Raw genomic sequence first — 1,153,433 nt, 5'->3', positions numbered from 1 at the left:
TTCCTACGCTGGCCATATGGCTGGTTAGTTCTTGTGGCAGGGCGTTCCATTCCTCCACCAGAGGAGGTTGACAAGTGCTGGACGGTCGTTGGTGCATGCGCATGTGCTGCGGCACATCTCTCTAACGCATGACATCTTCTCACCTCTCGACACGTAATGCATTCAGGAACATTGTCGAGCATGATAGTTAAGGTTGACGTGTAGGAAGGCATAATGTTGCATGACCTCCAAAAATTTGAACGCGGTACACTCACCGGTCAATGTTGTTGTGACACCACTCCTTCCCCATGCCCATTTTTCAGGGGTGCGTTCGCCCCTGACTCCAGTTTTATGGGTGACAACGTATGGCTACACTGAACAACGCATGTGGAGAAGCTCTTGGAACGGGAGGATATTTGGCAAATGGATTAGCCTGCCTGTCCCCCCTTTTTAAATCCATAGATCATATGTGGAATGCAATGGGGAGACATACCATATTGCAGCGCGTCCACTTCGACCAACAACCATATAGCAGTTGGTAACCACGCTGGTGGAACAACCTACAAAAAGAACTCCCTACCAACCTTGTGGTTCGTGCACGTTGCTGAGCACGCACTGTCGTCTGTGTTGATCACACGCCCTGTTAGAGTATGTCTCGCCATTTGTAATCTCCAGGAGACCATCATAGTTCGCGTCGACTTCAGTGTAACTACTGTCTTCGAATAAAAGTGTCAGTCCCGTTCGTGCCGCTGCGTATTACTTTCGGCTTCCTCCTGTACTCTACCGTAACAGTTCTTTCTACGTATGGTTCTGGTTTCGTCGAGCTACGTTACTTGGTGGGCACATTATGGGAAACTAGCTTTCATTCCTAAGTTTTGCGTTATTGTGTATGTACATATTGTGAAGGTGTGATTAAGCTACTTAACTCATTGGAAATGCGTCAAAACAAGATGATTATGTGTGAACAGTACTGATTCCATACTCGCTTTTGTGGACTCTTCCTAAGTGCTGAGTTACCTCTGAGAAGGGGGACGATATTACTCACGTCCGCAGCATAACCTAAGCTGTACTTGTCCCTGCGTGGTTCTAAATGAGTAACAATGCTGGCGATAGAGAATCCCAGTGATCTGACATACATGTCGTCATCATACATAAAGTCTATACGACAAAACAGAGCAACAGCCCTTTGAAGGACAATCTGTACAGAAAATTTGGTCCGAGTGATAAGATGTACCAGCTGAAGATTACAGAAAATGCCTAATTCTGCACAATATACTAGATGAGGACTCCGTCCAGAAAACCCATGTAGAAACTGTGCAGTAGCTTGCGTTAAGAGGTAAAGTACCTGGATTTGATTTATTTCGTGTTGTGGTGTCAGTCATACGACCACACCGTCGCCTGAGTGATCGATCCGCCGGAAGCGATTGTCTCGATAAACGGAACAGAAGAACGGCTGTGTTAGCCAAAGAGTACACAGCCAGTCGCAGTACTTATGCTCGCCGCGAGGCGCCACTAGGCCACTTCACGTGCAGCAGGAGAGTGGTGCAGTTGTGCCAGTCTACAGTTCGTAGCCGCGCTCAGTGGTCAGCCAGCGCCGATGTTAGTCATCGTCTGCAGCTCAGCCATTGCTGCCATCAAGTCTTTGTAGCTCCGTTCCAATTAGTCTTCAAATTCACCGGATTTGACATTCAAGTTTACGAGAGATTAATTCGTCACTGCAAGATCTGTGACTTGTAAAGAATGTCATTCTAAAGACGCTTAGTCTAGTCGCGTCAAAAAATGTTCAAATGTGTGTGAAATCTTATGGGACTTAACTGCTAAGGTCATCAGTCCCTGAGCTTACACACTACTTAACCTAAATTATCCTAAGGACAAACACACACACCCATGCCCGAGGGAGGACTCGAACCTCCGCCGGGACCAGCCGCAGAGTCCATGACTGCAGCGCCCAGGACCGCTCGGCTAATCCCGCGCTATAATTGTCAACCAACTGATCATGGACTACAGCAAAGTTAAGTAATAAATACTTTCTCATTTTGTACTCCTGCTAAGTAACTGTGTTTTCCTGTTGTAGCTACCAAGGAGTCTTGGAATAGTAGAACCCATGTTTTTCACCTCCTTGGCTACCTCATATTTTCCACCTCATGTTGATGGACTCTATTATGGTGGAAGATCGAAAGCCATCAGGTGCTACCTATAAGGTTTATGGCATTGAAACGAACGTTAGGAAAGATATACAAAAGGCCTCTACCAGCACCATGAATTACACCCACAAAGTCACTGTCAGAATTGATTAAATAACAGTTGTGAGTATCTATAAACTTTCAAAAACCATGTGACCAGCACACATACCATACACTCATGACCACCCTGCGGTGTGCTTGGGAGACTTCAACGGCCAACTACATGTAAACGGGCCGTGAATAACAGACACGGGACTCCACTGCCTGCAGCCGGGCTCGGACATGAGTTCTCTGTTGGCGTGAGGAAGAGGATGGTGGATGGGCGTCAACGGATGGGCCCCTGATGACAGAATAATAGCACTAGTTGATGCTCTGCAATACATCTTTTGTGGCCCCCTGGGCGAGATTTGCTTCCGCACGCAGCATTCTCGGCAGAGACGAAGGTGACTGACGGACCCTCACATGCGCGCCCGCTGCAGCGACTTAAACTGTGCTAGTGTAACTGCAGTCCGCTGCCTGGGCGGCGGAACTATGGTGTTGCTGGGTCGTACTGCGGCAGCTCGAACCCTGCGCTGCAGGCCTCTGTCGCGATCGCGTCTGGAGGGTGGGGGGGGGGGGGGGCGTGGCGGTCAGCGCCGTGTCTCAGAGACCATCCCCAGCTGAAGCTGTCTGTCGCTGGTGAGCCACGGTCGTTGGCTCCGGCCCCAGTCACGGTGTTTGTGGAGGCAGTGTCCCAGACCGATGGCGATTATGTGTTACTACAACGCACCGCAAGCTATGACTCCCATTACAGTCGGCTGCCTGTTGATGAGTCCAACGATAGTTACAGCAGCGGCGTCACCTTGGTGCCTCGTATGCGACGACCTGCACTACGATGACTGCGATGACAGCAGCGACTGCAAACTGGTGGCCACATGGAGTGACACAGGCTCTACGTCACTCCAACGCCTCCGATGGATAATAATCACGAGCTGGCTGCCGGTCTTTAAATATAGCTTTCTGCCACTGATGTTTGCGGTTCTTCTCCTCCAGTAGATCGGGGTGATATTGTGGTGTTGCTTGATCGGTGTAACTGACCCAATTACTGGCCTCGATGTTTACACCTTGGCATGCGGTGTGCTGCTTCTTGTCACGTCCTCTGCTGGACAGTGACATCGCGTTCTCCTTCGTGTTGCTTAACTGGCTGTCCGCCGACTCACTTACGTCACGGTATCATACCACTGAGCTGCACAGCAGAATGTATCACACATACGACTTGTGGCTCCCAATATTCTATTACAAATGGCTCTGAGCACCATGGGACTTAACATCTTAGGTCATCAGTCCCCTAGAACTAAGAACTACTTAAACGTAACTAACCTAAGGACAACACACACATCCATGCCCCAGGCAGGATTCGAACCTGCGACCGTAGCAGTCTCGCGGTTCCGGACTGTAGAGCCTAGAACCGCACGGCCACCGCGGCCGGCTTCTATTACAGTCTAACTAACTCCATTACTGCAAAACTGCTACCCTTAAGTAACTTAATGATCCCAATCATTCCACGCTGCACATTCATCCCTTCTACATAAAGAATGCCTTCCTGTATTCTGCCTCTATATTTGTTTACACTCTACTCTATTTACATGATTTTGACTCCTCTACCAATACCAGACTTGTATCATATTTACAAGGTTCACTTCCTTTGAAACTCTATATTGTGGCTAGTCACTACTAATTACACCATATTTCGCCCTCTTTTACTCAATTATTCGTCACTGCCTTGTTGGGTGGGTGAGTTGGGGGGAGGGGTGGGGGGGGTGGGGGGCGGGGGGGGAGAGGTATGTTCGAACTCGTAGGCTGAAGATTGGGATGGGTGGAATTTGGGCAACTCTTGTCTTGAACAGCCACAAAGAATATACAAGCGGCTGATGATGATGAACCAGTGATTTTTGCCGCTTACTTCTGTAGCTTTTCTTCGTGCTCTAAGAGACGGTCTCCTATCCAGAGAGGTGAGCAGCTCCCCATCAGTGGTATCAGTAACAAACAAATGGCGTTTGGGGGGGGGGGGACCTAGGGAGGAAAGTCAGTCACATAAATTAAGGAATGGACTGGTTCCTGTTATCGTAGCTGGTAACGTGAAAGCAAATCCTAATGTCAGTCCCACATTCCTGCTCTAGGTCTCAGCATATACTGATGATTCGCCATTTATCCTGTTTCCTTCGCTTTGGTTTTTCTTTTTTGGTCTCCTCATCTGTTGTTTTTCTCCACCCTCCTATGGAAACTAGAGTCACACGAGGCAAATTGTCCATACCCCTTCACCGGCCGATGGCGGGTTACATGGACTACCGAACTGTGGGTAGCGGGCTGCAATTTACCATTAACTGACGACGTCATCTCTATTACCTGGTAACGGCCATCATATCGCACAAACTTCCTTTTTTTCCCATTTGCCACATAATGATTCGTTAAAATAGCCCAATGAACCACATGGTATTCAGGTAACGCTGCTTTCACGTCACACAGCCTTTCCTGTTTCTCTAAAGACTTCGTATTCATTTTTTGCACTTTCCTCCTGATAAGTTTCACTCTCCTAGTGAAATCCTTCACTGATGCACTAACTAGATGTCTCCTTGCAGCTGGGCTTTGCAAAACTCAAAGGGCGGCAGATCTTGCTCACAAAAATTATTTCATACTGTGTTCTGGTGGACTTTCGAGTTGTATGTAGCGACGTCGTTCACGAATAGGATGTCCCAGCTGTATGCTAGGAATTTATGTAAAAATACAGTATTTTCGCAATTGTCCTGCGAACTCATTCCGTGTGACTGTTAGCTTGAGGATGCAGAGAATGTTTTCAAAGAGATAGTATCAACAGCAACTGAGAGATATATACCACATAAAATAATAAGTGGTGGTACTGATCCCCCATGGTACACAAAAGGGTCACATCGTTGTTGCAGAAGCAACGAAAAAAGTATGCCAAATTTAAAAGAACGCAAAATCCCCAAGATTGGCAAAGTTTTACAGAAGTTGGAAATATAGCGTGTACTTCAATGCGAGATGCTTTTAATCATTTCCGCAACGAAATTCTGTCTCGAAATCTGGCAGAAAACCCAAAGAGATTCTGGTCATACATAAACACACCAGTGGTAAGACGCAATCAATACCTTCACTACGCGATAACAACGGTGATTCACTGATGACAGTGCCACTAAAGCAGAGTTATTAAACACCGTTTTCCGAAACTCCTTTACCGAAGAAGACGAAGTAAATATTCCTGAATTCCAATCAAGAACTGTCAAGATGAGAAACATAGAAGTAATATCCTCGGTGTAAGAAAGCAGCTTAATTCACATAATAGAGGCAAGGTCTCCGGTCCAGATTGTATACCACTCAGGTTCCTCTCAGAGTGTGCTGATAAAATAGCTCCATATTTAGCAATTATACACAACCACTCGCTCACAGAAATATCCGTACCTAAAGATTGGAAAATTGTTCAAGTCACACCAATACCCAAAAATGGAAGTAAGAGTAATTCGCTGAATTACAGGCCTATATCACTAACGGCGATTTGCAGTAGCGTTTTAGAACATATACTGTACTGGAACATTATTAAGTACCTCAAAGAAAACGATTTATTGACATATAGTCAGCACGGATTCAGAAAATATCGTTCGTGAGAAACACAACTAGCTCTTTATACTCATGAAGTAATAAGTGCGATCGACAGGGAATGTCTAATTGATTCCATATTTTAGATATCCAGAAGGCTTCGACACCGTTCCTCACAAGCGTCTTCTAACCAAACTGCGAACCTACGGAGTATCGCCTCAGTTATGTGACTGGATTCGTGATTTGCTGTCATAAAGGTCACTATTCATAGTAATAGACGGAAAGTCATCGAGTAAAACAGAAATGATGTCCGGCGTTCCCCAAGGAAGTGTTATAGGCCCTCTACTGTTCTTGATCTATATTACCGACATAGGAGACAATCTGAGTAGCTGTCTTAGATTGCTTGCAGATGATTCTGTCATTTACCGTCTTGTAAAGTCTTCAGATGATCAAAACGACTTGCAAAATGATTTAGATAAGATATCTGTAAGGTGCGAAAAGTGGCAATTGACCCTGAATAAAGAAAAGTGCGACTTCTAATCAAGCTGCGGGCCTATGGGGTATCGTCTCAGTTGTGCGACTGGATTCGTGATTTCCTGTCAGGAAGGTCGCAGTTCGTAGTAATAGACGGCAAATCATCGAGTAAAACTGAAGTGATATCAGGTGTTCCCCAGGGAAGCGTCCTGGGACCTCTGCTGTTCCTGATCTATATAAATGACCTGGGTGACAATCTGAGCAGTTCTCTTAGGTTGTTCGCAGATGATGCTGTAATTTACCGTCTAGTAAGGTCATCCGAAGACCAGTATCAGTTGTGAAGCGATTTAGAAAAGATTGCTGTATGGTGTGGCAGGTGGCAGTTGACGCTAAATAACGAAAAGTGTGAGGTGATCCACATGAGCTCCAAAAGAAATCCGTTGGAGTTCGATTACTCGATAAGTAGTACAATTCTCAAGGCTGTCAATTCAACTAAGTACCTGGGTGTTAAAATTACGAACAGCTTCAGTTGGAAAGACCACATAGATAATAATGTGGGGAAGGCGAGCCAAAGGTTGCGTTTCATTGGCAGGACACTTAGAAGATGCAACAAGTCCACTAAAGAGACAGCTTACACTACACTCGTTCGTCCTCTGTTAGAATATTGCTGCACGGTGTGGGATCCTTACCAGGTGGGATTGACGGAGGACATCGAAAGGGTGCAAAAAAGGGCAGCTCGTTTTGTATTATCACGTAGTAGGGGAGAGAGTGTGGCAGATATGATACGCGAATTGGGATGGAAGTCATTACAGCAAAGACGTTTTTCGTCGCGGCGAGATCTACTTACGAAATTTCAGTCACCAACTTTCTCTTCCGAATGCGAAAATATTTTGTTGAGCCCAACCTATTTAGGTAGGAATGATCATCAAAATAAAATAAGAGAAATCAGAGCTCGAACAGAAAGGTTTAGGTGTTCGTTTTTCCCGCGCGCTGTTCGGGAGTGGAACGGTAGAGAGATAGTATGATTGTGGTTCGACGAACCCTCTGCCAAGCACTTAAATGTGAATTGCAGAGTAGTCATGTAGATGTAGATGTAGATGTTATTCACATGAGTACTATAAGAAATCAGCTAAATTTCGATTACGCGATAAGTCACACAAATCTAAGGGCTGTAAATTCAACTAAATACTTATGGATTACAATTACAAATAACCTAAATTGGAACGATCACATAAAGAATATTGTGGATAGAGCAAACCAAAGACGGCGATTCATTGGCATAACACTTAGAAGGTGCAACAGGTCTACCAAAGAGACTGCTTACACTACGCATGTCCGCACTATTCTGGAGTATTGATGTGCGGTGTAGGATCCCTATCAGGTGGGACTGACGGATGACATCGGAAAAGTACAAAGAAGGGCAGCTCGTTTTGTATTATCGCGAAATAGGGGAGATAGTGTCAGAGACATGATACGTGAACTGGAGTGGCAATCATTAAAACAAAGGCGTTTTTCGTAGCGACGGGATCATCTCATAAAATTTCAATCACCAGTTTTCTCCTCCGATTTCGAAAACATTCTTTTGGCACCCACCTACATAGGGAGAAATGATCATCACGATAAATAAGAGAAATCAGGGCTCGCACAGAAGAATTTAAGTGCTCGTTTTTCCCACCTGCTGTTCGAGAGTGGAACGGTAGAGAGACAGCATGAAAGTGGTTCATTGAACCCTCTGCCAGGCACTTTATTTTGAACAGCAGAGTAATCACGTTAAAAGCATATAGTGAATTGCAATTAATGAATAAAACGTTTCCGTTACATGTATTATACGCACGGGAACGAAGACAACTTGACTGAGAATCTGGATGAGTGATCGCAGACCCTTGCTGCTCATTACATCCAAGATAGACTGTGAGGTAAGGAATCGAATGCACACGACCAGGTTTCTAATTGAAGCTAGTCAGTAGAACCTGGGCGCATGCAATTAATAACTAACTTTCCACGTTGCCGCCTTCTACCATTTCGATTGTAACTATTCGTGAAGAAAGTGTTGTTTATTTTTTGTCTGATTTTTTTCGTGTGACGCTATTTACATCAGTTAGCAAAGTGGTTAGTCCGAGTACAAGACCTAACCGTTTGGAACTCGAAAATTATGTAACCGATGACCAGGTGGAGAATATTCCCGGATCGTTGGCAGGAGGGCTGCAGTTAGTGAAACTGAACGAACTTCGATCCCACCTGACAGTGTAGAGTCTCAGACTTCTATTTATCAACAGAGTTTACAATCGCGGGGGGACAAGAGACTATCGGACTCGCGGTTGAAATCAGCTGCCAGAGAGCAGCCGAAAGTAAGCGAACGCAGGCAGAGCGAGCAAATCCAAGCGATATGCTTACTTTGCTGTTCCAGAAGTTGGAAATAATGAAACAGCAGAGAGAAACAGAGCGTGAGGAAGATATCCAACGGTAAAATGAGTTTTTTGAAAAGGTTGAGACTAACACAGTCGCAAAAGTGAACCAGATGTTAGTCAAAGGTGAACAAGCGTTAGTCCAGAAGCTCAGTCGTGCTCTGGATGACAGGGATCAAAATACGGTATATTATAACACGTTAATAACGAAATAGGAAAGGTAGAATCAGATGTATCTGAAGTAAGAAAAGTTTGAAAGATTTACCAGACAAAGCAAATAATTTGGCCAGAGAAGTATACGAGGTCAAAGAGGTACAAGAAACTCTCAATGCCAAAGTCAAACAACTAACCATGGGCATCGACGAGATTTCTCTAAACATAGAACGAAAGGTAGAAGCTGAAGTGAAGTTAGTAATGTTTGACCATGTTGGACATAAGAGTCATGAAGGTACAAGTATAAACCACGAACCTTTAAGATTCGAGATTACCGGAAAACCATTGGGTGACTGTGATCAAAGAATCATGAACTGTGCCGCACCTGGTCCAAGCTGCAGTAGTTCATTTAATGTACAGCATGGTGGAAATAATGTGTCAAATCGGGACACGTACATAAATTCACCAGTAAATAATGTGACTGTTAGTCCATACGCAGTGAATGTATGTTAAATGGCTCTGAGTACTATGGGACTTACCTTCTGAGGTCATCAGTCCCCTAGAACTTAGAACTACTTAAACCTAAGTAACCTAAGGACATCACACACACCCATGCCCGAGGCAGGATTCGAACCTGCGACCGTAGCGGTCGCTCGGTTCCAGACTGTAGCGCCTAGAACCGCTCGGCCGCTCCGGCCGGCGAATGTATGTAGAAATAATCCGATAGATGTGCGCAATGGTGTACCCACTCTTACTTACTACACTGAAGCATGAAGACTCCTTGTTGAAATACAGACAGTTTCAGGTGTTTTCCGAAGAAAAGAAATCTATTCATCCGGTAATATTCATAAAGAGTTCTAAGAATGTTTTACCTGCTCTTGGCAGGAAAGGCAAAAGATACCGTTTGTTATCTCACATATTACCGGAGATGCGGCATTGTGGACATTAGAAATGACAGAGAACTGTCATTCTTTTAGCGAGCTTGAGCAACATTTTTTGGCCAGTTAGTATACAAGTTAGTATATAAGTCAGTTAGTAGACAAGAAAGACTACGGAAACAGGTATATAACCTTGATATGTACAATTTCAAGCTAGAAACGCTCAGAAAATATTTTGAGAAGTATAACAACAAAACGAGGTATTGGTCAGAGCCGATGGCGACACGCGACGTGCTTAGGATATTGAAATCCAAGTTGCCTATCTCAATACGGAGAGAGTTGATACATGTACCTGACAATCATTAGAGACGTTCATGTCGGTCGTTGATTCTTTGGATTTGATACAAGAGGATGCACGACAACAAAATACTAACGGTGAAGGGACAAGTAATAACCACAAACATAGGACCGAGCGAGGTGGCGCAGTGGCTAGCACACTGCACTCGCATTCCGGAGGAAGAAGGTTCAATCCCGTGTCCGGCCATCCTGGTATAGGTTTTCCGTGATTTCTTTAAATCACTCCAGGCAAATGCCGGGATGGTTCCTTTGATAGGGCACGGTCGACTTCCTTCCCCGTCCTTTCCTAATCCGATGAGACCAATGACCTCGCTGTCTGGTCTCCTTCCACAAAACAACCCAACAGCACAAACATAGGAATAACGGTTTTGGAAACCAACACCGGAATAATAACTGGGGATACGAATGTGTTGGTAATAGCTATGAGAGATCGAACGGGCAAAAAGAAGGGAATGGAAAGAGAGTAAATGGTATGTCATGCAGTAACTGCTATCCCAATAAGAATAGAAACGATATGATGAATCGTAAAAGGAGGAATGAGGAGAATTACGGAAGTAATTTTCAGCCCTAAAGTATGAAACAAGGAGGTGGCCAGTGGCGGCAAAATATGGTTGCTAACTGGTCGGCACCGTCAAAAAGACAGGAACAGGAAGTCCCGATCAATAATGTCGAATCCATTCCCATGCCGGCAAATAGTTCGACGTCGACATGGGTTAATAACCCGGGTACCACACAGAATAATACCAACAGACAGCACAATCAGCAAATAGTAGAAGTTACAGATGATAAACGGCCAACAAACTACAGGGGGTCGATGTGGCACTCGGCCACTAGGAATGGAAGCGATGGCAAACTAGAAAGCGATAATAATCAGACTGCTACGCTGCGTTTTAATGACGGACAGGATTGCGCGAGGAATTAGTCACAGAACCCCGTAAATGTTTTGACCGACAAACCGACATCGTACAAGCTGCGGTACACGTAAAAGTAAATGGTGCATTCGCAACTGTTTTAATTGACACAGGAGCGGCTGTGTCGGTAATGTGTGAGAATTTCTTTAATGTCATTTACGAAAATAAAAGACTGCCTACGTTGTCGGTTCAAAATTGTAAAATTACGGGGGTAATAAAGAGAAAGTAGCAAAATGTCAAAGCTCAGGTGCAGCAGGAATAGAATTAGGAAATGATGTGATATTATGCACGTTCCTCATTGTTAAGAATTTAACTGCAACTTACATCCTGGGATGGGACATGCTGAGGAAAAGATGCGATATGTTCGACATCCCCCCGGGCTTGTGCTTTCTACGAACGCCTACCAAGAATTTGCAATTACCATTGATCAAAACAGTGACAAAGCACAACAGGTACTGTGGGTGATTCGAACATGTAGAAGTGGAACCCTTTGTACTTAATATATAAGATAATGTACCGTTGAGAGCGTATCCTGAAATAAAAAAACAGCATGATGAAGAAATCGTTAAAATACAACAAGAGATTCAATTAAAAGTCAGGAAGTCAGAATATTTAACTAGTGAAAAGTAGCATGAGCATTCTCGATTATTGGGTAACTATGCAGGCACATTTTCGGAGAAACCCGGAGGGGAGTCTATGACATAAAATTTATGCAAATAACATCAAATCCTAATGTGGACTAAATGTTAATGTCATGACTTGTAAAACTGAAAGATGTAATGTCAACGACAAAGCCAACACATATAGCAACATGGTGAATAATGCTTCGATAGAAACAATATGCAAAGCAATTTAATTTGCAAAAGCATTGGCGTGTGATACGAAAGTGGAAAAAGTCTAGCAAACGCATAAAGACAGTGAAAGATTGTGTCAATGTGCACTTTTATCAATTAAAAGTTTATAGAGAAAAGGGCTCTGAAATCTGAGTTTGAAGGTTGGCATAGTAATTTGTTTTGTTCGTGTCAAAAATCTGATATTTAGTGTATTAAGATTACGGCTGTGCAGCAAAGAAGACTTCACGGAATAATATGAATATTAATATCATATGGAGCGAAAATCTGTTACAGCTGGATAACACTGTGAACACTATAGTGAGTGTGGACAAAAGTTAATCTACCTTTGGACACTAACCATAGTGACAGGTAGATAGACTCAGTGAATGTTATACAGCTGTGTAGGCACGTATTGTGAACAACGATCCAGGGATGGAATTTTATGTAAGGTCACTACATGAGTTTACAGGACACTCTAAGAGAGCGGAAGTTTTCTAGTCATGAACCAATAGACTGTGTAATTCTCGAAGGAATTAAACAGAGAATACAGCATGTTCCGAAAACTGGACTGAAGGTTTCTTGGGAAATTAAATATGTGATGAGTGCACGTGTGTTGTGGTAACAAGCTTCAGTAGTATCATTCGAAGTGTGTGTTCCACTGTAAGGGAAAAATGGTCAGCTTATCACCTTCAAGAAGATTGTATTTTCTTTTATTTCTATTTATGTGATCATAATTTCACTGTTTTCTCATATCGTATCCCTTGATGTACTTCACTTAGGGAACATTCGATCAACACGTCCTTGAGCAGAAGCAAAATCTAAATTGAGATTTATGGAGACACTGAATGAATGTTACCATGGTAACAGTCCGAAAACCCTGGGCTGGTTTTTAACTCCAGGTTTTCCCATGCCGGCTAAACTAGACATGGGGGTTAACTCAAGTTATTTTCCGGTGAGATTTGTTAATACCTTTCCGGACTGAAACCATCTGACACACGGGTAGGAAAGTATTGTAGTTACCCTCCCTTAAAATTAGGAGAAGCACATATGTTAATGACTATTGTGTGGAAACTATATTTGTAAAGGTCATTTAAGAAACATAGATGTACAAGGTTGTGAAATTTGAAACTATAATCGAACAGTACCGTGGTCTGACTGGTACACATAAATAATTTTGTCCCAGCCATCGCAGGGGGCAATTGTACTGTATCTCCTGGGGTGGTCATGAATTTGAAGTTTGTAAATGCCATGTATTGATAATTATTGTATGAATAGCTGGTGATGTGTGCCAAAGAACAAACAAATGCATTATGTTACTGTGTATGCCTTGATGAATATTCCATGGACATTCGAGATTCAGTGTCTGGACTTACTAGTCTGGTTGGCTTCTTCTGTTCTTGGACTTGAAGAGGAAAGAACGATTATCTGAGGTTCATCTTGATGTAATACTCTAAGTCGTAAACGAAACTAAAATATAGTTGTTCATGACTTCAGACTTGTGTATGGTGCATAATTATTTGTAAACCTAAACCTTGCGTGTCCTGAGGAGACGCGGCTTAACTACTAGAAAATAATTAGTAATTTTGTTTCAGCTCATCCTCCAGACGTGCCGCCGGTTATGACAGTAAACCTTCTTTCAGATTCCACAAGCTACCGGCGGCTACGAATAATTCAATACATTTCACTTTCAGATTTTCTCAAGGTTGCAAGACAACATCCCAGCAGAAAGGCCTGGTCGCAGGATTCTAGTTCTAGTATAAGATTTCATCTGCAAAAGATTATGCTTGTTATCCTATATTGATATTCGAGACGAAACGACGATATGGAGTTATGAGTTTTATTACTTCACATTGAACTGACGAAATATTATCTGGTGCTATAAACACACGAGTTTTAAGTATACTTTTAGTATGTATTGAGGAATATCTGTGATAATTCAAGAGAGAAACAATCAATTATTCATAACCCCGTAACCATCCTGAGTACAGAGTTAGTTTGCTGATTGCTGATCAGCGTCAGTTTTGCGTTATTAATTATTGAGAGACAGAGTGCATAATTACCTAACAGAATTGTAAGCATAGTATTATTAGAGTTATTTCTCTTTTGTTTTGACGTCACTTTATTAAAAGTTATCAAAGCATATAAACAGTTTCAAGTCAAAGTGATTAGGAAGTTAACTCTCATTCACATTAGAGAACTAATTTCAAAGACAATATATAATTAATTGACAATTCGTACATCTAGCTCCTCTGACAAAGAAAGAATTACTAATATTAATATTCAAATAATAATTATTAATATATTATTTTATTAATTACTATTACATATTTTTTATTAAATTACATTACATGCCCTATAATGTGATCCAAATATCGAGCCTTTTGCAATACAAAATTTCATTTCTCTAAACTCAACCACAATCGTGGTGCATGCAGATAGTCAAACACTTCCTGCAACAGCTCCAAATAAACTGGAATATTCTTTGAATAAAGGACTGTGTCGTCCATGTATACCATGCCCTGTTTTGGTTTTAATCAGCGCAACACACTCTCCAAGAAACGCTGAAAGGTTGCCAGTGCGTTTTTAAGTCCAAAAGGCATGAGGTAAAACTGAAAATTCCCAGTCAGCGTTGAGAACCCAATTTTTGGTCGGTCCTCCGGCGTTACTTCCGACCACTACAGAAATCGAGTGTTGTGATATAGCGACACTGACCCCAGTTGTCCAATGACTGTTACATTAGGCATAGGATACGCTCCGACACCATTTTCTGCTTGACGAACCGGTAGTCACAACAAAGACGATCTGCTTTGCACCATCTAGTGGTTTTTTGCTTACAATTACAATGGGAGCAGACCAAGGACTACAACTAGGTTCTGTGCTGCCATCTCTAAGTTGCTGATCTATCAACTCTTCCCTAATAGGCTTTAAATGCCTTGGAACACGGTACAGTTGTTTCCAGATGGGTGCTTCACTTCCAGTAGGAATTTGGTGCTGAACAAGCGGTGTTGCGGTTAATCGACCCGACGGATTAAATAATTCCACGTACTCACTCAACAGTTTTTCCTCTGATGCTCTATCCTACGTTTCCAGATGTGCTACCTTAGTGCTGACCAGTCACAGACCTTCCCGACATTGTGTAATTTGCTGTAAAATCAAGGCCTAGTTCATCCTCCTCTAACTCTTCTAAATTCGAAACCATGTTACCCCGTGACAACTTTACTTCCTCAGGACCAAAATTATAAATTCTGACAGGCACTACCCTTGCACAATCAACGTACCGAACCTAGGACATGCTACATCGTATAAAACAATTAACTGCATCTAATACCTCGCTATCCGCCAAAGGTTCAATAATACACAATGAGTTCACTGGCAGGTCAGTATCGACATCAATGCAGACTATCTTTCCTGTACCCTTTGGGTATGCGATACCTTAAGGATATTGTATGCAGTTTAATTGGTTTCCCTTGACCATAGGGCAGAGCTTGTGACAGTGAAGATATTCCGGCTGTAGAGCCTAGCTGGAACAAAGTTCCATCCAGTTCTACCACATGCCGTTCCAGGTCAATACGGTGCGATGTGCAACCAGGAAATCAAGTCAGAGAATCACGTCGTACTAACTGGCAAGCATGGGAAGAACTTCTGCATCCGTTTCGAAGTTAACCTCCCCCATTCGGAACTTCAAGTGAATTTACACGCGCTCCACCTACGCCACTTAACGTGCAGCGTGGTGCACTTAACCCATTTGCTCCAAATACTCACTCACTTGGAACTGATACCTGAGAATCGATATGCAACAACATTTTACATAATTTATCCCCAACACAGAAATTTAAAAAAAATCTCTTACTGGTAACTCGCACAGTAGATGCCCCGCATCCTGCCCCGTTTGATTGCTGCCCGTAAGGCCTTCCCTGCGAGTGGAACTTCCGTTGTTGCTGATTTCTGGTACGGCATTACCGATTCGAGTGACCAGATTTTTTACAATACCTGTAATGTTGCTGTCTGCAGTCTCTTTGTACATGACCATTCCGTAAACATCGGAAGCAATTTATGTCCACATTAAACACTGTCTGACATTCACGTGACCTAGCCTATGACTCAGTTTCATCTAATGATAATGCAATATCAGCTGCCTCACTCAGATACCCAGGAAATTCCAAATGAACCTTTCTTGACATTCCCATATGTAACCACTCCAAAAATGCATCAAGAGCCTCGTGCTCTGCTTCCCACAAAATTACCGAGTTAACCTTATCATTATCCATGAGCGCGTAGGTACCTACATTGATTTTACGAAAAGCGCCGGTGAAACTTTCAGTCGATTCATTCTGATTACAAAAAACACTAGTAAGTTGCTCCTGACAATATCTTGCTCTATTCTTCTTCTGATACCTTTCTATAAATTTTTCCTGAAAATCCTCAAATGTTTTAGTCTCCCTCAGATTCTTATTACACTTGACATCTGCTCTACATCTCACGTTAACTTCAATCAAGCAATATGTAATTAATGCCCCTTAATCCATCCCCCCAAATTCGGTGGTTGTAGCCATATTGTTGAAAATGATAAAAATACCTTCCCCTCGTTTCCCTAAAAACAGGGTAAGGAATCCTGGAGCAGTGCCATGCGGGCCAGTTGGGTTGGGATGTGACTGCTTCCTCTCTACCACTTTGAGCTTATTTACCTCTAACCCTGAGCTGTTCGATAATCTCAGCAGCTGAAAGTTCCTTCGCCAAGACTACAACTTAATCGAGAGAAAAGTATACCCAAAGAATGCAAAACAATGACCCAGGCAAAAGATAGGAAAAGGTACAACCCAGCAGGATCGAAACCAAAATAATTGAAACGGACGCTTACTTACTTGCGCTTCATGGCACCCTGTCGCTGATGATCCTGCTCACTGCTGACTCCTAACACCAGGAGATCCTTCCTCCATGATGCCTCAGCAGTCTTCCTGACACCAGAATAAACGCTCCAAATTAATAGACACGAGACTCTACTGCCTGTCGCCAGGTTGGAACGTGCTTTCTCTGCTGGTGCGAGGATGGTGGAGGTGTGTCTACGGATGGCTCCTGATGACAGAATAACATCAATTACTGTTTAACTACAATACATTGGTTGTGGGACCCTGAACGAGGTTTGCTTCCGCTCGCAATATTCTCGGCGGCGACGAGGGTGGTTGGCAGACCATCGCATGCGTGCCCACTGTGGCGATTGTACTTGCACTGGCGTTACTTGCACTCGCTGCCGAGGCAGCGGCACTTTGTCGTTGATGAGTCGTACTGCAGCAGATGGAACTATACTCCGCAGGCTTTTGTTGCCATCGTGGCTTGGTGTTGGGGGGGGGGGGGGTGCGGGAGTGGCGATAGCCGTTAGCCGTGGGACAGATCAATGCCCTGTCTCTGAGACCATCCCCAGATGCGGCTGTCTGGCGTTGGTGGGTCAGGGTCCCCCACTCCGGCCCCAGTCACGTCATTTGTGGAGTCAGTGTCGCAGAACGATGGTGACAATGTGTTACCACAACGTACCCCAAGCGATGGCTCCCGTGACAGGCGGCTGCGTGTTGACAACGTGTGACTACATTACAGCGGCGGCGGCGTCGCTCGGGCGCCTCCTAGGCGACGACCTGCACTACGACAGTGACTAGTTGTGTTGGCACGGAGTGACACAGGCTCTGAGTCACTCCAACGCCTCCATCAGCTGATGATCACGAGCTGGCTGCCGGCCCTTAAATACTTATTTCCGCTGCTGGTGTCTGCAGTTCTTTTCCTGTAGGTTGGAGAAATATTCTGCTGTTGCTCGGATAACGGAACTGATCCGATTACCTCCCTTGACCTTGACACCCTGGCATGCGGTGAGCTGCTTCTTGTCACGTCATCTGCTGGCCGGTGACACCGCATTCTCTTTCGCGTTGCTTAACTGGCGCTCCGCCAACCCACTTAGTCACGGTATCATACCATTGAGTTCCACAACACAATGTAAAACACATACGACTTCCAGCTCCCAACCTTCCTTCACATTTTAACTAAATTCATAACTGCAAAACTCCTACCTTCAACTAACTTAATCGCTCTATCATACGCTCTACATACGGAAACACAAACGTAAAGATGTAAGTGACAACATTCTAGTTAACTGTCCATCTTGTTTTTGACGCTAAAGATCGGTGTACATTTCATTCTGGTGTCTGGAGAACAGATTACAACCCTGAACACTGATTTGTGTTTTGTGGCCTCTAACAACAATGGTCTGCCAGTTCCAGTGTTGACGGAAGTCCTGGACAACTTCCCACACAGTCAACGTCGTTCAGTGCTTCTAGGATTACGTACAAGAATACCTCTCATAAGATCATATCACAGACCTAGCTGGTTCTTTAAAACAGCAGAAATTTTCTGAAAATATGGACAAATGTGTGGGATGGATCCCACCAATTAGCACAAACTATAAAAGGCTCATTGGAGTAATATTATCCACAGCAAAGAATTGTATACCAAGGGAATATGTACCTAGATACATGGAAAAGTGCGAAACTCTGTGCAAACGGTTTAACGCTAACAATGACTATAAAGCAGCTGACAAACTTCTTCAGTTCGGAATCGCGCAACTGCTGCGTTCGCAGGTTCGAATCCTGCCTCGGGCATGGATGTGTGTGATGTCCTTAGGTTAGTTAGGTTTAAGTTCTAGGGGACTGATGACCTCAGATGTTAAGTCCCATAGTGCTCAGAGCCATTTGAAACATTTGAAACTTCTTCATGGTATCGACTCAGCTCGTCATATGCAGCGGACTGAAACATTTGAGGCACTTCTACACGTCCAACAGAGAAGCCTGGTCCCTTCTGAAAAAACTTGGAGGTGCCAACCCACCAGACCCCACGAAGGAGGCTGTTACTCCCAAGCAAGTAGCAAATAACAATGTGATCTACTATAGAACTTCTAACATTCGATCGCGTACAATTAGTCGGAAAGGAACTGAAGGCCCTCAACTAGCCAGTAAATCTACTCCAGATCGTTCAGCAGTGAGGACATAATTACAGCTCTCAAAGAAATGAAAGTGGAGAAGGCACATCGTGTCAATAGAATACATTTAGAATTCCTCATCCACAGCAGAAACTATGTAAGAACTGCCTAGCAGCATTCTTTGCTAATATCCTCCAAACTGGTTACACACACCATGATTTTAAAAGAACAAAAACCGTAGCAGTCTTAAAACCAGATCATCCAAATGACATACCGCCAAGCCACTGACCAATTGCTTTGCTTAGCATGGTGTATAAAATTCTGGAAAGAATACTGCATAACAGAGCCAGCCACAAAACTTCCCAAAACCTAACTACTGAACAGGCAGGATTTCGCCCAATCCACAGCTGCACCTACCAGATTCTCTCATTGACAACATTTATTGAAATAGGATTCCAAAACAAACAAAAGACCTCAACTGTGTTTATAAATCTAACAGCAGCCTGTGGTACTACATTGAGGTAAGGGGCTATATTCAAAATTGTAAGAGCCATACCATGTCCTAGAATTGGAAACCCCATCAGTGCTAAGTTACGCAACAGAAGCTGCCAATTTCTAGTGGGTAGTAGAAGCTTAATAACGGGCTTACACAAGGATCAGTGCTAGCCCCTCTTCTGTTTTCCCTGCTTATGCCTGAGACAACATCAAGAAAATTTTGATATACTGACAGTTGGACTCTAGCTGCAACCCACAGAGATCTGGGCGTTAATGAGTCTGTCTTGACTGAACACTTACCAATTGTTGGACAATAGTTCGTAACTCGAGGTTACAGCCAACTACTGCTAAAACAGAAGTCACCATTTTCCACCTTAACAACAAGCTCGAAAACAACGAAATAAAGGTATATTTTGAAGGGAAACAGCTGTGCCACAACAAAAGTCCACGTTCTCTAGGTTTCGCTATAGAAAGGACTCTCAGCTTCAAAGAGCACTTGCTGAAATCTGCCGCCAAGATGAAGACAAGAAACAACAACTTCCAGAAACATTGTTGGATAACATGGGGATCATCAGCACCAACACTATGACCATCTACTCTTGGACGAGTGTACCTTTGGCAGAATGTTGCGCTATAATATAATCAATAGTTGGCACACCAAACTCGTCGATATGTAACTCAACCAGACTACGTGCATCATCACAGGAACTACCAGAAATACTCAAACTTTCTGGCCGCTTATTCTCAGCCAAATAGAATCCACATTTATGTGGCCTGTAGCTGCTATCAAGTCTATTCACGAGGACATTTCTGCACTATTTTATGTATATAGACTGCAGTAATGAGTAAAAATTTGTACCAAGGCCAGGAATCGAACCTGGGACTCCTGCTTACTAGGTAGGTGCGTTAAATAGTAAGCCACCTTATCACAGCAGATCACATAACTGCGCGGACAACCCTGGCACGCCTCCCTCCTCGATGTTCGACCTTGGTACAAATTGTTTACTCTCCGCCTCAGTCTATACAGGGTGGTTCATTGATCGTCACCGGGCCAAATACGTCACGAAATAAGCATCAAACGAAAAAACTACAAATAACGAAACTCGTCTAGCTTGTAGGGGGAAACCAGATGGCGCTACGGTTGGCCCACTTGAGGCGCTGACATAGGTCAAACGGATATCAACTGCGTTTTTTAAAATAGGAACCCCCATTTATTATTACATATTCGTGTAGTACGTAAAGAAATATGAATGTTTTAGTTGGACCACTTTTTTCGCTTTGTGATAGATGGCGCTGTAATAGCCACAAACGTATAAGTACGCGGTATCACGCAACATTCCGTCAGTGCGGACGGTATTTGCTTCGTGACACATTTCCCGTGTTAAAATGGACCGTTTATCAACTGCGGAAAAGGTCGATATCATGTTGATGTATGGCTATTGTGATCAAAATGCCTAACGGGGGGGTTTGTGTGCTGCTCGGTATCCTGGACGATATCACCCAAGAGTCCGGACGGTTCGCCGGATAGTTACGTTATTTAAGGAAATAGGAAGTGTTCAGCCACATGTGAAACTTCAACCACGACCTGCAACAAATGATGATGCCCAAGGAGGTGTTTCAGCTGCTGTCGTGGCTAATCCGCACATCAGTAGCAGACATCAATCTCAAAACGTCGGTGTTGAGAATGCTACATCAACATCGAATGCACCCGTACCATATTTCTATGCACCAGGAATTGCATGGCGACGACTTTAACGTCGTGTACAGCTCTGCCGCTGGCCACAAGAGAAATTACGGGACGATGACAGATTTTTTGCACGCGTTCTATTTAGCGACGAAGCGTCATTCACCAACAGCGGAAACGTAAACCGGCATAATATGCGCTATTGGGCAACGTAAGATCCACGATGGCTGCGACAAGTGGAACATCAGTGATTTTGGCGGGTTAACGTATGACGTGGCATTATGGGCGGAAGGATAATTGGCCCCCATTTTATCGATGGCAATCTAAATGGTGCAATGTATCCTGATTTTCTACGTAATGTTCTACTGATGTTACTACAAGGTGTTTCACTGCATGACAGAATGGCGATGTACTTCCAACATGATGGATATCCGTCACATAGTGAAAGGTGGCTACACTGAGCCACAGCGCCAGAGATCGCGCTAGAGAGTATTGTTCCGCCGCCTCCACTGGCATTGATTATTGAGATGTCGTAGTAGTCAGTGGTTGTTGAGAACTCGTAGTAGTCAGTGCTTGTTAAGAACTCGTAGCAGAGAGTGTTTGTTGAGATGTGCTAGTAGGGAGTGCTTGCTGAGATGTGATACTGAAAAGTTCTTGTTGAGATGTGGTAATAGCGAGTCAGTGTGGAGATATATTGTAATGATTAGAGTGATTTTGGTCAATATATGAAGGTAACGAAACTTGATTTATTTTTCATTATTTAATGTCGTAAATAATGCTTCATTACAGGTTCAGTCAACAAAGCATCTGGCTTGTGTTCTGGGATTAGAGTGTAATTCTGGTTCTCTTGAGTAATTATGGTATTTTTATTTTCTTTAATTAATTCAGTATAAATGATATTTAAAATTTCTTGTGTTATTGAAGAAGAACCGTGCCAGATGCGTACGTTGAGTCATACTTCCACACACAGAACAGTTATACTTGTGCTTTGGTTTCGTAGGTTTTATAGTTGCTGGGGACTTAATTAATTAATTGTGTTAATGAAAATTTCCATTTCATTCTTTGTTGTTGTTCTATGCAGTCAGATAGCGTAATAATACTAGTCAGGGCCAACCGTTTACGAGACTTCGTAATCGGACAGACAGCTACAAAAAATTAAAATTATTTGCATTTTATTTTAATTAAGCCCCCATGCACGTGGCGACCCTACACTGAGCCACAGCGCCAGAGATCGCGCTAGAGAGTATTGTTCCGCCGCCTCCACTGGCAGTGATTATTGAGATGTCGTAGTGGGAGTGCTTGGGGAGAGCTCGTGGTAGTCAGTGCTTGTTAAGAACTCGTAGCAGAGAGTGTTTGTTGAGATGTGCTAGTAGGGAGTGCTTGCTGAGATGTGATACTGAAAAGTTCTTGTTGAGATGTGGTAATAGCGAGTCGGTGTGGAGATATATTGTAATGATTAGAGTGATTTTGGTCAATATATGAAGGTAACGAAACTTGATTTATTTTTCATTATTTCCATGTTTTAAATAATGCGTCATTACAGGTTCAGTCAACAAAGCATCTGGCTTGTGTTCTTGGATTAGAGTGTAATTCTGGTTTTCTTGAGTAATTATGGTATTTTTATTTCTTTAATTAATTTAGTATAAATGTTATTTAAAATTTCTTGTGTTATTGAAGAAGAACCGTGCCAGATGCGTACGTTGAGTCATACTTCCACACACAGAACAGTTATACTTGTGCTTTGGTTTCGTAGGTTTTATAGTTGCTGGGGACTTAAAATTAATTAATTGTGTTAATGAAAATTTCCATTTCATTCTTTGTTATTGTTCTATGCAGTCAGATAGCGTAATAATACTAGTCAGGGCCAACCGTTATACGAGACTTCGTAATCGGACATACAGCTACTGAATCAAAAAAAAATTAAAATTATTTTCATTTTATTATTAATTAAGCCCCCATGCACGTGGCGACCGCTGCTTCGGATCGTCCCTTGGAATTCTTCTGATTGTAAAAATAGTAGACAGTAGTATTGTTGTAGTAATTTGTAGTTTAGTAATTGTAGTCTATTTTGCATGTGTAGATTTGGTAATTGTCATTCTTCTAATGGTATTTTTTTTTCAGAATTTAATTTTGTTGTCTTGTATACGCGTTTGACAATTTAGTGCAATTATTTCAATTGTTCGATTAATCGTGTTTGAGGGAAACATTTCGTGTGAATGGTATTGTTGGAGATAAAGTGTCATTGTGTGTAAATTTCGTACAGTGATGAGTTTTGTATGTTTTGTAAATGATTACGCGATCGATGAAAAAGGCAAAAATGATGGATAGTGAGAATGACGAAATTGTTAACATGGCGAACTCGCCAACAGAGGAAAACAGTATCATGAATAATGAAGTGGAAAACAATTTAATAAGTCGGGAAAATAGTCCGGAACCATTTCAAAATTTTTCTCAATCAGAAAATTCACAGAATACGAGATTAACGATAGAAGGTTCTGAAATAGTATCGAACACAGATAGCTTTACAGCTATGACGAAGGAAACTGGTTTTGCGAGAAATGTTAGGGGCGAAAAGAATTTCGAACCAGATCAAATGGAGCAGTTGATGGGTATAATATTAAATTTGGGATCTGAATTAAAAACACGGTTAGACTCACGGGGATCTCAGTTAGAATCAGTACTAGGAACAATTAAAACTGAGATAGGAACAATTAGAACTGAGATGAAAGCAATGACAACACGGATATGCTCAAAAATAGAAACAATTAAAACCGAATTAAAAACAGTGGGATCACAGTTACGATCTGAAATTAAAACCGAGATGGAGACAATGGAAACACAGTTAGGCTCACGAACAGGGACATGTTTCAAAATCATGAAAGATGAATCAAAGAAAGAAATTAGAGAAGAAGTACAACCGATTTTGAATGCTCAAAATAATAGTTTAATTTCAACAGAAATCAGACAAGAGGAACAGGACAGAGAACGGGAAGAAAAAGATCGCGTGATAGTACAAAAATTTTCAGAGTTAAATTTACAACGTGCACACGATAAGGAAGAAATATTTGAGAGAATCGAGGAATCCGTACCAAATGACTTAACGCAACAGTGTGAACAGTTAACTACTAAATGTGACAATACCGAAACCCGAGTCGCGACACTTACGGAAGACGTAAACTTATCGGAAAGAGTTGAGGAAATTACAGATAAATTGACAAATCTTGGTTTAAGTGGGGATAGAGATTCAGATGATACAGCTCCATTGCCATTTGCAGAGACCGAAGAGTGCCAGAACATAAGTAAGCATGTTGAAAATCAGGGAAAATTTAATGAACGTGTTAAAAGGGAAGTTGAGACATTACGAAGGCAAGTCAAACAAATTGAAGGGGAAATTGTGGGAAGGGACAGCGAAGGAAATTTGGAATCACAGATAGCAGAGGGGTTTGAAGAAGATAATTTGTTTCATTTACGGGATGCAGCAGGAGAGCGCCGGGCGCGCCAACTTGACAATGATCAACATTCAAACTGGGACAGACGCGGTGGGTCTTTGTCGCCACGAGGCGAAAACTTTGACTATAAACACTTTTTGACTGTTCGGAAATTTAGGATCTTCCGCAATTCTAGGAGTGACATGCATCCATGTGCATGGTTGGATCAATTTATGTATGCACTCCCACCAAATTGGCCACTAAGTCACAAACTGAAATTTATGTGCAGCTATTAATGTCCTCAGGGGATTCACTATACTAAGTGAATATGTGCCGTAGCGTTCACAGGGCCCCGAGCTGTAGTGGTGCTATTTCCCTTTTAGTTTTCTGCAATGCTGCCTACTCTTTCACTATTTTTTGCATCTATAAAAACAATTCTTCTACTATCCATCCATCTAGACAGTAGGTAAACAATAACCGGATTTGACTGTTTTACCCAAAAGTGACTTCGGAAATTACCGTTTGGACTTACTGTATCTTCAGCAGCATTCATTCGTAGCTTAAATGAAATTTTACCTGTTTATCTTCGTGACAATATTACTTCATATGTTGACGATATTCTTATTGCTAAACGTTCTTGGAGTGAGCACAACAAAATTTTGGATTCATTATTACGTATTTTTGCACGAGTTGGCATTACTGTGAACTTGGAAAAATCTGAATTTGGTCGTTCTCAGGTGAAATTTCTCGGTCACATTATTTCTACAGAAGGTATTCTTCCTGATCCAGAGAAACTAGATGCTATTCGTAATTATGCTGTTCCTTCCACAAAACGTGATGTTCGTAGTTTCCTTGGGGTCTGTAATTTTCTTAGACGCTTTGTTAGATTGGACAATTTGGCCACACCTCGTTTATGTGAACTATCTGGAAAAAATTCTAATTGGTGTTGGGATGAGGAAGCTCAATCAGAATTTGAACAACTTCGTGATGCTTTAGTTGCTGCTCCACTTCTTTCACATCCGGATTTATCTAAAGATTTTTGTTTGGCGACGGACTCATCATACAAAGGCCTAGGTGCACATTTATTTCAAGAGATAGAAGAAAACGGCGTTGTAGTACAGAAGACTATTGCATTTGGAAGTCGTGTTCTCTCTAAATCCGAAAAGAATTATTCGATTACGGAACTTGAAGCCTTGGCTGTTGTTTGGGCTTTCACAAAATTTCGCACATTTTTGTTCGGTAGACATACTAAGGTTTACACTGATCATCGAGCTTTGGAATTTCTTATGTCGACAAAATTAACTCATGGCAGATTGTCACGATGGGCGCTGTATCTACAGGAATTTGATTTTAGTATTGTTTACATACAGGGATCTTCAAATTTTGATGCTGATGCTTTATCACGTGCACCTATGGGTTTGAAACAAAGTGCTGAAGAGGACTGCAAAGAAAACCATTATTGTTTGATGTACATTCAAGGTGTTGCGTTTGAGAACTTTATTTCGTCTTCGCTCCAGGACATCGCTAAGGAGCAAAATAAGGATCCAATCTGGAAGGACATTAAGGAGAAGTAGAGGAGAAAGGAAAGCGTAGCGATTAGACAGCATTATTTAGTCCGCAATGACATTCTTTTCAAACGAAAATCGGTCGACAACTCTGTTTGGTTAGTTTGTATTCCTGATGAGTGGGTCAATAAATTGATTTGGTACACACATTTCAGTTATGCGCACTTTGGTCCCAGAAAATGCTTTCATAAATTGCGAGAAAATTGCTACTTCAGTAATATGGAAAAACGTATTCGATCTGTTCTTGCCAAATGCAAATTATGTCAAAAGGCTAAGCCGCCAACTGTTTCTCACAGAGCACCGTTGTTTCCTATCATTCCAGCGAAATTAAAGGACATGGCTGCAGTCGATTTGTTCGGTCCAGTGGTTCGTTCTACTAATGGTTTTGCGTACATTTTCGTAGCAGTGGAATTGACATCAAAATATGTGTGTTTTACACCTTTACGCAAAGCAACAGCTCGTTCAGTATCTAATGCTCTCATCAAACATTTTCTTAAAGAAGTTGGTCATGTTGATAAGGTTATATCAGATAATGGATCACAGTTTCGCTCTAAAATTTGGCTTCATACTCTACGGCGTCGTAAGATTAAACCAATCTTTATTTCACTTTTTCACCCTCAGTCTAACGCTTCAGAAAGATGGATGAAAGAAATTAATAAATTGTGTCGTCTTTATTGTCATCAGAATCACAGAACTTGGGATCAGTATCTTCATATTTTTCAAAACATTCTGAATGAACTTCCTAATGACTCAACTTCTTTACCGCCTCTATTGATATTAAAAAACAAAGTACCAACAAATCGCATTTCTGAAATCGTTCCTTTTCCGCCTTCACGGAAACTGTGGCATTCTGAAGTTGTGAACCTGGCTCTGCAAAATATTGCATCTCGCGGCTGCTAGAAGAGAGAAATCAGCTAAACGTCCTGGTCGTTTAAAAACTTTTTCAGTTGGTCAAAAGGTGTTAATTAAGTCTCATCGTTTGTCTCATAAAGGAAAAGGCTTATGTCGCAAATTTTTTCTGCTTTATAACGGTCCATATAGAATTCGCAAAATTATTCATGATAACACTGTTGAAGTAGAAACTCTTAAATCTCGGCGCTCTAAAGGAATACATCATATATCAAACGTTAAAATTTTTGTGGAATGATATACTTTTAAAAAAAATTTTTGTGGAATGACATACTTTAGAGAAACTAACAGCTACATGTAAACATGCAGAGAATACAAGGATACCGCGCTGTGTTTTGGCGGCGGCACATACTCAAAGCAACAGTCAGTCTGCGCGCCGCACAAGGCAGTCGTTGACCGCTAACAATCACTTCCTACGTCACACGCCTACAGCTGATCGAGCGCTCAGTGCGAATGCACTGACAGACGTAAACAAATACGCAGTCTAATTTCTCCGAATAAATTCTGTATAAAGCTATGGTGACTTTATAAATTATGTTATTAACGTTCAGTATTTTTCAGGATACGGTTGTGTAAAATATTTAAGACCTTGAGGTAAATTCTGTGTGTGTCCGACGTTAAGAGGACTTACTATCGAGAAAATTTCAGGAAGAATGTAATTTCGAAGATGAAACTAATAAACTAAAAAGGTAATGATTAATTGAGTTTATTTTTCAGGTAACATATTTCCACTTAGGTACGTACTTTAGACGTAATTTGCTGCTTGCGATTACGTGATTCATACTTTGTGCTAAATTTCATGTTCTATGAATTTACTTGTGAAGCGACGTGCTTACGCACATTAACTGATTTTGACGATGATTGATTAATGAACAGGCTTGTTATTTGTATATATTATGCATCGCTTGGCTGCACTGCTTTTTCACTGATGTCATATTTTTTTATTATGTGCCTGCTGTGCTTATTTATTTAAATTATAATTGTCACCTGATTAATTGTGCTGACTGTAGTTAGGTATGTAAGTTATACTTTGTGATTTATCTGCTTGCGCCTTCATGTTTACTTATTAAGGTTACATATGAACATTTATTTGCTTATGCTGATATGATGATAATGACCTGTTTATTATGTAAGATACATATTTGCTGCTTTGCGTATGGATTGCATATTTACACATTTCTGTTTGTTGTCATAACTATTCTTTAATTTGCTATATATAGAAATGCTGATATGAGGTGTACGTACATGGAGTTTAGGCCACAGTATGGTATTAATTATAGATTGTTTGCTTGGCAGAGCGTCGTTGTAGGGATTGTGCTGCATCCACTTGTTGACATTCTGTTCTCTACTGGTATATTTACTCGCTATTGCATGTTTTGCTTACGCTCAGTGCCTGATATTTTTAAGATAAGAAAATGAACTGCTATAATTCGACGAACGACATTAGTACGAGAAACTTCATAGAAGTCACATGAGCTGGAGGTTTTATGGAAGCTGTATAAATTTATGCTAATAGGAAGGAAGCTAACGACATGACATACCAACACTAGGTTAGACCATTGACAGTTATTACACTGCATTCTTCGTGAGCAATTGAAATAGGAAGTGCCACTTGACACAAGAAATACTCCACATGTATGCTTCTGTTTGCCATGATTCTTGAAGTGGTGTACACACTGTGAAATATTATGATCATTCACACTCCGTAATCGTACTTAATTACTGAGAGTTATTCGAACTAAGTCTGTTAGAGGTCATGTATGCATTTCTTTTATTTAATGATGGACAAGGAACCAAAATGTATCTTATAATTTATAATGAGTAGCAGATTTGGATCAGATGGATTACACGAGAGGTTGTGTGTGGACACTGTGTCTTCGGATTGTATGGGATGCTGAATTGAAGTTGCACTAGGATTTTGTCTGTACTTGTTCGAGGAGACTGACTAGAGGAAAGAGTTGTTATGGAAGTGAAATGATATTGGTGCTGAGGTTTATATGTATCGACGTATTATTGAGGTATTGAGATTATGTGAAGTTGATGATTATTGGAGTTTCGTGGACAAGAGGTAAGGTAAATGAGGTATTATTGAAGTATTGAGATTATGTAATGCTGATGATTATTGGAGTTTGGTGGATAAGAGGTGTAGTAAGTGAGGAGCATATTTTTTTTGTTGGTCTATATGGAACAAGGAGGATGAAGATGGCAGACTAGAACACTCAAGTACAAAGAAGATTGTCTACACACACACTTTGTTAAATCAATAAGCAGTATATACTTTTTTTTTGGAGAGAGGAAGCATCTATCTCCTAAATATTATTTTACTTGTTGTTGTGGCTTGCACTGACATCCATAAATATTATAGGTTTACTGTTATTTGTGTATTGTAATAGTTAATAGGACAATTATCTGATATCATTTGTGTGTTTCTTATGATTTGTATGTTTAGTGTAAAAGCATTGTATGTGTATTCAAATTATCTTGGCTCACTGACAGTTGTTCAGCAACCGTACATTTTGATCTGGCTTGGCAAACATTGGTCTTGACATGATGACTATGACGTTGACTAACTATTATTGACTGTTATACATTGCTGCCACTACTACTTGATACACATGATGAACATAAAATTTTGACAGATTTGCATTTACACAGTTAACACTATTCAATCACACAGTAGCACTAAATGTGGATGAAAGATGAGTGAGTGTGTTTTGTGTGTTTTCCTTTTATAATCCCAGAGAAGTGATCCCAACCTATCTCCTAAATATTATTTTACTTGTTGTTGTGGCTTGCACTGACATCCATAAATATTATAGGTTTACTGGTATTTGTGTATTGTAATAGTTAATAGGACAATTATCTGATATCATTTGTGTGTTTCTTATGATTTGTATGTTTAGTGTAAAAGCATTGTATGTGTATTCAAATTATTGTTCATGCCTGAACTGTCTGATTAGTGATGGTGCTGCACTTTTCAACATGGTGGATGCCACCTGGACATGTTTAATTTCTGCTGATGAACTGTGTGATTAGTGATAGGGAATATTATGAACTGTTATTTGCACTTTTTCTACATGATTGGTGCCACTAGGACATGTTTAATTTCTGCTGATGAACAGTGTGATTAGTGATAGTGAATTTTATGGACTGCGGTCAGCACCTGGTCAACATTACTGGGTGCCACTGATGGACTGCTTCTACCGAAATGGTGTTACTTGTTGATGTCTGCACCTGCTCAACATTGCTGGGTGCCACTGATTGACTGCTTCTACTGAAAAGATGTCACCTGTTGCTGTGTGCACCTGCTCAACATTGCTGGTTCCACTAATGGAACTGCTTATACTGAAATGGTGTTACTTGTTGATGTCTTCACCTGCTCAACATTGCTGGTGCCACTGATGGACTGTTTCTACTGAAAAGATGTCACCTGTTGATGTCTGCACCTGCTCAACATTGCTGGGTGCCACTGATGGACTGCTTCTACTGAAATGGTGTTACTTGTTAATGTCTGCACCTGCTCAACATTGCTGGGTGCCACTGATGGACTGCTTCTACTGAAATGATGTCACTTGTTGGTGTCTGCACCTGCTCAACATTGCTGGTGCCACTAATGGAACTGCTTATACAGAAATGGTGTTACTTGTTGGTGTCTGCACCTATTTAACATTGCTGGGTGCCACTGATGGACTGCTTCTACTGAAAAGATGTCAGCTGTTGATATCTGCACCTGTTCAACATTGCTGGTGCCACTGATGGAACTGCTTATACTGAAATGGTGTTACTTGTTGGTGTCGGCACCTGCTCAACATTGCTGGTGCCACTAATGGAACTGCTTATACTGAAATGGTGTTACCTGTTGGTGTCTGCACCTATTCAACATTACTGGGTGCCACTGATGGACTGTTTCTACTGAAAAATGTCACTTGTTGGTTTTTGCACCTGTTGACCATTGCTGGGTGCTACTGCTGGAACTGTCAACTACTTGTTTCTTGGGCTATGGAAAGCGTTTATGTGAATATTTGTATAAACTGATTTTTTGTGTATTACTGTTTGTGAAAAGTTATGAGACTCTTACCTGCACATATTCGTCATTGCTGACGCTATTGATTGCACTGTTTAACCACATAATACTTGTGTAAACTATTATGTAAAGTCACATGTATGAAAGAATTTGTATTGCTTACTGTATTTTATATATTAGGTTATTGAAAGGTCAGTGCAAAGCCAAAATTTTATCTAGTTATATGATATTTACGCATTAATATTATCTTTTATTTTTGTCTATATTTTTTTAACGAATTTGGTGGTATTTTCACCAACAATGCTGGCAAAAATACCATCAAATTCGAGCCCGTGGAGGAAGGGCATATGAAAGGTGGCTACACTGAGCCACAGCGCCAGAGATCGCGCTAGAGAGTATTGTTCCGCCGCCTCCACTGACAGTGATTATTGAGATGTCGTAGTGGGAGTGCTTGGGGAGAGCTCGTGGTAGTCAGTGCTTGTTAAGAACTCGTAGCAGAGAGTGTTTGTTGAGATGTGCTAGTAGGGAGTGCTTGCTGAGATGTGATACTGAAAAGTTCTTGTTGAGATGTGGTAATAGCGAGTCAGTGTGGAGATATATTGTAATGATTAGAGTGATTTTGGTCAATATATGAAGGTAACGAAACTTGATTTATTTTTCATTATTTCCATGTTTTAAATGATGCTTCATTACAGGTTCAGTCAACAAAGCATCTGGCTGGTGTTCTTGGATTAGAGTGTAATTCTGGTTTTCTTGAGTAATTATGGTATTTCTATTTCTTTAATTAATTTAGTATAAATGTTATTTAAAATTTCTTGTGTTATTGAAGAAGAACCGTGCCAGATGCGTACGTTGAGTCATACTTCCACACACAGAACAGTTATACTTGTGCTTTGGTTTCGTAGGTTTTATAGTTGCTAGGGACTTAATTAATTAATTGTGTTAATGAAAATTTCCATTTCATTCTTTGTTATTGTTCTATGCAGTCAGATAGCGTAATAATACTAGTCAGAGCCAACCGTTTATGAGACCTGGCAGGGTCGCCATGTGCATGGGGGCTTAATTAAAATAAAATGCAAATAATTTTAATGTTTTGTAGCTGTCTGTCCGATTACGAAGTCTCGTAAACGGTTGGCCCTGACTAGTATTATTACGCAATCTGACTGCATAGAACAACAACAAAGAATGAAATGGAAATTTTCATTAACACAATTAATTAATTAAGTCCCCAGCAACTATAAAACCTACGAAACCAAAGCACTTGTAGTTTAGTAATTGTAGTCTATATTGCATGTGTAGATTTGGTAATTGGCATTCTTCTAATGGTATTTTGCAAAATTATTTTTGTTGTTGTCTTGTCTACGGGTTTGATAATTTAGTGCAATTATTTCAATTGTTCGTTAATCGTGTTTGAGGGAAGCATTTCGTGTGAATGGTATTGTTGGTGATAACGTGTTATAGTCTCTGTAATTTTCGTATTGTGACGAGTTTTGTATGTTTTGTAAATGATTACGCGATCGATGAAAATGGCAAAAATGATGAATAGTGAGAATGACGAAATTGTTAACATGGCGAACTCGCCAACACAGGAGAAAGGAATGATGAATAATGGAGTTGAAAACAATTTAATAAGTCGGGAAAATAGGCCGGAAACAGTTCAAAATTTTTCACAATCGAAAAATTCTCAGATTGCGTGGTTAACGGCAGAAGAAATGGAGCAGTTGATGGGTGCTATATTACATTTGGGATCACAGATGGGAAATTTGGGATCACAAATAGGAACAATTAAAACTGAGATGGGAACTTTGAGATCTGAATTAAGAACTGATATGGGAACAATGGAAACACGGTTAGACTCACTGGGATCACAGTTACGATCTGAATTAAAAACAGATAGGGGAACAATGGAAACGCGGTTAGACTCACTGGGATCACAGTTGGGATCACAAATAGGAACAATTAAAACAGAGATGGAAACAATGGAAACACGGTTAGATTCACGAATAGGGACATGTTTCAAAAACATGAAAGATGAATTAAAGAAAGAAATTAGAGAAGAAGTACAACCGATTTTGAATTCTCACAATAATAGATTAATTGCAGTAGAGATTAGACAAAGGGAACAAGATAGAGAACAGGAAGAAAGAGATCGCGTGATAGTACAAAAATTTTCAGAGTTAAATTTAAAACGTGCACACGATAAGGAAGAAATATTTGAGAGAATCGAGGAATCCGTACCAAATGACAGAATAAATAACCTAACACAACAATATGAACAGTTAACTACCAAATGTGTTAATACTGAAACCCGAGTCGCGACACTTACGGAAGACGTCAATAAACAGAAAGAAAAAATAGGTGACTTATCGGAAAGAGTTGAGGAGATTTCAGATAAATTGACAAATCTTAGTTTACATGGGGACAGAGAGTCGGATGATACAGCTCCATTACCATTTGCAGAAACCGAAGAGTATCAGAACATAAATAAGCATGTTGAAAATCAGGGAAAATTTAATGAACGTGTTAAAAGGGAAGTTGAGGCATTACGAAAGCAAGTCAAACAAATTGAAGGGGAAATTGTAGAAAAAGACATCAAAAGAAATTTGGAATCACAGATAGCAGAGGGGTTTGAAGAAAATAATTTGTTTCATTTACGGGATGCAACAAGGGAGCGCCAGGCGCGCGAACTTGACAATAATCAACATTGGGACTGGGACAGACGCGGTAGGTCTTTGTCGCCACGAGGCGAAAACGTTGACTATAAACACTTTTTGACTGTTCGGAAATTTAAGATCTTTCGTAATTCTAAGAATGAGATCCATCCATGTGCATGGTTAGATCAATTTACGTACGTACTTCCGCCAAATTTGCCACTAAGTCACAGACTGAAATTTATGTGCAGCTATTAAAGTCCTCAGGGGATTCACTATACTAAGTGAAAATGTGCCGTAGCGTTCACAGGGCCCCGAGCTGTAGTGGTGCTATTTCCCTTTTAGTTTTCTGCACCGCTGCCTACTCTTTCACTATTCTTTGTATCTATAAAAAACAATTCTTCTACTATCCATCTATCTAGACAGTAGGTAAAAAATAACCGGATTTGCCTGTTTTACCCAAAAGTGACTTCGGAAATTACCGTTTGGACTTACTGTATCTTCAGCAGCATTCATTCGTAGCTTAAATGAAATTTTACCTGTTTATCTTCGTGACAATATTACTTCATATGTTGACGATATTCTTATTGCTAAACGTTCTTGGAGTGAGCATAACAAAATTTTGGATTCATTATTACGTATTTTTGCACGAGTTGGCATTACTGTGAACTTGGAAAAATCTGAATTTGGTCGTTCTCAGGTGAAATTTCTCGGTCACATTATTTCTACAGAAGGTATTCTCCCTGATCCAGAAAACTAGACGCTATTCGTAATTATGCTGTTCCTACCACAAAACGTGATGTTCGTAGTTTCCTTGGGGTCTGTAATTTTCTTAGACGCTTTGTTAAATTGGACAATTTGGCCACGCCTCGTTTATGTGAACTATCTGGAAAAAATTCTAATTGGTGTTGGGATGAGGAAGCTCAATCAGAATTTGAACAACTTCGTGATGCTTTAGTTGCTGCTCCACTTCTTTCACACCCGGATTTATCTAAAGATTTTTGTTTGGCGACGGACTCATCATACAAAGGCCTAGGTGCACATTTATTTCAAGAGATAGAAGAAAACGGCGTTGTAGTACAGAAGACTATTGCATTTGGAAGTCGTGTTCTCTCTAAATCCGAAAAGAATTATTCGATTACGGAACTTGAAGCCTTGGCTGTTGTTTGGGCTTTCACAAAATTTCGCACATTTTTGTTCGGTAGACATACTAAGGTTTACACTGATCATCGAGCTTTGGAATTTCTTATGTCGACAAAATTAACTCATGGCAGATTGTCACGATGGGCGCTGTATCTACAGGAATTTGATTTTAGTATTGTTTACATACAGGGATCTTCAAATTTTGTTGCTGATGGTTTATCACGTGCACCTATGGGTTTGAAACAAAGTGCTGAAGAGGACTGCAAAGAAAACCATTATTGCTTGATGTACATTCAAGGTGTTGCGTTTGAGAACTTTATTTCGTCTTCGCTCCAGGACATCGCTAAGGAGCAAAATAAGGATCCAATCTGGAAGGACATTAAGGAGAAGTGGAGGAGAAAGGAAAGCGTAGCGATTAGACAGCATTATTTAGTCCGCAATGACATTCTTTTCAAACGAAAATCGGTCGACAACTCTGTTTGGTTAGTTTGTATTCCTGATGAGTGGGTCAATAAATTGATTTGGTACACACATTTCAGTTATGCGCACTTTGGTCCCAGAAAATGCTTTCATAAATTGCGAGAAAATTGCTACTTCAGTAATATGGAAAAACGTATTCGATCTGTTCTTGCCAAATGCAAATTATGTCAAAAGGCTAAGCCGCCAACTGTTTCTCACAGAGCACCGTTGTTTCCTATCATTCCAGCGAAATTAAAGGACATGGCTGCAGTCGATTTGTTAGGTCCAGTGGTTCGTTCTACTAATGCTTTTGCGTACATTTTCGTAGCAGTGGAATTGACATCAAAATATGTGTGTTTTACACCTTTACGCAAAGCAACAGCTCGTTCAGTATCTAATGCTTTCATCAAACATTTTCTTAAAGAAGTTGGTCATGTTGATAAGGTTATATCAGATAATGGATCACAGTTTCGCTCTAAAATTTGGCTTCGTACTCTACGGCGTCGTAAGATTAAACCAATTTTTATTTCACTTTTTCACCCTCAATCTAATGCTTCAGAGAGATGGATGAAGGAAATCAATAAATTGTGCCGTCTTTATTGTCATCAGAATCACAGAACTTGGGATCAGTATCTTCATATTTTTCAAAACATTCTGAATGAACTCCCTAATGATTCAACTTCTTTACCGCCTATACTGATATTAAAAAATAAAGTACCAACAAATCGCATTTCTGAAATCGTTCCTTTTCCGCCTTCACGGAAACTGCGGCATTCTGAAGTTGTCAACCTGGCTCTACGAAATATTGCATCTGCAGCTGCTAGAAGAGAGAAATCAGCTAAGCATCCTGGTCGTTTAAAAATCTTGTCAGTTGGTCAAAAGGTGTTCATTAAGTCTCATCGTTTGTCTCATAAAGGAAAAGGCTTATGTCGCAAATTTTTTCTGCTTTATAACGGTCCATATAGAATTCACAAAATTATTCATGATAACACTGTCGAAGTAGAAACTCTTAAATCTCGGCGCTCTAAGGGAATACATCATATATCGAACGTAAAAAATTTTGTGGAATGACATACTTTAGAGAAACTAACAGCTACATGTAAACATGCAGAGAATACAAGGATACCGCGCCGTGTTCCGGCGGCGGCAGATACTCAAAGCAACAGTCAGTCTGCGCGCCGCAAAAGGCAGTCGTTGACCGCAAACAATTACTTCCTACGTCCCGCGCCTACAGCTGATCGAGCGCTCAGTGCGAATGCACTGACAGACGTAAACAAATACACAGTCTAATTTCTCCGAATAAATTCTGTATAAAGCTATGGTGACTTTATAAATTATGTTATTAACGTTCAGTATTTTTCAGGATACGGTTGTGTAAAATATTTAAGACCTTGAGGTAAATTCTGTGTGTGTCCGACGTTAAGAGGACTTACTATCGAGAAAATTTCAGGAAGAATGTAATTTCGAAGATGAGACTAATAAACTAAAAAGGTAATGATTAATTGAGTTTATTTTTCAGGTAACATATTTCCACTTAGGTACGTACTTTAGACGTAATTTGCTGCTCGCGATTACGTGACTCATACTTTGTGCTAAATTTCATGTTCTATGAATTTACTTGTGAAGCGACGTGCTTACGCACATTAACTGATTTTGACGATGATTGATTAATGAACAGGCTTGTTATTTGTATATATTATGCATCGCTTGGCTGCACTGCTTTTTCACTGATGTCATATTTTTTTATTATGTGCCTGCTGTGCTTATTTATTTAAATTATAATTGTCACCTGATTAATTGTGCTGACTGTAGTTAGGTATGTAAGTTATACTTTGTGATTTATCTGCTTGCGCCTTCATGTTTACTTATTAAGGTTACATATGAACATTTATTTGCTTATGCTGATATGATGATAATGACCTGTTTATTATGTAAGATACATATTTGCTGCTTTGCGTATGGATTGCATATTTACACATTTCTGTTTGTTGTCATAACTATTCTTTAATTTGCTATATATAGAAATGCTGATATGAGGTGTACGTACATGGAGTTTAGGCCACAGTATGGTATTAATTATAGATTGTTTGCTTGGCAGAGCGTCGTTGTAGGGATTGTGCTGCATCCACTTGTTGACATTCTGTTCTCTACTGGTATATTTACGCGCTATTGCATGTTTTGCTTACGCTCAGTGCCTTATATTTCAAGATAAGAAAATGAACTGCTATAATTCTACGAACGACATTGGTACAAGAAACTGCATAGAAGTCACATGAGCTGGAGGTTTTATGGAAGCTGTATAAATTTATGCTAATAGGAAGGAAGCTAACGACATGACATACCAACACTAGGTTAGACCATTGACAGTTATTACACTGCATTCTTCGTGAGCAATTGAAATAGGAAGTGACACTTGACACAAAGAATACTCCACATATTTGCTTCTGCCATGATTCTTGAAGTGGTGTACGCACTGTGAAATATTGTGATCATTCACACTCCGTAATCGTACTTAATTACTGAGAGTTATTCGAACTAAGTCTGTTAGAGGTCATGTATGCATTTCTTTTATTTAATGATGGACAAGGAACCAAAATGTATCTTATAATTTATAATGAGTAGCAGATTTGGATCAGATGGATTACACGAGAGGTTGTGTGTTGACATTGTGTCTTCGGATTGTATGAGATGATCAATTGAGGTTTGCATTAGGATTTTATCTGTACTTGTTCGAGGAGACTGACTAGAGGAAAGAGTTGTTATGGAAGTGAAACGATATTGGTGCTAAGGTTTATATGTTTCGACGTATTGAAGAGATATTAAGATTATATGATGCTGATGATTATTGGAGTTTTGGTGTATAAGAGGTGAAGTAAGTGAGGTGCATATTTTTTTTTTTTTTTTTTTTTTTTGTTGGCCTATATGGAACAAGGAGGATGAAGATGGCAGACTAGAACACTCAAGTAGAAAGAAGATTGTCTACACACACACTTTGTCAAATCACTAAGCAGTATTTACTTTTTTTTTTTGGAGAGAGGAAGTAATTGCATATCTTGGCTCACTGACAGTTGATCAGCAACTGTACATTTTGATCTGGATTGGCAAACATTGGTCTTGACATGATGACTATGACGTTGACTAACTATTATTGACTGTTATACATTGCTGCCACTACTACTTGATACACATGATGAACATAAAATTTTGACAGAATTGCATTTACACAGTTAACACTATTCAACTACACAGTAGCACTAAATGTGGATGAAAGATGAGTGAGTGTGTTTTGTGTGTTTTCCTTTTATAATCCCAGAGAAGTGATCCCAATCTATCTCCTAAATATTATTTTACTTGTTTGCTGTGGCTTGCACTGACACCCATAAATATTATAGGTTTACTGATATTTGTGTATTGTAATAGTTAATAGGACAATTATCTGATATCATTTGTGTGTTTGTTATGATTTGTATGTTTAGTGTAAAAGCATTGTATGTGTATTCAAACTATTGTTCATGCCTGAACTGTCTGATTAGTGATGGTGCTGCACTTTTCAACATGATGTGTGACATTTAGTCATGTTTAATTTCTGCTGATGAAGTGTGATTAGTGAAAGTGAATATTATGGACTGCGGTCTGCACCTATTCAACATTGCTGGTGCCACTAATGGAACTGCTTATACTGAAATGGTGTTACTTGTTGGTGTCTGCACCTATTCAACATTACTGGGTGACACTGATGGACTGCTTCTACCGAAATGATGTCACTTGTTGGTGTCTGCACCTGCTCAACATTGCTGGGTGCCATTGATGGACTGCTTCTACTGAAAAGATGTCACCTGTTGATATCTGCACCTGTTCAACATTGCTGGTGCCACTAATGGAACTGCTTATACTGAAATGGTGTTACTTGTTGGTGTCAGCACCTATTCAACATTACTGGGTGCCACTGATGGACTGCTTCTACTGAAAAGATGTTACTTGTGGGTGTCTGCACCTGTTCAACATTGCTGGTGCCACTAATGGAACTGCTTATACTGAAATGGTGTTACTTGTTGGTGTCTGCACCTATTCAACATTACTGGGTGACACTGATGGACTGTTTCTACTGAAAAAATGTCACTTGTTGGTTTTTGCACCTGTTGACCATTGCTGGGTGCTACTGCTGGAACTGTCAACTGCTTATTCTTGAGCTATGGAAAGCGTTTATGTGAATATTTGTATAAACTGATTTTTTGTGTATTACTGTTGTGAAAAGTTATGAGACTCTTACCTGCACATATTCGTCATTGCTGACGCCATTGATTGAACTGTTTAACCACATAATACTTGTGTAAACTATTATGTAAAGTCACATGTATGAAAGAATTTGTATTGCTTACTGTATTAGGTTATTGAAAGGTCAGTGCAAAGCCAAAATTTTATCTAGTTATATGATATTTACGCATTAATATTATCTTTTATTTTTGTCTGTATTTTTTTGACGAATTTGGTGGTATTTTCACCACCAATGCTGGCAAAAATACCATCAAATTCTAGCCCGTGGAGGAAGGGCATATGAAAGGTGGCTACACTGAGCCACAGCGCCAGAGATCGCGCTAGAGAGTATTGTTCCGCCGCCTCCACTGGCAGTGATTATTGAGATGTCGTAGTAGTCAGTGGTTGTTGAGAACTCGTAGTAGTCAGTGCTTGTTAAGAACTCGTAGCAGAGAGTGTTTGTTGAGATGTGCTAGTAGGGAGTGCTTGCTGAGATGTGATACTGAAAAGTTCTTGTTGAGATGTGGTAATAGCGAGTCGGTGTGGAGATATATTGTAATGATTAGAGTGATTTTGGTCAATATATGAAGGTAACGAAACTTGATTTATTTTTCATTATTTAATGTCGTAAATAATGCTTCATTACAGGTTCAGTCAACAAAGCATCTGGCTTGTGTTCTGGGATTAGAGTGTAATTCTGGTTCTCTTGAGTAATTATGGTATTTTTATTTTCTTTAATTAATTCAGTATAAATGATATTTAAAATTTCTTGTGTTATTGAAGAAGAACCGTGCCAGATGCGTACGTTGAGTCATACTTCCACACACAGAACAGTTATACTTGTGCTTTGGTTTCGTAGGTTTTATAGTTGCTGGGGACTTAATTAATTAATTGTGTTAATGAAAATTTCCATTTCATTCTTTGTTGTTGTTCTATGCAGTCAGATTGCGTAATAATACTAGTCAGGGCCAACCGTTTACGAGACTTCGTAATCGGACAGACAGCTACAAAAAATTAAAATTATTTGCATTTTATTTTAATTAAGTCCCCATGCAATAGTTCGCGTGCGGTTGAAGCGGTATTTAATAGCATATTTCATGACAGGTGGATTGGTCTTCGAAGCACCATACCATGGTCCGCACGTTCACTGGATGTGACGTCCCCAGATTTCTTTCTGTTGGGAATGTTGAAGGATATTTGCTATCGTGATCCACCGACAACGCCTGACAAAATGCGTCAGCGCGTTGTCAATGCATGTGCGAACATTACGGAAGGCGAACTACTCGCTGTTGAGAGGAAGGTCGTTACACGTATTGCCAAATGCATTGAGTCTGACGGACATCATTTTGATCATTTATTGCATTAATGTGGTATTTACAGGTAATCACGCTGTAACAGCATCCGTTCTCAGAAATGAAGGTACATGTATCACATTGGAACAACCGAAATAAAATTTTCAAACGTACCTACGGTCTGTATTTTAATTTAAAAAACCTACCTGTTACCAACTGTTCGTCTAAAATTGTGAGCCATATGTTTGTGACTATTACAGTGTCATCTGTCACAAAGCGAAAAAAGTGGTCCAACTAAAACATTCATATTTCTTTACGTACTACACGAATATGTAATAAAAGAAATGGAGGTTCCTATTTTAAAAAACGCAGTTGATATCCGTTCATTTATTTCTGTACTAAGTAAAGGCAGACTTCGCTCCCATCACCCTCCCCCTCCCCCCCCCCCCCCCACCACAACGTGCAAAATTCTGATGGACAACGGAGCAACAACAGCAGAAAGATGGACAGAAATATGGCAGAACAACGCTACCCAAGAACAGTTGAAGAAGCCCTGTATCTCGACCAGGCCACTAGAGTTTGAAGAGCATCGCAAGATCTGTTCTGCAGTCAATAGAATAAGGATAAATAGTGGAACATGAGCTGACTCAATATACAAATGGGGTTTAACAACATCGCCCAGTTGTGATGCAGAATGACCCTTTGTAAATATAAATTTAATCGACTTATAATAATGGCTTGCTTTTCTATGCCTTAAGTATCTGTATATGTATTGTTAAAGAAAAAAATGTTCCCTTGCGTGATGTGATGCTAGCCATATGTTAAATAATAATAAAATAACCTCGAGAAGTATATGATAAGACAGTGAGGGGTGGAAATGTGGAGAATATGTTAATCTGCTCATTTACTTGTTGCCAAAATCAGTGATTATACGAAGAGCAGCTCTGTAATATGTTTCATCCAGTTCAAGTTTTCATCAGTATGTACACCCAAATATTTTTAGCACTTTATCCTGTGTACTGACACCTGTTCATGTGCTACATTCGTTGTTGATACAATTTTTTTGTTGACTCACTGAAAGAGTCGGCAGTACCGTTAAAGGAAATTTGTACAGTAAGTTTGCAAAGTAAATGTTCGACCTAATGTCAATGGCTATAAGGTCTTTTTGGGACAAAATCAAAATATGAAATCGTTGTGGCTTACTCTGTACCGACTTCACGAATAATACAGCCCATATCGCTTAAGGGGAGACGTTCATGAAACTGACCGAAAACATCAATTTTCAATTCGTATTTAGTTCTTAGTACAACTCATGGACAATAAGTTCCCAAAGTTTCAATGATGAAATCGCATCTGACGAGCCTGAAAAACAAGTAAACGTGTGATGCCATCTTCCTGCCACACTCAGTTTTCGAAGTAACACTTCAATACTAGCTTGGTGAAATATGATTCCGTGGATTACTTTCAAGCAAACTTGCCGAGGATGCATTTAGAAGGCAGTGATTTATACTCTTTGGTTTTATAAATTACAGGTGACTCTTCCGTACCTTAGAAACAGTAACAAACCAGCTGCTTTGTTTATGAAGAAGCAATTCTGGTTTGGCTACATTTTCGTCTGCTGCAGTTGTCAGAATTGCCACTAATGATGCACTTTTCGTATTTAAGGTAATGATGGGAGCGTAGGGAATTGAAGGTATTAGACAGAATGAGCTTTAAGACAGGAAATTTCACTCAAGACATCCTGAGAAAAATAGATTTACAGCACCTTTCTGCAGCTGAAAAGTCAGTTGAAGACCCGATAAAGGAAACAAGGCAGAAAAGAAGAAACCAGAAGAGAAGCCTTGAATCAGAAGAGGAACGCAAGTACAAAACTGGGGCCTTCGAAGAGGTGACATAAGAGAAAACGTTAGGTTGAACTTAAAATTGCATTTCCTGAACTTGTGTTTTTTAAAGTATGTGTACTTTTTCCTCAGAACCTATGAAGGGTAGGATTATGAAGTTTTCTACACTTGTTTCTAAAAATTGAAGAACTGCTGTCTCAAGAGTAAATTTCGAAATTTTGAGTGTAAGGTGAGGTATGGGGCATGGTTTTGGAATTTCGCATGTATTTTTATTTTATATTTACAGAATAATAATTCAAACATTATTAAAATTTTCCTATTCGATATATTTTTAAAAAAACTCATGAGAGAAGCTTAATGTATCCAAAGAAATTAAACAGAGAAAATTTTGTAGAAATCTCTTGCATAGTTTCTGAGAAACAAGTACGTAAGACTCGTATGTTATTTTTTGAAAATAAAATTTTTAAATGCCATAAAAAAGTTAAATATATGTAATCCACGGAACTTAACTGTGAATGTGTTAATTTCATGTAAAGCGTGGTACAAAATTTAATTGCCGCATTTTAATAATTGAGGATTTGATGCATCTTTTAAACAGTGTGTGGTTTTCATGAACGTCCTCTTAATGCACTTATTTATTACAATGGAGTCATGTCTCGTTCGTTGCCATCATCACCTGCAAAACTTAGAATCCACGTAAGAAAATCGAGTTTCTGTTGCTATTAAGTCTAAGCAGAAGTGGTTCTTCAATGGTCAGATCAGCTCAACATTTTGCAACAATACAATTTGAATCTACTGATGGCAGTACCAAAAAAAAAAATGGTTGAAATGGCTCTGAGCGCAATGGGACTTAACATCTGAGGTCATCAGTCCCCTAGAACTTAGAACTACTTAAACGTAACTAACCTAAGGACATCACACACATCCATGACCGAGGCAGGATTCAAACCTGCGACCGTAGCGGTCTCGCGGTTCCAGACTGAAGCGCCTAGAACCGCTCGGTCACGGTGGCCGTCAATAGCAAAATAATCGGGAGGCAGGCTAGAATAGATTGTAAGGTTATAGTGAACACTGTATCCGGAAGAGGGAAGCGGTCAACTTATCTGCCTACTAACCATCAGACATAGGTTCGAATCCTGGTGCAGCACCAATTTTCAACTTACCCCATAGATACAAATCAATGCCCAAAGGCAGCTAATGCAGTTAATTTCTTTCTGTCTTGATCACCAATGTAGTAGATAAAAACCACATTAATCGAGATAAGTGGTTTTACTTGCAAAAACTCATAATAATCGAATTCTCATGTAAAGAATTCTTTTCCTTATTAGCTAAATTGCGTTTGAGAACGTTTGCACATTTTTAAAAGGGTAATACTATGGGAAGAACAGTGAGCGACATTTTAAAACTGCACGCTCAGAGGAACTGGTGATACTCCGCGACTATTAGGCGCTGTTGCGAAAGATCAGTAGGGCCAGAGCTTCCCGTGACGTCGGCTTTGTTTGCTTACCTACTCGCTGCCGCTGCCGTTGCCGACAGCGCGAATGATAAACCAACGCCGCCGGCCAGCAGAGGGCCGATAGGGGAACCCGCAGCGCCGGTCAGCCACCTCGACTCGCAGGAATCCAGTGCGCAAAACGTTTGGCGGGAGTTCACAGCCGCGGACCGCTGCCAGTTTTAACGCCTCCAGTACCAGCCCACGGTACAGTAAGCCGAGCCAGGCCTGGCTTAACGACCCGTGGTTTGGCAGTTCCGGCCTGCAACCTCCTGTTGCCGTATAAATTGTCTAGCTCTGTGATGCTGTTTTCAAACGACGCAGTAGTGTATTAGGATGTTACACCGTTAAAAACTAGCTACCAGATGTGGTGAGATTTGCAGAGGATCACTTCCTGGTACAGAGATTGGTAGCTGACTCTGGCTGCAAATAAATAGTGTGTAGAGTTTTACAACTACAACAGGATAGCCTAGACTACCTTAAGTAAGCGTAGACTGTGGTAGTTTGCCTAGTAGCTTTGGTCAGTTAGGACAGCGTCACCCGTACATTGGTTGTGTTGCATACCTATCGGGCGGTACTTCATAATGATCGATTTCTTCACATGTGCGATCAGTGTCTTACAAGGTTCCTCTAAGAACGGGAAGCAGTGATAGTCTAGAAACTGAGGTTTGTAATGTTACATACCGTGTAACGGGTAGGTGTGCGGTTCGAGTAATCGGCAAGGCTCGATGGCGAGTAAACGTCTTCAACCGTGGCTTCGCGTTTTCTTGACTGTCAAGGAACAGATATCCTCTCCACGAATGAAAACAGCAACGAAAGGAGGAAGTTCTAAACTGAAGTGTCACTTACTTCTTGCCGAGCCTTCAAGGCCGATGTTGTATTTAATTTATTTTGTATCTTCTCCAATTTACGAGGTAATCGTGATCTGTACACCCATTGAAACAAACTCATGACAGTGATGAAATGCTGACGTCATTTCATAACTAGAGTAGATATAGTTTTTCCTTCCACCAATAATAGCTGTAATAGCTGTAAAGAAGAAAAGTTGAGTCTTTCCAGGGCTACATGGGATTCTACAGAGACACTGCTTTGCAGAACTTCGACGTAAAGAAGACAAATAACGGCTACCGAGTTACATTAAAGGTAAATTATCACACAATACTTCGGTTGACAGATCAAACATGAGTGTTCTGACACAAACACATAAGAAGAGGGGCCAGAAACATTTCATTTTGGCCCCAGTGATCAGGACACGGAGCACTGGTGAGAAGGAATAAGATAAGGAAGGCGTGAACTGTAAATTTTCAAGATTTTGTACATTAATATGTGATAGATTACTATGTTGCCAAGAACAACAGAAAACAAACAGGCAAAGAAGAAATACAGTAAGTGGATGTATGTAGCCGTATTGCTGTAAAGCTATTTTCGAAATAATATGAAGACAGTGAACCGATATGTTCAGGACAAGTAATAAAATTTGAAAATAATCCGCAGTTTTACAGTTCTTGACTAACAAATACGTCAACTGAAATCAAATTCACGTGTCCCAAAAATAATTCCGACTTGTGTACAAAAGCATTTTTTTTCAACTACAACGTAAACAATTTTCAAAAGGTTCAGAAAGAAGATATCGAATTCTAACAAAGGTGATGCGCAGTAGCAGTTGAGCAACGCATTCGACCAGCAACCAACGCGGATTGGTGAGATTGCGGCAAGAAGCAAGCAATTCAGTTGCATTCATAGGATCTGAATCTCAGGTGACCTTCCAGTTCCGTAAAATCGTGTGTTTATCGCGTTATCTTTTGCGTAAGGACTTGCAGTGCAGAATTCTGAGTCTTCCTGGCCGCTTTCGGTTGCTTCAGAACATCTGGTGATCAGAATCCGTGTTCTACTAAGTATTTGTAAATTCAAGTGACTTACAAACTCTTTTCTTCACACGGAACTACGTTTTTGAACTATTTGTAATGTTGTTTTTGCTTTGTAATTCTGTGATGTGATGACCGGGTACAACGTCAGATATTCTGATTCGCTGTTTGTTCAAGACCACAATGGCTAGCCTGTACATCTAATCTGCTTGTGTGTTACATTGACTTTCTCATACATTTAGACTTCACGATTTCATTATCTTACACTTATTCCTTGATATGCCAGTTTTACCACGTATGTTTTGCCTCCATGTGTGAATCTTTCAAAGTGATTTCATGGGAAACGTGTTGCACACCCTTACATGGCGTTTTCTCAGCGGCTCCAGCGCACATTTACTTTTCGCAAGAAATTTCAGCATTCAGGTACGTCGACACTGATGCAGTTCTCAGAGATATCCGGCGGCGTAGACGACATTATTGTAAATCACTGCATGTATCGCACGAGCTTTATTTCTTCAAATTATTATGTAGTATAGGTAACAGACGACAAAAACATTTATCCTTGTACAAATCGGGCCCATAAGTGTGTAGTTTGCAGGTCACGCTCATATACGGTATTCAATTGTGTTACTTCAAGTAACTACCTCCTCTTTTGTCGTTGCTCTTTCCCATCTCCCACTGGTATTCCAATCTCAGAACGCTTTATCAGTGTACCATATTCACATTCTAGGGCTATGTTTTTGGACCCAAATAGTGTTCATTACTTTGTATGAACGCTGGAGTATAATTCTGAAGGGAGTGCGACCTTATTAAGTGCGGTTCACGCACGAAAGTGGTCCCTATGAAAACTCTCATCCCACCAGTTTTTATTGTTACTTAGTCTAGGATCCTTATTATGTCCGATTAATTGATTAACGAGAGAGATAATAAATATTTGAGAGGTGCCAGATTCCTCATAGGTTTGTGTAGTCAGCGTGAGAATGTAACAGAAACGCTCCACTAACTGTGGTGGGAGGCGTTACGGGAAGACGCTTTGAGTCATGCGGGTTCAAGCTTAGATCCAGCACAGTTTTTCCAACTGTCACCACACATTCATGCCGCAATCACAAAACTCCGAGAGCCCGACTTTTAAAACGTGTCAACTATGACAGCTCCTTGAACACATATCGCACATAATGATCCCGACGCTACAAGTAGAGAAATTTGGGGTAATACGGAGGCCTGCCGACATTTTTGCTTGTCACATACCATCTGTGAATGAAATAGGAAGGGTGCGAAATACAGAATACACACGTGAAACCTCCCTGACGTCCAAATCCATTAAAATATCCTGAGACATAATTATTCACCATTTCCGGCATCATGTACACACAGGGAAGCATCGCTGTTCTGACCACAGACAGGCCAATCGAGCCGATCAATTGCCATGTCATCGTCATCCAATGGCGTCATCGAGATGCGGTATGGGGAGGGGGGCTAACAGACCTGTTGCTTCTACTACTCAGTCAGGTAGCTCCTCAATTGGCATCACGAGGCTGAGTGCACCACATTCCAGTCCTCCACCCAAGGAAAAATCTCTGGCAGTGCCGGGAATCCAACCCGAATCCCCCGCGTGGCATTCAGCCACACTGTCCACTCAGCCATACAGGCAGACGGCATCATGTAAAGCAACTCAAATACACTACTGGCCATTAACATTGCTAAACCACGAAGATGAATTGCTACAGATGCGAAATTTAACCGACAGGAAGAAGACGCAGTGATATGAAAATGATTAGCGTTTCAGAGCATTCACACAAGGTTGGTGCCGGTGGCGACACCTACACCATGCTGACATGATGAAAGTTTCCAACCGATTTCTCATACACAAACAGCAGTTGACCTGCGTTGGCTGGTGAAACGTCGTTGTGATGCCTCGTGTAAGGAGGAGAAATGCGTACCATCAGGTTTACGACTTTGATAAAGGTCGGATTGTAGCCTATCGCGATTGCGGTTTATCGTATCGCGACATTGCTGCTCGCGTTGGTCGAGATCCAATGACTGTTAGCAGAATATGGAATCTGTGGCTTCAGGAGGGTAATACGGAACGCCGTGCTGGATCCCAACGGCCTCGTATTAGTAGCAGTTGAGATGACAGGCATCTTATCCGCATGGCTGTAACGGATCGTGCAGCCACGTCTCGATCCCTGAGTCAACAGGTGGGGACGTTTGCAAGACAACAACCATCTGCACGAACAGTTCGACGAAGTTTGCAGCAGCATGGACTGTCAGCTCGGAGACCATGGCTGCGTTTACCCTTGACGCTGCATCACAGACAGGAGCGCCTGTGATGGTGTATTCAACGACGAACCTGGGTGCAAGAATGTCAAAACGTCATTTTTTCGGATGAATCCAGGTTCTGTTTACAGCATCATGATGGTCGCATCCGTGTTTAGCGACATCGCGGTGAACGCATATTGGAAACGTGTATTCGTCATCGCCATACTGGCGTATCACCCGGCATGATTGTACGGGGTGCCATTGGTTACACGTCTGGGTCACCCCTTGTTCGCATTGACGGCACTTTGAACAGTGGACGTTACATTTCAGATGTGTTATGACCCGTGGCTCTACCCTTCATTCGATCCTACATTTCAGCATGACAATGCACGACCTCATGTTCCAGGTCCTGTACGGGCCTTTCTGAATACAGAAAATGTTCGACTGCTGTTCTGGCCAGCACATTCTCCAGATCTCTCATCAATTGAAAACGTCTGGTCGATGGTGGCCGAGCAACTGGCTCGTCACAAGACGCCAGTATCTACTCTTGACGAATTGTGGTATCGTGTTGAAGCTGCTTGGGCCATACGCCATACAAGCCATACAGCCATACAAGCTCTGTTTGACTCAATGCTCAGGCGTATCAATGCCGTTACTACGGCCAGAGGTGGTTGTTCTGGGTACTGATTTCTCAGGATCTACGCACCTAAATTGCGTGAAAATGTAATCACATCTCAGTTCTAGTATAATATATTTGTCCAATGAATATCCGTTTATGATCTGCATTTCTTCTTGGTGTAGCAATTTTAATGGCCAGTAGTGTAGTTTTGTCTAGATTTTTGTTTCAGGTACTGAACAGTTATCAGAAATGACTACACCTCAAGGAAGAGCGTAATGCGTAGTGTGGTAAGCGGAAACGGAATCCTCCATTGCTGTCCAAACAAATTTCCGAGGTAAGTTTCAAAGTGAACTGCCAGGCCATAAGGCCTTTAAGGCTTTGTGCGAAAAGTCCATAGCTACTGCTAGTGTAAACAGAGAATCAGATTCTGGCAAAAAGCACACATCTGTTGAAATGGTAAAGAACGTCAGAGAGGCCTTGCAAAGAAGCCTATCAAAGTCTCCCAATAATAATTTATTGCATTTATGTGTGTGTGTGTGTGTGTGTGTGTGTGTGTGTGTAAAATAGTTAAATTACCTGCTTCGGCAAGCAGTTGACATATTCAGATGTCATACATCGACTAAAGAGCTTCGTAAAGAATACTCGTATATAAAAAGAGGCAGTTTGGTACTTCGAGCATTAAGAAATCAACTAAAATATTTCATGGATTGTACATTGTATCGTTTCGTGGTAACAAAGGCTCAAAACTCTGTTAACAAAATGCTGCACAAACAACTTCGCTTGCGCGCTTACAAAGTTCAAACTCCAGCTTCGCGACGAGTTTGGTATTGAGATGTTAGACCGGTCTCTGACGAAGCAATCTTCCACACATGTAGAAAGGTTAATCACCATAACATTAGTATCTGTGGTTCGGAGAATCTCAACAGTTTTCGGGAAAATGTCGGCAGCAAAAAGTTGAATGTGTGATGTGCACTGGTTACAGACATTACAGTTGGGCCTGTTTTCTTCATCGAGTACGCAGTAGCAGAACTGTTTGAGTCGTACGCGTAGTTATATCAATTCCTGTGCTTGAGGAAACTCTTTGCAAACATTGCTTAGCTGCGGCTTTCTTGGCACCCCGAGTGGAGGCGCCCGAGGCGGCTCAGGAAGGGATTGAAACAAACATCCATCTTACAACCAGAACAATGAAAGTGCCATAACCTGATTTCCCAGAAAGTTAGCTCGTTGGAGGAAGGGGTCAGAATAAGCGAACACGTGTCTTTGCTTACCCATAGATATTCGACTGAGAAAACGACGGTCAAAGGTTTCAAGGTATTTTATGTTGCTTTTGACGAGATAACAATCCAAACGAAGTAGTGGTGCAGTCCTAACGTTTCGGCTTCACCGTTTTGCACCCCGACTTTTATTTATATACCCACGTCAACTGAAAATAGCTGAAACAACGTTGTCCTTGTTCGTCTGTGAACTGTATGTCTGATGAATAAATTAAAAAAGGAAAAAGCAATAAAAGTATGGAAAAATATTTGGAATTGTTTTCGGTGAAATTCCTGCAGTATATCTGATTCATAATCAATTGCAAGCGCCAGTTTACGGAAAAGCTATCTCTTACGCGTAGTTTGTCGTGAAATTATTGCCAACTGGTGAAATATTCAGCAAAGTTCACGACCCTTCTATCCCGAGGGAGATTCATAAGGAGAAAAGTCATTCTTGGAAACCTGCCTTGGAATTTCTATGTTTTGTATGTGTCTATGATCGGTATCATCCAAGGGAATGCACCAAATCTTCCTGAAGAAAAAAACATAAGAACAAACATAAGGGTTAAGAACTGATAAAAATGAAGTATAAGATATGAGAATTTAAAAAGATGCAATCCCTGAAAATACCATACACACATTTATTACATAACAAATGTATGACACCTACTGTGAAACCCAGTTGTAGTTTTACAATTAATATAACGCCCTTGTATCCCGTAACTTAGCCCTTGTATCCCCTAACTTAATAAGTATTCGTGTAGTAACCTTCTACGTACATGATAAATGAAAAAAATAAAATTAAAATAAAAACGATATTCGGGTTTCGAGCACTACGCAAGAGTGAAAGGCTGCGACGTTAGCCACTAGGACACAAGTTGGTCTGAGCTCATCGCCCACTAAAAGGACCAAAATTACGTGGAAAACTTTCACACCGCGTCTACAGACTCGTCATTTAATGAAGGCCTAACAGAACAGGATTTGCCCAATAAACTGCCGGTGTCGTTTAACTGCTTATCTCATCGATTAATGCTATTTCTATGTGGTGGCTCTTCGTTGTACACGTGACGATATTCACGTTGAACATTGGTCACAGATTCGAATTTAGCAAGCCGCAGGACACACTGAACTTCGCTGTGTACCGTCCACACCTGGAATGGTGTGACCTGATCCGCTGCTGCTACACGGGTCGTTGTGTTGCATCACCTGCGCGCGCACACCTTCATCATCGTACTACACAAACACTTTGCGATACTGTCCAGTGCAGCGGAAATTTCAACCTTCCGTTTTATTTCTGGTAGCCACTACAAGCGATCATAACTGCACCATGACTTTACGGACCCATTTAAACTGAAGACATTGACATACCACGAAACCTACGCATCGGATAACAAAAATTTATAATTCCAATTTGTTTATCTCAGTGGCGAACAGAGACTGATACCACATTCGACCCCTTCCTCCACCTCCCCAACCCACCCCATACCGTGCATGGGTGACGGGGGACAACTTTGAAATCTTCAATGGGAACCCCCCGATTTTTATTGCAGATTACATAGTTTTGTCTGAAGTATTGTCTTCGTTTCGCCACAAGTGGCGCTGTAATCGGAGGAACTGAGATGCTACACAACCGTAATTTATGACTTGCTACTCAATGCCCTTAAATATCCAGTGGCACGTGGGATCCCACCTTCAAACTGCGAGGATAGCAGAGGCCAGTATGTCATTAATTCTAATTAGAATCCCCGTTTGCAAAGCTGTATTCCTCCGCCATATAACAGGGGACTAGACAACACGCCACTGTGGCCCTGGCTCGAGGCAAACGCTACTCTACTTTTCCAAGTGGAGTAAATGTTGATAAGTAGTACCGCTAACTTCGATGCAATCAGTCATCTGCTTTTCAAATGCCCGTACACAGAACCGAAGCATACCTGCGTAAACGCCAGCACAGGGGTTCCTTGATGCCGTCGGCCGTATCTTCACGGCCTGTGGCCTGTTGGCACTTGCTGCCGCACCTTATCTTTTAGATACACCCCCCCCCCCCCCCAGAAGAAATCCGGCGACGGTAAATCCGGTGACCTAGCGGGCCAATGAATACGACTACCTCTGCCGATATACCGACTAGTGTAAACACGGTCGAACACCCCCCCCCCCCCCCCCCCCCCGTGCATTAATTGGGTGTTGCGCTGGGCAACCGTCCTGCTGAAACCAGATACGGTTCCCATAATGAGATTTTCACTCTGCAGCGGAGTCCGCTGATATGAAACTTCCTGGCAGATTAAAACTATGTGCCGGACCGAGACTCGAACTCGGGGCCTTTGCAGAGTGAAAATCTCATTCTGGAAACATCCCCCAGGCTGTGGCTAAGCCATGTCTCCGCAATATCCTTTCTTTCAGGAGTGCTAGTTCTGCAAGGTTCGCAGGAGAGCTTCTGTGAAGTTTGGAAGGTAGGAGACGAGATACTGGCAGAAGTAAAGCTGTGAGGACGGAGCGTGAGTCGTGCTTGGGTAGCTCAGATGGTAGAGCACTTGCCCGCGAAAGGCAAAGGTACAGAGTTCGAGTCTCCGTCGGGCACACAGTTTTAATCTGCCACGAAGTTTCACCAGATACGGTGTCGAACGTCCAGGGCAACATCCGGCAGTAGTACCGGTAGTTCCTGTTCCAAAACCGTTGATATTTCCGTCCATTCAACTTGCCGTCGATAAAACACGGACCAATTAATTTGTTCACTATGATGCCACACCAAACGTTAACAGACCAAGGACGTTGATGGTTAGCTTGCCGTAACCAGTGGGAATTGTCTGCACACCAGCAATGCATATTATGCCAGTTAACGCTACCATAGTTTGTGAATGTAGACTCATCGGAAAACAGTACCTTGGCAAAGAACGTGGAGGTCTCTTGCATTTGTTGACGTGCTCATTCACAAAACACTACTCGGTTATGGGAATCGGAGTCATGAAATTTTTAATGCAGTGACATGTTGTGTGGATGATACTCGACAATGCAGTATTGTGACAATACTACCCTGGGACATACCGGAATCGCGGTGTAGTTGCTGGGAGCTTATCCGTGGGCTGTATTGCACAGCTATTTCATTAGCTTCTCCTGTAACACGTTTGCTTCATTTCCTTTTGCTGGTCTGCACGCTGTCATCTGACAGAAAGGCCTTCATAACCTTCCAGAAGAAGATTTCTCTGGAAAACTCTCAGGATACAAGGAAAGAGCAGTTTCGCCATTTGTCCTACATTCTCCGTAAATCAGGGTCATTTCAGTATTTTCTTCCTTGGCTGCAACATTCATCGTCCACTTGCACGTCTGCTTTCCACGTGATAGGTAGGTGTGTACGCAATAAACACTGCATAAGTATTGTAATGTTCTACGTCTGCACGATACGTGAGCTCCAGTAGCAATGTACTGCCTGTTACGATACGTCGTAGGGGGACGGCCGCAGTGGCCGAGAGGTTCTAGGCGCTTCAGTCCAGAACAGCGCTGCTGCTACGGTCGCAGGTTCGAATTCTGCCTGGGGCATGGATGTGTGTGACGTCCTTAGGTTAGTTAGATTTAAGTAGCTCTAAGTTCTAGGGGACTGATGACCTCAGAAGTTAAGTCCCATAGTGCTCAGAGCCATTTGAACTATAAGTCGTAGTTCGCTACACGGCCACAGTGGCGCGTCGAATAGTCACCTGTTCGATTTGTCGGAGGAGTACAACTTGCGGATGGGGTTTCCAATTTGAAGTTATGAAATACTGGCCTGTCCTATCCTTGCAGTATGGATTCCCACGTGCCACTGGATAGTCAAGGGCCATTGAGTAGCATTAAGTAAATTACGAATGTGGACTCATTTCTATTCCTCTGGTTACAGTGCCATCTGTGACGAATCGAAAAAAAAAATGCTTCATACAAAACGTATGTTCTGATTTTGCTGTAGAATCGTATCTGCAATTAAATACTGTGGTTCTCAATGAAGATTTCAAAGTTTTCCCCACCACCCACGCACGGGATAGAGTGGTGGGTCGAGTATTGTATCGTTGGGTGTCTTCTACCTAAACAAACAAATTGGTTACAACTTTTTTGATCCGATGCGTAGTTTTTCAGATATTTCAATGTCTTCAGTTGTAATGAACACACTATATGTAAGTTGCCTCCACCGTAAATACTCAGTTGAACGTTCCGAACGATAACTGTTAGGTTGTTTATTTTTTACGTACCTGCGAGACAACATTGTCAAGAATATCAGATCAGCTGTCACGAGAGTAACTGAAAAGAACAGATGGAACATACAGAGTCACGTTCACAATGTTGTTTGCATAAGGGATTGGTGATGTTCTGTACAACTATCAATTTTAATGTGTCGTCTCTGGATGGAGAGAAACACACACATCAGAACACAGAGAGAGAGAGGCAGAGCGAAAAGCACTGCACAAAGGCGTGGGATGCATTCTAACGGGCTGTAATGGAGCTCAGTCAAATGAACAAGCAGAGTAGACAAGCTTGTGTTTAGGCGTGTCAGCGGGAGGAAACAGGAAATGAGAGATAATTGCGAACTGACCACCAAGTGGGAGACTGAACATTTATTCACAGCGGCGATTTTAAAGTTCGCGATTCCACGTTCTGCACCTCCAATCAGGACAGTAGAAAGCATCTTAGGTCAAATGAGAAATTCTAAGCCACCAAGGGTCGTTGTATAATGGCATTTGGATTACAATGATTAAATGCACAAGCTGACCAGTCAGACTGAGATACATGTTTGATGAGTTTTGGTGAAGCTGTTTGAAAAAACGGAAGGGTGCTATTTAATGAACTTTATTTTTTGATCACCGCTTCCAAAAACACTTTCATATCTTGCAGTTTCCCCATAGGCCTGTGACAGATATACTGAATCAGAAAAATTGTCATTATTTCCGTACTTTTTTAATGCAGCATCATCGTTCTAGATGCATTGCATAAATATTCATCTTGATCGCATAAGAATTTTTATTGATATTTGGTTTCAACTCTCCCCTTCATAAAAGAAAGTCACTGCAAAATTCACTTTGCTCCAGTTCTCAGTGCAATACAGTACTGAGTACTGAATCACTCAAGATGAGTTTATTGGGGTTGAAACCAACTACAATAAAGAAAATATGTGATCAAGGCGACTAGAGGGTGTCCGTAAAGTCCCACATGATTTCAAAAATCATTACTTGTAAACTTTTAAAGGACGAGCATCGTGGTTTGTTGTACATCATTTAGCAACTATCAAAGCCGTTTTCTGTCAAGCCAGAATTTCAGTGTGTGTCCCAGTCGTCGTTCGTACAACATATAAGCGATATCGAGTTCCGCCACATAAAGGTCAGCATAGCAGCATCAACGGTGCTTGATTGTTTCGCGCACGAACAATTGCAGTGTCATTGACTGGTGTTGTGTACACGCAACCCTTCACGTAACCGCACAAAAAGGAGTTTTTAGGCGCGACATCAGGAGAGCGCAGGGCCTGTGCGATGAGACCATGGCGATCTATCCACGTCTCAGGAAATGTGTCATTCAGCACACCCCGCACGTTCACTCTCCAATATGGGGGCGCTTCATTATGCTGTAAGATCATTGACGGCTGCAGCTCTTCGATATGTGGTAGCAGGAACTGTTCAAGCATGGCCGTCTAAACATTTCCAGTTGTGGTTTCCTCTGCGAAGAAAAATAGTTCTATCGCCCTATTGTGCATATGGTCACACCAAACAACACTCTTCGCGTATTTTGTGTGGCTTTTCGGAGCCCAAAATCTTAATGTTGTGACGCTTCTCATGTCCAGGAATCTGGAGCATTGCTCAATATGAAAACAAGAGCTCTTTCAGGTGGTCATTGTCAGCATACACTGATCAGCCAGAACATTATGAGCACCTACCTAGTAGCCAGTATATCTACCTTCGGCATGCGTAGTGGTATGGTAACAATGAGGCCTTGGTAGGTCGCAGGAGAGATTTGGCACCACATCTGCGCACTCGTCGTCTGATTCCCGTAAATTCCCGGTAGGAGAGGGGGCAGGGGTGTGATGAGCTCTGACGCCATATTCAACAACATCCCAGATGTGTTCGATCGGGTTCATATCTGGCGAGTTGGGGGGGGGGGGGGGGGGCGAGCACTTCAACTGAAACTCGCCATTGCATTTCTCGAACCACTCCATCCCACTCCTGGCCCTGAGACATGGTGCATTATCTTGTTGAAAAATGACACTGCCAACAGGAGACATGTCCGTAATGAAGGGATGTACGTGATCTGCAACCAGTTTACGATACTCCTCGGCCGTCATGGTGCCTTGCACGAGCTACACTGGACCCATGGATGCCCATGCGAATATTCCCCAGAGATAACAGAGCCACCGCCAGCTTAACTGTACAGGTTTCAAGGAGCTGTTTCCTTGGAAGACGACGGATTGGCGCCCTCGCACCTGCATAATGAAGAAGGAATCGAGACTCAAAGAACCATGCAAAGCTCTGCTAATGCGCCAACGTCCATTACCTATTTCAGTCGTTGTCGTCGATGCCATGGTGTCAACATTGGCACATGCATGGGTCGTCGGCTGTGGAGGCCCATCATTAGGTGTGTTCGGCGCACTGTGTGTTTACATACACTTGTAATCTGCCCAGCATTAAGGTCTGATGTTACTTCCGACACAGTTCGCATCTGCCCTGTTTTACTAGTCCTCTCCACCTACGAAGTCCGACAACTGTAACGCTGTAAGGGGGGGGGGGGGGGGGGGCGCCCAATCCCACGACGTCTGGACGTGGTTTCCCATTGGTTTCGCCATGTGTTGGACACTCATCACAGCACTCCTGGACCACCCGACAAGTCGTGCGGTTTCCAAAATGCTCGTGCCAAGCCTCCGGCCATCACAATATGCCCTCGGTCAAACTCAGATAGGTCGCTCGCCTTCCCCATTCTAAATACGGGCAGCTCGCTCACTGATGCTATACGCACCGAGTGTGTCTGACAAGCAGTCATTCCTCGCCAGGTGACGCTGCTATCGCCTAAACGGGTTTATATCGATAGTAGGTGGGTGGTTACAATGTGGCATCCACGACGATCGTTTGGATGCAGTGCTTGGACCATTTGCATTGTGATGCAAAAAAGCCTAACCGCATATGTAACCCTATATCGATCGTTGATCTTGCTTTCTGCAATTTATGTTATGCACGACGAGCTCACTTTGTAATGTTCGTAAGGTTTGCTATAGTCTGATGTAACAATATGCAGCCCGGTAGCGGCTGCGAGTAGTATCGTTAAGCCGCACGTACTAACGACTGGCGCGCTCGCTGTAACATAAGCGTGCCTGTGTGCTCGTTACGTATGTCAGTTACTTGCAGAGGCCACAGTATTACTGGTATACATTTGTCAAATATTAGAATGTGAAAGTTAGTAAAACTGAGTGCTGCATGTTAATAAATCATCAAAATTGTGACGTAACACATTTATCTTTAGCAGTGAGAGCCATACTCTCTCACTGATAAAGATAAATTTGTTACGTCACAATTTTGCTGATTTATTAACGTGTAGCACAAAAAAGCACCACGAAGGAATTATCCCAATGGGGAGGAAATCGGTGTATGCGACATACATATACAGAAAATTTCATAAAAATTGGAGCCCCACAATCATTTCCAAAAATCGGAACTTAGAATCAATTAGAGATAGAGAATCGTGCTTTGTAAAAGGTTTAGGGGCTCTCATCTCAGTGGGAATCTCGCCTAACGTTTACAGTTCGTTTAACTTTCATACCTTTACCAGTGCACCTTACGGTGGTGGTGGTTAGTGTTTAACGTCCCGTCGACAACGAGGTCATTAGAGACGGAGCGCAAGCTCGGGTTAGGGAAGGATTGCGAAGGAAATCGGCCGTGCCCTTTCAAAGGAACCATCCCGGCATTTGCCTGAAACGATTTAGGGAAATCACGGAAAACCTAAATCAGGATGGCTGGAGACGGGATTGAACCGTCGTCCTCCCGAATGCGAGTCCAGTGTGCTAACCACTGCGCCACCTCGCTCGGTAGTGCACCTTACGAAAGTGATCACAGATTGCTCAATGAATTTGACGTTAATGAAGTACAAATATGTTTATCACAAGGAAAATCTGTTTCTTAAATGGGAACAGATACCTGAAAACGGAGAAAAATTATCAGAGGTACAAAATTCGTACATTACAGGCACTTCTCATACCAAATAATGACATGGGATTGATCACATAACGCAGGGTGTGTCCACAAACCCCACTGTCATTTCAAAAAAATAGGAACTTAGAATCAATTAGAGATAGAGGATCGTGCTTTGTAAAAGGTTTAGGGGCTCTCAACGTTTTTCCTTGTCATTTGTTACTGATTTGACTTCAAGCACATCAAAATAGCAACATATCAGGAGAAGGCGTAATATGTCATCTGTGATGCAGAATCCAAATCTGTGACACCACCGGTTCTATGGAATCATCGATGTTAGAATGGGAGAACACTATGAACAAACACATGCAAGAAGAACGTAGTTCAAAATCTTTAAAGACCGAAGTAGTGTCAAAGACCTTCCTCGAAGTGATCACCTCCCTCTGTCTCGAGCCCGTGTTGACAGAGTGCAAGGTGCACACACATACAGCGCCCAAATTTGTAAACTCCCCGACATAACTCTTATCTTAGTTCTCTCCTCACGATAGCACTAGGTAAACACATTTAACGTAGTTAATACTTTCTAAGCTAGAAAACCGACGCACCACAAAGGAATTACGCATATTGGTCACAAACTGAATTTCATACAGTATTCACGAAAAATGCAAAATTGTTAATTCTAGCGACCAATGGATGAATGTATGACGCTGCAGCGTCATTTCACCGCGTAGCTGGAAGGATACAGACAGGGAACATGTCGATACCAGGGCATGAAGTCTTAGCGAATTTCATTCTATGTACGCAGTTGGACAGTAACTACACCTCGTAGACAGACGCGTGAACAATATACGCAGATGTCAGCATTTGAGAGAGGACGTGTAACTGGGCTCAAAGAAGCTGGGTTGGAATAATCGACGAATCTCTCGACGTCTGAATAGGAGCGATGCTACTATTCGACGATGTTAGCACGAGTGGGTGAACCGTGGTCGAACGCAGCTTCAAGAAAGAAGCAGTCGACCTAGAGAGATGGCAGAACGTGAGGACCGAGCAATCGTCAGAGAGACGCTCAAAGCCCGGATTCATCATTATCATCGCTCTGACGTGCAACTTGTGCTTCAGTGACCACAAAGATTAGTAATACGATGCTCATAGATGAGGGGCTGAGGTCAAGGCATCCCTTGTGCAGACTACCATGGACCTCTGCACACCACCAATTTCGTTTGCAGTGGTGTTGGTCTCATTGTCTGGAAACTTAATGAATGGAGTAGAACTGTCTTTAGTGACGAGCTCTGCTTCGAACTAATGATGACCAGCGAAGACCTATCTGGAGACGTCCTGGACAGCGGTGAGATACCAACCTGATTGTCACCTGCCATATCGACCCGATAGCCAGGAGTATGATCTACTGTTCCATTTCTTTTCACAGCAGGACCCCTTTGCTTGCCATCCGCGACACCCTTGCAGCGCAGTGGTATATAGACGATATTCTACGCCCCGTTTTGTTGCCCTTTATGGCAAGCCATCGTAAGCTTCCGTTTCAGCAAGATAATGTCCGCCCGCACATGTCTTCGTGCAACGTATGTTATGATGGTTCCGTCTCCTTTCTGCTGTTACTTCCCGCTTCTGCAGTTCACCAATCTCATGTCCGTTTCATCGGGTAACGTTTGTTATGAGATTTATGTAAGTAATTACACGCAGTATGATATTTCTCGACACATGCCCATCATTTTTATTGCATTTTACGTGTTTCAATATTCTGGTAACTTCTGGTGTCCGGTCGTAACGTCCATTCTTTTCGGATTTCTTAGGCCTCTTTTTATCCTTTTGACATGCAATATTTGGTTCCATGACAACACTGCGGTGACGATGACCTCAGATGGTTAAGAGACTTTACATGTAACTAACGCTCTGCTTTCTGTTAATTTACTTTAATTTAGAAATTTTAGCCTTATAGTTCCTTATCTGATATTTCAGACTCGAGAATCACCTCTTGTTCTCGTGTAACACAATATTTTCCGTATTACCATTTGCACCAGGTAACGGAACTTTAACTGTTCCGAAACCGGTCGTGTACACAATAAAAGAGTGTTGATTAAGCAGCTGTTGTTCGGTTTCTTCATTTTACGAAACTTCTGTGATGAGTTCATCAACCGATTCGGGTGAGTCTCGTCGGTTGTGATACGTGGTCGTCCACTCCGAGCTCTCACACACATTGAGGTTAGCACTATTGTTTCCTTCATTACGAATGCGAAAAACCCAGCGTTGCGCATCATTGATCTCGATACAGTCATCACCATATACAGCTTACGTTCTTTTATGGACATCAGCTGGAAGCACTTTTTTTTGCGGTTAGGAACTCTATTACAGCATCTTTTTTCACGCATCGACTTATAGTAGTTACTTTACACACTCTACAATCCCTAGCCCTCTAGTGGCAAAGGGTTGCAACTTGCGGCAGCGAAGCAGGAATGTCGAGCGAGTAACATGCTTGGCATGTAATACGTCAAACGACATTGAGCAGAGAATAAAAAATTTGGAGGCATTACTTTCCAGCACACCCTTATAACAGATGATATGCAATAGTTGCTTCATCTTCTTTATCTCAACATTTAATTGCTTCATTCTTTTTCAGAATATAATAACTGTAAAGAATGGAAGGTAATTCCAAAGTGGGTACACTAAAGATAACACGGAATATTAAGTTTCAAATTTTCAACATGTCGAAGGGCCTAATGCATGAAGGTGACTGTGATTATGAAATGAAACAATTAACTACAGACGAGGTCTTCAAATTTATTACAAATGTGTATGAAAGCATAGCCTTGCGGCGATAGGAATTTAAAAATCTTTTCGGGCTTCCAGCTACGTCAGGTGGTTAAAAATCCCACGAGATTTCGGCTGAACTCTCCTCGGCCATTGTAAATGAGTGCCTTGTCGCCGTGGCCTCGCCGTTATACAGTCCCGTTACTGGCTGTGACGTCACTGATTCTTTCTTCCCTCCAAAAATGGTAATGTTTGCGCTCCACGTCCGTCGTGCCCACTTTAACCTCGCAATGGCCGGATCCCAGGCTGAGCAGTAAACCGCCGTCCTTATGACGGTGTTTTCAGATACTTTTAATTATACGGCATCTTTTTATAATGCTATCCCAAAATCCATTTGTCCTCATGATGACAGATATTTCGTCGAATAGAATTTGGGTTGATTTTTTAAAGTGTGTCCTGCCACGGCCAATTTTTCCGGATAGCATAGGCATAAGACCCTCGACGTTGCTCCACAGTGCGCACTGATGGCCCGACGTAGTACCAACCATACTGACATGTTATGTTGTACACTCCAGGGGTCCTGCGACCTAGATCGTCCTTCACAGCCCTCATGATCTGACGTACTTTTGCTTGAATGCTGATGAAAATTTGTCACTTCAGAAGCCGCGTAACCGTTCCCGACACTGTGCCACAGAAAGACAAAAACGCAAGTTTCTTAGTCACTTCTTAGGTGGTGTTTTTCTTGCGCATCTCACCAGAAATAGCCAGCAGAAATACCTCGCCATGGTTGTAGGCATTTTCCCGGGAGGTTCCTGGGAGGTGAGTTGGTTCCAGTGGCACATTCTGAGCGTCTGGGACGACTTTACGACAATCTACATCTACATCCATACTCCGCAAGCCACCTGACGGTGTGTGGCGGAGGGTACCCTGAGTACCTCTATCGGTCCTCGCTTCTATTCCAGTCTCGTATCGTTCGTGGAAAGAAGGATTGTCGGTAAGCTTCTGTGTGGGCTCTAATCTCTCTGATTTTATCCTCATGGTCTCTTCGCGAGATATACGTAGGAGGGAGCAATATACTGCTTGACTCTTCGGTGAAGGTATGTTCTCGAAACTTTAACAAAACCCCGTACCGAGCTACTGAGCGTCTCTCCTGCAGAGTCTTCCACTGGAGTTTATCTATCATCTCCGTAACGCTATCGCGATTACTAAATGATCCTGTAACGAAGCGCGCTGCTCTCCGTTGGATCTTCTCTATCTCTTCTATCAACCCTATCTGGTACGGATCCCACACTGCTGATCAGTATTCAAGCAGTGGGCGAACAAGCGTACTGTATCCTACTTCATTTGTTTTCGGATTGCATTTCCTTAGGATTCTTCCAATGAATCTCAGTCTGGCATCTGCTTTACCGACGATCAACTTTATATGATCATTCCATTTTAAATCACTCCTAATGCGTACTCCCAGATAATTTATGGAATTAACTGCTTCCAGTTGTTTACCTGCTATTTTGTAGCTAAATGATAAGGGATCTATCTTTCTATGCATTCGCAGCACATTAAACTTGTCTACATTGAGATTCAATTGCCATTCCCTGCACCATGCGTCAATTCGCTGCAGATCCTCCTGCATTTCAGTACAATTTTCCATTGTTACAACCTCTCGATACACCACAGCATCATCTGCAAAAAGCCTCAGTGAACTTCCGATGTCATCCACAAGGTCATTTATGTATATTGTGAATAGCAACGGTCCTATGACACTACTCTGCGGCACACCTGAAATCACTCTTACTTCGGAAGACTTCTCTCCATTGAGAATGACATAGTGCGTTCTGTTATCTAGGAACTTTTCAATCCAATCACACAATTGGTCTGATAGTCCATATGCTCTTACTTTGTTCATTAAACGACTGTGGGGAACTGTATCGAACTCCTTGCGGAAGTCAAGAAACACAGCATCTACCTGTGAACCCGTGTCAATGGCCCTCTGAGTCTCGTGGACGAATAGCACGAGCTGGGTTTCGCACGACCGTCTTTTTCGAAACCCATGCTGATTCCTACAGAGTAGATTTCTAGTCTCCAGAAAAATCACTATACTCGAACCTAATGGCATAAACAATGGACGATGCTGTTCGGAACACCACGTTTTCGTACCTCATGGTGGTGGCTGAAAGCGTGCAGATAGTGATCTGTGTGTAAGGGTTTTATGTAAACACTGTTGCTGAGGTGCCCATTAGTTTTCCGGCGAACGAGGACGTCAAGGCAGGGAAATGCACCGTGTATCTCTACTTCCATCGTAAACCTAATATGGTAATGCATGTCGTTGAGGTGTTCTAAGAATTCTCCAGACTTATCACGTCCATGGGGCCAGACGATAAAAGTGTCGCCGACGTAACGGTAGGAGCAACTTGGCTTAGGTGGTGCCGCGTCCAAAGCGATATCTTCAGATTTCTCCATAAACTGGCTGACTATCGACGAAGCTAACGGACTTTCCATCGCGACGCCGTCCAACTGGTCGGAAGCTTTGCGGCGACAATAGCTCATAAACTTTCTTCCGTTGACGAAGTGAGTGAAGCCGATGAGGCGAGGCATGACATAAACTGATCTCACACGCTTCTCAGACACCCAGGGTACCCTAAAGCAGCTGGCCTTGGGCGCGATAGACTGGACCATGAGACCTGTCTGTCTATTTGTCTGTCTCATTCCTCGCTCCACAGATATACACCAGTTATCGTTAAAGTGTTTTTTCAGAACTGCAAACAGCAGAGTTCCATAGAGGGGTGACAGCAGCGGAGGCAGTCATAAACATTTTCGTCCTGTCTGCAGATAATGCCATTAGACAGAGCATAACAAGAAAATAGTTTTATCGTTTTAAGGAGGAACGTTCAGGAAGACCTTCGAGGTTTGATGAAGATTATTTAAACGCATTAATCCACAAGGATCCATGCCAGTGTACTCAAGAACGGACAACTTTGATCATTCCATCATCCTGTGACATTTGCGTTCAATGGCAAACGTTCAGAAATCGGTTATATGAGTACCGCATGCTCTAAACCAAAATAAGCGAGTGGCCATATGTGCATTTCTATTTGCTCGTCTCGTGAAGAGAACCGATCATTCACACCGTATATCGTTATTGGTGACGATAAATGGTGTCTTTATGCTAACAGAAGGAAAAGAAAGAAATGGCTGTGCCCAAACAAAGCAGCAACACCCCTGTCAAAGACCTGCTTGAATCTGTAAAAGATAAAACTTTGCAGTTAGTGGAAGAACGACTGTGTAGTGTACCACGAATTGCTTTCCTGACATGTAACCATCACTGCTGACGTTTATTGTGAACAACTGAGACAAAATGATTAAAATGGCTCAGAATACTATGGGACTTAACTTCTTAGATCATCAGTCCCCTAGAACTTAGAACTACTTAAACCTAACTAACCTAAGGACATCACACACATCCATGCCCGAGGCAGGATTCGAACCTGCGACCGTAGTGGTCGCGCAGTTCCAGACTGTAGACAACTGACACATCTTGCAGACGAAATCCAAGAATAACGACCGAGAACACTGCGTGAAGTGATGCTGTTTCTCGGTAACGCTCGCCCGCATTCTGCTAGAGTGACAAAAAACACTGTACAGGAGTTGTGTTGGGAAGTCATCCAACAACCACCTTATTCACCCGATCTGGTGCCACAAGATTTTCACGTTTCTCGCTGTACATCGAACAACCTTCAACGAACTTCCATTCCGGATAAAAATGCGCTCCGAACATTGATCGATAAGTTCTTCTCCCCAAAACCACATGATTCCTTGGGTCGTGAAATCGAAAAGTTACCTCAGCGTTGGTAGACCGTTGTAAATAGTGAAGGAGAATGTATTATTGACGACTGAAGACTCTGTTGTGTGTCTCTGTTGTGTTTATTAAACTTATGGAAAAACGCTGCGAACTTATGCATCAACCCAAAAAAAAATGGTTAAAATGGCTCTAGGCACTATGCGACTTAACTTCTGAGGTCATTAGTCGCCTAGAACTTAGAAGTAATTAAACCTAACTAACCTAAGGACATCACACACATCCATGTCTGAGGCAGGATTCGAACCTGCGGTGGAGCGGTCGCTCGGCTCCAGACTGTAGCGCCTAGAACCGCACTGCCACTCCGGCCAGCGCATCAACCCAGTCCATACGCGTTTCGAGTGTGATTTTTAAATTCGGAGGGTATGATTGCCGGCCCATTCCACGGACTATCAACAAGCTCGTACGAGGCACTGCACCGCATGCTCTTGAGTGACTGACAACTAGTGGAGAAGCGGAAGGCAGAAGAGCGCTCAGTGTGTTGTGGCGTGGTGTGGGTTAGCGCGGGTGACGTCCGCCTCTGACGTCAAGCCGCCGCCCACCGCGTGTTGATCAGAAGGGCGGCGCCGGCCTCAACCTGTAGGCGCCTTCCGGAAGCTGTCTGCGCTCGTCTGGCGGAGCCAAGACTCACACCAACAACAAACTAGGCTGAAACTATGCAGTGCCGGCATTTCTTAGTAAACAGCTTACTACTTTTTATTGGAAAGATGAGGTCAATGAACGATGTGTGGTTGCGTACAGCATCTACTGCTGGCGAAAATAAATGCATAAGCACGTCTACACCTTTATTTATTACCTAATAGCGTATGAACGCTGACATAGCATTATACTATCTGATCAGTAGTATCTGTACACCGCCATGTATGCCGAATTGACCACTAGATTTCACGCGAGGTGGACCCGCCAGTACAGAATGAGGCGGGTCAGTAGATAAGCAGTGACAGAATGGGTCAGTCAGCAGAGCTATCTGACTTCAAGCATCGGCCAGTCATTCGATGTCACCTGAGTAACAAATCCATCAAACGACATTTCAACCCCTCTGAAGCTGACCAAGTCGACTGTTGGCGATGTAACTGTGAACTGCAAACCCGAAAAAACAAGCATATCTAAACCAAGACCGGGCGGAATTCATGTATTGCCGGACAGGGAGTATCGAACACTGCTGCAGAGGATCCTGGGAGATTAAAACTGTGTTAAGGGCCGAGACTCGAACTCTGGACCTTTGCCTTTCGCGGGCAAGAGCTCTACTTTTTTTTGTTTTGGTTGATCTCATTTTGTTCTATATTGTTCGTTGAATTTGTTCGGGGTGGACGACCGATGACACCCGTTTAGGTTCTTCGTTGATCCGTTCACTCAATTTTTTATTACAGAGGGTAGGAAACCCTCTAACCGAACACGCTGAGCTACCGAAGCTACACGTGCCAACCCCATCTGAGTTACCCAAGCACGACTCACGGCCAGTCCCCACAACTTCACTTCTGCCAGTACCTCGTCTCCTCCCTTCCAAACTTCACAGAAGCTCTTATGTGAACCTTGCAAAACTAGCACTCCTTGAAGAAAGGATATTGTAGAGACATGGCTTAGCCACAGCCTGGGAGATTCCAGAATGAGATTTTCACTCTGCAGTGGAGTGTGCGCTGATGTGCAACTTCCTGGCACATTAAAACTGTGTGCCGGACCGTGCTAGTTATGCGTGGTTCGCAGGAGAGCTTCTGTGAACTTTGGAAGGTAGGAAACGAGGTACTGGCAGAAGCAAAGCTGTGAGGACGGGGCGTGAGTCGTGCTTGGGTAGCTCAGATGGTAGAGCACTTGCTCGCGAAAGTCCCGAGTTAGAGTCTCGGTCCGGCGCACAATTTTAATCTGCCAGGAAGTTTCACATGAGCGCACACTCCGCTGCAGAGTGGAAATCTCATTCTGGATACTGCAGAGGGTGGTTGTAAAAAATCGCATGAAATCAACAGAAGGAACCACTCGTGAGTTCCAAATTGCTATCACCAGTGCTAGCACAATGGCGACGCGTAGGGAATTAAAAGGATTAAAAAGAACGGCATAAGATGGTCGAGCAGTTCCTCATAGGTCGCACAATTCTACAGTTAGTGCTGAGCGACGACACTGGACAGTCGATGAATACAAACGAGTGATTTAGAGTAATAAATGACGGTATACTCTGTCGCAATCCGACGGAAGGATTTGGGTGTGGGGAATGACTGAGCACGCTACCTGCTGTTGTGTGTAGTGCCAACACTGAAGTGCAGAGAACATGGTGCCACGGTGTGGTCAGCGGTTAGGCTGTTGTCTCCTTATTGCACTTAAAAAAATGCTAAATGCAGAAGGATATGAACACATGCTGTAGCGTTTTATGTTGTACACAGTAGAGGAATAGTTCGAAGACGATTATTGTTTGTATCAGTATAACAATCCACCCCACCATAAACAAATATGTGTGAGGAAATGGTTTATAGACAATAATGCTACTAAAATGAACTGGGCTGCCCAGATTCCCGAACTTAACCTAATGGAACACATTTGGCATGATATAGACCGTCGACTGCGCTCCAGTGTTCAAGATTAATACTTCCTATGGTTTCGGCAGCTGAAGAAGAATGGGCTGTGCCTTTCCTCCACAGACACTCAGGCACCTCATTGAAAGTGTCCCCAGCAGAACTGAAGCCGTCATAAACGCGAAGGATGGACACACACTATATTAATAGCTAATAATAGTTGTCCGGATAGCTTTGATCAGATACTGTATTTTGCTACGTTGTCATCCGGTATGAAGGGGAAACATTTAGCCGGCCGTTGTGGCCGAGCGGTTCTAGGCGCTTCAATTCGGAAGCGCGCTGCTGCTACGGTCGCAGGTTCGAATTCTGCCTCGGGCATGGATGTGTGTGATGTCCTTAGGTTAGTTAGGTTTAAGTAGTTCTAAGTCTAGGAGACTGATGATCTTAGATGTTAAGTCCCATAGTGCTCAGAGCCATTTGAACCATTTTTGAAAACATATATTGGAAAGCACGAATATGTGTTATTTCAACGCTATTCTCGTTAGATGATATACAGGGTGTATCATAGTTAATGGCGTAAACGCATACAGTTGAAAATACAATATACTAGAAGCAGAAAAGTCTCAGTAAACATAGGGTCGAAAATGCATACCTTAAGAGCTACGAGCAATTTTTCATCTTAGATACTGTGAAGCAAATCTCTTCTACAGCAATCTTTGCTTTCCACATTTTGGCAAGTGGTAGTATGGAGCAAAATAAGAAAAAAATGTCCAGAAAACATGTCCCCTAAAACACATACCTTAAGAGTTACGACCACGTGATCATTAGAAGAGTTGTGTTTCAAAGTAGCAGAGACGAACAAGTGCTCATAGCTCTTAAGAAATGCATTTTCGAGCTCATGTTTATTGGACGTTTTTACTTGTTTTGTTCCATACTACCAGTTCCAAAAATGTGGAAAGCAAAGAGCTTGCAGTAGAAGAGATTTGTTTCACAGTATCTAAGATGAAAAATTGCTCGTAGCTCTTAAGGTATGCTTTTTCGACCCTATGTCTACTGAGACTTTTTTGTTTCTAGTACCGTGTACTTTCAACTGTATGCGTTTACGCCATTAATTATGATACACCATGTATATTACATAGCTCAGTGAATCTTGGATCATACATAGAGAGAGCCGGTCGGGGTGGCCGAGCGGTTCTAGGAGCTTCAGTCTGGAACCGTGCGACCGCTACGGTCGCAGGTTAGAATCCTGCCTCGGGCATGAATGTGTGTGATGTCCTTAGGTTCGTTAGGTTTAAGTAGTTCTAGGTTCTAGGGGACTGATCACCTAAGAAGTTAAGTCCCATAGTGCTCAGAGCCATTTGAACCATACATAGAGAGAACTGCTGCATTATACTGTAGAAGGTAACTGAAAGAAATACGCAATGAGACTAACAGAAATGATGCTTTTATTGAAAGGCAATCACAGTGAAGGCACAGCGATTCATTACAAAAGACTGGTCGTGATTCTTAACAGGGTGTACGATCACCACGGTCGCTACTGCACGCTCTGCTGTGTGTTCTCATGCTGGCCGCGTAAGTGTTAATGTGTTCGTCCACCAGCTGCCGATGGTCGTTGGTGCATGATCGTGCTGCAAAACGTCTCCCCAGTACGTCCCACTACATCTCTATGGGGTTTAAGTCGGGGACAACGGCCCTTTAGTCCATTCGCCGAATATCCTGTCGTTCCAAGAGCTGCTACGCTTGCGCTGTTCGATGCGGTCGCGCATTGTCACCCATTGTCATAATAATAATATTGACCTGTGAGTGAGTAATGTTCAAAGAATCAGTACGCCACTGCAGCGTTATGCCTCCCCACTCCATAATACCTAGACCACCAACACGATCATGTACTTATCCTCACATAGCGAGAGGTAGAATCATGTAATGTACCCAAAAACATTGTCGAACATGATCGTTTTGGTGGTCCTGGTGGTAAGCTATGGGGAGGCATAATGTTGCATGGGAATGGTGCGCGTTGAGCAAACACCCTATTAAGAATTATGACCCATCTCTTTTAATCTCCAGCAGACCAACATAAATCGTCTTGACATCAGTGTAATTATTTTCTTTTAATAAAAGTGTCATATTTGTTCCTCTCATTACGTATTTGTTTCAGTATCTTCTGTACTAAATTGTAACACTTATTTCTATGCATGGTCTAAGTTTCATCGACCTACGTTACTTAGCATTAACATCATGTTAAAGCTACTTTCGCTCTTAGGTTTTGCACAGCAGCGTATTATTGTTTCCGTGAAGGTTAACATCTATTTTTGTAAAATCTAACACTGAAAATCACTGAGCGTTCTGTGATTCACTCACGCTTCAAATACGGTGTTAACAAAAAAATTTTAGAGGTGGTAGTACTTATGGCAGCAAGAAAAATAAGTCCTCTAAACATGGATAGTTGCTGGGATCCCAACACTTGGTCATAGAAGCCGCTCAGGGTCAGGTTCATTCATAGCAAAGCATGCTTCTGCGCTTTAGGGTAAGGAACTTCTCTCTTTCTCTTTGAAAATGAGCCTGTTATATGTGTTGACATGTATGGAAGACTCGATCCAACAGTGTTTGCACATCGTCAAATGGAGAGGTGTAGACCTATCCCTTTTAGTATCCACATAGCTATAGGTCTATGGGATTAAGGTCTCGGAAGCGACGAGAGCAGCTTCTTGGGCCTCCATGGTCAATCCACTGTACTCGAAATGTGAGCGTCAAAACACACTGCTGCGAAGTTGTGCTACTGCGTCGTTGTGTCTTCGTTCACTTGGTACGTCTTCCCGCAAGGTAGATAATACCTTAACGTGGAAGTCCTCATAATAGCTCCATTTAATCTCTGTGGTAGTACATTACTCCCCTATTGTTCTGTCGCCAACATCATCTACCAATTCATTTTCTGAGAAACAGTGCTGATGCATTTTTCCTGAAATCACAGTTAACTAAGCGGTCTTAACTGGGTGTCTCGATGCTGGGGCGATTTTGCGAAGATACCAGACCATCACTTCGCAACAGCATAACAGCGTCTCCCTCCAAGGAGGCTGGCACATTCACGGCTCACGAGGTTGCCCGGGAATTCACAGCGCCAGCCAATTCCCGCCGACTCCAGTACAACGACGTGACAACGGCAGCCCGGCCACAGGCACGCCGCCTTCGCTTCTGTCCGCCCGCCAATCGCCGACTCGCACACCGCCGCGATACGTTCTCTCAGCGTTGTGTCCTCTCCCCACCCCCTACTCGCAGTCGGCACTCCCTTATATCTCGAGCCGGCCCAAGCCCAAAGACAAACCTCTGCACTAGGAAATCGATCGTACTCATGTCAGAGATACTACGGGCGCCAGTCCCGCCACGGCTCAATATCTACATGAAGTCATTTTCTTTGTTCTATTGTTTCCTATGGTAATGTAAAGATTCATTGTCCGCAGCACCGTATTTGCACATGAAATCCACTCTGACAAAAAAGAAAAAAGAGACGAGACACCACGAAAGAGCTATGTAAATTGGTTACAAATTGATATTCATACAGGTATCGACGGAAAACGCAAAATTGTAAACTTTGGCGGCCGATGGATGAATGTCACACTGCAGCCAATTTCACGGCGCATCTGGTGAGGATAATAAAAAGGGGACATGCCGATACCAGGGCATATATTCGTTGCAAATTTCATTCCATGTACTCAGTTGAGCAGTAACTATGCCTCGTAGACAAGCGCATGAAAGAAGGCAGTTGGAGTTATTGGTGAATCACTCCACATTTAAACAGGAGCGATGCCACTATTCCACGATGTTGTCAGGAATGTCCGTACAGAGCGCAAGAACAAAGCCGTTGACCAAGAGAAACGACAAAACGTGACACTTGAGCAATCGTCATCGAGGCCTACGCCGTGCTAGACGCTTCGATGGAACTTTCAGCGCATATTGTTCTTACGAGGGCTTTTGTGTCAACGTCGCGACTCCCACCCGTCTTCCTATAATGAAGGTCGGGTGCGCAAGCAGCGGTCACCAAAGAAGCGCAAGCGGCGGCGCCGTACGACCCCTGACCAGCATGCCCTGCCTCACATCCGTGATTCAGTGACCGATGGACGCGGTGACACATCGGTGTTTTCTCAAGATGAAGAGGACCACGATGTTCCTTTGTCAGACGGACCAGCAGTGACAAGTGCCTGGGCAAACCAAAGATGCGGAGAAACTCCGCCCCACTCATGGCTCGGTAGTGTTTACGTTGCATCGTATGGACACATCTGATGCGGTGACGACATCGGCATGGAGCGACGTCGTCGAGGAAGGACCGAACACCACGCAGTTGCCTGAGGCACCCGCAGCGGAGCAATTACCGCAGCAGTGGAGTCCTCCCCCGGTAGCTGAGTGGTCAGCGCGACGGAATGTCAATCCTCAGGGCTGGGGTTCGATTCCCGGCTAGGACGGAGATTTTCTACGCTCAGGGAGTGACTGTTGTGTTGTCCTAATCATCATCATTTCTTCCCTATCGACACGGAAGTCGCCGAGTGGCGTCAAATCGAAAGACTTGCACCCGGCGAACGGTCTACCCGACTGGAGGCCCTACTCACACGACGTTTACCTTTATTTTTAGCAGCAGTGGATTCCAGGGACACCCAGCGAGCGGCGCTACCGGCTGTCGCGCTTCTGTTGTCTACCGGCGGAATTCTCCCCAGCGATAGTCTACAATTTCACGTACCGTGTGGCTACGATTAACATCAACAACACTAGTACCCGGTTCAAATGGCTCTGAGCACTATGGACTTAACATCTGAGGTCATCAGTTCCCTAGACATAGAACTACTTAAACCTAACTAACCTAAAGACATCACACACAACCATGCCCGAGGCAGGATTCGAACCTGCGACCGTACCAGCTGCACGGTTCCGGATTGAGCGCCTAGAACCGCTCGGCCACCGCGACTGGCGCTAGTACCCGGGTGAAACTTCAATTCCTGCGGGAAACAATTTGGGCTTCAGAAACAGACGACGCGCTGCTTCAGGATGTGCATTTGGCCAACCTGACGGATACGGCCGGTCACGCCTCTTACGCTGCTTCTGGTGACGACGTTGGACGCGGGGTAGCCACGTATATTCGTGAGGGCATATCTGTTGAAGACGTCATGTATGTGCCTTCCGGGAGGGGCATGGCACTTACCATGATGGGCACCCACATTGTAAATACGTCTGGCTCTGGCCATGGCTCTGGCTCTTGGCCGCTACGAACATTATCTGCTTGGCTGCGACTTCAATTGTGTTTTACATCGGAATGATAAACAGCCACACTTTAACCTTTGCCAGGAACTGTGCTTTGTCGTCCATGAAATTCGCTATGGCGATAGACAAAGATATAGCTGTCAGGCGGGCCACTCTGCGAGACGCCTGGGTAGGATTTACGTCTGCCACGGGCTCGTCGACGCTATCCAAGATATAGATCGTTGGCCCTTGGCATTCTCGGACCACTGATCATACGTCAGTACCATCCTCCTCCCATGGCAGGCGATGTGGCGCAGTCGTGGGCCGTGAAAATTAAACACCACACACCTTAACAATCCTTAAAGTAAGCGGCGTGTAGCGGGGGCTTGGACAGCGTGCGAATGCCGGCGTCCTTCATACACGACGACGATCGGTTGGTGGCTGGAACGCGCAAAGACTTCGATACGGACAGTCTTGATGCAGTTTGGCATGGAAGTGTTTGCATGCAATCGCCATTCAAAGGACTTCTACTACGCTGTGCATTGTGACCTTTATTTGCAACTACCCTCTCCGGCCACTTAGATGGATCGCAACGTAATTGCACTGCACATGAGTGCACAGACAAGTCGCAAATTGCAGAGCGCGGTCGTGAGAATTCGCCGTCAAGATATGGCGTGGCAGGAAGACCCCTCAATGCACCACATCGTGATTGACAGGAAGCACCGCCGGCAACAATTGGTCTCTGAGCTCGTCACACGTGGGGGCCACCAACCAGACGTATCGTGGCTGGCTTTATGGAACACTTTCTCTACATCTACCACTACGAGTTCGTCGGCCCCCCGCGGGATTTGGTGCTAGTCGGCTTGCCCTACATCACGCGTCGCGCATTGTCAGCTGAACCTGAGGGAGCAAACTACTTCAGCGCTGCGTCAGGCGTTCCTCGCTGCCAGCTGCCAAGACGTAGCTAACAGCCGCGGGCGGCTCAGCAAACGCAGTTTTAGCGCTACGTCGAGACGTAGCCTACAAAAAGCTGCATACAAAAATTCTCACGCAGCGAGTGACTGTTAAAGACTGTGTTTATACACTGCGGCAGCAAGTGTCATAGTGTGGCTGTTGCTCAGTGATTTCTGTCTGGTGTGAGCTGCATTAGCCGGCCGAAGTGGCCGTGCGGTTAAAGGCGCTGCAGCCTGGAACCGCAAGACCGCTACGGTCGCAGGTTCGAATCCTGCCTCGGACATGGATGTTTGTGATGTCCTTAGGTTAGTTAGGTTTAAGTAGTTCTAAGTTCTAGGGGACTAATGACCTCAGCAGTTGAGTCCCATAGTGCTCAGAGCCATTTTTTTGAGCTGCATTTACGTCACACAGTGAGGTACTAAGAATCTAAGCATTAGATTGTCCACTACGTTTAGCTCCACGCCCGCGTTAATACATAGACAGTGGATGAAGTAACTTGATTTAAGCTGGCGGCAACCGCTGCAAATAGCGATGGCGCGAGCCGATCCCCGAGTATGAACATAACACACACGTCAGACGGTGATAACAGCACACTGACTGGAGCAACAAGCTCGAGGGATGAGGCTACGCCGTGACGATCAAGCGTGGAGAGAAAACTAATAGAAACTGTTGATGATATTCTCGCAGACTTCCAACCAGAATAAAAACAAAAAAGTGTTTTCTCAACAATCACAGCATATGTTAGATAAAAAATTTGGTTTCTTGGTCAGGCCAAACTCTCTTCTTGGCGCTTCAGTCTGGAACCGCGCGACCGCTACGGTCGCAGGTTCGAATCCTGCCTCGGGCATGGATGTGTGTGATGTCCTTAGGTTAGTTAGGTTTAAGTAGTTCTAAGTTCTAGGGGACTGATGACCTGAGATGTTAAGTCCCATAGTGCTCAGAGCCATTTGAACCATTTGAGCCATCTTTAGGTCCATCGTGAAATAAGTAGTGTACCGCATGCGCACGGATCCACGTGACAGCGTTGGTCTTGGTGCGCGGGAAATACTGTTGATCCGGAAACAGTAGAAACAGAGGTGTAATGTGTTCCGGAGTCACTCGTAGAAAATACGACAAAATTTGTCGCACCAAGCGCCATACGTCTTCCACCGCGCCACATGTGAGACGGTGTTCGTCCGTGTCTGGCATCCCGCAGTCTACACATAGAGGCGATTCCGCCATGTTTATCTTGTGGAGGCGTGATCGGGTGATTTGTTTACCATTGACTGTGATGTACCATGTAGATCGGACGTCTGTGGCCAGTGCAACCGCGTGAATCGTCTTCCACACCACCTTCCAATTAACCTGAGGGCTTTTGGTCTCCACGATGTTTGGTGGGCGCCTCTACTGTAGGACATGATATATATCCCGCGCCGACGCCTGTTTCGTCGGTGGTACTGCGATACGGACATAGCTGTTTTCAATGTAAAAGTTCCCGAAGTAGTAGAAGGGTGGGGGTATGTCTTGCGTCGTCAGTGGGGGCATAAGGGAGGGCGGAGCTAAGGACTCCAACAGCAAACCTGTCAAACTTTCCGGGTGGTGGCGCTACAGCTTGATGTGTGAGCTGACATACAGGGCCACAGCTCTATCGTGGACATGGACTAGACCAAGACCTCCCCTTCCGGGGGGAAGGGTCAGCGACCCATAACTGACTTTGAAGAGCATGCCTGTACTGACGTAGGCTCCGAATGCCGCTAAGACGTCGAGCCATCACTAACGGTATTGGAAGAACACGCGCTATCTGTGGAAGGCGCGATGCGAGGTAAACATTGACAAAGTGTGTCCTTTGTAGAATGTCGAGGGTCCGCAGACGAAGGTGGAAGATTTGGACCCGAATTTGTTGTAATAAGCGGCGGTAGTTAAGAGCCGAGGTGCGCCGTACGTCGTCGTGAAACTCTATTCCGAGACATCTGATAGTGTCACGAACCTGTAGGGGTTCGACACACGCTGGGGTCAACCCGTCTCCTATGGCCATGGCGACCGATTTGGAGACGTTGAGACAGCTGCCGGAAGCCACACCGTACGTGGTAATCCATTCTAGTGCTCTGATGACATCGTCGCGATTGCGGAACACGAGAACCAGGTCGTCTGCATATGCTGTACAGCGAAATGTCAAGTAGGGTAAGACCGGTGAGGCGTTGACGGAGGCCACAGAGTAGCGGTTCCAGTGCCAGAGCATATAGTAACGGTGACAAGGGGCAGCCTTGACGCACGGAGCGGAAAATAGGGAGGGACTGCGAGAGACGCCCGTTAACGAGCACTTTCGAAGTCGCCCCTCGGAGGAGGCGCATCACGACGTCTGTGAATTGTTGTGGGTACTGCATGTGCTGGAGAACGGACGTTAGGTACGCGTGATCCACTCGATTAAAAATTTGGCTAAAATCTAGTGATGCCAGCGCTCCCGGGATGCGGCGTGCCCTGGCTAGGGCTATTAAGTCACGGTATCGACACAGTGCTGTGTCTGGTGAAATGACGTAAGGTAGGGTCGGTCGTAGACGGTTTGCTAATAGTCTGGTGAATATCTTCACGTCGCAGTTGACGAGTGTTAGCGGGCGTTACTCTTTTATTTGAGCCCCACCTTCAGGTTTGTGAACCGGTATAATTGTTCCTTCCACGAAGGTCGCAGGGAGCGAAACCGCGGGGGACGTAAGCTCCCGACAGATGTCTGTCAACTTGGGAGCCAGTAAATACTGGAAAGTTCTATAAAACTCCACAGGGAGACCGTCGGGGCCAGGAGACTTATTCGCCGCTCATTTACCTATGGCGTCGATAACTTCGTCGTCCGTAATGTCGTTCAATAATTCAGTTTGTAAATCCTGTGGGACAATGCCGTAAACCAGTTGTGAGGCTGCTATCACCGTCGTCGGGTCGGAACATTGAGCAGAATAAAGTCGTGCGTAATGGTCGAAGAAGGCTGCAGCAATATCGCGTTGTGTGGTGTGATGACGGCTGTCCTCAGTGGTGATGACATGTATCAGCGCCCGTCTTGGCAGTGTACGTTCTCGGATGACGTGGTACATGGTGAGTCGTTCCGTTGCGAGTCTGTCTTGTGTTCGCTCTCGGACGATCGTCCCTTCGAGGTGTCGGCCCACATGGGCTACGATCTGTGCCCTCGCACGCTGAACTATCAACTGTCGTTCCGGTGTGGGTGGCAAGGAGGCGCATTCGCGAAGGACGGTGAAATAAAAATCGAGGGTCTCCCGCTTCCAAGCAGCAGTCTCACGACCATACGTAATAAAGGTTCTCCGTAGGGCCGGCTTAGCGCAGTTTAACAACCAACTAATCGACGTAGGATACGTCAGGAGGCGGCGGTCGCACAAACTCCACGTGTCTTCGATGGCGTGTCGATAATCCGGAGAAGCGAGATGAGCAAGGTTTTATTTGCAGGGATGTCGGCTGCGCCACACCCTTGGCGACGAAGGGTGACGGTACATATATAGGCCTCGTGATCAGAAAAGGCTACTGGCCACACCTCCGCGTCACTCACCGTTGCCGCGAGAGAACGGGAGACGTAAATACTATCGTGAAATGGGTGTATCCCGGTCTATTTCCTCGGACATGTTCCCATGTATCTACCAGCTGGAGATCGCCGATGAGTGTCCCAAGTTCGAGGCACAGTGAATGGCGTGGCAGCTGAACTTTAGGTGCTTGGGTGCAATTGAAATCGCCCCCTAATATCAAGTCATCGTGCCTGCCCTGAAACAGCTGTGCTATTCCTTCTGCGAAGAAGAGCGATCAGTCACGACGGCGATTCGTTCCGGAAGGGGCGTACACATTGATAAACCGGACGCCTTGCACCGTTACGGACATTCCTCTAGCGTCGGGGAGATGTCGGACTACGTCCGCCTCGAGGCCCTCTCTGAGGAGAACTGCGACTCCACTGTTAGTTGGCGAGGCGTGGGACACATGAGCCGTATAACCATACATACCCGGGAAATCGGCGACGAAGACGTCTTGGAGAAAGACAATGTCAACGTCTGCTGCATTGAGCATGTCTTGGAACAGCGACAACTTCGTACGTGTCCGAATGGTGTTAATGTTGATGGTCGTTATGCGATAGGTCAGTAGATCGTCTCCTGCGGTGGGGGCCCCCGTCAGTGTCGCCGTAAAAGGTGGGGCCTGTGATCTGCAGGCAGCGTCCGCGCCGTCATGTGTTGTTACTCGGGTGGGGCCGAGGTGTGGGAGGAGAGACCCTTCTCATCCACCACAGCGGGCGCCGAATCGTCTTCAATGTCATCCGCCCAAGGTCCGTAAGTTAACGGTGGCTGCGGTAGAACACCTTTGGGCTGAGTGACTAAGAGTGAATCCGCAGTTGGCTCTGAGTAGTATGGTACTTAACGTCTATGGTCATCGGTCCCCTAGAACTTAGAACTACTTAAACCTAACTAACCTAAGGACAGCACACACATCCATGCCCGAGGCAGGATTCGAACCTGCGACCGTAGCAGTCCCGCGGTTCCGGACTGCGCGCCTAGAACCACTAGACCACCGCGGCCGGCAATCCGCAGTTGTTTCTGGTTGTGTACCAACGGCGGGCGCTGTGCTTGCCATCTATTTGCCCGAGAGAGCGGAATCGGGTTTGTCAAAATCAGACAAAGTGACAGGTGAGGGCTATCCCGTGTCATACATTTTCCTCGTCGTTTCGTCGGCCGTCCGGTCGTCAACTGGAGAAGACGTCCGCTTGAGGCAATCGTCTGAGGGCGTGCGACGTCTCTTTTTATGTTTTCTCGGTGACCTTTGTTTGCAGACGTGGGTTTTTGTGTCCGAAAGAGTTTGTGGTTCCCGTATCGCATCCCTCTCAGGGAGAAAGGCAGAGGTCGGTACAACCTTAGCGTCGAGTTCCATTCTCTCGTCCGAATCTTCATGTGGAGTCGATGGGCGGCGTTCTTCAATCTCTGCGGACAACGTAATGTTGTTGGTCAATCCAGGACTGGCGACAGGTGTGCATTCTAACGCTTCCTGTCTTCCAAGTTGTTTGTCGTCTGTCAAGACGGACGATCGTGTCACCCCTGCGTAATTGAGGGGGAGGGCCGTGAGCGTAGGAGGTGGTGCTGTGTCATGTAATGGAATTTGTGTAACCCGACGTTGAATACACGCCGAGCGCACATGACCCTCCTGGCAGCGGCCAGAACAAGTACGGGGTTGTCTGTCATACATTACTATTGCTCGACAGCCACCTATGACTAAGTAGGTTTCTTTAATTCAATTTTCACATGTCGGACGCCGTTGAGGACCTGGTACGTCTCGAAGGTGTTCCATTTTTCGGCCACGTGGCTAATTACCATCCGATAAGGGCGGAAAGCTGAGGTAACGACGTCCGGTGGCACTTCGAAAGGGAGTTCGAAGACTCTTAGTGTGCGTAATCCTAGTCCAGCATGGTCAACAGTAACCTCTCCGATATGACCATCGGAGTGTTTGAACTTGACGTGTTCGCGCATCTGTTCACAACTGCGTGACATAACTCGTCGTCGACCATCTTGACGTAAACGACCCTACTTGTGATGGATAGGTGGATACCGATGATGTGCTGTGTTGGTATTTGAACTTCGTCACGGATGAATCGTTCGACTTCAAAGGCTCGTGGTCGTGCGTAGTCGGGATGGAAGCTGATCTTGATGGTAGCTTTTCTGTACGAATGAGCCATGGCGAATCAATGTCAACGGACGCGAGTATTAGCTACGGCGAGGAAGTAAAGTAAGCGCGCTTGCGACTCTGCGGACGGGACGTAAACAAGACGTCCTCGCCGCCTATCGGCCGAAAGCAGACTCGATTTCTTTTGTGGCAACAGAGCATGGCGGCCTGGATGGTCACCCATGCAAGTGCCGACCACGCCCGACAGCGCACCATCTGAGCTACCCAAGCACGACTCACGCTCCGGTCTCACAGCATTACTTCAGCCAGGAGACGAGATACTGGCAGAAGTAAAGCTGTGAGGACGGAGTGTAGGTAGTGCTTTGGTAGCTCAGATGCAAGAGCACTTACCCGCGAAAGCCAAAGGTCTCGAGTTCGAGTCTCGGTCAGGCACAGTTTTTTTCTGCCAGGAAGTTTCACCAGATACGTTGTCGAACGTCCAGGGCAACATCCGGCAGTAGTAGCGGTAGTTCCTGTTCCAAAACCGTTCGATATTTCCGTCCATTCAACTTGCCGTCGATAAAATACGGACCAATTAATTTGTTCACTATGATGCCACACCAAACGGTAACAGACCAAGGACGTTGATGGTCAGTTTGCTTTAACCAGTGGGAATTGTCTGCACACCAGCAATGCATATTATGCCAGTTAACACTACCATTGTTTGTGAATGTAGACTCATCGCCGGCCGGAGTGACCGAGCGGTAGTAGGCGCTACAGTCTGGAACAGCGCGACCGCTAGGGTCGCAGGTTCGAATCCTGCCTCGGGCATGGATGTGTGTGATGTCCTTAGGTTAGTTAGGTTTAAGTAGTTCTAAGTTCTAGGGGACTGATGACCTCAGAAGTTAAGTCCCATTGTGCTCAGAGCCATTTTTTGTAGACTCATCGGAAAACAGTATCTTGGCAAAGAACGTGGAGGTCTCTTGCATTTCTTGACGTGCTCATTCACAAAATACTACTCGGTTATGGGAATCGGAGTCATGAAATTTTTAATGCAGTGACGTGTTATGTGGATGATACTCGACAATGCACTATTGTGACAATACTACCCAGGGACATACCGGAATCGCGGTGTAGTTGCTGGGAGCTTATCTGTGGGCGGCATTGCACAGCTATTTCATTAGCTTCTCCTGTAACACGTTTATTTCATTTCGTTTTGCTGGTCTGTACGCTGTCATCTGACAGAAAGGCTTTCAAAACCTTCCAGAAGGAGATTTATCTGGAAAAACTCTCAGGATACAAGGCAAGAGCAGCCTCGCCATTTGTGCTACATTCTCCGTAAATCAGGGTCATTTCAGTTTTTTCTTCCTTGGCTGCAACACTCATCGTCCGCTTGCACGTCTGCTTTCCACGTGATAGGTAGGTGTGCACGCAATGAACACTGCATAAGTATTGTAATGTTCTACGTCTGCACGATACGTGAGCTCCAGTAGCAATGTACTGCCTGTTACGATACGTCGTAGGGGGACGGCCGCGGTGGCCGAGAGGTTCTAGGCGCTTCAGTCCAGAACAGCGCTGCTGCTGCGGTCGCAGGTTCGAATTCTGCCTGGGGCATGGATGTGTGTGACGTCCTTAGGTTAGTTAGGTTTAAGTCGCTCTAAGTTCTAGGGGACTGATGACCTCAGAAGTTAAGTCCCATAGTGCTCAGAGCCATTTGAACCATATGTCAAAATGGTTCAAATTGCTCTGAGCACTATGGGACTCAACATCTTAGGTCATAAGTCCCCTAGAACTTAGAACTACTTAAACCTAACTAACCTAAGGACATCACACACACCCATGCCCGAGGCAGGATTCGAACCTTTGACCGTAGCAGTTGCGCGGTTCCGGACTGCGCGCCTAGAACCGCGAGACCACCGCGGCCGGCAACCATATGTCGTAGTTCGCTACACGGCCACAGTGGCGCGTCGAATAGTCACCCGTTCGATTTGTCGGAGGAGTACAATTTGCGGATGGGGTTTCCAATTTGATGTTATGAAATACTGGCCTGTCCTATCCTTGCAGTATGAATCCCCACGTGCCACTGGATATTCAAGGGCCATTGAGTAGCATTAAGTAAATTACGAATGTGGACTCATTTCTATTCGTCTGGTTACAGTGCCATCTGTGACGAATCGAAAAAAATGCTTCATACAAAACGTATGTTCTGATTTTGCTGTAGAATCGTATCTGCAATTAAATACTGTGGTTCTCAATGAAGATTTCAAAGTTTTCCCCACCACCCACGCACGGGATAGAGTGGTGGGTCGAGTATTGTATAGTTGGGTGTCTTCTACCTAAACAAACAAATTGGTTACAACTTTTTTGATCCGATGCGTAGTTTTTCAGATATTTCAATGTCTTCAGTTGTAATGAACACACTATATGTAAGTTGCCTCCACCGTAAATACTCAGTTGAACGTTCCGAACGATAACTGTTAGGTTGTTTATTTTTACGTAGCTGCGAGACAACACTGCCAAGAATATCAGATCAGCTGTCACGAGAGTAACTGAAAAGAACAGATGGAACATACAGAGTTACGTTCACAATGTTGTTTGCATAAGGGATTGGTGATGTTCTGTATAACTATCAATTTTAATGTGTCGTCTCTGGATGGAGAGAAACACACACATCAGAACACAGAGAGAGAGAGGCAGAGCGAAAAGCACTGCACAAAGGCGTGGGATGCATTCTAACGGGCTGTAATGGAGCTCAGTCAAATGAACAAGCAGAGCAGACATGCTTGTGTTTAGGCGTGTCAGCGGGAGGAAACAGGAAATGAGAGATAATTGCGAACTGACCACCAAGTGGGAGACTGAACATTTATTCACAGCGGCGATTTTAAAGTTCGCGATTCCACGTTCTGCACCTCCAATCAGGACAGTAGAAAGCATCTTATGTCAAATGAGAAATTCTAAGCCACCAAGGGTCGTTGTATAATGGCATTTGGATTACAATGATTAAATGCACAAGCTGACCAGTCAGACTGAGATACATGTTTGATGAGTTTTGGTGAAGCTGTTTGAAAAAACGGAAGGGTGCTATTTAATGAACTTTATTTTTTGATCACCGCTTCCAAAAACACTTTCATATCTTGCAGTTTCCCCATAGGCCTGTGACAGATATACTGAATCAGAAAAATTGTCATTATTTCCGCACTTTTTTAATGCAGCATCATCGTTCTAGATGCATTGCATAAATATTCATCTTGATCGCATAAGAATTTTTATTGATATTTGGTTTCAACTCTCCCCTTCATAAAAGAAAGTCACTGCAAAATTCACTTTGCTCCAGTTCTCAGTGCAATACAGTACTGAGTACTGAATCACTCAAGATGAGTTTATTGGGGTTGAAACCAACTACAATAAAGAAAATATGTGATCAAGGCGACTAGAGGGTGTCCGTAAAGTCCCACATGATTTCAAAAATCATTACTTGTAAACTTTTAAAGGACGAGCATCGTGGTTTGTTGTACATCATTTAGCAACTATCAAAGCCGTTTTCTGTCAAGCCAGAATTTCAGTGTGTGTCCCAGTCGTCGTTCGTACAACATATAAGCGATATCGAGTTCCGCCACATAAAGGTCAGCATAGCAGCATCAACGGTGCTTGATTGTTTCGCGCACGAACAATTGCAGTGTCATTGACTGGTGTTGTGTACACGCAACCCTTCACGTAACCGCACAAAAAGGAGTTTTTAGGCGCGACATCAGGAGAGCGCAGGGCCTGTGCGATGAGACCATGGCGATCTATCCACGTCTCAGGAAATGTGTCATTCAGCACACCCCGCACGTTCACTCTCCAATATGGGGGCGCTTCATTATGCTGTAAGATCATTGACGGCTGCAGCTCTTCGATATGTGGTAGCAGGAACTGTTCAAGCATGGCCGTCTAAACATTTCCAGTTGTGGTTTCCTCTGCGAAGAAAAATAGTTCTATCGCCCTATTGTGCATATGGTCACACCAAACAACACTCTTCGCGTATTTTGTGTGACTTTTCGGAGCCCAAAATCTTAATGTTGTGACGCTTCTCATGTCCAGGAATCTGGAGCATTGCTCAATATGAAAACAAGAGCTCTTTCAGGTGGTCATTGTCAGCATACACTGATCAGCCAGAACATTATGAGCACCTACCTAGTAGCCAGTATATCTACCTTCGGCATGCGTAGTGGTATGGTAACAATGAGGCCTTGGTAGGTCGCAGGAGAGATTTGGCACCACATCTGCGCACTCGTCGTCTGATTCCCGTAAATTCCCGGTAGGAGAGGGGGCAGGGGTGTGATGAGCTCTGACGCCATATTCAACAACATCCCAGATGTGTTCGATCGGGTTCATATCTGGCGAGTTGGGGGGGGGGGGGGGCGAGCACTTCAACTGAAACTCGCCATTGCATTTCTCGAACCACTCCATCCCACTCCTGGCCCTGAGACATGGTGCATTATCTTGTTGAAAAATGACACTGCCAACAGGAGACATGTCCGTAATGAAGGGATGTACGTGATCTGCAACCAGTTTACGATACTCCTCGGCCGTCATGGTGCCTTGCACGAGCTACACTGGACCCATGGATGCCCATGCGAATATTCCCCAGAGATAACAGAGCCACCGCCAGCTTAACTGTACAGGTTTCAAGGAGCTGTTTCCTTGGAAGACGACGGATTGGCGCCCTCGCACCTGCATAATGAAGAAGGAATCGAGACTCAAAGAACCATGCAAAGCTCTGCTAATGCGCCAACGTCCATTACCTATTTCAGTCGTTGTCGTCGATGCCATGGTGTCAACATTGGCACATGCATGGGTCGTCGGCTGTGGAGGCCCATCATTAGGTGTGTTCGGCGCACTGTGTGTTTACATACACTTGTAATCTGCCCAGCATTAAGGTCTGATGTTACTTCCGACACAGTTCGCATCTGCCCTGTTTTACTAGTCCTCTCCACCTACGAAGTCCGACAACTGTAACGCTGTAAGGGGGGGGGGGGGGGGGCGCCCAATCCCACGACGTCTGGACGTGGTTTCCCATTGGTTTCGCCATGTGTTGGACACTCATCACAGCACTCCTGGACCACCCGACAAGTCGTGCGGTTTCCAAAATGCTCGTGCCAAGCCTCCGGCCATCACAATATGCCCTCGGTCAAACTCAGATAGGTCGCTCGCCTTCCCCATTCTAAATACGGGCAGCTCGCTCACTGATGCTATGCGCACCGAGTGTGTCTGACAAGCAGTCATTCCTCGCCAGGTGACGCTGCTATCGCCTAAACGGGTTTGTATCGATAGTAGGTGGGTGGTTACAATGTGGCACCCACGACGATCGTTTGGATGCAGTGCTTGGACCATTTGCATTGTGATGCAAAAAAGCCTAACCGCATATGTAACCCTATATCGATCGTTGATCTTGCTTTCTGCAATTTATGTTATGCACGACGAGCTCACTTTGTAATGTTCGTAAGGTTTGCTATAGTCTGATGTAACAATATGCAGCCCGGTAGCGGCTGCGAGTAGTATCGTTAAGCCGCACGTACTAACGACTGGCGCGCTCGCTGTAACATAAGCGTGCCTGTGTGCTCGTTACGTATGTCAGTTACTTGCAGAGGCCACAGTATTACTGGTATACATTTGTCAAATATTAGAATGTGAAAGTTAGTAAAACTGAGTGCTGCATGTTAATAAATCATCAAAATTGTGACGTAACACATTTATCTTTAGCAGTGAGAGCCATACTCTCTCACTGATAAAGATAAATTTGTTACGTCACAATTTTGCTGATTTATTAACGTGTAGCACAAAAAAGCACCACGAAGGAATTATCCCAATGGGGAGGAAATCGGTGTATGCGACATACATATACAGAAAATTTCATAAAAATTGGAGCCCCACAATCATTTCCAAAAATCGGAACTTAGAATCAATTAGAGATAGAGAATCGTGCTTTGTAAAAGGTTTAGGGGCTCTCATCTCAGTGGGAATCTCGCCTAACGTTTACAGTTCGTTTAACTTTCATACCTTTACCAGTGCACCTTACGAAAGTGATCACAGATTGCTCAATGAATTTGACGTTAATGAAGTACAAATATGTTTATCACAAGGAAAATCTGTTTCTTAAATGGGAACAGATACCTGAAAACGGAGAAAAATTATCAGAGGTACAAAATTCGTACATTACAGGCACTTCTCATACCAAATAATGACATGGGATTGATCACATAACGCAGGGTGTGTCCACAAACCCCACTGTCATTTCAAAAAATAGGAACTTAGAATCAATTAGAGATAGAGGATCGTGCTTTGTAAAAGGTTTAGGGGCTCTCAACGTTTTTCCTTGTCATTTGTTACTGATTTGACTTCAAGCACATCAAAATAGCAACATATCAGGAGAAGGCGTAATATGTCATCTGTGATGCAGAATCCAAATCTGTGACACCACCGGTTCTATGGAATCATCGACGTTAGAATGGGAGAAAACTATGGGCAAACACATGCAAGAAGAACGTGGTTCAAAATCTTTAAAGACCGAAGTAGTGTCAAAGACCTTCCTCGAAGTGATCACCTCCCTCTGTCTCGAGCCCGTGTTGACAGAATGCAAGGTGCATACACATACAGCGCCCAAATTTGTAAACTCCCACACATCACTCTTATCTTCGTTCTCTCCTCACGATAGCACTAGGTAAACACATTTAACGTAGTTAATACTTTCTAAGCTAGAAAACCGACGCACCACAAAGGAGTTACGCATATTGGTCACAAACTGAATTTCATACAGTATCCACGAAAAATGCAAAATTGTTAATTCTGGCGACCAATGGATGAATGTATGACGCTGCAGCGTCATTTCACCGCGTAGCTGGAAGGATACAAACAGGGGACATGTCGATACCAGGGCATGAAGTCTTAGCGAATTTCATTCTATGTACGCAGTTGGACAGTAACTACACCTCGTAGACAGACGCGTGAACAATATACGCAGATGTCAGCATTTGAGAGAGGACGTGTAGCTGGGCTCAATAATCGACGAATCTCTCGACGTCTGAATAGGAGCGATGCCACTATTCGACGGTGTTAGCACGAGTGGGTGAACCGTGGTCGAACACAGCTTCAAGAAAGAAGCAATCGATCTAGAGAGATGGCAGAACGTGAGGACCGAGCAGTCGTCAGAGAGACGCTGAAAGCCCGGATTGATCATTATCATCGATCTGACGTGCAACTTGTGCTTCAGTGACCACAAAGATTAGTAATACGAGGCTCATAGATGGGGGGCTGAGGTCAAGGCGTCCCTTCTGCAGACTACCATGGACCTCTGCACACCACCAATTTCATTTGCAGTGGTGTTGGTCTCATTGTCTGGAAACTTAATGAATGGAGTAGAACTGTCTTTAGTGACGATCTCTGCTTCGAACTAATGATGACCAGCGAAGACCTATCTGGAGACGTCCTGGACAGCGGTGAGATACCAACCTGATTGTCACCTGCCATATCGACCCGATAGCCAGGAGTATGATCTACGGTTCCATTTCTTTTCACAGCAGGACCACTTTGCTTGCCATCCGCGACGCCCTTGCAGCGCAGTGGTATATAGACGATATTCTACGCCCCGTTTTGTTGCTCTTTATGGCAAGCCATCGTAAGCTTTCGTTTCAGCAAGATAATGTCCGCCCGCACATGGCGAGACTTTATACTGCTTGTCTTCGTGCATCGTATGTTATGGTGGTTCAGTCTCCTTTCTGCTATTACTTCCCGCTTCTGCAGTTCACTAATCTCATGTCCGTTTCATCGGGTAACGTTTGTTATGAGATTTATGTAAGTAATTACACGCAGTATGAGATTTCTCGACACATGCCCATCATTTTTATTGCATTTTACATGTTTCAATATTCTGGTAACTTCTGGTGTCCGGTCGTAACGTCCATTCTTTTCGGATTTCTTAGGCCTCTTTTTATCCTTTTGACACGCAATATTTGGTTCCATGACAACACTGCGGTGACGATGACCTCAGATGGTTAAGAGACTTTACATGTAACTAACGCTCTGCTTTCTGTTAATTTACTTTAATTTAGAAATTTTAGCCTTATAGTTCCTTATCTGATATTTCAGACTCGAGAATCACCTCTTGTTCTCGTGTAACACAATATTTTCCGTATTACCATTTGCACCAGGTAACGGAACTTTAACTGTTCCGAAACCGGTCGTGTACACAATAAAAGAGTGTTGATTAAGCAGCTGTTGTTCGGTTTCTTCATTTTACGAAACTTCTGTGATGAGTTCATCAACCGATTCGGGTGAGTCTCGTCGGTTGTGATACGTGGTCGTCCACTCCGAGCTCTCACACACATTGAGGTTAGCACTATTGTTTCCTTCATTACGAATGCGAAAAACCCAGCGTTGCGCATCATTGATCTCGATACAGTCATCACCATATACAGCTTACGTTCTTTTATGGACATCAGCTGGAAGCACTTTTTTTTGCGGTTAGGAACTCTATTACAGCATCTTTTTTCACGCATCGACTTATAGTAGTTACTTTACACACTCTACAATCCCTAGCCCTCTAGTGGCAAAGGGTTGCAACTTGCGGCAGCGAAGCAGGAATGTCGAGCGAGTAACATGCTTGGCATGTAATACGTCAAACGACATTGAGCAGAGAATAAAAAATTTGGAGGCATTACTTTCCAGCACACCCTTATAACAGATGATATGCAATAGTTGCTTCATCTTCTTTATCTCAACATTTAATTGCTTCATTCTTTTTCAGAATATAATAACTGTAAAGAATGGAAGGTAATTCCAAAGTGGGTACACTAAAGATAACACGGAATATTAAGTTTCAAATTTTCAACATGTCGAAGGGCCTAATGCATGAAGGTGACTGTGATTATGAAATGAAACAATTAACTACAGACGAGGTCTTCAAATTTATTACAAATGTGTATGAAAGCATAGCCTTGCGGCGATAGGAATTTAAAAATCTTTTCGGGCTTCCAGCTACGTCAGGTGGTTAAAAATCCCACGAGATTTCGGCTGAACTCTCCTCGGCCATTGTAAATGAGTGCCTTGTCGCCGTGGCCTCGCCGTTATACAGTCCCGTTACTGGCTGTGACGTCACTGATTCTTTCTTCCCTCCAAAAATGGTAATGTTTGCGCTCCACGTCCGTCGTGCCCACTTTAACCTCGCAATGGCCGGATCCCAGGCTGAGCAGTAAACCGCCGTCCTTATGACGGTGTTTTCAGATACTTTTAATTATACGGCATCTTTTTATAATGCTATCCCAAAATCCATTTGTCCTCATGATGACAGATATTTCGTCGAATAGAATTTGGGTTGATTTTTTAAAGTGTGTCCTGCCACGGCCAATTTTTCCGGATAGCATAGGCATAAGACCCTCGACGTTGCTCCACAGTGCGCACTGATGGCCCGACGTAGTACCAACCATACTGACATGTTATGTTGTACACTCCAGGGGTCCTGCGACCTAGATCGTCCTTCACAGCCCTCATGATCTGACGTACTTTTGCTTGAATGCTGATGAAAATTTGTCACTTCAGAAGCCGCGTAACCGTTCCCGACACTGTGCCACAGAAAGACAAAAACGCAAGTTTCTTAGTCACTTCTTAGGTGGTGTTTTTCTTGCGCATCTCACCAGAAATAGCCAGCAGAAATACCTCGCCATGGTTGTAGGCATTTTCCCGGGAGGTTCCTGGGAGGTGAGTTGGTTCCAGTGGCACATTCTGAGCGTCTGGGACGACTTTACGACAATCTACATCTACATCCATACTCCGCAAGCCACCTGACGGTGTGTGGCGGAGGGTACCCTGAGTACCTCTATCGGTCCTCGCTTCTATTCCAGTCTCGTATCGTTCGTGGAAAGAAGGATTGTCGGTAAGCTTCTGTGTGGGCTCTAATCTCTCTGATTTTATCCTCATGGTCTCTTCGCGAGATATACGTAGGAGGGAGCAATATACTGCTTGACTCTTCGGTGAAGGTATGTTCTCGAAACTTTAACAAAACCCCGTACCGAGCTACTGAGCGTCTCTCCTGCAGAGTCTTCCACTGGAGTTTATCTATCATCTCCGTAACGCTATCGCGATTACTAAATGATCCTGTAACGAAGCGCGCTGCTCTCCGTTGGATCTTCTCTATCTCTTCTATCAACCCTATCTGGTACGGATCCCACACTGCTGATCAGTATTCAAGCAGTGGGCGAACAAGCGTACTGTATCCTACTTCATTTGTTTTCGGATTGCATTTCCTTAGGATTCTTCCAATGAATCTCAGTCTGGCATCTGCTTTACCGACGATCAACTTTATATGATCATTCCATTTTAAATCACTCCTAATGCGTACTCCCAGATAATTTATGGAATTAACTGCTTCCAGTTGTTTACCTGCTATTTTGTAGCTAAATGATAAGGGATCTATCTTTCTATGCATTCGCAGCACATTAAACTTGTCTACATTGAGATTCAATTGCCATTCCCTGCACCATGCGTCAATTCGCTGCAGATCCTCCTGCATTTCAGTACAATTTTCCATTGTTACAACCTCTCGATACACCACAGCATCATCTGCAAAAAGCCTCAGTGAACTTCCGATGTCATCCACAAGGTCATTTATGTATATTGTGAATAGCAACGGTCCTATGACACTACTCTGCGGCACACCTGAAATCACTCTTACTTCGGAAGACTTCTCTCCATTGAGAATGACATAGTGCGTTCTGTTATCTAGGAACTTTTCAATCCAATCACACAATTGGTCTGATAGTCCATATGCTCTTACTTTGTTCATTAAACGACTGTGGGGAACTGTATCGAACTCCTTGCGGAAGTCAAGAAACACAGCATCTACCTGTGAACCCGTGTCAATGGCCCTCTGAGTCTCGTGGACGAATAGCACGAGCTGGGTTTCGCACGACCGTCTTTTTCGAAACCCATGCTGATTCCTACAGAGTAGATTTCTAGTCTCCAGAAAAATCACTATACTCGAACCTAATGGCATAAACAATGGACGATGCTGTTCGGAACACCACGTTTTCGTACCTCATGGTGGTGGCTGAAAGCGTGCAGATAGTGATCTGTGTGTAAGGGTTTTATGTAAACACTGTTGCTGAGGTGCCCATTAGTTTTCCGGCGAACGAGGACGTCAAGGCAGGGAAATGCACCGTGTATCTCTACTTCCATCGTAAACCTAATATGGTAATGCATGTCGTTGAGGTGTTCTAAGAATTCTCCAGACTTATCACGTCCATGGGGCCAGACGATAAAAGTGTCGCCGACGTAACGGTAGGAGCAACTTGGCTTAGGTGGTGCCGCGTCCAAAGCGATATCTTCAGATTTCTCCATAAACTGGCTGACTATCGACGAAGCTAACGGACTTTCCATCGCGACGCCGTCCAACTGGTCGGAAGCTTTGCGGCGACAATAGCTCATAAACTTTCTTCCGTTGACGAAGTGAGTGAAGCCGATGAGGCGAGGCATGACATAAACTGATCTCACACGCTTCTCAGACACCCAGGGTACCCTAAAGCAGCTGGCCTTGGGCGCGATAGACTGGACCATGAGACCTGTCTGTCTATTTGTCTGTCTCATTCCTCGCTCCACAGATATACACCAGTTATCGTTAAAGTGTTTTTTCAGAACTGCAAACAGCAGAGTTCCATAGAGGGGTGACAGCAGCGGAGGCAGTCATAAACATTTTCGTCCTGTCTGCAGATAATGCCATTAGACAGAGCATAACAAGAAAATAGTTTTATCGTTTTAAGGAGGAACGTTCAGGAAGACCTTCGAGGTTTGATGAAGATTATTTAAACGCATTAATCCACAAGGATCCATGCCAGTGTACTCAAGAACGGACAACTTTGATCATTCCATCATCCTGTGACATTTGCGTTCAATGGCAAACGTTCAGAAATCGGTTATATGAGTACCGCATGCTCTAAACCAAAATAAGCGAGTGGCCATATGTGCATTTCTATTTGCTCGTCTCGTGAAGAGAACCGATCATTCACACCGTATATCGTTATTGGTGACGATAAATGGTGTCTTTATGCTAACAGAAGGAAAAGAAAGAAATGGCTGTGCCCAAACAAAGCAGCAACACCCCTGTCAAAGACCTGCTTGAATCTGTAAAAGATAAAACTTTGCAGTTAGTGGAAGAACGACTGTGTAGTGTACCACGAATTGCTTTCCTGACATGTAACCATCACTGCTGACGTTTATTGTGAACAACTGAGACAAAATGATTAAAATGGCTCAGAATACTATGGGACTTAACTTCTTAGATCATCAGTCCCCTAGAACTTAGAACTACTTAAACCTAACTAACCTAAGGACATCACACACATCCATGCCCGAGGCAGGATTCGAACCTGCGACCGTAGTGGTCGCGCAGTTCCAGACTGTAGACAACTGACACATCTTGCAGACGAAATCCAAGAATAACGACCGAGAACACTGCGTGAAGTGATGCTGTTTCTCGGTAACGCTCGCCCGCATTCTGCTAGAGTGACAAAAAACACTGTACAGGAGTTGTGTTGGGAAGTCATCCAACAACCACCTTATTCACCCGATCTGGTGCCACAAGATTTTCACGTTTCTCGCTGTACATCGAACAACCTTCAACGAACTTCCATTCCGGATAAAAATGCGCTCCGAACATTGATCGATAAGTTCTTCTCCCCAAAACCACATGATTCCTTGGGTCGTGAAATCGAAAAGTTACCTCAGCGTTGGTAGACCGTTGTAAATAGTGAAGGAGAATGTATTATTGACGACTGAAGACTCTGTTGTGTGTCTCTGTTGTGTTTATTAAACTTATGGAAAAACGCTGCGAACTTATGCATCAACCCAAAAAAAAATGGTTAAAATGGCTCTAGGCACTATGCGACTTAACTTCTGAGGTCATTAGTCGCCTAGAACTTAGAAGTAATTAAACCTAACTAACCTAAGGACATCACACACATCCATGTCTGAGGCAGGATTCGAACCTGCGGTGGAGCGGTCGCTCGGCTCCAGACTGTAGCGCCTAGAACCGCACTGCCACTCCGGCCAGCGCATCAACCCAGTCCATACGCGTTTCGAGTGTGATTTTTAAATTCGGAGGGTATGATTGCCGGCCCATTCCACGGACTATCAACAAGCTCGTACGAGGCACTGCACCGCATGCTCTTGAGTGACTGACAACTAGTGGAGAAGCGGAAGGCAGAAGAGCGCTCAGTGTGTTGTGGCGTGGTGTGGGTTAGCGCGGGTGACGTCCGCCTCTGACGTCAAGCCGCCGCCCACCGCGTGTTGATCAGAAGGGCGGCGCCGGCCTCAACCTGTAGGCGCCTTCCGGAAGCTGTCTGCGCTCGTCTGGCGGAGCCAAGACTCACACCAACAACAAACTAGGCTGAAACTATGCAGTGCCGGCATTTCTTAGTAAACAGCTTACTACTTTTTATTGGAAAGATGAGGTCAATGAACGATGTGTGGTTGCGTACAGCATCTACTGCTGGCGAAAATAAATGCATAAGCACGTCTACACCTTTATTTATTACCTAATAGCGTATGAACGCTGACATAGCATTATACTATCTGATCAGTAGTATCTGTACACCGCCATGTATGCCGAATTGACCACTAGATTTCACGCGAGGTGGACCCGCCAGTACAGAATGAGGCGGGTCAGTAGATAAGCAGTGACAGAATGGGTCAGTCAGCAGAGCTATCTGACTTCAAGCATCGGCCAGTCATTCGATGTCACCTGAGTAACAAATCCATCAAACGACATTTCAACCCCTCTGAAGCTGACCAAGTCGACTGTTGGCGATGTAACTGTGAACTGCAAACCCGAAAAAACAAGCATATCTAAACCAAGACCGGGCGGAATTCATGTATTGCCGGACAGGGAGTATCGAACACTGCTGCAGAGGATCCTGGGAGATTAAAACTGTGTTAAGGGCCGAGACTCGAACTCTGGACCTTTGCCTTTCGCGGGCAAGAGCTCTACTTTTTTTTGTTTTGGTTGATCTCATTTTGTTCTATATTGTTCGTTGAATTTGTTCGGGGTGGACGACCGATGACACCCGTTTAGGTTCTTCGTTGATCCGTTCACTCAATTTTTTATTACAGAGGGTAGGAAACCCTCTAACCGAACACGCTGAGCTACCGAAGCTACACGTGCCAACCCCATCTGAGTTACCCAAGCACGACTCACGGCCAGTCCCCACAACTTCACTTCTGCCAGTACCTCGTCTCCTCCCTTCCAAACTTCACAGAAGCTCTTATGTGAACCTTGCAAAACTAGCACTCCTTGAAGAAAGGATATTGTAGAGACATGGCTTAGCCACAGCCTGGGAGATTCCAGAATGAGATTTTCACTCTGCAGTGGAGTGTGCGCTGATGTGCAACTTCCTGGCACATTAAAACTGTGTGCCGGACCGTGCTAGTTATGCGTGGTTCGCAGGAGAGCTTCTGTGAACTTTGGAAGGTAGGAAACGAGGTACTGGCAGAAGCAAAGCTGTGAGGACGGGGCGTGAGTCGTGCTTGGGTAGCTCAGATGGTAGAGCACTTGCTCGCGAAAGTCCCGAGTTAGAGTCTCGGTCCGGCGCACAATTTTAATCTGCCAGGAAGTTTCACATGAGCGCACACTCCGCTGCAGAGTGGAAATCTCATTCTGGATACTGCAGAGGGTGGTTGTAAAAAATCGCATGAAATCAACAGAAGGAACCACTCGTGAGTTCCAAATTGCTATCACCAGTGCTAGCACAATGGCGACGCGTAGGGAATTAAAAGGATTAAAAAGAACGGCATAAGATGGTCGAGCAGTTCCTCATAGGTCGCACAATTCTACAGTTAGTGCTGAGCGACGACACTGGACAGTCGATGAATACAAACGAGTGATTTAGAGTAATAAATGACGGTATACTCTGTCGCAATCCGACGGAAGGATTTGGGTGTGGGGAATGACTGAGCACGCTACCTGCTGTTGTGTGTAGTGCCAACACTGAAGTGCAGAGAACATGGTGCCACGGTGTGGTCAGCGGTTAGGCTGTTGTCTCCTTATTGCACTTAAAAAAATGCTAAATGCAGAAGGATATGAACACATGCTGTAGCGTTTTATGTTGTACACAGTAGAGGAATAGTTCGAAGGCGATTATTGTTTGTATCAGTATAACAATCCACCCCACCATAAACAAATATGTGTGAGGAAATGGTTTATAGACAATAATGCTACTAAAATGAACTGGGCTGCCCAGATTCCCGAACTTAACCTAATGGATCACATTTGGCATGATGTAGACCGTCGACTGCGCTCCAATGTTCAAGATCAATACTTCCTATGGTTTCGGCAGCTGAAGAAGAATGGGCTGTGCCTTTCCTCCACAGACACTCAGGCACCTCATTGAAAGTGTCCCCAGCAGAACTGAAGCCGTCATAAACGCGAAGGATGGACACACACTATATTAATAGCTAATAATAGTTGTCCGGATAGCTTTGATCAGATACTGTATTTTGCTACGTCGTCATCCGGTATGAAGGGGAAACATTTAGCCGGCCGTTGTGGCCGAGCGGTTCTAGGCGCTTCAATCCGGAAGCGCGCTGCTGCTACGGTCGCAGGTTCGAATTCTGCCTCGGGCATGGATGTGTGTGATGTCCTTAGGTTAGTTAGGTTTAAGTTGTTCTAAGTCTAGGAGACTGATGTTCTTAGATGTTAAGTCCCATAGTGCTCAGAGCCATTTGAACCATTCTTGAAAACATATATTGGAAAGCACGAATACGTGTTATTTCAACGCTATTCTCGTTAGATGATATACAGAGTGTATCATAATTAATGGCGTAAACGCATACAGTTGAAAATACACGATACTAGAAGCAGAAAAGTCTCAGTAAACATAGGGTCGAAAATGCATACCTTAAGAGCTACGAGCAATTTTTCATCTTAGATACTGTGAAGCAAATCTCTTCTACAGCAATCTCTTTGCTTTCCACATTTTGGCAAGTGGTAGTATGGACCAAAATAAGAAAAAAAATGTCCAGAAAACATGTCCCCTAAAACACATACCTTAAGAGTTACGAGCACGTGATCATTAGAAGAGTTGTGTTTCAAAGCAGCAGAGACGAACAAGTGCTCATAGCTCTTAAGGAATGCATTTTCGAGCTCATGTTTACTGGACGTTTTTACTTGTTTTGTTCCATACTACCAGTTCCAAAAATATGGAAAGCAAAGAGCTTGCAGTAGAAGAGATTTGTTTCACCATATCTAAGATGAAAAATTGCTCGTAGCTCTTAAGGTATGCTTTTTCGACCCTATGTCTACTGAGACTTTTTTGTTTCTAGTACCGTGTACTTTCAACTGTATGCGTTTACTCCATTAATTATGATACACCATGTATATTACATAGCTCAGTGAATCTTGGATCATACATAGAGAGAGCCGGCCGGGGTGGCCGAGCGGTTCTAGGAGCTACAGTCTGGAACCGTGCGACCGCTACGGTCGCAGGTTAGAATCCTGCCTCGGGCATGAATGTGTGTGATGTCCTTAGGTTCGTTAGGTTTAAGTAGTTCTAGGTTCTAGGGGACTGATGACCTAAGAAGTTAAGTCCCATAGTGCTCAGAGCCATTTGAACCATACATAGAGAGAACTGCTGCATTATACTGTAGAAGGTAACTGAAAGAAATACGCAATGAGACTAACAGAAATGATGCTTTTATTGAAAGGCAATCACAGTGAAGGCACAGCGATTCATTACAAAAGACTGGTCGTGATTCTTAATAGGGTGTACGATCACCACGGTCGCTACTGCACGCTCTGCTGTGTGTTCTCATGCTGGCCGCGTAAGTGTTAATGTGTTCGTCCACCAGCTGCCGATGGTCGTTGGTGCATGATCGTGCTGCAAAACGTCTCCCCAGCAAGTCCCACTACATCTCTATGGGGTTTAAGTCGGGGACAACGGCCCTTTAGTCCATTCGCCGAATATCCTGTCGTTCCAAGAGCTGCTACGCTTGCGCTGTTCGATGCGGTCGCGCATTGTCACCCATTGTCATAATAATAATATTGACCTGTGAGTGAGTAATGTTCAAAGAATCAGTACGCCACTGCAGCGTTATGCCTCCCCACTCCATAATACCTAGAGCACCAACTCGATCATGTACTTATCCTCACATAGCGAGAGGTAGGATCATGTAATGTACCCAAAAACATTGTCGAACATGATCGTTTTGTGGTCCTGGTGCTAAGCTATGGGGAGGCATAATGTTGCATGGGAATGGTGCGCGTTGAGCAAACACCCTATTAAGAATTATGTCCCATCTCTTTTAATCTCCAGCAGACCAATATAAATCGTCTTGACATCAATGTAATTATTATCTTTTAATAAAAGTGACATATTTGTTCCTCTCATTACGTATTTGTTTCAGTATCTTCTGTACTAAATTGTAACAGTTATTTCTATGCATGGTCTAAGTTTCATCGACCTACGTTACTTAGCATTAACATCATGTTAAAGCTACTTTCGCTCTTAGGTTTTGCACAGCAGCGTATTATTGTTTCCGTGAAGGTTAACATCTATTTTTGTAAAATCTAACACTGAAAATCACTGAGCGTTCTGTGATTCACTCACGCTTCAAATACGGTGTTAACAAAAAAATTTTAGAGGTGGTAGTACTTATGGCAGCAAGAGAAATAAGTCCTCTAAACATGGATAGTTGCTGGGATCCCAACACTTGGTCATAGAAGCCGCTCAGGGTCAGTTTCATTCATAGCAAAGCATGCTTCTGCGCTTTAGGGTAAGGAACTTCTCTCTTTCTCTTTGAAAATGAGCCGGTTATATGTGTTGACATGTATGGAAGACTCGATCCAACAGTGTTTGCACATCGTCAAATGGAGAGGCGTAGACCTATCCCTTTTAGTATCCACATAGCCATAGGTCTATGGGATTAAGGTCTCGGAAGCGACGAGAGCAATTTCTTGGGCCTCCATGGTCAATCCACTGTACTCAAAATGTGAGCGTCAGATTTTGAGACACACTGCTGCGAAGTTGTGCTACTGCGTCGTTGTGTCTTCGTTCACTTGGTACGTCTTCCCGCAAGGTAGATAATACCTTAACGTGGAAGTCCTCATAATAGCTCCATTTAATCTCTGTGGTAGTACATTATTCCCCTATTGTTCTGTCGCCAACATCATCTACGAATTCATTTTCTGAGAAACAGTGCTGATGCATTTTTCATGAAATCACAGTTAACTAAGCGGTCTTAACTGGGTGTCTCGATGCTGGGGCGATTTTGCGAAGATACCAGACCATCATTTCGCAACAGCATAACAGCGTGTCCCTCCAAGGAGGCGGGCACATTCACGGCTCACGAGGTTGCCCGGGAATTCACAGCGCCAGCCAATTCCCGCCGACTCCAGTACAACGACGTGACAACGGCAGCCCGGCCACAGGCACGCCGCCTTCGCTTCTGTCCGCCCGCCAATCGCCGACTCGCACACCGCCGCGATACGTTCTCTCAGCGTTGTGTCCTCTCCCCACCCCCTACTCGCAGTCGGCACTCCCTTATATCTCGAGCCGGCCCTAGCCCAAAGACAAACCTCTGCACTAGGAAATCGATCGTACTCATGTCAGAGATACTACGGGCGCCAGTCCCGCCACGGCTCAATATCTACATGAAGTCATTTTCTTTGTTCTATTGTTTCCTATGGTAATGTAAAGATTCATTGTCCGCAGGACCGTATTTGCACATGAAATCCACTCTGACGAAAAAGAAAAAAGAGACGAGACACCACGAAAGAGCTATGTAAATTGGTTACAAATTGATATTCATACAGGTATCGACGGAAAACGCAAAATTGTAAACTTTGGCGGCCGATGGATGAATGTCACACTGCAGCCAATTTCACGGCGCATCTGGTGAGGATAATAAAAAGGGGACATGCCGATACCAGGGCATATATTCGTTGCAAATTTCATTCCATGTACTCAGTTGAGCAGTAACTATGCCTCGTAGACAAGCGCATGAAAGAAGGCAGTTGGAGTTATCGGTGAATCACTCCACATTTGGACAGGAGCGATGCCACTATTCCACGATGTTGTCAGGAATGTCCGTACAGAGCGCAAGACAAAGCCGTTGACCAAGAGAAACGACAAAACGTGACGCTTGAGCAATCTTCATCGAGGCCTACGCCGTGCTAGACGCTTCGATGGAACTTTCAACACCTATTGTTCTTATGAGGGCTTTTGTGTCGGAACGTCGGGACTCCCACCCGTCTTCCTATAATGAAGGTCGGGTGCGCAAGCAGCGGTCACCAAAGAAGCGCAAGCGGCGGCGCCGTACGACCCCTGACGAGGGTGCCCTGTCTCACATCCGTGATTCAGTGACCGATGGACGCGGTGACACATCGGTGTTTTCTCAAGATGAAGAGGACCACGATGTTACTTTGGCAGACGGACCAGCAGTGACAAGTGCCTGGGGAAACCAAAGATGTGGAGAAACTCCGCCCCACTCATGGCTCGGCAGTGTTTACTTTGAATCGTATGGACACATCTGAGGCGGCGACGACATCTGCATGGAGCGACGTCGTCGAGGAAGCACCGGACCCCACGCAGTTGCCTGCGGCACATGCAGCGGAGCAATTACCGCAGCAGTGGAGTCCTCCCCCGGTAGCTGAGTGGTCAGCGCGACGGAATGTCAATCCTCAGGGCTTGGGTTCGATTCCCGGCTAGGACGGAGATTTTCTACGCTCAGGGAGTGACTGTTGTGTTGCCCTAATCATCATCATTTCTTCCCTATCGACACGGAAGTCGCCGAGTGGCGTCAAATCGAAAAATTTGCACCCGGCGAACGGTCTACCCGACTGGAGGCCCTACTCACACGACGTTTACCTTTATTTTTAGCAGCAGTGGATTCCAGGGACACCCAGCGAGCGGCGCTACCGACTGTCGCCCTTCTGTTGTCTACCGGCGGAATTCTCCCCAGCGGTAGTCTACAATTTCACGTACCGTGTGGCTACGATTAACATCAACAACACTAGTACCCGGTTCAAATGGCTCTGAGCACTATGGACTTAACATCTGAGGTCATCAGTTCCCTATTCATAGAACTACTTAAACCTAACTAACCTAAGGACATCACACACAACCACGTCCGAGGCAGGATTCGAACCTGCGACCGTACCAGCTGCACGGTTCCGGATTGAGCGCCTAGAACCGCTCGGCCACCGCGACTGGCACTAGTACCCGGGAGAAACTTCAATTCCTGCGAGAAATAATTTGGGCTTCAGAAACAGACGACGCGCTGCTTCAGGATGTGCATTTGGCCAACCTGACGGATACGGCCGGTCACGCCTCTTACGCTGCTTCTGGTGACGACCTTGGACGCGGGGTAGCCACGTATATTCGTGAGGGCATATCTGTTGAAGACGTCATGTATGTGGCTTCCGGGAGGGGTGTGGCACTTACCATGATGGGCACCCACATTGTAAATACGTCTGGCTCTGGCCATGGCTCTGGCTCTTGGCCGCTACGAACATTATCTGCTTGGCTGCGACTTCAATTGTGTTTTACATCGGAATGATAAACAGCCACACTTTAACCTTTGCCAGGAACTGTGCTTTGTCGTCCATGAAATTCGCTATGGCGATAGACAAAGATATAGCTGTCAGGCGGGCCACTCTGCGAGACGCCTGGGTAGGATTTACGTCTGCCACGGGCTCGTCGATGCTATCCAAGATATACACTCTTGGAAATTGAAATAAGAACACCGTGAATTCATTGTCCCAGGAAGGGGAAACTTTATTGACACATTCCTGGGGTCAGATACATCACATGATCACACTGACAGAACCACAGGCACATAGACACAGGCAACAGAGCATGCACAATGTCGGCACTAGTACAGTGTATATCCACCTTTCGCAGCAATGCAGGCTGCTATTCTCCCATGGAGACGATCGTAGAGATGCTGGATGTAGTCCTGTGGAACGGCTTGCCATGCCATTTCCACCTGGCGCCTCAGTTGGACCAGCGTTCGTGCTGGACGTGCAGACCGCGTGAGACGACGCTTCATCCAGTCCCAAACATGCTCAATGGGGGACAGATCCGGAGATCTTGCTGGCCAGGGTAGTTGACTTACACCTTCTAGAGCACGTTGGGTGGCACGGGATACATGCGGACGTGCATTGTCCTGTTGGAACAGCAAGTTCCCTTGCCGGTCTAGGAATGGTAGAACGATGGGTTCGATGACGGTTTGGATGTACCGTGCACTATTCAGTGTCCCCTCGACAATCACCAGTGGTGTACGGTCAGTGTAGGAGATCGCTCCCCACACCATGATGCCGGGTGTTGGCCCTGTGTGCCTCGGTCGTATGCAGTCCTGATTGTGGCGCTCACCTGCACGGCGCCAAACACGCATACGACCATCATTGGCACCAAGGCAGAAGCGACTCTCATCGCTGAAGACGACACGTCTCCATTCGTCCCTCCATTCACGCCTGTCGCGACACCACTGGAGGCGGGCTGCACGATATTGGAGCGTGAGCGGAAGACGGCCTAACGGTGTGCGGGACCGTAGCCCAGCTTCATGGAGACGGTTGCGAATGGTCCTCGCCGATACCCCAGGAGCAACAGTGTCCCTAATTTGCTGGGAAGTGGCGGTGCGGTCCCCTACGGCACTGCGTAGGATCCTACGGTCTTGGCGTGCATCCGTGTGTCGCTGCGGTCCGGTCCCAGGTCGACGGGCACGTGCACCTTCCGCCGACCACTGGCGACAACATCGATGTACTGTGGAGACCTCACGCCCCACGTGTTGAGCAATTCGGCGGTACGTCCACCCGACCTCCCGCATGCCCACTACACGCCCTCGCTCAAAGTCCGTCAACTGCACATACGGTTCACGTCCACGCTGTCGCGGCATGCTACCAGTGTTAAAGACTGCGATGGAGCTCCGTATGACACGGCAAACTGGCTGACACTGACGGCGGCGGTGCACAAATGCTGCGCAGCTAGCGCCATTCGACGGCCAACACCGCGGTTCCTGGTGTGTCCGCTGAGTCGTGCGTGTGATCAATGCTTGTACAGCCCTCTCGCAGTGTCCGGAGCAAGTATGGTGGGTCTGACACACCGATGTCAATGTGTTCTTTTTTCCATTTCCAGGAGTGTAGATCGTTGGCCCTTGGCATCCTCGGACCACTGATCATACGTCAGTACCGTCCTCCTCCCATGGCAGGCGATGTGGCGCAGTCGTGGGCCGTGAAAATTAAACACCACACACCTTAACAATCCTTAAAGTAAGCGGCGTGTAGCGGGGGCTTGGACAGCGTGCGAATGCCAGCGTCCTTTATACACGACGACGATCGGTTGGTGGCTGGAATGCGCAAAGACTTCGATACGGACAGTCTTGATGCAGTTTGGCATGGAAGTGTTTGCATGCAACCGCCGTTCAACGGACTTCTACTTCGCTGTGCATTGTGACCTTTATTTGCAACCATCCTCTCCGGCCACTTAGATGGATCGCAACGTAATTGCACTGCACATGATTGCACAGACAAGTCGCAAATTGCAGAGCGCGGTCGTGAGAATTCGCCGTCAAGATATGGCGTGGCAGGAAGACCCCTCAATGCACCACATCGTGATTGACAGGAAGCACCGCCGGCAACAATTGGTCTCTGAGCTCGTCACACGTGGGGGCCACCAACCAGACGTATCGTGGCTGGCTTTATGGAACACTTGCTCTACATCTACCACTACGAGTTCGTCGGCCCCCCGCGGGATTTGGTGCTAGTCGGCTTGCCCTACATCACGCGTCGCGCATTGTCAGCTGAACCTGAGGGAGCAGACGACTTCAGCGCTGCGTCAGGCGTTCCTCGCTGCCAGCTGCCAAGACGTAGCTAACAGCCGCGGGCGGCTTAGCAAACGCAGTTTTAGCGCTACGTCGAGGCGTAGCCTACAGAAATCTGCATGCAAGTATTCTCACGCAGCGAGTGACTGTTAAAGACTGTGTTTACACACTGCGGCAGCAAGTGTCATAGTGTGGCTGTTGCTCAGCGATTTCTGTCTGGTGTGAGCTGCATTTACGTCACACAGTGAGGTACTAAGAATCTAAGCATTAGATTGTCCACTACGTTTAGCTCCACGCCCGCGTTAATACATAGACAGTGGATGAAGTAACTTGATTTAAGCTGGCGGCAACCGCTGCAAATAGCGATGGCGCGAGCCGATCCCCGAGTATGAACATAACACACACGTCAGACGGTGATAACAACACACTGACTGGTGCAACAAGCTCGAGGGATGAGGCTACGCCGTGACGATAAAGCGTGGAGAGAAAACTAATAGAAACTGTTGATGATATTCTCACAGACTTCCAACCAGAATAAAAACAAAAAAGTTTTTTCTCAACAATCACAGCACATGTTAGATAAAAAATTTGGTCTCTTGGTCAGGCCAAACTCTCAGGTAACAACGAGGAATTAAGAGTGAAAACTGGAAGACTGAGAAAGGAATCATTCAGAATTTTTGGAACTGGAATCGGAAATCAAGGCTTTATCCAAAAAATATTTTAAATGAGGCTGAAGGCCCAAACAATGCAAGACTTGACAAGTAAGACAAGTAAGGAACTTTCAATTTTAAAACGGCTGAAAGCTCATTGTTTAAAAGCCAACTAAAAGCATACAAATTCAAACCATCGGCTATGAGCCATTAAAATTCACAATCAAACACCAATAAGAAAAGGCAGTACAGCCAGCGGCGCTCAGAAGTTTTCGGGGGTCGGTCTGCACTTTAAATATCAATGTTCGCTTAGGGGCTTCCCGGCCACCGTCGCTGGCACCCTTCAACGTCTCTACGCCAGCGCTCACTCCCTGGTCCAGGGTAACGGTCGTATCACCTGACCAGTACCAATCTGTCATTCCTTACGTCAGGGATTCCCGCTATAAACGCTCCTCTACGCTCTCGCCCTGGGAGCCTCGTGACGCACTTCAGGATTCACCCTGCGGCAATACACGTTCAGTGTCGTGCCTATGCATACGACCTGTTGCTGCTGGTACGTTGCTGCTTGATCTGATCTCTATGTACGGGGACGTGGTTGGCAGTGCTTCGAGTGTTATTATATCTACGGCGATGGCAATTGGCCGCGACTCACTGCAGAAGAAGTGGCACTTGTCTTGCGTCCAGAGCTCCAGACTCCTTGGCATTGTCTTTACGTCCACCACCCGTCGCACCGCATCGGTTAACTTCCGGCGCGCCCTCAAAGTCATCCACACGGCTGTTCGGTACCACCGCCTCTGTTGGCTTGATGCTTTGCAACGTGTAAAATATCTGAACGTGCATGTAGTTTCCAAGCTAGTACATATAGCACAGGACCTTCCGACGTCGCCTGCAATTGGTCGCAGCCTGCAGGCCGAGTTCGGCTACGTCCTCACTGCTGATAACATTTTAAGGTCAAATATGAAACACTCGCCCTCCCCCGGAAAGCCGGGGGACTTGGACTCACAAACGTCTGGTGTCGTGCGGCGGCCTTATATCTGAAAACCAGTGGTCGGTCACTCTTGGACATTTACACGCTGCCCTCCATCTCCCCGCCAGTGTCAGTACGATAAGTTGCGCCTCTATTTGCGCATCTGTCCTTTTGTGGCCCTTAGCTATGTCCGCCCTGGCCTCTCATGTACGCGCACCCCACATCCGAAGGATTTCTACATTCAACTACTGCGCCGAGTACCTTGCAACATCGTTGTGATTAAGCTTCCATTAACGAGGTGGACGGCGGTGTGGCTCAATCTTTATCGGCCATACCCCCCCAACATCAGGCCGGATGACGTGGTATCACATTGCTCGTGGAAAATTCGTCACTAACCAGCGTTTACATGCGATTCATGCTCCACCTGTCACTCGGTCGACGATGACGCCCGTCGTCTGAGTTGCGCCTTTGTTCGTGAAGTCTGTACACTGAGACGGGAATTTGTCGCCTGTTCCCTCTGTGCCTTCTATCTCTTGTCGAACCATACGCTTCATTCGCCCGGAGGACGTGTGTGTCCGTGAAGCCAAGACTCATACGATAGTAAGGTTTTTTAACATGGCTGTCAATCAGCGACTGTTGTATAATACAAAATTTTCAAAAACACAGCCCTCAGTCGCGAACACAATTAATTTGTGACCTAGGTTTCGGTGTCACAAGGGGCACCTTCTTCGGACAAAATTAAAACAAAATGTTACAGCATAACGCACCAAAAAATACGAAAGCTACGGTCATACCTGACAGCGTAGTCTGGCCAAAGGATGGACATTCGCCTACCATCACAGAGTCGGGGATTCATCGCGGCTCAGTCTTTGGACCCTCCTATAGAATGGACATGCGGCGATTGAATGACGTCCACGCTACCGCGCCTATTTCGCCAATTACCTCCGTCAGGTTTAGCGCGACCCCCCGCTCAGCTGGAATGTACCTGACATGGTTGGGTCTACTGCTATCGAGATGCACTACAGCACCTCCCTCACGTTATTTCAAGCCCCTGGCGGGCGCAGTGCCTGATATCGCTGTTTTCCATTCCCGCCTCATATACCTACCACCAACAAAACTTTACATATTCACATACTCCTTTACCTTTAACCCAAATGAATACAAACTCATTTACAGATATTTTTCTCTTATTTCGAGTATACAAAGACAATGCAGAAGGCGACATATAAGCTGATTTACCAAAGTCTTTATTTGCAAGTTCTGCCATACGGTAGGTACGGTAGGCGATAATGTCTCCTTACAGGAGATTTCGTCGCCGTTCTAAACAGACAGTGTATAAAACGATCGAGAACATCGAGTTCGCCACAACAGCTGGAGACAAGAAGAACCGCATACCAGTTAAGAGTGTTGCTGCTACTGCACTTGTCGACGGACCTTGTTTTTTCTGTGGTTGTAGACTTAATTTCAGTATTGACATTAATGATACTTTTGGTCACGGTAATGGTTGGCTCACTGTAGCCATTGTACGTGGAGGTACAGGAGTACCTAGTGTTCCTGGACTTGAAAGTTTTGTTGATAGAGACATTATCGCCTATCGTACCTACCATATGGCAGAACTTGCAAATAAAGACTTTGGTAAATCAGCTTATATGTCGCCTTCTGCATTGCCTTTGTATACTCGTAATAACAGAAAAATATCTGTAAATGAGTCTGTATTCATTTGGGTTAAAGGTAAAGGAGTATTTCATGGTTACAGTTAAGTATCTCCTTATTTGGCTGTCCCTTCTTGTCGTCTTCCGGTTGGTTGGTGATGGTGGGGATGCAGTGGCCAGGCTCGTGTGGTCGACCACCGACCACTCCGGCCCTGCAGTCGAGCTGGAGGTGACCTCCACCTACTCGTATCCCCTCCATACCTACCTTCCATCTGCTTAACAGGAACAGTCAGGTTTCCCCCACTGACATTACGCTGACTTGGTATATTGTTTGTTTATAAATAAAGTTTATATTACCTTCTCATGTTTCAAATAAATAATTAAAGCGAACAACAAGTGGTCAGAGGAAAAAAAGTTGGCAGAGAACTTCCCCAAGGAAAAAAAGGGTGGTAAGGCGGCCACTTGCGATAAGCAGGAAATCCGAGTTCGAGTCCCAGTATAACACTTCCGTCTGCTACTACTGTACCATAACCTCAATGCTAGAAACAGGTTGTGACATAAAACTATTTTGTAAAAGCAATTATGGTACAAAGCAACAGAGCAGTGTTACCCTCTGAGAGGAATTTTGTTATGTTGACCGTGTTGTACCTAACGGAGGTGGCTTATCGGAAATGAAAGTCAGAATTACGTAAATATTCGAACGGTCGAACGGTAACAAACAATATTTTTGCCTATCTGCACTGTTTAACGCATAAAGAAAACGGTCGCCAGCCTAACTAGGCAAGAGAATGATTAACATTCTCGTTTAAGAAAGTAGGTATAAGTAACTATAATGGACAAACACAACCTAGACTTGGCCACACACGAGTGCAATGAACTCTGCCACACACATATGTTTTAAGATTGAAGCTAACAACTGGAGCAGCACAAACTATTTGCAAAATTATAAGAGATACCGAATCACCCTATTACTTTCAGGCTTACATAAAGTGAATGGTCTTTATAACATTACTATTAATATGCACTTCTAATATACAAGATAGACAAACACTTAGCAAACATGAGTATATAATGTTTCACAACTGCAGCTTTCTCACTTTTACTACAGCGAAACACAATACTGACCAAATTGCAAGAAACTGACTCACCTTTTAGAATTTACTACAGACAACAATGTGATCATTTGCTTTATAAGCCTCAGTCTTAAGAACTTTTAATTTTGAAGTTAGCAACAGCACTTTAAATAGCAGTTTTAATAGGAAAATTATTTTCAGCAAATAACATTTACTTTAACTCACTCCTCACTCTCTTGCCACATTAAGTTTAACTTTCTTTTTATTAAGTTCAAGAGGCATTAATTAGCAAAACTCTAGGCTTTAATTTCTTTTAGTAAGGACACTCGGATATCACTTTAGTTCAAACGGAGAGGAACCTGAGAGGTGTTATGATGAGGAGAAAAATCAAGGTAGGTACATAAATTCAGGTATAAATTACCTTATATTTGAGCACATTAGCACATCCATTAAGCTGATCCTTCACTGTACATCCTTATAGTATTACGTTGCAATGATTGCGCAATGTGGTGGCAACTGCATGTTGGTAGGTGGAATTGCAGGCAGAATTGCTGGACTCTGTCATTTCTTGGTGGGCGATGATAGATACAGATTCCAGAATAGTTCCAGATATTTATCCATCCATCCGAGGCCTTGGAAAGAAGCAGGAAAAGCCTCTCTCGGAACCAGCACAATATGCATCTTTTACATGGCAGTGCACGGACTCGTAGCTCGTCCCCGACTGGTGGCTCGACCCCGACTCGTAGCTCGTCCCCGACTGACTATCAGTTCCACCTTTTCTACATAGGCCAACCACAATTTGCACGCTCTACACAGTTCCGTTCCCGAGGGGAACCACTACACCATTTACATACAAACTAACTAAGAACCCTAAGTGAGGATCAGCAATTTACATAACAGCAACCAAATGCATTAAATAAAACAAAACATTTACACATATTGACATCTCTACAAAAAATTATTCACACAAAATTACAATTATATACAGTAAGTTTTGTTCCCTCCAAATGGGACAAAGAGTTTAAATGAAAGATATGCTACACAGCATAGAACCAAACCATGACATCAAAGTTTGTATAAAGAAAGCAGTATACAATTTTATGTCATCGATTCAATCACACACATTTACAGAAGCACAGCAATGTAACATTAAATAAAACAAAAGCAAAATAAATCAGTACAGCATTAGAGCTATGGTGTTACACCGGTCCGGCACAAATTTCCGTTGTCGTCATTCCATTATACAGCATTCACGTATTTCATAATGGCTGTAGTCGCCGCAGTGCCTTCCATTCGAACGTCCAAGCATGTTCGAAGGAACATTGCATCGCGAATTCGGAATAACATAGGCACTGCACTATCGTATATCTCATTTGAGGTTATCAACCGATCACAAACAAACATCTCGCTGCTCTCTTGGTAGTGCTGACACACTCGTCTACAAGTTGGGGTACTCAAAGCTGAGTGTCCGTTGGGTTCCTCGCCGCCTAACAGAAGACACTAAAGACCAGCGAAGGAACATCTGCACGGAATTAATTCGAGTCACAAGGCTAATAGTGAAAATTTTTTGTCGAACATCGTAACAGGCGATGAGATATAGGTTCATCATTTCGAGCCGGAAACAAAACGGCAATCCATGGAGCGGCGCCACACCGCCTCTCCTGCAAAGAAAAAGTTCGAAGCCGCACTCTCAGCCAGTGAAGTCATGGTGACGTCACCTGGGACTCTGGAGAGGTTATTCTGTTTGATGAGCTGCCTCACGGTGCCGAGATCATCTCTGAAGTGCATTGTGCTACCCTCAGGAAATTGAAGAAATGATTTCAGAGTTTGCGTCGCCACAAAAATGTAAACGAACAAATGACAAAGCAGGGGCCCTAGAGGAGCTCACAAAACTTCATTGAACTGTCCTTCCTCATCCACCCTACAGCCTGAATCTCGCACCTTCCGATTACCATCTGTTTGGCCCAATGAGGGATACATTTCGTGGCAAGCAGTACGTGGATAAGATGGAGATTACTGATGCACCAAGACCTTGACGCTGATGTCGACCAATAGAGTGGTACCAAGCGGGCATACAAGCCTTCTCAGTAAGGTGGCGTAATGTCGTCTGACTGAACGGAGATTATATTGAATGGTGAGGTTTTATAGCCAAAAGGGTGGAGAATAAAATGGTGTACTGGGATCCTGAATAAGATCAACTTGCTTTCACAAAAAATGTGTTGCATTATCTACTGAACGCCCCTCGTACTTCTAGGATGAGGACTTGTAAGGAGTGCCGGTCGGTGTGGCCGAGCGTTCTAGGCGCTACAGTCTGGAACCGCGGGACCGCTACGGTCGCAAATTCGAAACCTGCCTCGGGCATGGATGTGTGTGATGTCCTCAGGTTAGTTAGGTTTAAGGTGTTCTACGTTCTAGGGGACTGATGACCTCAGATGTTAAGTCCCATAGTGCTCAGAGCCATTTGAACCATTTGAACATGTAAGGAGTAATTCATCCCATGGATGAAAAACATGCAACGAAGAGCTATTACACTTAATCTATCTAATTATGGTATACACTTTTCTCTTTTACCACAGTTAGCATTCTAAAATACTATCATTAATGACTTTTTGCATTAACCCTAAAATACCCGTTAAATTTAAGCATCAATCGATTATCGCCGTTTCAGCTTTGATAATGTCTGCTCTGCCATTACTGTCTATCGCTAAATATGTTCAGTCTGCTTCTTTTGATGATACCTTACTTTACTAGCCACATAAGTGTACTTGGTTTCTTGTGAGCCTCAACGTTGTGTTGTTTTGGCCAGCCTCTGTGGCCGAGCGGTTCTAGGCGCTTCAGTCCGGAACCACGCGGCTGCTACGGTCGCTGGTTCGAATCCAGCCTCGGGGATGGATGTCTATGATTAGGTTAGTTAGGTTTAAGTAGTTCTAAGTTTAGGGGAATGATGACCTCAGATGTTAAGTCCCACAGTGCTTAGAGCAATTTGATCCATTTTGTTGTTTTGGCACGTTTCCACGAGCCTAGTGAAAGTAGACTGGCCAAGAGATCTATGTGAACTTGTAACCCAGGTGTTTCAATAACCTTGTTTTGAGCAAAATAATCAACGTAAGTGGCGCAGTGGATAGACACTGGACTCGAATTACGGAGTACGCCGTTCAAATCCACATTCGACTTGCGGCCATCTAGATTTGGGTTTCTAGTAGTTTCTTTGCATCGTTTAAAATAAGTTCTGACAGTTGCTTTGAAAAGAACACTGCCGATACCCTTCCTCAAATCCTTTTACCTCCGTCTCTGATGACGTTGTCGGTGACAGGACGATAAATCATAATCTTCCTTCATTTGTCCTATGACCACATTTATTTCTACATCTAAATCTACATGGATACTCTGCAAATAACATTAAAGTGCCTGGCAGAGGGTTCATCGAACCACCTTCACAATTCTCTATTATTCCAATCTCGTATAGCGCGCGGAAAGAACAAACACCTATAACTTTCCGTACGAGCTCTGATTTCCTTTATTTTATCGTGGTGATCGTTTCTCCCTATGTAGGTCGGTGTCAACAAAATATTTTAGCATTCGGAGGAGAAAATTGGTGATTGCAATTAGGTGAGAAGATTCAGTCGCAACGAAAAACGCCTTTCTTTTAATGATGTCCAGCCCAAATCCTGCATCATTTCTGTGACACTCTCTCCCATATTTCGAGATAATACAAAACGTACTGCCTTTCTTTGAACTTTTTCGATGTACTCCGTCAGTCCTATCTGGTAAGTATTCTAAAAGAGGACGGCCAAACGTAGTGTAGGCAGTCTCCTTAGTAAGTCTGCTACATTTTGTAAGTGTCCTGCCAATAACACGCAGTCTTTGGTTAGCCTTCCCCAAAACATTTTCTGTGTGTTCCTTCCAATTTATGTTTTTCGTAATTGTAATACCTAGTTATTTAGCTGAATTTAAGGCTTTTAGATTAGACTGATTTATCGTGTAACCGAAGTTTAACGAATTCCTTTTAGCACTCATGTGGATGACCTTTTCGTTATTTAGGGTAAACTGCCAATTTTCGCACCATTCAGATATCTTTTCTAAATCGTTTTGCAATTTGTTTTGATCTTCTGATGACTTTATTAGTCGATAAACGACAGCGTCATCTGCAAACAACCTAAGACGGCTGCTCAGATTGTCTCCCAAATCGTTTATATAGATAAGGAACAGCAAAGGGCCTACAACACTACCTTGGGGAACGCCAGAAATCACTTCTCTTTCACTCTAATCACTGTATTTTTCACCTCTTTGTAGCTACAAAGCAGGTGATCACTTGATATTCCTTCAACACCGCAAAAATAGTTTGTGTTGTCTCGCGCAACCGCTGGGGCCGAGTTAATGTCCCGCTCTGAGCTGGCACCTGTTGCAGATACGTCTTGTGGGACGGGCAGTCAGAGAGAACGGACAGCTATGCGGTATCCAGACCACAGCCGTGACCGCCAAATACTCTCCGTCTGTAGTAGGAGGAGGGCGGCGGACACTTGCCACCGGTGGCAGGGGCAACGAAGGCTACTACAGTCTGACAGAACGGACAAGAACAGGAAAATGTGCCCAATGTCTGCAATAGTAGTCGCTTTCTAAATCTTGTTATTCATTTCAGCGTTCATATTTCACTCACTACATTCTGATGCACATATCCGTGTGAAGCAACCAATATTTAACTGCAAAAGTTATCTTCGTCCATGGAACAAAATAGCCACTAAGGAGCCGTGCCCAAGATTCATACCGTTGATACCTCACAACTAGTGTTGGTATAACTTTAAGCAAAACACATGGACTGTGGAGCCACATATTTCGTCATTAGTTGTTTAATGGAATACACTTTATTGCTTAACAACAATATCATCATTACAATTTAACAAAACCTTGCTAAAAAAATAACCACGCTCACAATCTTAAAAAGACTTGAACAGGCTCAATTCAATGGAAAAAAATTTAACCATTTATAACATCAAGAGTAGGGTTTGAAACCGGAAATATACAGCTCCCAAAAACAAGAAGAGAGTCACACCAGATAGGCCTGACTACAAGGGTGTCCAACAAACCGTTTTATCAGCAAAATTAATTACAATGGCAGCCACTAAATGTACTAACAATTCCCAAGCTTGCGTAACCCTTACACAAGTGGATAACACCCAACCAAAATACAGGAGGGATAACAAGTCACGTATTGATTGTGGCTGTTGGAAAGCCCTTAATAATGAATAAGCTGCAACAAAAATCCCTTAAACAATCAAATGTTCAATCTCCCAAAGAATAGATAAGGCTGGGAAGAGCATACAATTTAAATATGGCTCCCAACTAGAACGCACCAACAGAAACATTGCTAATGACCTTCAATAAAAATGCAGTTGCTCAAAACGCAGGATAAGTTGGGAGTACATGCAATTTAAGTGTGACTCCCAACTGGGTACGCAGCAACAGAAACGTTGACAATGACCTTTAATGAATACAAAATTGTCAAAAATTCAAGATAGACTGAGAACTACAGCAGACGGCTATCACAGCCAACGGGGAACAAGCACGCAAGTTTCACAACGAGTGGAGTGAGATAATGACTGTGGATCAATGAAAGGCTCAACAGACTATATCGATAAGTACAAGGCCTTGAACTCAACGCGCTCAGAAGTAGTAATAAAGGTGCAAGGTTTAAACGAGTAGTTAAAGAGCAGTTATAGCGAGGAGGAACTGAAACTATGTCTTTACCTATTTTTATTATTTAAACACTGACCTACAGAATTTTCCCTGAAACCGACAACTCAAGCTTAATCTATTCACTTATTACCCACAATATACAATCCCAACGCAATCTGACTGCTACACAGTGACATGACTTCCAATAATTAACACAAAAGAATGGCCCTGAATTGCAAGAAATTCTAACAATAATAAAAATCGAAAAATATGAAAGAAATATGAAACTACCTCCAATTCCATTAATTGCCTTAATTCATTTCAGCCATGAACACCATTTTTTTTTATAAGTCACTTACCTCACAGAAAATTTTCATAACACGAACTACAGCAATTACAGCAAGCAGCAACTACAGCCAGCTAAATAAAAAGATTCCAACTACTAGGAGGCATATGGTTAGCAAAAGAAAGATTTTGTTGAAAAGCAAACAATGTATTTAGAAAATTTTACCTTATTCGTATGACATCCAGTTCCAAAAATCATATAACTGTCAATAATTCCACTGCTCAAACATTACAAACCAAACATACATTTCCTTGCGTCTCACTTTACAATGCATGTCCTACCACTAAGAAAAAAAAACATGTCCATACACTACTCTATCCACTCGCTAACTGCTAGTCCGTCCAGATTATGTTACAAATTTAATTCCGTCCATTGAATTTTTAACAGAGAATACTCGTACACTTGTACGGAATGTGGCCGGGAATACAAAAAAATGGTTCAAATGGCTCTGAGCACTATGGGACTTAACATCTGTGGTCATCAGTCCCCGAGAACTTAGAACTACTTAAACCTAGCTAACCTAAGGACATCACACACATCCATGCCCGAGGCAGGATTCGAACCTGCGACCGTAGCAGTCGCGCGGTTCCGGACTGAGCGCCTAGAACCACGAGACCACCGCGGCCGGCCCGGGAATACAAATTGCGATCACTTACGCTGACCGATGGTCATACACAGAATCACTCGCAGGCGCGTTAATACAACAGGTCCAATTTCACTTAGCACAAACATGACTTGCAATATCAAGTACCCAAAAAATAAAACAACACTTCACTCCTCTCAGGTGTGGAGGAGCTGTGACTTCCACGATTCCAGCCGGGTTGTTATTACCTCCAATCCGTACAGGCGGTCTTCGGGGTGCCGTAAACTTTAAGCTTGTAGAGTAAACTGGGAACTGGCTAACCAGGTTGCACGTGACATCTGCTGCTCTTCTCGCAACTCGGTGCTACCGATCCTTAAACGAGCCGGTAAGGCTTGAACCCGACCGATTTAACCACTCGCGGCTTCTCGAGGCCCGTACCAGACAGCCGGAGTCCCCCAAAAACCAACAACTTGCCAGCCACGTGCCCTCCAGCCAGTGACTGTACCAGGACCCGCCAAACCAACAACACACGCCTCGACTAAAGGCCCTAGCTCGCGACAAATGATCAGATCGATATCGACAACACAGATAGTTAGTGGCGCCAGCGGAGTGCCATGGCGCCAAAATTAAAGCCGCCACGTGTCAGCCGTATTGCTTGACTGTCGGAAAGCGTTCGGTACACACATCGTCCGTGCAGAAAGTTAAGAGCTTTATTTTATTCCTGGCGTATAAGCGACATCATCTTGAATTAACAGCTGCATAGGACAGACGTCCATTCGACCAGTCATTTTTGATTAGACAGCGTTATATAGTGGACCCAGACCGAAGTGTTTCAGCATTGTTGTGTCACAAATTGCAATTGAGCAACTTCTCTGACTCAGTTGTTCCATACATTCTCCAGAGTGTTTTGAAGAAGAGAAAAGTGTGCGGAAATTTTGGCCTGTATGCCTCGACCTCCGAACAAATACAACGTCGCCAGGGCGCCAGCCGCGAATTGATGGAAATGCAAAACTCGGACAATTTTTTTCTGTGGAAAATCAACGCGGGCGAAAACATTTTGTGTTATCGACACGAACCTACCACATAACGACATGTGCAGAAATTCAGATGAAGAGTCATGCTTTGACGGCGTAACCTACTTACAAGCCAACACGATGCTCGAGGTGAACAACATCCCAAAGAAGGACGTCTCTGATAGTTTCACATGGTTGTATGGACGATCCGTGCATTATAATCAAATGGGTGGGAGTGGGAGGAGACTATTAAGAACACCTGTAGCATTAAAATCATCATCTTAATCTTTCTCCATTTTTTATTGATCCTGTCTCGAAACTTTTTGGGATAATGGAATATTTTGTCTGTAGCTTAATTAATAAAATATGAGCTTACGAAATATCGGACAGGCTCAGAGACTGGACACTGAGGAACTAAGACAAGGGACTGAAGTTCAGTCGAATTAAATTAGGCGATTCTGAGGGAAGCTGATTAGGAAATGAGACACTATAATTAGCTTTATTATCTCGGCAGCAAAGTAACTGATGATAGCGGAAGTAGAGAGAGAGGCTGAAAAAAGCATTTCTGAAAAACATACGTGTGTTAACATCTAACATAAATTTAAATGTTAGTAAGTTTTTCGTAAAAGTATTTCGCTGGAATGTAGCCTTAGACGAAAGTGAAACATGGCTGATAAACAACAGTACAGGCAAGATCATAACAGGAGCTTCCCAGGTGTGATACTATAAAAGAATGCTGAACATTAGATGGGAAGATCAGATAACTGATGAAAAGGTACAAAATTGAATCACGGGGCGGAGGGGGGTAAATTTATTTACTGACTGATTAAAAGAATCGATCTTTTCAGAGAACACATCCTGTGTCGTCACGGAATCGTTAATTTTTCAATGCAGGGAAATGTCTAGAGGGATTCCAGGCTTGAAAACAGTAAATAGTTCCAAATCGGCGTTGGTTGCAATAGTCACGCAGAGAATAACAGCCTTTATGGTATAGAGTTATGTGCACAGCTGCACGACAACAGGCTGGGGTCTGAAGACCAGACACATATCGATAGGTTCCCATGCACTCGTATGTATGACTTGATCGAAGATTTTCTGACAGAGAGAACCCAGGATGTAGCCCTGGAGAGCGACTGTGCGATAGAGAGAAAGGTAACGTCAAGAATGTGTGATATTTCCGCTCCTATTCTCGACGTTCAAAGACCAACTGACAAATGCAACGGGCGGCAATGAGAGGCTCTTTGCTAATAACGGTATTGTGTAGAGGAAGGTGTCATCGCTGAGTGAGCGTAGGAGGATTCACTATGACTTGCACATAATTTCTTGTTTTCTGAATGCTATTGAATGTGAGGAAACTTACGTTATTTGTTTGGAAAATGCGTTGTAATGTTGGAATACGCTATTAATGGTATGCTGCTTGTCTCATTCACGTCCACTAAATATCCTTGTGTAACGTAGCGAAACGATATGAAAAATGAACAAGAGGACAAAGTCAGTGACAGGAAGGCGAAAAGCCAACTACTGTTTCTGAGAAGGCTGTAGGAAAGCGTACAATTCCCATTAAGGACAGAGCTTGTCGAAAGCATTCTCGAGTACTTATCGATTGTCTGGGACCCCCTTAATGCCGACTTTCGGTTCAATCGGAATGAGACTGCTCCAGAAGACAATTTTTTTCGCTATAAACGCTAGTTAGGAAGTTCAGAGAACCAGCACTTGCAACAGTCTGAAGAATGACACTGTTGGCCCCAGTGCTCATCTCACGTGAGGACAAAATAAGGGATATCAGGGCTCATACAGACCCATGAAAGCAATCACTTTTCCTAAGGCCCATTTGCGAGTATAAACGTAAATGATCTGCGTGCGTGTCTTCCACGCACTGCACACTGTTGTACAGGCACAGGGATTTTTAACGACCAGGGCATTGCACACTTACTTAATCATGAGACATAGGTTGAGCTACTTATAACTGCAGCAAGGACGTCGCAAGGGAGGATACACCCATGCGTTGTTTGAGTCACCTACACGCGATGTCGGTACCAATGAGGCGTTAAAGCGCAGTTCAGTCTCGCTAATTACAATCCAGTCACTGACCTGACCATTGCGCCAGCTCGCTTCGTGACCGCACTGGAAGTTCCCAACCCGCACGTGTCACTGTCGACATTACATAGGCTGTCATAAACAGTTTGCCAGATTTCATCTATATCCCCAAGGACCCGTCCGAAGGGAACAAAATATGCCGCTATTAATAGCTGTAAAAAAGATTTAGTAATGTCTCACGATTAAGTGGTGTTGCTCAGTATTTCATGAAAGATACGTCCTAGCGTTTGTCAGCATGACGTTAGGCGTTTGGCCAAGTGTGCGTTGATGGCACGCCAAGTTTACAGTTCCTGAACGGAAAATTCATGATACTTGAAATATATATATCGGTGGAGTGCGGAGCTGTTTGATGAAGGCGGTGCTGTAACGCTGCCAGTTTGTCACTACAGCTTTTTAGAGCGCGGTGTAGTCTTGAGATCGAAGTTCGTAGTTTGTCACGTGACTGTTCGCCTTCGTACGTTCCGTCACGGTCCCACTGTGATGTCCAAATGCTTGACCATCAGGCAGAAATAACACGGCTGACTTGGTACATTTATTTGGTGACACCTATTCAGTTGGCCAAATTGAGAGTTCCTGCACTTAACTATCTGGTCCAATCTCATTTCCCGCGCTGTCTTACTACAGTACTCTGAGGTGGCAAAAGTCATGGTACAGCGACATGCACATATACAGATGTGTTAGTATCGTGTGCACAAGGTATAAAAGGGCGGTGCATTGGCGCAGCTGTCGTATGTACTAAGTTGATTCACGTGAAAAGGTTTCCGCCGTGATAGTGGCCGCATGACGTAAATTAACAGACTTCGAACGCGAAACGCAGTTCGAGCCGTACGCATAGGACATCCCATTCTGGAAAACGTTAGGGAATTCAATATTCCGAGATCCACAGTGTCAAGAGTGTGCCGTGTATAACACATTTCAGGCACTATGTCTCCCCGCGGACTTAACGACCGAGAGCTGTCAATGCTAACAGCCAAGTAACACTGCGTAAAATAACCCCAGAACTCAATGTGGTACGTATGACGAACGTATTCCGTTAGGACTTCGCGGTGAAATCCGGCGCTAATGGTCTATGTCAGCGGATCACCGACGCCCACGCCTTTGCTAATAACAGCACAACATCGCCTGCAGCCCCTCTCCTGGACTCGTGACCGTATCGGTTGGACTTTAGACGACTGCAAAACGGTAGCCTGGTCAGAGGGGTTCCGATTTCAGTTTGTAAGGGCTGATGGTAGGGTTCGAGTGTGGCATAGACCCCACGAAGCCATGCACCCAAGCTGTCAACAAGTTACTGTGCAAGCTAGTGGTGGCTGCATAATGATGTGGGTTGTCTTTAGATGGAATGGACTGGTTCCTCTGGTCCAGCTGAACCGTTATTGACCATCTGCAGCCATTCGTGGACTTCATGCAAGAAACTGTGCTAGTATGTCGCCAAAACTCCACTCTGCACATTCTATGAGGCATATACGTGTTTCGACCAAGACTTTCTTGAGAACAGTAAGCAGACTATGAACCAAAGCGAAAGTTAAGAAATTTGGGCGTTTCGTCGTAACTGAGGTCAGCGGCCATCATTTTTGTGCCGTGATGCCCACGACAGAACCGCCCCCACTTGATGCCCGCATGGCATATGAATTCCTCAGCTGCCGCATGGAATGTCACCACCGAGTAATGTGTAGAGGGCACGGATGTTCCTCCGCGACTATAAGCAGTAGTGAGCAGGGCATGGGGTCGTATGAGACGGTCGAGACACTACGACAGCGAACAGGCGCGGGCGAGAGGACCGACTTTGCCTGTCGGCCAAGTTGGATGTGTTGTTGAATGCGGTGAGACTCCGACATCAGCGTCCCCAGCAGTTGTCAAATAGCTGTCAGGACAACGTTGCTGAAGTCATCCTGTAAGTAGGTTGAAACCGTAATAAAACGTGTCAGCTGAAATTTGAGGAAATATCTGAACTAACTGGTTATGAAGCTTGATTTTGATTATGGTTTGCCCGCATCTCGTGGTCGTGCGGTAGCGTTCTCGCTTCCCACGCCCGGGTTCCCGGGTTCGATTCCCGGCGGGGTCAGGGATTTTCTCTGCCTCGTGATGGCTGGGTGTTGTGTGCTGTCCTTAGGTTAGTTAGGTTTAAGTAGTTCTAAGTTCTAGGGGACTTATGACCACAGCAGTTGAGTCCCATAGTGCTCAGAGCCATTTGAACCATTTGATTACGGTTTCTTTAAATTTTTAATCAGTAGCTACATCTGATTTTATTGGATTCTTAATTTCGCTGTGTTGCCTGATAACTATTGAGGAAAATTGTTTTTTTTCTAATAAATATTGCGAAGGATAATCCACGTAACTCTGTCCTTCCACTCACCTGGTGCTCTGCTACAATTTCGTTTCAAAATGAATAGGCTGCCTACAGAGAAATGTAAATCACGCTACGCTAAAGGAGATTGCAGACATTTTTCTCCCGAACAGAGTTTTAAAACTACCGTAGGCTACCGTAGATTATCATAACCAAGCATACACTACGGTAGTTTTTCTAATAACATTGTTGAGTTACGACTGTAACCGCGTCACTCGTGCATTAGGCGCGTTGCTCACATACTCTACATGATCAAAAGTACCCGGACACCCGGCTGCAGATGACTTACAAGTTCGTGGCGTCCATACATACACCCTTCCATCGGACCGCCACATTGTGTACCGTGATTCGTCACTCCACACAACGTTTTTCCACAATCGTCCAATGTTTACGCTCCTTACACCAAGAGAGGCGTCGTTTCGCATTTACCGGCGTGATGTGTGGCTTATGAGCAGCCACCCGACCAAGTTTTCTCACCTCCCGCCCAACTGTCATAGTACTTGCAGTGGATCCTGATGTAGTTGGGAATTCCTGTGTGGTGGTCTGGATAGATGTCTGCCTATTACACATTACGACCCTCTTCAATTGTCGGCGGTCGGCGGTAGGCAGTCAACAGACGAGGTCTGCCTGTACGCTTTTGTGCTGTACGTGTTCCTTCACGTTGCCACTTCACTATCGCATCGGAAACAGTGGACCTAGGGATGTTTAGGTGTGTACAGACTATGACACAAGTGACACCGAATCACCTGACCACATTCTAAGTCCGTGTGTTCCGCGGAGCGCCCCATTCTGCCCTCTCACGATGTCTAATGACTACTGAGGTCGCTGATGTGGAGTGCCTGGCAGTAGGTGGCAGCACAATGCACCTAATATAAAAAACGTATGTTTTTGGGGGTGTCTGGATACTTTTGATCACATACTGCCTGTCGAAAGAACACAGCCCCTTAGTTTGTCATATTAAAAGTGGTTGGAAAACTTCGATTTTCTCGAGTATTTTTTAGAGTTGCGTCGAATTGATTTTGGGAGAGTTATATTGGAGTTCTGAACTTCGCGTACCATAAATAAAAAAATTACAAAAATTGTGCTAACCACCGTTCATCACGAAGCGCGCAGGGGCTTGAATGCCCCGTTAAACCGTATCTCAGATACCTGTTCCCAAACACTTTACGGACTGTGGCAAAGATAAAGCACGTTGGTGACAATCGGTAAATAGAATGAGATTTTCACTCTACAGCGGAGTGTGCGCTGATATGAAACTTCCTGGCAGATTAAAACTGTGTGCCGGACCGAGACTCGATCTCGGGATCATTGCCTTTCGCGGGGAAGTGCTCTTGGTAGAACACTTGCCCGCGAAAGGCGAAGATCCCCAGTTCGAGTCTCGGTCCGGCACACAGTTTTAATCTGCCAGGAATCGGCAACTAGGTACAGAAATGTATCTTTGCAGTAAACCTGTGGAAATGTGATAAGCAGCTTTCTCTGTGTTTCGAAATAAACGTACCTTTAGACAGTAGCAATGTTGTAACGTTGGCTTGACCGCACTTATGCACAGGTCGTATCGATTTCCGGACGTAATTTTAGCAGGAGGTTTCGTTTGTAGCTATAACACTCAAGCACCCCGGTGATACACCTCTGTGTTGCTGTCTGTCTCTCGTGAACAGATGTAGATTTGTCATCACAATAATTTATTTTAAATCTCGGTGTTTAGTACTGAAAGTAGCGTCTGGTACTATAGGCAAGAAACAATCCTTTGGCTTGGTCCTGTGTTCACTCAGTAGGCAGACGTGGCTTCGGGGTGTCTAACGCTAATGGATAATGAGTTTTATCTTGGCAGGGTCAGCTATACAAAACAGTCGTACGTTAATAAAATAGTACCTATTGGTGGTGTCAAATACTTAAAGGTTTGGTACTGGGAATTATTTATATTAATCCTGGGATGGGGAAGCATGTAAAGGGTTCTTGCTTTCTAGTAAAAAGCAACATAAAAGAAACGCTTACTTTCGTTGATTCCCTATTTAATTTAGTAGCCCACATATCACGATATGTAGCAAATAATGCCCTATTTATAAAAATGTGACGAATACCTTTATTTCATTTTAATAATTCACTTGCCGAAATGGAAACCACCCTCAGCTCTTCCTATAATATGAAAATTAATTAAGGTAAAACTAAAATCTTATTGGTTAGCAGACAAAACACCATTGCCCTATGCTCACTTAAAAATGAGCGACTGGAGACCATCGAATCCTTTGCCTGTCTAGGGAGTAAAATTTCATCACACGGAAAGTCAAGAAAGGATACTGCAAGCCGCATCCACTAGGCAAAAGCTACTTTTAACGAGATAAGGAACCTTTTCACGTCCAGCAGCATAGAGAAACATCTCAGGAAAAAACTCATAAACACGTTTGTTTGGAGTGTGCTGCTCTGTGGAGGAGAAACATGAACACTCGGAGGAACAGAAAAACATAAAATAACAGCCTTCGAGATGTGGTGCTACAGTAGAATGTTAAAGTTTTCCTGAGGAGACAAGATATCAAGTGTAGAGCTGCCGTACAAAGAGAAGGAAGAGAAGTCTTGCCTCCTGGAGGTAATGGGACTCAGAAGGGACACATTGGTCGGCTATCTGCTGAGACACGACGGTATCATTAAAAGTATCATTGAAGGGACAGTGGAAGGATAAAATACAAGAGGAAAACACAAGAGTACATCAACCAGATCATGGAGGATACCAACTGCACCACCTATACCGCTCTCAAGAAGAAGACCGGAGACAGAAATGTATGGTGAATTGCTGCTAACCAACCTGATGGCTGAAGACATAAGAAGAAGAATAATTCAGCAATACGGTCAGACTATACTAGCTAACTTCATTCATGAGAAATGTATCTTATTCTTTCATAAATGCATCAAGTATTCGGATGCAGCTATGGTATATAAGTCTTGGGTTTGTATTAAACTTTCCATACGAATTATTTATTCATCATATATATTTGACTTTTTTTATCCGAATGCACAAGAAAACTACATTTGTGAACATAATGTATAGATACGGTTCCCACTTTACATATGATTAAAATTTCCGGGACATCATTAAATGTTGTTAGGGGAGGTTTGGAATATGTTCACAAAGAATCAGGCTACTTCGCTCATCGATGAAATGAAAGTGAAAGTAAGTCTTCACCACCGACAGCCACTACGATGTCCACTGCATACTCGACAGAGAAGTTTTAATTCAATCAGGAGCAAGCGCCAAACTGCTAAATTCCCAATAAATAGCACACCCACGTAAGAGTTCATTCTATTCCGCAATTTTAGATTTGCTCAGTAATCACCAAAGGAATGAATTTCGATGTGGTTGAGTGACACGTCGTTAAATACACCGGTGTGCGTACAAAGAAACCCCATCACTTCTATGAGAAAAATTAGCTTCAATTCGGAAATCTGCACAAACGTTGTATAAGCACTGAAAGTGTTAGTATTTACTGATGAACAATGGAAGAAAGATCCTAATTTTTATCGCAGATCCTATGGCTTCGTATCTCACCAAAGCCACCAGATTTGAAATTCGTAAAATCCAAGAAAAATATAAAAGAAAATTCCGTACTTTGCACAACTGTGCTCTGCGAGTTTGTTTAACACGTTCGAAGCAATTTCTCTTTACTAACTGTATCGGAGAATTCTTGGTACTGAGCGCCACATGGTAGCCAACAACATTATATACAAAATACTGCCTCTCCAAAACACAATAATTACGGTAAATGCACACCCGAAATTACTCCTATGATAATTATCATTATTTCCCCCTAATATCCAAAATATTGAAATAAAGATTGTTACATATGAATGTCACACATTAAGTAAGTACAAATACCCCATTCATTGATTGTGTTAGAGTCGTGCACAGCTTATCTCAAACATACTGCTGCACACGAACACGTCATTTTGAGGTGACATCCGAATAAGCCGGCCGGGGTGGCCGAGCGATTCTAGGCGCTACAGCCTGGAACCGCGCGACCACTACGGTCGCAGGTTCGAATCCTGCCTCCGGCATGGGTGTGTGTGATGTCCTTGGGTTAGTTAGGTTTAAGTAGTTCTAAGTTATAGGGGACTGATGACCTCAGAAGTTAAGTCCCATAGTGCTCAGAGTCATTTGAACCATTTTTGAACTTCCGAATAAGTCGTTGCTTATCAGGAAAGCGTCTCCGCTCACCTGTGGTGGGGACAGCCAGCAGAGACAACCACATCTACATCTACGTGATTACTCTGCTATTCACAATAAAGTGCCTGGCAGAGGGTTCAGTGAACCACCTTCAATCTGTCTCTCTACCGTTCCACTCTCGATGGCACGCGAGATTTCTCTTATTTTATCGTGATGATCATTTCTCCCTATGTAGGTGGGTGCCAACAGAATGTTTTCGTAATCGGAGGAGAAAACTGGTGACTGAAATTTCATGAGAAGATCCCGTCGTAACGAAAAACGCCTTTGTTTTAATGATTGCCACTCCAATTCACGTATCATGCCTGTGACACTATCTCCCCTATTTTGCGATAATACAACCCTTTTGTCAATATAACAGCTACACCCTGCTCAGACACCTGCCACGACAGTCAAGTTAAACCTCTCTACCTTTCTGTCTAAGCTACCACTTCTGTTGTTGTTGTTGTTGTTGTTGTTGTGGTCTCCAGTCCAGAGACTAGTTTGAAGCAGCTCTCCATGCTACTCTATCCTATGCAAGCCTCTTCATCTCCGAGTAACTACTGCAACCGACATCCTTCTGAAACTACCACTGGAAATTTACTGGCAGACGATAGATGCCATCCACCTTTAGGAAACTCACGTTTAGCCTTCTTAATTTCACACACTGGATGAAATAATAAGAGAAAGATACGGAAAGGACACAGGTTCACAAATACCAAAGTAAATGTCGGGAATAAGAAGACTCACTTACTTCCGAGGGGTATAATACCTTCAGAAACAGATATCGAATGGTAACACAAAACAGGACGGTCCAGCGTTAGCAGAAATCTATATACGAGATGCTTCTGACGGGTCTGTCTCAATTTATGCAGATATGAAGCAATGGTACCAATGGAAAGTAGTTAATACCTAGAGTACAAATACTTTACAAAAATGTTACAGTAGTTCATACTATTATATTCAATTTGTCGATACAGTCAACAGCATCTTGATACATCACTTTAAGTTTCATTGGGAATGCATGAAATTTCGGCTACTGTATGTTTGACCATCGTACGGGAGCACACAGTAACTGATATTTTATAGTTACAGTAGCACTACTGACTTTCATTGTGTTTACGTTTCGGACCGTTTTCGTAACGTTTTGAATCAATTTACGTACGTATTTCGATTGAATTGGACTACCACAGCCACTTCTGAAGAAGAAATTATTTAATTTCGAAATAGATTATGTGAATTACATAAGATCAGTTAAACACCTTGTAAGGTGTCAGGCAAATCCAACACCTTCCACGAAAACCCTGACATGATAAGCAAATCCAGTAGTACGTCACATAGCTCCGAATAAATCGTGACATTAAATTAACCAAAGTAACAGAAGCCGAGAGCAGAACCGTGTCAAGCTGGAAGGCCCTACGATAAGGGACGGACGGACACCCACGTCGCCAGCTAACTGCTAGGACCACACCACCCGCAAGTTTTAGCGTGAGACTTTTTCGCGTCTCTGTTACGTTAGGACCACCCCCCAGCCAATGTTAAAAGCTAGAGCCATCCAGAAGAACAGTATAGATCTTACGATAACACAAAAAGGGCTACACCACCCGCAAGTTTTAGCGTGAGACTTTTTCGCGTCTCTGTTACGTTAGGGCCACCCCCCAGCCCATGTTAAAAGATAGAGCCCTCCAGAAGAACAGTATAGATCTTACGATAACGCTAAAAGGACCACACCAGCTGCAAGTTTTAGCGTGAGACTTTTTCGCGTCTCTGTTACGTTGCAAACTTTAAAAACATTGCCCCACCACGAAAAGTATAACGTTTCTCATTGGATAGACAGAATTTTTGTAGGCGGAGCTTAAGGTTAACATTGAGACCCTGACTGGTCAGATGAAAACACAGCCAGATAGTTTTTTTAAACCAACTTCGGTAAATTGTATTAAGGAGAAATTAGGACAAGAGTTGCTTCCGAGACAGCGAGGTGAGCGGAGCTGAGCTGTCCGCCGCTCCCTGACGAACACCGACAAGGTAATGAACGCACGCGATGCCGCATAACAGCGCATAAAGCTTCACTCAGAACTGCAGAAGTCTCATCTGTTACATCACCTTTTTGCGTAATACTAGTGTCGATCGTCAATTAAAGCTCATGGTGTTCACATTTGCCACTTGAAGTAAAAATCTGAAACGCGATGATTTTTCTGTTATATAGTTATTGAGAAGCCACATCAGCCACTGTAATTTACGACAAGTTAGATAAGTAATTAACGATAATTGAGGGTCACTGTAGACCATTTTGATAGTTTTCTCTTTTGTGAAACTTAATTTAAACCTAGATTATAGATGTGATATGGCATAGGTCATCCTTCGATCCATTGTAGAACTTGGAAACCCATTCAGGGAATATTCGTTCACATTTTTGTTGAACGCAGTTGGTTTTTACCATCCTGTGTTAAAACATTTCCTTTTATCAATAGTGCAATTTATAAACGATGTTTTGTGAGTAGAATAAAATTTCCAATGGTAAACTTAACTGCTTTTTCGACGTTATTTTACCAGCTAACTAAAAATAGGAAAGCCTTGAACCCCTTCCACTAAATTTAGTTAGTATTAAGATTCTGTTACAGGGAGTGCAGTGGAGCTGACGCTGAAATCATTAAGTATTTGATTATATCATCGCTAGTCTCACTGAACTCTTCTGAATTCTACATGTCATGTGTGGTCTGGCGTCTCTTTACCAGCAACAGGTCCTAGGTTCAAACTAGTCAATTCCCTAAAAGCACGCTCAGAGCATCGTTGCGCGGAAGTGGTAGGGAGACACGATATAGAACAAACAGACACCACGCAGAATTTTTAGAACCTGACCGTACTGTACAATAACAGTGTACTGATGTTAGAGTACACTCCTGCACAGTGTGTCGGATAGCTTGAGTGTCACTCCCCAACTGAAACATGCGTCAGTCACTTTTTTCCATTTGAAAATAAAATCCTTGCATTTTGCATGGCTTGTGCAAAATTATTTCCCTTTTCCGCTTACGACTGGACAAATCGATGCCTACTGGCTTATCGTGGGGTGTGTGTAGCTCGGTTTGTTCTCTTGATTGTGCTTGCTGGATGCACATTTGCCCCCATCTTGGTGAATATGAAATTCTCCTTCAATACGTCCTGCAGCACTTTTTATTGTTGTTTGTCTACATTTTAGCCTGTAGCACTTGGGATATAGTCACGAACGGGAAGCTCGGTGTTGTCCAGTATCTTCTTATACACACATCTAACAAAGCTTCCTTCCGCATTACCTCAGGTGAAATATGTTTTAGTGGTGGGAACCATTAACTAAATGGAGTTCTTTCGAGATTTTTTCGACTTTTTAAAGTAAATAACAAGTATATTCAGTCCAAAGCGCTTTGCTCTGATGAAGTCGCAGTTACAGATGAAGTTGATAATGTCACAGGTTTACCGTAGCGTGTACGTGCGTGTGTATGTGTTTGTGTGTGTGTGTGTGTGTGTGTGTAGCACATTGGTCCCAGTAAATAACTCCAGGTACATTTTAAAGCTTTCTTTTTTTATTTGGCCTTCAGCAGCTAACTGCCATGTAGTCAACTGAAAGGTGAGTAAGTTACATACAGTACAAAAAGGAAATTGATGGCATAATATGAGAAGATACAGATAGGAGTATTATCAAAGGCTTTATGATCTAGCTGTTAACTGACATGCATATAAGCTTTTTTACAATAGGTTCTGGTAATTTAAAGGAAATGATGGGACGACAATACAACAATATTAACGGTTAACACAGTGGTGTTATGGCACAAGTATAAATTAACATGTAAGCGCGCTTTTCACAAAGCTGTTTCACGTGCTGTGTAAAATTTTACACGATAGTTTAACAGAGTTAATTTTTCTGGTGCGACATATTTACGAAATAAAAAGAAAAGGATGGGACCAATACAAATACGAGGGGTGTTCAATGAGTAGTGCAAGACCTTTTTTTCTGAAAGCAGGTACGTTTTATCAGGATTACGTTATACCAAGTTATTCCACACTCATCTGGCAACAAAACTTAAATTTTCAACATAATCTCTGTTCAGTACGATAGCTATACGCCACCTTAAAAATGGTTCAAATGGTTCTAAGCAGTATGGGACTTAACATCTGAGGTCATCAGGCCCCTAGACCTAGAACTGCTTAAATCTAACTAGCCTAAGGACGTCACACACATCCATGCCCAAGGCAGGATTCGAACCTGCGACCGTAGCAGCCGCGTGGTTCCGGACCGAAGCGCCTAGAACCGATACGCCATCTTACTGGGAAGGCGTGCATGCCCGCTCTCTCCTGGTCGCCGTCGGAGCCAACGTCTTGCCGCGTCAATAACCTCCCCATCATCCACGTACTGCTCCCCGCAGGACGCATCCCTCACTGGGCCAAACAGAAATTTGAATGTGCGAGATCAGGGCTGTCGAGTGGATGGGGAATAACAGTCCAATAATGTTTTGTGAGCTCCTCTCAGTGGACGAGTGTGTTAGCACTACCAACAGAGACGGTCATTTGAGCAGCGAGCTGTTTGGTTGTGCTCCATCGATCACCTCGAATGAGAGTGTCCGCACGTCCCGACACTGCAGGAGTCACAGCTGTATGCTGCTGGCCGGCACGCGAGAGATCGCACAGGATTCTTGATGCGAAGATAACCGACTCTTCTCCCAAAGACTCATAGTGCTTTTGTTCACTGCCAGGTATCCGTAGATATTCTGCAAGCGCTTGTGAATATCTGCAGTGCTCTGGTTTTCGCCAAAAGAAACTCAATGACAACCCTCCGACTGGGACATACCTCGCTGAAGAAGCCGTTTTGAAGGCTAAGAATAGCGCCACCCTACCGGAACTTCATGAAACTATAGGAGCTGAAACGGGAATATTCAATGACGTCCCATAACAAATTCCGCATTTTGCCAATCGAAATTGCCCTAGAAAAAAAGTGTCGCATCACTTGTTGCATTACTCACTGCAAGCCCCTCGTACAGAGGTTCAGTGCGTAAATTGAGTAACTACACAGATTAAAAACATATTAACATGAAACTACGGTTAACTTAGGTCACAGTACAACATTATTGCTACAAAGATATCTTGTAAGAATTTAAAAATCTCTTAAGCACACTACTGGCCATAAAAATTGCTACACCACGAAGATGACGTGCTACAGACGCGAAATTTAACCGACAGGAAGACGATGCTCTGATATGCAAATACACTCCTGGAAATGGAAAAAAGAACACATTGACACCGGTGTGTCAGACCCACCATACTTGCTCCGGACACTGCGAGAGGGCTGTACAAGCAATGATCACACGCACGGCACAGCGGACACACCAGGAACCGCGGTGTTGGCCGTCGAATGGCGCTAGCTGCGCAGCATTTGTGCACCGCCGCCGTCAGCGTCAGCCAGTTTGCAGTGGCATACGGAGCTCCATCGCAGTCTTTAACACTGGTAGCATGCCGCGACAGCGTGGACGTGAACCGTATGTGCAGTTGACGGACTTTGAGCGAGGGCGTATAGTGGGCATGCGGGAGGCCGGGTGGACGTACCGCCGAATTGCTCAACACGTGGGGCGTGAGGTCTCCACAGTACATCGATGTTGTCGCCAGTGGTCGGCGGAAGGTGCACGTGCCCGTCGACCTGGGACCGGACCGCAGCGACGCACGGATGCACGCCAAGACCGTAGGATCCTACGCAGTGCCGTAGGGGACCGCACCGCCACTTCCCAGCAAATTAGGGACACTGTTGCTCCTGGGGTATCGGCGAGGACCATTCGCAACCGTCTCCATGAAGCTGGGCTACGGTCCCGCACACCGTTAGGCCGTCTTCCGCTCACGCCCCAACATCGTGCAGCCCGCCTCCAGTGGTGTCGCGACAGGCGTGAATGGACGGACGAACGGAGACGTGTCGTCTTCAGCGATGAGAGTCACTTCTGCCTTGGTGCCAATGATGGTCGTATGCGTATTTGGCGCCGTGCAGGTGAGCGCCACAATCAGGACTGCATACGACCGAGGCACACAGGGCCAACACCCGGCATCATGGTGTGGGGAGCGATCTCCTACACTGGCCGTACACCACTGGTGATCGTCGAGGGGACACTGAATAGTGCACGGTACATCCAATCCGTCATCGAACCCATTGTTCTACCATTCCTAGACCGGCAAGGGAACTTGCTGTTCCAACAGGACAATGCACGTCCGCATGTATCCCGTGCCACCCAACGTGCTCTAGAAGGTGTAAGTCAACTACCCTGGCCAGCAAGATCTCCGGATCTGTTCCCCATTGAGCATGTTTGGGACTGGATGAAGCGTCGTCTCACGCGGTCTGCACGTCTAGCACGAACGCTGGTCCAACTGAGGCGCCAGGTGGAAATGGCATGACAAGCCGTTCCACAGGACTACATCCAGCATCTCTACGATCGTCTCCATGGGAGAATAGCAGCCTGCATTGCTGCGAAAGGTGGATATACACTGTACTAGTGCCGACATTGTGCATGCTCTGTTGCCTGTGTCTATGTGCCTGTGGTTCTGTCAGTGTGATCATGTGATGTATCTGACCCCAGGAATGTGTCAATAAAGTTTCCCCTTCCTGGGACAATGAATTCACGGTGTTCTTATTTCAATTTCCAGGAGTGTAATTAGCTTTTCAGAGCATTCACACAAGGTTGGCGCCTGTGGCGACACCTACAACGTGGAAAGTTTCCACCTGATTTCTCATACATAAACAGCAGTTGACCGGCATTACCTGGTGAAACGTTGTTGTGATGCCTCGTGTAAGAAGGAGAAATGCGTACCATCACATTTCCGATTTTGATAAAGGTCCGAGTGTAGCCTATCGCGATTGCGGTTTATCGTATCGCGACGTTGCTGCTCGCGCTGGTCGAGATCCAATGACTGTTAGCAAAATATGGAATCGGTGGGTTCAGGAGGGTAGTACGGAAAGCCGTGCTGGATCCCAACGGCCTCGTATCATTAGCAGTCGAGATGACAGGCATCTTATCCGCATGGCTGTAACGGATCGTGCAGCCACGTCTCGATCCCTGAGTCAACAGATGGGGACGTTTGCAAGACAACAACCGTCTGCACAAACAGTTCGACGACGTTTGCAGTAGCATGGACTATCAGCTCGGAGACCATGGCTGCGGTTACCCTTGGCGCTGCATCACAGACGGGAGCGCCTGCGATGATGTACTCAACGACGAACCTGGGTGCACGAATGGCAAAAAGTCATTTTTTCGGATGAATCCAGGTTCTGTTTACAGCATCATGATGGCCGCATCCGTGTTTGGCGACATCGCGGTGAATGCACATGGGAAGCGTGTATTCGTCATCTCCATACTGGCGTATCACCCGGCGTGATGGTATGGGGTGCCATTGGTTATACGTCTCGGTCACCTCTTGTTCGCACTGACGGCACTTTGAATAGTGGACGTTACATTTCAGATGTGTTACGAGCCGTGGCTCTACCCTTCATTCGATCCCTGCGAAGCCCTACATTTCAGCAGGATAATGCACGACCGCATGTTGCAGGTCCTGTACGGGCCTTTCTGGATATAGAAACTGTTCGACTGCTGCCCTGGCCAGCACATTCTCCAGATCTCTCACCAACTGAAAACGTCTGGTCAATGGTGGCCGAGCAACTGGCTCGTCACAATACGCCAGTTACTACTCGTGATGAACTGTGGTATCGTGTTGAAGCTGCATGGGCAGCTGTACCTGTACACGCCATCCAAGCTCTGTTTGACTCAATGCCCAGGTGTATCAGGGCCGTTATTACGGCCACAGGTGGTTGTTCGGGGTACTGATTTCTCAGGATCCATGCATCCAAATTGCGTGAAAATGTAATCACATGTCAGTTCTAGTATAATATATTTGTCCAATGAATACCCCCTTTATCATCTGCATTTCGTCTTGGTGTAGCAATTTTAATGGCCAGTAGTGTATATGCGGGATTACTCGAAGTAAGTACAGTGGCGGCACTACTTGCAGAGACGTAATTGTTGCAAAAAGGATTGTCTGTGTCGCTCTCATCTTACGCCTGGCACGTAAACAGAGCACTGCTTGGCCTCGGGTGACCTTGACGCGGTCGGGACGCTGTCCCTCGACCTCCCCGCTGCTGTGAGTGGCGCACGCTCTCCCAGTACACCAGACGGCAGAGAGCGGGCCGGATGAATGGCCGAAGGCCGCGCCGCGCCCCTGTCTGCTGCCGGCTGGTGTCTGGTTTCGCCGTCGTCGCTGTCAGCTGAGCACCGGGTCGGCCGGCGTCGCGGCGCTCAAAATAAGCGGCCGCCAGGGGCAGCAGCGGCGCCGGCGTCTGCGTCTACGGCCGCCGGGCGTCGGTCGGCAGTGCGCGGCGCGCCAGCGGCCATGCACACGCAGACATGTCCGCCTCCTACAGGACGACCGCCTACGTGAGTACCACAGCCTCTGTCTCTGTGTATGTGTGTCTGTGTCTCGTCTCGTCTGATGGGCAACTCCACGATGTGTGCGGCCGTAGCCTTCCATTGTGACACGTCTCTCAACACGCTGCAGCAGAGACGCCATCATCGTTGGGCACCGCTGGAAGTTTAAACCTTCTGCTCCAAGGTCGAACCTCGTGACGGTGACTTTCTGCTTTGGCTCCAGTATCATGAGACGACGCCCGAGACGCTGTTTTTGTTTCTTACTTTCGGCTTGTGTCCTGCTGTCGCGAGCAATTCAATACGATTCGTGATATAGTACCAGCTTTCATCACCTCACAGCGCAAATGGTTTGCTATCTATCATAGCAGCATAAGTGTTTAGACGTGAATGAGTGATCGTGTCCTTTTCGGTGTTATTTGCTTGTGACAGCCGCTTGACATGTGTGTGGCGAAGACATTCCGAACTGTCTCTTTTTTTATAACACTAAGGTTGATGGATAGTTAACTAACGAAAGTGAACGAGAATAATCTCTTCCTCCAAACTCTGACATAAGTCCCTGCGAATCGCAAGTCAGAGATGATGAAGAAATTGGTGCGTAGCCCAAGTCATGAAAATCTAAGATCCATCGCGATGGTGACCTTGGTCTTATCAGGTTCCCCCACTCTGACAGCCGCCCGGAGTGGCTGAGCGGTTCTAGGCTCTACAGTCTGGAATTGCGCGACTGCTACGGTCGTAGGTTCGAATCCTGCCTCGGGCATGGATGTGTGTGGTGTCCTTAGGGTAGTTAGGTTTAAGTAGTTCTAAGTTCTAGGGGACTGATGACCTCAGAAGTTAAGTCCCATAGTGCGTAGAGCCATTTGAACCACTCTGACAACAGGGGTTCAAATGGCTCTGAACACTATGGGACTTAACGTCTGAGGTCATCAGTCCCCTAGAACTTAGAACTACTTAAACCTAACTAACCTAAGGACATCACATACACCCATGCCCGAGGCAGGATTCGAACCTGCGACCGTAGCGGTCGCGCGGTTCCAGACAACAGGGGTACACGCTGCCTCACAGTGCTCTATCATCAGCGTAACTCGAATATTTCGGCAGATTTTATTACGGACGACCGCATTTACAAGATTGTGGCCACAACAAACATACGCAGCAAAGAGATGCAAAAGGCGAGTCCATTAAGAAAACAATATAAGTGCAGTTATGGGAAATCTTTTCGTTGGGAGAAATTAAACTATTTCTTGGCACAATACTGAACAAGGTGTCGAATTCAAAGACAGAATTAGACATCTATTTTATGGAAGATTACCTACAGTGAATCTCGTTGTTCAAAGCTGTTTTCTCTGTGCTCTGATTTTTTCAGGTATTCTTCAAACCTATTTTCTATTCCAAGTAAACAGTAGCTGGGTAATTAAAATGAAAGAGATCTTATCATTTAAATCACGTCTTTCAGCTGTGGCCACGTGCTTTGTCGTGTTTCAGTGCTGCGTCTCCGATATTTTTATCGCCACCACTGAGTTCAAGCAGAGGTCAGCAGCCTACATGTGAACAGCATTTACCGGCGATCTATTGCAGACACAAGCGTTTTGGTGTGACCTGCAATAACGTTCAGTTTCGGAACAAGGACATCATATTACGTATGACCCCCTGAGATGCAGCACTATGTGCCATAAATGAGGACGTAGCGTACGTGCCTCTCCAATAAATATATTCGCAAACAGATATCCCAAAGGCTCTACCGAGATGTGAAATTATTCTCCACGTAAAGCATACAGTGGTTCTTAACATCAACGGAAATGTAGATCAAATTTCGTATCATTGTTCTGTTGGTAATTGTTCGATTTCTTCTTACATATACAGTACGTGTGAACTGATGATAACTGGACTGCTAATATGTATGTACATCCTTGGAGCAGTAGACAAATTAAGATTAGTCTAGAAGATCTATCTTCTTCCGTATATTCGTTTACGTAACCAACTTCCGCTTTATTAATATCAGAAATACAGATATATTCGGTTAATAACGCATGCACTACTTTTCTGGCGCTCTCTGTAACGATAAATCATTATGCGCTACCTGTTCAAATGTGTTACTCTACGAAAGAAAACGTGGTAAGGAAACCAAGGAGAAATTATTTCCCCTTATGCTGTTAATTAGCTTCTGAGAAATTACGGGAAATTTTTCAACATCTGATAGTTTCTTTCAGAAATTATTTAAATTCTTTGCTTTCAGTTATGATTTAGGCGTGCAAAAACATTGCTTCACTGATTTTATCTCTAGTAATTTCACATGAGACTATCCAAGTCAATAAAGCACTGTGGCCGCTAGTGATCCTAGCATTTAACATGTGCACGCCATCCACTCGTGTGTTCTTTCATAGCAGCCAAATCAATCGTATTGTTCTGTGCAGTTACAGTGTGAACCATTAGTAGTTATCGATCCATTGTAGCACGAGGCTAATCACCGGCTGCCAAACGAAAGAATTCTCTTGCTTCTACCAATGAATCTGAAACCTTCAGCTATTATATTACCATCTCTTTTGTTATTAACAGTGGAAACTGCTACCACATAAATAATAGTTAATCTACATCTACATCATACTCCGCAAACCACCTAATGGTGTGTGGCGGAGAGTACTTTCTGTACCACTATATGATCCCTCCAACCCTGTTCCACTCGCAAATAGCGCGTGCGAAGAATGATTGTGGGTAAGCCTCCGTATCGGCTCTAATTTGTCGAATTTTCTCGTCGTGGTCAATACGTGAGATGTATGTGGGGGGGGAAGTAATATGTTGTCCGACTCCACCTGAAAAGTGCTGTCCCGAAATTTCAATAGGAAATCTCTCCGTGGTGTTTGATCATGTTCACAATGTAAATTTACAGGAACTTCCGAGCAAAAAGAAAAGATCGTTGCCGTTAAGAATGACAAATTATAGTTTAAGCACTGAATATGAACGCGTGTAGTTTGTAGTAGATCTATTTGCATATGGGTCAGTGACGCTTTTTAAAAACAGCACCAGCCGCTGTTCAAAAACTTCATTCCGCGGTCATGGTCGCCTAGCATCACCGGTAACCTGTTGATTGAGCCGCCGCTTAAAGGTATTGGCGCCGGCCGGTGTGGCCGTACGGTTCTAGGCGCTTCAGTCTGGAACCGCGTGACCGCTACGGTCGCAGATTCGAATCCTGCCTCGGGCATGGATGTGTGTGATGTCCTTAGGTTGGTTAGGTTTAAGTAGTTCTAAGTTCTAGGGGACTGATGACCACAGATGTTTAAGTCCCATAGTGCTCAGAGCCATTCTGAACCATTTTTGAAAGGTATTGGCTGTGTGCTCTGACGCGAAGAATCCGAAGTACAGTTATTTATGCAACAAGTGCGATAACACTTGCAGTACCTACACGTTTGTTCAAAGTTCAGTGCTTCGTTAGCGTAAAACTTGTTTGGCGGAAGAACTGTTAAATCTTCATTTCGGTTCAGAGCATTTGCAGACAAATCACTACATTCAGCGAAAACAAATCGTTACCTCTTTCATTTCCAAACTGATGAGACGACTTCAGGGCTTCAGTGTAAGCCCCCTCTGTACAACTGAAACCTTGTCGTGGGAAACTCCTCGCACCGTATGTCGACCATACATGCAGAACGGAGTCGGCTTTGCATTGCATCTTTTCGTCGAACTAATTTGGTTTGAATTAAAATCTTTTGATACCTTTTTAGATCAATATGTGATTTCTGGACCAGCTTCTCTAGCTAAGAATGATTCAGTTCATGTGAACAATGTTTTCGGACATCAGTTTGTTGTACAAAATGGTTTTCACTTTGAGGAACCACAATATGAGAAACCGAAGATTGTTTTCTAATGCGTCTTGCTTCTGTGACTTTTTCTTAGCTGTGAAAGTGGTTGTTGGTAAACGTTCTATTTTCACTCGTCTGGGGCCCCACTCCTTTTAGCAACGAGGTATATCATATCGCCTTCCATATGCTGTTCAGGAAGCAATGAACACCTCCCAATTGAGATAAAGCAGATTAGAACTTGGTGTAAACGAGCATACGTCAGCCATAGCTGTGTCTCCCCGTGACGACGCTGCTGCTATTTTCGATGTTTTTGTTCCTTCTCGCAGTTCGAGTGTACGCAGTTTAGAACATAATCACACCGGACTACCCCTTAAGACTCTTCTTTGATTAAATAATTAGTTTCTAGTTGCTTGCGGGTCAGTTACCGCTTAATCGTCAGTGTAGTCTTAAGCCGCAAGCAGGTGGATTGACTCCACGGCTACATCACTGCTGTTGTCAAAATGTGTATTCACTACGGGCTTACGTCTTGTGACTGCCAACTAAGTCAGTGGTGTACATCCAGTCCCCTTACGATCTCCATTGTTGTGTGTGTGTGTGTGTGTGTGTGTGTGTGTGTGCGAAGTAGCTGCACGCTTACTGCAGTGCAGGAAAAGACAACCAATAAATCGAAAGATGAACATAAAATCTGTCTATCATATTGAATCTCCGCTTCAATATAGTACATTAGAGAGATAAGACCTGTCGCTGGAATGTCAAGAAAATCGTTTAGGTTAGTCATGAAATTTGGGTCACCGTCAAATCAGTAGATGGTTAACCAGAGAAGTCCTAAAGTAGATGGCCCAACACCGACAAGATTTTCTTCGCCCAGAATTCTGTAGCCGTACGAATGGAAACATTAGATCTGTCTCCGTTGTTGCAGTCTTCATCATAGACGGCAAATCATCGAGTAAAACTGAAGTGATATCAGGTATTCCCCAAGTAAGCGTCCTAGGACCTCTGCTGTTCCTGATCTATATAAATGACCTGGGTGACAATCTGAGCAGTTCTCTTAGGTTGTTCGCAGATGATGCTGTAATTTACCGTCTAGTAAGGTCATCCCAAGACCAGTATCAGTTGCAAAGCGATTTAGAAAAGATTGCTGTATGGTGTGGCAGGTGGCAGTTGACGCTAAATAACGAAAAGTGTGAGGTGATCCACATGAGTTCCAAAAGAAATCCGTTGGAACTCGATTACTCGATAAATAGTACAATTCTCAAGGCTGTCAATTCAGCTAAGTTCCTGGGTGTTAAAATTACGAACAACTTCAGTTGGAAAGACCACATAGATAATTTTGTGGCGAAGGCGAGCCAAAGGTTGCGTTTCATTAGCAGGACACTTGGAAGATGCAACAAGTCCACTAAAGAGACAGCTTACACTACACTCGTTCGTCCTCTGTTAGAATGTTGCTGCGCGGTGTGGGATCCTTACCAGGTGGGATAGACGGAAGACATCGAAAGGGTGCAGAAAGGGCAGCTCGTTTTGTATTATCACGTAATAGGGGAGAGAGTGTGGCAGATATGATACGCGAGTTGGGATGGAAGTCATTAAAGCAAAGACATTTTTCGTCGTGGCGAGATCTATTTACGAAATTTCAGTCACCAACTTTTTCTTCCGAATGCGAAAATATTTTGTTGAGCCCAACCAACATAGATAGGTATTATCATCAAAATAAAATAAGAGAAATCAGAGCTCGAACAGTAAGGTTTAGGTGTTCGTTTTTCCCGCACGCTGTTCGGGAGTGGAATGGTAGAGTGATAGTATGATTGTGGTTCGATGAACCCCCTGCCAAGCACTTAAATGTGAATTGCAGAGTAGTCACGTAGATGTAGATGTACATGTAGATGTAGATACTATCGTGTATACAATCTGGATAAATCTGGAGGCAGCTGGGAGGCGACGGTTTACGCAGCTCTGCAGCAACAATCAGACACGCATCTGAGGGCGTGTTGTCGTGATAGAAGAGAGCGTTATTCTTTCAATATGCGGTCGTTTATCGTGAACAACAACCTTCAGCACCGAAGCGGAACACTCCTCACAGACTGCCCTGGTTTTTGAATAGACTACATAAAAATCACAGAACACAGTGTCCATAACTTTTTTTTCCAACAGATAAGTTACCACCGATTTTGCTTTCGCTGAAACGCTTTCTTCTTTTGTTGACCATTGTTTCGATTGTCTGCTCGTTTCTGACGTGTTAATATGATGTCTTGTGTTGCAGAAATTCAAGAGAAATACTGTATGTGTAAGGCAGTACAAACATCTATTCCGGACTGTTTATCGAATGAATTTTTGAACGACAGTTACAGATGTGATAGTTATCGAGCAGATGCCTGTACCAGCACAAAACGCCTGGTAAACTCCGTCGAAAATCTCATGCTGAAAGCCTTGTAATGTCGCCGCCTTCACGTACCTTTAATTTGATACAGTCGCAGCTAAACATATAGTATTCACGTCCTGACTGACCAACTACTTCAGTGAAAGCACGTGGTCGCTTAAATTCTGTGGCCAGTTTCTTAACAATGGAAATACACTGAGGTAACAAAAGTCGTGGGATACCTCCTAATACCGTGCCGGACCTCCTTTCGCTCGGCATAGTGCAGTAACTCAACATGGCATGGACTCAACAAGTCGTTGGAAGTCTCCTGTAGAAATATTGTACCTTGCTGCCTCTGAAGCCACCCATAATTGCGAAAATGTTGCCGGTGCACGATTTTGTGCACGGTTATACCTCTCCATTGTGTCTCATAAATGTTCGATTGGATTCCTTTCGGGCCAACTGTATGGCGAAACCATTTGCTCGAATTGTCCAGAACGTTCTTCACACCAATCGCAAATAACTGTACTCCGGTGACACGACGCATAGTCATCCATAAAAATTCCATCGTTGTTCAGTAACATGAAGCCCATGAAAGGCTGATAATGGTCTCAATGCAGCCGAGCATAAACATTTTCAGTCGATGATCGATTCAGTTGGACCAGATGATCCAATCCAATCCACGTAAACACAGACCGCACTGTTATGGCACCACCACATGGACGCAATGCCTTGTTGACAACTTGGACCCGTGGCTTCGTGGGGTCTATGCCACACTCTATCATCAGCTCTTACCAACTGAAATCAGGACTGATGTGATCAGGCCATGGCTTTTCAGTTTTCTAGGACCCAACCGATATGGTCACGAGCCAAGGAGAAGTGATGCAAGCAATGTCATACTCTTAGCAAAGCCACTCGCGTCGGTCGTCTGCTGCCATAGCCCATTAACGCAAAATTCCGCCACACTGTCCTAAATGATATGTTCGTCGTACGTTCCACACTGATTTCTGCGGTTATTTTACGCAGTGTTGCTTGTTGTTAGCACTGCCAACTCTACACAAAATCCGCTGCTCTCGGTCGTTAAGTGAAGGCCGCTGGCTCCTGCATTGTCTGTGGTGAGAGATAACGCTGAAATTTGATATTCTCGGCACAACATTGACACTATAGATCTCAGAATATTGAATTATCTTATGATTTCTGAAAAGGGATGTACCATGTGTCTAACTCCGACTCCCATTCCGCATTCAGAGTCTGTTAATTCCCGTCATGCGGCCATAATAACGTTGGAAACCTTTTCACATGACTCGCATGAGTACAAATGACAAATCACTGCCCTTTTATATCTTGTGTACGCGATACTACCGTCATTTGTATACAGAGTGTAACAAAAATGCATGGCACAAATTGCAAAAATGGTTCAAATGGCTCTGAGCACTATGGCACTTAACATCTGTGGTCATCAGTCCCCTAGAACTTAGAACTACTTAAACCTAACTAACCTAAGGACATCACACACATCCATGCCCGAGGCAGGATTCGAACCTGCGACCGGAGCGGTCACGCGGTTCCAGACTGAAGCGCCTTTAACCGCACGGCCACACCGGCCGGCCACAAATTGCAGGACACATTTCTCACACATAGGCGAAAAAATTACGTTACATCACCAAACGTCTGGAAACGCCTTGTTTCCATGTTACAGATCATTTTGTGCAACTCTTTACTGAACATGAACAGATTACACCAGCATACTATATGCAACTCTTTCTGACAGGAGATATTCAGTATGCTCTCTATGGGCCTTGATACATGCATCAGCCCGCCTTTGCAGGCTGCGCTGATGTATCCCTGGAATATTGCGTATGGTTTCGCAGCCTTTCATAATAAGGGAATGGAGACTCTGAAAACCTTGTACTGGAGTTCCATATACAAGCTTTCAAATACCTGCACAAATTCCAGCGGGTTTAAGTCTGGAGAGGGTGGAGGCCGGCCAATTGGTCCATCGCTATCTATCCATCTGTCACCAAATCTTTTATTGCCTGGCCCCTATCCTCTCCGGACCTAAACATACTGGACTTTTATTTGTGGGGGCGTTAGAGAGTTTCTGTGTATGGAACCATAGTACAAGACATCCAGAGTCCTGTGACCTTATTATGGAAGGCAGGAAAGCATACGCAATACTCCAGGGACGCATCAGCACATCCGAGATTCAGTGGCGGGTTGGTGCGTGTATCAGTGTCCACGGAGGGTATATTGAACATCTCCTTTAAGAAAGACATGAATGTGGTATGATGGTGCGTTCTGCCCATATGTGTTTCCTACGATTAATGAGCTAGAGAAAATGAGTTGTAACATGGAAACAAAGCGTTTCCAGACCCATGGTCAGATAACATAATTTCTTATCTATGTATGAGGAATGTGTCCTACAATTTGTTCCATACGTATGTATTACAGGGTGCATACCGCTGTCACATGACTTCTGTCACCTCAGTGTACGAGGGGGTAGGAGGCAAATCCATTGATATCAGATATAATTCCTTTTATACTTTTGTAAGGGCAAAAGTTCTTAAAACCGGGTGCTTTATCAAAATTAGTGAAGAAGTTTTATCAGTGTTTAACGAAAAACTTTGCAGCTGATTGTCGATCGCTGCAAGCTAGTAAACGTATTTTAAGTGGCAAAAACTTCACCATATGCCTCCTAAAGATTCGAACTTTTGCAAAGCTGATTGTAGTTTGCTCACATTCAAGGTGTCTCTACATTAGGGTGAGAACTTTCAGGAAGTACGCCGCATTTGGTTTATCTTCTGTTTGGCGTGACAGATACCGCCCCTTATACGGCAGCAGACTAATTTCCTGAGACTTGATGGAGGCACGTAGTAGAGCCGAGGAAAGCCGTGGGGAGCCACGTGCTGGCGGCGGTTTAATGTTTAAGAGGGCGCCGGGCAGGGGATCGGAAGCACAATGCGGCCCATTGTCGCCCGCGAGCGGTTCTCGCCGCCCGCCTGCATTATGGAGGGCCGTGGGAGGGTGGGGTGTCCACATGTCGCGTCTAGCAGGGGCTGTGTGGGCCGACACCTCAGGCAGGGGCTCCCTCCCCTGGCACGAGTCCGCCGAAGGAACATGGCCACCGAAGTCGCTGCTAGCTAAGCGGGTCACTGGGGATCCTGTGAGGCAGACTTTGCGGAGGGAGAAAACCAATCTAATAACGTTCAGATCGCTATGTACTGATTCAAAGCTCCGACCTGCCGCTAGTTTCCCTCCGTATCATCCGAAGTCCTTCACATCATGAGCAAGATGAAAACCTCTAGACCTCACAGTGAAAAGACTCGAGTTATTTATGTAAAATCTAACGTGTTCTTCCTGGATAGCTCTACATAGTTCTTGAAAAACTGAGGAATATCTTAAATTACACGGTTCAGTCATATTAATATGACCACCCCTCAGTCAATGTGCAGTAACCACTCACAGACGGCAGATGGCAGCACTAGCAATGGACAGTACATAAAAGTTGTCGGGAGGGGGGTGGGGGCGCAGAAAACAGTGCAGTCGTTGTCGCAATGCGGAAACAGGGTGATTTATGTTACGTCCACAGGGGAATGATCATTGGCTTTTGGGCCAACGGTGTAAGTATATCCGAAACGGGTAACCGTAAAATGTTCGCTTGCCCCCATGTTTAAAGTATAATGGCATGGCAAAATGGCACAATCCAAAAGCTTCATCGAAGCTACCCCGGGTCATAGATTACACGGGTGAATGATAGACGTGCAACTGTTGAGCAACTGACCACCCAGATGAACCAAGGGGCTACCAACAGTGTCTCCGCAACGACCGTTCAGCAAATGTTGCTGCATATAGGCCACGGCTGCAGGCGTCTCGTTCATGTATGTTGTTCATCGGCGACGAAGGCTGGAATTGGCAGCCAGTACGGCATCTGGACATCAGCCGAGCGGCGACAATTGGCCTTTTCAGAAGAATCGTATTTTATGCTCCATCAGACAGATGGACGTAGGTGTGAAACGTCTGAAAGTAAACATGTTGCAAGAATCGTCAGAAGGGTGAGGCCAGAGGGCGTTGTCTGGATTATGTGGTCATTATGGAGGGCACAGTGAATGAACACAAGTATGAATCTATCCCCGGGAGCCATGTTCACCCCAACATGCAGTTTGTTTTTCCTTGGCACAATGGTATCTAATAGAAGGACAATGCACCGTTCCACACAGCTTGCGGTGTACGTGCATGGTTCGAAGAGCACCAGGATGAGTTTATTGTACTCCTTTGACGGCCAAACTCCCCGGATTGAAAGCCAAGCGAAAATATGTGGGTCCCCTCTATTAGGCTTTTTTGTGCCATGGATCCTCAACCGAGAAACCTAGCGCAGCTGGCCACGGCCCTGTAGACAGCATGGCTCCACATCCCTATTGGTGCCTTCCAGAATCTCTGTCACTCTCTTTCTGCATGACGGTGCTGTAAAAGGATGGTATTGAAGCTTTTGACTGGTGGTCACGTTAAGGTGACTGGACAGTGTTCTTTGTATTTGTATTGCACTGAAAATATTGCACAACATTGCAAATATCGACGGTATGCGCTGCGTGTGTCTTGTTTCCAGTCGCTCAGGATATGTAGTTTCAGCTTGACATGGCGCCAGCACACTTTGCACTCGATGATAGGAACCACATTGAAGTACAGTTTGGCCGACAATGCTTCGGCAGCGGTGCTTCTGTTCTGTGGTCAGCTAGGTCGCCAGACATGACTGTAATGGACTTCTTCTTCTTAGAGGCATGAGAGGAGCCTAGTTTACGAGACTCTGGTAGTTACTCAAACTGACCTCGATGCTAGGAGTATCACGGCAGCGCAAGTAGTATCCTTAATGCCTGGAATTCTTGATTTTGTAAGACACTCGATTGGTGCGACACTGTACACAGTGCCATGATCATTGCGTTCGAAATTTTGAACAATAGCCGTAAGGTTCAGTTCTGCGTTTGTCAAGTGCAGTATTGTCCACTGATAGTGCAGACTGAACACACTGTGATAAAAGTGTACATCTGAGGGTTATTCATTACACTGTTGTGTGTTGTACGTTTTTGTTATTTCTTATCACAGGCTTCTTCAGCTGTTGTGAAGACATTTTCACGGAAACAAGGGTGATTGCGGTACCAAATCGAATAAATTATAATTACATTATTGTGCAGTCCTAAGCATCGACTGCACATCGACCAGCGCAGCGCCGCGAAACGGTATCGAAAAAGCGCTGACCCTCGCGCGGGCAGTGCCACACCCCCAGGAATACAGAGTACAGCGCCCCCTGTCAACGCTGACTTAAACAGCCGCCCATCGCTGGAGGGTGCAGTTCGGTTACAGACTTCGAGAGGAAGACCATAGCCCGCCCCGTTAGCCGAGCGCTCTAACGCACGGCTTTACGGAGCGGGAAGGAGCGCCTGGTCCGCGGCACGAATCCGTCCGGCGGACTTGTGTCGAGGTCCGGTGAGCCGGCCAGTCTGTGGATGGCTTTTAGGCGGTTTTCCATCTGCCTCGGCGAGTGCTGGCTGGTTCCCCTTATTCCGCCTCAGCTACACTATGTCGGACATTGCTGCGCGAACAAGTTCTCCACGTACGCGTACACCACCATTACTCTACCACGCAAACATAGGGGTTATACTCGTCTGATGTGAGACGTTCCCTGGGGGAGTCTACCAGGGACCGAACCGCGCAATAACACTGGGTTCAGTGTGGGGCGGCGGAGGGGTGAAGTGGACTGTGGTAGTCGTCGTGGGGTTGCGGACCACTACGGATGCGGCGGGGACGGGGCTTCTCCTTCGTTTCTACGTCCCCGGTTAACATAACATAATAGGAAGACGATAATTATCCTACGTTCTGCGAGTAGTAACAGTGTGTAAAAGTAATTGCATGTAGGAGACACAGGAAGCAGATCAAGCCATCTCATAACGAGAAGTTAAGTTTCTTTACTTTTTGGAAATAATTTGTTCTAGTAATCAGCAAGTGTTATGTACATATCATTTTGGATTCCTTATACCTTCCATCGCAACTTATCTCCTCCCTTATTCGTGTTGGTGCTGACTCGCACAACAAAATGGTTCAAATGGCTCTGAGCACTATGGGACTTAACATCTGAGGTCATCAGTCTCCTAGAACTTAGAACTACTTAAACCTAACTAACCTAAGGACATCACACACATCCATGCCCGAGGCAGGATTCGAACCTGCGACCGTAGCGTTCGCGCCGTCCCAGGATGAAGCGCCTAGAACCGCTCGCACAACAGCCAATACAACAATGTTGTTACTCTGTAACAACCCGCCGGAGACCATAGACTTCTTTTGCTAAAATACTCAGACGGTACCCTTGAACAACCGTTGAATGTTTATCGGTGGATTTCTGATTAGCCATGTATATAGATTTAGACAAAATATTTGGTCGACGTAGACGAATACATACTTTGATATCTCGATAATATAAGGCATAAAACGCGGCAAGCGGAAAGTTATCTTTAACTTCTACAGATAACAAGAGTCAGTAGTCGAGAAAGGAGCGAGACAGCGTCGTAGCCTATCTTCGATTTCATTCAGTCTCTATAAAGAACAAACTGTGAAGGAAACCAAGACACACTTGACAACAGCTAAAAAGTCAAGATGAAGAAATAAAAATTGGAAGCTATACAGATGACGCTCTAATGACTTTAATGGTATGATTAGTGTCTCAAAAAGAGGTTACAATATGAATATAAACAAAAGTGAAACACAGGTAACTGAATCTGCTCGAAACACGTAAGTTGATGCTGAGGGAATTAGATTACGAAGTGAGACACTAAACGTAGTAGGCGATGGTAGAAGGAAGGATGATATAAAAAGCAGGCTATAAATAAAAAGAAAGATCTTTCTGAGAAGCAGAAATGTGTTAACATCAAATAAAAATTTAAGTGCTCTGAAATCTTTTCTGGAAGTGTTTGGAATGTAGACTTATATGGATGTAACATCAGGACAAGATGAGACGAGATCATAAGCTTTTGAAACGTGATGTTACTGCAAAATGCTGAGCTTTATATAGGTAGATTAATTAAGAGGTAATGAACTGAACCGGGGAGAGAACAAATTTATGGCACAACGTGACTAAAATAACGGATATCTTCATAGGATACGTTCTGAGGAATAAAGAATATGTACGTGTGTTGATGGAGGGAAGTGTGGGGTATAAAAATTGTGGGTGGAGAGGAACGCTTGACTGCAGAATCAGGTTCAAATGGATGTAGGTTGTGGCAGTTATTTACAGCTGAAGAGGTTTGCGCAGGCTACACAAGCGTGGAGAGGTGCATCAAAACAGTCTTCGGACTGAAGAACGCAATAGCAGTCTCTCTTACTTCAACTCATTTTGTCCAAAGCCTTTCAAGTAGGTGGATTATAATCTCTTAGTGCGATAATGTTTTGAATGTTCGCAAAACTCAACACTTCCTTTCAGCCACAGATTTCCTTAAACACAGAATTTGGGGACAGTCGGAGGCTTTTAAATCTGGCACTCAGACGGAATATACTAACAATTCGTCAATTATTTACTTAACCTTAGCTTTGAAATCAATGATCAATAATCGTCGAATAACATACTACGCACTTTCTCGAAGGTTTCATCTGTGGTTTCAGTTTTCGGAGTGTCTTTAGTGGTATTATTTTCAAGAAAGGTACGACCAAGTCACAGATTTTTTAATTGTTGAAAATTGAGGGGTGGACTTATAAACTTTCATAAATATTAGATGAATTCCTGTCGGCAGTCAATTTCCCAAAACAAAGTATTTCGTGACGGCAGATTATTCCGGTTTATTCGTATCCATTTGAACGGTCGTTCACAATATGATTTGTTTAACAATTCATGTAAACAAATGTATTCCCACCGTAAAGTTGACTCTTGACTTACGATAATGCGGTATGTGTTTTGCCAAAACGAAAGAAATTCTTATTGGTAGCTACGCCGTCCCTGTACAGGACTGAGGAGTAATTAGGATGCAGCCGTAATCGTTAAACCGGCAGAGGCAGCAGTTTGGTCCTAACTACTGGCATTCGTTTCTGAGATTTATTTTGTGTCAACAATAGTTCTGTCGCGACGGAACGTGGTTGAATGCACTTACCGACGTCTGTTCCAGTGCTTCCAACCTTTCAGAGACCATGATCCCTTAACATTCCCAAAAACGTTTAGCACCTAATAAAACAATAGATTGTAAAAAAGATAGGTCTTGTTTTAAAATGACGTAAGGTAACTAATATTTAAATGGTGCTCAAGCAAATCAAATTCACATGTCTTTACCGGGTTTTTGTCAAACCAAGTAATAATGAAATAATGAGAGAGTTGTTCAGCTTATTTCCAACAAAGTTGATACTCAATTTGGCCTCTAACAATTTACATGGTAAGTCAAGCACAAAGTTAATTTGTTTGCCCGCCTTTGTTTTGATTCTTACCATTGTCGAAAGTTTATTTTCTCACGTCTAAGTTACAGTGATTTGAATCATTATCTTAACGCTTTGTGAAATAACAGTAATTACTTGTCAACACACATTTCACAAAAAAGCTGCCTGTTCTGCTTTATAAAAACCTATTTTAAGTATATAGCCTTTGCGCAGCATCAAAGAAATGGCTTGATTTTCTTTATGTGTAAATATTTCTTAGTCAACTGAAAATGGCCTCAGAAACCAGGCACATGCTGGTCGATATACCAAATCGTAGCAACAGCCGCTTACATAATTTATTAGTGATGAGAGGTGCTGGCGTAATTCACCTGCGAACGAACATTTGTCGTAGCTTGCACTGAGCCTCATTGGAAGTTCTGGAAACAATTAAGCGTCCTGAACTTCAGCCCTGCATTGGTTAAGTTCCAATTTAAGGACGAAACTGGTTGATAACTAGCAGTCTTACCTACCTAGCGCTAATTCTTTTGAACGCTATATGTAAGTAGTAACCTTATGTCGTCCACTCTGGACTGTCGTTAGGAACCTGTGAACTCTAGTATTAAGACAACCTGCTTAGTCCTCTTGACTGTTAAGTTACAACGCTGTGCAGACAAACTTTCCCAGTTGCCTGGTGTTTTGTCACGTGTTCTTTCAGTCACTGAAGTCTACACTGTCAAAATCTATTATCTCCATCTTAAAGTGAGTGTACCTCCCTTGGAAAGCACATCCGGCAACATGTCCATACGACGTTTTTCGCTCCTTATACTCCTAGTGATCGTTTCTTGCTGTTTGTGCCCATTTAGTAAAATCACCCTACACAAGAATGAACATCCATGTTAAAATGTAAACTACTGATGGAATGCATGTGCTTAATGACCAAAACAGGTATACTTATACTATTTTTTCCTCCCTCTTTCATGTAAAAAAAGTCTATCATTTTTTTTAAAAAAAAGAGTATTTCTGGATAGTTCCATTTCAACGTTTTCTGCTTCGTGTATACTCTCCAAATTGCTGTAAAGTGTGTGGCAGAGCGTAACTTTTGTTGTACCATACCTTAAGTTCTTTATCTGCTCCATACATGCATGATTGCGACCCGATGTCAAAATTAAGCGAACAAGTGACTGGAGAACGAATGACTGTCATCGCTGACCGCGCGAACTTCAAACAACACCGCTCGTCACACATCCGTTTCAGAAGTCCCCACAACGCGTCATGCTCTAATGTTAGCACTTCAATATTCATTAACATGAAACTCTGACAAACTAGTGATAACAGAAACAAATATGAAAATTAATGTTCACATTTGCGTTCGTGCTTACATCTAGTTTGAAGTGATGACGTATTGCATCTACAGCAAAGTCTTTCTGTCATGTCTTGGTAGGTATAATACTTCTTGTATTTACGAAAAGTAAAAATACGTTTTTTCACATATTTTGACAGTTCAGTTTTTTCAGTTGTTTGCTATGACTTTATGTTTAGAAATTATATAGAGATGATGTTATAGTTCTTTGTTCTTCTTTTACTTTAAATATTATCTATGGTCTGTGTAACTTTTGTTTATGATATGACTATTCCTTTTCCTATTCTGTCAATAAAGTTTTCGAGGCAGTATTTTTATACTCAAAATCTGTGAGTTCAGCATAGGAAAACTGCTATTACAGGAACTTACGAAATCATAGATGGTCTTAAAACGACTTTATCAAAAAATTATTTTGAATTCAATGGAAAAATGTATGGAAAAATGTACAGCCGAGCAGATGGTATACCTATGGGAAACTGTGTAGCTGGCACAATTGTAAATATATTTCTCAACATTTTTGAAGAAAATTTTTTCCATTCACAGTGGCCAGTATTTAATAAAGTCATGTACTATTATAGATATCTAGATGACACTTTATGCTGATTGATGGAAACAATACAGACATGAATAATATCCATCAGAAACTGAAAAATCTTAATTCCAATATCAAATTTACTACGGAATTGGAAATAGACAATTCAATAAACCACCGAGACCTGAAAATTACCAAAGACACAACCGCCACATATTTCACATTTACAGAAAATCAACCACCACAAGTGATATAATAAATTCCAGCTCTTGCTATCCTAAAACACAAAATCACACCTTCTTCTACCCCATGATTAACAGAATAATCAGTTTACCTCTAGAACAACCAGCTATATAAAAAGAACTAAAAACACTCTGTTACATAGCCTAAAAATGATTTTGATCCGGATATAGTAACAAAATTATATAAAAACATACAAAACCAAACCCATCACGTTACATAATTACATACATTTTACCAGAGAAAACTTAACAAAATGTTGAAAAACCGCCATACCTACAATTTACCTACAACGAATATCAAATAAGATAAATGTACTATGTGAATCCACACATGTACAACTGGCTTTCCGTACAAATAACAAACCCATAAAGAAATTACTTTGAAGCACAACCAAATTCTCAGAATATGCCTCTTCTGGAATATACAAAATCACCTATGATGATAGCAACAGTTTATACGGATATAGGCCAAACCGGCCAGAATTTTAAAAACAGATTTAAAGAACACACTAGAGACAGTGATAGTAATCCGTCAAGGTTCTATTTACATCTGAAAACTCAACACCACAAAGCAGAGAAAACTGAAACTGCGTTAGAAATTTTACACAAAATACCGGAAGTACGTACTACGAACACTGTCGAAGAACTGGAAATTTATATTCACACAAAATATCCACAAGAAATTTAAAATGAATATACATATTTTAAACATAAATACTACTTAGAAAATCTTATTGATAAAATAGAATACGAAAAGAAATAGTCATATAGTAAACAAAACTTGCACAGGTCATAGACAAAATTTAAAGTAAAATAAGAGCAACGAAACGTAATATCATCATGATGAGCTGTATACACTTTGTAAACATATAGCATCATAGTAAAGGACTTTCAAGACTGAACTGTCAAAACATCACAAAAGTGTATTTTTATGTTTCGTAACTGCAATAAGTATTATACTTATCAAGACATGACAAAAAGACTTTACTATAGATGCAGTATATCGTCATTTCCAACTAGACATAAGTACTAACGCAAATGTAAACATAAAACAGCCACGACTTACTTACAGATAATCTTACTAGTCGCAGGTCACTTGATAATGGCAATAAGACTAAAAAGGCATGTCACGTAAAATATTTGAAAGAAATATTACCTTATTGCAGCCAGTTTGGGAGCATTAATTTTCCATATGTCTTATACTGACGTATACTGTGCTGCGCGCCCAACAGAGCGTAAAAGAAATAAATATGATTCACTTTGATGAGTGAAGCATAGTGGAACTATTTTTGTTCTGTCTCTCCGGAAATATCATTTTCGCTTCAAATGGCTGCAACCTCTAGGTTGGGAATGACTGGTCTAACTAATCGCACCTGGCAAGGACTGAGGTGCAGCCGCCCTGTGGGAGCCGGTCTGTCTGTCTGGTGCAGCAGCCCGACTTCACGAAACCACCTACTCTGCTAACGGCCCGTAGCGGGCAGACCGCCGCGAAGCCGTATAGTCCAGCAGCGCTGCGTATCGCATGCCCCGTGGAGACGTACGCAGCAGCCGTGGCTGGACTCACGTCTACAGGCCGTAAGCAGAGTACAGCGGCCGTCACACACCGGTGTTCCTTTCCTGCTGCTGCTGCTACTGCTGCTCGCTGTTCCTAAGCCAAGCCAGGCCGTACGTCGATCCATGAGCATTGCTGTGTACAGAATCATCGCACAACACTAAATGACTGAGAAAGTGCGAATTTTAATTAATAACGACAGTATTTTCGACTTATTCACATAGAGATCTACATAGCGTTTATTTGACAAGCACGTGAGCCACTATGAATACACACATGCCGTTTTCCTCTTTTCTTCTTTTTCTCCTTCTCCTCCCTTCATGGATTAGGTTGATTGGTTGACTGATTCGGGGAGAGGACCAAACAGCGAGGTTATCGGTCCCATCGGATTAGGGAAGGATGGAGAAAAAAGTTCGCCGTGCCCTTTCAAAGGAATTATCCCGGCATTTGCCTCGAGTGATTTAGTAAAATCACGGAAAACCTAAATCAGTATGGCTGAACGCGGGTTTGAACAGTCGTCCTCCCGAATGCGAGTCCTGTGTGTAACCACCGCGCCACCTCTCTCGGGGACGATTTAGGTGATTTCACCTGTTCCAGTCAAAGTCCACCATTTCTTCTGTGGTCTTCCGCTTTGTCTTGTCCTTCTGCGTTTCTAACCAATTTCGCTACATGTGACCACTACCTACTACTGTTTCGATCTATTTTACTGCACGTTCAATCAACTTGTAATTCATTCTTATAGTGTCTTCTTCGCTGAAGTGATCTTCTCTGGTGCATCCTTTAATACTACGGAGAAGTCTCATTTCGGCAACCTGGATCTCTCTCATATTCTTTTGTTTGGAACGTCAGATTCCAGATCCATAGAGAACAACTGACACTAGCCGTGCGGGATTAGCGGAGCGGTTTAAGGCGCTGCAGTCATGGACTGTGCGGCTGGTCCCGGCGGAGGTTGGAGTCCTCCCTCGGGCATGGGTGTGAGTGTTTGTCCTTACGATAATTTAGGTTACGTAGTGTGTAAGCTTCGGGACTGATGACCTTAACAGTTAAGTCCCATAAGAGTTCACACACATTTTTGAACAACTGACACTTGCCATAACTAAAATTTCATCTGAAGGTATTCTCTTTCGAGTTTTTTTTTCACTATGTTTCCCGCAGGCTGCTTTAAATTTTAGAATCTTGTTAGAATTTCAAAGCATATTTTTTTTAATTTTTTTTTTTTTTTTTTTTTTTTTTTTTACAGACATCGGAAATCATTGTTAATCTAGAAGTGCAGGTCCACGGCTGCTCTCGGTGTTTTGAGAGTATTTCGTTCTGATATTACCTACGATTAATTCAAAATAAAACTTTTCGTAAAACGTCCTCGGAATCTTTCGCGGCGGCATTTCTGTATAAAATCTTTTCGGTTTTCAAGCCGCGTCAGTTCGAATAAATTTCTTATCTTTCAATGGCTGTCTCCACCATCGTCGTCACGAGTAAAACCAGTTGAAAAACGAAAAGATTTTATACAGACTTTTAGTAATGTATGTTTATTTCGCACTTGCAGAATAAAATCAGGAAATAACATTGACATTGGCTGAAAATGTAAGATGACTGAAATCACCGTTACCACCATAAAATTATGTGAACGGATGCACTGATGCAACACGTGTGGCACACATATCTGTGAAACTCCTCTCACGCCGCCTGTCAGGTGATGGCATCCTTTAGCTGAGGTACAATGTTTTGACATCGTGGCTCTTGACGTCATTATTTACAGCGTCAAGCGAATATTACGACATAATGGCATGTCTCGTAATTCTGTTCGTATCTGTTACAATGAAGTTGAAGGCCAATTTTCAGCAGAAGCAAGTAGAGACGCTACTTGCCCAGAGAGTTCCTTTTGTGTGTACGTGCAAATCATATTGTTTATAATGTGCTGAGTGAAATGTGCTGGCGCAGGGATAGTCGAACCAAAACAAAAGCATTTACTGCAAAATTGCAACAATGAGATTTGGCTGAAATATTTCATTTGGGTGGTAAAAATCTGGAATCCGTTTTTTTTCTCTCTTTTAATTAATTCGAATATCGTCTTGTATGAGAAACTAAGGCCGAAAACGCAACCTGCTGGAAGCCCTGGAAATTAACAAACATCTAGCTCACAGCCCAGATCTAATCTCAAATGACCAGACACAGCTTAACACTTACCCTCTCCTAAACTTCACATAATCCTCTCTGTTCTTCATTACTTCCCACCCTGTCTGTTCCTACATATCCCCCCACTTTTCTGTATTCATTGAATTCTTTTATTTTACTGAAATTGTCTATGTAATCCATATAGACTTAAGTTACAAATGTTAAGTCTTTCTTTTACCTGTTACTTTTATTACATAGTGTTCAACTTTTTACATTCTACATTGCATTACCACCACACTGTCAAAGATGTTATTTACTGTACGTTTCTGCTTCAATCTAGATGTGTAACTTCTTTGCCGGCCGCTGTTGGCCGAGCGGTTCTAGACGCTTCAGTCTGGAACCGAGCGACCACTACGGTCGCAGGTTCGAATCCTGCCTCAGGCATGGATGTGTGTGATGTCCTTAGGTTAGTTAGGTTTAAGTACTTCTAAGTTCTAGGGGACTGATGACCTCAGATGTTAAGTCCCATAGTGCTCAGAGCCATTTGAACCATTTTTGTAACTTCTTTTCCAATGACGCTTACAAATATTGTAACTTCTTTGGTGACAAACGTCAGTAAACGTTTGAAGGTGGCCTTGTAAGCCGAAAATCTGTTAACACAAAATAATACTGTGGAACAAAAGCAAACCAGCTCTTTTCATTTATTATAATTTTGTTCTACCAAGAATCAACGGAAGGTTCACTTAACATGAGAAACTATCTGCATGAATCGAGTTATTTTCATTTCCTGCTTCGCTTGATACACCTCTTTTGTTTCAAAACATTGCTTCCAAGGAAACATCAAAACAATTCCTGCTGTTTTTTGGGTATGGCGCTTGGAGAGATTAACGCACGGAACTTATCCATCATAATTCCTGCTATACACGCGCGTAGAATGTATGATGTAAAAGCAGACAATAGAAGAAAGCTGACGTTTACTGAGCTAAGCATTGACTGGACACTCACCACTGTCACAGTTTTGTCCTCTGGCTAGAGCAACTAGCGGTACCTGTCGTTTGTGGTATATCATTTTTGATACATGTTATAACCTGATACATTTCATTGGGACCATATTCCGCAGATTGCTGCGAATTACATTTTATCTCAGGTATTGTTTCACCTTTTCTTTCAATCGTAATTTTTTAATGATATATTACTCACTTCAAAAGTAAGTGCATTATTTGCATATTTGTGAAGATGTGCAGCCACATATTTGCTTTGGTGTGGGATACAACTCATCGACTTTTACCAATGACGTCATATTTTAGTAATAGATAAAAGTTTGTTTATTTTCGAGCCGTAAATAACAAATGGGTTATCTTCAGTGGCAAAGTGTCATAATTGTAAATAAAAGTAAATGAACGTGTTATTAAGGAATAAATATTGTATATGCTTTTCGTCGCTTGTGATAATTTCAAATCGTTTCTATACACATTTTGAACAATACCTTCATCTGATTGTGAGTCATTTCAATTGTTGTTTCCTCTGAAATTGAGTCATATCCCGTATTATGTAGGTCAACTGCAGAATAAGATACTCGTACTAGCGAAAGCAAAAAAAAAAGCGACATACATAATACATAGAAATGGCATCTTGTAACTCAGTTGAACTACGAATTTTGTATCCTATTCTTGACCTATATAGGTCAACTGAAGTATGGGATGCAAATTTTATGTATGTCGCTTTTTTCGCCTTCTCTAGTACTAGAATCCTATTCTTCAGTTCACGTACATAGATCAACGGAAGTAAGGATACAGATTTTACGTTTGATGCCTTTTTTCGGTAGTACTAGTATCATTTTCTTCAGTTGACCTGTATAGGTCAACTTACATAGGTCATCTGAAGTATACAATAGAAATTTTACGTTCGTTGCCTTTTTTCGTCTTCGCTAGTATTAGTATCCTATACCTCAGTTCACCTACATATGTCAACTGAAGTACAGGATACAAATATTACGTTTCTCACATTTTTCCGCTTCGCTGGTACTAATATCTTATATAGGTCAACTGAAGTACAGGATACAAATTTGACCTTTGTCGAATTTTTCGCCTTCGCTAGTACTAGTATCTAGGTCAACTGAAGTAGAGGATATAAGTTTTATGTTTGTTGCCTTTTTTCGTCGTCACTAGTATTAGGATTCCAACCTTCAGTTCACCTATATAGGTCAACTGAAGTACGGGATACAAACTTCACGTTTGTCGCCTTTTTGTCTTCGACAGTACTAGTATCCTATTCTTCACTTGAAATTTGTACTAGTAAAGGTGAAAACCCAACAGATCCTGTACTTCAGTTTATCTATGCATGTGAACTAAAGTAACCCATATATGCAAATAAGGTATTCCGTGTCAGTGTTATGTACGTCTCTTTTTCTTTTGCTTTCGCTAGCACTTCTATCGTACCCTTCAGTTGAACTATATACATGAACTGAAGACTAAGATACCAGGACTTTCTACTGCAAAAAAAGCGGTGTATGTAACGTTAGCCGCCCGCAGTGACCGAGCGGTTCTAGGCGCTTCAGTCCGGAACCGTGAAACTGCTACGGTCGCAGGTTCGAATCCTGCCTCGGGAATGGATGTGTGTGATGTCCTTAATTTAGTTAGGTTTAAGTAGTTCTAAGTTCTAGGGGACTGATGACCGCCGATGTTAAGTCCCATAGTGCTCAGAGCCATTTGAACCATTTTGTAACGTTACGTTCGAAATATGGATATACCTGGTATATGTCCAGGAGCTGTTTCCTCTGTACGACATTGCTCCGTTTCTCAACATTCGTGTATGTCTTTGCACTGCATCATCTGTGGTAACTTGTGACGTCATTTTCCACAGTCGACTGGTTGTATCGCACTCTTCAGTATTCCCGATAACTGCGAGGATGTGCAGTCACGTAAGATAACATTTTTAGACAAATTGTGATATTTTACAGGCGTCCCCTCTAACTCTTCCACGTCACATATTTCCGAAAAGAAACAAAATGTGAAAAATACAATTGGGCAGGGATGCACCTACGTCAGGGGCTCATATGATGAGCAGGAAAGTGTTCAAATCAAATGGCTCTAAGCACTATGGGACTTAACATCTTTCCCTAGACGTAGAACTACTTAAACCTAACTAACCTAAGGACATCACACACCCATGCCCGAGGCAGGATTCGAACCTGCGACCGTAGCAGCAGCGCGGTTCCGGACTGAAGCGCCTAGAACCGCTCGGTCACAGCGGCGGCCGCATGTGTGGTAAAATTGTAAGAATTTCGTCTATTTCCTATAGACAAATGAAGGCTGGTCCAAAGTACCTGATTCAGCGGTATGCGACGAGCAGAACGTTTGGTTGATCCCGACAAGTTCGAGTGTGTCACACCTGTAGGCGCAGCCTAGTGCGGATGGCAGCATGTGGGACAGCCACAGCTCGAGTCTAAATCAAGCCGAGGCGCCCTGCGTGTTATGCAGCTCTCCGCCTGGCCTAGCCACTGGCTGCAGGCAGGCTCACTCGAGGCATGCGCTCCTTGGCAGGCCTTACACCCGCGCGTGGACCCTGCACGCTCCAAACAATGGCACAGCTCGGCGCCCGTTTCACTCGCACTGGCACACCCCTTTCACCTCCGCCTGCGAAGTTCTCCACAAAATACCTGCCAACCATCGCACTCTATGAGTGACAAAATGAGAAACTACAGGCCCGACACACGTGATATCCAGCGTATGGCAGACGTAGACCAGTATAGATTATACTGACAGACATACAATCCACCCAATGAACATAGCTCAGTACGTCACAACAACGAAGCGTACTAGGACCTACAGTGTTCTCAATGTACACAAAAGATTTATCAGGTAAGGTCAGCAGCACCATCAAACTGTTCACTGCCATCTACATCTACATCTACTTCTACATGGATACTCTGCTGCCGGACATTGTGGCCGAGCCGTTCTAGGCGCTACAGTCCGGAACCGGTCGACTACTACTGTGGGGCGGCGAGTGAGAGAAGATTGTTGTACTAATGTTTAAATGTTGAATCAGTATCTGGCTTATCTAATGCTGTTAATGCTGTCTTTCGCCGTTCTCAACACTGGCTCTCTATTTACTTTGTAGACCCCCAGAAAGCGATTTGACAAAACCTGAAGCCTGTAAATAGAGTTCCTAGTGCCCACTTCCTTGAGATTACAATTATAGCTGCAGCTTGTAGCTCTGTAGAGTCAGGAAGTTGTTCGGGATTTCTAATCAAAGACGACTTTCCAAAATAGTTGAGTATATTCTCAAAATCACAAATATACACACGAGTATCCCTACAACCTAACTAACAGAACAGTTCAGAGTCTATTGCGCCAATGCAACTATAAATGTCCGAAATAATTGTTGAAATGAATGCTCGCCATAATTTGATGAAATATCTCATCAAACGCCACGCTATATTAGTAGTAGAATGTCTGTCCCGCGACGGCACGTGAAAATACGACAATACGCACACTGAGGCTAGATAATGAAAATCATTCCCGAATTAACACTTTACTTAAAACGCTTTACTGGTTACGCGCATCTCGAGTAACAGAATACGGCACCCGAGGCTGTTAGTAGCACTGATACTGGCGCGGCGCGATTCCCGACACAGATGGCGTGTCATTCAGCGTCTGGAGAGAACTGGGGCCTAGGCTCCTCGCACAGCGCTCTTATATATATATCCGCGGTGCGGACCGCTGAGGAAATGCTCGATCAAATCGACTGGCTCGACTAGCCGCTGTGCTAGTAACGCACCACTTCAATTTGCATAATAAATTTTAGCTTCTCTTGCTGAAGGCCGATGAAGCTCCTGATTTAACTGTGCATTCAGCACGCAGGGAAGTATTGATAATAAATTTTTGACGTGGCTAACTTTAATAACTTAGGCGAGAGAATTAATTTAATTGCACTGCACGCAGCAGATGGGCTCTGAACTGTCCCTTCTGAGATCCGCTATTGCTACAATTTAATAGATATTTGAAAGAAACTTTTTACAGCTTCATCATCATAGCGGACCTCCAACCTATTAAAATCTAAACATCCTATTATGATCTATAAGCTCACTTAATCTATCTTGCTTCCTCTAGTTTTGAGATGAAAACCACAAAATCATGAATTTACACTAACATCTTAATCTGTGAAATCCAAAGTACTGTTTTTATTAAATCATTATGGAAGATGCATCTAAATACAAAATTTGAAGTCTCTAGCTCTTTTCTGTGCCGCCAATTATTTTTATAGAAAAACGTCCAAATAAAGGAAACGGCTGAAGTTATCAAGCTGATATTTAACACACATTAATTTATCATTATTCCAGACATACCAGGAAAGTTTTATGTCATTTGCTTGATTTTTAAGGTATTGCGCAACATCTATGACGTCAGAGCTAGCAGACTGACTAACACACAATGGAAACTGATGTGAATTTGCTGCAGCGTGAGTAGGCTGCTTCCCTACATCACCCTCTACTTAAATTTTTTGTTTATGAATGTTAATGAATGAAAAAAAAAATTAATTACAAAAAGGGAAGCAAGAGTACAATTTAAACTCCCTACGAAAAATCAAAATTGAATTGCAAACATATATAAATATTAAAAGAAACTGCTTTTCTACATTAACCATTTAAATTGCGGGCATTTTCACTGCCTCTTTAGAAATATCGTTACTCAAATTGTAAGCAAAGTCAATGAAATATTTTTGGCATACATATTGCCTTAGACTAACAAACACATAGAAATTGAAAAACTGTGAAAATCTTAGTTACATTAAATACATCAAATACATTTTTACACACACAAATTCAAAAGAAAATAATGTGATACATAGATAAATGATTATCTCTTATCAGTCTTTTCTACACCTGAAAGAAAAGTTTACAAATAATTTTTTTTTTCACACGTGTTGTAGCCGCTTTGGCTGGCGTCCTACACTTCCATTCACAAAGGGTAGAGAGGAGGGAAGTTGCTATGGTGTGCGTCCTTCACGTTCTCTCCAAATTACAAGGGGAAAGGGGAGGGGTCACTGTGAGTTGTGTCCAAGTCACTCCACGCTTTCATGCAGCTACCAGGCTGCCATTATCTGGTTTGTCCTGTAGAACAAACAAAAAGAGTGCCTCAGACTCTGTTCACTTAATATCTATGGGTGGGTCACAATGAAATGGGGATATATACATCTTAGCCTTCAATATGTTGCTGGAACAAAGTTAACAGAATCTTTTTCAATAATACTCTCGAGGTTACTTAATTGTCATAAATTGGTAAACAAATGGCTCAAAACGCCTTTAGTCATGTACTAGATAAAATTTATGCTCAAGACATACAATCATGAATCATAATTAGTCTGAATTTATTATTTCAGGGCCGGAACACTGAACCAATGCTCGGTACATTCCTGATATATTTGTCTTTTTAAGCATTTAACTGACTCATCTTTGATTACCTTATTCTTAGAGATAGTATGAGTATGATTAGTGGTTGTTTTCTCAGCTTCATTGTACATGTGAGTAACTTTTGGTAATAGTACATTTGTGAGAGTTCAAAACACACTACGTTTAGTTGACTACTAAATCCACTTATTGGTCCTCTGCTGTTGTCAGTTCCACATCTACAATTAGGTACTTACTTACTTTGAAGTGTATTTATGCTGAGCTACAATAATGTTTTACGTCTGCCATTCTGTTACGTATTTACTTTGCTAGTGTATATACTTATTTAACACTCACTCTATTAATTTTTAAAGCATAGGATAGCACATTTATTTCATATTCATAGTGTATTGCAGCTGATTAGTTTGCTCACGTGGCAATCCATTTCCACTCGATCGGACGCTGAAACCACAGGTAGTCTCTCTCAGACCTACCACTAAAATGCATCAAATAATTATGGACGAGCGTAATGCTAATTTCCTTAAACCTATAGGACACCATGAGCTTCTCTGTCTCATCTAACATAAGGGTACCTATGGTCGCATTCACGCCTCCAACTCATAACCTCAATACGTGTAGGTGTATCCTTTCACACACTACACCCAAAATAATGGCCAGCTCCAACTTTATAAATACTTCAGGGACGTGTCCTTCACGTCTCAACCACAAACAATGTTCAATTCTATTTCACTGCCATTCCTTGCTACACCAGGTGAGTTTATTCTTACCACTTGTCTGCATATTTTTCATGACACTAAGCACTCTCTCTTACTATTAATTAATTAGCTCTAATGCATACACCAGGGTTCACTACCACTTCAGATCCTGCTTGTACATGAACTTGTACATCTTTTTTAAAATATTATTATGGGACCATTTCCAATAAAACAACACTCTGTACTTACTATTTTACCAAGCTTCTATACATAATTGTTACTCAAATACATTTGTATCTTAATTTACGTCATACTTCTCTATTGTTTGTCACTATTAGGTTTGTCTTATCCGGTATTTTTCTTCACTAATCGGTGGATAGAATGGTTACATAATTCATGGCTTGATAGCCATAACAGAAAATTTAGTTTTAAAGAAGAGGTCGAAATTTTTGTGGACAGGAAAGATGAAGATTGAGTGAGACCTGAAAAGGGAAAGAAGATCTCACACAGCTGGGCCTGCACAGCTGCCACACTGTGTAGAGGTTACAGAACAACCTCCTCCCTACAGCATTCATTAGCTGAATGCTGTCTTGATAATCATACCGGAAAATTTTGCTGTGGAAAGAAGGGGTCGAAAATTTTGTGGATAGAAAAGATGAAGATTGAGTGAGACCTGAAATGGAAAGAAGATCTCACACAGCTGGGACTGCACAGCTGCCACATTGTGTAGAGGTTACAGAACAACCTCCTCCCTACAGCATTCATTGGCTGCCTATGAACACGCCACGTCGATCTGAAAATACTTTGTGATGCCTTTTTAGAACCTGACTCAGTTCTTCCTTGTGATTGGCTGAAATCTTATCGATTTCCTGCAATTTAGCTTCTATCTTGTCTAAAATAATTGCTTCTTCTTCTTCTGTGTTTAGCTTACTTGTACTAAGATTAACACCTTCGTCCCAATACCTCCTATTTTTCAGAACTCGTATAGGCAGCTCCCAAGTTTCATCATCAGTTACTACATATTTATCACTAAAAGGGACTGTAATTACTCCGGTTATTGGCAAGACCATTTTTAACTGGCTTCTTTCAAAGTCAACAACACTCTGATATTTTGACAGGAAATCTATGCCAATTAAAACCTCAATACTGAGATTGTTTACAATTAAACATGGATGATCAATTAAATTACCATTAATGTTAAAGGGCAGCAAAGCTTCTTGCTTTACCGTTTTTGACACCTTGCCAGTAGCACCAATTATTCTTAGTCCTGATACCCTCATTACTGTAAGTTTGTCTTTACCAGGTAATGCATCAAAGAAGGACTGAGATATTGCACTCACCTCACTTCCACTGTCTAAGAGACAACGTACATTGATACCCAACATATTCACTATTACTATAGGGTGGCTTATTCTATGTTGTACAGGTGGTTTCTCAAATTCATCTAATAATTCCTTTTGGATTTGTCTCCACCTAAAGTGATCGACATCTGTCTTCATTACATTTAGGTCACAGTGTGTAGGGGTTTCCTGAATTACATTTTCAGCTGCCTCTTCCAGTCGGTCTATTAATTTTAAATCGAAACACCGCACGACTTCATTACATTTAGTTTGCTGAACATGACCCAAATTACTGTAGTCTGAGCGATTCTGCGCCTCCAGACCGGGCATAACATTAGTTACAGCTAAACCACTTTCACCATTATCGTCGATTTCCTTCTCAAGTGACAACTGGTCACAGCTACCGGGTTCATCGACCCCCAACAACCTACCCTCTACATTCTCACTTACTTCCTGTCCTAAATCTATTAATACATTATCAACATCCTGCACAGGCACTTTAGATAAGAGCACATCATCTTCATCGTAAATATAAGCCTGAATTTCTTCTGCTTCTTCACCTGACAATTCAGTATCTTGTAGCTCCTCCCTATCATTACACTGCTGCGCCTTCTCTTTCTCTTCCCACTTAGAAAGCGTCTCTAACACGGTATCTATCAAATACTGTGAGTGATCTAATATTTCTGTTGTATCCTTAGGTGCTACCGACTCTTCATCCACATAGTCAGTTTGAGTAGTTTGATCTGTCTTACCAATTCCCTTAACTACTGGCTGAGGAAAAGTAACCGCCTGGTGAGCGCCAGTGTCCTCATAGACGGGAACTAGTTTTCCTGCCTCGGCCTACTACTGTTTCCTTTATTTTCATTATAGTTGACTGGCACAGCATTACTTTCCGTACTGTTGTTTACATGCATATTTCTGTTTGGAACAAAATTACTGTCATTTGGACGCCATTGTTGGTTCTGATAATTATTTCCCCAATTCCTACCTCTCCTAGGCTGGCGAACACCTACTGTTCTGATGTTTACATTGCCATTTTGCTCGTTCCTAACATTACTATTATTGTTATTGCCATTTCTGTTATTACGTGCTTGCTCCTCATTGGCAGCAACACGTTCTACACGTTCCAAATACTCAATAAAACGATCCAGATTGTCTCTAGGGGCAGATATAATTCTAGTTTGCCAATACCATGGCAGTTTGGCTTCAAGACCTAGTATAATCATTTCTGGTTTTAGCTTTTCGTCCAAATGTGACAAACGTGATATCCATGACCTAGCAAACTCTTTAATAGATTCTTTGCCTGCATTGAAGCGTTTTCCACTCCAAAATTCTCTTAACACTTCATTTTGCTTATGGCTAGACCAATACTCATTAATAAAAGCAGTTTTAAATTCCGCTAATGTTTTACACTTTAACATTACATCAGCTGACCAACGCATGGCGTCACCTGCTAAATGGCTTTTAATAAATGAGATTTTCTCTCGTTCAGACCAAGTTGGTGGAATCACATCTTCAAAATCATTCCAGAAATCTAGCGGGTGGATATTTTTATCTGGATCGAACCGCAAGAACTGCCGACACCCGATAAAAGCGGCGTTCGCAGCTACAACTTGTTGTATACTACCATTACCAGAAGTTACTGAAGCTACTTTACTCTCTATGTTAGCAATGTTAGTATTGATATTTTCTACTTTCATCTCAACATTATCTACTCTTTGTACAATATGAGTAGCACTCGTTTTGATTGCATCTATGTCAGCTTGACATATGTTTACTTTTATATTAACGTCTTTAAATCTATCTGAGCACAGTTCAGATTCCGCCTCGATCTTTTCTGTTAACTTGTGCTCCAGCTTCGCATCTTCCATTTGGAAATCTTTGCGAACCTCAGCAACTTCGGATTTAACTGTTTTATACATTTCAGAAAACTGTTGAGCAACCTTTTTCTTAATATCCTCATGGTTGCAATCTATTTTATTATTTAAACTGTCTAGATCCTCTTTCAACTTATTGCAACCAGCCTTGAAGGTATCGTCCATTACCTCCAATCGTTTATTAAAATTAGTTTGACTGGCCACAATCCTGTTATTTACCTCAATTATTTCAGACTTTAATTCAGCATTCATTCTAGCTGACATTTCTGCATGACTACTTTTGACCTCAGTTATTTCAGCTTTTAAATCAGCTGTCATTTGAGCATTACTGGCTGACATTTTTGCATTACAGGCTGCTATTGCTTGTAATATAACATTTAAATCAACAGCCCCAGCATCTTTGGGTTGCTCAATCGCTGGCTTTTTATCACTCTCAGGTGACGAAAAACTAGCTCCAATACCAGAATCGTCAAAACTAAATGAAACATCTGATTGATCAGACATGTCTAACTTTTTCTGTTTAAATTCTACTATCTCTGATGACTGTTTCATTTTTAATTCTATCAGAGAAACTATCATCCAATAAATTTACAATTTCAATTTTCGGCTTTACTACAGGGGTCTCTATTACAGAATCATTACCTCTTCCCACACTACTGTTAGGAGACAATACTTCATATTTTACTTGAACATTATTATTTTCATGCATATTTACACTTGAAACGTAGTCTGAATTTACAGTTCCCTCAACAGACATGGGTTCTAATTTAAATTTAAACTCAGTTTCTTTTGGCGTTTCCATCGCCGACAGTCTTTTAGTGCAGGTTAGTAAAATTTTTAACAGTTTTTCACTTAACTTAGTTCCTTCTGCACGACGTTGTCGGCACGGCGTACCAGGATTACTGAGGCGACGCGGCACGTTGAACTGCAGACGGCACTCCGACGGCTGATGTGTGTTTGCGTGGCCCGTAACTACAGGCTCGGCTCCGGCTGCTGCGGCTGACGACTGCGGTGGGGTGAAACTGGCTTCTCTCGATACCGGCAGCACCGCTAGACTCAGTGCCAGCTCCGTGAATCCAGATGCGTTGTTAATCCAATTGCGTCGTCCACATGCACACGTAACACTTTCACTGTTCTGTTACTCAGTTGCGTGTCGCACTTCACTCGCGAATCCGAATAGTTAAAATCACTTTCACTTAGTCGACTTCCCGGCCGATGCACCATATGTGGGGCGGCGAGTGAGAGAAGATTGTTGTACTAATGTTTAAATGTTGAATCAGTATCTGGCTTATCTAATGCTGTTAATGCTGTCTTTCGCCGTTCTCAACACTGGCTCTCTATTTACTTTGTAGACCCCCAGAAAGCGATTTGACAAAACCTGAAGCCTGTAAATAGAGTTCCTAGTGCCCACTTCCTTGAGATTACAATTATAGCTGCAGCTTGTAGCTCTGTAGAGTCAGGAAGTTGTTCGGGATTTCTAATCAAAGACGACTTTCCAAAATAGTTGAGTATATTCTCAAAATCACAAATATACACACGAGTATCCCTACAACCTAACTAACAGAACAGTTCAGAGTCTATTGCGCCAATGCAACTATAAATGTCCGAAATAATTGTTGAAATGAATGCTCGCCATAATTTGATGAAATATCTCATCAAACGCCACGCTATATTAGTAGTAGAATGTCTGTCCCGCGACGGCACGTGAAAATACGACAATACGCACACTGAGGCTAGATAATGAAAATCATTCCCGAATTAACACTTTACTTAAAACGCTTTACTGGTTACGCGCATCTCGAGTAACAGAATACGGCACCCGAGGCTGTTAGTAGCACTGATACTGGCGCGGCGCGATTCCCGACACAGATGGCGTGTCATTCAGCGTCTGGAGAGAACTGGGGCCTAGGCTCCTCGCACAGCGCTCTTATATATATATCCGCGGTGCGGACCGCTGAGGAAATGCTCGATCAAATCGGCTGGCTCGACTAGCCGCTGTGCTAGTAACGCACCACTTCAATTTGCATAATAAATTTTAGCTTCTCTTGCTGAAGGCCGATGAAGCTCCTGATTTAACTGTGCATTCAGCACGCAGGGAAGTATTGATAATAAATTTTTGACGTGGCTAACTTTAATAACTTAGGCGAGAGAATTAATTTAATTGCACTGCACGCAGCAGATGGGCTCTGAACTGTCCCTTCTGAGATCCGCTATTGCTACAATTTAATAGATATTTGAAAGAAACTTTTTACAGCTTCATCATCATAGCGGACCTCCAACCTATTAAAATCTAAACATCCTATTATGATCTATAAGCTCACTTAATCTATCTTGCTTCCTCTAGTTTTGAGATGAAAACCACAAAATCATGAATTTACACTAACATCTTAATCTGTGAAATCCAAAGTACTGTTTTTATTAAATCATTATGGAAGATGCATCTAAATACAAAATTTGAAGTCTCTAGCTCTTTTCTGTGCCGCCAATTATTTTTATAGAAAAACGTCCAAATAAAGGAAACGGCTGAAGTTATCAAGCTGATATTTAACACACATTAATTTATCATTATTCCAGACATACCAGGAAAGTTTTATGTCATTTGCTTGATTTTTAAGGTATTGCGCAACATCTATGACGTCAGAGCTAGCAGACTGACTAACACACAATGGAAACTGATGTGAATTTGCTGCAGCGTGAGTAGGCTGCTTCCCTACATCACCCTCTACTTAAATTTTTTGTTTATGAATGTTAATGAATGAAAAAAAAAATTAATTACAAAAAGGGAAGCAAGAGTACAATTTAAACTCCCTACGAAAAATCAAAATTGAATTGCAAACATATATAAATATTAAAAGAAACTGCTTTTCTACATTAACCATTTAAATTGCGGGCATTTTCACTGCCTCTTTAGAAATATCGTTACTCAAATTGTAAGCAAAGTCAATGAAATATTTTTGGCATACATATTGCCTTAGACTAACAAACACATAGAAATTGAAAAACTGTGAAAATCTTAGTTACATTAAATACATCAAATACATTTTTACACACACAAATTCAAAAGAAAATAATGTGATACATAGATAAATGATTATCTCTTATCAGTCTTTTCTACACCTGAAAGAAAAGTTTACAAATAATTTTTTTTTTTCACACGTGTTGTAGCCGCTTTGGCTGGCGTCCTACACTTCCATTCACAAAGGGTAGAGAGGAGGGAAGTTGCTATGGTGTGCGTCCTTCACGTTCTCTCCAAATTACAAGGGGAAAGGGGAGGGGTCACTGTGAGTTGTGTCCAAGTCACTCCACGCTTTCATGCAGCTACCAGGCTGCCATTATCTGGTTTGTCCTGTAGAACAAACAAAAAGAGTGCCTCAGACTCTGTTCACTTAATATCTATGGGTGGGTCACAATGAAATGGGGATATATACATCTTAGCCTTCAATATGTTGCTGGAACAAAGTTAACAGAATCTTTTTCAATAATACTCTCGAGGTTACTTAATTGTCATAAATTGGTAAACAAATGGCTCAAAACGCCTTTAGTCATGTACTAGATAAAATTTATGCTCAAGACATACAATCATGAATCATAATTAGTCTGAATTTATTATTTCAGGGCCGGAACACTGAACCAATGCTCGGTACATTCCTGATATATTTGTCTTTTTAAGCATTTAACTGACTCATCTTTGATTACCTTATTCTTAGAGATAGTATGAGTATGATTAGTGGTTGTTTTCTCAGCTTCATTGTACATGTGAGTAACTTTTGGTAATAGTACATTTGTGAGAGTTCAAAACACACTACGTTTAGTTGACTACTAAATCCACTTATTGGTCCTCTGCTGTTGTCAGTTCCACATCTACAATTAGGTACTTACTTACTTTGAAGTGTATTTATGCTGAGCTACAATAATGTTTTACGTCTGCCATTCTGTTACGTATTTACTTTGCTAGTGTATATACTTATTTAACACTCACTCTATTAATTTTTAAAGCATAGGATAGCACATTTATTTCATATTCATAGTGTATTGCAGCTGATTAGTTTGCTCACGTGGCAATCCATTTCCACTCGATCGGACGCTGAAACCACAGGTAGTCTCTCTCAGACCTACCACTAAAATGCATCAAATAATTATGGACGAGCGTAATGCTAATTTCCTTAAACCTATAGGACACCATGAGCTTCTCTGTCTCATCTAACATAAGGGTACCTATGGTCGCATTCACGCCTCCAACTCATAACCTCAATACGTGTAGGTGTATCCTTTCACACACTACACCCAAAATAATGGCCAGCTCCAACTTTATAAATACTTCAGGGACGTGTCCTTCACGTCTCAACCACAAACAATGTTCAATTCTATTTCACTGCCATTCCTTGCTACACCAGGTGAGTTTATTCTTACCACTTGTCTGCATATTTTTCATGACACTAAGCACTCTCTCTTACTATTAATTAATTAGCTCTAATGCATACACCAGGGTTCACTACCACTTCAGATCCTGCTTGTACATGAACTTGTACATCTTTTTTAAAATATTATTATGGGACCATTTCCAATAAAACAACACTCTGTACTTACTATTTTACCAAGCTTCTATACATAATTGTTACTCAAATACATTTGTATCTTAATTTACGTCATACTTCTCTATTGTTTGTCACTATTAGGTTTGTCTTATCCGGTATTTTTCTTCACTAATCGGTGGATAGAATGGTTACATAATTCATGGCTTGATAGCCATAACAGAAAATTTAGTTTTAAAGAAGAGGTCGAAATTTTTGTGGACAGGAAAGATGAAGATTGAGTGAGACCTGAAAAGGGAAAGAAGATCTCACACAGCTGGGCCTGCACAGCTGCCACACTGTGTAGAGGTTACAGAACAACCTCCTCCCTACAGCATTCATTAGCTGAATGCTGTCTTGATAATCATACCGGAAAATTTTGCTGTGGAAAGAAGGGGTCGAAAATTTTGTGGATAGAAAAGATGAAGATTGAGTGAGACCTGAAATGGAAAGAAGATCTCACACAGCTGGGACTGCACAGCTGCCACATTGTGTAGAGGTTACAGAACAACCTCCTCCCTACAGCATTCATTGGCTGCCTATGAACACGCCACGTCGATCTGAAAATACTTTGTGATGCCTTTTTAGAACCTGACTCAGTTCTTCCTTGTGATTGGCTGAAATCTTATCGATTTCCTGCAATTTAGCTTCTATCTTGTCTAAAATAATTGCTTCTTCTTCTTCTGTGTTTAGCTTACTTGTACTAAGATTAACACCTTCGTCCCAATACCTCCTATTTTTCAGAACTCGTATAGGCAGCTCCCAAGTTTCATCATCAGTTACTACATATTTATCACTAAAAGGGACTGTAATTACTCCGGTTATTGGCAAGACCATTTTTAACTGGCTTCTTTCAAAGTCAACAACACTCTGATATTTTGACAGGAAATCTATGCCAATTAAAACCTCAATACTGAGATTGTTTACAATTAAACATGGATGATCAATTAAATTACCATTAATGTTAAAGGGCAGCAAAGCTTCTTGCTTTACCGTTTTTGACACCTTGCCAGTAGCACCAATTATTCTTAGTCCTGATACCCTCATTACTGTAAGTTTGTCTTTACCAGGTAATGCATCAAAGAAGGACTGAGATATTGCACTCACCTCACTTCCACTGTCTAAGAGACAACGTACATTGATACCCAACATATTCACTATTACTATAGGGTGGCTTATTCTATGTTGTACAGGTGGTTTCTCAAATTCATCTAATAATTCCTTTTGGATTTGTCTCCACCTAAAGTGATCGACATCTGTCTTCATTACATTTAGGTCACAGTGTGTAGGGGTTTCCTGAATTACATTTTCAGCTGCCTCTTCCAGTCGGTCTATTAATTTTAAATCGAAACACCGCACGACTTCATTACATTTAGTTTGCTGAACATGACCCAAATTACTGTAGTCTGAGCGATTCTGCGCCTCCAGACCGGGCATAACATTAGTTACAGCTAAACCACTTTCACCATTATCGTCGATTTCCTTCTCAAGTGACAACTGGTCACAGCTACCGGGTTCATCGACCCCCAACAACCTACCCTCTACATTCTCACTTACTTCCTGTCCTAAATCTATTAATACATTATCAACATCCTGCACAGGCACTTTAGATAAGAGCACATCATCTTCATCGTAAATATAAGCCTGAATTTCTTCTGCTTCTTCACCTGACAATTCAGTATCTTGTAGCTCCTCCCTATCATTACACTGCTGCGCCTTCTCTTTCTCTTCCCACTTAGAAAGCGTCTCTAACACGGTATCTATCAAATACTGTGAGTGATCTAATATTTCTGTTGTATCCTTAGGTGCTACCGACTCTTCATCCACATAGTCAGTTTGAATAGTTTGATCTGTCTTACCAATTCCCTTAACTACTGGCTGAGGAAAAGTAACCGCCTGGTGAGCGCCAGTGTCCTCATAGACGGGAACTAGTTTTCCTGCCTCGGCCTACTACTGTTTCCTTTATTTTCATTATAGTTGACTGGCACAGCATTACTTTCCGTACTGTTGTTTACATGCATATTTCTGTTTGGAACAAAATTACTGTCATTTGGACGCCATTGTTGGTTCTGATAATTATTTCCCCAATTCCTACCTCTCCTAGGCTGGCGAACACCTACTGTTCTGATGTTTACATTGCCATTTTGCTCGTTCCTAACATTACTATTATTGTTATTGCCATTTCTGTTATTACGTGCTTGCTCCTCATTGGCAGCAACACGTTCTACACGTTCCAAATACTCAATAAAACGATCCAGATTGTCTCTAGGGGCAGATATAATTCTAGTTTGCCAATACCATGGCAGTTTGGCTTCAAGACCTAGTATAATCATTTCTGGTTTTAGCTTTTCGTCCAAATGTGACAAACGTGATATCCATGACCTAGCAAACTCTTTAATAGATTCTTTGCCTGCATTGAAGCGTTTTCCACTCCAAAATTCTCTTAACACTTCATTTTGCTTATGGCTAGACCAATACTCATTAATAAAAGCAGTTTTAAATTCCGCTAATGTTTTACACTTTAACATTACATCAGCTGACCAACGCATGGCGTCACCTGCTAAATGGCTTTTAATAAATGAGATTTTCTCTCGTTCAGACCAAGTTGGTGGAATCACATCTTCAAAATCATTCCAGAAATCTAGCGGGTGGATATTTTTATCTGGATCGAACCGCAAGAACTGCCGACACCCGATAAAAGCGGCGTTCGCAGCTACAACTTGTTGTATACTACCATTACCAGAAGTTACTGAAGCTACTTTACTCTCTATGTTAGCAATGTTAGTATTGATATTTTCTACTTTCATCTCAACATTATCTACTCTTTGTACAATATGAGTAGCACTCGTTTTGATTGCATCTATGTCAGCTTGACATATGTTTACTTTTATATTAACGTCTTTAAATCTATCTGAGCACAGTTCAGATTCCGCCTCGATCTTTTCTGTTAACTTGTGCTCCAGCTTCGCATCTTCCATTTGGAAATCTTTGCGAACCTCAGCAACTTCGGATTTAACTGTTTTATACATTTCAGAAAACTGTTGAGCAACCTTTTTCTTAATATCCTCATGGTTGCAATCTATTTTATTATTTAAACTGTCTAGATCCTCTTTCAACTTATTGCAACCAGCCTTGAAGGTATCGTCCATTACCTCCAATCGTTTATTAAAATTAGTTTGACTGGCCACAATCCTGTTATTTACCTCAATTATTTCAGACTTTAATTCAGCATTCATTCTAGCTGACATTTCTGCATGACTACTTTTGACCTCAGTTATTTCAGCTTTTAAATCAGCTGTCATTTGAGCATTACTGGCTGACATTTTTGCATTACAGGCTGCTATTGCTTGTAATATAACATTTAAATCAACAGCCCCAGCATCTTTGGGTTGCTCAATCGCTGGCTTTTTATCACTCTCAGGTGACGAAAAACTAGCTCCAATACCAGAATCGTCAAAACTAAATGAAACATCTGATTGATCAGACATGTCTAACTTTTTCTGTTTAAATTCTACTATCTCTGATGACTGTTTCATTTTTAATTCTATCAGAGAAACTATCATCCAATAAATTTACAATTTCAATTTTCGGCTTTACTACAGGGGTCTCTATTACAGAATCATTACCTCTTCCCACACTACTGTTAGGAGACAATACTTCATATTTTACTTGAACATTATTATTTTCATGCATATTTACACTTGAAACGTAGTCTGAATTTACAGTTCCCTCAACAGACATGGGTTCTAATTTAAATTTAAACTCAGTTTCTTTTGGCGTTTCCATCGCCGACAGTCTTTTAGTGCAGGTTAGTAAAATTTTTAACAGTTTTTCACTTAACTTAGTTCCTTCTGCACGACGTTGTCGGCACGGCGTACCAGGATTACTGAGGCGACGCGGCACGTTGAACTGCAGACGGCACTCCGACGGCTGATGTGTGTTTGCGTGGCCCGTAACTACAGGCTCGGCTCCGGCTGCTGCGGCTGACGACTGCGGTGGGGTGAAACTGGCTTCTCTCGATACCGGCAGCACCGCTAGACTCAGTGCCAGCTCCGTGAATCCAGATGCGTTGTTAATCCAATTGCGTCGTCCACATGCACACGTAACACTTTCACTGTTCTGTTACTCAGTTGCGTGTCGCACTTCACTCGCGAATCCGAATAGTTAAAATCACTTTCACTTAGTCGACTTCCCGGCCGATGCACCATATGTGGGGCGGCGAGTGAGAGAAGATTGTTGTACTAATGTTTAAATGTTGAATCAGTATCTGGCTTATCTAATGCTGTTAATGCTGTCTTTCGCCGTTCTCAACACTGGCTCTCTATTTACTTTGTAGACCCCCAGAAAGCGATTTGACAAAACCTGAAGCCTGTAAATAGAGTTCCTAGTGCCCACTTCCTTGAGATTACAATTATAGCTGCAGCTTGTAGCTCTGTAGAGTCAGGAAGTTGTTCGGGATTTCTAATCAAAGACGACTTTCCAAAATAGTTGAGTATATTCTCAAAATCACAAATATACACACGAGTATCCCTACAACCTAACTAACAGAACAGTTCAGAGTCTATTGCGCCAATGCAACTATAAATGTCCGAAATAATTGTTGAAATGAATGCTCGCCATAATTTGATGAAATATCTCATCAAACGCCACGCTATATTAGTAGTAGAATGTCTGTCCCGCGACGGCACGTGAAAATACGACAATACGCACACTGAGGCTAGATAATGAAAATCATTCCCGAATTAACACTTTACTTAAAACGCTTTACTGGTTACGCGCATCTCGAGTAACAGAATACGGCACCCGAGGCTGTTAGTAGCACTGATACTGGCGCGGCGCGATTCCCGACACAGATGGCGTGTCATTCAGCGTCTGGAGAGAACTGGGGCCTAGGCTCCTCGCACAGCGCTCTTATATATATATCCGCGGTGCGGACCGCTGAGGAAATGCTCGATCAAATCGGCTGGCTCGACTAGCCGCTGTGCTAGTAACGCACCACTTCAATTTGCATAATAAATTTTAGCTTCTCTTGCTGAAGGCCGATGAAGCTCCTGATTTAACTGTGCATTCAGCACGCAGGGAAGTATTGATAATAAATTTTTGACGTGGCTAACTTTAATAACTTAGGCGAGAGAATTAATTTAATTGCACTGCACGCAGCAGATGGGCTCTGAACTGTCCCTTCTGAGATCCGCTATTGCTACAATTTAATAGATATTTGAAAGAAACTTTTTACAGCTTCATCATCATAGCGGACCTCCAACCTATTAAAATCTAAACATCCTATTATGATCTATAAGCTCACTTAATCTATCTTGCTTCCTCTAGTTTTGAGATGAAAACCACAAAATCATGAATTTACACTAACATCTTAATCTGTGAAATCCAAAGTACTGTTTTTATTAAATCATTATGGAAGATGCATCTAAATACAAAATTTGAAGTCTCTAGCTCTTTTCTGTGCCGCCAATTATTTTTATAGAAAAACGTCCAAATAAAGGAAACGGCTGAAGTTATCAAGCTGATATTTAACACACATTAATTTATCATTATTCCAGACATACCAGGAAAGTTTTATGTCATTTGCTTGATTTTTAAGGTATTGCGCAACATCTATGACGTCAGAGCCAGCAGACTGACTAACACACAATGGAAACTGATGTGAATTTGCTGCAGCGTGAGTAGGCTGCTTCCCTACACTACGGTCGCAGGTTCGAATCCTGCCTCGGGCATGGATGTGTGTGATGTCTTTAGGTCAGTTCCGTTTAAGTACTTCTAAGTTCTAGGGGACTGATGACCTCAGAAGTTAAGTCCCATAGTGCTCAGAACCATTTGATACTCTGCAAATCACATTTAAGTGCCTGGCAGAGGGTTCGTCAAACTACCGTCGCAATTCTCTATTATTCCAATCTCGTATGGCGCGCGGGAAGAATGAACACCTATATCTTTCCGTACGAGATCTGATTTCCCTTATTTTATCTTGGTGATCGTTACTCCCTATGTAGGTCGGTGTCAACATAATATTTTCGCATTCGGAGGAGAAAGTTAGGGATTGGAATTTCGTGAGAAGATTCCGTCGCAACGAAAAACGCCTTTTTTTTAATGATTTTCATCCCAAATCCCGTACCATTTCTGTGACACTCTCTCCCATACTTCACGATAAAACAAACCGTGCTGCCTTCCTTTGAACTTTTTCGATGTACTCCGTCAGTCCTATCTGGTAAGGATCCCACACCACGAAGCAGTATTCTAAAAGAGGACGGACAAGCGTAGTGTAGACAGTCTCCTTAGTGGGTTTGTTACATTTTCTAAGTCTCCTGCCAATAAAACGCAGTCTTTGGTTAGCCTTCCCCACAACATTTTCCATGTGTTGCTTCCAATTTAAGTTGTTCGTAATTGTAATACCTAGGTATTCAGTTGAATATACGGCTTTCAGATTAGACTGATTTATCGTGTAACCGAAGTTTAACGAGTTCCATTTAGCACTCATATGGATGACCTCACACTTTTCGTTATTTAGGGCCAACTGCCACTTTTCGCAGCACTCAGATATTTTTTTCTAAATCGTTTTGCAGTTTGTTTTGATCTTCTGATGACTTTATTAGTCGATAAATGACAGCGTCATCTGCAAACAACCGAAGACGGCTTCTCAGATTGTCTCCCAAATCGTTTATGTAGATAAGGAACAGCAAAGGGCCTATAACACTACCTTGGGGAACGCCAGAAATCACTTCTGTTTTACTCGATGACTTTCCTTCAGTTACTACAAACTGTGACCTCTCTGACAGGAAATCACAAATCCAGTCACATAACTGAGACAATATTCCATAAGCACGCAATTTCATTACGAGCCGCTTGTGTGGTACAGTGTCAAAACCCTTCCGGAAATCCAGAAATTCGGAATCGATTTGAAATCCCTTGTCAATAGTACTCAACACTCATGTGAATAAAGAGCTAGTTGTGTTTCACAGGAACGGGGTTTTCTAAACCCATGTTGACTGTGTGTCAATAGACCGTTTTATTCGAGGTAATTCATAATGTTCGAATACAATATATGTTCCAGAATCCTGGTGCATATCGACATCAACGATATGGGCCTGTAATTTAGTGGATTACTCCTACTACTTTTCTTGAATATTGGTGTGACCTGTGCAACTTTCCAGTCTTTGGGTACGGATGTTTCAGCGAGCAAACGGTTGTATATAATTGTTAAGTATAGAGCTAATGCTCCATCAAATTGTTCGCAGACGATGCTACCGTCTACAGAAAAATATCGATGTTGGGCGACTGTTTGAAAATGCTGTAAGTAGGCTGTTTAGGTTTTTATATTGGTAACGCCACGTAGCGCTCTGTATGAAAATCACTCACTGTGCTGTGTGCAGTCTGAGGCTGGTCGGCATTGTTGCAATATTCGCCATTGTATTGGAAAGCAAATAATGTAAGAGGCTTATCAGCACAGTAATTCAATAATTCCATATGAAACGTCCCCTTAGAAAAATTATTGAATTACTGTGCTGATAAACCTCATACATTATTTGATTTTCAAACAGCTGAGCAGAACTGAACGTACTCAGACATTTCGCTCTTTGCCTATTCTGATCAACACTAAACTGACACACAATATTTTTAGCGCAACGCAATCTGACTTTCAATAATCCCTACAAATAATGGCCCTCACTAACATTAACCGATACCTTTCACAAATCACTTACCTCACAAAAATCTTCGTTACTCGAAGTACTGCAATACAGCGAGCGCCACTACTGCCAGCTAAATAAAAGATTCAAATTACTGAAGGCACTAACTACTGATAGGCATAGTTAGCAAATGAAAGATTTTGATAGAGAACAAGCAATGTATTTACCTTAATAGTGTTCAAAAGTCATAATATATATAGCAGTTCATGGCATCCAGTCTTACAAATTTACTGTCTCTGATGGACACATGTCCAGATCGTCCGCTCTCAAAATTCCGTCATCTCTCTCCCCACATCCACCAATGCTGGCGGCTCACCTCCAACTACACAGCGCTACGCGCTGTTAACAGCCAACTGCCCAACACTACAATGGCGAATATTGCAACAATGCAGACCAGCCTCAGACTGCACACAGCACAGTCAGTGATTTTCATACAGAGCGCTACGTGGCGTTACCAATATAAAAACCTAAACAGCCTACATACAATGCATAAAGACTTGGACAAACCTTTCACTTGGTGTAATGAACGTCAGTTCTCAGATAATGAGATAAGACAGATAATGGCACATACTGCGGCATATAGTTATTTTCTCTCAGTTAATAGATGAATGGAAGAAGAGAGAAAATCGATACTATTGTTATGCCTCACCCACCACCACTTAGCATACAGCAACCTGCTTAGCTTACACATAGATATATGCGGCTCTAATCCACAAAATGTTGTTGTTAATGTGATCGCTAGCACAATTAAGTCGTCAACACGTTCGGTTCCCCCACCGCGCAAGAGTAGTAGCTCGAGGAGCAGCAGGTCGCCGTGTTCTGACTATCGGAGCCGTCTAGTCTACAGTATGTTTTGTTTACTGTGTTGGTCGGATCTGTCTCAGTCCGTGCCCGGGCACGTCAGTTCCAATTCAGCTGTTGGTTTATGTTTCTACCATTCTGTGGTGAAAGTTGTGCACGTACGTGAAGTGCATTTGTTTTTACTTTATCCTCCTTTATCAACAAAACAATTATTTACTGCGCAATTACTCACGAAGTTTACCTTCAAGAGCAAATAATTTCCTCTCACACCCACGCCTGTTTAGATACATTTCTAAAAAAATAAAATTTTGTGTAATTACGGTGAAAATAATTATTTTATAGATAAAGAACGATAAATTAAAAACAAATGCACTTATCCACACAAGTTTCACCACAGAATGGTAGAAAGATAAACCAACAGCTAAACTGCAACTGACGTGCCCGGTCACAGTAAAGAAAACATACTGTAGACTAGACGGCACGGACAGTCAGAAGACGCTAGGCGTGGGTCGGCCACCACACCAGGTGCAGCGGGGGCACCGAACGTGGTAAAATCACTGCAGGTGCAACTTAAGAAATTATATCTTTAAATAATTACGACCGAAATACAATAAAAATTTGTAAAAAGGTGTAGTATTGTAGATAGCTACAAAAATCGTGTTTTGAAAGAAGTGTTCGATGGGCTCAGGACGATAGAATTATAAATGGCTCTGAGCACTACGGGACTCAACTGCTGAGGTTATTAGTCCCCTAGAACTTAGAACTAGTTAAACCTAACTAACCTAAGGACATCACAAACATCCATGCCCGAGGCAGGATTCGAACCCGCGACCGTAGCGGTCTTGCGGTTCCAGACTGCAGCGCCTTTAACCGCACGGCCACTTCGGCCGGCACAATTATAAATTTAAAAATAACGAACTACCCTCGTATCCCTAATAATTTAAATGTTAAGTGAGAACTTGAACAGAAAACACGCACACTACTAATGTAATATAGTAATAATAACTAAATTGTTGGCCAGCCGGTGGGGCCGAGCGGTTCTAGGCGCTACAGTCTGGAACCGAGCGACTGCTACGGTCGCAGGTTCGAATCCTCCCTCAGGCACGGATGTGTTTGATGTCCTTAGGTTAGTAAGGTTTAAGTACTTCTAAGTTCTAGGGGACTGATGACCTCAGCAGTTAAGTCCCATAGTGCTCAGAGCCATTTGAACCATTTTTTGAACTAAATTGTTGTTTACATATCAATTTTGCCACTGTTGTGAACATAAACCATTAATGTTTCCAAGGTGTCATCCTGATTATTTAAGTGCGTACAAATATCAGATTATGTAAGCTTGACAGAAAAGAATCTGTGACCACTGGAGATATTTCTACTGACATTTCTTTTCCTCTATGCAACCATAGATCACCTATTCGACACTCACTCTGAGATTATGTTTTCCTTACAAAGCTTGATGGCATATGTCATTTAATCGAGAGGGAAAGGAGCGTATGATCACTGGAGACATTTTTAACATTATTTTAATTTTGCTTTCACATTCATGTTTTCGTTCTTCCTTTTAGTCAAAGACCTCCACAAAACTATGAGCCATGTCTTGAAATATTGTTCTGTTCTCTCTCTCTCTCTCTCTCTCTCTCTCTCTCTCTCTCTCTCTCTCTCTGTATTACACAGTGCCAAATGTTACCCAAAAGTTGTAATACAACACATGTACGCCAAATTAATCCACATACATCCACCTCATGATGGAGGTTTAAATCTCCGACACGCATTGTGGTAACAAATAAATAATGACCGGTAACAGTAAACTTGTTTCATTCATAGCAATAACGGCCTAACCAAAAATGTTGGCATTTAAAGAAATTTAAAAATTCCGTAAAATTCATCTGAGCTGTGACCGCGTCTAAAAAGCTGAAAGAACATTTCGGACGCTGTTGCAAATGGCTTTCTCCAGACAATGTAATAGTTCTAGCCAGGGTAACGTAACTCTGACGTTCTCTCATCACTCGCCCCAGTACTTACTTAAAATGAGATTAAACAAAATTCGTCTTGTAGTTGGAAGTCTGGGGTGGAGAGGAAATCAGCAGATGTTCTGCTGGCACTCAGGGCAATGAAAAACCTACGGTCCGCGTCGGTGCGCGGCTTAATTCTTGAAGGCAGCAGGCGCGCCGCTTTGAGATGTATATGTTTCCCACATTCATTTTGGTGTTGGGTCACCACCAGTAATATTGTCCTTGCCGTATGTGACGCTCGTGCTGCTTTAGCCGTGTGATGGTAGATTGACCCGCCTCTCCAATGTATACTCCACCTCGCAGATGACCTCTTGAAATCCCAGCGTTTTTGTTGGACTCCAGGAGGTCCCTAATTTTGTTGTTGCAAAGATAGATGGGCTTAAGTCGTCTGTGGCTTTTGATACTTCAATTGTCTTCTCCGAAAATAGAGTGCAAGCATCCATCCACAGCAATTACGTGCATCCTGTCAGTGTCTTAGACTAAATCCGCATGGACTGAACAAATAGAGTTTTCCGGAGGAGTGACGTTCATGAGGGTAATACTAGAATAGTTAGCACCACACAGGGACGCTGGAATTGAAGTGCAATGCCAAGTCCCCATCCCCAGCTCGTTTTGGTGAATGGACATCTACATCTACTCTTTCCTGTGTTCTTTTTATTTTCGTCTTAAATTATGCCATAAATTTATAATTTCCTAATTCCAAGTTCATGTATTTTTCTATAAAAATAAGCGTAATTGCTGTAAGTAAGTAAATAATAATACCAAAAAGTAGGCAAAAAATTCCACGCAGCCCCACCTCCACAAGGTTCTGCGTGGACAACGGTGCCCTGGCTTCAGCTACGTAGCACAATTCTGCTGTGCCGTGGGGGTCGTGAATGCCGGCTAAGAGGTCTGTGTGGACCACTATGGCCTGCATCAAATAATACGGTATCAGGCGCTAGTAGCCATAACGCAGCTTGACAAAAAAAGAAAAATGTAACTTGTCAGAGTGTATAATACTGCCATCAGAATCCCATCACTTCCCTTTGCAGAAGGAATCCACGTGAGAAGGTACAGTGTCACGTTCTGAGATCAGTTAGGAGGATAGCGTCTCGTCTCTCAGGCTGCAAACAACTATTCCATAACCAGATAGTCGTTGTTTCCAATAGTCTTTTCTTTAAAAATTTAACAGTTGTTACCGAAAATGTTAAACGACTATCTGGCGTAGTACAGGTATTGCAGTTCTCACGGTATTTCGAAAATGTCTAGTATAAGAATGTAAGTGATTTAAGGAAAAGGTATTTTAATCAAAACTTGTTCTGCATAATACAGGCAAGATCGGATAAACGAAGTTATGAGAGACGTGGTAACTTCAACTGTTTTGGGCACTGAAGCCGAATGGTGTTTAAGGATTATGCGTACAGTTCACAGAGGCGTGTTGTATGTAGTCGCGAGTGTTTGGCAAACTGCTAACTTTCCGCTTCCCACAGCTCTGGGGACGCAATTACGCGGTCCGCCGAAGTTTGGCACAGTGCTGTGTGACGTCACAGGCAGCACCTGTCTGCCTACGCTGAGAGATCCGGCACCATCGCACTCCCATTCGTAAAGGTTGCAGCGAAACCTCGATGCCAAGCAAATTTCCTGTATACAGGTTATTATGGACAGAACGTCCTGAAACATTGCGCATTCCATTAAAATGTGACAAAGATTTCAGAACAGGAATGTGAAAACACAGGACTTACGAGTAGCTAAAACAATATCTCACACTGTTCCGACGGAGAGGACAATACTCCACATCGTTTCTACAAAGTTCTACATTGCATAACGAAGAATAATTAGGAAGTGTTCCGTAAAGTATTCATTATTAGAAAGGCCATTACTTGCTGAGGAGTGCAATAAGCTCTTTCGGACAAGTTTGTTGGCAGTCCATGAGCGCGATCCGCGGTGTGCACATTTCTCCTGGAGAAACATATGAGCCAACCAGCCGTTCCCCTCTCTTAGCTCCCTACCTTCTCCCTCCGTTGCGGCACAACTACTGTCCCTGTTCAGTGAAGAGACAGCCCGTCTGGAGCAAGGCCACGAGCTTCTCTGTTCTCATTAAAGATGTTCTTAGGTGGGTGCATACGTTTGTAGCGTTTTTGTTTTGCATGTTAGTATTCCGGTTGCTGTCGGTTTCTTTGTCGATTGTCATTTTTTATTTGAAGTTCACTGTTGCTATTTGAGTTTACATGTTGTCATTTTGTCATTTGTAGATAGTGAGCAGAGCTGTGGACGCTAGAAAATAGAGTGTCAAGAAGAGAAATCGAAACATTTCCGACATATTCTTTTGTTCGAGTTCATTAGACGGGCGACAGCAGCCAGAAACATTTGCGTCGTGTATGGGGATAACGACTTTGGACAGAGCTCGGAAAGGAATGAACGGTGTTCTCGTTTCAAGGCGGATAGTATGACATCAGTGAGTCTCCACATTCAGGAAGACCTGAAGATTTGATGGAGATCGTTTGGACGCATTAATCCACAACGATCCACTTCAGTGTACCCGAGAACTGACAAAAGTGATGAACTGTGATCATTCCACAATCGTGCTACATTTTCATGCAATGGAAAGTGTTCAAAAATCGGGTGTACGAGTACCACATACTGTAAGCCAAAATTACATCGTATGTCCATCTCTACTTGCTCGTAATCAATTGCCTCGTGAACAGCACCGACCATTCTTGTTCTGTATCGTTACTGGTCACGAAAAATGGTGTCTCTATACAAACATAAGGGAAAGAAAGGAGTGGATGACCCAAAGAAAGCGACAGCTCGCCGTACAAAGACCTGCGCGCATCCACAAAAAATAATGTTATGCACCTGCTGGAACAGCGGTAGTGTGGTGTACTACGAATTACTCCCCCGAGGTGTACACATCACTGCTGACATTTACTGTCAACAACTGAGACGTCTTGCAGACATAATCCTAGAACAACTACCTCAAAAACTACATGAAGTCATCCTTCTCCACGATAACGCCCGCCGGCATCCTGCTAGACTGACAAAAACACTATAAAGTAGTTGGGTTAGGAAGTCATTCTGCACGAACCCTATTCACCTGATCTTCCACCGTCAGATTTTCACTTTTTCGCTCTCTATCGTACAACATTCAAGAAACTTCCTTTCCGAATGAAAATACGCTCCGAACATGGCTTGACGAGTTCTTCGCCTCAAAACCTCGTGATTTCTACAATCGCGGAATCTCAAAGTTAATCCAGCGTTGATAGACTGTTGTAAATAGTGAAGGAGAATATATGATTGATGACTAAAGCACTGTTATGTGTATCTGTTGTGTTTATTAATACAGTGCCTTACGTCAGCTGTGCATTTTCCCTACTCTCAATAAAGATGTTTTACTAATTCACGATAACTTTGCACTGCAGTAAGAAAATATCGTTAGAGGCTTAATGTGTGTGCATCTAAATTAGCTTGCCCCAGCTAATACCTGTAACCCTGAATGCGGTTAATAATTCCATTAGCTGAAAACAATCGTTCCAGCTGAACAGTCAAAGCAGTTCGTACTTGTGACTGCTTACGTTAGAAGCAAATATTATATGACGTATAACGGCCAAAGCCCCTCTATTACCATAAATACAGTTTAACCACCGTGATGCCATTAATTTATTAAGATAATAGTCATAACGCAGCAGAAGCTTAATCCGACAAAACCGCACTGCTATACATACCCGGACTCGTTCGTTTATCGTACGAACTTCCACCCAATCGTAGCTGCTCTGGCTGTAGTTTTATGGTAGTAGCTCCACAAAAGCGCGTTTCCGACCTGTGGTTGTGTGGAAAGTTTTGCTCGATTCGATGGCTCCCTAGCCCGCTCTGACATGTTTCCCTCCACCCTGTTCAATAGTGTACACGGCACGCGCCATGATCTCTATTACTTTTATCATGCCGACTAGAGCTAGACCTGTTGCACCCATCCTCGATTAAAACTTTTCTAATTTTACGCGGAAAGATGTTGCCTTTCTTTTAGAGGTTTCCATTTAAGTTCCCTGGGCACCTGTTACACATGCGTATAGGGAATTCTCAAGAAGTGACATTAGTGGTTCAAATGGCTCTGAGCACTATAGGACTTAACATCTGAGGTCATCAGTCCCCTAGGACTTAGAACTACTTAAACCTAACTAACCTAAGGACATCACACACAGCCATGCCCGAGGCAGGATTCGGACCCGTGACCGTAGCAGTCGCTCGATTCCGGACTGAAGCTCAAAAATGGTTCAAATGGCTCTGAGCACTATGGGACTCAACTGCTGTGGTCATCAGTCCCCTAGAACTAAGAACTACTTAAACCTAACTAACCTAAGGACATCACACACATCCATGCCCGAGGCAGGACTCGAACCTGCGACCGTAGCAGTCGCACGGATCCGGGCTGCGCGCCCAGAACCGCGAGACCCGGACTGAAGCGCCTAGAACCGGTCGGCCACAACGGCCGGCTGACATTAGTGCTTAACGCCCTTTGCACAAGCTCGGATCGTTGAAGTATATGGAAGCAAATCGCCCATAAACGTTTCAGTGGAACCATTCCGCCATTTACGCTGAGGTGTTATGAAAACCTTAATACGCACGATCGAACGGGGATTTGAACCGCCGTCAGCTGTAATTAGACTGGAGGATCTCTCTCGCTATGTCACTGTCCTTGTGATGCGTCTCTCAATTCGATGCTTGCTACTGTGTCTGCTAGGTGAAGATTCCAAATGCTGGATCAGTTATGACTAAACGATAACGTAAATTCGCAGTATTATTCCTTATTTTTATTATTGTTTATCCCTAATGATGAACGCCAAAAACTTACATGATTCTCGGTTATGGATATCCTCAGCACAAGAATGCTATTTTCATTCGTCAAAAAAAGTAAGACATTCACGAGGGTTGGAACTTTAATAGTGGCAACTATTTATTTACAGCTCGTACAAAATAGATATGTATTTCAAAGTTTTACTGACCTTCAAAGTAGTCACCAGCATTGTGTATGACCAGTTTACAGCGATGTGGAAGTCGCAGGATAATCTTAGCAGTGCCAGTTATGTTGGCAGTTCGAGCGGCGCGGTCTGTTGTCCGACAAATTTGTAGCAGTTCTGAAGCGAATGCCGTGAAGTGTTTCCTTCAGTTTAGAAATCTAGTTGAACTTACGAGGGCTTAGCTCATGGGAGTGCTGTAGGTGGTATAGCACTTAGCAGCCCTATCTGTCAAACAAATCAGTAACAGCTTGCACTGTACGTGCTTGAGCATTGTCCTGCAAAATGATGGTCAGGTCCTGCAGAAAGTGTCATCACTTCTGTCTCTAAGTTGTTCGTGGGTTGTGTTTCAAAAATGAACAGCATAGTGACAGAAGTTATGACACTTTCTGCAGGACCCGACCTTCATATTGCAGGACAATAATCAACCGCGTTCAGTGTAAGCTAGCGCGCTGTGCTTTAGCCTATACGAGCAGGCGCAGCAAACTAAATAACACTACACATCATCCATTCAATAAATAACCGGAGAAGATGAATAAAAATACAAAACTTCGACAAAGTTTGTACTTTGTTTTTTTTGTGTGCTAGAATTGTTATCAGATGGGCACCCCGGACCCGCGAACTGGATGCTGGGAATCAGTAAAACAAGATGGCAGCAATCCTGCAAATTTGTACTAAGCGTGGAGCAGCAGAGTTCCATTAGATTTCTGTTAACTGCAGGGTTGAATCCAGTCAAAATTCGTCGTCGGATGGCAATTCAGTGTGGTGAAAGTTATTTGAGTTGAACATAAGTGTACGAGTGGGTAGATAAGTTCAAATGAGGTGTAACAAGTGTTGAAGATTCGACGCCCCCAAGACGCTCTGCGTAGTCACAGAGAACAATAGTGCGACAGCTGATGTGCTGACACGACAAAATAGGGGTGCTACAATCGCTAATATTGTAGCGACGATGATCGTTAGTGTCGGGTCAGCCCATCATATTGTTCCTAAAGACAATGTGTGAAGTGGGTTCCGAAACATTTGAAATAAGAAATGAAAGAGGGGCGCAAGGGTGTGTACAGACAGCTTTTGCGATAGTACGAGACTGAAGGCGAAACATTTCTTCATCGTAATGTAAAGGGAAATGAAACTTCGGTGCATTTTAACCCACTGAAAGAAGCCCTTAGTGGCTCAAGGTTCGCTGATGATAAGTAAGTCCAGACAGGAGTACATAACTGGTTGCGCAGATGCCGCCAAGAATTTTTGAATGTACTGTAGAATTAAGAATCTTGTCCGACACTGGCATAAGTGCATAGAACTTGAGGGGGATTACCCTCAAATATAAATGTTGTATTCCAGTCTCGTTATACATGTTTTAGAAAGAATCCGGTTCTTATTGAATAACCCTTATAGTTATCTAAATATCTGGAAAACAGGAAGCCATGTAAAAATAAAAAAATTAATTCTGAAAAAAGGAGGCACTACATGCAGAAACAAGCACAAAAAAACGCGATAAGAAAATAACGAAAACGAACTCCGCCAGAAATAGTAAGCACACCCACTGACACGTTCTTAGGACGCTTTATTTGTCGACGAATAAGGGTGAAGGTCGTCCACGTGGATGCTATTAGTTTTCTGGAAGGAACGGTTTGGCGGAGAAACAGGTCAATAGGGGCCTATCGAGGTCGAGTATGCGACACAGACGCCAGAGTTGACCTTCCGGCGAGATAACGAATGCTTCTGCCCAGTCGTCCAGATGGTGGGTCAGGCAGGCGCGCACACTTAGGTAGAGGTGTCTGTGTGTGTTTGTGTGTGCGTGTGACCGCATCAGAAATAAAAGGCTCGCCTTGGAACCGTGCCCTCCCGGTAGCAGGTCTAGTGTTTGCTCGTGATCGACGCGAAATTTGTTCCAGCACACGCGACACACGGCAGCCTATCACATTTTTTTTCTTTATTCAATTTCGATCCCCCCCCCCCCCCCAGAGTGGGCGCCGGGCTGACAGCAGCTTAATACGCCGCTCTACAGCCGATAGAAGAGCTTAAAAAAATAATGGGAAGATAACAAACAAGATAATAAAGGTGACGGTGAGTTTGTTGAAAACAGTAAAGTGGCGGAAAAGTTGCGAAAATTAAAATAAAATAAACACGGTATTGACGATGCTAACGCAGACATACAATAAGTACACAGGCACAATTAAAAAAAAACGCCTCAGTATGGTTTCTGTTTGCAGCACTGTAAAACGGGGCACACTACACTGAACACTCAAACACTGCACCAAAGATTAGAGACGAAAATAACGCACCACGGCCTAAGGCAGATGGGGAGGGGGGGGGGGCGGCTATCACAGGGACAGTCCACTGATTTTCTTGTCAAGCGAAAGCCTAACAACATTAAATTTCGAGGATCGATTCAGTTTCTGACGCTATCTGATTTTATAAGAGAGGCATTAAATAAGTACTGCAACACATTTCTTTTCTCCGTCAGTTTCGGTTGAAAGAAATGTGGACTGTGTTATCGGACATCGTAGAGTATTCCCGCTCCAGCTCTTGTAGTTTCATAACGTACCGACAGGTGGCGGTGCTATACATAGCCTTCAGAATGACACCTGAAACGGAGATGCATTCGAGACATAGAGCTGCCACTGAATTTCTTTTTACGGAAAAACCAGAGCATCCGAGATATTTATAGGTCCTTGCAGAATGTCTGCGGAGGCCTTTCACTGAACAAAAGCACGGTGAGTGGTTGTGCGAGGCGACTGTCATCATCGCAACAAGGTCGCGCAAACCTGTCCGATCTCTCGCGTGCCGGCCAGAGCCACACAGCTGTGACTGCTGCAACGTTTGAACGTGCGGACACTCTCATTCGAGGTGATCGACACTCTCGTCCACCATTTGGGGTACTCAAAAATCTGTGCCCTCTGGGTTTCTCGCCTCCTAACAGAAGAGCAGCTAAGTGCCATCCGTGCGGAATTGCTTGCGCGTTGCGAGCTTGATCGACAACAATTTTGGAGAATTATTGATGCAGCAAGACGTTGGCTCCAAATTCGACCAGTAGTATAGTACCATGCGAGCATACAGACCCTCCCAGTGAGGTGGCGTAAGACCATCGCATTGAACGGCGATTATGTTGAAATATAGGGTTTTATAGACGAAAGAAAGCGGAATAATATGGTAGATTGGAAACCTGAATAGAGCCAACCTGCTTGCAGAAACGAATGTGTTGCATCACTTATAGAAGCCCCTCGTACATTCGATTACAGTGGAGACAAGTTGAGTGAATCTGAATTTGCAAGTAAATTAGCTCCGCTCTGGATTCTTGTAGCAGAATCCTTAAGCAGAAAAAGTCAGGTCGCGCCCACCTACAAAAAAGAAAATGGAACGGATCCAAACAACTACCGTTCTGTATCACTCACATCTATTTGTAAAAGAATCTTAGAGGGCATTCAGAGCTGAAACATCACTTAACAGAAAGTACGAGGGCGTACTGAAAAGTAGTGCCTTTGATTTTTTTATGTGAAAACTCTTAAAGCTTTTTAACATACTTTATTAAGATTCTGCAGCTTTATGCTTCATGGCTACATATTTATTTCTCAACATAGTCATCCTGGCAGCGAAAAATTCCTCCCTCCGAGAGACCAGTTTACTAATACCCTCACTGTTGAATATTTGACTTTGTTGAAGGGGCCACAACCTCACCTCTCCTTGCAAAATTTCATTCATATCAAAGCGAAGTCATCGAATGTGCTCTTTAAGTTTTGGAAACAGGCGAAAATCGGATGGGCCCAAATTGGAACTGTGAGGAATACGAGAGAAGACAGTGAACCCAAGGCGTCGGATTATTGCAGACGCCGCAGCGCTCGTGTGTGATCTAGCATTGACATGCTGAAGGAGAGGGTCTTCCTTGTGTAAACGGACTCCTCGAATTCTAAACTAGATTACAGCACACTGTTTCCCATGCACCGACATAATTACGTAACACATCGCCATGTTACACGCTATAGTTTGGAGCCCTCTAGTGGCAGAGGGCTGTAAACATGAAAAATGAAAATGTAGAACGTTAATAACATTTGTTTTATTTTAAAAAAGGTTCAAAAGGCTCTGAGCACTATGGGACTTAACTATTAAGGTCATCAGTCCCCTAGAACTTAGAACTACTTAAACCTAACTAACCTAAGGACACCACACACATCCATGCCCGAGGCAGGATTCGAACCTGCGACAGTAAGTCGCACGGTTCCGGACTGAAGCCCCTAGAACCGCTCGGCCACAGCGGTCGGCTTTTATTTAAAAAGCTTGAAAAGTTTTCGCATACAAAATTCGAAAGCATTACATTTCAGCACGCATTGTTATGTAACATCCTTCACAAAAATCATCATGGGTGCTCTACTCGCGTGCTATCCTGAGTAGTATGTAGAGGAGAAATTAAACTCTCGAAAAAGTTTTGATTCAGGACCACATGGGTTGAAATTCTGTTCTCTATGGCACCTTGGATAACAGTTCTACTAAACTGACTTTTGTTTCATCGACATAAACTTTTGTCTTCTTGTAAGGCTGTGCTCAGCAACATTGATTTGTCTGAATCAAGGTTCTCAATGTGTTACTGGTGTTGAGAACTGCACATGTCGACTGACCGATGTGCTTGCTTCCGCAATGTCAAGTGATGTTGTAAATTCCAGTGCACCTGTGACGGAAAAGTGCGGCCGCGCGGGATTAGCCGAGCGGTCTAGGGCGCTGCAGTCATGGACTGTGCGGCTGATCCCGGCGGAGGTTCGAGTCCTCCCTCGGGCATGGGTGTGTGTTTGTCCTTAGGATAATTTAGGTTAAGTAGTGTGTAAGCATAGGGACTGATGACCTTAGCAGTTAAGTTCCATGAGATTTACCACACATTTGAACATTTTTGAACGGAAAAGCGCAACATTAACTTGACAACGGCTACAGGATGTTCCTATCTCAGACTTCTAGGGGTAGATAAAGTTTTTACAAGGAACCCATGTCCGAAAATGTACCGTTTGGATATAAAATACGTTTAAAGATCGGATCACTTTCAAAACTCCCGATTCAGGAACGCACACCAACTGAGAAGAGGGCACCGTCGTCAGTCCCCCGTGATATCACATACCATTCTCGTCCGACTGCAAAAATGGTTGCGCGGAAGTGGTACGTTCTGAACTGGGAATACTGGTAGCGGTACCCCACGGACGTGCCACACTCTCGTCTTTGAAGGGGGCGTCTTCCGTAATGCAGAAGAGAACCCAACGACGAGTACTCGAAACATTTCCCACGCCATAGACACATGTAGAGCACTCAGATCAAGTCTCGTTGCCTCCACTGTGTGCGTACTGTGAAACGGGAGATTTGAAAGTAATCCGACCTTCAAACTTAGTTTATATCCAAACGATACTTTTCAAGGCAATGGTCCCCGATCAAAATTTTATGCACGAAGTTTCCTCTATAATACCTAGATGCCTCTGATAGAAGTTGTAAAACACCCGGTATATTCTTAGTGGTTCGTGGAAACCAGCTCTCGCCATTGAGACATTACAGAGAAGTTCACCTAGTTGCTTAACATATAACGGAAGCCACGAGCATCCCACATACCGACATAATATCTGTCAGCGTGACGGTAGTCAGTTATTGTCGACAAACAACACGGAATTTTACATCAAACGATCGATTATTTCCTAATCAGGCGCAGCAACACTACCGATAATACAGTGAGGTGACAAAAAAGTCGTGGGATAGCGATATGCATATGTACAGACGGCAGTAGTTTCGCGTACTCAGATGATTCGTGTGAAATGGTTTCTAACTTAATTCTGGCCACACTACGGAAATTAACAGACTTTGAACGCGGATATTCCATTTCGGATATTGTTAGGAAATTCTGTATTCCGAGACCCACAGAGTCAAGAGTGTGCCGAGAATACCAAATTTCACCCTTTACTTCTCACCACGGACAACACAGTGGCCGACGATCTTCATTTAACAACCGAGACCGGCGCTGTTTGCGTTGAGCTGTCAGTGCTTACGGACAAGCAACGCTGTGTGAAATAACCAGATATATCATTGTGGAACATACGACCAACGTATCCGCTAGGACAGTGCGGTGAAATTTGGCTTTAATGGGCTATAGCAGCAGACGACAAACGCGAGTGCCTTTGCCAAGAGACGACACCTCCTGCAGCACCTCTCCGGTAAGGTCCTTGACCTCTAGAAAACCGTGACCTGGTCAGATGAGTTCCAGTTTCAGTTGCTAAGAGCTGACGGTAAGTTTCCAATGTGTTACAGACCCAAAGCCATGGATCCAAGCTGTCAACAAGGCAGTGTGCAAGCTGGTGGTGGCTTCGTAATAGTGTGGTATGTGTTTACATGGACTGGACTGGGTCGTCTGGTCCAACTGAACTGACCATTGCCTGGAAGTGGTTACACTCGTCTAGTTGGAGACCATTTTCAGCCATTCATGGGCTTCATGTTCCCTAATGACGACGGAATTCTTATGGATGACAATGCACCATGTCACAATTGTTCGCGATTGGTTTGAAGAACATTCAGGAAAATTCGAGCAAATGATTTTGCCACGCAGATCGCCCGAAATGAATCCTATCTAACCATAATGGGACACAGTCGAGAGGTCAGTTCGTGCACAAAACCGTGCACCGGCAACATTTTTGTAGTTATGAATGGCTATAGGCGCAGCCTGGCTCAATATTTCTGCAGGGGACTTGTTGAGTCCCTGCCACGTCGTGTTGCTGCGCTACGCCGGGCGAAAGGCGGGCCGACATTGTATCAGAAAATATCCCGTGAGTTTTGTCGCCTCGGTGTATGTCTATAATTTCATGATTCTATCTGCGCATAATATATGCATTAAATACCAAAAGTGTAAGAGATTTAAAACAAAGGTTCTGGGACGTGTTGTGTCTCACTCGATGAAATCTACTGCTAACAAGTTAGGACAGTCAAAGCTACGTCCCCAGGCTGCTCTTGGTCTTAATTTAAACTTGCGAGCTGCGCTGTCTCACAGAGACCGATTGTTCGTCGTGTTTATCGGGGTCTGCCGTTTGGCTTCCTGGATTAAGTTCAGATGTCACTGCTTGGTCTACGGACGAGTTCAGTCCGTGTGGGCCGAGTCGTCATGTCATCTCTGCTAGACTAGTGCTGTCTTTATGTCTGCCCTCCTCAGTAGCATCCACAAATGAGGCTACCTCCAACGACTAGCACTCGGAGTCAGAATCGACTCAGTCACCGCGTTTACGGATGTGCCCAGTCCAGTTTTCCGTAAACCGATTTCCCGATACCGCTTCTGGTTATCGACTCTGTAAACTTAAGTCGACTGCCGGATTTCAGTCTCCACAATCGATGTTCTCCCCATGTAAACACTTCATTGCATTTCAGTCATAATTTGGTTGTCAGGTGGCGACTTGGGTTTTAGAGCCGAAAAAGTTATTTTGTGTGGAACGAAGAAAAAGTGCTAGTACTGGACTATCCAGAATGTTATTCATTCCATTCATTTTAACGAAGAGAAGCAAATTTTAGCTTCGTTATATGGAACGGGACACATCAATGCTGATACATTTTCTGAATCAGCAAAGATGAACTGCTTTGTAAGACACTGCATTCCTGCCAAGTTGGTAAGCTACTGCACTACCCTCCCTTTTTGTGACAAAGGTTATCGTTCACAATAAAAATAAATGTCTTTTTACTCAGATAGTTGTATTATAGCCATTCTACGTCTACAAAACGTTGGAGTACAATAATGATCCGCCGGTGATCGCATCGTTTCGTTTTTTTTTTTTTCTACAAATTATGTGTTCTCACTGGATGTAATAAAACAGTTCCGCATACATTAATTTGCATGGGCAAAACTTTTAAGGATCTCTTCTGGAGCAAAATCCTCTTCCTCGTTACGAGTATACAAACATGTGTAAGGAAACTGTGTAGTATCCCATTTATTAACAAATATAATCCGATAATCTCAAGTGCTGAACAAATCGGACCACCTGATTTACAAACGCCATTCGTGTAAAACAACTGACACTAGTAAAATTGTATTTGATTGAGCAAGCAAAATTGACTGAGGCCTAACATGTAAACACGACAGTAAAAATCTGTGTCTGAAATTCGAATTTCGTCTTTCGCCAGTTGTGCCGCACGTGACAAAGTGTCCGATGCAGCAGCCTAAATACCGCCGAAATAAAATCGTCTCAAAGAATAATATCGTGCTTGAAATTAGATCCGCTAGCAACAGCATTCAACTTTTTTTCCCCAATGGCAGCTAGGGAAACAGCAGCATCAGCAGAACTCCTCTTCAGATCACCATAAAAAAGAAGATTAGTACTGCTAGACAAGTGGTGAAGTGAGCTCAACTTGCAAGGGGAAGGCCTCATGCACGGCCAAACCGATACGGCTCGTATATGGCTGGTTTCTTGTGTACAATGTTAAAAGAAAAACTAAGATATTTTGGCTCAAGACCCTCTGTTTTTGAAGAAACTATCCCTAAAGTTCACGATAACTGTGGACTCAGAATTGAAAGGAGCGATAGATAATTGAAAACAGCATTTTTCATCGTCGTATATGGAGTCCACAAATGCTTATTTTCCCAGAAATCGAACAAATAAACTTTTTCGAATGCTGCTATTGTGCCGATATGCTATGCACTGTTAACCGAAAGCGCCGCTGGCATAGCTACCAAGGCATCACGCTCGGAAGCAGAGAACTAGTGTTCATTTACCATTTGTAGTCTGCAGTTCTTTTTTCATTTTGTTTTTTTCGCATCGAAAGAGGTAGGAATAGGAGGATTAATAAGGTATGTATCTCAATAAGAAACAATGACAAAACCAGCAAATAAATTCCTCAAACGACTTGGATTAGTAATGAATCAAAATTTTAAGCTATTTGTATGAAAACAGTTCGGAGTAAGATTGCTGTGAAGACGAACACTCGGTACACTTTGTCTTATACGGGAGAAAAATTAACGTCGCAGTTGGTAGGGTGCATAAAATAACGTATTTGTGGATGGTGCAATATTCCACCACAGTGTCTGGAAAATTGTTGCCTAAGACATTCCTACGCTTACAAGAAACTTGTGATTAACTTGGTCCTCGGAGAATTGAAGAGGCCAATCTTTTAACCGACTCGTTAAAAAATGTTTACTTCACTTGCTGGAAATCAGGAAAATACGAGAATTCAGTTCATAAAACATATCTTGACAACATCTGAAAACCATACATTGCTGACAACAAGTTTTGTCTTATATTGTATTTCTGGGGCGGACAAATTAACACCGCCATGTATGATAACATGTTTATGAATGATGAGTATCAACCGACTTGCACGGTAGAAGCAATTGGGCCAAACTGCATGTCTGTGTGCCAGGCAGGTGATATTTATTTTTATAGTCAAGTTAGAAACTTAATTTCGTGGGATCAGAATAACAGAAAGTAATTGCAGAAAAAGAAATATTTTTAAATGTAAACTAAATTTGTTTTTTCCGAGTCTTCGGAAAGAACAATGTGCCGGTCGCGGTGGCCATGCGGTTCTAGGCGCTTCAGTCTGGAACCGCGCGACTGCTACGGTCGCAGGTTCGAATCCTGCTTCGGGCATGGATGTGTGTGATGTCCTTAGGTTAGTTAGGTTTAAGTAGTTCTAAGCTCTAGGGGACTGATGACCTGAGATGTTAAGTCCCATAGTGCTCAGAGCCATTTGAACCATTTTTGAAAGAATAATGTAATTGCGAGAAGACTGCATTCGTTAGATGTTCTTGGTGCCGCAAGTATATTTGCTTCGAATGTCTGTACTACAGATACCATCCTTGTAGTTGTGCGAAGGAAGTTGGCGACACGTGACAGAGTAAATGAAAGTGTCTTTGTAAAGCGACCAGGATCAAAGTTTTAATACTTTACTAACCCAAATTGTTTGAGAAATTCATTTTTCTACCTTGTTATTATTCCAGATTGCTTTACTTACGGTATTAACCCTCCCGTGCCTACCAGTTCCGAAACGAAAAAATACAAATAAAAAAGAAACTTGCAGGCTGCAACTGGGAATCGAACACATGTTCTCGGTTCCGTAGCCAGAATCCTTAGGCATTACGCCAGCGGCACTTCCGTTGAACAGTTCTTATCTAGTAGGTACATAAGCGGCAGTCGAAAAAGTTTCCACGACTTCTAAGAAAAAATGCGCTTGCGAACCCCATATATATTGATAAAGAATACTGAACTTTCACTTATCTGTAGCTCTGGCTCTGAGCACTATGGGACTCAACATCTTAGGTCATAAGTCCCCTAGAACTTAGAACTACTTAAACCTAACTAACCTAAGGACAGCACACACACCCATGCCCGAGGCAAGATTCGAACCTGCGACCGTAGCAGTCCCGCGGTTCCGGACTGCAGCGCCAGAACCGCACGGCCACCGCGGCCGGCACTTATCTGTAGCTCTTAGCAATTCTGAATCAATTGCTCGTCTTGAACTTTATGGGTATTTTCTCGAAAACGAGGAGTTTTGAGCCAAAATATCTTAAGAGTCTTTTATTTTAGGTTGTACGCAAGCGACCTGGAAAATACGAGCCGAATCGGTTGGCCGTCTCTGAGGCCTCCCTCTTGCCAGGAAGACACTCGCCTTAGACGACAGGTGTTTGCGTTCTAGTTCCAGATCCGCATACGCAGTCCCGAGCTATCAGGAAGTTCTCCTCCAAGAGCAGAATTTGTTCAGACACAATGTATTTCCTTAGTCATTCTAGTCTACCGTTACTCTAGTCTCGTGGTAAACAAAATGTTTCCATTAAAAATGGACACTATGTAGCAGTCGTTCGACTAGAGTAAAGAGTTCACGAATATCTTGAATAGTTCTCCCAATGCGACTGTTCGTTTTCCTGTTTATTTAATCACAGAATCGGATTCGAGGTTTTCTTCCATCAGTCTTCTAGAGACAGGTTTCACGTGGTCGGCCACGATTTCCTACCTCGTCATCTCAGAGTAACTCTTGCATACAATGTCTTAATTTTTTAAGATATTCCAATTTTTACATTATCCTTCATTTTTTGGCCTCTACGACTCCCTCTAGCTATTCCTCAGGGTGTTAACGCACATTCTACCATCCTGTCCCTTCTTCTAGTTGGTCTATGCCATGATTCACACATACTCATTTCCTCCCCTGTTTCATAGTGTTTCATAGAGATACTCGTCGTCCCTTACGTAACTAGCCCACTCAGTTCCAGAGTCCTTTAGCACCACATTTCAAAAGCTTCGTTTCTCTTTACCGACATTCGCTCCGGTCACTTACATGCGGTGCTTTCATCGAGAGGTATATTCTGGGAAATTTCTTTCTCAAATTCAGGCCTACGTTTCATATTACTAGGTCTCCTTTAGCAAGGAATACCCTCCTTGCTTGTGTTAGACTGCTCCTTACGTGCTTATTGCTTTGCCTCTATACGTTGTTCTGCTTTACATCAGTGGTTGCTTCCCAACCTTGTGGTAATAACCCCCTCAGGGATAAAATGAAATTTTCTGCGGGATAAAAAATTTCGATTCTGTTTCAGTCACGAAATTAAATTATTTTCAAAAAATCATTACTATTATTAGAATTTTATAAGACTCTATTACTAATTAGATAAGTTATTAATAATTACTTTTTCTCAGTTAGTAGCATTAATGCTGTTGACGTTACAGGCCCCTCACATAGTCCACCCACTACACACATATGTTTTGCTTTGTCCCGTACATCGCTCATGATAAATGTGAGACACATACGTAACAAATGCTAAATATCTCGAGAAAATATCTTTTCCAAGTGTAGACAGTACCTGCAGTAGTCCAGAAACTGCTTCATTACTTGCTTCGAAACAGATAAATGAATTAATTGAAAGAACGACACAGCAGTAACTACATAAAGGGTGCTATTGTGCTGTACACACTTTTATTACTATTATTTTTATTATTGTTATTAGCGTGGCTAGACACAAAGTATTAACAACCTGAAGTCATTCAATTTCTGCCATTTCAAAAGTAAAGAGTGCAGCAATGAAGTGATTTACGAACAGTAAGTACAGTGCACACATCTGAACTTGTTTGATTTTAAATGGGGTTGCAGTGTGCAGATCAAGCAAGTGCCGCAATGGAGAAGAGTAATGCAAGGGAAGCTTGTTCTGTGTAACAAGTGTCTGCCCCCACTGTGGGTAGTTAGCTTTCTTTTCTAAGAAGGAGTTGTGGCTAGCACTTGCGATGCTCTACGAATTCCTTCGTCATCCAATCTAAATAAACACATACACACCCATACACACACACACACACACACACACACACACACACACACATGCACACATACAAACTAAATACCACTGATCTTTCATAATTTTAAAAATAAAACTGTTCCAGGGAAGTCTTTCATTCTACAGTTTAATTAGGTGGTAAAGTTGGTGATAATGTGGGGGAGGGGGTGTGGTCAAGACATGGCAGGGAGTGGGAGTGGAGGGCAGGGGAAGGCGGACGAACTGGCTAATGTATGATTGCACTCAGGGGTTAAGGTCTAAGAAGCATTGGGAACTACAGCTTTAGACGTAGTAAAATTAATTCAGTTTGTCGACAATATGCGTCCTAGCTTTTCTGTTAAATTTGTCACTAGTCTCATTTCCGCTGATCCTTTCGTCTTTGATTTACTTTCAATGAAAATTGTTACACAGTGGATTTTTCTTTCAACTCAAAACGTCCTGTAATTATTTATCACATTTAGTCTCATTACTACATGCTACGTAGATCATATTGTCGAATGATCAAAAATGGAAGACAATGGTACCTGGTACAGTGCAGTAGAGCGTGCTTTTTTTGTATATTTTTGTATATTCCCACCATGAACAAAATTCGATGTATTAAAAGCTTCATGATGTGTGCATGAGAAACACTCAAACAGTTTGAAGACATGGCACGCAGTTCGTTTTCATACATGGACTTTCGTGATGTTCAGAACATTAAAAAATACCACGTTCTCCTGTACTGTACCACTTCGTCTAATTTTTGGCCATCCTGCATTAGATATGAGACTGAGTACCTCGAAACTGATCATGTTAGTAAAGATTATTCAGTATCTCTCCGCGTCGCTTCATCTGCGCCCCCTCATCGGCGCGATACCCTGTTGGTAGGCGTTTTCTGCCCACCAGCGTGTTACAGGCAGACAATAGCTGCAGGCAAGATCTATAAGCTGTCCTCGCAAGCGAGTAGCGAGGATAAGAAATGGTACTAATTGCAATAAATAACCTTATTTTCTTTTCAGAATTCGCCAAAAGACGTACACATATCAACAAAAGTTTTGCATCCGACCCTTTATTTCGAAATGCTTGGCACAGAAAATAAAAATTTTCGCTGAGCCACGCGTATATTTTCATTTACATTGCGTTCAGATCATCAAATTTTTAAAAAAATTAAGAAAATACTTTTGTGTAACAACGAAATCGTCTTTTCGCCATGGAAGGTTTTTCAGAACACTCATGAGCAACGTCAGTACCTGGTGAACCGACCTCTTCCTCGGATGCAAGCTGGAAGCCATCTTGACATACCACCGATGAAATCATCCAGCCAGCCCTTGTCCAAATTGTCCCACTTTTCAATGGCAATTCTGCGTAAGGCGTGCAAAGTACTTGATTGTTGTTGGAAAAGAAGCTCCTTTCAATCGATCCCACACATCTCCAACTAGGTTCATGATTGGGGAACAGGCAGGCCACCGTATTCGGCTGACCCTCACGCGCTGAAGGAATGTTTTCACGAGAACAGCACGATGAGCACGCGAGTTATCATCAGTCATGTTCAAACTGTCATCAAAATCTCGGCGATACGATCCACTGTTGGTTCCAGACTCTCGTCTCTGCATCGTAGAGAGTGAAACTGCCCTCAACATCCATGAGCGATTTGCGGCGGACCCATGTAATACCACCCGCATAACATCACATCATCGCCACTTGGTCGCACATGTGGCAGACAGTGTTGAAGGTGTTAAATATTAGCGGGTTGTCTCCAAACACGTTGTCTGTGATTATCAGGGTACAAACGGATCTGAGTTTCGTCCGTAAACAACACCCGAGCCCACTCCTGCATCTTCCATTCTACATGGTTTCTTGCCCATCTGTAATAGGGTCCGTGGCATTTTAATGTACGACTTGGTGATCCTCATCATCGTCGGAAATGGAGAATCGCCTCCTACGACTGGATACGATACTTGCCGTCCTGTAGCCTCTTCGAACGCCGAATTCAGCTCTGGAGCTCTCAGACCACGGCTACTTATACTGTACATCTGTCAAAAGAGGACAAAAAAATGGCTCTGAGCACTATGGGACTTAACAGCTGAGGTCATCAGTCCCCTAGAACTTAGAACTGCTTAAACCTAGCTAACCTAAGGACATAACACACATCCATGCCCGAGGCAGGGTTCGAACCTGCGACCGTTCAAAATGGCTCTGAGCACTACGCGACTTAACTTCTGAGGTCATCAGTCGCCTAGAACTTAGAACTAATTAAACCTAACTAACCTAAGGACATCACACACATCCATGCCCGAGGCAGGATTCGAACCTGCGACCGTAGCGGTTGCCGGCTCCAGACTGTAGCGCCTAGAACCGCACGGCCACTCTGGCCGGCTCTGCGACCGTGGCGGTCGCGCGGTTTCAGACTGAAGCCCCTAGAACCGCTCGGCCACTCCGGCCGGAAAAGTGGACAATCCATGCGATGCAACCATCAACACCAATTTTCAGCTGGAGCCGATTCTTTGTCCGTACTACGTGACTGACTCCGGTGCACGCATCGATCAACTTCTATGGTTGACAAGCCTTCTGCGCGTAACGTGACGATGCGGATCCGATCATAGGTTGCGATTGTTCTTCATGGCTTGATGTATGTTTAGTGTATCGTTCCACAGACGTCTCTAACGCCCCCCTACTCGTGCTTCAATTTCAACTGAAATGCTGCAAAACTTTCGATTGTGATGTTCTACCCGTAGGTAATGGGATTCTGCCCGTAAGTAACGCTCCTGGTAACTGTGTATATGTTTAGAAATGACGTCAGGGATGGCCTACCGACCGTTTGAGGACCAATCGTAATAGCAACACTCCTGCACGACATATGGGGTAATGGAACACTTTGGTTTATGCATGTGTTGCTGCTTCAGTTAGGTAGTTACCACCGCCTTCACCATTTACTATGTAAGAAAATGTGTTACCATCTGTAAAGTAAAGTGACGATTTAACATGTTGGTGGCAGTGAATGTAACAGATCGTACATTCACTTCGTCTGCTGTTTTTTGTCCCGCCAACGCTCTTGAGCACCTTTCATTTAACATGTGTGTAAGTAACACATTTGGGGTATTTCCAGTTGAGTCCTTCTTGCTGTGTAGCGATCCGTTGCCAGCAGATGCGTAAACAGTGGTGCTGAGGGAGGAGTATGACGTAATACTCCACGTATCCCACGCTTGGCTCGCATCTGCCAAGATTACCGAAATGCTATTCCAAGCGCCCGTTTATGATTACAACAACCCAGGCAGCACAAGGCAAAAGGAGCGCGCAGAAGCGGAACGCCACAACACCAAGATAACTTCATCAAATCAGTATGATTCGGAATGAAGACAAACCTTTATTTCACAACTTGTGTTCACATTTTCCGTTAAATAGGCAGGCCCCCGCGACGCCGCAGAAGCGAGATGCGAACTCCGTCCCTGATTCCGCTAAGTGACAGAGGACGAATGCTGGGATGGCTCCTCAACGGCCACTTCCTTGCCCTCTCATTGTCAAACAGAGCTCGCACAGCATCTCTAATGACCTCAGCATCGACGAGATGTTACATCTTAGCCATCCCGCTTTTCAATAAGACGCCAGTTAATGTGGTTGACTACTGGTTACGGAGTTGCAGGTAAGAGGGTCGGCTGAAAATTTGTGGAGTCTGCTAAGAAGTTGTTCGACTAATAAAAAGAGAGAGAGAGCAGCATTAGTGCAGGAGACAGTGAACTAATTAGCGCCAGCTGAAGTGACTTATGAGAAGCTCAGCAAACCTGTGATTACGGAAGCTGTTGTGTCACGTAGGCGCGTTTTGCTTTGCAACTGCCATCTTCCACGTCCAGTGACACTAGGACATTTCCACAATTAGTTTTGTCTTGAACGAATTGCTCATTATTTTGAAAAGTACTAATGAACAGAGACGGTTCAACTATTCTTGTAGAGGTCTTTTATTTTCCTTTATTTTACCAGCAGTAGTAATATCATACAAATTTTAGAAAAATTCTAAGACTCATCAGGTGTTATTCCTCCGATGTTTCGGCAGATATTTCCAATTTAATTTTTGTGGTTTTTATTTAAAGCCACTACAAACAAATATTGATGACCATGTTTTCCGTACGACACCTGTATCGTAGGAAAACGTGAGTTTGTTAGTCGCTACAAGCCTGTGACGAGGTGTTTTTGTGTGTCCATTTGATAGAGCGCTAGCACATTAGTCTAGCGTTTTATCCGGTTTAACTGTTTGTGTTTTTACAGGGACAGAAAAACACGGACAATAGCCAGTAGTTCAACATCGACAGTGATCCATGTTACATTGCGGCACATATAGAGTGTTAAGAAAAACTGCTCCTTATTTTACGAGGTGGTAGTTTGAACGAAAACAAGGAAAAAATGTCGAGTAGATAAGGGCACAAAAATGCATACCTTAAGACTGTACTGTGAACCACATCTATTCTACCGCAAGCTCTTTGGTGTTAAGAGCAATCTAGATAATTCAGTAAGTAACTGAGAACACGTTATTCTGTTATCTTGGATCAGCATTGCTTCTACTGTGCCAGAGTACGTTAAATATGGTACAAACGTAAACGTCAATCTACGCCAAAGAAAAGTCTGTTATAACAATCTTTATTTCACTTCCACATTTGCTGGTTTCAGCAACTCACAGAACCAATGTGTCCTCATTGGTGTAATGCGTTCTGTAGGTCGTTCGCAACAGCAAAGAGCTTGCACTAGAAGAGATGTGTTCCACAATAGCTTACAAGGGAACTATAAGATCTTCGCCTCACCGATTTGATTCGTATTGACAGGGTGTGTAGGGCACGACTAGGAATTCAATTCGTGTTAGCGAGAAGACAATACACTCAAATGCTTTCGAGAAAATCGTGCATAGCTTTGTCGTGCCGCTACTGTTCGCGGAGTCAACAGACGAGCGAGTAAGCGCTTAGTTTCGTAAGCGCGACTTCCCTGGATTGAATCTTGCTGCTTGTACTATTTCTTTTTGTGAGTTACCCACACCAATATTCGGTGCTACGCTTCGATATTGTGACGACCGAGAACCATTTATAACTGTAAGGTAAGTTTGTTATGCAATAGACACACTGCAAATTTCCTTTGACGTGCAAAAATTCGGCGTTCATTACATCTGCTGTATGTAGCGATACCTATTGTTTTCCATGTTTCTAAGATCAATATCATCCTGATTCGAGCAGTGCTGTACAGATCTGATAGAAACTTTTCATTAATCCTTTCTTCATTTCCAGTCTTTTTAAGAACAGCTGAACCGATTTTGATGAAATTTGGTATGGGCATAGCTTGAACCCTAAGCAAGAGCACAGAATACTTTAGAAAGTAAAAAAAATGGTCGGTCCTTTATAGGCAATGGTTTTTTTACATCATTGAACATAAACCACGTTAATTTTACTAAATTTGTTACTTGATGTATACACTGGATAACGGATAGATACCTCAGTAGCGTGACGCATAGGTGCACACTCCTGCCCAGACTCCTCCGCACGCACAACTTGGCAGCGACACAGAGTGTCCCGCAGCATCGTGCATTGGGACAGTTTGGAAGAGGGCTGCACATCATAGGCTGGGTTTACCCGGACATGCAGACGCGTGAGAGTAGCTGACGTTATTCCACGTATAACAGCATACTTACTCAACATCAGTTGTCATAACACAGCTACTGGTTTGCAGTTGCAGCCACGGATAACAGCTAGTCAGTTATATGTAGTACCTACAATCTCTTAAAAAGCGCATGATGCTTCTATAAATTGTATAGCCTACTGTGAGAACTGTGGTGACGCTAGCAGGAAACTGGTGTTTGGACTTGCTTCACCTTATGCATACGAGAAGTGTATGCCACTTTCCAATGTTGTGGAGTTGGTCCAGCCAGAAGAGTAAGATGATTCTCCTTCGGGACTTGCTGCAGCTTCGCTGACGTCGCCCGTCTGTGCCAGTGTGTCACTGACTCGCAGCAGCTGCAGAGGGCGCTGTTTGCCTCCCGCTCGGTTCGGCACTTCATTTTTAGCTCCTAGCCACTCCCGCCTGCCAGTTCCACCGGTACTCTACTAAGGAGCTCTAAATGAGTTCCCGCATTTGCAATTTACGAATCACCGAGGATATAGAGACGTTAATTCAAGTTTGTCCCTTGTTGCAAGAAATATTACTTTTCTGTTGACCTTTATGTTCATCACGAACTTTGGCAGGTACTAGTGCCGTACAAAATACATTTACGATTCCTTACCAAAACTTGCCGAAAACTGCAATTGATTCTCGAGGCCTTTTATCTGTTTGAAGTATGATGGTATGAAAATCATGGCAGTTTTTCGACATTTTCTCCTGACGCACCGTGATGATGGTGGAGTACCATGACCGTAATTTTATGGGATAGTCTTACTGTTTCCTCCATAGCGTGATGGCATGTCATGTTGTCAGCGCCTCAGGAAGCGGAGCATAGTCCTCCAACAGCCGCGGGAGACGCTTGTCTGCCGCCTGCTAACGTTTTCCTCCTGTAGTCAGCAGTAGTTCCTTGTAACAGATTTCCACGTTTTTGTTTTGCAATCTCTCAGGGAATTCAGTTAAATAAAAACTTGACAAAGGAAATAATTGGAAATCATTATGTAAACTGCATATTAATGCAATGATATCTGGAACTGACAGCATATATATTTCAGCCTTCTGATTGAGTCTCATTCATAAGCAGAAAAGATCAAATAGGTAAGTTTCTCGAGCGCTTTTGATCTCCAGCCTAACCAAGAATAGGACTCAGTATTTATTCTCAGGGTGTTGTGACAGAAATTGTTTGACGAGTAAGACATTGAAGTTTGTAAGTAACATTTCTTGTACAGAAAATACACGCCCCATTCTTTGATATAGGATTCATGAAATAAGGCACGTAATTTCAAGAACCAAGACGCTCATGTAAAGAATCATAGCAATAATGCTAAATTTATTGTGGAGAACACTTTATACTAGTAGTAAGGTCAAAACACGCCCCTCAGATATTGAAGAGAGATTGAAATACAGGAGTCTGTTGAGGTTATTAATTACGTGATGCTGATTGGAGAAATGATTTACTCTATTACTACGATAGGTAGCAAAGCATAAGAATCAGAAGAATTGCTCTCTCTCTCTCTCTCTCTCTCGCTCTCTCTCTCTTTCTGATCCAACATGAACCAAGAACGATGAATCTGAATTTATTTCAAACCAGGCATGAAGTTTCACGTGGACAAAACACCGTGGATTCTCAGACATAATCACTAATACACATCTGTGAATGTTTCCGAGCGTGAAAGAACACCGTGAAAGCTATTACTCGACTTGAGGCACATCTACGTGACCTACGACCACGTGGTTCAGTACACAAAGAACGTTTCAGCAAATCGAACAATTATCGCCGCAATTTATGTCAATTTAATAAACCAAGAAACACTCCTGCAGTGCACTAGGGAAAAGCAAATACCGTCAAAGCATTTAAATACGATCTCTCTTGATCCAGTTTCAAGTGCTTTGGCTCTTACACAATCTAAGTCTGTACTTATATGTAGTTTCCTTCGTTACGTCTTAAGAAAAACATGTTCTAGATAGAATGAATAATACGATGAAAATAGGTTACTGCTATGTATAGGGATATTTCTTATCAGTACGAAATAGCTCCAGAAAGGTTTCAATTTAATCATAAATCATACTCATTATTCGCATAGCATCCCACACCTATTTGTCTTTACCTTCATCCATGATACTAATCTGTTTTCATTACGAAACAATTTAGTTGTGCTCCGTATAACATCTTTTTTGTTACCATCTGCGGCGGGGTGGGTAGGTTTCTCACCATCCTTTAAACAATCACTCCCTCTATATGGATAGGTCTCAGATTTTCTGCCCCTTCACCCTGCGATGGTAGACACTGGTTTAGCCGACAAAAGCCCCGTTGACGAACATTCGACTAAACACCTACCACGCAGAGGCCACATAGCTCCAATCCATGGGCAGTAGCTGAAAGTTAGTTAAACTATCGAGCTTTCGGGATTCTTGCATGACTCGTTTGAAAAAAAATGTGTAAAATTTCCTTTAAGTTGGTTTATTGTCTTTAAAAACACAGAAAATGGCTATCAAGTCTTTATTTAATATCCCGGCGTCAATTATGCAATGTTACTGTCTCTGTTACAAGTTCACACCCTAAAGCAGCCAGAACGTCCCAAACAGTCACTCACCCACGACTACTTGCGAAGTAACACAATCACTCGTTCAGTAGGCTTCTTTTAAAGAAGTGTTCGTCATACTGTCTGATAATCTGCACGAAAAACGCCATGCAAAGTTTATGTACGGCATGAAATGTTCAAACGCGAATATGTCCTTAAAAAAATCCACAAGGTTCAAACTTTCACAAAATACTCAATACTGTAGTCGCCTTTCGTCAACGACACGAGAACCGATCAAACGCCAGAATTTCTTCATTTTGGTACAAATTTGATTAGTGTGATTTAACAGCAAACCGTTCCCGAGCAGCTATATACTCATACGTCTGAGGCAGGAAGCCCTACTCAGACGCGCGGGAAAATTGTCTATTCCTATTGGCTAGTACAGGGTGACATTTATAGAATTATATGAGATAACATCGTCGTAACTTCTGAACAGTTTGCGTCAGGACGTTCAAACTGCACTGTTGGCCGCGTGACATTATGGGAATTAGTATTCGCATGCATGGCTTGGCTTAGCGACGACACCCACTTTAATTTGGATGGGTTCGTCAATAAGCAAAATTGGCGCCTTTGGGGGACTTCTCAGTCCCTCATTTCGCGATCGAGAAGCCTCTTCACCCTGAACGGGTGATTGTGTGGTGTGCAACGTCCAGTCACGGAATAATCGGAGCGATATCCCTGGATGGCACGGTGGCTACCGAACGGTTCGTGGTTTAGGAAGACTATCCAAAGTCACCCTGATTTTGACAATATGCGGTTCATGCAAGACAGAGCTCGACCCCTTCGAAGCAGGAGAGTGTTTGATGTCCTGGAGGAGCACCCTGGGATACCCAGAGGCCACTGGCATGGGCCTTGATTGGCCGCCATATTCTCCAGATCTGAACACATGCGACTGCCTCTTGTGGGGAAATATTAAAGACAAGGTGTACGGCAATAACCGCAAAACCATTGCTGAGCTGAAAACAAGCATTCAGGACATCGACAGCGTCGATATTTCGACACTTCAGCGGGTCGTATAGAATTTCGCTATTCGTCTGCGCCACATCATCGCCAATGATGGCGGGCATATCGAACATGTCGGAACCTAAATAGAAATGTCTGTAGTGACGTTTACATGTCGAATAAAGAGCGTGCACGCCGTACTTAGTAACTAATTTACGTTTCTTTTCATGTAGTTCAGTGACTGTCAGGCTGTATGTTAAGCAGCCAATCAGATCATCTCGAGCACTTCTATATTGACGGCATTTCTAATGACAGCCGGTCACATTACCACAAGTAATTTAAACTAGAAATTTCGTAATTCTGAAACTGAATAAATTTTAATGAAAATAAACACGATTTCTTTCCAAAAAAATAAATTACTAATACATCTATTACTTAACGCCCCTTCCGGCTGCCTTTTACAAAATCAAGCTCACAGGGACACACATCACAAATTTCCCTACTGTATAAAGACTTTCTCACTCATACATTTACATAGTATTAATATAATATCACATTCTCATTTTACATATGTCCTCCATTCACTCTCTCAGTCTCTCCAAAACACTCACACAACTAAACCACACTGTAATAATAATGTTCCAAAATACTTTTAATTACGTCGGGAATCTGTGGTAATGAAGCTACAGAAAATTCGAGAAAATTTAAAATATATGAACCTGTCCTCTTGGTTACAGTTTCAGTTGAAACGATAGATAAATACATCTCACTCCCTAACTCAGCACGGAAGCAATGGCAGCACGGCTATTTTTGTGTTTTAGGTAAAACTTTTGTACTGAAGTTTGTGATGTAACAAAATAAAATTGATGTTGTTATTCAATGGAAAATTTGGAATTTGAGATTTCGCTTACTGTTTTATCAATCACTATTGGCGCAAGAATCATGGACTGACCATTGTCATAAAATATTGCATTATGAAATGTGAATAGTTTTTACTTGCAGTTTCGCGTGGCTGGAAGCAGTCATAGCTAGCGTGCTATTGATTAAGAAATTGCGTTATCGTCTTTCTAATTACTTCATGATCGTAGGTACGACCATACCCGGTTGTGAAGTTATTGTTATGACAAAACAATTTCCTAAGGGACCATAAAGTTCTTAAGGGCGCAAAAAACAACTGTAACATCACACAAAAGGGAAATTCAATATTGGAGCTGATGCAAGAAGACGATAAAACAGTTTTCTTTTTATCAATGTAACACGCACATTGGACTGCTGATCTTGGTGTCTGTAATCTTAGCAAAATGCATAATTAAAATGAAAATAATACTGAGGAGATGATAGGAATGAGCACTACTAAATGATTCAGTATTCCCAGAACAAATATTTATTATAACTAAAACATATATCGTACCTTAAGCTTAGTACTACAATGACAGTAGATTTTTACGTCCGTATCATGTCCATTGAACGCTCTTTTATATAGCCATTGTCCTCTGGAGTGCTCGTGCGTCGTCACGATAAGTTATAAGAGTTCTTCTTTCTACACTTCACTCAAACTTAGACATAACACGTTTTTATACATTTCGTAAAAATTAGATCAGACTGCCACAAATCTGCGTCCGTCTTACTTAAGAAAAACAGTACAAGTCTTTAGCGCTCAAGCCTTCATTTGTTCTCCAGCGAACAAAATAGTTAAGGATCGCATATCTATCCGTATTCTTCTGTTTATATTGCCGCCCAAAGACGACGAATTACATTATTTAGGAAATTCCACTGTCACTATGCGACGCCTTATTATACATTAATCATTCTTTATAAACAAGTATTTGCCTTCTGGCTGAAAGTATTAACTATTTGCTGTTTTATGAAGTCAAAAATAGCGAATATCACAAGTTATTGATTTAAAATTTTAACATTGTGGTTGTTTTATGCATAGAATTTAGTATACTAAGTATGAAAAAAATCGATTAATATTAAACAGTACTTCTTCATATTCATAGAGCTTAATAGTACTTCTTCAGATTCATAGAGCGTGTGTGTAACGTATTGCACGCAGCGTTAGTCAAGTGCACTGCTCGTTCGGCCCAGTAGCCAGCGTCAGCTGTGCCAGCGTGAGAACCAAAATCTCTCCTCCCGGCACGACGGCAATCTACGCTTCCAATGCAATATGACAACTCGTAATAATTTGCTATGTTACACAATGTACCACACAAAAACATAATACGTGAGGGCTGTATGGTCCCAATCAACTGAAGGTGGAAGCACATGGACTAAAATTATTACAATGGGAATTTTAAGATAACATATTTAGACAAATTGTGATCTTTTACAGGAGTCCCAGCTAACTCTGTCACGTCACATATTTCCGAAAAGTAACAAAATGTGAAAAATACAATTGGGCAGGGATGCGCCTACGTCAGGGGCTCATACAATGAGCAGGAATGTGTTCAAATCAAATGGCTCTGAGGACTATGGGACTTAACATCTGAGGTCATCAGTCCCCCAGACTTAGAACTACTTAAACCTAACTAACCTAAGTACATCACACACATCCATGCCGGAGGCAGGATTCGAAACTGTGACCGTAGCAGCAGCGCGGTTCCGAATTGAAGCGCCTAGAACCGCTGGGCCACAACGGCCGACCAGGAATGTGTAATCTGTGGTCAACGAACATCACTTTCGTCACAAAGTTGAAAGTTTTTCTACATAAATGGAAACTAGAGGTACAACTAGTCATGGCAGACTTGGTTTCACTGTTCTAAACTTCAAAAATTCTGAAACGTTAGACTTTAAAGGACGGAAATGGTGCCAAGATTTTTGCCGTAATGTGCAGGGCAAGGGTTGCCTGCACTGTCCTGCAAACTACTGTAAACAGACCACTCTCAGTACGCACGTTCTGCCTTCATTGTTCAACTTACTATGTCTCCTGCTTGGGCCTGCTGTCAAAAACGAAAATACTGTGTGACACATTTCACGTACGTTTCGGAACAGCTTTCCCTGTTTTGTTGTGGCTCATGAAATTTCCGGCTGTGTCGCCGACGTGCCGGTTTTCAGAAATGAAGGAAAACTAGACATGATGTTAATTTACAGCAAATGTCACACAAAGCAATAACAGCTGTAGCAGTGTACGCTGAACAGTACCCAGATCTACGGCACTCTTCACATCGTACCGTTCCCAAAAATTCCACAAGTCTCGTGGAAACAGGCAGCTGGGCACCCAGAAATCGTCAACATACAAACACAACAAATAACAATAACGAAACTTCTGTTCTGGCTGCTGTAGCGCACAATCCTGATGTGAGTGTACGATCCATAGCACACAGTTCTGCAATAAGCGGTAATAGTGTGTGGAAAATTTTGCAAAGGCATACGTATCATCTGTATCATATCTCACTTCATGAAGGACTGAATCCTGCATTCAATTCCGTTGTTTCGCACTTCATTAGTTGCCAAGTCATCCTGACTTCGTACGTGATACGTTGTTTACGGATGGAGCTTCCTTTACACATCGTGGTCGTGTGAATCTGCGGAACGTGCACTACTGGTCCATGCAAAATCTCCACTGACTTCGTGTGGTTGCTCATCAGCGGCAGTGTGGTGTCAAGGTTTGATGCGGCATCACTGGCACCCGTATTGTTGTTCCCTATTTTTACGAGGGAACATTAATCGGGCGGCAATATGCAACATTTCTGCAAGACAGTCTACTCCTTCCCGTGGAGAACATGGAATTGAAACGTCTATAAGCGTTGTTACAGCAAAATGGATGCTCCGCACAGTACGCACTTTTTTCTTAGGAATCTGTGGCTGTAATATTCCCAAATAGATGGACAGGGTGGGGAGATCCTTTGAGCTGGCCAGTCTGGTTCCCCGATGTGACGCCATTAGACCTCTTTCTCCGGGGTGCAGTGAAAGCGTATGTGTACCACGAACCCCCAGCAACACCAGAGGATATGCAACAACGCATTACCACTGCGTGAGCGACAGTATCCGAGGAAACACTACAATCTGTGCGACGCTCATTTGCTCACTGTCTCCACAAGTGTACTGATGCAGAAAGTGGGCACTTCTACTATCCGCTGAGGTGACGCAGGTTCATCGAACGTGACGATCCCGGTTATTTGCGAATGCGTTTTCCGTGCTGAGTATCACCCACTAAACTGAAGTTCCTGTAGGTTATGTGCCACTAATAATTGTTTTTAAGACATTTGAACCACGACTTATTACAAAATTGTACCTACAGTTTTTATTTTCGTTTCTGCAGAAAAAACATATATTCGTCATTTAAATAAACGTAACTTTGTGTTCAAAGTGATTTTTTTCCTAGACATTGTGTGAGGACATGTCAGGACACTGCAGGCAACCGTTCTCCAGCGCATTAAGGCAGAAACTGCGGTACCGTTGCCACTCTTTAAAGTCTAATATTTCCGAGTGTATGCGGTTTAAAACAGTGAAACCAAATCTGTTATCACTAAATGTACCTCTAGTTCTTTTATGTAAAAAAAAACATACATTGCCATTTAAAAAACCTAACTTTGTGTTCAAAACGGGGTTCGCTCACCTTTATGGATGATGCATTCCTGCTCATTGTGTGAGCAATAACATACGTGCATTCCTGACCAATTGCGTTTCCCACATTTTGTTTCATTTTGGAAATAAAATGGGTGACAGAGTTACTTGGGACGACCCTGTAAGTACACACACACATTTGCATTAACTCAGTCTCCAACACGAGGGAGGAGAGATATTCTCACGGTATTACGAACGCTCTCGTCGCGGATAGTCCATTGAGCACGCACTGCATTTCGGCAGTGTGCGCCCACTGTCAGGCAGATGCAGCGGCGGTAGCAGCCCCTCCCCCCCCCTCCCCCCTTCCCGACAATTGGTCTCGTTAGACGGGGGCCGTTATCTCAGCCAGCGGCCAGTCGCGCGCCGGCACCCGACCCATTCGCGCCGCGACGCATGGAGTTGGCAGGCGTCGTTGATGACGCGGCCGTCGACGGCGTCGCGGGCTCCAGCCTCGCCTGCCTGCTGGCGCCAGCTGACGATGCCGAGGTATCTATCAGGCGATGCAGCAGGCACTCCTAGCTATCGTATGTGCATGTTCACGTCCAGTCCTCTCACCCCAAAGCATGCTGTGGAGCTGGCCATATGTGAAACGGTGTATTCGTATTTACGGCGCACTGGAGTGAGATCAATGGCAGGGATGGGGAAAACCGACGGGTTAAACTCGATATCGCTATTTTAGTTCTGAATAACCGGTATATTTCGGTATTTGTTTCGTCTCGGGTATAACAGGTGTTTGTTGTTTTTGTTGTTTATTTATAACCGAGTAAGAAAACCGTAGTATCAATTAGCCATGGCAGCAGCACTAAAATTTTCCGTTTCGAGTAAAGGTCTTTTAAAAATTGATTAATTTTTAGTCATAAAATTGGCATTAATGTGAATTATTGCGTTATTACAAAAAACGGAAAAAGCGAACAGTGTTTTTTTAAATACAATACCGACAGAAACAAGCAACAAATACTCGTACATAGCATAAGGATTGACAGAGCATTGCTGAGATAATAATGTCCCAGTTCCTGTGTGTCGTTTTCCGCTGTCGTCGATGGGCATCCGTTGTATTTCAATATGGTACCAACCCTAGCCTGGAAATATTTTTACGAATGACGTAGCAATAACGCACAATGTTTATTTGCTTTAAGAGATTAAGATTTTGTCTCCCACTTCCACAACGTATTAAAATAGAGCGGAAATTACGATAACAGTAATAAATTAAAAACTTAGCAACAGTTCATTCATAGTATACATTAAAATAGGAAGTAGCTGATCTGTTGAGTGTGTTTACATAATATACCATTATCTGCTTGCAGCCCATGAAAACGAAAAAATTAACGCGAAAAAAGAGCTTTTCAAAGTTTTCACCCTCTAGCACTGACTATTTGAAATGCCCAGATGATGGTAAGATCCCCGATTACGACACAGTTTTTAAGCAGGGTTTCAAGAAATTAGAATCACTAGGAGAATACTGGCGATTTTTTGTAGTATTCAACAATTTATCATTTTCGACAAAAGCAGCGAACGGTGGACGGACTAAATTTTCTTTTATTTATTTTTTATTTTATTTTTTTATTTTTTACATATATACTGTGCAAATCACATTCAAGTGCCTGGGAGACGGTTCATCGAACCACCTTATAAATCTCTCAATTGCTGCCGATACTATTTATTTAAATTTAAGCCACGTCTGGTCTACACTTATATTATTAATTTGGAATGAGTGGAGATTGTCTCTTAGGATGGCGTCAAGTGAATTTTTATCTGCTTTTTTGAATAGGTATTATTATTTTTCGACAACTCTGTGTTCACTAGTCCCTGAATCGGTTTTGATGCTCGTTATTAACTCAGGATTATTTATTGTTAAGAGATCAAGTGTGTTTTCACAATCGTTTACTACTCGCGTGGGCTCATGAACTAACTGATCAAAATAATTTTCAGAGTATGCGTTTAGCACAATTTCGGATGATATTTTATGCGTACCTCCGGAATGTTGCCTGTTACCCATTCAAATGAAAATGGGCTTCGTCGCTAAACCAAACCACACATCGCATACTAATTCCCAACATGCCCCTTGCCAAATCGTGCAGTTTGAACGCCCTAACGCAAAGCGTTCAGAAGTTATGACGATATTATTTCATATAGTTCAATAATTGTTACACTGTACAATACTACACAAAGAGGCCAGTACTTTACTACACGGGTTTTTAAATTTTTTTGTTTTTTGCCGGTAACAAAATAACCATTTACAACTGAAATTTATGCATAATTAAGAGAGTTAAATATGAAACAATTTAATGCACGTACAAATTTATGTACGTCAGTGATTTATGTCCGTTTCTTGCAGGTCTCTTGCTATTCCACTGTCAATTTTAATATTGTTCTGATTCGTAAGATTTTTAATCATTGCTAGCAGAGAAATTTTGATTTGCGTAAGATTTCCCCACATTTATTTTAGTGTGGTGCACCTGTAGAATACACCAGTGTCGAGCGGTTGGGATCTCTGGATGTTCGCTGCATGAAGAAGAGTCTGTTGCTCCGATCTCATAGAATTGAGGAGGGAAACATGCGTGTCCCGACCATATTCGGATAATTGACGTCACATATCTCCTCGAAAATTTCTTCTCACTGTAACACCATTTTGCTGGTGTGGTGTGATGGACTGAAACGTACGCCAGCAAAAGTGCGATGACTGTTCTCATATTTCCGGATTCTTATGAGCCTTTTGTAATATATTTTGAAAATTCTGTCATTCGCAGGTGTGCTGATTTGCAATGTCGTCACTATGAATGATATATACCTGCTCCTTGGTGTTTACCTCATTTTGCTGTTATTGCGCCTAACATGTCTGGAGAATGTTTTTTCCTATACTATGCTTACTTGAATACACAGACACACGTGAGGGTAGCTGATGTTATTGCGTGTACAGTAACTTACTTACTCGCCGCCACTCATCATAACAAAACTAATGACATGTGAGTTCAGCTGTGGGTGACAGTTGTACTTAATGAAGATGGAAGATGTGAAAATGAATTAAGAAACAGACTGAGCTCTGGAAAGCGAGGAATATCAAAACTGAACTCTCTTTTGTGCTCCACAAAACCCTTTAAAAACGAAACTTAGCATATATTAAAGCCATTACCGAGCCTGTTACCATCTGTAGTTCTATATGGACGATAATTGAGAAGCACTGCAAGAAGATCGAAGCTGTAGAAATGTATTTTCTAGTACGTGCATCAAGGATCTACAGTTTGGAACAGATCAAATGAGAATGCAAGGAAAATAACACACTGAAAAGATACCAATGAATGAAACATAACACAGACAACTGTCTTCACTCGGACGCTTAATGAGAATATGACGAAAACGAATACCCAATAATATATTTGAATAGAGACCAACAAACAGATAATGTTGAGGAAGACTGTGTATTAAATGGGTTCAAGAGACAGAAAAGAATATGACCAATAGATACTTGAGGGCTGACTATAAAACAAAATAGGGTAATATGGAGGCTATATTATATTATTATTTTTAAAGTTAACGAGTCGTTCCGAAGCATAATTCTGTCTGCCTGTTATTGCAAATATATGTTTTAATGCAACGTTCTATTTTTTTATAAGAACTGGAAAATCAATTATGTTGTCCGGCTTCCTGTATGAAGGTGTAGAAGCCATACAATGGAAGCGGATACGTCAGCGAATTTTCATCTCGTCTTGGTCGATGGAAATGAATCCACATCCGAGAACGGAGGGCGAAAACCAAGGTAGGCTCTTGAGTAACCGAGCGAAGTGGCGTCCTGGTTAGCACATTGGATCGCATTCGGGAGGGCGATGGTTAAAATTCCACTGTGGCATTCCATATTTAGGTTTTCCTTGATTCCTCTGACTCTAATGAACAAATTGATATACATCACAAAACTAGAACTATCTACGCACAATAAAAGTGGAGGCGTGTTTACAATAATCATTCCCAGCTGTTCCATAGTATTTTAATCAGGCTTATAAAATAATCTGTAGAGGGGATAGCTAATTAGATATATTCGTAATATCTTTTGTATCTACTGTGATTATCAGTTCGGTTGTTTATGCCAGACGACAGTTTGTTGAAGACATTCACACCGAAATATAAAACCCCGCACTGAACCCTGGATAAGAAGACCTAGTCGGCATTGAAGACGTTTTTGTTTCTCGTTGTGTAAATCAAGCACGCCTATAGAGAAATCATTCCAGTGCGGGGTGCTTGACTTCGACTCACTGAAGGTGGCATTTCACTACGAGACCCGAGAGCAGACACTTGAGTTGGAGACGCCAGAACACGGACTCGGATGAGACTCTTGACGGGACTTAGCTTCCGAGCGTCGCTGCTGCTGACGTGGGACATCCATCCCTAGCCGCAGCCGTAATACAAGACACGCACCGCGGGCTGCATCCACAACGCCGCCGGCCGGAGATGAGATAGCCCGCTGTCTGCCGGATCCAGCGCGCATTCAGCCGCAGCAGCAGCAGTGCGGCCGTCGTGCGGTGCTGCATCTGCACTGCAGCACTGCAGGGCAACACGAGGCGTGGTCTATGATGTGAGCAGCACGTCGCCAGTCCCTCCTGCCAGTAATGCCGGTAGCTGAATTCTGATGACGTTGCTCATTCTCTAGTCAAGCACCTCCTCACTTGACCTCACGAGGCAGATCGTAACTGAAGAAAACTTCACAAGCCAAGATTGCTAAAAAACCATTTATTGGATGACAGGGTTCGATAGTGGTATGCTGTCATCATCGGATCCTAAGCTTTAAAATATTAATGCATATTGTCCGTCAGTATTGCAAGTTGTTTCACAGAGCATACTTGCAAAATTGATGGACAATATTTAGTGGTATTTTAAAGCATAAGAACTTAAGATGTCAGCATAGCTCTGCCGAAACGGGTTATCCAATAAAATGCTTTTTTAGCCATCTTGGCAGATGAAGTTTTCTTCAATTGCCAAACAACGCAAATCACACCCACACTAAAAATGGCACAGCTGACGTCGTTCCAGTCTTCTATAACTCAGAAAAAATCGAACCAGATTCCTTCCGCACCGAAAGCAGCGACACTAACCATTCGGCGATGGAAGTGATCAAATATGACACTTCATTTAACAAATGTGTTTGTAGTTAACATATTTAGAATTTTGCCTAACGATTTCCTATATACCCTCGAGGCTACAGAAAGGGAAGGAAATTGGTTTAAATTATTGGTTTGGGACGGTAGTATTTTTAGTATGATGGTAATTTTAATGTAGCTATACTCAGTTTGCAATTAGCAATTTTCATCAAGTTAACAGTGGCGGTTATGCACGTTAATTTGTATGAACTACGATGCCATGAGCATAAGGATACCTCTATTGACAGATAGTTGACAGTTAGGACCAGCCAGGCAATGGCAATCTAACTGGACTGTAAAATTCCTTAAACAGCTGCTTGAAGATTTTTTTAATAGGAATCTCCATTCGAAGTGACATTTCCACAAACCACGTCAGTAAGCAATACTGTTTGCTGGCACCGAGTTCTTAAACAGGCCCCAGCAGGATTATCCACTCTCACTTTCGTTTTTGTTTGATTTTCTGGAGTGTTCAACACCTAGCGTCCCAAATGTGTAGTCAGCGTCTACCACAATGTGCTCCGTGCTAAACTCCATGTTGATGAGAGTCTGGCACTAAGACTACAGGCGCTGAGGGCAGCAATAAGAGCATCTAATGTAGTTAGAAACGTTCAACATTCGAGTGGCCTTCAATACTGACTGGATCGGGAGATCTGCCACGCCCACACCACAGGCTGGCTGACACACAGCCAAGTTACACTGTCACTTCTCATTCAAAGCAATTCCCTCTCTCTCTCTCTCTCTCTCTCTCTCTCTCTCTCTCTCTCTCTTTCTCTCTCTCTCTCTCTCTTTCTCTCTCTCTCGTTCGTCTCACCCAACATTGCTTTTCCAAATGTGAGACGAAATTATTTTCTTAATCCATGTTTTTATTAACCATTGAAAACTGGTGACCCGAAACATTGCACTCGTTCCCTTTGATTACAACACAAAAATGTGATTGCTGAAAATTTAACAAAAGTATTCGAGCACCCATACGTAATACAGAATTAACCATTTGGTTTAACGAGACGCGGAGACGCGGACCCGCCATTATAAAACGAGGTGCGGAGTACTGTATTGTCAGCAGAGAAGCTCTAACAGCAGAATGGGGGGGGGGGGGGGGGCAGAAGAGCTCAGAGAGTTGGAATGTTAACTCGTCAGAGAATGTCACCTGAGTAATATACTTCCAGTTACATTTCAATCCTTCTAAAGCTGTCCAAGTCGATTGTTGGTGAAGTAGAAACGCCAAGGAAAGACCACAACTAAACCAATACCGGGCAGACCTCGTGTACTGTCGGAGACGGACTATCGCACTTTGCGAAGGGAAGTTGTAAAAAAAAGGCTTGAAATCAGTGGAAGGAAGTTCCAAAGTGATACCAGAGGTCCAGCTAGTAGAATATCTGAAGGTAGTTCAAAATAATGGGGTACAAAGGTGAAGCATCTCCTCATAAGCCACATATTTCTGTGCTCAATGCTAAGTGACAGTTGAGATGGTGTAAAGTGCAACGCCAGTGGAGATTGGATGAATGGAAACGAGTGGTGAGTCACGGGGTAATCCAGTGGTAATCCGGCTGAAGGATCCGGGTTCGGTGAATACCTGAAAAACGTTACCTACCACCATGTCCAGTGACAACAGTGAAGTACACAGGAGTGGTTTTAGAGTACGGGTGTGTATTTCGTGGTTATGATGTGGTCCCGTTGCAACAGTCGCTAGCTTTAATTATAAATATATGCCTGAGTGACGATAAACGTTATTATTTTTGCATAGTAAAAAGAATTATCCTCTGAATAACCTTCAAATCGCGAGCTACACCCTTAATTTTTATATGTGAATTAGTGATTTTACTCATGATAATTTTGTTGCCAACGCCAGTGGTCACTATGAGAACTAAAATTACTAATGAAATTAATTAATTTAATAAGATTGAACCTTAAATTGCTGGTGTACCCGTTTACCTCCACAATAAAATGAAAACAGCAAATAGTTGAGAGAGTATGAGTGAGAACAGTGGCGTATTTAAGTTTACAAAATAATGACAGTTTTTATTAACCCCTTTGTAACTACAAATAGCTGATAAATCTTACACACAAATAACAAACATAAATCAGAACAGGAATAGTGTTTGATTGGCACAGCATACATTGGGGTGGAAGCTATACAAATTCTCCCCTGAATTAATCCCTTTTACCACGCAGTCTTTGTTTACATGAATCCACTGTGAGGCCCAACTCTATACAAATGAAATCAACTATGATCAAGTGTACCACAAACTATGTTTCACCTGAGAACAGGGAGCTTTGAATGTCATTTTACAACCCTATATTGGTGCATTCATGTTCATTCAGGCAGCAGCAGAAAATGGCGCACTGTGGCTGAAGAGTGGTGCGCTGTGTCAGCTGTAATGTTCCGATGCATCCACGAAAAATTGCACACTGCATGTTCTGGCGTTCTGATTATCAGAACACGTGAAGTCTCCCTATCAGAGCCCTGAAATCCTGCAAATCTCAGTGTGAGGTGCAGCCATTCGCTGGTCTGGCCGAACCAACTGCACTCACAGGCACGACAGTGAGTGCTGGAATTGTCAAACACCAGACGGTCGATACTGGACGAATAAGTTGACCCTCATGACACATGATATGTCCAAAATGATATGCAGTTCCATTGTCAGTACAGTTGGAAACAGACACAGGCTCTTAGCCCACCACAAGATACAGACCACAAGCCCCCTCCACTAGGGAAACACCTGAAGTTCTCGACCAGGGGAGGACCAAATTATGAAAAAGACAAAGAATTACAACCACTTTCCACCAAGCCGAATTAGCAAAAACGAAACCATCCCTACATTCCACAAGCCAATCAAACTATCCTCTATTCATTGCATCTCCCCTCTTGACTGTTATGTTGGCCTCGTAGCCAATCCAGACACAGCGCCAGGGTTCCCATTTCCCATGCTTGAAGGGGGGGGGGGGGGGAGGGGGGAGCAAGTGTCCCTTTTGCATATCCTGAGAGAAGCCAATCAGTGACTCCAAATCTTTCTTGTCTGAAAAAATAAGATTTTAGACTATGGATGCGTCATTCTCACCGTGAGCATGGCTACGTTTTGTCAAAAACCGTCTACCTAGATGGGGCCACAGTCCCTCATTTATGGAGGATGTAATCTTTCTGGGCTGACCATTTCTAAATTCTGAAAGATGGCTCTTAAGCTTCCCAGAGAGTCGTGCCTGTGAAATAAGTGTTTTTGCCTCTTGGTAAAAGAACCAAGCGACTTCACATCTTCAGGGGAGGGGGTTACAGTCTTGCCTCCACTAAACTTATACGCCATCCACTCTGTCCGTATCGCCCCAGCATCTAACATGAGAGTGCACAGAGTTTTATGACATTCCCACCAATTGCACGAAAGCTCAGTTTATAGCAGTCTCTCTTAAATGACTTCCTGCACCATTTTCCGACAACTGGCTGCCTTTATGATGGACTTCCACCCGGCCCAGGTAAAATGTTCTGCGAACATGCGCTCTTCTGTCTGACTCTAAGTGGAAGGAGGAGAGTTTTGGCCAAAAGTCCCTCTGCAGGTAAGATCCACTCAGCGCTTCTTCCCAGAATCCCTCACACAGCCATGTCGCTGCACTCAGCAGTTATTGCCCCCAGTCCATCGCTGTCTCTGTTCTGCCACCACCACTATGCCCTCTCGGGTACCCGTTCTCTTCACACTACACACGCAGTTATAACACATTCAGCCCACAATTTTCCCATTTAAAAGAGTCGTAAACCACACATACCAAATGTGGTATTGGGGAACAACGAGATCATGACTTAAAATATGAACGCTAATCTATGTCGTTATAGGGAGAAAGTGGCGTGCCTCCCTCACGCTTATTGCACTTAAGAAAACGTTACATGCGGAAGCCTATGAACAGTTCAGACGACGATTGTTAACAACAGCATGTCAGTGCACTCTGTCATAAAACAGAATCTATGAGGCAATAGTTTCCGGACAATAACATATATTAAATGGACTGGCTTGCCACGAGTCCCGACCTGAACGCAAAGAAATAGCCTTGGGATGAGTTGAACGACGAATTCGCTCCAGACCACAGCTTCCAGCGTCACTATCTTCTTTGGTTTCGGCTCTTGAAGAAGAATTTGCTGCCATTCCCGCACAGTCATTCAGACTCCTCATTTAAAGTGTCCTCGGTAGATTTTAAGACGTATTAGTGTCCACTAATATGTGCCACCAAACGTTTGATCAGATTGTGTACATGTAAACAGTTGGTGAATAATACATTCAAACTATAGATTCAAATCAGGGTGTTTATGGTTCTGATATGGTTCTGATATGGCCTTTTCTGTACATATCAAGGTTAACCTTGACTGACCGAGCTAAGAAATAACTGCTTGTAGGTGGGGTGCTATGCTTCTGAGGCTGCAGTAAACGGAATCTGTCTCTCTGGCTTCCACGGAACGGAACGGATCGGCTGCTTAACATCACTCATTCATATCCACGGTTCCGCTAATTCACTTAAGGCAAATACTTGGATGTTTCCTTCTATAAGTCAAGGTAGATGTCCTGCCCCATCCTTCTCAAAGTAACGACTTAATGGAACTTTAAAACTGATTTCCTGCGTTTCTTGATGCATTCAGCAGATCAAGCTTCAAATATATCGTACACCTTCGGGTTTCGCCACATCACCTACATTTGACACAGTTAAGCTCGCAGATTGTTTAGATGCTGCTTCAGTGATAGTGGCTTAGTGAGGAGATGTAATTTTTCCAGAATGCGTTGAATGTTAACAGCTTTCCTCGCGTTTTCAGCCAGTTTAGCGATGACAGCACTCGATTACGTGCCGCAGTAATTCCGGCAGTCAGACTTAAACGGCGAGCGGAGTGTTTACTGCGGAATGGCGCGTGGCGTATGCAGCTGCTCGCCTAATTGCTGACTGGACTGCATGTCGAGTGGTGGTCAAGGCCGCTGAGGAGGACGACGACGCTGCCTCCGTCGTCACAGCAGCGGAACGACTTTGCAGAGTATTCAACAGTTCCAACAGCAGGCTTCTAGGGGATGTAGGTAAAGTTTTGATATGGAACCGATGTCCGGAAATTACTGTTCGCATCTAAACTGTAAGGAGCGATCAAAGAATTTCCGTTGAGGACGTTGCTGTAGAGTACACCGAGGTGACGAAATTCATGGGATACCTCCTAACATCGTGGCGGACCTCTTTTGCCCGGTGTAGTGCAGCAACTGGACCTGGAACGGACTCAACAAGTCGTTGGCAATCCCCTGCAGAAATATGGTGACATGCTGCCTCTATAGCCGTCCACAACTGCGAAAATATTACCACTGCAGGGTTTTTTTCCATGAACTGACCTCTCGATTGCGTCCATAAATGTTCGATGGAATCTGGGTGGCCTAACCATTCACTCGAATTGTTCAGAATGTTCTTCAAACCAATCACAAACAATTGTGGTCCAGTGTCATGTTTGGGAACATGACGTCCATGAATGATTGCAAATGATCTCCAAGTAGCTGAACATAACAATGTCCAGTCAACGATCGGTTCAGTTCGACCAGAGGTTCCAGGCCATTCAATGTAAATATAGTCCACACCATTATGGAGCCATCACCAGTTTGCTCAGTCCGGTAAATCAGATCACGTTAAGCACACCACGCAACCACCATGTGAATATACCAAACGACGTGCGGTGGGTGTATAGAACGAAAGTATGATTCCACGTAAAAACTATGATGCTAAGCTTTTCCATCAAATAAATCTACCTTTCAAAGGCAAAAATGAAGTACTAAAAAAAGGGGAGATGACGAAAGAAGTCTGTGAAAGGCACATGAAAGAGGAAGGAACAGGGTAGTGAGACAGCTGCTACGGCATTAAGGAATACTCACCTTGGCTGCAGAACCGGAAGTAGAGGGAAAATGGGTAGGGGCAGAGTAGGGGCAGCCGCGCGGGATTAGCCGAGCGGTCAAGGCGCTGCAGTCATGGACTGTGCGGCTGGTCCCAGCGGAGGTTCGAGTCCTCCCTCGGGCATGGGTGTGTATGTTTGTCCTTAGGATAATTTAGGTTAAGTAGTGTGTAAGCTTATGACCTTAGCAGTTAGGTCCCATAATATTTCACACACATTTGAACATTTGAGTAGCGGCAGACAAATGCTATAAGATATTGGATGTAGATAGGACATTTACGTAGACGTGCAAATATTAGCAAAAGCTTGGAAAAGATGGAAGTCAGCATCAGACCAGTCGTAAGATGGATAACGTTAAGGGGGGGGGGGGGGGGGGGGTCGTATGAAAACATACAGGGGTACGTATAAGCTAATGTATCTTTTACTGTTTGACAGATAATTGAATCAAATCTTGCACATCTTTTCATTATTCTATTGGCTATAATCTTAATTTTTTGTCACATAATTTGATCAGGACGTTTCCGGATATTTCTAGAACACATACTATCACATGAGAAACATTTTCTTATAAGTTACTTGACTTTCAATTTCAAAATGTGGTAACTTATTCTTAGTAACTATATAAACAATTCTGTCTACCAATTTTTCAAAATGAGTCCTATAACTCTCGCAACATTTCTGTAATTTAAATAAATTTGACTGTAACGTCCTCTGAAAAATTTTGTAGCACGAGAAGTTGTATTATTTTATGTAAGAATTCAGTAGCAAATTTCACCTTTTTATCTGCTATCGTTCAGCAAAAAGTGTTCCTTATACACTCAAAAATGAAAGTTGCGGGAATTGCATAAAGAACACTTTGTTAACATTTATGCCAGAACTAAGTACTTAAGTGGTGGCCATAAACGTATATTACATATTTTTTGGTCTTCGTATAACTATTTTCTTCTAATCTTATTCTACCGGCATGCGCTTTTGGCAGTATCCTTCACTGAAATCTCAGAATTAGCAACACACACACCATTAGTCTTCTTCAAATGTGTGTGAATTCCTAAGGGTACAAACTGCTGAGGTCATTGGTCCCTCGACTTATACACTGCTTAAACTAACTTATGCCAAGAACAATACACACATACCCATGCCCGAGGGGGTTATCGATCCTCCGGCGGGAGAACCACGCAGTCCGTGACATGGCGCCTCTAACCACGCGGCCACACGGCGCGGCACAGTCTTACTCGGTAGGTTTCCAGTGATGCAGCCTGCATCAAAATCTAGTCTCATAAAAGTCCTGAGTCTTTCAATTTTACCACAATTGAACACCAGACAGACATCGTATAAGGAAATTTTAACAATAGTAGACGAGCAAAACGTTGTCTTTGGGCAGTCTTCTAGATGAGGTTATTAAAGCTTCCATTGGCGTTTTTGTTCCAACATGTGTGCATTCCCTTAATAAATGGTAACTAAGCGCATCGTAAATGTACTCACAGCTTATCATACTCTACAGATGACCACTCTGATGGCAGGAAATAATAAAACATCGCAAACAAGGACAGCGTCGTGTAAAAAAGGTGGCGTGGCATTGCGCATTGGCTGAAACAAGACGGCTTTTACATCTTTTACAGCCCGAATTAAACTCTGAAAATTGGAGACGACATATCTAACATGCTACAGAACTATATACTTATGTGGATATGGTGTCTGTTCTTTCGGACATGTCCGAAAGAACAGACACCATATCCATATAAGTATATAGTTCTGGCGATACCGGCCATGACCTTCTTCTTCTGTGTGGATGCACACATATTCGTCGAACTCTTACGGGACTTGGAAGAATGTCTTCCACGAGTAATGAGTGTGTTGGGGTGGGACACTACGAATGTAGTGTGTGGACATACAAAATGAGAATGTGAGTCTCGCGGGAGGCGTGCGCAATATAGTCCCTGCAGTTGCACTATCATCTGTGCCCTCGGTGGCTCTGATGGATAGAGCGTCTGCCATGTAAGCAGGAGATTCCGGGTTCGATTCCAGGTCGGGGCACACATTTTCACCTGTCCCCGTTGATCTACATCAACGCCCGTGCGCAGCTGACAGTATTAATATAATTCTAATTTCGTGCTACAGAACTATCTGGTGACAAAATATTTTCAAGATGAAACTTCCTAGCAGATTAAAACTGTGTGCCGGACCGAACCTCGAACTCGGGACCTTTGCCTTTCGCGGGCAAGTGCTCTACCAACTGAGCTACCCAAACACGACTCACGCCCCGTCCTCACAACTTTACTTCTGCCAGTACCTCGTCTCCTACCTTCCCAACTTTACAGAAGATCTCCTGCGAACCTTGCAGAACTAGCACTCCCGAAAGAAAGGATATTGCGGAGACATGGCTTAGCCACAGCCTGGGGGATGTTTCCAGAATGAGATTTTCACTCTGCAGCGGAGTCTGGAAACATCCCCCAGGCTGTGGCTAAGCCATGTCTCCGCAATATCCTTTCTTTCGGGAGTGCTAGTTCTGCAAGGTTCGCAGGAGATCTTCTGTAAAGTTGGGAAGGCAGGAGACGAGGTACTGGCAGAAGTATAGGTGTGAGGACGGGGCGTGGGTCGTGCTTGGGTAGCTCAGGTGGTAGAGCACTTGCTCGCGAAAGGCAAAGGTCCCGAGTTCGAGTCTCGGTCCGGCACACAGTTTTAATCTGCTAGGAAGTTTCATATCAGCGCACACTCCGCTGCAGAGTGAAAAATCTCATTCTGCAATTTTCAAGATATTTGACCAATTTTACATGTAAAGTGGAACATCTATGCAAAATTTTATCGGAACGTGTGCGCTAGAACTAGCGTCGTCCACCATGGCCCTTACGTCGGAGCTTCGTCTTACGGCACCTCTCAGTTGGTCACTTGAAGGAGACCGCGCATGACTCGCCTACGCACTCCACCGCTCGAGACAGACGCCCTGGAGGATGAGCTGCGTCGTACTTTCCCCTCCAGAGTCGCCAGCGCTACGCCACGCATGTGTAAACATGTGTTACGTTCCTCTCGCGCGAATCCCAGTGAGCTACTGCGCACGTCGCTCCGCGCTGACAGCTTTATCTCGGCTGACATATGGCCGTCCCACTCGAGCGGCGATTCCCGCTCCAAAATTCGCAGAACCTGCTCGCGGCTCGCACTCCCCTCCGCTGCCAGGCGGGCAGATAAGGTGCCCTGCCGAGGTCAGAGGTCAGGCGCGCCGGCCTAGGTCTGGCGCTTATCTGGACACACGCGGCCACGTCAGTCGACGCTCGGCTGGCGGGACCAGACAAGAGCGCGGCGCGGAGCGGGGTCAGGCCGGCAGTACGCGCAGCGCACTCGCTGCCGTATATGGCGGCGGGGGCCGGGCGGGGTGCAGGCGGCTCTGTGTATACGTACCAGTCACAGCCTCTCGCGTTGGGAAACCTGCTTGCTGGTAAACTGTGCACTCGACATCAAACATAGGTTTCCGAAAACGAAGATAAGGAGCACAAACGAATATTGTTCGAATAATTGTACATTACGATTTACTCCAGGCCACGGCGTGCCAAACTTCTCACGACCGAGTTTATCGGCCGCGTGAGGACCAAAGCTCGACATATTTCGGCTTTGCCGGCCAGTGTGACCGAGCGGTTCTACGCGCTTCAGTCTGGGACCGCGCGACCGCTATGGTCGCAGGTTCGAATCCTGCCTCGGGCATGGATGTGTGTGACGTCCTTAGGCTAGTTAGGTTTAAGTAGGGACTGATGACCTCAGATGTTGAGTCCCATGGTGCTCAGAGCCATTTGCACCATTTTTTTTTTCTCGGCTTTGCTCGTTTCTTTCCGGAAGTACTCGGTGCAGCAAGACATTTCATTTAGTATTGCGGTGTGGCATTTTTCGGTCGGCACAGGACAGCTCTCTTCAGTTCAATAGAATCTTGGCGTCGGCGCTTTTCACTCTTCGCTGTTCGTTCGTTGTATGAAGGACGTTCACAGGTCCAGTGGCTATTTGCACAAAAAGAGGCTGTATAGCGATGTATCATCACAAGCCATTAAAATGATTGGGAATGTCAGAAGAGAGGAATGAGAATTCTCAATACATATTATATTGTCGCATAAGCGAAGGATACTGCAGGTTTGTTATGAAGCGATATTACAATACGATGCAGAACGAATTTAAAGATTTAGTTGACAGAGAAAGAGCAAACCATTACAATGATCGACAGACAGGATTCATTGTTCTGTAAATCACGAAGCACTTTGCTTTAAATTTGCAGCCTTGCAGCACGTGAAGAAATTATTGGTGCGTATAGAAAAATTTCTAAAGTCACGCGCGTTATTTCGTTGTCAGTTGCGACGGTTTTCGACGAAACAAACTAACAATATGGAGAGTTTATATATTACTGAAAAGTACGTTCGTTAGGTCAAGGTGCACGCCTGAACGATTTTTCGATTTAAAACTCGCTATTGTTGAATTCATGAAGGAAAAGGAGTGCAGGAACGAAACTTAGAAGATCCGGAATGGATTGCAGACCTCGCATTGTAAGTGGACTGCAATCGTCCACAATAAGACATTGTAAGATGAGAAACAACGCCGGTCGCAGTGGCCGAGCGGTTCTCTGCGCCACAGTCTGGAACCGCGCTACCGCTACGGTCGCAGGTTCGAATCCTGCCTCGGGCATGGATGTGTGTGATGTCCTTAGGTTAGTTAGGTTTAAGTAGTTCTAAGTTCTAGGGGACTGATGACCTCAGACGTTAAGTCCCATAGTGCTCAGAGCCATTTGAATTTTGTGTGTGTGTGTGTGTGTGTGTGTGTGTGTGTGTGTGTGTGTAACAACTTCTTCCGGATATGATGATGGTTCAAAGGTTCAAAAGTCTCTGAGCACTATGGAACTTAACTTCTGAGGTCATCAGTCCCCTAGAACTTAAAACTACATAAACCTAACTAACCTAAGGACATCACACACATCCATGCCCGAGGCAGGATTCGAACCTGCGACCGTAGCGGTCGCGCGGTTCCAGACTGTAGCGCCGAGAACCGCTCGGCCACTCCGACCGGCTGATATGATGATGATGCATTTAAAAAGAAAATTGCTTTACGAACGGTAACGTTCTGGAAACCAGAGTCCAGTTCCCTATGCTCACTGGCGTTAACGAAAACGCGGGATTTCAAGAATTCATCGTGGTCATGAAAGCATTACGAGGATAGTTCCCTAAAAGTTTTGAGGATGTTGACAATCTTACATCTAACTACAGGACCGTTTGCCGTTTCAGTTAAAAGCGCACCTGCGCATGTGTAAATGTAACTGAATTGTCCTGCAAGGTAATTCCCGTCTTAATGACAAAGCCTTGCTAAAACTGTCCAGGGCCTCTACATTGCCTTCCTCAGGTTGCATTTCCATGTCTCCGTAATGAGGTTGCCAACGTGCTGCAATTTTTTCGTCGACATATTTGTGTGCAAGGCCTTTTTTTGATTATCAAATTCATCAAGTCGTGATTACGTGCAACCTGAGTGCAAAAGTCTGTGACATTATCTGCTGACAGTTTGTACCAGATGAAAATTATATTATATCTTCAATACTGAAAATTTGTTTTGTTTGACATCTATGTTTTTGAGAAAAGTGAAATATGAAACCAAGTTGTATGCTGCGCAACTGCACTGCCATTTCAATGTGGCGCGTTCACACTTTCCTCCTCTTTCCCTTCCACTCACTCAGACAGTGTGGCCTCGTGGCGGTGAAAGTGTGCATCGAGGCTGTGTCCTATGGCTCTCATGTCAGGGCATGGCTCACGTGCAGAACTGTTGATCGCCCACGGTTTAGACGTATGAAGACCACAGCTGTAAGAGATGGTCAGGGAGAAGTTGGTTGCTTTGAGCAAGTGTACAGTAAAGTGTCAATAAAATTGATTAAAAAATACTTCAGGTATATCCATTGGGATTTTCTTACTCAGATAAGTCATTGATTTCAAATATTATTACAGTAGCGAGATATTCTTAAAATCATAAGTTCTGTGTAAAGTTTTATTCTTTAAGAAATGTCACTGCATTTGTAACGTTGTTAGGCTGCAAACTGATTGCACTTAACTGGTCTGCCATCGAGTTACCACTGTTTACTTGCTGGGCGAGTTAACGACACATTACTCTGAAACCTCTCAAGAATACAAATAAAAGGTCCAAATTCTTTTGGTTTATGGTACAAAGATAGGTGTTACCAGCCTTTGACATAATCAACTTCAGATATTAATCTGTGATTCCCCCAATATAAAATAAATTTTATTGTTGCGATACTACTGTACGTAAACAATGTTAAGGGTGGCAGTTAATATTTCTGCCATCACCCTGTCATGTAAATTCATGCAAACAGTAGTAACGGAAATAATATTGTTCACTTGCTGATATAATTATTCTCATTTAGCTGATTAACGGTTGCTTTGGAAGTGGATTTGCGTTCATGAACATAGTCAGTACCTTTATGTTATCCAAATCATATTCAAATTCGTACGAACCGTCCCTGAAAACCATTTTCCTGGCACGAACACCGCACATGTTACTACTACTGGCAGCCAAGTTCTTAGAATTTACCGCTGTTTACATCACACTGCACGACAAGGTTGCCATTAGCGACAATATGAAATTAGAGACAGAGCTCCAGTTTCTCAGTTTATCGTCGTGCTATCAACTAGTATGAGTAAATCACGTCATCTACAATGTATTACATGCAACAACTCGGTTTCTGATCAACTGTCCCTCACTACGTTTTACAATAGTACTGTTGATCGCCGACGACACATCGCGCTGACTAAGATACTGATAGATCAGAAAGACACGCTGTGGTTCGGTAGCCGTTGCTACAAATGCAGGAGGAGTTTCATTACAGATTTGCGCCAAGTCTAAGCCCGGCCGACAAATAAAAGGTGTACGAAGGATAATTATTACAGGCGGAATACTGTAATGAACCCACAGTACATTCGGAAGTAAAATTTTGCAAACTGACCTGACGAAAAGTCCAAAGTGTGTAACATATCATTTCAATGTGTGCTAGCCTTGTTCGTTATTGTATCCACCTCTGGTAGTTTCCGGTTTCATGGGAAAGGGGTTTATTTTTGGGCTTGAAGATAACGGTCTTTCCCCAACCTTGTAAATGGGAGGTGGTTGGAGACAAGGAAGCTGATTTTAAGAGCGAGTGATTTCGTCATGATAGCTAGTTGTTTCCTAAAATCGGTGGCGGAGAATTTTTGCATTCTGCCCCTGATTCGTACTTGCTGGAATGCCTAAGAAATAAATCCTTGGTGCAATTTAGAGCTCGTGAAGACGACCTGCAGCCCCCCTAGAAGGTAAAAGTCACGTGGCGTCTGGGTTAGGTGAAGCGTTTCCGTTGCTTATTTCAGAAGAAGGGAGACATTTATCTCTTGCAGCAAGGAAAACTGAGATGTTCCAAAAGCGTATTCCCGTGCTCGGAGTGGAGTTCGCTTTGAAGTTTTCCATTTGTTTCCACGGAAATTTGAGTGTGACTTTTTTTATCTTTTTCCTCTTTTGACTTTGAACTTTATTCATCTGTTGTTGTCGTGGTGGTTGTCAGCATGACCTGCTATACGAGACGTTGGAGTCACGAACGATGGCGTTCGAGTTTAGACGTGTTCTGTCAACCTAGGTCACGCATTCTCCGGCTGGCACTGAGTGCTTTGTAGCGATCTGAGAGCTCTGCTGTGAATGTATAGCCAAAGTGAATATTTAACGTGATCGTAGCGAGTTATTTAGTAAATTTTCATTCCCTTTGTTGAGAGTTGCGGTGGCTGATGGTGGTGGTAAGCGATAAATTTTACATAAGCAAACGAGAAACGTAATCTGCATGATACACACTACCTTCAGGCGGAAAGCACGTACGCAATGAGGTGACAAAAGTCGTGGGATACCTCCTAACATCGTGTTGGACTTCCTTTTGCCCGGCGTACTGCATCAGCTCGACATGGCATGCACTTAATAAGTTGTTGGAAGTCCCAGCAGAAATACTGAGCCACGCTGCGCATATAACCATCTATAATTGCGCAAGTGTTGCAGGTGCAGGATTTTGTGCACGAACTGACTTTTCGATCATATCCCATAAACGTTCGATGGGATTGCTTTCAGCCGATCTGGATGCTCAAATTATTCGCTCGAACTGCCCACAATGTTCTTCAAACAAATCGCGAACAATTGTGGTCTGGTGACATCGTTGTTTGGAAACATGAATTCCATGAATGGCTACTAATGGTTTGCAAGTAGCTGATCATAACCATTTAAAGTCAATGATCGATTCCTTTGGACCAGAGGACCCAGTCCACTTGATGTAAACACAGCTCACACCATTATGGCGCCATTATCAGTTTTCACAGTGCCTTGTTGACAACCTGAGTCCATCGCTTCGTGGGGTCTGTGCCACACTCGAACACTGTGTTGTATGTCTGTTAGCACTTACAAATGTAAGCAAATGCTGCTGCCTTCGGTCGTTAAGTGAAGACCCTCGGCCACTGCACCATCTGTGTTGAGAGATAATGCCTGAAATTTTATATTCTCTTGGCATTTCGGATCTCGGGATATTCGATTATCTAATGATTTTCAAAACTGAATGTTCCATGCGTCTAGTTTCAACAATCATCCCTTATTCAAAGTCGTGAGGTCAAATCTTTTCACATGAATCACTTGAGTACAAATGACAGCTCCGCCAATGCACTGCCCTTTTATACCTTGCGAACGCGACACTACCGCTATCTGTATGTGTACATGTCGCTATACAATGACTTTCGTCACTTCATTGTATATGCATGAAGCAAATGTCGCTTGGAGCCGGCAACAATTCAACTCCTCTATGTCTCCGGATCTGCGTGACCCTCCATCGTTCGTGAATTGGAATATAATAGCCAGCTGCAAGCGGCATATGAACTGTCAGCCGTGTTCGTATCCCAGTCCTGTGCTCGGACCTGGGAATGTTTTCTCAAAGTAGCTATAGGGTGTTTAGTTAATGACTAACGTGAGAAATATAATTCTGTTATGCAGGTAAAAGTGAGGCTTGCTGCCTTTATTTAGAATGATTGGTCGTCTGGAAGGAATGAAGAATTAATCAGTCTGAGACGGTAAATCAAATCAGCGAAAAAGTAAGTCGCTTAGTTTGTCCCGCGTGTCTTACGCCGCCAAACGTGGCCACTGTTGGACTCCACGTGACGCCATGAAAGCTCCAAGGTGCGGATAGTCGTTGTGGTCCCAAGTGAAGTCAATAGGGAGTCGCCACAGTCTGTTCAGTCGCTCAGTGATCTTACCGGAAACAGAACCGAAGATGACTGAGAAGAAGCTGAAAGACTGAATTCGGTCTTCCGCAATTATTTTACTGGAGCAGATCCTAGTGCGGTTCCTCCTTTCAATCGCCGAAATGGCAGATACTGAGATACATGACTGCGGAATAGACAATCAGCTGCAATCACACAAGAGTGGGAAAGCATCTAGAGCTGATGAGATATTTTAACTATTTTCTCTCCTAGCTGCAGTTTATCATAGGTCGCTGGAACGAGGAAGAGTACTCAGAAATTGGAAAAAGTGCAGGCCATTTCCGTTTTCAAGAAGGAGCACGTATTTATAAGTCAATATCTTTTATATAACTATGGAGCACGTTTTATAGTACTATGACGACATCTTCGCAGAACGGAAATCAGTGTGACCCCCTAACCTAGTAGGATTAATAGAACAGGTAGATATATCCAAAAAAGAACGATGCATTTTCAGAGAACATCACAGGGCTACCAACATGTTAATCAAACTGCAGTGACAGCAGCTGCAGAAAAGGCCTTGAGCATCACGGGGGGGAGAGGGGGGTTACTTTCCAAGGAGGGTCAAGAAATGCATGCTCGCTTCTAAATGAATTGTTCACGACTGGTAGGTCGGAAGCATTCAGCGTTATGAGAAGTCTTAGAGATATTCCCGTGCACCACGGAAATAAGAAAGGGGGAGTCGTGGGGAGGGGAACGAGAGTGGTGTTAGAAGTAACCTCCTCCACATTGCGTAAGGTGACTCATGCAGTACAGATGCAGATGTGTACAACAGGCATAGTGCCCATAAGCAGGCAGTTTCCGTGACACCATTGCAGTCTCCCCGGAGTACTGGGAAAGGACGGAACCAGCCCCCGGTCTCTGGCGCAGAAACGACTTAGACACAGGTTATAAAAGGAAAACATTTAATTTGGAATGTACTGCTGGTCTGCAACTGCCGCAAAAAAAAAATAGTACACCTGGTAAGACGACATGGATTTTTATCCGATGACGGCATGTGCCACCTGGAGGTTCAACGGGACTTGACATCTGAGGTCATCAGTCCCCTAGAACTTGTTGTTGTTGTTGTTGTTGTTGTTGTTGTGGTCTTCAGACCTGAGACTGGTTTGATGCAGCTCTCCATGCTACTCTATCATGTGCAAGCTGATTCATCTCCCAGTATCTACTGCAGGCTACATCTTTCTGAATCTGCTTAGTGTATTCATCTCTTGGTCTCCCTCTACGATTTTTACTCTCCGCGCTGCCCTCCAATACTAAATTGGTGATCCCTTGATGCCTCAGAACATGTCCTACCAACCGATCCCTTCTTCTAGTCAAGTTGTGCCACAAACTCCTCTTCTACCCAATTCTATTCAATACCTTCTCATTAGTTATGTGATCTACCCATCTAATCTTGTGTTACAAGGCCAGATCAGTCAATCATCCAGACTGTTGCCCTTGCAACTACTGAAAAGGCTGCTGCCCCTCTTCACGAACCACACGTTTGTCTGACCTCCCAACAGATACCCCTGCGTTGTGGTTGCACCTACGGTACGGCCATCTGTATCGCTGAGGCCCGCAAGCCTCCCCACCAACGTCGAGGTCTATGGTTCATGGGGAACTTAAGAACTACTTACACCTAACTAACCTAAGGACATCACACACATCCATGCCCGAGGCAGGATTCGAACCGTAGCAGTCGCGTGGTTCCGGACTGAAGCGCCTAGAACCGCTCGACCACAGCGGCCGGCCCACCTGGAGGATAGTAGATGTATTGATAATGATTTCAACGTCATCCGGCAATGTAGTGCGTAGTGGCACAGCCGCCAGAGCTCCATCTTGTGTCCACCCAATAATAGGGAATGCTCACAGTCAGAAGTCTCAGTGTAGTGGAAGTATGTGAAGCGAGCAGGCAAGCAGGCAACCATGCCACGGAGACGCATTCGTGCTTCCTAGAGCCAGTTAAGCGAGTTTGAAAGGGGTCAGATTGTGGCCTTCCGAGTGGCAGGTTGGTCCTTTAGGAGCATTTCCAAGCGATATGGACATGCTGCTTCAGTGTTGAAACGATGCTGGTATCAGTGGTCACATGAACATTCTCACACCCGTAGACGAGGTTTGGACGTCCACGCAGCACAGACGTCCACCAGGATCGTCATACTGTACGGGCAGCAGTGGCAAATCGTACAGCTACCATATGAAAGATAAGAAGGCTTGTGAGCCCAGACGTGTCAACACGAACTGTTGCGAACCGGTCGTTAGCAGGCTTCTAGCCCGTCTTCCATTCACGCCACAGCATCGACATTTACGATTGGACTGGTACCGTCAGAGGATCACTTGGAAGTCGGAACGGTGCGCCGTAGTCCTCAGCGATGAAAACAGGTACTGCTACCATCAAGTGCATGTACATCATAGACCTGGTGAAAGCCGTCTCGTAGAGGGCATTCGTTCAAGACTAACTGGCCCACCTCAGGCCTTATTGTCTGGGATGCCATAAGCTACAACTCTAGTTCATCTTTGGTGTTTGCGGAAGGGATGCTAACCAGCACTCAGTACGTGCAGAATGTTGTTAGATCTGTTATTTTGCCGTTCTTGCAAAAGGAAGGTGATGTGTTGTTCCAGCAGGATAATGATCGCCGACCCGCTGCTCGCGAAACTCAATGCGCTCTGCAAGCCGTACGGCAACTCTCGTGACCAGCACGATCTCCGAACTTGTCATCCAATCGGTCACGCGTGGGATATGATGGGAAACATCAGCCAACAACTCTTACAAAACTACGTGAACTGGTGGAGCACGTATGGTATAACGTATCCCAGAGCTGTATTCGCCTTCTGTACGATAGTTAGAGTCAGCGCCTGCATTGCACCCCGTGGAGGCTACACCATGTACTAACACAGGTATATCAGCATAGGCCGATGCCAGGTACCTCAGAAACGCTTGTGCTGTTGATCTGTAAATGTAATCATTTCATACGAGGGTTGGAACTTTAACAGTAATAACTATTTATTTACAGCTCGTACAAAATAGATACGTGTTTCAAAGTTTTACTGACCTTCAAAGTAGTCATCAGCATTGTGTACAACCCGTTTACAGCGATGTGGAAGTCGTAGGATAATCTTAGCAGTGCCAGTTGTGTTGACAGTTCGAGCGGCGCGGTGTATTGTCCGACGAATTTGTAGCTGTTCTGAAGCGTATGCCTTGAAGTGTTTCCTTCAGCTTAGCAATCGAGTTGAACTCACGACGGCTTAAGTCAGGGGAGTGCAGTAAGTGGTACAGCACTTAGCAGCCCCATCAGTCAAACAAATCAGTAACAGCTTGCATCCACACACTGTGCTGTAAAATGATATTCAAATCCTGCAGAAAGTGTCACCACTTCTTTTTCTATGCTGTTCATTTTTGGAACACAACCTACGACCGGCTTAGAAGTACAGAAGTGATGAAACTTTCTGCAGAACCTGACCATCATTCTGCAGGACAATGCTCCAGCACATACAGTGCAAGCTGTTACTGATTTGTTTGACTGATGGGGCTGCTAAGTGCTATACCACCTACTGCACTCCCCTGACTTATGCCCTCGTGAGTTCAACTCGATTTCTAAACTGAAGGAAACACTTCACGGAATTCGCTTCAGAACTGCTACAAATTCGTCGGACAATAGACCGCGTCGCTCGAACTGTCAAGGCAAATGGCACAGCTAAGAGTATCCTACGACTTCCACATCGCTGGCAACGGGTTATACACAATGCTGGTGACTACTTTGAAGCCGGTCGGAGTGGCCGAGCGGTTAAAGGCGCTACAGTCTGGAACCGCACGACCGCTACGGTCGCAGGTTCGAATCCTGCCTCGGGCATGGATGTGTGTGATGTCCTTAGGTTAGTTAGGTTTAAGTAGTTCTAAGTTCTAGGGGACTTATGACCACAGCAGTTGAGTCCCATAGTGCTCAGAGCCATTTTTTTCACTACTTTGAAGGTCAGTAAAACTTTGAAACCTGTACATATTTTGTATGAGCTGAAAATAAATAGTTGCGACTAATAAAGTTCCAACCCTCGTATAATGAGTTAATTGGATACCTCTAAAAGTGTGATTCTTCAACTTCTCCAGGCGTATTTTATGACGAAATAAATCAGCGCACCTGATGATGGCAACGTGGTCGATTGCCGAAATATTGTGTCCTATGCACACTCACACCAGGCTGTTCACCCGAGACTTATTTCGTCACCTCTAAAAGTGTTTACTAAATTTTTTCCGGCAGTGTATATAGTGAGTCAAATTACTTTGCAGCGTCCCTTGCAGCACCACAATTCAAACGCTTTCGTTTTCTTCTCTCTCCGTTTTCTCTCGGTTCACGACTCGTTTCCGTACAGTAGTGTCCGCCAGACATACGATTTCGGCCCGTCCAAACAAAGCGCACTCTCCACAGGAGAGTGAAAGAATCGCCGTCAACACAACTTATCCCTGTGCAGCTCACATCAACGAACATAGAAGTGCTGCTTGGAGGCATCTGTGTGCTCAAAAAAAAATACCGGTGGTATTTTAAAACGTGGTAACGCTAAACTACCGTGTCATCATCGAAAGATTAAATGTCAGAGCGGCAAATTTGCAGTTCCATCAGAGAACATGGCAGATGACGGTCGTTTTCCTTTTTCACTTCATTTCGTTGCCGGCCTTTGATCTTTGACTACCATCGGCTGAGCCAAGCTGTCGTGCGGAGCACTAGGCTGTCTTATCTGCACTGGCGCGCTCCCAGCGTTTATTAAATACGGATCAAAGCCAGCTGCGACAGCCGTGAGGCGCGTGCGGTGGGACCGCGAGTCACGGCGTCCCGGCAGGTCCCTGTTGCAGCTCAGCTGCTGTAAAAAATTGTTTTGTAATTTTATCAGACTGTCTGGCTGTCTGTCCGTCTGTTAAGACCCCTCTTCCTCGGGAAATGGTAGACGTACTAAATTGAGGACTATAGTCCTTTGGTGGTGTAAAAACGTTAAGCTTCTAAGTCAGTGCAATTCAAAAGATATAGCCATTTATGTCACACATTTTGATACTCGCCAACTCACTTATTAAAACTTGCAGGCTCAAAATGGCTCTGAGCACTATGGGACTTAACATCTGTGGTCATCAGTCCCCTAGAACATAGAACTACTTAAACCTAACTAACCTAAGGACATCACACACATCCATGCTCGAGGCAGGATTCGAACCTGTGCCCGTAGCGATCTCGCGGTTCCAGACTGAAGCGTCTAGAACCGCACAGGCCACACCGGCCGGCCAAAACTTGCAGGTACTTTCTCTTCATGTAGAATCATGAAATTTGGTCAGATGAAACGTTTAGTAGTACAAGTAACAGAAAAAACAGAAAATTGTTAAGTTGCTATTACATGACATGAAAAAAAAATTTATTTTCTCTTTTGATATCTCACTTCAAACTTGAAGTTAAAATATTCTCGATAGACTGGAATCCTTGGGAGCAGTATCTTGTCAGTATCAATATCGTAGAGATCTTCGTTTGGCATAATGGATGAAGTGTCTATACACATAATTTTTTTCGGAACCATAATTGCACGTGTCATACTCTCACATGGCCAATTTTTTTATTTATTTATTGAATCAGATCGGTCAGTGTGTTTATTACTTAAAATCTAAAGAAATTGCGATTTCTCACCATGTTCTGTTCCTATGGTTACGCACGGTGTTTAAAAAAAAATTTCGTGCAGTCGAGTAACCGCGGGTGTGAGGAATTACCGGCGCTTCCAGCAACGGCCGTTTCAAGAAAAACAGCTCACGATTGCGCTTCCTGCCCCCCCCCCCCCCCACTTCCCCACATGGCGCTTCCCAGAAACTGCTCTGCCAGACTGGTGCCACCTCTGGCTGCCACACACAGTTCCAGCCATCTCGTAATCTTATATTACACCTGGAATAGTCAAACGGAGACTTTTCTGAGTGCTGAGAACTTGCCGTGAAACGGATTGCCTTCAGTATTGTTATAGACAGGTGTAGCTAACAGACAGGTTTATAACCTATATAATACTACTCTTCCGCGTAAATATTTTTAAGCAAGTTAACCAACAAGCTCTAAATCTACTGGTAGATGATTTATTCATATTACTTCACTGCTCACTGTTTATACACAAAAACCAAAACACACACACACACCTCTGCATGACGTCAACAACATGACGATGATTGAACATTTGTATCATATTATTATGATTAGCTGACGTTGTCAGTCGTATTGGAGGTGACCGCAGAATCTAAACACGGTTATTCTTCTTGTTACAGAAATTTATTCCCCCAGATGTCACAATAATACATTGACACTACTTTCATTAGAACCGTCTCTCATCATAGAATAAGAGAACAGCTGTGCGAGCAGTATACAGTACTTACAAATAAAATGCATAAGACGTGCATAAAATGTTTTCATGTTGTATCCTTGTTGAGATTTATCAGATGTCAACAAGTTACAACATGAAAACACTTTATACAGCAACAATGACACAACAGGAAAACATTTTATGCGTGTATAAACTAATGTGCACTGTTCACGCAGCTAACTCTCTTATTGTACAAGGGTTGGAAATTAAATAATGGCAACTATTTATTCACAACCGATACAAAAGAGTTACATGTTTGCACCTGCTACTGTCGTTCAAAGTAGTCACCAGCGTTGTGTAGAACCCGTTGCCAGCGATGTGTAAGGCGTTGTATACCGTTAGCAGAGCCTGTTCTGTTGATGGTGCGAATGGAGCGGTCTACTGCCTCTCGAATCTCTGGAACAATTCTGAAGCGAATGCCACGAAGTGGTTCCTTCGTCTTCGGAATCAAATCAAAGTCACAAGGACTTATGTCCAGTGAGTATGGTGGATGGTACAGTACTTCGCAGTCCCATCGACTGAAAAGAGCAGCCGCAGCTTGCGCTGTATGCTCCCGCGCATTGTCGTGCAAAATGATGGATGGGTTGCGAAGAAAGTGTAGCCGCTTCTTACGCAAAGCTGGCCGCAGGTGATACTCCAGAGACGAACAGTAATACTGTGCATTGAGGATCTGCCGTGGAGGAACGTAATGCGGATAACACCATCACAGTCGTACACGACAATTGCCATAACTGTAGACCGCTCCATTCGCACCATCAACAGAACAGGCTCTGCTAACGGTATATAGTTGCCACTATTTAAGTTCCAACCCTCGTATGAAGAGGGTCGGTAGTATGGAAAGTCGTCTATATTACTTCTGCCCAATTAATGGTAACAGTCGACGAACTGGATTGGCCCTGTAATATTTTTTTCTCTGCAAATGATCTGAAGATGACGATTTAATTCTCTCAAACTAGTGGGTATTGTGCATATTTGTGCGATCTGAACCAATAAACTTCTGTAATAATAAGAACAATAAAGTCTGTATCACGTACTTCGGGTTTTCAACTCTACCTGTCTGAGAAACTTATAAGAGACGAAAGGTCGGGTGTATGAGGAGGGAAACGGTGTGATGAAATCCAGTGTTGGTCAGCCCACGCTCCTTGAGTACAGCCGACATCGACCAAGATCAACGCCTTCATCTCAGGACCGGATGATCAGCGACTGACTCATTACATACCCCCAGTCGTGGAACACAGCGGAGGGTTCTCGAATGTATGCCATCACATCTTCGCCAAGTCTAGTGCCCGGGATCTTTACGCCACCTTTTCTCCTTCGCTGGCGGACCAAAAAACTGTGATGGTATTCGCTTCCGTCAGTAGCATTCGAAACATCTACTGCGCATCTGGATAATGTCTGTTTAGTGGGTTGGTGTGTAGACAGCTGCTACATTCATTACGTTGCCAGGAGGTACTTTACATCTGGCAGCACTGTCGTCACCTTTCAGTCTTGATGTGCATAACGCTTCTGCAAGCACTAAAGGTGCAAAACAGCTTATAGAACATGAAAAACATATCGAGTAGCACGTGCTTCCCTGTCGGCACATAGATTGTTGCACGACCCATGTCCTCTGTCCATTCACCGGTCCGCGTATAATGCTCGTTAAGCCATGTTTCATCAGTCTGTATTATACTCTCCGGATTCACTGCTGACATCTCACGAACAAAATGACGAGATCGGCGGAAGAAAGTGCTAACCCAGAAGAGCGTATTTTTAGTTACTGAGTATCATACACAGAGTGTTAAAAAAAGTATTCCATATTTTTGAAGATGGCAGCGTGAGCCCAAAAAAGACAAAAATATCAGTTAACATGCACTCTAAAATGCACACCTTAAGACCTGTCACCCACTGTTCATCTATTAATTAAATTGCGGGCCTATTGAGTACCGTCTCAGTTGTGTGATTGAATTCGTGATTTCCTGTCAGAAAGGTCACATTTCGTAATAACTGACGGAAAGTCATCAAGTAAAACAGAAGTAATAGCTGGCGCTCCCCTGATCTACATAAACGGTTTAGGAGGCAATCTGACCAGCCCTCTTAGATTGTTTGCAGATGTTTCTGTCACTTGGCAGGACACGTAGAAATTGTAACAGGTGTACTAAAGAGTCTGCTTACACTCCACTTGTCCACCCTCTTCTGGAGTACTGCTGCGCGGAGTGGGATTCCCATCAGATGGAACTGACGGAGAACATCGAAAAAGTTCAAAGAAGGGTAGCTTGTTTTGTACTATCGTGAAATAGGGGAGAGAGTGCCATGGTATAATACACGATTTGTGGTGACAGTCACTAAAAGAAATCTCTTTCCGCTACCGCAGGATCTTCTCATGAAATTTCAATCACCAACTTTCTCCTCAGAGTGTGAAAACATTTTTATGCGCCCATCTACACAGAGAGAAATTATCTTCCTAATAAAATAAGAGAAATCAGAGTTCGCACGGAAAAATTTACATGTTCGTTTCTCCCGCGCGCTGTTCGGGAGCGGAACGGTAGAGAAGTAGCTTAAAGGTGTTTCGGTGAATCCTCAGCCAGGCACTTAACTGCGAATTGCAGAGCAATCATGTAATGTAGATGCAGATGTTCGCTACTGTGAAACCCTTCTACTACAAACTCTTTGCTACTACTAGCAACCTTACGTACAAGGAAACAGGTTGACTAGAGCAATGTATCTCCAGCTTCTATCGAACATTTTGCCTGTCCTGCTAGCGGAGCTACCTTTCCAACAATGGCTGGGGATGTGATTCACGAATTAGGAGCATTATCCCGTTTTTCCTGAAATACTCGAGAACGCCCCATACATATATTTAACGTGCAATGGAATAGTCGGGCAGGTCCGGTACGTTGGCCAGCTCCTGCCTAATCCCTTATATTGTTAGTTGTGGGGCACTTGAAGCCTTTGTTGTATGCAAGCCCTGTTAATGATGTAAAAACACTACAGGAACGCGTCACAAATGGCTGCAAGAGCGTCCATGACCAACCTGGAGGTTTCAGAGAGAGTGTGTTTCACTGGGACATCCGACAGAAGTACGCCTTACCATGAATTGAATGGATACCGTATCGACCAACTTCTTTAGCGATGGCTCGTAAGTGCAGGTCGTTTGTAATAGCATGCAGATTAAGTTAGAAGCTCTGCTGTTTCAGAGCAACAGAATAATTTATTTTCATTTGTAATTCATTTTTTACTGCATTCTGTAGGTAACTCGTAAGAGGAACGAACTTGCAGTAGAAGAGATGTGTTTAACCTTACCGAAGATGAACACGTACTCATTGCTCTTAAAGTACGCATTTTAAAGCCCTTGTTTACTATACATTTTTCTCTTGTTTTGATCCGTAGTAACACCTCTCAAAGTGCTGAATACTTTTTCATGACCCTGTATTTGGTTAAATACATAGAAAGAATAAACAGTACGATATAACTCGGCAATTTAGTTTTTATTTTTACGAAGATTTTAGATCCTGTATGGCTTCTGAAAAAAGAGAAACACCCATATACAGACAATTATTTGTACATGAAACAATTGCTCTTTATTTCTCTGAGAGCACAACTGCACAGATATTAGTAATACAATCTCGCTGGTATTGCACGTAAAATTCAGAAGCGTTTTAATTAAACTGTCACCGATCTCGCTTGGCGACGAACATAAGTGACGAACATCAAAGTATCAGGAAGGCACGACACGGAAACAGAGAAAGTCAGCAGCATTCCAAGTGGCGTGACAGGTAACTTTTGACACGAAAAATATGGAAGGGAAATACTAGTACTAAATGATAATATTTTTCATTTATACTTTATCGGTAGGTCTGGTCGTCTGGTGATAAAGTGTATTTATTTGTAAAACCCAATATTGCAATTTCGACCGTGTGACTGTTATCGAGTGGAAATTATGTTCCTGATTACGATCATCTTGTGCGTATGGCACTCTCTGAATTGCAGCTTAAATACGGTGCTCGTTTTCTGCTTAATTTTTGCTCTCATCTGTAATATTGGGTGTGGTAAACGATTCCATATTTGTTTTTGTTTCATATGAAATTTAAACTGGTCTCGTCACATGGTATTATTTGGACTCGTGTCTACTTGTTACAGCTTACGAATCCGTGTGTGAACTGTTCGATTTAAATCCACTGTGAGTATATTGCTCGTCTTCTACGTTATTATAGTTCGCATATGTTTTTCGTACTCTCGAATTTAATTAAGGCCACCGAAATATTCATTGACTTCTGCTAAAATATGCTGTTTGCAGTGCCTGTTAATAACGTGTGAACACTTTTGTGTAACGACTGTCGCATTTTTAGCATTTGCAGGGAAGAATGCCCTAGTCACCAAGACTACAAAGTCTAGGGCCTTCTCGTCTACATCGTCATCCACACTCAGCAAGCCACTGTCAAATGCAAGACACTCACAAGGGAACCTCCCCATCGCACCCCCCTCAGATTTAGTTATAAGTTGGCACAGTGGATAGATCTTGAAAAACTGAACACAGATCACTCGAGAAAACAGGAAGAAGTTGTGTGGAACTATGAAAAAAATAAGCAAAATATACAAACTGAGTAGTCCATGTGCAAGATAGGCAACATCAAGGCTGATGTGGGCTCAGGAGCGCCGTGGTCCCGTGGTTAGCGTGAGCAGATGCAGAATGAGAAGTCCTTGGTTCAAGTCTCCCCTCGAGTGAAAATTTTACTTTTTTTTATTTTCGCAAATTTATGATCTGTCCGTTCGTTCAAATGGCTCTGAGCACTATGGGACTCAACTGCTGTGGTCATAAGTCCCCTAGAACTTAGAACTACTTAAACCTAACTAACCTAAGGACAGCACACAACACCCAGCCATCACGAGGCAGAGAAAATCCCTGACCCCGCCGGGAATCGAACCCGGGAACCCGAGCGTGGGAAGCGAGAACGCTACCGCACGACCACGAGATGCGGGCTCCGTTCGTTCATTGACGTCTCTGTTCACTGTAATAAGTTTGGTGTATGTGTTTTGCGACCGCACCGCAAAACCGTGCGATTAGTAGACGAAAGGACGTGCCTCTCCAATGGTAACCGAATACATTTGATCGCAAGGTCATAGGTTAACCGATTCCTCCACAGGAAAACACGTCTGATGTATTCTATTCGACACTGGTGACGGCATGTGCGTCACATGACATGAATATGTTGTCGACCCACTTAACTTGTACACTTGGCGAACGGGTAAAAAGATTCTTCTACCTTGCCCGATTTAGGTTTCCTTGTGGATGTGATAACCACTCCCAAAAAAAGTGATCGCATCGGACGGACAGATAATAATTGTCTGAAAATAAAAAATTAAACTTTTCACTTGAGGGAAGACTTGAACCAAGGACCTCTCGTTCGGCAGCTGCTCACGCAAACCACAGGACCACGGCGCTCCTGAGCTCACATTAGCCTCGATGTTGCCTGTCCTGTGCATGGACTACTCAGTTTGTATATTTTGCTTTTTTTTTCATAGTTCCACACAACTTCTTCCTGTTTTCTCGATTGATCTGTGTTTAGTTTTTCAAGGCCTGTCCACTGTACCAACTTATAACTAAATCTGAGGGGGGGGGGGGGGGGGGGGCGATGGGGATGTTCCCTCGTCAGCGTCAAGAAGCAACACCATTCAAAGCAGAATTATAGGCTGATTCCATGACAAGATATAATAAAGCTGAATACCAATACTGTCAAAATCTTCCATCATGGAGTTCTCCATTGCAGGCGAAAAAGTACAGAAAACGGATGCAAAAGAAAAAAAAAAGGGATACGAAATCGAGTAAGCAATAACAGATATACAGAAGTCTATGGAACACCATGCAACGAAAGCAGCTTCTGTTGCGTGTGTAAAAAATTTGGAATCATGTGCCATTCCCACTATTAATGATGCGAGAAGAACGTAATCAGAATATCAGTAACATATTTAGAAGTCATAATCAGAAGCAAAGTGTGATGAAACCAACAGGGAAGACTAAAAATCAGCCAATAAGAAAGCGAGATTATGGACTGATAAACTTGCAGCGCTCCAAGTGGCGCAGCAACCAACCAAGAGAGTGTTACCAACCCCGTGCATCTCCAGGGCCTTCCTGCAGGGCGGGGGTCAGCGTCCGTGGCGTCACACACCAAAGAGAAACGCCGAGCCGCGCTGTTGCATAGACGGCCGTGTTTCCGGGCGCTCTCTCTGGTGTTGCCACGCCCTGGCCTGCCTGTTAGCAGACTCCGCCAATTGGGGCCGGCGGGACCCGCAATTAACTGCTCTGAAATTCGGCGCAGACCGCACAGCGGTCAGTCGGCGAACCGCACAACTCACGGCGGCCTGCTTTACGAACGTGAGTCCTACGTGCGATAACATAATGGGAAGAAAGGCCGCAGTCCATAACCAAATATCAGTATACACTCCACAAGCCGCTATGCATTGTGGGGTAGGCAATAATAGGAGTTCTGGAATCATTCAGCTATCCTCCTCCTCGCTTCTCCGCCACCGCCCCTCCCCCCCCCCCCAGCCGCCGGATCTTCCACGCCCCCTCCTCCCGTTCCCATTTCATACTCCATCTGTGGATGGGGTGACTAAAGAGTAACAGATAACACGACACCACAAGCTGCGGCTGCACCGCTTCTCACTGGGGTACAAGAGGCATGGACGAAGCGAGATCCTGACGTCACAACAGGGGGCGCACAGCGCAGACCCAGCAGTTTGCGCCGCTGTCAGTTGTTGCGGTGTAAGGACGCCGCATAGGTCAGTGACTAGTGCGATGGTGTTCAGAACTTACACTGATACCTCCTAATATCGTGTCGGACTTCCTTTGCCCGGAGAAGTGAGGCATCTCGACGTGGCATGGCCTCCACAAGTCGCTGGAAGCCCCTGTAGAAATATTGAGCCAAGCTGCCTCTACAGCAATCCATAATTTCGAAAGTGTTGCTAATGCAGGCCTTTGTTCACGAAGTGGCCTCTCGACTGCGTCCCATAAAAGTTCGATGGGATTCATGCAGGGTGGTCTGGGTGGTCAAATCTTTCCTGTCCAGAATATTATTCAGGTAAATAGAAAACAATTGTGTCAGGGTGACATGGCGCATTGTCATCTGTGAGGTAGCGGGCGAGTTGTGACTCCCTGAAAACATTCTTTAGACGTGGCCACGTGGGCCGCTCGGCAAGCCGGAGCCCGCCAGCAACCACGTGGTACCGAACATTAGCTGAGCAAGAGGGGTAACCCAAGCGTGTGGTCCAGCTTACGCTGTTTCGATGAAGGAGACATGTCGGGAATGCCAAAGATGGCAGGCTTTGTGAAACCTTAATGGCAGACATTTCACAGTTCATATAGAAATTAATAGTAGCCAGATGAATCTTGATACCTCAAAAAGAAACACGTATCTTACTGCTATTTGCACGACGATTCTGATGGTGTAATCAGATTTTCAACATCTTTATTAGTTTAAAGTTTAGTATCTGATGATAAATTATACAAGTAACACCAGGCAACGAATTTCCAAAATCTAAACGGTTCACCAGATTTTGTCGACCGACGTGTCTTTAGAAATCTATTAGTGTAAAACTAAACTGGTACAAATTACAGGCATGTAACTTGAATAGTACATGAGTTATTGGAGGTCAAAGTGGCCGATTACTATAGATCACGTCAGGCCATAAGTACTCCACAGTTACACGAAAAAACGGTAGCAGCATGCTTATAAATATATTTATTCGTTTATGTCTTTGATTATATCCGATATATACTATTCATGAAGAAATTGATCAATTATTTACTGTGTTTTAGAAAGCACAGAGACTTTAAGCTACTGGCTTACTTCTGTTCTATTCCTTTGATACATGTTTATTTGATTTGTTTATCTATTTAATAATGTGTGTTAGAGCGTGTCTATGGTCGAGCCATAGGAATATTGATTTAATTTCAAGTTATTTAAATGTAAATCCAGTATTTCGAATGTGTTTCAAAATGTTTGTGAGTGTGCGTTGGCTCGGGGGCACGACAGGAGCGCTATCGCCAATCACAGCGCTCGTTACGAAGGGAGTTGACAGGAGAGGACACGGGAGAGTCCCGGACAGTACGGCGCGACGGACGCACAGTCACGGGAAAGACTTGGAGAGTGGAGCAGTTTTGCGCGTGGTAGTGGAAGATAGAAATATTTCGTAGTGCCGATTTGTGCACCTGTGAGATTTCCGTGGCTTCTACAGTGAAGACGTAGTATGCGTTTAGAAGTGAATTCTCACGAGCTATATTGTTGTTCATAACTAATTACGTGAAGTAGGAATCTATTGTTTCCCTGTTATTTACCTTACATTTTATTTAATTGCTGTACCATCGACACCAAAACTGTTTTTCAGTAATAAACGGAATTCTAAATGGTACTTTTGCTATCGTACTCATCATTTAAAGTCGATAAGATAGTACCTGCAGATTTTATTTAATTGCAATCTTTCATTTATAAATTACTATGTTGCATTAAAAATTCGCAATTGGCGAGTGCTCGGAACCTTCGACCATTCGATTCATGTGTCTATTCATATTGTATGCTGTAAACTCAGCAATATTTGGCTTGTAATGCGGCAACTACGTATCCCAGCCCCTAGACAGCGAAACCAGCCAAAACTTTTAATCTTTCAACTCTGAGTCAGAGGGTACATAGTTGAGGGCCCACAACACCAAATTTCATTTTGTATTTGAAATCCCGCACATCCATAAAAATTCCGTTCTTGTTTGGGAACATGAAGTTTATGAACGGTTACGAATGTTCTCCAAGCAGCCGAACATAACCACTTCAGGTCGACGATAGGCTCGGTTTGACCACAGAAGCGAGTCCATTCCATTTAAAAACATCCCATACCACTATGGAGTCACCACCATCTTGCACAGTGTCTTGTTGACAACTTGGACCCATTGCTTTGAGGGGTCTGCGCCACACTCGAACCCTAGCCTCAGCTCGTTCCAACTGAAATCGGAACTCATCTGACCAAGACACGGATTTCCAATCGTCTGTGGTTCAAACGATATGGTTACGAGCCTATGAGCGGCGCTACAGGCGATGTCGTGCTCTTAGCAAAAGCACTCGAGTCGGTCGTCTGCTGTCACAGCCCATTAACGTCTTATTTCACTGCACTGTCCTAACGGCTACGTTGCTCGTACGTCCCACGTTGATTTCTGCGGTTATTTCACGCAGTGGTGCTTGTCTGTTAATATTGACAGCTCTACGCAACCGCTGCTGCTCTCGGTTGGTAAGCGAAGACCGTCGGCCAGTGCGTTGTTCGTGATGCGAGAGTAGCTGAAATTTGATATTCTCGGCACACTCTTGACACTGTACATCTCGGGATATTGAATTTCCTAACGATTTCCGAAATCGAATGTTCCATGTGTCTAGCTCCAACTGCCATTCCGAGTTCAAAGTTGTTATTTTCACGCCGGAAACCTTTTCACATGACCCATCTGAGTGCAAATGACAGCTCCACCACCGCACGGCTCTTTTATATTGTGTACGCGAAATTACCGACCTCTGTATATATGCATATCCCAGGACTCTGTCACCTCATTCTGTACAGAGCGCCTGTAGGTGAAAGAGAATGTGACTGGCTGATAACCTGTATGCCATGTTTTGTACACGGGGCTCTCTCGATTCGCGTTTTCGTAGTGCTTTACAGTGCTAGAATAATGTTTTCATCGCTTGTGTAAATGACTGCACTGTATTTGAGTTACTTTTATACACGTTGTATGTGTTTGCACTTTGGTCAGGAAGCAGGTGGCAAGGGGATCTTCAGTTTTCTTCATTCTTACAGGATTTGTAGGATAATACCCAGACATGAGTTTCATAAAGCATTTCGACGTAATTATCAAAGAGTCGAAAAATCACTTTGAAGATTGGAAGATTTTTCGAGCATTGTCAAATACGAAACATACAGGGTGATTCAAAAAGAATACCACAACTTTAAAAATGTGTATTTAATGAAAGAAACATAATATAACCTTCTGTTATACATTATTACAAAGAGTATTTAAAAAGGTTTTTTTCACTCAAAAACAAGTTCAGAGATGTTCAATATGGCCCCCTCCAGACACTCGAGCAATATCAACCCGATACTCCAACTCGTTCCACACTCTCTGTAGCATATCAGGCGTAACAGTTCGGATAGCTGCTGTTATTTCTCGTTTCAAATCATCAATGGTGGCTGGGAGAGGTGGCCGAAACACCATATCCTTAACATACCCCCATAAGAAAAAATCGCAGGGGGTAAGATCAGGGCTTCTTGGAGGCCAGTGATGAAGTGCTCTGTCACGGGCTGCCTGGCGGCCGATCCATCGCCTCGGGTAGTTGACGTTCAGGTAGTTACGGACAGATAAGTGCCAATGTGGTGGCGCTCCATCCTGCTGAAATATGAATTGTTGTGCTTCTTGTTCGAGCTGAGGGAACAGCCAATTCTCTAACATCTCCAGATACTGTAGTCCAGTTACAGTAGCACCTTCGAAGAAAAAGGGACCAAAAACTTTATTGGCTGAAATGGCACAGAAAACGTTCACCTTAGGCGAGTCACGTTCATACTGAGTTGTTTCCCGCGGATTCTCAGTGCCCCATATACAGACATTGTGACGGTTGACTTTCCCGTTAGTGTGCAAAGTTGCTTCATCACTAAACACAATCTTTGAAACGAAAGATTCATCATCGTCGATTCACTTCTGCCGTACTCAATAACACAAAAAGCTTTCTGTTGAGCGGTCGCCATCTTAGCATCAACTGACGCTGACGCCTAGTCAACAGCGCCTCAAGCGAACAAATGTACAACTAAATGAAACTTTATAGCCCCCTTAATTCGCCGACAGATAGTGCTTAGCTCTGCCTTTTGTCGTTGCAGAGTTTTAAATTCCTAAAGTTGTGGTATTCTTTTTGAATCACCCTGTATAATGCATTTCACTCTAATTGCCGGTAGCTCAGCTTGTTTCGTTAAAGTGTGAAAATCATAGTTTTTACTCTTATTTAAATTCTACACTTATTATCAAATGGAAATGATAGTAAACAAATACTGAATCCAAGCGACTCTATGGTCTGCAAACAGCTGTAATTTGAACCATTTTTATTAAGGCACTGCCAGTTTCGTGACTTGTAGCCACATTATCAGATGTATATCCAAACAAAAAGAAATAAACAATTATAGGAACTGAATGCATATACATCACAGTAATAGCAGTGCCATAAGCAGAATAGATAAAAACACACGTACAAGTTACTGTTGTGCTGACTTGCTGGTAAGCCTTCTCCTTCTTGCCTCGATGATACGTTGCTTTTGTTCCAGAATCTCACTTGCGCTCTGTGGTTATAGTTGCGTCCTTGTTACAAGGCACTGGTTATTTCCCGTCTTCCAAATTTTTATAGATTGGCTCTCCGCTCGACGGACGTTACGGTGAAGTCTGGGCCTTCTGCGTTCTCCAACATGTTGTTTACTATGTTTTAATGTTTGCAACTTTATTAGTAATCTGTTGTCTTAAGTAGGCTATTATGCCTCTGGTATCACTTTGTTGTATAGGGGTTCAATCACAATCACTGTTTATTTCTTGTTGTTTAGAGGAGCATCTAATAATGTGGCTCCAAGTCACGAAACCGGTACTGCTTGAATAAAATTGATGCATAATACGGCAGTTTGTAGAGTTCTTGTTACAAAGTATTGAATTACAATTTTCTAATAACAATTACGTATAAAAAGATATTAAAGAAAGTAAATTTTATAAGAAAATTATGTACCGTATATAATGATTTATATATATGATGACGATGAACACAACAATACTCAGTCATCTTGAGACAGGGAAAATCCCTGACCCGGCCGGGAATCGATATATACATTATAAATTCAAAAAAAAGTAGTAAATAGAGGAAATATAAAACACATCGAATAAAAATAAATTTGCAGTGTCTAGCAGATCTTTCTGTAGATACTGCATTGCCTTTTGAAACTTTTCACATAAGAAGAATCTATTAGATGGGGCCTGTGAGATGCATGTCACGGCTTTACTTGCTTGTTTACTTGTCTCACGGCGACTCTCAAAGTTTCAGGTGACTTAGTTTATTCCTGCAAATATCATTCACATCACCAAGTATTGCGATGAACTGATTTTTTGATGCACTACATTTCTTCAAAATTTCGTGCATAGGACCGCCTGGCTTTGTGAATACTGTATCTACCAGTCCTTCCTGGTAACGTTCCAAGCCGAGTTTTGTTATGGCCCATAAGACAAGGCTTCGTTTCGGTTTCCGTGACTGTTGTTATCATATTTTATTCGCTTTTATAGTTCGTTTATGAACCACTGTTCGCTGTAAATAAGCGTACAATTGAAGCCTCTTTGCTGTACATACCGTTTTAGCAACATTTTATAACCTCCTGACATATCACACATGCAAATTCGTTGTCTAAAGTCATTATATATATTGTGTGACGGAGACAGTTTTCTTGTTATACTTCTATGTTTTATTTAGTTATTGCAGTACAGTTTAACATTGTGGGATCTTATAAGTCCTTGTTATTTGTAAAGTTGCTTATGAAAGGCAATCAGCTTGAATCTGTGAATAATTGCATCTTCAAACACATGTTGACGCCTGAAACATCCGATTGTTTACGATCTTACCCTGCAATAATGTCTTCCAGTTTTTAAGTTTTGCGTTTTATTTGGAAAACGATCCTCTAAGCTTTGAGCATCTGATTAGTGCACAGATTTGTCTCGTGAACAAGCTTCAAAACAGTAATGTCTAGATTCCAAGATAGATTTTACGTTCACTGTATGAATTGCATGTAATGTTTGCGTAAATAGAAGTAGGGAGACGGATTATTAGCATAGCAATGACCTCACAGTTCACCAAGCATCTCTTTCGCAACGTCATCTTGTGTTTTCGTCTCAGTGACAGAGGTATTTTAGCGGACTCTGCACCCCGGAATCGTCCGTTGGTATCTTGCGCCGCAATAAGGACGAAACATGGCCGCCGTAGCAGCAATGAACACGCCCTCTTTCTTTCTCTCTCTTTTTTTGTCTCTCTCTCTCTCTCTCTGCATATAGACTCTCTAGAGCTGTGTGGCGAGGTGTCTAGGCTAATTCACATGATCACTTGCTTTTTGATTTTTTCTTGTCGCGAAAGTTAAACGTGGTTTGCAAAAGAAGGAGAGTATGTCCATAAAAAGGGAAATAAAAGAAAAACTAATCATTGGTGAATATAGGACCACGGAGTCTGAACATAATCTGAAAAGTTCCGTTTGGACGGTATCAAATACTATAATGTATTGTGATGTGAAAAGTGCCAATTTGCTGTTCACTCGCCGGCCGAAGTGGCCGTGCGGTTAAAGGCGCTGCAGTCTGGAACCGCAAGACCGCTACGGTCGCAGGTTCGAATCCTGCCTCGGGCATGGATGTTTGTGATGTTCTTAGGTTAGTTAGGTTTAACTAGTTCTAAGTTCTAGGGGACTAATGACCTCAGCAGTTGAGTCCCATAGTGCTCAGAGCCATTTGAACCATTTTTTTCCTGTTCACTGTGTAGTGAAATTTCCGCTCATGGTAAATGGTCACTTCGCGTATTTCTCACCATCCTTGTGTCCAATAAAGAAGCCTCTTGTACTGACGAGAAACGACTTCGCGAACCTGCGCAGGAACTGGTTGTTAACAAACGCCTGGCTCTGTGTGTGCGAGACTTATGACTTCGGTACACGGGTCGAGTTGGCTAACGTTGACGTGGAGCTCTACGTGTTTTGTGACGTCACTTCCTTCTGTTTCACGTTGAGGAGCTATTTCGTCACGTGAAACAGAAAATAAGTTCTGGTATATTTCAGCGGCGTACCACATAAAGTAGAATCAACAGGAGGCAAGAACGTTACCCACGTGACGCGCAGAAAGCAGACGCCGTACTACACTCCTGGAAATGGAAAAAAGAACACATTGACACCGGTGTGTCAGACCCACCATACTTGCTCCGGACACTGCGAGAGGGCTGTACAAGCAATGATCACACGCACGGCACAGCGGACACACCAGGAACCGCGGTGTTGGCCGTCGAATGGCGCTAGCTGCGCAGCATTTGTGCACCGCCGCCGTCAGTGTCAGCCAGTTTGCCGTGGCATACGGAGCTCCATAGCAGTCTTTAACACTGGTAGCATGCCGCGACAGCGTGGACGTGAACCGTATGTGCAGTTGACGGACTTTGAGCGAGGGCGTATAGTGGGCATGCGGGAGGCCGGGTGGACGTACCGCCGAATTGCTCAACACGTGGGGCGTGAGGTCTCCACAGTACATCGATGTTGTCGCCAGTGGTCGGCGGAAGGTGCACGTGCCCGTCGACCTGGGACCGGACCGCAGCGACGCACGGATGCACGCCAACACCGTAGGATCCTACGCAGTGCCGTAGGGGACCGCACCGCCACTTCCCAGCAAATTAGGGACACTCTTGCTCCTGGGGTATCGGCGAGGACCATTCGCAACTGTCTCCATGAAGCTGGGCTACGGTCCCGCACACCGTTAGGCCGTCTTCCGCTCACGCCCCAACATCGTGCAGCCCGCCTCCAGTGGTGTCGCGACAGGCGTGAATGGAGGGACGAATGGAGACGTGTCGTCTTCAGCGATGAGAGTCGCTTCTGCCTTGGTGCCAATGATGGTCGTATGCGTGTTTGGCGCCGTGCAGGTGAGCGCCACAATCAGGACTGCATACGACCGAGGCACACAGGGCCAACACCCGGCATCATGGTGTGGGGAGCGATCTCCTACACTGGCCGTACACCACTGGTGATCGTCGAGGGGACACTGAATAGTGCACGGTACATCCAAACCGTCATCGAACCCATCGTTCTACCATTCCTAGACCGGCAAGGGAACTTGCTGTTCCAACAGGACAATGCACGTCCGCATGTATCCCGTGCCACCCAACGTGCTCTAGAAGGTGTAAGTCAACTACCCTGGCCAGCAAGATCTCCGGATCTGTCCCCCATTGAGCATGTTTGGGACTGGATGAAGCGTCGTCTCACGCGGTCTGCACGTCCAGCACGAACGCTGGTCCAACTGAGGCGCCAGGTGGAAATGGCATGGCAAGCCGTTCCACAGGACTACATCCAGCATCTCTACGATCGTCTCCATGGGAGAATAGCAGCCTGCATTGCTGCGAAAGGTGGATACACACTGTACTAGTGCCGACATTGTGCATGCTCTGTTGCCTGTGTCTATGTGCCTGTGGTTCTGTCAGTGTGATCATGTGATGTATCTGACCCCAGGAATGTGTCAATAAAGTTTCCCCTTCCTCGGACAATGAATTCACGGTATTCTTATTTCAATTTCCAGGAGTGTATATTCGTCGTGTTCAGTAGAAGTCAATAATCGGTGGGTTTTATGTTGTACGTTACACCCTACGAATATTTGCAGTTTCTAAGCACCAGCTGTATCGAGAACTAATCATTATTGATATCTTTTGTTGTAATAAAATGACGGGAAACGTCATACTCGTGGTTAAAGAATTTTTGTATTTACTGTTGTTACTTTCGCGTTATAACGCGCGTGTTATGAGAGCAAGGATTTTTAAGAAAACGACCCATTGAAAATCCATGAAAACGTGTCTCTCTTGTTAGTATTCATTATAATTAAATGTCAATAATATTTCGGCGATTAAAGCCTTTAGGAGGCTCTAATACAAAATATGAGGACACTAAATGTGCTGTGTCTCGTGAGGCTTGCGTGCACGACAATGTCAACTGCCGCGTCCTGCGTGCCGACGGCTTTTAGGTTCAAAAATGGCTCTGAGCACTATGGGACTTAACTTCTGAGGTCATCAGTCCCCTAGAACTTAGAACTACTTAAACCTAACTAACCTAAGGACATCACACACATCCATGCCCGAGGCAGGATTCGAACCTGCGACCGTAGGAGTCCCGCGGTTCCGGACTGAAGCGCCTAGAACGGCACGGCCACCACGGCCGGCGGCTTTTAGGTCCTACGAAACTGTAGGAGGTGAAGGTTTCTTAATCTTACTCAATCATTAGTCGACAATGGAGCGAGTACGTATCCACAAAGGCTATTATATCTCTCCCACAATGGAGTCGCGGTACATGGCAAAACATACTAATTGACTAAAAAATTCAGTTATGACTGAGTTAAGTGCCTATACAACAAGAAATGATTGCTCAGCAACTACAGATACGAGAACATGTAGCGCAAGAGAGAACATAATCTAACATGGACTGTGTCCTATTTTGTTGACTGGAATCTCAAACCCTGTGTTTTGTTTACGGCCTTGTTCCAGACGAGCCAAAACCGGGCGAGAATGTTGGAAGAGAATTGTTGAGGCGATTCGTGCCTCTTGTTATATCCGTGACAGCCGTAAAAGACATGCCTTTTACACATAGTCAAGGTGCATGCCTTACTTCCTAGTGATTGAATTGTTTCCGCTGTTTATCTCACATACCACCGTCCTGCTAAATATTTTGCGGAGTATAAACGCGTCAATTGCCACAACTTCGAGCTCTTTTGTCTGCAGCGAAAGAACGTGTCACTTACGCAAAGAAAAATAGCCTTCTCAATTTCGTTGACAGAACACTGGAAGGGTCCAGCAATACATGCTGCAATAGACGACTGACTCGGTAGAAAATACAATTTTCGTCTTTGTACGAAGAGCTCTCTGGCAAGAGAGAAGCAGGCCGAATAGAAGGAAATGATATCATACCGACGAACGAATTAATTTCTCTTCCCACATTACCTATGCTACTCTATTACTGTAATTAATTCTTATACATCAGCGTTTAACTTGTAGGAAGGATTTAAAACCACAGGATTTTTACAGTTGGACAAATCCAGTACGCCACTGCCAGGCCTAAATCCCACCAACCCAATAATTTAATACCTTTTCCAAAATACTGACATAACTATTTACAGAAGATCTGAAAGACTAGTAGAAGCCAGTTTTGGAGAAGATTTGAGTTCTGGAGAAATGTATGAACATGTGACGCCATACAGATCCTGAGGCATATCTTAGAAGTTAGGCTGCAGTCTACATTCACAGCATTTGTAGATTTAGAGGAAGGTTTGACAAGATTGACTGGAATATCGTCTTTGAAATACTGAAGGAATCAGGGGCAAAATAAAGGGAACGAGAGATTATCTACAATTTGTACAGAAACCTGACAGCAGTTATAAAGAGTTGAGGGACGTGAAAGGGAATTGGCAGTTGGTAGGTTTGTCGACTATCCCCGATATTATTCAAACTATACAATGAGCAAGCAGTAAAGGAAATCAAAGAAAAATTTGAAGTAGGAATTACAGTTCAAGGATAAGAAATAAAAACTTTGAGGTTGTACTGATGACGTTGTAATTCTGTCAGAAACAACAAAGGACGTGCAAGAGCAGATGAACGGAAGGGGTAGTGTCTTGAAAGGATATTATATCACGAATATCAACAAAAGTACAACAAGAGTAATAGAATGTGGTCGAATTAAATCAGATGATGCTGACAGCATTAGTTTAGGAAATGATGCACTAAAAACAATCGATGAGTTTTGCTATTTGGCAACCGAGGTAGGGAGGACGTAAAATGCAGATTCTCAATAGCAAGAAAAATATTTCTCAAAAAGACAAATTCGTTATCATCGAATATAAATTTGATAGGAACTCTTTTTTCTGGAGATATTTGTACCGTGTGTGGGGTTCTTCAGAAGTTAAACATGAACAAAAAGCATTTCGGGCAAGAAAGGGACGGAAGATTTTGAAATGCAGCGCTACAGAAGAGAGCTGAGAATTAGATAGGTAGATCGAATAACTAATGAGGAGGTACAGAATCGAATCGGGAAAGAAAGAAATTTGTGGCACAACCTGTCTACAGGAAGAAATCAGTTGACAGGACACAACCCCGTGTATCAAGGAATCGTCATTTTGGTAATGTAAGGTAGCGGGGGAGAGTAAAAATTGTAGATAGAGACAAGACTTGAATCCATGTAGGCTGCAGCAGTTACACAGAGATGGTGACGCTTGTAAAGGATACACTAGAATATGAAATCTGCATCTAACCAGTCTTCGGACTAAAGACAGTAGTATGAAAATTAAGGTTGGTGTGAAGTAGAGTTGTAAAACTAAGGCACCTTACTGTAGACTATCGTATGCAAGCACAGACTACAGTAGTTTTCCTAATAGCTTTGTTCAGTTAAGGTCGTAACCGCGTCGCCTGTACATTATGTGTGTTGCATGCCTGATGACGACTACCTTCTTTGCGTATACAATCCGTGTCTTACTAGATTCCTTAAAAACCATAAGCGGAGAACCATCTAGAAAGTCAGTGACGATATATAAAGGGCGGGGTAAACTATGGATCATTTTTGTTCTACATAGTTATCCTCCTGTCTGTTACTTGAAAGTAAACAATATACAATACTGTCCATTAAAATTGCTTCACCAAGAAGAAATGCAGATGATAAACGTGTATTCATTGGACAAATATATTGTACTAGAACTGACATGTGATTACATTTTCACGCAATTTCGGTGCATAGATCCTGACAAATCAGTACCAAGAACAACCACCTCTGGCCGTAATAACGGCCTTGATACGCCTGGATATTGCGTCAAACAGAGCTTGGATGGCGTGTACAGATACAGCTGCCCATGCAGCTTCAACACCATACCACAGTTCACCAAGAGTTGTGACTGGCGTATTGTGACGAGCCAGATGCTCGGCCACCATTGACCACACGTTTTCAATTGGTGAGAGATCTGGAGAATGTGCTGGCCAGGGCAGCAGTCGAACATTTTCTGTATCCACAAAGGCCCGTACAGGACCTGCAACATGCGGTCGTGCATTATCTTGCTGGTATGTAGTGTTTCGCAGGGATCGAATGAAGGGTAGATCCACGGGTCGTAGGACATCTGAAATGTAACTTCCACTGTTCAAAGTGCCGTCAATGCGAACAAGAGGTGACCGAGACGTGTAACCAATGGCACCCCATACCATCACGCTGGGTGATACGCCAGTATGGCGATGACGAATACATTCTTCCAATGTGCGTTCACCGCGATGTCGCCAAACACGGATGCGACCATCATGATGAACCTGGATTCATCCAAAAAAATGACGTTTTGCCATTCGTGCACCCAGGTTCGTCGTTGAGTACACCATTGCTGGTGCTCCTGTCTGTGATGCAGCGTCAAAGGTAACCGCATCCATTGTCTCCGAGCTGATAGTCCATGCTGCTGCAAACGTCGTCGAAATGTTCGTGCAGGTGGTTGTGTTGCAAACGTCCCGGCGGATGTTCGAGTCCTTCCTCGGGCATGGGTGAGTGTGTTTGTCCTTAGGATAATTTAGGTTAAGTATTGTGTAAGCGTAGGGACTAGTAACCTTAGCAGTTAAGTCCCCCAAGATTTCACGCACATTTGAACTTTTTTTTTTTTTTTTTTTTTTTTTTTTTTTTTTTTTTTTGCAAACGTCTCCATCTATTGACTCAGGGATCGAGACGTGGCTGCAGGATCCGTTATAGCCATGTGGATAAGATGCCTGTCATCTCGACTACTAGTGATACGAAGACGTTGCAATCCAGCACGTCGTTCCGTATTACCCTGCTGAACCCACCGATTCCATATTCTGCTCACAGTCATTGGATCTCGACCAACGTGAGCAGCAATGTCGCGATACGATAAACCGCAATCGCGATAGGTTACAATCCGACCTTGATCAAAGTCGGAAACGTGATGGTACGCATTTCTGCTCTTTACACGAGGCATCATAACCAAGTTTCACCAGGCAACGCCGGTCAACTGCTATTTGTGTATGAGAAATCTGTTGGAAATTTTCCTCATGTCAGCACATTGTAGGTGTCGCCACCGGCGCTAACCTTGTGTGAATGCTCTGAAAAGCTAATCATTTGCATATCACAGCATCTTCTTCCTGTCTGTTAATTTCGCGTCTGTAGCATGTCATCTTCGTGGTGTAGCAATTTTAATGGCCAATAGTGTACATAGCAAAATTGAAACTGTCAATGTTTAATTCAGGTTTTATTCGAAAATTGTTTATATATAATGTGAAACAGAGGGATGTAGTAGTAAAAAAAAAGAAAAGAATACAGGTTTATCATACAAAGATAGAAAACGCAATTTCCCCAACAAAAGGTAAATTAGAAAAAACGCAAAACAAAAATATAGCATACATCACATTAGTACTTCTGTGAACTTGCATAAAACTTGTTTCTGTTATTCGTAAACAACTTTATTGTTTATCAATAATAACAGGAAACCCTTGCCTTTGAACATGATGAAGAAGTGCTGCAGAGTAGAAAGTAACAACAATAAACTGTTCTTGTATCAAATATAATTGCTTTGGTTACATAAAGGCACAGAAGTTACGCGATAAACTAGTTTTTATTACTTGTATAATGCAATTTATAATCTGTAAGGATATAAAACACACAATGAATTACGGGAGGTTATAATAAAGTGCAAAAAAGAAAGGAAACAAAGGAAAATTGTCGGCTCTCAGTTTCTGTCTTACACATTCATTTATATTGCTTTCCGTACCAACGCCACCAATATTTGCGGTGATCCCACCAAATCGTAGCTTTTGTGGAGTAATCTGAAGTCATACGCCGTCTTACAAATTCTGACGACACTGCTATCCCATTCAGTTGTCGCGCAGGGAGCCTTTGAGTGAAAGATTAATTTTTTTTCCCGGAGTAGCGAGTGGACGTGCGAGCGCGTCCAGTTGACTGCCCTGCGGTCCGCCAGAGCAGCCCTGCGGACGGTGACACGGAGCTCAGGGGCCAGCGTTAAATCTCTGGCGTGACATAATCAGCCGATAGCGACGTAACGCGCTGAAGTGGCGTGACATCACAGTTCTTTTGCTGCCTTGTTAAGAGCGAGAAATGAGGTTGTGACGGAATCAGTTGAAGCCCGGCGTCAGTTGCGAAAGAGGCAAACCGCTACAGTCGGCTGCGAGCAGACCCTCTACCCGCACTTTGTCACACGATCCGAAATTATAGCGGATACCCGTTTGAAAATTCCCTACAAACTGTAATCTCTGTCCCCATGCTGCCACTGGTATCGGGGAAAAAACAGGTTGCACGATACTTTACGTTCGGAGTACTCGTCCCTTCATAGGTTTTTCAGTTGTGACGCTGGCGTAGTAAGTGCTTAAAGTGTGTCATGTCAGGTTGGCTTCAGGAAATATCAATCGAGCGAAACACAGGTTCCATCACACACACGATATCTCGTAAATAATAGATGCAAATGAGCTGGCAGATTGCACAACATAATACTGTTGTATACATAAATCCTTCTCATGTCTGTTACCTTTTGTGTTTGAGACGTAGCGCGACCAACTGCAAACGACAAAGCAGTAACACAACAATCAAACGTGTACTGACTCCGGCCAGAGTCGCAACGAAACAGACATCCCTATCAGTTTATGTCTGTTTACGCAACGTATCCAGCGATTATCATTTTATGAAGTAACAGACATTCGGGCAATCCATCAGCCAAAGAAACATACAGTTTGTATTTGCGCACGAGGTTGTGAACTTTTAACAGGACAACGATAAATGGAAGCACTGTAAAATGGTTCTTCAAAAATTTAACATAACCTACCAGAGAATTTTATATAAGGAAAATGAACCAAAACGTGTTACACATATGAATGTAGATGGCTGCCTTCCACAGTAAGATCGATTGCCAGAATGCGTTGGCATTGTATAGTGGTTATTTCCGGATTCCATACGTTTTTGTTGTGGTCTTCAATCCGAAGACTGGTCTGAAGCAGCTCTCCACGCTACTCTATCCTGTGATAGTCTCTCCATCTCCAGATAACTACTGCAACTTACATCCTTCCGAATCTGCTCACTGTATCCATCTCTTGGTCTCTCTCTACAATTATTATCATCCACACTTCCGTCCACTATTAAATCGGTGACCCCTTGATGTCTCAGAATGTTTCCTATCAGCTGATCCCTTCTTCTGGTCAGGTTGTCCGACATATTTCTTTTCACCCCAGTTCTGTTCAGTACCTCCTCATTAGTTACGTGATCTACTAATCTAATCTTCAGCATTCTTCTGTAGCAACACATTTCAAAAGCTCCTATTCTCTTCTTGTCTAAACTTTTTATCGGCCATGTTTCACTTGCATACATGACTACACTTCATACAAACACTTTCAGAAAATACTTCAAACCCTTAGGTCTACAATTGATGTTAACATTTTTCCTTTTTTTATGAAGCGCTTCTGTTGCCATTCCCAGACTATATTTTATAACCTCTTTACTTCTTCCAGCATTATTTATTCTGCTGGCAAAATAATAAATCTCTCTCGTTAAGTAATCTAATTCCCTCTGCATCACTTGATTTAATTCAACTACGTCCTATTATTCTTGTTTTGCTTTTGTTGATCATCTTATATCCTCCTTTCAAGACACTATCCATTCCTTTCAACAGGTCTTGGGCCCTTTGCTGTCTCGAGAGAATTATAATTTCATCGGAAGACCTCGAAGTTTTTTATTTTTTCTCACTGAACTTTAAAATCTACTCCAAATGTTTCTTTTGTTGCCGGCCGGAATGGCCGTGCGGTTCTAGGCGCTACAGTCTGGAACCGAGCGACCGCTACGGTCGCAGGTTCGAATCCTGCCTCGGGCATGGATGTGGGTGATGTCCTTAGGTTAGTTAGGTTTAATTAGTTCTAAGTTCTAGGCGACTGATGACCTCAGAAGTTAAGTCGCATAATACTCAGAGCCATTTGAACCATTTCTTTTGTGTTCCTTACTGATTGCTCAGCGTACAGATTTAATAACATTGGGGGTAGGCTACAACCTCATCTCAGTCCCCTCTGGACCACTGCTTTTCTTTCATGCCCCTCGACTCTTATAACGGAGGTCTGGCTACCGTATTAGTTGTAAATAGCCTTTCGCTCCTTTTACCACTGCTACCTTCAGAATTTGAAACAGAGTGTTCCACTCGACATTGTCAAAAGCTTTCTCTGAGTCTACAAATGCTGTAAACGTAGGTTTGCCTTTCCTTAACAAATCTTCTAAGATGAGTCGAACAGTCAGTATTGCCTCGTGTGTTCCTACGTTTCTCCAGAATCCAAACTGATCTGCCCCGAGGTTGGCTTCAGTTAGTTTTTCCATTCTTCTATGAGGGTCGTCCAGAAAGTGAGTTCCGATCGGTTTCTAAATGGACACCACAGTGAAAACCCGATGAAGCTTTGCACAGATGTGTTGGTGAGTGCACTGTGAGCGATTAAAGGTGCCTGGAACAACGGTGTCTCCCGCCAAGTAGGAGGGCCCGATGAGAGGCTTCGCCTTAATGAATGCAGCCCACTTAACACAACTGCCACGCACTTCCTTCTTTATGACAATCCTCAGCTGCACTCTGCAGGGGCAGTGAAGACGCTCCTGCAGCCTTTTCGATGGGAAGTGTTCTATCACCCACAACACAGCCCTAATTGGCTCGTCCTGAGTATCATCTCTGCTCACGTGAAACGCTGGATACGAACACAACACTTGGCTGCAGGTTACGCGGTATAGACCAACGCAGAGAATTATCGGAAAGCACAGGCGGCTGCCTTCTATGACGATGGTGTTGGAAATTTGGTATAAGGCTCCGACAAATGTCTAAGTCGGAGCGGCGATTAGGTAGAGAAGTATCTGGAAAGTGTAGATAACTCTTGCAAATAAAAAGTTTCTGATTTTCACTGTGGTTTCCATTTAGCGACCTATCGGAGCTTACTTTCTGGACAACCCTCGTATAAAGAACTGATGTTAATATATTGCAACTGTGAGTTATTAAACTGATAGTTCGGTAATATTCACACTTGCCAGCACCTGATTTATTTGGAATTGGAATTATTATATTCTTCTTGAAGTCTGAGGATATTTCGCATGGCCGGCCGTGGTGGCCAAGCGGTTAAAGGCGCTACTGTCTGGAACCGCGCGGCCGCTATGGTCGCAGGTTCGAATCCTGCCTCGGGCATGGATGTGTGTGATGTCCTTAGGTTAGTTAGGTTTAAGTAGTTCTAAGTTCTAGGGGACTGATGACCTTAGAAGTTAAGTCCCATAGTGCTCAGAGCCATTTGAACCATTTGAACCATATTTCGCATGACTCATACATCGTGTTGACGAGACTGAAGAGCTTTTCATGGCTGGCTGTTCCAAGGCTGTCAGTAGTTCTGACGGAATGTCACCTACTCCAGAGGCCTTGTTTCAACCTAGGTTTTTCAGTGCTCTGTCAAATTCTTGTCACAGTATCATATCTTCCTTCTTATCTTCATCTATTTCTTCTTTGATATCAACAACATTCCCTTCAAGAGCATCTCCCTTGTACAGATCCTCTGTATACTCCTTCCACTTTTCAGCTCTCACTTGCCGGCTGCTGTGGCCGAGCGGTTCTAGGCGCTTCAATCCGGAACCGCGCGGCCACTACGGTCGCAGGTTCGAATCCTGCTTCGGGGATGAATGTGTGTGATGTCATTAGGTTAGTTAGGTTTAAGTAGTTCTAAGTTCTAGGGGACTGATGACCTCAGATGTTAAGTCCCATAGTGCTCAGAGCCATTTGAACCATCAGCTTTCACTTCCATGCTTAGGACTGATCTGAGCTCTTGATATTCATACATCTTCTTCTTTTTCCTCCAAAGGCCTCTTTAATCGAAACTTTATTTCCGTGGCCAGAGTCAGTACACGCTTGACAAAAGTGTTGCTGTAGAGTTGTTTGTAGTAGGTCACACTACGGCGTAGACTTACAAGATAATGTAAACAACTTCGCTTGTCATTGTTGGGTGGGATATCCGACGGGCTGGGTTCAGACATCTGTCAGGAAGGGTGCTCCTCCCTTTCCTTGTGGACATGTAAGAGTTGTGTATTTGTAGAATGTAATGGATGCGTGTATAATGTACTGTTATGTATCATGTTTGTGTTGTATGATAATAAAGATGATGATGTGAAACCTGTTGCCGGTACACAGGCTATTCTTCTGGAATATCGCGAAGGGGCAGTAGGGCTGCAGAGCTTAACGTCCCCATACGACGGACAGGTCACCACCAACAGTGTCGCGTGCCCTCATGTCGTGAGACACTACAGAGAGGTTTCGAATTAAATCTAGGATACTGATGTAAGAAGTGGTGATCAGGAACTTCATGCTACCACTTTTCCTCCATTTCCAGCCAAATAGTGGCGGTGAAAATTGTTTGCCCCAAAAGGGTTTGAACCGGGCTTAAATTCTAATCGAACACCACCACATAGGCGTGCGTTGCGTCCTCGCGCACGGAGCTACGGAGCCAATTTATAATGTTAGAAACAGTTTGTTTTTTATGGTATTTCATTCCAAAGAGCCTTTCTGGTGTGCATTTGCTTAACAAAAACTTCCGTGAGTGATTTCGACAACGAGAAATTGTACCGCACCTTAAGAAGTGTGATGACAGTGGAAACAAAGTAAAACAGTTGCAGTATTTGTGTACGTCCATCCGTATGGTTGCATATATGACTAGCGAAGCAATCAGACTGTTTTCGGTGTTTTCCACTTTCCGTGTCTACGCTATTCGTCTTCCAGCAGCACAGAGGCGTATTTTCACCGAAATCCTGGTCAAAATTGTAAAACTTAAAGTTCGCCCAACGATTATAGCAAGTACATTTTATAGTAACTAACCAGCTGGTGGGTTCATAACTGTATTTCCAGAAGCTTGAGACATGTCTGTTGGCCCCTAGCAACAGTTGAAGAAGAGCTTTTTCTGCCGGAGAACGTTTTTCTTGATTAAGGAATTAGCTAGATTCTAATTCTTTTGTGGCTTCACTAGATGATTATTTAAAAACTGAAGCAAATCTACATGTTAAAGAATTGTAACAGATTGCATGTGAAATATAAACTATTCTAATTACTTAAATTTATAACATAGTGGCACCACAGAAAAGTTTCATTAATCAATATTTGAGTTCGTCCGTCATTTACTTTAGCAGTTTTGAAAGTGTTTTTTGGCTTGTCGGACCTATTCTGAAGTATTGCTACAGCACTGATTGGTACAGTATTGAGAGCCAGTTGCAAAGACAAAAAAATTACCAAATTTCCAGTACGAAGACGTAAGATTTTTTAAAATAATGTACTGTTTTTATTTATATTACCGAAAAATTCACGTGTTTCACGATTACAAACAACCTTGCCCGCCAAGCTATCCGCGCGGTGCAACGCGCTGCTTCCCGAACAGGAATGCGTGCCGGTCCCCGGCCGAATCCGCCCGGCGGATTAGTGTCGAGGTCCGGTGTGCCGGACAGCTTGTGGATGGTCTGTAAGGCGGTTTTCCATCTGCCTCAGTGAATGCGGGCTGGTTCCCCTTATTCGCCTCAGTTACACTATGCCGGCGATTGCTACACAAACACTGTCTTCACGTACTCGTACACCATAATCATCACTCTACCACGCAAACATTTGGGGTTACACTCGTCTGATATGAGATGTTCCGGTGGGGAGGGGGGGGGGGAGGCTGAGGGGGGGGGGGGGAGTCCACTGGGGGTCAAACCGCACCATAACCCTGGGTTCCGTGTGGGACGGCACATTGGGGCTGGTGTCTGCTGTGGCCTCTTGTGGGGTTCTGAACCACTGAGGGCTAGAGCGGGACGAAGGCTCTACGTCGTTTCTAGGTCCCCGGTTCAATACCGAATACGCACAATACACACACACACACTCACACACACACACACACACACACACACACACACACACAAACACAAACACAAACAATCTTAAAACTAAGTACGTACTCTTTATGACTCATGTGAACTTATAAAACTTCATTTATTCACATTTAGTGATCTTTTCAATGAACAATCAGTATTTTAAATGAAAAAAAGAGAACACGTATTTACCATAGCCAGAAAAAAGGCAAAACATCAAAATTAGTTCTTACTGTTGTAAAAGTGACCTTGGCACTATTCAAATATTTTGTTTTTGAGCCACGCGCTCGATAGATAAAAGTTGTAACATTGCTGGCGTACTAAAAGTCACTTTTGTTTCAGTTTTCAGCGACTAAAATTTTCAAACGAGTTTCACAAAGTAGCTGTACATCAGGCGATTAAGGAATCTTCTGCTAGATCATTCGATGAAAAACTGAGGAGCGTGGAAAATGTAGTCGATGAAATAACGAGGCTCCCAAGCGCTGAGAGAAGTTTACTTAATCGTCCGCTCATATATTTCAAAACTGAATTTAAAAAAAAGTGGATTTCAGCAAAGAATGAAGAGAAGAGTTTACAGGAGAAGAATGCTGACAGCTTAACGATGGACGTGAAGGTACCTACATTTTATTTCACTTCTTCAGGCCGCTCGTAAAAAGATTGCAGTGAGTCAAGTGTAGAGAGCTAACGTAGGAAAACTAAAGATTTGCGACAATTGTCTACCCCTGAGGAACTGACATTTGCTACCAATATGAGCCAGAGAGTTGCTGGAAACCCTCACATGGCTGACACGATTAAAAAAATTACGGAGACTCTAACAAGGGCAAGGAAACTGAAGAAAAGGATTCTAATGCATGAAGAGAAGAAAGTAACGAAGCTTATCGCTGGTAATGCACTGGCCATTTTTATTGACGCAGAGCTATAGGAAGCAGTATGAAACCACACAGAGTGCAAAACAGCTATATACCTTTTTACTCGTTAGCCAAAAAAGTGAAATCACAATGCCATCCAACAGAAGAGTCAATTATTGTCACTGAAACATTGGCTGAAATTAAATTGCAAGGATTATTATATTACACTACATTAGAGGAAGTGTTACAAGGCATTGATTCAGAAGCAAAGCACTGCTTAGAATTAATACTGAAATAGAGTTGGGACGGTTCTCAGCAGTCACATGTTAGGTAGAGATTCGAAAATTTCCGTGGCAGTGATGCTAATATACTTCAAAAAAATATGCATACCGAATCATCTGAGGCACCTCTCTAAGGATCGTAATGAAATAATTTAGGAATATTTACAATTACTATTAAGTTAAAAGTGAACTGCAATACTTTAGACGTTGAAAAGTATAAAAAATAATGTTGGCCCGTTTTGCGTCGTAGCTCGCTTCGGCCTTGGCGTATGACTTGCTCCAGTTCTCGTTCCATGTCTACGTATCTCACGGCACGACAGCCCCCCCCCCCCCGCCCCCCTCTATCTATCTGATAGAGGAGGGGGAGGGGGGGAGGGGAGGGCCCGCTCATCAGTGTCTGTTACGGCCGTGGCCCCTCATCAGCGCAGACGCACGCCAAGCAATTGGCCGAGTGGCCCAGCACTTGCTGCCCTGTGGGACACTAACCACTCCACTCTGCACTCTAAGAGTGCCCGCACGTATTCGACAGCTCCGCGGTGGCCGTGACTTCCAAAGGATAGGCGCGACGAAAATAAACGGGAGGCCATCACGAGTCGGTCCACCATAACACACAGTTTATATTGGTCCAACGGCTCCGAATCCGTTCTCGTCTGTCGTCTTGTAACAGACGCCGAAATAGCTTCACGAATTGCCGGGTCGACAATACACACCTCCATAATTCCTTTATTCTTCCATCTACGTAACTGCACGTCTGCATCCACATTTAAACTCCGTAGTGCGCGGTAGAGAGAATTGCGTGCCACTGTTAACAGCTGCCAATGTTATCCAATTCGCTTACTGAGTAAGGGAACAACGACTGTATATACGCGACATACGGAGGTAGCAAGCGTGATGGTCGCACAGTGTTAGTCGAATATAGTTTATTTAGATTTACCCCACAGCATTTCGAGAGAACAGTGTCGATTTTCTTCCAAACATTTATATTTGAATTCCCCGACCACTAATCTGTTTACGACCCTGGTAGCTCGATTCCGAATTCTTTCGATGCCTGCTGCCATGCCTGCTTGATAATGACTGTAAATCATTTTTTATTAGCTGTTACCCCCTTCATACCCAACCTCCCCTACCAACACCAAAATTAGCCCCTAACTAAACTTTAGACTGAAAAGAGTTTTCTTTGAACACTTTCATTTTTAAATTGGCGAAAGACAAACGATATTTGGTTTATGTATATTTTTTTTTACTAAAACACGACATAATGAGTCAAGGATTGCCTATTTGTAAGAAACTGTTTTCATAGAATGATAAAGCAATTGTCAATGCAAAGCGAGTGCTACTTACAGCTTCTTCTCAGAAAAGAACTCTAACTATCCACATTGATGATAGAAATTTGTTACAAAACATGCTTCCTCGGAATCACTCCTCCCTTACAACACTTCCTTCACCCGCACCCTGCATTCCCATTTAAAAATAAACAAGTTAGACGCGTTTATTACATTTAGACCTACTATTCGCAAATAACTTGATTTCTGGACTAATTACTCCTGAACTAACATAAATTAGGGGACTTCAGGCTGACAATGCACTGTGTCTGACCACTACCACTAATAATAACAATAACAATGTAGTGTAGGCTCTACAACAGTGTAGTAGCCATTACATAATTACTGTTATGCTGTCAATCAGTTCGCTCATTGTTACGAATGTTGCGAAATCAATAATTAAGCAAATTCCGGTCTGTTGTGGGAAATACCTAAAACTCTGTGAAAGCATTCTCATGAGACATTTAAGCATTGTGAAGCATGTGTCTCAGTATTAATTTCATAGAAGCATGATACAAAGTTCTAAGTGTGTGTGTATCTCCATTACGTAGGCGGTAGATCACTTTTACAAGGATATTGTACATGTCCTGGTATTATAATTTAAAAACAACGAAAATGACATAATTAAATGTAAGAACAATATCTTCATCAAGTAGTCCATGAACTACATGATGAAGTTGATGCTCATACTTTTAATTAAGCTGTTTTTCCTGTTCTTAAGTTCTTATAGCAAGACACGTTCAGCACCCTCGTAAATGTCAGGCCGAGTTTTGAATAAAGCTACAACAAGAACAACAACAACTATTACTACTACTACTATTATTACATCCGCTTCACAAGCTGTACCGTCCACGACACTGTATCATACGTTTTGTTTTTACCCTCAGAAAATTACATTTTACCCCTCAGGTGGTAATTATCCCCAGGCTGCAAACCACTGCTCTAAACTCTAAAGCAGAACTCTGCAACTGTTGGCAATTTCTCTATAGACACGTACGCTTTCCTAAAAACCAAGTTTTACTTTCGCCCTCTTTAATATTGATTTTATGTGAACATCCCATTTCATGTCGCATCTTACTTACTGCCATCATATACAGCCTGTTCAAAGGGAACTAGTACTTTTTCAAAGGGCTACCGTCATGAGATGCAGATGTAGTCGCGACATCTACCGCACCTAATCGAACTCACGTAGTACCCCATTCAAATCAGTGTGCGCATCGAAGCAGTGGAGGAGGTCTGTCGAGTGCACAGCGTTACAACTGACCGCCACACAACACCCCGAGGAAGAGATCGCGATCTCCTTGTCCCAGACATAATGGCATTACCCATATCGATAAAACAATAGCGTGAGCCGAGTTCTGTAATCACTGTGAAGCGTAAGGGTCTCGAAATTTAAGTCCAACGCCGGAAAGCATCCGACGAGTTCGTCAGCTCTACAACGAAGTCGTCAGTGATGCGTCTGTTGTCATTTCCCAACATTACAAATCCCTCTCAAGTCTTTGCTGAGGTTTGTGAAACAGGATTTAAGATTTCATCATTATATGCTACAAGTGGCGCAACTTTTACGGCCGGGAGATAAAGTGAGAAGGCACAATTTCTGTATTGTCAATAAAGAAAACTTCCGACATTATTCGTACACTAATCCGCACCTCATTCGTGAAAAGGCGCAGCGTAGCCCAATGGTTGCCGTCTGGTGAGCTATTGGACAGTCAGTTGTAAATTTTGGTCCATATCTTTTTGATAACAACGACAGCTAGTGAGTTTCAATCCAGGACGGTGTAATCTGGTGATTAACAATTTCTTCACACCACCACTGCAGGGACATTGCCGCCAAAACGGGATATGGTTTCAAAAAGACGCGGCTATGACAGATATCACCCATAATTCAGTGCCAACACTGAGGGGCTGCTTTCCATGTCGATTAAACTCACGGTTCAGTGACATCCCATGGTCGGAAAGATCACCGGATCTTTCGGACCATGATTTTTTTTTTCTGGGTTATCATCTGAAGAACAAAGGTTTTCTACAGCGACCGGACAATATTGAAGACTTAAAAGCCGTAAATCGGGAGAAACGATTGATGATGCAATGAAGAGCTTCCGCGATCTTCTCCAGCTATACATCGCCAAAGATGGAATCCCTTTGTGTGATACATTTTTAAGAAAAAAATCTTGTATTTGGCTGTCTAGTAATGGCAAAGTGTTCAGTGTTATAAGTGTATAGAGTTGTAAATGATATTGGTGTAAATATACGTTAAACCTTATAATAACCAAATGAAAACTTACTACGGTCCGGGGGCCACCATGTACTTAAACGACATTATGTGAGGCCAGAAGTTCCCCAGTAATCTTGTAATTGCATACTATCGGACCGTCTCTCCTTGCATTCATTTACAGGGTTGGACAAAAATATGAAACCACCGTGAGAAATGCATCCTTTAACATAAATGTATACGGTAGCCAAGCATGCAGGTTGCGCTGTTGTACGAGTATTTGACCACGTACGGCATCTGTGCAATGTCCTCAAAGAGGGTGCTTTTGTAACGAAGGTTGCCGAGGTATTCGGTGTTTCGAGGAGTACCGTATCGATGATTAATACCGTATTGGGGGGAAGCAGAAAAACATTATCCGCTGAGTCACCATGTAGACTGAAGTGAGTGTTCAGTGGTCGTTGAAGAGGACTGAGACGATAAATAAGAGGACGACAGCTGCAAAAGTCACTGCGGAACAAAATGATCCACTCGCGAACAATGTGAGCACCAAAACAGGACGAAGAGAGCTACATAAATACGGAATTGCGGAGCTATCTGTCATTCGAAAACCATTCATCAGTCATTCTCTGAACAGGAAAGCGTGGCAGCGAAGCCATTAAGCCTGGACTATGGAGCAATAGGAGAATGTCGTTCGGTCGGACGACTCTTGTTTGGCAAGGTTTTCAGATTCTGGTCGAGTTTACATCAGAGGAGTGAAACATGGCAGGGGTTCGGTGATGAATTGGGCAGCCATATCGTGGTATTTCATGGGCCCTATGATCACTCTGTAAGATAGCCAAGGATTATATGATTAGGTCCATCCCATGGTACAACGTTTGTTCCCCAATGGTGATGGCACGCTCCAAAACGACAGGGCGGATTGTCGCATCTCCCCTGATCACCACAGTCACCAGATCTCAACATTATTGAGTTTTGTGATCTATATTGGAGAGAGGGTGCATAATCGCTATCCACCTCCATGATTGCTACTTGAACTTGCCACTGCTTTGCAGGACGAACGGTATAAGATCCGTGCAAGATGAGTGGAAGCTGTTTTGAATGCCAACAAGTTTCGGGCACCGTATAGCACTGTGTTGTGTTTTTGGTGTTTCCGTATCTTTGTCCAACCCGTATACATTTAAACAGTTGTGCCATTTATTAAAGAAAGTGGAAGTGCTGACCAAGTCTTTTAAATTTTCTTAAGACACTCCACCGGCGATACTTTCCTGTACAAGATGCGTGATTAGTGAACTAACAAACCATTCATGTACACTGAGATTGTAAGACGTCGTGGTCTCCTAACCTTCATTGCTTACATATTCCGCCCTCACAATCATATTCCGCACATCAAGACGCTTCATTCAAACCCAAACTCGAGAAGATAAAGTCAGTGTTGTATGAATTCATGTAAACGATATGCAAATAACAAGTAAGCGCACCGTGGTTGAAATACTCGAGGCTGTCGTACACACAAACATTCCAGACACGACGGTCACAGGAGCTTTTAGTTCGAGAGAGGCAGACCGCACGCCGGGAGACCGGTCCCTTCAGAGGACGAGGCAACCTCGGCTGCCCGTGGAGCGGACAGCGTTTGCCCGAATGAAAGGAAGAACGACCCCGTGTTTGACTTAAAAGCAAATTCCGCTACATTGTGTGGGAGCGCCCAGCCTACGCATTCTTTACAAATATAGCATGCAGTTTCAGAGATTTTCACAGGGAGACAGCAAACGCCAAACGCCTATGCTACAGATTTCCGGATTGATTGTCTTAAACGAAACGTCATTCTCCCGTTTTAGAAGAGCAATGCTGATTGGCAGACGATATTCCTGACGCCTTTAGCTGAAGGAGTAATGGAAGAGACAGAAAGATATACCCCTTCACGTCTGGCGAGGAGAAGGGCCGTTCCGTTGTCGCTCTTGGAGCGAGAACATGTAACAAGAGCGTGCGCGCTCGTACGTGTACTCAAAGAGTGAGGAACAAGTCTCTCCTCAGTACTTCAGTCGGAGAGCACCTCTGTCGAGAGCGAATCGGAGTGCGACTCTATATTGAGTCCTTGCGATTGTTGTTCACTATGTTGGCCGCCACACTTATTGTGCGGTTTGAACGGACAGAGTAATAGTTAAACGCCTGCTAGCGAATTTTTTAGTGGCATCGCGGTGGACTGGTTATCTGACCGGTGTACCATGCCAACAGTTAGACTAGGGGCGAATAGGAATCCTTGACTTCATCAAGGCGTAGGGAGAATTTGATTGGCGCAGGTCAATCCAGATAGAACGAGAGTTATTTGTCAGCAGCGAGCGGCGCAGACAGCAGTCATCGCAGCTTACGGTATTGTGCGCTACAGCTCTTGCGAGCCCCATATTTCTTCCACAACAGTACACTTCACTGCATTTCACGCACGACAGCCTCGACTGTACCTAACGGATAATTATTCAAGTTGAGTAGGCGCAGCTCTCGGCCTTTCTGCCAAGACAATAACAATCTTAAACTTTGTATAGAAATTTCATTAGCGAATCCTATACTTGGGAGGTAACTTCACATTCCGAAAAGAACCCGGAAATAACTTGTTCAGTTCATAACTAAAAGTGCCATTGTGTTTTCTCAGAATTTTTGCAAAATAAATAATAATTTTCGTAAGTTTCATGTTTTTCTTACACTAACTAGCACTACTCCAGTACCCAAGTATCCCACTAGTTACGTAAGAAATTTTGTGAATTTTTGTGTCATTTCCTTACAGCCGACGACTCCAGAAGATATTTATTGCTGAAAGTTTTTCAGGCATTTCTCTTTAGAACGTTAGGAGCGTCTGTCTGACTTCTGTAGTAGTGTGGGGGTGGAAATTGCATCTTGCAGGAGCCACAGGGTAAAGGGTACATCTCAGATTAATCCGTTGGGCAGAACGACGGAATAGCACCCACCCACACGCTCACAAGATGACAAAAGTCTTGGAACAGCAATATGCACATATACAGATGGCGGTAGCATCGCGTACGCTATGTATAAAAGGCCAGTCCATTGGTTGAGCTGTCATTTGTACTCAAGTGATTCACGTGAAAAGATGTCGAGGTGATTATGGCAGCACGGCGGAAATTAACCGACTTTGAACGCGGAATGGTAGGTGGAGATTGATGCATGGGTCATTCCATTACGGAAATCGTTAGGGAATTCAGTATTTCGAGATTCACAGTGACAACAATGTATCTAGAGTACCAAATTTCAGGCATTACCTCTCACCACGGAAACGCAGAGACCGACGGCCTTCACTTAACGACCGAGAGCAGTGGCATTTGCGAAGAGTTGTCAGTGCTAACAGACAAACAACAATGCGTATGGTGAACTTGTCCGAAGGACAGTGCGCCGAAATTTGGCGTTAATGGGCTATGGCAGCAGACGACCGACACGACTGCCTTTCATAACAGCATGACATCGCCTGCAGAGCGTCTCCTGAGCTCGTTACCATATCGGCCGGATCCTTGACGACTGGAAAACCGTGACCTGGTCAGATGAGACCCGATTTCATTTGGTAACAACTGTTGGAAGGGTTCGACTCACAATGGTGGTGGCCGACCGCTGTGGGCGAACGGTTCTAGACGCTACAGTCCGGAACCTCGTTGCTGCTGCGAATGCAAGTTCAACTCCTGCCTCGGGCATGGATGTGTGTAATGTTCTTAGGTTAGTTAGGTTTAAGTAGTTCTAAGTCTAGGGGACGCATGACCTCAGATCTTAAGTCCCATAGTGCTCAGAGCCATTTGATCCATTTGAAGAATAGTGTGGGCTGTGTTCACATGGAATGAACTCGATTCTCTGCTCCGTGTTATCATCGCCAGAAAATGGTTACGTTCGGTACTTGGAGACCAGTTACAGTCATTCATTGACTTCATGCTCCCAAACAGCGATGATATTTTTATCGATGACAATGCGCCATCTCATTGGGCCACAACTGTTCGTGATTGGTTTCAAGAACATTCTGTACAATTCAAGCGAATTATTTGGCCACCCAGATCGCCCGACCTTAATCCCATCGAACACTTAGGGGACGTATTGAGGAAGTCAGTTCGTGCACAAAATCCTGCTCAGGCTTCACTTTCGCAATTATGGACGGCTATAAACGTAGATATCTCAGTATTTTTGCAGGGGCTTCCATCGACTTGTTGAGTCCAGACCACGTCTAACTGCTGCAAAACGCCAGGTAAAAGGAGGCCCGACACAATACTAGGAGGTATCCCTTTTGTCACATCCGTGTATCCTCAGAATAGGTGAGTTATAACCCTACCTTGTGGCACTCCTAATGTTACTTCCCTTTCTGTTGAACATTCGCGTACTAGTATAATCAACTGGTTTCTGTCACAGATGTACAGAGTCAATCACATATGTGTGGTGGAGAAGGCCTGGGCTTTTGAAGGCTCCGCTGGTTTCCAGAGCGCGGCGGTCGGGAAGAGAGAGACCGGAAGCGGCGGCGGGCCGGCCGCTGGTAAAAATACTCCCACCACGGCGGCTGCCGAGGCCTCACAAACAATGAGGCACGCCACATTCTGGCGGGGAAGTAATCCTAGCAGACCACTGTACGAGGAGCTTGATACTGGAGCAGACGATGCAGTTCTCTGTTACAAGATTGAAAACCTTCCACTACGTTTTACTTTAACCTGTCACGCCATAAGAGACTGTGACCCACTTTTTAATGCTCTGAAAATCACTCCATTATATAAAATCCGCCCCACGTATGAATAAACGCAATGTGACTAACCTGGTTTTTAAGTTCGTAGTGATAAAGAGCTTTCGCAAAGCACAACGGAATCAGTAAATAGGTGTTTAGCAGGAGTTAATGCAATACAAAACTGGAACTATAGCCCTTACTCTAGGCCTCATACAGCTACTAACTGTGCAAGTGTAAAAATTACATTTTGTAAATGAAATTCGAGACATGCGCTTGTTTGTACTCTGTGTATCCTGTAACACCTATTAAAAGGAAAAGACCTGAGCTTGTGTGACAGCAGAAATATATCCCCAGGTCTCCGTCTCTGCATGTCTTGAAGTTCAACAGCATCACGAACTTAGGTGCATAGCTGAAAACTCTATTCAGATCAAATTCCCATTACTACTGACGGCAGATTTTTTTTCTTTATTGTTATTCCAGCCCCCATCGCCCCGTATGAGTTGTCACCGTGTAATGCTTCTTTATTTACGTGACCATTACGGCACTCCAACCCCAGTTCTCGATACCAGTAATATCGTACTACTTTTCTGCGAAGTAACAGACATATTTTTGTGACAATATTCACATGTGGTTTTATTAATGAATAGGTACTCCGGTAAATGGAAATGTCGTGTGGCTAGGGCCTCCCGTCGGGTAGACCGTTCGCCTGGTGCAGGTCTTTCGATTTGACGCCACTTCGGCGACCTGCGCGTCGATGGGGATGAAATGATGATGATTAGGACAACACAACACCCAGTCCCTGAGCGGAGAAAATTTCCGACCCAGCCGGGAATCGAACCCGGGCCCTTAGGATTGACAGTCTGACACGCTGACCACTCAGCTACTGGGGCGGACGGTACTCCAGTGTATCGATATATTACAGTGATATGGTTCTTGTGTGTATTCATTTCTGTGAGTCTGTCATAATCTTTGACTTACTTGTAACCGTTTTGACGCGAATGCGCACAGGGCAGTCTTTGTTTCACTTTGCAGAAGTTAAGTGGTTATTTAGCTGTGTAAAAGAACAGTCAAGTCTTGTGTTTGGTTAAAGTAGAAATTAAATATATGAAGATTGATACAAAACTGTTTTCTTGATGATGTGACAATTAAGAAGAAGTATATGTGAATTTACAAGAAGTTTGATAAAAATGGGGATCGTGAGCACCAAGTCAAAAATTATTTCTACCATACCATTGTTCTGATCTGGGACTGTTTCATCATTAAGAATTTCCTGAAAAACGCATTTGTTAGGTCTTCAAATATTGCTAAAATACAGATCTGGACCTTCTAGCAGTCAAAGTGGAATCACCCTAGAATCAACAAGATGAGCCATAACAACTTCGACGAAATCTACGTGGGAATCCAATCAAGATAAGTGCCAAAATTAAGTTTTTTTTACAGTGACTTCATTATTTCCATTCTGACGATACCATCCACAGTCAATAGCTTTGTTGTTGCCCGATAAAGCAAACATATGCTGCGTGAGCAACATTAGTAATCTGATTTCTAACCAATTTTGCAAGTGGTGGTATTGTTAGAACTGATACAGCCAACTTACTATTCAGCCAATTATCAAGAAAATGTAAACGAGATGAAAGAATAATAAACAAAAACGTGAGATTCTGACAACGAATTTAAGACTTTCTGAAGGTGGAAATGAGATGGAAGTTTATTTATATAAGAGATATGTCCTTCGCTTTTAGTCAAAAACAGTTGTAACAAAAGGTGTAACCAAAAACGCAATAAATTTTAAAACATTCTAAAAAGCCATGAAGCAGAACGCTGATATTAAAAAGAAGCAGTTCACTGGCACTAAAGCTGGAAGGACCTGCTCTGGGGTAGGCAGTCTGTTTTTTAAGGGGAAGGAACTGCCGTTGAGAAAAGTAGGAAGGAGTTGTTATATGGATGATGACTAGTGCTGATGTATTGAGGGAATAGGAGTGGCTGTTGGAATAAAAGAGGAGTTTGAGTAGAGGGTTATTAGAGAGGCTAAAATTTTATGACGAAAATGAGCTAGAGAAACAAGGATGGAATGGAAAATGTGGGGTAGGGGAAGAATGGTGAAGGGAAGGAGAGGAGTGGAATAAATCGGGTTGGTTTAAAGTAGGTAGAAGGAGTAAATGTCGGTACGGAGTTTATGATCTGGGAGCGGGATACGACTGAAGAAGGCAGAATATTCCCTCTCGGCTTTAAACGCTGCAGGAGAGAATGTAGTACATTCGATGTGGTAGGTCTTAAGTGAACACGTGTGGAGGTATGGAACACGTGGAAGCTTAACTTGAAAAAAGACGAATGGGAGAAAAAGTACAGGGTGTCCAGCCAAGGAGTTTCTGATTTTGAAATTAAATATCTTGGAGACCAAGATCGATAAACGAATGCAACAAATACTATGTTTATTGTGAAATCTGTAAGACTTCTACACAGAAGTTGTACAGAAGTTCTGAAATAGTTCGAAAAATTGCAATACGTAGTGCCTACAAATAGTGTGCCACAGCTCAGAGCGATAATTTTCACAGTGTAAACATGAAAGGGGGGTTTTTTACCAAAAGAGTTTGAAATAGTGTATTCCATTGAACAACGTATTTTTCTGGTTCTGGAATACCAAAGATTAGCACAGAATCCTAGGGAACAAGGCGCAGTTTATAAATACAATTTTACGTTCCCAAAGCACCCACTGCGGAAACCATTCATAGGCTCTTCGCGACATTCCAATAGAAAGGCAGCGTGGCTGATGATCTAGTGAGAAATGTTGCCTCCAGGTAAAATACAGTTACTCCTGAAAATGTCGCCACGGTTTCTGGATTAGTCAGAAAAATCCAAGAGAGTCCGTTCGAAGAATAGCATCAGAGACTAGTTTGAAGCATTCCAGCACGCAGAAAATACTGCGACAGAGCCTACATTCAAAATCCAAGCCCACGAGCTGTGCGACAGAGGGCTCACATTTCGAACCAGATTCTCAGAATGGTTGATAACGAAGAATTTCATGTTGACTGCATCTGGTTCACAGATGAAGCACATTTCCACCTCAATGGAGTTGTTCAGAAAAATCCCCCCTTACGTGAAGCGAACACTCTCCATTCTTCCAAATCTACTGTTTGGGCTGCGGTATGCAGCAGAGGTATTATTGGTCCCTTTTTCGTACAAGAAATGTTCCCTAGTGAACGTTATGTTGCAGTCTTGGAACAATATGTCGCCACACAGCTAGCATTGAACGATCGACCAGACACCGCGTGGTTCATGCAAGATGGTGCCAGACCTCAACGCACCGAACAGACGTTTTGCTTTCTTGATACATACTTCGGGGATATAGTCATTGCGTTGAATTATTGCGAGTTTACTGGCGCAGAAATGGATTGGCCTCCATAATCGCTCAATATGATTCCTTGTAACTATTTTTTGTGAAGCACATTGAAAGCCACTGTCCACCGGACTCAGCCCACCACAATGGACGAGCTTGAATCAGCGATCTGTGTGGCATCTGAATCCATTGCCGTTCAGACATTAAAGATGTGACGCCACAATACTTCACTGTTCATTTGCGCCACCTGCATACTGCGAGTGGTGGACGTTTGAAAAAGATTTTGCTGTGATTGCAAAAATTGCTTTCGGAGGATAAGTTCAGTTATGCATTCTGGTATTGTGCGAGCTACTCAATGTGCAGCGCCATCTGTTAGCAACCTTTCGAGCTATTTTGTAACTTCTGTGACTTTTCTCATGCTTCATATGCATACCCCATTCAACGGACTACATGTCGTTAAAAGATCATATATTACCATTAACACATAAAATATTATTCTATGGGAAGAAGAACAATGAGCTAAGCAGCTTCAAAATCTGGATGACAAAACGGATGTGTTTTCATCGTGCTGATTTCATCGCCAAACAGATCAGCGCCCCTTCACCGTAGAGGGCGGAAAAAGATAGTGTGGACCAAAAAGTGCCCCTTGTCTCGCGAACTGATTCTTCTTTCAAGCTTTCTTGCTGGCTGATTCACATCAGAGCTCAGACGATTTGGACCGAGAAGTGACCACGGATTGAGGTGACTGTCGACATGCACGTGAATATGCAGAAAGAAGGTGTCTTAAACAGACGCCTTCAAGGCTGCTACGCCAGTAGACTGTAACGAAATTCAGGAAGATCTACAGGGAGTTGATTATTCGTGCTGGGGCTGGCAGTTGACTCCAAAAGTAAATTAATGTAACATTTTGCGCATCAATAAGAGAAGTGATTCATTATTGTTCGATTATACTGTTGGCAATAAATCATTTGAAGCAGAAATGAACCTAAAATTCTGAGTGACACCCGTTGGGAGAAATCTAAGCGGAATTACTACATAAGACAAAATATGACAGAAGCAGAGGTCAGACTTGGCTTCACAGGAAGAATCTTAAGGATATGTTATCCATCCAAGAGAGAAGTAGTTTACAAAACACTTGTAAGAGTGTTTCTTGTATATATCAAACATTTTGGACCGATAATGGAGGAGACAAAGAAGATCTATTCGTTTGGCACCAGTAAACCCCCTATTCTTTAAAGAATCGAACTCCCAAGTATAAAATAACTTCAAATTTGTCATTACAAATGAGTTTATGTGTTATATATTTGCCATTAAGGATGTAATCAACAGAAAGTTTAGAAAGGTTTGAAATTAAATTTAAAGTCTGCTGGAAGTCACTATTTGCTCTCATTATCAAATATTGGATGAGTGTATTCTGGGTAATTTGGGCTTCGTTTTAAGCAAAAGCTAGTTTTTCAAGCATCTGAATGTTTATGACGTCATAGAGAAGCAGTTCATTGCACCAACAGCGAAAATGTAGTAAGCGACACTTTTTCTTCTTTTCGACATTTTGCGGGTGGCGTCGGCGCAAAATAGTTTATAAACGGTTTGAAATTATGTGTACAGTTTGTTGCCAGCCAGTGAGTGCTCTCATTCTCAAATACTAAACGAATATAGTTTAGGTACTTGCCTGTGGTGATTTCGGATGCCTCAGGATATGTACATAGTTTACAACTATAATATTTCTGTTACTGTGTTGAATCTTTCACATAAGATTATACCTCTTAATGAGTTGATTATGTCAACATTTTAAATTTTTAAACTCGGTCACTATTTATATGTTTGCAAATAAAATTTTCTTGCGCCTGGAAGCCAATAGATAGGCAACCTGCAACTCGGGCCGCTTCTGTGCCTCGAGATTCGCTTAGTTGTTAGTAATACAGATACGGGGCAGCGTAATGGAGAGTCTCATCCAACAGCAGTGGCAGGTGCTACGTGAGAGAGGCTGCGCATTACTTAGAGGTGCTGCTAAAATTCCGAGAGCGTACGTTCCACGAAGAGTCTGGCGACAAATTACTTCATCCACCGAACATCTCACAAAATGGCCACAGCGAGAAAACCAGAGAAACCAATCGTTCTCTGTTAGTGAATGGAACTGGGAAGAGGGGGGAACTGCTAGTGCTACCACAAATACCGTCCACCACACACTGTTAGGTGTCTTATGTAGTGCAGGCGCAGACGTAGATTGTGCTGTTTCACGCCACGTCGATATCTCGATCGCAGCAGAGTAGTTCTTGTATACTGGCAAGGCAGCTATATCAGTTCTAGCGAGTGAACTGAATAAAGTATATTTCTGTGTGTCTGTTCTGCCATGCATCAAGGTGATACACTTCAAACTTCCGTATTTTTACACTGTCGTTGTTAGAAGTTCAAGGAACCTACGACTACACAGGCACAAGTAGCTGGTGAAACAATACCTTATTAGCAGGCAGTTATGACAGCCAGATTCACAAGACACATAAGCAGTTATTATTTAGGATAATGCTAAATATCTGCTTGAGGCCGGCCGTCTGGCAGAGCGGTTCTAGGCGCTTCAGTCTGGAACCGCGCGACCGCTACGGTCGCAGGTTCGAAACCTGCCTCGGGCATGTATGTGTGTGATGTCCTTAGGTCAGTTAGGTTTACGTAGTTCTAAGTTCTAAGGGACTGATAACCTCGGAAGTTAAGTCCCATAGTGCTCAGAGCCATTAGAACGATTTAGCCATCTGCTTGAAAACAATAATTTTCAGACATACAGTTCTTAGTCTCATTCCCAAAACAGAGGTTGCTGTGTAGTCGTACATTCTTCCATTATTCGCGAATGAAGTGCGAATTTGGAGACTAAGTGAAGCGGTTAAAACACAGTGGAATAGAGCTGTTTGCGAACTTTACAAGGGCAACGTGTGGACCTGCTACATCAGCTGCGCTACGATTGTCCAATATCAAAGGCCATTTCGTAACCAGATCAGCATATGATACCATAGCCCTCTATCTCGCTGTATAAAGTTGGTTGTATATAACAGAGTGAACAGGGGTGATGAAATGTCGATTGTGTAACGTCACCTGCCGTTTTCCAGAAAGTGTACAAAATAATCGAACGTTTGGCATAGAGTTTCTACGGTCTAAAAAATATAAACCTGTCTGTTTCATATCTTCAGTGATCTATGACTCTTTAGTCTTTAGATTTGTTGACCTTCAAACATCGATTGTACATTGGTACAAAGTTTTATAGACTGATTACCTTGATGTGTGGTATAACAGACATATCTCCATATTTTAAAATAATTTCGTTCTTTTTTAGACGTTTGACCTGATTTATTTCTCTTATGAGTAATAGTTTGCGATTAGTGGCTTCTTTCCAGGATAACTCTAACTACCGGGTTGTTACAATTAAAGCGCAACTTCTTACAGAGGTCCAGTGTGGACTGTAATTATGGTATGGCAGCGAAACTTGTTATATATTCTAATGCGTTAATGTGAAACTGAATTATCCTGAAATAAAATTAGATTCAATTTTGACCATTATGTGCAAATCTGGCACTGTGAATGCAAGAAAGACGTTTCCACATGTCATGAATTAGGAACTGAGCGTGGGCAGAAAAGATCAAACAAGTGACAAAGACATAATGCCGATTTTATTATTAATCGCTGTTACATCATTTATTCAATATGGGCACATGGTGACGAAAATTTCAACTTATTCTTTTCCAATATAAATCTGTTCTTCATTAACACACTAGCATACCTTCCAAGTTTCGCTGTAATGCAATAATTACAACCTATATTGGACCTCCGCGAATAGCTGCACTTTAGATATAACCATCCGGTACCTGCTTACCCAGTTTAATATTAGCCACAACACTTAAAACTGGAAGTAAAAGCGTCGGTTATTAGTTCATCCAAAACATATTTTAGTGTGAAATATAATAATATCACGCTTTCATACTCAAGGCTTATAATACAACAATAGTTCTACTAGTGTTATGTCAAATAGAGTGTTAAGCCACAACGGACGACGACAAGGCACTGTGGGCTTTCAACTGAAAAATGTTGCGAACGGTCTTTGAACCTCAGTACGAAATGCGCATGCCTGGAGCAGACGGAACAACCAGAAACTGAACGAACTGATGTGGTAATCACATGTTGTCCTGACTTAGAGAGCGCTGGATAGACGAAATGGTCACGCTAGGTGTTGATTCGAACTGGATGCAAACAGTTCAAGAACGCCGGCTACGTAAGCGCCAAACTACTCTTGTATGAGTGGTCTTAAGGAATACCACAATACATGTCCTAGTCGAATATCCGTTTTATTGTTCCATGTTTTATTATTCCATGTTCACATATATTTTTAACTAATTGTAATTATTTTCTTTTCTACTGTTATTTTATTATTTTCTATTCGTGTTCAGTCTGCTTGTTTACATTTTTGCTGACCATTTTAATACACATTATAAACGAGGACCTACAGATAATATCTACATCTACATCTACACCAACATAGACACTCCGCAAACCACCGTACGGTGCGTGGTGGAAGGTAGCCTGTACCACAACTTGTCATTTCCTTTCCTGTTCCACTCGCAAATAAAGCGAGGGAAAAACGACTGTCTGTATGCCTCCTTATGAGCCCTTATTTCCCGTATCTTATATTCATGGTCCATATAAACAATGCATGTTAGCGGCAATAGAATCGTTCAGCAGTCTGCTTCAAATGGCGGTTCTATAAATTTTCTCAAAAGTGTTCCTAGAAAAAAATATCTTCTCTCCAGAGATTCCCATTTGAGTTCCCGAAGCACCTCCGTAACATTTACGTGTTGCTCGAACCTACCGGTATCAAATCTAGCAGCCCGCCTCCGAATTACTTCGATGTCTTCCTTCAAACCGATGTGGTACGGATCCCAAACACCCGAGCAGCACTCAAGGACAGGTCACACCAGCGTCATATAAGCGATCTCCTATACAGGTGAACCACGCTTTCGTAAAATTCTCCCAATAAACCGAAGTCGACCATTCGCCTCCCGTACCACAGTTCTCACATGCTTGTTCCACCTCGTATCGCTTTGCCACGTTACTTGCCAACATCTAATTCTCCTTGAGTGTCATCCATTATTCTTAGAAGTTTGTCAACGACACCATGAATAACCTCGAATACTGCCGTCCATGCTGAAGTTTGTTAGTGTGCAGAGTATTTCAAATTCTTTGTACACTATGTGATCAAATGTATCCGGACACCCACAAAAACTACGTTTTTCATATTAGGTGCATTTTGCTGCCACCTACTGCCAGGTACTCCATATCAGCGACCTCAGTAGTCGTTAGACATCGTGAGAGAGCAGAATGGGGCTCTCCGCGGAACTCACGGATTTCGAACGTGGTCATGTGATTGGGTGTCACTTGTGTCATACGTCTGTAAGCGAAATTTCCACACTCCTTAACATCCCTAGGTCCACTGTTTGCGACGCGATAGTGCAGTGGATATGTGAAGGGACATTACTACACAAAAGCGTACAGGCCGACCTCGTCTGCTGACTGACAGAGACCGCAGACAGTTGAAGAGGGTCGTAATGTGTAATAGGCAGACATCTATCCAGACCACCACACAGGAATTTCAAAGTGCATCAGCAGCCGTTGCAAGTACTATGATAGTTAGACGGGAAGTGAAAAAACTTGGATTTCATGGTCGAGCGGCTACTCATAAGCCGCACATCACGCCGGTAAATGACAAATGACGCATCGCTTGGTGTAAGGAGCGTAAACATTGCACGATTGAACAGTGGAAAAACGTTGTGTGGAGTGACGAATCACGGTACTCAATGTGGCGAATTTGGGTATGGCGAATGCCAGGTGACCGTCGTCTGCCAGCGCGTGTAGTGCCAACAGTAAAATTTGGAGACGATGGGGTTATGGTGTGGTCGTGTTTTTCATGGAGGGGGCTTGCACCCCTTGTTGTTTTGCATGGCACTATCACAGCACAGGCATACATTGATGTTTTAAGCACCTTCTTGCATCCCACTGCTGAAGAGCAATTCACGGATGGCGATTGCATCTTTCAGCACTATCGAGCACCTGTTCATAATGCACGGCCTATGGCGGAGTGGTTATACGACAACAACATCCCTGTAATGGACTGGCCTGCACAGAGTCCTGACCTGAATACTATAGAACACCTCTGGGATGTTTTGGAACGCCGACTTCGTGCCAGGCCTCACCGACCGACATCGATACCTCTCAACAGTGCAGCACTCCGTGAAGAACGGGCTGCCATTCCCCACGAAACCTTCCAGCACCTGATTGAATGTATGCCTGCGAGAGTGGAAGCTGTCATATACCTTCGAGAGTGGATGCTGTCACCAAGGCTAAGGGTGGGCCAACACCATATTGAATTACAGCATTACCGATGGAGGGCGCCACGACCTTCTAAGTCGTTTTCAGCCATGTGTCCGGATACTTTTGATCATATAGTGTACGTAGGTATATGGATGATAGATTAATTCATGGTGAACAACTTTTGTTAGAAACAACATGTTCGCTGTTGCTTCTCGGCGACGCAAGGCGTCTGTTTATTACTGATTATGTCCCTGAAAGACAGCAGGACGTAGGCTCTTTGTGGTGTGCGTATGCAGTGTGTGTTGCTCACAACATAGTAATCTGATAGAGAGATTTTCAACAAGAAAAGCTTAAGAATGAATATCCCACGTACGTACTCTTCCAGCAGTGACAGCGTATGGAACCTCTCGAAGGAGTGTCTACGCCGACGTCTCTCATTTGTTGCTGCGTCAGGTATCGACTGTCCTTGCTTGTGGTTCCGTTGTGGGATACAAACTTTGCCATGCACCCCGTTCTTCAGACGACACCACAGTAGTCACAGTTTCTAGAGAGGCAGCAGGTGATCGAAACTACAGGGAAAGATTATTAAGTAGAAATGGACGTTGAAAATGAAAATAATGATAGTGCGAGGAGATGAAATCGTAAAACATATGGTGAACGGAAATACTTTGGAATATGCACAAGAAATTAAGCACTCTGGAATTTGATCAGAAATTAGGTGAAGATTCAGCACAGACATTAAGATCAGCGATGTTAAAACGAGTAGTCTTAGTTCGAGTAGTGTGCAAATTCGGGAGGCGTACAGAGCAGCCTGTAGTGGCTTGTGCAGCAGAGAGCCGGTTGCAGCAGCCTTGACAAGTGTCTCGCGCGTTGAGGCGCGGTGCCAGGGAGGCGGGCGGCGGCGCATTGAGGAAATCCTCAATCAGGACCAGCTGTGGGACGCTGCCACCAGGCGGGGCGAGATCAGGCCTCCGATACGGCGGCCTGGGGAGGGGGCGGCGGGGCAGCGTGGAGGGGAGGCCGCCACGCCGTTTAACACCACCCGCGTCAGCACGATCACGATCAATCTGCTATGAACTAGCGGGCTCTGTCAGCTTTAGCAACACCCACATAACGCGGTGCCCGCGTCTTACTTAGTGCACTGCCGATAGCTGTCAGCCGCTTCGCTTCGTTTACCCCGCTTCCTGTCCCATCCGGGCGAACCGCTAAGACTAAAGCATTACGCTTTACTTTGCTGACTTGTTTACATAGTTTTATGATCGATCATCTTCCGTGTTCGATACTGCGCAAGCCGTCATAATGTCTACACGGAGTGCCACACTGTCATTCACTCCACTTCCTCCTGCATCGCGGAAATTACGGCTCGATATGAGCCCTCGTTTCATTTATTGTAACTTCCTAGTCGTTATGCGAGATGGATGTTAGAGAAAGAACTTGTTTCTTGACTCATCTCGGAAACTGAGCTCCCGGAAATGTCTTTGTAAGACTCTCCCCGAGGCACATCGTCTGTTTTGTACTGTCTCCCACTTCAGTTCGATATCTCTTTGACAGCTCTTCTTTGGATATTTTCTATATCCTCCATCAATTCGCCTCAGGTAGAGTCTCCGAGCGTGAAACGGTATTCAAGAATTTGTCGAATGAGAATTTTTAAGCGACCACCTTCATGCGTGAATTGCTATGCCTTAGGGCTCTCCTGATAAATGTAAATATGATACCTCACTTCCTCAGGGCTACATTTATGCTCTGGACAGAAATCCCAGATACTTGAAGGTTGCGAGTGATTGCAGAAACTGAAGGCCAATCGCGCTGCCAAACGATATCAGCTCTTTTCCACTCTTTCTGCGCATTGTACAAACATTGGCGGGCCACATGAAGAGATGTTTAAAAAGGGCAGTCATAGAAGTTGGACGGTGGGCTTCTGCAATAAATCAGTGGGGACCGGTAGATGGTAAATAATAAATAACAAACCCTATATCAGTGCAAACACATAACTATCTAGTGCCAGACGCAACATCCGGACCCTCAGCACCATGCACTAAAGCCACGGACGTGGGCCCAGAGCCACACAGACGTAAATACTCGACTTGGGATGTTTAGGTGCGACAAACCGATAGGCTCAACCACTGCACGTGCTATGATATACGTCATGTGATGTGATGTCAGATGCCGCGCGGGATTAGCCGATCGGTCTAGGGCGCTGCAGTCCTGGACTGTGCGGCTGGTCCCGGCGGAGGTTCGAGTCCTCCCTCGGGCATGGGTGTGTGTGTTTGTCCTTAGGATAATTTAGGTTAAGTAGGGTGTAAGCTTAGGGACTGATAACCTTAGCAGTTAAGTCCCATAAGATTTCACACTCATTTGAACATTTTTTGATGTCAGATGTTCAACATTTGTCATCCACTTTTGAGGTCTTTCCAGACATTTGCAACACCCTGTGTCTCATACTGTTTTAAATTACTTGTCTCAGCTTCATCTGCGTCGCTTCGGAGGTTTTTAACCGTAAATAAGAATCGTCCTGTATATATCATGAACACCAGTGGTTTCACCACATTACACTGAGATACTCCGGACACTACCTTCTCCCTTAATAACGATATAGCCGGCTTGTGTGGGCGATCCATTGTAGGCCCTTCAGTCTGGGACCGCGCGACCGCTACGGTCGCAAGTTCGAATCCTGCCTCGGGCATGGATGTGTGTGATGTCCTTAGGTTAGTTAGGTTTAAGTAGTTCTAAGTTCTAGGGGACTGATGACCTCAGATGTTAAGTCTCATAGTGTTCAGAGCCATTTGAACCAATAACGACATAGTTATTGTTGCTAATAAGCCCTTAGTCCAGTCAAAGGTATCTGTAGGGATTTTCCATATACTCGTATCCCGTTTACTTGGTGACTGTATAAGAGGCTTTCTAGGAGTTTGGGTAATTGGCATCATTCCGAGCTCCCGTGCCTGCCACACGCCAAGGTGCGTAGTCGCGAGTGTTCACGCGATCGCTTCCGGGACGGGCAAGTATGCCGACCCCGGATCTAACCCGGGCGGCGGACTGATCACGCGGGATCTGTGTGCCGGCAAACCTGCTTTTAAGCGGTCTTCCACGAACCACTTGGTGAATGGCGGCCTGTTTCTCATGTTACGTCTCAGATACACTCTACGCAGACATTTAGAACACGCTGCGTAGATGGGAGCTATCCTTACAGCACAACCTTCGCTCCTGTGACCTCCCTGGCATAAACCTAAGGTAACTCGCTGTCTCGCCCCTCCTCCCCACCCGTCACCCCATAGTGTGTGTGTGTGTGTGTGTGTGTGTGTAAACGGTCCCAGTAGCCCCGCCCAATTCGTATTAGCTAGTTGTGTGCTGCCATCTCACGCCCTAGTCTGTGAAATCGCATGCCCAACCGTCAGGCAACTGCCTCCTCTATCTGCACCCCTGGCTAGCCCACAGACGCCTCCGCCCTTTCCCACTCACCGTGGGCCAGTCGACTGAGCACAATGTAGGGAGACAGGTGAAGGCATGTGAGTAAGTGTGTGTATGTATGTGTGTTTTTGTGCGTGTTTCTCCTACAGCTTGAGAAACGAATTTCATTCCGAAAGCTAGCAAAGCAAAGCTCTGCGGCTTTTCTTTGTGTATATGTCGAGGACGCAGTACTTCCGCTTTGGACGAGTCGTCTCCTTTATTCATAAATCATTCGTGAGGCGTTTAGAACACTTTCTCACACGTGCACACATATTTACACTTCACGATGACAGACTGGGTGCACTGCTTCAGTCTTGGAGGAGAGTAGGAGAGTGCTGAGCTTCGCTGTTTGGTCTCCTTAAACCCTTGCTGGGCACCATCATCCGCTGCCTACTGTGCAGAGGGTCCTGGGCCCTCACAACACGCGGGCTTGCAGACGCAGACGCGGACGCAAATAGCAGCGCGTCGCGGCGCTGTTTACACCGACTGCGGTGTCCATCTGGCTGGTAGCGTAACGCGCGCCGCTGCTGCCAGCACCTCGCACGCCGCGTAGCTCTCCAACCTACTCCCTCTGCTACCTGCTCATTCTGCAAGCTCCTTCTCTATTATCCTCTCGCTGCTTATGATTTTCATACTGCTCATGGCGTGGGGGCCGCTTAGGGTGCGAGCACACAAATGTTATTACTGTGTTTAATCGGATGAAACTATATGGTTCCAGAGGCCTTTGCGGCTCCCAAACATCTATGATGTACAGTCGGACACTAAAGTCTACATACACCCTAAAAATAACATTTGAAGTCAAAATCAATCAAGGAAATATTATGTATTCACTTTCTGCGTCCTTTCAGCGTAGAGCCTCTTCCATTGCTACCTATCTAATATTCAGAATTCTTTTTAGGGTTGCGTACCTCAGTCGATAAACACGGAACTCTTTCAGCAGCAATTAATTTATTGTCAGTCCATTTGCACGTACCTTTTCTTTTCTCAGGAACGATCAGAGGTATCAAGTTGAAATTTATATCAAATACTAAGGTCGACAGTCCATTGTTGGTGTAAAAAATTTAAGCTTCTAAGTCAATGCAATGAGAAGATATAATCATTTATGTCACATGTTTCGATACTCCCAAACACACAGGGTCATCCTGTTGACCTAGAATCATGCAATTTCGCGAGAAGCAAATTCTCACAGTATAAGTAAGGAAAAACTCTGAAAACTGTAAGTAGTAGTTGTTGTTGTTGTGTTCTTCAGTCCAGAGACTGGTTTGATGCAGCTCTCCATGCTACTCTACCCTGTGTAAGCTTCTTCATCACGAAATAACTACTACAGCCTACATCCTTCTGAATCTGCTTAGTGTATTCATCTCTTGGTCTCCCTCTACGATTTTTACCTTCCACGCTGCCCTCCAATGCTAAATTTGTGATCCCTTGATGCCTCAGAACATGTCCTACCAACCGATGCCTTCTTATAGTCAGGTTGTGCTACAAATTCCTCTTCTCCCCAATTCTGTTCAGTACCTCCTCATTAGTAACGTGATCTACCCCACTGATATTCAGCATTCTTCTGTAGCACCACATTTCGAAAGCTTCCGTTCTCGTCTTGCCTAAGTTATTTATCGTCCATGTTTCACTTCCATAGATGGCTACAATTCACACAAATACAATCAGAGAAGACTTCCTAGCCGGCCGCGGTGGCCGTGCGGTTCTGGGGCTGCAGTCCGGAACCACGGGACTGCTACGGTCGCAGGTTCGATTCCTACCTCGGGCATGGGTGTGTGTGATGTCCATAGGTTAGTTAGGTTTAAGTAGTTCTAAGTTCTAGGGGACTTATGACCTAAGATGTTGAGTCCCATAGTTCTCAGAGCCATTTGAACCATTTTTGAAGACTTCCTAACACACAAATCTATCCTCGATCTTAATAAATTTCTCTCCTTCAGAAACGCTTTCCTTGCCATTGCTGGTCTACGTTTTATATCCTCTCTACTTCGACCATCGTCAGTTATTTTGCTCCCCAAATAGCAAAACTCATGTACTACTTTGAGTGTCTCATTTCCTAATCTGATTTCCTCAGCATCACTTGATTTAATTTGACAACATTCCATTATCCTCATTTTGCTTTTCTTGATGTTCATCTTATATCCTCCTTTCAAGACACCGTCCATCCCGTTCAGCTGCTCTTCTGTCGCTGACAGAATTACAATATCACTGGCCAACCTCCAATTTTTTATTTCTTCTCGATGAATTTTATTTCCTACTCCACATTTTTCTTTTGTTTCCTTCACTGCTTGCTCAATATACAGATTGAATAACAACGGGGATAGGCTACCACCCTGTCTCACTCCCTTCCCAACTACTGCTTCGCTTTCATGTCCCTCGACTCTTATAACTGCCATCTGGTTTCTGTACAAATTGTAAATAGCCTTTCGCTCCCTGTATTTGACCCCTGCCACCTTCAGAATTGAGTGTATTCTAGTCAACATTGTCAAAAGCTTTCTCTGAGTCTACAAATGCTAGAAACATTGCAGTTATAGCACGTAAAAATATTTATTTGCCATTTGTCTGTCTGCCTATTTGTCTGCCCGTCAGTTAAGAAGCATTTTTCTCAGGAACAGGTAGAGGTATAAAATTGAAATTTATGTCAATTACTAAGGTGTGCGGTCCCTTGGTGTTGTAAAACATTTAAGCTTCTAAGTCAATACAGTCAAAGGAAACGGTCACTTACGTCTCATATTCTGCTACATCAAAATGTATAGCTGAACTATCTGTGTGCGTAACGTACGGAACCCCCAGAGCTCGACTCCTGCTCGTACCCGTCCGATTTTGTAACATCGCATTTTAAAATGGTCTACTCAGTTCTTGACTGTACGGTTTATGGTCAACATTTCACTTCCCTGTAAAGTTGGACTCCAGATAAAATCTTTCAGAAACGTAGTTCTCGTCTCCAGATAGTTGTCTTTCGTATAGTCAGCCTATATTTAATATTCTCTTTACTTTTGACATAGTCACTTACACTACTGGCCATTAAAATTGCCCCGGCGGAGGTTCGAGTCCTCCCTCGGGCATGGGTGTGTGTGTTTGTCCTTAGGATAATTTAGGTTTCGTAGTGTGTAAGCTTAGGGACTGATGACCTTAGCAGTTAAGTCCCATAAGATTTCACACACATCTGAACATTTTTTGAACATTAAAATTGCTACACCAAGAAGAAATGCAGATGATAAACGGCTATTCATTGGACAAATGTATTATACTAGAACTGACATGTGATTACATTTTCACGCGATTTGGGTTCATAGATCCTGAGAAATCAGTACCAAGAACAACCACCTCTGGCCGTAATAACGGCCTTGATACGCCTGGGCATTGAGTCAAACAGAGATTGGATGGCGCGTACAGGTACAGCTGCCCATGCAGCTTCAACACCATACCACAGTTCATCAAGAGTAGTGACGGGCGTATTGTGACGAGCCAGTTGCTCGGCCACCATTGACCAGACGTTTTCAATTGGTGAGATATCTGGAGAATGTGCTGGCCAGGGCAGCAGTCGAACATTTTCTATATCCAGAAAGGCCCGTACAGGACCTGCAACATGCGGTCGTGCATTATCCTGCTGAAATGTAGGGTTTCGCAGGGATCGAATGAAGGGTAGAGCCACGGGTCGTAACACATCTGAAATGTAACATCCACTGTTCAAAGTGCCGTCAGTGCGAACAAGAGGTGACCGAGACGTGTAACCAATGGTACCTCATACCATCACGCCGGGTGATACGCCAGTATGGCGATGACGAATACACGCTTCCAATGTGCGTTCACCGCGATGTCGCCAAATACGAATGCGACCATCATGATGCTGTAAACAGAACCTGGATTCATCGGCGTTCCGTATTACCCTCCTGAACCCATCGATTCCATATTCTGCTAACAGTCATTGGATCTCGACCAACGCGAGCAGCAATGTCGCGATACGATAAACCGCAACACGATAGGTTACAATCCGACCTTTATCAAAGTCGGAAACTTGATGGTACACATTTCTCCTCCTTACACGAGGCATCGCAACAACGTTTCACCAGGCAACGCCGGTCAACTGCTGTTTGTGTATGAAAATCGGTTGGAAACTTTCCTCAAGTTAGCATTTTGTTGGTGACGCCACGGGCGCCAACCTTGTGTGAATGCTCTGAAAAGCTAATCATTTGCATATCACAGCATCTTCTTCCTGTCGGTTAAATTTCGAGTCTGTAGCACGTCATCTTCGTGGTGTAGCAATTTTAATGGCCAGTAGTGTATTTTGCTGCCCTAGTAGTAAAACTTGTCTACTAAATTTACAGTCTAATTTTCTAATTTCCCCATCGTCATCACGACTGCTCCCTATTACCTGCGTTTTACTTTTCTTGGCGTTTATCTTATATCCTGCGGAGTGAGTAGATGGTATCATGAGCAGGTAGCACAGTGAGCAGGTATCAGAGTGCTAGAAGTGTTGTGTGGTAGTATGAGTGAGATTGAGTCGCTGCACGCATTCGCTTCTAGTAGACAGCACTAGTCTGGGGCATTTATTGAGTACTGTGTACATTTTACACGTAATGCTGTCTGTGTGGTAGTGTTACATACCGTATAAGTTTAACAACTGGGAAGGACGGCGACAGAAAGGGCATGCGGTCACCTAACACTGCTAAAAATGCCAGACTCTGTCTAACCTGCCGACCTCGAGAAGATGCGGGAGAAGAGGCCAGCAAATAGAAGAACTTGACTAACTTTTTTGCCTCGTGAAGTACGCGCCACCGCAGCGGGGTGTGCGCGTGCCGTTGTTGCACTTGGCACCAGTTTTCAAACGCCGAGCACGTGGCTCTCAGCGACTGCGTATTCCTGTGCTGTACGCGTGGCACTGCCCACACACATTCCGGCCCGTTGGTTGGACGCGCCCGGCTGTCTCGCAGCTTCCGTTCAAACAAACAGCGGCGCCGGCCGCCGTGACGCCACGCGCCTCCCTGCTGTTCTCTCCTCAAAAGCCACGTCCACGTCTGGTGTGCTACAACATTCGGCTACGCTTCCAATGTCCCGTTATCGTTTTACAAAGCGCACTGCTTCTCGGGTGTAAAACTCAAACTTCGCTGCGAGTTAGAATTTTTTTTTTCATTTGTAAATCATTAAGCTGTATTTCATACCTTTCACGATAAAGCATCTAATAACTAAACGACCGATCACTAAAAACATGTAGTAGCGACGGGTATAATTTCCCAACAATTCCAAGAATGCGCGCATGTATATTCAGACACAAGTTTCTGGACAGATTACTTGTCGTGTGTGACGGTGTCGGTCACGCCATGTAGAAAAAAATGTTCAAATGTGTGTGAAATCTTATGGGACTTAACTGCTAAGGTCATCAGTCCCTAGGCTTACACACTACTTAACCTAAATTATCCTAAGGACAAACACACACACCCGTGCCCGAGGGAGGACTCGAAACTGCGCCGAGGGTCAGGCGCACAGTCCAGGACTGCAGCGCCCTATACCGCTCGGCTACGCCATGTAGAGAGAGAAGGAAAAAACCAAGATGGTAACTTTGCTGCCTTCTTCGTTTTACAATCGGCAATATACATAGCTGCCGTCGTCTTCGGATGACAACAGCGTTTTTCACCTTTCGTGACTTCTGGCACAGTTTACAAATATTACTCTATTTTTTAATTTTTTATTTCTATTCTATTTTTTTATTTCCTTTCATCTAAAGCAAGACGGTCGTATATGTGCACGTAATCATAGACGTCTCTGTGAACTAACGGCGATAATATTTGAAGCAAAAAGCTGTAGCCATTCCTACCACCCGTGTAGGCCCCGTCCGAATATCTCTTACCATCCACTCTAAACTCTATGTAGTCGTTTAGATATTACTTTACAGTTAATGCTGCACCACCACGGAGCTTCATGAACTCAAATGGGACGTTGCTTTCGCGAAACACTGTTGAGACAGTTCAGAGAACCGGCATTTGTGAATGACCAGAACGATTCTACTTCCGCCAACGTACATTTCGCGGACCACAAAGACAAGATAATTTGAGGATCGTATGTGTGTGTGTGTATATGTGAATTCCCCAAGGGACCAAACTGCAGAGGTCATCGGTCCCTAGACTTACACACTACTTAAACTAACCTATGCTAAGAACAACACACACACCCATGCCCGAGGGAGGACTCGAACCTCCGGCGAGAGGAGCCGCCCAACCCGTGACATGGCACCTCTAACCGCGCGGCCACTCGTCGCGGCTTAAGGCTCATACGGAAGCATCGAAACAATCGTTTTCTCCTTGTTCCATTTGGGACTGGAACAGGAAATGGAGTGACTGGTAGATTCAGTATGGTGAATTGGACGTTACATGAACTCGATTAAAAAGTAAGAAGACCATCACAACATATACGTCTAAATTATCGTGTAATCTAAACTGAAATAGAAGATGCTTCATGGTTTGGTTCTCTTCTTTGAACTTTGGTAGCTCAGCTCGCCGCTGCCTCAGTCACACAACACCCAATACAAACAGCTCCACTAAATCACGTAATGTCTCAAAGCAGTAAGAGAAGGCAGATGGAAAATATACCACTGTGTCCGGAGATGGCACAGAATAACCTCTCAGTACATCAGTAGCCAATCCGCCAACATACTCCAACCAGCCACACTATTCTGGTCCATTGCCTCATATGTTGATTGGGACACTGGAGAGCAAGCAGGCACGGGGGTGAAAGAAACGGACTACCGTTCTGAGAAATGGTTTGAAATCCTCGTCCATCCATCAATATTTATCTTTCCATTGTTTTCCAAATTCCTTACTCCCTCCTCTATGCCTTGTGCTTCATCTGTTATGACATCATTCAAGTGGGACATTAAACCCCTATCATCCTTCCTTCTCGGGGCACTCGTGACTCAGTTTTATTCAGCGGTCAATTAGACTCATGATTTCTCTGGTGAGTTATTGCTCCTATCGCGTTCTGCAGATGGACATCTTCCAAACGGTTTCGCCAGCCTCACTTAGACGATATCCACACGCTTCCTGATGTGCTGTAGCGAGAAAATTATAACATATTTATATAGACCAAAACAAGGAAAAAATGTCCAATGAGCATGGACTCTGAAGCGCATACCTTAAGAGGTATGATTATTCATTCGTCTTCGCTGCTGTGGGACACACCTCCTACTGAACCAGTGACCGTAGCTCTTAAGGTAGGCAGTTTAGATCCCATATTTGCTGGACATTTTATCTTGTTTTGATCCATACTACCATCTCTGACAGTTATCTACACTGCGATGTTAATAGCAGCGGTACCAGTACACGTTTGCTAGTGTCAGAGGTATGAGAACGATTTTAGCTCATAATTTTCAACTGGTTCGTTTCCTGACCAGCCTCAAATTGATAAATTTACCCTTCTCGAATGTCCTTGGAAGTTTTCAATGTCATTAGAGGATCACCCTCTACTCTATGGCATATCAGGGATCTTCTAGACCTTTGGTAACCCTACCCATCATAGAGGTAAGCTAATTGTCATATCAGTAAAAAAACTGTCGATTGATAATCCGTTATTCTTCTTTAAATATTTACTACGCGTGACCATGTGTCATGAGCTTGTAGGTGAAGGCGTCAAGTCTATAATAATATTAGTCGACAATATAGTGGTGTATCCGTGCTAAAAACAAGTTTGCAAGTCACGTAGCTGGCCACCCACAAACAAAACCGCCGCTTCCGTGCAGAGCGCCCACCCGGCAGCCCGTCGTAAACAAGAGAGGGAGGCGTGTCCAGTGACCCCGGCAGTAAACAAAGGCACGGCTGTCGGTGCTGCTACACTGTACGACGGCGGCCAGCGCGCCATTAATCTGAGTTGGCGCTGGGCTGACCTCTTCACGCAGACAGATTCTTTTGACTCGTCTTTGCCTCACACTGCGTCCCTAGCACAGCATGGCAGCCACTGTGCGTCAGTTGGTGGCGAGTTGTAGTAACTCTTATAAACGCCAGCAAAGAGGGTTGTACGCTGCGGAACGAACGGTGCTGACGCATAATAATGATGCATTTCGCCATGTATTTGATTCGTAAAATGTCCTAGGTAACTTATCGCGTTAATTCCGCATTCCCAGTGTTCGAGAATACCCACTATTGTCTTCGCAGAAAAACATAAAAATGAAAAAAAAAAAAAAAAACGAGATACTGCTCCATGTGAAGGATATCCATACCCTCAGCCTCCCAAAATTTGTCATATTCCATGTGAACTTGGTAGCCGCTACATGAGACAATTTAATGGACCTATTCTCAGAACTATGATAAGAACCAGCAACATAGCAAGCGCAGAAAACTAGGAAACCAGCCGTGACTGGACATATTGTATTGTTATGAACAAGCACAAGATTCTGTCTCGGCAGTACAAGACCGAAGTCACCAAAGAGGGGTGGAAATTAGACGATGTCAAAAGTTGGGGAAGAAACATGGGCTACACTCAGCAGTGCGTGAAAGTGAGCAACTAAAACTAAAAGGTTACATAACAGTAGGTGCCATATAATACATCTTGACGAAAGAAAAGAAAAACAGGTTCATCAGGTTACCCTCCATTCAGAGGCTGTTGCACGCAGCGACTGTTATTTTGAATTGTAAATAATAGAATTCAGCTATCAGTCATCCTTTGGAATTTTTATTGACAGATATAGATTTCAGCTAGAAACTAGCCATTCTCAATGCACTATCATTTTTGGGCAATGCATGTAATGCCTGTTGGTCGGGCTTCATCCACAGTTCATTGAATACAATACTGCTGGCATTTATTGTCAACAACTGAGACGTCTTGCATTGCAGATGCAATCCAAGAACAACGACTAAAAAAAAACGCTTTACAGACAGGAGTTGGGTTGGGAAGTCATTCCGCATCCATCTTATTCACCTGACCTTGCACCCTCAGATTTTCACCATTTCTGGTCTCTATCGAACAACCTTCAAGGAATTTCGTTTCCGGATCAAAATGCGGTGCCAACATGGCTCGCCGAACCCTTCACCTCAAAACCACGTTATTTCTGAAGTCGCAGAATCGAAAAGTTTCCGTCGCGTTGGCAAACTGTCGTAAATAGTGAAGGAGAATACATCAGTGATGTATCTGTGATCTGTTAAATTTATTTGTTGTGTTTATTAAACTTACGAAAGAACGCGACGAATTAACGCAGCAAATTAATACAAACGGAATACATATTTGAATAAAATTTGCTGCAATGATTGATTTATTAATGAAATTACTACGGCGAAAATGGCTATTTTTAAATAATTTTGCATGAAATATACTGTTTGATGATATTCTGTACGATAAAGAAAGAGATGAAAAAACATGGGTTGGATTAGAACCCGACCACCAGCATAGTAAACCGCGAAATTTAGCCACTGGGCAACGCTCGGTCAGCAGCACGTGGTTGTCGTTATGGATATACTTCAACACTGATTTTCTCGAAAACTAGGAGCCGTAGATTGAAAATCTGCTAGCGAGGTAGTCAGGACAGTTCCCTCTACAACATACCTAAGACTCATCAAAATCCGTGACTGACAGGTCTGACGGTCCCCTTGTGAGACAGACGGCGCACTGGCGACCCCGGAAAATATGCTCCACCTCTGCACAAGACGCATTATGCCCCTCCTTCGTACTTGCAGACCACAACAATGCGCTCTGCTAGAGAGACGGTACTACAGCTGCCCACTGGTGGATGAGTTGTGCTACTTCCCAGCTTAACTGATATGGCCCACTAAACCGTTACTCGACTAAACAATGTTGCCTATTGCGTTACTAAATCACTCGTCACTCTACTGAACTCCCGGCCTGGTGTGGACCGGCGGCCACCCTTCCTCGTTCGGGCGTTCATTGCGGCGGATACGCGTTTGACGTTCGCCGCCGGGCCGTTAATTGGTGCGCAGCTCGTGCCACCCACGCGCCGCCGGGTTTCCCACGCTGGCCGCTGTATTTAGCCGGGAGCATCGGCCGGGCCCGTCGGCCAGTATTTTTACCTCCCCGTCGCTCGCTGCCGCCGCCTCGCTAGCCTTGCCTCGCCTTCCGTGTTGGCGTTGGCCGCTGCGACACCTGCCGCAGGGCCACGCACCTTGGGACAGGCGGGCAGTACGCTCTCTGCTTTGCTCCTCACCTGCTGGGGCGGCCACGCTGAGACACATGTGGACTTCTCTGCCAGTGTGGCACCACCATCGTGTTTACGTCCGAGAAAAGCCGGCCCATGTGGCCGAGCGGTTCTAGGCGCTTCAATCCGTAACCGCGCTGCTGCCACAGTCGCAGGTTCGAATCCTGCCTCCGGTATGGATGTGTGTGATGTCCTTAGGTTAGTTAGGTTCAAGTAGTTCTGAGTCTAGGGGACTGATGACCTCGGATGTTAAGTCCCATAGTGCTTAGAGCCATTTGAACCTTTTGAACGCCCGAAAATCAGGAAGGGGAAGCAACACCGTACAATATAGTGTCCCTACAAGAGAGATACTGTCATACACTGGAGAGCCAAAGGAACTGGTACACCTGCCTAATACCGTGTAACGCCCCGCGAGCACTCAGAAGTGCTGCAGAAAGACGTGGCATGGACTCGACTAATGTCCGGAGTAGTGCTGGAGGGAACTGACACCATGCATCCTGCAGGACTGTCCATAAATCCGTAAGAGTACGACGGGGTGGAGATCTCTTCTTAACTGCACGTTCCAAGGCATCCCAGATACGGCATCCCAGATATGGCAGTTAACTCTAAATATAGATAAATGTAAATTAATGCAGATGAATAGGAAAAAGAATCCTGTATTGTTTGGATACTCCATCAGTAGCGTAGCGCTTGTCAGTCACATCGATTAAATAATTGGGCGTAACATTGCAGAGCGATATGAAGTGGGACAAGCATGTAATGGCAATTGTGGGGAAGGCGGATAGTCGTCTTCGGTTCATTGGTAGAATTTTGGGAAGATGTGGTTCATCTGTAAAGAAGACTGCTTATAAAACACTAATACGACCTATTCTAGAGTACTGCTCGGGCGTTTGGGATCCCTATCAGGTCGGATTGAGGGAGGACATAGAAGCAATTCAGAGGCGGGCTTCTAGATTGTTACTGGTAGGTTTGATCATCACGCGAGTGTTACTGTAATGCTTCAGGAACTCGGGTGGGAGTCTCTAGAGGAAAGGAAGCGTTCTTTTCGTGAATCGCTACTGAGGAAATTTAGGGAACCAGCATTTGAGGCTGACTGCAGTACAATTTTACTGCTGCCAACTTACATTTTGCGGAAAGATCACAAAGATAAGAGAGAGTAGGGCTCGAACAGAGGCATATAGGCAGTCAAATGGTTCAAATGGCTCTGAGCACTATGGGACTTAAAATCTGTGGTCATCAGTCCCCTAGAACTTAGAACTACTTAAACCTAACTAACCTAAGGACATCACACACATCCACGCCCGAGGCAGGATTCGAACCTGCGACCGTAGCTATAGGCAGTCATTTTTCCCTCGTTCTGTTTGGGAGTGGAACAGGGAGAGAAGATACTAGTTGTAGTACGAAGTACACTCCGTCACGCACCGTATAGTGGATTGCGGAGTATGTATGTAGATGTAGATATATGCTTAATAATGTTCATGTCTGCGGAGTTTGGTGGTTGTCAGAAGTGTTTAAACTCAAAAGAGCGTTCCTGGAGCCATTCCGTAGCACTTTTGGACATGTGGGGTGTCGCATTATCCTGCTGAAATTCCCCAAGTCCGTCAGAATGCACAATGGACATGAATGAATGCAGATGATCAGATAGGATGCTTACGTATGTGTCCCTGTCAGATTAGAATCTAGACGTGTCAGTGGTTCCATATCACTCCAACTGCACACACCGCACGCCATTACAGAGCCTCCACCAGCTTGAGCAGTCTCCAGCTGAAACAAAGGGGCCATGGATTCATGAGGTTGTCTTCATATCCGTACATGACCATCCGCTCGTTACAAGCTGAAACGAGACTCGTCCGACCAGGCAACATGTTTCCAGTCATCAACAGTCCAATGTCGGTGTTCACGGGCCCAGGCGAGGCGTAAAGCTTTGTGTTGTGCAGTCATCAAGGGTACACGAGTCGGCCTTCGACTCCGAAAGTCTATATCGATGATGTTTCGGTTGAATGGTTCGTACGCTGACACTTGTTGATGTTCCAGCAATGAAATGTGCAGCAATCTGCAGAACGGTTGCACTTCTGTCACATTGAACTATTCTCTTCAGTCGTCATTGGTCCCATTATTACAGGATCTTCTTCCGGCCGCAGCGATGTCGGACATTTGATGTTTTACCGGCTTCCTGATATTCACGGTACACTCGTTAAATGGTCGTACGGAAAACTTCCCCACTTCATCGCAACCTCGAAGATGCTGTGTGTCATCGCTCGTGCGCCGCCTATAACATCTTGATAACTTGCCATTGTAGCAGCAGTAACCGATCAGACAACTGCGCCAGACACTTGCCGACCGCAGCGCCGTATTCTGTTTGCTTACATATCTCTGTATTTGAATACGCGCGTCTATATTAGTTTCTTTGGCACTTCAGTATATTTGCGCCTGAAAACCACAGAATTCTATGCCCTAGAGCAGAAGTAAGACGTATCAGACGTACAACAAATTTATCTTCACGTCCATGGTAAACAAATCCGCCACAGTCATGAAATACTTTTATTTACAGAAGTCTTGCAAGACAGAAATCGGTATACATTACCTTGGTTTCGGAGTTTTAGTCACATCATCAGATATATCTGAAATCTAGCAGCCGTAGGACGTCACGTCCATGCCCAAACAACTAGTATGTAAACATCTACCGTAGATGAACCGTCAAATAGTATCCCAAATTATAGCTGCCAAGAATCCGAACTTTCAATCACGGCCTGGGAAAATGCCAATTGTCACAAAATTGCCACCGGGAATGTATGCTGTCGAATACTAATACAGCGCGCTATGTGACCTGAGTGGTTACGGGAAGCGGACTGTTACAATATATGTTTACCAACCAGTTGTTTGGGCATGGATATGATGTCCTACTGCTGCTAGAATTCAGGTACACATGATCATGGGGCTAAGACCCCGACACCGTGGTAGTATACAGCGACTTCTATCGTGCAGGATCTCGGTCAATAAAAGTATTTTACAACTGTGGCGGATATGTTTACCATGAACATGTTGCTGAACAGTTGCGAATGTCCCACAAATAAAAATTTATGATATTTATCTTCTTTAACTACTCGTGACACTTCGTCTGGCAGCATTTGAACACCATCCAAATAGCTACTCTCATTAGCACGTGGCGGTTCGCTTAGTCTGGCGCTTTTCAAAACCGAATCGCACAGAGACAACAGTTATTCTCAGCGTTTCCTTGCCAGTCTTGTAGTCCAATTCTGTGGAACAAAACCTGTGAAGTATTCACAAAACTTGTATTTTTCTTGTTCAAATGGCTCTAAGTACTATGGGACTTAACATCTGAGGTCATCAGTCCCCTAGACTTAGAACTACGTTTCTGAAAGTATTTGTATGGAGTGTAGGCATGTATGGAAGTGAAACATGGACGACAAATAGTTTAGGCAAGAAGAGAATAGAAGCTTTCGAAATGTGGTGCTACAGAAGAATGCTGAAGATTAGATAGGTAGATCACATAACTAATGAGGAGGTATTGAATAGAATTGGGGAGAAAAGGAGTTTGTGGCACAACTTGACTAGAAGAAGGGATCGCTTGGTAGGACATGTTCTGACGCATCAAGGGATCACCAATTTAGTTTTGGAGGGCAGCGTGGAGGGTAAAAATCGTGGGGGGAGACCAAGAGATGAATACACTAAGCAGATTCATAAGGATGTAGGCTGCAGTACTTACTGGGAGATAAAGCAGCTTGCACAGGATAGAGTAGCATGGAGAGCTGCATCAAACCAGTCTCAGGACTGAAGACCACAACAACAACAACAAACATAACTAACCTTAGGACATCACACACATCCATGCCCGAGGCAGGATTCGAACCTGCGACCGTAGCAGCAGCGCGGTTACGGACTGAAGGGCCTAGAACCGCTCGGCCACAGCGGCCGGCTCTATTTTCTTGTATTGCTCATAATATTCCAGAAGCTTAAATATAAGATACCTCGTCCACATGGATGCCTTTGGATGAAAGAAAACATGCATCAACGTGGACACACTGCTTCTAACATAAAATATAACACAAACCGCCGATCCACAATCTTTGTGGATCGTCTATAACAACCAGAAATTACATTCACGCCCTCAGTACACCCCAGCGCATTCTAAACGAGCAACTGCAGTTTTGTCAACGAGTTGTTTCTGCAATATTTCCTTGGGCTGTTCATACAGATTAAACACGGATCCCCATAAGTCATAAATCCGAACAGCAATATCCTCACTGCAATACAGAAACGCCATCCTCACTGCAATACCGAAACACCGCACTACATAACATCCTAACAACTGCTGTAGAAGAAAATCAAGAGGGATCAAAATCAACACGCTACATAGAGTAGTTTTTTAACAGTTCCTAAAACATGCTGTAGTTATAATTTGTATATTCCTCACGAGAAATGCATGCTTGAACACAAATGCAGGTGCCAGCCATGCTAGAAGTTTGCTCTGTTGTATTTGACCACCAGCGCCTCCTCTACGATGTCCTCTATACCTTGCAAGCGTCAGCGTTTCGTGTGATTGTGAGTACGTTACGTCGGAGCTAAGTGAATTCGAACGTGGGCAATTTGTTAGTGCTCGTATGGTGGATGGTTCCGTAATCAAGGTAGCCGAAGTGTTTAGTGCTTCAAGAGGCACCGCATTTAGGTAAAGCGGAAAACCATCATCCGGTAAGTCACGACGTGGTCGAAGCTGTGTATTGAGTGGTCGTGACGGACGGTCGTTAAAGAGGGTTGTGACGATAAATAATAGAGTGAGTTTACGTCCTAAGAGTTAAACATGGCGGGGTTTCCACAACCCCCATGCGGATTCTGCAAGATCGCATTATGCCAAGGGTTATGTGAACATTTTGACTGATCATGTTCATCCCACGGTACAATGATTGTTCCCCAACGGCGATGCTTTGTTCCAAGACGAGGGAGCCCTGTCATACAGCTCCCATCGTCCACGAATGGTTTTGGGAACACGAGGATGGATTGCAGTATCTTTCCTGGCTACAACAGTCACCAGGTCCGAAGATTACAGAGCCTTTGAGATCTACGTTAGGGAGAAGGGTGTGTGATAACTACACACCTCCATCATTGTTACCTCAACGTGCCACTATTTTGCAGCGAGAATGATACAAGATCCCCTTGAGAAACATACAGGACCTGCATTTATCCATTCGGAGACAACTGGAAGCTGTTTTGAACGTCAACGATTGTCCTGCACCTTATTAGGCCTGGTAATGTGCTGTACACTCATGCTCATAAATTAAGGATAATGCTGATACATGGCGAAAAAACGCTCTGGTGGGCGGTTTGCGGGTCTAAATCACCTCGGGGTATGACCATGCGGTGGCGCTGGCGCTGGCAGCAGAGGTGTGTTGGTGCATGTCAGAGTACGGTGCAGCGAGTAAGTGTGCAGACGTTTCCAGACGTGCTAATGGTGACTGTGTGTTGAAAATGGCTCAAAGAACACATACTGATGACGTTGTGAGGGGTAGAATACTAGGGAGACTGGAGGCTGGTCAAACACAGCAGGTCGTAGCACGGGCCTTCCGTGTGCCACAAAGTGTGATCTCACGATTATGGCAACGATTCCAGCAGACAGGAAACGTGTCCTGGCGCTACAGTACGGGACGTCCACAGTGTACCACAAGAAGACCGATACCTCAACATCAGTGCCCGCAGACGGCCACGGAGTACTGCAGGTAGCCTTGCTCGGGACCTTACCGCAGCCACTGGAACAGTTGTCTCCAGACCAATAGTCTACAGACGACTGAACAGACATGGCTTATTCGCCCAGAGACCTGCAAGGTTCATTCCACTGACTCCTGGTCACAGAAGAGCCCGTAAAGCCTGGTGTCAATAACACAGTACATAGTCATTGAAACAGTGGTCCCAGGTTATTTTCACATACGATTCCAGGTATAATCTAAACAGTGATTCTCGCCAGGTTTTCATGTGGCGTGAACCAGGAACCAGATGCCAACCCCTTAATGTCCTTTAAATGGACCTGTGTTGAGGTCGTGGTTTGATGGTGTGGGGTGGGATTATGATTGGTGCACGTACACCCCAGCATGTCTTTGACAGAGGAACTGCAACAGGTCAGGTGTATCGGGACATCATTTTGCACCAGTATGTCCGCCTTTTCAGGCGTGCAGTGGGTCCCACCTTCCTCGTGATGGATGATAACGCACGGCCCCACCGGGCTGCCATCGTGGAGGAGTACCTTGAAACAGAAGATATCAGGCGAATGGAGTGGCCTGCCTGTTCTCCAGACCTAAACACCATCGAGCACGTCTGGGATGCTCTCGGTCGACGTATCGCTGCACGTCTTCAAACCCCTACGACACTTCAGGACCTCCGACAGGCACTGGTGCAAGAATGGGAGGCTATACCCCAGCAGCTGCTCGACCACCTGATCCAGAGTATGCCAACCCGTTGTGCGGCCTGTGTACGTGTGGATGGTGATCATATCCCATACTGATGTCAGGGTACATTCGTAGGAAACAGTGGCGTTTCGTAGCACATGTGTTTCGGGAGGGTTTTCTCAACTTATCACCAATACCGTTGACGTACAGATCTGTGTCGTGTGTGTTCCCTAAGTGCCTATGCTATTAGCGCCAGTTGTGTGTAGTGCCACGTTGTGTGGCACCACATTCTGCAGTTATCCTTAACTTATGAGCATGAGTGTATTTGTGCTGTTCCAATGTCTTTGCCGTCCCCTGTATTTATATATGAATTAACCTGTTCATGATGTCACTACAAAGTCAGTTAAATCGTGTCACACTTTGCGCCACCAACATATTTTCGTTGCTTACTTTACATCTTTGTCCAACAGGAATGCTGACAGTTCGTTGTGGAGTTGCCGTAACAGGTCTCTCATGGACGAAATTTGGGGAATTCCTCCTCCCGCCAAGTCCGTGAAATGCTTGAACCGTTGTACGTCGGAACGTGGACACTCTAGTATCACATAGCAGAGGTTTGCGACATCATTTGGATAGTTTCCGTAGCACGGAAATGGCTGAACCATCCTGTAAGATGTGAAGGATAACAACAGTGAAGTGAGTTATAGTAGTTTCATCTAAACAACTTTACCTGTGAAAACCCGGCTTTTTCACAGAGAACTCGGTTGCATTGCTGCTTAAAGTCTTCCTTTCGACTGTTATGAGAACTGTTGCATCTTAAGGCTATTCTCGAAAGATTGTCTTCTTTATACCAGCAACGAAATCCGTATGCGGTAGACAAGTGCACTAAGGTTGGCCATCAGTAATACTAAGTTTCGCCAGGTGGTTCACCAACTCGTTAGATAAGACACCAGAGCGCCCCTGGACCCACAATAACTAAACATGTTTGTGTTGGCATTCACACTGGTATATAAATCTAAGCACATCAAGCACAGGGCTGTTAGTTTTGGACTTCCACAGCTATTTTGTAGGTGTTTCAATGTACTAATTGAATCCATGGCAGTAAAGATGTTGTTGTCCGCCTGCTTAGCTGGGTGGTAACGTTTTTGCCTCCCATGCACTGGGCCCGCGTTCGATTCCCGGCCGGGAAGGAAATTTTCTCCGCTCGTGGACTGGGTTCAAATGGCTCTGAGCAATATGGGACTTAACATCTGAGATCATCAGTCCCCTACAACTTAGAACTACTTAAACCTAACTAACCTAAGGACATCACACACATCCATGCCTGAGGCAGGATTCGAACCTGTGACCGTAGCAGTCGCGCGGTTCCGGACTGCAGCGCCTAGAACCGCGTGGCCACTGCGGTCGGCATGGTCTGGGTGTTGCGTTGTCCTCATCATCATTTCATCCTCAGCGTCGGCCGCAAGTCACCTAATGTGGCGCCGAATGAAATAAGACTTGCACTTGCCGGCAGAACCCAAATGGGATATCCCGGCCAACAATGCCATACGATCATTCCATTTCAGGATGTCGTTGAACCGATATGCTGCGTACCAGGACCTGCTTAATTCCGAGAACTTCGCCATTGGAGATGCTGGCTTCTGTTGGAAGCTTAAACATTGCCATGTTTATTTTAGCACTCCCTTAATGCTGTTCGAGACGTGTAGCCTATCTGCTGGCACTTCTCTTATCACCATCATACAACACAGGCACCGCGTTATTCTCTCTCTCTCACACACACACACATACATACACACGTTACAGACACCTACCATCAGCAAATAGATTTAATGGTAAGATGTAACTATCAGACATCGGGAGGAAATGGGCCCTTGCGCGCGAGAGTAGAAAACCCTTTTTAATCAGGAAATGCCAAATAGATCTATTTTCTTACTAGCACGGTATCATGTAACCAACCCATACATCCGCGACGCTTTGGCATCCATCCCACTGATAGTAAGTTTGTTTACAAACTGATTGTATTTATTCTTCAAATTACTTCCATACAGTGTCATTCAGCAACACAGCGGGCGTCTACTAGTTGTCTTAAACGACTTTTAAGTTGTTTCTGCTTTCTGTCCACGGTTTAGTTTTCACTTTCGTCGCCCTGGCTTTGTACATCCAAGTGTAAACAGTGAGAAAGCGGTGCGTCAACAGTCTGGTGTGACGGCTGTCTAGAGATGTTTGATCCTTGCCAGGCTATCAAGTGTCCGTCAGAGGCTTGAATTAACTGGAAACACAAGCACATGGTGCTGAAGCAAAGGCGTCAGGGAGAATTACATTAGAGCTAATAGGAAACCCGTTTTTTACGTGTAATTCTACTGTCGTGGTTTTCACGATTGTTTACACGATGTTCCCTCCATAGCAAGGACTTCACGTGAACTTCAATATAAGCTCGCTGCACGAGGCAGTCTAATTAATGGTTTTGCTCCTATCCTGTTGCAGTGTACGTGTTCCGACTGATGGTATGGTCTTTTCTTTGTCATCTATTTTGCCAAATGAAGTTCTTAGGCGTTCAGCTTATTTATTAATACTTGATATTTAACATGTTCCAGTCATATTGTTTTAGTGTTGCTATTAATATGTACAACATGTTTTCGGTTACAAAGTTGTGTAATTCCATCTTGAGACAATCAGCTAATCAATGGGTTATGGATTACAGCGAAAAAAATCAAACGGCGTGCGCACGGCAAGCCCAGCATGTTATGTGAACATAAACTCCTCCATTATTTCAACTTCATATTTTATTAATTTTCTCACTTGTTACGTCATCTAGTTAGACACTTTTATTCACTTTTTTATGTTGTGAAGCTTTTGTAAGCCATAATCTAACTGCCCAATTACACTAGCCGGCCGAAGTGGCCGTGCGGTTAAAGGCGCTGCAGTCTGGAACCGCAAGACCGCTACGGTCGCAGGTTCGAATCCTGCCTCGGGCATGGATGTTTGTGATGTCATTAGGTTAGTTAGGTTTAACTAGTTCTAAGTTCTAGGGGACTAATGACCTCAGCAGTTGAGTCCCATAGTGCTCAGAGCCATTTGAACCATATTTTTAACCCAATTACACTGCGACAACTTGTTATATCACTTCCTTCATTTTACAGCAGATCGTATAAGCACATGTTGCAATACACGGCAACGGTAGAATGGTTAGAAATGTAGATTTTTTCAGCTTAATGCAATAACAACAGCAATATTAAAAGAAATGTGTCATGAAATTTAAAAAAGATTAGAAATAAAAATAATATTGAAATTAAACAATTTGTAATGCTGTTATTTATATCCCGTTCATAAAGCATATATGAATGTAGACCAGCTCCCAAATTGATTCTACTCTGCTACCTACCAGTTCCGCTCTGGACTTAGTAAAAATTGGCCTACAGCACCCTCTATTTTACCTGCTTCGAACTGCTCGTTTCTTAATGAAGTCCAATGGTTTTGTGGGTCTCGACAGACTCGTGTTGCAACGTCCAATGTCGGTTGCTAGCTGTTAACTTTTATGAAAAAAAATTAAGAACTCGTCGTTAGTTTGCTGCTACGTTAGCAGACTCTCTGCGTTAGCAGGTTTTCTGGTGGTCCATGGCTTCCTCCTTAATGCTACCATCCAGCACATCATCTAGGATCTGAAATCTCTGCCTCACTCGTTTGCCTCTATATGCTCCTCATTCTTTCTTAATAACAGGCAATCCAATTTGTTTTCCTCCTGTTGATTACACTCATTAACTTTCTCTGCTCTCCCACTCTTCTCAGTACCTCCTCATTTTTCTTTTTTTCCATTCAGCTTATTTTCTCCATCGACTACCACGTACACGACCACACCCGTTGTCTTTCTTCCTCATGGTACACGTTTCAACACCATACAGGAGGACCCTCTATACTCTTGTGTCTTTCAGTGATTGGGACTCCCTGCCAAGCAACAGAATCGGCATGGAGTCTGAGGTACTCCACATAGCAAGTAATAATAGTTTCTCGCAGTGGGTATAGGAGGCATCCTGAGGTGGAGCTCTGCACTAAAACATGCGTCCGCTCACGTACAGACACTTAACTGTTAGTTCTTAAAACTTCCGGACCACACCATTTGATAGTTTCGACTGTTGCTCTTTGTACTGTTTTCTTTCTTTCGGTATTCAGTCTGGACTGGTTTTGTACAATTAGACGACCTTTCTGTCATTTGAATTCTTGTTTTCATCCAGCTATTCACACCGCGAACATACTGGCGTATCATCCGGCGTGATGGTATGGGGTGCCATTGGTTACACATATCGGTCAACTCTTATTCGCATTGACGGCACTTTGAACAGTGGACGTTGCATTTCAGATGTGTTACGACCCGTGGCACTACCCTTCATTCGATCCCTGCGAAACCGTACATTTCAGCAGGATAATGCACCACCGCATGTTGCAGGTCCTGTACGGGCCTTTCTGGATACAGAAAATGTTCGACTGCTGCCCTGACCAGCACATTCTCCAGATCTCTCACCAATTGAAAACGTCTGGTCAGTGGTGGCCGAGCAACTGGCTCGTCACAATACGCCAGTCACTACTCTTGATGAACTGTGGTATCGTGTTGAAGCTGCATGGGCAGCTGTACCTGTACACGCCATCCAAGCTCTGTTTGACTCAATGCTCAGGCGTATCAAGGCCGTTATTACGGCCAGGGGTGGTTGTTCTGGTTACTGATTTCTCAGGATCTATGCACCCAAATCGCGTGAAAATGTAATCACATCGCAGTTCTAGTACAATACATTTGTCCAATGAATGCCCGTTTATCATCTGCATTTCTTCTTGGTGTAGCAGTTTTAATGGCCAGTAGTGTTATAAACAAGTTTAAGTGGCATACAGTCTCTTATTACAGTTTCTCCATTTTCCTACTGCAGTATTGCTCACCTGAAAATTGGCTTATAAGCGCCCGAAACCGGCCGTAATTGAACCAATAAAAGCATGTACAACTGCAGCGGTTTATTATCTGATTCAAGAATAACAAGCCGAGCACATAACAAAAGTTGGAAACTCGATTGCTTGTGACAACGGCTACGGTTATCTAAAAATGTATTAAAACACATTTCTTTGATAAGGTCTAATGAGGCTGTCATGGTCAGGAACCCTTTCGTTTCTGAGGTTGTCGTCCTCTCCATTCATCACGTCCTAACCATGGGGGTTAAATGCTGAGGATAATAAACTACTGTTCCGTATTGCGCTCACTTTAATAGGTGCTTAACCTCCCGGGGAGGCATTAGGAGAGAATTCTGAAGCTATCAAGTGGTCCCTCTGTGTTGGAAGCTAGGCGTTGGTTGAAAGTAAACGCCGCTACCAATGAAAGGGCGCATTCCGCCCACTCGGGGGCGAGCGACCCACAGCGAGATCCTCAAGCACGTAGCGGTGTGAAGGGGTCGCCGGAGTAGACAAACAAATAAATCTGAATGGGCGGCGCTTGTTAAATTTATTAGCTGGCGGTGCTGGCAGCTGCGTGTATGCGTGCGTGCGTGCGCAAGAGCGTGTCTCGCTAATTGTGGGGGCGGCCGCAGCACGCAGGATCCGTGGAGTCTCACCGCCACTCGCTGGCTGGCTGTACGGCGCTTCCACTTCGAGCAAATATCGTGCCAAGTAGTCAGTCCCTTGACGCTGGCGGTGGTGAGTCGCTGTGCAGTGTGACGAAGCGGTTCTCCTCGCTCTGCAGCAAATGGACTCTCTGTGGAAGATCTGCACTGGGGCAGCTGAGCAAGCTCGCCGAAGGAAATTGAGCATAATCTTGTTGAAGGAATCATGCTAGCACGAGTTTTTAGTGGCGTAAGGAAACCAAGGATTATTTCCGTAAGAGTAAACTATACATGCCATACCATATTTTTTTCGGCTTTATGTCGTACATTCGGCACCGAGAAGAGGAGGAGCAAACGAAACATCTCGTGTTAAGACGGTACATGGTGTTACTTCATCAAGGTACGAGTACAGGTTGTAGAAACATGGTTTGATGACATATGGAAATTTGGGTCTGGCTGAGAGTCGTGCTTGGGTAGCCTTATGGTAGGGCGACTGCTCGTGGCAAGCGACAAACCTGGGTTCGAGTCCCAGTCTGGCACAAATTTTAATTGTCGTCATTCAATTATACATCTTATGGCATATTTGCAACTGCGGATTAATTTCTTGGAGTAAAAATTGCAAGGATAAACATAGGTTAGAATACTTCCCCCTTCCCTCCCCCCCCCCCGGTCACTCCAGAGAGTTCTGAGACTAGATTAATGAAAAAAATATAGATAAAAGTTAAGATGAAAACTTTAATGCATCATGTGCTCTACATAGTCTCTCCTACTCAAGTACGACGCACAGAACTTTCACACTACCATGTGAAACTGTCAGAAAATCCTTCTCTGAAACGTTGCTCTACTCGCCACATTCACACCTTCTTCAGCCTTGGCGAACGCGATCAGAGACCCATTCTGCACTGTGGGGTGCATACTGTAAGACCTTCAGTACACACACCATCTGATTATTTGACTTGTCGCTCTAACGAAGTAGGCGAGTGTCAGCAATATGTCTCGTGGTCTTGTCGTGACGTGTTTATCTTTTGCCGTTAGGTCAGACGATAGAAATGCCACTTGCACGCTTAGAGTAGCAGATTGAGGGTGACCAACTTTAAACAGAACTTGGTTAATTTTCACACACATTTATTAAAATAATAACAAGCATAAAAATTACTTAACTTGGTTCTGGATGCTATTTACCATTGAAAATCTGAAGTTCCTTTGGTATTGGTACGTTAATCTTATTCTCACATATATCTCTGATACTTCACAAAAGTGTCTGTACATTTATCTTCATGGCTATGTACAGGAATATGGTAATCTTATTAGGCGTAGACTGAAACTTGACTATAGACTGGTACAGACAAATGTATAACGCGTACAGACTGGTGCAGACAAATGCAGACTGACTAATTGGAGGTCTGTACACTCGTTATAATACCTCGCGCGTTCATGTATCACTGTGCGAGTGTGAGTGGAGAAAAGGTTCTACGTTAGCAGCAATCTCATTGGCTGCGTTACATACAGGGTGTTTCAAAAAATGACCGGTATATTTGAAACGGCAATAAAAACTAAACGAGCAGCGATAGAAATACACCGTTTGTTGCAATATGCTTGGGACAACAGTACATTTTCAGGCGGACAAACTTTCGAAATTACAGTAGTTACAATTTTCAACAACAGATGGCGCTGCAAGTGATGTGAAAGATATAGAAGACAACGCAGTCTGTGGGTGCGCCATTCTGTACGTCGTCTTTCTGCTGTAAGCGTGTGCTGTTCACAACGTGCAAGTGTGCTGTAGACAACATGGTTTATTCCTTAGAACAGAGGATTTTTCTGGTGTTGGAATTCCACCGCCTAGAACACAGTGTTGTTGCAACAAGACGAAGTTTTCAACGGAGGTTTAATGTAACCAAAGGACCGAAAAGCGATACAATAAAGGATCTGTTTGAAAAATTTCAACGGACTGGGAACGTGACGGATGAACGTGCTGGAAAGGTAGGGCGACCGCGTACGGCAACCACAGAGGGCAACGCGCAGCTAGTGCAGCAGGTGATCCAACAGCGGCCTCTGGTTTCCGTTCGCCGTGTTGCAGCTGTGGTCCAAATGACGCCAACGTCCACGTATCGTTTCATGCGCCAGAGTTTACACCTCTATCCATACAAAATTCAAACGCGGTAACCCCTCAGCGCCGCTACCATTGCTGCACGAGAGACATTCGCTAACGATATAGTGCACAGGATTGATGACGGTGATATGCATGTGGGCAGCATTTGGTTTACTGACGAAGCTTATTTTTACCTGGACGGCTTCGTCAATAAATAGAACTGGCGCATATGGGGAACCGAAAAGCCCCATGTTGCAGTCCCATCGTCCCTGCATCCTCAAAAAGTACTGGTCTGGGCCGCCATTTCTTCCAAAGTAATCATTGACCCATTTTTCAGATCCGAAACGATTACTGCCTCACGCTATCTGGACATTCTTCGTGAATTTGTGGCGGTACAAACTGCCTTAGCCGACACTGCGAACACCTCGTGGTTTATGCAAGATGGTGCCCGGCCACATCGCACGGCCGACGTCTTTAATTTCCTGAATGAATATTTCGATGATCGTGTGATTGCTTTGGGCTATGCGAAACATACAGGAGGCGGCGTGGATTGGCTTCCCTATTCGCCAGACATGAACCCCTGTGACTTCTTTCTGTGGGGACACTTGAACGACCAGGTGTACCGCCAGAATCCAGAAACAATTGAACAGCTGAAGCAGTACATCTCATCTGCATGTGAAGCCATTCCGCCAGACACGTTGTCAAAGGTTTCGGGTAATTTCGTTCAGAGACTACGCCATATTATTGCTACGCATGGTGGATATGTGGAAAATATCGTACTATAGAGTTTCCCAGACCGCAGCGCCATCTGTTGTTGAAAATTGTAACTACTGTAATTTCGAAAGTTTGTCTGCCTGAAAATGTACTGTTGTCCCAAGCATATTGCAACAAACGGTGTATTTCTATCGCTGCTCGTTTAGTTGTTATTGCCGTTTCAAATATACCAGTCATTTTTGAAACACCCTGTATTAATACGCGGATCGGTGGAAGCAGAATTTGGTCCGTCTCTATGGCAGTGCCATCTCGTAGTGCGGAGACGGACGAGCGCTGCGCCTGCGCTGTTGTGCTTAGCGGGGCGCGCTCTAGTGGGAAAGTTGTGTACGCGCTGACTACGCGGAACTACGTACACAACATGCACTTTATCGTTTTGTCGTAGTTTCGTATTGATAACACCAAGCTGATTTTTTCAGAAAAGTGTTTTCTGCGTTTTTCATTTCAATCAACCCGCGGCACGTGTCCACGCGTCGTTGCTTTTTTTCGGGGATCAAGGTGTGCGGTGAAACTTTGCATTCACTTTTCTCTCCAATAAAACATTCTAGAGAATGACATAACTATGTTGACATACTACAGCCGCACCTCCACTAATTAACACTGCCTGCTCATTAAGTGACTGGTCGAATACATATGTATTGTTTACTGTTGTTTGTTCAAGCTACCACCGCAGTTACTTCGCCAACGACGCAAATGCACCAGCAATAAAATCAGTCTCGGAACTTTTTTGGACGGATGGTGTATATACATCAATTAATTGAGGAACGTGGGTGTAGGTACTACTCTGAGATGAAGAGTTTGGGTATAGGACACAAGGATACATACACACACCGACGAACTTGACAGATTTTGCGCAGGAGCTGCTGCAATAACTTTTTCACCTGGGACGACCAGCAGCTCGGGGTATGGCCAGCGTGATTCACGTGTTTGGCAGGCCAGATCACTGTCGTGTCTCTTGGCGGTGATCCCCGCCCAGTTTAACAACAGACCGACGGCTGGCTCCCCGCACCCCCACCGCCGTGTCACCATTACGGCATCTTAATTAAACTGGCAGCCGTCGGCGCGCAGCTCCGCCGTGCCCTCTGCTTCACCCAGTGCAGGCCCGTCTGCCGACGTGTCTCGGTGCACAGCGCGCGCACTTGTCGATCGACCCGTCTCCGACTGGGTTGCGCGGCAGCTGCCGTAAACGAAGCGGTATCGTGTGCTTATCAGTTGTGTGATGTGCAAATTTGTTTCGAGTCGAAATGGGAGACGTCAATGTAACCGTGGAAAATTCTCCGGAAGTTTTCACCAGACGCAACGCACAAAACGCGGTTCAACAGAGGTGTGTGGCAGATGCCCGCAGTGTTCAGCGGGAGCAGCAAGTAAGTCTTTTTGCACAATGGCCTACAGTGAGGTTATACCGTTAACACTGTTGGACTCCTTGCAAGTACGCAGTGAGAAGTTTCGCCAATGACGAGCGAAAGCATATCTAAAACTCATACAGACACGTGTACTCCTAATATTAACAGATTTGGATGCAAAACCAGTAGAAGCATTGTTTATGCTCTTCACGGGTATGCTGCCGGGTGTGATCCTGTAGCATACCCGTGAAGAGCATAAACATGTAAGACGCCGGGAAAATCTACAGAATCACAGTAGAAGCATTGTTTTAGAATCGTCTGATACAGGGCCGCATGCTACTGGTTGCGGAGCATGCACTTTGAGAACGTGAGACAGAGCACTAGAGATCAAAACATGAGAAAAATTTAGTTGAAGTGCTGGTGAACCGATAGGTAAGTGGCGAAAGGACTCTGCCACTGAGGCACTGGCCTTCGTATTTGAGAATTTTTCGCAGACACTCGCAAGTGACAGAAAAAACAGTACATTAACTTAAAAGGTCACACATGAGCTATTTCATATCGTGACCTTGCAGAATAACCGTGGGGCGCACGGAATACCACGATAAGGCTGCCCAAATCATCACAGAATCCCCGCGGTGTTCCACTCTTGGGACGTACACTCGGCCAGAATTTGAAAACAGTGTAAAAAAAGACTCATCCACTCTTACATTGCTCCTAAGCCCTAGTTTTATAGCTTCACCACTTTTTACGGTTACGAGCATTTGCATCACTGACGAATGGCCTTGTAATTCCAGCTCGCCCTCCAATTCTCTACTTATGGAGGTCCCCTCGCGGGGTTTTAGTTCTGACACGGTTTGCGACTGCGATATTCAGTTCTGCAGTCACTTTTGCAGCAGTCGTCGTCTTATTTTCCGTCACAATCGTCTTCAGTGATCGTCTGTCATGAAAAGTCAACATACACTTTCATCCACGTTGTGACTTAGCTGTGGTATAAATCTTAAATATGGCGTCTCTTGAAACACCAATCACTTTGTGTACCTTGGTTATGGGAACACACGTCGTACGAGCAACAACAAATTGCCCACTTTCGAATTCTCTTAGCTCCGACATAATGAGCTCACTGTGGTGTCACCGCCAACCACCACATTTGCTAGGTGGTAGCCTTTAAATCGGCCGCGGTCCGTTAGTATACGTCGGACCCGCGTGTCGCCACTATCAGTGACTGCAGACCGAGCGCCACCACACAGCAGGTCTAGTCTAGAGACTCCCTGGCACTCGCCCCAGTTGTACAGCTGACTTTGCTAGCTATGGTTCACTGCCTACATACGCTCTCATTTGCAGATACGATAGTTTAGCATAGCCTTCAGCTATGTCATTTGCTACGACCTAGCAACGCGCCATATTCAGTTACTATAAGTGCTATCTTCAAGCATGTATTCTGAACAGATAATATCGTGAATCATGTACCGTCAAGAGCGACGTCCATCATTAATGAATTAAAGTTACGTATCAAACTAATTACGTCCGCTTTCTGAATTCTCATTCCTTGTCATATTCCAGACCTCACGTCAGTATAGTTCTTCCCTCCTCACGCCAGCCTGCGTGATCTAAAACACGTGCATTTCGGCCTCCACTCGTAACACGGTGTTGGCTCTTTTGCCAACACAAAACTCACAACCACAGAGAACACTGTTCTGCCACGATTGATATTTGCAACATACTGAGAAAACTGCGCAGGTGCCCTTCTTGCACAAATAGAACGGCGCAACCAGCGGTTTTGGCTGGCGCCTGCATTATGTTCAAGCATGCAACTCTCGTGGCGTTTCCATATTTTTTCCGACCTCTTTACTTTGTTTCATGGACACAGTAAGGCGCTACTTGAGGCGTTTCAAGTAGGGCAGAACGAAGCTTGAGTCGCCCTTCTACTGGACTCAAACAGTAGATTATGTCGGAAATGTTACGATTTCTCCACTTGGTACTCCATTTTCTAGCGTCCACAGCTCCACTCACTAAGTCGAAATGACAATATGTGAACTCTATACTCACACAATATATAGATCTTTGGTTTAGTCATTTAACATAAGACTATACCTCTTAATGAGTTGCTTATGACACCATTTTAAGTTTTTAAATGCTGTCAATAATTATATGAACTAATAAAATCAAATTTTCGTCTCCCTCGGAATCCGTTAGACAGACAACCTGCAACTGAATCGTGCACCCTCTTTCATGAACCGGTTTAGCCATTTAGTAACATAGACCTTGATTATGGCTGTACAAGTCATTAACGCTAAAAACGCTGGAGTAGGCCTCTCACAAACTGTTTCATATGTTTCCAAAGAAAGGTTGGAAGACCACCTATTCCTGAATATATGGCTCTGAGTACTATGGGACTTAACTTCTGAGGTCATCAGTCCCCTAGAACTTAGAACTACCTAAACCTAACTAACCTAAGGACATCACACACATCCATGCCCGAGGCAGGATTCGAACCTGCGACCGTAACGGTCGCGCGGTCCAGACTGCAGCGCCTAGAACCGCTCGGCCACTTCGGCCGGAATTCCTGAATATACGTATGGACTGCAGAAAGTAAGTTACACACGTCGTTCCCACGCTAATACCTGCTACGTGCTTGCTGATTTCATGACAGAGACGCAACTAACCTGATGCGTTCCTCAGCCTTGGTTCTGCCATTGCTGCCCAATGGAACGTCGCAGTTGAGGAGAAGAGCAGCCCTCCTCCGTTACGGGTCTTCGTGAATGATCAGCTGTCATCTCCACACTGAATAGGCCCTCTGACCAACTCGTGAACATCTACTGCAGTCTTGGTCCATCCACGGTGGATGACCAGTGCCTAGTCTTCACAACAACTGACGTCATTAACCACAGTCGGCAGTCCTCCTCACCGAGCGAGGTGGCGCAGTGGTTCGACACTGGACTCGCATTCGGGAGGACGACGGTTCAATCCCGCGTCCGGCCATCCTGATTTAGGTTTTCCGTGATTTCCCTAAATCGCTTCAGGCAAATGCCGGGATGGTTCCTCTGAAAGGGCACGGCCGACTTCCTTCCCAGTCCTTCCCTAATCCGATGAGACCGATGACCTCGATGTCTGGTCTCCTTCCCCAAAACAACCAACCAGTCCTCAGCTGACAGCAAGAGCAGAACGTCCGGGCGCTCGACGCCTCCTCGTCCCCACGATTACATAATATCTATTTTAAGAACAACTGCTGAAGCTGTACAGGAAGTCCTTATCAGCAAGGTTGCGCAACCGGAAATGAATTTTCCAGCAACAAACAGACAAGTAAAATAATAGACGGAGAAAAATTCTAAGTACCACAACAGTAGACAACAATGAAAATACCGGCCCACCAACCCCAACAATGGACAGCCACCACCCATAGTAAACTATTTATAAGCACATCTTTATCTCACTGTGAACACTCTGGAGAACCCAGAGAGCATCCCAGAGTGCCCCAGAGAGCTAAAACACTAAGAAGAATCGCATCTCGGCTTTTAGCAAGATCAAAGTTTGTAGTATTAATTAATAACAAAATAATTAATTCTATTGAGGTGCAATACAACTACCCTAATGAAGCAAATAACATAAAAAAGTATTATTCTGCAACAAGGTCCTAGTAATACTAGGTCCCTTGTTGCTGCAGAAAAGACGATTACATAATATCTATTTTAAGAACAACTGCTGAAGCTGTACAGGAAGTCCTTATCAGCAAGGTTGCGCAACCGGAAATGAATTTTCCAGCAACAAACAGACAAGTAAAATAATAGACGGAGAAAAATTCTAAGTACCACCAGAGCGCGGCTGTGGCTCACTGACCTGTCGCGGCAACATCACAACTAGCTGATGACGCGTCAGCACGTCTTCACGGCACGCGTTTACACACGGACACCGTCCGACACCCTGAAGACACTTCGTAACTCTGTACACTCAGCCTGAGAGATAAATGTTATTGCAGGTACCACTGTGTCACTGGCACCTCCGGGCAAAAGCTGGATCATTCGCCCACATTCTGCGCTCGGCCTCTTTTCACCCTCCGTCAATTCCTGACTAAAAACAATATCCTCATGCCTGAAAAGTTGGACTCCGTGCTGAGCATTCCGCTGTCCAATAATCCCTCCGCTTGGTACAACACATTTGTCTGGCCAGGCAAGGAGAGAAGTAACAGGAGCAGTGTTCCTGGACATAGAGAAAGGATTTGACGGCGTCTGGAACGATGGCGTAATTTATAAGCTAGTTCAGATTGGGTGCCCAGTACGCATAATCTGGATCATTGACTCCATCAGCGAGCGAGGTGGTGCAGTGGCTAGCACACTGGACTCGCATTCGGGAGGACGACGGTTCAATCCCGCGTCCGGCCATCCTGATTTAGGTTTTCCGTGATTTCCCTAAATCGCTCCAGTTCTGTAGTCTGACAAGTTCCAGTTCTTTCTTTCTTTCGCTTACGCCGTAGTCCCGCAGCGATTTCTTTGAAAGGGCACGGCCGACTTTCTTCCCTGTCCTTCCCTAATCCCGTGATACCGATGACCTCGCTGTCTGGTCACCTCCCTAAAACAACTCAATTTACTCCATACTTACAGGACGGCAGTTCTTCGCAAAGAACTTCCGTCCATTGTTTGCAAAGACTTGGTGACTATGTTAAAAAATGATGTCATTTATCTGTGTTACTTTGACTCTAGTACAGCATTCAGTTAAAGTTACTTGGCCTGCCATTATAATTTATAACTTAATTTTTCATGTCCTTTTGTATTTCATTGCAGTTCTGTAGTCTGACAAGTTCCAGTTCTTTCTTTCTTTCGCTTACGACGTAGTCCCGCAGCGATTGCAGAGTCGCTGTGGTTACAAAGGATTTGGCAATGTTAGTGTTAGGGATGGCCGAATGCCCTTCCTGCCGTCACCCAGTACCCCTCAGGACGGAATCAGTGTACCCCAACAGTCTGCATCTAGCGTAAACCGTGGAATAGCGCGGACGTGTTACAAATGTCTGCGACGCATGTAACTGAGGCGGAACGTGGGGACCAGCCCAGTATTCACCTAGCGGGATGTGGAAAACCGCCTAAAAACCACATCCAGGCTGGCCGGCACACCGGCCCTCGTCGTTAATCCGCCGGGCGGATTCGATCCAGGGCCGGCGCGCCTACCCGAGCCCAGGAAGCAGCGCGTTAGCGCTCTCGGCTACCCTGGCGGGTTCTGACAAGTTCCGGTGTATTCACATATTTCCTCATTTAACTTACTTACAAGGGAACCTCCCCATCGCAGCCCCCTCAGATTTAGTTATAAGTTGGCACAGTGGATAGGCCTTGAAAAACTGAACACAGATCAATCGAGAAAACAGGAAGAAGTTGTGTGGAACTATGAAAAAAAAAAGCAAAATATACAAACTGAGTAGTCCATGCGCAGGATAGGCAACATCAAGGAATATCTGAGCTCAGGAGCGCCGTGGTCCCGTGGTTAGCATGAGCACCTGCGGAACGAGAGATCCTTGGTTCAAGTCTGCCCTCGAGTGAAAAGTTTAATTTTTTGTTTTCAGACAATTATCAAAGTTCAGGCACTCACACATAATCAACTTCGCTCTCCAAAATTCCAGGACATGTTCAGATTTGCTTGGACATATGCAGGATTTGACGGTCTACACACGGAAAAATTTGAAAACGTTAAAAACATATGTTTTGACAGAGCACAGGGAAAACTGTGCGACTGTGAAACTGTTGCATTCATTTGTTGCAGTTTATGTGACAAACTCATGTTTTCATCACTTTTTTGGGAGTGATTATCACATCCACAAGAAAACCTAAATCGGGAAAGGTAGAAGAATCTTTTTACCCATTCGCCAAGTGTACAAGTTAGGTGGGTCGACAACATATTCCTGGCAAGTGGAGCACATGCCGTCACCAGTGTCGTATGGAATATATCAAACGTGTTTTCCTGTGGAGGAATCGGTTGACCTATGACCTTGCGATCAAATGTATTCAGTTCCCATTGGAGAGGCACGTCCTTTCGTCTACTAATCGCACGGTTTTGCGGTGCGGTCGCAAAACACAGACACTAAACTTATTACAGTGAACAGAGACGTCAGTGAATGAACGGACAGATCATAACTTTGCGAAAATAAAGAAATTAAAATTTTCACTTGAGGGAAGACTTGAACCAAACACCTCTCGTTCCGCAGATACTCACGCCAACCACGGGACCACGGCGCTCATAAGCCCACATACTGCTTGATGTTGCCTATCGTGCTCATGGACTACTCAGTTTGTATATTTTGCTTTTTTTTTCATAGTTACACACAACTTCTTCCTGTTTTCTCGATTGATCTGTGTTCAGTTTTTCAAGGCCTATCCACTGTGCCAACTTATATCTAAATCTGGGGGGGGGGGGGGGGTGCGATGGGGAGGTTCCCTTGTTAGAACACAGCATAAATTAAAATTCTACATCAGTTTTGCAACAGTCATATAAAAGCATTATTTACAAATAGCACCTTTTTAAACATAAAAAGTTAAGGAGTTGTGGTTTCAAGTGTGTTGATTTGTGGCAGGTCCTTGAAACAGGACACAGCCCATTTCCTCCTCTATGTGCGCTTGCGCTCCGTCTCCAATGACGTCGTCGACGTCATCAGAGCCTGACCTGCCACGTCAAGGGAGCCGTCGTACACAGCGGATTAGCCAGGGTGTCTGCACGAACCTCAGGCACTGCCTTAAGGGGAGCTTACTACCTTTGGCCTGAAAAAAGCATGTTCTTTCAGACTTTTTTTCTCGGGATGTGTTATAGATGTCAATGTCAAATTACGTCAAAATGTTTATTGATATTTCCTCTACAAACTGGAATTTTCTCGACTGGAAATGTTGAAGAGCAAAGGCGGAAGTGCCGTCGGAACTAAACGAAATTTCCATGTAGACCTCCACGCGCGGTATGTCACCGGTCAGCCGGCTCGTCTGAAATCAATATTGAGTTGAAGTTAGCGAAGTATATAATATTCTTTAGGAGTTGTACCTCGCTTAAGATATTTGTACCATAGGAAATAAGATGGCGGCCACTTTTTAAAAAACAGGGTTTTAGCATCGATTTTTCGACTTTGTCGGCCAATTAAAAATATTTATAGTTGATGGATCGGTATAAAGGTGGTACAACTCCTAGACAATTTAGTTACCTTCGTCGGAAACAAAGAATCACGCCAATCGGTTCAGTAGATTTGAAATTACCATAGCGCGCGATAAAAAAAAGTCATTTCGAGAAAAACGCATTTGAAGTTTTGACTACATATAAATGCAATATTACGCAACCTAGGTTCAATCTGCTACTCCGGGTCCCTAAACTAGTCCTTCCTCTTCCTCATAGAGGGCGTTCTGCTCGATCTGGGCCATCCTGCGCTGCTCCAGAGCCGCTCGTAGGGCCGGTGACAAGCGGTTTTCGGCCGCTTGAATCCGGTGGTCGTCCGAATGATGGCGAACTGCGTCGAATAGAGGCCAAGGGTGACGACCATCGTTGTCATGGTCTTCGGAATTGCTGAATACCCTTCGTTCAAGTTGCTCACTGCCAGGAAAGTCGCAATCTCCACAGTCTCTGAACCAGAATGCAAATGCTTGGGGGCTAACTTTCAAACACACGAGTTCAAATTTTCATTTGAATTTTGTGTGTTTCCTCCCAAGCACCGGTACAATAACTCGTCCTCCGAAAGAAAAAAAACTGGTGCGTGAAAAAGGCCGATTTCAGGCAGGTGCATTTTTTTGTTCAACCGCGAATAACAAACATTTCCGTTTCGTATTCGGAAAAACCGTTTCAGGGGTGGATTCTAAACACTTTTATGGATCCAAAAATGCAATTTAAAAAATAGATTTTTTTAACCAAAAGATCGTAAACCTCCCCTTAAGCCAAGCAGTGGGCGACTTTGATCGGTTTTCGTGTTGAAACAAGCCGACCGCCACATTCTTTCTCATTCGTAATCCTATCAATTGGTACCATGTCTGTTTTGTAACCAGTCTTCAATGCTGATACGTAATAAAAGAAGCAGCTAACATTCCTCAGCAGCCGTATTTACGTGAAAGGCTGTTGCCTCTGCTGGCGACGCGGCCGTGACGTCACCAGCGTCGCCCACACCTTGGCCAGCAGCCTTGCGGCGGAGGGGGGTATTGTTCTGGGGGGGGGGGGGGAGAGAGAGAGAGGAGTGCGCACCTAGCTCCCAGCGTAGATCTCACCACTTGGAATGCCGCCACAACGGCACAAGTGTTAGTATCGCTAACAACGTCCAACATATTCAAGATTTATAAGGTGCCCAGAATGCACTGCAATGCCTCTTCTTCTTTTTAAGTAGGTACACACACGTACACAAAATGTACGCATGATTTATGTCACATATGTTTCTCTCTCTCTCTCTCTCTCTCTCTCTCTCTCTCTCTCTCTCTCTCTCTCCCTGTCCCTCTCTCTCTCATACACACACATACGCACAATCACTCATGTGTGTATGTGTGCGTGCGTTTTCTTTCACATGAATTTAACGTATTTCACCTATATTTGTACACGCATTTCAGCCGTGCATTTTCATCTGAATTCTGAAAAAGCTTTTAAACCTGGTGGTAACTGATTATCGCCGACAACTGTGTGACTTTCTGTTGCTATGTGATGTGCCTCTGGAGTGTTGTTAAATGTCTCTGTGGTACCGAGAGGTGCGACTTTTTTATCCGTGTGGCTAGGACCTCCCGTCGGGTAGACCGTTCGCCTGGTGCAAGTCTTTCGAATTGACGCCACTTCGGCGACTTGCGTGCCGATGGGGATGAAATGATGATGATAAGGACAACATAACACCCAGTCCCTGGGCGGAGAAGATCTCCGACCCAGCCGGGAATCGAACCCGGGCCGTTAGGTATGACATTCCATCCCGCTGACCACTCAGATACTAGGGTCGGACGCCGTGTGACGTGACACTAGATGATTTACCTCGCCTCCCGTGCGTTGGTTGGGCTTGTCGATCTTACTGTTGCCGGTATGGGCAGTGATACACATTAGCCCTGTAGGCTACTCTGTTTTCATTAATGAAAATTGATTCGTCGTAGTTTTGTATTACCACTATCGCGTATACTACGTCTCACATGGGATAATGCTAGTACGAAAACCGAGTACCCCAGCAGTACGATGTGTAGCATTGCCCCCTACCGGCGAGGGTAGGATCGAGAAGCACAACCACTGCACGTACTGCGAGGTACGTCATCTGGTGACGTCAAATGTTCAATATTTGTCATTCACTTTTATAGCATTTCCCGACATTTGCTGCCCCATGTGTGTTATACTAAATTACTTGTTTCAGCGTCATCTACATCACTTTGGGTCTTCTTAAACGTTAATAAGAATCAACCAGTATATATAAATGACCTAGTGGAAAACATAGAGAACTTGAAATGACTATTCTGGGATGACACTACTGTACACAGAGAAGTCGCATCGATAGAAAATTGTGGTGAACGGTTGGTCCAGTATAAACAGGTGTAGCACATCGTGCACAAAAAGGCAGCAGTATTAATTATTGAAAAATTACACGACTGATGAACATGCAGACTGTCACATTCATTCATCATCTGACAGTATACGTATGGACAAATTTAAAGTGGAACGACCACATAGCTCCAATCGCAGGAGAGGCAGGTGCCAGACTGAGATTCATTGGAAGTATTCTCAGATGCTGTAGTCCACCGACGTACGACATAGCTTATCAAACCCCCATTCGACCGATATGTGAATACTGTTCGTTAATCTTGGGCCCGTACCAGATTTGATAAAGGAAACGGATTAGATCCAAAGCAGAGCAGCGTGTATCGTATAGGTTCGTTTAGTAAGCGGGAACGCATCACAGAGATGCTCGGCCAACTACAGTGGAGACGCTACAAGAGATTCCGAGTGCATACGTTCCTATGAGAGACAATCACTGTATTGGTACTACCTACATGTATCTCGGAAAAAGATCATGAACATAGAATTAGCTCACATGGAGACTTACTATGAATCGTTCTTTCTGTGCACCATTCGCTTTTGGAACAGGGAAGGGAGGAAGTTAGATACACAAACTACCCTCCGCCACACACCATAAGGCAGTTTGCTGCACTACGTGTGGATGTAGACACCTCACATATGACAAAAATTACCTTCTAATATCGGGTCGCTCCACCTACCTTTACCACCTACCCCCTGTAGGTGAAGCTCTTAAGTTTCCGTGATGAAAGCGTGTCCCTGTCAGTGACGTTATGTGTCGTCTGCGGCATGTCCAATCCGTAAATCACGATCTTATCCGAGGGAGGAAGGGGAGGGGCTTATTCTACCTGTTCCGGCGGTGGACATGGAATATACACTCCTGGAAATTGAAATAAGAACACCGTGAATTCATTGTACCAGGAAGGGGAAACTTTATTGACACATTCCTGGGGTCAGATACATCACATGATCACACTGACAGAACCACAGGCACATAGACACAGGCAACAGAGCATGCACAATGTCGGCACTAGTACAGTGTATATCCACCTTTCGCAGCAATGCAGGCTGCTATTCTCCCATGGAGACGATCGTAGAGATGCTGGATGTAGTCCTGTGGAACGGCTTGCCATGCCATTTCCACCTGGCGCCTCAGTTGGACCAGCGTTCGTGCTGGACGTGCAGACCGCGTGAGACGACGCTTCATCCAGTCCCAAACATGCTCAATGGGGGACAGATCCGGAGATCTTGCTGGCCAGGGTAGTTGACTTACACCTTCTAGAGCACGTTGGGTGGCACGGGATACATGCGGACGTGCATTGTCCTGTTGGAACAGCAAGTTCCCTTGCCGGTCTAGGAATGGTAGAACGATGGGTTCGATGACGGTTTGGATGTACCGTGCACTATTCAGTGTCTCCTCGACGATCACCAGTGGTGTACGGCCAGTGTAGGAGATCGCTCCCCACACCATGATGCCGGGTGTTGGCCCTGTGTGCCTCGGTCGTATGCAGTCCTGATTGTGGCGCTCACCTGCACGGCGCCAAACACGCATACGACCATCATTGGCACCAAGGCAGAAGCGACTCTCATCGCTGAAGACGACACGTCTCCATTCGTCCCTCCATTCACGCCTGTCGCGACACCACTGGAGGCGGGCTGCACGATGTTGGGGCGTGAGCGGAAGACGGCCTAACGGTGTGCGGGACCGTAGCCCAGCTTCATGGAGACGGTTGCGAATGGTCCTCGCCGATACCCCAGGAGCAACAGTGTCCCTAATTTGCTGGGAAGTGGCGGTGCGGTCCCCTACGGCACTGCGTAGGATCCTACGGTCTTGGCGTGCATCCGTGCGTCGCTGCGGTCCGGTCCCAGATCGACGGGCACGTGCACCTTCCGCCGACCACTGGCGACAACATCGATGTACTGTGGAGACCTCACGCCCCACGTGTTGAGCAATTCGGCAGTACGTCCACCCGGCCTCCCGCATGCCCACTATACGCCCTCGCTCAAAGTCCGTCAACTGCACATACGGTTCACGTCCACGCTGTCGCGGCATGCTACCAGTGTTAAAGACTGCGATGGAGCTCCGTATGCCACGGCAAACTGGCTGACACTGACGGCGGCGGTGCACAAATGCTGCGCAGCTAGCGCCATTCGACGGCCAACACCGCGGGTCCTGGTGTGTCCGCTGTGCCGTGCGTGTGATCATTGCTTTTACAGCCCTCTCGCAGTGTCCGGAGCAAGTATGGTGGGTCTGACACACCGGTGTCAATGTGTTGTTTTTTCCATTTCCAGGAGTGTATTTATTGTACAGACTGTAGTTGACAGCCGGCCGTTGTGGCCGAGCGGTTCTAGGCGCTTTAGTCCGGAACCGCGCGACTGCTACCGTCGCAAGTTCAAATCCTGCCTCAGGCATGGATGTGTGTGATGTCCTTAGGTTAGTTAGGTTTAAGTAGTTCTAAGTTCTAGGGGATTGATGACCTCAAATGTGAAGTCCCATAGTGCTCAGAGGCATTTGTAGTTGACAGTAATGTTGTCCGTCCCGTAGCAGTGCCCCACAAAGTAGAAGACGCAGTATATGAGACCTACGCTGGGGTACGGACTTCCATGGTCAGTGCTCATTGTTTCAATAAGGAGGTCGCCCTGCAGCGCGCTTTCTGAGGACTAAGAGTCACAGTCAGAGCGCTTTGTGTGTGACAGGTTGTCGAAAAAGCCGTAGATGTAAAAACGCGACATTCGCGAGTTTAAATTGACAATCTGACCCGAGTAATGAGTTACGCCGTTAAGCTGTCGCTGTGACGCTTCACGTGAACTGTGTTATTGGTGCCAAGGCTAATTGTGGATGGCGCGGCACATTTTCAGTCGTAACTTGTAAACAATGTTCGACGTTTGCTTACTCAGCACTTTGACAATGGAAGCCTTATTTATTTATATGTGCTTGTAAGTCATTACGTCTTTTATCCTCCTGCTTCAACTCTAGACTAAGCGGCTTAGCGATTTTAAGTGGTTCTTGCTGATATAATAAATCAACCAGGATGTCTCAACGAATCGGTCATATTCCCCATCAGTTCTTCTGTTTTATTAAGTACAACTTTTTCATCGTGTTGAGACAACCGTATTTACTACACCTACCAAAATAATTTATATTTCCGGACACAGTCACCTTAAATGCGCATCACAGTAGACTTATCCTCGCTAAAGATCATGTGTTGTCATATACGTATGACACCGATAAGATAGCGATGTACGAGTAAATGTGACCACGTATGCAAATAAAAAAAAAGTATTTTAATCATTTTCTTTTCAATGCCATAAACTACAACCAGAATTATATGTTTCATCGTTTAGCTGAAACACATCAGTGACGACCTATACATTGTCAGAAATTGCTCACGTACTGCATTAAACGTAAGAGACACAAGAATACTTACAATAAATACGTCGCACAAAGCAAGCGATATGAAGCAACTTGTTTCATTACAAGAAAAATATGATCAGACATAGATAAAAAGCAAAATTACAAGCCTATCACGAAACTGTAGGCGCAAATAACTCCATTCTGTCGAAACAAAAACTATTCAGCGAGGTATACTGGGACTAAATCAGAAGAAATGGGACATTTGTGTACAGAGCACTGGCTGCAACGCAGTGTGGAAACAAAACAGACTTCGTGCTGAACATGTAACGGTCACTGCAGCAATAACCTGACCCTACAGCTCCACAAAGCAGCCGTTGAATGCCCTGCTCTTTATTCTCTCATGGAATAGAAGTAAGATACCGACGATAGTTTACTAGTATTTGGTCTTGTTGACAACTTGGACCCATGGCTTCGTGCGGTCTTTGCCACCTTCGAATCCTACCCTCGGCTCTTACCAGCTCAAATCGGGACTCTTCTCACCAGGCCAGTCGTCTAGGGTCCTACCGATATCGTCACGAGCCCAGGAGAGGCGAAGCAGGCGACGACGTGCTGTTAGCAAACCAACTTGCATCGGTCCTCTGCTGCCGTAGCCCATCAACGGCAAATTTCGTCGCACTGTCCTAACGTATACGTTCGTTGTACGTCACACGTTGATTTCTGAGGTTATTTCACGCAGTGTTTCTTGTCTGTTAGCACTGATAGCTCTATGCAAACGCCGCTGCGTTAACTGAAGGCGGTCGGCCGCCGCTTTGTCCGTGGTGAGAGGTAATGCCAAAACTTCGGTATTCTCAGCAGACTCTTGACATTTTGCGTCTCGAAGTATTGAATTCCCTAACGATTTCCGAAATGGAATGTCTCGTGCGTCCACCTCCTACTACCATTCCGTGTTCAAAGTCTGTTAATCACCGACGTGCGGCCGTAATCATGTCGGGAACCTTTTCAGATAAATCACCCGAGCACAAACGACAGCTCCGCCACTGCATTGCCCTTTTATATCTCGAGTACGCCATACTATCGCCATCTGTATGTGTACATATCACTATCCTTTGACTTTTGCCGCGCGGGATTAGTCGAGCGATCTGAGGCGCTGCAGTCATGGACTGTGCGGCTGGTCCCGGCGAAGGTTCGAGTCCTCCCTCGGGCATGGGTGTGTGTGTTTGTCCTTAGGGTAATTTAGGTTAAGTAGTGTGTAAGCTTAGGGACTGATGACCTTAGCAGTTAAGTCCCATAAGATTTCACACACAAAAAATGGTTCAAATGGCTCTGAGCACTATGGGACTCAACTGCTGAGGTCATTAGTCCCCTAGAACTTAGAACTAGTTAAACCTAGCTAACCTAAGGACATCACAAACATCCATGCCCGAGGCAGGATTCGAACCTGCGACCGTAGCGGTCTTGCGGTTCCAGACTGCAGCGCCTTTAACCGCACGGCCACTTCGGCCGGCATTTCACACACATTTGAACATTTTTTATGACTTTTGACACCTCTGTTTATTTTCCTCTGTACGTGCACTAATATTCCTTATCTTACTCTCATTGTCGCAGTGCGAGATATACGATGGTGGCAACAGAATTGTACGTAGTTTTCCTCGAATATAAGGTTCTGTAAGGCTAACCACGGGAATAACGTTGTCTTTCTACCAAGGATTCCCTTTTAAATTCCACGTCTATGACTGTCTCTCCTTCATATTCACTGTGAGTTCCTGTTATGATCCTAGCAGTGCGTCTCTGACCTTGTTCGATATCTGATTCCATCGCTACTTTACAGTGGCCCCTCATTTGGAACAACACTCTAGAACTTGTAGCACTAGCGTATTCCCGGCTATTTCCTTTACAGATGCGCTGCACTTTCCTAGAAAGAAGGCGAAACATTTTGGACGGACGATTTGTTTTCTTTATTCTCGTTCCATCTCCCTTACCTCATATGGACGAGGGGTGGGCTGCAGCGATACAATTGGTCAGCTCTATAGCCAAACGATTACAGAATACGTAAATCCCTTCATAATTGGTATAGTCAATTTAAATCAGTTGCCATCTGTTGTTCAAGGTCCAAAGTTGCTGCCCTCTTGCAGTAAGTATTGTATGCTGCCTGCAGGCAGCCGCCGCTAAGTTCCACTCTCCACAGCGATAGAAATCGCTTTTAAGTCTCTTTCTCCTACAATAATTACGTAAAAAAAAATGAAACTCGCTTAGTGTGTAGGTGTGTATGGTATCGAAGCGTGTCAAAATATATTCTTTCTCTTTCCAGATTTACGGATTTTTTTATCACGGTATATCTCAAAAACTATTGAACTCACTGAAATAATTTCTTTTTATTTGATTCCCAAACTGCCTCGTTCGGCAACAGATCTTACCAAAGTTTTGTATCCCTTGGCGGTTGTTACGCGTAATCTGCGGAAAGCGGTATTTCCTATTTTTCATTCTGGAAATATTAATTTCGCAACAAGTATGGGGTTTAAATTCTACAGCTGCTACAAAAGTTACATAGAAATTCAGAAATTCAAGTATGATATAGACCCCACAGAACGATTTCTCCAAGCATTTCAGAATTCTGCTCTTAATTTTCTTGGGACGACCTTAAGTTTTTGTATTGTACGGCAGAAGTGACAACACAGTGGGAATCGGCAATGCCAGTACAGTTGCCACTGGTGTACTGCTGTCGGTAGCAGTCCAGCTCGTTCCCCAATCAAATTCCAACTAATTTATATCGGACTACTGAAGTACGAAATATTTACAGGTGTTTTACGATAAATGAGATTATCTTTGTATATAAAACGTCACTGTTGACTTTCTTCCTCGTTTTCAAATGTAAAAAGACGATCTAGAAACTTGAAAGATCTTAAAAACCAGTAGCGCCTGTTTTCAGAAAATTGGAATTACTTGGACTGGGAAAAGGCAGGCGAGGAAAGGGCAGATGCACTGTAGGGTTGTAGGGTGAGGGTGTAAATAACGAGATAGCTGTGTGGAAGGGGGCGGGGGTAGCGGAGGGATCTGATCAGAAACACAAATTGAGTAGGTAACTGTCACTATAGTACAGAGAAGAAAAGAAAAGGTTAAAGAAGGTGGAAAGGGGAGGAGAGACAGGAAAGTCTCGAACTGGGTTGTGATAAGAGGAGAGACGTTAGAGCTAATAGCGCGGAACAGTATGTTGGTGCAGATTTTGTTGTCTGGGATACAGAGTCCGTTGAAGTTCATTGTCAGAGGAGAAGTGGTTTCTTTTTATTTTTTGTTAAGATTTCACCAATGGGGGATCATGTTCGCAGTGGCCAAGTCGCATGAAGCAAAGGAAATCTTTGTTTGGAACACAAACGACAATCCGAATCTCGATGCATTGTTGATTTGCGTATTCTTTAAACTTGTAGGGATTACGGCGATAGTAGTTACTGTTATAATATTGTAGGTGAGCGGTTTGGACGCGGAAGAGATGGGAGAGGCAGTCGCGTAAAAAGGATATGAGTTTTGGGATTGATCAGTAATGCAAGGTATAGGGTAAACTATGCTTGATAGGATTGGTAGACTCCAGGAATGATTTCCTGATCTGAGAGGGTAAGGCGGTATAAAGTACCGGTGGAACGGTGGGCCATAATTTCTCAAGGATGCGATGTTGATGCCTGCTCCAACTTGGTAACGGTCCCACAGATTATCGGCAGTTCGACCGCCGACTCTTGATGTGGTAACCGTTGTACTGGCCGCCTCACTTTCAGTTCGACATCCTGACACGTGCATGGGTAGGCCACTAGGCGGACGACGTGCGTGTCACGCCTCGAGACGTCACACTGATCGTCGGCTTTCGGTCACGCCCAGCAATAGCACGGCGGCGAAAGCGGCCGGGGTCTCTAGTCGCTAATTATAAATCCGCGGACGGGACGGGAAGGGGAAGCGTTGGCAGCACTGGCGGCCGCGGGTTTTCCCCACGGGCAGCCTACGTGGTTCATACGTGTGGCCACCAGATGGCTCCACAGTCGTTATACAGCCGATGCCCTGTGTGCAGCTGACGGGTTTCATAAGTTTCAAGTTTGTGTTCATTCAACGTGCTGGATACAGATGAAGTTACGTTCAGTTTCAAAAGGGAGCATATTTAAAGACTCATATTTAAAATTTCTGCCTTTTTCCATGACATGACCCTTCTTTATACATACGATGTCGAAACACATAACTTGTTTACATGAATTTTCAAATGTAGTCGTCAATAAAGCGCTTTCCCCAACACCGTCCTGGTTAGCCATATGAACACTCCAACGTCGAGCCGGACATGCAGGCCTGGCTGCCGGGTAGCAGCTCCACTTCCACGGAACAGTTTCTGCTCCACATGACAGAACGCACTACCTTGCATGAGACGTGACTGGAGTGTCATCTTGCGACCTGAGTCTCAAAATTTTGTTCTAATGCGGATGAAATGATTTGGTGTGAAATGGAGGAGAAGAAGAAGTATTGATATGATCAGGTAGTGATTTAGATCCTTTATTTGAAACGAAGCACATTCCTTCTTTATTAGATGCAAAGACTTACGTAAATGCTATTTTTCTGAATTAACAAAATGTTACTGTTTGGCAACAGCCCTACAGGGTGTTACAAAAAGGTACGCCCGAACTTTCAGGAAACATTCCTCACACACAAAGAAAGAAAATATGTTATGTGGACATGTGTCCGGAAACGCTTACTTTCCATGTTAGAGCTCATTTTATTTCTTCTCTTCAAATCACATTGATCATGGAATGGAAACACACAGCAACAGAACGTACCAGCGTGACTTCAAACACTTTGTTACAGGAAATGTTCAAAATGTCCTCCGTTAGCGAGGATACACGCATCCACCCTCCGTCGCATGGAATCCCCGATGCGCTGATGCAGCCCTGGAGAATGGCGTATTGTATCACAGCCATCCACAATACGAGCACGAAGAGTCTCTACATTTGGTACCGGGGTTGCGTAGACAAGAGCTTTCAAATGCCTCCATAAATGAAAGTCAAGAGGATTGAGGTCAGGAGAGCGTGGAGGCCATGGAATTGGTCCGCCTGTACCAATCCATCGGTCACCGAATCTGTTGTTGAGAAGCGTACGAACACTTCGACCGAAATGTGCAGGACCTCCATCGTGCATGGACCACATGTTGTGTCGTACTTGTAAAGGCACATGTTCTAGCAGCACATGTAGAATATCCCATATGAAATCATGATAACGTGCTCCATTGAGCGTAGGTGGACGACGAAACTAAAATGAGCTCTAACATGGAAATTAAGCGTTTCCGGACACATGTGCACGTAACATCTTTTCTTTATTTGTGTGTGAGGAATGTTTCCTGAAAGTTTGGCCGTACCTTTTTGTAACACCCTGTATAGCGTGCTTAGCTGGCTAATTTGTCAAGGTATACATCCACTCGCTCTTTTAGGGCCAAGCATCTATCACAGTGTTACTAGCTGGAGAAAAAACATCCGCTAATTCTGTGGGCACAAATAGGTACGTGCCTTCATTCATTCGGAGATTTTTAACCATCAAGAGTCTCAGAAATATTGTAGTGGACGCGAGTGTTGTATCTTGACACACTTTTCAGATTTCCGGCGCCGCGTGGGGTAGCCGCGCAGTCTACGCGCCTTATCACAGTTCGCGTGGCTCCCCCCGTCGGAGGTTCGAGTCCTCCCTCGGGTATGGGTGTGTCTGTGTTGTACTTAGCGTAAGTTAGTTTAAGCTCGATTAAATAGTGTGTAAGCCTAGGCAGGGACCGATGACCTCAGCAGTTTGGTCCCATAGAAACTTACCACAAATTTCCTTTTTTCCAGACTTCCCGCTCCAGTCAGCCCTGTAATAAAAATTTAATATATTTTTATTTCAGTTTTGAATTATGGCATTCACTTCTTATTTCTACAGCCCTTTCCTGAAATTAAAAAAACGTCCGCAGAGGATTAAGTGTTCTTCAAATTTGAAAAACTGTTCCAGGGTACAACAAGATCGAGTACCTAAGAACAAACATTCTATTGCAGTTTAGAAGTGTCCCAGTCGCGAAAATTTTGCCAGTTCTTTATTTACTAGTCTGTTACATTAATAGTTTAAAACATAGCAATGAGTAAATGAAATGAAATTAGAAACATTATCAAACAATAGTTGCAAGTTAAAAATATAATGAAACGGAAGCTATTTAAAACCAACATGATTTCCCATTTTCAAGACAGGGAGAGTTGTTACGACATTAGCTCAGTCCATTAGTAAAAGTCATATGTTTCATGCCAGAAGACGTTCTTCCGTTCCACGGTACAAATTGGTGCTCTTCCGGCGAAATGTGGCTTCAAAATTCTCCGGTGATACAACTAGTTTTAACAATATATAGAATTTTACTCACTATGAAAATCCGTAACTTAGGAACTAAAAGTATCTTCCAAACAGCTAAATGTATTGTACAACACATAAATGTGTAGAACTAAAATACTTAGAAATGCTGCCCCAAGTCTCATGAGAACAGAAACTGCTTAAGGCGGTCTCTGGTACGCATTCCTTCATATGAGTCTTAAACCGGTCACTAGACTGACACACTGATCACAAAACATCATGTCTACATTTACATTAGATACATATTCCGCAAGCCACCGTACTGTGCTTGGCTTGTTCCTAGGTGCACTATCTTCGAAATTATAACCATCTTCCCTACTAAATGTTCCACTAAGCACTTTTTTCTAATATGTACGGTACATGACCTGAGCGGGTCGTATAATAAAAATTTCATGCACATTAATTGTCATGGATAAAATTTTTAAAACCTTTTTTTTAACAATTTCTCTTCTTCCTTACAACTTCGCCTACGTCCATAAGGAAATCGTACTCTTCCTTTATTCAAACACTACGATTCTGCTGAACGTCACTCCACCATGCTGATCAACTCAGTACAGATTTACATGCTGCATTCGTGTGAAACAACAGATACTCGGAAAATCGATACTCAATCAGTCTAGGGAAATCGCTTCAGATCTGTAAACACGACAGAGGTTATGAACTTCCGCTACTCATTTTTCGTCTCCAATAATCAGAATCACACGCAAACGTACTGACAGAAACAGCTGCCTCGTTGCCCAAATGAAATATATAATCAAATGCGTCGGTTCTTAATTGGAAAAACAGGCATACTTGATGTTTGTCGATTACAACGCCATGTACCACGAATGGCAAACAATAGTTTGAGTAAACAGGGCGTATTTTTTGGTGTAGAATCCGAATAAGCAACAAAAATGGGGGTTTCTCGTTTGAAATTGCGAAGTTGTCCCCACCCACGCAGTAGGGGTTGTTAGGAGGTGGCCAGTTGTAACACAGAAAGCTGTCACCTTTACCAATATTAACTTTTCACCTAAAATATTTTTTTTTCGTACGATGCGTCGTTTCCGAGATATCTGGTTGTCTCGTCTAATTCTAATTTATTGTTCCGTCTCAGTTTCACATTTTTAATAGATTACATGTTTCGATCACTCTGGATCGTCTTCAGATCCAAGTAGTACTTGATATGTGGTTCTTAGTAGACAAGGCGGGTTGCTAAGGCGACTGCTTAGATCTAAAGATGATCGAGAGGGACAGAAACATGTAACTTAATTAAAAATGTGCAACTGAGACGAAACAATAAATGAACATTAATTGTCTCTACAGTTGCTGAATTTCTCAAGACGATCATGTCGATTATAGTGACCCTGGCTATCCACTGATCTTGTTCGTTTCCGTATTTCCAACTTCTGCTTCACGCCGTACCGCCAGTTTCCTGCATGCACACAGTTGCTACTACGCAGAGACTTCAAAACGTAGTTTACACATGTCCTCCCTCGCTAATACCATTGTGCAACGAGAGAGGCTCATTATCAGAAGACAGTACACGCATCGGGTTTCCAACAGACACATTTCTGCTGCGGTACAGATAACAGGTGCAACAGTGTGGGAGCAAAATGGTGCGGCAACTGGGAACGTGCTCCAAAGCTGAACTACGAGATACAGTACGTATCTTGTAGGAGAAACTTCTAAATCACAACCACATTTACCGTGAAATTCGGATGATATGTAGACTAAATGCAATGTCGCGCTCGCCGTAGTGAAATAATACCGACAGTTTGACCATGGCAGCACAGACGTGAGTGATGCTAATCGGGAAGTCCAAATTTTGCACCAGGCTGAAAGAACATCTGGAGGGAAACAGATTTTTCAGCGATGTAGAAGTTCACAGAGCGGTTATCTTAATGGCTCTGTAGCAAAGGAGTGAGTTTATACTACCGAGGAACCGAACGACTGGTAGAACATTCCGGCTGTTGTTTACAGAGACTTGGTAACTATGTTGAAAAATAATGTTGTGTATCTGTGAAGCTTTGAAGTGAAGTGCAGTGTTCAATAAAAGTTTGTTGGCCTGACATAATAATGTATAGATTAATCATTGATGTTCCGCACCTGACGCTGTCTTTTGGACTGCGCTAAATTCTTCTCAACAGCACATACCACGAGTTTCTGTGTTCTCGCCATTTAGGTCCATTGTTTCAGTTTCGTACGACCCTTTGCCACGTCAGTGGGACGTCCATCTGCCTTCAATTCACTGTGCCAGGTGTTGGGTCGACCGCTTGACTTATGTCCATTGATCTTCATCGTGTAGTGTATCTTTTGCCGCTGCATCATAATCTGTGCACAAGATATCGTTTACGGTTTTCCCTCATTTTTTTTCCACCTTGGTAGCTAGTCGACAGTGAGAGGTGCAGAGAAGGCAGGACTTGTGCCAGACATCCGAAATGAGACGACGACTGTCGCAAGTGATTCCAGTTGTCGTTGGTCCCTTCACGCCTGTATTTCTCTCACACTGGCTGTAGTCGCTGGCCAGGGACCCGACTATTGGGCTTTAGATTTGCGCGGCCCATCCTTGCGGACTGTTGTAAGTCAGTCGTCTGGTTATCACTTATTAATTTCTGTACATATCTCGAAGAAAACTAGGTGACATAATTTTGTATCAAGCTACTCTTACAAATCGTGCATTCTTCTACCTCAGCGTCTTCTTTCTCTCGTTTCTTTTGTCGTGTAGTTATGCCTATTTGTCATATGTTATGTGCTATAACTGCTTCAGGAGCCACAGATTCAGCGTGCTCTTGTTTGTCTAGACGCCACTGAATGACGAGGTATGTGATGAAGTCCAGCACCAATGTGCGATTCTCAGTTCGGGATGGCCGGACTTATTCTGTTAGACTGTTTGAAGGAAAACAGAAAGACAATAAATGACAGGGTTGGTACTTCGACACAGAAATGATCAGTTCAAAATCAGGACCATAATGTCTCTCTCCGATGTAGCAAGGCATTCTTCACAATTTACATATCATTCCTTACGCACATTTTATAATAGGTCTTATATCTAATATGTAATTCAACAATTAAGAATAGTTATTACATAATCTGTGAAAACAGAGATGGTCGGTTGAATTATTTAGGGGAGGGGGCCAAACAGCAAGGTCATCGGTCGCATCGGATTAGGGAAGGATTGGGAAGAAGTCGGCCGTACCGTGCCAAAGGAACCATCCCAGCATTTGCCTGAAGCGATTTAGGGAAATCATGGAAATACTTAAATCAGGATGGCCGGAAGCGAGTTTGAATCGTCGTCCGTTCCAAAAACAGAGAGCTTATATTTGTAAGTTAAAAGTAGAACAACAAAGATAAATTAGAGGCAGCTATATTTAGATAGTGAGCCGTCGCAGCAGTGCACTTGAGGTCATGGCAAGGAAGACAAACAGAAATATGGTACAACAAAATTGATTAAGAGAGGGGCAAAATTTGAGTGACCGAATGAGAAACGAAAATAGAAAAAAACCGTAACTTGGAGGAGAGTTAATTTTTATGGATTAGATTAGATTATTTTAGACTTACTATTCGTCCTGTAGATCCACAGTGAGGTGATTTTCCAGGATGTAATACTTGTCAGAAAACAAGAATACACAGTAAATATTTACAAAGAAAAACAAATATGCTAATTGAGCTTCCATAAGTCCCAAATTAAATGTTTCTCATGGATGTGGAATAAGTGAAAAAAAGACATATATCTAATTAAAAGTTAATACCAAACTTGTCGCAAAATATGTAAATGTTGAATACACTAAGGTACATAGCAAGAAAATTCTTAGGATATTGTATCCATACATCATGTAATAGAAAAATCATTTTACAATAGTTATTTTGCAGTGATCACATTGCTATACTGAATTTACACTAAGTCAGACTGAACGTAATACTCGTATTTTTTAATGTTATTAGTAAGACACAGATATCAATCAGTTCTATCACCAAATTTAACAATGGACTAGAAGGAGTTGACCACTGACAAACTCTTCAGGCTTCTATCAAACTGAACTTCGTTAGTAGCAAACTTTCTATGGCTGCTGACGATTTATTGAAAATATGTTTTCCAGAGTAATGGTCACCTTTTTGGACCTAAGAAAGTGACTTTAAATCTTTGTGATGATTATTCTTAGTTGTAGTATTGATTCCATGAAGTGAGCTGTTACTTTGAAAAGAGATATATTTCTAATAACAAACTGCGGTAAGGAATATTGGGAATCAGTAGTTAGTGCCTCTAGTTCCCTAAACAGGTCTCTGCGGGATGCTATTGAGTTCACACCACAAATAATCTTATTACACATTTTGGGCTCGAAACTTTTAGCTCAGCTCGATGAGTTCCCAAAAAAATAGTACCATGAGAAATTGTGTAACGCGAAACGCGAGTATGCCTAGTAAGCTAACTTATTTACTTTTATGTCACCTGTGTCTGACAACAGATGCTTTGGAAATAGAGGTTTTTTTAGGTGCTTCGGCAGTTCTGTGGTATGCTACACCTAGCTGAATTCATCATCAAGCTGTAATCCCAAGAATTTCTCTTAACTTCTTTATCTCCTTGTCTTCATCTTTTAGACATATACTGGCGAAAAATCTCTTACAAGTCCTAAACTGCACATAGCGTGACTTTTCGAAGATTAGTGACAAAGAATTGGCTAATAAATGTCTATGAAGATTCCATTAACTGCTCTTTCTAAGATTGAACTTGTTTTTCTATTTATAACCTATGTATCATCTGCAAACAAAATGTACTTGCCATATAATGATGTTGCAGATGAAAGGCCACTGATATACACAAGAAAAAGTATGGGTTCTAAGACGAAGTCTTGTGGTACACTACATATAATTCTTTCCCAAATGGGTGATAGCTGATAGCTTAATAAACCTTTCTTTCCCAGTGACACGCTTTTTTCCTGTCGGAGATAAACGATGTGAAATATTCCACGGCGTTTCCTGTTACACTGTAATATTCTAATTTAAATAAATTAATATTCTGATTTACACAGTCAAATGCCTCTGACAGATCACAAAATGTACCAGTAGCCTCTTTTTCTCTAATGAATTAAGCACATTCTCGCTGTATGTGTAGATAGGCTTCTCAATACCGAAACCATTTAGAATTTCAAACAGTGATTATTTGTTGTCATATTGTTAAGAAGCCGGTTGTACATTACCTTTCCTAAAATTTTCGAGAATGCTGAAAAGAGAGAAAATGGATGGAAATTTGACAGCATTTCTTTGTCTCTTTTCTCAAACAAATATTTAATTTCAGCGTACTGCAACCATCCAGGAAATGGAAAAGTTATAAGATTTACGAAAGGAAATACTTCAGTTTTGTCTCAAACGCAATGACCTATTTAATTATGCGTAGGGTGTAGGACATCTTGTTCCTAGTGCGGACACCAGCAACAAAGGAGTCTGCGAACTTTTTTGTTTTAAAGATGGGCGCAGCTTGGAAGTAAATAAATCTAGTCATGTTGAGGCTATTGTGGCCATTTGTTAACGAACTGCTTGTTGCTTTTCGTCTCTGGATATTCGGTCGATGTTTGTTTAATGATTTTCTTGACGTTTCGCCAGTGCGAGAGGCTGTCGGTGTCAAAGATTCAAAGTTCAAAGTCGTTTGTTGGCGGTGGACTGGAGTCCATCCCGTGGCCGGAAGTTACACGTATCTGTTGCGCAAACGGCTGAGGGTCTTTCCTTGGTCGTTACTCGTGCTGGAAAAACTTCATAAAATTCATTAAAAAAATGTTGGTCGTAGTCACGCAACTTTTCAGGCTGCAACCATCCTAAATGGGCATATATACCAATCGAATGGTAAAACAGGTAAATGTTGCAGAAATAAAGCATGGAAGTGTACATATTTAGTTCTAACCGTCTACAGTTTTCACCACCTCTACCTTGGTGGATTACAGGGCAATAGTAGCTACTTGGCGGAACGAGTGATTGCACAAGATTACATTTCACATCCTGTGAAAATATGTTCCGTAACTTGCGAAGGACATAGGGGGAAACAGAAATCTTTCTGCAGCTAGCGATAGTATTTTCTGCCCAGCTAATGTGCTCGCCCAAAGTTATAAGCAAGTGTTTTACCGTTTCTGGTACCTCATTTTAAAGAGTAGTGAACTGCAGGAGTAACATTAACCGAGGCTCTAAAAGTTTTCTCATGTAGCGTCTCCTGTGGCGTTCCTTTAGAATATTTTGTTTATGAATACGTAATAATCGTTTTAATGGCTCAGTCAGTGATATATTATCTTGGGATAATAACTCAGAGTAGTTGTTCACTAAAAAATTTGCTTACATGATTTATTTAATCACTCGAATAACTGTCACAAACTTTTTAATCGTCGTTCTCCTCTCGTCATTCTTCCTGTCAACGGTTATGATCAAAGGCTACAAAAACTGTAAGCATTTCACAAGCTTGTCCTCCGCCACGTATTATCACAGATGTTTCCGCAATATGTTACGACACAGATTTTACGAGTTTCTTCGACTCCGTACTGGAAACAGGGAAATCGTGGGGGCCGCCCAGTGTCGGACTTGAAACCCCTCCTGTTTTGTCAGGATACAGACCGAGGACCTGGGTTACGTCATTAGATGCAATAAAACAGTATTCAAGATCATTCCATTTATTACTCACAATACAAGACGTTGTCGTATCTTCTGCGACTGGTGGTAGCTACGTAATCCGGAGAGGAGTCCGCTGAATCCAATAGCGCCTCAAGGCTGTCGAAGACGCTGCATCAGCCCGGTAAAAGTTAATGACAACCTGGTGCGGCAGTTTGTCGCCCGCTGGCGAGGCAGGCACACCGCGTCGGTAGCTCTGATTGGAGATAATGGTGACCGCGACGTGTGTGTTTGATTCACCCACCGTCTCGGCTAGTACTCAATCCCTCCCCGATCACTGCCCGAGTTGTACCATCAGGTGGACCGCGATATCGGATGCCGTGATGTCGTGCTGAATGCTGAACCTGTCCAAATGGTATGGTAGGCGCCGGCAGACTTGTGACGCTGTAGTTTTAGGGCAGCTTCTGCCCTGTGCCGGAGCCTTGTTGGCAAACCCCTGGACTGTGGATTTCAGTACTGGAGGCTGGGCTTTATTGTCCGTGGCTACGGGTCGCTGACCTCGTAAGGCAGCATTGTAAGACCGACACCAGAACAGTCTCACACACAACATATTAGCATATCACAACAAGAGAATCGGGTGCGAATGACATAAACACCATCAATCCTACTGACCGAGAGTCCTCACCTCGTGAGGGTGGAGTATGTAAGTCGTCGAGGAGAGCCTCCGCTTTGCACCTTCATTCGTAATGACTGAATTGGTTACGCTCTTCTCGAGTAGTCAGTGGTCTTCAGTTCCGCTAAATTTAGTTACAGACTTTGTTACAGTGTCTTTACCGCTTAGTCAGACCCCTACTAGACGTTTTTGCCCCCTACCTAGTGTCTCTTACACAACATTAAGTGAGTAACGAAGGAAGTACGGTCTGCGCTTTTCTAACAATTTCTTGCTGAGTTCGCTCGCAGTCTCAAAAGTGTCGAGGTAGCTGTCTTCCTGACCGAATAACGGTGTTGAAATGTTTACGCTTCCCCGCTGGTGGCTGTTGATACTTCCAAGTGACTGAATAACGCGGCTGCACGAACTTTACTCCCCCGTTTCCTTACCAATTTGTCGTGTAGCAACTTGCTCGGTTGCATTCTCTCGTTCATTTCCAAGCAAAAGATCATACATATGTGACGAAGAATTTAAAATCAACAAAGGCAACGTAGGTCACTTAACGTGAAACCGTAATAATTCACAGCTCACACATTCATTCGCTCACACATAAACAGACAGAAACAGCCACTGCAGACCACTTTTCTGAAGTACAGAAACTACAAATCTGAATCTACTCACACAGGATGACAGTTGTGGGGAATACGCAGTTGGTAATCAAAATAGCGACACCTTGAAGACAGCAAGAAACAAACGTCAAATTGTCATAAAATGCGCTAATTGCTTGGATATGCAAACGATTAACGTTCCAGCCCATCCATACAAACTACGTCCACTGTGGATACCTGCTGATATCGTGTCGGACCTCCTTTTGCCTGTCGTAGTGTACCATGGACTCCACAAGTCGCTGGAAGTCCCCTGCAGAAATGTTGAACCATTCTGCCTCTATAGCTGTGTACATCAGCGAAAATGTTTTGTGCACGGACTGACATCTCGATTATGTCCCATACACGTTGTATGGGATTCGTATCGTGCGATCTGGTGGCCAGATCATTCGCTCAAAACAATCATAAACACTTGTGGCCTGCTGACATGGGACATTGTCATCCATAAAAATACTATCTTTGTTTGAGAATATGAAGTCCATGAATGACTGCAGATGGTCTCCGAGCAGCCGAACGTAACCATTTCCAGTCAATGACCGTTTCAGTTGGACCATAAGATTCAGTCCATTCCATGTAAACAGTCCATGTAAACAGCTAGCAGTATCTTGTCGACAACGTGGGTCGACGGCTTCTGTGCCATACTCGAACCCTATTATCAACTCTTACCAACTGAAATCGGTACTCGTCTGACCGACCACGGTTTTTCAGTCTAGGTTACAACCGATATGGTCACGATCCCAGGATGGGTGCTGTAGCCGATGTTGTGCTTTAACAAAGGTTCAAAAAAATTGGCTCTGAGCACTATGGGACTTAACTTCTGAGGTCATCAGTCCTCTAGAACTTTTGAACTACTTAAACCTAATTAACCTAAGGACATCACACACATCCATGCCCGAGGCTGGATTCGAAATTGCGACAGTAGCAGTCGCGCGGTTCCAGACTGTAGCGCCTGGAACCCCTCGGCCACACCGGCCGGCCCCTTTAACAAAGGCTCAAGCGTCGGTCGTTTGTGCCATAGCCCATTAACGCCAAATTTGGCCGTACTGCCCTCACTGACACGTTCGTCGTACGTCCCATACAGATTTCTGAGGTTATTACCACCATTGCTGCTTGTCTGTTAGCACTGAAAACGCCGCTGCTCTCGGTCGTTAAGTGAAGGCCGTCGGCCACTGCGTTGACTGTGGTGAGAGCTAATGCCAAAAATACGGTATTGTCAGCACTCCCTTGACACTGTGAATCTCGTAATACTGAATTGCCTAACGATTTTCGAAATGGAATGTCGCATCCGTGTAGCTCCAACTACCACACCAAGTTCAAAATCTATTAAGTCCCGTCATGTGGCTATAATCATGTCGGAAACTTTTTAACTTGAATCACATGAGTAGAAACGACAGCTCCGCCAGTGAACTGCTCTTTTCTATAGTGGATACGCGATATTAGCGTCATGTGTATATGTGCATATTGCTATCCCAGGTCTTTTGTCACCTAAGTGGATGAATAAAAGAAAAAATTATGTAGTGAGTCTCTTATTCAGAAATGGAATCTCGAATCATATTTGTGTGTAAGAAGATCTTGTTATGCTATGTGCAAGAAGGAGAAATGTCTACAAGCGCATGTCCGAATTCGACGGTTTATCGTTCCACAATATTGCTGCTTGCCCTGGTCGGCATCCCATGAATGACTTGCGAGTGTGAGGTCGATGGATTCAGGATAGCCGTGCTCAACACCATGCAGAATCTCAAAGGTTCAATACGACTATCGTCCGAGAAGACACACATATTGTTCCCTTAGCCATGCGGGATCGTCTCTCGCTCAAAATGCGTGCTGTATGAACAGTACTGTTTACGGGAATATGCATCACTGATCTGAATATTGAAATAAATTATGGATGAAGTGACTAATAAGGCACTATTTTATTTTGATTCCAGTACTAGAGGATTTCCATACCGGCCCCATACCTTCAACCACGTATCAACTTTTGCATCGGGATATACCACACCATCAAGAAGCGTAGCCAGAGTTTATAAGGACATTTACTTCACTTCTAGTACTGTGAATTCACAATTCATCCTAAATTTTCTCTAATTATTAAATATAAATACCTCTAAGGAGTAAATATATTGGCATGTAATATTTACAAGATACCATAAGAGGTTCCTGCAAAATGTTTGATTACAAATTTAACACACTGTTGTAACTGGAAGGTTCTGTAGAACAATATATTTATTTATTTTTACGTTATGCTACAGCGCAATGTTGAACGTTCCGTGGCGTGGAGAATGCACAGTCATAACTAACGGTGATAGTGTAAGTGGAGCCCAGCACTAGAGTCGTACTGCTGTAATGACAGGTATTGCTAGTCATGCTGCTGGCCCTTTTAAGAATAGATTAGCTAGGATACGTTCTGTAGGTTCTTAGTGAGGAGATGCGTGAGCATGTGAAACGTGTATGTAATACAGGATGTTTCAAAAGGAATGACCTGATTTCAAGATTCCATATTTATCGACAAAAATATACTAAATGCATGGGATGAATTGAAATTCCGACAAAATCTTAAGATTTTAGCTACGCTGTTACAAATGCTATATGTGTCCATTAGTAGCAACACAAACATCTGGACGGTAACTATGTTCGTCATAAACTTTACACAATGGATCTGCTTTTACAGAAGTTATGGCAGCTGTTATTCAGTTCTTCACTTCTTCTATGTCACGAGGTAAGAGGGAGATGAATACACATATCCCCACAAAAGAAAATATCGCTCAGAGTCTCGCGTGGCGATCTTGGAGGCCAAGAATGCAGGCAGTGTCTCGGAGTCCTGTGGGCCCCATCCAGCATTGAGGCAGATTGTCAAGAAAGTGACGTGCGTTGATGTGCCAGTGTGGTGGAGCCCCAACCTGTTGGAAAATGAAGTCAACGGAGTCCTCCTGAATTGTGGTAAAAGCCAATTCTACAGTATTTGAAACAATTCATTCCAGTCTCTGTGGTTTCCTCAAGAAAGAGTGGACCGCAGACTTTTTCACGAGAAAGGGCACAAAAAAAGGTTCACTTTAAGTTAATCTGTTTCGTGGCCAGTAATGTATGTGCACGTTATGTCGGTTTGCCTTACAACTAACATGAAACTTTGCTTCATCTCCGAAAATTAACCTTGGTAAAAATGTATCGTCTACCATGTCCTCTAGCCGAACATTGCTGAAATCAGCCCGTTATCTTTTATCAGTAGCCGTAAGAGCTTGCAATAATTGTAGCCTATATGGCTTATAGACCAAACGACACCTTAACACTCGCCAGACAGTCTATGAGCCATTGCCAGACCTCTACTTGAGCGGTGAGTAGACTTTCGTGGACTCCGCTCAAACGTATGCCGAATTCGTCCCACCCTGTCATCAGAAATGCGAGGTCGACCTGGACTTTCACCTTTGCATAGGCATCCTGTCTCTTCAAATTGGTGATACCAACGACGAATGTTTTTGAGTGTATACAGATCAATGCCAAAAAGCCGACGAAAAGCACGCTGGATGGAAATCACTGACTCACTCTTTGCAAACTGCAGCACACCAAACGCCTTCTGTTGAGAGCCATCTTACTCCTGACTACAAACTGAGAACAGGCTTTGATTGACATCTAACGACGATTTTCTGAAACAGATCACACTCATTCAAACAACAAACATTTACTGGCCGGCATGTCCCATGTTTCGTAATTATTGCCTTCCAGAATCAGGTCATTATTTTCTAAACTCCCTGTACATACTGAAAACAGATTGAGCTTATAGCCGATGCTGTTGTGATAGTTTGCTGAATTTAAAAAAATGTGTTTTCCAGCCTGAGTGTTGTATAGTTCTACTGACATGTGACTTGTCTCTTTCCAGACACCGTGGAGCAAGAGTGGCAGCTCAAGTTATGGAGTAGGGGCCAACAGTGCGGCGGCCAAGGACACCAGCCAGGTAAGGCAGCGTAGTCTGTACTTACTGCAGCACGCTCTTGTCCTGACAGTACAGTGTGGTCGCATACTCTTTACGAACAAAAGCAATGTCCCAAACCTTTAGGAATAAATATTATATCCACGGGAGAGTGTGTCAAACTAAGCAGAGAAAAGTGGGGTAAGTTCGAGGAGCTAATGCTCCAAGGCCCCTTTGGAGCTACATTATTGAACTTAGAAATTCTAAGATTTAGGAAAAATAATCATTATTTAATTGCCATAATATATCAGTCCTTAAAACTAGTAGCTTCAGTACTTTTTAGTGAGAGGTCCCTTCAGAGAAAAAGTCAAATGACTTCGTGTTACCCCACTAGTGGTGTAGGAGTGCGCACTCATAAATGCTTTGTGGGAATATAGAAAAACAAGATGTCCAGTGGAAAAGCGGCAGAGTTGTTTACTGAAATATGATTTAACTAATAATATTATTCACAAATTTCACCTGTAAAGTTACAATCCACATCATCTGCTCCGCTACAGCTTTTCTGAATTCAGCGAAGACATTTTTCGCATTGAATCCAATCTCCGTCTGAATTTGAAAATACGTCGTCAGAATACGAGCAACTGACGTCTGAACTGTTTTTATCGTCTTCATCCAGATTCATTGTCGAAGGAGTGGCTGGGTACTGCCAGGTCTTGACCCCACTCAGTGTGTCTGGTCATACCCCAAGAGCAGAGGTTATAAAAACGAAACAAAAGTGCACTACTACTCAACCAAGTCCCCGTTGTTTGCTAGTGTATAAATACTTACTAATCATGTAATATTCCTGACTAAACAAAATTTTTATAAGTATAATGACTACTAAATAATCGCAGTTTAAAAATAAAAGAACATGTCATATTCTTGACTAAACAGAGTTTTTATAAGTGAAGTGACTATTAAATAATCGCAGTTGAAAATCATAAGAACTTTATTCAGTTGATACCGTAAAACAGACGTACCCTTACAGATGCGGTGAACTGAAGAGCAACAACACCCTAATAAGGTTGCTCTTCCTTCTTGAGCTTTTCTTTTGTCTTTCTGTGCCAAGATTTCCATCTCACAGTAGCATTTGCAACCGATGTGCTCAGTCATCTGCTATATGTATCCCTAACTCTTTCTTTCTGTACATTTTTTAACCTCTACAGCTCCCTGTGGTACCATACAAGTTATTCCCTGATGTCTTAACAAATGTCCTATAATCCTGTCCCTTCTTCTTGTCAGTGTTTTCCATATATTCCTTTCCTCTCCGATTCTGCAGAGACCTTCCTCATTTCTTGTCTTATCAGCCCACATATGTTGCAACTGTAGCACGAAATCTTAAATGCTTCTATTCTCTTCTGTCTCGGTTTTCCCGCAGTTCATGTCTAACTGACATACAATTCTGAACTCCAGACGTACATTGTCACAAATTTCTTTCTCAAATTAAGGCTTATGTTTGACACTAGTAGACTTCTCCTGGCCAGGAGTGCCCTTTTTGCCAGTACTCTGCTATTTTTTTATGTCCTCCTTGATCCGACCATCATGGTTTATCTTGCAGCCTAACTTCATCAACTTCGTGATCACCAGTTAAGATGTTAAGTTTCCCTCTGTTCTCATTTCTCCTTCTTCTCATTACTTTCGTCTTTCTTCGATTTACTGGAAATTGGAAATTGGTGGTAAGTTCCTATGGGACCAAACTGCTGAGGTCATCGGTCCCTAGGCTTACACACTACTTAATCTAACTTAAACTAAGGACAACACACATACCCATTCCCGAAGGAGGACTCGAACCTCCGACGGAGGTAGCCACGCGAGCCGTGGCAAGGCGCTCTAGGCCGCGCGGCTACCCCGCACGGCCCCGATTTACTCTAAATCCATATTCTGCACTCACTAGACAGTTCATTCCATTCAGCAGATCCTGTAGTTCCTCCTCACTTTCATCAAGGATAGTAATGTCATCAGCGAATCCTCTTACCTTGAATTTTAATCCAACTCTCTAACCTTTCTTTTATTTCCACATTGCTTCTTCGATGTATAGACTGAACAGCAGTGGCGAAAGACTACATCCCTATGTTACACCCTTTACACTTCATTCTTGGTCTTGTACTCTTATTGTTACCTCTTGGTTTTTTGTACCTATTGTATGTGTTCTCAGGATTTCGAAAAGCTTGCGCCATTTTGCATTGTCGAACGTTGTTTTCAGATCGACAAATCCTTGAACTTGCCTTCATTAGTGGAGCGTAATTCTGTGTCTCTCCACCCAGAAACACGGTACCGAGTTTCACCCGATTACCTGCTCTTAGCCCACTTTCCTCTGCTTTGTTCACACCAACAACTGCCGGTCACATTGCACGGATTACAAGACACACTGAATATTGTCGCCGTCTCTGAAATGTACCTGTTCTACAATGAAAACAAGAACTCGGACGAAACCATCCAGTTACCCTAATTATTTGAGTTTCGTACACAAAGGTCTTCATGCATCCCCATCGATAAAATATGCACCATGGGCTCATCACAGACGATTTTCTTCTGGTTTCAAGGTGGCAACATTAATGTTGATGGAGAAACATGGACAGTTTACAAGCACGTTCCTCACAATCTAGTTGGCAATTTGTATGTCGTGCTAGACCTGTGACATCGTTCAGAAGGTGAAACGAACCACTTAAAGAAAGAGATGGGACAGGACGGGCTGGTGGAGGGGTTGGGAGGCAAGTGCAACTTAAAAAGCAGCTACCTGACTCATCGAGTGACAGTTTCATTCGAAGGCCGCAGAAATCAGTTCGGTGGTGCGGGGTATTTAATCACTTGCAGTTACCAGCGTCAAAACTGAGGGAAATTTTATGGAAACAACTACAGTTCACCCCACACAAACTGTATCCAATACAGCGTCAAGGGCAAATCGTTTTGTGAGGATTTCGTAGCCATTAGTGGAAAGGATTAGCGTTTCCAGAAACGAATTGTTGTGACTGAGCAAATGTTGCACCGGCCGCATCTGATGGCTTGGGTCACTCCACTTCAGCAAGAAAACTTCTGTGTGGTCAGTTCCTTCTATACCACAGGGAAAAAGTTGAATAGAGATAATTATTCATTGAGAATTGTAAATACCCAGCATGTAGCCATAAATTATTATTTTTTATATTTCTGAAGTTGTATATAAGCGTTCTGTTTTTGCGCTACTGCATGCTTCAAAGCATAACGTTTATTGTGAATTTAATCTATGGAACGAGAAACAGACTAACAGTTTCGATTCTGGGGAGCGGGATGGAGGGGTTTTACAATTTGTTACAGTCTCTCCACACTCCACCCTCCCCACCCCCTAAAAAAGCTAATATTTGTCATCTTCATTTTTAACGTGCCAAAGATGCCCTGGATTTTAATAGGAATAATGATTAATTTTTTAATATTATAACTTGTTTACGTAAGTGCTAGTACACCTCTATAGAGAACTTCCAACAAACTACAATTGAGAGAAATGTATGATGCAATTGATTTAAGAACTATAATATCAGTAAACTCTCACATTTGACAAAATCAGAATTTACAAAATATAAATCTGTGAATGTGCGCTTTTGCACTGATCTCCTCAGACGGTCAAGAAGCAAGCCCATCGATGCAAGAAACTGAAAACTAACCTGTGTGAAACATAGATTGTAATTTCCCATAATACTTTCTGAGTTTCCCCACTCTGAGTTTTCATACTGCTTTACTCTCCAAAAGAGAACTGAGGAGTTTGGAAACTTATGCATGTGTATAAAAATATAAACGCTTTTCCATTTCTTTCGGGGAGGGTGGGGGATTGGGGTTGGGAAGTTCATGTCCGTTTACCTTTGAAAAATTTTTATCTACTAGAGTATGAAATACATTCTACATCCACCTATTATCAACGAAATGAAAACGTAGCTAATTCTACTGTTAAAGAGTAAAGAGCAATTTTAAGCCACCTTGGTGTATATTTGGCTTAGTATTCCTGTGATTGGACACCCTTAGAAGTGGAGTGGTGCATGTAATGTACTCGTATAATATTCCGGTTACTGACCTGACTGGTGACAGTTCTCATGACACTTGCCCAACAGAGGTGGATAGGGTAATGAGGCTGGTGGTTGGGTGGTAGAAGAGAAGTAGGTTGACATGTGAAGCGTAAAAAATTGTGGAATGTGTGGAAATATTTCACCCATGCTTGGTACATGTACCACTTACCTTCTGGGAAAGTACTGGGGGTAAGATATTCCTAGAACCTATAGGTGTGAGGTGGGGGACTGAAGAGGGTCACATGGTATTAATAAGTATCCGGACAGCAGCGGTAAATCAGCTGGTTTGATACATGTGTGTCCATGAGATACAGTATGCTCCAGTATTTAACAGCGTCCTTCTGTACCCACGCCACCACAAGGGACGCTTAGCATGCAAATTCACTGCGAAACATTTAGGACCTGAAATACTTGTCATTGGTTACACTGCGCCGGTCGCAGTGCACTTTGATAGTATTCGCTAACGCTGGCTCTGACCGTTACCCGTTGTCGTGGACGGATATCACACAGAGGTGAAAAACGAATCCTGCCAAGACGCATGTACACCGTGCGGCAGCCTCACCTCGCCGCAAAAATCAATGGAGCCCGTCTCCTTGACAAACAGCCTGAAAGGTATGCAGTTTTCTTTAGCCTCATATAGAGGGCAGTTATTTACGAGACCAGAAAATGAGCAAGTTTATTGGGGTCACAAGCTAATGGCCAGCCGACAGGCGAGGAAGCAACCTTATCCGCGATTTATGTGATCGTAAATTTGACGCGCGGCAAACATCAGCATGATTTTCTTTCCCCTCGGCAGAGAACAACATCCATGAATTCCACTTAATTAACTCTCAGTTTTAATCATTTTATCTCGAGACCACTTCTTGCCTTTAAGTAGGAAGTGCAGATGTTTTATTCCGCACAAAAAGCCCTAATCTTCGCTCTGTGTGTAACGAGCCAGTTTAGTATCTAGTTGATACTATTTAAATGTACATACGGTTACCCGGTGAACCACGCACTCGTTCAAATGCAGCTGGCTGCATTCGGTTTGCACCACATCCACTGGTCACACACTACTGTAACGTCTGCACATTGTCGACAGTCTGGGCATACCCTAGTACCTTTAAATGCCCCTGCAGCCAGAAATCCAGCGAATTTAGTTCCGATACCTCCTCGACAGTCCATCGCCCATGAAACGTTGCATTGGGTGCTTTCACACAATTCGTAGAAAATGAGGTGGTGCCCATTCGTGCATAAAACAAAGTCGCTGCCCCTCTGAAATGGCAACGCTGGTAATTCAGCGCGCAGAAATCGGTGCTACGTAGCGTCTGTTACTCTGTTTGATACTGTACATGGCCCTATGAGCCTGTCACAGACGATTCTTGTCTATAAGCTGAAAACTAAACCATCCCGATGCCTCACATTCATGATTGCTTAAGGATTTGCATCTAGCCAAGCGTGTGTGTATAGCGGTAATTTATTGTCCCATCTCTTGTCACGTCCCAAACGACTGAATGCTACACATTACTCGGCCCGTATCTCAACAAGTACTGGTTTGCGAGCTAATTTTTGGAACCTTACTTCTAGCTTTCGACCAATACTACCTTCTTCAGGAATACTTGATAATTTTTGAAACATCTTGTGTATTGATTGACCGACAAAAAACTTAAGCACCCGGAAGTCTTGGCTGGTTGCCAATGTAATTTCGTACACAGAGAAACCATTGGGAGGGGGGGGGGGGGGGAGGGTGATGATTACCGGTGCAATTCTCCGTGACAGCTAAAAGGAAAATGGAAGGAAGATTGGAGACAAATGTCCCATGGACAACAAAGTAGTTAAACGAGACGAAGCACAATGTCGCATTAAGGAAGCGCGGGGAAGAAAATAGGCCGTGCCGTTTCAAAGGAACCACTTTGACGTTTTCCTTAAGTTTAGGAAAATCACAGGTAACCTAAATCTGGATGGTCGGACGCGGACTTTAACAGTCGTCATTACCAATGCATCAGTGCTCTTCGTGTTTGATCTTGTTACGAGACCTTGTAGGGTATATAAGGGATGTGAACAGCGTCAAACGTTGAGCGATCACTATGAAAGACACAGAGATGACGTGTACTATAGTAAGACATTGTTATCAGCACCTGGCAGTGTTTCAAGGGATCCTCATTTTGGGCCTCCATTTGGTCGGCTGGTCGAATCGTGCAATATCCAGATTTGTGGGGCATTCAGATGTGCAGTGACGCGATGTAGGACCGCATGGGAAAGTGAATGCAGGCATACTCATCGTAAGCTTTCAGTGGGCCACGTCTGACCATCACAATGGAGGATCGTCGTATTGTGCACCACGTACATCCTAACCCCTTCCCCTCTGCGCCTGCCATCCGGGAACAGGTAATGGATTTCCTACAACATTCTGTGTAATCTGGCAGCAGATAGACTAGGGAGTTACCGTGCCATGTGTACACTGCCGTTAACACCACAATACAAATAGCTGCGTATCGATTGGTGGCAAGATCGGGAAGCATGAACTGCTGATGAATGATGTCGTTTAGGGATGAATCGCTGTTCTACATTACCCTGGATGACCATCGTCGGCGAGTGTGACAGTTACCTGAGGACAGGTTCGATTGCTCCAATGTTTTGGAGAAGCAGTTCGATATCACTTCATGCGTCATGGTATGGAGAGCCATCGAACATAGCTTCAGATGATGGCTGGTTCTTATTGAGGGAAATCTAATGGCACAATGCTACTTCACAGACACCCAGTGTCATCATGTGCTACCTCTCATGCGATTGTATCGTGGTGCCGTTTTCAGCAAGACAATGCTCATCCACACATGGCACATGTTTCTATGAACTACACTGAAGAGCCAAAGAAACAGGTACACCTGCCTAATATCGCGTAGGGCCCTCGCGAGCACCCAGGATTGCCGCAACACGGCGTGGCATGGACTCGACTAATGCCTGAAGTAGTGCTGGAGGGAGCTGACACCTTGATCCTGCAGGGCTGTCCATAAGAGGACGACAGGGTGCAGATCAGTTCTGAACAGCATACCAGATACGCTCAACAATGTTCAGGTCTCGGCAGTTTGGTAGCCAGCGGAGGTGTTTAAACTCAGAAAAGTGCTCCTGGAGCCACTCTGTAGCAGTTCTGTGGTGTGGGGTGTCGCATTTTCCTCCTGGAATTGCCCAAGTTCGTCAGAATGCTCAAAGGACATAAATTAGTGCAGATGGTCAGACAGGATGCTCACGTTCGTGTCACCTGTCAGAGTCGCATCTAAACGTATCAGGGGTCCCCTATCACCCTAACTGCACACGCTCCACACCATCAGAGAGCCAGTTTCGTCCGACCAGGCAAATGTTTCCAGTCCTCAACAGTCCGTTGTCGCTGTTCACGAGTCCAGGGGAGGCGTAAAGCTTTGTGTGGTGCAATCACCAAGTGTACACGAGTGAGCTTTCGGCTCCGAAAGAACAATGGTTCGCACGTTGACACTTGTTGATAACCCAGCAGTGAAATCTGCAAAAATCTGCGGAAGGGTTGCACTTCTGGCGCATTGAAGTATTCTCTTCAGTCATCGTTGGTCCCATTCTTACAGGATCTTCTTCTGGCCGCAGCAATGTCGAAGATTTGACGTTTTACCGGATTCCTGATATTCACGGTACACTCGTGAAATGGTCGCACGGGAAACTCTCCACTTCATCGCTACCTCGGAGATGCTATGTTCCATCGCTCGTGCGCCGACTATAACGCCACGTTCAAACTCACTTAAATCTTGATAACCCGCCATTGTAGCAGCAGTAACCGACCTATCAACTGCGACAGACACTTGTTGTCTTCTATAGGCGTTTCCGCCCGCAGCGCCTTATTCTGCCTGTTTACATATCTCTGTATTTGAATACTCATGCCTATACCAGTTCCTTTGGCGCTTCAGTGTACATGCGCGATGTTGAGGTACTACCGTGGCCAGTTTTGTGCCCAGCAGAACATATTTGTGATGGGATCGAACTTCAACTCCGTACCAATGCCAGTATCCAGACATCAAGTCTAGTCAGAGACGTTGTGGGCCAGCTTGCATCAAGTGCGATGGCCTTAGGACACCCTTCCCAACAGAGTCAATGCATGCAGTCAGTCGGAAAGAGGTGCAACGTTATACTGATAAGTGGGCTCATAGTTCCACTTTTTTTTTTTTACGTGTGACTCAATTCTGAAATCACTGAAATAACATCACATATCTGTGAAGTTTCATTTCGTTTCTTCCTTCCCCTCTGGGTAATTTACTTTTTTTTATCCAGCAGTGTATATATCTGTGTGTGTAACGAAACGTATCACACTAAAATACACTCATGCTCATAAATTAAGGATAATTGCAGAATGCGGTGCCACACAACGTGGCACTACACAAAACTGGCGTTAAAAGCATACGCACAGAAGGACAACACACGACACAGATCTGTAAGTCCACGGTATTGATGATAAGTTAAGAAAACCGTCCCAAAACACATGTGCTACAAAATGCCACTGTTTACTGCGCATGTACCCCGACATCAATATGGGATATGATCACCATGCACACCTACACGTACACAGGCCGCACAATGGTATGGCATACTCTGGATCAGGTGGTGGAGCAGCTGCTGGGGTAGAGCCTCCCATTTTCCACCAGTGCCTATCTGAGCTCCTGAAGTGACCTAGGGATTTGAAGACATGCAGTGATACATCAACAGAGAGCATCCCAGACGTGCTCGATGGGGTTTAGGTCAGGAGAACAGGAAGGCCACTCCATTCGCCTGATATCCTCTGTCTCAAGGTACACCTCCACGATGGCAGCTCGGTGGAGCCGTGCGTTATCATCCATCAGGAGGACGGTGGGAGGCACTGCACCCCTAAAAAGGTGGACTTACTGGAACAAAATGACGTCCCGATACACCTGACCTGTTACAGTTCCTCTGTTAAAGACATACAGGGGTGTACGTGCACCAATCATAATACCACCCCACACCATCAAACCACGACCTGCATACAGGTCCCTGTCAACGACATTAAGGGGTTGGTATCTGGTTCCTGGTTCACACCAGATGAAAACCCAGTGAGAATCACTGTTCAGACTATACCTGGACTCCTCCGTGAACATAACCTGGAATCACTGTTCCAATGACCATGTACTGTGTTCTTGACACCAGGCTTTACGGGCTCTCCTGCGACCAGGGGTCAGTGGAATGCACCTTGCGGGTCTCTGAGCGAATAAAACATGTCTGTTCAGTCGTCTGTAGACTGTTTGTCTGGAGACAACTGTTCCAGTGGCTGCGGTAAGGTCCCGAGCAAGGCTACCTGCAGTACTCCGTGGCTGTCTGCGGGCACTGATGGTGAGATATCAGTCTTTTTGTGGTATTGTACACTGTGGACGTCTCGTACTGTAGCACCTGGACACGTTTCCTGTCTGCTGGAATCGTTGCCATAATCTTGAGATCACACTTTCTGGCAGACGGAGGGCCCGTGCTAAGACCTGCTGTGTTTGACCAGCCTCCAGTCGCCCTAGTATTCTAACCCTCATAATGACATCAATATGTGTTCTTTGAACCATTTTCAACACACAGTCACCATTATCACGTCTGAAAACGTCTGCACATTTACTCGCTGCACTGTACTCTGATATGCACCAACACACCTCTGTGTATGTGGACTGCTGCCAGCGCCATCGTGCGACGACCGCAGGTCAAACGCACCGCATGGTCATACCCCTGGGTGATTTAAACCCACAAATCGCCCACAAGAGCGTTGTTTCACCATGTATCAGCATTATCCTTAATTTATGAGCATGAGTGTAAGGTGGGTACTTCCTATCTCGTCAAATTCAAATGCACAGTTGTGCCGTGGACCAGTGTTAACAATTTAGAGAGGTATCCAGTGGCCGTTACGAGCCATTAATGCAGTAGGCTCTTCAAGTAAAAATTCGAACATGTGATTTAAAATTTTCTAGTGTTGGTAGACAGTCATTTTATATAAATAAATCTACAAACATAATAATAAATATGCTATGTACTAAAGCTAACATATGGCACCAAACAAGGTCCTTCTGAAAAGTTTGGTGAACGATTCAGAAAATAAAGGAAACAAGAGTTATACATATAATACCTTTACAGCCCTTCAAAATAATTAGCATTAGTTTCAACACTCTTCTGACATCGTCCGTGAAGCTGTTGGAAACTGTCAGTAAACGCTTCTTGTGTAATCGATTGAAGCAACGTTGTCACGCGTTACTGGGTATCTGCGTCATTATAGCGGATGAAACCTGTTGGTACCAATACGATTGGGAGACCAAGCGACAGTCAATGGAGTGGTGTTCGTCGTCTTCCCTGCCACCCAAAAATAGTCGGCAGACAAAATCCAAGATTAATGCGATATTGATTCTTTTTTTCCACAGGAAGCTGTTGGTCTATAACGAATTCCTACCTGAATTAGTTAAATTAGTCCGAAGCGGACATTTTCATCATGATACAATTCTGCAGCTGTGGATTCGCACAATACAAAATTTTCTGTAAATTAAACGCTAACGTATAATATACAGTAGCAGAATAGCGTAGATACTGTGAGGAGAGAAGTTAGTTCGTTTGTTAGCGTGATAGCAATTCCTTCAGTTCTCAGAGATCTTTTCGCATAAGGCTGAATATTGACCTTGTACCGATTTCAATACAGTCAACCACGTTGGATTCGTGGGTACCAACTTGCCATTTTTGGCTCATCTAGAAACTGACTCGTAAACAAAAGAAAATATCTGAGATTCTAGTTAAGAAATAGTGTCACCCGTGCTAAGCCCGTCGGGTCGCCAGTGTTAGATAGAGGTTCCTTCATGCGCTACATGTTGCCGAGCACTGGTACGAGTTACATAAACATTTACCTCGGACATAACTACAGTACGTCTTTTAGCCTTTTACAACATTCTGCGCTCTGCTGTGACACGGTGTTGGATGACACATAACAGCCATTGCGGATAGTTTTCCGTAAATTGCTCCTATGTCGATTAATTTGTGTCTAAGATCGAGAAACCTCCATGTCTTATAATTCTGCACGACTTGAGGTTCTCGCGCACACATAGCCATCATTTGTCAATAGCCACTTCCTTAGCAGATTTATGAAGATGTTTCTCGTCAACACAAGACCCTTGTTTGTTAGACACACATGGATCGCAAGAAATATGCGAAGTGCAACTTGACCCTTTAGTATGAGTGTAAATTTCACTGTACAGCGAAAAACAGTCAAAATTAGCGCTTATCCCATCGCCATGCACTACAGGCTTAAATACCATCCACATTGAACTTGCAAGGCTTTGTGCTTCTATACTCAACGCTGATTAGTTTATCTTTTACTTCCCTTTTTCTTGATATGCACTCCATCCTTTGCAAACCACGTTTAGTTTCCTTGTTCTTTTCCTGTGATAACAAAAAATAGAAGATCTATAATGTACACTGAGATGACAAAAGTCAAAGGGGAGCGATATTCACATATACAGACGGCTGTAGTTTCGTATACACAAGGTATAAAAGGACAGTACATTGGCATTGCTGTCATTTGTACTCAGGTGATTCATGTGAAAGGGTTTCCGGCGTGATTATGGGCACACGGCGGGAACTAACAGACTTTGAAAGCGGAATGGTAGCTGGAGCTAGACGCACGGGACATTCCATTTCGGAAATCCTTAATAAATTCATTATTCCGAGATTCACAGTGCCAAGAGCGTGCCGAGACTACCAAATTTCGGGAATTACCTCTCGCCACGGACAACGCAGTGACCGGTGGCCTTCACTTAAAGACCGAGAGCAGCGGCTTTTGATATTATCAAAAATGGCTCTGAGCACTATGGGTTCAAAAGGCTCTGAGCACTATGGGACTTAACATCTGTGGTCATCAATCCCCTAGAACTTAGAACTACTTAAACCTAACTAACCTAAGGACATCACACACACCCATGCCCGAGGCAGGATTCGAACCTGCGACCGAAGCGGTCGCCAGGTTCCAGACTGAAGCGCCTAGAACCGCTCGGCCACACGTGCCGGCTTTTGATATTGTCGGCAGCGCTAACAGACAAGCAAAACTGCGTGAAATAACCGTAGGAATCAGTGTGGCACGTACAACAAATGTATCCCTTAGCACAGTGGGGCGAAATTTAGCGTTAACAGACTATGGCAGCAAACAACCGACGCGAGTGTCTGATAACAGCACGACATCACCCGAAGCGCTTCTCCTGGGCTCGTAACCATATTGATTGAACCCTAGACGACTGGAAAACCGTGTATGGCATTGAAACTTGGACAATAAACAGTAGATCACGTAACTAACGAGGAGGTACTGAGTAGAACTGGGAAGAAAAAAATTGTGGCACAGCCTGACTAGAAAAAGTGACTGGTTGATAGGATACATTCTGAGACATCAAGGGATCACCAGCTTAGTATTGAAGGGAAGTGGGGGGGGGGGGGGGGGGGGTAAAAACCGTAGAGGGAGACCAAGAGATGAACACAGTAAGGAGATTCAGAAGGCTGTAGGTTGCAGTAGTTAGAGATGAAGAGGCTTGCACAGGATAGACCGGCATGGAAAACTCCATCAATTCTGTCTTCGGATTGAAGACTGCAACGAGGTTAAACGAAGGAAGGAGAAAACGCTTAAACTTAAGCACTGTGCAAAGCCGGTTTCGTTTCGTGAAATATCTATATGAACTGTATGAGTGGAAGAAAGACTTACACGAAATACGCAATATGCGCCAAAATGAAACTTGCAAAAGTGTGAAAGGAATACTATTCGGACTATTTGGAACTGTGCCGTTGCCGAGGGAGATCTATGACACTGGGCTCTCTGAATTGCAGATGAGATTAACGTTACTGATTTACATATTTCTTCGACATGGTTAAACAGATTTAGGAAAGTTTACGGCAAAGGAAGTCGCAAAATTACGAAGTTTACCTCAGGCACACGTGTTGAGGAGATGTCATTAATAGGTCATACTAAAAATAAATTCCTGGCTGTCGTAAAACGAAACTTGTTTTTATCCTCTAAAATGCTGTGTGTAAATTTAACCTGTCAAGTCACGTGCAAACCGCAGTTTATCATTTCGAGCGTAAAAATAACAGAGTCACCTGCACTGTCGATGAGTGTTTTGACACTTTGTATAAAACAGTGCCAGTGATAAGTATCAGTGCATTACTGTCTCCGTAACTTTATCTATGTCTTCAGAAACATCAAGGCGAAATAGGAGCAAAAATTAAAATAAAAGGACTGTTTCCTTGCAGAAGTCTTGTAACCGACGTCTAAAATCCGGAAAAATGCGAGGGTGTGTTCGTTATAACATCCGAAACGTCTTCTTACCATTTTCAGAAAATAATACATTCCTTTTGTTGGACTATTGGCCTTTACATAATGACACCTCTGTCACTGGGACGACGAAACACGTATAGTTCGGATTCCACCCGGAACTAGTAGAGTATGATTCAGCCTCTCGTTGAAAAAAATTTCAACGGTGTAAATCTTTTTCAGAAAATTGTCGGTCAGTATAGTTTCCGACAGTTCTTTGTCATTTCAGGTTTATCTGCGGAACAGTATTGTTAACTTCCGTCATTTCTACATTGTCAGTCTGCATCACTACATTTTACGAATTTGATCGAGTATGCTTGGCACGCAGCATAATATGCAGAACAACAGCCACTACCATTTCTTACCCCATACCAGTTCTGTCTAAATTAAATTAGTAATTACTGTAAGTTGCCTGAATCCATCAACTTTTCTTTCATCGGGTGCGTCTGGTGCAAGGAAAATTTTGGTTTTCTCCATTCAATAGAAATTCGCATTTTTGTGACGACGCAGGGAATAAACAAAGAACTGTTTCATTGTTATTCAACAATTATCATCAGAACTGTGCTGCAGAAATTGTTATAAAATATTTAATGTCAACAAATTAAGATACTTACTGGCGGAAGTCGTCTGTAATGTAACATCACACACTGCCTTGATTATCTTTCTTCTATTAGCCATTTGTGTAACAGTTGCTTCTCTGGCGCTATGAACTACAACCTATTCAATTTGGGTATGATTTAAGTGCTTAAAATTCACGTGTGTACTTGTGTGTATTTTGGACTTCAATCTAAGCGGTGCTGCGTTCTCTTGTAACAGCTGCATCTGTTTATTATTCGCTAATTTGCGCGCTGAGCAGGAAGGACTGTAGAAACCGCTGTTATGTACGGTTCTTCGTGCCGCAAAAATGAATTTCGTTAAACATTTTTTAAATACTTGCAATGCGCTTTTGACAGTACATTTCTTTCGGCGAATTCGCCCAGCATGAAAAATTTCAGGGTGGGTTTCGACATGTCGGTTTGGACAAATCACTTTTAAGGTTTCATTTGGGATAATTACTTCATTATCAGGCATTACTCGTACTTCCGCCAAGACTGTATATTTGGATTAAGCAGTATTTTTTCAAACTATTTGAAACATCTCACTTTCTGGCCGCGCCCGTGTACTCTTCCTGAGGCTGCTGTCTTTGACAGGATCAGTACTTGGAGGAAGAAGGCTTTCCTCAACATGGTATTTATGTGCCAATCTTTTCCTAATCTTCCTAAATGGATTGTGGTTTGTGCAAAAGAAGCTGGCTCAACGTAAAGTGATTTCCCCAGGGCAATCAGTACCCTTTGCACAAAAGATATGCAAGTCCTGCCGTAAGCAGAAGCTCGAAATAGTCCATGTAAACGCCAACGTTCTACTCTTGATTATGATTGGCTGAAACGCTTAAATGTATAATTTTTGGAGCGGTTTGGAGTTGGCCTGCGGCCTTCGTGGGCTGTAGAAGTTTACATCTTATATTCTGAAAGCCACCTTACGATGTGCGGCGGAGGGTCGTGTGCCTTCTGGGGCGAAGGTGGCGTTTTCGTTGTGTGTTTCCGAAGTCAGGAATAACTGTATCCCTTTTGATCAACCGCCGGCCGGTGTGACCGAGCGGTTCTAGGCGCTTCAGTCTGGAGCCGCGCGACCGCTACGGTCACAGGTTCGAATCCTGCCTCGGGCATGGAAGTATGTGATGTCCTTAGGTTGGTTAGGTTTAAGTAGTTCTAAGTTCTAGGGGACTGATGACCTTAGATGTGCTCAGAGCCATTTCAACCATTTTTTTTATCAACCAAGTGAAATACGAAAGACTGGGAGAATACGAGATGTATACCCGGATACGGGCGTGAAATACCGCTCAGGCACTTTCCTCTTCTTCTCGGCGAGTGTTGGAGATCAGTGAGTGGGGACTTGTTCGGCAAAGAGAGAGACCTCAGCACAAAGCGTGGAACCATTACCTGGGATAATTCACGTCAATAAATTCCACTTTTACCGTCCAAATTTGAGAGTGGTGTTTTTGCGTGACTCTTTCTCTGAATGGTAGTTTTAGTAATTATAGTCGAGAGTCGCTAGTGGCCAGTTTGTTGGCGGTGTATGAACTGCTGGCAGTTTACGCATTCCAGTCCGGTGGATGGACATAGGGATCTTACTGTTGGTATTTGGTTTATTACAGGCCTTCGATTGTTGACAGGGGAGTAAAGATGTTTGCCACTGCCTTGTGGGACAAAGCGAGGCTGTCGGCTGTTATTTAGACTCACTGTACAGCTTGGCAGGCAGACAGTTAATGCTATTCCGCGAGTAAACGTTTCTAGTTAAATACGCGGGGCACCACGTCGTATAGTTTGTCGCTCGTGGACGCAATGCTAGTGTGACTTCGCGCGACACCACGGAAGCACTGAAGAACGGACGAAAGGAAAGTTTCATACTGTTGCCCATTTTCGGGTGTATAGCCATTTTCACGTGAATACGTACGAGAAAACATGCTATGTAGTAACCAGCACATAATCGTTTGATTATGACAAAACTGGTAAACGCACAACCACAAATTCAGCAATATTGAGCACGGAACATGTTCTCACACGAAATGGTTCCCGCGCTATGGCGACGACCGTTTATTCGTCAGCGCGAGTTATAGGATGCACTGTGTCCAGTTTTTCAGAACTTGTGTTTTTGTATTTACAGATTGTGTGATACGTCGCACAATTACATGTTGTAAAATGTTGCTTTTTATCTTTGCTAAGACACCTCCAGTAGCTGCGCCTCCATCGAATCTGACTGAAAAGTGTTTGTCGAAAGTAGACTCTTATTAATAATATAGTTTACATTGAAATTAGAGTCCAGATACTTTAATTGCACATTTATGTTGAAAACCTACAATTTATGGCCGAATCGCGTGTCATATACCACAATTTATGCACAGATAATCCATTAGCCACCTGCTAGTCTAGGTTGATATCTGATGATGTAATTGTTCGAGTGCAGTACCCCTAACACTGGCGTGACTATTCACAACAGTTCTCGCCTGACAAACACGTATAATTAACACTGTCTCTGAATATACTTCTTAAATCACTGTATTTATAGTCTAAAACTCAAACATATACGAAAACGGTGTGCATAGTAATCAACTATTGATGATGACACACTTCACAGTTTGACCAAATTGTCACAATAGATGGTCATTATAGAAGTTTGGCACAGTTCCTGAGCTTAATTACAAGTTCACAGTCAATAATTAAAAAGAGTCACTAAACTATAGTATGATCTCCCGGTTGCTAAAGTCAGCTAGAACTCGACACAGTCCATGACTTCTGATTTGTTCTAACTCGTCTGCGGTATATTTCCAGAGATGGCAGCTATAGATCTTGTAACTTTTATAATCTTTCGCAGACTGACTAAAATGGCTTCCAAAAGCCTTTCATTTTTAAGATTACAATAATTAGAGTTAAATTTATCTATTTTTGTTTATTGTAGTTTTACAAGCTCCTGAATGTGAATTTTTAGACACAACAGCAATTGCTACTGAATTATGCTGTCTAGTTTGCCAAAATATTGAATTTTATTTCAGTAACAATGTTTAAGTTAAGAATGCTAATTACTCTGGAATTAGATGACTGCAAGCATTCGTAACATGTTCACATCATTAGCTGTACAGATACTTCATTTACGAAGGTATTTACATATAATTTTAATCTTCTTTAGCTGAAAGTTAGTAGCAGGCTATATGTTTACATATGAACAATGATAACAAGTAAAATTACTGGTATTTGTAATTAGCTCCTTAACACGTGATAGCTAAAGGAATATAATAAATACTAAAGCTGAATTAGAAAAACCCTGCGTCAGAAGTTGAGATTCCTAGATACTGCACATGTCATAAAAATAACACTACTGAAGAAATATACAAAAAAATATCCTGGTTGTTGTTTTAATGTCATTTGGTGTGTAGTCATGGGATTATTCACATCAAAATGGCTTTATAGCTGAAATTTGCCAATAGTTGTTAAATAAACACTAAGATAAGAAGATCTAAAAGTGGTACAAAATCATAAATTCAGTCTGTATTTTCGAAAGGAAAATAGTAACTGTTATGAAAAAGATTGCAGATGTTGGAGGGTATAAGCAGCTTCAAAATCAGACTGCATTTAATTCTTTAAAATTTACAAATTGTAGCCTAGAAAAATAAATACAGTCTATCATTTTCTGGACTGAAACTCTTAAATATGATACTGCTAGTCCAAAATATGATACACATGTGATATTGCTATGTATACGGAAGATAGAAGGTAGAGATCTTAAAATTAAGATAGAGAACATACAAGACGATACATATTTATAACTGAAATTCTCCTTTGGAACGTATTTCTATGATATTTGTGGCAGGAAACTTACACTCCTGGAAATGGAAAAAAGAACACATTGACACCGGTGTGTCAGACCCACCATACTTGCTCCGGACACTGCGAGAGGGCTGTACAAGCAATGATCACACGCACGGCACAGCGGACACACCAGGAACCGCGGTGTTGGCCGTCGAATGGCGCTAGCTGCGCAGCATTTGTGCACCGCCGCCGTCAGTGTCAGCCAGTTTGCCGTGGCATACGGAGCTCCATCGCAGTCTTTAACACTGGTAGCATGCCGCGACAGCGTGGACGTGAAACGTATGTGCAGTTGACGGACTTTGAGCGAGGGTGTATAGTGGGTATGCGGGAGGCCGGGTGGACGTACCGCCGAATTGCTCAACACGTGGGGCGTGAGGTCTCCACAGTACATCGATGTTGTCGCCAGTGGTCGGCGGAAGGTGCACGTGCCCGTCGACCTGGGACCGGACCGCAGCGACGCACGGATGCACGCCAAGACCGTAGGATCCTACGCAGTGCCGTAGGGGACCGCACCGCCACTTCCCAGCAAATTAGGGACACTGTTGCTCCTGGGGTATCGGCGAGGACCATTCGCAACCGTCTCCATGAAGCTGGGCTACGGTCCCGCACACCGTTAGGCTGTCTTCCGCTCACGCCCCAACATCGTGCAGCCCGCCTCCAGTGGTGTCGCGACAGGCGTGAATGGAGGGACGAATGGAGACGTGTCGTCTTCAGCGATGAGAGTCGCTTCTGCCTTGGTGCCAATGATGGTCGTATGCGTGTTTGGCGCCGTGCAGGTGAGCGCCACAATCAGGACTGCATACGACCGAGGCACACAGGGCCAACACCCGGCATCATGGTGTGGGGAGCGATCTCCTACACTGGCCGTACACCACTGGTGATCGTCGAGGGGACACTGAATAGTGCACGGTACATCCAAACCGTCATCGAACCCATCGTTCTACCATTCCTAGACCGGCAAGGGAACTTGCTGTTCCAACAGGACAATGCACGTCCGCATGTATCCCGTGCCACCCAACGTGCTCTAGAAGGTGTAAGTCAACTACCCTGGCCAGCAAGATCTCCGGATCTGTCCCCCATTGAGCATGTTTGGGACTGGATGAAGCGTCGTTCCACACGGTCTGCACGTCCAGCACGAACGCTGGTCCAACTGAGGCGCCAGGTGGAAATGGCATGGCAAGCCGTTCCACAGGACTACATCCAGCATCTCTACGATCGTCTCCATGGGAGAATAGCAGCCTGCATTGCTGCAAAAGGTGGATATACACTGTACTAGTGCCGACATTGTGCATGCTCTGTTGCCTGTGTCTATGTGCCTGTGGTTCTGTCAGTGTGATCATGTGATGTATCTGACCCCAGGAATGTGTCAATAAAGTTTCCCCTTCCTGGGACAATGAATTCACGGTGTTCTTATTTCAATTTCCAGGAGTGTACATCAGAGGGAACTGCAGAAATTTCTTTATTTGTTTCTCCTATTTTCAATACTGTAAAGACGACTAGCAGTGGGTAGTAACTGTTTACAATTATGCTTAATATATTGACATTAATACAAAAGTAAGAGACACGCGAAAGAGAATCACTGTGTTATGTTTTTCCACGTACATCAACGGGATCCTTAAACACAAAGCAGATTCCTCGTTTGACATTTCTCAGCCCACTAGTAACATTAGGAATTGGCAATTTCCGTATCACATCACTCTTATTTGTAAGAGAAGTGTCTTTTTCATTTAACTGAAAAGCTATTTTGTCCATCACCATAGACTTCAGTGACATAGCTTTTAGCTCATGTTCCAATATTTTTTGTATTGTGCAGACATATCTGTGACTCTGTATATTCCTGTTTCCTCCTCGAAATTTAGCAAAGATATGATCTCCTCCACCTATCTCCTCCACCTACATGTGTTGCATCTGTCTTTACAATATAATCTAGTGTGGAGTCTCCAAAGTGATCCACATTATCAACGCTGTCGCCGCTCTTCGAAGATGTCGGAATCAGTTACTTCAGTTTTCTTTTCTCTTTCGTGCACTTTCCTGAACTGTGGTCCCAGGCATAGCTTTCTGCCGCTCCTGTTTTTGGCTTAGTACCTTTTTCGGTTCGGATTGTATTGTATTGTATCGAAATGGGGACCTAGAAACGACGGAGAGGCTTCGTACCCGCCGTATCCGCAGTGGCACGCAACCCCACAACAGGCTACAGCAGTCCACTCACCCCTCCGTCGCCCCACACCGAGCCCAGGGTTATAGAGTTAGTGTGCGGTTCGGCCCCCCGTGGACACCCCCCTCCCCTCCCTCCCCCCCCCCCCTCCCCCCGAGAACGCCACACATCAGACGACTGTAACCGCCCACTGTTTGCGTAGAGTAATTATGGTGTACGCGTACGTGGAGAAAGTGTTTGCTCAGCAATCGCCGACATAGTGGAACTGAGGCGGAATAAAGGGAACCAGCCCGCATTCGCCGAGGTAGACAGAAAACCGCCTTAAAAACCATCCGCAGACTGGCCGGCACACTGGACCTCGACACTAATCCACCGGAGTTTAGGCCCTGCTGCTGCAGCTGAAGTCTCACACGGTTTTGTTGCTGGCGCATGGGACGGACGGCAACCCGCAATGCACCGCTGTGTGGCTGTGGGCTGCTCTGTAGGCGATAGGGGATCGCTTTCTGGAATGGAATTATCATATTTAAGGACTATATTGATTGCTTAACAATTATCTCCATACAATAAATGTGACAATAACGAATAATTCAGCAGATAGATCATTTTTCTGTGTGTGTACCACAGACGTCGTTGATTCATAATCAGTATTTGTGTAAGTGTGGCCAGAGCTCGAGAGCTGTGTGTACATTTATTTTCAGTCTAGAGGTGCTCTTTGTAAAAATTATTTTTTTACCTCAAAAGTGAAGTTTCTGATGGAGAAACAAATCATCATTAACTATTCCTAAATTATGGCAGCAGAACTAGCATTAGGAACATTTGTGATAAGTACGGTTTTGGGTTTACCTTTTTTTAAGTTTTCGCTGTAGCAGCTTTAGGATACGTTACCCTAAGTACATAGTGTCGGCGATTAAGAAATTTCGAAGGACTGCGGAACAAGAGCTTAAAGATCACAAAGTAATTACTCACTTTTGGACCCTCTACCACCTGATTAATTGTGACTCTGAAGGTTCGGGACATTGTGTAGATATGTATCGATTGGGGGGGGGGGGGGTTCTGGAGGGACTTGAAGTGTATTCCAAGGTCTCACAACGCCGCATCGTCGAATGTTCGGAGTTTGCTGTCTGATGGGTTAGTAAAACGTTCTTTTCGTTTTGTTGCTTCTTTCTTCTCTCTCTTGCTTTGTTATTTCTCTACGTAAGAATATCATATTGTAATCAGAAACAGAACGAACGAATAGGCAATGTCGTGTATGGTAAAATCTTCAACATGGCAGCAGTCAGCAACTGTAGAATTATGGATACAATGGGGACCATACATCCAACCAGTTGCAGGTTAAAAGTTTATTCACACCTTCATCTAGGTTTCGGTAGGTATAAACCCAACTTCCTCAGATACTTTACAAGTAGTCCATGGAAGTCATATATGCAGCAAAAAGCAAAATCAAAAATTTCATATAGTGGAAAAGAGTTACATATTGCTTGAAAAGAAAAACGAAGTAGTAAGGTTTAGTCAACAGTAAAATTATCCATATAAATGCTATTGCTTGGCCATAAGGCTTTTTCAACAGTAAAAATGATTAATAAAATCTCCTCGGGCTTCCAGCCGTATCAGGTGTGAAAATCCTATGAGCTTTCGACCGAGGTCTCCTCGTCCATTGTCAAGTGGTAAATGACTACCGTGTCGCCGTGGCCTCGCCGTTACATAGCCGCACTGCTGGCTGTAACGTCACTGGTTCTCTCTTCCTCGAAAACTGTGGCAATGAAATTTTCACTCCGCAGCGAAGTGTGCGCTGATTTTGAAACTTCCTGGCAGATTAAAACTGTGTGCCGGACCGAGACTCGGGACCTTTGCCTTTCGTGGGCAAGTGCTCTACCAAGTGAGCTACCCAAGCACGACTCACGACCCGCCCTCACAATTCTACTGCCGCGAGTACCTCGTCTCCTACCTTCCAAACTTCACAGAAGTTCTCCACGAAACTTACAGGACTAGCACTACTGGAAGAAAGGATATTGCGGAGACATGGCTTAGCCACAGCCCGGGGGATGTTTCCAAAATGAAATTTTCACTCTGCAGCGCAGTGTGCGCTGATTTTGAAACTTCCTGGCAGATTAAAACTGTGTGCCGAACCGAGACTCGAACTCGGGACCTTTGCCTTTCGCGGGCAAGTGCTCTACTAACTTTTTTTTTTTTTACATTCGGTGTAACAGTAACAAACATAAACTGCTTCGAGCATTTGTTACTTTAAATATATAAGACGATGACTTTATAAAATAAAATTTTTCTGGGAAACGTAAATAAGAGGACTTTTTTTTTGACATAATAGTGAAAAAAAAAAAAAAAAAATAAAATATCCTGCTTCTGTCAGTACAAAACAATAACGTTCTACGTTCCTCTTTTAGGCGCGTACCTCGCTAATCCCGTCATACCTCGCGTTGGTGTCGGGTACGTCTTCACGTGTGTTTGTGGATCCTCTCAACTGTCCTGGTCCTTTCTTGTTCTGATACTTATAGACAATAATTACATTCTCCTACCCGGGACACCCCAACTGGGTGGGGGATCAAGCAAGGCACTCCCTAAAAAATTTGCGTAATATGTTCGATATCTCGGATGTCTCATAAGCTTTGAGTGATGTTCCTGTAATAAGGCCCAAAAGTCAAGCACATTCTTACTGCCGTCTCGGAAAAGATAACGCACAGTCAAGCCTCGAATCCAAGTCACTGCGTTTGTCTTCGTTCGGGGATAATATGTCCTATCTGGGAGAAGTAGTGTGCGTGGTTCTATTGTTTGCGGCCCCACCCGAAGGAGGAAGGCGATCATGTTTTTGACCAAACACCATACGTCCGCCGAAGGACCGCATATCAGGCGATGCTCCTCAGTGTCTATAACATTGCACTGCGGACACAGTGGCTCGTCCGCCATATGAATTGTATGCAACCTGGAACGAGTCACGTATTTCCCATTTACCACCTGATACCACAGTGCGCGCGTTCCCGTATCAAGGTGTGGGTGGTGCACTGTACGCCATACCACTGACCACGTAACTGTTGGTTGGCGGCGCTCTACGGCATTATTCGGTCGTCGTCGAGTCAAGATGTGATATATATCACGTGCCGTTGCCGTCCTGGTAGTCGGTAGTTCCATATGTACATAACTGTGTTCCACAAAGAAGGTTCGCATATGGGCAAGCGATGGTGAGATGTGAGCCACCGCTACCGGAGCCGAACGAGAAGGTGGAGCGAGTTCGTCTATCAAGCTGCCCGTCAGACTTGTCTGGTGTCGTGTCCACATCTTTATCATTGTGGTTACATAAATAGCCACTGCTCGGTCGCGTACGTGGACTAGTCCAAGACCTCCACAACTACGAGGAAGGGTGAGGGTTTCGTATCCTACCTTAAAAAGCAGACCTGTGCTCACAAAATATCCTAGTGCCGCCAGGATTCGGCGCGCCAACACCACCGGCATAGGAAGAACTTGTGCCAGGTGGGGGATGCGAGAGGCTAGATAAGTGTTGGCAAAGGTGACCCGTTGTATCATATCCAGTGCCCTTAACCTGTGACTTCGGACACTCGCACGAATTGTTTGCAGAAGATGTCTGTAACTCAGTGCCACCGTGCGTCGAACGTCTGTAGTGAAGATAATTCCTAGGCATTTCATCTTGTTGATCGGCTGTAATGGTGCTACACTTCCTGTCGGGAGTCCTCTCCCGATGTTCATCGCTCCCGACTTTGCCATGTTCAGGCGACTTCCCGTAGCCACACAATACAAATTAATCCAATGCAAGGCCGCTCTTGCCTCATCGCCTGACCGTGCTAAAAACACTAGGTCATCTGCGTATGTTCGGCATATAAACTTGTTGTGCCTTATCGTCATTCCTTGGAGTCGATTCCGGAGCCCGCAAAGCAGCGGCTCGACAGCGATGGCATACAATATCGTTGACAGCGGGCACCCTTGTCTGACCGATCGTGAGATGGTGATGGGCCCCACCAAGCGTCCATTGATGAGCACTTTGGATGCGGCTCCGTGGAGTAGTCTCATGACGACGGTGACAAAACTTTCCGGAAACTTCATTTTCGTCATCACGTCCGTGAGATAAGCATGACTCAGCCTGTCAAATGCGCGATCGAAGTCTATCGATACCAATGCACCCCGGAGACGACATGTTGCAGCCAGTGCGATAACATCGCGGTAGTCGCTGAGTGCCGTTTGTATATTGCTAGCTCCTCCTAGCTGGGTTTGGTCGAGTGAAATCACTTGGCGTATCACGCGTTTAAAGCGTGCTGCAAGTATCCTGGCGTAGATTTTGTAGTCGCAATTAAGAAGGGTCAGTGGCCGGTAGGCCTGTATCCCTGTGCCGCCAGATGGTTTGTGGATGGGGATGATCATTCCTTCGACGAAGGAGGATGGAAGAGGCACGTTGGGAGACATCAATTCGCAGTACATGGCAGTCCATCGTGGAATCATGAGATCTTGAAATGTACGATAGAACTCTAACGGAAACCCGTCGGGCCCCGGCGATTTGTGCGACGCTCCCTTATGAATCGCTTCCATTACGTCGTCAACTGTGATTTCACAGGTTGGCCGACTCGTCGAGACACGCGGAGAGCGTTCGTCGGACCTCATGAAAGGCTGCCTGATCGTGTTCCGCTTTTTCATAGAGATGACCGTAGTGTTCCACGAAAGCGTTGGCAATGTCTTTTTGCGTTGTCATGCGGCGACCATCTGGCAGTACGACCGTCTGTATTAAGGTTCTGCGGCTACGTTGTTTTTCTCTGATAACGTGATACATCGACGGGGATTCTCCACGAACTCGTTCAAAGGTCCTTGCACGGATTGCGACACCCTCCAGTCGGCGGCGCGTTATGGAAATTATTTGGGCCTGTGCTCGTTTTATACCGGCACTACGCTCCTGTGAAGGTGCTTGTACAGAAAGTTCGCGGAGCATCGTGAAATAAAATTCCGTCGTGTATCGCCTCCACATCATCTGCTCTCTTCCGCATGCAATTAACGCTCGGCGCAATGCAGGCTTAACGCATTCCAGCCACCACTGCAACGTCGTCGGATATGTCGGGAGGCGTCGTTCACATACATGCCAAGTGTCTTCGACTAAGCGTCTGCACTCAGGTTCCCTAAGGTGTGCTGTGTTCAGTTTCCAAACACTGCGACTCCTCCACACTTGTTGACGACTCAGGGAGACCGTGCATATATATGCTATGTGATCTGAAAAGGCGACAGGCCACAATTCCGCATCGAGGATCGCAGGTTCGAGACGACGTGTTACGTAAATGCGATCGAGACGACTTGCAGAGTGACTCGTGACGTAGGTGTATCCACGTCTGTGGCCATGAATCTTCTCCCATGTATCTATGAGATTCATGTCCTGTATGAGTTGCCGCAGCTCCGGGCACGAAGTATAACGTGGGTGTTGATCTTTTGGTGCGAGCACGCAGTTGAAGTCGCCTCCAAATAATACATGTTCATATCGACCTAAGAATAGTGTTGCAATCTCCTCTGCGTAAAATCGGGATCGGTCTCGCCGTCTGTCTGACCCCGACGGTGCGTAAATGTTAACGACCCGTACTCCCAGCACCGTGAGCGCCAGTCCTCGCGCTGACGGCAGGTACACCACGTCCTCGGCTACTATGCCGCTACGTAGAAGTATCGCTGTTCCGCTGCCGCCGTCGGTAGTAGGTGTAATGTACGTATCGTACTCATAGAGGTCGGGGAAGCTCTCAACACATACTTCCTGCAGCAGAACGATGTCGACGTCTGACGCATGCAACATGTCTCGTAATAATTGCAATTTGACAGGCGTTCTGATCGTATTAATATTAATAGAGGCTGTTCGATATGCCTGCCGCTGTTCCGCAGTGCGTAAAGCGCACATGAACGCTTATGTTAATTTGTGTGCTTCTGCCCGGTGACATGCTGTCTGTGCGTCAGTCTGCATCTTCTGCGCTGTTAACACCCGGTGGACGCAGCACTCGCTATGGCGGGTGCGTCGTCGGTGTGGGGGTCAGTATCGGATTCGTCGGCCCAGTTCCTGTGCTGGAGGTCCAGCTCCCGTCGTGTGTCTCCGGCCGGGCTGACCGAAGGCGGTGGCGTTGCTGCGGTGGGTGGAGGGTCTCCTTCCGTCGGCTTTCCGTCCGGTGTGTCTGCATTCAACCCCTGTGTAGCATGATTCGCGTCGTACTGCTGTGTGGGAGGTATAACCTCCCGTTGCGCATCCGGAAGCACTGGATCGACGTCACACCCAAGTCCATCTGAAGTGGACTGCAGTAAGCAGGTATCCGACGGCGCTAGCCGTCGTTTCTTGTGGCGCTTCGGCGATCGTTGTTTGCGCGTGTGCGCCTCCGTATCCGAGTGCGGAAGTGACTCCCGGTGCTCAGGGACGAAAGCAGCTGTCGGCACAACACCAGGATCAATTTCCATTTCTCCTACCGATCCTTCCCGCTCGGTTAAGTGCGTCGTCGGCGCCGGAGCGGCAGAGGTGTGCGTCGTTTCGTCACTGGAGGCGGTCTCTGCCGCAGTCGGTTGCCGTAAACTGTCAGGATTCTGTAGCTGGTCATTCTTCGGGATGGGATCCGTTCGAAATGCGTCCGGATACGTTAGTGGCAGCGGCGTCAACGTGGACGGAGGTACGGGTTCGCCGTTTGGAACTTGCACTATCCTCCGCTGCATACATTCGGAACGGACGTGGCCCTCTTTCCCGCAGCCAGAGCATGTTTTGGGTTGTCCATCGTATATGACTATAGCTCTGCATCCGCCGATGAACAAGTACGAGGGTACATGTTGTGTCATTTCTATTCTGATTTGACGCACCCCATTGAGAACGGGGTAAGTCGTGAAGTTGGACCATTTTTCCTCAACGTGGCTAAGCACTCTTCCATATGGGCGTAAGGCGTCAACGACCAAGTCAGACGGAACCTCGAAGGGAAGTTCGAAAATACGTATGTTTCGTAAGCCCAGTCCTGCATGATCAATAGTTACTTCTCCAACATGTCCATCAGAGTGACGAAATTTGAGTCCATGTTTAGTATCTCGGATGATTCTGTCACATACTGCATCGTTAATCAGCTTGACGTAAACAACACTGCTCACTATGGAGAGGTGGATTCCGATAAGTTCGTTGTAGTCAAGTTTAACTTCGTCTCGTAGGAACCTTTCTATTTCGCAGGCTTTCGGTCTCGCATATTCATTCGAAAAACTAATCTTGAGAGTCGACTTTCGGTATGCATGTGCCATTCTTTATCGAGTCTTCTAAACGCACGAGTACGCCGAAGAGGTAAACAACTGCGCGAGCGCGAACTTCTCCGGCAGGGACGTAAACAGACGTCCGTGCCGTAGCACCGCCGAAGGCAGACTGGACTGAGCTACCCAAGCACGACTGACGACCCGTCCTCACAATTCTACTTCCGCCAGTGCCTCGTCTCCTACCTTCCAAACTTCCCGAGTTCGAGTATCGGCCCGGCACACAGTTTTAATCTGCCAGGAAGTTTCAAAATCAGCGCACACTATGCTGCAGAGTGAAAATTTCATTCTGGAAACATCCCCCAGGCTGTGGCTAAGCCATGTCTTCGCAATATCCTTTCTACCAGTAGTGCTAGTCCTGCAAGTTTCGCAGGAGAACTTCTGTGAAGTTTGGAATGTAGGAGACGAGGTACTGGCGGTAGTACAATTGTGGGGACGGGTCGTCAGTCGTGCTTGGGTAGCTCAGTTGGTAGATCGCTTGCTCGCGAAAGTCAATGGTCCGGAGTTCGAGTCTCGGTCCGGCACACAGTTTTAATCAACCAGGAAGTTTCACCCGTGGTCGCACCTGCTTCATCCCCGCAATATCAGAGTCCTAAGCTGTTTTGAGCTGCAGACGACCGTCCTTGTTTTTATTTCTACCGTTTCTTTTATGACAGTATCCCAAAATCCCTTCGTCCTCATAATGATAGATGTTCCGTCAAATGGAATTCTGTGTCGATTTTCTAACGCGTGTTCTGCCACGACCGATTTTTCAGGGTAGCTTGAGCGTAAGCACCTCTCGTGTTCCGTCCGACGTTGCTCCACAGTCCGTACTGTTTGGCCGACGTATAAGCAGCCACACTGAAAAGGTATTTTGTACACTCCAGGCGCTCTGTGTTCTATATTCCTTCACAGGCATGATCCCTATAAAATCTAAGGCAGTCTTGCATCATACACAAAAACAGACAACTAACTAGACAGGAGGAACAACCCAGCAGGGAACTTACGCCCAGTTGACGCTCACATAAGATGCAGTGTCAGCCGCAAAATACACCTTACAAGTTAATGAAATCACATTAAAATAACATTATAGAAACAGTAATATAACAGAAATACATAAAGAAGCATATAAACCTATGCAAATGGTGAACAAAACTACGATGCACAGTAACGTAGGATAATGTCAGATTGCATCTTTGAGAGAAATAACGTCTCGAAACAGCTGTGTCGGGTTTTCCGCGCTGTTTCGATATATATATTATATTTTAGGTGTTATCAGTTCTTCTGAGGACGACAGGTTTATATCTGTCGAAACATAGGTGAAGGTTTGAATAAACATTTGACGTGCAACTGATTGGCTGTATGATTCCCATTGTATCCTGTATAGTGCTTGCGAACTGGCCCCAAAGCATGCTTAACGGCACTGATAAAAGGAAAATTCAGCTACATGTGACCCAGAAGAGCCGCTACAGCCGAGCGGTTCTAGGCGCTTCAGTCTGGAACCGCGCGACTGCTACGGTCGCAGGTTCGAATCCTGCCTCGGGCATGGATGTGTGTGATGTCCTTAGGTTGGTTAGGTTTGAGTAGTTCTAAGTTCTAGGGGACTGATGACCTCAGATGTTAAGTCCCATAGTGCTCAGAGCCATTTGAACCATTTTTTGACCCTTTCTGTTCCTGTAGTTCCTCTTCCGAGTTAGTAATAATGAAGCCCTGTCCTGTTCCAGTATGACCGCAGACTCAGCGGCAGCTCGGGCTCCACGCCGGGCTCTGGCTACCGCAGCGGCAGCAGCACCAGCACAGGCGGCGGCGGCAGCGGCAGCGGCAGCGGCAGCGGCTACCACAGGGATCTGTCCTCGGACCGAAAGTACGGGTCGCAGCACGACTCGCCGGCTGGTCGCGACCACTCCTCTACCAGGACCGGCTCCTACTCTGACAACAAGTACGGCACCTACCCGCACAGGAGCAGGGTGAGTGCCCGCCACAAGCAGCTGATATTTCAGTGTTCATTCATGGCACTTAAAAAAATCCTGCTCAAAGTATCACAGTGTAGTGTTGCAGATTTTATCAAAACATTTGTTTGACCAAGGTCGCAAGGTATAAAACAATAATTATTGGTTTTAACTGTTTAAACGGTCATCTTCAGATCTGGAAATGGTAATACAAGGTCACAAGTCAGAAATATTTTAAGAATAAAACCACAGTGCTAGTCAGCTTGTTTGCTATCTTGATCTGATTGGCTTTGACGGACACTATGACCTGTCATTATGGCTTACGTCATACTCAAATTACTACAGAAGTGTTTGTGCTACATGTTTTACATACGCATATTATATAAATGCGACTCTAAGGTGTGTTTTCACTGGGTTTCTGTTGTACGTTGCTTCGTACCTTTGGCTTCGGATGATAGCATTGTATTTTTATTCTATTTTTTCTAGAACTGAAATTTCCTTGAGGATTTTAACACTATAATGACTAAGTGTCTTACTTATTGTGTTGATTTAGGCACCACATGTTTGTATACTGTTATACACTCCGACGGTTTAGGGGGTTCAAACTAGTAATCACAGTCTTCTGCATTGTGATTTTATCCAAACAAATGTTTACAGGTCGTTGTGTTCATGCTGACTACGTCAGGTAATTACAATATCACATTTTAAGTTAAAGTACATTGTTTCGTACTTCATCATTTATTGAAAAGCTCTTGTGCACCGATTAAGTGATTGCAAAAGAACACTACTAGTCCCTTCTGATTTAGTCAGCAGTCTTTCGAAATGGTTGTTACTGTGCTCCGTCCTTCCCTATTCTGTGTTGAACTTGTAGCCAATACATGTTGCATTTTGCATGTTCTATTATTTGTCTGCACCTATCGTTTTACCCTTAGATTCCTCCTTCCATTCTCAATGACGTATCCTATAATGTTCTATGCTGTCCCTTTTTCATGCAATGATATTCCATACACTTCTTTCTTAATTTATCCTCTTTACTGCTTCTCCATTTCATAGGGATATGGAACGGAATGGTCACATAGACTCATATAGACAACCTTTCGTTTATTGGAGGAATGCTGGGAATATACAATCAATTTACATAAAAAATAATTTACAAATATCGTGTGCATCTAATCTTGGAATACGACTCAAGTGTGTAACACCCATGCAAAATGGGAACAACCAGGAGTATTGCACATATAAACAAAAGGGCGGGACAAAATAGGACATGTTAGTTTGACAAACAGAAGAGCGTCATAGAAATGCTGGAAAACCGAAAGTGGCAGTCGCTTGAAGACAGACGCAAATTAGCAAATTATCATGCGAAAGCCTACTCTCAAATTCTTAGTAACTAGTATTAAATGAAGAACTTTTAAATGTAATTCAGCTCCTCACTTGTCTCTCCCGTAAGTATGCAGAAGATAAGCTCTTCCTAATTATATAGCGCACAGAAGCTTTGGAACAGAAAGAAACCTCAGCACAGGTCAGAGCATTACTTACCTTTTCCCATAACCGTGAAAGTGATTTGCAGAGTATGTATCCTATTCGTTGACTTAACTTCAAACATTCTTCGATAACGCCACAGTTCAAACTCTCCCGGTCGCTTCTTGTCCGGCATTCCCACAGTCCACGTTTCACTTGCATACAGTGGCGTGCTCCAGATATACACTTACGCTAACGTCTTCCTCATTTCTATATCACATTTGTTTCCAGCAGAGCTATTTTACTGGGTTACGCTTTCTTCGCCTTTTCCAGCCTACACACTCTGCCTGGCAAAAAAAAAAATGTGCACCTTGAATATATAGTCGGATGTCAATGTAACTTCGTACATGTACAAACTATGGGCGAGTATGTAAACGAACACAGTTGCAATTCTCTGTGACAGATAGAATGGTCACCCCGGTGTATTAGTGTTGTTCGAGTTTAATGTTGTTATCAAGCTTGATCGGGTATGTAATGGGCGTGAACAGTATAAGGTGTTGAGTGATCACTGTGAGAGACACGGGATGCCACATAGTCGTGTGCGACAGCGTTGTCAGCACCTGACAGAGTGTGAAATGGGACCCATTTCCAGTCTTCATTTGGCCGTCCGGTTGAATCGCTCAATATTCAGGATTTTATGGAATTCGGATGTCTGACCACTAGAAGGGAGGATCGCGATACTGTACACTAAGCACATCGTAACGCCATCAGATTTGTGGCTGCCATCCAAGAAGAAGTAGTGGACTCCTTGTAACACGTTGTGTCGTCTCTCATTATAGGTCAGATACCAGCAGCAAACATACCAGGGAATTACTGTCCCGTGTGTAGGCTGGCGTTAACACCACAACACAGACGACTGAGTTTGGAGTGGTACCGTGACTGAGAAACATGAGCTGCTTATGAATGGCGTCACATTCTGTTCGGCGATGAATTGCGGTTCTACACTACCCCAGACTATTCATTCTGCGCGAATATGGCAGTTGCTTGGGGAGGTGATCCATTTTCCCACCGTTATGGGGGCGCACAGCTGTGGCTGGTTGGATGGTTGATTTGGAGGAGGAGACCAAACAGCGACGTCATCGGTCCAATCGGATTAGGTAGGGATAGGGAAAGAAGTCAGCCGCGCCCTTTCAATAGAACCATCCCGGCATTTGCCTGAAGCGATTTAGGTAAATCACGAAAAACCTAAATCAGGATGGCCGGATGTGGCTTTGAACCGTCGTCCTCCCAAGTGTGCGAGTCCAGAGTGCTAATCACTGCGCCACCTCGCTCAGTGTACAGTTGTATTAGCTACTCCTGGTGTGGGGAGTCAGGTTATGACATCAGGTTGGTGGTGATAAGGGAAATCTGATGGCAACTGTGTTACCTATCATGTGACAATATCGCGGAGCTGAATACCCGTCCACGCATGGCATGTGTCTCTTATGAGCTGGTGAGATATTCCTCTAGTCATCAAAATCCGCAGACCTGACCACAAAAGACGTATGTTGTGACAGCTCGGAGGTCCACTTTCTCCCAGCCTCAGACGAGAGCACAAAGGCTTTGCAACACCCTTCCCAACCGAATCAGTGCATGCATCCAAGTCAGAGGTGTGCAACGTCATACTGATAAGTGGGCTCATACGGCCAATTTCTTCGTAAATACGACTCGATTTTGTAATCATTGAAATAACGTCTTGTACCCTCTCAGTCCTTGAAGTTCCATTTAGTTTCCTCCTCTCTTTCTGGGTGCTTCACATTTTGCCAGGCAGCGTATATTTCACTCTGTAAGTTGTTTTATTCTGTTGTTGTTCTTGTTTCTGTTATTGTTAACTAAACTACACTGGTATCCTAATTTTAAACTTTCTGTATGTCTTTAATGAAATTGAACTTGAACAATACAAGTGCTGCGATTATGTGAACGCTGTCTGATAAAAAGAGTCGCCAAATGTCTGAATTTGTATAACTGTATTACATTGAACTACCAGAAAACGTAAAACTGTATACTAAATAAACTGCCCTGTTAAATTCTGTACCGTGCAATGCAGTGAACAGTGTTACAATCAGTGACATCACAGAAGGTGACTTACAGTTCCAATACGGAAAACTAACGGAACAAAAGTTCTACATAAAATGACAAATCGAATTTCGAATGAACATTGGTCCAAAATGTTTCCGTGAAAATTAACTGTAAATTTGTCTATGGAAATTGATTAAATAAATTTCCAAATACTAAATAATACACAGCAAATGTAACACTGCTCTGCAAGAATAAGAGCATTTAACAAAGAAATTAAATCTCACTTGAACTTTACCTAAACTGAACCTGCTCACAATTCTGAAATGCAAAGCTTAACTGAAAATGATCCCACTGGTGTTAACCTGGCCCTACAAAATTTTCATTGCTTTCCTGTGGGAACGGGAACTCCGTACTGCTCGAAAGGGACGAAAATGAAAATGCAGTACAGCAGCAATCTATCCAAAGAGGAAGAGCCTTGTGCAGCACAATGCAATGACATGAAGCTGTGCTAAGCAAATCATACATAAAGCCTAAATAGCTGCATTCCGCTAAGTGTCATAAGGCTACACAATCAGAAAATAAAACTTTCATGAGGAGACGGTGGGAAATACCCGACTTTCTAAATGACTGAAAAGAGACTAGCATTCAAAACTATATTATGAACTTCATTCCTTCACAATTAAAAAACTTCTTTACAGGTATCACTTATTATAAAAATATGACTCTGCCACGAAAGACAGGCTGGTAAAGGAGTGGTAAAACACTGACTGCAAGCTATGTGAGCAGATAACTTTACTGAATCACGTCTCGCCAATAGAACTGATTGACTTGAACAAATAAAGGAAAATCTTGGGAAAAGCTTAGTCTTTTTTCAAACACATCATAAATTACGTGCGAGCAAGCAATGCAGCGACAACATTACCTGAAAATCTTCACACTTTTCAAATCAATCTTTGCCAAATCATACTTCCAAAATTCAATATCCTCTACATTTGTCTCTGTGCTCAGCTAGGTAATTCCGGACCACTCAGTAGCATGAACAAGACCTGACTCCCTCACTTACTTTTCACAGAATGCTACTGGTATCGACAATGCTACCGCCAACCAAAACTCACATTGAAACTGCCTCGCAGATTAAAACTGTGTGCCGGACCGAGACTCGAATTCGGGACCGAGTCCGGCACACAGTTTTAATCTGCAAGGCAGTTTCATATCAGCGCACACTCCGCTGCAGAGTGAGAATCTCATTCTGGAAACATCCCCCAGGCTGTGGCTAAGCCATGTCTCCGCAATATCCTTTCTTTCAGGAGTGCTAGTTCTGCAAGGTTCGCAGGAGAGCTTCTGTAAAGTTTGGAAGGTAGGAGACGAGGTACTGGCAAAAGTGAAGCTGTGAGAACGGGGCGTGAGTCGTGCTTGGGTAGCTCAGATGGTAGAGCACTTGCCCGCGAAAGACATAGGTCCCGAGTGCGAGTCTCGGTCCGGCACACAGTTTTAATCTGCCAGGAAGTTTCATATCAGCGCACACTGCGCTGCAGAGTGAAAATCTCATTCTGGAAACATCCCCCAGGCTGTGGCTAAGCCATGTCTCCGCAATATCCTTTCTTTCAGGAGTGCTAGTTCTGCAAAGTTCGCAGGAGATCTGTAAGTTTGGAAGGTAGGAGACAAGGTACTGGTAAAAGTGAAGCTGCGAGAACGGTGCGTGAGTCGTGCTTGGGTAGCTCAGACGGTAGAGCACTTGCCCGCGAAAGGTAAAGGTCCCGAGATCGAGTCTCGGTCCGGCACACAGTTTTAATCTGTCAGGAAGTTTTATATCAGCGCACACTCCACTGCAGAGTGAAAATCTCATTCTAAAACTCACATTTCTTGTGCTCAGACCCTCTATGGCGTAACAAATCGACTATTGAGGAGTTCTGTTGAAAAATATCCGATGTACAGAATTTAGAATAACACATCGAATGAAAATAGAGCTTTCGTTGAATACCAATTACATGTGTTAAGTTTCGCAGGTAAGAGTAAGAGCAGCCTACAGGCGAGTGGTGTGAGTGAGTGCGCCGACCCTTCCGGCTGCCCACAGGCGGACGCCAGCCACGGGCCCCCGGTGACGCTGCCGCCCACGCCGGGCAGCGGCCGGCGGTCACGTGACCCCAGCCCCAGCACCGAGACGCCCGGCGGCAGCTCCACCCTGCCGCTGCAGCTGCAGCTGCGTATGCTCTCGCACCGGCCCTCCTACTCGCGCTCTACGTCGCGGGAGTCCGCACCCACCTCCCCTTCCACTTCCAGTCCCGGCTCCAGCAGGTTCTCCAGCGCGACGCTGCCGCGCAGCCCGCACGCCGACAAACCGGCGCCAGTCTTCGGCAGGACCGACGACAGCGCCTCTACCGACCGCGAACGGACCTCTTCGTATACGCCCTACTCTGCCAGGTAACTCCTCATTCCGTCGGTACTCCATTAGCTTTCACATAACGCCAACTGGAGAAGAGCGAGCGAGTGATATCACAGTGTAAATAAAACGAAAATACAAGCCGCACTTCCATTTTATTAAGAGGTTACAAGTTTCGGCATATTGGCCAATATCAGACTCCTCTTAAAAATACAAAGTGTCCATAAGTAAATCAGCAAAATAATACTGGCAGCATTAGAAATATTTTTAAAAATGTACATGGTTGAAAATGAAAGAATCTTTTCACTAGCATAACGAAGATAGCTAACAGGCACATGTCATATAATTCCAGTAGTATCTTACTCCTGAGCTTACCAACGAGAGTTTGGGCATCAAGAATGGACCCGCTGTCACTTATGTTGCCAGTAGGGAGATTCCTCCGTGCAAATCGGTCTTCTAAGAGATTCGGTATTTTCAAAGAGGACCATTTTTAGCAGTTTTTCAGTACAATGGCCAGAGACCACAAACAAACATGAAGAGGTGGAGCCGTTGCGATAGTCCCCTTCTTTAAACTTTACAGCAAATGACTGTACAACGAGATCGATCTGTGGCCTATGACACGGCATTTACTAGGCGGCAGTGGGAGACGCTAGGCCCCAGCTGGCCAACCCACTCACTATCGACTCCACATTCCCCTTGGCAAGGAATCCATCACTCTCGCCTTCCAGACCGAAAACAACACCAGAGGTTGTCACATTCTTGGTCTGTAAGAAGTCAAAAATAAAAACCTTGAAACGTCCCAGGGTCCAAAAGTGGGATGAAAGAAAGTCCCTTCGCCGAATTTCGAGTAGTTTACCTTGTGTGTCCAGCGTCAGCTAGCCGTACCTGTGCTGCAACTCACCTATAATTGTGTCAGTCACCCTGTATCAAAGCCGGTTGGAGCAAGTGACAGGTGCACTTCAATCTAGCACTAACCTCAAACCTTCTGAGGAGTTTGAGGTACACAGCCGCTTATTCCGACATCGGGCGACACTCTGATTCAGAGCTACCTCAGAAGTTACTAGCACCCTACGGTGCGTCCATATACCAAGTGCGACTTGCCTCGTAATATGATGTAATTGCACTCCTCCAAGTGGCCGGATGCCTGAGCCAGAACCATAGTAGACAGCTCGGCAGGATGCAATGCTGCACTTAGGCCTCACGCAGTCATATCCGAAGGTGCCAGGAACAGGTACCAGAGACCCAATGGTCTTCTTTATCGTCATACTTTATGGGCTAAACCATTTTTTCTGCAGATTACCGATAGCCAATTTCAACTAAGAGGGTTTTAATACTGGCAGCTATTTATTTGCACCTTAGACAAAATAGATCCATGTTTCAAAGTTTTACTGCCCTTCAAAATTATCATCGGTATTTAGTACATAGTGTTTCAGAACGACGTTTCAAAAATTTGGGGACAGATTCCTTACACCAAAACAAGAAAGGAAAGTCCAGTATATATGGGCTCTGAAGTACATACCTTAAGAGCTATAAGCACTTGTCTACCCATATCTACCCGACATTTTCTTTCTTCTTTTGGAAAGAGCTTGCAGTAGAAGAGATGTGCTTCACATTATCGAAGATGAGCAAGTGTTCATAGCTCTTTAGATTTGTTGCCAGCGATGTGGAAGTCATAGGATATCCTTAGCAGTGCCAGTTGTGTTTATAGTTTTAGTGGGGCGGTCTATTCTCCGACGAATCTTTGTAACAGTTCTGGAGTGAATGTCATGAAGTCCTTCTTTCAGGGCAAAGTCCGGGAAGTGTTCTTGGTGGAAACACTTCACAGCCCCATCGATCGAACAAATCAGTCACAACTTACGACATTTGCGCCTGAAGATTGTCCTGCAAAATGATAGGCGTGTCCTGCAGAAATTGTTCTGCTTCTTTCTCTAAGCTATTAATTTTTAAAGCACAGCCTGCGACAACCTTAGGGAAAGAAGCGGGGACATGTTTTGCAGGACCCGCCCATCATTTTGCAGGACAATGTTGAGAACAAATGGCGCAAGTTGTGACGGATTTGTTCGATATATGGAGCTGGGAAGTGCTGTACCTCCCATCACACTTCCTGGGAATAAACCGTGGTCACTGTGACTCCTAAACTGAAGGAAGCAGTTCATGTCATTCGCTTCAGAATTGTTACAGTGATTCTTCGGGCAATAGAAGGTTTCCTTCGAACTATTAAAAGAACTGGCGCTTCTAAGTGTATTCTACAACTTCTACATCGGTTGCAACTGACTATACACAATGCTGACCGAGCGAGGTGGCGCAGTGGTTAGACACTGGACTCGCATTCGGGAGGACGACGGTTCAATCCCGCGTCCGGCCATCCTGATTTAGGTTTTCCGTGATTTCCCTAAATCACTCCAGGCAAATGCCGGGATGGTTCCTCTGAAAGGGCACGGCCGACTTCCTTCCCCGTCCTTCCCTAATCCGATGAGACCGATGACCACGCTGTCTGGTCTCCTTCCCCAAACCAACCAACCAACCAACACAATGCTGGTGACTACTCCGAAGGACAGTAAAACTTAGAAACGTGTATCTATTGTGAATAACTTACAAATAAATACACTACTGGCCATTAAAATTGCTACACTACGAAGATGACGTGCTACAGACGTGAAATTTAACCTACAGCAAAAAGATGCTGTGATATGTAAATGATTAGCTTTTCAGAGCCTTCACACAACGTTGGTGCCGGTGGCGACACCTACAACGTGCTGACATGAGGAAAGTTTCCAACCGATTTCTCATACACAAACAGCAGTTGACCGGCGTTGCCTTGTGAAACGTTATTGTGACGTCTCGTGTAAGGAGGAGAAATGCGTACCATCACGTTTCCGACTTTGATAGAGGTCGGATTGTAGCCTATCGCGATTGCGGTTCATCGTATCGCGACATTGCTGCTCGCGTTGGTCGAGATCCAATGACTGTTAGCAGAATATGGAATCGGTGGGTTCAGGAGGGTAATACGGAACGCTGTGCTGGATCCCAACGGCCTCGTATGGCTAGCAGTCTAGACGACAGGCATCTTATCGGCATGGCTGTAACGGATCGTGCAGCCACGTCTCGATCCCTGAGTCAACAGATGGGGACGTATGCAAGACAACAACCATCTGCACGAACAAGTCGACGACGTTTGCAGCAACATGGACTATTAGCTCGAAGACCGTGGCTGCGGTTACCCTTGACGCTGCATCACAGACAGAAGTGCCTGCGATGGAGTACTCAACGACGAACCTGGGTGCACGAATAGCAAAACGTCATTTTTTCGGATGAATCCAGGTTCTGTTTACAGCATCATGATGGTCGCATCCGTGTTTGGCGACATCGTGGTAATGTATTCGTCATGGCCATACTGGCGTATCACCCGGCGTGATGGTATGGGGTGCCATTGGTTACACGTCTCGGTCACCTCTTGTTCGCATTGACGGCACTTTGAACAGTGGACGTTACATTTCTGATGTGTTAGGACCCGTGGCTCTACCCTTCATTCGATCCCTGCGAAACCTTACATTTCAGCAGGATAATGCACGACCGCAGGTTGCACGTCCTGAACGGGCGTTTCTGGATACAGAAAATGTTCGACTGCTTCCCTGGCCAACACATTCTCCAGATCTCTCACCAATTGATAACGTCTGGTCAATGGTGGCCGAGCAACTGTCTCGTCACAATACGCCAGTCACTACTCTTGATGAACTGTGGTATCGTGTTGAAGCTGCATGGGCAGCTGTACCTGTACACGCCATCCAAGCTCTGTTTGACTCAATGCCCAGGCGTATCAAGACCGTTATTACGGCCAGAGGTGGTTGTTCTGGGTACTGATTTCCCAGGATCTATGTACCCAAATTGCGTGAAAATGTAATCACAAGTCAGTTCTAGTATAATACATTTTTCCAATGAATACCCGTTTATCATCTGCATTTCTTCTTGGTGTAGCAATTTTAATGGCCGGTAATGTAGTTGCCACTGTTAAAGTTACAACCCTTGTAGGCTACATCTCTTTTCCCACATATCGTTGCATTTGTTCTCCACAGCCTGGAATTGTGGTACTCTGAACCTATTGTTCACGGTGTCCGTTGTCAGGTCCAGGAATGAGGAGCGCTCCCCGTACTTGTCGTCGCTGCTGTCCAGCAAATCGGATGAACGGCCCAGCAGGACGGAGGAGCGGCCCTCCAGCTCGCCCTACCGCCCTACGCTGCTGGGCTCCTCCCCCTCTCTCGGCTCCACGTCTGGCAGGACGCGCCCAGAGGAGCGCAGCCCCTACCGGACTTCCAACAACACGGATTCTCGGGCTCTCGGCCCCACTGCGTCCTACCTCAGCCACACCAACGGGCCTCTGCGCTCCAGGCCAGACAACTCAACAGCGACCACCGCCTCACGAGAAGACAAGACTAACACCACGACCACCAACAAGGTAACTTCTTTCGGCGACGGCCTGTTATACCCGTCTCTGTTTTTTTTATGTTCAACGAGGAGCATTGTATAAGGGTGGTTACTGTTTGGTCACACAAATGTTTATCTGCATTATATTCATAGTTCACTGACTTCTTGTCTTCTTTGACTGTTAACCTGATGATTTAATACTTTCATACTCCTAAGTGTCACTGACCTTCATTGTGCCTACCAACTAGATTGCAGTCGGAAATGTCGTCTGAATTGCAGCGCTGTCAACGTAAAATGCATCCGATAATTTACTTGACCTCTATATATCACATTTTACCAGTTATTGAAAGTATTTCAGTAATATTTTATAGTATATGCATTAATGTGGCGTAATATTTCTCAAGACGGAGCATATGGATTTCAATATTACGAGGTGAGTCAAATGAAAACCTTAAATTTGTAATAACAAATCGAAATTTCACGCCGTTATCCTGTAAGTTGGTAAGCGTGCTACAAACAGCTTGCAGAATGGCCTGTAGGTGGCAGCATAGTGCAGATGCACACATACCGTCGCAGTATCAGTATAAAGATGGCTGCCCCACTTGCGACTTGCACCAGGGAAGAACAGCGTTCTGTTATTCGGTTTTTGCGTAGTGAAGGTGTGAAACCTATTGAAATTCATCGACAAATAAAGGTTCACTATCGTGACGCATGTTTGTCTACGAATGGAGTAGGAAGTTCGCAAATGGTGTGACTTCAGTGGAAGACGCTCCTCGTCCAAGTCAGGCACAACGAGCTGTGACTCCACAGAACATTGCAGCAGTTGAAGCCGTAGAGAAGGAACAGAAGTCAGAGGGTATCAAAGCTGGTGACAGTGGAGCCTAGCTTAGACGTGCTAAGTCGCCAGCTCCTTGACGACCAATCCAACGGTTCGGTAGACTTTCATTCAGATATTCACGCACTTGGCGACTGTAGTGATGGGGTGCGCCGTCTTGTTGAAAAAATAAGATGTCTTCGTGCAGCCTCGGAACAACCGGTTTTGCAACCTAGCGAGATACTGCTGACCGTTAACCGTGTTTCCATCAAAAAAGAATGGGCTGTAAACAGATGATCGGGATATCGCACAAAACACATTGATTTTGGACGAATCTCGTACATATTTAATGGCTGCATGTGGGTTCTGTAGGCCCTAAATTCGAACATTGTGTTTGTTTACCTGACCACTAACATGGAAAGTTGCTTCATCACTGAACACGATGCGTTGCGCGAAAGTGTTATCATTCTCAATAGCATCAAGAATCTCGTTACAAAATGCCACACGATTGCGTTTGTCATCAGGACGCAGAGCTTGTAACAGCTGTAACTTGTACAGCTTCATAATCAACCTACGTCTCAAAACACGCCAAACTGTTGTTGTAGGCACGACGAGTTGATTTTAAAGGACTACGTTGGAAAGCAATTTGAAATCGTGCAACACTTTCTTCAGGAACACGAGGGCGCCCAGGACTCTTTCCTTTACATACACATCCTGTATCTAGAAACTGTCGATACCATCTGCGAATGTTCCACCCATTCGGAGGATCAGTTTGTTACCTCAACCTGAAACGTCTTTGCACTGAAATCACGGAATTTGCACTTCGCAAATCCGTGAACACAAAATGATTTCTGCTGCGGAGCAGCAATTTTAAACGTATGACGGTTACCACGCAAAACAGAAGACAACTAACATCTAGCGGCTGTTAATATAATCTAGACTATGTATTCGTTTCTCCAATAGCCGAGCCGAGGCGCAGTGATCGATAGTTTGGAGAAAATAATACTTTGTAATACGTATATTCTTTTTGAAACATCCTGTATTTAACAGGGTACACAAACTTTCACAGTTATTATCGATCTGACGTTCAACAATAATTTTTGTATTCACAGTTCGGGTCCACGCCTTAGATATTTCGTGAAAACGTTGGGATGAAATCATAGCAAGTTTTTCGTACTAATATGAATTTTAGTTATTAATCTCTTTAATACATCAGTTATTCAGAATCACAAGTTTTCGCATGTATCATTGGTTGACAACACGATGGTATTTGGTGGTCGCGATACATACTTGTCTGGCGTTGTGCCGTTACCGTTGTCTACATTGTCACTGATTTCTGTATTGCCTTCTAATGAAACTCGCACATTATCCGTTTGGGCTGTCACTGTCCGTTGTATGACCTATGGGCCAGCTGCGTAATCGCTTTCACCCATTTTCTTAATTCCTTTTTGTCGCTACCCTATCTTGCGCATTCGATCGGCACAGGAGAGTTTTAGGCTTTTAGGATCCTTCTCGACGCAACCTTTCCTCTGACTTTCTATAATTCCGAGCATATTTACGAGACATACGAGACGACATCTCTCATTATTTTGTACTTTTCAATTTAATACCGACTTTCATTTATATTTCTGCGAATATTTTTATTGGACATGATCCACCCGTTGCGGGCACAGCCATTGTTTATTCTGTATTAGTCTCGTTGTTATTAGTGATTCAGATCTGGTGGTATTTTTTTCGGACAGGAAAGTCCGACCAACTATCACTGTAACGAGTGGATAAATTTCTTCACATTATTTATGTTACCTTCACATACTGTCGAGTTACCTACCCTAGCAACTAGGCAACACTGCGTAACAGAGGAGGAGTCTCCCGTAAAGCGTGCTTCATCCGTGCCTGTAGGTCTGCTGTTAATAGTTTGTCTCGACGCTATAGGACAGCTATTCTACATAGAATAACGACGCTGTTTGTCACAGCATTGTGTTTTGGAGGTAATGGATGTCATCTTCTTCTGACGCCCTCCCGGTAATTGTATTGTCATCTTCTTTCATTTTGGGGGATGCGACTTTAGAACTGTTTCGACTTCGTACGACTTCTTCTAGTACTCTTCTGTCTAACGTTATACCTGTCTGTTTCTCTCGCTGAGGGAGATGGATCACTGGCGGGTCTTCAGACAAATCATCGAGGCATTTAGACATCGATCGTTTTCCTAAACCACTTGAGGCAAAAATGGCGGGATAGCTCCTGCCTTCTAGTTCTGAGCTTGTGCCCCTTCCGTACGGATGCTCATTGACAGTCCTTCTTCCCGAACATCATTCGTGCTTGGACCTCAAAATGAAGGATTAGGAAGTTACGTCATCTCGACTAGGAGTGCATCAGAGACGGAGCGCCAGCTGTGGTGGCCGAGCGGTTATAGGCGCCTCAGTCCGGAACTGCGCGACTGCTACGGTCGCAGGTTCGAATCCTGCCTCGGGCATGGATGTGTGTGATGTCCTTAGGTTAGTTAGGTTTAAGTAGTTCTAAATTCTAGGGGACTGATGACCTCAGATGTTAAGTCCCATAGTGCTCAGAGCCATTTGAACCATTTTCAGAGACGGGGCGCAAGCTCATTAGAGACGATAGGGAAGGACATGGTCCGCGTCTTTTCCACACGAACATTTTCCTTAAGCGATTTGGATGGGCGGACAGGGATTCGAGCGCCCATCGTCCTGGTTTAGTGTCTAATGTGTTATCTCTGCGCCATCTGACTGGGTTATAAATGCACCCGAAAAGGAGGTATATGATAGCGGTATCAGAACTACCCTCAGATGCGGGAGTATGGATGTAGGTGTAGGTTAGACGATCCGCGCAAAAATGACACTGTGGAAGATCGGAATTCGGTTCCTGCTTTCACTCATCACAAAGACACCAAAACGGTAACTATTCAGATAACTGATCGCGAAATAGAAAATCATCTAAAACTGATCAGCAGCGGAAAGGTATCTGCACCGACTGAGACGCTTGTGAGATTTTACGGAGAATACGTGTAACATCTCGCTTCCCTGCTAGCAGTAGTTTATCGTATGTACCTGCAGAACGATCGCTACTTACTGATTGCTAAAATTCGCGAATCATTCCCGGTTTTAAGAAGGATCATCGGGCAGATGAACTTAATTATAGGATTATATCACTGAATCTGTTGTAGAATTATGGAATATGTTTTATGTGCAAGCATTATGAGAGTTTTGGATAAAGAAAATTCCTCCCTATAAAAATCAACATGTATTCAGCAAAAAGATATCTTCGGAACACAGCTTGCTCTAGCCGCCCATGTACTATCTGTCTGGTAATCTTAACAAGGGCCAACGGACTTGCCGCAGCGATAACTAAGGAGCTACTTGATTGAGAAGTAGGGACTCCGGTCTCGGAAACTGACATACGGCCGGGAGACCGATGTGCTGACCACATGCCCCTCCATATCCGCCTGTGGGCTGAGGATCACACGGCGGCCGGTCGGTACCGTTGGACCTTCATGACCTGTTCTGGAGGAGTTTATTTTTTTAGTTTTTAATCTTAACAAGTTCGTATTAACAGAAGCGGTAAAGAAGATTCAACGAAGAGCGGCACGTTTAATCACGGTGTCGTTTATTAAGCGCGGGAACATTGCAGAGATACTCCACAAATTGCAGCGGCAGGTTCTGCGAGAGAGGCATCGTATACCACAGAGCGGGAAAAATAGTCTCGCGAAATGAGGATGAAAATTAGATAAATTAGAGCTGACACGTAGGTTTATCGACAGCCGCTCTTCCCACGGGCTGTTCGCGAATGGCATAAGGACAGATGAGATGACGAGAGGCTCTTAATCCATACTGCATAGGATGTGTAGCCCATCACAGGGACCCGCGCTGTAAGGGCTCCATATCACAATGTGTGTTTCTAAGGAGGAAAATCAACTATTAGTAATTTTGAATTGAAAATAGAAACATTAATCATGATTATAAGCGCACATTTGACATAAAACTGTATTTTTGAACTTTTTAAGAATATATTCTGTGTAGTTCCATGTTATTAAACCACATTTTATATACAGGGTGAGTCAGGTGCCACTACCGCTAGGTTTTATGCGACTTATAACTCATTAAAATACCACATGCAAGATTTTCATATTCTCTCGCTCAGTACGCCTAAGCTGTTGGTACTACAGAAGAAATGAACATGACATTTTTGTAGGAAATTTTATGTAGAATGAAAAACGTATAAAAGTTACCTTCAAACGCGCTTTTCTTGAACAACTCGAAAACCGTGGCCTCCAGCGAAGACGTATCCCAGTACAAAATTTAACAACATTAAATTCCCTACAAAAAGGTCATGTTCATTTCTTCTGTAGGTCTCACTCGTTTTGTGCAGCAACCGAGAGAACGTGAAAATCTCGCGCGTCGTTTTTGAAGACGTTGTGAGTTGCATACAACCGATTGGTAGACGCAGCGGAATAACGCCGTATATTACAAATTGGCGGAAGAGTTTTATCTGTATTTTAACGATCTTACCAATATGGCCGTTTCTTAACAGTGTTAACAAGGCTCACCTAAAAATTATTTTTCGTTTGTATTAAGGTTAATGTTGACATAGCCAACTTAGAGCTTTTTTGTGATCCAGTTCCACGTTCTTTTAACTAATTTCTGGTTCTGTAAGGTTGTTCCTTTAATGTAAGTCTATCAACCGTGTTTAAACTCATTTCTGTGAAGTTCTCATCCAGATTTTAATGTTCAAGCCAGTTACACAGTCTGTTTCACAGTTCCTGTTACAGGCTTCTGGGATTTGTAGACCAAGTTCTGATAACGAACCCAAGCCCAAAAAATTACCATTTGGACGTAAAATGAGTTTGAAGGATCACTTCCAAATCTTCCACTTCACGGTACGCACATGGCGGAAATAGTGAGCTCTGACCTGTGTGCTGTACAGGAGCCCATGGTAAGAGCAATGTTTCATCGAGTTTTCTCTTTGGCGTGGCAAAGGATGTGCTCTCCAAAGTCGAGAGTGTGGTGCACCACAGACAACCCTCCCACTTGTGGACATACCAGCTGCTGTTGTAGTTTGATGAAAATGGAATGTGATGTCACAGTTACAAGGACTGAAAACGGCGCTCTCTTCTCAGTTCGTGTGCGTACCGTGAAGCAAACACACCTTCAAACTTGTTTTATTTCCAAATGGTACATTTCCGCACATGGGTTCATTGTCAGAATTTTATCTACTGCTCCTCTCTATACCCCCTAGATGCCCGTGACAGGAATTGTGAACCCATTATCTTCCGATATACAGCGCAATGGTAGGTCTCCGGATTTCACCACTAAGCATTACACAGATCAGGATTTCCCAACCGGTGTCATATGACATTTTACTGTGTGGCACAGTGCTATGGCGTTGTATGCAGATTATAAACTTTATGAGTATACAAGATAACGTAATTTTCTTTTTGATGTGGGCTGTAAGACTTTGTAATCAGCGTGGACACAGTATGTGCAAGACAGTTCTGGTCACCGAAGATTGCAGCGATGGAAGAGCCGTGGGAAAGTGATTACTTTAATCTTCTCACTAAATGGAAGCAGGAGCAAGAACGTCGTGGTCATTTGGTCAGTATCACTGCCTAAGCAGTCAACCAGTCAACTTTATGATGGAGAGACTTTCTACTCACACAATGCAGTTCTTCATTGCTTTGTTACTGGAGCTAATAACAGTGAATTGTAACGTAGCTTTACTGTTGTGAATGTTAATGGTTACATTGGTGCGATAATGATTTAAGGATCAAAGTGACAGCGTAAGTAGGGCATACTTTATCAAAATAAAATTTTATGAGACGTTACATTCACACATTACTAGCAAATAAAAGTAATACATTACCAAAACAGGAGTGCATATGGTTTAGTACTCTTCCAGTGTGTGGTGCTTTTGGTGTACAGACCACAAAGCGCTACATTTTAGTAGACTCTGCTTTCTGCACAGAAAACGAGTCATAAACTAATTTACAATGAAATGAACACCCTTAGCTTCTTACATGCGTTGACATACGTCAACGGGGACAGATCAAAATGTGTGCCCCGACCGGGACTCGAACCCGGGTTCACCTGCTTACATGGCAGACGCTCTATCCATCTGAACCACCGAGGACACAGAAGATAGCGCGACTGCAGGGATTTGTCTCTGGCACGCCCCCCCGAAACCCACATTCTCAACGTATTGTCTTGCACTACATTCGTAGTGACCCCGCCCATTATACTCATTACTCGCGGCGCGTTGCCGGTTCCTGTAAGAGTTCGCGCACTGTTTGTGCATTCGCACCGAACACGAAGCTGGTCAAGTGTTCTCGGTGGCTCAGATGGATAGAGCGTCTGCCATGTAAGCAGGAGATCCCGGGTTCGAGTCCCGGTCAGGGCACACATTTTCATCTGTCCCCGTTGACGTATGTCAACGCCTGTAACCAGTTAACAGTGTTCATTTCATTGTAATTTCATTCTAACGAGCTGCTTGGTCACCGATGGTATCTGTCCGAAAGAACAGATACCATCTTAGTAAATATAAACTAATTTACCGACGGATTTGTCCTCAATTTTAATTGAAAATCGCACGAATGTGGTTCTAGGATTCGTGACACGTCCGCCTTCATCCCTAGAATTTCAGGGAGAAATTTTTAATGTATGACTGGCTCATCCAATTTTTTTGTACGTGATCAGCCAATCTCATTTCCCTTTGTAGTTGTTTTAGCTATACTCTTATGTTACTAGTTTTAGAGCATTTCACCGATTTTTCGTTACCTTAGGGCACTGACAGCCAAGACCTCGGCACGAGATTCTTGCCCTGGTTCCCGTGCCATAGCATTCATCCTGGCTGCACGCTTCCCTCGCTTCAGCCCCACTGTCTGAGGTGGAAGAGGGGGAAACTACGAGCGCACCGCGTTCAGATGGCAATGCAGTCGCACAGCATGTGACTTGGTTTCATATTTCTCAACAACATGGACCACAAACGAAACAAATTTTCAGTATAATTTAATTATTTTTGGCGCACTGAAGCCGAGCATAATTTTTATCTGGTACAAATAGCATACAGACAGACGCAGACTATGTCACATTCTTTCGCACTCGGTTTGAAACTTCTTAATTTAAATGAGTGAGTCTGTACTTAAATTGCTGAATCACTGAAACCCACAATATCCTAGCACAACGCAACCTGACTGCTCAAAAAAAAAGATAACCTGACTTCAAATAATTAATTCAAAAGAATGGCCCTGACTAAAAAGAAATCCTAACAATAACCTACACATTTCATTAATCACTTACCTCACAAAAATCTTCATTACCTGAACTACGGCATTACAGCGAGCATCAATACTGCCAGCTTAATAAGAGATTCTAACTACTAAAGCCACTAACTGCTAATAGGCATGTGGTTAGCAAAGGAAAGATTTTGTTGCAAACCAAATAGTATTTTTTTTACCTTAATAATGTGATATCCAGCTGAGACACGAATATAAATCGTCATTGACATCAAGTACAAAGGTATATAATCATGAATAATATGCAATCTCCAAGTTGAACATGTACAGATCGTTAGCCTACGCTAACACTTCAGATCTCTACCCTCCATCAATGCTAACTTCTCACATTTAACATCTATCACTGCTGGCTGTTCACCTCCAACTCCCCAACGGTACTTCCATCACTGCTGGCGACTAACTTCCAACTGCCCAACACTACTGGCGATTAACTTCCAACAACGAGTCCAACCAGCCATAGAGTCTCTTACGAAGAAAGCGCAGTCAGAGATCCAATGCAAAGCGCTACACAGTGCTGCCAACACAGAAGGAGTCCACTTACAAGGTTGCCACATACTCTTGACTTATTTAGTTTCATAATTGGAGAAATACATTTCACACACATTTGTCGATGTAAATATTTTATCACGCTTGCAAACTCATTATGGAGAAGCGCAAACTCTTCCTGAGGAAAGGCCGAAGTGGCCGTGCGGTTAAAGGCGCTGCAGTCTGGAACCGCAAGACCGCTAAGGTCGCAGGTTCGAATCCTGCCTCGGGCATGGATGTTTGTGATGTCCTTAGGTTAGTTAGGTTTAACTAGTTCTAAGTTCTAGGGGACTAATGACCTCAGCAGTTGAGTCCCATAGTGCTCAGAGCCATCTTCCTGAGGAAAACAATGTAGATGTCCTGGAAAGTTTTAACATAACGGGATTTGTCTTTAAAATGGGTATTACGTTGCAGGTCAATCAGTTACACCTGCACATGCACAGGGGCGCTTTGAAGTGAAACGGCAAACTGTCGGCAAATAGCTCTAAAACAGATGTAAGACTGGCAGTGCCCTCAAAACGTTTAGAAAGCTATCCTTGTAATTCTTCCAAGTACATTATGAATTCTTCGCGTTTTCTCTAAGGCCATTGAGCTAAAGAAACTGGTGTTTGTCACAATTTGTCCCTTCTACAATGAGATTTTCTTTTTAAATGCATCGCCATCAAATCAGAAATAAGATGTTTCTCACCTTGTAATGTCTTACTGTGGGCAACATGCAGTCAAGTACACCTAAAAGGCGACATCTGAAATCCATTCCGGATGTTCTAATACCTTGGTAACTCCAACAATTGCGGGTTTTAAATCGAAAAATTGTTCCAGGCACGTCCCTCGAGTAAATGATAAATAAACTTACTTTGCAGTAATATTTAAAGCCTCTGTACTCTTTGTTCAATTCCATAGAAATTGTTGCAACTGACAGTTGAACAGAGGAATAATGCGTCCAAATCCAGAAATATTAGTATTCGTACCACTAATTTTTACAAGCGTTGCATGCATGCAAATTTAGCACAAAATGCTTCTTTGTGTACAGAACAACGAATCCCGTGTCAATCGTGTTTTTTTCTGTTTCACTATCAAATAAGTGTTCATATTCTTTCTGCATATTGTTGTAATGTTGTTTTGTAGCAAATCTGCAGTACCCATCGACTCTGCGACTGCATAATAGATTGAGAATTCCCATCCCTCTCGTCTGCCATTCGTATTTATTTTTAAAGGTTTGCCTCTATTTGTGCAAACAGTCACTGAACCTGGAAATTTATTTTTACCGCGAACAAATAGCGAAGGGCAAACACCACTGACTGCACGAGTCTGCCAAACTGAGTGTTCAGTTACCTTAACATTTCATTCAATATTGCGGCGCGGCATTTGTCGGTCTCACGACTCTCTTAGGCATAATCGTGGCGACAGCGGCGTTTACCCTTTGCTGTTTGTACTTGGTACAGAAAAAAATCCGACAGAAGAAACAACACTCAGTTACATTAATATAATGGAGTGCGAAGGCTCCATGATATTTGTTTCGGTGCGGGTGCACAAATATCGTTAGAACACCTACGGGAATCAAGAATTTGTGAGTAGGATGTGTAATGGACATGATACGCACCAATGCAGTGTGCAATAAGTTGCAAAATTTGGATCGGACGGGAGGCACGTTCGGGTGACCGAGACGATTAAGGCAACCGTACTATGAAAGCTGAGCATCCGCGTTCGATTGCTGGTCCGCGACAAATTTTCAACTTTCGACATTGCAATGCGGCAGTGCTCTGTGCGGCTGGGAGTCGTGATTATCCGCCTACACCTTTCCTCTTTTCCCTAGCTAAATAAAACGTCACGCTGTGCCAGGTACTTCCGAGGAAGATCGAGCAAAACCGAGACAGGTCGAGCTTTGAAATGATAAATCAAGACCGTAAGCTGTCGACAGGCGTTGGTATACATCAACGGGGACAGTTGAAAATGTGTGGCCCGGCCGCGACTCGAACCCGGGATCTCCTGCTTACACGGCAGACGCTCTATCCATTTTTTTTTATTAAGGAAGGTAGAAGAAACAGAAACCTTTATTATTCACAAAATAAAAACAGTACGTCCTGACACATGATAAATGTCCTGGAAGGAACCTCGCTGCCGTCCTACTATGCAGCATGAAATAAAAACAAAATTAAAGTGGGGCCACCTCCGGCACACTAAAGAAAAGTATTTATAGATATGAAAACAAAATCTGAAGTATATCCATTTGCTAACTGTACAAGCGTTAGGTTTTCCTAGGTCGCATGCTCGCATAGTGTCCTTAGCTGATCACTTTACTTGGTCGGTTTCACAACGACAACACCGCCGCTCATCTTTGCGCACCCGGCACACACTAAGTATACGGCGGGTCCGCAAAAACCTTTACTAGGAAATTGGCATACCAATCCTTATACTTTTGTAGCCGTAATAGTTTTGTGTGTCCATCTTGCAAGTATTGCCAGTAATCCAGGACGTTCAGTACGTTCTGACGTGTGTCTCTATAGATGTAATGGACCGTCATACCTGTGATCCACGCCACTGCGTTCGTCTTATGACGCGGAAAATACATTTCCTCTGGAAAAAATGCTATGTGAGAAGAGACTGCTGTATAGATAGTGTGCCGCATGAACGCTATTATCTTTCTTGCGAGAGTCCAGACAGCTAATGCCTCGCTACAGACCAACCGATGGTCGTCCGTATCCAGCACGCCGCATTGCTGACACAAGGGCGAATCCGCCAAATGTATTGCGTACTTTTTATCATTCGTAGGGTATTTTCGGTTCACTACAATGTACCATGTTGATCTGACTGTTGTAGGTAGGTGGGGGTGGTGGACCGTGCGCCACACCACGTTCCAATTAACAGCTGGATGTTTCCGTTCCACCCTATTCCGGGCGATCTGTCGAAGAAGCAGGTGGTACACGTCCTTCGATGTCGACTGACGGGTCGTCGGTAAGCGCTCTCAAACATAGCTGTGTTCCACGATGAACGTGCGCACATACGTAAACGGGGGCGATATATGGCCGACACTGACTGGAGGAAGATGCGATGTTGGTACGAGTTCTTCGATGATCGTCCCCGTACGCGAGTGATTCCTGTTGCACCACCGTTTGAGCATAGTATTAATATACATGGCACGCGCCTTCTCGTGTACGTTCACTAAACCAACGGCCCCCTCTCACGTTGGGAGGATAAGCGTGTTGTACTGTACCTTAAAGCCATCGTGCGCGTCAAGGGGAGAAGGTGTGTCAGGTGGCACATCAGGGGCGCGAGATAAAGGTTGACGAGTAACACTCGCTGCAGCATATCCATTGACCGTAGGGCGTTTAGTCGTACTGCCGTTCGGACTCTGAATAACAGCCTTCGGTAGTTGTCCGCAGCCGTTCCCGCTGTCTCCTTATGAAAGGTGAACCCAAACAGCGGAGAGTTTACACCGCAGGTAAGGGTCCTTCCGTTCCTGGTTCTAGTCCACGCCCAACATGCATGAATTGTGATTTTCGGAAGTTGACCACACTTCCAGCTGCCATCCCTTACGTCTATAGCCAATCCAGTGCAGTTGGAGTCTCCCCCTCATTCCGGACGAGGAACACAATGTCATCCGCGTATGCTCTGCATTTGAATGAGAAATGCCGTAGGGAGATCCCGGTAAGACGGCGGCGAAGGCCTGCGATACACGGTTCTAAGGCGATCGCATTAAGGAGGATGGACAAGGGGCAACCCTGTCTCACTGATCTTAAGATCTTAAAATACTCAGTTCTCCCTCCGTTGACCACCATCGCTGATCTGGCGCCATGCAACAGCCGCATCACAACAGTGGTCAATAATGACGAGACATCCATCCTGATCATCACCGCCGCGAGGTACACATGATCGAAGCGATCAAAAGCCCGATCGAAATCTACAGCAATCATCGCCCCCGACGACGTCACGATAGTCTCCCAAGGCTGTGTGGATATTAGTGATGCCGCCAAGACAAGTCTGATCGGCATGTATTCGATTCTCCAGCGCCTTTTTGATACGACTGCCCAGGATGCGTAATGAAGATCATGTAGTCACTATTAAGGAGGGTCAAGGGGCGATAATCACAAGACCGTTTGCCACCACGGGGCTTTGGTATCGGTATCATGAGCCCTTCCGTGAATTGAATGTGAACCGGTACTTCTTGCCGCAGAAGCTCATTAAACATGCATAGCCACATCGGTGTCATAATGGTCACAAAGTCACGGTAAAATTCCAACGGGAATCCGTCTGGACCTGGGGACTTGTTGCAGGCACCTCGTGTAATCGCTTCCTCCAGCTCTTCACACGTAATTTCAGATAACCCGTCCGCTTCCCCGTTCACACTCGCGTCTGGGATCTCTTCCAGGACGTTCCCCAGCTCCCTTTGACCCTCCCCGTTGCTCGTATAGAATTTGCTAAAATGATCCGTGAACGCCTGTGCTATGCCCCTTTGTGTTGTAAAACGACGGCCATCGCCGAGATCGATCTTATTTATTAAATTCCTTCGTCTTCTTCGTCTTTCCTTTATCACATAATGCATCGAGGGAACCTCGTTGGGCAGGAAATCCTGCGACCTCGCGCGAATCATCGTACCTGCCATCCTCAGCGTCGCAAGTTATACCAACTTCGCCTTAACTCGGTGGACGGTCGTCTGGCGTTCTGGTGTAGGTGGTTGAGCTAACAGTTCCCGGAGAGCCGTAAAGTAAAACTCAGTGGTCGTGCGCTGCCATTGAGAAACCTCCTTCCCGTAACCTATTAACGTCCTCCGTAAAGCTGGCTTCGCGCACTCGATCCATCACTGCAAGACAGAACCGAAAGAATTTCGTCGACGGAGGCAGCCATCCCACGCGTCCTCCACCATGCGTCGGCATTCTGTATCTCGCAGGTAGGAGACGTTCATTTCCAATTACTCCTCCGTCTCCATACCTGCTGTCTATCAAGGTTAATCGTACAAATATATGCCTCGTGGACTGTAAACGCTGTAGGCCATATTTATGCGTCCACTGTCGACATTGCTAACGCCCTTGAAACGTAGATCCGATCCAAACGGCTCGCGGAGTGGCTAGTAAAAAATGTATATCGTGGCTGGTTGCGATACTTCAGGTACCATGTATCGACTAATTCCATTCCGTTGACCAGCTCCCTAAGTTCTTGGCTAGTAGTATAGTTAGGTTGTTGGTCCTTTCTGTCGAGCACACTATTAAAATCTCCGCCGAGTATGCAACCATCGTATCGTCCCTGGAACAACGGTGTAACCTCATGGGCGAAAAATCTGCTCTGTCCCTCCTCTTATCCGAGCCTGACGGTGCGTATATGTTGATCAAACGTATGCCACCTATGGTCACGGCCGTACCACAGGCAGAAGGCAAATACTCTACTTCGTCTGCACGTATCCCTTCCTTTAATAGTATAGCTGTGCCAACGCCTCTCTCGTCACAGGGGGAACAGTAGATGTCGTAACCGTAAAAGTCCGAGGGGGGAAGTACCCGAACTTCCTGTAATAGTGCTATGTCTAAATCCGCAGCCTTTATCATGTCACTGAGCATCTTGATTTTTACCGGCGTCCTAATGCTATTGATGTTAACAGACCCTATCCGATAAGCTTGTGGCATGGCTGTCAACGTAGATAGAGTACCGTACGGCCGCTAATTCTTTCGTACATAGGCTGCTGTCGTACTAACGTCCCCCGCCTTCCCCTCATATGGTCTGCCGTTATTCCGTGCACTCTTCCGGTCTTACACCGAGAGGGTGCGTGGGAGCAGTTCCTCCGGCATCATCTGTTCCCCACGGGGGTGGCTCTTCTGACCAGTCCCCTAGTGTCCCATCGTTGTCGTGCAGTGCAGGTGCCGTAGCCTCCTCAGTAACCTGTTGCCGTCGATCGAACTCCTTCGCTGTGTCTGGAGCATCGTCAGCGGTAGGTCGTGTCGCCGTCCCGCTGGCCACCGTTGCATTCGCGCTAGGCAGTTCTTCTATATCCATGGTCGTCTGCGCTGTATCCGTAAACGTCTCAGAATTGTCTGCTAGATCAGAGGGGTCGTTTTCCACCGTGAGGCGGCGCTTCTTCCGGCGTTTTGGTGATCGCTGTTTACGTTGCCGGGCCTCGGAATCAGACGTCAGCATTGTCTCCGGTTGTTTGTGGGGTACGTCGGAATCGGGCGCCGTCGTATTATCGACATCTGTCAGTGCCTTATCTGAAGGGGTCGCAAGCGGCACCGAAGTGAGGGCGTCCTGTGACTGCTGCAGGCGATCCAGCGCAACGTCGTCCTTCCGTGGCTCGCCACGATCTGCCGCTGTCTGTGTGTTCTGGTACGCGTCTGTCTCGCGGCCCACGTCATCGCGTAATGCGGCGACATAAGTCATGGAGAGCACAGCCGGATGCGGCGTAAGGGGTGGATCATCCCGTGGCAGCTGTAATAACCTTCGTTGAACACACTCAGAACGTACGTGTCCCTCCTTCCCACACCCAGAGCACGTCCTTGGTTGTCCGTCGTAGATGACAATCGACCTACAACCACCGATGTACAAGTATGACGGAACGTGTTTTCGGAGTTCGATACGTATTTGTCTGACGCCTTTGAGGACAGGATACGTCTTGAAACTCGCCCATTTTTCAGCCACGTGGGATAGGACCGTTCCGTAAGGACGCAGGGCGTCTGTCACCAATTCTTCTGGCACTTCGAATGGAAGTTCAAAGATGCGGATCGTTCGGTATCCCATGCCGGCGTGTTCAACTGTTACCGCTCCAACATTCCCGTCCGAATGACAGAAACGAAGTCCTTGTCGGTGTCGGTGTAGTAGTTCGCCACATGCCGCTTCATTTATGAGCTTGACATAGACCACGATGCTGACTATAGATAAGTGTATTCCAACTACAACGTCAGGTTCGATTTTCACCTCGTCCCGTAAATAACGTTCGATCTTGTAAGCCTTCGGTCGAGCATATTCGTTAACAAAACTAAATTTCAGTGTCGATTTGCGGAACGACAAGACCATGATTCGTCCTATGTATACCGCGGCACACCGCTACACACTTAACGTAAACACCTCTCGCGCAGACGTGCGGCAGGGACGTAAACACCGTCCGAACCGTTGCGCCGCGTAAGGCTGACTGAGCCACCGAGGGCACAGAGGATAGTGCGACTGCAGGGATTTATCTCTTGCACGCTCTCCGTAAGACCCACATTCCCAACTTAATGTCCATACACTACAATCGTAGTGCCCTGCCCATTACACTCATTACTCGCAGCGGACAATCTTACCGAGTCCCGTAAGAGTTCGGGCAATGCGTGTGCATCCAGCACAGAAGAAGGTCAAAGGCCGGTTAGCATTAACTATATGAAGATGGTATCTGTTCTTTCGGAAATTTCCGAAAGAACAGATACCATCTTCATATAGGTCGAGCTTTGGCCAGCACAGAGCTCGCATATCAAGCTCACGGCGTTTTGGCACTCTCTTTCCGGCCCTTCTTAACGGATGTGATATAGTGTGACTGCGCAGGTGACGATGAGTGCGGTCGGGAAAGAGATAGTGTAATTATGTAGGATTTATCTCTCCTCAAATGGTTCAAATGGCTCTGAGCACTATGGGACTTAACATCGGAGGTCATCAGTCCCCTAGAACTTAGAACTACTCAATCCTAACTAACCTAAGGACATCTAACACATCCATGCCCGAGGCAGGATTCGAACCTGCGACCGTAGCAGTCTCGTGGTTCCAGACTGAAGCGTCTAGAACCGCTCGGCCACTCCGGCCGACCATCTCTCCTCATTTAATAACTTTTGTACCTATTTTAACCGAATTGGTTCCTACTAATTTCCGTAAGGGCGTTTATAACCTCGCCATTGAGAGCCTGCAGATCACAGACACACACGTATATTGTTGAGTAAGAGCCCGCAGTTGTTCAGTGGCATGAGCCCCGTGCAGCCTTAAACTGACCCTAGAAATGATAGTAGCCTAGGGGACTGATGGCCTCAGATGTTAGGTCCCATAGTGCTCAGAGCCATTTGAACCATTTGATAGTAGCCTCAGAAGCTTCGCCAGATTCGCATTCTAGCCTGATTCACGGAGTGTAGATGTAGATGTCGATGTAAATGACCACGATGCTTTCGTCTTGGGCCGAGGACAGCGAACAGGATCACGTTGCTATTGCAGGTGCAGGACGGAAAGGCGGCCGAGGAGAGCTCCAGCGAAGAGGAGGAGTCTGAGACGGAGGAGTCCGAGTCGGAGAGCAGCGAGGAGGAAGAGGACGGTAAGCAGAAGGTGGGCGGCGGCCCGGTGCGGCGCCGGCCCTCGCAGACGGTGTTCGTGACGGTGGTGTCGCGCGGCACGTCGCCCACGCCGCCCTCGGCCTCGCCGTCGCCCTTCCTGCGCAGCCGGCGCGCCGAGCTGGCCCGCGTGCTCGAGCGCACCGTGGCGCGCCCCAGCGCCGCCGCCCGGCCACGAACCCAGGACTGCGGCGTGCAGTCCGACCGCGGAGACGACACATCGCGCACCTCGCGCTTCGCCGGCGCCTCGCGGCCCTCGCCATGGACCTCATACCTGGACAGGTACGTCCTGCTGCCTGACTACCTGCTGCCTAGCCCAGTGCAGCAAGTAGTGGCGTGGCTACCAACAGACGGGCGAGGAAGACAAGGGAGGGGGAGGCTGAAAAGCTCCAGAAGGTATAGATTTAGAGTTCTGTCAGAACACATTTATTCAGTACATCCCCCTCTCCACCTCTGCCCCCCCCCCCCACACACACACACACAAACATACACATACTCAATGATGCTCTTGTTACATCACTGTTCCAACATTTCTATGCCATTCAAGAAGAAACCATATGATACATGGTCTCAGTTACTCAGTGTCATCTAAATGACAACGTTTAGCTGTTTGTTCAGGTTAGGAAACAAACATGTAGTCTCTTCTTGTGTTGCCAGAAGAGCCAGCACCGTGTTACTAGAGGAGGCCGAAATGCACGCGTTTTAGCTCACGCAGGCTGGCGTGAGGAGGGAAGGACTATACTGACGTGAGGGCTGGAACATGACAAGGAATTAGAATTCGGAAAGCGGACGTAATTAGTTTGATACTTAACGTTAATCCATTAATGATGAACGTCGCTTTTGACGGTACATGATTCACAATATTATCTGTTCTTATAGTAACTGAATATGGCGCCTTGCTAGGTCGTAGCAAATGACGTAGCTGAAGGCTATGCTAAACTGTCGTCTCTGCAAATGAGAGCGTAAGTAGGCAGTGAACCATCGCTAGCAAAGTCGGCTGTACAACTGGGGCGAGTGCTAGGGAGTCTCTCTAGACTAGACATGCCGTGTGGTGGCGCTCGGTCTGCAATCACTGATAGTGGCGACACGCGAGTCCGACGTATACTAACGGACCGCGGCCGATTTAAAGGCTACCACCTAGCGAGTGTGGTGTCTGACGGTGACACTACATATCTAGGTACCAGGGGTGATCAGTAACGGAGATGATCGATCATTTGGAAACACAGAGCCTTCAATTTTGCACACACGGCTTGGGATATATTGGCAGGTGTATCGTTCCGAAACAGAACGTGCGATGACGTACCCGGTGGACACAGGCCTCATATCAGATTGGGGACCCAGTGTCTAGCTGGAAGTGGTGATTAAGGGGAAACGACAATGTGATGGACGAAAATATTGTTCAAATTCAGGATTTCGTTTATCCGTACATGAATGTACTAGACAAATGGGGTTTGCTGCAATGAATAAAGCGTACATTGATGTTTTCATTGGTATTTTTTTATTATAAAATATTAATATCTTCACTGCGTAACTGGTATTTTGACGAGGGAGCCCTCAAAGGAGGTAGATCGACGCTTGTCGCTGTAACTACTTGTATGGTTATCTGAAACATGCAATTAACGTATCGCCGCGCGGGATTTTCCGAGCGGTCTGTGGCGCTACAGTCATGGACTGTGCGTCTCGTCCCGGTGGAGGTTCGAGTCCTCCCTCGGGCATGGGTGTGTGTGTTTGTCCTTAGGATAATTTAGGTTAAGTAGTGTGTAAGCTTAGGGACTGATGACCTTAGCAATTAAGTCCCATAAGATTTCACACAGATCTGAACAAATTAACGTATCGCACTGATCCTTACAGATGTAATTTTAGTTCATCATAGAAATTTGCAAAATAAAAAATTTTGGTGATATTATACATATTTGAAAAAAATTGACCCTTCTTTCTGGTCAAAAATATACTAAATTTCAACATAAAAAAAGTCGGCTACGATGAACTGAGGAGAATTCAATTTGCTTCAAGGGAGAAGAAAAATCATTGAAATCGGATGAAAATTGTTGCGTGATCGAGAACAACCATGCCGAAAAACTTGGTTTTGGGAAAACCGCGTTTAAAGTTTGACAACTATTCATCATAAAAAAAGGGGAAAAACTTCAAACTTATGCGATATCGTCGATTCTCGGCCCATAACAACTATCGCCCCGACTAGTGGATGGCTGCTTTCTGCTAGTTTCACCTGATAAGCCCGCATTTTCGTCTTCAAAGCGCTTTTCGTCGCTGAGCGCGTCGACGCTGGAGTCTCTCTCTTCACGGAATCGGCGCATTTTATCGCCGATCTTGATTTGACGGGCATTTGTCACGTACAATAATGCAATGTGGTCTACGTCTAATAGACGTACGGCCAAATTTGAAGCAATATTGGCAATTTCGCGTCGGCTGGGTGTTATTTCGGGAGGGTATCTCCAACTGAGATTATTGTAACTTTCATTCACATTTTGAGTGAAACAGCCCAAACAACGCACAGTAAATCATATTTACTCAAAACCTTAAACATCTCACGGAAGTAACGAAGGGAGCGTGAACACGGAACCAGTTCTCTAACGCCAAGGGTTCAAACGCTTACAGAATCGTTACTTTTTGGCGCGTATTTTGGGGTATAATTCTACAGTGTATATACATTCTAATTCCGTAATTTAAAAAAATTACGAGTTTTTTTCGGCCGTTGTCATGTCATTCCCCCTTAATGGAAGTTGCGACATTCGCGAGATCTAATTGAACACCGTAAATTCCATCTACTTTCATGGAACTTACGATGTGGTACGTCCGTTCATCAATTATATTTGAATTGTATTCCCATTTACACAATCCGACCGGAAGTATTCGGACACCCGTAATTAATGAGGAACTGACTAGTTTATATCACGAGAGACGGACGCGCCAGTATGAAAGGAGGAGGGAAGTATAGCGTTGGCAGTAGAGAAGCAATAATAGCAGAATTCTTCGGCCAGGAAAGCTCAGAGACTTCAAACATGGACTAGTCACTCCAAGTCGCCTGAATAACCAGTTAGGGAAATTTCAATCCTTCTACAAGTGTCCAAGTCGTCTATTGGTGATGTGGATGTAAAATGGAAACGGCCAGGCAGGTCTTGTGTGCTGACGGACAGAGACCGGCGATCGCTGGAGAGGTTGTAAAAAATAGCACGAAATCAGGGTTCCGAACTGCTGCCAGCAGTTCAGCTAGCAAAATGCATTGGCAGTTATAAAGTACGCGCTGCAATGGTCGAGGAGTTCTCCATAAGCCACACATTTCTGTAGACAGTTGTAATTCACGCTTGAGGTGGAGTGAAGAGTGACGCCACTGCACAGTGGATGACTCGAAAAGAGCGATTTGGAGTGATGAATCACGCAGTACCCAGTGGCAGTTTGACGAAAAGGTTTGATTAGCGAATTGCTCGAGAATGTTACCTGTTGTCATGCTTGGTGCCAACAGTGAAGTACGGAGGAGTCATGTCACGGTGTGGTGGTGTTTTCTGTGGTTAGGATGTGGTTTCATTATTGCGCTTAAGAAAACACTAAATGCGAAACGATACGAACAAATTTTATATACTAATAAAATTTTCTCGCGCTTCCAGCCGCGTCAGGTTATTAAAAACCCACGAGCTTTCTACCGAGCTCTCCCCAGTCATTGTCAAGTGGTAAGACTAATTCCTCTGTCGCCGTGGCCGCGTCGTTATATAGCCGCACTGCAGGTTGTGACGTCACTGGTGCTCTCTTCCTCGCCATGTATGGTAATGTTTTCATCGAGCGTCCGTCGTGCCCGTTTTAACCTCGCGATGGCCGGGTCCCAGGTTGTGCTGAGCTGCAAACCGCCGTCCTTGTTGATGGTGTTTTCAGAGGTTTTTATTTCAATAGCTTCTTTCACTACGCTATCACAAAATCCCTTCGTCCTCATAACGACAGATGTTTCGTCGAATAGAATTCGGTCTCCATTTTCTATGGCGTGTTCTATCACGGCTGATTTTTCTGGATAGCGTAGACGTAAGCACCTCTCGTGTTCCGTCCTGCGTTGCTCCACAGCGCGTATTGTTTGGCCGACATAGTAACAGCCACACTGACATGGTATCTTGCACACTCCAGGCCTTCTAAGCCTTAGATCGCCTTTCACAGGCCTCATGAGCTGTCGAATTTTTGCTGGGGACCTGAACACCGATGAAATGTTATATTTCTTCAGGAGCCGGCTAATCTTTCCCGACACTGTACCACAGAAAGGCCACGGTGACACAGCAGTCAGTCTTACCACTTGACAATGACTGAGGAGAGCTCGGTCGAAAGCTCGTGGGATTTTAACCACCTGACGCGACTGGAAGCCCGATAAAATTTTATTAATTCATATCGTCGCGAAACCATGCATTCATACAAAATTTTATATAATTATGTACTTTGTACAGCAGGGGAACAGTTCTGGGACAATAATTGTTTGTGTCAGCCTGGCAATGTCCAGCAAAATATGTAAAGTTTATAACTTACAGAATTTATGTCTAAAGTGTATATCAAAAAATATTTCAGCAGCACATACCATGATTACGTCAAGTGTTACCTTTTACATATTTTAGGCATAAAAATAACTTTGTGCCACTTGACATAAACATAGTGTTACTGACATATTTTTCACAGATTTTTTAGGTGTGGAAATTACACCCTTTACGTAACTTTTACGTATAGCGCAGGCTGTTCAGGTGCTCTGAACATGACACCAATTTACGCTGAAGCTTATGTATTTCTGATAGATAGCACAAGACATTTGTAAAACAAAAATTTCTCTATGAGTGTATGTGTATGTTTTACTAATGAAACTTACTTGTTTGACAGGAATTTTAGATATGGATGTATTTAATTGTGCCTTACACACACACGATGTGACGTTATAGAACAGGATGCGTAGCTAGTAATGTCATGTATATGACGTCATTTACAATGGGTGATGACATGATTGATAAGGGAGATGTGGCTTGTGACGTCAGAGGCATCGCACAGTTCAGTATCAAGTTAACTGCGAAATTGCCGCTATCTTGCATTGTGAAAGTTGTATCGCACAGTTCAATACTACGTTTAACTGTAAAGTGAGCCAAAGTGGACTTCGCTATATTTCTCTGTAATATTCCTGAAATAGACTGGCCTGCCCATTGTCCCAACGGAACGCAATGAAACGTCTTTAGGATGAATTAGTTTGTTGCTTTCACTCCATATTTCAGAGTCCAACATTATAACTTCTCTGGTTTCAACACTTGAGGAAAAATGGGCTGCCTTTCCTCCACAGACTAACAGACATCTCCCTGAAAGGATGCACACATACTACATTAATGTCCACTAAAATGTGTGTGGATTCTTCTCATCAGAAAATGAAGATTTGGGTGCAGCTGGGCTGATGCAGACAGCTTTAGAAATTCTTAACTTTGTGCAGCAATGTTAAGGGTACAAGAATGGACTTAGTTGCACCACCTCAGCAGTCGAAAGTATGAAACTTCCTTACGTCTCGTCCTCAGTGAGTTCATGGCACCAAGCGAAATGGCACTCGCTGCTGCGGCCGGAATGCACAGGGCACGTCATGCGACGTCCCGCTCCCACGTTTTACTGGAAGGCGTTTATTGATGCACTCATGTCAGGTTACTGTACTATTACACTTGCAGATCTGTTTAGAGGAGGGTCACCAGCCTCGCTTTGACCCTTTCAGAAACATTCCGACAGTTGAGCAGTGGACTGGAAAACGTACGTGATAGAGAGTCTATTTGGTGGCTAGTAATTTCCGCTGATAATCTTCAGAAAGACGAACAGGAATACCAATCAAAAATAATTCAGTAAGAGAGACATCACACTGCAAGTTCCATGAAAACAAATAAACTCTAGTTAGAATTCGACAAATTCGCCTATTCATGAAACGCCACTTCTAGCTAGCTTGTGCTCCGAAATCTGTCATGCGGTCTTCGCCTAGTAAGTACAAGCATGCTTCCTAAACCATAATGCTATCCTAGAAGCTGGAAAATGATAAATTATAATGATCACACTGGTTATTTTCTTAAGATTTGTGTACTTACATAATACGTTTATGGATGACGAAGCATCACTCGCTTCTAACTTGATACGTACATCACCTTTGCTTCAGAGAGCTCACCACTCGTCTCCAATCTTGTTGTAGTAAGATTGTGATATCGAGGAGTCCGCTGGCAGACCTTTCATTCAATCACCTTAGGAACATTCTCATAGTCATTTTCTGCTGCCTGTAATAGCACTCCTTTGTAAACTTTATTTCCAATAAACGTTGGACAACACTTGTCTACACGCGAAAGCCATTAACGTCTAAGGTAGCATAATAGACTTCGATCATAAATCACTTAGACATATTACAGATTACAGCAAGTTCAACCCTCTCTCTCCAGGCTGGACAAAGCCCACTCCCTTTTCCACTGGATAAGAAAACTGGGTTCGGTGCCCACAATGCCCAAAAAAATGTTCCGTCGATATAACCAGGACTGATACGTTGCAAACCGCTACTGAACATTGTCTCACGCAGGAGAAGTTTTCTAGGATTCATTACATACTTGAAATAGTGTTACACACCGGGCGTTTCAGAGTTTTTGCATCAAACGTCTAGGAGGGATAGATCATATTGTGGGGAACAACTTTTGTTAGAGGCAAAACGTTTGCTGACGTTTCCTGGAGATGCTAGAAGTCCTTTCATATTGGTTATGGCCCTGAGGGTGTAGCAGGGCGTAGGCACACTGCTGTATGAGTAAGCAATGTGTGTTGCTTATAATTGAGTCATATGCTCCGCGTCAAAGGGTCTGAGCTGAGAAAAATTTAAGTTCAGGTTCCCTTGTAAAATATTATTTTCCTCCGCTTTTCCTCATTCTTACAGTATCCTTGCCGAAAAACACTCAATTTACTGGCATAGGTTGTCCGCAGCACACCAATTTACTAGTCTCTGCTCATTCGGTCGGGTAGACCGTTCGCCGGGTGCAAGTCTTTCGATTTGACGCTACTTCGGCGACTTGCGCGTCGATGAGGATGAAATGATGATGATTAGAACAACACAACACCCAGTCCCTGAGCAGAGAAAATCTCCCACCCAGCCAGGAATCGAACCCGGGCCCTTAGGGTTAACATTCTGTCACGCTGACCACTCAGCTACCGGGGGCGGAGTGCTCATTCGGTGAAATCTCGTCTTCCTATGGCTGGTGCCTACTACCGTCTAGATATCTGATGCAAAGGCTTTTTGAAACAATCTGCACACTGCAGCAATAAGTAACAATCACAAAATGTGAATAAATAATGAGCTATGCGCTATGCAAGTTACCCTGGTGATTTGAAATCCTATGGAACTCGTGATGAGGGTGCTGTATGTGTGCTGTGCCACAGGCACTTGACCTCAAGCTACTCGTATAAGAAACTATTCATGCGCAGTGTGCCACAGGTATTCGTCCTCACGTTATTTGTGCAAAAAATTGTCAAATGTGCTGTACCACAGGTACTCGTCCTCACGCTTTCATGTAATAAGCTGTGCCATGCTGCATAATTCCAATCCCAAAGAAAGCAGGTGTTGACAGATGTGAAAATTACCGAACTATCAGTTTAATAAGTCACAGCTGCAAAATACTAACGCGAATTCTTTACAGACGAATGGAAAAACTGGTAGAAGGGGACCTCGGGGAATATCAGTTTGGATTCCGTAGAAATGTTAGAACACGTGAGGCAACACTAACCTTACGACTTATCTTAGAAGAAAGATTAAGAAAAGGCAAACCTACGTTTCTAGCATTTGTAGACTTAGAGAAAGCTTTTGACAACGTTAACTGGAATACTCTCTTTCAAATTCTGAAGGTGGCAGGGGTAAAATACAGGGAGCGAAAGGCTATTTACAATTTGTACAGAAACCAGATGGCAGTTATAAGAGTCGAGGGGCATGAAAGGGAAGCAGTGGTTGGGAAAGGAGTGAGACAGGGTTGTAGCCTCTCCCCGATTTTATTCAATCTGTATATTGAGCAAGCAGTAAAGGAAACAAAAGAAAAATTCGGAGTAGGTATTAAAATTCATGGAGAAGAAGTAAAAACTTTGAGGTCCGCCGATGACATTGTAATTCTGTCAGAGACAGCAAAGGACTTGGAAGAACAGTTGAACGGAATGGACAGTGTCTTGAAAGGAGGATATAAGATGAACATCAACAAAAGCAAAACGAGGGTAATGGAATGTAGTCAAATTAAATCGGGTGATGCTGAGGGGATTAGATTAGGAAATGAGACACTTAAAGTAGTAAAGGAGTTTTGCTATTTAGGGAGTAAAATAACTGATGATGGTCGAAGTAGAGAGGATATAAAATGTAGACTGGCAATGGCAAGGAAATCGTTTCTGAAGAAAAGAAATTTGTTAACATCGAGTATAGATTTAAGTGTCAGGAAGTCGTTTCTGAAAGTATTTGTATGGAGTGTAGCCATGTATGGAAGTGAAATATGGACGATAACCAGTTTGGACAAGAAGAGAATAGAAGCTTTCGAAATGTGGTGCTACAGAAGAATGCTGAAGATAAGGTGGGTAGATCACGTAACTAAAGAGGAGGTATTGAATAGGATTGGGGAGAAGAGAAGTTTGTGGCACAACTTGACTAGAAGAAGGGATCGGTTGGTAGGACATGTTTTGAGGCTTCAAGGGATCACAAATTTAGCATTGGAGGGCAGCGTGGAGGGTAAAAATCGTAGAGGGAGACCAAGAAATCAATACACTAAGCAGATTCAGAAGGATGTAGGTTGCAGTAGGTACTGGGAGATGATGAAGCTTGCACAGGATAGAGTAGCATGGAGAGCTGCATCAAACCAGTCTCAGGACTGAAGACCACAACAACAACAACATGCATGCTGTGCAGCAGCTACTCGTCCTCACATGCACACCGTGTCGCAGGTACTCATCCTGCAATACTCATGCAAAAGTCTGCGCCATGTACACTGTAGTGCAGGTACGTGTCCTCACGCTGCTCAGGTAATAAGCTACGACATGCATGCTGCAGGAACTCGCCCTCCTGATACTCATGTAATAACCTGTGGCATGTATGCTGTGGCGCCGTTACTAGTCCTCCCTCTACTTATGTAATAAGCCGTCCCATGTGAACCGTGCCACAGGCACTTGTCCTCATGCTACTCATGTAATAAGCTCTGCCTTGCATGCTGTGCCACAGGTACTCATCCTCGCACTACTCAAGTAAAAATCTATCCCATGCACACTGTACTGCAGGAACTCGCCCTCAGTCTGTACGTCTAATAAGCTGTGCCACGCATGCTGTGCCGCATCTACATCTACATACATACTCCGCAATCCACCATACGGTGCATGGCGGAGGGTACCTCGTACCTCAACTAGGATCTTCTCTCCCTGTTCCACGTCCAAACAGAACGAGGGAAAAATGACTGCCTATATGCCTCTGTACGAGCCCTAATCTCTCTTATCTTACCTTTGTGGTCTTTCCGCGAAATGTAAGTTGGCAGCAGTAACATTGTACTCCAGTCAGCCTCAAATGCTGGTTCTCTAAATTTCCTCAGTAGCAATTCACGAAAAGAACGCCTCCTTTCCTCTAGAGACTCCCACCCGAGTTCCTGAAGCATTTCCGTAACACTCGCGTGATAATCAAACCTACCAGTAACAAATCTAGCAGCCCGCCTCTGAATTGCTTCTATGTTCTCCCTCAATCCGACCTGATAGGCATCCCAAACGCTCGAGCAGTACTCAAGAATAGGTCGTATTAGTGTTTTATAAGCGGTCTCCTTTACAGATGAACCACATCTTCCCAAAATTCTACCAATGAACCGAAGACGACCATCCGCCTTCCCCACAACTGCCATTACATGCTTGTCCCACTTCATATCGCTCTGTAATGTTACACCCAAATATTTAATCGATGTGACTGTGTCAAGCGCTACAATACTAATGGAGTATTCAAACATTATAGGATTCTTTTTCCTATTCATCTGCATTAATTTACTTTTATCTATATTTAGAGTTAGCTGCCATTCTTTACACAAATCACAAATCCTGTCCAAGTCATCTTGTATCCTCCTACAGTCACTTAACGAGGACCCCTTCCCGTACACCACAGCATCATCAGCAAACAGCCGCACACTGCTATTCACCCTATCCAAAAGATCATTTATGTAGATATAAAACAACAGCGGACCTACCACCTGGGGCACTCCAGATGATACCCTCATCTCCGATGAACACTCGTCCTCACGCTACTCGTGTAATAAGCTGTGCAATGCGCGCTATGCCGCAGGTATTCGTCCTCGCGCTACTCATCGGGCAGTGGCTCCTCCCGCGTGGGCGGCTACTCGCTGACGTCATCCTCCCCGCGGACGTCGGCCTCCCCCTCTTCGGACAGCCTGGCGTCCAACGCGACCAGCGCCGCCAAGTCGCCGACCGCGCCATCGGTTTCCGGTGACTCTGCACAAGACTCGACCAAGGACAAGGACAAGGACAAGGATAAGGCCGCTGCGGCCTCGAGCGCAAGTGCACCCAGCACGCCATCCTCCGAGGCGCCCTCCAAGGGCGTGACGCGGGCCATCTCCTTCAAGAGCCTGCCCAGGACCAGGGCCTCCCCGGACTCCAAGGACGAGAGCGGCGCGTCCAGCCCCAGCGGCAGCGCCACCACCAGCGCCGCCGAGGCGGGGAAGCCGCCCCCGCTCAGCCGCGCCGCCTCCTCCAGGAACGTCTCCTCCATCATAGGTCAGTCCCACACATTTCCTACGATGATTATCTGAGAAACCTGGCACTGTCCATGTCAGAATTACTGCCGTGGGAGGAGACTTGAGTACCACTCTAGATGTGAGATATGTGCAGACATGTAGCTCATTAAGGATGTTATGAATCCAGCTATCCTCTTAGTAAGATAGTTTGGTCGCAGTGCGCGTCAGTGGATGAGTGTGGTGGGCGAAAATCCGCGAAATATGGAGCAATAAATACTCCTACGTAAAGCTAAATAATACACACATGAAAAAAAGGTTTTGCATCACCTCGGTTCCGTGAGTTCCGGAACCTGTACAGAAAATTGGAATAGAGATCAACATAAACATCATTTACGTCGTTTTTATTGCTCATGAAAACCACACATTGCATGTTGTACCATCATACAGAGAGACCTTCAGAGGTGGTGGTCCACATTGCTGTACACACCGGTACCTCTAATACCCAGTAGCACGTCCTCTTGCATTGATGCATGTCTCTGTTCGTCGTGGCATACTTTCCACAAGTTCAAAATGGTTCAAGTGGCTCTGAGCACTATGGGACTTAACTTCTGAGGTCATCAGTCCCCTAGAACTTGGAACTACTTAAACCTAACTAACCTAAGGACAACACACACATCCATGCTCGAGGCAGGATTCGAACCTGCGACCTTTCCAGGCTGAAGCGCCTAGAATCGCTCGGCCACTCCGGCTGGCTCCACAAGTTCATCAAGGCACTGTTGGTCCAGATTGTCCCACTCCTCAACGCCGACTCGACGTAGATTCCTCACAGTGGTTGGTGGGTCACATCGTCCACAAACAGCGCTTTTCAATCTATCCCAGGCATGTTCGATGGGGTCCATGTCTGGCCACTCTAGTCGGGCAATGTTGTTATCCTGAAAGAAGTCATTCACAAAATGTGCATGATACGGGCGCGAATTGTCGTGCATGAAGACGAATGCCTCGCCAATATGCTGCCGATGTGTTTGCACTATCGGTCGGAGAATGGCATTCACGTATCGTACAGCCGTTACGGCGCCTTCCATGAACACCAGCGGCAAACGTCGGCCCCACATAATGCCACCCCAAAACAGCAGGAAACCTCCACTTTGCTACACTCAATGTGTTTAGGGCGTTCAGCAGGATGAACGCCCTAGACACACTGAGTGTAGCAAAGTGGAGGTTGCCTCCAAACACGTCTCCGACGATTGTCTGGTTGAAGGCACGTGCGAAACTCATCGGTGAAGAGAACGTGATTCCAGTCATGAGGCTGGCCGCGGTAGCCGAGCGGTTCTAGGCTCTTCAGTCCGGAACCGCGCGACTGCTACGGTCGCAGGTTCGAATCCTGCCTCGGGCATGGATGTGTGGATGTCCTTAGGTTAGTTAGGTTTAAGTAGTTGTAAGTTCTAGGGGACTGATGACCTCAGATGTTAAATCCCATTGTGCTCAGAGCCTTTTTAACCATTTTTGAACCTATCATGAGCGGTCCATTCGGAATGTTGTTGGGCCCATCTGTACTGCGCTGCATGGTGTCGTGGTTGCAAAGATGGACCTGACCATGGACGTCGGGAGTGAAGATGCGCATGATGCAGCCTATTGCACACAGTTTGAATAGTAACACGATGTCCTGTGGCTGCACGAAAAGCATTATTCAACATGGTGGCGATGCTGTCATAATTCCTCTGAGCCATAATCCGTAGGTAGCGGTCATCCACTGCAATAGTAGCCCTTGGGCCGCCTAAGCGACGCATGTCATCGAGAGTTCCTGTCTCTGTGTATCTCTTCCATGTCCGAACAACGTCGCTTTGGTTCACTCTGAGACAGCTGGACACTTCCCTTGTTGAGAGCCCTTTTTGGCACAAAGTAACAATGCGGACGCGATCGAAGCGCGGTATTGACCGTCTAGATAACACGAGCCGTGCATCTCCTTCCTGGTGAAATGACTGCAACTGATCGGCTGTCGGACCCCCTCCGTCTAATAGATGCTGCTCATGCATGGTTGTTTAAATCTTTGGGCGGGCTTAATGACATCTCTGAACAGTCAAAGGGACTGTATCTTTGATACAATGTCCACAGTCGACGTCTGCCTTAAGGAGTTCTGGTAACCGGGGTGATGCAAAACTGTTTTTGATGTGTGTGCATGACTTATGAGCTTTACCGTATATGTGAAAATGTTTTCATTTTCACATTCACGGTGCAATGTAGTGGTGACAGAATCCTCAACGGGTTACACCAATACTGTGGAGGGTGGAAGTGGGTAATTGTGTTTAGCAGATATCTCAATATAATGCGCGATGTGGGACACTTAGTTCTCTTAGAAAAATCTATTTTCTCTAAGACTTTTGAACTTTTCCGTGTTATTGAATATACTCGCTTATTCAATACTCACCCTACTCCAACCACACTGGCGTTAAAGTTACGTTACAGAGACATATTTAACCGCCGGTAACACCATGAAGCCAATATTACGACGTGGTCAATGAACAAAAGAAGAATAGGAGAAGTGATTGACGAAAACGCGCTAGTTACAAGAAGGATTATACTCGCGAAGAATAAGCGAAATGTTTGTCCGAAATCACTGTAGTGTGCCGTTCAATTATTCATTTGTTAGTTACAAGTGTTTTTATCTTTGAGTCTATCTGGATATTTATCTTTGTGTCTCTGTCGATCTTCGGTAAGGTGTGACTGACAAAAACCCGCTGACATATTAAAAACTGATCTGTTTAATATTACGCATTGTTATTAAAATCTGAATGACGAATCCGCACAAGCATCGCATTATGTCGGCCGAATGAAACAAAAAAAACGCATTTTCACGTGCACGGTTAAGTTCGTAAGTCACAGAGTACATAACTCCTCCTAAGAGTATTTATTGTGCCATATTTCGCGTATTTTTGCACGCCACACTTGCCCACTACCATGCACCGCCACCAAATTCCCCTGCCAACAGCATAACACCAAGGGCTATCTAGCACCACCCTCAAGAATGGGTGGCAGTGGGTGGTCATGGAGAAAAGTTTTTCAGTACGTACACACACAGAACTTTTATATATAGATATAGATTTAATATGTCAGCGGTAGTTTAGACACATATAAAAAAAATTCACATTAGCGCTTTCGGCAAATGGTTGCCGTTTTCAGATGTGCTTAATCCATAAAAGGCTGCGACAGACAAACAAATACAGTTGCGAACTTTGAATATCATAAATGTACATATCGTCATATGATAAAAAAACTGAAATTTTCGTAAAGTCCTGCTTTTTATGGATGACGGGGAAAGCTGGGGAGACGCGGGGAGGAGGGGGAAAAACTTTTTCTAAGTTAGTTAATTAGCTGCATGTTCTATGAATCATATGGCACGATCAATCGTAATGATATGAGACAAGTCACTTTACATTCATATTGCAAATTAATTTGAAAATATGGTTACATGTTAGATATTTCTAAACTCTTTTTTTAAAGTACAGATGTGAGTTAGTAATTCCTACCAAACATCGTTTACACAAAACTATAAGAGAAATTCTTCTCCGTACTAGGGATAACTGTCAAGGAGAAACTTTTTCAGTTTCTTTCCAAATGTTACTCAGCTACCTATAAGTCATTTTATATCACTGGATAGTTGATCAAAAAATTTTTATGCAGCATTTTGCACCCCTTTTTGTGCTAAATACAACCTGATTGTGGAGTAATGAATGTCATTTCTTCTTCTTGCATTGTAATTATGTACATCATCGTCATTTTAGTATTAAGAAAACATTCTTAATCTCGTTTTTTTATATATTTAGTGCCGACCATATGTTCGTCCTGAAGATGGCCCCTGCCATGGGCTGAAAGCGGTCGGCACTAAATAAATAAAAAAACGCGTTTAAGACTGTTTTCTTAATACTAAGTTAATTTATATAAATCGCTGTTAATCCAAAACCATGTTGTCCAATCACCGTAATTTTTGAACTGCAGTGGATTATTTACAAGAAACTTCATGAGGAACTAAATATACTGTGAAGCAGTAGTCAGAACGCTCAGCTCCTTAAATAGATGTCTACAAGGCTATCGTGGGTGAGCATCACAAATTATTCTTAAAGCACGTTTTTGAGCAATGAAGAACACCATCCCATATGATATTACTGAATAAAAATATGCAAAATGTCAGGTTACTGCCGTGAGGGATTAGCCGAACGGTCTAAAGCGCTGCAGTCGTGGATTGTGCGGCTGGTCCCGGCGGAGGTTCGAGTCCTCCCTCGGGCATGGGTGTGTGTGTTTGTCCTTAGGATAATTTAGGTGAAGTAGTGTGTAAGCTTAGGGACTGATGACCTTAGCAGTTAAGTCCCATAAGATATCACACACAGTTGAACATTTTTTTTTTTGTCAGGTTACTGATTTGTCTCTCCGCAGATTTGAAATGATTCTAAGTGCAAATGTGCTTTTCCCGGTCTAAATTCTCATCAGTATGGACACATGAGAATTTTTAAGTTTCCACCCTTTGTATTATTTCCTCGCCTTGTATTACACTTATCGTTGGTGTGGTATCCCTAGGTGTGCAGAACTGAATATGACGCATCTTCTTAAAATTGAGGGTGAGACCGATCACAGAAAACCATTCAGAGTCACTTTTAAGAATATTGTTTACCATTTCTTCTGTTTATGCATATATGCTAGGATTGATTGTAATAGTAATGTAATCTCGAAATGCTTTTTGTATATTAGATAGAAGATCTTTTACATAAATGAGGAACAACTGCGGACGTAAGATTGAGCCTTCGGGAACCCCATATGTGATTTCTCCCCAATCAGAATTACGTCTGCGGACCATATTGGTTGAATTACTAAATTCAAGTGGGAGAATAACAGCGTACTCTGCAATTACTTTTGTTTTCTGTGGCCTATCAAGTTAAGTTAGTATTTTAAACACCAGCACCAAGAACGCAAATGAATGTTTAAAAAATTTAAAAGACAAATTTTAGAGGTAATATGAAAAATTAAAAACATATGCACACGCCAACGACTGTCGTATCTTAAAATCAGACAAAATCTATGGACTTTGCATGCCAAATTTTTCATTTAAAGCCAAGATTCTAAAATGTGTACTCACAAAAACACTTACACGTGTATTATAACTGATTAACAGACCCTTCATGGAAGAAAATAATCACGCAAAAGTGATTACTACAAGAAATTACAAACCTTGTACCTATGATAAAACGAGCGGAAAGAAATATCATTGAAAACTGTTAAAATGAAATTATAATAAAAGACAAAGTTATTAGGACAGTAGTGCTCCAAACATTTTAAGTCACCAGATTTCAAATACTCAAGTCATGTCGTGTTTGAGCAGACATTCGAGCGTTTAAGATTTCGCCATCTTCTCCATCAGGTGCTTCCGACTCTTAATAGTATGGCTTATTGTTTGTAGCGTGACGTCACCTGGGAGGAGATTCGAACAGGGGAAGTGGAAAGAGGAGAGAGTGCAGCGCCCCTACCTGCTCCCACTTATCCTCCTAACGCCAAGTTAGCCGCAACAGAGGTCTGCCCAACGTGTCAACTTTCCTGGTAATGGTGATACATGGGCTTCTGCCATCGCCATTGTATATTTCGCGTAGTTATTGTGAGAATAAGATCAGACAGCTTAGGATGCGTACAGAAGCGTACGTACAGTAAATTTTCCTCCAGTCAGTGTGCAACAGCTACCTGTTTCCTGACCAAGTACTTTTAGTTTTTATTCATTTAGACTCTTATCTGCCCATTTAACTTTATCGTGCTCCGGTAGCACATTTCACTTCGTCCAGTTTCTCTATATTTCTTATGGTCCACTTTTCACTTCTATAAATGTTGTGCGCCAAACGTATATATCCAGGAACTTCTTCCCCATCTCCATATCAATTATAAATGATGTTCGTGGAGCTCTTTTAATGAAGAAGGCTTCCTTCGCCTGGGCCAATCTGCTTTCGATAACTCCCTTGCTGGCATCATTTTGTGTAATCTTGCTTCCTAGATAGGAGAACACCTGCAGTTCTGTAGCTGGTGTGTTGTTCCCAGTTTCGATGTTAAGCTGTTCTGGCTGTTCAGGAGACATTCCATCTCCAAAAACGCCTCGTCGTGATTCTGGAAGTTCCTGCTACACAATGTTTTCTTCATCTGGGAAAAGAGGGAGAAGTCAGTGGGTGTCGAATCAGGAGTTCACGGGGTGGAAGAGGCAAAATTTGGTAGTCCAAAGAAGCAGCACGTGTCCTCTGCAGAATGAACTGAGGCGTTATCATGCAGAAACCCTCACCCCCATCCCCTCCGTCTTTCGCATCTTCCCACCGACGCATCTTCTTGACTACCTAATGTAACCTCGTCAGGAGATTTCGATATGCTTTTGTCATGGTTCACCACTTAAAAACATATTCTATACTACCACATCAGTGTGGTCCTATGAACATTCGGCATCTTCTTGCCCAACAATGCTTGGGTCTTCATCTCTTTCGGCGGAGGATCAATGCACGTGTTTCCATTGCATGTTTGTCTGCTTTGTCTCGGGATGACAGTACTGCGTACTGCACTCATCCATTGGTGATACAGTAGCTAAAGAAGTCGTTTGGGTTGGTCTGACACAGATGCCACATTTTCCCTGCTTCCTCACTTTGGCAGACTTTTTAGATTAGTGTGAGAATGAAACCCAGTGGGCGGTGACCTTTATCGTGTTCAAAAGATCGTACAACTTGTCGAAAACCGATCCATGGTTTATTTCACTTTTTCTATATTACCTCGACCGTGATTGTCTTCGTGCAGTAGGACTTGAGATTCTTTTGTCGTTGCCGGTTCTTCACAGAAAGATGTTTTGCTACTTATCTGAGCAGCACGGCCGGTTTAAGGCCTCAGCTACACACGCCACCGCTGAGAAGGGCTCCAGCGGTGCCGCAAATGAAAGGCTTCTGTTCGGGACAGGTGTTTGTATACAGTCGGTATCAAACTTAGTAACGAAGTCTGACATCAAGCTTCGTAACGAAAATTGACACGGGTGAAGGTGTACGAGGGAACAGAAGTGGAGGGGGAGGGGGGGTTATAAGTCGCTTAGGTAGACAAGTGTTTACGAACCGGCCTTGTTGACCACACTGGAATCATCTACGCCAGTTAGGATGGTACACTGTTGACCTACATTTCCACCAACTCAGCATGGATTGTTGCACCGTTTTTCTTCTTTAAATGCAGAAAACGGATTACCGGACAACACTCCATTTTATAAATAGGCTACGCCATTTGGTTTTGGCTCTTCTACTGCAGACATGCTGCATCTATAAACGTCATGACTGCAAAACTGTTGCCAGCGTGAAAGTTTGTGCACAAACTGATCTCTCGGTTAGGTCCCATAAATCTTCGATAGGATTCATGTCTGGCGATCTGGATGGCCAAATCATTTGTCGAATTGTCGAGAACGTTCTTCAGACCAATCGAGGAGAATTGTTTCTCGGTGACAAGGCACATTGTCATCCATAAAAATAAAAATCGTTTCTTGGGGACATGAAGTTCTGCGACGGCTGCGAATGGTCTCCAGATAGCTGAACGTAACCATTTCCGTACCGTATGTGACTGTTCCACCAAAACACTGCCATTTTATACCTTGTGTGGGCGACACTACCACCAGTTGTATGAGTGCATGCCGCTGTCCCATGACTTTTGTGATCTCAATGTATAGCTCAGCACTGTGCAATATATGGTTACATCTCATACGTTTGGGAAAAATCGGGTACTCTGTGGGGCACAAAGGGGCAATGTTGCATTTTCCGTCTGAGGCATGGGACACACCGATACTCACGTAACTCAACTCTAAACCACCCAGTACAATCCTCATAGGCTCACACTTTAAATACTTTACCCGATCATCTGATTTCCTTGCTGACGGTAGGTCCTTCTACAAAGAAGAAAAAGCGTTTCATTCTCATCTTCAAAAGACTACAGGGTTGCCACTCTTCTCGGATTGCTGTTATGTTTTAATTTCTTGACCGTAACTTAATGGTCCCATCTCAAATGGAAGCATACTTTCAAATGGTGGACGAGTGTGTCAGCAGCGCAAACAGAGATGTCCATGTTGTTTGATTGTGAACCGTCGATCACCTCGAATGAGAGTGTCCACACGTTCCAACATTGCAGGAGTCACAGCTGTGTGCGGCTGGTCAACACGCGGGAGCTCGGAGAGTTTTGCGCGACCTTGTTGTGATGAAGCCAGACGCCTCCCGCAGCTACTCACCGTCCCTTTTTGCACTGCCAGGTCTCCGTAGACAGTTCACAAGGCCAACGATTATCTGGGGATGGTTATTTTCCGCCAAAAAATACTGAAAGACAGCTCTCTGCTTGGAGCGTAACTCCGTTAAGCCGTCGGCACACGAACCGTGCATCCGAACGTTGAGCGTTGAGCGTGCCGAGTTTCTGACGTCATAGCGTGGAATAGCACGCTCGGGAGTCTTTCCGAACGTGCCTAGCAATATCTGGCATGTCAGATTTCTGAGCGTGCGTCTGAGCGTTGACCAATGAGATGGTACAACGCCGTCTCCCTTCAGTACAGAGTTGTGAGGCGCCATATTGGCATTCATTTTAAGCCTGTATGTATATATGCCGTTTCTGAGCACCAGCAAATTGAGAATCGCTGGAAAACCCGTTGTTAACTCTGTGATTCGTTCCAATAAAATAATGAGAAACATCATATTCGTGGCAAAAGAATTATTGTAACTTGCGTATTATGAGAGTAGCCAATTTGAAGGCAGCAACATACTGAAGATTCACCCAAAACGTATTGTTCTTGGTACAATTTGTTATAATTAAATTTCAATTAGTAACATATCCACGATTAAGGTTTCCAGCAAGGGGTAACATAATATGATTACATGTAAGATGTGTGATGTTGGTTCAGCGTAATGAGTACAGACAGTTTTTATAGAAATGTCCTTACCGATTGGTTAAAACCATAAGATTCTATCTGACAAATGTAATATTCAATGGCTGGCACATTACCCTGTTCATTTTTGCACTGTAATGTGTAAGTCAGTTTCGCAGTGAAAGACTGATTATATAGGTCTCATCACTTCAGATACTTAACATTCAATTAATGTCCAGAAAGTGTAGTTGGAAGGCTAGTCAACTTTATTATATATTTCCTTCCGCCATTCTCAAGTATTTCAGAAATTGTCTAATGTGATTATTAAATTGTTTTATATTTAAAATTATCCCACCAACTTGCTGATATCCATCATAAAGAACTAATTATGCTTCTGTAAAGATTGGAGCTCATGTCATTCAAAGTGCAGATTTTATTTCTTCAGGTTGAAGTTTGAATGTCTCGAAAAAAACATATTCTTGATGTTTAACTTAATTCTTTCTGGTAATTTAGTCAGTAACATAATCTTCTGTTGTCTTTCTTTAACATCAGCGTAATTGAAATGATCAAACCGTTATGTTTAAATAACTTCATGTATAACATGTGTACATGGTTAATACATGAACTTAGTATGTATTTGGAATGTGTAACATTGTTTTTTTGAATAAATGTTTTTATTAAAAAAAAAAGTACCGTCACTGTCCTGAAAAGAGTTGTCAGTTAGGGGCGGTGGTTCGCGACTCGACACTCCCAAATTGTTTTCCTAACATTCGCGTTTTTATTAGGTTCTGATGCTTTATTATTACTTTAATATAAATATATACTATAATATTTGATGTTACGTAAATATAAGTTCACCTTTTTTTTTTTTTTGAGGGGTGACATTGTTCGATTGGCTTAATGTACAGTACAGCTTGCGCTACTTGTATAAAGATATTTTGCTCCTTTTTCCTTTACGCTTCGCAGTTGACATGTTGCAAAGATTCTGCTACTGGGTAGGAACAGTAATCAAGTAACACTGACCTTGGGGTTTTACTAATATGTGAGAATGATGAAATAATGTTTATCTTATGCGGAGAAATATTCCAAATTTGTAATGCACTGTTTCTAATGGAACTTTTATAAACCTGTGTCCTTATTGATTGGACATGGTACTTTCCTTTTCGTGGACGATGGAGGAAATGTGCGTTTTAATAGGGCTAGATTTTACGCGTGGCCGTTGAGTAAACAGTGTAATTTACGAACTAGAAGCATCCCTCAACTGCCGCTGGAGTGCGTTGCGATCGCGTATACCACGTTGGGGCCCACGTTCCGTATGCACAAGTCGCATCGTTCCTGAGCGTTCAGCAGCACGTTGAACTTGGCACGCTCAACGTTAACGTTCGACAGTACGGTCCGTGTGCCGACGGCTTTAGAGACACCATTTTCAGGGCTATGTGTAGCGCTTCATGGAACTGATAGGAGCTGAAGAGGGCACATTGCACGGCCACCCACAACCAGTTACGCATTTTTTCAACCGAAATTGGCCTAGAAAAAAGATGTTGTGCCACAACAATTTCCAACATTCTTTTCGCAATCATCCGTTACAGGTCGCCTCCAGAGGTCAGACTCGGACCTCTCGACGCGCTCCAAGTCGTCTTCAGCGGCATCGCTCTCGGAGAAGTCACCAGCGCCACCGCCGGCCAGGCCGGAGGCGGCAGTGGAGGCGGCTCCGTCTGCCCCCAACTCGCGGGCGGCCACGCCGCACGACTCCGAGTCTTCCCGCGCGTCTGCGCCGGCAGACGCGGCGGCCGCCAAGACTGCCCCTTCAGAGACGCAGGCGCAGACGACCAGGACGCGCTCGCCGTCGGCGTCGGCGTCCTCGCTGGCCGACGCCCCGCGCTCCAAGTCCGGCTCGGCTTCGTCGCTGTCCGACAAGGCGGACGCGACCGGCAAGCCGCCCCGGGCGCCCTCTGCGAGCGCCGGAAGTTCTGCTGGATCCGCCGCCTCCAAGCCGCCACCTTGCCCGCCGCCCGCAGACCTGGCGCGCTCCAAGTCCACGCTCTCGGCAACCTCGCTCGCCGACAGGCAGACTGGTGAGGGCCGCTTACTCTCTACTCACAACTCACTGGCCAGTTACTCCATCTCCCCACTCTCACTGTCATCTCGTTCACACCCCCACCATAACCACAACGAGGAAATGTCGTCTGAGGCGTCGCCAATACGCCCTGGCGACCTACGACATCCCAGTTATGGCTTTACAATTGTCGTAAGACTTACACTACTGGCCATTAAAATTGCTACACCAAGAACAAATGCAGATGATACACGGGTATTCATTGGAGAAATATATTATACTGGAACTGACATGCGATTACATTTTCACGCAATTTGGGTGCATGGATCCTGAGAAATCAGTACCCAGAACAACCACCTCTGGCCTCAATAACGGCCTTGATACGCCTGGGCATTGAGTTAAAAAGAGCTTGGATGACAGGTACAGGTACAGCTACTCATGTAGCTTCAACACGGTACCACAGTTCGTCAAGAGTAGTGACTGGCGTATTGTGACGAGCCAGTTGCTCGCCCACCATTGACCAGACTAATTCAATTGGTGAGAGATCTGGAGAATGTGCTGGCCAGAGCAGCAGTCGAACATTTTCTTTAGCCAGAAAGGCCTGTACAGGACCTGCAACATGCGGCCGTGCATTATCCTGCTGAAATGTAGAGTTTCGCAGGGATCGAATGAATGGTAGAGCCACGGGTCGTAACATATCTGAAATGTAACGTCCACTTTTCAAAGTGCCGTCAATGCGAACAAGAGATGACCGAGACGTGTAACCAATGGCACCCCATACCATCACGCCGAGTGATACGCCAGTATGGCGATGACGAATACACGCTTCCAATGTGCGTTCACCGCTATGACGCCAAACACGGATGCTACAATCATGATACTGTAAACAGAACCTGGATTCATCCGAAAAAATGACGTTTTGCCATTCGTGCACCCAGGTTCCTTGTTGAGTACACCATCGCAGGCGCTCCTGTCTGTGTTGCGGCGTCAAGGGTAACCGCAGCCATGGTCTCCGAGCTGATAGTCCATGCTGCTGCATACGTCGTCGAACTATTCGTGTAGATGGTTGTTGTCTTGCAAACGTCCCCATCTGTTGACTCAGGAATCGAGACGTGGCTGCACGATCAGTTACAGCCATGCGGATAAGATGCCTCTCAGCTCAACTGCTAGTGCTACGAGGCCGTTGGGATCCAGCACGGCGTTCCGTATTACCCTCCTGAACCCACCGATTCCATATTCTGCTAACAGTCATTGCATCTCGACCAACGCGAGTAGCAATGTCGCGATACGATAAACCGCAATCGCGATAGGCTACAATCCGATCTTTATCAAAGTCGGAAACGTGATGGTACGCATTCCTCATCCTTACCCGAGGCATCACAACAACGTTTCACCAGGCAACGCCCGTCAACTGCTGTTTGTGTATGAGAAATTGGTTGGAAACTTTTCTCATGTCAGCACGTTGTAGGTGTCGCCACCGGCGCCAGTCTTGAGTGAATGCTCTGAAAAGCTAATCATTTGCATATCACAGCATCTTCTTCCTGTCGGTTAAATTTCGCGTCTGTAGCACGTCATCTTCGTGGTGTAGCAATTTTAATGGCCAGTAGTGTATAAAGAAGAAATAAAAACGGACATGAACATGTAACATTACAATATACGAGGTGCGTTTTTTAGGTAAGGTCCATTTGAAAATAAGTACACAACGAAAGGTTATTTCAAAAAAAATAAATTTATTTTCAGAAAGTACACACTTCATTCTATATTTCGACATAGTTGCCAAGTTTGTTCAAACACGTATCATACCTCTCAACCAATTTTAAAATTCTCTCTTCATAAAAACTTGCCGCCTGCTCCGATAACCAAGAATTCGCTGCCGTTTTCACGTCGTGGTCATCATTGTAACGGTTGCCACTGAGGTGTTGTTTGAGGTGGAGGGACACATGGTAATCGCTCGGCGCAAGATCAGGTCTGTAGGGTGGGTGGTCTAAAACTTCCCAGCCAAAACTGTCTAATAAATCGCATGTCTGACCTGCAGTGTGAGGTCTTGCATTGTCATAGGAAGGACAATTCCCTTTGTCAGCATGCCACGTCTTTTGTTTTGAATCGCTGTGCGTAGCTTTCTCAGGGTTTAGCAGTATGCTTCTGCATTGATAGTGGTTCCTCGTTGCATGAAGTCGACCAAAAAAACACCATGCCTGTCCCAAAACACCGACGCCATGATTTTGCGCTGGGATAGATCTTGTTTGACCTTTACCTTTGCAGGCGAGTGTGTGTCTCCAGTCCATGCTCTGTTGCTTCGATTCGGGCGTGATATGCGAAACCCATGTTTCGTCTCCAGTTACGATCTGACCCAAGAAGCCGTCACCTTCTTCGTGATAACGAGTCAAGAACTTCATCGCACACTCAAATCTCTCCTCTGTTAGGAGCACAGTTTCCTAAAGTTTTTAGTGTTCAGAAACAATGTTGTAAAGCACCGATCTCGACACGTCAGGAAATACGCTTGAGAGACCTGTTATTGTGAAGCGCTTGTTCTCAAGAATCCTGGCTTCATCTGAAGCCACCAAATCGTCTGTAATCAAAGAAGGGCGACCGGAGCGGTCGTCATCATGGACGTTGTCGCGGCCATCTTTGAATTCTCGTACCCACTTACGCACTTTACTTTCATTCATAACAGTATCACACTTCGCAAATCTGTCGATGAATGTCCGCAGCAGACAGGTTCCTTGCTGACAAATACCGTATCACTGAGCGAACCTCACACGCGACGGGCGAGTTGATAGTATTAAACATTTTGAAAGCACAGAACAGAGCCGTACAAGTTAGCTACAGAGCAGAAACTGAGCACAGCTGTTTCCGATACATGTCGGTACACGACGCACGCACTCTTTGCGGTATGCGTGTGAACTGCTAGTGTCTACAACAAAATGGACCTTACTTACAAAACACGCCTCGTAACTTGATTGTTAACTGTTTTAATAATTTAACAGCCTAACTTTTACTTTTTTGAGGTGGGCTGATGGTTAAAGACAATCGGTATTAGCACGGAGGATGTTACAACAGAACATCGACTGCGTAATAATAATGAATTTATCCGACAGATTTCGAGGTAATCAATGTCGTGATTAGTTGCACTATGTTAAATCATATATATTATTTTTGAACACAATGGCAGACAATCACCACCTTCGTCTTACATATCACCCATGTCAAATTTCAACACACACCCACTACACCAAAAATTGACACACGCTGTTCTGATGATGCACTAGGTGGTCCACACTGTAACCCAGTGACTGATGCGAAATCTGATAAGCGGCACTCTGTACCCCGCTATTCAGTTCTACTAAAACAAATATATTTTTTTCGCTAATCAGTGTATTTATTTTTATTTACTGAGAGTCCACTTGCGGCAAGAGTGAGACACACACATTACTTCGTCCATCCATCAGCTTCCACTACGCAATTACAACGACCTTCTCTACACTGAGCAACAACAAATCATTAATCCAGCGCTCTCTTTGCTCGATAATCGATCACATTCACCTATGTGAGTGTATAATAAATTGGTAAGGGCGAATACATTACAGGGCCGAGCGGCTCAAGGGCCGATCTCCAGCACGTTGCTGGCAGGTCTGTTGGTCGTTTGCGAGCCACTCGGTGCGATCGACAGAGTTCGCTCAGGTTCAGTGGCGACGGCATCACTATGAGCTCACCAGTGTGCGAAGTGGCTCATGCGAGTCTCTTCGCCTCACTTATTTTTCCCCTCAAATAGCTCACTTGCCCCTCGCTACATGTTTCTCATAATTAGATCCGCTCCTTAAAACTTAAACAAAGGTTAAATTTACAAAGTGTATTTACCATCTCACCACATTCCTGTCTCTCCTCATTCACACTGGACACCTCTGAACAGTCTACACCATCTGCAAACTAGACTCCAATAATCCCCTCTACTATCCAATCCTCGAACGCTGCCGCGCCATTACCAACACATCCCAATAACCCCCCACTTACACATCCTCCACATGCTCTCCCAACGAAACTTCAGTCATCTCTCCCTCCCATATCATGAATTTCGCCCCAACATTTACTGATCCATCCAGCTATAGGTTCACTCCACCCAATCCAACTTACCAACGTTTCCTCTCCTCCCCCCCCCCCCCCCAAATACATATCCTCATCCCATTTTTCCCCTTCTGTTTCTCTTCCCCCTCCCCTTATCCTAATACCCATTAGTGTCACCTATTCCCTCCTCTACTCCACTCCCTCTTCTGTCCCAACAGCCACTCTCACCCCATCACTGCAATGCATCAGTCCTCTATCCTTATACCACCGAAGTCCTACCCTCTTCACCAGCCAACCTTTTACCCTTCAACAACTGAGTCCCTGTCCCATGTCCCTTCTAACTTCTAGTGACAGGAAAGTTCTTATTTCACATATCAGTGTTTCGGCTACATGTTTTAAATGTGTGCTTATTGTGTTTCATTTTACCTTTTATTACTACTGTTTTTAAATACCAGTACAAAAAGTTATCCGTCGTATATCACGAAACTTCCATTTTTAATTCTCACCCTTAAAAGAGTTTTAAATTCAATATCTATACCTCCGCTATCTGTTTATTGTTTTTTCATCTACGTTACTTTTTTCTTGTTCATTGAGGGCCATTCCGTGCCAAGTGGTCTAATATCGAGAAATGTTCCCACATGACCATCATGGATTTTGATGAAATTTTGTATGAACATTCACACATGTTCTCGATGAACACTGGTAAAGCTTCAGTTTCAGAAATTCAATACTTTCGGAGATTCTGTCACTTGTTTAAGACCATAGCACAGCTTTCTATAGTGCGTCCTTGAATTTTCAGCAACTTTGAGATGAGATATCTCGGTAAGTATTTGCATGAAAGAAACAAAACTTGGCCATATTATACAACTTTTAGAGCTCTTTAAAGTAAAATATTAAGAAAAGGACTTCTGAGCAATTTTCATATAGATAATTTGAAGCAAAGTTGGGCGAAAAAGTAGCTGTTAAAAAAATGCAAAATTTAGTTTTTTATATCTCCAAAAGTAATTGTGGGAGGAACATGAAAATTTGCACACCATACCTCACCAACACAAGGTCGTAGAATATAAAATTTCATTCTCCTATTGCTTTCCATTATTTCACAAATCTAGGGTGAAATTGACAATTTCTCAAAAAGTGCTAAAATGGGTATTTTAGTCAAATTTTTCAAAAACGTGTTTTCTCCAAACTCTTCTAAACTATGGGCACTAGAAAGAGAATATTCTAAACTATCTAGAAAAGTGGATTTGGTTTTGCAATGCAAGCATATAAGGCCCTAAAAAGTAGCATCATCAAAGTGGCGTACTGGAAGTTTGAACACATTTTTCTGGCACTCAAATTATACCTGAAACCTTATTTTGAATTTTTGTCTTAAATTTATTAGAGAAACATGTGAAATTGGTTGGTTAAACATCTAAGAGTTTTAATTTTGTATTTAATCACACTTAAACGTAACCTACTATCTTGGTAAATGCGTAACCACTAGTTCCACAGAGAAAAATCACAAGATTCACTGTTTATGGAAAATATAATGGCAACAATTACTTTAATAATCAGATTGTTTCATTATTGTTAGCCTTGTTTGAACAATCAGTATTTCAGTGGTGTGTTTGCAGCATAGTGAGTGGGTTCTCTTTACTGAGTGTGGCTTGTTAAGTGATTCGTAAGACCGTCAATGTTTGTAATCTAATTTACAAAAAATTGTTTTGATTGTGTCTTTTATAGCATATATCTCTTATTGGATTTTTTCATTGGTATTATACATTGTGTATAATTTCATTCAGTAGCAATTTGTCTGAAATTTAAGCAGATTATAATTTGCACTTAGAGGCCAAATACATTATTTAGTTACTGATTAGAGATGGATGCTGAAGGGAACAGCATACCTTCCTGCTCATTTGGGCTAGGAGATAGTGGAACAAAGTGTCATGTCACTTTCTTTGCCAAAAAAGCTGCTTTAAAATGCTGGACAATACCTCTCAAGTTTGCCTACACCATGAAGCCCTGTTATTGACACAATATGAGAGGTTACAAAAAAATGCTTCAATCCCTTTGGGAAGGTGAATCATAATTTTAAGGCAGGAATTCGCACTCTTGATACTGAAACAGCTAATAAGACTTCTGATATGTTCAAGAAGCAACTTGTTAATAACATAAAGCCAGGTCAGAAAATTTGTCCGGCTTGCAAGACTACCTTAAATAAGCACCTGGACGAAGCTTTATCAGCCTCATCATCACATTCTGATGAGGACTTTACACCAAAAGAAGAATTAAATAGTAGCTTATTGTCTATCGGTATTTCACCCCTGAAGAGAACAGTAAGCTACAGAGATAAGCCCCAATATGTGAAAAAGAAAATTCAAAAGGCTCAAAATGTGATTAAAAACAGAATTGTAAATGCAATGGGAGTAAACCGACAAATTGAAGATGCTAGTGAAATTAAGGAATGTGGAAACTGTGCCGACTATGCACATTTGCTGACTGAACTGAAAGCCAAGATGCAGAATGCAATTCATAAAGAACAGATGCAAATTTTAACCTTGGCACCTGTAAGTTGGACAGTCAGACAAACAGCAGCTCAGTTCGGCTTGTTCGAAAGAATGGTGAAGAATGCTCGGAAGCTTAAGGCAGGGAAGGGTCATTCTTGCACTTCCCGAAAATAGGCAAAGCAGGAAATTACCAGCAGAAGTTGCTAGTAGAGTGAGAAATTTTTTTGAAGATTATGGGTATAGTAGGGTGTGCCCTGGAAAGAAAGATAGTATTTCAGTTAGACTTTTAGATAGAAAGACATACGTGCATAAAAGATTGTTACTTTGCAATTTACGGGAAATGTATGTTCTCTATAAGAATATAAATGGTCCAGAAATAGGGTTCTCAAAGTTTTGTGAACTTAGGCCCAAATGGTGTGTAACAGTAGGATCAGCTGGAATGCATGTTGTTTGCGTCTGTGCAATTCTCAAAAATGTTATATTAGCTTATGCTTAGCGGGGCTAGTATACGTGAAAATTATAAGGAGATTCTCAGCAAGGCAGTTTGCAGTTTGAACTCTAAACAGTGCATGCTACATCGCTGTGAAAGGTGTCCTGGGCCCGAAGCTATAGCATCTGAAATTGTTGCCAGCTATTTCCTAGATCATGAGCCACAGGAAGTTATTGTGCGTAAGCAATGGATACATACCGATTGGGCCACACTGGACACGAAGCAAATGGTAGTGGATGAATTTATTGAAGATGTAAAAAATAAAATATGGAGTCTGTCATGCCATCATTACATTGCTAAGCATCAAAGCTTGCATCTTAAAGGCCTTAAATGTCATCTGAAAGACGAAGAGCTTGTTGTCCTAATGGATTTTGCAGAAAATTATTCTTTTATCATTCAGGATGCTGTGCAAGGCTTCCACTGGGACAATAGTCAAGCAACAATTCATCCATTTGTTATGTACTTTCGTCAAAATGAGAAAGTAGAATCTTTACGTTATTACATTATCAGTGATAGTTTGCGGCATGACACTATTACAGTTCACGTTTTTATCAAGGAACTCATCAAATATATAAAAGCATAGTTTGCACAGATATCCCACATTCATTATTTCAGTGATGGTTCCAGTGCTCAATACAAAAATTTCAAGAATTTCCTAAATTTGTGCTATCATAAGAGTAATTTTGGAATGACAGCCGAATGGAATTTTTTTGCTACTAGTCACGGGAAATCACCTTGTGATGGGATTGGAGGTACAACAAAGCGGTTGGCAGCAAGAGCAAGCTTGCAACGGCCACTTAATGGACAAATTCTTACTCCCCTAGATCTGTTTCACTTATGCTCTGAAAACATTAGTGGAATTAATTTGTTTTCGTCAGTAAAGATGAAATTGAAAAAAATATTGTGTCACAAGAAGAGAGGTTTAAACTTGGACAAACTGTAGTAGGCACTAGAGAAAATCATCACTTTTTACCTATTGATGAAACAACAATTCAGGTCAGCAGAGTTTCAAATGATTGTTCATCTTTTCTAGATAAAATGGGTCACAGTAATGAAGGAGGCATATTAATGTCTGCTCTCCAACCAGGACAATATGTTGCATGCATCTATGAAAACGTGTGGAGGATTGGGAATATCTGTGACACCTCCACAGAGCAAAGGGATGCATAAATAAACTTTATGCACCCACATGGTCCAGCAAATTCATTTTATTGGCCACCAAGAGGAGACAAGTGCTGGGTTCCGGAACACCACATTATTGCAGTTATTCCAGCTCCATCAGTAAATTAGTCTGGCCGGAAATACACCATTCCTCTTGATATTCATCAGAAAATCAATGTAGCATATCAAAAATTGAAATAGGTTAGAGGAAATAATCTAAGGAACCCAAGAGTGCCTTCTAATTTTACACAGGGCACTTAAATAATTTTACTATCAGGCTTGGCAACCTGTGTAAAGAAACCCTTATCAGGCTTCGGATCCTGTGGTAAAGAAACCCACCCGTGGCTGTTGTTGCTAAGCTATCGGGCGTGGCCCCTATGGCAATGGGAATGCTGGTTTTCTCAGGTGAAATGAAAATAGCAGTGGTTAAGCCACCATAGACCATAGCAACTCATTTATACACTTCTTTTCCATCAGTAAGCTGGTGTTGTTCAATAAACAGGCAACTAATAATTAGATGATTATGCAAATAAATTTTACGATTCACATTCATTCTTAATAATAATTGTGTGTGTGTGTGTGTGTGTGTGTGTGTGTGTGTGTGTGTGTGTGTGAGAAAGAGAGAGAGAGAGAGAGAGAGAGAGTGGGGGGGGGAGGTGACAATTAAGAAATAACATTGTTTCTATTTTTATTCTTTTGCTGTTCGTACTTAAGCTAGGTCCTATTCATCAAGACTTTTTATTTCACTTACCCCAGACATTAATAAAGATGTATAAGGCAAAATAAAAGATTTCAAGTATAATTAGAGTGCCAGAAAAATGTGTTCAAACTTCCAGTGCGCCTCTTTGATGATGCTACTTTTTAGGGCCTTATATGCTTGCATTGCAAAACCAAATCCACTTTTCTAGATAGTTTAGAATATGCTCTTTCTAGTGACCATAGTTTAGAAGAGTTTGGAGAAAACACGTTTTTGAAAAATTTGACTAAAAATACCCGTTTTAGCACTTTTTGAAAAATCGTCAATTTCACCCTAGATTTGTGAAATAATGGAAAGCAATAGGAGAATGAAATTTTATATTCTAAGACCTTGTGTTTGTGAGTTATGGTGTGCAAAGTTTCATGTTCCTCCCACAATTACTTTTGGAGATATAAAAAACTAAAGTTCGCATTTTTTTTAAACAGCTATTTTTTGGCCCAACTTTGCTTCAAATTATCTATATGAAAATTGCTCAGAAGTCCTTTTCTTAATATTTTACTTTAAAGAGCTCTAGAAGTTGTATTAGGTGGCCAAGTTTTGTTTCTTTCATGCAAATAAATACAGAGATATCTCATCTCAAAGTTGCTGAAAATTCAAGGACGCACTATAGAAAGCTGTGCTATGGTCTTAAACAAGTGACTGTATCTCCGAAAGTATTGAATTTCTGAAACTGAAAATTTACCAGTGTTCATTGAGAACATGTGTGAATGTTCATACAAAATTTCATCAAAATCCATGAGGGTCTTTACTGAAGAGAGGACTGGTTGCCTGTACCGTTTACAGGCCCTCCCCTCCCCCCTCCTACCGTTATGCGGCACGGGGAGGTGAAATGACAATAAAGAAAGAAAACGACGCGCGGTGTCGGTAGAGATAGTGAAAGGAACGGTGGTAACCACTTACCAAGGAAATATTTTCTTCTGTCTAGATTTCGTGGACACAGGTGTCCTCCACAAGTCAAAGTGACCTTGTTTCATAGATCACGGTGTGATATGTCGTATCTTTTCGATTATTTTCACACTTCACTCCCTCTCCACATCAGCTCGCACACTCAGCAGTGAAAAGTTATCACGACCGTTAACAGTCAGCCTAGAGACAACGCAAATGCAACCACAACACTGTTAGTTTTCGTTTTTTTTACGCGTCAACGCTTTCGTTGACATTTCTCCAGGCGTTTCAGAGCTACGCTGGAACACACACACACACAAACACACACACACACACACACACACACACACACACACACAGCGATATATATAAGATGGACAGATGCGGCACGGGCTTCTCCTTCGAAAAGAGCGAGTATGTCAAACGTTGTCCAAGAGAAGAAAGTGGTTTACAAAGAGGTGTACGCAGGGGCTCTGTATGTTGATATAGGCTCAGCAGTGACCCTCGATAGGAGAGGACTGAATGTGTTAGTGTGAGCGTGTGTACTTATAGGTGTGTGTACGTGTGGGCATGTGTGTTTCCATCATAACTCTTAAATAATACACTCCTGGAAATGGAAAAAAGAACACATTGACACCGATCTGTCAGACCCACCATACTTGCTCCGGACACTGCGAGAGGGCTGTACAAGCAATGATCACACGCACGGCACAGCGGACACACCAGGAACCGCGGTGTTGGCCGTCGAATGGCGCTAGCTGCGCAGCATTTGTGCACCGCCGCCGTCAGTGTCAGCCAGTTTGCCGTGGCATACGGAGCTCCATCGCAGTCTTTAACACTGGTAGCATGCCGCGACAGCGTGGACGTGAACCGTATGTGCAGTTGACGGACTTTGAGCGAGGGCGTATAGTGGGCATGCGGGAGGCCGGGTGGACGTACCGCCGAATTGCTCAACACGTGGGGCGTGAGGTCTCCACAGTACATCGATGTTGTCGCCAGTGGTCGGCGGAAGGTGCACGTGCCCGTCGACCTGGGACCGGACCGCAGCGACGCACGGATGCACGCCAAGACCGTAGGATCCTACGCAGTGCCGTAGGGGACCGCACCGCCACTTCCCAGCAAATTAGGGACACTGTTGCTCCTGGGGTATCGGCGAGGACCATTCGCAACCGTCTCCATGAAGCTGGGCTACGGTCCCGCACACCGTTAGGCCGTCTTCCGCTCACGCCCCAACATCGTGCAGCCCGCCTCCAGTGGTGTCGCGAGAGGCGTGAATGGAGGGACGAATGGAGACGTGTCGTCTTCAGCGATGAGAGTCGCTTCTGCCTTGGTGCCAATGATGGTCGTATGCGTGTTTGGCGCCGTGCAGGTGAGCGCCACAATCAGGACTGCATACGACCGAGGCACACAGGGCCAACACCCGGCATCATGGTGTGGGGAGCGATCTCCTACACTGGCCGTACACCACTGGTGATCGTCGAGGGGACACTGAATAGTGCACGGTACATCCAAACCGTCATCGAACCCATCGTTCTACCATTCCTAGACCGGCAAGGGAACTTGCTGTTCCAACAGGACAATGCACGTCCGCATGTATCCCGTGCCACCCAACGTGCTCTAGAAGGTGTAAGTCAACTACCCTGGCCAGCAAGATCTCCGGATCTGTCCCCCATTCAGCATGTTTGGGACTGGATGAAGCGTCGTCTCACGCGGTCTGCACGTCCAGCACGAACGCTGGTCCAACCGAGGCGCCAGGTGGAAATGGCATGGCAAGCCGTTGCACAGGACTACATCCAGCATCTCTACGATCGTCTCCATGGGAGAATAGCAGCCTGCATTGCTGCGAAAGGTGGATGTACACTGTACTAGTGCCGACATTGTGCATGCTCTGTTGCCTGTGTCTATGTGCCTGTGGTTCTGTCAGTGTGATCATGTGATGTATCTGACCCCAGGAATGTGTCAATAAAGTTTCCCCTTCCTGGGACAATGAATTCACGGTGTTCTTATTTCAATTTCCAGGAGTGTATAATTAAATTATTAACACTAACATACTTCAAATTTATGTAGCTTATGGATTGTCGGATACATTCAAGATCTTTGAGGACAGTAGAATATTTCATTAAATGCTACAGAATACATGTAGGACAAGTCAGGCGAGTACAGACAACAACAAAGGTATCATGGTGTTCAAGGACCTGTAAAAAATGGTAAAATTTAGGGAGTGTGGAGACCCTCGCTACGACAGCTAAAGTAAGGACAGGTTCGATAAAGCTTTTGTAGCTGCGGTGGTAGATGGCTGGATATAATTTCACGTGCTGCATATTCGTAGTTTTAGTGGGTTTAGGCTATCCTTGGGTTCTTGTCGGATCGTTAGTAGATGAAACAAGAAAGTCAAACCAATCACATGTGTAACAGCCTTTAACAGTGTTTATGAGCTAACGTTGGTAAAAGTAATATTTACAATAATAGTTAAAGTAGTCTGAGCTCTATAGTGCACTAGGAAAATTCTACCGAAAATTTTTGACAGATAATAATACTATTAATTATTAATATTATATTAATATACGCTGACTGGATTGCAAATTTCGTAATATAGTCTGACAGAAAAATTTATCTCAAGTTAAATAATAATTTGGATTGTACTGTTCCATATTCGAGTAGTCAATGACAATAAAGCCCTGATCTAAAGCTAAATGAATTTGTCCTTCAGTACATGAATCATCAAATGACGAACCCCCTGTGCGTCTAATTACACAACTTGATTGTATTTTATCTTTTCAGATTCAAAGGAAACCAGAGGCTACTTACTGACTAAGCAACGGAATAATTTGGAAATATTTTTGTCTAAAGTGAAATATCTCGTTAACCTTATGACAGGACTAAGCTCATCTTATTATTCAGTAACATTTTTGAAAACAATATATAAATCATGTCTGGTATTATGGAGCCAAAGATAACAAAACATGTTGTGTAATTCATATGAAATGTTGTGTAATTTATATGAACTTACTTCTACATCCATTATTAGGTTCGTCAACCTCGTGAAATAAATAGTTCAACTGTAAATAGCCTTGAAGTAAGTTCATCGCTACATGTTTGTAAAGATGTAGTGACTGAACTGATGTGTTCTAGTCAAAATTGGCAGAAATGAACATTTGCTTAATATTTACTCCTTAGAAATTCTCGCTCTGTTACGATGATTGGATGAATAACCTCAAACCTTCCCATTTTTTAAATCATGTGATTAAATTATTAACACTGACATACTGATACGCATTGTACTTCATGCACCACCTCTCAGGAAGGAATTCGTTATTAAATCGAGCATGAAGAAACATGTACTTCGTTAAGAAACTTGTTCCATAACAGATATTACTTTATCACATTATAGTCATTCAGTTTACTGTCAGTACTGGATTGCTGCATGGTTCCCCCAGACAATCTCACTAACTTCTTAGTAAACTTTACATTTCAAAAGTCACCGCTATTGTTCTATACATTGTTCTCTTTTAAGGCATCACTAGTTGTAGTGAAACTTGGCTTACATTTGTTATTCACCATTGACTATGCAACTCTGAATACTTTTTTTCACCAGCTGCGTCACATACTAAGACACCATTAAATATTATTTACTTGAATGTTATTTAAAGCAGTGTCTTGTTATATAGAGAAATATTATTCATGTTTTCTGCAAGGTTTTCACTATTTTTTCTATTACTTGCCTATTTAAGCTTCGAATTGTTTCCACTTTTGTTGGCTTTAGTAATTCCACTTATTCTGGTTAAAACAACAGTTCGTTTTAATGAGTTCCAAAACTTTCTCCTCGTAAATCAGTTCAATTCTTTGATTCATTTCTGTTACTATTCATCCTTCAACTAATGACAAACCTAAAAATTAGTCATACTTCGCTATTCTCTTCATTGCTCTCATTTCTTCATTTTTCGCCTTCTTCCTATTGCTCTCTCTTCACATTCAAATGTGTCCAATAACTGTTTTCAACACTTCATAACGCCTCCACAAATTTCCAGTTCATTTCATTACAACTGATTCTTAGAAACTTCCTTAATTATACTAATTTCCTCAACATCATTATTTAGCACTTCATTTTCAACACCACTTACTTAAACTTCCCATTCGTTTATCGTTATAATTATTACTGTTATCCATTTCTACGTCATCAACTATTTTAGTTTCCATATGGCGTATTCCATTGCTCTCCAATACATCAAAATCTCGCTAAATTGTTGCAGATCGTATTAACTGTTCTTTCTTTCACAATTGTTCCCCCTGTACAACTAAACTCACCTATTTCAATCTCTTTCTCCGTGGATGTGACAGTTATGTCAAGTTCTGGACCTATTTTACAAATTTCTAGTTAAAAACTGTCATTCTGCCCACCTAGATTCTTTCACAGTTATTTAATAGTTAATTAACAAAGATTCCAGTTATAGTATCTGAGAGTCCTTATTTTCAATTGGATCATCTTTTAGGCACTAATGAGCTTCTGTCACTTGTCCATTCACATTTAACAGTCCTCAGTCTAACGATTTTATGAATGTGTCCTGATTTTAGAATACTTGCTGAATAATCCCAGCCGCTTTCAATGTAATTGTGTGTTCGAGGTACTGTTGCTAGTGGTTCATCAATATCTCTGATCTGTGGCAGCATTTTATTCTCAGCTTGTTCCAACGCCATCTCTCTTCCTTGTTCCAGTTTTTCTGGGAGTTGTTGCTCTTCCTCTTGCCGTTCAGGTTTATTAGCTTCATTTAATTCTCCCTAGTGTTTTCTTTGTTTATTCCATCTTCTTCTTAACGTTTAAATCTCCATCTAAAAGATGTCAGTATTCTTCATGGTGTTCCTTTCTGTTAGCTCCTTTTGAGGTGGCAATTTAACAATGAAATAGACTTTCGTTATACTACATGTATTACCAGCTTCAATGTCTTTAGTCCAGCTGAGCTTAAAAACCAATGTCATTACAGTACTTCTAATCACTGTCACCAGCCATCTCAGCGTTTTTAACGTTGTACCCACTGTTAATTCCTTCAACAGCTTTTCTCTTCCAGACATCTTACTTTCCAAAAATTCACATCTAATACTACTGTAGCACCATTAAGTGCCCCTCCAGATTCTTACTCTCCCACTAGAAACACTCTTGATTCCTTCTTCAATGTCACCACATCCGTCGCTTTATTTAAGTTTTCATCTGCTCTGCAATTATTGTTGTGAACATTTGCTACCCTACCTCCTGTTGATGCATTCTGAAAGACTTTACAGTCTATAATCTGACAACAACATTTCTTTTATTCTGTCCACTTACCATACGCTGTTACCTTTTTATAAAACTTAGGTAAAAGTTTCTTTTGACTCGCTAATGTTTTACTGTACTCCATGCAGCGTGACTGCGTGAATAGTATGTAACGAATAGGTACCATAACCAAATGGCTCAGTTTGTTTGGAATAAAGTAGATGTGTAAATGATGGAAGAATACTTACTTTTTTTTTAAATACTCCTATATTCCTGTTGGGGAATCATTCTCAGTTAATTTTCACATCAATATTTTACGCTGTCTGTTTCAACTACTTTCTTCAGTCTCCATGAAATCCACAGGCCGAGTTAGTGTTTGGCAAGGACGAATACAAACAAAAGAAACTCTCATAACGTGCGGGCGGGCATTATCTTGCTGAAGCCCAAGATGGCTTGCCATGAAGGGCAACAAAACATGGCGCAGAGTATTGTTTACGCAATGCTGTGCTGTCAGGTCCCTGCTATGAAATGAAGTGGCACCCCAGACCATCACTCTTGGTTCTCGGGCCGTATGGTGGGCGACAGTTTGGTTAGTACCCACCGCTATCCGGGGCGCGCCTCCAAAGACGTCCTCGCCAGTCATCGAGGCCCAGTCTGGAGCGGGACTCCTCACTGCAGACAGTTCTACTCTACTGATTGAAATTACGAGGGCAGTTCAATAAGTAATGCAACACATTTTTTTTCTCGGCCAATTTTGGTTGAAAAAACCGGAAATTTCTTGCGGAATATTTTCAAACATTCCCGCTTCGTCTCGTATAGTTTCATTGACTTCCGACAGGTGGCAGCGCTGTACGGAGCTGTTAAAATGGCGTCTGTAACGGATGTGCGTTGCAAACAACAGGCAGTGATCGAGTTTCTTTTGGCGGAAAACCAGGGCATCTCAGATATTCATAGGCGCTTGCAGAATGTCTACGGTGATCTGGCAGTGGACAAAAGCACGGTGAGTCGTTGGGCAAAGCGTGTATCATCATCGCCGCAAGGTCAAGCAAGACTGTCTGATCTCCCGCGTGCGGGCCGGCCGTGCACAGCTGTGACTCCTGCAATGGCGGAGCGTGCGAACACACTCGTTCGAGATGATCGACGGATCACCATCAAACAACTCAGTGCTCAACTTGACATCTCTGTTGGTAGTGCTGTCACAATTGTTCACCAGTTGGGATATTCAAAGGTTTGTTCCCGCTGGGTCCCTCGTTGTCTAACCGAACACCATAAAGAGCAAAGGAGAACCATCTGTGCGGAATTGCTCGCTCGTCATGTGGCTGAGGGTAACAATTTCTTGCCAAAGATTGTTACAGGCGATGAAACATGGGTTCATCACTTCGAACCTGAAACAAAACGGCAATCAATGGAGTGGCGCCACACCCACTCCCCTACCAAGAAAAAGTTTAAAGCCATACCCTCAGCCGGTAAAGTCATGGTTACAGTCTTCTGGGACGCTGAAGGGGTTATTCTGTTCGATGTCCTTCCCCATGGTCAAACGATCAACTCTGAAGTGTATTGTGCTACTCTTCAGAAATTGAAGAAACGACTTCAGCGTGTTCGTAGGCACAAAAATCAGAACGAACTTCTCCTTCTTCATGACAACGCAAGACCTCACACAAGTCTTCGCACCCGAGAGGAGCTCACAAAACTTCAGTGGACTGTTCTTCCTCATGCACCCTACAGCCCCGATCTCGCACCGTCGGATTTCCATATGTTAGGCCCAATGAAGGACGCAATCCGTGGGACGCACTACGCGGATGATGAAGAAGTTATTGATGCAGTACGACGTTGGCTCCGACATCGACCAGTGGAATGGTACCGTGCAGGCATACAGGCCCTCATTTCAAGGTGGCGTAAGGCCGTAGCATTGGATGGAGATTACGTTGAAAAATAGTGTTGTGTAGCTAAAAGATTGGGGAATAACCTGGTGTATTTCAATGCTGAATAAAACAACCCCTGTTTCAGAAAAAAATGTGTTGCATTACTTATTGAACTGCCCTCGTACAAACCGAATGTACCCGACACCACTCCAAACGGGCTTGTTAGTGTACAGAGGTCAATGGCAGTCGGCGCAAGCGGCACCATGAGCTCAGCCCCCTTTCTGTGACCAGCCTGTTACTGGTCCTTGTGGTCACTGAAGCACAGATGCATGTAGCTCCATGATAGTGATGAATTCGGGGCTCTGAGTGCCTCCCTGACGACAGCTCGGTCCTCCGTTCTGTCGTCTCTCTTGGACGACAGCTTCCTTCGGTCATGGTTCACCCATCCCTGTCAACATTTCGAATAGTGGCACCGCTTCTCTAATTCGTCATTTCTCCAATCGTCTTCTTTGACCCCCAAATACATGTTCTCTCTTAAATGCGGACATCTGCTTCTATTATTCACGCGCCTGTCTGCGAGGCAATAGTTACTGCCCAACTGAGTACAAGTAATGAAAGTTGCAAAAAACTTTGTGCACTGATATGTACATGTCCCCTGTTTACTGCCCTAGCCAGCTGTACGGTGAAACAGCGCTGCAGCATCACACATTCATTCATCGGCAACCAAAGTTTACAATTTTGCATTTACTGTAGATACGTGTCTGAATATGTGTGTGACCAGTTTTCATATCTCCTTCGTGAGGCGTCGCTTTTCCTGTGTATTCCAAAATTATTGAATATATAAATGATGTGATATTTTTGATAGTCATTACCCTTTATAGATGGCATTTGATGCTACCAGGCAGTTCGAAGTCAGATTCTGGTAAAGAAAAAGATTTTCGTTGATTCTACTGACACGTTACCTACACTTCCGACCGAATCGGTCACCATATTTTGGATTGCAACTATGATGTACTTGCAAATGCACCATTTAAATTATGAAAATTACTTTTAAACTCGGACTATGAAAGATAGGAAACTGTTTCGTGAAACCTTTCACAGGCAGGTGGTCAGTTAGAAGCTCGCACATTTTAAGCACTCAGGTTACAACAAATACTGACATTAGGTCAATAATTCACATACATTGTATACTATAAAGTAAGTCTTCAGCCGGAGCTAGAACCTCGTCTGACAGTAAGGAAGAGGTCCGAAATAAATGCCCCGACGTCGGGGCTATTAGAGACCGAATTCCGGTTGTGGTGGAGAAGAATGGGAAAAGGGATTGGTCATTGTGACTTTTAAGGAACTATCACAAGAAGCCTGCATTCTCGTACAAGTCGAGAGGTGTATCACTTCTACCGATGTACGTCTCGCCTAAAAATAGAGAAGAGGTAATCGTATCCCTTAGTCTCGCGAACCGTCTGCAGTAAGGTGGAATAGACGAGACCGGAGATTTCCGCCGTCGTGGTCATGTTCAACAAAATTTGTGCTCTTATTTGACCACCTCGTCATGTCGTTCATCGAACCAACCGCTTATGTATCAAAACACTCACAAGTAAACCTACCCAGGGGTCACACTTCGAGTTTGATCGGGTTTGAATATGTTGTAGTGTAGAGCAAAATAAGAGACGCGTATTTTTTTTATATACGTGCCTGTACGGCCGTTAAGCAGGTGAAACACCCCCTGAAAAAATTGAATATAACACACTCTAAGACAAAAAAAGACAAGGAGTTAGATAAATTGGTCACAAATTGATTTACGTACAGCTACCGATGGAAAATTAAAAGTTGTCAACTTTGGCGGCCGATAGATGAATGTGTGAAGCTGCAGCGCAATTTCACCGCGGGGGCGCGCGTTACCTCTTCATCGCATCCGGTTGAACTTGGCATTAAAGGCGTTTTGTTATTAGTCAAATGTCGAGATAAAGAAACTAAATAGTGGGAGGGGGAGTGGACCAAACAGCAAGGTCATAAGTCCGATCGGATTACGGAAGGATGGGGAAGAAAGTCGGCCGTGCTCTTTCAGAGGAACCATCATGGCCGGACGCGGGTTTGAACCGTCGTCCTCCCGAATGCGAGTCCAGTGTGCTAACCACTGCGCCACCTCGCTCGGTCGTTGTAACCTACAATAAAAACCAAAGAACTTTTATTTGCAGCTTCTGTTGTATCTGTTACCGTTTCAACGGTATTCATTCAAAAATATTAAACTCAATTTTTAAAGGCGGTGTTACACTCCCTTAATAGCCCTATGGGCAATTATAAAAAATACGTGTCTGTTATTTGGATCCACACTACAACATATTGAAAGCCGATCAAAATCGAATAGTATCACTTTGGCAGGTTTACTTGTTAGTTGATCGTATGTTGAAATTACATGAGCTTCTAGATCAGTCTCGAAAGCCTTTCGAGAATCTAGGAAGAAAGAATCTGCGTTTTCACTTGCATGTGCTGTTTGCAAGATACCGTGTAGCAATAAAGTGAGCTGTGGTTTACACGAGTGGTTTTTCCTGAATCAGTCTCGTTTCTTCAAGAGAAATAGAGAAGGGAACAGTGCTTGTGCTGCCCACCGTAACTGCACAGCGCAAATGAGTGGGAGATTGGAGGGAACTGCGAAGGAAAAGTTGTGTGATGTGTAAAGTGTAGGTCATCCTCACGATGCCACACTGCACCGCTAGCTGTGCTGTCGAGTGAGGATGTCGTGTCTGTTGCGGCAGGCGCAGCCGGTGCCGACAAGCCGCCGCCCGCGCCTCCACCGCCCCCGCCGCCCGGCCCCCAGGGGCCGCTGGCGCGCTCCCAGTCGTCGGGGACGGCGGGGGCGGGCCTCGGCCGGAAGCTGCCGCCCGTGGCGCCCAGGGCCGGCAACAAGGACTTCCGCAAGTCGGCGCTCAACGTCGACCTGGAGGCGGCCGTGCGCCGCAAGCTGCGCTCCGGCTCCGACGGCGCCATCGCCGACGCGCCGCCCGCGCCTGCGGGGGCGGAGGCCCGCATCTCCGCCAGCAGCTCGGCGCCCAAGGTGCTGGTGACGGCGCCGGCAGCGCCCTCGGCGCGCGGCACTGCCCAGCACCCAGCCGCCGCCTCCACCTCCGCCTCAGAGAGCAGCAGTAGCAGCAGCAGCAGCGAGACAGAGTCCTCCGAGGAGACGTCCAGCACAGAGTCAGAGACCGAGCAGGTCTGTCTCTCTGTTTGCCACCCACTTCATTTACTTCTTACGACATTACCACCAACTAAATTCCGTGCTATGCAGATCACCTGTTTGTCTCATCGTATGCTGTCTTCTTTGGACTGTTTAGTTTGCACGCTTTGCTTAAATACTGCTCATACGAGCTGATATACAGTACTTGTATCTCACGTTAACCAACACGCACATAAATACACGATTTAGAGCCACGGGCGAATTGGAACACTGAATGGCATCCTGTGCAGTTCACAGCTTCTGTTTGTGACGATCATATCGGCAATGACGTGTCTTTAAACGACGTGGTGAAAGGTCACGGGTAGCAACTATTGTCGAAACCCTATTGGAGATGAGAATAGCACTGATTTGGTAATCTTTGAAGTGAGGCTAAATGTTCGCCAGCATATTGGAAGAATGATAAACCTTGTTGTCTTATCCTTCATAATCAGGGTACAAAATGCCTTTTTCCAGCAGGATAATACATGACCTCACACTGAAGTTCACACCACTGCGTTATTCGGTCCCCTCATTTGTTACCATTAGAACTTGACAGGGACACAATGAGAAAACACATATTTTCTTTTTTCTTTTTTTGCATCAATCTTCTGACTCGTTTGATGCGACCCACCACGAATTCGTCTTCTGTGGCAACCGCTTCCTCTCAAAGTAGCAGCCGGCCGAAATGGCCGCGCGGTTCTGGCGCTGCAGTCTGGAGCCGCGAGACCGCTACGGTCGCAGGTTCGAATCCTGCCTCGGGCATGGATGTGTGTGATGTCCTTAGCTTAGTTAGGTTTACCTAGTTCTAAGTTCTAGGGGACTAATGACCTCAGCAGTTGAGTCCCATAGTGCTCAGAGCCATTTGAACCATTTTGAAATCTCAAAGTAGCACTTTTTCCCATGTAGTTTTTACCTTCTACTCTCCTTTTAGTAACATGGACGTGATTCCGTGATGTCTTAACAGACGTCCTACCTTCCTGTCCTTTCTCCTTGTCATTTTTCTGCATATATTCCCTTCCTCACCGGTTCCGTAGAGAACCTCCTCATTCCTTACCTTATCAGTCCACCTAATTTTCAGAATTCTTTTGTAGCATCACATCTCAAATGCCTTGATTCTCTTCTTTTCCAATTTTCTCACAGTCTGTGTTTTAGTACCGTTCAATGCTGTGCTCCAAACGCACGTTCTTACAAATTTCTTCCTCTAATTAAGTTCTATGTTTCTCATCGCAGGAATGCCTTTTTGCCAGTGCTACTCTGCTTCCTATGTCCCCCTTGCTCCGTGCACCATGGGTTATTTTGCTGCCTAGGTAACAGAATTCCTTAATTTCATCTACTTCGCTATCTTTAGTTATGATGTTAAGTTTCTCGCTCTTCTCATTTCTACTGTATCCCATTACTTTCGTCTTTCTTCGATTTATTCTCAGTCCATTTTCTGTACCCATTTGTTCATTCCATTCAACAAATATTGTAATTGCTTTTCGCTTTCACTGAGGATAACAATTTCATGAGCGAATTTTGTCACCTTACACCCTGAAATTTAATTCCACTGTTGAACGTTCCTTTTATTTCCGTCATTGCTTCTTCGATGTATAGAATGAACAGTAGGGGCGACACGCTGCATCCTTGTCTTACACCCGTTTTTACCCGAGCACTTCGTTCTTTGTCTTCCACTCTTATTTTTCCCTCCTGACTCTCGTACATATTGTATAGTACCAGTCTTTCCCATATCTTACCTCTGTTTTCCTCAGAATTTCGATCATTTTGTCCCATTTGACATTCCCGAACACTTTTTCCAGATCGACAAATCCTATGAACGTGTCATGATTTTTCTTTACTCTAGCTTCCATTACCAACCGCAACGTCAGAAATGCCTCTCTGGTGCCTTTACCTTTCCTAAAGCCAAACTGATTCCATCTAACATGCATTGTACTAATACTCGTAATGGACGTAAGTTCCAATAAGTTTCATAATTTAATACTCACATTTGATGAAAATCTACAATAAGTTTGATATGCGGGACGTTTCAAAAACTTTGGATCGAACCTCCAGGGGCGATAGATCAACTCATGGGGAACGTGTTTTGTTAGGGACCAAATATTTGCTGTCCCTCCACGGCGACGACGAGGTTTCGTCGAACTAGCAAGATCTCCTGGGAAGGTGTACTGCATATTGCTTACGCCAGTAAGAGTGAAACCTTAAGAATGATTGTCTGTAATCGGAGAGAGATAGTTTCAAAGAGAATTTGGAACTTTAATTTCACTGAATCCAACCCCTTTCATACGGAGAGGTGACAGGGTTAAAGACAACAAACAAGGAATAGGCACGCCACATACTGCCTTCGCCCTAGCGCCTCTCAGGGGCAAAACCACTACAGTCTTGACGTAATCTGTCACCTCTAGACATATTTTGATACAAAGACTTTAAAGCACCCTCTATATTTGACTTGTGCATCGTGGTGTAACACTTTCCTTTACCAGTGTATAATGGCTAAAACTCACTATAACCAGGCTGTACGTAAACAGCCATAAATTATCTAAAAGTATCACAAGCTAAGCCGTATGTAAAAATTTAAAAGACAAAAAAAGCTAAGAGATCAGTGGACATTTTTAGCTCTTACACGCAGAACCTTTCACTTCACCGCAATGTTTTTGTTTTACAATTCTGTTTAACATGCGTCTCGCCCTCACCATCACCAGATCAATAATGAAAACATTCACACTGGTAAGCGCAACACGCAAGCATGGAAAGCTTTGACGAGCGACACAGCAGCTACATTTTTTACATCCCGTAGTCGTCGGCCTGGTGACGGCAATGGTGAAATGTATCATACGGAAATTTGTAAAATAAAATAATTATAATCTGACAATAATTCTGTGTTTAAGTCATGTGTAACATACTATAGATTAACAACTCACTTGAAATAACCCACGATGTTATGAAACTTGTACAGATGGAAGGCAAATAAACTGACACTGCTTTATTCAAGAGAGAGAGCTTCACATATTGAGTTTCGGGGCCCAATTGGAAGAGGGACTCATCACTGAAGACACCTCTATTCCAGTCAGTGAGAAACCAAGCTCCAATGGCCGGCCAATGCGTGTCTGGAGACGCCCTAGACAGCGATGGGAATCCGAGCTGACTGACACCCGTCACTCAGCCGGACGACCAGGAGTGACAGTCTGGGGTGCTATTTCATATCATAGCAGAACCCCTTTGGTTGTCATCCGCAGCACCTTTTCAGCACAGTGGTACTTCGACGATACTCTACGCCCTGTTCTGTTGCTCTTCATGGCAAGCCATCTTCAGCTTACATTTCAGCAAGGCAATACCCTCCTGCACACTATGAGAGTTTCTGCTGCCTGTCTTCGTGCTTGCCAAACCCTACCTTCGCCGGCAAGGCGCCATCTCTCTCCCCATTGAGAACATTTGCAGCATTATGGGCAATACCCTCCAACCAGCTTGGGATTTTGACGATGTAACGCGCCAGTTGTACATAATTTGGCACGATATCCCTTAAGAGGACATCAAACAACTCTATCAATCAATGACAAGCCGAATAACAGCTTGCATAAGGGTCAGAAGTGGACGGACGCGTTAATTACTTCCTCAATTTCTAAAGCTATTTCTCTTGAATGAATCATACATTTTTTCTGAAATGGTAATCATTTGTTTGTCTGTATACGTACGTCACATTTACCGATTTCCGTCCTATTCCGATAATTCCTGCTTGGTGCATCCTTTTTTTCTTAAGAGTGTATATTCTCTACAATGTCATACTACTATATTTTACGGCCACCTAAAGAGCACGTGTGACCTTAATGAGCTGATATACTCGTACATTTTGACAATGTTGACTGGAATACTCTCTTTCAAATTCTGAAGGTGGCAGGGGTAAAATACAGGGAGCGAAAGGCTATTTACAATTTGTACAGAAAGCAAATGGCAGTTATAAGAGTCGAGGGACATTAAAGGGAAGCAGTGGTTGGGAAGGGATTGAGACAGGGTTGTAGCCTCTCCCCGATGCTATTCAATCTGTATATTGAGCAAGCAGTAAAGGAAACAAAAGACAAGTTTGGAGTAGGCATTAAAATCGATGGAGAAGAAATAAAAACTTTGAGGTTCGCCGATGACATCGTAATTCTGTCAGAGACAGCAAAGGACCTGGAAGAGCAGCTGAACGGAATGGACAGGGTCTTGAATGGAGGATATAAGATGAACATCGACAAAACCAAAACGAGGATAATGGAATGTATTCGAATGCAATCGGGTGATGCTGAGGGAATTAGATTAGGAAAAGAGACACTTAAAGTAGTAAAGGAGTTTTGCTATTTGGGGAGCGAAATAACTGATGATAGTCGAAGTAGAGAGGATATAAAATGTAGACTGGCAATGGCAAGGAAAACGTTTCTGAAGAAGAGAAATTTGTTAACATCGAGTATGGATTTAAGTGTCAGGAAGTCGTTTCTGAAAGTATTTGTATGGAGTGTAGCCATGTATGGAAGTGAAAGATGGACGATAAATACACTCCTGGAAATTGAAATAAGAACACCGTGAATTCATTGTCCCAGGAAGGGGAAACTTTATTGACACATTCCTGGGGTCAGATACATCACATGATCACACTGACAGAACCACAAGCACATAGACACAGGCAACAGAGCATGCACAATGTCGGCACTAGTACAGTGTATATCCACCTTTCGCAGCAATGCAGGCTGCTATTCTCCCATGGAGACGATCGTAGAGATGCTGGATGTAGTCCTGTGGAAAGGCTTGCCATGCCATTTCCACCTGGCGCCTCAGTTGGACCAGCGTTCGTGCTGGACGTGCAGACCGCGTGAGACGACGCTTCATCCAGTCCCAAACATGCTCAATGGGGGACAGATCCGGAGATCTTGCTGGCCAGGGTAGTTGACTTACACCTTCTAGAGCACGTTGGGTGGCACGGGATACATGCGGACGTGCATTGTCCTGTTGGAACAGCAAGTTCCCTTGCCGGTCTAGGAATGGTAGAACGATGGGTTCGATGACGGTTTGGATGTACCGTGCACTATTCAGTGTCGCCTGGACGATCACCAGTGGTGTACGGCCAGTGTAGGAGATCGCTCCCCACACCATGATGCCGGGTGTTGGCCCTGTGTGCCTCGGTCGTATGCAGTCCTGATTGTGGCGCTCACCTGCACGGCGCCAAACACGCATACGACCATCATTGGCACCAAGGCAGAAGCGACTCTCATCGCTGAAGACGACACGTCTCCATTCGTCCCTCCATTCACGCCTGTCGCGACACCACTGGAGGCGGGCTGCACGATGTTGGGGCGTGAGCGGCAGACGGCCTAACGGTGTGCGGGACCGTAGCCCAGCTTCATGGAGACGGTTGCGAATGGTCCTCGCCGATACCCCAGGAGCAACAGTGTCCCTAATTTGCTGGGAAGTGGCGGTGCGGTCCCCTACGGCACTGCGTAGGAGCCTACGGTCTTGGCGTGCATCCGTGCGTCGCTGCGGTCCGGTCCCAGGTCGACGGGCACGTGCACCTTCCGCCGACCACTGGCGACAACATCGATGTACTGTGGAGACCTCACGCCCCACGTGTTGAGCAATTCGGCGGTACGTCCACCCGGTCTCCCGCATGCCCACTATACGCCCTCGCTCAAAGTCCGTCAACTGCACATACGGTTCACGTCCACGTGTCGCGGCATGCTACCAATGTTAAAGACTGCGATGGAGCTCCGTATGCCACGGCAAACTGGCTGACACTGACGGCGGCGGTGCACAAATGCTGCGCAGCTAGCGCCATTCGACGGCCAACACCGCGGTTCCTGGTGTGTCCGCTGTGCCGTGCGTGTGATCATTGCTTGTACAGCCCTCTCGCAGTGTCCGGAACAAGTATGGTGGGTCTGACACACCGGTGTCAATGTGTTCTTTTTTCCATTTCCAGGAGTGTAGTTTAGACAAGAAGAGAATAGAAGCTTTTGAAATGTGGTGCTACAGAAGAATGCTGAACAGTAGATGGGTAGATCACATAACTAGTGAGGAGATATTGAATAGAACTGGGGACAAGAGGAGTTTGTGGCACAACTTGACAAGAAGAAGGGACCGTTTGGTAGGACATGTTCTGAGGCATCAAGGGATCACCAATTTAGTACTGGAGGGCAGCGTGGAGGGTAAAAATCGTAGAGGGAGACCAAGAGATGAATACACTAAGCAGATTCAGAAAGATGTAGGCTGCAGTAGGTACTGGGAGATGAAGAAGCTTGCACAGGATAGAGTAGCATGGAGAGCTGCGTCAAACCAGTCTCAGGACTGAAGACCACACAACAACAACATACTCGTACCTCCGTCATTTTTCTCTCAAGGTCTCCTGACGCTCGCGACGAAACTTTTCTACGTTTTCTGTCAACGTTTTATATTACATCTGGTGCTTGGTTTTTCCATAAGACTTAAACTGTCAATTAAAATTTTGTATTGGCTCTGTCCTGTACAATGTCTTCTAGCAAGTCTATTCAAGAATACAGCTGTTTTCTGTTCACAGCGAATGGATTAGAATACTTTTAACCCATTTAGAGTTGTTAGTTCTGATATCGTTCCTTAAAATTTATTCGCTTCTTCCTGGGAGTTTCCGTGATTTCGTTCAGTGTCTACATTTTATCTTGAATTCAGTTTTCATTCGCACTATTTCCAAGATAAAAGCAGCTCTGCGTTAATAAATAAAAAACATAGTTTTCTTCAAAAACGGAAAATAATTTTAAAAATTGTAAAATGTGTTGAAAATGATCGCCCTGTCCCTCTTTGTACTTTTGTGATCATGAAACCCCATTCAAATTCACATTACGCAAAACTGTAACATCGGTTGTTTCAATACTCGAGCGCACATTTTCCTTCTGCTAGTCTACCGTTTTAGGGTTATTTTCGTAAGCTTTCCCTTTTAAATATCAACGTAGATAAAAATCACTAAAAGACAAGATATTAACTGGAAGTAGCAAGAAAAGAGACGTCTGTTCTGACAGTGGTTTGAGATAACATTGACCCGATAGGACGGCTATCAGAAAACGCGCACCAAACTCCATTTCTTTACCGCGAGGAGGAGGGTGATGGACAACGTGAGAGTTTTCGCCGTACCAGTGGTAATTACCCTGGGTGTTCACAAGGTCACGAAGGTAATAAAGCAAGCTTCGTTACTGTGTCGGGCCAAGTTCTCCGTCCACAACCATTTAAGCAACTACTCACGATATTTGACGCTCTTTTTTATCAGATATAAGTAATACCTGAGCACATGAACCTTCGTAAGTTTTCAGATGTTAAAACGTAAGTACAGAATGTCAGGCTGCATATTTAACACCTATTTGTTGCTAAAGTGGCGTGACAGATTCTTCGGGCTAGCAGTCACTCTCCGCAAAATATTTGCAACGCCTTCCTAAGTGCGACGAGGACACTTAGAATTCGAGAACTACCTCTGGGACGTTATTTTATCACCATCTTCTAAGGATTAAGTTTTGCAGAAATGCTAGAATTAGGAAATTATCGATGAAGAATTTCACGAATCTTCTTAGCCCTCCTTCTTCTTACTGAAAAAGCTATATGCTCATACTCGTTTGGGTCGTAACGATACGAGGTTTTACTAGCTCATTTACAGCCACATTTGTGAAAGGAACATACTGTTTCTAAAATATTTTCGTTCTCCCACCCCACAGAGGTCTTGAAGGTGCTAACTTGTCATTTGTTCTTCTTGCTCCTTGATCAGACTTCTCATTCAAACGTAACACGTGAGATGTAACAAAATCTTTACTGTTCCATTACGGTAGAGAAGATTGTTTCACCTGTTTCTGGATTCCATAGACTCTTTGTTGATTCATCATTCGAATTATACACACCAGCCAGTAATAACAAACGAATATAAACTAAAGTGCAATTTGCCCTAATATTTTCCAACTCTTACCATAGATCTTTTGACGCTCACGTTAGTCATTTCCACCACAACACTCTAATATTTGGATCATAAGAGCTCGAAAAGAGGATAAATCTTGACACAACTATTCTTCAGATACAGTCTCCGTAAGGATGGGGTCGCCAGCCTCGTTTTGAGCCACGAGACGCCAAAGATAAATACCCTACTTGCAATCGAAAGATTCCGAGATCCCTTCACTGTACCGGAAAATGTACATCGCTAAGAGTCTATACACCGACTCCAACTGCTTTCTTCCACCTTCAGCAGACGTATCCACATAGACAAAACAGGGTAGCCTTTGAAAACTACGTGAGTAGACATTTACTCCAAAATCAAGATTAATTTCCCACGGACACAATCACAGTTTAATATAATCCGATCGGCAACTGTTAACTCTGACCGTTCGCTCCACGGACTCGCAATTGGCCCGCCGCAAGTGTGCTGATACTTTCGTCTCTTGTGCTCAGGAGCCTGTGGAGAAGCCGGCAGACAGGGAGGAGGCCAAGTCGTTCCTGATGCGTGCGCTGGCGCCCGTCACCAGCTTCTTCCGCGGTTCCGGCGAGGCTGCCACGGACAAGGACAAGGACAAGGACAAGGAGAAGCTGGCGCGACACATCCGCCACGTGCAGTCCGGGGAGCGCGCCTGGTGGCTGGACCCCAACGCCGAGGTGCCCGAGGGTGTGGCTCGCATCGCCAGTAGCCACCAGCTGGCCGGTGGTCGGTATTCCACACGCTGTCTGTACTCCACACCCTGTCTGTCCTCCACGCTCTCTCTGTACTCCATACTCTCTCTGTACACGACATTATCTCTGCTCCATACTCTCTCCACTCCACACTCTGTTTGTACCCCATACTCTATCTGTACTCGACACCCTGTCTGCGCTCCACACCTTTTGTCTGTATTAGGCACGCTGTCTATACTCCACACCCTGTCTGTATCCCACAACCTGTCTGTATTCCTCACTCTGCCTCTACTCCACACTCTGTCTGTATTGCACACTATCTCTACTCCACACTATACCTACTCTGCACTTTGTACTTCATACTCTCTCTGTACTCCATACTCCATCTGTGCTCCATACGTGTTTGCACTCCACAGCCTTTTGTACTCCACACCCTGTTGTACTCCTGTCTCTGCCTGTACTCCACATCCTATCTGCACTCCACACTGTCTCTACTCCACTCTCTGCCTGTACTCCTTACCCTCTCTGTACTTCATTCTCTCTCTCTCTCTCTCTCTCTCTCTCTCTCTCTCTCTCTCTCTCTCGCTCTCCTCCAAACTCTCTCTATTCTCCACTCTCTGTCTGTACTCCACTCTCTATACGTCTGTGCTACACGTCCTGTGCTGCAAGTCAACATGGCTGTCTTCCTAGATTCATAGCACTCGTTTTATACCTAGACTTATCAAACAGACATCTTCTCTGCGAACAAAACACAGTATAAATACTTCATTTGTGTGGCCATAGTGCCTGTAGTTGCTTTACGATTATTAAAGGTATTTCGAATCCGTCTTTGCAACTACTGAAAAAGATATGTATTTATTGAACTATATGAGTTTCGTTTTGATGATTTAAAATATCGTTAGATGTTTGGAATAAAGCATATTTACATTTCTGGTTTGCTTCTACATCTCAAAAAAGTTGCAAAAAGTATCGAATTGTGACGTTTACTTTGAAAGTTTTTGCGTGAATTCGACTTACATCTGAACTGTTGTCTTCTTTCACATTTCCCAGGTATTCCTTTGGTCGTCACTGAATATTTTGGTCTAATATCACGTTAGCTGAAGCAATGCGCATTTGTTGACGACAAACGTGGCAAAATATTGCATCACCACTGTTTACTTACCTTACCCTAGAGATATCTGTGGCAGTATCATTTGTGTGTATATTGTTTCCAACTTATCTACTAATTCTGGTTCCCACTCTTCTTTAAAACGTCGTTTTTATCAGCGGTTTGCCAAATGTGTATTATGTTTACTGATTTTTGTCCATAGGTACACTGTCTGTCAAGAAAGTGAAGCACCCAAATGATGTGGTCAGGTATCAATGTAACTTCCTGCAAGTAAACACCATTGGTGGGTGTATAAATGGTTAGAATTGCAATTCTCTCTGACAGGCAGAATGGCCACAGATGGCATTAGTGTTGTTCGTATTTAGTGTTGTTACCATTCCTGCTAGGGTACGTAAGGGGTGTGAAAACCATGAGATGTTGAGCATTCACTGTAAAGGACAGAGATGCTGCGTACTCGTGTAAGACAACGTTATCAGAATATGGCAGTGTTTTATTGGCTCCACTTGCCGAATGGTCCAATAGTGCAATATCCAGATTTATGGGGCATTCGCACATGACAGTGGCCAATGTTGGACTACGAGGGAACATGAGGGCAGGCATATACGCCATCAAAGTTGACCACGTGTGATCAGCACGAGAGAAGATCGCAGCATTATGCACCAAGCACATCAGAAACTTTTCACATCTGCCATTCGAGAACAAGTTATGGAACCACTGCAACATTCTGCGTCATCCCACACCAATGGTCAGAGACTACAGCTGCCGGACAAAGGAATTACCGTCCGATGCGTAGGCTGCTGTTAATACCACTGTACAAAAGGCTGAGTCTGGAGTGGTGTCGTGGCCAGGAAGCATGGACAGCTGATGAATGGCGTCTCATTGTGTTCAGCGATGAACCACGGTTCTCGTCCCAGTGTTTTGGAGAGGCACAGCTGTGATAGTACCGGCGTCATTGTGTGGGGCGCAACAGTGTATGACTTCAGGTCATGGTTAGTAGCGCCTGAGGAAACTATAGTGGCACAATGGAACGTCACGGACATTCTGCGTCCTCATGTGCTACCCCTCAAATCACAATACTGAAGTGCCATTTCTCAACAGGACAATGTCTGTCCATACATGCACACATGACACGTGTCACTATGCACTGTCTACATGATTTTGAGGTATTGTTGTGGCCAGAAAATTCCTTTATTTGTCCCCAATAGAACAAGTGTCGGATCATCCCGGACGTCAACTCTGCCCCAGTGACAGTACCCAGGACCAGTTAACAAGAGCTGTGGACCAGCTTGCCTCAGGAGAGGATTCAACAGCTTTATGGCACCCTACCCAACCGAATCAGTGCCTGTGTCAATGACAAAGGTGATGCAACGTCATCCTGATAAGTGGGCTCCTACTGTCAATTTCTTTGTAAATTTGACTCGATATAGTAATGGCTGAAATAACATCACCTATCTCAACACGTGAGATTTCATTTCCTTTCGTCATCTCGTAATGAGGGCACCATTCTTTTGACAGGCATCGTGTTTATTTAAACTTGCAAATAAGGTGAATGAGTAGTGTGGGCGTAATGAGTTTTATGGAAACTGGGGTGGGAGAGATGCAAAGATGAGTACAAGGTAGTGAACAGTGAGTGCAAAATAATGAACAAGTATTTCGTTTCCATTATTTACCTTGTCATTAAGTAGCTGCCTATTGTGTTGTACAGTATTTTTGAAAAGCGAGGAGATATCTGTTTTTACTGACTTTATCCTACCCACATCCATTTCAACTGTACTTGGCCTATGAGATTCCTGTTTAAGGTTATTTGAACGTTATTGGGTGGTTTGTAACAAAACACAGTCTGTATGGCGCGCATTTATTGCGGTGACTGATTGCGCTCGCATTATGCCATCTTTATATCTAAAATGTGGAGACTGTGATAGCTGACACCAGCAACACCTGAACCTGAAAGCTTCATGGTTTTTTATGGAGTTGAGTACTACAGTCAGGAATACGAACAGTCATCTTTATTCGAAAATACTTTTCACATAAATATTTATTTTACTATAAATTTTGGTATTTAAAATTGTTATATTCAGTCTCATTCTCCCTAGCCCGTTGTCTACCAAAGGAAACTGTTCTGCTGTCAAGGAGAAGTATGAGACTTCATTTTTAGTTGCAGGGTTGCTTGTTAATTGAACTTACAGCGAATAAGGGAGCAGATTTGATGGTGAAGACACTTCTACAAAGAACAGAACCCACATTAGTTTCAGTAATAAGCTATGTAGTCTAACAAGGGAAGAGCGTGGCCTCAACCGATCAGAACTGCACGAAAATTTGTTTGAGAATATAACTTACTCATCCCAAAAACAGTGGTATGAGACAATCGCATGCAAAACTGTGCGTCTTGTCCTGGGAGACATTTGAATGATCATCTATTCAAGGTGTAAGTGAGCAACTTGGTAACTCAGAGAAAGAAAATGTCGATATAATTGACTTCTGTGCAGGGTGCAGGGTAGTCCGTTCCAGAAGAGGACAGTAGCAACAGAGGAGGAATTTTCAGACGTTTCTATTTTATAGATAGGCTCAGCTAGGAAACTAGATAAGTTAGATCTTGCATTGTTATTATGATGAGATGACAGGTACTTGACGTCTAATGCCAAGTACTGAGGCATATTTACAACGTCAATCATGTAAAACTTGCACCACAAATATTGCGGAAACGAAGCTATCTCATGCATAGCGGATATTTTTCCTACTGATATTGTGGCATTATTCCGAAACTGCCTCACCACAACCTACTTTCAATACAATAGTGACTTTTACGAACAGGTTGACGGGGTGGCTATGGGCAGTCCTCTTAGTCCTGCTGTGGCTAACTTATTTACGGAGACCTTTGAACAACGCGAGTCGCAGACTGCCAGTAAGAGAACAGCCAGATAATATCGCTATGTCGATGACACGTTCGTAGCATGGACACACCGAGCAGAGGAGTTGGATGCCTTCCTGACACATTTAAACAGCATTAATCCGAAAATCCAATTCACTATGGAGACGGAAAGGAATGGGCAGTTGAACTTCCTGGATGTGTCTGTGATTAAACGACGGGACGGAACGTTGGGACATAAGGTGCATAGAAAGCCCACACATACTGATCGTTATCTACACAAAGAATCAAACCACCACCCTAGACAAAAAAGAGGTGTAATAAAAGTTTTGGTAGACAGGGGGTACAAACTTTGTGAACCTGTTTATTTAAAAGATGAGATTGAACATCAACGGTCAACTTCCGTGAAGAATGGCTATTCTAGCAAGGATATAGATGAGCACTTCGCTCTAGGCAGAGAATCAGGAGTAACGACGAACAACAGTCGTCCAAGGGCAAAGTTTTTCTTCCGTTCATTAGTAAGGTCACAGAGTGCATTGGGAAAGTTTTAGGCAAGTGTGGGGTGGAAACTATTTTCAGACCCAGTAGGAAAATAAAAGAATTTTTAAGGTCGGCAAAAGATGCACGACACCCTTTGGCTACACCGGGGGTATATAAAATTCCTTGTAGTTGTGGACAGGTTTACATCGGTACCACAAAGAGAAGTGTGTCTTGTTGAACATAAGAGGAATTGCCGCCTGGGTCACACGGATAAATCGGCCGTAGCGGAACATGTTTACCAGGAAGGTGATCATGAAATAAAATTCAGCGAGACGAACGTCATATCAAAAACCTCGCATTATTATGCACGCTTGTATAGAGAGGCTATCGAGATTGATAAACATAGCAATAATTTTAACAGGAAAGACGAAAGTGTTAAACTGGATAAAATTTGGATGTCAGCGTTGCACCGCAAGCGCGACGATCGATTACTTTCAATCGAGAATGTTGGCATTACCAGAGACAATCTCAAAGCCGACGCCACGTGATCGACAGTGGCGCCCTCTGTACTGCCTATATAATCAGCGCTTCCTCGAGTTCTCTTCGCAGTTCGCCGCTTTACCTCCGAGGATGTCTCCCGCAGTCGGAGACGAAACGTCAGCAGAGAGTTTTATATTTCGACCACTGCCTATCAGCCCGGAAGTTTTACGTGAAGATAAATCACGTTGTCCACCCACAACCTATTGTTTGGACTGCCACACACTAAATGACTAGCAACTCGCAAAGCACTCAAGGACCACACAAGAACACTGTAAGCAAACATAATAACATCGTACCTAGCAACTACGCATGTTAAATGGGCACAAACAAACGTCGGTGTGAAAACTTTTCACACAACGACATCTCCTAAACGACTCTCATTAGAATCCTGCAACAAAGACCACTGACACACTAATTTACGCTACTTTTAGCTTGTTAATGTCAATAGGCATTGTTTCATTCGAAAAAGTGTATTTCTGCACAAAAATACGCTTCGTAAGTACAATTAAAATCTGTTTAATGTCTAACAGTAAGAACTCCTGACTACCAATCCATTCTGTGAAAACCGCACACCAATAGAACTCTCCATTTCCTAATATTTGCGGTGTAAGGCTTAGGTAATTCACCTGTATAATTAGATGACAAAACTCGTAAGATATCGATATACACATGTTAATGAGGCGATTCATATGAAAAGGTTCCCGACGTGATCGTGGCCGCGCGACGGGAATTAACAGACTTTGAACGCCTAATGCTAGTTGGAGCTAGACACATGGGACATTTCATTTCGGAAGTCCTAAACGAATTCAATATTCCGATATTCACAGTGTCAAGAGTGTGCCTAAAATACCAAATTTCAGGCATTACCTCTCACCACGGACAACGCAGTGGCCAACGGCCTACATTTAATGACCGAGAGCAGCGGCTTTTGCATAGAGTTGTCAGTGCTAACAGACAAGCAAACCTGCGTGAAATAATCGTAGAAGTCAATGTGGGATTTACCCTGTAGGACAATGTGGCGAAATCTGCCGTTAATGGATTATCCCAGCAGGTAACCGACGCGAATGCCTTTGCTGCAGCACCTCTCTGGGCTCGTGACCAATCGGTTGGATCCTAGACCACAGTAAAACCGTGGCCTGGTTCTGAGTCCCTATTTCAGATGCTAAGAGCTAATGTTAGGGTTCGGGTGTGGCGCATGCCCCACCACACCATGGAACCAGGTTGTCAACAAGGCACTGCGCAACTGGTGATGACTCCATAATGGCGTGGGCTGCGTTTACTTGGAATGAATTTGGTATATTGGTCCAACTGAATAAAAAAAAATGGTTCGAATGGCTCTGAGCACTATGGGATTTAACATCTGAGGTCATCAGTCCCCTAGAACTTAGAACTACTTAAACCTAACTAACCTAAGGACAGCACACACATCCATGCCCGAGGCAGGATTCGAATCTGTGACCGTAGCGGTCGCGCGGTTACAGACTGAAGCGTCTGGAACCGCTCGGCCACAGAGGCCGGCCCAACTGAATCCATCATTGACTGTAAATTGCTCTGTTCTGCTACTTAGAGGCCATTCGCAACCATAAATAACCTTCATGTTTCCGAGCAACGGTGGAATCTTTGTGGATGACATGTCACCAGGCGACAATCGTTCGCGATTTGTGTGAAGAACATTGTGGAAAATTCGATGGAATGATTTGACGACCTAGATCGCCCGACATGAATTCTATCGAACATTTACGGGACATAATCGAAAGGTCATTTCGTGCACAATGTCCTGCACAAATAACACATTTGCACTTATGGACGGCTATAGAGACGTTATGGCTCAATATTTCTGCAGGGGACTTGTTCAGTCCATGCCACGTCGAGTTGCTGCACTTCGTCGGGAAAAAGGAAGTCCGACACGATATCAGGAGGTATCCTACACTGATCAGCTGATGAAGTAGACAGACCATACAACAGCGAACTTAACTGGGAGTTTGAGGTACTGAGATAGTCGGATGTTGCAGATGTAACGCACTCAAGCGTTCATAGTTCTAATCGTTTAGTGTTTTCACTACCCGTGCCGTGTTGGACTAAATCACAATAGTGTTGGTTTGGCGTAACGGGTGATTGCACAAGCGTATGTTTCACTCCTGTTGGAATACACTCCTGGAAATTGAAATAAGAACACCGTGAATTCATTGTCCCAGGAAGGGGAAACTTTATTGACACATTCCTGGGGTCAGATACATCACATGATCACACTGACAGAACCACAGGCACATAGACACAGGCAACAGAGCATGCACAATGTCGGCACTAGTACAGTGTATATCCACCTTTCGCAGCAATGCAGGCTGCTATTCTCCCATGGAGACGATCGTAGAGATGCTGGATGTAGTCCAGTGGAACGGCTTGCCATGCCATTTCCACCTGGCGCCTCAGTTGGACCAGCGTTCGTGCTGGACGTGCAGACCGCGTGATACGACGCTTCATCCAGTCCCAAACATGCTCAATGGGGGACAGATCCGGTGATCTTGCTGGCCAGGGTAGTTGACTTACACCTTCTAGAGCACGTTGGGTGGCACGGGATACATGCGGACGTGCATTGTCCTGTTGGAACAGCAAGTTCCCTTGCCGGTCTAGGAATGGTAGAACGATGGGTTCGATGACGGTTTGGATGTACCGTGCACTATTCAGTGTCCCCTCGACGATCACCAGTGGTGTACGGCCAGTGTAGGAGATCGCTCCCCACACCATGATGCCGGGTGTTGGCCCTGTGTGCCTCGGTCGTATGCAGTCCTGATTGTGGCGCTCACCTGCACGGCGCCAAACACGCATACGACCATCATTGGCACCAAGGCAGAAGCGAATCTCATCGCTGAAGACGACACGTCTCCATTCGTCCCTCCATTCACGCCTGTCGCGACACCACTGGAGGCGGACTGCACGATGTTGGGGCGTGAGCGGAAGACGGCCTAACGGTGTGCGGGACCGTAGCCCAGCTTCATGGAGACGGTTGCGAATGGTCCTCGCCTATAGCCCAGGAGCAACAGTGTCCCTAATTTGCTGGGAAGTGGCGGTGCGGTCCCCTACGGCACTGCGTAGGATCCTACGGTCTTGGCGTGCATCCGTGCGTCGCTGCGGTCCGGTCCCAGGTCGACGGGCACGTGCACCTTCCGCCGACCACTGGCGACAACATCGATGTACTGTGGAGACCTCACGCCCCACGTGTTGAGCAATTCGGCGGTACGTCCACCCGGCCTCCCGCATGCCCACTATACGCCCTCGCTCAAAGTCCGTCAACTGCACATACGGTTCACGTCCACGCTGTCGTGGCATGCTACCAGTGTTAAAGACTGCGATGGAGCTCCGTATGCCACGGCAAACCGGCTGACACTGACGGCGGCGGTGCACAAATGCTGCGCAGCTTGCGCCATTCGACGGCCAACACCGCGGTTCCTGGTGTGTCCGCTGTGCCGTGCGTGTGATCATTGCTTGTACAGCCCTCTCGCAGTGTCCGGAGCAAGTATGGTGGGTCTGACACACCGGTGTCAATGTGTTCTTTTTTCCATTTCAAGGAGTGTATATCCCAAGATTTTTTGAGATCAGAGGCAAGCGGAAGCCTTCCTATCATCTGAGATGCTGATGTTCATCCAAAGTTACACCCAAGCTCTTCACCGTGTTGTGGCCTGATGTTGGGTACGGTTGATGAGCTGGAGAAACTTTCCGCGGAATTCTGAACTCATTAGTTGATGATGGGATACTAAAATTATTTCTGACTTTTTCGAATTTAGTTTAGGTCCTAAGTTTTGTGTTCATCTCTCCACTGAAGACAGGTTATCAATCATCTTCAGGCCTGACACTTAAGTAAATCTCGAGGTCACCATAGAAATGATATTTACAGAAGGACAGTATCGACATACGGGGAGAACAGTAATGGACCCAGGAATGAGCTCTTAGCTTTCTTGAGAGAACACGCTCGCGGGACCACAGACAACGTTCTGCTATCTCTTTCTCAAACTGCTATCAAATCACTATCCGCAAATTTTAGCTGTCACATTTTTCTGAGTATTGTGTCAAGTTGACGGTATTAAATGCTTTGGTACAATCTGGCAGTGTTAATATTGTCCTCTCGCGGTTTTCCGTGGCATATGTAAGGTCATCAGCTACACTAATTAGTGTCGTGTTTCTGCTGTGGTGCCTACAAAAACCGGACTGATATTTGTCATGTACAGTTTACGTAAGTTTTCAGTAATTTCATCATGAACAATACATTCAACGGCTTGAATGTAGCGGGTAAAAGGCTACTTGGTTGGTAACCACAACATGTTTGTGGGTTTTCGCTCTTAAGAATGGGTCGGACTGTGCTTAAGTGGAACATATCTCGTTTACGAAAGAAAAATTAAATATGTCTGTCAAGACTGGTACTAAGCTATCCATAATATTCTTTCTCAATATAATTCTGATGCCGTCGTCGGCAATCGTTTCAGAAGAGATTCCCACTATCTCGTTGTGTTTATTATAACGTGTTTTAGATGGAAAGTGTCAGGATCAGAAACGTAGTCTGGGGATTCTTAGTATGATAGTTCTTTGCAGCGTGGGGACTGACTAGTGATAAAGAAGAGTCAGCTGAGACCCTGCACACCAGTTTCTAATGTTGTCTTTCCTGCATTCAAGCTACGGAGAGTCTTCCATAGAATCGCAGGGTTCGAGTCGCTGCACAGAACGGAACGAACATGCCTGGTTTTCACATTGAGGACGCTCTGCTTTGCCACGTTTCACAGCTTTCTGTTTTCTTCGTAGCGCATCGGTTAGACTTGTCTTGCTATTTACAGTCTGCATTTTTTTATCCTCTTTATTCATAGCATTATCAGATACTTTGTTGCTCAAACAGCAAAACTCCTCTACTACTATTAGTATCTCATTTCCTGATATGGTTCAAATTGGCTCTAAGCACTATGGGAGTTAACATCTGAGGTCATCAGTTCCCTAGACTTAGAACCACTTAAACCCAACTAACCTAAGGACATCACACACATCCATACCAGAGGCAGGATTCGAACCTGCTACCGCAGCAGCAGCGTGGTTCCGGACTGAAGCGCCTAGAACCGCTCGGCCACTTCGACCGACTTATTTGCTGATATAATTCCCTCTCCAAAGCCTCGTGTTTTTTTCTACTGTAAACTCCAATAGCCTTGTTTTGCTTCCGTTGATGTTCATCTTATAAACTCTATCCGGGACAATACCCGTTATGTTCTACTGAGCCAAGTCATTTGTTGTCTCCCAAAGAATTAGAAAGTTAGTGGGAAATCTTAAAGTTTTTATTTCTTTTCCTTGAACTTCAATTCCTGGCCGAGCGGTTCTAGGCGCTTTAGTCTGGAGCCGCACGACCGCTACGGTCGCAAGTTCGAATCCTGCCTCGGGCATGGATGTGTGTGATGTCCTCAGGTTTAGTTATGTTTAAGTAGCTCTAAGTTCTAGGAGACTGATGACCTCAGATGTTAAGTCCCATAGTGCTCAGAGCCATTTGAACTTCAATTCCTTTTCAGAATTCGTCTTTAACTTAGTTTGCTGTCTGCTCAATGTACAGATTTGGTGGAAGTCTCTCTCCCTTCTCAAACACTTCCTTCCTTTCAAGTCCTTTGGATCAGAGCTGTAGTCCGTCCACTGTACATGTTGTACTTAAGCTTTCGTTCCCCTATGGTTTATTCCTCAGATCTTCAGAACTGCAAGGATTCCAACCCTGTTAACAAAATGAAAAGTTGTTTCTATATAGGCGCAGTTTACTCCGTTGCCGAAGAAGTTTTGAGATTGGATTAATAAATATAAAAGTTAAAATGACTGTTTTAATGCTTCGGGTGTTCTACATAGTCTCCCCCTCCCCCCCAAACACACATACACACACACCTGAGTACAACGCGCAAGACGTTCACACAATCATGTGAAAATGACAGGAAAGTGCTCCTTCGGGATGTTATTCAACTAGCGCGTCACATTGGCTGGAATGTTGGTTATGTAGTCAAAGCGCTGACCTTCACGTAAATTTCAGCACTTGTTGTTTTGTGGTAGGTTCATATTGATAACAGCTAGTCTCTTTGTGCATGATGACTTTTTTCCAGAAAAGAGTGTTTGTGTTTTGCATTTCAATCAAGTCGACGCCGGAGACTTCGCGTCGTTGTTTTTGTTCGGAAGTCAAGGCGTACGGGACAAACGTTCACACACTTTTACCTTTTCAAAACATCTGGAAAATGTTTTGAACATTTGATTTAGAGATGTTGCTTCTTTGCAATTTGTGACAAAAGGACGTTGGCACACTATCTGAGCACATCCACTATTTAATACTACCTGCTCACAGCTCACTGGTCGAAAGCTCACATCTATTGTTTACAGTTGTTAGTTCAAGCTGCTGCCTTAGTTACCGTTCATGTCGCTTAACACAGAAATAAAATCAGTTTCGGAACGTTTTAGATGGAAGGAGTATACTGCATACGTCTATGCCGTACAATGCTTTGTACAGAATATGTGGCATTCGAGATGTATTGTACTGTCCCTTTCCCTGAGAGTATGATGCAACCGAGATTTATCGGATGACGATAACATACATTTTAGAAATATCTGTAGGGATGTTGGCTGGATTTTCATCAGTTTACAGGAGATAATTCCACCATTTAATTCGTCCCTTACGGTTTTTCTTCAAATGGCTCTGAGCACTATGGGACTTAACATCTACGGTCATCAGTCACCTAGAACTTAGAACTACTTTAATCTAACTAACCTAAGGACAGCAGACAACACCCAGCCATCACGAGGCAGAGAAAATCCCCGACCCCGCCGGGAATCGAACCCGGGAACCCGGGCGTGGGAAGCGAGAACGCTACCGCACGACCACGAGATGCGGGCTTACGGTTTTTCTAACTGCAATATAGGCTTGCCTCCGTAGTGGGCGGTTACTATGTGTGAATCCCGAGGAATGTGCTCATTCCCGGTACTGCCAGAGCTTTCTCCTCGAGTGAGGGAGAACTGGAATTAATGCACTCATTCACTTGAGGCCAACTGAGGAGCTACTTTAACGAGAAGTAGCGGTTCCGAGAGTCGGAAAACAGACAGTTGCTGCAGTTCTGGCTACACATTTCAGCATTCCGTATCCAAAGGAGTTGCTTGCAGAGAGTGACAAGACGACCAACCAGCATCGTGTAATCTTCATTGCGAAATTCTTTTCCTTTTTAAACTGCTGTTCCGGATAAAGAGGGAGACAGGTACACTACTGGCCATTAAAATTGCTACACCACGAAGATGACATGCTACAGACGCGAAATTTAACCGACAGGAAGAAGATGCTGTGATATGCAAATGATTAGCTTTTCAGAGATATTCACACCTACAACCTGCTGACATGAGGAAAGTTTCCAGCCGATTTCTCATACAGAAACAGCAGTTGACCGGCGTTGCCTGGTGAAATGTTGTTGTGATGCCTCGTGTAAGGAGGAGACATGCGTACCATCGCGTTTCCGACTTTGATAAAGGTCGGATTGTAGCCTATCGCGATTGCGGTTTATCGTATCGCGACATTGCTGCTCGCGTTGGTCGAGATCCAATGACTGTTAGCAGAATATGGAATCGGTGGGTTCAGGAGGGTAATACGGAACGTCGTGTTGGATCCCAACGGCCTCGTATCACTAGCAGTCGAGATGACAGGCATCTTATCAGCATGGCTGTAACGGATCGTGCAGCCACGTCTCGATCCCCGAGCCAACAGATGGGGACGTTTGCAAGATAACAATCATCTGCACGAACAGTTCGACGACGTTTGCAGTAGCATGGACTATCAGCTCGGAGACGATGACTGCGGTTACCCTTGACTGGAGCGCCTGCGATGGTGTACTCAACGACGAACCTGGGTGCACGAATGGCAAAACGTCATTTTTTCGGATGAATCCAGGTTCTGTTTACAGTATCATGATAGTCGCATCCGTGTTTGGCGACATCGCGGTGAACGCACATTGGAAGCGTATATTCGTCATCGCCATACTGGCGTATCACCCGGCGTGATGGTATGGGGTGCCATTGGTTACACGTCTCGGTCACCTGTTGTTCGCATTGACGGCACTTTGATCAGTGGACGTTACATTTCAGATGTGTTACGACCCGTGACTCTACCCTTCATTCGATCCCTGCGAAACCCTACATTTCAGTAGGATAATCCACGATCGCATGTTGCATGTCCTGTACAGGCGCTCTGGATACAGAAAATGTTCGACTGCTGCCCTGGTCAGCACATTCTCTAGATCTCTCACCAATTGGAAACGTCTGGTCAATGGTGCCCGAGCAACTGGCTCGTCACAATACGCCAGTCACTACTCTTGATGAACTGTGGTATCGTGTTGAAGCTGCATGAGCAGCTGTACCTGTACACGCCATCCAAGCTCTGTTTGACTCAATGCCCAGACGTATCAAGGCCATTATTACGGCCAGAGGTGGTTGTTCTGGGTACTGATTTGTCAGGATCTATGCACCAAATTGCGTGAAAATGTAATCACATGTCAGTTCTACTATAATATATGTGTCCAATGAACACCCGTTTATCATCTACATTTCTTCTTGGTGTAGGAATTTCAATGGCCAGTAGTGTAGATCCGCCACACACAGCCTGTTCAGTTAGGCAGGGAGGACTGAAGCGAGGTTGCGCCGCTGCCAGCAGGTGTGTCCCGCACGCCGAGCACGGTGCAGGTGGCGGCCGGCGGCGGGCTGGCGCGCGCCCCGAGCTCCAGGAAGCTGGCCGCGCTCCAGAGGGCGCCCAGCTCCCAGCGCGTGGGGCCCGGCTTCCGCATCCGGCCGCAGCAGTCGGGGGAGCTGCCCTGGTGGCTCTGCAAGGACGCCGAGGTGCCCGAGGGCGTCGTCAAGCTCGAGACCAGCTCCAGCGACGAGGAGGACCATAGGTCAGTATCAACACTGTGCCACAGATTCTGAGAAACCTAGTCCACTTTTCCATCCTCCAGAGCAGTCGTGTCAGATGTGTAGACAGTTCTGCAAAGATGTCGAGGTGCCCGAGGGTGTCGTCAAGCTCGAGATCAGCTCCAGCGATAAGGAGAACCACAGGTCAGTGCCACCACTGTTCCACAAATTCTGAGAAACCCAATCCACTTTTGCATCTAGCAGAGCAGTCTTGTCAGGTGTGTAGACAATTCTGTAAATTGCTCGAGATCAGCTCCAGCGAAGAGGAGGACCGCAGGTCTGTAACGCCACTGTGCCACAAATTCCGAGAGACCTAGTCCAATTTTGCATCCAACTGAGCAGTCGTGTCGGATGTGTAGGTGATCCTGCAAACATTTCGGGATGCCCAAGGGCGTCCTCTAGCTCGAGATGCTCCAGTGACGAGGAGGATCGCTGGCCAGTACAGACACTCTACTACACCTACTGAGATATTCAGTCCACTTTCGCATCCGGCTACAGCACTCGTGCCAGATGCTCTGGCGATTCGGCGAGGATTCCAAGGTGTCCAACAGTATCATCGACAATTGGACACGCTCGGCACGATGATATGTATCACATGTTCATATCAGCACAGCAGGCTTCAGCCCACTGCATATCTAGCAGGTAGCATCCAATACAGTTATGAGAGCAGGCCAATGTCTCCTTCAAAACACAGCATCCGTGTCTTATATCACAGATGACACTGCCCCCCTCCTTCGCACACCGTGCCACATTTTTCCTAGGTATCCATGTTCAAATATCAGAGGGAGGAATTGTTGAGTATTTTCTTCTTTATAGTATGGCAGGAGACTTTACTGCCTGCCGGAGTGGCCGAGCGTTTCTAGGCGCTACATTCGAGAACCGCGCGACCGCTATGGTCGCAGGTTCGAATCCTGCCTCGGGCATGGATGTGTGTTATGTCTTTAGGTTAGTTACGTTTAGGTAGTTCTAAGTTCCAGGGGACTGATCACCTCAGAAGTTAAGTCCCATAGTGCTCAGAGCCATTTGAACCTTTTTTTTTAGACTTTACTTACCCCTGCAGCCCCATTTGATTTTTGTGGTTCCAGTCGATAAAAACGAAATCCTTATAGGATGACTTTGTTGTCTGTCTGTCTGGTTGTCCGTCTGTCCGACTGTTTAGATCCCTTTTTCTCAGGAACGAGTAAACGCAACAAATAGTAAGGTCTATGGTACCTTGGCGATGTAAAAACTTTAAGCTTTCACGTCAGTGCAGTCAAAAGATGCGGCCATTTATGTCTCATATTTTGATGTCTTGCCAGTATCGATATCGATAACAGGCCAAACTCGATTCCCGGGGTGGATGAATTATCTGTATACTCGAACATTATTAAGTTTGTACGGAACCCTCGGTGCGCGAGACCTACTCGCACTTACCGAGATTTTTGTTTTCAATGATAGGCCATTTGAATGGTTGGATGTTATCATGTATCTCTCCCTAACCTGGCTAACTTTTGTTTATCTCATTCTGACTGTAATACATCCATCTTGGGCAAGAACATACTTATTGTAAACATATCTTTCACCGTGCAGTTCACTGAACACAACAAAAACTGAGTTCATGACAAGAGTTCCCACTTCTGAAATGTTCCATTCCGGCAGCAAAGTGATGACAATATCAGTACCGATAACGAAGCTAGAATAAAAACGGTCTGGATGTAATAGCAGGAGTGATCCAGATTCTGAACGAAATACATGCCATTTCACTGAATGCAAAGATGCACAATTCTTCCCCTGTTCGTTGTATGGTAATGGGCTCTGAACAATAACAATGGAACAACTCGATGCTGTGGAAATTCGAACGCTATATTGTATAGCTAATAACTGATACCTCGACAAGTCACACTCTCTTCCTCATCTTCTTGTTCTTATGGGCATAGCATGACAGTTCACTATCGTAATGAACCATTCGCTTCCCGCCTCAGATACATTATTACTTTCCTTGCTTCCTTAAATTCCATAACAGGACGTATTAGAAATATTTCAGCTCAAATGCCATCTTAAATCTCATTGCTGTCGACATCCACAATACGTAGTGTTCTGTGTCTATATCCATTGCTCCAACTCTTAACTTTCCACATAGACAGAAGTGCAACACGTCGATTACATCAGTTAACGTAAGAGACAACGTTCATTACTGTTCCCCGCCTGTTCCTAAAACTCATTCCAGGATCCAAATGTAAATATTCGTTTAACATGTAACACCTCAGCCTCAGTTGCAAATAGAAACCAAACTTTACCCAGGGCCGGCCGTTGTGGCCAAGCGGTTCTAGGCGCTTCAGTCCGGAGCCGCGCGGCTGCTACGTACGCAGGTTCGAATCCTGCCTCGGGCGTGGATGTCTGTGATGTCCTTAGGTTAGTTAGGTTTAAGTAGTTCTAAGTTCTAGGGGACTGATGACCTCAGATGTTGAGTCCCATAGTGCTCAGAGCCATTTGAACCATTTGAACTTTACCCAGGTTTCAGCCAAATTAATTTGGCCTGCTTCAGAAGCGAGTGACACTAAACTGCTGCATGCCAAAGTTTGGCCATGTCAGGTATAAAACTGTAGTAACCAGTCATAATCTACATTAATTGCGCTAAAGAGAAACAGCGGGCCCCGCTCCGCGGACGAGGTCGGTAGGCCGCGAGAGCTGCACCGGAACTAAACGCGGCGAGCAGCTGTGTACCGAGCATTGCTGATAGTCATGCGCATGCGCGCGTGGAAATATACATAACAGCAGCTTTCTTTACATTAGGAATTGGACTAACATGACCATTAAAGTCTTCAATGGCGTAATATGTAAAAGAACTTACTTCTGTGGAGACCGATACCCCTGTAACAGAATCGGAGCCCGTGAGAAGGAATAGCTATTACTCGCCAAAATTATTTCTCAATTTTGAATACATTGCTCAAACTTTATGTGGTTCATTAATAAACGTGTGTGTGGATATTTACAGGAATGATCTGTAATATCGTGGAGAGTATATCAGTATGACTAAGCATCAATAAAGGCAACAAAAGGGTTCAAATGGCTCTGAGCACTATGGAACTTAACTTCTGAGGTCATCAGTCCCCTAGAACCTAGAACTACTTAAACCTAACTAACGTAAGGACATCACACACATCCATGCCCACGGCAGGATTCGAACCTGCAACCGTAGCGGTCGCACGGTTCCAGACTGTAGCGCCGAGAACTGCTCGGCCACTCCGGCCGGCAATAAAGGCAACAGCGCCTAAAAACTTCAAAGTATATGAATTGGAATTAACGTAGCATTAGTACCAGTACTGAAGATAACATTAACATAAATTGCATAGAGTAGTTAGAAGCTTGGTACGCCTGGCAGAACATCAGGTAGTAACATAACTTGATGTAACACGTTAATCGTGGTACTACAAAAGTATAAAGCTAATTGTTAGGTTTCCGAGGGCCTTTTTATAAATTTCCCGTTAACGCCACAAATACAGTGGAACAATGTACATGCACGTACATGTGTCAAGCTACATATTCTTAATAAAACATAATGGTTGAGAGAAATAAAGGCGGCAGTGCCTAAATATTTTATAATTAAAAATAAGATCGTGTACAGGTGTGTTAAACCAACATTGTCTAACACTGAATAATGAAAGAACAGAAGTTAACCATCAGTATCAGTAAGACTGAGCGTGCAACGCCACAGTACTCAATCATGTAAAAAAAATTTTTTTTTTGTCTGACGTTAGGTCAAATTTGCATTTAGGCATTTAAACATGCATTTGTGCTTACGAATAACATTTAATATCAGTGTGATTTGGCGTGTAACGCCACAGTCATAACTAAAAATCAAGGTTACATTTGCACACTTACTTATAAATGGCTGTGAGCGCTATGGGACTTAACTGCTGTGGCCATCAGTCCCCTAGAACTTAGAACTACTTAAACCTAACCTCGGACATCACACACATCCATGCCGGAGGTAGGATTCGAACCCGCTACCGTAGCGGTCACGCGGTTCTAGACTGAGGCGCCTAGAACCGCTCGGCCACTCCGGCCGGCACACTTACTTATACATTTGTTCCTATGAACGGGACGAGGAATATTGTCTCATTAAGATTACTTAATGGCTAATGGCATGATAACTGGGTATGTATCCCACAGTGAATTCCAGATTGCATACAAGTATCCAGACTGGCTACAAGTTACAGATAATTAATATCTAACAAGGGGGATAAAAGAGATCGTTTCACATAGGAAGGTGTTAGCAAAAACTTAACAGCTGATGGTAACATGATAACATGTTAAAAACGAGAAAACCATTTTCTCGCCGTGCTCTGTCCATTGGCATTATTGCCATACACGGTGCAAATATTCCCGACTGCTTCCGCTGCTGTCACCCCTCTAATGTACTCGAACAGAAGAACATGTCGGAAATATTCCTATTTCTCCACTTGGTACTCCATTTTCTAGTATCCACAGCTCCACTTACTATTTCGAAGCGACAATTCGTAAACTGAAATAACAACAGCGAACTACAATTAAAAAATGACAATCGATAGCCGACCGGTGTGGCCGAGTGGTTCTAGTCGCTCCAGTCTGGAACCGTGCGACCGTTACGGTCGCAGGTTCGAATCCTGCCTTGGGCATGGGTGTGTGTGATGTCCTTAGGTTAGTTAGGTTTAAGTAGTTCTAAGTTCTAGGTGACTGATGACCTCAGATGTTAAGTCCCATAATGCTCAGAGCCATTTTTGACAATCGATAAATAAAACCATAGCAATCAGAATACCAACATGCGAAACAAAAAAGGTACGGACATACGCACCAACCTAATAAAACTAACGAATTAAATGAACAAAAAAAGTCAGATTTCAAATAACTCCAGCACACAGAGGTGTCAAAATTCGTACAAGGTGCGATCTTCAACACCGGTCTTCCTCTTCACTTCAAGAACGGATCGTTAATTTGTACGGATGTTACAAGAGAAGTATTGCTGATACTACGAAGCTGACATAGTTTATGTTTATTTCGCCTACAGCAAGGCGGACAGCGGCCGGCGCTCGCCATACGACAATGTGCCGGACACCGAACCTGAGCCCGGCGTTGTGCCCGAGGTCGAGGCTGCCCAGCAGACCGGTGGGACGGCGCGCAGGCGCAGCCGCGGCTTCATCGGCGCGCACACCAACATCGACGACATCCTGGGCAGCGTCGCGTCGCTCGTCGAGCCCGCCATGGGCGTCGCCAGGCTGCGCCGCCGCCAGATGGGCCTCGCCGCCGAAGACGACGACGAGGACGCTCAAGGTAACCACCGGCACTGTGCGGTGTCGCCTCTAGTGTTAAGTCTGTTACATCCTCCCACAACAGATTTAAGTAAGTAAGCGCACCAGACAAACAGATGGCAACCATAGCAGACATCCCGCCAAGGCCTTTGAGAGTTGATACATTGAGATGACAGAAGTCATGGGACAGCTATATGCACATATACAGATAGCAGCGGTATCACTTACACCAGGTATGAAAGGGCAGTGCACCCGCGGAGCTGACAGCTGTTCTCAGGTGATTCACGTGAAAAAGTTTCCGACATAATTATGGCCGCACGACGGGTGTTAGCAGACTTCCAACGCGGTATGGTGGTTGGACCTAGATGCATGGGACATTTCATTTCGGACAACTGCTTAGGAATCAATATTCTGACTTGCACAGCATCAGCGTCGTGCCGAGAATACGAAATTTCAGGCATTACCTCCCACCACAGACAACGCAGCGGCTAACGGCCTTCACTGAACGACTGGGAGCAGCGGCGTTTGCGTAGAGTTGTCCCGTTGAAAAATGGCACCAGCATTCTGCCGCATGAGAGGTAGCACATGAGGCCGGAGGATGTAAGTGACGTACCATTGTAGCGTCAGAGTTTCTTCAGTCACTACATGCCGTGATCTGAAGTCATACTATTGGCTCTGCACACCATGATACCAGGAGCAATACTGCTGTGCATATCCAGAACGTTGGAAGACAGAACCTCTCTCCATATCATTACCGTACTAGCTGCCGATGATCATCTGGCGCACTCACAATCGCAGTTCATCGCTGAACACAATGCAAAGTCATTCACCAGAGCCCATGCTTCCTGATCACGGAACCACTCACAAATCCAACCGTTTGTCTTGTGGCTTACACAACGAACGGCTTGGCTCTGAGCACTATGGGACTTAACATCTATGGTCATCAGTCCCCTATAACTTAGAACTACTTAAACCTAACTAACCTAAGGACATCACACAACACCCAGTCATCACGAGGCAGAGAAAATCCCTGACCCCGCCGGGAATCGAACCCGGGAACCCGGGCGCGGGAAGCGAGAACGCTACCGCACGACCACGAGCTGCGGACACAACGAACGGCAATTCGCTTGTCCAGGTGCTGCTAGTCTCTGACCAATGGTGCACTGTGAGACAGGATGTTACAAGGAGCCCGTTACTTGTTCTCTGATGGCAGACGTAGTTGTAAAGGGGCTACGATGTGCTTGGTGCACAGTACAGCCACCCTCCTTAATGGTCGACCAGAACCTTGATGACGATTATGCCTGCCCTCACGTTGCCATGCATTCCGACATCGACCCACTACCAAATCCGAATGCCCCACAAATCTGGATGCTGCAGGAGCTGGCCAAATGGAGACCTCTTTCACACTCTGTCAGGTGCTGGTAAAGCTGTCTCACGTGAGTACACAGCCTTTCCATGTTCCCTACAGTGATCATTCAACATCTGACACTGTTCACACTCCTTATATACCCTACCACGGCTAGATAACAACACTAAACACGAACAACACTAATGCACTCTGGTAGCTGTTCTACTTGTGACAGAGAAAGGCAACTCTAATCCTCTACATACTTTCCAATGATGTACAAGAAGCTGCAATTAGTTCCGACCACATCTTCTGGGTGTGTCACTTCCTTTGTCAGGCAGTATATGTGTATAGCATGCTTCTGCACTTTCGCTTTGTTGTTTTCTCCATATATCACCTGCTACTAACATATGTATGACCAAATGTCCATGTAAATACTAGGTTCCTATTACTTATAATATATTTCTCTTAGTATGCTCATGACTGTATAACAATGTCACTTTGTATATTTGTTGTTGTTGTTGTTGTTGTGATCTTCAGTCCTGAGACTGGTTTCATGCAGCTCACCATGCTACTCTATCCTGTGCAAGCTTCTTCATCTCCCAGTACCTACTGCTACCTACATCCTTCTGAATCTGCTTAGTGTATTCAGCTCTTGGTCTCCCTCTACGACTTTTACCCTCCACGCTGCCCTCCAATGCTAAATTTTTGATCCCTTGATGCCTCAAAACATGTCCTACCAACCGATCCCTTCTTCTAGTCAAGTTGTGCAACAAACTTCTCTTCTCCCCAATCCTATTCAATACCTCCTCATTAGTTACGTGATCTACCCACCTTATCTTCAGCATTCTTCTGTAGCACCACATTTCGAAAGCTTCTATTCTCTTCTTGTCCAAATTGGTTATCGTCCATGTTTCACATCCATACATGGCTACACTCCATACAAATACTTTCAGAAACGACTTCCTGACACTTAAACCTATGCTCGATGTTAACAAATTTCTCTTCTTCAGAAACGATTTCCTTGCCATTGCCAGTCTACATTTTATATCTTCTCTACTTCGACCATCATCAGTTATTTTGCTCCCTAAATAGCAAAACTCCTTTACTACTTTAAGTGTCTCATTTCCTAATCTAATTTCCTCAGCATCACCCGATTTAATTTGACTACATTCCATTATCCTCGTTTTGCTTTTGTTGATGTTCATCTTATATCCTCCTTTCAAGACACTGTCCATTCCGTTCAACTGCTCTTCCAAGTCTTTTGCTGTCTCTGACAGAATTACAATGTCATCGGCGAACCTAAAAGTTTTTACTTCTTCTCCATGAATTTTAATACCTACTCCGAATTTTTCTTTTGTTTCCTTTACTGCTTGCTCAATATACAGATTGAATAACATCGGGGAGAGGCTACAACCCTGTCTCACTCCTTTCCCAAACACTGCTTCCCTTTCATGCCCCTCGACTCTTATAACTGCCATCTGGTTTCTGTACAAATTGTAAATAGCCTTTCGCTCCCTGTATTTTACCCCTGCCACCTTCAGAATTTGAAAGAGAGTATTCCAGTTAACGTTGTCAAAAGCTTTCTCTAAGTCTACAAATGCTAGAAAGTAGGTTTGCCTTTTCTTAATCTTTCTTCTAAGATATGTCGTAAGGTTAGTATTGCCTCACGTGTTCCAACATTTCTACGGAATCCAAACTGATCTTCCCCGAGGTCGGCTTCTACTAGTTTTTCCATTCGTCTGTAAAGAATTCGCGTTAGTATTTTGCAGCTGTGACTTATTAAACTGATAGTTCGGTAATTTTCACATCTGTCAACACCTGCTTTCTTTGGGATTGGAATTATTATATTCTTCTTGAAGTCTGTGGGTATTTCGCCTGTCTCATACATCTTGCTCACCAGATGGTAGAGTTTTGTCATGACTGGCTCTCCCAAGGCCATCAGTAGTTCTAATGGAATGTTGTCTACTCCCGGGGCCTTGTTTCGACTCAGGTCTTTCAGTGCTCTGTCAAACTCTTCACGCTGTATCTTATCTCCCATTTCATCTTCATTTACATCCTCTTCCATTTCCATAATATTGTCCTCAAGTACATCGCCCTTGTATAGACCCTCTATATACTCCTTCCACCTTTCTGCCTTCCCTTCTTTCCTTAGAACTGGGTTGCCATCTGAGCTCTTGATATTCATACAAGTGGTTCTCTTCTCTCCAAAGGTATCTTTAATTTTCCTGTAGGCAGTATCTATCTTACCCCTAGTGAGACAAGCCTCTACATCCTGCTTAGCCATTTTGCACTTCCTGTCGATCTCATTTTTGAGATGTTTGTATTCCTTTTTGCCTGCTTCATTTATGCATTTTTATATTTTCCCCCTTCATCAATTAAATTCAATATTTCTTCTGTTACCCAAGGATTTCTATTAGCCCTCGTCTTTTTATTTACTTGATCCCCTGCTGCCTTCACTACTTCATCCCTCAGAGCTACCCATTCTTCTTCTACTGTATTTCTTTCTCCCATTCCTGTCAATTGTTCCCTTATGCTCTCCCTAAAACTCTCTACAACCTCTGGTTCTTTCAGTTTATCCAGGTCCCATCTCCTTAAATTCCCACCTTTTTGCAGTTTCTTCAGTTTCAATCTGCAGTTCATAACCAATAGATTGTGGTCAGAATCCACATCTGCCCCTGGATATGTCTTACAATTTAAAACCTGGTTCCTAAATCTCTGTCTTACCATTATATAATCTATCTGATACCTTTTAGTATCTCCAGGATTCTTCCAGGTATACAACCTTCTTTTATGATTCTTGAACCAAGTGTTAGCTATGATTAAGTTATGCTCTGTGCAAAATTCTACAAGGCGGCTTCCTCTTTCATTTCTTTCCCCCAACCCATATTCACCTACTATGTTTTCTTCTCTCCCTTTTCCTACTGACGAATTCTAGTCACCCATGACTATTAAATTTTCGTCTCCCTTCACTACCTCAATAATTTCTTTTATCTCGTCATACATTTCATCAATTTCTTCATCATCTGCAGAGCTAGTTGGCATATAAACTTGTACTACTGTAGTAGGCAAGGGCTTTGTGTCTATCTTGGCCACTATAATGCGTTCACTATGCTGTTTGTAGTAGCTAACCCGCACTCCTATTTGTTTATTCTTTATTAAACCTACTCCTGCATTACCCCTATTTGATTTTGTATTTATAACCCTGTAATCACCTGACCAAAAGTCTTGTTCCTCCTGCCACTTCACTAATTCCCACTATATCTAACTTTAACCTATCCGTTTCCCTTTTTAAATTTTCTAACCTACCTGCCTGATTAAGGGATCTGACATTCCACGCTCCGATCCGTAGAATGCCAGTTTTCTTTCTCCTGATAACGACGTCCTCTTGAGTAGTCCCCGCCCGGAGATCCGAATGGGGGACTATTTTACCTCCGGAATATTTTACCCAAGAGGACGCCATCATCATTTAATCATACAGTAAAGCTGCATGTCCTCGGGAAAAATTACGGCTGTAGTTTCCCCTTGCTTTCAGCCGTTCGCAGTACCAGCACAGCAAGGCCGTTTTGGTTAATGTTACAAGGCCAGATCAGTCAATCATCCAGACTGTTGCCCCTGCAACTACTGAAAAGGCTGACCGAGCGAGGTGGCGCAGTGGTTAGCACACTGGACTCGCATTCTGGAGGACGACGGTTCAATCCCGTCTCCAGCCATCCTGATTTAGGTTTTCCGTGATTTCCCTAAATCGTTTCAGGCAAATGCGGGGATGGTTCCTTTGAAAGGGCACGGCCGATTTCCTTCCCCATCCCTCCCTAACCCGAGCTTGCGCTCCGTCTCTAATGACCTCGTTGTCGACGAGACGTTAAAACAACACTAACCTAACCTAAAACTGAAAAGGCTGCTGCCCCTCTTCAGGAACCACATGTTTGTCTGGCCTCTCAACAGATACCCCTCCGTTGTGGTTGCACCTACGGTACGGCCATCTGTATCGCTGAGGCACGCAAGCCTCCCCACCAACGGCAAGGTCCATGGTTCATGGGGGGGGGGGGGGGGACTTTGTATATTTATAGTGATGAATTCCGTGAGTCACTTTTGCCACTCTTAGTGGCATAGCGTCACGTTTTTGTAACTGGTCATGTCAATCTGCCAAGTGTAGCGTGCTGGCTGTCGGGAACTTTGTGACTTAACACAGGGCTTCCCAGGAGGAATGATCATTTTTCAGGTGTCCGACAGGAGCGATCATTCGAAGCAAAGAAGTCTAGTGAACGTGGGCTCTACATTGTGTACATAAAGAGCTATATGAACTATTTCATCTTCGGTATTAAAAAAAAAATCTCTACTACTGCAAACTCCTTGCTTTCCATATTTTGAGAGGAGATAGTATGGACCAAAACAAGAAAAAATTGTCAAGTAAACATGGGCTCTAAAATTCATATCTTTCGAGCTATGAGCACTTGTTCAGTAGACGAGATTTGTTTGACGGTAGAGAGGATGGACAAGTGCTCATAGCTCTTAAGGCATCTGCTTTAGAGTCCATGTTTACGGGACTTTTTTTCTTGTTTTGGTCCATGCTACCACCTCTCTTAATATGGAAAGCAAACAGATTGCAGTAGAAGAGATTTGTTTTACAGCACTGAAGATGGAGAAGTGCTTATAGCTCTTAAGTTATGCATCTTAGAGCCTACATTTACTAGACCTTTTCGCTTCGAATTATCTTTCCTGTCATAACGCTAAATAGTGATTCCCTCTGGGACACCTTGTATGCGTACCCCTACCTGGAGAAGTCTGACCTACGGTTCACGGCGGCAGCGTGTTTGAGACACCGCAGTGAATGGACTGTACAGGTAGCAGGTAGCTGGGGAGCGGAGTCATTGTGTAGCTGTGCTGCAGATCGTGTATTCAGTAAACGTAATCTCCTTGAGCAGCGCGTCCCCTTGCACGATATTCTGGGAAACTGAATGAACGATTTCAGGAGCCACAGACCTGTAAGGGATTATCTGCATACAACTAAGTACGAGGGACAGTCAAATGAAAACGTAACACCCGACACAATGGGACCATGGAATGGTTCCATTCAAAAGTAATCAACCCACGCGTCAAGACATTTGTCCCACTGGAAGACGAGACAATCAGCTTCTGTTTCGCAGAACGCGATCGCTCGCTGTAGGATCCACAACTGCACTCATTCTTTTCCCACTGAAACCGACGTCCATGTACATCTTGCCCAAGATGTGAAAATTAGACGGTGAAAGATTCGGGCTGTATGGAGGATGTTGCAGTGTTTCCCAACCAAATTGCCGAAGCATACCCTTCGTCCGATTGACAGTGTGCGGGTGCAACAGGATGATTCCCCTGCTCGTCGATTTCCTCGAGCGTAGAACCACAGTTAATGCGGAGCTCTATGAAGACACTTTGCAGAAACTGCGAAGCGCCATAAAGTCAAAACGCCCAGGGAGACTCTCGCGCCGCATCATCCTGTTGTGCGATAATGTCAGCCCCCACTGCCAATCGGACGAAGGCTACGCCTCAGCGATTTGGTTGGGAAACACTGCAACATTCTCCATACAGCCAGGACCTTTCACCATGTGATTCTGAGATCTTTGGCGACCCGAAGAAAGACATGCGTGGACGTCGGTTTCAGTTTGACGAGAAAGTTCGAGAGTGGGCGATGTGGATCCGTCAGCTGCTGTCTGCGATCTGTGAAAGAGGAGTTGATCATCTCGCCCCCTAGTGAGATAAATAATGCGTGTGGGGATTACCTTCGAATGGAACGGTTCCACAGTCTCGTTGTGGCGGGTGTTCGGTTTCCATATGACTGCCCCTTCTATGCACCCATCAAGAAGATTGTAGGTTAAAATTCAGCGAATAAAGTACCTTATTCGAGTAATACACAGGGGATCCATGACTTTTTTAGTCAATTTTCGAAAACTACGGTATGAACCATAACGGAAACAACTTGTGATGATTAAAATTACTACTTGAAACTGTTCGAGATAATAAATCAAAATGCATATGCAACTTCTTCGATTCAGGAAAAATTGGCAATAATCTGTGCATTTGCTGTCGCGTCGCTTTGACCGGGAGCTAGGAACATAATGATATTAATATTTCGTAACTCTGTGAAAGGACGAATACTGTACATTGTTAGAATCTACAATGGACCACTCATACTTTACTACCTGGTGGTAATCCGTTGAATAAATATTGCCGGCCGAAGTGGCCGTGCGGTTAAAGGCGCTGCAGTCTGGAACCACAAGACCGCTACGGTCGCAGGTTCGAATCCTGCCTCGGGCATGGATGTTTGTGATGTCCTTAGGTTAGTTAGGTTTAACTAGTTCTAAGTTCTAGGGGACTAATGACCTCAGCAGTTGAGTCCCATAGTGCTCAGAGCCATTTGAACCATTTTGAATAAATATTACTACACCCCAGTTAAATTAATGAAGTTAATCTGTGAACTGGGACTTCTTCACCTAAGCGCAGGTTCGATTTTACATAAGAGACTAATAATTACAAGTTATTCCGAAAGTTAATCTCAGAATGGAATACGCAGTACACTGTGAAATCTACCATCAAGTTTCTCAAACATGTTTCTTCTGTTAGAAAGTAAGACATAAATATTTACTGCAATCATGTACGCTGACATCAGAAATTACTTTAGTTATATTTTTTATTCCTCAGTGAGAATAAGTTTCACAATACTGTACATGGCTTTACAATTGGTTCGTAGCAACTGCTAAGCATAAATCACCAATCGTTTACGTCCGCAAGAGAAATATGCGAGTACAACAGACAACTCGAAAAGAGAGTGCATTTTCAATACTTTTTGTCGAACCCAAGTTTTCTCCAATGATGTTAGCAAGTAGCAAGGTATACTGCATGGAACCCTAGATTTCTTCACATGCAGGTAACTGATCAGCAGTTAAAACATTTACGAAAAATAAGCGCTCTGAACTGGGACACCACAAATCACTGCGAACTTTCCTTCTTCAACAGGTAATAATGTGTCGCAGTTCGAAATAATCATTTTGTGGTGGGCTCGTTGTAAACATGGATTCCCTAGAAGGAAAGAGTTTTTAGTTTGCAAGGGGACCATGCGAACTGCCTCTCAACGATTTGATTTGTATTGGCAGGGTGCGTAGGGCACGCCTAAGACTTCAAACTTTTAAATAGGAAGACGCAACTCTCATCCTTATCGAGAAAATCGAATTTGGAGATTTTATATGTACTTATATACTTTGTGTGGTAGCTAATATGCAGGGAGTCCGCAGCCATTCGAGTATGCGCTTAGTCTCATAAGCCTGAGGTCTCTAGGTCTAATCTCATTGCCGTTATTAATTATATTTGTGAGTTATCCACACTAATGGTCGTTGCTATGCTTCGATATGTGTGGTTCGCCACGAAAATGTGGGACGACTGAGAACCGTTTATGAATGTAAACCAAGTTTGTCTTGCAATAGACACATGGACATGCAAAAATCCAGCGTTCATTACATCTGCTGTATGTCGCGATGGCTACTGGTTTCCGTCTTGTTATGACCAGTACCATCAAGATTCGTGCAGTACTGCATACTTTGAACATTATACTTCTCACAAATGTAGATACAAAAATACAAATAAAATTACTGCACTGATATGATTGACAGTTATCGTGTATCCTGTTTTCATGTACAATCTCCATAAGAAAAGAAGCTTTTCCTCTCTTTTTCGTGTTAAAGATCACGAAAAGAATAAATTGATGACTAAATATTGATACTTTGCATGGTCATAATAAGCCTGTTGTTAGAATTACGTGAGAATAGAAAAAACTACGAGCAGCGAGATTCGATCCCGAGACCTCACGTTTATCAAACTAAATGCTTACTCGCTCAGCAGCGACCGCTGTTTTTTTTAAGATATTTATTTAGCTTTTAACAGTTTCACATAATAGTAGAAAAGAGACTCATTTTCAGAATAAGTATATACATTACAAGACATTCATATTTCTATCTTTTGTAAGGAAATCTGCAAGAGAAACTCTCCATTGAGTTATTTCTTATATGACAGTTTTGCAGAATTCACATTACACTAGCAGCCCTACAAAGCATAAATCGTAAGTACGCCTATAATTTTCAAACTCGATTTTCTAAAAAACGGTAGAGTTGTGTCTTCCTGTTTACGTTATGTTAAAGTTGTAGTCGTGCCTTACACGCCCTATCAGTACGAATCAGGTCGGCGAGAGGAAATGCGTACGGTCCCCCTGTTAGTGTCGCACCAACAGCTGTGAGAGATCGCCCTTGGCCGTCGCCTGCTGCTTCCATTGCCCCGCCCTGCCGACTTCTCCGTCTGTCTCAGTAGGCTGTTTACAGAGGGGCGCTACGCAGCAGTCTAGTTTACGGCGCGAGGAAATTGCGGGACGTGTCTGGTTAAGGCAGGGCCCGCTGCCCGCTGCCCGCTGCCAGCACTGCAAGTGTAGTAACGGACGCGCGGGCGTAATTAGCTTTAATCCCGGCAATCGGCCATGTCGACATCTGCAGAGCCACTCGGCAAATCACAGCGACGCCAGTGCAGCCCCTGCACTCCGTCGCATTTTGTTTCGCTCTGGCGTAAGCGGTTCGTTGTTGGACTGTGTGACAGTTACTCGAATTCACGACTGTAATTAGGATGTGCCGATACCCCTGACGTGAGTTCTGCCCTGCGCTCGCTGTTTCTGTTCTAGAAAACAAGTAAGTACAGAATACTTAGCTTTGTTCTCGATGGTCACGTTGAAGTAGAGACTGCCCAGTCGGAATCTCCGGCTCACAGCCTCAGCCTTGCAGTAATTTGCATGATGGGCTTAACTGCTATAAATAAAAGAACTAGCTGTTGGTTTTGATAATCGTTATTATTTATTTAAGTTTCTTGTAACTCATATTTTCTTTAGAACCGTTAAAGTTGCAACATAAGTACAACAATGCGCAACAATACAGCATGACGAGGATCTATAAAAATGTCTCTCTCGTAACACATCTCGACATCGACTTCCCCTCCTGTTTCTTGTGTCAAACCAAGTCGCACTTTGTCCAAAATCAATATAACTTTCACACTTTAATTTGCTTATGCAGATTAACAATAATCTTTCAAATTTATGGTAAATATTAAACATATATTGATAATTATCAGACAGTATCTCTGCTTCTTCATAACAATCAATAGCTATAAAAATATAATTTAGTATTCCTGTTGAAGGAATTTGGTCTCGGTGAGGGTTGTGATGCTCGCAAAATTCAATGTTATAAAAATCCAAAAAGGGTGCTAGTATCACTACTTATGAAAATTAGATGTGTTTCGTTATTTCGATTTAACACAGTTTACTTCTTAATATATGGATATCTCAACAGATTCTACACGCTCTAAAATTCGTTGTGTTTACTCCTTACTCTGAGCTTTCCAATGAGCTAAAAGTTATCGAAAGGTAATGACTTTCTATAGTAAGCAACTCCTGAAGCAAAATGATTCGTCAGATTAGGTGTCAATTGTATTCTTTAAAGGTTTAGTCGCTGTTTTCGCTTTTACATTTTTACACCTGCTGTCATTGTCGATGTAAATGAAGTAACTGCCATAATTTAGTTGCTTGCCAAAAATATTATTTTTGGGTATGTAAATGTCGCAAACATGGTTGTAATTAGAGTTCGTCAGAAAATTTTCCTTTCTTTATCAAACCGTGAGGATATAAACTGAACATTATAAAACTATATATATATATATATATATATATATATATATATATATATATATATATATACTCGTACATGTCAAGGATAGTATTCTCATGTGTATTTCTTAATTTACGAATTTTATTTGTCGACATTTGAGCGTGAGAACTGCTATTGCCGTACCCAATACACGGCAAATACGAGTACTACTGTACTGTCCGACACACGTTTTAGAACGTTATAATTGTCACACGAGCGCTTCAAATCTCCCTTGGAAACGGTAAATGAAAGGAATTCATGAAGGCCACTGTCGTATGACATTATTTCTGGTGATTCTGAATTCTGTAACTACTGTAAACCAGTGCGATTTCACGTGTTAATATACGAGTGAGTGCTGGATCCACCTATGTCGGAATCCTTGTAAGCTACAATATCATACATTCACACGCTATTCATTAACTTTCACATTTGAAACCAACCTACATTGACCTCTGTATCTATACTCCGCCAACTATTACGGTGTGTGGCGGAAGGTACTTCTTATACCTCCTTCATTTCGCTCCTTAATTGTTCAGTTCATGTATGGTATGTGGGATGAACGACTGTTGTTAAACCTTCCATGACGTCTAATTTCTCTGAATCCCTGTCGTGTCTATCCGCGAGACGTACATGGGAGGAAGCAGAATCTTGCTATATTCGTATAGCAACAAACGCTCTACAAAGTTCAAAGTAAACCTCTTCGTCTTGCACTACTAACTCTCTTGTAGCGTCTACCATTAGGGTTTGATGAGCATCACTGTGACGCGTTCATTCTTGTTAAAAGAACCCTGATAAGGGTTCTGTAGTAACAAAATGTTGGTAACTAACACTCTGTATCTTGCAAGAGCGCACAAGAGTTACAATGCCGGACGGGAATTTTATAGAGCTGGAGTCCCATCAGAACCGCGCTTGCATGATGACCATCAGAGAAAGTTCTGCTGCCAGTCTGGGAAAGGTTTAGTTGCTACCGAGGATTCATGTGGTGGAACCGCGGTAATGTCCATAGGCCTGCATTTGACATTTATTAGTGAGATCTCATCCAGGAGATTCTACACGGAGCGCTTTTGAGTAGTTCAAATGGGTCTGAGCACTATGGGACTTAACTTCTGAGGTTATCAGTCCCCTAGAACTTAGAACTACTTAAGCCTAACTAACCTAAGGACATCATACAAATCCATACTCGAGGCAGGATTTGAACCTGCAACAGTAGTGGTCGCGCGGTTCCAGACTGTAGCGCCTAGAACCGCTCGGCCAATCCGGCCGGCTTTTGAGTAGTAATTGCATTCGAATTAAATGAGAAACTTTTCCCTCCTGGTTCAAATGGTTCGAATGGCTCTAAGCACTATGGGACTTAACATCTGAGGTCATCAGTCCCCTAGACTTAGAACTACTTAAACGTAACTAACCTAAGGACATCACAAACATCTATAACCGAGGCAGGGTTCGAACCTGCGACCGTAGCAGCCGCCCAGTGCCTTCAAATACCACCAGCAAGACTCATTTTCTCTTTCTCACTATGCACAAAGTACTAGAACTACAGAGAAAAAACGAAGAGAACATTTTAGTATGGAGTTTAATGTAGTTAAATTTTGTACTGGAATAAGTTTCCGCTGCAGGCCGTAATTTTCGAATTATTCGAGAAAAACCTACAGAAGCGACTTTCAAACGCGTTTTTCTTGAATAATTCGAGAACAGTGGCCACCAGCGAAAACTTATCACAATACCGAATTTAACTACATTACATTTCTACAGGAATTTTCTGTTCTTTTTTTCTGTAGTAAAATTAGTTGGCACGTAGCGTGCGAGACAATATTAATCTCTCGTGCGTGGTTTTTGAAGGTGTTGTGCGTTGCACAAGATTCAGAGGTAGAGGCAGTCGAATCACCCTGTATACAAACACTCTAACATAACTGCAATGTAAAAGCTAGCCTTCTGAGAGCTTCATATAACATATTTGTTGTTCACATCTACCTTCCTTCTTTCTTAACCGGCCACCAACTTCGACATTTTTTAGTGTCATCCAGCAGCCTAATTCTCTTTCTTCCTCTTGCTCGTATCCACAGACTCTCTACGACTCTAATTCGCTGAGGTAATTTCTTCACAGTACACGTCTGAATGAAGATGATTTCTTCATTCTTACCATTTGCACTATTTTTTCTTCTAAGTTATGTGCACTTCTGCATTCAACATTCTACCAGTTCGTTTAAAATATTAACGATAATATTTACACTCTCTGATCTTCAGCGCTTAACAATGAACAATTTAAATAGGAGTTTACAAAGGTAGAATCTATTTCAGGTTATTATATAATTTTTTGCGGCAACAGCTTTGCCGCAGTGGATACACCGGTTCCCGTGAGATCACCGCAGTTAAGCGCTGTCGGGCGTGGTCGGCATTTGGATGGGTGACCATCCAGGCCGCCATGCGCTGTTGCCATTCTTCGGGCTGCACTCAGCCTCGTGATGCTAATTGAGGAGCTACTCGACCGAATAGTAGCGGCTCCGGTCGAGAATACCATCTTACGACCGGGAGAGCGGTGTGCTGACCCCACGCCCCTCCTATCCGCATCCTCTGCCGAGGATGACACGGCGGTCGGATGGTCCAAGTAGGCCACTCGTGGCCTGAAGAGGATTTCTTTTGATAGCCCAATACGCTACTAATGTATTTAAATTCAGACTGTTCGTTCATTAATTTATCTGGTCTCATCGTCTTCCGTTCAAATATCTCACATTTCACTGTCTAAGGCGCAACATGCAGGATTTACAGAGCATTTTCTTTCCACCATTGTCATGTTGGAATTCCACGAATCAATCATGTCTAGCAGGAGCTGACACTAGTCGAACTATGAACTGGTTGCCGTCCTCTATTTAGTCTTTGTTCTGATTTACATACGGTGATTCTGTGATGATGTTACAGACTTCCAGGGATGATGGAAGAGTACATGTATCAACTTGAGGTAAGGGACCCTGATCTGAAAAAGACAGAGTCGAAAGTTATAAATGAAGATCGTTTTGATATCTGTGGCAATGGATCTGTTCTATTGCAAGCTCTTTGCTTTCCGTATTTTGAGAAGAGGTAATGTAGATCAAACGTAGTAAGCACGGGCTCTAAAATTCGTGCCTTAAGAGCTACGAGCACTTGTTTTGTAGAAGAGATGTGTTTCACAGTAGCAAAGATGAACAAGTGCTCGTAGTAGAGGCCATATTTACTGGACATGTTTTGTTGGTTTTGTCCGTACCACAATATGAAAAGAAAAGAGCTTGCAGTAGAATAGGTCCAGTGTCAGAGGCATCAGAATGATTTTCACTTATAGCTTTCGTTTCAGTCTTTTCCGGACCAGGGTCCCTTGACTCAAATTGATATACGAGGGTAATCCCAAAAGTAAGGTCTCCTATTTTTTATAAGTACATAGACCTGTTTATTTCTACAATGGTTTACATCACTTTGCAGCTTGAACATTTAGCCATTTTTCGACATAATCACCATTTCTGTCGATGCATTTTTGTAGACGTTGTGGCAGTTTTTGTATGCCCATATCATACCAGCTCGCCGCCATGCTGTTCAGAAAGTTATGAACTGACGTAATTGTTGCTTGGTCTCAGGCGTAAAGTGGTATGCCCAGGTTTCGGCACCCGTGACAATTGAGTCCAGAAATTTGTCCTGTTCGGCTGCAAGGCGGTGAAGACATGCGCGGAAAGCATCAACTCGTTGCCGCATATGGTCCTCCGTCAGCTTGCGTGGCACCCATCTTGCGCACACCTCCCGGTAGTTTCCGTTAAAATTCTGTGAGCGGTGCTTCGAGAAACCTCAGGAACCAACGTGCAAAGATCATGCAGGATGATCCGCCGACCTTCACGCATGCTTTGCTCAACCTTCAACACTGTTTCCTAATAAATTGGCGGTCTCTCGCTCTTTTGTTCGTTGTGAATTTCGGTCCGATCAGCTGCAAACTCTCTACACCACTTACGAACATTTTTGACATCCATGCACGGCTTACCATACACTTCCGTCAATTGGCGATGGATTTCAATCGACGCAGTGCCTTTTGCGTTCAAAACCGAATAACTGCGCGCAATTCGCACTTGGCGGTAACATCTAACGGGAGCTCCATTCTCAACGGCTGCCAAGCCAAGACTTGAGCGCCTCAGCGCGGCGTGCGCATGTTTACACACAGCGCGTGAAGCACTCTTCGTAACAGTGTGACCAACTGCCACACAAACAGAGCTCTGTACTTATAAAAAAAATAGGAGCCCTTACTTTTGGGATTACCTTCGTATTTACTCTTCTCCGCCGTCTCTGGAAGTCTGTAGCATCATCACGGAGTTACACTGTAGAATCGACTAGTTCTGTGGAAGAGATACTGTGCTGTGTTTTCGTTTTGGACTCTGGAGAGTGGACAGTAAAGCGTGTGTTGTCTGTGTTGTGTTGGCAGACGTGGAGGAGGTGGACGCAGCGTCGGTGCGACTGCACGACAGCTCCGCCCAGAGGCCCACCATCGTGCGTCGCAGGTCAGTATGCCGCACTAGTGTACCCTAGTTAAGTACAACGTGTACAACTTTGCTTCCGCCGTTTGCCGATAGGTGGCCACAACGGTAAGTAGCAGTCGAAATAAACAGATCGCAGACGTCAGGCAGTTAGCTTGGACCTCGGTCCACATAACCTTATAGTCGATTTGTGTCTGCATCATAAAGTTGTTCTTGATTGAAAATATCAGTTTACGAGCCTAATTCTCGTCATTTGCGAGAGGTGTTACTGTTATGTTTCAATATGAAGAAAACAGCGACTGAGTCTCATCGAATGTTCTCAAGTACATATGGTAAGGACGCTATTAGTGAAAGGGTCATGGTGTCATGAGTGGTTTCAACGCTTCAAGAACTGTGTTTTTAACGTCGTAGACCGGCATAGTGGTGGAAGAGAGAACGTTTTCGAAGATGCAGAATTGGAGACATTGCTGAGTGAACAATCGCGTCAAACTCAAGAAGAATTGGCATGATTAGTGGGAGTGGCAGAGCAAGCCATTTCAAAACGTCTCAAGGTTATGATTCAAAAAGAAGGAACTTGGGTCCCGTGTGAACTGAAACCAAGATACGTTGGACGGCGTTTGTGTGTCTGTGAACTTTTGCTTCAGAGGCAAAAAGGGAAGGGATTTCTGCATCGCATTGTGACCGGGGATGAAAAATGGGTTCATTACCATAACCCTAAAAGCAAAAGATCATGGGAATATCCCGGCCATGCTTCCACGTCGACGGCCAAATCGAATATTCACGTCTCCAAGATCATGCTCTGCATTTGGTGGGAACAGCTCGGCGTCGTGTACTATGAGGTGTTAAAACCAAGTAAAACAATCACAGGTGCTCGTTATCGAACGCAATTAATGCGTTTGAGCAGAGCATTAAAAGACAAACGGCCGCAATACAGCGAGAGGCACGATAAAGTGATTTTGCAGCACGACAACGCTCGACCCCACGTTGCAAAAGAGGTCAAAACGTACATGGAAACTTCAAAACGGGAAGTCCTACCTCACCCGCCGTATTCTCCAGACATTGCTCCCTCTGATTATCACCTGTTAAGATCAATGTCGCATGGCCTGGCTGACCAACACTTCCGACCTCATGAAGAAGTCACAAATTGGATCGATTCGTGGATCGCTTCAAAAGATGAACAATTTTTTCGACGCGGGGTTCCTACGCTGCCCGAAATATGGGATAAAGTAGTGGCCAGCGATGGAAAATACTTTTAATGATGCATGTGTAACCAATTAGTTTCTTTAAAGCCTCAAATGTTGGGGAAAAAACGGCGGAAACAAAGTTGTACACCTTGTAACTTAGGCCATATGTTACAGCTTTTATCGTTGACAGGACTTTTTGGTACATAATTTGAGAAGCAACACAACATTTTCACGTTTTCAACTTTCTTTGCAAATACTGATATCATGCTGCAGTCCACGCGCACTTTTCTATAAGGCTATGCTGGAGGGAGGAGAGGGGGTGGGGAAGGGGGCATTTGTCTACGGCAGTTGTCAAAGTGTGACCTGATTCAAATATTCGTGCAGCCTGCGGTCAACCTGTTTTGTAATAATATGCACTAGCAACTAACAGCTGAATCCAAGTACATCAACCAACGTTAAAGGCTTCCTGAGGGTATAGTTTTCCAGCTCATAACAAAAAAAAAAAAAAAAATACTTACAGAGTCAATAATATTTCAGGACGTGCTTCATTGTAAATGACGTTTCTGAAGTCGGCCGTGAGCTAAATAAAGTTGATCGCTTACCTCAGGAGCAGAGGGTAAGTAGTGCGGCCACTGCGGAGGTTGTGGGAGGAGGAACCATTTATTGTTTGTCTACCAGTATTGCCAACTCACCGGCGTGGGCGACTCAAGCCAATCAGCTGCTATGGTATAAATTTTGACGCAGAAGTAATATGGATTCTTGAATGCACATTACAGAGATGGTCGTCTCCAAATGCGGAACGTAATTGCAGCAAGGAATATGATATTAAATTAAGACTATTATGATAAACCACAATGAGTAGAAGAAAAATGGCATTCAAAACATTTAACAAACAATTACTGCTATTTTATTAATCGATGATTTATCCGCTCACACAGTCAGCGAAACACTTCGGTAGACAATTAAGCCAGGTTCACACACGCAACTAATGTGGCGCCACAGCTTGTGACTTCCCGTAGTTGCATAGTCAGTTATTGTTCACACCGGACACCACAAGTTCTACGTAGTTGCACAGTTTTCACTATGGCGGCACCCGAAATCGTATGGGCCCGTATTAATGATACAGTGTAGGCTGAGGCATTACAGCTGTGACAGGAGTTAAATATAAGGAAGAGGAAACCCCAAATGTTGAATCCGAAAATATTTTCGCACAGGGATAAATCAGGGACCACAAACACATTTTTAAAAGAAATAACACTCGGAGACGAAAATGCTGCCTGCAGTTGCAAACTAACCAACAGCTGGCATGTAAATGTCATCTTCAGAGATGCTACTCTTGCATGATTTTAGAATCTTATTGTATTCGCTTCTTTGGTTATGCGTATTAAGTTTATTTATTTATTCGTCCAAAAATCTTTTAAGATTTTGGAGCATGCCATTTGTTTGCACGCACACACACGCACACAAACACACACACACAATGCTGCAGAAAATCAGACATAGGTTGCCGTTCTTGTAGTTCCAGAAGCTGTGAAAGTGTATCTGTCGACCATTGTTTACACTTTTTTCAAACAAAAATGAAAACATACTGAGATCGAATGGAGTACAGCAGCAGTTGTCCACGATAACTGCGACAAAATGCTTGTGTTTCGAAACACTACCACCAGGGACCAGTAGTGGAAAGAAAGCGGTCCAACAAAGTACAACCAGGCTGAACTTTTTGTACAATGACAAAAGTGGCGTCTATTAAGTTGCGTCACTAAAAACTGCGAGTTCAGACATGCAACTGCAGTATGCCACTTGGCTGGCGACACATTTGTTGCGTTTGTGAACCCAGCTTTACAGTATCACTGAGGGCGGTAGCAACCTGAAACAGAGAACAGTCGACACGAAGTGTTCCGAATGGTGCTGATGGTCAGTATTGGGGGTCGTCGGGTTACTCGTCGCGCACTTACTATAGCTAGTCTACTGAGGGCTCATAAAATACTAAGTCATGTAGGTCACCAGATAATAATAAGATCGGTACATACACAGCCCGAGGTGCCATCCCACAATGTCAGTATTGGTTTTTCTGCAAAAATGTTTGACACCCACTGGCGTACAGCCTTGTTTCATGACCCGCCACGCCTTCCTCTCCTGTGCCAATTTCTTTATCTCAGATTAACACCTCCAATGAACGTTCTCAATTACTTGTTGTATATATTCCAATATCTACTGTCTCCTACAATGCTTGCGCTCCACTCCTCCCTCCGGTAGCATGGAAGTTTTTGACCGGGATATCGTACTTAACGCAGCATGCTGCTCCTTCTTCTAGTGCAGTGGTCCCCAACCTGGGGTAATTATCCCCTGAAGGGTAAAACGTAATTTCTGAGCGGTAAAAATAAAAAGGCTCAACTTTGTTTCGGCCACAAAACTAAATGTTTTTAAAAGATTGCCAGTATTATCACCATTTCGTAAGACCGTCATACTGATTTTTAATAGGGTACTATCATTAATGCATGGCACAATGTGGTGGAAGTTACAGCTTGTATGAATAATACCTCCTCACATACACTACACACATTCTTTCTTCCACGCCTCTATGACAGTAAAATTGAGACATATAAATCACATATGCTTAAATATCTCAGATCTGTAGGTAACACCCGAAATGGACCAGGAAGTGTTTCATCACTCACTTCGCCACAACAAACGAACAAATCGACAGCACAACCTAACAGTAACTATTTAACGGCTTCAACACTACTACAGTGCCTTGACTGCATTATAATAATAAAAATAATAATAATTATTATTATTATTATTATTATTATTATTATTATTATCATTACTGGCAGCGGTCAGACACAGCATTGTCAGGTTGAACTGTTCCAAGTTTCCAGCAACCAAGCGATTTTCACAGAGGAGACCCAAATACAGTACACAGATTTTAATTTGGTTGATTCCGAATGGGGATGCAGGGTGTGGGTGGAGCAAGTGTCACTGTGTCACTGGCAAGCTTCAAATGACTCTGAGCACTATGGGACTTAACATCTGAGGTCATCTGTTCCCTAGACTTAGAACTATTTAAACCTAACTAACCTAAGGACATCACACACATCAATGTCCGAGGCAGGATTCGAACCTGCGACCGTTGCGGTCGCGCGGTTCCAGACTGAAGCGCCTAGAACCGCTCGGTCACAGCGGCCGGCCACTAGTGAGACGAGTGGTTCCGAAGAAGCATGTTTTGTAACAAATGCCTATCCTCAATATGGAGAGTTAGCTTTATTTACTGAGAAGGATTTGTAGGTACCATTCACGACGCAGTTAGAATGGCTTAATGATTATTTTAAAAAAGTTAGATAGAAATAAGCAGCACCATTTTTCTCAATGACTCATTAGCTCGAGTTACAGTAAAACAACTACGAAAACTAAATATCACTCGTCTTTCGCCAATTTCAAAATGAAAGCGTTCAAAGAAAGCTCTTTTTCATTCTAAAGTTTAATTAGGCGCTTTTATTGATGATGATGATGATGATGATGATGGAGGGTAGGGGTGGGAGGAAGGTTGGTACAAGCTAATATCTGATTCCACTCAGGGGTAACGGTGTCAGAAACATTCTGAACCACTGTTCTAATGAGTGGTTTATATATATATATTCCTTTTTTCGTTAATTCTATAATTCTCGTTACTTATCTCACCTCGCTACATAATTTTCATCCTAGTTCTGCAGGAGGTCAGTTCCATATGTAGGAGGATAAGAGTGGAGAAACTTCAGGATAGGGGAATCAGGCACAAGTACATAACAGTGATCTCAGAAAGGTACCAGTTAGTTGAATGTAGTCAATTACAGTCATTGGAAAAGGAATGGACAAGGTACAGGGACACAGTACTAGAAGTGGCTAAAGAATGTCTTGGAACAGTAGTGTGTAAAGGTAGGATGAAGCAAACAGCTTGGTGGAATGACACAGTCAAGGCAGCCTGTAAAAGGAAAAAGAAGGCGTATCAAAAATGGCTACATACTAGAACTCAGGTAGACAGAGAAAGTTATGTTGAAGAAAGAAACAAAGCCAAACAGATAATTGCAGCATCCAAGAAGAAATCTTCGAAAGACTTTGGAAACAGGTTGGAGACTTTGGGTCAAGCTGCTGGAAAACCATTCTGGAGTGTAATTAGCAGTCTTCGAAAGGGAGGTAAGAAGGAAATGACAAGTATTTTGGACAGGTCAGGAAAACTGCTGGTGAATCCTGTGGATTCCTTGGGCAGATGGAGGGAATATTTTGAAGAGTTGCTCAATGTGGGTGAAAATACGATCAGTAATGTTTCAGATTTCGAGGTACAATGGGATAGGAATGATGATGGAAATAGGATCACATTTGAGGAAGTGGAGAAAATGGTCAATAGATTGCAGTGCAATAAAGCAGCTGGGGTGGATGAAATTAAGTCGGAACTCATCAAATATAGTGGAATGTCAGGTCTTAAATGGCTACACAGGATAATTGAATTGGCCTGGGAGTCGGGACAGGTTCCATCAAACTGGACAAAAGCAGTAATCACACCAATCTTTAAACATGGAAACAGAAAAGATTGTAACAACTACAGAGGTATCTCTTTAATCAGCGTTGTGGGTAAAATCTTCTCAGGTATTGTTGAAAGGAAAGTGCAAGTATTAGTTGAGAACCAATTGGATGAAAATCAGTGTGGGTTTAGGCCTCTTAGAGGTTGTCAGGACCAGATCTTTAGCTTACGGCAAATAATGGAGAAGTGTTATGAGTGGAACAGGGAATTGTATCTGTGCTTTATAGATCTAGAAAAGGCATATGACCGGTTTCCTAGGAGGAAGTTATTGTCTGTTCTACGAGATTATGGAATAGGAGGCAAACTTTTGCAAGCAATTAAAGGTCTTTACATGGATAGTCAGGCAGCAGTTAGAGTTGACGGTAAATTGAGTTCATGGTTCAGAGTAGTTTCAGGGGTAAGACAAGGCTGCAACCTGTCTCCACTGCTGTTCATATTATTTATGGATCATATGTCGAAAACAATAGACTGGCTGGGTGAGATTAAGATATGTGAACACAAAATAAGCAGTCTTGCATATGCGGATGACTTAGTTGTGATGGCAGATTCGATTGAAAGTTTGCAAAGTTATATTTCAGAGCTAGATCAGAAATGTAAGGACTATGGTATGAAGATTAGGATCTCCAAAACGAAAGTAATGTCAGTGGGAAAGAGATATAAACGGATTGAGTGCCAAATAGGAGGAACAAAGTTAGAACAGGTGGACGGTTTCAAGTACTTAGGATGCATATTCTCACAGGATGGCAACATAGTGAAAGAACTGGAAGCGAGGTGTAGCAAAGCTAATGCAGTGAGCGCTCAGCTACGATCTACTTTCTTCTGCAAGAAGGAAGTCAGTACCAAGACTAAGTTATCTGTGCACCGTTCAATCTTTCGACCAACTTTGTTGTATGGGAGCGAAAGCTGGGTGGATTCAGGTTACCTTATCAACAAGGTTGAGGTTATGGATATGAAAGTAGCTAGGATGATTGCAGGTACTAGTAGATGGGAACAATGGCAGGAGGGTATCCACAATGAGGAAATCAAAGAAAAACTGGGAATGAACTCTATAGATGTAGCAGTCAGGACGAACAGGCTTAGATGGTGGGGTCATGTTACACGCATGGGAGAAGCAAGGTTACCCAAGAGACTCATGAGTTCAGCAGTAGAGGGTAGGAGGAGTCGGGGCAGACCAAGGAGAAGGTACCTGGATTCGGTTAAGAATGATTTTGAAGTAATAGGCTTAACATCATAAGAGGCACCAATGTTAGCACTGAATAGGGGATCATGGAGGAATTTTATAAGGGGGACTATGCTCCAGACTGAACGCTGAAAGGCATAATCAGTCTTAAATGATGATGATGATGATTCTGCAATACCGTATTTCAGAAGCTCCTGTTCTCTTTCTGCCAGCTTTCACAGGGACAATGTTTAAATTCTAATCGATGCTGTGGTCCAAAAGAACATTCTCAGAAATTTCTTTCTCGACTTAAGGGCTATGATACCAGTACACTCCTTTTGGCAACGAAATGCCCTCTTTGCCTCCGTTTATCTGCGTTGTATGTCCTCTTTCCTTCTTTCGTCGCGCGTTGCGTTTCTTCCAAAGCAGCAGAATTCATTCACTTATCGTTAATAACCTTTCACTTTGAATCTGCAGACATTTACACTGCTCTATGTACGTAGTACCGTCCTGGTTGGAGATCAGCCACTTATCAGTAGATGTGTACTACAGTAACGTCACTGTCTGCAAACGAGAGGGTTACCACTACAGTTACTGAAGGAAATTTGAGTATTTTTAGGTTCGAAGATATACAGGAAATGTAGGACACCGAGATACATTTTAAGCCGCATTTTTACGACGTTTAAATGGAATATCGTAGGTTAATATTCGTTTACATTCATGGTACAAAGCAAGGGCAAATGAGTCCGTCTTTCCCGAAAGTTTCTTCATAATTCTATTACCCATGGAATAAAACACTTATATGTGATCCTTAAAGCATGAGATCGTACATAGTCGATAACTTTTCCTACCTGATCAAATGCTGCTGTATAAACACTTTAAGTGACAGTGATACATCTGTAGACCACTGGAAGTACTATTGTTTACCATGTACAGATTTTTCTCCTGCGTTATTTGTATGAATATTTACGATCCCATGCCTCATGGCTGACATAGCGTTAAATAATAAATGATCAGTTTTATTCGTTACTATTCCCACGGAGTACACACTGAGAAGTATTTCATGGTTAACTGGGAAAAAATTGTCACTTAAAGGGTTAATTTATTCAAGTGCTTTAAATATTATCTGAGATTCCCTCGTTCTCCTGATAAAAATTAAGAATACTGCAAGGTTTATGGAAATTCAGAAAGGAGCGAACTAACAGAACACCCGTACCGAACAACTTGTGACAGTATAAAATCCCTTTTCCTCAATTCTGCACTGTTGTGGAAACAAGGCATTTGCGATTAGAGGAGTTAGGGACTGGAAGTAATAAGTAACAAGCCGTGGTCAATGAAGTGCTCTCATCAGAAACAAACTTTCTATCGCACACTTCAGTTGACCGAAGCCAATGAATACTGTTCTGTAGACCACCACCCGATGTCGCATGGCTGCTTTACCCGGCAGAACGACAGACAGTCTTTTGGCTTTCAGACTTTACTATGTAAGTATTGCGTATCATGTTGTAACTATGCGAAACGATTAAAAAGATTTATATGTAAGAGGATTTGCGCTCCTGTTTAGTGCGTGATGAAACGAATGTGAGCAAATTTTAAAATTTTGTCAAGTTTCTGTCTCCTTGCTAAATTTTTGAAGAAAAGGAGGGGAGATAACAAATGACCTATCATCCTGTCCAGTCTTCTTGTAAGTGTCTTCCACATACTCTTTTCCTCAACGATTTCATGGAGAACCTCTTTATTCCTTACCTCATCACTCCACCTAAACTTCAATATTGTTGAAACTTCTTCAATATTGTTCTTTAGAACCACACCTCAAATGCTTCTATTCTCTGCCGTTCCGGTTTTCCCAAAGTCCGTATTTCACTACCATGCAATACCGAGCTCCAAATGTACATTCTCAGAAATTTCTCTGTATGAAACTTAGGTTGAAATGAAAAATGAGTTCGTTTCATTTGTAAAAATACTGTACCTCTGCGACGGTACATACATGTTATTGCTGCGTAGTTCCTCTTCCTAACAGCAGTCCATACGCCAAAGCAGTTGCGTCTTCACCTGCAGTTACTCGCACTTTAGGTACTGCAGCTATAGACGGCTCTGTTTGAAAAGAATATCTCCATTTAGTCGTACGGTCGAGGCGGACACGTTTGTTCATTTTTCGATCCAACCTAAGTTCCACATAGAGAACTTTTATCACTAATAAGGAAAATTTTATTTTAGTGAGGTGGAGTATTTGGCCACACTTGTCTCACCCACCTGGCTGTTATGTGGGAAACTTGAGTTCATCGTTGACATACTATAGTGGTGTGAGGTTATATTTGCGCTGTGAAATATTGTTTTACCGTTTCTTAGAAATGAGCTCCCCTAAGTGATTGAACAAAAGACGTATTCTCTTATTTTGTTGTAGCCATGTAATTGTTAAGCAAAGATAGGACACTAATAATTTTGTGAAAAATGTCTCTTACACATATCTCGATATAAGGCTTATGATCAAGACAAAAGCTGGGCACTGCACAAGGTATGCCATCATATGTTGAGCGTCAGACTGTGGAGAAATGGGAATAGGAATGCGATGCCTTTTGCAATTTTCGTGGTTTGGAGGGAGCCGCAAAGTCATGTATATGACTGTTACTTTTTTTCGGTTAACGTTGAAGGTAATAACGCAAAAAGTAAGAAAGACGTATCTTTCGCCTTAAGGTCAGTTACGCACAGAGAATCTCTTCCTATTCCAACTCTACCTATCATTCTTGAAGATTTTCTGCAGGAGAGCAGCTCTGAAAGCGAATGCGACGATGGTGATGGTTACAAGCAGGAAGGAGATTCTCCACAAGAATTATTTAGTCGAAACGAATTACCTCGTGACTTGGATCTGTAAACAGATGCAGCCGAATTGCTTGGGTCAAGATTGAAACCAAAACATCTTCTACTACACGAAGCATCACTCTTGTGGTACAGAAACAGAGAAACTTAATTAGTAAAATTCCTTAAAAAAGAAGACCATATGGATTCTGGTGTGATATTGAGGGTTTACTGGATTTCTTTAACATCACTTAAGATCAAAGACAGTGGACGTTGTTTACAGACTCCTGAAAACCTAGCCTGAAAGATGTACTTTTAAATAATGGGAATTTTTTTGGCTCAATACTTATTTCGCCCAGTGTCAGAACGAACTTCATGCAGTGAAATCAGAGAAGTAAAATCAAATTGTCATGCATTTTTTGTGTTTTAGTAACAAATGTTAGCATTTTTAGTGAACATATACCACTGTGCACTTTAATGTATTGTGTACGTAGTGTTCTATACAAGGTTACAAAATAAGTTATTCATTTTCAGTGCAATTAAAAAATTCCCTATTAGAAAAGCATGTAATTTTAGTTAAAAGTTGTAATGACTTTCTGTACAAAATTCTGCAGTGATAAAAAAATGGATTTGAAATCAGAATGAAGAATTTTTTATCGTAACACCTTACAGTCACAAAAATCGTTCTGAAAGTTTTAAAATGCAGTAGAGTGTAATAATAAGAAACGTAAATGTTTTCATGTAATCCTCATTTTGTATTTGTATATTTCACTATTTTTTTGCAGCCAGTGAGGTTCTATTTGCATATCAATCCCTCAATCAATTTATTTCACCCGATACCTGTGCAATCATGAGTGCCAAAATACGACATTCGAACTTGGCGTTAGGAAGTCAGTTGCTTGCCACCCACGAGTTTAACATGCGAAAACAGAAATTAATAGTATTTGAGACTGAAAAGAAGGGAGAGATGTACCAAGTAAACGACACAGATGAGCAAGTTGATACATTTTTCAACTTGCTTCTCCCACATTTCACCGCCTAGGTCTGATTAATGATAGTCTACATATAAATGAGCTAAAACATAAAATCTGATGTTACGCAATAATATAGTAGAAAAAAATTGTCTTATATAGAATGGAATCCCTATAGAATTCGAGCAGTAGAGTTACGATACAAGAATTGCAGTACATTACTCACAAAAAATGCAAGTCCGACAACTCACTGATTTCAGTTAGATTACGTCCGCCCCCGGTAGCTGAGTGGTCAGCGCGACAGAATGTCGATCCTAAGGGCCCGGGTTCGATTCCCGGCTGGGTCGGAGATTTTCTCTGCTCAGGGACTGGGTGCTGTGTTGTCCTAATCATCATCATTTCATCCCCATCGACGAGCAAGTCGCCGAAGTGGCGTCAAATCGAAAGACTTGCTGCCGGCGAACGGTCTACCCGACGGGAGGCCCTAGTCATACGACATCCACATCTCTGGTTAGATTACATCATGATCAGAGAGATACCGAAATTAGATGCTGGATTGTAAAACGAACCCAGGAACAGATATAGACTCATATCACAATTTAATAATGATGAAGAGTAGACTGAAGCTAAAGTGACAAGTCAGGTAGAAAAACTGCGTGAGGAAATGGGATACGGAAGTACTAAGGAATGAAGAGATATGCTTGAAGTACTCTGAGGTTATAGACACTGCGATAGTGAATAGCTCAGAAGGCAGTTAAGTTGAAGAGGAATGGACATCTCTAAAAAGGGCAATCAGAAAAGTTGGAAAGAAAACCATAGGTACTGGGAAGGTAAACGCGAAGAAACCATGAATAACAGAAGAAATACATCAGTTGATCGACGAAAGAAGGAAGTACAAAAATGTTCAGGGAAATTCAGGAATACAGAAATAAATAAGTGCAGGGAAGCTAAGACGAAATGGCTGAATGAAAAATGCGAACAAATCGAAAAAGAAATGATTGTCGGAAGGACTGCCTCAGCGCACAGAAAAGTCAAAACAACTTCCTGTGAAATTAAAGCAAGGGCAAGAGGAGAGAGCGGATAGATGGAAAGACTACAATGAAGGCCTCTATGAGGGAGGGTCTTATCTGATGAAGTAGAGAAGAAAAAAAAACATGAGACAAGGGGAAAGAAGGGAATCCATTATTATAACCAAAATTTAGAAGAGCTTTGGAAAACTGAAGATCAAATAACGCAGAAGGGATAGATAACATTCCATTAGAATTCTAAAATCATTGGGGAAGTACATCGAACCGACTATTTACATTGGTGCTAGAATGTATCATAATGGAGATGGAGGTATACCATCAGACTTTCAGAAAAATATCATTCACACATTCCGAAGAACGCAAGAGCCGACAAGCGCAAGAATTGTCGCATAATCAGCTTAACAACTCATGCATGCAAGTTTCTAACAAGAATAATACACAGAAGAATGGAGAAGCAAATTGAAGATCTGTTCGATGAGGATCAGTTTGGCTTTAGTGAAAGTAAAGGCACCAGAAAGGCGGTTCTGTCGTTGCGGTTGACATTGGAAGCGAGACTGAAGATAAATCAAGGCATGTTCATAGGATTTGTCGTCCTGGAGAAAGCGTTCGACATGATGGGCAGCAGTCTGCGGTTGCTTGCTGATGATGCCTTGGTGGTTGTCGAAGTTCAGTGACTATAGGAAGATACAAGACGACCAGAAAAATTTCCATTTGGTATGATGAATGGCAGCTAGCCCTAAATGTGGATAAATGTGTTAACACGGATGAGTAGTAAGATCAAATCTGTAGTATTCGGATACAGTATTACTAGTGTCCTGCTTGACACATTCACGTCGCTTAAATATACGGGCGTAACGTTGCAAAACGATATGAGATGGATTGAGCATATGAGAACGGTGGCAGAGTAGGCAAATGGTCGACTTCGGTTTATTGGGAGGATTTTAGGAAAGAGTGGTTCACTTGCATAGAAGGCCCACATAGGACGCTGGTGCGACCTATTCTAGAGTATTGCTCGAGCTTTTGGAATCCGTAGCAGGTCGGATTGAAGGAAGACATCGAGGCAATTCAGACGCGGGCTGTTAGATTTGTTACCGGTAGGTTCGAACAACACGTAAGTGTTAATGAGATGCTTCGGAAACTCAAATGGGAATCCCTGGAGGGAGGGCGGCGTTCTTTTCGAGAAACACTATTGAGAACATTTAGAGAACTGGCGTTTGAAGCTGACTGCCGGACTATTCTACTGCCACCAACATACATTGCCCATAAGAATCACAAACATAAGATACGAGAAAAGTCAAAACACCTCTCTGTGAAATTAAAGCAAGGGCGGTAACATTAAGAGTGCAATGGGGATTTCACTGTATATGCAGAGGAGAGAGTCATTTTCCCCTCGCTCTAATTGCGAGTGGAACGGGAAAGGAAATGACAAGTAGCGGTAGAAGGCACCCTCCGCCATCCACCGTACGGTGGCTTACGGAGTATTTATGTAGATGTAGATGTAGATGTAGATGCATAAGGCAGTTCATCAGTGTGAAGGCGCCAAGTCCAGTAGGTCGACTTAAAAAAATGGTTCAAATGGCTCTGAGCACTATGGGACTGAACATCTATGGTGATCAGTCCCCTAGAACTTAGAACTACTTAAACCTAACTAACCTAAGGACATCACACAACACACAGTCACCACGAGGCAGAGAAAATCCCTGACCCCGCCGGGAATCGAACCCGGGCGTGGGAAGCGAGAACGCTACCGCACGACCACGAGCTGGGGACAGGTCGACTTAGTGCCTGCAGTCGGACCGGAGGTGGCGAAGACCCAAACTCGTGGTGGCTGCTTGCAAAATCCTATCACCCTCTCCTTGTCGTTGGTGCTGTCAGACTGGAATCCTCTCGCTAGAAACGCCGGGTATTTATAATGTTTAGGTGCTCGATCGTTGTGCCAATGTACCGCTTCTAACCACGTACGGTATAAAAGGTCTGCCGCTTGAAGATGTGGAAACTGGCCAGCCGATGCCGCCGTAACCCCGTCCTTTTGATGGATCGACGGTACTGGCAATGGTCGACCCGGCTCAACTCGTCATCCGTAAACAGGCCGGATTCCACAATCGCCATGACAGTATTTTGGCTCCTGCCGGCTTCTACGACTTCTCATAACTGCTGTGGCAGAGCTGCTATTCTCAGAAAACAGTGGCTGGCTACAAGTACATAGCTAACTTCAGGTCGCTGAACAAGTGAAACGTGATGCAAGGAGAAACACATTTGATTGGAATACATGTGTTAGCCATCACGTGGCAATCTAATTTACATAAAATTGCAAGCAGTAACCTACAAGTAAATTCTCTAAGTATCATCTCCAAGGTGAAATGGGATAGTGGTATTGTCATTTCTCCAGTATACAAGGAACATGATTAAAATTTGATCCATTCACTACAAAAATAATTCGACAGCATAAATATTAGCAAAAAACACAAACTGGACAACATGAGCAGCATACTTGCTTGTGGTAAATGTCGATACATGTGCTTGTAATCAATTGTGCGAATGGAATCCGTTTATTTTTGTAAAGCGCGAGTATCTTCTATTTCTTTAACCAATCATGATTCGCAGTATGCGACTTCACTTCATCCGATATCTCAATTGTTAGCTGAATTGGGTTTGCAACCACATTAGTTGTGCCTGGTTAATTCTCTTATACGTTATGGCTCACACATATTTTCACGTGTACGACTGTGGCCTTCTCTGGCTGGTCACTTACCACTTTATTAGCGAAATATTAACTTATGACTCAAATCCAGTTATGCAACCTTCCAGTTTACACCACCGAATCGTAAGATTCTGTTTATCTACCACTTTGTTAAGATTTCTGCTGTAATCTACTGACTGCATGCTATTTAAATTATAAAACAGCAGTAATTAAGAAACCAAGATAACTTAGCTTTTCGGATGCCTCATAGCTTCACAAGTGATAAACGGCGTGTGAAATCCATCACGGACATTCCACGCGCGAGTCCTGACAAGCGCATGACACATTTGCACACGTCCTGTGTATCTACAAAATTATAAACTCCAGAAGCCACTACTTACATCATGACTGATGAGGATCATTAGCAATATAGACTGACAAATTAATTTTCTTTCATTTACCCGTTCATTTATGTAATCTTTACGAGAGGGTGAGCAAAATAGCTAAGTGACTGGCAGGCCTTTTTCTCCTGTCCACATGTAAGGGATACTCAAATGAAAACAAAACAGATGGAAAAAGTAAGTAAACTTTTTATAATGTTGAAAGTTAACGCCATAACTGTTAATAGGGGATGGTTACAATTAAACCGACGCTGTTCCAAGTGCTACAGTCTGGGCTATATACGTCGTAGATATGTTCATTAATCGGTGCGCTCGTGGAGTATGCTGAAAGCAATAATAGTTTCACTTTCTGCCACTAGGTGAAAATATGGCGCTGTAAGAAGTCAAAACGTAGTTGGATACAGGAAAAGAAGCGGGAAGATCAACTACATAATGGTGGTTCTGTCACTCTTATTAGGATACGGTCACAAGTTACGTTCAGCATAGTCTCCCGACTCAGCAACATGCTGCATCCATAATACGGCATGGTCGATAGTTGCTCGCAGCATCTCCGGTGGAATCAGAGCGACGTATGCTATCACTCAGGTCAGGAGGGGTCCGGATACATCCTTGACAAACACGATCTTTCAGATATCCCCACAATCAGAAGTCACATTGATTATAGTCGACGGATCTGGAAGGGCACACATCTTGAAATTCCCTAGAGATGATGCTGTCGTTAGCGAAGGTTTCTAGAAGCAAATCATTCACCTGGTAAGCGACTTGAAATGTCACCCCATCTATCTTGAAAATAGTGGTGTGAACACTGTTGCGGTGTCGCAAAGGAGGAAACACGCCTTATAAAGTGCAGATGTCACTGTACACCTAACAGACCTGCGAGATCATAAGCGACAGTTCTGTGCATTCACAGCACCGAGCAGAGTAAAATGTGCCTTGTCCGTCCAAAGAATATTCTCCAGCCACATGTCATCCATTTCCATGAGTGCCAAAAAAACAAAGGGCAAAGTCACGGCTTTGTAGACTATTTTGGGGCTTTGTTTGGCGCATATTCTAAATCTTGGAAGTATACCAGTGTAAAACGCGCTGCAATATCTTTTGCATTGTTAACAAAGGGAGAGAGAATTTTCTTGACCTGCACTGCTTCCTGGACTCGGGTAGGCGCAAGCCCCGGATCGGATCCGCCCGGCGGATTAACGACGGCGGCCGGTGTGCTGGCCAGCCTGGATGTGGTTTTTGGGCGGTTTTCCACATCCTCCTAGGTGAATACCGAGCTGGTCCCCAAGTCCCGCCTCAGTTACACGACTCTCAGACATTTGCAATACATTCACACTATTTCACGATTTACACTAGACGTTGACAGCTGGGGTACACTCATTCCGTCCCGTGGGGTATGGGGTGGCAGCAGGAAGGGCATCCGGCCACTCCTTAAAATTAACCATACCAGATCCGTACTTAACCCTGCCGACCCTGTGCACAATTCGGGATAAAGGCTGTAGCAAAGAGCAAAGAGGAGAGAGAATTCTCTTGACACAGCTCGAGCACTGGCAGCAGAACTTGAGGCACGTGCTCCAAGTGGCTATAGCTACAGCAACTTCATCAACTGCCATGGGAATGGGTTGTCCCTCTCCCTGTAAACTTTCTATGAAATATTGGCTATATGAGAGAAAACTGAATATATTAATTTCAAAAACTTTCCTCTCATGTAACATCGTACTCAATTGCTGTTGGTTGGTAGCTGTGTTGCGCACCTGAACAGTGTCGTAAAATAAAACTATAAACTTCATCAAATGCAAACGTTGAAACAAAGAAACTGAATCTAACAAAATGCAAAAATGAACTAATCGCGTGTTCAAAGAAAACAATATGACTAAAGCTCAGTATGGAAGTACATCATGGTTGTTGCGTGATATGAAGTGCAATGTTTGACTTCGAATATCCACAATAAAAATAACTACGCTTCTCGGTAGAAAATGACTGTTTGAAATTACCAACACTATTCACTGAAAAATCATCTGCTTGCTAGTACAACTGACAATTCCGACTACACACTGTTTGCACAATAATGCAAAGGGAGATCTGTCCTGAAATGTGACGTACCTCTCGCTCAGCATGCTGCTTTTGTGAAGTACCGACGTTCTCGAAAGCAAATGTAGTAGTTCAAGATAAATAATGTAATCTTTTTTTGTCAGAAACAGTGTGTTACTGCGTGTGGCGTAAGGTGCAATGCACGCGTGTCAGATTATTTCAAACTTTACTATGAATTATGGAGGTGGTTTTACTGTAAAGAAAATCGATATTAAGTCATCTAATTATTGATAAAAAGACTGTGTAACATAAGAAGACTAACAATTACAGAATTCTTTCATTACAATGAAACTACAAGCGTAACTTTAAAATTCTCCATCAACATAAACGAGATTTCATCTACATAATAAAGTATTCCAGATTCCTCCTCCCAGATTCACTAATAAAGATCTCATTCTCTGAAAAACACAGCTACTAAGCCTCACAGAATTTCCCAGCGCCGCCCAACCGACTGTCTAGCAAGGCAACCACAGATAAAACTACACACAGAGTCAATAATCTTCGCAGTGCGTTCATTTATCTCTGTCCCAGTACAGTAAAGGTGAATTATTTACAATAGCAGGAAACATATGAGAACCTTACATTATCTCCTGACCACCAGAAAAAAACTTGATACGGATTGTCTTAGCTGTGGTAAACCAAGGTGAATGAATTTTTAAAAAATACAACGAAGTGAGTACAATGAGTTACAATTATAAATAACACTACAAGAGTTAGGGTTCGGATTACAAAATGTACAAGATAATGCTCTGATCTGAGTTTTTTATATGAAGATGTCTTTGCGCAGATAGGAGGCACACATACTATTTGTCGTGTTCTGCAGATTATAGGTGAATATTGCGTCATTCATACCCGAGACGGCATGATCAAGGTAAGCATGCTCTCAACAGATGGCAGAAGCGTCGCTAGCGTCTTCGTGTCTGCGATCGCGCCGTTTCCGTGCGAAAGAATACAATTGAAGGTAAAATGTTGCACCACGTAGCACCAATGAAGTCTCTTTTCGTTAATCTTGTGGCTAAGAAAAGGATGCAACTGGCACAATATTGATACATTTCTTCAAGCTTGATCGCCTATGAGAACGCTAAACCTGTAGTGCTGAACCCACAGGTGCGCAATACCGACGAGTATTAACAGTGTAACATTCGGGCTTAGGGGCAGCGAGTAAGGCAATTGAATATCTACATCTACATCCATACTCCGCAAGTCACCTGACGGTGTGTGGCGGAGGGTACCTTGAGTACCTCTATCGGTTCCCCCTTCTATTCCAGTCTCGTATTGTTCGTGGAAAGAAAGATTGTCGGTATGCCTCAGTGTGGGCTCTAATCTCTCTGATTTTATTCTCATGGTCTCTTCGCGAGATATACGTAGGAGGGAGCAATATACTGCTTGACTCCTCGGTGAAGGTATGTTCTCGAAACTTTAACAAAAGCCCGTACCGAGCTACTGAGCGTCTCTCCTGCAGAGTCCCACTGGAGTTTATCTATCATCCCCGTAACGCTAAATGACCCTGTAACGAAGCGCGCTGCTCTCCGTTGGATCTTCTCTCTCTCTTCTATCAACCCTATCTGGTACGGATCCCACACTGGTGAGCAATATTCAAGCAGTGGGCGAACAAGTGTACTGTAACCTACTTCCTTTGTTTTCGGATTACATTTCCTTAAGATTCTTCCAATGAATCTCAGTCTGGCATCTGCTTTGCCGACGATCAACTTTATATGATCATTCCATTTTAAATCACTCCTAATGCCTACTCCCAGATAATTTATGGAATTAACTGCTCCCAGTTGCTGACCTGCTATATTGTAGCTAAATGGTAAAGGATCTTTCTTTCTATGTATTCGCAGCACATTACACTTGTCTACATTGAGATTCAGAGATCCTCCTGCATTTCAGTACAGTTTTCCGTTGTTACAACCTCTCGATATACTACAGCATCATCCGCAAAAAACATCAGTGAACTTACGATGTTATCCACAAGGTCATTTATATGTATTGTGAATAGCAACGATCCTACGACACTCCCCTGCGGCACACCTGAAATCACTCTTACTCCGGAAGACTTCTCTCCATTGAGAATGACATGCTGCGTTCTGTTATCTAGGAACTCTTCAATCCAATCACACAATTGGTCTGATAGTCCATATGCTCTTACTTTGTTCATTAAACGACTGTGGGGAACTGTATCGAAAGCCTTGCGGAAGTCAACAAACACGGCATCTACCTGTGAACCCGTGTCTATGGCCCTCTGAGTCTCGTGGACGAATAGCGCGAGATGGGCTTCACACGATCGTCTTTTTCGAAACCCATGCAAGCCATCACCGACAACACTCTGACGATTGGTAGTAAATGTAGAATCAATATGAACAGACTCAGGGAAGAACTTTTACACAGGCAACTCATATGTCCTGTTCAAGTATCATAAATAACTTTGCACTCAGTGCTACTATTTCCTTTATGTGTGTGCAAAACTATTTTAAGAATTCATGACTATTTTCTCTTAGAGTAGCTCTTAGTTCCATGAATAACTTCGTAGCCAAATGCGTTTGCCATTTCACTTTAAAATTTGAGGATGCCTTTAACGTTTCGCTATGTATGTGTATTTTCTGTTATATTTTCGTAATTTTATTGTAAGATGCAACCAGACTAATGCACTTTGTTGACTGCAAACTATCTTTTAATTATAGTTTATATTTTGTAAAGAAATCAGACGAATGTCCTGTTTGTCTTGTTTTATGCAATAATTGTATCTGGTGAAATGGGCCCTGCCTGAAACGAAATAAAATAAAATTTAAAAATAAAATGTTTCAAAACCTGAAATGGCTGACATTTGGAAGAGCTATTCCGCTAAAGTCTGGCCAGAAAATTTCAATACCTAGCATTACGTGAGTAATCTAGGAATATGCTGCAACACTATTTATCATTTCCGTAGTGACCGGAAAAACAAAACTAGACAGCGCACACAGAGACACTATAGTAATCATTTTAGCCGGCCGCGGTGGCCGTGCGGTTCTGGCGCTGCAGCCCGGAACCGCGGGACTGCTACGGTCGCAGGTTCGAATCCTGCCTCGGGCATGGGTGTGTGTGATGTCCTTAGGTTAGTTAGGTTTAAGTAGTTCTAAGTTCTAGGGGACTTATGACCTAAGATGTTGGGTCCCATAGTGCTCAGAGCCATTTGAACCATTTTTTAATCATTTTACCAGCCTGCCAATTGCGAATGGAAGAGGAAGTAAAGTAATACATGATACTGTGAGAAATACCCCCCGTCATGCGCTACACAGTTTGTAGAGTACAGATGTAGGTGTAGACGATAACTTCGAAGAATTCTGAGTATTATCAGGGCAATAATCGATACTTACATTCATATTTCCCAAAGATACATTATTGACGTTGCATCTGGTGCTGCGAAAACTATTTCCACCTGTGTGAAACATCCGAATGCCCAGGACCGCGTGATTCAGTTATAAAAACTCTTTTGTTACGCGTTTTGTTTGACATGGATTCCTGAAAAATTAATGATAAACTTTTAAAAACGTTGACGAAGGTATGTATCAATAAGCAGCACGAGACAAACTGATTTTATTGGTAGTGAATTGCTCTTGAACAGTGTGCTAATTTATATGATGATATTTTTGCGAGAAAAGATACAGGCCCAACTTTCTTGTTGTGGCCACTTTTCGCAGCTGCTACTAAACACGATTTACATAAATTGTGGTGTAAGAAAACGCCTTTTCGCATGATATACTGTATGTAAATGGGTATATAAATACAAATTGATATGCAGCGTGCAAAAAAGGCGTTAAATGCGTTGAGTAAATTCGTCACACGCAGAATTGGCTAAAGTAAGCCATTGTTGAAACGGCAGAGCATATTCGGTGTCTAAAATAACCAAAACATTTTGTTGGTGAAGATGTTGCAGAATATGGAAATGAGTAACATAATATGTTACATATTATCTACTGCCTCAGAAAAAAACAGTGTGTTTCCTAACACAGACTTCGTTTGCGCACGGTAAATTCAAAAGACTTTATACTCTGTTCCTAGAATTGTTATAGGTACTTAGAAATTATGCAGCATGTAATTTTGTTATTATTAATTGTGTTTGCAGTACAGAATACTTTCTGTATCTGATGACTGCAACTTGCTGTTACAGGAGCCAACCGTCAGATGGCCCGGCGAGCGCCCGAGACGGCATGATCAAGGTAAGCACGCTCTCAACAGATGGCAGAAGCGTCGCTAGCGTCTTCGTGTCTGCGAGCGCGCCGTTTCCGTGCGAACGAAAACAAGTTTGTTAAGCATCGGCTTCTAATGCGTTTTATTATGAATTAGGAGAACAACGAATACATTTCGTACGAGCTCCAAAATAAGAGCAGTAACCATATAGCGATTATTATACCATCCAGTTCATATTGTTACAAGCACTTGGAGTTTGAAGCAAAGAAGTTTTCTTACCTCCTCTGATCCGACTAGCATCTTCATCAAACTTACACCATATTTCTGGAAAACTATGTTAGATGCGTTATTTGTACTGAAAAATCAAAGAAGCAAATTTGAATTCAATTAATAGCTTTAGGGTTCAAGATCTATGGGGATATTCTTTTCGCTGTAACGCTGCTAGTTAATGAGTTGAAAACCTGATTTAAAACAAAAAGAAAATCTTTACGAACTTTTATAGTGAAATTTATGTTACACGACACGTTCACTACCGAGTCCTGTTGATTGTACACAATCATTATTCCGTTTTCAATACGACGAAGTTGTAAGATTCTGTGTCGCTTACGGTAGCTCAAGACAAAGAAGAGTTTTAATAACATTACGTTTAATTTGCAGACCTGTTCTCCTTTCGCTGGAGCTGTGTAGTGTCTCGTGCACCGAAATCGATTGGTTTATGCCACGATGCAAGTTACTCATAGTTGAAGAAAGGAAGATCAATCAAGTGTCCGGATAGCAATTAGGTATTTAGAAACGTAGTACTAGCTGCGTTGTGCAGCCAAGTCCTTATTAACAATCAAGAATTTAGACAAGTGCGTTCCAAATTGTATCACCTATGAAAAGCAACTAATATTATACGCTAATTCATTAATTATAACATGAACAACAGCGGTCGTATCTCACTCCCCTGTGCCACACCAGATGTTACTTCAGAGTCTGCAGATGGCTCTCCATTCATCATAACGTGCAGCGTCCCGCCTGTCACGGAAAATTCGAACCAGTCGGAAACCTGCTTATCTGTCCGACAGGAACGTTTTTCTGTAGAAACCGTTCTGGATCAAAGGCTTTTCGAACGTCTAGAAACACCGAATCTACTTAGTTACCTCTATCAAATAACATTGAGGGTATCATATGAGACGAAGGGAGTTACGGTTTTCATGATCGATGTTTTCAAAGACACTTCTTATTTCCACGGAGAACGTTATTTTGTTCCAGGACAGTCATAATGTTTGAACTGACAATATGTTTCAGTATTCTGCTAGATACGAGCGGTATAGGACGGTAGATCCATATATCATTTCTACTCACTTTTTTGTATGCATTTCCCACATGGCGCCTGGTTGACAGTTGGGCGCTAGTTTTCCTTTGGTACTGCTGCCAGTTTATCCGGTGGAACTAATTACGGAGGATGTTCCGCTCAGCCGACCTAATTTCGCGCTGGCAGCTAATCGAGCTCCGCGCTCATCTTAATGAGTTTGCTCGCAGAAATTGGCTTCCTCTTTTAGCTAATGACCAAGCGACGCATTTTACCCTTCAATTTCCCGGCAAATCTGCGCTGATGAAACTCTAAGTGACACATTAATTTCCTACTTATGGCAACATTTTCAAGCCGCGGTCACCCTGGCTTATTCGTGAAATTTAGCGTGTTCCACAAATATCTGTGGTAATTTTCGTGCTAATAGAGTACTTACGTGACGTAACAGTACTTCCCAACAGCTATATATTTCATGGCCTTACTGGGGAATAACTCCATCATGTAACATCTAGTTGAAAGCAGTTTACGTTGTTATCAAGCAGCGCAAGTAAGAAAACGATATTTATTTTATTCATTTATTGTTGTTACAATTAAACCTGCAGTATTGTTACGCATTTCAGATTGCACAGTGAAAATTGTAACCATAGTAGTAATTGAAACACTGACTTCATAAATCCATATCCAGTGGCTGCCTTTCTGTGTTCCAGATAGAATAATCTATCCTGAAAATCCACCGACTAACCTGTTGGAAGTAAATATCAGGTTTGTGTAATACAATTTTAAATACTCGTAGATGTGCCATGTTACTTAGGAATCACGACATAGTATTCGTGGAGCTAGTGGCTGTTAGGCCCTCAGGATCTGTGCCAAACAATTCAAAGACGCGTGCTGGAAGTACATACTACTTTATTACAATGAGACTACTGTCGAATATCTCAGATCCACTGTACATTTTCCAGTCCTCTGGAAGTCTTTTCGTAAGAAAATCGTTTTCATTTGCTGACTATGAAAAGGCCTCCGTGTCATCAGCAGCAAAAAGAGGTTCAAATGGCTCTAAGTACTATGGGACTTAACTTCTAAGGTTATCAGTCCCCTAGAACTTAGAACTAGTTAAACCTAACCAACCGAATGACATCACACACACCCTTGCCCGAGGCAGGATTCGAACCTGCGACCGTAGCAGTCGCGCGGTTCCGGACTGAAGCGCCTAGAAGCGCTCGGTCACCGCGGCCGGCCATCAGCAGCACCGGAGTAATACATCCTAGGAGAGTTTCATGAAGCTCATAATGGAGTGCTTGCAATACCCAACATCACATCCTCATCACGCTCATCACGAGACAAGCCGCAGTACTTTCCTATGCACAGTCCTATTGGAAGTGGTATTTTTCAGCTGACTTACCCAATCAGTTAAACGTGGTTTCCGAACCACTGTGCAACTCGGCACTTCTTACACATAAAAATCGTTACTACAGCTTAAAGGGGCGATAATCTACAGAAAAAAATCTTTAAATCAACTCGTGAGTGAACGCGGGAATTTTGGATAGCCATACAACAAGCACACACGCATGCGCACATGCATTTTTTTTTTTAATTTTTATATAGTGCAATGGGAAGAATACTCAGAAATAAATTGAAATTAGTTACAATCGTCTGGTTCCGACCAGGGTTTTCAGAAGGTTACCCTCAACTGTCGGGGGAGTGCCAGAAATTGAAAACTCCTCCCAAATATTGTCTTTGGGATCCCCGCTTATTTGCTCTGAACCCTGGAGGAACCTCTTCTCGATTAGAAACAAGTCGTTTCTTAGCTCAGAGTTGAAATCTTGCTTGCTCGGCGCTCCGGTGACAGACTTCTGTGGTGGAATCCTCGTCGGCCAACTTATCCCTTCTTGACCTACGCTTGTGGCGCCATTGGGAGTCGTAAAGGGAAGAAGTACGCAGGCAGTGCGAAGTCGGTTGGTGGCGACCTATGCGACAATGGACTATGTGAGTGCTTACCTGGATAGGTGGCTTAATCAGCATGTGAAGATGTCTTATAGTTGTGAATTGAGACGGAGAAAATTGAAGATTATTGAGCATTACAGAATTAATACGATACTACATTCGTAGCCAGCAAACGATTTATTTGATTGTGTAAAGAAATGTTTGACTTATGAGGTGATGGATGGGCATTGGAGGTCCGGTAAATGCTTGGCTTTGACACGATCCGATGTCAGTTGACACCGACTGGGCAGCCAGAGCTGTTAGCAATAACGGGTCCACTGAGGACTGGGGCGGCTTGATTATGCGGACGGAGGTACGGTCATAGGACACTACCTTACTTAGATGCAGCCTTGTGTGGTTTAAACCACTGTCATTGCATTTGACTGTATCATAAATTTTGGATATTTACTTGCTTTCAAGATGCGTAAATGGTCTCTTAAAACTAATTGTTATATACTTATGGATTACTCACGGAGTTTGTTTAAATGATTAGCCTACGATTAAAAGAGAGACAAGGGTAGCTTTACCACACAGTCATGATAATTTAGAAATTTTACGAGGAGTTATTGTTCTGTAAATCTATGGTTCTTGTGAATGAATTTTAATTTTATGTTTTTGAAATTCGACTGATTGGAAGTAATGGTTCTTGTGAAAGATCTTAATTTCATGCTTTCTTTTTAATTCGCCTGGACGTAAAAATTTAGAAAGGTGTTAATTTTTTGTTTTAATGAATGTTTGAAACTGTTAGTCTGCCTTTTGACACCCAGCCCTCGCTCCATTGCCCACTTGGTACACAACTAATCAAACGACATTCCCCAGATCGTATTAGTCGTTTCGCCAGCCGTCAACTCCTACACAAGACATTACACTGCGTGGTATGTTTCTACTAAGCACGGTTTGTTGCGCTACATTCGAAGGTGGAATACGACGACTCTGACTCCCCATGCAGCCGTAAATAAAGTGCCATATGTACAAGGACGATGTGGTAGTTCCGCACTGCTGTCTTGAGCAGGTCCTAGTGGATGTAGTTTGTCTTTGCGTTTTTCAAACCCGCCTTTGAAGTCTCAAACGATTCTGTGTGACCAGGAGAGCTAACGAGTGCTCGTAAGATGTAGAAATAGACTGAAAGAAAAGTTGACTCAAAGCTTGCTCGTGTGGAATAGTACCGAGACGGCCCATCTTTAAGGTCTACAGCCGACGGACGTATCTGCATCTACAATGAGTTATCTCACTTCTATGGAATTTACCTAAATTTGTTTCCCCATTTAGCTATGAGAAACCTGTGCTGTCACAATTTATTCTAGTTGCAGTATACAAACCAACTACACACCAGTCGTTGGCGGCCGATCCACCTGCATCTGACAATAAACAAGTAAATAAAGAACAGTTAGTTTCAAAACTAAATTAATCGTAATTACCAGTATTTCTGGAATGGAAAAACTGATAGAACCAAACCTCGGGGAACACCAATTTGGCTTTCTGAGAAATGCAGGAACACGCGAGGCAATACCGATCCTTAATGTGAAGATAGATTGAGGAAAAGCAAACTCTGGTTTATAGCATTTGTAGACAGCGGTGCCTGTAGGACTCTCTTTGAAATTCTGAAGGTAGCAGTGGTAAAAGGAGCGAAAAGCCTGTTTACAACTTGTACAGAAACAAGGTGGCAGTTATAAGAGTCGAGGGGCATGAAAGTAAAGCTGTAGTTGAGAAGGGAGTGAGACAGGATTGCAGGCTATCCTCAATGTTAATCAATCTGTACATTGACCAAGCTATAAACGAATCCAAAGAAAAATTTGGAGTAGAAATTAACGTTCAGGGAGAAGAAATAAAAACTTTTTAGGTTTGTCGATGACAGTAATTCTGACAGAGGCAGCAAAGGACATGGAAGAGCAGTTGAACGGAATGGACAGTGTCTTGAAAGGAAGATATAGGGTGATCTTCAACAAAAGCAAAACAAGGATAATGGATTGAAGTCGAATTAAATCAGGTGATGCTGCGGCAATTAGATTACGAAACAACACCAAGTAGTAGATAATTTTTCCTATTTGGGTTAGGAAAATAACTGATCATGGCCGAAGTAGAGAGAATATAAAATGTAGACTGGGAATGGCAATGAAAGCGTTTCTGAAGAAGAGAAATTTCTTAACGTCGAATATAGATTTAAGCGTTAACAAAACTTTTCTGAAGGCATTTGTGTAGAATGTAGCCAGAAATGGAAGCGAAACACGGACAGTAAACAGTTTAGACAACACGAGAATAGAAGCTATTGAAATGTGGTGCTACAGAATAATGCTGAAAATTTGATGGGTAGATCACGTAAATAATGAGGAGGTACTGAATAGGATTGGGGACACAGGAAATTTGTGGCACAACTTGACTAAAAGAAGGGATCTGTTTACAGGGCACTTCCTACGACATCAAGCATCATTAGTTCAGTATAGCAGGGAAGTGTTGGGGGTAAAAATCGTAGAAGGAGACCAAGAGATGAATATAGTAAGCAGATTTAGAAGGGCGTAGGTTGCAGCAGATATTCGGAGACGAAGAGGCTTGCTCGGGATAGAACAGCATGGAGAGTTGCATCAAACCAGTCTTCAGACTGAAGTCTGCGACGATAACAACAACAACAACAATAACAATAACCAGTAGTTTTATCTTTTACAAATCATGCTACAGGTTCATTGAATCTAATGCACCGTGATATGCGAACTTCATACTGCGTGGACTTTCGATTCAAGATCCAAACAACTGAGTCCTTTGACAGCAGTTCTAAAACACAGTGCGAATGTTTAGGATGCAAAGAGGCAGAAGTAATATAATTATTTGGGCGATTTTTTTAAATTTTACACGTATGTAAAGTATACCTCATGCAATACTCATGTGTGTCACGCTCACGCATACTGATCGAATATTTGTGTTTGTCGTCAGCTTGGTCTGAAGGAAAAATCGAACGAATTCAGACACTAGCAAGCTATCTCAGTTCATCCAAACAGTTACGGAGATGCTCAGGGAAGAGTTAGTTTCCTCTTGCAGAACGCTGTGTAAAACAATTTTCACGTAAGGAACATATGAACAACATAAGAGAGATTATGATGCGTATGGGCAGGGTGGGCATAAACGTGTAATCTTAACATTTTATCGACCACAAGACTGACCTTCATATGTAATAGAAAATAGAGAAAACTAAAGTTTTCTAGTTCGCAAGTCCCCAGTCACCCTGTCATCGTCGGAGGAGACTTTAATCATTCAGCAAGCAGTTCGGCAAAATTACGGTTTTTAAGTACCGGGCGTGACGAAACGTCGTGCGTAACAATACTAAATTCCTGTCTTGGGACCTACTGATAACAGATAGTTCGGAAACCTACTCATGATGTAAATATATTAGATGTAAAGGAAACAAATAGACCGGACGTCCTTGAGGAGGTCCACTTTGAAATTGATATGAGTGACCTCGAGACAACTGTAGAAATAACTATTGCCAGACTACAGAGTACAACTTCAACAAGTAGAAGGCTTTAATATTCAGAAAACTATGTAAAGGGGCAGTAGTGTTGTATCTCAATAAGGAACTCGAAAAATTTGCCTCTGAAGAAGATAATGGAGAAGGATCGTGGTTGAGGATTAAAAAACTAGTCGACCACGCATTTGATATGCTCCTAATAGAACAATTCGTGATGGGAAGGACCTTCGTGGTATACAGGCACTATCAAGGAACTTGTAAATAAAAAAATCCGACTACTACATGGTAGGTGTAAACCAAAGCTTAGGACTGTAGATAGAACCATGCTGAGTGAAACGCGTATGTCTGTCAGGAGGGCTATGCGTGAAGCCTGCAATGACTACCGTAGAAGAATGTTATCGAAAGATCTCCCACAACATCGAAAGAAATTCTGGTTCCTCGTAAAAGCTGTTAATGATATCAAAGTTAATGTACAGACGCTTATGGACGAGACAGAAACTGAAACTGATAGTGGCAAAGCAAAAGCAAAAGTTCTGAACTCCGTTTTCAAATGTCACTTTAGTCCAGTTTAGCTATCGCACCACTGCAAAAATGGGTGATAATATTGATGTCAGTGGTGTTGAGAAACATCTGAAATTTCTAAAACAGAACAAATCTTCAGCGCCTAATTTGGGGCAGATTTAGCCGTCTTTTTAACCACAGTCCACCATATGTGATGGTTCTTTTTACGTATGTGTATTGTTGGTTTTTGTTTGTTATGCAAAGTTGGAGTTAGTATTATTCTGCCTGCTTCACAACTGGAAAATTATTTAAGTCATCGACTCAGTTACGGTATTTCTCGCAGTTAGTTTGTCCGACAAGATGTTTTTATATCAAAAGACACCACCAACACACAATATTGTAGATAATCAACTACAGTTTCCTTATATCAATTTTATATTTTACTATTGTGAAAACGCAATGCTGGGGAGATCATTAATTTGGTGAAATCACGTTAAATGAATATGATTCAATATTAGAATAATTGACTACTATTTCTGTTTCCAAAGAAGAACCACTAATGAAAAGAAATCTCCTACATTTACATTTATATTTAATTATCTGTCAAAATTAACAAATGAGGCGTTCGGTCGTAAAACATACAAACTTACAGGAAATCGGCTGTTAAGTTTTGAGCAAAATATCAAATAGTTTGCTCTAACAAAACTCATAATTATGTTGCGCAGATATTCTATGTGTACTGAAAAGTAAAATTCGTCTTAGCTGCTCCTCATAACATTTTGTTTGCGAATATAAGAACTAAAATCAGAGTAAAGATGCCCGTAGATACCATATTTTTCATTCACGTATGAGACATTGCTAGCTTGTTATCTGCCAGATACCATGTTTCACAACAACTGACGTTAAATGTTGCTTCTGGTACGTGGCAGTTACCACATAGATGGAACCTTACATCTACACCTACATGACTACTCTGCAATTCACATTTAAGTGCTTGGCAGAGGGTTTATCGAACCACAATCATACTATCTCTCCACCATTCCACTCCCGAACAGCGCGCGGGAGAAACGAACACCTAAACCTTTCTGTTCGAGCTCTGATTTCTCTTATTTTATTTAGATGATCATTCCTACCTATGTAGGTTGGACTCAACAAAATATTTTCGCATTCGGAAGAGAAAGTTGGTGACTGAAATTTCGTAAATAGATCTCGCCGCGACGAAAAACGTCTTTGCTGTAATGACTTCCATCCCAATTCGCGTATCATATCTACCACACTCTCTCCCCTACTACGTGATAATACAAAACGAGCTGCCCTTTTTTGCACCCTTTCGATGTCCTCCGTCAATCCCATCTGGTAAGGATCCCACACCGCGCAGCAATATTCTAACAGAGGACGAACGAGTGTAGTGTAAGCTGTCTCTTTAGTGGACTTGTTGCATCTTCTAAGTGTCCTGCCAATGAAACGCAACCTTTGGCTCGCCTTCCCCACAATATTATCTATGTGGTCTTTCCAACTGAAGTTCTTCGTCATTTTAACACCCAGGTACTTAGTTGAACTGACAGTCTTGAGAATTGTACTATTTATCGAGTAATCGAATTCCAACGGATTTCTTTTGGAACTCATGTGGATCACCTCACACTTTTCGTTATTTAGCGTCAACTGCCACCTGCCACACCATACAGAAATCTTTTCTAAATCGCTTTGCAACTGATACTGGTCTTCGGATGACCTTACTAGACGGTAAATTACAGCATCATCTGCAAACAACCTAGAGAACTGCTCAGATTGTCACCCAGGTCATTTATATAGCTCAGGAACAGTAGAGGTCCCAGGACGCTTCCCTGGGGAACACCTGATATCACTTCAGTTTTACTCGATGGTTTGCCGTCTATTAATACGAACTGCGACCTTCCTGACAGGAAATCACGAATCCAGTCGCACAACTGAGACGATACCCCATAGGCCCGCAGCTTGATTAGAAGTCGCTTGTGAGGAACGGTGTCAAAAGCTTTCCGGAAATCTAGAAATACGGAATCAACTTGAGATCCCCTGTCGATAGCGGCCAGTACTTCGTGCGAACAAAGAGCTAGCTGCGTTGCACAAGAACGATGTTTTCTGAAACCATGCTGATTACGTATCAATAGATCGTTCCCTTCGAGGTGATTCATAATGTTTGAATACAGTATATGCTCCAAAACCCTACTGCTAACCGACGTCAATGATATAGGTCTGTAGTTATATGGATTACTCCTACTACCCTCCTTAAACACTGGTGCGACCTGCGCAATTTTCCAGTCTGTAGGTACAGATCTATCGGTGAGCGAGCGGTTGTATAAGAGTGCTAAGTAGGGAGCTATTGTATCAGCGTAATCTGAAAGGAACCTAATCGGTATACAATCTGGACCTGAAGACTTGCCCGTATCAAGCGATTTGAGTTGCTTCGCAACCCCTAAGGTATCTACTTCTAAGAAACTCATGCTAGCAGCTGTTCGTGTTTCAAATTCTGGAATATTCCATTCATCTTCCCTGGTGAAGGAATTTCGGAAAACTGCGTCCAATAACTCCGCTTTAGCGGCACAGTCGTCGGTAACAGTACCGTCGGCACTGCGCAGCGAAGGTATTAACTTCGTCTTGCCGCTTGTGTACTTTACATACGACCAGAATTTCTTCGGATTTTCTACCAAATTTCGAGACAATGTTTCGTTGTGGAACCTATTAAAGGCATCTCGCATTGAAGTCCGTGCCAAATTTCGCGCGTCTGTAAATTATAGCCAATCTTCGGGATTTCGCCTTCTTCTGAACTTCGCATGCTTTTTCCGTTGCCTCTGCAACAGCTTTCGGACCTGTTTTGTGTACCACGGGGGATCAGTTCCATCTCTTACCAATTTATGAGGTATGAATCTCTCAATTGCTGTTGCTACTATATCTTTGAATTTGAGCCACATCTCGTCTACATTCGCATAGTCAGTTCGGAAGGAATGGAATTTTGTCTCTTAGGAAGGCTTCTAGTGACACTTTATCCGCTCTTTTAAATAAAATTATTTTGCGTTTGTTTCTGGTGGATTTGGAAGAAACGGTATTGAGCCTAGCTACAACGACCTTGTGATCACTAATCCCTGTATCAGTCATGATGCTCTCTATCAGCTCTGGATTGTTTGTGGCTAAGAGGTCAAGTGTGTTTTCGCAACCATTTACAATTCGCGTGGGTTCGTGGACTAACTGCTCGAAATAATTTTCGGAGAAAGCATTTAGGACAATCTCGGAAGATGTTTTCTGTCTACCACCGGTTTTGAACAAGTATTTTTGCCAACATATCGAGGGAAGGTTGAAGTCCCCACCAACTATTTATTTGTTACGAGACTCAAATTTTCTCTGAACTGTTCAGCAACTATATCATCGGAGTCTGGGGGTCGGTAGAAGGAGCCAATTATTAACTTAGTTCGGCTGTTAAGTATAACCTCCACCCATACCAATTCGCACGGAGTATCTACTTCGACTTCACTACAAGATTAACCACTACTGACAGACACAAACACTCCACCACCAATTCTGCCTAATCTATCTTTCCTGAACACCGTCTGAGATTTCGTAAAAATTTCTGCAGAACTTATTTCAGGCTTTAGCCAGCTTTCTGTACCTATAACGATTTCAGCTTCTGTGCTTCCTATTAGCGTTTGAAGCTCAGGGACTTTCTCAGCACAACTACAACAATTTACAACTACAATTCCGACTGTTCCTTGATCCAAGCACGTCCTGTATTTGCCATGCACCCTTTGAGATTGCAGCCCACCCCGTACTTTCCCGAGGCCTTCTAACCTAAAAAACCGCCCAGTCCACGCCACACAGCTTCCGCTACCCGTGTAGCCGCCAGCTGAGTGTAGTGAACTCCTGACCTATTCAGCGGAACCCGAAACCCCACCAGCCTATGGCGCAAGTCAAGGAATCTGCAGCCAACACGGTCGCAAAACCGTCTGAGCCTCTGATTCAGACCCTCCACCCGGCTCTGCACCAAAGGTCTGTCAACGATGCTGCAGATGGTGAGCTCTGCCTTCATCTCGTAAGCAAGACCGGCAGCCTTCACCAAATCAGATAGCCGCTGGAATCCAGAGAGAATTTCCTCAGATCCAAAGCGACACACGTCATTAGTGCCAACATGTGCCACCACCTGCAGCTGGCTGCACCCTGTGCTCTTCATGGCATCCGGAAGGACCCTTTCCACATCAGGAATGACTCCACCCGGAATGCACACGGAGTGCACACTGGATTTCTTCCCCTCCTTAGCCGCCATGCCCCTAGGGGGCCCCATTATGCGCCTAACATTGGAGCTCCCAACTACCAATAAACCCACCCTCTGTGATTGCCCGGACCTTCAAGGCTGAGAATCATCCTCTGAAACAGGGCAGGCAGCTGCATCTGGCTCAGCCAGAGACAGTACCTGAAACCTGTTTGTCAGACGCACCGGGGAGGCATTCTGATCAGCCTCCGGGGACGTCTTTCGCTGCCTGCCACGCCTTGGAACGACCTCCCAATCAACCACAGGCGAGGGCTCAGCCCCACTGCGGGCAGCAACCGGGGCAACCACAGCGGCAGACCGATCTGGGGACAGACGGGACGAGGTTGACATCCCTGTGATACCCAAGTCTGGCTCCCCACAGTGGTGCCCATTGGCAACAGCCTCAAGCTGTGCGACCGAAGTCAGCGCCGCTTGCAGCTGTGAGTGAAGGGATGCCAACTCAGCCCTCATCCGAACACAGCAATCACAGTCCCTGTCCATTCTAATCGATGTTGAACAACAGTTACTGAAACACGAGCCGTGCCTAGATAACGCAAGGGAAACACGCAAAGAATGTATTAACTAACTTGTACAAATGCCTAACGACTGCGCTACAATCTGCCTGAATTCACGATTACAGTAACTAAAACTCGAAATTACACCTCCTATACGAAACTCACACGCAATTTAAGTAAGAATCTACGAAGTAAACACTAAAGCGCGATGCTACAACTGTCAAATACTATAATACGCCCGAAATTTATGAATTAAACAATGCAAGTACCCAAAAACACGCAAATAAATTAAGAATTAAACTATGTAACAAATAAGTAAGCTAGGGGTATACGACTTGCTGCTGCAGCTGCTTATCCAACGGCGGCAGGGAGCACAGGATGTTTACAGTGCAGTGGTGTAACATGATAATCGCACTGGAAATAAAATAAAGTAGCCAAAAGTTGCATTACCAATTGTTTTATTAGTAGTTTTTAGGTACAATAATTTTACATTTAATGCTCAGGAATTGAGCTCGTGTAATATCCGTATTATGCCTTTGGAATATACTTGAACAGGCTGAGGACGTCGCGCAATTTTTCCTTATTGACTGGTATTGGTGTATTATACAGCAGTGGAAGAGTGCGTTAAATTTCCCCAGAAAATCTCCTGTAAGAGGACGACCTTTCAGCTTCAATGATATTTCTTCACCAGATCAGAAATATCAGTCAGAGAATCTGGTTCTTCACGGAACAACAGAAGTTTGACAGACGCAGCAATTACATTCTTGGGTGCTCTAAACAATGCCTTCAGTGAAGAAACTTGAAAGAGATCTCCCTGCTGCATTCTGTACACATTAAAGGGAGGTGAGCGTTGGGCGTTTTTCAAGATCTGTCCCCATTCCTCCGGGCAGTACACATACTGAATGTGATCCCTGATGGCAACATAGTATGTCCAACTATTGGAAAAACGCATTCAACACGTTTTACACGGCCACTTGCCAATAATTTAAGCCAGAGAGCGACTATTGCCCAGTTTTTATTTTGATCACAGCAGATATCTGATATTACTATCAGTTTCTTGCACTGTATGTCATTCATGGTGAAGTGTTTCAATATGCAACTTGCAATTTCATCACTTCCTGTCCTAGCAGTAGCCTCGTCCCAGTAATAAAAGTACCCTACGTTATTGGAGCAATCATGAATGCTGAGGTTGTAGCAAAACAATTTTCTTTTGTAAAATGCAGGTCCAGTGGATAATTTTGGAATGGGCAACGCCTGTTGGAGATCAAATATTAGAACAAGGGCTTCTTTGTCCTCTGGGGCAACTTGCAAAAATTTTTGAACGGCAGCAGCATGTAGGTGGTGTCTCTTGATTTTGTGTCCAATTTCTTGGACTTAAGCGTCATTTTCATCGTTTTCGGCTTGTTGCAGTTCAATTCTCATTGAGTCGCAGTCCTTACATGTGTCTGCCTTAGGAGACTTGAATCCTATATTAAATTCTTCCGTAAATATTCTTCTGAACTTGTTTGAAGATACAGGACTGCTACCACTTTCTGAACAGAACTGAGTATATTCTTCAAAACAACGTTTACATCTACATCTACATCTATACTCCGCGAGCCACCTTACGGTGTGTGGCGGAGGGTACTTATTGTACCACTATCTGATCCCCCCTTCCCTGTTCCATTCACGAATTGTGCGTGGGAAGAACGACTGCTTGTAAGTCGCCGTATTTGCTCTAATTTCTCGGATCTTTTCGTTGTGATCATTACGCGAGATATATGTGGGCGGTAGTAATATGTTGCCCATCTCTTCCCGGAATGTGCTCTCTCGTAATTTCGATAATAAACCTCTCCGTATTGCGTAACGCCTTTCTTGAAGTGTCCGCCACTGGAGCTTGTTCAGCATCTCCGTAACGCTCTCGCGCTGACTAAATGTCCCCATGACGAATCGCGCTGCTTTTCGCTGGATCATGTCTATCTCTTCTATTAATCCAACCTGGTAAGGGTCCCATACTGATGAGCAATACTCAAGAATCGGACGAACAAGCGTTTTGTAAGCTACTTCTTTCGTCGATGAGTCACATTTTCTTAGAATTCTTCCTATGAATCTCAACCTGGCGCCTGCTTTTCCCACTATTTGTTTTATGTGATCATTCCGCTTCAGATCGCTCCGGATAGTAACTCCTAAGTATTTTACGGTCGTTACCGCTTCCAATGATTTACCACCTATGGCATAATCGTACTGGAATGGATTTCTGCCCCTATGTATGCGCATTATATTACATTTATCTACGTTTAGGGAAAGCTGCCAGCTGTCGCACCATTCATTAATCCTCTGCAGGTCTTCCTGGAGTACGTACGAGTCTTCTGATGTTGCTACTTTCTTGTAGACAACCGTGTCATCTGCAAATAGCCTCACGGAGCTACCGATGTTGTCAACTAAGTCATTTATGTATATTGTAAACAATAAAGGTCCTATCACGCTTCCTTGCGGTACTCCCGAAATTACCTCTACATCTGCAGATTTTGAACCGTTAAGAATGACATGTTGTGTTCTTTCTTCTAGGAAATCCTGAATCCAATCACAAACCTGGTCCGATATTCCGTAAGCTCGTATTTTTTTCACTAAACGTAAGTGCGGAACCGTATCAAATGCCTTCCTGAAGTCCAGGAATACGGCATCAATCTGCTCGCCAGTGTCTACGGCACTGTGAATTTCTTGGACAAATAGGGCGAGCTGAGTTTCACATGATCTCTGTTTGCGGAATCCATGTTGGTTATGATGAAGGAGATTTGTATTATCTAAGAACGTCATAATACGAGAACATAAAACATGTTCCATTATTCTACAACAGATTGACGTAAGCGAAATAGGCCTATAATTATTCGCATCTGATTTATGACCCTTCTTGAAAATGGGAACGACCTGCGCTTTCTTCCAGTCGCTAGGTACTTTACGTTCTTCCAGAGATCTACGATAAATTGCTGATAGAAAGGGGGCAAGTTCTTTAGCATAATCACTGTAGAATCTTACGGGTATCTCGTCTGGTCCGGATGCTTTTCCGCTACTAAGTGATAGCAGTTGTTTTTCAATTCCGATATCGTTTATTTCAATATTTTCCATTTTGGCGTCCGTGCGACGGCTGAAGTCAGGGACCGTGTTACGATTTTCCGCAGTGAAACAGTTTCGGAACACTGAATTCAGTATTTCTGCCTTTCTTCGGTCGTCCTCTGTTTCGGTGCCATCGTGGTCAACGAGTGACTGAATAGGGGATTTAGATCCGCTTACCGATTTTACATATGACCAAAACTTTTTAGGGTTCTTGTTTAGATTGTTTGCCAATGTTTTATGTTCGAATTCGTTGAATGCTTCTCTCATTGCTCTCTTTACGCTCTTTTTCGCTTCGTTCAGCTTTTCCTTATCAGCTATGATTCGACTACTCTTAAACCTATGATGAAGCTTTCTTTGTTTCCGTAGTACCTTTCGTACATGATTGTTATACCACGGTGGATCTTTCCCCTCGCTTTGGACCTTAGTCGGTACGAACTTATCTAAAGCGTACTGGACGATGTTTCTGAATTTTTTCCATTTTTGTTCCACATCCTCTTCCTCAGAAATGAACGTTTGATGGTGGTCACTCAGATATTCTGCGATTTGTGCCCTATCACTCTTGTTAAGCAAATATATTTTCCTTCCTTTCTTGGCATTTCTTATTACACTTGTAGTCATTGATGCAACCACTGACTTATGATCACTGATACCCTCTTCTACATTCACGGAGTCGAAAAGTTCCGGTCTATTTGTTGCTATGAGGTCTAAAACGTTAGCTTCACGAGTTGGTTCTCTAACTATCTGCTCGAAGTAATTCTCGGACAAGGCAGTCAGGATAATGTCACAAGAGTCTCTGTCCCTGGCTCCAGTTCTGATTGTGTGACTATCCCATTCTATACCTGGTAGATTGAAGTCTCCCCCTATTACAATAGTATGATCACGAAACTTCTTCACGACGTTCTGCAGGTTCTCTCTGAGGCGCTCAACTACTACGGTTGCTGATGCAGGTGGTCTATAGAAGCATCCGACTATCATATCTGACCCACCTTTGATACTTAACTTAACCCAGATTATTTCACATTCGCATTCGCTAATAACTTCACTGGATATTATTGAATTCTTTACTGCTATAAATACTCCTCCACCATTGGCGTTTATCCTATCCTTGCGGTATATATTCCATTCTGTGTCTAGGATTTCGTTACTGTTCACTTCCGGTTTTAACCAACTTTCCGTTCCTAATACTATATGCGCACTATTTCCTTCAATAAGCGATACTAATTCAGGAACCTTGCCCTGGATACTCCTGCAGTTTACCAATATTACGTTAACTTTTCCTGTTTTTGGTCTCTGAGGACGGACGTTCTTTATCAACGATGCTGATGTTCTCTCTGGTAAGCCGTCAGGTATTTTATCGTTTCGCCCAAGGGGGGGTCCCTCTAACCTAAAAAACCCCCGTGTGCACGCCACACGTACTCTGCTACCCTAGTAGCTGCTTCCGGTGTGTAGTGCACGCCTGACCTGTCTAGGGGGGCCCTCCAGTTCTCCACCCAATAACGGAGGTCGATGAATTTGCAACCATTATAGTCGCAGAGTCGTCTGAGCCTCTGGTTTAGACCCTCCACACGGCTCCAAACCAGAGGACCGCGATCGACTCTGGGCACTATGCTGCAGATATTAAGCTCAGCTTGCACTCCGCGTGCGATGCTGGTTGTCTTCACCAAATCAGCCAGCCGCCGGAAGGAACCAAGGATGGCCTCAGAACCCAAGCGGCAGGTGTCATTCGTTCCGACATGTGCTACTATCTGCAGCCGGTCACACCCAGTGCGTTCAATAGCTGCCGGAAGGGCCTCCTCCACATTACGGACGAGACCCCCCGGCAAGCACACCGAGTGCACACTGGCATTCTTCCCCGACCTACCCGCTATTTTCCTGAGGGGCTCCATAACCCGCCTAACGTTGGAGCTCCCTATAACTAATAGGCCCGCCCTCTGTGACTGTCGGGACCTTGCCGGAGAATCGGCCACTGGCCCAACAGGCGAGGCATCCTGTGGTGGCTCGGAAACGATGTCATCACCACTAGGAAGCACCCCGTACCTGTTGGAAAGGGGTAAGGCAGCTGCCACGCGGCCAGATCCCACCTTCGCCTTTCGGCCAGGAACGCGCGAGCCCACCACTGTCCGCCATTCACCCTGGAGTGATGGCTGACCGGTAAGATGCTCACTGCCGGAAGACGCAGCGACATCAGGGGTTCCATGTGATTCCAAGGCCACCGAAGTAGGCATAGGTCTCACCACAGTTGCCCCAACGCCACTACGAGCCGACGCCTGCGCCTCGAGCTCGATGAGCCTAACAGACAAAGCCTCCACCTGCCCCCGAAGAGTGGCCAATTCTCCTTGCGTCCGCTCACAACAACCACAGTCCCTACACATGACTATGTTTACCCTACTCTATACGGTGACAAATTCCCAAGATAATCTTCTGATGAGCTACTCTGATAATCAAGAAACACTGAAATACGAGACGCGAAAACTACGCTAGGTTTTCCCAGAAAAACTATTTGAAAGCTAAGCGCCGCAAATAAGTACAAAATAAATTTCTCTCCTAACGATCAAGAACTGTTAGTTTCTATGCAGAGCAGATAAACACAAATAGAATCCCTTCCTTAGTGGAAGGTCGTAAACAAAATGCAAAATAAACGCTTTATACAAACAGTACTCGCTGCTGCTGGTGCTCTCGCTCTGGCTGTCACAAGACAACTCTATGTATTCCACAGACATAAACATCTTATAAGGATTTTTGCGCCTGATGTAGTGACTTTCGTATTTGGGAAGTTTTGATATAAAAGTATGCACATTTTTTATATCGTCTTCTGAATACTTTTTCTTGTGGTGCCCATGTGCACCTCTTTTATCTGATGGTGGAGTATGAGCGCCATTGGTTTTTTTTTTTTAAACCAAAATTTCGACTCACCCCCTACTTCTTTGCATTCTGTGGATGTTGAGGAAAGCAGTTTTACATACTTCAACTTTTTGCCCTTCAACCTAGATATTGTACGTAATGGTAAATTTTCTTCGAGAGGGACTTCCACTCTTTTTCGTACTTCTGGCAGATTTTTAACATCTGTTAGACCAAATAGATAAGCGTTTCGGATGTTGTAGTTTCCCATTCTATTGAACTCTTCAAACACCGAGTGTCGCTCGTCAGCATCAATCTCTGAAAAACATTTTTCCTTACAAAGGCAATCTGGGCCTGCTTCTCGAGGTGCTTGTGGATTTCCTTTTCCTCGATAAGACAAATAGCTTTTACCTAAATTTCTTACTTTTTTATTTTTTTTCCTGTTGGTTTACCCCACGTATCCTTTTTCTACCTTTTTTGTTTGATTTTTTCTGATCATCTACAGTATCTTTTTGTGCAAGAGGTACCGACGATCCTGCATAACGGACTCTACTAGGCGGATTAGAATTTCCAGAATCAGTAGGTGACCTTACATCCGCATTGTTTTCATCATGACTGTTGGTTGTAGACCTACTGGTACATGGTTCCGATTTACAATCCTGGTTGATATTGAGCGCGGTCGATTTCTGAAACAAAACAAGGAATACTTGTATCGAAAAGCTCATTACCCTTCTTCCTAAAAAATAAAAAAAATGCAAGGGATAATAATAAAAAGCTCGTGGGCCTCCCGATTCTGTTGCTAGTCTATCAACTTGATGCCTCTTGGGAGGTTCCCGTATCCCCAACCTGCAAGAGAAGGGATCTACAGTTCATCGCGGAAGCCGAACCGCGGCTGTATCTGGCGTAATTCGTATCTTATTGAAAACGATCGGTCCGAAGATTAACTGAAAACGCTTCGTGATCCGACCAGGATTCAATCTCGAGACCTTTGGCTTGGTAGTCATGCGCTTAAGTCGCAATACTACAGGACGTAAGGTAAAAGTGTTGTGTTTACGTTTCAGGTAGACATTTCTTATGAAGAGCTGAGTTACACCATGATAATAGAAAAAATCCTGAGTGATTTAACCTAGTGGGTGTAAAACATGGTAACGCTAGTAGATACCGTGTCACCTTCGCACATATTTATAATTTGCGAGTCAAAATGAATCCTGTTTCGGTTATTTCTATATAATGCATTGTGTTTATGTTTTACGAAGTTTGGTTACCACGTATTCAGTTCATATTTGATGAAAGGAACGTTCAGAATTTCCGTTTTTGAAAAGTTTCAATACGGAACAGGCAGTAAAACTTGGTAAGTGCAGTAAATACCATCTTTTACTTCAAACAGATTAAGAAATAAAGGTATCTGTTCTTACCTTTTTAAGGAGTAATTGGCATCTGATTTGTTTGCACTCTTAAACAGGATAATACTCTGGGCTTTCATCTTCGGCATTACAGGAAGAACTGTAGTCAGAATTATTGTTAGCGCTCGAAACTTTCGATTCAAGTTCCTCATCACTACGGAACAGACTGTGTCGGGCCGCCATGTTTGTTACTTACAATGTTTTAAAATGGTTCAAATGGCTCTGAGCACTATGGGACTCAACTGCTGTGGTCATAAGTCCCCTAGAACTTAGAACTACTTAAACCTAACTAACCTAAGGACAGCACACAACACCCAGCCATCACGAGGCAGAGAAAATCCCTGACCCCGCCGGGAATCGAACCCGGGAATCCGGGCGTGGGAAGCGAGAACGCTACCGCACGACCACGAGATGCGGGCTACAATGTTTTACCTGCAGTCAGCTGTCACTAACCCCGACATAATACTAACATAATTTCTTACAACGTACACATCGTCCACAGATTGCTTCACCAACCTATGAAATCAGCTGTAAGGAGTCCGACGTTGTCAAAACCGCCAATTGGCAAAAATTGTTAGATACCATGTTTTACGACCGATTGCCTCAAATATTAAAGTATTTATTCCGACTCTAGGCCGTTATCGTTTAGAACAACGGCGTTGACCTCTGCGCCAGTGTTCCCCTATAAAATTTTGGATAAATCGTTAATATACATCACTTCAAGAATATAGGAGTTGTTACAGTAAAACGTTAGCGACACTTTTAAGTAGTATTTGATTATATTTAGTCTTGTTCCTCATTACGAAATGGCTTCTTACACTATGAAGAAACGAAAGGGAAGTGTGTGCAATCCTTTATCAAAAGGAACAGAGATTACAATAACAATCATAGATCATATTAGTTGATTACATAGTCTTTTCAATTTTTTGTGATAACATTTATTTCGTTACGACGTCAGTTTTGTAAAATTTGCGAAATTCTTCAATATTATTTTTTCACGTTATGTGACGTACCGCCACACGTAGATACCTCGAACAAGAGGTGTCAGTTCATTCAGTTTCCATTTCCGTTAGAGCACGTACGACGGCACAGATGGTTTTCAAAATGTTGAAGTTTTATTATTCTGATAAAAGCATGAGGCTCTTTATAAAGTAACCACAACAACACGTCCAATGAAGGCAACACGATTTACAGCGGAGCTGAAAACGATTCGATCGTTGTGAAGCGTAGCGTACTGATAATGATTTTTTTCATCTATGATAATGATGCAAGCAAAAGCAATGAATCAAAATTTGTACTAGCGCCGGGATTCGAATCGTGACCTGCTTCTTACTGGACAGAAGCGCTATTCGTTATGCAGCTCCGGCACCTCAGATACCGCTGCTGCACGGACTATCCTAGTACGTCTCCCTCACCGATTCAAATTCTAACGCACCCCTGAGCCCATCGCTATTGCTTTCTAAACTCGCATCACAAATAAAGGTGAGACTCAGTATGTCTCAGGAATACCAACTTAATATGATTAATTTTTTCATCGTACATACTTTTTTACGAAGTGATGAATAAGGCTTTAGCATCTCGGCGCCATTTTTTTAAGGCACTCAAGGTGGCTTGCACACTCCAAATGCATTAAGTGTATGGAAAATGCCAAGTTGTGCCACGGTTCAGAACCTACGTTAGACTGTCATTCTCCGCGTATCTGTCTAGGTGGAAAGGATCAAATGGTTCAAATGGCTCTGAGCACTATGGGACTTAACATCTGAGGTCATCAGTCCCCTAGAACTTAGAACTACTTAAACCTAACCAACCTAAGGACATCACACACATCCATGCCCGAGGCAGGATTCGAACCTGCGACCGGAGCGGTCACGCGGTTCCAGGCAGAAGCGCCTAGAACAGCTCGACCACACTGGCCGGCTTGGAAAGGATCCAAGGCCATAAAAGGCAAGGGTGGTGCATGGTAAAGTTCAGCCTGTTTAATGGACCCATCACTGCTTATCCTGAATACTATGTTTTATTCCTCACTCGTAATGGGCGTAAAAGACGTAATGGTTTTTGCTATGATGCAGAGAGTAGACAGAGACCGACGCCTCTGTCCAGGCCCGCTTGACCATTCCGGCGACGCGTCCGTACCCATCCGCGCGGCTGCAGAAATCGTAAAAGGAGCGCAGCCCCGCCTGTCGTGCACGACGGCCATGCCGTCTGCAGGCCAGGCACGAGGGCCGCCTTCTCAGATCCGCCATCGCGGAGAATACCCGAGACGTGCCCGGAGGCGCCAAATTCAGTAGAAGGGCGGCGAGTATCAGACCAGCGGCGGGCACGAGAGCGCCGGAGAGCAGCAGCCCGCGGCCTGCGGACCTGTGTGTACACACAGCACGGCCGTAACGGCGCGTCACCCCTCGCGCTCTCGCCCTTATTTGGCATTCCGTGGCGCCACATTGATCGCGGGGCGGTGGTTTTCTCAGGTGCTTCGTAATTCCTTGCCTCTGCCGACCGTGAAATGTAAATACTATCACGGTTCTCATGCAGCAATTACGCTCTTGTCTGCATTTGCCTCTTTATCAACGTATACGAGCAGGACTTTACAACTCTCCAAACACTGACACGTCTGTTTTGTCTATGTTAAAAAACGGTGGCTAATAGAGAAGAGCAATGATCAACTTAGTACTGTAAAGCGACAAAATGACAGCCGGCCGAGGTGGCCCAGCGGTTCTAGGCGCTTCAGTCCGGAACCGCGCGACAACTACGGTCGCGCAGGTTCGAATCCTGCCTCGGGCATGGATGTGTGTGATGTCCTTAGGTTAGTTAGGCTTAAGTAGTTTTAAGTTGTAGGGGACTGATGACCTCAGCTGTTAAGTCCCAAAGTACTCAGCCGGCCGCGGTGGTCTAGCGGTTCTGGCGCTGCAGTCCGGAACCGCGGGACTGCTACGGTCGCAGGTTCGAATCCTGCCTCGGGCATGGGTGTGTGTGATGTCCGTAGGTTAGTTAGGTTTAAGTAGTTCTAAGTTCTAGGGGACTTATGACCTAAGATGTTGAGTCCCATAGTGCTCAGAGCCATTTGAACCATTTGAACCAAAGTACTCAGAGCCATTTGAACCATTTGAACAAAATGACAAACAACCAAACACCGTTTATATCACTCTACAACGAAGCAAGATCACCGTTTGATGTCCCGTCGACGACGGGGTCATTAGAGAGTAGCAGAAGCTCTCACTGGGAGAAGTATGAGAAAGAATCAGCCCAACCTCACATTTGCCTTAAGGGATGCCACAGAGAACTAAATGTGACTGACCGGGCGAGTATTTGAACTATCGTCGTCCGTAATATGTGTCGCTCTGTAGTACGAAGTATTACCATCCACGGCCTAGAAACGTGTGCGCTGAACTGAAGAAGCAACAAAATCCGTGCTTTTCAAATATATTTCTCCAGAAGAAATAGTGATGTTTCAAAGCGTGAACGAGTACAGAATTCGAAGATCTATGAAATAACTGGCATAGAATGGACTGTAATTAAAGTCTGAGACAAAACGTTTACTGTCGTATTAGCACTTCGCAAGAATCCACGAAAATACTTTACTTCAATACTGGAAAATGATAGCTAAAGAAAGAAGATTTTTAGAATATGGCTGGGTGCTATTGGTGATTTTTTGCCACGCGGAAACCTTCAATAGAGTGACTGCAGCCGGCCGGAGTAGCCGAGCGGTTGTAGGCGCTACAGTCTGGAACCGCGCGACCGCTACGGTCGCAGGTTTGAATTCTGCCTCGGGCATGGATGTGTGTGATGTCCTTAGGTTAGTTAGGTTTAAGTAGTTCTAAGCTCTAGGGGACTGATGACCTCGGAAGTTAAGTCCTATAGTGCTCAGAGCCAATAGAGTGACTGCAAGGATACAGCAAAGTGAAAATCGGGTAGCGAGAGACGTCAATCTTAAGAAGGCTCGCTAATACGTAACTTATTTTTGGTACGACAGATGTCCCACCTAGAGGCGAATTCTTACTATGTAGGGTGTAAATGGTAATTGTTTACTTGCTTACAACGTATCACACTGATGTAAGCAAACACGAGACGAACAAATTGATATAGGACACTTGCTGTCTACAAAGCCTGGAAACAGCCTGAAATTATCCTAAGCTACAGCGCATGACAGCAGAACGAAACTGTCGATATCTTCTATCTCTCCTTACGCCACCTGCGTGCTCTGTTACTTCGTTAACATTATTAAACTCTCCCGGGACTTACTGAAAGAAAAAGACTGTCGTAAACGCTGTACAAAAACAAATTACATTTACAATTTGACGCAATCCTAGCCTTCAAAATTACGGTATTCTTGTCATTAGAAGACTAGAAAAACAAAACAATATAATTGGGTTGTTTGGGGGAAGAGTCCGAACAGCGAGGTCATCGGTCTCATCGGATTATGGAAGGACGGGAAAGGAAGTAGGCCGTGCCCTTTCAAAGAAACCATCCTAGCATTTGTCTGGAATGATTTTAGGGAAGTCACGCAAAATCTAAATCAGGATGGCCGGACGCGGGATTGAACCGTCATCCTCCCGAATGTGAGTCTAGTGTGCTAATCACTGCACCATCTCGCTCGGAAACTGTTAATTGTATGGAGTTAAAATTTGCAAAATTTCGAGGAAAAATTTACACACACTTCTATGTTATATTACGTAAGTGTAGGAACAAGGGGTTTTTTAACATTCAATATCGATTTTATCCAAAACCGCGTTCGGCGCGCATATCCTTACGTGGCTTCTGTACTCGAATTTGAGGCAGTTTCCCGGTTTGATAACTAAAAGTGCCCTATATCAGTTTGTTCGTCTCGACTTCTAAGCCACTGCGGTACTTTTTAAATATTTATCGTTTACTCCCTGTGTACGCCAAATGTTTGCGACACTGCTGTTGGCAATCCTGCTACCTCAGTCGTGGAAAAAAGAATTAAATTAGCGTTTAAACTTCCGTGGACGATGTGTCTATTGTTATACTCCACAGTCGAACTTGCTTGGGAAGAACGACTGCCACAAAGCCTCGATATGACCTCTAATTTCTCTAATTTTCCCTCGTGATCATTTAGCGAGATCTATGTTCCCGGACTCTCGGAATTTTAATCTCTCTGTGATGCTCAACGCTTCCCTGTAACAACTACTTTGGAGTCCCATGCGCCTCTTCATAGTGCTGTCGCGATTATTAAACGACCTCGTCACGAAACGCGCCGCTCTTCTTTGGGCCTTCTCTATATCTTGTTAATACCACCTGGAAAAGGTCCACAGCATCCACAGAAATTTGTCAGGGGTAGGGGGGGGGGGCTGGGAGCTCAGGACTACAAAATTGCAATTTTTTATATAAAAGAGTTGGTCAGTTTCGAGACGTGTCATGTCATAAGATCCAAGTTTTTATGTGTGAAACAAAAAGCTTGTTATAGCCTGTAAGGACCGTAAGACTGATGGTTATCCCCTCGCTGTATGGATAAAAATTCTTTACTCCAGATTTCAAAAGGTGGTGGAGAGGGGAGCGGCAAGTGCAAGAGGATGAAATCCAGTGGCAGCGTATAACTACTCTCCTCAAATAGCACCAGGAGGTTCACAGACCTTGACATCCCCATCCGACGGGCGGTTCACCATCAGCAGTATCTCATGGCCTCACTTCAAGAGACACTGTGGAGGGATTTGGAATTTAACCCAGGAATTGGCTACCACAGAGCCTTGGCCACAGTGCATGCGTGCGTTAGTGACCTCAGAAAACGGCTTTTGAAAAACCCATCCCAGGAAACTCGGGAGACAATTTACGGAAACAGAGCGATTCCTAAACCACTATGGCCGGTCGTGGATTTGAATCCCTATCCTCCCAAAGATAAAACCAATATCTTTATATCTGTGTCACCTCGGGTGGAACAAACCCTTCACTACAGTTGTAAGATGGTTCACGTGCTATCATTACTTGCACTGCAGTGATGACGTTTTGACTATTTCTGAACTCCATACAAATCCTTTGTGTCTTGCTGCACTTTTAGTACAGCAGAGATGACGGCCATTATGTATTGTTTAATAGACACAGTAATGCCTTTATTTTCACACTAAACTTTTAGAGACTGTTTTTTATTATTTCATTAACGCGGGCTCGCCCACAGTAAAAACAGACAGCGACGGCTCTCCTGTGTGCAAAGTTAGCAGCAGGGGTCGTGTCGCCATGGCAACCGTAAGGGAGGCCGTTGGGAATCGTTGCGCTTTGGTCCTGCGCAAGTCTGCCTCTGTCCTCGCTGCGTATAGTCGAGTGACGCAAAAGCCAGAAGTTCGTTCTTTACAGAACACGTATAGAACGCCTTTTTACGGCAATGAGATATCGAAGTATGAGGCAGCATTGACTACATTTAAACACAATCTGTATCGTAGACTTCTTTCCATATTCCAGTGACTCTTCACATATAATCTATGGAATATAATTCACATAGTACAAACATGTAATGTAAACCAGAAAATCTTCGTATTACACTCGCCAGTTATTGATGTTGAGATTCATTACAAAGGTCTTTATGAATAAACAGTTGTCAACAAACACCTCGGCACTGAAGTTGTATTGTCACTTCCACTTGCGGATGTTTATCAAAACGCGACAAATTACATTTGCACTGGAAAGCGAACTTACCAGACACCAGAAACAGTGCGTGTTCGCCCTTATATTCAGAGCGTTGGAAGAGTTGTGCACCGATATTAGTCATTTCAAGTTTTTACAAACGGCCACTAGTTCGCAGTGTTGAGATGTATTGTTACTAGTGTTTTAAAATTTCTCGTTTCACTACTTCGTTAAAATTTGTCAGTTATTATATTTAAAACAATGACGGCTCAGTAATTGGCAGAGTAGCTCGTCCACAGTTTTCTTGAAACCCTCCTACTCGGTTTTTGAAATGAATTGAGCACACAAAAATATGTTACTTCAGTAAAAATTCCCAGAAAATATGCCTATTTTATACAAAATTCTGACCCAAGAAAAAGTTTTAATGCTGTCTGACCATGACGTACTAAAGATATTCAGCAGTAGAAGATGCTTACATTGCGCAACGGAAAGAAAAGAGGGCATGAATGATTATCTGAGTGAATCTAAGATCACGATTACTTCTCATAATTTCGTAAGTTGGTTCATGACCGCCTACGTGATCTATCATGTAGATAGATTAAGTGCGATGAATATGTAGACCTCACACTAAAAGCCTATCGTCTGTCTACAAAAGAACATGAAATAATACAGACGAGCGAACGCTGTCTGGAAACAGCACATAGCCAGCAATAGTTTACATTACGAACGGAAAAGGCATGGAAAGAATTCAAAATGCTGCTGCCGATCGCAATTTGGGTTCACATTCACTAATAATTCTGCTGAAGTCAGAATTCACATTGAAGTTGGTGCCCAACCCAACCAAGTACAGACACAAGAATTAACATAAGGCCACATATGTAGACGAAGTTGTTGTTGTTGTTGTGGTCTTCAGTCCTGAGACTGGTTTGATGCAGCTCTCCATGCTACTCTATCCTGTGCAAGCTTCTTCATCTCCCAGTACCTACTGCAACCTACATCCTTCTGAATCTGCTTAGTGCATTCATGTCTTGGTCTCCCTCTACGATTTTTACCCTCCCCGCTGCCCTCCAATGCTAAATTTGTGATCCCTTGATGCCTCAGAACATGTCCTACCAACCGGTCCCTTCTTCTAGTCAAGTTGTGCCACAAACGTCTCTTCTCCCCAATCCTATTCAATACCTCCTCATTAGTTACGTGATCTACCCACCTTATCTTCAGCATTCTTCTGTAGCACCACATTTCGAAAGCTTCTATTCTCTTCTTGTCCAAACTGGTTATCGTCCACGTTTCACTTCCATACATGGCTACACTCCATACAAATACTTTCAGAAACGACTGCCTGACACTTAAATCTATACTCGATGTTAACAAATTTCTCTTCTTCAGAAACGATTTCCTTGTCATTGCCAGTCTACATTTTATATCCTCTCTACTTCGACCATCATCAGTTATTTTACTCCCTAAATAGCAAAACTCCTTTACTACTTTAAGTGTCTCATTTCCTAATCTAATCCCCTCAGCATCACCCGATTTAATTTGACTACATTCCATTATCCTCGTTTTGCTTTTGTTGATGTTCATCTTATATCCTCCTTTCAAGACACTGTCCATTCCGTTCAACTGCTCTTCCAAGTCCTTTGCTGTCTCTGACAGAATTACAATGTCATCGGCGAACCTCAAAATCTTTACTTCTTCTCCATGAATTTTAATACCTACTCCGAATTTTTCTTTTGTTTCCTTTACTGCTTGCTCAATATACAGATTGAATAACATCGGGGAGAGGCTACAACCCTGTCTCACTCCTTTCCCAACCACTGCTTCCCTTTCATGCCCCTCGACTCTTATAACTGCCATCTGGTTTCTGTACAAATTGTAAATAGCCTTTCGCTCCTTGTATTTTACCCCTGCCACCTTCAGAATTTGAAAGTACAGTAATAATTTCATAAGTGACTGGGGAAGGGAAATAAATTATACATGTTTTAGTGAAATTTCTAATTATTAATAGTCATTTCAATAAGCATTAATAAATACGAAAATCGGGACAAAAGAAAACTCTGTACATGCCAAAATACTTTCAGCAGTATTAAATCAGTGGGAGTGTAAAGAAGCCAGCACGCTAAACTCACAGACGAAGAAATGTAATACCGATACTGTACCGCTAGCATGGCACAAGAATCATCTCTATGGACAATGAAAACTAAGTCTGAACACCAATGAATCTACAGCTATAGACTTACAAGTGATGAAAAAAATTTACACCAAGCAGCTGAAGAATGCCGCAGCCTCACCGTGAACCTCATAGACGGAAGCACATGAGTGGCCATCAGAACGTAACCTCTGTTCAAATACATATCGTCCATAAGCCAGCTCCGACCAGTGTCGAGTAGCAGGAAAAAGCAAATCGTCCGTACAAACCGCAAACAGCAGTGGAATAGAAGGCCTTTGTGTCCTTTCAACAGGCCACGCTAATACACAACTCTGATCGTGCAGATCTCTAATTGGCCGGTTTACTAATCCTCCAACTATCTCCTAGCAGACATACCTTCACTTTACCAGCCACAGACTTTAGTATGTTTAGCAATCAATAACCCGCCTACAGAATGCATTCGCAAACAGATCTGCGACTCATAGCTCAAGTAAGAATGAATAGCTCGAAAGTTGGATTTTTAACGAACGACTTTCAATATTTTAAAGAAACAGCATTTGCCAAGAAATGGAAATTTCGCATGTAGGTTCTTGGTAGAATACTTTTTACGATTTTTGTAAAGGCTTGACTCTACATCAATTCCTCGAATCATTTTGTTCAACTTTCGCGAATCAGTCTCCTTCGGAAAAGAGAGTTTACAGTAGGTTTGCAAAATTTCTACGATGTCGTGCTTCGTCAACGATGAAATTCACCAAGGCCGACAAAAATAGATTGCCGGCCGCGGTGGCCGGGCGGTCCTAGGCGCTCAGTTTGGAACCGCGCGACTGCTACGGTCGCAGGTTCGAATCCTGCCTCGGGCATGGATGTGTGTGATGTCGTTAGGTTTAAGTAGTTCTAAGTTCTAGGGGAATGATGATCTCAGATGTTAAGTCCCATAGGTCTCAGTGCCATTTGCACCAATACTAACTCCAACTTTGCATAACAAACAAAAACAAGCAATACACATATGTAAAAAGAACCACCACATATGGTGGACTGTGGTTAAAAACACGGCTAAATCTGCTGCAAATTAGGCGCTGGAGATTTGTTCTGTTTTAGCAATTTCAGATGTTTCTCAACACCACTGACATCAATATCCGTTTCACCCATTTTTGCATTGGTGCGATAGCTAAATTGTACTGAAGTGACATTTGAAAACGGAGTTCAGAACTTTTGCTTTTGCAAGAAATTACGACTTGGCCCTTTCGTTACACAGGACATGGCGCGTCCTTTGCTTTAGAGAACTGAACATCAGTTAAAGAGGAATAGTACACAATTTGTTTGCAACACCTAAACGTATGATTCTACATAATGACGATGTCAGCTGTCACAGAGCACGGCACACATACACTGTCCGTCCAAAAAGGTACAAAATGGTTCAAATGGCTCTAAGCACTATGGGACTTAACATCTGAGGTCATCAGTCCCCTAGACTTAGAACTACGTAAACCTAACTAACCTAAGGACATCACCCAAACCCATACCCGAGGCAGGATTCGAACCTGCGACCGTAGCAGCCGCGTGGTTCTGGACTGAAGCGCCTAGAACCGCTCGACCACAGCGGCCGGCTTCAAAAAAAGACCCGAGACTGATTTTATTGCTGGCGTATAAGCGATGTCATCGTAGTAACACCGGAGGTAGATTGAAAAAAAATGTGTGTGAAATCTTATGAGACTTAACTGCTAAGGTCATCAGTCCCTAAGCTTACACACTACTTAACCTAAATTATCCTAAGGACAAACACACACACACACATACCCGTGGGAGGACTCGAACCTCCGCCGGGACCAGCCGCACAGAGGTAGCTTGAACTAACAACTTTAAACAAGATGTGCATTCTACCAGTCAGTTGTGTGCAGGCAGCGTTAAGTACAGAACCTGCGGCCTTAAGTGTGTGAACTCTGCTGTGTCACAAATCGCAATGGAGCAGCCTCTCTAAATTAAGTGTTCAAGACATTCCTCAAAACCTTTTGAAGAAGAGAAAAATGTATACAAAATTTCTTCCGCACGTCTTAACTCCCGAACAAAATCACCACGCGTGGACGCCTGCCGCGATTTTATTGAAATACAGAACACGGACAATTCTGTACTGGAAAAATCGTCACGGCTGACTACACTTGATGTTCTCAATACGAATCTACCGCAAAACGACAAAGTGCGGAAATTATCCTGACGGGTCAACACTTTGAAGAAATAACCGACATTCAAGACAATGTGACGTGCAATTTGAACAACATCGCAATGAAGGATTTTTCCAACAGTTTCACATGGCTGAATGTACGTTTTGTGTGTTGTACTAAAGTGGGAGGAGACTATGTAGAATCCCTGAAGTATTAAAATCACCATCTTATCGTGTCTCTGTTTTTTATTCATCCAGTCTCGAAACTATTTTGACTGACAGGGTTTAATTATTTCACGGAGAAAAACTCTAATTGAAGTGTCATCGTATAAAGTCTCCTTTTTGTTTTCTTATTTCAAACAAAATATGTGCGGAGAGTGATTTTCATCAACGCAAGAAGCTATTGAACCCTTCCAAAACCACGATTTTGTGTAGCAACATCATACAAAAACATTTTTGGAGAATTAGTTCGAAAGCATGCAGAAGAATGTAAATTTTGTAGACGAATATTTTTGAGAAAAATAAAACGTTTTACATTAAAAAATGTTTTTGTAAAAATAAGCAGACCTTTTACTTAAAAAGCAGGAGCGCATTTCTTTGGCGTTTATTTCAAAAGTAAACAGTAGTTCACTCACTGAAAAATACACTGAAGAGCCAAAAAAACTGCGTATTCAAATCCAGAGATATGTAAACGGGCAGAATACTGCGCTGTGGTTCGCAACGCCTGTAAAACACAACAAGCGTCTGGCGCAGTTGTCAGATCGATTACGCTGCTAAATTGGCAAGTTATCAAGGTTTAACTGAGTTTAAACGTGGTGTTATAGTCGGCGCACGAGCGATGGGACACAGCATCTCCGAGGTAGCGATGAAATGGGGGTTTTCCCGTACGTCCACTTCACGAATTTTCCGGGAATATCAGCAATCCGGTGAAACATCAAATCTCCGACATCGCTGCGGCCGGAAAAAGAACCTGCAAGAACGGGACCAACAACGGCTGAAGTGAAAAGTTCAGCGTGACGGAAGTGCAACCTTTCTGACAATTTGCTGCAGCTTTACGCCTCGCCTGGACCCGTCAACACCGACGTTGGAATGTTGAAGACTAGGAACATTGTTTGGTCAGACGACTCTCGTTTCAAATTGTTTCGAGCGGATGGACGTATACGGGTAAGGAGACAGCCTCACGAGCCCATGGATCCTGCATGTCAACAGGGGACTGTTCAAGCTGGTGGAGGCTCTGTAATGGTGTGGGGTATGTGCGGTTGCAGTGGTATGAAACCTCTGATACGACTAGATACGACTCTGACAGGTGAGACGTACATAAGCATCCTGTCTGATCACCTACATCCATTCATGTCCATTGTGCATTCCAACGTACTTGGGCTATTCCAGCAGGACAATAGGACACCCCACACGTCCAGAACTGCTACTGAGTAGCTGTTGGAACAGTCTTCTGAGTTTAAACACTACCGCTGGCCACCAAACTCCCCAGACATGAACATTATTGGTCATATATCAGATGCCTTGCAACGTTCTGTTCAGCAGAGATCTCCACCCCGTCGTACTCTTACGGATTTATGGACAGCCCTGCAGTATTCGTGGAGTGAATTCCCTCCAGCACTACTTCAGACACTAGTCTAGTCCATGCTACGTCGTGTTGCGACACTTCTGCGTGCTCGCGGAGGCCTTACACGGTATTAGGTGGGCCGACAAGAAAAATGAAGCAGGCAGAATGGGAGGGAGGAAACAAAATAAAAAAACACAGGTTGAGAGTGTTTGTGATTTTACTTCAATGATTACAAAATCGAGTCAAATTTACAAAGAATTTGGCAGTAAGAGCCCACTTATCAGTATGACGTTGCACCACGTCTGGCCTGGATTCATGCAATTATTCGGTTAGGAAGGGAGTCGTAAGGCTGTTGTATGCTCTCCACAGGCAAGCCGGCCCACGACTGTTGTAACTCTTCCTTGATATCCTGGGTACTGGCACAGGGATAAAGTTGACGTCCAATCTCGTCCCATGTATGTTCTATAGGGGACATATCTGGTGATCTTTGTCGCCACAGAGTACTTCAACACTACGCAGACAGTTCATAGAGACACGCGCCATCTTCAGTCTGGAACCGCTAGACCGCTCCGGTCGCGGGTTCGAATCTTGCCTCCGGCATGGTTGTGTGTGATGTCCTTAGGTTAGTTCGGTTTAAGTAGTTCTAAGTTCTAGGGGACTGATGACCTCAGATGTTAAGTCCCATTGTGCTCAGAGCCATTTGAACCATTTGAACACGCGCCATGTGTGGATGAGCATTGTTCTATTGAAAAATTACACGACGGCACTGTCGCATGAGAGGTGACACGTGAGGACGCGGAATTTCATTGTACCGTAATGCCGTCATATTTCCCTGTCTCTACCATCGGTGACCTGGTGTCATACCCGATGGCTCCCCACTCCATGACGCCGGGACAAACACCACGATGCCTCTTCAAAAGAACGCGACCTGGTCGTGGACATACTCTCCGACTATGGTCAATGGAGTTGTGCAGAACCGCGATTCATGCCCTCAGGTTCCCATGCAGTCCACCTTAGGGCCACTGTCATATCAGACTAGCCCATAAATCGGATGTTGCACGCTTCGACCAGTCGGCCGTATGGAGACTCACAAGGACGCCTTTTGGAGCTCTGTCAAGTACTGATAACGCTGTCTCATACGAGTACGCGGCATCTCCGTGTCCTTCGCAGTGATCACTCAACATCTGATGCAGTTCCGGTTCCTTATATACCATACCAAGACTGGTAATAACACTAACCACGAACAAAGCTAGTTGACTCTAGTGGTCGTTCTACCTGTCAATGGGGCTGTGCGGAACTTTAATCATTTACATACTTGCCGATGGTGTATACGTCTACGAAGTTACATTAACAAACGACCATGTCTTCACTTTTTTTCGTCAGATAGTGTGTTTCGTACAGAACACAAATCCTCATCTACATTTCGTTTAAATGTCATTTCCATTATATATTTTGTCCTCTCAGATCATCATGCTTTCTCATCAGATAATTCAGAGAATGATACTCATGCCACGTTCATAATCAGTATCTGTAGCGCATTTGCAATTTAGCTACTGTAATACCTGTCGGTAATTTACTTCTTAAATAACGGAACCCTGTACGTTGTCGTCGATGGCGAGTGTTCCTCAGAGGCAAGGTTATCGCCAGGAGTGCCTGAGGGAAGTGCAATAGCACCGCTGTTATTTTCTATATAAATAAATTATATAGCGGACAGGGTTAGCAGTAAACTGCTGTTGTTTGCTGCGATGTTGTGGTGTACGGGAAGGTGTCATCTTTGAGAGAAGTTGCAAGATAACTTAGGTAAAATTTCTTGTTGGTGTGGTGAATGGCAGCTACATCTAAATGTAGAAAAAATGTAAGCTAAGGTAGATGTTTAGGAAAAACGAACCCGTAATGTTCGTAGTGTGCTGCTTGATACAGTCACATCGATTAAATACGCAGGCGTAACGTTGCAAAGTGATATGATATGGAACGAGCATGTAACGATTGTCGTAACGACGGCGAATGGTCGAATTCGGTTTATTGGGAGAATTTTAGGAAAGGATGGTTCATCTGTAAAGGAGATCGCATATAGGACATCAGTGCGAGCCATTCTAGAGTACTGCTCGTGTGTTTTGGATCCGCACCAGGTCGGACTGAAGCGAGCATCAAAGCAATTCAGAGGTAAACTGTAAGATTTGTTACCGGTAGGTTCGAATGACAATTAAGTACGAGGGCAGTTCAATAAGTAATGCAACACATTTTTTTCTTGGCCAATTTTGGTTGAAAAAACCGGAAATTTCTTGTGGAATATTTTCAAACATTCCCGCTTCGTCTCGTATAGTTTCATTGACTTCCGACAGGTGGCAGCACTGTACGGAGCTGTTAAAATGGCGTCTGTAACGGATGTGCGTTGCAAACAACGGGCAGTGAACGAGTTTCTTTTGGCGGAAAACCAGGGCATCTCAGATATTCATAGGCGCTTGCAGAATGTCTACGGTGATCTGGCAGTGGACAAAAGCACAGTGAGTAGTTGGGCAAAGCGTTTGTCATCATCGCCGCAAGGTCAAGCAAGACTGTCTGATCTCCCGCGTGCGGGCCGGCCGTGCACAGCTGTGACTCCTGCAATGGCGGAGCATGCGAACACACTCGTTCGAGATGATCGACAGATCACCATCAAACAACTCAGTGCTCAACTTGACATCTCTGTTGGTAGTGCTGTCACAATTGTTCACCAGTTGGGATATTCAAAGGTTTGTTCCTGCTGGGTCCCTCGTTGTCGAACCGAACACCATAAAGAGCAAAGGAGAACCATTTGTGCGGAATTGCTTGCTCGTCATGTGGCTGAGGGTGACAATTTCTTGTCAAAGATTGTTACAGGCGATGAAACACGGGTTCATCACTTCGAACCTGAAACAAAACGGCAATCAATGGAATGGCGCCACACCCACTCCCCTACCAAGAAAAAGTTTAAAGCCATACCCTCAGCCGGTATAGTCACGGTTACAGTCTTCTGGGACGCTGAAGGGGTTATTCTGTTCGATGTCCTTCCCCATGGTCAAACGATCAACTCTGAAGTGTATTGTGCTACTCTTCAGAAATTGAAGAAACGACTTCAGCGTGTTCGTAGGCACAAAAATCTGAACGAACTTCTCCTTCTTCATGACAACGCAAGACCTCACACAAGTCTTCGCACCCGAGAAGAGCTCACAAAACTTCAGTGGACTGTTCTTCCTCATGCACCCTACAGCCCCGATCTCGCACCGTCGGATTTCCATATGTTTGGCCCAATGAAGGATGCAATCCGTGGGAGGCACTACGCGGATGATGAAGAAGTTATTGATGTAGTACGACGTTGGCTCCGACATCGACCAGTGGAATGGTACCGTGCAGGCATACAGGCCCTCATTTCAAGGTGGCGTAAGGCCGTAGCATTGAATGGAGATTACGTTGAAAAATAGTGTTGTGTAGCTAAAAGATTGGGGAATAACCTGGTGTATTTCAATGCTGAATAAAACAACCCCTGTTTCAGAAAAAAATGTGTTGCATTACTTATTGAACTGCCCTCGTATTACGGAGATGCTTCGGGAACTCAAATGAAAATCCCTGAAGCGAAGACGACGTTATTTTCGATGGGTACTGTTGAGAAAGTTTAGAAGACTAGCACTTGAAGCTGATTGCAGAACGCTTTCTACTGCCGCCAAAGTATATTTCGCGAGAGGTCCACTAAGATAAGAGAACAGAAATTAGGTGTCATACGGAGGCATACAGACAGTCGTGTTCTTCTCGCTCTATTTGCGAGTGGAACAGGAAAGGAAACGAGTAGTAGTGGTACAGGCTACCCTCCGCCAAGCACTTAACGGTGGCTTGTATAGTATGTAAGTAAATGTAGATGTTATCTCTTGATGTCGTAGTGATCTCTACGTACTAGTTAAAATTCAAGCCATAAACGACGGCCGAATGAGTCAATGAGCGTTAGATATTGCTGCTGTCCACTAACCCTGCATTTCGCATTCACCCTCATAAGGTGAAATTATAGGAAATGTGTCCTCTGAAACTCCACGCCACATCTTCCTTTTCAGTCTCCTTATTCAGATATTTATGCATGTTGGTTCGTACGTAATTTACTTTTTTTTTTAAAATGTTTACACAAACAGTTTTGTTGACCGCCTGTCGGAAGCACAGCGAGCTGTGTAAACAGCGAGCCGTTTCTGCTCGCCATGCTGCCGACAGGCGGTGGACAGAATGATTATGAACACTGTTTCCAAACTGTATCTTTAACGTTACATAATACAACCAGAACATTTACTTTATGATAGAGGTACAACTGGTAAACTTGATGATGTCCTAAAACTGAAACCGATCGTGAAGCAATAAATTGTGTCACAATACAGCTGTGGTGGTTTACATTGATGTTGGTATTGAAGAGACCGTGTCGTCAGTCTCAATAAATACTGGCAAGGAATATGCCAAACTAACCATTACAAATAACTTAAGTAATATGAATGTGAGCCTCACTACAGCACTTAGAATGTCCACTGCGAAATCTATAAAGTCAAGAATGGTGCCGGTTATGAAGAAAGATCTACAAAATTAACTAAGAGTTTCAAATGGTTCAAATGGCTCTGAGCACTATGGGACTTAACATCTGAGGTCATCAGTCCCCTAGAACTTAGAACTACTTAAACCTAACTAACCTAAGGACATCACACACATCCATGCCCGAGGCAGGATTCGAACCTGCGACAGTAGCGGTCGCGCGGTTCCAGACTGTAGCGCCTAGAACCGCTCGGCCACCCCGGCCGGCTAACTAAGAGTTTACTGGTGAGTCTTCCGGGCTGTGTGCCCGTGGTCGACGAATCTTTCAGTTTCCGACGTTTCTTCCGGAGCTGCGCTGGACATCTTCGGAGGTGCTCCTAGCGACGCTGATTCTTGCCGACTGAGTAGGCCGTCGGAGAGCGGCATAAGTACTGTGTAATGTCGGCGTGTTTCATGGCTCCTTCACTTCTGCTAAAATTATCACTTTGCTTGTATATTTCGATGGTTCTCTATATAGGATAATAGTTGAAACATTCCCTTAGAAAAATTAAGGATGACAGTGCTGTAAACTTCTTACGTTATTTGATTTTCAAACAGCTGATCAAAACTGAACGTACGCAGACATTTCTCTCTTTACTTATTCTTATCAACAGTAAACTGACACACAATAAATATATATATATATATATATATATATATATATATATATATATCCAGCTAAATAAAAGATTCTAACTACTGAAGGCACTAACTACTGATAGGCATATAGCAAATGAAAGATTTTGATGGAGAACAAACAATGTATTTACCTTAATACTGTTCAAAAGTCATTATATATAGTTTTTCTGACCGACACACGTCCAGGTCGTCCGCTCTCAAAACTCTGCCACCTTTTTCCCCACATCCACCACTGCCGGCGGCTCACCTCCAGCTGCGCAACGCTCACATCCAACTACCCAACACTACAATAGCGAATATTCCAACAATGAGTCCAACCAGCCAGAGACTGCACGCAGCACAGTCAGTGATTTTCATTTAGAGCGCTGCGTGGCGTTACCAATATAAAAACCTAAACAGCCTACTTACATAGTTTGTCATAGTAGATAAAATGGTGGTTTCGGAAAACTTCACTTAATTATTTCTTGACTGAGGAGCAAGTTCTGCTACAACTGATTTTTCTGTTTTCCCGTAGTAGGCAAAAACTTTCATGTTCTTTCAGTCTTGTGTACACGCTTCTCTTTGAAGTTCGAATGTTGACCTTCCATAAGTACACGGAAGCTTATATACTCGATCTCCTGACAGAGGAGGGCGTCTGTCCTTTAGAGATAGAAGCGCTCAACGTTTTTTCATAGTTGGTTTAAAAATTGGTCTGATGTCATGTTTCTGTATAATCTTGCCGACCTGATCAGTTACTTTTTTGATAAAGGGAGAGAAACCGTGTTCTTCCATCGCTCTGTTTTATCGTTGTACTTTTTTCTACTGTTGTTCGTTCGCAAAACCTTCTTTACCTCTACTTCTTTGCCCGAATAGCTAATCTTCTCTAAACCGTGTGTCAGATGTTTTAATTCAGCGTCCAGGTGTTCCGGCGCGCAAATTCTTTTGGCTCTGTCAACAAAATTTTTAATGGCACTTCTCTTTTGCTGCGGATGTTGGAGTTCTTATGCAAATATCTATCCGTATGTGCCTTTCCCAAAAGCCTTATGTTTCAACCTTCCGTCAGCTTTTCTCATAACTAAAACATCCAAGAAGGATATTGCGTTGTCTTTCTCCATTTCCATTGGATTTTTCTATTTATCCATACAAGTAACAAAGGATTTCTCCTAAAGCTTTCTTACCATGTGACGAAACACGAATGTATCATCGACGAACCGATACATCTACATCTACATCCATACTCCGCAAGCCACCTGACGTTGTGTGGCGGAGGGTACCTTGAGTACCTCTATCGGTTCTCCCTTCTATTCCAGTCTCGTATTGTTCGTGGAAAGAAGGATGGTCGGTATGCTTCTGTGTGGGCTCTAAACTCTCTGATTTTATCCTCATGGTCTCTTCGCGAGATATACATAGGAGGGAGCAATATACTGCTTGACTCTTCGGTGAAGGTATGTTCTCGAAACTTTAACAAAAGCCCGTACCGAGCTACTGAGCGTCTCTCCTGCAGGGTCTTCCACTGGAGTTTATCTATCATCTCCGTAACGCTTTCGCGATTACTAAATGATCCTGTAACGAAGCGCGCTGCTCTCCGTTGGATCATCTCTATCTCTTCTATCAACCCTATCTGGTACGGATCCCACACTGCTGAGCAGTATTCAAGCAGTGGGCGAACAAGCGTACTGTAACCTACTTCCTTTGTTTTCGGATTGCATTTCCTTAGGATTCTTCCAATGAATCTCAGTCTGGCATCTGCTTTACCGACGATCAACTTTATATGATCATTCCATTTTAAATCACTCCTAATGCGTACTCCCAGATAGTTTATGGAATTAACTGCTTCCAGTTGCTGACCTGCTATTTTGTAGCTAAATGATAAGGGATCTATCTTTCTATGTATTCGCAGCACATTACACTTGTCTACATTGAGATTCAATTGCCATTCCCTGCACCATGCGTCAATTCGCTGCAGATCCTCCTGCATTTCAGTACAATTGTCCATTGTTACAACCTCTCGATACACCACAGCATCATCTGTAAAAAGCCTCAGTGAACTTCCGATGTCATCCACAAGGTCATTTATGTATATTGTGAATGGCAACGGTCCTACGACACTCCCCTGCGGCACACCTGAAATCACTCTTACTCTTCTCCATTGAGAATGACATGCTGCGTTCTGTTATCTGGGAACTCTTCAATCCAATCACACAATTGGTCTGATAGTCCATATGCTCTTACTTTGTTCATTAAACGACTGTGGGGAACTGTATCAAACGCCTTGCGGAAGTCAAGAAACACGGCATCTACCTGTAAACCCGTGTCTATGGCCCTCTGAGTCTCGTGGACGAATAGCGCGAGCTGGGTTTCACACGACCGTCTCTTTCGAAACCCATGGTGATTCCTACAGAGTAGATTTCTAGTCTCCAGAAAAGTCATTATACTCGAACAAAATACGTGTTGCTTCTTGATTGCCTTTTTTAGAGCCGACTGTCAAATTTTTTCATATAAAAATTAGGGATCGCAGGATCTAATGGGTTATCCATTGCATTGTGCCACTATGAGCGTTCTTTTGCGTTTAGCGGCGTCCTTAGAGGGGAGTGTGTGTCGTGTGTTGGCTGTGACGAGCAGCCGAGATGCTGGCCGCTGGACGCTGGCAGGGACAGCTCCTCCGACGCCAGAAATATTCGCTTTAGGGCGCTGCGTCGTGCTCTGGCTGCGACGCGATTTCGACAGCGGCTCGCGCGCCCAGGGGTCTACGTGGCCGCAGGCTCAGCCTTTGTCTCGCGGTGTGTCACAGCCACACGTCTCCACGCTACGGGAGGCTCCAACTGCAGCGGTCTGAGCGCGCCGGCCAAACACTTCGCCCATCACGAACTATCACTAGAGAGCAAAAGAAAGTACTTTACGATCCTGCGCCCACATGATAAAAAATAAAAACACCTACAGCCGTCCTTATGATTTGATTTTATTTTGTCGCTACCAGTTTAGATTAATTGCGGCATCTTCAGGCTGTTTTGATGCGGTACAGGTTGATACGATGTTGTTGTTGTTGTTGTTGTTGTTGTTGTTGTGGTCTTCAGTCCTGAGACTGGTTTGATGCAGCTCTCCATGCTACCCTATCCTGTGCAAGCTTCTTCATCTCCCAGTACTTATTGCAACCTACATCCTTCTGAATCTGCTTAGTGTATTCATCTCTTCGTCTCCCTCTACGATTTTTACCCTCCACGCTGCCCTCCAATGCTAAATTTGTGATCCCTTGATGCCTCAGAACATGTCCTACCAACCGATCCCGTCTTTTAGTTAAGTTGTGCCACAAACTCCTCTTCTTCCCAGTTCTGTTCAGGACCTCCTCATTAGTTATGTGATCTACCCATCTAATCTTAAGCATTCTTCTGTAGCACCACAATTCGAAAGCTTCTATTCTCTTCTTGTCCAAACTAGTTATTGTCCATGTTTCACTTCCATACATGGCTACACTCCATACAAATACTTACAGAAACGACTTCCTGACACTTAAATCTATACTAGATGTTAAGAAATGTCTCTTCTTCAGAAACGCTTTCCTTGCCATTGCCAGTCTACATTTTATATCTTCTCTACTTCGACCATCATCAGTTATTTTTCTCCCAAATTAAGTGTCTAATTTCCTAATCTAATACCCTCAGCATCACCCGACTTAATTCGACTACATTCCATTATCCTCGTTTTGCTTTTGTTGATGTTCATCTTATATCCTCCTTTCAAGACACTGTCCCTTCCGTTCAACTGCTCTTCCAAGTCCTTTGCTGTCTCTGACAGAATTACAATGTCATCGGCGAACCTCAAAGTTTTTATTTCTTCTCCATGGATTTTAATACCTATTCCGAATTTTTCTTTTGTTTCCTTTACTGCTTGCTCAATATACATGGCCGGCTTAAGTGGTCGTGTGGTTCTAGGCGCTACAGTCTAGAACCGAGCGACCGCTACGGTCGCAGGTTCGAATCCTGCCTCGGGCATGGACGTGTGTGATATCCTTAGGTTAGTTAGGTTTAATTAGTTCTAATTTCTAGGCTACTGATGACCTCCGACGTTAAGTCGCATAGTGCTCAAAGCCATTTGTACCATTTTTAAAATCAATATACAGATTGAATAACATCGGGGAGAGGCTACAACCCTGTCAACTGGTTGGAGTGCTGTCACATTATCTGCGAATCCAGTATTGCTGCCAACTGATGGGTTATGCATGGGGATCGTATCAACCTGTACCAGATCAAAACAGCCTGAAGATGACGCAATGAAGCGTCGAAACTGGTAGCGACAAAATAAAATAGTATCATAAGGACGGCTGTAGGTGTTTTTATTTTTTATCACGATAGTATACGGCCGTCGTCCCACAGAGACGTCCTGCTAGAAGGAGGGACATACAAATGCGCCCACATGTGTCTGTTACACCCGATGTTCTAGATTTCTGGAGAAGAACAAAGTTAACTGTTTCAGTAACAGTTCCACTGTATCATTTCAAAACTCGAGTGTGATCTGGAAATTGGCTGGCTTATTAGAAAATTGTTCTAGTTTATTCTCACTCATGCTTTACCCACTCATCCCAATGCCGTGCAAAACAACGCAGTGGGATACAGCAGATATCAATAATTTAGATACTATATTAGCCACGTCTTTAAGTACATGTAATTCTTAAAATAAAATGTCCCGAACGATGCAGCTGTCTCTTGCTCAGACATGCCTTTACTGATGATAAAAATTCCGAATTAAGTACACAAGTACCCCCTCAAGCAAAAACTGGTATTGTCATATGCAAGGGCACATGTCTAAAGTGAAGTACACTTTACGTAATTGGTATCCGATGTGATGCACTGCCTGGCGGATTCACCGATCTTTCCACAGCCACAACCATCGGTGCTGCCAACCTGAGGCACGAATCTTTATAGGGTGGTGGCCGGGCGGTTCTAGGCGCTACAGTCTGGAACCGCGCAACCGCTACGGACGCAGGTTCGAATCCTGCCTCGGGCATGGATGTGTGTAGTGTCCTTAGGTTAGTTAGGTTTAAGTAGTTCTAAGTTCCAGGGGACTGATGACCTCAGCAGTTAAGTTCCATAGTGCTCAGAGCCACTGGAACCATTTTTTTTAGAGTGCGAAATTTTCACACAGGGCGCTTCTAACGCTGTTTTCTACCGTAGGTGAAAGAATAAAAATCGAAAACGGACGATAATGTTAAGTGTATATTGAAAATCACGTGAACAGCCGTCTCACGATGAACTTGCCAGTGCGAAACCGGTAACGGCGCTGTTTAAATAAATAGCAGTATTAATAGTGGCTGCGAAACCCTGCATTTCAGCAGGATAATTCACGACCGCATGTTGCAGGTCCTGTACGGGCCTTTCTGGATACAGAAAATGTCGACTGCTGCCCTGGCCAGCACATTTTTCAGATCTCTCACCAATTGAAAACGTCTGGTCAATGGTGGCCGAGCAACTAGCTCATCACAATACGCCAGTCACTACTCTTGATGAACTGTAGTATGGTGTTGAAGCTGCATGGGCAGCTGTACCTGTACACGCCATCCAAGCTCTGTTTGACTCAATGCCCAGGCGTATCAAGGCCGTTATTACAGCCAGAGGTGGTTGTTCTGGGTACTGACTTCTCAGGATCTATGCACCCAAATTGCGTGAAAATGTAATCACATGTCAGTTCTAGTAAAATATATTTGTCCAATGAATACCCGTTTATCATCTGCGTTTACATTCAGCGTATCTGAATGCTCTCTCAATAGGTATTAATGCTCACTTACGAATGAAATTTAACTGCTTGAACAGCTAAGATGAACTCGAATCTTAACGCTGCATTCCATCTGTTCAAGGCAAAAATTTTATTTCCCTTCTTCTCCTATAACTACGGCATTTAACGTCAATAAATGCTTGGCAGCACGTAAAATTTATGTTCAGCTCAATCTACATCTACATCTACATCTATACTCCGCGAGCCACCTTACGGTGTGTGGCGGAGGGTACTTATTGTACCACTATCTGATCCCCCCTTCTCTGTTCCATTCACGAATTGTGCGTGGGAAGAACGACTGCTTGTAAGTCTCCGTATTTGCTCTAATTTCTCGGATCTTTTCGTTGTGATCATTACGCGAGATATATGTGGGCGGTAGTAATATGTTGCCCATCTCTTCCCGGAATGTGCTCTCTCGTAATTTCGATAATAAACCTCTCCGTATTGCGTAACGCCTTTCTTGAAGTGTCCGCCACTGGAGCTTGTTCAGCATCTCCGTAACGCTCCCGCGCTGACTAAATGTCCCCATGACGAATCGCGCTGCTTTTCGCTGGATCATGTCTATCTCTTCTATTAATCCAACCTGGTAAGGGTCCCATACTGATGAGCAATACTCAAGAATCGGACGAACAAGCGTTTTGTAAGCTACTTCTTTCGTCGATGAGTCACATTTTCTTAGAATTCTTCCTATGAATCTCAACCTGGCGCCTGCTTTTCCCACTATTTGTTTTATGTGATCATTCCACTTCAGATCTCTCCGGATAGTAACTCCTAAGTATTTTACGGTCGTTACCGCTTCCAATGATTTACCACCTATGGCATAATCGTACTGGAATGGATTTCTGCCCCTATGTATGCGCATTATATTACATTTATCTACGTTTAGGGAAAGCTGCCAGCTGTCGCACCATTCATTAATCCTCTGCAGGTCTTCCTGGAGTACGTACGAGTCTTCTGATGTTGCTACTTTCTTGTAGACAACCGTGTCATCTGCAAATAGCCTCACGGAGCTTCCGATGTTGTCAACTAAGTCATTTATGTATATTGTAAACAATAAAGGTCCTATCACGCTTCCTTGCGGTACTCCCGAAATTACCTCTACATCTGCAGATTTTGAACCGTTAAGAATGACATGTTGTGTTCTTTCTTCTAGGAAATCCTGAATCCAATCACAAACCTGGTCCGATATTCCGTAAGCTCGTATTTTTTTCATTAAACGTAAGTGCGGAACCGTATCAAATGCCTTCCTGAAGTCCAGGAATACGACATCAATCTGCTCGCCAGTGTCTACGGCACTGTGAATTTCTTGGACAAATAGGGCGAGCTGAGTTTCACATGATCTCTGTTTGCGGGATCCATGTTGGTTATGATGAAGGATACAATCGATTCTAACTGCGTTCTAATGTTCCATGTAAACAATATCTCCCTGGTGATTTTCCGGCTTTAACGGAAACCTAAACTACCTCTGTGGTGAAACAACGTCGCACCCGACCCGTGTACTATTTGCTCTAAGATTGTTTTACGACCTTTGTGAATCTGAAAAAAGAAGACTCAGATCTGTGATCAAGTTATAACAGTTATGGCTATGGTTCGACAGTTTTAGCAAAAATTACGGTGTTTGGTTGGTTGATTCGGGGGAGGGGACGAAACGGCGAGGTCATCTGTCCCATTGGGTTAGGGAAGGAAGGGGAAGGAAGTCGGCCGTGCCCTTTCAAAGGAACAATTCCGGCATTTGCCTGAAGCGATTTAGGGAAATCACGGAAAACGTAAATCAGGATGGCCGGACAGGTGTTTGAACAGGCATCCTCCCGAATGCGAGTCAATTATGGTAACCAATGCGCCACCTTGCTCGGGAATTAGGGTGGCTATCCTAATCCTGAGGAGTTTTTTTTTTCTGACTGCTTTGATGCAGCCCGCCTTGAATTTCTCTCCCGTGTCAACCTCTTCATCTCAGAGGAGCATTTGCACCCAATGCCCACAGTTATTTGTTGTTTGTATTGTAGAACCCTGGAAGTTATTCCCTGATGTCTTAACGTATGTCCTGTCATCCTATTCCCTCTTTTTATCAGCGTTCCGTATGTTCCTTTCTTCACCTATTCTGTGGAGCATATCCTTATCCCTCATCTTGTCAGTTCAGCTAATTTTCCCTCTTTGCATTCATCAGTCTGCTTTTTACGTCCGTGTTTCATCCATCATCAGTTACTTTGCTTCCAAGGAAGCAGAATTGTTTCACTTCGTCTTTTTCGTGATCTGCTCGCAGAGTCGTGATTTCGTATGATAATTATATACGGCGCGCAACTCAGATTTTAATCGTACGGCCCCTAGAACAAACTGTACCGTATGGCCCCACCTTCCTGACAAAAGCGGTTACCATAAATCACTTCACTAGGTGCATATTTTTGAGGCGAGCCGATGATGGACGAAGTATTTCGTCTGCATATCGACATTCTAATGTTATTAAAAGTAGTTATTAAAATGAAATCTTAAGTTATTGGATGATAGCTTAGTATCGAGGGGGTAGCTCGTATGATTGTCAATTAAATCTGAGTCATATTTTAAAAAGTATTAATATTGGGCGCTGGCCCAAGGGTAGTCCCTACATCTCCTGTTGCGGCAGCGAATCAGATTATCACACTATAAATTGGCGCAATTTATCACAGAAGCGGTACCCACTATACCAACTGTTGTCTGCACCTCAATCCATTTCTTACGCCATACACCAGTTAATACAACCTCAACTAAACTATGAAGTAAAGCTTGCTGTTGAATATTATGGCTCCTAAAGCCATAAATGTTACAATAGGCCGCTGTTCTTCATAGCTGGCGATTAGTAACCGTTCACTCAGAAATAATAGGGTGGTGTCTGGGATGGAAACAGTTAAACAAAGTAGAAAACTAATGCATATTTATTGCAAACAAGTACAAGTGTCAACATTTTAACACTTGACTTGTGGTATTTAACAAGAAACACGTAAATTTTCTGAAATTCGAGGGAAGTGGAGATATCTATAGAGACTCTAGGAATGTTAGAAACGTGTTATCAAGTGAGGTGGCGCAGTGGTTAGCACACTGGACTCCTATTCGGGAGGACGACGGAATCCGCGACCGGCCATCCCGATTTAGGTTTTCCGTGATTTCCCTAAATCCCTTCAGGCAAACGACAGGATGGTTCCTTTGAAACAGCACGGCCAACTTCCTTCCTCATCCTTCCCTAATCCAATGGGACGGATGACCTTGCTATGGGGAGGAGCTATCCCACCCAACGAAGACCGAAAAAGATCGATTAGGGAAAAAAATCTTGATCGGTGAGATCTACATCTACATTCTACATCTACATTTATACTCCGCAAGCCACCAAACGGTGTGTGGCGGAGGGCACTTTACGTGCCACTGTCATTACCTCCCTTTCCTGTTCCAGTCGCGTATGGTTCGCGGGAAGAACGACTGTCTGAAAGCCTCCGTGCGCGCTCGAATCTCTCTAATTTTACATTCGTGATCTCCTCGGGAGGTATAAGTAAAGGGGAAGCAATATATTTGATACCACATCCAGAAACGCACCCTCTCGAAACCTGACGAGCAAGCTACACCGCGATGCAGAGCGCCTCTCTTGCAGAGTCTGCCACTTGAGTTTATTAAACATCTCCGTAACGCTATCACGGTTACCAAATAACCCTGTGACGAAACGCGCCGCACTTCTTTGGATCTTCTCTATCTCCTCCGTCAACCCGATCTGGTACGGATCCCACACTGATGAGCAATACTCAAGTATAGGTCGAACGAGTGTTTTGTAAGCCACCTCCTTTGTTGATGGTGATGGACTACATTTTCTAAGCACTCTCCCAATGAATCCCAACCTGGTACCCGCCTTACCAACAATTAATTTTATATGATCATTCCACTTCAAATCGTTCCGCACGCATTCTCCCAGATATTTTACAGAAGTAACTGCTACCAGTGTTTGTTCTGCTATCATATAATCATACAATAAAGGATCCTTCTTTCTATGTATTCGCAATACATTACATTTGTCTATGTTAAGGGACAGTTGCCACTCCCTGCACCAAGTGCCTATCCGCTGCAGATCTTCCTGCATTTCGCTACAATTTTCTAATGCTGCAACTTCTCTGTACACTGTAGCATCATCCGCGAAAAGCCGCATGGAACTTCCGACACTATCTACTAGGTCATTTATATATATTGTGAAAAGCAATGGTCCCATAACAGTCCCCTGTGGCACGCCAGAGGTTACTTTAACGTCTGTAGACGTCTCTCCATTGATAACAACATGCTGTGTTCTGTTTGCTAAAAACTCTTCAATCCAGCCACACAGCTGGTCTGATATTCCGTAAGTGGATGTGAGTATTAGGGTGGAGAATGCTTAGAAGACCACCTTTTTATATTTTTCTCGAATAACTCAAAAACCGCGGCTTCTATCGCAAATGTTTCCCAGTATAAAATTAAACTAAATTAAATTTTCTACAGAAAGGGTTCTATACAATTTTTCTCTAGGAGTAATAGTTTCCGAGTTCAGTGGTGGAAAAATCGCAGATTACTTAAAATTTTGTTTTAAAGGGATAAAATTAATGCTTATCCTTAAATGAAGTGGGTTAAAACTAAATACTAAATGTATGTATCGCATCTAAGTGCATCAGAGCTATGTTAAGGGGTAAACTGTGTTCCGGAAGTGTAACAGGTTGGAAGGGGCAGATGTGTCGGGTATAAGTGCGAGGGAGGGTCAGACGCCGGATTGTGTTCATGCACCTTTCTGCTTCACAGGTCTTCAAACTGAACGTCGAGCAGATTTTTCCCGTTTTCTACTCCACTATATCACAAGAACCAACTACAGGATGTTCCACAAAGTTCTACACGCTCTTCACAGCACGCCTTGTGAATCAATGGCGACATAGCGCGCAGGCAGGCCCGCCGAGTGTTTATTTTGAACGAAATACGTTAACACTACATGGAACGCAGATATGAGTTACTAATAACACTAACACAGATAATGCATGTGGAAGGAATCTCTATGTAGGTGTCTGCACATTGTTCTACACCGCTGGCGATGAAATTGATCCTTATCATTCTGCACGACAGCTGTAGTGTTCTTTCGGAGAAGGCAACTTCCACCAAGAGCACTTCTCGCTTTTCAGTTTACAGACAGACTATCCCTCCCCAGCGTTTACTGTCCAGTTGCCTTATGAGAACAGACAACATGGCTTCACAGGGCTCGCGTGTATATAATGGACTAATTCTCAGTTTATTAAGTGGGTACTAATTTGTATTTGTTAAGTGAGATATTACGTAAAATACGTTCCTATGTGTTTAATTTGTAAGTGTGATGTTGTCTGTAACCTATATAGTGTTGATGGGAAAGGGATTAGTATGGTGGCACCTTGCTGCTGTCCATCGTTGACAGCATATTGTAAGCCATGTAACTGTTAGTCACCTGGTAGTGACTGAAAAGACTGCACTTCTCTCATAAGTTTTTGCGTTGCTGGTAGACTGTATAGATCTTTTCCATCCGGGAATTGCTGCACTAGGTGGAACCACTTATCACACGAAACTTCCTGGCAGATTAAAACTGTGTGCCGGACCGAGACTCGAACTCGGGACCTTTGCCTTTCGCGGGCAAGTGCACTACCAACTGAGTTAACCAAGCACGACTCACGCCCCGTCCTCACAGCTTTAATTCCACCAGTACCTCGTCTCCTATCTTCCAAACTTAACAGAAGCTCTCCTGCGAAAGGTCCCGAGTTCGAGTCTCGGTCCGGCACACAGTTTTAATCTGCCAGGAAGTTTCATATCAGCGCACATTCCGCTGTAGAGTGAAAATTTCCTTCTAGACACTTAGCACACGTCCAAAGCACTTCTTCCAAGTTGGGTGTGAATGTGACTGATGGAATGGGACTGATCATTCCCAAGTCATTAAGAGTAAGCTGCTGCAATGCATTGCTTGACTTAGCCTCTGCGCCTCCTCAGATTTCGGAAGAGCTGAGGCTGTGGTGGTGCATTTAATAATTAATTGCTTGTGAAAGTATTCCAGACAATGATAGAGCAGAAAATGAAATCGACATTGTCTAATACTACTGACAGTATGGTACACGTGGAAAATGCTCTTCAGTCTGGTAGACAGTTAACAACTCCAGTTGTACAGTTTTTTTTACGCAATAAGATACTTAACAGCTACAAATAAGTACTCACTTCATAAATAGAAAGTAACTGCACTATATAAACACGAAAACAACTCCACTATATAAACACGAGTTCAGCGAAGTTATTTTGTATACTAACCTAAGAGAGCTGGATAGGAAACGCTGGGGAGGTATAATTTGTCTGTAAACCGAAAAGCGAGAAGCACTGATGGTGTGGGGAGTTGTCTTTCCCTGAAGAATGCTATACGATGACTATGTAGAACAGTGTGCAGAGATCTAAGGAGATTCTGTCGGTATCCATTACCTATGTTAGTGTTATTAGTAACTCATCTCTGCATTCCAAGAAGTGTTTAACAATAGGTTGTACATTTTGTACAAAATAAACACTCCCTGGACATGTCAGCGGACTGCAGTGTCAGTGATTCATAAGGCGTGGTGTGGAGGGCCTGCAGAACTTTATGGAACACCATGTAGTTGGTTCTTTTTATGTAGTGGAGTAGATAACAGGGCAACACCTTCTCGACCTTCAGACTGAAGATGTATGAGGCAGGAAAGTTCATGAACGCAATCCGGCTTCTTACCTACCCTCGCATTTCTACTCAACACATCAACCTCCTCCTTCCTGTTACACTCCCCAACACATCCAGAATGAGATTTTCACTCTGCAGCGGAGTGTGCGCTGATATGAAACTTTCTGGCAGATTAAAACTGTGTGCCAGACCGAGGCTGGAACTCGGGACCTTTGCCTTTCGCGGACGAGTACTCTACCGTCTGAGCTACCCAAGCACAACTCACGACCCGTCCCCAGAGCTTCAATTCTGCCAGTACCTCGTTTCCTACCTTCCAAACTTCACAGAAGCTCTTCTGCGAAGTTTGGAAGGTAGGAGACGAGGTACCGGCAGAATTGAAACTGTGTGGACGGTTCGTGAGTCGTCATGGGTAGCTCAGACAGTAGAGCACTTGCCCGCGAAAGGCAAAGGTCCCGAGTTCGAGCCTCGGTCCGGCACACAGTTTTAATCTGCCAGGAAGTCTCACTCCCGAACACAATTTATCCTTTAATACGGCTCTATTCCATTGAGATGCGGTACATAAATTTAATATTTTTTTAAAGCACTTCATTTAAGGATGAACGTTAATTTTATCCCTTTAGAACGATCTTTTTAATAACCCGCGATTTTTCCATCCCCTGAACGCGGAAAATATTAGTCCTAGAGAAAACGTGAACAGGACCTTTTCTGTAGGAAATGTAATGTAGTTTATACACGGAAACATTTTCTCTAGAAGCCTTAGCTTTCGAGTTATTCGAAAAAGCATGAAAAATTGGGCGTCTGACCGTTCCCCACCTCAACGCAAACACGTCACCGGTTAGGATTTCTCGTATGTTACTATGACACACTCTCCTAGCACTGTGTAAAAATATGTGACTACACGATTTTCCCTCTGCTTTTCCTTCGTTGACTGCACTACCACGGCTGCTGTTGATGACGTGGCGTTTTGCCTGACACAGTCATAGGCTGGGAACGGGAACATGTGCATGTGTTCCACCTTGACGGCCTGCGCGCCTTGGGCAGCTTCCAGCGCCTCGCGTGGCATGGCTTGCACGTGGCCCGCTGCCCACCAGGTCGTCACTGTCACCAGCCTGTGACACGTGTCTATTTTAAACATCTTCTTTTCCAGTGCACAGCTTCTTTGAGTCTGCGTAAAACATGTTACTGCGTTTCCTTTGTTTCAACAAAAATATTCGTGTTTTCTTATCGCAAATAGATCGCCATGCTTTGTCACACAAACTAAGACTTTAATTGGGGGAAGAATACAATTAAAGACGAAGGGATAAGAATTTTATCCATAGTATACATGGTGACATTTCGATGAGTACGGAAAATCAAACGACGTACACATAATGCTGCAAGAAATAGAAAGTATGTAAAGGATGAACATCAACAAAACCGACAAACTGCAGAGACGGATTCCTGACTGGAAATTGAGAAAAAAAGATCCTACGAACATGTGCCCGGAAATGGGTAGCGTGCGTGCAACGACAACAAATAATCTCGGAACACAGTACAGAACTGCATCACATCCACGTCACAACAGATGTTCTAAGTGGCTTCCATGGGATTGCAAGTGTCAGGGATAGCAGCGGTTGTCCTGCAGGACACACATAATCATACTTTAACTTACATCATGTTGGTGGGCCACCTGCCTGTAGAACCCGATCCTCCACAGCTGATGTACGCACAGTCCGCCACCTCCCTACACGTTCATCTGTCTGAAAAGACCCATGATCACACAAACGCCCAATATGTGTTTGAAATATTGTGTGATGTTGGTGTCTGTGAGGGTACTTGTTGTAGTATAGTCGTGCTGCCTCTCGACCGTTTCCATCTGCTTGGCCGTACGCAAACCCCAACTAGGCCTGTTCCCGGAATGAATACCAAACCACTCTGCTGCTTACAGCACGTTGCGAGAATTACACAGCCTGCAACACGAAAGAAACACACGATACGTGGTTAGAAAAACTGTCATTTGTCAGCGCAATCTACCGTGGCAACGATGCATTTCCGGACAAATGTTCAGAGGAACTTTTTTTCCTCCATTTCCAATCATGAATCCATCGCTGCAGTTTGTCGGTTTCATCCTATATACCATTTTTTTACTCAAACCAATATTTCCGGTGATGTCATTACTTTTCTGTAGCTAGCTAACGACTAAGAGAAAGGAAATAAAAGTAATTTATATGTAAGGTGACGACATTATAAAGATTTCGGGGAGCTTTTCGTTATAGTCGTAAAACGTACAACAAATTTCAGTAGTGGACTGAGCGATGGAGGCCCGTGACTCCGGGAACATCATTCTTCCTCAGGGCTTGGCCAGAAGTACTGTCTGGCCAATAACATCTCGAAGCAATATGACGTACTTGTAAATATCTCTTCACTCGCCGGGAAGTCTAGGATTGGTCAGTTAAAAAATGGAAGAGGAACTTCCGTCCCAAAAATTATCACAGACGAACTTTCTGTAAGCATCAACAGTCACCCTACATACAGGATTAGCCAGAACTCCACCGACGAACTTTCAAGGTTGGTGATACAGACCAAAAGAAGAAAAACATGTCTGGTAAACAAGGGCTCAAAAATGCATTCATTAAGCGCTATGACCACTTGTTCCTCTTCGCTAATATGAGACATATCTCTTCTACTGAAAGCTCTTTGCTTTTCTTATTTTGAGAGCTGGCAGTACGGACCAAAACAAGAAAAAATTGTCCAGTTAACATAGACTATTAAGTGTACACCTTAAGAGGTATTAGCACTTGTTCATCTCAGCTAGTGTGGAACACCTATCTACCACAGAACAAGTTCTCCTAGCTCTTAAGGTATGCTTTTTAAAGCCCGTGTTTAGTGAACATTTTTTCTTGTTGTGGTCCATACTACCTTCTCTCAAAATCCCGAAAGCAGAGAACCTGCAGAAGAAAAGACGTGATTCATAGTATAGAAGATGAACAAGTGTTCATAGCTCTTAAGGTATTGTTTTTAGATCCCATGTTTATTAGAAGTGTTTATCTTCTTTTGGTCTATATTACACCCTCTGACAGTTGATCGGTGGAGTCCTGGTTCAACCTGTATAATGTCGACGGTAGTAGCATCTTAATGTTGAGCTTAAAACTATTTCCACGCCTGTTTCTGGATATTGATTTACCTATTTATTTAAACTAATCAGATTGATATCTTCAGGACGTATCGTAAATCGAGTAGTGTTTTACACACGCGATATTTTTCGCATTGGACGGAGTCCTCGTAATTTAATTAAATGATGACAGTCATTATAATGTTACAAATTATGATAATAGTGACAGTAGTGAAAGGATGGAATGATCTAGATTTACATATGTCTAGCGCAGAAAACTTTTAGTAATGCCATTTGAAATAATAATTCTAAGATCTGATAAAAGCAACACTAGTAAAGCTGTACTCATACCGAAGGTTGGTTTGAACATAGCGCGGTCATATTGGAGGTAGTGTGCCCTAGCCTTCCTTCGAACTCTGAACAGAGCTACCCAACACTTTGTGTGGGAGGTGGGGAGTCTACAATTTAATATGGACTCCAAATCACGATGCAGTTTGACATTTTTCACATTAACAAGTCATTGCCAGAGATAACATAAGCGACAAGTAGCAATTAACTATTAACCTTTGTGTTTGTATTCTGTCATTCATCTACCTAGCCACGTGCCGGCCATTATTACTGATAATAATAACAGTGATAATATGCAGGCGAAAATACCAAAAAAATCAGGTCATTCCGACTAAGAACGCACAGTAAATTTTGACGCAATAAGGAATACATTACAGTGGCAGGGAATGTGGACATCTAAAGGAAACCATGTTCCACATTACATCTGAATGTAAAACACGAGCACACATAGAATATTATTGAAAAGGTCCGTTCTTAAAAATAATTCACTACACATCAATGCAGCGGTTATCAGTCGATAAAAGTCCTTTCTCGGTACTATAGGTTCGGCCATCCCACTGTCACAGGAAACTACAAAACTCAAAATTTACTGGAACTGCAGCATAATAAACGATAAAGCAATTCGATAAAAATGGTAACAAAAGTTTTGTAACTCACCTTTCTCGTAGACTCCGTTGTAGCCATCATCAATCATTTTCGGACTGTAGGGCCTGCAACCTAATATATGTCACAGTATGACATTTTTATGAATAGATAATTCCTTAGCTGCTTAAAGGTTGTTATTCCGTATACTACTTTCTCAGCTTATTTCAAAGTTATTGCCATTTTCTAGTACAACCTGCGATTATTATACATAGTACAGATTGTCAATGAGATGGTATTTTTACATAGAATATGCACAAAGGTGTACTTACGTTAAGTTGTTCTTAACGTATGTATATACTGCATCTATGTCTGGCCGCGACTTTCTTGCTGTCTTATGTTATGAATAACTATGTATTTTCATAAGATTTGATACTTGGTTGCATTTTGACAGCTTATTAACTTGATTCAGGTTTACTTACGTTAAGTTGTTAAAAAATATATAGATTTACCGGATTTGTATATGGTCGTAATTTTCTTGCAATCTTATATTGTCAACAATTACGTATTTATCGTAAGATTTGACAGTTGGTTCTATTTTGACAGCTATACAGCTTGATCCAGAGATGCTCTAAGCTTACATTTGTTTATCTGTATCATATATGTTATGATATTAGTTGTTGTTTGTGTAATCATATATACCGTGGTTTCAGCTGTTGTTTGTGTAATCTTTGGTGTATGTTGTCACTTGGTTATCGGTTCAAAATGCTAATAAAGTTTCCTAAACAGCTTTTATGCTTTACGTCTGTTCGTTCGTTTAGAATACCTCGTAGTTTGTTTTTTATGTGTAGGTAAATTTCCATTTCTTCTAGAATATTCATACTGACTCCTTCTGGAATTTTATGTAGTACATGAATGCTGTTTAGATGTGTTACAATTGTGCGTTCTTACATGTAGAAAAAAGGTGGATTGGTTAGTGTCGGAATCTCTTGCATGCCCTCTATCTGTCATAGAAGTTATGTGCCGTTTGTCCTATGTAATATTTTTCGCAGATTCCGTAATTAACATATGAAATTAATTCTAAAGCTGTCAATACAGAACTGTCAACTCTTATGAAAAATCTGTAATTATTAACAGTATAAGACAGCAAGAAAATTAGGATCATATACTAATCCAGTATATAAATGCGTTATAACAACTTAACATAAATAAACCTGGATCAAGTTAATAAGTTGTCAAAACAGAACCAAAAGTCAAAACATATGAAAATATATACTCGTTCACAATATAAGACAGCAATAAAATAGCGACCAGACACAGAGGCAGTATTTACAAACGCTATGAACAACTTAACGTAAATATACCTTTGTACATACTCTATCTAAAATACCATGTAATTGACGACATTTGTACTACCCATGTTGATTTCAGGTTGTACTACTAAATAGCAGTAGCGCCCAAATGAGCTTATAATACGAGAGAATAATAAACTTTAATCAGTTAACAAAAATTAACTGTTCACCATAAAACAATTTGCAAAACAGCTCCAGTGAGAAGACTGCGAAATGCAGGGATCTGACAGATGAAGTAAAACTCAAGTGGAAAGAGAAGTTATGCACTTTAATAATATCGGTCTCTGACTTGACTGCTACGAAGAGCCTACAGGACCTAAAATTCCATCCTGAATCTGGGTGACAAATGAACGTGGCAGTTGGGCTGATCACCTACAGAATAATTCGTCGAATTCTCTGAGAACATAGTTAAAATCCTTATAATTTGTCGTTTAAATTGGGATCATTATCAGTATAATGCAAATCGAGTGAAATGGTATATAGTAATAACATGACAGAGAACACGCAGGAAGAAAGTAAGGTCACCAGACCTTACATTTCTTGACTATTTTCTGTGAAGTATTATGAAAACTATGATGGCTGTTTTGTATAAAATTGGTGGTTGGTATTTACTTTCTAGTTCAAGAAGCATGATACAGTGCTGCCACGAGGAAAATGAGGTAAATAATACAATGTAACATAAGAGGAAGAGTCCATCGCATGAATCCAGGCTGCGACTGAAATACTGAACACACAGCTGCACTTATTTCCCAGTGAGCGCCAGTCTACACCACGAATCATTTTTAAACTCTTTTGTAAGGTTGTCTATGGTACCCTCTTTCTGATTCACTGTACGGAGGAACGCTTTTATTGTGTTTCTTAACGATACACATCCATCACTAAATCCGAACTTTGACCCTCCCATAGCTTCCAAATCACGAATTTTTCCGTCTTGGTAATGATGAGTTTCCCAACTCTCTCAACATTCTTCACGTTGTCGGTGTTTTTCCGTGCGCCGTGTGAAACACAGAAAGTTTCGCTGTAACTTCTGTTCGACGCTGGACGACTTCTGTCCGTAACGCCACTCATTAACATGGAGTTCGCCCACAGTCAGCAGTTGGCGTCAAAGGTCGTTGCTCTACCGCAAACGGGTTCCCGCTGGTCAGCTATAATTGTAACTACCCACTGACTTGAAATACAGCCTTCGAAATGTTGCAGCCCACATAGGTAGCAACTTTCTATAGCCACCTGGGGAGCGCGTTTGCTCGTTTCAGACCGTATTGTTCAAGTGTGCGACGTCATACTTGGCCGCTAGAGTAGTTGATATAATGTTCTACTTTTGTCTTTACTGACGGTCAACAGAGCAGTTTAATAAAGTAATTCTATGGAAAATTATCAATTCTTACAGTCGGTTTTCGTAGTTTCCTTAACTCATCCGATCATCTGTATTATACTTCCTATTTTTCGCCAAGAGCTGTAACTACGTAGCCCCGGATCATCGAAAAAAAGTGGACGAGCATTCTGCTTCTTCGCTGCACCTTTCGAAAAAACATTTGTGATCCTCTAAACCCGAGAAAAGAACAGTTCATTAATACAATGTTACTTGGTCCAGCATTCCACAGCCAATGACTCGTGATGGTAAGAAACTACCAGTGTTTCCTGTTGCAAAGATTCTGGAAGGTGCATGGGGGCTTAATTAAAATAGAATCCAAATAATTTTAATTTTTTGATTCAGTAGCTGTCTGTTCGGTTACGAAGTCTCGTAACGGTTGGCCCTGACTAGTATTATTACGCTATCTGACTGCAAAGAACAACAACAAAGAATGAAATGGAAATTTTCATTAACACAATTAATTAATTAAGTCCCCAGCAACTATAAAACCTACGAAACCAAAGCACAAGTGTAACTGTTCTGTGTGTGGAAGTATGACTCAACGTACGCATCTGGCACGGTTCTTCTTCAACAACACAAGAAATTTTAAATATCATTTATACTGAATTAATTAAAGAAAATAGAAATACCATAATTACTCAAGAAAACCAGAATTACACTCTAATACAAGAACACAAGCCAGATGCTTTGTTGACTGAACCTGTAATGACGCATTATTCAGGACATTGAAATAATGAGAAAGAAAAGAAAAGTAGTTTGTTACCTTAATTTATATTGATGAAAAGCACTCTAGACATTACAATCTCTCCACACCGACTCGCTACTATCACATCTCAACAAGAACTTTTCAGTATCACGTCTCAGCAAGCACTGCCTACTAGCTCATCTCAACAAACACTCCTCACTACGACATCTCAGCACTGACTACCACGAGTTCTCCCAAAGCACTGCCCACTACGAGTTCTCAATAATCACTGCCAGTGGAGGCGGCGGAACAATACTCTCTAGCGCGATCTCTGGCGCTGTGGCTCAGTGTAGCCACCTTTCATATGCCCTTCCTCCACAGGCTAGAATTTGATGGTATTTTTGCCAGCATTGGTGGTGAAAATACCACCAAATTCGTCAAAAAAATACAGAAAAAAATAAAAGATAATATTCATGCGTAAATATCATATAACTAGATAAAATTTTGGCTTTGCACTGACCTTTCAATAACCTAATATATAAAATACAGTAAGCAATACAAATTCTTTCATACATGTGACTTTACATAACAGTTTACACAAGTATTATGTGGTTAAACAGTTCAATCAATAGCGTCAGCAATGACGAATATGTGCAGGTAAGAGTCTCATAACTTTTCACAAACAGTAATACACAAAAAAATCAGTTTATACAAATATTCACATAAACGCTTTCCATAGCTCAAGAATAAGCAGTTGACAGTTCCAGCAGTAGCACCCAGCAATGGTCAACAGGTGCAAATACCAACAAGTGACATTTGTTCAGTAGAAACAGTCCATCAGTGGCACACAGTAATGTTGAATAGGTGCAGACACCAACAAGTAACACCATTTCAGTATAAGCAGTTCCATTAGTGGCACCAGCAATGTTGAGCAGGTGCACACAGCAACAGGTGACATCTTTTCAGTAGAAGCAGTCCATCAGTGGCACCCAGCAATGTTAAATAGGTGCAGACACCAACAAGTAACACCATTTCAGTAGAAGCAGTCCATCAGTGGCACCCAGCAATGTTGAGCAGGTGCAGACATCAACAAGTAACACAATTTCAGTATAAGCAGTTCCATTAGTGGCACCAGCAATGTTGAACAGGTGCTGACCGCAGTCCATAATATTAACTTTCACTAATCACACTGTTCATCAGCAGAAATTAAACATGTCCTAGTGGCACCAATCACGTAGAAAAAGTGCAAATAACAGTTCATAATATTCCCTATCACTAATCACACAGTTCATCAGCAGAAATTAAACATGTCCAGGTGGCATCCACCATGTTGAAAAGTGCAGCACCATCACTAATCAGACAGTTCAGGCATGAACAATAGTTTGAATACACATACAATGCTTTTACACTAAACATACAAATCATAACAAACACACAAATGATATCAGATAATTGTCCTATTAACTATTACAATACACAAATACCAGTAAACCTATAATATTTATGGGTGTCAGTGCAAGCCACAACAAACAAGTAAAATAATATTTAGGAGATAGGTTGGGATCACTTCTCTGGGATTATAAAAGGAAAACACACAAAACACACTCACTCATCTTTCATCCACATTTAGTGCTACTGTGTAGTTGAATAGTGTTAACTGTGTAAATGCAATTCTGTCAAAATTTTATGTTCATCATGTGTATCAAGTGGTAGTGGCAGCAATGTATAACAGTCAATAATAGTTAGTCAACGTCATAGTCATCATGTCAAGACCAATGTTTGCCAAGCCAGATCAAAATGTACAGTTGCTGAACAACTGTCAGTGAGCCAAGATATGCAATTACTTCCTCTCTCCCAAAAAAAAAGTATATACTGCTTAGTGATTTAACAAAGTGTGTGTGTAGACAATCTTCCTTCTACTTGAGTGTTCTAGTCTGCCATCTTCATCCTCCTTGTTCCATATAGACCAACAAAAAAAATATGCTCCTCACTTACTTCACCTCTTATCCACCAAACTCCAATAATCATCAGCATTACTTAATCTCAATACTTCAATAATACCTCATTTACCTTACCTCTTGTCCACGAAACTCCAATAATCATCAACTTCACATAATCTCAATACCTCAATAATACGTCGATACATATAAACCTCAGCACCAATATCATTTCACTTCCATAACAACTCTTTCCTCTAGTCAGTCTCCTCGAACAAGTACAGACAAAATCCTAGTGCAACTTCAATTCAGCATCCCATACAATCCGAAGAGACAGTGTCCACACACAACCTCTGTGTAATCCATCTGACACAAATTTTCTACTCATTATAAATTATAAGATACATTTTGGTTCCTTGTGCATCATTAAATAAAAGAAATGCATACATGACCTCTAACAGACTTAGTTCGAATAACTCTCAGTAATTAAGTACGATTACGAAGTGTTAATGATCGTAATTTTTCAGTGTGTACACCACTTCAAAAATTATGGCAAACAGAAGCAAACATGTGGAGTATTTCTCGTGTCAAGTGTCACTTCCTATTTCAATTGCTCACGAAGAATGCAGTGTAATAACTGTCAATGGTCTAAACCTAGTGTTGGTATGTCATGTCGTTAGCTTCCTTCCTATTAGCATAAATTTATACAGCTTCTATAAAACCTCCATCTCATGTGACTTCTATGAAATTTCTTGTACTAATGTCGTTCGTAGCATTATAGCAGTTCATTTTCTTATCTTAAAAATATCAGGCACTGAGCGTAAGCAAAACATGCAATAGCGAGTAAATATACCAGTAGAGAACAGAATGTCAACAAGTGGATGCAACACAATCCCTACAACGAGGCTCTGCCAAGCGAACAATCTATAATTAATACCATAGTGTGACCTAAACTCTATGTTTGTACACAGTATATCAGCATTTCTATATACCAACTTATAGTTATGACAACAAAACAGAAGTGTGTAAATATGCAATCCATACGCACAGCAGCAAACATATATCTTACGTAATAAACAAGTCATTAGCATCATTCAGCATAAGCAAATAAATGTTCATATGTAATCTTAATAAGTAAACATGAAGGCGCAAGCAGATAAATCACAAAGTGTAACCTACATACATAACCACTGTCAGCACAATTAATCAGGTGACAATTATAACTTAAATAAATAAACACAACAGGCACATAATAAAAAAATATGACATCAGTGAAAAAGCAGTGCAGCCAAGCGATGCGTAATATATACAAATAACAAGCCTGTTCATTAATCAATCATCGTCAAAATCAGTTAATGTGCGTAAGCACGTCGCTTCACAAGTAAATTCATAGAACACGAAATTTAGCACAAAGTATGAGTCACGTAATCGCAAGCAGCAAATTACGTCTAAAGTACGTACCTAAGTGGAAATATGTTACCTGAAAAATAAACTCAATTAATCGTTACCTTTTTTGTTTATTACTTTCTTCTTCGAAATGACATTCTTCCTGAAATTTTCTCAATAGCAAGTCGTCTTAACGTCGGACACGCACAGAATTTACCTAAAGGTCTTAAATATTTTACACAACCGTATCCTGAAAAATACTGAACGTTAATAACATAATTTATAAAGTCACCATAGCTTTATACAGAATTTAGTCGGAAAAATTAGACTGTGTATTTGTTTACGGCTGTCAGTGCATTCACACTGTGCGCTCGATCAGCTGTAGGCGCGTGACGTATGAAGTAATTGTTTGCGGTCAACGACTGCCTTTTGCGGCGCGCAGACTTCACTGTTGCTTTGAGTATCTGCCGCCGCCGGAACACGGCGCGGTATCCTTGCATTCTCCACCTGTTTACGTATAACTGTTGGTTTCTCAAAAGTATGTCATTCCACAAAAATTTTTACGTTCGATATATGATGTATTCCCTTAGAGCGCCGAGATTTAAGAGTTTCTACTTCCACAGTATTATCATGTATAATTTTGCGAATCCTATATGGACCGTTATAAAGCAGAAAAAATTTGCGACACAAGCCTTTTCCTTTATGAGACAAACGATGAGACTTAATTAACACCTTCTGACCAACTGACAAGATTTTTAAACGACCAGGACGTTTAGCTGATTTCTCTCTTCTAGCAGCCGCAGATGCAATATTTTGTAGAGCCAGGTTGACAACTTCAGAATGCCGCAGTTTCTGTGAAGGCGGAAATGGAACGATTTCAGAAATGCGATTTGTTGGTACTTTATTTTTTAATATCAATAGAGGCGGTAAAGAAGTTGAGTCATTAGGAAGTTCATTCAGAATGTTTTGAAAAATATGGAGATACTGATCCCAAGTTCTGTGATTCTGATGACAATAAAGACGGCACAATTTATTGATTTCCTTCATCCATCTTTCTGAAGCGTTAGATTGAGGGTGAAAAAGTGAAATGAAGATTGGTTTAATTTTACGACGCCGTAGAGTACGAAGTCAAATTTTAGAGCGAAACTGTGATCCATTATCTGATATAACCTTATCAACATGACCCACTTCTTTAAGAAAATGTTTGATGAAAGCATTAGATACTGAACGAGCTGTTGCTTTGCGTAACGGTGTAAAACACACATATTTTGATGTCAATTCCACTGCTACAAAAATGTACGCAAAACCATTAGTAGATCGAACCACTGGACCGAACAAATCGACTGCAGCCATGTCCTTTAATTTCGCTGGAATGATAGGAAACAACGGTGCTCTGTGAGAAATAGTTGGCGGCTTAGCCTGTTGACATAATTTGCATTTGGCAAGAACAGATCGAATACGTTTTTCCATATTACTGAAGTAGCAATTTTCTCGTAATTTATGAAAGCATTTTCTGGGACCAAAGTGCGCATAACTAAAATGTGTGTACCAAATCAATTTATTGACCGACTCATCAGGAATACAAACTAACCAAACAGAGTTGTCGACCGATTTTCGTTTGAAAAGAATATCATTGCGAACTAAATAATACTGTCTGATCGCTACGCTTTCCTTTCTCCTCCACTTCTCCTTAATGTCCTTCCAGATTGGATCCTTATTTTGCTCCTTAGCGATGTCCTGGAGCGAAGACGAAATAAAGTTCTCAAACGCAACACCTTGAATGTACATCAAACAATAATGGTTTTCTTTGCAGTCCTCTTCAGCACATTGTTTCAAACCCATAGGTGCACGTGATAAAGCATCAGCAACAATATTTGAAGATCCCTGTATGTAAACAATACGAAAATCAAATTCCTGTAGGTACAACGCCCATCGTGACAATCTGCCATGAGTTAATTTTGTCGACATAAGAAATTCCAAAGCTCGATGATCAGTGTAAACCTTAGTATGTCTACCAAACAAAAATGTGCGAAATTTTGTGAAAGCCCAAACAACAGCCAAAGCTTCAAGTTCCGTAATCGAATAATTCTTTTCGGATTTAGAGAGAACACGACTTCCAAATGCAATAGTCTTCTGTACTACAACGCCGTTTTCTTCTATCTCTTGAAATAAATGTGCACCTAGGCCTTTGTATGATGAGTCCGTCGCCAAACAAAAATCTTTAGATAAATCCGGATGTGAAAGAAGTGGAGCAGCAACTAAAGCGTCACGAAGTTGTTCAAATTCTGATTGAGCTTCCTCATCCCAACACCAATTAGAATTCTTTCCAGATAGTTCACATAAACGAGGTGTGGCCAAATTGTCCAATCTAACAAAGCGTCTAAGAAAATTACAGACACCAAGGAAACTACGAACATCACGTTTTGTAGAAGGAACAGCATAATTACGAATAGCGTCTAGTTTTTCTGGATCAGGAAGAATACCTTCTGTAGAAATAATGTGATCGAGAAATTTCACCTGAGAACGACCAAATTCAGATTTTTCCAAGTTCACTGTCATGCCAACTCGTGCAAAAATACGTAATAATGAATCCAAAATTTTGTTATGCTCACTCCAAGAACGTTTAGCAATAAGAATATCGTCAACATATGAAGTAATATTGTCACGAAGATAAACAGGTAAAATTTCATTTAAGCTACGAATGAATGCTGCTGAAGATACAGTAAGTCCAAACGGTAATTTCCGAAACTGGTAACAGTTACCAAAGGCTAAAAAGGCAGTATATTTTCTACAATCAGGGTGGAGTTCTATTTGCCAAAAACTTGCGCGCATATCAATCGTGGATAAAACTTTAATTCCATGGAAATGTTGAAGAAGTTCATCTAAATTTTGTGGACGGTCAGTTTCAGGAATAATAATATTATTTATCTGTCTGGAATCCAGAACCAAACGAATTGACCCATCCTTTTTAAGAACAACGTGTAATGGGCTGGTATAAGGGCTGACTGCTGGCTCAATAATGCCCTGATCTAACATGTATTGAAGTTCATTCTTAACCTTGTCTCTGTAAGCCAAAGGAATAGCGTACGTTTTCCCGCGAAATGGTGTGTGTTCTTTTACTTTAAATAAATATTGTAAGCCTTGTATAGTTCCTGTGTGATGACTAAACACTGTAGCATGTGAAGTCAAAATATGGTGCAGCTCTTCTCTTGCAACGTCATCTGGCACTTCAGCTTTTTTAACCTTTTCATTAATTAATTCTTCGCTACTAATTATATCCTCCATCGCGTCTCTGTATCTATTGTCATTGTCATGAATAAACACACTGTCGTCATAATGCTCAACGAAAACATCAGAAGTAAGAAACCTTAAACATTTTGTATCTGATTCAGATCTTGCTAAACACTCGAAAAATTTCAGACATTTCGGCATTCCGGCAACAGTCAAATTCACACTTCCTTCTTTAAAGTTCAAAATTGCCTTATGTGTGTTAAGAAACTCCATACCTAATATAATCTGTGTACTGAGTAATGGAACAATAATAAAATTAGCAGACAATTCGTATCCTTGACAAATGAAATTTAGGTTGGTCTGTTGTTTAACTTCCACACCTTTTCCAGAAATCGCTCCTCGAATTGTAGTTTTAGAAATAGGTAACACAGGACAGGCAATAGTTCTTTCACATATACGAAAAACTGATTCACTAATGATGTTCAATGGGCTCCCAGAATCTAGAACTGCAGTGAACTTATTCTTACCCACACATAGTTCAATAACAGGATGTAAAAATGCGTCTACATTATTCTCCTTTTCGCCTAGCAAAATGTCTCTCATATCTTCCAGGCGTACGTAGTGTAAAGTTGTAGTGTCATTACTTTCTGACCCGTCTATATTGCTGCCAGAAGCCGAAGCTGCTAGTCATTGTCGATTGTTTGCGTCACGTCTTTGATTATTCCCGACATTTCGCGGATCAATTTCTACTATTTCCACTTGTCTCTCTGAATTTCTGTCACGCGGAGGATGCCAATTAGGTCCTTCCTGTCTGTTAGATGCAAATTCTTGGTTGTGTCTGTTATTAAAATTTCTGTTTTCCTGTCTGTCTGCATAACTACTTCTTGTATAATTTCGACTGTCACTTCTGAAATTACTGTTAGACCTACTACCCTGGTTATTTCTGTAGTAAGAATTTGTATTATTGTATGGATAATTTCTGTCTTGATGATACCGATTACTGTTTCCGTATGATTGATCATTCCGGTAAGAATTACCGTTATTATAATTGTCTGTGTAATTTCTGTTAGAACGTCTGTTATTGTCATAAGGCTGGTATCTATTGTCCTGTCTGTTACGTCTGTCATTCTCAAAATTACCCATATAACGCCCGTTCCGATCACTATCCCTTTTCTCTGAAAATCTATCGTAATTACTGTTACTGAAAAAGTTACAAGAAGTCCCGTCGTCGTTGTCATACTCAAGTTCTTGTAACAAAGTCTTAAAAGTCTCAATGTCGTCTTTACATCTTCCGGCTAAAGCAATTTGTCTTATGGATTGTGGCAGCTTAGTTAAACAAATGCGAATTAATTCAGTCGGGCTATAAGGGTTGGAAAGGAACTGATTCTTTCGAATCATGTCTTCAAAATATTCCGCTGGCGTGCGGAACTCAGACTGTTTGAAATTACGCTGCATAATAAGACTGTGTTTGACACTGTCTTGCGTGTTTTCGGACCAATATGCAGATAGAAATGCATGATAAAAATCATTCAGATTATTACAATCTCTAATGAGTGCGCGCATCCGCGTGCCGGTTCATTTTCTAAATATCCACACATAAATTCCAGTTTGTGACTTAGTGGCCAATTTGGTGGGAGTGCATACATAAATTGATCTAACCATGCACATGGATGTATGTCATTCTTAGAATTGCGGAAGATATTAAATTTCCGAACAGTCAAAAAGTGTTTATAGTCAAAGTTTTCGCCTCGTGGCGACATAGACCTACCGCGTCTGTCCCAGTCCCAATGTTGATTATTGTCAAGTTCGCGCGCCTGGCGCTCCCTTGTTGCATCCCGTAAATGAAACAAATTATTTTCTTCAAACCCCTCCGCTAACTGTGATTCCAAATTTCTTTTGCTGTCCTTTCCTACGATTTCGCCTTCAATTTGTTTGACTTGCTTTCGTAATGCCTCAACTTCCCTTTTAACGCGTTCATTAAATTTTCCCTGATTTTCAACATGCTTACTTATGTTCTGGTACTCTTCGGTTTCTGCAAATGGTAATGGAGCTGTATCATCTGAATCTCTATCCCCATTTAAACTAAGACTTGTCAATTTATCTGAAATCTCCTCAACTATTTCCGATAAGTCACCTATTTTTTCTTTCTGTTTACTTACGTCTTCCGTAAGTGTCGCGACTCGGGTTTCAGTATTGACACATTTGGTAGTTAACTGTTCATATTGTTGTGTTAGATTATTTATTCTGTCATTTGGTACGGATTCCTCGATTCTCTCAAATATTTCTTCCTTATCATGTGCACGTTGTAAATTTAACTCTGAAAATTTTTGTACTATCACGCGATCTCTTTCCTCCTGTTCTCTATCCTGTTCCCTTTGTCTAATCTCTACTGCAATTAATCTATTATTGTGAGCATTCAAAATCGGTTGTACTTCTTCTCTGATTTCTTTCTTTAATTCATCTTTCATGTTTTTGAAACATGTCCCTATTCGTGAGTCTAACCGTGTTTCCATTGTTCCCATCTGTGTTTTTAATTCAGATCCAAACCGTGTTTCCATTGTTCCCATATCAGTTTTTAATTCAGATCGTAAAGTTCCCATCTCTGTTTTAATTGTTCCTATTTGTGATCCCAGTGATTCCATTGTTCCCCTCTGTGTTTTTAATTCAGATCCAAACCGTGTTTCCATTTTTAATATAGCACTCATCAACTGCTCCATAGTAACTGATTCGAAACTCCTTTCGCCCCTAACATTTCCCGCAAAACCAGTTTCCTTCGTCATAGCTGTAAAGCTATCTGTGTTCGATACTATTTCAGACTCTTCTATCGTTAATCTCGTATTCTGTGAATTTCCTGATTGAGAAAAATTTTGAAATGGTTCCGGACTATTTTCCCGACTTATTAAATTGTTTTCCACTCCATTATTCATCATACTGTTGTCCTGTGTTGGCGAGTTCGCCATGTCAACAATTTCGTCATTCTCACTGTCCATCATTTTTGCCTTTTTCATCGACCGCGTAATCATTTACAAAACATACAAAACTCGTCACTATATGAAATTACACACAATGACACTTTATCTCCAACAATACCATTCACACGAAATGTTTCCCTCAAACACGATTAATCGAACAATTGAAATAATTGCACTAATTGTCAAACCCGTAGACAAGACAACAGAAATGAAATTTTGCAAAAAAAAAATACCATTAGAAGAATGACAATTACCAAATCTACACATGCAAAATAGACTACAATTGCTAAACTACAAATTACTACAACAATACTACTGTCTACTATTTTTACAATCAGAAGATTCCAAGGGACGATCCGAAGCAGCGGTCGCCACGTGCATGGGGGCTTAATTAAAACAGAATGCAAATAATTTTAATTTTTTGATTCAGTAGCTGTCTGTTCGGTTACGAAGTCTCGTAACGGTTGGCCCTGACTAGTATTATTACGCTATCTGACTGCAAAGAACAACAACAAAGAATGAAATGGAAATTTTCATTAACACAATTAATTAATTAAGTCCCCAGCAACTATAAAACCTACGAAACCAAAGCACAAGTGTAACTGTTCTGTGTGTGGAAGTATGACTCAACGTACGCATCTGGCACGGTTCTTCTTCAACAACACAAGAAATTTTAAATATCATTTATACTGAATTAATTAAAGAAAATAGAAATACCATAATTACTCAAGAAAACCAGAATTACACTCTAATACAAGAACACAAGCCAGATGCTTTGTTGACTGAACCTGTAATGACGCATTATTCAGGACATTGAAATAATGAGAAAGAAAAGAAAAGTAGTTTGTTACCTTAATTTATATTGATGAAAAGCACTCTAGACATTACAATCTCTCCACACCGACTCGCTACTATCACATCTCAACAAGAACTTTTCAGTATCACATCTCAGCAAGCACTGCCTACTAGCTCATCTCAACAAACACTCCTCACTACGACATCTCAGCACTGACTACCACGAGTTCTCCCAAAGCACTGCCCACTACGAGTTCTCAATAATCACTGCCAGTGGAGGCGGCGGAACAATACTCTCTAGCGCGATCTCTGGCGCTGTGGCTCAGTGTAGCCACCTTTCAAAGGATAGGATCCAAAGCCCAGACTTGCCTTTCCTAATGGTCCGTTTCCTTCCCCGTTCAGACATTTTCCGAGATTGTGCTACCTTAGATAACCTTGTTTGCAGATGATCCATTAAATTCTGTTCGTGCTCACTTTTTCCTAGGGTAGAGAAACGCGCTTTTCTTGTACATAGCTTATTCACCTCAAGAGCAGCCATATAGTTGATGTCTTTCAACGAGCTATAAAGAAGAAAAATATCGTCAGTTAATGTGCTTCATGGAGTATTCAAGTAAAATAGAAAATGGACCTCAAATTACATATTCGTATAAGGATTCTCGGACTTCTTGCCGCATCAGTTCAGGGTAAAACTTAGAGCTTTCGACGATTACCTCTATCACCTTCGTCAGGAGCAAATGACTGTCAGAATTGCTGTTGTGATGACCTTACATTTGTATAGCCCATAGACGGCTTCAATAGGGTAAACATTGCGACGAATATCTCTCTTTTCTGCACCGAGAGCTCGCTTCCATGCACCGCTAAGATTATATCCGCTGTCACGGTTGAAGTTCTTCTCGTACATTTTTATTTCTACAGCCTCTGTAATTACAAAATCCTGGAGCCTGGGTTAAAACACTTGTTTCGTCAAACAGTATCTTGTGTTTGTTTGTGAGACTGTGCTCGGCACCTGCAGATTTCTCCAGTTCTCCAGTTTTCAGCATGCCGTCAATGTTCTGCACAGCAGTCAGCATCGCTGCGGACGGACCGACCGACGTAATTGCTTCCGCATTCACAACGGATGTTATAAAGCCCAGGGATCCCGAGGCCGAGACTGTTCTTTACAGGACGTAGCATCTCCTCTTACTTCTTAGGAGGCCGGAAAATAAAAAACTTCCTGGCAGATTAAAACTGTGTGCCCGACCGAGACTCGAACTCGGGACCTTTGCCTCTCGCGGGCAAGTGCTCTACCAACTGAGCTACCGAAGCACGACTCACGCCCGGTCCTCACAGCTTTACTTCTGCCAGTATCTCAACTCCTACCTTCCAAACTTTACAGAAGCTCTCCTGCGGACCTTGCAAGGTCCGCAGGAGAGTTTCTGTAAAGTTTGGAAGGTAGGAGTTGAGATACTGGCAGAAGTAAAGCTGTGAGGACCGGGCGTGAGTCGTGCTTCGGTAGCTCAGTTGGTAGAGCACTTGCCCGCGAGAGGCAAAGGTCCCGAGTTCGAGTCTCGGTCGGGCACACAGTTTTAATCTGCCAGGAAGTTTCATATCAGCGAACACTCCGCTGCAGAGTGAAAATCTCATTCAGGCCGGAAAATAGTTCTTCCATCTCGTCTTCTCGAGACTTCGCCTGTTTTACCGAATGTAGCGCCGCAGAAAGGAATACGATCGGTGGCTCATCACGTGAATGTTCGACATTTTCACGTTTCCCTGCCTTGGAGAACGCTGATTTCATATCACGTGAATCATTGTCGTTCTGAAACTTCCTGGCAGATTAAAACTGTGTGCCGGACCGAGACTCGAACTCTTCACCTTTACCTTTCGCGGGCAAGTGCTCTACCGACCGAGCTACCCAAGCACGACTCACGCCCCGTCCTCACAGCTTTACTTCTGCCAGTACCTCGTCTCCTACCTTCCAAACTTTACAGAAGCTCTCCTGCGAATCTGCCAGGAAGTTTCATACCAGCGCACACTTAATTTTCGAGATTGTTTACTTTATTATTGCAGAAACTGTTGACGCAAATGTTAGTATCAAAAACTGAAACAGTTAGAACCTTTTACAAGTTGTGTTTTTTAGATGCTACACACTAATATTTCGTTAGTTCGCCAAGCAAGTAAACAGTGGTAAGTCAATGCTCACCCATGTTAAGTGCACTTATTTTGCAGATAAACAGTATTAAGTACCTATTGACGAATTTTTAAGAAGAAAATTTTGGGTAGAGTTTAACATTTTAAAAATATGGTGTTAGTGTAGACTACATCTACAGCTACATATACAGGTAACTCCGTTAGCCACAGTACGGTGCGTGGCCGAAGGTACCCTGTACAACTAGTCTTTTCCTTTCCTGTTCCCTTCGCAGTTAGAGCGAGGGAAAACCGACTATCTATATGCCTTCACATAAGCCCTAATGTCCAGTATCTTTCTTTCGTGGTCCTTACGCGAAATGAATGTGGCGGTAGTAAGATCGTTCTGCAGTCAGCTTCAAAGGCCGGTTCTCTAAATTTTCTCAATAACATTCCTCGGAAAGACCGTCGCCTTCACTCCAGAGATTCCCATTTGAGCTCCCGAAGCATCTCCATAACACTAACATGTTGCTCGGACCTGCCAGCAAGAAATCTAGCGGCCTACCTCTGAATTGCTTCTTTGTCTTCCTTTAATCCGACCTGGTGCGGATCCAAAAGAGTCGAGCAGTACCGAGGAACAGGCCGCACTAGCGTCCTAGATTCCGTCTCCTTTACCGGTGAACCACCCTTCCAATAAATCGAAGTCGACTATTCGCCACCCTGCCATAATCCTTATACTCGTACTGTCATTCTATTTGCTATCGCTTTGCAACGTTACCCGAGATATTTAAACAACATTACTGTGTCAAGCAGGATACTAATAATGCTGTATCCGAACATCACGGGTTCGTTGTTCCTGAACACCTGCATTAAATTACATTTTTCTACATTTAGACCCAGCTGCTATTCATCACATCAACTAGAAATTTTGTCTAAGTCATCTTGTATCATTCTACAGTCACTCAAAAATGACACCTTCCCATATACCACAGCATCATCAGCAAACAACCGCAGAGTGCTGCCCACCCTAGCCGCCAGATCATGTATGAATATAGAAAACAACAGCAGTCCTACCCCTGGGGCGCTCCTGACGATACCCTTGTCTCTGATGAACACTCGCCATCGAGGACAACATACTGGGTTCTATTACTTAAGAAGTCCTCTAGCTACTGATATATCTGGGAACCTATTCCATATACAGCTACCTTCGTTAAGAGCCTACTGTGGGGCACCGTGTTGTGTCAAGTGCTTTTCGAAAATCTAGAATTTGGAAACAATGAATTATCTGAATTAAAAAATCATACTACATGTATAAGGGGCATTCAAATGAAAACCGGTCACTAGTGTAAAGTGACGGTAACGATATTATTAACTCAAAAATGTAGTTATACATAGTACAGATACTCAAAAATAGTCGCCAAAACTGTTGGCACATTTATCCCATTGCAACAATAGCTGGTCGACTCCATTTTTGAAGAAGTTAGTAGGCTGCTGTCGGATCCAGACCTGGAACCAGTCACACACTTCGTCGTCCGTTGCGAATCGATGTCCGCGAATAGCTATTTTAGAGGTCCAAACACATGAAAGTCACATGGTTAAAGGTCGGGACTGTACGGTGGATGTTCCAGCGTTTGCCACCGAAACTGCTGTAATGTCGTCTTCGCCGCATTGGCCGTTTGTGGGCAGGCATTATCATGGAGGAGTATAACGCCACTGGACAACATGCCTCGGCGTTTCGACTTGATGGCTCGTCTAAGGTTCTGTAAAGTGGCTTGATAACGCTGGGCATTGATGGTGGTTCCCCGTTCCAGGAACTCGACAAGCAGTGGGCCCTTGTGCTAAAAAAAGGACATCGTGACCTTACGAAAACCGGTGTGCACGGCGTTTGGTTTCTTTGGAGGTGGTGAAGTCGCATGTTTCCACTGCTTGCTCTGACGCTTGCTTTCCGGTTCAAAATGGTGACACCATGTTTCGTCACCTGTGAAAATACGAGACAAAAAGCCGTATTCCTCTCATGATAACGTTGCAGATAACAAAAGACAGCGCCATTAGAGTGTTTCGCTGTTCGGTGGTCAGTTGTTGGGGAACACACTGCGCACAGATTTTTCGAAAGTTCAAGCGTTGATGCATTATGGTGTGGGTGGTGCCCCGCTAATGTCCAGTAACCGATGGATCTCGTCCACGGTGATTCTGCGACAACCATTACCGGCGTGACGACACGATGAGCCTGTCCAGGACGAGCATCGTTTCCAGTGACTCGCGCCCCTCAAAGAATCGTTTGTACCATTCCACAACACTTGAACGACTCACACTGTACTCACCGTACACAGCCTTCATTCGTCGATACATTTCACGGCCTCCAACTTCCTCCGCCGCCAAAAATCGAAGCACTGCTTGTTGTTCCTGCTTACTCGCCTGCATGTTCGGTAGTGGACGATAACTTGTGTGACCACCTTCTCTTCGGCGTGAAACCACACTGGCGCTATGCAACATCAAACGGTGCGCACGCGTCATTCTCTCTACTAATAGATGGCGCCACCATCCCTGCAGTTACGTGGTTCCACCTTACGTGTAAGGCAAAGGTAGACGCACTGACCAAGTTTCATCTGAATGAACGTCATAATTGCAATACGATACTTTATTGAAACTTTACTGTGCAATTTGTCAAAACCATTGTTTACAGCCAAGATCTTCGGTTATTCTAAGGAATGAGGATACGATCGAGCACCAACGGTGTCCGGTGATCAAGGATGGTAAGGTCTTCTGGAGACGTGTTGAAACGTAGCGAGTACCAGTTGCAAATGAACTGGTCTCGGTATGGCTTAAGAAGAGAGACGAAAATATGAGGAAGCGCAGCTGCGGCGAGGCTAATGAGAGTGCATTTGGCAGGCTGGTGTTCCGCTCTGTTGAGAAACCTGCGGATGAGTGAGTCAAGCGTCGCTGTAATCACTGAGGAAGTGGCCGGGAGCGCGTGGGTTCTGCAACCACACTCGGTCACGCGCGTATCATCGCTGCCGTCGCGCCGTGGCGAGAAATGCGATGAGTTCCGCGCCGGCGACTCGACACGGCCGCGTATTTCGGTCACGCAGGGTGGGAAACCTGGCCAGCGGCGCGGCGTTAGACTAACAGCGCGTTAAGCGTTTAGTCGCTAAGGAGGAGCTGCTGTTGTGAATAACAGCCCCGCGTCACGCGGGAGGCATCCGCAAGGCGTGACATGTGTCTAGCCCATGAAGTGCAGCTGTACGGAGCGGGTAATATGAATGTCACTGATTTCGTGTGACGCGCAATACGAGACAACTTGTTCTTTACAGTCAACAAATTGCTGTATTATCAATGAAAGAATTTATAAACAAATAGAAATTAAACGCATTTTCAAAAGGAAGGTGCTTGATTATACAGACCAATAGCGTGATTGGATTGAACAGTTCCTAGATAACAGAACGCAGCATATCATTCTCAATGGAGAGAAGTCTTCCGAAGTAAGAGTGATTTCAGGTGTGCCGCAGGGGAGTGTCATAGGACCGTTGCTATTCACAATATACATAAATGACCTTGTGGATGACATCGGAAGTTCACTGAGGCTTTTTGCAGATGATGCTGTGGTGTATCGAGAGGTTGTAACAATGGAAAATTGTACTGTAATGCAGGAGGATCTGCAGCGAATTGACGCATGGTGCAGGGAATGGCAATTGAATCTCAATGTAGACAAGTGTAATGTGCTGCGAATACATAGAAAGATAGATCCCTTATCATTTAGCTACAATATAGCAGGTCAGCAACTGGAAGCAGTTAATTTCATAAATTATCTGGGAGTAGTCATTAGAAGTGATTTAAAATGGAATGATCATATAAAGTTGATCGTAGGTAAAGCAGATGCCAGACTGAGATTCACTGGAAGAATCCTAAGGAAATGCAATCCGAAAACAAAGGAAGTAGGTTACAGTACGCTTGTTCGCCCACTGCTTGAATACTGCTCAGCAGTGTGGGATCCGTACCAGATAGGGTTGATAGAAGAGATAGAGAAGATCCAACGGAGAGCACCGCGCTTCGTTACAGGATCATTTAGTAATCGCGAAAGCGTTACGGAGATGATAGATAAAGTCCAGTGGAAGACTCTGCAGGAGAGACGCTCAGTAGCTCGGTACGGGCTGTTGTTAAAGTTTCGAGAATATTCCTTCACCGAAGAGTCAAGCAGTATATTGCTCCCTCCTACGTATATCTCGCGAAGAGACCATGAGGATAAAATCAGAGAGATTAGAGCCCACACAGAAGCATACCGACAATCCTTCTTTCCACGAACAATACGAGACTGGAATAGAAGGGAGAACCGATAGAGGTGCTCAAGGTACCCTCCGCCACACACCGTCAGGTGGCTTGCAGAGTACGGATGTAGATGTAGATGTAGACCAGTCACATTAATGTGACTAACTGTCATTTTGCAGCGCGGACAGCTTCGAGACGTGCAGGAAGAGAATCAGTGAGGTTTTGGAAGGTACCGACAGGGACGTGGAGCCATGCTGACTCCAACGCCGAGACCAGTTACTCTACATTTCTCGATTCAGTATCAATGGAGCGACCAGACCGATCGAGGTGGTCCCACATATGCTCGATTTGGCTTATATCCGTGGAGTTTGGTGGGCAGGAAAATGTGGAAACATCCTGGTGCTCCTCGAGCTACGCTCGTACACTCTGAGATGTGTGACACGTTGCGTTGTCCTGCTGGTAGATGGCATTCTGCCGAGGTAAAACAAAGAGCATGTAGAAGTGGATATGTACCCAAGGGATAGATGCATATTTGTATTGATTCATTGTGCCTTCCTGAATGAAATGATCATTCCGGGAATGCCAACGAAAACATTCTCCAGACCAAAACACATGCAAGGTGTTTGCTTTCAGACGTTCCACACCGTACACCCCAACGGCCGTCTGTGTGTTGGAGCATTAAACCGTGATTCTTCGGAAGAGGCCATCTGTCACCACTCACTGGACGTCCAGTTGGGGCACTGGCGTGCCAGTTCCAGCCTTTGTCGCCGGTAAACAGCAGTAAACATGGATGCACGAACTAGGCACCTGTTGCGGAGACCAATACACTGTAACTTTCGCTGAACGGTTGTTGAGGAGACACTATTGGTAACTCCTCGGTTCATCTGGGCGGTCAGCTGCTCAACAGTTGCACATCTAGCGGCCCGTACGCCACGCGGGAATAGCCGAGCGGTCTAGGGCGATGCAGTCATGGACTGTGCTGCTGGTCCCGGCGAAGGTTCGAGTCCTCCCTCGGGCATCGGTGTGTGTGTTTGTCCTTAGGATAATTTAGGTTAAGTAGTGTGTAAGCTTAGGGACTGATGACCTTAGCAGTTAAGTCCCATAAGATTTCACACACATTTGAACATTTTTTGCTGTCATTCACTCCCGTCATATATGCCCCGCAGTGCACTGCAGTTGCCTCATCACCTGTTCTTGACAGCGCCATTTTGCAATGCACGGTATACTTTAACCAAGGCGGCACGTGAATAGTTTACAAACTTAGCCGTTTTGCATATGCTTTCACCCTTGGCCCAAAAACCAATGATCATACCCTTCTGCACGTCAGATAAATCATTCCGTTTCCGCACGACGACAACGACTACACTGTTTTCTGCATCCTCCCCGGCACACTTTATGTACCCTCCACTGCTAGTGCTTACGGAAAGTTGAAAAAGAGCGTTAGAGAGAGATAGAGGGTGATATTTACGTGTGTATGAATAACGCCTTCCCTCTAAAATATTTCTCTTCTTCATACCTCCTCTGTGTTACCACAGATGACGTCTCACTGAGGTGCCTATTAGCTTCCACCGCCCTGAGTGGAAAGCTTAAGTTCTAATAAATGTTCACCAACTTGCACTCTTCTGTAATTGTTCCCTGCGCAGAAAACAGCCGTAGGTTTCGTTTTGCAGTTGTTTATCATTCTGCAGGTTTTAATACTTGTGAAATAATGGAAAGATAGCACGCTATTGAGAGATGCTTTAATCTGCAATCCAAGTAAATACGCTGTTTAATTTTTCAAATACTTTAATAGTAGAAGATTGTAATTTTGATGCGCAACTTCCGAACGCAGTAGCCAATCGCGGAGTAGGACCACAATTTAGGCGGTCTTTCTCACGATAACCGTACTGAGCAGACCATCTATCTATCATCGCTACCTCACACCACATTACGTCTTCCCCACAGCTGCCTTCTCAACTGCTCTAAAAAAAGAGCTTCTTGTAGACGAATAAAAAAAAGTGATGGCTGCAAAGCCAGAAATATTACAGGCTGCCACCTGCCGTCAGTGAGTGGTTATTTCACATTGATGTAGAACATTGGCTGTGGTCACATTAATGTGACTCGACCGTGTACATATTATATTACATTATCGTTCTCTGCTGATAACACAAAGCCGCTTCTTCTTGCATATCACTGGCACTCAAGATGTTTAAGGTGATTTTTATTGTTTTAGTTGTGAGAATAGCAGAAAATCCAACTTTAAGCAAACAGAAAGAAAAACATACTCCTGCGCTACTAAGAACAAAGCATAAATTCAAGATCTTCAAAAGAAATAACTTATCTCTTTTGCATTAGACTTCTCACTATATTATGTACTTCAGCTTCTCTTTCGCCCGACTTAATTTTCGTACATACGTTTTTTCTCTATACGTGACGTGGCTACGTACAATAGTTTGGTTCTTCCATCTGTGAAAACCGAGCATTTCAGTTTACAAGGGAACCTTGACCGATTTCCTAGCTGCAACAGAGGAGGCTATCGATTATATTCAATTTCTGGTTGTCAATTCGTAATTAAATTGTATATAAAGTGTATAAGAGTAGCAACGTATGCCATACGATAAAGAAATAAATAAATAAATGTACATACATACAAATATATGTAATTAGCGTATTCATCGCTTTAAAAATCTAACTTTGTTTTTTCTTTCGCAAGGAGTCCGTCGTGACTTATTCTTGAATTATTGATGGTGTACAGCAACTCACCGGAAACAAATGTATAATTTGTTTTGATTTAAGGATGAAAAAAACCGTCTGACGATGAACTGTGAAAAATTTGAAACTGGTAACGGTACTTCTTAAATAAAGTAACCTAAAACCAATTTGTGGTTGGTTGTTGTACACCATTAACAGTTTATTTCATATAACAGCCACGGTCTCCAAACAAACCTTTATTTGACAAAATTGCATTTTTCTTGAATGTCCTTTAACATCAAAATGTTCTCTTAGTCGAGTTCCCTCTCTTCACATCAACTTACCTAAGGGTTGACAGCCGCTATAGCCTCATAGCAAATGACAGTGCATTTCACTTCCGTGGCCGCCTCAATCGGTTCATCGTCTACAACATGAGCCGTAACTTCCTGAACTATTTCCTCTCCTGTCAGTTCAGATACAAGGTTGTCGTCTAACACCCATCTCTCAATTCTTCTGCATCTTCTTGTGGAATGTTAATTTCATCACAAAATGTAATTGCGGCCTTGGTAACTTCGTTATTATCTTCAAATCTGTCATCTCTGTCGTCTTTCCTTGTAAGAAATGGTTTTTCTGGCCAAATATTTTCTCAAGATTTTATCGGAGTTAAAGGCTTGACTTGACGCCAAGCAAATGTTGTGTTGACAATGGCATCCTTGATGTTAATTTTTTTATGACAGATGTGATGTCTGCGTCAGGTTGGCTGACAATATCAATCAGCAGCCGCTTTTTGTAATGTGCTTTCAGTGTTTTGATAACATTTTGATCCATCGGCTGAATCAGTGCAGTCGTATTTTTTGTCAAATACAAATCTCTAAATAACCATCAACATCTTAACTTTCAATTCGTCTTCGTCCGGTTGTCCTGGAGCATTATCTCACAGTAAAAGGGCCTTCAATGCCAGATTTTTTCTCTTTAAGTGTTGTTTGACTTCTTGTACAAAATGGTTAGAAAAGCAATCTAAAAAAACTTCCTCAGTAATCCATTCTTGGCTTTGGCTTTTGTACGTCGCTGGAAGAGATTTGACTTTTATGTTTTTAAATGCCCATGGGGACCTGATCTTCCCACAGGTAAGAGTTTTAACGCATGGCTCTTTTTGAGGTTTCCTTCCTGAAATTTTTTTTCTTCCTCCATTACAAAAGATTTTGTTGGAAGTTGTTGCCAGTTTAAGCCTGTTTTTTCGGCATTATACAGGTGTTCGAGCAAAGGCCTAGTTCGTCAATTTTGGTGTCTAAATCTTGAATGAATTGACAAACTTCATTATCGTCAGATGGTGGTTTTTCTCCGCTCAACTGAAACAAAACGAATGCCAAGCCGCTTCTTAAAGCTTTCAAACCAACCATCGCTGGCTCGAAAATCATCGTGGTTCATCATTTCACGATAAAAAAACTGGGCTTTCTGCTTTAAAATATCTCCCTAAAAGGGAGATTCTTCTTCTTTATTGTTTACACCAAAGGTACAGAGCTTCCTCAACTTGAGGGTGTTCGCTCATGCGAAGAGTTTTGCTCTTAGAGTCATCTACAGTTTTAAGAATTGTTCTGCTTTACCGCTATTTTATACTGTCTGCATCTTCTTGCGGAATGTTAATTTCATCACAAAATGACAGCGCATCCTTGGTAACTTCGCTATCATATTCAAATAGGTCGCCCGATAGCAAAAACTTTAGAAATGGAAGTTGGAGATTCACCACTGTCATACCTTTTAATAATTTCCCATTTATCAGTAAGAGTTAAAGTTATGCTTACATTTAGGGTTTAGACTTGTGCTCGCTATCACACAACACTTTTCGAAACAAAAATTAAAAAAGAACGATTAATCCACGTAGGAAAATTCAAATTCACTAATAACATGAAAGGAGCCCTCTCAATAACACATTGTTTTATACTGGCGTGAGGCACGGGGCTTGTCGTGACAAGTATGTGTCTGCCTGTGTCTGGAGCAAGCGCAGTGCCGACCTCCGATGCGGAGTCGGGCTACCGACAGTGTCAAATGTCAAGTGTTGGATCATCACGAGTCTACTGTATTGTGATGAAAATTTCCGTTTCTTCCATGATATCCATTCTTTCACTTTTTCCCACTTTGTGTAAAATTTCAAAGTTGATTTCGGTTTTCAATGGGTGGCCTGTGCTTTTAACGTGTATTTTCACTGCTAATTTGTTATATCTACCGAGTCTGTAGCAGTCTATATGCTCCTTAAATCGAGTTCTGAAAGTTCTAAAATTTCTACTTGTTTGAAACTTTTCACAAAATCGGGAAAAGTAAAAGAATGGATACCACGGAAGAAAAGGAAAGTTTCATTCATTCAGATCGTGTCTGGGTCTTATATCGTTTTCCTGGACGTGAAGAAACACCAAATAAAAAAAATTTGGAGACGATGAATCTGGTCAATGGGAGGGTAACGGAATATCGCCATTTCTGCTGATAAGACGACCAGGAAATCCGTGTCTAACCAAATCTATTGACACTGCAGCAGTATGGCTTGTTGCATCGTCTTGATGGTAGAATGTTTTTTTCATATGGATCGTTGGCAGTGCGTTTAGACAGAGAGAATGCTACCATCATGCCAGCATAACGTTTAGAGTTTACCATCACCCTGTTCACCTTAAAAAAATAACGTCTGATTACTGCCGAGAAGATTACGCTACCACATCTTTTCTTTGTAGTGCTACCAATGGCTTCAAAGTTGAAAACACGTGAGTTCGTGGGAGTGAAGTAAGTTCTCGGTGGAAAGCACCATGAGCCTTAACAAACTATCAGAGTTATTGTAATACGCGATTACAGCAAACGCTAATTGCGCACTGAACGACAACCCCCCCCCCTCCCACACACACACACACACACACACACACACACACACACACACACACACACACACCACGGCAGCCAGCCTGTCGTCAAATCTTCCTGTTTCACTTCCTCTTCCCGTATAAAAACTCTTCATCTGATGAGTTAATTTGTATTGCTTTATTGTTGATCTGTTACTTATATACTATGTTTATCTTATTGTAACTGATTTTCATATCTACCTTAAGAATCGCTGCTTTAAGTTCTTGCAGTAGTTGACGTTTGATCTGCACCAGGCAGTACAATGTCACCAGAAAAACAAAAGTGGTTAACATGTATTGCACTAAAATGTACGTCTGATTCGTTGTCCATGTTTAAGGTATTGAAAATTTCCTCTAGGACTGCTGGGAATACTTTTGGTGTTATGGAATCTTCTTAAGTGAGTCCTCTTTCAATTGTAAAGTTCTCATTATCCTGACAGAGTGTCTTCAGGGCTGCAGTACCGTGAAACTTTTATGGAACAAATATTAGTTATATGTCTATATGAGTCGTGTCTCTTCTTTCAGACACGTCCGAAAGAACAGACACCACTCAATATGCGGCGTGTGGCTAATACACTGAAGCGCCAAAGAAACTTGTATAGGCCAGTATTCAAATACAGAGATAAGCCAAACAGGAAGAATAATCCGCTGCTGTCGGCAATGCCTATATAATACAAGTGTCTGGTGTATTTGTTAGATCCGTTACTGCTGCTACAATGACAGGTTATCAAGATTTAAGTGAGTTTGAACGTTGTATTGTAGTCGGCGCACGAGCGATGGGACACAGCATCTCCTACGTAGCGGTTAAGAGGGGATTTTCCAGACCGTCCATTTCACGAGTGTACGGTCAAAATCAGGAACCGGTAAAACATCAAATCTACGACTTCGTTGCGGCCGGAAAAAGATCCTGCAAGAACGGAACCAACGACGATTGGAGAGAATCGTTCAACGTGACAGAAGTGAAACCCTTCCATAAATTGCTGCAGACTTCATTGCTGGGACATCAACAAGTGTCATCGTGCAAACCATTCAACGAAACATCATCGATATGGGCTTTCGGAGCTGAAAGCCCATTCGTGTACCTTCGATGACTGCAAACACAAAGCTTTACGTCTCACCTGGGCCTGCCAACACCGACGTTGCACTGTTGATGACTGGAAACATGTTGCCTGGTCGGACGAATCTCGTTTCAAATTGTATCGAGTGGATGGACATGTACAGGTATGGAGACAACCTCATGAATCCTGAATAACCGATAATCACACAACTTTAAACGAAAACTAGTATCAGAAACAAAGGATTGATTTGTAAGCGTAGGCTTCCGCGGCCGTTTTAAATTATGACGATGCGGTCTGATACCCTGAAGAATTTTATTGAAAAAGGATTGATTTGTTTATTAGTAATGCCAATTTCTGAGACGTAGCAGTAGGAACAAAACAAAGCAATTCACAGCCTTCTAGACTATGTAGTTCCCAAGATATGACTGCTCAACTGTGGCAGTATATGCGTAGCCGCGAAATTTGACAGTCACACGTCAACATTCAAAATATTATTCGAAGGTCTCACAATTGTCTGATTTTAATGTATTATAGACCGTAATGTTCAGGAAAGTCCAAAGTACATTATGGAGTAAAAACAGAAAATGTCAAATTTCAACGAATTTCACACATGTCGGGAAGACGCGTCGGCTGGCCAGACAGGCCGACTCCGATACGGCCGATAAAGACCGAACCATCGCGACCAGGAAGCGGCTCTCGTCTTCGGCCACCACCACGACCGCGCAGGCAGAAATACTGTGGGCGGTCTTATTTTATCAGGCACGCCAGCTGCTACAGCTAGTTCATCTCTTTTCGTTGTGCTACGCTGCTATGGACGTTTACTATCGAGAATTACGACTAGGTGCCGAATAATGGACCATCATTCTGGTATACCGCATCACTCCCTGTCTACTCGTGGCCGTAGAATCTGGACCCTACTTATCGGAACGGAGTATGGCATGTGAATTGGACATATATTTTCGTGGTGTGAATAATAAACATGCATCATTTTTGGTTCTGTGTTCTTTCAGTCATAACACCTGTTAACGTCATTACCACTTGCACTGGTGAGAAGCGTAGCCGTAATACCGGGTACATTGAAAACTCTCGCGTTGCAAGATTTCTGTAAGACAAACCGACAACTGACGAACCACCCTGGTAAGACTTTCTCTCCTCCTCGCTGATGTCCAAGGTTACAGGGCTTTCTACGCCACTGCTCATCTGTATGTCCAGAAATAAACGAATGTCTGTACCAGCAGCGGATTTACGTTTCAACGCTGTTAGAATTCTTGTCCGTAGATGAGTGGCCACCTTGTCTGACTGACCCGGGATCGGTCTGTAGTAGTCAAGGATTTTTTCACGTTGAGAGGATGGACGGAGTCTGCTCAGCCTCTTGGCGACGTGTGAAGATCTATTTGAAGTAACAACTCCGTCTTCAAAAGCCGACATTAAAGCCACGGAGTGCTCTTAGATAAACAGACGCCGCTCCAGCGACTGCACTGGATTTTCTGTGCTTGGCATGGTTCACACAGTCCCTGGATCCTGATCGGGAAATTGGTTAAATTTTCTTTTCCTGTTATCGTTGGTGGGGATAAGAGGTACTTATAGACACGATCTCATCACACAGATTAAAAAACTGCATTTAGTGTTGAAATAAAAAATTCAAACTTGTCGTTATCGGTAAGGATAAACAAGTAGCCTTAGTAGTACATAGTGACACGGGTTTCAAGCAAAAATAAATATAGATTGACGGAAATAAAATCGCAACAACAAGAAGGAGAAGTGCGAGATGGACAAAACTTGGTGGGTTGTTACTACATCTGAAAGATGACGTCTATTCAGTTTTCGCGCCAGTCGCTTAAGATGGCTCTGAGCACTATGGGACTTAACTTCTAAGGTCATCAGTCCCCTAGAACTTAGAACAACTTAAACCTAACCTAACCTAAGGACATCACACACATCCATGCCCGAGGCAGGATTCGAACCTGCGACCGTAGCGGTCACGCGGTTCCAGACTGTAGCGCCTTTAACCGCTCGGCCACCACGGCCGGCAGTCGCTTAAGAGTGGCGTTGGTAGCGCTACTATGAAAATGGAATTAAAGTTTGTTTTGAATAAAGCTGTAATGATTGTGAGCGTTAGCTACCTTTGAGATTGCGCGTGCTGAGTCGATGTCAGTCAAGAATGCCTTTAAGAAGATGAGGACGCCATTATCATCAGTTCACTGAGGTTGCACAATGTCGTGTAATAGGGCTATGAGAAGCTGGATTTTCCTTCCGTGATATTGCAGAAAGACTTGGCAGAAATGTAGCCACTGTGCATGGTCGCTGGCAGCGGTGGTCAACGGAAAGTACTGCCACAAGAAGACCGTGCTCCGTACGGCCACATGACACAACTGAGAGGGAAGACCATCGCGTTCGGCGTATGGCCGTGGCGCATTGCGCTGCGTCTGCAGCAGTAATTCGAGCAGCAGTTGGCACCACAGTGACTCAACGAACTGTTACAAATCAGTTACGTCAAGTACAGACCAGAACCTGATGCCCTGTAGCGTGCATTCCACTGACCACAGACCACCGCCGTTAGGGATGTCAGTCGTGTCAACCGAGAGCTCATTGGAGGGCAGAGGGGAGGTCTGTTGTGTTTTCTGATGAAAGCTGGTTCTTCCTCGGTGCCAGTGATGACCATATGTTGACTAGGAGGAGGCCAGCTGACAGCCTGCTACCAACCTGTCTGCGTGCCAGACACCCTGCACATACACCTGGAGTTATGGTCTGGGGTGAGATTTTGTGTGACAGCAGGAGCTGTCTCGTGGTTATCCCATGCCGCCTGATTGCAAATTTGCACGTCAGTCTGATGATTCGACCTGTTGCGCTACCATTCATGAACAGCACTCCAGGAGGTGTTTACAAACAGGTTACCGTTCGCCCACATACCGCTGTTGTAACCCAACACCCTCTATGTAGTGTCGACATTTTGCCCTAGCCTGCTCAGCAGATCTGCCCCAAATTGAGCACATACGGGACATCATCGGACGACAACTCCAGCGTCATCCACAAACAGCATTACACGTGTTATGACGACGACGAACGAGTCGTCGCCAACGTTGGCTGGTGGCCAAGGCTAAATAGAAACATATAAATCACAGCAGGTTTGTCAGTAACGTCGATAAGGAGCTGGCTGCATGGTCTGGATTTGCAACGACTAAAATAATGAGAAGTTGTTGGTAAAAAAATAATATATATTGAACTTAACTGGTTGTACAGGATTCTTCTTGACTGCATACATATAATTATACACAGATAGCTATTGAGGCCTCACTTAGGCCATACGTTACTAAACGCCATGTTAGAGGTTTCTTCCTATCAGCTGAAGGCTATGCTACTTTACTACTTGACGTCCCGAGCGAGGGTGGACGACAGCTCGCTAGAAACTTGATACAAGCCGCGGAGCGTCGCCAGCGGGTCCAATTATAATATTACGGGCTGCGGTCGATAACTGCAAACCCTAACAAGTGTGGTATCGAACGTTGATACCACAAAACCTCTCTATATTGACCCACCAAGTGCAACAGGCATGGAACTCCATCCCACAACCTGACATCCGACATCTGGACGGCACAATGTATGCACGTTTGTATTCAAAATTTTGGCGTTTCTACTGGTTATTAATGTATCAGCATTTCACATTTGCAACAACTATACTCGACTTTACACTAACCTGTGATCTTGCAACCTTAATCACTTACCTGTATTACCCAGACAAATGCATTCCAGAAATTTCATTACTCTACATTAATTATTTCTTGGTGCTGGGATTTTTTCCGTCAGAGTATATCAATTAAAATATTTAGAAAATTGGCTTTCTCTGTTCGTCCATGACGAGGCCCAGCTTATTGACGGGTTCCTTGACTTTCGGAAATCATTTAGCACAATTATCACAGTCCTTTAATGAACAAAATAAATGCTTACCGAATACTAGACTAGAGTTGTGACTGAAATCAGAACTTTCTAGGACATAGTACGCAAACATCGTTCTTAAAGGGGCGAAATATTCACATATAACAGTAACTTTGGGAGTTCGCCAACACAGTCTTACAGAGACGTTATGATAGCGTGGGAAGCACAATGTGGCTGTTCCTGGTTGATGCTTTTGATGGAAGTTGCAGCGCCAAATGCGAAATTCAGAAAGATCTGTAAAGGATCGACACTTGGTGCAGAGAATAGTACTTGACCCTTAACGCAAACAAATGTGATGTATAGCTCATAAATAGACTGAAATCCTCATTACAACTGCATTGTCGGATACAGTAACCACTGTAAAACGTGACAGAGTAACCATCCTGAGAGACGCAATATGAAACGACGATACTAAACTAGCTGTAGGAAAACCAGCTGCCAGACCGAGATTTCCTGAGGAAAAAAAGTGGCAAACAAAATTTTCGTTTGACCAATTCTTGAGTATTGGTCATAAGGACGGGATCTTTACCAGACCTGATTAATAGAGAAGATAAATCAGAGCGGCGGTTTTCGTCACGTGTTAATACGCGCGAGAGCGGTACTGTGGTGATCACCAAACTCTGGTGGTAGACGCTGCAAGTGACGCGTTGCGCATTACGGAGAAGTTTAGCCTTAAAATTCCGAGAGCTACAGTGCAGGCGGAGTCGTGCAACGCATTACTTCCTGTCACATACATTTCGCGACTTGACCTTAACCATAAAATCAAATACATTGTGGCTCAGAGGGAAGTATACTTAAATTCATTCATACTAAGTACTAATAGCAAATGGAAGTGGAAAGGGAAGAAATGATAAGGGTACATGGGATACCCTCCAAACCACGAAAAAAGTGATTTGCTTAATATACAGACCAGTATAAACATTATCGGCTTCTATGTAACAGCATAATGATTTGACCTCGGAATTTAGGTAAAAACCTATTTTGTTCCTCATTAAATAAAGACAATAAAAGTTGTACATACACGAATTTATGATCGTAAACGCTAGTTTTACAGCACCTCAAAATACGTAATTTCAGGTTAGCACCTGATTGTACCTAAATTTTAAAAATCCAATTAAACAAATTTTTTTTTATAACTAACATCCTCTCGTGCTCTTCCCAGCTAAGAATTACGCGAATATTTATCGAAAATTTTAATTTTACAGTACCTCAAATATCTAATTTCATGTTAGAACCTGACTGTACCTCTTTTTTAAAAGTCCTAAAAATATCTAATTTCATGTTAGGATCTGACTGTATCTAATTTTTAAAACTCGAGTCAAAATTTGTATGACCAAAACTACTCTTCTGGTCTTCCTGGCTACTTAGAAAACAGTAATTGAACGATAACTGGTTTGTCTGCATGCGTGAATGCCAATCGTGAGTCAGACGATGACAGCATACTCCAGACTGTTCCAACCCGCCTGCTCCGCAAAGTGTTGTCGCTCGCTGTGAACCGTCAAATGGGCCGGCAGGGCACGGAGGAGCCTTGTGATCTGCCTCCGGTGCCTTCCTGCCCTATCGGAATAGCCTGTTTAAAAGACCTGCACTGTCTTCATTCAGTCGGTCAGTGTGCTGCTTGGATGTGGTGAAATATTTCACAGCGACAGTCTATTTGTGGAAAGTCAAGCATGCCGAAAGTAGCTAGCTCCAAATCATCCCCGATTCGTCCGTGCTTAAAGGAATTTCATGATTTCTCTACATACGAAACAGTTATTCACTGCAATGTTTCCGACAAAGACGAAAGTAAGATGTTAACCATTTATCTGCTACACCCACTCACAGAACAGTGATGCCACAGTTTTTCCCGAGTTAACTTGGAACAGACACATGCAAACGCTAAAATATTGTTTCTAACCCCTTAATGAGGGTTAATTTTGCTAAGTAGATCTCGTACATAAATTTTTCCACAAAGTACTCTCATTTCTTTCTGTTTTTAGGTACATTCTGAACAGAGGTCGCATTTAAGTCAGCATGTTGCGGCGATTAAACACCAGGCAAATTTAAAAAATAAATCAAACTTGAAACAAATGTTTGTAACTAAAACACTAGCAACATACAAAAACGAATTTCATATTGACCTGTGTCGACCCTTTGTTGCAGCACACACACCATTCAATGCAATTGAAAATAGCCAGTTCAAAAGTTTTCTAGAGATTCTGTCAGAATCCACACTGATAAAGAACTATTTAGATACTTTATATGACAATACACTGAGCAGTATAAGGGAAGATACAGGCGATTCATACATGTGCATCTCTGTCGATGAGACAACTGACAGCCAAGGTCGATATGTGGCTAATCTGCTTGTTGGAAAGTTAGATCCAGACACTCGCTCTGTACCTTATCGCATCTGCAGCAAGGAGCTAAAAAAGACTACCCAGGAAATAATTGCTCACTTTGTTAATAAAGCCTTCATATTACTTTTCCCCAACAATTTAGATGAAAATAAAGTACTTGTAATCTACACTGATGCAGCTGCATAAATGACTGCTGCTGTTAAATTGTTGAAAGTGTTTTACCCAGCCTGTAACGTTGTTGCTTTATTTTGCTATGAAATCGGTGCTAATAGACAATAAAAGCGGGTTAAAAGCTGTGAGCTGTCTGGGGAAGTTAACCTTGCATTATTGAGCAACTGTTTCACCAGGTATCCAATCTAGCTTACCAAATTCCCAACCAGACTAACATTAATTATAATCTTTCAATAGTCATACGACAACCGGTGATATATATAAAAGAGAATTTAAATAAAAAGAAATAAATCAGATTATATTTGGAAATTTATTTTACCATTGATCATTGAAATTTCAGCATATTAAACGTGAGTCCTAACTAAGCTGGTGCCTTATTTAGGATTGTGAAAATGTGAGATTGTAATCTTACGGAACACATCAAATATGGAGCCAAGATTGGGAGACTGCATACAACACTGCATTCATAAAATAACACACAAAGAACGTTGAAACATATGCAAGAGGAAATTAACCACAACCCAGTGATTGAAATACGCCCTTCGATTTAAATCGACTGTAGTTTCCCAAGCGGCTTGCGTTCGCTGTGAGTATGGACGAGGGCAGAGCTAATCACTTTGTGTCTGGAAGATAAAATGTTCAAATGTGTGTGAAATCTTATGGGACTTAACTGCTAAGGTCATCATCCCCAAGCTTACACACTACTTAACCTAAATTATCCTAAGGACACACACACCCATACCCGAGGGAGGACTCGAAGCTTCGTCGGGATCAGCCGCACAGTCCATTACTGCAGCACCTTGGACCGCTCGGTTAATCCCGCGCGGCTGTGGAAGATATTAAACATCCCGGGCACTGCCGCTAGTAACAAATATTTGCACCCCCATTAAAAATGTATTCAATTAAATGACTGATTGTTGTTGTTGTTGCACGTAGGTATCAAAGAAAAAAAGAGTATCAGATGTAAGTTTTCAATTACTCTTAGAGGAAGGTACGATAACGGTAGTGGTGAACTTTTCCCACTGCATTAGGGACTTGGCAAAGTTTCTCAAGTAACAGATCTGACATCGTCAATACCGCATATTGGTTCTTGCTATGGTTCTCGGAGGCAATAAACTATCTTATTAAAAAGAACGTTCAAAATATCGACAGTAATCTACGTTATTTCCAAGATTAAAAACTTTCCCTGGCAAGGCATCGACTTCGTGACGTCACACAGCCTACCTGTCAGTTCTCGCAGACTATATATCTCGTGGGCTACGTCTCCAGTAAAGAGGCTTCTCTCCCCTGTCGTAAGAGGAGCGGTCAGCGCAGACGCTGTCTACAGCGCGACCACGGCGCACACCTGGCGACGGCAGTTGCGCTCCGTCCCGCCGGTAGCGCTAGTGTCGCGCAGCTTCGCGTCGCACCGGCAACTCGCCACAGTCGCGGCTCCAGTCTGTGCGCGGAGGTCGCGGCGACAGGAGGGCGAGGCGAGAGCGATGGTGAGCATGGAGGGCGACGGGCTGACGTGCCGCGTGCAGTTCCTGGACGACGTGGACCCGTTCGCGTACTGCAGCTCGTTCCCGGAGCCGGCGCGGCCGCCGCTGCACACGTTCAGCACCGGCTTGCCACTGGCCACGCAGATCGCCGCCGTCCACCGTCTTCTGCGGGCGCCGCACCGGGTGAGTCCAGAGACTGTGTAGTCGAGTCGCACGTGCGCCGCGCAGTGGTCAAGGCCGGGCCGGGCCGGCGAAGGCACAGCCAGCCGGGTCGCTAACCCGCGCCACAAGACAAGACGTTGCCTGCACCCACCTGCCGCTCGCATCACCGGCCGAAACCTAACAGCACGCGCTCCGCCGTCGGCCACAACTCTGGCGAGCACATGACAGTGTCAACAAAAACACACGGCTAACCGATTCGTAACTGCAGCGAAAACATATGGGACTGATGCTGTCCTTAATTAACAAAAAATACTCGACTAGTTGAAGCAAGGGCGTGCATACCCAAGGACAACAAGGATCTGCGGCGGCCCCACCACCGCCTCCCCAACCTCTCAGGGGAAGAAAAAGAAATATAATGTAGTCAGGTATTTTCTTTCAAGGAAACGATTTAAATTTCGGTATTACACAGGTTTTAACAGCGTCGGAAGCAGAACCTTTTGTGGCTACTTACAAGTCGCTTTTCGTCTTCCAAAATAATAAAAATACTCCTTACCTCCAAGCCTAGCCCCCTACCCCAAAAACTAACGTACAGGGGCCACTGATTTGAAGGAATACATTATAGTTAAGTCTTTATAGACTATGTTTGCATGTGTTATAGAACCTTGTGGTAAGTTTGGCTCAAATGGCTCTGAGCACTATGGGACTCAACATCTGAGGTCATAAGTCCCCTAGAACTTAGAACTACTTAAACCTAACTAACCTAAGGACATCACACACACCCATGCCCGAGGCAGGATTCGAACCTGCGACCGTAGCAGCCCCGCGGTTCCGGACTGCAGCGCCAGAACCGCACGGCCACCGCGGCCGGCTGTGGTAAGTTTGATTCGGATTCAAAACTGATAATAAGAAAACACTTTAAAACAATCTTTAAAAAATAGGGATTCGCTGTATGATGCCCAAACTTGTGCCTACAGTATAATTTGGGCCTACACGCACAGCTGCCGTGACAGGTCTGACTCGAACCTTGCCTTTCGTTGGAAAAGCTCTGACCCAGGGTGCTTGGCCCTCCGTCACAAGTGACTTCCTTTGTTGCAGTGGCCTCGAAGATCCAACATCCTTTGGTAAAGCTACGTTCCGTCCTCGCTGACCTCTCACAAGTCTCGTAACGCAATATGACTCAGATACAGTGCGGATTATGTGCACATTCCACCACAGAGCGAATAGTTCGTTCTCTAAAACTGAGTTGTATCGTCTATATACACAAAAAGCTGTTTCTCGAAACAAGTGAGAGAGCGGAGCAATCTATACAGTGACATAATATTGTCTCGACATGTGCGAGACCTTGAGTTCGACTGCACGCTGGAGAGCAACGTGGGCAAAAACGCTTGATTATTGACCACATTCTAGAATGGCTATGGAGCTGGAGGCAGAATAAGTTTTTGCTGCAAGGGTAAAACTAAGCCTACCTGCAACCGAAGCAGACGACATTCTGCTCAAAAAGATGAGATCAAAGATATATTGTTAACTCATTCATGCTGCATGAGCTATAGAAGGTGTCAGAATTAACATATTTGTGCACTGTGTGAACGAAAACTCGGTAGCCGCAGCGCCATCCATTGCGTACTAACAATACAAAAATGTCTGTGACGAAAGTTCGTGCATATTTTCGATAGGAAATGGAAGTCAGAGAAAGGCAGTTTGGCAACACTGAAATTATATGTGCGACAATGCCTTCACTCAGTACTCTGTAGGTGTGCTGGCCAGTTAGTGGAGTGGGTAAGGGATTGTGTTAAGAGTTCGTTTTCGAATCTAGGTGTAATAACTACGTGGTATGGTATCCGAATTCTCGATGGTTATACAGTAATTACAACCAGCCTAACCCAAAACACGGACAATTATTTAATACCAACATAGAAATGAGAGTACAGTGGTTTTTATGACTCCATTTTTAAGAAGTATTTTGTCTTTGAACGTTTACTCAGTTCTCCTCCAGGAAATGTATCTTACCATGTCGTTCGACCCATGCCAACATAGCTTCTTCAGTTACCTTATTCCCCAGAATTACACAAAAAGGGCGCTTTTACTGAATACAATATTTTTAACACCCCCACACTGATACGTTTCGTAGTTATTTCTATCCTAGGACAGGAACCTAATTAATTTTTGACTGATTATGAATATTTCTGGGACGTCCTTTGTTCAAAATGGTTCAAATGGCTCTGAGCACTATGGGACTTAACTGCTGTGGTCATCAGTCCCCTAGAACTTAGAACTACTTAAACCTAACTAACCTAAGGACATCACACACATCCATGCCCGAGGCAGGATTCGAACCTGCGACCGTAGCGTTCGCGCGGTTCCAGACTGCAGCGCCTAGAACCGCTCGGCCACTCTGGCCGGCTCGTCCTTTGTTATATTAAAAGTAAAAAATACTGTAATTGAGGGATACGAATTGTTTAAGAAACAGTATACTGCAACATTATTGGGTAGATCATTCAAACATGAGAAATAAAAAAAAATTCCACCTGGACCCTGAAGCGAATTCTCGAATTCAAGTATTCTAACGTATAACTCTCGTCATATCCAGTGCACTAAACGAGTAACACAGCGACTAAGTATTGAATGAAGATATGTGTCATTCAGGTGATTACATAGTTGGCAAATTGATTTTCTGTGGCGTCAGTTCCACCGAAAATATGCACGGGACGAAATATTGTTGAAGATAATTTTGTATTGTTAGTACGCAAGAAGCGCGCACTGGCGTCCGATTGCACGGATTTTGGTTCACCCTGTATAATATTTCCACGAATCCAGGTAATGAACGGGATGGAGGCAAATAGTGACAACAATATGTTCGCGATAAACTCTTAGCAATATTTTTGTTATATTCAAAAAAAAAAATAACTTTTGCTCATTTAGAAGCAAAAAAAAAAAATTGTCTCTCGCGCTGTAGGCATATATGTACTGGATGTTGGGAAAATCTATTATTCCAAACCGGGGGAAGCGAAGTGGCGCCGTACCAAGATACTGGACCGCATTTGGGAAGACGGCGTACCAGAGGTACGTTTCACGAAGCTTCTCTTAACCAAAAGGCAAATGTCGGTATGGTTGTTTTGAAAATAAAACTGCCAATTACCATCCCCCCATCGATATTGTGCTCCGTTGTCTTTAATGACGTAATCATCGATAAGACATTAAATACTAATTTCTTTCCATTCTCTGAAGTCACCCGTACTACACCGTCATAGGAGGTTTCAACAGTTTAAAAACCAAATACGCATTCTTTAGTTTACATGTGAATGTTTTAGAATGTGTAAGATCAGTGCGTTCGAAAATTGCACTGATTCCATGAGCAACGTTGGCACTGCAATCGCAGCAGTCAGCGGATATTGGCGCGGGGGCTGTGCAAGCCATTATTGTAGAACATCTAGCGATAAGCTGTAATCGTTGTTATTTTCATGACTAATGATACATATCTGTATTTTTTCATTTTATTTAGCCTAAAACCAAAAACTGTTTCTTCCTTCACAAATAGTCTGCAAGTTAGGCGTTTTATGCTGCTGCACTGATGTTGAAGGAAGCAATAATCACAACTGAAACCCGTGATTGTAAAAGTAAAAATAGTGACTGTCGCTCGGTTAAACGAAAGAAGGAAAGATTAATTAAAATTTCAATAACAACGTTCTCCGAATCGGCTACAGAGTGTAACAGTTGTGCCGTATTTAACACCCTTTTCATTGTATTAACTTAAACTTCACGAGGAATTCGGAAAAGGTGTGTTACGTAATAGGCATATCCCCAATGGGTTTCTGGGTGTTCTTAACACGTATAAGCTAAGTAAAATGCAAAGGCTGTCACTGCGTACTCTTACCTCCATTGTGTCCATATGTCGTATTATTTCGTGGGAAACACGGACTCCCACTTCTGATCGCTAGCAGTCGGGAGACTTCGTGCGGTTGTGATCTGCAGATGTTCATTGCCAGTAATGCAGCGTACATCTCAGCTGGTGTTCACTGCATTGTAGTTTGCGTTTTCGCTGATAATGAGCTATTCTGTCGCTGTCTGTGTTTTGTTTTTGATGCGGCTGTTGACCAATCGCGGGGCTACCTTATGCTTCAGTTTAGAAAAGTAGGCCGGATATCAGGAGTTCGTGGAAGCTCACAGCACAGATTTCTGCTAACCTGCACTGCGTACTTGCAGTATACGGAGACAGAGTTTATCCCCCCCACCCCCGTCACCCTCACGCTCCACCTCTTCTCGCAGCAAACCCTGTATGTTCTCCCCGCAACCCCTGAAAACGTGATGCCACGTTCACGAGTAGCATGCTATACAAAATTGTTGTTAGAATGCATAGATGCTTTACCACGTGTACCTTAAGCGTTGAAGGAATGGTGCGAGGAGATCAGTGGCGGGTCGTGACTATACGTCCTGGGTGCTCAAAAAAATTTTAGAATCAGATAAATCTGAGAGTGTGAAATAAGTAGTATCTGCTGTATAACAGTTGTGCTTACCAAAAAGTTCATACGACAGCCATTACCAATAATAATAATGATAATATTAGTAGTAGTTGTTGTGTTGTTGTGGTCCTCAGTCCTGAGACTGGTTTGATGCAGCTCTCCATGCTACTATATCCTGTGCAACCTTCTTCATCTCCCAGTACCTACTGCAACCTACATCCTTCTGAATCTGCTTAGTGTATTGATCTCTTGGTCTCCCTCTACGATTTTTACCCTCCACGCTGCCCTCCAATGCTAGATTTGTGATCCCATGATGCCTCAAAACATGTCCTACCAACCGATCCCTTCTTCTAGTCAAGTTGTGCCACAAACTTCTCTTCTCCCCAATCCTATTCAATACCTCCTCATTAGTTACGTGATCTACCCACCTTATCTTCAGCATTCTTCTGTAGCACCACATTTCGAAAGCTTCTATTCTCTTCTTGCCCAAACTATTTATCGTCCATGTTTCACTTCCATACATGGCTACACTCCATACAAATACTTTCAGAAACGACTAACTGACACTTAAATCTATACTCGATGTTAACTAATTTCTCTTCTTCAGAAACGATTTCCTTGCCATTGCCAGTCTACATTTTATATCCTCTCTGCTTCGACTATCATCAGTTATTTTACTCCCTAAATAGCAAAACTCCTTTACTACTTTAAGTGTCTCATTTCCTAATCTAATCCCCTCAGCATCACCCGATTTAATTTGACTACATTCCATTATCCTCGTTTTGCTTTTTTCTCTAAGTCTACAAATGCTAGAAACGTAGGTTTGCCTTTTCTTAATCTTTCTTCTAAGATAAGTCGTAAGGTTAGTATTGCCTCACGTGTTCCAACATTTCTACGGAATCCAAACTGATCTTCCCCGAGGTCCGCTTCTACCAGTTTTTCCATTCGTCTGTAAAGAATTCGAGTTAGTATTTTGCAGCTGTGACTTATTAAACTGATAGTTCGGTAATTTTCACATCTGTCAACACCTGCTTTCTTTGGGATTGGAATTATTATATTCTTCTTGAAGTCTGTGGGTATTTCGCCTGTCTCATACATCTTGCTCACCAGATGGTAGAGTTTTGTCATGACTGGCTCTCCCAAGACCATCAGTAGTTCTAATGGAATGTTGTCTACTCCCGGGGCCTTGTTTCGACTCAGGTCTTTCAGTGCTCTGTCAAACTCTTCACGCAGTATCTTATCTCCCATTTCATCTTCATCTACATCCTCTTCCATTTCCATAATATTGTCCTCAAGTACATCGCCCTTGTATAAACCCTCTATATACTCCTTCCACCTTTCTGCCTTCCCTTCTTTGCTTAGAACTGGGTTGCCATCTGAGCTCTTGATATTCATACAAGTGGTTCTCTTCTCTCCAAAGTAGTAGTAGTAGTAGTAACAATAATAATAAGAAGAAGATGCATAACTTATCTGACAGAAGATAGATTTTTTTGTGGAATTCTTTTTGTTTTGTACATAATTAAGTTCACTTTAGAACAATAACGGAATGATGTGTAAGCTTTCGCAACTCTCCATTTCGCATTTGAGTGGAAATGGGAATTCTCTCGCTTTTCCATTTTTTCGGACAAATTTACTAGATCCCTAATAGATATATTAGTTCACGAATTTACTTCTGGGCTGAAAATCAGATATTCTTACGCTGCACCCATACAACTTGTGCTAGCTGCGAATTTAGATTTCGGCACACTCCCAATCAAAGGATCTGTTCTCGGAGGCCCTCGTACCTTTGCGGCTAACTTTTCCTCGTCATTTACTTTTCTGTTCCCAGAATGAATTTCCACTCTGCAGCGGAGTGTGCGCTGATGTGTAACTTGCTGTCAGATTAAAGCTGTGTACTGGAGCGAGACACGAACTCAGGACCTGTGCCTTTCGTGGGCAAATGCTCTACCAACTGAGCAATGTTTATATCAGGTTTATTCTTATGATGAGCGGATTATAGCTGTGCACGTTGTGAACCGAGTACGTTGTTTTATCAAATCCATATGTATTCGACCCGTGCCGGCCGAGGTGGCCGAGCGGTTCTAGGCGCTACAGTCTGGAGCCGCGCGACCGCTACGGTCGCAGGTTCGAATCCTGCCTCGGGTATGGATGTGTGTGATGTCCTTAGGTTAGTTAGGTTTAAGTAGTTCTAAGTTCTAGGGGACTGATGACCTCAGAAGTTAAGTCCCATAGTACTCAGAGCCATTTGAACCATATTCGACCCGTAATGCAATTATGTCACGCGAGTTGCGCATGCGGAAAAGCTCCGTAAAACGTTCACAACTGAAGGTGTGCGCACGACCTTGATGCCAATTTGCACAAAGTCCAGAGGAGCAGTAGCGAGGTAGATTTAAGTGCCGTATCTTCGAGACTGCAACCTCTATGTTACGTTTAACAGCATTCAAAGAGAAGTAACCAATAAATCGACAAGGTCTCAAAAGTTAAGGCGTTCACGTGCTCTTGTGCTCTTATACAGCGACCGTCACTGGTGGACACTATGTACTATATTAGCTCGCTGGTAACTATGAATTTCGTATCAGTCAGTATGCAGATAGTGGTACGTGGTGATCTGGATGTTGTAAAAGTGTTCATCCCCGAAGACTGTAAAATACGAATCTTAACAGTACGTAGAAGAAACGGAGCATCTTTGTCAACAGAACTTACCCCTAATTGACACACAATTGTAAACTTGTGTAAGATGACGCTAGCATTGGAAGCGAATCAAATATAACTGCTGAAGCATTGGTGACAATTGTGATTCCTGAAAACAATCTTTTTCTGATGCTGTATCCGGTAGATCTTTTCTTTTGAAATGCAGTGACATGGAGAACATGAATCGTAATACACACAATGACCTTTGTTCCTCGCTTAAGTGATGAGTGAGCAGTATAGAGACAAAATGGAAATATTTCTTGAATTTGTTGACAGGACTCCAGCGAAGCTGGAGGCGCAGTACGCTTTGGCAATAATCACAGTCATTGAGACTTCTTGCCGGGAAATGTACGAAAACAATGACTGGACCAAACAAGGGCACACAGAGGACAGAAGCATGTAAATGGGATAAATTTATTGGTGAACGAATTCGTACTAAACCTGTACGACTCACAGCAGTGAATAGTCCCCGTCCTGAGCAGCGTTAATGGTCTTAACTTGGTTTGATTTGGTTCAGTCTTTAAAGCTTCGATCGTGATGGCTGGATTGGAATTTGGACTTTCTCCGCTCCATTTATGGATGAGGCTTATTCCTGAATATCGCCATGTACTCTGCTGGCTTATATCTCTGTTACTAATGGAAGAAATTATATGTTCTACAACGTTTGTTCAAAAGAAACATAATTTTTTGACCTGCCTGCCGTCGTTGGTAATTATGCTATAAGTTGTTTCACGTTTTCTATGTGTTTTACTTTTAAGGGTTCCGTACTTCTAGGATCACTTGGGTGTCCGCCTCTCTCTCTCTCTCTCTCTCTCTCTCCCTCTCTCTCTCCGACCATTTTCTCAGGAACATGTAGACATATAAAGTTGAATCATACTGGCACATACTGAAGTCTTTGGTCCTTTGGCGGTGTAAAAAATGGGAACTTTTAAGTTACGTCACGTCACGTATTTTGATACAACTCACTCATCAAAATCTTATAAGATACTTCCTGTTGACCTGGAATCATGAAATTTGGCAAGAAGCAAGGTTTCACAGTAAAACTGAAGGAAAAAATCCGAAAATTGTTAATTCGTAATTATATCACACGAAAAAAAAATTTGACATTCAGCTATTTGTCCGTCCGTCTGTTAAAGCCCCCATTTCTCTGGAACGGCGTGACGAATCAAGTTGAAATGTAAGTCACATACCACGGAATGTAGTTCCCTGTTGGCGTAAAAAGCGAAAGCTAAGTCAATGCGATCAAAAGATAGCCAATCCTGTCACATATTTTTATACTCGCAAACTCACTCACCAAATCCTATAGGATACTTCCCTTTGGCATAGAATCATGAAATTTGGCAAAAGCCAAGATTTCAACGTGCAACGCAAGGGGAAAATCCGAAAGTTGTTAATTTGTAAACTATCTCACTCGAAAAAAAACCGTTATTTGAGTGTCTGTCTGTCTGTCTGTGTTAAGGTCCGTTTTCCTTAGTAACAGGTAGACGTATCAATTTCAAATTTGTCAGATTCTAAGGTCTACAGTCTATTGGCGATTTAAAAAAATTAAGCTTCTATTTCACTGCAATCAAAAGAGACGGCCATTTACGCCACAAATTTGTTAATTCATAATGTTATTATCGTACCTGACAAAAAGTTTTTGTCATTTGTTATCTGACTGTCTCTCTCTCTCTGTCTGTTAAGACTTCTTTTTCTCTTGAAGCTGAAGATTAAGTCACATATGGAAATCCATGGCCCCTTTGCAGTGTTCAACATTTAAGCTTCTACGCTAATGCAGTCAAAACATACGGCCAGTATCGCTATCGGTAACGGGTGAAAACTTGAAATTCTAGATTCCCTGGGTGAATGAACTGTCTATATACCGGGTGATCAAAAAGTCAGTATAAATTTGAAAACTTAATAAACCACGGAATAATGTAGATAGAGAGGTAAAAATTGACACACATGCTTGGAATGACATGGGGTTTTATTAGAACCACCCCATATTGCTAGACGCGTGGAAGATCTCTTGCGCGTGTCATTTGGTGATGGTCGTGTGCTCAGCCGCCACTTTCGTCATGCTTGGCCTCCCAGGTCCCCTAGACCTCAGTCCGTGCAATTATTGGCTTTGGGGTTACCTGAAGTCACAAGTGTATCGTGATCGACCGACATCTCCATCGGATGCTGAAAGACAACATCCGACGCCAATGCCTCACCATAACTCTGGACATGCCTTACAGTGCTGTTCACAACATTATTCCTCGACTACAGCTATTGTTGAGGAATGATGTTGGACATATTGAGCATTTCCTGTAAAGAACATCATCTTTGCTTTGTCTTACTTTTTTATGTTAATTATTGCTATTCTGATCAGATGAAGCGCCATCTGTCGGGCATTTTTTGAACTTCTGTATTTTTTTTTATTCTAATAAAACCCCATGTCATTCCAAACATGTGTGTCAATTTGTACCTCTCTATCTACATTATTCCGTGATTTATTCAGTTTTCAAATGTATACTGACTTTTTGATCACCCTCTACATAGTTAAGTTTGCAGGGAACCCTCGGTGCATGATTCCTAGTCACACTTACCGGGTTTTTTATTGTCACGAAGCTGACACGGCAAGACGTGTGCTGAAAAGTGTTTGGCCTGTAAGAGAAACGGTCTGAGGGAGTAGTGTTTCCAGCAGTTGGGGAGCGAGCAGAGCGGCCAGCCACAGGGACAGCTAGCAGCTACAGCTGAAACTGCCCTGCCCCGCTGGCTGGAGCAGTATTCGCGTGGGAGCTGTGAGCCCTCGTCGGCCGCTGGGAACTTGTCCGCGATTCCCGGAGGTTGCCGCCGCCCGGGGTGAAGGTTGGCGGTCGCCGTGCATTTCCCATCTCGCGTGGGAGCGGCCCTGGCTCCAGCTGTGGGCTCGCATCGGAGCGAACTCTCATTACTGCACATAGCTTCCTGCTCAGCGACGCGTGTAACATTAAACACCACGTCGAATGGCGCGAATTCCATTATCACGTGTAAACTTTCCTTCTCTCTCATCCTTACATCTTTTTCTTATTGCTTCCATCTTCTCGACCTATAAATGCGAATAACACTGCTCCTGCTGTAAGCCACAATTTCAGATAAAGATTAATTCACCGTGTAGAAGAAATAGGAATCCAAGACTTAAAAGTACAGCATTTACTGCTTTCCCGACTCTTATTACCTGCCACCTAAGCATTACCGGAGTAGTTTGATCCGTCCCTTCTGTTTCATAAGTGACGTTCCCATAACTTCGGGGAGATAAGTCATTTGAAACTGATGACTGTTTAACCAACGATGCCTGGTTTGTTACACAATATTCAGTTTTATCCGTAGTGTGCTTCTGGGCTATCACGCCCAAAATGATTAATGGCAGAGGCGTTTCGAACACGCTTCTTTAGACTTTATTTCTTCAAGAAAATTAGCGCCAGTGATGCTGTCCGGTCATTTGCCTGAGGACGTGTGTTCTAAGAAGCAGTTATTTGACATGTCGTGTTATATCCTTCTTCTTAGTTGTCGGACGTTGTCGTTAAGATGCACACGATTTGAAATACTTCTTTCGCTTCGATTTAATACTCGCACTACCACGAGAGTGGAGGATGATATTCTATGTCCACCTTTTGAAAATATTGTAATTCAGTCAGTTATTTTATATTTTAAAATTTAAAAAAATCGTCTTTAATGAATTCTTGTATCAGGTTTCATAAATGCATTATATTTTTCAGTTGAATTAAAATTTTTGTGTTAAGTCTTAGTAGTGATGTCACTTTGCGCATTCAGTGTCTATTCAATATTTCAAGATTCAGGAACTTACTTACACTTCAGTATCTCTTTAAAAAGTCCACTGTAAGTAAAAGTCAACAGCAATTAACGGAATTTTCATTTTTAAAATTTTTTGTGGTGGTCATGAAGTACACCGAGCTCGGTAGTACACGTTATTGAAAATGCGTAGACATTGCTAAGTCTCTACTGAAAAGGTATTTTCAGTTTCTTTACCAAACTTACAGATCAGTATCTCTTTTAAAAAAAGTGTTGTCAATATATGTCAACAACAATTAACGAATTTTGTTTTTTAACCTTTTTTAGGGTGGGCAGAAGGAACTCCCACCCCTCCTCACATGCGTTGTGGAAAATGAGTTGGTATTGCTAGGGTTAAGCTTCGCTCCATATTTGGTATGGTCATTTGCTTCTTTAAGCTATGTTTTCCCTGACTCTAAATGTAGGTTTTTGCTGTGAGGTTTTAGGTGTTGCAAAGCTTGAAACGGCAGGTTGGAAATTTCCCTTCCCACATCTCTTATTTTCACGTCTACATACAATGCCCTCATAGTTTTTTTATTTATAAAATAGGTTAAAAATTCGATCGGTCTTGTTCAATCCACACTATATGGCAATACTTATCTATTTTTCTTTTTGTCCTTGTTTTTAATTTTCTCCATTTATGATTTGCACATATCTTTTTTTAAATCAGACTAAGCAGTTTGCTCTTCCTTTAGTTTTCAAATTTTTGTACTAAATCTTCTCAAAATATGATTTGCTGTCTTCGCCAGATTCTGGTTTCTTTGAGCAGATCAAGAATTTTCCTCTACCTTTGGTTCCCAATTTTTTATACTGAATTTATTTCTTGTAATGTATCAAGCTGCTTACAAAGCTTTAGGTTGAATTATTGCATAAAGATTTCTGAGCTTGACATTCAGAAATATTGTTATTTTATTGATGATGTTTAATTGGCAGATCATGCTGATTATCTTGGTTTCTGATGTGTACCTTTATTTCTGTGAAATAGCTAAACACTTTTGTGTACAGCACCCTTCCATTACTCTCACCTCCGTCTGTTTGCACTGGTACAATGATCACCATTAACTGGGATTTCCTTCGAATATCTGGAGGCACGCTGTCGCCATTTGTACTTTGAGCATTTTTAAAATTTGTTTCTCACGTTCTTAGGAATCAGGAGTCATGAAGGCTGTCTTCGAGTGCGAGACTGTAATCTGTCATCCTTTTACATAACTTTGCGGAAACTCATTCTCTTATTCCCTTTCCTGTCACCTCTCTGCGGCACTCGAAAGCGTCAGTCGCTTGCCCCACTTTACAGTGCCTGTACTTATCAACAAGGAGAATGGGACCTCCGATATGCACTAAATGCAGCGTTGATCAGAGTCTTTTGCTTACTCTCATAAGCAGCTACTGTAGTAATATTTTTATAATACCCTTTCGCTCATATGTATCCCTGACTCCTTAGGCGTGTACTGTTCCTGCACGTCATCTCACTTGTACTTGATCCTACCAAATGATTATAGGTAGATATCGAAAATGACAGTTATGGTAAAGCTACGTTGTAGCTTACACTGCTGTAACGAGGTGTGGTCTCCCAGCCCATGCAAAAAATTTCAGACTCGCTGTCCCGGGTCAATTCTAACGGAATGCTTCTATACGCCCCCCCCCCCTCCCCCCAAAACTCTTTAAATCGGCAACCATGTAGTGTTTTGTTATCGGTTGCAATATCGCGTTTTTTGTTTGATGCTGACATGTATGGGTACCTAAAATACCTAATTTCATGTTAGAACCTGATTGTAACTAATTTTTAAAAATCCTAAAAATATCTAACTTTATGTTAGATCCTGACTATCTAATTTTTAAAACTCCTGTCAAATAAAATTTGTATGACCAAAATTACTCTTCCTGGCTACTTAGCAAACAGTAATTGAATGATAACTGGTTTGTTTGCATGCATGAACGCCAATGGTGAGTCACAAGACGACAGCAAATCATCTCCGATTCGTCAGTGGTTACAAGAATTTCGTGATTTATCTACAGACGGAAGAGTTATTCACTACAATGTTTCCATCAAATGTAAACCATTTATCACAGGTGATGCCACTGTTTTCCCCGAGTTAACGTGGCCCAGGCACATGCAAACGCAAAAATATTATTTCTAAAGCCTTAATGTAGGTTAATTTTGCTAAGCAAATCTCGTACGTAAATTCTTCCACAAGTATTTCTCATTTCTTTTTGTTTTTAGGTATGTTCTGAACAGAGGTCGCATTTAAGACAGCATGTTGCGGCGATTAAACACCAGGCAAATTTAAAAAATATATCGAACTTGAAACAATCGTTAGTGCCTGAGTCGAGGCATTGTTGCAGCACACATACTATTCAATGCAGTTGAAAATAGCCATTTCAAAAGTTTTCTAGGGAAATACTGTCACCGCAGCATTCCATTAGAATGCACACTGATAAAGAACTATTTAGATATTTTATAGGAAAATCCATTGAGCAGTATTGGAGAATATAAGGCGATTCATACATGTGGATCTTTGTCGATGAGACAACTGACAGATAAGATCGATATGTGGCTAATTTGCTTGTTGGAAAGTTAGATCCTGACACTCGCTCTATACCTCATCTCATCTGCAACAAGGATCTAAAAAAGACTAACCAGGAAATAATTGCTCACTTTGATAATAAAGCTTCCAAATTACTTTTCCCCCAACAATCTAGATGAAAATAAAGCACCTGTAATCTATACTGATGCAGCCGCATAAATGATTGCTGCTGTTAAATTGTTGAAAGTATTTTACCCAGCCTTGCTCCATATCACATGTCTTGCCCATGCCATGAATCGTGTAGCTGAGACGATTACGTCTCGAATTTCCATATGTACATAAGCTAGTTTCAACCATCAGGAAGGTTTTTATTTAAGCACCTACAAGAAAAACATACCACTTCTACCAGAAGCCATGCTTACTCGCTGGGGAACGTGGCTAGAGGCTATGGAATATTACAGCGAGCATTTGGAAGACATTAAGAACATTATTCTTAAATTGTGGGAGGAAACAGTGAGCATTACTTCAGCTAAAGATCTTTTAAAAGACCCAACAATTTCCAACGACATTGCATACATAAAATCTCATTATGCTTTTTGGTCCCTATTATTAAAGCTCTAGAGTGTTCAGGGAAACCAGTCTACACGCAACTGCGATTGATAGAAGAGGTTTCCTGAAAAAATCAACTTGATCCCAGATTCTATTGGTATGAAAGTGAGAAACTAAAGACAGTGCTACAAAAAAACAGGACTGACCATCCTCTGCGCAGTGGCTGACATCGTATCAGGTAAATCAACAGAACATGAGTGTGCGGTCCCATTGTGCCTAATACCGACATTTAAATATGCTCCGATGACATCTGTTGACGTGAACGCTCATTCTCGACATATAAGATGCTATTAATAGACGAGAGGTACAATTCTCAACGGAAAATCTGAAGAAAATGTTTAGTTATTTACTCTGACTGTAATTATGGACTTGGACAATAATTATGTGGATTTTGTGTCACTCTACTCACGTTTCTAGACAATAAAATGTAAGATTTTGGTCACCGATTTTCTGATTTTTAGAACCTATTTCGGGTACCTAATTTAAGATTTTTAGAACCTAAAAGTCCGAGGTCTAGTAATGAGTGTTCATACGTTTGGAGAAAAACAAGTAAATCTTCTGTTCTCTGTGTAAGTTGTTCACTAATCATTTCTGCTCTTGTCCAAATTTCCTATGCCGAATGCTGCTGCACAATTCTGTAGTCCACCTCCCCTTACCGTTGTGCCATAAGTCCTGCACAACAGAAAGAAATGGCTCTGAGCACTATGCGACATAAATTCTGAGGTCATCAGTCGCCTAGAACTTAGAACTAATTAAACCTAACTAACCTAAGGACATCACACACATCCATGCCCGCGGCAGGATTCGAACCTGCGACCGTAGCGGTCGCTCGGTTCCAGACTGTAGCGCCTAGAACCGCACGGCCACTCCGGCCGGCACAACAGAAAGAACTTCAGAACAGTTGGAATGGAGATCTTTCTGTTTCTCCAACTACATACTTAAAGTTTTAGCTAAAATCAAATGTGTTCCGAGTGGTGGTAAAGATAAATGTAGACGCCAGCATTGAATGTCAATGTTACAGATTTTCTTTTTATACGTATGAAGAGCAATGTTTATGTGTTGTTTAAACCCTGGAATTTAGTTTATGTGAAAACTTGTTTGCTACAGAGATACAATAATATTTCAGAATGTAAAATTCAGTTATCTAACAGTTCGTTTATGTGTAGCATTTAAAAATCGCACAAGAGTACATGATTTTGTATGGTAAGAAGTAAACTACTGCAGACTTTGCCTAGAGCAATAAAAGCGACATGTAATATTTATACAAACGTCAATAGATCATAATCGTAAGCTGAACAGTGACTCGAAATTGGGACCTTTCCCTATCACGGAAAAATGCTCTACCAACTGAGCCGCCCAAGCACGATTCACGACCCGTCGTCAGAGCTTTATTTCCGCCAGTACTTCATCTCCTTCCTACCTTCCAAACTTCACAGAAGCTATCCTCCAAAACTTGCCAGACTAGCCCTCCTGGAAATAAAGACTTGGCGTAGCCACTGCCTGGAGTTCCGTTTCTAGAATGAAATTTTCACTCTGCAGCAGAGTGTGCGCTGATATGAAACTTCCTGGCAGATTAAAACTGTGTTAGCTCTAGCTCACGAGAGGCAAAGGTCCCGAGTCGAGTCTCGCTCCGGCACACAGTTTTAATCTGCCAGGAAGTATCCTATCAGCACACACTTCGCTGCAGAGTGAAAATTTCATTCTGGGAACAAGTAAATAATTCTAAAAATAAATGTTATATAACTTAAATTGAAAATTTCAAATAATTTGCGCCTTTAATCTCAGTTGAAACATAGGGGTCTCAGAGACCCCACCTCGCAGTATACGTTACAAAAAGTCTCCTCCTGAGTTCAGGATTAAATGCGACTAATTTGGAGTACTGGCCGTTAGAAAGAATAAGAAGAGGTCGTCTTCAGATTACTTCACGTAGCTGTTCCAGGCCGTCCGAATACTCAGCGAAGATGACGTCAGCCGTCTGTGTCACCGCGTCAGCTTCCGCTAGCAGACCACGGCGGGGAAGCGACAGTCCCTCAGCGCGTCCGAGCTGTTCTAAAAGCCTTACACCAACTGCGTGTCTGCGAAACTGTGTTGGCATACATTCAAGGCGAGCAGAGATTGAAAGAATAACCGTACGAAATCAGAAAAAACTTTACTGTGAATTAAAAGCAAAAAAATAACGAAAAGAAGGAAAGTATATCCCTAAACAGAGTGCGTACAGAACTTGGCCCATACCTCCCAGGCGGCGCGGTAGGGGTGTAGGGGACGACGGCAGGCTTGGCAGTTCCCTTGTTGTAGGGGAGGTACTGTTCGACAGCTGCAGCCTTTTGGTCTTTTGGTTAGTATACATGAACCGTGACTAGGGTTGCCAACTTTTTTGACACAAATAACGTATGTTTTTTCAAGAAGAGACGAATAAAAAAGTACATTGTTTTAAAATGAAGAATTTTCGAAATTTGTTCGTTTATTTACTTAAATACGAATTTTTCGTATTTTTGACATTAAACATAAATTATTGGTTGGGTTTAAAAGGTTTATTTGCAAATTTACTTTTAGATAAATAAATTATTATTTTTATTTAAATTTATGGAATTTCTGTCTCTCTCCTCCCACGCGGATTCACCCATTATTAGAGCGACCAAACGTCCCGGAAAACTGGGATTATCCCGGTTTTTCATCATAACGTACGATGCCTCGAAAAATTCTTTCGGGATGCTCAAAAGTTCAGGAATTCAGTTTTTAAATGTATTTTGTGGAATTATATATATACGTTATTAGAGAGTTCGCTTGATTAAACGGAATACGACACGATAAATTAATACATTTTAGCTTATGTCTCTAACGTCCTTGGCACCATAGTAATCACAAGATCAAAATTTATAAACTGAAGCAATAATTTATTTTGATTGGTACTGTGGCGGTAGTGTGTCAAAATGAAAAAGTGTTGAAGAGACAGTTTCTTATTTGAAGAGGGAAAATATTATAATCCATGACTCCATTTTATTAATTAGAGATACTGACAAATTTCGTTGAAGAAAAACTTCACAAGTGGAATGAAGAAAACGAAATGTTGCATTGTTATGAGAAGTGTGTGAGTTTCTTTTAAAGCTGTAACCATCTTCAGCAGTGCTGCCAGATGGTAATAATTGCGTGCTGGACTGGAACTCGAACCCAGGACCATTTCCTGTCGCAGGCAAGTGCTCTACCAACTGAGCTACCCAAGCGCTATTCACGACTCGTCCTCTCAATCATGTGATGGTTTGGGAAAAAAGCGAGCAGAAATTGGAAGAACAGTTAAATGCCAGTCATAGAGTAATTAAAGAAGCAGGCATGGAAATGGGCTGAACAAAAAGTGAAGTAATGCAAATCGGCAGCAAAAATTTTTAAAAATGAAGGATGTAACTTGCAATGAAAAAATTATTAAAGAAGTAGATTCTTGCAAGCGTCTAGGAAGTAAATTAACCAAGGAAGGAAACATCAAGGATGAAATTCCGGAGGTAATAGAAAATTGTTCAGAATTTTATTATTGTGTATAGGTCGTAATTATAATTTGGAAAGTACCTGCCAAAGCAAAGATCGTGATGTACAAGTCATATTATCTGCCAGTTTTGACCTGTGGATCAGAATGTGGGACTTGGACAAAAAAATACCTGAGCATAATACAAGCAACAGAGACACGCTTTCTACGAGGGATCGTGGGTAAGACGAGAAGGGACAGGATAAGGAATGAAACAATATGAAACACCCTGCAGATCAGGGTCCTAAAAGAAAATGTGGAGAGTAATAGGCGTAAATGACCCGCCAGGGTAGCCGAGTGCACTAACGCGCTGCTTCCTGGACTCAGGTAGGCGCGCCGGCCCCGGATCGAATCCGCCCGGCGGATTAACGACGAGGGCCGGTGTGCCGGCCAGCCTGGTTGTGGTTTTTAGGCGGTTTTCTACATCCCGCTAGGTGAATACCGGGCTGGTCCCCATGTTCCGCCTCAGTTACACTAGTCGCAGACATTTGAACCACGGCCGCACTCTTTCACGATTTACACTAGACGCAGACAGTTAGGGTACACTGAGTCCGTCCAGGGGGGTACGGGGAGGCGGCGGGAAGGGCATCCGGCCATCCCTAACTCTTACACTGCCAAATCCGTTGTAACCACGCCGACCCTGCGATCGCTGCAGGACTATGGCGAAAGCGAAAGAAAGAAAGAAATCAATAGGCGTAAATGGTTTTGCAACGCTGAAAGAATGCGACCAGAAAGACTTCCGAGAAGAGCCCTAGAATGGACGGAATCTGGACGAAGTACAATCGGAAGACCGCGAACAAGATGAGGAGACCAGGTGAAGTATGACGTGTACCGAAGAGGATTGCAATGAGAGGGGCTGCCAAACGATATATAGTGGGACAAAAAAGAAGCTTGGAAGAGGCCAATGGAACGACCTGCATAAGCGGGTGCGTTTCAGGAAGAAGAAATAGTATGAGCTATTGCTGTTGACCGTAGGAGATCACTACAATGCTAATCGTGAATGTTTTACGTCTCACAATAGTGGACTGAGAATCCAGTACGTAGGTAGCTGTATGTAACGATTCTCTATTGGCAAAGAGTATGGAGAAAGAGGTTTCCGTCTACATGGTCCACACTATACAGGGTGATTCAAAAAGAATACCACAACTTTAGGAATTGAAAACTCTGCAACGACAAAAGGCAGAGCTAAGCACTATCTGTCGGCGAATTAAGGGAGCTATAAAGTTTCATTTAGTTGTACATTTGTTCGCTTGAGGCGCTGTTGACTAGGCGTCAGCGTCAGTTGATGCTAAGATGGCGACCGCTCAACAGAAAGCTTTTTGTGTTATTGAGTACGGCAGAAGTAAATCGACGACAGTTGTTCAGCGTGCATTTCGAACGAAGTATGGTGTTAAACCTCCTGATAGGTGGTGTATTAAACGTTGGTATAAACAGTTTACAGAGAATGGGTGTTTGTGCAAAGGGAAAAGTTCTGGACAGCCGAGAACGAGTGATGAAAATGTAGCACGCATCCAGCAAGCATTTGTTCGCAGCCCAGGAAAATCGACTCGCAGAGCTAGCAGAGAGCTGCAAATTCCACAATCAACTGTATGGAGAGTCCTACGAAAAAGGTTAGTTATGAAACCTTATCATCTGAAATTGGTTCAAGCACTGTCTGCAGCTGATAAGATTAAAAGAATCGATTTCTGTGATTTTATTCTTGCTCAAATGGAAACAGATGAATCTTTCGTTTCAAAGATTGTGTTTAGTGATGAAGCAACTTTCCACACTACGGGAAAGTCAACCGTCACATTGTCTGTATATGGGGCACTGAGAATCCGCGGGAAACAACTCAGTATGAACGTGACTCGCCTAAGGTGAACGTTTTCTGTGCCATTTCAGCCAATAAAGTTTTTGGTCCCTTTTTCTTCGAAGGTGCTACTGTAACTGGACTACAGTATCTGGAGATGTTAGAGAATTGGCTGTTCCCTCAGCTCGAACAAGAAGCACAACAATTCATATTTCAGCAGGATGGAGCGCCACCACATTGGCACTTATCTGTCCGTAACTACCTGAACGTCAACTACCCGAGGCGATGGATCGGCCGCCAGGCAGCCCGTGACAGAGCACTTCATCACTGGCCTCCAAGAAGCCCTGATCTTACCCCCTGCGATTTTTTCTTATGGGGGTATGTTAAGGATATGGTGTTTCGGCCACCTCTCCCAGCCACCATTGATGATTTGAAACGAGAAATAACAGCAGCTATCCAAACTGTTACGCCTGATATGCTACAGAGAGTGTGGAACGAGTTGGAGTATCGGGTTGATATTGCTCGAGTGTCTGGAGGGGGCCATATTGAACATCTCAGAACTTTTTTTTTAGTGAAAAAAAACCTTTTTAAATACTCTTTGTAATGATGTAAAACAGAAGGTTATATTATGTTTCGTTCATTAAATACACATTTTTAAAGTTGTGGTATTCTTTTTGAATCACCCTGTATTTCGGAGAAGTAGGTGAACTTCACGAGCGATGTGCGGTGGGGCCCCATCTTGCATGAAAACTGTTGAGTTCACTGCGTCTTTCTCCTGTAGGCCGGGTACGACATGCTGGCGAAGCATATCGCAGTAACGCTGGCCAGTCAAACTGCATGTCTTTGGTCTTTTAGCGCCAGCCTTTTCAGAAAGGAGTGAGACAACGGTGAACGCAGCCGTAATAATAAGAATGTCGCGTGACGACGGCCTCCCGTCGGGTAGACCGATCGCCTGGTGGAGTCTTTCGATTTGACGCCACTTCGGCGACTTGCGCGTCGATGGGGATGAAATGATAATAATTAGGACAACACAACACCCAGTCCCTTAGCGGAGAAAATCTCGGACCCAGCCGGGAATCGAACCCGGGCCCTGAGGATTGACATTCTGTCCCGCTGACCACTCAGCTACTGGGGGTGGACTAGGATGGACGCAGCCGTGAAGCCAGACCATACGGTGACACGTCCACCATACAGAGGAACTTCATGCATAGTGACTGAAGGTGAAAATCCACACACTCGCCAATTCTGTGTGTTCACCTCACCCGTCAGAGAAAAATGAGCTTCGTCTGTTCAGAGGGTGGTCCAGGACCAGCCCTCGTCATCTTTAATCCTTGCGAGAAACTGGAGAGCGAAGTCAACACGTCGTTGTGCGTCCTGTGATGCTAGCAGCTGTACTATATAGAATGGTTCGAAGCACCTTCCGTACAGTGGACCACGAGATGTTCAATATAATTAATTGGAAGACCCAATTTGGTGTGACATTCGCCACTTCAGAGGCAACTTCGGGTAGCGTTTCTACGTTGGACGACTCTCGCCAGGTTAGTGCCGCAACGCGAAGCAAAACCACAGCTGGTACCCAGAAAGCTGCGGTCGTTTGACGCCTTCAGTAACCGCCGCGGCCGCTGGGATTCCTGTGGCCAGGCGGGATCCTCTCCAGCCCCCGCCCCGACACTGCTCAGCCATCAGCTGGCCTACCGGTCCGACCAACCAACTATTCTAAGATGTTTTTCATCCTCTGGCTGAGGAATTCACAGTCGCGACCATGATTTTTTTTTTCTGTCGCTTATCGCTTCTTTCATATCTGACAATGATTTGTGAATATCAAGTTGCATCGAGGTTCGCAGTCCACATTACACCGAAAGTCCTCCCGTAGGTCAAATATTGGTTTGCACTCACCATGACTTGATACTTGAAATAAGGAAAGAGCCACAACCAATTTTTGAGCAAGTGAAGTGGAGCAGACTCGTTGGTAGAAAAATCAAATGGAAAGAAAACAGTCCCGTTCCTAAGTAGCAGTCACGGGAGGGCTGTAGGCCAAATGCTACAGGAGAAGCTAGGTGTAGGAGAGCAGGTCACAAGCATCATGAAACCTAGTGCCACGCTTAGTCAAGTGACAGAGAACAAAGGGGATTTCTGCAGATCTTTTGATGAAGAAGATCAGCTACTCATAGTAGCAGCAGCAGGAAACAGCATTGCTAGTAAATTACTGTATTGGATTAAAGATGACCTAGAGGAAATAGCAACAGCATACACTCGGGGAGGTTTGTGGAGGTTCTGTAATGCCATGACCAGCCCTGGATTAACACAATTGACAACTGAATAAACGAAGAGCTGAGCGGTTTGCCTTGAATTGAAACGAAGTCCCATATCTGTGCTGTGCTTGTTGCTGAAATTGGGAGAAGGGGATACACAAATTATGGCATACATTTAGGTAGGAGGGGGGAGGACAGACTAGCTGAGTACCCTGCAGGAAGCGTAAGGGGTGCCAGAACAACGCAAGGCAAAATCCCTGTGATTCCCGAAGTCAGAGGGCACAAGCTTTAGGGTTAGAGTCTTTTTATAGACTGATAGTCTTGAAAGACATTAGAACAGAATAGGACAATAATATCTGTAACAAATTCCAGAAAAGTAAAACTCGTTTGCTTCATCAGAACGTACAGGTCTGAAAACGAGGTAAATGAGCTTCTTGTATGTCTAGAAGATGAAAAGTTCTGAAGTGACAAGCGTTATGTTCCCCTTTGAACAACATATACCCACAGAGAAAGAGAAATTGAAATATCATGGGTTATAGAATAGCATAATTTTCTTTTAGAATCACCATGGAAAAAAGAGGTGTTAAAACGCAAGTTAAAGTCATATAAAAAGTCAAGAAAATTTAAACAAGCAGTTTTTGTGTAGATCAGAACTTAAAAGCACATAAGTTTGGACAACATGCTTATGGATTAATAGCGATTAATATAAGTTAACTCGTTATGTTCCCCTTTGAACAACATATACCCACAGAGAAAGAGAAATTGAAATATCATGGGTTATAGAATAGCATAATTTTCTTTTAGAATCACCATGGAAAAAAGAGGTGTTAAAACGCAAGTTAAAGTCATATAAAAAGTCAAGAAAATTTAAACAAGCAGTTTTTGTGTAGATGAGAACTTAAAAGCACATAAGTTTGGACAACATGCTTATGGATTAATAGCGATTAATATAAGTTAACTTAGTATTAGGAAAACAGTCTTAATCGCGTTTTTTATTTATTTAGTGCCGACCGGTTTCAGCCCATCGCAGGGGCCACCTTCAGGGCGAACATATGGTCGACTGCTTGTGGCGTCACGTCAACCAAGGTGTGGCAGGAGACTGAAGGCAGGTGGCATGAAAACCTCCGGTGTATTACAAAATGTCAGGTGTTGGCCTGGGTCGTGTGACGGCCAGTGTAGTGTCTTCGTAGACGAATGTAACGAAGAGGGTGCTATCCTATGTCGACACACAGTGAACTGCAGTTTCTCTGGGAGAGCACGATTTGCGCCATTAGATTTGAAGTCCCCGACCTATCATCACCAGTCTCATGTAAGTTTTAAGACACGGCGGAGACGTTTGGAATTCAACACGAGTCTTTGGCACAGCCTCTGGGGATCAGGAACTTCACGCCAGCAGCTATCTTACCATTTTCCAGACAAACACTGCTGAAGAGAAACGAGATGAAAAACCGAATTTGACAATAGACTTAGCGCCGAAAAGTGGCGGATGCGTAAATAAAAGTCAAACGCTAGTGGCCAGAGATGTTTTGATATTATTATGTATCTCAAGCTACGACTTGCAATAAGTATCAGTTTGATATTTTTTTTACGTCATTAAGAATCGAATGGGCTATCAGGGAATTCTCATAAGCGTCCGGACTTTGTCTGCACAGGAGCGTTGTATACGTACCTACAACAACTTATTTGTATGGCCTAGGAGTATCTGAATTTTCGTTGTTAAATATCTGTAATGCGCTGAAATCAATCAACGCAATTGTTAATGGTGCTTTAGTTGTTAACATAGAATAGCATTTCTCATCTGCTACCGGGCGCTGATGGCCGTGCAGTTGAGCGAACCACAAACCAAACATTATCATCAACGTTTGCTACTTATATTTTAATTTAAATTCCACCGTCGTCAGGATACCGCGTGTGTGACATCAAAGCGCCATTCCCTGTAAGAAAAAGATAAGCGGTGTTATCGCAGAATGAACATGTTGTGACAGGGCGTGCCAAACGCTAGGAGCGCTTGAGAGATATCAGAACGATAACGCGTGAAGCGTATCATACTTTCTTTTTATCGGAATAATTCAAAGAAAAATCCCTCATTTGAATTTTTCTCGGGAGAACCTGTATGTATGGGTCTTTCTCTGAAGAATGGGATAATGCATTTGTAGAACCTTGGATTTGTAATTCGGAATACTGTGCGTCTGTGCAAGCCTCCTATGCCCTAGGTACGTCACACCGATAAATGGATGCTTTGCTTTGTTAGCGGGATGATGTACTTTCCTCCTGCATCAATGTTTACTTCGTAAATGTTAAAACGCTATGCTACGATATTTTTTATTCAGACCTGAGTGGATAGTATTTATTTTCAATATGGTTCACTTTATTTACTGTTCGACTGATTGTTGATAAATCTTCGCGAACACAAAGAAAGGAACATGCCCACGATTGGCCTTACTTTTTTACCACCGTATTCTCACCATTCGACAAAGGCAAAGCAGTTTATTACAAAAAATGGTTCAAATGGCTCTGAGCACTATGGGACTCAACTGCTGAGGTTATTAGTCCCCTAGAACTTAGAACTAGTTAAACCTAACTAACATAAGGACATCACAAACATCCATGCCCGAGGCAGGATTCGAACCTGCGACCGTAGCGGTCTTGCGGTTCCAGACTGCAGCGCCTTTAACCGCACGGCCACTGCGGCCGGCCAGTTTATTACAGGGTGTCCCAATAAAAGCGGTACAGCTCACGCCCGATATTCAGGTAACAATGAACTAACTGAAAAAGAATAGGTAATAGTAAAGTTGAAAAAAACATGTAGATACCTGTTTTTAAGAGATGCTGTAAGTGGTGGCCGTATGCATCCAGGCATCGCTGGCTTCGTGTGATGACGCTGTAATTCTGCTGGCGTAATGGTAACTTCTCTACTAATGTTCCGTTTAAGATCGTCTATTGTGCTAGAGTTGTCAGCATACACTTGGCTTTTTAGTGTGCCCCATCAATAAAAATCTGTCAAGTCCGGGGACCTTGGGGGCCAGAGGCCTCTAGTGATAAGCCTGTCTTCAGGAAATACGTTGGTAATGTTGGCCATACTGCGATTGGTTTGTGTCTGGTTGTTCCATCTTGAAATACTGCAAACAGCTTCTCTACGTCTTTAATTGTGTACAAGAAAGAGTTAAAGATCTGTAGATATCTGGCATTGTTATAGGTGTAACCGAAAAGTATGGGGTCAATAATGCGCACGCCGGACAACGCACACCAAACACCTATCTTCTCTGAGTGGAGAGGTTCTTTGGGCAGAATATGTGGGTTGCCCTGCGACCAGTATCTGCAATTTTGGGAGTTTCATAACCTGACAGATGGAACAGGGGCTCATCAGACTTGAAGTAAAGCAAAGAGTCCAAGTAACCGTTAGCACTTGATTGTTAACAACTAGTTACAGCAATGAACTCTCTTTTTTCTGATCCTTAAATTTCAACTCTTGCATTCGACACGCAAGTCGCCGAAGTGGCGTCAGATCTAAAGACTTGCATGGGCGAACGGTCTACCCGACGGGAGGCCCTAGCCACACGGAATTTGCGTTTCCATTTCCAACACTTGCATCATACACGATGGGCTTTTAATTTGATATCTTTTAGCACAATACGACACGATGTGCGAGATACAACAATCTGATGCGATAACCTCATTACCGACTTGCGGGGACTTCTCGTAATTTCTACGCGAATTCTGCCTATTGTTTCAGGCGGCCTCACTGTCAATCGTCTATTTCTCTGCACATGCTGAACGGATCCTACAGCCTCCATTTCTCGCACAGATCTTGGTCGTCGCGAGTTTCCTACCAGGATACTTCGCTTGAAAGATTTCTTTACATTCCGTGACGTCTTTATGTAACACTCCACAGTATCAATTCGCTGTTCTAACGCAAACTGCCCCATTTGTATAACAACTCAACAATACGAGCATCTCACAACAACTGAAGCACGAGTACACAACTACACTCAACTTTCCGATAAAATGCATTGTACCCAACTTTCGAGAGTGTTGCCACTTCACAAGCAATTGGACTAGACATGATTAACCAGTACGTGAGGCGTGCCGATTTTATGTGGGACAGCCTGTAGAATAATCCAAGTTCCTCACAGCCGTACTTCATAGGAACGTGATTACAACAAGCTCCGGTATTTATTTTACGACCAAGGAAAAATTTCCAGTATCTCTTGTCGGGAGCAGGGAGGAACCTTGCAATGTCCTATTCCTAGAACAATGTTTTCAGTAACGAATTAGTTAAATCTAAGAATATTTCTATGTATCTACGTCAACTCAGCAAAGCCGATGACTTAATCGATATGTACTGCTATGTATCAACATGACTTTTAAAAAAGAACCGGGTGAAAATCAAGGTTTTATTTATACAGTTATCGATTTAAACTGAAAACCAGAGGCATCTTCAGATAAGATGTTGCAGCATAAGAACTCCATACAGAGGTGTATGTATTGTGATATTCCCAACATCTTGTTTGCGGCGCTCTTGGGGAGACAACAGACCTATTGGGAGCTGTTTTGAGGCAGCGCAATGTACTAGACGTTCCCCGTCCTTCTATCTATACATGGGTAATAGAAGTTCGAGTAACCCTTCAAGAACAAGCGTCTGGAAAATTGTTTCTCAGGCTGTTAATATCGAGATCATCCAGGTCAAAGTGTGCCAATCACAACTCCATAATTTCATTTGCTGTTCAGCGCCATTTAGATCGTCAATATAATCTTCAGATATTTGTGTATTTGTGATCGTCTGCTATGACCAGTTATGTGCATAAGACTTTATTCTATGATAAAATTCTTGCGGCAGTACGTGTAAATTTTTGTATCCCGCCTGGGAGGCGGTGCGTGGGTCTGCTCCTGTAAACTGAAGGGTAGGCCGAATACAGAAAGTGAGTAGGAGCAGGAAAAGGGGAAATGCTTCGGTACTGCAATTAAAAGTGGTTTTACTATATCACTACACAATAACTTGAATACGAGAATTAACTTTGCGTACAGATGAGCACGTAGGTGCGAAGCCGTTCATCAATCAAACCTAACATCGGCTAGAAGTTACCAAGGCAAAATATGTAGTGGCTCGCCCACTATCAAATAGAAACAATATTTCTTGGTCGTCTACTCGGAATCAAATGGACTGAATCTGGAGCGACTCTCGTAAAGCTGCACAGCGCCGGCTAGAGGGCGCTGTCGTCGGTGTCTGTGTCGTAGTGCCAACCTAAGAACTTGTACCTACGCCGTGGCATCGTAGCTATCGATACCGCATAAATGTGTCCTGAGTTCACTGTAGCATGTAAGACCTCGCCAATCTGTGGTAGGTGGAGGCAAAGAGATGGCGCCGCGTTGAACCTGACGCCACTGAAGAGTCGATCCTGCCCGTCTTCAGCAGAGAGACTTTTCACAGTGACTGAACTTTCCTTTGTTAGCTTTCTTAAGTTGAAAATAGTTTGGATTTATTTCCACTTGTCCACGTCTCAGAAAATTCATTGAATGTGTAACTATTTTCGCCCTTATTCCTATTTTCTTAGTTGTTTCGGTAACAAAACACCTACACAGGCTAGCTTCTAAACAATGATTGTTCAGTTTAAAGCAATATGAAGTCTTTGTGTGTTGGTAATTATTACAGTGCTTCATATTATTTATGGGAATGAGCTCATTTAGGACTGTTTGTGCGCCTTCCGTGTCCATATTTCTTTCAAATTTTTCTTTTTCTCCTGTGAGCTGTTCCCGTCGAACTTTTTTCCGATGAGCTGTTTTCCATCAAACCATGTTGCTCCAGTCTTCTTCGTTATCTCCTCCCAGTCAATAGGCCGCTGTTAAGATTAAACAATCCAGTTAACCTTTTGTGTAACCCCTAGCAATTTTGTGTCATTCTTTTATTTCTCGAATGCATTTAACTGTCTCTGTTATCGCTTTACTTCTTGTTTCATGAATTCAACTGTTTTTGTTGTAAGTCTGTCTGGTTTCATTCCCCTGATGTAAAATTGTAATCTGTATTTTCTAATGTAACTGTGTAATGTTTGATCTATTGCTTGTTTCCCAGCGTGAATCGAAGGATTTTTCTTATACTTCTTCATCGTCATTTTTTCGATGTTTTCGATAGTTGGTCTTCTGTAACAAAGAAAGTGTGTTCCTGAAATCCTGCAACAGAGAAATTCTGACCAATAACACAGTTGTAAAGCTTCAAAAAAAAAATGGTTCAAATGGCTCTGAGCACTATGCGACTTAACTTCTGAGGTCCTCAGTCGCCTAGAACTTAGAACTAATTAAACCTAACTAACCTAAGGACATCACACACATCCATGCCCGAGGGCAGGAGTCGAACCTGCGACCGTAGCGGTGTAATGCTTCAGTTTAGTGTGTTAGGAGATGCACTTCTGAGTGCGTGAGTGGGTGAGACGGTATCCTGTCCGCCTTCGTTCCTAATATATATATATATATATATATATATATATATATATATATATATATATATATATATATATGTGTGTGTGTGTGTGTGTGTGTGTGTGTGTTTAACGAGAACTGTCAAGTTTATTTTGCACTCTTCGTATTTACGAGCACTACCGCCGCGCGTTGTGGCCGCGCGGTTTGAGGCACCATGTCACGGATTCCCGCCGTCGGAGATTCGAGTCCTCCCTCTGGCATGGGTGTGTGTGTTGTTCTTAGCGTAAGTCAAAGTTAAGTAGTGTGTAAGTCTAGGGGCCGATGACCTCAGCAGTTTGATCCGTTAGGAATTGCCACACCCATTCGAGCACTACCAGACCAACTGCCGTGATCTGAATATAGGATTCCACAGAGTTACTGAGCACGCTGAAGCTAAATCTGTATGCGGACATTCACACATACTCGTGCAAAGCACGCAAAACTCTTGAGTTAATTACCGTGCAGCCAGATTCGGCAATAACAGCAGACAATTTAAGTGCGGAAATTTAAATCGATTTCGTAGCGCATCGTCGTTCTGCGGTTTTTTTTTTTATAGAATGGTTTAAACTGTAATTGGAATGTTACCGTAGCTGTAAAATCTGTAAGGATGCTCCAGAGTTTACTTTATTTAAAATGGATCTTCTTGACCAGTGAGCTCTTTGTCAGTACAAGTGAACAAATAAATGAAGAAAAAACCAATGTTTAGTTTCTTGCACGGCGCAGACTTAATTTTCAAGTACCCTGGCACAGTTTTAATGTCGTCTTTACGGCCGCGACTTTGATACGATTAGTGCGAGTAAACGCGAGGAGGAGATTCGGTAGTAGACGGGAAAGTGGCACACGGCTGTGGCGCCAGTCGGAGATGCGTGAAGAGCGGCCTGCCCGCTGCGTGTGTAACAGCGCAGCAGGGACCGACCGATCGGCAAGCGGAATCGGAGCGGTGCTAATGCTGATGGTAATTCCCCGGGCCTCGACGATAGAGCAGTCACGCAGAGCCTTCGTGACCCAGCTTTCGTGGTTAATACCAACCACTCTCCAATTACCCGCCGTATTACATTTACGTGCGTCCTCAGCACCAGCTTAGGGCAGAAAAAATTCCTCTGCCAGAAAAAGAAAAGGAAACCCTAATATAAAGAGACAGCATCGGAGTCAAATCATATGCCGTGGCGAAGTAACAGACACTCCATGGTAATTGCATTTTCAGGAATTATGTCGCTCTGTTACACTCATAAACCGCATAACAGCCGAGATAATTATATATTTTTTTATAAAAAAGGAAAAGGTTAGTTTCTCGCCGGGAAACATTTAGTTAACAGGAATGTAACAGTTCCGACGCTTTTACCGATCGTTTTGATTTACCTTTTATTCGTTTCATTACAGAATTTGGTGTATTTAAGTTACACTGATCAGTTATAACATTATCTACCGACCTGACTGTCAATATAAACCCGTTCAGGCGATAGCAGCGTCGCCTGGCGGGGAGTGACTACTAGTCAGACACACGCACTGCGCCTGTGAAGAATGGTGAAGGCGCGCAATCTGAGTTTGACCGAGGGCACGTTGTGATTTGTCGGGTGTTCGAGGAGTGCTGGGGTGAGTGTCTTCAACACTTGGCAAAACTAAGGTGAAATCACGTCCAGACGTCGAGGAGTTGGGTGGACGTCGTAGGCTGGGCAGATCGGTGAAACAGGACAGGCGGCGAACTGTGTCGGAACTAACAACCGACTATAATGCTGGACAGATTACAAGTGTGTCTGAACACACACAGTGCACCGAACAATCCTAACGATGGGCCTCCGCAGCCGACGACCCATGCATGTGTCAATATTAACACCACGACATCGGCAAGTACGACTGAAATGGACATGTGACCATCGGCACTAGACGTTGGCGCTGTGGCAGAGCTTTGCCACTGAATCCTGATACCTTCCTTATTATTTCGATGGGAGGGCGCAAATACGTCGTCTTCCAGGGGAACAGCTTCTTGACACCTGGAGACAGGCTGGCAGGGGCTTCATTATGCTCTGGGGAACATTCACGTGAACATCTATGGGTCCAGTAGAGCTTGTGCCAGGCACCATGATGGGCAAGGAGTGTCGTATACTGGGTGCAGACCACTTACACACCTTCATGACGATCGTGTTTCCCGACGGCAGTGGCTTTTTCCAGCAAGATAATGCGCCCTGTCACGAGGCCAGGAGTGTGATGGAGTGGTTCGCGGTACACAGTGGCGAGTTCCAATTGATAAGCTGCCTCTCCTTCCTCCCAGCTCGCCAGACCTGAACCTGATCGAACACATATCAGACCAGCTGTGTGGCTGGATTGAAGAGTTTTTAGCAAACAGAACACAGCATGTTGTTATCAATGGAGAGACGTCTACAGACGTTAAGGTAACCTCTGGCGTGCCACAGGGGAGTGTTATGTGACCATTGCTTTTCACAATATATATGAATGACCTAGTAGATAGTGTCGGAAGTTCCATGCGGCTTTTCGCGGATGATGCTGTAGTATACAGAGAAGTTGCAGCATTAGAAAATTGTAGCGAAATGCAGGACGATCTGCAGCGGATAGGCACTTGGTGCAGGGAGTGGCAACTGTCCCTTAACATAGACAAATGTAATGTGTTGCGAATACATAGAAAGAAGGATCCTTTATTGTATGATTATATGATAGCGGAACAAACACTGGTAGCAGTTACTTCTGTAAAATATCTGGGAGTATGCGTGCGGAACGATTTGAAGTGGAATGATCATATAAAATTAATTGTTGGTAAGGCCGGTACCAGGTTGAGATTCATTGGGAGAGTGCTTAGAAAATGTAGTCCATCAACAAAGGAGGTGGCTTACAAAACACTCGTTCGACCTATACTTGAGTATTGCTCATCAGTGTGGGATCCGTACCAGATCGGGTTGACGGAGGAGATAGAGAAGATCCAAAGAAGAGCGGCGCGTTTCGTCACAGGGTTATTTGGTAAGCGTGATAGCGTTACGGAGATGTTTAGCAAACTCAAGTGGCAGACTCTGCAAGAGAGGCGCTCTGCATCGCGGTGTAGCTTGCTCGCCAGGTTTCGAGAGGGTGCGTTTCTGGATGAGGTATCGAATATATTGCTTCCCCCTACTTATACCTCCCGAGGAGATCACGAATGTAAAATTAGAGAGATTAGAGCGCGCACGGAGGCTTTCAGACAGTCGTTCTTCCCACGAACCATACGCGACTGGAACAGGAAAGGGAGGTAATGACAGTGGCACGTAAAGTGCCCTCCGCCACACACCGTTGGGTGGCTTGCGGAGTATAAATGTAGATGTAGATGTAGATCTGGGATGTGATTGAATGTGGTGTTAGTTCTCAGGAATTTAGGGGAATTAGCTGACTTTTGTGTGCAGATGTGGTGCCGACTCCCTCCGGCGACGTATCAAGGCCTCATTGCTTTGTGCCTCGATATGTCACCTATGTTTTCCAGGCAAAAGGGGGACATATAGGCTATTAGGTAGGTGGTCATAATGTTCTGTCTGACCAAAGTAAGTGTGTAGACTTAAAAGGCGTATTAGAAATGAGCTTCAGTATTTATGCACTTTTTTATGCAGTTTCTTACATTAAGACTGTAAGCATACCTTTTCATAAAAACAGGTGGTGCTGGGTCTGTCAGCTGTAAATGCACTAGCGACCTGCCCTCGCTTCGCACAGGTGGAATTAAGTATTTATCTGGAGTAGCGGTAATTTTGTTTACTACCAACTGCTTAGAGTTAAGACAAAAATTCAGTAAACAACGTTAGGTAACTGAATATCATCACTTTCATATAACTTGCACACTGGCCTGGTGTTGCAGTCGGGTGGCCTTACGGCTCTCACCGCAATGGCATAATCATCACAGCAATGACGGACATGAACTCGTTATAGTTCAGCCAATTTGCACGATTTACACAGCTCTTCCTGGGATTAGCCTGAAAAGACGGACAGAAACTGCTGCGGGGAACTTTAAAAGTAGATACAGGTAGATATGGTGGTGTGTTCCTTGACTTCAGGTAGGAATTTCGATACAATTCGGCTTTGTCGCTTAGTGAGCAAAACACCAGATTACTGAGTATCGCACAAGCTTTCTGATTGATTTCACGACTTCCTAGCAGATAAAACTTAACACGTCGTTCTTAACAGGGCGACATCGCCAGGTATTAAACTAATTTCGAGAGTACGTCAAGGGTATGTTGTGCCATGGAAATGGAAATGCCGTGTAGCTAGGGCCTCCCGTCGGGTAAACCGTTCGCCTGGTTTAAGTCTTTCGAGTTGACGCCACTTCGGCAACTTGCGTGTCGATAGGGATGAAATGAAGATGGTAAGGACAACACAACACCCAGTGCCTGAGTGGAGTAAATCTCCGACCCAGCCGGGAATCGAACCCGGGCCGTTGGGTATGACATTCCGTCACGTTGACCACTCAGTTGCCAGGATTATTGTTCACTACATGCACAATTTACTGGATCGATATCGAAAAACCACTGGAAGCAATCGCTACGGAAAAGTTAAAGCTAGCTGCAGGAAAAGCAGATGCCAGACTGAAATTTGTTCAATAAACTCAAAGGAAATTTAACTCATCCACGAGAGAAGTGGCTTACAAAACACTTGTTTGTACCATTCTTGGTACGCTTAGTAGATAGGCTAGAGGAAGACTAGTGAAGAACGGTACGTTTTGTCATGGCTTCCGCAGAGCACGGAGGCAATACCACGAGGTGGCAACAGTCGGGGGATACCTCCTAATGTCGTGTTGGATCTCTTTTTGCGAGGCATAGCGCAACCACTATACGTGGCAAAGACTCAACAAGTCGTTGGAAGTCCCCTGCAGAAAGTGTTGCCGGTACTGGATTTTGTACACGATCTGGCCTCTCGATAAAATGGTCCAGAATGTTCTTCAAACCAATCCCGAACAATTGTGGCCCAGTGAGATGGCGCATTGCCATTTATAAAAATTCCATCGTTGTCTGGGAACATAAAGTCTTTGAACGGCTGCAAATGGTCAATTATCGGTTCAGCTGGGCCAGAGAACACAGTCCAATTCATGCAAACACAGCCATCTCCAGCTTGCACAGTTCCTTGTGGACAACTTGGGTTCATGGCTTCGCGGAGTCTGCGCAACATTCGAACCCTACCATCAGCTCTTACCAACTGAAATCGGGACTCATCTGAGGTTTTCCAGTCATGTAGGTTTCAACTGATATGGTCAAGAGCTGAGGAGAAGCTCTGCAGGTGATTCCGTGCTGTTACCAAAGTTACTCGCCTCGGACACTGCAGCCATAGCACATTAACTCCAGATTTCGCCGTATTGTGCAAGTGGATACGTACGCCGTACGTACCACGTTGATTTCTGCGGTTATATCATGCAATATAGCTTGTCTGATAACACTGACAACTCTACCCAACGCCGCTGCTCTCGGTCGCTACGCGAAGGTCTTGGCCACTGCGTTGTTTGTGGTAAGGTAACGCCTGTTATTTGGTGTTCTCGGGGCACTCTTGAATTCCACAATGATTTCCGAAATCGAATGTCCCATGCATCTAACTTCAACTGCCATTCCGTGTCCAACGTCTGCTAATTCCCGCCTTGAAGCCATAATGGCGTCGGAAATCTGGTACAAATGTCAGTTCCACCAATGCATTGCCCTTTTATACGTTACGTACGCAATACTACCGCCATCTGTATATGCGCATATAGCTATCCCATGACTTTTGTTACCTCAGTATAATGTTGGAGTTATCGTCCGAAGCCATGAAAACTGCACTGCTTTCTTATGGGTGGGGGTTCCAAAGTTGTACCATCGACTGAGATTAGATTTATGTGGTACAGGAGGTTTATGATTTAATTTTAGCTTCATTTAGACCTGAGCAGGGGCTTTGCCTCTTATCTGGGCGCCCTACTGCAGTGGTGGTTCCTGCTATTAGCTTGTAGTTTTATTGGGTTGCTTCCACAGTCGTGCGAGGCACTCGTACCTGGTGCCGTTTTTCTGGGGTGACCGAGTATGTGTTTTCCAAGTGTGTGTTGACTGATCGTAGCATGCCGATTTTGATCAGTAGAGTTTGGGTTTTAATCCTTATTTGGTCACAGATCGGTTGCAAGTGGGTTTCTTGGTTAAGCAATTGACTCGACCCCATCTCGGGGTACCAAGCACAAGTCTTATACACCTGTTCTGAATCACCTGTAGTACCTTGAGGTTCGTGGTGCTAGTGATCCTCCCCGTTGAGCACCTGTAGAGTAATACGGGTAGGACCGTTGCGGGTTGAGTTGTTTTGGGGAGGAGACCAAACAGCGATGTCATCGGTTTCATCAGATTGGGGAAGGACGTGGAAGGAAGTTGGTCGTGCCCTTTCAAAGGAACCATCCCGGCAGTTGCGTGGAGCGATTTAGGGAAACCACGGAAAACCTGAATCAGGATGGCCGGACGCGGGATTCAACCGTCGTCCTCCCGAATGCGAGTACAATGTGCTAAGCACTGCGCTACCTCGCTCGGTAGGACCCTTGCCTTATATAGTGTAAGCTTTATATTTACGTTCGTTTGCTTGCTGGCTAGTAGGGAGTACAATTGCTGCAGAGGTGTGATAACTGCATTCTGTGTTGATGCTAACTACAGTCGAAAAGACATGAGTTCGTTGACAACGTTCTGCGAAACTAAATGCTACTGGAGAGGATGGGAACGGTTACATTGCTTCAATGACGTGGCTTCCTGTTGTGGCTAAAATGAAGCACTTTTCTCGAGGGAGAGCATCGCCGCACTTTCTGTGCTTCCGAAGAATGCGAAGGCATCAAATCACAGACAGTACCAAAACGGCAACTAGTTGTCACGAATTTAAAATTTTTAAGCTTCTGAGACCATTTGTGAGCGGGAAAACCTTGTAACATATATACTTTCATCGACACGCATGCTATGCTCTCTTGAAATAAGCTTTACAAGTAAAGATAACTAAGAATTTTTTAATACCTAAGTGAGATGCCACAGTATCATTAACGAACCGGGAAACTGCCATAAATCATAAGGCCATTTGTTGTTGCTATTGTTGTTGTTGTTATTGTTGTCGTTGTGGTCTTCAGTCCAGAGACTGATTTGATGCAGCCCTCCATGCTACCCTATCCTGTGCACGCTTCATCTCGATTTAACTACTGCAACCTACATCCTTCTGAATCTGTTTAGTGTATTCATCTCTTGGTCTCCCTCTACGATTTTTACCCTCCACGCTGCCTTCCAATACTAAATTGATGATTCCTCTATGCCTCAGAATGTGTCCTACCAACCGATCCTTTCTTCTAGTCAAGTTGTGCCACAGATTCCTCTTCTCCCCAGTCCTATTCAGTACCTCCTCATTAGTTACGTGATCTATCCAAATCTTCAGCTTTCTTCTGTAGCACCACATTTCGAAAGCCTCTATTCTCTTCTTGTCTAAACTATTTATCGCCCATGTTTCACTTCCATACATGACTACACTCCATACAAATACTTTCAGAAAAGACTTCCTGACACTTATATCTATACTCGATGTTAACAAATTTCTCTTCTTCAGAAACTATTTCCTTGCCATTGCCAGTCTACATTTTACATCCTCTCTACTTCGACCATCACCGGTAATTTGCTCCCCAAATAGCAAAACCCGTTTATTACTTTTAAGTGTCTAATTTCCTAATCTAATTCCCTCAGCATCACCCGATTTAATTCGACTACATTCCATTATCTACATAGAATAATTACCGAGCGAGGTAGCGCAATGGTTATCACACTGAACTCGCATTTAGGAGGACGATGTTTCTAATTATCATCTGGCCATCGAGGTTTAGGTTCTCCGTGATTTCACTAAATCGCTACGGGCAAATGCCAGGATGCTTCCTTTGAAAAGGGCGCGACCTATTTCCTTCCCCATCCTTAACAAAACAGTTTGAGATTGTGCTCTTTTCTAATGACCTCCCGTCTCTAATGACCTCGATGTCGGCGGGACCTCAAACACTGTTCTTTATCCCTTCCTTGTGGCATAAATGTCGTTGTAATTAAATAATAAACTTTTTACGTGGAAGTCAGACTTAATTTTATTGCTTTTGTCTCGCCGTCAATTACATTTGCCGTCCTTGGCCGTCTTTACTGTAGCTTCCTGGAGACAATGAGTGTGGAACGAAAGACTATTGAATGTAACCTTTTAATGTCCTGGCATTCTTATCGAACGAGCCTTTGGCGTGGGGCAGCAAAAATATTTACGCACTCCACACAAGAATAATTATCTGCAGGAAGCAAGTAAGAAGGCAACAACAAATACGGATCTCCAGCGAGAGCAGGCTGGGAACTGTCAACATTACGTCATCGAGGGGCACCCACGCTCACCAGCGTCGGGATTTCAGTCCAGGTGCGTGCCGTCAAAGCGCTTCTTGTCGTAGGTGTTTTGTAAGCCCTTCTGTGTTCTGCGTACCTCACTTATATTCCCTCAACGCTCATTCCTCGACATTGGCCTTGCAGCACAATTGTTTGCTGCCTCCAAAAGCTACATATCCTGGCGCTGTGCGCGCTTGGAAGCAGCGGACATTCCGATCTGTGTGGGTCTTAGTTTTCTCTCTGTGTATTCATCATTTGTTACATATGCAACGGTTGTAGGCGACAGTAATATAGCTCCTAAACTGAAACTGTCTCAGATTTTTCTAGAAAATATTAATAAATCAAAACTAAACGAAAGTGCAAATACATGACATACGTGAGGCAGCATAAACGAAAATACGTGGATATTTTAATAAAATAAAAGGAGATTTTCGAGCCGTTTGTACGAAGACGGCTGTACAGTTCTAAGCATTTATAAACAAGTTTTATAAACAGTGCCAGACCTTTGAATGGCTACATCGTGTGTCTCGTCCATCCATTTAGTAGAACTTCACGGGTATGAAATATATACTTGACATTTCCGACGAAGGTCTTTACGAAGGGTACTGAAGTAAGGAAGGAAAGAAGATAAGGGTTTAATGTCCCGTCGACATCGAGGCCATCAGAGACGGAGCACAAGTTCAGAATATTTCAAAAGTGGGGAAGGAAATAGACAGTGATCTTTTAAAGCAACCATCCCGGCAATTGGCTGGAACAATTTAGGGAAATCACGGAAAACCTAAATCTGGACGGTCAGACGCGGATTTGAACCGTCGTTCTCCCGATTGTTGAGTGACCAATGCACCACCTAGCTTGGTGACTGGTACTAGGGAAAGCTTTGTAATGTACAAGGTGTTTCAAAATTCCTGTTCAAAATGTTCAAATGTGTGTGAATTTCTAAGGGACCAAACTGCTGAGGTCATCGGTCCCTAGACTTACACACTACGTAAACTAACGTAACCCTGATTTAGGTTTTCCGTGATTTCCCTAAATCGCTCCAGGCAAATGCCGGGATGGTTCCTTTGAAAGGGCACGGCCGACTTCTTTCCCCGTCCTTCCCTAATCCGATGAGACCGATGACCTTGCTGACTGGTCTCCTTCCCCAAACAACCCAACCCAACCCACTAACTTACTCTAAGGACAACACACACGCCCATGCCCGAGGGAGGGCTCAAACCTCCGGCGGGAGTGGCCGCCCGACTCGTGACATAATGCCTCTAACCACGTGGCCACTTAGCGCGGCTTCACAATTCCTGTTCCAGGCTTCTAGGAGTTGTAGAAGGGATTTATTAAATTAAGTATTGATAATGATCCCATGTGCGACATTGTACCGTTTGGATGTAAAATAAGTTTGAAGATCGGATCAGTTTCAAATCTACCGCTTCATGGTAGGCACACAGTGGAGACAATGAGCTCAGACCTCTGTCCTCTACAGGTGCACTTGGCGAGCCGGCTGTTCCACGGTGCTGGTCCACGGAGCGCCAGTCAACCCTCCGAGTTGCATACGTACCACATCCCCAAGCCGTTTTTGCAACTGGACCAATATGATATGTTTAAATTTTCTCGTTTTGAGAGTTCTGAAGGACGATCTGTTATAATTGTTAAAAACCATTCAACAGCCAAGATCGCATAAAATATTTCTTTATTGAAGACAACTGGTTTTATTTACGACTTTGCTGACCGCCGGTTTCAATAAACTTTGCTGTCATCTTCGGGTCTTAAAAATCTTTTTGTTGCAGAACGTGTTCATTTTTCGCTGAAACTCACGTACAAGATGTCAAGTGGATAAAAATCAGCACATTATAAAAGGTTTGTCGTCGCCAAAATATTGAAATACATAAAGCACCATGTGCAAAAGGCCGTATCTATATACATATTGCTCGCAGATGCTTGTTAGATCATACGAAAACGACACATAATAGTACATCTGTTTACATATGCTGGACGTATTCTAAACAGTGCGAATCATCTGTGGAAGTGGATTCACACTGTTTAGAATATGTCCAGCAAATGTAGACAGATGTGCTATTGTGAATCGTGTTTGTATGATGTAACAAGCATCTGTCAGCAATATGTATATGAACATGGCCTTTTGCACAAGGTAATTTATGTTTTTAAGTATTTTAGCGATAACAAACCTTTTGTAATGTGGTGATTTTTATCCACTTGACATCATGCGCCCATGGTTCGCCGTAAACTGAAGACGTTTTACAACAAAAAGAATTTTAAGACCTGAATATGACAGCAAAGTCTTTTGAAAACCGGTTGTCTTAAATAAAATAATATTTTATGCGATCTTGGCTGTGGAATGGTTGTTAAGAATATGGTAAGTGATCCGGGAAAGGTTCTCGATACATGCGTTGTGCAGCTCTACCGTCATGTACGATGCCGTGAAGCAGGAGATTTGAAAGTGATCCGGTCTTCAAACATATATACCAAACGCTAATTTCTAGACGTGGTATCTTTATCGAAACTTTATCTACTAAGTCATCTCCATAGTCCCCAAAGCAGGTAACAGGAATTATAAAATACCCTGTAAACCTATTAATTTCGCTTTTGACAAAAAATTACTTTTAGCATGCAGTAGCTATTAACTGTTCGGAAAAAAGAAACCCGTTTTGTGCTGCTGGGGACTCTCATCTCCACTCGCCTGCCGTCGGCACCAGATCTTGTGAAAAAAAAAGCGACAAACTTGCATGTGACGAGATGTTGACTATAGAGACGGAAGTGAAGAACTGTGTAGCTAAATACTCAGTAGAAGTTTGTGGTTGATTTACTGGAGCGGCGCGTCCATGAAATAAACAGCGGTCGGTCTGGATGTTAGAGGTGAGGAATGAGAGAAGCGGAAGGGGCTCAGTGTGAATTGGGTGCAAGGCCTCAAATATTGACAAAGTTTCGAGAGTCTTTCTGAGCCCGTAGAGCCTGCTGTGGACCCTCGTGGGTGGCGGAGGCTGGTCTGGTAGGGCAGCTGCTGGAGTGTTTTCTGCAGCTCAGCGCAGGGGCGCGTGAGATGACGACGCCAGGGCTGCTGTGCTGTGCTGAATGTTGATCAGCCGTTACGACTTTTAAAGCAAAATCTGCGGCCATGCCCTAAAGGGGAATTATCGTTCGACGGTAGCTTTTTACGCACCGACAAAGATAATAGTTGATTGGCGCAGGTGCTGACTTTGAGAGCACTACTCGAATGGGAGTAAATTAGTTAGCCCTCAAACGATCTGGGCGACGTCTTCACCTCATAACTACACTCCTGGAAATGGAAAAAAGAACACATTAACACCGGTGTGTCAGACCCACCATACTTGCTCCGGACACTGCGAGAGGGCTGTACAAGCAATGATCACACGCACGGCACAGCGGACACACCAGGAACCGCGGTGTTGGCCGTCGATTTGCGCTAGCTGCGCAGCATTTGTGCACCGTCGCCGTCAGTGTCAGCCAGTTTGCCGTGGCATGCGGAGCTCCATCGCAGTCTTTAACACTGGTAGCATGCCGCGACAGCGTGGACGTGAACCGTATGTGCAGTTGACGGACTTTGAGCGAGGGCGTATAGTGGGCATGCGGGAGGCCGGGTGGACGTACCGCCGAATTGATCAACACGTGGGGCGTGAGGTCTCCACAGTACATCGATGTTGTCGCCAGTGGTCGGCGGAAGGTGCACGTGCCCGTCGACCTGGGACCGGACCGCAGCGACGCACGGATGCACGCCAAGACCGTAGGATCCTACGCAGTGCCGTAGGGGACCGCACCGCCACTTCCCAGCAAATTAGGGACACTGTTGCTCCTGGGCTATCGGCGAGGACCATTCGCAACCGTCTCCATGAAGCTGGGCTACGGTCCCGCACACCGTTAGGCCGTCTTCCGCTCACGCCCCAACATCGTGCAGCCCGCCTCCAGTGGTGTCGCGACAGGCGTGAATGGAGGGACGAATGGAGACGTGTCGTCTTCAGCGATGAGAGTCGCTTCTGCCTTGGTGCCAATGATGGTCGTATGCGTGTTTGGCGCCGTGCAGGTGAGCGCCACAATCAGGACTGCATACGACCGAGGCACACAGGGCCAACACCCGGCATCATGGTGTGGGGAGCGATCTCCTACACTGGCCGTACACCACTGGTGATCGTCGAGGGGACACTGAATAGTGCACGGTACATCCAAACCGTCATCGAACCCATCGTTCTACCATTCCTAGACCGGCAAGGGAACTTGCTGTTCCAATAGGACAATGCACGTCCGCATGTATCCCGTGCCACCCAACGTGCTCTAGAAGGTGTAAGTCAACTACCCTGGCCAGCAAGATCTCCGGATCTGTCCCCCATTGAGCATGTTTGGGACTGGATGAAGCGTCGTCTCACGCGGTCTGCACGTCCAGCACGAACGCTGGTCCAACTGAGGCGCCAGGTGGAAATGGCATGGCAAGCCGTTCCACAGGACTACATCCAGCATCTCTACGATCGTCTCCATGGGAGAATAGCAGCCTGCATTGCTGCGAAAGGTGGATATACACTGTACTAGTGCCGACATTGTGCATGCTCTGTTGCCTGTGTCTATGTGCCTGTGGTTCTTTCAGTGTGATCATGTGATGTATCTGACCCCAGGAATGTGTCAATAAAGTTTCCCCTTCCTGGGACAATGAATTCACGGTGTTCTTATTTCAATTTCCAGGAGTGTATATATTTTGTGGAAGTTAAAGTGCTGGAGTTTGGTGTAGCTTTCTGACTTTCATCTCTTTGAACTGTTGTCCTGATACATACATCTTCAAGAAAAATTACCCTGTAATGGTGAGGGATCTTCCTGTATTCCATCGTGTTATTGGCTTGTGCTGCAGCGAGATCTTTGGACTTCTGTCTGTTCATCGGTTCGATATTTTCTTTGCATTGTGGTTTATTGTCCATTAGTCTGTCACTTGCATCGAAATTGTTCAGTTCTTTCCGGATAACATTACTCCACTCTTTTATTCAGCGCTGTATAACGTACCACAGGACTTAAGTAATCTCGTATCAGCAGCTTCTAATCATCTGTCCTGATCCGCTTGTTGTCCATTTATCACTATACTATATTAACATTACTAGTTTTTCACTCGTAATATCCTGCTAACTGTATCAAACATTCTTTGAAATTTGCTTGTGTTCTTCTTAATTTCCACTGTGTCACAATGTCCCAAGTGATTGAAACTACTTACTTGTTCCATAATTTTATCAGTTGAGTGCTCAGTTTCCCTTGACATCCCATCACATTGGTTTTTCTTGCAGATATCCGCAGCTATAACCTTTCTCCAACATATTTCATTAACGTACTATTGGAGGAAATGACTCACTATCAGGCAGCATAACAGTCAGGCCGTACGGCTAGGGCGTAACATACAATAATATCTGTTGTGTTATACAGGGTGTCCCTCTCAGACCTCTCTGATTTCAAAGACCCAGGAAAAAAACCACAGTAGATACGACAATCGAAGATGCGCCACATTGTAGAGTATCTCAAAGAATTTATTTATCATCAATACACCTCTACATGTGAACCATTTGTAGCACGAAGAATATCGAGTCTATATTCAGTTTCATGCCAGGTTATTTGTAGCATTTCCTCTGTTATTGTTGCAATAACATTAGTGATACGATGTCGCAACGTAGGAATATCGTCCACTTTGGTCGCATACATGCGATCCTTCACGAATCCCCACATGAAGAAATCAAGCGGCGTAATGTCGGGTGAACGCGGTGGCAGGGCAGTGGGTCCTCCGCGTCCGATCCAACGATTGGGAAATTTCCTGTCCAAGAACTTGCGAAAAGGCGTTAGCCAATGCGGCGGAGCTCCATATTGACCAGACGTTTAGTTTGGGGCTGTCACGAACATGTTCAATGACGAATTTGCGAACCTCAAATTCGAACATCATGCCTATTAGCCGGCCGAACTGGCCGATCGGTTCTAGGCGCTACAGTCTGGAACCGCGCGACTATTGACCCTTCTTGATAGATGAAAGCATATCCGCAGCAAACTGTTGGCGTGGTTTGTCGTTCGGCGTCAGGTGTTGCAGAATTTGCAATTTGTAAGCACACATACGAAGAAGCTGGTGAACTGCATGATGCAACGTTGATCGAGGTACGCAAGTTGCCTAGGTGCTTGACGAATTGACTTACGTGGGCTTCTGAGAAACGTTTGTCTGATGTCCTCCACTGTCTCTTCTGAAACTCCGCAACGTGCACCGCCAGAATGTTTCAGAACACTTCCTGTCGCCAGAAACTTCCTATACCATTCATTAATTGTTTTCACATCAGGTGGATCACGTTCAAACACACTACGATAATTTCTTTGCACAGCAGTCGGCGATTTTGTTTCTGCAAACCACGCTACTGCTTGTACGCGCTGCCTGTGAAGCCGCCATTTTCACTTCATGCGACCATGCTGCACTCTGGCGACGATACTTGGCACTTCTGACGCGGCAATATAAATTCTTTGAGACGCTCCACAATATGGTACATATTTCATTGTCGCATCTTCTGTGGTTTTTCCTTCCTGGGTCCTTGAAATCAGGGAGGTTTGAGTGTGACACCCTGTACTTTAGGGCCAAGCACACAGAATACATCATCTACGGTTCTCCGTGTTATTGTTACACTGCAGACATATCAATCAAAGCAAATTCTTGACTCTCCATCCGATTATTAGATGCGCTGCATGATGACGTTTACACATCGACAGCGCTGAAGCTTTTAAACTGCAGTCGAACAGAAAATTTCTTGTGCACAGACTGATACGTCTGAGAAAGCAAACTAGAATTAAGTTTATGTCTTAAAGTTTTTCGGTAGTTTTGTGTTGTCTCTAAGGCAGATATGATAATTCAAAGACATTTATTCATAGACACATCCTAATGTATCATGAATAATTAAATGAGTTATTTGAGTAAAATAAGACAATTGGAAGACATTGTAAAAGTTCTGTGTGTGTCGACCGTAAGTAGAATGTGTTGGCCCTACATGTATTCAGCGGCAATTTCTTATGTATTCAGGATCGCTAATAAATACGAAACTGTTCAAATTACTGGTTTCAGCATGTCAGTACCATCAACAATTGTGGTATGAATAATCACGGAATGGTCTCTTTTGAAGTTAGAGCAAACAGTTTAGTGTTTAAGAACATCATCAATGTTTGACTGAAACGTGATATAAATATTTTTGTAATAACTGTCGATCGTAACTAAGTAAAAATGTTGTTGCTGTAAAGGACGTCGATGGCATGACTTCCAACTGGCGATATGTGAGTCCTTACGTACTACATATAGTTCTGGTGGGCGTTAATAAAGTGTGTGCGGCCAAAAGTTGCAGCATGTCCGGCTGGGCAGAGCTAATCTGAAGTGCAGTTTATCACCGGCTATCTCATCCAACTGACAGAGGTCATAGGGTCGCGGGGGCCACTATTTTGGTCCACGCCTGGCCGTGAAGGAGTAGCAATTGAAGTACGTAAATTGCTACTTTTTGACCACACGAGTGATGTTGCATTTTTGTCAGCTTTGCTTTCGCCGGGATTCGAAACTTCCACCACCCAGTAGCAATGCGCAACATTGTTGTATACGAGAACGTCAGTCGAGAATAACAAAGAGCGAGGGCGATTTGTAGCAGAAGCGTACGTACTCGATCCGCTAGTCAGAAATGGTAAACCAGTCTAGGAAGAGTTGCAAACAGTATGAAATATTACGTTGGTCACTTTTAAAATTAAATCGGCTGTAGCTTCTTCCCTCTAGTAAATGTTTCACTAGGTTCTCTCATGTTGTACATCCTTCGTGATGCCAATGTCCACTCCCTGTTTACCTCCTTAAATCCTGACAATTACAAACATGTTTTACCATATCTAATAAGTCGCCCAAAGTTTTCACTCAGTGAGGCAATAAAACCCCTCCCGGCACTAGTACGATATCAACAAAACCGTACCACAACGAAGTAACTTAGTAGCAACTCTCAATATTTTTACTCTTCCAAATATAGAGGCAAGCTTTTGAATACCTTCCATATTCACTGACATTCACTCATTCCGCCAGTGTTGCATAGTTCATTAGGTGAATATTACTTCTCTTTATAAAATTCATCTTCACACATACAAAATACACACACAAACAACCACCCGTGGGAATCACATACATATGTGTTTCTTCTCCTAGATGAAGGCTGTCTTCTTCCGTATATTTCACTTGGAAAACGCTCCAGCAAGAACAACACAGCAAGCTGTTAAACATACACATTTGTTCCACTGGATTTTTGAAGTGAAGCACAAGGCAGACAACAGGCTGCATTCAGGAGAAGAAACACACATGTAAACCACTGTATCCAGCTCGGGATGAGGTTGTAAGCCTTCGAAACTCGTCGTGGAAGCAAATAAAATAAATGCCACAGACAATTCTCCAAGTTTGCCTTTTATATCATAAACACAGTCCAACGTGCACAAAATAAGACCAAGTGGAACAGAACCGCTTTCTCGTCGATTCTTGTACATTGTGATGATGGTGCACTTTCCGCGCACGTCTACGTATTGTCCACACTTTCCTTCTGGAACAATATCTCTAATTTCACCGTCCGATTCGTTAAACTTTTCCTTTGTTTCGTCCGTACAGCTATAATGACCGAAAAGAGATCAATAGTGGGACGTGGAGGACTGTAATCGCTTTCCCGGACCAGACGAATCACGTTTCTGCCTCTGTCTGGATCTTCAGCTACGTCACGTTTATCGCAGGTACAACGAAACTTTCCAAACAAAATGGTTCAAATGGCTCTGAGCACTATGGGACTTAAATTCTGAGGTCATCAGTCCCCTAGAACTTAGAACTACTTAAACCTAACTAACCTAAGGACATCACACACATCGATGCCCGAGGCAGGATTCGGACCTGCGACCGTAGCCGTCGCGCGGTTCTAGACTGTAGCGCCTAGAACCGCTCGGCCACTCCGCTCGGCGGAAACTTTCCACTAGATAGCTTGTGAGGGTTGGTTCATGACAGACATCCCTTTTTCATTCTGGGGATGTAGTTATTTCACAATGATGAATTTTTGGTTTTCGAAGTTTACTAGTCATGCGAACGAGATCCACATCTTGACCATCTCTCTCATTCAAGATACAATTCTCGCGAGTGCGTGGCTACAGTTGTGTCTGCTTAGTTGAGGAACATTCTGAAGAACTAATACAACCGGACGACCAGCAAAGTCCCTGATCTGAACCTCAGTGAAAGTCGCTGTAGCTACCTGGAACTACACTCCTGAAGTAAGAGAGGGCATCCACGGTTGTGCTCGACGTGCAAGAGTGCTTGGGCGGTGATAGCCAGAGCATTATCCAGTCCATGGCAATGCGACCTGCAGCTGTTAGCGAGGCTCGTGGAGGCGTTCTACACCTACATAGATACTTCAGAATATGAACCCTAGTCTCCCCTATTTCGTCCGTACTCGAGACGAACGTTGGAGGCAGAATACCAGTTCGCCGCCGGCCGCGGTGGTCTAGCGGTTCTGGCGCTGCAGTCCGGAACCGCGGGACTGCTACGGTCGCAGGTTCGAATCCTGCCTCGGGCATGGGTGTGTGTGATGTCTTTAGGTTAGTTAGGTTTAAGTAGTTCTAAGTTCTAGGGGACTTATGACCTACGATGTTGAGTCCCATAGTGCTCAGAGCCATTTGAACCATTTTTGAACCAGTTCGCCAGTCAGCTTCAAATGCAAGTCCTCTAAACTTCCTCAACAGCTTTTCGTGAAACGATCTTTTTCCCTCCAAGGCTGTCGATCAGAGCTCATTTCCGCGACACTCTCTTACTGATGATACCAACAAGTAACACATTTGGCATCGCGGTTCTGAATTGCTTGGGCGTCTTCCTTTAATCCGACCTGGTGGAAATCATAAACACTCGAACAATGCTCAGGACTACACCCGATTAGGTTCAAGGTGACTAACGTTTTATCTGGCGTGCATTCTTCTGATCCGTGAAATCTGTCTCGAAGGCCCATCTCAGACTTAGCGAGCATATTGCTTGCTTTCTCATAGCTGCTCCCCGCCCAGGGAATTCCGCAGCTTACAATTTTCAGAGGCCCGTTTACCGCCGCCCGGGATTAGCCGAGCGGTCAGGGGCGCTGCAGTCCTGGACTGTGCGGCTGGTCCCGGCGGAGGTTCGAGTCCTCCCTCGGGCATGGGTGTGTGTGTTTGTCCTTAGGATAATTTAGGTTAAGTAGTGTGTAAGCTTAGGGACTGACGACCTTAGCAGTTAAGTCCCATAACATTTCACACACATTTTTTCAGTCCCGTTTACCGAATTATGTCTTCGCCAAATGGCTCTGAGCACTTAACTTCTGAGGTCATCAGTCGCCTAGAACTTAGGCCGTAGCGGTCGCTCGGCTCCATACTGTAGCGCCTAGAACCACACGGCCACTCCGGCCGGCATGCCTTCGTCAACATCGTTGCGACCAGCACGTACACTAATCACCATCGTCGATATGCATTTGATTTCATCTTATCGGGCCTGATGGTCCAGCAGTAGAGTGTGTCCCTGGAAACAGGTCGCGGGATCGAATCCCTACCGGACCCCGGCAAATTTCATTTTGCCTTCAGTCTAGCCTTCCCTTCTCAATGATGTGAAGAATCGCGAGGAACGGCATGTGGTTCGGATTCCACGTTAAACTGTAGGCCCTCTTCCTCCGGCTGGAAAACTGGGCGAGGTTAATGATACACAATTCGTCAAAGTGGCGTCCAGTTGAGACTTGCACTCGGCCACTGAGCAACGCCAAATTATTAAATCATTTTTCTTTTAGAAAACGTAACCGTTTGGCTGAAAGGCATTGTATCGGTTGCCACACTGCTGTTTTGTGGAATCGAAAACAAATTTTAAAGGGCGTTTAGCTCTGGACGTCAGGGAGCAGAGAGGAACATTAAAACATTTCACTTTGTGCGTTCCAAATGGCGGCATCCACACGGAACGGAGCGGGACAGAATGCCGGCGTAAATAATTCTATGGAAGAAAGTTCTGATGTCGACGCTGGTAGGTGCGAGGTAGCGTCGTCTCTTAACATCCGAAGTTAACTTCTTTCCGGCGATCCATTCAATTTATGATAGTCGATTTTTTGGCCTCTGCATATTTATTTTATTCTTTAATTTATGCAACAGATTGTCAACGTTACGTAACTTCAATCATTTTTCCTTTGAATTTTCTTCCACAAACGAGGCTCGATATGTGAAAGATACAAAAAATTGATTTATCATGATTTCCTGTGTCACTGTCCCGCAAAAAATGGCTCTGAGCACTATGGGACTTAACATCTGTGGTCATCAGTCCCCTAGAACTTAGAACTACGTAAACCTAACTAACCTAATGACATCACACACATCCATGCCCGAGGCAGGATTCGAACCTGCGACCGTTGCGGTCACGCGGTTCCAGACTGAGGCGCCTAGAACCGCACGGCCATAGCGGCCGGCCCACTGTCCCGCATCGGCGCACGGTCCGCATGATTATTAACGCATTTGGCATCCTCATTTAGGCGGTGGCTGGATGTCCTTCCTGTTGCCAGCTCGTCTCCCCCTCCCAGTAGGGATTATGATTACCCAAACTGTTTGCGTGTAGCGTTATCCATGTGAATGTGAGCGAAAGTTTTCTAATGTCCGTGAATCGTGTAACTGAGGCGGGACTTCTGTACCAGCCCAGTATTCGCCTAGTGGGATGCGGAAAACCACCTAAAAACCACATCCTGACTGCCCGGCACACAACCGCATCCCAGAAGCGACGCTTTAACATGCACGGCTATCCGGGTGAGTCGAAAGAGAACATTGATTGATTTAGGTTCTATGTTACCAGAACAAACATAAACCCCTCATCGTGCATTCAACAAACGTAAATACACAAAAAATTCAGTGAACAAATTTTAAACAGAGAAGAAGTCGAGGGCTATTCAAGCATAAAATACTTCTTTCGTTATTTGCACTTAGAAAGGAAACAACATACAATGGATAAGTTAAAAGGGCTCCATGCATTGCCTTCTATGTATTGCTTGATGTTTTTATGTAGATATTTTGTCTAGTAAATAAATGTCGATGTTTGAAATGTTAGAGCGACACTTTCCCTATATTTTTATTTCTCGGAAATTTACCATCCAGATTTTGTCGTGAACATCCATTACGAATTATGCATTAGTAATTAATAATTATATCGTAGCTATTTTTTTTAAAATTCTGGTATTATATTTCGACTTCTTGTACCATAGAAAGTAATCTCACTTTGACCGCTCGGTATTGGGCTAGCGTGAACACCTTCATTTGCCGCTGCTACCCTGTGCCGTTGGCGCCTAGTGTGGGTCGACGTTAAATCTGGACGGCGTACCTGCAGGCGGATCGCGAGGACCAGTCGGCAGGAGGAAGAGGAGGAACCTGCAGCGACCGGCACGCGGCCGGGGCCATCTGGCAACGACGCCGGCAGCGGGCAGCGGGCTGGTGGCTGGAAAGCGGCCCCGCATTGTGCTGCCGCAGAAGGTCACGGGCCGGCCGCGGGGGTCGACCTCGGGTCCTCCGCGCCGCGTCCTAACGGGAAGAACCGTGGCCCGACCGCCGGCCGTTTGCGGCTCCTCTCGCTCGCGTTATGGGGCCACTAGCTAGGGCGCTGCACGGGACTGCGAGGGGTATCTGAGCCTCGCTGGGTACAGCGGTCCCCACACGTTTCCGAATTCTACAAGATCTGGCGATGGTGGACCGCTAGGGAAATACTATATCATTTCCGACCGTATCAGGAGGTGGTCTCAGAGAAGGAAGGAAGATTAGGAGTTTAGAAAGCATTGTCCGTCCGAATCTCAGCTCGCCCTTTTCACCCACAATATCTCCTACGCACGAGGGTCACTCCAAAAGAGATGCACACTATTTTTGTAAAAATACAGTTTTCATTCTGCATTCTGCATTTTTACAGTGTGTAGATACATCCTTCGCGCTTGTTTTCAAACTTAGTTCAACCTGTTCCCGTGAGTGGCGCCGTCGCAGCATGTCTTCAAGATGGCTGTTACACTTGACTTTCGTCAGAAGCAACGTGCTGTCATAGAATTCCTGTGCCGTGAAAACGAGACAGTGGGAAACATCCACAAGAAGTTGAAAAAGGTGTATGGAGATGCTGGTGTCGATCGCAGTACAGTTAGTCGGTGGGTAAGCAGGTTACGTGATGAAAGCGGGCACGGCAATATTGAGGATTGTCCTCGCAGCGGCAGGCCTCGTACTGCACACACTCCAGACAATGTGCAGAGAGTTAACGAATTGGTGACTGCTGACAGATGCATCACAGTGAACGAATTGTCACGCTACGGTGGGATAGGAGAAGGAAGTGTTTGCAGAATACTGAAAGTGTTTGCGTTAAAAAAGGTTTGTGCCAGGTAGGTTCCCAGGGTGTTGACAGTGGCTCACAAAGAAACAAGAAAAACGGTATGCAGCGAACTTTTGGAACAGTACGAGTATGGTGGAAATGAATGTCTTCGGAGAATTGTGACAGGTGATGAAACATGGCTCCATCATTTTTCAGCAGAGACGAACAGGCAATCAGTGGAGTGGCATCATGCAAATTCACCCAAGAGAAAAAAGTTCAAAACCACACCTTCTGCTGGAAAAGTTATGGCTACGGTGGTTTTTGATTCCGAAGGACTCTTGCTTGTGGACATCATGCCAAGTGGAAGCACCATAAATTCTGATCCATTTGTAACGACACTGAAGAAACTTCAAGCTCGACTGAGTCGTGTTCGACCACATCGGCAAAAGTAGGATGTTTTGCTGTTGCACGACAATGCACTGCCACATGTCAGTCAAAAAACCAAAAACCATGGAAGCGAGCACAAAACTCGGATGGACAACACTGAAACACCCGCCCTACAGTCCTGACCTGGCTCCATGTGACTATCATCCCTTTGGGAAACTGGAAGACTCTCTTCGTGGAACAAGGTTTGAAGATGATGACTCCTTTGTGCACGCAGCCAAACAGTGGCTCCAACAGGTTGGTCCAGAATTTTACCGTGCGGGCATACAGGCGCTGGTTCCAAGATGGCATAAGGCAGTTGAGAGAGGTGGAAATTATGTGGAGAAATGAAAATATTGTTCCTAAAGGATGTATCTACACACTGTAAAACTTTCAAAAATGTAGAATAAAAGATGGATTAAAAAAAATAGTGTGCATTTCTTTTGGAGTGACCCTCGTACTATGGATTAAGGACATCATGCACATTCCATATTCCTAAATTTCCGGAAAGCGTTTGACACACTGAGACTGTTGACGAAGGTCCGAGCGGACAGTTTACGTTTCCAGATATGTGTGTGGCTCCAAGGCTTTTTAAGTAATAGAACCCAGTACGTTGTCCTCGACGACGAGTATACATCAGAGACAAGGGTAATGTCAAATGGTCAGACTCAAGGTCCGTAAACTGAGCAGCAGTATACGGCTGTTTCCTGGTGACGCTGTGGTGGACGGGGAGGTGTCGTGGTTGAGTGACTGTTGAAATAGACAAGATTACTTAGACAGAATTTCTAGTGCGTGTGATGAATAGCGGCTTCCTGTAAACGTAGAAAAACTGAAGTTAATGCGAATGAATCGGAAAACGAATCCTGTAAAGTTCCGATGCAGCATTAGTAATGTGCTGCTTGACACAGTTACGTCGATCTACATCTTGGCATAAGGTTGCAAAGCGATATGAAATGAAATGAGCACGTCAGGATGGTAGTAGGGAAGGTGAGTGCTCGACTTTGTTTTATTGGGAGCATTTGGGGATGTGTATCTCACCTATAAATGAGACAGCGTGTATAACGCTAATGCGACCCATTCTTGAGTACTGTTAGTCTTTGGGATCCCCATCAGGTCGGATAAAGGAAAGACATCAAAGCAGCTGAGAGATGTGCTGCTAGATTTGTTACCGGTAGGTTCATGAAATCAAATGGGAATCCCTGGAAGGAAGACGACGCTCTTTTTGCGAGGTGCTGTTATGGGTCGCGCGAAGTGGCCATGCTGTTTGAGGCGCCATGTCACGGACTGCGCGGCCCCTCTCGCCGGAGGTTCGAGACCGCCCTCGGGCATGGGTGTGTGTGCTGTTCATAGCATAAATTAGTTTAAGTAGTGTTTAATTCTAGGGACCAATGACCTCAGCAGTTTGGTCTCTTAGGTCGGCAGGTGGATTTGATGAGCCAAAGTGATCGATATAATTATTTTTTCAGTATAGAAAGCTTATTGCAATTCGCAAGTGCGTTTTTGTGCGCGAGCGTCAAGTTCTATTTCTCTTTTACGGTGTCGGTAGGCGCGTATTGCGACCTAGTGAGTACACGCGTGGTTAATAGGCAGAGGACTTCCTCCTATCAGATCGTGCAGCCTGCCCCTATCTGCAGGTGGTGTGAAATGAAAAAGACTGGCTTAGCTAGCTCTAATTGAATTCAGTAGACAGCATTTGACTTTTCCGTTAACACGTAAACTTATGCCTTTGGGATGACTTTTGGCCTTGTAGTTGCCCCTGTGGAGCTTTCTGCGGAAATTACTTTAGGCCAGTTTCTAAAAGATGTATTTTTCCGTAGTTTATAGTCGAAAGATCGGTACTCGCAATACATCTGAAAGCTGTTACGTTGCTACGGGACGCCATAGATTTCGGAGTAGTGACAATTTTAACACAGGACTGGCGAACCTTATTAAGACTGTTTTAATATTGTAACAGTGACATCCGTGTCCGCCGATAAACGTTTCCTGGCTATTCGGTGGCGCTACACATCGCATTACTAGCCTCACGCGTCGCTGATAGTGGTTTCACGCCGCGGCCGCTAGGGAGCCTTCGCGCGACTCCGCGCCACGCTATGGCATCTGTGCGGACGAGTCGAAAGAGTTAAACTGCTAAAGCATCTTCATGGTTCTCTCTCAGCTGATGTCACATGGTTGGAAGGGACTTCAAGTTGCTGAGAGATTTATTTATTTATAAAAAATAAATAAATCCATACATGTTATAATAATGGATGCACGCATGTATGTACGTATGTATGTTCCACATCTCCTCCTAAACGACGTCACCGATTTCAGCCAAACTTGGTACAAATGGTTCAAATGGCTCTGAGCACTATGGGACTCAACTGCTGAGGTCATTAGTCCCCTAGAACTTAGAACTAGTTAAACCTAACTAACCTAAGGACATCACAAACATCCATGCCCGAGGCAGGATTCGAACCTGCGACCGTAGCGGTCTTGCGGTTCCAGACTGCAGCGCCTTTAACCGCACGGCCACTTCGGCCGGCAACTTGGTACATATATATCATTTACTGTCTGGAAAGAATCGCTGTGGGGCTCAGAACCATGTATCAACGAAAGGTGTGTGAGTGGCGGTGAAAATGCAATGCAGCGCATGATGCGCGAATACCCATAATTCAGTCAGCCATTATTTGAGAATAAGATCACTTAGCGAATTGCAACAAACTTTACGCATAATTTCATATCCGTACGAAACTTTTTGTCGCTGACAACCCCCATAAAATGGTGAAAGGAAAAAAAATATCATCGCTTACTACGTTTTCGCTGTTCATGCAGTAGACTAATGACCTCAGCAGTTGAGTCCCATAGTGCTCAGAGCCATTTGTTCATGCAGTAAAACTGACGCATGAAGCACGATGTTTTAATTTATTACTTCTTTATTGTTAACTGCATTCGCGGCACATTTTGCAGGCAGTAATCGCATATACCGCTGAATGTTACTAAGTAAATTATATCAGTGCACGACACCTAGCTCAGGAGGTGTGCCCGCGTATCGTGGTCGTGCGGTAGCGTTCTCGCTTCTCACGCCTGGGTTCCCGGGTTCGATTCCCGGCGGGGTCAGGGACTTTCTCTGCCTCGTGATGGCTGGGTGTTGTGTGCTGTCCTTAGGTTAGTTAGGTTTAAGTAGTTCTAAGTTCTAGGGGACTGATGACCATAGATGTTAAGTCCCATAGTGCTCAGAGCCATTTGAACCATTCAGGAGGTGTGGTGGTCATAAACACTAAGAGGCATGAGAAAACTGCTTAATCAAGCAAGATGGTTAAATTTATTACTTCGTTGCTACTAACGGTATTAGCAACATTTTTCGCAAACAGTATCCACATATACCGCTGAATGTACCAACAAAACTACGCCATTGTGCGACACATAATTTAGGAGATGTGACGTCATAACCACTGCGATACCTATAAAGTTGCAGCGTCATGCATGACGTTTTGATTTATTACCTTTTACTACTAATTCTATTCACAACACATTTCACAGACATTAGCCACATATACCACTGGATGTACCTGCAAAATAATATCATTATACAGCGCATAGTTCAGGGAATACGACGTCATAAACATTGGGCTGCTTGAAAATGAAACTGCAGGGCAAACTTCGCTAGAGGCACAGGTGAAATATGTGCACAAATACCTATGGAATACGTTAAATATATGTCAGTTGTATTTGACATGGGCGTATGCTGGCGATGTCGTAGGTAAAAAGTTCATCCTTAACCCCAAGAACAAATTTAATCAAATTTGGTACACATTTAGTTACGATCTGGAAAGATATTTGTGTGGCGGTAAGAACCATCAGCTTCCTATTGGGATGAGCGTGATAGGGAAGGGGGGAGGAGGAGATGGACAGAGGGAGGGGAGGAGGGAATGGACAAAGAGGGGGGGAGGAGATGGACTGGCAGAAAGGGGGAAGGAGAAGATAGAGGAGGAGATGCGCAGAAAGAGGCGGACGGAGGAGATGGACTAATAGAAGATTGGAATGGTACATACCCCGATAACTTCAGGTATTCGGTTAGTAAAGAAATACACCTCTCAGCAATTTGAGGACCGTTCCAACCGTGTGACATCGCGCATCCTCTTGCTGCAAGACTCCAGCCTCCCCAGAATAAACATTTACAAAATGATCTCCGAGGATACATAATTCGTCACACTAGGCTAGAATTCCTTCTACGTCGCTGAATAGCCCTAGAGAATGCCAGGGAACGCTGTCCAAACTATCACATTGCCCCAGCCACTTAATCTTCGTACCAGTTGCAGATTGTCTGTTCCCAAAGGTCTCGTCGCACCCTTCCACATTCCGCCATTTTAAGCTGAAAACGAAGCTAATGCAAAAGAACAGCACCCTTTGTCAGTACTGTTCAGCAAATTCAAGTTTTGTTTTATTTTTATTTTTTAAATTTGTGTACAGTGTTCCATTGTTATTGTGTATTTTAACTCCAAACATTTGCTGTAGAGTCCTATAGACAACTGGGTTGCTTTTTTACTTATTGAGACGAGACTGCTTGCTCCCTTGTGCAACGGGCCTCTGCGTCATCTCAGTTGGTCCCCATGTTCCAGCATAATGGTTGGCGTTGTCCTAGGACATTATTACTTCACGATCATTCTATTTTTCAGCTAGTATAAAATGTTTGTTTTATCCATGTTGTTCAGTGAGCAAAATGGTACATTGTGTGTCATGAGCCGCGCGGGCTCACCAGGCAAAATATGTGATACCCCTAAAAAACAGCACACATCACAGTTTGGAGCACTGTAGATGGTGTACAACTGGAGCTAACATACTTCATCGCAGTGGAAGCAGTAAAATGGTAGACTATGCGTATGCCAGTCAGTTGTATGGAATCAGCGTGTATGATAATTGGTCATCGTGGAGGAATGACAGAATGGCAGACAGGACCTACTGTGTTTGGACGAGCCTGTAACCACACGATTTGCGAATGCAGTTGCTCGATTTATTGGTGTAGTAACGCGGACCACCCAACGCTTCTAGAAGGAATTGTGCATTACTCACAGCCATCTAAAATGGTGTAAAAAGACTGGCTGTGAAAGGATCCTAACTGGCAGGGACCGAAAGTGAGTTTCACTCCTTGTCCATGATAATCATTTTGATTACTGCTGTCAAGGAATGTACGCCCATCTCAAGCAGTTTCCAAGCGAATATTGCGAAGATAATGGATCCAAGTCCGGTACCTTGCAACAGGCCGTTCCTCACAGTTGAACATAAAGTCGTATGTCTTCAGTGAACCAAAGAACACAGAAACATGGCAGTAGCTGCCTGGAGGCGTTCAGTGTGGGCCTACGAGTCCCTATTTTACCTCCTTTGAAAACGCGCGTAGGCGTCGAGAACACCTACGGCTCGATGAGGCTGCAGTACCCACAGTACGTAGACAGTGCAGTTCGTGGGTGAATGGTATGGCGATGAGATCGCACGGCAGCAAGGTTCGTAGTGCCCGTGAAAGTGCACTTCAATCCGGAGGTTGTTCTTTCATGTTTTGAGTGTATGTTTCGTACTATAATTTGGGCCAGTTAATCACATTACCGTGAACACAAACCAGGATGTTACTTTCAACATAGTCGGTAACCAAGTGTTGCCCTTTCGTCTACATCTTCTCGAGGAGTGTGCTGTGGACATTCCCGCCTTTGAAGATGACAACAGCCGTACTCACAGGGCTGCCCACCTACTTCGCTTATTTGACGAACACTTGGGCACTCTATCACACCTCGAATGGCCTGCCAAATCACTCGATCTTGAGGCACTCCGTCTTCAGGCCACAAGTGGCCCATCGGGACTATCCGACCGCCGTGTCATCCTCAGTTTAGGATGCGGGTAGGAGGGGCGTGTGGTCAGCACACAGCCCTCCCGGTCGTTATGATGGTTTTCTTTAACCGGAGCCGCTACTATTGGGTCGAGTAGCTCCTCAATCGGCATCACGAGTCTGAGTGCACCCCGAAAAATGGCAACAGCGCATGACGGCCTGGATGGTCACCCATCCAAGTGCCGGCCACGCCCGACAGCGCTTAACTTCGGTGATCTCACGGGAACCGGTGTATCCACTGCAACAAGGCCGTTCCTCACTCCATCTTAATCCCATGGAAAATGTCTGGGACAGCAAGTGAAACGTAGCAGTCAACATCCCCACTGTCTGACAGCACTGCGGTGTATAATGATCAGTGAGTGGCTTCATCTGTTTATTGCATGACTGAAGTATCCAACTGAGGCCGTTATAAGGGCTAGAGGCGGTGTTTCACGGTATCAGCGTGATATGTCTGCTGGGCGTGAGCTTACTGCAGACGTACTGTAAACGTGACGTCTAGGGGTTAGTCGTAGCGACGTTACTAGATACTTAACTCTTCGTCCAACAGCTTTGTTGGTTCTGGCGAAAAGTTGCCACATTGGAACGAAAAGTAGCCGTGTCCGGATATCACCACTTATCACAACATCAATGGAGCTTTATAATTTCTTTTTGCTACTTGTGTTACTGAAATGTTGTGGCAGGCTGCAGTCCAAAGAAGAAAGGCAATGATTTTCATACAGTGTCGAGGGTAATAAAGCGCTCGAGAAACAACTTCCTTTGAGCGCTGTCCATCGCAGCAAGGCAAGCCTGAGGGAGATGACTCAGACGGCGTAATAATGGGCTCGTACCTCGCAGAAGCCAGTTTCAAATCGTGCTGTCACCATCTCAATTTAGTGGTCTCCCTTAGTCACTTCAGACAGACGCCAAGAAACCACGGCCGATTTTTCCGCACTAGTGCACTGACGAAAGCAATCATTTGTACTCAGGCTATTCATGTGAAAAGATTCCTGTCTTGATTATGGCCGCACGACGGCAATTAAGACTTTGAACGCGGAATGGTAGTTGTAGCTAGAAGCATGGGACATTCCAAATCGGAAATCGTTAAGAAATTCAATATTCTGAGATCCACAGTGTCAACAGCGAGCAGAGAATACTAAATTTCAGGCATTACCTCACCACGGACAACGCAGTGGCTGGAGGCCTTCACATAACGACCGAAAGGAACGGCGTTTGCTTGGAGTTGTCAGTGCTAACAGAGAAACAACGGTGCATGAAATAGACGCAGAAATCCGTTAGGACAGTGTAGCGAAATTTGGCGTTAATGGGCTATGGCAGCAGATGACCCGACGCGAGAGCCTTTGCTACCAGCACGACATCGCCTGCAGAGCTTTTACTGGGCTCGAGTCCATATTGGTTGGACCCTAGACGACTGGGGAACCGTGGCCTGCTCATGAGTCCCTATTTTAGTTGATAAGGTTCGATTGTGGCGCAGACCTCACGAAGCCATGGAACCGAAGTTGCCTCCCGGCACGCTGGTGGTGGCTCCATAATGGTATGGGCTGTTTTTACATGGAATGGACTGGGTCCTCTGGTCCAGCTGAGTCGATCATTGACTGGAAATGGTTATGTTCAGATACTTGGAGACGATTCGCAGCCATTATGGGCTTCATGTTCCCAAATAACAATGGAATTTCTTTGGATGACAATGCGCTATGTCATAAGGCCACAATTGTTCCCGAATGGTTTGAAGAACATTCTGGACAGTTCGAGGGAATGATATCGCCTCCCAGATCGCCTGACATCGATCTCGTGGAACATTTATGGGACATAATTGAGAGGTCAGTTAGTGCACAAAATGCAACAACGGCAACATTTTCGCCGTTATGGACGGCTGTAGAGGTAGCGTGGTATAATATTCCTATAGGGGACTTCCAAAGACGTGAGTCCACGTCGAGCTACTGTATAACGTCGCGGCAAAATGAGGTCAGAGACGATATTAGGAAGTAACCTATAACTTTTGTCACTTTAGTTGTTTGGAAAGCCTAGCGACAGACAAACCACTTCCCTGAACGAGTATCCGTGGGCAGTTTGTTACGATATTAAGAGATTAAAGCCTGAGGAAGTTATTCCCAGTTGAGCACATGTGTTGCAAGTCTAAAAACCGCTGCGCAACATCTGAGGTGAAGATCCCGCTCTCACGTGGCATAAAGTAGACAGCGTGGTAGATGTCCCCCTATCTCGCCTGCTGTAATCGACATCTGCGTCCCCGTGCCTGATGCAGTGGTTGGCTACGCCGTCTCCGGAACCATCACCTCACCCCGCGTCCCTTCCATTGGAGGCGTGTTGTGTCCGGACAGGGAGCTTTCTCCCGGAGCTCTTCACGTTACATTCGGTTATCTACGCTTCCTTATGACTTTCCTCCAGTTAATGTTACGTCCTAACATTAAACTTCATCACCTACTTTCAATATGGTCGACTGTTTCCAACAGTTTTACTACCGTGGACAATTTTATCCCACGTGTGCTGCTTCAAGGATTAACGGCGGAAACGTTGATAAAGGTTCTTATTAATACGCTTGGGAGCGTATGAATGAAGTATAATTAAAAACTCTGTAATACTTCCAGACAGTGTCGTAAATCTGCAGTTTGGCTTTTATACAAATCCCCAGTCTCAGATATGGCCTGAAATTGGGAACTGTAATTTTTTGGGTATTCTCAATATAAGAATTAAGACAGGAACAGTAGACGTCATATTTAACGCTTACGATGAATATCATGTCCTATGTCAAAAACCACTGCGACCCAATAGATACCTGCTCGAACCTCACGCAGTTATTTTTTTACACGTTCTTCCTCTTTCTTTATTTTAGTATTCTAGTTTCCTTCACTTAACACTGATAGATTATTTACGTAACGCAAGAGAGCACGTGAAATAGTATGTAACGTATATGTCGAAAGAAAATCCGAATAATTTACTCTCCTATTTACTACACCTCTTACTTAACACACGGTTCAGTCCTACCGGTTGATTTCCTCTTGCAGATACATCCTGAAGCTTTTACTGCATATACCAACGCCGAATGGACTTGGCAGTTGGTGGATCTTTGTTGAACTTCGCTCTGAAGCGTCGTTACACTGTTATGGCAAAATGGTATGAAAGCCTTATAAGCACAACGTAAGCTTCCTCAGCGCCTGTCGCCGTCTTGCCTAACTGCTCACTGCTGCACTCTCGTGGAAGAAATCTGAAGTGCGCTGCAACAGCACAATAATGTTTGAGTTTTTCTTTATGAGTTTCAGTTTTGTGATAATAAGTGAATTAATGCAGCCACAGTGAATTTCTGAAATCACTTCAATCATATATGATAACCATGTATGTCAGGAACGAATCTGTTACGGTCACTCTTCTCTCAGAATTTTTAATCAGGGATAAATTTGCGTTAAATGTTTGGGGAACTTCGAAATACTTCGAAATAAAATTGCTAAATTGATAATAAGTTCACCAGTGAGTCAGTCATTAAAATGAGTTGGGGATCTGGAATGATATCTGTTGATTTTTAATTATCTGGGGTGTCTTCCTTTGCGAGCAGACAAGTGCGCGTCTCGACGGCTGTTGAAGCTCGCCAGGGCTGTGGCGTCATAAACTGACGCCGCATTGAATCCCGGGCTATTCCCGGATGCGCTAATATACCACTGTAGTATTGCGTTTGGTTTCGCAGCCTTTCACCGTGCAAACACGGACCCTCTCTGCTTACCGCTCCGGAGTTCGATACTCAGGAACTTACAAATGTTTCCGCAAATACGTTTTAAGTCCGGAGAACGTGGAAGCCAGGAACTGTTCCACCGCTTCCTGTACATGTATTGACTTCTCACATCATGACATTAGCTAAGGTACAGGTATCAACTTAGTATATGGCGAAGAAGTATCTCAAGAAAAAGAGAAAAAGACCCTGGAACTTGCAGGAAGAATCAGAGGACCTCAAAAAGTACACTGGTTACTAAGTACCTAGTTAGCGTAGCTTCACTATTTGAACTCTTCTGTTACCCTATTAACCCTCCTCGTGTGGAGGAAAAATTGAAACTTTTGTTCAACTATTTTCAAGCAATGTAGTCAAATTTACGAGATCTTTCAGTTCAGTATTATATTGGGTAACTTTGCTACTATACAACAAGATTACAAAGGATTATTGCAAGTGTTCATGTTAGGCAGTCGCACGTTTATAACTAAGTTAACCTGAAATGGGGCAAATACCCGCACTGCGAAACTGTACCCCATTTTGTGGGCTAAAACCCCGCAATTTTTGTTTTAGCTAAATTGTAAATTTCTCTGTAATTAACAGTCAGACAGAGCTGGAAGTTGGTTGGGTTGTAGGTAACAACCCATCACTTCACTTTGAAATCGTGGGAAAAAACTATCACTCATTAACCACAATATTGGGAAAAATCGTACTTGGTGGCACTTTACCCCCACCTACACTATTCGGTTCGTTATGTCTCTGTGTGATATCAGTATTAGTGTACTATGGAGACTTGACTGGAAATGATCGTAAGGCAATGTAGGAAAGGCAATGGCAATAAAGCGTATCCGAATTTATGTCCATATAACATGGCTTTTTCATATTTGAAAAATGTGACTTGAAAGATTGTCCAAGCTTATTTATCAAGCAATTTAGCGCGCACATTAAAATCTGTGGTGATCGTGCAGAAGTTATGCAAGGCTGACAACAGTCCCGAACGCACACGTACCGACTCCTCATATCAAAGCCAATCCGCCAGACAACAACAGCCAAGTGGCTCATGTAATGTTGACTTTGTTTAGGCCGATGTGGATTTTTTTAAGGTTTTTGGAATTAGAAGTAAAATTTTGGCGAAAGAAGGCTGCATCACATGGACGACAGCAAGAGGGTACTAGTCATGAAAACCTGAGTTTTAGAATTATTGAACTAAAATCAAGTTCGCCGGCTTCGTCTAATCGCTTAATTGATTAAATCGTTGTCACCTTCATATAAATGAAAAAAATAATAATTCTGTTTCAAGCATAATGGTCTTTATCTCTGACTTACCGAGATAAAATGCTTCTGTACACTCAGTTATTATAAACAATATAGAAAAGCGGCTAGTAGCATTTTAATAATTATAATTTCTTTGGCTGTATGACACGCTGCTGGCCCTGTAGTGTACAGTGCCGCCGAGAGCACACTTAAAATGCAGCATGCCTCTACTGCTGTGAGCCAACAAGTAGACGATGTAACCACTGCGTATCGAATCACATTTAATACAGCCGCAGACAATGATAATTCGAAGACAGAAATGACGGCTCTACAACCTGTTCGTTATGCAAGTACTTGTTAGTTCAAGTTTTCGCAAGGACGCGTACCTTGAATCTTTTTGTGCCTCCGCTTTCTTACAGTGGATACAAGTACAAATGGGAACTAATCCACAATACGTAGTCTATGTAGTTCATAATGAGGAGTTAATCATCGCTCGTTTCACATAGGTCGATTCTATTGATTGCGTCGGTCTACCTTGCGCAATACGAGCTTCAGAGTGTGTGTGTACCAAGCCACAGCCAAAATATTTCTAGCTGTGGTACGTGATACTCCGACCGCTGCTAGAGCCATAGAGGGAAACCTCGTTCTCCTTTTAAAGCAATTTCCTAGACAAGTGCAGCGAAATTGTTCGCAGTTGTGATAGCCGTTACTTTCAAAAAGACGGCCGTTAGTGTCCGGTTCCGAACGGGTACCGCAATTTCGAGTAGCTTCTTAGTAGCTCTCATGGTATTAAATGGATCCCCTTCTAGTGCTCCGACCAATGAAAAACAGCATTTTCATCTAGAACGAAAGAACAGGTTATTTCAACAGGACAGTACATTTTAGGATCTCATTAAAGGATGCAGGTGCCAAACATCGGCGGGTCGGAGAACTAAATCATAAAAGCGAAACAAAAAAGACCCCATAAGAATAAAGAAACAAACGTTTGCTTCTTTCTGCATGTTGTGATAAAGCTTAGCCCTGTAAAAATTATAAGTTTTTCGATTGTTAGACAAGACAAAATTCTAAGCTCCTGTTGCCTCGTAGCAGAATATGTCGCGAAGATATAATTGATTCGATACGTTTCAGAAGTTAATAAATGGTTCTACGCTAGTTAATCATATTGTTTCTTTTTTTTTTACTTATGCCACGTTATCCCTGTTTCAAATATTGCTAAGTAAAATCTCGCAGTTTCTATGCAGTGTCATTTCTCGCAGAAGACATAAAAAAGAACATTTATAAAATTTCTTTTTTGTATAAACATAGTCATTGCGGGATTATTATAATCAGCGCATAATCAAGCAATTTATGCTTGCAGGCAAAATTTGAATTTCAACAATGAACGAGTATACAGAGATCATCTGACCATGTATTATAATCTATCCTTATCGTTGCACAAACCAGGTGTTTTCATACTGCGTCCACCATCTGTTGTACTGTCAACTCAATGAAGTAATATTTTGTGTGATCAGCGTTGGCATTTTCGAACTATCTCAGCTGTAATTAGCGAACTAGATTGTTGATAGAATTTCATGCATCTTTTGTCTAGTGGGAGGACAGTAGGACTCTTGTAACATATTCGATCTCCTTCTGCTGACCGTCGTTATGGCTAGACGTCTATTGAGAAGCTCTGAGTTTTTTTCTTACGATTGTTAACTCGTATATGCACACTAATATTTTACGTACGGTCAGGGGGCTTTAGCGGGAAATTCGCTGATTGAAATTTTCTGCTGCAATCGAGAATATATTTATAAATGATAAAAAATCGAACATGTTTTTCTGTTTAGTATTTTACATGATCTCATACCTACTTATCTTCTCTGAGATATCTTGTTTGAGTCAATGTTTAACGGAACTATGGTGTGGCGTCAAATATTTCCCAATAAAAAAGTAAATAGGTGCGAAAGATAAATTATGCGTAGGCGTACCCTATGTGCCGCCACATCCTCGCAGACTATATTCTTGTAGCTGTTGACGTTGCTGCAGATATTTAAATTCACGGTCTATCAGTTATCTGGTTCATATTATTTACAGTGTCATGGGAATAGTTAAGATCTTTGCTCGATATTAATCAAATATTTACATGAATCTCACAGTTGTTGTTGTTGTGGTCTTCAGTCCTGAGACTGGTTTGATGCAGCTCTCCATGCTACTCTATCCTGTGCAAGCTTCTTCATCTCCCAGTACCTACTGCAACCTACATCCTTCTGAATCTGCTTAGTGTATGCATCTCTTGGTCTCCCCCTACGATTTTTACCCTCCACGCTGCCCTCCAATACTAAATTGGTGATCCCTTGATGCCTCAGAACATGTCCTACCAACCGATCCCTTCTTCTGGTCAAGTTGTGCCACAAACTCCTCTTCTCCCCAATCCTGTTCAGTACCTCCTCATTAGTTATGTGATCTACCCATCTAATCTTCAGCATTCTTCTGTAGCACCACATTTCGAAAGCTTCTATTCTCTTCTTGTCCAAACTATTTATCGTCCATGTTTCACTTCCATACATGGCTACACTCCATACAAATACTTTCAGAAAAGACTTCCTGACACTTAAATCTATACTCGATGTTAACAAATTTCTCTTCTTCAGAAACGCTTTCCTTGCCATTGCCAGTCTACATTTTATATCCTCTCTACTTCGACCATCATCAGTTATTTTGCTCCCCAAATAGCAAAACTCCTTTACTACTTTAAGTGTCTCATTTCCTAATCTAATACCCTCAACATCACCCGACTTAATTCGACTACATTCCATTATCCTCGTTTTGCTTTTGTTGATGTTCATCTTATATCCTCCCTTCAAGACACCATCCATTCCATTCAACTGCTCTTCCAAGTCCTTTGCTGTCTCTGACAGAATTACAATGTCATCGGCGAACCTCAAAGTTTTTATTTCTTCTCCATGGATTTTAATACCTACTCCGAATTTTTCTTTTGTTTCCTTTACTGCTTGCTCAATATACAGATTGAATAACATCGGGGAGAGGCTACAACCCTGTCTTACTCCCTTCCCAACCACTGCTTCCCTTTCATGTCCCTCGACTCTTATAACTGCCATCTGGTTTCTGTACAAATTGTAAATAGCCTTTCGCTCCCTGTATTTTACCCCCGCCACCTTTAGAATTTGAAAGAGAGTATTCCAGTCAACATTGTCAAAAGCTTTCTCTAAGTCTACAAATGCTAGAAACGTAGGTTTGCCTTTCCTTAATCTTTCTTCTAAGATAAGTCGTAAGGTCAGTATTGCCTCACGTGTCCCAGTATTTCTACGGAATCCAAACTGATCTTCCCCGAGGTCGGCTTCTACTAGTTTTTCCATTCGTCTGTAAAGAATTCGTGTTAGTATTTTGCAGCTGTGGCTTATTAAACTGATTGTTCGGTAATTCTCACATCTGTCAACACCTGCTTTCTTTGGGATTGGAATTATTATATTCTTCTTGAAGTCTGAGGGTATTTCGCCTGTTTCATACATCTTGCTCACCAGATGGTAGAGTTTTGTCAGGACTGGCTCTCCCAAGGCCGTCAGTAGTTCCGATGGAATGTTGTCTACTCCCGGGGCCTTGTTTCGACTCAGGTCTTTCAGTGCTCTGTCAAACTCTCCACGCAGTATCGTATCTCCCATTTCATCTTCATCTACATCCTCTTCCATTTCCATAATATTGTCCTCAAGTACATCGCCCTTGTATAGACCCTCTATATACTCCTTCCACCTTTCTGCTTTCTCTTCTTTGCTTAGAACTGGGTTTCCATCTGAGCTCTTGATGTTCATACAAGTGGTTCTCTTATCTCCAAAGGTCTCTTTAATTTTCCTGTAGGCAGTATCTATCTTACCCCTAGTAAGATAAGCCTCTACATCCTTACATTTGTCCTCTAGCCATCCCTGCTTAGCCATTTTGCACTTCCTGTCGATCTCATTTTTGAGACGTTTGTATTCCTTTTTGCCTGCTTCATTTACTGCATTTTTATATTTTCTCCTTTCATCAATTAAATTCAATATTTCTTCTGTTACCCAAGGATTTCTACTAGCCCTCGTCTTTTTACCTACTTGATCCTCTGCTGCCTTCACTACTTCATCCCACAAAGCTACCCATTCTTCTTCTACTGTATTTCTTTCCCCCATTCCTGTCAATTGTTCCCTTATGCTCTCCCTGAAACTCTGTACAACCTCTGGTTCTTTCAGTTTATCCAGGTCCCATCTCCTTAAATTCCCACCTTTTTGCAGTTTCTTCAGTTTTAATCTACCGGTCATAACCAATAGATTGTGGTCAGAGTCCACATCTGCCCCTGGAAATGTCTTACAATTTAAAACCTGGTTCCTAAATCTCTGTCTTACCATTATATAATCAATCTGATACCTTTTAGTATCTCCAGGGTTCTTCCATGTATACAACCTTCTATCATGATTCTTAAACCAAGTGTTAGCTATGATTAAATTGTGCTCTGTGCAAAATTCTACCAGGCGGCTTCCTCTTTCATTTCTTAGCCCCAATCCATATTCACCTACTACGTTTCCTTCTCTCCCTTTTCCTACACTCGAATTCCAGTCACCCATAACTATTAAATTTTCGTCTCCCTTCACAATCTGAATAATTTCTTTTATTTCATCATACATTTCTTCAATTTCTTCGTCATCTGCAGAGCTAGTTGGCATATAAACTTGTACTACTGTAGAAGGTGTGGGCTTCGTATCTATCTTGGCCACAATAATGCGTTCACTAAGCTGTTTGTAGTAGCTTACCCGCGTTCCTATTTTCCTATTCATTATTAAACCTACTCCTGCATTACCCCTATTTGACTTTGTGTTTATAACCCTGTAGTCACCTGACCAGAAGTCTTGTTCCTCCTGCCACCGAACTTCACTAATTCCCACTATATCTAACTTTAACCTATCCATTTCCCTTTTCAAATTTTCTAACCTACCTGCCCGATTAAGGGACCTGACATTCCACGCTCCGATCCGTAGAACGCCAGTTTTCTTTCTCCTGATAACGACATCCTCTTGAGTAGTCCCCGCCCGGAGATCCGAATGGGGGACTATTTTACCTCCGGAATATTTTACCCAAGAGGACGCCATCATCATTTAATCATACAGTAAAGCTGCATGCCCTCGGGAAAAATTACGGCCGTAGTTTCCCCTTGCTTTCAGCCGTTCGCAGTACCAGCACAGCAAGGCCGTTTTGGTTATTGTTACAAGGCCAGATCAGTCAATCATCCAGACTGTTGCCCTTGCAACTACTGAAAAGGCTGCTGCCCCTCTTCAGGAACCACACGTTTGTCTGGCCTCTCAACAGATACCCCTCCGTTGTGGTTGTACCTACGGTACGGCTATCTGTATCGATGAGGCACGCAAGCCTCCCCACCAACGGCAAGGTCCATGAATCTCACAGAGAAATGTTCAAATGGCTCTGAGCACTATGGGACTTAACATCTGAGGTCGTCAGTACCCTAGATCTGAGGTCATCATTACCCTAGAACTTAGAACTACTTAAACCTACCTAACCTAAGGACATCACACACATCCATGCCCGAGGCAGGATTCGAACCTGCGACCGTAGCGGTCGCGCGGTTCCAGACTGAAGCGCCTAGAACCGCTCGTCCACACCGGCCGGCCACAGAGAAATATATTTGTTACAATGGTATCACATCACCTTTAAACGGGCTCTGTACAGACGTTTCACAATATGAAGTAGACACCACGCTTTGCAGTTCTATATAATTCTTGACATGTGAAACGTCTTGTTAGACTGTTATACAAATGTGTTTTGCGACAGTTGCGAACGTGGGTGGTTGATACCATACTCAATAGTACTACGAATCCCTCAATTGCGCTGATATTAACGTAGAACAGGTAAGTTGCTCTATTCCTTCACAGTCCTAGCGTTAACATGAAGGCTCTTGAGCCGATGGCGTGTTTAGATTTGCGTACGCCCGCTGCCCCCCTGAAATAGCCCGACGAGAGAGTGTCATGTCATCAGTTTCCCACTCCGTTGTAGTTGGCACTGCATGAATTTGAGTCTAAATACCGATGACCCATTAGGCAAGGAACTAAATCTCTCAATAGCCCTAAGTTCTTATTTCTGCAAAAAATGCCGCCAGAAATGATTTATACAAAAAGCCAGAGAATCCTGCTCTTCATTCTATCACGCCATGACTTCTATTCATTCTGAGGAAGAATATTAATATTTCTGAACTTTTTCGTAAACTACGATTGTGACACTTCTATTCAGTGTACGTTGTTTTGTGGATGTGTTCTGGTGTCATTGTCCACGTAGAAATCATTTCGAAAAAAGCACATATGAAAACACTCAATGGAGCAGCAATTCTTGAGTGGTTTTAACCGGAAGAAAATGATGTCAGACTACCTTCTTTTAGCTATTAAAAGAGGAAGCTGTCATTCTTAAAGTTGTTTTGAACAGCGCAGTACTTAACTAGGTATGGTCGTATTGGAAGTGGTATGCCCTTGCCTTCCTGCGACCGCTGAATTGACTTACCCACCCTTAATAGGATTTACTTAAAGTACGAGGGTAATCCCAAAAGTAAGGTCTCCTAAATTTTTATAAGTACAGAACTCTGTATGGCAGTTGGTTACACTGTCGTGAAGTGTGCTTCACGCGCTTTGTGTAAACATGCGCACGCCGCGCTGAGGTGCGCAGTCTTGGCTTGGCAGCCGTTGAGAATGGAGCTCCCGTTGGATATTACCGCCAAATGCGAATTGCGCGCAGTTATTCGGTTTTTGAACGCAACGGGCACTGCGCCGATTGAAATCCATCGCCAATTGACGGAAGTGTTTGGTGAGTCGTGCATGGATGTCAAAAATGTTCGTAAGTGGTGTAGAGAGTTTGCAGCTGGTCGGACGGAAATTCACGACGAACAAAGGAGCGGGAGACCGTCAATTTCTGAGGAGACAGTGTTGAAGGTTGAGCAAAGCATGCGTGAAGATCGGCGGATCACCCTGGATGATCTCTGCGAGTTGGTTCCTGAGGTTTCCCGAAGCACCGCTCACAGAATTTTAACGGAAACATTGAACTACCGGAAGACGCGCAAGATGGGACCACATGCAGCAACGAGTTGATGCTTCCCTCGCATTTCTTCACCGCCTTGCAACCGAACAGGACAACTTTCTGGACTCCATTGTCACGGGTGACGAAACCTGAGTATACCACTTTACACCTGAGACCAAGCAACAATCACGCCAGTGGCGGCATCCTTCTTCGCCAAAGCCGCGGAAATTCAAACAAACACAGTCCGCCGGTAAAGTAATGACAACCGTTTTTTGGGATCGCAAAGGGGTATTGTTGGTCGACTTAAGTCCTCTGGGACCATAGTTAACGCTGACAGGTGCTGTGAGACCCTGAAAAAACTCAAACGAGCAATTCAGAACCGGAGAAGAGGAATTTGAACAAGGGCGTACACATTCTGCATGACAACGCTCGCCCACACGTCGCTCGGCAAACCGTTGCTCTCCTGCAACAGTTTCAGTGGAACATAATCACCCACCCACCCTATAGTCCTGACTTGGCGCCCAGTGACTATCACCTGTTCCCTAAGTTAAAAGAACATTTGGCCGGAGAGCGATTCAGCTCCGACGAATAGGTGAAAGAAGAGGTTCGTAACTTTCTGAACAGCATGGCGGCGAGCTGGTATGACATGGGCATACAAAAACTGCCACAGCGTCTACAAAAATGCATCGAAAGAAATGGTGATTATTTCTAAAAATAGCTAAATGTTCAAGCTGTAAACCAGTGTAGAAATAAACAGGTCTATGTACTTACAAAACAATAGGAGATCTTGCTTTTGGGATTACCGTCGTATTACCCGAAGCACTCTTTAAATAGTGCCTTACGCAATGCCTTTCATGGTTGTTTCACATTTTCACTAAACAAGGAAACTCCGCGTTATGCATAGTGATTATAGTTGTCACTTGGAATCGTTCTGGAAAGGTGTTTCTTCAACTTAACGTTATCCCGTCTTTCGGGAGCCGGTACCAAGCGAGGTGGCGCAGTAGTTGGCATGACTCACGTTGAGAAGAACGACGGCTCAAATCCCCGTCCTGCATCCAGATTCAGGTTTTTCATGATTTACCTAAATGACTCCATGCAAATGCCGGAATGATTACTTTGAGAAGCGGTCGAATGACTTCCTTTCCCATCCTTTCGTGATCCGAGCTTGTGCTCCGTCTCTAATGATCCCGCTGTCGACGGAACGTTAAACTGTCTCCTTTCCTTCCTTTCTTCCTTCCTACCTTCGGGAAGCAGTGAGCTAACTTCTTGTGCTGAAGCATGCCAATCCGTGACGCATTTGCATGCAAAGTTGTCAAGTTTCACAGGAAATTCAAGAAATCTCTTTTCACCATATTTCAGAAACGCTGGCCATGATTTCAGCAATAAACGCCTCGCCGGAATGTATACATTTTTTAAGACGAGGTCAGGCCAATAGTGCTTTCATTCCGTTTCAGTGCAACGCCTAATACCGCGAAGTTACGAAACCAGTTTTAACACTTGCCTTTCGCGTGCCGCAACAGCAATACGATTTTCTCGAAGTTTGATAATAGGAAATAAGCTCCTGGTTCTAAAAATGTGACTGGCTGTGTAATGAAGACCTGCTGATAATAAAGTTTCTGTCTCCGTTTTCTTTATGGAAACTGATGTAAATCAGTTAAGATGGTCATCGTTTAGTAACTTTGTTTTGTAAATCCAGTGCCGTTTTATTGCGTAAAATGGCGTCTGATTTTTGAAATATATGAGGTGATTTACTTACTGTGTTAGGCTCATTTGTAATTTGTCAAGTAATGCTTGTCTCTGTCGTTCTGAGCCTAAATCAGTCAAAAGCAAATAGTTGAGTAGCGCTCAGGGAAATATTAAATACCAGTGACCAAAATGCGGGAGAAAACCAGAAATCTTTGGGCACTTTGACGCACGTCTACAAAAGTAGCCATTTTCTATCTACAGAACTGATAAATTTTAACTATTCTCTTTCACATGGTGAGGGCATTTCGGCTGATGCCTTATTTTATCAGAAAATATTGTTGCTCATATTTATTTTTTCTTCATTGTAACGATTTGAATACTTTTTCATTTGACGTTTTCTTATCATCCAGCGTTCTTTCATTTTTATGCCGTTTATTTTTTCCTTTCTTTACTCCTGTTAAAGTACTATTCCTGTGGTGGAATCCTAGTTTTAACACCAATATTTAGAAAATTATTATTTCGCTTCAAATTTCCTTTTTTTGTATTTTTAGATTTTTTTAAGCTCTCGAATCCAGTCCTTAAGTATTTTTCCCCAAGGGAATTTGATCTGTCATGTTATGTTAACGCCATGGTTTCTGCATAATGGACGAGATACATCTATATTCTTATTTTGTTTCTTTACATCTTATACTTGTCATTAATATTGTTGGGAGCATCTCATTTGGATCTGAACCCTCCAAAAAATTTGTCAGGAATGTTATTAGATCTACAAATACTGTTACTGAACAGCTGAGATTTGATTGTGCATTGAACAGTGCTCCTTAATGAAACTTGTGAGCATAGGCACACTATGACTTCTGTTTATTCAACTCGCTTGCCCAGACAAATGTGCATTAAAAAAAATAATGATCTACACGCACGCTACTTCGGTTTGTGGGCTGGTGGTTGTATCGCTCTTGTAATCCATACAGGCTCGACGTCTTGATTGGAATTATACTTCGGATTGCAAATATTGGCTGCATCTGTACGTACCTAAGCATGGAATTTGAGGTTCCCGAAACTGATTGCATGAGAGTAAATTTGAAACGCAGTTTTATGGACAAGTGAACTGAATAAGCAGAATTCATGTACTGCAGGTGAGACGCTCCCTTTCCACATTGCTATAAAATCAATAGCATAATAAGAATGTGGTGGGGCGAGCCTTAAGTCCGGATCTTCGCTTTTGGGCCGGCCGCTGTGGCCAAGCGGTTCTAGGCGCTTCAGTCCGGAACCGCGCGACTGACACGGTCGCAGGTTCGAATCCTGCCTCGGGCATGGATGTGTGTGATGTCCTTAGGTTAGTTAGGTTTAAGTAGTTCTAAGTTCAAGGGGACTGATTACCTCAGATGTTAAGTCCCATAGTACTCAGAGCCATTTGAACCATTTTTTTCGCTTTCGGAGACAACATTCTAGCAAAAGAAGAAAGGAAAGCTCGACAGAACGGTCCAATCTGCAATATCTTCTTTTCTAAAGTCCACGGAAGCTTTTCTGGATAGGTTGCTGAAATAGCACTCCCGGGAGAAATGTAACCTCGTAGAATGGCTCTGATTGAGCTATGGACTGTTTCTGGAACGGTGCTCTCATTTTTCTCTGTAACTGCCATTTTGACATTGTACATAGTACTGTTCTTCCCCTTCCTGGACGTGAAGTGCTTACATCTATGAAGCACGGTGGTATGAAAAACGTACCACTTCTTCAGTGTTGTCCCCGAAATCATTATGGTGGTACATCATCAAGACCTTCATGGTTTTACCATCGCTTTACTGTTTCCTTCAGTAGCGTGATGCGGAATTGCGTTCGTGGTACTACAGGAAGCAGAGGAATTATCTCAAATAATCGTCACTTGGTGATGTTAGTTATATATTGTATTGGAGTTTCTCATTATATAGGGAGTCTCTTCTAAGAGTCATCAGGCGCATTTTCCCTGTCTTTTCGGCGGATATTTGCAATTGCGAATTAGGACCGTGTAGATGGATGGAGTCAGCCCAAACAAATACTGCTCACTTCGTCATTCAGTGTCGATGGACATTATGAGTTTGTATCTCGTTACAAACAAAATCGTAATTTTGCGTGCCCATTCGACAGAGTGGTCGAAATCAGTCTGGTGCAACATCAGTTATATTGATGTGTGCTAACAGGGACAGTAAAACGTTGTGCTCAGTCGGTGCTGGGGTACTGTTCTTCGTGATTTACTGTTCCTCATAATACGTATCGATAAAGCGAATAACGTATTAGACTAATTTTGGAACGCTCTATCAAATGGACCCGTCAAATCACGATTTAAAAACAATTTCGTTTATGAAGGGAAACAAACAGATGCTTTCTTTTGACGCTGGACAAGATATGTTTGGGCTGACTCCATCTCCACGTTGTAAAAAATGGACCCATTGAAGAGACACCCTTTGTAGTGCTTCTGGGAAGTTTCACTGAGGTATTTGCTAATTGTTAATTCAGTGTTCAGATCGTGTTATTTATGGTGGTATGTACATGTAGGTAGAAGGTTTTTGCCTAAATTTTCTTCATAACCTAAAATACTTCGACTACACGTCGTTTGAAGTTGTCGTTATGTTTCGTGTTCTTATTTCTTCTTCGATGATTCCATGGCTGTAAGTCATTGCTGTGAACTGAATGGGGTTAAAAAATAGATATTGAAAAGGTGGCCGATCGAGATTCCTACTGATCGCTGGCTTATAAATGATACGGATAGTGATGCTGAGTATGGAGTCCAGTGCGATGAACCGCCTTGTAATGACGAGACCATCGATGACACAGCACTTACTTGTCACTTCACGGTGAAAAGTAAAGTGGTTCTACAGACCTTGACGAGCCCATCGGTACCTACCGACTGCCGTGTCATCCTCTGCCAACGGCGTCATTGGATACGGTAAGGATGGACGTGGGGTTGGCACACTGCTCTCCTGGCCGTTGTCAGTTTTTGTGACGTGGAGCTGCTACTTCATCGGTCAAGCAGGTACTAAGTTGGCATCGCGAGCCTGAGAGCACCCCGTTCCATTCCTCGCACCAAGGAAAAATCCCTGGCAGTACCGGGAATCGAACTCGGATCTTCCGCATGGCAATCAGCCACTCTGACCACATTGTTTTTTTCATTATTTTATTAAATAATTCAGCTATTTAGGTGGGTACATTCGGTAGTAGCTCGTGGGAATTTAACTACTTGACGATGCTGCAAAGCAAACAGGATTTCATAACTTCATTTCACCACTCATAAATTCTGCAATACAATTACAGTTCTTTTCAAGCAAGCCCTGTTGTACCCAGCCCTGTAACCTCCATTTGCAGTGTGATAACACATTCAATATACATTTACATAGATCTTTTTTCTAAGTGTTACGTATTGTTACAACAGATAGTTCTGGTCATAACCAGTCAGTTGACAGTTAATGGTTGGAGAGACAATATCACGGATAAAGGTGGTCTGCGAAAACCAGTTATAGATGTTGGCCACTGATGCATCGTGTATACGGATGGTCTTAACCACCTCGGCATCAGCGATACAATGAATGACATCATAAGGACGGCTCTACGTGTTTCGTTTTTTTTTTTTTACATAAGTGAGCCGCCGAAGTCCCCAGATCTCCAATCGCAGGGATGGACATACAAAAACTTCAGTACCAATCTGTGGGCTAGAATTATCGGTGACAGACTCATAGGGCCGTGCACCTTTTCAAGCAGAATAACACGTGCCGCGTATCAGCGATTTCTGTGCGCTGTATTACCAGCGCTGTTGGAGAACGTTGCCCTTTGTACACGACGGGACTCCAAGCCATTTTCTACAGATTGTGCGATAGTACATCATCGCAAAATTTCGTGGGCGACGGATTGGCAGAGGAGGTCCGGTAACGTGGCATCTGCATTCACCATACCTAAATCCGTTGGATTTCCGGCTACATGGACATTTAAAGGCATTTGTGTAGGCATTTGTGTACGCCCCACCATCGACAGTAGGGAGACGTTGCAGGAGCGTCTGACCAATGCATGTGACCCAATCCGAATGGAGCCCAGTGTATTTGAAAGAGTGCGTGATTGACAGCGAAGAATGGTTGAAGGATGTCTCTGGATGTGTGGTAACCACAAATAACACTACGTACAGTGTCTATCTCCACGAAGCAGACAGATGAGAATGAGAAGAGACATTGACCCACATCTCAACAGTTACTGATTTCCGTACACGTCATTATAGAAACTGTTTTAACTAACACTAACTTCATTAGGAACACTTGGCATTTTTTAAAATACTCGATGGTGTTGTTGTGGTCTCAGTCCGAAGACTGGTTTGATGCAACTCTCCATGCTATTTCATCCTGTGCGAGCCTCTTCATCTCCGAATAACTACTGCAACCTACATCTTCTGAATCTGCTTGTGGTATTCAATACTTGGTATCCGTTTATAATTTTTACCCCACACTTCCCTCCAATACTTAACTGGTGATCCGTTAAGGTCTGGGACCGATGACCATTGCAGTCTGGTCCCTTTAATCCCACAAACCAACCAACCGTTAAGGTCTCAGAGTGTGCCCTATAGACCGATCCCTTCTTCTAGTCAGGTTGTACCACGAATTTCTTTTCTACCCGCTTCTCTTCTGTATCTCCTCATTAGTTACGTGATCTACTCATCCAGTCTTCAGCATTCTGCTGTAGCACCACATTTTAAAAGCTTGTGTTCTCTTCTTTTCCAAACTGATACTTAAACTATGTTCGATGTTAACAAGCTTCTCTTCAGAAATGCTTTTCTTACCATTGCCAGTCTACATTTTATATCCTCTCTAGTTCGGCCATTATCGGTTATTTTACTGCCCTAATAGCAAAACTCATCATGCACTTTAAGTATATCGTTTTCTCATTTAATTCCCTCATAATCACCTTATTTAATTCGACTACATTCCATTATCCTTTCAAGACACTGTTCATTCCTTTCAACTGCTCTTCCAAGTCCTTTGCTATATCTGACAGAATTACAATGTCAACGGCAAACCTCAGAGTTTTTATTTCTTCTCCTGACTTTAATTCCTACTCCATATTCTTCTTTGGTTTCTTTTACTGCTTGTTCAATGTGCAGATTGAATAACATCGGTGATAGGCTACAACCCTGCCTGACTCTCTTCTCAACCACTGCTTCCCTGTCATGCCCCTGCCGGCAGCTGTGGCCAAGTGGTTCTAGGCGCTTCAGTCCGGAACCACGCGACTGCAACGGTCGCAGGTTCGACTCCTGCCTCGGGCATGGATGTGTGTGATATCCTTAGGTTAGCTAGGTTTAAGTAGCTCTAAGTTCTAGGGGACTGATGACCTCAGATGTAAAGTTCGAAAAATGGTGCAAATGGCTCTGAACACTATGGGACTTAACATCAGAGGTCATCAGTCCCCTAGAACTTAGAGCTACTTAAACCTAACTAACCTAAGGATATCACACACATCAATGCCCGTGGCAGGATTCCAACCTGCGACCGTAGCGGTCGCGCGGTTCCAGACTGAAGCGCCTAGATGTTTAGTCCCATAGTGCTCAGAGCCATTTGAACCATTTTTTGTCATGCCCCTCGATTCTTACAATTGCCGTCTGGTTTCTGTACACTTTGTAAATAGCCCTTCTGTTTAAATGTGTGTGAAATCATATGAGACTTAACTGCTAAGGTCATCAGTCCCTAAGCTTACACACTACTTAACCTAAATTATTGTAAGGACAAACACACACACCCATGCCCGAGGGAGGACTCGAACATCCGCCGGGACTAGCCGCACAGTCCATGACTGCAGCGCCCTAGACCGCTCGGCTAACCTGCGCGGCAAGTAGCCCTTCCCTCTCTGTATGTTACCCCTTCTACCTTCAGAATTTCAAAGACAATGTTCCAGTCAACATTGTCAAAAACTTTCTCTAAGTCTACAAAAGCTATAAAGGTAGGTTGGCTTTCCTTAACGTATCTTCTAAAATACGTCATAGTGCCAGTGTTGCCTCGCTTGTTCGTACATTTCTCCGGAACCCAAACCGATCTTCCTTCAGATCGACTTCTACTAGTTTTACCATACTTGTTTAAATAATTCTTATTGGTATTGTGACTTATTGAACTGCTTTCTTTACAACTGGAATTATTACATTCTTTTTAAAGTCTGACGGTATTTCGCGAGCCTCATATATCTTGTTATGGCTGGCTCTCCCGAGGCCATCGGCAATCCTGACGGAATGTCGTCTGCTCCCGGGCCCTGTTTCGAATTATATCTTTCAGTGCCCTGTCGAATTCTTCTCGCATACATCTAGAAATATTGGTTTCCGTACATAACATTGTTGCAAAGCAGTACTACCTGTTTTAGGAATACGTGGAAATACCCTATATACGACCTCGTATTTGCAAAAATTCCATTTAATTTTTAACCCATCTCTCGGTACAACTGGTACACCCCTGTCAGAAGTACCGGTAGTATAAAATCTGTGCTGCAGGAGACGGAGCTAGTCGTTCCTGACTGGGTACCCCTGCCGTCGCCAGCGAGCAGTGCTGGAAGTGGGTTACGCCGGCACGCGCGCGCGGGCTACGGGCTGCGACCGACGCAACCGGTGCCATTAATGCGCCGAGGCTCGCCTCCATTGTGGGCGCCGCCGCCCGCTGGCTGCTCCAAGGCCGCCGCTTTTTGCTCATTGCCATCCGAAAGCGTTCTTCTCCCGCCGCACGACGTGACTGTTTGCCGTCATTTCGGTTTCTACCAATTTGCCGCGCTCGCGTCCAGACGGATCCGGGTTCGATGCCAGGTCCGTTCTTCCTAACCGTCATTAACCGCGGCTCCGCGCGGCGCTTCTCGTACGTACGTGGTGGCTTCTTGGGACTTAACTGGCAGAGAGGGAGCCTACGCTCCCGATCCGCCCACAGCGAACGCCTAGCGAATGTGGTTTGCCGTGACCTTTCTGTGACCTGCCAGTGTGACGTGTCAGATGCGTAACTGTGCGTGCAGTACCGCACAGTCACCTAGTAAACAAGATATGTGCATACGGACAGACATGTAACTGGAGTGAACATTTGCTAATAGCCAGAAGTTATGTGGTACATCATTATGGGACATTATCAGAGGCAAAAGTAGTGCGAAGTTCAAATGGTTCAAATGGCTCTGAGCACTATGGGACTCAACTGCTGTGGTCATAAGTCCCCTAGAACTTAGAACTACTTAAACCTAACTAACCTAAGGACAGCACACACATCCATGCCCGAGGCAGGATTCGAACCTGCGACCGTAGCGGTCGTGCGGTTCCAGACTGTAGCGCCTTTAACCGCTCGGCCACTTCGGCCGGCTAGTGCGAAGTGTACGTCAAGAAAGCGTCCTTGGGCCGCTGCTTGTAGTGTTTCCTTTCCTCGGGGTTCTGCCGTGAAAATATAAAATAGAAAATCTGATTGGGTTTTCAATTTTGATGGAATAAGTTACGGATAAGGCGGACTTCGTATTATTGATTGAGATAGTGCTGTAATTTGACCGTGCATGACAGACCGGGTCGGCAACACTACAAAAAGCGACTGTACGGAAATAGCGTCAGAAATTAGTTGAAATTTACCTTATAATTTTGTTAGAAACGTAGTATTAATTATAATATAGTCTTCGTGGCTGTCGTCCCAATTTTCTTGTAGTATGACCCGTTCTCATTGTTCTCCGTCTGTTGAAAATTTCTTTAAGTTGTCACTGTCAGGATCAATTCACAAATTTGGCGATAACCACCTCGAATCACTATTGAAACAACCTCGCTTTGTAATTTTAATTTCCACCCAAGAGCACATTCAACACAGCGCCGAAAATACACGTCTTTCGTATGAAGACAAGAGAGAGAGAGCGTAATCAATTAGTTGTTAAAAACAAACACCTACGCAAAAGTAAAAAAAAAAAGATCAAAATTATTCATAAAAATCGGTCGCTGGCGCAGCGCTCTTCTGCGTGCGTGATCGTAAATTATATCTTTGTATTGGCGGAGGTGCGGTAGTCAAAGTACCGTTACAAGCTTCTCACGATCGATACGAGTGCTGACACGTAACGTATTTTGTAACATTCATTTCATTTGTCAACTGGTTATTAATATACAGGTTGTCCCAGGAATAATTGTCAATATTCGGAGATATGACAGGAAAAGTCATTTAAAGCAAAAACTTCAAATGGTTCTGAGCACTATAGGACTTAACAGCTGAGGTCATCAGTCCCCTAGAACTTAGAACTACTTAAACCTAACCAACCTAAGGACATCACACACATCCATGCCCGAGGCAGGATTCGAACCTGCGACCGTAGCGGTCGCGCGGTTCCAGACTGAAGCGCCTAGAACTGCTCGGCCACACCGGCCTGCGCAGAAACTTCACATGGATTTATGTCTTATTCCGAAGGATTTTCGAGATAAAACATTTAATGTCACCATTGTACGTTTTTCTTGAATAACTCGAATGGTCAGACCCGTGGTCTAGGGGTAGAGCCGGCACGGTAGCTCAGCGTGTTCGATCAGAGAGCTGGTTGGCCTCTGTAATAATACACTGAGTGGAAGGATCGACAAACGGACTTGAAAGAATGTCATGTGACGTCAGCAACGACCAAACACAACGATCAACAACGAACAAAATGTTAAAAAATAAAAAGAGGGGTAGCGTCTTTGATTCATAAGCAAAACCTCTTCGGTCCCGGGTTCTAATCCCGCCGCTGCTTAAATTTTTGATTAATAATCAGCACTGGCGGCCGAAGACTTCCGGCGTAAGAAGTCACCCCTCATTCTGCCAACGGCCGTGTCAAAGAGGGCGGAGGGGCGGACAGAGGTTCAGAGCACTCTCTTGTCCTAGGGGTGGGAAACTGCCCCTAAAGGCGGAAGAATCAGCAATGATCAACGGCATGAGGATGCAGAAGGTAATGGAAACCATGCATTAAAGACACGTAACGTGTATCCACATGACATGTGACCTGTAATTGAAGAAGTGTCATGATGATCTCTCTATTGGCAAAAGATTCCGGAATAGTCCCCCATTCGGATCTCCGGGAGGGGACTGCCAGGGGAGAAGTTACCTTGAGAAAAAGATTGAATAATCAACGGAAGGATAATGTTCTACGAGTTGGGGCTACAGACGAATGTTGAAAATTAGGTGGACTGATAAGGTAAGGAATGACGAGGTTCTGCGCAGAATAGGAGAGGAAAAGAATATCTGGAAAACACTGATAAGGAGAAGGGACAGGATGATAGGAAATCTGTTAAGACATGAGGGAATGACTTCCATGGTACTAGAGGGAGCTGAAGAGGGCAAAAACTGTAGAAGAAGACAGATTGGAATACATCCAGCAAATAATTGAGGACGTAGGTTGCAAGTGGTACTCTGAGATAAAGAAGTTAGCACAGGAGAGGAATTCGTGCCGGGCTTCATCAACCAGTCAGAAGACAGGTGAAAAAAAAAAAAAAACCTCGAAAACTAACGTCTCTAGAGACAACGTGTTGGAGTTCAAATTAAATTACATCAAATTTCCTACAACAAAAGGTCCTATTCATTTATTTCTCTAGGACTAATCCACAGTCCTGTCACATTAATGCGACCACCGCCTAGGTTCGACGCCAGCGTGCAATAACTATTCACGGACGGTAGGTGGTAGCACATGCAGTGGAGGATATACTATAAAGCATATCGGGAGCAACGCGGAAAAGAGTGCAGGCTCGTAATGCGGAAACGGAGCGATTTATCTCGCCTACAAAAGGGCATGATCAGTTACTTTCGGGCCAAGGGTGTAAGAATTTCAACTGCTAAGTTTGTAAGCTGTCCGCCTGACGGCGTGCTTAAAATATGTCCTGCATGGCAATGCAATGTCCTATCCAAAACCGGCGCCGAGGCAACAACGTTGCACTACGGGCCATATATGACACGGGTGAGCAACGCCCTCGGAGATGAGTACAGGCGAATAGGCGTGCAACTGTTGAACAACATACTGCCCAGAAGAACCAAGGGGCTCTAACAGTGTTCCCTCAGTGTCCATTCAGCGAACATTGCTGCGTATGGGCCTCCGCAGCAGGCGTCTGGTTCACGCACCTATGCTGACAGCTGCGACGACGAAGGCTGGAATTTGCACACCATTACCGCAACTGGTCAGATGAATCATGTTCTATATATTCTGTCGGACAAACGCCCATTGGCGTGTATGACGTGAAACATCTGAAAGCAAGCAACCTGGGCGCGTTATGGTCTGGGGAATGTTTTTGTCTCGCATTGCAAAAGGTGGTTATCCAGGTTTTTGACAAATGATCATATTGATGTGACTGGACAGTGTACTTTGCGCGAAGAGAGCGAGAGAATCTTGAAAATCTTGCCCGACGCGTATGCGCTTTAGCTTCGGTAGTTCCTACAGGCCAATTTTAGGTAGTTTTCTGGCTTCACAGACAAGTGCCCTATATCAAATTCCTCTGCACTATTGTAGTGCGTTGTAAACAGTGACAATGCACTGATTAGTTCATAAAATAAATAACAGTGTACACTAAATGTGTTCTATCCTGGAAACCATTCGAAATAGAGCATATATCCATATGAAGTTTTTTGCTTCAAACGATCGTTCTTGTCATATATCTGAATACTGACCATTCTACATCTACATGGATACTCTGCAAATCACATTTAAGTGCCTGGCAGAGGGTTCATCTAACCACCTCCACATTTCTCTATTATTCCAATCTCGTATAGCGCGTGGAAAGAACGAATACCTATATCTTTCCACACGAGCTCTGATTTCCCTTATTTTATCATGGTGATCATTTCTCCCTATGTAGGTCGGCATCAACAAAATATTTTCGCATTCGGAAGAGAAAGATCGTGAGAAGATTCCTCGGCAACGAAAAACGCCTTGGTTTTAATGATGCCCTGGGATACCCTGTAAACGAATGACGGTGTCAGACTTGCAATGCAGACACTACTACTCTACACGTATGACCAACAATGAACGTGAACTCAAGCGTCGGTTGATACATACTGTGGAGCGGCGACAATCGCTAACGATTGTTAACACATTTATCACCATACCGTGTTCTGTCTTTTGGCAGGTTTCTGAGACCATTGCTGTCTCCGTCTGATCCTATTCCAGGTCAACTGCTTCGTATTCCGGTGTATTCCTGTTTTCACGTCATAGACAGCATTTTCATTCGTCTTCCTTCGTACCGCAGACTACTCGCGAATTGAAATGGAAAGGGGAGAAATGGTAGTGTTATCGAAAGTACCCTCTGCCACGTTCCATATTAACATATTTTCTGTCGAAAGACGAAAGTTTAGAGTTTTAGTAACTTTTAAGAGTTTATGATGATCTTAAATCTAGCAATGAGGAATGAATTTACCAAACGCGTGCTTATCATTTCACCTGCTTTCAGTTGAAGTGGGTCGTCGTGATATGCTTAGCGTTTGATAACTGCGTGTTCAGAAATACCTAGAAATAGGGACACTGACCTGCAGCTGAAGTTTTGTTGTTTTAGTTATGATTTTATTGTTTTGGTTGTGAATTTTGCTGTGACACGCTATTTCTCTGACACTGAGCAGCCTCAGATAGCATTGTGGACAGCCGCTGAGCAGATGTCAGGCAATCGAGGCGTTCCTACAGGGTGTTTCAAAAATGACCGGTATATTTGAAACGGCAATAAAAACTAAACGAGCAGCGATAGAAATACACCGTTTGTTGCAATATGCTTGGGACAACAGTACATTTTCAGGCGGACAAACTTTCGAAATTACAGTAGTTACAATTTTCAACAACAGATGGCGCTGCAAGTGATGTGAAAGATATAGAAGACAACGCAGTCTGTGGGTGCGCCATTCTGTACGTCGTCTTTCAGCTGTAAGCGTGTGCTGTTCACAACGTGCAAGTGTGCTGTGGACAACATGGTTTATTCCTTAGAACAGAGGATTTTTCTGGTGTTGGAATTCCACCGCCTAGAACACAGTGTTGTTGCAACAAGACGAAGTTTTCAACGGAGGTTTAATGTAACCAAAGGACCGAAAAGCGATACAATAAAGGATCTGTTTGAAAAATTTCAACGGACTGGGAACGTGACGGATGAACGTGCTGGAAAGGTAGGGCGACCGCGTACGGCAACCACAGAGGGCAACGCGCAGCTAGTGCAGCAGGTGATCCAACAGCGGCCTCGGGTTTCCGTTCGCCGTGTTGCAGCTGCGGTCCAAATGACGCCAACGTCCACGTATCGTCTCATGCGCCAGAGTTTACACCTCTATCCATACAAAATTCAAACGCGGCAACCCCTCAGCGCCGCTACCATTGCTGCACGAGAGACATTCGCTAACGATATAGTGCACAGGATTGATGACGGCGATATGCATGTGGGCAGCATTTGGTTTACTGACGAAGCTTATTTTTACCTGGACGGCTTCGTCAATAAACAGAACTGGCGCATATGGGGAACCGAAAAGCCCCATGTTGCAGTCCCATCGTCCCTGCATCCTCAAAAAGTACTGGTCTGGGCCGCCATTTCTTCCAAAGGAATCATTGGCCCATTTTTCAGATCCGAAACGATTACTGCATCACGCTATCTGGACATTCTTCGTGAATTTGTGGCGGTACAAACTGCCTTAGACGACACTGCGAACACCTCGTGGTTTATGCAAGATGGTGCCCGGCCACATCGCACGGCCGACGTCTTTAATTTCCTGAATGAATATTTCGATGATCGTGTGATTGCTTTGGGCTATCCGAAACATACAGGAGGCGGCGTGGATTGGCCTCCCTATTCGCCAGACATGAACCCCTGTGACTTCTTTCTGTGGGAACACTTGAAAGACCAGGTGTACCGTCAGAATCCAGAAACAATTGAACAGCTGAAGCAGTACATCTCATCTGCATGTGAAGCCATTCCGCCAGACACGTTGTCAAAGGTTTCGGGTAATTTCATTCAGAGACTACGCCATATTATTGCTACGCATGGTGGATATGTGGAAAATATCGTACTATAGAGTTTCCCAGACCGCAGCGCCATCTGTTGTTGAAAATTGTAACTACTGTAATTTCGAAAGTTTGTCTGCCTGAAAATGTACTGTTGTCCCAAGCATATTGCAACAAACGGTGTATTTCTATCGCTGCTCGTTTAGTTTGTATTGCCGTTTCAAATATACCGGTCATTTTTGAAACCCCCTGTAGTAGCTCAGTATCAGCTGGCGATGTCTGGCACAAGCAGGCGCGACAAGCGACGCGGCGTCTCGATGCCAATAGCGGGTCAGTTTCTTTCCTTCAGGACAGGCTGTAGACGCGTGCTCAATAAATTATAGGGCGGACCACTCTGCCAAAAATTCTTTCGCACCGAGCGAGGTGGTGCACTGGTTTTCACACTGGACTTGCTTCCGGGAGGACGACGATTCAAACGCACGTCCGGCCATCCTGATTTAGGTTTTCCGTTTTCTCCCTAATCGCTTCAGGCAAATGCCGGAATGGTTCGTTTGCAGGGGCACGGCCGATTTCCTCTCCCTCCCATCCTTAATCTGAGCTTGTGATCCCTCTCTGATGACCTCGTTGTCGACGGGACGTTAAACACTATTGTCTTCCTCTTGCTTCTCCACTATTGTTTCCGCCTGACATCTGCTTCAGAGAGTGAGACAGACAGAGAGAGTGAGTGAGTGAGTGTGTGTGAGAGAGAGAGAGAGAGAGAGAGAGAGAGAATATATTTTCGTTCGATAGAAATCAGTGATGGCTTAGTTAATTTTGTAACGCCAAAGAAAATGTGCAGCTGAAGCGCACGTTGAAGGAACCTGATCATGTACAGGCCTAAGCACTACTAACGTCTGCACTATCGATGTTATGTGCAACGCACACGGCGCGCTGCCCGCGTAAAGCCGGGTTCACACACGCAACGAAAGTATCGCCACAAGTCAAGTCATTCTGAAGTGGCGCTGTGAGCTGCCGTTCACACAGGACGCCACGAATTCTTCGTAATTGCGCAGTTTGCAAAATGGCGTCACCTGTCTCAGCTGATTAAACGGCTGTACATATTACTAAATAAGATGTTTTGGAAACATAATAAATGTAAAATATTACTTACCAAAGTGTTTCTCGTCTCTCTTGTCTCGACTAAATGTTTTTAGAACCGGTCTGCAGCTTCAAACCAAGCAAGGCTGGGTTTATAAATACCGTCTGTAGACGCACCACTCGTAAGTGATTTCAGTACTTTTTTATGTTTATTCATGTAAGCATTTCGAATGCTTCGAATTTTTCATTTTGTTGTAGCTACATCAATTCCAGGTACATATTCACGCATACTGTTTACTGTTTCAATTAATGCAGCATCTCTCGAATTTCTGTCTTTGTATGATTCGCTTTTGTGGTTCCAAAGGCATTCTCGTTCTTGATACACCTCCAAGAATCTCATAATTGTCGCTGTTGACCACTTTTTCGACATATTAATAGCAAACGCACAAACAAAAGCACTATCGGCGAACGAATACGCACTAGAAAGGTTTGAATCCAGCCGCGAGGTAGCAATCGAATGACGTTATGAAGAAGGCAAAATGGCGCAACAAAGTAGAACCAAGTTCAACTTTTTGTGGCGTGACAAAAGTTGCGCTTCTTAAATGGCGCCACCGAAAACTAGGAGTTCACACATGCAACTACAAAGCAACTGCAGTTCGCCATTAGCGGTGGCGATACTTTTTGTTGCCTGTGTGAACCCGGCTTAACTCGCAGACTGCCCACTAGCTGGCGCCACCGCGTCTCGGCTCTCCGTATTAATATTAGTGGCGCTACGCACCTAGAACCGCTCGGCCACACCGGCCGGCGCATGTCTGTGTTACTCATGGCTGTATGCTGCGGGGAGCCATCGTCTATGAGACGAGGACACGGCTGGTAATGATTGAACTCTAGCGGCACTACGGGACGTGACGGATATCTTGCCTCCATAAGTTTTACCTGTCATGTGACAGAATCGTAGTGTCATTTATTAACAGGTCAATGCTCGTCCACCCATGGCACGGATGTCTATGTACTGTCTACGTGTTGTTTAGGTACCCTTGTGGCACACAGAACACGAGTGGGAGCAGCTCGGACAACAACTCCTTTCCAGAGCCAATGTTCAGGATATGGACGACTAGTTACAGCAGTTGTCGGACAGCTTGCCTCACAAGTGGATTCAACGGATTTATGATACCCTTCGCAAAATGAATCCAGACCAAGGAGAGTGTAAACGTCATACTGATAAGTGGGTTCATAATGCCGAGTTCTGTGTAAATTTGACTCGATATTGTAATCACCGAAGTAACATCACATATCCTGTTAATCCGTGAAGTTTCGCTTACCCTGCCCCTTCTGGGTGCTTAGCTTTATCAGCTAGTGTGTACTGGTCGCTTTGGGGACCAGATAAAGAAACTGAGGATAGGAGCCTGTTTCCGGAAACGTCACCTGTCTTTGCTACAGAGCGCCGAACTCACAGGGCCCAACGTGTGGTGCCAGGTCATCCCTTGACTTGTCACGCTGATGTATAGCAGGCGGAATCTTCGCGGTCGGCCTGGCAGCATACAGGACGTTAGATGCCATCGAAAGTGTCCAGGCTTGTTCGCATCACTGTAGAGACCGCCAAGTGTAGCTGCGTCAGTGTCACGACTCACGTTCGCCACAGGCGTTTGTCCCTATAAATTCGTAATCTTTACCGTAGTCGTTGGAAGAGACAGGTTACTACAGTCGTTATGTTCCCCGAGGCAGTGGACACAATCCGGCCAAGTTTGTCGGTATGGTTTTGTTACACCCTGTATATACTAAAGAATCAGTTCATCAGAACCCGCAGCGAATAGAACTATTCATAACCTCGCTGTGCGGTGAAACTTTCTGGCAGATTAAAATTGTGTGCCGGCCAGATTCGAACTCGGGACTTTAGCCTGTCGCCGGCAAGTGCTACAGCACGACTCACGATCTATCCTCACAGCTATATTTCGGCCAGTACCTCACCTCCTACCTTCCAAACTTCACAGAAGCTCTCCTACCAAACTTGCAAGAGTAGCACTCCTGGAAGAAAGGCTGTTGCGAAAACATGGCTTAGCCACAGGCTGGAGGGATGTTTTCAAACTAAAACTTTCACTCTGCAGCGAAGTGTGCGGTGATTTGAAACGTCCTGGCAGAAAGTCGCGAGAAAGGCAGTGGTCCCGGGTTCGAGTCTCAATCTGGCACACAATTTTAATCTGCCACGTAGTTACACATCAGCGCGCATTCCGCTGCATAGTGCAAGTTTCATTGTCGATATGCACTGCTTGAGATGACGTCTCCATGCTGGTAACTCCTTGAAAAACCTAGGCCAGACACAGTCTAACTGGACCCGAAAGCGGCAACAGCAGCAGGCGGCTGTTGACATTCTACAGGACACCTCCAGGCGCGCCCCTTTCACAAGCAGCCGGTGTCATTTGCGGACCACTTTCGACCACAGGTCCCTAGTTACCATCTTTCTAAAAAACTGTCTACTTGGCAAGCAAGTTAACGACCAGTTAACGTTCTTTTTTTGCTTCTAACATCTCGGTGCGACCTTTTACCATAACTTAACCTGGAACGGACGTATGAATCTGGTCTAAATATAAATGTCGTGAGGCTCGTCATTGGAAAACCAGTTTGAACGAATTAGAATCATTTGAAACGTGGTGCTATCGAAGAATGTCAAAAATTAAGTGGCCTTCTAAAGTCTATACTTTGTGGAAACAGTAACAACAATAAGGCAGGGACGAAGATTAGTGTCCAACGTCCCTTCGACGACGAGGTTAATAGAGATGGAGCTCAAGTTCGAATTGAATAAGGAAATCACCCTTGCCCTTTGAAATGAACAATCCCAGCATTCGTTTTAAGCGATTTACGGAAGTCACGGAAACCGGAGGAGGGATGGAACTGCCATCCTCCGGAATACGAGTCCAGTGTCTTGTCAAAACGCTTCCCTGACGGGTAATAAAACCAATGGGTGAGGAATGAAATCTGCGGGAGACCCTTGCCGAAGCAGACAGGTTAGCGGGACGTCTGCTACGGCATTACAGAATGTCGGCCGGTGTGGTCGAGCGGTTCTAGGCGCTTCAGTCTGGAGCCGCGCGACCGCTACGGTCGCAGGTTCGAATCCTGCCTCGGGCATGGATGTGTGTGATGTCCTTTGGTTAGTTAGGTTTAAGTAGTTCTAAGTTGTATGGGACTGATGATCTCAGATGTTAAGTCCCATAGTGCTCAGAGCCATTTGAACCATTACAGAAAAGTGAACTTGGTGCTGTGAGAAGTCACAGACGGAAAAATAAGACGGGGCAGAAAGACACCAGAATATGCGAAACAGATTAGAGTGTGCGCTGGGTGCAATAGGTGCGTGGAGATGAAAAGATAGGGAAAGATAGGGGACGGCGTGAAGCCGATGGCTTGAAGAAAGCTAAGTATCACAGGCGACTGCGGCGGCTAGCGTGCCTCTGTCCCTGCTGAGTCATTCAGCTTCTCGTTTTGCATTGCAAAAGTGAGTGAACTTTCTACCAAGGGAAACTCATAGGAAACACTCTTAGTAGAAACCGGAATCTCTGCGTCAGCAACCACCTTTAATAATCAGTACATCAGAGATGGCCAGTTTTACGATGAGAAAGGTAAACTTGATACAGCCTGATTTTTTTCTTATCATAGAGATCCATATTAAGTCGGATCAACTGAAGGAACTTAAAATGTTCAGAGCGCAGTTGCGTACACTGTGAATCGTTTATGTAGACGAGGAGTTTCAAAATGCGTTTACATGTTACAAATACAAGTCTTCCTCTAAGAAAAGTGATAACGTCAGCATATTTCAACCAACAGATATCATTTTTTAATAAAAGAGGAATTATGTGTTAAATTATATGTCTATTGTTACCTACTAGTCTTAATATGACAGGACAAATCGAAAAATGAAGATTTATGATCGATCATTATTGCTTTCCCTCTTCTCTGCAGATGATGATTAGTGTATGGGCTGTGGAAGGTACTGTTATTCGTAACGACTAAGATACTCATTTTTTAAGGAAATGTGCTACTTAGTAACCTTTAAGTGCCCACTATGTAACCATCAGCCGGCCTGAGTAGCCGAGCGCTTCTAGGCACTACAGTCTGGAACCGCGCGACCGCTACGGCCCCAGGTTCGAATCCTGCCTCGGGCATGGATGTGTGTCATGTCCTTAGGTTAGTTAGGTTTAAGTAGTTCTAAGTTCTAGGGGACTGATGACCTCTAAGTTAAGTCCCATAGTGCTCAGAGCCATTTTTTGTAACCATCCTCACAAACAGTTTTATTTTTTTTTATCGGATTTCGCAATACTCAAAGAACGAGTTATTCTCCAAAGTATTCGATTTGTCTAACTTTCCCATTTCCCTGTTCTCAGTTGAGAGAGTGTGATTCCGTTAAGGGACCTCTATCAGAGATAACTTCTACACTCTTAACGTTTTAAATATACAGGATAATTCAAAAAGAATACCACAACTTTAGGAATTTAAAACTTTGCAACGACAAAAGGCAGAGCTAAGCACTATCTGTCGGCGAATTAAGGGAGCTATAAAGTTTCATTTAGTTGTACATTTGTTCGCTTGAGGCGCTGTTGACTAGGCGTCAGCGTCAGTTGATGCTAAGATGGCGACCGCTCAACAGAAAGCTTTTTGTGTTATTGAGTAGGGCAGAAGTGAATCGACGACAGTTGTTCAGCGTGCATTTAGAACGAAGTATGGTGTTAAACCTCCTGATAGGTGGTGTATTAAAAGTTGGTATAAACAGTTTACAGAGAATGGGTGTTTGTGCAAAGGGAAAAGTTCTGGACGGCCGAGAACGAGTGAAGAAAATGTAGCACGCATCCAGCAAGCATTTGTTCGCAGCCCAGGAAAATCGACTCGCAGAGCTAGCAGAGAGCTGAAAATTCCACAATCAACTGTATGGAGAGTCCTACGAAAAAGGTTAGTTATGAAACCTTATCGTCTGAAATTGGTTCAAGCACAGTCTGCAGCTGATAAGATTAAAAGAATCGGTTTCTGTGATTTTATCCTTGCTCAAATGGAAACAGATGAATCTTTCGTTTCAAAGATTGTGTTTAGTGATGAAGCAACTTTCCACACTAACGGGAAAGTCAACCGTCACAATGTCTGTATATGGGGCACTGAGAATCCGCGGGAAACAACTCAGTATGAACGTGACTCGCCTAAGGTAAACGTTTTCTGTGCCATTTCAGCCAATAAAGTTTTTGGTCCCTTTTTCTTCGAAGGTGCTACTGTAACTGGACTACAGTATCTGGAGATGTTAGAGAATTGGCTATTCCCTCAGCTCGAACAAGAAGCACAACAATTCATATTTCAGCAGGATGGAGCGCCACCACATTGGCACTTATCTGTCCGTAACTACCTGAACGTCAACTACCCGAGGCGATGGATCGGCCGCCAGGCAGCCCGTGACAGAGCACTTCATCACTGGCCTCCAAGAAGCCCTGATCTTACCCCCTGCGATTTTTTCTTATGGGGGTATGTTAAGGATATGGTGTTTCGGCCACCTCTCCCAGCCACCATTGATGATTTGAAACGAGAAATAACAGCAGCTATCCAAACTGTTACGCCTGATATGCTACAGAGAGTGTGGAACGAGTTGGAGTATCGGGTTGATATTGCTCGTGTGTCTGGAGGGGGCCATATTGAACATCTCTGAACTTGTTTTTGAGTGAAAAAAACCTTTTTAAATACTCTTTGTAATGATGTATAACAGAAGGTTATATTATGTTTCTTTCATTAAATACACATTTTTAAAGTTGTGGTATTCTTTTTGAATCACCCTGTACAATATAACGTTTTTCTATACCATAACATCTATCCTTCAAGATACAATAATATCCTCGTTCAACAGGGTAACATCTGTTTTATTGGATCTTTTATTCCCCAATGCGCATACTTTTATTTCAGCTTAGTGTTGATAGCTATTTTCGACAGCATTTCAGAATTTATTACCGAATTGAGTAACTATAATTTTTTTACTTTAAATGAAGCGTGGAAGGAGATATGAAAGAATAAAATATAAAGACAATACTTCATGCTATTCCATCACTCGATTGTACAGTTTTGTGCTTAGTCGTTATGCGGCGGAAGTTGTTATTGTAAGCGGTAAAGTTATTTTTTTTATCAGTCGTGACTCCAGAACTGAAAAAAATATTGTTGGCGAATAAATGCCGCTTTTAATCGTTCAGTCAGTTTTACGTTGTAGTCTACACGGAAACTCCACTTCCTTCGGATGACCCGGAGGTAACTTTGTAAATGTTTACAGCGTTGAAGTAAACACTGTGGTACCAGGGTGATTCCAAGGCAGAGAGTAATGTGCTTTGAGTGGGTCGCTAACACTACTATCACGTCCCACTTGGCGGGCCTCCTAGACCAGGATGTGTGACACATTCGGAGCACACACAGAAACACCCATTCTTTGGACTATGGGTGATTCAGCTGCGACACAACACAGTTTCGCTTATGGTGTTAACAGGTGATTACCAGAATAATGGAAACATCTGTGATCCAAATCACGCGACCATTTGGGGGTACGTAAGCTCAAAATCTGGTTGGAAAGGTCCGGCAAAACCTCAGGCAATATGATTAAAATATGGAATACGGGAGAGGCAATGAAAACCTCACGTCAACTTTTTTACTTAAGAGAATATACATTTTTATAATGGGTAACATTTGTTTTATAAATTTAACACCGAGCATAAACGATATTGAAGTGCTCTCCAACCTTTATGGCCTCCCTGAATTGAACTGAATGCTTTACACTTGTGCATGCTCAAGATCCCGGGTTTGAAACAAGTGCCGTACAAGCGTCAGATTTCATTCGGCAGTTTCGTGCCACGCCGGTCGAAAGCACTGCGTGCTAGTCAAATGGTTCAAATGGCTCTAAGCACTATATGACTTAACATCTGAGGTCATCAGTCCCCTACACTTAGAACTACTTAAACCTAAGGACATCACACACATCCATGCCCAAGGCGGGATTGGAACCTGCGACCGTAGCAGCAACACGGTTCCGGACTGAAGCGCCTAGAACCGCTCGGCCACAGCGCCCGGCTACGTACCAGTCAGTATCAGTCGTGATATAATGCAGTGCATATAAAGACGATGTTATTGTGTTCAACAAAAAAAAAGTATGAAAACTTATACAATGTGTATATTAAGCGGCATGCCGACAAGTCGAAACAAACGTGCCAGTAGACGTTAATCGTCCGTGGAAGGAAACTAAGCTGACGTTCACCAACAAAGATTCTTGCAGTGGTCATATAAACCAAGAGATTGAAAGGCTGCGTAATCATCCTCTATGTCACAGAAGAACTGTGGTATGTAAAAGATATGCTTTAGATGTTTTTAGTTGTATGAAGGAAAAACATGAACATATCAAATAGATGTAATTACTTAAAGTATAGAATAAACTGTACGTGAGGTGACGGGGATCCCACAGCATCTCACCAGGCGGGGAGGGGGTTCAAATTAAGAAAAAAATCCCTCACGTAATTAATGGACGCCCTCGTTTCAGCCAGCAAGTCTGATAGCGTTCAGCGATTATCGTTCGCGTCTTTTCTGCGGAGCAGGAAAAAAGGAATATTAGTGTTTAATATTCCGTCGAAGTTGAAGTCATTAAGGACAGAGCACAGGCTTAAATTGGGGAAGTAAAATATGTGTGTTGCTGCTGTTCAGATGTGTGTGAAATCTTATGGAACGTAACTGCTAAGGTCATCAGTCCCTAAGCTTACACACTACTTTACCTAAATTACCCTAAGGACAAACACACACACCCATGCCCGAGGGAGGACTCGAACCTCCGCCGGGATCAGCCGCACAGTCCATGACAGCAGACCGCGCGGCTGCTGCTGTTCAGTGTGGTCGCCTGAAATTCCCTTACAAGGAAACATCACCAACTCGACTTACGGAGAAAGAAGCACACTTGCAATGGAACCGCCTGAGCAACCGAAATCGAGTGAAAATTCGGACTATAATTCTGACAGTACGCAGTTATGACGCTTAAAGTACAGCTTTTAAACTTTAGCGCGCACCGATTGTTCGTCACTCTCTCCAGCCCACTGCGGCTGGATAATGCCCGAATGTGAAGTACTGTACAGAGATTGAGTAAGAAGTTAGTGAAATATTGTTTTGACGTTAGTAACATGTTTGTTTGTTGTGTCAAAATGCGCGGTTTCTAACCTGTAGCTGGTCCTAGAAAAATTGAACGCTTTAGTGTTGCAGTTCACAAATGAAGTGCAAATGTAAGAAACGAATTACTGTCTCAGTAAAGAAATAGCGAAGCGCTATTTGATTATTAACGTCGCTGTTGTGCAGTTTAACAAAAAAAAATGGGGGCTGGCATTGTGAAAGTAATGTACATCTGCAAAAGATGCACTTTCTTCAACGTGATTGGTATTTTTAAATTGTAAATTTAAAATCGTTTACCTCATTTCAAAATAATTCTTCAGTCACTTAGGTTTAATAATTTTGATTTTGAGATGTATACATAATTGCAGAATGATCAGTACGAGAATATTGTTAAAATAGTATTGAGCGTATATGTGTGTGAGCTTACACAGGCCTATTACTACTTTCCGCGAAAGATAAAATGTGTTCGTGAACAAGATTTTAAAACTCGTTGGATAGATATGTTCACCTTCCCCCTCCTCTTCCCTCGCCTTCAACATCCCGTGAATATGAGGTCGTCACTCCACTACGTAGTACTTTGCGCTCGGGTATTAGGCGGCTGTAGTGTGGCGCGAGTGACAAACAGTTTAAAAGCTGTACTTTCGTAGATCATGACTGAGTACTATGAGAATTAAGCCCAAATTTTTGCGTGGGATCGCTTTCTGCGGCTGATATCTTGCAAGTGTGCTTTTTCCTCGTTAAAATATGATTTCAAGTTGGCGGCGACCATGAAAATCAGCTACGGCGGCAATTCAGATGAAGCAAATAGGTTCTACTATCGACCTTTATGTGAGCGACACGCAACAGCGGCCGAGAGTAGGACTATTGGAACACTTCACCAAAGGAAGAGTGACCACCATGTGGCTATCGTTAAATCACAAGGTCATGGTATTGGGTCAACGTAGAATGTCTATTTATAGGTAATTGCTTCTCTTTCTTACTGTTCTGTCTTCGTTTCTTGTGTTGGTTCTGTGTCATTTACGCCTACCTGTATTCGTTGTTAGGGGATGCGGTTTCCGGATTATTGAGGATGACACTCATGTATCAGAAAGTCACGTACTACCGTATGAACACGGGCATTAAGAAAATAAAACTCATAAACAGCCACCTATTATTCCAAACTCTAACTATTGGATCAACCTCGTCATCTCAGGTATCACTCGCACCCTATGTCGTCAATTATTTGCTGAATCTTTTCCAGTCTCTGTCGTTCCGTACAGTTTTTACCCTCTACATGTGGTTGTGGTACCACGGAGGTTATTCCCTGATGTCTAAATGCACTCCCTATCGTCCTGTCCCCTAGTCTGTTCCTTTCTTCATCAATTCTGCGCAGAACCTCCTCATTCTTTGTAAGTCCCCCTAATTTTCGACTATTTTCTGCTGCACCACATCTCGAACGCTTCGATTCTCCTTTATTCCAGTTTTCCAACGACCATGTTTCACTTCCATACAACGCTGTGCTCCAAATGCACACTTCCACTACATTTCTTTCTCAAAACAAGGCTTATGTGTGAATCTAATAGAGCTCTCTTGGCTGAGAATGTCCCATTTTCCTGTGTTAGTCTGCTTTTAATGATCTCCTTGCTTCGTCCGTCATGGCTTATTTTTCTTCGAAAGTGGCAGAATTTCTTAACGTCGTCTAATTCATCAATTTTGAAGTTAAGTTTCTAGTTATTCTCATTCAAAGATGCGGAATTCAATCCCCATTGTCTTCTAGGACTTTTTTCTGTTCCTTGTCGCTTTTTTGGCTGATTTGTACCGTATTGAAAGTGACAGCCACACAGACCACGTTAAAACTGTTGGTAAGTCAGTAAGTCAAGTTCAAAGGTCAAAGGTTGGTAAGAGTATACCACCTGCACCATGACCATGCTTGCGGGTTTCAAATCAACCTGAGTTTGATGACAGATTTACCTTTATGTAACTCGTATAACATATTGTATAAGCATAATTTTTTTGTTTATATGTGAGCATCTCAGTTGGCGTAATCCCTGTTTTGAATTTACACATCTCTTACTACAGCTACAAACGGACATCCTGTGTTATGTGGTCGAGCTTCTGCTGCGGGGTGTATTATTACAAGAAAATTCAGTATCACTTTCACCGTTCCAGGAAAATATCGTGATTAGTTAGGCAGTAGAAACTTAAAAATAATGAAATATTAGTGATAAAACAGGTATACGCAGGTGTTCATAACTAAACTTTCGCTGATTGAGCCAGTGTAACGGAAAACTGTTTATCGTATGGCTCAAACGGTTCAAATGGCTGTGCGCACTATGGGACTTAACATCTGAGGTCATCAGTCCCCTAGAACTTAGAACTACTTAAACCTAACTAACCTAAGCACATCACACACATCCATGCCCGAGGCAGGATTCGAACCTGCGACCTTGGCAGTCACGCGGTTCCAGACCGTAGCGCCTAGAACCCTTCGGCCAACCCGGCCGGCGAAGCAATGTATAGTTACTAGCATTGTTGAATATATCTCTGATTTCTAGTTACGCAATTGTGTGTCTAAAGACGTTGGAATGACGATGTAAACGTGAGCCACAGTAAAATTATGGTCTTCCGGAAGAACAGTCATGTGCGAACGCGAAGCCCCTCTCGGGTCTCGAGACGTTTCGTTGATGTGCGCGGCGCGCGATGGAGGCCAGCGATAAGGCGCGAGCTACCGCGTGCCGTTTGTCAGCGGTCTCTCGGCAGCGAGATAGTCACGCGCTATCGCCGGCCGTGCGGCAGACTTCCGCTGCCGCTGATCGCGTCATCCAGCGCAGGGCCTCTTATTATAATTACAGTGTTCCTCAGGAACAGTGAATCACATACCAGCGATCAAAGTGTTTGCGTTTGTGGGCGTTGGTGCAGCGCATACGCAATGTAGGCGTATATGTACAGGGTGAGTCACTAACTATTGCCACCTACAATAACACCGAATCTATGATAGTACCTGAATGGTTTGTGAGACAAATGTTGCATGGGACAACGGGGGCCATAATATGACGTCGGCTTTTTGTTGCTAGGTGGGGTCGCGTCAGAAATATGAAGGCCAACTTTTTTCTTTTTTTTTTTTTATCGAATACTACAGTTTGGTACTTATTTTCTTATAGCGCTATCGACACGAATGGTTCAAATGGCTCTGAGCACTATGGGACTTAACATCTGAGGTCATCAGTCCCCTAGAACTTAGAACTACTAACCTAAGGACTAACTAACCTAAGGACATCACACACATCCATGCCCGAGGCAGGATTCGAACCTGCGACCGTAGCGGTTGCGCGGTTCCAGACTGAAGCGCCTAGAACCGCTCGGCCACACCGGCCGGCTATCGACACGAATCGAAGCACATGCTCTGACAATATATCGTGCAAATAGTAAATATTTGCCGAATACAGCGTATCCATCTTACTTGCTGTTCACATGTAAACACCATTCGACGGTTTCGCAATACAACACTAACAGGAACGAACCAAGCGAATGTGAATGATATATTCCTTCGAAGAACAAGTCGATATACTTCTCATTTACAGAGAATACCTAAGAAATTCAGTGAGAGCTAAAGACTTATACGCTGAAAACCATCCTCAATGTACTCACCCTGCACATCGTACATTTAAATATGCTTGCGATAAATTCAGAACAACTGGATCTTTAAGTGATCGGAAACATATCCGGCAAAGGAAAGCTACTAACGCGGAAGCGGAAATTGTTTTCTTGCCACTAAGGTTCAAGATCCTTGCGTTAGTTCGCGTCAAACCGCAAGGGAATCTGGCATGGCGTTATTCATCGCCATAAATATCATCCTTATCATATCAGTCTCCATCAGGAATTAACTGGTACAGATTGTATGAGTCACATTGAAATCTGCCGATGGGCTCACCTTCAGATTCAGAGGGATGACACATTTATTAATTTGATTTTATTTACTGACCAGGCTACATTCACGAACCATGGAAATGTTAATTTGCATAACATGCATTGTTGGGCAACTGAAAATCCATTTTGGCTGCGGCAAGTTGCACACCCAAAAACCGTAGTCGGTGAATGTATGGTGTGGGATTCTGGAGGACAGAATTATATGCGTCTATTTCATCGAAGGAAATCTTAATGGTAGGAGGTACACCACATTCTTACAAGAAACATTATGTCTGTTATTGGAAGAAATACCGTTAGGAACAGAATGTGGTATCAACAAGATGAGTGTCCGGCACATTTTTCGCTGATGGCTGGAAATGGATTGGACGTAGAGGAGATGTGTCGTGGCCGGCTCGTTCGCCAGACTTGACGTCTCTGAATTTTTTCTTGTGGGGATTCGTAAAAGACATTGTTTATAAAAACATTTCAACTACACCTGAAGATATGCCAGAGAGAACAGTCAGAGCACGTTTTTCGATAAGTGCCGATGTGATAAGGAATACCACTCAATCCATGATAAGACGATTGTAGCACTGCGTTGATACCACTGGTCATCACTTCGAACACCTTCTGTAAATGGACGTTAATGCCGCCTTTGTGACCTTCGTTGACCTTCAAAGACATTACTGTTACACATCATTGGATTCGTCTCGATAGCCACTATAAGAAAATAAATACCAAACTACAGTATCCCATTTTAAAAGAACAAAGTTGAATTTCATATCACTGAAGCGACCCCACCTAGCAACAAAAAACCAGCGTCGTATTATGGCCCCCCTTGTACCATGCAACATTTGTCCCACAAACTTTTCAGCTCCTATCATACTTTCGGAGTTATTCTTAGTGGCAATAGTTAGTGACTCACCCTGTATAAGCACCGACATGTAGGCAAAGGATTAGTCCGGCATGCGTGCGGTGAATGCGGTAAAGTTAACTATGGCGACGTTATTACCAAATTCGCCCAAATAGGACCAACGCGCAGGTTATCCTTTTTTGGTAGCCGAAGGATAAAGACCGGTAGACATCCACTGAAGAATGAAATTACGGTGTGCACTTAAGGCTAAACGTCTGGGAAGTGCTTAGTGGTATGAACTGAATCGACCATATAGGCACACTTGTATGTAAAGTAAATGGTAGACTAGGCTACGATACGTTGCTGCAATTTTTCTACAAAAGAATTTGCATTTAAACGTACAGCCAATATTTTAGTGTGACTGACCAGAGAAATCAATCGTATGAAACAAAGGGCAGAGCGGACGGTCACTGGCTTCTTGAAACCGTTAGAGACATTAACAGCAGTGATGGGATACATTATCTGATCAAAAGTATCCAGACATCCCTAGAGGGTATCACTGTGGATTATGCCCACCCCTCCCTTTGTGATGGCTAGAACTCTGCTGGAGATACTTTCGATGATGTGTTTGAATGTGTGGGGAGGGATGCAGTCCATTCCTCCCTGAGAGCCGAAACCAGAGAAGGCAGTGATGATGGAACACTGAGGTCTTGAGCGAAGATAATGTTCTAACTCGACGCAGATGTGTTTGCCTCATAGATGATGCTTTACGACAGGGTGCATTGTCATGCTGATATAATCATCGTATGAGTGATGAAATGTACCTCTGCTGTACGCAGTACACAGTGCTGTCTTCTGCCTTCGGGGCTTTCTTAAACACAACAAGGTTCAAATGGCTCTGAGCACTATGGCACTTAACTTCTAAGGTCATCAGTCCCCTAGAACTTAGAATTGCTTAAACCTAACTAACCTAAGGACATCACACACATCCATGCGCGAGGCAGGATTCGAACCTGCGACCGTAGCGGTCGCGCGGTTCCAGACTGTTGCGCCTAGAACCGCTCGGCCACCCCGGTCGGCTAAACACAACAAGGGAACCACAACCTAACCACGGAAAACACTACCACAACGTAAAATAACGTCACATCCTCTATACCTCACTGCTGCTACTGCACATGCCAGCCAACGTTCTCCTGGCATTCAGCAAACCCGTTTGGCTTGCCACAGGGTACAGCGTGATTCACCATCCAAATCACTCGTTTCCAGTCATCCACTGTCGACTGGCGTTGCTATTTATACCACTTAAAGCGTCACTGAGTATTGACTACAGAAATGAGGAGCTGTACCATTTTAACTCTATAGTAATTGTGTTAGCTGGACTGCTGGCAGCTCTTTGCTACTCACGTATGATTCCTTCAGTTGATTCTATCCAATTTATTACAAACTTCGTCCGCAGTTTCGATGGTCCCTCTCAGTCAGTACATGAGGTCTTGGTTTGACTTGGTTGATCCTTCGCGTTTCCTCTTTACAGTCACATCACCAACAGTCGGCTTGGGCACGTTTAGAAGGGCTGAAATGTCCCTGCGAGATTTGTTACTCAGGTGATATCCAATGACTACAGTACGTTCGTAGTCACGCATCTCTCCTGACTGATCCATTCTGCTGTTAATACTTCTCAGCTGACAACCCAGTACGCCTCACCTCTTTCTATTCTGGCAGGTCCGCTTCTCGTGACATTAGTGGATAATTCCGCATTACATAGGGATGTACGTTTAGTTTTCCTAAGGTAGTCCATCTTAACTGGCAGACACTCGATGGAAGACCCGTTCGTTCTGCGAGAATCCGCTTAGCTAGCTTAAGGGGCAGGAAGTAACAATATTGTTCATCCACTTGCTCATCCACACTATAGAGATCACATGGATAAAACTGGGCAAACAACAACGCGCACGAGGCTTACTAGCAGTCATTCTGTCCATGCTACTTCTGTGAGTCGAACGGGAGACGCCGTTGCATATGGTACAGCGAAAGTACCGTGTGCCACGCACTTCAGTCACTCACAGACGTTATATGCGAATGCAGATGATGTGCACAGGTACACGTGTCACTCGACGTTGTTTTTGGACTTAGTTACACTAGATTTCTGAAAGTAAAAACAACCACCAGGTGCTTTAGTTGAGAATCTGTAAGTTTTCAGAATTAAAGGATCTCTTTTTCGAAACCCCGTAATTGTCTCCCATTGCGACGCATGTTTGAAATCTGGATCAAAAGTACGTAAATCCGTCCTCTGTAATGGTACAAAAGGGTGGCGCCCAGCGACGTCACTCTCGAGCTCGGCGGCGCTTCAAAGAGCAATGTGTCGACACACGCAAAAAAAGGCCACAGCTCAGGAGTTCAGGTGAGCTGTAAGTTGGGGTTAACGATGTCCCAATGGCACCAAATTTCACCGCAATTCTGCCTAAAGCCGCTTTGGACGTGTCATATGATATCACAGCCCCTCTCACTGGCATTCCGCCGGCCGCGGTGGCCAAGCGGTTCTAGGCGCTTCAGTCCGGAGCCGCGCAACCGCTACTGTCGCAGGTTCGAATCCTGCCTCGGGCATGGATGTGTGTGATGTCCTTAGGTTAGTTAGGTTTAAGTAGTTCTAAGTTCTAGGGGACTGATGACCTCAGATGTTAAGTCCCACAGTGCTCAGAGCCATTTGAACCATTTTGAACTGGCATTCCACCCCTTCGTTTGACGGACCTGCGATGGAGGTCAGAACCGTGACACGCAGCTTGAAATCACGCAGTTTTCTTACGAGTGCCCAATGAAAATATTTCAGACGAACCGCTTGCTCTGAACCTACACGAAAATGTCTCAGCGGGTGGCGTACCGGGCGTCAATGAAACCACCTTGGGACATGTCGCGGTCGAAAACGACAGTTCGCAGTGCGATGAGCATCAAGAAGACATTCTTGACAATCGCCAAGACATATCCCTGAACCTTCAACTCTTCTTTAAGGACATCGTGAGCTAGCTACCCCATTAAACATGATTTCACCTTTTTGGAGTGCACTGCGACGGCAATTTTTGCTGTGATGTTCAGTCGGAACCATTAGACCATTATAAAAAAGATCTCTTTGCCGCTTCGGATCACGTTCATATTTCGTCGAATGCTTTTGAGCTTGCCGTTGTGGTTCAACCTACACACGAGAGCAAAAACTGCGTTCGCACTGCACTTCAAAGGGGAGTAATACCACGTTAAATGGGGTTACTAGTCCAGAATGCCCTTAAAGAAGGGTTGAAGCGTCAGGAGAATGTCAGCAGTATCAAAGACTGTCAAGAACATCTTCCTGTAGCTCATGTGAGGGAAACGTCCCAAAGAAAGGGGTGGTTTCATTGACACTCTTTATGCCACCCCCTGTGGCTTTTCCTTGTCGATTCTGAGTGGCAGTGAGTCTGAAGTGTTTTCCTTGGCCACTCGCTGGAATTTAACGCTGCGTGTCGATAGCCGCTATAAGAAAATAAGTGCCAAACTATAGTACCCATGTTAAGAAACAAAATTGACCTTCATATCTCTGACGCGACCCCACCCAGCAACAAAAAACCAACGTCATATTATGGCCCCCGCTGTCCCATGCAACATTTGTCTCACAAACCTTTCAGCAACTATCATACCTTCGGTGTTATTCTAGATGGCAATAGTTAGTGACTCACCCTGTATATATACCCGCGTCGGGGTCGCCTACATTTGCGTATACGCTGCACCAACGCCCACAAACGGAAACTGTTTGCTCACTGGTATGTGATTCACTGTTCCTGAGGAACACTGTAATTATGAGGCCCTGCGCTGGATGTGGCGATCAGCGGCAGCGGAAGTCTGCCGCACGGCCGGCGATAGCGCGTGACGTTATTAACTCATTTACACGTGAACTTCTCTGAGTTCTGGCCTTTTTTCGCATGTCGACACCTTGCTTTTTCGAGGGTCGTCGAGCCCAAGGGTAAGGTAGCAGAGGGCCACACTTTTGTAACACTAAAGTGGAAGAGTGTAGGCAGCTTTGAACCAAATTGCAAATTTATGCGTCGCAATGGGAGACAATTAAGGGGTTTCCAAAAAGTGATCCTTTAATTCTGTACAGGCTCCTCTGTCGTCTAAGAGAACAGTCATAAAGTTTCAATTGTCACCTCGAAAAGATAATGCTGCGCCTGTTGGCATTCTCCACGTATTCACCCTCCAGTGCGTCAAATTTTTCGATTTCGTATGATTTGGCGGAGACTGATTGCAGAAGTCTGCATTTTGGCTGTCAGAAAACATTCCATGTTGAAAATCACCTCGTTATCGTTCTGGAAAGAAGTTACTGGGCGGCGTGTCAGGAGAATCAGGGGTGAGGCAAAATTTAGTAGCCCAAAGAATCAGTATCTGTAACTTTCCCTTGCAGAATCAGTTGGATATTTTCGTGGAGCAAAAATAACTCTCTTGGACAGCTTCCCGCAATGCTTCGTCGTGACTGTTTCCGTAACTTCGCCTGGAGATTTTGGTAGTATGCTCCTGTAGCGACTTACCTCGTACAAGCATGATGTGTTCGCAAGCATAATGTGGCAGTTCCAGAACACACTTAGCACCTTCTTGCTCCATGATGTAGTAACCTTTACCTTTTCCGCCGGGAATGAATTCACATGTTTCCGTTGCTTGCTTTGCAGCGCTGTCTCGCGGCCATATTGGTACACTCAGCACTCCTCCATTGATGATAAAGGCAGCAAAATACAATTCTATTTCGGCCTGACACAGCTGCAACATTTCCGCTGGTGCCTCGGTTCGGTGAGCTTTTAGTATGAGTGTGAGCAGTCGCGGAACCGAGCGAGCGGCAATAGCAATATTATTTGAGATAGTAAGAGAATAGAAGCTTTTGACATGTGGTGTTACAGAAAATGCTGGAGATTAGGTGGGTAGATTGAGCAGCTAATGAGGAGGTAGTGAATAGAATTGTAGAGAAAAAGAAATGTATGATAGAATTTCGCTAAAAAAAAAAAAGGATAGGTTGCTGGGCAAATTCTGAGATATCTAGGAATTGTCAATTTTGCAGTGGCAGAAAGTGTGAGGGAGGTCAAAATTCTAGAGGGAGACCCAGGCACGAATAAAGTTAGTAGGCTCAAATGGACTTAGGTTGCAGTAGATGAAGAGGATTGCAGAGGATGTACTAGCTTGGAGAGCTGCATCGAACCAGTTTTCTGACTGAACACCACAGCAACACAGCTTTATCAACGTGTTGGGTCATTTTGTTTTTTGAATTTCACGGTACTTTGGCGCGAGGTTTTGAACGTGTACCATGACTGCAGACATGCATCTGCGGCCGGCCGGTGTAGCCGAGCGGTTCTAGGCGCTACAGTCTGGAATCGCACGACCGCTACGGTCGCAGGTTCGAATCCTGCCTCGGGCATGGATGTGTGTGACGTCCTTCGGTTAGTTAGGTTTAAGTAGTTCTAAGTTCTAGGGGACTGATGGCCTCTGATGTTAAGTCCCATAGTGCTCAGAGCCATTTGAATCATGCACCTGCAGATAAACAAAATAAATACTTCCTAAGTTTACTTGTTTACATTTTAGCGGTAATAATTAAAGCTTTATGACCATCCATCGTACAGCCAATAGGCCAAATATGGACTGAAATCTCATCCCGCCCCAACAACTCCATATTCACGATTTTCAGCTGACACTTTTCTTGTACCCACGACAGCTGTAGTGAATTGTGTGCATCGTCTACGTAAGTAGAATAATCAAACGACCCCAAAGCATGCTAAACAAATGGCGGTCAAGGCTGTGAAGGGACAAAGGGCGGGATCGATGAGGAGGGGCTGTAGGGGGGGCGGGGGGGTCTGGAATGCAACAGCTGCGCGCTGCAGCCGGCTAGGCCGCCTCCCTCTCCCCTCCAGCTCACAGTGAACTTAGCGTCACCGGAGGCATTGCAACCGCTATCTTCCAGGTCGAGCGCAACTTCTTGTCGGCCTAGGCTTTCACTTTTGTAACCACTGTAAGTTAGGTATTCCAGGTCCGTTGTGGTGCATTGTCGAAGGATTTAAATCCGGAGAGCAATTTCATCTGCAGTTCCAGACACCGCAGGCGCGAACCACAGCGTCATTTTCGGCAGATCTTCAAACTGTACAGTAGCGCAGATTCTCCGTTTGTCGGAAGCCCCATGTAGCATTTGCAGCTGTGCAACTTGCGCCAAGTCGTCGTGTGCCGGCGCGTGCCTCAGACTCAAGAACATACATTCGATCAGTTGCACACCTCAGTCACGATACGTGCACATGCGTGATTCCATTCCACCGAGCCAGATGCTCGGACGCTTCACTCTTCAAGATGTCCGCCTTGCTAGCAGCAAGTGTCGCAGCAGCCAGTATTATTATTCTGAGGCAGATGAAATCGTACTCTTAGAAGGAAGCGCTAGTGCTGTTTTTGTGAATGCTTCTTGCGCCGATTTGTGCGTGGAAGAAAGCGTTTACGAAGTAATTATTCGTCATGTTGGACGATTAATAACGAAGGAAAATACGACCTACAGCGGCGACAAGGTTAGCTCGATTTCTTGTTACCGGGGACAGTTGTCCAAGTTTGATGTTGCAGTTCATATTATCTACTTTACCGGGGACAGTTGTCCAAGTTTGATGTTGCAGTTCATGTTATCTACTTTATCTATGTCTAACCTCATTCCAGATTGAATTTTTCACTCTGCAGCGGAGGTTGCGCTGATGTGGAACTTCCTGGCAAATTAAAACTGTGTGCCGGATCGGGACTCGAACCCGGGACTTTTGCCTTTCGCAGGCAAGTGCTCAAACGACTCGGCTACTCCAGTACGACTCACGACCCGTCCTCATGCCTTCACTTCCGCCAGCACCCCATCTCCTACTTTCTAAACTTCACGGCGGTTTTCCAGCGCTACGTCCAGGGTTAGCACTCCTGGAAGAAAGGTTACTGTCGAGACACGGCTTAGCCACACCCTGGGGAATTGTTTCCAGAATTCTGGATACATTTCCCTATTATATATCGTAAAATTAGAGAGTACTATAATACCTGTATAAGCGCTATGGAATATTTTAAAAGTGCATTGTATTTATCGTTTTCAGTTATTCGTTGAGTTTAATGCACATTCATGTCATCAACATACAGAAGCTACAGTAAAATGTTGCCCTGTAATAGACTGTTAAAGGAGCAAGGTCTGTAATTAAAGATCTGCCAAAACGCATAGCCAAAACTATTGTTAAGAACTAAAATAACTATTTGTGACAGTTGCGTATTTTAATTTCTGATCTACAGGAAGGATGTACAAGGAAGTGCATACATCAAGCGGAGTGCATACATATTCTTACACCACTGGTCGTGAATCGTGCTGTCATCGGCAACTACTTCTTGTAGAAAGGAACCTTGGTTACTAAATTTATGGTTTGCGCTCGGCGTTCTTTGGCTCTGCATGAAACATTAAAAGGTGGCCGTGACTGGCAGTTAGCGGCCATAAGTACTTGCAGTACCTGTCTGACTCCATTCACAATAGTGTGCGGCCTTCCTTGGTACTGTAATTACTTTCGCTCCTATTGCTTTCTTGCTGATGTACCAGCCAGTGTCTGAACAACGTCTTTCACTTTTTGTGCTAGCTCTGAGCTTGCCAACAGATTGTACAATTGACGGTAATCATTTGCCCTTTCGCGTTAATGATTAGTGAATTAACTCCCGTCTAACTGCTCATCAGTTTGAGAAGGCTGCCGATTATTTTCAGCTGCCACCTATAGAGTCGTCTTCACCGCCAGTGACATCAGCAGCAGTTTATGGCCCAATCGCTGCATCACTCACAGTAGTTGGCGTGTAATATTTCAAAGACTTTTAAGTTCTTGCACTGTGTTCAGAAACTCCCCCCCCCCCCCCCCCCCCTACCACTCTCTCCCCGCCACGGCCTTCGGTACCTGGTAGTATCTTTAGAAGGGAAAAGGAAGCTTCTGTTGTATTGCTGGAGAGCAAACTTTTTATTTAAATGCCCCAAAATTTTCCATAGATGTCAAAAATAATTCTTGTGATTAATTTTCTTTGTTGATTTCAAGTTCCTACAACAACAATAAAAAAATTTGACTCTTGTTTTCAGAAAACACATGTGATGAAAAAAAAAAGAAAAGAAACAGAAAACTGATCAAAGAAGCTCGCTACAACTGCATTGTAGTGAATGTGGTGTTTCGGTTGTAATTTTCCTTCCAATTCGCATTGCATGTTCTTTCAAAAATAGTCTAGTGTATTTAGGTAGCCGACGGCTTCTGTGAGTTAAATAGACATTTTGTGAGCGTAGTTAACGCCAGCTGTTTCACTCATCAGCATGCGTAGTGGGGATACAGATGGTATGATCCGTAGGAAATATTGCTCAAGTGCAAAAATTGATATGTGAGAAGAGAATAGACGCTTCATTACCCAGGGTGGGGCAAATAAAAGTGGCGCGGACGAGGGGATATCATTAGACGTGAATGTATGCGTGTAACCAGACACCGTGACGCGCTCACCATGTGTACGCCCGCCATGTACACCTTTTAGCACTTTTACACAGTCTTCACGCCTGACAGAGTTGCTAGCAGAGGTGAGTCGGGTCGCGGCCGTTGCTGGGCCACCCAGGCCTTCCGATCTGTCGGCGTGCGATCACTTTGTGTGGGGAGCCCTCAAGTCTAAGGTGTATCGCAACAACCCTCGTTGTCTTTGAAAACTGCAGCATAACATTTCGGATGGAGCAGTTCCAGCAATCCAGCTTCGATCCACTTCCAGCAACTTCCTGTCTAGGACCCAAAAGGGCCAAGAGATGAATGGTGGTCACTTTCAACATCTGATATAGTCAGATTAATACTTTATTTCCTTTCTCTGTTTTCCGAGCCTCTTTTATATGCCGTACCCTGCATAAAAGGAAGGAAGGATTTTTAGGTCCTGCCCATGACGAGGTCTGCAGAGATAGAGCTTAAGTTTGGATCAGGGAAGGATGTGGAAGGAAATCGGCCATGTCCCTTCACAGCCTTAAGCAATTTAGGGAAACCAAGCAAAAACTAAATCTTGAATGCCTGACGAGAATTTGAACCGCTACCCTCCGCAGAACGAGACCAGTGTCTTAGTGACTGCGCCATCTCGGCTGCATTAGGTAAAGCACTCCGTCTTCAGGCCACGAGTGGCCTACCGGGACCATCCGACCGCCGTGTCATCCTTAGTGGAGGATGCGGATAGGAGTGGCGTGGGGTCAGCACACCGCTCTTCCGGTCGTTATAATGGTATGCTTGACCGAAGCCGCTACTATTCGGTCGAGTAGCTTCTCAATTGGCATCACGAGGCTGAGTGCACCCCGAAAAATGGAAACATTGCATGGCGGCCTGGAGGGTCACCCATCCAAGTACCGACCACGCCCGACAGCCACGGGAACCGGTGTAGCCACTGCGGCAAGGCCGTTGCCCTGCATTGGGTAAAGTTTAGTCAAAAGGGTTTTAGAAATCTGTTTATTTTGTGTGTGTGTGTGTGTGTGTGTGTGTGTGTGTGTGTGTGTGTGTGTGTGTGTCCTGGCTACACTTTCTGTTTTACTGAACGTATTCAACGAGTCCAAATTGTAAGTTTGAATGAATAGATATTTCACTTCATTGTATTTTAGGTTTAATGTGATTTTAAAAAAATCGTTGCTCGTGGATTTGGCAAATTGGCTATAGTGCACAGGGATACTTTCGTAAGTAACAGCTGCCTGACACACGTGTGAATAAATTTTCCCGGCCATTACGTGAGCGTTGGGATGGGTCACATCATTGTCGCGCGATTTTACAAATAGTACGCAACAATATCTTGAAGATGAACTGTATATATATAGAATTATGGTATTCCTTCTTTCGAAGAAACGCAGTACAAGACGTTCGGCTAGGGGATGTGTTAATTCATTTTCATAATAGATTTTACTTATACTGCATTTTAGATTTTATGTCATATTAAAATGCAGGTACCTCCTCGTGTATTTGTCAAATACGTAATTGTACACTGACGACCCTTGTGTTGTGAGCTGGACATTAGTCGAATGACGCGAACATCAGTGAGGCGATACCGAACTCGAAATCGACTGTCTCTGACTTGCAGTGCTCACACTGGAGGTCTGGGGTCGAGTGCACTGTACTTCTTTTTTCTGGGACGGTACTTCTGGAACAGGATTCGCTGCGAATTCAGAGGAGCTGCCTGAATAAATAAGCAGATCGACAAGTGCTGTCAAACAGAAAAACTGACTCCACGCAGCGGCCATACAATGGTAATTGCGTCTACTTTTATTTCCTTTTTGCCGTTTATTCCTCCACTCCTGCTTCTGCCAGAGCCTGGGGTCGACGCAAGGGTTATGACGGTCGGCGAACGCGGCCGTACATGAGCGACCGTCTCAACAGTGAAACGCCTTGGAAAACTGCGGCAGTTTGAATTGAGTTGTGTAACAAAGAAGAACAAGGAAAGAAATAATAACATTAAGTATCTTTTTACAGCGCATTCAACAAATGCAACGAAAATTCCACTTCTATTTTGTGTGCTAACAAAACTTGTCACTCATTCAGTAATGCAGCTGTTTATAGGAAACGAAATTTACCAATACTTTGTCTAGAAAGACATAGATTATAGGAGAAAACAGCAGTCTAGAAGGAGCACAATTGATTCGCACAGACCACGCGCAATGCACAGGAAGCCGTATACTGTTGTGCCAACTGCTCCTTTTTTCTTTTTTTCACTGATTCTTGCTCTTTTTATTGTTCTCTGGCATCTGTTTAAACTGTCATATAGCCGACATCTCATCAGTTCTTATAGCAACGTCTATATTATGCGTTTAATCGCATAATTTATTCTCATTTATCAAGCCAAAGAGAAAATTTTTGGTGTTATTAAAATACTAATGTTGATTTTTTTCATTAAACTAATGAATTTCAATATTCTGCCGTGATATAATTCTTTCTTGTAAGGTAATATCACCATTCAAATTTGGTGAAAGTCTATACATAGTCTGTTCCTTTATTTTCAATAGTTTTAACAAATAAGCCAATTTGAAACATGGCCGCACATCTCTCGTAGTTGAGTAAAAGCCGTTCGAAAATGGCAACCTACACAGAATGCACATCAGCAGCGGGGCAGGTACACTGCACAGGTAGAGCAAATCATCGACTTCATTCTGTATTCACGTAAACAAATACACCTACACTATCTGAACAAAAGTATCCGAACACCTATTAATGAGCATTACTATGGGGTGTGTCCACCCTTTGCCTTTACGACCGCATGAATTCTGCAGGGGACACTTTCAATGAGGTGCTTGAATGTCTCTGGGTTCCGGTTGTGACCAGAGAGGTCAGTTCATTTCAGGAATGGTACTGATGACAAACCATTACCTCGCAGATAACAGGCTAGATTGTCATGCTGATACAAATAATAATCGTCTCTGAATTGTTCCTCTACTGAACGCAGCACAAAATGCTCTAGAATGTGTTAATATCCTTTCGCATTTAGTGTTTTCGTAAACGAGATAAGGGCAGCACACCCAACCACGAAAAACGCCATCATACAGTAACACCGCCTCCTCGGTACTTTACTGTTGGCACCACACATGCTAGTGGTAACATTCTCTAGGCATTCGCTAAAATCTTACATGGGATTGCCACAGGATAAAGTATGATTCATCACTACGAATCACTGCTTTCCAGTCATCCGTGTCCAGTGACATCACTCTTTACACCACCACAAGCGTTGCTTACAGTGGAAACTCCCATCGCACCCCCCTCAGATTTGGTGGTAAGAGGTCACAGTGGACAGCTCTTCGAAAACTGAACAAAGATCAAGCATGAAAACAGGAGGGAAGTGTACTGGACTGTCAAAAACCTGTGTTCAGATCTCCGTCGCTCCTAATTATTTATTGCTTTTTCGCTGTCGGCTTTATTGAAATTTGTGTCTGTGTCGTAATGTAACGCCCGTTTGCAACGTCGAGGGACCTATAATGACAGTTGATTCTGCACAATTGCTCTATTAGCAGCCGAAGGGAAGTGGCTTTCGGAGAATCGCAAACGTCTGATGACAAGGCGACAAGTCAACCGAATCCTCCACAGGAAAACACGTCCGGTGTGTCACACGCGGCATTAGTGACAGTACGTCTGTCTTGTGACAGGAATCTCTTATAGACACACCTAACTTGTACGTCTGGTAAGTGAGTGAGAAATGCCTCCTTGCCCGATACAGATGTCTGTATGAATGTGAATGTGACCATTCCCAAGGAAATGGTGAAAACATAATGGTTTGTCACATAAGCTGCAACAAATGAACGCAACGATATCACAGTCACACAGTTTCTCTGTGCTCAGTCAAAACATGCGTTTTTAACGTTTTTGAAATTACGTTCCATTTTGCAAAATAGTTCACACCCCATTATTTGTTGTTTTCATTTCTGTGAGACGTCTATGCGGTATCTCGCCTGCTCTCACAATTCATCACGTTTAATTGCGACGGTAGCGTATTCTTACCACATGACTCACATTCTATAGTCAACGCTATGACAACTGCCGAGATGACAGAAAGAGAACAAACATTTCAGTGACCGTACGGACAATTCATAATGTTGCGAAAAAAAGGCTCGAAGAACACGGCTCACTCGCTTGGCAATCCAACTCCATGACCACGTACCCACGACATTGTTGCTGTTTTATGCTGCTCGTTATGGCCTTCTTGTTCTTGGACAGTTCACTGTCTCTATTTTGCTTTTTTTTTTCACACTTCAGTACACCTTCTTCGTGTTTTTATGCTTGATCTGAGTTAAGTTTTTGACGGTCTATCCACTGGGTCATCTTACCTCTAAATCGGAGGATGGTGCGATGCGGAATTTCCCTTGTTAACGTACACTACAGGAATGAGTGGCTGATGTGGAGCTGTTCAACTATTGTTCCCTACTCTCTTTAACTCCCTGGTTACAGTCATTCTGCTAGCTGTAGTGCTAGTTGCATTTGGGACTCTGGAGAGATTCTTTCCGCTGATTTCATGCGATTTTTTACAACCACCCTCCGCTGTCTGTCAGTACATGCGGTGTCCCTGGTCCTAGCTTAACTGTGGTTATTCCTTCGCGATTCCTCTTCGCAGCCACTTCACCAACAGTCGACTAGACGGGTTGCTGGACTCATTCCTCCCGCCGTCAGAAAGCGCGTGCCCGATCCGCGTGCCGTCCACGCGGTTCAGCGGTTTGTGTGTGTGCGTGTGTGTGTGTGTGTGTGTGTGTGTGTGAGAGAGAGAGAGAGGGGGGGGGGGCGAATACACTTTGCATAGCATGGCGGAAGTTGCTGAAGATGACCGACACTACTTCGCCTAATGACGGCTGCTCGCGCGAGTGCATACGCACTCGGAAACGTCGCAGACGAGAAAAGGACTCAAAGTTGCGGTTTTCTCTTCCGTGAGCCTCGCGTTGCGTAGAATTTTGGAACACATATTATGTTCGAGTGTAATGACTTTTCTGGAAACTAGAAATCTACTCTGTAGGAATCAGCATGGGTTTCCAAAAAGACGATCGTGTGAAACCCAGCTCGCGCTATTCGTCCACGAGACTCAGAGGGCCATAGACACGGGTCTATGATAGATGCCGTGTTTCTTGACTTCCGCAAGCCGTTCGATACAGTTTCCCACAGTCGTTTAATGAACAAAGTAAGAGCATATGGACTATCAGACCAATTGTGTGATTGGATTGCAGAGTTCCTAGATAACAGAACGCAGCATGTCATTCTCGATGGAGAGAAGTCTTCCGAAGTAAGAGTGATTTCAGGTGTGCGGCAGGGGAGTGTCGTAGGACCGTTGCTATTCACAAAATACATAAATGACCTTGTGGATGACATCGGAACTTCACTGAGGCTTTTTGCGGATGATGCTGTGGTACATCGAGAGGTTGTAACAATGGAAAATTGTACTGAAATGCAGGAGGATTGCAGCGAATTGACGCATGGTGCAGGGAACGGCAATTGAATCTCAATGTTGACAAGTGTAATGTGCTGCGAATACATATAAAGAAAGATCCCTTATCATTTAGCTACAATATAGCAGGTCAGCAACTGGAAGCAGTTAATTCCATAAATTATCTGGGAGTAGGCATTAGGAGTGATTTAAAATGGAATGATTATATAAAGTTGATCGTCGGTAAAGCAGATGCCAGACTGAGATTCATTGGAAGAATCCTAAGGAAATGCAATCCGAAAACAAAGGAAGTAGGTTACAGTACGCTTGTTCGCCCACTGCTTGAATACTGCTCAGCAGTGTGGGATCCGAACCAGGTAGGGTTGATAGAGGAGATAGAGAAGATCCAACGGAGAGCAACGCGCTTCGGTACAGGATCATTTAGTAATCGCGAAAGCGTTACGGAGATGATAGATAAACTCCAGTGGCACACTCTGCAGGAGAGACGCCCAATAGCTCGGTACGGGCTTTTGTTGAAGTTTCGAGAACATACCTTCACTGAGGAGTCAAGCAGTATATTGCTCCCTCCTACGTATATCTCGCGAAGAGACCATGAGGATAAAATCAGAGAGATTAGAGCCCACACAGAGGCATACCGACAATCCTTTTTTCCACGAACAATACGAGACTGGAATAGAAGGGAGAACCGATAGAGGTACACAAGGTACCCTCCGCCACACACCGTCAGGTGGCTTGCGGAGTATGGATGTAGATGTAGATGTAGATGTAGACGTGTCTAACCCTCATGTTTCCTTAGCTGCGTGGGAGGGGCCACGCGTCTACTAAGGCGCGATTATAGTGCACCGTCTGTGGCGGCAAGAAAAGTGCGGCAGTACCCGTGCGCCTGTCCAGTGACACTGTATGTAATACTTCCGAGTGCTCGGTAAAGGGTTGTATACAGTTACATCAAAGAAGTGTAATTTGACAGGCGCACGGCTACAGTCGCGCCGTTCGTGCCGCGACAACCGTTGCAGTACACTCGAACCTTAAGCTCGCACTCGACGAGTGTTCTCCCACTTGGAAGCGAGGGAGACAGAACCGCGTGGATAACGAGTGATGGGGAAGAACTGCCGCTGATTCGGCTCGCCAAGCGGATGCAGTGCTTTAACGACGACGCTTCACTGAGCTATTCTAGCAACACGTGTTTCATCCGACGGTTCTTGCGTTAAGCCGTCGGCTCACGGGACTACGTAGCTATCGTTGCTGTGACACCGTACAAGATAGCATTTCACTTACTGCTATTTCACGTTGCGGAGCCATTTTGTCAAATGAAACACAAGATATATTCTGCGACATTTCGGCAGCGTGCCATGTAAAGGAACAATAAGAAGCAAGAACGCTTCTTACGTAATAAGCAGGAAGCAACATGATGCACGGTATATGTTGTGTACATTAGAAGCCCATATTCAGTGGGTTTTGTGTTATACATTACGCACTACGAATAGGTCATCGGTACCCTAGAATTTGGAACTACTTAAACCTAACTAACCTAAGGACATCACACACACCCATGCCCGAGGCAGGATTCGAACCTGTGACCGTAGCGGTCGCGCGGCTCCAGACTGTAGCGCCTAGAACCGCTTGGCCACTCCGGCCGGCAGAATGAATTGTTATCGGTATCATTTACTGTAACAAAATGACGGGAAACGTCATTTGGTGGTTAAAGAATTTTCAGATTTAATTATTTTCGCGTTATAGCTCTCGTGTTGTGATATTAAGCCGCTTTAAGGCAACGACCTAGTGATAATTAATGACAACGTGTCGTTCTTATTAGGATTTGTTATAATTAAATGACTACTAATAACATTGTGGGGATTACAGCTTTAAGAAGGCTCAAAATGAAATACGAGTTTGCAAGTAACTGCGTTCCAGCATAGCGTATTCGGTTGAGGCGTTCCGTTACAGACAGGAGGGTACTTCGGTTGAGGGTTCGCGTGCTATTATATACACTTTTTTTCACCTTTTGATATAAAAACAGCTTGTTGAGCAAACTAACTAAGAGAAATACCATAACTGAGTGGATAACGTAAATAATTTTCCAGTTGCGAAGCAGGCAGAATAATACTAACTCCGCCGGCCAGGGTGGCCGAACGGGTCTAGGCGCTTCAGTCTGGAACCGCACGACCGCTACGGTCGCAGGATCGAATCCTGCCTAGGGCATGGATGTGTGTGATGTCCTTCGGTTACTTAGGTTTAAGTAGTTCTAAGTTCTAGGGGACTGATGACCTCAGATGTTAAGTCCCATAGTGCTCAGAGCTACCTTTTTCACCTCTCCACGTTCTCTGAAAGACTGGACTTTCAGAAATAATTTCTGTAATATTTGATGTTTTGTAAATGTAAGTGCGCTCTCTGTCAGGAGTGAGTGGTCATGTGTCTTTCATTTTTGTCGTATTTGACGTTCACAGATACTGAAGTTTTTATTTATGTATATCACAGGCAGAGCAACGTGATAAGCATATGATCAAGAGAGGATATGTGCGTTTTAAAAGAGGTAACGTAGGAATTCTACGCGCGTCTGTTTTCGTCCATTTTCGTAAGCTGTATGATTTGCGAGCCAAATGAAGCCGACAACTGCCGCTGGAGAGCGCAAAATCGAGTTAACCAGCTCGTTCCGTGTGCCGTCGGCGCTGTCTCTCGTGACGCTGGATATCGTACCTGTATGCACGTTTGCCTTGTACATTATTACTCCGCAACGACTTAGATGAAACCACGGTTCGGTTACGCCTAAATGCTCGGAAGGTATTGCTGGACAACCACCAAAATTTTGCCGGTGGGTTTGGGGTCATCGTGTTTATCGTGCACAATTAGGCCCCGTAACGCGGTTACGCTGTATGCTTGAAGATGGTGGTGTGTCTGGCGATGTAGAGCTCAGGGCGACCTGTGAAGGGTAAGCTGCGATCCCACCTCACGTGGTAGAACGGGCCGTGTACAGCGCGCCGACGGCTGCTCCGATCGCGGCGCGGTGTGGCAGACGGTGAGTGCACTTCGCCTGCGGCGGCCGGGCGTGGCTCGCAGCGGACGAAGACCCCAGAAGGCCGCCGCCGGCGTCCTGTCCCCGCAGCTTCTTCCTGTGCTACGGCAGCCTCATCGATACCAACTCACCATAGTGCACCGCATGTTCACGACTATTACAGTTTAATCTCTACTAGCGACCCGGTCCGGCTGCACACGGGTGGTATTAAGTATCCACGGCCAGACGACTTGACTGCCACGTCGTTTTCTCACTTTCTAATGAGCCACGGAGTAGTTGTGGTGTCACCGCCAGACACCACACTTGCTAGGTGGTAGCCTTTAAATCGGCCGCAGTCCGTTAGTATACGTCGGACCCGCGTGTCGCCAAACGGTTCAAATGGCTCTGAGCACTATGGGACTTAACTTCTGAGGTCATCAGTCCCCTAGAACTTAGAACTACTTAAACCTAGCTAACCTAAAGACATCTCACACATCCATGCCCGAGGCAGGATTCGAACCTGTGACCGTAGCGGTCGCGCGGTTCCAGACTGTAGCGCCTAGAACCCGCCGGCTACTCCGGCCGGGCGTGTCGCCACTATCAGTGAATTGAAGACCGAGCGCCGCAACACGGCAGGTCTAGTCTAGAGAGACTCCCTAGCACTCGCCCCAGTTGTACAGCCGACTTTTCTGCGATTTTTCACTGTCTACATACGCTCTCATTTGCAGAGACGACAGTTTAGCATAGCCTTCAGCTACGTCATTTGCTACGACCCAGCAAGGCGCCATATTCAGTTACTATAAGTACTATCTTCAAGAATTTATTCTGAACAGATAATATTGTGACTCATGTACCGTCAAGAGCGACGTTCATCATTAATGGCTTAAAGTTAATTATCAAACTAATTACGTCCGCTTTCTGAGTTCTCATTCCTTGTCATGTTCCAGACCTCACGTCAGTATAGTTCTTCCCTCTTCACGCCAGCCTGCGTGAGCTAAAACGCGTGCATTTCGGCCTCCACTCGTAACACTGTGTTGGCTCGTCTGCTAACACAAAAGTAGTGATGGTCGGCAGTTGCTGTTCCGATATAAGTGGAATGGTCTCAGTCGGTACCGACTTGTCGTACTTAGAAGCTCGACAGTGTGTCGTATCGTAAACAACGGCAGACTATTTCAACATGTTGTTGTTGTGACCTTCAGTCCAGAGACTGGTTTGATGCAGCTCTCGATGCTACTCTATCATGTGCAAGCTTCTTCATCCCCGAGTAACTACTGCAACCTACATCGGTGTGAATCTGTTGAGTGTATTCATGCCTTGGTCTCCCTCTACGATTTTTACTCTCCACTCTGCCCTCCAATACCTCAGAATGTGTCCTACCAGCCGATCCCTTCTTCTAGTGAAGTTGTGCCACAAATTCCTCTTCTCCCCAATTCTATTCAGTACCTCCTCATTAGTTACGAGATCTACCGAACGTAAAATGGTTCATATGGCTCTAAGCACTGTGGGACTTAACATCTGACAAGGGAACCTCCCCATCGCATCCCCAACATCTGACAAGGTAACCTCCCCACCGCACCCCCCTCAGATTTAGTTATAAGTTGGCACAGTGGATAGGCCTTGAAAAACTGAACACAGGTCAATCGAGAAAACAGGAACAAGTTGTGTGGAACTATGAAGAAATAAGCAAAATATATAAACTGAGTAGTCCATGCGCAAGATAGGCAACATCAAGGAGAACGTGAGCTAAGGAGAGCCGTGGTCCCGTGGTTAGCGTGAGCAGCTACGGAACGAGAGGTCCTTGGTTCAAGTCTTCCCTCGAGTGAAAAGTTTAATTTTTTTATTTTCAGACAATTATCAAAGTTCAGGCACTCACACATAATCAACTTCGCTCTCCAAAATTCCAGGACATGTTCATATTTGCTTGGACATATGCAGGATTTGACGGTCTACACACGGAAAAATTTGAAAACGTTAAAAACATATGTTTTGACAGAGCACAGGGAAAACTGTGCGACTGTGAAACTGTTGCATTCATTTGTTGCAGTTATGTTTTCATCACTTTTTTGGGAGTGATTATCACATCCACAAGAAAACCTAAATCGGGAAAGGTAGAAGAATCTTTTTACCCATTCGCCAAGTGTACAAGTTAGGTGGGTCGACAACATATTCCTGTCATGTGACGCACATGCCGTCACCAGTGTCGTATATAACATTTCAGACGTGTTTTCCTGTGGAGGAATCGGTTGACCTCTGACCTTGCGATCAAATGTTTTCGGTTCCCATTGGAGAGGCACTTCCTTTCATCTACTAATCGCACGGTTTTGCGGTGCGGTCGCAGAACACAGTGAACAGAGACGTCAGTGATCAAACGGACAGATCATAACTTTGCGAAAATAAAGATAGTAAAATTTTCACTCGAGCGAAGGCTTGAACCAAGGACCTCTCGTTCCGTAGCTGCTCACGCTAACCACGGGACCACGGCGCTGCTGAGCTCATTGTATCCTTGATGTTGCTTATCTTGCGCATGGACTACTCAGTTTGTATATTTTGCTTACTTTTTTCATAGTTCCACAGAACTTCTTCCTGTTTTCTCGATTGATCTGTGTTCAGTTTTTCAAGGCATATCCACTGTGCCAACTTATAACTAAATCTGAGGGGGGTGCGATGGGGAGGTTCCCTTGTGAGGTCAACAGTCCCCTAGACTTAGTACTACTTAAACCTAACTAACCGAAAGACATCACACACATCCATGCCCGAGGCAGCGCGGTTCCGGACTGAAGCGCCTAGAACCGCTCGGCCACAGCTGCCGGCGATCTCGGGACCTCCACTCATCTAATCTTCAGCATTCTTCTGTAGCACCACATTTCGAAAGCTTCTATTCTCTCTTGTCTAAACTATTTATCGTCCTTGTTTCTCTTCCATAAATGGCTTCACTCTATACACATACTTTCAGAAAAGACTTCCTGACACTTAAATCTATACTCGATGTTAACCAATTTCTCTTCCTCAGAAACGGTTTCCTTACTGTAGCCAGTCTACATTTTATATCCTCTCTACTTCGACCATCGTCAGTTATTTTGCTCCCCAAATAGCAAAACTCATTTACCACTTTAAGTATCTCATTTCCTAATCTAATTCCCTCAGCATCACCTGATTTAATTCGACTACATACCATTTTAACATACGGAGTTTGAAATCACGGAAACGTTATATGCATTTAAATTGGCTTTAAATTTGATACGCTGACTGAAGATACTCTTTGCTGTAAAATACATAGCAGTTACTTCACAAACGAAATTTGTGATTACAGATGCTTAAGTCATTTACTAGTACTAAAAATACATATATTTTTACCTTACACGTTTCGTTTCACACCCTTACACAGTGTCAGGTTAGCAGTTTTGTCCGATTCCGCTTACATCTGGAAATGTCGTGTGCTTGAACATTTGTTAGTAGTTAAAAATACGGCACCCTTAAGAATTGTAAAGACAAATGAAATTAAAATCAAATTTAGTATAGGAAGATGGAGGTAAAATTTTTAATGTCACTGAAAATATGTACATTCAATCCCTACACATTGCATACAGATTCACTCAAGACTATCCGTTTCACTTGCACTGCAAGTTCCATGACGCCATCGTTCGTCCAGTACTTTATCTATTCGTGTCACCTTACTGCGGTGCCCTCTGCAGTGACACTTTATAAGGCAGGCGTTGGTAAGGTTCCACCGGGCGTGTCCGCAGTCGGAATTCTTTCTCTAAGACGTCTTTTTACTTTTGCCCAGGCGAGTTCAATTGCGCTGAGATCGCATTTGTGCGGCGGGAAGTGGACGAGTTTATGGCCTAAACTTAAGGCCAATCTCTGCAGCCTGGACGCGCTTTTTCCAGGGTATGCAGCAGCTCGCTGTCTTGACTGAGCAAGCGGGTGTAGCAGTATCTTCTGCTGTTTATCCAGCATTTAACAACATTCATCATCATTCTGTGAGCTTTACTGCGAATCATTACTCTCTTTCCACAATCGCGAGTCGAAAGGGTTGAAGGCGTCACCATAACGAAGCAGCAGCATCAGAGTGACTCAGTTTGTAGTAATAAATTGTATCGCAAATCGCGCCACGAAACGGCGAAATTAAGCTGGAATCAATATATCAGAACTTAAGTTTGTAGCGACGGCAGACAAGTGAATCTTGTTCCGAAGACCTACAGTATTGCGAGTTACATCGAAACAGCGACAGTGGACAGTTGCCGAGTTATGGTTCTTTAGAAAGTGGACAGACAGTATCATATTTTGTTTGGGGGGCCACGAACAAAATTCAGAGAACAATGTTAAGTAAGTGAATATCATCATTTTCATATAAGTTAGGCGATATAAGCTGTGCACTCCAGGGACTCCGTCAGGAGGCATGAATGTTACGTGTTCCATATCGAATCGGTGTTTGACGTAACATCTTATGGCAATGGTGCGGGCATGTTATGATTTAAGCAATATGTTTACAACCTATTTAAATATTGTGTACGGGTCGTGGATGTATGTGTGTTTGTTTGTGATTCAATATGTATCGGAAAAATAAATAAAAGAAGAAATAAGAAAAAAACCACTCATGATATACATGTTTAGCTCGTGTTACAGCCCTCCTGTTGTGAAGGATATTTCGCACTGAGATGAACTGTTCAGACTCAATGCCACAGTTCTTTGTCGTCGACACGTTATTGCTGACATCATTCCCGCGTCACGCAAAAAATCGTGTCCACATGTAGCTTTGCTTAGAGAAAAGCAGAAAGCTGGAAGTTAGCCATCTTCTGTGCTGCTGAAACAACGTACTGTGTGTAAACGAAGCAAAGTTACTGAAGTACTTTTTCGGTATAAACATTTTACTTAAAGCGTAAAAAATAAAAACACCACATATTTTGGATTCGCATGTTTTTTCGCTAAGTAGTTGTTCTCAAATGATTGCAGGCCACTACTCATTAAAAATAATTGATTATTTCAAATTGTACATCTCACATCATGAGGTAGTTATCTTTTCCTTATTGGTGATATTTATTACGATACTTATAAGATAAGTTTCTCCCTTACCCGTTGTTCGAAGAATTTGCAGTCAGTTAAGGGAGTGAATTGCATCTGGTAATCTGAGGGAAGCAGAAATTGGATGTCTGGAGTAGTCGTAATATTTCGAAATGTGTCCATCAACCATCTGTAAAGGAATTTCGAAATCTTGTGCATTCATCCGTAAGATATTTCTGAATCTCATTCAAGAAGACCGTGCCCATGTCTTTATGATTTTTAAAAGACATAAATCTCTTTCTCGCCAGTGTAGATATGTATAATTTGAAACTGTCCAAACAAATAGTATCTTACACCCTACCATGCATGGAATCTTGTTCGCATCTACGTCTGACTCAAGGAAAGCAAACAGCTGAAAGTTGAATCATCTGTTGCGCTACTGCAAAAAATTCTTTATGTAAACGAAGTAAAGGTGATTCCATGTTGTGTTTTACTCTATGCGTAAATAATTCAAAACCACAGGTTTCGAAATCGCATGTTTTTTTCCTATGCAGTGTTACGAAGAGATTGCAATCAATTGGATCTCACTTAGGCGGCTTGCATGTGCCTAGGTGTCCCATGTCGCCAGGTGGCAATGGTATCGTCTTCACAACTTAACTTTTGTACGAAAAAACCCTTGTTCGAGTCCAAGTCCGGTGGTTTTCAGTCTCGCCAATCAATTATACAGCTGATGGCTGTCCGTATTCGCAGTTGCGAATACACATAATGTATTCCTGAGATTAGCCTGCCCATGCAGGAAGTGACTTCAATTTATATAGGTAGAGGAGAGATAACCCAAGTCAGTGTTCACAGTGCCTGCAGTATTTGTTTAAAAGTTTGGACACTGCACCCAGAAATGTGGGACTGTGGACGGGTCGGGTCTCCCGAGCGCGTAGTTGTAGTTCATCTATTTGGGGCGAACGTTAGGGAGCGCGTTCCGATGCAAGTTTTGTATAACGTGCGAAGAGAGCCACAACTATGGTCCTCTGTTCACACATCCGCCCTTACAGTTTCCAACTAGAGCTGTGTAACTTCCCCAAGCGAAAGTGGTCGTAGAGTGATTGTGAGTACTGCACGTGAAATAATAATCATTATGATGTCAAGCGTAGACAAGTGTCGCACGCGCAACAATCCACGATTCTTACGGTGAATTTGAAAGAAAAAAAAAAGAAAAAAAAAAGATTAAGTTTAACGTCTCGTCGACTTCGAGGTCATTAGAGACGGAGCGCAAGCTCGTATTTTTCAAGGATGGGGAAGAAAATCAACCGTGCTCTTTCAAGGAATGCAGATTTGAATCGTCCTCCTCCCAAAAGCGAGTCCAGTGTGCTACGTTCTGCGCCACCTCACTCGGTGTGAATTTGGAGGCGGCCTCTGGCAGGAACTAAAAATTAGCATAAGGTTCTATTTAAGTGCATTTCCTCTACATAAGTCTCAGACATGTTAATTGATATTGAAATGTTGTGACTACGTATTTGTTTGTGCAGTGTTATTATAACTAGAATTTAGTATTATAATAGCGCCAGTCCGCACAGAATTGACGTATAGTCGAGTAACGCAAAGAATAGTAGCAGCCAAAGGACACCAAGCAGATTAGATACAAGGTAATAACTGAGATTAGGAAGCACGACAAGGGTTGCATTACACCGTCAAAGTTCTTCGACACGTCTTTTGCAAAAATTAGGACCACGCTGTAACTTTTATAAAAGATACGGTAAACCTCATTACATCAACAAAGACTGTATAAAAACAAATATTATAAAAATATTTCACAAATTTCTGATATAGTGCGGTATAGGTCTTATAGATATAGCCGTGTAACCTCCAACGTCTGTATGTGTGTGTGAAATCTTATGGGACTTAACTGCTAAGGTCATCAGTCCCTATGCTTACACACTACTTAATCTAAATTATCCTAAGGACAAACACACACACCCATGCCCGAGGGAGGACTCGAACCTCCGCTGGGACCTCCAACGTCTGTAGAATAGAAATAAATGCATATCACACATATGTAGTTAAGTTTCCTTCCGTCAGTTGCTGGTGGCTTTATACCAATGTCATTTCATGTAATCGCGCAGAGAACGCTATGTTAAACATTTATTGTGCTACGAAAAAGAATATGTTTTTAACTTGAACAAAATGAACTTAGTTACTTGGTTTCTATGATAAACAACCTGCAAGACGACAGTGTTTGATGAAACACCAACAAATAAACTGCGGAATCCTAGATGCGATCTCACTCTGTAACCTTTTTAATTAATGCGGGAGCACTGTCAACTTTACACGCAATGTAAAGCCACCGTTCCCTCTTTCGTTCTTCCATTCGCAAAGTTTTGTCGTTATCGAAGCATTGCACTTACGTGAATCTGAATTCGGGCTTTTCATCTTATGTCTCAACTATGGTGCAGGCTTGAATCCAATGCCAGGTACTCATTGATAAATAACTTTCTCATATGTGTTGTTACGGTATGAAGATGCAATATCGAACATGAAGTTAAAACACGGGAGTGACATTCAATCCTCCTCCAGATTTTCTGTTCTGTGAGCTTGTCGGCTTTCCTCTCCGTCTCCATAGCTTTGGTCAGTACGTGCGATTGCGTGTTGGCTCTGTACTCCTTGTTTCATCACCAGTATTCGGCTGGCAGAGAAAGAGAGGCGGTAAAGTTTCTGTAGTGTGCTCCAGTGTCCATTCCCACACGCCTCCGCAGTTTCTCATGGCGTGAGTCCATGTGTCACTCTTTTCTCACGTGTTATTATCAACAGCACGAACGCGACATTACACTCTCCAAGTAGTCATTACATTCATTTCCCCAGCAGAGCCACTCTAAAATAATAATAATAATAATAATAATAATAAAACATTACGCGAAGGACGGTATTTTAGGATCCTTTGTGGCAAAGTACAAAGAGTTGACTCACACCGAATGCGTTTTGTTTCCTCGACACGCGGGTCTTAGGATTTATGTGGCTTTGGGGAGATAGGTTTTACTTGGTCGATTATGGGAAACCTTACGGCTTGCTAACGTGAAGGCCATTTTGTTGTCGGTATATTATTATACAGGGTGGCCAAAACAAAAATAGCTCGGAAATTGCGCATCGAACAGCATACTTATCATTATGCAGAGGCTGTTCAGCGTTCAGAAGAAGATAGTCTGATGGATGATGGCACCTATTATGTGAATACACATAATCGAACAAATTGAACCAGGTCTAAAGTAGAGAAAAGATAAACTAACTCTCCAAATAATACCACTTCATTCAGAAACCAACGATAGGGTTGAACAGGAGCTTGCTTGTCTGGATGCTTCAATTCTTGTGCAATAGAAAATTTGTGAGAGTAAATATGCATGTCCATTATGATAATGTTCTGACAGTACGTTAATTCCGAATTGTGTAGATTACAGGCTTTGCGATTTTCTCGGATTTACGGGCAGACTGTCATTCACTTGTCAATGTTATCTGATTCGGATTTATTTCGCATACTTTTATAAGGTTCTTGCTGTTTAGAGTACATTTTCACGAAATGCCGTAAACACCTTTCGGCTAACTCTGAACTCGAGATATGTTGTACCAGGGATAAATTTTACTCGTATTGTCAGTCGTTCTGTAGGTTAGTTCTGTACGACTTTCATAATCAGCACAGCGAGAGCGACGCGTATATTTTTTGCTTTGAAAGGTATTTTATGCCAACCAAGTGATATTATGCATATTCAAAAAGAAAATACAATGATCACCGTATGACCACTTACAGCAGAGGAAAGTCGCAGCAGATGATATGTTTGACTGCACGTGATGATGCGAAGAGAATGTTGGAAGCGGAAAAAACCCAAGGCGCAGCTGTGAAGTCCGCTGTAAACGTAATGCCACCCTCAGCACTTATTCCATTCACGAGGAGACCGGACATTCTCACCTTCGTGGATGCTAATAGCTCCCACAAACCGTTTCAGGTGGTACAATCTGGTTTTCCAGAGTGCGTGACCGGACTCAGATTCGCAGTGTTGTGTTGTTGATAGAATATATTATTGGCATAATATGACATTGTTTTACGTTGTTCTCGCCACTGATTCTCTAATGTTTAAGGCGGAGTTCTCACGGAGGCGATACGATGTGCGCCACGTACATTTAATAAAGGTTGCGCGACGCGACTTTCATCGATGCGACAATCCTGTTCCCACTGAGACGATATGCGATGCGATATGCGACTCGCGATACGACAAGCAGCTTTACGGCACGTATCACGTTTCTGTTTCAGTCTCAGTTGCAATCATGAGCTCTTCTGATGAGGACGTTGTGTCATATCAAAAAACTGAAAAAGAAAAGGAAGTCTGGATACACCTGCACAAACCTAGAAATATCAAACATACTTCGGCTGTATTTTGTGAGATCTCAGCACGAACACAAATTCCACGAATTCTGCAGAATGACTTCAGACAGTTTTCACTTTTTGGAGCAACTAATATCAACTACTCTGACAAAGCAGAACAGTTGCTATTTCTCCCGCTGCGAAGCTTCTCATCACAGTAAGTGAAACAGCGTGAATGACGTTAAAAATTTGGTTATGTGAAGTTTATTTTTAGCAAGACCACCTTCTATGGTAGTTTATTCAATGTGGTACATATACAGGTTGAAGAAAAATTCGCGCACTCGGACTTCGCAGCGCACTTGCTCACATACTAGGAATACAAAAATGTCTGTCACAAAATTTCGTTAGTAAATGGACGTTAAAGATTGACTATCTGGCAACACCGTAATCATATGTACAGTAAGTACCTCCGTCAGCCTGTCAACATATAGCAGTAGCGTTGGGCAGTTGGTAGCGTTTTGGGTTAGTACACAGGAGGTCGAGGGCGCGATTCTGGGTCGAGGCGGTTTTTTAAATTTTTTTTAATAAATAATTTGCCAATTTCATTCTGCCATATAATGCTATAGTCTAAACCGTTTCGTAAGCCACATGTATCCGACATTTACATACTACATGTTTTGAAATTATTTGCAAAGCACGTTGCTAGTGCTGGTGACGCAGAGACATAACGAAATATAATGAACCTGAGCGTGGCAAGAATTATAGTTGGTACTAATTGAGGGGGCCATTGGGAGAGGGCACATAGAAAACATGTTTGGAATCTAGTCGATGCTGTGGTGTGAAAGAATTCGCGTCCACGAGGTGCAAAAGGCTTCTTTAAAAGGTGACCAGTGAAAACCATTGTACTTCTATTTCTGTGTTCGTAGTATGTAAGTGCAAATGTTTTGTAGAAGAACCACTGTAATCGCTGTATGACTAGTAAGATACCAGATACCGTAGCACGCAGACTACATTTAGCAAACAGAAAAAAGTACGCGCCGTCCCAGAACAAAACCCATGACCTCCTGCATGCTAACCCAAAACGCTATTCACTGCACCAGCTGCATTGCACTACTCCTATATACTATCAGAGGTAGTTACCGTGCATGTGAGTACAGTGATTGCCAGATCGCCAATCTTTAACGTCCATTTACTGCCGGATATATGTGCAAGACGAAATTTTGTGACAGTTTTTGTATTGCTAGTATGTGAGGAATTACGCTGCGAAATCCTAGTGAGCGAATTTTTCTTCACCCTGTATAAATAATATTACAAATTAATAAAGCTAGAATAGTATTTCTACAGATCTTCAATTTCGCAAAGTGGCATATGATTCAGCTTGAGGAATGTTTAGAAGAAAGGCTCGATCTGAAGTGATTATTCGCCATGACGGTGTAGCAGTGGACTGTGAACTCTGCGTAAGTGTAGATACTGCGTTTGAAGGAACGGAAGAAGATCAAGATGTCAAACAGAATCCAGAAGTTTCATTTTCAGTTTCATCAAACTGCTCATTCAGAAGTAACAGGAATTTGACTTTCAGCTTTTTATGCTTGTCACAAATTTTCGTGAAATCATGGAGAATAGACTCACAAAGCATACCGTCAGCATCATCAGCAGATGAGCCTCGGTGTCTTTTCATTTCAGCAGGTTTCTTCATTACCAGCTTCGGCTTGTATCGGCAGGATAAGAAGCAGCTGCGTACTTCACCTAGCAGACCAATAGCCTCGCGTGTGGCGTGGAGCTGTGAACCTCGTTCTGGACACACTCAAATATATCTCACGTATTTTCTCGGAAATGGAAAAGAGTATCGCTCTCCTTCCACGTCAAAAACACTTTCGATATGTGAACTGTATTTGTACGCAGCGATGTATGATCTAAAACTTACCAAAGTAAACTGGCCCGCGACTACATTCTTCACCGCAAACTGCTCAAAACATGCCAGGCACTTCGCTTATTTTTGAAGTATCACAGTAACTTTGGGCAATAGCGGAAAGAAAACTTCATTATCAGGTTGTGATGTGGAACTATAAAATGCGAAGAAATCATTAGTTTTCGTAGAATAGAGTGAGAAAGCCTGCATAGTGAAGAAAACACAGGCGAAGAGGCATCGCTCTCCTTCCACGTTAAAAACCATTTCGATATGTGAGCTGTATTTCGTTAGCATAATGCATGCCCTAAAACCCACCAAAGTAAATTGGCCAGCAACTACATTCTTCGTTACAAACTTTTCAAAATGTGGCCATTGTTAACGTTTTTGCGAAGGATCGCAGTAACTATGGGCAGTACCGAAAAGCAAACCAATTCATTATCAGGCTGTGATGTGAGACTATAAAATGTGAAGAAATAAATTTTTTTACCGAATAGTTTTCTTCGAATCGGATGAGGAAACCTGCACAGTAAAGAATGCAAGAGCATATTTTTTATGCGGGAAATAAAAGCTTTACTGAGAAACTAAGTAGAGGGATGGATCATTTACATATCTTTTGAGTCACTTCTCATGACTTGAAATTTATGTCCTACGACACAGCTGCGTGGAGCAACCAGGACGTCCTGTTGCACAGGCGATGCGATAGAGATACGTGTCGGTGTCATATCGCTGTCGTCCCAGTGCGGACCAGTTAAGTCGCTTCAACTACTTCTCTATGCGCGTCATCAATGTGGGTTGCTTCTGCGTCATATCGCAAGTGGAATCGCTAATCATATCGTATCGTCTCAGTGAGAACCACATCTTCTCTCTGCTGGGCGTGTTGTGAATTAATTACACAAGCATCGTATCCAGCTCTTTTGTATTGAGATGATTTTGGTCCGTTTAGCCCAGTTTACCGTGCTGGTTAGCGCAGTCTACTGTGCTGGAATGTAGGCCAAAACTTGTAACACATCATTCGTCGCCACGCCGTGGGTCGTCCTCACGGCGGTTGTGGTCACCAGAGCCGGTTTCTCGTATTGTGGTACAAGGTGACTTTGTCCAGCCTGGTTATGGTCGGTCGGTCTTTCCGAAATCCGTATGAATTGGTTTGTGGGCTGAAGCTTCTAGGCTGGCTTAAGGGCAAGTGACGTTCTCAATAACGTAGGTGTTTTTCAACACCTGGTGGAAATAATCTGAAAAGTTCCGGCAGGTAGCTGCACTTTGCGTAGGAGTTCTACTGTTGGGAGTAGGAAATGCCTGATGAACGCTGAGAGACCTAGGTGGTAACAGAATTTCATAGAGGTGTGGGTAGCTCGCGATAACAAGGGTTTGGCTGACGGTCCTCGCATTTTTAGTTGCCTTCTGGGGCAGAGGCAGTGTTCATCATCCAGTGGTCCTTCGTTATCAATGAAGGTATCTCTCTGACAACGAAAGCCTTGTAGAATTCGGAGGAACGTACTTGGGCACGGAGGAGGAGTTCCAGTGTGGGGGTGCTCATACTCGACAGCAGCAGGTCTCTTACAAGCGTGGGGCAGAAGTGCGCACTACCTGGACACTGAGCTAACGCGTCGCCAGCACGTACAGAACTGCGGGGGAACGTACCGGCTCACCTGACGCGGCCGCCTCTGACCGCTGCTCGACAGAGCAGCGGAAACACCTCGGCGTCAGCGACAGGCCGTATGTAGCTGTAAGCCGCTCGCTGCTGCCGCTCAGACCGGTCCTCGAGTGCGCTGACGCTGCCTTAGTGTGTGGCGGGGTGGGGAGGGGAGGGACAGGTGGGGAGAGGTGAGGAGGAGGGGGGGTAGGCCTCCTGCATCCAGCTGAGATGCCTCAGTCCTGACTTCTGTGAATGTTACTTTTCCGTAACTGCGATTATTAGTTACGATTTGGCACAGTTTAGATTCGCAGTTTATGCGTTCACAATTTGTAACCCCTTCGCAACACTGACGCTCGCAATAGCAAGGGGCCACCTTTTGAAAATGTAATCTAGCCTGGTACTACACATTTTCAATTTCTTAAAAAAATATGTTGTTTTTAATGATTACTTGTATCAGATAACGTAACTCTTTTAATTTTCTCTATAAAACTTAACCCAAAAATTCAAGTCTTAGCAGTGAATGATAGTTTTCGCAACTAATGTCATGTTCATATTTTCAGGTTCAGGACACTTCTTACGCATCTATATAACTTTAAAAAGTCTGATGTGAATGAAAATCAACGACAGTTAACGAGATTTATATTTTTAAAAATATTTTGTGGTGGTTATATAGTATCCCTCCATTCAGTTTAAACTTCGCGGAAAATGCGTTGGTGCTACTACGTTTGTGCTAAAAGATGTTTTTAGCTTCTCTATATGACTTATACATCAATACCTATTCAAAAACTGTGTTGTTAATGAAAGTTAAACGTACGAGGGTCACTCCAAAAGAAATGCACACTATTTTTTTTTTAAATCCATCTTTTATTCTACACGTTTGAAAGTTTTACAGTGTGTAGATACATTGTACGAACAATATTTTCATTTCTCCATATAATTTCCCTCCCTCTTAACTGCCTTACGCCATCTTGGAACCAGCGCCTGTATACCCGCACGGTAAAATTCTGGACCAACCTGTTGGAGCCACTGTTTGGCAGCGTGCACAAAGGAGTCATCATCTTCAAACCTTGTTCCACGAAGAGAGTCTTTCAGTTTCCCAAAGAGATGATAGTCACATGGAGCCAGGTCAGGACTGTAAGGCGGGTGTTTCAGTGTTGTCCATCCGAGTTTTGTGCTCGCTTCCATGGTTTTTGGTTTTTTGACAGACATGTGGCAGTGCATTGTCGTGCAACAGCAAAACATCCTACTTTTGCCGATGTGGTCGAACACGACTCAGTCGAGCTTGAAGTTTCTTCAGTGTCGTTACAAATGCATCAGAATTTATGGTGGTTCCACTTGGCATGATGTCCACAAGCAAGAGTCCTTCGGAATCAAAAAACACCGTAGCCATAACTTTTCCAGCAGAAGGTGTGGTTTTGAACTTTTTTTTCTTGGGTGAATTTGCATGATGCCACTCCACGGATTGCCTCTTCGTCTCTGGTGAAAAATGATGGAGCCATGTTTCATCACCTGTCACAATTCTTCCAAGAAATTTATCTCCACCATTCTCGTACTGTTCCAAAATTCGCTGCATACCGATTTTCTTGTTTCTTTGTGAGCCACTGTCAACATCCTGGGAACCCACCTGGCACAAACCTTTCTTAACGCCAACACTTTCAGTATTCTGCAAACATTTCCTTCCCCTATCCCAACGTAGCGTGACAGTTGGTTCACTGTGATGCTTCTGTCAGCAGTCAGCAATTCGTTAACTCTCTGCACATTGTCTGGAGTGTGTGCAGTACGAGGCCTGCCGCTGCGAGGACAATCCTCAATATTGCCGTGCCCGCTTCCATCACGTAACCAGCTTGTCCACCGACTAATTGTACTGCGATCGACCGCAGCATCTCCATACACTTTTTTCAACCTCTTGTGGATGTTTCCCACTGTCTCGTTTTCACAGGACAGGAATTCTATGACAGCACGATGCTTCTGACGAACGTCAAGTGTAGCAGCCATCTTGAAGACATGCTATGACGGCGGCACTCACGGGAACAGGTTGAACTAAGTTTGAAAACAAGCGGGAAGGATGTATCTACACACTGTAAAACTTTCACACATACAGAATGAAAACTGTATTTTTACAAAAATAATGTGCATTTCTTTTGGAGTGACCTTCGTATTTAACGAAATCACTTTCTTTTTAGTTTTTTTTTGCGATGAGCTCAGAGCACGCTCCCCCCTGATATTACTTATTATAGAAAATGTGTTGGTATTGCTAGGTTTAAAATGTGATTTATCGCCGTAGGTAGTACACTGTGATTAGTCGCAGTCACAAGTAGAAACTAACAGGCATTGGCACGCGCTATCTGGTGTTTCTGGATAGCCGAACTGTCAGTGGAACGGAAGTGGTATGTTCTCATTTGTAAACTGTACAAATTTAGTATTTCAAAAGTGTGTTGTTGAAGTCATTATGCGATTTGAAAGGGATGATAAATAAATATGAAATACACTGTAAGAGAATAATGAAAATTCCATTCTTCTATTGTTCAAGCTGTCCCATATACCTAATTTTTTGCCAAGTAGTTACCGATAAAGATTTGGTGTGTTCTATAAGGTTAATTATAGGCAAGTAAAAAGAGAGAAGAGTACAGATCTTCCAGTTAAAACTTGACATGAGGAATAGTTCAAGTGCAATAGTTGAAGATACACAAGTTTACCTGTGTATTGTAATGTTGAAAAAAAATCTACTTGAGAATACACTGCTGCTAAACATTTGTTAAAAGTTACTTAGTGGACCCCCTTGCATTTGTCATAGTATATGTACGATACATGTGTAAATACACATCAAAATATTCGTCATACACTTGTACGTTTTCTGAATTGACCTTGCAGTTTTAGTTTATATGATGAGAAATAGGTTAAGTGTTTTTTTCCTGAAATTTATTTACTGACTGCGAATTCCTTCTTGACATCAGCTGTATTAGGTACAGATCTACTAGACAATAGTGACATACGAAAATTTGTGCTGGACTGGGACTCAAACCCAGGTACCAACTGGTGTCAAACAATTCGCGGTCACGAATAAATTTCGAAGTTTTTCGTAGAGCTGTGGATGGTCCACAGTGGTTGCTTTCTCTGACATGCATGTAAGTCTGCTTTAGGTTTGTTTAACTATGGCGCAAACGTAAACATTAGGCTACACTAAAGAAGATCAGTTAATCATTTCATCTACTAGGAATTCACATTCGTTGACTGCACCAACTCTCAACCGAATTGATTAGACCTTGGGCTGCGCTACACAACCAAGATTTCAGAGACGGGAGGGGGGGGGGCTTCAATATAACACTCAAAGCAAACATGTCAGTGCCGCTGCCAACAGTGTAACATTTTTCTCCGAGCAAATTAGCTTCTTGGTTCATTTCTGCGATCATAGTTAGGTTAAACAACCATAGCGTGAGACAAAAGGTTCTTCGAACGACATTCGAACGTCGGTCAACAGATGGCACACGGCACTGAATATTAAATGCTACTTGTAGTTACTACTTGCTACTTGTTACCCTACCTGCGAATGAAATACCTGCCACATAAAGTTCTTATCGCGACAACTCCGACTTCACAATCACTGTGATTTGGAACCGATACGTCATTTCTTGCACACCCCTATTGGGTCCTGAACCGTGTAGCATTCGCTGGCACACCACCGGCCGAGGGACCTGTCCACAGTTTTTAACAGGCGTTGCCCACCGCGAGCAGGCGTTTACGGGAGACTGCGTGATTGTTTTACTTCAAGTCGCTACCGCTTCGGAACGGGCACAACCGCATCGTAGTATCAATACAAAAGAAAATTTGATGACAAGATAATCAGCACCTGTCGAATGGAAGAGTCCAAAGGATCATGAGGAAAGATAACCAAATGCAGAGCACAATTACGAACCAAACAAAATGGAAGCAAAAATCGGGATGTTACGAGCTTCAACAGAGGACCCTGCTTGCTTGCCGCCGTTTTTGTAATACAGCGCTGGTTATGGTAATAGGCTTGAAAACACTTTCTTCCACCACTCAGTTTGAAACTTCTCTTACGACGCGCCAAGTCCCACTGCAGTCACGGTCATAATCTGTGTGCACTGCTGGCTACGTGCGGCGTGCGAGACAAATAATGGATCAAATGGCTCTAAGCACTATGGGACTTAACATCTGAGGTCATCAGTCTCCTAGACTTAGAATTACTTAAACCTAACTAACCTAAGGACATCAGACACATCCATTCCCGCGGCAGGATTCGACCCTGCGACCGTAGCAGAAGCGCGGTTTCGGACTGAACGTGTGAGACAAATCGCGTAACCTATTCCTTCGCAATTCCAATCCCAAAGAAAGCAGGTGTTGACAGATGTGAAAATTACCGAACTATCAGTTTAATAAGTCACAGCTGCAAAATACTAACGCGAATTCTTTACAGACGAATGGAAAAACTAGCAGAAGCCGACCTCGGGGAAGATCAGTTTGGATTCCGTAGAAATGTTGGAACACGTGAGGCAATACTAACCTTACGACTTATCTTAGAAGAAAGATTAAGAAAAGGCAAACCTACGTTTCTAGCATTTGTAGACTTAGAGAAAGCTTTTGACAATGTTAACTGGAATACTCTCTTTCAAATTCTGAAGGTGGCAGGGGTAAAATACAGGGAGCGAAAGGCTATTTACAATTTGTACAGAAACCAGATGGCAGTTATAAGAGTCGAGGGGCATGAAAGGGAAGCAGTGGTTGGGAAAGGAGTGAGACAGGGTTGTAGCCTCTCCCCGATGTTATTCAATCTATATATTGAGCAAGCAGTAATGGAAACAAAAGAAAAATTCGGAGTAGGTATTAAAATTCATGGAGAAGAAGTAAAAACTTTGAGGTTCGCCGATGACATTGTAATTCTGTCAGACACAGCAAAGGACTTGGAAGAGCAGTTGAACGGAATGGACAGTGTCTTGAAAGGAGGATATAAGACGAACATCAACAAAAGCAAAACGAGGATAATGGAATGTAGTCAAATTAAATCGGGTGATGCTGAGGGGATTAGATTAGGAAATGAGACACTTAAAGTAGTAAAGGGGTTTTGCTATTTAGGGAGTAAAATAACTGATGATGGTCGAAGTAGAGAGGATATCAAATGTAGACTGGCAATGGCAAGGAAATCGTTTCTGAAGAAGAGAAATTTGTTAACATCTAGTATAGATTTAAGTGTCAGGAAGTCGTTTCTGAAAGTATTTGTATGGAGTGTAGCCATGTACGGAAGTGAAACATGGACGATAACCAGTTTGGACAAGAAGAGAGTAGAAGCTTTTGAAATGCGGTGCTACAGAAGAATGCTGAAGATAAGGTAACTAATGAGGAGGTATTGAATAGGATTGGGGAGAAGAGAAGTTTGTGGCACAACTTGACAAGAAGAAGGGATCGGTTGGTAGGACATGTTTTGAGGCATCAAGGGATCACAAATTTAGCATTGGAGGGCAGCGTGGAGGGTAAAAATCGTAGAGGGAGACCAAGAGATGAATACACTAAGCAGATTCAGAAGGATGTAGGTTGCTGTAGGTACTGGGAGATGAAGAAGCTTGCACAGGATAGAGTAGCATGGACAGCTGCATCAAACCAGTCTCAGGACTGAAGACCACAACAACATTCCTTCGCACATTCACTCGCGGAGAAGTAAGGTCGAATGGCATTGTTGGCTGGGGACCCAAAGGGAAAGGTTCAGAAACCTAGCCGCAGAAAGTTTATGCCTCCGCACAAAATGGCCACTTTTCTTGTGGATATGTGAGATCTGTATCATCTGGAGGTGGTTTTTGCCTGGAGGTGGTTCCTAGGAGCGCAAACGGGTCGCTGGCCGGCCGGTACGCTGCGATGGCTGATGACATTGGCTCGGTTTTAAGGCGACCACGTCTCTATTGTACGTTTTCCTGAAGAATAGCTCTGTCGCATTCTCGGTTTCTCTGAGTGTTCAAAAATGTGTGAAATCCTATGGGACTTAACTGCTAAGGTTATCAGTCCCTAAGCTTACACACTACGTAACCTAAATTATCCGTAGGACAAAGACACACACCCATGCCCGAGGGAGGACTCGAACCTCCGCCGGGACCAGCCGCACAGTCCATGACTGCAGCGCCTGACACCGCTCGGCTAATCCTGCGCGGCTCTCTGAGTGTTAATTATCTCCATGTTTCACATCTGCGTGAAGAAATGAAAATTTAACGAAATGTCTGTTTTGTTACCAACATGTTATGAATAAATAATTGTTTCACTGTATTCACCATCGTCTTTCCTTGTACGGCTTACCATGAGCGTTCCTTTGGTCACATTGCTATACTGACCGGTAAACAGTGATTACAGTAGTAACAGTGCGAACTCGAAAATTTCCCACCGCAACTGAACTCGTGCTATTATTTGCTACGTTTACATACATCACTTTTTCTGCAAGACGACTTTGCTAGCCCAGTTAAATATCAGTTCTCCAATCGACAGTCGCCATCTGTTTCACACGAATGGACTTTGAAAATCGGTTGTTCCCGTTTCCGATTTAGTCAGCACAATGGGTTTCCAAAAGTCTAATATGTCCTCTTATCTGTAGCTGCGAACAAAGTTACTCCAGACAGATCAGCCGCCTTTTTTAAAAGCAAGTAGGATCGTGACTATCCAAGTCCATCGCAAAACCGGTTGGCCATTTACAAGTGAGCGAGTATCGACAATGGAAGAACAGATCTAACAGCTAGAGCTGCGTTTCGAGAAATAATGTTGAAGTGTTTATACGCCCAATCAGAACTGGGACTGAAAAATGACCTCGGATGTCCGGAGTGCAATCCCAGATAATGCGGCGATTTTTTAACCGCTCCAGCCTCTATAGGATATCCACAGGTCCTCTAAGGCTGCTATCAAATTAGTTGCGCGAATCTTTAACGGGTTAAAGTGTGGCTGAGGCGATGTGCCTGCTACACTCTCCTTATTAGTGCCGGGGCGAAGAAGGGCTGCACTCTGCCTGCTTCTGCCACAGACTTTACCTGCAGTTACGTAAACTATATTTGGGAGCCCCAGTAACGTTGCGATTAACACTGAAGAAAAGGCGTCATCAAGTGGTAGTTTTGTGTGAACATCACTGCGCTTTACCGAAAGGAGGAGCCTGTAGTACTGGATGTGACCTCGTCTCTTTCCAACGTTTGACCTGTCTCACTCAGTGCGTTATGTAATATACGACTCAACGTTTGACTTGATAATACGAGGATTAACTGGGATTGGAGACTCTTGGATTAACTGGGATTGGAGACTCTTGCTGGCGGATCAGTAAGGCCCGTATCTCTCAGGTGCTATCATCTCACCTCTCTAAAAGTTCGTCGTTGTATATTTGTCGCTTCACTTGCGAATGTATTTGGTGCTTGGCTATCACCACAATCATCATTACAAAGTATGAAGAATACAAAATTCTTCATAACACGGAGCACGCAGTTGTGAGTACATCAACCGCGATAATTGGCTGGAATATTATAAAGAAATAGCTGCAGCGGTCAGCTGCATTCGAAGTGACTGTTCTGTGGATGAAATAAGGAAGAATTGAAATGGAGTAAGTACTTGTTAAAAGAAAGTATCTAGAAATGCAATTAATTGTAAATGCATTTATTTTAGGAAGTTCAAATACATTGAAGGAAAAGAAAACTTTATGGTGATGTGGAAATCCTTGTGGTCTTAATAAAGTGTATATAAGTGAAATTAACGTATTTATTCCTTACTATAAAAAGACTGTGCCAACGGCCTTGCCGCAGATAAAATACATTGCCGTCAGATCGCCGAAATTAAGCGCTGTTGTGCTTGCCGAGCACTTGGACAGGTGACCGTCTGCACTCAGGAGCTACTTGACTGAGAAGTAGCGGCTCCGGTCACGAAAACTGACAACGGCCGGGAGAGCGGCGTTCTGAACACGTTCTCCTCCATATCCGCATTCAGTGCCGCCTATCGGGGCCGGCCGCTTTGGTAGAGCGGTTCTAGGCGCTTCAGTCCGGAACCACGCAGCTGCTACGATCGCAGGTTCGAATCTTGCCTGGATGTGTGTGATGTCCTTAGGTTGGTTAGGTTTACGTAGTTCTAAGTCTAGGGGACTGATGACCTCAGATAAGTCCCATAGTGATTAGAGCCATTTAAACCATTTGAACGCCTATCGGTTGATGAAACTGTGATCGGTCGGCACCCTTGGGCCTTCCGAGGCCTTTTCAGGCGGAGTTTGAGATGTTATGCTTCCTTTCAAAAATTACTCCTTTACTAATATGTAGCTTCATGAGTTTCTGGAACATTACATGAAACATTAAGCTGTGGAATGTGAGTACTATACTGCAAGCTCGAATAGCATTCACATGTTGCTAAAATTCTTAACGTAACCATGAGATGATCTTCACCAGGAATAGCATTTCTTAGTATCTATTTAGGGCAGCGAAATGAAAGCGAAACAGATGGAAAAAAGTAAGTAAACTGTTTATTACTTCAAACGTAGTCGCCATAACCGTCAATACATTTGTGGAACAAGACGGCCAGTGCATTCTATTGCAGGATAGTGCCTAGCCCATATGTTGCCAAGATTGTTTACTCTACGTTGTGACATTTCTCTGGAAAGTCCGTATACATCCTCCATACAGTCCCGATCTATCCCCATGTGATTTCCATGTCTTTAGAGTCCCGAAAAAAGACGTTCGTGGCTGCCCATTTGCTTCAGACGAAGAGATGCACCCGTGTGTACAATCAACATTTCGTAGGCGACTGCAAACATTTTCCCATCAAGGTTTTGGCCGACCAGTCTCACAGTGGGGTAAATGTATTAACAGTTATGGCGATTACTTTTGAAATGGTAAACAGTTTACCTACTTTTAACCATCTGTCTCTTTTTCATTTGTCTGACCCTTATAGAAGAACGAAATGAAATGTTTGCTCGTCCATTATAAAATTATTTTTGTTGCTAGTTAGGTCCTGTAACTCACGAAGTAAATTCTTTCAGGCTTCGAGCCTCTTTTTTCGCTATTCACAGTTTCACATACAACCGTTTCCATTTTTCTTTCTTTTCAAGCGATGCGCTTGCCGCCAACATTACACTGAATGCTGTTACACAGTCGATTACATGTTTGGCATATATTCCTGATCAACTATGACGAAATATTTTGCGACAGAATAGTAGCTCCAGTGAAGTATTTTGGCCCAAGACTTTTTCGAAAATCTTTGCAATATGTGTCTAAGTCCTCTCGGGCTAGCTGCAGGAACCAGTTAGGCCTAGTTCGTGTTTATCTCCATATCACGAGAACTACAAAATATTTGTGAAAGGAGACATAACATGTCAGTTGTGTAAGTGGTCTGAGCCATCATTTCGCATCTGCTAACGGCCGCTGGGTCGCCGACTGCAGTGTGGGCTCCCAGCCCTCCCACCCCTGGGAAAACGACGGCAGTGGGGGTGGACGACCCTCGGCAGGCGGCCTGGCTCTCTTTCCCTTCACAGGACGCCCTTTTATCGATCTTTTCTTCCTCCACAGCTGTGCGAAACGGGGATGCACCCCCGTGCTGCGAAGCTGCTCTAAGAAATGTCTGATGTCTTCAGTAGCACATGGTCTGTTTCAAATCTGGTGACAGAATTGCTATTGGATATCGGGGATAACGGAATCTTGTGTGGTGTGTTCACGCAATGTTTCTCTACAGGTCATTCTCCTCGGCGACGATACACGTGTTCTTTCACTGCAGCTCAAGTTTGTGCTGTAACATAGGTATAGCTAGACAGCATAGAAAGCGGGCATGTTTGCTGTACATGAATATTAGAGGCGATGCAGGAATTCCAGCGGTGTTTTCTTCCTATTGTCTTACTCCAACGCCGGCCGGTGTGGCAGAGCGATTCTAGGCGCTTCAGTCTGGAACCGCGCGACCCCTACGGTCGCAGGTTCGAATCCTGACTCGGGCACGGATGTGTGTGATGTCCTTAGGTTAGTTAGCTTTACGTAGTTCTGAGCTCTAGAGGACTGAACACCTCAGATGTTAAGTCCTATAGTGCTCAGAGCCATTTGAACCATCTTACTCCAAACTGTAAATAATGCCGACTGTACAACTGAAATGCTTGTGCATCTAAGTCCTATATTCGTGTTTGTATGAGTACGAGTTACATCACGGATTTAATCCAATTCAAAGCCTTGTTAATAAATGAAATGAACTTGAATGTAAAATTTAAACACCAATCTGACGTAAAACGCTAAGTAGTTCAGATCTTGTGTAACATCTGCAAAAGAGTAAAAATCATAATCATTTATTAGGTTGCTCGGTGGCCATTGTGGCACCAAAGCAGAAGGTGACAGAGATAAGGTCAAAATACTGAATTTGACCTTTCGGATTTTTTTCAATGCGGAAGATAGTAAAGCGGTTAGTCCTTTCAATCATTCCCGTTTTCAGAAAGGGTTGCCCGACATAACCGTATTGTAGACCCATACCACTCTGTTGTAGAATTATGGAACATGGAATCCGCAAATACAGATTTTGTGAAACTCATTAATCTTTCTCATTAAAATCCTTTTGTGTGCACTGCCCGTCATTTTATAAAATACTTAAAAGGCTAAAAGTACTCGTGTTGCAGGGAGATATCTACATCTACATGAATACTCTGCGAATCACATTTAAGTGCCTGGCAGAGGGTTCATCGAACCACCTTCATAAGCCTGTATTATCCCAATCCCGTATAGCGCGCGGAAAGAATGAACACCTATATCTTTCCGGACGAGCTCTGATTTCCCTTATTTTATCGTGGTGATCGTTCCTCCCTTTGTAGGTCGGTGTCAACAAAATATTTTCGCATTCGGAGGAGAAAGTTAGTGATTGGAATTTCGTGAGAAGATTCCGTCGCAACGAAAAACGCCTTTCTTTTAATGATTCCCAGCCCAAATCCTGTATCATTTCCGTGACACTCTCTCCCATATTTCGCAATAATACAAAATGTGCTGCCTTTCTTTGAACTTTTTCGATGTGCTCCGTCAGTCCTACCTGGTAAGGATCCCACACCGCGCAGCAGTATTCTAAAAGAGGACGGACAAGCGTAGTGTAGGCAGTCTCCTTAGTAGCTCTGTTACATTTTCTAAGTTTCCTGCCAATAAAATGCAGTCTTCGGTTAGCCTTCCCCACAAGTTGTTCGTAATTGTGATACCTAGGTATTTAGTTGAATTTACGGCTTTTAGATTAGACTGATTTATCGTGTAACCGAGGTTAAACGAGTTCCTTTTAGCACTCATCTGGATGACCTCACACTTTTCGTTATTCAGGGTCAACTGTCACTTTTCATACCATTCAGATATTTTTTCTAAATCGTTTTGCAGTTTGTTTTGATCTTCCGATGACTTTATTAGTCGATAAACGACAGCGTCATCTGCAAACAACCGAAGACGGCTGCTCAGATTGTCTCCCGGATCGTTTATATAGGTAAGGAACAGCAAAGGGACCTATAACACTACCTTGGGGAACACCAGAAACCACTTCTGTTTTATTCAGGACATAGACTTTTTAGTTGGGTAATAGTGCTGCAATATATTAAATTTCTAAAAAAAATGTTTTTATCCCACCGACGTCACATTTATTACATTTTATTAGCGCTAAAATAAAAGTTGTTGGTGTTAGGAGAGGAGGAGGGGATGCGTAGCAGACAGCTCATGGACTATATGGCTTGCTGGTAGTTGATAGCCCATCCTCTCTTTTGATGCAGTCAGGATTTTAGTTGACCCTTTTATTCTGCGTGTTCGTATACCTGCTGTCTTGCAAGTGCTAGAACTTCCTGAAACTTTGCCCACAACAGCGATGATCTATAGTGCAGACCCAACCGAACATAGCGCTCATGCTGTGATATGTGAACGAAACAGGCCTTCCTGTTTCGCCACTGAAGGGACGCCGCCCCCACACTGTATCTCGTATACACCTGCGCTGTTAAGGGATTTTGCTGCATCCTTAGTAGACGCTGCCAGATCCCGCATCCTACGTTATAAATGCAATACACCGAAACAGTTTCGCCCCAGCTAAATAGTCTACGTTCTGAGGAAGGTCACTGCAATACGGCCTAAACGTAGCTTATTGTGGTATCTTTAGTATTTTAAGTATTTTGTAAGTGACGTTAGCAGTACACCCAAAAGGGTCTCAACATGTTTGACACCAGCTGCTGTATTCCACGTATATATCAGCTTTTTCTGTTCGTACACTAGGAACAGAAGGCCTTTGTTAACGGCGCCCATGTTTGTGTTGCGTTTCTAGACTCCCGATACAGTTCCGCATTGTTTCGTCACATAGTTGAATTGGCGAGTACGTTATCACCCTGTGTCAGACTCTTGATTTTCTTCTACGACTTTGCCATGTGGTTTCCCGACACTTGACGGTAATTGCTAGCGAGAAAAGGAACCGAAGGCGTCGGATTTCTAGCAGAATCGCACAGAGGTGCCGAAGAGGAATATTGAGCAGACGCCGGTTAGCGAGTAGAACTTGCGGGGCCCCCTCTTCAGCCGTACGTGAGGCGCCACAACGCCTTTGTGCGTGAGGCGCCGGCGTGACTCACTGCGTGCGTTGTGAGGGCCGGACCCGCTGCGAGTAGGGGGTGGAATGCCCGATGAAGCTACATGTCGCGCCGCGACGAAGCCCGATCCTAACAGTACTGGAAATGTTATGAAGGTCGTCGTTTAATCACTTGCCTATACGTTGAGGAGCTCTTTGTTAACAGCCAATCTCAGTCTTGGCGTGGATTTTCATCAGGTTCCTGTGTGACACAGAAATTTTAAAAAATAAAATGTAGTGGCTCTGAGCACTATGCGACTTAACTTCTGAGGTCATCAGTCGCCTAGAACTTAGAACTAACTAAACCTAACTAACCTAAGGACATCACACACATCCATGCCCGAGGCAGGATTCGAACCTGCGACCGTAGCGGTCACGCGGTTCCAGACTGAAGCGCCTTTAACCGCACGGCCACAACGGCCGGCTAAAATGTAGTAGATACCTTCAGACGTGAGTAATGGGTACTTACGAGCAGATCGACAAAATGAGTGTGGCTTCAGATATTCTCACCATCGTTGTACCTGTGACTGAGGAATTATCTAAGAATATCAGTAACACATGAAGATTCGTTTAGAAACCGTACGTAAACTGTAAAAGTAATTACTCACTTCCAGAATGAGATTTACACTCTGCAGCGGAGTGTGCGCTGATATGAAACTTTCCTGGCAGACTAAAATTGTGTGCCGCACCGAGACTCGAACTCGGGACCTTTGCCTTTCGCGGGCAAGTGCTCTCTACCAACTGAGCTACGAACGTCCCCGGATGAGCCTCCCGGCCAACAATGCCACACGATCATTTCATTTCATTGTAAATCTGTACTGTTTTCTTGTGGATGTATTGTCTCTTCCGTTTTGTCGTTATTGAAATTTTCATGCCTTCTTTCAAATTTGTCTGAAGTTGTTTCTTTCGTTACGAAGTGTATCCGCAAAAGAAGCAATAACTACAATGTCGTCAGCAAAACAACGTTTGTTCAGACGTGTTCCATGCACGCATACGTCTTCAGTTTTCCACTGTAAGGACTTAAAAACTGCCTCTAGGAGTGTTGATAATTTTTCAGATATTATCTATTTAGAAACCTATCTGTGGGCTAGGAGTAGTCCTCAAGGAGAAATGCTCTGAGTTTGCTTTCGGAGCTGTTTCCGTTATCTATCAGGGCCTTTACTCCACAAGGGAGGTACGTAGTTAAATATTTTCATGGCTCCACACTTTGCTCATTTTCGAGCAATTATCACTTTGTGGATACCGTAATCGTAACTGTTTATTCACCACAAGAAATATGATAATTAGGGAAGAATGTTTTTGCTTTATTCATTTCAAGTAGGATATGAAACGTGCATGGAGATGTAGCAGATAGCTTCTGCAGATGGTTTCTGAACAGAGTTACGTACTGCGTGTTGTACTCTTCTGAGAAAGAAGTTTCCTTAACTTTCATACCAGAATAACATCGTATTAACGCTCATTGTATTTTAAATGGTAAAAACCGTCTTTTTCGTAAATTTTACAAGTAAATAAATGCAATACCATCTGTTCACATCTAAACTCTAATTTTTTCTTCTTTATTTATTTGTTTACTGTAAGAAGTCCAAGCAAACACTATGTTGGTGTATTACGGATTATTTGTTGAGGGATGAGAAAATGGCTCGTAGTCTTCATAAGGGGGGGGGGGGGGGTTACCGAGCTTTTCATGAAAATTTCAAGTAAACAATGTGAAATGAGTAACCAGGTTGAGAGACTGGAAACAAGTCGCACCAAACCTCTGAAGCCGAGAGCTGCAGTATATCTAAACACAGCATGTGGAAGTAGACCGTAAAGCGTACTGTGTCGTACATAAGCGAACATTCAATACAAGTGGACTCCGCGTCAGGATCTTATAAATTATTTGCGTACATCGATTTGGGATGGGAGGCTTGTCGCCCTACCGCGCTAGACACAGGCAGCAACACCTACGCACAGGAAGTTTGTGCGTGAGGGAACGGGCGGTGCGTGTGTGTAGATGGCCAGGTGTAGCTTTGGCCGTGGAGCTGCCTGTAGCGTCGAACCGAGAGAGGTGGGAGGTTGCGTCATCAGTCGTGGTAGTCACTCGCTCATTCCGACCAAGACAACTTTATCTGTTACCCTCAGTTCGGAGAATAGTCAGCTCCGTGAAAGTTATCCTGTTCGGTGTCATGCAGTTGTGTTGAGTGAAATACGAGGAGTATCACGACATCTTGCCTAGTGATGTATACCCATCACGAAAGAGCTCGTTTAGGCGACTCCAACCATAGACGTTGCTTAGTATGAAGACTTTTTGTTCGGCTCGTATTTCGTGTCGTGTGATCTAAGAAAGAATCATTGTTGACAAACAGTTCATGACTTTCGGCTGGTCATCGATGAAATACACTGTAGAGGAGTGTGTTGGAACAATTTTCAAACTTTTGTCTCCACTCAGCTCTGTAATAGAAGCTTAATATACTGAAGTTAAAATCTTCTGGGTAATTAGGCCGCGTCATATTTCCTCCAAAATACTCGACGTTTCGACCCCTCTGCTGGGATCTTCTTCAAGATATTCCGGTGTCAACTACTGCTAGAGTGTTCTAAAATTGTGCGGGAAACAACATGAGTTCTTACGCATATTATCCTCCGTGTATAACACTCTCCCCTACTCTTAAATTATTTCATATTTTAATGTGTGAAAATAATTTCTTTGTATCAGAAATGGAACCTGATTACACTTCATCGTAAAATATACGATTTCCAAACCATCCTCAAACAGTTCTCGAAAACGAAGCATATTACCCGTAAGTTTTCCTTTTTGCAACCTTCCTGTGTTGCAGTCATATGTTTTCTCCTTTCGCCAATTAAAAGGCAATATCTCGCGTGTTGTCCAAGGTTTTCAACTGCTTATCTTTATCAGCGAAATGAACTTCTTTTTTATTTTTTGTGTTTCCTTCCCATGTTTAAGTCAATCGTCGCCTAATGCTCCCCTTGAAAGTTTCAGTAACTTCTGATTCTTTCAGTTTATACAGTTCCTTGATTTCCTAGTTTTCTGCAGTTCCTTCAGATTTAATCTATACTTTGTAACCAATAAATTGTGTTCAAAGTCACTGGAAATACTGTGTGGTTTCCAATCTGGTTTCAAATTCTGTATCTTCCCATTATGTAATCTATTTTAAACATCCTGCTCTCTCCAAGTAACATCCACGTAGATGTGGTATTCTAAAATACGTTAGCATGTTCTGCTACGGAAACAGTGGTCATGTTGTTACCTCTTCAAAGCTGTTGCTCTGTCGACTTCAGTTACTAGTCATATTGAAACAATGAATTTTAGATTATGTGTAATTGAATAAATGCCACTTAATTGGTGGCAACACTGAAAATACCACAAAACGAAAATTTCCTTCATTCTGTTGCATAGGCAGACACATGTGGTTAATTTATTTTGTTTCCGTCGGCATCCCTTACATCAGTCAGTCGCAGTTGCTCGCCCGTCTGTCTCCTATGCTATTCCGTAATACGAATTGAGTTTTAGCGCTGTTGGTAGCGTACGTTTCTTCAAGCATTTACAGCCCCAGGGATATCCGCTGAAAACGTGCCAGTGCTAACCATCTGGACCGTTCGCCGTGTCCCGTGCGTTATTTATCACGGAAACGTGATGCCGCCCTGCAGACCTCTCGCGTGACTCACGTGTTTACGTCACATTAATATGCGCGCCAGATTTACCCAGCATTCCAGCGCAGCGCAGTCTGGAGGGAAAAAGGAGGCACCATTGTCGAGTATATAATGTGACATTCACAACAGCGACTTTTAAAATAGGTGAACTGTTTAAATCAATGGTGTAAATTGATTATCAAATTCGCTTCTTGCAATCCAAAGCCATTTTTATGTCGCCCATACAGGTAGCTTCAGATTAATGTTGACTGAATGCAAAAGATCATGTGATGCCGATCAGCCTGATATTTATCGGAATTCAGCGAGTTAATTGTGTCGTATTCACACAATGTTATAGCCACGTACAACATCAATATCAACACCATCACCACCACCACCACCATCATCATTTGGTAATTCAAGCTTGTTAATGACGACGTGGAAAGTCGCATATATATATATATATATATATATATCAGTCGACTGGCTGCCCATGAACTCACCACCAAATGGAGCACTGCGAAAAGATTAGAATTTTGTGAAAACTTAACAGTTATTTGGCTTTCACCATTATTTACACTATAGGGAACTCCATAACCAATGACGCACGACCTGAACTGAAAGGAGGGGTGGGAATGGCGGGTTATTAAATTAATTATTAGATCTGTTACTTCATAACTGATATCTATTGCCTTCAATGTACTTAGCCTAGAGAATGTAGTTTTTTGATATTTGTACATATTATATTGCTGTCAGACAGTTAATGTTCAGATATGTGCGAATACCTTCTATATTCATATTTTAGTAATTTTGGGCACTGACTGGCAGCACGAGGGGAAAAAACAAAAAAACAAGGCGGATTGAAGATACAAAGCTACTGGAAGCTTTTAGAACCCAGAGACATCTGGCATTGTAAGTTTCAAGAAGAATAGCAGCAAAAGGCCAATTAGCTTTGAGATTTCAGGACATCCGTTTTTATTAGAACTGATACTGAATCATACGCCTGCCCCTGGGCGCGCCCTTGTCAGTGTCGTCCATCTTGTTCGCTTCACGAATAAGTATAACGCAACTCTGCTACATAACAGGTATTTACGATCTTTCTGAGGCACTTAACGCCTATATTTGAGCGAATGAGGCTCTGTTAATGGTTAACATTTGTGATGAATGTGAAGAATCGTATAATGAATCTCAATTTATATGCACAAATGACCGAGATTGACATCAGTTAGTGAAATTTAGTATCCTTTTACTTGTACACATAGTCCATGAAATCCTTAAATTGCATCCGGTATGTCATTAATTAATTTCAAGTTTTTCTTATTGACCTGGTAAATAAAATACGCATTATTCCTCTAACATAAAAGCATTTTGAAAGTTTCTGTAGAATTTGTTAAAATACTGAATACCTTTCTTCAGTCCAGTAACTGAAAGTGTGCCCTAAAATAAATTATTTTTTGTGCTACAAATAAATTTATAAGCATAATCTTGAAAGTAAATTTGACGTCGGAAGCGTTTATGAGCCATTTAAAAATCAGGTTATTGTGTTATGGAAGAAAAATTAAACCACGCGACCGCTACGGGGGCAGGTTCGAATCCTGCCTCGGGCATGGATGTGCGTGATGCCCTTAGGTTAGTTAGGTTTAAGTAGTTCTAACTTCTAGGGGACTGATGACCTCAGAAGTTAAGTCCCATAGTGCTCTGAGCCATTTGAACCATTTGAAGAAACATTACATTTCAATATACAGCCTGTTTACTTGCGGTTGCTGAAAAGTGCCACATTCGTAACGTCAGTGCTGTTGCTGTAGTCTGCCGTTTAAGTTTACAATGAAAGTAAGCATTGCGCTATGTTTCCTCCGCGTTTGTTTTACTTAATTGGAATCTCCTTTCTGCAGAGGGTAAATTACGCCCTGTCGAACACAGTCGCGAACGTACCTTTACTACGGTACTATGTGCTGCAGCGTCGCAGCTCGCACATCGCCTTACCGGCTGATACATTTACATCTACACAATTAATCTGCAATTTACAGTTAAGTGCTTGGCAGAGGGTTAATCGAATGATATTCAAGCTACTTATCTACTGTTCCTCTCTAACAGCGCGCGGGAAATACTGCCAAGCGAGCTCCGTTTCTCTTATTCTATTATGATGATCATTTCTCCCTATGTATCTGGGCGCCAACAAAATATTTTGATACTCTGAGGAGGAAGTTGGTGAATGAACTTTCATAAGAAGGTCCTGCCGCAGCGAAAAACGCCTTTGTTTTAATGGCTGCCACCTCAGTCCATGTATCATATCCGTGGCACTCTCTCCTGTTTCTCGATAGTACAAAACGAGCTTCCTTTCTTTGAACTTTTTCGATGTCCGCCGTCAACCCTATTTCATGCAGATCCCACACCGCACAACAGTACTCCAGAAGAGGGCGGACGAGCATTGTGTAAGCAGTCTCCTTAACTTGCAGTTGCACAAGTTGACCTTCCCGCTGCTGGGATCCGCGCCAGGATTTGGCTACAACTGACGTATTGCAGCGCAATAATACAACAACAAAACGTCAGATTCCCGGTATACATAGATTTGTAAAACCGATGAACAGCAGGCAAACAGTGTTTGTGAGGACAATAAAATCATATTCCATAAAACACCATAATATGCGTCACAAGGTACTAGGCGGAAAGCAAAAGTTAACGTGAGAGAGGGAGCAGCAGAAAAACCTGTCGCAAACGTAAGGTAATTTACGTGTGCGAGAGATGTGTAATATAGGTCTATTGTCGAGATTTCTCCCAAAGCTAATCATTTAACATGCTGGTTGGCGAAGAGTTTCAATCCATTAGTATGCCTGAGAGCGTCCTCAAGCTAGAACAATAATGAAATAACTGATACGGTATTAGGGGTTTTCCAGTGATGTCAAAATCTGGTTCAGGTGTACCACGCTACAGTCGTTGGCCGTGCTGAGCGGGTTAGGATTGAACTTGCAATGAACAAAGTATAGAAAATGTCAGTAAGTAACCCAAAAACAATTTAATTCTCTCTCTGGGGCATTTCCGACGTAATAAATTGTATTTTCCATTATATGATCAGCTGTAAAAATTTGGAGTGTCTTGTAATCAGCAGTGTACGACAAGCGGTCACTGAAAAAGAGATATGAGAAAAAGTGATGCATGCAGCTATGTCTTGCCTGAGTGTTTTGACAACGAAGTTCTTCTGCAAGCACACTTCGATTTCAATTTGCCTTAGGCCCATGTTTTACAAAGCGTTTTAAGTTCCCCCCCCCCCCCCCCCCCCAACATCGTTAAAATGTGTTTTGTAAATATTGTGTAGTTGTTTGAACGAAAATTGACGAAGGAAACACACACCCTTTTTTGTAAGTCGAACCACCATATTTCGTACTATGCTATTTTGAAAAAAGCGTATATGCGCCATCAGTGTACAATTGTATTTTTATTCTCTACAGGTTTGAGTTATAACAACCATCTTCACAGAAGACAAACGGTATTCACCAATGGATCAAAAATACATTTTCGGAAGATACGACACACCCAAGTGCAGAACATACATAACTTGTTTACCTGCTAAGCGGTCACAGGATCCGACATCACGTCCGTGGCCAATCGTACACAAGAAATCATAATGGAGGGGGTGCGTGGCCCTGGCTCAAAAATTTTGCTTCGAGAGGATCGATAGTAGAAGCAGTACCTCTTTCTTCCTGAATACATCATCGTCTGATGAAGCAGTAGGGTCTATGTATCCATATACGAGGGCTATTCGGGAAGTGAGAGACAATAGGTCGCGAAATGGAAACCACAGTGAAAATCAAAATTGTTTTATTTTCAACAGTTAGCTACAACTTTCAGCTACTTATCTCCATAGTCACCGATCCGACTTAGACGTTTGTTGTAGCGTTGTACCATCTTTCCAATACCCTCGTTATAAAAGGGAACTGCCAGCACTTTCCGCCAATTCTCTGTGCTGGCCTGTGCCAAAATGTCTTCATAGCAGTTCATGTGAGTAGGAATGAAACTCAGAGGGGAGCAATTACGGGCTGTGTTGTGGATAATAAAACATTTCTAATTGAAAACGATGCAGGAGCATCTTCATTGCCCCTGTAGGGTGCGGCTGAGAATTGTCTTGAAGAAGAAAACGCACCACAGTTATTTAATGTTGGCTGCGTAGCTTCCGGCGAAATTTCTCACCAGGCCATCGTACTTGGCGAGAGACACTATTGTTCTAGGTATCTTTATGTGCTCCCTGTGTGCTCAGAACTAAAAAGAACGACGTAATGCGATCGACGGGCATACTAGAGACACTGCCCAACACACCTGTGCAAAACTTCATCGTATTTTCACTGTGGTTTCCATTTCGCGACCAATCGTTCGTTACCTTCTGAATAACCCTCGTATCTGTGGCCACAATTTTATTTTATGGTAAATCTTAAGAGTGATGAAAGCCCTATATCCATATTTTAACGTAGTCTTTCTCGTCTTCGGCTTCCTCTAGCACTGTGGAGGTTATAATGCCTTAACAATAGTGCTATCATCCTGTTCCTTGTACTACTTACATTTTTCCACGTGTTCCTTGCTCTTCTTTGCTCATCAGTTGTCCTAATTTTCTTCGTGCTTTCGTTACATCACCTCTTGAAGTTTTCGATTGTCTTTTTTCCGGTTTTCCCTACAATTCATAAATTTTTGAGTGAAGCGGAAACATGATGACCTAAAAATCACTCAGTGAAATCTTCATAACCAAACGAAGTGTGAAAAATGGACAAATTGGATATCAAACTGATCAGCATGAGGTCTAATATTTTCAGTGAAAAGAAAACTTGAAAGTAACCAGGGAAATTAATAAAAACTTGATCGCTGATTTAAGGAAAAATTCTTTCTTTCATCTTAAAAAAAAAATAGAAATCAAATCACAACATAAATTGAAATTTGTCTGCTTTCCCCCGATCTGTACAATCGTAACAGAATACTAAGCTATATTTAAGTATCTTATGTGTAATGGTTCCTGAACAAAACTTCATCATCATTTCGATTGGGCCTTTGTCCCGCTTCAACGCGGAGTCTGCGTTGTTGCTACGGATTTGGCGGTATTAGTGTCAGAGGGTGACCGGATGCCCTTCCTGCTGTCACCCTGAACCCCCCCCCCCCTGGACGGAATTAGTGTACCTGAGCTGTCTGCGTCTAGTGTAAGCCACGAAATAGTGCGAAAGTTTTCAAATGTCTGCGATTCGTGTAATTGAGGCGGAACGTGGCGACGAGCCCAGTATTCACCTAGCGGGATGTGGAAAACCGCTTCTGAACGAAACTTGAAAATAAAAAAGATCAGCTGTTTGTGAAATGATGTTTTGTGAAATGATTTGTCTAAAAGAAAGAAATAAAATAGATTATAGAAACCTGGGACGCACCCTGATTTGTCTCAAAGAAAGAAATCAAATAGATTAGAGCAACATTTTACGCGCCTTTAAATGATGCTCGAAATCATAATCCACCAGACAAATATCCTCTAGTACCCTTTAAAATTCTGGGTTAAGCATTTAGTTTAATTTCTCAGTCGGTACTTAATTTGCTGTATGTCATTTCGAGCGTTACTCAGAAGTGTGTCCAGTGTTCCCTAATCTAATTTATTTCTTTTCCGTAGACAAGACATTTTACAAACCATTTGAGCATTTTTTGATTTTTAAAAATTTTATTCTAGTTTAAGAGGATTCGTTTTCTACGTAGTTACCAATTTTGATAATTTGGTCTCTACTCTGCTGATAAGATGTGTTCTATAGACTGTTCGTTACAATCGACAGGCCCTGTAATTCTTCCTCAGTTTCACATAGGAATGTCCTCATCAGATCTTATCATAGACAACATTTATGCTGAACTGTAATTCCACTTCTGAAGTTCCACCATTGCTTTTTCGATTGCAGGGTGAACAGCGCCCCTTTCTAATAGTGTAATGTGTCAGTTATGACGATACCAATGTTCGGACAACACAACACCGAATCCCCGAGCGGAGAATATCTCCGACGCGGCCGGGAGTCAAACACGGGCCCCTTCGCTTAGCAATCCGCCGCGCTGACCGAGCAGCTACCTAGCCGGACTTGTTGGTCTTCAACTCGTAGGAAAGTGTGTTTTTCCATAACGAAGGATGGCGTCAGCTGCCTCTCTGGTCTCTTTACCTTTCGAAACGCCAAAGTGTTGTCGAGCGTAGAAGTGTCGGCTCGGCTGCGGGGCACACCACGCCGGCCGACCGCCTCCAACCACCCGTCCTTCCAGAGCCCGGCCGGTCACTGGCTCCCCGCAGGGCTGACGTCACCTCCCGCGAAAGCCCGGCGCCGCGGCCGCCTCCTGCCTGCGCCTGCCGGTACAGGCCTGCCTCCCCTTTCCCTCCCCTCCGCGCCCCACCCCACCCCACCCCTCACCGTTATAACGACGCGACTCCAGCTTCCCCCCTGTGTCCGTCCACCAGCGGCCGGCCGGATGCTGCGGCCGCAGCAGGTACACCAGTACCAGGGCAAATTGAAAACCCCTCCGCCTCGCGGTCAACGACTTGTTTTTTTTTTTTCCCTATGTAATCCTCTTGTCCAATGTTTTTACAGTGTATAGTTTCCATTTCTGAAGTGTAATTCAGCAGGGACTGCAAAACACACATGTAAGATTGCTGTAAGGTCTCGAATGGACTCCCACGTTTTCCATCGAACGATATTTTCCTTCAGATGTAGTTTAATCCAGACAAGGAGAAGGGGGCAGGGGGCAGGGGGATGATATAGATCCGGTGAATACTGTTCGGTGTTCCACCAGTTTATACATTATACAAACAAAACTATCCGACGTCCGTATGTAATGCGGGCTATACCACTAAATCTCACTAGAGGCGGGGCACACTGATATCAGTAGAAGTAGGGAGTACTGTCAGTAGGGAAGCATAACAGCGGAATGGGACGGTTAGGAGAACTCCGTCACCTGGGTAACAAGTCCATCGGGGACATTTCGACCCTTCTACAACTGCCCATGTCGACCGCTGGTGTTATGATAGTGAAGTGGAAACGCGAAGGAACAACCATAGCTGAAACAAGACGAGACAGGCTTTATGTATTAATAGACAGCGACCGTCTAACATTACTTCGGTTGTTTTTAAAAAATCGGTCGAAATCAGCGGTAGGAATAACTCGTGGGTTCCAAAGTGCCACCATCTAAGCGAAGCTTGGGCGGTGTAAATACCAAAGCCACTGGGCAGTGGATGACTGAAAACGAGTGATTTAGAGTGCTGAATCACGTTATACCCGGTGACAATACGATGGGAGGGTCTGGGTTTGTCGAATCCCAGGAGAACGTTAAGGCGCGTTTACATTTTGTTCGGAACATTGTGTGCAACTTGTCCCCTCAACATGTTGGCTGCATTGTTCGTTGTTCGCATTCCCGTTTACACTAGCGACCAACATTTCTACGTATTCGCATAGTCTGCTGCGGTGAACTGGTAGGTTACTTTGTGTATTCACATCAAGAGATACGCTATTTCAAGTGAAGAGGAAGAATTAATGACATTTGGTGCTGCATTAATAATACGTAACGAAATGAAGAGACGAAGAAAACGACGTAGTCGTCGTTGGTGGACCAAAACATACTATAGAAGATGTGGCGGGAATGACATGCTTGTGAGCTGAATTTCGAAGACGGTTCTGGCTTTCGTAACTTCTCTAGGATGTCGCCGTCAGATTTTGAAATGTTGTTGAATATTGTAGGACCATTTGTTTCAAAGAAAGACAAAAATGGTTCAGATGGCTCTGAGCCCTATGGGACTTAACATCTGTGGTCATCAGTCCCCTAGAACTTAGAACTACTTAAACCTAACTAACCTAAGGACATCACACAACACCCAGTCATCACGAGGCAGAGAAAATCCCTGACCCCGCCGGGAATCGAACCCGGGCGCGGGAAGCGAGAACGCTACCGCACGACCACGAGCTGCGGACAAAGAAAGACACAAATTTCAGAAAAGCAATCCCTGTGAACCAAAGACTTGCTGTTACTCTTCGTTTTCTGGCATCATGAGACTCCTATCTAATCCAGCCATATCCCAAATAGTTCCAAATCATCCAGGAAACGTAGATATTTAAATTCAAACCACTTCGTTTTGTAAAGTGTGTCAGTACCACATCCAGATTTTTTACTTCCCTCTATTTTTATTTTCTCTCGTCGATACTGAGACAAGAGTGATTTAATTTTTTTGTCCACGTCACTGCTGCTGGTGCCAAGCGCGGCAGCAACTTTTTGTAATGACTCATGTTTGATTTTAGTATTTTTGTAACCTGCGCAACGTACATTCCACAGGCACTTCTCTGCCTCATACAGCGATATCAATTGGAAAATTTTGTCTCGTGACCACTCCATTTCAAATAAAAATGAAGGGACATAAAATAAACGCACCACTACACTCCAGCAAAACAACCACCAAAACAGTCACTCAGAGCAAACGAACACTAGCACTGCGTAGCGTAATTTAGTGGTAGCAGGCCACGAAAAATGTTTCTTTGATCTCTACCGACGCAGCCGTGGAGCATTGATTTTTTGTTTCGAACATGTTGCCAACATGTTGCGAACATCAGTAGTCCATTACTAGCCACGAACAATGTTGCGAACAATGTTGTGAACAACGTTGCGAACTCAGTGTAAACGCGCCTTACGTGCCATCTTGTGTAGTGCAACAGTGAAGTGCGGAAGATATGGTTCTTGTGGGTAGGGTGTGGTCCCCTTACTGCGTTTAAAAAAACGCAAATATAGAATAATATGATCACATTTTACTGCATAGTGTACTGCTCGAAGACGATGGCTGTTTGAATTAGCATGACTATGCATGCTGTTAAAAGGCAGCAGTTGTGAGGCAGTGGTTTGTGGACAACATTCTTGACATAAACTGGCCTGCCCAGAGTCCCTACCTGAACAGAATGGATCACCTTTGAGATGAGTCACAACGTCGACTTCACTTTGGGTCCGACCGTCCAACGTCGACTTCGCTTCATCCCCTAAGTTCCAGCATCATTATCTTCTCTGGTTTCAGCACTTCTGGAAGAATGGGCTGCTGTTTCTTCCACAGACCTCGCTGAATGTGTCCCCAAAAGAATTGAAGCCATCATGAAGGCGAAGGATGGACGGAACCAATAGTAATGTCCGTTAATGGGTGTCCGGATACATTTGATCTGATAGTATAGTTCATGTCTTTCGTTTTACCCAATGATAAAGGACGTCTGTGGACACCGATACAATCATCAGTTCTTTCCTTCCAAAATTCAGACATCTACTAATGTGTTTTCTCTTCTATTTGAACCAGACAATTTGAATAGTATTCGGCAGTTGTTGTTTACCAGTTTGCAAAGTAATCGAGTGAAGACAAAATAATAATTCAGCCGCTCACATCGCAAACATGACGCATAAATGCCATAATACACGAAAAACACGCCTGAGAATGGGAATCATTTCTTCAAATGCGTCGTGCAAGAAATAAATAAAAGGTAATTGTGACTGGCAGCAGCAAAGGTTATTGTATAACAAAACCATGTCTCTGGTGCCTTTCTGTCCTGCCGGAAGTCTGTGCTTCCGTAGTTATTCCACAGACATTATGATTATTTTCCCAGAAGTAATGCAGTAGCCTTTCCTCGGCCTACGGACCATTCATTTGATTCACTTCACTACATCCGGAGTCTTGACTTCCTGACGTAACTCGACTGTAGCCTTGCCCCGCAGCTAGCAGATTTGCTGGTTCTCGGTGGAGGGTGACCTGAAGTCGGAGTTCCCATCTCCCATTAAATTAGAGCTATTTACGAGGCACTGCGAATTCCTTTCGCTTGCGTTCTCCCACATGATTATTGCATGTATTGACCAATGGAAATGACAGTGATAGCCAGATATTGGTGTTGCGTAGTGCTCTCAAAGACAACTCTCAGACTGCTCCTAAATGACTGGATGATCCTCTTTAATCTATATTTCACTCAATGAGCCTATCTGTAGTTTACGCAGAATGCTGTCATGTTATAATGTAGTGCTGAAGATACCACGGCTGTTTGCAGGTGATCTGCAAGATGGGTAATTTCTTACGTTAGTTTAGTTGTAACAGAGTCACTCTTATTCGTTTCAATTTTATTTTAATTTTAAGTACAGTCACCTTTCGGCTGTGTTTACGTTCTCAAGTAACTGCATACGTATCAGAGAAACATAATATGAAAGCAACTTAGAAAGCAACCATTACTTATAGATACCAGAATAAAATCAGACTAAAAATAGAATAAAAAGAACACAATGCTTAACCCAGTAACTACGTATGTTTTGGGTTGTACTCGTTTTATTCTCGTGACCATAACCAATGGTTTCGTTGTTATTTGTATGGTAATTAATGTTTTTGTGACACGTTTGCAGTGGATTGCGAATGTTTACACATCCGAAATGTTTTAATATGTAAAATAAAACAAAAATTAAAAATGAATTGGTTCAAATGGCTCTGAGCACTATGGGACTTAACTTCTGAGGTCATCAGTCCCCTAGAACTTAGAACTACTTAAACCTAACTAACCTAAGGACATCACACACATCCATGCCAGAGGCAGGATTCGAACCGCTCGGCTACACCGGCCGGCCGTCTCTAACAGCCGCCCTTAATAGCTCTAGTGATTAAAATCGGCCGGCCGAACTGGCCGCGCGGTTCTGGCGCTGCAGTCTGGAACCGCGAGACCGCTACGGTCGCAGGTTCGAATCCTGCCTCGGGCATGGATGTGTGTGATGTCCTTAGGTTAGTTAGGTTTAACTAGTTCTAAGTTCTAGGGGACTAATGACCTCAGCAGTTGAGTCCCATAGTGCTCAGAGCCATTTGAACCATTTGATTAAAATCGATATGAACGTTGAGTAAACATCCCAACAGAAGGAAGTAACAGACCCGGTACGTTACGAAACGGATTATTCGTGAACAGAAAGAACAAAAGATAACAAATTTCCGTAGATCACTGTGATCACTGTTGGGCTCTTAATCGTAACCTTCGTAAAAGCACAATTCGCTGAAGAACAGGTTTCCTCGCGGTAAGGTTCACGGCTGTGAAGCTTAGTCAGATGCAATAGCTGAAACTAAGTGAAAAAGTAGTAAAGAGGCTTTAAAACCAGTGAAGACATTTCCTGCAGGGAAAAAGAGGCGGGAGGAGGGGGAAGCTTCGTGTTCCTGCGTGTGGCGTGCGGAGTCACAGGTGACTAAACTGGGCGGTGGCGTGTCGTCTGCACGACTCACAAGGCACGCCGCATCGCAAATGACAATAGTGCCTCGCAGGAGCCGAAACACGCGACGCCTTGTGCAAACCCTGGCAGCAGCAGCTGCGCGAACACCACTTACCGACTTCCATTGTGCAGTTCCTTTCACGTGAATCGTCGCTGCAGTTTAGAGCCCGTCGACGTCGCGCCATTACAGACATGCCCTTTGTCTAATGTGTCACACCGGTATTCATCTGATGCGACATAGACAAATCGTAGAAAATCTGTTAAAGCAGGAGCATCGAGGATCAAAACTGTGAATCGGTTACTACGAATGTACCCGAGTTTGTGTATAAACAGTGCTTTTAATGAACATAGAGATATGACTCAGCAGCAGCGTATCAGATGTGTTGTTGTTGATATACAACCTCCCTTAACTTTTTCTATTCCTTCCCATAATGTCTTTTAGTATGAGAAAGTCAAGGCCGGCAAATCCGAAGTTAACCACTGTTGTGTACATAGCTCCGCGTAGTCAGCACGTACACAACTTTCCCATGAGAGCGCGCCCCGCTAAGCACAACAGCACAGGCGCAGCGCTCGTCCGTCTCCGCACTACGAGATGGCGCTGCCATAGAGACGGACCAAATTCTGCTTCCGCCGATCCGCGTATTAATATGTAACGCAGCCAATGAGATTGCTGCTAACGTAGAACCTTTTCTCCTCGCGGATCACACTCTCGCAGTGATACAAGAACGCGCGATGTATTATAACGAGTGTACAGACCTCCGATTAGTCAGTCTACATTTGTCTGCATTAGTCTATAGTCAAGTTTCAGTCTGCGCCTAATAAGATTACCATATTCCTGTACATAGCCATGAAGATAAATGTATAGACACTTTTGTCAAGTATCAGCGATATATGTGAGAGTAAGATTAACGTACCAATACCAAAGGAACTTCAGATTGTCAATTGTAAATATCATCCAGAACCAAGTTAAGTAATTTTTATGCTTGTTATTATTTTAATAAATGTGTGTGACAATTAATCAAGTTCTGTTTGAAGTTGGTCACCGTCAATCTGCTACTCTAAGTGTGCAAGTGGCATTTCTATCGTCTGACCTAACGGCAGAAGATAAACACACCACGATATGACCACGAGACATTGCTGACACTCGCCTACTTCGTTAGAGCGGCAAGTCAAATAATCTGATGGTGTGTGTGTACTGAAGGTCTTACAGTACATACACCACAACCACCAACGTTTTATTAAGAACCAATAGTTTTGAGCAGGCGCCTGAACTTGCTAATTTTCAATTCCGTTTATTGGTGGTTTTAGGACAGAAGTCCAGCTTCAGAGGGACCTTTGACAATTTGGATTGATAAAAGAACGGACGACGACACGTACAGACACTGTAGATTGAGAACTGGTTATAAAAATACAAGATAGTACTCATTTGCCCAGCCTTCGCAGGTGATCTCACTCTTACGGCAAACAATGCAGAAGAAGCTAGTTACCAACTCTGCTCCCTTTTTGTCAAAAATGGTTCAAATGGCTCTGAGCACTATGGGACTCAACTGCTGAGGTTATTAGTCCCCTAGAACTTAGAACTAGTTAAACCTAACTAACCTAAGGACATCACAAACATCCATGCCCGAGGCAGGATTCGAACCTGCGACCGTAGCGGTCTTGCGGTTCCAGACTGCAGCGCCTTTAACCGCACGGCCACTTCGGCCGGCTCCCTTTTTGTCAATAAATACGATAATGAATAACATTTAGATCTGTGTGAACATTATGCCGCAAACCACCCCTTTCTGTCCCCATCTCTGAAGTCGTTGTTGTTGTTGTTGTGGTCTTCAGTCCTGAGACTGGTGTGATGCAGCTCTCCATGCTACTCTATCCTGTGCAAGCTTCTTCATCTCCCAGTACCTACTGCAGCCTACATCCCTCTGAATCTGCTTAGTGTATTCATCTCTTGGTCTCTCTCTACGATTTTTACCCTCCACGCTGCCCTCCAGTACCAAATTGGTGATCCCAAGATGCCTCAACACATGTCCTACCAACCGAACTCTTCTTCCAGTCAAGTTGTGCCGCAAACTCCTCTTCTCCCCAATTCTATTCAATACCTCCTCATTAGTTATGTGATCTACCCATCTAATGTTTATCATTCTTCTGTAGCACCACATTTCGAAAGCTTCTATGCTCTTCTTGTCTAAACTATTTATCGTCCATGTTTCACTTCCATACATGGCTACACTCCATACTAATACTTTCAGAAACGACTTCCTGACACTTAAATCTATACTCAATGTTAACAAATTTTTCTTCTTCAGAAACGCTTTCCTTGCCATTGCCAGTCTACATTTTATATCCTCTCTACTTCGACCATCAACAGTTATTTTGCTCCCCAAATAGCAAAACTCCTTTACTACTTTAAGTGTCTCATTTCCTAATCTAATTCCCTCAGCATCACCCGACTTAATTCGACTACATTCCATTATCCTCGTTTTGCTTCTGTTGATGTTCATCTAATACCCTCCTTTCAAGACACTATCCATTCCATTCAACTGCTCTTCCAAGTCCTTTGCTGTCTCTGACAGAATTACAATGTCATCGGCGAACCTCAGAAGTTTTTATTTCTTCTCCATGGATTTTAATACCTACTCCGAATTTTTCTTTTGTTTCCTTCACTGCTTGCTCAATATACAGATTGAATAACATAGGGGAGAGGCTACAACCCTGTCTCACTCCCTTCCCAACCACTGCTTCCCTTTCATGTCCCTCGACTCTTATAACTGCCATCTGGTTTCTGTACAAATTGTAAATAGCCTTTCGCTCCCTGTATTTTACCCCTGCCACCTTTAGAATTTGAAAGAGCGTATTCCAGTCAACATTGTCAAAAGCTTTCTCTAAGTCTACAAATGCTACAAACGTAGGTTTGCCTTTCCTTAATCTAGCTTCTAAGATAAGTCGTAGGGTCAGTATTGCCTCACGTGCTCCAACGTTTCTACGGAATCCAAACTGATCTTCCCCAAGGTCGGCTTCTACTAGTTTTTCCATTCGTCTGTAAAGAATCCGCGTTAGTATTTTGCAGCCGTGACTTATTAAACTGATAGTTCGGTAATTTTCACATTTGTCAACACCTGCTTTCTTTGGGATTGGAATTATTATATTCTTCTTAAAGTCTGAGGGTATTTCGCCTCATACATCTTGCTAAGTATAAGTGACCAAAGTTGCAAAGCTCATTTTGGAACATCCTACAAAACTAAGGAACATCGGCATAAAATAGTGCAGAATCTATCTAAATGGCGAAGTGAGAAGACGGGGGGGGGGGGGGGGGGGCAAAAGAGAAGCCTCGCGGCGAGTGCGGCGATGGGAACGTGAACGTGTCCAGAGATTGCGCACAGAGTTTGCGGCGCTGCTACGGTACCCGCGCCACAGCGGCAGACCGGAGGCCACTGGCGGCCGAACAAGTCACGCGCAGCCGCTGCCACCGCCCGGACTCGACCACGGGACCGTTAGGCGGCCGACCACGCGCTCGTCCTGAGCTACGTTCTGCGTTTCACACAGAACGGGATGAAGAGGTTGTAACAATGGAAAATTATACTGAAATGCAGGAGGATCTGCAGCGAATTGACGCATGGTGCAGGGAATGGCAATTGAATCCCAATGTAGACAAGTGTAATGTGCTGCGAATACATAGGAAGATAGATCCCTTATCATTTAGCTACAAAATAGCAGGTCAGCAACTGGAAGCAGTTAATTCCATAAATTATCTGGGAGTACGCATTAGGAGTGATTTAAAATGGAATGCTCATATAAAGTTGATCGTTGGTAAAGCAGATGCCAGACTGAGATTCATTGGAAGAATCCTAAGGAAATGCAATCCGAAAACAAAGGAAGTAGGTTACAGTACGCTTGTTCGCCCACTGCTTGAATACTGCTCAGCAGTGTGGGATCCGTACCAGATAGGGTTGATAGAAGAGATAGAGAAGATCCAACGGAGAGCAGCGCGCTTCGTTACAGGATCATTTAATAATCGCGAAAGCGTTACGGAGATGATAGATAAACTCCAGTGGAAGACTCTGCAGGAGAGACGCTCAGTAGCTCGGTACGGGCTTTTGTTAAAGTTTCGAGAACATACCTTCACCGAGGGGTCACGTAGTATATTGCTCCCTCCTACGTATACCTCGCGAAGAGACCATGAGGATAAAATCAGAGAGATTAGAGCCCACACAGAAGCATACCGACAATCCTTCTTTCCACGAACAATACGAGACTGGAATAGAAGGGAGAACCGATAGAGGTGCTCAAGGTACCCTCCGCCACACACCGTCAGGTGGCTTGCCGAGTATGGATGTAGACGTAGTATGGATGTAAACGTAGATGTATCGGCGGGAGCTTACGTTGGCCGTCTTGTTCTGTGTTCGGAGGAGAGCGGGTTATGTCACTGCGGCGACAAGGACAAAGGGACATTAGGCCTGTTCAAATCAGGCCACTCGTCTGCTTTCAGATACTCTTTCTTTTAAGGTAACAGAAATAACACGTGTACGAGGGCAAAGCTGGAAGGTTCCGACCCACGATGGAAGACTTTTTGATAGCAATAAAATGCATTTATTTTTTATGTAGTCCGCTCTTAGGTGAAATCACTTCGTCCGTAAGTATTCCAGTGAGTAAAGTTTACCGGTGAGGTTCGATTCTGGTAAATTTAAAGTATCCTCCTGCAGCTGGCGAAAGTTCATTAAACTAGTTATGAATCTTACACACCTCTGGCCCGCCGTTGTGGCCGAGAGGTTCTAGGCGCTTCAGTCTGGAACCGTGCGACCGCAGCGGTCGCAGGTTCGAATCCTGCCTCGGGCATGGATGTGTGTGATGTCCTTAGGTTAGTTAGGTTTAAGTAGTTCTAAGTCTAGGGGACTGATGAGATCAGATGTTAAGTTCCATTTGAACCTTGTCTGTGCAAACAGTTTGTAAGGTAGCATTACAGCATTTCTGACATGACATTTATAAAGAAAGTAATAATAAGAACACAAACGTATTTTGTAGAGGAAAAGCAATTATATATTCTTAAGCATAATTTTGGTAGTGAAATTTCGTGATTTGGGCAATGTTAGATGTATAATTATATATCGGTTTGTGACGTAAGAAACAAATTTAATTTCACAGGATAATTGATGTTTTCAAAAGTAACGCGAGAATGAGACAAGTGGATTATCAAAATATAACGGTAAAAATGTAAAAAGATAAATGAAATTTCAAGTAATAGTCGCCAAACATCATAATTATACGGAATACTCCTGTACTGAAAATAAATATGCAGTTTTCAAATAAACATCACTAGAATATAAATGGTATCGAACATTTCAATAAATAATGGTGTATTCATCAGGTGTCACAATGATAGGGATTCGTTTCAGTGCCCAAGTTTAATTTCCAGGTGCTCGCGCTTTCGATTCAGTGTACAGTTTCTCATCCATATCGGGGGAAGAGCAAGGAAGTTACTGACGTGAAATAACGTCAAAATCTGGATTGGTGTTACTGTCTACGTGTATTTCCCGGGAAAATATCGGAACATTTTCACCTCGTCTTACAAACTTAAAGGTGTGATTTTGAAATGCATTCGGAGATGAGAATTCCAGAAACCCAAACGGAAGTAAACCGGAGGCCCCATAATGAAGGGAACAGAAAACGTGTGTGGCTCGAGCAGCAGGACGCACGTTCTGCTGGCGGCCGGAAATAAACACGCGCGATGCGAAGCAGGTGGCGGGGCGGCGCCCGTCCGTCGGCCGCTGTTATTACACCGCGGCCGCGCTCTCTGGGTCCGCTGCTCCGCCAGCGGTGCCTCATCCAGAGGGACAGCGGCGCCCAAGTTTCTTTCACGGCAGATGTTAACAGTTTTGTATACCTACATGAAACAGGGTATTCTTTCATTAATTCTATCAAAGTCCACTCGAAACGTGGTGTTTAATGTCACTTTTCCGCTGCTTGTGCTGCAGTCCTCTTTCTCTCTCATCCTTCCTCTCCTATCCCCTCCCCTCTCCCTCCCCCCTGCCCCCCTCCCTCTTGCTCCGGGCTCCAACGATACCATGTTGTTCTTGTTGTGGTCTTCAGTCCTGAGACTGGTTTGATGCAGCTCTCCATGCTACTCTATCCTGTGCAAGCTTCTTCATCTCCCAGTACCTACTGCAGCCTACATCCTTCTGAATCTGTTAAGTGTATTCATCTCTTGGTCTCCCTCTGCGATTTTTACCCTCCACGCTGCCCTCCAATACTAAACTGGTGATCCCTTGATGCCTCAGAATATGCCCTACCAACCGATCCCTTCTTCTAGTCAAGAGCATCGAGTGACATTATACTGAGTGCACTATCCGAAAATTACCTCGAGCAATTAAACAGAGAACCGACTCTTGGAGATAACATCTTGAACCTACTAATAACAAACAGACCCCAACTTTTCGACTCTGTAAGTGCAGAACAGGGAATCAGTGATCATAAGACCGTCGCAGCATTCCTTAATATGAAAGTAAACAGGAAAATAAAAAAAGGGAGGAAGGTTTATCTGTTTAGCAAGAGTAGTAGAAGGCAGATTTCAGACTACCTAACAGATCAAAACGAAAATTTCTGTTCCGACACTGACAATGTTGAGTGTTTATGGAAAAAGTTCAAGGCAATCGTAAAATGCGGTGTATACAGCTACGTGCCGAGTAAAACTGTGAGGGACGGGAAAAACCCACCATTGTTCAACAACAAAGTTAGGAAACTACTGCGAAAGCAAAGAGAGCTTCACTCCAAGTTTAAACGCAGCCAAAACCTCTCAGACAAATAGAAGCTAAACGATGTCAAAGTTAGCGTAAGGAGGGCTATGCGTGAAGCGTTCAGTGAATTCTAAAGTAAAATTCTATGTACCGACTTAACAGAAAATCCTAGGAAGTTCTGGTTTTACGTTAAATCAGTAAGTGGCTCGAAACAGCATATCCAGACACTCCGGGATGATGATGGCATTGAAACAGAGGACGACACGCGTAAAGCTGAAATACTAAACACCTTTTTCCAAAGCTGTTTCACAGAGGAAGACCGCACTGCAGTTCCTTCTCTAAATCCTCGCACAAACGAAAAAATGGCTGACCTCGAAATAAGTGTCCAAGGAATAGAAAAGCAACTGGAATCACTCAACAGAGGAAAGTCCACTGGACCTGACGGGATACCAATTCGTTTCTACACAGAGTACGCAAAAGAACTTGCCCCCCTTCTGACAGCCGTGTACCGCAAGTCTCTAGAGGAACGGAAGGTTCCAAATGATTGGAAAAGAACACAGGTAGTCCTAGTCTTCAAGAAGGGTCGTCGAGCAGATGCGCAAAACTATAGACCTATATCTCTGACGTCGATCTGTTGTAGAATTTTAGAACATGTTTTTTGCTCGCGTATCATGTCGTTTTTGGAAACCCAGAATCTACTCTGTAGGAATCAACATGGATTCCGGAAACAGCGATCGTGTGAGACCCAACTCGCTTTATTTGTTCATGAGACCCAGAAAATATTAGATACAGGCTCCCAGGTAGATGCTATTTTCCTTGACTTCCGGAAGGCGTTCGATACAGTTCCGCACTGTCGCCTGATAAACAGAGTAAGAGCCTACGGAATATCAGACCAGCTGTGTGGCTGGATTGAAGAGTTTTTAGCAAACAGAACACAGCATGTTGTTATCAATGGAGAGACGTCTACAGACGTTAAAGTAATCTCTGGCGTGCCACAGGGTAGTGTTATGGGACCATTGCTTTTCACAATATATATAAATGACCTAGTAGATAGTGTCGGAAGTTCCATGCGGCTTTTCTCGGATGGTGCTGTAGTATACAGAGAAGTTGCAGCATTAGAAAATTGTAGCGAAATGCAGGATGATCTGCAGCGGATAGGCACTTGGTGCAGGGAGTGGCAACTGACCCTTAATATAAACAAATGTAATGTATTGCGAATACATAGAAAGAAGGATCCTTTATTGTATGATTATATGATAGCGGAACAAACACTGGTAGCAGTTACTTCTGTAAAATATCTGGGAGTATGCGCGCGGAGCGGTTTGAAGTGGAATGATCATATAAAATTAATTGTTGGTAAGGCCGGTACTAGGTTGAGATTCATTGGGAGAGTCCTTAGAAAATGTAGTTCATCAACAAAGGAGGTGGCTTACAAAACACTCGTTCGACCTATACCTGAGTATTGCTCAACAGTGTGGGATCCGTACCAGATCGGGTTGACGGAGGAGATAGAGAAGATCCAAAGAAGAGCGGCGCGTTTCGTCACAGGGTTATTTGGTAAGCGTGATAGCGCTACGGAGATGTTTAGCAAACTCAAGTGGCAGACTCTGCAAGAGAGGCGCTCTGCATCGCGGTGTAGCTTGCTCGCCAGGTTTCGAGAGGGTGCGTTTCTGGATGAGGTATCGAATATATTGCTTCCCCCTACTTATACCTCCCGAGGAGATCACGAATGTAAAATTAGAGAGATTTGAGCGCGCACGGAGGCTTTCAGACAGTCGTTCTTCCCACGAACCATACGCGACTGGAACAGAAAAGGGAGGTAATGACAGTGGCACGTAAAGTGCCCTCCGCCACACACCGTTGGGTGGCTTGCGGAGTATAAATGTAGATGTAGATGTTGTGCCACAAATTTCTCTTCTCTCCTATTCTATTCAGAACCTCCTCATTAGTTATGTGATCTACCCATCTAATCTTTAGCATTCTTCTGTAGCACCACATTTCGAAAGCTTCTATTCTCTTCTTGTCCAAACTAGTTATCGTCCATGTTTCACTTCCATACATGGCTACACTCCATACAAATACTTTCAGAAACGACTTCCTGACACTTAAATATATATTCGATGTTAACAAATTTCTCTTCTTCAGAAACGCTTTCCTTGCCATTGCCAGTCTACGTTTTATATCCTCTCTACTTCGACCATCATCAGTTATTTTGCTCCCCAAATAGCAAAACCCCTTTACTACTTTAAGTGTCTAATTTCCTAATCTAATTCCCTCAGCATCACCCGACTTAATTCGACTACATTCCATTATCCTTGTTTTGCTTTTGTTTATGGTCATCTTATACCCTCCTTTCAAGACACTGTCCATTCCGTTCAACTGCTCTTCCAGGTCCTTTGATGTCCCTGACTGAATTACAATGTCTCGGCGAACCTCAAAGTTTTTATTTCTTCTCCATGTATTTTAAAACCTACTCCAAATTTTTCTTTTGTTTCCTTTACTGCTTGCTCAATGTACAGATTGAAGAACATTGGGGAGAGGCTACAACCCTGTCTCACTCCCTTCCCAACTTCTGCTTTCCTTTCATGTCCCTCGACTCTTATAACTGCTATCTGGTTTCTGTAGAAATTGTAAATAGCCTTTCGCTCCCTGTAATTTCCCCCTGCCACCTTCAGAATTTGAAAGAGTGTATTGCAGTCAACATTGTTAAAAGCTTTCTCTAAGTCTACAAATGCTAGAAACGTAGGTTTGCCTTTCCTTAATATTTCTTCTAAGATAAGTCGTAGGGTCAGTATTGCCTCACGTGTCCCAACATTTCTACGGAATCCAAACTGATCTTCCCCGAGGTCGGCTTCTGCTAGTTTTTCCATTCGTCTGTAAAGAATTTACGTTAGTATTTTGTGGCTGTGACTTATTAAACTGATAGTTCAGTAATTTTCACATCTGTCAACACCTGCTTTCTTTGGGATTGGAATTATTCTATAACGAATATCTGTTTACACACAGTGTTTAGTCACATTAATGTGGCCATCTGTCAAAAGCTTGAATAATCACCTTTTGCAACGGGGCCGCTGCGAGACGACAGGGATGCGGAACCATGCCGACTCAAGTGCCTTGGCCATCTGCGTTAGTTTTCTCGGTTGAGGATCCATGTCGCGAACATTCCTTTCAAGGTGGTCCCATAGATTCTCAATTGGGTTTAAGTCCGGGAAGTTTGGGGGCTGGTGCTTTCCGAACCATGCACGTACACTGGGAGCTACGTCAAACGTTGCATTGTCCTGCTGGTAAATGTCATTGTGCCGAAGAAAAACAAAAGGCATGTAAGGGTGGACATGGTCCCCAAGGTGATTGGTACTTGTGTTGATCCATTGTGTCTTGTAGAATGACGAGATGACCCAGGGAATACCATGAAAATATTTCCCGGACTATAACGCTCCCTCCAGGGCGTGGACCCTTCCGACGATCCAATGGTCATCTCTCAAATGGAGCATAAAACGTGGTTTATCTGCAAGGCCACCTGTCGTCACTTACTGGGCGTCTACTTCCAATATTGGCCTGCGAATTCCAGCTTATGTCGCCGATGAATAGCAATGAGCATGGATGCATGAACCAGGCGCCTGCTGCAGAGGCCCATAAGCAGCAACGTTCACTGAACGGTCGCTGAGGATACACTGTGGGTAGTCCCTTGGCTCAACCGGGCGATCAGTTGCTCTACAGTTGCGCGCATTCGCCCGTATACATCACCGCAGCTGTCGTTCACTCTTGTCATCTATGCCCCGCGGTGCATCACAGTTGAACGGTGCCAGTTTTCTTTAGAACCATTTTTCTAGACAAAGTACACTTTAACCACGGCGGCTCGCAAATAGTTCACAAACTCAGCCGTTTCGGAAATGCTTCTACCCTTTTTCCGAAAGCCAATGACCATGCCTCTTGGACGTCAGATAAATCGCCACGTTTCCGCATTAGGACAGCGAGCGCACTGTTTTTCACGCCCCCCCCCCCCCCCACTAGTAGAATGAGATTTTCACTCTGCAGCAGTGTGTGTGCTGATATGAAACTTCCTGGCAGATTAAAACTGTGTGCCGGGCCGAGACTCGAACTCGGGACCTTTGCGGTTTCGCAGAAGCTCTTCTGCAAACCAGGTTCGCAGAAGAACTTCTGTGAAGTTTGGAAGGTAGGAAACGAGGTACTAGCAGAATTGAAGTTGTGAGGACGGGTCGTGAGTCGTGCTTGGGTAGCTCAGATGGTAGAGAACTTGCCCGCGAAAGGCAAAGGTCTCGAGTTCGAGTCTCGGTCCGGCACACAGTTTTAATCTGCCAGGAAGTTTCATATCCACTACTGTTAGTACTGCCATCTGTGAGTGGTTTTTGCACGTTGTCGTCGAATATAGACGTTGGTCCTATTAATGTGACTGGACGTGTGTAATCTGTTTCCATATATGCGATTTTTCTGTCATGTGTACTCGGCAAAGCGTACTGTTAAGTCAGCTATACCAAAAGTACCGTAATACCATTAATGTGTTAAAATAATAAGCCCCACTACTAAGCACGTCACTAGCTGTCGACTAAGACGCTGGTGGAAAAGAAAACAAGTTATATTTTAGTCAGTCTTGTTTACTCAAATATTAATTTTAACAGAAAATGCTCGAAATTTCTACTTCCAACGTTGCTACAAAGTTGACATCCTCTAAGAAATGATTGGCTTACCCTCTCGGAAATTTTTGGGGTGCTGTGAGTGATTCTCGCGGCCTCAAAAATTCGTGCGCCAACTGTTCGCGGCTGTCGACTCCCCCCACCCTCGCAGTTTAGCCTTGACACAGTTATTATAGAATTTAAAACAGTCATTGATAAAAAAAAGTTTTATTTTATGACCGATTTCGATCTACATGGTCGTCGTCGTTATCTTGTAACCAAGAGAGGGACCACGGAAAGGTATAAAACACACTTTTATTATGTTTTATATGTCTTCACGGTGCATATCTTCGCTTCACTAGCTTAGCAAGACAAACATATATGGTGATTATCATGTAGATCGAAACCGATCAGCCGGCCGGAGTGGCCGTGCGGTTCTAGGCGCTACAGTCTGGAGCCGAGCGACCGCTGCGGTCGCAGGTTCGAATCCTTCCTCGGGCATGGATGTGTGTGATGTCCTTAGGTTAGTTAGGTTTAATTAGTTCTAAGTTCTAGGCGACTGATGACCTCAGAAATTAAGTCGCGTAGTGCTCAGAGCGATATGATCCATTTGAAACCGATCAGTAAATATTTTTTTACCATAGAAGACTATTTTAAATTCTACCGATTTTAATTTTATTGCATTCCCACAGTCATTATTCCAAAATTCGTTTCTTTGGTAGAAAAAAAATGCTATCTTTTTATTGTATTTTCAGTAGCTTGAATTGTTTTCAGTCATATTTTAAAGATATTGATGTTGCATTATAACATGACTTATCACAAAGTGTTTCGTTTCTTTTCATCCACAAGCTAATGGAAAAAAAATTCTCTTGTTTCAGGTAAGAGCCACTACTCCCTTTCGTATGACAGTTATTGGTGAGTAGATGTTTTGAAAACGTCGTTGTACTTGAAGAGAGCCGACTGAAACTAAAACTAATGCTGGTTTGGAGCGTAGTAGCAGTATGCATAAAATGTCCTGATGAATATTCTTATTATTCCCTAACAAAAGTAAGATAGAAATTAAGCATATATGTCTCTAAACTTGCGGAGAGAACAACGAAAAACCCGACCAAAAATGCAATATTACTTTTTTTATTCGCTCGATGACCAGTTTTGGGCCGAGACCCATTTTCAAATCATTGTAACATAGTGAAAAATGGTACTTCCGAAGATATGAAAACAATGTCAAAAATGTGGAACGAACAGTTACAGCACGTAATCTCAGCGCCGTAACTGTTCGTTACACTTTTTTTGACATTACTTTCACATCTTCGGAAATACCATTTTGACTATGTTACGATGATTTGAAAATGGATCTCGGCCAATAACTGGTCATCGAGCGAATAAAAAAAAGTAAAATTTGGGCTGGTTTTTCGTTGTACTGATTAACAGAAGTTGCTGACTCACAGCCACTCCAGCTTGCTGGAAGTTCATAAACTTGCGGAGAACCTATCCTGTTGCAGAAGTAACTATCACATTATTCGTAACCCTTCATAGGAAGGTATTTAATCTGCCTTCTTTCAGATCTGTTTTCCTTCCCGCTCTCTTTCAAGGTCTTGATGTATTGATGCCCTCTAAATGCAGCACTCTGTCATTTGTGATTATACTCAACTAAAATTGTTATTCGCTATTGCTACGTCTTTCTAAATTATTATATTATAAGAATAAATCGCCTGTGCACGATTTAGTGGGTACAAGAGAAACCTGCATCTCTCAAGTGCATATCGTGAGAATGTTTTTCTGCAAACAGTAATGTAAGACAGGATAAAAGAGAAACACTGACGTCAGCTGCATGAGGGCGCTGAAATAATTTAATGGCGAGATGTGAAAATTTGTGCCGCACTGGGACTCGAACCCGGATGTCCCGCTTTACGCGAACGGTCGCCTCAACCAGTTCTGCTACCGGAGCCCTCTGCACGTGCGATCCAAATTCACAACTTGCCGCACACTACGTCCCTAGTGCCCCAGTATCCACTCACATAAGGCGAGATATCCGGGTTCGAGACCCGGTCTGGCTCTAACTTTGACCTGTCTTTGAATTATTTCAGTGACCTCATGCGGCTGACGTCGACATTTCTCTATCATCCTCTATAAATACGGCCACGGAATCATGAGATTCTGTTGTTTCGGAGATGAGAAATAGTCTTCATTACTCCTTCTCAGCTGTCAAACCCGAGTACCGTCCGTTTTTAACAATCTCAAGAAGTTAATTAGTTTGTTTCTGAACTATTATTCTTAGTTGCTTCGTCCGCTGTGTGTAATTGTGTATCGTGCTACTGAAATCCGTTTGTTTACTTATGCCGTACACGCTTTTGTTTTTATTTCCAAACGCATCGTAAGTGACAGTGATGCCTCAGGTTTTCTCGGTGCGATACTGAGTTTCCGGATGTTCTGATGAATTGTTGTTTCCTTCTTATGCACAGTGTTTCGACGACCGAACTCGCCCCCCTCCCCCCCCCCCCCTTCTTCAGGTGGTGCGGGTTTTGTTGTTACATGTACTCGCTGCCTGGACTCTGTAACAGACTGTTGCAGCGCCCGAAGACGTCAGTCAGGTGCGATGTTCGCAGCGAGAATCCCTCCTATTCGAGTTACATCTCCGTGTGTTTGGGGCTCGGGCGGGAGCCGGTCAGGTGGCGGTTGGCGGCATGCCAGCGGACCTCACAGATTGTCAGTGGAGGTGGAGCGGCATACAGCCGGCCGTGATTTACTGGGGGCGGCGAGTCCAAGAAAAACGCCGGAAGAGGAGGCCGTAAGAATGCGCTCAGCTGTGCTCAAAATACAGGCCACACGTGCACGGTCTCCGCCCTCCACGACTCCCAACTGATTACAACGACTGTAGCGTCCGTTGGTACAGTCATCCGCAGTGATTCTTGCTACTGCAGACTTACATGGAGTCATTACCGTTAGGAGTGCAATTACAGTTCGGGTGATGCGGCTTTCAGCAGGTGCAAATTAGGTTCTTTGATCCCCATCTCACGTTACTCGGTGGCTCTGCATGTAAACGCAAAACAACACAACACATCGTAACATCTGGCTTTCGATCTCTTGTCGGCCTTGGCTTTTTTTGTGTTGTTTATCGCTACATTCAGCCGTGGGAACGATTTTTTACAGAGAAACATCACCAACGTGTCCTCATATTTGAAGGCGAAAAAAAGCACACTTGCCAGATATCAGCTCCAGAAATCGATCCCTCGCCAAAATTTGGACCATAATTCTGGCAGTACACAGCTATGATCTTCTGAAAGAACGACTTTTCAACTTCCGCCCGCACCGATTGCTTGTCTCTCGCACCGCTCCACTCCAGCAGCCTAATGGCCGAGAGTGAAGTACTGTGCAGCGGAGCAAGTAAAGGGCCCTTTACAAGTTCAAGTTTGTCTCAGCAGATCATTTTCGAATGACCGTCCGCACATCTGGTCTGCAACACTCAAGTCGCAGTTACACCTTCCTGCCGCAGTGCAGCTTTCGCATATCCTGAATCATTTTTTCTACAGTGCAGAGGCACTACCAAATTAATGAAATTTGCTTATAAGATAGCCGGCCGGTATGGCCGAGCGGTTCTAGGCGCTTCAGTCTGGAACCGCGCGATCGCTACGTTCGCAGGTTCGAATCCTGCCTCGGGCATGGATGTGTTTGATGTCCTTAGGTTAATTAAGTTTAAGTAGTTCTAAGTTCTAGGGGACTGATGACCTCAGATGTTAAGTCCCATAGTGCTCAGAGCCATTTGAACCATTTGCTTATAAGATAATTATTCTATTTCATCCTATTTATTTGTTTACTTCATGGCAACATACTCCATTACAACATTTATAATACTACATGTATGTATTACACACGCGCATGTGTGTGTGTGTGTGTGTGTGTGTGTGTGTGTGTGTGTGTGTGTGTGCGTGCGTGCGTGCGTGCAGAGTATAGTGTACTCTTTGTGGCGTACGGCGGTGATGAGAGAAAGGAGAGGGTGAAACCCGATTTCCGGCACATAGCCTACTCCTCGCGAATAGAACCAAGGGGGTCGCCTAGCTACCGTCCCCATCCGACAGGCGGATCACAATCGACAGTGTAACATACCCCTCACTTCGTGAGACACTGCGGACACGTTTGGCATTTAAACGAGGACACTAGCGCAAGGTCTGGTGATCAGGAACCTTACACCACCACCTCTCCTCCTCTTGCGGCCAAATACTGACAGTCAAACTTTTTTCCACCATCGGGACTCGAACTGGCTTATCCTCTGGTCGACCGGCGCACGAAGTGCAGCTGTCAGCTTCGGGCCGATGGAGACAGGTTGGGTTGGGGCGAAACCCGAAGTCTCGCCACCGTGCTCCCCCTCTTTCTTCTCTCGACCCGTCCCTTTATCTGTGTAATTGTGCCCATCTAGGGATAAGGAAGATATCTAAAGGACAAACACAAAATCAAACCATAAACACAACATAGAGGCCGCTCTTCTGGCGGAACCAACATTAGACATTGCACCCATGGCTGCTAACTACAAGATGTCGGCGGATACTCTTAACCCGCCATTGGGGCAAGGCACGTCTTCACAAAGAAAGTGTCCGTAAGGTTCCGTCATTTGTTGCGGTCCGTAAAATTCACACGCACATAAAGTTAACGTCTCATACGTAGCACACCCCAACTGCGGGGAGTGTCCAAGAAGACACTACCCAGATAATTAACAAAGTACTGGCGGTAGCGCTTGTGGCGTCCGAGACGAGTGAATCGTTCCAGTAGAAAGGTACAAAAATAGAGAAAGTGCTTGTCACTATTCCGGTAAAGATACAATATGGCCAAACCCTTGATCCAAATCTCTGCAGGCACGGTAGTACGTGGATAAAACGTCATATCCGGAATAAGATGATGTTGGCATCACAGCAGTTGGGGTCGTGCGCTGAATGAGGGCCAACTTCAATCTCGTCAGCCTCCCCCATCCATGGCAGACTCACATTCTAGGCGCTGTTCTTGTGCATCAGGTACATGACCTGGAGAAATAATGGAGAATCCGCCATCCGTATGGTATGGAGTCTCTGGCGATTCACATATACAGGGTGATTCAAAAAGAATACCACAACTTTAGGAATTTAAAACTCTGCAACGACAAAAGGCAGAGCTAAGCACTATCTGTCGGCGAATTAAGGGAGCTATAAAGTTTCATTTAGTTGTACATTTGTTCGCTTGAGGCGCTGTTGACTAGGCGTCAGCGTCAGTTGATGCTAAGATGGCGACCGCTCAACAGAAAGCTTTTTGTGTTATTGAGTACGGCAGAAGTGAATCGACGACAGTTGTTCAGCGTGCATTTCGAACGAAGTATGGTGTTAAACCTCCTGATAGGTGGTGTATTAAACGTTGGTATAAACAGTTTACAGAGGGTGGGTGTTTGTGCAAAGGGAAAAGTTCTGGACGGCCGAGAACGAGTGATGAAAATGTAGCACGCATCCAGCAAGCATTTGTTCGCAGCCCAGGTAAATCGACTCGCAGAGCTAGCAGAGAGCTGCAAATTCCACAATCAACTGTATGGAGAGTCCTACGAAAAAGGTTAGTTATGAAACCTTATCGTCTGAAATTGGTTCAAGCACTGTCTGCAGCTGATAAGATTAAAAGAATCGATTTCTGTGATTTTATCCTTGCTCAAATGGAAACAGATGAATCTTTCGTTTCAAAGATTATGTTTAGTGATGAAAGTCAACCGTCACAATGTCTGTATATGGGGCACTGAGAATCCGCGGGAAACAACTCAGGATGAACGTGACTCGCCTAAGGTGAACGTTTTCTGTGCCATTTCAGCCAATAAAGTTTTTGGTCGCTTTTTCTTCGAAGGTGCTACTGTAACTGGACTACAGTATCTGGAGATGTTAGAGAATTGGCTGTTCCATCAGCTCGAACAAGAAGCACAACAATTCATATTTCAGCAGGATGGAGCGCCACCACATTAGCACTTATCTGTCCGTAACTACCTGAACGTCAACTACCCGAGGCGATGGATCGGCCGCCAGGCAGCCCGTGACAGAGCACTTCATCACTGGCCTCCAAGAAGCCCTGATCTTACCCCCTGCGATTTTTTCTTATGGGGGTATGTTAAGGATATGGTGTTTCGGCCACCTCTCCCAGCCACCATTGATGATTTGAAACGAGAAATAACAGCAGCTATCCAAACTGTTACGTCTGATATGCTACAGAGAGTGTGGAACGAGTTGGAGTATCGGGTTGATATTGCTCGTGTGTCTGGAGGGGGCCATATTGAACATCTCTGAACTTGTTTGTGAGTGAAAAAAAACCTTTTTAAATACTCTTTGTAATGATGTATAACAGAAGGTTATATTATGTTTCTTTCATTAACTACACATTTTTAAAGTTGTGGTATTCTTTTTGAATCACCCTGTATTGTGCTTGTCCACCAAATACCAGGTATGACATCGGCCACGGAAGCTCGTGTCTAGTGTTATTATTTCGCAAATTATAAGAAAAAGATCAGCACGGAGAATTGGCTTCTACAACATGGAACGCTATCGAGTGTTGAAGTATCAAAAGAGCTAAATATTGTAAAAGACAGCTGCTTTACATATCTAGCACAAAGAGACATTCTTTGTATCGTTGCAGTATATTACGTCGTATACACTGATGAGCCAAAACATTATGACCACCGACACATGCGAGAAACAGGCCACAGCTCTGAAGTTTGTGTGAGCTGTGAAGTGGGTTAATGATGTTACATGGCACCAAATTTCTGCCTAACGCCATTGCGGACGCGTCACACGATGGGAAGTAAGTCACAGCCCCTCTTGCCACATTTCACCCATTCTTTTGACACCTCTGCGATGTAAGTCAGAAACACGACATCCAACGTTGGAATCACGCGGTTTTCGTATGGATGGCAAAGGAATATATTTCAAATACGCCGTCGCTAAGAATCGACAAGGAAAAGCGTGTAGGGGGTGTCATAAAGGGCGTGAATGAAACCACCCCTTCCTGTGGCTTATTGATTCCCACACTTTTCGCAGTGGAAAAAGACAGTACGTAGTGCGATGAACAACAAGCCCACATTCTTGACAAACTGGACCACTATTGCCACATCAGCAGTCCCGTTGAACGTATCTCATCCCTTTGGAGTGTGGGGTCACAGCAATTTTTACTGTGCCATGCGCGGTGGAACCACTAGGGACCGTTCGACGTTGACACTTGCGTGATTAAAATGGCAAAGACCACCCAGTTCGGCAACAACCTCGGTGCCACCTACGCACCTTTCTAAAAATGTACTTCTCAAAAACTTCGATAGCAAATCAGCCGCGAGGCTGCTGTAGCGCCTGAGGTTTAGGCATCCCTTTTGACGCCGTTAGGTGGCGTTTGCCTAAGTATTAATCGGGCAGAACTGTGATTTTTGGTTAACGTATTACCCACGTGCTGGTGCTCCCTTAGTTTATCATCCATTTAGATGTGCAGGAAATTCACAAATGGAATCTCATCCAGCGTATGTTCATTGATCTACATTTCAGATATTCATAAGAAGCTTTGATTTGCTTGGAACTGCATAATAGGAGTATTTATAAGATTAATGGTTAAACTGTTTGCTGTTAACTATTCTCCTCGCTGTATTTGATGTGGATATGCAGAGGGACAGCTTTGCCTAACCCGCTGTCCGCTGGTGCTGTTGCCTAAAGATGCTGGAACGTGAACGGCGTCAACTGAACGAACTACGACAGCAGCAGCCTTACTTCCCTCCCCTTTTTTAAGGTTCAGAGTGATATGTTTCAACTGTGGGTTAATGAAATACTCTGTTAACGGGGAATGTGTCTCAGAAAATAGATTAAGGAAAGGCAAACCTACGTTTCTAGCATTTGTAGTCCAAGAGAAAGCTTTTGACAATATTGAGTAGAATACTGTCTTTCAAATACTGAAGGTAGCAGGGGTAAAACACAGGGAGCGAAAGGCTATTTACAATTTGTACAGAAACCAGATGGCAGTTATAAGAGTCGAGGGGCATGAAAGGGAAGCGGTGGTTGGGAAGGGAGTGAGACAGGGTTGTAGCCTATCCCCGATGCTATTCAATCTGTATATTGAGCAAGCAGTAAAGGAAACAAACAAAAAATCGGAGTAGGTATTAAAATCCATAGAGAAGAAATAAAAACTTTGAGGTTCGCCGATGACATTGTAATTCTGTCAGAGACAGCAAAGGACCTGGAACATCAGTTGAACAGAATGGACAATGTCTTGAAAGGAGGATATAAGATGAACATCAACAAAATCAAAACGAGGATAATGGAATGTAGTCGAATTAAGTCGGATGATGCTGAGGGAATTAGATTAGGAAATGAGACACTTAAAGTAGTAAAGGAGTTCTGCTATTTGGGGAGCAAAATAACTGATGATGGTCGAAGTAGAGAGATATAAAACGTAGACTGGCGATGGCAAGAACAGCGTTTCTGAAGAAGAGAAATTTGTTAACATCGAGTATAGATTTAAATGTCAGGGAGCCGTTTCTGAAAGTATTTGTATGGAGTGGTTCAAATGGCTTTGAGCACTATGGTACTTAACAGCTATGGTCATCAGTCCCCGAGAACTTAAAACTATTTAAACCTAAGTAACCTAAGGACATCACACAACACCCAGTCATCACGAGGCAGAGAAAATCCCTGACGCCGCCGGGAATCGAACCCGGGCGCGGGAAGCGAGAACGCTACCGCACGACCACGAGCTGCGGACTTGTATGGAGTGTAGCCAGGTATGGAAGTGAAACGTGGACGATAAATAGTTTAGACAAGAAGAGAATAGAAGCTTTCGAAATCTGATGCTACAGAAGAATGCTGAAGATTAGATGGGTAGATCACATAACTAATGAGGAGGTATTGAATAGAATAGGAGAGAAGAGAAATTTGTGGCACAACTTGCCTAGAAGAAGGGATCGGTTGGTAGGGCATATTCTGAGGCATCAAGGGCTCAGCAATTTAGTATTGGAGGGCAGCTTGGAGGGTAAAAATCGTAGAGGAAGACCAAGGGATGAGTACACTAAACAGATTCAGAAGGGTGTAGGTTGCAGTAGGTACTGGGAGCTGAAGAAGCTTGCACAGGATAGAGTAGCATGGATAGCTGCATCAAACCAGTCTCTGAACTGAAGACTACAACAACAACAACGAGGAATGGTCAATTCATCTTTTAAATAAAAAAAAATGTTCCTAGTAAAGTTCTATTACGTACATGACTTCAGCTGTTGAAGTAGTCTGTGACATTAGCTTGTCTTGTCCCTTTCTTCCTATTTATTTCCGTTCAGCATAAACTAGCTTCATTCACGCCACTTCAATCACTCACTGTTATAAATAGATTCATGACCTAAATTTGACGGCATATCGCGTTTTTCCTTGGCAAAGTTTCGCAAGAAACGCACGCTTACTTGCGCTGATCGGTCCTCGAGAAACACGTGATATGGCGTAATTCTCGGGAAGATGACACGTAGGTAGACGTCGCTTTTTAACGGCCACTTTGTGTACAGTGTGTGCTCTGCCACAGAGCCCACACCGCTGCCTACAGAAAGCAATCTCAGGGTCTCGCCTTTCATGTGTTTGCGTTGGCCGGGCGCACCACGCCCATCGACATCGGCAGCGGCTCTTACGCTGGGAACGGACGGTCAACACCGACGCTTCGGCAAGACGCCATGACGCAGATGGTGTTGCTCCCGGACGTATTTCTCGAGCTGAGTTGTGAAATTTTATACAAATCATCCAGTACTGCAACGTTCTTGTTTGTTAAATTCCTCGAAACGAAGACCGTCCCTTTGAGCGAGGATCAACGAAGTGTAAACAACCCTACCCCTAGATGTCAATCAGGTCAGCTCACAGGCAGGGAACTTTAGAACTACGTACGAGCCTCTCAGTGCTGTCTCGCGTATAATGAAAGTGGTTTGCGACTGCTTCCCGCTGACCTGTTTTGAAGCGTCAAGTGTGCGTCTTTGCCGCGTGGATAGCTGTGATTACAATAAACTCCACCCAGAATAGTGTTTGTGTTGTTTGAATTGAGTGCAGGATGGAAAGTGTGGCTCGATTTCTAAGTGGGTGAGTGTAAGACGGCAAATCCAATGCTCTGATGATTCGGGCCTCAGTGAGCCGTAGGATTTTGTCTGTCATTTATCGCGTCTTTCAACCCTGGATTTTTTCTCATTCGTAAATCATTGCCAAACTACACCGTGGTTCAGGATGCACGATAATTTAAGTCCCTCTATTACAAGATATGCCAGTTTCCCCGGCCGGTGTGGCCTAGCGGTTCTAGGCGTTACAGTCTGGGACCGCGCGACCGCTACGGCCGCAGGTTCGAATCCTGCCTCGGGCATGGATGTGTGTGATGTCCTTAGGTTAGTTAGGTTTAAATAGTTCTAAGTTATAGAGGATTGATGATCTCAGAAGTTAAGTCCCATAGTGCTCAGAGCCATTTGAACCATTATGCCAGTTCACAGGTCGGAGGAAACCAGAATATAGTACGTGCAGTGGCACACTGGCTTATAAAGCATTGCGACGTTGAAAACAGCCTTTTTGACTGAGGACGACTTGATATGAGACAATAGGAAGGGAGGAGAGTGCGAACGCCAGTGCAGGCGAACAGTATGCAAATTTCGATAGCGCCATGGGAGGTCGGCGATAGCAACCTTCCCATCCGTCAGATGGATAACCACGAAATAATGTAGACGTGTTTAGGATTTAGCCCAGTTTACTGGTGCAATGTCTGGTGCGATACAACTGTTCTTTACATGTTAGCAAAATACAGGCAATAAAAATTTATTTCGCCATCAGGATTTGAAATGGCTATTCGTGGATCGAATACCAGGGCACTCAGCTGTAGAGGCTGGTGGCCCTAGCGCTCCAGAATAATTTCATCCAAGTATTCATTTTGTTTGATGTAAAAAATCACAGAATAATTAGACCAGTACGGCCTTTTTAACATGGTACCGCGTCCAAAGCACTGAGGTGTGTTGCTGTCAATTTAGCGACCTGGATGTTGTTGGATGAGATAAAAATTCCTTTTATTTCGTTTTCAATGCCGTAAATTTTCGATTGCGAAGCTATTTTCAATTTTATGCACAAGTACAATCCATAGTTGCTTAGCGTGCAAGAACTCATCATTTCCCTAATGCATGAGTGTAATCGTAAGGCCGGCCGCGGTGGCCGAGGGGCTCTAGGTGCTTCAGTCCGGAAGCGCGCGAATGCTACGGTCGCAGGTTCGAATCCTGCCTCGGGAATGGAAGTGTGTGATGTCCTTAGGTTAGGTAGGTGTAAGTAGTTCTAAGTTCTAGGGGACTGATGACCTCAGATGTTAAGTCCCAAAGTGCTCAGAGCCATTCTAACCATTTTTTGTAATCGTAAGAGATTGGCCATATTATCAAACTTCACAGTCAAGGATACAACGGCAAGTGTAATGACATCCATACAGTCCTAACTGGTACGCTGGGCAACTACTGCTCCCTAACTGCCACAGCCATACACTGTCATGTATCATCGCCTCGACTAATTGTCCTAATATACCATTTGGATAAAGTCTACATTTCATCTATACCACGGAAACCAACTTGAGGGTGATGGCGAGTCATGGTGTGCATCGGACTTAACGTAAAAGCTACAACTGCCTTGAAGACGTCCTCCGCAAAGGAGAAGGAAATGTTGAGTTTTAACAAGAAATTCACTAGACCACGGTGTATTAGCCCACAATATTTTAGCAAGTTTGACATTTGCGGCCGCGAAAGTTTACAGTTTGCAAAACAGGAATGGCTAGACGAGAAATGCAAGCCTCTAGAACCATGTATGACTGTAGGCTGAGATAGATTCCACTTCTGGGAAAATTAAAGATGCCTTTGGAGCTAACCGAAGCAGCTGTACGAATATCAAGACCTCAGATTACAAAACAGTACTAAGTAAAGGGGGGAAGTCTGGAAGGTTATTGTAGTATACGCTAGATCTATGGAGGGTAAACAAACATAGGAACAATATTACAGAAAAAAGATAAAGTAGTGTGGCTGGTCCCGGTGGAGGTTAGAGTCCTCCCTCGGACATGGGTGTGTGTGTGTTTGTCCTTAGGATAATTTAGGTTAAGTAGTGCGTAAGCTTAGGGACTGATGACCTTAGCAGTTATGTCCCATAAGATTTCACACACATTTGAACATTTTTTTGATAAAATAGTGGAAGATGAGGTAGGAGATATGACACTTCCACAAGAATTTGACAGGACATTTAAAGGCCTAACTGGAAACGAGGTCCCTGGAGTGGACAGTATTCCCTCAAAATTATAGAGATCTTGGAAGAGCCAGTGACGGTAAACTTATTCCACCTGCTGTTCAAGGTATATGCGACTGGGGAAATACCTTCAGACAACAAGAAAAATTTAATAATTCCAATTCCAAAGAAAACAAGCCACGATATTGACAGAAATTATTTACAGAAGAATGGAAAAACTGATAGGGACCGTCCTCGAGGAAGATAACTTTCGGTACCCGATAAATTTGAGAACGCACGAGGCAAACCTGACCCTACGACTGCATTAGAAGATACAATGTACAAGGAAAACTTACATTTATAGCGTCTTTATTTACAACTTTTACAGAAACCTGACTGCAGTTATAAGAGCCAAAGGTCATGAAAGGGAAGCAGTGGTTGAGTAGGGAGTGGGACAGGGCAGTATAGCCTATCGCCGATGTTGTTCAGTCTCTACATTTACCAAGCAGTAAAGGAAACCAAGGAGAAATTTGGAAAAGGGGTAAAAGCTCAGAGAGAAAAAAAAAACTTTTGTTACTTCAGGTGACATTATAGTTCTATCAGAGCCGGCAAATGATTTGGAAAAGTATTTGAACGATATAGATAATGTCTTGACAAAGGTCATAGTATGAACGTCAACAAAAGTAACAAAAAAGTAATGGAATCTGACTGAATTAAATCAGGCGACGATGAAGCAATTAGATTAAGAAATAAGCCGCTGACACTAGTAGCTGCATTTTACTATTTGGGCAGTAAAATAACTGACGATGACCGAAATAGAGCGGATACACGGAGGTGACAAAAGTCATGGAATACCTCCTAATATCAGGTCGGATCTCCTTTTGCCCGGCGTAGTGCAGCAACACTAGACTCAACTAGTCGTTAGAAGGCCCCTGCAGAAATGTTCACCCATGTTGCTTTACTTGCCTGTTAGCATTGACAACTCTACGCAAGCGCCGCTGCTCTTGGCGTTAAGTGAAGACCGTTGGCCACCACGTTGTCCGTGGTCAGGTGTAATGCTTGAAATTTGGTATTATCGTCACTCTTTTGACACGGTGGATCACGGAATATTGAAATCATGAACTATTTCCAAAATGGAATGTCCCATGTGTCTAGATACAACTAACATTCTGCTTTCAAAGTCTGTTAGTTCCCGTCACGCGGCCATTTTCACGTCGGAAACCTTTTCACATGAATCGCCTGAGTACAAATTACAGCTCCGTCAATGCATTGTCCTTTTTACTTTGTGTGTACGCTGTACTGCTGCTATCTGTATATGTGCATATCGCTATCGCATGACTTCCGTCACCTCATTGTATAAAAGGCAGACTGGCAATAGCAAGAGAACTGTCTCTGGAAAAGAAGATTTCGTTAACATGTAATGTAAATTTAAGTGTAAGGAAATATTTTCTGAAGGCATGTGTAGGAAGGTATAGCCTAGTAACTGAGTGGAACATCGTCGACAGATAAAACAGACAAGAAAGTAATAGAAGCATTTTGAATATGGTGCTGTACAAGAACGCTGAAAGATTGGATAGGTAAATCGAACAACTCATGCGGGAATACCGGGGAAAAAATGGAATTTATGGCACAAGTTGACTAAAAGAAGGGAGCAATTGATAGGACACGTCCTGAGGCATGAAGGAATCGTCAATATGGCAATGGATGAAAGTGTGTGGGAGAAAAATTGTAGTGAGAGACCAAGGCATGAAAACAGTAAGCAAGTTTAAATGGACGTGGGATGCAGAAATTATGAGAGATGAGAACCGTGCACGGAGTAAACCATCGTGGAGAGCTTGTGACAGAAGACCACAAGAAACAAACACATCAGGAGGAGCTGTTGTGGAGAAATTATTTCTGATCAGATTCAAATTTTGCTTTAGCAGACACGTTCACAGTTTAGGTTATTGGGCAAACCACAAGGTTATTGGGCAAACCACAAAAATATTTGTGCTGCATATGAAAACTGGTAGGCGGGACGAATATCTTCTATTTTTCTTTGTGTGTGTGTGTGTGTGTGTGTGTGTGTGTGTGTGTGTGTTTCTGATTGAACTAGCAGCAGCTTTTTTTACACAGCGAGGATAAAATAAAGACGGAGATTTAGAACTCGAGATGTGGTCGATCTCGGCGGCAGTCGATGTGTTACACTCCATGGCGAGTGAGAATAAAGTACACACTATAGATATGCGTATTGCTCCATTTTGTGCAGACGTCAAGGGGTGTCAGTAGTACCTGTACTGCTGTGGTCGTGTGCGCCTATTTTGTTGGCTTTCTCGCGAACTTTATAACTTGCCCATTTGCAAATGTTCAAATGTGTTTGAATTCCTAAGGGACCAAACTGCTGAGATCATCGGTCCCTAGACTTACACACTACTTAAACTTATGCTAAGAACATCACACACACCCTTGCCCGAGGGAGGACTCGAACCTCCGGCGGGAGGGGCCGCGCAATCCGTGACAAGGCGCCTCCAACCTCACGGGCACTCCGCGCGGCATCCATTTGCAGATAAGAGCGCATTTTACTTTATTTCCAGTTTTGCTCTTTCACATTAGTGAAGTGAATGTATCAGCACTGCAGTGCATAATGAGTAAGGAATGAGCGGTAAGTTCCCACTCTGGCTAGCAGAGTAGATTGGTCATGTGGCGTTTTCAGAGCCAGTGGAATGAGGTGTTGACGTAAAAATCGCTCGTGACTTAGCAAAGAGATACGTAGGGAAAGTACATTTATTTTGGCGCGAACAAAAGTTGCCTTTTGCCACCCAGACATTGGGAGGAGTCGACGGTCATGAATACTATCCTTCAGTAATTTTACAGTGCCAGAAAACGTTATTAGTAGGTAAAGGATAACAGTCGCATAACTGAAGATATACGATCTTATACGAACTATACCTATTGTACGCTCTGCTCTTTCAGAATCCGACGGTGCTGATACGGCTCCGCAAGGGGACATAAAACCACCAGAGCATCTCCACAGTATAGGCAGGAAGAATTTCTAAGCAGCGGCTCAGTAAGTCAGTTCAAGGACGGACTGGCAAAACTAGGGTAGGAAAGTGTGGCCAGTTATCCAGTACCCCCATGTACTGACCAGCTATACTGTGCGCCCCGTTACACTGGCCAGCTACTGTGCGCTCCTTACACCACCATCTACGGACTGACAGACTACACTGAGATATTTCTGGAGGTTTAGTACGATTGGGGGTTTCTTGCAATTTTGCTAGTGAAATGAAATGTCGTGTGACGAGGGCCTCCCGTCGGGTAGACCGGTCGCCTGGTGCAAGTCTTTCGATTTGACGCCACTTCGGCGACTTGCGCGTCGATGGGGATGAAATGATGATGATTAGGACAACACAACACCCAGTCCCTGAGCGGAGAAAATCTCCGACCCAGCCGGGAATCCAACCCGGGCCCTTTGGATTGACAGTCTGTCGCGCTGACCACTCAGCTACCGGGGGCGGACATTTTGCCAATGAAGACATCTGAGGTGAGTCTGTCACACAGACTACACCTAAATATCCGAGCAGCATGGAAGGAAGAATAATTAATATCCTGTCGACGATCAAGTTATTAAGAGTCTGAGAAAACTTGGATTGGGGAAGGAAACTGGCCGAGTCCTTTTCAAAGGAACCATCCCAGCATTTGTATTAAACGATTTAGCGGAAAGAATCCAAGACCGACATGTTAGAGGACCGGACCTAAATTTGAACTGCCGGCCTACCGTATGACAGGGCAGCTTCTACCCACTGCATTTGCCCCGACGCTCGGCAGAATTCGGTGCTAGTGGTTCCACTTACAGAGAGGCGGCTTGTGGTCACTTGGCTGAGGTCACTGCCTGCGGACAGGTGGACGGTGTACCTCGCCGAGTCGGCAGCCAAGCGCGGCTGCCGGAGCCCCGCTTGTCGCGTCGTGTAGTGCAGTGTAGTGAGCGTGGTGTGCGACCCTTTGGCGAGATAAGACGGCGAGCGGCCGTTGGCTGCACGCCTATCTCTGCGGCTCTTCCCTCCTGCTCTGCCTAATGCCGGGCGGCCTCGCAAAGCAATCGAGGCGAGTGCTTCCCGGCCGCTCTCATTGATTCTCATTTCTACTTCTCGTTCCACCCAGAATTTCCGGAAATAGGCCGCTCTCCACTCGTTTTATTGTCATTTGTAAAGAAACGACGGTTGTTCCTAGCGAGTAACAACTTCAAAAAGAAAAGAAATCGTCTTCATATTAATGAGTTATATTGATGTTTAGCACTACGACACTAAAGCCATGGCTCGATAAGATTTCGGCAAGCAATAATATTGCCAAGCACTCGTCCAGCTCCTGTCAATATTTCGAAATGTGCCGCTGATGCTAATACATGGTTTCCCAGGAGGAATTGGCCGGCCGGTGTGGCCGAGCGGTTCTAGGCGCTTCAGTCTGGAACCGCGCGACCGCACGGTCGCAGGTTCGAATCCTGCCTCGGGCATGGATGTGTGTGAGGTCCTTAGGTTAGTTAGGTTTAAGTATTTCTAAGTTCTAGGGCAAAGATGTTAAGTCCCATAGTGCTCAGAGCCATTTTTTGAACCAGGAGGAATTGTCAATATTCAGAGATATGATAGGAAAGATCATTGCCGCGCGGGATTAGCTGAGCGATCTGAAGCGCTGCAGTCATGGATTGTGCGGCTGGTCCCGGCGGAGATTCAAGTCCTCCCTCGGGTATGGGTGTGTGTGTTTGTCCTTAGGATAATTTAGGTTAAGCAGTGTGTAAGCTTAGGTACTGATGACCTTAGCAGTTAAGTCCCATAAGATTTCACACACATTTGAACATTTGAAAGATCATTCGAAGCAGAAAGTCAAGTAAAAATGGGCTCTAAAATGCGTACCTTAAGCGCTGTGAGCACGTTGTCATATCCGCCACTGTGAAACACATCGTTTCTACTGAGCAAGTAGCTCATAGCTCTTGAAGTATGTATTTTACAGCCCATGTTTACTTGACATTTTATTTCTTGTTTTGGCCCGTTCTACATCGTCCCAAAATGTGGAAAACAAAGAGCTTGCAGTAGAAGAGATTTATTGCATAGTATCGAAGATAAAGAAGTGGTCATAGGTCTTAAGGTGTGAATTTTAGACCACATGTATCCCAGACTTTTTTTGCTTCGAATGACCGTTCCTGTATAGTCCGTGAATATCTTCCATTCCTCCTGGGAGACCTTCTACGTTACATTAGACCGTCCAGTAAATTCTGTAAATAATGAAGGAGAATTAGTCAAGAAACTATTCTATACGAAAACTTTATGTGGCAATGATATCAAATATCAGAAACAAACAATCTACAGTGAGTACCTTGACACACACTTTCCTATACTCCCACGGTTGGCAACTGGCGACCCGCGGTCCAGATCCGGAACCGGAAGGTCAAAAAATGGACAGCCAAAATATTTATGGAAGTATAAATTACCCAAGTAAATTGTTTTAAAAATATTTTTCTGTAGATAACAATACCTTTGAGTGCCACCCTTATCCTTTTTATAGTATTTTACAAGCAGTTGCGTGACTGACTTGAGTTCTTAGTGGTTAGTAGGTAGATTAATACGAATACGTAGTTGCTATACTGAGTAGTACCGAATAACGGGGCTGGAAGAAGCAAGCTGGCCAGCCGGTACAGCATGTTATGTTGACCCACATAAAAGCTCTGTACACCCGAAAGCAACACAAGATTTTTATCTAATGAAACAGTAAATTTTATAAATCTGTCTCTGACTGGCAACCTGTGAAACCTCATTTAATCGGAGTGGAGATATTCATTTTAACCCAATTTTTGTGCTCGTAATTCGAACGTAAGCTTAACGTCACTTTATGAAACTTAAATGTGAAATGACAGTTTATCTTTCGGGCGCGTGTACACGGCAGCGGCGGCGACCTGTGACATCGAAGTGGTTCCTGTGCGGTGCGTAGACACGAGCTTTGTGCCGGGCTGCGGACTTTTGTAAAAAAAGAGTCTAAATAAAATAGACTCAGTTTTATCGTCACTTTGTCAGTGGTTGCTGCGATCTCGTACGGAGCTGTTCATGATTTGTTTCGATACTGTCGAGGTTTATAACGTTTTTGTGTGTCGACATAGATTCTAAAAAGCGTAAAGTTGATAGCGAAAATAGGAAGTTCTTGCCTGCGTGGACTGAACAATATTGTTTTACGCTGCCTAGTACGTGTGGAGCTGTTACCTTATACACAACATAACTGTCGCTATTAAAAGTGCCAATTTAAAGCGACACTTCGAAACAACTCATCAGCTATTCCACAAAAATTTCCTTATGAGTAATGCAGCTCGTCAAGGAAAACTCCAGGCGTATCTATCTTTTAACAAACAAAGCACGGCATTACTAAATAGATCCATGAGCGGGGAAGAAAAGTCTGCCGAAGCAGCATTGTGTGTGTGTGTTGGACGCTCAGTAAACATCAGAAGCCATTTTCAGACTCTGCGATAGTAAAGAGAAAGTATGTTGGAAGTGGCGGTGGCACTTTTTGAAGAAAAAAAAGGATGTTTCTGCTGCAATTCAAGGTATCCCATTGTCGGCCAAAATCAATACAAGAAGAACCATGATTTTGACTGCTGACAATAAAAGCAATTAGTTTGCTGGAACTTCTGCAGAGGACGCCTTGCTAAGCCGTAGCACTTGATGAATCTTGTGACACTGTTGATAAGAAGAACAAGTTACTACTTTCGCGCGTGTTTTGGGTATGGAAAGTAAAACATGTAGGAAAAAATTGCTAGCAACATTGCCGTTTCAAGGAAAGACTCGCGGAGAATTTATTCGAGACTTTGAGATGACTTCACGACAAAATCAAACATTAGTTATGATAACATGGTGTCTCTTTCAACTGACGGCCCACAGTGATGATCGGCAAAGAAAAGACACTAATAAAGAGAATGGGGGATAAGAATACTGGGCTACTATCTTATCAGTGCATAATTCACAGTCAGCCCTATGTGGACAACGTGAGATAGCGCCACTCTGAAAGAAGTAATGGAGAGCTTGATCAAGTTGATTAATTTTGTGAGGTTTCGTTCTGCTGTGTAGCAGTATTCGGCAACAGACTATGTAGGGCTAAGGCTGTAGATCTTAACACATGAGCATTAGCTCCCCATTAGGTACCAGCAAGTTTTTGAAAAATTTTGTTTCTCGTTTGACTTCAACAGCTACCGTTGAAAGAAGCTGCTTTTAAGTTAAGAGTTCTATCTAATGTTATTCCTCAGTATTTTGGTATACTGTAGCCCGGCAAGATTGCCTGTCTATTGCGTTGTTGAAATGCAGATATAACTGTTTTCTGAGAATGTATATTTGTGCATCATTTCATGAAGCACAAATCCAAACTTGCGTTTCAATGGATAATGTGGTTTTAGCATCAGAAAAGTTGGACCCCTGGGCCACCAAACAGATCTCAGCAGCATAAATGAATTTTCTTGCCGGCCGCTGGTGACCGAGCGGTTCTAGGCGCTTCAGCCTGGAACCGCGCGACCGCTACGGTCGCAGGTTCGAATCCTGCCTCGGGCATGGATGTGTGTGATGTCCTTAGGTTAGTTAGGTTTAAGTAGTTCTAAGTTCTAGGGACTGATGACCTGAGATGTTAAGTCCCATAGTGCTCAGAGCCATTTGAAGCATTTTTTTTTTTTAATTTTCTTGAAGATATTTCCGGTAAGTACATACTTAAAAGAAGGGGTGCTAAAGTTGATCCTTGAGATAAACCATCATTTATGTCAAACACTTCTGTCATTGCCAGAGTAGATCTGATCTGTTGCTTAGCGCCGGCCGAAGTGGCCGTGCGGTTAAAGGCGCTGCAGTCTGGAACCGCAAGACCGCTACGGTCGCAGGTTCGAATCCTGCCTCGGGCATGGATGTTTGTGATGTCCTTAGGTTAGGTAGGTTTAACTAGTTCTAAGTTCTAGGGGACTAATGACCTCAGCAGTTGAGTCCCATAGTGCTCAGAGCCATTTGAACCATTTTGTTGCTTAGCAAATTTTCAAGTAGTTCCGTAAGTTTACAACATGGTTTAACACTCATGGATTTCAAAAAATGTGCTAAGAAAGCAACAGTAATAAGATGAAACCGAACTTCCTGGAAAGACCTCTCGGTCAAAGGACGTATAAGAAGTCAGAAGGTCCTTTTCGTAGAACAGTTTTAAAAATGTTTGTTCGGCGTATATTAAAGCTGATTCGCCGTCGCCATCCATTGGTTCCTATGTGTAGGCAGCACAGAAGGTCGCGCAAACGTGATACCAGAGGGAAAATGCTCCTATAGGAGCACAAAAAAAAGTTCCTGTTTATGTAAAAAGACCTAACTGAAATGTGGGGCACCAGGTGCCTTAATCTGCCTTCCTCAGAATCTTTAAAAATTTTACCAAAAATTTTGCAAGCGAACGTATTCGCGCTTTTTTTAACATTTAACTCACGTCAAACTCCCAAAGCACCCACAAGTCCACCGCTCATACCCATCTACTTCCAGCTGCCCTCTCTCACTCACCTACATCCACCAGTCCATCGCTCATACCCACACACTCCCAGTTGCCCTTTCTCAGTCACCCATTCAGCCCAACTGATTATCTCCTTCTGTCTCTCTGTCGTTGTCTCCTGTGTCACACCTACAGTTGCCTTCGTTCTGTCCTACTAGTACAGTATCCTCTCACTGTCACTGACTCCCTCTTGCTCTGTCTTACTTGTCATTCCGTCCCTCCTACTGCTGCTCTCTCTTCTTACTGTCACTATCTCTCTCTGTCCTCCGTTCGTCATTGTCACATACTCTGTCTCTCATTATCACTGGCTCTCACCCAGTTCCACTTTTCTCTTTATTCCTCCTCGCCTCTCCTCTCATCCCTGGCACTGTCTCCTTCACTCTTTTCTTAGCAATGTTCTGTCACTCTCAGCTGTGTCCCACTGCCACTGTATCCCTCTCATTCTCTCACACTGCCAGTGTCTCCTTTTGCAGTATTTCTTACTTCCATCTCTTTGCCACTGCCACTTTCTTCTCTCTCTGCACAAAAAAACCGCGAATATTTTCGCATTCCAATATTATTGGGAAAATTTTCAAAGGTGCTGAGAAGATAGAATGAGGCAGCTGGTTCCTCACTTTTCTGTGCTCCCTTAGGAGCATTTTCCCGTTGCTTCCCTACTTTTTCCTACTGCAGGAGGACATGTAACTCACATGAAAAGAAATGTATTGGTCAGTAAAATTTAGATAGTTTACTTATGTTAAATTGAAATAATGTGAAACTAATGTTACAACCACAGACAGGATCCGGTATGCAAACATTTTTTGCATGTGCTTCAGTATTACTACATGGGGTTCCCAGAAGACAACGGAGACACTTTACAGCATATTTGTCCGTGCTACGTCGCTTGATAAACTGTGTCTTCGTCCCACGCCGATGATACTTGCGCATTTTAATGTACATGTAGGGTAACTTTGAACCTATGCATATTGTTCTAGATCGGAATCTTAGGAATATATAGTAAAGATTTCAGACGGTTTTTGTGTGTAGCCGACTTGGAATCCTCGACTGGGTTTTGGTCCACGGTGAAAATAGAGGAAAAACATTTTTTGGGGTTTTCCTAGAAACAGCTAGTGAACTAATGGTGCCTCCGTAAGTTTCATCAAGCCCACTGTAGGCCACACCAAATGCAAAAAGAACAAACCCCTTTTCTCCATTTGCCTAAGTAGGAGGAAGTTCGTAATATTCGTACTTTGGCCCTGTACTATAGGATAGTGACACTAAGATGGTCACCGAGCGAGGTGGCGCAGTGGTTAGCACACTGGACTCGCATTCGGGAGGACGACGGTTCAATCCCGTCTCCAGCCATCCTGATTTAGGTTTTCCGTGATTTCCCTAAACTGTTTCAGGCAAATGCCGGGATGGTTCCTTTGAAAGGGTACGGCCGATTTCCTTCCCAATCCTTCCCTAACCCGAACTTGCGCTCCGTCTCCAATGACCTCGTTGTCGACGGGACGTTAAACACTAACCACCACCACCACCACCACCACTAAGATGATCCTCCTGTTGGGATACAAGCCAAAGGTGTATCCAAATCGCTTGACCCTACCTCTTTAGCAGCAATACAGTCCGAGGGATGTGCACGGCGTTTTGGAATATAATAGGTACGCATGCTGTCGCATGCATACCGAATATAACAGAAATTTACGTTTTTATTTTTCCGTCGTGCTATATATTCACGCAGTCGGCAAGTAATTACTGTCGCTGGATTTGTAATGTTACCTCTTATAGGAATCCATGGTTGGAAGTATTATTAGTCAAACAATTACGTGCTCTTCCTTCGTAAAGAACCTGACGACAAAGCTGCTGAGCCCTCTCCACTTGTGGGTGACACATTGCGCAAAAGACTCAAGCTAAGACTGCACCGCAGATATTGACAAACATTTTGTTTTCAGGGGCCGACTCCAAACGATTACGTGTCTAGGCCTGCTGCTGATGGAGCAGGGTAGGCGCGGGCGGGGAGTGGGCCGTCTGCGCTCTGCTGACGCGATGCGCCATCTAAAGCGTGAAGGCCGCGCATGCGATGAGGACGAGACGGAATCGGAGGTGAGGCGTGACTGCAGAAACACCCAGCATCCACGCAGTACGGTCGCATTTGTTGTCGCCCTAGTAATGTCTGCCCTTGCTTGTGTTGACGTTTCAGTAAACAATGGAAACGGCTTCCGACTATACCTAATACACACATCAACAGACGTTTTCATCATTCCGATGTGTCGTGCAGGTGTGTTGCTATTGTGACTGTTCCTGTACCGTCCGGAAGGTCACCTCAGGCGTTGTTTGTAAGCAGACTCAGTTACCATGAGCGCCGCCTATGGGCAGATCGCCGCACTCGAATGGACTGCGGTGTTTCAGTTGAAAGTAAAGAACGCGTAGGGACGCATTAGAGACGTCTGTGGAACAGTAGAGTGAATATCCATCTTGCCACGAAGGAGAATCGCGAGAAATGAACCGGTCCGTATCTTCACGTTACACGCAGAAAGCTTTTCAATTAGGAAATTCCCTCGACGTTTGCACCGGAGTTAAAGTAATGTGGCGCGGATATGACAGTTAGTATTGGGGACTTACACCACGCAAGCCGTCCGCATTCAACATGTGCACAGGGTGATCGATATCTACGGATTTTGAGTCAAAGGAACCTTGGGCTGAGTGCTACAGAACTGAATTCGGCGTTAGAAATGGCTACAGGACGTTATGTATTGCATCAAACTGTTAGGAGACGACTCCACGATGCGAATCTCCACTCCTGAAGATCATGGCGGAGTCCTCGTCCTGCTCCACAACGCCATGGGCTCACTTACAGATGGACAAAAAATAAGTAGAATGGACGACCCAGCATTAGCGTCAGATGCAGTTTACGAACGAAACTGGGTTCTGTTTGTACCTTGACAATCACAGACAACGTGTTTGGAGACAACCCGCTAATATCGAGCGCTTCCAACTCTGTGTTCCACTTGTACATCAAGATATTGGTGGTGGCGTTACATGGGGCCACTTTACAACTCTCGTTTTTGCTGAGGGCAGTCTCACTGCTCTGCGGCGCAGGAACGAGATTCTGCAGCCAGTAGCGGGACCGTATTGCCAACATTTAGGTGACAATTCCATGTTGACGGATGATAACTCGTGTGCTCATCGTGCTGTTCTCGTGAACACTTTCCTTCCGCATGCTATCACCAGAGCGAAGCGGCCAGCACGTTCCCCAGACTTGAACCCAATCGAACACGTGTGCAGCAGATTCAAACGAGCTGTTTTTTGACGTCGACATCGATCTCGTACTCTGGCGACTTAGCTAAATGGTCATTGAAGAATGTCCGCAGCTCGTGGTCGCGTGGTAGCGTTCTCGCTTCACGCGCCCGGGTTCCCGGGTTCGATTCGCGGCGGGGTCAGGGATTTTCTCTGCTTCGTGATGACTGGGTGTTGTGTGATGTCCTTAGATCAGTTAGGTTTAAGTAGTTCTAAGTTCTAGGGGACTGATGACCATAGATGTTAAGTCCCATAGTGCTCAGAGCCATTTGAACCATTGAAGAATGGGACAATGTGGATCTGAATTGGCTTCATGACAGTATGACGGATTCAAGCCTGCATGCGAACAAGTAATGACGCTGCTCAGGAGTGTTGTGAAAAACCTCCTATGGGAAACAGACGATTTTGTTGTACCACAAGTCTTTGATTTGGTGTCTGAACACATTGCAAATGAATATATACGTATGCTTCACAGCTAATTTTTGTTTCTGTGACATGAATTTCGAGATAAAAGAATGATGCAACACTTTTGTGATACGTTTGTATTTAGACAATGTAAAAGTTCACCTACATCAATATCTGTTATGTGGCTGAGGGTGCTTCTGACACCACTGTCATATCCTCCATTCCCGTTCATTTCGCGAGTAGTGGGCAAAAAATCGATTATCGAATCCGTATGGGTTGTTAATTCCCTGACTTGGCCGCCATGCTCAATTCACGCTTTTATCAGACAACCTATGAGTGATGCACAACACCTCTCTTGCAGTGTCTGCCAAGGCAGTTCCACGTAAGACTATAGCGCTTTCTAAACGTCTGCAACACTGTCGCGCTTACTAAACGACTTCGTGACGAATAGCGCTGCTCTTATTTGGACATTGTCTATCTCCTGCATTAATCTGACAAACAATATCAAGCATCGGTGGAAGAGTGTTTTGTAAGTCATTTCTTCAGTGGATCTTATACCTAGTAAACGCTTCATTTGCGTAAGTTTCGCATCTTTATTGCTCTTCCGATGAAATGGTTATTACGTCGGCGGATGTTAAGATTAGGTTTGTTAGGACCATGCTCTTGAAAGAATTTCTAAGTGGTGTGACAGAGCTGGAGCTCGTTGTTAGTTTGTATGTTAGCTTGTGCTTTTATATCTTCCTCGTTTCTTTCTTGCGGTTCTTTTTTCCTACGCTTTCCGTTAGTTTTTAAACTGTGTTGGTTGCTTATTACTTGTATCTTCTGTTAACTGCTGTATGGGGAAGTCATTACGTGTATTAGAACGTAAACTGCAGACATCTTGAGCATTGTGACTGTGAAGGCACTGCAGTCGGCGTATACAAAAAACCTTCACCTACAAAAGCAAGAGTAATTAAGATAGTTGAAGCGAGGGGGAGATCAGAAACATATTGCCACAGGCACTCTGCAGGTATGAAATATCGATATGGATCTTAAGAAAAGGTTACTGCAAATGTACCTCTGCAACTTCGTTCTTCGCGAAAGTGAAACGTAGACAGCGCGAAAACGAGTGAGAGAAGAAACTTAATAAAATTAGTGCTGAACAAGGTTGAACAAAAAAGTACGAAATGACGAGCTACTAAATGGAACAGGACAGAAAACATATGATTTAAGGTTCATGACGATGAACCGCTTCCGATTTGCAGGTGACATTATTTTGTTTGCCTCGTGTACAGAAGAACGTTGGCCAATAGTGGACGATCTGAACGTAGCAAGTGTGATGGAAGGCCTGACGATTTAGTCACTGTCAGACGAAAATAATGTATAGTTAATATGCCGATAGGAAAACAGTAAAGATTAATAATGAAATAAAGGAATAGAGGCGAATTTTTGTGCGTAATCAAATGAAAACAACAAGCGCATGGTAATTTAAAGAAAATAGGGGAAATATAACTTACGGGGATCATTTGGGGAATTCAGTGCTCAATTCAAAGATTAAATTCTCAGTTTTACCTTAAACGAAAGGTATTAAACCGTTATATACTACCAGAACCAACTTATGGAAGTGAAACATGGATGTTAAATGTTCAAACAGTTCAAAAATTGAGTGACATCCAACGAGCATTGAAAAGATGCTTGTTGAGTATAAGGAAAACGAACAGGATATAAATGTATAAAAGAAAAGACAAAAGATGAGGATGAGGCACTGACTGTTACGAAACTGAACTGGAGATAGATCGGCATATAGCGAAATGAAATAAATGATGGATGACTGACGGAGACCCTGTGTTGGATTCCTCGTTATAAGAAACACATAGGGAACTGCCTAATTGAAAATGGATTGATGATATAGAGAGATAAGCAGAACAAACTTGGATGTGAAAAGCAGAAGACTGTAACTCGTGCAGACATTTGGAAGAGACCTATAACCAGCGAGGAATGATAAAAATCTGGTGATGTGATGACGATGAATTCCAGTTGACTTGTTGGCACCCATACTTGCTGGCGCCCGCATTTGCCGACTGCCACAGATTAATATCGAAACAGTGGTTTGGCCGGTAAGTAGTCTCCAAGTTTGATTAGAAGCCGTACCAACCTGATTTGTACCGCACTAACAGTGAACGGTAGATCACAGATGCTGCATTGTGATGGATCTCTGGGACTACGTGCGGGTCAGCCCATAGGAGGGTTCACAGGCATGCAGATTTGCCACCGAGATCCCCAACCAATTTTTGCGTAAAGCTTGGAGAAATCAAAATTTTGTTTAGGGAGAGGTGGTGTTGCGTGTGTTTGTGACACATCGATTTTTAGGACTACAAAACGGCAGCAGTGGGCACGCCTGGAAGGTGGCAGCTGTGCTGTGTGCCTTGGGAGGTTGGCGGCCTGCGAGTGTACTGGCGCGAGGCCAGCCCCATCCCCTCCCCCCTCATCACTGCCACAAGATCAATAGCACGCCGCCACCGCGCTGGACCACTCGGCGAGTCCACAGCAGAAGAGCTCGACTCTAAGGTCACCGTGGGGAAGTCGGTGTACTAGTATCGCTGTGCCGTCTACAATCAGTGCGGAATTCTGACACAGGCGTGCAGTCACGTGTCTGTCTCATTTTCATACGAGACGAACAAGCGATTCCTTTCGTGTTAGCCTGTAGCGACACAGGGATTCAGCAGCAGCAGAGGAGCGTGTTCATAACGGAACTGTAGCAAGGGAAACAATCGGGTTATAATAACACAGCATTGGAGGGGCTGACATCACCGCACTAAACTATGTTACAAACATATCTGAGGCAATTATTGAATACAGATATTGTATTGTATTGTATTGTATTGTATGGAACTGGGGACCTAGAAACGACGGAGATGCTTAGGCCCCGCCGTAGCCCGCACTGGTACACAACCCACACAACAGGCTGCAGCAGTCCACTCACCCCATCGCCGCCCCACACCGAACTGAGGGTTATTGTGCGGTTCGGCCCCCAAGTGGACCCCCGGTAACGTCTCACACCAGATGAGTGCAACTCCAACGTTTGCGTGGTAGAGTAATTATGGTGTACGCGTACGTAGAGAAAGTGTTTGCGCAGCAATCGCCGACATAGTGTAACTGAGGCGGAATAACGGGGGAACCAGCCCGCATTCGCCGAGGCGGATGGAAAACTGCCTTAAAAACCATCCATAGACTGGCCGGCACACCGGACCTCGACACTAATCCGCCAGGCGGATTCGTGCCGGGGACCGGCACGCTTTCCCACCCGGAAAGCAGTGCGTTAGACCGCACGGCTAACCGGGTGGACGAATACAGACATAGTCAACAGATGTTCTTAAGACTCAGCTATCGCACGCCGCGTGGGAAGGAGTCCTTGGGCGAGGAGGAAGAAAACCGTTTGCAACTAGGCGACAGAACATACGCCAACAGGGTCTTCCAGCCAATGATGCCATGCGACTCTTTTTTTTCTTTCTTTGTTCTAAATTTTTGAATCGCCTGTACGTAAGCGAGATATTTCGTACAAATTGTGCCAATTTATTCTTTTCAGGTTACTAGCGCATTCAAGATTATATGCCGAGATCTTTTACGTTTTATATATATATACTTTAACACCCAGGTCCGTGCCCCTCGTAATACCGAACAAAGTTTATCATTGATACGTGGATGGCGGAAGCAGTATCCTACGAGCTAGCGCTCAAATTCAAATGGCTCTGAGCACTATGGGACTTAACATCTGTGGTCATCAGTCCCCTAGAACTTAGAACTACTTAAACCTAACTAACCTAAGGACATCACACACATCCATGCCCGAGGCAGGATTCGAACCTGCGACCGTAGCAGTCGCGCGGTTCCGGACTGAGCGCCTGAACCGCTAGACCACCGCGGCCGGCAGCTAGCGCTTAGATACAGCTGGATGTCGTCACGACATAAGTGATAGGTATAAGAATATAATATGGAAGAAATATTAATATAAGAGGAGTGAAGCAACGGACCAGGGAATGATCCATGGAGGACTACTCAAAGGCTTCTCCGACCGACTGACGACTTGAGCTGTCGAATCACTCGTATTCCTGTCCAGAATACTGGTAAAGTTCCACTTGTTCCATTTCGCATATTTTTACGTTAGCTGAGTTTTCCGTCGGTGCTTGCTGAACATTATAGAAATATTAAATAGAAAACACCTCCAGATGTTCTGCGAAATTACATTTATTTAACGTTCGGCTTCTTAGGCCATCGACAGGGGGGGGGCAACTGAATGTCGCAAACGCAGATAAAATGACGTGCGATTTATACAGCTATTATTTATACAGAAGATACGAAAATAATGATACGTAGAAGTGTTTACATAGGAAATTATTACACTTTTTATGTTTCTCAAAAATAGCTATATTAACTAAAAAAGGAACAAAACTTTTATATGAAGATACATATAACAACTGATGAAAAAAAGTTGAATTTACAATTTTAACTTGGTATTTATAACTAAAACTTAGGCGGCCGGAGTGGCCGAGCGGTTCTAGGCGCTTCAGTCTGAAACCGCGCGACCGCTACGGTCGCGGGTTCGAATCCTGCCTCGGGCATGGATGTGTGTGATGTCCTTAGGTTAGTTAGGTTTAAGTAGTTCTAAGTTCTAGGGGACTGATGATGATGATGATGTGTGACGAGGGCCTCCCGTCGGGTAGACCGCTCGCCTGGTGCAAGTTTTTTGATTTGACGCCACTTCGGCGACTTGCGCGTCGATGGGGATGAAATGATGATGATTAGGACAACACAACACCCAGTCCTTGAGCGGAGAAAATCTCCAACCCAGCCGGGAATCGAACCCGGGCCCTCAGGAGTGACAGTCTGTTGCGCTGAACACTCAGCTACCGGGGGGCGGACTAGGGGACTGATGACCTCAGAATTTAAGTCCCATAGTGCTCAGAGCCATTTGAGATGCTTCCTACGAAAAGGACACGGCCAATTTCTTTCCATGTCCTTACCCAAACCGAGCGTGTATTCCGTCTCTAATCATCTCCTCGTTGACGGGACGTTAAAACCTAAGATTGTTTCCTTCTTTCCTGTTGTTTAAGAAGACTGTCGGCGAGCTGAGATGGGAACAGCGGATACCATAGAAATCGAAATACGGTGACTGCTTTGTTGAAAATAACAGACAACACAGTATATAATGCATCTGACATGTCATCTTATGATAATTTCAAACTGACAGTTATCTTCACGTGTCACTTCAGCTAGCGATGACGAAGATGCAGTAAACGCAGTGTTGCCTGCTCGCTAATGTTCTCCGCAGCTGGAAAGCAGTCAATGCCGATCTATCGCTATAGTTCAGCTACTCCCACTATTCATCTCGCCGAGATTGTTTCTACAGTGCGCCATTTGTAGTGCTTACGTAAGCCGAAGTTATTACCCTAAGCTGAACAATCCAAGTTTCTTTTTTTTTTTTACCTGGTTTTAGGTGGTATCCACCAATCCGCCAGCTACATGTCGTTCGTACATCTGGATGTGACGCACCTTCTTAAATTTTCATGTTTACATACACGTATATGTTGTTGTGATCTTCCGTCCAAAGACTGGTCTGATTCAGCTCTTCACGCTACCGTATCCTGTGATCCTGTGAAAGGCTCTTCATCTCTACATAACTAGTGCAACTTACATCCATTTGAACCTCCCTCTTGTATTCAAACCTTGGTTTCCGTCCACAATTTTTGCCACACACACGTCCTTCCATTACCGAACTGATGATTCCCTTCTTTTAGTCAAATTATACCATAAACTTCGTTTTTTCACATTTAGATTCAGTACCATCAGTTTGGCGATCTTCCCTTCTAATCACCGACATTCATTTGGAACACGTTTTTATTCTCATTTTGTATGATCTCTTTATCGTCCACATTCAGTTTCCATACAAGTCTGCACTCCAGACATTTATCTTCAGAAATGACGTCTTAACACTTAAATTTATATTCGATAGTAACAAACTTCTCATTTAACAGAATGCTTGTCTTGCTAGCCAAGACTGCATTTTATATCCTCTACTTCATCAGTTGTCAGTTATTTCCATTTATTACTCTTAGTATATCATTTCCTAATTTCATTACATTAGCATCACATGATTTAATTCGACTAAATTTCACTAGTCTTGTTTTATCTTTGTTGATGTTCATCTTATAATTTATTTCACATTATCCATTTCATTCACCTGCTCTTCCAAGTCCTTTGCCGTCTCTAGCAGAATTACAACGTCGTCGTTTTTATTTCTTCCACTTGGATTTTGTTCCCCTTTCCAATTTTTTCCTAAGTTTTCTTCGCTGCTTGCTCAATGAACAGATTTAACAACATCGGGGAGAGGCACGTATACGGGCACACAGATAGATATGTTGTTGTTGTTGTTGTCTTCAGTCCAGATACTGGTTTGATGCAGCTCTTCATGCTAATCTATCCTGTGCAAGCTTCTTCATCTCCCAGTACCTGCTGCAAGCTACATCCTTCTGAATCTGCTTAGTGTATTCATCTCTTGGTCTCCCTCTTATGATTTTTACCCTCCAAGCTGCCCTCCAATACTAAATTGGTGTCCGCAGCTCGTGGTCTCGCGGTAGCGTTCTCGCTTCCCGAGCACGGGGTCCCGGGTTCGATTCCCGGCGGGGTCAGGGATTTTCTCTGCCTCGTGATGACTGGGTGTTGTGTGATGTCCTTAGGTTCGTTAGGTTTAAGTAGTTCTAAGTTCTAGGGGACTGATGACCATAGCTGTTAAGTCCCATAGTGCTCAGAGCCATTTGAACCATTTTGAACTAAATTGGTGATCCCTTGATGCCTCAGAACATGTCCTACCAACCGATCCCTTCTTCCAGTCAAGTTGTGCCACAAATTTCTCTTCTCCCCAGTTCTACTGAGTACCTCCTCATTACTTTTGTGATCTACCAATCTAATCTTCAGCATTCTTCTGTAGCACCACGTTTCGAACGCTTCTATTCTCTTCTTGTCTAAACTATTTATCGTCCATGTTTCACTTCCATACATGGCTACACTTCCATACAAATAGTTTCAGAAAATATAAACGTCCAAAAATAAAATGAAGCTAAATGTCAATGTTTCATTCTTTATGCAAATTTGGAAAACTTATTTTCGTATCTAAGACTTGTAACATCGGAGAAGATTTCGTTGTTTACTGGGTTGAGCTTGACTTTTAAATTAAGCGAAACGCCTAAGAACGCACAAGAACCATAGCACAACAGCAGTTAAATCGGACAAAATCTCTCTGACATACAGTCAACGTGGTGTGATTACCGGACATAGTTGTTGTCGCTTGTAGGCCGTTGCGTTATGTCCTTAACGACCATGACTCCGCATTTCTTACCTACGATCGTCTAAAAAGTTCTTCTCGATCTAACAAACCATACTCTTATATGACTTTCAAACCAATTGTGTTCGTTACGGCGCATTAAATACATGAATAACTAAACAGTACAGTCAGTCCAAAAATCATGACATTTTCACTTGCCACCCCACACAAAACTGCCAATTTATTCAACGAAAATTATGTCACAGTCAATTTGGTCTTTCGTTTAACATCTATTGCTGCTACAAATCGTCCGGTTGAAACATAAATAGTGTATCCATTGTCGTTTCGACATTGCGGCCGTGGAGCGACAAGAACAGTGTGAAGCGTATAGTGTCTTGCTTCGCTGTGTTATATGGGAATTTACGACAGACAGGCTTGTATCCCAGTCTCTCTGTTCAACATCAACGTACCCCGGTATTACATGTGCTAATGTTTTATTAAAGCACTCTGAGAGGCCATTGATCTGTGGGTGGCAGGCGGTTATATAGTGTGGGCGATGTTGCAACTATCTACCACCCACAGACGAATGGCCTCACAGAATGCTGAGCAGTGCTTCAAGCTAGTCTCTGTGCTGTGTGGCTTAGCAGTTAAGCGCTACTAGCTGGCGTGCTATGGTAGCCAGTTCGAATCCATCCACCTGCTTACTCCTTGTGATCCTTGCCAGAAGTCCCAAACAAGAATAACTTTATTACTACATTCTGCTAAAACGATAAATTCGAAAGGCTGCGTTCTCTCATTGATGGCTATCTTCCGACAGAGTGGACGTATTTCCCATTTTGTTGCATGCAGCACAGTCGCTTTCGTATCACGGATCACATCTTTTGGAAATTAGCAGCACTCCAGCGAGCGACGCTAACCGCTGTGCATCCCAATTCGTGGAAATATTACCGAACTATCAGATTAATAAGTCATGGTTACAGATACCACCACGAATCATTTACAGAGTAATGGAAGAAGTTGACTTCCGAGAAGACCAGTTTCGGCTCGGCAGAAATGTTGGTACACAAGAGCTAATGCTCACCCTACGACTTATCCCACAAGACAGACCGAAGAAAGGCAGTTGCAAATTTACAGAAAGCATTTGACAGTATTGACTGAACTACGCTCTTTGAAATTCTGAAGGCAGTATGGATAAAATATAGGGAGGGAAAGGTTACTTACAATGTGTACACCAATACCACACGAGAGCTATAAGATCAGAGCGACATGAAAGGGAGGCGGTGGTTGAGACGGGAATGAGACACGGTTGTAACACATTCCAGACGTTGTTCAGTCTGTATATTGAGCAAGCACTAAAGGAAACCAAGGACAAATTTGGAAAGAGAAATAAAGTTCCGGGAGAGGAAATAAAAACTTTGCGGTGTGCCGATGACACGGCAGTTCTGTCAGAGACAGCAGAGGACTTGGAAGGTCATTTAACAGAGTTAACGGTGTCTTAAGCATTCTTTTTGATGAACATCAATAAAAGTAAAAGAAGGGTAACTGAGTGCAGTCGAATTAAGTCAGGTGATGATGAGGGAATTACATCACCTAATGGTATGTGGCGGATCGTACTTTTTGAACCGCTAATTGATTTCTCCAACCCTTTGTCACTCGTGAATAACGTGCGGGAAGAATGTTTGTCGGTAAGCCTCTGTATGGGCTCTAATTTCTCGAATTTTCTCCTCGGTGTTCATTACTCCATGAGTACAACGCCTCTCTCGTAACGTCAGCCAATGGAATTCGTTGAGCATCTCCGTATCGCTCTCGCGCCGGTTAAACAATCCCGTGACGAAACGCGCAGCCCTTCGTTGGATCTTCTCTATCTCTTCTGTCAGTCCTACCTCCTAGGGATCCCAGATAGGAGAACAGTAATCAAGAATCGGTCAAACAAGCGCCTTATTTTTAGCCTCTTCCTTCGTGGATGAGTTACATTTCCTTAAGATTCTTCCTATGACTGGCATCTGCTTTCCCCACTTTTTGTTTTATGTGGTCATTCCACTTAAGGTCGCTCTAGACAGCTACTCCTAGATATTGCACTGCAGGTACTGTTTCCAGCAGTTTCGCATCAATAGTGTAGTTGTACAATAGTGGATTTCTTTTCCTATGTGTGCGCGATATGCTACATTTATTTACGTTCAGGGTCAACTGCCAGAGTCTGTACTATCCATAAATTCTCTGGAGGTTATTCTGCAAATCGTTACTAGTTACTGTCGTTGGTTCTTTTTTAATAGATAATCACATCATCTGCGAGCAGTCTTAAAGAACGTCCGACGCTTTCTACTACATTATTTATATATATTATAAACAGTAACGGTCCTATCTCACTTCCTTGGGCTACTCCGGAAGTTACCTTTACTTCTGTCGATTTTGTTCCGTTAAGAGCGACGTGTTGAGTTCTGTCTGCAAGGAAGTCTTGAATCCAGTCACATACAGGGTGTTTCAAAAATGACCGGTATATTTGAAACTGCAATAAAACCCAAACGAGCAGCGATAGAAATACACCGTTTGTTGCAATATGCTTGGGACAACAGTACATTTTCAGGCGGACAAACTTTCGAAATTACAGTAGTTACAATTTTCGACAACAGATGGCGCTGCAAGTGATGTGAAAGATATAGAAGACAACGCAGTCTGTGGGTGCGCCATTCTGTACGTCGTCTTTCTGCTGTAAGCGTGTGCTGTTCACAACGTGCAAGTGTGCTGTAGACAACATGGTTTATTCCTTAGAACAGAGGATTTTTCTGGTGTTGGAATTCCACCGCCTAGAACACAGTGTTGTTGCAACAAGACGAAGTTTTCAAAGGAGGTTTAATGTAACCAAAGGACCGAAAAGGGATACAATAAAGGATCTGTTTGAAAAATTTCAACGGACTGGGAACGTGACGGATGAACGTGCTGGAAAGGTAGGGCGACCGCGTACGGCAACCACAGAGGGCAACGCGCAGCTAGTGCAGCAGGTGATCCAACAGCGGCCTCGGGTTTCCGTTCGCCGTGTTGCAGCTGCGGTCCAAATGACGCCAACGTCCACGTATCGTCTCATGCGCCAGAGTTTACACCTCTATCCATACAAAATTCAAACGCGGCAACCCCTCAGCGCCGCTACCATTGCTGCGCGAGAGACATTCGCTAACGATATAGTGCACAGGATTGTTGACGGCGATATGCATGTGGGCAGCATGTGGTTTACTGACGAAGCTTATTTTTACCTGGACGGCTTCGTCAATAAACAGAACTGGCGCATATGGGGAACCGAAAAGCCCCATGTTGCAGTCCCATCGTCCCTGCATCCTCAAAAAGTACTGGTCTGGGCCGCCATTTCTTCCAAAGGAATCATTGGCCCATTTTTCAGATCCGAAACGATTACTGCATCACGCTATCTGGACATTCTTCGTGAATTTGTGGCGGTACAAACTGCCTTAGACGACACTGCGAACACCTCGTGGGTTATGCAAGATGGTGCCCGGCCACATCGCACGGCCGACGTCTTTAATTTCCTGAATGAATATTTCGATGATCGTGTGATTGCTTTGGGCTGTCCGAAACATACAGGAGGCGGCGTGGATTGGCCTCCCTATTCGCCAGACATGAACCCCTGTGATTTCTTTCTGTGGGGACACTTGAAAGACCAGGTGTACCGCCAGAATCCAGAAACAATTGAACAACTGAAGCAGTACATCTCATCTGCATGTGAAGCCATTCCGCCAGACACGTTGTCAAAGGTTTCGGGTAATTTCATTCAGAGACTACGCCATATTATTGCTACGCATGGTGGATATGTGGAAAATATCGTACTATAGAGTTTCCCAGACCGCAGCGCCATCTGTTGTTGAAAATTGTAACTACTGTAATTTCGAAAGTTTGTCTACCTGAAAATGTACTGTTGTCCCAAGCATATTGCAACAAACGGTGTATTTCTATCGCTGCTCGTTTAGTTTTTATTGCCGTTTCAAATATACCGGTCATTTTTGAAACACCCTGTATCTGCTCCGATACTCGATAAGCTAGTTTTTTTTTCCACTGAACGGCAGTGCAGGACGGTGCCAAAAGCCTTCCTGAAGTAAAGGCACACGGAGTCAACCTGAGCGCCATTGTCTACGGCGCTGTGGATCTAATAGAGGAACAGAGCGAGCGGAGTTTCGCAGGATCTCTGTTTGCGGAATTCATGTTGATTTTTATAGAGGAGATTTTCCTTCGCCAAGAATGTCATAATTCTTGAGCATAAAACATGTTCCATAATCCTAAAATAGATTGACCTCAACGATATAGATCGATAGTTGTGTGCATCTATCCTACGGCTCTTCTTAAAAACTGGAACGATCTGCGCTCTCTTCCAGTCGCTAGGTACCCTTCGTTTCTCAAGCGATCTACTATAAATTACTGCTAGAAGAGGAGCAAGTTCCTTCGCATAATCTGTCTTAAGTCTCGTATGTGTATCATCTGGTCTCTACGCCTTTCCATTACTAAGCGATTGTAATTGTTTTTCTATTCCGCGATCGGTTATCTCAATAGCTGACATTTCGACGTTCGTACGACTTTTGAAAGGAGGGACCGTGATATGATCTTCCACGATGAAACAGTTTCGGAAGACAGAATTCAGTATTTCGGCCTTCTCTCTGATATCTTAAGTTTCGGTGCCAGTATGATCACTGAGTGAATGAATAGATGATTTTGATCCACTTACTGATTTTGCTTACGACCAAAACATACCTTCTCTCATTGCTCTCCTTACGCTCATTTTCGCTTCATTCAGCTTTTGTGTCAGGTATGGTTTTGCTTCTCTTGAATCAGAGATGAAGTTCCCTTTTATTACATAGCAGTTATGCACACATATAGAGACTTGCACAATGCAGACCTGTGTAGAGAGCTGCATCAACCATTCTTCGGACTGAAGTCTACGACAACAGGATGATTTCATGTTTTCACTTCAAGTCGTTTCTAGAAGAATTTCTGACAACTCCTTGACGTCAGAATCACATAGTGTAATATCGTCTCGGTCAGGCTTAACGACATTTTAACGTTCACGCCTGGCGCCATGCTAGCAGTCTCGATCTGAATGTGATAGTGTGTGTAACGGAGCATTGCAACTCCAGGGCAACAAGCTTCCCGAAGGTCGGCAGCAACCGACTGAATTTAGCACATAATTTCAAAAGTTATGAACTTAGAAGAAAATTCTCTGTGCGCAGTTCGGATCCGCACTATATTCATGAAATCGTCGTGATAAAATACAATGAAGAGCCAAAGAAACTGGTACACCTGCTTAATGCCATCTAGGACCCCACGAGCACGCAGAAGTGCCGCAACAGCAGCACGACGTGGCATGGACTCGACTAATGTCTGAAGTAGGAGAGAACTGACACCATGAATTCTGCTAGGCTGTCCATAAATCCGTAAGCTTCCAAGGGTGTGGAGACCTCTTCCGAACAGCACTTTGCAAGGCATCCCAGATTTACTCAATAACGTTCATGTCTGGGGAGTTTGGCGATCAGCGGAGGTGTTCAGACTCTGAAGAGTGTTCATGGAACCACTCTGTAGCAATTCTGGACGTTTGGGGTGTCGCATTGTTCTGTTGGAATTGTCCAAGTCCATCGGAATACGCAATGGATATGAATGGATGCAGGTGATCAGACAGGATGCTTACGTACGTGTCACCTGTCAGAGTCGTATCTAGACGTATCAACGGTTCCATGTCACTCCACCTGCACACGCCACACCAGTAGAGAGCCTCCACCAGCTTGAACAGCCTCTTGCTGAAGTGGAGGGTCCCTGGATTCATGAGGTTGTCACCATACCCGTACACTTCCATCCGCTCAATACAGTCTGAAGCGAGACTGGTCCGACCAGCAACATGTTTCCAGTCATCAACAGTTTAATGTTGGTATTGACGGGTCCAGACGAGGTGTAAAGCTTTGTGTCGTGCAGTCATCAAGGGTACACGAGTAGGCTTTCGGCTGCGAAAGCCCATATCGATTATGTTTCGTTGAATGTTCGCACGCTGACACTTGTTGATGTGCCATCACTGATAATTGCAGCAAATTGCGGTAGGATTGCATTCCTGTCACGTTGACCGATTCTCTTCAGTCGTCGTTGGCCCCATTCTTGCAGGATCTTTTTCCGGCAGCAGTGATGTCGGAGATTTGATGTTTTATCGGATTCCTGATAGTCCCGGTACGCTCGTAAAATGGTCGTACGGGAAAATCCCGGCCGGCCGCGGTGGTCTAGCGGTTCTAGGCGCTCAGTCCGGAACCGCGCAACTGCTACGGTCGCAGGTTCGAATCCTGCCTCGGGCATGGATGTGTGTGATGTCCTTAGGTTAGTTAGGTTTAAGTAGTTCTAAGTTCTAGGGGACTGATGACCACAGATGTTAAGTCCCATAGTGCTCAGAGCCATTTGAACCATTTTTGGGAAAATCCCTTCTTCACCGCTACCTCGGAGATGGCGTGTCCCATCTCTCATGCGCTGACTGTAACACCACGTTCAAACTCACTTAGATCTTGATAACCTGCCATTGTAGCAGCAGTAACCGATCTAACAACTGCGCAAGACACTTGTCTTTATAGGCGCTGCCGACCGCAGTGCCGTATTCTGCTGTTTACATATCTCTTTATTTGAATTCGCATGAGTTTGCCAGTTTCTTTGGCGTTTCAGTGTAATAACAAGTATTTCGTTTTAATATGTAATTCAATTACCAGTGTCTCTGGTACAGTGGTTACACAAAGTAGTGTAATGGTTACAAATAGATAAATCACAAGTTTGAACTTTCGTTGTGCCGTTCGTTCATTTCCTTTTCGACACTACCGTACTTCTGGCATTCTTTTATTCCTTTCATCGCGAACATTCCTGTAACTTGTGTTTTCTGTATTGCTGAGCATACTTACGAGTCATATGAGACATCTTTTATTATTTTGTAATTTAATACCTATTTTCATTTACATTCCAGCAGTTTGCGCAAGCTCTTCGCAATGACACCCGAATCAGTGTCTAGCTAAGCGCTTGATCACGCTACACCATTTTATAACTTTACAGAAAGGTAATTCGTAACAATGCTACGCATGGCCTCGCGCCTACGATGGTACGGTAACATCGCAGCTAAAACAAATAATGCGTTACAAACAAGTACAGACACGATCCATCCGTTGTGAGCTCAACCATTGCCTGCGCTTTATAAATCCCGCATTCTTAGCGATTCAAACCTGTCGATCTTCGACCGAGGAGCCAATAAAGTTTTCTATAAACAGATACTAGAAAATTACGATATAGATGGACACCACAAGTGAATTTGCAGGTGCAATGGCGTTTATAATAATCTATTCCCACAATTTTTGCGTTAACATATTTCATTCACACACAAAACTGCGACTGATATTCGTTCTTCCTTACTCATAGAAACCTTGTTGTTCTTGTTGTGGTCTTCAGAGCTAAGAATGGTTTAAAGCAGCTTTCTACGCTAACATATCTTCTGCAAGACTGCTCATCTCTCCATAACTAGTTCCTAATACGTCATTCCGCAAACGACCGCAAGGGCAAAATAAGGAATACGCAGTATGTCCCAGTTCAGTTAGGACTGTGGGTGCAGAAAATAAAATTCCTGGATTATGGTCACAAAATACTGTATTTCTTTTAAAGTAGTCTCCCGCTAGATTGCTACGTAGCTGAAATCGTTCTAAAAGTGTTTTGAAATAGTCAATATAGACCTTTTTTGGAATTGCACTTAATAATGCGCTACAGTTTTCTTGGCTGTCATTGACTGCGTCATAATAGTGTCCTTTCATTGCCAATATCAATTTAGGGAATGACTGGAAGCCAGCTGGGGTGAATGCGGCGGCTGATCCAGGATTGTGATCCGTTTACTGTCCAAAAATCGCGCACTATCTTCGATTTATGGGCTGGAGCACTGTCGTGAGTGGGCAGCCAGGAACCTGCCTCTGCATATTTGTATCAAATTCGACTAATTATCACCCACACCGCCGCCATTTTTCGACGAGTTGTCAGACACGTACTGGTGACATTTGCGGCCACCACATCTGCTGTAAAGATGCTAGCACTACGACCTGCTACATGACTGTTGTTGAAACTAGAGGTATCGTAACGCCGCAACTCGCAACGAGATAGCATTGGAGTCTGAATTTCACACAAGCAGTCCTAACAGAACTGGGACGCATTGTGTATAAGTGCTCGTGGTTACTACAAGCATACAGGTACTCATGTACTGTTACTCCATTTGACAAGCAACGGTACGAAGTACCCTTCACCATGCGATATATAGTGGATTGCGGAGTATGTGTATAGATGCACAGTGACGTGCAAAAGTCATGGGGTACCTCCTAGTATCATGTTGGACCTCCTTTTGAGTGGCGGCCGGCCGGAGTGGCCGAGCGGCTCTAGGCCCTGCAGTCTGGAACCGCGCAACCGCTACGGTCGCAGGTTCGCATCCTGCCTCGGGCATGGATGTGTGTGATGTCCTTAGGTTAGTTAGGTTTAACTAGTTCTGAGTTCTAGGGGACTGATGACCTCAGAAGTTAAGTCCCATAGTGCTCAGAGCCATTTTATTTTTATTTATTTATTTATTTATTTTTTTTTTTTTTGAGTGGCCCAGTGCAGAAACTCGACGTAGTATGGACTCAACAAGTCGTTAGAAGTTCCCTGCAGAAATATTACGCCTCTATAGCCGTCTATAATTGCGAAAGTGTTGCCAGATTAGGATTTTGTGCACGAACTGCCTCTCAACTATGTCCCATAGATGTTCGATAGGATTCATATCGGGCTATCTGGATGACCATATCTTCGCTCGAACTGTCCAGAAGATTCTTCAAACCAATCGTGAATAATCTTGGCCAGGTGGCATCGCGTATGTCAGCCATAAATATTCCTTTGTTGCTTCGGAACTTGAAGCCCACGAAAGGCTGCTGGTGGTGTTCAAGTAGCCGAACATAACCGTTTCGCCAATGATCGATTTGGTTGGACAAGAGGACGCAGTCCATTCCATATAAACACAGCCACACCATTAAGGAGCAGCGCCAGCTCGCACAGTGCCTCGTTGACAACCTGGGTCCATGGCTTCGTGGGGTCTGCGGCACACTCGCACCCTACCATCAGCTCTTACCAACTGAAATCGGGACTCATTTGTGCTGGCCACAATTTTTCAGTCATATAGGGTCCAACCGGCATGGTCACGAGGCGCTACAGGCGATGGCGTGCTGTTAGCAAAGGCACTCGCCTGGGTCGTCTGCTGCCATAGCCCATTAACGCCAAATTTCGTCGCACTGTCCTAAAGGATACGTTAGTCATACGTCCCGCATTGATTTCTGTGGTTATATCACGCAGTGTTGCTTGTCTTTTAGCACTGACAACTTTACGCAAACGCCGCTGCTCTCGGTCGTTAAGTGAAGGCCGTCGGTCACTGCGTTGTTCGTGGTGAGAAGTAATGCCCGAAATTTGATATTCTCTGCATGCTGTCGTCACTGTGGATCTCGGAGTATTGAATTCCCTAACGATTTCCGAAGTGGAATGTTCTATACCTCTATCTCCAATTACCATTCCGCGTTCAAAGTCTGTTAAATCATGCCGTGCGGCCATAATTAAGTCGGAAACCTTTTCACATTAATCACCTGACTAGAAATGACATCTCTGCCAATGCACTGCCGTTTTACACCTTGTGTATGCGATACTAACGCCGTCTGTATATGAGCATATCGCTATCCCATGACATTACGTCAGTGTAGTTCCACCCAACACCGTATTCAGTTTGTGCGATGATCTACACTACTGGCCATTAAAATTGCTACAGCAAGAAGAAATGCGTATGAACAACGGGTATTGATTGGACAAATATATTATACTAGAACTGACATGTGATTACATTTTCAAGCAATTTGGGTGCATAGATCCTGAGAAATCAGTACCCAGAACAACCACCACTGGCTGTAATAACGGTCTTGATACGCCTGGGCATTGAGTCAAACAGAGCTTGGATGGCGTGTACAGGTACAGCTGCCCATGCAGCTTCAACACGATACCACAGTTCATCAAGAGTAGTGACTGGCGAATTGTGACGAGCCAGTTTCTCGGCCACCATTGACCAGAGTTTTGCAATTGGTGACAGATCTGGAGAATGTGCTGGCCAGGGCCGCAGTCTAACATTTACTGTATCCAGAAAAGCCCGTACAGGACCTGCAACATGCGGTCGTGCATTATCCTGCTGAAATGTAGGGTATCGCAGGGATCGAATGAAGGGTAGAGACACGGGTCGTTGTTGTTGTTGTTGTTGTTGTGGTCTTCAGTCCTGAGACTGGTTTGATGCAGCTCTCCATGCTACTCTATCAACACATCTGAAATGTAACGTCCACTGTTCAAAATGCCGTCAATGCGAACAAGAGGTGACCGAGACGTGTAACCAATGGCACCCCATACCATCACGCTTGGTGATACGCCAGTATGGCGATGACGAATACACACTTCCAATGTGCGTTCACCGCAATGTCGCCAAACACGGATGCGACCATCATGATACTGTAAAAAGAACCTGGATTCATCCGAAAAAATGACGTTTTGGTATTCGTGCACACAGGTTCGTCGTTGAGTACACCATCGCAGGCGCTCCTGTCTGTGATGCAGCGTCAAGGGTAACCGCAGCCATGGTCTCCGAGCTGATAGTCCATGCTGCTGCAAACGTCGTCGAACTGTTCATGCAGATGGCTGTTGTCTTGCAAACGTCCCCATCTGTTGATTCAGGGATCGAGACGTGGCTGCACGATCCGTTACAGCCATGCGGATAAGATGCCTGTCATCTCGACTGCTAGTGATACGAGGCTGTTGGGATCCAGCACGGCGTTCCGTATTACCCTCCTGAACCCACCGATTCCATATTCTGCTAACAATCATTGGATCTCGACCAACGCGAGCAGAAATGTCGCGATACGATAAACCGCAATCGCGAGAGGCTACAATCCGACCTTTATCAAAGTCGGAAACGTGATGGTACGCATTTCTCCTCCTTACACGAGGCATCAGAACAACGTTTCACCAGGCAACGCCGGTCAACTGCTGTTTGTGTATGAGAAATCGGTTGGAAACGTTCCTCATGTCAGCACGTTGTAGGTGTCGCCACCGACGCCAACGTGCGAATGGTCTGAAAAGCTAATCCATTTGCATATCACAGCATCTTCTTCCTGTCGGTTAAATTTCGCGTCTGTAGCACGTCATCTTGGTGCTGTAGCAATTTTAATGGGCAGTAGTATAGTTCAGAAAAAGCTTGCTAGTAACAGCTCACCTTTCGTAATTGCGTGTGGAAGCAGTGATCAAAGCGACCGGACATATGCTGCTCGCCGCAAGCAGTGAAGTGCCAATAGGCAGCCTCCGCCGACTCGGCGCCGCAGCCCACGCCGGCGCAGTGGGCCGGCCGGAGCAGCAGGGGCTATTGTCGCGGGCCCTGGAAGGCGCGGCGTAGGCCTCGCGGCCTTGTCTTCCATCCCAGGACCAGCCTCCGAGCTGCAGACGCCCACTGCAAGCTGCGCAGAGTCCAGCGAGAGGCCGGGCACGCTTGAGTACAAGTGTCCTGGCTGTTCCACGACGGTATCGACCTGGGGGTGGTTCAAATGCGTTGGAGAATTACTTAAATGCTCTGGAAATTTGTACTTGATGCAACATTCCATTGCTACCAGCTGTAAAGATAATGCGGTGCAGTGGTTAATGCACCACATTCTTGTCGGGGAGAGCACTGGTTCAAATCTTTATTCGTCAATCCAGGTTAGTTTTCCGTAAATTCTCGAAACTGGCTAAGGCAAGAGGCGGGATGGGTCTTAAGGAACGGATACCATCAATTTCCTTCCCCAAACTGATCTTGTGCTCCGTCAAGTACGTGGCGCTAAATTCAGAGCAGTGGAACCCATTCAACGGAATAAACGCTTGTGAAGGCAAACAACTAACGAGGGGACCTTCTGGGCCGGACGAAGTATGCCGAGCGGTTCTAGGCGCTACAGTCTGGAACCCCTCGACCACTACGGCCGCAGGTTCGAATCCTGTCTCGGGCATGGATGTGTGTGTTGTTCTTAGGTTTAGCTAGGTTTAAGTAGTTTTAAGTTCTAGGGAACTGATGACCACGGCAGTTAAGTCCCATAGTGCTCAGAGCCATTTTTTGGACCTTCTGGGAGGTGCATCGAGTTATGAGCTCCCACTTCGCCTGCTTATAATGTGGATAGGCACCTATCACACCCTAAAATTGTAGGTGCCAATGCGGACTAGTTTTTGAAATATTGCCTGTTAAAGTTTGGGCAGCTTTTTATATACAGAAAAGTTTCACTGTTGTGTGGCAAGTGAGCGAGTAGCCGAGTGAAGCCGGCACGGTAGCTCAGCGTGTTCGGTCAGAGGGCTAGCTGCCCTCTGTAATAAAAAAAAAAACTGAGTTAATGGATCAATAACGAACTGAAACGGGTGTCTTTCGACGTCCGGCCCGAGCAGATACAACGAACGAAAACGAACTAAATGAGATTTAAAAATGCCGGCACGGTAGCTCGGAGTGTTCGGTCAGAGGGTTAGCTACTCTCTGTAATAAAAAGACTGAGTTAATAGATCAACAACGAACTTAAAAGGGTTTCTTACGACGTCCGGCCCGATCAGATGCAACGAACGAAAACGAACAAAATGAAATTTAAAAAAAAGTGGCAAGCGACCGAGACTCTCGTCCAGGCGAACCTGGTTCGAGATCCGTCCATGCTACTTTTGTTTCCTGTTTTTCAAATGTCTGTTATATTTCATAATTAAACATGAAAATTCGCAAGGAATTGATTAAAAAGAATTACAAGCCTCTATAAATCAAAATTACACATTGAATGTCAAATTTTGTTTAAATCTTTTGCGTTTTTTTTTATTTTAGCAGGAAATTAACCGTAACGCTCTTGCAGCGTGTGCCAATGCATTTGGCTAAGCATCTCTATGGCGCTTTCCCGCTTACTAAAGGAAACTGTAACAAAACACGCAGCTCTTATTAGGATCTCCTTTATTTCTCATGTCAGATGTATATGTTACGCATCCCATATTCACTGACATATTGGCCGAACTATGGTTTTGTAAGCTACCTCCTTGGTCAGTGATTTCTCGAGGGTTCTGTCTGTGAATCTCACTCTGGCATCTGCCTTACCTGCGATTATATCATCACGTACGCGTATGTACATATGGAAGTAACTGCATGTAGTGATTGTTCTACAATGGTGTAATCATATAGTAATGGATCTGTCTGTTTATGCGCAATACGTTACTTTTGTTGATGTCGAGGGCCAGTTGCCAGTCCCTGCACCAAGCGTCGATTCTCGGCAGGCCTTCCTGCATTTCGCGTTGCGACTTCTCTGCACACAACAGCACCATCCGCAAAAAGCCTCGTGTAACTTGTGACGTTATACACCAGGTCATTTATACATATTGTGATAAGTAACTGTCCAATGATACTCCCTTGGGGTAACAGGAAGCTCCTTTTCACACTTGAAGAGTTTTCTCGGTCGAAAATGACATATTATGTTCTGTTTGCTAGAAGCTTTTCAGTCGAATCACACAACTGGTGTGGTGTTCCATACTCTGGTATTTTTTCCATTAGGCAGTGCGTAGCTGTGTCGAACGCCTTCGGAAAGTCAACGAACACAGCATCAACCTGGACGCAGGTATCTGTTGCTCTGTGGATATTGTGGACGAACAGTATTCCACGCTCTTAATTCTACAAACTCGTTATTTGTGGCAAAACAAACCAAGTACCAACACTTGGATACGTGCAACAGCTGGGAATGCTGCTATCATTCGTTCGTTGCACTGTGGGTATTTACAAACATTTTGCTTTTTGGATCCGACCAATCACTTTGGAAACGAATGACAGTTGAAGACGGAGATTAGAGGACATCTGGGGAACGACGGAGAAACGTTACAAGCTGGGGAACGACGGAGAAACGTTACAAGCTTGGGGGAAATCAAGGAAAACCTGTATCTGGATGGTGAGGCGTTATTTCTAACCACTGTTGGTTCCAACGTCTTACCACTGCCCGTTTCATATCTCTCTGTGCATGTGTCTCAGCCACAGTTGCCGATGTTGTTGTCAACTGCATACGTTACGGAAACACCGAATCAAGTTATCACCCTAGTAGAACCAAGAAATTAACTGGTAAGGATCGGTTTGACGCTGATCGTTAAATTTTGCTCGATTTCAAAACGAATGCAGGTGATTACGAAGACAGGGTTAACATATGATAATATACAGGGTGAGTCATTAACTATTGCTACCTAGAATAACTCCGAAAGAATGATAGTAGTTGAAAAATTTGTGGGACAGATGCTGCATGGGAGAACGGGGGCCATAATATGACGTTGGTTTTTTGTTGCTAAGTGGGGTCGCGTCAGAGATATGAAGGTCAGCTTTGTTTCTTTAAAGGGGATGCTATAATTTGGTACTTATTTTCTGTAAATGGACGCTCATACCACCTTTGTGACCTTCGGTGACCTTAAAAGACCTTATAGTTACATATCATTGGATTCGTCTCGATAGCCGCTATCAGAAAATAATTACCAAACTATAGCATCCCATTTTTTTTAAAAAAAGAAAAAAAGTTTATCTTCACATCTCTGAAGTGACCCCATCGAGCAACAAAAAACCAACGCCATATTATGACCCCCGTTGTCCCACGCAACTTTTGTCCCACAAGCTTTTCAGCTCCTATCATGCTTTCGGAGCTGTTTTAGGTGGCAATAGTTAGTGACTTTGGCCTCGCTGAATGGTCGCGCGGTTTGAGGCGCCATGTCACGGATTGCACGGCCCATCCCGCCAGAGATTCGAGTCCTCCCTCAGGCATGGGTGTGTGTGTTGTTCTTAGCATAAGTTAGTTAAAGTTGTGTGTAAGTCTAGGGACCGAAGACCCAGCAGTTTGGTCTCTTAGGAATTCAACATTTTTGAAATAACTTGAGAAATAATTGAAGGATTTATTGACGGTATGTTTCTACAAGTATAGTAAACCGTAATGTTTTGTACACACCTAATACATCTCGATACGCACGTCATTAGTGGCGCTAGAGACATCTTAATCTGTATTCCACTTCTCTTGTTTTTGTGACGTATCTGCAATTTCTACGCCCGGAGGCGCTACATTTTATGGATGACATTGTGTACTGTCAGGTGGAGTAACTTTGACTGCCTACTTGAATGTCGGATTGATTTACGAGGGCTCCGCTGGAACGGCTTACCGATTAATTCAGCAGTAGCCTCTGGAACTCTGTGCTCGACGTGGTGGTCCAATATCGAAAGCAAACTCCCACTTTCCCGAAACCGCTTGTCCCATGTCGTGAATGTTACGTAAATGGGAATATCGTCAGTTGGCGGAAATCCATGTTCACGCCGAAAACGATGTTGTACCAGTGTAACAGACTACCTCAGCGAGAGAAAGCACACAGATCGCCTTTTGCTGTGGAGTCCACATGGATACTGCCGCATATTTACGTGATCAAAACAGTTACGCGGTACCAACTGCCGCAAGAAAAAGCAGAAAACATTTTAACTAACCATACTTGTAGAAACAAGGAGCCAGTAAATATCTCAACTACGCCTCAAATTATTACAGTCTGTATTAGTATATGTTTAACACGAACTCTGTACTACAGCATGATTGCAGCATGCAGAAACAGCCCACAGTGCTCCATTAGAACGATAATGTTCTCGTCTACTAAGCTAGCACGTCTGCTTTATGGTTCGGTGACGTAGTTTATCCGTTTTGTAAGTACCGAAAGGCAACTGCGAGAAAGTCTTGAGATGCATGTGCTTCGACGTACACCGTGCAGCTACTTAAAGTGTAATAGCAGGCAACCGCTGCAAATGATGTCCTATGAAGCGGCGTTTTCCTGAAGCAGCTGCCTCGGAGATTTCAACGCTAGTACAGAACAGCTACTTTTAGGCTGCAGTCAGCACGCATCTACCTGCAAGACAGGGCAGGGACATTGGGAAAAAAAGAAAAACAAAACAGAGACTGTACACATTGCTACCATGATATTTATCATTTCGTTGCCTGCGCTGATACCGGAAATCAAATAATATTTCTTGAGCTGCTGAAGTAGAACCTGACACAAAACGGAACGGAAAACATATGTGAGTCTATGTGATTGCCGTAAGTTTAGTGACAACAGTGCATCCCAATTTAAGTTATACAATATAGCACTGAAGATGGTCACTCAGTGACAGAAAATCGATTTTGCAATAGTAAAAAATATACGACCAATGCTGTCTCTTTTTTCAAGTATACCTGTTATCTGGTCGTAGTGCACAAGACAACATGGAGTCGCCAATCAACTAACAATAAGTGTTAGCGTGCGAACCATTCAACGAAACCTAATCGATATGGGCTTTCGGAGCCGAAGGCTCACTCGTGTACCCTTGATTACTGCACGACACAAAGCTTTACGCTTCACCATGGCCCGTCAACACCGACATTGGATTGTTGATGACTGAAAACATGTTGCCTGGTGGGACGAGTCTTGAATCGAGCGGAAGGACGTGTACGGGTATGGAATCCATGGACCCTGCATGTCAGCCGGGGACTGTTCAAGCTGGTGGATGCTCTGTAATGGTGTGGGGCATGTGCAGTTGGAATGATATGGGACCCCTGATAGGTCCAGATGCGACTCTGACAGGTGACACGTACGTAAACCTCCTGTCTGATCACCTATATTCATGAATGTCCATTGTGCATTGCGACGAACTTGGACAATTCTAGTACGACAATGCGAAACCCCAAACGTCAGAATTGCTACAGAGATGCTCCAGGAACAGTTTTCTGGGTTTAAACCCTTTCGTTGGCCATCAAACTCACCAGACATGAATATTATTGAGTATATCTGGGATGCCTTGCAACGTGTTGTTCAGAAGAGATCTCCACCCTCTCGTACTCCTGTGGATCTATGGACAGCCCTGCAGGATTCATGGTGGCACTACTTCAGACATTAGTTGAGTCCATGCCACGTCGTACTGCGGTGCTTGTGCGTGCTCGCGGAGGTCCTGCACGATGTTAGGCAGGTGTACCAGTTTCTTCTTTGGTTCTTCAGTGTACATCATTTGCAGTACCAATTAAAATCTGAAAATTGTGGATATATAATTTATAACATGCTACATAATTAAATGGTGCCAAAAATTTTTCGACATTTTGACCAATTTTACGTATACCCTCAGGCCCCCCGCTTAAAGCGAATTCTGCGATGGTTCCTTTACAAAGGATGCAAATATTTCTTTCCCCATCCCTCCCAAATGCAGATTAATTCTTTGTATCCAGTGACTTCTTCCAAGACAAACTTGCCTATCTAACGGCTTCAGGAGCCAACAGACATTTGATTTTCAATATTTAATATAGTTACTGATCGAATTTCAAAAATTTAAATGCTTTCATAATATACTCATTAAGATATATGAAAGGTTTAACGCAATAAGCCAATTATTGAAGCTGGAAAATGTGTATGTCTTGAGGAAGTGCAACTTACAAGTGCTCAAATTATTTGATAGTATTTGAGAATGAGAGCATTTACCTTTGTCGAACAAACTTTACACATAATTTTAAAAGTTTTTGAAAGCTCCTCCGTTCCCTCCCACAAAGTAATGGAAACAAAAGTGTTTATCGCTTACTACCGGGTGGCTGTAATTAAAGTGCAGCTACTCGCGGAGGTCGAGTTTGCGATGTAATTATCGAATGGCAGCGAAATTTGGTACATATGCTAATGCGTTAATGCGGAACGGATTTACGCTGAAAAACAATTAGTCCCAATTTTGGTCACCAGGCGCAAATCTCGCGCTGCACGCTGTTTGACGGTATGACATTCACGCTGTCATTTGACAGTACATAACGTGAATGAACAGTATACGTATCGAGAAACGAAACCGTGCGCTGTTAGTGAAACAATTGTATTTGAAATACGTCAATTACATTGCTGCAGTGACAGAGCATTGTCGACTGAAAGTCTGAGGAGAGACCTGACGTCATTAGACGGTTTAAAGAAGACGATTATTCGAACACAGGGGTGAGCTCGGTGTGGCACGGGGAAGAGGAAGGCGTCCTATGCCGGTGAAAGTTTTCACTAGATTGCTGTTGCTGTAACTGACCGTGCGGCACGTGCCCCGGGTAGTGCTCGTGCTCGTGCAGTGTTACGAGAATTGTTCATACCGTGGTCAACAGTACGGGCTCTTCGGTTTCTAGCATGGACTGAAGTTGATGATATATGGCCAGGCAGTATTCTGTGGAGTGGTGAGACATATTTTGCATTGCAGCATGCAGTGAATACACAGAACTGCCGAATTTAGGGTACTGTTAAACCGCATGTTGTGCACGATGAGCCACTGCACTCGTCCTAAGTGACCCTGTGGTGTGGATTCACAAGCACCTTCCGTTCTTTTTTGAGAGGGCCCTGTAGGTGTACCGTGGCGTCTGCATTTTATCGAGACTACCTTGTACAGCATGTGATTCCTGCTTTGGAAGAGCGCAGCTGTGTGGAAACTACTATTTTCATGCGGGAACAGCTCATGTCGCTCGCCCAATGAAAGATCTGCTTAATGCAACCACACGTTTTCCAAATGCATAGCCTGAAATATCACCTGATCTGAATCCACGTGATTTTTGACTCGGAGGTATCTGCAAGAACGCATTTACCAGGGACACTTTCGATCTCTACCTGATCTGAAGGCCAGTGCGCAATAACACGTTGTTCAGATTTATCGGAACCGCTGTGAGCAACTGTTGATCACGTTACTTTACGGATGCAGCATTTCGTCTACGTCTCCGGTTTTCATATTGAAAAAATTGTGGAAGCGACAGTTAATACAGTCAACGGAATCCCTTCACTTGGTGACCAAAACTGGAACTAATTTTTCTCCAGCGTAAATCGGTTCCGCATTAGCGCATTAGAATATCTACCTAAGTTTCGCTGCCATACGATAATTACAACCCACACTCGATCTCTATGTAAGCAGCTGCACTTTAATTACATTCCTGGAAATTGAAATAAGAACACCGTGAATTCATTGTCCCAGGAAGGGGAAACTTTATTGACACATTCCTGGGGTCAGATACATCACATGATCACACTGACAGAACCACAGGCACATAGACACAGGCAACAGAGCATGCACAATGTCGGCACTAGTACAGTGTATATCCACCTTTCGCAGCAATGCAGGCTGCTATTCTCCCATGGAGACGATCGTAGAGATGCTGGATGTAGTCCTGTGGAACGGCTTGCCATGCCATTTCCACCTGGCGCCTCAGTTGGACCAGCGTTCGTGCTGGACGTGCAGACCGCGTGAGACGACGCTTCATCCAGTCCCAAACATGCTCAATGGGGGACAGATCCGGAGATCTTGCTGGCCAGGGTAGTTGACTTACACCTTCTAGAGCACGTTGGGTGGCACGGGATACATGCGGACGTGCATTGTCCTGTTGGAACAGCAAGTTCCCTTGCCGGTCTAGGAATGGTAGAACGATGGGTTCGATGACGGTTTGGATGTACCGTGCACTATTCAGTGTCCCCTCGACGATCACCAGTGGTGTACGGCCAGTGTAGGAGATCGCTCCCCACACCATGATGCCGGGTGTTGGCCCTGTGTGCCTCGGTCGTATGCAGTCCTGATTGTGGCGCTCACCTGCACGGCGCCAAACACGCATACGACCATCATTGGCACCTAGGCAGAAGCGACTCTCATCGCTGAAGACGACACGTCTCCATTCGTCCCTCCATTCACGCCTGTCGCGACACCACTGGAGGCGGGCTGCACGATGTTGGGGCGTGAGCGGAAGACGGCCTAACGGTGTGCGGGACCGTAGCCCAGCTTCATGGAGACGGTTGCGAATGGTCCTCGCCGATACCCCAGGAGCAACAGTGTCCCTAATTTGCTGGGAAGTGGCGGTGCGGTCCCCTACGGCACTGCGTAGGATCCTACGGTCTTGGCGTGCATCCGTGCGTCGCTGCGGTCCGGTCCCAGGTCGACGGGCACGTGCACCTTCCGCCGACCACTGGCGACAACATCGATGTACTGTGGAGACCTCACGCCCCACGTGTTGAGCAATTCGGCGGTACGTCCACCCGGCCTCCCGCATGCCCACTATACGCCCTCGCTCAAAGTCCGTCAACTGCACATACGGTTCACGTCCACGCTGTCGCGGCATGCTACCAGTGTTAAAGACTGCGATGGAGCTCCGTATGCCACGGCAAACTGGCTGACACTGACGGCGGCGGTGCACAAATGCTGCGCAGCTAGCGCCATTCGACGGCCAACACCGCGGTTCCTGGTGTGTCCGCTGTGCCGTGCGTGTGATCATTGCTTGTACAGCCCTCTCGCAGTGTCCGGAGCAAGTATGGTGGGTCTGACACACCGGTGTCAATGTGTTCTTTTTTCCATTTCCAGGAGTGTATAAAATCCAAGTACATTTTCGTTGTTCATGCCGTAAAACTACAGCATGAGGCACCACTTTTTAATTTATTACTTCTTTATTGGTAAATCCGTTCGCAACAAATTCTGTGGGCAGTGTTCACAGGAAGCATTAAATGTACCTGCAAAATTATATCGTTGTACGACACATAGTTCACGAGGTATAACATCGTAAAACTTGATACGCATGAAAAACTAGCTTTTCTTAAAACGGAAGTTTTGGTTTTGACCTTTTCATTGGTATGTGTGGAAAAAGTACAATAAAGTCGTAAGATATTGTTCACAGGCAGACCCAGTAGGGGAGGTTCTGCCGCCTTCGCACATAATGGTACCTTTCCTTCGCAAAGTATGAGAGTTGTGGGTTTAAGTGTATCTGGCGAGTGCTGGCGAGAGTAATGGGTGACTAGTGTGGTGTTAAGTTTGTGTTACGTGATGATAAGGGAGAGGTGAAATCCCGTATCGTCATGTAGCTTACCGCTCTCGAATAGGGGCCGCCGGGCTTAATTTCCCCATCCGACAATGCCCTCGCTTCATGAGACACTGCGTATATGTTTGGAATTTAATCCAGAACATGGTAGCAAAGACTGGTGATCAGAGACTTTTAAGTCATCCACCCTCCCTTCTTCCGGCATTAAGACAAGGGGAAAGCTGCTAACAGCACGTGGCGTACTTACGCGTTAACCCATCCAAGTACTGGCCGCTTCTGACATTGCTTTACTTCGGTGGTATGACGGGATTGTATTCAACGAGGTAAGACCGTGAAAGTAAAAGTTTAATCGACTGCGTTCGTTCTTATAACAGTTCTTTTGCTTTTCCTTCTTCCACGGCAAACGTTAAACGACACCAAGGTAATGGTGCTTGCTAAGTATGGAGTCAAATAGTGCATCAGGGTGGAACTGTTCATCCCGATTTATTTGTTTGCTGACTTTATACAATATACAGTTGATATAAGGCAGATGATTTTATATAATATACATATGATATTAGACAAGATTAAACCTTAAAGTCCGTGTTTTTCAACCAGGTAATTAAGCTGGGTGTGAGAGTGAACAAGTCATCGGGAATTCCAGGGTATGAATGAAGTGGACAGCGTTGGACTAGATGTTCAGTTGTCTGCTCTTCTTGATTACATTCACACATTGGTGAACTGATCCAGCACAATTTGTACCTGAAGTACCTGCAACAATCATGTCCAGTCCTTAACCTGTTGAGGCGGCACCAAAGGTTTCCCGGTAGGTCAAAACCTTTTGGCTTCTTTGTGGGATCAAGGCGATGGGTTCTTGGTCCCAATGTTTTTGTTGACCATTCATGCTTCCAGCTTTCGTTTAGATAAAAACTATCCGCGATGAGTTGTCCTGCAGTAACACTTGCTGGTCTTTTTGATCGCAATCGTTGCTGTGGCGGATGACAGAATTCCTGGTGCAGTGGTAGAGAGGGTGATGCAGAGATTTTCTTGGATCCAGATGAAGCATTATCTGAATGCGCACAGTTTTGGTTTAAACTTTTGCTTTAGTATGTGATCGAATATTCAGAAACAAAAGTTACTGAAATAATTAGGGTATAGTGCCTTCAACCGTACTGGTTTTTACACGAAAAGCATCAAATATTGAACACATTAAACATTTGTAAAGTAGTGTGGTGTTCGAAACAGGTTAACTCATGGCAGTTAGATTCCTTAAAGAATCAGAGGCTGGTTTCTAGTAGAAATACAAAGTGACAATTTTAGAACTATATGAGAAAAAAGTAAATTATTTACAAACTACGACGTGCACACACTTTATTCAACATGTAAACGTCACTACAGATATTCAGATTGAGATTATGACATGTTCGATCCGCCTGCCATCATTGGCAATGATGTGGTGCAGAAGACTAATAGCGAAATTCTGCATGACCCGTTGAAGTGTCGGAACATCGATGCTGTCGATGACCTTCTGAAGGCCTGTTTACAGCTCAGCAATGGTTTTTGGTTATTGCTGTGCACCTTGTCTTTAATATAGTCCCACTAAAAGGATTCGCGTGTGTTTAGATCCGGAGAATACGGGGGCCAATCGAGGCACCCCAGAGCCAGAATGCTCTCCCAAAATTGCTGCTCCAGGACATCAAACTCTCCTGCGTCGATGGGGTCGAGTTCCGTCTTGCATGAATCGCATCTTGTCAAAATCAGGGTCACTTTGGATAACGGGGATGAAATCATCTTCCAAAACCTTCACGTACCGTTCGGTAGTCACCGTGTCATCAAGGAATACAGCACCGATTATTCTGTGACTGGACGCTGCGCACCACACAGTCACCCGTTGAGAGTTACGAGACTTCTCGATCGCGAAAAGCGGATTCTCAGTCCCCCAAAGGCATCAATTTTGCTTATTGACGAACCCATGCAAATGAAAGTAGGCTTCGTCGCTAAACCAAACCATGCATGCACTTACTAAAGCTCCCATCATGCTCCCCGGCCAACCGCTCAGTTTGAACGTCCTAACGCAAACCGTTCAGAAGTTATGACGATTTTGTTTCATATAGGTCAATAATTGTCACTCTGTACATTCATCTTGATTTCGACGAAAGCAAACAACGAGAATGAAGAAGGCAGAACAGAACTGTTTTTCTGATATGACACATATGCAGTCACGAGAAGTGCTGTTTGTTTTCACAGTTACTCAAGCGCCAACCTCCGGTCGCGGTTGCCTGACTCTTGACATCTTGAAACAATGGCTGCATTAGGGATTGGCCCGCGGCACGAGCTTTCCAGAGAAATGCAGTACCAGGAAACACCGCGCGCAACGGCCACCGCTGTGTTGCCGTGTCGCCCGTCTCTGTACATTTTGAAAGCAGGAAATCTGTTCGCTTTAACTGTGATGCATATTGCACTCGTAAGTCCCTAGTCGGTTGCGGAGAAGAGCAGGCGCTAAGCGGTGACGTCACGGCCGCGCCTGCTCCTCGCAGCGCTATGCACCAGTGGTTGCCAATCGGCTGCGTGGTTACACCAGGGAGTACTGGGGCTCTGCTTTCCTAGGAAGCCCACAGTTGTTGACTTCGAGGCTGTTGGTAGAAGAATTGAGGAAGGAAGGAGCCCCGACCTTTTTAAGAACTGCCATACCAATTAGCGTCGGTGGTTCAGAGAAACTACTGGAAACCCCATTGTCAGTGGTACGAGGGTCGTCTCTTACGTTTCTCAATCATCTGCTAGATGAGCAGTTGAGATGTGATATTAGTGTTGCTTTAAAATTTGTTACTACCAAAACAATGTCAGTTCAGTAACGGGACTAGGATTCTTTTTTATGTGAGTGTTTAAAGAAACATTGTTGTGAAAAATGATAAGTTCACGTGAAGGTTTTCGTAGGATGATTTTTTTTTTTTTTTTTTTTTTTTTTTTTTTTTTTTTTTTTTTTTTTTGCCGGCCGAAGTGGCCGTGCGGTTAAAGGCGCTGCAGTCTGGAACCGCAAGACCGCTACGGTCGCAGGTTCGAATCCTGCCTCGGGCATGGATGTTTGTGATGTCCTTAGGTTAGTTAGGTTTAACTAGTTCTAAGTTCTAGGGGACTAATGACCTCAGCAGTTGAGTCCCATAGTGCTCAGAGCCATTTGAACCATTTGATTTTTTTTTACGGTTTCCTTCAAGACCTAACTCAACACTGACGCCTCGAAGCGCTTCGTCCAACTTCATCTACAGAGAAAACGGTTTACAGTTTGATTGCAGAATTTCGTAGTGTTCGTTGGCGATGAATTTCGTGAAGACTAAGCATATCGATTTCAGAAACATCCGGAAAGTATAGAGCATGATTGAAGCTCGGCATGTGATCCACCGTGAGCTACAGGGATCCTTAGACACCGTCGCATTGCGTCGACATTAAATCTCAGGGTTCAATTTTGGGTCCACTCCTGTTCCTCAGGCATTTGAAGACCTTCCTTTACATTCAACAAGCAGAATTGATAATTGTTGCAGACGATATTAGTGTTATAATAAATTTCATCAGAGGAAAAGCAACAGAATGTTAATGACGTTTTTCAGATAATTATTAAGTTGTTCCTGAAAATGGACTCTCCCTCAACATTGTGAAAACACACTACATTCAGTTCTGCGCAACAAATGGAGTCGTTCCAACGACTGATGTAGCACATGGACTGGAGTTAGTAAACAGAGTAGAATGCTCAAAATTTTTTCTGTACTTGCTGACGAAAACATGAACTGAGAGAAGCGTATTAGTGAGCTTCTCAAACAGATAAGTTCAGCGACTTTCGATCGTCGTGTAATTGACGGTCTTGCAAACAACTGAATCAACTTCCTGGCATATTTTCTATGTTTCCACGTCTTATGGAATAATTTTCTAGAATTATCATTTAGAAAGAAAGTATTGATTGCACAAAAACCAGTAGTAACAATAATACGTAGCGTTAAACCGCGGGTCTCGCTTAGGCACCTCGTCAAGGAGTTAAAAGTTTTAACTGCATCATCACGATATATATACATTCGCTAATGAAATTCACCATAAATAATCTGTCACAATTTAAGAAGAATACTGATGGAAAAAATGACTTTTATTACCTCTTTTTGAAGCTTGCAGCAGGGCAGAAAGGAGTTCGACATGCAGTCACAAAAATCTTTGCTCATTTGCCCAATAACATAAAATGTCTGATAGGTGGCAAAACAAGTTTCAAAACTAACCTAAAATAATTTCTCCTGGACAATTTCTTCTATATCAAGGACGAATATTTAAAAATTGGCACCCAGAAAAAAAATAAAAAGGGGACAGCAAATTTTTAAGGATAGTGGCTTGAGTAGGACTAAAAGATATTATGATCGTTAATGTTAACATTAATCATGTAAACATGTCCTGTAAACTCTCGGGTCCCACATCATTTCGATAAAAGAATTGTTCAGATGATGTATGGAATATGGAACTAACTGACTGACTGGCTGAATGGACATAAAAAAAAAAGGTGAAACGGATTCGTTTATGATGATTTTCGCACAATTTGATTGAAGGCCAAAAACAGGTTAAGTTAGAGTAAGAAAATGCTCGAAAATGTGTGTGAATTCCTAAGGGACCAAACTGCTGAGGTCCCTAGACTTACACACTACTTTAATTTAAACTAACTTACGCTATGAACAACACACACATCCATGCCCCAGGGAGATCTTGAATCTCCGGCGGGAGGGGCCGCGCAATCCGCGACATGGAGCCTCAAAAATGTAATCGACTGAGAAAACGTAAAATCGTCTGCAACAGCTTGGCAGGAGACGAAACTGGGATATATTACAGAAACTAAGCAGCAATCAACTGTTTGGGAATTTGTTTTTTTATAGAAAACAAAAACGGTACCAACAAATGCGGGACGTTCGCGAAGCACTTTCAAACAATGATCGCTTGTTTCATTCGTTACACAAGGCGTATCTGCATATAAAGAATAAATGTTCAGAGAACAGTTAGTACTGTACGATGAACGACAATTTGTTTGCCACAAGTCATGGATGAAATCAGGAAAAACAGTCGAAAAAACTGGATTATTCTTCAACAGAACAATGTCACACAACACGTTAAGCAGATGATTATTTGACGCTGGAAATCATTAAATTATTATGTTATTGACCGAATTTTCCTGATTTATCCCTCAACGATTTCCTTTTTGTTTTCTTATGTCCATTCAAGAATGCGTGGATAGCGATTTTCAAATCTCGAGAAGCTACTGAATCCTTTCAAAACCATATTTTTGATGTGCCAAAGTCAGAGTCGTAAAAAAGTTTCCAGAACTGGTTCGAAAGGATGCAAGAGTGCATAAATTTTTAAGGCGAAATTTTTAGGAATTGTAAAATGATTTGTACCTAAAAGGCGTTTTTCTTGTATTGTTTTTGTAAACACTTGGTGCTTGAGACAGAATGCGAGCTGCGAAGGAACACGTCCGTAAGATTTGGCGACCGAGACGAGACTCATTCCCGCAGTTTTAGTTAGAGGAAATACTGGAGAGCCTCGGTAAACGTGAACGTGACGGGCGGTGACTGAAAGCACGATTCACGATGATCAAGAGTGAAGGCAGCGGTCCGCCTGAGATGTGTAACAGGATGCGTCGACGGCAGTAGACACAAAGGCGGAGCCGAGCGCCGCTGGCCTATTTTTACACCTGCGCCGTGGAGAACCTCCTGTCAGCGGCGTTGCGGCTGCTTACAATCGCTAACGACCCGCCACCGAGCCTCCACGTGCAAGCTCACAGCGAGCCTTCAACCTCCAGCTTTTCACTGATGGTGCCTAGATGGACTAAATGGTTATATCGACACTTTCAATTCCTGCATACGTCGAAGCTGTACGCTGTGAAAACATCACCTGCTACCTTAGGTCAAGTGAGAATTTCCGTATAATTCATTCATCGCCAGTCATTTGACTTGTGCTGCACGCCTCGATGTTGCTCCTGCCTCTTTTCTACAGTCGTTTACCGACCTTCCATTAGCCCGGTGGTTCTCAAAAATGCTCTAAATGATCATGCCTAAATATAAAAGAGCAACAACACAAGGATCCCCTTTTGTGATTCTTTAAATTTAATGGAGTGTCTTTGTTGGAGTTTTGGATACATATGTGCAAGGAATTCCCAACCTTGAGCCAAAATGCAATGGAGATCGTGATGCCTTTTGCAAGAACGTACTTGTGCGAGACTGGCTCTTTAGCTTTGGCAGCTATGTAGTCGAATTATCGGTGAAAGCTAAATGCAAGCAAAGAACTTTGACTGGCTGTTTCCGCTATTAGACCACGTCTTGAGAAACCTCCTTCTCAAAAGTGAGCTCATCTACCACAATGAACTTCGGAATTTAAATTTTTAATGCTCTTGTCGTCCATTTTTGCTGAATTGAAAATATTGTTCATTTCATACTTTTTGAATAAACGAAAATGTGATCGAGATAAATAATTTGTTCCGTTTGTTCGTTATAATAGTACTTGTAGTTTTCTGTTGCCTAAAATTTTTCTAAATTGAAATAAGGCAAAGAAAATGCAAAAATGTATATTTTTATTAATAAAACAGGCTGGAGACTCATACTATTTTTCTCCGCGAAGGGGTGTCCAGAGCAAAAAAGTTTGAGAACCACAGAGTGAGGCCAATACCGTGTGTTTTTCTTATCTCTTTGAATCCTGCAAAGAACTTCCTTGCTCTATCTACCATCCTTTCGCCTGACAGCTTTCTCCAACCAGTTTCAATACATTTTAACTAGGGTCGTCCCTCCATTGTCTTCCTTGAGCAATGTGTTTTCCTATTGATTACGGTAATTCCCAACACGCGCTTCTACATTGCTCGCTAAGCAGCGCTCATTTTCTAAATAGCTTTCACATTTAAAGAAACCACTTATCTCCATGAGTCGGAACTGTTACTAGACAATTGCCGTAAGATTTCCTTTTCATTTTCGAATCTTAGTTCCGAAAAGTCCATAGCCGGCCGGGGTGGCAGAGCGGTTCTAGACGCTACAGTCTGGAACCGCGCGACCGCTACGGTCGCAGGTTCGAATCCTGCCTCGGGCATGGATGTGTGTGATGTCCTTAGGTTAGTTAGGTTTAAGTAGTTCTAAGTTCTAGGGGACTGATGACCTCAGAAGTTAAGTCCCATAGTGCTCAGAGCCATTTGATTTGGAAAGTCCATTTACTCTTCCAAAAGTGTTCCAGGTTATTTTAATTTTTCTGCCTATGTCTTTTGCTATCCATCCCGTCGCTTTCTTCAACTTTCCTAAATACAAGAACTCTTCCGATAATTCTGTGAGTGCATTGTTAATTTGTACTATGTTCCTTTTCATGAGCTCATTGATGATTAGGCCTACTTTGTGTAATTTTTTCCCATGGAAACTTCCAAACTTGCCCTGTAACGTTCTTCTTTTCATTACTGATGTCTGTAAGCGGTCAGTGGCTACCAGCATGTAAATTTCGTTGTCTTTCGTAACCGCCGACCGATTCAAATTGCAGTCTGAAACGTTCTTTCTACCTTGACCCAGTGCGAACTTGCGTACCGTCACGCGAAGCACACTCGCGGTCGGGCCAGAATCCGTGCCCTCTCGGCGACGTGCCTCGCGCAAGACTAATTACGCGATGTACTGTTCCGCTAAGTTAATTGAAAACTTTTATTGCCGCACCTCGATTAATTCTCAGCACTTCTACATTATCAAATCATTGTGAATAAAGATTTTGGCTCGCAAATCCAATGGAACATGACGATTTTGACCTTGTCGGCAGCGTGGACACATCAAGAGGCGTCACACACAAAAACAAAATCGGAATAATGTTGCCGTGGGCGGAGCTTGTGTAGTACGCATTTCTGTCGCTTGACATATATAGCGCAACTCACCTGTGTTCTGACCTGATTTGTTCCCGTTCATCTGCAGTGATTGTTCAAAATGGCTCTGAGCACTATGGGACTCAACTGCTGTGGTCAGAAGTCCCCTAGAACTTAGAACTGCTTAAACCTAACTAACCTAAGGACAGCACACAACACCCAGCCATCACGAGGCAGAGAAAATCCCTGACCCCGCCGGGAATCGAACCCGGGAACCCGGGCGTGGGAAGCGAGAACGCTACCGCACGACCACGAGATGCGGGCAGTGATTGTTTTTGCTAGCGCTGTTTTGTACGTGTTTGGTTTTTTTATGACGGAAAGTTTAAGCGAACAACGTGCAGCTGTGAAATTTAATTTTCTACTCGGTAAAAAGGCTGCTGGAACTGTTTTAATGTTGAAGACAGCTTAGCAAGACGATGCTATAGGAAAAACTCAAGTGTGCGAGTGGTTTGCTCGATTTAAAAATGGAAACATGTCGATTGACAATGAACCACGTTTATGAGTAGCACTGCCTCTGTGAAGTCAAAGCGTACAACGACACTATAAGTTCGTCATTATTATCTGCTATAATACTTAATTTATTTACTTTTTACACTCTTTCTTTTTTCTTTCTTTCATTATATGGCATTACAACCTTTTCTGCAAGTAAGCTTTAATAATTTGAAGATCGTAGTGGTAACTACATTCCAACCAAAGTACAAGAGCTGTAACTTGCTATGCACATATGTAAACCTTTAACATTAAAAGGACATTTATTATTTTCCATTTTGTAATTAATATAACTGGAACAAAGAAATACGTGTCAGTATAGACATAGCTTTTCATTTCTCTTATTTCCTCAACGCAGGTGCAACTTCACAGCATTTTTACGTTAATGTAATCATTCAGGTACTGCTAGTAGTTCTGTTAAAATGTAAAAATGTAATTGTTGTATTTTACGGATGTGTGAAACCTGTGTCGTATGCGTATTTGGTGTATTTGTGGAATGTAGCCGGCCGGGGTGGCCGAGCGGTTCTAGGCGCTACAGTCTGGAACCGCGCAACCGCTACGGTCGCAGGTTCAAATCCTTCCTCGGGCATGGATGTGTGTGATGTCCTTAGGTTAGTTAGGTTTAAGTATCTCTTAAGTTCTAGGGGACTGATGACCTCAGAAGTTAAGTCCCATAGTGCTCAGAGCCATTTGATCAATTTTTTGTGGAATGTAAATGAGTAAAGGATGCATGTGTGTATAGTGTTATGTTTGTATTGTATGATGGTGATGATGATGTGAGAAGGGAGAAGGTGAAACCTGGTACCGGCCTTAGCATGTTATTCTAGAATAGCACCAAATGGTTCAAATGGCTCTGAGCACTATGGGACTAAACATCCGAGGTCATCAGTCCCCTAGAACTTAGAACTACTTAAACCTAACTAACCTAAGGACATCACACACATCCACGCCCGAGGCAGGATTCGAACCTGCGACCGTAGCGTCGCGAGGTTCCAGACTGTAGCGCCTAGAACCGCTCGTCCACTTTGCGGCGAATAACACCAAAGGGGCCGCCGAGCTTAATGCCCCCCTTCCCACGGACCGATCACCATCAACGCTGTTACAGCGCCTTGTGACGGTTCGCGCGGCTCCCCCCGTCGGAAGTTCGCGTCCTCCCTCGGGCATGGGTGTGTGTGTTGTCCTTATCGTAAGTTAGTTTAAGTTAGAGTAAGTAGTGAGTACCTTAGGGACCGATGACCTTAGCAGTTTGGTCCCATAGGATATTACCACAAATTTCCAGACGCTGTTATATGTCGTCTCTTTATGAGACCCCGCGGAGATTTCGTAGGCTTCCACAGCCAATGACATTTTGAACCAAATAAATATGGATATTGGGCCGCGTCACTATAAAACTGAATTTCCGACGTTTTGACCCACTTTCTAGCGGTCCTCTTTAGGGCGAAACGCCGACAGTTCAGTTCCTTTAGTGCAGGGGTATCCAGCCTTTTAGCTTACGTGGGCCACATTTGTAGAAGAAAAATTTTTTGGGCCGCACATAATATACTTAACACTATAATAACCATGAAAAAAACGTAGACCAATGATAAAATCATTTGGTAGGAGTTTCATGTGGAAAATCATTCTGTCATAATTTTACATAAACGGAGTACATTTGTATACAGCTTCGCATTTCTCTCATTTCCACGACGCGAGTGCAACTTTACGGCATTTTCACGTTTATTTAATCATTAAGGTACTGCTAGTAGTTCAGTTAAAATGTAAAAATGTTAATGTCGTATATATAACCGTTCGTGAGATAGATGTTCACTTCTTGAGCCGCATTTTTACTAGCTTCTGGCCGCATGCACCCCTGCTTTATTGTGTTATAATGACGCAGCCTAATACTCAAAATTATTTATTCAAAACTGCGGAGAGGTTTGAAATTTAATGCAGGACATTGGCGCAAACAAAAATGGCTCAAATGGCTCTGAGCACTATGGGACTTAACATCCATGGTCATCAGTCCCCTAGAACTTAGAACTACTTAAACCGAACTAACCTAAGGGCGTCACACAACACCCAGTCATCACGAGGCAGAGAAAATCCCTGATCCCTTGGCGCAAACACTGGCGATCAGGAACATCAAGCCAGTCTCCTACCCTTACTGCCAAATACTGGCCGCGAAAATTTCATCCACCACCTGGATTTGAACCGGCTTCTCTCCGAGACAAGCGTCACGATACGACGTGCGTTAGCGACCTCGATTAAGGAAGCGGTTAGCAGTCCAGCTGACGACGCGCAACAGTTGCTGCAATTTTTAGGTAACCAGATGCGCTCACTTATAATCAATTTTATTTCCTTTATTTTGCTGACCGATACATTTATTTGTATGTAACGTACAGCTGATTTGAAATTTTTACAGCCATTCGTAGATCCGAAGATCACCTCTACCGACTGAAACCTGCTATCGAAAATATGATAAACGTTGTGAGTTAGACTTTGTTATACAAACAACTTAAAGGAGAGGGGGATTCCAGCGACCCACAGAGTTGGACAAGCTTCGGCACACTATTCGGGAGCCACTCAATAGTAACTCCTTTGAAGTGGTTTAGCTCACCATGGGTCCATAATTGGGAAAAAAACCATGGTCAAAGCTACATTGTTAAATTTTATTTATACTTTCCAGGCTTGCAGCCTAATAATTTCTAAGAAATCTAGGAACTGTTGATTTCGATCAATTGTAGATATCTACAAGATATACAATACAACATTTTTACATTGAATATATAGGTCTGTTAACCACCAGCACTAAGTTCCTCGTGCTAAAATGGGAATTATACAAGGGGCGATCAAAAAGTTTCCTTTTCAGGGTTTTGCTGTAGCGTGTATGCATTGTAGCGCGGCTCCGATGCGGCTATATAAGCACCGATATTTGGCAACGGATTAGTGTGGCATTTGTGTTTTTCCAACGTGAATGCGATAAATGTGGAAACGTGAACTATGGCGACATTATTACCAAATGCGTCCAAACAGGACCAGCGTACTATTATTCTTTTCTTGGCTGCCGAAGTGCGAACACCGGTAGACATCCTTCGGAGATTGAAGAATATGTATGGGGAAGCATGTCTGTCCAAAGCCACCGTCGTAGAGTGATGCGACAAGTTCCGTGCTGAACGAAGTTCGACACAAGACACCGGACGATATGGAAGACTAGCCTCAACTGGGAGACTCAAGTGGGAGACATCAGAGCACCTGCCCTTAGTCCTGATCTCTCTCCATGCGAATATCACACCTTCGGTCCCAGAGAAACGGCCTTGATGGGTCGACGTTCCTGTCGGACGAAGATGTGTAGCAGGCAGTTTGAGAATTCTTCATGCACCAGGACACGGAGTTTTACCAAATGCGATTTCTCCTGATTGGCATAACTATTCTGGACTGTACGGCCTTCGAACGAAAACGTTTTAATCGCCCCTTTTGTAATATGAATTACGTGACAGAGGTCACGCCTTTTCTGCATAGTCTTGTGCTCTAAGTCGATTTTAGCAGTTTCATTCGCGGCAACATCGTTGACGAAATCCTGTGATAATCTAAAGAAAGCTATGCAACTCATAAACGGGCTCACGATGTAAATAAATTGTACGTTTCATTGTCAGTGATAAAATTTCACCATCAAAGACCGACCGAAGAGTCCATCAACTTGAAACTACCGTTGAATTCGTTTCGAATGTGATGTTCTCCATAGTTCACTGCCGACTGTTGTAATTATGCAGTGAAAGGCGGAATTACTCTAATGCGTACTGCTATAAGCGAAGAACGCGGCAGGAAGCGGGCCTCGAAGAAGCCACTTAAAAGGCGCGAGATGGCTGGAGGTGAGGAAGTGCGGGCCTTCCACGGCTGTGGTATTCCCCAGGCGGGTGGCTGACTGGACACTTTCTCAGCGGAGACTGAATGCGGCAGGCAATTAGAGCCGCGCATGCGTAATTGCCGCCGGCGCTCCACTGTGGGAGCGGAAGCGGCAGGTGTGCCCGCAGGCGCTGCCGGCTGCGTTCCCACCACAAAACTCCGTGTCTCCACAAAAAAATGAACCCAAGAATCCCCGCCCTCCACCCGTCGCCCACAAAGGGCAGCCTCTGCCACTGTCAAGGGCCGATCGCTGGCCACCGCCCCAAGTACCACCTTCCCCGTTCTCTCTACCTACCAGATATCGAATCAAATTTACGACTGGATCATACATTTCGTGATAATCAGGACGCAACGTATTCATTATCCTGGATAGAGTGTCCTATACAGTCATCCAAGTAATATCTACTGTCACCAAGGGGAGTTAATTGGACACGTGCTGCTCAATTGTTGTTGTTGTTGTTGTTGTGGTCTTCAGTCCTGAGACTGGTTTGATGCAGCTCTCCATGCTACTCTATCCTGTGAAAGCTCCTTCATCTCCCAGTACCTACTGCAACCTACATCCTTCTGAATCTGCTTAGTGTATTCATCTCTAGGTCTCCCTCTACGATTTTTACCCTCCACGCTGCCCTCCAATGCTAAATTTGTGATTCCGTGATGCCTCAGAACATGTCCTACCAACCGATCCCTTCTTCTAGTCAAGTTGTGCCACAAACTTCTCTTCTCCCCAATCCTATTCAATACCTCCTCATTAGTTATGTGATCTACCCATCTAATCTTCAGCATTCTTCTGTAGCACCACATTTCGAAAGCTTCTATTATCTTCTTGTCCAAACTATTTATCGTCCATGTTTCACTGCCATACATGGCTACACTCCATACAAGTACTTTCAGAAACGACTTCCTGACACTTAAATCTATACTCGATGTTAACAAATTTTTCTTCCTCAGAAACGCTTTCCTTGCCATTGCCAGTCTACATTTTATATCCTCTCTACTTCGACCATCGTCAGTTATTTTTCTCCCCAAATAGCAAACCTCCTGTAGTACATTAAGTGTCTAATTTCCTAATCTAATTCCCTCAGCATCACCCGACTTAATTCGACTACATTCCATTATCCTCGTTTTGCTTTTGTTGATGTTCATCTTATATCCTCCTTCCAAGACACTGCTCAATTATGCAGGGTAATTAAACTGGTAATCCAAAATATTATAACCACTTGCTTAGTAGCTTGTTTGTCAGTATCTGGAACGAAATACATCCCTGATCTGTCTGTCAGGGATTCGACAGTTTGTTGGTAGGTTTGTGGAGGTATGTGGCATTAGGTGTCCAAGTACAGGTCATGTAATTTAGAGTAAATAGCGGGCCGCTGATTCACGCACGCTGTGATGGCGCCCGACAGCGACCCAGATAGGTTCCATAGAATTTGCCGCAGACGAATTTGGCTGCCGTGATGTCAACGTGAGGTCACTGTAATGCTCCTCAAATCAGTGTACCAATGTTCTGGCTCCGAGACACGGACAATTACACTACTGAAAGATGACATCGCCGTCGGGGAAGGCATCAAGCGTGAAAGGATGCAAGTGGTTCGTAGCTGTCAGCGAATCTTCGATTACTACCACAGGTCCCACGCAGTCGTAGGAGAATGTCTCTCATCGTGCTGCTCCCACCAGCCTGTGTCCGTGCAGCGCTGCACTTTTCGGCTCGCCTTTCACCTTGATGACAGTGCTTGTGGAGACGACCATACACATAGCGTAGCAAAAATTTGATTCACCCGAAGAGTCGACACTTTCCCATTGATCGACGGTCGAATCCCGATGGTCCTCTGCCCACTGCAGTCGTAACTGACGATGTCGTTGGGTTACCGTGTGGACACTTAAGGGTGACCTGCGGCGGAGCTCCGCCTTCAACAATGTACGAGGGGAGTTCAATAAGTAATGCAACACATTTTTTTTCTGAAACAGGGGTTGTTTTATTCAGCATTGAAATACACCAGGTTATTCCCCAATCTTTTAGCTACACAACACTATTTTTCAATGTAATTTCCATTCAATGCTACGGCCTTACGCCACCTTGAAATGAGGGCCTGTATGCCTGCACGGTACCATTCCACTGGTCGATGTCGGAGCCAACGTCGTACTGCATCAATAACTTCTTCATCATCCGCGTAGTGCGTCCCACGGATTGCGTCCTTCATTGGGCCAAACATATGGAAATCCGACGGTGCGAGATCGGGGCTGTAGGGTGCATGAGGAAGAACAGTCAACTGAAGTTTTGTGAGCTCCTCTCGGGTGCGAAGACTTGTGTGAGGTCTTGCGTTGTCATGAAGAAGGAGAAGTTCGTTCTGATTTTTGTGCCTACGAACACGCTGAAGTCGCTTCTTCAATTTCTGAAGAGTAGCACAATACACTTCAGAGTTGATCGTTTGACCATGGGGAAGGACATGGAACAGAATAACCCCTTCAGCGTCCCAGAAGACTGTAACCATGACTTTACCGGCTGAGGGTATGGCTTTAAACTTTTTCTTGGTAGGGGAGTGGGTGTGGCGCCACTCCATTGATTGCCGTTTTGTTTCAGGTTCGAAGTGATGAACCCATGTTTCATCGCCTGTAACAATCTTTGACAAGAAATTGTCACCCTCAGCCACATGACGAGCAATCAATTCCGCACAGATGGTTCTCCTTTGCTCTTTATGGTGTTCGGTTAGACAACGAGGGACCCAGCGGGAATAAACCTTTGAATATCCCAACTGGTGAGCAATTGTGACAGCACTACCAACAGAAATGTCAAGTTGAGCACTGAGTTGTTTGATGGTGATCCGTCGATCATCTCGAACGAGTGTGTTCGCACGCTCCGCCATTGCAGGAGTCACAGCTGTGCACGGCCGGCCCGCACGCGGGAGATCAGACAGTCTTGCTTGACCTTGCGGCGATGATGACACACGCTTTGCCCAACGACTCACCGTGCTTTTGTCCACTGCCAGATCACCGTAGACATTCTGCAAGCGCCTATGAATATCTGAGATGCCCTGGTTTTCCGCCAAAAGAAACTCGATCACTGCCCGTTGTTTGCAACGCACATCCGTTACAGACGCCATTTTAACAGCTCCGTACAGCGCTGCCACCTTTCGGAAGTTAATGAAACTATACGAGACGAAGCGGGAATGTTTGAAAATATTCCACAAGAAATTTCCGGTTTTTTCAACCAAAATTGGCCGAGAAAAAAAATGTGTTGCATTACTTATTGAACTGCCCTCGTACGATGAACAATGAACTCCGAAACACTTGTGCGTGCACCAACATTTTGCTCTTTCGGCAGAGATACCATAGGCAACCATCCATTGTTGGGGGGGGGGGGGGTGAAGAGATAGGAAGGGGAAGAGATGATGGACTTAGAGGCGGGAAGAAGGTGGTGGACAGAGAAAGGAGGAGGAGCAAGATGAGATGATCAGAGACACAGAAGGAGGAGCAGATGTACAGGGAGGTGATGGACAGAGAATGGGGAAAGAAAGAGCTGGTAATAGGGGTTGGAGGAGATGGACTAATAGGATTGACTAATTGGGAAATAAACGGTTTTTAAATTGAATTATTTAAGTGTTTGCACCCTTTTTCAATTCCTACGAAGCCAACAACTTCTTTACGTTCCAAAGTCGCCTGTCCTAAGCATCTTACGAGACTTTCTCCCTCTCACTCCATTAAAGTAACTTAACAGACCTCACTCAGCCCACATTGTCTTCTGCGCCCTGATTGCGTCAGGCAAGCCACACCTTCGCCCAAAGCTGGTGATAGTACTTCTGTCGGGACGCGACAGAGTAGGAGAGGCAGGGTTTGCCTTCAGGGAGTGCAGATGTGCCTCGCCTGCGAAGCATTGTGGGAGGACGAGTGGTCCAACGAGACACTCTCCAATAATCTCCGCGAACATACCGAAACTGAACCGTTGCTGACGATTCGCTGCGATCACACCGTGGGGTATCTCCGAAACCTGTAGGTCGTTTATCAAATGCAGTAGTTTTCCTTTTTATATACACATCAAAAACAGTTTTTCATCACCCCGGTTCCCAGAGCTCCTGAAGAGTCTCTTTGACTGTTCAGAGATGTCACTAAACCCGCCCAAAGATATAGACAACCATGCATTAGCAGCGCCTATTGGACGGACCAGGTCCGACTGCCGATCAGTTTGTCAGTCCACCAGGAAGGACGTATACTGCTCGTGTTGTCTGTAGTTCAACCATGCCTAGACAGTCAATGCCGCTGTTTGATTGCATCCGCATTGTTACTTTGTGCCAGGAAGGGCTCTCAACAAGGGAAGTGTCCAAACGTCTCGGAGTGAACCAAAGCGATGTTGTTCGGACATGGAGGAGATACAGAGAGACAGGAACCGTCGATGACAGGCCTCGCTCAGGCCGCCCAAGGGCTACTAATGCAGTGGATTACAGCTACCTAAGGATTATGGGTTGGAGGAACACCGACAGCAACGCCACCATGTTGAATAATGTTTTTCATGCAGCCACAGGACGTCGTATTACGACTCAAACTGTGCGCAATAGGCTGCATGATGCGTAACTTCACTACCGACGTACATGGCGAGGTCCATCTTTGCAACCACGACACTATTCAGTGCGGTACAGACGGGCCCAACAACATGCCGAATGGACCGCTCTGGATTGTCACCACGTTCTCTTCACCGATGAGTGTCGCATATGCCTTCAACTAGATAATCGTCGGAAACGTGTTTGGAGGCAACCCGGTCAGACTGAATGCCTTAGACACAGTGTTCAGCGAGTGCAGCAGGTGGAGGTTCCCTGCTGTTTTGGGGTGGCATTATGTGGGGCCGACGTACGCCGCTGGTGGTCATAGAAGGCGCCGTAACGGCTGTACGATACGTGACTGCCATCCTCCGACCTATAGTGCTACCCTATCGGCAGCACATTGGCGAGGCATTCGTTTTCATGGACGACAGTTCGCGCCCCCATCGTGCACATCTTGTGAATGACTACTTTCAGGATGACGACATCGCACGGCTAGAGTGGCCAGCATGTTTTACAGACATGAACCCTATCGAACATGCCTGGGATAGATTGAAAAGGGCTGTTTATGGACGACGTGACGCACCAACCACTCTGAGGGATCTACGCCGAATCGCCGTTGAGGAGTGGGGCAATCGGGACCAACAGTGCCTTGACGAACTTGTGGATGGTATGTCACGACGAACACAGGCATGGATCAATGCAAAAGGACGTGCTACTGGGTATTAGAGGTACCCTTGTGTACAGCAATCTGGACCAACACCTCTGAAGGTCTCCTTGTATGGTGTTACGACATGCAATGTGTGGTTTTCATCAGCAGTAAAAAGGGCAGAAATGATGTTTATGTTGATCTCTATTCCAATTTTCTGTACAGTTTCCGGAACTCTCGGAACCGGGGTGATGTAAAACTATTTTTGATGTGTGTATTTACGACAACATAAAATAGCCGTGATGACAAATGCGTCGCACAGTGTTGAAAATGTTGGCCCTGTATAGATTTAATACAGTTATATCTGATACTCCCTGTGGGAGAGATTTACAGTGGAGGTGGAGAAGGATGGAAAGTTACCCTTCTTAGATGTGCTGGTGGAGCGAAAATCAGATGGACGTCTCGGACATTCTGTGTACAGAAAACCGACGCATTCAGATTTATATAAAAAACTCGCGTAGTTTTCACCACCCAGCTCAGAAGAGATCTATGCTGAACACCTTGGTACACAGAGCAAGGACTATTTCGGACAAGGATCATCTCGGCTCTTAGATTAACCATCTGACGACGGTATTCATAAAAAATGGATATTCCGATCGTGATATCAGATCTACTCTGGCGAAGAAACCAAGAAAGGACGCCGTTCGAACAGATCAAGAGGACCAACACATCGCGCGGCTACCTTCTGCGGTGCAACGACCAGCAAGATCGGCAGAGTCCTGAGCCGGCAGGGAATCAGACCAGTCTTCCGGCCACCCAGGAAGATTAAGGAAATGCTGCGACCCGTGAAAGATAATCTTGGCCTGAGAGTACCGGGAATTTACAGCATTCCTTGCGAGTGTGGCAAAAGTTATGTGGGCCAGTCTATAAGAACTGTCGCTGATCGCTGTGTGGAACATCAGCGTCACCTGAAATACAGGTATCTAGAAAAATCAGCGGTGGCTGAGCACAGTTTGTTAAATAAACATAAGATTTTATTCGATGAAACAAGACTACTTGCTTACGCTTCAAACTGTTGGGACTCTGTCATCAGGGAAGAAGTTGAAATTAGACTCTGTGAAAATAATTTCAACAGAGACTCCGGTTATGCACTCAGCAATGCGTGGAAGCGCGCAATTGATAAAGAAAGAGCGCAGAGGGAGACTTCTTACATTCCTCGCAGTTCTCCGCCTGTTGCGATGGATGGCGCTGCAAGCAACGCTGGATAAAGCGCGCAAACAAAGTCTATGGATATAGAGGCCAACACCTCAGTACGCGCCGGTTTCACCGTGACGTCATCCAGCCAATGAGAAGCCGTCCACTTCTTATAAAAGCGGAAGCCTTACCGGTCCGCGACAGTCAGTTTTACCCCTGACGAAGATGACGGAGGCAGTCATCGAAAGCTTGGGATTTTATCCAAATTTGGCGCGGAAAGTAAACCGAGAACTTTTTATGCAAGGACTCCGTCGCGAAAGACTTCGTAGTCATACACAAATATATGATTGCAAGTCACATAGTTCAAGCGGTATGACTTCACAAACGCTGAGATGGGTGAAAAAAATGCCATATCACGCACTATTATATTGAATCTTTACTACCAGGACTTTCCACAGTCGAGTCGACTTAAGAGAATCCCTGACACTTGGTAGCGTTTTCGACAGCTTTCAACTACGTAGCGCAAACTGCTGTTGGCGAAAAAGATAGCTGTCTATAGAGTTGTGAAGAGGCGTTACTACAGAGAAGTTTACAAAATCGCGTTGTGAATCAGCTCACGGAAACTGCACGCAATATTGCGTTACAAACAGGGTTCATATATTGTTTTCGTTTGTAATAGGAAGTTGGCAAAATAAATGCCCAGGCAATGCCAGGTTCCTCAGCTAGTAACAGAATAAAAAGTAACACCGAAAGCTGCAGATACTTCTCAAATAAAGCTAACTTTCAGATTAGTGTTGTCTCGTTATGGAAATTACCAGCAGTACTTCAAAGGTCTTAAAAACCGGTGGTATCCAATAACAAGATTGGTGGCACATTCATTGAAGCCTAAAATATCGTTTAAAATGCCAAGGGAAAAGCTACGAAGCCTCACGAAATAGAACGAACACATGTAAGCAATAATAAGGAAGACTTGGACTTGTTGGAAGACTCCTGGAATGTGCGGCGCTTCTGTAAGGGAAACTGCGTACAAGACGCGAGGCAGGCCATTTCCAACTCACTGCTCCAGTGATTGGAGAGCTTACCAAGTAGAGCGGATATAAGGAATTGAGACGCTTGGTGCAAAGGTCGTCACCGGTTGCAATTGCCCCTGTAGCTGTGTAACAGGTCAGCTCGAGATAGAAAATGGGAACACGATGTGCCGTTTACGACGAGATCATTAGAGATGGAGCGGAAGCTCGGATTGGGGAGGGATGGAAGAAATCGGCCGTGCCCTTCCAAAGGAAACATCCCGGCATTCACCTGAAGCGATTCAGAAATACATAAGGCTCTTGAATCGTAGTACGAACAAACAACGATGACAGTGAGTGCAGAAGATTCCAGTAAGCAAAGCAATTCGCCTAGGGAGACGATATTTCCAAAGTTATTTACCCCAGTGTGCAACACGCATTTAAAGACTTGGACTGATATACTCGAAGGACCAAAATCGATGGACAGTCCATGAAACTCTTAGAGTTTTCTACAGATATTATGGTGATATGTGAAGAACTGATCAAATTAACAAATATGATTCAAGATTTGAAGTTACTTGTGCAGCACATGGTTTGGAGATGGATACGAGAAAATCTTAAGTTCTGAGTCGAAACAGAAAGAAACTATGAACTACAGAAATCTTTAATTCACCTCCAAATGCATCCATCTTGGCTGTAAAAGTAATAAATGGAAAGCCAAAAAAAGGGCACAAATTCTACGAGAATAGATTTGAACTTGCCGGCAAAAGCTTCAGTTCCTGTTGAAAAACAAGGATGGGTGTTACAGTGATTCTATAACAGGAAGCGTAAAATTCTTGTGCACTGCCAGTAACAACTTCAGTCTAGACCCTTGGGCTCTGGCAACTGCGAATGCTCAGAAATTGCAGTGTGCACAGAGAATAACATACAAACTGGAACAAAGTGATCAGCAGCAGAACACTGCTAACAGACAGGGTCACCAGGTTGGAATGAAAATGTGCTGGCCACATAGCGACGCCGGACCCCAACAGATAGTGTAAAGAAATGTTTCTTCCACAGAAGCTGTGGAAGATCCTGGGAGAGATACTACGGCTACAACACGGCGGTACCCGTTGACACAGAAGAATGTGGATGGATCATCTCAGAAGAACAGGAAATATCTCATAAAGGGAAAGAAGGGAAACCTTAAAGGTGGAAGACATGTATGGAAAGGCTGTGGAAGTAGATGAAGATAATGGGAGATATGATACAGCGAGAAGAATTTGACAGAGCACTGAAACACCTTTGTCGAAACAAGGTCCCTGATGCAGACGACACTCCCACACAACTATTGCCGTCTTTGGTAGAGCCAGCCGTGACAAAACTACTCCACCCGATGTGCAAGACCTATGACACAGGGGAAATTCGCTCAGATTTCTAGAAGAATGTAATAATTCCAAATCCAAAGAAAGCGGGTGCTGACAGGTGTGAATATTAGGGAATCATAAGTTTAAAAAGTCTTGGTTGCAAAACAATGGCACTAATTATTTGCAGAAGAATGGAAGAATTGGGGGAAGCTGTCCCCGGGCAAGAACAATAGAGATTCCGGAGAAATGTAGGAACACGCGTAGCAGAACTGGCACTACGATTTGTCTCAGAAGATAGATTAAGGAAAGGCAGTCCTAAGTTTATTAGCATTTGTAGACTTAGAGAAAGCATTTGACAATGTTGACTGGAATACACTCTTCGGAATCCTAAAGGTCGGGGACTAAAATACAGGGAGGGAAAGGTCATTTAAAGCTTGTACAGAAGCTAGACGCCGGCTATAAGATTAGGACGTGAAAGGATGCGGTGGTTCAGAAAGACGTGAAACAAAGTTGTAGCCTGTCCCTGGTGTTATACAATCTGAGCATTGAGGAAGCGCTAGAGGAAAACAAAGAAAAATTTGATGAAGGAATTAAAGTTCAGAATGAAGAAACAAAAACTCTGAGGTTTGCCGACGACATCATAATTTTGTCAGAGATAGCAAAGGACTTGGGAAGAGCGGTTGAACGGAATGGACAGTGTCTTGAAAGGAGGATATAAGATGAACATCAACGAAAGCGAAACAAGGGTAATGGAATTTAGTCACATTAAATAAGGTGATACTGAGGGAATTACATTAAGAAATGAGATACTAAAAGGAGCAAATGAATTTTTCTAAAAAATGGTTCAAATGGCTCTGAGCACTATGGGACTCAACTGCTGTGGTTATCAGTCCCCTAGAACTTAGAACTACTTAAACCTAACTAACCTAAGGACATCACACACATCCATGCCCGAGGCAGGATTCGAACCTGCGACCGTAGCAGTCGCACGGTTCCGGACTGCGCGCCTAGAACCGCGAGACCACCGCGGCCGGCGAATTTTTCTACTTGGGCAGTAAAATAACTGATGCTGACCGAAGTAGAGAGGATATAAAATGTTGACGCAACGGCAAGACAATCGTTTCTGGGGAAGAAATATTTGTTAACAACGAATATAGATTTAAGTTAAGTTATTTGTGTGGAGTGTAGCCTTGTGCGGAAGTGAAACAGGGACGATAAGCAGTTCAGAGAAGAAAACAAGAAATCTTTTGAAATGTGGTGCTACAGAAAAAAGCTGAAGTCTACCTGAAACGGGTAACTAATGAGGAGGTACCGAACAGGATAGGAGAGAAAACAAATTTGTCGCAGAACTTGACTAAAAGAAGCGATCGGTTGATGGGACACGTCTGAGACACCAAGGAATCATCAATTTTGTGTTGGAAGGAAGTGTAGGAGGAAGGGATCAAGACAAGAATACATGAAGCAGGTTGCAGTAATCTTTCGGAGAAGATGAGGCTTGCATAGGACAGTAACGTGGAGAGCTGCATCAAACCAGTCTTCGGACTGAAAACAACAACAACAACAGCCGCATCAACAGGAGAACATAGGTTTTTTTTTTTCCTCGCTCAGCGCGCGAATGGAATAGGACAGAGCAGGCGCGGGCAACGTTCGGTGACCTTGGGCCTGATTCACATGCTTACTTATGCTCGCGGAACGCCTAGACACGTGACAGGTCAAAAGTATAGCGTCTGTCACGTTCAAGTTTATTGGATGACGCACCAATATGAATGGCACCCTATCCCGACTCGCCTCGCCAACAAATTATGCCTCAAAGCACCCAGATGTTTGCATTTATTTACGCGTAGTGAATATTTTTTTCTTTATTTATGGCGTTTTAAAACTGATATCTTAAAAACTTCCGTTACAAAATCGTGCAATGTAGTATCGTTAATAAAGAATGTTCACAACATGCGGATACATGCACAGAGCTGAAGATGGGTTGACAGGAATCGTGAAGCGTCGTAATAGAAAAAGAAACGCATATAAAAAGCTTTCTTAAGCCAAGAACGCATAAATAGTTCTTTATTTGCAAACAACCAGTATCGATAGACTTTTCCGTCATTTTCAGATCTTCAAAAATTCTTTTTATAAGACGTAGCGCATTATACCAAGATTTGTCAGAAATACAACATTTAAAATCAGAAAGTGCCCTGTGCACATGACCATGTCCGTATTCGTAACTCTCAAAGTTGATTGTCAGGTTATGAAAAATCACTGTGCATTTTATTTTTATGAGGTAACAATAATCTGTGAGCACTACGTACTCGTATACAGTCTTAGCCATGTGCACAACGTGCTTTTTGATTGTTAAAGTTTTATTTCTGACAGACCTGTGTATAATGTGCTGTAGTTACCTCTAACATGACAGCTTGGCGTGAGGTCCCAGCTCACAATGAACACGTTTTATAACAAAAATTTTGACAGCAAAGCCTATCGAACCGGTTGTTGAAAATAAAAATATATATATATATATATATATATATATATATATATATATATATATTTATGCGATCTTGCCTTTCAGCTGCAGGTTTCCAGTACGTCCACAATGCACAAGTTATCTACGAGGGTCACTCCAAAAGAAATGCACACTATTTTTTTAAAATCCATCTTTTTTTTCTACATGTATGAAAGTTTTCCAGTGTGTAGATACATCCTTTAGAAACAATATTTTCATTTCTCCATATAATTTCCATCCCTCTCAACTGCCCGATCCGTGAAATTCTGGAGCAACCTGTTGGAGCCACTGTTTGGCAGCGTGCACAAGGGAGACATCATCTTCAAACCTTGTTCCACGAAGAGAGTCTTTCAGTTTCCCAAAGAGATGATGGTCACATGGAGCCAGGTCGGGACTGTAAGGCGGGTGTTTCAGTGTTGTCCATCCGAGTTTTGTGATCGCTTCCATGGTTTTTTGACTGACATGTGTCCGTGCATTGTCGTGCAACAGCAAAACATCCTGCTTTTGCCGATGTGGTCGAACACGACTCAGTCGATCTTGAAGTTCCTTCAGTGTCTTCACATATGCATCAGAATTTATCGTGGTTCCACTTGGTATGATGTCCACAAGCAAGAGTCCTTCGGAATCGAAAAACACCGTAGCCATAACTTTTCCAGCAGAAGGTGTGCATTTGAATTTTTTTTTTCTTTGGTGAATTTGCATGATGTCACTCAATTGATTGCCTCTTCGTCTCTGGTGAAAAATGATGGAGCCATGTTTCATCACCTGTCACAATTCTTTCAAGAAATTCATCTCCACCATTCTCGTACTGTTCCAAAAGTTCGCTGCATATCGTTTTTCTTGTTTCTTTGTGAGCCACTGTCAATATCCTGGGAACCCACCTGGCACAAACCTTCTTTAACGCCAACACTTTCAGTATTCTGCAAACACTTCCTTCCCCTATCCCAACGTAGCGTGACAATTCGTTCACTGTGGTGCGTCTGTCAGCAGTCACCAATTCTTTAAGTCTCTGCACATTGTCTGGAGTGTGTGCAGTGCGGCGCCGGCCGGGGTGGCCGAGCGGTTCTAGGCGGTGAAGTCTGGAACCGCGCGACCACTACGGTCGCAGGTTCCAATCCTGCCTCGGGCATGGGTGTATGTGGTGTCCTTAGGTTAGTTAGGTTCAAGTAGTTCTAAGTTCTAGGAGACTGATGACATCTCGGTCGGCGAAAGATCCCAATCCAGGTAGCGATGCGTTCTCACAGCGGACAATTGCGAGTGTAAACCACCCACTACCAGCTGCACCAGTTGAAACATCGAGCCAGTGGAATCATTCCGCTGTGAGCTCTATCTGCAACAGCATTGAAACACTATGGCTCGTCGACGTGTCTATCGTCATCGCCGCCACCGCATGCCAGTGTATAATCACATACTTAGCTTGGAAAATAAACTTGGAACAAATGGCACTCAACAATCTGTTATTCTTAATGGACCTATTTATTTTGGAGGATATCGAGTTAATTTTTCACTCGACGTTTCAACTGGTGCAGCTGGTAGTGGGTGGTTTACACTCGCAATTGTCCGCTGTGAGAACGCATCGCTACCTGGATTGGAATCTTTCGCCGACCGAGATGTCATCGCCTACAAGACATGGCACTGTGGAATCGACCCAAAGACTCAAAGTTAAGTTCCATAGTGCTCAGAGCCATTTGAACGATTTTTTTGCAGTGCGAGGCCTGCCGTTGCGAGGACAATCTCAATATTGCCGCACCCGCATTCATCACGTAACCTGCTTGTCCACCGACAAACTGTACTGCGATCGACAGCAGCATCTCCATACACCTTTTTCAACCTCTTGTGGATGTTTCCCAATGTCTCGTTTTCACGGCACAGGAATTCTATGACAGCACGTTGCTTCTGACGAACGTCAAGTGTAGCAGCCATCTTGAAGACATGCTGCGACGGCGCCACTCACGGGAACAGGTTCAACTAAGTTTGAAAACAAGCGGGAAGGATGTATATACACACTGTAAAACTTTCACAAATGCAGAATGAAAACTGTATTTTTACAAAAATAGTGTGCATTTCTTTTGGAGTGACCCTCGTACTAATGTTAGTACGATAAAGAACAGAGAAACAAAATATGGCATTGACACAGATAGTTCCACACGACTAACGGGTAGGAGTAACTTTGCGATTTTTTTTCCGCAGGCCGAATTGAAAACAATCGCGGGCCGGATCCGGCCTGCGGCCCGTCGGTTGCTCACAGAGTGACTAATAACGACGGAGAGTACCCTCCGTCGCGTAGGTTACAGCGGCTTGGGGAGAGCGTCGTCTAGCTGTAGGTGAAGCGAGCGACCAGGAAGGGAAGAGTCTTAATGATGTGCGACCGCGTCCGCTGCCGTCCCAGTCTGCCTGCCTGGTGGCCGTGAAGGCCCCGCGAGGCAGAGCAGAGCACCAGAGCCAGAGGCAGAGGCAGAGCCAGTACCAGGCCGCCCACAGGCCTCTGCCGCGGCCTACATCCGTCCCCAGGGACTGCTGGAGCTGGAGAGCCCACAGGCCGTCCTCGCAGCCTCGTTCCGCGGCTGCCCGCGCTGTGCAGCCGCCGCGCCGGCCACTCTCCCGCCCAGCTTCCCACGCCACGCAACTCACCTCACTGCGGCCTCCTGGCTTTTCCAACATAGCTGTACAGTGTCGCATTTTGTTAAGTCCCCTGTACCGTTCGACACGACAAATCTTGGACTCGTTGGTGAATCTCAATGTACTGTTTCTAAAAAAGTCAATGCCTAAATACCGGGTGATCAAAAAGTCAGTATAAATTTGAAAACTTAATAAACCACGGAATAATGTAGATAGAGAGGTAAAAATTGACACACATGCTTGGAATGACATGGGGGTTTATTAGAACCACCCCATATTGCTAGACGCGTGAAAGATCTCTTGCCGGCGTCGTTTGATGATGATCGTATGCTCAGCAGCCACTTTCGTCATGCTTGTCCTCCCAGGTCCCCAGACCTCAGTCCGTGCGATTATTGGCTTTGGGGTTACCTGAAGTCGCAAGTGTATCGTGATCGACCCACATCTCTATGGATGCTGAAAGACAACATCCGACGCCAATGCCCCACCATAACTCCATGACATGCTTTACAGTGCTGTTCACAACATTATTCCTCGACTACAGCTATTGTTGAGGACTGATGGTGGACATATTGAGCATTTCCTGTAAAGAACATCATCTTTGCTTTGTCTTACTTTGTTATGATAATTATTGCTATTCTGGTCAGATGAAGCGCCATCTGTCGGATATTTTTTGCACTTTTGTATTTTTTTGATTCTAATAAAACCCCATGTCATTCCAAGCATGTGTGTCAATTTGCACCTCTCTATCTACATTATTCCGTGATTTATTCAGTTTTCAAATTTATACTGACTTTTTGATCACCCGGTACACTGAGGTGACGGAAGTCGTGGAATAGCGATAGTCACATATACATGGCGGTCGTATCACGTACACGTATAAATGGGCAGTGCATTGGCAGAGCTGTTATTTGTACTCAGGTGATTCATGTGCAAAAGTGTTCGACGGGATTATGGCCGCACGACGGGAATTAGGACTGAATGCGGATTGGTAGTTGGAGCTAGACACATGAGGCATTCCGTTTCGGAAACCATTAGGGAATTCAGTACTCCGAGGCCCACAGTGTCAAGAGTGTGCAGAGAATACCAAATACCAGCCACTACCTCTCACCACAGACAACGCAGTGGCCGACGGCTTCACTTAACGACCGAGAGCAGCTCTGTTTGCGTAGACTTGTCAGTGCTAACAGACAAGCAACACTGCGTGAAATAACCGCAGAACTCAATCTGGGGCGTACTACGAATGTATCCACTAGGACAGTGGGTTGACATTTGTCGTTATCGGGGGATAGCAGCGGATGATCAACTCGAGTGCCTTTGCTAACAGCACAATATTGCCTGCAACGCCTATTCTAGGTTCGTGACCATATCGATTGGACCCTAGACGACCATAAAACCGTGGCCTGATTAGATGAGTCCCGATTGCAGTTGATAAGAATTGGCCGGCTGCAGTGGCCGAGCGTTTCTAGGCGCTACAGTCTGGAGCTGCGTGACCGCTACGGTCGCAGGTTCCAATCCTGCCTCTGGCATGGATGTGTGTGTTGTCCTTAGGTTGGTTAGGTTTAAGTAGTTCCAAGTTCTAGGGGGCTGATGACCTCAGAAGTTAAGTCCCATAGTGCTCAGAGCCATTTGAACCATTTTTTCAACAGTTCTTGGTAAATGTCTAACACCTGCAACTATTGAGTTACGAATAAAAACAGATTCTCTAGATGAAGATTTCAAAAAGTTGTCTTTCTTATCTTCTTTTAATTCACTAGTGCCTTATAGCATCGTATTCCGGGTTAAGTCGTAACTGCGGAAGGATGACCTTGTTGCACATAAGTGTGTGAGAAGGATATGTGCTATCCACTCTAGAAGCTCTTATAGACAGCTCTGTAAACTGACGATCGTAGCAATAACAGTTTCACCGAGCATTTACTTCCTTAAGTTTATTGTTAGCAGTTAATCACGGTTTGAAGGTAACAGAAACAGAAATATAGGGTGATTCAAAAAGAATACCATAACTTTAAAAATGTGTATTTAATGAAAGAAACATAATATAACCTTCTGTTATACATCATTACAAAGAGTATTTAAAAAGGTTTTTTTTCACTCAAAAACAAGTTCAGAGATGTTCAATATGGCCCCCTCCAGACAGTCGAGCAATATCAACCCGATACTCCAACTCGTTCCACACTCTCTGTAGCATATCAGGCGTAACAGTTTGGATAGCTGCTGTTATTTCTCGTTTCAAATCATCAATGGTGGCTGGGAGAGGTGGCCGAAACACCATATCCTTAACATACCCCCATAAGAAAAAATCGCAGGGGGTAAGATCAGGGCTTCTTGGAGGCCAGTGATGAAGTGCTCTGTCACGGGCTGCCTGGCGGCCGATCCATCGCGTCGGGTAGTTGACGTTCAGGTAGTTACGGACAGATAAGTGCCAATGTGGTGGCGCTCCATCCTGCTGAAATATGAATTGTTGTGCTTCTTGTTCGAGCTGAGGGAACAGCCAATTCTCTAACATCTCCAGATACTGTAGTCCAGTTACAGTAGCACCTTCGAAGAAAAAGGGACCAAAAACTTTATTGGCTGAAATGGCACAGAAAACGTTCACCTTAGGCGAGTCACGTTCATACTGAGTTGTTTCCCGCGGATTCTCAGTGCCCCATATACAGACATTGTGACGGTTGACTTTCCCGTTAGTGTGGAAAGTTGCTTCATCACTAAACACAATCTTTGAAACGAAAGATTCATCTGTTTCCATTTGAGCAAGGATAAAATCACAGAAATCGATTCTTTTAATCTTATCAGCTGCAGACAGTGCTTGAACCAATTTCAGATGATAAGGTTTCATAACTAACCTTTTTCGTAGGACTCTCCATACAGTTGATTGTGGAATTTGCAGCTCTCTGCTAGCTCTGCGAGTCGATTTTCCTGGGCTGCGAACAAATGCTTGCTGGATGCGTGCTACATTTTCATCACTCGTTCTCGTCCGTCCAGAACTTTTCCCTTTGCACAAACACCCATTCTCTGTAAACTGTTTATACCAACGTTTAATACACCACCTATCAGGAGGTTTAACACCATACTTCGTTCGAAATGCACGCTGAACAACTGTCGTCGATTCACTTCTGCCGTACTCAATAACACAAAAAGCTTTCTGTTGAGCGGTCGCCATCTTAGCATCAACTGACGCTGACGCCTAGTCAACAGCGCCTCAAGCGAACAAATGTACAACTAAATGAAACTTTATAGCTCCCTTAATACGCCGACAGATAGTGCTTAGCTCTGCCTTTTGTCGTTGCAAAGTTTTAAATTCCTAAAGTTGTGGTATTCTTTTTGAATCACCCTGTATAATGCTAGAAAAAGAAATGATTTACACTATTCGTCACGTAGCCTTAGTGGGCGTGGGAAGCATTCAGCCACAATAATTCTTGACCATCTACCCAATGATGAAAAGAATTTGGCTCTGTATTTAATAGATGTAGAGACTGAATATAGTTTACTGTGAATCGCTGTAGATGCGGGATAATAAACCTAAGAAATCATGTTAGTGGTCATTATGTGGTCATACTTTACTCTGAGAAGTTGTACTGTAATTGTAAAACTGACTCGTTCCACATCATAGCGAGAGGTCGTAATGATAACCCACGGAACATGCAACTGACTGGGCTTGGATGCATGCACTGGTTGTGTTGGGAAGGGTGTCACGCAGCCGTTGTATTTTCTGCTGAGGTACACATGGTGTTTGTAGCCGAGTGTTGCCTTGCTGGAAGGTAGTATAAGGGTATATATACTGCCTGACGAGGGATAACACTCGAGAGATAACAGAGGCAAAACTATCAAACCAGTGAGAGAGAGTCTGAGAGAAATTACTGGTGTATCCTTACAGCATAGGCGTTCAAGGCGATCGACTGGCCTTACACAGTGAGTGACATTAACACCAGGGGGGACTATAGCTGACACTGTAAACCACCTAGTAACGGTAATGTGGAAATGCGACTACTTCTTTCGATACTGGATATTTCCCCGTTTGTACTAGTCCTCGGTATCAAGCATTTTGACACTAGGTTGGACTTGACGCCTGAGCTGATTCCACGGGAGGTCTATTGGGGACGCATCAGAAGATCTTATGGACCAAGAAAATGCCTCAACACCATACAGGCAGTTTTTAGACACACGTTCTGTGTGATCGAGTGTTGCCATGTAGGAAGATAGTACAGGGGCATATGTACTGTCTGACAATGGATAACACACGAGAGATAACAGAGGCAATACGATCAAGGCACGATAACACCCGACAAATTCATTACAGACTGCAGCCGAAACTGCACACAACCTGGAAACTGACAGCGACCACTGGCGTGATCGAAGCAAAGCTGGCCGAACATCACTATCAGTGAGACTAAGATCATTGGTATTCAGAAGACTCCTCCGGGACCGAGGTCGCTAAAGCACGCTTCTGCGGTGGCGCTCGACATGGAGTAATCCGGTTCGAATCCTGGTGGTGGAAAAAATTTATACTGCCAATATTTGGCCGGAAAGGGGACGAGAGGTGGTGGCGTTAAGTTCCTGATCACCAGAATTTGCGCCATTGTCCTGGCTTAAATACCAGACCTTTGCACAGTCTCATGAAGCGAGGATTTGGGATACTGTTGATGGTGATCCGTCAGTCGGATGGGGACGTCGAGCTTGGAGGCTCCCTTGACGCTAGAGTACGTGACATCATCATCATCATCATCATCATCACCATACAACATAAACATGACACTCCACCCACCCACCCACCCACACACACACACACAATGCACAATACATAAAGATAGTATTACAAGTATTTGAATGGAGCAAGTTGGAAAAAAAAAAAATCCCGGAAGAAGACGTGTCTGAAGAGCGAGGAGGGGAGTCTACTACAGAGGGGAAATGCTAGAAGAAACATCAATGCGAAGACAATAAAAAAATTACAAAAAGGTTTCATAATGTCCACATTCTTCTTGGAGTACAGGTGCCATGCTTTTTGTTCAGCCTTCGCACAACGTAAAGTGGCTTTTTGTTCAGCCTTCGCACAACGTAAAGTGGTTCCGCCCTGTTCATTCTGAGAATGTGTTGACGCTCGATGCATTGCTGTGATCTCGTGGACCAACGGTGCAACTGCCTGCCGAGATTTGTCGGTTCACTGGCTCGGGCGAAACACGCTAAAATAACACGTGTGGCGCTAAGCAATAGTTTCTGGCGAGCGGCGCTCGGTGACGCAGGCGCGAGAGTTACGCGTCGCTAAAATAAGGCGGCAAGCTGTCTGAATCACCGACGCTTTGGCCAGGCGTCAAGTGGGAGGGACCACACTACTGCTGTTACTACTGCAGCGGCTCGGGTGTCGCCCACCTGCCGTCATTTCGCAACAGCGCGAAACATTCGAAGATGCACCTCGAACTAATGGTCCGGAGTAGACGCAGTTCAGTACACATAACATCAACCGGTATGTAAATGAGCAGAATTGCAGCCATCCGTGACGACTAGAGTGACCAGATTTCCAAAATCAAAATACGGGGCACAAATTAAAAGCAGAAAAGAATCGACATTTTGTGGAAACTTTCGTTAATGGTGTATGTATATAGCACATTTGTGTTAAAATACTACTTTTTTATGCTGCCTTTGCATAGATCATCGTACCTTTTTGTTAAAACTCGCACTAAAAAATATCGCATTACTATTATTGCATTACTAATCGAGTAATTTCTTGTTTTATTGTTGTCGCATAACACAATATATCACTTTAATATGACGGCGTCTTTAGCTAGGGCAGACAGATTATTAGCATTAGTGCCAGGTAGAGCTAGCACAACCTACACCACGAATATTGCTCATCAGCAAAGGTTTAATTCGTGTAAACACATCGCCTTGTCCCTTTCTTCCTGCATCTGTTGCAGTTGTCACCACACAGTGTTACAGTTTTATCCCTCAGATGAAATTTATTGAGAACTATCATGATAAGGTTTGTTATAACCTCAGCCGTTTCACTTGTTACGTTCTGGAAATCAACCATCTTTACCTGAATGCCCTTACTTGGCATTAAATATCTAAGAAGCACTGGTATGAATCTTACAAATTTGTGAACAGATATTTCCACCATAAGTGAAACGTACTTTGCATCTCTCAACCGCCGCGCAGGATGAGCCGAGCGGTCTAGGGCGCTGCAGTCATGGACTGTGCGACTGATCCCGGCGGAGATTCGATTTCTCCCTCGGACATGGGTGTGTGTGTTTGTCCTTAGGATAATTTAGGTTAAGTAGTGTGTAAGCTTAGGAACTGATGACCTTACCCGTTAAGTCCCATAAGATTTCACACACAGTTGAACATTTTTGAACATCTCTCAACCCCTCACAAATTTGATGCAATGCCTGTGGGGCCAACACATTTGCTAGATCCACTCTTTGTTCTGGAACTTGTAAACAGCTCAAACAGCTTCTTGATGATTACAGTAGCGCATTCCGTTGACCTGAAGGAATGGTTATATTTCATTGCATAGAAAGCTAGAAAATCTTCCTCAGGAGCAACATGTCTTTCTTCATCATTCTCACATTTTGTAACAAAACGCATCACACTGTGTGAAGAAACTTTTGCTTGAAACCGCAAGCTTGTGTTTCTTCACAGTGGATCGACCCCCATGGTGTACTGAAAAAGTACTTTTACAGGTAGTGCAAAAAAATCGCTTTCTTGTTCTTATTTTAGGAATGGAAAATCAGCTTTAACTTCGTCAGTAAATACATACTTTCTTTTTGACTTTTCTGTTAAAAAACTGCGTTTCTGTTGTTACCTAGTAACGCTGCTGTCAGGCCTTAAGGGCGTGCAGTATGCCTAGGGTGCATTCCACAGGTCCACAGGTCGTCACCAGTACACAACAGAGTCTGAAAGGGGGCGTCGTTGTGGCCGGCTGGTAGGATTGTGCAACGTCCGGCATGAGCGGCGTTTGGATCTGACAGCGTCCCAATGACGGACTGAATAGGACAAGGGGGATACCGCATCGTCTTAAAGGCGATGTTCCATCAAGTCTGTTGACACAGTGAAGGGTCCCCGTTTTGTGCACCGAGTACAGCGTAACCTCTTCACATGTTCCAACTGGGCAAAAGAAATGGACTCACAGCAGTAACCCTTGTAATCCCGCACATGGATGGCGGTTATCACTGAAACAACAGGTTTTCGTTTATATCTTTTTTCCTCACTGTAGTTGAACCCGGCTGTTAAAACCGTTCAGAATCTCCGGTTTTCGAAATAACTGCTTTACAAGTTTTTATTCCTATTGCTTCCTGTAATACACGTAGATATCGAAGAAATATTGAAAAATATTGGCTTTCTCAGTTTCATGGCGCTCATAATCAAAATTTTAAATTAAACAGGCAAATGAAAGAAAACTTAGTCCGTCCGCTGCTTTCCTCGAAAAGCGGTTGTGGTTGAATACAATAAAAAACACCATGATTCTAATTTTTTGAGACACTATTAAAAAATCATGTTGTAATCGGGAATCACACCATATTTACGCATTACGAATAGTCAATGCTAAATGTTGAAAACTGGTATTGAAAAACTCTATTTTTCATGTTAAGCAGGGAAAGGCATATTATGTCGAGACAGACACAGATCAGCTGCTTTCTATTTTTGTTGTAAGCTATGAATGAATTGTTAAATTATAAATTTTTCTCCTTATGTGGTTTGACTCTGCCCGTTCTTAATCTCTTAAAGCAAATGGAGTTTTGTACTTCAGTGATACCACACTTCGTAAAATATTTCCAGACTAGGGATAGTGCCATTCTGTAATACAACTGATGTCCGACGAGAACAATGAGAAACTACCACATATACCGTGTGAGGCAAGTGCTGCACATGCGTACCACCCAACAGGCCACACCACACAGTAACAGGTTCGTTATTGTCTCAGCAATGCAGTACCGGTTCTTATCCCACGTGTCTGTTGCTTGTTTCTGTCGGCATTGTTATTAAAATAGCACTGATCGCTTTTCACGTATTCTATGAATCGTTATCCAGGGAATAGGCTGCCGTAAACAACACAGCGCCTCCGGATTGGTGCCGTACTTGGGAAGCGTGGACTGCCAGCAAGAGGCGTTACGTCGCCTTCAGCGATGAATGTCACTTCTGCACAGCCTCGGATCGCCATCGATGGCGAGTATGGCTTCAAAAAACAAAAGCCGCTCAAAGCTTTGTCAAATTCGTACGTACAATACTCGTTACGATAGTTGTACAATAAAACATCCTGCTTGGCAGTGAGTTTAACAATTTTACGGGTGCGATGACACAAAATCATTTCTAAAAAGCTTCTCTTTGTGCTACATAAATCTTATTAAACGATAGCTGACACATTCGGTTGTGCTCCCTCGTTCGTATCAATAGTGATTCTAATCGTCGAGCCGTTAATTGAAACACGAATGACTTCATTACGGAACCCAAGAACACAAATGGCTCTGAGTACTATGGGACTCAACTGCTGAGGTCATTAGTCCCCTAGAACTTAGAACTAGTTAAACCTAACTAACCTAAGGACATCACAAACATCCATGCCCGAGGCAGGATTCGAACCTGCGACCGTAGCGGTCTTGCGGTTCCAGACTGCAGCGCCTTTAACCGCACGGCCACTTCGGCCGGCTAAGAACACAATGTGCCAAGATATCAAGGTCCACTCAGATTTACAGCACGAGGTCAGAAACTCGTGTCATCTGAGGCAGAGACTTTCATGTTCCCCGTGCTGTTGCCTGGTCTAATTACTGCCGTGACGGTGGAAATTTCGTTGGTCAATTGCCTTCATGCTTATAATTACATAAAATTTCCTGTGCACAGGAGACGTGGAGTGCGAGTAAAATACTAACAAATGGCCTGAGACCAGATAACTGTCGTGGAGTCATAACTGTGGCCCTGTGTACGGCACTCGGACGAGAACATTACCGTTCCCTGTCAAATGTAAGATGCAGACAACAATGATCTGTTATCGTCAGGTGGGTTTTGACTTTTCGATTATCGGAAAGTCTTTAAAGTTTTTAAGCGAAATCCTTTAACGAAAAGAAGTGCGTATTTAAGTAAGTGGTTGAGACTGTCTCGAGTCCTACCTAGGAGAGTGTCATCGTAGAGTTATTGTCAGTCGTGTAGTGAGCTACACGTTACCTAAAATGTAATGAAATGTAACGGACTTAGTATTGTTCCCCACCGATCAAGATGGCCAGTGGTTAGCGCACTGGTCTGCTTTCGGGAGGACGACGGTTCAAACCCGCTTCCAGCCATCCAGATTTAGGTTTTCAGTGATTTCCGTAAACCGCTCCAGGCAATGTCGGAATGATTTCTTTTAAAAGGCACGGCCGATTTCCTTCCCCATCCTTGACACAATCCGAGCTTGTGCTCCGTCCCTGATTACTTCGATGTCGACGTGACGTCAAACTCACTCTTTCTTACAGCATCCCCTATATTTAAGAATATACAGAAGTAACTAGAGGCAGTTTTGTTTTAGTTCATTTGATTGAAAAAATGTAGCATTACTGGGTTCGAACGTACAAAATTCATCTTCCGGTAGCTTATATGCTTTAATGTTATATATATATATATATATATATATATATATATATATATATATATATATAATGGTGACTTCATGCGGAATCAGCAGCGTCAAGAGAAAACGTGTGCCACACCGGGATTCGAGCCCGGGATCTCCTACTTACTAATCAGTTGTCTTAATCACTCCGCGAACTGGACGCGGTGTCTGTTGCAGTTATACGGACTTATCTCAGTTCGCCTCCCCGCCGACCCACATTTCCCTGCGATGTCCCCGTCCCTCTCATCCATGCTCGCTACTTTGAGATTCCCGCAGGAGGTCGAATGTAAGTGTGCATCCACACTGAAGTTGGTGGATTCATTGTCCATCGAGGCGAATCAATTATATGAATGCATGGTGTCTTTTCTTTGGGACTGTGAGTTACAATGCAACACTTTGTGATCTTATGTTGCGCATATCCGTTGTTTGTTATTGTGGTCTTCAGTCCTGAGACTGGTTTGATGCAGCTCTCCATACTACTCTATCCTGTACAAGCTTCTTCATCTCCCAGTACCTACTGCAGCTTACATCCTTCTGAATCTGCTTAGAGTATTCATCTCTTGGTCTCCCTCTACGATTTTTTCCCTCCACCCTACCCTCCAGTGCTAAATTGGTGATCCCTTGATGCCTCAGAACATGTCCTGCCAACCGATCCCTCCTTCTAGTCAAGTTGTGCCACAAACTCCTCTTCTCCCCAATTCTATTCAATACTTCCTCATTAGTTATGTGATCTACCCATCTAATCTTCAGCTTTCTTCTGTAGCACCACATTTCGAAAGCTTCTATTCTCTTCTTGTCTAAATTTCTCTTCTTCAGAAACGCTTTCCTTGCCATTGCCAGTCTACATTTTATATCCTCTCTACTTCGACCATCATGTTATTTTGCTCCCCAAATAGCAAAACTCCTTTACAACTTTAAGTGTCTCATTTCCTAATCTAATTCCCTCAGCATCACCCGACTTAATTCGACTACATTCCATTATCCTCCTTTTGCTTTTGTTGATGTTCATCTTATACCCTCCTTTCAAGACAGTGTCCATTCCGTTCAACTGCTCTTCCAAGTCCTTTGCCGTCCGTGACAGAATTACAATGTCATCGGCGAACCTCAAAGTTTTTATTTCTTCTCCATGGATTTTAATACCTACTCCGAACTTTTCTTGTGTTTCCTTTACTGCTTGCTCAATATACAGATTGAATAGCATTGGGGAGAGGCTGCAACCCTGTCTCACTCCCTTCCCAACCACTGCTTCCCTTTCATGTCCCTCGACTTTTATAACTGCCATCTGCTTTCTGTACAAATTGTAAATAGCCTTTCGCTCCCTGTATTTTACCCCTGCCACATTCAGAATTTGAAAGAGAGTATTCCAGTCAACATTGTCAAAAGCTTTCTCTCACTGAAATGTAATATAGCTTATGTGTGGCGACAAAATACTTTCAGTCTCTGCACATAGAACAGTAAACAAAACAAAAACATAACATACTGTTTCATACATCTATTTTTATACTGAAGTTAAGTGTAAGCGCTGCCTTTATTTTATTTCGTGTTCTGTTTGCCAGAGATTGCAATTAATGTTCTTACCAGACGTAAGTTACAGATTATTTAATTGAATATATTCAGTATAAAAGTGTAAGAATTGAATTAGCCATCTTCTCCATATAACCTCACTGACGCGCACAGTAGAACATCGCACGTACGTCAAATGTAACCAGACAAAGTAATGTGTAACATGCTGTCAGAGCACATCACGGCAAACTAAATATTAATATTAAAACGTGATTCGGACAGAAAACTGTGTTTATAAAATTTGTGAGGTTGTACTACACCTCATCTATACTATCTAACGTCGATAAAATTGAGTTGAAGACGGTACGTTATTTTGTCGATGCGTCGCGCTGAGATAGTCAGAAATTAACGGTCTGAAAAGTGTGACAGCGATGGTCGACGTCGAGGTTCCGTTACAAAAATCGTGTGACATGAGTGCCCGGATTGATTACTGTGAACTGATGGAAAATGTCGTAGTTCTTGAGGCTGAGTAAGGCTGCTGAGAAGAAAGTGCTGTGCTGGTTTAATCTGGGAGAGACGGGTGCTGTCAGCGTAGGTCAGGCGGCGAGGCCAGTGGTTCAGGCACTCCAGAAGTACGTACTGGGGGCTGGGGGAGAGAGCGACGGCAGATCGGCACGCGCCGCCTGCCTGCCTGCCAGTCGCCTATCGCCGTCCCAGCGCAGGCAGGCGACTGCTAGTTTGATAGTTAGTTACGTGTTCCACAGATCATTTCAACGGTTTTTTTTACCGAGATGATGTGGAACGAGTCGGTTTGCGGGATATGTCCACATGAACACGTTATTAGTCCTTCTCATGCAACTACACTCCTGGAAATGGAAAAAAGAACACATTGACACCGGTGTGTCAGACCCACCATACTTGCTCCGGACACTGCGAGAGGGCTGTACAAGCAATGATCACACGCACGGCACAGCGGATACACCAGGAACCGCGGTGTTGGCCGTCGAATGGCGCTAGCTGCGCAGCATTTGTGCACCGCCGCCGTCAGTGTCAGCCAGTTTGCCGTGGCATACGGAGCTCCATCGCAGTCTTTAACACTGGTAGCATGCCGCGACAGCGTGGACGTGAACCGTATGTGCAGTTGACGGACTTTGAGCGAGGGCGTATAGTGGGCATGCGGGAGGCCGGGTGGACGTACCGCCGAATTGCTCAACACGTGGGGCGTGAGGTCTCCACAGTACATCGATGTTGTCGCCAGTGGTCGGCGGAAGGTGCACGTGCCCGTCGACCTGGGACCGGACCGCAGCGACGCACGGATGCACGCCAAGACCGTAGGATCCTACGCAGTGCCGTAGGGGACCGCACCGCCACTTCCCAGCAAATTAGGGACACTGTTGCTCCTGGGGTATCGGCGAGGACCATTCGCAACCGTCTCCATGAAGCTGGGCTACGGTCCCGCACACCGTTAGGCCGTCTTCCGCTCACGCCCCAACATCGTGCAGCCCGCCTCCAGTGGTGTCGCGACAGGCGTGAATGGAGGGACGAATGGAGACGTGTCGTCTTCAGCGATGAGAGTCGCTTCTGCCTTGGTGCCAATGATGGTCGTATGCGTGTTTGGCGCCGTGCAGGTGAGCGCCACAATCAGGACTGCATACGACCGAGGCACACAGGGCCAACACCCGGCATCATGGTGTGGGGAGCGATCTCCTACACTGGCCGTACACCACTGGTGATCGTCGAGGGGACACTGAATAGTGCACGGTACATCCAAACCGTCATCGAACCCATCGTTCTACCATTCCTAGACCGGCAAGGGAACTTGCTGTTCCAACAGGACAATGCACGTCCGCATGTATCCCGTGCCACCCAACGTGCTCTAGAAGGTGTAAGTCAACTACCCTGGCCAGCAAGATCTCCGGATCTGTCCCCCATTGAGCATGTTTGGGACTGGATGAAGCGTCGTGTCACGCGGTCTGCACGTCCAGCACGAACGCTGGTCCAACTGAGGCGCCAGGTGGAAATGGCATGGCAAGCCGTTCCACAGGACTACATCCAGCATCTCTACGATCGTCTCCATGGGAGAATAGCAGCCTGCATTGCTGCGAAAGGTGGATATACACTGTACTAGTGCCGACATTGTGCATGCTCTGTTGCCTGTGTCTATGTGCCTGTGGTTCTGTCAGTGTGATCATGTGATGTATCTGACCCCAGGAATGTGTCAATAAAGTTTCCCCTTCCTGGGACAATGAATTCACGGTGTTCCTATTTCAATTTCCAGGAGTGTATATTATTATTATTTTACTGGATACTAGTTTTTCAGTAGAAATTCGTCAGTGGAGGAGTTGTCCAGGAAAAATTATTTTAAATTAGACTTAGAACTAACTTCACTACCTGTCAGATATTGTGTGTTATTGGGCAAGTGATCAAAAATTTTTGTGGGTCGTATTGAACCCTCTTCCGAGCCACTGACAGCTTTAACAAAGGGTAATAAAGATCATTTTTCCCCCTGGTGTTGTAGGTGTGGACATCACTGTTCTTCTCAATATGTGATCGATTATTTGTGACGAATTTCATTAGCGAATACATGTAATATGTTGGCGCAGCTAAAATTCCAGACCGCCACCCCCCTTGCAAAACTACACTGCCCCTGTCGCCTCTGCCGGAATATAATACCTGAGGAAAATGTGCTTATCCTTCTCAGTCAGAGCTAAAATTGACAAAAGTGGAAGGAACTGATGGGTTACCATAAGATTCCATCCTGAATTTTCGGCTGAGTTAGACCGTTTAACCATAAAACACCGTAGACCTCTCGAACAAAAGAACTCTGTGCAGTAGTTGAAAGAAAGCACAGGTCACAGGCGCCTAATAGAAGGACATCAGATGTGATCCACAAAACGGGGCAACTTGAGCTTTCGGTACCGCCCGTCAGCTTTGATCCATGACGTAGTACTATTGTGGTGGGTGACGTCATTCGTTGACGATCTTACGCTCGTAATCATTCAAACATCATCTTTGTCCTAGTCCTGTCTTCTTCTGTTTCTTTTATGCTGCACCTACACGCGGTCGGCATGGTTGTTTTCGGATTTGGCAACGTTAATGTTAGAGGGATTACTGGATGCCCTTCCTGTCGCCCCCCCCCCTCCGCCCCCCATACCTTCTCCGCTCTTGAGAAAAATGAGGACGTACGTTGTCTTGCTGGAGAATCAACCTCTCCTCTGAGATCCACGACGTCTCTCTCTCATGGCTGGCTTTACCTTGTTTTAAAGCAAATCCGAGTAGTATTAGCTGTTCATTTTACACTGCTCTTCGAGACAATCACAAAAAACAGGACCTTCAACATCCCAAAACAGCGTCAACTTCACTTTTACTGCTGATGCCTGGGTTTTGATGCCTGGGTTTTGAATTTTTTCTTGACAGGTGAGTTGGTGTGCTTCCACTCCATCCTGTGTGTTTTTGATCCTGGCTCATAATAGTGAACCCTAGTTTCATCACAAGTTAAAATTTTGTTGAGGAAGCGCTCACCTTGTCTTTCATAGCGTTCTTTCAGCTCTGTGCACACTCTCAACCTTGTTTCCTTGTGGAGCTGCGTCAACTCCTTTGGGACCCATCTTGCACATGTTTTGCGATACTTTAGCTTGTTACAGATAATTTTATGAACTGTACCAGTGCTAACTTGAGCCTTACCAACTATCATTTCCACAGTCACACGGCGGTCGGCACGAATACTACCATCAGTTCGACTTTCAAGTGAGGGATTTGAAACTGCAACTGGTCGGCCAGAACGGTGTTCGTAGGTCACTGAGTCGCGACCATTTTTTAACTGCTCTACACACTTGTAAAAATTTGCACGATTCATGCAACCTCAACAATAAACTTTAGACGTTCTACAGTATATATTCACTGGTTTCTCGCCTTCAGCAAGTAAAAAACGAATAACAGAACGTTGTTCAACTAATGTGGCCGTCTTGAAATATATTTTTGAGGTTATAAGCAAAACAATGTTGATACATCAGCTGATCAGGGCTCTTCTCAGTGATGCCAACTTAAAGCCATAAAAGTACCAAACTTGCCCTGCCAAAAGTTTTTTCCCCAGACCAGTTTGTCTCTTTTATTATTGAATGACCCTCCTATATTCTGAGCTCAAATCCATTGAGCTATCTCTAACAGAAAAACCTCATTCATGCCAACCAACATCGATTCTGAAAATATCGACCATGCGAAACCCAAGTCGCGCTTTTTTCGCCCATGATCTGGAATGCCATGGTTCAAGGCAATCAGGTATATACAGCGTTCTTTACTTTCAGAAATCATTTAACTCAGTACCACACCAAAGCTTATTGATGAAGGTGCTGTCATACTGGGTATCAAACAAAAGTTGTGACTAGACTGAGCACCTCTTTGTACGGACAACACAGCATTTTATATGGGATCAGGAGACATGAGCAAAAATAAAAGTAGCTTGATGTGTGCCCCAGGGAAGTGTTTGGGGATTATCGCTTTTCATTTTGTATGTTAATGACCTGGTATACAATATTAATAGTAACTTGAGACTTTTGTAGATGACGCAGTTATGAGTAAGGAAGTACTACCTGAAAAAAAAAAAAACTGCACAAAGATGCAGATAGATCTCGACAGGATTTCAAAGTGCTAAAAAGATTGGCAACTTATTTTAAATGTCCAGAAACGTAGCAGTGACTCACAACTGGAATCAGTACACTCTTACAAATACCTAGGTGTAACAATCTGTAGGGATATGAAGTGGGGTGATCAACTAAGCCCACCCATAGTTAAGGTAGCTGCGGACTTCGATTCATTTGTAGGATTATGGGAAAATACAATCTGCCTACTAAGGAAATTCTTTAAAAAACACTCGTACGACAATCGTAAAATACACTCCTGGAAATTGAAATAAGAACACCGTGAATTCATTGTCCCAGGAAGGGGAAACTTTATTGACACATTCCTGGGGTCAGATACATAGACACAGGCAACAGATCATGCACAATGTCGGTACTAGTACAGTGTATATCCACCTTTCGTAGCAATGCAGGCTGCTATTCTCCCATGGAGACGATCGTAGAGATGCTGGATGTAGTCCTGTGGAACGGCTTGCCATGCCATTTCCACCTGGCGCCTCAGTTGGACCAGCGTTCGTGCTGGACGTGCAGACCGCGTGAGACGACGCTTCATCCAGTCCCAAACATGCTCAATGGGGGACAGATCCGGAGATCTTGCTGGCCAGGGTAGTTGACTTACACCTTCTAGAGCACGTTGGGTGGCACGGGATACATGCGGACGTGCATTGTCCTGTTGGAACAGCAAGTTCCCTTGCCGGTCTAGGAATGGTAGAACGATGGGTTCGATGACGGTTTGGATGTACCATGCACTATTCAGTGTCCCCTCGACGATCACCAGTGGTGTACGGCCAGTGTAGGAGATCGCTCCCCACACCATGATGCCGGGTGTTGGCCCTGTGTGCCTCGGTCGTATGCAGTCCTGATTGTGGCGCTCACCTGCACGGCGCCAACACGCATACGACCATCATTGGCACCAAGGCAGAAGCGACACGTCTCCATTCGTCCCTCCATTCACGCCTGTCGCGACACCACTGGAGGCGGGCTGCACGATGTTGGGGCGTGAGCGGAAGACGGCCTAACGGTGTGCGGGACCGTAGCCCAGCTTCATGGAGACGGTTGCGAATGGTCCTCGCCGATACCCCAGGAGCAACAGTGTCCCTAATTTGCTGGGAAGTGGCGGTGCGGTCCCCTACGGCACTGCGTAGGATCCTACGGTCTTGGCGTGCATCCGTGCGTCGCTGCGGTCCGGTCCCAGGTCGACGGGCACGTGCACCTTCCGCCGACCACTGGCGACAACATCGATGTACTGTGGAGACCTCACGCCCCACGTGTTGAGCAATTCGGCGGTACGTCCACCCGGCCTCCCGCATGCCCACTATACGCCCTCGCTCAAAGTCCGTCAACTGCACATACGGTTCACGTCCACGCTGTCGCGGCATGCTACCAGTGTTAAAGACTGCGATGGAGCTCCGTATGCCACGGCAAACTGGCTGACACTGACGGCGGCGGTGCACAAATGCTGCGCAGCTAGCGCCATTCGACGGCCAACACCGCGGGTCCTGGTGTGTCCGCTGTGCCGTGCGTGTGATCATTGCTTGTACAGCCCTCTCGCAGTGTCCGGAGCAAGTATGGTGGGTCTGACACACCGGTGTCAATGTGTTCTTTTTTCCATTTCCAGGAGTGTATTCTCAAACTTGAGCGACCCATACCAAACAGGACCAACGGAGGATATTGAAGGCATACCAAGAAGGTCACCGTTTTAACCCACTTGAGAGCGTCACGGCAATGCTGAAATCTGGCAGATGCTTGAACACAGACAAGTACTGCACCGCGAAAGCCTACTCACAGAGTTACAGGGGCCACTGTTATGTGAAGAATGTAGGAATGTGCTATAGGTCCCAAAGTAACACTCTCGTATGGAAGTAACACTCCGTTATGGAATTACAACGCACACTGAGGCATCTAACCAATTGTTCATCCTTCGCTCTGTAAGCGAACGGAGTGAGAAGAAACCGAAATACCTGGTACAATGGAAAGTACCCTCTGCCATGCACTTCAGTGGTTTGCATATTATGGATGCAAACGTTTCTCCAATGTCTTCCCAGTGATTAGGTTGTGGTTCGGTGGTTCAGAGGAAATGCCTTCACAAAATAAGACGAAGTAAATATTCCAGAATTCGGATCGAGAACAGCTGCCAACATGAATAACGTAGAAGTAAATATCCTCGGAGTAATGAAGCAACTTAAATCACTTAATAAAAACAAGTCTTCTGGTCCAGACTGTATACCAGTTAGGTTCCTTTCGGCGTATGCTGATGGTTCAAATTAAATGGTTCAAATGGCTCAGAGCACTATGGGACTTAACAGCTATGGTCGTCAGTCCCCTAGAACTTAGAACTACTTAAACCTAACTAACCTAAGGACAGCACACAACACCCAGTCATCACGAGGCAGAGAAAATCCCTGACCCCGGCGGGAATCGAACCCGGGAACCCGGGCGTGGGAAGCGAGAACGCTACCGCACGACCACGAGCTGCGGACTATGCTGATGCATTAGCTCCATACTTAATAATCATATACAACCGTTCACTCGACGAAAGATCCGTACCCAAAGACTGTTAAGTTGCACACGCCACACCAATATTCAGGAAAGGTAGTAGGAGTAATCCACTAAATTATAGGCCCATATCGTTAACCTCGATATGCAGCAGGATTTTGGAACATATATTGTTTTCGAACATTATGAACTACCTCGAAGAAAACGGTCTATTGACACACAGTCAACATGGTTTTAGAAAACATCGCTCCTGTGAAACACAACTAGCTCTTTATTCACATGAAGTGTTGAGTGCTATTGACAAGGGATTTCAGATCGATTCCGTATTTCTGGATTTCTGGAAGGCTTTTGACACTGTATCACACAAGCGGCTCGTAGTGAAATTGCGTGCTTGTGGAATATCGTCTCAGTTATTTGAGATGCCACAATTCGTAGTAATTGACGGAATGTCGTCGAGTAAAACAGAAGCGATTTCAGGCGTTCCCCAAGGTGGTGTTATGGGCCCTTTGCTATTCCTTATCTATATAAACGATTTGGGAGACTATCTGAGCAGCCATCTTCGGTTGTTTGCAGTTGACGCTCTCGTTTATCGACTAATAAAGTCGTCGGAAGATCAAAACAAACTGCAAAATGATTTAGAAAAGATATCTAAATGGTGCGAAAAGTGGCAGTTGACCCTAGATAACGAAAAGTGTGAGGTCATCCACATGAGTGCTAAAAGGAACTCAAACTTCGGTTACACGATATATCAGTCTAATCTAAAAGCCGTAAATTCAACTAAATACCTAGGTATTACAGGTACGAACAACTTAAATTGGAAGGAACACATAGAAAATGATGTGGGGAAGGCTAATCAAAGACTGCGCTTTATTCGCTGGACACTTAGAAAATGTAACAGATCTGTTACACATTCTCCCAGTTACGTAATTTTTGCACTCTTCCTTCTGCTGCTTTCCCGTCCTCGTTGATATTGTCTCTTTGCTGTGCTGTAAGAGGTCTACAGTGTTATCGCTCTTGCTAGCTCAGGTTATCAAGATGTTTCTTTGCATCTTCTTCTGTCTTGTGTATTGCAGCAATGTCGTATTCAGCCGCCCTTCTTGTCCCCTAGAAGTATCTTTGGTATCCCCATTTCATCGTTTATTGCCCTTCAGTGTCTGATAACTTAACCCGCTCCCTGTTTGAGTTCTACGTTGACAATCGAATGTACCCCTGAATCTCACTCAAGTGTTTGCGCCAGTCAGTATCTCAGTTTCACCGAACAGTGCTTCATGACTCTCATCAGTTTCAACATATCAGTGGAGTCATAGAGCTCCCCGAAATCGGCGGAAGTTATTACTGCCATCTTGTTCTTCAAGGGGCTGTGTTGTGTCGATTGTTTCACCGTAAATATCTGTTTGATTTGGTCCATTAGAAATGTTTTGCCAAAGCCAACGTCCGTGAAAACAACTGGTTATAAATAACTTTTCTGCTAACAGTAACGATTTTCTTTTGTTTATATTTTGCACGACACGTTTCGACGAAACTGCAGGAAACGCGCTTCAAAATGGGAATCGTTTCTCGTAGCCGGCCGGAGTGGCCGAGCGGTTCTAGGCGCTACAGTCTGGAACCGCGCGACCGCTACGTCGAAGGTTCGAATCCTGCCTCGGGCATGGATGTGTTTGATGTCCTTAGGTTAGTTAGGTTTAATTAGTTCTAAGTTTTAGGGGACTGATGACCTCAGCATAGTGCTCAGAGCCAATCGTTTCTCGTAACGCGTCATGTAAAATATAAATCATTTCTAATCAAACTCATTTTAACTATCTGTTTTCTGCGCAGTCCCTTCTTCTTCCCTAAAGCCCACTCGTTTGTCTCCGGTATCTGCAGGATGTATTTCGACAGAGCCGTGTATCCAGCAAGTGCATCCTACAGGGATTCAGTGGGTTTAGGCTGCTGTCAGACTGATGGAAGGTTCTCGAGTAACTTGGTCGTGCCAGCCCGCTGATGAAACCGCATGGGGAGAAACGCGAAGCAGGAAGCTGGTTGCTATTGTGTGTCTGCGTGACACCTTCTGCAGGCGCTGTCCGCCGCCAGACTCTGGCATTTCCGGAGCTGAGAGCGCATGCGCTGCTGCCTTGGCGTTTGCCCCGCTGGGGTAATTAGCTAAGGGGTTTATCTTAGAACAGAGTTTCACACAACCATTACTTCTCCTCTTCTGCCGCAGTTACCTACGCGTATTTTTATCTGTCAGTTACTTACAGTGGAAGTTCTGAACAGTTTATTCGAGGGAAACTCCAGTGCTGCTACGACTGCTTTTATTACGCAATTAAAAGTAAATTCATTTGCGAGTAACATCGTTAGCTATTTCGTGTGCTGTCGTCCACAGTTGTGTGTAATATTATGTTGATAATAATTACTATAGAACCGTCTAAATCACATCTGAATAAAACAATTTATTCTTGTCGTAGGCGTTTCGCCTTTACTGTTTGCAAGGAATCCTCTGCAGCAAATTTCGTAGATGCTGGTCTGTACGCGTTCTTTTCCCTTTTATACAGCTGTTCTTATGTTTTCTACCATAAGATATTTTGTTTTCACAGCACCAGGACAGCGGCTGTAAAACAAGAAAAAGAACACATACAGACCAGCATCTACCAAATATTCCACTGAAAATGCCTTGCGAACAATAAAGGCGAAACGCATATGGCAAGAAAAATGGTTTTATTCAGTTGCAATTTAGACGGTTGCAAAGTAATAATTATCAACATAAAATTGTTTTTGTGTTTCTGCACATTTCAGTATGCTAACGTTAACAAGAAGTTCATTTTTAGCGGTTGGTATTCACACTCATACAAAACTTTTCAGAAGACGTCATCATTTCCTTTGACTGTTTGATGATTCAGTTGTCGCTGCTGCTGGGTTTTATGCAACTCGTATCATCTTCAAATACCACACGCAAGATTTTCATATTCTCTTGCAAGCTACGTGAAAACTATTAGTCCTACAGAAAAATGAATGGGACATGTTTGTAGAAAATTTAATATAGTTATATTTTGTACTGGGATGCGTTTTCGCTAGTGGCCTTAGTTTTCAAATTATTCAAGAAAAACATAAAAAAGTGACCTTCTGCAATACCTCGAAAACTGTGGCCTCCAGCGGAAACTTATTCCAGTACGAAATTCAACTACATTGAATTTGCCAAAAAAAAGGACTTTTCATTTTCTTCTGTAGGACTAACAGACTGCACTTAATGAGCGAGGGAATATGAAAATATTGCACGTGATATTTGAAGACTTTACGGGCTGCATAAAACACAGTGCTAGGTGCAGCTGAATCACCATATATGATCAGAAGATGAGCTATTGCTCTTTCAGTCGTTTAATCGATTTAAGTTGAGTAGTGTGTCTCAAATAGTGAGCGTGTGTATTGGTTTTAATGTTATGCAAAAGAGATTGTGCAATTGTGTCTCAAATCTTATGGGACTTACCTGCTAACGTCATCAGTCCCTAAGCCTACACATTACTTAACCTAAATTATCCTAAGGACAAACACACACACACCCATGCCGGAGGGAGGACTCGAACCTCCGCCGTGGCCAGCCGCACAGTCCATAACTGCAGCGCCCTAGACCGCTTAGCTAATCCCGTCCGGCTATGCAAAAGAGACAGTGACAAATACTTGGTCTAGCAGACAACGATAAATACTCGGCCTATGTATGTGACAGCATATGAAATCGTCATCAGTTTCCTGCTGTGCTAGCAGGCCCCTTGCATCTCTGTTTCTGGTGGTCTATTGCTACCTTCTTAATGTTGCCGTCATGCACATCATCTGGGATCTGAAATCTCTTCCATTCTCGCATCCTCTACCATTCCACAGACCCTTTCTTTTATTACATTCATTAATCGACTCTGCTTTCCCACTCTTATTACACCTCTTTTTTTCCCGTCCTCCATCACATCCACATCTCAAAAGCCTCCACCCTTGCCTATCTTCTTTCCTCAATGTCCAAGTTTCAGCACCATTCAAGAGGACTCTCCATACAAAACACATTTTCAATCTTTTCTTAAATCTCTGTCCACATTGCTGCAGAAAACATTCCTCTTCTTGCCGAATACTTCTTTAGTCTTTGCTATTCTGGTTTTAATTTGTGTGCTCCATTTCGAGTAACTTTCTGTTCCGCTTTCTATGGGTTTAAAGGTCTTAAATACGGTGTGGTCTTAAATACGGTGTAACATTTTCATTAACGGTTCTCAAAGGCCTTTTTGACATGAGCTTGTGGTTCTGGTAGGTGTGCTGCTGGAGGTGGCACAAAAAGTGAACATTTCGCATTAGCTCTCTTGAAACTGAAATCTGCCTTCGACTCGATGGCGGAGCTTCCGTGGCCAAGTCTGGCTTGCGGCCACGGTCGGAATCCACGGGTCCTGGGGCGCAAGAAAAATAGGAAACGTTTATTGACGGACCAAGATCAATGCTGCACATACAAGATAATCTGAATAAGGATCCCCAGCCTTCTTTGACCTGCGAGACGACGTTGAACTTCTCACTGCTTCAAAACGAGTAATTATTGCCCTGCAGCTATGTCACTGATTTCAGCAAGTGTGCAAGGTTCCGAGATCCAACCACTTGCGTCGTTACCTGTTTGGTCTCGATAAAGAAAAAGTCTGAGACCCTGTTCAGAACAACATGCCACGAATTGAACTCGTGGGTTTCATCAGTGTAATGTGATGAATTCGTTGGCTGAAGTTGATATAGGGCCTCTGGATCCGCACGCCACTTGTGCTGTCTGGTTTTTTAACTATGAGCGATGTAACTATTGACAAATCAAAACCTGTTTTAGTACTCTCACTGGACTCTGATGTCGAGATCGACGCACCAGCGTTGGTCATCCGACGTTGTTTGGTTTCATGTCTACACAGAAGATAGCGTGGACGTCACGTTACTTGGCAAGTTCCTCGCGGTGTAAGCTAGGAGGAGAATGTGCGCTCTTTCCTCCTCCAGTTGCGTTGGCATTCCCGAAGCTTCGTGATCGCCAGCATTATTTTCGCACACAATTACTCGCTTGCTCTTGGTTTTTCTCTAGGTTTTCTATTGTGGCTTTGTTTGTACGCTGTTGGCGACTCTTGGCTCTCACGTTTTAGACTGCTTTCGGTTTGTATATTGTTTTTGTGGTCGACCATTTAGTCTTTAAGGACACTCGCCATTTCTCAGAAACAGACTCGTAGCATTCCCACATCTGGGAAGTGCATTACTACACATATCTTTATAGCACAATGTATGTTTTGTAAAGATTTATAAAAGACGCTCATGGTAGACATCGGACACTGTTGCCAACCTATATTTGGTTGACATTCACAAAAATTAATAGTATTTTACGTCTACATGACCTACTATAATTTCAACTCACGCTCAAGTGGTGCTTGGCGTCTCTCCGAATTTTAAAGACATCCCTCTCTCCACCAGTTTAAGGGAGGTTGGTTGGTTGGTTTGGGGAAGGAGACCAGACAGCGAGGTCATCGGTCTCATCGGATTAGGGAAGGATGGGGAAGGAAGTCGGCCGTGCCCTTTGAAAGGAACCATCCCGGCATTTGCCTGGAGCGATTTAGGGAAATCACGGAAAACCTAAATCAGAATGGCCGGACGCGGGATTGAACCGTCGTCCTCCCGAATGCGAGTCCAGTGTCTAACCACTGCGCCACCTCGCTCGGTCTTTAAGGGAGGTGATGTCGCAAATCGAAGTATTAACATGTGCTTAGTAATAGAAGCAAGCTGCCTGAAGGCTAGAGCTATTTTAATCTATATTTGTATTAACAGAAAATAGTTTTTCTGTGTCACATTAAATGAATGCATATTAATGTGGTAATAACCACATTTGAGTCCACTATTATTTCCACAAACTCCTCCGCTATCTTAGCAGAATAAAAAAAAAAGTGAATTTATTACGAAATTTCAAACGACTGAGAAATTATGTATAAAATGTTTCATCGTAAAGAAGTTTTAATGATCATTCCAAAACTAGTCCTAGATTTTTCGAGTTTCTAATATTTCCGAAGTTTTGGAATGTTTAATATTACGATTTATATTGTGGTAAAATTAATTCGACTAAAGCGTTTGGATTACAATCGTATGAGTAAAACTTGATCTTTTCCTCCAGAATATGCCGAATAAATTTTACTTTTCAAAAAAGTGTTTTAATCGAATTTGAATGTAGCGCAACAACTTCCTTTGTTAATGTTATGCAATCCTGGAATTAGAGGAATGAGTTGATCTTCCTTACAACCTATTATCCTGTTATGGTTTTTAGTTACTATAGATCCTCAATTCATCGTGGCAAAATCTAGGCTAACGTATTAAAGTACTTTCAACATTAGTAATATGAATTACTTAAAAGCCCGCATCTCGTGGTCGTGCGGTAGCGTTCTCGCTTCCCACGCCCGGGTTCCCGGGTTCGATTCCCGGCGGGGTCAGGGATTTTCTCTGCCTCGTGATGGCTGGGTGTTGTGTGCTGTCCTTAGGTTAGTTAGGTTTAAGTAGTTCTAAGTTCTAGGGGACTTATGACCACAGCAGTAGAGTCCCATAGTGCTCAGAGCCATTTGAACCAATTACTTAAAATATGTTTTCGGAAGGATTGTATGGTACCAGTAGAATCAGGAGGCAATCAGCAATATTGTGCTGTTATTATAAATGTGTCTATGTATAATACAAAATATGGAATTTCCTTCTTATAAATTTTTATTTGGGTCAAAGAGTTTGTTATTGGGTGTCGTGACTAGCTTGACATCGATAATCGAAATTTTTTGTGTAATTATATTACACTCTACTGGTTAACATACACTACTAACACTCAAATCACCTAATTACCTCTGGCAATAACCTCCATCAAGCCAAAACAGGATAAGTCAACAGGTCAACTTTCACTCACAATACTCATAAAGTTTCCACAGGAACAAGGGTTGTTTATTGGCTTTACACAGACTTCTCCAAATTATACTCTTTTATAAAACATCTAAATAACGACACCACACTTCGATATAAGATCTCTTCCTACCGAGAACTTACACAACCACTAAACTGCTACACCTGCCTCGAAAGCCAGAAAGTGACTAACAAGGGAACCTCCCCATCGCACCCCTCTCAGATTTAGTTATAAGTTGCCACAGTGGATAGGCCTCGAAAAATTGGACACAGATCAATTGCGAAAACAGGAAGAAGTTGTGTGGAACTGTGAAAAAATAAGCAAAATATACAAACTGAGTAGTTCAGTGGAAGATAGGCAACATTAAGGACGATGTGAGCGCAGGAGCGCCGTGGTCTCGTGGTAACGTGAGCAGCTGTGGAATGGAAGGTCCTTGGTTCAAACCTTCCATCGAGTGAAAAGTTTAATTTTTTATTTTCAGTTTATGTGACAAACTCTTATGTTTTCATCACTTTTTTGGGAGTGATTATCACATCCACAAGAAAACCTAAATCGGGCAAGGTAGAAGAATCTTTTTACCCATTCGCCAAGTGTACAAGTTAGGTGGGTCGGGAACATATTCCTGTCATGTGACTCATATGGCGTCACCAGTGTCGTATAGAATATATCAGACGTGTTTTCCTGTGGAGGAATCGGTTCACCTATGACCTTGCGATCAAATGTTTTCGGTTCCCATTGGAGAGGCACGTCCTTTCGCCTACTAATCGCACGGTTTTGCGATGCGGTCGCAAAACACAGACACTAAACTTATTACAGTGGACAGAGATGTCAGTGAACGAACGGACAGATAATAACCATGCAAAAATAAAGAAAGTAAAATTTTCAGTCGAGGGAAGATTTGAACCAAGGACCTCTCGTTCAGCAGCTGCTCACGCTACCACGGGACCACGGCGCTCCTAAGCCCCCAATGTCAATTATGGGGCTTATCTGGCGCATGGACTACTCAGTTTGTATATTTTGCTTATTTTTTCACAGTTCCACACAACTTCTTCCCGTTTTCTCAATTGTCTGTGTTCAGTTTATCAAGGCCTATCGACTATGCCAACTTATAACTAAATCTGAGGGGGGTGCGATGGGGAGGTTCCCTTGTAAGTAGAATTCCAAACTCGTGCATGGGAATGCACTTTTCACTTTAGAATACTTTAAGACTTTCTGTTTTTATAAAAGTAATATTTTTGATCACGAAGGCTCACTAACCGCCAACTTCAGAAATATTTAACACCTTAAGATGACGTCTCAGCTCTGAAGGGCACACAGCTCATCTTCTACACGCAACTTCTCGATTTCATGCGCTCCAACTTCTCGGTTTCCTGAGCTTCAAGCGACTTCACATAATTGTTTTGACGTTCACTCATTGCAGCAAACTAAGAGCAAAGTGCAGACATTTCGAAGGTTCCTTTCGTTCCTCCCACTGATAGCACACCTCTGCAAAGTGCTGCTTTCCGCCAGGACTTTTCGCAAATTTGTCTCCAGCAGGAAAGTCACTAGCCCTTAAGCCAATCTAGAGAGTACCAACCACACAACATGTAGACGAATTACGGAAACACCGACCTATTAGCTCCAAACCGTGCAAAGTCCTCATCCACTGGAATAGCGGAAATCGGCTCGAGAGTCCTCAATAGTCACGAGGACGGCGCCACTGCGAGAACAGGGGTGATGTCTTAGAAAATTTCCGTCCGGATTGCAGTGCGACGAGATGGCGACGTGGTAAAATGACAGGCGTTCAGGAGAACGACGGTTCGAATCTCCGTCCAGCCATCCAGAATTAGATTTTTCGTGGTTGCCCTTAAGGTGAGTTCCAGTTTAGTTCTTTCCAAAAACACGCTATCGATTTTCTATCCAATCCAGCCCATACCCAAGCACTTGCTCCGACTCTAGTAACCTCGTCGTTTACTTTTTTTTTATTAAAATTACTGTCCAAACAGAAACTGGAATTTAAAAAATACAAATATAACTGGTCCCGGCGGAGGTTCGAGTCCTCCCTCGGGCATGGGTGTGTGTGTTTGTCCTTAGGATAATTTAGGTTAAGTAGTGTGTAAGCTTAGGGACTGATGACCTTAGACGTTAAGTCCCATAAGATTTCACACACATTTGAACACATTATTTACAAATATAATCGCGTGCCGAATGCCGAGATGGGTACACCTGTTCCCTTCAGATCGTAGAAGTTAAGCACCGTCGGGCGTGGCCAGTACTTGGATGGGTGACCTCCGGATACGGCGCGTACTGTTAGCAGTTTTCCTCTGTCTTTACTGCAGAGGGCGCAGGAGGGGTGGTGGCGTAAAGTCCCTGATCACCACTCTTTGCACCAGTGTGCTGGATTAAATTCCAAACCTCTCCAAGGTGTTTCACGGAGTGAGGGCATGCATGCAACACTGTTGGTAGTGAGCCGTCTGTCGTAGAGGGACGTTAAGCTTGGGAGCACCCTTGGTGCTCTTCGAGAGGAGTAGGCTATGTGTTGGCACCGGATTTTACTCTCTCTCTTCTCTCATCACCTCGAACACGAACACGACATTACACTACACACATGACCTTGCTGTCATCTACGGTCCACAGATAAACTTATGCACACAGTTCTCATACTTCGTGAAGGAAAGACGGCCGCGGCCGCAGAGGACGGGAAAAACCTTCCCCATTAGGCTGCTGAAGCTGTCCTTCTACGTCTACTAGCTATTCATGACGTGTACTTGACCAGACTGCCGTAACAACAAATGAAAGATGTAAGCATTTTCACGATTTAATGAATCGAACAGTGTAGAAACAAACTATAATTTCGTTGGAAAATAGCACATAGAACTGACATAAAAGTTCCAGTTACAGAAATCTAAATATTACCGTGGGAATTGATCATAAAATCTAAGAATTACATGAGAGCGCGTCCAAGTACTAAATATATGGAGCTTATTATAAATGTAAAGGAAAAAGGAAGATAGGTAATTAGGAGTTCCTAACCTCGGCCAATGTGTCTTTACGAATCGCGCAATACGAACGTAGGTACGAGCGTAGGCGGCAGCAAGCCTATTTTAAGGTACCCGTGACAGCTAAGGTCGTACGCGGGTGGGTAAGACAGATCGTACAACTGGGAGCGTTCCTGGAAGCTGGAAATCTCGCCAACATTTGCCTCTCAGCACTAAATATTCGTTCTGTATTTTCCCGTCATCTAACCAGAGCAATTTATCAGCCTCAGGTTAGGCTAACAAGGAAATACTCGAGTACAATAATAAGTTATCCATTCGTGACCAGTCAGTGGCAGTCATTTATTCACTATACATTATCTGTGGTGGATGTACAAGCTAACCATGCAGTATCTTCATTGTCTCAAACAGCTAATAAAATGAAGAGAAATATATGAAAAAATTACTTGCATTTGAGGCTATAGCTGATGCACACAATCTTAATTTTTTTCCTACCTTTTGTAAAGCGCCTTTATTTTCGTTACTGGTACCCACTGGACAGTTCTATTCTACACCAGATATTATAATAAACACCATACTATTGCGTTGCAAATCAGCTACCAGCGTGATGTATACATTAATAAAAATAGTAATAGGAGATACTTATTTTCAGTCGGTCAATCATTTTTTATTTTTATTTTTTTGTTTTTCACTGTTTGGTTGCGTGTAGTTGGAAGTTGGTCATTCCACAATTGATTTTAAGTGTTTTCTGTGATAATCCGGTCTTCATATTACTTTCCCGTTTCGTGGTAAGTCTATGTATACTAATAATTGTTTAGAAGCAGAAAATATTGAAGATTTTTCATTCGTATAAATAATTCTTTACTTGTCCTGTCAGGCGTATAACTTTCGGTTATTGCGTGACAGGCCATGGCAAGAAAGTTGAAAGATACAGACTAGGAGAATTTTCCATTTGATGTTGATACATCAAATGAGAAAAGTAGTGATTCTGAGAGAAATAAAAAAGTTAACTGCATCTTCTGTCGGTTCTTAGTAGAACAACATCATAACAAATAGTGCTTTTCGTTTATTAAAAAAAAAACATGTTCCTGAAGTATTTGAACTCAACAATTTACACGCCAAAGTAACGAAAAATGACGCCACGTCACGTTTCAATCGTCAACAGAATACTTCCATTTATTCTCTAGAAGCTGAAGAAATTCAACTTGAAGACAGCAGTGATAACAAGAAATATCTCTCAATTCTTTTCAGAACGAAAAGAGAAAGAAAAGATTTTCACTTTCAAGTGAAATTTGAACCCAAAATCCTTGTAGCTCATGGCCATATTTTGTTGCTAGTGTAAGAGATGTGAAAATTGTGCTATTTACAATATAGAATAAAGACCTTGTTCAAACTGTTCCCATTGTAAGGAGTTTTTGTGTGTCAATGAGAGACAAAATTAGTGACACCACTACTCACAAAGTAATGTTTGTCGATGTTAATATCATTACTACCTGACGGGACTCTCCAATCCATTTTTATAAAGCATGAAATAACGTTCCAGAAATATATTTTTTTCTGGTTTTCAAAGTCAAAGCACGAAAAGTATAAAGCGGCAGGGTTCTAGTTGGGTTTTAGTATATGACTAACTTGACAGTGTTCCGTTAGTAAGACTGATTACTGTATAATGGGGTCTATACTATAAATGATATGTGGTGCAATATTTGTATTGGAATCAGATGGAAATTTTTTGCTTTGTAATATTGAAAACATAGGGTTAGAAACCATTAGTTCTTTATTTTTATATTATTTAACAAATCTGAAGGGGGGTGACACTACCCAAAAACGGTCGGTTTGAGGTAATAAGAAAAGCTATCGACAGGCGGAAAGTAAGTATATTTCTTAAAAGTAAAGGTCGCAGATAATTGCTTGCCGACAAGTCTGTCCAGTTCTGAGATGTTATTAACATCAACAGATAATCAAAACTACGGGTTAATGCAAGTAGAGGAATTGTAAATTGATTTTCTCAGCTTTGGTTCCAATGTATGCTGATATCTTTTGTGTGATAACGTTCTTTCCCGTATTATTCACTTGTATATAGACACCACTTGCTCAGAAATGTACACGCTGACTATTAAGCGAAGGGATAGAGTGATAAAGTATCCCGAGAATACAAAATTTCGGGCATTACCGCTCACCACAGACAACGCAGTGGCCAACGGCCTTCACTTAACGACCGCGAGCAGCTGCGTTTGTCACTTAACGACCGCGAGCAGCTGCGTTTGCGTAGAGTTGTCAGTGTTAACAGACAAGCAACACTGCTTGAAAAACTGCAGAAATAACGTGGGGCATACGACGAACGTATCCCTTACGACAGTGCGGCGAAATTTGGCATTAATGGGATATGGCAGCAGACTATCGACGCGAGTGCCTTTGCTAACAGCACGACATCGCTTCAGCGCCTCTCTTGGCTCGTATCCGTACGGATTGGACCCTATACGACTGAAAAATCGTGGCCTGATCAGATGAGTCCCGATTTCGGTTGGTAAGAGCCGACGGTAGGGTGCACCCGAGTTGTAAACAAGGCAGTGTGTAAGCTGGTGGTGACTGTATAGTAGTGTGGGCTGTGTTTACATGTAATGGACTGGGTCCTCTGGTCCAACTGAACCGATTATTGACTGAGAATGGTTATGTTCAGCAACTTGGAGACCATTTGCAGCCATTGATGGACTTCATTTTTATGGATGAGGGTGCGCCATGTCATCGACCCACAATTGTTCGCAACTGGTTTGAGATACATTTGGGACTGCTCGATTGCATTATTTGGCCATCCATATCGCCCGACACGAATCCCATCGAACATTTATGAGACATAATGTAGAGGTCAGTTTGTGCACAAAATCCAGCACTGGCAAAACTTTCGCAATCATGGACGGTTATACCGGCAGCATGGATCAGTATTTCTGCAACAGACTTCCAACGACTTGTTGAGTCCATGCATGACACGTCTAGTTGCTGCAATACGCCGGGAAAAAGGTTGTCCGACACGATATTAGGAAGTATCTCATGACCTTTGTCATAGCAGTGTATACCAGAGACCAGCAACGGTATTTATCCTCAGTGACGAATTTTTGCCGCAGGTATTGTTTAGTTATGACTACTGAAGTGTAACATCCCTTACACATGGGCGATTGAAAACTGTGAACAACACTTATTTTCGGCGTCGTTTCTCAATGGTATCGTTGACAGCCGGTTCATTGGTGCACTTATTGTAAGCTTAACGTCCTAACCGAGCAAGGTGACTCGTTTTGTCGCCATGGGATACACAGTTCGGTAGTAAATGTTTAGCTATGATTTTTACGTTATTTGTTTGAACACCATCGAAATTGTTCTTACCTGATGCATTCTTCAAATGGTTCAAATGGCTCTGAGCACTATGGGACTCAACTGCTGAGGTCATTAGTCCCCTAGAACTTAGAACTAGTTAAACCTAACTAACCTTAGGACATCACAAACATCCATGCCCGAGGCAGGATTCGAACCTGCGACCGTAGCGGTCCTGCGGTTCTAGACTGCAGCGCCTTTAACCGCACGGTCACTTCGGCCGGCCGATGCATTCTTGTCTGCCGTGGTAGCCACATTAACGTTTAAGCTTACTAAGCTTACAGAGTATTTTGCAGCAACACAAGGATGTGTTTTGTATATTTTTTTATTTGGTGTTTTGCCATGTACAATTTTATTGTGAATCGTAAGTCACTTCTGAGCTTTAATATATAGAAACCGTACTTTGGTTTGACTTTACCGACTTTGGTGTTAGCTGAAAGCCGGCCGGTGTGACCGAGCGGTTCAAGGCGCTTCAGTCTGTAACCGGGCGACCGATACGGTCGCAGGTTCGAATCCTGCCTCGGGAATGGATGTGTGTGATGACCTTAAGTTAGTTAGGTTTAAGTTCAAATGGTTCAAGGTTAGTTAGGTTTAAGTAGTTCTAAGTTCTAGGGGACTGATTACCTCAGATGTTAAGTCCCATAGTGCTCAGAGCCATTTGGACCATTTTTTGTTAGCTGAAAGATGGGAACATGTTAGTAGGTTGAAGGTTAGTCAGATCTTTGAAAAATCCAAAAGCTGGTTTGATTTTCTCCACCTCAGTTCAGTTTACATCTGTTGCTAGATAATTAAAAACTAATGCGAAGATATAGATTATCTGTGTCACTACGAGCTACCCATACGAACCCAATCTGTATAGACAGGTTAAGTGAGGAAAAAGCTCCTACGAAGTTCTCTGTTTACCTGTTAGAATATAAGTGAAGAAAAGACACAGAAGATTGTGAAGGAATTCCGTTTATGCGAAGATTGAAACTTTTTCGTACACAGACATACACCACTCGATATTTATATGTAGGAATGTTCTTTTTCGTGATGGTGAGGTGTTTACATTCCCTGAACGCTTCTGATTCGTTTAGGGCTCGTTGCCCCCTGTCCCACTTCTTTGCGGTGTTTATGTACTGACCCCGTTCCCGCGGTGAAAATCTCCAGGTTGTTGGTAAACCCAGAGGCTAGGTAGGCGCGCTGTTGCTATAGCTCAGGGCCAACTGCGTAGCTCAACGGCGAGTGCCGATCGCCGTGTGCCGTAGTGTAAACAGATAGAAATAGGATCACCGCCCTACAAACAAACATGCCCTGACGCTAGTACGAGCTTTACAGCATAGAATGGAAACGGCTAAGTAGAGCTTGGTGCAAGCTGTAGTAACTTATCTATTGGAGCTTATGAGATCTTGTCCTTTGCTCTTTAAGAAAACACAGTTTAGAAACATGTCACTTATAACAATAAGTTATTAATTGAAGACATAAAGTGTGTAAATGAGTCCGCAATTATTTTTGGGGACCGATGGCCCTAGCAGTCCGGTCCCTTCAATCCCACAAACCAACCAACGAACCAACCAACCAACTAATTATTTTTGGCACTTTATTTTCACAAGTCCGTCTTGATTACGCAGATTTCTTACACTTTATTACCGGTTTCGGCATACCGCCATCCTCAGACCTGTTACAGAGATAAATATTGTGTAAGCGGCAAGTTCAATACGATAACGCTAAATCTAACGAGTCTTAGTGATACAGAAAATTTAAAATTACAAAATGTTTATAGCCACGTATAGCAGTCATACATACGATTAAAATATTCTGATGTAAATCATCGTAAAGTTAAACATGTGAATACTTGGTGCTTGCTGGTAATACTCAGATTGTGTCTGGTATTTATACAAGAGACTAATGCCAACAGAGGGCACTTTTAGCTAGAGCGCATATTAAACCAGTGTCGCCAATGTGATGATTAAATTGCGGCATGCACAATCATTAGCTACTTCAAATAAAAAAATTACTTCCAATAGCAAAACGAGCGTCTGACAGTAAAACGTAACTGACGTGAAATTGGATTCATACTTAAAATACCATAAAAAGTTCAAATACTAACATAATACAGCCACTAGCCTGACTAGGTAAAACAAACAAACAAGCTAGTATAATTTTTTTATTTTATTGTTACACTTTTTATACTAGCTTAAACAAGTTATACGTTTTACCTAGTCAGGCTATTGGCTGTGTTATATTAGTGTATTAGTATTTGTACTTTTTATGGTATTTTAAGTATGAATCCAATTCCAAGTCAGTTAAATTTTATTGTCAGACGCTCGTTTTGCTATGGGAAGCAATTAAAAAAAACTGTAACTAATGACTGTGCATGCCGCAATTTAATCATCACACTGACAATACTGGTTTAATATGCCCTCTGTTGGCATTAGTCTCTTGTATAAATACCAGACACAATCTAAGTATTACCAGCAAGCACAAAGTACTCACATTTTAACTTTACGATGATTTACATCAGAATATTTTAATCGTATGTATGACTGCTATACGTGGCTATAAACATTTTATAATTTTATATTTTATGTATCACTAAGACTCGTTAGATTTAGCGTTAACTTATTGAACCTGTCGCTTATACAATATTTATCTTTGTAACAGATCTGAGGATGGCAGTATGCTGAAACCGGTAATAAAGGGTAAGAAATATGTGTTATCAAGACGGACTTGTGAAAATAAAGTATAACAGTAAGTTCCAGTAAATTTTCGTATCGCGTTGGAATAGGCCTTAACAAGTCGCACAAATGCCGAAGAAAAATAAATATATTTGCTAGAAAATTGCCGAAGTACTCAACGGGGCACGTGAGAAGGAGATAGATAGTTTACGAGAAGGCGATATTTATGAGAAGGCGATAAACAACTAATTAGATAGTTCCATCAACTGAGAATAGAGTGATAAGAACCTTGAAAGTAAACAAGCTCGAATATGTATCTACACACCAAGGAAAAAAAGAGAAAAAAAAGGCACACTACGAAGGAATTATCCTAACGTGACGGAAATCGGCTGATGTGACGTACAAGTACAGACAAGCAAATCGTCACAGTTTGAAAAAAATTGGATGATTTATTCAAGAGAAAGAGCATTACAAATTTAGCAAGGCAATTACCCGTTGGTCCACCTCTGGCCCTTATGCAAGCAGTTCTTCGGTTTGGCATTGGCGGAATTATTGGATGTCCTCCTGAGGGACGTCGTGGCAAATTCTGTCCAATTAGCGCTGGCGACTTTGCAGACGTAGGTAGGAATTGGCAAGCACGAAGAAACTGTCGACGTATGCAGGCGGCAATTATCTTGCTGAAATATAAGTCCAGGATGGCTTGCCTTGAAGGGCAACAAAACGGGGCGTAGAATATCGTAGACGCATTGCTGTGCTGTAAGAGAAGGAGGAGATCAGTGTTTAACACCCCGGCGTGAACGAGGTCGTTAGAGACGGAGCACAAGCTCGGATTGGGGAAGGATGGAGAGGGAAATCGGTCGTGCCCTGTCGAAGAAACCATCCCATCATTTGTCTTACGCGATTTAGGGAAATCTCGGAAAACCTAAATCGGGATGGCCGGACACAAGCGGGTTTGAACCGTGGTCCTCCCGAATGCGACTCCATTGTACTAACCATTGCGCTAACCCGCTCGGTGTGCTGTAAGAGAGCCACGGATGACAACCAAAAGGGTCCTGAAATGAAATGCCACCCAGACCGTCACTCCTGGTTGTCGTTCCGTATGTCGGGCGACAGTCAGGTCGGTATCCCACCGCCGTTCGGTCGTCTCCAGACGCGTCTTCGGTAGTCATCGGAACTCATTTCGAAGCGGGACTCATCACTGAAGACAGTTCTACTCCAGTCAGTGAGATTCCAGGCCGAGATACCACTGCAAAATGGGCTTATTGGTGTACAGAGGTGAGTGGCAGTCGGCGCGAGAGGCGCTGGAAGCTCAGCTTCCTTCCTGTGAGCTACCTGTTATTGGTCCTTCTGGTCACTGCAGCACCAGTAGCTCGTCGGATCGAAGATAAATGATGAATCTGGGGTTTTGAGTGCTCTTCCGACGGCTATTCGGTCCTCACGTTCTGTCGTCTCTCTAGATCGATTGATTCCATCTTTATGCTGTGATTGGCCATGGTTCACCTATTCCTGCCAACATTTTCGAACAATGGCGACTCGCCGATTACTCTATCCGGCTTCTTTGAGCCCAACTTCACGCCCTCTCTGGAATGATGACCTTTGTTATATTGTTCACGCGCCTGTGTGCGAGGCATAGTTGCTGTCCAACTTCGTACATGGGATGAAATTCACTAATACTTTATGTCCTTGTAACGACAGTCCTCTGTTTAGTATCCTTATCAGCTGTGCGATGAAATCGCGGTGCAGCGTCACACATTCATCCATCGGCCGTCAAAGTTTAGAATTTTGCATTATCCGTCAATACGTGTACGAATATCAATTTGAGACCACTTTACATAACACATTCGTGGTGTGTCTTTTTTTTTTAGTGTATTATGTTGAAGAAAATATGAAGTTATGTACAGTCAAAAAGAACTTTCCAAAATATAGATATTTATTGATAGAACTTACAGGATCGGTAGAGGTGTCGTTTTGTAGCAAACAGCTTCAATTTTGATTCACGTAGTGCATCAGTACCCCATTTTACCACCAGGAGAATATTGCTGCGCGGTGTGGGATCCTTACCGGGTGGGATTGACGGAGGACATCGAAAGGGTGCAAAAATGGGCAACTCGTTTTGTATTGTCACGTAATAGGGGAGAGAGTGTGGCAGATATGATACGCGACTTGGGATGGAAGTCATTAAAGCTAAGACGTTTTTCGTCGCGGCGAGACCTATTTACGAAATTTCAATCACCAACTTTCTCTTCCGAATGCGAAAATATTTTGTTGAGCCCAACCTACATAGGTAGGAATAATCATCAAAATAAAATAAGAGAAATCAGAGCTCGAACAGAAAGGTTTAGGTGTTCGTTTTTCCCGCGCGCTATTCGGGAGTGGAATGGTAGAAAGATAGTATGATTGTGGTTCGATGAACCCTCTGCCAAGCACTTAAATTTGAATTGCAGAGTAATCATGTAGATGTAGATGTAGATGAGGTTTCCTCGATAATCACTTCCCTGGTCGGTGGATTGGCCTTGAATGGCCAATCGCATGGAAATCTCGCTCCTCAGACTTGACACCACTGAATTTCTTTCTTTGAGGTTTCGTTAAAGACCGAGCGTATGTTCCTCTACCAAACAATTTTGCCGACGTGAAAAATCGAATCTACCCTGCCTCTGAACAAGTTACTCCCGGTTTGTTTCAGTGAGTATGGGAAAAAATGGACTACTGGTGGTATGTTTGCCACATTACAAATGGTAGTTGTACTGAACCAAAATGGCACTTGACACTGTTATTTAAAACTTGTAGCTGTTTCCCCCACCAAATATGTAAGTTATGTCAATAAATTTACATATCATTCCAAAGTTGTGAAATCATTTTGACTCACCCTTTATGTATAAAACAGTGCCGCTACCGATTGTGTAGAAGAGTCCTTTTCACGTTTTCATTAAATGTATTGCCTCAGTGTGATACTGTGAACGTAATCCAAATAAGTACTTGATAAACCAACGTCATTCACTCAGTTCTAGCTTTTTTTATTGATTAAGTAAAAACATAAATGAAGGTAACCACTTTATACACTGAAGAAGTACAATGTTGTTCGTAAATTCCTCCGAGATTTCAGAAGACGACAGGGCGGAAACTACAATATGTCAAGAAAACAGATGCACGTCAGTTGAAAGAGCATATCTCCAAGTTTTTAGTTCACCTGTTGCACACCATTGTGGTGCAGGAAGCGTCAGTAAGAAAGTCAAACTCTTTAGGTTAGTTGCGTTTAAGTAGTTCTAAGTTCTAGGGGACTGATGACCTTAGAAGTTAAGTCGCATAGTGCTCAGAGCCATTTGAACCATTTTTGTAATTATCCTTCCTTGCAACTTTTCCAAATTCAGTGGCAGTTTAGGCAGGGACATACTATGTTTAACATAATTCCATGAGAAGAAATCACGTAGAGCTAAATCACGTTACAATGAGGGCCACCGAAGAAGAGGAGTTTCGTGATGTGAAGCACGTCCAATCCCGTATTGAGGCACTTCTGCACTGAGGAAATTTTGGAGGAAAGTGTGGTGGAGCAGCGCCTTATTGTGAATGAAGTTTCCACTGTCTTGTTAAAAATGTAGCCTAAGCCATTACTGCAGCATAATGAGTTGCATGAAACCTGTCAAAGTTTTCTTTGCAAAGAAAAGTAGTCCATAAACTTCCGATGAGGACAAGGCAGAAAATAGGTTAACTGTAGGTGAATCGCGAATGTGTTCCACTATCTGGTGTCGATGTTCAGTGCACCAAACCCACACGTTGTGACGATTCATCTTTCTGCACGTGTGAAACGTGGCCACTGAAAACCAACTTACATGAGAAACCATCTTTCCCCAGAAACCGCTTTAAGTCATCTCAAAAATCAGAACAAAGTTCATTGTCCCGAGTAGTCAGAGCAAGTAACAACTTTAGCGGGTAGGGGTTTACACTCAGACATTTGCGTAAAATGCGCCGCATAGTATACTGCGGTATCTGCACTTTTCTGCCCACACGTGCCGTAGAGATTTTCAAGGCCGTGGCATATGATTGCCGCACACACTCTGCCCTCTACTTACGATCCCGGCGAGCTTTTTTTCTTTGCACCACATAAGCAGCCAGTTTCACTAAATGTGTTGTATCTCCCAGGGATTGTTTCGTCTGTTGGAACTTTAACCGGATTTTTGTGCTAAACCGTCACTGAACCGCCACAATTGACTGACGTTTAGGGATTCAAGGACATAAAACGCACAGATCCCTCTCTTATACGCCATGGTGTGACACGCCTCCCACCTAGTGTGCGCTCCTCAACAATGCCAATATGTGTGTTGCGAACTGAAATTTGGAGTGATGTTCTATCCACTTGTATGTGTCATTTTCTGTACGTCTTGCAGCTTTTCTTCTTATATAGCACACAGTAGGAGGCTGCATTCCACAGTGCCTCCCTCACACAGGCGTGACGTGCCTGGTAATCATACTTTGTACGGTACCGCGTCGGGGAATTGAACTCGGACCTCTTACACATGCAGTCCTCTGTCGAGTGCGTTGCTGTTCGAGTGGTGTGTGAAATGCACTGTACTCAGCATTTCCTTAGACAGTTGGCAATAACGCTCACCTTTTCTGTTCCAGCTCGATGATGCGGCGCTGCAGCTGTACAAAGATGGCGACTACGGTGCATACCTGGACCTGGATGCATCCATCAACGAGCAGCAGGACGAGTTCGAGAACTTCCACAAGAAGTAAGTACCACCTTTGCATCGATCAGGAAAGGAACTGATCGTTATTACAGAAAACGGCGCCCGCATACACGTCACCGAGCGAGGTAGAGCAGTGTGTGTTAAAAGTACTGGATTCTGTTTTGGAAAGATCAGAGTTTAAATCCCTTTCCCAATATTCACATTAAGATTTCCGTGGTTTCCCTAAACCGATTGAGCTGAGTGCCGATATGGTTCCTTTGAAAAGGATTCGCCAATCCGAGCTTTTGCTCTAGCTTAAAGGACCTCATAGTCGATGGGAAGTTAGACCCGAATTTTCCTTTGTTTACACATGTCCTGCATTTTAGAACGGTCATCTGAAAATTACCTGAAATGTCTGGACAGTATTGGTCTCTCGATATATGCGTGTTCAAAGACATCATTTCCTTCTGGGTTTCAATAATACGGTGGCAGAAACAATACGCAGTCTTTGTTGAAGTGATTTAAAGAAACAAAGAGAGAGTAAATTCATATGGCTGTAAAGGCGTGACGTGTACCCTCATCTTAAGACACCCTTCAAGGGGACAATTGTTTGATTAAAGATAACGTCCTTAGAAGTACGCCACTGGCATCAGACATTACTACACCCTGGATTCTTAGTGCAGTGTTGGCCAATTAAAATTAGACCGAAATAAATTCGCTGAATGCGAGTTATCCATTACGTTGATGGTGAGTTCAGATTGGAGAGGATAATTACTGAGTTAGCCGTACTTGTCTGACGTCCTGTAATCTTGCATCTGGGCAACGAGTAGGACTGTTTAGCAAGTACTTTAGCTCTAGATCTGAGTTTTCTACGGAACAGCTACCTTACCCTTGGCTACTGTCCGCACTGACTTAATCCTTTTGATATTCTTTTATGCCATCTTAGTAGGCATTTTTAGGATTTTTAAAAGAGCACTTCAGATAAAGTAATAAAGAACACAAAGTTATGATCTCTTAAGTTGTAGTCGATGGGAACAGTTAACAACGATGTAGCTGAACGGGTATCACATTTTAAATATGTGCCATACGAGTTATGGAAGTCATATAGCTGAAGAGCTGCATGAATTTCCAGCAATATATGGAATATTATCGAGAACATTTAATTATTGAACCTGAAAGAATGCAATGACAAAATTTATTAAACTGTGGAGTTGCCTTTACTGTAGTGTGAAAACGAGATATGGGTAACTTACAAGAAACAAAAATAAACTAGAAACAACAAAGGTCAGAAAATTGATACGATAGAAGGGCTCCATAAGAAGAGATAAATTGGAAAAGAAATAAATTGTGATAGACTGAATGTAACTGCTCAAATCTTGTTTCGCTACTCCCTCATGAATTGCATAGTTTGTGTTTTGTAAATCGTTAACGTCTTTCTCGATAAATTTGTTGACCACAGGAAGTCGCTGCGTACAGCTTCCTGTACAACGTAGGTGATAGTAAACCTGCATTCTCAGTGCAGAGTTCGCCGTTTCTACAGTCGCGAACGAGACAGTGCGAATTGCACTATTCAGTCTGTCAACATATCTCGAAAGACCATCTCAAGCTTAGAGCTTGCGCACTAGGCCACTGTACTGTCAGCAGGTGAAGTTAAAGACGTACGTCAGAGCGACATCACTCGAACATTCAGCTTCGGGTTGGCAGTGACAAAACAATGAAAATCGGCTTCCTAGAGGTCACGTGTCGTCAACACCACCATCTGATGACAGCTGTCTGGCAGTTGTGGCTCGTAGGTACCCCGAAGAGATGACAACAAAACTGTTAGCTCCTTTTTGCAGGCTAGTGGGAGTACTGTAACAACTGGGGAAGTATGCAGCTGTGATTCGTGAGCTTCTGTGGACTTATTTGATGACAGAGCAGACCACAGGATTACTGGTGGTCCTCGGCATCCTAAAGGCTGACGAACTGGCATTCACATTCTCCACCTACTCCAACATTCCGTATGCCGCCTGCACTATCAGAAACGAAGCTAGTACGAGTGCAATGTTGAGGGTTGCGTACAGTGGTAATCAAGGTGACAATTTTACCTCAGTGCTGTAGTGGCTTCCTTCTTATCCTGTACTGTTCCACGAGTATGACAAGTCTCAGAACAGTTCGCTCCTACTCGAAGACTCGTTCTCTCTGTGGCAAAAAAGCGCGCTGATTTTTGTTTTCTTTTGGTCATAACAGTTTGCGTTTTTGTGCTAGTAGCTAATACCGAGTTGTGTAACTTATCATTCATTCCTCTACCTTTTTCGAAGACTGCTGTAAATTACCAATTAGAAAATAGACTTCATCCTCATGTCATGTCGTCTTGTGCGTATGTGTCAAAGTAACATTCTCTGAATAGAGATTAGTTAGTAAAATAAAATTATAGCCGTCTTCCAAATGGTATAATACATTCAGGGCGTTTCCATTAGAGCGTGCAAAGATTTAACAGGACATAGAGGGTGTTATAACACTACAACAGCATATTTACGTAGCTTATACTATGAAATACCAAATTTGGTTTATTACGTAGTATGCCCCAACAGAACAAATAGTCCTGTCACGGAAAAGCCACGCATAACACTCTCGTCTGCTACTGTTATACCATAACCTTAAAGTAGGAGTCAGTTCGCAAAACAGAATTATTTTGTTATAGCAATTATGGTATAAAGCAGCAGAGCAGTAGAGGAATTTTGTTGTTTGACCGTGTTGTACCTAACGGAGGTGGCTTATCGGAAGTGAAAGTCAGAATTACGTAAATATTCGAAAAGTAACAAACATTACTTTTGCCTATCTGCACTGTTTAATTGATAAAGAAAACGGTCGCCAGCCTAACTAGGCAAGAGAATGATTAACATTCTCATTCAAGAAAATAGTTATTAGTAACTCTAATGGGTAAACACAACCTATACTTGACCACAAGCGAGTGCAATGAACTCTGACACACTCATATGTTTACGGTAAGAGTGAAACTAACAGTTGGAGTAGCACAAACTATTTGCAACATTATAACAGGTACAGAAAAAACACTATCACTTTCAGGGCTTACACAAACTGAGTGGTCTTTATACTGTTAATATGCACACAAGAGATACAAACACTTGGTAATCATGAACATATAATTTCCTACTATGCAGTTTTCCACTTTTACTACCGTGAGACATAAAATTAACATTTATGTAAGATACTGACTCACCTTTTAGAATTTACTACACACAACAATGTGATCATTTGCTTTATAAGCCTCGGTCTTAAGAACTTTTAATTTTGAAGTTAGCAACAGCACTTTAAATAGCAGTTTTAATAGGAAAATTATTTTCAGCAAATAACAGTTACTTTAACTCACTCCTCACTCTCTTGCCACATTAACTTTAACTTTCTTTTTACTAAGTTCAAGAGGCATTAATTAGCAAAACTCTTGGCTTTAATTTCTTTTAGTAAGGACACTCGGATATCACTTTAGTTCAAACGGAGAGGAACCTGAGAGGTGTTATGATGAGGAGAAAATCAAGGTAGGTACATAAATTCAGATATAAATTACCTTATATTTGAGCACAATAACACATCCATTAAGCTGATCCTTCACTGTACATCATTATAGTATTACGTTACAGTGATTGCACAACGTGGTGGTAGCCTGCATGTTGGTAGGTGGAATCGCAGGCAGAATTGCTGGACTCTGTCATTTCTTGGTGGCGATGATAGATACAAATTCCAGTATAGTTCCAGCTATTTATCCATCCATCCGAGGCCTTGGAAAGAAGCAGGAAAAGCCTCTCTCGGAATCAGCACAATATGCATCTTTTACATGGCAGTGCACGGACTCGTAGCTCGTCCCCGACTGCTGGCTCGTCCCCGACTGACTATCAGTTCCACCTTTTCTACACAGGCCAGCCACACTTTGCGCGCGCTACACAGTTCCGTTCCCAAGGGGAACCACTACACCTCTTATACACAGAATACTAAGAGCCCTAAGTGAGGATCAGCAGTTTACATAACAGTAAGCAATCATTTTAAACAAAACAGAACATTTTCACATACAGACATTTCTACAAAAAATTATTCACACAAAATTACAATTATATATAGTAAGTTTTGTTCCCTCCAAATGGGACAAAGCATTTAAACGAGAGATATGCTACACAGCGTACAATCAAATCATGACATCAAAGTTTGTATAAAGAAAGCAGTATACAATTTTATGTTATCGATTCAATCACACACATTTACAGAAGCTCAATGATGTAACATTAAATGAAACAAAGGCAAAATAAATCAGTAGAGCATTAGAGCCATGGTGTTACAGTGTCCACTGAACAATTTGAGGTAGGGAACGTGGAGTCGAAGAAGACAGCTTAGGGAGATAATAGGAATAATTTCACATCACTGTGCACCTTTTTATTTACATTAATTACAGGTAACTGCAAATACAATCAGTGACACTATGAACGTACCATTTGTACTGTATCTTACAAAATGTGCTGAAACTGACGGCCATCAACTTCAATGCAGGCATAACATCGGCGAACAAGATTTTGACGCACCCTGACAAATAACACTGGTGTTTCGAATCACATCACAGGCAACTACAATTTTGGCAACTACTTCTACCTCCGTATCTACTGGGGTCTCTTAAGCAAGTGCCTTCAGAGATCCCCCTAGGAAATAATCAAAAATGGTTCAAATGGCTCTGAGCACTATGGGACTCAACTGCTGTGGCCATAAGTCCCCTAGAACTTAGAACTACTTAAACCTAACTAACCTAAGGACAGCACACAACACCCAGCCATCACGAGGCAGAGAAAATCCCTGACCCCGCCGGGAATCGAACCCGGGAACCCGGGCGTGGGAAGCGAGAACGCTACCGCACGACCACGAGATGCGGGCTAGGAAATAATCAAGGGGATTCAGGTCAGGTGACCTCGCTGGCCATGGAAAAGGACCTCCCGTTCCAATCCAGCGACCAGAAAATAAAGCATTGAGGTGGTTACGGACATCCACACTGAAGTGAAGCAGTGCACCGTCATGTTATGTCCACCTCTTTTCACGAACAGCCAAGGATACGTTACAGCTTTGAGGTGGTTGCGGACATCAACACTGAAGTGGGGCGGTGGACGGTCTTGTTGTATCCGACTCTTTACACGAACAGCCAAAGGTACGTTGTCCAACAACTCAGGTATAACTCTTTGCACGAACCTCAAGTAGAGGTGACCATTTAGACGGCCAGGTAGAAGATATGGCCCAGTGAGATGGTTGCCTACAATGCCGGCCCAGATATTCGCAGCAAGACGCACTTGATGGTGTAACTCTACAATAATGAGGGTTTCTCTCATCCTACACATGGCTATTCCTGTTGTTCGAAATACTATCACGATCAAATGAGGCCTCGTCAGTAAACAGCACGATTTGGAGGAAATCTGATCGATTAATCCATTGTTGGAGCAACTACGGAGACAGTGCGAGCCTTCGTGCGTAGTGAGTCATAAGCATTGCAAGGATCCGTTGATGGTGATATGGGTGTAATTGTTGTTCGTGGAGTACTCGCCAATCGCTAGTATGCGCAGCTCCCATTTCACGTGCAATGCGACGAGTACTTGTAGTGAGGTCCTAATCATGTGTGAGAGTGGTCCTCATATGGTTCAAATGGCTCTAAGCACTATGGGACTTAACATCTGAGGTCATCAGTCCCCTAGACTTAGAACTAATTAAACCTAACTAGCCTAACGACATCACAGACATACATGCCCGATGCAGGATTCAAACCTGCGACCGTAGCGGCAGCGCGGTAACGAACTGAAGCGCCTAGAACCGCTCCGTCACAGCGGCCGGCTACAGTAGTCGTCATGTTGCCAGGTCCCTCGTTTCTTCTTTCCAATGAACCGGTTTCCCGCATTCGTCGATCGAGAGAAATAAACACTCGTCGTGGCGGATGATGCCTGTTAGGAAATCGTTCCCTGTATACTCTTTCTGCAGATAGAGCATTGCAACGTACTTCCCCATACATAAGGTGCATGTCAGTGAGTTCTGCGAAACTGTAGCGGTACTGCTCCATCGTGTTGTACTGTACTTCTCTGAGTAGCACTGAGTAATGAATCGGTCTGCCGTTGAATCACAGCACGATACAACAGAGCTACCTTATGGACAAGAAAGAAAAAAAAAACTGCATCATGACTTTCTAGTAACCGGGCTCGCCATCCTTGTTTCCTTGCAGGAAATAAAAGAATGTACATGTAAATAAACAGCACAGTACGTGTAAACTCCGGCTAGCCGCGCGGAGTAACGCGCTGCTTCCCGAGCGGGAAAGCGTTCCGGTCCCCGGCACGAATCCGCCCGGCAGATTAGTGTCGGGGTCTGGTGTGCCGGCCAGTCTGTGAATGGTTTTTAAGGCGGTTTTCCATCTGACTCAGCGAATGCGGGTTGGTTCCCCTTATTCCGCCTCAGTTACACTATGTCGGCAATTGCTGCGTAAACACTGTCTCCACGTATGCGTACACCTTAGTACTCTACCACGCAAATATTTGGGGTTACACTCGTCTTGTATGAGACGTTCTGGGGGGGGGGGCGGGGGGGGGGGTTCACTGGGGGCAGAATCGCAGAATAACCCTGGGTTCGGTGTTGGGCGGGGGTGGGGTGGGTGGACTGCTGCGGCTTGTTGTGGGGTTGCGAACCACTGAGGGCTACGGCGGGACGAAATCTCTCCGTCGTTTCTAGGTCCCCAGTTCAATACACTTACACACACGTGTAAACTTGTACGCATGTTAGTTGTAAATAAGCTGGAAAACAGTAATACTAAACAAAGTGGTAGAAAAGTTTACTTCCATATCTCCTTAGGCTGGCTTCTCCGACCCCAATTTCCCTGCCTCAAATTGTTCAATAGAGCATTCTCTCTGTCCTGTTACATTTTTGCACGCTCTTACGGAAACATCCTGTATACAAAACACACACAAACATACACACACAGCCGGCCGCGGTGGTCTCGCGGTTCTAGGCGCGCAGTCAGGAACCGTGCGACTGCTACGGTCGCAGGTTCGAATCCTGCCTCGGGCATGGATGTGTGTGATGTCCTTAGGTTGGTTAGGTTTAAGTAGTTCTAAGTTCTAGGGAAGTGATGACCACAGCAGTTGAGTCCCATAGTGCTCAGAGCCATTTGAACCATTTTGAATACACACACACACCCAGGAAAATATTCGCTGTTAACCAGTCAGTCGTTGTATTGGTAAATAAAAATCGTGATGCCCTACGACTGCATAAGTAGCGGCAGCGCCGCAAGTCCTTGTTTATACACTGGTGTGAAAAACTTAAAGACGAAGGTAACTTTCGCAAGATGTGTCGCTGCCAAGTAACAATCTCGATGAGACTTGAAACGTACATAGAAGGAACGGCTACAGTATAGTACGGAAGGTAACGGAAAAAATACGTAATGAGACGTACAGAAATGACACTTTTATTCGAAGACAGTAATTACTGTTGAACATCAACAAAAGCAAAACGAGGATAGTGGAATGTAGTCGAATTAAGTCGGGTGATGCTGAGGGAATTAGATTAGGAAATGAGACACTTAATGTACTACAGGAGGTTTGCTGTTTGGGGAGGAAAATAACTGACGATGGTCGAAGTAGAGAGGATATAAAATGTAGACTGGCAATGGCAAGGAAAGCGTTTCTGAAGAAGAGACGTTTGTTAACATCGAGTATAGATTTAAGTGTCAGGAAGTCGTTTCTGAAAGTACTTGTGTGGAGTGTAGCCATGTATGGCAGTGAAACATGGACGATAAATAGTTTGGACAAGAAGGTAATAGAAGCTTTCGAAATGTGGTGCTACAGAAGAATGCTGAAAATTAGATGCGTAGATCACATAACTAATGAGGAGGTATTGAATAGAATTGGGGAGAAGAAGAGTTCGTCGCACAACTTGACAAGAAGAAGGGACCGGTTGGTAGGACATGTTCTGAGGCATCAAGGGATCACAAATTTAGCATTGGATGGCAGCGTGGAGGGTAAAAATCGTAGAGGGAGACCAAGAGGTGACTACACTAAGCAGATTGAGAAGGATGTAGGTTGCAGTAAGTACTGGGAGATGAAGAAGCTTGCACAGGATAGAGTAGCATGGAGAGTTGCATCAAACCAGTCTCAGGACTGAAGACCATAACAACAACAATTACTGTTGAGTCACCAAGACTTATGATGGTCCCCTGTACATTACAAAAGGCGAGACTTGGTTCTTAATAGGCTGTGTGATCACCACGGATCGCACTGCATGCTCTGCTACGTGCTCCCTTGCGGGTCACGAGGTTGATACGGAGTTCTTATGGTAGGGCGTTCCATTCCTACACCAGCGCTGGTAACAACTGTTGGACGGTCGTTCGTGCATGTGGACTTTCTGCTCGGTGGAATGTAAGGTGAGGAAACGGGCCGGCCAGTCCTTTCGCTGAATATCCACTTGTTCGAAGAGCTCCTGGACCTGCGCTGTTCGATGCGGTCGCGTACTGTCATTCATAAAGATGGAGTCACGGCCGAATGCACCTCTGGAAAGACGCACATGTGTAAGGAGTACAGTGTCACAATAACTTTGTCTGGAAATACAGGGAAATCAGTATGCCCGTGCAACATTATTGCCTGCCCACACCGCAGCACCTGGACCACCAAAACGATCACGTACGACATTCCTGGACATACTTTCAAAAGGCGAGAGGTGGGAAAACGTAATAAATCCTCGAACATAGTCGGACATGATCGTTTTGGTGGTCGAGGTGTTCTGGTGTTGGAGGCACAATGTCGGGTGGGCGTATTGACCTCCATATCTTTGGACACGGTACGCTCGGTGTCATTGTCATTATATCACTGTTCTCCTTCCCCATGGTCGTCAGTTCGGAAGTACAGTCGATCGCTACTTTCTATTAATTTAAACTTTTCCGTGAGGATAACGAAATAACAAAGACTTTTGGGAACGTTATGCAAAAACCAATCATGTTTACAGTTCTGTCTGAACGTGGCGCAGTAGCACAAGATCATACAAACAAAAGATTTAATTTTTAATCTTGTGCTATTAAAATTAACAATATTTTGGGCTAAAGTAACATAAACGTCAATTTTACGTTTTGTCAGTGCAAGAACAAGGGGTTTTTAATCAAGGACGATTTTAGGTCAAATCTCACATGGCTTTTGCAGGCGACTTTCAGGCTGTTTCCCGACTTCATAGACCACAAGTGTCGCATATAAATTTGTTCGTCTCGGCTTCGCCTATGCCACTGTGATACGTTTAAATGGTTCTCATATGCAGCGTGTGTACTTATTTTCCCACTGGCATGGAAATTCGTACATGCCGGCCATAAGCAGTCAGAGATCATCCTTGACGCTTCCTGATAGTTCTATCGTTTTAGGGGACTGCCACATCTCGACCACCTAATGTATAGCATACGAAAGAGCATCCAAGATTGTCACAGTCTACATGGTGGAGCACAACCTGTTGAATGTTACCCAGCGGAACAGTTTGATTTCGCAGATGTGCAAACATGTGTTCTTTCCAATAAAGCCGGTCGCCGTAGTCGAACGGTTCTAGGCACTTCAGTCCGGAACCACGCGGCTGCTACGGTCAAAGGTTCGAATCCTGCCTTCGGCTTGGATGTGTGTGATGTCCTTAGGCTCTGAGCACTATGCGACTTAACTTCTGAGGTCATTAGTCGCCTAGAACGTAGAACTAATTAAACCTAACTAACCTAAGGACATCACACACATCCATGCTCGAGGCAGGATTCGAACCTGCGACCGTAGCGGTCGCTCGGTTCCAGACTGTAGCGCCTAGAACCGCACGGCCACTCCGGCCGGCGATGTCCTTAGGTTAGTTAGGTTTAAGTAGTTCTAAGTCTAGGGGACTGATGACCTCAGATGTGAAGTCCCATAGTGCTTAGAGCCATTTGAACCATTTCCAGTAAACTACCTTTATTGTTATTATTGTTTCTATTTCACAAATTTTTTTTTTTCGATTTCTTAAGGTTATTCTTCCTTCCTATGATTCTCTTGAATGTAATCCCACTTACATTTAATGATATAATGTAAGGGGCATTCAAATGAAAGCCGGTTACTAGTGTAAAGTAACGGTAACGATTTTATTAACTCAAAACGCAGTACACATACTCAAAAAGTCACCAAAACCGTTGGCACATTTATCCCCATGCAACACTAGCCGGTCGATTCCATCCAAATGAAAGCCGGTTACTAGTGTAAAGTAACGGTAACGATTTTATTAACTCAAAACGCAGTACACATACTCAAAAAGTCACCAAAACCGTTGGCACATTTATCCCCATGCAACACTAGCCGGTCGATTCCATCCTTGAAGAAGCTGGCTGTCGGATCCAGACCTGGATCCAGTCACACGCTTCGTCGTCCGTTGCGAATCGATGTTGGCGAATAGCCTGTTTTAGAGGTCCAAATACATGAAAGTCACACGGTTAAAGGTCGGGACTGTAAGGTGGATGAGCCTGTCCAGGACAAGCATCGTCTTCCAGTGACTCGCGCTCTTCAAGGAATCGTTTGCGCAATTACACAACACTTGAACGACTCAGACTGTACTCACCGTACGCAGCCTTCATCCGTCGATACATTTCACGGTCTCCAACTCCCTCCGCCGCCAAAACTCGAATCACTCCTCGTTGTTCCTGTTCACTAGCCTGCATGTTCGGTAGTGGACGATAACTTGTGTGACCACCTTCTCTTCGGCGTGAAACCACACTGGCGCTATGCAACAACGAACGGTGCGCCCGTGTCAGTCTCTCTACCAATAGATGGTGCCACCTTACGTGTAAGGCAAGGTAGACGCACTGACCAGGTGTCATTTGAAAGAACCTCATACAAGATACACTCCTGGAAATTGAAATAAGAACACCGTGAATTCATTGTCCCAGGAAGGGGAATCTTTATTGACAGATTCCTGGGGTCAGATACATCATATGATCACACTGACAGAACCACAGGCACATATACACAGGCAACAGAGCATGCACAATGTCGGCACTAGTACAGTGTATATCCACGTTTCGCAGCAATGCAGGCTGCTATTCTCCCATGGAGACGATCGTAGAGATGCTGGATGTAGTCCTGTGGAATGGCTTGCCATGCCATTTCCACCTGGCGCCTCAGTTGGACCAGCGTTCGTGCTGGACGTGCAGACCGCGTGAGACGACGCTTCATCCAGTCCCAAACATGCTCAATGGGGGACAGATCCGGAGATCTTGCTGGCCAGGGTAGTTGACTTACACCTTCTAGAGCACGTTGGGTGGCACACGGGATACATGCGGACGTGCATTGTCCTGTTGGAACAGCAAGTTCCCTTGCCGATCTAGGAATGGTAGAACGATGGGTTCGATGACGGTTTGGATGTACCGTGCACTATTCAGTGTCCCCTCGACGATCACCAGTGGTGTACGGCCAGTGTAGGAGATCGCTCCCCACACCATGATGCCGGGTGTTGGCCCTGTGTGCCTCGGTCGTATGCAGTCCTGATTGTGGCGCTCACCTGCACGGCGCCAAACACGCATACGACCATCATTGGCACCAAGGCAGAAGCGACTCTCATCGCTGAAGACGACACGTCTCCATTCGTCCCTCCATTCACGCCTGTCGCGACACCACTGGAGGCGGGCTGCACGATGTTGGGGCGTGAGCGGAAGACGGCCTAACGGTGTGCGGGACCGTAGCCCAGCTTCATGGAGACGGTTGCGAATGGTCCTCGCCGATACCCCAGGAGCAAGTGTCCCTAATTTGCTGGGAAGTGGCGGTGCGGTCCCAACGGCACTGCGTAGGATCCTACGGTCTTGGCGTGCATCCGTGCGTCGCTGCGGTCCGGTCCCAGGTCGACGGGCACGTGCACCTTCCGCCGACCACTGGCGACAACATCGATGTACTGTGGAGACCTCACGCCCCACGTGTTGAGCAATTCGGCGGTACGTCCACCCGGCCTCCCGCATGCCCACTATATGCCCTCGCTCAAAGTCCGTCAACTGCACATACGGTTCACGTCCACGCTGTCGCGGCATGCTACCAGTGTTAAAGACTGCGATGGAGCTCCGTATGCCACGGCAAACTGGCTGACACTGACGGCGGCGGTGCACAAATGCTGCGCAGCTAGCGCCATTCGACGGCCAACACCGCGGTTCCTGGTGTGTCCGCTGTGCCGTGCGTGTGATCATTGCTTGTACAGTCCTCTCGCAGTGTCCGGAGCAAGTATGGTGGGTGTGACACACCGGTGTCAATGTGTTCTTTTTTCCATTTCCAGGAGTGTAGGTGCGAACAGGAGTAGCGATGAGAGAGTATCAAAGTAAATACTGACTACAATTCCAGAGGGAAGAGAAAGAAATAAAGAGCTGCGTGGCGTTGTTGGCTGGCAGACCTCGGGACCGTCTGCTGGAGCAGGGTTCTGTTCCTCGGTGCATAACAGCTACTTTCCACGCTGTGCGTGAGTTGTGTCTGTTGAGTGTAGTTGACTGCAATGGAAGTATGCGTACAGTGGGATGTGTCGTTTGTATGTTTATGAGAGAATGGAGAGGGTGAAACCCAATGCCACCACACATCTTACTCCCTTGGGATGGCTTAACGTCCTCATGTGACGGACAGATAATCATCAAAAGTGCCACATCCTCGGTCCACGAGATACTGCGACGATAGTTTTAAGTTAAGCCAGCATATTCTTGCACAGTTCGATAATCGTGAACATTACGCCGTCACCTGTCCTGTTTATCAACCAAATAGTAGCGGTAAAAATTTCCTCCTCCTCCAAGATTCGAACCACCTCCGAGTCGAGCGTCACGGCACCGACGAAATTGTGAACTTTTATGAAGACGGAACAAATAGATGCTCAGTCCTTGTAGCCTGTACAAGACAGTGATGGCAACTTCTGATAACCCAGTAGTCACCAAACCCATTAGTCAGCAGAGCCAAATATCAACAGTACAACGATTGAAATATCCTTTGGAAGCCAATTTTTTAAAACTTAAACTGTGTAGGTAGGTACGTTGTTACTAACTTAATTAGGGAACTCCTAAACTGGTTTTGCCAGAAACATCTGCAATCTGAGGTGCGTTCACTGGGGTCGATCTCTTCCAAGTGTTCCATCCACACTCGTCTGGTGTACTTGTATCATCTTCCTCAACATTCCTTTCTGAATGCTCGACAGTACATGCTCTTTCAGTCCACACTGCTCCCTAAAATTAACTTACGCACTTCACTTAAAATTTTAAATCTTAGATACACTATTTATACCCTGAATGAAACTTGACATCATACTTAATAACTACCTTATTTATTGCTGACATCAAACTGTAATGTAGCCTTAAAATTAAATCATAGCAATGACTGACAAACACTGATGTGAACAATGACCTTGCATGCTCTAGGAAACTTTCGGTAACTCAATTTTGTATGTTGCTTTTAATTTTAGGCATGATTCAAGGTTCTCATCAAGAAGACGATTTCTCGATGTACTCTTGATAAGGTTGACGCTTCAAAAACATTTTTCACATAAATATGTAGACATGAATAAGGAAAGAAGGACAGACGGTAACTTTTTAAGCTGGTTCTGTAACTCAGGAATACTATTCCAGGTGTTAAAAATAGACATATCCCCCTTCTACAGATCTTTCAAAGTAGACCACTTGTGCTCTGAAGTAAGTTCACATTTGAAACCTCCTGGCAGATTAAAACTGTGTGCCGGACCGAGACTGAACTCGGGACCTTTGCTTTTCGCGAGCATGTGCTCTAATTTCGTTCTGGAAGTTCACATTCGTTTTTCTCCATTATTTCTATATCAGATACTTTAAAATTTCGAGCTCCATAATTATTTTTGTCTTTTATGTGTTACAGTAGCATTAAGGGTTTTGCTTTTTCTGAATTCCTCAAACCTGGAGAGGAAAGCGGTTCCCAAATATTTAAAAGTGTTTTGAAATCGCAAATGTCAGTATCATCATTATTTTCTGGGAGTTGTTTCAACAGATTTTGAAAGTGCATGAAAGTTTTTCTTTTTAAAATCTAGAGCAAAAAGAGATAACTTATTTTCGAATAAAATAACTTCTAACATCGAAATAGTCTGTCCTTTCCCCTGTAGTGTACGTGTAAGCTGTTTTAGATGAGACCTCACGTATATCATGAAATAAATTTTTTTATCCACTGATGGTTTGTTAATACTGGATAGTGAAAACTATTTTCAAGGAGAAGCTTTTTAATTTCTGTTCATAAGGAACCAAAGCGTTTTCACTTAGCCAGACAACGTATTTTCCAGTGCAGCAGATCTGCGCATTCACTCTCCGTTTCATCTTATATTTCTTGGAATTGTCGATGATGCTTTAGCACTGTAGATGCGCACCCACACGTGGTATTTCGTGGAAAAGCAGCCGCAGTCAGAGGGCAGAAGAGCCCCATGCAGCTCGCCGCGGTTTGCCAAGTGTTCTAAACTGCTTATTTAAGAGAAGTTTGGAAGGAAAGATTTGAGAGTAAAATCGCATATTGAAATAACGCTGCACAAGCGATGTTGTCTGTTTCTGTACGCAGCCTGGCAACTCATTTATTCTAAACGTTCATTTTTAGACCGTCAGCTGGAAAGTGGACGTGGAAATATTTTGAGGACCCTAATAATGGAAGAGTGCCAGCTGGAGTTGCCTGGCTTTGGCTCGTGGTATGTGAGCATGTGTTTGCTCCGTCCCTGTAGGTAAACAACCGCTGCGTGGAAACTAGCATTTTCGCAAACATCCTCCTGACACTAACCTTTCTTTCTTACCGTTAAGTCAAACACATCACTGGTCGAAGGGCACGCAACTTCTATAGGTTGCTGCAGGTCTGCTGCTCTGCACTGCAATGACCATTTGTTTGGTGGAAGAAGTAGTCTGAAAGTTACAGACACTACAGTAGTAGTTGGTATGTACCACGGGGGATGTTAGAGAGCGTATATACGGGGGGGGGGGGGGGGGGAGAGGGGGGGGAGAGGGGGGGGAGAGGCCATAGGTAAAGTCACACGTGATTGGCTGATCAGCTACGAAGCCACGTTTGCCCGCATATCTCCTTCGATTCGTATGTTCGCAGTGCTTTCCGGAGTGGGAATATTGTTTTGAAGACTTATGCAAATGACTGCCAAGTATCTGGGTTATTTTCGGATTTGCTAACCCTCTGTGGGTGTTAGCACTTCGGTCGGACAATAACGCACTTGAGCGTAAATACGAGCTTTTATTTGACATGGGGACGTTATCGACTAGCTCCCTTAGATTTTCTTTATAGCATATGTAACAGCAGTGTAGTGGCTGTGGATGACTTTCCGGGTTCTTCCTCCACCAAATGGTGACTGCTGCCTTACTTTGCCTGCAGTGCTGAACAGCAGACCTGTAACAACCTAAAGCAATACAATTCAATTCTAAAATAGAAAAACTCGAAAAAATCACATTTGAATATCCGATTATTTCCAAGCACTGTTAAGTACAAAACATTTCGCGATGATTTATCTAGACACTGTGTACCGTCAAATTTTTATAATCAAAGTGTCTATGGTTCAAATCTCGCTAGTGGCAAGATGTTTTGCTTTTATTTACATTCTATTTTTATTGTCAAATGGAAATGATAATAAATAAGTATTGAATCATAATGAAATCCAATAAAAATATTTTATTTTTAATTACTGACAGTATGAAATAAATTTTGATTCAGACATGTGAAATGTGAAATGACTATTGTTAAATGAAAAACTTGTATATGTCAGTAATACCGGTGGATTTCGTAAGCTCGTATTTCCATGGAACGAGGAAAGAAGAAATCTTTGGGTATTTGGAGTAAACAGAGGAGATAGAAAAAAACACTGCAAACAAATACATTGGAAATTGAGTAACAGATCTTTCTGTAGATACTGTGCTACCTTTTGAATTTTACTCTAGAAGAAGCTGTCAAATGACTTCTGTGAGGGATTTCTGTCACGATAACTGTCTGCGTCTTTACTTTACTCACTTTGACTCTCACAGTTCTAGGTGACTGTTTTAGTTTCTTCCTGCAAACATCATTCGGTGTACCAAATATTGCAATGTACCGATTTTTTGATGCACTATCTGTACAATTTCCTGTATGCTACCACCAGGCTTTATGAAGCTTATTTAAGTCAGTCCTTGATGGTATCGTAATATTTCAGTTCTATTACGAGCCGTAACACGACGCTATGTTTCGGGTTTGGTATTAGCGCTGACTGTGGACGCTGATGAATTGTGAGCATATTTTGTTCCGCATTTCTTTTTGGTTGCTGTTGCACTGTTTACTGTAAATAAACGTCCATTTGAAGATATTATGCTTAACAAATAACCTTAACGATACTTTATAATCTTGTGACGTACCACTCATGCAGATTTACTCTAAATTAAGACATCAATACTTTTGTGGTATATATACAGTTTTCCTGTCATATTTGTTATTTCATTTTGTTATTGTGGTATAATGCTGTATGGCAGTACAGAAGGGCCTGTTATTTGTAAAGTTGCCCATGAAAGGCACTCAGCCTAAATTCGTGAGTGATTCTGCAAAAGCGTCGTACTATTACATTGTGTTACACCTTTAAACACTTGTAGAGCGCCTGAAACGGACGACTGCTCACAATTTTATTTTATTTGATGTAATTTCTGCCTCATTTTTAACTTTTTGCACTTGACACGAAAAAGAACTCTTATAACATGCAAATTTGTAGTCAATGTTCTTTTTAGTGCAGTGATTTGTCTTCTGAACACGCTTCAAAGCAGAATTATCCAGATGCATGAATAGTTCATATATTCACAGCATGAATTCTAAGCGTCAATTGCGCTAGTAAGATAGAAAAGCATCCAGTAGCCGAAAAAACGTTTGAATGCGATGTTTTCGTAATTTTGAACTTGCATCTTTTTCCCTTAGCGACAGGGATATAGCAGCGGCCTTCGCTATTGTCCTTTGGTACGTTCCACTGCAGCAGGGACGAAACGTGGCTGCCGTAACGGCGCTGGCTAATCTCTCCCTGTATATAAGTTTTAGGGAGTGTAACAGGACCGTTACTGTTCATATTGTATATTAATGATGTAGCGGATAGTGTTTAGTTGCTGTCTCATGCTTTTATCAGATGAGGGAGTTATCTACTAGGAAATTCTGTCCAGCAAGTGTGACACTCACTTTCAGTTAGATCGCCACAAAAAATGAGACTGGTGCAGATCGGAAATTAGCTCCCGAAAGCTCCGGAAACTTAAAATGTGGTCTCCTTTAATTATGCAATTAATGAGTCATAATTAGAGTTAGTCAAATCATACATAAATTTGTGATTTTAAAAAATGGTTCAAATGGCTCTGAGCACTATGGGACTTAACATCTGAGGTCATCAGTCCCCTAGAAATTAGAAATACTTAAACCTAACTAACCTCCATGCCCGAGGCAGTATTCGAACCTGGGACCTTAGCAGTCGCGCGGTTCCGGACTGAAGCGCCTAGAACCGCTCGGCCACCGCGACCGGCATTTGTGATTAAGAACGTGTAGAGTGATGAAGTGGAAGGACCACATTGGATGAGTTGCAACAAATGGAATCCCACGATATGGAGAAATTGCAATTTTTCTACAAAAGATATTGCAGAGAAAACATTTGTACGGTTGATACTTGAATATTGCATCAGTCCAATGTAGACAAGAAAAAAGATGATGCTTCTTTGACTGGCGACAGAGTGCAAGAGTAATGTTGACAAAAATATTACTCTCCAGACAGTCGAAGAAAGGTGCCGTACATCCCGCGAGAGCCTGCTGTGACAACTTGGAGAACCGTCTTTCGTGACAGATATACGGAGGTGCTTCAGCGCCCTCGGCATCTATCCTGCAGCGATGGCGCGGGTAAAATAACACAAATAACTGCTCGCACAGAAACGCACAAGCAGTCGCTCTTCCCACTCTTTGCCACGCAGTTGGCAGAGTGCGGATGTCGATGCGGAAAGCGGCCGCATCCATATTTTTTCCGAGAGGTGGCTGCGGGATGTTGGCCGGCAGGTGACGTCAGACGCGACAAACAGGATTGGGAAGCTCCGCAGAGGAGCCGCTGCCATGTCACAGGCGTCCGCGGCCCTAAAGCGATTTGCCGCCACATCCGTAGCCGCGCTGCGCTGACGGTTCCGCTCTGTCACCGTTTCTTAACCGGACGACTCCCTGTACACTATCTGATCAGCAATATCCGGGCGCCCCTACGTAATACACGGAACTGACTATGAATGTTACGAGTGCACCCACCAGTAGAAAAGGAGGCAGGCAATATTGTGATGAAAGTTATATGCCATTGGTTCGTAAAGGAGGCAGGCAGTATTGTGATTGAAAGTTATATGCCGTTGGTTCGTAACTGACAATCTACTCGTAAGCCAAAACCTCTGCTAGCAATGTGAAAGCGAGTACTTTTAAATTCCGTTTACAGTGTCTGATCTAGAATTGCCTTTACTACTCTACTTTTAAGCGCGAACTTACCTGTGCAAAATACTTTTTCCATGTGTGATTTTAATCAATTTGAAACCCATCTGCCTGTCTTTAAATTAGATTGTACAGGAAGAATGGTTCACTAGAACAATCAGAATAACTATAATAAACAGTCACATACTCAGACTAACTCTATCATGAGACAATCACATGCAGTGGTTAACTTCTACGTAACGACGCGTGTGTTGGATTTACATGAAATTTTGCTAATGAAGGCTGATGTTAAAAAGGTTAATTTACACCCTAGACTTGTTTCTTACCTTGGCAACGGATAACTCGGCTTTGCACCGACTCGACTGCAAAAATTATGAGCTGAAAGAAATCGCCACGTGCCGTTTGCCTTCTTATCGTATTTTTATTTTGTGGTGTTTCCGTAACTGAAACTTGGTTCTTTTTCTGAAAATATGATTCTCTGCCCACGCAGTAGTGCAAGGCGTGACAGTTGCCGGTTTTATCAGATGCACCTATCATCAATGAGAATAAGCTTCAGAGTTTTTGTAAATAAGCAAAAATATTTTTGCAATTAGATTAAATGGTTTTAATAACTCAGGATGGACTTTTACTAACAATAATTATAATTTTTTTCTGTCAATGTGACACATCATAAAATTTACCTTTTTATACGATCTTTAAACTATATATGATTCATACTTTGTCTATCAAAATATCCACGGGTGTACTGCCGGTCTACAGTGTCCAACGGGCACAATATTTCGGCGATCATACATGTCGCCATCATCAGGTGAACTGACGGACTGAGCTCCTGTGAACGTGCCGGCACGGAGATCCGTACACTATGGCTGCTCAGGGGGAACTGGGTTCGGTCGCGGCGGCGGCCGATTTAAATACCCTCCGCCCGCGGCGCGCTTACTCCGCCGTCCGCGCCCCGCGCCACGGTCGCGCAGTGGAACAGATTGCGACGGCGTCTGAGATGACGTCGGTGTGATGGCTCTGTCCGCCGTGGTCGTCACAACTATACATTTGCTCGATTTACTCTTGATTAACCCAATCGCTGGTTCCCAAGCCTTGCTAAGATTATTAGCGGAGGGTATTCAAATCGGCCGCCGCCGCGACCGAACCCAGTTCCCCCTGAGCAGCCATAGTGTACGGATCTCCGTGCCGGCACGTTCACAGGAGCTCAGTCCGTCAGTTCACCCGATGATGGCGACATGTATGATCGCCGAAATATTGTGCCCGTTGGACACTGTAGACCGGCAGTACACCCGTGGATATTTTGATTATCAAATACGCCGGGAGAAACTCATGAATCACATAATACTTTGTCTGTTTAATGAAATACTTTAACCACTAGTAGAGGGAGGAAACTAAAATTCTGAACACAAAGCTGATAACCCTTCCTGGATGCGAACACGTAGATACGAGGGTTGGAACTTAAGCCGCGCGGGATTAACCGACCGGTGTAAGGCGCTGCAGTCATGGACTGTGCGGCTGGTCCCGGCGGAGGTTCGAGTCCTCCCTCGGGCATGGGCGTGTGTGTTTGTCCTTAGGACAATTTAGATTAAGTAGTGTGTAAGCTTAGGGACTGATGACCTTAGCAGTTGAGTCCCATAAGATTTCACACACATTTGAACATTTTGGAACTTTAATAGTGGCAACTATTTATTTACAGCTCGTACAAAACAGATACGTGTTTCAAAGTTTTACTGACCTTCCAAGTAGTCACCAGCATTGTGTATAACCCGTCGCCAATGATGCGGAAGTCGTAGGACAAACTCCAGCTAGGCGGGAGTGACACCGAGTGCCCTCCCCCACAAACACCAGTGGGCAATCTTCGGAGACTGAAAAATGTATATGAGGCATCATATTTGTCGAAAACCGCCGTTGTGGAATGATGCGACAAGGAATACTGGTGCTGCTTTATGATAACGAAAGTCTCCATATCGATAACGTCGGACAGCAGAAGTTACTCCAACACAAGCAGGAGACACTCGAGTCCTTATCTCTCCCCACGCGATTATTATGCCATCGGTGCCTTAAAAATGGCCTTGAAAGGTCGACGATTCCCATCGGATTAGGGTGTGCGGTAGACAGTTACGGACTTGTTCACGCAGCAGGACACAATGTTTTACCAAACGGGTTTCTTCAACCTGGTGCGACTGTGGGATGATTGCCTCAATGCTCATGGCTGATTAGCATATTTATTTTGGGCTGTACGCCTTCGAACGGAAACTTTCTGATTGTCCCTTACACTTTAACAATAAGACAAGTACGACTGTTGCTAATGTTTTCGACGTAAGCAATGATCTCTTGCGATTAAGGTAGAATAGACGCCAACCAACTGAAGCTTCATTTGCCACGAAACTGAATTGAAAGGCCTACTGGAGGTAGGCAGCGTCCGTTACTGAAAACGTACCTGTCAGGCACTGGGCAGAATGTGCCAAGTGCGGTGTCGCTGTCGTAATGGCCAGCGCTATTTTCGGCCTCTCGAAACACGAGATCGGCTTCCCGATTTTCGGAAACGCGCAGATCGGCAGTGAGCTTATTGTCAAGAGAGATAGTAAAGAAAATGGTCGACCATATAAGAGAGCAGGTGTGGAAGTTCTGCTCGGGGGAAGGCACTCGTGTCACTCCCGCTTTGCTGGTGTTTGGCGTCAAGTTGACGTGCAACTTCACTCGATAGCAGTCCACAAATGCACTTTAGAGACGCCATGTTGGATTTACGTATTTTTTTGTTTCCTTATTTTAAGCTGTGTGTGTGGCTGTACGCCATTTGAAGGCAACGACGCATTGAAGGTTTATTAGAAACATGTCAGGCTCGGTACTGTTTGTTATAATTAAATGTAAGTTAATCTGTGGCACTAACCTTCATATGAAATTAATGTCCGAAGTTACTTGACTAAAAGTGTTGCATAGTGAGTAGAGGCAGAAACTTACAAATTATGTTCAACAATGTACATTGTTACTTATATATAAGAGCGCGCGATCTCAGGAATGATTTTCTTCGATGTTTTGACGTCAGCGTGATTAAAAAAAACGAAAGATGACATTGCTGAGAGTGAAAAGAGCGACAGCGACATTTGTTCTTCCTTGTCACAAATATTTAGCTGCTGTTTTTTTGCGATAGGTTGTGATTTCCGAGTGTCCACTCACGCACGGGAGAAGCTACTGTCAGTCCCGGCTTGCTGGGACGACAGTTGTCGAGTTTTGCAGCGAGTGATACGTTATTTTGACGTCACTTCCGTGTTACCGGGGTCCTCGGGAAATATGGGCCTCGCAACGAACTTCGTCACACTAGATAGCTTGCCTAACACAGATCGCGAACGCTCGGTTACATCTCGGGCTAGGCGGGAAATCAGTACGTCATTGAAAAGGTAGTCGGTAAAGTCCTTAACTTTGCCATATGTCACCGAGGGCGTGAGTTTGTTTAAACGCGCAGCTACGAAGTATTAAACTGGTGTGAAAATATCACAGTCACTGCAACTCTTAACATCTGTAGTGTCATGTGCTGTGACTTACGCTACAGGGCCGGACCGGGAGTGACACGAACGAACGTCTGTCCTGTCATCGGGAGAGGGACGGCTGTACTCGTAGGCGTAGGCGTGCTGTGAACTGGCTGCGCGCGCGCAGGTGTGTACAGAGAGGAGCCCACCTGGCGCTCTCGTCTGGCTTCTCGAGTTGAGTACACCGTCATCGGGCGCGAAGCTGTTGACCACAACGTGTTTCGACCAGCGCCGGACTCGTTGTACAAGATCTATTCGAAAAGTAAGGAACGATAGGTCGCGAAATGGAAACCACAGTGAAAATCAAAACTGTTTAATTTGCAACAGTTAGCTACAATTTCCAGCTACTTATCTCCATAGTCGCCTATCCGACTTAGACGTTTGTCGTAGCGTTGTACCATCTTTCCAATACCCTCGCTATAGAAGGCAGCCGCCAGTGCTTTCCGCCAATTCTCTACGCTGGCCTACAGCTCGTTGTCTGTGCCAAAATGTTGTCTTCATAGCCAGCGGTTCATGTGAACAGAGATAAAACTCAGAGGGAGACAGTTACGGGCTGTATTGCGGGTCATCAAACATTTCCAATTGAAAACGATGCAGGAGCATCTTCATTGCCCCTGCAGAATGCGGCTGAGAATTGTCCTGAAGAAGAAAACGCACGACAGTTATGTAATGTTGATTGCATACCTTCAGGCGAAATTTCTCACCAGCCCTCGTACTTGGCGGGAGACACTATTGTTCTAGGTATCTTTATGTGCTCCCTGTGTGCTCAGAACTAAAAAGGACGACGTAACGCGACCGACGGGCATACTAGAGACACTACCCAACACACCTGTGCAAAACTTAATTGGATTTTCACTGTGCTTTCCATATCGCGACCGATCGTTCCTTACTTTCCGAATAACCCTCGTATTATACTGAGCGCGTACACCCGTATCATCGATTCCAATATACCCCTTAGTTACACTTCCTGACAAAAAAGTGAAGCATCCAGAAGAAGAGGAGAAAACGGAATGAAACTTCTCGGATTGAATGCAATTTATAAAGGACCTGGCAATATGAGCCGACTTAACACAAAGACGTTGCATCCCTTCTGGCTGGGATGCGTGCATTGATTCTATTGGGAAGGGTGTCAAAAAGTTATTGTATCCTCTCCTGAGGCAATCTGACCCACAACTGTTGTAACTTGTCCTTGACATCCCGGATGCAGGTTGTGGCACATAAGTGACGTCTGAGCGGGCCCCACACATGTTCTATTGGGGGACAGATCTGGCAATGTTGCTGGCTACAGAAGTACCCTAACATCACGCGGACTGTACATAGACACACGTGCTGTGTGTTCACGGGCATTGCCGTGTTGAAAAATGCCGCCATGATGCTCTCGCATGAGCAGTAACGCACGAGGACGCAGGATGTCCGTGACATACCGTAGTGCAGTGAGTTTCCTCAGTCACTACCACCCTTGACCTTAAGTCAAATCCGAGCCTCCCAACACCACGATAGCACTCCAAAACATACTCGCTGATGATAGTGGTTCAAATGGTTCTGAGCACTATGCGACTTAACTGCTGAGGTCATCAGTCGCCTAGAACTTAGAACTAATTAAACCTAACTAACCTAAGGACATCACACACATCCATGCCCGAGGCAGGATTCGAACCTGCGACCGTAGCGGTCACGCGGTTCCAGACTGAAGCGCCTTTAACCGCACGGCCACACCGGCCGGCCGCTGATGATAGTCATTTGAGGTATTACGGTACCTCCATTGGTCTCTGAACACAGTGTGACACTGTTCATCAGCAGTCCGTGCTTCCGGGTTATGGTACCACGCCAAACACGGTTATTTGTGTTGTGTTAAAGGCAGCCTACGAATGAAATGATAATTCCGTAGGCCGGCTGCTGCTAGCCTCCGACCAGTGATGCGAAATGAAAGAATGTTCTCGGATGGCAGGATTAGATGTGAAGTAGTTACTGCACAATACGGCGATCCTCTCTTGTGTTGCCGAGCCGTCGTCGACCAGAACCTTGTCAACGAGTATGCCTGGCTTCACGTTCACACGCAGGTCAACATTAGGCCACTGTCTTGTCCGAATGCTCCACAGAGTTGGACACTGCGCGATGCTACCAGTCGTCCAAATGGAGACCCGCGAAGAGGTCCCTTTCAAGCTCTGCCCAGTCCTGCTTAGGCTGTCTAAAACGAGTACGCGACATCTCTGTGTCCTTCACAGTGGCCACTCAACACCTTACACTCTCCAGGCCTTTGTATACCCTACAACTCCTGGTAACAAACACACTGGTGGCCATTCTACCTGTCGCAGTGAAATGCTACTCTAATCATTTACGTACTTGCTGGTGTTGTGTACGTGTACGAAGTCATATTGACCATGTCTTCTAGATGCTTCACTTCTTTTGGCAGGCAATGTATATGGGTTCTTCATCCTTCTCACTCCAATCTTGCGAAGCCCTACGTCCCTATATGCAAGATCGTCATGTCAGTACCCTGCTCCACCCACCGACCAAAGTGCGATACTGATTTCGTTTTCTGGTGACTGGAGTTCAGATCCCTATCAGGTCAACCATATTTACGTAATCCATGATTTCCGTGAATTTCGTAACTCAAACGGTATGTTGGGTCCTACACCATAGATTTCCTTCCCCAATCCGAGCTTGTTCTCCGTCCCTAATAAAGGCGTCGTCGGTGGAACGTTAAACCGTAATCTGCTATCTTGCTCCCCTCACCCTATCTCGTCACTAACTCCTTTCCCCATGACACCTCCACTTCCATGTCTTCACCAGTAAAACTCATTCCAGCTACACTGTACCCTACTCATCAACTTTAAATCTCGTTACCTTTGTGTATAAGTGCATCGTAATCCTTTTGATGGCTGACATCTTTCTCTTGTTCCACTTGCCAGAAACCTAACCATTCTGCTACAACGCCTCCTACCGAGGACATAGAGACAACTTAAGCAGCCTCATCGCCTAACAGCATTTGTTGTTGGTCGGTGCTGGGGAGGGTAAGAGCTGTCAGTCTGCTTCGCTCATAGAAATCGAAATTCAGCAACAATGATAATAAAGCAATCTTTCAGCCACTTGAAGAAAGAAATGATGTAGGGGAACCTTCATTGTTTAACTGTGTTTTGGAAAAAGTTGTATCTGGAATCTGAAGCTAAAAAAATACACATCATTTAAACAATAATTATAGGGAGGAAACCGAATGTAATTATATGAAATGCGTAACTTTTGAAGACTTTTTTGTGTACTTTCAGAAAATCTGACAGAAGGAGCGACTCAAATAAATCTTCTGCAGGTCGTAACCAAAACAACTGGTTACAGAAATCCAGCTGAAAGTACAAACCTAATTACACATTTAAAGAAAATGCGAACGAAGTACTTAGGAACACAGATAGCTCATTTAGAACGATTCAGTGAATTTAAATCTTTTGGAGAAATCAAACAGCAGAATGAACTAGAAATATTTACAATAGCTGTAGGAAGATGTGCAATAGAAATAGCGTATGGTTCAACCGAAAATACCTGCAGTAAAAGGTGCACGCCTAGCCACTCAGAAGGAGAAGTCTGTAGCACAGTTGTAAGACCGGAATGTTTATATGCATCGGAATGCTTAACAATTAACTGTAAATTGGACAGAATAACGATACTTGAAGGAGAGATTGTTAGAAAAAAAATATTAGTTTCAATGCAAGCGACAGAGGGAAATTGAGAAATAAAGAGGAGACCTATCAGAGTACACAGAAAGTATTAGGAGGACGAATAATAGAAATCTTGAACCTGCTACCGAATGAACGAGAACAGTGCAACAAAACAAATATTTATGTATTTCTGCAAAACTTGTGTACAATAGCATGAATTACAGAAATAAGAAAGGAACTTTTAAAAAAAAAACAATATCAAAAAACTAGACAAAAGGTGCAAACCATCGTAGGAATCCCAATCGAATTGAAATTCCTCGAACTTTGGGGGATTCCCGACAAATTAGCAACGCTGGTCATCGGTGTTGATCATATCCATGTGTGTTCAATTCCCGCAGTTTCAAGGAGAGATTCGGTTGGATGAAATCCTTCTCGACCAAATAGTTTACTGACTGACATACATACTAAATTTAGAAGGCATTCAAGGCGTAATAAAGTAGAAATTAGGAACAACACGGACAGAAGAAAGGACGATACTGTGTACTGCGCAGTAATATTAACCGTCTGAGATCGTTATTGGCTGTTTGTGCAGTATATCGAAGAACTGTGGGGGAGCTTCATAAAAATTGATGCCCGCCAAATATTGCATCGTGTAAGGGTGGTATTGCGAGACCTAGAGAAATTCATCTCGCTCCGAAGCAATTTTCACAAAGAACTGAACGAAGTAAACGACAGAAGATCAATAAGTGAGCTGGAAGATGTATACGAAAGCACCATGCAGTACTTTGAGAAAAGAAATTCCTGACTTATCAGAAAAGCCATATACGCCGTTGTCCACAACAGAAAAGGAAACTGAAGACCGTGGTGTCATGACAGTAAGAAGAAATGTTTATTTTACATGTAGCAGAAAACTGACAACAGACGAGATGTCCAGTGAGCATGTACTTTCCTTTTCAACAGCTGTCACAGCAGAGACGTAAGATAATACAAGCTTTCAATTAGTAGCCTGGAAATAATTGTTTTATTTCGTTGCTATCTCTTGCTGCAGTAGAGATATTTATAGAAAACAGCACAAGTACACGATAAACAACACAGTTCACGTGTTTAATTTGTAATCAGTTGTTGCGATCTACGAATCTGTGCTGCGCCTGGTCCACTGAAATGTTTCCTGGCAGCTTTTCCGACATGTTTCTGCCGTTCTGCATAATTTATGCCTGTGATTTGCAAAGCAATTAACTCAGTCGCAATACATGCGAGTTTCACATTGTCGAGTGCCGACATGTAACTGACGCTTCCCAGACTTAAGTACTGCGCGGTATTGTACCGTCCCTGGCCCCGCATTTCCGCGCAATGCATTGATGCAGTGTTACTGTGTCATAAATACTGAGCCGCTCGAGGGCCGCTTAAGACGAGGCGCCCCTCTTGGCGGGCAGTGCCTGCAGCCTGGCAACGGCCAAGGCGCCGCTGGCGTCAGGTTTCAGCGCCTCCCCTCCTCGCACTTCCCACGCGGGCCGCCGTGTTTACACAGCCGTCCGCGGTCGTTGTGAAACACCCTCGCCTGCTTCTTCCGTGTCCGACATTCCCCCAAACCGTCGCTATGTCCTTGGGATATCTCTTTCCATTCGCTCAGACATGTGCCTTTTCTTTACGAGATTCGAACAGAGGTGTACCAAGTATCCTTCCAGACTGCCGGCCTCTGTTTCCGTGGCAGCCATTAAACATCCATCCTCCTCCAAGACATAAGAGTAAACGTGTACTGATGCGTAGTGGTTAAAGCAGGCCAACTTGGGTTCCTGCAAGCTTGGCAAGCAAGCTTCACGGAACCAATTCAGCCTGCTGCACCCGACAAAAGTTTGCGCTATCAATGTTGTTAGCCAGATGTATGTTCGCGTATGTAGTTTCAGTGCAACTCATTTATCAGAACGGTGGGAACAGCAGACCGAACAAACCAGACTTAAAGGAGGCTGAGGAGAAATTAATGATTGGGGAATACGTACCAGTCACGAAAGAGAGCCAAGTGAAACAACAGAACAGTTGTCGTGGGCTTATGAGGCAGCTTCAAATAAACCGGTAGGTGTCTCGCAATGGAAGTTGTGTAAAAAGTTACTAACAGTCATTCGGGAACCTCGAGTATGTTAAGACATGTTTGCAAAATTTGACCAGCAGTTTCCTCACTCCGTAAATACCTTGAAAGCGTAGACTTAGTGTACGGAAAGGTGTGCTAAAAACTAGAGGCCAGTTAGCAGTATGTAGGGATTCTAAATTTAAAGCAAATATTGATTGACATACGAAAAAATATGTGGCTCAGCCGATGTAAAAGACCAGATTCTGGTAGTATGCAACGTAGTGCGTAGAAAGCTTGGTGTGAAAGAATAGTTTCTCCTTTTAGATTAACATAAAGGCCGCGCGGTTTGAGGCGCCTCCCGCCGGAGGTTCGATTCCTCCCTCGGGCATGGGTGTCTGTGTTGTTCTTAGCATAATTTAGTTTAAGTAGTGTGTAAGTCTAGGGACCGATGACCTCAGCAGTTTGGTCCCTTAGGAATTCATACAAATTTGAAAATTTTTCATAAATAACGAACTTCATGTTTGTTAAAATGCATTTGGTGAATTTGGAATGAATTATTTCGAATACTTAGAATGAATTCAGCGAACCCGCAATACACATCCTGGAGAAAGTGATTAGAACTCGTATAACTGGGGTCATATTTGGTTGAAACACACTAAGGCTACAGAAACCATTCCAAAACCTTACTTTGGTTACTATAATACAGCTTCCTAGGTGAAGGGGATCTCGACATTCAGAGATGGTTCTACTTACTACAGAAAATATTCTTCGAATTGAGAATAGACTAGTCGAAACCGGGTGATGTCGCAGAGAAAACTGTTCATACCGAAATAAATCAATAAGCCCGAAATACGCCGAAAAGGAAAAAAATGACAAATAAAATCCACCATTTTCTGGCCTACAATGACCACAAATGAATACACGTTTCTTTCAGACTCGTGATACTCGGGTTAAAAAAGTCTTCTCAACGTCCAGACACTTCTCATAACACTACAATGGAAGCGTACAGTATAAACTGCTACTTAGCGTAGCACCGCGGGAAGACGGGCACGCGAGCAAGATTCCTTTTAGCCTGCTTGGGTTGGGCATAGCTTGGCTTGGATAAGAGCAGAGCAGCCTACCCGTTCTGCTGACAACGAGCGGCTCCTTGCTTGCTTGGCTAACAGGTAAGCATGGGCAGTGCAAGGTGCTCAGGGAAAAAATGTGAAGAAATCGAAGGAGAAATGATTGTTGGGAGGACTGACTCAGCATTTAGAAAAGTCAAAATAATCTTCTGTGAAATTAAAAGAAGGGTGGTAACAATAAGAGTGCTATGGGAATTCCACTGTTAAATGCAGAGGAAAGAGCGGACAGGTGGAAAGAGTACATTGAATGACTGTGTGAGTGGGAAGACTTGTCTGGTGACGTGATAGAACTGACAAGAGTCGACAGGGAAGAGTTAGGGGATCCAGTGTTAGAATCAGAATTTAAAAGAGCTTTGTGTGAACTAAGACCAAGTAAGGCAGAAGGAAAGGTAACATTCCATTGAAATTTTTAAAATCATTTGGGGAAAGTGAAAAAAACACCGTTATTCAGGTTAATGTGTAGAATGTATGAGCCTGGCGATGTATCATCAGACTTTCGGAAAAAAAGTCATCCACACAATTCCTAAGATTGTAAGAGCCGACGAGTCCGAGAATTATCGCACAATCAGCTTAACTGCTCATACAACCAAGATGCTGACAAGAATAACATACAGAAAAACAGAAAAGGAAATTGAGGATCTGTTAGGTGCCGATTAGCTTGATTTTAGGAAAGGCACAGGCACCAGAGAGGCAGTTCTGACGTTGCGGTTGATAATCGAAGTAAGACTGAAAAAATCAAGACACGTTCTTAGATATAAAGTGGCTAGGACTTTGGGAAATGAGAACTGAATATTAGTTCAACAATGCAGGTATTAGGATCGCAAACCATAGATTGGCTCTCAAAACGTGAAGTTCTCTTAAATGCTACAATGCAGTTGGGTCATTAGGAGGTGATGGGGCTTCACACACACACACACACACACACACACAAACACACACACACACACACAAGCACGCGCACACGCACAAAGAAGCTTTGTGGAGGTTGCATAGGGGGTTCACGGGAAGATGGACTATTAGGCTACAGTTAACTAACATGAATTGGATAAAATGAAAAAAATTAGTTCTGTATGCAAAAACATTAATCTTGCACTGCTTTTTTTGTATGTACAAAGAGTCAATCCTTCTCTCGATGTTTGGAGAGAGTTACCTGGCGAAATGACTGCAATGAGAAAATTCGATATATTATAGCTAATACGGAGGTTCACCGACAAACATTTTTCCCACACGCCATTCGCGAATGGAACAAGGATAGAGGGATGAGATAGTGGTATAGGGTCGTGGAAATCTAAGACGAACGATATCTCACTCGATTCAGAACACTGCTACTGCTAAAGGTCGTCTTTGCGTCATAGTTCTGTTTAGTATGGTTTTTATTCTATTGGCAATAGGGATAGATAGCTCCACTGCAGACGTTGTCGTGGGTATGATAATCACTTTCAACAATTTGTTTCGCTAAAACACCCGTGCAAATTATTTTAATGTTAAAATTGGAGAATAGGGACAGTATTTCTGAGAGTTATACCGTTTTTCGATAGAAAGCTTTGGTCTGAATTAGTCTGCATACCTGCTATTTAGCCGCGTGGAGTAGCCACGCGGTTAGAGGCACCATGTCACGAATTGCGTGGCCCCTCCGCCGGAGGTTCAAGTCCTCCCTCGGGCATGGTTGTGTGTGTTGTTCTTAGCGTAAGTTAGTTTAAGTAGTGTGTAAGTCTAGGGACCGATGACCTTGGCCGTTTGCCCCCCCCCCCCCCCCCGTCATAACTGGCTGGGGAAGTCAGTTGAGAGGTCGGAGGAAGTCAAGGACTTTCGAAGACCGTGCCTAGGAAAGCACTGCAGTCTCTGGATCGACGCCAGGCGCGAAAACGACAAGGGTAAGAGTGCAACTGCGACTGCACTGGCGATGTCGACCGGCAGGTGATGGGGGTCAAGTAGGAGACTGCATCCGCGTGGCGAAGCCAAGTGTGCAGCACGCGCTCCCCATCACTCGCTGTCTAACGCGGCGAGCACTCGCCCGTTGCGATTCAAAAGCCTCGCGGTCGCTTCCACGCGGCTAAGAAAACATAACGAATAGCTACTTTCCAACGCAGCGCAGAGGAATTGGCGTATCAGAGCTTGCACACACTGCAGCTTCACGGCATGCACACCGAGCGAGGTGGCGCAGTGGTTAGACACTGGACTCGCATTCGGGAGGACGACGGTTCAATCCCGCGTCCGGCCACCCTGTTTTAGGTTTTCCGTGATTTCCCTAAATCGCTCCAGGCAAATGCCGGGATGGTTCCTTTCAAAGGGCACGGCCGACTTCCTTCCCTAATCCGATGAGACCGATGACCTCGCTGTCTGGTCTCCTTCCCCAAAAACAACCAACAACCAACCACGGCATGCACGCGTCTGCGTGTCTTCCGCGTGGCTATGCAAGCGCGCAGGCAGTGTGGCTTTTTTTACCCCCCGTAAAGCACTATCTCTACTATGCAGATAAGGATTCGGTTAACGAATTTGCCTACTTTTTTCCGATTCCCAGCTAGTTACCTTTTTTATTTTTTTTATTTTTTTATACTGACTTCCTTTGTGGTAAAAAAAATGTCGTTGGACGCGAACACGCGACTATAAGTTTAGAATTCGCGACGATTACTACTTTTTTTGTGTCCCCCTCACCCGTGAAGAAATCTGGAATCAGGGATGGTAAGGGGAAATCTTTTGTGGTAATTTTTATTTATTTATTTTTATTTACTGTTTTTAATATATTCTTAATTTGGTTTCACTGTATACCGCAACAAAAATAAATGTATCTAGCACCGCATCGTGCTGTGAGTAAACGAAACAATATCTCGGCACGTTCCTACACCGAGATAATGTATACAGGGAAAACAGAAGAAAAAGTGCTGCCGGCAGTAGACGTAATGGTTCAGTAACTAGCGTCAGGCTGTGCGAAGTTTATTCGGCCTCTCTCTTGTCTGCAGTGCTCTATGTTCTAGACCGACACAAAACATAGCTTTGCTGCTATGGGCAGAACGCGAAGAACTTCTAGCCCTTCCGGCTATTTCCGCCCCTTGCTCTCGACCAAACGGGCGAATGAGGAAACAAAGTAGGATCTTGGGCGCAATAGTGTACGTTGGGCCGCTGATAAGAAGTGGGCACTGCTCTCAGAGTTTATTGGGGACATAGGCGGGGTGGTTCATTTTCAGTGAAACAGCTATGTTAAAAGGCAGCCTGTTGAACGTCACTTTGGTTTCTGGGAAAAAATTTAGAAATACGCGAAGCAATGTTAACAAAATGGCTCTGAGCACTATGGGACTTAACATCTATGGTCATTAGTCCCCTAGAACTTAGAACTACTTAAAACTAACCAACCTAAGGACATCACACAACACCCAGTCATCACGAGGCAGAGAAAATCCCTGACCCCGCCGGGAATCGAACCCGGGACCCCGGGCGTGGGAAGCGAGAACGTGGGAAGCGAGAACGCTACCGCGCAATGTTAACACTACGACTTATCTAAGAGAATAGATTGAACAAAGTCAGATCCACATTTATAGTTTTTGTGTATTTAGGAAAAGAATCTCACAATATCGACAGGCATGTTGCCTTTTAAATTCTGAAATCATCACGCATAAAGTACAGGTGGCGAAATGTTATCTGCAACATGTACACAAACTAAGTAGACATTACAAGAGGCGAAGGACATGAGAGAGACAGTGTTGTGACCTATTCCCTCTTTTAATCAATATGAGCATGGAGCAAGCACAGAAGGGAACGAAGGAGAAATTTAGAAATGGAATTAATGATCAGATTTGCTGGTGACATTGTAAGTCTGTCACAGACCACAAACAACGTGGAGCAACACATGAATGGAATTGGTGCGTCCTGAAAAGACGAGGGTGATGGAGCGAAGTTGAATTAACTGAGGTGATGCTGAGAATTAGATTAGGGAGTTAGTTACTGAAAATAGTAAACGAATTTTGCTATTTTTTGGCTATAAAATGCATAACGTCATCAGCAATTCTGAGAAGGAGAAATTTGTTAACATGGAATATGAATGTAAGTGTTAGTAAGCCTTTTCGAAGAGTATTTTTGTGGAGTGTAGCCTCTTACGGAAATTAAACGTGGTCGATTCAAGGTACAGGGAAGGAGAGAACATCTTTTGAAATAAAGAGGTACACAAGACCACCGAAGGTTGGATGTTCAGATTGAGTAAGTAATGAAGTATTGGACTGAATCAGGAAGAAAAGAACTCGATGATACAATGTGACTAATCAAAGGGATTGGGCATGAGTCAGCAAGAAATGGTTAATTTCGCAATAGAAGGAAGTGTGGTGGTATAACAGTTGTAGAGGGAGACCAGTGCTTCAGTGCAGTAAGCTGGGCAGATGGATGTAGTGTGCAGTAGTTAGGTAGAGATTGGTGTGAATGGGATACATTAACGTGGAGATACGCATCAAACGAGTCTTTGCGCTAAAGACCACAACAGTTATACCACAGAGGAAGGCAGATCTTTTTGTACTGCCGAATTTTCTCCGATGAGTCATTTCGGGCCGACGGTAAGAAGGGCCACTGGAAGGTAAGTAGCCGAGGCTCGGCGCACCTGGAGTGCAGGCTATTCCTGGCGACTGGCCTAAGCGGGCAGCGAGTGAGCAGCCCGGCCACCTTGATCCGCGCCCACTCGTGACCCGGGCCCACAGGAGCGCACGCACAGTTCCGAGCCAGGAATTCAGCACAAAAATCAAAGGCACTGAGCTGAGAAACCATTTCTACAAAATCTACTCACCTGGTGCACATATTGACCTCTCCATCTGAAATTCAGAAAATAACAAACTCCCCCAAAAATAAAAGCAGGTATGAAGATACGAAGTTGTGAGTACTTCCAATAAAGTTCCAAAGAATAAGTTGACGTATAATAAGTTCAGGGTGGCGAACGAAAAACCAGCCCCGAGTACAGACTGTCACACGCACGAACTGTTGCTCGCCACGAACAGATACAACAACAAATAGATAAACATATAATAATTGGATAATAAAGAAGTGACAAATAATCTGATGCAAAGGCCAATATTTACTGAATTACTCTTGTTTTTTACATCAAGTTTCATTAGACTTTTAACGTTATTTGGAGCAGGGCCAGATTATAGACGTGGCACTCTATTTAGGCCAGAGATTTTCTAAACCCCCTCCCCCCTTTTACCCCAGTCCCATCTGTTTACGACTCTTACGACATTCTTCATGACTTGTCTTGTCACCATCTCTGTCCCCTCTATTTCCTCGTCTCCAGATGTTCAAAACTCCATTTTACCATCGAAAGCCTCAACCTTCAATGCCTGTTCTGCATCAACACCATCAGTAACATTGCTTTCATTCCCATCTTTTCTATCGCTGTTGTGTTGCTACGAATTTCAGCACCGTTACTGCTTTAATCAAATGGTGTTAAAATTTCGCTTGAATGTTAATGTTATTACTACCGAATAGGCAATTCAAATTTACCTTTTCATACTTAGAAAAATATTCACCATGTCTCTTTACTCGAACAGTATCTGCTTTTTGCTTTCAATAATTCATTTCCATTTTGTATACCACTTAATTTCTTCGCAACACTCACCGCATTGGACATACTGATTCTCCTTCTTGTTTTAGGAAAAAAAAGAAATATAGCTAACACATGCAATGATAACTGACAACCAAAGGAATGTCAGCTCGTGCAGCAATTGATTTCAAAAACATCTGTTCAGTACAGATCAGTAACGGAGCGTGTGCGAGTCCAGTGTTGAAGGTTGCATACGGTAGCAATCAAGGCGCCGCTGTTAACGTCAGTCTTACACTAGCACCCGTCCAACTCGCTGAAGCTCTGCGAATATGAGAGTCTGAGAACGACGGCGTTGCGGCAGTTGCTAATCAACGACTCGTTTCCTCTTGCCAAAGTGTGCAGGAGTGCCAGAGTGTGCAGGAGTACCTTGTTGTGCAGGGGTGTAAAGCCGTCACTTAGCACAGAAGTTCAGTAAACGATCTTGCTGTTGTAGTGTAACACGGACAGGGTGAAAATGTCCAACTATCAGCATCAGATAAGCTGTGTTTTGTGAGACTGTAGAAGGTGTAACATGTAAATTTAGCAACGCATTGTATAAATTGTAGATTTACGTCAAAAGAGGAAGTGTGGCTTCTGGAAAAGGTTCGGCGCTAGACCCTACACATCAGAAAAACGTACAAAGTTACATATAGAGTGTCCCAGGTGGAATGGTCAGTATTCGGGGATTATGACAGAAACTGTCAGTCGAAGCAAAAGTCTGGTAAACACATATGAGCTCTATAATGCTCACCTTAAGAGCTACGACCACTTGGATAATGTTTCCAGACAGGTGTTCCTATCCTCAATTTGTTCCTCAAGACGCCCTCTATAACCACTCGAAGTATGTCGCAACATTTCTGGGACGCCCTGTATATGCTAATTTACAGAATATATATGTGCCTTTTTGTGAATCTAACAACGATTCTTGCCGTCTTTGTTTTCTAACGTTTATGGTTCTTATTGTCCCCAAGTGTTAAATTATGTATCTGGAATCATCACTCCCGCCAGCAGGAGGCGTATTGCGACAACTTGTTTAATTCATATCCGCTTTCTTAATTAAGTTCTCCGCAACAGGTGATTTCCGTCAGGGTCGGAATGTCATATTAAAGAGCCAAAAGCCTAGATTATCCTTAAAAAATAAAAACTGATGCTTACTGAAAGACGGAAGAATAACAAACAGACCGGAGACGAGTTACACCACCACGTTGCATCAAAGGAAGCCATCGTAGCAGAGGCATGCTGCTAGATTTGTTACCGGTCGGTTCGATCAGTTCAGTAGTGTTACGGAAATGCTCTGTGACGTTGCATGAGAATCCTTGAAGGGAAGAAAACAAGCTTTTTGCGCAACGCTACTCATCATTTTAAGGCAAGCAGCATTTGCGATAGTCTGCATAACGATTCTATTGCCTCGAACATTCATCTCTCATTAAGTCCAAAAAGGTGCATTTTCTTTTCTTTTTTCTTTTCTTTTCATTTGCTATTGGAACAGGAAAGGGAATGAGTAGCAGTGGTACGAAGTACCTCCCACAATACAATACTCGTATATCGTAGCTTGCGAAATTCGTACTTAGATGTAAATTTCCTTCCTTCTCTTAACTAACGCGACTCCCTCGCTTGGTCAAAATCTAGATTTCCCTGCGCGAAGAATGTCGCTGGAAATAGGTCAAACCGTAAGTATAGAACACCCAGTGTAAATGGCGTAAAACTATTTGTTTATGATGGAAGACAATAAATTTTATGGGCTTCTTTTTCGTCTACCCGTGAAGCGCTATATGAAAGTTAAAAAAATAAAGCGCCCGTCAATCCAAAGTGCTTTACTAGGCAAGGACCTACCGGAGGTGATAACCTATCACCTTCCTTCGACCTGTGAACTGATTTACCCTGTCGGTTATAGAAGGGTCTGCGGTTTAACGTGTTATTTTTCAACACACTTTTATGAGGTCGCTTTCTTGTCTGTTTGTCTGTCTGTCTGTTCGGTATAAATTTTACAGTTGATATTAAACTAACTTCTCGACGAGCTAGAGACCTGGAATTTTAAACTTAGCTCAGAACTGGATGGCACTGCAGAAGCGTGGGATAAAGAACCAGCTATCTGTAATACGGGTCGAAGTGGGGGTGAAAACGGGGTGACATTAACCGTAGCACGGAGCACCGCCTGTCCAGTTGGGTGGGGTTCCTGCCCGATAGCTGTGTTTAGCAGATTGCGTCACAGCTTCTTCAGGCGCAATGTGCATAAATTACCTGCTGCAGAAAGAGTCGGTGACAACTAATTCCAACTAATTCACTTTATAGGTGCACCTCTGTAAGGCCAGGAAGAGTTATTACCATTCTGCGCCCACGTATCGCTTCCAAAGTCAAAAGAAAATACTATGGGACTAAGACTCCTAGCACCCCCATAACATAAAAAATGGTTCAAATGGTTCTGAGCACTATGGGACTTAACATCTGTGGTCATCAGTCCCCTAGAACTTAGAACTACTTAAACCTAACTAACCTAAGGACATCACACACATCCATGCCCGAGGCAGGATTCGAACCTGCGACCGTAGCAGTCCCGCGGTTCCGGACTGAGCGCCTAGAACCGCTAGACCACCGCGGCCGGCTCCCATAACATAACTCAGGGATGCCTGGAGCAATTTGAGCCAAATTTGGTATTAAATGATTCAGTTTACTATGTTTTGTTAACTCGTCCTTAGTCTGTCTGTCTGTCTGTTCAGTAAAAATTTTTCAATCGATTTAAAACTAACTTCCCAATGAGCTAGGGGCTTTCAAAGTAGTTCGGATCTGGATTACAATGAAATATGAACTCACTTTCTTGTCCGATTTGTGGCGGAGGCTACTTTGTGTATCACTGCCATTTTTCTCAGTTTTTCTGTTACAGTCGTGAGTGGTTCGCGGGAAGAACGGTTGCTGTTAAGCGTCTGTGTGAGCTGAATCTAACTAATTTTTCAGCATCTTTACGTGAGATTCACGTAGGGGAAAGCAATATATTGATTGAGTCTGGTGAACTGAAGTTGAAATAAACCTGAAATTTGCCACATCGCTCTGTTGTAATCGCATCAAAATGTTTATAATTGATTGAAAAATTTCAAACACACAAGACTGAAAAGCAGAAAATAAAAATTTGAATAAAAATAAGTTTTTAATATTCCTTATTTTAAATCGGACTAGAAAGTATAAAATAGTTTCTCATTGCTCCATACAGATTCCTAACCACATACAGATAAGTCCCGAAAATTTGTGCTTATGAATTTTTAATAGATACGAATTGTATCATTTGTAATGAAAAACGTGGGGCGCATGCAATACATCGTTGATGCATGAATAGTTCACCTCCGAACCATTATCTATTGCCAACGCTCCACGTTTTTCTTTATAAATCTTACAAGTATTTTCATAGCTATTAAAAATTGAGAATCACAGATTTTCAGAACTGTTTGTGTAGGGTTGGGAATCTGTATCGGGCTAGGAACAATTGTGTTATACTTTTTAGTCCGACTTTAAAAACGTGTTATAGTAAAAAATTCTATTTATTCAAATAAGTTTTTAAAAATACAGCTGCCTGCAACCCGAAGTTCTTTAGTATGGGAAGACCTACGAACCGACAGGGGCTTCTGTGGTAACGTAGTACCAAACCCGCGCGCTGCACGGTATTTTTCACATTATCAAATGATTGCCAAAAGTGAAAGAAGCGATAACAGACGAAGCAAATAGGAACGTATTTCTGTAGCGACCACAAAACTATCAAAAGAAGGAACGTGTTACGTGCGCAGTGTGGATAGCATCAGAAAGCTGTTAACGAATCGAGTCGCGGCCTGGCGGGCAGATGTTTGTCGGCGTTGGCGCGGCCCACGTGTAACGCGCTGTTTGCTAAACACTGCGCTACGCCCTCTCCTGCTTCTCTCTTGTCTTTTCTTGCTAGCTCGGCTTGTCGTAAATACGGAGGCCTGTTTATGTTGTGCAATAAAAGCCGTTTCACACTGCTTGCACCAACATCCCATGTCGTTTGCCGCAGCGTATAAAATAAATTGGCCGACGAGAATAAAAGACTCATGACACGTGCAGACATCACTTGCAGTTCTGTAACACGAGCCGTAATAATTCTTGGATGGTTTTTACGAGCTAACTTGTGCACAGAAATAAGTAACGACTTACAAAACGACTTCAAAATGGAATTGTATAGCATGTCGCGTTTTGCTCCGGAAGGAAACGGGAGTGTAACACCTCATAGCGCCTGACATTCTCCTTTCAGAAGTTGGAATAAGAAGTAAGGAATGAAAAATAGGGACGCCCTGTGATGTGTGCATCTCAAACAATTCGAAAATGCGCCGCTCATACTTCAGATTATATTACACGGTAACAAGCAGTCGCTGAGCCATTTCCGATGCTCTCAACGTTACCTGCTTTTGAACATTTAGAGGTACAGCTAACCTTGTTTTCCTTTCAAAATACCACAGGGAGTTAAATGAACTATGAAGGTAATGAATTAGTTTCTGTGGAATTTAGACACGTTTTTCTAGGTTATGTAATCTTTTCCAGTAATGGTGCCCGCGTTCTGCATTGCGTCGTGCGTGGAACAGTCCTTGGCTTGTGTTACACCCATGGCTCTCAGTTTGAGACGAAACAGCGTGTGACAAGCTATTTCAGACAGTTGAGACCAGGGGTCGGAGAAGTTTTTCTCGGAGTAACAAGACTATGTTTACGTTTCTGTTTGATGTGGCCCGATTGATGTCCACGCCTGGAGAATACGATGCTGTATGTCAGTGACGCAAGAGCCGCCGTGATGTTGTCGCAAGTACAGGTTGCTTATTTCACGTGGTTGACTGGTACTTCACCATGGACATTTTGCTCTGGAGATGGCTTAATCTTCACTAACAAACATAGAGTGATTTTGATTATTTCACAATTAGTCCTTAAAATAGATTCTAGGTCTCAAATTTTAAAAGATTTCAGAATAACTCCTGATGAGCAGTTGTGGGCAATGGACCTACAAACATATCGGTGGTAAACGGAAACTATCTGAGGGACTGCCATACCAGCGTTCATAATTAGTTTCTCCGAAAACAGAATTTGCCAGTAATGAAAAGCAATGGGTCAACACCCATCTACTAAAAACAAGTAGAGCAGATCCACAGAATTATCATCTCACATAACTCACATCTATTTGTAGCAGAATACAAGAGCATTATGACCTACTTAAAACAAAATAACCTTTTGTGGAAATCAGCACGGGTTCCGAAAAATTGATCAAACGAAACTGAACTCGCGCTCTTTACGCACGATAGATCGTTGTCATAGATAGAGGAAACCAGCTAGATTCAGCGTCTCCGTACTTTCTAAAGCCTTTTGATTCAGTAATGATGATAATTTTGTGTGGTTTAGCGACCGGCTGCGTCTTCTAATTGGACGCCAAAAAAAATGGTTCAAATGCCTCTGAGCACTATGGGACTTAACATCTGTGGTCAGCAGTCCCCTGGAACTTAGAACTACTTAACCCTAACTAACCTAAGGACATAACACACATCCATGCCCAAGGCAGGATCCGAACCTGCGACCGTAGAGGGTCGCGCGGTTCCAAACTGAAGCGCCTAGAACCGCTCGGCCACACCGGCCGGCAATTGGACACCACTTCGGTGACTTGCGTGTCCCTAACCAACCCCAGTTATCCAGTCGGGGAATCCGAATCATGCGTCTTTTCTGGCTACCCTAACGTCATTGAGAGGTGAAAGCTAAATTAAAGGTAGAACGAAAATTTCTGTGGTCCGACCGGGATTCCATCGCGCGATCTCTCGGCTCCCTGACATTCACTTCGGCACTAGATCGCCAGGTTCCATTCTGATATCGATACATTGTAAAGAAAAAAATGCCCCGTGGGATATGTAACAAGGTTTTGTGACTGGTTCGTACATTTCGTTACAGGCAGGAAGCCGCACGTTATGATGGGTGGACAGTCCTGTGTAGACTCGAATAATTTCTGGTGTGCCCGAGGGGAGTGTGATAGAACCGCCGCTCTACATTTTATATATATTAATGGCTTAGCAGTTAGTATTAGTTCTAATCTCAGGATTTTTGCATGTGATGCAGTTATCTAGGAGGAAATTATATCTTGCAAAAATTGCATTAATATTCATTAGAGTCGAGATAATATGAGCCTGATGCAAAGACAGCCACTAGCTGTTGACGTGAGGAAACGCTTAACTACGCGTTTCACGAAACGAAAAAGCGTGGTAGGCTTTGACTAAAGGAATAATAAATGAAAAAGTAGAGTTTGTGATGTCATACAACTAAAAAACTTCGTATACTATGTTGTATAAGGACACAGAGAACACTGCATACTTTTGTATGATCAAGTGTGGGACTTACGCCAGGTCTGGCTCACAGAGGCATTTTTATTCTTCCGAATTTAGCGCTTCCTGAAGTGCAACAAAGGGACCACACACTAACGAAAAACAGCCACATACGTCGATACGAACTCCTTCGTACTTCACGTGGCTAACGTTGCTGCCTCTGGGTCACGGGTTCGATTGCCGCGCGTGATTAGCCGAGCGGTCTCAGGCGCTGCAGTTATGGACTGTGCGGCTGGTCCCGTCGGAGGTTCGAGTCCTCCCTCGGACATGGGTGTGTGTATTTGTCCTTAGGATAATTTAGGTGAAGTAGTGTGTAAGCTTAGGGACTGAATGACCTTAGCAGTTAAGTCCCATAAGATTTCACACACCTTTGAATGTTTTTTTTTTTTTTTTTTTTTTGAACGTGTTCGATTCCCGACCAGGTTGGGGATTTTCTCTGACCAGGGACTGGGTGCTTGTGCTGTCCTCACCATTTCATCATTATCATCATCATCATCATCATTCGTGACAGTGACTAGATGGATTGTGAAAAAAATTGGACTGCGTAAAAATTGGGACTTTGTACTGGCGCTAGTGACCGCGCAGTTGAGCGCCCCACGAATCAAACATCATCCTCATCATCCGTACTTCACTGTTGGAACTGCACATGATGGCAGGTGACGTTCTCCGGGTATTCGCCAAACCCAACCCATCCACCGAATTACTACAACGCAAATTGCCACACAGTTGTTTCGCTACCGAGAGCGTAAAACGGAATTGCAGAAAAACCGTAACTGGTAGGCACTCTAAGAAATATGTTTGTGCATCTCACGATAAACCTTCAAGCTCCATCTCTCAGGGCGGCAAGCGCGAATAGTCTAAAGCCCATTATGCATATGTCCCGCAGAGGTCGTGCAGGTAAAATCAGAGTATGTACAACAAGCAGCTCTTCCTCCCATGCTCCGTCCGTGAACAGAACGCGGAGAAACTTGGACACAGAGCCCTTATGTAATGCGGAACTGACCACTAGGTGTCTCGTGAGGCGGACCCGCCAGTATAGAAGTGAGTGGGGAGCGTTGTGTTGGCGGTTGAGAAGCAGTAACAGGCGAATAGATCGGTCAGTGACTTCGAACGTGGGCTAGTTATAGGATGTCATCTCAGTAGCAAACCCATCATGGACTTTTAAACTCTTCTAAAGCTGCTCAAGTCGACTGTTGTTAATGCGATTGTGAAGTGAAAACGTAAAGGAAGAGCCACAGCTAAACAAAGATTACGCCGGACAGGGAACGTCGAGCATTGCGGAATGTGGTTGTAAATTCGCTTAAAATCGTCGGAAGGAATAACTGGTGTGAGTGCCAAAAGTGCTACCAGCAGTCCAGCTACCACGATGACAGTGCGTAGGAAATTAAAAAGAATGGGGTACAGTGTTAGAGCAGCTCTCGCATATATGTGTTGAGTGTTAAGGGACACCTGAGATGGTGTAAAGAGCGACGCCACTCGACAGTGAATGATTGGAAGCCAGTGATTTGGTGTAATGAATCACGCTTTACCCTGTGGCAATCCTGTGATTTGGTTGGGCCTGCCGAATGCACGGAGAACGTCACCTGCCACCATGTGCAGTGCCAACAGTGGAGTACGCAGTCTAATTTCTTCACAATCCAATCTATCCACTGTCACGAAAGACGACGACGACGACGACAATGATGATGATGATGATGATGATGATGAAAGGATGAGGACAGCACAAACACCCAGTCCCCGGCAGAGAAAATCCCCAACCTGGCCGGGAATCGAACCGTGCTACTTCCGATTGACATTTACACTGTAGCAGGTGATCAGTTCAAGTTGTGCACATGCCTGAGCTGTCAGCATTGGAAGACAAACAATAAAATATTCCCCCTCTGACTTCTGTTAGTTCCGCAGTGTCTGTGCTACATAACCACTCTGTCCCTGACATAAGCTGCTAACTCTTCACGGCCGAATTCACAAACGTCAATTAAAATCAAGCACATCTCAAAATCTGTATTTTTGTTCTTTGCTGATCAAGAAAACTACGCTCTTAAGAAGCTCTCACCGTTATTTGACGCTTTTGGACTCGGCAGTTAGTCTCTAGATGCATCTTAAACACATCAAAAAAAGTTTTGCCTCACCTCGGTTGCGAGAGTTTCGGAGCTACCTAAATTGGAATAGAGATCAACATAAACATCATTTCCGCCCTTTTTATTGCTCATGAAAACCACACATTGCATGTTGTACCACTGTACAGCGAGACCTTCAGAGATGATGGTCCAGACTGCTGTACACACCTCTAATACCCAGCAGCACGTCCTCTTGCAGTGATGCATGCCTGTATTCCTCGTGGCATACTATCCACAAGTTCATCAAGGCACTGTTGGTTCAGCTTGTCCCACTCCGCAACGGCCCTGGCGTAGATCCCTCAGAGTAGTTGGTGAGTCATATTGTCCATAAACAGACCTTTTCAATCTATCCCAGGCCTGTTCGATAGGGTTCATGTCTGGAGAAGAAGCTGGCCACTCTGGTCGAGCAATCTCGTTATCCTGAAGGAAGTCATTCAGAAGGTGTTTATGATGGGGGCGCGAATCGTCGTCCATGAAGACGAATGCCTCGCCAATATGCTGCTGATATGGTTGCTCTATCGGTCGGAGGATGGCATTCACTTATCGTACAGCCGTAACGGTGCCTTCCATGACCACCAACGGCGTACGTCGTCCCCACGTAATGCCACCCCAAAACATCAGGGACAGTCATCGATGAAGAGAACGTGATGCCAATACTGAGCAGTCCATTCGGCATGTTGTTGGGCCCATCTATACCGAGCTGCATGGTGTCGTGGTTGCAAAGATGGACCTTGCCATGGACGTCGGGACTGAAGTTGCGCATCATGCAGCCTATTGCGCACAGTTTGAGTCGTAACACGACCTCCTGTGGCTGCATGAAAAGTGTTATTCAACATGATGGCGTTGCTGTCAGGGTTACTCTGAGCCATAATCCGTAGGTAGCAGTCATCCACTGCAGTAGTAACCCTTGGGCGGCCTGAGCGACGCATGTCATCGACAGTTCCTGTCTCTCTGTATCTCCTCCTCTCCTCCATGTCCGAACAACATCGCTTTGGTTCACTCCGAGACACCTGAATACTATCCTTGTTGAGAGCCCTTTCTGCATAAAGTAACAATGCGGACGTGGTCGAACCGCAGTATTGATCGTTTAGGCATGGTTGAACTACAGACAACAAGAGCCGCGTACCTCCTTCCTAGTGGAATGACTGGAACTGATCAGCTGTCGGACCCCCTCCATCTAATAATCACTGCTCATACATGGTTGTTTACATCTTTGGGCTGGTTTACTGACATCTCTGAACAGTCAAATGGACTGTTGTATCCACAGTCAACGTCTATCTTCGGGAGTTCTTGGAACCGAGGTGATGCTAAACATTTTTTGATGTGTGTATGAGAGATTACAGGGCACTCTCACTTCGGATTTGGTGTTATGCCACTTCATGTTCTTAGGGAAGATGATCTTTATTACGATTTGACTTTGTACATCATGATGAAATGGTGGGCAGTCGTTAAAGTTTTTGCTTGCGTGCTCGAGGGAAGGAATAACGGTAAGCTTTAACTGCGTTCAAAGGAATAGTGTGCCGATTTAAACGACTGCAGTAAAAGCACAGCGACGGTGGCCCGAGGGAAGCGCGTTTTTTCTGCACAACCTGGGTGAAAACATTTCGAGACGGCCGACATCTGCGGTCTCATTGTGCAGACACGTTGGTTGGCGCCGGTCGCTCGGCATCCGCGCCCACGTAGACCGCCTAGCGCTGAGAAGTCGCCTGCGTATTGTAGACCGGCAATAAAGCAGAGGATGGGCCTTTATTAGGCAGGAAGCCGACAAGTCAACTGTGAGCATTCTGTGAATTTCCGTGGGACGGGTCACTGGCGCCCAGACGTCCAGACTCTGCCACAAAACATGTTTATGAAAGCACGATTCTTTTAGATAGTTTATGGCTGTTCTTTGGAAACTTTGAAATGGATGCAACAGGGGAGATAACTAGCTTTTAATGGATGGGTGTGGTTCCATTCTGGTCATGCTCTTAGCAAAAGACATGGCTTAAACGCGTGGGAGAGAGGCCACAAAACTGAATCTTTTTTCCTTTTCTCCCAATTAACTATAAAGTCTCTGATTGGTCAAATCGGCGTATGCAGAGCAAGGTGCCTTCTCTGAGCTTCGAATGCCGTGCTCCAGCCCGTGATTGGCTTGCGCTGAGGTGGGGGAAGTCTAAGATGGGCTTTTGCTACCAAGCTGAGGAGGGAAGGGTTCTAGGCGCTACAGTCTGGAACCGTGTGACCGCTACGGTCTGAGGTTCGAATCCTGCCTCGGGCATGGATGAGTGTGATGTCCTTAGGTTAGTTAGGGTTAAGTAGTACTGGCACTTCGCTAGTAAAGAACTGCAGGTCTCTACCTAAACAGACTTGTGTCCTTTGCTAGTGTGCCATTTAGAGCCTGTGCCAGTCACCTTCTGAACCGTCGGAGATACTGCTTCTAGCATCACGCACACAACGAGTGATGCATGGGTGTACTTATTTGTCTTTAGTAGGCCGTCTAAACATTTGACATATTACGTTCAAAAAGGGCTTTGAGCACTATGGGACTTAACTTCCAAGGTCATCAGTCCCCTAGAACTTAGAACTACTTAAACCTAACTAAACTAAGGACATCACAGACATCCATGCCCAAGGCAGGATTCAAATCTCAGACCGTAGCGGTCACGCGGTTCCAGACTGTAGCGCCTAGAACCCCTCGGCCACTCCGGCCCGCGACATATTCCGTCACGCATAGTCGTGGCACGGAGTCGAATTGGTTTGGCAGACCAGCAAACGGGTCCACCTGAACATTGGAATCCTCCGGGGTTTCAGAGGATCGTAGGGAAATACCTGCGTTCCGAATTAACCGAACGCGAGACCGCGTACTGGCATTTTTCGGGCGCGCCATTAATAACAGATTGCGGCCGTCCATGACTTCAGTCACCAAACGCATCCTGGTGTGCCGCCTTGACCAGCAGGAGGGTAAAGTATTTGCTGGTACGGTGTAGGGCTCCAATATGTGTTTTCAGCACCCTGTTCTTTCGAACCATATTTCTCTTTTTTTGAATAGTAGAGTATAGATGCTTGATCTGCGTTGTTTTTGTGCCATAGTCCGGATTCACGTGTATGAAGTCAGATAAAGCGATTAGTGTTCTGGTTAGTGTCGTGTGTCGATCCCCAGCTTATCACTTTGTCCACCATAGACCCCATGTTAGTGAAAGCGTTTGTCAAATGAAAATGTTTGTGTGACGGTTCTTTAGTCGTTTTTTGTCCTGTGATGTTAAGAATGAATAAATCTATTGTCATTTAGATCACAACTTATCCTTGTGTTCTGATTAACAGTATCTTGCCATTTTTATTAAAGTCCAGATTATAAAAGAAAGTAGTAAGCTTGCATGTATTACGAAATATGCCTGAGAACCGTGCGCCGCACGAACATTTGATTCAGGCCGCAGTTTGACGGCCACTGAATTAGAATTCGACTTCGCTCCAGATCCCAGCGTCAGACTCGACTAACTTCTCCGGTTTAGGCTCCTGAGGAAGAATGGGCTGTCATTCCGCCAAAGGCATTTAGACACCTCATTGAAAGTGTGCCCAGGAAAGTTAAAAATATTTGTTCAGGTACTTTTGATCGGATAGTGTACTACCATCAGGCAGACGTAGGCAGTTACACGCCCACCCAGTGAGTGTCCAACTGTCGCTGCCTTTTTATGATTGCAGAATGGTGTTTATCTGCCCGTTTTTTTTTTCAATATGCTACCTTGTTTACACATTATGTACATAATACAAATATTATAGACATTACAGCTATCGTCGGGAAATTGAAATATGCTGGCTGAGCAGAACGGCTATAAGCAGGCTACTAACAATGTGAAGGTGGCCGTGTATGAGGATCTCACGCTGATCTCTGTTTCGCAGACGATCGGGTGTATGAGAACGTCGCGAATCTCCGTACGCGCTTCTCCTGCTTGGCGTGTGTTTATGTCACTGACTGGCTATGGTTGTCTGGACACTATAATTATGGTGTCTGAAGACGAAGCCATGTCATAGCACAAAGTATTCAGAAATATCTTCCGTGCTGGAATGAAACAACTGTTCTGCATACGCCTGACGCGTTTTTATTTATTTATTTATGAAGTCTTACCTATTCACAGTAACTAGGGAAAAGAAACTGCCGTGGTTCAGAGTAGCAAATTATCAAGTCTTGATTTAGCTTACTTAAATAACAGGAATTGGACCGAGGAATATATGTGATACGCCGCCCTCGTAGCTAAGACAAAACGCGGAATTCAGCTATGCAGTCGTACAGCTACCTACGTCTCACTAGGCAGTGCAGCGACACACTGCTGGTTCTAGCCACGTGATGGTTCATATGTGTTTCTGTCGTGTTAGTTTCGCGGCTGTATGTGTACTACACTATTTGGTACTTGGATGTTAACTGGAAAAAATATCGTTCTCAGTGGTCTGTGTCTACTCAATTAGATCATACTCCGTCTAAGTACATTTTAACATCAAACAGGTTCTCAATTCTAGTCTAATACGGATGTTGTCGTATGTCACATACATGAGGATAAATTACAGCTCTAACCTGTTTGTGAAGGCAAATCTAAAAAAATGGTTCAAATGGCTCTGAGCACTATGGGACTCAACTGCTGAGGTCATAAGTCCCCTAGAACTTAGAACTACTTAAACCTAACTAACCTAAGGACATCACACACATCCATGCCCGAGGCAGGATTCGAACCTGCGACCGTAGCAGTCGCGCGGCTCCGGACTGAGCGCCTAGAACCGCTAGACCACCGCGGCCGGCGAAGGCACATCTACCACTCTTGATTTTGGAAGGACGTGAACAACGGAAGAAACCACTCTAGAGACCAATTCCAGTGGAAACGCGGCACTGGGCGTTTTTTTTTTTTTTTCTGAATACCTCGCACTTAGTCTGAGTTGCTGGAGCCTCCAGAGCAACTGCAACACACAGTTCATTCGCCACCCTCTTGTCTTCCAATACACTAAGTCAAATGAGCTTGTGTTCAATACGAACCGTTTCCAAATCCTGATACTCTTCCTCAGGTATAGGTCTACGCGTTTTCCGTATAACACAATAAGGCTGACCTTTTTCTTTAATGTATAAACCGAGGCCACCGTATTGCGCATGCAGCAGCTATCTCCTAACCACGTAGTAATGTTTCCATATGACAGTTTTTCAAACTGACTACGCCGAACACAGGACTCTTTCGTTAATGTAAAGTTTTACATTCTGTCAAGATTTTATAGTTTTCCTCGAATTACTATTTGGATTAAGATGTTATTGGTTTCGTTGTCCTGTGGTCTTCAGAACGAAGATTGGTTCGATGCAGCCCTCCACGCTGTGCTATCCTGTACAAGCCTCTTCATCCTCGAATAGCCACTGACACCTCCATCCATTTGAACCTGCTTGCTGTATTCATCTCTTTGCCTTCCCCTACAGTTTCCCCCCTCACTGCCGTCCAGCACTTAGTTGATGGTTTCTTAATGGCTCGGAATGTATCATATCAACCGATATCTTCTTTTAGTCAAGTTATGCTACAAATTTGGTCTCTACGCAGTTGTATTTAGTGTATACTAAATACTAGATTTATATTTGATGTTAACAAATTTCTCATGTCCATAAATGCTTTTCTTGCTTTTGCCAGTGTGTATTTTACATCCTCTATACTTCGGCCATCAGTTTGTTTTGCTGCCCAAATAGCAAAACATACTTGCTCCTTTTTCTCTCTTATTTGTTAATCCAATTACCTCAGTACTGCTTGATTTAATTCTACTACATTTCATTACTCTTTTTTTTTTGGTTTTGTTGTATTCGTCTTATATTCACCTTTCAAGACACTTACATTCAATTCAAATGCTCTTCCAAGTGTTTTGCTGTCTCTGACAGATTTACAATGTCATCAGCTACCTGAACTTTAATTACTTCTCCAAATGTTCGTTTTGTTTCTTTAACTGCTTGTTCAAAGTACAGATTGAATAACATCGGGAATAGGCTACAACCCTATTTCACTCTCTTCTCAACTACTACTTCCCTACAAGCCCTGCGACTCGTAACTCCCGTTTGGTTGTAAATAACCTTTCGCTCCCTGTATCTTACCCTTGACAGCTTCAGAATTTCAAAGAGTGTATTCCAGTCAGTATTGACAAAGCTCTCTCTAAAGCCTACAAATACTGTATACGTAGGCTTGTCTTTCTTTAACCTCCTCAGTCCTGAGCTTATATTTTATGAATGAAAAGTTTATGTTGTTGTTCAATGCAGTCTTCTTGGGCAAAATAAGATTGAAATACTGAAATTAAAAAGTTTGTGATTCATAAAAATTTTAGACAGTGTTCAAAGTAAATATAATGTATGTCAGAAAATAATTAAAACATGTACAGTATCCGGAAAATTCAATATTAAACACCAAAAAGTTATGAAAACAACGTCACTGGAATGTGAAAATATAAATACGTGCCAAATGTAGTCTTAGTGCTCCATCGAAAACAAAACATCACTGTATTGTTGTGATGAAATAAACTTATTCGATAGTGTAGGATCTATTAACATATGACAGCACGGTCTAGACGCATTCTAGTCTAAAATTTCTCAAAACAAAAAGAAATTACCTTTATTTTTCGAACACGTGCTGGTACTACAATGAGCACCTTTTTCAAGCATATGGTGTGACCTACTGGGAACATGTGAAGATGGAAAACAAGTGTGTTGTGAAAGCACATGGTGTAAAGTATATGTTACAATTAGGCACAGCAAGTTTAGTTTATTCCCTGGGCTACAAAAAAATAAAATTTCAAAAAATGGCTCTGAGCACTATGGGACTCATCTGCTGTGGTCATCAGTCCCCTAGAACTTAGAACTACTTAAACCTAACTAACCTAAGGACATCACACACATCCATGCCCGAGGCAGGATTCGAACCTGCGACCGTAGCAGTCGCACGGTTCCGGACTGCGCGCCTAGAACCGCGAGACCACCGCGGCCGGCATAAAATTTCGATGTAGCATATACACTACATAAGGACGGAAGAGGTTAACCTATCTTCTAAGATAAGTCGTAGATTCAGTGTTGACTCGCGTGTATTTACATTTCTCCGGAACCCAAACTGATCGCCCTCGATGTTGTATTCAACCAGTCTTTTTTCATTCTTCTGGAAATAATTCGTGTTTCTATTTTGCAACCAGAACTTATGAAACTGACAGTTCTTGTCAGCACCTGCATTCTTTGTAATTGGAATTGCTACATTCTTCTTGAAGTCTAAGGGTGTTTCCCAACTTGAAAACCAGGCAGAATAGTGTTGTCGCGCCTAGTTCTCCCGAGGATGTCTATAGCTCTGTGGGAAAGCCCTTATACAAACCAATACCCTCCTAAATCACTGGAATGATTTCGATCAAACTTTACACTTATATACCTTACTGTCAGGCAACAATCGCTGTGGGGTAAGAACCACCTACCTATCAAAGAAATGGAGCCGGGGATAAAAAAGAGGGGTGGCCCGTGACGTGTGATTTCCCATGCTTTACTCATCCAGTATTTGAGAATGAGATCACTTAGTAACTTGCAACAAACTTTCCACATACATACAAACCTTTACTAAATTTATTCTCGTTGACAACTCCTACAAAATGATAAATGGAAAATGTTTATCGCTTACTAATTTTCCGCTGTTCGTACAATAATAGTACCGCATGGGGCATGACGTTATAATTATTACTCCTTTACTACTTACTATATTCGCGGCACATTTTACAGACAGCATGTACATAAACCACCGACTGTAAGTGCAGAATTATATCATTGTACGACAGGTAGTTCAGGGGATATGCCATCAGAAGATATGACGTCGTAAACATTAATCACATGGCCAGACGCTGGGTGGTACGAGCGTGGAAGCACAAATATAAATAAATACCTGGACAACGCAGGGTATCTCAGCTAGGGTCCACTGAGGTGACGAAAGTGAGGAGATATCTCCCAATATTGTGTCGGACCACCTTTTGCCCGGTGTAGTGCAGCAACTCGGCGAGGCATGGACTGAAAAAGTCGTTCGAAGCCCCTTTCGAAAATGCTGAGCCATGCTGCCTCTATAACCGTCCATAATTGCGAAGGTGTTGCCGGTGCAAAATTTTGTGCACCAACTGACCCCTCGATTATGTTCTATAAATATTTGATGGAATTCATGTCGGGCAGTCTAGGTAGCCAAACCATTCACACTAGTTGTCCAGAATGTTCTGCAAACCAGTCACGAACAATTGTGGGCTAGTGACATGGCACATTATTATCCAGAAAGATTCCATTGTTGAATGGTTTCCAATTGGCCGCACATAAACAGTTCCATTCATTGATCGTTTCAGTTGAACCAGAGGACCTAGTCCCCTGCATGTAAACACAATCCACACTATTATGGATCCACCACTGGCTTGCACAGTGCCTTGTTGATAACTTGGGTCCATGACTTCGTAGGGTCTGCTCCATGCTCGAACCGTACCATTGGCTCATACCAACTGAAATCTGGACTCATCTGACCAGGCGACAGTTTTCCAGTCGCCAAGGGTCCAATCGAAACGGTCACGAGCGCAGGAGAGGCGCTGCAGGCGATGTCGTGTTGTTAGCAAAGGCAGTCGCGTCGATCGTCTGCTGCCATAGTCCATTAACGCCAAATTTCACCGCACTGCCCTAACGGATACGTTAGTTGTAGTCTCACATTGATTTCTGCGGTTGTTTCACGCAGTGTTGCTTGTCTGTTAGCACTGACAACTGTACGTAAACGCCGCTGCTCTCGTTCGTTAAGGGGCTCCGGAAAGGCTCAAAATCATGAAAAGTTCAATTTTTACTTTTTTGCGTTTTCTGAATCTGCAGACTATTACCCTTTAATAGATATATAATTTATTCAATTCCGAAGACTACAACTAATTTTAAATTTTTTTTTGAAATGTGTTCTACATGGGCGTGACCCACTGTGGCGCTGTTAAACTGCTGTCAAATGGTGTTATTATTAACGTCCATGTTCATCAGGTACATTTTAGTGATGTGAGATAAAGTATGTGTTGTGGCTAACCTGTGATGGTTCAATATATATCGCTGGTGTGATTGTCGATTGTTTCATGTTTATTTACTCTGTCGTTATCTAGAAAACATTCGTAATTAATTCTGTTTCTTGAGTCTCTGTTTTGTTGAAGTATAATAATGAGTAAAAGTAAAGTTATTAGAAATCCTCTGAAGGCTTTTAAAAAAAAGAGAAATGTTGGAAAGCCAAAGGTATGTGTTATTACTGTAAACAATAAAGACGATAACCAAGTGAGTGAACCTAACATCTCAAGTACACCTGCCCATAGCAGTCAAAGTGGGAAAGAAAATACTTCACAGAAGAAGCTTGGTTCAATGAGTGAAAACTATGAATGTTTTATCGGCGAATCGGATGTGAATGAAATATTTGATATGTCGGTTCTCAAAGGAATTTTTTCAAACTGTGTAAGATGTATTCATTGTAGTGAAGTTGTTCTGGAACTCTCCATAATAAAGCACGTAGGACTTGCTAGTGACTGTATTTGTTGGAATAGAAACACTTCACTTTGGTGTGTATGATGCTGTTGCGACTTTCAATGATGGCAACATTGTAAGGTGCAAGGTATTTAGAAATATGGGAATGAAGATAGATTCTGACATGGTACGAGCGATGCTTGCGTTAGACAAGGAACGCCTTTGGGCTGCAGACAGGGCTGTAAAGAGTCTAGAAATACAAGCAAGAGTAAACAGGAGGAGGAACAAGAGGAAGCTGGAGGAGGAGTTTGCAGAGGATGAAGATAATCCATCCTATGGACCTGGAATGCACTAAAAAGTTAATCCAATCTTTGTCGCTCGATTCCCAAAACTTTTATTTTCTCATACTAATTACATGTTTTCTAAGGATCTTCCAAACATATTTGTTTCAAACTTTCAGTAAATGTTACACAGTACCTTCTGCATAATTTAACACAGCCTTTTTCCAAAAAACTGTATATTTTTGAATATATAAATAAAAAATTGCAAAAAAATGTTGTGAATTTTCATTACAATTGAAAAAAAAATCATCTTTAATAACTGAACTAAAATTTTGTAAAATCCCAGTGTTAAGTTGTAGCCCATATTCCAATAAATAATCTGTAAAAAGTTCAACTTCCTACCTCAAATACTTTGTGAGGAAAGATGTAATTTATAAGCGTTATTTTAACATTGCAAGTATAGGGCGTTCCGGAGCCCCTTAAGCGAAGGCCGTCGGCCACTGCGTTGTTCGTGGTGAGAAGTAATGCCTGAAATTAGGTATTCTCGGCACACTCTTGACACTGTTGATCTAGGAATATTGAATTACGTAACGAATTCTGAAATGGAATGTTCCATGCCTCCTGTTCCAAATAGCATTAAGCGTTCAAAGTTCATTAATGCCCGTCGGGCGGCCATATCACGTCTGAAACCTTTTCACATCTATCACCTGGGTACAAATGACAGCTTCGCTAATGCACTGTCGTTTCATACCTTACGTACGCGATAATACCGCCATCTTTACCGATATGCACATATACAGATGGTGGTAGTATCTCGTACACAAGGTATGAAAGGACAATGCATTGGCGAACCTGTCATCATATACACTGAAGCGCCAAAGAAACTGGCGTGTACCGTGAGTATCAGAAATCCGGTAAAACATCAAATCTCCGACATCGCTGCGGCCGGAAAAACATCCTGCAAGAACGGGATCAACGACGACTGAAGAGAATCGATCAGCGTGACACAAGTGCCACACTTCTGGAAATTGCTCCAGATTTCTATGCTGGGCCATCAACAAGTGTCAGCGTGCGAAACATTCAACGAAACATCATCAATATGGAGTTTCGGAGCCGAACGTCCCTGGTGTACCCTTGATGACTGCACGACACGAAGCTTTACGCCTCGCCTCAGCTCATCAACACTGACATTTTATTGTTGATGACTGGATGCCTTGTCGGACGAATCTCGTTTCAAATGGACGTGTACGGGAATGGAGACAACCTCATGAATCCATGGACCCTGTATGTCAGCAGGGGACTGTTCAAGCTGGCGGAGGCTCTGAAATGGTGTGGGGCGTGTGCAGTTGGAGTGATGAGTGATCTCTGATACGTCTTGACACGACTCTGACTGGTGACACGTACGTAAGCACCCTATCTGATCACTAGCATTCCGATGGCCTTAGGCAATTCCAGTAGGACAATGCGACACCCCACACGTCCAGAATTCCTAAAGAGTGGCTCAGGAACTCTATTCTGAGTTTAAACACTTCTGCTGGCCACCAAACTCCCCAGACGCGAAGATATCCGGGATGCCTTACAACGTGCTGTCCAGAAGGGATCTCCACCCGCTCGTACTCTTACTGATCTATGGACAGCTCTGCAAGATTCATGGTGTCAGTTCCCTCCAACACTACTTCAGACATTAGTCGAGTCCATGCCACGTCGTGTTGCGGCACTTCTGCGTGCTCGGGGGGAGGGGGGTGTTACACGATATTAGGCAGGTGTACCAGTTTCTTTGGCTCGTCATGTATATACATACACTCCTGGAAATTGAAATAAGAACACCGTGAATTCATTGTCCCAGGAAGGGGAAACTTTATTGACACATTCCTGGGGTCAGATACATCACATGATCACACTGACAGAACCACAGGCACATAGACACAGGCAACAGAGCATGCACAATGTCGGCACTAGTACAGTGTACATCCACCTTTCGCAGCAATGCAGGCTGCTATTCTCCCATGGAGACGATCGTAGAGATGCTGGATGTAGTCCTGTGGAACGGCTTGCCATGCCATTTCCACCTGGCGCCTCAGTTGGACCAGCGTTCGTGCTGGACGTGCAGACCGCGTGAGACGACGCTTCATCCAGTCCCAAACATGCTCAATGGGGGACAGATCCGGAGATCTTGCTGGCCAGGGTAGTTGACTTACACCTTCTAGAGCACGTTGGGTGGCACGGGATACATGCGGACGTGCATTGTCCTGTTGGAACAGCAAGTTCCCTTGCCGGTCTAGGAATGGTAGAACGATGGGTTCGATGACGGTTTGGATGTACCGTGCACTATTCAGTGTCCCCTCGACGATCACCAGTGGTGTACGGCCAGTGTAGGAGATCGCTCCCCACACCATGATGCCGGGTGTTGGCCCTGTGTGCCTCGGTCGTATGCAGTCCTGATTGTGGCGCTCACCTGCACGGCGCCAAACACGCATACGACCATCATTGGCACCAAGGCAGAAGCGACTCTCATCGCTGAAGACGACACGTCTCCATTCCTCCCTCCATTCACGCCTGTCGCGACACCACTGGAGGCGGACTGCACGATGTTGGGGCGTGAGCGGAAGACGGCCTAACGGTGTGCGGGACCGTAGCCCAGCTTCATGGAGACGGTTGCGAATGGTCCTCGCCGATACCCCAGGAGCAACAGTGTCCCTAATTTGCTGGGAAGTGGCGGTGCGGTCCCTACGGCACTGCGTAGGATCCTACGGTCTTGGCGTGCATCCGTGCGTCGCTGCGGTCCGGTCCCAGGTCGACGGGCACGTGCACCTTCCGCCGACCACTGGCGACAATATCGATGTACTGTGGAGACCTCACGCCCCACGTGTTGAGCAATTCGGCGGTACGTCCACCCGGCCTCCCGCATGCCCACTATACGCCCTCGCTCAAAGTCCGTCAACTGCACATACGGTTCACGTCCACGCTGTCGCGGCATGCTACCAGTGTTAAAGACTGCGATGGAGCTCCGTATGCCACGGCAAACTGGCTGACACTGACGGCGGCGGTGCACAAATGCTGCGCAGCTAGCGCCATTCGACGGCCAACACCGCGGTTCCTGGTGTGTCCGCTGTGCCGTGCGTGTGATCATTGCTTGTACAGCCCTCTCGCAGTGTCCGGAGCAAGTATGGTGGGTCTGACACACCGGTGTCAATGTGTTCTTCTTTCCATTTCCAGGAGTGTATATTCTGCACTAGTTGAAACGCTATTGCACCCTGGAACTCACATACGTTCCTTCCTCTGATTTCATCCAATCTTTTACAACCAACGTCTGCAATGCTCGACTTTCGCCGCCCGTCAGTACATGAGACCTTCGTGGTCTTGGAAGAAATATATCCACAAGAGATTTATCCCAGAAGATTGAGTTCATATCTTTCGTGTACTAGTATTGCTGCAGGCAGTGCAGACTCCGGAAAGCGCTGCCCTTTCGAGTTGTCATTGTGTGGTAGCTATACCGAGGCAGCCGCAAGTAGGCGGCGGGTGTGGAAGGCGAGCCGAACCGTGGTCTCCGGTTCGCGCCGGCAACGTCACCGGCGTGTGACAGAGTCGGCAGCTCCGGCTACTAGCCGCACTTTGTGCTCGCATCGCGACACCATGGCTCCGGTTACCGGGAGTTCCGCTCCGCGCCGAGACACAAAGTGGCTGTCGCTGTAATAGCCGAGGCGGACTGAGGCGTATTGTGCCGTGCTGCTGCTAGAGGCGCCTCACTCTCCCATCTGACGTACCTCAACTGCCTTCAGCATCTAGAGTCTCAACGTCCATACAATACGTCCTCTGCCCATTTATACTTTGCAGAGGATTGCTTGCTTGTTCCTGTCGTGGAACACTGGCTATTACTCAATGAAGCACCAAGTTCGAAGATTTTCAAGCTTTCCTATTGGATCAAAAGTATGGGGACACACGCATGTAATGCGGAATCGACTACTAGTTGTCGCGAAGGAGGAACCACAACTGAACTGAGACAGGGAAGACGGACGGGGAACGTCGAACATTGCAGAGGGTGGTTGTAAAAAATTGGATGAAATCAGCGAAAGGACCCATGCGTGAGTTCCAGGGTGCAACAGCGGCTCGACTACCGCGATGACTCTGCATAGGGAGTCAAAAAGAATGGGCTACAATGGTCGAGCAGCTCCTCATAGGCTACGCATTTCTGAAGTCAGTGCTAAGCTAAGCTCGGGCTGGTGTAAAGATCGGTGCCACTGGACAGCGGATGACTGAAAGCGAGTGACGTGGAGTAATGGATCACACCATACCCTGTGGCAATCCGATGGAGGTTTGCATTTGCCGAAAGCCTGGAAAAGATACCTGGCGTCATGTGTAGTCCCAACAGTAATGTACGAAAAGTAATGGTGTTACAGTATGGCAGTGTTTATCGTGATTAGCGTGTGGTTATTTTATTGCGATGAAGGAAACGCTAAATGAAGAATTAATTAATACATTTTACAGCACTGTGTAAAGCGTAGAGAAATAGTTCGGAGACGATGATTTTTCATATCAACGAGAGAGCCCACCTAGTCATTAAGCAGCATATGTGGGGCAATGGTTCGTGAACCATATTATTCCTAAAATGAACTGGCTTCTCAGAATCCCGCAACTGGACGTCCGCTGAATGGCAACAGGTGGGTTTTCCAGATGGTAGGTGGCCTGTGGTGCGTAGGACTTGAAACGTCTGAAAGCAAACACCCTGCAACAATGGGCGGAAGGATCCAAGCAGGAAGAGGGAGCATAGTGTCTCGTGGCATTCCCTGTGCGCTCACGTCATTCTTGAAGGCCTAATGGATCAACACGTATGCATCTATCCTTGGGGACCCTACCATCAGCACAATGCAACGTATCAGACAGCTTGCAGTGTATGTGCGTCGTTCGAAAAGCACCAGGGTGATCTTATGATACTCCCCTGGGCAGCAGACTCCCCGGATTTAATCCCAATTGAGAATCTGTGGGCTGTAATGTGCAGTGGGTCCTCAACTGAGAAACCTGGCGCAGATGGCACGGTACCGGTGTCGGCATCGCACCACATCCCATCGGTACCTTCCAGAACGTCATTGACTCTCTTCCTGCAAAAGGTGGTTATTCTGCCTTTGACAGATGGTTACATTAATGTGACTAGACAGTGTATATATCCAGACGGTTTTATTCAGATAATGTACAATGTGTGTCCAGACACAAAAGTCACAACTATACTTCGTACTGCAGTGCAGCTTGCTTGCTTGATAGCCTAAGACAAAAAAAGTTCAAATTTGTGTGAAATCTTATGGGACTTAACTGCTAAGGTCATCAGTCCCTAAGCTTACACACTACCTTACCTAAATTATCCTAAGGACAAACACACACACCCATGCCCGAGGGAGGACTCGAACCTCCGCTGGGACCAGCCACACAGTCCATGGCTGCAGCGCCTTAGACCGCTCGGCTAAGCCTAAGACACACCGGCCGGGGTGGCCATGCGGTTCTAGGCGCTACAGTCTCGAAACCGCGTGACCGCTACGGTCGCAGGTTCGAATCCTGCCTCGGGCATGGATGTGTGTGATGTCCTTAGGTTAGTTAGGTTTAAGTAGTTCTAAGTTCTAGGGGACTGATGACATTAGAAGTTAAGTCCCATTGTGCTCTGAGCCATTTGAACCATAAGCCTAAGACAAAACAGGTCTGTTTGACAAGGTAGCAGAGTGAGTACACTTCCTCATGGAGAACCAAGGAGAAGACGGACAGATGCTAGCAACATATACACTGAAGAGCCAAAGAAACTGGTAAACCTGACTAATATCGTGTTGGGACCCCGCGAGCACGCAGAAGTTCCGCAATACGACGTGGCATGAACTCGACTAATGTCTGAAGCAGTGCTGGAAGGAATTGGCACCATGAATCCTGCAGGGCTGTATATAAATCCGTAAGAGTACGAGGAGGTAGAGATCTCTTCCGAACAGCGCCTTGTAAGGCCTCCTACATATGCTCAATGATGTTCATGTCTGGGTAGTTTGGTGGTCAGCGGAAGTGTTTAAACTCAGAAGAGTGTCCTGGAGCCACTCTGTAGCAATTCTGGACGTGTGGGGTGTCGCATTGTCCTGCTGGAATTGCTCAAGTCCGTCGGAATACACAATGGATATGAATGAATGGATGCAGGTGATCAGACAGGTTCAAATGGCTCAGAGCACTAAGGGACTTAACATCTGAGGTCATTAGTCCCCTAGAAGTTAGAACTACTTAAACCTAACTAACCTAAGGACATCACACATATCCACGCCCGAGGCAGGATTCTAACCTCCGAACGTAGCAGTCGCGCGGTTCCGGACTGAAGCGCCTAGAACCGCTCGGCCACCGCGGCCGGCGATCAGACAGGATACTTACGTACGAGTCGTATCTAGACGGGGTTCAACTGCACACGGTCTACACAATTACAGAGTCTTCACCAACTAGAACAGTTCACTGCTTACATGCAGCGACAATAGATTCATGATGGTGTCTCCATAACCGTACGCATCCATCCGCTCTATAGAATTTGAAACGAGATTCGTCCGACCAGGCAACATGTTTCCAGTCATCAGAGACTAGTGTCGGTGTTGACGGGCCCAGGCGAGGCGTGAAGCTTTGTGTCGTGCAGTCATTAAGGGTATACGAGTGGGTCTTCGGCTCCGAAAGTCCATATCGGTGATTTTTCGTTGAATGGTTCGCATGCTGACACTTGTTGATGGCCCAGGATATAAATCTGCAACAATTCGCGTAATGGTTGCATTTCTGTCACGTTGAACGTTTCTCTTCAGTCATCGTTGGTCCTGTTCGGCAGGATCTTTTTATGGGCGCAGAGATGCCAGAGATTTCATGTTTTACTGGATTCCTGATATTCACGGTACACTCGTGAAATGGTCGTACGGGAAAATCCCCACTTCATCGCTACCTCGAAGATGCTGTGTCGCAACGCTCGTGCGCCGACTGTAATACCACATTCAAATGTTCATATGTGTGTGAAATCTTATGGGACTTAACTGCTAAGGTCATCAGTCCCTAAGCTTACACACTACTTAACCTAAATTATCCTAAGGACAAACACACAGCCGCGCGGGATTAGCCGAGCGGTCGAAGGCGCTGCAGTCACGGACTGTGCGGCTGGTCCAGTCGGAGGTTCGAGTCCTCCCTCGGGCATGGGTGTGTGTGTTTGTCCTTAGGATAATTTAGGTTAAGTAGTGTGTAAGCTTAGGGACTGATGACCTTAGCAGTTAAGTCCCATAAGATTTCACACACATTTGAACATTTTTTTGACAAACACACATACCCATGCCTGAGGGAGGACTCGAACCTCCGCCGGGATCAGCCGCACAGTCCATGACTGCAGCGCCTTAGACCGCTCGGCTAATCCTGCGCGGCACACCACATTCCAACACACTTAAATCTTGATAACCTGCCATTGTAGCTGCAATAACCGATCTGACAATCGGAGAGTTGTTGGTGTTGCCGACCGCATCGCCGTATTCTGGCTGTTTACGTATATCTGTATTTGAATACGCATGCCTATACCAGTTTCTTTGGCGCTTCAATGTATAAACAGTTCGTTTTGTCACAAGTGGAACTTTTCAGTTACGAACAATCAAATGATGAAAGAGAGACCAAAATACTGTTTTTATAATATTTGAAACCTCTAACAACTCTGATTAATATACTGTTAGTTTACTATGCGGTTGCTAATTACAACAACACCTAATTACTTATTTACTGCTGAAACTCGTAAAACGAAATCTTAATTGATCACGTAAGCAAAGCGATGGTTTGGACTACTGTATTATTTATTGAAATTCTGTTCACACCAAAAAATAATTTACGTATATCCGAAACTATGTAGAAACATGTTAGGAATATTTGGATTGAAGTAATTTTTGTGTAGTTAACAATATAATCAGCGTTATTTATTTGAATCATTTCACTTATGTCTCCATGAAAACGACAAGTATGTATTTGACCTTGTACCCTATTTCATGTATTTCAGTTGTAACCACCAACTGATAAATTTTCTGTAATTTTGAACAACTTTGTGGCTGTAGTTAACAAAATTACTGCAAGTAACAATGTTTCGATTGTCAGCGAATGTATATAAGAACCGCGAGAAATCGCTGGGACAAGTAAGAGAAGATTTCGACGGGAACAATATGACGTAATAAATATTGTCCACACCTGAAACAGCGACTGTCCTTACACGATCATTATTTCAGCAGGAGTCGGAAACGGTTTGCTGCATTTTAAAAGGAACAAAGCGAGACGTACGACGGGGAGAGAACGCAGACCGAAGCGTAGAGACGGAGAGAAGGGAACTGCGCCGAGCGTGCCGCAGCTGAGCCTGAGGTTGTATCGGAGTGACCGGGTCGCGGGATGCGTGTGCGAGTCAGCAGGGACCAGTAGGCAACCTCGTTCTGACCACCCACGCGCTCTCTCAAAGGCAGCGTGTGAAAGTAAAGACCCCGTTCTGGACCGCGTATTTTACCCGTCACTGGTTTCGCTACCGACTGTGCTTGAAAGACGGTGTTAACGCTGCACCGAGCGGTGAGCACTACGTACGCGCGGTGGCAGCACGAATTGGCTGGAATAACGTGGCGTATCTGGAACTGGAATACAAAAACTATCTATTCGGCCCAAGCTGGGCACGAACTGCTTGACGGGAGTGAAACGTGTCCTGTTCTCATTCACAACCTCCTCGGTCCGCCGAGACTAATCATTTGCCAACCTACTGACTCGGCCACGTCGGGGAAAGGAAACGTGTAACTAAAGAGACGTATTGGGGTCAACGGAATCTCCTGGAATACAATTTACACAGTAATGAACAACAGTCCTATCTCGTCGTTTCCATCCCGCCAAAGTGGCTGCAGTGTAACTGCAACGCTGGGGATGCGGCAGCAGTGGCTGCTCTTGAGTATTCAGTCTGGATGTTCACAAATTTTTAGATTTAGGTAAATATGAGAGAGTGAAATTAATAGCATCTGCTGTATAACAGTTACGCTAATCAACATCTTGATACAGCTACAACCACTGCCAATAACATTAATAATATGCGTAACTTGTATGAAGAAAGAATGATTTCTTTTTTGTGAATTTTTTTGTTTTGCATATAATTAAGTACAGTTTAGGGCGAGAATGAAATAACGTTAAGCTTTCACTGCTCTCCTGTAAATAGGAGTTTTCGTGCTTTTTTATTTTTTTCGGAAAAGTGTACAAGATCACTAAACACACATATTAGTTAATGAATTAACTTCTGGGCTGAAAATCAGACATTCTCACGGTACACCCACACAACAACTTACGCTTATTATATACTTCTTTGTTAAATGTTCGCTTGTAGTCACGCGTATTTGATGTCGTCACTTTCTCAGTCAACGGAAATGGTCTGGGAGGCCCCTGTTCCTTTGCAGTTAACTTTTCCTGATAACTTCTTTTTATGTTAGCACTTAAAACGTATTCAACTGAGTTCATGTTGACACTGCTCACGAAATTCGATTCCTGCATAGTAGAAAACCAACTCCAAACGCAGACTGCCGTTTGTGGAAATGATGAAAAAAAAAAAAGAAAGTTCAAATGTGTGTGAAATCTTATGGGACTTAACTGCTAAGGTCATCAGTCCCTGAGCGTACACACTACTTAACCTAAATTATCCTAAGGACAAACACACACACTCATGCCCGAGGGAGGACTCGAACCTCCGCCGGGACCAGCCGCACAGTCCATGACTGCAGCGCCTAAGACCGCTCGGCTAATCCCGCGCGGCGGAAATGATGAAATTCAAGTAGTAGGGCCTACTGCCTACCAACCTGGTCACTTGACTAGAATACACTTAGAACCTTAAGGGCCAAAAGCACACCGTCATCGATCCCACATTTAAGTAAATACTAGAGAAACCAGTGATACAGCTTTTCGTGGATATATATATATATATATATATATATATATATATATATATATATATATATATATATATATATATGGGCCTACAGCAGAGTTAAGTCTGACACGGCATAACATCAACAGATGTCACAACCGACGATGATGTGCTTTATGGTTCTCAACGCCTCAGATGGATTACAGTATGATAAAATCTAAAACTTAATATACTATATCTCAATCAGAATACCACAAAATGAGTTTTTCTCTCTATAACTATAACATATACTTATACCTGATCTAATTTTACTAAATGAATTTTGGTGATAAGTTCTTATGAGACAAAACTGCTGCGATCGTATGTCCGTAGGCTTACACACTACTTAATCTCACTTAAACTAACTTACGCTAAGAACAACGTACATACACCCATGCCCGAGGGAGGACTCGAACATCCGACGGGGGGAGCCGCGCGAAACGTGGCAAGGCGCCATAGACCGCGCGGCTACTCCGTGCGGCTTTACTACATAATGAGTGAATTGGCATACTATATAATGAGTGAATTGCTACTGACTAGCAGGATTTACGCCAGGCGAATGGGGAAAAAACTTGCTGAAGTGTGCTACCACCTGGTGGCACTGACCTAAAATTGTAGTTGATTGGTAAAGGCTAGCTGTGCACGCAGTGAGTCGTGCACGTTGTTTATCAAATCCATATGTAATTGGCCCATAAGGCAATTACGTCACGCCAATTTCGCATGCGCAAAAGCTCCTTAAAACGTGCACAACTGCAGTTGTGTTCGTGATCCTGATTCAAAGTTGCACGGAGCCTAGAAGAGTAACAATGTAACATAACATGGTAGATTTAGTACCATGTACTTCAGTTACCACATGTACTTTTCGTTTAACAGCATTCAAAGAAAAATAACCAAAAAAACCGCAAAGTGTCAAAAGTTAGGGTGTTCAAATGGTCTTGTGCTCTTTCACAACAGTCGCCACCGTGCGGGAGTGTTGGCCCAAAGAAGAAATAAACAGAAAATTAATCGTCTTTTCGTAATGTTCAAGGTAGCTGTAAATAAAGTTCTCGTGATTTGGTATGTGCAACTCAGTATGTTCAGAATAATACACACATCAAAAAAAGTTTTGCATCACCTCGGTTGCGAGAGTTTCGGAACCTGTGCAGAAAATTGGAATAGAGATCAACATAAACATCATTTCTGCCCTTTTTATTGCTCATGAAAACCAAACATTGCATGTTGTACCACCATACAGCGAGACCTTCAGAGCTGGTGGTCCAGATTGCTGTACACACTGGTACCTCTAATACCCAGTAGCACGTCTTCTTGCATTGATACATGCCTGTATTCGTCGCGTCATACTGTCCACAAGTTCATCAAGGCGCTGTTGGTCCAGATTTTCCTACTCCTCAACGGCGATTCGGCGTATATCCCTCAGAGTGGTTGATGGGTCACGTCGCCCATAAACAGCCCTTTTCAATCTAGCCCAGGCATGTTCAATAGGGTTCAAGTCTGGAGAACATGCTGGCCACTCTAGTCGAGCAGCTCTTCCTCCATGGAAGACGTGAGAGTTGTGATATGAAATGGAATGAGCATGTAAGGACTGTAGTAGGGAAGACTAATGGTCGACTTCGGTTTGTTCACCTACAACGAGTGTTTCGGATCTGCACCAGGTCGGATTGAAGGAAGACATCGAAACAGTTCGGAGGCGGGCTGCTAGATTTGTTACCGGTAGGTTCCAATAACATGCAAGTATTACTGTGATACTTCGTGAACTCAAATGGGAAACGCTGGGAGAAAGGCGACTTTCTTTTCGAGGAATGCTACGGACAAAATTTAGGGAACCGGCATTTAAAGTTGACTGCAGAACGATTCTACTGCCGCCAACATACATTTCGCGTAAGGACCACGAAGATAAGATTAGAAAGATTAGGACTGGAACGGAGGCATATAGACAGTCATTTTTCCCTTGCTCTCTTTGCGCGTAGAACAGAAAAGGAAATGAGTAGTGAAGGTACAGGGTATACTCCGACACGCACCATACGATGACTTGCGGAGTGTGTTTGTAAAACAGAGATTTAGAACAGAGACACGGACACTCAGAAAGGAGGAAGGAAGAAGAATAGAAGCACTGAGTCGTGGATTTGGGGGAGGATGGAAGGGATAAAACGGGGAAACAAAGTGATAAGTGAGGTGGTGCTAAGAAGAGTGGGGGAAGAGAGAAAAACTTTAAACGTATTCGGAAAGAGGAAACGCAATTGGCTTGTACGTTGAATGGGAAGAGATTGTTAACTCATTGACGCTGTGGAAGGAACAGTGAATGAAAGACGAAGAAGAGGACGCAGAAGATACCAGATGGGCATCACATGTAGCACTCCATGCAGTTCTGTCATTTGCTGTCCTCTTCGTTTTCCCGTAATAGTTTTTTATCCTCATACCATCCACCATCGGCCGGCCGATGTGGCCGTGCGGTTCCAGGCGCTTCAGTCTTGGAACCGCGCGACTGCTACGGTCGCAGGTTCGAATCCTGCCTCGGGCATGGATGTGTGTGATGTCCTTAGGTTAGTTAGGTTTAAGTACTTCTGAGTTCTAGGGGACCGATGACCTCAGATGTTTAGTCCCATAGTGCTCAGAACCATTTGAACCATTTTCATCTTCCTACGCACAGCTCTTCTTTGAACGTTTTCAGCTTATTCAGCCATTGCAACTTGCTAGAATCCCAGAACGTGTCGTGCAATCTACTGCTGCATTTTCTCCAGTTCCCCCCCCCCCCCCCCCCCTGAACGGCAAACCAGTATCCGTTCTTCCCACTATAAAAATTCCGTGGCCGTTTCATAGTATACAGTTGCGAACTGTCACATGAAAGAATTTCCATGTCACTCATTCTACGTGATACATCGCTGGAAAACGTATGTTTACTTATGCACTTCAAAATTCGTACATTTATATTACAGTCTTCAGTTTGCCGCTACATCAAGCATCAAATCTCTAGTAAACATTCCAACAAATTCACAGCAGTTATCACTGGAACTGCATGATCCGCACAGTGGTGGCAGTAACCAGTATGGACAATCTACGTGATCATAGTTCTTTCAACGAAACGTTACGCCCAATCTTTTAATCATCCCAGAATTATGAAGCTAGAGTTACTCAGCGCTGACGTGTCGAGTAGAAGTGTCAGCGACATGGAGGTATACATCCCCCCCCCCCCCCCCCCCCACACACAGTACACTTAACTGTAAGTTGTATGTCGGCCGTTTTGGCCGAACGGTTCTAGGCGCTTCAGTCCGGAACCGCGCTGCTGCTACGGACGCAGGTTCGAATCCTGCCTCGGGCATGGATGTGTCTGATTTCCTTAGGTTAGTTGTCCAGGGGACTGATGACCTCAGATGTTAAGTCCCATAGTGCTTGGAGACCCTTTTTTTTGTGTACACCGTCTGTCTAACGAACTGTTTCTCTCTCTGTTACAGCCACAAGAATTCCATCGTCCTTCGGACTCAGCTGTCGGTTCGCGTGCACACCATAATCGGTGAGTACCTCCATACATACTTGGGTTTCGGTCTTGACGCACATGTGTGCATCATCTTTCTTTTTGCTTCTTGAATGATGTAGGATAAAAAGTGTGTTTTTGTTCCTCGTATTCGTGTAACTTCTTCCTGCCTTTTTACTTTTGTACACATTCTTAAGGAAAACTCTTTTACCACTGTAGGGATCAAAACACAAAACACACATTTAGCAGCAACATAGACTGTGGCGTGGAAGTGGTGGCGGGGGGGGGGGGGGGGGGTGTACTTACAAGAAAACAGTGATATCGTTTATTTGTAACACTACTCTCAACACATTTACTAAAATGTTTTAAGAAAAACCGTACTGGTTCGCCTTCACTTAAAATAATATCGAAAACAATAATATCAAAAAAATGTTCACTGAGAGAAATAGCATTACCAGTAGTCGCTTACTGTGGAACTACATCAGTTCTCAACGTACTTACAAAATTCATAATTGAGTTCTGGTTCAGCCAAAGTAGAAACCCTCAATGAGAGAATAACTCGGAAAGTTAAAACTAAAATCTTAAATCTAACATACATAAAATAATATCACAATTAAAACTTAAATAACATAGAACATGCAACAAGGTTCACCACAACGTTGGTGTAAGCGAATTTACACTACTGGCCATTAAAATTGCTACACCAAGAAGAAATGCAGATGATAAACGGGTATTCATTGGACAAATATATTATACTAGAACTGACATGTAATTACATTTTCACGCAATTTGGGTGCATAGATCCTGAGAAATCAGTACCCAGAACAACCACCTCTGCCGTAATAACAGTCTTGATATGCCTGGGCATTGAGTCAAACAGAGCTTGGATGGCGTGTACAGGTACAGCTGCCCATGCAACTTCAACACGATACCACAGTTCATCAAGAGTAGTGACTGGCGTATTGTGGAGAGCCAGTTGTTCGGCCACCATTGACCAGACGTTTTCAATTGGTAAGAGATCTGGAGAAAGTGCGGGCCAGGGCAGCAGTCGAACATTTTCTGTATCCAGAAAGGCCCGTACAGGACCTGCAACATGCGGTCGTGCATTATCCTGCTGAAATGTAGGGTTTCGCAGGGATCGAATGAAGGGTAGAGACACGGGTCGTAACACATCTGAAATGTAACGTCCACTGTTCAAAGTGCCGTCAATGCGAAGAAGAGGTGACCGAGACGTGTAACCAACGGCACCCCATACCATCACGCCGGGTGATACGCCAGTATGGCGATGACGAATACACGCTTCCAATGTGCGTTCACCGCGATGCCGCCAAACACGGATGCGACCATCATGATGCTGTAAACAGAACCTGGATTCCTCCGAAAAAATGACGTTTTGCCATTCGTGCACCCAGGTTCGTCGTTGAGTACACCATCGCAGGCGCTCCCGTCTTTGATGCAGCGTCAAGGGCAACCGCAGCCATGGTCTCCGAACTGATAGGCCATGCTGCGGGAAACGTCGTCAGTCTGTTCGTGCAGATGGTTGTTGTCTTGCAAATGTCCCCATCTGTTGACTCAGGGATCGAGACGTGGCTACACGATTCGTTACAGCCATGCGGATAAGATGCCTGTCATTTCATCAAAACTGCGCCCTAAAACCATAACAAACAAAAAAAAAACAAAAAAAAATACGGAACGCCGTGGCTGGATCCCAACGGCCTCGTATCACTAGCAGTCGAAATGACAGGCATCTTATCCGCATGGCTGTAACGAATCGTGTAGCCACGTCTCGATCCCTGAGTCAACAGATGGGGACATTTGCAAGACAACAACCATCTGCACGAACAGTTCGACGACGTTTGCAGGAGCACGGCGTTCCGTATTACCCTTCTGAACCCACCGATTCCATATTCTGCTAACAGTAGTGGGATCTCGACCAACTCGACTAGCATTGTCGCGATACGATAAACCGCAATCGCGATAGGCCACAATCCGACCTTTATCAAAGTCGGAAACGTGATGGTACGTATTTCTCCTCCTTACACGAAGCATCACAACAATGTTTCACCAGGCAACGCCGGTCAACTGCTGTTTGTGTATGAGGAATCGGTTGGAAACTTTCCTCATATCAGCACGTTGTAGGTGTCGCCACCGGCGTCAACCTTGTGTGAATGCTCTGAAAAGTTAATCATTTGCATATCACAGCATCTTCTTCCTGTCGGTTAAATTTCGCGTCTGTATCACGTCATCTTCGTGGTGTAGCAATTTTAATGGCCAGTAGTGTATTTCAGTAATTGACGACATCCAACATTATGAATAGCATCAAATAGTAAGCTTATAAGAAGCGTTTAGTACCGTTTAACATCAGCCCGGAAAGATATCATAATAGCAATATCAAAACTTAGCAATTTCGGAAACAATGTTTCAACAGTATCTACACGAATATGCCCCAAGACATCCCCATATACACTCCTGGAAATGGAAAAAAGAACACATTGACACCGGTGTGTCAGACCCACCATACTTGCTCCGGACACTGCTAGAGGGCTGTACAAGCAATGATCACACGCACGGCACAGCGGACACACCAGGAACCGCGGTGTTGGCCGTCGAATGGCGCTAGCTGCGCAGCATTTGTGCACCGCCGCCGTCAGTGTCAGCCAGTTTGCCGTGGCATACGGAGCTCCATCGCAGTCTTTAACACTGGTAGCATGCCGCGACAGCGTGGACGTGAACCGTATGTGCAGTTGACGGACTTTGAGCGAGGGCGTATAGTGGGCATGCGGGAGGCCGGGTGGACGTACCGCCGAATTGCTCAACACGTGGGACGTGAGGTCTCCACAGTACATCGATGTTGTCGCCAGTGGTCGGCGGAAGGTGCACGTGCCCGTCGACCTGGGACCGGACCGCAGCGACGCACGGATGTACGCCAAGACCGTAGGATCCTACGCAGTGCCGTAGGGGACCGCACCGCCACTTCCCAGCAAATTAGGGACACTGTTGCTCCTGGGGTATCGGCGAGGACCATTCGCAACCGTCTCCATGAAGCTGGGCTACGGTCCCGCACACCGTTAGGCCGTCTTCCGCTCACGCCCCAACATCGTGCAGCCCGCCTCCAGTGGTGTCGCGACAGGCGTGAATGGAGGGACGAATGGAGACGTGTCGTCTTCAGCGATGAGAGTCGCTTCTGCCTTGGTGCCAATGATGGTCGTATGCGTGTTTGGCGCCGTGCAGGTGAGCGCCACAATCAGGACTGCATACGACCGAGGCACACAGGGCCAACACCCGGCATCATGGTGTGGGGAGCGATCTCCTACACTGGCCGTACACCACTGGTGATCGTCGAGGGGACACTGAATAGTGCACGGTACATCCAAACCGTCATCGAACCCATCGTTCTACCATTCCTAGACCGGCAAGGGAACTTGCTGTTCCAACAGGACAATGCACGTCCGCATGTATCCCGTGCCACCCAACGTGCTCTAGAAGGTGTAAGTCAACTACCCTGGCCAGCAAGATCTCCGGATCTGTCCCCCATTGAGCATGTTTGGGACTGGATGAAGCGTCGTCTCACGCGGTCTGCACGTCCAGCACGAACGCTGGTCCAACTGAGGCGCCAGGTGGAAATGGCATGGCAAGCCGTTCCACAGGACTACATCCAGCATCTCTACGATCGTCTCCATGGGAGAATAGCAGCCTGCATTGCTGCGAAAGGTGGATATACACTGTACTAGTGCCGACATTGTGCATGCTCTGTTGCCTGTGTCTATGTGCCTGTGGTTCTGTCAGTGTGATCATGTGATGTATCTGACCCCAGGAATGTGTCAATAAAGTTTCCCCTTCCTGGGACAATGAATTCACGGTGTTCTTATTTCAATTTCCAGGAGTGTACAAATTACGATGAGGCAGAACGAGGTAGGCAAGGTCATTGTGTGCTAATGATGGTGTGTCTGCAGTCGCCTTTCAGGAAATAATGAGCAAAGGCGCACCGCTTCAAAACACAACCACCACACAACTACATAAAGTCACTGTGGCACGCCAGGGAATCCATAACAAGTATCAAGGACAGTTAACTGAACACTCCCATGTCTGTTTACGCTGATTACTTTCAAGCAGTTAAACTTTTTTGCGTAACTAACATCATACTGGTTAATTTGATATCCCATATGTCCTGTTCCCACCCTTCGTTTATGTATAAAATTGGGACAAAAATTTATTGGTTAATTTCTGGGGAGTCTTGTTGCTTTTCTGGCTCAAACATTTGGCAAAAAGCACTTGTTTTATCGTGACGCAAGCGATTTTCTACTCTGTGAAGCACGGTATTTTGTCGCAACGGTGGAGCCTGTCGTGCTTTAGAGGGCAGGGCTGTAAATGGCCCTCGTGGCGACGGTTTCCAGCGCCTCGATTGCCGCTCTACCTTTGTGACCGCACGACCGCTACGGTCGCAGGTTCGAATCCTGCCTCGGGCATGGATGTGTGTGATGTCCTTAGGTTAGTTAGGTTTAAGTAGTTCTAAGTTCTAGGGGACTTATGACCACAGCAGTTGAGTCCCATAGTGCTCAGAGCCATTTGAACCTTTGTGACGAGCATGTTAAAGAGTCGCGTGTGTCTCACTGCGTTATACCATGCTGCCTTCTGTGCATTGTGTGTCAGTTGTGTCTGTCGGACAACAGTTAGGAAGAGGCGGCGAAACCTTATTTTTGTACAACGTGTACATTAATGTTTTAAAGAAAAGTAACTATAGCATGCAGCAGACTATAAACTGTGCTGTACCGTGCCCATCATAATGTACGAAGCCACCCTAGAGTAAACTCTGAAAGAAAAAAAGGAAAAAAGCTGAACCATGACACAGCCAGTGGGTGGAGGCTACACAAAACTGAGTCTGGCAAAAGTGGGAAACGAACTTAAAGCAGATGTCCTTTTCTTTATCGGCTTTGAAGTTACAGAAAATTGTTACAGGATTGAAGAACATTTCTTCGCCTTGGAACTATAGACATATCATGCCTAACTGCTGAATCTCCATATGGACCGAAGAGAAACTAACATTTTGTGCTGAATTTGCTTTGTCGACCTAAATTCGTGAATTGGCGACCAGTGCGCGCGATGCGCCGTTGCACTCTGTCTCGACTCCCCACATCCACGCAACACGCAACACACCTCGGCTGGGCGGGTCGAGCCACCGTTGCAGGGGCGAAAGTAGCAGTTTCAGCTTTTGCTGAAGTGTTCAGGAAATGCTTTGAAAGTTTCGGTACGAACGCGACCGACTGAGGGCTCACCCAAATCCGCATCATCATCTGTATTCCATTTACCTTAACTGAAAGAAATGTTAAAACTTTTTGCCAGGTGGTGCAGTTGCTCACGTGGTTGCAGTTCCATCTCGTTTTCCGCGGCAACCAGCAGCCCTTCAAGTTCACACATACACATGCAGGATTACATCTTATTACTGTTTATTTGCGTGGAACTGCAAGAATCTCTTTCTGTACAAATCAAACAAATCGTATCGCAATCATAAAGCAAGAAGAATCCTTGACCTGCGTTATAAACTAAAAAACTTAGCTTGGTACTATAAACCAGACAAAAGCGTTCGTTTCTCTCCCTCCTTAAATCAAACACGCTGGCAGTGAATCTTAAGAATTCAAACAGTTTTAACAACGAAATCTGTTTGTATATGTAACTCAGAACAATAATTTTTCTAAATTGTTGATAAATCTGCAATTATTTTCCACCTACAATAGCTTAGTACTCAGGAAATTGGTTTTCTGGCATGGGTGTGTTAACCATGAACAGTCTGATGCGAGTTTATTTTTAATTGTGTCTCACTAATTTTTAGTACAGATGTAATCTAGTGATAATTATTAATAATCTCTTAACTGTCAGTAAATATTCCCAGTATACCTTACACTTTCTCATAATTGTATGTTAATCTATTTTATTTGCTCATGTTACATTCATTTTAGTAATATTATGATTATAATGTGCGCAAAAATATTTTACTATATTGTTACGATTTAACGGTTTAGTATGTTGTATCTGATATCGTATATTGTATCTGATATATTCAGTTTATTATAATTCACTTTAAGTTGTAGCAGTCTATGTAACAATGTTTTTAATTTGTTTTACTTGCCCTACATCCAAGCAAATTTCTCGCTAATTGAATACACAAGATTCTAAATAAATAAATACATTCTTTGAAAGCTGCTGGACGAGTGTTGTATACGATGAATTCACATGGTTTATGGACTTCTCAACCTGCCTATGATGGACGAAGGAAGGAAATATATTGTTCTGTTCCTGCTGAATTGTTTAGCAGAGACTTCGGAAAAGACAATTGAGAATATTTTGAATGTACTTCAGCCGTGCGAAATTTATGATAACTACAGAGACAGACCGTATTGTACATTTAGCGTGTGTCCATTTCGTTTTGTAAAACAAAGTTTTGTTTGCTCTGAAATAGGTATAATACTTTGTGGAGTTTTGTGGTAAATTGTGTAACGCAACTTTCGAGCTATGTAAGATTTAATTTGTCGCAACTTTAGAGCTCTGGAAGGGTTTTATTTACCGCTCGTTCACAACAGGTCCATCGGCTACTTTTGTGTCATAAGTGAAATGCATATGGAGCAAAAAGATTAAATAATATAAGTCAGATACCGTTCTTAACCTAATGTGACTTTGCGCGCCACCGTTGCATTTTATGAGTGACTCCATAAGCCATGGAGCCAGCTGTCTGCTTACAGGCTGCAACATGGGTTGAACTGATGTCTACCATACTTATTCCAAACAGTGAAACAGGAGAATAAGTGTTAATTGTTGCTATTATTTTCTGTTGGCCCGCTTTGAGAATACAGAAACACAGTATACAACAATGTTTCATTCCAGTAGTGCTAGTGAAAAATTAAAATGTCAAGTTATTACTTCCTGTTTCGCCTTCATTACAGAAAAACTCCTGAACTCGGAAGGACGTGAACTGCGGCGCGCCCTGTTCTCACTGAAGCAGATCTTCCAGGTGAGTCACGTTATCTGTGCACAGTGTGTGGGAAAAACTTTTCTTGCCTGCTATCATCAGAAATTCTGTACAATCGTAATCCGCACTTTTTGCTTGTAAATATCAGGGTAACGTTACAGTCATATAATATTAAGAACATCTGCTTAGAAGCATTGGAACTGGTTGAAAAATCTATGAAATGTGCCGATGGGGATCATATATACCACCCGTACGTTGACTGTTAAGAGAAATAAGATAATACTTATGTCATTACGTTTCATATACATAGAAGCAGTAGTTTTGAAAGATTGTATTTTATTGACTTTCGCTTTCCTTGCTAGTGTTCTAGATTTTAGGTGTATTTTTGTTGTTGCTTTCTCACTGTTGTATCGTCTGTAAAATCGTTATTTTTCTTCGTCCCAAATGAATAAATCTCGTAACAGACAGCGAAATGTCTACACTGATGGAGATGTTTCAAGTACTGATGACACATTAGACTGATAAAGTCATTTGCTTGACTTAATTCGTAATCTAGTCAGTTAAGCTTTTACTAATAGCTTGTCAATAATAGGTGTATATTAATAGGTGTATATCAGGGAGTGCCCAACGTTTCGACTCGCGTGTGGTGCCGGTGAACGTGAGCCAATGTGTCGCACCTGAGTGCACACTTTCCGCTCTACCGCGCCACACTGTCTGAGCGGGAAGGAAGCTAAACGGCGAAAGCGCCGATGCGGCAGACGGGTTTGTTCCATATTTCTCAACAACATAGGTCAAAACAAAACAAATTTTCGGTATTATTTAACTATTTCTGGTGGGCCCTCTCACTGAGTGCAGTTTGTAGTCAACTTTATTTAAAATCCTTTCCTGATCTTCTACTTTTCGTTTTCCTGTCCTTTATTCTCCTGAAATTTAACAATAGCATGTCTTAAATCGAAAATTTCTTTGCAGGCATGTCTTTTGACTTAAGCGTACGAGGACTATTCGGAAAGTAAGGAACGATCGGGCGAAAAATGGTAACGTCAGTGAAAATCCGATGAAGATTGCACAGATGTGTTGGGCTGTGTCTCTAGCATGCCCATCGATCGCGTCACATCGCTCTTTTCAGTTCTGAACGCACAGTGAGCATGTAAAGGTGCCTAAAAATAGAGTCTCCCGCCAAGTGTGAGGGCCTGGAGAGAGATTTCGCCTGATGTCATGCACCCTACATAACATGTCTGTCATGCGTTTCCTTCTCCATGACAATTCTCGACCGCATTCTGCAGGGGCAGTGAAGAAGGTCCTGCAGCGTTTTCGATGGGAAGTGTTTAATCACCCACCACACAGCCCGTAATTGGCTTCCCCTAAGTTTCATCTCTGCTCACATTAAACGCTGGCTATGAACGCAACATTTTGGCACAACCAGTGCCGAGAACTGGCGGAAAGCACAAGTGGCTGACGAGGGTACTGGAAAGTTAATAAGTGCAACGACAGATGTTGAATTCGGAACGGCGACTACTAGAGACGTAGCTGGAAGGTGTAGCTAACTGTTGCAAATAAAAAAAATTTTGATTTTCACAGAGGTTTCCATTTCGCGACCGATCGGACCTTACTTTCCGATTAGCACTCGTACATTGCAGTAATATCTGATATCTCCACAATCTTCGTTCATTTCCATGAAAATATATTGAAACTGACAATCTAATAATGCGAGCGATTCGAAAATTTTGCTATTCACACCACCAATTCTATCACGTATTCTATGCCTGCATATTTAACACAAAAGTGCTTCTTATCGTACAGAACAATGAATCCCATCGTTATCTTTCATCGTCAACTAAATCTTTAAATTCTTTGTTCGTGGTATTGTTGTGCTGTTTCGTGGCAAATTTGTGGTGCCCGTCGATTGTGCACATCAATCTCTCATCCTTCTTCTGTTTTTCCTATTCGTTTTTAAAGGATTGCGACGATAGATTTCCAGACTGTCTCTTTATGCATTGGACCTGTGAATCCTTTACACCACGAACTCATAGCAAAAGGTAAACAGAAAATTGTCATGTCGGTCACAATAAGCCGCACAGAATGCTGTAAGAAAATGTCGCCTCCAGTGCTAAATGAAATGACACGCTGTGCCGAGAAGCAAAAGTCAAGATGTACCCAGTAGTGCCGGGGCAGGCAAAGCCGCGGACCGCACAATCGAGGGAGGCGGCTAAGGCAGAAATCAGACAAACGTTGGACTCTTATTCAGGAGGACGGCGGTTCAGACGTTCACTAGATCATCCAGATTTAGGTTGTTTGACATTTCTCTAAACCGCTCAAGGAATTTGCAGGATGGTTCCTGTGAAATGTGGTATCCGATTTCCTTCCCCATTCCGAGCATGTGTTCTGCCCCTAATGATCTCGTCGTCACGGGCCTTTAAACCCTAATCTTGCTTCCTTCCTTTTATGTTCACCGTACAGTATGTGAGAATTATTTTCATCTACATCCACGTCTGCATTCCACATGATAACTCTCGATGTGCAGGGGTTTCATCATTGCCCTTCTTTTCCTTTGCTGCTGGTGCATTGGAAGACCGACTGCCGGTAAATATCAATATGAGATCTGGTTTTCAAGTCGTTGAGTGTCTCCGTAACGAACTGTCACCGACTAAACAATAGCATGAGGAAATGCGCCGTTCTTTGTTGAATCTTATCTATTTCTTCTTCTTAATCTTACCATGTGGACCAGTGGTTGGGAAGGGAGTGAGATCCCCGATGTTATTCAATCTGTGTATTGAGCAAGTAGTACAGGAAACAAAAGAAAAATTCGGAGTAGGAATTAAAATCCATGGAGAAGAAAGAAAAACTTTGAGGCTCGCCGATGACATTGTAATTCTGTCAGAGACAGCAAAGGACCTGGAAGAGCAGCTGAACGGAATGGACAGTGTTTTGAAAGGAGGGTTTAAGATGAACATCAACAAAAGCAAAACGAGGATAATGGAACGTAGTCGAATTAAGTCGGATGATGCTGAGGTAATTAGATTAGGAAATGAGACACTGAAAGTAGTAAAGGAGTTTTGCTATTTGGGGAGCAAAATAACTGATGATGGTCGAAGTAGAGAGGATATAAAATGTAGACTGACAATGGCAAGGAAAGCGTTTCTGAAGAAGAAAAATTTGTTAACATCGAGTATAGATTTAAGTGTCAGGAAGTCGTTTCTGAAAGTATTTGTATGGAGTGTAGCCATGTATGGAAGTGAAACGTGGACGATAAATAGTTTAGACAGGAAGAGAATAGCTTTCGAAATGTGGTGCTACAGAAGAATGTGGACGATTAGATGGGTAGATCACATAACTAATGAAGAGGTATTGAATATAATTGGGGAGAAGAGAAATTTGTGGCACAACGTGACTAGAAGAAGGGATCGGTTGATAGGACATATTCTGCGGCACCAAGGGATCACCAATTTAGTATTGGAGGGCAGCGTGGAGGGTAAAAATTGTAGAGGGAGACCAAGAGATGAATACACTAAACAGATTCAGAAGGATGTAGGTTGCAGTAGGTACTGGGAGATGGAGCTTGCACAGGATAGAGTAGTGTGGAGAGGTGCATCAAACCAGTCTCTGGACTGAAGACCACAACAACAACAACAACAACAATCCTACCTGACTGATGATCAGTATTCAAGCTATCTCTTTTGCAGACGGATGTAATTTTCTTTGGATACTTCCGGTAAATTTCAACTGTGCATCTGCTTTGTCCACAATTAGTTTTATGTCTCAGATCCCCTCTAGAGCACTCCGGGCACATATTGCTAGGTAAACTGTAAGGAAAAAAGGGAAAAAAGCACCACGAAGGGATTATCCGAATGGGACGGAAATCGGTAGATGTAATGTACACGTACAGACAAACTAATTATTAAAATTTCAAAAAAATTGGATTATTTATTCAAGAGGACGAGCTTCACAAATTGAGCAAGTCAGTAACGCATTGGTCCACCTATGGCCCTTGTGCAAGCAGTTATTCGGCTTCCCATTTATTGATAGGGTTGTTGGATGTGCCAAATTCTGTGTAATTGGCACGTTAGATCGTCCAAATCCCGAGCTGGTTGGAGGGTCCTGCCCATAATAATCCAAACATTCTCAACTGGGGATCCGGCGACCTTGCTGGCCAAGGTAGGATTTGGCAAGCACAAACAGTAGAAACTCTCGTCGTGTGCGGCGGACATTATCTTCTGAAATGTAAGGCCAGGATAGCTTGCCATGAAGGGCAACGTAACGGTGCGGAGATTATCCTCAGCGTACCGCTGTGCTGTAAGGATCCCGCAGATGACAACCAAAGGGATCTTACAACGAAAAGAAATGGCAGCTTAGACCATCACTTCTTGTTGTCGGGCCCTATTCTGATCGAGAGTCAGGCTGGTATCCCAACGCTGTGTAGGGCGTCTCCAGACACATTTTCACTGGTCATTTGGGCTCATTTCGAAGCGTGAATCATCACTGAAGACAATTACAATCCAGTCAATGAGATTCCAGACCGAAGACGTATCTAGAGACATCGCGGACAGCGGTGGGATACCAACATGACTGCCGCCTACCATACGGCCGGACAACGAGCAATAATGGTCTGGGCTGCCATTTCTTTTCAGAGCAGGACCTCTTTGATTGTCATTCGCGGTATGTCGACGATATTCTAAGCCCCGTTTTGTTGCCCTTAATGGCAAGCCATCCTCGGCTTAAATTTGAGCAAGGTAATACTCACCCGCAAACAGTGACAGTTTCTACTCCTTGTTTTCATGCTTTCCAAACCATACCTGGCCAGCAAGTTCGCCGGCTCTCTCTTCAAACGGAAACATTTGGTGCATTATCTGCAGGGCGCTCCAACAATCTCGGGATTTTGATGATCTAACGAGCCAGTTAGACAGAATTTGTCACGATATCCCTCAGGAGAACATCCAACAGCTATATAAATCAATGCTAAGCCGAATAAATGCTTGCATAAGGGCCAGAGATGGACCATCGCTTTACTGATCTGTTCAATTTATGAATATCTTTCTCTTGAACAAACCATCCACTTTTTCTGAAACTGTAATCATTTGTTTTTCTGTACATGTACGAGGGTAATCCCATAAGTAAGGGCTTCTATTTTTTTATAAGTACAGAACTCTGTTTTTCTGGCTGTTGGTCACGCTGTTATGAAGAGTGCTTCACTTGCTGTGTGTAAATATGCGCACGCCGCGCTGAGGCGCTCAGTCTTGGCTTGGCAGCCGTTGAGAATGGAGCTCCCGTTGGATGTTACCGTCAAGTGCGAAATGCGCGCAGTTATTCGGTTTTTGAACGCAAAGGGTACTGCGCCGATTGAAATCTATCGTCAATTGACGAAAGTGTTGAAGGTTGAGCAAAGCATGCGTGAAGATCGGCGGATCACCCTGGATGATTTCTGCACGATGGTTCCTGAGGTTTCCCGAACCACCGCTCACAGAATTGTAACGGAAACATTGAACTACCGGAAGGTGTGAGCAAGATGGGTGCCACGCATGCTGACTGAGGACCACATGCGGCAACGAGTTGATGCTTCTCGCGCATTTCTTCACCGCCTTGCAGCCGAATAGGAAAACTTTGTGGACTCAATTGTCACGGGTGACGAAACCTGGGCATACCACTTTACACCTGGACCAAGCAACAATCACGCCAGTGGTGGCATCCTTCTTCGCCAAAGCCGCGGAAATTCAAACAAACACAGTCTTCCGGTACAGTCATGACAACCGTTTTTTGGGATCGGAAAGCGGTATTGTTGGTCGCCTTTATACCCACTGGGACCACAATTAACACTGACATGTACTGTGAGACTCTGAAAAAACTCAAACGGGCAATTCAGAACCGGAGAAGAGGAACGTTGAGCAAGGGCGTACACATTCTCCATGACAACGCTCGCCCACACATCGCTCGGCAAACCGTTGCTCTCCTGCAACAGTTTCAGTGGAACACAATCAACCATCCACCCTATAGTCCTGACTTGGCGCCCAGTGACTATCACCTGTTCCCTAAGTTAAAACAACATTTGGCCGGAAAGCGATTCAGCTCCGACGACGAGGTGAAAGTAGAGGTTCATAACTTTCTGAACAGCATGGCGGCGAGCTGGTATGACATGGGCATACAAAAACTGCCACAGCGTGTACAAAAATGCATCGACAGAAATGATGATTATGTCGAAAAATAACTAAATGTTCAAGCTGTAAACTGATGTAAACCATTGTAGAAATAAACAGGTGTATGTACTTATATAAAAATAAGAGACCTTACTTTTGGGATTACCCTCGTACATTTCCGTCCCATTCGAGTAATTCCTTCGTGATAGCTTTTTTTTTCCCTCTTGGAGTGCATTTACGGTTATTACTGTTCGCAGTACTTTATCGTTTTCATCGAACACCTATAGATCTGTTTACGTTGATGGTCAACAGACGTCGATCCTCTGTTGCTGCATTTACACGAGACACAACCCAGGTACACGAAAACTGAATTTCGGAACCTTTTTAGCTACTTTGCCATGTATCTGGACGTATGCCGGTCACTTCTGCTTCCGGCGCAACGCTCGCAACCAGCGGGTAGCCTGCCCCCGTGCCGCAGGCGCTCCTTCAGTCGGGAGCCGAGCGTCGCTAGTACACCGCGTGTTACGGAAACTTTACTGCAGACAAATCTTAACACACCAGTTTACATGCCGACCTCTAGCAGCCGCCACCAGGGGCGCCAGCCTCGCAGTTCTACAGCACGCGCGTCGCCGAGAGCGGCGCTGCCATCGCGAGGTGTACATCGCACCTGTGCTCACTGAGCACCGCACGATTACGAGCCACGCCACACCTATGTCTAATCACCGCTTTTGGAGGCTTTGCCCGTCCAACGCTGGAATTTCCTGAACTCGGTGCCTCAGTGGCCGTTGCAGTTAACCATCACGACCCACTTCACGATGGACTAGCGCCACGAGCCACCCAGATCACCACAGACTCTTGGCTACGTCACATTACCATATCAGAAGGATCCTGTACAGTTGCATCATTCAGAAGCTACTTTATAGGGAACTTTGTTCTACCTGTGCTGTGTTAATAAAGTGTCACTTTCATGGTGGTTGGGAATTCATCAACTATTGCAATGAGCTTGCCGCTCAGGATACTATAGTTGGCGATGAGGTATAAGTTAACGTCATTCCAGTTTCTAGTCTCGTCCACCACGTGGCCATGACCCTCTTCTACCCGTGCCTGATGATGATTCCACTATTCTGCACGTTTTTGACATGGCTGGTACTCTACTAAAGAGTGGCACTAGTCTTAAGTTGGTGTTAAGGACGAAGTCTAAAAACTGCAGCAATAGGTGCCATCTCACACAGCTATCCTGCCCAACTGCTGCCGTTTTCTCAGTTGTGCCTAATATTGGCCTGCAGCTATGCACCTTCACCATGAAGATGCGTCCATGGCCGGCCTTCCACACAAGGGTGGCACAGCGCAGGACAAATCATTTGGTGCCAAGGGCATGCCTTTGTTCCCACTGCACCAGACCTCGTCTACCACCCAGTTGCCTCCTCCTCTGACCACGGGCCTGACACTGCTTCCACTGCCCTGTGCCTTCACCAAGAAGGTGCGGCCATAGCCGACCTTCCTCACGAGGGTGGCACATCACACTATTTGGGACCGAGATTGCTGTCTGTGTTGCCTCTAGACGCACCCAACATTACCTACATGCTCTGCACCTTCGCTGCGAAACCGCAGCCATAGTTGGTTTCATTCACACAGTGCCAGGACTCATCTGTTATGCAGCCACTGCCTTCTCCCTGGCCGCACCCGAGGCTGTTGCCACTACCCTTGCCAAGAAGATGCTGCCATGACTGATCTTCCTCACGAGTATGGCATAACACATCGTTCCTGCTTTCTTCTGGGTACTTGTCGCTACATGCTGATTTCTTCGCTTCTTTGAGTACTCCACACTCTCATCTACACCTACATCTACATACACCCTCCGCAAGCCACCGTACGGTGCGTGGTGGAGTGTACCCTGTACCGCAACTAGTTGTTTCCTTTCTTTTTCCACTCGCAGATAGAGCGAGGGAAAACGAGTATCTGTACGCCTCCTTTTGAGCCCCAATTTCTCTTACCTTATCTTCATGGTCCCTGTGCGAAATGTATGTTAGGAGCAGTAGGATCATTCTGCACTCGGCTTCAAATGCTGGTTCTCTAAACTTTCTCGGTACTGTTCGTTGAAATGAATGTCTTCTCACCTCCAGGGATTCCTACTTGAGCCCCAGAAGCATATCTGTAAAAATTGCATGTTGATCGACCTACCGATAACCAGTCTAGCAGCTCGCCTCTGAATTCCTTCAATCAGTTCTTTCAGTCTGATCTGGTGTGGATTCCAAACACCCGAGCAGTCCTCAAGAACAGGTCGCACTAGCGTCCTATTGGCGGTCTCCTTTGCAGATGAACCACACATTCCTAAAATTCTCCCACTAAACCAAAGTCGAACATTCGCCTTCCCTACCGCAATCCTCATTTTATACCACTTTGCAACGCTACAGCCAGATATTTAAATCACGTGACTGTCAGGACGGACACTACTAATGACGTATCCGAAAATTATGGGTTTGTTTTTCCTAGTCATCCTCATTAACTAACATTTTTCTACATTAAGAGCCGACTGCAAATTTTGTCTAGGTCATGTTGAATCAATGTACATTTATCTTGGACACCTTCTGTACACCATAGCATCATCACTGAAAACCCAAAGATTGTTGCCCCCCATGTCTGTCAGATCATTTATGAATATACAAAACAGCGCCAGTCTCGAGAATGAGATTTTCACTCTGCAGCGGAGTGTGCGCTGATATGAAACTTACTGACAGATTAAAACTGTGTGCCGGACCGAGACTCGAACTCGGGACCTTTGCCTTTGGCGGGCAAGTGCTCTACCATCTGAGCTACCCAAGCACGACTCACGACCCGTCCTCACAGCTTCAATTCTGCCAGTACCTCGTCTCCTACCTTCCAAACTTCATAGAAGCTCTTCTGCACAGAAGGTCCCGAGTTCGAGTCTCGGTCCGGCACACAGTTTTAATCTGCCAGTAAATTCAGCGACTGTCTTATCACACTTCCCTGGGGCACTCCTGTTGTTACCCATGTCTCAAATGAACACTCGCCAGCGAGGACAACATACTTCATTCTATTACTTAAGAAGTCTTCGAGCCAGTCACATATCTGGGAGCTTATTTCGTATGCACATACCATCATTAACAGTCTGCAGTGGGGTACCGTGACGAATGCTTTTCGGAAATCTAGAATCAGCCTGTTGCAGTTCACCCATAGTTGTTAGCATATCATGTGAGAAAAGAGTAAGCTGGGTTTTGCATAAGCGATGCTTTCTAAAGCCATGCTGATTCGTGGGAGCCTTTCGGTCTCTAAGACATTTGAAACGTCCCCTTTGAAAAATTATACATGACTGTGCTTAAACTGACACACAATATTTTTAGCGCAACGCAATCTGACTTTCAATAATCCCTACAAAAGAATGGCCCTGACTAACATTAACCTATACCTTTCACAAATCACTTACCTCACAAAAATCTTCGTTACTCGAACTACTGCAATACAGCGAGCGCCACTACTGCCAGCTAAATAAAAGATTCAAACTACGGAAGGCACTAACTACTGATGGGCATAGTTAGCAGATGAAAGATTTTAATAGAGAACAAACAATGTATTTACCTTAATAGTGTTGAAAAATCATAATATACATAGCAGTTCATGACATCCAGTCTTACAAATTTCAAAACTCTGCCAGTTCTCTCCCCACATCCACCACTGCTGGCGGCTCACCTCCAACTGCGCAACGCTACGCGCTGTTCACATCCAGCTGCCCAACACAAAATGGCAGACAACAATGCAAACTAGCCACAGACTGCACACAGCACAGCCAGTGATTTTCATACAGAGCGCTACGTAACGTTGCCAATAAGAAAACATAAAGCGCTTACTTACACATTTATTATATTCAAACTCGGAATGTGCTCTAGAATTCTGTAGCAAAGTTGTGTTATGGATATTGATCTGTAATTCTGTGGGTTCTTACTTTTATCCCTCTTATGTGCAGGAGTCACCTGCACTTTTTTTCAGTCGCTTGGCACTTTGTGCTGGTTGAGAGATTCGCGATAAATGCATATTAATTAAGGAGCCAATGACGGAGAGTACTCTTTGTAAAACCGAATTGGGACTCCACCCGGACCTGTCGACTTATTTGTTTTCAAATCTTTCAGTTGTTTCTTCACGCCAGGAATGCTTATTATTATGTCATCCATACGCGATTCTGTGTGATGGTCAAAAGACGGTATGTTGGTATGATTCTCCTGCGTAAACGATTTCTTAAATGTGGGATCTAAAACATCGCCCTTCCGTTTTCTGTCTTCTACTGCCAAACCAGACTGCTCGATGAGTGACTGAATGGAAGCCTTAGACCCGCTTAGTGATTTTGCATAGGACCAGATTTTTTTCGGGGTCTCTGCCACATCTTTAGCGAAGGTTTGACGGTGGTCGCTGTTGTATGCTTCACGCGTAGAACTTTTCGCAGGGACACGATTTTCTACTAGTCTTTGCCTGTCGTCATTCGCGCATTCTCTTTTGAACCGAGAGTGCAACAGCCTTTGCTTCCTCAGCGTTTTCCGAATTTCATTTTGCTTCCTCAGCGTTTTCCGAATTTCATTATTCAACCACGGTGGGTCTTTTCCATCCTTGATCCATTTACTAGGCCCATACTTGTCCAGAGCACGATTTACAATCTGTTTAAACTTTGCCCATAATACCTCTATGGCCATCATTCTGCAACTAAATGATTGCAATTCATTGTTTAAGTGAGATACTAACGACTGCTTATCTGATTTTTCTAGCAGAAACACTCTTCTATCCCTCCTGACCGGTTTATTAACTTCTGTAACCATAATCGCTATGATGACACCATCATCACTCAACCTCGTCTGTATACTGATGCCTTCCACAAGGTCCGGCCTGTTTGTAGTTACAAACTCCAAGATACTTCCATTGAGTGTTGGTTGCCGAACTAGATATTCAAGACAGGTTCCGGGAAACGTATTGAAAAGTACTTCACAAACTTTCTGCCTGTACCCCCTGCAATGAATTCATACACGACCCAGTCTGTACTCGGTAGGTTAAAGTCACCATCAATTAGTATTGCATGATCTGGATTTTTATGCACAACAGACCATAGACTTTCTTTGAGTGACTCTAGAACTGCCACAGTTGAGTCGGGTGGGTGGTAAAAATATATAGTTAACTTGGTTTCACCTAGACATGTTACGCACGTCCAGGTGACTTCAGTATCACACTCAATTTCAACCTCAGTAGAGACAATATTTTTGTAGAATGCAATGAACACTCCCCCTCCTACGGCATATAATCTGTTCAAAAATGGTTCAAATGTCTCTGAGCACTATGGGACTTAACTGCTAAGGTCATCAGTCCCCTAGAACTTAGAACTACTTAAACCTAACTAACCTAAGGACATCACACACATCTATGCCCGAGGCAGGATTTGAACCTGCGACCGTAACAGTCGCGTGGTTCCAGATTGTAGCGCCTAGAACCGCTCGGCCACTCCAGCCGGCATCTAATCTGTGTTTCCAATAAACATTCCAAGACTCGCTAAATATCTGTGAGCTTTTTACTTCAGGTTTTAGCCAGCTCTCAGACCCAAAAATAACTTGAGGTTGAGAACTTGCCTGGAGTGCAGTAAATTCGGGAAGTTTGTTATGAATACTTTGACGATTTACTGATAAAATTTTTGCAGTAAACTGTCCTTACTCTGAATGCGGTCTGATTTCCCTATATGTGTACCGACAGGCGAGTGTTGATGAGAGTACCTCAAATTATTGCCTAGCCTTAAAAACCACCAAGTGCACTCCATAAGTACTCTGCTACTGGAGTAGCTGCTTCCTTTGTATAGCGCACCCCTATGAAGGGGAGTCCTACAAATCCCCACCCAATAACGCAGGCCCAGGAATATGCTGCTAAGACTGTCACAGAGACGATGAAACCTTTGGTGGAGACCGTCCACTCGGTTCCAAACGAGAGGACCCCAGTCACCTCTGAGAAAGATGCTGTGGATTGTGAGCTCTTCTTGCACCTTTTGTGCTAGGCGACCTGTCTTCACCACCTTCACCAGCCACTCGTAAGAACTGAAGATGGCCTCAGAACCCATGACACAGGCGTCGTTGGTGCCAATTTGGGCCGCAGCTTCCAGATGGCTGCACACTGTATGCTCCAGCAAACATATGAATTGCATATTGGCTTTGTTTCCAGCCCTGAACGCTATCATCCTAAGAGGCATCATAACACGCCTAACATTGGAGCTCCCAGTAACTAGCAAACCCTTTCTTATGTGCTCCTACCCATGCCACAGTGACGTCCTTCTCTCCAGACTGCAAAGTCGTCGGATGTAATGCGTGCAGAAGAACGAAAGAACGAAGGCCAACAGAAAGACCTGGAATGGCGGGAAAGTCATCGCTGTGTGTGGTGTACGCAGGAGCACGAAGTAATAGAGCCAGTAGGGAGGCTCGGAGTGGCAGGAGGGTCATCTCCCTCGCGTGTGTAAGAGCAGTTTTCCACAGTTTAGCTGGCCATCTAAAGGCAGATTTTAAGCCTGGGTGGTAGGTAAAATTTGTGCCAACTTATTTACGATTTGTAGTAGGCTGCGCTCGATGCATTTAACTCCTACTGACAGAGTCTCTTCAACATCTCAGACTTCATTCAGAAAATATACAGAGAGCAAACTGGCCTCCCTTTTCATTGTGTCAGCTATTTTCCTAAGAGTCACCATTAGCTGTCTAACATTTGAGGTCGCAATGACTGACCTGCTCACTTGTGGGTTTTTCTGGGCTTCGTAGAAAGACCATCCACAGGATAAACAGACAGTTAAGCTGGCTCAGATCCCCTTTCTGCAGTACTTGTATTTGCTTCTGAGGTGTAAGAGAATTGCTGTGTAAGTAGTACCCACATTTTTTTTCCATCCAGAGGTTCGCAAACCCTCCACTCTGTGCTATTCACCCTCATGCAGGGACAAACCGACCAGGCCATATGTGTATGAAATGCAGAAATGGCAAGGTTTCTGGTGCCCCAATATCTTTGTGACCCAAGGCAATAATTCACCCACGTCAACCATTGCCACCTGTCAATGGTTGCCACCTTAGCTTGACCTGTTTCTGGACTTTCTGTGTAATTCTTGCTTCACATAGAATGAACAAAATCCCTGGATATCTCTCACTGAGTAGAATTATACAATAAAACAGGTAAAGTAAAAATCTAAGCTATGACAGACTAATTTAAGACTATGGGTAAACTGCTATGACAAGAGATCAAACTTTGTGATTATGGCACTGCAAGTACAGCAAAGCTAACCTATTAAAATTACCAGCTACAAAGAATGAAAAAAGGAAATAGAGATGAGCAGTGTTGGTAATACTGAACCCTTCTTGAAGAATTACTTCATTAATGCTCACACCAGTAAAAGAACGGAGGTTACTCAAATTGTAAAATAGGTAATTTGTTGAATTCTGTTATGTACTTCATATAACTGGTTCTAGTAGGGGAATATTTATTAAAGCACTAAATATCAGTGGGTGACTGTTTTTGTGTTGTACCACTAGGTTAAAAAATCACTTTTGGTATTTTTTGTACATACTTTATATTTTATTATGGCAAATTAAGGAGTGCTCTTTCCAGGTTACAGTGCAATGTATATGGATTTGACACGATTTTGTAGGTATATGGAAGTGTATGTTTGATTAAAACTTGTGATACCCTGATAGTAACACTAACATAGGTCACAGTCAACATTTATGAAATACAAACAGCTTTTCATGCAAAATTGTTGCATCAAGAAGCGATGGTAGAACACATTATTACCGTTTGTAATAACACACATCACTGAGTGTTATTACATCATCTAAAGTTGGCACATTGTTGTCTTTTTGGTGAATGAGAAACCTGTTAATGTACATATGATTTTTCAGGAAATATTTTGTAAATTTCTCTGATAATAAAATGCTGTGTATTTCTTGTTTAGGAAGACAAAGACCTAGTCCATGAATTTGTTCAGAATGATGGCCTAGCATGCCTCATCAAAGTTGGCTCTGAAGCGGACCAGAATTACCAAAACTACATCCTAAGAGGTGAGTCAATCCCATATTGGCATTCATTATATTACTATTGGTTATATTGTATATATCAACAGTAATCTTGAAGAAATAACAGTAAAGGAAGGCAGAATATTTCCAATAAAACAGAAACAAATGCAATGAGGCGACGAAAAGTCATGGGATGCCTCCTAATATCATACTGGACCTCCTTTTGCCCGGACTATTGCAGCAACTCAACATGGCATGGACTCAACAAGTCATTGAAAGCCCCCTGAAGAAATATTCAGCCATGCTGCGTCTGTAGCTGCCTATAATTGCGAAAATGCTGCCGGTTCAGGATTTTGTGCATGAACTGACCTCTCAATAATATTCCATAAATGTTAGTGAGATTCATGTTAGGCGATTTGGGTGGCCAAATCAGTCACTCGAATTGCCCAGGATATTCTTCGATCCAATCATGAACATTTGTGGCACAATGACATGGCGCATTGTCATCCATAGAAAGACCAGTGCTGAATGGTCTCCAAGTAGCGGAACATAAACATTTCTATTTATTGATTGTTCCAGTTGTCCCAGAGGACCCCCTCCATTCCATGTAAACCCAGCCCACACTTTTATGGAGCCACCACCAGATTGTACATTGCCTTGTTGACAACTTGGGTCTTGGCTTTGTGGGGTCTGTGCCAAAATCGACCCCTACCGACTCGTCTGACGAGGCCACAAATAGTAAAGAGCAGAGACCGGATTATACGCATCATAAAAACCTTAGAATGTACATGCAAATGTGCAAGAAAAACGCTTAAAATGCATTAAAAGTGTCGAAATATTCAAGATCAAATAGTAGAAAAACATGATAGTTATTGCGTGCATTAGATCTCAAAAGTAGAACCTGTGCATATCAATTACGAGGAAGAGTGCCGACCACGCGAAAAATCGGCGTATTTAGATCGCTGATCTCATTTTCTGAATACTTGCTGGTAGAGGCTAGGAAAGGGGGCCTTTCTGGGATTATTTTCTAAAAATTTGCAAAATGGGGACGTATACCGTATTTCAAGAATTGTTCCTTCTTCGCTATTGTCGGTAACGAGCGGATGTGAGTGAATCGCAGCGAAACAATCGATATGTACAGGACCAACTTCGAGATATAGCGCACGCAGAGGGGCACGCTCAAAAACTCCATAACACTTTTTCTAAAAAGCCAACATACAATCATGAATTTTTTTGTACAAAATTGACTTTTAATTAATACTATTGGACCAAAGCATCATTTACAATTAATTTTACATTTTTCTACTATTGTAAACATAAACTACCAAGTACTGTTCCAAACGTTCAATAGTAAGATTGTGACTTCGATTACTCAAAACATTTTTATAAGTAGAACAGGACCGTTGTACATGAACTGAGGTAACTGGGCAGTATTTGAATTTGGGTTCTACGTTGGTACTTACTGTTTCTGGTAAAAGTTCATCCGTCCTATTAATAAAACTGTCAATTTGGCACAAGGGTTCAAAGCCTGAGTTATTGTTTAAATGTTTTCAAACTTTTCTTTAAGTTTTCTTGGGAATACCTCTGGCAATGAGGAGCTCACAAGAATAATTTTGTTCATTAACTGAATAGATTCATTCAACGACAAACCTTGAATTTCAAGCTTTATGATACTTGCAGATAAATGGGAAAAAATATTTCTAATCACAGCTATGTCTTTTTTTTAATACCGAAGTGATTGAAAGCTTCCTTGATGAAATCAGTTTATTAATATTTACATTCACAAACGTGGAACGTACTTCTTCAGCAAGGCGATGTTCTCCATAAGCAAAGCACGTCACATGAATCAGATTGGGATAAAATACAAGGAGGTCATTTCCTGCTTTGATTATATAGGGAGCAGCATCTGAAATAAGATTCTGGAAATATTTTTCTCATACCCTCATTCACAAATCTGGCAATTGTAGAATGATTTACTTTTCCAAGTTCTTTGTAGGCCGTAAAATAGGAAGAAGGCTCTTCTTTTAAAGCACCAACAATTAAATTTGCTATGTAACGGCCATAAGTGTCTGTAGTTTCGTCAACTGAAATCCCGATAATGCTGTCCTTGAATTCATTGCGTATTTCTTCCAGAATATTTACTTCGATTGTCGGTATGTAATTTTTACGCGATATTGATTCATTTGGTGTATTTTGATTTAAGCAATATTTGCGCACAAAGCCTTTGAGGATAGGGTTTGTAAGTTTGTGAAGAGGAATATTGCTTGCGATGAAGCTTCACACAGATCCTTGTTAACCGACTTTTTTCGTTATCTTCAGACAAATTTCTGCTACTTCAACTTGCTATTATCAAAAGTTGTGTCGTGGTCCTTTCTTATGCATTCCTGCGATATGAAGACTTATCTTGACATCTGGTCTATTTGAAATTTTTTTTGCACAAAACATTTTCTCGAAAACTCGACAATATAAAACAATTCCGTTATATGTAAATGTTCCAGGATGGTCAGCTATCCACGAAATGACGTTTCCTTTTTCAGGTGGCATGGCGTACAACGCGTTACACACTACACGTCGTAAACACGTTTACCTTTGTACAAGTAAATAGAAAGCTAAACTGAAGCAATGGACGTGCGACTAAAAACTTGTGTATTTTAATTGTTGCCGACGCGCACGGCATGACAGCGGTGGGTATTAACAGGGGTCGTGGGCGCAGGGGCACTGACTCTTGTCTGCATCTTCCTGTTCCTCCTCTGTAATGATTTCGCTAGGCAGTGGCCTCTTGGTTAGCGATTGCACGCAGTTTTAGGTCGCGGTCAATCTGTGAGACCTCAAAACTAGATCGAGCTAGAGACCGCCCATCCAAATTTTTAAAATATTGGAAACATACGAGGTGCATTCAAGTTCTAAGGCCTCCGAATTTTTTTTTTTCTCCAGACTGGAAAGAGATAGAAACGTGCGCATTGTTTTAAAATGAGGCCGCGTTCATTGTCAATACATCCCAGAGATGGCAGCACCGTACGGCAGACGGAATTTTACCGCCAGCGCCGAGAATGAGAACTGTTTTAAATACTTAAAATGGCGACGTTTTCCTTACTTGAACAGCATGCAATCATTCGTTTTCTGAATTTGCGTGGTGTGAAACCAATTGAAATTCATCAACAGTTGAAGGAGACATGTGGTGACGGAGTTATGGATGTGTCGAAAGTGCGTTCGTGGGTGCGACAGTTTAATGAAGGCAGAACATCGTGTGACAACAAACCAAAACAACCTCGGGCTCGCACAAGCCGGTCTGACGACATGATCGAGAAACTGTAGAGAATTGTTTTGGGGGATCGCCGAATGACTGTTGAACAGATCGCCTCCAGAGTTGGCATTTCTGTGGGTTCTGTCCACACAATCCTGCATGACGACCTGAAAATGCAAAAAGTGTCATCCAGATGGGTGCCACGAATGCTGACGGACGACCACATGGCTGCCCGTGTGGCATGTTGCCAAGCAATGTTGACGCGCAATGACAGTATGAATGGGACTTTCTTTTTGTCGGTTGTGACAATGGATGAGACGTGGATGCCATTTTTCAATCCAGAAACAAAGCGCCAGTCAGCTCAATGGAAGCACACAGATTCACCGCCACAAAAAAATTTCGGGTAACCGCCAGTGCTGAAAAAAAGATGGTGTCCATGTTCTGGGACAGCGAGGGCTTAATCCTTACCCATTGCGTTCCAAAGGGCACTACGGTAACAGGTGCATCCTACGAAAATGTTTTGAAGAACAAATTCCTTCCTGCACTGCAACAAAAACGTCTGGGAAGGGCTGCGCGTGTGCTGTTTCACCAAGACAACGCACCCGCACATCGAGCTAACGTTACGCAACAGTTTCTTCGTGATAACAACTTTGAAGTGATTCCTCATGCTCCCTACTCACCTGACCTGGCTCCTAGTGACTTTTGGCTTTTTCCAACAATGAAAGACACTCTCCGTGGCCACACATTCACCAGCCGTGCTGCTATTGCCTCAGCGATTTTCCAGTGGTCAAAACAGACTCCTAAAGAAGCCTTCTCCGCTGCCATGGAATCATGGCGTCAGCGTTGTGAAAAATGTGTATGTCTGCAGGGCGATTACGTCGAGAAGTAACGCCAGTTTCATCGATTTCGGTTGAGTAGTTAATTAGAAAAAAAATCGGAGGCCTTAGAACTTGAATGCACCTCGTAGAATGAAAATACGGCATTGACACTAGTATTTAGATACAATATGCAACAACCGGTGAATAGGAGCCAAATATGCAAATGAATTTGCAACATGTAAATGCATATAATCCAGTTTCAAGGCTCATGAGACTAGGAGGGGTGCTGCAGGCGATGTGCTGTACGAAAGGCACTCCATCAGTCTACTCCACCCACAGTAAACTAATGCAAAATTTTGGCACACTGTCCTAAGGGATATATTCATCATATGTCCCATGTTGATTTCCGTGGTTATTTCATACAGTGTTGCTTGTTAGTACTGACAACTGTACACAAATGCCACTGCTCTTGGTTGTTAAATAAAGGCTTTCAGCCACAGTGTTGCCCGCGGTGAGAGGTAATGCCTAAAAGTTGGTATTCTCGGCACATTCTTGATGCTTTCGATCTCAAGAGTATCGAATTCCTTAGCAATTTCTAAAATGGAATGACCCATGCATTCAGAGTCTGTTAATTCCTGTCATGTGGCCATGATCACATCAGAAACCTTTTCATATTAGCAACCTGAGTAATAGAATCCTTATTAGCTTGAAATCAAAGCTCTGGTATCATTTGTCCTAGCTGTTGACTGTGTGAATGAGAGGTCACATTATTAAGTGCAGAAGAACCAAGATAAATAAGTTACTATTCATTTAAATCAAATACTGACTACTTTGAAGTCCCCACTACCCTGTAAACGATAGCCTTTCGAAAATTGGCCTTGATGCCACCTAGAAATGATTGCACAGACACACATAATGGACAGTCACATGTTCTGTGCTGCAGAACATCTGAACTGGTATCCATCAACTTGGTCTTATATAGCACTGCCTTTTCCACACTCCTGGGACACTGAACAATGTAAATTTAGTCTAAAATGTCTCTAAACTGAAGTTTTTGAGCTATTAAACAGCACATCATTCTGCACCCTTGAATACAATGCTTGGATCTCATTTATAAGACTAATGTCATGGGAGATACACCTTAATGAGTGAACCACAATTATGTTGTTATCCAACAGTAAAATTCATTTTCTGGGGTAAGGAGGTCATCAAAGAGGTGAGGTACAGACGAAAATCTCAGTGAGGAAAGCAGAAGTGTAGATGACATCCACATCCAGAACAGAGGGAACATTCAAAGCTGCACCAGGAGAGAGTACAGGGAAAAGCTAGAAACTGGGAAAGCGACAACCAGTTTTTAATGGATTGTGCTACTTCACTTACAGGTTTGTATGCCATCTTGGGGGGAATAAATTCTACTTAAGGGTTCCTCACAGCTGATGTTTATGAGAAGATCCAAGTAGCATAGGAAGTAAAAACAGTGTTTGTACTTTCACAAGAAATATGATAATAATCTAAAATATGAGAAGAAATTAATATTGTTCACACTAAATATCACACACACACATTTTTCTATGTTTGTAGTAACTTATTCAATGACCTTTGTATGTTTGGCCCAAATAATCTTGTAGGATTACAGATAATAAAAAATGGTAAAAAACCCTGTATTAATGTATTCTAAAGTGTAACATGCATTTTACTATATACCTTCAGTTAGTTTTATTTACTCTTGTAGAGTGCCTTTAATCTATTTTGGAGTGTAACGTGTAATTTTAGCCCTTGACAGAACACATATTTAGAGATTTTTTATCCCCATGTTTAAATTCTTACTGTCTATCATTTTGTAATTACGAATTGAACTGTTTCTGGAACAGAGACAAAAATTTTTATTGTTGCATATGATGTAGGTAAACTTTCCCGATTTTTTAGTCTATTCTACTCAGTGTGTCTGCTTACTGTTTTAAGTTATTACTGTTGTGGTTCCTTTCTCCAGTTCAGCATTATTTCACTTATATGAATATCACTTACTGGATCTATAATGGCCAATTCAGTACTTGTAACAACAAGGCCCTAGTAGCTGACAGATTTTTTCTGAATAATGTGTGCTTGCCAAGGTTTGTTGAATGTCACGAAATTTTTAAATGTTTGTGATTTATATGCAATTTCTGTTTAATGAAACAATGTTCTTGCTTTTCTTTATTACATCTTCTGCTGTAAAGGAAAATGTTATTCATTTTAGTCCATTTTCCAGAGCTCTGTGCTCCAGTGATCCACGTTGTGAATAGGATATGAAATGAGTTATTGTTACAAGTTTTTTGTGGCTATTATAATACATTCTGTGGTATTACATAAAAAGTGCTAATCAGTTTCATATTACACTTCGATTTACTACAGAAAAATAAGGTATTTAAATATGCCTACATTAATAAATAGACATGCGCACAAATAAGGATCTGAGAATGTTTCTGGGTGTTACATGTATATGGATTTTATACATCATGGTCCAGATACTCTTCTGTAGTGTAGAATAACCCTTGTGATGGAATTTGGGGGGGGGGGGGGCGCATCATGCACTAGACATTAATGTGTGAAGGGAGGTCATTAAATATCTTACAGTCAGTAAAATGGATTCCCTTCTGTACCAAATGGAGGTATGTATGCTCATTGCAGATGTCATCTTTTCTTGTAATATCGTGACACCGATACATACTATTGGATCTAAAAAGGGGTATTTTTTCTTTATTAAACATTCCGGGAGGATATGTATTGCACTGTAGATGTGAGGATTTCAGGTTCCATAGAAAGATTTTTGCTTGGGGTTCTAGGATGGAATCCACTCATGATTCTTATGACTAAATTCTGTGCACATGGTACTTTTCTAGCCAGTGGCTGATTTCCCTAAAAGATGATTTGATATGCCATAATGGCATGAAAATAACCATAGTAAGCTGATTTAATATTTTCCATGTTTCTTCAAGATCAAGTAATGTGTAAAGCGTAAATTGTAGAACACAGTCTTTTGCACAGATGAATTATCAGTAAACATCATAGTGTCATCAGCAAAGATGGTAAATTTACAATAATTTGCACAAATAGGTGGCACTGATAAGTTTGAGAGACAAGGAATAAGTTATCAGTAAGTTGCAGTGATTGTTGTGTACTTAATAAAGTTTATTTACATGTTAACTGAAGCTATTATTTTATTTCCAGCTTTGGGCCAGGTTATGCTGTATGTGGATGGAATGAACGGTGTAATGGAACACAATCAGACAGTTCAGTGGCTGTACACACTGATTGCCAGCAAGTTCCGTCTGGTCGTGAAGACTGCACTGAAACTTCTGCTTGTATTTGTGGAGTATGTGGAAACAAATTGCCTACTGCTCATCCGAGCCATCCATACAGTTGATTCTTCACATGGTTAGTATAATCTAGAAATGTGCCTAGAATCTCCTTAAATGCATGGAATAAAAACTTTGTTGCTGTAATAATAATTCAAGGACACTCAAATGTGCATTGACCTTTGCACAGCTTATGTATTGTTGCAGAATTGTGATTTTTTTTTTTTCTTCGTAATATGTTGTGCAGACAAAATGATCATACGTTTCATAAACAAAGCAATTTATCAGAAAACATTTTACAAGTGAAAATTATATAAGTTATTGCACCAGATTGAAAAATTGCCATGAGAGATAAACTTGTGCTCGAATAGAGATGATATGGAAGATATATAGTGTGTGATGTCATTTGTAAACATACTGTTTCTGTTAGAAAGGGAACCTGTTGACCTGATAGTTCCTGTCCTGAGTGTGATCTTAGCAAGTGTCTCCATTTCCTACCGACATGTGCAATTAACTCCAGACTTGATTAATCACAAACAACATGGTTAAAGTTACCAGTGGAAATGAAGGATAGGTGGAGAGCTTACAACACTACTCAAATAAGGAACATATTCAGACTCAAATAAACATATACACTGAAATTTTCAATTACATGTACAAAGAAGCTCCCTATTTGATAGGTGTAACCACACTGAAATAGGTTGCAAATGATGTTTAGTTGTCCACAAGAACACAGAATGTATCTGGGAATCATTACGCAGTTACTAACAGATTACATATCACGAGCAATAAAGAAATGCAGTAGATAATGATGAGAGCCAAAGAGATGTCATCAAATAATGATACAACAGCAGTAGGACATATGGCACTAGTTGACTGGCTGAGCAAATAATCCCTTGCCTCATTGGTTATTGTATAACAGGTTAATGTAGCTAAGTCAGTTAATGTCAGTAGCAAGAAATAATATGATCAAAATGATTGCTCATAGAAAACAAGTAGGCTTTTATAAACTTTTGAGGTTTCAGTACACAGATAAACTTCTACAGACCTGGTGCCTAAAGTGTAGGTTCACTTGGTCTGGAGGCTGACTATAGCAGTTGAAGAAAGAGTGTTATTCTCCTGAAGACCAACTAAAAAAATGCCAGGCAACTGCTCTTCTCGAGCCTTACTTCAAACCTCTGGGCCTGAGGAAAATGTTCGACTGACCAGTGGGGCCTCACTTTTTATGACTACATCTACATGGCAGCTCTGCGAGTCATACTAAAGCGCATGACGGAACAGTCAGGAAACCACTTTCAGACTATTTCTCGACCACTCTTGAAAAACACATGGGAAAAATGAACAAATCTTTCTGTGTAAGCTCTGATTTTTCTTCTTTTATTATGATGGTCATTTCTCCCTTTGTTGGAGGGAGTCAACAAAATAGTTTCATATTCAGAGCTCTTTGTAGCAAGTTCTGAAAGCTTTCCTCTGGGATGTTCAGTTGCCATATTCTGGTGACTTTTTACCAACAACCTGGCACATGAAGACAGGCTTTTATACAAGGGTTGGAACTTAAATAGTGGCAACTATTTATTCACAACCAATACAAAAGAGTTACATGTTTGCATCTGTTACTGTCCTTCAAAGTAGTCACCAACTTTGTGTAAAACCCGTTGCCAGCAATGTGGAAGGCTTAGTATACCGTTAGCACAGCCTGTTCTGTTGATGGTGCAAATGGAGCAGTCCACTGCCTGTAGAATTTCTGGAATAGTTCTGAAGTAAATGCCATGAAATGGTTCCTTCATCTTCAGAATCAAATCAAAGTCACAAGCACTTAAGTCCACCGAGCGAGGTGGCGCAGTGGTTAGACACTGGACTCGCATTCGGGAGGACGACGGTTCAATCCCGCGTCTGGCCATCCTAATTTAGGTTTTCCATGATTTCCCTAAATCCCTCCAGGCAAATGCCAGGATGGTTCCTTTCAAAAGGCACGGCCAACTTCCTTCCCCGTCCTTCCCTAATCCGATGAGACCGATGACCTCGCTGTCTGGTCTCCTTCCCCAAACAACCCAACCCCAACTTAAGTCCAGGGAGTATGGTGGATGGTATAGTACCTCCCAGTCCCATCGACCGAACAGAGCAGCCACAGTTTGCACTGTATGCGCCCGTGCATTGTCATGCAAAATGATGAGTGGTTGCGCAGAAAGTGTTGCCGCTTCTTTTGCAAAGCAGGCCACAGGTGATGCTCCAGAAATGAACAGTAATACTGTCCATTGACGGTCTTTCGTGGAGGAATGTAACGTGTTACATTAACACCATCACAGTCGTACACGAGAATGACCATAACTTTCACCATACTGGGGCTCTGATGCACTTTCGACTTTCGCGGCAACCTATAATGACACCATTTGTTGGATTGGCGTTTCAGTTTTGGCTCATACGATGTGGCACATGTCTCATCCAGTGTTACGATATGGCGTAAGAAAGCCTCTCCTTCGCACTCATAGCAGTCCAAGTGTGTCTGAGCAGCGTCATAACGCATCCATTTCTGCATGTCCCTCAAGTCATGTGGAATCCATTGTGATGCAATTTTTCGCATGCCCAGGCATTCCTTTAGAATGTGAAGCACAGTCGTATGCACTAATCTGGTTTCGTGGGTGAGCTTACGAATCATATAGCGTCGATCACTGTCCACTAACACGGCAACAGCATGCCCTTCTTCTCCAGAAACGCTAGGACAACATGCCCGATGCATGTCTGCCACAGTTTGCCAACCTTCATTGAAGGTTTTTACCCAGCGTGCCACTGTTCTCTTGATTCCCCGCATGCCTCTTTAAGACCTTGATGACACTGTCGTGCTGTACGACCTCTGGCACATTCAGTCTTGATCCAACTCTGTTGTTCCTGTTTCAAAAATGTAGTGACACCATTACGTTAGACTGCTCGCTCACAAGTGATTGTGTTTCCCTCAATTTTGTGCACGCCGGTGATGTGGGACAGGCAAGTCCATTTGTTTGGAGGTAAGGTAAGTATGTCAACAACGTGTGCTATCAGCAACAATACTAGATTCCATTCCATAGTGTCTCCACAGCAGTGTTGCCTCTATTGAAGTTCCAACCTACATAATTTAGCCACCTGCAGTGATAGATTCAGTTTTAACACAAATCACAATCTTGACAATAATTTGTAATTAATGCCATTAAGTATCAGTTTACAAAATTTGACGAAATTACTTCTGTATCTGTTGAATGTCATCACATTATTATCATCTTCCAGTTCCCCAAGAACTGCACTGAAAATTGATATTAAAATATTTGAATCCTGTAGTTAATAAAGAGTATTGAGTTTTAGCTTCAGTTCTATGTTAGTACAGTATATAATGTTGCTCACCATATGTAGTGTCCGTCTGCTGGTAGCATACAAAATATCAGTACAGAGTGTGTTGCCCTTGCTCAGTAACACTGGATGCGTAGCTGCTCCTCTGAGCATGCTGTGGATGAGGCCATCTGGAAGCAGCTTGCGTATGTCCTGCAATCTGAATAGTGGCCTGTGAAGCTCAACAGTGGTCCACAGTGGGAGTGAATAAAATCCACAAAATTGAAGTTTTCAGTGCTTGTTTGACTGCATTTAATTGTGGTGCACAAGCTGCTACTATGTACAAGTGATTTTGTAGACACTTATCCACCAGTTGAGGGATGTTGAATCAGGTAATTTCCATCAGATGGAACTCAGGTCTGTATGATCCACGAAAAAGGGGTGCACATCAGTGCAGGATGTGTCATTCATACAAACTGCAGCTATTACAAGTACCCAAAGGAAACAAATGTATGCTTGTAATAATGTCTTGTTTCCACAGATGGAAACACTCAAATTACCATATTGATCAATTTCCACACAGATGATTTTTGTTGGCTAAAAGGCAAATGCTGGGATTTCAGTTGTCCCCTCTGACCCATGATAAAAAAAAGTCCTAACGACATAATGCTTAAGGAAGCTATGGTACAATAGAGCATTTGGCTCTCCTTAAGCCCTCTTGTGCTTCCAGGGAAGGAATTATTTGCAAAATAAATAAAAATAAAATATTACATGCATGTAGGGTGATCCAGGGATACACGACATGATGGAAGAATCACTTGCAAGGCTACAGCACATATCTGCTGTGAACAATATGGCACCACACCCTGCTATTCCTGGATCTATTTGAGGTGGGAGAGACACCAGATTTGGTGTGCCGAGTGGTGTCTCTTTGCCAAAGAAATCTATATGGCAGGCTGTTGAGTGTGCACTGCAAACTTTCATAGTTGATAACTCACAATGTGATAGGAGAGTTCTGATCCAGGCCTTTGCCAGATAGTTTCTGTGTCAGTTGGACACAGTCAGACACTCACAGCAAGGTAATGATCGTGATGCTGAGGCATAACATGTGGTTAGCATTGCTCGTATTGCTGTTGAATATTTCCTCCCTCTTGGATATGGCTGCACAGCTGTTAAATGAAAAATGGATGCTATTCAGCTCCTAGTCCAGCTTATGCTGATTGGGCGGGCCTTTAATGTGCCAGTGATCTGGCCACTTGTAATACCACACAAATGTCAGAAACCAAGGTTATATGTTAATAATTTTTATTAAGGTGAAAAACTATGAATGAGAGAAATTTAACATTGTGTACCTGAAGAGTGTCTGTATTCTGACTGAAATTGGTTCTATTAACTGGTTCTATTGGCACAGATTATATAGCTCAATGATTAAAAATAAGTTAATGATGGAAAAGCTTTTTTAATGAAAATGGTGCTTATTCTTGTGGCTTTTAGTGTGCTGAATCTTAATATGATAGCAAACAAGCCACATCACCCATTTCTTTATTTTTATTTATTTATTTCAAATGAAACTCAACAGTTTTAAATGCAGTTTTTCTTTGGACTTTAAATGGTATATATTTTGTATACTATTTCAGTTAATAATGTGAATTGTGGATGGGATAGTATGGTTAAGGGACCATCACCAAATATGTGGCTCAATTGAGGATTTCTTGGCAAGGAAGACAATGCTTGTTATCTACATCTATATCTACATCCACATAGATACTCCACAAGCCATCATATGCTCCATGGTGGAGGGTACCCTTTACCACTTCTAATCATGATCTTTCCATTTAGACTCAAAAATACAAGGGAAAAATGACTCTCTACATCCTCTATATGAGCCCTAGTCTCTCTAATCTTATCTTCATGATCATTATGCACAATGTATGTCGGTAGCAGTATAGTCGATCTGCAGTCACCGTCAAATGCTGGGTTCTCTAAATTTTCTCAATAGTGCTTCTCAAAAAGAAAGTTGCCTTCTGCCCAGTGATTCCCATTTGAGTTTCTGAAGCATCTTCTTAATATTTGAATGTTTTTTGAACCTACTGGCAACAAATCTAGCAGCCCACCTCTGAACTGCTCTGATACCTTCCTTTATTCTGACCTGCAGATACCAAACCCTCAAACAGTACTCAACAATGGGTTTTGCTAGTGGCTTATATGTGGCTTCCTTTACAGATGAACCACATTTTCCTAAAATTCCCCAAGTAAACTGAAGTCGATGTTATGCTGTGCTGCAGATTTGTTTGTCTACCTTACCTTCAAAGGAAAATTAGTTGTGTGTCAGGAAATAGCTGGTAATTTGTATAAGGAATGAGGTAATGAGTTTTGCATCTGAAGGACATTGGACGAGGTAGTGTTTGATAGTGGAAGGCCATTGGCATGATGGATGCTGGAGCAAGTGGCATCGAAAGTGGAGATGGTGAAGAGTTGGTGAAGGATGTGGTTAGTATCTTTGATGTGGGAGGCTATGTTTTGGTCAACAAAAGCAGAAATTCTTTCACTGGGAGCACAATAGCCAGTTACAATTGTTTGGTTTGTAGACTTTGGGGAGTGTGTAGAAGGAGTTAGCGTAGAGTGTTGTGGGATGAGGAGGGCGATGGAGTCAGGGAAGAGGTTATGGGAAGGGCCCATGGATTTCGATAGGTATTGGACATTATGTTGAACTCCTAGAATGGAATCACTGTGGTGGAGCTTATAGGTTGAGGAGTCAGAGAGTTTATGGAGACCTTTTAGATTTTCAAAAGAAGCATAGGGAAAATGGTCAGTGGTGATCTTGATGAAGGGACTAGTCCAGCATAGGCCTGAAAAGAGTTAGGAAGTCCACAGAATACCTAAATTAGGATTGCTAGACAAGGCAGTCTCAGATTTTTCTGAATATGAGGTTAGAATCCTAACCAATGCACGGACTTATTTGGTTGGTCTCTATTGTATGACATTCTGTGATTTACAACAATATGCTGCTGGTAACTGATAATATAAAACATAATTTTGCACTTCCTCACTTCACACACTAAGGGCACTGGCTGGTGACTTCTGGACCATGAACATGCTTGTATACCCCTTGCACTAACACCAATCTGTTTGGAAAACGACTCCAGACCCATAAACATGCAACTATGCCCCATGCATTTCTTCATATCCTCCCCTGAGCCTGGGAGAAGAACTGAGCGGGAACCTGCCTCTCCCCCCCCCCCCCCCCCAATGATGAATGAGATATTGAGTGCAGAATGACACAATATTACTATCATGCAATGTAGAACCTGGCATGTGACTGATTTTCTTCTAAAAGCATTACCATGTGACATGGTGTAGTTATCTCCTTTCATTATTAACCAGTCCTCTGAGCCCTCAAATTAATCTTTAATTTGTAGTACACATTACTTATGAAGAATGGTTTACCACCCTTTTTAAAGAGATGTATTTTAGTAATATTTTTCATCTCCTTGAACTGTTTATTATTCAGTTTTATTCCCTGAATCAAAATACTGTTTTGAGTTGTTTTTGTTTGTTTTTCATAGGTAAATGTATGTCCAAACTGGATTTTATTTCATGATTATGTATAGAACTGTTAGTGAAATACTTAGTAATGCTTCCCTGATTTGTACAACATATTCTACATATTGGTTGACATAATCACTTGGTGCAGCAAGGATACCCAGTTTTTAAATAGTTCTTTGCAATGAACCCAACTGTACTTCTCGTTATTACTCTTATGGCGTCTTTCTGCAGTTTAAAAAGTGTGTTCAAGTTCTGTGCCTTCAATCCCCAGAAAAGAATCCATTAGCTAAGAATTGAGTGTATGTAGAAATAGTACATCACCACAAAACAGTGGCCGTTACGAACTGATTAGGCTTCCAAGAGAATAACATGCTAATTACATTCTTTTTGCTTGTGTTTTGTGTGTCCATTTCATGTTAATTGACAATACTCACTCCTAAAAACTTCATGTTTTTTAAACAATCTATAGACTTATCACATGTACTTAGTGCAACAATTGTTTTCCATCTTGATGCTGAAAAGCATAATGTTTGTTTTCTTGATGTTCACTGTTAATTTATTATGTTCTGCCCAGTCCTTGAGAGTTTCATTTGCTTTCCGTAATAGGAGTTCTAATGTTCCATCATTAACTATGATGTTGATGTCATCAGAAAGGAAAATGCTTTCTCCTTGTTTTATATTATCTTGGAAAGTCATTGATATATTTTCAGAACAGAATGGACCCAATATACTACCCAGAGGAACACTTGTGTTTGCATTTTTCTTGTCTGACAGTTGTTTTGCTAAAAATTTATAATCAGCAGACATGTAAGACTGATGGATGAGACTGGAACCATTTGTTTGCTATTACTCTTACACCTGGTGCTTCTAGCTTCTGTGCTTTTATTTTTTGCATTACATATTATTTTGCAACTGAATGATATTAGGAACTGCAGATTAGTGTAGTGATTTTGTAAAGAATTGTTAAATTTAAGTATCTGGAATTGTCAGAACAAGATGGTGCCAGGATAAAATAATTTTTGTACTTCCTTTAAAATGTAACAATGGAAAGTCCAGGTTGGAATTTCAACATGGTATGAAAAGGGCAGATTGCTACTCATCATAAAGATCACATGCTGAGTTGCAGACAGGTGCAATTAAAAGACTGTTATGTACACTCCTGGAAATGGAAAAAAGAACACATTGACACCGGTGTGTCAGACCCACCATACTTGCTCCGGACACTGCGAGAGGGCTGTACAAGCAATGATCACACGCACGGCATAGCGGACACACCAGGAACCGCGGTGTTGGCTGTTGAATGGTGCTAGCTGCGCAGCGTTTGTGCACCGCCGCCGTCAGTGTCAGCCAGTTTGCCGTGGCATACGGAGCTCCATTGCAGTCTTTAACACTGGTAGCATGCCGCGACAGCGTGGACGTGAACCGTATGTGCAGTTGACGGACTTTGAGCGAGGGCGTATAGTGGGCATGCGGGAGGCCGGGTGGACGTACCGCCGAATTGCTCAACACGTGGGGCGTGAGGTCTCCACAGTACATCGATGTTGTCGCCAGTGGTCGGCGGAAGGTGCATGTGCCCGTCGACCTGGGACCGGACTGCAGCGACGCACGGATGCACGCCAAGACGGTAGGATCCTATGCAGTGCCGTAGGGGACCGCACCGCCACTTCCCAGCAAATTAGGGACACTGTTGCTCCTGGGGTATCGGCGAGGACCATTCGCAACCGTCTCCATGAAGCTGGGCTACGGTCCCGCACACCGTTAGGCCGTCTTCCGCTCACACCCCAACATCGTGCAGCCCGCCTCCAGTGGTGTCGTGACAGGCGTGAATGGAGGGACGAATGGAGACGTGTCGTCTTCAGCAATGAGAGTCGCTTCTGCCTAGGTGCCAATGATGGTCGTATGCGTGTTTGGCGCCGTGCAGGTGAGCGCCACAATCAGGACTGCATACGACCGAGGCACACAGGGCCAACACCCGGCATCATGGTGTGGGGAGCGATCTCCTACACTGGCCGTACACCACTGGTGATCTTCGAGGGGACACTGAATAGTGCACGGCACATCCAAACCGTCATCGAACCCATCGTTCTACCATTCCTAGACCGGCAAGGGAACTTGCTGTTCCAACAGGACAATGCACGTCCGCATGTATCCCGTGCCACCCAACGTGCTCTAGAAAGTGTAAGTCAACTACCCTGGCCAGCAAGATCTCCGGATCTGTCCCCCATTGAGCATGTTTGGGACTGGATGAAGCGTCGTCTCACGCGGTCTGCACGTCCAGCACGAACGCTGGTCCAACTGAGGCGCCAGGTGGAAATGGCATGGCAAGCCGTTCCACAGGACTACATCCAGCCATGGGAAGGGGGGGGAGTCTTGTCACCTGTGATGATTTTTTCCAGAAACGAATTGCCTGCATTTTGCATTTCTATCAAATTGTTGTTTTTGTTCAGGAGTCAAGGTGTGTGGGACAAACTTTGCACACACTTTTCTCCTCTTGAAAACATTCTGGATAATATCTTGAATTCTTGATTTAGAGATGTTGCTTCTGTAGTGGTTTGTGCCACAGCCACAAAGACACTTTATGGACACAGATCCACTTCTTAACACTTCCTGCTCTTCCCATGTGCACAAATGTTGTTTCCAGATGTTAGTACAAGCTGCTGCCGTAGTTACTTTGCTGATGTCACTTACACGCCAGGGAGAAAATCAGTCTCAGAACTTTTCAGACAGTCAGTTTATGCAGTGTTTTGTTGTTTATTTTTTATTTTTTTTAATTTAAACTTCTAGTTGCATAGGAGCAAATCTTCAAGGTCATGGAATGTGTCAGTACATGAAATTACAACATAAAAGTAATGAGAGATAAAATGTTTATGAACCCAACAAACGTCAAGCCATAAGTTTAAGTAAACACAGTCAACAATATAACGTAGGAATCATCTTAATTTTTCAAGGAACTCCTCAACAGAATAGAAGGAGTGACCCATGAGGAAACTCTTGTTTCGATTTAAAAATGCTTGGATTACTGCTAAGGTTTTTGAATTCTTGTGGTAGCTTATTGAAAATGGATGCAGCACTATACTACACACCTTTCTGCACAAAAGTTAAGAAAGTGCGGTCCAAATGCAGATTGGATTTCTACCTAGTACTAACGGAGTGAGAGCTGCTAATTCTTGGGAATAAGCTGATATTGTTAACAAGAAATGACAGTAAAGAGTATATATATATATATATATATATATATATATATATATATATATATATATATATATATATATATATATATATATATTGGGAAGCCAGTATCAAATTCCCCAGGCTAGTGAACAGAGGTTGACAAGAGGTTTGCAAACTCACACCACTTACTGCTCGAACTGCTCATTTCTGAGCCAAAAATATCCTTTTAGAATGGGAAGAGTTAAACCCAAAATATAGTACCATACGGCATTAGCGAATGAAAATAGGCAAAGTAGACTAATTTTAGTGGAACAGTCACTTACTTCAGATACCTTTCAAACAGTAAAAATGGCAGCATTAAGTCTTTGAACAAGATCTTGAATGTGGGCTTTCCACAACAGTTTACTATCTATCTGAACACCTAGAAATTTGAACTGTTCAGTTTCACCGATCATATGCCCATTCTCTGAAATTAAAATGTTGTTTTTGTTGAATTGTGTGTTAGAAACTGTAAAGACTGAGTCTTACTGTAATTTAGCATTCGTTTATTTTCTACAAGCCATGAACTTGCGTCATGAACTGCACTATTTGAAACAGAGCCAATGTTGCACTCATCCTTTGCTACCAAGCTAGTGTCATCAGCAAACAGAAATATTTTAGAATTACCCACAATACTAGAAGGCATATCATTTATATAAATAAGGAACATGAGTGGCCCCAACACTGATCCTTGGGGCACCCACCATTTGACCATATCCCACTCAGATCCCACATCACAGCCATTCTCAAAACTGTGAATAATGGCCATTTGCTGTCTGTGTTTGAAGTAAGAGGTGAAACAATTGTGAGCTACTCCCTGTATTTCGTAATGGTCCAACTTTTGGAGCAATATTTTGTGATCAACACAATCAAATGCCTTAGGTAAATCAAAAACTACACCTAGCATTCGAAACCGTTTGTTTAATCCATCCAGTACCTCGCAGAGAAAAGAGAATATAGATTTTCAGTTGTTAAATGATTTCTAAAGCTGAACTGTACATTTTATAGCAAATTATGTGATATAAAATGATCAATTTTCCTTAGATGCACTGCCTTTTGAATAACTTTAGCAAATACTGATAGCATAGAAATATGTCCAAAATTGTCTACATTATCCCTTTCTCCCTTTTTAAAAAGCAGTTTTTCTACTGAGTACTTTAATCATTCAGGAAACTGACCATTCTTAAAGGAAAAATTACAAATATGGCTAAGTACAGGGCTAATATGTGCAGCACAATACTTCAGTATTCTGCTAGGCACTCCATCATATCCATGAGAGTCCTTAGTCTTCAGTGATTTAATTATTGAATCAATCTCCCCCTTGTCAGTATCACAGAGGAGTATTTCAGACATCAATCTCTGAAAGGCATTTTCCAAGAGAGTTAGATCGTTCCCTGTAGAAACTAAGTTTTTATTTAATTCACCAGCAAAGCTCAGAAAATGATTGTTAAATACTGTACATGTATCTGACTTATCAGTACAGAAATACTTTTACTATGAACTGACTTTATATTGTCGACCTTATGCTGCTGACCAGACACTTCCTTCACAATGGACCATATGATTTGAATTTTATCCTGTGAATTTGCTATTCTCTTTGGCTACCACATACTCTTTGCCTTCCTAACAACATTTTTAAGCACATTAAAATACTGTTTGTAATGGGCTACTGTAGCTTGATTGTGATTACTTTCAAATTTTGATATAATTCCCACTTTGTTCTACATGATGTCCTTATCCCACTAGCCAGCCACCCAGGCTGCCTTTTACTGCTAGTACCCTGTTTAGAACATTCTAATGCAAAATGAGAAATGTGTTAAGGAAAGCATTGTATTTGTCATATATGTTATCAGCTCTGTAAACATGCTGCCACTCTTGTTCCTTAACGGGGTTTAAAAATTTCTCTATTGCCATTGTATTAGCTTTCTGCACAGTTTGTAACTATATGTTATGTTTGTTTGAGTACAAAAGCCTTTTAATGTTAAAATTTATGCATCATGCTTTGAAAAGCCATTCACCCTTTTAGTAACGGAAGGCATATCTGGTAATGAAGAGTGAATAAAAAAATTGTCTGTGGCTTTGGTACTGCTCCCCTGCACCCTGGTTGGGGACAAAAAAAAAATAGTCTGCTTCAGATCATATGAGTTTAAAAGATCTACCAACACCCTTTTTCTTTCATGATCATATACAAAATTAATATTGAAGTCACCACATACAACTAATTTTTGGTACTTCCTATAAAGTGAACCAAGAACCCTCTCTAGCTTCAGCAGAAATGCTCTGAAGTCAGAGTTATGGGACTATAAACAACAACAATTAGAAGTTTAGTTTCACTAAATTCAACTGTCCCTGCACAACATTCAAATACCTATTCAGTACAGAACTGTGATACTACTAGGGACTCAAATGGAATACTGTTTTTTATGTACATGGTCACTCCTCCACTCCACAACGAACTCCTTGGAAAACAGTCAGCTAATCTGTATCCAGCTAAAGGAAGCCTCTGAATTGTCAAATTATTTAGGCGGTGCTCCGATATACCAGTAATGTCAGAGTCAACATATATAAGCAATTCACTAGTTTTATCTGTAGGACCTCTTATATTACAATGAAATATGCTAATTCCTTCTCTACTTGGATACCTGGCCGCCTGTGAAGGTGATACCTTTGTTAGAGGATCTTCCTTTAAGCAGGTACACCTATCACATGATTTCAGTGTAAAAAAAGGTACAGCTGTAACACCAACTATTACAGGAATTTTTCAGTGAATAATCCTACCATTACCCACACCAAGGTTGTGTAATGCATACCACCATACTGTTCAAAGACTTTAATTCATCTTCAGGCTAGTGTACTTTGTTCTTAGTAGACTGCACATTTTGATTAATACATACATCCTACCTTCCACATACACATTGAAGAAGTCTCTAAACGAGTTGAGACACTTTTAAGGGAGGGGAACCTGTTGTCATAATTTATCCTGAAACAGGCCTTATCCTCCTACCTATGACAACATGTATTTGGACTTGTGTAGCCCCACACCCATCTGCAATATTCTCATTAATTAACTGCACCAACCTCTCCTGCAGATCTTGCAGAAATAGCATTCCTGGAAGAAAGGATATTGCAGAGACACGGCATAGCCACAGCCTTGGGGATGTTTCCAGAATGAAATTTTCACTTTGCAGTGGAGTGTACTCTGATAGGAAACCTCCTAGCAGATTAAAACTGTGTGCTGGACTGAGACTCGAACTCGGGACCTATGCCTTTCGTGGCAAGTGCTCTACCAACTGAGCTATAATACCCAAGCATTACTTAATCACCTGTCTTCATAACTTTAATTCCACCAGTACCTTGTCTCCTACCTTCCAAACTTCATTGAAGTTCTCCTGAACAACTTGCAGACTCCTGGAAGAAAGGCTACTTCAGAGACATGGCTTAGCCACAGTCTGGGGGATGTTTCCAGAATTAAATTTTCACTCTGCAGCAGAGTGTGCACTGATATGCCAGGAAGTTACATATCGATGCACACTCCACTGCAGAGTGAAAATTTCACTCTGGGAACACCCCCCAGACTGTGGCCAAGCCATGTCTCCACAATATCCTTTCTTCCAGGAGTGCTAATTCTGCAAGGTCTGCAGGAGAGCTTCTGCGAAGTTTGGAAGATAGGAGACGAGGTACTGGTGGTATTAAAGTTGTGAGGATAGGTCGTGAGTTGTGCTTGGGTAGCTTAGTTGGTGGAGCACTTGCCCATCAAAGGCAAAGGTCCCAAGTCTGAGTATTGGTCCGGCACACAGTTTTAATCCACCAGGAAGTTTCATATCAGTGCGCACACTGCTGCAGAGTGAAAAATTTCATTCTAGGAACATGAGATATTTCCTAAACACAACACAGAGATGTAAAATATTCATTTTTGTGACAAAAAAAAGACGCTAGAGTGGCTGTACAGTGGTGGTCTAGGTATGGCACAGTGATTTTTTATGGGTCTTGCACATCACTTAACAGATGAATTAATTTAATCTTGGCTCTGTAAAACATTTTAATGCATAAACTCTCTGTTTGTGGTTCACCTATAAATTCAACATTTGAGTAAAAAATTAAATTGGCCATCGAAAGTAAGAAGAATATGTGGATGCATATCACTGCATTTGTAACAGGTTTTTTAACTACTCACCATATTTTCATTTGTGATGTCTTCTTTATTTTCTTACAGGGGCTCTTCCCTGGAGTAACATAATAAAATTGCTGAAGGATTTTGACACAGCTGACACTGAACTTCTCATATATGCAACTACACTAATAAACAAAACACTGAATGGTATTCCTGATCAAGATACATATTATGATCAGGTTGATGCCCTAGAGGAACAAGGCATTGAAGCTGTAATACAGAGGTAAGGTTTCGTTATTTCATATATGTAGGAAAAAAGGTTTTCTTTTCTATGTCTATGTTATATCTCATAAGCAACTACCGATTACACAACCAAAACATTTGCATGCCATTTTGTTTCTATACATATGAAGATCTTCCTAATACACAAGTGGAGATTTTCGTAGTTTTATGTATTATTATTATTATTTACTTTAGCACACAATATATGAGAGAGTACATAAAACATTTTGTAAATCTCATAAATACTGAATTTCATTTTAGGCAGTAGTTTTCCAACAAAAAGCTATAGGTTATTCCTTAAAGTTATATGCTGTGTGATCCTGCCAACTGACAGGGAAGGGGGGGGGGGGGGGAGAGAAAGAAAGATTACTGCAACTTCTTATGTGCTACTGAGTCGGCTGCTGTGGCCGAGCAATTCTAGGCATTTCAGTCCAGAACCGCGCTGCTGCTACAGTCACAGGTTCAAATCCTGCCTCGTGCATGGATGTGTGTGATGCCCTTAGGTTGGTTAGGTTTAAGCAGTTCTAAGTCTAGGGGACTGATGACCTCAGATGTTAAGTCCCATAGTGCTGAGAGCCATTTTAGCTACTGAGGAAATAATAATGTGCATCAAATCATATGTTGAGGCTTTCATGGGCACTTGCTGATGTATTGCCTGTATGCTTCCATCTTGGGAGCACAAGCTGAAGTTTGTTTAATGATTTTCCTGACATGATTCACCAGCAGGAGTGGCTGCAATTTTCAAAGATTCCCATAGCTGGTGGTAGACTGGAATTGGACCTGTATTTTAAGATTATAAGTAGCTGTCACGCAAATATCTGAAGGCTTTTTCTTGGTCATCACCACTATGTTTCTCTCCTTGATACCTGGAATGATTGTTCGCTGTAGCATGGGAATACAGGATCCATTTACCCTGAGGCTTTCTTTCTTCTTGTTGAAACTATTGTCATGTTTGTAAATTTCTATGACTTCTACAAACACAATGTAAAGACTATTTGCAAACAGACCAAGGAGATCAAAGAATGGCTCAGATCATCAAAAGACAAAATGGAACCACTCACAGCTTAGGAATGTATCGCATACTGTGTAGATGTGGAAAAATCTATATTGGAATGTCTGAAAGATCCACCAGTACCAGGATCACTGAACACAAACAATATTATAGGTTCAGACAAGTGGAGAAATTGGCCATGTCAGAACAATGCACAATGTAAGACTGATCACATCATACAATTTGCCAACACAGGGCTTCTAGCCATGGACAAGAGCTACCACACCTGTATTGATTTGTTTGGGGAAGCCACAGAAATTCAAAACATGACAATAACGTTCAACAAGGAGGAAGAAACATAAGACAGATGATTCCTGGATTCCTAAGCTGCAGCAAATTACCATTGCATGTACAAAGGGGAGAACTACAGTATCAATAACCAGGGAAAAGCCTCAGACATTGGCACGACAGGTACATACAATCTCAGGCTGTGGGCTTGACTCTAGTCTGCTGCCAGCAATGTAGGATGAATCTTTGACAATGCCAGCTACTCCTGCTGGCAAAATGTCAGGAAAATCATTAAACAAATGTCAGCCAAAGATCCTGAGACAGAAGCCAACAGGCAATACGTCAAATCGTATGTGGTGTTAAAACATCAACATCATTCTTAGGGTGATAGCTCTGAAACAAATCCTGAGTTAATGGCACCTTATTCCAGATTCACATTATGAAAGGGAGGGATGTATTTTAGAATAAGACAAGGACAGAAAATCCTTAGGTAATTTAAGAAATGCCGCCACACATGCTTTTTTCCAATTACTGGAATTTGCATAGGTGGTAGCTATACAAATAACCCACAATTACTTATTTATATTGCTTATTCCAGTCTTTTTCCTATTTTTCAAGGAAATGTAAGCTATTATTGATTTAGAGACCTACATTTGAGACCAATAACTTAGTGGCAGCATCTAATGTTGCTTTCTGTAAAGGATTCTCTACAGGGAGAATTGAGTTCTAGTTGAAAGAAAAAACAGTGTATATTAACCTGTTGGCATTGTTTACAACTGTGTTGAGACCTTCAATTGTATCAATTACAAAATTTTGCAGTCAGAGTCTTATCTTCACTGCAGATAACAGATTTTCACACTAACAAAAAAATATAACAGGAATGAAACTAAAGTTGCAGTTACAAACCACTATATATGGTTTCCCTCAAGATTTTTATCCACATTTACATCCAGATCTATAGTTATACTGTAGAAGCCACTTTATGGTATGTGGCAAAGGGCATTCCACGTGTCACTATCGTTTCTCATTTTCCTGTAGATGACTCTAATTGTAGTCAGATCTGCCAAATCAGGTGAGAGGTTTAAGAGAAGCTGGAACTAATGTGCAAACAACTTAAGGAGTTTGCAGTGTTACCACCCACGCTGATAATAATAATTTATGCTGCCCTCTAGGATATGGCTGAACTTACTTCTATCTTTGGCTCTATGTTGTGTAGGGAGTTGGTTGCATTTCTTACTTGTAGTTCAGTTAATAAATCAACTGCACCCAATTTTCTGTAAGCACACAAGTAAATAATAATGACATGGCAAACTACTATAAATTTCTCTACTCAAGACAAATTGGTCATAAAAAATAAAAGTTTTCCATAAATACTTTTCACTTGTAGCAGCTGGCCTTAGTCTCTGACATTGTGTAAAAGTAACTTATGCAAATATTTTATCCTGTGATGCCTATTACAATTTTATGTTGACAGGAGCCTCTACATGTGGACATATAGTAGTGAGCATTCATTCTGCAGCATGGCACATGTAATCTGTCTGCTATGTAAAGCCACAGCTTCGTAAAATTCTTATTTTGTCAATTTTGTATATGACAAGAGCCACTCAGCTTCATCTAATCTAATGTGATGTAACAAGGCCCACTACTTCTGAAGCAGATATTTTTACAAATATCAGACCTATGTCAAGGGCCAATAAACCTTTGTTTGTGACTGTTTGGCTGATTTTTTACCTCTTCACTTTTCACTTGTGCCTGTTGTGAGCTTGAACAGATATTAACAGCAAAGCAAAACAAAATGTTTAAGTTCTTAGACTAATACATGAGCCCCATACAGTGTAGATAATGCTGTAAAATTTCAAAGTTCCAAGTGCTAATGTGTCCAGTAAATCATAGTTCAGCAAACAAAGAAGGAATACAAGCCCCAATTGTTTTTTACACCACAGAAATAATGCACAACAGAGGCAAACACAAATAATCAAAAGCCTTGACTGATCAACCATCTGAAAGTAAATAAAAGATCCAACTGTTTGTGAAACCACAAATAAATGTAGGTGTGAATAGTTCCAAGTTCACACTAAAACAGGTGGCCGGTTATCCAAGCCGAGTAATATGGCTCCTGTTCCTGGCATGGTCACAAACTGATTCTGCTCTCCAGAATTAGACTAGCCCTTAAAATATTGCTGGACTGGACTCTCTGAAATTACCTGTCATTCACAGAATTTTCTGCAGTACAAAATTAAATTTTTTTCAACCCTTGATGTTAACTAAAGTGTAATTCCAAGCTTTCATGCTGATTAACTCAAGATGTTGTGGTAAGCTGTGCAGTGTATAGTCTGTCTACAATTAATAAAAATATAAAATTAGCATAATTGCACAGTTTCATTTATTAGCCCTCAAGCAGGTGCACCTGTGTATAAAATGCACCAACTACAAATAAAATTGTCTTGTACCGTTCCATTGTCATTTTACAATTGTGAGCCCATACACAATCCTTGATTATTGCTTTGTCTAATACAGTGATAAGTTGTGTTGTCATATGTCCTACTGAACAGCATTTTCTTTTCTACATTTTCCACTTACTAACCCTATCATCTGTGGTATCACTGTTTTTAATCATCATCATCATCATCATCATCATCATCATCATCATCATCATCATCCTAATAGCAAAGGTGTGAAATATATGTCCTGGTTGCTGCTAATATTTGGCTGTTTCTTCTGAATATGTTGTGATTTATGAGGTTACTGTCGGACCTGAGAATACAGCTGCTTTTATCTGAATACATATTGGATTTCGCTTCTCTGCTGATGTGAGGCTGTGACAGTTTCTCTTGCTTCCAAACTTCCAAACTATGTAGAACCAGCAGCTAGCAAATTCCTTTTTTGTTCCCATCATACACCATGGTGAACATTAACAACATTGGAGCATAAAACACCTACCTAAGTACACCACTGGCTCCTATCCAGACTGTTACTGTCTCCCGCAGAGATTAATACTATTCTCAAATATTTGTCCAATTTTAAAGTTAATTCGGTTTCGACTAGAAATGGATTCAAGCAAACTGCAGTTCATACATGTTAGATTTTCCTAAAAAGCCAAAGTACACCTGATTAGCAATGTGCTGTAATTTGCATCCCACTCACTACCCCCCTTCCCACTCTCATTTAGCTCTCAGTCAAGCCCATAGTGCTGTGCAAGCAAGTGTGAAATGCAGACTGCAATATCTTAGGGTGCAAGTCATATATAACAACAGCATCTGATACATAAATTAAAGATCACAATCATAATTCAGTCCAATTTTTGAGCTTTCACTCATCCTGTGATCTACTGATGTCTGTTCGTACCGTCTCCATGACTGGTCTTGTCACTGTCATTTAGTCTCACAACAACGATGAGTAAGTTAAATATGGTTTATTTTGTTTGTTAGACATTTCATTCTGGATTAATTTTCCTTCTCATTTCATCTTAATGTCACCATCATGTTCTAAAGCTGATTGAAAGTGGGTATCCTTTTCCCCCAGTATTCTAATACATGAACAGCAACCAAATTTCTCATTTGCAGCCCACTTTGTAAATCATTACAGTCTCTCGTAATCTAATGAAATATTGAGCTGGGTTCAGAATCTAGTACTGTTTTTTGAAAGGCAACATTTTTGCTTTTTAATGTTACCTTTACATAAAATGCAGCATTTATGTTTGTTCACGATATCCATATATGTATGAGAGCATTTTTTGCAAAACTATTCAAATACAGCAAGAGTTTGTAAGATTATAGGATGTAGTGCTATTTCTTCCTGTGTTTCACAAAGTTGCCAAATGTTAAGCAGAACAATAGACTGTTGTAGTGGCTAGTTCATAGTTCTTAGCATGTCCTGTGGACTAGTGCTGCAGGAGTGAAATGGCACATGATGGTTTGAGCAACATCGATACAATATGGAGCAGTTTGGCGTATCTGCAAATCTTAGCCTGTTCGAGCATGAGTATCATTTGCTGAGGCCTAAAGATGAACCCTACGTAGCCGACCACTGTGGCCGAGCGGTTCTAGGTGCTTCAGTCTGGAACCGCGCTGCTGCTACACCGGCAGGTTCGAGTTCTGCCTCGGGCATGGATGTGTGTGATGTCCTTAGGATAGTTAGGTTGAAGTAGTTCTAGGTCTAGGGGACTAATGACCTCAGACGTTAAGTCCCATAGTGCTTAGAGCCATTTGAACCTTTTAAACCTACATACACTATTAAACAACATAAAAACATCAGCTTCTGCAGCAATAACTTAATCTGCAAAAGTAAGATGACCCTCCATTTTTTACTGACAAATTGGGAAAAACCTTGTCTTATAATTGGGTAAATATGGCAAAATAAACAGTGAACAAGGTGTGGAAAAATATATGATTGGTGCAAGACAATGCCCCACATTCTGAGCTAGTGGCACAATCCCACATTTTGGACGTTTTCTATGAGGTAATTAGTAGTTGAATAAGAATTTGGCTGAGATCTGATGCAAGCGTACCCTTTAATGCTTCGAGTGCATCATTACTGGGGGCAGGAGGTAACACTTGTACTTGGCAACAGAGTGACCCTACAAATGAGGTCTACAGGAGGACAACAGCACAATTCTCAGCATCAGGAATACCAGAGAAGACCATCAGAAACCTTTTGGCATGGAGTCCAGTACCACCTAGGTTGTATCTTCTATCGAGAATGCATAAGGAGGGCATCCCATTACACCCTATAATCATCAATATAGGTGCCTCAATCTCTCAGCTTGTCAGGTTCCTCAAGACTGCTGAGTCCTTATGTATGGAAACCCTGCCACCGTGTATACAACTTGACAGACTTCGCACAAAGTCTGATGGACCTACACATTTCAGACATTACCATAATGGTCAATTTTGACGTCGTTTATTTGTTCAGCAGAGTGCCACCAAAGGATCTGATAGAACTGACAAGTGAAATGTTTGACCATGAAATGACGGACCTGTCCAGGCATATGTTAACACCCACCTATGTGGGATGTAGCTAAGAGCAGTTAACTATCTCCAGTGATGGGGAATCTGTTCGTAGGACACTCTGAGAAAACAGCTTTGGACTCATACATTTGCAGACCATCCAGTTTCTTTTGCATGTGGATTACATGTTTGTGACGTGGCCCCATAGAATGGGGAAGCTCAGTGAGTTCTTTCATCTGAGGTAATGCACCCCCCCACCCCCCCTCCCGCCCAATGCCAGATTCATTATGAAACTGGAGAAAGGTGGACAGATGCTGTTCTTGGATGTCCTGGTGGGGTGGAAGACAGATAGGTCACTTGAGCACAAAGTTTACTGTAAACCAACCCACACTAACTAGTACGTCCTGGTTGATAGCTACTACCATCATGCCCAGAAGAGTAGTGTCTTGAGGACCGTGACCCATATTGCATGCATCCGATCAGATGAAAAAGCTTGGCCTCTGAATTAAAGCATTTGTGTGAAGTCTTCCACAAATATGGCTACTGCATAGCCCAAATTGAATGTGCACTACATCAGTCACATTCCAAAGAAAAAGAAGAAACAGAAGAGGACAGACAAAGAGGTTTTAACATGTATACCATATGTAGAGGCTGTCACTGTGAAGACCAACAGTATTTTAAACAAATTTGGCATTGAATGTGTGACATGTGCAGCCACCAAGATGTGCAGCCTATGTGGCTACGAAAAGGACAACTTAGGCTTAGAAAGCCAAGTGTTTACAACATTCTTTCAGAGTGTAGCATGCATACATTGGCAAAACAACCTGAACAGTGGAAGATAGATGTATTGGTTAACACCAATACCACACTAGGCTAGGACAACTCAGTAAATCTTCAGTATCTGAGTGCTGCTGTCTGCAGTACAAGCACTATATGAAGTATGATAATATGAGAATCCACAGACTTCCAGGTTCCAGGAAGTGACTGCAACCAAGCAGGGGGAAAACCTGATCAATAGACATGCTGACTACCAACTCGGCAAGGCATGGGGCTCCAAGCTCATATCACTGAAGGAGCAACAGCATTTGCATATGATAAACAGTACAAAATAGTGAAAGGGAAGACAGAACTTCATCGATGTGTCCTTTGGTGGCAGACAAGACAGTAGACACAAATAATGTAGATGGGAGTGTGGACCTGAGAGCTATATGGTGAGTAGCAACTTTCCTTCTCTTGTATTGTTACATTCCATCGTGGATTTTCCATTGTTTGATAAGTAGAACTTACAACAGTATTACGAAATGGGTAGATTACTACTCACCGTTAAGATGACCAGCAGAGTTGCAGAAAAGCACACTGAAAATACTGTGATACACTATCCTAGTTTTACGAACTAATAGTTCTTTTCCTAGGGAGACTAGATGAATAGGATGTGGAAAGTTAATGTCTTCCATTTTTTTGTTATAAATTCAATGTGTCTCATAAATAATGAATAAAAAAGTAATGTTGCACATCATAAAAATTATAAATGTCTCTCTCTCTCTCTCTTTCTTTCTTTTTACTTCCATGACAAAGAATTCTGAACATTTGCAGGTACATGTCGAAGCAAGGAACAGACTTGGACCTTCTTCGTCAGTTCCAAATATATGAGGCAGTTCTCCACCATGAGGATGGAGAAGAGAAGGGAACACCACTGAAGCAACTGGATGATGCCATTAGGTAATAAACAGTTATGATTTTAATAACACAGAATAGTCTTGAAAAAGAAATCATCATAAATATCATTCCCTTCTATCACTGTTGATATTCTCTTATGATATTGTTGATATAACCATACTTCTCTATCTCTCAGTATCTGTACCATTTAGTTGTAGCTGTGCAATTCATTCCACTAATCACACTTTTGTAATATGGATGTCCTGAGCCTAACTCTTGTTTACTTTCCTACAACTTTCACTGCAAAGATATTCTTTATGAGTTTGGTATGCTGCATTAGATGTCCAAATAATGCAGTCTTTCTTTTGGAAGATTTCAATCTGTATCCTTTTTTTGTTTAATTCTTTTAATATTTGCCAACTGGATTTTGTTTCAAACTGGATGCTTTTGTGACTCCTTCATACATACTTATATACATCTCTGTTTTTCCTCTTTCATGACCATAGATAAATCCTTTCAAGTTAATATCTTGACTTAATCTTTAGTTACTCCTATATTAAAGTGTTGTTCATTGATAAATCATTTTTATTTTTGAAGGTTGGTTTGACTGCTGTGATTGGTCTGTTAATACCCACCAAACATTTATTAGTATAACTTAGGGTATTGTCTGAAGCAGCCATCTTTATTTATTTGTTTGCTTCAGTATTGTCAGCACGGATTCAGAAAATATCGTTCTTGTGAAACACAACTAGCTCTTTATACTCATGAAGTAATAAGTGCTATCAACAGGGGATGTCAAATTGATTCCATATTTTTAGATTTCCAGAAGGCTTTCGACACCGTTCCTCACAAGTGTCTTCTAATCAAACTGCGCACCTACGGAGTATCACCTCAGTGACTGGATTCGTGATTTCCTGTCAGAAAGGTCACAGTTCGTAATAAGAGACGGAAAGTCAGTTCGTAATAATAGACGGAAAGTCAGTTCGTAATAATAGACGGAAAGTCATTGAGTAAAACAGAAGTAACATCTGGCGTCCCCCAAGGAAGTGTTATAGGCCCTGTATTGTTCCTGATCTGTATTAATGACATAGGAGACAATCTGAGTAGCTGTATTAGATTGTATGCAGATGATGCTGTCATTTACCATCTTGTAAAGTCATCAGATGATCAAAACGACTTGCAAAATGATTTAGAGAATATATCTGTATGGAGCGAAAAGTGGCAATTGACCCTGAATAAAGAAAAGTATGAAGTTATCCACATGAGTACTAAAAGAACTCAGTTAAATTTCGATTACACAATAAGTCACACAAATTTGCTATCAACAGGGGATGTCAAATCGATTCCATATTTTTAGATTTCCAGAAGGCTTTCGACACAGTTCCTCACAAGTCACACAAATCTGAGGGTTGTAAATTCAAATAAATACTTAGGGATTACAATTACAAATAATCTAAATTGGAATGATCACATAGATAATATTATGGGTAGAGCAAACCAAAGACTGTGGTTCATTGGCAGAATACTTAGAAGGTGCAAAAAGTCTACCAAAGAGACTGCTTACACTATGCTTGTCCGCCCTATTCTGGAGTACTGCTGTGCGGTGTGGGATCTGCATCAGGTGGGAGTGACGGATGACCTCAAAAAAGTACAAAGAAGGGGAGCTCGTTCTGTATTATTGTGAAATAGGGGAGATAGTATCACAGACATGATACGTGAATTGGAGTGGCAATCATTAAAACAAAGGCGTTTTTCATTGTGACGGGATCTTCTCATGAAATTTCAATCACCAGTGTTCTCCTCCTATTGCGAAAACATTCTGTTGGCACTCACCTACATAGGGAGAAATGATCATCGTGATGAAATAAGAGAAATCAGGGCTCGCACCGAAAAATTTAAGTGCTCGTTTTTCCCACGTGCTGTTCAAGAGTAGAGCGGTAGAGAGACAGCATGAAGGTGGTTCATTGAATCCTCTGCCAGGCACTTTATTGTGAATAGCAGAGTAATCACGTAGATGTAGATGTATTTCCTATCTTAATGCTTGATCTCACTTGCATGTCAAAGTGCTCTTTTGCCATCTTTTTGATTTTGTTTTTGTTCATTCCTAGATCATAACTGCCCAGGGAATTAGCCAAAATACATAATACATCCTTTTTCTGAAACTGCAGAGACTATAATATCATCAAAAATCTTATGTAATGCATTTGTTCAATGAAATCTACAATTTTTGTGTGTTTTTTGGGTTTCTATTATTCTTTCCATAAAAAAATTAAACTGGGTGAAAGAAGAGACAGAATAGTCAGATGCCTCTTCTTATTGAAGCCTGGTTCTTCATGCTATAAATGTCTAGTTCTCTACTATAGTTTCTATAGAAATAGATAATTAGTCAGAACTTTATGGCAGATGAGAACTGTTTGTCAGACAGGGAGTCAATCTTGGAACCTTGCCTGCTGCAGACAGTGTTCTTACCAACTAAGAACTCCAGCAAGTTTCATGAGAAATAGAAGACAAATATAGGTAGATCTAAGTGGCCACTCCTACCCACGTGCGCTCAGCAAGTATGAACACATATGCTACAGCCTGGCATCAGGACTGACTATGTATCAGTCACTTGCCCACACCTGTCCACCTGTACCTGTCATCAACCCACTGCCAAGGTTTCTTTCTATAGGAACAGTGTACACATGGAAAAGAGGGACAACCTTAAGCAGCAAATTACGATGCATAGATGAACACAGAACAAATATGTTGTGTCTCGCCGATCATTCAAAGCGCCGCCGCGCAATTACGCGCGTCCTCTACGTGTGGCGCTGTCTACCAGCCGTGCAGCAGCTGCGCCACCTAAGCGGCCAGCCAAGCAGTGGCCGCTAGACTGGGACTCAGTGCTCATTCAAATGCTAACGTGTACATGTGTCTTGCTTGTCAACTTACTCTGTGACTTACATGTGTTGTGTCGTTCTGAAATATATGTGTTAAACATGACGTTATAACAATTGGTGACGAGGATGGGATTTTTCCTTTTGACCGTTGACCCACAGGTTTCCATGGCTACTGTCGAGCAACTATTGCAAAATCTCCTTGAACAGCAAATGCTTCTAAAAGCGGTGATTCGCGATTTCGTCGCGGCGTCAAATGCGGGGCATTTCTCGTCGTTGGCTATACCTCCTTTTCCTCCTTACGACGAGATGGCGGAAGACTGGTCTGATTATGAAAAACGTCTTCGACAGCACTTTTTGGCATTTCATGTCACGGACGAACAACCATGTAAGTCTCTGTTCCTTTCCTGGATTTCACCTCAAATGTATTGGTTGTTGTCGCAATTGGCTCCTTTGAAGGATCCTGCGTCTTTGTCCTTTGCTGAAATGTGCTCACTTCTGTCTGTCTATTTTCAAAAGCAAACGCATGTTGTAGCCTCTCGTGTTGCCTTTTATCGTTGTCAAAAACAGCCACATCAATCCTATCGCGCTTGGGCTGCTGAACTTCATGGCCTCAGTCGAAAGTGTCAATTTGTTACTGACTTCAAAGAATCCTATGCCGATTCCATGGTACGGGATGCTATTATCCGGTCGGCGCCCGACAAAGAAGTTCGGCGACGGGCCCTTCAGTTGGCAAATCCGACTCTAGATGAAATTCTCTCCATTGCACAGTCTTTTGAAATTTCTTGCGCCGCTGGTGCGCAAATAGAGGCGTGGAGTGATGTCGGGGAAATACAACCTCTGGGCACTGTTGACGACGCGTGCGGCGCGGCCCCGCCGGCCAACGTGGCCACAGTGCGCTCCCACGCGCAGCCTCGGCCTAACCGTAAACAACCCGCTAAGAAACTGCAGCAAAACCCCCGGCAACTTCTTTCATGTCCGCGGTGTTTTACGAAACATTCACATGAGGATTGTCCCCAACGTTGGGCTGTGTGTCACAATTGCAAAAAGAAAGGTCATGTGTCTTCTGTTTGCAAATCCGACCGCATACGTGATGTTCATGAACATGACGCTGATTCTGATTCTGTGTTGTCTGTCAATTGCACTTCTTCCCTTTCAGGGAAGTTATTCCTCACTGTCCAAATCCTTGGTCGAGATGTTCGCATGCAGGTGGATACCGGTTCTGCTGCCACTATAATTAATTGTCAGACATATCTTCAGTTGGGTTCTCCACTCCTGTCACCTGTCACTCGGCAATTACGGACGTACAATAAACAGAAGATTTCTCTCTTGGACAGTTTCATGCTGAGGTACCTTACAAATCCGTCGTTCTCACTGTTCCCATATTTGTGGTTGACCAGAGCAACGCAGAAAAACTTTTTGGTTTCGATGCCTTTCGTGTTTTTGGGTTCTCCATAGACGACTCTGTCAGTATTGTCTCTGATGCTATTCCTTATGCTCAACTGGATTCCTTGTCGACGACATTTTCATCCCTTTTTTCTCCTGGGTTAGGCCGTGCAAATGACTTTGAAGCTCATATCACGCTCAAACCCACTGCTCGGCCTAAGTTTTTTCGGGCTCAGCCCATTCCTGTGGCCCTTTGTGATCGGGTGAAACGGGAGTTGGATCGTCTCACTACTTCAGGGGTCTTGCTTCCTGTCACTTCCAGTGAGTGGTCCTCTCCTGTTGTTGTCGTTGCTAAGCCAAATGGTGATATTCGTCTCTGTGGCGATTTCAAAGCCACTGTAAATGCTCAATGCCTCATCGACACTTACCCTATGCCCCGCCCTGAAGAACTGTTCACTAAACTTGCTGGAGGCCAGTATTTTTCTAAAATTGACCTGTCAGAAGCTTATCATAAACTTCCTCTTGACGCTGCTTCCCGGCAGTTTCTGGTCCTTAACACGCCTTTCGGCCTCTATCAATACCAACGCTTGCCATTCGGGGTTGCTAGTGCCCCTGCTCTCTTTCAGCGATTCTTGGAACAATTATTGCTCCCTGTCCCTGGGTGTGCCAATTACATGGACGACATTGTTGTCACTGGCTCCACCACTGAAGAACATCTTCAAAATCTCTGCACACTTTTTCATGTCTTACAGACTGCCGGTCTTAAGTGTAATCTTCAGAAATCACAATTTTTTCAGGCATCTAGCACGTACTTGGGGTTTCAACTCTCTCGGGATGGTATTCGTCCGCTTCAGGAAACTGTCGCTGCGATCGATGCCCTTCCTCGCCCTACATCTGTTAAGGAACTGCAGGCCTTCTTGGGGAAAATAGCATAGTATCACAAGTTTTTACCGTCTGCGGCTTCGGTGGCTCAGCCGTTGCATCGCCTGTTGCATAAAAACGTGCCTTTTCACTGGTCCACGTCATGCGATGCGGCTTTCCAGAAATTGAAGACTATGCTGAAACAGGCCCTGTGCCTGGCTACTTATCGACCTGGCCAACATCTTGTTCTTGCCACAGATGCCTCTCAATACGGGGTCGGTGAAGTCCTTGCGCACCGTTTTTCTGACAGTTCGGAACAACCCATTGCTTATGCCTCCAAAACGCTCACGGGTGCCCAACAAAAGTATTCTCAAATTAAAAAAGAAGCTTTGGCCATTATTTATGCTCTTCATAAGTTTGGTGTTTTTCTCTATGGCTCAAAATTTCATCTTGTTACGGATCACAAACCAGTTGTTTCCTTGTTTCATCCATCAACGTCACTTCCCGACAAGGCTGCACACCGCCTCCAGCGTTGGGCTCTTTACTTGTCTCGTTTCAATTATGAGATTCATTTCCGGCCAACGGCTCAGCATGCAAATGCTGATGCTGATGCTCTGTCTCGCCTTCACATGGGACGAACTGTTGTGTTTCCATCTGGATGTTGCCGAGCAGCGGGTTGTGGACGGATTCCCCATCACTGGGGACAGGCTGGCAGCTGCTACGAGTTCTGACCCTACCCTCTCCCGGGTTTTATGCTGTATTCATAAGGGTTGGGGGATTCATTTGTTCCTGGCCAGAAAACAGATTTTATATTGTTGGATAACTAATTTAATTAGCACAGTAACCACTCATCATATGAAGGAGGCATTCCATCACTGTATAGTGATGGAACATATTGTGTTGCTTATGTTCCATTTTTTAAATTAATAATGCTTGTATAGATATATTTTAAATAATTTTTTATGTGAGAGTGTCAAGAAAAGTGAGCTATAATATACAATATTTATGCACTATGTTGTCCACATTATGGATTAAAAATATATCTTTGCCTTATTTTTTATATGTAGGAAGACACTGCGGCAGCGGAAAGCTTTGACAGAGTCAGTACCAGCTACTGGACGACGTAAGTCACGCCGACATTCAACCGGCACATCCCCATTCTCTCTTCGCCAACAACAACAGCAGCAGTCACCATCATCAAATCAACTGCTGGTCCCTGGTCAAGATGAAGAAGGTTCTCCCGGATCCCGTACACCACCTGGTTATGGAGACAGCTCCCATAAGGACAGAAGTAAGTTTACCTTCAATTCTAAAAGCCTTGTGAATTTTGCAAGAGGCAAGTGCATTTTGGTATCAGTTATGTGTTTGAGAAATATTAGTGTCATTGTAGACCTAACTGCCAAACTATATGTAGGACAGTGAAGTAACCCACAAACCTCTAAAAGCTTTCACAGAAATACACACAGTGAACTGTTTAGTCTTAGGCTTCATAGCTGCACAATAATTATTGAAAATGTGCAGCCACTGTGAAAGTGATGAGGGTCACTGGTGTTTGGTTGTGTTGTGTGGAAACTAAATAACATAGAGCTAAATGGAATGGAGCAAGTTTGAGATTTAATAACCTTTTGACTTCGTGGATACTAGAGATGCAACACTTGTGTAATTAAACAAGGATGAAGAAGGAAACTCTGCTTGGCCTTGTCTAAGAAACCATCTTGGCGTTAACCTGATGTTTTTCAGGTAAACTATGGTAAACATAAACCAACATGTCCTGAACCTTAGTTCTTTGTGAATACAAGAATTCAGGGTTAGGAATCATATATTTAATTATTGAAACTACAAAATAGTTTTACATGCAGTGCTTATACTTTCTATTTGTAGTAGTACTAATATAGTTTTATCAGCAGCTGATACTATGGTATCAACTTAGGGAGAAATTAACAAAATATTGTTTGTCAGACATTCCTCAGTAATGGTTTATATGAAAAGATGAACATGGCACCAAATAGAGAGCATTTCTATGACTAAATTTTCTTGATACAGATATGGTATTTTTATGTCAAATTCATTATACCTATCTGTTTTTGTACATTGTTATTTCTTACCATTTGTATAAATATATTATCACAATAAATATTTGTGTTAGATAGAAAACTACTGGGAAATGAAGTTGGCACATGGTAACATATTGGGCTTTACAAGAGATAGTGCAGTTGTTAATGCACTGGACTTGCATTTGAGAGAATTTAGTTTATTTTCATGATTTCCCTAAATTGCTCCAAGAAAATGTTCAGATGGTTCCTTTGAAAAGGTCATGGCTGATTTCCTTCCCCATCTTTCCATAATCTGAGTTTGTGTTATGTCACTAATGACCATGTTGTCAACAGGACATTGGACTGCAATCTCCCTTTCTTCCTTGAACTTTACTTTCAGTCACTGACTGAACATCTAGGTTTAGGTTTACCATGTTTTCCTACAATTCTTTTACTGGATGAAAGAACCTCTGGTTCTGAAAGCAAGTTTTTGTGGTATTTCTTAGCCATGCCTATGTCTGTTGTTCTTTGGTGCATAACAGGTTTTTCTATCTATATTGGGTTGTAGATTCATTTGGGAGACTTTTTCTATATAGGAACAACCAAATAAAAAGAAAAGAAAAATACTGCTTATTATGTGTAGTTGGATCTACCCATGTGGAAATAATTTGTGTTATACACTACTCTTAAACTCTGGGTTCCCTTTGTGTGCGAAAGGATGGAAAATGGAACAAAGTAAAATAGGTATTTTGAGGGAAGTCACCCAGGATCAAGGGATAAGACACACAGCATAAGGGGGTAAAATGGAAAATGAATCTGGGAAACTTTGCTATGTAATCATTGTAAAGCCCATTTCATCCACTCCTTACCTCCAATTCTACCATATGTGAAAACGTCAAGTTCCAAAAGTTTATTGACCATATAACTTTTGTATGTGCTTTATAGCTGCTTGGCATGCAAATATTTTTCTTATTCTTTTTCAGACTTAGTGTACACTTCCTTGAGTTTGAATGAGTTAGGATAAAAACCAAACATATTAAAAACATAAGTACACAATATTGATATTCCACAATAATGTATATTGTATAGTTCATTATGAACTGATTTTAGCTTTACAGACCATCCTCGGGTAACTTAAGTCTAAAAAGATAATCCACAAGTCAGTGGAATTTTGTAGTTGTACAAAGTTTGTCTTTCCAAAAATATGTGTCCTTTTACAACTAAATATCTATTGAAAAAACATATTGAAATTCACAAAGAAGCTCTGAGCAAAAAAATTACAGTATACCCAAAGATTAAAAGCATAAGGCCATAAAATATGTGCAAGTGACTGTTCATTGGCACAGACTACTATTTTAGATGGACAAAATAACTGGTGAATGTAATGAACAGGCCGAAGAAAGCAGATCGAGTGGGGGGGCACAGAGAGAAGCGAAAGGAGCCTATGGAACAATGTAATGTGGGTGTGAAACAGTTATGACAAGCACATTATCTAATGATGACGAAAAACATTAAGTTGCTGCTGCTTCTTCAGTAATAGTGAATAATAAAACTGTGTTTGGTCTATAGGCATCAGGTCAGGATTCTTTGATGGGTGGTTATTAATAGCCAGAATTCTAAGTAATGTTAGTTTTCTGCATTTAGCTCCTCTATGGAGAACATCACATTCAGTATCATAAGAATGACATTTATTCAGAGCACGTTCAGCAAAGGTAGAATCTTTCTTTATCAGTCTCCAACTCCTAACATGGTCAGTAAGTGTAGTAGTTATAGCTCTCCTTGATTGACCTAGATATAATTTGCCATTTAGATTGTAGAAATCCTATAAATTTACCTCTATTTCAAATGTGTAACCTTGTCTTTACCCTTATTCAGAATGTGGGCTATAGTATTCCTGGTGGATTTTAGCTTGTTGGCAAGTACCAGTACCTATGAAGTCCTACCTACATATAGCATGGTGGTCAATTTGTTATCAGTGTTGTTTAGTGCTTTCCAAGGAGGATATAGAAAGGGAAAAGGGGGGGGGGGGGGGAGAGGTATTTTAATTCGCAGTAATTTGTACGGCATTTGCTGTGGAAAACTGAGAGCTTTGACTACAGTTTGTTTATGACAACTGAATTCATTTTGGAGAAAATTTGCATTGCATAGTTCAAAAATATTTATTTAAATTAAACAACGGAAAGTCCAAGCTGGAATATCAACAATATTATGAGAAGGATAGATTGCTACTCACCATAAAGATGATACGTTGAGTTGCAGAGAGGCACAATGAAAAGAATGTTGCTCCTTGAGCTTTCAGTTAAAGCCTTCTTCAGAAAAGAAAACACACATTCACACAAACAAACACACTTCACATACATGTGACTACTATCTCTGGCCACTCCTGCCGGAATGCATTTTGGCTGGAGCAGCCATGAGCAGTCATGAGTGCATGAAGTGTGCTTGCTTGCGTGAAAGTGTGTGTGTGCGTATATATTTTCCTTTTGAAGAAGGCTTTGGTTTAAAACTCAATGTGTAACAGCCATTTTGTTGTCTCTGTATGCAGCTCAGTGTGTCATATAAGTTAATATGTTAATGTATTATTTTACAATGAAATTATGAATTTCTGAATCTCCAGATTCAGTTCATTAAATTAAAAAAACTAACTTGGAGCTTAAATAAACTGCTGTGGAACATCCACAGTTTTGTATCTCCATTCATAATTGTGAAAATTTTGTTCAAAGAAACAACAGAAGAATTCGTTAACATTTTTGTGTCTCTGAGGTACATCTTATGCACAATAAGTAATGTAAATGATTAAATTACATGTGCTGTACACCTGCACAGAGAGGGACATGGCTGTTTGCCTTATCCTATCTAAGTGAGTAGATTTCTGTGCTTTCCCTGGTTTCCTTAAATCAAATGTTGGAAAGGACATGGCTGATTTCCTTGTCGTATCTAAGTGTGTACATTGTCTCTAATTACCTCATTGTCAACAGGGTATTAAATCCTAACATTCCTTCTGTCCCTGTAATGAATCGTACTGCAGAACCTGTTCTATGTATCCACGCACAACAACTTACTACAGCTCCACCACAGCTAATTGAAACCAGTCCTTTATTTACTTTTTTTACTTAATCTTATTTTGAATTATATTTTAACTTTTCCCATACTAATTTCTTCCACATTCACCCGTACATCTTTTCAGTCTCTCCTCCTTCTATCATCTTTGAGCTGACACTGGCACAGTGCTTAATAGTCCACTACAGTGATCTCACTAAACATCTGAATGACCTACTGTACTCTTTTCTTTTTTCTCAAACAGCCAAGAGAACAGTTTTTTACGTTCTTTCAGTTGAACTGGGGGTTGCTCCTTATGAAGGTAAGTAATTGTGAGCCCATTTAGGTTTTTGATAATTTAACAACTTTGTGAATGGTATCATCCATTTTATACATTTAATTATATGAACAGATTGAAAAATCAGTCAACCAGTTGCAAATAAAAGTTTATTATCCCTTGACCATGGTTTCGATATTTGTAAAAATATCTTCTTCAGAAGTATTGGCCTTATTACACACATGATGCCACAACATATTAGATGAAGCTGAGCGGCTATTGTCATCAACGAAATTGATGAAACAAGAGTTATTACAAGCCATGGCTTTAGGTTGTTGTTGTTGTTGTTGTGGTCTTCAGTCCTGAGACTGGTTTGATGCAGCTCTCCATGCTACTCTATCCTGTGCAAGCTTCTTCATCTCCCAGTACCTACTGCAACCTACATCCTTCTGAATCTGCTTAGTGTATGCATCTCTTGGTCTCCCCCTACGATTTTTACCCTCCACGCTGCCCTCCAATACTAAATTGGTGATCCCTTGATGCCTCAGAACATGTCCTACCAACCGATCCCTTCTTCTGGTCAAGTTGTGCCACAAACTCCTCTTCTCCCCAATCCTATTCAGTACCTCCTCATTAGTTATGTGATCTACCCATCTAATCTTCAGCATTCTTCTGTAGCACCACATTTCGAAAGCTTCTATTCTCTTCTTGTCCAAACTATTTATCGTCCATGTTTCACTTCCATACATGGCTACACTCCATACAAATACTTTCAGAAAAGACTTCCTGACACTTAAATCTATACTCGATGTTAACAAATTTCTCTTCTTCAGAAACGCTTTCCTTGCCATTGCCAGTCTACATTTTATATCCTCTCTACTTCGACCATCATCAGTTATTTTGCTCCCCAAATAGCAAAACTCCTTTACTACTTTAAGTGTCTCATTTCCTAATCTAATACCCTCAACATCACCTGGCTTAATTCGACTACATTCCATTATCCTCGTTTTGCTTTTGTTGATGTTCATCTTATATCCTCCCTTCAAGACACCATCCATTCCGTTCAACTGCTCTTCCAAGTCCTTTGCTGTCTCTGACAGAATTACAATGTCATCGGCAAACCTTAAAGTTTTTATTTCTTCTCCATGGATTTTAATACCTACTCTGAATTTTTCTTTTGTTTCCTTTACTGCTTGCTCAATATACAGATTGAATAACATCGGGGAGAGGCAACAACCCTGTCTTACTCCCTTCCCAACCACTGCTTCCCTTTTATGTCCCTCGACTCTTATAACTGCCATCTGGTTTCTGTACAAATTGTAAATAGCCTTTCGCTCCCTGTATTTTACCCCTGCCACCTTTAGAATTTGAAAGAGAGTATTCCAGTCAACATTGTCAAAAGCTTTCTCTAAGTCTACAAATGCTAGAAACGTAGGTTTGCCTTTCCTTAATCTTTCTTCTAAGATAAGTCGTAAGGTCAGTATTGCCTCACGTGTTCCAGTATTTCTACGGAATCCAAACTGATCCTCCCCGAAGTCGGCTTCTACCAGTTTTTCCATTCGTCTGTAACGAATTCGTGTTAGTATTTTGCAGCTGTGGCTTATTAAACTTATTGTTCGGTAATTCTCACATCTGTAAACACCTGCTTTCTTTGGGATTGGAATTATTATATTCTTCTTGAAGTCTGAGGGTATTTCACCTGTTTCATACATCTTGCTCACCAGATGGTAGAGTTTTGTCAGGACTGGCTCTCCCAAGGCCGTCAGTAGTTCTGATGGAATTTTGTCTACTCCGGGGGCCTTGTTTCGACTCAGGTCTTTCAGTGCTCTGTCAAACTCTTCACGCAGTATCGTATCTCCCATTTCATCTTCATCTACATCCTCTTCCATTTCCATAATATTGTCCTCAAGTACATCGCCCTTGTATAGACCCTCTATATACTCCTTCCTCCTTTCTGCTTTCCCTTGTTTGCTTAGAACTGGGTTTCCATCTGAGCTCTTGATATATGAGTGGTTCTCTTTTCTCCAAAGGTCTCTTTAATTTTCCTGTAGGCAGTATCTATCTTACACCTAGTGAGATAAGCCTCTACATCCGTACATTTGTCCTCTAGCCATCCCTGCTTAGCCATTTTGCACTTCCTGTCGATCTCATTTTTGAGACGTTTGTATTCCTTTTTGCCTGCTTCATTTACTGCATTTTTATATTTTCTCTTTTCATCAATTAAATTCAATATTTCTTCTGTTACTCAAGGATTTCTACTAGCCCTCGTCTTTTTACCTACTTGATCCTCTGCTGCCTTCACTACTTCATCCCTCAAAGCTACCCATTCTTCTTCTGCTGTATTTCTTTCCCCCATTCCTGTCAATTGTTCCCTTATGCTCTCCCTGAAACTCTGTACAACCTCTGGTTCTTTCAGTTTATCCAGGTCCCATCTCCTTAAATTCCCACCTTTTTGCAGTTTCTTCAGTTTTAATCTACAGGTCATAACCAATAGATTGTGGTCAGAGTCCACATCTGCCCCTGGAAATGTCTTACAATTTAAAACCTGGTTCCTAAATCTCTGTCTTACCATTACATAATCTATCTGATACCTTTTAGTATCTCCAGGGTTCTTCCATGTATGCAACCTTCTATCATGATTCTTAAACCAAGTGTTAGCTATGATTAAGTTGTGCTCTGTGCAAAATTCTACCAGGCGGCTTCCTCTTTCATTTCTTAGCCCCAATCCATATTCACCTACTACGTTTCCTTCTCTCCCTTTTCCTACACTCGATTTCCAGTCACCCATGACTATTAAATTTTCGTCTCCCTTCACTATCTGAATAATTTCTTTTATTTCATCATACATTTCTTCAATTTCTTCGTCATCTGCAGAGCTAGTTGGCATGTAAACTTGTACTACTGTAGTAGGTGTGGGCTTCGTATCTATCTTGGCCACAATAATGCGTTCACTAAGCTGTTTGTAGTAGCTTACCCGCGTTCCTATTTTCCTATTCATTATTAAACCTACTCCTGCATTACCCCTATTTGACTTTGTGTTTATAACCCTGTAGTCACCTGACCAGAAGTCTTGTTCCTCCTGCCACCGAACTTCACTAATTCCCACTATATCTAACTTTAACCTATCCATTTCCCTTTTCACATTTTCTAACCTACCTGCCCAATTAAGGGACCTGACATTCCACGCTCCGATCCGTAGAACGCCAGTTTTCTTTCTCCTGATAACGACATCCTCTTGAGTAGTCCCCACCCGGAGATCCGAATGGGGGACTATTTTACCTCCGGAATATTTTACCCACGAGGACGCCATCATCATTTAATCATACAATAAAGCTGCATGCCCTCGGGAAAAATTACGGCCGTAGTTTCCCCTTGCTTTCAGCCGTTCGCAGTACCAGCACAGCAAGGCCGTTTTGGTTATTGTTACAAGGCCAGATCAGTCAATAATCCAGACTGTTGCCCTTGCAACTACTGAAAAGGCTGCTGCCCCTTTTCAGGATCCACACGTTTGTCTGGCCTCTCAACAGATACCCCTCCGTTGTGGTTGTACCTACGGTACGGCTATCTGTATTGCTGAGGCACGCAAGCCTCCCCACCAACGGCAAGGTCCATGGTTCATGGGGGGGGGGGGGGGTGGCTTTAGGTAGTGCCAGATTAAGTAGTACTTCAGAAAGAGTGCTCATTAGTAAATGTCCACAGGTAGATGATCTTGTCAGCATATAAATGTAATATATTATGTATTATCGAATGAACATTTATATGGTAAATTGGTTAAATTATAATAGTAAATTATAATATAATTTTGTCTGATATAACTATACAATAATAGTAAGTTATCATAGTACTATCTGTAATGTAGCAGATAGTATCAGAGGCTCTGTGAGGCTGTTCACAGACAGTGCTGGTGTCCCTAGAAAGGTTACAATGCCGAAAGACTGGTGAAGTGCAGGAAGATCTGCAGAGGATGGACAATTGGTGCAGTGATTGGCAGTTGATTCTAAACATGAGTAAATGTAGGATATGTGCACAAACAGGAGGGATCCATTACTATTAATTGGTAATGAAACCATAGGAAAAGCAAAACTACCACAAAATAGCTAGGATTAAATGGCCAGATTGACCTAAAGAGAAAATATAAAAGAGATTGTAGATCAAGCAGATGCCAGACTGACACTCATTGGAAGAATCTTCAGGAAATGTAATTCATCAATAGAAGCAGAGAAGATGTGGCCCATCAGTCCTGAATGCTTACAGGGTTGGATTAACAGAAGAGAGAGAGAGAGAGAGAGAGAGAGAGAGAGAGAGAGAGAGAGGATCAATATAAAGTGGTGCATTTAATCACGTGACCACTTAATAAGTGTTTGAGTGTTACAGAGATGTCCAACAAACTCTAGTAGGAGACACTACAAGAGCAGCGATGTGTACCATGGAGAGGTTTACTTTTGAAATTCTGAAAGCAAGTGTTTCAAGAATAATTGGGCAACATATAACATCCTCCCACGTATGTCTCATGAAATGACAATTATGAGAAAATCAGAGATACATAAATCTACCAACAGTCATTCTTCCCACACACCATTTATAAATGGAACAGAGAAGGGAAAAATGAAGTGTGTTATAACCACCACAATTCGGGAGGACGACGGTTCAATCCCGTCTCCACCCATCCTGATTTAGGTTTTCCGTGATTTCCCTAAATCGTTTCAGGCAAATGCCGGGATGCTTCCTTTGAAAGGGCACGGCCGATTTCCTTCCCAATCCTTCCTTAACCCGAGCTTGCGCTCCGTCTCTAATGACCTTGTTGTCAACGGGACGTTAAACACTAACCACCACCACTATAACCACCACACACTGTAGGGTAGCTTGCAGAATATGGAAGTTAATCTAGATGTAAAAGCCACCTCTTTGTCCCACTCACTACTACATACTCCAGCTTCACCAGCAGTAACTCCTAAAACATAAAAAGCAGAACAATGTGAGAAACCACTTGTGTTTTTTACCAGGCAGTTGTGTATACTATATGACTTTGTTTACAGAAGTAACTGATTGAAAGCATGAATGGACACAAATTGACTTACTTCTACTCCTGTGTTTATATGCTGCAAGCCACCTCATGCTTTGTGGTGGAGGATACTGTGAGTTCAATATGAGTTCAATGTTTCCCTTTACTGTTGCAGTCACGTGCAGTACACAGGGGGAACAGTTTTTAGGTAAGACTTAGTGTGACCTCAACTCTGCAATGTTACAGTGCTGGTGCTATTGCTAGATATACATAGGAAGAAGGAGTATATTGGTTGTCTCTTTCAGGAAATTACATTCATGGAATTTCAACAAAAAACCACACCATAATGCCCATTGCCTCTCTTCTAATGCTTGCCACCCAAGTTGATAAGCATGTCCATGACACTTCTGTGCTTGTTAAATGAACCTTACAAAATGAACTTGTGATGAAGTGTGCTGCTCTTCATTGGATCTTCTTTGTTTCCTCTATCATTCCTTTCTGGTGTGGGTCCTAGATAGCCAAGCAATATTCGGGCAGCAGTCGAAAGAGGATTTATAAGCGACCTTCTTTCTCAGTGGGCTACAATTCCTAAGGATTTTTTGAAAGAGCGTGTCCTACATGTGCCTTTTTTGTGATTACCTTTATGTGGTCTTTTCATTTTAATTAACTCTTTGTGCACACTGTTAGATTTCGACAGATGTCACTGCTTCCAGGGGCTATTCGGCAATTGTTTATGAGCAGTACATTACATTTGTTTATATTGGGAATCAATTGATCTAATACTTCATAAATCATACTCTGTTCATTTTGGGACAGTGTGGAGCTGTAGTGAACAACTTCTGGAAGTCAATGAACACAGCAAAAATTCGGGCTCCAGTCTCTACAGCTTTCTGGATCTCATGGAAGAACAGAGTTATTTGGGTTTCACATGTTCATGTTGAGAAATTAAATAATAGTGTAGCACCAGCTTCTTACATTATGGAATAATGTATGCATAATATGTGCAGTAACTGTTCTTAAAAATGACAGAACTATGTAGCACCAGTTTTTTTCTTTATGAAGTAACCTATTTGCATGTATGGATAGTCAAAGCAGTATTGTACACCAGGGATGAACTGAATCAGGATGTATGTTTTTAAACACATTGCCCTTGTATTCAGAGGGATAGGAATTCTAATCTCCACCCAGCCATTGTGATTTAATTTTTGCATGGTTTGCCGAAATTACTTCAGGCAATTGCTTGGCTGGTTCTTGCCTGCCCCATTCCCTTCAAACTAGACTTGTAAGTAAGTAAAGTTTTATATTTTAAATTTTTAAGCTGTAACGCCATAACATGTCCGGTCTTCTTATTAAAGTGATGCATGGATGAATATAAATAACACTACTTTTACTGCTACTAAAGAACTGTCTGTCATGAGGACACTCCTCACCTAGTTTATGAGCATGCTCCAATCAGACATTAACAGCATTTGAAAATAAACACAATCTCACTTGAACTTTGTGATCTGAGCAAGGCATTTGATTGTATCCCCTTTGACATCCTACTAGCCAAGCTAAAGTATTATGGTATAAATAATACAGGGTAGAAATAATCAACTCTTACCTAAATAACAGGAGACAATTTGTGTCAATTCAAAACAGACACTCTTCTATGAATAATGTTGCATCTGGTGTACCTCAGGGTTCTGTCCTTGGTCCTTTCTTCTTCATTGTTGCAATTAATGATTTGCCATCTTATGTTGGGCCTGTGTCAGTTATCTGCTATGTGGCTGATACAATCTTAATTAGCACAGATCGAGATTTATAGGACACTCTCACCTTAACACTAAACTGGTTCTCGGCTAACAAACTTCTGTATAATCCAGAGAAAACTCAGCATCTGCAGTTGGGACTGGCTAACGAGGTAGAACCAAAATCCATAAAACTGCTTGGAATACACATTGATTCCAAACTTAACTGGCAACCCCATATCAACCAGGTCTGCAAAAAGTTGTCAAGGGTGCCCTATCTCATCTGGAAACTGTCTGATCTAGTGAGTAACAAATATCTCAGAACAGTGTACTTTGGGCTTTTGCAGTCTCATATATCTTGTGGGCTGTTACTGTGGGGCCACTCATGTCATGTCAGTGATGTACAACTGATGCAGAAAAAGGTTGGTCCAAGGGAACACTGCCATGCCTTATTCATCAAAATGGAAATAATGACAGTGATAAATCTTCATATTCATGTATCACTGATATATGCTAAAAAGAACAGAACATAATTTAACACCAGAGAGAACATACACTTTCATGACACCAGAAACAAAGAGAGTATTAATATTCCTAGACATAGGCGGACAAAAACGGGCAACTCTCACAAAGTGAACTGTTTGAAATTATTTAACAAAGTATCACATACAGCACTCAATACGCCTTTCAATAATTTTAAACATAAACTGCACAAATGGTTAATAGACAATCCATACCACAGTCATACAGAATTCTTGGATACCTGTAACATAGAAATTGAGTTTTAAGTCTATGATTGCAATACTGTAAAATTGATTAATGTAGCATAAATAATTTGTACTTGTAATGTAAACACTAACTAATATAGTAACTTCTTATGTATCTTGACATCATTATAATAAAGCCTATTTCACTGCATGTGGTCAATGGAAAATAAAGAATCTGAATCTGAACAATATGACTCCTGAGACCTGAATGGCTGTTACTGCTGCACTATTTGAATCCTCCCACCCATTACCAATTTCTCTGAACTTCAATTCCGTTTCCACTCCACCATCTTTCTACACTTAACAAACTGCACTTACACGAATGAGAAATTTTCATTATATACTCAGTTATTTACTTATTTTCATTTTTCTCCTTTTTTATAGTGATTTCACCCTCTTGTCCTCCTCCTTTATTATTTCTTACTGCGTATTTATAAATTGCCTTACTCATTTCATTTTTCATTTCTCTTCGCCCTTAATTCACCTTTACTTCTCAATCTGTCCATTCTATCACCTGTGAACTAGAGCTTTATTAAAAGAAATTTGGGGAAAAAAAGAGTATCTCCTAGTGACAATAGATTGGTTCCGTGCAACATAAGGGTTGATTGATCTGCCCTTACTTTCCAGCCTACCCCAATCAACCTCTCTTTCTTCCTGGAAGAAGAAACAGAGAAAGTTCCAAAAGTTAGAATTAGTATTTTCCACTAATCAACAGTATTACGAATTTTGGCCTCTTGAGATGAGTACTGTCCAGTCATTTTATGTGATTTGTTTAACCGAAGTTCATTTTGAGAATATGTTGGACACATTCATCCCAGATAAGAAAACAAAAAACATATAGGCAATGAAGCGTACTTCATTAATACAATTATTACATAAGCATCGTCAATAACACTGAAAAAACTGACTGAAGTAAAATTAATTGTGACAAGTTCATTGAAACACAAGACAGTTAAAATGCTTCAGGATCCACAAAATAATGTACTAACACTCTATTTCCAACTCAATAGCCTCTCTAGTTCTCAAATTAAGAGTTGAGTAGTCTTTGTCTTGTCTAAAATTCATTCATCTATGGATGGTGAGCTTGTATATCAAACACTTACAGACATTAAAAGTGGCTGCATGGACCAGGCTACTTATATATTCATGTTTTTAGGACATTTTATGAGGGATGATTGTACATAATATATTTCTTTTCATTTTTGTTTCCAAAATGTACAGCAAAATCTGCTGAAATTATCATATAACTGCAAGGTTTGTTGTATCTTATATGCTTATAATATTTCAGTTGAAGAGAGAGGACAGGTTGCCTCATTTCCAACTATAGATAATCTCAAAATTAATCATATGTGAGCAGTAGTGACATGTGGACTTTGCACGGACAGACGGTGATGCAGGTGTGACACCAGCTCTGAGGAGGCGTAGAGAGCGTGCCGAGCGCCAGCGGAGCTTCATCCGCGAGCAGCAGGAGACCACCGCCTCTTTGCGTGCCTCAATTGTGGCACACGGTACTTATATTTTTGTTTTGTTTTTTGATACTTTTCACTTTTATCAGAATTTTATTTCTATATTTTTTATTGTTTTTCAATTATGTTTTTGAATTATTATTTTCTGGCCATCACCAAAGTTACATAGGGAAAAAAAATCCTTCTGCATTCATGTTAACTACAGTGTGTGGCTGCATTTTACACACACAATGTATTGGAGCGTATAGCACACTTTCAACAGTAAATTGTTTCTTGTGCTTACATGCAGTTTCCCAGTAGTCTCATTCCTGTGACTTTAGTGTACTGTGTTTCATTGCACTATACTAGCTCTAATAGCAGTTTTTTTTAGCTTTTCAGTAATGGCTATTTTTTATGTTGGAAATTTACTTATGAAAGTATAAAGGAAAGGTATTTTAACAGCTCGGGAAAATATACAATTACTATATCAAATGTTTTTCATAAAACTACTTAGCCATTTGTTCCAAACTGCCAAGAACATTACATTGTCTGAAAACCTGTTGTCCCTCAGAATTCAATTCATTACTTTACATTCTGAATTACCATGCCAAGTATTTAAATACTAAACAGAACCCATTATTATACAGTTTAACTGACATTTAATGCCAACTAGACAGCACAAACTTCTGTTGTACAAATATCTATACATATTTCATAATAAAGCCCCTACTGTATTTTTCTGACTGTATGTGAAGGCTAATGTCAGGAGCTACTGTAGCAATTTTATTACAGTTTTCACTAATAGACAGATTGATTCATGAGGAAGGTTTGTGTATATAATTTATTACTACTGTGCCAGACAAGCTGTCCAGCCATAGATACTTAGTACTATTACTGTGAAGATGTGGCAGGTTGCCAGTGACTTATTAAATAGAGGTACAAAACTTCATGCTACACCATTGACTTTTGCAGGTGACTTTTTGGAAGTGGATGCTCCAGAATTTTTTACAGATGTATTGATAGTATAAGGTATTGATATGTTACTGTCAGTACAACATGGTCAAACTTACAGGAAAGAAATTGATGATTAAGAGTGACTGTGAAAAAGAAATTGAATTTCCCCTCATGTTAAGCAAGTTATGTGGACAGAACATTGTTTCTGACTAGAGTGAGGCTCCAGACTCTTGTATGGAGGACGTTGCAGTTGGTATTGCTGGTGTAGAGAACCAATCAAAAGAGTTGAAAACAAATAAGTTGCCAGGTCTGGATCGAATCCCTTGTTGATTTTACAGAGAACACTGTACTCCATTAGCCCTTTACTTAGCTTGCATTTATCATGAATCTCTCATTCAGTGCAATGACTCAAGTGACTGGAAAAAAGCACAGGTGACTCCTGTAGATAAGAATGGTAAAAGAATGGACCAATAAAATTACAGACTAACATTCTTAACACCTGTTTGCAGCAGAATTCTAGAGCACATTCTATGTTCGAATAAAATAAAATTCCTTGAGACAGAAAAACCTCTGTCCAAAAATCGACACAGATTTTGAAAGCATTGCTAATGCAAAACTCAGATTGCCCTTTTCTCACATCATATTCTGTGAACAGTGGATGAAGGGCAACAGGCAGATTCCATATTCTTAGATTTCAAGAAAGCATTTGACACAGTGCCCCCTGCAGACTGTTAATGGAGGTCTGAGAATATGGAATAGGTTCCCTGGCATCTTGAGTGGCTCGGAGAATTTTAGGTAACAGAACCCAGCCCATTGTCCTTGGCAGTAAGTGTTCATGTGAGAGAAAGATATTATCAGGATTACAAAAGAGGAGTGTTCTCTGCATATGTAAGTAATCTGGCAGATAGGGTGAGCAGCAGTCTGTGACTGTTTGCTGATGATGCTATAGTATATGGGAAAGTATTGTCATTGAGTGACTGTAAAAGGACACTGGATGACTTAGGCAGAATTTCTATATGGAGTGATGAACGGCAGCTTTCTCTGAATGTATGAAAATATAAGTTAATACAGATGAGTGGGAAAAATGATTCTGTAATGTTTGAATACAGTATTAGTGGTTTGCTGCTTGTCACAGTCACATTGATTAAATATGTAGGCATAAAGCTGCAAAGAGATAAAAAATGTAATGAGCACGTAAGAACAGTAGTAATGAAATCAAATGGCCAAGTTTGGTTTATTGTGAGAATTTTTGGGAAATGTAGCTTGTCTGTGAAGGAGTTTGCATATAGAACACTCATGTGACCCTTTCTTGAGAGCTGCGGATTAAAGGAAGACACTGGAGCAATTTAGATTTGTTACTGGCAGGTACAGTCAACAAGCAAGTACTGTATTACAGAGATGCTTCATGAACTCAAACGTTATTTTTATGAAACACTATTGAGAAAATTTAAAGACTCAAGAATTGCAGCATATTGCAGAAGGATTTTGCTGCCACCAACATACATTTCACATAATGACCAGATAAAGAAAATTAGGGTTCACACAGAGATGAATAGACAGTTATTTTTCCCTTGCTCATTTTGTGAGTGAAACAAGAAAATAAATGATTGTCAGTGATATAAGGTACCATCTGTCATGCATTGTACAGTGGCTTGCAGAACATGTGTGTAGATGAAGATGTAGAGGTAAATGTTGATGAAATATAAATAAATAAAAGTCATAGAATGAATGGAGAAGGAAGCAGTGAAATAAGGAAAGAGCAACATTTATCAACAACAAGAGTTTATTTGGGACATGGGAAGACAGTGAACCCAAATGGCAGTATAGGGGTAAAAGTTTGCACATTATTGTACTGTAAATACGAAGGTTATTTATTTGTATGTTCTGTTTGGTCACTGGTCTATTTAGTTTTTTCCTGTGGCTGTAATCTAGTTATTCTCACAACTAATTTTTTCAACCCAGTTAATTATTTTTAATATAGGTCATAATGAATACTGCATGAGACAAAAGATAAGCATGTTCTTAGCAGCTACTGAAACAGGCTAAGAAAATTTCAGCCTAGCATAAACACAAAAGTTCACTGTTTTGAAATTTCCAATCAAATTTAGGAAACAGACATATTTTCCTGGGCAGGAAATTTTTATTTTTTTATTTTTTTTTACCGTTAAATGTACTGTATTTTAAACTAAATAAGGAAATGAAAAGTTTTTGATGGAATGTAAATGGTGGTAAGAATAAAGAAGCAAAAGTCATGCAGTTGAGAGGTTAGTAAGAATTCTTGTATAAAGTCTGAAAACATCACCACCAAAAACAGCTAAAAGTGGTACAGCTTCCAAATGAAAAAGATCAACACAAGTTTCTGTATTAAAACAATAGTTTATTCTGCACTACCATCTGTTGTAAATTATGTTGGAGATTGAAACATTGGCAAAGTGTTTACATCTATGAAGCCATTATGCAGTGCATTATTATTGCATAATAATAATACTACTAATGTCCACGTGTCACAGTTTAAACTACAGCTTTCACCACACTCAATTATGCTAAAATATTTTGACCAAATTGGACAACTTGCTTCTCATCTAGCACACACACCTCCCTGAGCCATTTCCAGTCACACAATGCCCCACTTTCTGTGTACAGGTAGCTGAGCAAACTCCTCCTACCTCCCAAGAAAAATTGCCCATCCTAACTGCCAACAACATTTGGTGTTTACACCTAAGACGAGGCTTACAACCAGTAATGTTACAATTAGTAACACACACAGGGATATATTGTCCTGACTGACTAATTTGTGCCAGCACTGTACCTCAACTGGGTGAGAGGATAAGTATGGTAGACAGGATGAAGGGAGAAAGGAGTCAGGGAGTGGAGATTGAGTTGGAGGAGGGGCCTGACAACTGGAAGGGAGAAATAGTAGGTGCACAGGATGAGAATGTGTCACTGGTGAGTTTATTTGGGCTGGAGGCAGGGAGAGTTATGCATGACTCATAACAACATGATGGACTGGATTGGGAGGGAGAGGTAGAACAGAGGAAGAGGGAGGTTTCAAACAGGAGGTTGTGAGTGCAGGGTGATTGAAGCTGTGGTCACAAGGCAGAGATGGAAGTGGATGTGAGGCAGATATGGGCAGAAATGGAGTTCAGGAGGATTATGGAGTTAAAGGATTTGTTGCACATACAGTTCCCATCTTCACAATTCAATTACGTTGGTTCTAGTGGGAAGGATTTGGGCTATGAAGCAACTGTTGAAAATGAACATGCTGTACTGAATGGCATGCCCTGCACTGCGTGGACAAACTCTGGTCTCAGACTCAGTTCGGTGGTGGCCATTTATTCAGGTGGACAGCTGGTTGGTGGTCCATATAAAATGCTGTGCAGAAGTTGTGGCATGCTGTGCAGAAGTTACGGCAGAGTTAGATTATGACTGCTTTCGTGCTGTGCCTCTGATAGAATATGATATTCTTGTGACAGGACTGGAACAGGATGTGCTTGGAAGGTGTCAGAGAAGACTGCAGTATCATCCTGGACTGGTTCAACTTAATGATATTCTTTGCCAGGATTTTAAATACTCATCATCATGCCCATAAATGAGAGACATCATGTGCTGCAGTTCTTCCCAACTCTCCCAAAAAGGTATTCTGCCACCCTCCCTATGCAGTATCATCATTCATCCTGATGCCATACTCATTCTAATCATTTCCCATATGGGTCTTAGCCCTTTGGAAGACAAAGGTGCAAGACCTATCCGATACACCCAGTTAGGACATACTACTCAAGTCCTGTCACATACCGATCCTATTCTTATCCCATCTTATCACAGAGAGGGTAACCTGTGGAAGGTTTTACGATTTATGCCATCGCTGCTGTAGCTCATGCACAGCATTTTATGTGGGCATGACCTCCAACCAGCTGTCTATCCAAATGAATGGCGACTGTCAAGCAGTGGTCAACAAACAACACTCTGCTGACCACAACATCGTCAGTTCCAATGGCTGCTTCATAATGTGTGCCATTTGGAACCTACCTCCAATACAGGCTTCTCCAAATTACAAAGTCAGTTGTCAACACAGTACACCCTTCAATCTCATAATCCTCCTGGCTTCAATCTCCAAAAGCCTCTGCCCTACATCCATCTCTGGCCCTGCCTCGTGACTCCAATTTCACTTGTCCTACACTCACAACCTCCTGTCTGCACCCTCCATGTTCCTGTGTTCTACTTCCCTCCACATGACTGTGCAATGTGCACTGTGTGTTCTACTTCCTCCTCCCAATCCAGCCCTCCACATGACTGTGCACTGTGCACAACTGTCCCTGCTTGTGGTCATAATAAGCTCACCAGTGCCACACTCCCTTCCTGTGTCTCTTGTCTCTCCCTCCCATCTGTCAGCCACCCTTCTCCAACTCAACATCCCACTTCCATCTCCTTTCTCCCCTCGTACACTCCCCTGGACACCCCACCACCACAACCATCACCAGTTGAGCTGCAGTGCTGGCACAGTGTAGTCTGCCAGGACATTGTAGGCTTGCAGCGGTGTGTGGGTGGCTGAGGATGACATGGTGGCCAGACAGTATCATTGGTGCCTTTAAGGCTTGTTCGGACGGTGTTTGTTTTTTATATAAAGAAACATTCCATATGGGAAAAATATATTAAAAAACAAAGATGCTGTGACTTACCAAACGAGAAAGCGCTGGTAGATAGACACAATAAAAAACACACAAACACACACACAAATTTCAAGCTTTTGCAACCCACGGTTGCTTCATCAGGACAGAGGGAAGGAGAGGGAAAGACGAAAGGATGTGGGTTTTAAGGAAGAGGGTAAGGAGTCATTCCAATCCCGGGAGTGGAAAGACTTACCTTAGGGGGAAAAAGGGACAGGTTACACTCGCACACACACACACATATCCATCTGCACATATACAGACACAGGTAGACATATGTAAAGCCAAGAATTTGGGCAGAGATGTCAGTCGAGGCGGAAGTACAGGTAAAGATGTTGTTGAGTGACAAGTGATGTAAAAGGGGCGCAACCTCCGCTAATTTCAAGTTGCCGCCCCTTGTACATCACTTGTCACTCAACAACATCTTTGCCTCTGTACTTCCGCCTCGACTGACATCTCTGCCCAAACTCTTTGCCTTTACATATGTCTGACTGTGTCTGTATATGTGCAGATGGATATGTGTGTGTGTGTGCGAGTGTATACCTGTCCTTTTTCCCCGTAAGGTAAGTCTTTCCGCTCCCGGGATTGGAATGACTCCTTACCCTCTCCCTTAAAACCAACAGCCTATATAAAATTCAGAAGGATGAGATAAGAAGGGGTAAACATGCAATGACACATGTAGCCATTATTTCCCTTGCTCTGTCTGTGAATAGAACACACAAAGAAGAGACTGATAATAGCATGGACTAAGCTTCATCATGCTCTGTTCAATGGTTTGTGGTGGGCATATGTACATCTACATTTTATAGAATATAACAACAAAAACAATCAATTGTTGATAAAATTATTTAATTGGATAGATAAAATATCTACTCACAAAGCAGCAGCAGAAAACACACATAAAAAACTGTTGTGATTGGCAAGCTTTCAGAGCTGGTGACTCCTTCTTCAGGCAGAAGGGTTGAAGGGGAAGGAAGAAGGGTGAAGGAAAAGGACTGGAGAGGTCTAGGAAAAGGGGTAGATTTTGGCAAAGTCACCCAGAACCATGGGTCAGGATGAGAAGGAAATACTGATTGTTGGGTACTCTCTCAGGTTTTCAAATATCATCTAGCACAGTCCCCAACAATCAATATTTCCTTCTCATCGTGTGCGGTAAGTATTCCCTGACCAGCGGTTCTGGGTGACTTTCACAAAATCTACTTCTTTTCCTAGACCTCTCCAGTCCTTTTCCTTTACCCTTCTTTCTTCCCCTTCAACCCTTCTGCCTGAAGAAGAAGCCACTGGCTTCGAAAGCTTGCCAATCACAACAGTCTTTTATGTATATGTTCAGCTGCCACTTGGTGAGTAGATCTTTTATCTATCCAATTAAATAGACCTTATAGAAGTACTTACTGTTCCCTTTCCATGGTCACGTCTTCCTTGTTCCAAACTACAATTGTTCTCTAATCTTGAAAACTTCCAATCATCCTGTACTTGGAATTGTGCATGTCATCTCTGTTTACTTAATATTGTTGTTGACAATATATTGCACCCTTTCTGTTGTACTTTTCATGGGTCATATGCAACTTTGTATTATGTACTATTTCATAGCAATTTATCTGAAAATAATTTCTCATTTCTATCATTTCTGAATACTAAGATCACCCTGTACTCATTTGCCTTTTATTCATCACACTTTACATTTATGCCTTTCTGTGTTGTCTTTATATAATAATTTCCTACTCTTTGTTAACTCCTGTTGTAGAATGTGTTTAACTTATGTTTTCTTAGTTTCAGATAATAATGAAAAAGTACAATTAATGTCAGAACTTTTAGTAATAATGATAATAATAATAATAATAATAATAACAATAACACAACATCAAAACATGGTTTCATGTGTGCATTGTCTTAACATGTATGGGACTGCTGTTAGAATGACTCTAGTTCAGATTTTCAAAGAATTTGATGTTGATAACTTAACATAAGATATAGATATACTAGTTTTAAAATACAGAGTAAATTATCTTAGCAGGTAAAATGGGAGTGGGATGTTAAAATGAAAAATCGTGGTAATAACAATTTGTGTTTTATTATCACACAGTTTTACTGTAAACATAAGACCAATAATAAAGTATATAAACAGTTGGAAAAGAATTAATACAAATAAACAATTTTTGTAGTACTTTTGGTCAAACAGATATATGGTGAACAAAAAAATTGACAATAAAAATTCTGTTAATAATTAAATTAGAAAAAATAAAATACCTTGATAAAGCTGTACAGGAGAATGGACAAGGCAAGAGATATTAAAAGATATTATTGAACTCAGGGCAAATAAATGGAAACAACCTGTCAGTTAACTAAGAATATAGATTGTGAGATCATTCATTTAAGACCATTTACTGTGTATGTCCTAATTTCATACTCTGCGTATCATTGCTATACTGCAATAGATGTTGTAATGAATATTATGGTCAACCATTGGAATTCATTGTAGCCTTCTGTCCTGATGAGAATGTGTGAGCTTGTCAAAAAGGGTTATGCAGCCATTTCTGAATGGGAGCCACACAGTGGTGAATATATTACTGCAGTGTATATAAAGAAATATGCAGCAAAGAGCAGTGAAAAATTATATTTATTTAGAGCTGCTACAAAAACATACCAGGATACAGCTCTTAGACACATGAAAGTGCAGTTCCTAGTTCAAAATAGTTCAGAAGGCAAGCTATCATTCAGAAATAATCCATGTTTTTTGTTGAGTTTCTGCCATACATGTGAAATGCAGGGCGCACTTTTTTGCTTTTCTCATAAAGTTGGTACACAAAATGGGAGGTTAATCATAGAAAAAAAGCTTTTTTGTATTTGTAGCTCTTTTGTTTTGCATTCAGTGACACCAGAAGTGAGAGCGGCAGAGTACACACAGGCAAAATTTCATTGACAAGAGTTGATGAAGATCTTTATATTGTGAAGCATTATAATTATTGTGGAAGGTGGTGTTACCAGTTTAATTTGGGTGTAAAGAATCAAAAAAGGGAAGCACTTGGAATATGATAACTGAGGAAAGTAAAATTAAAGAATTGTGTATCATGTCAATGGAGGTTTCTTTTCTTTCCCATTCAGATGGATCGTCCCACAGTAACATTGTTTCTGTGAGCGCTATAGTGAAGAGAAACTACTTTCTAGACAAACATACTTTATATTTGCTTGCATACATTGTGTCACAAAGAAATATTACAGAGAAATAACTTTTGTATTATAATTATTCCTGCTTATTAAGCAATGTCTGTGTTATTTTCAGTTTAAAACACAATCTGCTATTGAATATCCATATTTTCACCAAGTTCAGCTCCTACAAATATTCTTTTTCTCAAGATTGTTTAAAATAGGAAGTTGAATTCAGAAACTACTTAAAATCACAGAGAAAGAAATGCTGACGAGTACTTATCTTCACAAGTTACAATTCTCAGTACTGCTGGTAGAACGCAGCACTCCTAATTTTTGGAGCAACAGGTTTCCTTCTTGAGAAAACAAAGAGGATGGAGGATGGTAAGAGAACCAGGTTTCCAGGCAACAAGTGAGAGGGACTCACCTGTTTTGGGAAGGAAGAATAAAGGAAAAAAATCAGATTTCTTTGATAAGTGAAACTTAAATATTGCTCATTGCCTATTTGGAACAACATCTACACCTATCCAAGGGCAGTGGAAAGTCCTTGTGGAATGTAAATAATTTAAAGAGTAAAAGTAATAACTCACTCAATAGTATAGGTGTTGAGCCACTGAAAGGCACATAAACAAGACTGGATATTGTTGTAGCTTTTGAAAATATAATTTTTTTAAAAAGTAAAGAATACATGTATACACATATACATATGTGCACATGTACACATGTGTGGCTACATTGTGCCTTCTAACCACATTGCACTATGTAGTCAGTTTCTTTATTATTTTTACAATATGCAGTTGCCATCTCTCAGCTTAAATGGGTGCTGTGGAAGGCTGAAGTGATGCCAATATTTCCAAAAACAGGCATAAAATATTCAGTATTGTCAAACACAATAGAAAAGTAATTTGAATCTTAAGCTTTTGGAAATGAAAATTGCTTGATTGTTATGAAAATTAAAAGAGAAAGTTTAGGAGAGGATGTATAAGTGATGTAGGAAGAGAAAAATTATGTAGAGCCGTAGGTCAAGTCGACGATACACAGTGGAAGTAATGAGTTCAAATATACCATTGGACTGCAACACACCAAGTTCAACCCACAGGCATTAATTTAGTTTTAATCTCTCAGGAATTTACTATTGTCAACATCTAGTTGTACTTGTATCGTCTCTGGTATGGTTATTATTTTTTTTCAGCTGTTGGAAATAAATTGTCACACATTGTCAAAGACTGGAAATGTGAAGCACAAGACAGTGAACTGTTGTAATCAACAAGGTAGTCATGAGTAAAACTGATCATTGGCAGGAGGTAAGATGGAGTAACTGAGAAGTGAGGAAAGAGAGTAGCCAAAAAAGAAAGATAGAAAAGACAAGGACAAACAAAACAGATATGGATATGTGGTCTAATGTGTAATTTCTATGCTTCTTACAGACTGCCTCTGTAGTGTGTATGTAAATGTTTAATACAGCACATTTTTTAAGCACGAAACTAATATGAGAAGAAAAAAGTGTTCTTTTACACGTTAGTTATTAATCAAAGACAAATTAGAACACTCAGTAAAAATTCATTAAATATTTGACCTGAGAAAAAGATACATCAGTGATTCAGCAGGTTATTGTGCACTTGTACACTATTAATATGAAGAATGTACAGAAAGCTTGACAATTTAAATGAAAGGTATTGTCTTCCTCACATGTAGTAAAAAGATTTTGGTCTTGATACAGAAAACCAGAAAAGTGTCACATCTGGTCACGAGATGGAAGGAACAGCACAGACTCCTGACTCACCCAAAAGAGAATCAGGTTCAGTACGTGATCTCACACAGAGACTTGCAAATGCAGGTGTCGGTGGGAACCAAGATGAAGTGACAGGCCCGCGTCCACCAGACCTTGCTGGTGACATGACTGGACTTGTATCTCGTGCTAAGGAAGGCCTGGCCAAGTCAAAATCAAAGGTAAGGCTCTGTTTTTCAAAAGCATTAATCAGAATAATGTAAATAACTATTCATTGTTTTCAGTTTCTGAATATATCATGTATGTCGTTGAGCAATTAACATATGAAATAGTATCTACAGATTCTTGATTTGTAAATTGTGTGAATTAGTATTGACTATAACAATACCAGAGAAGGAAAGTTGCTACTCACCATATAGCGCAGATGCTGAGTCACGATAGACACAACAAAAAGATTCACACAATTATAGCTTTTGGCAATAAGGCATTTGTCAGCAGTAGACACACATACACACACCCACACATACACTCATGCAAACCCAACTTGCACACTTGTCTGCAGTCTCAGAGAACTGGTTTCAGTTTGCGTGAGTGTGGCTTAATAAAACAACTAGTGCTGAAGTCAAGTAGGTTACATGCAATGTCTGATAGGAAATTCTTGGCGTACAATAGAAAGATGGTAGAATGAGGCTTTTGTACATTTTTAAACTATGCAAGAACATGCAAAGGTGATGGGAAGAAAATTTTAGGGGGTTAAGCATATGCATTGTGAAATTATTGTACAGGGTATTCTAACTGTGTAAGGGATATCAGGTGGCACTCACAACTGTCAGGCTTGATGATGACTGAGAAAAACTTCATCACAACCCTGTTTATATTAAGGCAGATCAAATACTATAACAATAAATGAAACCAAGAAGACAGCCATAATTAGTGGACTTCATATTAAAATGAAAATTCACCAAAGAAACAGTCCTGTCAGAGGAACATCCACAACAGAGCGTATACCAGAGGTTGAAAGTACCACTATGACACCTGAATGAAGATGGGTGTATAAGATCCCGAAATCGGTCGTATGTTAAATAAAAGAAGGTACAGCTGTAGCGGTATATTCAACCTCTGGTCACCAAAGAAAACTGTAAAATTATGAGACAGATCTTCTGCCCAGAACTTGCCTTCAGAAAGAGAAATATTTAAGACTGTTGACAGACACACATAAAAGTACATGAAAGTATCCTAGCTTTCAGGTTTGTTGGGCTTCCCCCCTCAGCTCTGTCTGCCCTGAACCTCAAAACCAGTGGCTCCCCAGCAAACATTAGAGTTTTTGAACTGCCCTTTAAAGACATTGGAAGGTCATTTATATCGATTAGAAACAGGAGGGTCCAGTGTAATCCCTGAAGTGCTACACATTAAGTTCCCCCGTTCTGAGATTATTTTCATGCCTGAGCCTCTCTTAATGAGACTCCCTGCTTTCTGTTACCAAGGTAAGATTCCATCCATGCAAGAGGCATACCATTAATGCCAAGAGACTTTAGTTTGCTAAGTAAATTTCGTGATCCATGGAATCAGAGACTGTGGCAAGGTTACAAAATATACCAACAAGGTGATTTTTCTTGTTTATCTCTGATAGCACTTCATTTTTGAGGTCTTATACTACATTCTGTGTGAAGAATCCTTTATGAATGCTAAGCTGTGAGGCAGTTACCAAGTTCTGTTCAGTTGCATGAGTCAGTATTCCTTTGCCAAATACATTTGAAAAGACAGGAAGAGGTGATACAGATCTTTAGTTACAGGTGGTTTGCTTATGTCCAGTTTTGTAGGTGGGTGTTACAACAGCACATCTAAGTGTGTCAGGAGTTATACTCTGGGTCATTGATTGATAACAAAGATAGAAAGGATAATCCTATCAAAACAGCACAAGGTTGTAATATTCTGATAGAAACAGTGTCATAGCCAGCAGAATTACTACTTTATAGTCAAGCTATGAATTCTTGGATCTCCTGAAGGGGTTGTATTTTTGAAACTAATATCTTTTGGTGGTCCATGCAGTGTCTGCATAAGTAAATCTAACACATTTGTATGTGGTTGCATTTTACTGTGTGCAGTGTTTGCACCACTGTGAGGAAGCAATCATTGAATTTGGGGTCAGTGATTTGAAAGTGGCACCTTTTTTAAGCCAGAGCTGTTTTCTGGGTGGCTCAATTTCATTTCGGTTTCTAGTTTTATTTATTTCTTGTTTAATGACATTGGAAATAGTTTTACTTTATTCTTGAAGTGTTTCATTTTTTGAGCATAGTACACAAATTTTGCTTTTTAATGACAAAGTGGAGGATTCTACAACACTGGTGGTAATGGAATTTCAGGCCTTCAGTCGTGTTGTGCATAATTCTCTAAATTGTGCAGAGCTCCCTCTCCTTGGCACCAGATACTTTAATGCCCAGAGTTATCCACCCCTGAACCTTGCTTCTGTTCAGTTTTACACTTATTTGTTTTAGGTGCAAACAAGAATCAAAGTGCTATAGGAATATGTTTAAAAAAAAAAAAAGAGTTAAATTTTTATTGGCATTGTCTGCTTTATAAATTTGTCCCCAGTGTTCCTCCTGTACTTTCTCTATAAACTCTGTGACTGAGTCATTGTTTATGATTCTGTGATATGATACTGTTCTTCTGTTAAGTGCACTTAATGGTCAGTAAATTTTATTGTTAATATTTGACCACCATAATCAGATAACCCGTTGAACATTGTGCTTACAACTAAATCACTACAGTTTATTGGGTCTAAATACAAACGGTCAATATTAAAACCAATTTCAACAGTTGAACACCACACCATTTTCAAGGCACAGATGCAATGAGAGAGTGCTGTGCAAAGAAACTTAAACTCTCTATACATGGGGCTAGGCCAACCAAGAACCATAAAACAGCCCATGAAAAAAGACAAAACACACAGGCACACACATACACACACACATACACACACACACACATACACACACACACACACACACACACACACACACACACCATATTTTTGTTGTTTGATTGTGAGAGAGGAGGATTTCAAGCAGAACTCAAGCAAAACTCTCTGTCTCTATTTATAGTGTCATTTGATAATTTAATTTCAATTGTTTCCATAATATTGGAGTCAATACTACTCGCTGCTTTATCAATAACTTCTCATTACTAAGCTTTGCTTGTATGGTGACAGTAGTTGTTCTTTTGGTTAATGTAGCCCCACTCCATCCAATAAGAGTCTAAATTTCTTTGTACAGCAGTCTGGTTCAAAAATGATTCAAATGGCTCTGAGCATTATGGGACTTAACATCTGTGGTCATCAGTCCCCTAGAACTTAGAACTACTTAAACCTAACTAACCTAAGGACATCACACACATCCATGCCTGAGGCAGGATTCGAACCTGCGACCGTAGCGGTCACGCGCTTCCAGACTGAAGCGCCTAGAACCGCACGGCCACACCAGCCAGCCCAGCAGTCTCTTATTGCATTTGTGCCTCGAAACTGGCAGGGTGTTTCCTTGTCGAAATAGCAGCAGTTGTCGATGAACTCATCTGACTGTTTTTTTTCCATAGGCTATTTCACTGGTCTATTCAATAGGTTCTTCAATTAGACACTTCGGTACTTAAAGTATATATGGCACAATCTATGTGTTACACTTCCAACATTCTTCAGGTTTTTTATGTTTTCCCAGTTGGTATCTTGTTTATCAAACATATTTCTGACTGTATTGTCTTCCAAAATATGTAGGTTTCAGCTTTGTGGTTGAAATTCTGACAGGGATCCATGGTATATACTACAGAGCCTTGAACTGAGTCATTTGTAGCAAACTTTCTTTTTCTCACAGTGTACAGTTTGAAATGTAACTGCCAATGTTAAGTAATATTATTGATATTGTAGACTTCAAGACACTAAACTAATGTACAATGTGATACACATGTTTATTTCATATTTGTAACTTAGCTCTTCAGTCTTTGCATTGCCTTTTGATTCTGTATAGGTAATTTTCACTTTTGAGTATTTTTCAGAGAATTTTTCTTCATTTAAACAGCAATGCTTTCATTTCTGACACACCACTTGTTGAATACGAAAACCAGTTTGTTCTTTTGATGCTCAGAAGTTCTTATGGGACCATATTAATAATATTACCATATTGATTTGACGTGAGATGATACATGAATAATTTTTCTGAACATTTTATATGCTGGAAGAAACTCGTGTTTGAAATTGTCAGTACCTATTGCACTATATCCTTCAATCCTTGTAGCGGATTTTCCTGTGAAAAGTGATTCAAAACTGGAAATCAGCAACTCTAGGTGCCCTCTGTCAATGCTACCTGACATCGAATAAACTTTTCAGATGGTAATGTGTGCCTGTACCCACTACGCTACAGTTCTCGTCTTTTAGTGGTGCCACAAAAAAACTCTTTTCTCTCTGATTTCATTTAATACATCTTCATTGATTGTCCAATCTAGTCATCTAACCTTCAATGTTCACCTTAAAACACTTAAATTTATATTTGATGTTAACATGTTCCTCTTTTTCAGGAACGTTTTCCCACTATTGCCAGTCTACATTTTATATCCTCTTTACTACTAACATAATCAGTTATTTTACTGCTCAAATTACAAAACTCATCTACTATTTTCAGTGTCCAATTCCCTCAGCTTCACCTAGCTTAATACAAGGACTCCCTATTACGTTTCAATTAGTGCCACCCTTTCATGTCCACTAATTATACAATGTAAGACATGATGCAAGGAAGTTGATGTCACGCATGTAAGAAGAGCTATCACTATAATTTGGTTATGTTAATACAATCTTGTAATTTTTTATATCTACATCTACGTCTATATCTACATACATACTCCGCAAGCCACCATACGGTGCGTGGTGGAGGGTACCTCGTACCACAACTAGCATCTTCTCCCCCTGTTTCACTCCAAAACAGAACGAGGGAAAAATGACTGCCTATAAGCCTCTGTACGAGCCCTAATCTCTCTTATCTTATCTTTGTGGTCTTTCCGCAAAATATAAGTTGGCAGCAGTAAAATTGTGCTGCAGTCAGCCTCAAATGCTGATTCTCTAAATTTCCTCAGTAGCGATTCATGAAAAGAATGCCTCCTCTCCTCCAGAGACTCCCACGCGAGTTCCTGAAGCATTTCCGTAACACTCGTGTGATGATCAAATCTACCAGTAACAAATCTAGCAGCCCGCCTCTGAATTACTTCTATGTCCTCCCTCAATCCGACCTGATAGGGATCCCAAACACTCGAGCAGTACTCAAGACTAGGTTGTATTAGTGTTTTATACGTGGTCTCCTTTATAGATGAACCACATCTTCCCAAAATTCTACCAATGAACCGAAGGCGACTATCCGCCATCCCCACAACTGCCATTACATTCTTGTCGCACTTCATATCCCTCTGCAATGTTACGCCCAAATATTTAATCGATGTGACTGTGTCAAGCGCTACACTATTAATGAAGTATTGAAACATAATGGGATTCCTTTTCCTATTCATCTGTATTAATTTACATTTATCTATATTTAGAGTTAGCTGCCATTCTTTACACCAATCACAAATCCTGTCCAAGTCATCTTGTATCCTCCTACAGTCACTCAACAATGACACCTTCCCGTACACCACAGCATCATCAGAAAGCAGCCACACGTTGCTATCCATCCTATCCAAAAGATCATTTATGTAGATAGAAAACAACAGCGGACCTACCACACTTCCCTGGGGCACTCCAGATGATACCCTCACCTCCGATGAACACTCACCATCGAGGACAACGTACTGGGTTCTATTACTTAAGAAGTCTTTGAGCCACTCACGTATTTGGGAGCCAATCCCATATGCTCATACCTTACTTAGGAGTCTGCAGTGGGACACCGAGTCAAACGCTTTCCGGAAGTCAAGAAATATGGCATCCGTCTGATACCCTTCATCCATGGTTTCGCAAGGTATCATGTGAAAACAGGGCGAGATGCGTTTCGCAGGAGCGATGCTTTCCAAAGCTATGCTGATGCGTGGACAGCAACTTCTCTGTCTCAAGGAAATTCATTATATTCGAACTCAGAATATGTTCGAGAATCCTGCAACAAACCGATAGCGATATGATGTATGCAGACAATGTTAGTCTTTTCCACAATGGTATATTTGAATTTTAGGTGCCTGAAAATTATATAAAGTCAAAATTAGCTAATCACACAATTACATAAAGAACATTAATATATAACAGACCATGTTTTATTTGTAAAATATTTAGAGGCTGCGAACCTATACAGAAATAAAATTTTAGTGGTGCAATTGTTGCAATTGTTTTCTTTTGTCTAGAAAGATGAATAAAGTCTTCAAAATGCCTCTTGATACTTCCTGGATAGAAAGTAGCCCTTGTGTTGCAATATTATGAACTCCTTAATTTTGTCAAGCTCCCTGTATCTTATGAAATTTTTGAATCCCAGACCACTATTAACTGCATAGGGATATGTTGAATCAAAAGTCATTCATCTCTTTAGGCAAAAATTATTCCGAGCTAGTTCTAGTGAACTTTCAATTAATTTGGATGACTTTGGATGTCCAACAGCATTCCATAAAGCACTATATTTTTCTGTAGTTTTGCTATTCACTTTGTCTAATGCCATTTTAGGAGATTGTAAATTTAATGTCTATTGATGCTAGGGAGTCCTTACATTGTTCACTCATTTTCTAGTACTGTAAACATGAGAGTTATGTGTAATTATATGAATGAGACACCCATATTCAATAAGGTTAGCAATTTTGTTACAATTGAAGAAGGTACTGAAGATAAGAGACTTTGGTGGTTACATTGTCATCTTTGACGAGTTACATAGAGTGCTTCCATTAGCAAAGAGAGGAAATACTGGCAATCACAGAGTCAGTTGAATTGGGTCATGTCAGTAGTGTAACTGCAAAACCATTCACCTACAGAGCATTTTTATGCTATATTCGTTACACTATAAAGCAAGTAACAAGATGCTCAACCCAAAGATTGATTTGAACACTGCAGTGTTTCAGAAGGCATGGTCATACTGGAGTGGCATGCTCTTGCCTTTCCCTCACCAGGTACAAGTGGGCCCATAGTTCAACATGTAGCCTACTCCAAAACACATTGCTACTTGACTTAGCATTTATATTATTGTTATAGGTGGGGGGAGGGAACCCAAGTGACAAAAATAACGACCAACAGTAGATCAAACCCCAGGCTTTTAGTGTAATGGTCTGGAGTTTCCTCACTGAGCCAGTAATGCACACCACTATGTACAGCTGTATTAAATTATTTATCAAACAAAAACTGACCTGACCCCCAGCAACAAAAAAATCAAATGACAAGTAATTTTTTGTATTTGCATAGATGAATAATCACTTTAAATGTTAATATTTTATTAGTGAATAAAATTTTTTGCGATATACTCGAATAATTATCTAAATAGAAATTTATCCAGATAACACTCTTCTCTGCTAGAAATAAACAGTAAACTGAAAAAGGATCTCTTATTCTCATAACATATGCCATTGACAGTTTTCAAAATAGTTTTATATTTCCTCCTAGAATATGAACACACAAGGTTATAGTTTTGAAAGTGTGACATATTTTTTGTTTCCCAGGCTGAAGTTGTGCCATCTCCTAGACCACCACCAGAGGTCAAAAAGTCAGAAGTTGACCTACAGTGGGAGGAATTAGTGAATAAGGTCAAGCGGCCATTGGCACTAGCTGACTTGGACTTCACTGACTTGGTCAGTGATGATGACACTGACCTCCTTTCTCCGTCACCCATCTGCAATGGTGGTCCGCCTCCTCCACCTCCAGCACCAAGAGGTGTTGCTCCACCACCACCACCAGCCCTAAGAGGAGTTGGTCCACCACCACCACCGCCAGCTGCCATTCCACCAGCTATGCGGAATGGTCTTTCGCCACGGACGACTGCGCTTTCAGACTCACCCACATCTCCACCAATTAGAAAGACTAAAAAGACAGTCAAATTATTCTGGAAGGAAGTTCGTGATGATCCTGTTGTTGCAGCCAAGTTGCACAGTGTAGGAGGCACTATATGGGATGAGCTTCCCTCTGTTGCAGTTGATACACAGAAGCTGGAGCACCTGTTTGAGTCACGTGCCAAGGACCTCATTGCCAAGGTAGGAGGAGACTCAAAGTTATTTCTGTGGAATAGTTCTCTACCTCCCTCTCTCTCTCTCTCTCTCTCTCTCTCTCTCTCTCTCTCTCTCTCTCTCTCTGTGTGTGTGTGTGTGTGTGTGTGTGTGTGTGTGTGTGTGTTCCCATTTTATTGCATAATATTATCTTATTCATAACATTCTGCTGCATGCATTTTTAAGTAACTTCTTTGTGGAAAAAATGCTTATATGTTCCCTAGTTTGTGTTACCATTTGCAATTAAAAAGTCATTTTGCACTACTACACCTCAAAGCATGAACAAGAATTTTTATAGCATGTAGTGCTCTATTATTACATTGTGCTTCCCTGACAGGGTTCATGTTTAACTATGTGACCTGTAACAAGCTTTTTGTAAGCATGAGATTTACACATGGTATAGGTTCTGTCTCCAGTCACCATGCTGGTAATAATTACTTAGGTAAAACCTACTGTGTAAATGAAATCACAATTACAAATTAAAATAAAACTACATGCACACACACACACACACACACACACACCTGAGCTTGTTGATACCCACTGTGTAGATAGTTCCACTTTTGTCCTCCATTTTTTAAATTTTTCTGCGTATCATGCATTTATATAAATTTTTAAATTTTGAAAGCTTACTGCTTAGTAGTTTTTGCCCATATGTACCTTTCCTACATGCATGTCACAGAAAAAGCATTCTTTTTAACTTTGAACAAAGGTTTCTGTAGTGTAGTAGATTGTTTTGAAATTTGTTTTTTGTGAACTTGCACATTCATAAAAAAATGAAGTACAAAAATTCATTTTTTACAATTGTTTTTTATTTCAATATTTCCAGGAAATATTTTTATCAATAGCACTTTAGATAATATTGTTTTTGTAATGTATCTTTGCCACAAACCCAAATCTCTGTAAATAATTGACTGTTTTTTATGAACTGCTCAATAAACACATATGGAATAAGTACCACATTGGTGAAGGAGGCTTGTAACATTGGTGTTTCTTGGGGTGAATATCTCTCGTGTTGACAGAACTTAGAATTATTGTCTGCCATCTCAAATTTTTAAAATGAAGTCTAATAGTCAATGGAAGAAGAGGAAATACATATAAAAAATTAAAACCATGATAAGACTGACAAGTAAAAGTTAAAGAAATGTTTATTTCTTGGAGAGTTTCTTTTTCTGTAAGTGCCAATTAAAAATAGAAGGTGAAATGGTATGGGTGCGAAATGTACAATTTTATAATATTTTTAATGATGAGTTAATGAAAATGGACAAATAGAAGTAGATCCAAAAACCAAGTAGTCAAGTGAAGAAACATGGGTAAATAGAAAGAGGAAGAAAGTTGCAAGACTGATCCGGTAAGACAGGGAAATATTTGAACCTAGAACATGATTCAAGTAATTCACCCTAATAAATAGTCAAAAAATACAATGAGATAAAAACTTCACTGGTAAATATTAGGACTGCTATCTTTCCCACCATATGTTAACTGTAAATCTATTTATATGTTCTGCAGGAAGTGTTCTTCCTCATGTCTGTTCACTGTTGTGTACAGACCCAGTCATGGAAGCAACTGTGTAGTATTTTCTGAAAAGAAAGCATCAACTATTTCTTTGAACAACATGAGGACTCTCTGGAGCCACAAACATCAACAAAAAATACAGGAAAGCCAAAAAACACTTCCATCAGCTGCATATTCTAATGACCCTCCCTTGGCCACTAGAAAAATTATTAAGTATTCCTGATAAGAGCAAAAAGAACAAACAGGCTGGCAGCCTTGAATCTTTCCACTGCAAAATTGACTGTAACTACTGTTCCATACTCTTACCTGGTCCTCATTCCTTCCTAGTATTAAATGATTTAAATAAATCTGTCCTTTGGTGTTATGTTTGAATATGAAAATTGAAACTGACTTTTTCATCAAAAATAAAATATTTAGTGCTGTGGAACTTAATTACTGTCTTCTGGGCTGGAAAAGAGTACATTATTAATTTTGCAGTAATGCATGGTGTCTCCAGAGTGCAATCAAGCACACCAAAGGTTTAAGTTCTTAGCAGCCAGCATTGAAGAGCAAGTCAGACCGGTATGATTCTGAACAATTATGATAGTCTGTGTATGTAGGGCAAGTTCCACAAATTTTCACTTTTCACAAAACAGAATCTGTTCATTCCAAAAGACTGTGTTATTAAACAGGGATCACACAGTACTGCCTAGCATTTAAAGTCCTAAGTCTCCTGCTTGCTTGCACTTAGTATCGTAATTACTAGGAGAGGAAAGATGAGCATAATATTCACTTCAGAAATGAGAAAAATTTTACCTTTTAAGATAACAATTATTATCTCATAAAAATGTTCTTCTCGGTGCTCAAGTATTACAGTATATATTCAACTTCTTAAAAGAATGTATATTAACAAAAATTAATATTTTCTGATATCTTGTAGTATTAGTAAAGTCACAGAATACAGAAGCGTCTTAGATATCACGGAATGCTAGCAAGCTAAAGATGTTATTTACAATGCTGCGCTCTCCCAGGTGAAAGCGATAATCAGGTTATTTATAACTGAGAGCTTTTCCATTGCTTCTCTTTCACAATGTTCCACAAAACATTTAAAATGAAAATGACTTTCAAGCTGTCGCAGCCCTCAGTATTTACATTTATATCACAGTTTGCATTACACATTATGAAGTGTAGTTATGTAGTTGTGTATCAGCTGTTGATAATTTGTTTACCGCTACTTAAGTGAAGTAATTAGAATTGAACGTTTATGTAGCAGAATTTGCTACATTTAATTCTTACAGAATTTGAAGTGTCAAGATTCAGTTCTGATTTTTAATTTCAGATGCATAATCTATTATGTAGAACAGGAAATTTCTGTTATGAAATTCTTTTTAATTACGTGTGATATGTAGTACTCTTTAAAATATCGTGCTTTCTCAGTTATATCTTAGAAGTGAAAGCCTGTTGTATCAAACATGCTGCCTTATGAAAAATTCTTTTTCATATTAATTTTTAAGGCTCTAATTATAATGTATCACATCATATTAACAAATCAATTAATCACATGTTACTTGTAGAAATAATTATTTTAAATCCACACATGAAACCAGATAATTCGATGTCTTATCAGTATTCCTTGAAAATGCAAACGAGGACAGGTTTTTACTAAAGTTGCATGAACTCTAGTGAAGTGCACCATTTTAAAGTAGGTTAGAGAAAGTTAGTTTAGTAAATTAATCACATCTGCAATGTGAATCAAGTTTAGATTGCATTTGTCATAGGTTGTGACAATAGGTGCTATATTTCAGCAATCAGAAAACCTGATGCTGTAAAACTAGAACCAGACAGGTTGCATACTTTGCATATGTCAGTAATGATTTTGTTTCCATTTGACCACCAATGAGCTGTTATTACCATTTGTGGTACTTATTCAGTTTAGAGTTAATGACACTTAAGAGAAAAAATAAATACTAATTCAGATTCACAGCTTGGTATCATAATTTATGTCTGAAGTAAGTAAAATAAGTCATTGTTTGTAGATGCAGGACAACAGGAAATTTTTGATATTACAGAAATGAGTCACTTAATGGAAATAGTGTCAAAATTTCTGTGCTGTGGGCTGTTTGACATGTCATATTGTGATGACCTACAACAGACAGTTGTCCAAAAAAACTAGAACATATGTATAGTTAATCAAAGACCAGAAAGAATTATAAATGATCATTATTAATACATATTATATTTTGAAGCAAATTTATTATTTCTGTCTCTTCTGTGTACTAGTGTAGGTAGAAATTTTCTTTTGTCATAAGGGTGAAGACAGCCTTGTATCATTCAGTCATTCCTATTACAAAAGCTTTTATCTTCTAAGATGTCTTGGTACTTACTCAGAGGAAAGGGTTTTGGAGGATTCAGTAGCACTAAAATATATTGTGATGAAGCAGGACACTGACAAGTTGTTGTGGATATCAGGGTGGAGTCTGCATGTCCCTGTTCATTGTGAGATGGCCTTTGATTTGGTTGTGTGACTCTCTGTCATACGAAGTACGTAACTGTTGTGGACAGGATTCATTTGTGTAGTAAATATAACCATATCCTGGAACCTTCTTGATAGAAATTCAGCCTTTGTTCTTCTTAGTTTAATTTCAAACTCAAGTTAGCTTGAAACTCAAGTCCTTCTGTTAGAATGGAAATAAAATATGCTTTACCAAAAATAATACCCTGTTTTCTGATTTCAAGAAAAAAAAGTTTGTTCACTGCTACAAGAGAGTAAGAGAGATGCTAATTTAAAACTGCGTCACCATTAAGTTAATACTGCAGACAAAATTGATTAGCCATGACCTAGGGGATTGTTTTCAGAATGGATTTTCACTCTGCAACAGAATGAAATGATTTGGAACTTCGAGACAGATTAAAAGATATCTGGGTTTAAGGTACTTGGGTTTGAGTCCCAGTCTGGCACACAGTTGTAATCTGCCTCGGATCAATGCAAAAATTCGTTCTGTAAATAATTAAGGTTCGGTAAGCCGGTACCTAATGACCAAGAAACAGTGTAGTAGTATAAATGAAAACCTTTCATCATAGATGGATATTACATTGTTGTTCAAAATTAAAGCAACAAATGTAAATTATTCGAGGTTGCACTTACTTTGCAACAATACAATATAATAATAATGTCGTGTGGCGAGGACCTCCCGTCGGGTAGACCGCTTGCCTGGTGCAAGTCTTTCGATTTGACGCCACTTCGGCAACTTGTGTGTTGTCAATGGGGATGAAATGATGATGATTAGGACAACACAATACCCAGTCCCTGAGTGGAGAAAATCTCCGACCCAGCCGGGAATCGAACCTGGGCCCTTAGGATTGACAGTCTGTCGCACTGACCACTCAGCTACTGGGGGTGGACAACAATACAGTATAAACAGGTGATAGTAAAGTAGAAACAATGTAAATAATACATAACACAAACAAACTGCAACATGCATAAAGGTAGAGAAAAATGCTCTTCCTTTTTTTACAACTTAAAAGATTTGCACATACATTCTGACAACTAATCAATGTGCTCAGTATGCAGTGTGACCTTTTATGGCAGCAACACTGGTCTGACGATGGGGCATGCATCAATCTCATGTTGAGGCAGTAAAGCCCATTCCTCCAGCAGAGCTGCCCGCAAGTCTTGGAGACTGCTTGGTGGTTACAACCTGTGTCCCTAATGCATCCCATATGTGCTCTATGGGATTCAAATCAGAAGAGGAAGCAGGCCACACCATCCATGCAGTATCTTCTGTCTCCAAGAAAACATCAGCCTCATGTGCTCTAGGAGTTCGATCATTATTGTCCATCAGTACAAAGTCTGTGTCCACAGCATCTCACAACAGCCACACAGGAGGTCACAAGTTATCATCATGATATCTGACAGTAATTAAACCATGCCAATTCATCCATACAGTTTCAAAAAGAGGTGATCAGTTGGTCAGCATAATCCCTGCCTACACCATTAGGGATCCTCCTTGACACAGGTTTCTTTCCACAATTTTTGGATTTTGAATTTGTGTTCCACATTCCCTACAGATGAGGATCCATTGAGAATCGCTTTCCAGATGAAATCAGTACTAAGGGGGTACTGTCTTGTATTTACAGCCAAATAGCGGTCCTCTCTTTCTGATGCCACACATGGTCAGGCCCACCCTGGTCTTTGGAATACATTTTGGTCTCTATAAATTGTCACCACACCCTAAAGACAACAGAATGATTCACATTAAGCCAGCGAGCCGCATCAGTTTGTATCTGTCCTGCTTCCATTCTTTCTAGGCCCTCCACAGCAGAGAATCTGGCAGGTATCTTCTCTGTGCCATGCTGCATTGTCTTTGACTGTTTACACGGCGATTGTGGATATGGGACTACTTGTAAGTGTTACCCCATTTGATAGGTACCCTCCTGTCATTGTGGACGTGATTGGCAACGCCATATTCTATGTGGAACATGATTGTATGAGCATGTGTTGAGAGTTCGTATGATTATATCATGAATGTGACAGTGGATGGGGAAATAACAGTTTGTTGCTTTAATTTTGGACACCAGTGTATTTACAACTTTCTTCTAGTAAATGTGATAATATCTATGTCTCTCTTGAGATGCTTGAAGTATAAAAGATATGGATGAAAATCAGCTGCAGAATTCTTGTATACAGTGTTGTGGCTTGGTGATGCTAAAATTCTCCTGTGTTGGAAGTTTGTTAATATCGTAAAAAGACAGAAAAACTAACTAACCACTCCCAGTACTGTTGTTAGATATACTTAGAATAGAACTTAGCAATTCTAGCTATCAGAACAACAGGTTTCTTCTTCGGGGAGAAAAGAGGATTTGGATGTGGAGGCTGTAAATGGGAGCATGGTGGGGGACATGTCATTCAAACGCTGAGCTAAGAAGGACCACCACATCTTATGATGAGGAATTAGGTAGATGAAAATGATGGAAAGCTTGTGAGAAACAGTAGGATGTCAAATATATCACAATAGTAGGCTCCGTGCCAACTTTAATTCAGAGATAACAAAAAGAATAGAGTGAGAACCAAAGGTGGGGGTAAAAGAACCAGGGAAAATCAGTGAGCCAATACTAAATTGGAGAGACAACTCCATGAAGCCAAGCTATGACGCAATACGTCACAGCCTCCTTGATAGGTAAGTGCAAGCTGACAAATCATTCTACTACACAGGATAAATGAAATCACTGTTCACTAATATTACATGTTGCTGGCTAGATTCAGTTTGAGTTCACTAGAAGAATTGCTCAAATATCACAAGCACAAGTAATACCAACAACCCGGAATACCGATTGCCAATATGACATACCCAACAAACATCATCATGTTTTACTGTGCGAAGTTGGTTTTGAGTTGTCTCTCCAGTTTAGTACGGAGCTCACTGAGGAAAATAAAGACTGATATGTGTATTGCAATTAAACACAATAAGGAAGGGGAAAAGGAAATAAGGATAAATGATAGGGACAATAAAGTTTAGGATGGCAATGTAAGGCAACAGTGGGTGGTGGGGGAGAATATGAGGGAGAGATGATTTCATTTCAGGGTTTGAAATTAGAAAGTCATAATCCTGGCTTGAGGCTTTCAGGGTCTAGCTGGTAATTGGTGACAAGGGAGGTACATTGAGTTTTTTAAAGTTAAATGTCTCTTGGTTGGAGGTGCAGAAGTGGAGACCACCAGGGAGATATTGACTGTTGACAAGATCAGTAGAGTAGCTGACAGGGAGGAAGGCCTGATAGAAGGTACAGCATCAGAGCAGATCTGTTTTTCATAGATACATAGATCATAGAGAAGGAAGCATTTGACATGGAAGGGGGGCAACTGTTGAAATGGAGATGTTGCTACTTATTGGTTGATGTTGTGTGAAGTACAATTTGAATGTGGTCCTCAAGGAAATGGAGATTAACATCCAAGAAATTTGGAGAAGGACAAGGTGAATTTAATTTGGTGAACAGAATTGTTCTGTTGCAGAAAGTAGTTTAGTTCTGCTTCACAAAGATTTCAGAGCACAGCACAAAAATATCTTTCATAAATTTGTAACAATCCAGGGGCCCCAGCTCAGGAGATTTGAAGAATGCTTTTTCATTGTTGTTGTTGTGGTCTTCAGTCCAGAGACTGGTTTGATGCAGCTCTCCATGCTACTCTATCCTGCGCAAGCTTCTTCATCTCCCAGTACCTACTGCAACCTACATCCTTCTTAATCTGCTTAGTGTATTCATCTCTTGGTCTCCCTCTACGATTTTTACCCTCCATGCTACCCTCCAATACTAAATTGGTGATCCCTTGATGCCTCAGAACATGTCCTACCAACCGATCCCTCCTTCTAGTCAAGTTGTGCCACAAATTTCTCTTCTCTCCAATTCTATTCAGTACCTCCTCATTAGTTATGTGATCTACCCATATAATCTTCAGCATTCTTCTGTAGCACCACAGTTAGAAAACTTCTATTCTCTTCTTCTCTAAACTATTTGTCATCCATGTTTCACTTCCATTCATGGCTACACTCCATACAAATACTTTCAGAAACGACTTCCTGACACTTAAATCTATACTCGATGTTAACAAATTTCTCTTCATCAGAAATGCTTTCCTTGCCATTGCCAGTCTGCATTTTATATCCTCTCTGCTTTGACCATTATCAGTTATTTTTCCCCCCAAATAGCAAAACTCATTTCCTGCATTAATTGTGTCATTTCCTAATCTAATTACCTCAGCATCACTCGATTTAGGTTGACTACATTCCAGTATCTTCATTTTGCTTTTGTTGATGTTTATCTTATACCCTCCTTTCAAGACACTGTCCATTCCATTCAACTGCTCTTCCAGGTCCTTTTCTGTCTCTGACAGAATTACAATGTACCTAAAAGTTTTTATTTCTTCTCCATGGATTTTGATTCCTACTCTGAATTTTTCTTTTGTTTCCTTTACTGCTTGCTCAATATACAGATTGAATAACATCGGGGATAGGCTACAACCATGTCTCACTCCCTTCCAAACCCCTGCTTCCCTTTCGTGCCCTTGGACTCTTCCATCTGGTTTCTGTACAAATTGTAAATAGCCTTTCGCTCCCTGGTTCAAATGGCTCTGAGCACTATGGGACTCAACTGCTGTGGTCATCAGTCCCCTAGAACTTAGAACTACTTAAACCTAACTAACCTAAGGACATCACACACATCCATGCCCGAGGCAGGATTCGAACCTGCGATCGTAGCAGTCGCACGGTTCCGGACTGCGCGCCTAGAACCGCGAGACCACCTTCGCTCCCTGTATTTGACCCCTGCCACCTTCAGAATTCGAAAGAGAATATTCCAGTCAACATTGTCCAAAGCTTTCTCAGTGTCTACAAATGCTAGAAATGTAGGTTTGCGTTCCTTAATCTATTTTCTAAGATATGTCATAGGGTCAGTACTGCCTCACATGTTCCAACATTTCTACAGAATCCAAACTGATCTTCCCTGAGGTCGGCTTTTACCAGTTTTTCCATTCGTCTGTAAAGAATTCATGTTAGTATTTTGCATCTGCGATTTATTAAACTGATAGTTCGGTAATTTTCACATCTTTCAACACCTGCTTTCTTTGGGATTGGAATTATTATATCCTTCTTGAAGTCTGAGGGTATTTCGCCTGTCTCATACATCTTGCTCCATAAATCTTGGTCACAAGATGGTAGAGTTTTGTCAGGGCTGGCTCTCCCGAGGATGCTAGTAGTTCTAATGGAATGTTGTCAACTCCCAGGGCCTTGTTTTGACTTAGGTCTTTCAGTGCTCTGTCAAACTCTTTACGCAGTATCATATCTCCCATTTCATCTTCATCTACATCCTCTTCCATTTCCATAATATTGTCCTCGTGTACGTTGCTGTTGTATAGACCCTCTATATGCTCTCTCCACCTTTCTGCTTTTCCTTCTTTGCTTAGAACAGGGTTTCCATCTCTGCTCTTGATATTCATACAAGTGGTTCTCTTTTCTCCAAAGGTCTCTTTAATTTTCCTGTAGGCAGTATCTATCTTACTTCTAGTGATATATGCCTCTACATCCTTACATTTGTCCTCTAGCCATCCCTGCTTAGCCATTTTGCACTTCCTGTCAATCCCATTTTTGAAACGTTTGTATTCCTTTTTGCGTGCTTCATTTACTGCATTTTCATATTTTCTCCATTCTTCAATTAAATTCAGTACATCTTCTATTATCCAAGGATTTCTACTAGCCCTTGTCTTTTTCATCTCTCAAAGCTATCCATTCTTCTTCTACTGTATTTCTTTTCCCCATTCTTGTCAATTGTTCCCTAATGCTCTCCCTCAAACTCTCTACAACCTCTGGTTCTGTCAGTTTATCCAGATCCCATCTCCTAAAATTCCCAATTTTTTGCAGTTTCTTCAGTTTTAATCTACAGTTCATAACCATTAGATTGTGGTCAGAGTCCACATCTGCCCCTGGAAATGTCGTACAATTTAAAACCTGGTCCCTAAATCTCTGTCTTACCATTATATAACCTATCTGAAACCTTCCAGTATCTCCAGGCCTCTTCCATGTATACAACCTTCTTTCATGATTCTTGAACCAAGTGTTTGCTATGATTAAGTTATGCTCTGTGCAAAATTCTACAAGGTAGCTTCCTCTTTCATTCCTTACACCCATTCCATATTCACCTACTACATTTCCTTCTCTTCCTTTTCCTACTATCGAATTCCAGTCATCCATGACTATTAAGTTTTCGCCTCCCTTCACTATCTGAATAATTTCTTTTATCTCATCGTACATTTCATCAATCTCTTTGTCATCTGCAGAGCTAGTTGGCATATAAACTTGTACTACTGTGGTAGGCATGGGCTTTGTATCTATCTTTGCCACAATAATGCGTTCACTATGCTGTTTGTAGTAGCTTACCCGCATTCCTATTTTTTTATTCATTATTAAATCTATTCCTGCATTACCCTATTTGATTTTGTATTTGCAGCCCTGTATTCACCTGACCAGAAGTCTTGATCTGCCTGCCACCGAACTTCACTAATTCCCACTATATCCAACTTTAACCTATTCATTTCCCTTTTTAAATTTTCTAATCTACCTGCCCGATTAAGGGATCTGACATTCCACACTCCAATTCGCAGAAATACAGTTTTCTTTCTGCTTTCATATGGCCCATGAAATAGTTGCAGTAATATGGGGCCATCCTCATTCCCATTAATGAACTCTTCATTTATTTTTAGGTCTAGCCCTCAAAGCAGAAAAAGTTATGGTTAAGGATGAAGTTGGCTGGTGTTGCAATGAATGAGGTTTTTGATAGACTTTCAGGTGGTCATCGGGAAAGCTGGTTTCCATGGATTGAAGCACCATATGCATGGTGAATGTTGGTTTAGAGATAGGTTTTATTGGTTATGGCAAAGAAGATTTGAGTTGAGGCAGGCAGCAATGGGTTTTCATAGTGTGGCATTATTGTAGGGGAAAAAACAATGAAAATCCACACACTATACCAGTAAGCCTTTTACAATATTAGTAACTAATGTGGACTCATGGTATTTTCTAGGAAAATGGTGTTCATTCAAGTGAATATCTCAGTGGTGTTATAAAATATAATGTATAATGCTGGGATATCTGTGTTCCATTTAATGGAAAAAAAATTGGGAGACATTTTTGTAGCCTAATCTATACTTGATGTTTCATGTACATTTGACCTGTGATGAGTTAGCTAGAAGTTAATTTTGGATACAAAAGTTATCAGTACATTTTTGTATGGTGATGTAAATGTCTTTCGATTAGTTTCATGCTCTAAAGAGTGAGGGAATTCACAATTTCTCTAAATGATGACTTATTTTGCTTATTTTAAACTTTTCTGCTGTCCTTAACTAAAAAGAAAAACTATTTCTCTCTTTCCTAAACATGTTATTTCACAATGTTGTTTGATTTTATATTTTGTTTATCCATACAAGTAAGTGTAAGTTATAAAATGCCAACAAACCCAGGAGTTGTCTGCATTCAAAAGTGTGCTAACAAAAGCGAAATACGGTCTGTGACATACAAAATGAAACTACAGTTCTTAGACTTGCTGACAGCATGAAAATGTCGCAATGTGCCACATTTTTCACATTACTGAAAGATATACTTTGACCTATTAATTCTGGCTTGCAGATATTTAATTTACTTTTAAAGAGTTAGGAATTAGATTTTTGACTGAGAATTACATCAGTCTGATGCAATAGTAGCATGCGCATATATATAAGAAATTGAAAAATACACATATTCACGGCTTCATTAATATTTTATGTGATCTCATTATATGAGTGCTACATGTGATGCACAAGAAATGCCCTGATAATTTGGCAGAAATTCTTGTCTGTGATCTGTGATCACAAAATATATAAAACGGAATGATGTTTGGCCTATGTTCTACTTTGCTTGTTGGATTTGTTGGTATTGGATGTTGATCCCCTGACTGTGTGCTTTGCTAAGGTACTTTGGTGTATAACTACAATTTACTCATGCTCTCTAATCTCTATTGTATTATTCGTTATATTGACTGGCTTATGGTACTTACTCTGATGCTTATTAATATTTTATGTTCTCTTTCACAATTTTTTGAATGGTCATCACGAAATGGCATGCTGCTCTAATAGGAGGTGAGTACTGCTCTTGGGACTTCTGCTTTTTTGGGGCCTATTTAAGAAAGAAATGGTATCTTGGAAGAAAATAATTTATTTGGTTAGCTGGTTGGTTTAGTAATTTATTATTATTTTAGCGATTTTTACTGTTATGCAATTGAAATGTGGTTGAAATAACATACACTATGTCTTCCTTAGTTGCTGTGGTATTTGCTTGTGCATATTCCTATATGAATAATGTCTGATATGCCACTTCTGAAGTAAGGTAGTTTAAATTAAGATCAATTTTATGTCAATGCAGCTATTTTCTTCCTTTATTGTAAGGAAATAATGAAAATAGGGAGAACAGTGAGGTTATTGGAGACAGAGTACATGATCAGAATATGGAACTGATAAGGAAGGAAATTAGCTGTGTTCTTTGCCAAAGAATGATCCCAAAATTTTACATAATTGATTCAGTAAAAACATAAAAAATTAACTCCTGAATATGAGTCCTGCATGCTAAGTATGAAAAGAGTTAGTGTCTTGCATTATGAAGTGTTGTAAGCAATAATAAAGAAAAACCTTTTCTCAAATGATTTGATTGGTAAGTGAAGACTCTCACATGACAAACAGAGAGGCATACATATGAGTATAAGGTTTTGTAGCAAGAGATTGATCCAATATAGCAATTGTTGATCAGTGAGAAGTAAGGATGGAAGGATTCAAATTTCCCAGGCACCTTACATCGTATCTTATTGACTCTGGAATAAAATACAAACTTTAACAAGAAAGTCAAATATATATACTTTGAAATTGAGTGGAAAAATAAATCCTGATCAATATGGTTCAGCAAGTAGGACGCTGGATTTATACTTGTGAGGAATGGGTTTCAAATTTCCATCTACCCAAGCTAATTTAGATTTTCTGCTGTTTTCCTAAGTTAGGTGATGTGGGTGCTATGAAAATTTCTTAAATAACTCCAGGGCTAATTTCCTTCCATACCCTTGTTTCATTTGAGCTATTGCCCCTTTTATAATAATGCCACTGTTAACAAGAAGCTAACTGCAACCCAAACTTCATCAAAAAGATTAAATGGAGGTAGTCGGTGAATGCAACGTACACGAAGAAGACTGCACTGCAACCAAGGCCTCTGTTTCTCACAGGAAATTTAAGAATAATAACTGAATGATTTGACAAAATGGCAAAGAAAAGTTCACATTGTAACTTACCTCACAGTTATGGAGGCAATCTTCTTTCTTTCATGTATGATTGCTTGAAATAGTATGAATTTTCTCGACAATACTGACACAAATGTGAATAGTGACAACATGATCATTTGAAAATTGATAATCGATATATACATTGTTTATTCTGATGAGAAGTACTTTATAAAAGAACACATTTATATGTCAATGCCATGTGCCAACAAGAAATGAGATTCCAGCTACATTCATCAAAATGCAACGGCACAAAAAAATGAATAAGAAAAAGAGGAAAAGTAAGAAATTAATGGTAAAAAATGTGCATCATAGAGCATATTGAAATGTGAGCTAGTCCCATCTGAACCCAATTAAGAAGTTACTTGCTAAAGGACAGTCAACACTGCTAACTGATGCCACCAGAGGCAAGTTGCATCTTATTCTGTCAATATGTAGATGCTCTTTTTTCACAACTCACAGACCTGTGAAATTTTGATTATCTGGAGACACAAAAAACAGTAACAGTAATAATAACTATATGCACAAAATGAACATTAACTAATAATAACCATCGTTATTACTATTAATATTATTATCATTACTGTTATTACATGCACTATAGCAACCTGAGAGCTTAGCATGTGAACAACACTGATAAAAATACCATTGTAAAAAGAACATTGAATGTAGACATGCCCACTGGGAAATAGATCACAGGCAGACTGTAATTAGCTACACAGGAAGAAAATGGTGATCAGGAGTGTATAATTAAGATGAAGTGGAGGTAAGTTAGGAAAGGAAAAGTATAGAAAGAAGAAAATGATGTAGGTGCAAAGAAATGGTAAGAGAAAACTGAGCAAAACTACTGCTGTGTCGGAGAGATATAAAAGCATTGGTGCTTATAAGTTTTATAATGAAAGGTCCTCAGCCAGGAACAAGGAAGTCAATATTCAATAGTTATTTTCAGAAAAGTAATAAAAGTAATGTAAAAGTCTTATTGGAGACTGTATGTTACCACTTAAAAAAAAAAAAATTCCAGTGGTAAACACCACTAACTTGTGATTAGCAATTGCACAGGCCAGTTTTCATATACTACAGAATGTATCCTATAACAGGGTATATGCTGGTGGCATAGTAGACTGTATCATTTATGCGCACTCATTGTAACATTCTTGTAGGCTGTAATATTTTTGTAGGCAATGTGACAAATCATGCAAATGCCTCTCACTAAGTGTATGTCTTGGTTGTCACATAGTAGAACTAACATTGTGTAGATTCGACACATGTGTATAAAACAAACATGATAAAAGACGGAAACAAATGAAAAGTGATTATTGCTGGTTCCTTTCTCTCTTTTTGGTGCTCTTTATCTTGCTAGCGCTGGATTGAGATTAGTGTGATCATGCTCCAGTTTTGAGGAGAACCAACCACAACCACATATAGGATATTATTGTGATGGAGTCATATTCCCAACAACATTTTAAAGCTGCTGTCAGTCCCCAGCTTTGTGTCAATCTTATAATGACTTCCCAGGCCAGTTTTATTTTGACCACCTTGTATAATTACTATCAGTGATTATCATCCTGTTAAATAAAAGCAGAAAAAAGAGTTATTACATAAATCAAGGCATTCTTGAAACTATCAGCCATATCATATTACACAAAAGTGTTTCATCCATCACACTGCGCAAGTCGCAGGTATATGTTGATTATCAAGGACTATCTGCTGCAGAAAGTCATTATCCTAGAAAAGAATTTATAAATGGTGTGCAACTATGAGTCATTTACTCTTAATGCCTTTCATACCTCAGTAAGTTGAATACGTTAGCAGAAGATGGGACCAGTTGCCACAAAAAGTAAACCAAATTTGTAAGCAGTTAATAATCAGCTGTGATTAAAATGTTGGTCACAACTTGTGGTACGATCATTGTTTAGGTAAACGCAGTATATTCCTAATTTTTTCTATGCATCAACTAAACCAGTGGGATCCTTTTCTTTGGTATAATGCATTTTCAGATTTTTATCATTCTAGTATTAGATAATAAAGAACTGAAAATATAAATGAATATATACTTGCCTTTGGCTGGAAACAGGCTTCAAGACCTGTTTCGGAACATTTTTATGTTTAGATAGAAATATAATTTGTTTATGAGTATGTTGTAGTAAGAGATTATGAGTATTACTTAAGATGATTAATCTTGCCATTATACAGTGTTGAAATGAAGTCTGATATCATTGGCTTTCCTTTTTACAATAGAAACAGCAAGAGATGAATAAAAACAAGGAAATCATAGTATTGGATCATAAACGCTCAAATGCAATAAATATAGGAATGACAAAACTTCCTCCCCCAAGATCTATACGAACTGCCATTATGAAGATGGATGCCACAATCATGAACAGGGAAGGAATAGAGGTGAGAAATAATTACTTTTATGATAACACAATAACTAACATCATTTCTTATACGTATATTTTATGATTCCTACCTGTAATTATTGTAAATATGGTATGGAAAGTTCTGGCAGAATGTAAATAATTTTGGAGTAAAGGAAACCGCTCATCAAATAATGGAATTGTTGAGTCATTGACAGGCATACATAAAAGAATAATACATTACTAACTTTCCTTGTACAGCTGGCACAATATAGCTGTACAGATACACATATTTGTTGGATGAGGGGGTGGGGGATCATATTTTTGTGTACTCTAGCTCAAAAAAGGATTTTTCCAAAAGCTACCAAAGTTCCTTTTTTATGTTGATAACTCAATACTTCTACTGTTTGATGATATGTTTGTAAAATTGTTAAGTCAGCACAGTCCCCAGTTATGGATGAAGACGATGATCATGATTATTCATTATAAAGTATGCTATGTTTCTAAAGATGATGAGTTTATTGTTTGGAAGTGTGGTGTTTTTAATATTTTAGTTTGAACACCCTTGTCCTGCTTAAAAAAAAAAAAGTTCAAATGTGTGTGAAATCTTATGGGGCTTAACTGATAAGGTCATCAGTCCCTAAGCTTACACACTACTTAACCTAAATTATCCTAAGGACAAACACACACACCCATGGCCGAGGGAGGACTCGAACCTCTGCCGGGACCAGCCGCACAGTCCATGAGTGCAGTGCCCTAGACTGCTAGGCTAATCCTGCGCAGCTTTTCCTGCTTAATATTGTCTTTCAAATGTCTGGCTTTGACTGCTTGGACTCAAAAGGCAAAATATTTTCCAATGCAAGTTACAAGTTCCTATTTAGGGTATGTAGACATGCTGATAATTGTGATTTTGTCTCAACTTTCTTCTTATATTAAAACATTCAGCTTTTCACATAACTGTAGCATTTATCAGACATCTGTAATGCATCAGTGGCATCTAATTTCAGTGTTTCACCTTTCACTTGTCTGTTAGTGGAAATCATTGTGTTGCACTGTTGCAGCATGAACTTCTTCAGTGTTGTACCATAGCTGGTTGACAACGTCTAGGAATCCATATCTTTCATCTCACTATTCTCTGAAGCTTGTCTCAATTTTGATAGCAATTATGCTGTGCTACTGTAGTAATTATTGTGCTTTTGCTGTATAGGCAACTCATTTAGTGTTTTCCGAAGTTTATACACGGATGATGAAATGCATTTTGTAACCTGACATCTTCTACTAGATAGATCTCTCAGATTTGACTGCCTTAATATTTAGGGGGTGGAAAAAATTATGGAAACACTGTGAGAAATGCACGCTTGAACATAAACTCAGATGATAGCCAACCCTGCAGGTTGCATTGTTGTATTTTCCCTTGAACAGCACCTGTGCAGTGTTCTGAATACTTTGCAAGTGGTAGTCATGATCAGAACACTGTTCTGTGTAGTTGTGAGCACATTGTGTCAGAGCTCACTGCATTTGAACATGGGAAAAGTGTTGGTGCTCATATGGTAGGTGCTTCCATAACCAAGGTATCCAAAGTGTTTATGTTTCAAGATACATGTCATCGAAGATTTATACTGCACCAGAAGAATTGTCTGGAATTTACTTTAAGAAACTTAATTTTATGACAGTCCAAGTTTATATTTTTGTAGTTTTTTTTTTCTTTTTTAAGGGATATTCAGTAAATTTCTGGTCAGTAAGTTGCTTTCTCTTCAGCAAATTAAGTAAGTGTAATCCATAAACAAAAACACTTAGTGGTCAAAGTGGTGATTGTTTCTATTACTAAAGTATTTATTAAGATATCCAGGAATCTGATTGCTCTAAAGATGCCATCAAAGTAACTAGTTTGGTACCACAGGCCATTTAAATTCTGGGAAGGCTTTGGACTAAGTTCTAGAAATTGAAGGCAGTATTCTGTTACTTTTTTAAAGTATTGTCTGTGATTGTTTCCAAGTTCATATAAAAATTCATATGGCATGCAACCAGTGATCTAGCCATCTCAGAAATGTTAAAGTGTGGTGGCTCTTGTCTCGGCTTGAAGCAGGCCAGTCCTGAAAATCAATTTGATTTCAAACCATGCTGCAACCTATGCCAGAAGTCCATAACTTTTTAATATTGTTACTAAGGAAGGAGCTACAAAGAAAGGCGCCATATTATTAAACACAGAATGTTATCAAAACTAGAAGATTGTTAGAGAACCATAACAAGTACTGTGCTTAACTGTGGCTGGAAAAAATGTTTCAAATAAGCAAGTAGTGTTGATGTTACAAGAATCTGATTATGTAGATAACATCTGTAGTTTGACATCAGATAAGGCAGGCTACTCTTACTTTATGTATTATTAATTTAATAGGATACCAAAATATGAATTAATATTGTTCACAGCAAGTGATGTGAAATTCTAAGAGTTATGAATATAATAGAGGGAAACATTCCACGTGGGAAAAATATATCTAAAAACAAAGATGATATTAATATAATAGAGGGAAACATTCCACGTGGGAAAAATATATCTAAAAACAAAGATGATGTGACTTACCGAACGAAAGCGCTGGCAGGTCAATAGACACACATACAAACACAAACATACACACAAAATTCAAGCTTTCGCAACAAACTGTTGCCTCATCAGGAAAGAGGAAGGGAGAGGGAAAGACGCGAAAGGATGTGGGTTTTAAGGGAGAGGGTAAGGAGTCATTCCAATCCAGGGAGCGGAGGACTTACCTTAGGGGGAAAAATGGACGGGTATGCACTCGCACACACACACATATCCATCCACACATATACAGACACAAGCAGACATATTTAAAGATATAAAAACAAAGATGATGTGACTTACCAAACGAAAGCGCTGGCACGTCGATAGACACACAAACACAAACATACACACAAAATTCTAGCTTTCGCAACCAATGGTTGCTTCGTTAGGAAAGAGGGAAGGAGAGGGAAAGACGAAAGGATGTGAGTTTTAAGGGAGAGGGTAAGGAGTCATTCCAATCCAGGGAGCGGAGGACTTACCTTAGGGGGGAAAAAGGGACGGGTATACACTCGCACACACACACATATCCATCCACACATATACAGACAAAAGCAGACATATTCAAAGACAAAGAGTTTGGGCAGAGATGTCAGTTGAGGCGGAAGTGCAGAGGCAAAGATGTTGTTGAATGACAGGTGAGGTATGAGTGGCGGCAACTTGAAATTAGCGGAGATTGAGGCCTGGTGGATAACGGGAAGAGAGGATATATTGAAGAGCAAGTTCCCATCTCCTGAGTTCGGATAGGTTGGTGTTAGTGGGAAGTATCCAGATAACCTGGACGGTGTAACACTGTGCCAAGATGTGCTGGCCGTGCACCAAGGCATGTTTACCCACAGGGTGATCCTCATTACCAACAAACACTGTCTGCCTTTGTCCATTCATGCGAATGGACAGTTTGTTGCTGGTCATTCCCATATAGAATGCGTCACAGTGTAGGCAGGTCAGTTGGTAAATCACGTGGATGCTTTCACACGTGGCTCTGCCTTTGATCGTGTACACCTTCCGGGTTACAGGACTGGGGTAGGTGGTGGTAGGAGGGTGCATGGGACAGGTTTTACACCGGGGGCAGTTACAAGGGTAGGAGCCAGAGGGTAGTGAAGGTGGTTTGGGGATTTCATAGGGTTGAACTAAGAGGTTACGAAGGTTAGGTGGACGGCGGAAAAACACTCTTGGTGGAGTGGGGAGGATTTTCATGAAATATGGATCTAATTTCAGGGCAGGATTTGAGGAAGTCGTATCCCTGCTGGAGAGCCACATTCAGAGTCTGATCCAGTCCCGGAAAGTATCCTGTCACAAGTGGGACACTTTTGTGGTTCTTCTGTGGGAGGTTCTGGGTTTGAGGGGATGAGGAAGTGGATCTGGTTATTTGCTTCTGTACCAGGTCGGGAGGGTAGTTGCGGGATGCAATGGAGGTACTGTTGCTTGTTGGTGGGTTTGATGTGGACGGACGTGTGAAGCTGGCCATTGGACAGATGGAGGTCAACGTCGAGGAAAGTGGCATGGGATTTGGAGTAGGACCAGGTGAATCTGATGGAACCAAAGGAGTTGAGGTTGGAGAGGAAATTGTGGAATTATTCTTCACTGTGAGTCCAGATCATGAAGATGTCATCAATAAATCTGTACCAAACTTTGGGTTGGCAGGCCTGGGTAACCAAGAAGGCTTCCTCTAAGCGACCCATGAATAGGTTGGCGTACGAGGGGGCCGTCCTGGTACCCATGGCTGTTCCCTTTAATTGTTGGTATGTCTGGCCTTCGAAAGCGAAGAAGTTGTGGGTCAGGATGAAGCTGGCTAAGGTAATGAGGAAAGAGGTTTTAGGTAGGGTGGCAGGTGATCAGCGTGAAAGGAAGTGCTCCATCGCAGCGAGGCCCTGGACGTGCAGAATATTTGTGTATAAGGAAGTGGCATCAATGGTTACAAGGATGGTTTCCGGGGGTAACAGATTGGGTAAGGAATCCAGGCGTTCGAGAAAGTGGTTGGTGTCTTTGATGAAGGATGGGAGACTGCATGTAATGGGTTGAAGGTGTTGATCTACGTATGCAGAGATACATTCTGTGGGGGCTTGGTAACCAGCTACAATGGGGCGGCCGGGATGATTGGGTTTGTGAATTTTAGGAAGAAGGAAGAAGGTAGGGGTGCGGGGTGTCGGTGGGCCCAGGAGGTTGATGGAGTCAGGTGAAAGGTTTTGTAGGGGGCCTAAGGTTCTGAGGATTCCTTGAAGCTCCATCTGGACATCAGGAATGGGATTACCTTTGCAAACTTTGTATGTGGTGTTGTCTGAAAGCTGACGCAGTCCCTCAGCCACATACTCCCGACGATCAAGTACCATGGTCGTGGAACCCTTGTCCGCCGGAAGAATGACAATGGATTGGTCAGCCTTCAGATCACGGATAGCCTGGGCTTCAGGAGTGGTGATGTTGGGAGTAGGATTAAGGTTTTTTAAGAAGGATTGAGAGGCAAGGCTGGAAGTCAGAAATTCCTGGAAGGTTTGGAGAGGGTGATTTTGAGGAAGAGGAGGTGGGTCCCGCTGTGACGGAGGACAGAACTGTTCCAGGCAGGGTTAAATTTGGATAGTGTCTTGGGGAGTTGGATCATTAGGAGTAGGATTAGGATCATTTTTCTTCGTGGCAAAGTGATATTTCCAGCAGAGAGTACGAGTGTAGGACAGTAAATCTTTGACGAGGGCTGTTTGGTTGAATCTGGGAGTGGGGCTGAAGGTGGGGCCTTTGGATAGGACAGAGGTTTCGGATTGGGAGAGAGGTTTGGAGGAAAGGTTAACTACTGAATTAGGGTGTTGTGGTTCCAGATTGTGTTGATTGGAATTTTGAGGTTTTGGAGGGAGTGGAGCTGGAAGTGGGAGATTGAGTAGATGGGAGAGACTGGGTTTGTGTGCAATGAGAGGAGGTTGAGGTTTGCTGGAAAGGTTGTGAAGGGTGAGTGAGTTGCCTTTCCGGAGGTAGGAAACCAGGAGATTGGATAGTTTTTTGAGGTTAGAGGGTGGCATGATGTTCTAATTTGTGGTTGGCCTGTAGGAGGATGCTCTGAACTGCCAGTGTGGATGTGGGAAAGGAAAGATTGAGGACTTTGATTAAGGATAGGAGTTGATCCTAATCCTACTCCTAATGATCCAACTCCCCAAGACACTATCCAAATTGAACCCTGCCTGGAACAGTTCTGTCCTCCATCACAGCGGGACCCACCTCCTCTTCCTCAAAATCACCCTCTCCAAACCTTCTAGGAATTTCTGACATCCAGCTTTGCCTCTCAACCCTTCTTAAAAAACCTTAATCCTGCTCCCAACATCACCACTCCTGAAGCCCAGGCTATCCGTGATCTGAAGGCTGACTGATCCATCATCATTCTTCCGGCGGACAAGGGTTCCACGACCGTGGTACTTGATCGTCGGGAGTATGTGGCTGAGGGACTGCGTCAGCTTTCAGACAACACCACATACAAAGTTTGCAAAGGTAATCCCATTCCTGATGTCCAGATGGAGCTTCAAGGAATCCTCAGAACCTTAGGCCCCCTACAAAACCTTTCACCTGACTCCATCAACCTCCTGGCCCCACCGACACCCCGCACCCCTACCTTCTACCTTCTTCCTAAAATTCACAAACCCAATCATCCCGGCTGCCCCATTGTAGCTGGTTACCAAGCCCCCACAGAATGTATCTCTGCATACGTAGATCAACACCTTCAACCCATTACATGCAGTCTCCCATCCTTCATCAAAGACACCAACCACTTTCTCGAACGCCTGGAATCCTTACCCAATCTGTTACCCCCGGAAACCATCCTTGTAACCATTGATGCCACTTCCTTATACACAAATATTCCACACGTCCAGGGCCTCGCTGCGATGGAGCACTTCCTTTCACGCTGATCACCTGCCACCCTACCTAAAACCTCTTTCCTCATTACCTTAGCCAGCTTCATCCTGACCCACAACTTCTTCGCTTTCGAAGGTCAGACATACCAACAATTAAAGGGAACAGCCATGGGTACCAGGATGGCCCCCTCGTACGCCAACCTATTCATGGGTCGCTTAGAGGAAGCCTTCTTGTTTACCCAGGCCTGCCAACCCAAAGTTTGGTACAGATTTATTGATGACATCTTCGTGATCTGGACTCACAGTGAAGAATAACTCCACAATTTCCTCTCCGACCTCAACTCCTTTGGTTCCATCAGATTCACCTGGTCCTACTCCAAATCCCATGCCACTTTCCTTGACGTTGACCTCCATCTGTCCAATGGCCAGCTTCACACGTCCGTCCACATCAAACCCACCAACAAGCAACAGTACCTCCATTATGACAGCTGCCACCCATTCCACATCAAACGGTCCCTTCCCTACAGCCTAGGTCTTCGTGGCAAACGAATCTGCTCCAGTCCGGAATTCCTGAACCATTACACCAACAACCTGACAACAGCTTTTGCATCCCGCAACTACCCTCCCGACCTGGTACAGAAGAAAATAACCAGAGCCACTTCCTCATCCCCTCAAACCCAGAACCTCCCACAGAAGAACCACAAAAGTGCCCCACTTGTGACAGGATACTTTCTGGGACTGGATCAGACTCTGAATGTGGCTCTCCAGCAGGGATACGACTTCCTCAAATCCTGCCCTGAAATGAGATCCATATTTCATGAAATCCTCCCCACTCCACCACGAGTGTTTTTCCGCCGTCCACCTAACCTTCGTAACCTCTTAGTTCAACCCTATGAAATCCCCAAACCACCTTCCCTACTCTCTGGCTCCTACCCTTGTAACCGCCCCCGGTGTAAAACCTGTCCCATGTACCCTCCTACCACCACCTACCCCAGTCCTGTAACCCGGAAGGTGTACACGATCAAAGGCAGAGCCACGTGTGAAAGCACCCACATGATTTACCAACTGACCTGCCTACACTGTGACGCATTCTATGTGGGAATGACCAGCAACAAACTGTCCATTCGCATGAATGGACAAAGACAGACAGTGTTTGTTGGTAATGAGGATCACCCTGTGGGTAAACATGCCTTGGTGCACGGCCAGCACATCTTGGCACAGTGTTACACCGTCCGGGTTATCTGGATACTTCCCACTAACACCAACCTATCCGAACTCCGGGGATGGGAACTTGCTCTTCAATATATCCTCTCTTCCCGTTATCCACCAGGCCTCAATCTCCGCTAATTTCAAGTTGCTGCCACTCATACCTCACCTGTCATTCAACAACATCTTTGCCTCTGCACTTCCGCCTCGACTGACACCTCTGCCCAAACTCTTTGCCTTTGAATATGTCTGCTTGTGTCTGTATATGTGTGGATGGATATGTGTGTGTGTGCGCGAGTGTATACCCGTCCTTTTTTCCCCCTAAGGTAAGTCTTTCCGCTCCCGGGATTGGAATGACTTCTTACCCTCTCCCTTAAAACCCACAACCTTTCGTCTTTCCCTCTCCTTCCCTCTTTCCTGACGAAGCAACCATTGGTTGCGAAAGCTAGAATTTTGTGTGTATGTTTGTGTTTGTGTGTCTATCGACGTGCCAGCGCTTTCGTTTGGTAAGTCACATCATCTTTGTTTTTAGATATATTCTAAGAGTTATATCGCAAATGAACACTAAACTTAGTATCACATTTATCAGTCACTGAAATGCAGGACTAGATTATATACAAATTTATGAACTAACACTGCCTACTTATCACAAACTATGGTTTCATGTATGTTTGTAGTGTTATAAATTTATAACATCTACTTTTCTTATAATCTTTTGATTATAAAATAACTGATCTCAGCTCACCAAAATACAAAACACTCTTTTACAAAGATCAACACTTGCGACTAACCAGCATATATATAACTGACTGAAATATAAAATTATATCAACAATTATTTGCCTGTTATGAATTAAGATTGTTTCACATAAATATTGTGAAAAATGTCAGAGTAATTACATTTATTTTCCAGAAACTTCTCACAATGCTTCCAACAGAAGAAGAATGTACTAAGATCCAAGAGGCACAAATGGCCAATCCTGACTTACCACTTGGCAGTGCAGAACAGTTCTTGCTGACACTTGCATCAATTTCAGAACTTCCTGCGAGATTGAAACTCTGGGCCTTTAAACTAGATTATGAGAACAGCGAAAAGGTATGTACTATATCTGATTACTATGGAAAAACTCTTAATTCAGTACTTACCTCTCATTTTAAATTCTGTTTTTGGTGAAGCCATTTTTGTTTGTTTTGTAAAATGAGTTGAGCATGTGGAACTCCAATACAAAATGATAACGAATGATAGACTGCACAGTGGTATGAAGAAGCAACACTAAATTTTGTAGAAACTCGTCACATACAAGGATACACAACTTAACACACTTGAGTTATAGAGCGAACTGCTCCCATCAACCATCAGAGATAAGACTGTGAGTTGTTTTCTCTGGCCACTGATACTAACGTTCCCACAGAGCCCAGCCCCTTTCCCCACTCCCCCTCCATCGGTAGTGTGAAGCACAGTTTGAAGGTAACAACTGAGGCAGCGGAAGTACTGGCAGGCACGGTCTGATGCAGGATGTACAGATGATAGTCATGGAAATGGGTGGAAGCATGGATGTTGCAGTCCGCGCAGGTGAGCATGGGAGGTGAAGGTGGGGAAGATGTATCCCCTAGTGTGTGTGCATTGGACAGGTCTGTGAGGAGGTCACTGTCAGGAGTGGGCGGGTGAATAGTGAAAATTGTCAGGCTGCCATCAGTGATTAAATGTGCATACAGAGTTGTGGGATTGATGTTATCAGATAAGGTGAGAACTTCACAGAAATGGTGTATCGGGGACTGTATATACCAGCTCCTTTTTTGTAACCTTGAGGCTAAGATCCTCTGGGCAGAAGCAGCAGACATCTAGCAGCATCTGGGAAGAAGGGGATGCAGTCACTGATGGAGGGACAACGGGAGTAGGAAGGGAAGCCATTGTGATGGTAGAGTCCTTATTCAGGGGGCTAGCTGATGAGATACCGGATAGGTTTCAGTCAGTTAATAGAGGCTGTGACTAGCTTGCTGTTAAGCAGAATGTCATAGGTGTTTGGGCTGCGGGCCCAAGAAAGGGGCCTGGAAGTTGGTGTGGGTAGTATCATCACACAGCATGATGTGGTTGCGCCTGGCTAGGTCCTTGGAGATGAAAATTTTAGGAAGAATATGGAGGGAGGGAAGGGGGATCATGAAGGTTGGAAATGTGATGCTGGACGCTGCGAAGGTGGAAAGCAATGTTGGCATAGGGGAGCGGTTGGAAGAGATGAAACAACTGGGAGGGATAACATCTAACTGTATAAAATCTCAGCTAGTGAGGCATTGAGGGCTTGTTTATGTGCTGTGTGGATACTCAGAAACTCTCACAGGAGTGTGTCTGACTGGTCACCCCCATTACAAATAAGAGCCACTTCTCAACAAGCTCATTCTTGAGAGTGGTAGGTGGTAGCTCTGTAACAGGTAATGACACATAGTTAGTTTGGCAAACAGTGAGGACTTGAATTGCCTACCTTGGTCCATGGTTATGGAGGCAGGACAGCCAAAATGTGTGAACCAGGTAGGCATGAGAGTTCTGACAACTGTTTCAGCAGTGATGTCTTGGATGGGGGTAGCCTCTGCACAGCATATTGCCTGGTCAGCAATGGAGAGAACGTAATGATTGTTAGTGGATAGGGGAATGGGGCCCACCAGGTCCACATGAATGTGTTGGAAGTGTCCCTATGGTACCTGGAAGATGCCTAGCAGGGACTGAATGTGCCAGGTGGTTTTACAATGCTGGCCCAGTACACCAACCCTTATCCATAACTTGCGATCTCACTTAATGTGGAGCCAAATGAATTGCTCAATTATAGGGTAAGCAGTAGATTTGACTCTAAGGAGGGCAAGGTTTTGAAACAGGTTGAAAATATATCAGAGACTTCGCCAGGTCTCATAGAGATAGGATTTTATGTATGTAGACTGAAGTAGTGAATGAAAATTTGTGACAAGCCTGGAATCAAATCTGGGTCCCCTGCTTACTAGGCAGGTGTGTTAGCCACTAACAACTTTGGCACAGCATTTCACACAACTGCATGGATTATCCTGGCATGCCTCTCTTCTTGATCCAAATTCTCACTGCCATCCCAGTCTACTGTAAATTCCCCTTTACACATGAACAGAATTGCTGAGGTTCTCCATATTTCTGGAGTAGCACTGCGGCAACAAATGTAAATGGGGGTCCAGCCTGAAACCCAGTTGCAGGTACTTATACAAATGAATGACATAATTTCAAAGACTTTACTGCTCTCATACAGATATGATTTTATGTACACAGACTGAAGCGATGAGTGGAAATTTGACTTTGGATTGAGGAGGGAGGTGTGCCAGTGTATTCCGTGTGTTGAATGACTTAGTGGGTAAAGCACCTGCTTAGTTAGCAAGAAACGCAGGTTTTATTCCTGGCCTTGGTACAAATTTTCACTCACCGCTTCAGTCTATACAAAATCATATCTACATGAGAGGAGTAATGTCTCTGAAATTATGTTTATTTCATATATAAAGGGCAATAAAATGAAACCTGATCACTAGTGTAAAATAATGGTAACAATTTTATTAACCCAAAATTTTGTTATACGCAGTAAACATACTCAAAAATAGTCACCAAAACTGTTGGCATATTTATTCCATTGTGACACTAGCCGGTTGATTCCATCCTTGAAGAAGCTAGTAGGCTGCTGTTGGATCCAGGCCTGGACCCAGTCACACACTTTGTCATCCATTGCTTATCGATGTCTGCGAATAGCTTGTTTTAGAGGTCCAAACACTTTGAAGTCACATGGTGAAAGGTCGGGACTGTACGATGGATGTTCCAGCATTTCCCACCGAAACTGTTGCAATGTTGTCTTCAGCACATTGGCCATGTGTGGGCGGGCATTATCATGCAAGAGGATAATTGATGACTCATCTAGGGTTCTGTAAAGTGGCTTGATAACGCTCGGCATTGATGGTGGTTCCCCATTCCAGAAACTCCACACTCAGTGGGCCCTTGTGGTTTAAAAAGGGGGACATCATGACGTTACTAGAACTGGTGTGCACGGCCTTTGATTTCTTTGGAGGTGGTGAAGTTTCATCTTTCCACTGCTTACTCTGAGATGCTTGCTTTCCAGTTCAAAAGGGTTACACCATGTTTCATCACCTGTGACAATACACAACAGAAAGCTGTATTCCTCCTCATGATAACATTGCAGATGACTCAAAGACAACACCATTCAAGTTTTGCGCTGATCGGTGGTCAGTTGGCGGGGAACCCACTGCGCACAGATTTTTCGGAAGTTCAAGTGTCGATGTATTACAGTGTGGGCGGTGCCCATGCTAATATCCAGTAACCAATGGATCTTGTCCATGGTGATTCTGCGGTTGTTGAAGACTAAAGCATTCATTTCCGCAACCATTTCCGGTGTGATGACATGATGAGTCTGTCCAGAAAGCATTGCGTTCCAGTGACTTGTGCCCCTCAAGGAATCATTTACGCCATTCCACAACACTTGAATGACTCAGACTGTACTCACCATACACAGCCTTCAACCATCAATACATTTCATGGCCTCCAACTCCCTCTGCCGCCAAAAATCAAATCACTACTCATTGTTCCTGCTTACCCGCCTGCATGTTCGGTAATGGATGATAACATATGCGACCACCTTCTCTTTGGCATGAAACCACACTGGTGCTATGCAACATCAGATGGCACACACGTCAGTCTCTCTACCAATAGGTGGTGCCACCATAGCCACAGTTACATGGTGCCACCTTACATGTAAGGAAAAGGTAGACACACTGATCAGGTTTCATTTGAATGAACCTCATACATAAGTATGTGCACCTGAGTTTCAGGATGGATCGCCCAATTACATTTGATGCTAAGGTGCTATTCCAGAACATGGAGTGCCTTGGAAATTCTGTCCATGTGTAAGGTGGAATTTAAAGTAGATGGCAGTGAGAATTTGGATCGAGTTGCCTTTCTGAGCTGTGCGAGTTTGTCGAACTTGATCATGGCTCAGATGGTGCCAATGTGTGACAAGTAGTCAGTGACTATGTTTTCTGTGCCTTTTGCGTGATGGACATCTGTAGAGAATTGTGCGATGTATTCGAGGTGATGGTAATGGTAGAGGCACTCATCCTTGGGTGGGATACAGATGGCATCGACTAGGGGCTGGTGGTCCATGTAAAGTGACAAGAGGGCATCCTTCAGTATCTTCTCTGAAATACCTCACCGCTTTGTAAATAGCCAGTAGCTTCCAGTTATTAGCCAACCACCTGTGCTGTGCCTCAGTCAGCTTACAGGAGAAGAAGCGCAAGGGATGATTGGAGCCATTGACCTCTTGCTGAAGGATGGCTCGTATTGCTAAATTGCTAGTGTCAGTGGTGCTGGACTGGGTAGCTTCTAGAATCAAGTGGGCCAAGGTGGCTGCCTAAACCAAATCATCCTTGATTGCTTGAAAGGAGCACTGCACATCTGTAGTCCACGTGAGCTTCCTGTGACCATATGTATCTTTGCCTTTGAGGGCCTGTGTTAAGGGTTCCCGCAGGGCAGCGGTGTGGAACAAATGACAACAATAGAAACTGATTGTCCTGAGGAAACAGTAGATTTTGTGGTAGATGTCAAATGGTGGCTTAGGTTATGAATCGGCTCGGTGTGCTCTGGAGTTGGGCAGATGCTGGAAGCATTAATGATGTGGCCCAAGAAGGTGACTTGCACCTGACAGAGTTGACATTTGTCAGTATTCATCACTCCACTATCGGCTTCAAGAGTGCTGAGAACTTGTTCAAGGTGGGCAGAGTGTGAGTCCATGTCTGGCAAAACAATGAGGATATCGTCCAGATATGTATAACAAAAAGGAAATTAGAAATCAAGCTGTCTATAAAGCATTGCCAGTCTTGTGCAGCAGTTTTTAGTTCATAAGACATAAACAGGAACTCAAACAATCCCAAAGGTGTGATTGTGGCAGTCTTGTGAATGTCATCTTTGTACATCAGTATCTGCAGATATGCCTTCTTACAGTCAATTACACTGAACACCGTAGCACCAGCAAGATAGTCTTAAGTCTTCAATATTAGTGACTGGATAGTTTTACTTGATTGTGCAGGCATTCAAGGCTTGATAGTCCCCACAGAGTCTGGCCGAGCTGTCCTTCTTAGGGATGAGGTGGACAGTTGAGGCCCGGCTGCTACCTGATGGGTGAATGACGCCAGCTTTCAACAGTTTGTCCACCCCTGCCTTTGCCATGCAGAGGGAGTCACAGGGTAAACATCTGGGGAGCTGACTAACCACCAGGTCGGGTTTAGTGTTAATGTGCTGCACGGTGCTGTTGTTGGTGGCAGACAAGATAAAAAGATTGTCTGGAGCAGAGCCACTGGTTGAGAGTTTGTCAGTGTGGATCACATGGAGGTCAGTGTCCTGAACAGCAGAAATGACATGAGATGTCAACTGTGGGCTAGAGCTGGGCTGCACGAGCAAAGTGGTGGTCTGTACAAGTGTGGCACAGTCAGTGAGCTGTGGTGGTTCAGATGCAGTGCGGCAGGCAGAACCGAGTGGAAGTGCTGGCTTGGCCCGGGAGGTGACAGCATCAATTGGAAGCTGCAGATTTGAGCTGGTCTGTCCAAGTGAGGCTGGTGCTTGTGCACGTGTGGTACAGTCCACGAGATGTGGAGGTTCAGTCGTGGCGTGGCAGGCATCGCTGGGTGCAGGTGCAGGCACAGAATGGCTGAGGCCATTCTGTGCAGGCACAGGCATGGATTGGGAAGCGGCATACTGCACAGGCATGGATTTGGTGCAGCAGGCATCATCTGGCATGGGCGCAGGGGTGAGGGAGGTGAGCAGCAGTAGTGCGAGCATGGCGTGGATGACAGCAGGTGGCAAAGGAGCAGGCACAGAACAAGCAGCAGGCGATGTACTGAGCTGATAGATTGTGAATTGGGGGCTGATGTGTCAAGCAGCTTGAGGTATTGGGTGACAGGCGCAGGTCCACAAGCATAGGCGATAAGTGAGGAACAGAGGCACTTGAGGGTGGAGCAACCCTCTGCAAGTTCTGCCTCTGTTGTTTGGATGCGACTGTGTGGAATATGTTCTCCTGTTGGAGGTGAGAGAATGTCTCTTGCATGTTCATACGCTGTTGACAGACATGTAGTATGCAGTCAGCACAGTCCACACAGTGATGTATGTACTGTTGCTTGGGCATGGCTGAGAGCGGAGGAACGTCAACCTCATTGTATTGGCATTGGATTGGTGAGGTAGCTGGGGCACGTAAACTATCAGCAGTGCAGTCAGGAGGCTTGTAGGTGAGCTCGTGTGCATGCAGTAAGGGCACAAGGTGAAAAGCCCATTGGAAATCAGCACCTAAGACCAGCTCCATAACATCAGCAATGGTGAACAACCATATGAAGGATGCAGTGAAGCCAAGGTCTCGAGTCTGTGTCGGGATACTCCTAATAGTGCTAGGAGAGCTGTTAGCAGCCCATGCTGATCTGCAGTCTGGTGTCAACCAGGAAATGTAACCCACTGATGTGATCGAGGACATACAGATGGTTGTTGAGAGCGACATCAGAAGCTGGTGGGCATGTGGTGACTTTGCGTGTGTTGAGGTGGCTTATGCTTTGTTCATTGTTTGGGGTGCATCTTGCAGGCCATGAGGTGAGTTGGGTAGCTACAAGGTTCATAACAGGGCCTGCGGTGTCACCAAAGCGAGTGTGGTACCAACAGAGGTGAGACTGCGAGTGTACGGCTGCCGATATATCGGAGTGACAGCTACAGCTGAGTTTGTTTTGTAAACACAGGGGCGGTGGCCACTGTGACGTCAGCATTGTTTGGAGCTGGGAGTGCTCGGTGATTGTCCGTGGCTGCAGGAGCTTGTGCATGTGGCAGTGCAGTGTGCGTACCCACACCATTGTTGGGAGCTTTGTTGATGCTGTGCCTGTGTTGGTAAATGGTGAAAATGCAGTCAGCCAGGGACAGATGGATGTCAGGAGACTGGTTACTAGTGGCAAGTAAAGCTGTCTGCATCTGGGATGGGGTCTTGACAATCCAGATTATCCACAGCATCTTGTTGGGCATGATGCACAGGTCTATTTCGCTGTGAAGATGCTGCCACAGTTCAGAAGAGTCCCATCCTGTAAATGTTCATTGTAACGTACCTGGCAGAGTTGCTCTTTCTGAGTTAGGGAGAAGCATCATAAGAGTGTTGTTTTGGCAGTCCTATGCTTGTCCATAGACAGCAGTGTCAGGATGACATTGCAGATAACCTCAGTGTGGGAGCCAAACTTGCTGAGTAGAGTGATGTACTTTGTGTTGTCTGTGATGATGGTGTTTGAGGTAAACATGCTTTTGGCAACTGTGAACCACAGGTTCAGGTTATCCGTATGGACTGGTGGTAGTGTGAGTCCTATTCACTTCAGTAATGTGGTTCGAATATAGCTGCACAGCATGGGGAGAACTGCAGGTAAGCTGTGGCCAGTAATGCAGACGAGTGGATTGGAGGCTGGACAGTTCGCCATGCAGTGCAGGTGAGACAGCATGCATATTGGCGGACACAAGTCCAGTGCATACTATACTGACACCACAACACGATCAGCATGGATCAATAGTCCAGATTGTGAAAATGTTGATGGAATGCAGGGGTAGAGCCTGTAAGAAAGTCAATAAGCAGATTGTCAGTTGCATTGCATTGTTGTACGCCTGCAATTTGGAAATAGGCTGCAATGTGAGAAGTGTCACTGTCACTTTTAATCACTTGGCCAACATATGGAGTACTGTTCATGTATGTCAATAGCAAGGGGTGCAAGAGTTCAATGAAATTCGCATTTGGCGTAACACAATGGGGGTGTGATGGTCAATTGTCATGATGCAAATTTGCACTATTTTGGCATTCAGTCAAAGTTCGGGGTCACCAATGTGAAACTCTGGTATGTAGTGATAGTGAATGATAGGTGACACAGTGGTACGAAGTACACAACACACTTTATTTTATAGAAACTCAATATATACAAGGATACATGGCATAACACACTTGGGTCATAGAGTGAACTGCTCCCTTTGACTGTCAGAGGTAAGACTGCAAGTTGTTTTCTCTGGTTAGTGATGCTAACATTCCCACAAGTGAAATCGGTGAGACCGCAAAGAGATTCGTACATCATGCTTTCTATTTATCAAACTAGTATTTGAAAGTAATTGCATCTTTCTTACTACTTATATATGCAAACACTGACAAGACAAAAATCTTCATCCTTGTACCTGTTAACACCATTTTTTAAAAAAGAGATTCATGTCATATTTCCATTTTTTGGCATTGTCTTGCCGTATTTCCATTTTTTATCTGTATAGTCCATTTTTTGTGAAAGCTCTTAAAACTAAACAATTGTTACTGCTGCATACTACACGTGTAAACTACCAGCAGATTACTTCATAATAAAGCCTGAATGACTCAGCTATTTACACTGCTAGAAGTAATTTTTTCTCTGGTAGTCATTATATAACTTTTGTTCAGTTCTTTTGTCAGGTAACAGCTCAGTATCAAGTAAGTGCAATAGTGATTTATAGCTGACATTATAATGTCATTATCTCGTTAATCAGACTATGTGACCGAGCGAGGTGGCGCAGTGGCTAGCACACTGGACTCACATTCGGAGGACAATGGTTCAATCCCAGGTCCGACCATACTGATTTAGGTTTTCTGTGATTTCCCTAAATCACTCCACGCAAATGCCAGGATGGTTCCTTTGAAAGAGCACGGCCGATTTCCTTCCCCATCCTTCCCTAATCCGAAGAGACCTATGACCTCGCTGTTTGGTCTCCTCCCCCAAACAACCCAACCCAACCCCCTCAGACTACGTGATTCGAATTTTCCCCTCCTTTTGGGGTACTGTCATTTGACTGATACAGTTTTGAATTGGGTCCATAAGAAGACAAGAAGACGATGAATAAGGAAGTGGAAATAGAGCTAAAGAATCACTTCTGATGAGATAAAAAGTTGACTCTATTTGCTTGTTTTTGTCTGTAATAATTACAATGTACTATTATATAATGTTAAAGCCTTACAACAAAGTGTTGAAACAGATGGTTTTCACAGCATAAAGTACAGTTTGATTCTCTTTTACTTCATCTCTACTGCTGTTCCTGACCTGGACAAATGCCATCTGTTTTCAAGACACTTAGTCATTGCAGCAGCTGACACAGTGATGTTGCCTTAACATGTAGAGAAGTCTTTGGCCTGGTAAAGGATCAGCATCAGATCGGTTTAGTTGCCAGAAAATTGTCAGCTCTATCGTTCTGAGAGTGTGGTATCCATAACTTACAACATATTACAATCTGCTGGAAAGGGTGTAGGAAGATTAAAAGAAAACAGAACAGTATTATGTGGTATAAAAAGAAATATGCCTTTCCTTAAGAATTGTACAGCAGAATCTGCCCACCTAACTCATAGCTGTGAAGGAAGTAAAAACAGTCTAATTGTTGTTGTAGCTGGTGGTAGTGATGGTGGTCTTCAGTCCTAAGACTGGTTTGATGCAGTTGTTCATGTTAGGCTATTCTGTCCAAGCCTCTTCATCTTTGCATAAATGATGCAAATTACATCCAAACCTGCTTACTGTACTCAAGCCTTGCCTTGATCTCTCTATACAACTTTTAACCCCCACACTTCCTTCCAGTACCAAATTTACAATTCCTTGACACTTCAGGATGTATCCTATCAATCAGTTCCTTCTTTTAGGCAGGTTGTGGCAAGAAATTATTTTTCCCACTTCAATTCAGTACCTCTTCACAGCTATTTAAGCTACCAATCTAATTTTCAACATATTTTCATATATTATGATCTAACAATTGTTGACAAGAGTGTTGAATCTGTATATTACATTCAGCTGTATCCATTATTGTAAATTTTATAGAAAAGTCATGATTTTACAATATTGTTTCAACAATAACTTGTTCCATTTCGTAACAACTCTGATGTTGTTGGGATCAATGGAACTCAAAATAAAATAAAATAAAATGTACTTTATCAATACAATTAACCTACTTTATTAATATTTTTAGTATGGCATTTTACACAAACTAATTATAATAAATGTTACACTCATATTGGGCATGTGAAACAGTTCTTGTAATGAGTAAAATTGATTTCTTTTCCTTAACTAATTTAACATGCGTATATTAATTGTAATTTGAGAATTTTTTGTGCCTTTGCTTTCTATACAAATTTGAGTGTCATTAGTTTTTGTTAATCTGTTTAGTGGTAAAACAAAGAATGTACAGTTTCTGGTGTTATGTTCATGTTGTTGATTTGTTACAATTTTTTTCAGTAGTTCAGCAAGAATATAGTTAACATTGTCAAAATATATAAATTAATTGCTCTTCAGATCTTACATTTTATGAACAAATATGTATTGTGTTATGTACCCTTGCACTTACTCTGATTGCGTTCTTCTGATATGCTTTTGCTGTTTCCCTATAATACTAACCCACAGCGTAACAGAGGTTGAAAAAAATGTGAAATATTCTGTCATTACATATTCTAAAATTAAATAGAACATCAATGTTCAGTAAATATATTGCTGTGGATATCAAAACTGTTATGTGCTCAGCATGATAGTTCCAAGTTAGATAGTTGTCAAGCATAAATCTTAACAAGTTTACAGTATTATGAGAAGGAAAGTTGCTACTCACCATATAGCGGAGATGCTGAGTAGCAGACAGGCACAACAAAAAGACTGGTCACAATTAACGCTTTTGGCCATTAAGGTCTTTGTCAACAATAGACACACATATCCACACTCATACACTCACACAAACACAACTCACACACACGACTGCAGTCTCATGCAACTGAAACCACACTGCCAGTGTGGTTTCAATTGTGTGAGACTGCAGTCCACTTTATGACAAGAAGCAACTTCCCTTCTCATAATATTGTTACATTCCATCCTGGATTTTCCATTGTTTGACCTTAACAAGTTTACATTTTGTTCCTCTGCAATGGCAAGTTTTTATAGGCTGAACCATATATTTTGGGTCTTTTTTTGTTTACTATTAAACTTTTTTCCTTATATGAAGATGCTGGCCTTTCTTTCACCAGATTCATATTGTTCATAAGGTCCAGCCTTAAAGAGTTTACAGAAACAAAAGTTGTATCATGTGCTACATATTTGTCTTTACGTCACTATTTTCTGGTAAGTCATTTACCTGTACAATGAATAGAAGGGGTCCTAACTTTGGTCCATGAAGCATTCCATATTGAACAAAAAGTGGGTTTGATAGATGACCTCCAGAACTCACAACCAGCTTTCTCTTATAAAAATATGATTTGAATAGCATTAAACTTTCATCACAAATTTTGTGGTACTCCAATCTACTGACCAAAACAGAATGTTCAGACAGTCAAAATTAATTTGTGATGTGAATGTAAAATGACTAGTTCCACATCATTGCATCTTATTATGCAAAATGATCTATGGACTATGGAACTAACTAACTAACTCTTGTTTACATCACAGAAGAAAATGTGTCTTTAAACATTGTCTTCAAGTGCTGATAAAATGTCTGTTACCAAGAATTCTGTGGGTGATACTGTTGACCTTACCTTCCTGTAACCAAACTGTGAAGAGCTTGATATCTTATTCAGTTCTAAGTAGTCAAATGTTTGCTGATACATGATGCTTTCAAAGACTTTGTATAGCATTCAAATTAATGAAAATGGTCTATAGTTAAGCAGGTCTTTGCTACCTTTCTTAAATAATTGGTGTCTACTTGGATGTTTTAGGGGCTCAGAAGAGATACCTTTTACAAGACATAAATTTATAAATCATGTTAATGAATACAAAATCAAATAGGAGTAATGCAGAAAAAGGTCTAAAAAAGAATAAGGAAACAGGAATGCAGTTAAGCTACTGTTAACAGCATAGTGAATGCTTTATCATAGACAAGACAGACATGAAGCTAACATGCAGCACAGCAGTACGGGTTTATATGCTAACCAGCTCTACAGATAATGAAGAGTTTGAAAGAATGTATGCAGAGATAAAAGAAATTATTCAGGTAGTTAATGGAGATGAAAATTTAATTCCTTTGGGGGACTGGACTTTAATAATAAGAAAAGGAAGAGAAGGAAAAGTGGTTGGAGAATATGGACTGGGGGTAGGGAATAAAAGAGGACCTGCCTGGTAGAATTTTGCACGATGTATAATTTTATCTTTGCTAACTCTTGGTTTAAGACTAATGTGAAAAGACCTGGAGACACTGGAAGATTTCAGATACATTGTATAATGGTAAGACAGTGATTTCAAAACCAGATTTTGAACTGTAAGACAGTTCCAGTGGCAGGTATAGACTCTGACCATAATTCACTGGCTGTGGACTGCAGATTAAAACTGAAGGAATTGCAAAAATGTAAGAAATTAGGGGGATAGGACCTGGATAAATTGAGAGAATGTGAGGTTATTGTCAGTTACAGAGGGTGTTTTAAGCAATGATTGGCTGAAACAGGGGAAAAGAGTGGAAAGAGATGGAATAGTGAGGGCTGCAAAGGAGAAAATAGGTAAAAAAGAGCCTAGTTCAAATCTGAATTTAATTAATGAAAGAGAAAATATAAAAATGCAGAAAATGAAGCACATAATAGGAAATTCAGATGTGTAAATTAACAGAAAGTGCAAATAGCTAAGCAGGAATTGATAGAGGACAAATGGAAGGCTACATACACATGTGTAACAAGGAACGTAGATACCACCTATAGGGATATCAAAAGTTACCTTTGGAGAATAAAGAAGCAGCTGTATGCATATCAAGAACTCGGATGACAAGCCATTCTTAAGCTAAGAATGGAAAACAGTAAGCTGGGAGGAGTTTATAAAAGGACTGTACAAGCAAAACAAACTTGAATTCAATGTTGAAGTAGGGGAAGAGGAACTAGTTGAAGGTGACAGTGTCGCATAATAACACAGATACCACAGCTACTGCACTGTCTTCTGTGGAACTTGCATTCTATGTGGAATTTTGATGAGAATTTTCTGACAAGGAGATGAAACCGATTTGGAAACATAATCACAAGTGCCAGTGCAATATGTTGCCAATGCTCTTAAAATCTCAACCGCAAATGCATGAGACTCAGGAATTAATAAGTATATTATTAACATTAATGGGGCTGGCTACAAATGACAGCTGAACTACAGTATGATGGCTATAGTTCAAGTTGCAAATTACAATATCCACACTGTTCAGTGTGCATGACTGCAGAAGTTCAGCAGTCAACAGTTATGTCACTCTGAGTTAGGTGAGCCCATCCACAACAGCAAGATCATACCACATTGGATGGGAAAGTCAGTTTTTAATTTTCCTGAGGCAAAAACCACGTAAAGAACAAAAGGCTTCAATTTTTAATTATCCTGGAGCCAAATGCCATGTAAACAGCAAAATTACATCAGTTTTTCATGGTCCTGGGGCCAAGCAAGAACTGTGTATAAAGCAGACTAACATTGGTTTCTAATTGTTGTGAGACTGGCACAAGACATTTTCAATATGCTGTCTGCCATTTTCTGCCACAAGTTGAAACTGAGAAACAGCGTGCTCGACAATAAACTTGAGTGTCTTGGCAGTCATGTTCAGAATGTGATGTGCAATGTGTCCTTCTTTTTACCTATGTTTGTAAATGGAGCACTGAACAGAACTACTTTCAGCTAACTCCGCAGCCAGAAGTCACAAGGATTAAGATCAGGGGATCTGGACTGTCAGGCTGTAGGGAAACAACAGCTGATAACTCTAGCCTTTCTGAAATGACTCTGCAGCAGCCACCACTTCACTGGCTGTGCAATGGGCGGAGGAGTGCCATCTTGCATAAAAATGATCTTACCCACACATCCATCTGTTGAAGGGTTGTAATGATGTTGGCACACAAAAAACTCTCATAATGTTTACCAGTAACGGTACAGGTAACAGGACCCGCAGAACTCATCTCCTTGAAAAAAATATGGCCCTGCGATAAACGATGCTGTCATTCCATACCAGATAGTTACCTTTTCAGAGTAAAGTGGTGCTGATTGATGTCATTGCAGATTTTCTGTTGCTCATATTCTGCATCTCTGCATACTGACATGTCCTTGCTGATGGCAATGGGCTTTGTTTGTCCACAGAATGTTTTATGTCCATTCATTGTCCAGTTCCATGCAAGCAAGAAATTCCATAGTGAACATTTGTTTAGTTGGCAGGTCAGCAGGAAGCAACTCCTGAATGTGGGTGATTTTGAATGGATAGCGTTGCAGGATATTTCATAGGATTTTATGCGCTGTGCTCACAGGCATGTCCAACGTTCAGGCAATTCCCCGTGCATTGCATGTTTGCACACCGCTGCGTGACCTCTCCTGTGGTGTTGATGTTACATCTTTGATGGACGTTGATCAGCTTCTTTCTTCCTTCTGCAACATTGCACTTCAAAAGAACCTGTCTTTTCAAATTTTGTAATCATTTCCTCCTGATCCTTAGCAGATATCGCACCAGTGCTTGTTGAGTGTCCAGAACGTCTGCAGGGCTACTGATGTGCAGTCACCATTCTTGTAAAGGAGCTATACCAGCAGCGCATGATCCTTCATGGAGAATGTGATGTGTGGCATCTCGGCACAAACTGAGAAATAGCTGTGTGCCGTGCATCTGTTGATGTGGATATTCTGACACTGACAGTGCCATCTATTGTCAATTATTTTCCCATGGTGTTTGCCCCTATGTCACTAATATTCTGTTCAAATTTGATATTCTGAGAAGTGCTTTTCTTTGTTCAGCACTTTGAAACTGGAAATTTAATTTTGGGCACCTTATACTAATCCTGTGTGCCAGACAAATCATCCACCAAAAATCAGTCTAATTTATGCATTTATGATTATGATAAGATTTGATAGTACTTTTATTGTAAGAAAAGTTGAAGATTAGTATTACAAAATAAGACATTAGAATAATGCAGTGTGGAAACAGCAGGAGTAAATAAAGTAAGAGTCTTAACTAGTGTGTGTCAATGCTGAAGATGTAATGATTAAAAATAGGAATAATAGTGTGTGTCAATTCTGATGATGTAATAATAATAATAATAATAATAATAATAAATGAACTTTATAGTAGCTATGAATGAAATTAAAGAACAATCAAAGATTTCTGCCAAACAATTTTCAGTGCATATAGTTAAAATGTTAAGCATAAATGACTCTTTTGTGATCAAATGCATGTTGGTCACATATGAACTGTTGACCAGAGTAGTTGGTCACATGATTCACATTGAACTGAGAGCATAGAGAGAGTTTTTCAAGGTCTTTTGCTGGTGGACGCCGATCTGGTAAGATCATTTAGGTGATGAAGTTCCACACATGTACGTATGTCAAGTAATGCATTTTCAAGAGTCAGTGATTTAACATTTAAGCTGAGAGTTAGAGACTGGGTGTTTTATTCAGCGATGTTAGATTTGTGCGTACTGCCTGAAAACTGCTCTACATCGACTGCTAGACGTATAATCAATTTAATTGTTCTTAGTATGACTATCTTGAATAGATTCTATATGTTACTTGATATCATAAGATCTTAATTATTTCATTTTATATCTTTGCATCAATATATCCTGTGTTGAGCCAGCGCTCAAAATGATCTGATCGACTGTGAATAAATTGAGATTTTTCAGAATCGTCTTGATTTCAGCTATTTAAATGTATCAATTCATGTATTTAGTGTCTTTGTTTTAATCACTGACTGAATTTTATAGGCTGCTTGCTTAAAACTGAAATGTGCTCACAGGGGTATAAATGCAATGGTGGACAATGGCTACCCTCAGTACATGAGCCATATACTGTTCGACATGGGTTCTATTTCTGATATTAAAGTATGTGCTTCTAGACCATTTTACTGTGGGAAATTCAAATATGTAAACAAAATATCGTTGTCAGGGATACTTTTTATTTCACAATTCATGGCAAACACAGAGACGTTATAGAGAGATACGGGTATGTTGCCGCATCCAGTAGTGATAGAACGTGATAATTTCTTGTGCAACAGCAGGTGGGAAGAATCAGACATCATTAGGTTATCCCCCGCCACACCTATGTCATTAAGACCACCTGAAACATCTCATTAACTCGAACGGCGACAGCCGGTCGCTGCCTCGGCAGTAAAGCTTCAAGCCTCCTAGGGGCAGGTGCATCGAGTTTACAACAGTGGTGTTAGCCGCAACTTGTGTCAGTCTTAACGAGTGGGTTTTTTTTTGGCTGACAAGTAACTTTCTGTCATATTTCCGAGCACGGTTGAATTTTTTAGTTCCTATGTGTAAACTGATTGAGCCTGGTGCTGAAGTTAAAACAACTGCTTGTTTTTACACATCAGTGTTCCTCTAGTTCCCTACTATTAATTTAATACAGGTGTATTACCAAAGTGGTATTTTTAAATGTGCAGAAATGTCACGTCATCGTGGATGTCGATATAAGCCGGACAACTTCTGCTACATCTGTGGGAAGTTCACTTTTGCCAGAAATAGGAAGAAAATTTCTTCAGTCATAAAGAAAGCATACAAACATTACTTTGGAATAGAGGTAGGAGACCAAGATAAAGAATGGGCACCACATTTCTGTTGTGCTACATGTTACTGCAAACTAATTCAGTGGTGGAAAGAATGTGGCATTGTTTGCTGTTCCCATGATGTGGAGGGAGCCTAAGGACCATGTTACTGATTGTTATTACTGTCTAACAAAAATTCAGTGTTTTACAAACAAAAAGTCGAAGAGGCACATTGTTTACCCAGATCTGCCTTCAGCGAGAATGCCAGTGCAGCATTCTGACAACCTTCCAGTACCTTCAAGAGCTTGAGGTCAAATTCCGAGTGACAGTGAAATAAGTAGTACTGAAGAAATCACAGATGATGATTCTTTATAGCACTACACAAGTGAGTCATCGCCACATTTGTTAACACAGGCAGATTTAAATGATTTAGTACGTGATCTAGGACTAAGTAAACAAAAGGCGCAGCTGCTTGGTTCAAGATTACAAGAGTATAATCTACTGCACCAAAGTACTAAAATCAGTGTTCAGGCACAGAGAACATGCCTTTATTTCTTATTTTTCAACTGACGAAGCACTGACATTTTGCAATGACGTTTCTGGCCTGATGAAAGTGCTGAACTTCACTTATATTTCACAGGAGTGGAGACTTTTCATAGACGCATCGAAAACAAGTCTGAAGGGTGTTTTGCTCCATAACGGAAATAAAATACCTTCTGTTCCAGTAGCTTACGCTAGTTTGACAAAAGAGAATTATGAATTCGTACAAAGGATGCTAAATTCATTAAAATACAATGAACACAAATGGAAAATATGTGCAGATTTCAAGGTAATTGCTATGGTACTGGGAATGCAACAAGGTTACACAAAGTATGCCTGTTTTCTTTGCGAGTGGGATAGTCGAGACCGAAATTCTCACTACGTGAAAAAGAAATGACCTAGGTGAAGATGGAAAGTTGGCGAAAACAATGTACAACGTGAAAGTCTGGTAGCCCCTGAATATATACTACTTCCACCTCTTCACATCAAACTTGGCCTGATGAAACAATTTGTGAAGGCCATGGATCCAACAGGATGTGGGTTTGCATATCTAGCTACCAAATTCCCCTGTCTTTCAGCTGCAAAAATAAAGGAAGGTGTATTTGTGGGCCCACAAATCAGGGAGCTGCGGAAAGATGCAAATTTTGAAGCATGTTTAACTGATAAAGAAAAAACCGCATGGGACTGTTTCAAGATGGTGTCGGAAAACTTCCTCGGAAGAAGAAGAGCTACTAACTACAAAGCAATGGTGAAGGATATGATCAAAGAATATCAGGATTTGGGGTGCAATATGTCTTTGAAGGTACATATGATGGTCTCTCATCTGGACTACTTCACAGAGAGTTGTAGTGACGTATCGGATGAACATGGGGAAAGATTCCATAAAGAAATTTCTACCATAGAAATTCTACCATAGAAAGGCGCTATGAAGGGAAGGGGGTACCTTCTATGTTAGCAGATTATTGCTGGAATATCATTCGAGAGAAGAAAGATTCACAATACAAGAGAAAAAAGTGATGTGCATTACAAGGCAGTGGCTCATTGTTTGTCAATTTTCTGTAATTTCTCATGTCAAATAAATGCTTCAAAGTGTATACACAAAGGTTACTGTGTTATATGTTAGATCCCACCCTCCATTAATGTGATGAACTTATAACATCATAAAGATGTGCATTTGTTTGTCGAGTTTCACCTCACGTTTGCTGCACTATAGCAGAATCTGAAAAGAGAAATAAAATTGCGATTACTCATAAACTATCCCTGACAGAAAAAAACCAAAAACAGTTTTCAATTCAGCACTCAAAATACAACTAGGATCACAATATTTTTTATCAGAAATAGAAAAAAGGTTTTTTTTGTAGAACAGTGATATATCAAAGTATTAAATAATTCTGGAAGGTTTTGTAAACTAATTTGAGGGTTGAAGTACCTCTTAAAAATAATCCCAGCCTGTTTGTTACTCTGAGCTGGCGTATTAGTTTTCCCATGTTATATTTTGTTAGACTAAGGTCTGATCTGAGAAAATTAACCATTCACCTTGGAAGAACACATAACATGAGGACAGTTAACAAAAACATCATCAAAGTGTGCTTTTAGTCTTGTAGGCTCTGCATTCACATTATGGAAATTATGCTGTCTTAACATATTCAACAACTTTTTTACACAAGGTTTCTAAATATGGGTTATCACTCAATGTAACTCATAGTCAATAAGAGTCAATTGTATGATTTTAGATTATTAGAAGAAATGGACTCAGATTGAACTACACTCAATTATTCACCATGAACTAGAATCATGCTGAGTTCCATTGTAGATCAGAGTCCATGTTAAACAGTAGGTCCTTATATCTGTGTGTCTGTTCAAAGGTGTGAGGAAGCTAAGGGTACACCACCTCCAAACAAATCATGCACAGTACATCACTGTGGTGGTCAAACCAACCTTTGTGTTAATGACAGCTGTACTGGACCAGACAGTGCAAATGTGTACTCTTTGTGCCCACAGCTTCTGTAGTGTTGAATAACAATGACTTTAAAACATGCAAACTAGTGAAACCTTCAGCCGCATAGAAAACTACCAAAATCCATGACCAGCAATCTAGAATATGTACATTTGCATCAGATTTAACAAACAGCTGAAAGCCTTATATGATAACACAGTTGTCTCCACTCTACATTTATGTTTGCAGTCATATCGGCCACACCATTCTGACATCCATTGCCTGATGGCCATGAATTATTAGCTGCTGAATGATGTTTTTTGTACAATATTGTTATAAAGATAATTATGAGAGCACTAAGCCTTGAAACCAGATTTCCTGAATATGCCACATGCTGCTTTCCTAGTGTTCTCAGCCACTGTGGTGAGCAGTGTTCAATGTTCAGAAGTATTAAGTAGCGAAAATTATATTGTTTCATTTATATCCTGACTATCTCAGTGTTCCTCAACTTTGGGGAAATTTTTTGAGGAAGTTTGACTAGTATCGTCCACCTATTTTCTTCTATCTTAATGACACAAAAACTACAACAATAAATACTGTGTACCTACAAAGCTCAGTTATATTTGTGATCAAAGCATGATAATTGTGTCACTGGCTGACTTAGTGGTGTAGCCAACCATGCCTTATGCTAATTCTAATGAACACTGAATCTCATTCAGCTGAGACAGTTTGAGTCTCATACAATACAGCAAATTTGTGAACTGGATCCATTTTTTGAAGTAAGACCAGAGTTGATCTCCAGTAAGCAATGATTATATAGTTGGCCCCAAGAGAATCAAACTAGTCTAATTATTTTAGCTGCCATCTGACTACTTCTGATACCATAACTGTTCATTGAATTATGCCAAAGTAATATTGCTTATCATTCTGGATGCCATCTGAACCCAGTTCATTCTTTGTGCAACATTGTGACTACCTCCTATCTCAGAGTGCCCTTTGGATCCAGCTCATGTCAATACTTTCTCCAGATTTTCTGGGAAATACTGATTCCTACTTACTTCCTTGGTACGTCAGATAACTTTTGTCATCATTGATCAGCAATTAAAGATCACTAAAAGTGTTGCTTCTTTAATGGTTGGTGGTGACAACTGGTTCTTGCTACCCTTTCCTGTACAATGGGAGCCGAGCTTTGTTCTCTTCTCCCGCAGTACTCTGGCCGCATTCTTGCAGTCTTTCTGTCAATTACAGATCAAAGTGACATATTGCGGCCATGCAGAAACTTACACTGGCCAGGGATGCCTGTGGCAGTTATTTGTCTTCAGGTCTGGTAAAAAATTGACAGAAGTAAGGGAAGGGACCTCCACAGCAGTAACTTGCAGACTGTATATAAACAGAAATTCTAGTTTCAACCTTCTTTCTAAGGTGCTGAATTATTGCTAAAAAGGTAGTTTGAATAGGGGGGGGGGAGTCATCCAGAGAATATAGAATCATATATACAATAAGTGTGACAGGGTATTTGTCTGAATTACAGTAGTTTCAAGAGCTGAAGAAATTACTTCTGAGAGAACAGGAAAAAGATTACCTAGATTTCAGATTTCAGGAAAGGCATGAGTGAAGATTGACATTTGAGCAGAACATAATTAGGAAGTGAAGGAGCAATAATTTCATGTTTCACATAGCAATACATGCTTGGAATTGAAAACTATTTTCCCAATGTAGCTTTATATGTTGTAGCTGCAGTAACAATAGATTATTGTGTCATTGGAACATAGTTTTTGTATTTATTTAATAGAGACTGATATTTTTCAAACATGTATGTGTTATTTGCCTGTGTAGCTAAATCTCAGATAATTTTGTTTTATTGAAGTATTTCATCATCCATCTTTGAAATATTTCTGTCTATTGTAATTCCTTGCAATAAAGTAATAAATTGATTTCAATTTCTTAACCTACAGGAAGTAGCAGAACCTCTCATGGATCTTAAGCAAGGAATGGAGACTCTTAAATCCAACAAAACATTCCGTGGTATTCTTAGTACCTTGCTTTCAATTGGTATTTTTCTAAATGGAAGTGAGGTAAGATGAACACACTGAGAAATGTATATAATACACATTCTTTAATAAACTGTTTTGAATTGAAGTATAAAATCTTGACTGAGATCTGAATACTACTTAAAAATTGACGTAGCTAATAGGATCAGAGGATGAAATGTTTGAGGTTCAGACTTTATTTATATTGTAGCTTGTGAGTGTAGGCTTAAAGCTAAGGAACAAGCCACCCATTCTTTTAAATTATTCTAAGTGGCATCACAACATAAAAAAAGAGTTTTTTATTAGGTTAATTATTGGGAACTTGTATTTTATTGTATATTGTTACTTTTGATTAGAAGAAATCATCATGGTGTGAAACATATTATTTCTGCACTTAGTAGTGCAGCAGCATCAGCTGTAAAACTAGTCAAGAGCTCATGCTAATAGTTTTCTGTGGTTAGCATCTTGTAAAAATGTATTTTTTCTGAATTATTGTATTGTTTTGCAAAACTTCTATTTCTCTTTCCAAATTAACCATTAACACAGTGGATAATATTTGATGGCAAAAGCTCTAATGTTTGTGGACCTTTTTATTCATTATTGTAACATATATTTTGCCAAAGAAACATAAATCATTTTAAATTATGATAAATGAAATAAACAGTTAATCTTTCAGTTTCCCATATTGTATGATTCTCCAAAGTAGGGTAAAAAATGTCACTGATGAGATTTGCTTAGACAGTATTGTCAGTTTCCAGCCTCTGCTTGTATCCATCCTAACCTATATGCTATAGTTTTTTGAGTGACTTATACTTCACTGAAAGTGATAGATCATCAGCAATGTAAAGGCTCTTCTTTTATAGAGATCTGTATGGAAATATTGTATGTGCAATTTTTTGTTGTTTGTTTTTTGTGAGTATCAACACTGAACAGTTTGCTTAAATGGGTATCTTTAATGTGGTTATGTACTCTTTTTGATATGAAATTCACAAAGGCCCACAGTGCAACTGAAACCCTATATTTAATTTTTGTTCAGGTGAAAGGATTTCAAATAGAATATTTGGCAAAGGTTCCAGAAGTAAAGGACACAGTGCATAAACACTCTCTGCTGCACCACCTTTGTCATATGGTTATGGAAAAATTTCCAGATTCAACAGACTTGTATTCAGAGATTGGTGCTGTTACACGTGCATCGAAAGTTGATTTTGATGAGCTTGCTGCCAACATTCAGAAAATGGAGCAAGAGTGCAAAGCCTCTTGGGACCATCTAAAAGTTATTGCAAAGCATGATGGCTTCACTATGAAGACAAAGTAAGTTATCTGTAGTCAGTTTTATGAGTTTACTTAGTTTTCTTTTACTCTCCTTTTCTTCCCAGTTTACACACTTCATGCCATAGTTATGTTTTATCATCTGCTGTAAATATTACTGATTCCATATTAGCTTTGTTTGTAAGTACATTATCTGATCAAAAGTATCAAGACACCCCTATTTAACATGGAACTGATGACTAGATGTAATGAGAGGTGAATCTGCCATTGAAAAGGAAACTGGGAGTATTGTGTTGTCAGTAGAGAAGCAGTAACTTCAAAATAAGTAAGTCAGGAGAGTTCAGTGACTTCAAAAGTGGACCAATCATTGGATGTCACCTTAGTATAAGATCCATCAGATCATATTTCAGACTGTTCATGATATGATTGTGAAGTGGAAATGTGAAGGAACAACTACAACTGCACCAAGACCAGGCACTCAGCAGAAGGAATTCCTCGGTATTTCCAGAGAGCTACCAGCAGTCCAGCTACCACAGTGACCACTTGTAGGGGATTAAAAAGTATTGGGTATAATGACTGAGCTGCTCTTCATAAGCCAGACATTTCTGGAGACAGTACTGAGTGATGTTTGAACTGGTCTAAAGAATGATGCCACTGGACAGTACACAATGTAACAAGTGATTGGAGTGGTGAATCATGCTATATCCTGTGCCAATCTGATGGATGGTTTTCTGTTTGACAGATTCCTGGACGATATTATTTACTGTCATGTGTAGTGCCAACAATGAAGTATGGAGGAGGTGGTGTTAACAATGGTGAGGGTGTTTGTCATAGTTAGGATTCCCTCATTGTGCTTAAGAAAATGCCAAATTCAAAAAGATGTAATCACTTTTACAGCATTGTGTGCTCTGTACAGTAGAGGAATATTTCAGAGATGATGATTTTTTTGTATCAACATGACAATGCACTGTGTCGTAAAGCAACATCTGTGAGGCAATGGTTTGTGAACAGTAACATTCCTGAATCAGGCTGGACTGCTCGGAGTCCCAACTTAGCCGGTGGAACATCTTTGGGATGAGTTAGAACATCAACTTTGCTCCATACCCCAGTCAGGGGGAGGGGGGGAATCTTTTGATTCATTTTTAAATTTTATTTTTAACTGTTCGTCTTTGTTACCAATAACTCTCTTTGTTGCTAGATATTGTCAGCTATCATAAGTTTTAGCACTAATAAAACCAATTTTGTGACATGCAGAGTACTGTACTAAGAAAAATCTGGGATGAAATAATAACAATCAGAAAAGGATAGATTGCTACTCAACACATAGAAGAGGCATTGAGGTGTTAGATAAGCACATTGAAAGAAGGCTGGAAGATGTTATTATTTATCGGGCAAATCCTTCAAATAATGGAAACTCCAGGTTGGACTGTCAACAGTATCGGAAAAGATAGATTGCTACTTACCATAAAGATGACATGTAAGATGCAGTCAGGCACAGTTAAAAGATACTTACACGTAATCTTTCAGCCACAGCCTTTGTTAGAAAAAGAAAGAGAAACACACATGATTTGTTCACACAAGCAAGCACTCCTCACACATACATGGCTGCCAACTTCGGCAGCTCAGATCAGAATGCAGTCCGGTCCAAAGTACCCTTCATGTGTGTATGAGGTGTGCTTGCTTGTGTGTATGAGTGGTGTGTTTTTCTCTTTCTTTTTCTGATAAAGGCTATGGCTGTAAGCTTGAGTGTAAGTGTATTTTAATTGTGGCTGTCTGCAACTTAATATGTCATCTTCACAGTAAGTAGCAATCTGTCTTTTCCTATATTGTTGGACTAATCCCTTCATCAGACACAGGCAAAACACACACACACACACACACACACACACACACACACACACACACACACACACACATTCACACATGAATAACTCACCGTTGTCTTAAGGTGAAGTCAAATCTTCAGATATTGCTTCACTGCCTGTACCATCTAGATTCTGCCCACCAACACCAACTTTTCTGAATAACTGCACAGATGGGAACACTCCTGTAACATATCCTTCGTTGCTCTATCCTGCCTTGCCTCATCCATCACTAGCCCCTGTCCTTCACCTGCCTATCTCCTTCCCTGTTCCCACTCCAGCCCTACATGTGCCTTCTATCCCTCCAGTGCACCTGTATAGTCTTTCCTCTTGTACTTCTCTCCGTTTTCCCTTGGCCTTCCTACCTGACCCCAACACATTCTCCCGATGCTGCATCTACATCTAGCAGCCCACTGTCCTGTTCCCACCATGTCCCTACATGCTTCCACAGGTAGCACGTGTCTTCCCCCACTCCTATACTGATACCCCTCCATCTCCCTGCCCCAGAAGTATAGGGCAAAGGACAGCAGCACAATAAGATGAAATATGAATACGAACAAATTCGAAACAAGTTTATAGGAAAAACGGCTACATTAATAAATGCAAAACTGGCTGTCTTATTTTAAATGGCAATTACTGGCAAGTTTTCCGCAACTCATGGACTTGCGGTAGTGTTCTCGCTTCCCGAGCCTGGGGTTCTGGGTTCGACTCCCGGCGGGGTCAGATATTTTCACTTGCCCCAAGATGACTTGGTGTTGTTGTGTCGTCTTCATCATCATCATCATCATCATCATCATCATCATCATTCATCCCCATTATGGTCGGAGGAAGACAACGGCAAACCACCTCCATCAGGACCTTGCCTAGTATGGTGGTGTGGGTCTCCTGCATCATTCCCCTACGCTCTGTCAAGAAGCATGGGACTTCATTTCCATTTACACTGACATGTTAACTAATTTTCACCACTTGTGACAGATTTATCATACATCTTACATAAAAACTCATTTGCATTGTGTCTGCTGTAACTACACTCCTGGAAATTGAAATAAGAACACCGTGAATTCATTGTCCCAGGAAGGGGAAACTTTATTGACACATTCCTGGGGTCAGATACATCACATGATCACACTGACAGAACCACAGGCACATAGACACAGGCAACAGAGCATGCACAATGTCGGCACTAGTACAGTGTATATCCACCTTTCGCAGCGATGCAGGCTGCTATTCTCCCATGGAGACGATCGTAGAGATGCTGGATGTAGTCCTGTGGAACGGCTTGCCATGCCATTTCCACCTGGCGCCTCAGTTGGACCAGCGTTCGTGCTGGACGTGCAGACCGCGTGAGACGACGCTTCATCCAGTCCCAAACATGCTCAATGGGGGACAGATCCGGAGATCTTGCTGGCCAGGGTAGTTGACTTACACCTTCTAGAGCACGTTGGGTGGCACGGGATACATGCGGACGTGCATTGTCCTGTTGGAACAGCAAGTTCCCTTGCCGGTCTAGGAATGGTAGAACGATGGGTTCGATGACGGTTTGGATGTACCGTGCACTATTCAGTGTCCCCTCGACGATCACCAGTGGTGTACGGCCAATGTAGGAGATCGCTCCCCACACCATGATGCCGGGTGTTGGCCCTGTGTGCCTCGGTCGTATGCAGTCCTGATTGTGGCGCTCACCTGCACGGCGCCAAACACGCATACGACCATCATTGGCACCAAGGCAGAAGCGACTCTCATCGCTGAAGACGACACGTCTCCATTCGTCCCTCCATTCACGCCTGTCGCGACACCACTGGAGGCGGGCTGCACGATGTTGGGGCGTGAGCGGAAGACGGCCTAACGGTGTGCGGGACCGTAGCCCAGCTTCATGGAGACGGTTGCGAATGGTCCTCGCCGATACCCCAGGAGCAACAGTGTCCCTAATTTGCTGGGAAGTGGCGGTGCGGTCCCCTACGGCACTGCGTAGGATCCTACGGTCTTGGCGTGCATTCGTGCGTCGCTGCGGTCCGGTCCCAGGTCGACGGGCACGTGCATCTTCCGCCGACCACTGGCGACAACATCGATGTACTGTGGAGACCTCACGCCCCACGTGTTGAGCAATTCGGCGGTACGTCCACCCGGCCTCCCGCATGCCCACTATACGCCCTCGCTCAAAGTCCGTCAACTGCACATACGGTTCACGTCCACGCTGTCGCGGCATGCTACCAGTGTTAAACACTGCGATGGAGCTCCGTATGCCACGGCAAACTGGCTGACACTGACGGCGGCGGTGCACAAATGCTGCGCAGCTAGCTCCTTTCGACGGCCAACACCGCGGTTCCTGGTGTGTCCGCTGTGCCGTGCGTGTGATCATTGCTTGTACAGCCCTCTCGCAGTGTCCGGAGCAAGTATGGTGGGTCTGACACACCGGTGTCAATGTGTTCTTTTTTCCATTTCCAGGAGTGTATAATGAATAGAGACAGAAATTTAAATCACGTGAGCTCTTTACATAGCCTTCGCTTAGCTAAATTTGACATGCAAGTCGCCGAAGTGGCATCAAATCGAAAGACTTGCACCCGGCAAATGGTCTACCTGATGGGAGGCCCTAGTCACATGACTTACCTAAACTGGAGCAGCTTTTGGTTCGAAGTCTTCAGGTTTTGTATCATTTGCTTTGGCAAGGTGTACCATCATTGACTGCACTGTGTTGTCTCCTAGGCCTTGACTCAAAAAAATAAGCATCTTGCAATATTTGATACACACACACACACACACACAAATGTGCACACGTGCCAGTGCAAACGCAGCTCACACACACAACTACCGTCTCAGGCAACTGAAACTGCACTCAGTGTGGTTTCAGTTGCCTGAGAGTGCAGTCATGTGTGTCTGTGTGTGCATGTGTGTGTGTGTGTGTGTGTGTGTGTGTGTGTTGTCTATTGTTGACAAAGGCCCTAATGGCTGAAAGCTTTATTTGTGACAGTCTTTTTGTTGTGCCTATCAGCGCCTCAGCATCTCCGCTATAAGGTGAGTAGCACCTTTCCTTTTCATAATATTGTTACATTTCATCCCGGATTTTCCATTGTTTAGTTTTAAATTTTATATTGTTTCCAGCTATGTCATCACACTAAGAGTAAATAATCAACACAGAAACATCAGAATTTGTGTGTGTGTGTATGTAAGAAAATTTGAAATGTATAAAAGCACTTTCTTAAGCTCCTTAAGTATGCCCGTTAACTGACATTTGCACTTAATGTGATTTCAAGTCTATTGCATTGCTATTCAAAAATTATTCATTTAAAATATGTTGGTGAGTCACAAGGTAGTTGGTTTGTTTCAGAATGTCCGATTTTCTGGCAGACTGTGCTGAGAGGATTATTGTTTTAGGGATAGTACACAGAAGAGTCATGAACAGGTTAGTAATAAATACTATAACAATTACTTCAATACAATTTTGTGTGTGTGTTTTGTTCTTCACTTCATTTATCTTTCTTTGGAAGCTAATTAGCAGTATTATTTTATGTTCCATATTTGGATGATATGCCTACAGTTGCCAATTTATCGAAAATTCTTTACAGAGCAGACTTATTCATCTAATAAACCAGTATATGTTGAACCAATTATTTTTCTGTAACAGAAAACTTGGTAATAATGTAGCTCATGAAAGAATGACACAAAAAAATATTTGTGTTTAAGGTTTCATAAATTTCTCCTATGGCTGGGGATTCCCATGCATCGAGTGCAGGATTTACGACCAAATGAATTTTGCCGCACTGTTTCTGAGTTTGCTCTTGAGTATCGCACTACTCGAGAACGTGTACTGCAACAACTCGAGAAAAAAGCAAATCATCGTGAACGCAACAAAACACGTGGGAAGATGATTACTGAGGTATGATGTACACACAGTCATTACTCTTACAGATATTAACTGGAAATGATGAAGAGTACATGTGTAAGTAGTCACTTAAAACCTTAAGAACTTTTTTTGTTTTATAGGTTGGCAAGTTTCGCACAAAGGAGGATCGTGCAGATGCTGAATTGCGGCAGCTGTTGGGTGGAGACGTTTCTGATGCAGAAAGCGTTCATGGCACTTTAACACTGCCATGGCGTCGACAAAGGAAGGACGCAGGTACATTATGAAACTCCAATTTTTTTAAATGTTGTTGTTTTCATTGACATCATCACGGTCTTCAGTCCGAAGACTGTTTTGATGCAGCTCATGTGCAAACCTCTTTATCATTAAGTAACTGTGCCAAAGTAAATCCATTTGAACTGGCTTATTGTATTCTAATCTTTCTCTCTCTCTACAGTTTTTACCTTCCATATTTCTGCTGCCAAGCTAATGATTCACTAATGTCACAGAATGTGTCCTACCAACTGAGCCCTTCTTTTATTCAATTTGTGCCACAAATTTCATTTTTACCTACTTGATTCATGGCCTCCTCATTATTTATTTGAACTCTCATATAATTTTCAACATTCTTTAGTAGCACCACATTTCAAAATCTTCTATTATCTTCTTTTCTGAACTACTTATCATTTACATTTCACTTCCTTACAAGGCTACACTTCCTTACACATAAAATTATATTTTATATTAGTAAAGTTCTCTTTTCAGAAACACTTTCCTCTCTATTGTCAGTCTGCATTTTATAGCTGCTCTACTTCAGCCATCATCAGTTAATTTGTTTCCAAAATAGCAAAATGGATTGAATACTTTTAGCATCTCATTTCCAGAACTCATTCATTTGTTGTGTTCCATAGATAGTATCAAAAAGGGGAACCTTCATGAATGTGGAACAAGTCAAGGTGTACATTAACATGAGACTAATACATCATGCAAATTTAATCTGTATACTGTATTAACAGTAATCTGTCATTATACTGCTTAATGCCTTACTCAAGTTTAGATGGTGTAGGTGAGTAAGTTAGTAAGAAAGCTGCTACTTTTTTAAAAAAGCTGCTGTGTTCTTAGTTTTATTATGTAGCTGCTGTTTACCTGCTGTTAGTAGTTTAATATTTACTTGATTACAATGGTGTTTTTCTAATAAAATATTTTTACATATATAAATATGAGTCCTACTTATGGTACAATATCACTTGTCAAATAGCTTTATAATGAATCCTGCAACTTGCCATTTACCGATCAAAATATTTCAATCCCTGAATTACTCATATAATTTGTAGAAAGAGTGGTTAATGAGATATGTTTTAATTTCCTTTTGAATTGGTAGATGTTCCTGATATTTTGCATTATGTTGGACAGGAGCTTGTTAAATATCTTACTACCAGAGTATGTGCCTCCATTCTGAACCCTGGACAAATAGCCAAGGTCTATGTGAAAATTATTTTTGTGTATTATATCAAGACTATGCATATCACAGTGCAGTAAAAACTGATTTAAATTATCAGTAAGAAAAATCATTAAGGAGTAAATATATTGGGAAGTGAGTGTAAGAATTCAAAGATCCTTAGTAAAGCTTCTACAAAATTTGTGGTTATCTGCTTTACACAATATTCATACTGCCCACTTCTGCTGAGCAAACACTTTATTCACTTCTGGTGCACTGCTCCAAAAGATAATTCTGTAATACAACAGCCAGTAAAATTATGCAAAATAAGCACAATGATAGATGCTTGTAAGGGCAAGGCTGGAATGAGCTTCTTGATTAGTTTACCCATGTATTGACTCCATTTTTACTTGTTATCCAGGAATTACTTGAAATTGCATGATAAGAGTCTTTTTGAGATCAAGACTTAAACTGTTAGCTGTGAACCACTTATAAACATGTTCCTATCATCTGAGGTGTGTCTGCCAAGGTTGGGTCTGGACCCTTGATTAGTGAAAGTGAAAACTCAAGGACTGATTTCTTATGCAAATGCATCTTATGAAGATTATGAGTGGCATAGCCATACACTTTGGTTACTGGTGGTCTTACGCATCCAATGACCAGTTGATTCTTGTAAATGGCATGTTGCCAATGCATAAAAACATGAATCGTAATATGTAGCCACTTATATAGAATTAAATTTCAAAATCTGCTTGTATGAGATTCAAGGTGATGTTACCATTTTACCATATCTTACAGTTGATCCGTATTGTACCTCTTTAAAATCACTCACATGTTTATTGAATGCTGATCTACTTTATTAGGTTTCTCAGTTGTCCAGATAATAGTGGCTTGTCTATATAATAGTGGCAAATGCAGAAGCAGCAGATATTTGTTGCATGTGTAACGTGTAATGAAAGCATTTTTTAACACCACTAATGACTTCTCACATACTTCTAATCTGTACTTGGAAATTGACAGGTGTTTATAAAGCTAATATTGTAAAATGTATTTTTCATTTTAATAACCAAATTTCCTAGTGCAGGTGGGTGAAGGTTATAGCCCTTCAAGGAATTAGTAAACTGCTTAATTAACACAATATAAGCTTTCAAGGGCCATAGACTGCAAGTATTAATAATTTTCTGCATCTTTCATGTGCATGAACCACCTTTTGTACTAAACAGTATTGACATGTTGAGATGTGTACCTTAAAATAAACGATGCAGGTTGATCCATTTGTTCAAGATTGTTCCCTAATTAAATTAACAGGAAAATTCCCTGGTTACTGATTCAGAAAATTCATTGTGCCCTATGGTATGAGCCGTAGGGAGGTAATTGGATAGGCAGGGAAGGGAGGGAAAAAAAAATTGTTACCGCTAATTAAGTTCAAAAATCTGCTAAGAGGATTCTGTAAATCAGCTGCTAATAGTTACATATGTATGTGGATGCATATATACACCAAATTACTTTGGGAGCGAAGATATCAACCCACAGAACAGTAGAGGCATTGATTCATCAAAAGTTATGTACACGAAACAGAAAACTTTGCAACCTTCCCCATAAATCCTTTTTTGAACTACACTAGGCTCTTTAGTTTCACTACAATAATTATACGTGATGGCAGTATGCTTTATCACACAACAGCTTTAAAACAATTACATTGGTACTGCATGTTTCTGATTGTTGCATAATGTACTCCAGAATGATGTCTGCAGCTCCAACATCAGCAGTGTGAGATTTCTTCACATTCTCTTCTCCTATGTCCTCTTCTTCATCACTTTCATCATAACTTTTCTGTATGCTTTCGATTAACTCTTCATCTGTTAAAGTTTGGTCATAAATGGTTGATTATCCAGCATTGTACTCAGCAGCAGTGGCATTCTGCAAAGAATATCAGTTCAACTTATCGCTAATTTTGAGTTTCCATTCAAGGTCTAGTATAACATGTTTCCTTTCAGAAGCATGATGCTGAATCCTAAAGAAAGCTACAGATTCAGATATGTATAGCATTGTTTAACGTTATATTTAACTAACAACATTGTTGCATGCTAGTATTCATTATTGTACTTGTCATTTCTGCTTGAGTGACTACAGGCTGGATGTGGGCCAGATTACTGAAAGGCCAGATTAGCAAGAGCTTAGTGTACTGCACACACACACACACACACACACACACACACACACACACACACACACACACACACACGATTCTTGAAGTTGTTCAAGGGGGGGGGGGGGGAGGATTGGGGGGAATGGAACATAGCTTAACAAAAGGAGAGTTGGGGTCCTCTGCTCACAAATTGGTAAAATTTGGTTTTGAGTAGTTTCTGGTAACTGTTTTTGAGTTCAGGGTAAAAAATGTGTATTACTAAATAATAAGATGCCCAGTGTAAGTTAAATGATATTTATTGGTTTACATAGTAAGCTATTTGCTGTTCTTATTCTTTTGTTAAAATTTGTTTGAAATGCAGTGCAACTTATATTGCTACATATTTATAAAAATAATGAATGAGTCTGTTGAAGTAATATATCCACTGATTTGTAAAGTCATTTTATCAAGTGTAATATGATGTTCCAGTGTGAGGGGGGGGGGGGGGTCTGAAGCCCCCCCCCCCCCCTTTGCCACCGCCCCTGCACACACACACACACACACACACACACACACACACATCAGAACTGCAGTTCTCCACCTTGATTGGCGTAAGGGTTTTTTGGATGGATTAGGTGACTGACAGGTGTGGGAAAATAAGCAGATGCACAGGATAGGAATGTGGGAAGAAGAGGCAGGGATTAGGTGACTGACAGGTGCGGGAAAAGAAGCAGATGCACAGGATAGGAATGTGGGAAGAAGAGGCAGGAGGTTGAAGGCACATGAGATAGGAATGCGGTAGGGAGAGACATTAGGTGGAAGGAATAGGAACACACTAGGGATATACAGTAGGTGCATGGGATAGGAACATAACACAGCCACCAGCATCACAAAGTTTGTGCAGGGCAGATAGTAATGATAATGATGATGATGATGATGATGATGATGATGATGACATGGAAGAGAAGACTGGAAGGTAAGACAGAACAGAGGAAGAGCGAGGTGGAAGAGCCCCAGCCCCGTAACTTCACTCATCCTTCACCCATGTCTTCTTCCCCACCGTAGGAAACAATAGGTTTTACCACTGCTGGCAGCCCATTATCTTTTTGTCTGACATTGGCAAAAATATGAGCCTCATTAAATTAGGATCATTAACAATCAGAAAATAGTCAAATTGTGTTCTGGTATCCTGTGGATGGATATTTTAACATCTTTGGACATAAAATATGAAGTACTCCCAATGACTGAGTTTATTCTATATAGCCCTGCCAATCTGACATTTTGGAACTTTACACTGCTACGTATAGTGTACACATACAGTATACATACAATCAAACCTGTTTTATAATTTTTCGCTTCCCCATAACACTCCACCAGATTGTTTACCACTTCTGACATGCATCCCTGATACTTTCTTTGATGCTTGTGATGCTGTAGCTTGGATTCTTTTGTTGCGTGTATACTGATCATGCCTTCCTCTTGTTGCTGCTGGTTCAGCAGTTAATGGATATTGGAAACATTTGAATCAGTTTTCTCAATTCATGTGGCCCAGGGAGTCCATCATTCCCTACCATAATTTAGGGACCCCTTCCCTGCCTCCATCCTTCCCTGCCCCCACCCTTTCTCCCCCCCCCCCCCTCACCCTGTTACCATCACATGACTAAGAAGATCGTTTAAGTTTTTTAAGAACTCATGTGAATATATTATGACGAAGGCACAATCCATGTCACACCATTGTGGTGTGCGCTGTGAAGTTGATTCTCAGATTTTTTTAAAATTTATCAATAAAGAAAATGCAAATCTTAAGATTTTGAAGGCAATGCCTCAAAACTGAAAATAGCTCATTTTTAACAATCAGGCAACAACTCGCCAATCATAAGAAAAAAATTGAACTCATTGTTTTTATGAGTCTTTCTTCGACCTTTTTTAAACAAAGTAACCATATCAACACTGATCAGAGTGTCATTCTAACTATAAAAAAATTATCCTTATGATGTACACTGTGATCTCCTCTATACATCTAAAAAAAAGACAAAGAATAGTTGACCTGAAAACTTCGAAATAAAGCAAATTTCAAATTTATTCATAAATTAGAAAGCTAAACAGTTACAGTGGTAGAATCAACTACATTTTTTTCCTTTTAATGTAGCAGCTTCTTCTTGTACAAATTGTATGTACAATCAGCCTCAAATTTTCAATGTTGTGACATCTGTATTATTTGATACTGGCCCTGCCTCCCTCTTTCCCTGCCCCCCCTCCCGCCGCCCCCTCTCTCTCCCTCCCTCCCCTGTTATCATCACATTATAACTAAGATAACAATGAAAATTAATATCCAACTAAATCATTATAACTAAGAAGATCATTTAAGTGTTTTAAGAATTCATGTGAATTCTGTGGTTACTTTATCTGCAGTTACAACAGACAGTTCTCATCAGAGAATGACACAAGAAGCTGAAAACTGGCTCATGAATAAATCAAATTGTTGCAAAATATGAATATTGAAGAACATAGAATTAAGTGTATGGAGGAGAATGTCTCAATATAAAATACTTGAATATCTCCTTGCCAAAGTTCTTCCATATTAATGGGAAAACTTTTCAGTAACAGCAGGAGCACCACCTGCAAATAATGCTTGTATTCCATCATGTAGCTTACAGCATTGAGAAACACAGTTGTTTCCCTTGTAATAGTGCTTCTCTCCTTTGCTACTTAATTCTTCCTTTGGCAGTCCACTTTCTACATTTCTTTTTTTGCAAAATTAGCATCAAATTAACCATTGTGTGTGTTCTCACTGCAATTAAATCCCAAGTAATCAGAGCCCAAAACAATATCAGAATAATCTGATGAGGGCCATGTTAATACCGTAGGGCATAAACATTTCATTTGTAAGTATCAAAAATCATTTCACCCTCTCCAGCGATGTTCTATAGCTGAGATGTCTGTGCTATCTACTGTTTGTGCATAAAAATCAACTCTTAACACTCTTCCTGTCTCACACATATCTTTCCAGGTAAGTATAATTAAAATAACTTAAGCTTCAGGAGTTTAGTATTTTCTGTCCTTTATTCATAGTCTAAAGGAATATATCAGACATATTATCACCATTCATATGGCTTACTATACAGTGAAAGTTGCCCTGAACAATTTTGTACCCACATTAGTAATCCACTTCAACACTAGAAATATTTTTAAAAATCTGCCACTCCTCCTTTGAACACCCATTGTTATTCAAATACTTCAGACTCTGTATCTTTCATTGACAATACTCTTGCCTAATGAATTATCCAGGCATGATTCATGACCTGCCTCACAACTTATCTCTGCTGTTAACTCTCTTCTGTTTTCCAAGAGAGGTACTGCCAGATTACTACAGTGAGACATGGTTTGATAACTTGTCCCATAGTTGAATATGCCTCACAATGTGTTTAAACGTAAAATTTAAATTCAGGCTAGAGGACTATAAGTAAAATGTAGGTATACACTAGAGGACTACAATTTTTCAGGTCGAAATGCTCTGAGTCCTTCAACTGGCGATGCAACAGTGAATGGTCACCTGACAGATGGAGATGATGAAATTTTGGAATCTCTTGTGAAAACTGCCACCAAAGCACCAAATACGAGGACAACACCACGAGAACGCAAACGAACCAGAAATGCTGATCGCAAATCCTGTAAGTCTAACAGCTGATATTCCTCTCACATTAAAAGTAAATTTTAGGACTGAGAAGAAGAACTCCAAATTACATGATGAAACAAAAGCAAGAGTACTTGACTAGGCTAAATATGTTTCCTTGCCTGCACTTTATATTACATGAGACAGGGTTTGGGGTAACTTTTTCTTCCTTCCAGCAACTGCATGTCTGTTCTGCACCAATGCTTTGACTGCATCTTTTCTCTGACAAACACAGCTAAAAAGTTTATTTGAGTGTCTTTCAGTCATTATCTAATTTGTTTATGTTTCAAAAGAAGCTGATAGGATACTCAAAAAGAGTATCCAATCACCTTCTTTTGAAACATCTCAGCAAAATTATCCTGTTCAGTTATGAATTTCATATTCATATATTGGTTACTTGAAAAAGTTTAGGGACTATTTCAGTAACATCCTAGGCAGTATAAAAATTGATGCAGTTAGTTCCCTGATTAGCTTCTGCACTTAGGTAATGCAAGCACCTTACTTGAAAATTTTGCAGTAGTAAATAAGTTGGTCCATTAAGTTACAAGTTAACAGTAAGTAGCTATTTGTCAAATAGTTGTCATCCACAAAAGGTTACAATTTTTGGATATATTGTCTGCATGTTCCTGCACATTATAAATAATAATAATAATAATTATTATTATTATTATTATAATAATATACTTCAATAACATTGATGTTAAAGGTGAGTTACATAATTACACTCAAAACCTGCTTTTTGAGACAGTGCCATGGCAGGTGCCACAGTTCTTCATTTACATGTGAAAGTCTAAATTTAGGTCCTCGGTTTGGATGGGTTTCCTTCTTCTGAAGAGATATAGTATAACGATGAAACAAAAACAAACTGCAGGCTGTGAAATATTAAACTGAGACAAATGAACAAACATTTCACTTTTGGTGAAGCGAGATACAGTAGTTGGAAAACAAGTTGTTTACTGTCAATTTGCCTTCCAGCCTTTGTTTATCGCAACTCTCAACATCCTGGAAGACTTACCTGTTTCTGTGTGTTATTTACCAATTTTTCTCACATCTATATTTTGTCTTCTTATCTCTGGGAGAAAGAACTCATGATTCCAGAAACTTAAGTTTGTACTATCTTTTGCATATAAACATTGTGTTATAAGTATATGTTGTGCAACAAACATTTGGTTATATTGGCATACAGACTACAAATTGTCACATAGCTGAAGTCTTTATATTTGGTTACTTCTTCTTGACACCTCACTCCAGATGTGTGTCTCTTATAGAGCACAATGGCAAGAAGTTTTTTTATTACAATACCAAAAAGATAAATGCAGAATAGGACCTATATTGAAAAATTGCATAATTCAAATAATTTAGATATTGTCTTTTTTGGTACACTATGTAAAGAGTCGATGCCAAATACACACTCATGATCTGTGGATCCATGAACAAAACCCAGGTTGTTGTGATTGCGGCATGGGATAAGCACCAAGAATGTGAGCCAGAAAGTCAATGTCCAAAGCAGTGTCAAGATCTGAATAACAGCTAGACGTAACCAGTGTTTACTTGTGTGGTATGCTGACTGAGGTATGGTAGCTCGCTTAACCTGTGACAGTCAGTGGGTCAGATCACATAACTCAATGGCCATGCCCCTGGTAGCACCTAGCTGAAACTAACTGGAGTGCCTCTGTGTTGCCATTGCTAAGATCGGCTGTCAGGAATATAAAACCAGCATGTAGGGCCAAGTTGACCTCACTGGTGCTGGTGACTGTGAATGTGGGGGTCAAGAGAGGCATCACTCACTGCCTGTGGATCAAGGACCATCAGCCCTAGATCAACCCCAGCAGGACGCCAGCTTGACCACAGCGAGGATGGAGGATTTGCAGTGGATCCGCAGCTTGGGACTGGTCCAGTGCCACTGGGGTGTGGGGCAGAGGGGAAGTTCTTTCTCCACAGGTGACCAAACTGTGATTCTTTTATCTGCACATGAGTAAGTAAGGTCGTGGGGTTGGAAGTCCTACCATGGTGCAGGAGGCATGGGAGAGGGGATGGATTCCTGGCTGGAGGTGACCCTAGTGTCAATTCTGTGGAGCGGAGGAGGAGGCTAGGATTCTGTAGAGACAGCTGTGCTGGTGCAGCAGGTGAATGATGCCAGTCTAGATTTCAAACAGCTGTGAATCCATCTGGCCTAGGATAAACCCTTTGGTTCAACCTGGACACCAGATGAAAGTGCGAGCACATACACTGGCACCCTGAGTGTAGGCGAGCCTGTATGCAGGAGGACATGGTGCATGGGATGCAGAAGATCTAACAGGGTGTGATGATGCCTGCGCCCATGCAGAAGTCTGGCTGAACTAACTCCGTTGACGGGGTGGGCTTATATGTTGCAAGGAATCTGTGTGAGGCATCCTCAGCCAATGGTGTATGCATGACTTTCCACATTTGAATCTTGAAGGTGTGGACCATCCATTCAACTACCCTGTCGGAGTTGGGGTGAAAAGGCAGTAGTCAAATGGATGATGCCATTTTTGTGTCAGAAGGCCTCAAACTGTGCTCCATCTGATTTGATGTAAATTGAGAACTGTTGTCAGATACTAAGGTGCGAGGTGCCCCCTCAATAGCAAAAATTCTCCCGGGGGCGTGGCTGGTGGTGAGGGTAGTAGTGGTAGTAGACAACATGTGTGTCACATATGAGAAACTGAAATGGCATCCACAACCAACAGCCACATAGCTCTCTGAAATCGCCCAACAAAGTCGCTGTGAACCTTCTCCTGTGGGCATTCAAGGTTGTTCCACGGTGAAAAATTCTGCGCTGGGTACGTCTGATTGAAGGAGTGGGAGTGGCATGTGTTTCAGTGTTGGTGTTGATGGCAGTGCAGTAGACGTGCCACCGGGCTAAAGCCTTCACGAGTGTGATCCATCAATGAGATGTATGAAAAAACTGGAGGATGTGGGTCTAGAGCCAGTCAGATTGACAACCCAGTAGTCAGAGTCCTATGAGGTCAAAGTCCAAGATGCCCTGAGGTGCATGGAGCAAGTAATACAGCATGAAATAATTTTGAAAAACTGGGTCAGCCCGGCGGGAAACATGTTCCAGCCACTCCTTCTGGGCTTCAGACAAAACCTTGCACAGCTTGGTGTCGTGGGACGCTGCCATTGTGACATCACATGTGTTCCGCGGTGACATCACATGTGTTCAACAAGAATTCGTCCAAGGTGGTTTGCAGCTGTTGATTCACTGCAAAACAAGCTGCTTGATGACAGTCAAATTCCATGTCAGAGTATGTCTGCATTGGTATATTGGGCAGTGGGGCAAAACTGGATGTTGTAATGTTAGTCGCTTAAAAACAATGCCCAGCACTGCATGTGCTGCACTGTCTTATCCAAGAGCTTAAACCAGTGCCTGAATAAGATAATCATGGCTTTGTGTTTAATGGCAGGTGAACTTTGCTGCCAAACAAATGTACGTGAAACTTTTTGACACCATAAAAAATCCCCAAAGCCTGTTTCTCAGTTTGGGTGTAGTTGAGCTGCACTGAGTTTAATGTTTTGGAGGAAGAGGCAATTGGCTGCTCCAAACTATCTGACAGCTGCCACACTGCCATACTGGGACATGTCTGTCACCACTGTTAAGTGGTGGGGTCCAAGCACAAAATTTGGAATGATCTCAAGATCAGAGATCCCAGTCAAATTGAAGTCCTTTAGTACTTCCTTAAACCACAGGCTTCCAGTCTTGTAGCTTTTAATCAATGAGTAGATCTTCTTGGTAAGCCTATTGTCGTTCATTCGTTGTAGGTGCCCATAGAACTTGAGCCACCTACGTCGCATACTGGTGTTGGCTGACTCTAACTGTTGATACAGTTCAGAATTAGACTTCACTCAGTAGGTTCCATCTGGGAGCAATCTTGTACCATGAATTTTTCTGAGAATATGTCTTTCGGCTTTCTCCAGGTCATCCATTGTGCCTTTTCTGTTCATCAAGAGGGTCTCTGCGGCATACAGAAACTGTGGTCTGACAGCAGTTCTGTACTGACAAACCTTAGCATCCTTTGAAATGCACTTCTTCTTGCACAGTTTGTGGGACAGATGGTAGCTGCGTTAAGTTTGTTATGCCTTTCTAAGATGGAGGGGCCATCTCTACCATTGGGGTGGACTCATTAACCAAGATAACGAAAGCGATTGATCCTCCCAGTCGTAATATGTATAGTCATCAAAGGGGTGTTACTGGAGCACTGGTTATCAAAGTATTTGGTGTTTAATACGATTTTTGTAACCCTGACTTCACCGCTAACTCATGCAGGGCTTGGACAGCAATGACAGCATCCTTAGAGTTGTTGGTTATGATTGCAATGTCATCTGCGAAAACAAGGACCTTATCTTGATTCTTTGGGTCCCGGCTCCAATGGTAACCAGTTTGATTCCTACATTCCCAGGTTATGATGACTTTATCACGCACCAGATTAAACAGGATGGGTGATAGACTATCACCTTGTTGTAATTCCGTTATGATGTTGAAACTCCAAGATAATTCTCCTGTGAACTTCGCCTTTGATGTTATATCTGTGAGAGTCTGTTTGATGAGGGTGTGTGTGTTGTAATCCATACGTCGTTCTTGGAGTACTAAGAAGAGTGTGTGGTGGTCAATGGAATCATAAGCTTTCATAAAGGCGACAAAAACCACGGTGATGTTCGTACTCCTTTTTTGTTTTAGTTGGAGAATGGTTTTCAGATTGACGATCTGCTTGGTACAGGACATACCACGTTGAAATCCTCCTTGATATTCACCAGTTGTTTGATCACATTGACTTTCTACATTTTCCAGTAAAATCTCAGAGAGCACGTTTGTATCCTATTGGCAGCAGAGAAATCCCCTGGTAGTTGTTGACACCACTGTGATCGCCTTTCTTATGTAAAGGGTGTGTGATAGCCGATTTCCAGTCATCAGGGACCCTGACAGTCTCCCAACAGTCAACCAAGATCTGGTGTAGGGCCTCTGTGATTGTATTTCCAACTGCTTTCAGAGCTTCTGCAATGATGCCATCTTCCCTGGGTGCCTTGCAGTTTTTAAGATGGTTGATGGCATTAGCAACTTGCTGTATAGTTGGTGGGTTAGCTGGTAGGCGCATCTCTTGAGGATCTTCAACAGGCAGTCTTTCTGTGGGCTCTTCACAATTAAGCAATTGCTCAAAATAGTTTGCCAAAAGTTCCACGTTCTCGTGGTTATTAGTGACCTGCTCCCTGGGTGTATTCTTAAAATGAAGGCATTATGTTTTGTACCCTCAGAGTTCCTCTTTGAGTGTTCGATAAAAGTTTCTGGTGTTGTACATTTTAAATTCTTCATCCAACTTTTCCAGTCTTGATCGATCTTAAGATCTCTTCACACACTTGATGGTCTTGCTTGCCAGTTTCTGCACCATTGTGAAATTCACCCAGTGTTCTTGTCGTTTAGTTGAGTTCCACTTCCTCCAGGCTGTGGCATGGTCATCAACTGCAAGGTCACAATCATGATTCCACCATCTATGACGTCACTTCCTTCGAGGTTGTCGGAGGTTATTGGTCGCCTCACTATCCTTTTCGTAATATTGTCATTATTCCATCCCGGATTTTCCATTGTTTGATTTTTTCAAAGCTACTAAGGTGTTGTTGTGTCCTTAGGCCAAGTAATGTGACTGACGGAAATTGAAATCCACACTTTATGAGGACAACAGGGACTAACTAAGTTGAGTTTCTGAGGACAAATGTCCATGAATGTTGAAGAGATGAGGAGCAGGGAGGTTAAGCAATGACTCAGTCCCACAAGGCTGGGAGCTTGAGGGCATTCAACTGATGAGCAGGAAGGTGCTTTAATGACATGGTTCTGTGAGGCAGTGGCTCATGGATAGTCCAGAGACAGATCCAGTGGAACAGTGCTCTCAGAAGTGGCTGACATAAGTCCAGCGTCGCACGGGCTCATGGCAAGTGTGAGAAAATGCCTTGGTGGGCTTCAACAGCAGCAGGCATTGGGTCTGTAATGCAGACTTTAGTGGTTCATGGTTAGTCAGAGTGTGGAGCATAACTGACTCCCAAGGGGTGAAGCAGTGACCTAAGTGCATGCCCATGGAAGACTTTACGTGCAGTGTCATGTGAACATATGGCCTTGCAGATGTGAATAGGTGTTGTGTATTGTGACCTGCATGCCAGGTTGTTACTCATGCAATGTGCTGTACTAGACTGACGCGTGGTGGATAGCTTGTGCCTCCGAATGCTGTGGCAGCTGCAGGAGGGCCTGTGGTAAACAGCTCAGTGACTTGTCTATTGACAAATAACCTCCAAGGAAATGTATCCATAAGTGTGGTGGCTGAAAATGTAGGGGGACACCCCTGCATTCACTACACCCCTCCCCTCTTAAAAGAGATGGCTCAACCATGTCAGAGAAGTGCAGCACCCAAGTGAGAAGACACAACACAGACTGTCCCAATAACTTGAATGAAACAAAAGTACATTTAGACAGTGTGCAAACATGTGCCTAAGAAGTTACCAACAAGCTTCTGATTACTGCAACACAAACTTGCATGTCACATGCTTTGAATATACCCTAAACACTATGCATAAAAAGAACCCCTGAAAACACAAAAACCTCCAAATAAGATTGTAAGATACAATGAAGAAGACCACTGAATCTGTGTTGCAGAACCATTGGTATCTGATACATAGGAATGGAAAAATCATATAACCATTTCACAATAACTTACAAAAACGCAGTGTGAGGTGTTTCAATATACTGAACTGAACCACTAAGCAACACAAGAATAACGATCCCAGGAAAACAAACATGCCATGTCTGCATAGGTGAACTGCAACCAACTGCTGCTGATGATGGTGGGGAAAGCCGGGTGTAGGCAGGGCTTGAGACTAAATTTCCATGCAACCCAAGGCCTGGAAGAACACATGACAGGATCAGTGGCCCAAGTGGAGACAGAGAGACCAGTAGCAGGAGTAGTTCCTGTTGAGCCACAAACTGTTGTTGTTGTTGTGACATATGTTGCTGCCTCAGTTCCATAAACTTGGGGCCCATAACACAGGAACCTAAAAAACACTTGTGATCTGTGAACAAAGCCAAGGTTGTCATAAGCAGAGCACGGGATAAGCACCAAGAACATGAGCCACAAAATCATTGTCTAAAGCTAGGTAGAAATCCAATTAACAGCTAGACATTACAGGTTGTTACTCATGCAATGTGCTGTACTAGACTGACGCGTGGTGGATAGCTTAACCCATGGCTGTAAGTGGGTCAAATGATGTGATGTGGTGGCCACACCCACCTGGCAGTGCCTAGCTGAGTCTAACTGGAGTGCCTCCACATTGCTATTGCTAACGTCCATTGGCAGGGATATTAAACTACTATTAATTACACACTCATATAGACTACTTCATGTGTAACTGTTGGTTCTCTGTTGCCAAGATACAGTAAACTATCACAAACACCATTAAAGAGCACTTACGTTTATAACAGAAATGCCACATCCATAAAGAGAAAATACAGGACAATTCTGATATAAGTTTTCAGTTGAAGTTAGAAGTACCAAGAATAATAAGTGACAGGTAGCAACAATGCATAGAGATGTGAAGAAGAACATTCACAAAGATTCAGTTCTTTAATAAAATGAATACCAGGCTTTATTGCATTAGTAGGAAACTGGGAAGCCCCAGGTTGTCTACAAAAATATAGGTTGCTTACTAAGTCCTACAAAAAAGATAGGTTGCTTACTAAGTCTACAATGGAATAAAGGAGAAGTGTGATATCAGCATTGAATTGGCCTGACAGAGGACGTTGGACACGTATAATGAAGTTGAACATGAATGACCACAGGCTTGTTAAACTGGTAAGAGCATTTAAGAAAACTATTACTAAAGTTGAGTAGACACTCATTTCCATAGTAAGAGTCAAAAAGAAGGTAGACTAACAACAGCTCGTATAGTGATTTATTGAAGTCCAGTGATCTTATATTGTGTCTCCACAAAGATATGGGACTGATCACAAAATATTAAATATACCATAAAATTTTTACATGGAGATAGGGCACTTGCAACAATAAAAGTGTTTGGTATTTGTTTCAGTAACAACAATAAAGTACAATATACCTTAAACAGCTAATATCATAAATGAAAACAGATATCAAAATTCTGCAAACATATTGTGCCAAAAACGCCAGTGACTATGAAAATAAAAATGCCAAAACATGAAGTGACTATATTAATATACAGAGATATCAATAGTACATAATAACATGAAACTTGAGTTTCTTCTGGCATATGAAATGTTCGAACAACTTACATTCCACATCTTATAGTTTATTCATTGGCCCTTTTAGAGAGGTGTAAAAGCTGTAATTCTCTCTCCACTTGATCTGTGGGAATGAACAGGAGAAAATCTTAAAACATGTTATAATACTAACCGCCATGTGTGGTGCCCCTCAGAGCAGTACTGCAGCTGTATTGGGACATTATTCACAGTCAATTTAGTATGCAGATAGGAACTGGGTGATATTTGCAACTATGTGCATAATACATTTGAAAAATAAGATGGAATTAAGAAAATTAACATTTATTTTAAATGGAATCTCATACTTTAATTTCTAAAGATGCATGATAGTAATAACATACTGGATTAAGGCATCATGTTGGACAAATTGATGCTAATTATAACACCAAAACATTGCTAAGTGCAGGTTCAAATGTTCACCTCGTGTTTAAAATACCGATAGTGATAAATAGTTTTGTATTCATCTTCCAAGACAAACTATGAAAGACGATAAGAGGAATGGTTTGTTCCCTTCATGCATCAATTGTTGCAGAAATCCAGAACTGCCTAAAATGAGAGAGCCTGGTAAAAAGGTGGTAACTGTCTTTGAAAACGAGTCTTCAGTGAGGTATTGAAAATCTTTGCATGGCAGTCTACTTCCTAATCACACAGCAATTTAAGAGATAAGATAATATAAATTACAAGAAGAGTTTGGTTGCAATAATGGCTTTTCTCACACTCTGAATGCAGGAGTATCTAAATAAAACTAATACAATAACCAGAACTCTCAGTCACACTCACTTAGACAGGAAGACTGTATGAGGAGCTTATGTTTGAGAAAGCAAGTGGACTGATTCCCAAACTCTGAGCAAAAACTGTTCATGTCATGTATAGCCAATGAAATATTTGATACTCTGTTCATCAAAAAAACTTATAAAATATGATTTGCCCACCTAATACATGTAAAAATTACACAAAATTTAAGTAGAAGCATGGTGTTTTACATTTTGAAATTTATGACCACACTAAGTGCAAAACAAGAGCATTGTACAACCAACTTAATAAACATTTTAAAAATTTTTAATTTGTATGTGACCACTACATAGATCAGTCAAAAACATGATAAGGATTCCCTGTTTTTTCACATAAACTTCAACTTTAATTAGACTATTCCAGGGATGTTATTTCAAGTCTTTTTACTTCTATTCAAAATAAAATGAATGAGGTCCAACACCATTTTTCTATTTCTTCCTAGAAATAGTCTCCAGATACAAGTTTTTCTGCTACTAAAACATACATCACAACTAGCTATGTTTATTCTGGCTCTTATCCTTCATCCTTATTTTGCAGATGTCTTTAGTTTGTGTTGCAAGCCTCTGTTTGTTGTTTTTAAAATCTTCAATAATTTTTTACTCCTCCTTCTGTAGGCCTTAAATACAAATAAATACTTTTGTTAAAAAATGTAAGCTTGGTATCATAAAGTTCCCAGTCATTCCCTTACATTTCAATGAACTATTCTTTCTCAACAGTGGTTGACACTTTCAAAAAATCCTGTCAATGAGAAGGTCACTATACCCACTGATGATACATCTGATTTGAAATTCAAGAAATGTTTGAGATATTTTAAGTAAATATTGTATCAAGCCACACTAAACACACTTTTCCCCCCTTCCCTTTTTTTCGGATTCTTATCGGTGATTTATGTGCATCATGCATATCTTCAAGATGTTGTATAATAAATGTTAAAAAAAAAGAAAAAAAAAACAGTCACTTAGCCAACACACCAACACTTGACAGATATTGAATCTCTATAGAATCAACTACTCCAACAAAGTATAAGAAGTTAAACTAAGTTTACACGAAAATTCAACTTCTTGGATGAATGATATCCACTAAGTCAGAATCCAGAATACAGCACCAAACTAGAATTCACTTTTCATTTTACCAGCTTAAATAGGAAGCAGTATTGGGACTGTGAACTCACTTTCCTGTTATGTGTTCAGTCTCTTTTATTTAACCATTGTTGTTGTTGTGGTCTTCAGTCCTGAGACTGGTTTGATGCAGCTCACCACGCTACTCTATCCTGTGCAAGCTTCTTCATCTTCCAGTACCTACTGCAGCCTACATCCCTCTAAATCTGCTTAGTGTATTCATCTCTTGGTCTCCCTCTACGATTTTTACCATCCACGCTGCCCTCCAATACTAAATTGGTGATCCCTTGATGCCTCAGAACATGTCCTACGAACCGATCCCTTCTTCTAGTCAAGTTGTGCCACAAACTTCTCTTCTCCCCAATCCTATTCAGTACCACCTCATTAGTTATGTGATCTACCCATCTAATCTTCAGCATTCTTCCGTAGCACCACATTTCGAAAGCTTCTATTCTCTTCTTGTCCAAGCTAGTTATCGTCCATGTTTCACTTCCATACATGGCTACACTCTATACGTATACTTTCAGAAACGACTTCGTGACACTTAAATCTATACTCGATGTTAACAAATTTCTCTTCTTCAGAAACGCTTTCCTTTCCATTGCCAGTCTACATTTTATATCCTCTCTACTTCGACCATCATCAGTTATTTTGCTCCCCAAATAGCAAAACTCCTTTACTACTTTAAGTGTTTTAACCATATGCATTTTTAATTTTGAGTGTTTAATTTCTGAAAATAACTGCAAAGTCAGGAAACAGGAATTAAAGTTAAGGTTGAAAAATACTAATCATTAATTAGTGTTGTTTCCATCATCTGGATATAAATCACTATACCTATCTTAATAATAGTGCAGTTATGGTGTTAGCGGCTGTTGTGTTGAATGCTGCTGTTGGTAACAATTTCCTTGATGAGCGATAGGAACTGAATAGGATGAAGCATTCATCAGTTGTTTTAGACAATCACAATGCTTGTTCATAATTTCTTATGGTTTGTAAATGAAGTTAGTTGGTATTTTTATCTAATAGGTTAGAATTTAACTAAATCATTGAATTTTCAGAAAAGTCATAAATGAGGCTGCATTACACTATAAAAAAATCTTTGTCAAACTTATTTTATAAAAAGTTGTTCATAAAATCTTTTATGGTGTACTGGGGTAATTTTATCACATCTTTTATAAAAGTTCAAGCATGATCCTAGGTTTTAGAAAAGATTTTTCAAAGAATTTTGATAGTGTAATAAACATATAAGACATTAAAGTAGATTATTGCAGTGACAAATGTATGTATCAGGCTACACTACACATCAATCTATAAGTTTTTTTCCCTCTTGTGAGGACTGGTTGGCTTCACCATCTCATAACAACACTGTCACATTCCAGCCTAATCCAAGCCTTGGGCTGTGCTACAGGTCAGTCTGCCAGTACATATAGTTTTTTGCCTTTCAGATTGCTACATCTGAAACTAACGTAGACCTTGGATTTTGATAGAGCTCACTCTGTCAGCACATCTAGTCTCTCTCTCTCTCTCTCTCTCTCTCTCTCTCTCTTTTTTTCCCCCCCTGCCGTTGACATTTGCTGGTTTCACCGACTCACAAACTGTCAAATTCTGACATTTTCCTGAGAGCCAGGGGAACCACAATCCCCCTTACCCCCTGAGTATGGGCGCCCTTGGTCACATTTCAACCTAACCTAGGTCTTGGGCTACACTAAAAGTCAGTCTGTCATCACATATAGTTTTCTTCCCTCTCTCCACATCAAAAACAAATGTTATCAATTCTGATCTTCTGTTCAAAGAAATTGTTACATTCAACAATTCTCATTAACAACCACATACCAATTGGCTATAATCAGTGTCAATAAACTGTGAATGTCAGCACACAATGCAAAAGCTGTGGGCGCAGTGAGTGGACTTTAACCCATATTTTGTATTTTAGTTACACTTAAACCAGCATGAAAATACATTTTTATACAAGTTATGCAGGTGTATATATGTCTTTCATTATCACTACTGGTTTTGTCAGTAGCCGGCATCACAGTATCGATATACAGAAAAAACCGTGAAACAACCTGAAATGCATAGGGTACAGCCAGATATACGAAGGTGGTATAACCTAATACTTATGAAAGTTCATATATTATTTATTTATCATGCCATGTTGTAACACTACTCCACCAGAACCACAGAATGAAAGGACAAACAGGGAATAGTATTCAAGAGATGGTGTGTCAAATGTGAAAGAACAATTATAACTGATTGTAAACAAAACAAATATTAACCAACAGTAGATGAGTGCTATGAGAAACAAATTGAAGCAAAGATATAGCTATTGTTGCTTCGTCTATTCAGTGTTGAAAATTACTAAAACTTGCTTACACCATAGCTGATATAAACTACACATGATAATTATCACTGTATTGAAACCAATATCTCGATCAGCTGACTAGTGCCAACATCAATTTACAGGCAACTCCTCTTTATCTATTGTTTCCTAATATGTATTATGCTTCTTATCTTGATATTGCTTCAGTATTTGTACTGGATTAAACAAGAGTCATAAAGCATAATATTTATTTTATGTAAAAACCATACATTATGGACAGGAGTGCAGATCATCCATACTACTATATAAGGATTAGTCACCATTTAATGGTTACAAAAAAATCTCAAAAAGCACTTGACTGATTTACCTGAAATTTTTACACGATACTCTAATGAACATTTGGATGGACATAAGCTATATATTTTTTAAATTTGTGTAATAAATAAATAAATAAATATGTAATATATAAAGGGGAAAGATTCTTACCAAAAAGCTCAAAAAGTCTTTGACCAATTTACTTCAAATTTCTACATGATACTCAAATGAACATTCAGATGGACATAGGCAGTGTATCTTTTTAATGTATGTATAAATATATATGTAATATATAAAGCATTGTTACTGAAACTCTGGAAAATTCTTGAATGCTTTATTTCATATTTTTACATGATACTCTAATGAATATTCAAATGGACATATGCTATATATTTTTAATATATATTATATGCAAATATATGTTAAATATAAAAAGCGGAAAAACTATTACGGAAACAGTAAAAACTTCTTGACCAATTTACTTCAGATTTTTGCACATTACTTGAATAAACATTTGGATGGACATAGATATATAGGGAAACATTGTTAGCAAAAAGATCTCGAAAAGTTCTTGATCGGTTAGCATCACATTTTTATTTATTACACTCACAAACTTTTGGAAAGACAGGATATATATACTTGATGCTCTAATAAACATTCAGATGGACATAGGCTATGTATTTTTTTAACAGCAATGAACAGGTTTTTTGTTAAAAGTTGCTGCTAAAAAGAAGTGACTGTGCTATGCTCTGCTGTGAAAATGTGCAGTTTTGTTTCCTTCTCGCAGTCAGTTTTAACAAAGGTAGCAAGGCATTTTAACCACTAGACAAATTGTTTCTTCAACATATATTCCTTTTCATATATATATAAACAATGTGCTGTTTTATTTTCTTCCTTGCATTCTGCTTTCACAAAAAATAGGGAAGTTGCATTTATAGCCTATCAGCTTATGATTGGAATGCTACTACAGGATCTGAATTTGGAATATCACTAAACAAGGCTAAAGACCAGTGAGAGGGGGAAAGAGGAGATGGGCAGAGGTAGGGGGAGGAATTGAACATACAGAGGGGGAGTGTAGATGGACAGAGAGAGGAGGTGGAAGAGATGGAGTGAGGAGGGGGGGGGGGGGGGAGATGGACAGAGAGAGGGAAGAGGAGGTGACGGACAGATGGGAAAAGAGAAGAGGAGGAGGAGACGAATAGGGGGGGCAGGGGGGGGGGAAGGAGAGGAGATTAGGACATACATCCAGTTCTCATACATATGTAACAATTACAAAGCACTGCCTGGTTTGCATATTAAAACATTTCACACATATGATGTGAATCTTCAAATGACCAAACACATCTTACCAAACTGATATATTGTTTGCTCCTACTACAAGGTGCATTCAAGTTCTAAGGCCTCCGATTTTTTTTTTTTTCTCCAGACTGGAAAGAGATAGAAACATGCGCATTGTTTTAAAATGAGGCCGCGTTCATTGTCAATACGTCCCAGAGATGGCAGCACCGTAAGGCAGGTGGAATTTTACCACCAGTGGCGAGAATGAGAACTGTTTTAAATACTTAAAATGGCGACGTTTTCCTTACTTGAACAGCGTGCAATCATTCGTTTTCTGAATTTGCGTGGTGTGAAACCAATTGAAATTCATCGACAGTTGAAGGAGACATGTGGTGATGGAGTTATGGATGTGTCGAAAGTGCGTTCGTGGGTGCGACAGTTTAATGAAGGCAGAACATCGTGTGACAGCAAACCGAAACAACCTCGGGCTCGCACAAGCTGGTCTGACGACATGATCGAGAAACTGGAGAGAATTGTTTTGAGGGATCGCCGAATGACTGTTGAACAGATCGCCTCCAGAGTTGGCATTTGTGTGGGTTCTGCATGACGACCTGAAAATGCGAAAAGTGTCATCCAGGTGGGTGCCATGAATGCTGACGGACGACCACATGGCTGCCCGTGTGGCATGTTGCCAAGCAATGATGGCGCGCAACGACAGCATGAATGGGACTTTCTAGTCGTCAGTTGTGACAATGGATGAGACGTGGATGCCATTATTCAATCCAGAAACAAACCGCCAGTCAGCTCAATGGAAGCACACAGATTCACCGCCACCAAAAAAATTTCGGGTAACCGCCAGTGCAGAAAAAATGATGGTGTCCATGTTCTGGGACAGCGAGGGCATAATCCTTACCCATTGCATTCCAAAGGGCACTACGGTAACAGGTGCATCCTATGAAAATGTTTTGAAGAGCAAATTCCTTCCTGCACTGCAACAAAAACGTCCGGGAAGGGCTGCGCGCCTGCTGTTTCACCAAGACAACGCACCCGCACATCGAGCTAATGTTACGCAACAGTTTCTTCGTGATAACAACTTTGAAGTGATTCCTCATGCTCCCTACTCACCTGACCTGGCTCCTAGTGACTTTTGGCTTTTTCCAACAATGAAAGACACTCTCCGTGGCCGCACATTCACCAGCCGTGCTGCTATTGCCTCAGCGATTTTCCAGTGGTCAAAACAGACTCCTAAAGAAGCCTTCACCGCTGCCATGGAGTCATGGCGTCAGCGTTGTGAAAAATGTGTACATCTGCAGGGCGATTACGTCGAGAAGTAACGCCAGTTTCATCGATTTCGGGTGAGTAGTTAATTAGAAAAAAATTTGGAGGCCTTAGAACTTGAATGCACCTCGTACAAACAGCATATTGTGGCCAAGATAGACAAGAAGCCCATGCCTACCACAGTAGTACAAGTTTATAAGCCAACTAGCTCCGCAGATGATGAAGAGATTGATGAAATGTATGATGAGATAAAAGACGTTATTCAGATAGTGAAGGGAGGCGAAAATTTAAGTCATGGGTGACTGGAATTCGATAGTAGTAAAAGGAAGAGAAGGAAACGTAGTAGGTGAATATGGAATGGGTGTAAGAAGTGAAAGAGGAAGCTGCCTGGTAGAATTTTGCACAGAGCATAACTTAATCATAGCAGACACTTGGTTCAAGAATCATGAAAGAAGATTGTATACATGGAAGAGGCCTGGAGATACTGGAAGGTTTCAGATAGATTATATAATAGTAAGACAGAGATTTAGGAACCAGGTTTTAAATTGCAAGACATTTCCAAGGGGAAGATGTGGACTCTGACCACAATCTAATGGTTATGAACTGTAGATTAAAACTGAAGAAACTGCAAAAAGGTGGGAATTTAAGGAGATGGGACCTGGATAAACTTAAAGAACCACAGGTTGTAGAGAGTTTCAGGGAGAGCATTAGGGAATGATTGACAGGAATGGGGGAAAGGAATACAGTAGAAGAAGAATGGGTAGCTTTGGGTGATGAAATAGTGAAGGCGGCAGAGGATCAAGTAGGTAAAAAGATGAGGGCTAGTAGAAATCCATTGGTAACAAAAGATATATTCAATTTAATTGATGAAAGGAGAAAGTATAAAAATGCAGATAATGAAGCAGGCAAAAAGGAATACAAATGTCTCAAAATTGAGATTGACAGGAAGTGCAAAATGGCTAAGCAGGGTTGACTAGAGGACAAATGTAAGGATGTAGAGGCATATCTCACTAGGAATAAGATGGAGACTGCCTACAGGAAAATTAAAGAGCCCTTTGGAGAAAAGAGAACCACTTGCATGAACATCAAGAGCTCAGATGGAAACCCAGTTCTAAGCAAAGAAGGGAAAGCAGAAAGGAGGAAGGGGTATATAGAGGGCCTATATAAGGGTGATGCACTTGAGGACAATATTATGGAAATGGAAGAGGATGTAGATGAAGATGAAATGGGAAATATGATACTGCGCGAAGAGTTCCACAGAGCACTGAAAGACCTGAGTCGAAACAAGGCCCCGGGAGTAGACAACATTCCATTAGAACTACTGACAGCCTTGGGAGAGCCAGCCCTGGCAAAACTATACCATCTGGTGAGCAAGATGTATGAGACAGGCGAAATACCCTCAGACTTCAAGAAGAATATAATAATTCCAATCCCAAAGAAAGCAGGTGTTGACAGATGTGAAAGTTACTGAACTATCAGTTTAATAAGTCACGGCTGCAAAATACTAATGCGAATTCTTTACAGATGAGTGGAAAAACTGTTAGAAGCCAATCTCAAGGAAGAGATTCCATAGAGATGTTGGAACACGTGAGGCAATACTGACTCTACGACTTATCTTAGAAAGACCAAAACAACAACAACAACTCCTTTGGATGGGGCAAGTTAAATGGCTCATTGTCCAAAAAAAGGAATTAGCTGAAGAACTGGAATTCTGTTGTTTGTACAGGGGGGAAAAGAGGAGAGAGAGAAGGAAATGTTAATACAGTGTTTCCACCTATTTGTTACACTTTCATCTGGCCAAATGTAATTGTGATAACCATTACAATAATATTGAGAATTTTGGAGAAATCAGCTTAACCATACTACTGCATTTGTAACACTAGTACAACAAGCTATTCAGTAATTAAAAATCAGTACTTGATTAAGCTATAAATGAGAAAAACTGAAAAATTGTAACTGACAGTTCCACTTCACATCATTTGTAATGACAGCAACTTGGCTGTTTGCCTTCTATCATGTGGTTAAGATGTTGGTGTCAAATCTCAACACGGCAGAGATAGGGCATGTGCAGTTTATATACATCTCTTATCTAAGTAAACATACTAAAAATTAAAACAGACATAGTACAAAAATATAACTGAGTTGTACAAGAGCATAATGAAAAAGAAAAAAATTGATAACCCCTCAGAGTCAATAATAAACAAGCTACAAATAATATAAACTGACATTTATGTGCAAATAAAGAAAATATGGAAGGCGTGAGCAGTAACATTACATAATGATATCACAACTGTATTATTATTATACAAGGTGAGTCAAAAAGGACTCTACAACTTTGGAATGACACAGAAATTTATTGAGATAAATAACAGAATTGGTAGATGTGTCATTTTGTAGCAAAGAACCTTAAGCTTGATTAACATAGTACATCAGTATCCCATTCTGCCACCAGGAGTGCCAGCATAATTCACAGTTAAAATGGCTACTTTCACTGGTACATAGTGTACTCAATATGTGTTTTAGTTTCACAAAACAAACTGTGCAACAACTTTTCAGTGTAAATTTCACGCCAAATATTCTAAAGAACCTCCAAGTAGGTATATGATTTACCCTTGGTACAAGGACTTCGTTGACACGGGTTGTTCACTGCAACACGATAAATCAGCATGTCAATTATGTAGTGATGATGATGTCAAACAGGGTAGGGAGAACTTTGCCTGCAAGCCACGAAAACCAATGTGATGTGCATCTTGCAAGACTGGCATTCCACAAAAGACTGTTTGGTGGGTTTTGCACAGATGTTTACACTTGAAACCACACAAATTCACAATGGCACAGCACATTAGCGATGCAGAAAAGGTTGCTTGTGGGGAATTCTCTGTGGAAATGATGTATCAGATAGAGCATGATGAAACATCACTGAACACAATAATCTTGAGTGGTGAGTCAATATTTCATATCAGTGACATAGTGAACACCCACAACTGCAGAATATGGGGCAGTGAAAATCCACATGCAGCCCTGGAACAAGTTTATGACAGCCCCAAAGTTAATGTGTTTTGTGCTCTTAACAAACTGACAGTGTGCAGCCCTTTCTTCTTCATGGACAAAACTGTCACTGGTATTGTGTATCTGGATATGCTTGAAAACTTTTCAGTTCTACAGTTCTACAGTTTACTACCAGTAAGCACTACATCATTTCCTCACAGAAGCTCGAAGTTTCCTCAACAATCCTCTCCCAGGTTGGTGGATTGGATGTGAAGAGCCAATTACATGGCCACCTTGCACCGAAGATTTGGCACCAATGGACTGCTTTCTCTGGGGTTTCATTAAACACACTGTGCATGTTCCTCACCTACCAAGCAGTTTAGCCAACCTGAAAAATTGAGTCTGCACTTTGGTTGCAGAAGTTACACCCCATTTGCTGCAATGTATGCAAGGAAATTGATTACCAGTGGGATGTTTTCCACATCACAAATGGTAGTTACATCAAACCAGAATGACACTTGACACTTTTATGTGAAACTAGAGGTTGTTTGCTACATCGATACTGTTATTTCCCTCAATAAATTTCTGAATTATTCCAAAGTTGTAAAGTCCTTTTTCACTCACCCTGTATATACATATATATTTTGCTAAATGATCATATTAACATTTGAATGAATAGAAAAAACTTTTGGATACAGTTGTGGAAAAATTACAATCAGTGTCAAAAAGAAATATCATTCACTTAATCCTGGATACAAATGTTACAATTGTGCTTTCACTGATGCACCGAGTATTGAAACCTGTTTGTTGTCTTGATGTGCAGCATTTCTGGTGTAGCTATAATATCATTGCATTATTGCTGTGACTTGATATGATATGTAAATAATATATGAACTTTCGTAAGTATTAAGTTATACCCCCTCATTTGTAATTGATTGTACTCTATGCATTTGTGAAGTTATACCCCCTCATTTGTAATTGATTGTACTCTATGCATTTGTGTTTGTTTCATGCTTTTTTCACTGTATGTAGAGACTGTGATGATCGAGTATTAACTGAAACCAGTTGTGACAATAAAGAACATACAGACAGCTGTGTGTCCTCTATTTAAAAAAAAAATACTTAATAACTGTTGCCAATCATCTTCAAAAAATGTTTACATCTGTTTTGATTTATTTCTGTAGTGATGACTGCTTTTTCCTTTAACTTCTTAAGGAAATCTGTTATTGACTTTATCAGTAACTAGCTGATTTGCTAAATGTGTGGTCACAAATTTATATGTCTGTGTTCTGTGCCTTTTTTTACTCTTTCTCAAGTGTTCGGCTACACTAGCATGACTTACAGAAAGTATTTTCCACATGTGCAGTGTGTCCTTGGTATCAGTATGTCTTATGGGAGTTAGCATTAAAAAATTACTATGGGCAAAATTAAGACAACAGTCGAAACTTCTGTGTGGAATACAAACAATGGAATGGGTAATGACACTTGTTTACTATGTTGAGAAGTTACTGATTATTTGTCATATGTACCTACCCAGTGTTCAACACCTCCTCTATACAGTGAGTGGTTGTCTGTTCTTTCCTTCATAATTTTCAAATATACTGGGTACAAGAAAGGGTAGACAGTGATAGTCGCTGTGCATAAACATTTGAAACTATACTTAACACAGCAAACTTGAATCTAGGCCCAAGAATCAAACATAATAATACTACACTAAGTAATCATTGCATTGAAAATGAAGTCATGAAACATATTTATGATTATTTCTCAAGTTTAGCATAACCAGTGACTGAATGCCTGAAGGGATGGTAAAAGAAATAAACAGAAAAGTAAAAATAACTTGGGGTGCTTCTCACAATCTAAGTAATTTTCAAAGCAAAGATTCCATTGTGTCTCTGAAATGGAAATTTTGGATTTGTTACAATTGCCGACAGGACAGAAACTCATTATGGTGTTTTATACTGGGAAATAAAGCACATGATATATGGTACAACAGAAACTAATCCCTGCTAGACACCATGTAGTAATTCACAGAGAATAGATGTAGATGTAAAATTGATTTGACTGTGACAGTAAATACACATAAAAATTTGTATAGAGCAGTGTAGGTTTTTCGATTTTGTCTAGAATTTTTGTGAGGGTTCAGTGCCTCTAGTGTGCAAATGTCCATGGTTAGTGAGACATGAGTGAGGGAAGTATCTTTATTAAGTTGTAATGCCATGGATAAAGACAAAATTTTCGTTGTGTTTGTAACATCCATAATTCTCTTCTTGGAAAAGTGCAGCACTTACGATCACAAGATAGGAGTTCAGTTTTGGAAAACTATCATTCATTTAATTTACTAATATTACATTCCACAAATAACAAAAAGCTTCAGTAAATACATACAGTAACTCGAAAGTTACACACAAAAATGAGTGCAGGTAAATCTCAAAACAAATTGTTCGTCTGTTTGGGGATGGTAGGGAACATGCAGAGAATAAAATTTTGTAATAGTCTCTGCTGGAATGCTGGAAATGCACTTCAGATCACAGACCAACCAAAACACAGTAGCATAAAATAAACTGGATATTTTATCAATGTTTTACAATTCACATCATCCTAAAGTGTCAGTAGGTTTTAAAATTAAACCTTTCAATGCTTTATGCAGATATCACTGTCTAGTTTCTTGTTACCTCCTCAGAGGGAACAGTGAATGATTCTGAAACCTCAATAGTCTTAAAAATGTATGTATAATATAAAGTTTTGGCAGTTCTTACCATGGTAACTAATGTTTGATCTTTCTTTATGTGTTGAAATAACTATAAATTGTATTCCTATGATATGGCTACCAATGTGTTGCAAAACTGCAGCTGTGCTTCTTTTGAAATATTGATTTTAGCGTTTCACACAATGTACACTAAAACAATAAATGCCAGTTCCTGTACAGAAATTGGTTGTCAACAAAACTGTATTTAAAAATGAAGTATCTGCACTGCTGATAATTTTTGTTTAATAATCATATTGCTCACAGCATGTGGTCATCCTACACAGAAACAGCTTCCATAATTGATAGCATTTTTATGTGCTTCTGTTGCTTTTTGCACCCTATACAATGAGCCTAACAGTGCACATGTTTCTTTCATAGTAAAGCGGTCTCGAACACGGGAGAATAATGTGATGGAAGGTTGTAGGGGGTCACCATGATCAGAAGGTTTGGTATGTGCTTAGCATGTGTGCCAGTATGTTTGTATGCATGTTGTGAATTCATCTGCTCGGGTTGAAAATGAAGGCCTTTTTTTTATTTTCTGTAATTTCATGTAACTGTCAGTGTGTGAGTAATTGCTGGAATGAAACTCATGACTATGTTAGTATTTGCTACACTGCTTATCAGTAAATCAGAGTTATAACAGATATCATTATGGTAAAAATTAGTTACAACAGGATAGTTGTGTGTATCAAAATGAAACATATAGACTGTGGAAAAAAAGCACTAAATGTGATATTGAGTTACTAATATCTTAACTGAAATATATTGTTTTCAACACTGCTTTACTGGAAATGACTAACATCTACTGACTGAATGCACTGCTCTTCTGTGTGTAGCATAACACAATGAAATAAGCATAGGAAATCATTTTCTAGATATGAATTTATGAGCATTTTATTGCTACACATTAATTTAAATTGTTACAACAACAATCCATATGGCAGATGCAAAACAGGAAGCATGCTATTACTTCACATTCTGGTACAGTGATATACTACCTTGATACAAAAGATATGAGACTGCTTGCAACACTAAGCAACTATTACATATGGGGTATTGTAGTCTGATTTACATTAGTAGATACCTGATTTTTAAGGTCAGAAGTTGTGACATTGTCACATTAAGTACTGTCTGCAGGTTGCCACCGCAGTGCATTGCTCTCTGTGTTGATAAAAAATTGCATTGAAGCCTCTATCTCTGATAAAAATCAAGTAAAAAATATCAAATTCACATATGGTGTAGATCTCTGTAGTGTATCTAAGCATGCCAAAATGTATTCATAAGTTTCATTAGTGTCAGAGTTAACATTAATTTTTTTGAAATGTGTATGAAAATTTCCCATTAATAAACAGCTTCAAACATATCACATCATATCTCGAAAACTATTGAACTCATGGCAATACTTTTTTGTTCATACCAAACTACTGTACCTGACTGTGACTGATTCACTGCATATAATCACATTCCTATACCCATCTCTTTTCAAAAGTGTTAGGAATGTGCAGCCACAGTCTGCCCCTCTTTCGAGTACTTTACACGTCATCAGGCACAGGAAGCTTAATGAAGATGCAAAGCTAGTTCTTTTTGCTGATGATACAAGATACTCTCACTAAAATTCTGAGAAAACACATGGTATATAGTTCTGTACAGTAAATGGCATAATGCCATCAATAAATACAGGCTTTGAACAGAAGTCTGTTGCTGAGGCAGAGTGTTCAAAATTTATGGATGTATGCATTAATAAGAAATTGAATTGGAAAGAATACATTGATGATCTGTTGAAACATTAAGGTTCAGCTACTTATTCTATTAGGGTTATTGCAAATTTTGGTGACAAACATGTCAGTAAATTAGTCTACTATACCAGTTTTCTTTCACTATATTTTGGGGTGATTCATCATTAAGAGAAAAATATTCATTGCACAAAAGGGTGTAATCAGAATAATAGCTGGAGCCCACCCAATATCACCTTGTAGACATTTATTTTAGGAACTCTGAATATTCCCAGTACCTTCACAGTACATAATTCAATTATGAAATTTGTTGGTAATAACTCATCTCAGTTCAAAAATACTAGCAAAGTGCATGGCTACAACACTGAGAGAAAGGATGATCTTCAGTATTATGGGTTAAATCTGACTCTGGCACAAGAAGGGGTGAATTATGCTGCCTGCTGCCACAAAAATCTTTGGTCGTCTACCAAATAGCATTAAAAGTCTGACAGATAGCCAACAAGCATTTAAAAACAAATTCAAAGAATTTCTGGATGTCATCTCCTACTCAATACATGAATTTTTAGATATGCAGTAGTAAAAGAGAAGAGAGAGGAAGATAATTTTTTTTTTAAGATATGAAGTAGGGAAAAAAGTGTTAACTTATGTTAAGCTGACTTGTTCCACATCATTACGAAATGCCGTATTCATGATTTATGGAACAAGTATTAATGTAAGGTACTTGAATCCTTTATAACTATGGTTCATTGAGGACTGGCTGAAATTGCTCAGTAGTACAGCAGCACAGTGGGGTCCGACAGTGCCCGTACAGCTCTCACTGGTGTATTGCTGGTGGGGGCAGCCCAGCACACTACCAGTCATGTGACCTACAGTTTAAACTTCTTCAAGCTTACACCGAAACACATTTCATCATGAAAAGATTTACACCAAGTGGCAAAAGGCAAGCAACTTATTTCAGATTTGTTCTTGCGCTCCACCATAAAATGTTAGACATGAAAGAAACAAGACTGATGCTATGGATCTGTGACCAGGTACATTCAGTTAGCAGTGGTCCTCATTTTAATGCACACATGTCTGTATTCATTAAAAATGGTTCAAATGGCTCTGAGCACTATGGGACTTAACATCTATGGTCATCAGTCCCCTAGAACTCAGAACTACTTAAACCTAACTAACCTAAGGACATCACACAACACCCAGCCATCACGAGGCAGAGAAAATCCCTGACCCCGCCGGGAATCGAACCCGGGAACCCGGGCGTGGGAAGCGAGAACGCTACCGCACGACCACGAGATGCGGGCTGTATTCATTACTTCCACTGCTTAGAACAAGGCAACATATAATTTTCCATTAGGCTACACAGGAGTTCCTGGTTGAGAATGACAACACGTACATGGTAAACTAGTAGTCCATTGTCACTGAGTTACTGGTTTTGATAAAACTTGTCACAGAATAGCAGTATAGTTTGAGGTTACAGAACATTCGTGCACTAGTATACGGGGATAAAATAGTTTCTTAGAAATGCCACACTCTCATTCCTTTTGTTTGAACTTGCAGCATTTTTTGTGTTTAAATGATGCACTCACCAAGCAGTATGTGATTCTGTATGTGTGTTGTACTCTTTCATGTAAATTAATTTAAAGTGACATCAGTCGTTAATCTAATTTAAAATTTACATACACAACATTCATAAAAACTGCAAGCGTACAAATACTGCTGTTACATGTCACTAACTACATAACTCGTAGGTAAGCTGTATTTCATAAGAAAAGCGGTGACCTAAAATGTTAGATATTTCATTGAAGCCATGGTAGAAATACATTGATATTTTCTGTTATATTACAAGGAGTGAGAATAGATGGCCAAGACTTATCTTTAAGAGGTAAAATTCCAGTACTGCTCGTAGGCGTATACAAGTGAATATCCGAAAGTAATGTATAATAATTTTACTACCAAAAAGTTTAATAGGTAACAAAACAAAAAAGTGAGAAATGAACTTACATCTGTTATCTAGTTTTCTACATAGAAAACAACATTCTCAACACATTTCTTCCAGCGTGGTATCAGTTTCAGTATACTCTGTTTGTAGAAGTCTGTCTGGTTGGAGTACAGCCATCTATGAATGCTGATTTCACTTCTGCATCTGTTACAAAGCATTGGCTGGCCAGGAATTTCCTCATAGGACTAAACAGATGAAAGTTCAATGGTGCAAGGTCCAGACTGTACGGTGGATGCTGGAGTACCTCCCACCTAAATTTTCTCAAGAACCGGAGAAATAACATGTGGACAAGCATTGTCTGAAGAAGTTTGACACCATCAGCATTAATGTTGTGGTGTTTATGATGAAAGGCATGATGCAGCTTAACTAAAATTTTAATATAGACTGCAGCATTCATAATGGTCCTGCTTTCAGGAAAGTCCACCAGTAACACACCATGCATCTCCAATAATATTGTCACAAGCACTTTCCTAGCAGACTGAGTCACTTTGAATTTTTTCCATGCTGGGTAACCAGTATGTTTCCACTCCATAGAGGCCTGTTCAGTTTCAGGAGTGTAGTGGTACACCAACAATTCAACACCAGTCATGATTCCTTTCAGAAACTCATGCTTCTGTATTGTAAAGTGTTAAGTGATACAAGCTTGTCATCATTCTTTGGTCCTTGTAGTTGTCTGTCAGCTTTGTAGGCACCCAGGGAGCACTAACTTTACGAAATTTCAATGTATCGTCAACAATATAGCACACTGCACCAAAAAAGGTGTTGAACTGTTGTGATAAGATTCGCAGTTTCACATGCCGGTTGCTCAAAATTGTTGCCTAGGTGGCTCTTGACATTCTGTGGATTGCAGCTGTTACCAGCCACCCATAGTGTGGTGAATCGGCCCTCTGGGAAGAATGCACACTACCTGGAGACATTGCTATGGTCCATACAGTTGTCCATATACATGCCACATATGTCCCTGTGAATTTCACTCAGTTTATTCCCTTTGGTCCACAAATATCAAACTACACTTTGCTGCTCTTCACAAGTAGATGCCAGTAACATGGACATCAAGTTTGTTTCTTAGTTCAGGCTTGTCTTACTAGAATTGCACATGAAAACAAAATACCCTCGGTAGTGCAAACTTCAAACTCAATTGTGAAATTTTAACATTCCAACGGCAATAGCAGGGGAGAAAAATTATTGTACTTTACTTGCAGATCCTCCCTCATATTAAAGTACAAAAACTATCCTAGCTTTCAGAACTGTTAGTTCTTTCTTCTGAGAGGAAAGAGAGGAAGATTGGGGAATGTTAGAAAGTAGAGGCAGATCACATAGATCTCAGGGTGAGAGAAAACCAGCTGTTGTGAGGTGAAGGTGAAACAAAACTCTTCTCTTGTGCTCAAAGCTACTGGGTCCCTCTCTTCCTGGGATCTGAGTGACCTGCCCTATTTTCTAACATTCCCCAAGCTGTCCTTCTTTCCTCCCAGAAGAAGGAATTAATAATTCTGAATGCTAAGACAGGTTTTGGTACATTAGTATAGCTTATCAACAGTGCTGGAATTTTTCCTCTTGAGGGTAAGTTCTGTCTAGCCTTCCTGTTCATTGTAATTTTATGGTTTTCTCAAGTGAATTTTCCTTCTTCACTTTATTAAGAAAATGGGGAAGAAAGATGTACTTTGCCCTTGATTTACTTCTTTTTTTTTGTTCTTATGTGTCACCAGCAACCTGGACTTCTTGATTACTTAATTCCTCAGGAGTCTCACTTTCCTATACCTTTCCTCTCTTCTTTTTTCAAATAAAGGCACCCATTGTTCCAAAAGATACTATTTGTGTCACCTATTTGTATTCATCTGTGAATGTTTCAACTTGGTAAGTGAAAGTTTACTTGGTTGTGATTTCATTTTGGAGACAATTTCCCTGACATATGTCTTAAAAAAGCTATGTTTTTGCCACTGAAAATAAAAATAAGGTCATCATAGCACTAACCCCATTGATAGAAATTCAAAAATATCAAATAAACGTAAAAAAGAATTAAGATTTAGAAGGGCAAGCACAAATAGTTGCAGGTTTGTCTGACTCATAGGAGAGTGTCACTGAGATGCTGAAATACTTGAACTGTATAAGTCAATTGCCCTGTAAAAATGTACCTGAATGAGGAATACTGCTATCATAGGGTCTCCAAAGACAGTTTTAGATTACTTACTGTGCACTAAGAAGTATTTAAGTAGTGATCCTTCCCATGCTTTGACACAAAAGATAAGGGGAAGAAACCCTAATATGTGGTACAATGGGAAATATCCTTTGCCATGCACTTCACAGTAGTTTGTAAGGCATGGATCTAGATGTAGAAAAGTTTGTAATCACTAAGCATGTAATAGAAAAGATAATTTAATGAAAACCAAATCAGTTTCTGCAGTCATCAAGTATAGGAAAACTGTGTCATGGTCAGACCATTTTAAACTCTTGGTGCTGCATACCAAATTTATAAGTCAGTCAGATATGCTGCAACTGCGTGGGGGTATGAGATTAATAATTACAAGTACTGCCAAATGACTAAGATGTGTCTAAAATGTAGGAAAACAATACCTATCTTACGGAACTATCAAGTCCTTCTCAGAGACAAAAGAGGGATAGGTTAGGAAATATCAGAAAGAGAGACAGGTTTCACTCACATCTCAGGTTAAGAGGGTCACACGTGCAGTGAGGATGGGAGAGTGAAAGACAAAAGATCTGAATATTAATAAACTTCATAATCATCCATAATATTTCATATTGAAGGATAGACAAGCAAACAGATAAGTGATACATTTATAGAACCAAGACTCTCTCCTTCTTGGGTTAATTGTTTCATGGGTAACTTAAGTAAACTGCTTTCATGTAGTTCTGCTATAGTGACAATATTTTCGTTGGGTTCCATATTTTGTCTAAACTTTCTAGAAATTCAAAATCCATATGCACAGATAAATATCTGTTTTGTAATCTCATGCCATCTTTATAATTTCTTACCTCCATGTCACTTACAGGCACTTTCATACCTCAGTGTATATGAAGTGGCAAACAAACAGCAATACTACACGTAAATATTTATCATCCCTTACTTACAGATCTTTTCTTTCCTGGAATATGTGGGAAATGTATGTTTTCATAAATAGCCAGCCTCACCTACTGTCCTCACGTATAATTACCTCTCCAGCTTGAAAACAAGCACACTGTCTGAGCCAACCATAAAATAACTGATTCCTAAACACAACAAGAGGTTATATTTCTTATCATTCAGTCTTAGCTGGGAATGCAATGCTCCAACCAACTTGTCTATTAGGAAAATAATCAAATCATGCCTCGAAATGAGATACTCCATAACTTTTTATCACACTAACAACCTCAGTACCATCCTGGTTAGATCCTATGCTTTTCCTAACACTGTTTCCTTGCCTTGAGGTTCATATCCTTGTGACTAACACCAAACCAAATTTCTACTCCTATCACTCTCTGTTCCAGCTCCAAAATTTGTAGTGCAATTACATTAACATTAGACTCTCACAATCAGTCCCATTATCTCAGAAATTTACAATTGAGACTTTGATTACAATATGCACATTGTTTTCAGACTCATTTAGACTGAATGTCATTCTAATCACTAGTTTCATTTATATTTTCTCCTCTTCATTTCTTGTGTGTTTCCTCATCCCCTCTCCCTCTGATTTTATTATTTATTTTTCCACTGTATAGGAATTTCTCCTTTGCATTCCTCTCTTTGAAAGAAAACCTCCAGAACTTGTCATTTCTTCGTCTTCTTCATTTTGTTACCCTTCCAATCTATCTGACTGATGTCTACTCTGCCTCCAGCATCTGACTTCTCAGGGTTTCAACTCTTGTTTGCGTGCTATTGTTCCATTGGTCATATACCTGTCATACTATCTCATTGAGTTTACTTTTATTTGGTTGACTATCCTATTTCATTCTTAATTAGATTTATTTCCTCCAGTCCTTTCCTCTGTCTTCTCCATCTGTTTCATCAAGGAACTTCTGGTTCTGAGAGCTCAAGTGGTTGTGGTTTTTTTGTTTGTACTTACGTCTATTCTTGCCTAGTAAGTATTTTTTCTATTTATTAAGGTCACAAGAAGACATATGTTTAGTCTTTATATTGTGTAATTTCAAAATCATAGTTCTAACAAAATTCTTTTTTTCTTTTCCTTTTTGCTCTGCAGAGTCAGCAAAAGGTAAACAGACTGCAGGCTATATCTCATTTTGTTACAATATTAACTTTTTGTCTGTACATGGTAATTATAAATATTTCTTTGAGATTAGGTTTTCTGTACCAAAAACACAGTTTTGTTTCTCTTCACTCAAACAAGTTTTATGACAGTGTTATGTCATTGCCTGAGAATATGCTATTTATTCAATTGCATTTTAGTGTGACACTGATGAAACAGTACATTGTTTTAACTTACTCACTGTATAGTAATGCAATAGAATAAATAATGTAGCCACCAGAACAATAGTGAAATATTTTTAGGTCAAGAGAAACAAAATTATATTTTCTAAAAGACAGGCATGATCTCCAAAAATGTTTATTAGCAAATAATACTCAAGTAGGCCACACTTACATCTACTCACAGTGACAGAAATTCAAAAGTAAATCTACCATAAAATAGCTCTCACATTCTTAGTCCATTTGAAGTATGTTATGATATTCAGCTTTCATCAGTGCTAGTGTTTCCATTACTCACAGTAACTACTGAAATCCTCCTGTGTGCCTTGTTTCACACACACAATACCTGCCAATCTCTCATGATAAATAATGGTGATGCCATTCCAATAAAGTGACCTAAGTTCATCCTCTTAGTATCACTGAGGCTTCCATTCACATAAGTGCATATTGATATGACCGACCCATATGCATCATAATACATTACTTTGAATGCCTGATAGACAAAATGCTGCTCTTAATATGCTCTTCATTACAAAATTAAGTTTCTGTATGTCCACAATTCTGATATTATAGTTCAATAACGGCTTAACAAATAGTTGTTGTTCACCTTCCTAATACTTTGTGAGAGAACAAAGAAAAATTTTGCACTTCATATGTCTACCCGCCCCCCATGAACCATGGACCTTGCCGTTGGTGGGGAGGCTTGCGTGCCTCAGCGATACAGATAGCCGTACCGTAGGTGCAACCACAACAGAGGGGTATCTGTTGAGAGGCCAGACAAACGTGTGGTTCCTGAAGAGGGGCAGCAGCCTTTTCAGTAGTTGCAAGGGCAACAGTCTGGATGATTGACTGATCCGGCCTTGTAACAATAACCAAAACAGCCTTGCTGTGCTGGTACTGCGAATGGCTGAAAGCAAGGGGAAACTACGGCCATAATTTTTCCCGAGGGCATGCAGCTTTACTGTATGATTAAATGATGATGGCGTCCTCTTGGGTAAAATATTCCAGAGGTAAAATAGTCCCCCATTCGGATCTCCAGGCGGGGACTACTCAAGAGGATGTCGTTATCAGGAGAAAGAAAACATGTTCTACGAATCGGAGCGTGGAATGTCCTATCACTTAATCGGGCAGGTAGGTTAGAAAATTTAAAAAGGGAAATGGATAGGTTAAAGTTAGATATAGTGGGAATTAGTGAAGTTCGGTGGCAGGAGGAACAAGACTTCTGGTCAGGTGACTACAGGGGTATAAACACAAAATCAATTAGGGGTAATGCAGGAGTAGGTTTAATAATGAATAGGAAAATAGGAATGCGGGTAAGCTACTACAAACAGCATAGTGAACGCATTATTGTGGCCAAGATAGATACGAAGCCCACACCTACTACAGTAGTACAAGTTTATATACCAACTAGCTATGCAGATGACAAAGAAATTGAAGAAATGTATGATGAAATAAAATAAATTATTCAGATAGTGAAGGGTGACGAAAATTTAATAGTCATGGGTGACTGGAATTCGGTAGTAGGAAAAGGGAGAGAAGGAAATGTAGTAGGTGAATATGGATTGGGGCTACGAAATGAAAGAGGAAGCTGCCTGGTAGAATTTTGCACAGAGCACAACTTAATCATAGCTAACACTTGGTTTAAGAATCATGAAAGAAGGTTGTATACATGGGAGAACCCTGGAGATACTAAAAGGTATCAGATAGAGATACTAAAAGGTATCAGATAGATTATATAATGGTAAGACAGAGATTTAGGAACCAGGTTTTAAATTGTAAGACATTTCCAGGGGCAGATGTGGACTCTGACCACAATCTATTGGTTATGACCTGTAGATTAAAACTGAAGAAACTGCAAAAAGGTGGGAACTTAAGGAGATGGACCTGGATAAACTGAAAGAACCAGAGGTTGTACAGAGTTTCAGGGAGAGCATAAAGGAACAATTGACAGGAATGGGGGAAAGAAATACAGTAGAAGAAGAATGGGTAGCTCTGAGGGATGAAGTAGTGAAGGCGGCAGAGGATCAAGTAGGTAAAAAGACGAGGGCTAGTAGAAATCCTTCGGTAACAGAAGAAATATTGAATTTAATTGATGAAAGGAGAAAGTATAAAAATGCAGTAAATGAAGCAGGCAAAAAGGAATACAAACGTCTCAAAAATTAGATCGACAGGAAGTGCAAAATGGCTAAGCAGGGATGGCTAGAGGACAAATGTAAGGATGTAGAGGCTTATCTCACTAGGGGTAAGATAGATACTGCCTACAGGAAAATTAAAGAGACCTTTAGAGATAAGAGAACCACTTGTATGAATATCAAGAGCTCAGATGGAAACCCAGTTCTAAGCAAAGAAGGGAAAGCAGAAAGGAGGAAGGAGTATATAGAGGGTCTATACAAGGGCGATGTACTTGAGGACAATATTATGGAAATGGAAGAGGATGTAGATGAAGATGAAATGGGAGATACGATACTGCGTGAAGAGTTTGACAGAGCACTGAAAGACCTGAGTCGAAACAGGGCCCCCGGAGTAGACAACATTCCATTGGAACTACTGACGGCCTTGGGAGAGCCAGTCCTGACAAAACTCTACCATCTGGTGAGCAAGATGTATGAAACAGGCGAAATACCCTCAGACTTCAAGAAGAACATAATAATTCCAATCCCAAAGAAAGCAGGTGTTGACAGATGTGAAAATTACCGAACTATCAGTTTAATAAGCCACAGCTGCAAAATACTAACACGAATTCTTTACAGACGAATGGAAGAACTAGTAGAAGCCGACCTCGGGGAAGATCAGTTTGGATTCCGTAGAAATACTGGAACACGTGAGGCAATACTGACCTTATGACTTATCTTAGAAGAAAGATTAAGGAAAGGCAAACCTACGTTTCTAGCATTTTTAGACTTAGAGAAAGCTTTTGACAGTGTTGACTGGAATACTCTCTTTCAAATTCTAAAGGTGGTAGGGGTAAAATACAGGGAGCGAAAGGCTATTTACAATTTGTACAGAAACCAGATGGCAGTTATAAGAGTCGAGGGACACGAAAGGGAAGCAGTTGTTGGGAAGGGAGTAAGACAGGGTTGTACCCTCTCCCCGATGTTATTCAATCTGTATATTGAGCAAGCAGTAAAGTAAACAAAAGAAAAATTCGGAGTAGGTATTAAAATCCATGGAGAAGAAATAAAAACTTTGAGGTTCACCGATGACATTGTAATTCTGTCAGAGACAGCAAAGGACTTGCAAGAGCAGTTGAATGGAATGGATAGCGTCTTGAAAGGAGGATACAAGATGAACATCAACAAAAGCAAAATGAGGATAATGGAATGTAGTCGAATTAAGTCGGGTGATGCTGAGGGAATTAGATTAGGAAATGAGACACTTAAAGTAGTAAAGGAGTTTTTCTATTTGGGGATCAAAATAACTGATGATGGTCGAAGTAGAGAGGATATAAAATGTAGACTGGCAATGGCAAGGAAAGCGTTTCTGAAGAAGAGAAATTTGTTAACATCAAGTATAGATTTAAGTGTCACGAAGTCATTTCTGAAAGTATTTGTATGGAGTGTAGCCATGTATGGAAGTGAAACATGGACGTTGAATAGTTTGGACAAGAAGAGAATAGAAGCTTTCAAAATGTGGTGCTACAGAAGAATGCTGAAGATTAGATGGGTAGATCACATAACTAATGAGGAAGTATTGAATAGGATTGGGGAGAAGAGAAGTTTGTGGCACAACTTGACCAGAAGAAGGGATCGGTTCGTAGGACATGTTCTGAGGCATCAAGGGATCACCAATTTAGTATTGGAAGGCAGCGTGGAGGGTAAAAATCGTAGAGGGAGACCAATAGATGTATACACTAAGCAGATTCAGAATGATGTAGGTTGCAGTAGGTACTGGGAGATGAAGAAGCTTGCATGGAGAGCTGCATCAAACCAGTCTCAGGACTGAAGACCACAACAACAACAACATGTCTACCCGTATCTCAACAATGTTTTATGTCATCAGTCCATTAGAAAATTCAATGAAATGGAATATTTTGGATGTAATATTGTTATGAGGAATCTAATATTATTTCTTTACTCTGACAGCAAGATATTGATGATCTACCTTAATAATTCAAGTGGACTAACCACAAATTAATTAATTCGTAAATCAGTTGCCATTATAAAACTAAAATTTAGTAAACTCTGTGAGAAAGCTGGGATCCATCTAGTAAACAGTTGTCATCTAGTGTTTTTGGTATCTTCCTTAGTGTGAGGCATGTTGTATCACTTGTGGGATCCAGTATGCAAAAATTTCTCAGATTCCTCTTCTTTCTTTTATCTCTTGTCTTCTGAATTAAAATCATCATTCCTTGGTTGATCGGATGTGCAGTTTTAGCAGAATATGTTAAGTCTGTTTTTGTTTGCTAAGTCTGTTTTCATTTTCCCTTGTAATAAAAAATTTTCTAATGTTAGGTGTTTAGAGAAAATAACTAAATAAAAACAGAAAACGAGAGTTTATACAGAGGCTCTAGAATATCCCAAATCAGGAACTGCAGCAGGCATCTGCAAAATAAGGGAAAAAACATATGATTGATCTTTTCATAACTAATGTAGTTCGTACTTTTGGAGTCATGAAAGCTGCAGGAAAAGAAAGGGTGGCAAATTACGGGCACAGTACCAAGCTCCAAGTCAAAAGAAATAATCAGTTTCAACAAGTAAAGTGCTTCAAACTAAGAATGTTTTGCCATACTGTGTGATGATACAGTAGTAGAAATATGAAAGTCAAGTAGAGTGAAGTCAGGAAACATGTAGGTAAACTAAAATAAGAAAATAGAAATACATATATAAGACTTATAAAAATAAACAAAATGCATGTCATTAACAATAACGGAGATGGTAGTAGACTTCATCTTAAAGGAAGGAGAAAGAATGGGAGAAGTGCTGAAAAATAAAATACAAGAACAGTTGATTTAAAAAGTTACCAAGAGAGTTGTTACAAGATAAAGATGACAGGATGACTAATGTGCGTGCACATACCAATGCAGATCACAGGGTGTGTTAATAGCAGAAGAATATAGCAACAGGGAAAATTATTGGGACTTTATAGATTTGAGGAAATATGGAGGAAGAAAATGAAGTAAGGCTGAAAGCAAGTATTAAACTATTTTACAAAATGTGCTGAATGTTCAGATGATGGTTTTCCACAGTTGACTTTCCTAAAGAGGGCACTGAGAAAGACTTTGTTAACATAATAAGAGCTTCTTTTATCAAAAAGCATACAGCTGTATATGGCTGCTGGGAAAACCTAATTTTTTGTTCTTCAATGGAGGTTTTTCTCCATTGCAAATGAAGAAATGAGAAGAAGTAACAAGGTAGAAACAAATCCCTTACAATGGTGGGGTAGGAAAGAGACTTCCTGAACTCGTGTCATATGCTTGAGAACCATAGGGGCTTCCAAAATGGTTCATGATTGCAACACACACTAGAAGCTGTTACCCAAGTGGCTGACTTGAGTGTGAAGAGCACACAATTTCTTTTTTTGTGACTCTCCATCAAATTCAGATAGTGTTAATTTCAGGAAACACCAAAGCATTAGTGTTAAGACCTGAAGAAATGCCAATACCCTCCCACACACACACACATAAACACAGATGAAATAATTAAAATCCTAGTGACCAACTGCAGAAGCGTTCACAGCACAGTCACAAATACTGAAGCAGTGCTAAAAAGCAGTATAGCTCATTTAAATTCTGAGAAAAACCTGATATTGACAGAAGTGATATTTCAGGGCATATAGAAAGGAGAGGCTAATGGGATATGGATATTGTGTATTTGTCATAGTAGACAAGAAACACAAATTCACTGAGATAGAAATTCAAACTGCTTGTAAGATTGTTTGGGCAAGATTCAATATCAAGGATGGGTATAAATTTGTAATTGCATCCTTCCACTGACCACCAGGTGCACCCACAGATGCAATTGAGAACTTGTGTAGATGGTAGGAGTGACAAAACTCCTGCAAAATAATACTAAAACCATTCCCTTGCATTGTATTTAATGGCAACAAATACACCTGGCCTCTATCAGAATGTCCATATTCAACCTGGTATGAGTGAATTGTAGCAATAATGATTACTAAAATACAGAGGACAGCTAAAACAAGTAAGAATTACATTTTCAGTAAGCTAGATAATGAGGCAACCTTGACATATCTCAAAGAGGCACTCAAAACATTTTTCTGTGGGCAGGAGTATGTTGAGGAACTGTGTCCCCAAGTTTAGAAGAACAACTGACTGAACACTGGATATATACTGTGCCTTTTAGAACAGTTGACAATGGGAGGCATCCTCCATGGTATACAATCACATTAAACAAACTTCGAAAGAAACAGGGACTAGTGTGTAATACATGTGAAACAAAACATTGGTTTGCAGATAAGGAGATGCTGAATGAAACATATTTGGCTGTCAAGAGAGCAATGCATAAAGTCTTCAGTCACTGCTGCAGAGAATATTATTGAAAGATCTTTCACTTTACCCAAAGAAACTCTGATCATATGAAAAGACCAGCAGCAGCACTAAATTTAGCTGTCCAGGCCCTCATGGATGACAAGCAAAATGAAAACAGGAATACTGAACACCTTTTTCAAATGTTGCTTAAAAAGGAATCTACAGAAGTACTGCCCCACTTTTAACTCTTGCAGCACTACAAAGACAATTGATACAGATATTAGTCAGTGGCATTGAGAAACAGCTGAAATCACTAAAATCAAACAAAATTCCAGGACTGGGTGGAATCCTTGTTGGAATCTTTACAGAACTGCTAGCTGAGTTAGCTATGCCCAGTGACCGGAAGAAAGCACAAGTCATATCTGTCTACAAGAAGGGTATCAAAAGTGATCTACAAAACTACTATCCAGTCTCATTTATATCCATCTGTTATAGAATCCTAGAATATATTCTGAGCTCAAACATAATGAGATAGCTTGAACATAATGACCTCTTCCATGCAAACTGGCAGGGAATCTGAAAAAATTCACACTTTTCTCACATGGCATTCTGAAAGCCATGGAACAAGTAAATCTGGTGGATGCAGTATTTCTTAACGTCTGCAAAGCATTTGACTCCATACCACACCCATGCTTCAATCATATCAAGTATCAAAACAAAATTTTTGGCTGGATTAAGTATTTCTTGTTACGTTGGACACCACATATTATCTTGGATTAAGAGTTATCAGTAGAAGTAGAATTAACTTCAGGTGTGTTCCTGGGAAGTGTATTTGGTTGCTAACTGACTAACTTTTTGCAGTAGATGCCTGTATCTATAATGAAATACTATCTGGAAAAAAACTGAACAAATATCAGTCATCCCCTGATAAGATTTCAAGGTGATGTTAAGATTGACAATTTACTTTAAATGTAGAGAAATGTAAAACTGTGCACTTCATAAAACAAAACAAAGAAAATTTATATCCAATGAGTACAACATCAATGAATCACAGCTGGAATCAGTCAACTCATACAAATACGTAGGTGTAACACATGGTACGGATATGAGATGGAAAGGTCACAAAGACCCAGTCATACGTAAAGCAAGCAGCAGGCTTTGATTCATTGCCAGAATACTGGGAAAATGTAGTCAGTCTAAAAATGAGATTGGTTACAAAATATTTGTGCATCCCAGCTTAGAATATTACTCAAGCAAAGCATGTGGGACCCTTACTGGGTATGACTAAGAGGGGTTATTGAGTATATTCAAGGAAGGGCAGAATGAAAGGTCATAAGTTTGTTTGACTCACGGGAGAGTGTAACAGCAGTGCTAAAAAACCTAAATTGTCATACAGCTGAAGGTAGACACTAACTGTTCCATGAAACTTACCAAGTGTGAAAAACCAGTTTTAAGTGAAGAATCCAGCCACAACATTTCACTCCTGTAGAACACCACTAAGACAAGCTTCAGCTAACTGCAGGACACACACAATCATTGAAGCAGTCGTTCTTCCCACAATTTGGCCCATGCATTTCACAGTCATCTACATAGTATGTCTTTAGATGTGGAGATTTTGTATATTTGTGAAAGAGTTCAAAGAATGTACGAAGGTTGGAACTTCAATAGTGGTAACTATTTATTTACAGCTTGTACAAAATAGATACCTGTTTCAAAGTTTTACTGACCTTCAAAATAGTCACCAGCATTGTGTATAACCCATTGCCAGCAATTTGGAAGTTGTAGGATACTCTTAGCAGTGCCAGCTGTGTTGACAGTTCGAGTGGCACCATCTGTTGCTCGACAAATTTGTAGCAGTTCTGAAGCGAACGCTGTGAAGTGTTTCCTTCAGTTTAGAAATCGAGTTGAACTCATGAGGGCTTAAGTTAAGGGAGTGCAGTAGGAGGTATAGCACTTAGTAGCCCCATCAGTCAAACAAATCAGTAACAGCTTGCACTGTATGTGCTTGAGCATTGTCCTGCAAAATGATGGTCAGGTCCTGCAGAAAGTGTCATCACTTCTGTCTCTAAGCTGGTCATAGGTTGTGTTCCAAAAATGAACAGCATAGAAACAGATGGTGACACGTTCTGCAGGACCTGACCATCATTTTGCAGGACAATACTCAAGCACATACAGTGCAAGCTGTTACTGATTTGTTTGACTGCCATCATTTTGCAGGACAATGCTCAAGCACATACAGTGCAAGCTGTTACTGATTTGTTTGACTGATGGGGCTATACCACCTACTGCACTCCCCTGACTTAAGCCGTCGTAAGTTGAACTTGATTTCTAAATGGAAGGAAACACTTTATGGCATTCACTTCAGAACTTCTAAAAATTCGTCGGGAAATAGACCTCACCGCTCGAACTGTCAACACAACTGGCACTGCTACGAGTATCCTACGACTTCAACATCGCTGGCAATGGGCTATACACAATGCTGGTGACTACTTTGAAGGTCAGTAAAACTTTGAAACACCTATCTGTTTTGTACGAGCTGTAAATAGATAGTTGCCATTATTGAAGTCCCAACCCTCATATATTTCCAGGTAGGTGGAAAAGAGTGAAGAAGTCTGTAATAAATTTTAGGAGTTTTCAATCAATATAATCTGTCTGAGATATATAATTTTAAGTCTGATGCTGCAAATAAAGGGTATTTAGCCCTGGGATAATAATGTAGAATATAAACTCCTTCAAACACATTCCTCATTTGCATTTTCAAACACTTTCTTCAGAAATTGTGTTTTGGATCCTCAGACCTTCTCCTTTCCTTAATTAATAGATTCTTGTAAATGTGTCACCGAGTTAAAGAGAAACAAAAATATGGGCTTTTCACTTCAACTTATAACAAAATGGAATGTAACTGGATAGATAAAAGATCTACTCACCAAGGAGTGGCAGGAGAACACACACAAAAAGTATCACATATGCAGGCTTTCAGAGCCAGTACTGTAGCTCCTTCACTTGGCAGGATTGAAGGGGAAGGAAAAGGGTGTAGGAGAAGGACTAGTGAGGTTTATGAAATACGGTAGAATTCAGAAAAGTCACTCAGTACTACAGGTCAGAGAAGACTTATCGGACAGGATGAGAAGGAAAGACCAATTGTTGGAGACTGGGCCAGATGAGATTTGAAAACCTGAGAGCTTAAAGGTAAAATACAGTGTAATATGCAAGACAGAGATTACTGGTAAAACATCATGCAAGAGTTAAAAAGAACAAAAAGTAGGTGCTTTGTATATGACAGAGGTGGGAGGGAGACAGCGGAAAATAGACAGGTCAGAAAATGGAAGATGTAGAACACTAAAATTGAGTGAAGAAAGAAACAGTTACTGAGAAGAAATGCTGAGACTGGAGAAATTAACATAAATTAAGGCCATGTGGATGGTGAGAACCAAGGACATGTAGCACCAATTCCCACCTGCGGAGTTCTGAAAAACTGGTGTCTGGGGGAAGAATCCAGATGGTACAAGTGGAGAAACAGGTACTGAGGTCATGACTGTGTTGTTGTAGTGCATGCTCTGCAACAGAATATTGTCTGATGCTAGTATACACCCTCTGCCTGTGCCCATTCACCCTAACCGATAATTTGATGATAGTCATGCCGATGTAACAGGCTGAACAGTGTTTATGTAACAGCTGCTATATGACGTGTTGTTTCACAGGTGCATTCACCCTTTGAGTGTATATATTTTTCTGGTACAGGTGGTGGTATGGGTCTGCATAAGTCAAATCTTTCAGTGGGGATGGTCTCAGGGGTAGGGGCCATAGATTTAAAGAGATGGGTGCAGGAGCAGCATAGGGTCTGACAACAAGGATATTACAGAGATTAGGATGACAAAAAGCTTTCTAGATGTGGTGGGCAAAATCTGAGACAAAATGGACCCCTTTTCCTAAACCTCATCAGTCCTTGTCCTTCACTCCTCTTCCTTCCCCTTCAATCCTTCTGCCAGAAGAAGGAGCCATTGGCTCCAGTTTGAATACATAATATCTTTTATATGTGTCTCCTCCTGCCGTTGCTTGGTGAGTAGGCTTTTTATGTGTCCAATTACTTATATTTTCAAAAATTGATTATTTTCATTATGACAAAATTGTGTGCTCTGAGTCAATATATATTGTTAGAAAATATTAATTAATTTATGGTGTATATAGAATAATTCTCTCTCTGTCTCTCTCTCTCTCTCTCTCTTGCATGCTTGTATCTGTTATAATTCTTTTAATGAATATTTACTGCATCTTCTTGTTTGTTTTAGTGCGAAGAACTCTTAAAAATGGTTTATCAGAAGAGGACAAGAAGCACCTCGCTGCATATATAAAAGGCTACTGAGTAGTTTCTCCTTGCTTGATAGACTGTGATACAATGTATGTGCATTATATGTGATATTTATGTAATTTCAATGGGGGATTACTAGTACCTCAGTGGCACGAAAGTTGGGAATTTTTATACCTGCTATGTACTGAAGGTGTGTTCCTAGTCTTTTTTATTCCAACTGGAAGTGTCATATGTTTAAAATGTAAAAGTACAAGCAATACAAAACTGTTGCATTTGTATAAATTTATTTTGTAAAAAATGTATACAAATTTGAGAAAAATTGTGTTTCTCATTTTATAACATAGTTTCAACATTTCAGTGTACATATGTATAGTGTGGTGAACAACTGATGAAAGTTTTTCACAAAGAAAGAAATTTTATGACTTTTGTAAGTGTGTGTTTTATGTATGAAATGGGTATGCTATTTAAAGTCAAGTTGTTAATAAAGTCCAAGAAAAAGCTGTCTCCAACTAATGGTGTAACAAATGCTTCAACAGAAAGTCATGAATTTTGTGGAATACTCATGCCTCTTTAAGGTCTTTCGCTGTTTTTTCATCACACAATAACAAATAAGCAGTGAAAGAAATTATTTCATATTAGTAGTTACACTTCTTAAAGACTAAACTATCTTGGAAAAAAATAACTGTAAAATACAGACAAAGATGGGCTGTTTCCTGTATGATTGTAAAAAAAAAAAAAAACTGAAACATCTAGGAATTATTCCCGGAGGAGGATTAAGAGATATTCTCAGCTGGACCAATAAAATGATGGTAAATTTACTGGGAAAATTTATGAAACAAATGAACATGTGGTGAGTGTTAGCTGTTCAACTATTTCTGAAAAAAAAATTATGAATGATATGCCATTAACTCTGATAACTTTATGAATGTTGAGCATTATGGAAAAGATAACCACCTAATTCCTGTAGATGATAAAAACAAGTTGGTGAAACAGAAATGATCCTTTGTGGTACATATTTAAGTCCTTCAATAAATCTGCAGTGAGTGGCTGTTTATGGTGCATTATTGTCCTGCAAAATATTTGTCATGAAAATTCCAATAATGAACCACATTGTAATTCTCTGTAGGAAAAAACAGGGGTGCTGTAAAACCACACGTATCAAAGAATATCATTCCATAATCATCAATTTCCACTGTTACTGAGATACATATGAAGGAGGCAGCCTAGGACCAATAGCAAATTTATTTGTACATAGTATGGATAAAATGTGTTCCCTTTTCTTTGGTATACAAACTACATTTGTGAGCAATATTTAGATTTAAATTTTCTTCAAGTTTTCCTATTGAGAAATAATTGACACATAAATGCTTCATGAGGATATGATTATGTAACTTTGCTAGTCTTCTAAGTGTTGTCTGTTCAACACTATATTGTAACAGAACCTTTTTGTACAGAACAATCACATGACAAAATAAATAGTGATGCTTATGCTCAAAATCCATTGTTTACTTGCTGCATTTTCAGCTCCATTAAATTTAAACCAAATTTTTGGAGTCATGGCAGGTTTAACCCTTAATAATAAAATAATTTAATGATTTATTTTGAGTGAACCTACAATTCATTGTACAACTGGTTGTTTCATACCATTGCACAGATTGTTACATCCAGAGATACCGATATGTTAACAGTGAAGCCTTGTGGTGTGGTGAAAAAAAAAAGTCCAATTGTAAGACAAAGTCATATCCCTTGAGTCCTTAACCTCTCAACCAGATAATAATGATTAATAAAATAAAACAAAGCTGTTGCCCGAACAGGTGCAACAACAAAAGTAATTCAGAGTGGAGAAATATTAAATGATACAGTCTTTTTGAAAGGGCACTACTCCAAACCCATAAGCTTTCAGAAATGAAGAAAAACATTCCATGGGTGAGTATATGGAAAGTAACAGGATGGACTTTTCAATGTTTAAAGAGCATCATGGAATGTTCATCTTGTCATTACTGCATTTGCTAAGTTTTGCAATCTCTTTGAAAAAATAAGTCCAAAATCTTGGAATAAGGTCCTTTTCTTCTGGAAGTAATTCATCCATATAGTCAGATTATGCATTTATTAGTCTTCGAAGTTTTACATTTCTTTACTCATACATTATCACAGTATTGATTGTTAACTCCAATCAAAGTACATACAACATGGTGTCATTGATCATAATCAGCATGATCATCAGCAGCAACAGTGCTGTCTACATGCCATTTTATAAAATCATTGTAGAAATACCTATATTCATGTAGAATACAATCAAGTAAAGATTGAATGTCTTGCATTTTGTTCCTGTAAGTAGCCACTGGTCCAGTGTAAACATTCACAAAATTAAAAACAATGCACAGGCCTAGATATAAAAAATCAAATGTATGCTTCTATATCCTCTTATGAATTCAGAAGCCACAACACCTGACTGTAATTTACAGTATTCAAAATGCTTAAAGGAAAATGGCTGAAACTTGACTTTCTGGATCATGCCTACCTTGTACTTTGTTCGACAACCCCCTTTCCTGTAGTATGATGACCACCACTTAGAGAAGTTGTAGATATCTTTGGTTTCTATTCGTTTTCGAATGAACTTCGATTTTTGGAAGCAGTGGCAATCATTCCACAATATTCTTTCACCATATACGCTCTATCAGCTCTTCTGGTTACACATTTCACCATGGAAAATTTTCTGTCACATACATTATATGAATGTTCATGAATCAGAAAAAAACTGTTCCACTTTATCAAAACATTTAGTGTCCAACAAATTGCACCATATAGTGATTCTTATTTTTCCCAGTGCAACTGTCAGAAAACAAACATAGCTCTTTGACATTTTCTGCCACATATTCTTTTATATAATTAAACAGGATGGAGCACATTTCATTTGCTCCTTTCTTTGCAGTGCATTCATGGTATACATGCACTAAAGACTCATTATTCTTCATGTTACGTACACAAAATACATTTACTCATAGCTGCCAAAGATGAAATACATCCTGTACAGGCAGGTTTAGCAGTGGGAAGTTTTGCATGAAGTCAAAACAAATACCAAGAAGTGAATCACTGTGTTTGCATTCTTCCTCAGTAATTTTCACGATCTTGGAAAACTTATGTACAACAAGCTCCATAGCAGCTACTCTTTTAGCAACATCGTTCAACATAGGACTTCTCATCTTTAATTTAAGTTCTTAGCATTTTATGCATGTGTCAACTAGTGGTGGACCAAATGACAGATTGAAATGTTTTGTGAAATATTTTGCATAGCACTTGGGTGTAGTGCCAGAAGTGGGATGTTCTGTTCAAAACAAATGATACATACCCTGAACTGTGGACTTGGAGTCCAAATATCTAAATTCATATGAAGAGTACCGTGGCAGGAAATGACTCGCATGGTTCTTATTATCAATTTCCCACATATTCCGTGGACTCTTCTCCTGAAGCATTATTGACTGAAGTCTCTTTACTGTTTTCTCAAAGAGAGAAAACAAAGCTGGGTGGCACACTTTACGTCATTCAGTGTTTACTGGCACAAAAATTCAGAGCAAGATGCTTGTGACCATTTTCTAGTAGACTTATCCCACATGGCTCTCCTTCTTCTTCTTCTGCATATTGGTTTTGCAACAAAAAAGCTGATTAAATATGCATCCTATTCATATTTTGTGTTAAATTCGCACAGCACCTAAAAGCAAATAAAAGAGAAGCAAAATAAATAAACCATTACTTTGTCATACTACACTCCTGGAAATGGAAAAAAGAACACATTGACACCGGTGTGTCAGACCCACCATACTTGCTCCGGACACTGCGAGAGGGCTGTACAAGCAATGATCACACGCACGGCACAGCGGACACACCAGGACCCGCGGTGTTGGCCGTCGAATGGCGCTAGCTGCGCAGCATTTGTGCACCACTACCGTCAGTGTCAGCCAGTTTGCCATGGCATACGGAGCTCCATTGCAGTCTTTAACACTGGTAGCATGCCGCGACAGCGTGGACGTGAACCGTATGTGCAGTTGACGGACTTTGAGCGAGGGCGTATAGTGGGCATGCGGGAGGCCGGGTGGACATACCGCCGAATTGCTCAACACGTGGGGCGTGAGGTCTCCACAGTACATCGATGTTGTCGCCAGTGGTCGGCGGAAGGTGCACGTGCCCGTCGACCTGGGCCCGGACCGCAGCGACGCACGGATGCACGCAAAGACCGTAGGATCCGACGCAGTGCCGTAGGGGACCGCACTGCCACTTCCCAGCAAATTAGGGACACTGTTGCTCCTGGGGTATTGGCGAGGACCATTCGCAACCGTCTCCATGAAGCTGGGCTACGGTCTCACACACCGTTAGGCCGTCTTCCGCTCACGCCCCAACATCGTGCAGCCCGCCTCCAGTGGTGTCGCGACAGGCGTGAATGGAGGGACGAATGGAGACGTGTCGTCTTCAGCGATGAGAGTCGCTTCTGCCTTGGTGCCAATGATGGTCGTATGCGTGTTTGGCACCGTGCAGGTGAGCACCACAATCAGGACTGCATACGACCGAGGCACACAGGGCCAACACCCGGCATCATGGTGTGGGGAGCGATCTCCTACACTGGCCGTACACCACTGGTGATCGTCGAGGGGACACTGAATAGTGCACGGTACATCCAAACCGTCATCGAACCCATCGTTCTACCATTCCTAGACCGGCAAGGGAACTTGCTGTTCCAACAGGACAATGCACGTCCGCATGTATCCCGTGCCACCCAACGTGCTCTAGAAGGTGTAAGTCAACTACCCTGGCCAGCAAGATCTCCGGATCTGTCCCCCATTGAGCATGTTTGGGACTGGATGAAGCGTCGTCTCACGCGGTCTGCACGTCCAGCACGAACGCTGGTCCAACTGAGGCGCCAGGTGGAAATGGCATGGCAAGCCGTTCCACAGGACTACATCCAGCATCTCTACGATCGTCTCCATGGGAGAATAGCAGTCTGCATTGCTGCGAAAGATGGATATACACTGTACTAGTGCCGACATTGTGCATGCTCTGTTGCCTGTGTCTATGTGCCTGTGGTTCTGTCAGTGTGATCATGTGATGTATCTGACCCCAGGAATGTGTCAATAAAGTTTCCCCTTCCTGGGACAATGAATTCACGGTGTTCTTATTTCAATTTCCAGGAGTGTATTTTCAGATGAAATATGCACCAGTAAAATTAATAATATCTTCTTATAAAGCTATGTAAGCACTGTACTGACCTGCATTGTTCACGTATTTCTTTCTGCAACAAGTTTTCCTTTACAGGTGGTATTCTCAAGACCTTTTACTCTTGCTGTTTTTATAACATTCTGTTTGTAATTTCCAACATTACATTCTCCTTTCTTGTGTTTCTTGATACTTTCACTACGTTCAAACTCAGTATTTGATGTCGTTTACAGTTCACAACACATGTGCAGAAATAAAAACAGTGAACTATGGACAGCTAAACATAATACATAGTGCATTAGGTATTGGATAGATGGCATGCAAGAGGTTCATCATTGAAAGGGCATTATTTCTGGAGTAAAGCCATTTCAAAATTGATGTCACTGTAACAGACTCATAAACACACATTTTACAATGTGTGGAATAATGCCTTTTAATGCAGAAAGACATATCTACATGTATACATTCTGGTACAGTTCTTAACTCATTTGTCAAAATTTGGAATAAGGCCCTTTCAAAAATGACTGTACCAAAGGTGAAATCTCTTAGGAATAAAAACAAAGGGGAAATAATTTGCAAACTCAGTGAAATAATGATATGCAAGAACACACGATAGACAGGATTGGAGAAATACAAGCAGGGCCGGTTCTAGGACATTTTTCTGCAACATATCATTTGCAGCCCCTCCCCCTACCCCCCACCTCTCTTCACCAATAATTAGTTACTGAAATGGTTGTGTCAGATGAGAATATTTACACCAACCTGTGAGCCACATGAGATTAATTGTTTATTTATGTATAAACACTATAATAATTTTCTTATTCATTTTGAGGTCAAAGCACACTCTCTTTCCTGTGTTTTCTTACAAATATATCTGTTTTTGAGTAGGTTCCACCTCAAGTAAAGTACAGAAACCAGAGCATTTGTTAACAATGTATAAAAATTTCTGTTTTCAAATTTGTGTATACTTAAAGTCTGAAATTTTATGTGGGTAGATAGTAAAAAGCAATTTCTTATGTTATTTGACAGAAAGCAAATAAAAACCCCATCTGGAGATGCTGTAACTTTAGTGAAATATGTCTGGGTATAAAGAAGGGATGAAAAGTGTTTGCTCAAGATGGAAGCTATCCAAAAACAAATTTGTAATTTCGTGTAAAATATGGGAAAGGCAACCACTCACCTGTAACAAGACTGCTGTGTGGCACACACATGCACATAACAGAACACAGCATTTGCTAGCTCTTATGCTCTGGCTCCAGATGCACACTATCCTGGCCACTGTAATACTCAAGGTAGTGTGAGTTTGTAGTGAAAGTGTGTACTTCCTGTTAGAAGAAAAGCTGGAATGCAAAGCTAATGAATAGTATATTCTAAAAACACAGATGATGTGACTTACCGAACGAAAGCGCTGGCAGGTCGATAGACACACAAACAAACACAAACATACACACGAAATTCAAGCTTTCGCAACAAACTGTTGCCTCATCAGGAAAGAGGGAAAGACGAAAGGATGTGGGTTTTAAGGGAGAGGGTAAGGAGTCATTCCAATCCCGGGAGCAGAAAGACTTACCTTAGGGGGAAAAAACATATCCATCCGCACATACACAGACAAAAGCAGACATTTGTAAAGGCAAAGAGTTTGGGCAGAGATGTCAGTCGAGGCGGAAGTACAGAGGCAAAGATGTTGTTGAAAGACAGGTGAGCTATGAGTGGCGGCAAACTGAAATTAGCGGAGATTGAGGCCTGGCGGATAACGAGAAGAGAGGATATACTGAAGGGCAAGTTCCCATCTCCGGAGTTCTGATGGGATATATTTTTCCCACGTGGAATGTTTCCCTGTATTATATTCATATGAATAGTATATTCTGTTACATATGTCTATGCAACACACAAGGCAGAAAGTACACACATTCACACACACAAGCAAACAGTAGGTTGTGTTTTGCCATGGCGGTGATAGTGTGCATTTGCTTGTCTGTGTGTTTCTGTATGTGAATGTGCGTACTTCTTGTTAGAAGAAGAGCCTGAGTATGAGAGCTGGTGAATACTGTGTTTCATGTGCCAGACAACAGTATGCTATAGGTGAGTGGTTGCCTTTCCGTTATGTGCTTAAGAGCCCACTGTTTTCAGTAGGAAATATTGTCCTAGTGATGACAAATGTATTTGAAACGTTAAATTTTTTGTTAACTCCTCATTTAATTCTGCTTTGATTTCACCCATGGCTATCTTACCTTTCACAAGGATGGGGAAAGTAGTACATGCATGGCAGGACAGAGCCATGTTTTGCTTTTGATATACGACAAATTTCTAAATCACCAGTATGATCCAAGATGGAGAGGTTGAGCACAGGCTGTACATGGCCTCCTAGATCATCTGACCTCAGTCTGTCGATTTTTCTATTTGAGGTCATCCTAAAAGCCAGTGTACATTGCTTCAGTTGATAAAGTTTAATTTCTGGAGAAGTGAATTGTGCAGTCTTGTCAAGATCTATCAGGTGATCCAGGGGTGTTTGAAAGAATGCATATCTCACTGCTGAGACAAATGGCCACTGCCAAACTGTGGCGAACTGCACATGCACCAAAACACAAATGACATCCACAGCTGCTTCACTAGGCAAGCCATTTGCATACTCCCTTCCAGCACTAGTTTGTCCAAATTATGCAGGTGGGAATTGTCTTTACAGCATATCCTACACTTTCACAGTACCCCTGGACTAAACCTATGCTAACCTCCAGAATGAGATTTTCACTCTGCAGTGGAGTGGGCACTGATATGAAACTTCCTGGCAGATTAAAACTGTGTGTGTTGACAAAGGAATGAGGTATTCAGCTATAAAAATATTCAACTTCCTTCTGAGTGAATTTAACTTCAAACACTGAAGACAATAATAAAAATAACTTCAGACACTGAAGACTACTGTATGCATGTATAAAAGAGAGAGAGAGCAATCATGTTAATGGTCATCATGTTGCCATATTGGTGAGAAAGTGTCCTATACAATAATTGTAAAACTGGCTCATTTCAGATCATAATGAAAGGTCACATTTGTGCTCCATGGAACACACAAATAACTAACTAACTAACTAGACTATGATGTTTACATTTTTATTACTTTAGGAAGAATGTGGTGAAACAATTTGACATCAGAAAAGGATTAACTATTATATTTTCAAAATTAATTTTCAAAATTTCTTGAGTTTCGACATTAGCTACTAATTTTTATTGAACAGCAGCCCGCACTGCTTTGGGTCTTATTACTGTGTTGATTTATGAATGTATAATCAGTCAATTTTTTAAAATGCCAATACAACTTTTCTGCATACAACTTTATAGCACAGCTTGTACTGGAGTACCAGAACATTACTGAAAACGTCACATTGATCAAACTGTGAAGAGATTTGCAATAAGAGCTTTTGCATTAAGGATGCTCTCTAGTATAGATCAAGGCCAAATCCCCGTTGGTGACTTTTGTGACTTATCTAAAGCTTTTGATCTTGTCAATCACCACATATTAATAATGAAGCTACACCACTATGGAATTAGAGGAACTGCTCTTGATATCATAAAGTCATTTCTGCAGGACAGAAAACAAGCAGTGGAAGTGTCACACAATCAAGGGAAACAGCTATCAGAACTACAAGATATAAAACATGGGGTGCCACAGGGTAGTATTCTAGGACCCCTCCTTTTCCTTATATATGTAAATGATTTACCTTGTAATGTAAGCAGTGAATTGATACTCTTTGCAGATGACACAACAAGCATAACTGTGAGACCGAGCCTACAGGAGGCCATAAATAAAAGTAATCAGTTGAAATGATCACCCACTGGCTTGAAGTGAATAGGTCAATTCTCAATTATGAGAAAACTAATGCATTCCTATTTAGGAACAACAAAAGAAAAACAAGTCAACCAACAAATTTGCAACAGCTAGATGTAAGAGTAGTTGAAAGTGCTAAATTTTTAGGGACCACTGTGAACAGTTGTTTAGGATGGAAAGATAATATTTTCAATATAAGCAATAAACTTAGCAGTGCTGATTTTGCTCTGAGACAAATTAAGCCACTAATAACTGAAGATGATGTGCAAATGGTGTATTTCTCATACTTCAATGCTATAATGAGCTATGGTATAGAAATCTGGGGCCACTCGACTGAGGCAATTAAAATATTCAAATGACAAAAGAGAGCAATTAGAATACTAGGAAACAAAAGAACAAGAGATAGTTGCAAGCCTCTTTTCAAAAAATATAAGATTCTAACCTTCTACAGCTTGTATATATATATAAAATTCTGCTCCTTGCTTGGAATCATAAAGATAAATTCAACAAAAATGAAGATGTACACCACCACCATACCAGAAACACCAAGAAATTAAGAATTCCGCAACATAACACAACTCAATATGAGAAAAACAGTGGTTACATGGCAGTGAAGTTGTACAACTCTTTACCACCACACATCACTAATGCCAAATCGAAGGATAAGTTTAAACAGTCAATCAAACAACTGCTATTAGAAACCCCTTTATATTCAATCAGAAAATTTCTTTCAAACAAAAATAACTGAAGCAAACAGTCACAGTACACTAAAAGAAAAATGTACACAGGTATAGAGAAAAAGAAAATGTAAAATGTGTTAACTTCTTAACAGCATTGTTTTATCTAAAGATTTTGTTTTTCTACAGTATTATTGGTTTAAATATTTTTTTTATAAATGTAAACAAAACGGGATCTAGAATATGTATGTGCTATTTGACTATTATACCATATACATAAAATGATGGACCCATAGCATAGAATTATTGCAATTAAATGTTCTGTAATTTAGGTACATAGATTGTGTATGCCTCATTAAATCTGTTCAGTTTACAGTATCTAAAATTTTGTAACTATGATGTTAATTTTCAGAAATGTTGTGGCCAAAATTTATTAGGTATCTTAGCAAAACTATAGTTAGAATCAGTAACAGTAATGTATTTTATTGGAAAACTGACAAAGAAAATGTGTACTTGGACTTACTCCATAGATGTACATCATACGCTGCTAAATAAATAAATAAGTTGGAGGCAAAATGGCCATAAAGAAGCTTATTTTGATTATGTGCACTCTTATCATGCCTTATGGAATTATTCTGGGGAACTTTTCTCTAGCTCACAAAATCTTCGTTGTTGAGAAAGGAGTGATTAGTCATATGGAGAGTAAGTTGAAGAACCTCTTGTCATAAATTATTTAACCAGCTGAGGATACTTATCACTGCTTCTCAAAACATTTTTTTCTCTAATGTGCTTTGTTATAAAGAGCCTGTAATCTACCCCTCCCTCCTTTGTTGTTGCTACTGCCTACGATGGTGGAGGAGTAAGATTTACAATAAACATTTTACTTATGTTTTCTCGAACATTTGGTTCCAGTTCTTCTTCATGTTAGGTTCTCATGTCCAATTGATCTAAATAAATTTGAAGAACATCTGTACAGTATTTTTTTGATGATTTATTGCATCACATTTTACTATATCACACCGTCTTTTGAATTTTCACATTAACAAAGCCGAAATTACATTGTTCACCCAAACTACAAAAATATGTCCACCACATCAGAGGCATGCTTACTACTACTTCACTCTGCAGTAATAACAGTATTCCAAAGGGTTTACAATTTTTCTTGAGAATAGAATTTCTATTAGTTTAGATTATTTTCTCTATAAATGAGTCGAGAAATAAACATAATAAACAGTACTAGATTTAATAAATAATAGAAATTTTAAGTGTGCCAAATATTTACTAATTTCAAATGTTTCTAAAAAAATAACAATTTTAACTCTTTATTCCGAACCAGAACACATTGATTGTAACAATGAAAAAATAGTAATTCATTTCCATAGATTTTAGCTTGAAATGTAACATATTGTGTATAAAATTAAACAAAATTTTTCAGAAATACAGCTGAGGTAATATTGATCTGTCCAAAATTCGAAAAATAATTTCTGGTATCATCTACTTCTGTTGAGGAAAAGTAATGCTAGAGGATGATGTCCCTTTGCAATAACCCCCTAACAAAATTTGGAAACAATGTGAAACTTCCTGGCAGATTAAAACTGTGTGCCCGACCGAGACTCGAACTCGGGACCTTTGCCTTTCGCGGGCAAGTGCTCTACCATCTGAGCTACCGAAGCATGACTCACGCCCGGTACTCACGGCTTTACTTCTGCCAGTATCTCGTCTCCTACCTTCCAAACTTTACAGAAGCTCTCCTGTGAACCATGCAGAACTAGCACTCCTGAAAGAAAGGATATTGCGGATACATGGCTTAGCCACAGCCTGGGGGATGTTTCCAGAATAAGATTTTCACTCTGCAGTGGAGTGTGCGCTGATATGAAACTTCCTGGCAGATTAAAACTGTGTGCCCGACCGAGACTCGAACTCGGGACCTTTGCCTTTCGCGGGCAAGTGCTCTACCATCTGAGCTACCGAAGCACGACTCACACCCGGTACTCACGGTTTTACTTCTGCCAGTATCTCGTCTCCTACCTTCCAAACTTTACAGAAGCTCTCCTGCGAACACAGTTTTAATCTGCCAGGAAGTTTCATATCAGCACACACTCCGCTGCAGAGTGAAAATCTCATTCTGGAAACAATGTGTTTACAATATTTTGTGATCTACTATAACGTTTGTCAAATGTTGTACAAAATAATGGCAAAAGATATAATACATATGTATAGAAGTATCTGATACATAACATATTACAGAAAACATAAAAAAAATTATCTACTATACAATTCATAATCTATTCATATATCAGGACATGGCATTCAGATTTTCAGATCGATGGAACATTCTGACACAAGACAAGTGATACAAAGTCAACACTACTACATTAAAATACTAAACTATTGAAATAAATGTTGAGACAATGTAAATTACTAGAATTACAAATTGCAAGTTTCCACCTATAAATTCATACCTTCAAAATCTTCAAAAGAAAGAAAGTTCAGAGCCTAAGTGTATGACAAGTGAACTGACTCGAAAAACTCGCAGCGATGGGTACAGACCAAAAGAAAATACTCAGTCATGAGGAGGGTATAGCACCAAGTCAAACAGCCACATAAACCAGAGTATTTAAGGATATGTTGACTCATGAAAGGAGAAAATAATGCAAAAATATAAGGGCCTAAGCTTACAACATGGGGACCAATCCACGAATCCAAACCACACCGGGTACAGCCTGGGAGAAATGTTTCGACACAAGAAAATGAAAGGACCAAAATCAGTGCGTGAAATCAGAAATGTATACATCTTGTTATACTATCTATACTCATTAATGTTTTCCACATTATTTGCTAATTGTTCATACAAACTAACCTATGTAGATAGAAGGCTAGAAGATTCATTCACAATTGATAAAAAATACACACTGATTTAGAGTTACATAATGTATTGGGAAGTTAATCCCCTTGCTTGGTAAAACATACATTTATGTAGAATAACACTGTCCATGGCAGTGACAATTTTTTTAAACAAATAGTTCCATGAGTTCTTCATATATGTTGCGGCCACATGTAGTAAGCGTTGCTTCACGCAGTGGAGAATGGCAAAACAGAGGCACGCCGGTGACTGAGGCATTGCGAAGTAGGCAGGCACAGATATCATTGATGACAGCAGCAGTCTACCAGCAGGCTGATGCAAGGACGCACACAGACCGAACGCTGAGCGAAGCTTGGAGAGTGCTGAGTAAGGAGAAGTGAGGCCAGCATGCTAAGTTACGCTGCAATATACTGTGGGAGTAATAACAAAAAGCTACCACCGAGGGTAAAAAATGTCCTCCTGCTGGATACAAATAGTGGAACACAGGCAGCAATAGATGGAAGCCATTAGGAAGCAGTTCGGATCTGAAGATGGCCGTGGTCCATGTCCGAATGTTCAATCTTCGTAGGTGACGATTCCGGAAGTCTGTTCCAGCTCGCAGGAGTCACCCATTCGCCGCCACATGTCAACTTCAGCTCTGGACGTCGGCCCGAGTTCGGTCGGCACCATGCCTGACTAACTACAGCGAGAACTTCCAGTAGGACCGGCCGCAGTGCGGTCTTGGTCACAGGTGCCACCGGGGACTGACGCCCGGACTTCATGGCAACCCGGCCCCCTGGTGCGTGGTCCGTCCATGACGGGACCTCGCAGACATAGTGACTGATGGCTTCCCAGCTGCCAGTGCAGCAGGCGTCGGCAGCTGACCTCACGGTGATGCAGCTCTGTGGGCGTGCCGTACTGGGACGCTGAGCGACAACGAGTTAATCTCAAATCTCAACCACAGGGTATCCTGGCTTAAGCGGAGCACTGGTGGCCTGAGGCTCCCAAGTGCGATCAGCGGCATGCATTGCACGCATTGTTGGAGAATCTACACAGCAGCAGTCAGCTGGAGGGTTCCACAGGGCTGGGCAGCGACGGAAGGGATCCGCAGGGCTGGGCAGCGACAATGAGGGAGAAATTGTAAAGAAAGTTCAATAAATAATTGTAAAACTCGATGCTGTCTCAGTCTTTGGTGCAGCCACTGTGTCTGCTGCTAACAAGTGGTGCAGAAGTCATAACATATATGATAATTTCTTGGCTAACAATTTAGAATTTTCAGTCACAACACTGATGTAGTTGACAGATGCTTGAGTACATTACCCAGCACATATGGTCTCTTGTAAGTCTACTGGACCAGCAAGGGTGCAACCATATCGGAGTGTAGGCGTGAATTCATCCACATCTTTCAGTTTCTACTATAGATTTCTCATCAGACGCTCCAATGGATAGGTAACTTCCTGTCTAGCTTTCACATCAAATCCTGAAACATTCTTTTGTGTAGTAAATATGTTGTTCAATACCTCCCTCACATCACATGGCATATGCTCTGCCTATTTAAATTAAAAGAAAAAAAAAAAAAACAAGTATACAGGGTTTACGTCAGAATGGATTAAAAAGTGTTCACATATGAAACTTAAATAAACAGATCTAAAGGCAATGAATAAATGAACTAGTAAGGTGATATACACAGGTATACTAAGATACTATGTCTAAATTTTATAGTGCACATGAATAAAATGAGTCCTCACTCGATTTACCAGAACATCCATTACTTTACCCAAAAGAGTTCATGGCAAATTTAATTATTATCTGCAGAGTACATAGCAATAATAATAATGATAACAATAATAATAATAATATTTGACACTAATAGTATTTTGAGATAAGAAAATTTATTACTAGATATTTAGTGGCATTGACCCGTTTCAAAATTATAAAAGGATCTACTCATTTATCCCATAGCATATATGTATCAAATTCTAAAGAAGAAATATGTTAAACATCATAATTATATAGTTGTATGAACCTGCAAATATAGTGTGACATAGATTTAAACTCAGTCAATAGACAAGACAGAACTTTAGAAATCACATCATCTTACATACCACATTCCAGACAAACAAAAGAGAATTATATAGTTGTATGAACCTGCAAACATGCAGCCATGTTCAAAGGTCTTGTCTTCTATACTAAAAGTTAAAAGTATCTCAGATTTCACCAATTTGCTTTGCTTACCTGTAGCTCCTTTTATCTTTACACTTACAATGTGCATTTTCACAAAATTCTTGCTATACTTGATCTTGTCCCTAAATAGTTCATATATACCACAAACTGGGCTACCTATATCAATGAAACAGCTACCTTCCCACTGATCAGTCTCAATTTTAATGTAAGGACATCCAGAATCGGAATCATCTTCTCTGTTGTCAGATATTTCATGCAAAAGATCACTTTCAATTTCATCAAATGCTACATCCACACTGTCTTCACAGTGTTTTATCAACTTTGCAGGTATCATAACATTACTTTGGTTACTCATGTTGTCAGGTAAAGATTGAACACAATGCATAGATTCCATGGCAGCACTAACATCACTTATTACAGAAGGAACACAAACCACATTACTGTCAAAATTACACTTCCTGCTTAGATCCTCTTTCACTTCATTCCACCAATTGGGATACAAATTCTGACTAACCACAGCTAACTTATTCCAGAATGCACATTTATCTATGTTATGATCAATGTGGTACCAAACAAACTTCAAGAATTTTTTACCTTTATTCTCCAGGCTCATAGATAACTTATCTTCACTATTTGGATAACCACTCCGCATGACATTAATGAAAAACCGTTTTGACTGAACTGGTATTCCATGACTCTCACTTACGACATCACATACAACACTTACCTTACCTGTATTGTCAACATCATTCACAAATAACTCTGAAATTTCATTATTCTTAACCTTCACAAATACATGATACTCACTGTAGTGTCGGCAGACTTGCCAACACTACGCACACTAATTGAAAGAGGCTGCCAAGATGCACGCGCTAACTCACGAAGGATGGAGTGAGGTCTGAAACAGGAGACTTAATGAATGCTATAAAGAAAAGTACGTAGCTTCTGGACTACTTAACTTTTAATCCATCCTTGTATACATCGTTCTTGATGAGACATCTGGAGATTGTGGCGATACAAGTGAGACTCTTTAGATACAAGCTATCTAAGGCTAATGGCGCCTTGCTAGGTCGTAGACATAAACTTAGCTAAAGGCTATTCTAACTGTCTCTCGGCAAATGAGAGCAAAGGCTTCGTCCATGTAGTCGCTAACAACGTCGTCCGTACAACTGGGGCGAGTTCTCGTACGTCTCTCGAGACCTGCCGTGTGGTGGCGCTCAGTCTGCGATCACACAGTGGCGACACGCGGGTCCGACATGTACTAATGGACCGCGGCCAATTTAAGCTACCACCTAGCAAGTGTGGTGTCTAGCGGTGACACCACATTCCTCCCCCGCAAATCGGCGAACGGTCGTGTTATAAGGCTACCGCCCGCCGTGGGGAGGACCCCATGTTGACGTATGCGATGAGGTGGGGAGCCTAACAACAGGCGAGGCTGTGCCACCTGCACCCGGCCATTTGGTCCGAGGGGAGCTAGGAAACGCCTGAAAACCTAGTCCAGGGTGCACGTCAACATGCGGTGTATGCGCCCGTAGAGAGACAGGAGGGGCCGAAGGGTCGACCTCCATGTGGTCGGGGCACCCGACGGGCGAAGACGACATCTGGTCCGGAGCGGGCAAGAGTTCCATGGTGGAGGGCATCTGGTCACGGGAAGCGATCGGCGGCGTGTGACCCAGGGAGGCGCTTGGCGGCTGCAGCGAAGCGTCCACTGCGGGCGGCGGCTGCGGCGGCCGCGGCGGCGGCGCGACGCCATGAGGCAAAATGGAAGGCAGCGACGGTAACACCTGGGGATGAGGTGAGCCAGTAGATGGGTCCCCAGGGCGCTGACCGGACGGCACCGTCGCTGAAAGCAGACGGGGAGCGGCAGAACCCAGGCGACGATAGAGGCGCAGCTAATGGAGATGCCGACGCACCTCACCAGAGGCCCCCAGAACCAAATACATCGCGCGGCCGAGGCAGCGAAGAATGCGCCCTGCGAGCCAACGCCATGAACCGCGATAGTTGCGATAGAAAACAACGTCGCCAGGAGCAAAAGCAGTAGTCTGCTGCTGCACTGGAACCTGATGCGGCGGATGCAGCAAAGACATCAAGGTTCGATGAGGACGACCATGGAGCAACTCAGCCGGCGAGCGACCATCGCGGGGCTGAGAGCGATACGAAGACAAAAAGAGCAACAATGCGTCCTCCCGAGAATGCGACTCTTTCAACTTCAACATCTGTGACGTGAAAGTCCGGACCAACCGTTCAGCGGCACCGTTTGACTGAGGCGAAAACGGCGCGGATGTCAGATGTTGAATACCATTGACCTTGCAGAATGACTGAAATTCTGCGGACATGAATTGTGGGCCATTGTCGGAAACAATAGTCTGGGGAAGACCTTCAATGCAAAAAATAGCGGACAACGCTTGGATGGTGGCAGATGACGTCGTGGAAGACATCCGGACAACAAAAGGAAAATTACTGAAGGAATCCACCACAACCAACCATCGAGCATTCCAAAATGGACCAGCAAAATCGATGTGCAAGCGTTGCCAAGGGGAAGTGGCTGTCGGCCATGCAAAGAATTTCCACGGCAGGGCGGATTGTTGTTCGGCACACGCCACGCAAGAAGAGCACATATTCGTAATCGCAGCATCGATTCCGAACCAAGTACAGTGCTGACGAGCAAGTTGTTTCGTTCGCACTATACCCCAATGTTCGTGGTGAAGAAGCCGTAAGACAGAGGACTGTAACGAACGTGGGACCACGACTCTGGATTGATCATTATCCGAACGCAACAACAAAACACCACGTCGTACAAAAAGTCTCCCCTGGTGAGCAAAAAATCGGCGAACCAACGGATCCTCGATCCGTGACTTTGACAAGGGCCATTGCGTAGCAACAAAACGCAAAACAGTAGCAAGGACAGGGTCAGCAGCTGTGGCTGTAGCGACACGACGAAAATCAATCGGAAACGATTCGACCACGTCATCGGTTTCCGAATCAATGAACATGCAAGCAAGTTCGGAAGAATCGAATGCTTTATCCTCAGCAACAGGCAAACGGGACAACGCATCAGCGTTTCCGTGCTTAGCAGTGGACCGATACAAGATATCGTAGCGGTACTGCGAGAGGAAAAGAGACCAGCGAATGAATTTCTGCGCTGTACGTGGAGGAACAGGCTTGTTCGGATGAAAAAGCGATGTCAAAGGTTTGTGGTCTGTGATGATGGTAAAGTGACGACCATACAAGAAATCATGGAACTTAGTAACACCAAACACGAGAGCTAAAGCTTCTTTCTCTATCTGGGAATAATTGCGTTGCGCAGACGAGAGCAATTTTGAAGCAAAGGCAATAGGACGATCATGCGATCCATCTTTGTGCGCAAGCACAGCACCGATCCCGAATTCCGATGCATCGACCATCAACAAAAGGGGTTTCTGGGGATCGAATGGCGTAAGGCAAGTATTTGAAAGCAACGCCGATTTCAACCGGCGAAAGGCGTGTTCGCATTCCGTCGTCCAGACGAACGGAACACCTTTACGGCGTAAGCGATGAAGCGGAGCTGAAATGGAAGAAGCGCGCGGCACAAACCTGGCATAGTAGTTAATTTTTCCCAACACACTCTGTAGCTGCTTCACATTCTGTGGCGAAGGTAACTCCTGTATGGCACGGAGGTGCTCTGGACTCGGATGTATGCCTTGTGCATTTATGACATGGCCCAGATATGGTAAGTCACGAGCAAAAAACACACATTTGTCCTTCCTCAAGCGAAGACCATTTTGTCGCAAGACCTGAAATAACGTTCGTAGGTTGGCTAAATGTTCGGCTTCTGTCTTGCCGGAGATCACTATATCGTCCAGATAGTTCGCAGCAGTAGGGACCGATGCACAAACAGTTTGTAAATATTGCTGAAACAGTGCAGGGGCGGATGCACACCCGAATGGCAGTCTTTTGAAGCGGTACAAACCAAGATGCGTGTTAACCACCAAGACGCGCTGGGATTCTTCGTCCACTGGTATTGGCAAGTACGCATCTGCTAGGTCCAATTTCGAAAAGTATTTACCCGGGCACAGTGTATCAAAAAGATCTTCCGGGATTTCCGGCGACGTCGACGCACACTTTTTATGGGACGAACACAGTCACTGTTAGATAAAGTGGAACTGGACGGGGTGGAATTAACGACATGAATGTCCATGGGCGAAGGTCCATGAGCCTGATTGTCCCTGGTTCGATTCCGGCGCGAAGCAAAGGGCCTGGAATGGTTTTGATTGTCTGATCTGAGCTTTTTCTGGCAAACACTTTGAACATGGCCTTTCTTATGACAGTAAAAGCAAATGGCTTGGCGTGACGGGCAATTTTCACGCGAATGTCTAGTTGCACACCGCGGGCATGATTTTAGAACTGCATTGGCATGCTTATGCGGTACACGTGTTTGCGAGCTAGGCTGCAGCTGTGCGGAGGTGCGCGAGGGCCGTTTAGAGTCCCGTGCTGCGCGCCCGGCGGGCCGGTCAATGCGACACACTGCTGGCGAAGTTTCAAATGATGCCTGAGCAAAGTCAAGTGTGTCTTGCCTATCCAATATGTCTATCACTTGTTGAAGGGAGGGATTAACTAGTTTCAAAATCTGTTCCCGTATGCGAACATCAGAAACGTTCTGTGCTATTGCATCACGCACCATAGTATCTGAATACGGAAGTCCACATTCACATGCAAAATCACAATCCCTAGTAAGTCCTTGCAATGTTGCAACCCACTCCCTATTAGTCTGACCGGCCGTATGTTTTGTACGAAAGAACGTATACCGTTTTGCAACTTCATTGACTGTTTCTTTGAAATAGGCATCGAAAGCAGACAAAATTTCTTCGTATGACAGAGTTGCTACGTTGCGTCGGGGAAACAATTTCACTATCACATGGTAGGTGGACACACCGACACAAGAAAGCAAAAACGGCTGCCGCTCATTACCTTGAATTCTGTAGGCGGCGAGATGGAAGCCAAATTGTCGGGCCCATTCAGTCCACGACTCTTGGGTTGAATCAAAATGACGGAAGGACGGTGCAACTGCTTGGTGTGGCTGCGGTAGCGATGAAGCGGCGGCGGCCGCATCGGGGTGCAGCGCACGTTGACCCTGGACGAGCTGTCCAAGGGCATCCAATAACGCCTGCATCTGCTGATTCTGCAAGCGATAAAATTCGGACAGTACATCTGGCAAAGCCATGACACAAGTAATGTAAGCAAAGCAAGAATAAAGAACAAGACCCCTTTCTTTTTTTTTTTTTTCTCATCACCAAGATTGTAGTGTCGGCAGACTTGCCAACACTACGCACACTAATTGAAAGAGGCGGCCAAGATGCACGCACTAACTCACGAAGGATGGAGTGAGGTCTGAAACAGGAGACTTAATGAATGCTATAAAGAAAAGTACGTAGCTTCTGGACTACTTAACTTTTAATCCATCCTTGTATACATCGTTCTTGATGAGACATCTGGAGATTGTGGCGATACAAGTGAGACTCTTTAGATACAAGCTATCTAAGGCTAATGGCGCCTTGCTAGGTCGTAGACATGAACTTAGCTAAAGGCTATTCTAACTGTCTCTCGGCAAATGAGAGCAAAGGCTTCGTCCATGTAGTCGCTAGCAACGTCGTCCGTACAACTGGGGCGAGTTCTCGTACGTCTCTCGAGACCTGCCGTGTGGTGGCGCTCAGTCTGCGATCACACAGTGGCGACACGCGGGTCCGACATGTACTAATGGACCGCGGCCGATTTAAGCTACCACCTAGCAAGTGTGGTGTCTAGCGGTGACACCACACTCACCATCATCATATTTCTCCAAAATTACTTCATCAACAACATCACTAACAATAAAAGTGTCATCTCCATCAAAGTCACTTACCTCACCTACCTCCATTTGCAATAAGCCACCAGTCTCAGACTTACCAGCCTCGGTTATTTCACAGCTCTCATTCAATCTACATCAAAAATATCATGTAGTTCAGATCCAATACAGTCATCACCTGATTTACATACATCAAAAACAATGTTTTCCGTCCAAGAGAAAAAATCATTGGTACATACTATATGAAAATTCTCACTACTCTCACAATCTGGTTTGTGATTAGCCCCTACATCACCATAATTAAACATAGTATCCCAAAACTTTTTATCAAAACATAAATGAGAAATCTGATATTCCTTCTGTTCAATTTCAGATACATGTGCCGTATCATTAACACTGTTATTATTGTCTAATTGCAAGTATAACTTGGGAGTCCTATGCCTGTTATGTTTCCTTGCTGCAAAACTGTAGACCTTCATTGAGACAAACTGCCATATACCAAGTAGTTTCTTCTATTGTTTGTTTGTTTTGTTTTAGGGCATAAAAATAACTGGGGTCATATGCACACAACTCAAAACTACAGAACATAAAGACAGAGAAGAGTTATAAAAATGACTATATCTCAGTCCTAACTGACATAAGAGAAGACAGCTAAAAACGAGGACGTGGAGTAAGGTCTATAAAAGACACCATACAGAAATGAAGGACCAGAACTAAAAATTAAATGGCTTTCGCTATATTGCTATGACGGATAAAAAGTAAAACACGGTTGATAGCCCGCATGTTCCTTGCCAAAACAGACAGTAACTCAGATGACAAACCCAAGCAAGAATGTAAACAGTTAAAAAATGGGCATTCAATCAGGAAATGGTGGACAGTTAAAACTTGGGCGCAATATGTACAAAGTGGTGGGGGAGCACCACTTAACAAATGACGATGGCTAAAAAGGCAGTGCCCAATATGGGAGGGCCGAGAAGAGGTCATCCAAGCTGCTGGGAGAGGCTTAATAGTCTGTAGTTTATTCCCATGAAGGGAGGACCAATGGCGATGCCAAAGTGACACCACCTCCTGGCAGACGGCAACACAGAGATCATTGGAGGGAATATAGGAACTAGCGGACTGTGGTACAAGGACTGCAGCCTTAGCAGCAGCATCAGCAGCCTTGTTTCCTGGCAGACCACACAGAGTAGCCATGCGGTCTTGTCACAGGCAGCACGGCTCCCCCTTGTCAGAGGTTCAAATCCTCCCTCAGGGATGGGTTTGTGTGTTGTTCATAGCATAGCATAGCAGGGATTACTGATCATGATGTTGTCATTACGACTATGGTTACAAAAGTTAAAAAGTCGGTCAAGAAGGCTAGGAAAGTATTCTTACTAGAAAGAGCAGATAAGCAGTTGTTAGCATCCCACTTAGTAAATGATTTGACTTCATTTACTTCTGGTACGATGAATGTGGAAGAATTATGGGCAAATTTTAAACATATTGTAAATCACGCATTAGACAAGTATGTGCCGAAAAAGTGGGTTACGCATTTAAAAGACCCACCGTGGTTTAACAGCACAATTCAGAGAATGCTCAGGAAGCAAAGGCAGCTGCATTCACGGTACAAGAAAGATCGAGAGAATGAGGACAGGCAAAAGTTAGTAGAGATTCGTGCTGCTGTAAAAAGAGCGATGCACGAAGCATTCAACCACTACCACCATCATACCTTAGCAAAAGATCTTGCTGAAAACCCAAGGAAATTCTGGTCTTACATAAAATCGGTAAGCGGGTTGAAGGCTTCCATCCAGTCACTCACTGATCAGTCTGGCCTGTCAACAGAAGACAGCAAACGAAAGCTGAAATTTTAAATTTAGCATTTGAGAAATCTTTCACGCAGGAGGATCGTACAAACATACCGACGTTTGAGTCTCATACAGATTCCTGTATGGAGGACATAGGGATAGACATCTGTGGGATTGTGAAGCAGCTGAATGGGTTGAAAATAAATAAATCGCCAGGTCCTGATGGGATTTCAATTCGGTTTTACAGAGATACTCTACTGCATTGGCTCCTTACTTAGCTCACATTTATCGCAAATCTCTTGCCCAACGTAAAGTCCCGAGCAACTGGAAAAAAGCGCAGGTGACGCCTGTATATAATAAGGGTAGGACAGATCCTCAAAATTACAGACCAATATCCTTAACATCGGTTTGTTGCAGGATTCTCAGACATATTCTCAGTTCGAATATAATGAATTTCCTTGAAACACAGAAGTTGCTGTCCATGCATCAGCACAGCTTTAGAAAGTATCGCTCCTGCAAAACGCAACTCGCCCTTTTTTCACATGATATCTTGCGAACCGTGGATGAAGGGTATCAGATGGATGCCATATTCCTTGACTTCCGGAAAGCGTTTGACTCGGTGCCCCACTGCAGACTCCTAACTAAGGTACGAGCATATGAGATTGGTTCCCAAGTATGTGAGTGGCTCGAAGACTTCTTAAGTAATAGAACCCAGTACGTTGTCCTCGATAGTGAGTGTTCATCGGAGGTGAGGGTATCATCTGGAGTGCCCCAGGGAAGTGTGGTAGGTCCGCTGTTGTTTTCTATCTACATAAATGATCTTTTGGATAGGGTGGATAGCAATGTGCGGCTGTTTGCTGATGACGCTGTGGTGTACAGGAAGGTGTCGTTGTTGAGTGACTGTAGGAGAATACAAGATGACTTGGACAGGATTTGTAATTGGTGTAAAGAATGGCAGCTAACTCTAAATATAGATAAATGTAAATTAATGCAGATGAATAGGAAAAAGAATACTGTAATGTTTGAATACTCCATTAGTAGTGTAGCGCTTGACACAGTCACATCGATTAAATATTTTGGTGTAACATTGCAGAGCAATATGAAGTGGGACAAGCATGTAATGGCAGTTGTGGGGAAGGCAGATAGTCGTCTTTGGTTCATTGGTAGAATTTTGGGAAGATGTGATTCATCTGTAAAGGAGACCGCTTATAAAACACTAATACAACTTATTCTTGAGTACTGCTCGAGCGTTTGGGATCCCTATCAGGTCGGATTGAGGGAGGACATAGAAGCAATTCAGAGGCGGGCTGCTAGATTTGTTACTGGTAGGTTTGATCATCACGCGAATGTTACGGAAATGCTTCAGGAACTCGGGTGTGAGTCTCTAGAGGAAAGGAGGCGTTCTTTTCGTGAATCGCTACTGAGGAAATTTAGAGAACCAGCATTTGAGGCTGACTGGAGTACAATGTTACTGCTTCCAACTTACATTTCGCAGAAAGACCACAAAGATAAGATAAGAGAGATTAGGGCTCGTACAGAGTCATATAGGCAGTCATTTTGCCTCGTTCTGTTTGGGAGTGGAACAGGGAGAGAAGATGCTAGTTGTGGTACGAGGTACCCTCTGCCACGCACCATATCGTGGATTGCGGAGTATGTATGTAGATGTAGATAAGTTAGTATAAGTTATATTAAGTAGTACGAGGTGTGGCTAGAAAAAAACTGGACTAGTACTGGTGAAACAATAAAACGAATGCAATAAGGCTGAAAGTCGCGTGGCCTGTCACGTGACTCTCGCTCCACCTACTGCTCGAGTTTCATCTGCCTCCTGCACTCAGTCTGCCCGTGGCATCTGTTTTAAGTAGTTGACGTTTTGTCTGTGCGTTGGAAAATGTTGAGTGTACAGAAAGAACAGCGTGTTAACATAAAATTTTGTTTCAAACTAGGAAAATCTGCAAGTGAAACGTTTGTAATGTTACAACAAATGTACGGCGATGATAGTTTATCGCGAACACAAGTGTTTGAGTGGTTTAAATGATTTAAAGATGGCCGCGAAGACACCAGTGATGACACTCGCACTGGCAGACCATTGTCAGCAAAAACTGATGCAAACATTGAAAAAATCGGTAAACTTGTTCGACAAGATCCCCGTTTAACAATCAGAGCAGTGTCTGAGTTAACAGGAGTTGACAAGGAAAGTGTTAGGCAGATTCTTCATGAAAGTTTCAACATGAACAAAGTGTGTTCAAAAATGGTTCCAAAGTGTCTCACAATTGAACAGAAGGAACGCCGAAGAATGATTTGTTCTGACATCCTGGAAAACATTGAAAGTGATCCCACCTTCTTACAAAATGTTATTACTTGCGATGAATCGTGGTTTTTTACTTACGATCCCGAAACTAAACGCCAATCGATGCATTGGAAAACTCCTGGTTCTCCACGACAAAAAAAAACACGAATGTCAAAATCGAAATTCAAGGCAATGATGATTGTTTTTTTTTGACATCAAAGGGATTGTGCACATTGATTGGGTACGAGAGGGACAAACAGTGAATCAGCATTACTACATTAGCATCCTGGCTACCCTACGTGAGCGAGTACGGAGAAAACGGAACGATTTGTGGAGAAAAAAGTCATGGATCCTTCACCAAGACAATGCCCCAGCTCACAGTGCGTTGTCAGTGAAGACGTTTTTGGCAAAACACAACATTCCCATCTTAGATCATCCACCCTACTCACCTGATTTGGCCCCCTGTGACTTTTTTCTTTTCCCTAAAGTCAA

At 43.1% G+C, this 1,153,433-nt stretch overlaps 2 protein-coding genes and 1 pseudogene across 8 annotated transcripts; all 3 read left to right on the top strand.

The window, feature by feature from the left end:
- Positions 1 to 207,857: 207,857 nt before the first annotated feature.
- On the top strand, positions 207,858 to 445,244 carry LOC126260624 (mucin-5AC-like). Its single transcript, XM_049957962.1, has 10 exons — positions 207,858 to 207,972; positions 340,513 to 340,587; positions 369,438 to 369,680; positions 375,256 to 375,602; positions 379,684 to 380,014; positions 396,777 to 397,171; positions 407,193 to 407,641; positions 418,075 to 418,560; positions 438,243 to 438,697; positions 445,233 to 445,244. The coding sequence occupies exons 1-10, from the start codon at positions 207,880 to 207,882 to the stop codon at positions 445,242 to 445,244; spliced, it is 2,886 nt and encodes a 961-aa protein (XP_049813919.1). The 5' UTR covers positions 207,858 to 207,879.
- On the top strand, positions 438,559 to 1,129,014 carry LOC126259290 (FH1/FH2 domain-containing protein 3). Of its 7 annotated transcripts, XR_007546495.1 has the most exons (28): positions 438,559 to 438,697; positions 447,113 to 447,362; positions 461,006 to 461,246; positions 466,289 to 466,551; positions 482,017 to 482,092; positions 503,081 to 503,129; positions 873,850 to 873,959; positions 939,845 to 939,903; positions 946,800 to 946,867; positions 960,914 to 961,019; positions 968,244 to 968,450; positions 982,638 to 982,818; positions 990,636 to 990,761; positions 996,889 to 997,112; positions 1,010,055 to 1,010,177; positions 1,020,597 to 1,020,826; positions 1,028,256 to 1,028,784; positions 1,044,358 to 1,044,518; positions 1,053,005 to 1,053,187; positions 1,074,029 to 1,074,148; positions 1,075,140 to 1,075,414; positions 1,080,560 to 1,080,634; positions 1,080,916 to 1,081,108; positions 1,081,216 to 1,081,348; positions 1,088,142 to 1,088,309; positions 1,097,131 to 1,097,205; positions 1,109,815 to 1,109,885; positions 1,128,302 to 1,128,358. XR_007546495.1 is itself a non-coding variant. In XM_049955940.1 (27 exons), exons 2-26 carry the CDS (start codon positions 447,161 to 447,163, stop codon positions 1,109,871 to 1,109,873), a joined length of 4,161 nt encoding a protein of 1,386 aa, XP_049811897.1. In that variant the 5' UTR covers positions 438,559 to 438,697; positions 447,113 to 447,160; the 3' UTR covers positions 1,109,874 to 1,109,885; positions 1,128,302 to 1,129,014. The 7 variants fall into 7 exon arrangements, 6 of the variants coding, with proteins under 6 accessions (XP_049811897.1, XP_049811896.1, XP_049811895.1 ...); XM_049955940.1 differs by lacking the exon at positions 1,097,131 to 1,097,205 and having other exon boundaries at positions 1,128,302 to 1,129,014; XM_049955939.1 differs by lacking the exons at positions 1,097,131 to 1,097,205; positions 1,109,815 to 1,109,885 and having other exon boundaries at positions 461,009 to 461,246; positions 1,128,302 to 1,129,014.
- Positions 479,903 to 480,020, top strand: LOC126261490 (5S ribosomal RNA; annotated as a pseudogene).
- Positions 1,129,015 to 1,153,433: the final 24,419 nt, after the last annotated feature.

This window comes from Schistocerca nitens, chromosome 5, assembly GCF_023898315.1.
Source record: "Schistocerca nitens isolate TAMUIC-IGC-003100 chromosome 5, iqSchNite1.1, whole genome shotgun sequence".
NCBI classification, from domain to species: Eukaryota; Metazoa; Arthropoda; class Insecta; order Orthoptera; family Acrididae; genus Schistocerca; species Schistocerca nitens.
This window is presented reverse-complemented; position numbering and strand designations above follow the sequence as displayed.

Coding starts and splice junctions, on each gene's coding strand:
- LOC126260624 (XM_049957962.1), top strand. CDS start 207,880: ATGGAGTTGGCAGGCGTCGTTGATGACGCGGCCGTCGACGGCGTCGCG. Junction 207,973..340,512: donor CGCCAGCTGACGATGCCGAG/GTATCTATCAGG, acceptor GTCTCTTTCCAG/ACACCGTGGAGCAAGAGTGG. Junction 380,015..396,776: donor ACACCACGACCACCAACAAG/GTAACTTCTTTC, acceptor TTGCTATTGCAG/GTGCAGGACGGAAAGGCGGC.
- LOC126259290 (XM_049955939.1), top strand. CDS start 447,161: ATGCGTGCGCTGGCGCCCGTCACCAGCTTCTTCCGCGGTTCCGGCGAG. Junction 1,028,785..1,044,357: donor CAAGGACCTCATTGCCAAGG/TAGGAGGAGACT, acceptor CCTTTTTACAAT/AGAAACAGCAAGAGATGAAT. Junction 1,044,519..1,053,004: donor TGAACAGGGAAGGAATAGAG/GTGAGAAATAAT, acceptor TTTATTTTCCAG/AAACTTCTCACAATGCTTCC.